The following is a 1,153,433-nucleotide window of genomic DNA, read 5'->3' on the forward strand; positions in this document are numbered from 1 at the left end:
TCTTCATTAATGGAAGTACTCTTTCACAGATCAGATAACTTTAAGAAAGGAACAAACTACACCATAAAGAGAAAAGAAGCAAAATAGTCATCCAGAGAACCTGCAACAAAAAAAGATTTCCACAACTGTCTTAAAGAAAATGTATTTAGATAGAACCAGGGAGGGAGACAAATGATAAGAAACTCTTAATCTCAGGATACAGGATTGCTGGGGGGTGGGAGGGGGAGGGATAGGGTGGCTGGGTTATGGACATTGGGGAGGGTATGTGCTATGGTGAGTGCTGTGAAATGTGTAAGACTGATGATTCACAGACCTGCACCCCTGAAGCAAATAATACATTATATGTTAATACCAAAAGAAGAAGAAGAAGAAGAAGAAGAAGAAGAAGAAGAAGAAGAAGAAGAAGAAGAAGAAGAAGAAGAAGGAGAAGAAGAAAGGAAAGGAAAGAAAGGAAAGGAAATAAAATAAAATAAAATAAAATAAGAAAATGTATTTAAAGGAAAAGGAGGCCACCTGTCCTGGCAGCTAGCTGGGGAGTAAAAGATGGAGAGAAAACTGAATGACTATGCTTATTGGTACCCTTGTACCAGAGCAGCCTTCAGGCTTAGTGTGCCTATCTTACATGTGAGTTTAGGAAGACTGACTGAATGAATGAATAAATGAAATTTATTTATTTATTTAATATTCATAAATGAATATTCATTTATGAATGAATAAAGCGGCAAGAGCACAATTCTTTGACCCTCACTGCAGGAGTTTGCCACAGGCTTGTCAGAAAGAGAAGCAACAAAGGGTGTGGGGAAAGACACCGTAAAAAAGAGGTGCTGCTCATCCGTCCACCAAGTTGTGAAGTCAGCCCCCAATTTTGGGGACTCAATCAAGCATTTGTGGATCCCTTATTATATTGGTATATGCTGAGTACAGTGCTGGGCACTGCCTGAGCGGGGGCAAAAAGAAGTGGACAAAACTTTGTCCATAAGGAACTTGGAGATTAGTAAAGAACATAAGACACACCAAGACATTTGGCACAGGCCAAGATAACTGTCCACAAAGCCAACTGCCTACTAGACTCTAAGAATCTTAAGAGCAGGACTGTATTTTCTAATTTTTTCTATGGACTGCAAGATAGCACCTTAAATATGGTAGGTTTTCATAGATGGGTGGCATTTGAATAACCCTAAGAAGAATCTTTTTTTATAACACAAAGTTTCATGAGAAGGCAGAAAAGGCAGAAACCCATTGTGGCTGGGGAAATATAGTTAGGCTTCATGGAAGCAGGGGCATTTGAGCTGGTTGACAGTTCCAAAATAAAATATACCCAAGCAAAATGGACTCTTGAATTTTTCTGTGCTTTTTGACAGAGATCTGTGCTCAAGTTTGGAGATTTGTCTGTCCTTCCATCACTCCTTGCTATCTAATGGATATATATTCAACTCTGACCTTTTAATATTTTTTTGAGGCAGAAAAAGCATTTGACAAGATAGAACATCCGTTCCTTTTAATATATTTTTTTGATGGTTTGCTGTTAAAACATTTTAAGTCACAGCCTTTTCATTAATTCACATCAATGGAAGGATATTATCTCTCACTGCATTTACTGCAGCTGACGGAGCATTGTTAGTTTATTTTTCCTTGTTTTTCAGAGATATACTTACAAACACAAGGATTCATTTGAAGATGAAAAACAAAACAAAACATAACCAAAAAAAGGGAAAATGTACCCTAAAAGAGAAAACAAGAGGCTGCCAAGTACATTTGTTTTTTAACTTATGATTCTTCTTCTTGCTCCCCACTTACAGCCACCCTATTCTTTCACACCCTTACTCACTTTGCCTCTGTGAGGAATTAAAACAGTAGGCACTCTGTGTTTGACAGGGGAACAGCTCAGGTATCTGTGGAAATCTTTACTTAGGGAAATCCTTGGACAAGCAACAATCCCTACTGATCCAGCAAGATCAGCACCTATCTACCTGGTGGATAGACTACCTTTTCATTAACTGGCCAACCACATGAAATTGCCATTTCTGTGGTTCAACAAATGGTTGAATAGCAGCAGTTTTACATGGTTCAAACTAATATTTTATAGGACAATTAGTTCATCAACTAAGAGAATAAAAATGAGTAAATCTTGAGGCTTTTCTTCTCTGATCTCAATTCTGGCCTTGAAATCTGTCCACATAGCAGGGATGTGCTCCATGAAAATTCCAGCAAGTCTAATGAAGACACCACAGGCAGAGTAGATTTGAATTTTCTCAGTCCATGAACAAGGATGGGCAAGCAACATCAGAGAACATGCCTGTTCTTAGATCAACTAATAGTCACGTCTCTCTGGACTTCTCCCAGTCGTATTTCCAGAAAACTGACTCAAGTTCTTGCTCCTCTGTGATCAGCCAACTTCTCTGTCTCCCACTCTTTTACTTCTAGACATGGAGAAATCCCTTTATTTTTATCTCTTCCCCGGCTTTTTCAAAACTACTTCACTTCTACTCATGAACTCCCCGTCTCCTCTTCCTTTTGCCTCTACAGCGAACTTAGGTTCTAACATTTAGGCTTTTGCTAAATGTTTAGTGTTGGAGACTTTCAGCTTATTTTTTTTTAAAGATTTTATTTATTTATTTGACAGACAGAGATCACAAATAGGCAGAGAGGCAGGCAGAGAGAGAGGGAAGCAGAGAGTCCGATGTGGGGCTCGATCCCAGGACTCTGGGATCATGACCTCAGCTAAAGGCAGAGGCTTTAACCCACTGAACCATCCAGGTGCCCCTCAGTTTATTGATTATAAAATGAACTTCCCCTGTAGCAAGGTAAAGCAAAGCCTACTTACCTGGTAGTCAGAGGAAAAAGTGGAGGAAAAAGTGATGAATATCACAAATTATTTAGCCACAATGAGAATTTATGGTAGAGTGGTTGGGGTTAGAAATATACAAGAGCTTCTCCCTACTAATTTTTCCTGGGTAAAACTTTAATTCTCTTGATGCCTTAGAGTACTTTAAGACCAAAAGAATATCCTGGAATCATTTGCCTCTAGGCCCTCTTTCTCTGGGGAAGTAAATTAGCAGGACTACATTCCATGGAGGACACAAGGCTAGTGTGGGTTTGTAAAACAGATTTGGGTTGTTCCTGCCTTGCCTAACCTAGTTAATGACAAATAATCCTGACAAAAGCACGGGAATCATTTCCAGACATTTAGGATCAGAGTAGGATGGCCAAAGAAACTTCCTCTCTGAGACTTTAGGTAATGGGTCCATTTTTGCACTTTTTTTTTTGACTCTTGGAGCCATTCAAAATTTTCGTTTTAAGACTGCTTCAGGCTCTTTGCTGCCATTCACGTGTGGGTGGCACTGATTTATATTTAAGTGGTCTTACTTTCTTTCTTTCATTTTCTTTCGTAACTTGACTTTCTGTTTGCCCAGTTACCTGGGTGATTGATTGGGCTTTTGAAAAAGCCACTTTTAGTAGCCTTACCTTTCCATGCACCACTGACAGCAAATATTTTAAGCCTGAGTCAGAAAACCACTATCTTTGAGAAGGCCACATGGTGCAGACTTGTCTTCGTTGCTGTTTTTTCTTGCATGAGACTCTGCCAAGGAAGCATTTAAAGGGGCGAGGTAGAGAAGCTGGAGTTTCAGCCAGGCCCTCTGATGTCCATGCAAAGGTGCACTTGGATGATTTAGAGAAGACAGTCAGAAACAGAAACTAAGAGCCTCACTGACATAACTCCGCTCCAGAATTATCTGTTAAACAATGTTGTTTTCTGACAGCTACTTGGAAAAGTAGACAAAAGGGCCACACCAGAGGAATATGTATCATGAAAAAACCTTCGTTCTGGATAAGAAATGAGATATAATAAAAATGGAAAAAAAGGGCTAAGTATCCTGTGGAGTTAAGCAGCAATAAAACATTTATGAATAAATCTTCATCTGGGGTGAGAATCTGAATGCCAAGAAAAAACAAATCTGCAGCTCACTGAGTTAGGACATGTTCTTTTCTTAGTTCCTAGTGTATAACAGGAGGTGAGGAGATTCCTAGCTTGTTGGGAAGAAAAGCTTCCAGAGAGAGAGAAAGGAAGCAGGCCTAGGCTTGTTGGTGGGGCTGAGCTGTGAGCAGAAGAAAAACTAAAACAATAGTTACAACAAAGAAATGCTTCGAAATCACCTCAGAAGGATTTGGAATGCAGCCCCATATATGCTATCTGACCATTTAATCTCTGCGTGTGAAAGAAGAAACCAAACATGATTTTCTTCTTCTATTCTGCACAAAAGGTGATAGAGGTTGAAAGACAGCAGTGAATGGCAGCTCACCTCATGAGTATGGAACTGAAAGGTCTTGAAAAACCAGAGGAAAATCTTATTTTTGGATATCTATTCAGTACTACAATTACACAATGTCAACCTTGAGGTCACGGATTTAGCAAGCTTTCCTAGTTACAGAAAAAAAGTTACTTAAGGGGAACTTAACCTCTCTCCCCCCCTTTTTTTAACCAAGAGCTCTTAAGCAAGTGATTTTTCATGGTATTATGAGTTCCGGGGCCATTTTCACATCTTGAGCTCACTCTCTCTCCAAAGATGTTGTGGGCAACTTTTTCTCGTCATGAGCTGCCTTAGGTAGGATGTAACTCTTTTTTTTTTTTTTTCCAAAATTTTATTTAAATTCTACTTAGTTAACACATAGTGTAATACTGGCTTCAGGAGTGGAATTTAGTGATTCATCACTTACATATAATACCCAGTACTCAACACAACAGGTGGGTAGGAGGTGATTCTTGGCACTGCTTCACAGCAGAAAGGGGGCTTGTCTCTGGGCTTGGGAAGGGACGATGAGATTAGAAATCCATGACCCAGAGCAGAACACAGATCTTGCTTGAGTCATTGCCCCTCTCCTCTTTTCATGGGAGTTTGGATAGTCTGACAGATACTAAAATTTTCCTAGGGAAGATCATCTTCAGATACTGATAGGACATCAAGGAAATGAAGTTGCTTACTTTAGAAAGAACATGACTTTTAAAGACAGGAAATTAACTATAAAAGGGATATTTTAACAAGTGATAAAACTAGGTATTTTTGGTTATTTCCTCTTGTACAAAAATGACAACTAGAAAAATGAATCAAAGTTCTGGCTAGACTATAAGTGTGTGCCTCAGAAATGGCTTCTGATGGGTCACTGTACTCCTCTCATTCATGGCTAGGCCCTCCCCAAACTATCACCTCTTACTCCTGGTATCCTTGGTGAACAGTATGGCAGAGTGGGAAGAGCCAGAATTTTGTAACCTGGGCATATTACCACAATATGTGTTCCATAAATAAGTAATTTCATTGCCTTGGATGAGTCCCTTAACCTTGTCTGAACCTCAATTGTCTTACCAGTGAGATGGGGCTACTCACACTTCGCCTATAACAAAGCTTACTGGGTATATAGGAACTATATAAGAACACAAAAGGAAGACCTCTGGCAATTGAAGAGTGCTGTATACAAGTGTGAGTTTCTACAAAAATCAAGCTGTAAGGCTGACATTCTGTAGAACACTGCTTCCCTGCATAGAAGACCCGATTAACCATAAAACATAGAGAGATGAGTGATGACACTTTTAAGAGCTGTTAAAAGTGTCTGCAGATTTGTACTTTTTGTGAAGTCCTCTTATGAGCATAGATACCTTTTAGCTTTTTTGAGGAGGCACCACGTTGCCCTACACTCTATTTTTCCCTACAGGAATTTCAAGACCTTTTTTTTTTTTTTTAATGTGCCGGTTTTTTAAAAATTGAGATACAACTGACCTATAACTTAGTTTCAGCTATACAATGTAATGAGTCAATATATATATAAATTGCAAAAAGATCATCATAATAAGTCTAGTTAATATCCATCACCACACAGCTACAAATGTTTTTCCTTGTGATGAAAAATTTTAAGATCTATTATCTTAGCAACTTTCAAGTATACAATATAGTATTACTAACTATAGACCCTGTTCTTTATGCTCAGTTCCCAGAGTGAGGGCTTTATTTAGTAACTCCCCTTAATCTTCTTAATAATTGAGATAATTACTTTTATCAAAAAGTATGTTGTTGGGAACATACAGGACAAAGTGCTTGTTTTCTATTGAGAACTGGCACATTTTCATAAATCCCAAGCCCTAAGTTCTTCAGATTTCAGACTCTATAAATCAATTTCATTAAAACAAAGAAGCAGAAGAAACAACCCCACATCACCCTGCAACCATTTTGTCTTACCCTAACTAATCTAAAGGCAGTGAGGTTTGTTTCTACCTTTCACCTGCCCTACCATTTTAGTCTTACATGCTTTTGCCCCTAGGCGAAATTTGGGGCAGGGTTTCAGAGGAGGGAATGAACGTCAGAGGAAACATACATTTTATTTTATATTCACATAAATCTCTTCTTCAACTTTTATTACAGGCATGTGGGCTCTCTAGGCAGGAGGAAATTTTGAATGAACTCAGCTTTTAGTGACCAGGAGTGGAAACATAAAAAGAGCTATTCAGCCTCTCTGGTTTCAGAGATAAGTACAAAGGGTAACTGGCATTAAATCTGTAGTAATAGCTGTTCTAAGTACTGACCATGATTTGAATCTCTCGAAAACTGATTCTGGGGAGGCTAGAATATTTATCAAGCCATTAGGAGAAGCTGTTTCTTGCTGATAAGATGCCTACAACTGATGAGGTCCACCTGAAGACGCAGATGAGGCTGGGCTGAATTTATAGCCATTTGCAGTGAGAGCAAAAAATGTTCTCCTTCAGAACAGCATGACACATTCATCAGCAAAATTATCAATCTATCTCCTGGGGCCATGCTATAGAATCTTCATGAAATGTGGTTGGTGAACACCCTGGCATATAAGGTGATTGGATACAACACTTAGACTTGGCCAGGAAGTCACAATTTCCCTGATTTGGAGGCTAAGGAAGAAGGCGGTGAGATAAATGAGAATAGTTATTAATCTCTGGATCTCACTTTTCAGAAAAATCGCACACTGAATTCTAAGGTGCCAGATAGGTGATTCATCCTATGCTTAAAAAAAATGCAATCAGGGGCGCGTGGGTGGCTCAGTGGGTTAAAGCCTCTGCCTTCGGCTGAGGTCATGATCCCAGAGTCCTGGGATCGAGCCCCACATCGGGCTCTCTGCTCCCCCTCTTCCCCTCTCTCTCTCTGCCTGCCTCTCTGCCTACTTGTGATCTGTCAAATAAATAAATAAAAATCTTTAAAAAAGTGCAATCACTCATTTTATTTAACTCAAGGGCATTATTTTGGTTCAGTACTAAAGTGGGGGAAGTTGCAATACAGGCAATATTAAAGTTAAAAACAAACCTCAATAGCGCAGTCACCTGCATTTTATTTTCCCTCTCTGTGAAGTTCTGCAGCCATGTGTAATCTCAGTGCCAGCCTTACATTCTGGGTTTTTTTTTTTTTTTAATTACACATTGACTAAACCACATTAAAATATATGACATTAGGAGCTTTTGGAATTTAATCTTGTTTTTACAGATTGATTCTATTTTTAAAACTAAAATCTAGGATGAGAGGTGGATATGTGAACCATGGAGGAAGACTGGGTGGCCCCTGCTGCAGACTGATGGGCCATCTTCTTTAGTATCTTTAATGGACCATCCGTTCCACCTTTTCCTTGGCTGATTTTCAAAAACATATAGATTTTCTCTTATATGGCAACACAAAATTTCCCTCTTTCTAGGCCCAAACTATCTGCTTCCCAGCATTTGCCTAAAGCTTGCTTATAGGAAATAATATTTATGGAGGATTACCTGAATAGCAGTTATTTTATTCCACTTGATAGCCTAGACTTTTATCCTGGATCAAACCAGATCATCAGAGAAATGGCTATTTGCTTCTTCCTGGATTTCCCCTGCCCTTGAAAAATCATTTTTTAGAGTTGTGGATTGGTGTTCTAGCTCTGGCCTGCTTTTCAAGAATTCTCTAACAAATAGCTCTATCTGATTTGCTGCTGTAAGGTTGGCTGTGGTGGAAGGCCTCAATTGCTCCCATCCCTTCTCCCTGTCCTACCCAAACCTCTACTCCAGGAGGAGGAGAGCTCAGTCCTTCCAGATGGGAAAAATGTGTGTGTGTGTGTGTGTGTGTGTGTGTGTGTGAATGTGTGTATACATGTGTAGACATATGTTCTGAGTTTCTGGTATGTTGTCCTTTCATCAACACTTGGTGCTTATCTGGCCTCCTTTTCAGCTTTGGTCAGGAAGACTCATAGTCATCCTTGTGGCCCACCTTTGGGTTACAGCATGGCTGTTAAAAGCGTAGACTCTGGAGCCACACAGCCTAGCTTTGAATTCTTAATGGAATATTAGGATATTAGAAATAATATTAAAGATAAGCCAATACTCAGTTGCCTCTCCTGGGGCCCTTTCCTTTTTTCTCCTACTGTGAATGTTACCTGATTGCCTCTCATGTCTTCAAAATATTGGAGGGATTCATGACAAAAGTACTCTGAGTTCAAACCCGAATTCTTACTGTTCTGCCACTTTCTCAGCAGCATAGAAACAAAGTACCACAGGATGGATGGGACCTCTGCATCTGTCAGGTTGCTGCTGCATGGACAGCCTGAACCCCTTCCTTGGAGGCCCCACTCCTAGTCCTCACAGGGTGGATGTACCCGGGACCTCCAGAGTAGGACCTCCAGAAGGCCTGGGCTTTGCTTCAGAAGCAGCAGAAACCAAAGAGGAAAATCTTCCTTCTTTCTGATATGCCTTGCTCCACAACAGAAATTTCAGACACAAATTCTCAGTTTGAGGCTTGCTTAAGAGGCTAGTCCTTACTAAACAGATAAAATATTAAGCACCAGTGTGCTCCCCAAATCATTAGCAGCTAGTCCACAGGTAATGAATTCAGCCCTAGGCTATTTGGGGCCTGTTGTTTTTATTTCCTACCCACAGCACACACTTTTCAGTAATGAACTCTCCCTGCACAAAATGAGGGACATGCACCATGTCCCCAGAAGGCTTGGAATGACTCATTTCTGCCAGAAACGATGGCCCTGAGGGCTCCAAATCCTCCATTAGGGGCAGGGAGGAAGAAAACACAGTCATATAGCTGTCTAGCCTTGCTGACTGGCTGGATGAGAAAACTCTATTTCTTAAATCAAATTACTGATTTGAAACAATCTGGAGTATTTTAAAAGTCTACAAAAATGGACCAAAATTAAATATCACAACTTCCCCCCTTTCTGTAATTATTTTAAATCCCATCATTAAGTTGACCCTTATTTTTACTTTTTACACTAACCCTAGGAGGCCAGTGGCTTTGACCCCTATCATTTTTGAGCTCCTGTTGGAGAAGCCAAGTCTCAGGAGAAGTTAAGTAGATTTCCAGACATGTCCTGACAAGGGAGTGGAGACAGATTTTGAAGGTGGTCTTAGCTCCCTGGTTTGGTATTAAAACTTCTAAGTTCCTAGTAGTCTAACCTTAACAGTCCCCTGAGAGAAAGATTAAATGGGGAAGAGCAATTCACTTTACATAGGCTACCCAAATATATCTAGCAAAAGGGAGAAGCACATTTCCCATGTAGACAAGGTATCAGCTAGACAGTCAGATTGTGCATCCCTAATGTGTTGCTGAATTAAAGGGCTTTAGAATGGCATAAATTTCATTCACTAAACTATCAAAGAAACTTTGTTTCATATACATTTGTGTTCATGGGTGTCTGTGTGTGGGGGGTGTTATATTACCAGAATTTTGCTTATTGCCCTTTGGAATATAAATATCATACAGTTTAAATACAATGTATTATTTGAAACTTGTTTCTTGGCACTAGACTCATGAAGTCAGCTACTAGTTATTTCCTGCCTGGCCTTTACAAAGGCTGTATCGGTCTTTTAGTTCAGTGCTCTGAATCATAGGGAGGGACTGTAGTGATTGTGCTTAAGAAGTTATCTTCAAATATGCAAAACAGTAAGTTCGTGTGAAATGAATTTGGCTATTTGATCTTTAAATCCAGAATAATACTGTAAAAACAAACAAACAAACAAATAAGCAAACAAAAACCAGAATGAGGGGTAAGGATGGGGAAAGAAAATAATTCACCTCTAATGTAATATACTGATAAATCCATTTCAGGATGAATATTATTATAGCTAAAGGCTGAGCAAGAGTAGTATAATGTAGCAGAACTGTTTAACAAGTCTATAAATGAATTTATCAGATATCAGGACTATTTCTGTTATGACTGAAAACCCAACCTAGACTGATTCAGGTCAAGAGGAAATTTATTTGCTAATGTAACTAGCCATTCTTGGCAAATTTGGTTTCAAGCAAGGTTTTACTTAGCAAGGACACCAGGACCCATTGTTTCTACCTCTGCTCTCTGTTATGCATTAGATTTATCCTTGGGCTTCATGGGGTTTCACTGAGGTTATAGTAACTATTTCCTCTCATTATGCTAAACTTAAAGTTTCATGGCATCTCACCACCCCTGATGTCTTTCCCTGAACCAATCACTGTGGCCAGTGGAACCTGAATGGTTCTGACTGGTGGATGCCACATGACATCTACAGAGCTGGGTGTAAAGTTGGTTCTACCATTACTACTATGAACTAAGAGAGGAGGAGAACAAATACTCAGAACAGGGAAGTGTTAAAGAAGGAAGGTGAATGAATGCCAGAAGGCCAAAGTCCCATTTCTATTAACATAGCATGGTCATTAATGATAGTAATAAAGAAAAATACATTGGATTTTTGCAGCCCTGGTGCATCTGCATATTCTCTCTCTTCTGCCTGGAGTACATTTCCCCCACCTCTGTGAAGAAGAGCTTCCTGACACTCTCACTCTGTAGTAGTTCCTTAATATTTTTTTCTTTTCTTTCTGTAACTTTTCTCAATTTGAAACTACTGGGTTTATTTACTTTTCTTTTTTTTTTTTTTAATTTCTTTTCAGCGTAACAGTATTCATTGTTTTTGCACCACACCCAGTGCTCCATGCAATCCGTGCCCTCCCTAAAACCCACCACCTGGTTCCCCCAACCTCCCACCCCCCGCCCCTTCAAAACCCTCAGATTGTTTTTCAGAGTCCATAGTCTCGCATGGTTCACCTCCCCTTCCAATTTCCCTCAACTCCCTTCTCCTCTCCATCTCCCCTTGTCCTCCAGCTATTTGTTATTCTCCACAAATAAGTGAAACCATATGATAATTGACTCTCTCTGCTTGACTTATTTCACTCAGCATAATCTCTTCCAGTCTCGTCCATGTTGCTACAAAAGTTGCGTATTCATCCTTTCTGATGGAGGCATAATACTCCATAGTGTATATGGACCATGTTTTCCTTATCCATTCATCTGTTGAAGGGCATCTTTGTTCTTTCCACAGTTTGGCGACCGTGGCCATGCTGCTATAAACACTGGGGTAGAGATGGCCCTTCTTTTCACTACATCTGTATCTTTGGGTTAAATACCCAGTAGTGCAATTGCAGGATCATAGGGAAGCTCTATTTTTAATTTCTTGAGGAATCTCCACACTGTTTTCCAAAGTGGCTGCACCAACTTACTTTTCTATTCACTGTGTCTTTCCCACTAGAATTATGCTCCTTGAAGGCAAGGGCCTTGTTTATATTACTCAATTCCTAGCATCTAGAACAGTGCCTGACACACATACATAAAGTATCTATAAATGTTTGTTGAATAAATGTTTGGGGCACAGAAAGAACAAAGTGTGGCAGAGATAAAATGACCCACTCTGCAAATAAAGGGAACAGTATGAGTCATTGCCACTTTAGGCAGGGATTCTGAACTTTTTTTTGTGCAATGGACTCTTCTGGCAGTCTGGCGAAGCCTTCTAAGAATACCTTGAAATGCATCAAAAATACATAGGGTTTTCAATCAAAATTAATTATTTAAGAATACAGTTATTAAACTAAACATCTGTAAATAGTAGTATATATGCTTCCTTAATAATATAGAGAATAACAAAATTTAGTGATGGACATAATAACTAACATGATTTTAAAGTAATGCTGACAGTAAACAATATTTCAAGATAACTGCAACATCTATACTGTGATAAAAAATATGTGTGATTTTTACCATATTGGTAACAAAGTCACAGGTATGCTAATACTACTGTAGCTTGCTGCTTACTATTATAATTAAAGGAAATGGCAAACTTCATTGGAGGTTAGTGAAAATGAAGACATAATCCCATCTAAGTTGATGGACCCCTGTATTCTATCTACAGACCTCTTGGGTGGGGGTTGTGGACAAAAAGATACAAACTCTTAGTTCTAAGATAAATAAACTCTGGGGATATAATATACAGTATGGTAACTTAATTAATACCACTGTGTTATATATCTTAAAGTTGCTAGGAGAGTAGACCTTAAAAATTCTCATCACAAGAAAAAATTTTTCACTATGTGCGGTGAGGGATGTTGACTTATTGAGGTGATCATTCTGCAATACATAAAATTCTGAATTATTATGTTGTACACATGAATATAGTATAATGCTGTATGTCAATTATATCTCAGATTAAAAAAAAAAGAATCCCTGGACTAAGAGCTTCAGCACTCTATAAGTGTGGCAAAATTAAGAATTAACATTAGAGCAGTCAACACTTGTGACTAAATCTTATCCTTAATTGTCTAGTTGTGATAGTATTCTCACTCTATATAAATATCAATAGTGTATATATCTACATATGTATAGTATATATACCTATGTATACATATATATATACACCTACATATGTATAGAGTATATATACCTACATAATACACACACACACACATGCACACACACACACACACACACACACGCACTTACCTATCATCTATCTGTGAACTATTAGGAAACAATAAACTATATACTGTTCATCCATATAAGTGATTTTGTTTCCATTTAAATACAATTTTCTTGCCCTCATAGAGTACTGAATTGAAGGACTCCTTAAGAACTGCTAAGAAAAATAACCCAGCCAGTGACTGTATAATATTGTTGTTACTGTTCTGGTTCTGTGATAGGAGTAAAAGAACAAAAATTCATAGAACAGATGCTCCCACAGGGATAAACTGTTTAGCTCAGGTGTGTCAAAGCCCTTAATATATGCAGGCAAGAATTTAGGACATTAGACAATTCTCTTCTTTTTTTTCTTTTTAAAGACCTTATTTATTTATTTGACAGACAGTGATTATAAGAAGACAGAGAGGCAGGCAGAGAGGAAGGGAAGCAGGCCCCCCGCTGAGCAGAAAACCCGATATGGGGCTTGATCCCAGGACCCTGGGATCATGACCTGAGCCGAAGGCAGAGGCTTTAACCCACTGAGCCACCCAGGCACCCCTAGACAATTCTCTTCCATAACATCCTCATACATCACATTTTCCTTTTGCATGGGATAAAGAATCCATTTGTCATGAGTTTTCCCTTTTCCAGTAAATAATAAAATATAAATCCCAGTGACTGTGATACAGTGCACTTACCTCTCTGACTTTATGTTTTATGCTGATTTCTATATTTCTATCTCTGTAACTTGTACCAAATTCCATAGAGGAAAAGATTTACTCACTTACTTACTGATAGTTTGGAAAGATATAAAGGGGTGAACATCACAGGTTTCATTCTTTCTTCTTACTCTTGATTTAAAAATCTCATCACCCCCCGAGCACATGGGTGGCTCAGTGGGTTAAGCCTCTGTCTTTGGCTCAGGTCGTAATCTCAGGGTCCTGGGATTGAGCCCCACATCGGGCTCCCTGCTCAGTGGGGAACCTGCTTCCTCCTCTCTCTCTGCCTGCCTCTCTGTGTACTTGTGACCTCTGTCAAATAAATAAATAAAATCTTAAAAAACGTGCACGCGCACACACACACACACACACACACACACACACACACACACAAAATTAAAAAATCATCACCCAACAAAAGAAGGGCCCAAAAGAGAAGCTAAAACTCAGAAGGTATATAAAAAGCTACCTCTGATGCTCCTCAAACTGGAGATGAGGGTGTTTGAGTGAATGCATCTATTTCAATAAGGGTCTCAAAAAGATATTTAAAAATTTACTTCCTACTCTGACTCCAGGAAAAACTGTAATCCTCATACAAACTTCTTCTTAATTCTTCTAAGGTATCACTAAGAATTTAGTGACATGGCTATGACTAAAAATTTTTAAACACTGTGAAGTGTAGTAATTTTTATTGTAAGGTGTTTTCAATAATATCTATCCCAGCAAGGATAGGATATTTACAGCAGACCACATGTGATCTTTCTCTCTAGGGTCCTGATATGTTTCTGAGCCAAACTCTCCCAGAATCCATCACTTTGTGGTAAGCAGGAGAGTGTCTGATTATCTGCAGTCATTCATGCTGCCTGGAGGTCAAAACTCTCCACCTAGGTTCCCACAAAGCCTGGGGCTCTCTTGCCCATGGTCTATAATAGCCTTTTCCCTCAGGAAAAGGATGAAGGAATGAATGCAAATAGGTTTCCATCAATCCCTAAATAATCACTATGCATTTTAGCAAATAGCCTGAAATGGCAAAATATAGTTTCTGTGATGGTTGTGCTTGTGGTGATGAAAAACTGATCAGTTTCATGACCACCAGAGCAGTACCACATTTGAAAAAAATGTAATATGAGGTATAATGCTAACTGAAAAAAGTAAGTCAGAGAAAGACATATACCATTATGATTTCATTCATATGTGGAATTAAGAAACAAACAACAAATGAGCAAAGAAAAAAAAGAGGCAACCCCCCAAACAGATTCTAACTGCAGAGAACAAACTGATGGTTACCAGAGGGGAGATGGATAGAGGAGATAGGTGAAATAGGTCAAGGGCATTAAGAGTAAACTTATCATGATGAGCACTGAGTAATACACAGAAGTGTCAAATCACTACACTGTATATCTGAAACGAATATAATATAGTATATAAATTAAATTAAAATTAAAAAACTATATTTTTAAAAAAGTAATATGAAACAGTATCTGTGTTTTGCTACTATTTTGTTCTGAAACTTTCTATACGTATTTTTTGCCCTGACTCAGGCAACAACATCAATTCTTGGCTTGATGACATCTCTGTAGCATATTTTTAATTATGAAAAGATAATTCAGCAGGTTGATTCTGAAAGTAGAGAAATCAGGTAAATGTCTTAAATATTACTTTAGCCATAATTGAATAAAAATATTGAATTATACCCACAGTATAGAGTTTACTGAACTTAAGCCCTATAATAAATGAACTATTTCTGAACTTAGATATCAATAAAATATTTTTCCATTAAAAATGCATTGAGTAGTTAAAAAACAGTGGAGAATTTCTCAGTGTGATTCAGTTTATACTGTATGAAAGCAGAATGTCAGATCTTTATTTATTAACAACTTCAAAAGTTACCATGGAAAATTAAATTATAGCAGAAATTTATAAATTATGGTGAGTATAAAAGGGCATTGGAGACGGAAAGAAGCAATTTGGATTTAGTAAACAATTTGATCTTTAAGTTCTTTTGAAATAATTTTTAAATATATACAGCGTCTTGGCTTCTCAGAGATAGTCTCTTGGTACAAACTATTGGAGGGAACTTTGAATCTTATTTTTTTAATTCCTAATTTTAATTCATAAGTAGTAGAACCTCCTTCTAAATGATTAAGAGGTTCAAATCCTTAAAAATTTTCTTTACATCAATGTAACATTCTATAAAAATTGTGGTTATCTCAGGAATTCAATTTATAAACACATTTTATTTTATTTTTTTAAAGATTTAATTCATTTACTTGAGAGAGAGAGAGAGAGCATGAGAGGGGAGAGGGTCAGAGGGAGAAGCAGACTCACTGCTGAGCAGGGAGCCCGACTCAGGATTCAATCCCAGGACACCAGTACCATGACTAGAATCATAGATTGTTGTCAAGTTGTCAACAAGATAGTCTTTAATTGTTGCAAAATCTAACTCTATTTTATAATCACTGCAGAATGTCTCCAAACGAACTAGAAGGGACCCAACACAATGGGACTGAGGTACAATTGTCCAGGCATATTAAATACTTGCTCAGCTGTCTACAGCTTCAGTTAACCTAAAATCTGAATGTGCAAGAGGTATCCTTTTATGGGATTTCAGTGTCAAGATTCATGGAAACAGATTCTGGGTCACCAAGTGCTATGGCCAGAAATGATTACCAGTTTCCTTAATTTGTGTCCCTTGTGAGTTGTGAGAAACATGGAATAAAAAACACCAACACACTGCCAACTAGGAGTTTACTAATCAATTTGCTAATATATGTAGATGAAGTAGAAGTATCTAGAAAGAAACTATAACATCATATGTTTTCTCCTATTAATTATGAAAAACAGTTACAAGAAAATGCCAATACATGCATATATAAAATAAAGTAGTGCAAGTTTGCTGGGTTTCTCCAGAGGAGGTGTTTCTATGTTTTTCACTGTCCAGTCACCTGTGATTATGGGTTGATTTGGATATAGCACTCTTGACTGTCTGCACTTCCATTTTTTAAGACAGGTCCAGAACACCAAATGCTGACTCAGTAGGCTCACTCCCATTTCTTCCCTTTCCCTGGTTCTAGCAAGAACAGAAAGGAATAGATAGAGTGACCACGTTCATATCAAACACTCCCTGAGTACCTTCTACATGCTTGATCTCAGACTTATGACTCTGGGTGAGAGTAGGATAAAGTATGGTCCTAGTTCTAAAGAGCCTGCAGCCCAGTAAAGGGGATCAATACCTAAATCTTGGGATTAGAAAGACAGGGACTGATTATTTGTACTTTTGACAAGCACCAGAGTTGAATGAAGTTTATGCAAAACTTTAAAATCATGACCTCAGGAGGAATTATAAACTTCATAAGGTTTTTTTGTTTAGTTTTGTTTTTAAGATTTATTTATTTGAGAGAGAGTGAGAGTACAAATGGGGGGAGGGCAGAGGGAAAGGATCTAATGCAGACTCCACGCTCAGCAGAGCTTGATCCCACAACACTGAGATCATAATCTGAGTTGGATGCTTAACTGACTGTGCCACACAGGCACCCCTAAACTTCACAAGGTTTTACCACATAACAAAGTTATCAATAAGTTACCAATAACCAAAACATAGTTTTTCTGGTGTGGGCGACTGGTTCTGAGATAATTTATTTGGTTAGGTGCTCAAGAATTCCTTCATTCCCTTCCCACCAAGCAAAATAAAATCTTTCAACTTTAAATAAGTTGATATAATCTCTCCCTCTTATAAGCTGCTAATTCCTCAGTGTATTCAATGAACAATTGGAGGATTTTTACTAAGAGAAGAATGTTTGAAGCACCAATTTCTATTGGTTTCATTCAATTAGTTCTTAAGAGACAAAGAAGATATTGCACTATGTTGACTGGAAAGCTCAACCAGTAAGGAATTTATTTTTACAACCTAGGGCCTCATGATTATCTCAGAAATCCCAAGGAATACATCACAGCCTCAACAACTTGGACAATGTAGAGTCAGCGATGCTGACAAAAATTACTGTGAATGCTTCCTCTTGACTAATTTATCTAAATGATACAAAGGGGTGTAAACTTCATTTTTCACTCATAGCCATAGACAGGCACTGTTCTAAATACTGAACTACTTAGGACTCTTGCCCTAGCATCTAGGGCCTACATCAGTGGTCCTCAAGCCTGGCTTATCCCAAACCCAGATCTATCCCACACTTTTAAATCGGTGTCTGGGGCAGGTGGAGGGGTAAGACATCAGCATTTGACTCTAATGTGAGGCCAGATTGAGACCCATAGTGTTAGGCTACCTGAATGTGATATTGTTTTGTGAGTACCACTAAGTATGTGCAAAGTATATACGGATGATGCTAAGACTTTTTTGGTCTTCTTAATGACAGCTTTTCAATAATCTATTCTCTTACCATGTTCCTTTCTTTAGCAGAAGACTTTGTCCTCTTGAATCTGTAGACAGACCTTCACATACTGAGATGCAGTGAGTGTATAAACTGATCTGCAGGTGCCGTGAGGCAGAAGATCCCTGGCACTGTTGACTGCTGGATCAACAGAGTATTCTGCCTACATTTTTATGATTGGCTTTGGTGATAAAAGACCTTTCTTTTGGCCAAAACACTGATAAAAGTTACACCATTCATCAACATTTATTATATGTTTAATTATGTCTTACAAAAAAAGATGTGTTGGAATTCTAACCCCTGGTACCTTAGAATGTGACCTTATTTGGAAGTAGGGTCCTTAAAGAGGTTATCAAATTAAAGAGGTTATCAAATTAAAATGAGGTCATTAGGGTGGGCCCTAACTCAACAGGACTGGTGTCTTTAGAAAAAGGGAGATATGTGCACAAAGAGATAGACACAATATGAATGCCATGTGAAGACTGGAGTTATGTTGCCACAAGGAAACAAATCACCAGAAGCTAGAAGAGAAGCCTGAAACTGATCCTTCCCTAATGCCTGCAGACACAGAATGGCCTTGCTAGACTAGGGCTTCTAGCTCTTAGAACCGTGAGACAATAAATATTTGCTGTTTAAGTCCCTCTGATTGTGGTACTGTGTTAAGACATCCCTTGCAAATGAATACAACTTCCCAGGTTAGAGTATTTGTAAATAATGTTTTGCATTCTTACAGATATACACTTTTAAATTGTTTACAAAGGGCATAACAACATTATCATATTTCTAGCTCTCAGGAAATGGTATTCTTGAGATTGGTCTTGAAGGAGCAATGGGAGTTCAAATGTCAGAGAATCTGGAGTGATGGTAAGGCCAAGGAAGGAAGAGAAGCAAAGATAAACAGGCAAATGTAGCAAGTACTTCAGAAATAAAATAATAAAGTTTATTTGGAGTGTACCTGTAAGTGAAGGGGAGCAATGAGGGCAAAGACTGTAGACTTAGGCTACTGTCACATTGACAAGGGCCTTGAATATCAATCAGAGAAGGTTTTGTGCACAAACGGTACCTACCAGGTCACTAGAAGATGATGGTTCTACACTTGATCTTAGCCAAAAGGCAGAGGAGTGATAGAAGATGATGGTTCTTAAGCAAGAGTGTTATATACCAAAAATGTGTTTGAAGAGGTGCCTCTAACAGCACGTTCTAGAATAGATTATTCTGGGGGAAAGACTGGAAGCAGAGACTGAGCTGAGAAGGGACTGCAATAGCCCGGGGAAGTGGTAGTGGGGACAGAAAGGATGAGGTTCCAGAAACATTACCACAAGGGAAGAGAGACAAGCAGGAACTTTAAGCATGTGATGGACAATGTGGAAATGTTTCTAAGCCTGTGGGATTTTCTTACCTGTTACATCAGACTTCTGTGTGCCTGGTCATAAAGCTAGCTTGCAGAGGCTCTGCAGTTAGAAAGAGAATCACATTCTCACCCACCAGGATCTAGGCGGAAGCCCCCCAATGGTATATATAACCCAGGGCACTCAGGAAATGTGAAAAGGGACAGGGTACTGTATGACACCAGTCAAGTCAACATCTGTATCACAGGGCATATACACATGAACAAGAGTATCTAGAATTTTTCAATTCTACCCAGAGGCATCTGCTTCATTGACCATCTAGTCAAGAGTCACCAGACACATAGCTGAAATACAACCTAAGTTACTTCCCTTCTGCACAAAACAGCCATTCGTTAGTTTCCACACTTCAGTCATCTTTTTATAATTTTCTCCCCCAGCCAAAATAAACCCCCAGCAAAGCAAGGCAACTCCCTTTGGAAGCACAGAAAAGTCATAGGTCTCACGGATGACTGGAGCTTTCCTCATCTGCAGTGCATGACAGCTGCCTAATCTGCTTAGGCAGCTCAGTGCTCACAGGTATGTTAGATGTGACAGTGCCAACTGGATGGGTTACAGTGTTCAACATCGGGTCACTCTTTCACTCAAAATTCTTTGTGAATATGGACAAGTCTGGAGCCACAGAAGCAATGTAATGCTTTGCCCTGAGCTCTGCAAGCTGCCAGCTCTGTGGCTGCCTGGCTCCTTCCTCCAGGCATTAGATATCACTCACCTGGCTTCTTAGTCCTGTCCTGAGGACATAGTAGCTTTTTGTCTGCTGTGTGGGAAGCCCTGTATTAGAGGATGCTGGGGGCTGCTGTTCTGAGGATCTACCATCACTGTTGGGAGAAGAGCAGCTCCCTCAGCTACCCTGCAAGGCAATCTGGAATCCTAAATACTTTCAGAGCTGAAATCTGCATCTGGTTCATACCTTCCTAACAAATGCATAAGAACAAGACCTTAGTCTATTCCTGTTGCCACTGTCATAACCTAAAACATGCATAACTGAAGCATTTTTAAATAAAAGCAATTTGCATTAAGGATCAAGGACTTGATGATAATGAAGAAAAAAAAATGATATACACTCACTCCATTGATTCTCAGGGGTCCAATGGAAGGCAGTCCCAAAATAGAGTTCAGAAAATGACTGCGAATATGAGTGTAGTGAACCAGGCATACATTTACCCTTGCAGCAAACAAAAGATCCTATCTCTGATAGCCTTGGGAGTTGTGAAATTCACAATATACTACTGCTTTGTGAATGTAGAGTGTGTGTGTGTGTGTGTGTGTGTGTGTGCGCATGCACATGTTGAGGCGGGAGAGAGAGTGTGTGTCAGAGGGAGAGGGAGGGAAGAATGATACAGGTAGAGGAAATGGTGGTTAACAGATGGAGAAAGATTCCTCCTGGCTTTGCAGTTTTTGGCTTCAGAAATTTGTAAATCTTTATTTCATCCCTGCCCTTGTATCCCAAAAGTACCCTTATATCCTTCTAGTAATTTCCCCATTTTGTATTTCAACTAGCTTGAGTAGATTTCAATTTTTTACAGTCTAAGGGTCTTAAAAAATGCTGGGAGTTTCTCATGATGGACCAATCTAATTCTCACTAAAGCATAATTGCAGCAGTCTTTTTCCCATTCTTAAAAAAATGTAAATTAATGGAGGATCTCCTTGATTTTAGGCTTTTCTCTCACAAATTGTTTCTCAAACCACTGGCACTTGTGACGTCTTGCCTGGTTGTGAACACTGGCAGATGACAAAATGAGCAAGCCGAGGTACATTAATAGGAATACAGAAAAATAGTTCTCGTGCTTTGTGGACAACTTGTTTTGCCAGGCAGATGGCAATAATCATTTTGCACTGTGTATATGTATTTATATACATGTATATTTATAGATACACACAAAAGGTATTTCTATAACATAGTCATATTTTATGCTGGTAAAGCAGACCCTAGCTTTACATGTTACAGTTAAACAGACCAAGAAGGGTTTGGGCATCTGACCAAGTTTGGGAACCACTGCCCTAGATTAACCTAAATTTCCCGTTTCCTTCATTCTCACCTCCCCAAGGCACTGCAGGATCATATGGAATCAAATCTGTCTCTCCCACCACTATTTTATCCCCTACCAGTCCAATTTTGAGGCTTTCACAATGGGAGCATCCTCCTAACATAAACAGATCAACACAGGGTATCTGTTGTGTATGGCACAGAGGGCCAGAGTCTAGACCCGTGTTTAATTGGGAGAGGAGCTGTTCCTCACAATGACCCTGGGGGTGGGAGGCCAGACCATGAGAGCTCTAGTGTGGATTTCTTAGAGGTTTGCTCAACCCTGGGTCAGTCCCTACGGAGAACACCTACTCATTAGATTGTTTCTTTGTCTGGCTTAGAGATTTTGTTATTTTTTTGTTAGGTTTGTGGATGACGTTTACAGTGTCTTATTAAATATAATAAAGCCTTTCATACCAGTTAAACATAGAGCTCACTTATTAGATGCTTTTCATAAAATGTCCACTGAACTTCCCATAAATGGTGTTCTGATAATAAAAGATAGTTTTTATGTTTGTGGAATTCAAGACTATGTTGATTTTTTCTTGCTATTCATATGTTTTAATGAAGAGTTAAATGCTAATTATTGAATCTCCCTTTTCATGAAGATCTCTGTTGTTCATGTAGATAACTGGCAAGTTCAATATTAATGAAGCTTAGTTTTCCATAAATAAGGAAATCTGGCAATTATAACTCTATTTGCTAAAATTTCAAAGGAGCCAGTTTTCCCTTGGGAAGGTAATTTATTTATTCATTCTAATTTGACACTCAAAACGCTGTTGTTTATTGGATCTTCCTCATAGTTTTTGTGGTTTAAAGAAGCACACTGCTCTAAACAGAGCCCTTTCTTTCATTTGGCATTTTTAGATAGCATTCAGAGAAACAAAATCTTTGTCTTTAAAACTATTTCCCCCACAGGTTCTCTGCTACATTAATATATTTGAGAATTTTGCTTTTGTAGAGCTAATAATGCATTAGGATAAGCATGAAATACTTTTATACTTTTATAAAATCTTTCTATTAAATGTTAATTTCTGATGTTTTAATTTAGTATATGCTATTTTGCCTGGTAGTTTTGATTTTTCCCTCTTTGACTCTCTACTCTTTTACCTCTAGTTCTTCTAGGCCTTTCTTCTAGTGAACCTGCTCTTTTCCCTAGGGGTTCCCTTATGTCTAAAGCTTCTCTGTGCTGTTGGGAGGATAGCAGATAAGTATGGAGTGGACAAGCACCATTCACAAAGTCATTTCAAAGGAGTCATGCCTGGACCCAGTCTCGGATATTTGATTCAGTTGGTCTGGAGTGATACCTACCCAACCTGTATATTTTTTAAAAACTCCCCAAGTAGTTCTTACATACTCCCCTGGGTTTGGAAGTATTGCTCTCGTGGCTCCTTCTGTCCTTGGTGTAGCCATCCAGTCAGTATCTTTTTCTCTTTAATTTCTACAATTACAACTTACAGAACTATTTATATATAGGGCTTATATAAGGTCTATCCAATATTTCCTAATTTCAATTCACTTTATTTTAGTTTTATTTAAATTGCGTTGTTACCATACAGTGTTAATTTACTTTATACACTGCATTCATGTTAATTTTTTTAAATTTTCTTAAAAATTTTTGCCTTATTCTTATTGAAAAGTAATATATCATAAAATTTCCAAAACTTTGAAGTATAAATATGATACATAAAGCAGAAGTTACTTATAAACATATCCCTAGATCTAACCATATCCAATCAGGAAAACAAACCACTACGGCTATATTAAAATAGAAAAGGGGTGATTGGCTGGCTTAGTCAGTGGAGCATGTGACTCTTGATCTCAGGATTGTGAATTTGAACCCCACATTGTGTGTAGAGACTACTTTAAAAAAGTAAAATCTTAGAAAAAATTAAATAGAAAGAGCTTAATACAGGTACTTCATTATAGCAGCAATGGAAGAAGATGAGAAGTTTACTAAGGCTTAGTGAAGTAACTCAGTAGATGGTGGTATCAAGAAGCTACTAAGGTCCCAAACTAAGAGAAAAACGGAGGCAGTGGTATTATAACTCAGAGGCCAAGGTCACCTAGGGGGAGGTAAGAAGAGATGCCAAGGAAGTGATCCAGCTGTTGTGGAAGAAGTCTAAGAAAAAGAGAGAGGGGAAAAAATTCTAGCTTTCTTTTATATTCATTCTCCAATCTTACATACCAAATCCAGCCTGTGGGATTAGCCCACTATAATACAGAGCAGGGAAAAGGCAAAAAAAAGAAAAAAAAGGGGGGGGGGGTAATGTGTGTGTGAGGGCAAATAGGCATCGCCAATATTCACTGTTTTCTGTAAGAGTGATTTTTTCAAAGTATATTCCTGATTATATGGCTATCACATTAATAATTGGTCTTTAGCTTTGTGCTAATGCCAATGTAAAACCAAATTCCTAGATTCTCCAGAATATGTCATTTTCCAAACTTTATAATCTTCTCTCCTCTTCCTAAATATGCACTATGTTTTGTCTATGGCATCCTCTCTCTCAAAATGGTCTCCCTGACACTGCCTCAATTACCCTTTGTTTTCTTTTAGATAGATTTAAAGTCCTATTTCCCACATGAAGTCTCCTCTAATCACTAGAGCTGTTTGTGAATATTTCTTTCACAGAGATACATTTATTGCTGGTCTCATCATTAGGCATATTGAAAAATCTATTTTTACCACATTATCTGAGGTTTTAGGTATTTGGCCTATTTCTACAACTAAATTTTAATGCCCTTTAAGGCAAAGAATGTCCATATAGCTTTTTCCATTTCCAGAACATAATTCAATGTCTATAACATGGTGGATATTCTATATATACATATATAGAGAGAGAATTTTTCAGCTGAAGAATTTATGTGTGTGTGTGTGTGTGTGTGTGTAAAATAAAGAAATTCACTGAGTATGTTAACAGAAGCTTGGATATTACCTAAGAAAGAATTAATAAACTTCAAGATAGGTCAACAGAAAATTTTCAAGCTGAAACAGAGTAAGATTTAAAAAAAGAACTAACCATCAATAACCTGTGAGAAAATATCAAGAAGTCTAATATACATATAATTGGAGTCCTGAACGTGGGGAAAGAATGAGACAGAATTATATTTGAATAAATACTTGCTTATATTTTTCTAAATAACAAAATACCATAGACTGGGTGACATAAACAACAGAAATGTATTTGCTACAGTTTGGGAGGCTGGGAAGTCCAAAATCAAGGTTCTGACCAATTAAGTCCTGGCTTATAAACAGCTGTGTTCTCACTTTATCCTCACATGGCCTTTCGTTGGTGCTTCCAAAGAGAAAGAGAGATAGAAAGAGAGTGATCTCTTTCTTCCTCTTCTTATAAGGACACCAGTCCCATTAGATGAGGACTCTACCCTTATGACCTCACTTAACCTGAATTACCTCCTAACAACCCTATCTCCAAATATTATCACATTGGGTGTTAGCATTTCAACATTGAGAGACACAATTCAGTCCATAGCAGGTATATTCAACCGACAGAATACTACTAACAATAAAAAGGAAAGATTTACTGATTTTTAAGGCATTATGAATGAAAAAAAAAGCCATATATTAAGGAATATATACATTTAATTCCATTTACATGGTTGCAGAAATCAAAGAGTGTTTGTCTGTGAGTGTTGGGGGTGGGATGGGGTGGTTAACTGGGAAGGAGTCAGAAGGGAAATTTCCGGGGTAATGGTGATGCTACGTCTGGACTGGACTGATAACTATATGGGTGCATGTATTTGTTAAAATACACTGACTGAACATAAATCCTCTTGTATTTTATTGCATGTAAGGTCTGTCTTAAAGAAAAAGTAACTAAAAACAAAGAGCTGTGTTAATTTATACCTTAACAAAGAAAGCCAGACTTCCCTGGTGATTCTGAGGTATTCCTAGGTTAGAGAGCACTATCTGTAGAGATTTATCCATTTTAAATGTTTTTGTAAATAACAAAGGAGTTAGGGATTTCATATCAATACATTTATTATATGACTTCATATAACAGATTCTCCAGTTCACAGATACAAATGAGAAGAAGGGACTTGTTCCAGGTGACATTACTAACCAATTAATTATGGGATGGGAACCCTATTTCTACCTTCCAAGTTTAGACTATTTGGTATTAAAGAAAAAAAAAATAGTACAGCACACCAAGTAGGTATAAAGGGATTCAGGGTGCAAGAACTTGCTGTCTCTCAAGATATGATCCTAAACTGACATTTGAGTTGTGAGGAGCAAGTTAGAAACAGGCAGATTTTCTGTGGCGCTGAAAAAGGCTTGCGCTGACCACACAGAGGCAAGGAATGTGATCTCAGCAGAAAGTGTCTCCAACCTTTAGCACCCCTCTCAGTCCTGTAATTCTACCCCACTATTTCTCAGACTTTCAAGTCTTTCCTTCTAGGGAAGGGCTTTTTCAAGCTTAACCTCTGAAGCACCAGGTCTACCATTAGCATATTGCTTTATAAGGTATTTTCAAAGGACATTTCACCACACATCTTTGAATTCTTTGGGAGCAGGGATCATGCTCACACATCTAACACAACAGTGGGGGCTGAATGTTTGTGGCATCACTGTAGGTATTTAACAACAAAGAAGAACCCGCCTCATTTCCATCAGTGGCAACTTGCACTGTTAAGCAAGAACTTTGACGCAGCTTCATGAACTGCAGAATTAAATCTGCAACCACAAAAGAAAGAAGCTGATTTCTCATGGCCCTTTTGTAACTTCAGGAAGGTCTTGGGAAATCTCTAAATTAAATTTAACTGTTGAGCACAGGCTGAACTTAAAACCTTCATCTGTTTTAAGTCATTCCCTCTCTCCCATACGCTGTACACTCATACAGGGTCTGAATCCTAAGTGCTTTGGCTGAATACATATGCTCTGTGTGAAAGGCCAAGGAACCCGAGGGGCTGAAATTACTTTACTGCCTGCATCACCACATTCCTTTTCTTTGAATTCACTCCGATGAAAACCATAGAGTAGATGTAGAATGTCCTACACAGAGCAGTGGGGTCCCATCAGGCCACAGAGGTAGGCGGAAAGATCATAGCCCCACAAGGAATGTTTGGCATTATTATTCAAGAAGAAAACAGGAAGATGGTAAGAAAAACATATTTCTCAAAAACAATATGCTAAAAAATCTACTTCAAATTGAGGGTGTAATTGGCAACTACCTTGAAGCCAAACAAATCCCATGGTGATTAATTTTTTAAATTTGTGCTCTGGCATTGACTGCACCAATTATCTCATTGGTACTCACTAAACCTTCCTGAACACAAGGGAAGTACATTTGTTAAACAGGATAACTATTGTAACAACCCACTGATATTTGGGGGGATGTCGGAGATAAGGAGAGTTCATTTCTTGCTCATATCACAGTCCAATGAGGGAAAGGGGTGGTATACTCAGGAGGTTTAGGGGCTAGGTCTAGCAGTTACCTTACCTCATTTCTTCTCACATTCTACTGGCCATAACTCAGACATATGGCTTCAACCAACTTCAGAGGAGGCTGGAAAATGTGGTTTAGTTTTAGGCCTAGAAGAAAAAAGAAAAGAGTTTCATGGATATATAGCACTGTTTCCACCATATTATACAACAGGTAGGTGGAAACAATATAAATAATACCCTTACTAAGATACTTTAACATCTACTAACAAGTAGGAAATAATATGTTTCATTCTAAACTTCTAAGGTGGTAGTGGTGTGGATTCTGAGGGTATGAATTGCAGTGGCCCAGTCACTCTTATACCACTTCATGACCAGTGCCTGTTCCTAAACCTACAATCTGACAACTGGCATTGATTATATAATGGTTGCACAGAACAGAAGTTTCCTGCAGTACTAAAATTATACATATTTTATAATTACTATGCAAAGCCTTTAGCTGATCAGAAGAAAGGAGAGAGGACTCCATTACAGGATTTCTAAACTACTGTAGTATTTTTCTACTTTCCATTGTTATACCACTAGGCAGAATTATTAGTCAATTTATACCATTGTAATTAAAATAGAACATAGAGGAGATCAGTAAGAAAATAATCAAATTTCTGTTTCACTAGTTAATTAGTAGCAGTTCCAAAACTAAGCCAGAAGTACATGTTAGGAATGAGGTCCTCAACAGATGCAGGTGGTAGGAGACACAAAGGAAAGTAGGTCCAGATCTGGAACTCTGGGCAGTGAAGAAAGACACGGCTGGGAGACCTTCGCAGCATGGGAAGAGCCTGAGGGGTCAGGGGGCCTCTTGAAAAGTTTGAAGCAGGGAGAAAGTTCTAGAAGCAGAGTTCTTAGGTGCTATTTTAGGTGTCTTGAGGCAGGTACCATAGACAACTCTAATTTGACCTATCTCCCTTGATCTCAATGCAATGTCTGGGTTAAGGACTAACGAATGCCTTATATTCATTCCTCAACTGGATTCTCACGGTTGATCAGGCAACCAAAATACACAGGCACTGTTTAATACCATGCTTCGGTCAAACCATCTTGAAGTTTCCTTGAAGGTTCTTTATCAAAGACCTAAACATAGAGCTGCAGGATTATAGTAGTTAACTGTTCATAACTAGAAATCTGGGCCATCATCTCTTCCTGCGAGAACTGTCACTCCCAGGAAAGTTGCAATTTCATTTCCTAATGAGACGTAGCATTCTGTTCCAAGGGCATTTTTAGTTCTTACTGCTCTGTATGTTGTACTGTAGCACTGATTGAATAATTGTGAGGGGTCCTGGCCTGCACATTCCCATGTGGTTAATTGCATCAGCATGTGGCAGAAGTCCTTACTGAATATGTAATCTGATGCCACTAAGGTGATGGTGTCAGGTGCATAAAATGCTCCAGATAGTTGGATTTTTTTTTTCCCTTGTGAAATATATTACTTCATTGGGAGTTTGGAAACTTGCCCAATAGTTTCTGAGAGCAGGAAAAAGTCCTTTCTTTGCCATTAAAGCCCTTAGGACTTCTTGCAAATAAAAGCCCCTCTAGGGGCACCTGGCTGGCTCAATGGGTAGGGTATGCAACTCTTGATCTTGAAGTCATGAGTTAAAATCCCACATTGGGGGTAGAGTTTACTTTAAAAAAAAAAATCAATGAAATTGAAAACAGAGAAAAATAGAGAAAATCAATAAAAGCCACTCTAATATGGGTCTACATGCAGGCTCCACTGCACCCATGTCATGTGCTCTCCACTTTGTATAAGCAGGAAGAAGAGAAGCACAGAAGAAAGATGTCTAAAAACCCCACACGGGGTGATGAGGATAAAACTGTGATTGAGAGAAGAGAGCAAGAGGAGAGGAAAGGTTAGTAGGCCTTAAAAACAGGGAGGAGAAAGTAACATAGAGGAAGACACTTTGAGAGAAAAGGCTAAGGGCATTTCATTCACTTGAAATGAATATAAGAAATGTAAAAATCATCCCACAAATATGAAGCCCCAAGTCACAAAAGGAATCCTTTATCAGATGCCATTCATTAGACCAAAAAAACAGATACCATCATTACTGGTGAACAAGGCACATAGCCTCCCTCAGTCTCAGTTTCCTCATATACAAGATGGGGATGCTAACAGTATCCACCTACGAGAGTTACTGTGAGATTTCTAAGAGATAATATATGTCAAGTACTTAGCACAGAACTCATCATAGAGGGAGAACTCAATCCAGTTTAGTGATAATAATTGGTGATGATGATGAAGATGATAGAAGACACTGAAGAAGATGCCAAAAGAATCAAGCCAATGAATTTTATTTCAAACCAGTAAAATGCATTTAAATGAAGCATGAGTTAATTGGATTTAATAACTCCTGGCACATTTCCAGCCCCCCCAAAAAGTTATATAGTAGCTATAGTTTATTTGCAGATTTTCCACCCTCCTTGCAATCCCATGATCCTAAACACATGGACAAAGGAAGTAAAAGGAGAAATGTCAGCACCTGTAAGTCTGGGATATATAGTTACATTGTAGGAGGAAACATCAAGAAATCATCTTTTACAGAGAATTGCATTTAAACATCCAAGACAGATGAACATCTATGTTGTTCTTAAGGACTTCTAAAGGTGTCTTTTCTTTTTAATAGTTGGGTTCAGGGACTAATTATCTAGATGTTTAACATAAACACTATTTAAATCTGGTTCTGATCTCCCTAGCAATGTACAACAGCTGGAGTTCTAGAAAATAATCCATGACCCATAGGGTTAGAAGATAGGAATAACATCCATACTATAACCTAGCTGCGCTAAACCAGGCTTAGCACAGTTTCCTAAAGGTGAGCTTAAGGTCAGGTGTCATCTGCCTTCAATCATGGATGTTTGTGGGGGGAAATGAGAAGTGTGTCATGCCACAATGCAGTCCAGATGTCTGAAGAGCCTCCAGGGAAGAGAATCAAGAAGCAATAATGCAAAGCAGGTGGAGTTTAAGGTGACTCATGTGGGCAGCTCTGGATCAGTCCACATTGACAATCAAAATAGCCAGAAAAGAGTAGAAGTCCCATAGTGGACGCTCAGTCTGGACAGTCTCTTTGGGAGTCTTTTTAGGAACAATCTTTGATCCATGGTAGAGCTGAACATGAATTCAGCTATGAGGGGCCTATTTTTGCTTCCATGAACTCCAGAGCTCTCGTACAGGCCTCTGACACCTCTGTGGACCTCCACTACATCCTCCTTAGGGTCTCCACCCACTTTGGAAAATGAGAAAGACAAATCTGAACTCTGGGCTATAATTAGTCTGACTCATGGTGCATGGACTCCAAAGATGTCTCTTCAGATGTTACATGCCAAATATCCTGAGAATCTACCAGGTAATCCTCCCCCCAAAACAAACAAACAAACAAACAAACAAACACACCTGTGCGTTATGGGCTCCAACATGTGGATCTTTCCTAATTACTTGAATCTCTCATTGTTTATGTTTTAGTTGTATAGTTTTCTGGGGGTTTTTAGGCATATAATTTGCATCTGACTATGGAAACAAAAGCCACATATCTTTTATTTTTATTTCTCTTTATTATGGTATTTCTGAACCACACTAACACCATAAGTGAATGGCAAATGCTTTTTGAGCCCATGAATGAACAAGGCATTAAAAAAAAAGCTTCCACCGTTTTGCTTACACTGATTTTTATTTCAGATCCTAGACCAGGGGCTTTAATTCACCAATATACTTTCACACAGCTGGATGCAATACCGTTGGTTTCCTGGTACCATCTGCTGGCTAAGTTGTCCCCTAAAGGCCAAAAAACACAAAACAAAGGAGCATTGGAAAAAGGGGGAAGGAGGTGTGGAAAGTGGACAGGAAGAGGTGTTTAAGGGAAATGGTGTACATTAGCAGATGTCACAGAGATTTATTCCTTTTTCTATGGGGATTTACTCTAGTAACCAAACTCTGCTTCAGGATTTTTTCAAAAAAGCGGCAGGAGCATTTATCATTTGCTATGGTGACTGCTTAACTGACAAAACTTTCCTTCTTCTGAGATTCGGTTCAGATTTTAGACTTGAAATGAAGAGAAACAACACCTGACATTGCACGGAGAGTGAATTATAAAGCTTAGGGTGGAGGAGAGAGTTGTCAAAGTAATTTGTCTGGATACCTTTCTCAAAAGCATTGTTTTTCCCACTTCTCACCCCTGGAACAACCACATCAAGGATGTGTAAGAAGTGAAGGCCTCAGACCCTCTGCGTGGTGGGGAAATGCAAGAGATCTGAGCTCTTGGCATGTGTTTTAGGCCACATTTTGGGACCAGTGCCCAGACAACAGGTCCTGTGTGTTCCCGAGAGACTATCCTCAGTATTAAGGCTCTGCGGGTTGCTAACCAGTAGGGAAGCCCTTGTGTGAGCTATACTCTTAGGAGACAATAAATCGTCTCTGATTAATTCCAGACCACCACTCCTTTCCCAGTCAGAGATGTGAATTTTTCTCAAAGATATTTTTGAAAATGGAGAGTGCCTCGAAGAGTTTAAAAGAGGGAAGTCATTAAAAATTTTTTTTGCTAGGTATCTATTTATTCTGCAAATAAGTATGCCAGAAAAGTGATTTTATGATACCTTTGTTTGGATACCATCAATAAAAGTATAGGATAGTACCTATCATAACCTTACAGTAGAGGAAAATCAAGGGACACAAAGGAGGTTACTGGGAAATGTAGCAAAATACAAGTTTGTGAGTTAGTGAGCAAGTGTTTATAGAGATTTCACAGGGAATAACAGAAATCTGAATTCTATTCTCTAATAAAAAAATATTTATTTTAGTTATGGGACTGGTAGCTACTGTAACAGAAGAACCTCACAACTTCACTGACTTTTGTAAAAAAACATTTTTTTGCTCAGGTAATAGTCCAATATAGTGGATATTACCAGTTAACAGAGGAGAGGGTGGAAGGGACAGTTGTTATTCAGGGACCCAGGCTCAGCAGCTCTGCCATCTTTACATGTGCCTTTCAAGGATGTCCTAGATACCAACATAAGCCAGTGGATGGGGAAAGAGAGATCACAGAAGAACAATGTGCTTCTGACACATAACATTTCTGCTCCGATTCCACTGATAAGTTCTCATCACAGGGCCCCACAAATGAGTATGGGGCTGAGAATGCAGTCCCTGGCCAGGCAGCCACCTCCTTGCCAAAACTGTCTACTCTAAAAGCGGGAGCCTGAATCCACTAGGAGACAGGCAACTCTTCCATGAGAAGAATGAGGAAATGTGTTGAAATGGAGGAAGCAAGGAAATCAAGTTCATAAAGTCACTTTAGAGTTCTGGTTGTACCATATTGCCCCAACCCCACCACTGGATGATTTAGTCTCTTTGGTTAACAGTTTCCTCATTTACAAAGTCAAGATCACAGTAACAGCTCACAGTGAGGCCTAAATATATGACTAAATGTAAAGGTCTTTGTAAACAAGAAAGAGCTACCTGGTGCTCCTGCAGCTGTGGATAAGCAGAGCTGATTTTTAAAAATTAGATTTACGATATATTCTTGAAGGCTTCCTACTCAAGCCACTGGTTAATTGATAACTGAAGAAAAATATGTTCCTGCAGCTTATATGATATTTCTTAATTAGTACATGAGAAAAGACATTACATTTTAAAAAGTACAATATGGAAATCTGGGGTTGGGGTAATGGAAAGAAAGTCTGGTTTCTAATTGCAGCCCTGACATTGGCCAGCTGACTGACTGCAAGCTGGCCACTTCATCTGTCTGGGCTCGAATTTCCTGAGCGGCAAAAAAAGAGTGGTTAGCTAAATGGTCCTTTCCCGATCATGAATGAGATATTCTGAGGAGGAAACTCATCTAAATGACTCATTCACATTATCAGATTACAATCATGAGGAGGTCAGTGGAGAAAAAACAACTAACTTACATAAATTTAGGGGTAGTATTTTCACAATTTGAGGGAAAAAAACCAATTCATTTTCTAACCTCTTAATTTTCTTAATGTTAAGAAAAGAACATTCACACATGTTTAATTTCTTCTCTAGACACTGATGCAAAGCCTTCAGTTCAGAGGTTAAGTAACACTCAAGTCAGCACCATGATCCTAGTAGACACTGAACAGTTGATGATGATACATGATGAAATACATCAGCAATTAACAACTACTAGTGATATTTTATTTTAGCTCTTGCTTTTCTAAACTGTTAATCATGGCCATCTAATTACTTAAGACATTTTATTCATTATATGTATAATCATTCTTATTAAACTAGCAGTATAGCTTTAAGTCTCATAGCCTCTCCAAACTTCGATTTCTTGATCTGTAAAATGGGAACTTTTTTTTTCTTTTGTAGTTATTGTACAACTGTATGAATTAGAGACAGTCTATGTAAAATACCTGGTACAGGATCTGATACATGGAAGAGGATCAGCTAATGGCAATTATTAACTGCTCTTATTAAATAAATAATCAATGATCACCCACCTTGCACTCACTGTACTGTGCTAAGTAATAAAGATTAAAGGAGAACTAAGAAATAGTCCTTATTTGGAAGGGTGTGCAGACCAGATCGAGAGACAGGGCAGGCTAATAAACATTTAAGCAGGCATTTTCCAAGTGTCAAACCACTGTTAGTAATGATGCCCTTATTACAGAGACAGCTAGTGTGACTGGCAGGTATTTCATAATGTAGACATCAAGTAACAGTCATTACCCAAATTTGTATTTCTGGATGGTCCTTTTATTTGCAAAAAGTTTTATTGGTGCTTTGTAATATGCACTATGGTAACAATGGGGGACCAGTCAATTTTCGTGCATTTTACACAGTAAGAACTGAGATGAAAACAAATCCCAACATTTTTGTAAGGTTATGCATGAAGGGCTTTGCAGAGGGAGGATCAGAAATCAAATGTGTTGATACCTATGCTTGTATTTATCTCTTTATGTCCCACTGGAGTTCAGAGGTGTAAGATTCACTTAAGAACTAAGTCTTATTTTTCTGTGCTTAAAATTCATTCCGTTTATTCTAAAAACACTGATGGTTCAAATGAACACTGGAAACTGCCTGTACGTTTCATCTCCTTGAAATCATGCCAGAGAAAGCCTCCAGCATGCTCAACTCTAGTTTACATTTTCTAAAGTTTCTTCCTCCCTGGATGATGATAGTGAGAATCATCACTTGTTAACACACAGATGACTCCAGAAATCTCTGCACTTCAAAGTGAATCCTTTATTCACCTGAGTGTTTAACTGTGTCAATGTGCTCTCATTATCAGATTTAATTGAATAATTCAACAAGGAAATGTGCCCAGTGCACATATTATACAGATATGTTTGCCAAAGTTATCTTGGCTTGTGGGAGAGACCAATCCTCTGATGCCCTGAGTTATTTAGTAAGGCCATCACAGATGTCAACATATGATGGAGGAGATAGACACTCATGGCAATATATGAATATCAAAATCATCCCTAGTTTATTTTCCCATCACATTGATGGGATGTTTGTCTCATATTGGAGTTATATAAGTGAACAGCTGGTCATGAGGAAGTTGTACTTAACCTCCCACTGGATGGTATGTTATTCTTGGTCAACATAAAGCCTGTCAAGAGCGGCTATACACTAACATGTACACTAAGTCTTGAGTGTGTAAAGACATTGCTAGGTTCCTGACTTGCTAGCAAAAACCAACTGAAACATTTCTAACCTAATGGGAAGATACAGATATATTTCCACCACATTTACCCAAGTGTGGATATAAACAATACACAGCACAAACTGTTCTTCTTTGTTAAATCATATGGAGTCTTCATTAAACTGGATAATCAGATACATAAATTGAATTAAATCTACTATATACCATATAAAATACAGAACATGCAAAAATAATTTACTGTAAGTCCATTGTATTAGTCAACTTATTAACTGCAATAATGTTATGTAACAAAGAAACCTCCCCCCTCCAAATTTCAGTTGACTGATGACAACAAACATTGGTTTCTTGCTCATAGGTCTGTGGATAGGGTGTGACTCAGCTGGCATTGGCTGGGTGGGGTTTGAATGGATTTGGTACTAGGATATGGGCTGGACTTAGGTCCATATATCTATGTAGTGTATAGCCGCTCTTGACAGGCTTTATGTTGACCAAGAATAACATACCATCCATATATCTCCTCATTCTGGAACTCTCAAGAAACTGGCTCCCTGAGACAACACGTTTTCATCATGGATGGCAAGAATACAAGAGGGCAAACCAAACCACATATACACACTGGAAGTCTGGCTGAATATAACTCCCATTAGGTCCTCTTACATTTTGTTGGCCAAAACAAGTCACTTGGCCAAACTCCAAGCTAGTGACATTGGGAAGTGTCTCTGCTAAAAATATGTCTGGGCTGAGGAGGGAATAAAGAATGGTGAAGAAATAATATAATTTACCACAGCTGGTTACTGTAAGCTGCTAAATGAAGTTTAGGCCAACTGAACCACAAGGAAATTCAACCAATCAGAATCAATTGTGTATTTTTAAAAATATTAAGTAAAAGAATTTTTAATTCCCTTTAAATCATTATGGCACATGACTTCCCTTTTATTGACTCAACAGGGTGATTCAGGGTTTTGGAGCCAGAATATATGCATTCTAGGACAATAAAGTCACTGCTCAGCCTCAAATTAGGCTTTTTTGAGATTCTCATAAAAACAGTAATTTTAAAGGTCAGAATTTTGTGGAAGAGAAAACAGATTTCCAAATTTCAAAATCTTCTTCCACATATCAAAAACCGAGCTTAGAAATCTGAATGTCAATTTTTATTATAAGATATAGGTAGAAAGAGCTTATGATAAAACAAATAGGAAGTTCCTAACTGCCTTGGAGGAAGTGGCCACTTCTGAATCTTAGAGATGCAAGATCGAAGAAGGGCAACCCATCATACAGGTAGGGCCTAGCAACCCTTCCTGGATAAGAGGCAGAGTTAGTATTTTCAGGTTGATGGGGAAATTTTGAAAATAGTGAAGTTTATCTCTGGGTGCACAACAGTATTATTTCAAGCCCTTCTTGAGAAGCTTCATGTTCAGTCTAATGCTAAAGCAACTTGTTTCAGGAAACAGGTCAGTGAGTCAGTCATGATTTTCCAGAGAAACAAACCAGTAAGATGTGTGTGTGTGTGTGTGTGTGTGTGTGTGTAAAGAGATTTATTTCAAGGAATTGGGTTCTGATTTGGGGGACTGGCAAGTTCAACTGAAAGGCAGACTGGAATGCTGAATATTTCATATTTCTCAGGTAGGAGCTGATGTTGCAGTTCTTGAGGCAGAATTTCTTCTTCCTCAATGAAAACCTTAATGTTGCTTTAAAGGCCCTTCAATTTATTGGATGAGGCCCATTCACATTATTGAAGATAATTTCCTTTACTTAAAGTCAACAGATTGTTCGGGCGCCTGGGTGGCTCAATGGGTTAAAGCCTCTGTTTTCTGCTCAGGTCATGATCTCAGGGTCCTGGGATTGAGCCCTGCATCAGGCTCTCTGCTCAGCGGGGAGCGTCCCTCCCCCCCTTTCTCTACTGCCTCTCTGCCTACTTGTGATCTCTGTCTGTCGAATAAATAAATAAAATCTTAAAAAAAAAAAAGTGAACAGATTGTAGATGTGTTTAAAATAGTGACAAGAAATAGTGTTTGAGGTGCATAAACAATGAATTCTGGTATACTGAAAAGAAATTTAAAAAATAAAAAAAATTTTTAAAAATGAGGCCATTTGGGAACTTCAATAACTAACAACCCTTGAAAGAATTCTTAAGGAACTTTTTTCATGTGCTAAAGTAGCAAAATAAAAGGCATACACACACACACACACACACACACAATAGTGTTTGAATAACAGGGTACAACTGCTTAGTCAAGCTGACATGTAGAACTAACCATCACAGCAATAGCTGAGGGAAATCTTTGATGTCTCAGCAAGAATTCCTAGCACTCCTGCTTTGACATGGTCTGTATTTGGTATATAAGGAATCCAAAAATCCCCAACTAAACTTTTCTAAGAGATAAAAGATGAAGGTATGATGTTGCATTTAAATTCTCTGAGCATTGTTTCTCAGGCTTCATTTACTCATATTTCTTAGTGCTAGTGTGGATAATAGGAGGAGAGAGCCTTGAGTTTCCCTAGAGGTTCAAGTGTGTGATCAAGACCACACTAATTCCATCTCTAAACTAACAGGCTTCTGCAGGATCAGACTGTTACAGGAAAGTTTTGTTGGCTGATGAATGTATTTTTTATGCAGCATTTAGAATTAAAATGTCAATTTTGGACTTCTCTGTTTAAGAGTAGTTGAAAAACCATGGGGCGCCTGGGTGGCTCAGTGGGTTAAGCCGCTGCCTTTGGCTCAGGTCATGATCTCAGGGTCCTAGGATCGAGTCCCGCATCGGGCTCTCTGTTCAGCGGGGAGCCTGCTTCCTTCTCTCTCTCTCTCTCTCTGCCTGCCTCTCAGTGTACTTGTAATTTCTCTCTGTCAAATAAATAAATAAATAAATAAATAATAAAATCTTTAAAAAAAAAAAAAAGTAGTTGAAAAACCATATGCTTTAATATAGAGTGTGTTTTTTTGTACTTGGACTTTATAGTTAATGAGATGCAATTAATAAGGAATGCTGTCTATAATTTTATTTATTAGCACTGATAAGTACAGATACCATAATTACATAAGTTTTGTATCTGACACATTTTGAAGTAATTACACCATTTGATATTAGCATAGATGATATTTAATTATGATCATACAAGTTTGTGAGTATAATTTTAAAATAAATGAGTACTACTTCCATCAGGCTTCATTGATGGAACTGTCATCAGTATATTTTTTAATGTGAAAATGTACATATATACAGAGTCAAATATCACTGTACATAGAATTGATGAAAATAGGCTTCTAAAGGATAAAAATGAACATTTCAAGTTGATTTTTTTTTTAAAGATTTTATTCATTTATTCAACAGAGAGAGAAATCACAAGTAGGCAGAGAGGCAGGCAGAGAGAGAGAGGGGGAAGCAGGCTCCCTGCTGAGCAGAGAGCCCGATGTAGGACTTGATCTCAGTACCCTGAGATCATGACCTGAGGTGAAGGCAGAGGCTTTAACCAACCGAGCCACCCAGGTGCCCCAAATAAAGGCTTTTTATTTTTATTTTTTTTTTTATTTCCAGCATAACAATATTCATTATTTTTGCACCACACGCCGTGCTCCATGCAATCCGTGCCCTCTATAATACCCACCACCTGGTACCCCAACCTCCCACCCCCCCGTCCCTTCAAAACCCTCAGATTGTTTTTCAGAGTCCATAGTCTCTCATGGTTCACCTCCCCTTCCAATTTCCCCCAACTCCCTTCTCCACTCTAAGTCCCCATGTCCTCCATGCTATTTGTTATGCTCCACAAATAAGTGAAACCATATGATAATTGACTCTCTCTGCTTGACTTATTTCACTCAGCATAATCTCTTCCAGTCCCGTCCATGTTGCTACAAAAGTTGGGTATTCATCCTTTCTGATGGAGGCATAATACTCTATCCCCAGGGGTACAGGTCTGTGAATCACCAGGTTTACACACTTCACAGCACTCACCAAAGCACATACCCTCCCCAATGTCCATAATCCCACCCCCTTCTCCCAAACCCCCTCCCCCCAGCAACCCTCAGTTTGTTTTGTGAGATTAAAAGTCACTTATGGTTTGTCTCCCTCCCAATCCCATCTTGTTTCATTTATTCTTCTCCTACCCACTTAAGCCCCCATGTTGCATCACCACTTCCTCATATCAGGGAGATCATATGATAGTTGTCTTTCTCTGCTTGACTTATTTCGCTAAGCATGATACGCTCTAGTTCCATCCATGTTGTCGCAAATGGCAAGATTTCATTTCTTTTGATGGCTGCATAGTATCAAGTTGATTTTTAAAGAGCAAACTATTAATAAAATATAACCACCACCGGCATTTTTTGCTTAATAAAAATTTTCAAGTATAAAGCAAAAATTAGTAGAACTATGAATTTTGGAACACTGAAAAAAATAAAATTTAATAAAATTTAAAAAAATTAGTAGAACTGAGTAGACTGGACCTTATCAAAATTTTAAAAAATTGTATTTTAAAGAACACTATCAAGAAAGTGAAAAGATAACTTACACAATGGGAGAAAATATTTATAAATCACATACCTGCTAAGGGATTGGTATTTAGAATGTACAAATACTTCTAAAAACTCAACAATAAAACACAAATCATTTAGAATTAGGCAAATATTTAAATAGCCATTTACCACCCAAAGACATACAAATGGCCAAAAAGCACAATAAAAGATGATCAATATTATTAGTCATTAGAAAAATGTAAATTAAAACCACAATGAGGTACCAGTACATAGCCACTAGAATGGCTATAATAAAGAAGACAGAAAATAACAAGTATTGGTGAGGATGTAGAGAAATTAGCACCCTCATTTACTGATGATGTGAAATGGTGCAGTCACTTTGGAACAGTTTGGCATTTACTCAAAATGTTACACATATAACTGCCATGTGGCCAAGTGATTCCCCTCCTACATATATATCCAAGAGAAATGAAAACATATGTTCAAAGGGTCATCAAAGTCTATTCATTACAGCTAGAAAGTAGAAACAACACAAGTAACCATCAACTGATCAATGTGGTATATCCATACAATGAAATATTATCTGGAAATAAAAAGAATGAAGTACGGATATATGCTACAACACAGATGGCCCTTGGAAACGCTAAGTGAAAGAAGCCAGACACAACAGTCCAAATACAGGGGCTCCTGGATGGCTCAGTCACTTAAGTGTCCAACTCTTGATTTCGGCTCAGGTCGTGATCTCAGGGTTCTGAGATTAAGCCCTGAGTGGGGCTCTGTGCCAGTGAGGAGTCTGCTTGTCTCTCTCTCTCCCTCAGTCCTGCCCCTTGCTTGTTCTCTCTATCTCAAAAGAAAAAAAAAAAATCTTTTAAAAAATCCTTTAAAAAATACTGTATTCTCTCAAGTGGAGAAAGACAACTATCATATGATCTCCCTGATATGAGGAAGTGGAGATGCAACATGGGGGTTAAGGGGGTAGGAGAAGAATAAATGAAACAAGATGGGATTGGGAGGGAGACAAACCATAAGTGACTCTTAATCTCACAAAACAAACTGAGGGTTGCTAGGGAGAGGGGGGTTGAGAGAAGGGGGGTGGGGTTATGGACATTGGGGAGGGTATGTGCTATGGTGAGTGCTGTGAAGTGTGTAAACCTGGCGATTCACAGACCTGTACCCATGGGGATAAAAATATATGTTTATAAAAAATAAAAAATTTAAAAAAATTAAAAAAGCAAAAAAAAAAATACTGTATTCTCCATTTATAGAAACAGAGTAACTAAACCACACCAAAAACATTTTACATCAAATCTTAGGGGATGTATCCAAAGAGATAATCAAGAAAAATTTTAAAGTCCTAATTATAACTTTATTTTAGGATATGAGAAGTTATGAAAAGAAATTGACTAAGTTTTAAACTTAAAGAAAAGTGAAGGAAGGAATTATTAAAGATAAGAGAAGATGTTAAGAAAACCAAAAATAAAAGGCAAATATATAATCACAAAATTAAATCTCATTATTTGAAAATACTCATAGTCAAGCAACAAAGCCAGACATTGACAGGACTCAAAGAAAAAAGAGATATCCAAATAATAAGATTAGGAATAAAAATGGAATATATACAGGGTAATAAAATATTATAGGAAGGAACACCAAAAATGGGAATATCAATGAAAGAGACATTTTAAGAAATTATAGTAGAATACTTGAATAGACCAAGACCCTAAGAGAAATCAAAACGGTAGTTATTGATACATCTTTACCAAAGGCACTAGGGTGACTGCTGTCCACTCTTCAAACAATACATACAGTCAATTCTTATTATTTTGGTAGTTATGCTTTATCAGGTTACTACTAACTGAATTAGCGAATTGTGAATCACTGCTCCAAGGGGAAATACAGGACTAGGTTTCTGTGAGTCTCTGGCCACAACATTTTCATCAACTGATCAGTATATAATTTTATTTCATGTATTTTTCTGTTTAAAGACACTTTATTTACTACTTATCATTAATTCATTAACATTGAACTCATGGCCAACAGCACAAAAACTTAGACCTGAACAAAACTTATTTAACACACAGATTTCCCTCAGAGGCACACCACAACAGTCTTATGCTAAGAACACTAGACAGCATGCCAGCATTATGATTGGGGGCCATTTTAAACTGTAAAATCACCAACATGAAAAAGCACAAAAATGCAAAAAACGTGGCACTAAGTAGGCTACAAAAAAGATACTTGATCTCATTATTAGAACTAAAACAAGAAGGCAGAAGATTGCCTTGTTCAACTTCTGCTACAAACATGCATATTGGGTGACTCAAATTCTTCACCTCTCTTTCTGATTGCAAATGACTGTTAAAACACTGCAAGTATTTTGGGGTTACAGATCAATTTTAGTCTGCAAGTAAATTCACAAATACAAAATACACAAGTAGTGAGGATCAACTGTAAATTCTAATGTATTGAATTGCTCCAAGAACTAGAAAAATATGAAGAATTATGCCACTCAACTTAATTCTGATGCTAAATTAAGCTAAGAAGCACCCAAGAAAGGAAAATTATAGGCCCCATTCTGTTATAAACAAAGAATCCAAAATGTTATATAAAATATTAGCAAACTGAATTCAGTAGAAGATTAGAACAACAAAATATAAGTTACATGTTTTGCTGAAGAATTCAAGGATGGCTCAAAACCAAAAAATACTTTGGTATATTAATCAACACTTAAAAGAAATAAAACAGTATTAACTCAATAGGTGTAGAAAAAGCATTTGGTAATATTTAACATTCAATCATGATGAAAAATTTTCTACAAATTTCTTAGCAAACCAGGACTTGCTGTAATACCTGGGCATCAGCTTGAGGAAAAAGTCAACAGAGGAGGGTAATTAAAGCAAAGGGACTTTCATAAAATCAGAGCTGGAGCTTGACATGCTGTACCTGCTCCTACTCTATCTTGGAATTTCTTGGCATGTAAAATAATATATTCTTATATTATTCAAGCTAATCTTAGTCATGTGTTTTGATTACTTCCTGACTAATATGAAAGGCAAGACCTAAAACAGTCAATAATTTCAGATGATATGATTATCTACCTACCTAAAAAAAAAGACTCTCATAACTATTGGGACCAATAAGAAGGTCTAATAGGTCTAATAGAGTGGCCAGATATAGGAATGGCATCTAATAATCAGTAGCTTGAGCATCATGATAAACTTGGAGTAGACAAAGTTTTTTTTTAATTTATCAAAAAAACAATAACCATAAAGAAAAATGATAAATTAGACTATATCAAAAGTTATCATTAAGAGAGTCCTCAGTGAGAGAAAATATTAGCAATACATATATCTGACAAAGGACTCATATCCAAGGTATATAAATAAGTCCTATAAAAACATAAAAGTAAAATAATATAAATAGAGGCACCTGGGTTGCTCAGTGTGTTAAAGCCTCTGCCTTCGGCTTGGGTCATGATCCCAGGGTCCTGGGATCGAGCCCCACATCGGGCTCTCTGCTCGGTGGGGAGCCTGCTTCCTCCTCTCTCTCTGCCTGCCTCTCTGCCTCCTTGTGATTTCTGTCTGTCAAATAAACAAATAAATCTTTAAAAAAATAATAATAATATAAATAATATAATATAAATAAAATATATATTAAATAATATATATTGCACAATATATATTATATAAATAATATAATATAAAAAATATAAAAGTAAGAAAAATATAGACAACAAAGAAGAAAAATGAGGAAGAGGCTTACACAGTTACTTTACAAATGATATCCGAAAGGTCAATACACAACTTGGAAACATGTCTGGCTTTGTTAGTCATCAGAGAAGAGCAAAATTAAACCCATGGTGTGATAGTACTATACACTAGACCACTAAATGGCTAAAATGAACAGAATACCAAGTAGTGGCAGGGATGCAGAACAACTGAAACTCTGGAATGCTGATGGGTTATGTACTAAATTAAACTGGAACTCTCATACACTGATGGTAGAAGTATAATTTGGTTTAACTACTACAAATGTCTGTTGGGCAGTACCTATTAAATTTATGACTAAGCCATTCTATTCCTACGTACAACCAACAAATATGCATAGGTAACTTCAAATGTACACGTCATGTTTATAGAATGCTTATATAAGTACTATTTTTAATAGCCCCGAACTACCCAGTGATCATAAAAATAGGGTAAATAGATAAATGGTGGTATATTAGAAAAAAAAAATTACTCAGCAATAAGAATGTACACATGTCAACAATACACAATAAGGATGAATCTTGCAAACATAATGTGGGATGAAAAAAGCCAGACATGTGGGCGCCTGGGTGGCTCAGTGGGTTAAAGCCTCTGCCTTCTGCTCAGGTCATGATCTCAGGGTCTTGGGATCGAGTACCGCATCGGGCTCTCTGCTTGGCAGGGAGCCTGCTTCCTCCTCTCTCTGCCTTCCTCTCTGCCTACTTCTGATCTGTCTCTGTCAAAGGAATAAATAAAATCTTAAAAAAAAAAAAAAAGCCAGACATGAAAGAGTTAATAATGTCCGAGTCTGTTTAAATGAAATTCAAAAACATGTAAAATTATTCCATGGTATTAGAAGTTAGGATATTGGTTACCTTTGGGTAGAAGCAGTGGTGGGAAGGGAGCAAAAAGGAGGCATCTTTTCTTTACCCTGGTGCTGTACTGAATTTGTGAAACTACAAAAAACTGTATACTTCCCTGCAAATAAACTTTTCTTCAATAAAATCATCCCCCAAAGACTAGTGCAATAAAACAAAACAAAAACCAAGAACTTTCCTATTCATAATCAATAACCCATTATTAAATGTTTTAGAAGAAAATATCTCTCTTGAAATAGGAATAAAAATTATATTTTTTACTTGCCCACTAAGTAGCAACTTATATTATAGAAAATAATGAAAAGAGTGATGTCAGTTCCCCTGTTCTCTGTTCTGTGACAGGACAGAACCAGTATTAAGCTTAATTCTTTCATAAGATGATCCATATTTGGTACGAAGGTCAGAAATAAAAAGACAAAAGAAGCCTCTTCTTTCTTTTCCATTGCTAGTTAAGTTCGTATTTTAGGGTTTGATTTACATTTTATGATTTGAGTTCTTCCTTACCACATTTACAGATGACTTTGTGATAATAAAAGTTTCCTTATATTAAAATAAAGACAAGGCTCCAGAAAGAAAATGTATTTGGATTTTCATTCCCATAACATTTCTATCCTTGAAACTAATCTAATGCAAAACTGGATTTTCCAACAAAGCAAGCGCTGCTGAGAGCCCTAAAGAGCCCCAGATTGTCAAAGAGAGTAAATTCCTTTCTTTTCCACAGAGAATCAATCATCCTGAAATGCCTGCTCCAAATACTAGTAGCAGTGAAATAATCACTCACCTGATACAGCATTTCTTAATACTAGGGTATGTTTACTTTTTTCTTGAAGTCTAAGTTATCCAACTATAAATCACATCAAAGAGAAATCAAGGCAGTAGTTACATGTTCTGATTGAAAATTCTTGGGGCGCCTGGGGGGCTCAGTGGTTAAAGCCTCTTCCTTTGGCTCAGGTCATGATCTCGGGGTCCTGGGTTTGAGTTCCACATCGGGCTTTCTGCTCAGCAGGGAGCCTGCTTCCCCCTCTCTTTCTCTGCCTGCCTCTCTGCCTACTTGCGTCTGTCAAATAAATAAATAAATAAAATCTTTAAAAAAAAGAAAATTCTTCAAAAGTCTGTATTATATAACAATTTTGTTGAAATTTGCCTATTATACATACAATATTTTGCAAGTTTTAAATAATCCCTATTTCCATTTCTTCATCTGTTTTGATGACTTCAGATTTTAAAAAGTAGTAACAGAAGAAATAATTCTATCCAAAACCATATGTCCAAATATTTTCTCATGACAACACTTATTTTTCATTAAATTTCACTTAAAATTCAATCAAGTAATATATATTCATCAGAGAAAATTAGAAAACACAGATAAACAGAAAGAAAAACATAATATCAAAAGTAATCAACTAAAGATAATTGATGTTTTGCTATGATGGTCAGATACTTTTCTATTTGTGTGAATGTGTGTTTATGGGGTATTTTAATGGGCTTCCTCTGTACACAGCTACATTTTTTTCAGCTGGCCTTTTTCTTTTTCTTTTCTTTTCTAAAGATTTTATTTATTTGACAGAGAGAAATCACAAGTAGATGGAGAGGCAGGCAGAGAGAGAGAGAGAGGAAAGCAGGCTCCCCGCCGAGCAGAGAGCCCGATGCAGGACTCGATCCCAGGACCCTGAGATCACGACCTGAGCCGAAGGCAGGGGCTTAACCCATTGAGCCACCCAGGCGCCCCGGCCTTTTTCTTTTTTTTTTTTTAAAGATTTTATTTATTTATCGGGGGGGGGGGGAGAGCGAGCACAGGCAGACAGAATGGCAGGCAGAGGCAGAGGGAGAAGCAGGCTCCCCACTGAGCAAGAAGCCCGATGTGGGACTCGATCCCAGGAGGCCTTTTTCTTTTTAAGCTGGATAAAATATAAACATCTTTCCATGTCAATACATACACTTTTGCATTAGTTTTAACGGCATTATTTAATCCTTCAGAGTCCTTGAATTCATTTTTATTGAATTAAGTATTTTATTTTATTTCCATGTAGTTTCTTCTTTGACCCATTGGTTAAGACTGTACTGTTTAATTTCCAGAATGCCTGGGTTGCTTAGTCGGTTAAGTGATCTACTCTTGATTTTGGCTCAGCTCATGATCTTAGCTCAGCTCATGAGTTTGAGCTCCAGACCGTGGGCCTGCTTGGGATTCTCTCTCTCCCTCTCCCTCTGCTCCTCCTCCCACTTCCTTGCACATGTATGTGCTCTCCCCCACCCCCAAAAAAGTGTTGTTTAATTTCTATTTATTTGTAAATTAAAGTTTTCCTTAAGTTATTGATTTCTACTTTCATTCCACTGTCATTTGAGAAGATACTTTGTATCATTTCAGTCATTTAAATTTGTTGAAGTTCATTTTGTGGACTAATATATATTCAATTTGGAGAATGTTCCAAGTGGACCTGAGAAGAATATTATGTTCTACTGTTGTTGAATGCAATGGTCTGTATATGTATGTTAGCTCTAGTTGATCTATAGTATTGTCCCAGTCCTCTATTTCCTTATTAATCACAAGTCTCTGTTTTATCCATTATTGTAAGTGGATTATGTAAGTCTCCAAATATTAGTATAGAACTGCTTATTTCTCTCTTCAGTTCTGTCAATTTTTGCTTCATCTACATTAGGGTTCTATTAGGTGTGTATATAATTGTTATGTCTTCTTGATGTATTGGCCTTTTGTCAATATATAATGTCCTTGTAATAATTTTTGACCTAAATATAATAATTTTTGACCTAAAATCTATTTTATCTGATACTAGTATAGCAATCCCAGATTTCTTTTGCTTATTATTCCCATGGAGTATATTTTTCCATCCCTTTATTTCCCATCTACTTGTGGCTTTGTATCTAAAGTACATACATCTCTTATAGACAGCATATATTTGGATCACTTTTAGCCCATAATCCATTTACATATAAAGTGACTTACACTCTGGGAATAAAGTTCTCTGTTTCTATCAGCACCAGGCATCCACACCAGGGAGGTGACTGTTATTCTCAAGACTGTGGTGCAGGGAAGGTGGGGTACGGTCAAGGTAAGTTAAAACACCACAAAAGTTTCCACTGGGTTTCAGTTGCCCCCTTCCTGATTAAACATTTGACTGGATGCTGTAAATCTTTGATTATCTTCCATAGCTCTGACAAAGTTGATTCTGACAGTTTTAGCCAGGCTTTTCAAGGTTTCTGTTGAGGGATAGGCCCTTGGAGTTTCTCTGACATTTTCACTGGCATTCTTTTCATTCTTTTGAAATATTCTTTCCTGGGGTACCTGGATGGCTCAGTTGGTTAAGCATTGGCCTTCGGCTCAGGTCATGATTTCAGGGTCCCAGGATCAACCCCCGAGCCAGCCTCCCTGCTCAGTGAGGAGTCTGCTTCCCCCTCTCGCTCTGTACCTCCCTACCCCTATTTTTGCTCTCTCTCTTTCTCAAATATAAATAAATATTTTTAAAAAATAAAATATTCTTTCCCATTACATATTATTCTAACCTTAATTTATTTAACAAATATCATGTTTGTAGATATTTATGATGAGTTAAAATTGGAGCTATTAGAAAGAGAGAGTCAATTATCATATGGTTTCACTTATTTGTGGAGCATAACAAATAGCATGGAGGACATGGGGACTTAGAGTGGAGAAGGGAGTTGGGGGAAATTGGAAGGGGAGGTGAACCATGAGAGACTATGGACTCTGGAAAACAATCTGAGGGTTTTGAAGGGACGGGGGGTGGGAGGTTGGGGTACCAGGTGGTGGGTATTATAGAGGGCACGGATTGCATGGAGCACGGGGTGTGGTGCAAAAATAATGAATACTGTTATGCTGGAAATAAAAAAAAAAAAAAGAAATAACATTATGGTGAACACTGTTATAGCCTGAATTTATATAGATCATTTCCTCATGATAATTCCTACATAAGGAATGCTGCATTTTAGCAATACAAAGATATAAATTTAGAGTTTTATTAGAGGATAATCAACAAACATTAGTAGAGAGGAAAAAAATTTCAGAGCCCTGCTAACATATCAGGAGTCAAATCTTACACCTGTTAGGGTTTTATGATAATGCATTTGAATAAATTAATAGTTACTCAATTGAAACTTGTTTAACTATTTCACTAAAATAACCAATTATCAAATGTGAGTTGTTGTGCATGAGTCACACCTCTAGTGCTCTAGTGTAGGCTGAAATTATACACTAACCACCAAAGGCCCTGTAGTGCATTAAAGACAAGACAGAGAAGAGAACCCAATTCCTATGACCTGGGGGGCATTTTATTAACTCCTGACAATTTCTAATCTAATGATTTCCAGCCATTCAGAGGAAAGTGGCCTGAATGACTAGATTACTTTATCTACAGAGCCACCAACATGAGGACCCATTCAAAATACCACTTAAAAAACCAAAAGGGTACAAAGCTTAAGGTGAACTGTCTATAAACAATTATACTTCTGAATAAGTTGTGTTTAACCTACTAATACAGTATCTGTAGAAGACTTTTAGTAGGAATTCAGTATATCCTACTATCTCTCATCTTATCTCTCTGCTGAGTCTCTCCAACCACTCCTTCCTACCAGCAATGAGAAGTTCCATATCTAATTCTATCCATAAAGCAAAATCACCTTGTCACTCACATGTTATTCTATAATGAGTAACTCTAGTCATATAGTTATCATATTGCAGCTATTTATATTTATTCCTCTTTCTTCGTCCTTACTTGACAAAAACCAACCACAAACATAATTTAGATTGGAAGACTCATTCCTATGGCTGACCATGCTTGAGTTTTGACACTCAAGATTCATTGCATTCTTCTATTTTCTTACTTTAACATTAAAATAATTTGTCTTTTAATTGGTTTTAACAACATAGAGAGTATCTGTGAATAGGAAATTGAAGTGAAAGAAAAGCATATTCCTTTCTTCTATGTGTTGAGTGGGATCTGGATTTTTACATCTAACTTTTGGTAAAAACCTCCTTGAAACCAATGGGATTCTGCATATGGGGAGAGTCGGATATGCTGGGCAAATATTACCTAAGATAGATTTTTGTTGGTGATGTAGAAATCTTTTGCAAACTTACAAAAACTGTTCTACTTTTAGATGCAGCATGGTGCTGCTTCAACTCCTAAGTGCTATGGTCCAAAGTATTTCAAGACCAATTTTCAAATTCCAGAGATGGGTTATAGTGTAGGTTTTATGAACATGAGGTTAAAGCACTTGCCTTTTCTATTTTCTATTAATGTCCTGTTATTTTTTTCCTTAATAATAGAGACAAATTCTGAAGTAGGAATAGGAAATGACCTTCAGTTTAATTAAATTCTGTCTAGCACTTGTTTGCATCCCTCATCTATTTCTTCAAACTTGCATTTGACCGTTAGGATCAATATCAAATTATTTTTTCAAGAGTGTTCTGTATAACAACGAATGGTCATGTCTCCAAAGAGAAGGAAGGTGTCATTTATCAAACAGTCAAAACTCTATTCCTATTTATTCATCCATTCATTATTCATGAATTGTCCTGTATATATTAGGAACTGAACAACATGGTGATGGAAGAGGTGTGTTCCATTTTCAAAGAATGAATGTATTAGAATTTTAGGGTCAGCAAGCTATTTCTGCCAGATATCATGGAAATATCTAAGGCTATGTTTAGATTTTCAAACCATTACAATTAAATTCAATGAAAATAAAAATGTACAAATCTGAATTCATTCAGACTGTGCCCTGAATAACTGTTAAAACTTGTTTTGATATTCACTTTTTTTAAAAAGATCTTATTTATTTATTTGACAGAGATCACAAGTAGGCAGAGAGGCAGGCAGAGAGGCAGGGGAGGGGAAGTGGACTCCCTGCTGAGCAGAGAGCCAGATTCGGGGCTCCATCCCAGGACCCTGGGATCACAACCTGAGCGGAAAGCAGAGGCTTAACCCACTGAGCCACCCAGGTGCCCCGATATTCACTTTTAATTCAGTTATTTCAGGAACACTTTTCCCTCAGCTTTAGACTGAAAAGTGGAAGCAAAGTGGCTCAGATGTACTGACTGAGAGTGGAAGATCTTATTCATGTTTAAAAATCTCTCTTTTATTGGGTCAGGTGTTACGACAAGTAATTGCTCAATGAAATATGTACTTACTGATAATTTTTATGGATAATAATTAAGAAAGGTTGACAGTCTCTTCCTCTTATTTCCCAGCTTCTGGTAAGGATATCAAAATATTCAAGAAGGGAATATAAAAAACACAGCTCAACCAGAAAAGGAAGCACTGTGAGTCCTCCCAGCAAATGGGTATTCCTGCTGATCCAGGAAATTTCAAAATTTGGCTCTTTGCATTTGTACCATAACATTACAGAGGTTTTTAGAATCAAGTAGTTAAAACCTTGGGTGGCTTAGTCATCTTCAATAATAACATTAAAATTTACTGAATGAGCTAGCCAGAAGCAGTAGGAAGAAGTTGCCCACAGTTCTACAAATTTCTTTAATAGACAAAATATCAAGTTAAAAAAACTGTTAGTTGAAGTTCCAGCATACTTTTCCTCCACAAATAAAGCCCAGAGTGACATTTTACATAAGCTGTATTTCAGAAATTAAGAAAATGACATCTTTTATCTCTAATTATGTTCCTGGGATTAATTTGCTCTTTTTTACTAACATCAGTATATTTGCCCTCCAATGGCATATGTTTCATCAGGGCAACCTTGTGAAAAACTCATGTACAAATAAGTATTTGTTTCTTTCAAGACCAGTATGAACATGGCTTTAATGAGATTTTGCTGACAGATAAAGTACTTTGTTATAGCAGAGAGCATAATAATGAAGAGACTTATAGAGGACCTGAGTTTGTTGGTCTTTGGATTTCTTCCATGGTAGAGTAGTAAAGCTGGCTCAACCATTTCAAATAGCTGAGTATAGTGTGAAAATTTCTTATTATTTCCCCTCTCTGAATGGATTAGCTTATAGAAATTTTAGAAAGTTTTAAAGATTTTATAAGGGATTTTGCCATGCAGACTTAGTCCAATAGGGTAACAATAATGATATGCAATTGTTTGTATCTTCAATAGTTTTTAAGTGTGGGAGAGATATTCTCCATAATGAACTTCATTAACCTTTGGGACATAGAATAAATGTGCTGAATAATTTATAGCAACACTAAAGAAAAAATGATACCTAGAAATGGGGATTTATGTGGTGGTTCAGTTCCCATGGAGATAGTACAAGAAAATAAAGATGAAGATACTGACAATATTTTAAGAGAAATTAATTAGGTAATAAGGGCTAATCTATACATGTTTCAGAGTTATAAGAAAGTAAAAATGGCAGAGAGAGGCTCAGTAGATGAAAAATCAGAAGACTGGGTTCTAATTCCAATTTAGCAGCTGAGCCACCTAGAGTAACTGACCAATAGTGGGGAAAATAATGCCTGTCCAAGTTAATGCTTATGGCACTTAGGAGATGAGCCATGTGTTAAGTAATAATAAAGCTCTTTGAAAATTAGAAATTACCTGTCAGTTGTTATTTCAAAGCAAGATTAACAACCAGAGATAGACAGATAAACAGATCTTGCCTTATGTAAAAACAAAGCAAAACAAAACAAAAAAAAAAAAGTGTATACCTTCAATAATACAAAAATTTAGCACTCCACTAAAATCTAAATTTTACCACCTATTTAAATCTAGATCTGTTTTCTGTGGTATCTTGGGTTCCATTTTAAACTTCAGCTTTAATGTATCCTTTTACATGATGTATGACATTAAAACTTCACATCCCTGGCAAGGATGATTGAGAGCTATTGACGGGAGGTTCAAGATGTATACTAAAGGAAAATCTGCATCTTCTACTATACTCTTTGTGAACTCAACTTTAGGGAAATGTTGGGATATTTTATTAAGATCTTTCCTATCAAGTGGATTTCTCACCTGACTGGCTGTGTGCTGGATGGAATCAGACCCCTGGCTAACATAGTCCTAAATGGAAAGACATATAAATGGAATGAGTCAAATAGAATGATTTCTAATACAGTATTATTACTTTCTGAAAAGATACTACAATTCAAAACCTTTATGGGTCAAGACAGAATAATTATTAATCAACCAAAAATGGATTAATCAAAATGTTGCCAAGTTGAGACCCTGGTGGGTCTTTATTAGGAAATGATTAACTTATAATCAGCTTATTAATTTTCATTTCTTTATGTTCAAAGAGGGTTTATGTCAGTTAAATATAATATCATGAAATCTTAGTTTCATCATGAATTTTCTTAAACGTCTACGTAGCTTCTGCTGATTTACCCTAAGTCCAAATAGTGGAATTCAAAGCTCTTTTCATAAGCTATGAAAACTCAGAATTTAGGAAATTTGACACATCACTGTTTCTTATTCCTCCAAAATTTGATTCCATGATTTTCTTTTCCCTTTCAATTTAGAAAGAGAATTACTTAAGAACCAAGGGAAAGATTGTTTTGACAGTAATTTAATCCAACAAGAAGCTCTGTAAATATCCAAAGAAACCTCACTCCTCAAATAATGCCAAGTTTTTTTGCAGACCCAAGATACTTTGATAGTCATAATCAGCTCAATTCCCCCTCTTTTGGCATTCTGAGTTCCTGCTGTCAAAAATAAAATTAAAGATTAAAAATAATTTTAAAAGGCAAGGAAAGAGAAATAGTGAACCATCAACTGGGGCTGAAAAAATCTTAGTTGTTTATCCTGCTGAAACCTCTGTAATTTTTTATTTTCATTGAATGGTTAGGTGGGGACAATAGATTGAAAGACAATTATGAGTCAAGATTCTGGGTTTTACTTTTGTTTCTGTGTTCTTCCATCTAGTTGAATTCCCTATCAACCAAATGCTGAGATTTTGAGGGTATTGCTGGGCAAATGTTTATATAGGCTTAAGATTCTTAGATTAAAGATGCTATAAAGGAAAAGAATATTATTGTTATTACTCATGAGAAATAGTTTTAGTGCTGATTTTGGCAGAGTCTGGCAACCTTCATGTTGGCTAGCAAAGAAAAGTCAACACAAATTCTCCAAGCACATTTCTCTGCACTAGGTACTAACAGCATAAGAGCTATAAGGCTGGGAATTAAGAATACTTCTGTTAGCAATGGATAACTGAAAAGAGAAGTCTTTCTCATGAAAATAACAGAAGTAATTTACCTACTCTTGATTAAATCCCTGGTAGAATGTTGGGCACTAGTAGATAGCCAATAAAGGCTTGTTGATTGATCCCCCCCCCATAACTGGTTAATTTTATCCTTTATCCAACCCACCTGAAACAGAGTATCTAGAAAGAGTCTTTTACTACTACTGAGGACTTTTAGTAATAATAATAATTATTATTTCTCTGCTCTGAGATCCATATTGCCTACTAGATAAATTTACAAGGAATGGCTATGTATCAGCAAAACTACAGGTTTTGAAGCATTTTCACAGAGATGAAAGGATGGGCTAGCAATTATTATTTTTTTAAGATTTATTTATCATATTATAGAGAGCAAGAGCATAAGCAGGAGGGGCACAGGGAAAGGGAGAGAGAATCTCAAGCAGGCTCTCTAGTGAGTGTGGAGCTGGCACAGGGCTCAATCTCATGATCCTAAGATCACAATCTGAGCTGAAACTAAGACTCCGATGCACAACTGACTACACCACCCAGGGGCTCCTGAGGGTGGGTTATCAATTATTAATTTAAGAGTTTTTGTCATTCAAACTTTCATTTAGGATGTGTTCAGCTACAGGTTAAAGGGAAACCTCTGTTAAGCAGGTTTCTCAGGACTTTAACTTCACCTCTCTGATACCTCCCCTAGCTCTGCAATGCTTGCATGTAAATTCTTTCTCAGGTAGACATCAGGATGGCTGCAGTAGTTCTGGGCATCACATCTACACATAACTGTTCACAGAAAGAAAATTAGCCATATCTTCTCTGTGAAATTTTGGGAGCGATGAAATCCTTCCCAGAAACTCCAGTTCCTCCTAGCAGACATTTCCCCAGCAACCGTTGGCTAGAATCAGGTCACATGCTTTTCCTAAACCCTACTCTGCAAGGTGAATGGGATTAGCATGATTGGTAGACTAACTGGATAGGAAAGAATTAATACTTGGAGACTGCCACCATGATACTTTACCTGAGAAGTATTTAGTTCCAATTTCTAGAACATAACTCTTCTTAAGTACATATTCCACAACTTATCAATCCAGAATACACTCTCATTTGAGTATGTTTGAGTATTTTGAAGTTGCCAATGTTTTTTAATAACCAAGGTATTAAAAATCATTTAGTATTGAGAGTTTCTCTTCATAGAATCTGTGTTTTCTATACTCTACAATAAAAAAACTAAAGGACGGAACAAAAAGATGCCAGGTGTCCCTAGCTTTAATTATCTTCACTATAGGCTCTGGAACTTCTTAACAAATGTCACCTCTCAAATACCAAGGCAAAGAAGCATATGGAAAGGACAGGGGAAAATGATTATCCCTCCTTTAAGGGCCTTAAACCCTTCTATGTCAAAAGCATTTTTGGGGCGCCTGGGTGCCTCTGTGGGTTAAAGCCTCTGCCTTTGGCTCAGGTCATGGTCTCAGGGTCCTAGGATCGAGCCCCGCATTGGGCTCTCTGCTCAACAGGGAGCCTGCTTCCTCCCTGTCTCTCTGCCTCCCTCTCTGCCTACTTGTGATTTCTATCTGTCAAACAAATAAATAAAATCTAAAAAAAAAAAAAAGGCATTTTTACTAGTCAAATCAATTACACTAGAATAATAAAAACAGTACTGGACAGGGATCTGTGGGAACACCTAGTATTGCTATATGCAGATGTGTTCTCTTATAACCAAAGAACCTTTCTCTACTTGACCTTATACTTAAGAATAACAGGAGGTTCTGGACTAATGTCTCTAATGCCCTTTTCAACTCTAAGAAAACATGACACTGGGTCCTTTAATTTCTGCTATCTCTCCTTGGAAGGAGCTACTAACAAAGACAGAAATTCCTTCAAAGAAGATAACCCTAGAAAGAACAACCCCAAATGAACAGGACTTGGCTTGATCATTTCTGAAGTAACTGAGTCCAACTTCTCTAAATGACCCCATTACTGAAAACACTGTTATTCTTAAGGTCCAGAAGAAACACAGTGTCTGGATCTAATACATTTATCAGTATGTATGTGGTAGAGGACAAAGGAAAATGAACCACACTTTGCGGGAAAATAGAAATAAGATAATATGGAGAACACCGCATTTTTCAACTCTCTTTAGTTTATGAAGCATTGCTATTTGCTCATTTGATCTTCACCACAATCTGGTGATGTAGAAAGAAAATATGTTATGGTCCTCCTGCTACCATTGAAGAAAGGCATTCACAGAGTCCGAGGTATAAAGTTATACACAGAGCAACAGAGTTGGATCTTTTCAATAGAGAACTATATTTAGAGGATTTTACCTGTTTAAGGTAACCATTAAGGTGCTCATATTTGTAAGATACTTTTGAACTATAGGAACTGTTATACAAACAACTTCTGCGAAGTTTTGATTGGTTGGAATTCTCACTTATTCACTCAATAAATACTTATTGAATACTTACAGTGTGTCACACAAGCTTATTTATATCTCCATACTGAAGTGTATTTATTCCTATCTCCTCAATCTTCCCTCTAGTTTGAAGAGTCTTCTGGTTCTGAGATATTTTGATCTTAAGTTTAAACCTCTTCTTTGGATTTGAGTTAAATGATTATTCTAATCTTTCTAGTTCCATGCCTTTAAAACAGGAAATAGAATAACCTAAGAGCTAAGAGCAAGGCATTTGCCCCATTTTGTACTGTACTTCTTGGCAGGATAGCTAGTGGAGTTTTCACAAAACTAACTGCATAGTCAAAGACAGAAGTAATTTATGTTACTCCAGTGACTTTCAAGTTGCTATACCTACTTAGCTATTAAATCTCCAGGATAGATGAATGCTTTTTTTTTTTTTTTTCAGATGAATGCTTTTTAAAGGTACCTTAAATACCACTATTCTTAATCTTTTAACATGTTATCAAAATGGCTAAGTAAATTCACCAATTCGAATTATAATGAATCCATGCTTATGCCAGACACTTATGGAGCAAAGTAACTTTTAAAACAGCAATTTAACTTGTGTGTGTGTGTGTGTGTGTAATATTTAACCCCTCTTGGTCCAAGGAAAAAAAAATGTCCTGATGGAAGATGGAAACAAGTCCTGGCAGGTAACAGTAAAACCAATGTTTTCTCTACAGACCATGATGATACTTGTAATTACTGTCACCTAAATCAAAATGATTAAAGTAAAAGCATGTCCTTCCAGATGCTCAGCATATACTTCCTCACAGTAAATTAAAGTCACCATTAAGCATCTGAAATGCCTATAATTTGAACCACAGCTGCAAGAAAAGTCACTCAATTGTGAATTTGGTAGACCATATGTTGTTGTACCAGTGTGCGGTTTTTTTTTCCCAAGACCCTGATTGCCCCCACTGGGATAATTTTTAAAAAGAATGACATTGACTGGTACTCACAGCTACTCCACGACTAAGAAGTAGCAAATTAAATTTTAAAACACCTATTTTGGCAAATAAATAAAAAATAAAATCAGTCCTATGTTTGAGGTTAGAACTGTTGAGTCTACTGTTTATCATAAACATCTCTCTCTCCTCCCCCACCCCAACACACAAACACACACACACACACACATCAATAGCATCAAGATATGGAGAGCTTCATAAATGATTTTAGGGTAATTCTAGAACCACTATTTAAAAAACCAGTTCCAATTCTTCTAACAAATGGAGCCATTTGCCAAGTAAACAGATTTGTTTAACTATGACCCGGTTTCCCTCAAGTGTCCATGCCTCTCTTCCAATGGAGAAATAGACAAACAGTGGTCAAGAAAAAAATAAGGGAGACAGGGCATCTGGACAAGCCACAAAGAGAATGATCACTCTCTGAATTACCAAATCGGATTGCCTTTTGACTAGCTTCAAAGTTTTCAGAGAAACTCATGAGTCTTCTTGGGTGATTCACTGAGAACTAGCACAGAAGGTTCCTCTGTAGATGCCTCAATCATTTTAAGAGCCCAGAAATTAAAGAAAATTGCTTCCTGAACAGGCCATCAAGAAAGAGCTTCCTAACTAGTTAAGTCTATAAAATGGTATATAAAAATGGAAATTTGAACTAGTACAAATTCAAAACTTGAAAATTCAAGTATATTCTGATTATTTTAATCTTTAAAGGTACTTTTTATAAACCAGATAATATATCTTTTGTATCTATTTTTTCTGGGATAATGGTGGAGAAAGCTGGGATTGGTTACTGAATATTTGTTCTTCATAGAAAATGACTCTCCATCTGGTATTTTGGCAAAATGTAAGTCATATATCATCTTTTTAGGCATCTTTTCCAACATTTTCACAATTTCTAAGCCATAGTCTAATAATCAATGATAGTCTAATAGTCTAATAATAGTCTAATAATCAATAGTCTAATAATCATAGTCTAATAATCAATCCATTTTCTTAGAAAATGGAGGCCAATTTCCATGGAAACGAAATTGCTGACTTCTTCTGTAAACTTTCTACAGCTCTGATTCTCACACCAATGCATGCTAGAATCAGTTAAGAAGTTTCTGGAAGGGGCACCTGGGTGGCTCAGCAGGTTAAAGCTTCTGCCTTCAGCTCAGGTCATGATCCCAGGGTCCTGGGATCCAGCCCCACATCGGGCTCTCTGCTCAGCAGGGAGCCTACTTCCCTCTTCTCTCTCTGCCTGCCTCTCTGTCTACTTGTGATCTCTCTCTCTCTGTCAAGTAAATAAATTAAAAAAAAAAAAGAAGTTTCTGGAAAAAAAAAATGCCAGTGCTCAAGCCCAACATTGAGGACAATTAAAATGACAATCTTGGGCATGTAACCCAATTATCAGTACTTTTTAAAATTTTTCCAGGTGACACTAATGTGCAGCCAGGTTGAGAACCTCTGATTTGTTCAATACGTTACTTTACTGATGAGACTGTAGGAGTTCAGAGAAGTTATGTGTTTTGTTCTAAGTAACATAGGTTAATGTCAGAGTTAGGCTAACACCTCTGTCTTTCTGCCTATGTGCAGCCAAGTTTTTATGTCAAGTACAATGTCGTCTAGCATGTTTCATTTTATTATCAACTCTTTGTATAATTTATACACAATAAAATGTACACATTTTAATATGCAGTTTGATGAGTTTTGTTTTACCATACCTAACTATGTAACTTACGGATATGGAACATTTCCAACACCCCCAAAATTTCCTCATGCCCCTCTGTAACAATTCTACTCCACCTCCTGCCCTAGGAATTCTAATTTCTATTGCTACAGATTAGTTTCATTTGTTCTGTATCTTTACATGAATGGGGTGAGGTGGGAGAGAACTAGCATGTGCTCTTGTGTCTGGCTTCTCTTGCTCAGCTAAGTATTTTTGAGATTCAACAATGTTGTTGCTTATATTAGTAGTTCTCTTTTTATTGTTAAGTAATACTCCTTTGTATGAATATACCAAAATGTATAAATAACCATTTATCTGTTGATGGATATTTAAGGTGTTCTTAGTTTGAGGTTATTGTGAATAAAACTGCAATGAATATTCATACAAAAGACTTTCTGTGGACATGTTTTCTCTTCTGGGTAAATGCCTAAGAGTTGGTTTTTTGAGTCACATGGTAAGTTTATATTTAACTATATAAAAAATTGTCACACTGTTTTCCAAAGTGGTTGTACCATTTTATACTCCTACTAGAATCTATGACACTTCTAGTTGCTACATATTCTTTCCAACACTTGGTATTAGTTTTCTATTGCTGCCATAACAAATTACCCCAAGTTTGGAGACTAAAGTAATGCAGATTTATTATCTTCTGGTTCTGTAAGCCAGAACTCTGAGACAGATCTCAATTAGCTAAAACCAAAGTGTTGGCAAGGCTCTGTTCCTTTCTGAAGGCTCTGGTGGAGATCCATTACCTACTCATTCCAGTTGTTAGCAGAATTCAGTAATGTTGTAGGATCAAGATTCTCATTTTCTCACTCATTGTAAACTGAGGACTGTTATGTTCTAGAGGCTATTACATTGGTTTGTAGCCATCTTCCTCTATTTTCAAGGCCAGCAACCACCAGTGAGTTGAACTTTTCCCATGACATCTCTCTGACCCATTCTGTCGCATTCTTCTACTTTAAAGAGTTTATATGATTAGAGTGAGTCTATTCAAAGAATCCAGGATGATCTCCCTATTTCATTCCCATCTGTGACCTTAATTCTTTTTTGTCGTACAATGTAACCTACTCACAAGTTCCATAGATGAGGATATAGACATCTTTGTGGGACCATATTGAGGCTGCCGTACCCCCACATTAGATCTTTATGCTACTATTGTCATTCCTTTAACTTTTTCATCTGTTATAAACTCCAATACACAATGTTATTTATTTTCCTTTAAATCATCTGTCTTTCATAAAAGGCCACAAATTGCATAATTTTATTTGTATGAGATGTTGGAATAGGCAAACTGAGAGATAGAGAAAATAGTTTAATGCTTTCCAAGGGTCAGGTGGGCAAGTGGAGGATGGGGAGGACTCCTAGTGGGTACAGTGCTGCTTTTTGAGGTGATGAAATGTTCTGGGATTGGACAGTGGTGAATATATTTAAAACTATTTTATACTTTAAAAGGATGAACCTTATGGTATGCAAATTATATCTTAACTAGAAAAATAGAAAAAGCAGTTGTCTTAGTAGGAAATTAAGAGAAAAAATAATCAGATTTTTCACCAATTTCTCTCTGTAAGGAATCAGCCCAGCTGCCCTGTTTCTGGCACTACCACACACTGTAGTACTGGAGGCTATAGTGAATAATCCTAAAAATAGGAAGTATTAATGTTTGACTGGACATTGAAAATAGATACAAGCCCAGTTCAAAAAGAATGATGAAGTTAAAATTTGAAGATAACTCCATTGTCTTTGTTTGGTTTAGGGTTGTTTGTGTGTGTGTGTGTGCGTGAATATACACATATATATTTGATTTATATATTTGATAAAAATATATGTAGTGCATAAAGTACACCAATCTCCAACATATAGCTTAATGTATTTTTATATATATTATGATTACTTTTTCTTTCTCTGTCGCACTGACTAGGTCTCCAGTAAAATACTGAAGAGCAATGGTAATAATGTAAATCCTTGTCTTGCTAATTTTTTATTTTTTAAAAGATTTTATTTATTTATTTGACAGACAAAGATCACAAGTAGGCAGAGAGGCAGGCAGAGAGAGGGGGAAGCAGGTTCCCAAGAGCCTGATGCAGGGCTCAACCCAGGACCCTGAGCCGAAGGCAGAGGCTTTAACCCACTGAGCCACCCAGTCGCCCCCATCCTTGTCTTATTCTTGACCTCAGGGGGAAAGCTCTCAATATTTCACCAGTAAGCATAATGTTAGTTATAGACTTTTTTTAGCTTTTAATCTATCAGGTTAAGAAATCATCTTTCTATTCCTAGCTTGCTCTTTGTTTAGTTTTTAACTATCTTAATAACTTATTATCATGTAGAAACAAGTCCATGGTGTCTCAGATATAGTAACAAATTTAATCACTCAATAAGTAGTGAATAACATCTACATAGTAGTACTATTTTTACATACAAGGACCCAAAAATAAATAATAAGATATAGTTCTTGTCTGTGCCACCTCATAGTCAAAATGCTATGGGATTACTGAGGAGACAGAAACTGACTTCAGTAGAGAGGCATCAAGGAAGGATTCAGAGAAAGTAATATCTGAGTCAAAACTTGGAGGCAGACAAGGTGAGCAAAGAACATTCTGGGTAGAAATCACAGCTTGGAGATATGAAAGAACATGAAGTGTGAAATAACAGCGTTATCTCAAAAGGAGCACTGAGGAAAAGTGTTGGGACATGAGGCCAGAAGGGAAGTAGTATAGTGCAGGCTATAAATTATGAAACTTGTTAATAAGTTTAGACTGTGGACAAAAAGGATCCTGTGGACAAAAAGGAGCCACTGAAGTATTTTAGAAAAATCATTCTGCTGACACTGTAGGTGTAAAATGGACAATGAAGATTACAGTTGAGAAACTAGTTAGGAAGCCAGTGGTGAGGATGTAAAATAGGGGAATTGCTCAAGAAAAATGGGTATTAGAAAGTGAGCTTTTGGGAGTAGTAACAACTGAACTAATGGCCTAGTTAGAGATGGAGAGTGAGGGAGAGAAGGAATCAGTGTTTCTTTCCTGGTTACCTAGGTGACTGATAACCCAAACAAAGCTACAAGGGATTTGAAAGGGTTCAGTTCTGGATATGCTGAGTCTGAAAAAGGTCACCAAGTAGGATGTCTAAAAGGAAGCTGAAAATGTTGGCCTCACACTCCTGATTATGATTTAGGATCAGGCCTGGTGAAGTCTCTGATCCAGAAGATGGATTAGTGGAATAAATCTAGGATTGGTGCTAACAATTTAAGGGATTTACAGCAAACTATAGGTCTAGAAGGTCTGTTAGGGACTATACCTTCCCCCATTTAGTAGTTAGGATCTTTGATCCACATGTGGTCTAGCCATTGGAGGGTTCCGAGCCCCCTTAAAATCACTCTTTTCTGGGCTTTGGTCCTGAATTATTTTCATCATTGTCCTTTGGCCCTTTATTATCTTGGCCTCTGACCCAGCTACCCTAGCCTATACCTAACTTTAACACAAATATGGAATAACTCCCTTGAGATCTCATTCTACTACAATACGACCAGATAAAAACTCAAATACAATTTTAAGAGACTTAGAAGAGTTATGTGGATGACTTCCGAAGGTATTCTTGAATGAGTGGCATGGGATTTAAAGAGTGTATCACTCAGCAAAATAACTTAAAATTTCTCTTTACCCATCCATCACTTCAAAGACTCTATATCAATGATAAATCACTTCTCTCTTACTTTCACTCCCATGTTCTTAATACCCACTACTGTAGTCCACTCCCTGCTACTTTGGTCTCCATTTCTACATGGATTGTGTGTGTGTGTGTGTGTGCGTGTGAGTGCGTGCGTGCGTATGTCAAGGTACACACACATACAATTATTGATCCCCAAATCTCTCCCCAGGGGAAGGATGAGAAGAAACAGAAACAGAAACAGGGATATAATAAGTATGTGTGTATTTAGTTGAAATGTAATAACTAAATGAAGATTTATACTTGGCTAACAAGAAATGGAACAGTAGGGATGTTGCATGAGAATGAAAAGAGTCACCAAGGTTTGGGATTAAAGAGGACAGGCTGCTGGTACTGTAAAGTAAAGGTAGGCAGGAGGAGGATAGCCATGCCAAACAGCATAGCTGGAATGTTATACTTTGTCAGAAAGAAAGGTTCACAAAGCACATCAAGGGAGAACTCTCAATATAAAATCCTGGACTTGATAGAGCCCCATCCTTTTCTCTCTCATGGTGGGTTGTGGAAGAAAATAGGGAAATTCTATCCTGTTTGGTGAAGTAGTCTCAGCCACAAGGGGCTCATCATTCCTCTGTGGAGAGCAACAACATGTGGGAACATGGATGTTTGGTAGGGTGGCCAGGAAACCCCTTCCAGGGTGATTGGGAAATAATGACCTTTCCTGTCTCAAAGATTCCTCACCCAGCTAGTCTTCCTCAGACCAAACACAAACACCAAAATTCAAAGAAAGAACACACATTCCTTTTAGAAAAGGTCAGAAAAGTTCTCACTGAGTAGTATCACCTGGGAACACCAGATTTTGTTTCCCTGCTACAGTAAAAGGGTATGATGGGCACTTACAGATTCAACCTTCAGAAGGAAGGTATACATGAAGTATCCCTCTTTTCTAACCCCTTTTCACTCTTCCCAATTTCTTCTCCTGTCATTTAATAGCTCCTTCTAGACACCCCCAGTCTAGTGTTGACATCCATCCTTCCGGAATCTCTACTGCTCTTCACTGGAGTTTCCTCCTCTATGTTCTTTCTGGTGTCATGAACTCAAGCTTTCCAGGCTTTGTGGACTCCAAAGGGGAATAAGCATGCTCTAAATTTACACACTGAAGAGAAAGAAAGTGCCTTGATTCAATTTCTCTACTAGCAAGAATTGTGGCAAACTTCCTCTGGCCCCAAGAATCAAGCATATCCATCAAAGCAAGCATTCACTTTCACTCACTGCACACTCCCTCCAGCCCCACTCCACAACCTCACCAACTAGTCTCATATGAAGAAAGCATATTTCATGGGAAACCGTAATGCTGACATCATCATGCTAAGGAGCATTTGGCCCCCTCCATTATGAGAGTCACAACTTGAGTCTGAATGACTCCATTTATTATGAATGGCTCCATCTGCAGGTGGCTCTCACTCCAATTAGGCTCCTCTCTCCTAAAGGAAATAGACCAGCATGCATTTGTTAGGTCTCAGTCCATTTTGCAACAATAGCTGCCATTTATTGATATGTAATTCACTTTGCACACTTAATCTTATGTGAGCCTCACAGTGACCCAGCAAGGTTCACATTGTTAAATATTTCATGAAGAAACTGAGGCTCAGAGAATTAGAAAACTGTCCAAGGTCTCACAGAGGGTGAACAATGGAGCCAGTATTTGAGCCCAGATTTATCTGTCTCCAAAATCCATGATCTTATCACTGTATTGTGCTACCTCTTAGCATGAGGTGAGCAGAGATGAAACCAAAGGAAATATCACAGGATTCTGGACTTTTAAACTGGATGCCTATGTGCTTGTTAGCTTTTTAGGGGGGAAAGTGAAGCCGAATCCTTTACTCTGCTCCCCTTCCTCCCTTCTTTTCTCTCTTCCTTTCATTTTAAAACACCAATAGTAAACACAGAAGAATCAGAAATGATAGTGTAAAACTGCCTCAAAACAATGTCTCAGTAAATAGCTATGAAAATATTCAATTGTTTTATGATCCCATTTAGATGGGATCATAAAAGCGAACATTATCGCTTTTCCCCTGAATACACATTAAGGTAATATTGAACTTTTTGGTAAAAATTATACCATACATCTGTGCTGATTTCCTGAACACAAATCTTTATCTACTACTTTCAGCTTTCAATATTTTCTCCAAAGAAGTAAGTTAGGACATTAAAAGGTCCAGAAAAAAACGTAAAACAGATGGGATTAGATTTCTGTGGGGGAATGACAGCCATATTAAATTTAAGGGAAACCTAGCTAGAAAGAAGTCTGAAAGGAAAACCCATGAAGCATGCATAGGAAGGGCCCTGGCTTGGGAATCGCAAGAGTATACAACATCTGACTTATAACTTTAGGTTGTCCTTGAAGTTGGGTGTTCTTTAAGATGGAGTAAGCAATTGATAATGGGCCCTCACCATGAAATAGGGCAAATATTTTCAGCTTTTGAACTGATGAACAGACAAGCACTGATATTTTGTGAGTTTAGTATTTATTCCTTTCACTTCCCATCCTGAGCAAGTGAAAAGCCTAGAGCTGTAACACAAGAAGAGCTGCCAGAATATGTGGCTAAAGCCACTGGTTGTGTCTGTGGTCATGGAGCAAAGGAGAAGTAAATCTGGAGTGCTGGACTGAACTAAGCTCACAAGAGCTTACTGAAGTTTGAAGGATCAGCAAGAGGCTTGGCCTTGCTAGTTCAGGAGGCTGAACTTGGAGGTGATGCTTTGCAGATAGAGGGACTCTTTTCTGTAGTCTTAGCCAATAGCCAAGAAGAAAGGTATAGGGGGAGTCTACAATTAGCTCAGTATTGTACCAACAGCAGCATTCGTCCTTAGACAATATAACAAGTGAATCCTTTTCTTTCCTGTTTATTCAATCCTTCCATCTTAACTGTACTATTGCCACCAATATTTAAATACCCTCTGGCCTCTCCCATTTAATAATAAGAAATCCTATTTAATGTTTTTCCTTTTACCCACCATTTCTCCCTTTCTCTGCACAATGAAATTTGTCAAGACTCTATATCCTCACATTTCCTCACATTCCATTAAAGACCCATTTCATTTTGGCCCTTGTTCCTCCAACAAAATGGCTCTTTCTAGAGTTACCTGTGACCATGATACTGCTAAATTCAGCAGAAAATTTTCAGTTCTCACATTATTTTGTGCTCAGCAGCATTAACACCCACCCCTGTGCCATTGATTACTCTTTCTATCTTGAATCACCCTCTTTCTTTGGTTTCTATTTCCCTCCTCCCTTTCCCCACTCTTCAGGTTCTCCTTGTACCTTTCTATCTGTTCTTTTTTTTTTTTTTAAGATTTTATTTATTTATTTGACAGACAGAGATCACGAGTAGGCAGAGAGGCAGGCAGAGAGAGAAGAGGAAGCAGGCTCCCTGCTGAGCAGAGAGCCTGATGCAGGGCTCATTCCCAGGACCCTGGGATCATGACCTGAGCAGAAGGCAGAGGCTTTAACCCACTGATTCACCCAGGCACCCCTCTCTGTCTGCTTTTAATCAGCCTCTTTGCCAGTTCTCCTCCTCCAACCACTACATGTTAGAGTTGGTTAGAGGTCAGAGTCAAGACCTCTTTTTTCATTTTATACTCTTTTGCCAGGCCATCTCATCCTTCCCCATGACTTGAATTGCCAGTGCTGATGACAGAAATCTCCTCTGAGCCCTAAGTGGACATCTAACTGCTTATGCAACATGTTCTCTTGGATCTAAGGCTCTCAAACTCATTATGTCTAAGCCTAAATTCATTATCTTTTCTTTCACATGTAGTTCTCTCCAGTGTGATCTCTCTTGGTGAATGGTATTAATATTCACCTAGTTGCTGAAAAGCTCTGTGGAAGTCATTCTTGATACTTCCTCCCTCCTTGTACCACATACCCAATTCATTAACAAGTAATATAGATGTTTATTTCTTAAACGTATCCTCAATTCTTTCATACCCATTCTCCTTTATCTACATAGTCAATATCCCAGTCCAGACATGATTTCTTACCATGGCACTGCAATAGGATCTCAACTTCACTTTTACTAATCCCTCACATCCAATCTACGTATCTTGCCAAAAAACAAATCTGATCACATTCCTACCTTCCTACCTTCATATGTGGTTAAAACCGTTCAAAAGTCCTTCCTTTGCTTTACAATTGAAGAGCCACATGCATAACATACTCTATAAAGCCATGCATAATCTGGCCTCTACCTACATTGCCCTTCTTCTAACTCCACTCTTGCCTCATATTCCTCAGCATGTGGTATTCTTTTTATTTCTTGATTCCTCCATGTTTTCTCTTCCTCAAGGCCTTGACACACATATTTTCCCCTTGTCCTAGAACATTCTCCAATCACCCTTCATATGTCCATAATAGACTCTTGTGGAAGATCAGTATGCCCTTGCAATTCATACTTTGAAGAACTAAAATGCTGGCCTACTGTCTAAGCTAAACCTGCTATGCTGAGTGAACCCCAAGTAGATCCATATGGTTTTAATAACACTCAGACCATTTTCATTCCTCAGATAAATTACCAAACTTTAAAAAAAAAAAAAAAAAAGGAACCCTGGAGCACTTGGATGGCTCAGTCAGTTAAGCAACTGACTCTTGATTTTGGTTCAGGTCATGATTTCAGGGTCTTGGTATCAAGCCCCACTTCAGGCTCACTAAGTGCAGGGCTCTGCTTATCCCTACCCCTCTACCCTTCATCCCCTAAAATAAATAAATAAACCCTTTTTTAAAAAGGCAAAATAAAACAATATGACTTCCTTGGAGTTTTATTAATTTCTTCATATTTTACACACTATTGAAAATTAGCCAAGATTTTGACTGTCATTCTTAACTAGTTTAAGTAGGAAGTTTTAAACAAAAATTAGTTACTCAGAGATATGAAACAATTCTGTATTTTATAGCAACATTTTCAATAAATGTTATTTACTTAGCATACACTTTAAAATGATATTGACCAGAAGCAGGTAAAACAAAACTCTTGTCTCTGGCCCTCTTGATACCAAGCAAGTTGAAATAATAGGTCTTGGTCCTAAAGAAAAGGCTTGAAGCAGGCAAGGAGAACTAGTTAATGAGATCCTATAATCTGAACCCCAACAGTCATGGACAGCTGTTCTCAGAGCCTTAATGAACCCTATACCTTTATAGATCATGGACTGACCTAATCTGACTCCCGATAGAAGCAGGCAAGTCCTGACGCCATGGAAATGTCTTTGCTGGTGTAAATAACAGGGATCTGTTATCATAAGATTACCTGTCTATAGGATGCCTATTTACCTTCATTATGTTGTTTTTTGGAGGAGAAAGATGATGGTGAGTGTTGGTGTGTAAGATGACAGAGTCAGGAAAGGAGAATGGCATCTCTGACCTAGGACAGAACCTGCTTTAACTCAGTGGGTTTATTCAACAGCCAAATGGAGGCCATAATGCTGATTGCCAGTGTTTTGCTCTCTTTAAAGCTATAAGCAAGTATTCAGCAAAGTAATAAAAGGATGAATTGATACCTGGATTTAAAATATCATAGTTTGTCCAATAGAATAAGATGGTAGTTTTCATCTGGTAGTTTCAATCTGATAATTTTCATTGAGTCATTCATTCATCTATTCATCCATTCACCAAATACCTGAGTAGGCACTGGCTATAAAGCAGTGAATAAAATAGACTCTGTAACTACCATGACTGGGATTTGAGTCAATGGAGCAGACAACAAGATAAACATTAAAATAAATATGATTTTAAAAATATAATAAATGCTACACAATAAAAGATAAAGTTACCACAAGGAAAATAATGGGAAGAACCTGTTTCAGAGACAAAGAGATAGCTTTTAAACTGACCCATGAAGACTACAGTGGAGCCAGCCCTGCAGAGGAGGAGGTGCAATGGGGATAGCGGATCAATTTCATTTTAATCTTGATTTTTATATAAAATTTAAATATGAAGGGAAATATAATTATGAAATACTCTCAATCAAAATCAAGTAATTCCAATATATATAAGAAAAAGGTGACTGCTTTTTGCCTGTCTCCGTACAAAAACTTCATTTTCTGGAAGGAAGTGTGGTTAATGGGTTGGGTGTGCTTGAAAAATTCTTACCTGATCATTTCCCATGTGGAAGAACACAAACCATAAGGCTCTCTCTTTGGAAAGAATGAGCAGACTGGCCCTAAAGTAACAAAGGCAGCATATTACTAATATCAGAACATCTTTGCAATATATACCAGTATACTTCCAGCTGCATGATAATTTGCATCTGTGAATAATCAGGGGACATAAAGTTCTGTACAATCTGTATTCTGATAATCATGTTTCCAGATCTTTCAGAAACTTACTTGAAATGAAGTTTATAACTGTTATCTTTCTGAAAATTACTAGAGCTAGTAAAAATTTTTACTGCTTGTTTTGGCAGCTCAGATCTTGGTTTTGGGTCATTCAAGTTGCCTTTGCTTTTGCTCACATTTGATTGATTTTGCAATGGTGGTGAATACAGAAATTTTTTTAAAAGCCCCAAAGTGGACATACAAGGCATATCACATTACTAAATGAAAACAAACAGATGACACTCAGAATATCTAATTTATATTACTCTGTATTTCACTAGATCAAAAATATACTTCAAAATAGCATGGATTCATTTTAGAAGTATAGTAAGGAAAAAAAAATGTCAATTACAGACTCATGCTATATCCCATGAGGAGAAATAAATCCAAATTTCTAAAATAGAGAATGCTGAGTTAGCTCAGCTTCATGTGAACTGGGAAGTATTCAGGACCAAGAGTTATTTATTTCCTAACAGGGACTGCTATACGCAGTGAGCCTGAATTATGAGGAGTTCTGAGCCTCACGGGAAGCCCAACCACAGGGATAGAAAAGTCGTGGTCCAGAGATATGTGCCCTTGACCCCCCCAAGAAAAGCACCCAAAATGTGTGACTTATTTTTGAACTATTTACAGAATTGTTAAATATCACACACATGTAGAAAAGTGATAAAATCTAAAATGTGTTTAATAAGTGTCACCGGTGTGACTATAAACTAGAGCAAGAGAGCATGACCAATATCCCTACAGAGAACAAACTGGTGGTTACCAGAGGAGATAGGGGTGGGAGATGGGTAAAATGGGTGAAGGGGAGATACAAGCTTCCAGCTATGGGATGAATAAATCATGGGAATAAAAAGCACAGCATAAGGAAAATAATCAATGGTATTGTAATAGTGTGTATGGGGACAGATGATAGCTACACTTGTGATGAACAAAGCATAATGTATAAACTTGTCCAGTCACTATGTTGTATACCTGGAACTAATGTAACATTGTATGTCAACTATGAAGGGAAGGGAAGGGAGGGGAAAGGAAAGGGAAGGGAAAGGAAAAGGGAAGGGAAGTGAAAGGAAGGGAAAGGAAGAGAAGAAGGAAGGGAAGGAGGAAAGGAAAGGGGAAAGGAAAGGAAAGGAAAGGATGGGATAGGAGAAACCATTATCAATTTCCCAGAAGCTCCCATGTATTCCTTCCCAATCCCAATCTCCTTCCTTCCCTCAAAGGTTACCCCTTTTCTGACTTTTCTGATTATCACCACTTCTCTTTTCTTAATACTTTTGCTACCTAATTATCTACTCCTAGAGTGTAGGGGTGATGCCTGTTTTTGAGTTTCATATAAATAGATTCATACTGTAAGTGTTCTTTTGTGTCTAGCTTCTATTGTTTGATATCATGCAGTTGCATGTGGCTGAGAGTCATTTATTTTTATTGCTGTAAAATATTCCATTGTATGCTATAGAGTAACATTTTTATCCCTTCTGCTGTTGATGGGAATGCAAGTAGTTTGTATATTTTGGAAATAATGTTGCTGTAGACATTCTTCTACATTTTTCCTGGTACACCTATACACCTATTCCCACTTTAGGGATGGGACTGCCGGGTCATGGGTTATGCATATATTTAATGTAACTAGAAAATATCAAAGTAATTGCCTCAATTTACCCTTCCACAGGGAATGTAAGAAAGTTGTCATTGTTTCATATCATCACCTATATTTGCTGTTATCAGACTTAATTTTTGCCAGTTTGGTGGGAATATAGTGTCACAAGATAAATTTCTATCTTTCTTAGAAATCCTATGCACTATTAGTTAAAATCTAATTTTTATAAATAAAAAGTTGAATATAGAGAAAAGAAAAAATACGTATTTTTTATTGATACCAGAGTGAATATTAAATAAGGTAGTGTGGCAATCAGTGTATTTCTCTTTCAACTGAACCCATTATTCTAACCCTATAATTTGGGGACAAAGCAAGAAGAGAAACAGAATGCCTGACACCTCATAATTTGTGCCTATCTTAGTAAATATACTTAAATTGATGACAAAATAAATAAATGAATATTCTGCCAAGTGTTAAATGTGATCTCATTTACATAGACATGTTTAACTCTTTATTGCTGTCCACTTATTTGTCTATTCTAGTGATGATTCCACACTGTTTCAATCATTAGAGTTTTATGATTGTTTTGCTATCTAGTAGGGCATGGCATTCATCTTAGATTCTGCTAAAGTTAGAGCCATTTCTCCTTTTGGACAATACTGCACTTTAATTCTTTTTAAAAACATAATAAGCTAAAATTTTAAACATTAAGACACAGACATTGATCATGGAATTTTACTTTCCCCTTATGTCTCATCACGCAGAAAGCCAGGTAATGACCATATTTTACATTCTGCCTCCAGTTCTTTTGAATGTGAGATTCTTCTGTAGTCTGAGTCTGACCTACTCTGAACCCTAGAGCTAGCATTGCTCTCCCATGATGGGGTGGACCACAGATGGCTGGTTCACGCTTGCAGCCAAGTTCCTGCAGGCATGACTGAGCTACTGAACTACAGAGAGTTTTCTCTTCTATGAACAGTGTATATAACTTCATTTACTTAAAAATTCTTGTTTTCACATATGTCTTGAACATTTCTTATGGATATGTTCTTAGGCTTTCGAACTATTTTAATATTATAAGCAAGATCTTTTCTTCTATTACCTGTTTATTGTTTCTGCTGTTACTGATTTTTCTTGTGTCAATCTTTTAGGAGTGTGTTCATTGAAGAAAAACATACTGCTGCTATAGACTGAATGCTTGTATCCTCTCCAAACTCATATATTGAAACCTAATCCTCAATGTGATGATATTCGGAGGCAGGACCTTTGGGAGGTGATTAGCTCATGAGGGCAGAGCCCTCATGAATGGGATTAGTGACCTTGAAGGGACGGGGGGTGGGAGGTTGGGGTACCAGGTGGTGGGTATTATAGAGGGCACGGATTGCATGGAGCACGGGGTGTGGTGCAAAAATAATGAATACTGTTATGCTGGAAATAAAAAAAAAAAAAAAAAAAAAGAGACCCGAATGATAGAAAATGGTGCACATTACAAACACCTGTTCCTGTTAGTCGAGTTTGGGAGCAATGATAGGAACACTAACAGAGAACAGCTGGGGTTTCAGTGGTATTTTCCTCCTCTCATATCCCAGGAAGTTGGACAGCCCTCTGCTCACCTTTGAAGACACCAACATTTCCCTTAGAGATATATGTGGGGGAAAAGTAGTCAGTGACCCCTGGGGAGCCATTCAGCTGTCAAAGTTTTTTTAAAAAACCGCCTGTCCTAATCATGTCTCTCCTGCATATTCCCCTTAAGCCTGTTTCAGTGCTTTGAACAAAAGATGGTCTCAATCCAAACACTATTATGGAAATCTTTACAAATCTAGCATAATTTGAGCAGGAATTCTTCCAATTCTCTAGCAATCACAGTAAGGCAACATGCGTAACGTTCTTCAATTGATTTTCAGAATCTTCTCTGTATCTTTCAAGTTAGTATTTAAAAGTCTGTCATTTAAAAAGTTAGTCTTTTTAAAGTAACAATATCTTTGTTAAGGAAAGTTTTCATTAAAGGTACCAGAGAGGAGAGAGAGAGAGAGAGAGAGAGAGAGAGAGAGAGAGAAGGTACCAGAGAGTTATTAAAAACTTCTTAGGGAATAATGACTGACTGACTGAAGCTACCCATAAAAACCCTATAAATCTTTTTATCTAAAGGATTTCTCTCTTCAGTTTCTAAACTAAGCAATCTACATTGTCTTTATGAAGAACTACCATTAAGTTGGTCTCTACCTGCAGTGCTACTGAAAATAAACTGTTTTAGAGTTTCTACAGTGAAATCATTGGATTCCTACTCATTTCTAAGCCTTACATGATTTGTCACCTTTCCAAGCTACCAGACAGATACTCAAAACCCATTTTTATGTGCACACACTCTTTTACTCTCATCTCGTCATGAATTTTTATTCCTTAATGTGAAGTTTCTTTTTCCTCTAAGGGAAACTCCATGCAGAGAGCCCAAACATGTATGTTCTATTATAAACCACACTACCCAATTGCAACCATGATGCTTTTCTTTTCTCTTATCTTTTCTTTTCTGTAAACTAAAGGAAAACAAAGCTAGTCATTTGTACTAAGAGATTTAAATATCTGTTCTATCATCTTGTGACCATGGATTTCCTCTTGACCAAGTTTCCAGGAAAAAGGCAGATAAGCCAATCAAACAAAGAGTGAATATTAGAATCCAGAAGCTTAATGGTGATAAAGAGATGAGTTGCCCTGTTGGGCTCATATAGGGACGTCTCATGAATCAGGCAGATCCTAGAATAATAACTAGAAGTAATTACACAGAGAGATAATGGAATTGGACATTGTTCTGACATCATACTTTCTGGCCAAGGTTTACATGTAACATTTTTTATTTTTTAAATTAAAAAAAAAAACCAAACTTCTTTAAATTCAACTTAATTAACATATGCTGTATTATTAGCTTCAGAGGTAGAACTCAATGATTGATCAGTTGCATTACTTCAAGTGCCCTTTTTAATGCCCATTACCCAGTTACCCCATCCCCCCCACCAACTTCCCCTCCAGCAGCCCTCAGTCTGTTCTCTGTGGAAGAGTTTGCTTCCTAGGGTTTGCTTTCCTCTATGTTTTCATCTTATTTTATTTTCCTTCCCTTCCCCTATGTTCATCTGTTTTGTTTCTTAAATTAAACATGAGTGAAATAACACGGTATTTGTCTTTCTCTGACTTATTTCGCTTAGCATAATACACACTAACTCTATCCACATTGTTGCAAATGGCAAGGTTTCATTTTTATGGCTGTGTAATATTCCTGTGTGTGTGTGTGTGTATAAATATGTAAATATATATAAATATAAAAGGTCTTCTTTATCCATTCACCTGGTGATGGAAATCTGGGCTCTTTCCATAGTTTAGCTATAGAGGACACTGCTGCTATAAACACTGGGGTGTATGTGTCCCTTCAGATCACTACATTTGTATCCTTTGGGTAAATACCTAGGAGTCCAATTGCTGAGTTTTAGGGTAGCTCTGTTTTTAACTTTTTGAGGAACCCCCATACTGTCTTCCAGAGTGGCTACACCAGCTTGCATTCCCACCAACACTGTAAGAGTGTTCCCTTTTCTCTGCATCCTCACCAACATCCATTGTTTCCTGAGTTGCTCATTTTAGCCATTCTGACCAGCGTGAGGTGGTATCTCACTGTGGTTTTGATTTGTAGTTCCCTGATGCCGAACATTTTTTCATGTGTCTGTTGGCCATTTCTATGTCTTCTTTAGAGAAATGTCTGTTCATGTCTTCTGCCCATTTCTTGACAAGATTGTTTTTTGGGTGTTGGGTTTGAGAAGTTCTTTATAGATTTTAGATCCTAGCCCTTTATCTGATAAGACATTTGCAAATATATTCTCCCATTCTGTAGGTTAGTTTTCTTGACTGTTTCCTTAGCTGCGCAAAAGCTCTTTTTCTTGGGGTGCCTGGGTGGCTCAGTAGGTTAAGCCTCTGCCTTCGGCTCAGGTCATGATCTCAGGGTCCTGGGATTCAGCCCTGCATCGGGCTCTCTGCTCAGTGGGGAGCCTGCTTTCCCCTGTCTGCCTCTCTGCCTACTTGTGATCTCTCTCTGTGTGTCAAATAAATAACTAAAATCTTAAAAACAAGCAAACAAACAAAAACCAAAAAACAAAAACCCCAACCCTCTTTTTCTTGGTAAAGTACTAATAGCTCATTTTTGCTTGTTTCTCTTGTCTTTGGAGATGTATCTAGCAAGAAGTTCCAGCGGCCAAGGTCAAAGAGATTGCTACCTGTGTTCTCTTCTGGGATTTTGATGAATTCCTGTCTCACATTTAGGTCTTTCATTCACTTTGAGTTTATTTTAGTGTATGGTGTAAGAAAGTGGTCCAGTTTCATTCTTCTGCATGTGGCTGTCCAATTTTCCCAACACCATTTATTGAAGAGACTGTTCTTTTTCCACTGGATATTCTTTCCTGCTTTGCGGAAAATTAGTTGACCTTAGAGTTGACGGTCCATTTCTGGGTTCTCTATTCTGTTCCACTGATCTATGTGTCTTTTTGTGTCAGTACCATACTGTCTTGATGATTACAGCTGTGTAATACATGTAACATTTTTTATAAGCAGTCTGTTGTTGTGAACTTTCTGAGCAACATACTGTTGGCATCTAGGTCATGACAATAATTAGGTACTTTGTTGGTGGGCCAAATAAAATTGCAACATTCCACAGTGATTTTTTTTTTTTAAGATTTTATTTATTTTGACAGAGAGAGATCACAAGTAGGCAGAGAGGCAGGCAGAGAGAGAGGAGGAAGCAGGCTCCCCGCTGAGCAGAGAGCCCGATGCGGGACTCGATCCCAGGACCCTGAGATCATGACCCGAGCCGAAGGCAGCGGCTTAACCCACTGAGCCACCCAGGCGCCCCCACAGTGATTTTATTCAAAGTCCGTCCATATGGATAAGGATAAGACTTTTATTCAAAGTCTGTCCATATGGATAAGCATTTGGCATAAACTCTTGAGCAGCACAAACACATAGAACCTACCAATTTAAGTCTAGTACAATGCCTGGCACACAGTGGGAACAACAAATGTTTACTGAATAAATGACCAACTGAATGACACAGTGAGTTTAGTTCTCCCCCAAAGATCTTCTAATCTTCAGTTTGCTGTTATAGGACTGACCTCTTGTGTGAGGAAGGGAAGTTGAAGTCAGTTCTCTGAGAGTTTTCCATTCTATTCTCCTAACAGTTCAGTATAGGCCAGAAAATCCCAATTCCCTTTCTAGCCAAATGGGATCAGAGCCAATAGGACCCCACAGGGCTGTTATAATGGAGGGAACTCTGTTCAGAACTGTGAGAATTCCAAAGTCAGGGGAGTTGATCAAGCTCAGAGTTGGAGGGGGGAACCCGTGGATTGTTTTCTAATAATCCAGAAAGAGGAATAAAAATAGATGCTCCAAACCCAGAGTCAGGAGAGGATGTGGGAGACCAGAGAAAAGATCATGAAAAAACGGGGATTAGGAACCAGAGTCAAGAAAAGGGAAGACCTTGCTGAGTAAGTGGAGGTCATATACAATTACCTAGGTTCTTTGTAGGTCTGTGTAGTGTGGTGTGGCAAGGGCTCCCAGGCCTAGTAGGCCGAGGACATGTGACAGGGCAGATATGTCCTAGGGCCTTATATATGCAGCACTGGTTTTTAGTAACTTGAGTGGTAATTCTGGACTCTGTCTATAGCTCAGTAGACATCGCCTTAGTGGGCCTTTAGGTCTAGGACCAAACATGGAAAACAACCTGTCTCTCATTTCTTCACGAAGCCTTAGGGAAAAGGACATGGGTGAATGTTAGTGGAGAAAAAAACAGAATGAACTACTGGTGCCTAAGATGACTTAGTAATAACAAAGCCAGACTTGTAGCCCCAGATTTTGCTCATAAAGCTTCAGAAATCAGTGTTTTTTATTTCTCAAGAGGAAAAGACAATGAAAATGACCTATCTGTTAGTTTTCCTAAATTAATTCACTACTTGGAAACTAGTAACTCTGTGATTAATTTTTCTGACTAAATCTCAATTTCTTCCATGCAAATCTGCCCATTAATTTAGTATGATTCTCAACCAGTATATAATGATATGATATGATATGGAATAATATTAGAATAATATTAGAATGGGGGTTCCAATTATAATTTAGTAGAAGTGTTCATTACTCAGAAAATAATCTTGATGCTCACAGACATCACCTTGTGGAAAAAGAAAAATACCTCAGGCATTAGCAATAAATAAGTTGTTCTTTCACCTTTTTGTGGGAAGTCCTGGCTTGGGACATTCAAAGACTCAAATGAGGTGTCCCTCCCTTTTCTGTGCTTTGGACCCTCTTCCCTCCAGTTACTGGGGGCAGCATACCCAGCAATGACAGTATCTCTCAAACTTCTGCATGGCATCCTCTTCTAGGACTCTGTAATTCTGTAAGCCAGATGGGACTAACTTAGCATTTGTCTACCAGATCTCTCTAGGGGAAGGGTAGCTTTCAATTTCCACCTTCTTTTGCCTTGCTTCTTAGGGCACCAGAACCCAGGAAGAATATGAAACTTCCTTACTATCTTAGATTCTGAAATTCTCTAGACTTATTTAAATGTGTGAATAGAATGAGAAACTCCATTTGTTTAATTGATTAATATCCCCAACTGCATTGTGCCTTGCTAATTTCCTTGATAAAGCTACATTTGGCAGACACATCTTTATTTATTTCCTTTTTCCTTAGACCTGTTCTTTTTCTTCTTTTCTTTGTGTAAAGGGTATGTACTGGCTTTGTGAAATCCCTGTAGCAAGTTGTGAATGATGTATGAAGTGAAAAGTCTTTACTCGGGGCACAGTAGGAAGACAGAAAGTGCTGTGCATTCCACTGTTGGGCTGAGTTTTTGACTGTGTGCTGGAGTCAGAAGATACCCCACATTCATCCTATACTGCCTCAAAATCCCAGGAGTTCTCAACTGGGTGGCAAGAGGCACAGTCCCACAGAAAGGCAGAGAGATGAATTTATTGACCTCCAAAGGTTCTTCTTAGCACTGTGATTCTGCACTCACTACAGGCAGAGGTTTTTCCCAATATTTTTAACAAAAGAACAAGAATAGGAATCCATAGTCTGAGTCCAGAGTGCAGAAAATTAACCCATTCCCTGGCCTGAGATACAGGAAGATGGAGGAAGGAGGTTGGTAATTATCAGCACTCTGTAAGATAATATCACTTGGAGAGGATATGTTTCTGTACCCTGGCACGAGATAGAATATTTTTATGCCCTGAGGGGCCAAAAAGAGAGCTAGCCTTGTGTGTATGCAATATTTTCCTTCCAAGAACCAGAACTCTTTGAGAGTTATCACAGTTTTCTTGTGAACTGAGTGTCACATTAGTGCATGATCTAAAATTATCCCATGTTTCTAAACTAGATGGTTAATTATCCAACAAACATCTTATACAATTTGGCATTATCCATTATTGGTTTATGGATTCATGGATTAACTATGGTTTAGGTATAGCAGGGATGTGGGGGCATATGTCCATGGGGGAGGGAAGGTGAATAATTAGGCACTGGCTAATTACTGCTAATTGTAATTTCCTTGAAGACAAACGGGGTGGATTGGAGATCAGCTCTGGCTGCAAGGAATGGAAGCCTAAGGGACAGAGTCCTCCCACTTAGTCTCTAACTCATTTCTTTCTCCCAACAGGAAGCCCAGAAATTTTAAACCTTGAGTCCTTTCTTTTGGGTGGGGGTAGAAGAACTAAGCAACTCTTCTTTCAGTGTTAAGCAATTTTTGAAAGTAAACAAGTCATAGATCACACTGTTCTTTAACAACACTTATGACAATGCTGAATAAGCAATAACTCTAGTTTTGTTTCTCTGCTTGATTTTTTGTTTTACATGACTACCCTTCCACTTCTCTACCAATCTCACTTACTCTGTCCGATGAGAGCTGACTACTTTACCTCTCTCAGCTCAGAAGATGGGCAATTACTATCCAAGCTGACAGAATCACTGACTTTCCAAATTTCACTTTTCCCAAACTCCTCAGGCATTAATGATTAGGTTTTAGACATTCCATTCAAAGTCAGACTATCTTTAGACATATGACTGAAGAAAGAATAAACTGATCACTTGCTATAGCCTCAACCTTGCACTTTAATGACCACATCCTATACTTTTATTCACAATGAATGCCGTGAACCTAGGAGAGACCCACAAAGAAGTGAGAGGCCTTAAATGAAGTGTGGTTAAAGAAACTATGGGTCCTTTAATCCTGAAGAGAAGAAAGCAGAGACATAGCAATAGTTTTCAAGGATAAGAAAAGAGAATCCAGAGAATATTGGGAGCAATGGTGTTGAAATTATTCTGGAAAGAAGGAATGAGCTCATTGAACACTGGGAGATTCGTATAAGAGTCATTATAAATCATTTGCCTAACTCTTACCAGTTCTTGCCTTATTAAATGAAGAAGTTTCATTTTAATTCTTTAGATCATTTCTTTCCAGGTACTTAAAATAACAGAAAACTCTCAAAAGGGGAATACTATGTAGAATAGTTCAGAGAAGAATATTCTGAGGACTTTGAGGTCAGAACAGAAAGCAGATACTATTTATAGTTCCAAACAGTTTATTGAGTCTGTTTTGGGAAAATGGGTAGTCTGTATATATGTGTGATTTTTCTTTGTTGTGGTAAAATTATATTGGGGCATTTCAAGTTCCCATTTCCCAATTTTTCTTGTTCCATGTCATTTGTTCTTACTTCCTTTCCAAATGAAACTAGATGCCTGCAAGCCTCTTCCACGTGTCTCTGGAACTCTATTTCATATTTTCTCCTTCTATCCCTCTTGATGACTATTAGGTTTTCATTTATCCATCAACTTCCTGTCAACATTCTAGCCATCAAATGTATAAACCAAAATGGTGAAAAGGATAAAGAGGTGTTAGTAGAGGGGACTGCCATTTAAGTTAAAACAATCCATTTTATCTCTAAGAGGAGATCTAATCTTAGGGCTCCCTGTGTGGCTAGAAATATATTTTCTTACTGAGACTTTTCCCTCATTTTAAGTAGCATGAAAATAACTGGTCCAAAGAATAAAATTAAATCTCTCTGTATCAAAAGCAAGTGCCTTAAGCGAAGGTGGCAACAAACCTTGAGACACTTAGGTTTGTCTGCACTCAAAATTCAGCAGGGTTCTATCACTCAGCACATCATGAAAACATGAATTAAATTTTACAAAAAATGACTGTGGGCTCTGGGTCCATTAGAAGCATATTAAACTGCTGAGATATAAAACACTTTTCTCTCTAGTCATAAAGATCAAACAGAATCCTGAATGCAAATTTACCCTCTCTCTTCAGCAACAGATCATTTCCAACAACAGGCCAAATGCATGAGGAAGCAGTTGAAAGTCTTGCAGCCTTAGAAAGAGTCATGTCTGGATTGCAGGGATAGGCCTGTCATAATGCCACTGCTCCAGTTCATCAACGGCAGCACAGGCAATGAATTTCGCTGAATTTATTTCTAGCATCATTCTTAAAACATTTAACACAGGCATCACATCCTCCAAACAGTGCTACTTGATGGAAGCACAACCCATTCACACCCTCAGCAGTGACAGATTGCACCAGTCCATGACTTGGGAGACTATAGAGCATTCCTCCAAGCTTTGCACCAGCGCTCCGTGATTTTTTACAGATATTTACTTTTGCACATGGCATACAGAACATTAAAAGGGTTTTGAAAAATCCCTCAGTTTTTTAACTTCTGAAGGATTATTAACTTCAAAGTCTGAAGAAATGTCGCCCTTCTATCTTTGGAAATGCCAGGAGCCTTTGCATATCCCTACCACAGGACCAAGCAACCCCCAGCAGAGAAGAACGATTACTGCCTCGGTGGCGAGAGGATGGCTTTTGATCTCTTAACATATTGGAAATTACTTAAAGGTAAGCCATCTGCTAGCTGAGGAACAAAAACAGATTACATCACACCCTGCTAGAAAGATTGTGTTAAATCCTGTATATCAAGGCTTTTAATAATTCTATATTAAGTCAGCTAATAGGATTAGGTACACATTTTCTTTAGGCTTATTTCCTCAACTATTAAAAAAAAACTTTTTGTGTGTGTTTGACGATCTGCAAAATTCAAGAGTATTCCACTGTGAATAAAAAGGGTTCTTTCAAGAGGAAGCATTTCTTCAGATCACCAGTGCTCTCCAAAGAGATGTACAGCAGAAGTGCCTTTCCAGAGCAGTTGAAGGTGGGGGAGGGTGGAGAAATCACTGCACTTCTGTTATTACTAATATGATTTATAGCCTGTGCATTAAAACCTTCATACCTCCATTGTTCTTCAACTGGTCAGGGGTAAAATCCAGGATGGTGGGCAGGGTAAGAGTGCCTGGTCCCCTCAACACAAGCAGTTAATGGTAACCATGGTTGACAGTTCACAATAAATAAGTTAATGCAGCACACACACACTGAGGGTGATAAAGCAATAAGCCTTGATTAATCAGAGCTTAAAGCATCTGCAAGACTGGACAGTTCCAGCTTTAAGAAAGCTTTCACTCTAAAATTATGCAATACAAGAAAGCTTGCATTCTAAAATTACACCATGCCCAAACCAAACATACTGTTCTCCCTGTCTGTGGTAAACTCCAGGTCATGGGACCTATTAGAATCTATTCACTTGACAATATGTGGAGAATAAAAAGAAAGGGGCTTCTTCATTCTTTGCCCCTTCTTTCACTGATTTGGCTAGTGTTACTGTACAGTTGCAGAGCAATAAATATGCACATGATATAAATTAACCTCCATTCATTGCATCTAAATCTTTTATATGAAGTTCATTTACTCCCACTGTGATACTGAGAATCACATAAAGTTTTAGCAGTGACAGCAACAAATCCCTCTCTCTCAATGGTTCTTAAAGTAGTTCTTTTTTTTTTCCCCTAGGCCACAATAAAATAATGGATTTTATTTACAAAAGATGATTACACTGTTTTTCCTGTTTTTCCTTTTTATTATGTACCACAACTTTAAGAATCAAGAAACACCTTGATTTTTCCCCCCTCTGAGACAGAGTGTTTTGGTATACATCTTAAGCTGGAATTTTTGGAAAGCTATCAAAAAATTTTTTATTGAATTTTTAAATTGAATTACATTTTCAAATTTTTACTAGAAATAATTGTCAGGGTTTTGTTTTAATTATTGAATGATACAGAACAAGATGAACATAATGAGAAAGGAAACCATAAAATCCAATAGCCCAAACATTAGTTTCTATGTATTATATCTTGATGAAAATGGTCTAAAGTTTTTTTGTGTGCTTTTAACAAACATAATAAACACAATTAATAATAAATCTAATACTATTATATACTGAGGTACTTTGTTTGTTAGCACTTTGAAAACATTGCCTCTAAACTTCACAGTGTTTTTCAGAAGTGGGTGTTATAACTCTCTGTTTACTCGTGAGAAAACTGAAATTCAAAGTGGTCTAAAAGCACCATAGCAAGTAAGAAGGAATCAAGCCAGGGTTTGATACCAAAATCCATGTCTCTTCTGTCAACACCTAGCTGCTCCTAACTGAGAGGGACCAAGAGGTCATGCACAGTCTTTTTTTTTTTTTTTTAAGATTTTATAAATTTATTTGACAGAGAGAGAGAGAGATCACAAGTAGGCAGAGAGGCAGAGAGAGAAAGGAAAGCAGGCTCCCCACTGAGCAGAGAGCCCAATGTGGGACTCAATCCCAGAACCCTGAGATCATGACCCGAGCTGAAGGCAGAGGCTAAACCCACTGAGCCACCCAGGCGCCCCCAGGTCATGCATAGCTTTGCTTCTCACATGGTGATGTGGTTCATTTTAGTGTCCAATATCTGAATGAATGGACAGAATGAAACCATTTCCGTGGAGATGCTCAGGATTCAGTCAGGGTGTCTCACATTATGCTCCTGTAGGCCAGTCTCCACTATGTTTCTCCAGGATATTGATGTTCTTTTCATTAGTCTGAAGTAGTCAAACCAAAAACTGCAAATTTCTTTTCAGGCCACAGAATTTGTCTGTCATTAGCCATCAACTTAGCATTTCTCTCTGGCATAAAAAAAAAAAAACCAAAAAAAACCTTTTGGGCCAACTGGGTGGCTCAGCCAGATAAATGGCTGCCTTTGGCTCAGGTCATAATCCTAAGGTCCTGGGATCAAGTCCTACATCATCACATCATCAGGGTCTTTGCTCAGTGGGGAGCCTGCTTCTTCCTGTGCCAGCCACTCCCCCTGCTCACCCTCTCTCTCTCTCTCTCTCTGATTAAAAAATTAAAAAAACTTTCATTACCTTGTTTGCCAGCAAATCCTAGTGGAGGACAAAACAAATGTCCAAACAAAAGCTCAACATAAGAGAAAATGTCAGGAATATGATAAAAAAAAATCTCATACATTCCTGATTACTGAAATTGAGAAACACATATGTAATAATACAATCATATTATCTGCAAGTTGGAACATTTCTAGGTAAAAGGGAATTAAATATGTAATAGTACTCAAATATCTGTTGAATACATGTTAGCATTCATATTAGAGTGGTACTAATAAACTCTCAAATTTTAGTGTCTTAACTTTATTTCTTGCTCATATAAAAGTGCAATGTAGGATTCCTGAGAGGGTAGCCTTCCATGTATTCACCCAGGACTACAGATTCTTTCTATGTTATGCCTCTGCTATCTTTAATACATGGCCTTACTGTCACTAGACCCACCTGCATTAAGATGGGAAAAGAGTTAGAAGCATGGAGAAAAGCTGTGGCTATGTCTTTGGGCCAGAAGAGGAATTGGTGTCCATCCCTCCATTCACTTTGCATTGGCTAAAACTTAGTCATATGGTCAGATCCAACAGCAAGGGATGCTGGGAAATCTAGCTTAACTATGTAGTAACTAAGTACTCAGGAAGAAGAGAAAATAGGTTTGGTGATAAACTGTCCATCTCTTCCATGGTCTTCTGAACTAAGAATTACCTTTAGAATCAAAATGTATATCTACAAATTTCATTCAGTGGACATTAGAGAAATTACTACAAGCATAATGCCTGATTTGATGAATACTACTAAGGCATGAAAATTCCTTCTAAAAATACCATTTATACTTTATTATTTTTTTCTTCTTTTTCACAACTCTAGCATCTAGTACAATTCAAGCACCTAGAACTCACTCAACACATGTGTTCAATGAATGAATGGCTTTCTAGGATTGACTATGCATATTTCACATTACTTGATAAAGATTATGGACCAAATATAGTGAGTCAATTCTATTTCTGTTGCTGCTATTATTGATTCATCCACGGCTATATTTACTATCACTCCAAAACTGCCTTAATTCTACAATACATTCTTTGGGAACATGAAGGATTTTATTAAAGTCTGCCCTTGCTTATTTAGACTTCTGGAAATAAATCAGCAGCCATGTTGTATAATGTAAAAAGCAGAGAAGAGCCTCAGTTGATTTACAATCTCAGCCTTCATTTTAGGCAATTTACTTATTCCCTCTGAGCTTCAGTTTCCTCCTAGAAAGTGAGAACAATAGCATCTACTTTCCAGGGTTCTAAGTACAGCAATTTATTTTAAAAAGAACCAGAATAAAGTAGGCACTGAATAAAGGGCAGATACTGTCATCATCTCTAATAATAATGACTGATGGTTTATGATGTTAGCATTCATAATAAAAATTATAAACATCATGCAGTTTTGTTTCCTATTAGATGTGTTACATAAGAAAGCTTAACACTGAGTGGCCACATTAGAACAGAATCTAAGTAGAGCACAAATTTCTCCAGCCTCCTGCTGTTATCTAAGTCCCTATTGAGCAGATATAACCCTGGGGATAAATGACCATCCATCAGAGACCATGTCAGCTAAAAGCTCAAGCTGCCACTTTCACCTCTATTTGCATTGGATTGAGTCAATGTGCTTTTGGCTACCACAAGCATGAACAGCCAGCAAACCAATGAAGCTCTTATGACTCAAAGTCCCACACAGCCTTATTAAAGTATCTTATCTATTTCAATACTTTCCAGCAGGTGTGGAATATTAGAATGTGTCAATCCACTGCTGTCTTGAATTAGTGACCTTAGCTCAGAAATGACATATTTTTATATCAAAATAGACTGGTGTATAACACTCTAAAAGACAGGAATGGCCTTCAGCTAATACAGATCAATTTCCATTCAGCTTCAGTCACCATTTAATTACTGCTGACTTCTTTAACCTTTCTCACTTCCTTTATGGATTATACTTCTTTCCACTCTACCACCATTTACTTTATTTGGTGACATATCAAACTTAAAATTATATGATAAGGTTTCAAATTTTTCTTTTTCATTCATGTTTTTTATTGTGCTGAATTTATTTAGAAACAAATTATTTCCTCAAGGAAAAGAAATTTTAATGAACTGACGTTTTACTTTATCTCTGTATTCACTTCCTATATGTTGTTAAAAAAAGAAAAGCGTTCTGATTTCCTCCACCATATGTTTCAGAATGATGGAACCCTACCATTTTCTTTAACATTCCTATAATACTTGATTGTATAGAAGTACACTGTATAATAAATTGCATATTAAAAGGAAAAACCTTAAAGTGAAAACAAACCACTAATAGTGCAAAGGTGGTTAACAAAGTGATAGGAGAATTGTCTTCTTTTTGAGTCCTCACTTTTCTCATCACTGATCTAGGCACTAAGATGTAGAGGAAAGAACTTGAACTTCAGAATTAGACACTTCCCTGGGGCCAAAGCCTGGCTCTGCTACTCATAAGCTGTATGTACTTTGGCAAAATGCTTAACTGATCTGAAACTGTCTCTTTATCTGGAAAATAGAAATAATTATTCTACCTCTCAAGATCATTACGATTAAACAGAATGAACTATGTAAAGTGCCTGGCATAAACATTCTTTCCCAGCAAGTGAGTACATTTGAACCTACCAGTGGGACAATGGCCTGAGCCTGGGTTCACCTGAAAGTGGAGCCTGAGGCAAAGGCTTCTGTATTACTTATTTTCCCAGTTTGCTGGGAGCTGGAGTTGGGGCAAAAGGAGTGTGGCAGGGAATGAGTTACGCATAATCAAGAAAGCTGCCACTAAGGCAGTTTCCCTGATAATGGACATATTATCTGTGGCCCTCTTCTGTGGCTATAGCTCTAACTCCACATTGTCATCAGTGTTGACTACAGTTGCCTATATGATAACTCCCTTCTTTGTTGCTCACTCAGTGGCATGAAGAGTCCATAGGGGGCAGTTCAAGTTGAGTGGAAACTTTTCTGTATACCTGATAGAAGTATCCCACTTCTCCACTACACAGTGGAAACCAGGACCTTAAGATTGTAGGGACAGAAAGTATATATTTCACAAAGGAGTTGCTGTCCCTACAGTGTGAGTGTAAGCAGCCTTTGATCTTTCTTTTTTATGGGCATTGAGAACAACACATTCACCAGATTCACTGTGGTCTACCTAGTACCAGAGACCCTTTTAATCCACTTGCAAAAAAAGATACAGGAGTGACCACCTGGTTAAATTTATGATAGTTCTGTATCATTCATCATGATTCCTCAGGATTATTCAGGGCCAGACAGGTAAATTGAACCAGGGATATGACAATGGCCATCACATTTGTATCCTTCAAGTCTGATAATGCCATCAACCTCTGTAATTCTATCACGGATGCAGTGTTGCTTTTGATTTACAATCTTGGCCAGGGATAGAGGGAGTTCCTACCATAATAAACCTTATACCACTGAGCTGGGATCTAGTGTGAGCATTCAGTCAGCTGGTAAATATATTTATGCCAATGATTCACTCAGAATAGAAGATAACCTCAAAATTGGTATGTGAATACTTTGTACCCACCGTGAATAACCTTGGAACAAAACTCCATTGTGATAGTGTAACTCAGATGAGCTCTAACTGGACATCTAACTGGACATCCTTGAGGGCACTTCTGGTTCCTTGGTATCATTTCAGCCATGATTCTTCATCTAATAGGCTCTAAAGAGCCTGCGTATTCCTCTTTCAACAGTATAAGAGTTACTCTAACAAATAACCATTGGCCATTTGGAGGAAGAATCAAAGAAGTATCCTGCATATGCTTATGGTTATACTGAAAAGTCTTTTCTCAAGAGATACTGAGCTTCCCACTACTAATTGAATTCTGGGTCCATGAATGGATTTAGATCTGGAAACTGGGTGGCGGGCTATGATTTTCTACCACATTGGTTGATATTAATATTCTCTTCAACTAAGCTTCAAGACACATCTCAACAGACTACTAGGACTGCTTCCAGGGGTTCTCTGTAGGATATTAAATCCCAATCATGGATGCATATCCCATAACAGTAAATTCTCCTCTATCCTTATATTCTGATCTCCTCACTCCAGTTGAAGACCCTCAAGCTGCATTCCTACATGTGTAGTCTTTATTCTTACCAGATCATATTAGCAAATTTCTGCAACTGTTTTGGTATGTAAGCTATTCCCTCCAGGAGTAGAGCTTGGGCTAGGTTGAGACTTCACCTTGGCCAACACTTTAGAGGCTATGAAGGATATTGGGGGAATATTGTTAGGAAAAAAATTATCATTTTATGAGACACTTGCTTTATGGGAAGTCCTTGTACAGTCTCTAGGCAGACAGCCACTTCTGTCCTCTTGTAAGATCTCTGAGGGTTCAGTGGGAGCTCAAAATTCTCAGGTTGATTCATCTAAATGTTTCTTTCCTCTTTTCCTGCCAGCATCCTGACTTCGATACTGGAGATTTCTTGAGGCTGCATATTCACTCTCCTTTGGGGTTTTGCCATCCTTACAGTTAGATCCTGGGCTTGATTTTCAGCATGGTCTTCCCTTTGTTTCTGGGAGATGACCATTTCCCCTGAAGGTGCTATAGAGGATTTATGGGTTTCACAGCTTGAGTTGACAGTTGGTTTCCCTGAGTTTATCTTTTATTTTCTAAGTCTTCCAGATCAGTTTACAGCAAGTGTGTCTATTTCATAATCTCTATCATTATCATTTTACCCTGCTTTTAACTACCATGGTTCCCTCATTTACCAACCGCATCTCAGACCAATTACCCAAAAGTGAAAATCTTAGTTATTATAATGCCACAACATATCAGGAGTTACCTATCACTACATCTCCTGATGGCATTAGGGTCTTTCTAACCCAGATCCAAAATGTCTTCCTGAAGGGCTGCTTTCTGGAGCTGCTCTGATCAATTCTCTTAGCCCTGGCTCCTGAGAAAGCAAGCTTGAACAAAAGTCTTATACCACACAACTTTATTAAGGAGTATAATCCAGAATAAGGAATACAGAGTATGAAGTGGAGAAAGATGGAGGAAAATACAAGAATGCTGATCAAACTGGCTACTGCTATGTTCAACTTACTGCTTGATGTTGCAAGGCCATCCTCTGAGAAGCCATGTAACTGCTTCTCAGAACAATTTCTAGGGGGAGAAAAGGGAAATAAATCAATTTATGCGCTCCTGTTACCACTGGCCAAATTTTCATCCTGCAGTGGGTGCTACCTCAATCGCATTTCCAGGTTGTAATTGCCTGGGTGCCTAGCAGGGTCATGTGGCATTCTGAACTTCTGCATTAACCTTTGGAGGGATGCAAAAAGTAAGGGTATAGAGCATATATCCCCCATCAAGTTGAGCCTGAAACCAGGTAGAACCAGTTACACAGTAGTGGCTGGAGTTATAGACAGGAAAGACAGAAAGAACTGTTATAGACAGGAAAGACAGAAAGAACAGAAGTAGTGCACCCAGGTGTCTTGTCTGATACAAGAGCGTTTCCAGCTTCCTTGGGTAAGAAATCACTTAGCATTACAGAAGCATAGATCTCTCTCTGTCAAATAAATAAATAAAATCTTAAAAAAAAAAAAAAAAAGAAGCATAGTCTCTATTCCCACGGCATCTCAAACAAACAATGAAAATCTCTTTTTAAAAAAAGTAATTAAAGGTTAAAGGTCTATGAGCTCAGTCAGTCCCCCCCCCCCACAAAAAATCTGGTTACTGAGTATATTATATCTATGTCTCGTTTTATTCCCCCATCAGGCCAGGTACTGTTAGTCTCATATAAAGAAAACTGAAGCTCAGAGATGCTGTGCTTCATAGAGGTAATATAGCAAGTAAGTGGGAGATATGGACACAAAATCTAACTTATTTACCTAGAAAGTATTTGTTTGGTAGGGTTTTGAGCCAATTCATCTTTTCTCTCCTTTCTAGAAATTCTTTCTCATGACTTCTACCTTTGTAACCATGCTCCTGTACAACATGTTCATATATGAAAATGAGTATTGAAGCTAGGTCTCTGAAAAAAGTTGGTCTTTTTCTGTGGTGTTCTATCTTCAATTTTATCTTCCTCAGTTTGCTTGTGTGTTTTCAGCACAGAAGAGACTTGAGCGGCGGTAACAAATGAAAATGGGCCAGACAAACTGGTAGCCAAACATCAACCATGTCTATATGACAGCAAGTCTTGTTCCACTATTTGTATTTAGCTCATCACTTCTGATCACTCCACAAATTACCCCAAAGTCTTTTTTCAAGAAAAGGACCACGCCATCTATCCCTGTATTTCCCTCAGCCTCTAGGTAGTTGCTCAGACATAGCAGCTGCTCCATGTAACTTTGTTGAAAGAATACATAAAAAGTCCCTCCCCAAACATATGAGGGAGTATCCTCCCTTTCCCCCTTGGGGTAGGGCTAGCTTTGCAGGCCATATATTTTATAAAATGTCCTTCGCTAAATGAAGTAATTTCTGAATGAGTAAAGTAACCTCAGACATTAGGAAGACAATTAGGGAGGACTTTGTACAAAAGGATTATTGTATAATCCTCCCGGGGGTTTCATGACATCTCAAGCCTCTTTTCAAAATATCAAGTACACATATGATGGTACAAGGCAGCTAAGAAAATACAAAGATTCAACGGTCTTTTTTCTAACAGCCCTAATAGTTTTGTAGCAGCACTAAAAGAATCCTCTGAAGGGAACGTGTAAGTTACCTCTGGGCTTGGGAATGTGAGACTAGTGTCATTAGCCAGTTCTTCCCTGGGTGACTCGTAACCATTTCTCTGAAGTCTGCCTCATTTGTGGTTAATGAGCCCTAGGAGTAGGAGCTGTTAAACACACTTACCCAAGAGTTAACCTCCACTGTTCCTCCTACCTCTACTGCGGTAGTCAGTGCCAAGCAAGGGAAAACAGGAGTCCTAACTTGTTCCTAAGGATTGAGTCACATTGAGACACTGGTTTCACCAGAACCATTGATGCTATTGGTGTTTTCATTTTCTCCATCAACATTTTTCAAGACTTCCCATCAGCAACAGAGAACACTCAAAATCGGTGGGAACCAACTGATTTTTCCTAATTATTCTGAGTTTTTGAAACCTTCATCAGCATTCCCAAACCAATGAAAGGTGTACTGGGATTAAAGTGATGGGATCTGGAGTCTGGCTGCCTGTGTTCAAATCTGCTTCTGCCACTTACTGGTTGTGTGACAGTGGACTTGTTACTTATCCTTTCCATACCTAGTTTCCTTATCTATAAAATATAGATAGAAATAGCATGCATCTAATAGGGTCATTGTAAGGAATAAATAGATAAATACAAGTAAAACATATAGCTCAGCATGGGGCACATAGTAAATGCTCAGTTAACAGGAGCTATTCTTATTCAACACTGAAAGCTGGAATCACTTCCCAATGTCTTCTGTGAGTGCTTCTGAGAAATAGTCCACAAGGAACAGATTCTCTGAAAAGATTTAGTTTTAAGAAGAGCACATTCCTAGAACTGCTTTGAATTTTTCAGGTCTCATATCTTTTCCCCTTGTGAAAAGGGAGGTCAATATTCCTTTAAGACTGGCAGGTGCTGTTCATCACAAATCACAGAGAGAACTTAAGTGAATATTCCTTTTCTCCTATTTCCTCAAAGAATCAGTTCTTCCTTTGGATAAGTCCTAGACCCCAGCTAAGAAACCTTATTCACATGGGGCCACCCTCTCTCCACCTTGAATTGGCACTATGTGCAATACAGTCACTCTAGGCTCTCACTGCAGTTGTGAATTATTTTCTCAAAAAGGAAAGCAACAAGGGGATAGGGTCAACATTGCTGTGCAGAGTAGTCTTTAGTGACAGTCCTTAGTAATAGTGTTATTAAAGGGAATTCACCTCTTGAGCCAACCAAACCATTTCTTTCTCTGGGCAGCATCTCTCTTGCAGTCCACGTATATGACCAATGAATCAAACCCAGCACAAGCTGGTGTATCTAAAAATATGCAAAAATAGATTTATGCATAAAGACTCATATAAAATACTTCTAGATATGTAGGTACATGTATGACACATATGCATATGTTACACGTCTTTTTACACAGAAAGAAGTTTGGTCTTTTATTTTGTTTGTGGCGAGTTCTTATCTACCCTTTGGTCTAATAATTAAACAATTAAGGTTCATTTATGATAATTAAACATTACAACAAAGTGGTAAGTAGGCATTAACTCACTTGAGAAATATGTTCTATTTTAGAGCCAGCACAACAATGCAGCAGCCAAAGTCAGGAAAGCATTCAAACTTGGCCATGGCTAAGTGTTAGCATCCTTGCAGACAGACAAGTCTCCAGTTACTGCCCCAGAAATGGGAAAGGCAGCCCCACAATCAGTCTGAACCAGTAGGAATGTTATCACTACTCTGTTTAGCTTCACTTATAAGTGGTTCAGGAGATGCCAATTCTTGTGCAGCTCTTGAGGATTAGGGAAAGGGTGTGCATTTGCCCAGCTCTTCCATAGCATTAAAAAGAATTCATGTATCTTAAACCCTGTTGGGTGGAATATTAAGACTGCTGGGCTTAATTTAGAGGAAGGAAAATCCTTGTCTTCTTCTCATTCTACACTGAGCTCAAACATACATTATGAATCTCAGCTTTGGAACCTGAGAAGTTCAGGGTTGCACTGCTTCTATGGCTCCTGAGAGGAGAGGAAGCAAGATACTCAAAAGGTGGCCATCTCTAACTCAAACTACCTGGCCAGTTATTTGTCTTTTGTGTGCTGCCCCAGTCCTGCCTACAACTATGACTGATCAGGGCTGGGTACTTTCAGTGCAGGACAGCAGAAGGAGGTTTGATAATACTCAGCAAAACCATGGTCCCCCTCCTTGGCCAGCTAGATGACAAAGAAAATTTCATGTTCCTCATTTTATTGGGTTGACTCATTGAAGTCCTGTAGAAAAACTGTAATATTGGGGATGGTGATGATCTTATCAATTCTAAGCCATGGCTGCTGTTGATGACAATAACAATACGATACTAATAGTTTTGCTTGACTAGGCCATAATTATTTACAATATAATGTTTCAGGCATGAAATGTTTATACAGTTTGACTTTAAAGTACATACTCTTAAGGGCTATACTAAATTGCCTAGGTAACCTTATCATTTTCTGATATATTAAGTCTCTTACTGGTTATCAATAAGATCTTAAAGAAAAGGAACACAGAATATTAAGTTTTGCTCAGACAGATGATCTGGCAAGATCCAGAGTTTTAGTGACAGAGGTAGGGTGATGTTAGTGAGAGGAACTGTTTACAGAGTTCAGACAGTGATCAGAAGCTACCATGAGGGTGCTATTAGCCATTCAGAGACAAAAATGAGAAGGGGGTGGCTGAAAAACAAGCTATAAAGGTGAAAGATCTCCATAGCCACAAATCACCTGGGTTGTAGCTTTGCCTGCAGGTATTGGGGCTCAATTTGGAGCCCCAGTCTGAGCTTCACTGGGAAGAAGATACTATTTTTCTATTAATTCTAATAGTTTTGGTAATAGTAGATAGGATTTTTTTATACAACAAATTCATAAATAAATCAGGGCAAATATTCTAAGGGTATAAAGTCATCGTCAGAGCCATACTAGAGAACTCATGTTACATTTCTTTGTTGTATTTAGGGTATGAGAAGGACTTAGGGAAAGCTTGAGAGACATATATTGGAAATGCAGAATTCTCAAACATGGGTTTTGTTCTCTAAAAATCATCATGTTTTCTACACCATGATTCCTACTCAATACCAAAGAAGTTGTGGGTAATCACATTTCCATAACCCAAACTTTGTCAATGACTACCACCAACACCAGCTGACAGAAATTGGTGAAGAGTCAAATATGGCGGGCCACAGACTTGTTCCAATTAAATACTGCAAAACCCATAGTCTTTGCCCAGGTTCCCTGCTGACAATAATAGAACCCAGACCAGGAAGATATCTTTCTCTAGACTGGAACTCTGGAGGAAGGATTTTTCTCATCTGCCTGCTCTAGGAAAAGATCTCAGAAATGGGGCTGTGATGATAAAAGGAAACAAAGTAGAGGTATTGGGGTTTACAGAATGCATGAAAATTACTACATGGCCTTTTGTCTGTAGACTGAGGCAATGTGGTTTGAGATAACCAGGATTTTTTAAATGCCTTTCCAGAGCCAAAACATACCAGGTATCAAATGTGAAATCATAAGACTGGAACACACATGCACACGCTCTATTTAAAGCTTGCACCATATAATGTATATAGCTGGACCTTTTGTTCTTTAACAAATAATGCTCACCAACATTCAGATAGAATTTAAAACTGACCAGTTGTAGAAGGGAAAAGGAGAAGGAGAAATGGATGGTGGTATAGAGAAGTGTGAAGGGAGACAAGCCCTGCTGTAAGCTCACAGTCGACAGCCTCAGGTTAATAGACCCTCCAGTGTTAAGAGAAGGTCCCACGTTTTTTGAATCGAGTCAGACCAAGAGACGACTCAATCACTCTACTCTCGGTTTGAGGTCTTTGAAAATCCTTTTTTTTTTTTTTTATGCTCTGATTTTTAATGTCCAACTGACATTTTTATTGTATTTAACATTCCATTCTTCAAAATGTTTTCAGGAAATTAATGTTTGGCCTACTTGGTAGATTGCCAATTTGGGGCAGGTTTGAAAGGATGGTGGCCACTGGGTTTCCCTTTAATTCTATCCAACACCAAAGATGTCATGTGGAGACAGTTATTTAACATGATTCTAGTCCCAACCACAGTGTGAGATTTCTCTCAGCAGAATCAAGTGAGAGGCTATGGGGTAATTCTCCAGGAGCCTGGGCTCATAGCTTTTTTCCAGAGAGGCCTCTATTTCCTCATTTGTAAAAGGACAGGAATAGCTTCCTGTGATCCCTTTCCAACTCTGATTTTTATCCCAGGTAACATTTTAAAACCATGAAGTATTTAAAAAGGATTATAGTATCTTTCCCTGAATGTCTATAGTACCTTACTTCTTTTATTTTTTTAAAGATTGTCATTTGGGTGCCTGGGTGGCTCAGTGGGTGAAGCCCTGACTTTGGCTCAGGTCATGATCTCAAGGTCTTGGGATCGAACCCCACATCAGGCTCTCTGCTCAGTAGGGAGCCTGCTTCCTCCTCTCTTTGCCTATCTGTCTGCCTACTTGTGATCTCTGTCTGTCAAATAAATAAATAAAATCTTTTAAAAAAATAAAGATTATTATTTATTTATTAGAGAGAGAGAGAGAAGGGGGGAGAGGTAGAGGGAGAGTGAGAAGCAGACTCCCCAATGAGCAGGAAGCCCTGATGCAGGACTTGATCCCAGGACCATGAGACCATGACCCAAGCCGAAGGCAGCCGCTTAACTGACTGAGCCCCCCAGGCATCCCAGTACCTTAATTCTTGAGGTGCTCAAAACATAGTTTCTCATTCATTTCTGCCAGGAAAGACTAACCACGTAAGCTTAATTCAAAGAGCTGAAAGTGACAGACAGAATTTTTTTTTTTCACGTGACAATAAAAACTCAGTGTTAGTCCTAAGCAAAAGTGAATTCTGGAAAGCCCATCTTTGGCCTATACTCAAATCCCACTTCTGATTATTCCTTGATCCCTACAGAAATGTTTTTATTCTCTGTTATATTAGTGATTTTTGAAAAACCATCTAAAGGACACTGTATTTGAATAGTCTAGAAAGTGAAAAAATCATTATGATCCAAGGTGGAATCTTAGGAAAGAAAGGTACTAAGAGCAGAGTCTGACCTAACAAATGCATAGGCTACCACACTCTACCTTCCTGTCTCCACTTGTCTTCATGAATAAAATTCAAATACAGTGATCGGAAATAAACAAAATATAAAACTCTTCCCTTCCTTTCCCTTCTATAACAGCAGCACCAGGTTGGCAACTCCTTTTTCTCAGAAATCATCATGATAAAGATACCAGTGCCATAACTCATACCTTTCTATCTCCTCAGATGCTCTTTGCCTCTATCCATCAAAATTCTTTCAAGGTTGGGGTGCCTGAGTGGCTCAGTTGGTTAAGCATCCAATTCTTGATATCAGTTCAGATCTTAGTCTTGGGGTCATGAACTCAAGCCCTGGGTTGGGTTCCATGCTGGGTATAGAGCCTACTTAAAAAAAAAAAAAAAAAAAATCTCTTAAGGTTTTTTGATTGTCTCTACTTGCTGATTCTCCTAGGAGAAGTTATCCCAATAGAAACCTAAGATACATCTGATCAGTGCAAACGTTATTAATTTCATTAATCTACTTCTAACTGCCTTTCCTATTTATGAAGGGAAAATCAAAGCTCTGGGAAATAAACTACAAATAGCCCCACAATAGTAGCAGGATGGCATTTCAAAAGAAGGCATCAAAGAAAGCTCACCAACAGTGATACTTTTTCCTAATGGTTCTGGAAGGATAATTAAGTTGTTTATCACCTTTGATGCTTATAACCCTAACACAGGTGTTCCCTAGAAACCAATTAAAAATACTTACAACTGATAAAGAGTGCCTCTTAGCTCAACAAATTTACTAATAATTCCAATCCCATTTGGAAAAAAGTCTTGTCAGGTCTTCTGACACCAAAAGGCAACTTTCACACTCATTTACACTTCAGTGCCCATAGTGATAAGCACACATAGGGTATTTACTCAGCCTCCCTTGATCTCAATACTGAAGTCCTCCAGAAAGCTTCCCTTGGCTATTGAATGACAACTTTAGATTCAAAGTATGAATTGTGCTCAGTAGCTTGCAACTTCCTTTGAAAGGAAATAGACTAGGGATCTCCCAGATGATACCTGTGCATAACTGTCAGGAAATAGTGGTGCCTTGAATCTATTGCTCTCACTCAGTAACTTTTGTGGACACCAAGTTGACTCTTCTTAGTTTCTTCAAGGACTTATGGAAGAGGGAAAGGGTTCCTTGTAAAAATCCCAGGTGGTAACAGATGGCTTCTGTGGTCAACTCATAAAAGGTGGCTCTCAGTGGGTAGTATGGTCAGGATGTATATGTTTCTTTATATTATGAGCAGTTGGTCTGCCAATCCCCCAACCCTGGTGTCATCTACATCCACTGACTATTATGCTGGAAACTATCTATAGTAGGCCTTTTATTTTTTTACTTTTTATTATTATTTTTTAGGCCTTTTAGACATAGTTGGAAAGTTCATTGAGAAAGTTCCTGATTCTTGTGTCTGAAGGCTCACTAGTTCTCATGTGAGCAATTTGCTGGTTGACTGGTCATCTAGTTTTAGCTTCGTTCATCTGCCTCAGTCTTTTTTTTTTTTTTTTTTTTAAGATTTATTTATTTGAGAGAAAGAGAGAGAGAGAGTGCGAGCATGAGCAGAAGGGCAGAGGAAGGGGAAAGAGAATCCCAAGCGGATTCCACACTAAGTACGGAGACCAACGCAGAGCTCAAACCCATACCCTGAGATCACAACCTGAGCTGAAACCTAGGGCTGGATGCCCAACCAACTCTATCACCCAGGTGTCCCTGCCTCAGCCTCATTCTGACTAGCTCCTCCATCCTTTTGGAATTATGGTAATTCTCAGGTCACTTTCGTTCTCAGCTATTCTCTCTCCAGCTTAGCAAGAAATGTGATTCTGGATGCAGGGACTCCTACCTCTGCCATTAAATGGCTGTGTGACTCTGGTGATTTCCTTCTTCTCTATGAACCCTCGTTTTCTCATTCAGAGGGAGAGAATTAGACCAGATGATGTGTGAAGGACCTTTTAGCCCTATATTTTATATGATGTTTTCTGCAGATGGCTGATTTCATATGAAACACTATTAATAATTCACATGTTAAACTTGTTACTTTGTAATCAGTTTCTCATCTAGCCCTCCTGAATACAGAGTTGCACTTAAGAATCTCATTCCTGGCCAGCATTGCTGCAGTTGAGAGAATGAGGAAGACAGCAGCACGAGATAAGACTGGAAAGAGAGAAAAAGAGAGAGAGAGAAAAACAAAGCAACAGACTCTTAACTATAGAGAACAAACTGAGGGTTCACAGAGGTGGGGGGGGTGGAGGATGGGTGGAATAGGTGATGGGGATTAAGGAGTACAGTTGTAGTGATGAGCATTGGTGATGTACAGAACTGCTGAATCACTATATTGTATACCTGAAACTAATACAACACTGTATGTTAACTACTGGAATTAGATTAAAAAAAAAAAAAAAAGACTGGACAGAGAGGCTGAAGCCTCCTATGAAACTAATGAAGCATATTCAATAGGCAGAAAAGTAACTTTATTTTTTTAAAGATTTTATTTATTTGACAGTGAGAAATCACAAGTAGGCAGAGAGGTAGGCAGAGAGAAGGGGAAGCAGGCTCCCTGCTGAGCAGAGAGCCAGATGCGGGGCTCAATCCCAGGGCCCTGAGACCATGACCTGAGCTGAAAACAGAGGCTTAACCCACTGAGCCACCCAGGTGCCCCAGAAAAGTAACTTCAGATGTAAATGTGGAGAGCGGATTAAAAGGTCTGAGTCAGTAAATGTAGTTCCTTTCATTAAGAAGCCACTGCAGTGCTCTAGTAAGAGCTAATACTCCTTTGTACTAGGTGACTATGGGAATCAAAAGGAATGCATGGATTCGAGAATTATGTGGCAGGTAGATTTACAGGAGTCCAGGATGGCAGGTAGTTATCAGGCTTGTGCCATTAGACGCACAGAAGTGTCATTTGCCCATTATGTGGAATAACAGAAGAGGACAGGGGTAGGATAAGCAGAGGATATCTTAAATTCAGTCTTGGATGACTGACTTTGACATAATTTGAGACATCCTGTGAAGATGCCAACTAGGCAACTGGATATATATGTCTGGAACTAAGAGGAGTTTTAGGCTGGATGTACAAATTTAGGAATCATTAGCAAATAAACGGTCATTCAAACCCTGGGCATAGATGAAGTTACCTGGGGGAGAAAACACAGAATGAGAAAAGAAGAGGTCCCAGACTAACTCCAAATTTTAATGGCCAGGCAGGGAAGGATCAACTGGCAAGGACATTAAGAGGTAGTGATTACAGAGAGAGGGGGAAGGTATAGGGCCAATGAAATAAGGGGCTTATTTCAGGAAGCAGGGAGTGGTTAATAGCATCAAATCTTGTTGAGAGATTAGATGGGGGTAAAAAATGTTATTGTGGAGCGCCTGGGTGGCTCAGTCGTTAAGCGTCTGCCTTTGGCTCAGGTCATGATCCCAGGGTCCTGATATCGAGCTCCGTCTTGGGCTCCCTGCTTGGCAGGAAGCCTGCTTTCTCTCTCCCAGTTCCTCTGCTCATGTTCCTACTCTCACTATCTCTCTCTCTCTCTGTCAAATAAATAAATAAATAAAATATTAAGGGAAAAAATGTTATTGTGATTTAATAACATGGAAGTAACTGGTGACCTTAGCCAAAGCTATTTTGGTGGAATAAGAGTGGAATCAGACTGGAGTGAGAAGAGGAGAAATTGAGAGATAAAGTCACAGAGACAATGAATTTTAAGACCTCTCATAAAATCTGGTTCTGAAGTCAAGGAGAGAGATGAAGGAGTAGATTGAGGGTGATTGTGGGGTTGTGTGACAATTATATTAAAAAGAGAGCAACTCAAGCATGTATTTATTCAATAAACATTTACTGGACACACCTTGTATTAACCCCTGTTTTAGGCAATAGGGATGCAGCAAAGAATCTGAAAATCCCTGTTGCTATGGAAGCCACATTCTAGAAAGGAGAGAGTGGAGCACAGACAAAAACAAACATATAAGTATATAATACACTCAGTGGTGATAATGTATGCAGACCAAAAAAGTAAAAAAAAAAAAGGTGATAGAAACTATCTGAAGCGGGGGCGTACTATTTAATACTGTGAATGGTCAAGAAAGAACTCTGGAGTATGGTTGCCAGATTTAGCAAATAAAAAGATACAGGATGCCTAGTTACATTCAAATTTCAGATAAGCCACAAATACTTTTTTAGTATAAGTATACTCCACACAATATTTGGAACATGCTTATACTAAAATATTACTTGTTTATTCTGTATTTAACATGACAAGCCCACTCTGGTGAGATGACATTTTAAATGTTAGATGTCAGTGTGGAGACTCTCTGGTTAGAGGATCAACTGACTATAAAGGAGAGAAGGGAGCCCATACTCAAAAGTGGTATAAAGGCCCTGAGGATCATTAAGAGATGAACCCAAAGCCCAGATAGAAGGGGTTATCCTAGACATGAGAAAGAAGAGGAGGTGTATATGCATGGGCAATGGTTTATGAGCATGGTAGAGGGAAGGGGGATGCTTCCTGGGTGATATCTTTGATGTTTCCAGGTGAACACATTAGAAAGACAGGGGCTGAGAGGAAGAGGTGTGTGGGCAAGGGAATGGGTGAGAGGTTGAAAAGAACAGAGATAAATGAGTTGGCTTAATAGGTTGAGAACTCTAAAGACAGGAATGAAGTTGATTATTCAGTCTCCATCAATACAAAGCACCCTGAAGGTGGGAGTAGGGGCAAGCTCAATCTACTTCCCCCACCCCTACCACCACCTCTGACCAGCACCCCCCACCCCCAGTGACTGTACTTGCTAAAAACTTACTCCCAGCATCTTTGCCTCAGGGGTTCTAGAGAGAATTGGTCCCATTAAGCATTTAAGCTATTTTCCTTTAGTTGGAAAGGCTGCTGCCACTGTAGAAGCTACTTTAATAGCCCTACTTAGGAAAGGAGATGAATTTGAAGATAATATCAAAAGAGCCATTTATGAAGCATTTAATTTTGACACCAACTTCATCTACAGAGCCTGAAGTAAACTGGAGATTTGGCAATTAACCCGCTAATTTGAACAATATTGACAGCTAGTCTGCATAGATAACACAAGGAACTTGACTTTTGGGGTTTTGGCTTTGTCTCTGTTGTGTTTAGGTTTCTGCCTTTTACAGGGTCCTTCAATGTGGCATCCTTCTCCATTTTCATTACACACGTTGCACTTAAGAAAGAGGCAAGTCATTTTGAACAAGTTAAAACATATTTTATTCATTATTAACACTTTACATTTCAAAATCATATTGTTGCATTCTTAACAAGCATAATAATTGCTTTGCATTATTTCATTTATATGCAGAACATTTTTATGACATGTGCTTTCATGTTTCATGAATGGGAGACTGAATACAGGACTCCTTTCCAGAGTGAAAGTACCGTTGAGTGTAACCTTTTGTGTCAAGATTGGCTTCCATGGACCATTACAGTGCTCCCATCCGTGCAAATCAAGAGCTCAGCAGGCAGCAGCATTTAGTGACATTTCCCTCCCACCTACAAACACTTGAGGGCATGTGAGATCAGTTGTTCAACAGGAAAGGTGTAAAAGTTCACCAATCATGAAAAGATATATTTGGGGTGGAGGGGATTCAGTGCAAAGGGCTTCACTCTTCCCTTCTTTCAGGGTGAGCACAACACTGGGAACTTTCAGAGCCACATGTTAGCACTGTGTCTGGATGAGTTTAAATAGAAGAGACTATCTGTCAAAAACGTTTAATCAGTGACCCAGAACCAAAAAAAAGGGGTAAGTGTGAGCAGGATGAGGAAATTTGATATTTGAATATCTGATATTTGGCCTTGTTAGCTTCCTTGGATCCTACTCTCTGTGGAACTTTCCCTGGACTCACTTTTATATGATGTAGACCTGGGTTTCCACATTGTTTGTAACCATCTCATACAAATGCCACTTTAAGCAAGAGGAAGTCTTCCAAAGTTTGTGGAAGAAACTGGGGAACAGAGGAAAATTTTCTCCAAGCCACATGTTAGGAAATGTTGTCTTGTAAGTGTGGGAGAGAAGGCCTGGTTCTGAGCCAGCCTTCTGATTGTTTCTATACAAAACCACTGTGGTTGATCAAAATCTTATGAGGAATTGCTGCCTGGTTATTGCTGGGATCTTTGTGTCTTCCACTGCTTTGAGAATTTAGATATGAAAGACAGCTGACTAGTTAACCTTAGCCACTGGTCCTGAGCTGTCACACTGGGCCACATTTGTGGGTCATAACCACTTGGGAACAAAATGCCAAAGTTTTGTATGTCTAGAGAAATTAAAAATGATCCCTATGTTAATGTCACTTTCCCTCATTTGCATCCTCATGTGTTTTCTTGACAGGGACAAAGTGAAGTTGCCACTTCCCATAGCTTTTGTATGTCTGTTACCATGAGCTATGTGTGTGAACAATACCCATCAGGAATGATATAGAAAAATAAAGGTTGAGAATGACTATCACCATTAGCAGAAGGCTGCCTCATGTCCAGAGCCCTGCTGGTGGGGTTCCATTTGGGGACATGACCTCAGAGATCTAACAGCGTATGGTTTTATACTTCCCTCAGAATGGTGGGTAGTAGCAGAGGCCACCTACATTTGAACCTCTGCCTTTGAGCCCCTGGATAAGAAAAAGAATTTCATTGTTTTGTTTTTTGTTTTGTTATTTTTTTGTTTTGTTTTTCTTTATGTTTTTGTTTTTGTTTTTGAGATTGCAAACTAGATATCCCAACTCTGTCTTTAGGAGAGGGTCCTATTAAGCATCAATGCTTTCTCTAAGTTGTAGGAATAAGGCAAATTCTGGTTTTGCCCAGGAAAAATGAGGTGGAAAATGGTCTGATTAATCAATGTTTTTTAGGTCATATGAGGAATTTTGAAAATTAAGGACATGACACAAATATTCCCCTTCTAAGCAGACTTACTGGCCCTAATACATAAGTAAGAACTTCATTAATCCATTTTATTTTAAATTTGTAGATAGTATATCAGAGATAGAAAACTCAGCTTCCATTTTCTTAGTAAAAATTCCAAATTTTTACTCCACTTCTAGTATAGAAACAATTTAAAACCAAATAAAACAAACATAATACAGACACATATACAAATAAAAAGTTCATCTTTATTCTATGTATCAGACGATACCATCTTCTTTCACATACTTCATAGTTTTCAACTTTCAATTCATTTACAAGAGTAAGGTATGGGGGGGCGCCTGGGTGGCTCAGTGGGTTAAGCCGCTGCCTTCGGCTCAGGTCATGATCTCAGGGTCCTGGGATCGAGTCCTGCATCGGGCTCTCTGCTCAGCAGGGAGCCTGCTTCCCTCTCTTTCTCTCTGCCTGCCTCTCCATCTACTTGTGATTTCTCTCTGTCAAATAAATAAATAAAATCTTAAAAAAAAAAAAGAGTAAGGTATGGGGTTTAAAAAGCTTATCTTAGAATATTAGTTATCAGCTAAATAAATAGAGGTGACTTGTTAGGTAAAAATAGATTTCCCCCTTTGAGAGAACCCATTAGATGTTGCATCGCACATTCAATTACAAACAGAGAAGAGACACTATCCCTTCTTTTTGTATATACTTCAAAAAGTACAGTTACATCATAGGTGGTTTAACTATTTTGTGTTTTCTATTATTTTTCAAATGAAAAACTTTCAAGAATATTGTCTTTATTTTGAGGGTGAAAAAGCAAGGTTTGGAGATTTAAAATGGCTTTTGCAAAGTCATGCAGCTTACTCCTAGAATCCAGGCCTCCTAAATCTCCAGCTACTATTATATCCTCAGAACAGAGCAGCTGACCTGTAAAATAGATTGGGGAATAATTGGAAGCTTCAAACTCCTCCTTACTGTGCTATCGCTTTAAGATTTCCTGGTATACACCAATGGTATTCTAGCCTAGTTAACATATAAAAATATAAAATAAAAATTGCTAAATGCTAAATTTCTTTCTTTCTGGGAAGAAGGTAGCCTAGTCAACATGTCTACATGGAAATTCAGAAGTTTGTGTTCCTACCCAAGTTGTATGTGTTGGGTAACCCAATCAAACATTGTATCTCTGTTTCCTCAACTGTGAAAATATTGTACTGACCTCTATTTTCTAGGGATAGCTGGGTTAGCTACTTCATGATTCTAAACTGCTTTGAAAATACAAAGTTCCATTGAACTTGTTTGTCAAGAGCTCCTCTTGGCTTACACCATCCTTCTCACGCCCTTCTCTGGCACATAAGCCATGTAGACTTGGTATTTTTCTATGTCTGAACTAAAAAGTCTACCAAGTCAACCAATAATTTTCAAATTGGAACTATGTCCCTTGATATTTGGTTCAAATAAGAATGGAGTTGTTATTTCTCCCAAACCTGAGTGCAAAATATGTGTATATGTATGTGTCTGTGTGTATGCACATATTTAACACAATCAGGTAGAAGCCTATTGGGCCAGGAAGCAGCATCATGTGGGTACTTCCCCTGGCTTCACTTGATACTATGAAGTGCAATTACCATCACCTGGACAATGAGAATTAGTGATACAGCCTAAAGTGGGGAGATAGAGATTGTTTTCTCTTCTTCTGTCTTCCCTCATTCACTCCCACTGTTGACCAAATATCAACAAAGCAAGAGAAATAAGAAAAAGAGATCAGGGAAGGTAGGCCAGGAGTTTGTATGAACTGTTTTCACCAACTAGAATATTGTTAAGTGAGAGGAAAAGCCTCCACCACGAACAGAGTTCCTCCTTCTTCCACTCCACCTCAAACCCTGACAGGGCTGGCTGACAGACGATAAAAAGGCGATGTGGGTGGTCACATTACAGGCCCACACTACGGAACACTAAAACATGGGTATGGCATGGATTGGAGGGATCCCAGCCTTCTAAATTACAGCTGGAATCCTCTTCAATTGCTCTTTCTTCTTTCATATTTGAATATTTTCAAAATTTTCTCCATGCTGATCTTGAGTTTTCGGTTAGTAAAAATGTTTTTCTCCATATATTTCACTTTCTTGGGCCATAAACATTTTATAACTCTCCCAATACTTAAAACAGTATTCTGTGTATAGCAGGCAATTGTGAATGACTAATAAAAATAATTCTAGATGTTATCCAGTAGAGAAGTCTAATGTTCTGTGATTCTGGGAGTTTATCTCCAGGCTCTTGCCAGTTTACTCTGGCAATGCGTATACTTTTTGTTTAAGGGGCTTTCTTTGGTTAATGACCATCCCTAGCATACTCATGAAGACTCCACAAAACCTGTCTTAAGCAAAAGAGAATTAATCCTTTGCCTTTTTTGATATGTTTTCAAATTCTTTTAAAGTTGTTCGCTCAGATTGAGGAAGAAAGGAATCCCTACAGCTGCTGAGTCTAGTAACCCACCAGGTTTCTGTAGTCTCTCCTTAACTTCTCTCTGAGATGGGCTCCCAGTCTCTGGTGAAGCCCTCAAGGACAGGGGTCATAATCCCTCCTCAGACCTTCCCCTATTTTAACAGCTGTCTTATAGAAAGGTCTCTAATACATTAAGTTGAAATGTGTCCACCCTGGCTTTCTCTCTCATGTAATCAGTGAGAAGAAGCCTAATGAGTCTTATGTGTCTTCCCCATCTCATAAATCATCCCCAAGTCTCCTCTCCTCCTAGGTAAACAGTATTGCTTCCTTCTAGCAAATAGATGCTTGGCTGCTGAAGGTGTCATGCCTTGTGGGACAGAGATAAAATCCTATAACTCCTAGAACTCTGGAACAAACCTGTTTATGGAAGAAATGTGAGAATTCCACATCTCTTCTCCTTTGCACTTGATGAGCCCAGGCCCAGTACTTCTGCTGAAGGCAGGCACTCTTGAGTGTGTGCCCAGGCAAGGAGCCCTTTCTTCCTACCATTGTCCTGCATGCTTCACACCTAATCCCTCTCTGAGGCATGGGCAAGAGTGAGGGTTGGCATGATGTCTGAGGATAACACTGATGCCCAACTTCTTATGACATTACAGCCTCTACCCTAGGAGCTCATAATTCAAAGAATAAGGAGCACCACATTTTCTTCTAGTGTAAGATCTAAGTTTAATTCAATTAGTATGAGTACATACAAGTCACCTAAATGTTTCTGGTTATAGTGCACAACAAGATCAGAGACCATCAATGTTCTTCATCACTGGAGATGCCCATAATGACAGCCAGAGGAAACAAACAAGGGCTGAATAAGGCTAAGCTAGTAGGGGGTGGAAGGTGGGAGGGGGGGTTCTTGTTTTGCTTTCGAGTTAGTCATAGAATTATAGCCTATGGAGATTAAAGCACTCAACATGTCACCAACTCCATTCTTTAACTAATGAAGGAGAAATAATTAGATAGTATGTTCTGTTGTCTTTGGGCTTGTGCAATAAACATTGTGATTTAGGACAGTTTGTGTAGACTACACTAGGCATATTTATGTGCAGTTTATGTGAACTATCCTATAATCTTTGATCCTGGGGAAACACATTGAGAATCTTCTAGGGCTAGAGCAGGAAATTAAAGCATTGGTCTATAATATTCAGTTAATCTGATCCCCCAATATCTTTTCATCAGCCTCACCAGTTAGATCACTCTCTGGGTCCCACCTGTATTCCTTGGCGAAAGCCAGGAAAACTAATATGTTGTAAAAAGTTTTCCCACCTACCCCATTCTGACACATTTGCATAAACTGGATCTCCAGCCATAAGAACAAATCACCTCCAACATACACATGCACAATGAATAAAACTCAGAAGTACAGTATAGGGTCTTCTTCCTTTGGTATATTTCCCTCCCTCCTCTCTCTGCCAGGCATTGGGCTAGGCACTGGGGATACAGAGTTAACAAGCTCTGGTCTCTAACTTGACCTCACAGTGGAGATGAGGTGAAGAACTGGCTATGAAAACCCAGTGTGCAGCAGACTCACTGGAACAAAGGGTGCTGAGGCATATAGGGGAGCATGAGGGGCTACAGTGATAGAGGGTCGGATGGAAGGCTTCGAAATATACCTGACCCTTAAACTGAATCTTGAAAGATGAGTAGGAGTCAGCCTGACAGTTTACCAAGGGCAGAGGGATACCCTCTGATTCTGTGTACCTTAACTTCAGGATGTGACTTTTCGATAGTTGGGCCCACAGTATCTGATGAGTCACAATAGCTACCTACCATTTATTCAACATCTAATATGTGTCAGACTCTAGGACAGTATCAGGGGGTTCATATGTATTTTCTTAATTAATCCTTCCAGCAACCCTTATTAAGGTAGGTGTACAGGTACAGTTCTTTGTTTCTTTTCTTTTCTTTATTTTTTTAAAGATTTTATTTATTTATTTATTTATTTATTTGACAGACAGAGAACACAAGTAGGCAGAGAGGCATGAAGAGAGAGAGGAGAAAGCAGGCTCCTGGCTGAGCAGAGAGCCTGATGCGGGGCTCGATCCCAGGACCCTGGGATCATGACCTGAGCCGAAGGCAGAGGCATTAACCCACTGAGCCAGCCAGGCGCCCCCAGTTCTTTATTTCTATATACCAGAGAAACTGTTTGAAAGAACTTACACAAAAACATAATCTACTGGAAGAACATATAGGTACAACAGGAGAAGTAGGAGGAAAATCAGGATGGAAGAGTGGCACAAAAAAGCTAGGAAGAAGAGAATGTAACATGACACAAGGTAAAGTAAGAATAAGACCGAAATGTGTTCACTGATTACTGTGTTCTTGGATTACCACAGAAACTGATTCAGCTAACTTATACAAAAACACAATCTATTGGAAGAACATAAGGTTGCTCTCAGAATTCAAGAAGATGAACAATCATGCCCCAAAAAGGGTAGAAACCTGGTGACTCCAGAAATGTGGGCAGCAGGAACTAATGGGCAGTCCCTTCATAATACCATCTGCAGAAACAATCAGCTGTAATCATTTTCCACCCTTGGGTTACCCCACTCAAGATTATAATTCCAGGGAGGCAAAACTTGACTGCCCAAGGGGTAAGTCAGGCCACCTTGATTTACACCAGAACTCTACTTGACTTGGGAGAAATCAAGGTGCTTTTAATAGAACAGGGAGAGGGAAATCTGAGTAGACATAAATAATAGTTGTCCATTAGTACAGGTGATATTTTTTTCTTTATACAGATCAGGAAGCGGCAACTCAGAGAAGCCAAGCAACTCTCCTAAGATTACACAGACAATAAATGACATGGCCAGGATTTCAACTGAGGCCTTCCAGACTCCAAAGTCCAGATGTCTCCCATTCTTCCTGGCTGCCTATTTGCCTGAATTGCATTTGGAGTCAAGCCATGCCTGGTAAGCTAAACTTTGCTGTCAGTCCCAGAGTTGGGTCTGTCTCATCAGTTCCCATATCAGTTCCTAGCAGATGGCTCCAGAAACACCTCGCTGTCCCCTCACATAAGCCTATCTTGCTTTGAGGAAACTGCCATGCTCTGCTGCCGTCGAGGGAGACAAGAGAATAATAAACCACAACCTGTCTTTCCAATGTATACCCATTGACTGTTTTGCCCTTGGAACAATACATAATACCCCCTCATCCACATGCTGACCTTCCAAGTATTTGAAAAGAGCTATCTGTCCCACCCAGATCTTCTCTTCACAAAGCTAAATATCCCTGTTCCTTTAATGATTCCTCATACTGCTATCCCATATAACCACATGGGGATAATTTCCATATGTTGGCTAATTCTCCAAGACTTACATCAGATGAGAATCTGGCCCTGTATGAAAAGAAACCATTTCCTCTTGCTTTCTCTTTCTGATTCATTAGATTTCATATAAACCTTTCTGATGACTACCTGCTGTTTTTAGATTCAGCTGCAACTCAATATGACTCACTAGGCAAAATTCTCATTCTTCAGTCTTCGTTTATCTTTTCCCACCAACCCTAGGGCCCAAAAAGCACCCTTCAGAACCCACAGCCAAAGGGCAATATATGTCCATGAAAAACACCAAGTTTGACTTCTTCCCATTTTTTAGTTTATATGTAGTCATATGACTTTTTTAAATCAAGGTTATTATTCAATGTAAATAATTTTAAGTTTGAACAGCTGTAACCACATCCTCCAAAGAAAATACCCTGAAAGGTTGTTCAAGGTATTGTATGCCAGATCCATCCCCCTAAATCTCTTTAATTGTTCTTTCCACTCAAAAAAAAAAAAAAAAAAGGTAGAGATTTGAAAAGTGTTGAGCATTTGTAGGGCATTTCCTCATGAAGACATTAGTTATGCTGTTTCTGAAATAAAATATCTCATGATATAAATAGTCATGGAACCTCAAAGCTTGAGTTGGAAGAAAAAAAAAGAAGGAGAATTGCAGGGGCGCCTGGGTGGCTCAGTGGGTTAAACCTCTGTCTTCGGCTCAGGTCATGGTCTCAGGGTCCTGGGATCAAGCCCTGCATTGGGCTCTCTGCTCAGCAGGGAGTCTGCTTCCCTTCCTCTCTCTCTCTGCCTGCCTCTCTGCCTACTTGTGGTCTTTGTCAAATAAATAAATAATATTTAAAAAAAAAAAGAAGAATTGCAAATATAGGGAAAGAAGTTCAGAATTTTTCTGGTCAGAACATTATAGCCAGACAACTCAGAAGACTGGGGCTGGCTCAGGACAGGATTAAATGAATATTAGAAGAACTGGACTGAATGAAACCATGTCCTAGGCTCAGCATGTGATCGGCCACAGTCAAATGGTTCCCATCATTTCACTCTTCAGAAGGTGATTAAAAATCTACCATTTATGATTTGCACATCATGGAAAATAAACTCAGTGATACTTTTGTCGTGTGGACTCCGTTGATGACAAATTACTACATGATTTTGAAGGTCCCTTCCACAAAACCATTGGTTAGTGACCATTTCTCTAGGGACATTATCTTTAAGAATGAATCTTGGCAAGAGGACAGAGCAGTTTCTATTTCTATATTGTGTTGTCTCATCTAGAACAAAGGGACAGAGAGTTTCTCCCAGTTTTCTGTTTGGCTGGACTTAATATATGCAGGCTAAAAGAATGAATTGCTAAATGGACCTGATTGCTTCTGTAGCCATAGGACCTTAGTTTTTTGAAGTGATGAATCTCAGAAGACTCATTAAAAGTCATCTGGTGCAAACCTCTGTCTGATGCAAAAATGCCTCCAGAAGGCCATTCATCAGTGATGGCTTTTTTTTTTTTTAAAGATTTTATTTATTTATTTGACAGACAGAGATCACAAGTAGGCAGAGAAGCAGGCAGAGGGAGAGGAGGGAGCAGGCTCCCTGCTGAGCAGAGAGCCTGATGTGGGGCTCAAACCCAGGACCCTGGGATCATGACCTGAGCCGAAGGCAGAGGCTTTAACCCACTGAGCCACCCAGGCGCCCTGATCAGTGATGTTTAATATAGTGGCTACATCAGCACATGCGGGTAGGACTCCTGCCACCTTCCAAAGCAGCTAATTTTATTTTGAGGTGTTTCTAAATGTTACACCTTTTCTCTGTTCAACAGAAATCTACCACCTGTTGGTCTACAGCCAAGGAGAATGTCCCTAAACATTCCAGTATCTTTCATCTGCTCTTCCTTCATTTCACATAATTCCCAGAATCTTTACTTCCTTGGTCACCCTTTTAGTGCAGACCTTATTTCGTTCCAAATCCTAATTATGCATATAATTAGAATCTAGTCCTTCTACTGGGTGAGCATCCTGGATTTGTAGAGGTCTAGATTTCAAGCCTTAGGATGGCAAGAGTTGTATTTGTTTCACCAGCAACTAATAATGCCTAAAATGTTGTAGGTACTCAAAAAGTATTTTCTGAATGAATGACTTTGGCCTTTTCTTTAGCTGCTTTGGGTAGTTACCAGGATTGTCAAACACTTTCCTTCTAATGGACAGGAAATCACGCTCTTTGTGTTTTAATTAGAATAAAGGAACAGCTCCAGTAGGCAGAACCATGTCAGACTTGCTGGAAGGCGGATAACTTATGCTTTAAAATGTTAAGCTACATGGAAACATCACTACTAGAGAATAATTCAAACACTGGGCAACTCTGCCTCAACATATGTTGTACTGATGTTTTCAAGTACCTTTGTGATTCATATAACTTTCTAGGATCTTTTGATTAACAAGAGAAAAATTCATATATCAGCAAGAGGAAAAACTTTGGAATTTTGCTTTACTCATGTATGTTATCGCCTGAATTTACAGAAGACCACTTCTGGCACCTGGCTATGAGGCTAAACTGGATAATTCACTATTTGCATTGCTGTGTACCCCCTCTAAGTGGCTTTTGAGATGGGTGTGGATGTGAGTGATTCCAGTGGAGTGAAATATAGCTGTCAAATATTTTATGTTCACTTGAAAAGCACAGAACACAAAAGTCCTGTGATAGCATCTCAACATTTCCAGCCTCCATGAACAGACTTTGGCTTGTCCTTGATCAACAGGAGATCCATCCAGGTCTTGTGTCCACCACACCCAAATGCAGTACAGGACTTCTCTGGGAAGTGCTGTAGATCAGTAGGCACCACCCACTAAGGACAAGAAAACAATCTACTAATGGGCTTTATTATCCCTGCTACCACTACCAGTTCTAGTAAAATTAAGTTACTATAAACATATTTTTCTATAGTGCCCTCATACTGGGCTCACTCTTACGTGTTCTCTCTCTCATTCTATTTGTGTCTGTGTGTGTACATGTGCACTTAGTTTCATTTTTACACTTCCACGAACAGCAAGAAGACTGCAGAAGGCACAGCTAATCAGTCCTCCAGTTCTGGCAAGGAATTACAAACCAAAGGAAATCAGCTTTAAAAGCTTTTTTGGCCCCTCATATTATTATTAAGCTAAGCCTAATGAGGATACGAGGGGGGAAAAGGAGGCAGTATACTTTCTACAAAAACTATTTAGAGACATGGTATATATACAGTTTCTGTTTAAAAAAAAAAAAAAAGGAAGGGGGAGTTCCTTCTTCTCTTCCTAAGGTTTGAAATAATCCTTAAAGCCAACATAATTATAGCATTTATTTCTACTCAATATCTCTTTTGTTAGCTTTCTCCAACCTCAACCTTCCATATCCTCCAACACTAGAAACCACCTCATTTAAACTAAAAAAAAAAAAAGAAAAAAAATACTGTAAAACAAAAAGCCTCTTAATCATATATGTTTTTAATTTTTAGGAAAGATCAACAGTTTATTAAAGAAAAACAGAAATTAAGTAACTAATAACAAAATCTGTTCTTGGTGATCCTAGACTGACCTTTTCCTAAGATGACTTCTATTGTTGTAACTGGGAAACAATACCTTTTGGGGGACAGGATTCTGTCTGTAAACAAGTAATTATAAATCACAGTGAAGATCAAATGTTCACTAACAAACTTTTTTCATTTTTCCTAAATCTCCTTGACCAAAACCTCAGTAGACTCTATTTCTGCAATTTCCACAGAAGGATTTCACTAAGAGTTTTGGCTATCTTTCTTCTAGTTCCTATTGCTGTTGCCTGGAATTCTCCACAGCCGTCTGACTCACTCTAGGGACTGAGAATAGGAGCCTTCACATTATGAAGTTCAAGGCTTCTATAAAAGAGGGCCAGACAGTGTAACCACAACTGGTTAAATAAAGGCCCAGGGAAAAAGGCAAAATAATTATGGGGAAAACTCCCACTTGCTGATTTGAGTTTTCTTTTTCACTTTTATTCAAATAAAAGGTTTAGTGAAAGGTGTTTATATGTGCCTTCTTGACCTTCCAAGTGATAACCAAAATGTATGCAGTGGGAAGACTTCTTTAATTCCAAACTTCTCTACTGTGTCAGATCATTACAATTTCTGGTGCATGGAGGACAAGCAGGGAGCAGAACACCCCACTGTAATGGTATTTACTTGTTTATAGGTCTGTCTCTCCTACTCAGCTGGAGATTTTATCAAAGGCAAGAACTGTGCCCTTTGTTTCTTTTATCCCTAAAGCCTTGTTGAATGCCTGGTACCTAGCCAATAAATATTTGTCGAATTAATCCATGAAGGTAAATTGAAAGTATGCCATTAGCGTTAATTGTTATTACTGGCAAGACATTCTTTCTGTAGGCAAAAAAACTGGCCCACTATGGCTCTGGTAACCACTGTGTCTTCTGAGGCCCAACATTAAGCCCTTTTTCATTCTCCCTGCCAAGCATGGAAACTAAGAAGGCCTCAGTTTGATTTCCATATTTGGATCACGCTGAGTGCAGACCCCAATTCTATAATCCACTTCCTTCTGAGGCTGTTGGCATCTCTGGAGTCAGGAAGTAACATCTGCTTCAGTGAGCTGATTACCAATGAGAAAAAAGAGGTAAAGGCCAGCGTTAGGTGGGGTCTGGCTTAGCTTCAAAGCAGGCATATGGCTTGTATCTTAATGAGAGAGTTTACATATTCAGGAAAGATACATCTGAAGGGCAAATTAACTGGTTCAAGAATAAGTGCATAAATAAAATGCTGCTGATTAGATTTCTCTAAGTCAGTGGCAAACTATCTTGTAAAAGCCCTCATCTCTCTGCTTCCCTCTCAGTTCCTACTCCATCACTTCAGTTGGGGACCTGGTTGCCTCAAGCCTGGATTACTTTAGGGGTTCCTTGTGATCTGCCTTTGCTGGATCACAAATCTGCTCCACAAACCATAATGTTAATCTCCCCAAAACACCATTTTCATTTGCTCAAAAACCATCAAGGTTTTCCCTCAGGGGGAAACAGAGTACCAATCTAGCTCTCTAGCCCACCAGCCTGGTTGGGACACTAATTCATATAGTCTCCTGATTCCTTTCTGCTATCTTTGCTTGTCACAGTTGTTTACAAAGTCCTATTTACATTGCTTTACTTCTCCAAGTTCTGCCCACCCTTCCAGCTTCAGTTCAAACCCCATCTATTCCACAAGACCTTCTGTCATCATTCTAGTCCTTAACAACACTTCCTTCTCTGAACAATTAAAGAACTACAGAACACTGGGAAGGGAATAATGTGATTCTGTATTTTAAATATCCATTTTCAAATGTCCTTTATTGAAACATAATTCAGTGGGATAAATGCAGAGGTGTTTTGTTTTTTGTTTTTTGTTTTTTGTTTTTTTTAGAAATCTCAATATAAGCCTACAGACTGTCCAATGCGATGCAGAGAACAGAGACTCAGTCTAATGAGATAAAACCAGTGTGGCAGGATGGGATGCTCTACCCACCTCATCCTCTTTGTCCCTTCCCATTGTTGTCACTTTTAATTATACCATCTCATTAAAGAAGTGAATAGTATCAGACAAGAAAAAGGTTTTAGTTTCAAGAGAACTCTGAAGAATGGGAGGATCCAGGTGAAAAGAATCTGCTATTTGGATCTGAATGGTCACAGCTTGAAATGGGACTAGCTGGCTTGGGTATAAAGAGGGCTGGAATGAAGATGAGCTCCCCAAGGAGAAACTGGTAGGAAAGATGGAGGAGAGAATCCCAAGAGACAGGGTGTTTCCAGGCATCCATTCAAGGCTGAGATAACACAGCAGAAGGTAGCTTGAGGAGTACAACAGCAATGATAACAAAAAAATGTCCTACACTTTGGGCTCTATATTGATTTCTGGGCAGCTATGAGTGATACTGGATTATTCCTGGTAGTGAACTGATCACATACCCATTTTCAGAAGATGTAGAGTAGGGATACTCCAGCTGGAAAGGGACTAGATCTGGCCACTCTGTCAAAGAGATTCTTTTATGAAAAGAGGAGGGGGGAGGTGGTCTGGTGGTGGCAGAAATGAAGATTACATCAGGGGAAAATTCACCTGAATGGTCCAAGCAGCCATAACAGAAAGGAAGAATATTTATCTAAAGGCAGCTACATATATTTTAGTGGAAATGCCTAGAAGTGCTGGACTTAAATGTCTCAAAGTGCTAGACTTAAACTTAAAGTCTAAACCTTGTCACCTATTCTTGAGCATTCTTGGCACTTATGCAAGGCCTTGTGTTTTTTTAGAACACATTTTTAAAACATTTTTGATGGCCACCAGCACTAGAAAATATCTTACACAAGCTAATGTTTAATGGGAAAAAAATACTAAGGATAAATATGATACATTTTGATATTTTATAATCTGGTAAGGTCTTTTTAATTTGAAAAATGCTGATCAAGACCTACTAAATTGGCTTCATGGTCCACTAAGGAGAAAACTATGTTACAGCAATTAGGCATGGCTGATTTTGGAGACCATAAGAGCTGAGAGACACCCAGACCTGGTTCCACGCATGTTTTAAGGGATTGCCAAGGATACCACTGGTAGATGGGTGTAAAGTTTTCTTACCACTTTTAAGCTGTATCCTTCAATGCTTTGGCCCTATAGGTGCAAGCAAACTCCTTAAGAAACCACACAAGAGTGGAGGGACTACTTGGGGAGTCTGCATCTCACGTCACAGTGGCCCTTAGAGGAAGAATAGATGTTCACAACAGACCAAAGCTCACTCTCTGAAGCAGGACCATGTCTTTATATCCTCTTTAGCACCCAACATGGTGCCCTTCATGAAGAAAGTACATAGTAAAATGTCTCATTCATTTTGAGGTAATACATTCTAGAATAGTGACTTTCAATTTTTTATTTTTCTTTAAGTTTTTTGTTTTTTGTTTAAGATTTTATTTATTTATTTATTTGACAGACAGAGATCACTAGTAGGCAGAGAGGCAGGCAGAGAGAGAGGAGGAAACAGGTTCCCTGCTGAGGTGAGCCCGCGATGCGGGGCTCGATCCCAAGACCCCGAGATCAGGACCCGAGCCAAAGGCAGAGGCCTCAACCTACTGAGCCACCCAGGCGCCCCGTGACTTTCAATTTTTAAACAATATTCTTCCTTTTGATAAACATGCACTCACATTACTGATCATACACTGAAGATCTGACCCTAGACTTTCTTCGTTCTAACACTTCATTGGTGATTACCTGATCTAGAATATTAATAGAAGAGGGAATGAGTATTTGTTAAAAACCATTAAGCTTTAAGCATAAAGTACAATTGATCTCATTTATATTTTCAGCAATTTATCAGCTAATTACTACTTTCCCCATTTTAGATGAAAAACTGGAATTCCATGAGGTTAAGAAACTTGCTTAAGGACCCAGAGCTGGGATATTCCAGAGTCAGGACGTAAACACACATCTGCATGATTCTAAAGCTTATATTCTTTCTATGCCTTTAGAACAAGTCCCACAAGGAAACCAGGACTTTATGGCCTTGGTGAGATAAATATTGATCTGGGTACAGGTAATTAGCTCTCTCAAAGTTTTCCTTGTAAGCTAGGCGTATTGGTCAACATTTCTGAGTCTTGGCTTTTCCATTTCTGAAATGGGGATCATGCCCTCCTCATAAGAAGACCACTGGGAAGATTAAATGAGATGATTTACATGAAATATAAACTGTGGGCTATTTTATAAATGTAAGATGCCATGTCTTCCTATAAAGGACAATGATAAATGTGATAACTTTTCAAAATTATCTAATATCTGCCTAAAAAATGATATGCACTCAATAAACTGTCCTTTCCTTTTCTTCTTTCTTAAGATGTTATGTGAGAAATCCACACTGAGCAACCCAATAAAACTTTGTAGGTTAATCTGGCAAGATCCAGGGTAAACATACCAAGTGATACCCATTTGGAGCACGGAGAGGCAGAGCTTGAGAGCCCTTAAGAAGACACATGCTCACTGATGAAATTCTAATTTGGCGTCCTGTCTAAATATTACATAAATGGCACCAGTGGGGAAGGTGTAAGTTCAGGCTATCAAGCAGCAATTTCAGAAAGGACTTTTTTACCTTTGGAAAATAAATGGGATCCTGGCTCAATTGGCAATTTCATTTCTGTCCATCCTGTAGAAACCTAGCAGTATGCATTAACCTGAGGAAAGATCAAGGCAACAGGAGATAGCTTTGTTCCCATTCAAATTAAGGGTCATTAATGATATTTAACTGCTTTCCAGTATCATAAGCTATCATCTTCTTCTTCAAATGATCTCCCAGTTCTCCAGATGCCTCAACTCCTCCTCACTACCAGAACATACTATAGTTTATTACAGATTTCACAACCAGACTCTCTTGACAGAAGTCAGAGGACCAAAAGAATGAAGGCTTATTTTTTTAAAATTCTCTTTCTTAAAAAACAAGCGAACAAACAAACAAACAAAACCCTCTTTCCTCTCCAGCATTTCTGCCATAGCTGCATTTCCAAGCTAACCACTTACAAGTCACAATCTTTTTATCCATCACTTCCTCTCAAGTTCATTTCATAGGCATCTTCCTCTGTTTATATACTTTGTCCCCGAGTTCATAGGGAGTCTCTGCTTGAAAGTGTTGCTGAAGAGAATTCCTAACCCTGGCTCACAGGAAACAGAATAGAAGAAATTTTGTTCAACTCACTGCTGAAGGCCAATTTCAAGATGGAATATAGAGAACATTTGTTTTACAATGTGGGAAGACCTCATCCCCTGCCACTGAAAAGATCATGGACAAGGTTGGGAAGACCTAGTGTATCTCTCAGGGTTGTGAAAATTAAGTGAGCTACCAGAAGTAAACATGCCTCATAAATTACAAAATATTTTACAAATGCAAGAGAGGTTTTGTGTCAGAGGCTAGAGAGCCCAAGGCTCATTAGTCTCCTTTTACATGCTCTGATGGAAAGAGAACAGATATAAAAATAATAAACCAGAGAACCAAGTGAAGATCTTGAAATGCACAGGAAACACAATCAACATGCCTTAAAATGCAGAGGTTAGTAATGTCTGGATTAGAAAGCACAATGTGGACCTAATGTCAACATGGAATTGCTCTAATCCTCTCTTGACTCCAGGCCATCAGATTTACCTGATGGTGACTCAGCAAGCTCCAAATCTATTTACCCAATCAGCCATGGACCTGAGAACAGAAAGGAGCTCCTGAGCTAAAGTGGGAAGAGACTTTGCCGACCACAAAAACTACAGCCCATAAATGACATGCTCACTCTTCTATAAGGAAGAGAGAATTAGGTGAGTAAAGAAAGGTCCTTGACAGTACCCAGGGAAGAGAGGGCAGAAGCCAATGAAATACAGGGTACGGAGTGTTATCCTTTGTTTACATTCCTTGCAGGGGACAATGCATCATAATTTATATTTCTCAATATACAGCAAAGAGATTCATAATTAATTTGGGTAACTGACTTTTCTGTTGCATTCTAGTCTTTCAATTATTCTCTGTAGATTTGATTCACTATGATTAGTTTGTAACTGTATTATAAATAAAAGTACAAATTCAGGATCAAAGGTGATAAAGATCAAGAAACCTATGGGTGGGTTAAAGAGAGGTGAAAAAGCATTTAGGTTGCTTTAGTAAGTTATGTTTATCCAATATATTATACCCACTTGTGGTAACAAAATATACTTAGAGTTATTTAAAAAGTCTTATTCTTAAAATTCTTGTAGGAAAAATAATTTTGTTATGATCTTAAATTTGATAGGCATAACCTCCTTTTACCATTGAATCAATTGTTTTTGTAACACATGTTTCCTCAGAGAGACAATAATGATATTATAGCAGACTATATTTTGTGCATCAAATATCTGCTATGCATCTGCCATGTGTTAGACACCATGAGGGATTCAGAATTGAATAAGACATGGTTTATGCTCTAAACAGCCAACAGGAGAGAAAATAAAAAGCTGATAATAATGTGAACTAAATGTATACAGCTATAACACAGATTGGAATGGGTAAGTGCTCAGGTAGGGTCCATATGTGTATTAAGTAATAGGGTTATTACTAATTTGGGTAGGACTTTGGGGAGAACAGAGAGACCCAGGAAGGATCTCAGGGAGAAGACAGCATTTGAGCTATCTTTGGAAGGTGGGTATTATTTAGACATACAAAGAGGATAGGTAAGACATGATGGGGAAAGGAATAGTGAGAAAGGCACTGAATGGCATGTCAATTATAATGAGAGAGTAGCTCTTGTTGACTAGATTGGGGCTCACCAAGGGAAACATGATATAGAAAGCTAAGCAGAGGCCACAAAGAGGAGAACCCTTCTTGCCAAGCCAGGGATTTTGGACTCTACTCTCCACTGGCAGGAGGGATTTATAACAAACCCAGGAACAAATTGCAGGATTCCTTGCCTCTTTGGTATATATAAACTTTGGCTCTTTCCCCAAAGGATAAGAGGTGGAGGGAGATTCTTTGGGAGGGTGTCATAATTGTCCAGGCAGGAGTTATGTTTGCTGAGCTAGGGTGGCAGCTGGGAGAATCGCAAGTGGGGAATGAATGGGAAATGTACTGCTCAGAAAGAATGGATGGGATCTGATTCCCTTGATGTCAAATGGCATCAGAAATGCCAAGACCCATTTACTTTAACAGAGATTCCCCTCGGAGACGTAATTTATAAATCAGTTTTTATCAAGAATAAAAATAAAATTATTTAAGTAAGTACAAGTTGGCTTCAACCCATTGATTTTCACACACTGCTGCTCCATTTTCAGAGACAGGCAACACTGCAGACAGAAACTTGCCTGGAGTTTTGAAACCCACTCTCCAATTCAGCTTTCCCCCAAGCTGTCTGTCCCTGTTTTATCCTTTCACATATAGGGCTGCCTGTACCATTTCTTTTGCACAAAGGGTTTTCATGGCTATAAATCAGTTTGAAAATCACTAACTAATCCCAACTTCATAGATGAAGAAACTTGGAGGACATCACAATTTCTGAACTCTAGGTCAGGTCACAAAAGAAATTGATAATAAATCCCCTATCAATATCCTGAATTCTCAATTTCTCTTTCAATGTTGTAATCCCTGCTCTGTCATTACTATTCTGTTTTTCATCTTGGCACAATATTAACATAAGAGCTAGTTATAGATTTATCAGTACTCAGATGTAGAAAAATCAAACATTTACAAAAAGAATGCCAGCATCTAGATAGACAGCCACAGAGCCACTACTGTGGAAAAGAAGTAGAGATTCTTGCCTGGGTGTTCTCTATCTTATTAAATTATTTGTGTGCAGTACCTTTTTACTCAAATAGCTAATATTCCAGTAACAGCTCACATTACTGAGTCAGGTAATTAAGAATTTCTGTTTGTGGCTAGGAAGGTTTTGTTTTTTAAACAAAATAATTACAACCCACTAATACTCATGGGAGGTTGTTGGCATAATTAAGAGATAATTTAGAAAGTCAAAAATGGGTCTGAATGGTCATAGAGAAAACATAAGTAAAATGTATTATCCTTTTAACAAACTCATGCTCCCTGAAGAAATCTGAAAATGCTAATAATATCACTCAAATTTTTAAATTTCTACAGAGGATTAATGGAATGCAGCTTTGGCAAAATTTAGTTGAGCTCTTTTGGTATGCCTCGCGTTTTGTGTTGACACTAATGTGTGTTTGACACACACCATACCTGTGTTTCTCAAACTCTACACACAGATCTGCAAGGTCTCTTGTCAAAATGCAAACTGTGATTTAGTAGGTGTGGATGGGGCCTGGGATCAGATGATGCAGCAGGTCCAGGGACTACATGTTAAGTAACAAGTCTATACATATTTCTCTGTTCAGACCTTATTGAGTTTGGCCATTTACATAGGATTTCCTACATCCAAACTACAGACAATTTTTTCTCAGAACGTCCTCATGAAGTTCTGGGTAATAATGGATACTGCTGAGGGGATATGATAGGGTCCAGAAATAACTCAAGAAATGGCAAGGACACTGTATCACTCTGCTAGAGCGGTTTCATTTGTTAAAAAATATTTTATTTATTTATTTGACAGAGAGAGAGAGAGAGATCACAAGTAGGCAGGGAGGCAGGCAGAGAGAGAGGAGGAAGCAGGCTCCCTGCTGAGCAGAGAGCCCGATGCGGGGCTCGATCCCAGGACCCTGGGATCACGACCCGAAGCCGAAGGCAGAGGCTTAACCCACTGAGCCACCCAGGTGCCCCTAGAGCAGTTTCATTTTTATGGGTTTGACATATAGGTTATTATTAGAAGAAAGAGCGCTAATGCTTAAAAGGGAAAAAAATCTGGAAATGATAGTTCTAGATTTTTCCATAGTCTCCTCTCCTCAAAGAAAGCTAACATTTGCTCAGAAGTCACAGTGTACCAGGCTTATGCCTAGTGACTGCCCAAGATCACGTATTTGAGAAGCAGTGTAGAAAACAGGATGGGCTCCTTGAGCTGTCTCATTTTACCTAAACCTATGGTATTTCACATGTACTATGCTTGCCTTCTGTTCTGCTTCTGTGCTGTGTCTTAGCCTCAAGGGGCCTACTGCTCTGCTCTCTCATTTGAGGGCTAAATATTATGAGAAACTATTCAATATTTACCAATGGATTCTGTAAAGAAATAGTGGGGGGGCGCCTGGGTGGCTCAGTAGGTTGAGCCGCTGCCTTCAGCTCGGGTCATGATCTCAGGGTCCTGGGATGGGATCCCGTGTCGGGCTCTCTGCTCGGCAGGGAGCCTGCTTCCCTCTCTCTCTCTTTGCCTGCCTCTCTGTCTACTTGTAATCTCTGTCTGTCAAATAAACAAATAAAATCTTAAAAAAAAGAAAAAAAGAAACAGTGGGGATGAAATTCAACTCACAAATATCAACGGTATTTCTATATATAAATAATGAAGAATTGGAAACTAAAATTTAAAAATAATATAATTTACAATAGCTCCAAAAATGAAAATATTTAATTATAAATCTAACTATAATTATGTAACAACTATAACTAAGATGCAGCAGGTGCCACATGTCAGCTATACAATGCTGACACAAGAAATCAAGGAAGATCTGAATAAATGAAAAGAGATATGTGATCATGGTTTGGAAGATTCAATATAGCAAAGATGTCAAGTTTCCCACAATGCACTACAGATTTAAGCAATATCAATAAAAATCCCAGCAGAGGCACCTGGATGGTCCAGTCAATTAAGCATCTGGTTTTGGGGTTTTGGCTCAGGTTACGATCTCAGGGTCATGAGATGGAGCCCTGAGTCCAGCTTCATGCTCAGGCAGCGTCTGCTTGAGATTCGCTCTCTCCCTTTCCCTCTGCCCCGCCCCACCCCACATGTGAGCACTCTCTCACTTTCTCTCTTAAATAATAATTTTTTTTTTTTAAATCTCAGCAGAATTATCCTGTAGATATAGACAAGTGGATTCTAAAATTTATAAAGGAGAGAGAAGTAATTAGAAGAACTAAAATAATTTTGAAAAAGAAGAATAAAGTTGTAGCTCTTTGGTGTCAGATTTTTAGAACTTTACTATTATTATAAAGCTATAGTAATCAAGACAGTTTTGGACTGGCAAGGAGATAGACACAAACAGATCATTGGAATAAAACAGGGTTCCAAAACAGACATATACAAATATGGCTATGTGATTTCTGACAAAAGCAATTCGATGGAGAAATGATAATCTTTTCAATAAATGTGTTCGGGACAACTGGACTTTCATATGTAAAAGCACAAGCTTGACCCAAACTTCATACCTTGTGCAATATGGATCATAGGGAAACATAAAACTACTACACTTTGAGAAGAAAATATAAAAGAAAGTCTTCATGACCATGATAGTTCTTAGAAATGACACCAAAAATACCACCCATATAATAAAAATGTGATAAATTAGTCTTCACCAAAATTTGGAACTTTTGCTATGTCAAAGATACTACCAAGAGAATAAAAAGACAAGCTGCAGGCTGGGAGAAAATAACTGCAAATCACATATCTGACTAAGGATATGCATCCAGCATATATATAGTACCTGGATATATAGTACCTACTATAGTACCTACCATATAGTACCTGGTATATAGTACCCTCTCCAGGGTACTGAGAGAAATGAAAACTTAAATCCACACAAAGACCCTCATATAAAAGCTCTTATCTGCTTTACTAATAACAGCCAAGGCCTAAAAACCACCCAAATGTTCTATCTTTCAACAGATAAATGCCTAAACGAATTGTTGTAAATCTGTATAAAGGAATATTAACTCAGCAATAAAAAAGAATAGACTATTGATATGCACAGGTCAGATGAACCTCAAAGACAGCACACTGAGTAAAAGAAACTATTTCAAAAAGGTTATATACTGTATGACTCCATTTATATAACATTTCTGAAAAGACAAAACTAGGATGGAGAATAGATCAGTGGTCAAAGGTGGGAGAAATTATGACTATAAAGCAACAGCAGGAAGAGCTTAGGAGGGCGATGGAACTGTTCTGCATGCTGTCTATGGCAGTGGCTACATAATCTGTATATGTGTTAAAATTCAGAGAACTGCACACCAAAGGAAAGAAACTCAAACCCAAGGAATGATAATTTTAAAAAATAATACTAATTTTAAAAGAAGGAAACTATATCTTAAAAAACTTTCTTATTCTGGTAACAATATTTGCAGAGGTCAAACTAGATCTGCTCAAAGTATTTTTTTCAAATATGAAATCATAGTGGAAAGTGTAAATTTTATGTTCTATAGAATATTTTCCTTCTAATTATGTAAGAAATGGATTTAAAGAAGAGAGTCTCTCCTAAAAAACACAATAGACAGAGAAATTAGAAGACCAAGAGATCTCAGAAGACATTCAACTTCCTTTAGTTGGTTTGTGAGTACAGGCAAGTCTTAAAACATTCAGATTCACAAGTGTAAAAGGGCTGAAAGAATTGAGTGCATTAGTGGCTGGCCCATTAGACCAACAGAGAACAAAATGTGTTACTCTTTGATGACTGGAAATTTTGTAGATGAGCAAAAAGGTGAAGGCATTCTGGGATGCCTTGTGGTTCAATCGATTGGGCATCCGACTCTTGATTTTAGCTCAGGTGTTGATCTCAGAGTCATGAGATCAAGCCCCGCATCAGTCTCTGCACTCAGCAGGGAATCTGCTTGAAATTCTTTCTCTCTCTTCTCCCTCCACCCTTCCCTTCCCCTGTACTTTCTATCTTGCTCTCTAAAATATCTTTTTTTAAAAGTTGAATAAAGGGGCACCTGGGTGGCTCCGTTGTTAAGCTTCTGCCTTTGGCTCAGGTCATGATCCTGCAGTCCTGGGATTGAGTCCCACATCAGGCTCCCCACTAAGTGGGAAGCCTGATTCTCCTTCTCCCACTTCCCCTGTGTGTTCCCCCTCTGTCTCTTTCTCTCTCTGTCAAATAAATAAGTAAAATCTTGAAAAAAAAAGTTGAAAAAAAGGTGAAGGTATTCTAATTTTTAATTACTTTATAGTATTCATGTCTTTTCTCATTAAAAATATCTCTCAAGGGCGCCTGGGTGGCTCAGTGGGTTAAGCCGCTGCCTTCGGCTCAGGTCATGATCTCAGGGTCCTGGAATCGAGTCCCGCATCAGGCTCTCTGCTCAGCAGGGAGCCTGCTTCCTCCTCTCTCTCTCTCTCTGCCTGCCTCTCTGCCTACTTGTGATCTCTGTCAAATAAATAAATAAAATCTTAAAAAAAAAAAATCTCTCAATACTATTAAGTCAACATAGCCTATCAGCAAGGTCCGCAATAGCCAAACTGTGGAAGGAACAAAGATGCCCTTCAACAGATGAATGGATAAAGAAGATGTGGTCCATATATACAATGGAGTATTACTCAGCCATCAGAAAGGATGAATACCCACCATTCACAATGACATGGATTGAACTGGAAGGGATTATACTAAGTGAAATATGCCAAGCAAAGAAAGACAATTATCATATGATTTCACTCATATGTGGAACATAAAGACTAGCACAGAGTACCATAGGGCAAGGGAGGGAAAACTGAAGCAAACCATAGGTCAAGGGGGTGAATCAGAGAAAGAGACTTGAACCATGAGAGACTATGGACTCTGAGAAACAAAATGAGGGTTTCAGAGGGGAGGGAGATGGGAGAATGGGGCAGCTGGAAGATGGGTATTAAGGAGGGCACGTGTGGTGATAAGCACAGGGTGTTATTAGCAACTAATGAATCACTGAACACTACATCAAAAATTATTGATGTGGTAGCTAACTGAAAATAAATAAATAAGTAAATGAACAAATTAAAAAGTCAACATAGGCAAATAGAGACTACTGTCTCTTTACGGGAGTATTTTAATGAAAAATAATGTATTTAAAGACTAAGATTAGATTGTCAATTCATTCCATTTCTCTGGTACCCCCAAACTAGGGATGTGGAGGCCTAGCAAGTTGATACCACTTCCCCCTACTGTGAGTTGTGAGAATCATAGGCATAACAAACTTGAACGTCAGGGATCAGCAAACCATGGTTCATGGTCCAGAAGCTAAAAAAAAATTTTTTTTAATATTTTTATTAAAGGGTTATACAAAAACCAAAAAACAAAAATTAAATAAATGAAGAATATATGACAGAGACAATATATGTCCCAGAAAGCCTAAAATATTGTTTATCCCTTTAGAAAAAAATGTTGATTCCTACTCCATTCCTGATTTGAAACCAAGCCATACCAATTCACCAAGCAGGACTAGATGGGCACTTTCTCAACTGTATAAAGTACATCTACAAAAAAATCTGTAAGTTACATTGTGGAAGTCTGAATTGTTTTCCCCCTAAGATTGGAAAAAAGGCATGACTGTCCATTCTCCCTCCTTCTATTTGGTATTGTACCAGAAGTTCCAGTCATTCCTGTCAGTTAAATAAAGCAGGGGAAAAAAATTAAAGGCGCCCAGATTGTAAAGGAAGAAATAAAGCGGTCTTTATTCACAGGCAACATTATAACCTAAACAGACCTATAGAATCTACCAAAAAACCAGAATAAGCAAGTTTAGAACATTTTATAAGATATGATATATAAAAGTCAATTGTATGTCAATGTATTAGCAGAAAACAATTTGAACTTAAATTTTAAATTTTTCAATTGCATCAAAATATGAATACTTAGAGGTCAACATCACAAAATATGAAAAATGGCAGGAGACTGAAAAGACTTAGTATTGGAGAGATATAATGTATTCACGAACTGGAGAACTCAATATTATTAAAATGTCAATTTTATCTGAATTGATTTCTAGATTTGATGCAAACCAAACTGAAATTCCATCAGGCTCTTTTGGACAACCTGAGAAGCTGATTATGCATTTATATGAAAATGCAAAGGTCCCAGAACAGCCAAGGCATCTTTTTAAAAGGACGAAGTTGACTGAATTATACTACCTTTAAAGATTTTTAAAAGCAAACAAACAAAACTTATGAAAGTAAACCAGCAAAGGTAATGACCCTCATAGCACTTTGTAATTATGAATGTAAATTGAAATATATTCTTCAGCTCTGATACTACATAAGACACACGCTATAAACATAAAGATGGGTGATACATCTAAATATCACACCATTTTAGAAATTGTTGCAGTAACTGATAATATATAACATGAAAAAAAAAAAAGATCTATCAAGGAGACCCACTAACTATATTAAAAGACATGAAGGGGGGGTGCCTGGGTGGCTGAGTGGGTTAAGCCTCTGCCTTCAGCTCAGGTCATGATCTCAGGGTCCTGGGATAGAGTCCTGCATCGAGCTCTCTGCTCAGTGGGGAGCCTGCTTCCCCTTCTCTCTCTCTGCCTGCCTCTCTGCCTACTTATGATCTCTGTCTGTCAAATAAATAAATAAAATCTTAAAAAAAAAAGACATGAAGGGTCATCATAATAAGAGAAATATTTCATTTATTTATTTATTTAAATTTATTTTCAGTGTACCAGAATTCATTGTTTATGTACCACACCCAGTGTTCCATATAATACGTGCCCTCCATAATACCCACCACCAGGCTCACCCAACCTCCCACCCCCTACCCCTTCAAAACCCTTAGATTGTTTTTCAGAGTCCACAGTCTCTTATGGTTCGTCTCCCCCTCCAACTCCCTTCTCCTCTCCATCTCCCCACATCCTCCGTGTTATTTCTTATGCTCCACAAATAAGTAAAACCATATGATATTTGACTCTCTCTGCTTGACTTAGAAATATTTAATTTATTCTGGGTAGCTCCAGAGGAAAGAGCCTGAAGAAACAGGAGGCAGAGGTAGACTTAGGCTCAGAATAGGGATAACTTGCTAAAATGGAATGGGCTACTTTGTGAGGTGCTGAGCTCACCATGGCTGGAGTTCAAGCAGATGCTGGAAGACATCTGTCATGTATGATCTGTTGAAACTAGATCAGTATTTCTCAAAGAATAGCGTGAGGTCTACTTCCACAGAGAATCTGTTAAAAGTTTAGATTCTTGGGTTCCCTTCCAGACCATAAATTTGAATCTCTGGGAAAAGGACCTAGAATCTGCACTTCAACAACCTCTGCTGGTAATTTTTATGTTCATTAACTTTGGAAATTGCTGGTTGAGATGATAGACAGGGATCTTTTTGAATTCCACAAATCTCTGATTCTCTCTTTCTTAAAGGTCTATTGTTCATTTTGTTGGGTCAATATGAAAGTCTTCCGATAAGTTGAAATTAATTCCACATCCCAAAAAGGTCCATGGCAGATGAAACTTTGATAAATGTTGAATAGTGGGACAACTCAATGTGTTGTCATGAGTGTGGTTGTTATTACAGTAGCGCATCATGACTGCATACTGACCGCTATCTCCACTTTTATGCCAGGAATTCAGCAATTTGTGGAACCATTGGTAGCCTAACATCCAGAAAGAAACACTGGTAGAATGGCTTCACCACAGGGTACATTATGACCGTGACACACTACCCTGGACTGTTGACCCAGCCCATTTTCAGTCACAACTCCTGCCTAGAGAACTTTAAAAGGAGATTCCTAAATATAGTTCATGAACTTGGGGTTACATCCATAAAAAAAAACAGTAGTATTTTTCATTTTCAACTTAAAAAAGAACAATTACCACCTGAAATCCAAATATAGTTTCACAGCAGAAAGAAACATACCATTTAGCTACACTGCATGTACAATTATACTCCCTGTAAACACTATTTAAAATATCTCTATCCTCACATCATTCCTGGGTATATGACAGCTACAGAAAGGATAGGAGCTCTCCCACAAAAAAAAATAGGGAACAACTTTGCTATTCAATTTTATATGTAGTTTAGTTAGTAGATGGTTACATATTTACCATCATTGGGTCAATATGAATTGGTTATTTTTATCATTATAAAATGACCTTTACCTCTAGTAATACTCTAAGTCAACTTTATCTGATATTAATATGGCTACCAACTTTATTATATTTAGTATGCACATAGTGTATCTTTTTCCATCCTTTAACTTTCAACCTGTATCAGTGTATTTAAAGTATCTCTCCTCTGAACAGCATATATTTGGGTCTTGGTTGCTGTATTGTTTCGTTTTTCCCAGTCTGACAATCTCTGTCTTTTAATTGTACTGTTTAATCCATTTACAGTTCATCTAATTATTGATATTGTTGGGTTTAAGTCTACCACCTTTATTTGCACCCTCCTTTCTTTTGTTTTTCCATTCCTGTGTTTTGTGGTAGTCAAGTAATTTTTAGTATTTCATCCCATATTCTCCTCTGTTGACTTTCTTTTATCCATGCCTCTTTATATCTTTTCCCAGAAATTATAATATACGTGTTAAACCTATCACTCTACGTTGAATTAATATTGTACTACTTCATGGATATGTAAAGACTTTGCAAGAGTACAATTCCACCCTGGCCCTTTTTTTGTGCTAACCTTTCATATATTTTATGGTTACATATGTCATAGCCTTCTGTAATAAATAATTCGCTTTAATTATCAGTTGGCTTATATTTTTTAAAAAGAAAAAGTAGTATTTTATAATTCCCCACATATTTACCATTACTTGTACTCTTTCTTCCTGTAGATGTAAATTTTGGACTTACATCATTTACCCTTTGGAGAACTTTTAGCATTTTTAGATTTAAAAACAAAACTTTTAAAATTTTAGTCAATGAGAACCATTAGCATTTTTTGTAGTCAATTTTGCTGGTACAAATGTTTTCAGCTTTAATCTGTCTAAAAATGTCTCTATTTCACTTTAATCTTTAAAGATATTTCACTAAATGTAAAATTCCAAATGATAAGAATTAAAAAGATGTCATTCCATTGTCTTCTGGCTTCTGTTGTTTTTGAAGTCGGCAGTTATTGTAACCACTGTCTTCCATATTTTTTTTTTTAAAGATTTTATTTATTTATTTGACAGAGAGAAATCACAAGTACACTGAGAGGCAGGCAGAGAGAGAGAGAAGGAAGCAGTCTCCCCGCTGAGCAGAGAGCCCGATGTGGGACTCGATCCCAGGACCCTGAGATCATGACCTGAGCCGAAGGCAGCGGCTTAACCCACTGAGCCACCCAGGCGCCCCCACTGTCTTCCATATTTAATGGGCCTTTTTTCCTCTGTTAAGAATTTTTTTCTTGGGATGCCTGGATGGCTCAATCATTAGGTGTCTGCTTTCAGCTCAGGTCATGATCCCATGGTCCTTGGGTGAAGCCTGACATCAGGCTCCCTGCTCAGTGGGGAACCTGCTTTTCCCTCCCACTCCCAGTCCTGTTTGTGTTCCCTCTCCAGCTGTCTCTCTGTCAAATAAATAAAATCTTTATTTTTTCCTTATCATTGGTTTTCAGCAGTTTGTCTATGATGTTTCTAGATGTGGTTCTTTATATTTATTCTTCTGGGTTCTTAATATTAATCTACCAGGGTTCATTCGACACCTTTGATCCATGGGATGTTGGGCTTATTTTTAATCAACTCTAAAAATACTGAACCATTATTTCTTTAACTATTTTTTTCTCTCTCTATTCTTTCTCTCATCTCCTTCTGGAAATCAATTTAAACCTACATGAGATCACCTAATACTGACCCACATGTCATTAAGACCTTGTTGATTTTTTTTCCAATCTTATTTCTCTCTGCATTTCATTTTGGGTAATTTTTACTGGTCTGCCTTCAAGTTCCCTGATATTTTTTCTGTTTTCTTTATATATTGTTGCTTCCAATTAATGACTTTTTGAAGTCTGATAATGTATTTTTCAGTTTTAAGATTTTAACCATAAGTGACTCTTAATCTCACAAAACAAACTGAGGGTTCCTGGGGGGAGGGGGGTTGGGAGAAGGGGGGTGGGGTTATGGACATTGGGGAGGGAATGTGCTTCGGTGAGTGCTGTGAAGTGTGTACCCAGACCTGTACACAGGCCTGTACCCCTGGGGATAAAAATATATTATATGTTTATAAAAAAAAAAAAGATTTTAATGTGTCTCGTTTTCAGTCTTTAAACCTCTCCTGAAAATTCCTATTTTTTAATTCCAATATCTGGATCACTTGCCCATCTAGTTGATTTTTCCTTTTGACTATAGATTACAATAAAAAAATTTTGCATGTCTAGTAATTTTTAAATTATTGAAATGACAAATTATACATGCTCTTATTCTGTAATCTTCTTCTGAAGCATATCCATCAATTTTGTTCAAGTAAGCAGTCAAATTACTAACAGGTCACCATTAACTTCTGGAGGCCTGGTTTTATTCTTTATTCTACCTATTTTTCATTTTCCCTTAGTTTTGGAGTGAACCCAATAGTTCTGTTACATGTCCTTTACTCTTAAGGTCTCACTGGTATTTCAACGAAAAGTCCAAAGAGTTTATCACGTTCTTTTAGCTTTTCAAGACTCAAACTCCAAACTGTTTCCCCCTGTGGTTCCAGCTGCTACAATCTCCCCTCAGTTCTTTCAGCTACCTAGATGTCATTTTCTCACTGGGATATTTGGAATCCCACCTGTGTTTGAACTGCTCAGAAGTCAGTTAAGGATTTAAATGGAGTTTATTTGCAGAATTTAGGTTCTTCCTCACTACAGCTTCATCCTTTCTGGGATCCCCACCCTCAATTTCCAGCCATTCTGTCTACCCCACACTCTGTCCTTCAGGCCAAAAAACAAAAACAAAAACAGACAAACAACTGTGGGTTTTTTGGCTTGAGTTCTAGAACTCCATGTAGCATGCATCCTGAGAATCTCTTCAGGGGACAAACTCCCTTTTGTCATGGGTCAATTTTTCTGCCTACTTCTGGTCACTGTCCAGTACTTTCAAACATTTCTTTTTCCACACAGTATCTGCAGGAACACTAGTCTCAGTAAAAGCTATTTTTGCCCTTGCAGGAATTGGGACCCCAATATACAATTTTGATCTCCATTATCCCAATTACTTCAGTCTCTTTTTCCAGTGACCATTTCCTACCCCTGGTTTACATATTACCAGATAATGATGTATGAAACTACACTCCTTATAACTTTCAAACAATTATCCTGTGCTAAAAACAACCATCCAATTAAAGTTTTATCACTTTAATCATTTTCTGTTTTTACTTTAAAGGAATATGTTATATAACAAAACTAAGAGGGCATACCTAAAACAAAGCTCCAACAAACCAGTGTAACTATCTTTAGGCACGATAGCTCCTTCTTTGTATAATTTACCACTGAATATTTTTCACAAATGTTCTCCTCTACTTCTTATTTCCTAAATTATAAGTCTCATATCAGATATTGCTCCTTTAGAAACTTCCTCTGATCCTCTTCTACACAATAGCCTTGCCCAGCTCTATCATCATAGTTACCACAAAGTTTTAATAAGTACAAATTTAAGGGCACGCTGGCATCCCACAAGTTTTTCTAGGTAGTGTTTTGTGGTCATTCAGGTCTAAATATTTCATAAGTTCCACCATTATTTCTTCTCTGACGCATGAATATTTATAAGATAATTTTCATTTCCAAATATATGGGTTTGGGAGGCTCTTTTGTTGTTAATGATGTTTAATATTATTGCATTGTAGAAAGAGATGTGCTCTGTGTTACTGACTCTTTGGTATTCCTTAGGACTTCTTTTGTGGTGTTTTAATGTATACTTGAAAAGAATGTGAATTCTTTGTATAAGAAATACAGGCTTCTATTTATATATCTCCATTAAGTTGGTCTGTTACTTGTGCTGTTCAAAACATCTGTATCTTTACCAATTTTTACCTTTTCATCAGTTCATCAAAGAACCATGCAAAAATATTTCCCTTTAAGATAGATTTGTCAAATTTATTTTGTAAATTTGGAGCCTGGCATGTTTAGAACATACAGATTCAGCATTGCCCTTGCTTCCTTGTGAATCGCTCTTCAGTCATTAAATTGCAACTTTCTTTATTCTAAATGATGCTTTTTTTGGCCTTAATATTGCTTCTCTAGCAGTATTAGTATTTACCTGTTTTATCTTTTTCCATCCCTTTCAATCTATAAGCATCCTATGTTTTAGACATTTCTTTAAAAAGCACATACATGGGTTCTGTTTCTTTTTTTTTTAATTTTTATTTTTAATTTTTTATAAACATATATTTTTATCCCCAGGGGTACAGGTCTGTGAATCACCAGGTTTACACACTTCACAGCACTCACCAAAGTACATACCCTCCCCAATGTCCATAACCCCACCCCCATTCTCCCAACCCCCCTCCCCCCAGCAACCCTCAGTTTGTTTTGTAAGATTAAGAGTCACTTATGGTTTGTCTCCCTCCCACATGGGTTCTGTTTCTTAAACATAATCTGACTAACTTAATCTGTCTACATTTAGTGAGATTACAGAAACATCTAAACTTTTTCTAATGTGTTTTGTTTTTTCTATTTATTATGTCCTTTCTTCGCTTATTTTTTTCTACTCCCTGGTTATTAGATTACTCTAGTGTTTCTTAATCTTTTCTTTTTTATGTATTTGTTTTCTTTTCCTATTCTTTGTTACTCTTAAATTTTAAAAGACATACCTGCTCAAAGTCTAGAATAAATCTATCTCTATCTTCCTCCCAAATAATACAATGAATATGAAGTTTATAATTTTAGTCTCTTCCACCCTCTTTGTGCATATTATTGTCACCTAGCATTTTAGTTTTTTATTTTTTGAACAAGTCCCTAATTGAACTTCAAAAAAACCAAAAAACAAAGCTGTGCTTCTTTAGATTTATGCACATGTTTACAAATTTCTTTGCTCATCATTCCTTCTTGCTTTTTTTACTTAAGATTTAAAATTCCTATTTCCTGAAGGATATCATTAATAGTGATTTTGGCAAGGGTCTGAAGTTAGTTAACTCTATCTTTGTTTCTTTGAAAATGCTTTTTGTTTTTGTTTCATCCAACACTTGAATAATAATCAAGCTTAGTATATTATTCTAAGATAATATTTATTTCCCCTCAACCTTTTGAAAATACTATTCTGTTATTCTGTGGTATCTATTGTTGCTACTGGGAAGCCTGTAATTTACAGTTCCATTATAGATAATCACATATTATTTCATAAAGTTTCATATTCCCTTAATACACGTATCCCTAAAACGGTGCTTCTTAACCTTTTTTTTTTTTTTTTTTTTTGGAGAGGGGGTTACAAGAGTTCTATAAGAATTTGATCTCAGAGGGGTGGCTGCGTGCCTTCGGGGGTTAAGCCTCTGCATTCAGCTCAGGTCACAATCTCAGGGTCCTGGGATCAAGCCCCACATCAGGCTCGCTGCTCAGCAGGGAGGCTGCTTCCCTACACCCCCCACCGCCTCTGCCTACTTGTGATATCTCTCTCTCTGTCAAATAAATAAATAAAATCTTTAAAAAATTTTTTAAAAAAAGAATATCTCAGAAGTCACTACCACGTTCCCTTCCATACAAAAGCAAGAGATTCAGAGACCCCTTGAAGTCTATCTTTGAATACTGTTATGAATCTCTGCCTAGGACTGTCCTAAAAAAAAAAAAAAAAAAAAAAGAGTCCTCAATAAATATAAGTTTTTAAACTAATTAATTCGTGGATGTGAGTCTAGATGGAGGCCTGGATGAGTGAAGCAATGAATCCTGGGTAATCCTATGAAATGCAATTATTTCCAACATTCTTGTCAGTTATTCCTGTTAACATTGCTGAGGGGGATTATTTCTTCGCCCATTATTGTGAATGTTACAGTTTGAATAGAAAAGTGGAACAAATAGCATTTCTTAGAGATACATTTCTACTTAAGAGTAACATTTTGAGGGTGCCTGGGTGGCTCAGTGGGTTAAGCCGCTGCCTTCGGCTCAGGTCATGATCTCAGGGCCCTGGGATCGAGTCCCGCATCGGGCTCTCTGCTCAGCAGGGAGCCTGCTTCCTCCTCTCTCTCTCTCTCTCTGCCTGCCTCTCTCCCTACTTGTGATCTCTCTCTGTCAAATAAATAAATAAAATCTTTTAAAAAAAAAAGTAACATTTTGATTATTAATAATAGCCTATAAAAAAGATATCCAGGGTTTGCTTTTTAAAGTTTCCAAAGCATTTCTACATACATTATTTTAATTCACCTGATCAACAACTAAATCTAGTGAATTAAGAACTGTTGTCTTCTTTTTTTGAAGCTGAGGAAACCAAAGCTGTGAAATAATTTGAACTACTTGCTTAAAGTTACACAACCAGATGGCTGGACTCAAGTCAGATTCCCATTCTGTTCTCTGATTTCTTTTTCCTGCTCTTCACTTCTCATCCCTCCTTCTCCTTGCTTCAGAGGGGCCAGGTACCTCTAGTAAGTATATGTATATCCCAGCAAAGGTAGCTATATTAGGAGGTAGGGCATCCCTAAGCCTCCAGAATGGGGCTTCAGACCTGAGAGGCCCTTGAGCATATACCACATGGACCAAAGAGAAAAGGGAGAAAGGTCTGGGGTGATTCTCTAGGAACACATTGTGTGCTACAGGAGGGTACTGCATGATAAACATCCAGAGACTTTTCCCAGCTACAAGATGACCCTGAATATGAACAGTTCCTCCATCCCTATCCTTTCCTCCTTAGGACATACTGCCAGAGTCCTTTCCATTAGAACTACTGTTCTCTCTTCCTTACTCTGCACTACCCTTTAGAATTTAGTATGCACCAATTAGAATTCTTCAAAACATTCATCCGTAGTGCTTTCCTCTAGTGCTGGTGGGAGTGCAAATATGTTCAAGGAAACTGGCAATATCTACTAATATTACAGATACACACACTACAACCCAGAAATTCCCCCACATACATACTATAGACCTAAATGAAATGCGTGCATTTATATACCAAGACATATGCATAATGTTTAACAACAGCTTTATTCATATGATATCCCCAAACTAGAAACTATCAAAGCATTTCTCAACAGTAGAATTATAAATAGATCATAGTGTATTCACCCAATGGGATACCATACCACAATGAGAATGGATAAATTGCAACAGTACAGATGAATTTTATAAACATGGTATTACATGAAAGTTGCCAGGCACAAAAGGGCATACACTGTATGATTCATTCAAATTTAGTATAAAACAGGTACAATTAATCTCTGCTGATAGAAGTCAAGATAGTAATTACCCTTGGAAGGAGTAGGAATTGGAAGAAGGTTACAAAGGAGGGTTCTGGGGTCCCAAAGATATTCTTTTTTTTTTTTTCTTTGAATACTTGGTTACATAAGATAGCTCATTTGTAAACCATATAATTATGATGCATATGCTTCTCTATATGTATATTAAATATCCAATAAGTTAAAATATTAATCTTTACCCCACTAGACAATTTAAATATACATGTCCAAGACTTAAGTACACGACACAAATGTACATACTGCTTATATGCTTGTCCAGAATAGATGAATTTGAAGGCCCTAATCCATTCCCTTAAAAAAAAATCAAAGTAATTCACTAGCTGAGACCAGAGCTATTACTTTAACTTGTTCATTTCATGAGATATTATGTTAGTGGCCTCCTACCAAACCACACTGAGATCAGTGAGGGAATTATGTAAATACAATAGCCAGCCCTGATGAAACAGCAATTATATATCTCAGGAGCTGTGTGCTTCTGTTCATGTTAGATAATTAGCCAGAAAATTGTTTGCGTAATTATTTTATGGAGCATTTGGTGATTTAACCATTTAACTCTGAAGACTTATCCAGAAGTCATTAAACCATTTAAAGTGGTAGATATCACAGTTGGTGCTATTGCAGCACACAAAACAAAACCCAAATGCCTTCAGAATCCATGGGTCTCTTCTGTGTAACCAATCATTGCAGTTGGCAGGTCCAAGCTGGCTTTTGCTTCTTAAATTTTATTATTTTCTCTCTAAAGGACATGTGTGTCAACTCTTTTAAAATGATACACAACCAAAATCAATTCTTGGGCCTACCACTGCTTTCTGACTAGATGAAAATGTACATGAATCACTGCCTTGGTTATTAAACCCATGTGCTTCATTCCCTACTTGTGAATAGGAAACACTGAGAAAGAGAAATTGAGAGAGGTTGCAATGAGAGGCAAATGTAGCAAAGGGAAAACTGACCCTGCAGATTGATTTTAAAAATACTTCTGGTCCCTGGGGATAAAAATATATGTTTATAAAAAAAATAAAAAAATTAATTAAAAATAAATAAATAAATAAGAAAAAAAAATACTTCTGGTCCACCAAAAGTGTAGACAACCTTATAATATTTTGGTAATTGTTCTGCACACTAATAATGTCACAATGACAATATATCTAATGATATGAAGCTTCAATAGGGAATATTTTCTGTCCCCCATCCTTTCTTTACTGAGGTAAGTGTGGTGATTTAAACGAATAACTTGATTCTGTGTATCTGGCAAGATATTGAACTAAGTCATTGATGGAGGCATGCCTCATAGGGCTTGAGGTCGAAATAATTGTATTCAAGTCCTAACTAGTTCCTTTCATAATGGATAAGTTCTCAAAGCCTCAGTGCTTGCTTCTGAAATGGGAATACTGAAGGCAATTAAGGTGGTACTTAGAGTTCAGATGGGAATCAAACTGCATATCCTGGCATCTGAGCCCTGTGAACTTGGGCTTGTCATCATTTAACCTCTCTGCATTTCTGGCTAATTTTAACAGAGCCCTGTCTCATCTGGTGGTTGAGAATTAGATAAGTTAATGCATGTATGTGAACCACTTAGAACTGCCAGATACAGAAGAAGCATTTTATAAATGAATTCTATTATTTTTACTTCTAATTGTTGTTTGGGGAAATGAAAAAATATTGTGTATATGAAAGTGCTACTAAAACCATAAATCCCAGAAAAGATGATTCCCATAATCATGTTATTTCCTAAGAATAACCCACTCACTATTCTCCAGGGAAAAAATCAGAAGAAATTCACTAATCATAAGTTCAGTTTACTACTCCCTAGGGAAGGAAACCTAACTACATGGCTGCCATCAATTAATTAACTCTTCTCACAGAGCTCACTTCAGGCACAGCTCATCTGGAAGACAGTTACTGATAGGTAAACCAAGAAAGAATAAATGATGGGCACTACTGCTCAAGAGACAGAGTCTGGTATTTTTAAGAAAACTACCCGTAGAGAGTTATTGCTAGTGGGTATGGAGTTTCTTCTTTGGAATATAAATATAATTAATAATAAATATAAATTAATATATAAATATGTAAGTATAAGTACAAATATAAATAAATATAATCATAATATATTATGTATATTATATTATATAAGCTATATAAATATAATATAAATATTATGAAGTTGATAGTAGTGATGGTTGCACAACTCTGTGAATATACTAATATCACTAAATTGCATATACTTTGCTCACTGGCAGACTGTATGGTATGTGGACTGTATCTCTCAGTAAGTCTGTTATCTGGGGGGGAGAACCCAACTTCTCCTTGTATTTCAATTCATATCATAAATTTGTAAAAAAAAAAAAAAAAAGAGAGAGAGAGAGAGAGAAGAGAAAAAAGAAAAGAGAATGCATTTGGCTTCCCCTGGGGTGGAGTGTGACTGCCAGAACCAACACTGAACTCAGCTGTTCAAGCCCAGGTCATCTAAATGACTACGGCAGGTACTGTAGACTGTGGCAGCTGCAAATCACCACTAGATCCTGGGCAGGCAGAAAGGAATGCCAATATCTTTCTTTTTAAAATTTCCCCCATTTGTTTCTGAATAAGGATGCAGGATTTGAAAGGAAAAGGCTTACCCCACATGTGTTCTGTCAGACAAAACGGTGGGCTCTCCCATGGGATATGAATCAGAGAGAGAGAAAGAGAGAGAGAGAGAGAGAGGAGGAGGAGGAGGAGGAGATTGAGCACCAAAGGGGCTATGGTGGGAAGACATGCAATCAGGGCAGGAAGTCTTCCTGGACAGGTGTCTGCAGAGCTTAAGGGACAACTCCCAGGCTGTGTGTATTTTCACAAGGTCTTCTGAGGAACAGAAAGACTGAGCTCTCACATGGTGGTTTCTTGCCCTTCTGACGACCTCCCAACTGGTCACCACTCTAGTCTACCAGTTCAGATATGGGGCTCAGAGGCAAAAGTTAACAATTTCCAAAGTAAGCAAGAAGCCATCATGAAGAGATTCACAGACATGAAAAAACAAAAGCTCCACAAAAAGCTCTCAGAACAAACCACCAGAACTAGTCTCAGAGTTGGGAGGAAGATGGTACAGGAGGTTTTCTGGAAACTGGCAGAAGGCCAGCTCATCCCAATGCCAATTTGGAGGGGCATTTGAAAGAGTTCTCTCCCAGTGGGAGTGGAAGGAATTGTTAAAAACAAAGTGAGCTTCATAGACACTCAGAGAGATCAAGTCTGGTCTTCAGGAATCTGGGCTCTGTCATGGAGATGCTTCATTGCCTTAAAGTGCACCCTTCTAACACATGGCTTTCTGGGGAGAAGAACTTTAACAGTAAACCTTTGTTATTTTTAGCCAAAAGTTACAAAAAAGGGCCAAGTTTTAAACTATTTTTAAAGATAAAACTAGTGGGTAAAGGTTTAAGGAGAAACACAATATTTAAATAGTCTCAATGTATCTCCAAGATTTGTATTAATGAAAAAGAGAACAATAGCATTCCAGTTAGGATGGTAATAATAAGACAAGTTGACATCAGGTGCTTCCTGGTATCATACATTGAGAAAGAGCTAACATATCTTTTATAATATTCCTGCCAATTATGCACAGCCTGAAAGAGTTATGAGGAAACATTAGAAAAATCCAAATTAAGGGTTGATTCTACAAAATCAATAGCTTAAAAAAATGCCAAGTCCTAAAAGACCAGAAAGGACAGAGGAAAAGTTCAAGATTAAAAAAAAGAAAGAAAGAAAAATTAAAGAGATCAAAAACAATGCTTACTTCTGGACTGGATCCTATGGTCAGAAAGTTGATCACTGGGGCAATGATGACATTTGAGTAAGGTCTGAGGTTTAAATAATAGTGTTATAGCAGTGTTAATTTCCAGATTATAATAATTTTACTGTGTTTATGTAAGAAAATGCCCTTGTTTTTATTTACTTATTTTTATTTTATTTTATTTTATTTTATGTTTTTTATTTGACAGACAGAGATCACAAGTAGACAGAGAGGCAGGCAGAGAGAGAGGAAGGAAAGCAGGCTCCCTGCTGAGCAGAGAGTCCGATGCGGGGCTCGATCCCAGAACCCTGGGATCATGACCCAAGCCGAAAGCAGAGGCCCTAACCCACTGAGCCACCCAGGCGCCCCAATGCCCTTGTTTTTAGAAAGAACACTGAGGTATTTAGGTGTAGAGAGGCATCATATCTACAAATTGTTCTCAAATGGATTTAGAAAATAGTAACGATAATAATTACATATAATTAGAGATATAATAAAGCAACTGCACTAAAATGTTAGCATTTAAGGAATTGGTGTGAAAGGTATATAAGATCCTTTGTACTATTATTGTACTCCTTGTAAGTTTGAAATATTTCAAAATGAACAGTTTTTAAAATACATTGGAATTCCCAGGAGAAAAAAAATGAAATAAATTCTACATGGACCCACTGAACTGAGTTTTATCTGAGGTCTCTAGGAGGAGGATGCATATTTGGATAAACTGCCTCTTGGGGAGGCTCCACATGCTACACTGTATTCCTGTTGGAGCTCTGGAATTCCAGAGAAGTCTCTTCTAGGAGGCTGCTCTGTGGATTACTAAATTCATCCCTTCCCCAAAGGGAGCCAAACGGTTTAATGGTTAGGAGAATGAGAAACTGTCCCTTGACACTTAACATTTGGAAATAATATCTAATGTGATAGAGAGGCCAGGGACCCTGTCCAAGGAAATTATTTCCCATCCTCCCTCTGTGTGAGGCATTGAAGGGCTGTTGTTTTGGATTATTAAGATAATGAGATGCAGATGAGAACTTAAATTACAAAGCTATAGACTCTTGAAATGTTTCCTTACTGTATCTTTGCTACCTCCTCCTCCTTCTTGTCCAATTTTTGTTTTGTCTGTTTTATGTTTATGAGTTCATTAACTACTATCCCCAAGACACTGCAGAAAGAACCTAAGGACTATGTAATTTATCATTTGCCAAATGCTTTTAGGAACTTCAATATAACATTCCCCTTCCACCTAGTTGCCCTTGACCCTTGCAAGCTGTATTTTTAACTGGTGAAAGGAATGCAAGGGAAAGGAAGGGAAGAGATTTAACAAGTGATTTACACCAATATCTCATTTAAGCCTCACACAGTCTTGGAAGGCAGGTGAAAACATCCATCGACCCATAGAGACAGGAGGTTCAGAGAAGTTAAGAAGAAGCTAACACTACACAAATCATAACGAACAGAGCAGGGATTCAATAGCCAGGTTTGTTTAACTGAGACCAATGCTGTTTCTACTTTACTATTTAATACCAATAAAATCTGATTTGATCATTTCTCTTCCTTTTCTAATTGTGGGAAAATCACATATTTTTAAAAATGGAAAACTTAGAAAACACAGAAAAACAAAGTTTAAAAAAAAAATCCATTCATCCTACTACCCACAGTTAATCTGCATGGTTTGGAAGTCAAGTCTAACTAAAAATAGTATCACATTTATCAGTGTTAACAATCCTAATCTAATATTGGGTATCTTTACTCTTTAAAATAAATCAAATTTCAGAAAAAAATGCATTTTAGATAATGCAGGGCTAACACTTTTCCTTTTTAGTTTTGATACCTCCTCCATCTGGCAGGGACATGAAAACATCAACTTTCTGAACTAACAAAGAAGTTGGACTACACGACCTGAAAGGACCCCTTTACCTCAAGGGGGTTTAATGAGGTCTGTCTTTTTGTATATTTGCTTCACCAGTGCTGCTAACCTAGTGTCCTCATTGGATACTCAAGAGTTTTTCTATAACCAAGAAGGCAGTGTTAGAAACGTCCATCCAGGGGCGCCTGGGTGGCTCAGTGGATTAAGCCGCTGCCTTCGGCTCAGGTCATGATCTCAGTGTCCTGGGATCAAGCCCCGCATCGGGCTCTCTGCTCAGCAGGGAGCCTGCTTCTCTCTCTCTCTCTGCCTGCCTCTCTGCCTACTTGTGATCTCTCTCTCTGTCAAATAAATAAATAAAATCTTTAAAAAAAAAAAAATAAATAAAATTAAAAAAAAAAAAAAAAAGAAACGTCCATCCAATGATGAAAGGAAATTTTGAATATGACACCAATCCTGCTGTCCTTTCCAAATCTCTTGTCTGAATAGTATACAAGGTGGTTAAGAAAATGGGCTTCAGAGTCAACTCCTAGGACCCAGTTTGAGTTCTACTACTTTCTAACTGTAAAATCCTGGGCAAGGTATTAAATCTCTCTAGGCCTCCTTCTCTCGTCCATAAAATGGAGATAATTATAAAGAACAACTGATGATAGTTCAATGAGACAATGTATGTATAGGGCTTGATGCACAGTAAATGCCTGACAAATAGTTCCTACTATCAATAAATGCTGGGATTAATATGGGTAGATAGCCTCCCAAAATGAGATGTGTTGATTCTGGAGTAAGACAGGAACAGATCAAATTCTGACAGGGTTTTTCTATTTACAAGCTAAGTGAGCTCAGTCAATAATAGTCCCATACGCTTCAGTTTCCTCTTGGGTAAAATATGACAAAGCGACTCAAATCCAGGTCTGTCTGACTCACAAGTTCATGCTCTCAACAACCGCACTAGAGTGGTAAAAACAATACCTGCTGGGTTGATGTTTGTATAGCACTCTGTAGTGAAAGTGACACCTAGATGAATACAGTATCAGCAGATATGGTGCTGATAGAAGTAGTAGCTGTTATTGCTGTAGTCACAATCTTATGTGCCATTACCATGACTCAGTGGTCTAGGATAGTATTGAAAAATGAGTGACTGGGGGTTGAACAAATCAATATGATCCAGCCAGTCACAACCACTCCAGCTCAGATTCTCCACCCATTTATGGAGATAACAGTGGGGGAGAGTAGGATCATAGGTTTGTTTCTGTGTAGCCTCTCCTGAAGGAGATGCAACTGTGAAAACCATCTGAAATCCAGCCTTCAAATTCTCAAGTTGATTATCTAGTGAAATCCTTTAGGATACCCTGGTTCTAAGCCATTTAATTTCTCTGACCCTGCTTTTCTACTGGCTAAATGGTGGTAATACAATCTGTATCTCCCAACTCCTGGCAGGGACCACTTTCTCCTATGTATTCTGAATCCCTAGGACATTCCCTGACCCTAGGATGAGGATGTAAGTCCATGTTTGTTGAATTCTGAAGAAAAAGGGAGAGGGAACTAGATCCCCACCAATGCATCTACCTTTTTGCTGTTAATCAAAAACACTGAGCAGAGGTCACTCACCAGCTCTATTCTTGAGCTCCTCACAAAGGAAGGGTCCTTGAGTGTACAGAATATCAAGGTTGTCCCCACGCTCTTAGCTATAGAGGAAACTGGCCTGTAAAGTTTGAAGATGATGCAAAAACAAAGAACCTCTGAATTCCCCATGGGAGAGCTAGCTCAGTCTCTTTCCTGTGCTCACCAGACTGGAAAGTGATATCCAGGAGGGAGTTTTTAGCTTAACCATGTAGGCAAAGCCCAGCCCCCTTCAGTGTTTCTCCATGCTGTCCACCACACACCCACTGGGGATTTTTTTTTTTTTAATTTTACCATCAATGGTTTCACAGCAGCTTTTGGTTTTGTGCCTCTACATCCTATTTTTCTTTCTTCCCTTCTCCATATCATCATCATCATCATCATCCATTGCCTATACTAAGGATCCATCTTCAGGCATTTGGCTGTCTATTCAACAGTGGATCAGTCCTACTCCTGATCTAACATAACAGGAAACTGCTCCCCACGCATCTCAGTCCCCAAATGTCTTCACCATTGGTTAAAAACACACACACACACACACACACACACACACACACACACACACGCCCCACTCATTCGCAGCTCCCTATTTTCAGTCAAGGGGTAAGAGAGCTAGTTAATACACAAATGTCACTACAGATTGGGAGCCCATTAAAGCCATTTCAGTCCAGATTTTCCTGCAAATTCTTTGTGATTGGAGGATTCAGAAGCAGATACTTAGAATATGTTTATTCCTGGGAGCTGGGTTGTAAGGGGGAAAGCGAGACAAAGGTCTAGAATAAAGAGGCGGCCTATAATACACCACTGTGGGAAGATCGGGAGAAGGCAAGTGTCTTCAGTCACATTTCTTTTAACCAGACTTAGCCTGCTGCTGCCTTCAAGATATTTACAATAGGATCCAGAGAATCAACCTCAAAATTGGACTCAAACAGAAAAGACAATGAAAATAGTGTCAATGTGAATGACAGCATTTTTCTCAAACCAGATGAGACAATGTGTGTCCCTGTTAGCAGAAGCCAAAATTTCTCAGGGCTACATGGAATCAAGACTTGGATATGGCTGTGGATGGGCAGTTCTCAAGGTCTGAACCTTTAGGTCTGTCCACATTTCCCAATGTACTTAGAGATAGCCCCAAAGGAGGAAGAGTCTAATAGAGTGTTCCCTGCTGGCTGAACGTCATACTCCCAACATCTTGCAGTAGCAACAGGACTGGAAAGGTAGAGAAAGGCCAAATTGGTGAGGAGAAAATACCTTTCTTCTTGTAGGAAGAAAGGTTTTCTGTTGAAATGCTCTATGGTATCAGAAATCTTGTTATTAGTTTCCTGTGGCAAAGCCTTTGCTCACAATGCTATTGTTTCTAATGCAGCCTCATGGTCCTCTCAGACCACTTTCATCTGGGCAGATGGTACTGCCACTTTAGTCCTGATTTCCTGATGGCATATTTCCTGTTCTTGCTCTTGTATGAAATGACAGTTTTCTTTTTGGTTCGGTTTCCAAGGAGCCGGAAATGTTGCTGTCCGACTTCTTGAACTAATGAGTTCATTATTGGAACAGCAAAACTAAGAACTGGTGCTTGGACATCTTGGCTTACTTTCGAAGTGTGTTGTTTATGAGAGCGCCTTAAACAGTGATCAGAGGAAGACAGCAGAGAGTTATAAAAAGAACTAGGTATCGTCGTTGGGGTGGAGGGATGGAAAAAGCTTGAATAATCTTACTGAGGAGTCCCTAAACAACATTACTAAGATTCAAAAGCACAAAGACACTTAAATAAGTTGATGTCTTAAAGTCAAAGGAAAACCAAACAGAAACTAATATGGAAAAGTGTTTTAATGAAGAGGTGCTGTACCTGACTTGCAGGAATGACTTTCAAGGTCCCAAAGAAGGGAAGAGTGGGAATTGCTCTTTTTAAGATTTTAGAAATTTTCATCTTGCTATTCTTGTAAAGGGAAAGCAAGTTTGTCCTTGGGAGAACTTGTAAGACAGCCTTCTCTTAAAAAAAAAAAAAAATGCTCTGAAAATAGTTAAGTGCCACAAAACTTTGAAAGAAGTGAGATCAACTTGGTGTTTGACAAAGCTAATGTAGAATGGTAATCAATCCCTTGGCAATGGAAATTTTAAATTTAAAATAAGCCTCAACAAAGCCTTTGAACCTTCAAACATTTTATCCTTAAGAAATTAATGGGTCCCCGAAGATGTCACATTTCCTTTTCTGTTTCTGTAATATATACTTCAATTACATTAATCAACAATGCAGCAAAATAACTGACACTAACCAACTTCCAAGTCACTTTCCAAATGTTCCTTTCCTTCAACAGAGCCTTAGCATTTGAAGATAGCTAATTGAGGTTTATATAAGCATGAATAAATATTTGGTGAAGCTGGATTTTCCCATCCTTTTGTCACCCTTTGCTCACCCCAGAATGGTTTCCCATCCTTTTTTCCTTTTGCTGTCATTTCTGTTGAGTGTGATAAACTATCTTGCTGAAAGAGATATTAGGTTAAAATCTTCCTTCTTCGGTTATCTGCAAAACACCCATCAGATGTGTCTCCTTTTAAAGCAAACTAGAATTTGTAAATGTGCCTGGATGGCTCAGTCAGGTAGACAACTCTTGACTTTGGCTCAGGTCATGATCTTGGGCTCCCATGCTAAGTGGGGAGCATGCTTAAGATTCTCTCTCTCCCTCTGCCTCCCCCCAGTCAATAAATAAAATAAAATAAAGCAAACTAGGATTTGTGAGACATTTTGTTTTGCCCCCCTTGAAAAATCAGCTGAGATTTCCCTGGTTTCCTGTGCTCTTCTCTGCTCTAGACAAAACAAAAAACCAAGTTTCACAACATTCATCTTTTTAGATGATATTCCTTGAGAACAGCCTTTTTTATTTTATTTATTTATTTATTTATTTGTATCTAACCTCAAATCTATCCCTAGTAGAGTTTTGGTTTCATTTAACTTTCCTCAAAGGAAATAACTCTAAAGGCCTGCTTTCCTATCTTAAAAATAAAAGCTCCAAATGTTAACTTTACTAGTGTAGTATTATACACATATACACACACAGAAGAACTTTACTTTTCCATGTGGGTATTTGCCTCTCTGTTTGGGAATAATCAGTATCTATCCAGTGGGTTTTGCTAATGGCCATTAAGAAAACAGCTCCTGACACTAGTGTGCACACCACAAAGATGACCAAGTTTGTTTTGGAACTCTTTCAGCCCCTGTTGGACATTTCCACGTTTACTATCTTTTCCCTCAAGCCATGAATACTGAGTTCATTTTGGCCTTACCTGTCATCTTAGAAAACAGTCTGATAAATTGGCCCTTCCTAAGGTGAATTACCTCTTCCAGTGACCTTTAAATTTTAATTGGGGAACCTCATGAGAAAAAAACAAATTTGTTTCTAAGGTGGAATTAGCTGCAGAGGGCAGTATGAGATTCTTTAATAGGTCATGGAATAAGTTAGAGCTTTGAATTACATCAACTCAGCAGTTTAAACCCATATATTCACAGGGCTTCCCTTATAAAAGTAATTATGGATTACCAACTATTTCAGAAGTTCCATTATTCATAGTTCTATATAGTATGAGTGAATTCCATCTAACAAGAGATCTGACATCTGATGCATGGTTGATACTTCAATGGAGTTTTCAAATCTTCTAGTCACTGAGGGGGAAATCAGGGCATTCAGAACAACACTATCAAATCATCTGTACAAGTGGCTGGAATTTTCACTTTCCCCATGGGTGTTTTTGTCAAACAGCTAAAGACATGGAAATTTGCAATTTAGTTGTCAATGCTGAGAGACCTCTCCACAGTCTTACCTTGCTATTCTTTGCTTCACTGGAATCAAGAGAATTGAATCTCTTCCCTCTTGCTCCTAGGGAGGCAGAAAGACTTTTCATGTGATCTTTATTTCAAGCCTAGAATATCACTTTTGTTGTGGCATACCTGTGTTTTGGATACTTTCTTCTATTTAATAAGAATGACAATACAGGTAAACAGACAAAGTTGGGTAAGACTATCTGTCTACACAATTACACACAAGGAGAAACTGTTTTGGTCCCCATCTGCTCTAGAATTGGAAACTGGAATTCAGTAAAAGTCCTCAGATAGGATTCAGACCACCCCCAGTATTTGCCTATCAAAGAAGGAAACGCTACACATTCAGCTACCCAACTTGGCCACAAGCAAAGCTCAACACTTCCACAATCTCTGGGAAAATGAGATGGTACATGTTCTTAGCAGGGGCTGACAATTAAGCAGAGTGAACAATCATGCAAGGCAGGGGAGAGGGTGTTCATGCTGCTTAGCCACATGCCTCAGGTGCTGGGAGTGTGAGGCCAAGGGCCAGATGCTTTCAACCACCCAAGAAGCTGGGGGATCCTGAAATCTATAATCCCATGGCATGTTATTCTGTTTATTATCATGGAGACTGCCCTATTCCTTCCAACTATTTCCTCCGGCATGATAAGGATTTTGTGAGGTGCCAGGGGAGATATAATTCATTAGAATCAAGTAATGATTTGTAATATTTAAACTATTCCATTAAACCAGGAAGCAGGTCAGAAACTAACCTTTAAATACAGCCAAGGGAGAAAGTCAGCCCAGCAGCTTAAATATATATCTCTTTTGCAGGAAGCATAGAGCGTGTAATTAGCTGTAATTTCTGCAACTGCAGTCAGGAAGCTTTATTTTTTGGCTGATAGGCAATGTTATCTCCTGATGGCCTGGGAAACCAAATCCTAGGGTTACATTCCTGGCTCCCACATGGACCCTCGTGGGTGGCTTTTAGGGGGAAACTGGGCAAAAGAGCAAAGGAAAGGAATGGGCAGGGTGGGGTCAGAAGCTGGAGAAGTTACAGCAAAGGATCTGGGTGATAGCCACTTTGATTCTTCTGTAAGGAGACTCTGAGTTTTGTGAATTATATTTAAACATATTCTGATTTTCAGCTTGATCATTACCCTAAGACATTCCTAAGGTATAATATATTGGGCAAAAGCTATACTCTTTAGCTCCTGCTGATAGTTATGAAGAAGTTAAATGTGCTACTGTTAGAGGATCACTTTTATTTTTGGCTGTTTCCATGACCATAGATTTTTTTTTTTTTTTCCAGTGGGCAAGTCTCAGTCTGGTAGAAGCATTAAAAATTAGTAAAGGTGGAAATGCTTTGAAACATCTGATCTCGTCTCAAGGAAGCTGAGCAGAAGGCAGAGGGTCCCTCAGGAAGCCTTGCTGTTTGGAAGCATATAAACAACAATGAGATTTTCTTCAATACCTCTCATGGCCTTGTTTCTCCCCTCTAAGTCAGGGGAAAACTTCCAGTTCTCCTCTCTGACATTTGATGTAAATCCAGTCTCAGGGGACAACACGGAAGCTTGGATGGGGGGCCAACAGAGCAAAAGCAGCAACAGGACAGTAAATAAATTTGACTTTTGTCCATTCTGTCCAAGTCTAGTTTGATTTGCTAGGAAGTGAGTACTCTTGCTTTTGTTTTTCTGTATATTGTCAAATCCTGCCTCACTTTGCCCTCTGAACCATATCAACCAACAAACCGTCTGACACACTTGAACTAATAGTAATCTACTCTGTCTTTAATCAATGACAGTAATGAGCATTTAAAAAAATATAAACACACACACACACACACACACACACACACACACACAGAGTTATTTACCAGAAATCTGCACTGTATTAAATCTCTTTTCTAATATTTATTTTTTTAAAAACTCTGCAGTCCATTTGGGAAAGAAGAAACAATTTTAAAAGATTTGATCTTTAAAAATAGTGTATGATTAGGCTAGCACCAGAAAAGCCTAAATACCATTTCTCTCTCTCTTGCTTCCTGGGATGAGCTCCCTTTGATGGAGATCCATTCAGATGTGTATTATACTAATATTCCCCAGATAACACATCTCAAATTACAAACTCAGGCATCTTCCAGGTACCAAGAAAGAGAGGATAAAGCAAGAAGGTGAGCAAACACTCATTGGACGAGAAATGGAAAAGCAAGGGGGCATCTTTCCAGAGACCTCCATTACCAGCATTTATCCTACAACACTCACAGTATACAAATAATTGCTTCTGAGCTCTGATGTGGTCAGAACAATCTGCTCACAGCCCCACAGAAAGTGCCCAAGACCATTTCTCAGATGGCTCGTATCTCTTCCATAGCAGCTGCTTGTCTAGAATCTAACAGTTCTGTGCTGTCCTCCAGAGCAGAGTGGCATTGTCTCTGCTATGAATAAATCATTAACCTTATTTTATTAATAAGGCAAAGCTAACAATACTTCCAACATGGCCCTGCTCTTCCTTTCCAGCAGTGCCTCAGAAATAAGTAAGTGCCACACTGCTCTTCTCATGCACTCGGGGAAGGGCTGGAAGCTTTAAGGATGCAGCTTACAGGATCTGGGGGAAAGCATAAGCCAGCTGCCCACAGATGAGAACTAACTCTGAAGTCTCAGAGGTTTGCAACTAAAGAGAGAGTTAAGAGAGGCAGCTTCCCTGGGACCACCACCACTTCCCTGGAATCCTTGGAGGGGAGGGAGCTGTGCAGTGTCCTGGGGACAGAGTTTGGAGAAGAAGGCAGTGTTGTTTTTATGAAGTAACGGAGTACTTAAAAAAAAAAGTTTGCTTAATAAATAATATTTTAATGTCATATCCTTTCTTCTACAAATTCAAATTGTCTCCCCTCCCCTGCAACAGGTGAAAATAGATTCTAGGCTTTGTTTAAAGAAACTTTATCAATTTATAAAGGACCTTGCTATGTCATCAGTTCTGATACCACATCTGCTGAGTTATAGTTCTTTTATATACAGGCCTCTTTTGGAGACAAATGATGGAAACCTCACTTAATAAATTTAAGCAATAAAAAAGAAGAGAAGTTGTTGTAATGAAAACTTGAAGAGGTGGCATAGACTTCAAGCACGGGCTAAATCCAGGAATTCAAAGCATGTCATCAGATTGTTCTCTGTCTCTCTATAGACTTCATTTTCAGGCAGACTCTCTCCCATGTTGACTCTCGCTGGGAGGCTTTTGAGGTTTTTGGACACCCAACTGCCCTCACGACTAGCTGAGGAAAGGACTTCACTACTTGACATTTCAATGTGAGCTCTAAATAGGAACTCGATCTTGGGAACCCCTCAGAATCTGCTCTTCTCTAAGTCTCCTTACAACCCACATCCACCCAGGGCTCCACCAGGATCCTTGGAGCCATTCTTGCCTCCTCTCTTTCCTTCACCCTGTTCCAATCTCCTAGCAAGTTCTATCACCTCTAAATGTAAATATCACCTCTAAAATGTATTTGGGTCCAACTACTTGTCACCATTTCTGTCACAACCACCCTCTTCTGAGTCACCAATTGTCTCTTGTCTGAACTAGTAAAGAAACACAGGAGTGACTTGTCTCCTTACTGATACTCTTGACCCCCTAAAATCCATTTTTTATGCTTAGCTATAATGATAATTGTCAAATATCATAAGTGGGACTGTGTTTAAAATCTTCTAGGTTTGTTTTCTCACTGTTCTGAAGGCTACAATTTTGAAACCAAGGTGTTGATAAGCTTGCTTCCTTTTGGAAATTCTGTTTCACATCTCTCTCCTAGCTTCTCAAGTCCTTGGTGCTCCTTAGTTTGGAGTGTACCACTCCAATCTCTGTCTCACTCCATCATCCCACAGACTTCTCCCTTTGTGTGTGTGTGTGTGTGTGTGTGTGTGTGTGTCCAACCTCCCTCCTACAAGAACAACGTTCATTAGATTAGGGTACACCGAAAGCCAGTATGACCTCACCTCAACCTGATCACATCCGCAAAGACCTTAACTGCCAAATAAGGTCACATTCACAGGTTCCCAGGGCTAAAACTAGAGCATATCTTTTGGGGAGACACAATTCAACTTATAAGGTACAATATACTCTCTAGCCTCCTCAAAACTTTTATCTGTTCCATGAGCAAAATACATTCACTTCCTCCCCAAATCCTTAAAAGTCTTAAGGTATTCCAGCATCAACTTTAAGTCTAAAATCTCATCTAAATGTAATTGACTCATAAAGTCCCAATCTCACCTCCTAAATCAACTCAATCAGGTATGGGTGAGACTTGGCATGGTCCATACTGAAGCCTTATTACTCCATCTGCACACCTGTGAAACTTAGATAACAAGTTATCTGCTTCCAAAACACAACATTGGAACAGACATATATTGGGAATTCCCATTCCAAGGGATAGCCACTGGGAGGGAAAAAGGAATCACAGTTTCCAAATAAGCCCAAAACCTAGCAGGGCAAATCCCAGTAGGTTTCAAGGGCCAGGCTTCCTTGGAGATGAGGCTCAAGGGAAGTTAGCATGTACTTAGAAAATGGAAAATATCTGAAAACAAACCACTCATTTTAACATGTTGCTGAGGATGAAACCTGAGGAGGGTCTCCTGGACTGGCTTTAACTACATCTGCAGCTGCAAATACTCTGGCAACCCCAAAGCTGCCCTTGAGGCTAGGAGAAGGGAAGAAAGGAGAAATTCCTACAGCAGTAAATTGTTTATGCTTGAAATTAGGGGATAAGCGGGGCTGACTTCATGGACATGAAATCTATATCATTCATAAGGTCCCAAAGTTAGAAGGGCCCCACAATTGGTTGAATGTTCTTTTGTGAGCATCTTGATATTCTTAATATTTGAATGAGGAGACCCACATTTTAGTTTCACACTGGGCCCCCAAAATTATTAGCTGGTCCTGAATATAATCACTGCCCTTCACTTTCTGTATGACAATTCTGTATATACATAAGGGAAAAAATGGAAAATTTTCATTGACACAATTATTTTTGAGATGTGAAATTAAGGTAATTTTAAATTTCCTTCTTTATGCTCATCTATATTTTATAACTTTCCATAATGATCATGAATTATTTACATAAGAAATTTTTTTTTAATTTTGTAATTATTGATATGAAAATGCTACAGAAATAAATTTTCTTCTAAAGTAACTTATCCATCTTGAACTCAACTACAATGAGTCCAACGTGCCTTGTTTTGCATGCAGAGTTTATTGGAAATAAGTCACCCTTGGGAAAGAAGCTGTGCCAGGCACGAAGACTCCCCTTGGAGACAATAGATACCTGGAAGGTCCTGAAAAGCAATGCCTACAAGATCCTCAAGCTATCTCCACATAGTTTTCCCTGAGGAAAGGAAAGAGGAACATACCTCCAACATTTACAACCTGCTTCTTTATGAAGACCTAAGTACTTAATTGTCTCTGTCCCAGACTATAAATGTGCTATAGAAGAAAACCATATACCTCTGCCAATGGGCCTTCTTACATGTTTCTAAGTCCAATATTAGCTGGGCCTGGTGCTTCTCAGCATACCAGATCCCTTTATTTGGAAACATTTTCCATTTTCCACAGCACATGCCAAACTCTGCTGTTCTCAACCCTAAGTAAATAATCATTCTTCTAACTACCCCAAGAAAATGAAGAGCATTCAGTATGAATTCCACAGACTCTCCTTCAAATTTTACTTTACTTTAAAATGTCTCCCTCTCCTTTGGTTTCTACTTCTTAACATCCAAATGAATAAGGCTTTATTTCTTTTTTCATGTAATATAACATAATGCCACCCTTACCTGAAGTACATTTTCAGCATGAGAAACCCAAAGTCACCTTCATCCAATTCTTTGTCACATAATATGTCTTTTAGGGTTTAAAAAAAAATCCCTATTCATCCATGGATATTACTTTCTGTACTTTGGGAGTAACTGATGTTTCTATATATGCTAATTAATGTGCTTTAATCTACTTGTGAATCAGCTCTTTTTGTCCAAGTTCAAAACTCACTTTCCCTATCTTTTTGTCACTGATATTACCCTGGATATCTATGACAGCCAATCTCCAGGATGACCCTCAGTGAACCACATCCCAGTACTCATAGTGTTGTGTAGTATGTCTTTTGAATCTGGGCTGACCCTATGATTTGCTTTAACCAATAGGGAATGATGACAGTGACACTGTGCATGTCTGGGTCTAAGCCTTCACAAGACCTAGCAGCTTCTGCTTTTGACCTCTTGAGATTCAGATTTCAGAAGCCCACTTAAAGAAGCCCAAGTTAGCAGCACAGTGAAATGAACATGGAGACAGAGAGATGTCTCAGTCTTCCAACCAATCCTGCCAATGTCTGAGATGAGTAGAGTCATCTTGCATGATCCAGTTCAAGCCACCTTCTCTTACCTTGTAAGAGACACTGAAGGAAGAACTGACCGGATGAGCCCAGTCAATTCTCAGAATTATAAGAGATAATAAAATTATTGTCTTAAGTTTTGCCAAGCAGTAGTAAATAACTGACACACGAGTTCTCTTTACTAATCTCCTCCAGGTAGCTCCAGAGCATTCCTATCACCTATTATCCAGTCTATGCCAGGGAGCCATAGGTAGTCAACACAGTGAATAAATGAATTCCTAGTGGATAGGATTACAAAACGTATCTTTGCTTTTACAGCTTGAATTACTTTTGAGAAGCTCCTTCTCAACATTTCAGGCCCAGCCCTGGGCTGCCATTCAAACATTTGCCAATGATCTTATAATTTTGGCAGTTGTATTTTGCCTGACATTTCTATGGGCCTCAATTATATTTAAACTACTTCAATATGGATATAGTAGTTGTCTAAAACATAGAACATCATTTAAAATTAATGTGTTTTGATTACTGTGAATGCCTCGTCTGATACTGAGGTAATTCATAAATGACACGATAGGACCATTCTCCTATGGTTCAGACTGTTCTATAAGAATATTATTTCTAGCAATGTGTTGCAGACTTTTGAAAGCAATAATCTATAATGCATGCTAGGACAAAATGTCAATTTGAAGGACTGAGAGAAAAGTGTAACAAACCACTGTATTTGTTAGCTTTTTGAGGTACCAAAATCTTAGTGAAATTTCAGATACCATGTATTTCCTCAGGCCTCTACATACCAATAGACTAACATTACAAATCCAAATTCACAGGCTTTTGCTTGCAGAAACATTAGGAATATCTACTGGGTCTGCAGTAAGGGTCTCATGTCCACGCTAGCAGGCATTCCTACTTCTCCACCATCCTTCTTCAGGCATCTAATGACACTCTGCCTCAATCGCCCAGAAAAGATATTGCCCCTATTCCAATGCATCAGAAACTCCTACATGTCAAACCATTCAGTGTTTTCATTTCACATTTTGTTAGGTAGGCACCTATGCTCTTTGGGCACAAAATTTTATAAAATTTTCCTAAAACAAATCTTTAAAATTTCCTCACTGCTTCCTTGCTTACCACAGAACTCCCATTTCAACTCACTGGGTCTCACAGAAGATTCATCTTTATGGACACAAAGTGACAGACACCATTCTGTTCTCAGGACTGCTCCCTATCCCCATAACCCTGAAGTTTCATTACAAGGTCACACTTTTCAAGCTTCCTATTTCCTTCAGAACAGGCTTTCCCTCTTCTGTTAGGATTTTCTGGTATGCCTACTCTACCAGCTCAGAAATGCCCAGTGGGCCTGAATCAAAATCATGTACCAACTTAGGTTCAGAGTGAGCCTCCCACCACAGAAGCATAGTAAATAGCTACATGAGACTCTGAAGATCAAAAATTTAGCCATAGTTCACTAACATTCCCCTAGAGGGAATCCAAAAGCATGGAAGATGGAGACTAGAGGCTAGATGTATCCCTAACTCACTCACTCACTTGCTGGACAAGTTAGTGAAACCTTCTCTGTCTCAGTCTGTCTCAGTTCCAATACGATCCCAGTGATATCAGCTCATAATTCTACCTGAGGATTAAGCAGACATAGTTTTCCTTCTCTGTGTGCTGAGAACACCTATTCTAGAGAGCAATGTAGACTTGGATAAACCACAGCAGGCTCCCTTTAGTGAAGCACATGGTGTAATGATATAGCAGGATTAGGTGGACAGACCAGGCCTTAGAAGGTAGGCATGGAAACAGTGAAGCAACAAAATGCAAGTGCAGGACAGAGAACTGTGGTTTTCTTTTGTAAAAACAACAACAACAAGAGAAAAAAAAAAAAAAAGACACATTCCATGGAAGAAATCAAAGATGACTTTTCTTGACCTTCCTAAGGTCAAGGGGGGGTAAGATAGGAATTTTTTTAGGATTGAGATGGAAAAAAAAAAAAAAAGATGGGAATTTTTTTAGGATTGAGATGGGAAAAAAAAAAAAAGCTATTCCCTTGGATGGTATGAACAGAAGGTATTCTCTCAAGACTAAGAAGAAGCCTAAGACCAGAAGGGCTCTATCTAATAAAAACAGTAACTAACATATGAAGCATCTATTATGTACCAGATGGTGAGCTAAGCATTTTATATGTATTAATGATTTAAATGTAATACATTTAATGAGGACATCAACCCCATAACATCATATTACTATTGTCACTCCCATTTTAAAGATGAGAAAGTTGAGGCCTCAATAGGATAACCTACTTGCCCAAGATCCACAGCTAGTAAGGTGCAGAAGCAGGACTGGAATTTATTCAATCCACCCAAAAGTACTTAAATCATGTGGCTCTAAAATTTCTCAAGCTCTGAATTCATGACATTTTAGGCTGGGTAACTCTTTGTTGTGGGGGGTTGGCCTGTGCATTATAGGATGTTTAGCCATATCCCTTGCCTCTACCCACTAGATGCCAGCAGCGCCCCCCAGTTGAGACAATCAAAAACATTTCCAGACATGTCAAAATCTGCCCATGTTGACAACAACTGTTTGCTTTTGAAGTCCCCAAAGTCTGACAGTGGCACCTATCATACCTCTGAGGTTCCTGTCCCTCGATTCCTTGAGATTATAAAATCTGCTGTGTAGAGATATTAAACTAGTTAATTAAACATAGATATAATGCTTAGGAAAGCTTCATGCACAAAGCAAGCACTGATGTAATTTTTAATTATAATTAGTGCTGTTATTGTTGCTGTCATCATGACAGGAAAGGCAGCAAAGCAGGGTGGAAAGGAGGCAGTCACAGACAACTGTGACTGACAACCTGATCTTAGATAATCAAAACTGGGACTCCACTATAGAAGGTCCAGTCATGAGTGACCAACTCCAGTAGCCGTAACCATCAGTAAACACAGTCAAAACCTGTGTCTTGTCCAGGCAATAAATAAAATCATCAGGAAAAAATTAATTGTTCTTAGCGAGTTTTTATTAAAAAGGCAGTCTGAGAATGTGGTAACTGTCATATTCTTGAAATCATTCCTTTTCACCGGAGTCTTGGTTGTCTCCTGCCTTGATGTAATCAAGCCACTAGTCTTACTAAAGAACATATCTCATGTCAAACAGGTCATGGCTTGAGAAAGAAAAAGCAGGTCTGCACAGAAGCAGGAAAAGAAGACCAGGCTAATGTGCAAAGGGGCAAAACTACGAAGGGAATCATCTATTTTGCTGCCCGATTTCTCACAATTGAGTCAAGAAGTAGGCAATCATTTTTTCTGACAACCGAGTGAAAAGTGGTAAGTCACAGAAACTGAAGTGCTACCATACCTGTGTGAGGTAAGCCCTGGGACTCATTCCAGAAGCAACCACAAAGGGCTTTCAGGTGACATGAAGATGCTGAGATGCTAAGGCATCCCCAGAAACAGACTGTGAACTTGGTAAAATCCATCCTAAGCCTTTACTGCTAAAACAAAGACTGACATACAATGTGAGGTAAGCCCTGGGACTCATTCCAGAAGCAACCACAAAGGGCTTTCAGGTGACATGAAGATGCTGAGAAACTAAGGCATCCCCAGAAACAGACTGTGAACTTGGTAAAACCCATCCTAAGCCTTTACTGCTAAAACAAAGACTGACATACAATGAGGGTTCAATGCCATCAGCTACTTTAAAGCAAGAAATGTTCAACACTTAGGGAACATGAGAACACAAAGCACATAAAAAGATTTTGCCATCCTCATTAAAAGTGGCATGTCAGCTTGGTAATGCTTACAGATTTAGGAAGGCCACACTAGGGTTTCATAGGTCCGGGCTGTGAAGAAATCCACTCACTGCAGTGAAAGAACTACCTTTCTATATGCCCACTTAACTGGCTTGTGGCTCAGTTACTGAAATCAGGACCTTTTTCTCATATAATAGTCAATTTCATTTAGAGAGGTGAGTACTGTCCTTAATTAACAGGTAAAGTTGGGGCTCTGAGAGGCTAAGTTACTTATCTCAAGTCCAATAAACAGTCATAGGTACAACAGGCTATTTCAAGTCCTGTATTCTTTCTAGAATCCTGCTGAAAACTGGAGCTCTTTCAGCTCCAAACTTCCATGACTTTATGAATTCTTTATTTTTCTTAAAGATTCTATTTATTTATTTGACAGAGGGAGAGATCACAAGTAGGCAGAGAGGCAGGTAGAGAGAAAGGGAGAAGCAGGCCCCTGCTTTGCAGAGAACCCAATGCAGTGCTCGATTCCAGGACCCTGAGATCATGACCTGAGCCAAAGGCAGAGGCTTAACCCACTGAGCCACCCAAGCACCCCAAGTTCTCTATTTTTGAAAGCATATCTGATCTTTAATATTTTCTTTCTTTCATCCTGGAAGGGGTTTAAATCATCAGAGGCAGAGGAACCTTCTAGGGGCCTGTTTCCTCTCCTTACCACTGCTTGTTCCTTTTTGTTCCAACTCATTTAGAAGACCTAGAGAGGAGCCCAAATGCCTGTTCCAAATAAAAGTTTAGATTGAGAAGCTTGCCTCAGAAAAGAACCACAGAGGGTTAGTTAGCTGCGGGAAAGGATAATCCAAACTGACGCTAAAAGAGGCGAGAGCTGACTACAGACGGTCTAGATCTTGTGGCCTTTTATGGGTGAATGGGGAGCAGAGCAATCTGAGTTTGCAAGTTCAACGAGATAATACTCTCTTCAGAACAGCTGGAAGGGGCCACTCCAATATCTTCCATATCCAGGCCAATCATTTACACAGAAGGCAGATGAGCTCTGAAAAAAACAAACCGTGTCACTTCCTGGCCAAAGCATCTCCATGGGGTTTTCGCAACTTTTAGGAAAATCCAAAATGCCTAGCACAACATCTAAGCTCCTCCAGAAACTTGTTCTTTGTTCTTTTTCCAGGCCTGACTCCTCCCATGTGCCTTATACTCACATTGTACTGGAATTCTTGCTCTTCTTCCAGCAAGATGATTGTTGGCTCCTTTGTCATATGAATGCCCCCAGCCAGCAAGATCCAAACCAAAGTCATCTATGGTGTGAGCCACCTCAAGTACTTAGATCCTGCTTATACAGGAAGATCAGCTACTCTGGATTGCCATACTATTTCTTTCTCTCCAGTGAGTCAATATCTTATTTGTGTTCTTATCATGGTGCTGAGCTTGAACTAGGTGCTCAATAAGTGTTTGAGTGGATGCAAAAGTGTCAGAAAGAGTTGGTCAAATAAAGTAAGAAGAAATCAATGCATGCTTTTTGAGTGTGCTTATCTTTTTTGCCTGTGCTCAAAACCCTTTATTTTTTTTATATTGGTTGATTTGCATTAGAATGAATTAATTATACAGGTTGACTTATACTATAATTTCTTAATTGCTTTAGGTTCCCTATGAATCAGGGACTGCCAAGTCTACCTATATAGCCCTACAAAGCCCTTCCCAAAGCAAGTACTCAAGAAATTTATTTTTACTTGAAAACTCTAAACAAAGCTTCTAGAATAATTGTATGTCTGGAACCCATCTCATGCCCTTCCCCATATCCATCAACAAAGTGCTGCCTTCTGCAATCTAACCTCTCCTCCTTTTACTTTCACCTAAAGTGAATATTCAGGGATGGTTTCTTAAACTGAGCAGCTCACCTACTTGATGGCCAATATCTTGAGGTTCAACTTCTAAATGATTTCCAAAGGGATCACTAGTCATGGGGATAAGACATAAATGATAGAAATTAAAGAAGACCCCTCCTTAACCCCAACCATGCCTAGAACCTTTTCCTCTCTTATACATTGCATTTTCCCATAGCAGCTTTCTAGAATTAATTCCTTGATTTCTACTTTTACTTTCTGCCCTGATACAGGATTAATCAATGCATACTTACAGCCAGACTAGCTGAGGAAGAATACAAATGGTGAGATTTATGCATTAAATAAAAAGCAGAGAATATCCTGACAGGCCTGAAAAGAACCATGGAGAGTGACAGGTCCAATGAGGACAAACACAACTCAGCAGGAGCCTTCACATTGCATGCAGCCTGTGTGCATAGCTAAGTCCATTACCAGGCAGACATGAAAACCAAAAGTCACTGTTAGCACAATTTGCTTCTTTTGTTTAAAAAGAGAAGTATATATGGAGTAATCAAACAGACCTGTATTGAGTTCAGGCTCCACAATTTTCTGTCTGAGACTGCAAGAGAATCACCCAACTTTTCCAGGTCTCAGTTTCCTCATATGTAAAATGGGTACATACCTCATAGGATGGTTATGAAGACCAAAAGAGATAATACAAGCAAAGTGTTAGCATAGAGCTTAGAGTGAGTGCTCAATAAATTTAGTCATCACTATCATTATCATCAACATTATTAGGATGCTTAAATTTTAAATTAAGGCACATAACTTGACATGAAAATTTTAAACTAGGAAAATATCCTCTGCTCAATTTTTTTTCCAGGTTACTGAAACCATAAAATTTCTCTTCAAATAGGTTCAATTACTTGAACATATATTTGGACTATTTCACCTTTTGGGGGCCCTATTCACTAAACTGTGGCTACCATGAAGAACTGGTATCCCAATTCTGCTTGCCATTGTTCTGTGGGAAGGCAGCTAATATTTACATAGAATCCTCTTTTGTGTCATCTCATTTGGTCTGGCTATGAATGTATATTGCCTACTGTTGTATTTGGGGGCAGCTAATTGATGCAATTTGGACCAGAAGCTCTAGAAGCTCTCCTAGGGCTAAAACCAAGACATCTTACTTTTCTTGCACCCCTTATGATGCAGAGCACAAAATGAGACACAAATAGGTGAATAAAAAAATGTGTTTTACAATGTGTGAATTACAAGCATACTATTCAAAAGACTCTGGGTCTTTTTTTTTTTTTTTAAGAATTATTTATTTTAGAGAAAGAGTGAGCAAAACAGGGGGAGAGGCAGAGGAAGAGGGAGGGAGACTCTCCAGCAGACTCCCTGCTGAGCACAGAGCCCCCACTCAGAGATCAGTCTCATGGCCCTGAGATCATGACCTGAGCCAAAATCAAGAGTTGGATGCTTAATTGAAGAAGCAACCCAGGCACCCCTCTTTTTTTTTTTAAGTATGTTCCATGTTCAGTGTGGAGCTCAATGTGGGGCATGAACCCGTAACCCCAAGATCAAAACCTAAGCTTACACGTAAATTCGGACACCCAAACTACTGAGCCACCCCTGGGCCATGTTTCTATAATAATGACTTCTATGATTACAAGAATAAGCAAGGAATCCCAAAAACTCTGCTACTTTCTAAATGTAGTTCAGGGAAAAATTACATAGCTTTGGTGTCATGCTAATCTGAATATGAATCTTTTCCACCAAAATTAGTACAACTTCAGACAATTTAGCCATTCTCAAGCTGGATGATACAATCTATCTTATAAGGCTATAGCATTGAATGAGTTGACCTATATAAAGTAATTAGTATAGTGCCTGGCACATATTAGGTGCTCAGCTTATTATAGGACTCTTTTTTTAACCCCTTCTTCCCTTCCCCATAAGAAAACAAGACAGAATGAGAGACAAAGAAAATTATTCCTATGGAATGTAGCTCAAAAAGGACCATTCAAGGGGTGGGCCTGAATGGTGCAGTTGGTTGAGCATCTGACTCTAGGTTACCGCTAAGATTGTGGTCTTGGGGTCATGAGATCAAGCCCTGTGTGGAGCTCCATGCTCATCACAGAGTCTCCTTGTATTCTCTCTCTCTGCCCCTCCTGCTCATGTGTACATGCACACTCTCTCTCAAATGAATACGTAAATCTATTTCTTTTTTTAAAGGACCATTCGGGCGTGCCTGGGTGGCTCAATGGGTTAAAGCCTCTGCCTTCAGCTAAGGTCATGATCCCAGAATCCTGGGATTGAGCCCCACATCAGACTCTCAGCTTGGTGGGGAGCCTGCTTCTCCCTCTCTCTCTCTGTCTGTCTCTCTGCCTACTTGTGATCTCGGTCCGTTAAAAAAAAAAAAAAAGGACCATTCAGAAGGGAGAGGTGCCAAAATCATCTGCAGGATTATTTTAGAACAGGGCATGGGTTCTCAATTCAGGGAAAAAATGAACTTTTAAAGCCATGTAGCCTATCTTAAGGCTCCATTTTTTTTTTTAAACATTTAAAATTTTTTGCTTTCACATTAAAAGCCAAGATTAAACTATTTTTTTTTAAGATTTTATTTAGCTATTTGACAGACAGAGATCACAAGGAGGCAGAGAGGAAGACAGAGAGAGAGGGGAGGAAGCAGGTTCCCTGCTAAGCAGAGAGCCCAATGCGGGGCTCCATCCTAGCACACTGGGATCATGACCTGAGCCAAAGGCAGAGGCTTTAACCCACTGAGCCACCCAGGTACCCCTAGATTAAATTATTTTGAGTGCATGGTGGGGTTACGGACATTGGTGAGGGTATGTGCTATGGTGAGTGCTATGAAGTGTGTAAACCTGGCGATTCACAGACCTGTACCCATGGGGCTAAAAATACATCATATGTTTATAAAAAATTTTAAAAATTTCAAAAAAAATTATTTTGAGTGCAGGATTGGTTCCCTGAGTTATACAGAGACTATGCTTAGTCTATGGCTCCATAAATATTAATGAAGGGCCCAGATACCAGATGATAATGGCAGTGGTGCTGGGCTAGTTCTCATGCCTATGTTTGCACCCATAGGACCAGAGGGCATATGGCTGTGATTTCATATTTAAAGAACTGAGCTTCATGATATACCGTATTAGGCTGTGTGATGTATGTTCTTCCCACTACTCAACAATGAACTCTATGCAAACTCACAGACATACACATACACATACACTGAAATCATTAAAAATCAACTGGCTGAATTTATAAACTGTTTATTCTGTGCCTAAGTTTCAGCTTTGCCAAAGAAATTACATTTTTTACCTTAATCTGATGATTTTGCTGATGTCTAAAAAGCCTAGATAAGGTGGTTTCTGTCCCTAATTTTCTCCACCATACTCCAATGTGTCCCATACTTTTCTGTTACAATAACTCTTTCTTCACCCTTTCCTCCATCCACATGTGACACTCTCAGTTCACCTATCTTCTGTTTATTCATAAGACTATGGACATGTTTCCTTAGCAACGGGCTAAGAACCTTTGAACCTCTATCTGCATGTGTCTTCATGGCATATACCTTCACTTGTGCATGGCCTGAATATTTATGCTGCCTGCTGCTGGTCAGTTTTCAGACTGAATGGGGATGAGATACCCAGGGCCTCTGTCTTGCATTCACATTACACTGTCCACAGGAATTATCTAACTGTTTTGCAATTTAAACCCAAAGCAAATCTAACATATATGCCTCCCTACAAACTACCCAAATATCACCATGCCCACACGGAATGATTAGCTTGAAATCACAAAATTACAACTGAAAATCACAAAGAAACTTGAAGAAATGACCATTTATAATACTACTTTTTAATAGCAAATAATAACTAAAACCCAGGAACCATAAAAGGACAATTAATTTGGAAAAATAGTCATCTAACTATAGTACGACTTTTCCTTCTAGAAGAGTAGTTAGATATTTTTTCTGTACTGTAGAAAGGCAGGAAATAAATACTTAAGTGCTATTTAAAAAAAAAAAACTACCATAAATGCATCCATGATACCTACCATTGATATGACCTTTTAGAAGACAATATGAGGGTGCCTGGGTGGCTCAGTTGGTTAAGCAACTGCCTTCGGCTCAGGTCATGATCCCGGAGTTCCGGGATCGAGTCCCACAGGGTTCCCAGCTCTAAGGCGAGTCTGCTTTGCCCTCTGACCTCCTCTCTCATGCTTTCTCTCACTGTCTCCCTCTCAAGTGAATAAATAAAATCTAAAGAAGAAGACAATATGAGAAAATTTAGCAAAGTTTCAAACACTCATAATCTTCTAATCAACAAGTCCACTTCCAGAAATTTATCCTAAAGATGTCATAAAATATGTAAAGATGTATCCACAAGTACTTTATAATAATGAAAAAGAAACCACAGAATTAACACCAAGAAGTCAAATGGAGAACATGGTATAAAACATAGCTCTGGGCACAGGAATTTGGCCATGACATATTTCTAAATGAAAAAATATTTTTGAAAGAAGATATACTTGTTTAATTATGTTTATATCTATATATATATATATATACATGCAAAGAAAAAATACCTAGAAAGACACTTATGAAAGTATTACATGGGTTATCACTGGGTGGTAAGATTAGAGGTTATTTTCACTTACTGTTTTATACCTTTTGTATCTTATTTATTTTTTAAAATATTTATTTATTTATTTATTTGAGAGACAGAGAGAGAGCACAATCAGGGGGAAGGGCAGAGGGAAAGGAAGTCCAAATGGACTCTTGCTGAGTGGAAAGCCTGACTCAGGGCTCAGTCCCTAAAGCCATGTGATCAGGACCTGATCTGAATCCATGAGTCAGACACAACCAACTGAGCCATCCATCCATCCATGCATTTTATAAACTGCTTGGAAAGAGAACAAAACTACTTAAGTTTGGGGGGAAACATGTAACAATAGAGGATATACAAATATTAATGCCTGACTGAAATATCTTAAAGTCAATCATCAAAATCTATACCCCAGAATCTCGAGGATCTAGTGTAGAGATTAAAATCCCCTGGGGACATCTGGGTGGCTCAGTTGGTTAAAGCCTCTGCCTTTGGCTCAGGTCATGATCCCAGGGTCCTGGGATGCAGCCCCACATCAGGCTCTCTGATCAGCAAGGAGCCTGTTTCCTCCTCTCTCTCTCTGCTTGCCTCTCTGCCTACTTGTGATCTCTGTCTGTCCAATAAGCAAATAAAATCTTTGAAAAAAAAATCCCCTCTGTGTTCATCCATGCCCAGTGACATGGTGAGGAGTTGAGGAAATTATGACCGTAGAAAAGACCTGGAGTTTTCCCATTTGTGTCACTCCATATACAGCCTTGTCTCCCTTGTAACTTTGTATCTGCCACCTCCCTCTATCTTCCCCAGTACTTATGGGCAGGTTGCTGGTAACTGATGGTCTCTCTATTACCAGAAAGATGAGCTGGGCTGTCAGGGGAGTGGAGGTGAAAAGGAAGAGCTCCACAAGGCAGATGACATACAGGGAAGCATGCCCACATACCATATGCGTACCTCATCCAGAAATGCACTACTATAAAAAAACAAAACAGGCATAGAAACTAAATACAACCTTTGTTTTTTTTTTTCTGTTTCTTCCCTTGGTCCTTTCTTCTCCCCAACCCTCACCCCTCTCCTGTTCTCTCTCAATCACTGTGTCTCTCTTTCTGGCAAATTTCAAACACCCTGTATAACCCAGGATATAGGCCACGCCATCCCTGGAGAGAGATGCTAAGTCTTTCTGATGTCAAGTTGTCACATCTATATATAAAAGTTCTTTTTCCCCCTGCATTCTGGTCCTGGAAATGGACTATGTCCATTTTGCACACTCCTGGCCACAGGCATCACCAGCATCCAATCTGTGCCTCCCAACCCCTCTACAAGCACCTCCAATCTAATGAGCTCCCTTATTCCCAACCTGCTTTGGGCTCACACACTCTGCAAGGCATATGATGGGCCAGTTAAAGCTGAACCCCCAGCAGAGACCAAGCATGTAGATTTTATTTAAAAGTAATGGTTACCCATTCAGGAGGTAATATTGTCATCTTAGTCAGGCCTAGATCCAATCTGTGTTGGAGAACATGAAAGAACCCCTGGCTACAACAAGGCATCATCACACACTAATATAACCCAGTCAGGTACACTGCTATTTCTTGCCATTTTCTTTTTTTCTCGTATGAAAGTTGCCACCATTTCACAGACATTTTGTAATGATGAAGGTAGTTCCATTACCACCCATCTTGTAGGGATGGAGTAACATTTTATAGCTCAGTTTAGACAACTCTGAAGTTACTTCTGCAAATCTCTCTCCACCCTAACTCTATCCATTTTACAGGACTTTTTTTCTTTAAAAAGAAGTATTATGGGACAGGCTGGGTGGCTCAGTGGGTTAAGCCTCTGCCTTTGGCTCAGGTCATGATCTCAGGGTCCCACACTGGGCTCTCTGCTCAGCAAGGAGCCTGCTTCCCCCCCGCCCCCGCCCCTGGCCTGCCTCTCTGCCTACTTGTGATCTCACTCTCTCTGTCAAATAAGTTAATAAAATCCTTAAAAAAATAAAATAAAAAGATGTATTATGTCTTTTTCTGTGTCATGCAAACACACAAAGTCTGGACAAACAGCCAGGGGGTTGGGGACTCTGCTCCATTTTTAATGTTGAAAATATAACTAGGAAATTCAAACCATGACTCTTTCAAAGCAATCTGGAGGCAAGCCATCACTAGATTAATGGGATGCAGTAAAGCAACAACTCACTCAAATAGTAGAAACCAGAGTTGGGTAGAGACCCTGCAGTCCCAAGTTCTGGAATTTCCACCATTCATGGATTCTGAGAAGCCCAGCTCACTCGGCTTTCAGACCTAGAACATGATGGCAAGTGCAAAGAAAGACCAGGGTCCATAGTGCTATTAAGCTTGTTGTTGCTATTGGATGTTTTTAACAATATAGCTACTAGCAAGGTTATTTTATGTTCATTCCCTCTGTATGATTCTCACAAGACTCAGAGGTGAAAGGGAAATAATCAAATATGCAGTAACTACATATGCTTTTGGATTTTTACAGACTTTCTTCTCTCCTTTCAGAGGAGTTTCTATTACTTTCACCTCTCAGGTATATTATAATGTGCTTGAGAAATAAAGAGGGGAAAAGAACAAATAGTGCTCACTGCCAACTAATCCAGCAACAGTAATTGGCAACAACATTCACAGATATTAACCCACAATGCTGAGCCACACAGAAATGAGTGGGATTAGTTCCATTTCAGTTATAATAACCACAGGAACCAGGCCCACATGTTTCGATCTTAGTGGAAGCAGGAGACAGATAGTAAAACAAGTCTGGTTTCAATAATCAGACAGGAATGGAGCCCTCCTCCCCAAAATCAAAATGAAACAATTGCCAGTGTTGGCTTGTCCTGGGTTCTAAGAGTTAGGAGGCAAACACTTTTTGCAAAAAGAATCATAGGGAAGCAAAATGAAAATAAATTGCTCCATAACAACATGGAGGACAAGGGGAGATGGAGAGGAGAAGGGAGTTGAGGGAAATTGGAAGGGGAGGTGAACCATGAGAGACTATGGACTCTGAAAAACAACCTGAGGGATTTGAAGGGGTGGGGGGTGGGAGGTTGGGGGAGCCAGGTGGTGGGTATTAGGGAGGGCACAGATTGCATGGAGCACTGGGTGTGGTGCAAAAACAATGAATACTGTTACACTGAAAAGAAATAAAAATTAAAAAAAAATAAAATAAAATAAATTGCTCCAATTCTAGGCATTCTTTGTGCCTGGGCACTGGCGCTCTTCTCAGAAGAGATGATTGAAAAACAAAACAAAGTAGAACAAGTTAGATGACCATATTTGCATGGCCCTGACTAAAACAATTCAGGTCCCTCAAATGGTATCTGGTGTCTATGGTGTAATAAAGGCTTTAGGAACTACCCTGCAGGATTTCCAGTTTTGTTTTGTTTTGTTTTGTTTTCTCTCTACAACTGAGTCAAACAGGAAAACCCAGGTTGTAATAGAATTTTCTAAATTTGGGGTGCCTGGGTCGCCTAGTGGGTTAAGCCTCTGCCTTCAGCTCAGGTCATGGTCTCAGGGTCCAGGGATTAAGCCCTGCATCAGGCTCTCTGCTTAGCAGGGAGCCTGCTTCCCCTACCCTCTCTCTGCCTGCCTCTGCCTACTTGTGATCTCTCTCTCTCTCTCTCTCTCTCTGTCAGATAAATAAATAAACAACATCTTTAAAAAAAAAAAAAAAAAAAGGAAAGAAAGAAAAGAAAAAAAAAAAAAAAAACCTTCTAGGGGGCGCCTGGGTGGCTCAGTGGGTTAAAGTCTCTGCCTTCCACTCAGGTCATGATCTCAGGGTCCTGGGATCAAGCCCCACATCGAGCTCTCTGCTCAGCAGGGAGCCTGCATCCTCCTCTCTCTCTACCTGCCTCTCTGCCTACTTATGATCTATCTCTCTGTCAAATAAATAAATGAAAAAAAATTTTTTTTAATTTAAAAAAAAGAATTTTCTAAGTTAATACTACACTGGAGAGTAGAAATCAATACTGGGAACCTAAAATAACTGTCTATTTAGCTTTTACACCACCCTGAAAACAAGCAAACCCTGAAGAAATCTGTTCACTTGGATTTGATTTGACAATCTGAAATCTACCTTTTCTACCTCTGCCAAGTTAATCCCATTCCTCCCCTCCACTCCCACTCGCAGCTCTTTATGATTTCCTCCTTCCTTTACACCAAATGCAGAAGTGAAGTGTGAAAAGCTGTTAAGTACCCTCAACTTACTGAGAAAGGAAAGTATCTGACCATTTTTTTAATTCCATGATATTAAAGTAATTCATCTGAGTTTGTGCTAATGACAGTAAATCTCTTGTGCTGACAAGCTGCGGTCAATTATCCTTTCTACAGCTTTTTAAATCCAAAGCACTAGGACATGCGTCAGTGCTGGAAACTTGTGGCTTGGTAATTCACAGGAAACAACCAACCAGCTTGAGCAGTCCTCTAGGTGCACCATCGTGTTTCTCACCCCTAAACAGCTCCCCTAGGAGCCTGCAAATGCTGGGGCACTGCCACTGGAATTTACATGGATGGAAGAAACGGTTTAAATCAAGTGGTGTGTTATTTATCTCTATAATGAGTGGTTTAACAGTGACAATTAGGAAGGAAATTCTACAAGCCTGAGCTCCAGTTACTTATTACTGCCACTGAAAGTCAATTAAAGTATCCAAGTAATTACAGGGATTGGGATCATCTGTCATCTGGTAAATCATATTAGAGGGAAGAGGTATTTGGTTTGTTTTGTAAGCGTGTGATCTAGTCTCCATCATGTTGGTTAATTTTCAGGCAAGGGAGTATGCAAGGGAACTTGCCCCACATATCTGCAAACTGATCACCTGGGAGAGCAACAGAAATGTTCATTGGATTTCCATCCAAGCTTAGTGGCTGCACAAAGGAGTGAGTCGGACAGGATGTGGGCATGCAGGGGCCCACTCTGCCAGCCAAGTCATCCAGGACAATGCTCTTCAACTTAAAATCTTCATGTGGCACTTTGTTCCTTCTTGTGTTCCTGCTACACCAAGACCTTGTTTTCTTGCCTCCTTCAGACCCACCCTGCTCCTGCACCATCCCCAATACCTCCTTCAGTCATCTCGATCAGCTGTGTCACAAACACTACAATCATGATGTAAACCATTTCTGTGCCTTTTCTCTACCTGCTACATTAGATGCATTTTTCTCCTTTTCTGTCCGTCCAAACCCTCTTCACCTTTCAAACCTCAGCTGGAGTCTTTACTCCTTCTTCATGTGGAATCTGATATAAGACCTCTCTTATAAATTATGTATGGAATTCTAAGTTTATAACTCAATGGTCCTCAGACTGGGAACACCTAGCAGGGCCACAGCTTGGATCTTTACTTCTCACACAGCATCTAGGATACTTACACTCGAAAAGTAGTAATCCCTGGTCCTTGGTTCCTGAGGTTGCTGAATTTAGCCTCATGTTTGCTGAAATGGCCAGGCCCAGCCAGCATTCCTTCATTTGTTCATCCTTCCTTCATTCAGCAGCATGCTTTGAAGGGTTGTTTAGAGCAGGACACCAGAACTATGGCTTTTAAGTTTGAATCTAGTGCTTCCTCTCCCACATACTGCCTCAATGAAAAATTGAGTTTGCTCACACCATGTTGCACAATTCAAGGAGTCAATGCTCATCACTCTTTCCTTGGCCAAAACTTGCAGGAAATGGTCAAAGAAGCACAGATACATGCACTAAAATGAGCTCTATCCCCTGTGGTTCCACATGGATCTCCTCAGAGCGTTCTTAGGCCAAACCAGGAGAAAAGAGAGGAAAATATTTTCACAAATGATCTCCCAAACAACTCCAGGGCTTACACAGAGTTCAAGTTTGGTTCAAGGGATGGGCAAGACTTGGGTCAGCCAGCTATGCTAGGGTCAGCCAGACTCTGGGGTCAATCAGCCATGTTTGGGTTGAATCAAGAACACTTGTTGTTCTTCACATCCCAAGACAGATACTGGAATTTTAACTTTCCTTCCTGCAGCCTCTTTCTGTTTTAAGAGTTTATTCATCTTGGAGTAAGACTTCCCAGAGGATCTATTTTCTCATTCTCCCCTTTCATGGCATGTCCTTCGAAAGCTCCTATTCAGCACCTGTGGTGCCTAGATTTCATAATTCCACTAGCACTTGCCCACAACATGTTGTTTGTGTAAAAATGAAGATACTGGGGGCGCCTGGGTGGCTCAGTGGGTTAAGACTCTGCCTTCAACTCAGGTCATGATCCCAGGGTCCTGGGATGGAGCCCCGCATCGGGCTCTCTGCTCAGCAGGGAGCCTGCCTCCCCCTGCCTCTCTGCCTACTTGTTATCTCTGTCTGTCAAATAAATAAATAAATAATCTTTAAAAAAATCATATAAAAAAAATGAAGATACTGCATATATCCAGGGAAACTTACCAGGAGGAAAGAAGAAGTCTGAACAATGGGAAAATACACCAAATGTTTTCTTGAAAGCTTCTGTTTTCTCTAGAAAATATTGCCCATAACAAAGCACTGACAATAAAATGTTCTTGGACATCAAACATAAAGGCTAGACTGACAAGTCCAACAGCATCAGATCATATCAAAGGACTGCTTAAAACCCTTCAGAGACTCAAGTTCTCAAACACTCATCAGCACATTGTACTGAAACTTTCCTACCAGACTTCCAGTGTTCACATCACCAACAATTAGAGCATGTAAGTTCAGCGCAGCCCAGGATTGTGCTGTGTCTCCTCATTGGCTAGCACAGTCTGACACAGTGTGCCCTTAGTAAATTTGTACATTATTGGGTTATATAAATACTATGTGCTAGGTGTGGAGATTTCAAAATACTAAGATACACAGTTTCTGTTCAAGAAGTTCAAACTCTGGCATGTGAATCCCAAACCTAAATAAGCATCAGAATTATTTAGGAAGCTATAAAACTGCAAAAATCCAGGCCTTACCTCCAGAGATTCTAATTCAGTATGTCTGAGCAGAGCCCCAGAATTCTATATTTTTAATAAGCTTCCAAGACATTCTTATGATCAGACAAATAGGGAACCCTTAGTCTAGGGGGTAGATAATAAACTCTTATGTTTTTACATCTCTCTTCCTACATATGAAGTATTTTCATATCCATTATCTCACTTGATTCTTACTCTCTGAGTGGGGTAACATATCCTGAAACTTATAAATGAGGACATGGAGCCCAGAAAGTTCAGAAACTGGCGATGTCAGAGCCTAGATATAAACCCAGGATTCATATCCATAAACTCGTCAGTTTTTCCTTCTTACCAACTCTCCCTTGAAAGAAATGACCCAGGTCAGCTCTGTCAGGAAAAGAGCAAAAGCCTTAGGTCAATGAACAACCAATATGGTCAAATCTCTTCTTAATGTTTTTTGGAAGAAACAAAGTGAGAAAAAAAATATTGCTTTTGCCACCTACCCACCCATCCCTTGAGAATGACACCAGGGAACAGAATTGATTATGGGGACAAACCCTCTCAGTGATGGCAAGTAATGAACATTGTTTCCTTTTAGATGTGTTTTACATAGAAAGTAAATAAATCAACTGACAAAGTTAATCCTACAGAGCAGAATAATCTTGGTTAATACTCCAAAAGGTCTCTTGGTAGGGACAACATGATGAACTAAATAGCAAACCAAATGCAATCCTATAACTGAACATGGCTCATGAACTCAGTCCTCTTGCTCTTCTCTGGATCGTTACCTAATCCACTTCACTTCACTCTACTGTCTGCAGTGTGGCTGAAATAACTCACAGATTTATCCCACTATTATATGATCCAATATGACATTAACAGTGCATTTGACAGCAGAAAGATGACAGATGAAAGTTCCAGCTTCCTTTCTTGATCAGAAACAAGTTTCATTTTGCTTGTAAGCTTTGAGAGAACAATGTCAGCAAAAGGTGTTTCCATTATCTATGCTGGTACACAACTTGAAGCTTTTCCCGGACATTTCCCTACCAAGAAAAAGCCAAGGTAGGGGGGGCGGTGCCTGGGTTGCTCAATCATTAAGCGTCTGCCTTCAGCTCAGGTCATGATCCCAGGGTCCTGTGATCCAGCCCCGCATTGGGCTCCCTGCTCTGTGGAAAGCCTGCTTCTCCCTCTCCCACTACCCCACCTTGTGTTCCCTCTCTCGCTGTCTCTCTCTGTCAAATAAATAAATAAATCTAAAAAAAAAAAAAAAAGCCAAGGGGTTAAATAGTGTGGATCTTAATTTACTCCCTCATTCAGGAATGTGGTCCTTTCAGTCTATGTCTGCATGTGAAGTAAGTTTCTATAATGCATACAGAAGATTTGTATGACCACATACACATACACACATACACCACACACACATGTGGGGATGGAGAAACAAGTCTCTAAAAAAGTAAGCAGAAGCAAATGATCTCCTTTCAATTCTGCTTTAAAGTGTTCCTGACTGGAGAAGCATCTCATGAAGGTTTTTTGTTGTGGTTTTCCTCTCAGAGACAACTTTCTTTTATGTGATGGCACCAAGCATTACTGAGGAAGTTAGGGAGGACAGACAGAAAAGGAAAAGACTAGCAAGTGTACCTAGACGTTTGTCAGAACATAGATACTCAAAAAAAAGTGACCAACGGCCCTTATTTTCTTATACTAACAATTAGAAATGAACAAGTCTGGCGCACCGGGGTGGCCCCGTGGGTTAAAGCCTCTGCCTTCAGGTCAGGTTATGATCCCAGAGTCCTGGGATCGAGCCCTGCATTGGGCTCTCTGCTCAGCAGGAAGCCTGCTTCCCCCTCTCTCTCTCTGCCTCCTTGTGATCTCTCTCTCTTTCTGTCAAATAAATAAATAAAATATTAAAAAAAAAAAAAACATGTCTGAAAGCATAGTGTTCTAAAGAAAGTATTCTTTGATGATTCTCCATTTACTGTCTCCTAGGTTGGGATTTTCTAGCCTAAGCTTATTAAAATCAGACCTCACTGGACCCACCGAGTTATACACATAAATATACAAATTCAGACAACTATTTTTTTTTTCAAGCAGGGCTTGAACTCACAACCCTCAAATCAAGACCTGAGTTGAGATCAAGAGTTGGACACTTAACCAACTGAGCCACTAAGGTGCCCTCAGACCACTTTTTAAAGTAATCAGTTTGAGAGTCTACATGCTTGTTGAGAATCCTTCTCTATTTATGTATGTATGTATTTATTTATTTATTTATTTATTTTTAAATTTCATCTATTAATTTGACAGAGAGAAGGAACACAAACAGGAGGAGTGGCAGGCAGAGGGAGAGGGAGAAGTAGGCTTCCCACTGAGCAGGGAGCCTGATACAGGGCTAGATCCCAAGACCCCGGGGTCATGACCAGCGCTAAATGCAGACACTTAACTGAGTGAGCCACCCAAACGCTCCTCCTTCACCTTTTAAATTAAGCTTCACAACCAATGGTACATTCATTTCAGTGACAAAATTATTATTTGTTGCTCTTCCTCTAAGATCAGGAACAAGACAAGGATGCCCACTTTCGCCACTTTATTCAACATAGTATTAGAAGTCCTAGCCACAGCAATTAAACAAAAAGAAATAAAAATGCATCTAAATTGAAAAGGAAGAAGCAAAACTGTTGCTATTTCCAGATGACATGGTACTATACAAAGAAAACCCTAAAGATTCAACTGAAAAGCTACTAGAAGTAACAAATGAGTTCAGGAAAGTTGCAGGATACAAAATTAATATATAGAAACCTGTTGTGTTTCTATACACTAATAACAAAGCATTAAGAGAAATTAAGAAATTAAGAAAACAATTCCATTTAAAATCACAACAAAAAGAATATCTAAAAATAAACTTACTAAAGGACATGAAAGATCTGTACTCTGAAAACTATAAAACAGTGATATAAAAAATTGAAGATGACACAAACAAATAGAAAGATATACCATACTCATGGATTGGAAGAGTTAATATTGTTAAAATGGCCATATTACCCAAAGTAATCTAAACATTCAGTGAAATTCTTATCAAAATACCGATAGCATTTTTTCACAGAACTAGAATAAATAATTCCAAAATTTGTATGGAATCATAAAAAACTTCAAATATTCAAAACAATCTTGAAAAAAAAAGAATAAAGCTAGAGGTTATTACAATTCCAGATTTTAAGATTTATTACATAACGATAACAAAACAGCACGGTAGTGGTAAAAAAAAAAAAAAAAAACCAGACATATAGATTAATGGAACAGAATAAAGAGCCCAGAAATAAACCCACAGTTACATGGTCAATTAATCTATGACAAAGGAAGCAAGAATAAGCAACGGGGAAAAACGGTCTCTTCAATAAACCGTGCTAGGAAAACCAGACAGCTTCATGCAAAAGAATGAAACTGGACCACTTTCTTACACCATACACAAAAATGAACTACAAATGAATTATAGACCTAAATGTGAGACCTGAAACCATAAAACTCCTAGAAGAATACAAAGGCAGTAACCCCTCTGACATAGGCCTTAGCAACATTTTTCTAGATATGTCTCCTCAAGCAAGGAACTACATTAAGAAAAACAAAAACAAAACCAAAAACTTTTGCAAGCAAAAGTAACATTTCATCCACAAAATGAAAAGGCAACTTACTGAATGGGAGAAGATACTTGCAAATGATATATCTGATAAGAAGTTAATATCTAAAATATATAAAGAACTTATACAACTAAACACCAAAAAAAACCCCAAATTTGATTTAAAACTGGGTGGAAGACCTAAATAGACATTTTTCTAGAGAAGCTATGCAAATAGCTTCAGACACATGAAAAGATTCTCAACATTGTCAATCATCAGGGAAATGCAAACCAAAACCACAATAAGATAGCTTGTTATTCCTGTCAGACTAGTATCAAAAAGACAAGAAATAACAAGTGTTGGTGAAAATGTGGAGAAAAAGAAATCTTTTTGCACTGTGGATGGGAATGTAAATTGATGCCACTGTGAAAATCAGTATGGAGTTTCCTCAAATAATTAAAAGTAGAAATACCATACAATCCAGTAGTTCCACTGCTAGATATTTACCCAAAGAAAACAAAAACTCTAATTTGAAAAGATGCATGTACCCCTATTTACTGAAGCATTATTTACAATAGGTAATATAGGGCAGCAACCTAAGTGTCCATCAATAGATGACTAGATAAAAAAAAATATGTGGTATATATGGAAATTGAATATTACTAAGCTATAAAAATTGAGAGCTTGCCATTTGTGACAAGATGGATGGACCTCATGGGTATTATGCTAAGTGAAATAAGTCAGGCAGAGAAAGACAAATAGCAGATTTCATTTAAATGTGCAGTCCAAAAAACAAAATGAACAAACATAAAAAGCAGAAACAGACCCACAAATACAGAGAACAAACTGGTAGTTGCCAGAGGGTAGAGTGGCTGGTGGATGGGCAAAATGGGTGAAGGAGACTGGGAGATATAGGCTTCCAGTTATGCAATGAGTAAGTCATGGCGATGAAAGGTACAGCATAGGAAATATGGTCAATTGTACTGTAGCAGTCTTGTATGGCAACAGATGGTAGCTACAATTGTGGTGAGCATAGCATAACATAAAGAGATGTCAAATTGCTATACTGTAGACCTGAAACTAATGTAACACTGTCTCAACTGTAATTTTAAAAATATACTTGATATAGATATAGATATATATTCCTGATATCTATTATTACAGGCCCAGAATTAGGTGGCACTAGGACAGGATCTCATCAAATCAGTGGCAGCAAAAGTGGTCAAGGCTCATCCTAGAAGGAACAGCTTGGCACTACCCCATGGAGAGGAGCCCAGCAGCAGCTTTGGCCATGCCTACTTTCCATGGGACATAGATGAAGATGGGGGCATGAAGGGGCTGCAGTGGTGCCCAAAGCCTGTAGGGGGATGTGAAAGTCTGAGGTTTGAAGACTGAACCATATTCTTCCCAGTATATCTTCCCTTATGAAGAAGAGTTTATCTTCCTTTATGAACCACACTCTTCCCAGTATCAACAGTTTTTCTTCCTGTGATACATAGGAGCTGCTTTAGGAGCAAATGTTACATCAAGAAGCATAGATTATATGACCTTTACATGAGTCTGGGATTGTCTATGAACATCAGTATTTTTATTAGAGAAAACTACATTTTGAAATAAAGCCAACAAGAACAAGATCTCCTGCAACTTACCAGAAGAGGATCTATGAGAGCAGATCAACATGACCACACAAATCTTTTTGTTTTGCTTTTAATTATTTGTTTAACTTTGAAAATATCTTTTGAATATATATATATATATATAATGTAAGACAATGTTACATTAGTTTCAGGTGTACAACATAGGGTTCAACAAGTTTATACATTATGCTATGCTCACGATAAGTAACACCACCATCTAGCTCCAGACAACCCTATTACAGTATCACTGACTATAAAGACAGACTGTGGGCAAGACTGCTCTCAATGGGAGCTGGTGAGATTGCCAACTGGGCTGCTTATGCATTTGAACCATTTACCTTAGGGCCTCTTCTTAAGATTTTCAGTTACAATTACTCACACTCCAAAGAAGAGGGCATCGAGATATTAAATAAACTTCTCACAAACAAGGTGATCCATATTTTGGGGTTTCTGCAATACTTGTTATTGTAGTATTCTTATTAATCTTTGTGTTATAACCTCACCATGAAAACAAATATTCTTCTTACATAACCACCTACTTTGTAAATGGAGTGCCTTCAGTCAGCTATGCTAAAGGCCTAGTCATTGCTCTAAAGAACACTCTGCTGGAAAGCCTAGCTGAGATATTTCTTGGCCTGGATTCTGCAGCTAAACCTCATAATCTATGAAGGCACACACATTATCTAAACAGGGCCCTGAACATATTGAACCCTTCTACATAGTGACCCCAAAAGATTAAGTATTCTTTTTATTGTCAGTTTTAACTTGCTCATCTCTTCTTTTTCAGGAGGGGCAAGATTCGGGTGTTAATGAGATCACTGGTACTTTGAGTGCCTTCTTTAAAATTATTGTGGGGATGCCCAGACTGCACGCCTATAAATATATCCATTTAGTCTAGCAAGATGGCATGTCCTTCTGATAAGATGAAAATACAATGAATATAATCTAATATTCTTGATATCCCTAATATTTTCAACACAGGAAATAAAGTTTAACCTGGGAAACTGAACAGCTAACTGGTGAAAGTATGTCCCAAAGAAATGAAAATCTAACAGGTTTTTGAGAAACAAATTTAATTAAAACATCATTCTGTAATTCTGCTATTAGGTGAGTTTGAATTTCAGAACAGATCTTAAAGTGACATTGTTCCTTAAATAATACTCTCTAGAAGTGCACATGGAACATTCTCCAGAATAGATCACATCCTCGGTCACAAATCAGGTCTCAACCGGTATCAAAAGATTGGGATCACTCCCTGCATATTTTCAAACCATAATGCTCTGAAGCTAGAACTTATTCACAAGAGGAAATTTGGAAAGAACCTAAATACATGGAGGCTAAAAAGCATCCTGCTAAAGAATGAATGGGTCAACCAGGAAATTAAAGAAGAATTGAAAAAATTCATGGAAACAAATGATAATGAAAACACAACTGTTCAAAATCTGTGGGACACAGCAAAGGCGGTCCTGAGAGGAAAACATATAGCGATACAAGCCTTTCTCAAGAAACAAGAAAGGTCTCAAATACACAACCTAACCCTACACCTAAAGGAGCTGGAGAAAGAACAACAAAGAAAGCCTAAACGCAGCAGGAGAAGAGAAATTATAATAAAGATCAGAGCAGAAATCAATGAAATAGAAACCAGAAAAACCAAAAGAACAAATCAACGAAACTAGGAGCTGGTTCTTTGAAAGAATTAATAAGATTGATAAACCCCTGGCCAGACTTATAAAAAAAAAAAAAGAGAAAGGACTCAAATTAATAAAATCATGAATGAAAGAGGAGAGATCACAACCAACACCAAAGAAATACCAACAACCATAACAACATATTATGAGCAACTATACACCAGCAAATTTGACAATCTGGAAGAAATGGACGCATTCCTAGAGATGTATAAACTACCACAATTGAACCAGGATGAAATAGAAAACCTGAATAGACCCATAATCAGCTATTGCATTACTGGGTATTTACCCTAAAAATACAAACGTAGCGATCTGAAGGGGCACATGCACTTGAATGTTTATAGCAGCAATATCCACAAGAGCGAAACTATGGAAAGAACCTAGATGTCCATCAACAGATGAATGGATTAAGAAGTGGTGTATATATACAATGGAATACTATGCAGCCATCAAAAGAAATGAAATCTTGCCATTTGCAACAACGTGGATGGAACTAGAGGGTATTATGGTGAGCAAAATAAGTCAATCAGAGAAAGACAATTATCATATGATCTCCCTGATATGAGGAAGTTGAGAGGCAAAGTGGGGGGTTTGGGGGCAGGGAAGGAAATAATGAAACAAGATGGGATCGGGAGAGAGACATCATAATAGACTCTTAATCTCACAAAACAAACTGAGGGTTGCCGGGGGAGGGGGGGTAGGGAGAGGGGTGGTTTGGATTATGGACACTGGGGAAGGTATGTGCTATGGTGAGTGCTGTGAAGTGTGTAAACCTGGTGATTCACAGACCTGTACCCCTGGGGCTAATAATGCATTATATGTTAATAAAAAATTAAAAAAATATTCTCTAGAGACAATTACCTTTTAGATTTCCCTAATTTGGATCAGAAAATTAATTTTCTTATTTTTAAATTATGGCCATTGATGGAAATGACCTTAGAATGTTGCTGGCTTCTATTTTTATTAACATGGTATTACTGTACATGTATCTTAGGCCTTATCTCTCCAGGAAAAACTAATGTATTAATTTCAAGTGTAAAAAAAAAAACCTTATTTCTTTATTGTCAATACTAAAAAGACATGTCCTTGTCCTTAAAAGCAACTTACTAGTCAAATAAGAGTAGCATTTTTTTCAAAATATTATTATAAATATTTGTGTGGGGAAATTAATTTTGAGGGATTTTAAAAATAGTATGATATGATGTGGAACCAGATCTGGTAAGTAGAGTGGATTATTAACGTTTGTAATAACATTTTGAGTGATTTATAACTATAGTGGCTCAGACATGACTCTACTGAAGAGAAATTTTGAAAATGTTTGGGGAAAGGGCAGTACTAGCAGAAGACACAAAATGTATGTCCTTGTGCATTATTGCCTAGATGTTTACTTTACAAATAATCAGTTCAAGAACAGAATGGGAGAGGTCATGTTTAAAATCTCTTATGTTCACTATATCTGATCATCAAAGGTGAGATGTTCCATTTTTTAAGAAAATAAAAACACCTTTTTTGCAGATAATACCAGAGGAAAATTATTCTAAGTTCATATCTTAGGCAAAGAATCTTAAATGCTTTTTATTTTCTTGATTTTAAAAAAAAAAAAAGTTATATCCCAAACACCCAACATTCCTTTCTATGCCTAAAGGATTAATTTCCCACCACTCCAGGTGATTATCAGCAGTCATTCCAGAGTTAATCAAAAATTTTAATGCCAGTGATACATGATATGGGAACACTGGAATCTGCATGCTACAATTAAGAAGTATTTTCTTTATATACACATAACTGAGCTGTCCATTAAAAACTTTAAAAAAGAAAGCATGGGAATTTGAAAAAGTCTTTTGATTTGAAAGAAGTTGATGTCTTCATTATTAGTATACTACCTGACATCAAAAGAAACTGAACATATTCATTTTTATAACTTTTTTGTGTAAGCTGCATATATTTTAATGTATAATTTAATAAATTTTATCATAGGTAAACATCCATAAAACCATTGCCACAAGCAGTATAATGAGCATTAACTCTCAGTCCTAAAGTTTCAAGTCCATTCATAATTGCTCCCTCCTTAGACAGTCCACTAACTTGTTTCCAGTCATAATAGTTCTGTTAATATAGGAGTTTCTAGAAGGGATCTCTACGCTCTGTCATCTGATTTCTTTCACTTAGTATAATTATTTTGAGATTCATTGAGGTTATTGCATGTATCAATATATTATTCCTTTTTATTACAGTTTCTTATCTTTTCTAATTTATTTCAGATATTTATGATGTTGATGTATGTGCCCTCTAAACCTATTTTGTTAAGGGTTTTTAATCATGAAATGTACCTTGCCAAATGTTTTTTTCTGCATCTGTTGAAATAATCATACAGTTTTTAGACTTTCTCTTGTTGATGTGATGCATCACACTGATTGATTTGTGAATAGTGAACCACTCTTGCATACTAGAAATAAATACCACTTGATCACAGTGAATGACTTTTTTTAAGGTATTGTTGGGTTCAGTTTGCTAATATTTTGTTGAGGGTCTTTGCACCTCTGTTCATCAGAGATAATGACCTGTAGTCCTCTTTTCTTGAAGTGTCTTTATCTGGTTTTGGTATCAGGGTAATGCTGGACTCACAGAATGAGTTTGGAAGGTTTTTTGTTTTGTTTTGTTTTTTGTTTTTTGTTTTTATTGTTTGTTCTGTTTTACTTTTTTTTTTTAAATTTCTTTTCAGTATTCCAGAATTCATTGTTTATGCACCACACGCAGTGCTCCATGCAATACAAGTCCTCCATAATACCCACCACCAGGCTCACCCAACCCCCTACCCAAGTTTGGAATCTTTTCTTCCTCTTCTATTTTTTGGAATAGTTTGAGAAGAGTAGGTATTAACTCTTATTTAAGAATAGAATTCACCTAAGAAGCCATCTGGTCCTGGAAATTTGTTTGTTGGGAGTTTTTTGATAACCGAATCAATTTCATTTCTGGTCATCAGTCTCTTCAAATATTCTGTATCTTCCTTATTCAGTTTTGGGAGGTTATATGTTTCTAGGAATTATCCATTACTTCTAGGTTTCCCAATTGGTTAGCACATAATTTTTCATAATATTCTCATAATTGTTTGTATTTCTGTGGTGTTGTTTGTTATTTCCCCTCTCTCATTTGTGATTTTGGTCCTTTCTCTTTTTTCTTGATGAATCTAGTTATAAGTTTTTTAATTTTGATTTTCTTTCAAAGAACTAGCTCCTGGTTTCATTGATGTGTTCTATTGTATTCGTGGTCTTTCCCAATTTCTTCTTGTGGTTGATTTCCAGTTTCATAGCATTATGGTTAGAAAAGATGCATGGTATAACTTCAATCGTTTTGAATTTGTTGAGACTTGTTTTGTGGCCTAACATGATATATTCTGGAGAATACTCCAAATGAACTTAAGAATGTGCATTCTGTTGTTTTAGGATGGAATTTGTGAATATATCTATTAGATCCATCTGGTCCAATGTGTCATTCAAAGCCACTATTTTCTTGTTAATTTTCTGTTTAGGTGATTTATCCATTGATATAAATGGGATGTTAATGTCCCATATTATTATTGTATTACTACTGATTACTTTATTTTTCTTATTAGCTGCTTTGTGTATTTGAGTGTTTCCATGTTGGGTGCACAAATATTTACAAATGTTTCATCTCCTAGTTGGATTCATCCATTTATGATTATACAGTGTCCTTCTTCATCTCTTGCCAAAATCTTTGTTACAAAGTCTATAAATAAATACTTACAGAGTCTAAATAAATAAGTATTGCTCCCTATATAAATAAATAACTGTTGCTACCCAGCCTTCTCTTCACTTCCATTTGTCTAATGAATGCTTTTTCATCCCCTCACTTTCAATCTGCATGTGTCTTTAGGACTGAAATGAGTCTCTTCTAGGCAGCATATAGATGGGTCTTGCTTTTGTATTCATTCCTTCACCCGACATCTTTTGATTGGAGTGTTTAGTCCATTTATATTCAAAGTAATTGTTGATAGGTATGTATTTACTGACATTACTTGTTTTATGGTTATGTTTGTAGTTCTCTGTTCCTCTCTTCTCTTGTTCTCTTCTCTGACAGTTTGCTGGCTTTCTTTATTGATATATTTGAATTCCTTTCTCTTTATTTTTCGCATTTCTATCACTGGTTTTTGATTTGTGCTTACCATTTGGCTTGTACACACCATCTTACGCATATAGCAATCTATATTAAGTTGATGGTCACTTAAGTTTGAAACCATTCTTTAGTTTTCTCCCTCCACCTTTTAGGTATATGGTGTCATACTTTTTATCATTTCATTTTGTGAATCCCTGAATTTTTATAGATTTACTTCATTTTACTGCTTTAATATTTCCTACTTTTCTTACTTCTACTTATGGTCTTTTCCTTTCCATTGAAAGAATCCCTTTTAACATTTCTTGCAGGGCTGGTTTAGTGGTCATGAATTCCTTTAACTTTCATTTGTGGAACTTTATCTCTCTTTCTATTCTGAATGCAAGCCTTGCTGGATAGAGTCTTCTTGTCTGCAGGGGTTTTTTTTCTTTCAGCATTTTGAATATATCGTGCCATACTCTTCTGGTCTGCAGTTTCTGCTAAAAAAAAAAAAAAAAAAATCAACTGATAGCCTTGTGGGGTTTCTTTTGTATGTAACCATTTTCTTTTCTCTTGCTTTTAAAGTTCATCATCACTGCTTTTTTCCAATTAAATTATTATGTGTCTTGGTGTGGACCTCCTTGGGTTGATTCTGTTGGATCTCTGTGCCTCCTGGAGCTAGACATCTGCTTTGTTTTCAGATTCAGGAAATTTTCAGCTATTTCTTTAAGAACATTTTCTGCCCCATTTTTTCCTCTCTTCTCCTTCTGGGATACCTATAATGCAAATGTTATTATGCTTGGTGGTGCCACTGAATTCTCTTAAGCTATTCTCACTTTTTATTGCTTCTTGTCTCTCCTGTTCAGTTTGCTTCCTTTTCATTACTCTATCCTCCAGGTCACTGACCTATTCTTCTGCTTTCTTTTTTTTTTTTTTTTTTTAAGATTTTATTTGACAGAGATCACAAGTAGGCAGAGAGGCAGGCAGAGAGAGAGGAGGAAGCAGACTCTCTGAACAGAGAGCCTGATGTGGGGCTCGATCCCAGGACCCTGGGATCATGACCTGAGCCGAAGGCAGAGGCTTTAACCCACTGAGCCACCCAGGTGCCCCCCATTCTTCTGCTTTCTTAAGTCTACTATTTATTGCCTCCAGCGTAATTTTAATTTTAGTTATTGAGTTCTTCATCTGATTGGTTCTTTTTAGTGTTTCTCTCTCTTTGTTGAGGGTCTCACTGCAGTCCTTCACTCTTTTCTCAAGTTCAGTGAATATCTTCATGGCCATTACTTTAAATTCTCTATCCGGCACATTACTTATATTTCAGTTAGCTCTTCTGCTGTGATTTTGTCCTTTCGTTTAAGACATATTCCTGTGTCTCTTCATTTTGTCTAACTCTCTCTTTCTATGTGTAGGAAAGCCGGCTCCATCTTCAACTCTTGAATGTAATGGCCTTATGAAGAAGAGGCTCTGTAGTGTCCTGCAGCACAATGTTCTCTGTTCACCAGAACGTGGCACTTCACGGGTATTTCCTGTGTATGTTGCATACATCCTACTGTTATGGCTGAGCTGTATTTGTCTTCAATCCAGTCATCTGCCTATTGTAGGCAGTTCTGCTATGTCGTTAGTGGACCAGTCTGGGGCCACCCTGGGCTTGAGTTGAGTCAAACTAGGCATTTGCCAGAGATGCAAATGCACTAATCTGCAGGATCCTCTCCCTGTGTTGTCCCCTGAGAAGCTTTCATTGAAAGGCAGAGACTGCAGTGAGACCAGATGTCTGCCCCCAGTGGGGCAGGGTCTTTCTACAGTTCTGGCCCTTATTGGGGCTGTTTGCATACTTCCAGGATTGTGGTACTGCTCTAGATGGACTCGTACCACGGGCACATTAAAGGGGGTGGGTCTGCAAGAGAATTTGGGTGTGGGGTGTGCACTATTAGTGAAGTTTGCACTAATCTGCTGCAGGAGGGGGCCTGCAGCCACTGCAAAACTCCTGCCCAGGCCAAGATGGATGGAGTAGGGCCACAAAAGAGCATGGGGGTACAGCACACTGTTAGCAAACTGGGTGAAGAGTGTTTACAGTCCACTGGTTTCCGCAGCTGTCCATGTATCTAAGCTGGGGGGCCAGAGAGGGGAAATGGCACCTATCCGCTCCTTTATTTCTACAGAATTCTCCAAATACCCCTGCCCTTCCAGAACAAGCTCTGAGATTAGTAAACAGACCTCCTGCCACATACTCCAGGCATTTTTAAAACTGCTGCTTCTATGCTGTGTCTCAGCAACGCTGTTTTTGTGCTGTCTCTTTACAGGCAGGGACTCAGTTTCCTCTTGCTCTCCAACTCTGCCAGAGCCAAAGCTGCTGTTTTTTTTTTTTTTAAGTTCAAGGTGTTAAGCCCTACCCCCCACCCCCTGCTCTGATTGTAAGAACTCACGAAGTTAGATTCCTCTGGTTTTCAAAGCCAGATATTATGAGGATTTGTCTTCCCAGTGTGGGTCTCCTGTGTCTGAAATGTTTGATGTGGGGTCTGCTCCTCTCCTGTGTATTTTGCCACTTCTCCCCTCCCTGTGGACAGACAGTCTCACAGGTCAGTTTGGCTCCCAACTGCATCTCTGCCCTTCACACCCTCTTTAATGTGGACTTTTCTCTCAATTCAGCTGCAGAGAATCTGTTCTGCCAGTCTTCAGGTCCTTTTCTTGGTCATTTACACTGATATGGATGTTATTGATGTGTATCCATGGGATGAGGTAAGCCAAGACTCCTCCTACTCCACCATCTTCCCCAGAATTCCCAGATATTCCTTCATTCATTTAAAGTCATCATGTGGATATATTGGAGGGTTTTTTTTTTAAATCCATTCACCTATTGATGGTCACTTGAGAGGCTCCTAATTTTTAATTTTTATTAATAAAGTTGCTCAAACATTTATGTATATCTTTGTATAAACATGTGCTTTCTTTTCTCTCAGGTCACAAATAAATGCACGTTTAACTTTTTTTAAGAAACTGCCAAAGTGTTTTCCAAAAACATTTGTACCATTTTACATTCTCACCAGCACTGTATAAGATTGCTGGTTACTACACATCCTCTACAACACTTGGTTTAGTCAGGTTTTCTCAATTTCGGAATTTTAGCCACTCTAATGGGTACAAAGTGATATTTCATTATGGTTTTGACTTCAATTTCCTAAAGGCTAATAATGTTGAGCATCTTTTCCTGGGGTTTTTGGGGGTTTTTTTTTTTTGCATCCATTTTTCTTCTTTAGTTAAGTGTCTGTTTAAATCCTACCAATTTTTATTGGGTTATTTATCTTGTTAATTAGTTATAAGATTTTATATCTATATATATCTATATATTTAGATATATCTAGATATATATCTATATATATCTTCATCAGATATATTTTGCAAGTACTTTCTTCTAGGCTATAGCTTGACTTTCACTTTCACAACAGTGTTCTTTGAAAAGCAAAAGTTTTGGGGGCACCTGGGTGGCTCAGTCAGTTAAGTGTCTGACTCTTGATTTTGGTTTTGGTCATGATCCCAGGGCCATGAGATCACGCCTCATGTTGGGCTCCAAGCTCAGCAGATAGTCTGCTTGAGATTCTCTCTCTTCCTCTCTCTCTGCCTCTCCCCTCTTTCAAATAAACAAATTTTTAAAAAGAAAAGGAAAGGAAAAGTTTTTAATTTATTACCTTTTTATTTTGAGGTTTGGATTTTTAGTGTCATATTTAAGAAGTCTTTTACCAAATCCAAGATCACTAAGAATTTTTCCTATATTTTCTTCTAGAAGTGTTGCAGTTTTAACTCTTAGATTTTGGACTATAATCCATTTTGAGTTAAATTTTGTATATGATAAGGAGTTAAGGGTTAAGATGTATTTTATTTTATTTTTGCATAAAACTACCCAACTATTCAGGACCATTTAATGAAGAGATGATCATTTCTCCATTAATTGCCTTAACTACTTTATCCCAAATCAACTGACTATATAGAGACTCTCTATTGACTAGAAAGTCTCTGTTAAGTAGAATATATTGCACTGACTCATGTATCTATCTTTACTCCATACTATACTAATTGTCTATGTAGAAATTCTACAAAATCTCCAAGTTAGTTTAGGAAAGACAGGTGATTTAATAAATTATATTGGTATAATTGGTTAATAGGAAGAAATAGAGTGAACTCCTTATCTCCAACTGTAAGTAAAAAGCAATTCCAGGGGTGCCTGGGTGGCTCAGTGGGTTAAAGCCTCTGCCTTCGGCTCCGGTCATGATCCCGGGGTCCTGGGATCGAGCTCAGCAGGGAGCCTGCTTCCCTTCCTCTCTCTCTGCCTGCCTCTCTGTCTACCTGTGATCTCTATCAGATAAATAAATAAAATCTTTAAAAAAAAAAAAAAGTAATTCCAAATGGACTAGCACCTAAAGAAAAACAAAATTTCTCAACTTTTAGGAAAAACAAGGAATGTTTTTATGACCATGGGGTAGTGAATAACTTCACAAGACACAAAACCACAAACCATAGTAATTTTTTTAAAACTAACAAATATGACTATATTAAAATGAAAACTTTGTATGATAAAATTTGCTATATCTATTTTTTTAAAGATTATTTATTTATTTGACAGAGAGAGAGATCACAAGTAGACAGAGAGGCAGGCAGAGTGAGCGGGGGTGGGGGGGGCAGGCTCCCTACTGAGCAGGGAGCCTGATGCGGGGCTCCATCCCAGGACCCTAGGATCATGACCTGAGCCAAAGGTAGAGGCTTAACCCACTGAGCCACCCAGGCACCCCAAAAAAATTTACTATAAAGATACAATATAAACTACAGACTTAACACAGAGTTACGTGCAACACACAGAACTGACCAAGTATTTATAACCAGAATTTTTAAAGAATGCCTCTAAATCAATAAGAAAAATGCAAACAACCCAAGTGAAAAATAAGCAAATGACATAAAGATGCATTCACAGAATAGAATATTCAATTAATATATTAAAAGGTGTCAACCTCAAGTTTAATCAGACAAAAAAGCTCTGATTAAAACAACAGCCTTTTAATTTTCAGCCATCAGATCAGCAAAAATCCAAAAGTTAAAATCAGCCTGGTACACTGGTTCTATCACCTCCAGGAATTGGGGTCCATATGTTACAAAGAGAAAAATATCATCATCTTCACCAGGATATATAAAAATATCATCATCTTCACCAGAAACATATTATAAAAATTTTCCCAGCTGGAAACATTTGGAAGATCTATAATAGATGAAAGGAATAGTCCCAATGTTCACCGAGCATACGTTTTTGGCCCCTTTGGTCTCTCTGTTTTTGTTTTTGTTTTTAATTGGAAACTATTTTATTTTTTCAATTTTTTATTGGAATTCTAGTTAACAGTCTTTATTTCTTGATTGATAAATTTACTCATTGCTTTCTAAAGAACAGAGATTCCCCCCTCCCAATTTTCCTCCCTTAATTCTGTCTGGTTCTTCATTCTCCTCAGTTCTTGTGAGATTTTCCATGGATTTCTCTAAAAGGCAAAGCAAGCAAACACACAAACAATCTATCTCTTTTGTATTTTTCATTTCCCCACTCTCTATTAAGTTTTATATATCATCACGGGCAGATGTATTAAGTAGCTTGAGTATGTGGGTTCTTTGACAAGTAAACTGAGATGCCCTTCATTTTGGCTTAGCATTTGATGTAGAGGACCCTGACAGACACATGGCCAACAGAAAGTAATTTTTTTTTTTAAACAAGCTATCTATTTTCATCCCCTTTCTCCCTTGATAGTCTTACCTTCCTCCAACCTTCCTCCCAATTCTGGTCTTCCCTGATCACCATCTCTAGAATCACCACGTATTACCCCAAGAAAAATTCTTCTCCCTTCATCATTTTCTGTACTCTCATTCCTCACTAGGTCTATTCTTCCTTCACTTGACCCCTCAGAAACAGATTTTGACACCTCTTTCACTCTCTTCAGTGAGAGACATGGAGCACTGCACAAGAGACAATATAATAGTTTTAAGACAGAGACTTCAGACTCTGGGTTCGAATCTTGGCTCTATAAATAAAGTATGTGCAAAAAATTCATAGACTCTTGATAGTTTAGTGTTAGAAACATTTGCAGAGCTTATCGCATCCATTCCACTCCTTTCAAGATAGAGAAAACGAAACCCAAGATGGAGAAAATGAGGCCTTACATGATTCACTCAAGATCATTCACCAAGATGAATGCAGAGATGCAACAGTGTCCAATCCCTTAACCCTCATCTCAACTCTTGCCAATCATTACTTGAGAGTGGGCTAAAAACTTGTCCAGAGTCAAAATCACTGCATGCATTGTAAGAGAACAGTTTTAAAAGAGATATACAGTAATTTCCTCACAAAATTATTCCTACTACATCAAGTAGCCTTAAAATGTTAGCACACAATGTTCTCACCCACAAAATCAATTTCTTATAGGTAACTACTTTTTAATATTTGAGAATAAATTTTAGGAGTAGATTTATAACATTATTGAGATTTTAAAGCAAAAGAGGAGAATATTAATATATTTGGCTATGTGAAAATTAAAATTTAAGTCTGGCAGAAGACATCATACTTAAGAATTTTTTTAACTGAGACAAATTCAGAAAAAATGACAGGCTATATGACAGGCAGTGAATTGATATACTTGATACATAATGAGCTGTTACAAATTACCAGGAAAAACATAAAGACCCCAATAGAAAATAGGGAAAGGGTATGTACAAACATGTCCCAGATAAATAAATAAATGCACATAACCGTTAAGCAGAAGGAAAGTCTCTACCCACTAGTATTTAAAGAATCACACCTTAAAACAATGACATATATATTTATCTCAGAGACTGACAAAGACTTTAAAAGTAATAATATCCCACCTTGGCTAGGGTGTGGAAAAGGGGACCTTTTGTATAAGCTGTTGCTGTAAGGCTAGTATTGACACAGTTTTCCTGGAGCACAGTTTGGTAATTTCTATGAAAAATTCTATGAAATTTTTGACCCAAATTGCCACTGCCATGAATTTATCTTATAACAATATTCACCCAAATGCCTAAAGATATGTTATAAAGATGTACACTGAAGGCTAGGCTGTGATATCAAACACTGGGAAATAAACAAAATGTTCACCTGTCAATGAAGAGTTTAAGGGGCACCTGGGTGGCTCAGTTGTTAAGTGTCTGCCTTCAGCTCAGGTCATAATCCCAGGGTCCTGGGATCGAGCCCTGCATCGTGGGAAGCCTGCTTTTACTTCTCCCACTCCCCCTGCTTGTGTATCCTCTCTCACTGTGCCTCTCTCTGTCAAATAAATAAAATATTTTAAAAAATAAAATAAAAAGAATGAAGCTGCCCTAAATATAGTACCTGGAGAAGTGCAAATGACACATAATGTGAACAAGCTAGGTGTAAAGCGATATGCATAGAATGAACCTATTTTGTAAAAGTGGGAAGGAGGGCAATTGATGTTTGAAGGTACATGGAAGAAAGTATTACTCACAATCTTTAGTTAAAAATGACAGAACTGGGGTGCCTGGGTAGCTCAGTTGGTTAAGCATCCCACTCTTGATTTCAGCTCAGGTCATGATCTCAGGGTCTTAAGTTCAAGCCCTAAGCTGGGCTCCATGCTGGGCATGGATAGCCTGCTTAAGATTCTCTCTCCCTATAGTTCTGCCCCATCCCCTCACAATCGCTCACTCACATGGTCTCTTTCTCTCTCTTGAAAGAAAGAAAGACAGACAGACAAGACACAACTGAGCAGAACTAGCATAAGCTTAACAAGGTGGTTTGGCTCATATCAACATGAACCTGTAAATGGAAGTGGCCCAAGAAGTGGCTGGATATGGGGGCTCAGGCAATTGTCCTCAGTTTCTCCACTGATTCTGCCTCTCTTCATGTTTTGTCCTCATTCTTTCCCATCCCAGATAGCTGCCTCCCTCACCTAGTGAAAAAATATGGACAATGGCAATTGAACTTCAGGTCTTCCTGAAAGAATGATCCACAAGAACAGAAGACAGAATCTGTTGGCTTTCACAAAAACTCCACAGAGGGCTCTGACAGTTTGCTCCCAAGCCATGAAACAATGATTAGAACCAGGGTTAGGGCTCATTCTCAATGATAGGTAAGGCCCCCCATTCCAACTCTGGAAGCTCTGGGGGCAGACTGGGTGTCAGTGGTTCCTCAAAGGAGGCAATTCTGGTAAACAACCTGTGTCTGCTACACAATGGACATCTTTAATAACAATAGCTTTACGAAGCGGGTTACTTTGTCATTGACAATGCAAAGGCTGGACTACAGAAAATAGGATTTTTTTTTTTTTAAGATTTTATTTATTTATTTGACAGAGATCACAAGTAGGCAGACAGGCAGGCAGAGAGAGAAGGAAGCGGGCTCCCTGCCGAGCAGAGAGCCCGATGCAGGACTCGATCCCAGGACCCTGAGATCATGAACTGAGCCGAAGGCAGAGGCCTAACCCACTGAGCCACCCAGGCGCCCGAAAATAGGATTTTAAAAAAATCCTCAGCAAACCAGGAGTTCCTATCTCACCCATGATCATGTGTGGCTTTTAAAATTTAAAAGAACAAAGAACTCACTGATATGTGGAATTTGAGAAACAAGGCGGAGGAACATAGGAGAAGAGAGGAAAAAAGGAAACAAGATGAAACCAGAGAGGGAGACAAACCATTAGAGACTCTAAATTTCAGGAAACAAACCAAGGGTGGCTGGAGTGGAGGGAGTGGGAGGGATGGGCTGGATGGGTGAGAGACACTGGGGAGGGTATGTGTTGTGGTGAGAGCTGCGTATTATATAAGACTGATGAGCCACAGACCTGTATCCCTGAAACAAATTATATATATTAATAATTTAAAATAATAAAATTTAAAAGAACAAAGAACACACACACACACACACACACACACAAACACACGTCCACACACATGCTTTTCCATAATTTGGTTAAAATGTGCCCTACATAGTTCTTGGCAATGAAGTAGTTAATTTCTTCTGGGAAGATACCGAAGAAGGAATTTTTATTGAAGAGGTTGATTCAACCTTTTCTGTGAGCACAAACTCAGATTTTGTGAGATAAGCAGTGGGAAGGCACTGGCCTGGGGAGAGTGTTGAGATAGCTCTGTATGATCTTGTCCCAGAGCCCCCCAAGGGATAGGAGGACAGAGGGCAAGACCAGTCTCATGGCTCTCCTGCCCCTGGGCCTTTTAACAGCTTCTAAACTACCTGTAAATGTCCCCCAAATAATTTTTTTTTCTTTCCAGAAACCAATTAGTGCAATCTCCCTGTACACTAGCAGTTGACTGCTTTCTTTTCCCCCTTCAGGCCCCACCATTAGGCATGTAAAGAGAAACCAGGAATGCAAGACCTAATAGTTAAACTCATTAGTCTAGATTCCACAAACCCAGCATTTGAGATAAATCAGTTAGGAACCATATTGAAGTTCCTGTATTTATTATTTCTGAATAAAAGGTTATTTTGCAAATTAAGAATGAATAAGACTGCAGAGGAATGAGGAAAGCCACTTTACAAGCATCCCTCACTATTTCAGAAACAACCAACAGGTAATCAACTGATAAACCAAGGACTATAAATCACTGTTGCCTGCACAATTTTTTAAAAATCTTCTCCTACTGGACACTTTGTAGTCTGGTTTCTAGTTACTATACGTCATCAAAAGTCATAAAACAAGACATAATTCAGAATGTTTTACTAATTCAAATCATTGAAGAGTTTTTATTGTACAATTGGCTAAGACTAGTTTTCAGATGCAGGATCTGGCATAGTTAATAGTGGTTAAGACAGTGTCAAATAGTTCTGGCTCAAGTTCAGGTTCTACCTTTTAAAGGTACCCTGGCCAAGCTGCCTCTCTGAATGAATCTCAGTTTTCTCTTCTGTATGATGGAATAATAATACCTACCTTATGAATTGCTCTGAGGATTCACTGGCAAGCTTAGCACATAGTAATTCATCAGTAAACATTAGCTTTTAATCTTTTTTAGTCACATATTTTATTTTAAATGTACCTGACTCTCCTAGGCCCCCAAGACATTTCCTTTTTAAAAATTCCAGTTTAGTGAGAATAGAATAGGGTGAGTACAGAATAGAACATGGGCTAAACACTCAACCGACACTTCTGTGTTCAGTACAACAGCTCATGTAGCATCAAAGGAAAAAAAAACTATCATCTGACTCAATCTTTCTGTTTCTCAGTTCATTGATATTATAGAATCTGTGGATTCTTTTTTTAAGAAAGTAACCTTCCATACTACCTGTACAAACAAGTCTTCTCCTTCATAGAATAGACGGTACAGGTATGCCCCACTTTTTGAAAGTTCATTATACCAATTCACTTTTACAAAAAACCTACATTAATACCTGTTTTACTAATCAAAAGAAATCCAAAAAGGATTTTTGCCTTAATGGAAAAAGGAGATAAGCAAAAATTAGCATTCAGTGTTTGTTTTGCAGCAGAATTGTGATAGAGACAGCGCACACCTTGAGCAGCGAGTGGCCCCACCAAGTTCCTTCCCTGGGAACTATACTCCACATTTCAGCATCAAGCTGCCAGAGCTTTGAACTGTGTCCGTGAGCATTTGTGCTTCATCTCAATTTATTTTATGTACCAGTTAGCAACATGTGTCCTTGAGTATTAGAAAAACTGAACAGAAGGCTACATTTTGGATTTAGGAACACTCAGAAATTCTTCCATATAAATTAATGGGAATTGCTTCTTTGCTTTATGACTTTTCAGCTTAGAAAAGTTTTCAAAGGAATGCTCTACTTTCAGATAGCAGAAGAAACCCATATTTTAATCTTTTCAAACTTGTAGAAGTACACCAGCATAGACAGTTCCCATTTCAACAACATCCTAATGCATGGCACATGTGAGCAGTGTTTACCATAGACAACACTGAGGGAAGAGCTAAGTAATCACCAGGCAGATCAAGCAACTGCAATAAAGTAGAATAAATGGCAAGAAAGCAAAATAACAAGTGACAAATTGGGAAAAATATTTGGCACACACATAACAATTAAAGGCTATAAATTACTAAATGCAGAATATATAAAATATAAAGGAGATCCTACAAACCAATGAGAAATGATAAACAATATGACAGAAGAATGAACCTAGGTTATTTCCTGCCAAGTAACAAAAGAAATTCAAAGGGTCAAGAACATATGAAAAAAGCTCATCAGGGATCCAAGAAATTCAAATGAAAGCATAGTGGTTCACCATATTTGACTATCAGATTTGCAAATACTGATAAATATCTACTGTTAAGAATTTCAAGAAATGGGTATTCTCCTACATGAATCATATTTGTTTTCCATTGCTGCAGTAACAAACTATGACAACCTTAGTTACTTAAAACAATGCAAAGTTACTATCTCACAGTTCTGTAGGTCAGAAGTCCAATACAGACTTCAGTGGGCTAACATCAAGGTGTCACCTGGGCTGTATTACTTTCTGAAAGAGGCTCTAGGAGGGAAATCATTTCCTTGCCTTTTTCAACTTCTAAAAGACATCAACATACCTGGCTTTCTTCATTCACCTTTTTTTTTTTTTAATTAATTTATTTATTTTCAGAAAAACAGTATTCATTATTTTTTCACCACATCCAGTGCACCATGCAATCCGTGCCCTCTATAACACCCACCACCTGGTACCTCAACCTCCCACCCCACCCCCCGCCACTTCAAACCCCTCAGATTGTTTTTCAGAGTCCATAGTCTCTCATGATTCACCTCCCTTTCCAATTTACCCCAACTCCCTTCTCCTCTCGAACGCCCCTTGTCCTCCATGATATTTGTTATGCTCCACAAATAAGTGAAACCATATGATAATTGACTCTCTCTGCTTGACTTATTTCACTCAGCATAATCTCTTCCAGTCCCGTCCATGTTGCTACAAAAGTTGGGTATTCGTCCTTTCTGATGGAGGTATAATACTCCATAGTGTATATGGACCACATCTTCCTTATCCATTCATCCGTTGAAGGGCATCTTGGTTCTTTCCATAGTTTGGCGACCGTGGCCATTGCTGCTATAAACATTGGGGTAGAGATGGCCCTTCTTTTCACTACATCTGTATCTTTGGGGTAAATACCCAGGAGTGCAATTGCAGGGTCATAGGGAAGTTCTATTTTTAATTTCTTGAGGAATCTCCACACTGTTCTCCAAAGAGGCTGCACCAACTTGCATTCCCACCAACAGTGTAAGAGGGTTCCCCTTTCTCCACATCCTCTCCAACACATGTTGTTTCCTGTTTTGTTAATTCACCTTTAAAGCCAGCAATGTTGTATCTCTCTAATCATTCTATAGTCACATGACCCTTCCTGACCACAGCAGGGAAAGAATCACTGCTTATTTAAGGATTCTGGTCATCAGATTGGGCCCAATGAAATAAATCAGAATAATCTCCCTATTCCAAGGTCCTTAATCTTAATCACATCTACAAAGTTCCTCTTGTCAGCTAAGGTAACATAGTCAGAGGTTCTCGGAAGTAGGAAATGGACCTTTTTGAAAGTGGGCATATTCTTCCTAGCATACTACTAGTGATAGTATAGCCTTTATGGATGACAGCTTGGCAGTATATGCATACCCACTGATCCAGCAATTTGATTATTTGAAAAATCTATCCTACAGAAACACATGCATACTTGCATTAAAGTGTGTGTCCAAAGATATTCATTGTAGCTTCACTTGAGAATGCAAGAAATTAAAATGAATAACATTCATACAAGGACATTTAGGAAATTATGATATGTCCATATTATACCAGTAGGTAGCAGTTAAAAATACAGGTAGATATGTGCTAATATGAAAAGATCTCTAGAACGTATGGGTAAGTGAAAAAAAAAAGAAAAAGAAAAAAACAAGTTGAAGATATACTAAAATAAAAATTTTCATTTAAACTTTAAGAATTTGGAAAGTGTCTGGAAGGATCCCCATCAAACCTCTGAGAAGTAGAATGGAACTGAGGATGGAGAGGTGAGGGTCATGCACTTTTTCTGAGAGAGAAAAAGAGAGAGAGGTGGATATCTATATTGCTGTATCTGTAATGTTTGAATTTTCCTAGCATTATATTCAAATATTACCTATACTTTTAAGATAGTAAATTGTTTAAAAAACAAAGTGTGCTGGACTCCCAAGTCATTAGTATAGCTATGTGACTTGAGTTACTCACTTTATCCCTCAAGCCTTGAATTAACTAAATCTATAAATTTAAGTAGTTGAACACGAGGACTTCTAAATTCCAATTCTAGATTTTATGAGTAGATGTAGAAAAAAAAATTTAACTCAAGTTAGTAGTATTTTGGTCATTTGTGAAAAGGTAAACAGTAATTTATTGATTTTTTTTTTTTATTTCCAGCATAACAGTATTCATTATTTTTGCACCAAACCCCGTGCTCCATGCAATCCGTGCCCTCTATAATACCCACCACCTGGTACCCCAACCTCCCACCCCCCGTCCCTTCAAAACCCTCAGATTGTTTTTCAGAGTCCATAGTCTCTCATGGTTCACCTCCCCTTCCAATTTCCCCCAACTCCCTTCTCCACTCTAAGTCCCCATGTCCTCCATGCTATTTGTTATGCTCCACAAATAAGTGAAACCATATGATAATTGACTCTCTCTGCTTGACTTATTTCACTCAGCATAATCTCTTCCAGTCCCGTCCTTGTTGCTACAAAAGTTGGGTATTCATCCTTTCTGATGGAGGCATAATACTCTATCCCCAGGGGTACAGGTCTGTGAATCACCAGGTTTACACACTTCACAGCACTCACCAAAGCACATACCCTCCCCAATGTCCATAATCCCACCCCCTTCTCCCAAACCCCCTCCCCCCAGCAACCCTCAGTTTGTTTTGTGAGATTAAAAGTCACTTATGGTTTGTAATTTATTGATTTTTTAAGTAATGTTCTAAATTTTCTAGAACGGTCTTGACGTTAAATATTTTAAACTTCTAATCCTATAAATATATTAGTATTTGTCAAATTATAGTACTCCATTAGGATTCGGAAAAGATCTCCACAGGCATTCTAATGCATTGTTGATGGTAATGTAAATTAGCACATCCTTTCTGAAAGGCAAATCACAACAGGTGAAAACTTTAAAGCAGTTTAATCTTTGATTTAGTAATCCCACACCTATAACTTTATTCTAAGAAAAAAAAAAAAATAGAAGCAATGCTAAATGTCCAAAATAGAGAAATGGTTCAATAAATTAAGCTGTTGTGCCTTATTATAACAGTCATTGTATATACCTCAAAGAAATATTATTAATACACGGAAACTTACAACCAAATTTGAGTGAAAAAAATAGAGATATGTATGTATTTCCTGTCCACTATATAGGTTTTATGCATATGGGCTTAAAATAAAGACTGGAAGCGAATGTACCAAAATGTTAATGGTGGTTAACTCAAGTTTGTGATTTTTTAAAAATACTTTTGGGAAATTTCCAATCTTTCTACAGTGAACTAGTGTGACTTTTATAACAATCAAATAAAATTTTAAATGGTCTCTCTACTTATAAATTAAAATAATCTCTTCAAATGAAAACTTTCACCAAGAGTTGATAGGAGAACCACTAAGTATCTTAACATTTGGAAAGTCATCTCTTTCTCTCCCTTCCTTCTGCTAGTTTTGAGTTTACTCTTCTTCTAGTTCCTTAAGGTAGAAGGTTACTGATTTGAGAACTTTCTTTTAAAATATAGGCTTTTAGAGCTATAAACTTGCTTCTAGGTACCCAGGTAGCTAAATCCCGCAGTATTTTAAATGATGCATATTTTCTCAAAGTACTTTCTAACTTTCCAATTTTCCCTTGTGATTTGTTCTTTTACCCTTTGGTTACCTGTGTTTGTTTGTTTGTTTTGTGCTTTTTTTTTTTGTAACTTCCACATAATTGTGAATTTTCTAAATTTCCTTCTGGTATTTTATTTGAATTCAATTTTGTTGAATTGGTCAGAAAATCTATTTTGTATGACTTCAGTCCTTTAATGTATTGAGACTTGTTCCATGGCTAACATATGGTCGATCCTAGAGACTGCTCCATGTGAATTTGAGAAAAATGTATAATCTGCTACTGTTGACTGAAGTGTTCTACAGATGTCTGGTTTATAGTGTTTACAGTGTTGCTTATGTCTTCCATTTCCATACTGATCTTCTGCCTCTTTCATCTTTTACTGAAAGAGGGATACTGAAGTCCCCAACTATGACTGCTGAATTGTCTACTTCTCCCTTCAATTCTGTCAGTTTTGAAGGGAGATTTGTGTACTTCAGATTCTGTTACAAGACATATATGTTTACAACTGCTATATCTTCCTAAAAGACTGACCATAGACTAACTCTTTTATCATTACAAAATGATCTTTTTTCTCTCTAGTGACAGCTTTTGTCTTAAACTCTACTTTTTCTGGTATTTGTATAGCACTCCAGCTGTCTATTGGTTATTGCTTGTATAGTATATTCTTTCCATCCTTTTTGTTTTCATCCTATTTGTAGCTTTGAATATACGTGTACCTGTTGTAGGCAGAAAGTAGTTGGATCATTTTTTAAATCTATTCTGCCAAACTCTGAGTTTCAAACAGGGATCATGGCAGCTCCATTTCATAAGGAGGTTTTGAAGAAGGCATCCCCATTCACTGAGCTTTCCCAATTTTCATTTGGCAGCTCATAAAGTGATTTTATGTGCAACCAAAGAAATGTAAAACTGTTTCCCACAGTGCTTTAAACAAGCTATAATGCATTTTCAGATACAAAGGGTTATGGGGAGATTTCCTGACAAGTTTGAATAAAGGTAGAAATTTCAATTTTTTATGAGATTCTTTAAGCACTGACTTTAAGACATCAGCAGCAGGCTCACTAGCTATGAGCACATTGTAACTTCCAAGCTAAAGAGGGGTAAACAAGCATTCCACGGTCTCTAAAAATGAAAAAAAAAAAAAAGTGCAATTTGTGTGTCACAGAGGCAATTATTTTTCAGGTTTTATCATCAGGAAGTAAGAAAGGCAAATCACCCTGTATCTACACATTCACACACACAAATTTATATAATATATAATGCATTATCTTGTAGTACAATGATATTTGTCCATTAAATGAGTGAACTAAAATAGAAAGTATGGATGACATGTAGTAGGTTCTATATGGTTTTTTCAAACCATACAGTTTGATTCAAAATAGCATGGTGTTAGTGTTAGGCAGATGTGAACTTGAATCATGGTACGGCCACTTACACCCAGTATGACTTGGTACTTCATTTTTTAATCATTTAATCTCTCTGTGCCTCAATTTCCTCAACTGAAAAATAGACTTAAATTTGGCGCTAACTTCACAGAACAACTGACATAATGAATCAATGTCCTTAGTTATTACTAGCAATACAGATATTAATAAAAAATAGCCACAGCAAATACTTTAAGCACCTGTTACTAGGGCCTAAAGACAAATGGATGGAATATATTGAACCCATCTGATTCAAATATGCTTCAAGATAAGTCTGAGAAATAAGGAATAATGACACACAAAATACAGATACAAATCAAAGCAAATCTCATTGGCATTTTTAGGGGAATTGGGGAGGCAACAGGATTAATACAGAAATAGAATTAGGGTTGGAAAGTGTCTACTTACCAGTTTTCAACATACTAATAAGAAAATGGTTTTCCCCACAAATCCCCACTGTACTTGTATTTTCTTCAATATCTTAAAGAAATTCTATTACTATTAGCCAGTCTTTGAGTTCAATAATAGATTACCTTCATTTTTTACAACAAATTTTCTTTAAAATTATATGTAAAAATATTTATAAAATAAATTATATTTTAAACATTTATGAATGAGTCTTGTTCTTTCTAGTTATCATGTATCATTCACTTCATACCCCACTTAAAATATTTCCCCATCTCTTCTCTGTCAACTCAAATCCTATCTAATGTTCAGGAGCACCACCAACACCACTTCTCTGAAACTTCTCTAAGGTCATCCTAATCCTCAGCATTTTCCCTCTTGTATGAATTACTATAATATCTGTATTAATTACAAAGAAATTCAACAAGCAACTGTTGACCAATTACAATCAGCCAGGCAATAGAACTGGTGCTAGAGACATCAAGACGAAAAAGACAGTCTCTGCCCTCCTCTTAGAGGACACAGACTCCAGTGGCAGAAAACAGCCATACTAAAAGAATTAGTATGCCAAGGAATATTTTTATAAAATGAAGGGACATTTGTAGAGAAATATTTAATCAGAAAGAAAACAAACCAACAATTAATTTGTCTTTTTGATAAATCTGGATTTTCATCTGGAGCACAGAGCTTTTACTTTACATTTTTCAGAGATAGGAAAATGGTCATTTAAAAGTAATTTTGGGGGCACCCGGGTGGCTCAGTGGTTAAGCGACTGCCTTTGGCACAGATCATGATCCTGGAGTCCCAGGATCAAGTCCCGCATCAGGCTCCCAGCTCCATGGGGAGTCTGCTTCTCCCTCTGACCTTCTCCCCTCTCATGTGCGCTCTCTCTCTCTCTCAAATGGATAAATAAAATCTTTAAAAAAATAAAAAATAAAATTAGTTTTTGGTTTTCTGTTCTACTGTTAAAGGGGAAAAAACATGTTTATGTGAAACCTTCTTTTATTTTGAGAAAGCCTATTAACATGTATTTTGATTATGCAAAGGTAAAGTTAAAATGCTACTCTGGAATGGGGACAGGCAGGAATATAAGTAGACAAACTACTTTGCATAAAGATGCAAATATTTGACTTTACCATGGAAAGAGTAACATCTTGTATAAATTAGCTTTTGCCACAACAATGGTGCATAACAAACAACCTCAAAATGCAGTGACTGAAAAAAATTATTTTCACAGATTCATGAGTCAGCTGGGCTGATTTTGCTTCATATTGCAGGTCTGCAAATCTAGGTCTTTCCCACATGTCTTTCATCCTCCTTAGTCCCAGTGGGCTATTCAGGACACATTCTTTGCATGGTGACGGCAAAAGCACATCAAGGGGCAAAGCACTTTTCCAGCTGCATTTTGCATCACAGTTGCTAACATACTCTTAACCAAAGTAAAACATATGGCCAAGCCTGAAGTCAAGAAGCAAGGAAGTACGTATTACCTTTAGTGGAGAGAATGCAAAAATAACTATAAAACAAAGGATATGAATACAGGAAATAATGAAGAATTGGGTCTAATAATTCAATCTATCAGACATCTCCATAAAGATATTGACTGAAATGTGTTTGAAATTGAGAGAAAAGATTTAGGGCTTGGAATCCTTGTTGGATCAGAGAAAAGAGAGATTTGAGAGATGTAGAAAAGACATGTCTACAGCAAAAGGTAAATGGCTATCACAAAGTAGGAATAGATAGGAACTAACACGTGTTGGCTGTGGCCATTTTGTTCACCCAAGTTCCTTGGTATAGTTCGTTAAATGATAGTTTGATATTAGCTGGGTTTGAGGAAGTTAAGACAGGCCCATGAACAAAGCAAAGTCAGGAACATTGGATGGACAATCTATTTTTGGAATGATTATTGTATTCATCCACAATAAGATGCCTGGTCAAGAAAACAATAAGAGTGGATTGTGGGAAACATGAGTTTTCTTCCAGGATTTTTAGAAATATTCCAAGAGGGCAACACTAGAAACACTAGACTTTCTGCTAGTATGTGCACATAGAGTCTACTCTTGGCAATACCACATTTGAGTAGTGACTGTGAAGCAGGACAAAATTAAGGTTTGCCTTAACCAGTGATATTATTAATTATAACTTATCTGTTTTAGATTATACGAAGTTTTAGTCATTTCCTGAACTTCTTAGCCCAAACTCATTTATTTGGATACAAAAGTAACATTTCCCTGTAGGCTTAAGTCACACATCTCATAATCACTTATATATCCTATCATTTACTCAGCCCATAAATATGAAACTTAAGCTATACACAACATAAACAAAGTCTCCAATTTTAAATTATCAGTCCAAACAAGGTGATAACACTGTAAGGCAGAAGAGGCAAAGTCTGTAAGCATTTCAAAAAGACAGAGGTACACTAATGAATATAATAATATATTTTGATCTATAAAAGTCTAAAACAAACCTGATCAGAGTAACAAATCCCTTAATGTTTTTAAATGGACTGTGACTATCATTAAATAGCTGGCTTAGCATTTGGAAGGTTAAGTACGTAAGTCAAGCATATTATCATCTAAATGTTGGAATCCATCATGGGATTCCCAATGAAGAATATACCACAAAAACCCAGAGCAATTAAATATTACCCATTCACATATATTTGTTAAAAAACCAATCACAGAGCTCTTACTATGGACCACAAACGCCCACAGGAAGCAGCCATGATCAAAGTACACAAGAGCTCTGACTTCCTCCCACTCAGTTCAGGGAAGAGACAAAAAAATTAGCAAGTAAACAAATAAAATGAACATACACATTTTCAGAAAAATCTAATTGCTACAAAGAAATTAAAGGATGCTATAAGAGCTACTTTCTAATTGGTTGTCAGGGAAGGCCTCCCTGAAAAGGTACCCTTTGAATTGTGACCTAAATGGAGCTAATTATGCAAAGATCATCTGGTACAAAAGCACTTCAGGCAAAGGGAATAGCAACTGCAAAGGGTCTTAAGTGAGCATGACACTGGCAATAAGAAATATTAGTTCTTAACATCTCTTTCCCTTCACACTTTGCTTAGTTTAATAAAATCAGTTTTTAATCATTCATAATAATGGAGAGAGCCAATGACTCTATTAGCTCATGACTTGTTATATCTATTAGTATTTTTAGATTTGCAGATTTTGTAGACACTAGAAAAAGACTCTAGCATTTTTAATTTTAATACATTTTAAAAATCCAAAATATGGGGCGCCTGGGTGGCTCAGTCAGTTAAGCATCCAACTCTTGGTTTCGGCTCAGGTCATGATCTCAGGGTCATGGGACGGAGCCCCACGTCTGCCCAGAGGCCGCTTAAGATCCTCCCTCTCTCCCTTTGCCTCTCCCCATGCTTGTGTGCCTGCACTCTCCATAAAGTAAAAATTAAAAAAATCTTCGAAAAAAAATTAAAAAGTCTAAAATATACAAAGAATTCATACAACGCAATAGTAAAAAAACAGTCTGATTTAAAAATGGGAAGCTGTGAATAGACATTTTTCCAAAGATGACGTGCAGATGGCCAACAAGTACATGAAAAGGTGCTCAATATCACTAATCATCAGGAAAGTGCAACTCAAAACCACAATGAGATACTACCTCACATCAGTCAGAATGGCTAACAATAAAAAGATAAGAGATAACAAGTGTTGGCAAGGATGTGAAGGAAAGCAAATCCTTGTGCACTGTTGGTGGGAATGCAAATTGATGTGACCACTATGGAAAACAGTATGGAGGTTCTTCAAAAAATTAAAATGAGAAATACCATATCATCTAGCAGTTCCATTTCTGAGTATTTATCCAAAGGGGGGGACGACCTAATTCAAAAGGATATATGCACCCCCATGTTCATTGTTGCGTTATTTACAACAGCCCAGATAACAGAAATGACCCAAGTGTTCACAGTAAGATAAGACAGAGAACTACAAATACTCTATGATTTCATCAAATCCTAAAAAACAAAACTGAACTCATAGGCCCAGAGCACAGATTGGTGGTGGGCAGAGGCAGAAGGGAAGGGGTAGGATCTTGAGTCATTATGTTGTACAGCTGAAACCAATACAACGTTCTGTCAATTATACCTCAATTTAAAGAATAAAACGGTAGCAATGAAGTGCCAACTCTGAAAAAAACGGGGAAGCTGTCCAACTATGCCACCTGACTTACATTTTGCTCTCCCCACTTGGGTGAGACAAAAATCGCCCCTTCACTGATGAAAACAAGCCCCGCAGAACCTCCTTCACTTCCTTTCTCTCAACTTGCTCGTCAGAGCACCTTCCTGAAGTACGAAAAACCCTCCGTGGCGGGAAGAACAAGGTAGGAGAGGAAAGTAAAAAAATTCTTTGGAAATGTTCACTTACCCAAGTGGTGAGGATAGATGCTAAATTCCTTCCCGTGCAGCTCCCACGGCACGAGGGGACGCCGACGAGGCTTCCCTCAGGTGCGGAGCTGCTCAGCTCCCTCACAAAGTGGAAAAAGGCCCACAGCTGACTACTCTCTTGCCCTGGCCCTGTTAGTGAGAGTTAAAAGCTCTGCACTATGAAGCCACGATGCAGATACAATATTTCTAGCGTGAAATGATGTCAGCCAAAAATGGAACCAGGAAGATGGTGAATGGAGAATCTCACAGACACTTTGAGGCATAGGAAACTCAAGAACCTAGAGCCTGAGTCCCCGTGAGTGCCTGATTTATGGGAAACCGGAACTTGTTTCCTGACCAATGAGCAGCCGCCAAGCACATTTTTCCCCCATGTTCCAGCCAGTAAGCTTCCTGCTTTCATCTCCGGGAGCGGAGGGGTGGGTGGCACTCTTTGCCCATAAATACAGACAGGCCGCAAATTTCAATAGGCATTCTTATAGCTTATCGTAGTTCTTTTTTGTGTGAATTGCGATTTTTCTGTTAGTGTCGAATAAGCTCAATTTCTGGTAACTTGAGCTTGCCTCAGTTCACTTCTTCATTTAGGTTGACACTTAATAAGTTACTTGAAACTGCTTTTGTACCTATAGCAAATATTTGTCAAAGTATTGGAGGAAGTGACTGCATAATTTTATAGGCCAGTGAAGAAAAGTTCAAATAAAACAAGACAACTGGGCACCTGCGTGGCTCAGTTGGTTAAGCATTTTCTCTGCTTGGCAGGAAGTCTGCTTCTCCCTCTGCCCCTCTCTCCAGCTCATTCTCTGTCTCAAATAAATAAAATCTTTTCAAAAAATGAGACAATAATAAATAACCCCAATGTTTTTATTGTTCAAGATTTATTTCTGCAACCTAAGAGTATTGTCATGCTAGTTTCTGTCTTATACCAAATTTTCTGGCTCCATCCCACTGTATTTAGAGCCAACTCCATTAAGCTGAAACAGGAGGTTTCACTACGCTACAAAATGTCAAAAGAAAATCCACAGCACTTTAAAGAAAAGTTCTTCCTCCAGCAGGCAAACATTTTGAGAATATTAATTGGAACAAATTTTATATTGCAATCTTTTGTCATGTTATAAAATAATCCCTAACCAACTACAGAAATTCTGTTGCTAAGAAGTCACTGTTGTTGGCAAAATTTAGGTGAAGAGAATAATGATGGTGTTCTTTCATTTAGGGGAATTGAATTGATCCTTGCATATGTAAAAAGATGACAGATTCTAAAAAATGATATGCAGTTTAAAACTCAGTTATTTCCAAACCAAAGTTGGCAGGATGGTAGCCTAAGAGATTAATCATATCATTGTCCTTGATAGATTCATTGACTAAAGAAAATGCATAATCTTAATGTGTTAGATCCTAGTAAATTTTGGAGACTTGATTTCACACCAGATAACTCTGATTGCAAATTAAATAAAATTAAGAATTCTTCACTGGTTAGTTCACCATCTCAAGAGCCAATTGTTCAATTTCAGGAATTTTGTGAACAAGTTGTAAAAATACTCATTATTATAAATAAAATTAAGCTTACAATTAAAAATAAAACAAAGGTCATACATACTGAAAACTCATTTCCTGGTGATTTACTACATTTTACTAGTACTTACACTCTCAAGGATGTTTGCCTCCATTGTGTCTCTATGGAGAAAATATATATAACAGGGTGTTATCGAGTAGCATGTTCAGAGGAATGTCATGTTGAAATTGGCCATGGTGGGAGTACTTACTCCATGGAAATTAATGAACACTTTAATTCAGGTCTTAATTTATTGTTTTCTGGACTGTCCAGACAAAGGAAGTAATGAAGAAAATAATAATTGTATGGAATAAACTTAAAAGTATATCTGACAAATGTATTGGAGAGCTAGTTGTTAAACATTTACTAGAATGCACTGCAGCTAGGGATTCAAGATTTTCAGCGGCATTAAGCTAGAAGTGCCATCCTATTTGTTAGGGTCTGCTTTCTCATAATGAAGCTGACCTTAGGATAGAAGGTCATCTTCATTATGTTGGGAGTTTATGTTCTCTAGAGCTTGTTTTCTCTTCCATTTAAGTCTTAGTCCTGTTCCTCAACTTTTTACGCCTTCTCCCTACAGGAAATGGGCAATTTTGAGGAAGCCCCTTGGTTTTCAAACTTGACTTTTCACTGCTGAGTAATCAACCTTACCATTTAGATTTTACAAAATCTTTTCCCAGAGTGTTAATTGAGCTCAGCAAGAGCCACCACTCAATATCAAAGTCCTTATAGATAAAACTGCGCCCATATGTCTCAGATGCCTATATAATGAATGTATCACTATCACATTTCTTTTCAGTAGTGTATCATCCTGGTTTACTATCAATAAAAAGGTTTAACAATTGCACTGCTACCTAATGTGAGGGACATACCACATTCCATCAGTGTTGGAGTCCTCAGTGCCTGTCAGCTGGCAGGTGTTTCTCCTCCAAAATTCAAGCATCTGTTTTCTCAGTACCACCCCGACACCCTCTTGGGTAGGATTCCCTGGTAAGCAGACTATGAGACAGAGCTTAGCATGCAGTGTGTCAAACAAGGAGTGCGTCTGAAATCAACATTCGTGGAAAGGAGAGGCAGAAGATAGCAGTGGGCAAAAAGAAAAGTAGAGCTCTGATACAGTCTCAAGGAATGCTTCAGGCAAAGCCATGGGAAGTTCTAGAACTGGGGTGGCCCTTCAGAATTGTCCCACATTGGGGCATGGCATCCAGGACTTTATACCCTGGCATTGATCAGTCTTTGCCAACAGGAAGGGGGGTGACTTTGAGTGATGTTCTTGGTTGTAGGACATCTCTTTACAGAGGCTAACAGGTAGGAGCTATCTTTTGGCAGTATGTCCAGCAGTCTTTGTTACTCAAGGGGAATCTAGGTAGCAAAGCACAGTGCCTACTACATGCCAGGCACTATTCTAGATGCTGGGGTTAGAATAGTAAGACTACACAAATCAATATGAAAATATATCATATGTCAGGTGATGATGAGTATCAGGGAGAAATAAAACAGGGCCACTCATTTCCAGCCACAGTTTGAGAATCTGCAAACCCATTAAGCATGTTTCCCTTTCAAGTTCTTTGCTGTTGTCTCTGCTTGGAATGCCTTCCCTTCCCATGACTTAAGACCTCACTCCCTTTAGATCTTGGCTCAAAGGTTTACTCTCCATAAAGCGTTGTCTGAGCATGCTACTGAAAATCGCAGTGTTCCCCCAATATACACACCGCCTAGCATTCTTTACCTCGGTTTCCCCACCAATCATTTTTCTCTGTTCTGAAAAACTTGTGCATTGTGCCTCCTGGTTACCTACTTCCCTTCTGCGGCCTGAGCAACCTGGCTCTGGCCTTGGCAAATCACTTATTTTACTTTCCTTTATTTCCCCCCAACAAGTAAACCATAGCAATAGTAAGGAGTGAGAGTGGTTAAGGTTCCATTTGCCCATCCCTCACTCCTACCCCATCCAACCCTCACCCACCCAAGATAAAGTGATCCTTGTCAACACTGGAAAGCAACTGGGAAAAAAACGAATAGGAAACTCTAATTAAAGCAGATGAGGATAAAATGATTTTAAGCAGCTGGAGCCATGTGCACACAAACAACTGGTTTCCTATGAGGCAGTTTTGCTTCTCTCTTCTGTGAGAACCAGCTTTCCTTAGCAAAATCCTCCCTGGGTGGGTTGAGCCCTATTTCTGAGCGCTCCTTGACTGATGCAGGTGTTTGTTTAATGGCTGTAACGCCTGTCTCCTTGACTAGATTCGCATGCCTTCATACTCGAAAAGGGACTCTTTAAATCCTTTTCAATCTGTTTTTCCCAGCAGATTAGTAGTAGCATGAGCTCAGGCTCTGGAACGTGGGGTGGGGGAGAAGTTTAAGCAAACTTCTTACCGCTTGGTTCTCCATTAAGTTAAAAACACAATATTTCAGATCTGAGAAAAAGAGAAATGTCATCTTTTCAATGCTGCGCAGTAAGCGCAGGTCACAATCTTCTCGGTTAGAAAAGACACCGGCATTTCCAACGGGTAAGTATAAGGCATGGTCATTTACAAGCACTGGGTACTTAATGCGTTTTCTAGCACATCTATTTCCCTTCCATTTTATTTTCCACTTCCTTTTCACAGCCAGCCCCCCATGATGCTCATTCCAACGGACCGTTCTCCATGCTCCAATTGACAAATTAAAGTGTTTCTGCTGGGAGCCATATATTCCTTGGGATGACAAGTGTTCACCACTGCAGTTCATGTTGCTGAAATATCCAGATGGTTGTCATAATTCTTCACTTTACTTTCAGTACCTTGCTATTCTTTCTCATTTTATCTATCATCAAAACAGTTTTGAAAGTCAACTTCTCCAAAGGATGGAAAAAGTGAAGCTTCAACTAAGGCATTATAAATCAAAGTTAGAAATTACACTTGAGTTCAGATAACAGGTTCTGCAAAACAAGTAGTGACTTGTAAGTAAGGAGATTAACATGTCTTTAAAATGTTTGCCTTTTCTATATGAATAGCCTTAGGTATTAAAGGTTTTCAACAGATATTTATGGAACACCTACTATGTGCCAGACATTTTTGTTGGCACTTACTATATCTGAGTGAACAAAATGAAGACCTTGACACTGTGAGAGCTTATACTTCAGACAAGAATGTTGATAATAAACACAAACATAATAAAATTAGTTAATTGCATAGCTTGTTAGGAGCTTCCCATGTGAGGGGCACTTGGGTGGCTTAGTGGCTTAGGTATCTGACTCTTGATTTCAGGTCAGGTCCTAATCTCAGGGTCGTGAGATGGAGCTCTGAGTCAGGCCTGCACTCAGTTTGGAGTCTGCTTGATATTGTCTCTCTCCCTCTCCCTCTGCCCGTCCCCCTGCCCGTGCACTCTCCCTCCCTCTCTCTCTCAAATAAATGAAAAAAATAATAAAATAAAATCTTAAGATAATGAGGGTTGCCAGGGGAAGTTGGGCAGGGAGAGGGTGGTTGGGTTATGGACATTGGGGAGGGTATGTACTATGGTGAGTGCTGTGAAGTGTGTAAGCCTAACGATTCACAGACCTGTATGCCTGGGGCTAATAATTCATTATATGTTAATAAAAAAGAAAGAAAAAACCTTAAGATAAAAAAGAAGCTTCCCAGACAAACCATAAATGACTTAATCTCACAAAAAAACTGAGGGTTGCTCGGGGAGGGGGTTGGGAGAGGGGGGCAAGGTTATGGACACTGGAGAGGGTATGTGCTATGGTCAGTGCTGTGAAGTGTGTAAACCTGGCGATTCACAGACCTGTATCCCTGGGGATAAAAATACATTATATGTTTATTAAAAATAAATTAAAAAAAAAAGAAGCTTCCCACTTGATACAGGAAGTTTTCCCAAATGATGGGGGAAAGGAAGAATGAGAAGACATGATAAGGAGGATCAGGAGAACAGGAGATGTTGGGGGCGCATTTTGAAATAGGGCAACCAAGGCAGGCTTTACTGAGAAGGTGACATTCACATAAAGAGTAGAAGATCTTTTCAGGCTGACATAACAGCCAGCGCACCCTATCCTATCCTGAGATAGGAATTTGCCTGGATATTTGAGGAATAGCAAGGAGACTAATGTGGCCAAAGTGTAGTGAATTCAGGGGAGAGGAGAAGGAGAAGGCTCAGATTAGGCAAAAGAGGTCAGGGCACACAGGGCCTAGTAGACCATTGCAAAGATTTCGGCTTTCACTCTTTGATTTTTATTTTTATTTTTATTTTTTTAAGATTTTTATTTATTTATTTATTGACAGAGTGAGAGAGAGAGAGCGCCCAAGCAGGGGCAGTGGTGGCAAGGGGAGGGAAAGGGAGAAGCAGGCTCCCCACTGAGCATAAAGCCCCATATGGGGTTTGATCCCAGAGTCCTGAGATCATGACCTGAGCCAAAAACAGATGCTTAACCCACTGAGCCACCCAGGTGCCCTGACTGGTTTTTACTCTGAGTGAACTGGAGAGTCTTTAGAAGAGTCAGAGACATAACCTGATCAGACTTAGATTTAAAAGGCTCACTCTGGCTGCCATGCTGAGAATAGATGTTGGGAGGGGCAAAGATAGAAACAGCAAAATAGGTTAAGAAACTGGTAATAGTGGGTAAGAGAGGTGGTACTGGGAAATGGTCAAGTTCTGGGTATACAATGAAGATAGAACAAGAAATTTTCTGATGAACTGTAGAGATAGTGTGAGAAAAGATAAAAATCAAGGTTGATGCCAAAGTTGTGGCCTTGGCCCCAGGAAGACTGTGTTGCCGTAAACTGAGATGGGGACAGGTGTAGGAGGTGCTAGTGCAGGGGCCATATCAGGCATTCGGTTTTTGACATATTCAATTAGAGACCAAAAGAAGATACAATAGGTCACTACATGTGAGACTGGAGATCAAAAGAGAGGTCTGGGATGAAGAGATAAACTCAAGTCTTAGGCAGTTAATTGGTTTTTAGAGTCATGAGTTTAGTTGTAATCACCACGAAAATAAGAATAGGCATAAAAGAGAGGAGGACTAAGGCCCAAGACACTGGAGACCTGCAACTTTAAGGGATGGGGTAGGAGAGGAAAAACCAATGAGACTGAGAAGAAGCAATTAGTAAGGCAGGAGGAAATCCCAGAGGGTGTGATATCCCAGAAGCCTAATGAAGAAAGGTCAAATATATGAGAAGTGAGAACTGATCATTGGATTTACCACTAGGGAAGTCATTCATGATCTTGACAGGAGCAGTTTCAGTGAGGTAGTGAAAAGAGGTTAAAAACATGATTGGAGAGGATTCAGGAGAGAATGAAAGAAAAAGAATCAGAAATGTCAAGTAGAGGGGCACCTGGGTTGCTCAGCTGGTTAAGAATTCGACTCTTGGTTTTGGCTCAGGTCATGGTCTCAGGGTCCTGAGATCAAGCCCTGCATTGGACTCTACACTCAGTGTGGAGTCCCCTTGGGATTCTTTGCCCCTCCTTCTCCCTCCCCCTTCACTCCTCCCCCTGTTCTCTCTATCTCAAGTAAGTAAGTAAGTAAATAAATATCTTCATTTAAAAAAAAAAAAAAAGATATGTCAAGTAGAGGCATCCTTTTCAACAAATTATGCTGTAAAGAACCCAAAGAAATGGGTGATGGCTTATAGGGAAAGATGGGAGAATAATAGCATGTTTGTGTGCTACGGGAAATGATCCAGTAGAGAATGAACATTTTGATGATGTAAGAGACAGAAAGACTAACTGTTAAAACAAGGGGGTGAGAAGGGATGGGACTAAGTACATAAATGGAATGACTGGCTTTAGTTAGGGGCATGGATATGCATCTTTGAGAGCAGGTGGGGCAGTGGTATATGGCAGGGGGGACAAATGTGAGGGTGGGGAGGTGATTGTAAGGATCAGTGGAAGTTCTCTTCTCTCTCAGGAAAGCAGGATGCAACATCATCAGCCAAGATGATAAAGATTGGTGGGGGGCATTGGAGGTTTGAGGGGAGAAAAGAAGGTAGCAAATAGTCAATGAATAGGGGAACAGATGGACTAGAGAGGTACAGAATGGTTACTATGAGCACTAAGAGTTCATTGGGTTTGTGCTTATGAATTTAAAGTGAAAGCTATCAGCTTGGTTGGCTGTGTGTTCTCCAGCCATAAGTCACTCAGGTGTACATACAGAGTAGGCAAAGAGTTGGATTTAAGCAGTATTGTGGTTTCTCCAAACAAACATGACAAAGGGGGGAATGGAGAATGAAATTAAAGGTATGTTCACAGCTGAATGATTGTTGTGGGTGAAATTCAGCCAGGTGATGGGGAGCCAGGACAGCCAGTGAAAAGGTGGTAGAATTGGAGGTCCCAGTGGAGTCAAAGAATTATAGTCAGACTACCAGAGGGGGTGATCCAGAAAGTCAGGAGATATTAGTTAGGGTGGGATACATGACACTGAGAGAGTGAGAGTGACATGCTCTATCAAGGGCTGCCCATGGTAATGGGTGGCTACTGAACGGAAGGACAACACTGCTAGGGAAAAAGAGGTCAGGGGTTTGAGAACCCACAACATTAGAAGGATCATTAGAAGGATCACTGCATACTGAAATCACTAAGAAGGTAATATCTCCAATGGAAAATTAAGGGTAAACAAAATTATGGAACAACTAACTATGCAATGAAATATTATGCAGTTGTTAAAAATAGAATTTCAGAAAAATATTTAAAGACGTGAAGAAATGATGAAAGAAAGCTAAGGGGGCAAGTCCAAGATACATAATCTTATATGTAGCATAGTCTCATTACTTTAAAATATACCTTTATGCATAGAGAAAAGACTAGAAAGAGATAAAACAACATGTCAAGGGGGTTATCACTGTGAAATTTACTTTCTTCTTTATATCTCTTGTGATTTTTCTCAATTTCCTACAAAATACAAGAAAGAAGTGTGTTAACAAAAAACAACAATTTGGAGTAAACATTGTAATTCCAATATATTAAATTTCCTATGAGCATTTTTCTAAAATTTAATACAAAAATTAGCTGTGACTCTCGGATTTCCCACTGTCTTCTAGGTGATAGTTTACATAGGTTATGTGGAATATGACACAATTTTGTGAGTAAAGTTTTGAGCTTTTTTTTCATCTTCAGAGGAATTTTTTTTAATGATAGATTTTTTTTTCAGTCAATTGGGACTCTGGGAATTTGCTTTACTTTCCAAAAGTTCTATAAATGGATGTTCAAATTTGAAAGAGCTTTCCTTCTAGATAGGATAAATGTATTTTACAGGAGACATGGGAACACAGTACCTATGATTTGAAAGCTTTAAGCATCTGGATTTGGCATGGAGAACCAGAATGGTTACAATTTAGGTTACTTCTTCTGCCTTTCAAGCTAAAGGTGGGAGAACAAAGCTTTTAATTGGAGTGAGGGGTCTTCTTCCCTTATTAAGACACATTCTGGCTGGATATTTTTAGAGAAAATGCAGTTAATTTTAAGTTTATAATGAATTCTGGCTTAAAGTAAAAGCAAACACACACACCCCTCCCCACAGGAACAAATGAATATCTGTTTGTGAGCTTAATGGTTGTCTTAATATTACTGTACTTTTACTTCCAGCTTTTCCCAAAGAATATTTCCTGACCTATTAAGAAAAACTACAAGGGAAAAGAAAAAGACTTCTTTCTTGACTCTCAGTAAAAGAGATTTCTACCAATCCTTATCTCTTAACACCCTCTGTGGTCTCATGTGGACAATAGAGGAATAGGTTAGGGAAGATGTTATAAGAAAAGATTTAGGGTCAAACCAAACGACATTTTGGAAAACATTAATCTCATACTGACTCAGCTTCAGAAACAAATCCTATTTACCATTTTAAAGATTTATTTTATTTTTAATATGTAAGGTTAAAGAGTAAAACTTTTATTTTTACTTTAAAGGAATTGACAATACAGTTGACAAAAAAAAAACAAACTAAAAAGAGAAGATGATTGAACTTCACTATTAAAAATTTGTGTGCCTGGGGCAACTGGGTGGTGCGGTCTGTTAAGTGTTTGACTCTTGGTTTCTGGCTTGGGTCGTGATCTCAGAGTCCTGAAATGGAGCCCTGCCTCAGGCTCTGCACTCAGTGTGGAGTGTCCTAAGTCCCTCTCTCCCTCTGCTCCTCGCCTCAAATAATAAATAAATTAATTTAAAAAAATTGTGTGCCTTATCTTTTCTGCAGAAAAGTCTCTGGAGGTAATTTTGAGGGGGGGAAAAGGCATTTTCTAAAAACTGAAAAATATCAGTTCTAATCATGAAATTTCATAAATCATGAAGGTCTAGAATCACACTGCTACTGAACCCTTTAAATCTTCGACATCCTTGTCCAGAAACCTAGTACCTACAGCCTGGCCAGGGAGAAAGATGGGGATGTCACCTGTAAAAGATTGTGCACATGTCACTTTGCCATTGCTTCTACCCCTAACCACAAACCAAGACAAGGGAAAGAGAAAAATCCTATTTCTAGATCATTTATATGAGACCTTCCATTAAAAAACCCAAGTTTGAGATATCCAGGCAACTCACAGCCCTCCTCATATTAATTCTACTTTTTTTTTTCCATTTCATGAGCTGTATAAACAGCATAAAAGGAAGGGAGACCTGAAAATCTAGAGCCCAATTTTGCAGAGTAGGAAGGCACATAACTTACCCAAGGTCACGAGGCTGCATAGGAACACGTAAATGAAACCCTAAAATTAAGTTCTCTTGTGTACAAGTATCTACAACATAGATTCTCCCCTTCACACACACACACACACACACACACACACACACACTCCCACACACACCCCTATACATACACCCCTTCAAAGTGTTCATATAGCTCTACATTCAGAATTGAAAGAAGCCATCAGAAACTAACTATGTACCATATGTTGGCTATTTGAATTTAAATAAAATAATTTTTTAAAAAAAGAACTGAAAGAAGTTAAAACTAAAAGCTTGGTTATAGTTATAGTTACTGACTCAACCATTTGCCCACCATAAACTACAATTCCTTTTGACTTAAATGTAACATTTCAATTGCATGAATTCAGATACTTTGCATTCTGAGCAATCCTAATGTACAAATATTTTAAAATTATATGTTAAGTAGAAATCTTGTCTTCGGTGCATTAACATTGAGTTTTTATGTTTCTTCCCATGCCAGTTCATAAAATTTCTAATGATTCTAAATGGGGTAAGAACTTGGTTGTAAAATCCAAAATGCCAAGAACCTCTGGTGTGTATGAACTAAGAGAAATGGAAGTCTGTGTAACTAATGTGAATTGGGCAAAAATTTAATTTTTTTTCATTGTTAAATATTTTTTTAAATTTCTTTTCAGCATAACAGTATTCATTGTTTTTGCACCACACCCAGTGCTCCATGCAATACATGCCCTCCCTAATACCCACCATCTTGTTCCCCCAACCCCCCACCCCCTACCCCTTCAAGACCTTCACATTGTTTTTCAGAGACCATAGTCTCTCATGGTTCACCTCCCCTTCCAATTTCCCTCAACTCCCTTCTCCTCTCCATCTCCCCATGTCCTCCATGTTATTTGTTATGCTCCACAAATAAGTGAAACCATATGATAATCGACTCTTTCTGCTTGACTTATTTCACTCAGCATAATCTCTTCCAGTCCCGTCCATGTTGCTACAAAAGTTGGGTATTCATCCCTTCTGATGGAGGCTTAATTCTCCATAGTATATATGGACCACATCTTCCTTATCCATTTGTCCATTGAAGGGCATCTTGGTTCTTTCCACAGTTTGGCGACCGTGGCCATTGCTGCTATAAACATTGGGGTACAGATGGCTCTTCTTTTCACTACATCTGTATCTTTGGGGTAAATACCCAGTAGTGCAATTGCAGGGTCATAGGGAAGCTCTATTTTTAATTTCTTGAGGAATCTCCACACTCTTCTCCAAAGTGGCTGCACCAACTTGCATTCCCACCAATAGTGTAAGAGGGTTCCCCTTTCTCCACATCCTCTCCAACACATGTTGTTTCCTGTCTTGCTAATTTTGGCCATTCTAACTGGTGTAAGGTGGTATCTCAATGTGGTTTTAATTTGAATCTCCCTGATGGCTAGTGATGATGAACATTTTTTCATGTGTCTGATAGCCATTTGTATGTCTTCATTGGAGAAGTGTCTGTTCATAATCCTAAAATTTGTATGGAATCAGAAGAGACCGCGAATCGCTACGGAAATGTGGAAAAACAAAAATAAAACTGGCGGCATCATGTTACCTGATTTCAAGCTTTACTACAAACCTGTGATCACCAAGACAGCATGGTACTGGCATTAAAAACAAACACATAGACTAGTGGAACAGAGTAGAGAGCCCAGATAATGACCCTCAACTCTATGGTCAAATAATCTTCGACAAAACAGGAAAAAATATACAGTGGAAAAAAGACAGTATCTTCAATAAATGGTGCTGGGAAAACTGGATAGCTATATGTAGAAGAATGAAACTCGACCATTCTCTTACACTGTACACAAAGATAAACTCATAATGGATAAAAGACCTCAACGTGAGACAGGAATCCATCAGAATCCTAGAGGAGAACATAGGCAGTAACCTCTTCAATATCAGCCACAACAACTTCTTTCAAGATATGTCTCCAAAGGCAAAGGAAACAGGAGCGAAGATGAACTTTTGGGACTTCATCAAGATCAAAAGCTTCTGCTCAGCAAAGGAAACAGTCAACAAAACAAAGAGGCAAACCACGGAATGGGAGAAGATATTTGCAAATGACAGTACAGACAAAAGGTTGATATCCAGGATCTATAAAGAACCCCTCAAACTCAACACACACAAAACAGATAATCATATCAAAAAACTTAATTTTTTTTAAAGATTTTATTTATTTATATGACAGAGAGATCACAAGTAGGCAGAGAGGCAGGCAGAGAGAGAGAGGGAAGCAGGCTCCCCACTGAGCAGAGAGTCCGATGCGGGGCTTGATCCCAGGACGTTGAGATCATAACCTGAGGCGAAGGCAGAGGCTTAACCCACTGAGCCAACCAGGTGCCCCCCAAAACTTAATTTTTAACTAAAAGGGCCATATAATTATAAAGAAGCTGTTTATAATAAAACTAGAAGCCAACAGCAATAATAAAAACAAATATTTATACTAAGTGATTATTACACTCCAGAGTGCCAGATACTGTGCCTAGTATTTTACATATATTGTCTCATTTAATACCTCCAACAATCCCATGGGGAAAACTACCATATGCCTGTTTCATAGATAGGGCAACTAGAAAAATTACGGGATTTCCCAAGATAACAAGCTAGTGAGTAGCAGAGTTGAGATTGGAACCAGATAGTATAAAACAGTTATTCTTCCAATCAGATAGTATAGAACAGTTATTAGCAAATTTTTGTGGGCAATCAGTTCTCAGTTAAGTGATCTGTATATTCAGCTGATGGCTGATACTGTGATTAGCACCCTATACACTTTGGAAATGTTACTTGTCAAGCAGGGGAAAGTACTGTATTTGTGCTTGCTCTTCTGTTCCCAAGATTAATTTTTAAAAATTCCACTAACATGTGAAGATAATAGTGGTGAAAAAAATTAATTATATAATCAAACCATGAGGTTAAGAGTCTACACAAGCATGACCTACCAATTTTCCAAACTGATGGTAGAAATTAACGGGTTGGTGGACTTTACCCATTGCATACGAACAACCCAACATGCCCCTGTAAATCATTATTTGACTCATTACTCATTACAGATTGTACTTCTCATTATCATGCCACATGTAAGATCTCAACAAGATTTGCATGACATCCAAACCAACTCCTATAACGCAAGCAGCACGTTTCTCTGGTGTGTCAGCCCGCTGCAGGTGTTTCTCTATCACAATGAATAATTACATCAAACAAAGACAAGAAATATTCTAAAGCTGACAAAACCACACATCTGAAATCTGTATTTTCCACCTCCTGGGAAATTAAAATCTACAAGTATAGGGGCTTCCATGCCCATGTCTTGGGGCCATACCAGCCTATAAAGAAAGATCTTTTCTTTGCAAGCCCGAAGATTGCAATAATACAGGAAATTAAATTATATTTATAGACTGGACACCAGCATGCTGGCATGGTTTCTTAGCTCTCTGAATCTCCCAACAAAAACAAAAACACTAGCAATCAAACGGGTGAGGAAGAAATGACAAGTGTTTTGACAGCTCTAGAATACTTTGAGGTATTTTTAGCATATTTCTGAGTCGTATTAGCTTAACCTGTAATAGAATATAAATGAGCCCATATGGCACAGATGTAATTATGTTCCATGCGAGAAATCCCTGTGGTAGGTTGGGGAGGGGAGCTGGGGGAGAAGAATACACCAGCCCCACCTCCCTCCCCACCCTCTCCCCCTCACCACATGTGCCTTCTGGAGGGCATGATTTACACATCATTTGCATTGAGAAGAATATGAAGAAACACAATGCTAACAACACAGTACTGAAAAGGGCACAAGAAAGATTGGGGATCCCTAGGGGTGCTGCTCTCCGTGACTGACATCCAGTTAGGAGCAGAGGCAGCTTCCCCTCGGGATCACATTTGATGAAGCGATCTTTGATTATGTGGGCACAGCAATCATAAGGCGTAATTATTATTACTGCAAGAGAATGGGCAACAAATCTCTGGGGAGAGCCTCTGTCACAGACACTTTGCTGGCGCACACTGGAAGCAAATGTTCTCCCAAGGATCATTTTCATTCCAACCTGATATTTAGCTGAAGCTCCTTTGACTACCAGTCATGAAACATTAAATATAGATTAGAGCCAGAGAGATGTTGAAAGTTGAAATTCACCGGAGGTGCACGCTTGTGTCCTTGAGAAACAACCCTGAATGCTGTCCAGATGTTGCATCAGCAAGGCAGAAAGGTCCCAAGCTGCAAGGAAGCCACAACAGAGGAGAGAGGGTAATGTTTAGCATTCTACCGGCCTTCTGTTGGGTTTATTTGTACTACATTATTTTAGCAGAGAATCCTAACATAACAGGCTTTTAGTGGTAGTTGTTGCAAAGTGTTCACTATCCCGAAAGAATGAAGAAATGCTTTTGTGCTGGAGAAGGGAGTAATTCAAAGCACGTAATTGATTTTCTACAGTTTCAAACTGTGATAAGACTAAGGCCTAGCAACAGAAACATATGTTAGCAGTTTTGTCCATGTTTCTCAATGAATCCACAAAAAAGAGGCCCTTCCATAACTTGTAGATGGTTAACTTGCTTTGAACATCTCACCAGACATTCACAGACAATTGTGGTGGAATTTGGAATAAATTGGCCTGCTTTAGAAGAATTTCACAAGGGCAGCTGTGCTGTAGCGCAAGATTCATTCCCTAGGTGTGTGATGGGGGCACTTCTGTTTTCCCTTGTTGAATTGTGGGTGTCATATGTGCTTAACCATGAGGTTCTCCCTGCTTCTCACCTACCCCCCATACCCCAATTTTTCAGAACATGAATCAGAGGGAGGCTTTCCTGGTAGAAGTTAGAAGCATGTGACTCACAGTATTCAGGGAAGACACTTGGTGCCTACCAATCTTAGTGAACCAGAGACAAAGGCAGTCACCCTAGAGGAGGGAAATAGAGTTAGGAGAGGCAGATAAGGTGATGCAGGGCAGGCAGGGTAGGAAGTGAGAACCAGAGATTCCTTGCTGATGAGGGCTGACAGAGGATGTCTTGGATGAACAAAGTGTTTTTCATTCCCATAGACCTTTAGAAACAGGAGGCACTGGTTTGTTCCTCTTGTCTTTCTATAAACAAAGAACTGAACTGAGTGACATGCTAACCCCCCATACCCCACTTCCAGCTCTAAGACTTTACCCTTCTATCAGACTAGCTCACAGGATTTCTGGATTTCTCCCCTACAAAAAAAAAAAAAAAAGAGGTGGGGGGAACCAAAAGGTTTGTCTGAAGTTGCAAGTCACTGGGGGTCTCTCATCATTGTGCTTCAGGGCCTAAGGTGATCGTTAACAGTCAGCAAGGCAAGTGCCTGAGGCACAAGGAAGCAGGGAGGCATAGAGTGGCTCTTATCTTGTAAGCATCCTTCCCCTGGCTTGTTGCGTTGATTCTTGTGTTTATACCGCTGGTGGAAATAATAGATTTGTACTGAATAAACTTAAAGTCACATTAAACAAATATAATTCACCAAAAAGCGGGGGAAGCCAGTCTCTACCAATTTGTATCAACCTTGTTTCACTTATATAAGAACCCCAGTAACTGGGCACAACAGTAACCTCAAGAAATACCGCCAAGAAATGGGCAGGTCTTCCTGTTATAGTTCTAGGGAGGGGGGTGAGGAGTGGAATGGGAAAGGTTTTACCAGACAGGAGCCCTTTGAGTTGGATCTTGAAGGATAAAGAGGATTTTTCTGGGTGAATGGGGTTGGGGGGATACGGAGCTCTGGAGGGCATTCCTGCAGGTGGAATGGCACATGGGAATACGGAGGCTTGGAATTAATTGCAAGTTGTCAGGGAACTGCAAATATTCTGGTATGGCTCGAAGGTGGTATGTAAGTGAGAGGTTAAAAGGAGAAACTGAACAGGTAGATGGTGAACATCTTCGGGAGTTTTCCTGCCATTGAAGGGCTTTGAGTAGAAGCGGATCAAGGATTCCATGGGAGTGGTCAGCTCATTTAGATGGAATTACAGTGGTCCCCATGAGAGCTGAGGAGCCACTGATGTAGACCAGTAGCAGTGTGAACAGAGAATAATGACCGGGAGGAGAGAAATTAAGGTGGTGGAAATTACTGCTCTTAATGGTGTTCAGAATAGGAGAATGAGGAAAACGGGGACTCGAGGAGGCTGAGTAAGCAAATCATCTCCAAATCATTGAAATGTCATCTCCACGTTGATTATTGGGTTGCTTGAGTTCAATTTTTATTTTCTTAGGTCTGATCTTTATTTGATTTGGATTTCCCTGGTACCCCCTAAGTGGGCAAAAAAGGGAAGGCCCATAAAGGAAGGTATGGGAAGCAGGTATCTGTGCCAGGAGCCGCCAGTGGAGCAAGGTGAGTGTAATCACTGATAGAGCCTTTTGGGAAAAAAATATGGTAATATGTATTAAAATTCTTTAAAATTATTATGACTTTTGACCAACAAATCACACTTGTGGGAATCTATCCTAAGGAAATTACCTAAACTACTCAAATTCTGTGCAGATGTTTACTGCAGTTTTACTGTAATGGGAAAAACTTCTTAGCACTCAATAATTGAAGCATAGTTATATAATTGTTCTAGTCATAGTTGACAAAGTTATATAAGAGAACAAAATGCATAAAAATCTGAAAAAAGGAGGTATTCATTCATATAAGAGATGGACATCAATGTGGAAAACCCAAGAGAATCAACTTAAAAACTACTATAATAAGAAAATTCAGTAAAGTGACAGATTACAAAATTTGTAAAAAATGTTCACAATAAATACATATGATGCACAATCAGAAAATACAATAGAATGGGGGGGAATGCCATTTGCTAAGGGGACATAAAATGATTGAAAAAATAAAAAGAGATACCTTAATTGAAATTTGGGGGGAAACGAGGGCACCTGTTTGGCTCAGTGGGTTAAGCCTCTGCCTTCGGCTCAGGTCATGGTCTCAGGGTACTGGGAATGAGTCCCGCATCAGGCTCTCTGCTCAGTGGGTAGCCTGCTTCCCCCTCTCTCTCTGCCTGCCTCTGTGTCTACTTGTGATCTTTCTCTCTGTCAAATAAATAAATAAATAAATGTGAAATTTGGGGGAAAATGAGACAATAGTATAAGGAAGTCAATTTTCCTTAAACCAAACTATAAATTTCATAAACTTCCTAATAAAGATACTAGCTGGTTGGTGATGGTAATTTAGAGGTGTTTTGTTTTGCTTTTGAAAGGGCAAAATTATTTTAAAGTTCATGAGCAGGAGGAAGTCATTCAATAATGATCTGGATATTTCTACAAAATTAAAAAAGTAATGAAGACTAATCTTATCTGCCATATTTCAGTAAATAAAACCAGTACACACTGGTGCTTAAACATATGGCCAGATCAACAGGAGAATATTGTGAGTACAGAACAGAATTTAATACACACTGTAATTTTAGCCTATGACTACAGTCCACATTGTTCTGGTCTTAAATTCCAATGAGACGGTGGTCCTGTCCGAAGCAGCCTTATGGTATTTCAAAATTCAGTGGATTTTGACTAATTACTTACCTAATGAGGAATACTGTAATTTGGTTTCGTTCTTTACAACAAGTCAGGAATGAGGAGTATATTTGTGTCAATACAAATCTTTTTACCACTTACTGTGTATAATTAAATCACTATTTGTATTTGCATGTAACCAGATACCTAGTGAGCAGTATATGTGACATTTTTGCTTAATGCAGACATTCTTGGGGGCCCAAAGAAACAAAACCATTACATTATCATCTTTAGCAAAAAGTTTGATAGGTGAGGCATTTAAAACTTCTGGCTAAAATAAGGTTTGGGGATTATTAACGGATTTAATTTCTGCAAGCCAGCCCCATGACACATTACCATGGCTAGCTGAGCATTAACTGGATTTTCCATCCGTTTCCCATACTGTTGAGCTCAACCTTAACTTGTCAGCTTGGGCAAATCCCTTAACCCCCGTAAGCCTCAGTTTCTTCCTCTGTCAAATGCAGTGGTTAGGTGAATTGATCCCTCTAGGCCCTTCTCACTCAAAGCCTCTGTTATTTTGGGTACAGCAGCTGGGTTGCCATACTCTGTTGCACTAAGCTTAAGGTGAAACAAAAGAAGTGTGCTTAGCTAAAAACAGTGCAGACATTTTACAGAAAGTGGTTACCAGTTAAGAACAATGATTTCCAAGCTTTTGTGAGCCTGCAATTCAGTGTTAAAAAAAAAAAGAAAAAGAAAATGCATCTCAATATTTGTAAATATACTTACTTATAAATTACACACATTTATTTCTCTATATGTGTGTGTATGTTTATGTATATATTTATTAAGGCAAATTGTAGTAGTATGTTCAATTAAATACATCCAAAAATATGAAACTTAAAGTCCCAATATTTCTTCCCATGCCTGGATGAATCTTGTGTACCCTCTAGAACTGCTGCTTTAGAGAATAGAACTAGTTCATTCTTCAATTAGTATATTTAATAGAGAGCAAGCTGGTAGGGCCCAAAGGTTCTTCTGTCTAATGGCAAAAAGAAAAATACTGAAAATGATTTTGTTTTTCAGCTTGACAGTGCCACTAATTAATTTGTGGTTGAGAGGTAGCCAAGTGATGATTTAAAAAAAATCCCCGTATCTGAAGTCAGAAAATCATGGTTTGAATCCCCAACCCCAGAGGCTTCTACCACTATTCTTGCATCTTAATTTTTTGTGCCTTAGTTTCTTTGTGTATTAGATAGAGTTAATAATACATGCCTACATACCTCGCAGAACTGTTGTGACTAAATAGATTATAGAGGTTATATATATATATATATATATATATATATATATATATATATATTGCATTATACAAATGTGAAGTGTAAGAATTATTACCAAATATACAAATAGCATAAATTCCAACCCACCTTCACCTTCTACAACTGTCTTCATTCTTACATACATGTAGCCTAACCAGAGAGTACCATACACTGTATCCTAAACTGGTAAGTCTAACAGTTCTAAAAAAAGAATCAGCAATTAAGTTGAAAACCTTCTGAAAATAATGCTGAGTTTCTCATCCTTGCAAGATTTATTCCTGGGTAAACACCAGATTATCTTGGTAGGAGGGCTCTCCTCCATGTCTTATTCACACCCTGCTCCCTCCACCTTAACCCTCCCATAGCTCCCCACTTACAGTGGTCCTCCCTGGCAATGAGGGGCTACCACTCTCCTGGGCATTGTCCCATGCTCAGGTGATCTCGGTGGCCCATCCTCTCAGAATTCTACCATCTCATCCCTGAGAGAACAGTATCCCTAAACGGATGACATAAGCGCCATTTACAGACGTTAGGTTAATGTATGACCTCCTGCCCTGGGGACATTTGCGTTTTAATAGAGAACAGAGCCCCCACTATACAATGTATTAAGTCAAGGATAGCAAACTAATGGTTGGGTTGTAAACCAGCTCCCTGCAGGTGGGGATGGGGGTGCATTTGAATTCAGTTCCCCCACCATTGCCCTTTCGCCTCTACTGTCATCAGTGCCCTCAGAATACACTCTGCCTCCCATAATCCCCTATCCTGGCAGTCAAGTTCGAGCCTGGGCCCAGAAGTCAAGGACAACAGCACTTTTGGCAACTGTTCTTCCCCACGATCGGTGGGACTCAGCATGAACCACTGTGTTATCTTCTCTGACTCCGGGGTGCCCACTACTGGGCTCCTTCATTGTTCCCCAGGCTCCCTGGATGTCAGCCTCCCTGCCTTCCAACTAACAGCAGGCAGCTAAAATTTATTGACCATTTGCTATGTGTCACGTTCTATAGTAAATGTTTGAACTCATGCAATCCTCACCACCCTGTGACACTGAAATTATACATCAGAATGGAATATCCAGCTGAATATCAATCCTGGCTACAGGTCCAACTAATATCCCCATTTTAAAGATGAAGAAATATTCTTTTATTAAACTATTTTTATATGGCATATAGCTTCTACTGTATGCCAGTCACTGTCACAGGCCCTAGGGATAGCCCTGTGAACAGAACACAAAAATACAGCTCTCAGAGATCTTCCAATACCGGGAAGATTAATAAAGATAACTTTTAGGAAGACTTTTGGCAGAGATCTAAAAAATCAGACAAGACAGTTAGCTACCTCCCCTGCCAGGCCTTCCCTTTTGCAGGTGATAGCTGCTTATCAGCTTTGGTAGAGTGATCAGACTTAGAGTCCGTGGACTGGTGGCCCACCTTCTCTCATATATGGCATCAACTCCAGCTTTATTTGCATCACCATGGGCTCTAAGGAGCCAAGTTTTTAAATCTCATCTGTCTCATAAAGGCAGCTGTTTGAGGAAGTGGGCTGGGACTATGGCAGAAGACTGACCATATAGTTCTATCTGAACCAGCCCCATGGACAGAGGAGAGTTCAATTTCTAACATGGAAACTTCTTAGAAGTTATAAAGTCACTCAGAGCTTAAAACAAAAAGTATGCTTTGCACTGGAAACTTCTAGCTACATATTAGAATTCACTAAAGACAAAAACCTTAACTTAGTTTTTAAAAAGAAATCAACTTCTCTTTTATGAATATGGAACAAAGTAAATTGGGATCTTGATCTCAAGGGTACTCTATTTATAAAGAAATTTTCTACCATTAGCATCTTGACAGGACTTCTGTAGCCAGCTGTGAAGAGAAGCATTGTGTTTCTAAACCTGATCCCCAGGCTCTTACCATAAAAATGTCCCTTTGGACTTTGAAAGCCTACTATGCCAGAGAGAAGATGCAGCAGAGAGAAAAATCCAATAACTGAAGCAGTGTATACCGTAACTGCTGGGACAGTGGGACAATTCTAAGCAAGGTTGGCCGCTTTGGGGTTGCCAGTGAATGACCAATAATTTGCAGACAATTTTCTAGACGACGATGCAGAGCTGGGGGTGGTACGAAGGTCACCACAACAATGCAAACATCATGCTTCCATTTTTGCCCTGTCGCCCTTGTGAGACCTTCTTCCCCTTTCCTCATCTAGATATACGTTACACAATTTTATATATTTTTTCTGATTTAAAAAATATATGCTTAGGATGAAACTGCCATTACAAAACTAACAGAGTGGAAAAGGACAGTTCCTCATTGTGTGACTATACTTTCTGTCTTATTTTACATTTGCTGTCTTATTAGTAGCACATCCTTCCTTTCCAAAGTCATTCTTGTTTGGATGACAAATGGCATGTCACCTTATTCATAACCTGTACCCTAGACTTCACTATGGTTACCTCTTTAGTTTTATGTTTTGTTTTGTTTTTTGAGAGAGAGAGAGAGAGAGAGCATGCACACGTGAGTGTGGGGGAGCGGCAGAAGGAGAGAGAGAATCCTAAGCAGGTGCCACGCTGGGTATGGAGCTCAAGGTGGGGCTCGATCTTACAACCTTGAGATCATGATCTGAGCCAAAATCAAGAGTCAGACATTCAACCTACTGAGCCACCCAGGCACCCCTCTTTTAGTGCATTTCTAAAATACACTTTCACCCGCTAATTACAAGAGCTCTGAAAAGCATATCACATGTGTTTAGAACACGATCCTCACAGTTCTTAAATGATGCCCAACATTCTCCTCTTTCTGAGATGAATTTGTGATGCTTGCAGCATTCCACGGAGCTTTTATGAAGGCACACCTGCAATCCCTCTGCTGCCTCCACAGGCACTGGGTCACTACCGTCTAATGTCAAAACCAGTCAGTTCCACCTGCACTGATGATGCTATAACATGATAGCTCTAGTGAGGCATTTGCACCCAAACTGCCAAAGCTGCCAATGAACCAACACTTTCAGCAACACCAAGTCACAGTGATTTTCATTACTGCGGGGTACCCCCTTCATGGTGTACTTTGTCAATGCAGTGGGGAAGCATGCTACATGTCTTTATCGACTCTAATGAAAACAACACTGTTGGTGTTCATCCTTGGGCTATATTCTTGGAGGGCTTCAGGCACAATTCCATGGGGAACCATCCAAGGGCAGTATCCTTGTACATCTTATTCTCTAGACCCTGACACTAATCTTCCACCATGCTGGGGGGATTTGGCTCTCAGTCTAGGTGAGTTGTATCCCAGGAGGTGGCTTGGTCTTCATTAAGACAGAATTCTGGGGGTGCCTGGGTAGTATAGTCAGTTGGGCAACTGACTCTTGTTTTCCACTTGGGTCATGATCTTGGAGTCCTACAATTGAGCCCTGCGTCAGACTCTGTATTCTGTGTGGAGCCTGCTTGATGTTCCCTCTCCCTCTGCCTCTCTCTCTTTCTCAAACAAATAAATAAATCTTTAAAAAAAAAAACATAAAAAGACATAACTCTGTTTGCACTATGCAGACATGTTTGAGTTACAGTATAATCTCATTTGCCGTATGCAATCATTTCTTAATCTATTTATATCCTTTGTACCCATTCTCTTTATCTTCTGCCTCACTTTTTCCTCCCTCATCCACATTTTCTTGACAGTTTGTAAGTAGCATAATGTTTCTTCATTTTTTTAATTCTTATACTTTATTCTTTTATGGTCATGGAAGGAAGTCGGGGAAAAAATGCTTCTTGTATGGAATGATCTCTTTTCGATTGTAAATTTCTTAAGAACAGGACCATGTTGTAGCATGTAGTGCCTTGTGCATGTGAATCCTTAATAACTGTTGTTCTGACTCAGAAAGTAAAGCTCAGGATTTATAATAAGTCCTTCATATTATTAACTTTTTGACAGAACATAAATATAGATGTCAAGATATTAAAAATATTGGGTGGGTTTAGGAATTAGAGAATTTTTTTTTTCAAGGCATCCAATAGCTAACCTTTCCCCAAAAGGAAAGAAAGTGGAGAGGAACAGGATTTTTGTCTCTTCAGCATCTGCTAACAGAAAACCTACTCTTCATTAGGGCTGCTTATGTGAATGTATGTTAAGAAGCAAACCATATTTGAATAACTTCAGTTTCAGTAGTTTTCCACTTCATAACACTTTTCTGCCTTAGTGTTCCAGAAGTTTCTCTTGTCAGTTAGCCAGTAGCTGGCTATTGCATCCTGATGATATATTCAAACATAAGGATTCAGTGTAAGGTCAACAAAAAGGCTCTCTCAGATCTGGAGGGAGCTTTCACAGCCTGCCTGCATTCCTGCACACTACAGCTCCACATTTCCTAAGACCTGAGCTTCATTTGCCAAATGGGACAAGTTATAATTTTAAGCAGACTTAAATTGCACTGCAGCGTTTTGTATGAAGCAACTGAAATTCTGTGCTAATTAGGAATATTTATATCATGGGGATATCTTGCAGAGTGAAATTTTTTTAAAAACCAAATTTTACTGAGATCTCACCATAACTCTCTCCTTAGCCTTCCCACTGTGGGACCTCCTTTGGGGGTGTGAGTGGCTTCTAATAAGCTCCCTTTAATGCTTCAGGAATAAGAACCTTCGAGTAGCACCTAAGACACCCCTGTTGATTTAGCCTTTCAGCCTAGAGTTTTGGAGAGGGCTCAGAACAACAAATAAAAATAAGCCTTGGAATGATTACATTTCAAACTAACATTTTGTTCACTGACAAATTATTAGATACCTTATTTTAAAAGGTTTTAAATTTTGCTGAATGTAAGTCATTATTTGATTAATTTATGGTAAAGATGAAATAGTCCTATCAGAGAAAAATAATTTGATCTACTGACTGCTTTAACTTTCCCTGAAATTTAACGTCTCTTGCTTTATATATTATCATACCCCCTCTTTTTAGTTACTGACAACATGAAAGAATATGGTATTTATACATATTATATAATTGATCTAAAGTAGATTTGACTTGAATAAAATTTTAGCCAGGCAATGTGTTAAGCTGTTGGGATACTGAATAAAGCAGAAAGAGGTAACTGTACAAACTATTAAATAAATGTGTAAGCTCTAAGACAATGAACATACAGGATGGATGGAACAGGAGTGCAGAGTGGGGACACACAGTGGGGACACTGACTGCTCACTACATGTCTGTGGGGGTCAGGGAGACGTATCGGCAGAGAGCACACATATTCAATAATGACGTTGTTTTCCGCAGCTATTGCAAGCTTTGGTCGTGGTGGAGGGAGAGAGGGATGTGATATTTTAAAATCCTGAATTAGAAGTACAAGAAAAATTTCCCTATATATAATTAGTTGTACTGGATATTTTTTTTCCTTTAGCACTTAATACATAATTATATTAAAAAGGCAAATGCATACACATATGTCATATTATCCTCCCCTACACAGATGACATCAAACTGGTTGACAGAGTGGACATAATGGATGACAGAATTAAAACTGAAATTTATCATTTTAGAATGACAAGATGAAGTTATCTCTTTCTCTGGAAAACAAAATGATATTCATCAGGGATACAAGTAAAGGCTTAAATTTAGATTAGAAAGTGGAAGCTGAAGAAAACCTGGTTTGCAGAACAGATGGGCCTCCTGCACACCAATAGACTAAAATATGAAAAACATATTTTCATTCTGGGAGTCACTTATAAAGAGGGGTAGTAACGACTGACCTGTATTCGAGGGAAGGTGGGAAGTCAGGAGCGACTGATGAAATCAATTTGACACAACCGCCCTTTCCTGAGTGCCTGCTTTGTGCCCTGCCTGAGGGTATGAAAATGAAGACACTTCCCTCCTGTGAAACCAATCACTGTCCACTGGGGAAGGGTGACACATACATGAATCATGGCAATAAATTCTATACAATGCTTACTTACAAAGTGCTAAGGCAACACAGAGAGGAAAATCAATTCTATCTGGGGTATGAAGGACCTACCAAGAAAAAAGAACATGAGTTTGGTCTGGAAGACTGGTGTTTGAATTTGCTCTGTGGTAACAGAGGGTAGGGAAAGCAGGGTATACATAAGGACTTGGCAGGTGGGAGGAAGTGAGAGGTTAATTGTAACTCTTCTATCATCTGGAATAGTCAGCAATGAAGAGAATCACATCAAGATTCAGGACCTTCTGGAGGCTGGAGGCATCACACAGACAATAGAGACTCTACAACACTAAAAGATTCTAAACCGTTTTTAGTCATATAAGCATTATGGATTTTGCAGTTTGTCATTTTATTGTTTTGCTACTAGGAAGCTCAAAGGCAAAATTTTAACCCACCTCTGGTGAGTGTACAAGACTTATAATACACCGGTTGCATATTACAAGTTACCTTACCTGTTTTCTCCTTGCTTAACACAGTAAGTTCTATGACTGAATAGTAATATATTATATTTTTCTACATTTATGTTATATTACATATTTTGATAAGCCATATGTATCCTTTTGATTAACAGGCTGATATATAAATAAATAGGTAAGATATGAAGTTATTCCAGAGTCACTTTCCTTTTTCAGTTAATTTAGAGGTATGAAAACATCATGAATTTCCTTTCCACCACTGAATTGTTTCAAAATACTTAAAGACACAAAATGTAAATCAAAACCACAGTGAGATACCATTTCACACTCCTTAAAATAACTACAATAAAAAGGACAATATCAAATGTTGGTGAGGATGTGGGGAAATTAGAAGCCTCAGACATTGTTGGAGGGGGCATAAAATGGTGAAGCCACTTAGGAAAACTATTTAGTATCTTCTCAAAAAACTACACATAGACGGGGCACCTGGGTGGCTCAGTGGGTTAAGCCACTGCCTTCGGCTCAGGTCATGATCTCAGGGTCCTGGGATCGAGCCCCGCATCGGGCTCTCTGCTCAGCCGGGAGCCTGCTTCCTTCTCTCTCTCTCTCTCTGCCTGCCTCTCTGCCTGCTTGTGATCTCTCTCTGTCAAATAAATAAATAAAATCTTTAAAAAAAAAAAAACCTACACATAAAGCTACTATATGATCCAGCACCACTCATAAACACAAGAGAACTAAAAACATATGCCCATACAATTGACAAGGATGCAGAGAAAGGGAAACCCTCTTGCACTGTTAATTCAAACTACTACAGCCACTCTGGATAACAGTATGGATGTTCCTCAAAAAGTTGAAAAGAAAACTACCCTACCATCCAGCAATTGCACTACTAGGTATTTACCCAAAGGATACCAAATACAGATTTGAAGGGGTACATGCACCCTGATGTTCATAGCAGCATTGTTTATAATAGCCAAATTATGGAAACAGCCCAAATGTCCATTAACCATTAAATGGGTAAAAAACATGTGGTATATATATACCACGTGTCTATATATATATATATATCTATAAATATATACATGCACACATATATACACACACATATACACGTATATATACGTGTATATGTGTGTATATACGTATATATGTGTGTATATACGTATATATGTGTGTGCGTGTATATATATAGATATATATATATATATATATGTAACTCAGCCATCAAAAAGAATAAAGTCTTGTCATTTGAGATGGAGCTAGAGAGTATGATGCTAGGCAGAATAAATCTGTCAGGGAAAGACAAATACTATATGATTTCATTTACATGTGGACTTTAAGAAACAAAACAAGCCTAGGGAAAAAAAGAGAGAGGCAAAGAGGCTCTTAATGCTCGAGAATATACTGATGGTTACCAGAGGGGAGATGATGGGTGAAATTTCACCCACCCAGAAAGAACAGGTAAAATAGGTGATGGAGACTAAGAAGTGCACTTGTGAAGAACACAGGATGATGTATGGAAGTATTGAATCACTATTTGTACACCTGAAACTAATATTACACTGTATGTTAACTAACTGGAATTTAAATAAAAACTTTAAAAAATATGACTACACAAAACTTGTACACAAATGTTCATGGCAGCATTATTCATAATAGCTCAAGGCATCCATTAACTGATGAATAGATAAGCAAAATGTGGTATATCCATACAGTATGCTATTATTTAGCCACAACAAAGAGTGAAATCCTAATACATGTTAAAACATGGATGAACCTAGAAATCATTATGCTAGCTGAAAGAAGTCAGATATAAAAGTCACATGTATGATTCCATTTATATGAAATAGCCAGGGAAAGCAAATCTATATGGATAGAAATAGATTAGTAGTTAAGAGAATGAGAGTGGGGTGGGAAGGAATGAGGTGTGCCTGCTAATAGGTCAGGGTTTCTTTTTAATGATTTTATTTATTTATTTATTTGAGAGAGAGAGAGAGGGAAAGAGAGAGAGAATGAGCAGGGGGAGGGGCAAAGAGCGAGGGAGAAGCAGACTCCACAGTGAGCTGGGAGCCAGACACGGGACTTCATCCCAGGACCCTGGTGGGATCATGACCTGAGCTGAAGTCAGATGCTTAACAGACTGAGTCACCCAGGGGCCTAAGGGTTTCTATCTAGCATGGAAAAATATTCTAGAATTAGGTAGTTGTGAGGTTGTTTAACTTTGTGAAATATCAAAACCCACGGAACATTTTAAAGGGGAGAATTATATGGTATATAAATTATATCTCAATAAAAAATATTGAAAGAATTAGTTGGGCAGGTAGAATGTGTGGGAGATCAATTAATTATATATTCCTGCAAAAGACTTTGTTCGATACTTCCAGGTACTTTCTTTTGTAACTTTAAGAACTTCACTAAAAAAAACCATTTTCCTCAGTTCTGAAATTTATACAATTTGTTATTTGGAAGAAATTGATACTTACCAACTCTTTTTTCCCCTTATTAATCATAAATTGCCTTTTAAATTGAGTATTAAGACTATTAATAATTCCTAATTAATTAGATCTAATAAATATTTATTTTGAAATCTAATATCCATCTTTATTTAGACTATAAAACCATCTTAATAATAAACAAAATTATCAAACATTGTTTTTCGTATTCCCTAGCTAGATGCTAATGTGACATTCACCACACCTGAAGGAGGTATTTCTTCCAAGCCTATTCCCAGCACAAAGGAAAAGGCTGCTTGAAACTTTCCAAGCTCCAGTAAGTTTTATGGAATAAAATTACTTCATTCTAAAAAGATGTGACTGTCCTCTCCCCTGTACTGTAATTATTCTTTCCTATGAAGCAAGTTCTTAACATGTTTAAGACAACATGAGTTTAGATATCTTAGGCTTGGGTTTGTTTTTTTTAATCTTGTAAAATCAGCTGGGATATGGTTGAGCCCTGTCTTACTCACATTTCCCAGTCACCTGGATTAATTGATGTGAACAACAACAATGGTGCTTTGAAGCCCTCAGGTACAACAGTGGAAATGATCACATTTCTTAGTTAATGAATGAATTTCTCTTTCATAAAGCTTTGTTTGTGCAAATAAATAGAGTATTACCTTGATTAGTGAATTCCCTGGGAAGTAAAGGCCTTCTAAGAAGTCATTTGTGTTAAAAACCTAAACAAACAAAATCAGAAGGGATGGGAAGGTAAGCTGCCTGAGAAGCCAGCGTGCTTAGCTTCTCCAGTGACTGCTCCACTGAAAGGCAACAGGACCAGCCTGGGGGGAACAGGAGCCTTCTGAAGTCGCACCTCTGCCTGCCCGTGACGCCTCCACCTGCTGCACTGTCTCCCTCTCCGTGTTGCTGTCGCAAGCAGGTTCTAAGCAAGAGACAATCTACACCCTTTACCTGCCTGGTGACTGCTGAGCTGATTCGATTATGAAAGTCTTGAGCTAGAGGAATAACTCTAAGTTAAGCTTTAACCTCTAGTTATGAAATTAAGGACCTATTCTTTTATTAAAAAGTAAAATTAAAAGAATCTGAGACCTGGGCAAACCACTCAGAGGCCTCAAAGAGGGGTCTGTTGGGCAGACCAGCCTGGCATCTGGCTGTTCCTGAATTAGATTTCTGGGTACAAAGATGATGCAGGCAGGGCGGGTCTGTTTCCTACAGAGAGTCCTAAAAAGCTAGCTCTCAAAGCTGTTTTTTTTTTTTTTTAAGTTTTTACTTATTTATTTGTATGAAGGAGAGAGCACACAAGAGAGCAAAGAGCACAAGGGTGGGTGGTGTGGGCAGAGGGAGAGGGAGAAGCAGGCTCCCGCTGAGACGGGAGTCTGATTTGATTCAGGGATCCATCACAGGTCCTGAGATCATGTCCCGAGCTAAAGGCAGATGCTTAACAGGCGCCTCTACTAGCTCTTCTAGTTTTTGAGTTCTGGAGCCCAGTGAAGTTTCCACAACATCTTTATAAGAGGAGGTATGCCAGTGGGAGGAATGGTTAGGGGTTTGCCTTGAAGTTGTGTTTGCCAAACACTTCCTAAAGCCTGAGAAATATGAGTTGTACCTACCTAAAACTAGGGGATGGGGCGCCTGGTGGCCCAGTGTGTTAAAGTCTCTGCCTTCAGCTCAGGTCCTGATCCCAGGGTCCTGGGATGGAGCCCCGCATCGGGCTCTCTGCTCAGCCGGGAGCCTGGTTCCTCCTCTCTCGCCTGCCTCTCTGCCTACTTGTGATCTCTGTCTGTCAAATAATAAAAATAAAAATAATAAAAACTAGGGGAGAGGCTGGTGGAGCAGAGGGTCATACTGCCACTGCCACTCCTGTGTATCTTGTCACCAGTTTGATCCAGGATCACCCTGTCCCTACTTGGGTCCACTAGTGGGTTTCTTCTCTAAGTCGCGTCTCTTCCTCCACTGAGCACTATTAGTCCATTACTCATTTCCTTAGCTTTACTTAACCCAGTGTTTCAAAAAGCACCTTCGGCAATGGGGAGGGTGCCTGGGTGGCTCAGTCTGTTAAGCATCGCACTCTTGGTTCGGCTCAGTTCATGATCTCAGGGTCCTGAGATGGAGCAGCATCAGGCTCAGGGCTCGGCAGGAGTCTGCTCCAGAGTTTCTCTCACTCTCCTTCCCAGTCTGCCCTTCCCCTGGGCTTGAGCTCCGGTGGGCTCTCTCTCTCAGATAGATAAACAAATAAATAAATAAATAAAATCCTTTAAAAAAAAAAAAAAAAGGCACCTCAAAAACCTCTAACATCCAAACCACCAGAATGAAAGTTCCTGACCACCTCTCTGGCCAAAAAACTCATCTTTAAAAGTAAGGCCAGAAATCCTCATATTTAATAAACTCCTCGAGTGATGCTTATGCTTAAGTATACTCAATTTTAAAAATTCTTAGCATCCATTGCTACCTCTGACAAATATTGCATATTTTGAAGATCATCTGCTTTTTTAAAAAAGATTTTATTTATTTATTTGACAGATAGAGATCACAAGTAGGTAGAGAGGCAGGCAGAGAGGAGGAAGCAGGCTCCCTGCTGAGCAGAGAGCCCGATGCGGGGCTCCATCCCAGAATCCCGGGATCATGACCTGAGCCGAAGGCAGAGGCTTTAACCCACTGAGCCACCCAGGTGCCCCAAGATCATCTGCTTTTATTTTAGTTAACATTGAATTAGATTTCATTATAACTTGCTTATCTTCAAACACTGTATACCTCGTACGTTAATTCAACTTGGTTCTAATGAAGCAAGTATTAAAACACGTTTTCTCTATTTATATAGGTATGACTGTATTCAAGTGAACCCTGGTCTGTTACTGAATTATCCCTACTTGGGGAGAAAAAACTATAGAGTGAATCAGTAGTGTAAAATAAAAATAATAATAGTGGTATTAGACAACCCTTTGTAGATGTTAACTCATAACTGATTTCTAGAAATTGTACTATATCTTCATACAATCCCTGGAAATTTAGGTGCTTGCAAATAATGCATATTTGGGGATATCTATGAATATTTGAAATCCCTCTTCTTAAATCACTGCAGAAAAAGGCTTATTTTTTCAGAGAGATTTATATGTATAGGGGAAGAAAATGTGTACTTTTAGCTATAACAGCCTGCATAGAAAAAAATCTTGCAGTTGGTTTCTAGTGTAGACTAAAAATTATATTTTAGAGAACATTTTAAAAAATGCATTTGTAATGCTAGAAAAATTTCTTCTCCAAAAGTGTCAACGTAACATTTTAAACTAGGGCAGGCGTATTCATTACCTGAATTTGTATAAAATGCAACCCAGGCAACTGAGATTTTTCTTTTTCTATAAGACATTTAAATTAAATATCATGAGAAAAAAATTTCCCTATAAACATGATGATAACTTCATAAAGAATTAAAATCTATAATCACAGCTAGAAATACAGATCAGACTAATTGGCGATGGGATGAACTATGTTTACTATCTCTCACATCTAGCCCTTCATCAAAGGGCAAAAATGCAATCATTTGAAAGATGTGTTTCTCAGGAAACCATACAGTTATATCTGCAATAAAAAGTGGTGGGCTTATATGTGTTCACTTGGGAGAAGATGGTTGACATCAGTCATTTACCATCTCTTTCTGACCTATTTCTGGGACACACAAAACATGAATCTAGAGGGATATGTATTGAAAGGACATATAGGGTAACATAAAGGATAACAGAGGAGAGGATGTATAGCAAGGAAGAGGAAGAAAGATGACATCTGGAATATAAGGAAATCTATAGAGTTAGAGGATTCGGACTGGTCTGTAGAGTGCTTAACAGAAAATGATGTAAAGGGAGAGGGGGAATCAATGAGGAATTGGCCATTGACAGAACATACTTTGAGAGAACGAAATGGAGAACAGAAATAATTCAGGAAGCCGGTTTTTAAAAAACAGAATTGTGAAGAATGAGATTGTGGTGGGAATACTTCTAAAAGAAAGATCCTCTACTGTTTCCAATAGCTGAACATAGATGTGGCAGATAGAATAATGGACCCTCAAAGCTGTCCATCATCTAATCCTTAGAACCTTATCCTGTATCGATCTAATCATATGAGTCCTTAAAAGCAGAGGACCATTCCCAATGAGACAGAATCAGACAGTAAGAGAAAATACTTGACCCAATATTGCTGGCTTTGAAGATGGAGGAAATATACCATGAGCAATGGGGGCAGCCTCTAGAAGCTGGAGAAGGCAAGGAAATGGATTTTCCCTTAAAGCCTCCAGAAAGAAACACAGCCACACACCACCTTGATTTTAGCCCAAAGAGACCAATGTCAGATTTCTGAGTTATAGAACTATAAGATAGTACATTTGTGTTATTAAAGTTTCTGGTAATTTGTTATAGCGGCAGTAGAAAATCAATACACTAGACCACAGGAATGACCATGGCACCAAAATGACTAGCTGCTCTTTCTATATGATGAAATAATGAAATGACCAATCAACTGCTTTGATACAAGTCCTCAACCCTGCTCAGCTTCACACATCAAAATCCATTTGGTATGCTTCAGTAGTATCAAAGGAGCATTTTCATGAATGCTATTGAATAAGTTTCCTCCAGCAATATAGTCAACAAGGACAAACATAAGACACCTGCAACTCTTCAATTAGTTATCAATCCAGTAGAAGAGCATATTTCTAAAAAGAAAATATGAGTCTCTTTCTGGTCATAATTTAGAGTGGCCTCCAAGAGCTCTTGCCATGTTATCCAAATATACAGTCTATCAATTAGATCCGAATTGTAAGCAGCCATTAAGAAACTGAATTTGAAACAGTATATCACAAAGTGGACATGAATGCATAGAAATGCACTCAGGCTTTAAGGGCAAGATCATTAGTTGATTAATATACAGAGCATTATTTGTGTCATTTAAACTTAAGGCTGCCCATTAGCTTAATCTTTTATCTGAAGGAGTCTTGTAAGACAGGCTTAGCCTGAAAAGAGGATGCAAAAAAATATGGCATTAGTTTGCATCACACCTTTTCAATTTCCGTCAGTGATAATGGTGAGTTGTAGAAGGTTAAAGAAAAGGGATTGGGAATCATAGGAGATGAGAGAGGAGAGGAAGAGCAGTGATGAAGTAGAGATAGAAGAGGAAGAGAGACAAGAAATATTCAGTGGGGATATTTACTCTGCAGTTTACTCTCCAGGGCTAAAAATATCCTTACATACTTTATTTCTTTGATCCTCCCAACAGCCTTATGAATTAACAAAAAATTGTTATTATTATCATTTGAGATAAATGGATCTCAGGCTATAAGCTAGTTGGGATTAAGTCAAGTATTACAATTCTAACATTCTTTCCAAGGTGACATTCAATATCTTTATGTCCAAAAAATTGATTTTTTTTTTTTAAAGAAAGAAGATGGATGGTCATATTTCTAATCCAGGTCCATGGCCCTTTTTGAGTGATGTCTCCATTCAACTACTCTACTGTACTCATCCCATGACGACTGACCCCAGGAAAGAGTAGTTGACTTTGGTTTTCCTTATACCCGTTCTTCTTTCCCCCTTCTACTGCGACATATGTGACATAAAGCACCTCCCACCCTAGCTGCTTCTCTCACCAACCCCAACTCATCAATAAACAAATGGACAGACTCCTGGGACACCTGTGCCACTCTGTAAGGACTCTCAATCCAGTGTCCATCTATGAATTTGCCACATTTCAGTCTAGAACATAATCTTGGCTCTCTTCTCTGACTTTCAAACATTCCTGGAAAGTATTTTTTCCCCCTAACTAGTTCTCTTGAACAAGACCCTTCTTTCTCCTAACCAGGACCCAATTCCATTCAAATGGCACAGCAGATGCACTAGAGATTGATTTATACTAAATTTAGCCAGAGTCTGATAAAAGCTGGGAAAAATTCTACAAATATCCAGGAGAACCCAAGTGTAGTGATAAAGCCAGAAAATGGGTGACCAGGAAGACTGTAGCAAGGCACCCAACCCCAGTCACCTTGAGTCCCTTCAGTCACTGAAACATCTTTTCCAGAGCTTGTAGCAGGTGGAGGTGGAGAGGAAGGTAGTCAAGTAAGAAGGAACCTTCAAGGTATCTCAACCTCTTTCCTTAATTAGCTCAGTATGAATGATAGTGAAAATCTCTCACATTTGTAGAGCTTCACTGTTTATAAAAGGGCTTTCATACATACTATTTCATCATTGTCTCCATTTGCTCATGAAACCCTGTAGATCAGACTCACCCGAGGTACCGTAACCTGATTAGGCCAGAGTTAATACTGGAACCCAGGTTTTCTGGCTCCCAGGCCCCAGGTTTTCCTCTGTACTGCAGGTCCATGGCCCTATTTGAGTGATGTGTCGTCCCTTCAGTGACACAAGGAAATGTGTAAAAGAAAATGGGAATGTGGGATATGAAGAATAATAGAATGGTACTAACAGACATCTTTCTAAGACTTTTCAATAGACTTGTTTAATGTTATGTACAGATTTCTTCCCACTAAAATCATGATACTAGGTTTAAAAAATAAAAGCAGGCATTTTATGGACTGTTATGGGTTGAATGTTTGCTTCCCTCAAAATTGGTAAATTGAAATCCTAATCCCCAGTGTAAGGGTATTTGGAGGTGGGACATTGGGGAGATAATGAGGTTTACATTCTGTCATTATTATGGGATCCACATGATGGGATTACTGCCCAAGGGAGAAGAGATAACTTTCCCCACCCCCATGGAAGCCATAGGAGCACACCATAAGAGGTAGCAGGCTGTCTTTAGGCCAGGAAGCAGATCAGGAACTGAATCTGGGGCTACCTTGATCTTGAACTCCCCAGGCCCCAGAACTGAGTTTATGGTATTTTGTTATACAGCCCAAGCAGATGAAGACATTGACTACTATGCAATATCTTCAAACTGTTCATCAATTTAAAACAAAATTTGTAGATCAAAAGCAAAGCACATGCTATAGAAGCAAGTAAACCCATATTTTTCTCAATTCTATTTTATAATTCTAATATATTTCACTATTTAAAAATGTATAATTTCACTATTTTCAGTATTCCTCCAGATCCGGATTTCCTAACTTTGGCACTTTGGATCATATAATTCTTTGTTGCCCAGGGTTGTCCCGTGCATTGTAAAATGTTTAGTAGCCTCTCTGTCCTCTCCTCACTAAACACCCATAATTACTCCACACAACCATCATGACAATAAAAATTGTGTTCAGATATTGTCAAATATCTCCTGGGGGAAAACTGACCCCTGTTGAGAATCTCAGCTCTAGAAACTAATGTGTGGGTACCTCCTGAAATAATTACCTTATCTGCACATCTTTTTTATTCCTTTACATTGTGTGTGGTTAAAAGATAGCAAGAATAGTGTATTTTGTTTCAACAACAAACGCAGTGAAATTTTATGTGCACTGTAAGAAGGATGATAGAAATAGATCTATGAGAAGGATGGCAAAAAAGATGAACTCAATATAAAAAGTGTGGAGCAACTTGGAGTTTTCGTATGAATAGAAACGTGAAGACCATGGCGTGGATTGCATGTTCCACTTGCTGCCTTCCACCATTCCCAACAACCATGGTAGAACTGTAAGTTTATCTTTTTCTTTTCCCTTTCTGTAGATACTTTTTGTTTTGGGAAAAGTATGGGTGCTAAACCTACTTACTTCTGAGAAAAAGTATGACAATTAAATTAAGTGTTGAGATATTGCCATTTGGGATAATCCCTAACTTGAGGGTGAAAACTCATTACGCTAGACTGTATTATTATATAAGAAAGCAAAATAAATATAAGCATATGCAAAAGCCTAACAGGTCCTTACAATCTAATAAACTTTAACATTAATTAAAAACAAAAACAAAAAAACTCTATTCATTCCAGGGGAACACTTTTGAGATTTTTTTTTAAACAAAAATATCCACTTAACCTGATTTCATAAGTACTAAGAACAGGGCTCAGGGCCCAGTTGAGATTCTTGTATCTATGAACCACTTCTTCAGGAGGTAGAAGGCAGAAGGACTAAGTTATCCGTATGGTTTCTTCCATTACACTTTCACATTCCACTCAACTTTTGTTGACTGGTACTCACTGTGCAGATCAGTTACAAAGGTCTGAGTTCATTGGCTTTTCATTCAATATTTTAAAAAGGCTAATGCTGCAGTGGAATACTTGTAATGCTGTACCAGTGACCACCACAGAAGCTTTCACTGTGTTGTAGGAGCTCAATTTAATCCATGAATCAAGGTGACCCATCATCTCAGCTTGCCTAGGACTCTCCTGGTTTGACCATTGGGAGCCCAACATCCCAAGAAACCCCCCAGCCTTGGGCGAGCGTAAACAATGGGCCATCTTAGCTGAGCTTTGAGTTTTTGAGAGAGGATTTATTGAAGTTAACTTTAAAAAAAGCAAAAGTTTTCCAAGAGTTGGAAAGATAAGGTCAAGAATAGTCTCTAAATCTACTTTTAAGGGGAAAAAAAAAAAATCCTTCTAACAATCAAGTAGCACTTGGCATTTGGAATATGCATTTCTCTAACCTATATGACTTCCAGGTATTTGCTGCTATATTTGTGAAGATGAGCATTTCCAAGGGCAAGAGAACAATCTGTCTCAGAGTGCTTCATTTAAGCAAGGACACACTGCCAGGTTGAAAGGAAATGAAGGCCACACTTTGTCTATGGGGGGATCCTGCAGTTATTCCCCTGCAAATTTAATTCAAACAGGTATTAAGATCTGAAACATGGAGATACCCACAAATTAGAGGCTACTTGGTTTTTAAAAAGGAAAGAAAAGAAATCCAGGCCACAAAGAACCATCTCAAAGCACCAATAGCGGTTCCTTTTCATGTTCATCACTGTATTCCTAGGAACATGTTTTGAAAGTCTGTACTGGGAATAAAATTTCTTGAGATGGTCTTCATACGAAAAATGCATATCATAAATTTTAAAATTTTAAATTACTGTCTTCAAGTCAATTTTATTTAAAAAATAGCATATGTGTGTAAAATGTGCAAAATCAGTGCTATTCCAATCCTTGATTTTTAACATTATTTGTTATACAAATATGCCATTCAACTAGTTTACTGATGATTCCTTTAGAAAATGCAGTGCTATTTGAATTATCACTCAAAAATAGAGCTCTTGGGCGCCTGGGTGGCTCAGTGGGTTAAGCCGCTGCCTTCGGCTCAGGTCATGATCTCAGGGTCCTGGGATCGAGTCCCGCATCGGGCTCTCTGCTCAGCAGGGAGCCTGCTTCCTCCTCTCTCTCTCTGCCTGCCTCTCTGCCTACTTGTAATCTCTCTCTGTCAAATAAATAAATAAAATCTTAAAAAAAAAATAGAGCTCTTTAGAAAATCACCACCTTAAAACAAAGGATTTAAGAGAAATCTCTATTGAAAAAATCTTATTTTTTTCAAGCAATTTAAAAATCTGCTTGACTTATAAGACTGATAACCTTCAGAATATTTATTTTATGTTAATTGTAGGATATGCTTATAGATTGTACTTGAGCCAGTTCATTACTTGAGAAAGATTTCTGTGAGAAATCCTTATTTGGCCCATTAGTTGGGTCCCAAACCAACTAATAAACAAAAATCTCCAACAGGAGAATCTCAAAGAGGAACTTGGTTCTGTAATGGAGTACAGATAGCTGTCACCAAAGATTGTGATACTACTTAAGAAAATTGGTCTAGAGTTGACCTGTTTTTTAGTCACTAGGTTCCAAATAAGCTATTTTGTTACTATAATTATTGTGGTTTAATAAACCTATTGTCAAAAGTGACTATGACCGAAGAGAATAGAATTATTTAAGCCCAAAAAGATTAAGGAAACTGAGTCATGATCGAAGCTCAACTACTGTTTTTCAAACTCTAAGGGCTGCTAGCACTTGCCAACAGTTCAAAATATAGGTATAAGTCTTAGGAGTCACCAAAAAACTTTACCTTTTTTGGCACATACCTTGTAAGACCTCATTTCAAATGTAAGGGCCTTAAATAAAAGCCCCTGAGTTTAAGATAGTATTGCAATTCCTTTTCAGTAATATAACTAGAGAATTCTTATATGTAGCCCACAACTTACTTTGGCTCCTACAGATTAATCCTGCAAGACTTTGAAATTATTATATTCTGTATTCAATAACACTATCACTAGCAACCACCTCAAGACATATGTAATGATCATATTTTGATTCTTATCTCTCAACCCCAGTTACACAGAATGTTACAATCAGAAATGGATCAGAGACACTCAATGTAATGACTAGTTTCAATTAATTGCATGTACATTACATAAAATGTGGCCCATAGCCAATGGACAGATTAGAAAGCAATGAAGGTAAAAGGAGCTGGAGTTAACAGGAACACACACACCCTGAAAATATGACATCTTCAAAAAAAATTTTTTTTAAAGATTAAAACATGGTATCAGTGAAAGTGATCTGAAGTCATCCAAGGCCTGAAATGGTTTGTGGTTTAGGCAATTTTTTTCTTAATTGGCCACCAACTTCCTCACCGTGGTCTCCTTTCCTAGTTAAACGTTGGACTTCGGGAATGATGTAATTACAGCAGAAGCCTTCATTGCTCAGTGGAGACAAAAGGACCAGGACCGTAAACCCAGGCTGACAAGTGACTACCCCAGACAAACTGAAAAATCTGGTCCAGCTGTTTTTCTGGTCCAGCTGTTTTGCATATGTTTGACACTGACTGACTCTGAGAGTAAAAATAGGACTTTATACTCCCACAAAGTTTAAGTGAAAAATGGCCTTTTTAAAAAAAATTATTAAAAAGAGCATCAGAAGGCTTTCATACTCTGTATACATTTCCTATAAAAGCTGAATCAAGCACACTGTGAGGGGGAAAATTGACTCCAACTGATAGCTAGTTTAAAAAAAAAAAAAAAACAGGCAAACCAAACCATCTGAAAATACGGTTTGTCATGGAAACAGCATGCTAATGGGACTATATTCCAGGTACCTTTACAGTTTTCCAAGAAAGACTTGTTTGCCACCAGTACCGAAAGAAACAAAAGAATACATTGGCTTTCCATAGGCTACACAATTTTAAATAAGTTGTTTCCTTAAAAACAAAGCCTGATGGTGACTTAAAAATGACTCTTAAGGCTATTTAAATCCAGCATCAAATTTATAGTTACATTATTATAAGGACACACACAACAAGAATGCCTTATATTTATTTCTTGGATTGAGACTAATAATCTTAAATTTTTTTCCTCAGAAATCATCTGATTGAAATACCTAGAGAGGAGACATCTTTTAATTTGGCCTAAGAATTGTTTTTTTAAAACGTCTACACAATAAAACCTTCTCATATCTACTATAGTAGATTAATGAAACAAAGGAAAAAGACTATAAAATTACAACTTGCTACTTAAAATTAAATGTGCTTTCAATTAGATTTAATTTTTTCATTTGCCTTAAAATAAATAGCGATAATTACTTAAAAGACAATTGCATTAATACTACAAAACTAACTCAATTGTATCAATGGCCTTCATTTTAGTTCCTTGTCATTTTACCACAAAATATTTTCATGGGAAAATTTAATATAAATATTTTTAGTCTGTAAAGGAATAAGAGACTTGTTTTCCAAAGGTATTTGAGGTTTTCCGTCAGGCATTTTCCATTTCTTATAACCTTATTTCCATATTGTAAAATATATAAGTAAACTTTGCACCTCTATTTTATAAAAATTGTGTGTGTATACTTATATATATGTGTTTATATATGTATATATATACATGTCATATACATATCTATATATGTATAAATTCTAAGAGTAGACCAACTAAATAATTTCTCTGGAAAAGGATCCTTGAACAATATAAAAATGGGGTCTTCCAAAGCAAACAACAAAAACAACCATATATACCTGACTATTGTTTAAAATGCTTATAAACACACAGTCAGTTAACCATTTATTGATTACCTATTCAAGGTTTTGGAATACCCAAGATTATGAAAAAGACAGTACCCCCAAAAAATCATGACCAAGGTGGTGCCTGATGATTTAAATAAACCTCCATATTATAAAAAGTCATGTAAATTTACCCCTTGAAAGGAAAAACAAAAAGCTTTAATATTAAAATTAGAGTTCTCTTTTTAATTATCCTCTTTAAGTAAAGAAATAATTTGGAAGCTTCTATTTTATATTGTTACTGTCATGAAAGCAGATGCTGTCTAGGAACTGGGCAACATCTGTCGCAACACTGCAAGTAGGACACTTCTTTAAGGGCTGGTCTGAATGTTTAAGAATAGACTATTTCATTGAATTCCTGAATTTTTATACTTTGGGACTGGCTATGAGACACTATAAAATGCAAAGATAGTTCAGACAGTTCCAGCTCTATTATTTTCAGGCACAAAAACCATATAATTTTGTACAAAACTTTGATTTTTTTATTTGTGAAATTAAAAATATGGTATTTTATATATATAAACTTCTATTCCTCTATAAATATAGATGATTTTGTGATAGTGAACAGAATAAATGCATACCAAATCCAAAGACCATTGTCATTTTAGGGTATGAAAGACATAGATAAATTTAGGTCCTAAGTCCTGGCATTTTGATAAACTCTTAAAATTTAAAACAATACAATCAAGAGGACGGTCTTCCTCCTCTTTTTCACAGAGAACTAAAGTGAATATTTTTAAATGGCTTTGAAAGACTTACATTTGACACATTTCTGTAAATCCAAAAAGGAGCACACAGGATTCAATGCAGGAGAACTGCACACACTTTCCCTTTACCATGTGCATGCCCATATTTTGTTTATTTCAGGAGCTAACCCCATCAATTATTTCACCTCCTTTACCTCCCCAAATTTTACAAGCTTATTTTTAATGTGGATTGTTCTTCCCTCAGAATGTGTAGCTGAATAATCATCATCATCATATGTTGAAAGTGTACAACGTTAACATTTTAAAGTTTCTGATCTATGTCTAATTATTATTTGATTAAAAATAAGAAAGGAGCACTTCATTTGGAGGAAGCCCATTACACTGATATCTCCTTCAAGTTTTCCTATTCAGCTTACATCCTGCTGTCCAGTTAAGGAAAGCAGAGATCAACTCCTTAACAAAGCTTTCCAGGTGCCCTCATGTTTCCATTTTACAGAAAGGTAAAATCTAAATGCGGGCTGTCTCAGTCCTAGAGGCAGTTTGCCAGGCATCAGTATGCAATTAAAATTAACATTTTATAACCCCCATTTTCAGTCTCTCCCAACTCACACAAAGCTTTGTGCCTCTTCCCAAATCTCAGCAACCACATCTTTCCGTGATGCGGGCCAAGCCCATACCAGGTTTTAGACACTAGAGAATGAAATGAGCTCATCCACCAAAAATTAAGACTTGAAAAAGTTTGGCACTGGTCATCCCACTCACCCTCTAAGCAACTTAGGTGGAAGAAGAGAGTGCCTCGGCGTTTGGAGGCCAGTGGGAAGGGAGGCTGGGAATGCCATAGCCCGAAACTAGTGGGCCTCCCTCGAAGCTAGGGGGAAGGTTCTCCACAGTGGAAAAATTCAGTTTCGGATAGTCAAAGGAACAAGGCCTTCACAATCTGCCCCCTCCCCCAACAAGAGCACACCTGGGATGGGCAAAGGCCTACCCCCCTGGAGTTCTCTATCTAAAGAGCCCTGACGCCAAACACCGAAGGGAAAGAGGGGAGCAGAAAGAGGAGGCGGAAAGTAACCTGGGCCGCTCAGCCTCAGACGCACCCGACCGCTGCAGGGAGGGGCGCGCCAGAACAGCGAGAGCACCTCGAGCTCCTGTTTGACCTCTGCAGTACTTGGAAAAGGGAAAGAAGGAAAGCCTCAAAAGGTTAAACAGCCCTAATTAATTAAAATTTTAACAAAACCAAAAAGGGAGGGGGAGAAAGAAAAAGAAAAACGCGTGATCGGTCATTTAAATACAAATATACTTACAAAAATCTTACACAGGCTATTTACAATCATAAAAGCGTACAGTCCTGGTACCAGAGTGTGAGAACGAGAGAGGTCTGTCCGTCCCCCCTGCTGTAGTTGGGCCCTCCAGTCCATTTGCCCCCAGGGACGGAAGCTTTTGCAGGAGCTGGGTAGTTAAAAGGAGCCTGCGAAAAGTGAATGGCTAGTGAGGAAGCCTCAAGTAGCCAGGTTTGGCAAGGTTTCCACGGGGCCAGCTTTACAGGGGTGGCTAGGACGAAGCCGACGACTGGGAATGGGCTGAGTCCCCGGGTCTCAGACGGTGGTTTCTCCCTGTTTGCTGTTGGTGAGCCTGGTATAGAACTTCCTCCAGGAGTTGAGGGTCTTGCCGGACCAGATCCAGAAGCCTGACGTGATGCCCACGATCAGCGTCATAAGGTACTTGATCATGAAGACTGTGAAGTCTGGGCTCATGGGCGGGTGCGGCGGGGCGCCTCCACCCCCCTGGAGGTGGGGGCAGGGGATGGCATAGCTCTTGCAACTCTGGGCCACCCAGCTGCGCTCCCACTGGTCCCGGAAGGCCTGCTCGTAGAAGTAGCAGGCGATGACGATAGTGGCTGGCACCGTGTAAAGCACGCTGAAAACGCCGATGCGCACCATGAGCTTCTCCAGCTTCTCGGTCTTGGTGCCGTCGTGCTTCATGATGGTACGAATGCGGAAGAGGGACACGAAGCCGGCCAGCAGGAAAGACGTACCAATGAACAAGTACACGAAGAGCGGCGCCAGCACGAAGCCGCGCAGCGCGTCCACATTGTTGAGCCCCACGAAGCACACCCCGCTCAGCACGTCGCCATCCACCTGGCCCAGCGCCAGGATGGTGATGGTCTTGATGGCCGGCACGGCCCAGGCGGCCAGGTGAAAATACTGAGAGTTAGCCTCAATGGCTTCGTGACCCCACTTCATCCCCGCTGCCAGGAACCAGGTGAGCGACAGAATCACCCACCAGATGGAGCTGGCCATGCTAAAGAAGTAGAGCATCATGAAGAGGATGGTGCAGCCCTCCTTCTTGGTGCCCTGCGCCACTGTGCGCGCCCCATCCTCGGAGAACTTGTCGTTACACACCACTCGGTCCTCCAGCAGGAAGCCGGCGATGTAGGCCACGGCCACTGCCGTGTAGCAGCCAGACAAGAAGATGATGGGCCGCTCCGGATAGCTGAAGCGCCGCATGTCCACCAGATACGTAAGTACCGTGAAGAGCGTGGAGGCGCAGCACAGCACTGACCAGATGCCGATCCAGGTGCGCGAGAAGCGCAGCTCCTCGGGCCCAAAGTACATGAGCCCGTACACCTTGGTCGGTTCACAGGGCGCTCCGCAGTCTTTCTCCCCCAGGAAGTGGTAGTTGAGGTAGGAGGGCACCTTGAGGGCGCGCGGGCACGAAAACTTGCCTCGCTCCGACGCGCCGGCGCCCCCCGGAAAGCCGCCGCCACGGTGCCCCCCGCTGCCGTGCTGAGGGTTGCTGGTCCAAAACTCCGGCAGCAACGAGGGCGTCGGGGTGCCCTTGTCCGACGTGTTCTGGCCCACGCACAGCTCGCCGGCGCCGTGCACCGGGAACTTCTCACACTTGAGCGTGTCCGGCCACTGGAAGCCGAACTTGTTCATGAGCGCCTCGCAGCCCTGGCGCGCGCGCTCACATAGGGAGCGGCAGGGCGGCAGAGCCTGCTCCAGCACCGTGCACACGGGCGCGTACATGGAGCACAGAAAGAATTTGAGTTCCGCCGAGCACTGCACCTTCACCAAGGGGTAGAACTGGTGTACCTCGAGGCCCGCATCCTCTTGGTTCGTGTGGCCCAAAAGGTTGGGCATGATGGTCTGGTTGTACGCAATGTCCGTGCACAGCGGGATGGAGATGGGCTGGCAGTAGCCGTGGTCTGGGATGGAGATGCCCCTCTCGCCGTTGTACTGTTGCCCGCTCTGCTGCTGCTGAGGCGGCGGCGGCGGGGGCTGCTGCCCCGGCCCGGGCCCTTGGCCCACCGCCTGCCCCCGGACCCCCAGTAGCAGCGGAGCCTCCAGCAGCCAAAGCAGAAGCAAGAGCCGGCGCGCCAAGCGTCCAGAGTCAGCTGGGGGACGGCGGCGGCGCCGGCTGCCCGCGTCGCCGCTCCCCTCCGCCACCCGTCCAGCCGGGAATGCCCCGGCATAAAGTTCCCAGCTCGCGCGGCCGCGGGCGGCCCGGGACTTCTTAGGCGCCTCCTCTTCAGCCATACTTTCTCGGCTCCTTTCTTGGCGCCGCCCGGCTGGGGCTGGCAGTGGCGCAGCCGGCAGAGGCTCCCCCTGCGGCCAGAGAGATATCTTCCGTGCCGGTGCCCTCCGTCGAGTCTGAGCCGCGCTCAGCCCGCTCCCCCGGTTCCCGCTCCGCGTCCCGCAGCCGCCGCCGCCGCGGAAACTTGCGATTCATGAAGCGTGGGCGGCGGGGAGAGCCCGGGTGGCTCCGGCGCGCCGGGGTCGCGTCCCGCCTTCCTGGCCCTCGGCTCGCTTGTTCCCGGCTGGCCGCGCAGCGCTAGTGGCCGCGGCCCGGTAGAGCGCGCAACTCTCCGCAGCCCAGTGGCCTCGACTCCCCCCTGCGCCTCCGCCTCCTTCTCCGCCGCCGCCGCCTGACCATTTGTGTCAATCCCTCAACTCGCTCGCTCTCCTCTCTCGCGCGCGCCCTCGGACCGGTTTCCAGGCGCCCCGCAGTCTGTCTTTCACCAGGAGGGAGGAGCCTTGAAACCGACGCGGAACTGGAGGCTCAGGGACCGTCGCCCAATCGCGGCACTGGCTTCCCGGCGCAAAGGGCGCCCGCTGCCTGCCTCCCTTAGCGAAAGCCGGCGGCGGGCGGGAGGAGGTGGGGGCGGGAGCAGGAGGAAGTAGTAGTGGTGGCAGAGGCACCGCTCAGGCACAAAGAGTGGGTTTGCTATGAAGCGGGACAGGCTTGGTTGCTTTTCCTTTTGCCGAAGAAAGGGCGAGGACTAGTAGGAGAATGGTCCCATATGCTGTTGGAGATAATGAATAGGAGTCGGCGAACCCCGGAACTTAGCTTTTCTTTTCTTTTATCCATTTTCTTGTTTTAAAATACTGCTCTTAACGCTGGTTACCAACAGCAAACCGAGCGCAGCGATCAGAACAGATGCTTTTGACTTAAGGAGCGCACGGCTTCCTTTGAGTTTATGTCTGGCAAGGTTTTGTTTAAAATATGACTCTGATACGTCCTAGAGCTCTAGCCTGGGCTTGGGGGGCTTTGGATGCGCCATTTCCCCAAGAAGTTCACAGGATTGCTGTCAAATGAAGGACAACAACAAAACACAAACACAAACTTTGACGGAATGGAAAAAGTAAAACCAGATGCGCCGTCCACTACTATTATCCTTCTTGTAGTCTTTTTCTCCTGTTAAACCAAGTCAGAAACAGAAGCAAAGGGAGAGTATTAAATACTCAGAAAATCTAGAGAACCCGACGACCTCTCTTCAGGAGCGTCCTCGCTGCCGGAGGCCGAAGGAGTGCCTCAGACCTGAGCAGAAGCATCACTAGCGAAAAGCCTGGGCTTTGGGGAAGCGAGCCTTCCGAAACCCGGGGACGCCCATGGCGCAGGGCCGCTCCTGGGAGTGTCAGACCTGGGCGAGTTAGGAGCCACAAGCTGGGCTGCAGTAGCGTGGTGGTCTTCCACCGGTATGCGGAGCTGGGGATGCCAGTTTAACAAACAATACAGCGAAGTCTGAAAGGAATAGAGCTAACTGCACGTTCCCTTCCTAATTCCAAACAACACAATCCATCTCAGCCTGCTTACATTCTTGTTTTCCGCCTACGGTTTTGTTTTTTGTTTGTTTGTTTGTTTGTTTGTTTTTAAATGATGCTTTAACGAGGTGACTCAGTTTTATCAATAAAGTGTCATTGTATTATTAAATTCCACCTAGAATTTGTTGGCCTATGATTAGACTCTCAGGATACTTTTCTACGTTATTTTCTATCTTTTTGTGTATCCATTCATTTGTTTAATATACACTTGGGAAGCACCTCTTATGCTATAAGCAATATTAGGTAGTAGAATAGAAAGATGTGAAAGACATGGTCCAGATTTACAGGAGGACAAAGTGCGATGGGGCATAGAAAGGTAGATCAGCCTGTCGTCCATGTCAACGCTGAATGAGCACGTGGACACAGCTAGCCAGTGCAAATGGGTGAAAAGTGTTCTGATAGAGAGGTGGGTGGAAGATACAAAAGTCAGAGAAGCTCTGAAATACGTAAATTGCTGAAGGGAGTGGGGGGTGAGGAGTGAGTGCACCTGAGTTATCCTAAAGGAAGGCAGGAGAAAGTTTTAGTCCATGCTGAAAAGTTTGGGCTGAATGATATACAGACAATAGGGAGGTATTGAGGGTCACTTTCTCCCATGTACCAGGGCTGGGACTGGTGGTTTGGGGGTGGTGGCCAGAATGACTGTGAGAGATGGAATGTGGGGCACTCTGTCATTGGGAAGCTTGAACATTAGTCTAGACATAAAGGTCACTTTACTTGAGATGGGTAGTACTCATACCACATACTAACAGGACACTGTGAATTTCATCACCAAGCATGTTGGTATCTCTCAAGAATGTGCAGTCATATCTTTACCTCTTAAACCAAAATGACATCTGTTTGTCTCAGATACATATATTATTGTTTTTCAAGTATTCATGGATATAGTAAATTCATAAAATATGTATTTGTTTTAAAGTATTTCCTGGTTCCTAAAATTTTTTAAAAGAAAATGCAACAGGTACTAAATGTACAACACGCGTCATATGTGAGTGTGTGTATGTGTATTGATAATGATTCATGAAAAATTTTGATATTGCTCTCTGAGATCTTTTGAGCACTCATAGTCCATATTGTTCATTTTGCCTTCCAGTACCTGGCCTACCAGTCTCCCAGTGACACTTTTTCTCTAGCCTCTGCCCTGATGCTCATTCTTCTGCTGATAGTATCCCATGCTTAGAAACTTTACCAAGACCTCTCCCTTCTACCATTCCTCTCTTGTAAAGTCCTATCATGTGTTCCATTCTCTCAAGGTCATTCTTGGTGACTGGCTGGGTGAAAAGTGAATCAACTCTAATGTGTTAGTCACGAGGAAGCATCACATACCTTAAACATCCACCAACACTACTGCTCCGAACCCTCTTCTCCCCTCACTGGATGGGGGATAGGGAATAAGGCAGAGTGTTCAGTTCTATTCCTCAGAGTAGGTGACACTCTCCTACTTCAAAAGTTGTTCTACTGAAATTCTTAAGCTTATTTTACCTTCCACTGGACAGTGAGGTTTACTAGGGAGGAGGCTCAGAAATGCTATCAGAATTTTAAAAAGAGAGAGAGGGAGAGAGAGAGGAGAAAAAGTCTTTCTTGGTAGATCATGGAACTGGCATCACCTAGGAACTAGTTGATTTTCTCGGGTTTATAATGAAAAATACTAGACCCAGAAATGTTAAGGGACAAAATTCCGGTAACTGGCCCTGTTTGGTTTGAATTTCATTAGGTGCTTATTTTAGCCCTTTCTATGTTCTTCTGAGTAGTTACAATTCTTTTAATTTTTTTTTTTTAAAGTCAGGTTTTTTCAGCTCCCTCTCAATGGATTGTGTATAAAAAGATCTTGTAAAACTAAAAAAGGAAATCTTCTCCTGAGAGTTGTCTTCCAAAGTTAAAAAAAAAAAACAACAACCCTACATTTTCTATTTATTTTATACCAATCCAGTATTTCATTTACTAAACCTATGTGGTACTGAGGAAGCTATTAAAATCAAGAACAGTTCAGAGTTGGAACTAATGACAGTTAGTGTTATGGAAAGTCTTTTGGGGAGGTGATGCAAGCTGTGGATAACAAAATGTTAGAAGAGAAATATGAGCAGCATATTTTTACTTTAATCTAAAATATATTCTTTTCTCAGGATGTGGAAAGGTTTGAGATCCACAGATTAAAAAATGACTAAATAAGTATAAACTATTATGAACTTTGTAATAAAAATATTTCAATTAGGCAAGAACTATAAACATAACCCAGTTCCTCCTTGATATTGGTGCTTCAAGCTTCAGACTGTCAAGTTTTCTTATATCAAAGATCTTGTTTTATCAGGCCTTTCCCAAATCTTCTGAAGTTTTTCCAGACTGCTTAGGTCAGGCTGAATGGGGATAATTACCAGGGCTAGAGATCCAGTTCCAATTACATACAGTTGAGTGCACATGGACACGCAAGCACTTAGGTGAACACTCCACAAGCAACCTGGCGGACCTTGAACTTTTAGGTGAGTTGTTTTGTGCTGGCTTGTGGGTGGCAGGCTTGAAGCATCTTTGTTGAATAACATGGGGTAAGATTATATTTTTGAGCATCTATCGTATGTATCTAGCATTGATTTTCTTCATGTACACTATATACACTACCTTTTGTCACTTAAATTTTACCACTCTGTGAGGTAAGGTACTAATTATTATCTTCTCTTAATAGATAAAGAGTCTAATGCTCAAAGTAGTTAAGCAACATGTCTAAGGTTCTATAGCTGGTAAGAACCAGAGTCAGGCCTTGTATCCGACCCACAGTCTATGAACTTCCATTGAGTAACAGAATGTGAACACGTCTACTCCTAAAACTTACAGAAGAAAATGAGGCTTCTGAGGTGTGCAGATCATGGTGATTCTTCAGTATTTAACATAGTTTTTATGCCAGGATAATAGGGGTAATACCACTGGGACTCAGAATGTAAATATTTTGCTGGACACTCAAGTTCTATAAAATGCAGTTTGAGAAATGCTGTGTTAGACCTAATATAGTTTGAAACTATAAGATTTGACTCTCACCTGGGTATCTCACCTGTCAGGAGTAGTTCACTCTTTTCTTTAAATTACTAGTGACGGGATATTGATTGGTTAGGGAGATGAGAGTGATAGAGAAAACTGCGACTATGCCATTCCCTCTGACCTGCAAGGCATTACCTAGGAATCTATCATACCGCCTTTGCAGAGACACTGGAAGTTAGAGACGCTGCCTAAGCTTTCATGCCAGAACTCTACCTTATTCCTTCTTGAATTTCAACCCAGGAATTCCTGCATAAACTAATACTTATCTTCCCAAACATATGTATTCTCTTGCAACAATTCTAAAACTAAGTGACTTCTCTTTTTTTCCTTCATTCTTACACAAATCTTTTCTTAACAGTGGTGTGGCAGTTTTTCTATTCATTTATACACAGAGACTCAATTTATAAACTCTCTTTCAAAGGTCAATCTTTTAAAAAAATAAATAGCTTTTCCTAAAACAACTTCTCAAAAGAGAAAATCAGTTTGATTATCTTGCCTTTATCTTACAGGGCACTCATAGCTGACTCATAGTAAGATCCTAAACTGACTTATATTTTGAGAGTCAGTTCTAATTTGTTAGAATATACATTTTAAACATGGTAACTCAAAAATGTAATATAGCAGACTCAAAAATTTAGTATATTCAGCAGTTCTAAATATGAATCGTTGATTATTTGTACACAAATCTCACAAAACACATTTGAAAAAAAAATTACAAGTATAGAAGGAAAGAGTAATCCCCATCACTAAATTATCATCAACAAGGTAGGATAATAATTACCCAAATTTGTCCTGTAAGTCAAAGATTAAACTATAAAAGAAGACTTTGCTCAATATATTACTTTAGTCTCCGTTTCTCCAAAGACTAGATGCAAAGAACTATCTCTTGACTCTGCTTTAATTAGTCTGTTGTCATTAGGCAATTAGAAATAGTGTAGTCTGGGAAAACTTTTGCAAAACATATAGGCATTTGTATTGGATTTAAAATGTAGTCCTTCTGTGAGGCCCTGGGCAAGAAATGTAGATGATCCCTTATAAATTAAAAACTTATGTTTCATGAGCTGAAAGAGACCCCTCTGATTGGCTAAAAAGTGGGGAGAAGAGTTTGGAACCATTTTGGTGCGGAAAGAAGTTTTTAAGAGAACAAGTAAAACTTGTGCCTCTGTAAGCAAGTCTTCCAGCTCTCATTTCTTGACAAATGGACATGTTTTTGTGTATGGGGGAAATAATGTTGTGCATCTTTAAAAACCACAGTGTAATCAAATTATTTTTCATTTCTTTATTTGTTTTTTGTCTTAACCTGAAATCTTCTGGCCAAAGGTAACATGGAAGTCAATCCATGGTTTCTAAAGTATTCATACAAATTCTTAAAATAACATCTTTGGGACCATGATTAAGAACAAATGGAACATGCAACCAGGCATTTCATTTCAGATCTGACAACATTTCTTTGGCCAGAGGTAAAGGAAAGCACCAGGCTATTTGTACTTTATTAGAGATCTAAAGCTAAAAAGATCCTAATACTTGAAAAAAAATAAAAGAAAGAATGCATTTTTTCCCATGAAAGTTGTCATTGCATCATAGAACCTGACTTAATCTTCACAACAATGCTGATGCAGATAGCAAGATGCTGAGCTTCAGTTAGGAAGCAGAAATGAAAGCTTAAGACATTGCCTTGCTCGGGAAGCCCTGGGTGGCTCAGTGGGCTGAGTGTCCACACTTCGGCTCAGGTCATGATCTCACGGTCCTGGCATCAAGCCCCCACATGGAGTCGTGCAACACTGAACCCAGAGCCCTGAGCCCCAGGCCCCTAGCTCAGCGGGGAGTCTGCTTCCCCTCTCTCCTTCCTCCCTACTCAAGCTCTCTCTGTCTCTCTCAAATAAATAAAATCTTAAAAAAAAAAAATGCATTGCCTTGTTCACACTGTCAGTGGGGAAACCAGAATTCAAATGCAGTGACCACCTGCATTACCACAGCAGCATGCCAAGGGAAACAAGATAAATTTCCTGGCTTTTGTAACCAAATTAAAGAAAATTCATTAGGGAATACTGCCCAAGAAACTAGCTCTAAGACAGTTATTTCGATGTTTTAGTATAAAGGATATCAAACACCATAGGGCAATGTCAGGTGGCCATTTCTAATATTCATCCATAATAAAACCAAGATATAACAACGTGTCTTAGGTGCTGGAAGGTGTTCCTGTAAGGAGAAGAGAAAAAAAAAAGACTAAAAATATAGCTTTCTTGTGATCTGATTTAATGGGGTACACCCCTAGGGGATGTACTTGCCATTCTTACATTTTTCTGCATCAGAAGAAAGGCCTGGACATTGGAGTATTCTTCAGGGATGGGTAAAAAGCCCTTCTTTTATCTTAGTGAGTTTTCTGCTTTCCTGAGCCTCAGTTCCCTCATTTATAAAATCAGGGTGATAATCTAAAGGGGTATTGTGTATCTTGCTGGCTTTCATATTCTGTAATTCTGATCACAACAGAGAGGTATGCATATTTACATTTAAAAGTCAGAATATTAATCAATAGGCAGGTGCATTTGATAAAACTGCCTCAGCATATTGATCTGAGGAATCTCTGCATTATTGATCTGATAGGTTGGGATGCAATCGGGGTCTGTTTAAACCAAGGGCTCTTCTTTTCAGCTTTCATTTCCCCTCAGCTCTCTCAAGAACAGAAGTAAGTGAAGTCTCTGCTACACGGCCTAGTGTACTTCCCCTCGGGGCTTCGCAGTCTGTGGAGTTTATATGGCATTCTGTTTGCTGCCAGCCCTTCGGATTAACACAGGCATCCTAGCTTAGAAAAGAGTAAACTTTGCCATCATTAAGAATTGATAGATATTTGGAAAGTATGCACACAGACCAAGATCAGAACTAATGATTTTGATATAGTTAATTTTCTCTTTACCCCATGATTACCCCTAAATCCACCATTTTCTAAATGTGCCATATAACTCTTGCTATGTAACAAAGCACCCCAAATGTGGTGGCATAAAATGATGGCCATTCTATTGTGTTCATGATTCATGGATTCAGGAACTTGGACAGGGACAGTGGGAATGATTTATCTATACACCATGAAACGGGGAGACTCAGCTAGGAGGACTCCAACGCTAGGGGGTGACTCAAGCAGTTGAGGGCTGGAGCAGTTGGGACTAGAGCATCTACTTCCAAAACGCCTGACCCCGAGGCAGGGATGGCTGGGCTCTGGTGTGACTGTCAGCTAGTGATACAAGTCACCTCTCCAAGTGTGGAAGCCTTCCAGTAGTCAGACTTGGTACAGGGCAGTGCAATGTTCCAGCAAATGAGGCAGAAGGTGCAGGTTCTTTCATGACAACTTTGGAAGCCACACAGTGTCATTTCCGACATGTTCTAACAGTCAAAGCAGTCACAAGCCTGATCAGATTCAAATGGAAGGGATATCGATACCACTTCAAGGGGAATGGTGTCAAAAGATTTGTAGCAATTTTTATAAAAACCTGCCAGATGAAGAATCTATAAAATAATTTTATTTTATATTCCAGGGTTAAAGATAGTTACAATAATAACATTTACTGAGTACTTACTATGTGCTAACTATATCTCACATCCATTCTCTGAGGGATGTCCTACTATTATCTTCATTTCACAGAAGAGGGAAATGAAGCTCAGAGAGAATTAGGAGCTAGTCACACCCTAACGAACAGGTGAAGGGAGATCTGAACCATGGCTCTCTGCTTATAGACTACAGGAGCTTAACCACCCCGCTGTATAATTCCTCCTTAGCTAAGTATACGGTAAAGCTTTTTAAGAACAGTTATACACAAATTTTAAAGCTATAGGCCCACACCAATACTTGAAAAAAAAATATTGCAGATAAAATTGCTATTAAAACAGATTTTTTGGTCTCAGACTCAGCAACTGAACAAAATGTCTCACCTCTATAGAGACACCTGTACATAGGCAAAGTAGTTCCTGACAGGATTGGACAAGCTCAAACTGGTAGAGCTGGAACCTTCCCCAAGAAGAATGGAGTGAGTCATGAGGCCTGAGGGTTTACCATATTAAGGCCCCCCACCCCCCTCATAGGGAGGGAGAAGGAGAGGAGGACCAGGCTTTTGTCTTTGACTCTTAGATACCATTCCAAAGTTCAGAGTCAGTTTTGCATCAAGCATTGGGCTGTTACCAAGACATATTTTAATGCAAAATTGTTTCATCTTTTAGGGCAATTAGAAAGCAGACAGCTTAACTATAGAAGTAAAAAGCTCCTATTTTTTTAACTCTAGACCTAGCTATCTAGCAGGTTCATGTTCTAAAAAAAAAAAAAAAAAGAAAAAAGAAAAGAAAAATGACAAAGAGACACACCTCTGTGATGAATTAAAAACCTGTGTTCTGCAGGAATTCTTACCAGACTACCCCAGCATGCAGCTAAGCTAGTGTTACCCTTGTGACACTAGCTAGGAAGTGCTAAGAGCTTGGGGAGTAGGGGGCAATCCTAGAACTCTGTGTGGTTTTAGAGCCACGATGGATACTGAAATTTCAACTCTGCCAGCCCTGCTTCCAGGGAATTGTTGCAGACAGGAAATGAGCCCGCCTCCGGCCCCTCGCTTCCATCCACCTCCAGCTGCTTTCCCTGCTGCAAATGGCTGTCACGGCTGCTGCATGCTCACAGCCTGACCAGCAGAGACTCTGCCAGCCTTGTTCCTGCTGCCAAGCTGCCCTCTCACCAGTCTGTCTGTGATGGGCCACCCTGCCCTGCAGCATCCACTGGTTCACAGAGCTACCATCCCCCTCTCCTGCACTGCCTAAATTTAGAAAGATTTTACCATCTATAGTAAGAAAGCTCCATCAGCTAATCTTGGCATCCAAAGGTAAACAGGGTCTTTGTACTTAATTCTTTTTGCCATCAGATAATATAGGATGTCTTGCAAAGGTCGAGCTGTGTGACTGCCTGAGTAAGCCAATCAAGAGCTTCTACTCAAAGCATTTCTCACTCACATGGAATTGAAACCCACAAAGGTCTTAAGCCTCCTGTTCGAAACATAGTGAAATCTCTTCCGAAGGAGCTTCATCGGGTTTGAATTTCCACTTATTTCCATTCAATATGTATTTATGGAGCACTTTCCAAGCACTCTGCTTGGTGTTCAAGATACAACACCAAACAAGGCAGACATCTATCCTGCTATATATAGAGAGCTTTTATTCTAGCACTGGAAAGGACAGAGTATACAGTATACTGTATAGTAAGTATACAGGTATACTTACACCTCTCATTATACATGCATACATGAGTTCACTGCAGTTGCTATAAATTATAAGTCTTTGGTTGGGAACTACAGATAACTCTGGATAGCTTCATCAAAGAAAGGGATACATGGGAAGGTCACAGAGATGCCTAACAGGATCCAAGGAGGAGATGATTAAGAAGGCATCAAATTAGCTCTACCTCTTTAGTAGGAGTTTATGGATTTTCCTTCTGATGTGCTTCATTAATGTGACTTAGTTATCAAAACTCCAAGTCTTTCAGTTCAAAAGGGAATGTCTTTTATCCATATTGAGTGTAGCGTCTGTTCCTGGACTAGCTGATCAGGACCGGGGAAGCTGTTCTTCCGGTACAGTCATGGTTGTTGGGGGTCACCCCTGAATAATGGGTTAAGATCCCAGAGGTGAGGCAGTTTTGCAAAATAATTTATACAACAGAAGTAGGAATTACTGCAAGAACCTCTGACCTAATTTTGGGAAGTGGGTAGGCCCAAAGAAAATTTCACTATGGATGAGAAATATAAACCCATTAGCTAAAGGGTGACGAGGAGTTAGCCAAGCCAAAAGGGAAAGTGTGGGAAGGAGAGAGAGTAAAGAGGAATGGTGCAAAAACTAAGAGGTAAGAAGGAGCAAGACCTATCTGAGGACCCATGAGAAGGCTGGATTACTGCCAATAGTATATTTGAATTCTGGTGGACTGGTAGCCTTATCTTGAGCCCCACATCTCCTTCATTAGCCTTCCCAAATAGCCAGTGGAACTCCTGGTGGCCAGTAAGGGCCCTGCTGAGTTCCTGGGCAAGGTTCTTCTCTATTGTGCATAATAGAGCTTGTTGAAACCTCTGATTTATGGTTGCTGTTGTCTTCCAGAAATACTCATCTTCTTTACAGAAATGTATTGTTTTTTCTTTTTGGAAAAGAAAGGTTGATTAAAATTCACGTTACCTATTTTCCCTAGATTTTAGAGATATGTCACCTGATCTTTGTATCTATAAAACAGACCTATATAAATTCTACCTGGATTTTAAACATTTTTTTAAAACAGCTCTTAAATTTTAAAATTCAAATTATAAAATTAATAATTATATTTGCTTATATTTATAAATTTATATTTATAAATTAAATTTATAATTGAATTTAAAATTCAGTTATAAAACTGCTGTCTATTAAGCTAAGGCCAAAAATTGAGCTATTTTGTTCTTTTGGGGAAAGAGTAACCACTAGGAGTTACATAAGATGATCTGACCCAGATTTGTTAACACTTTAAGGAATTCCAAATAGCTGCTGTGATAGCTGTGGTGATTTCAGCTGAGCAAATGTGGAGGTCTGCAGGGGTTAAAGATAACCACAAACTCCTTGCTGTTCCTTGAATTAAGTGATGGAGTCTATTTCCCCCTCCTTGAATCTTAATTGGTCCAGAGATTGACTTTGACCAGCAGTATAACACAGAGGGAGTGACACTGTGCTTAGTTGTAAGCTTAAGCCTTCAAGGGCAGGCAGTTTCTGTCTGTGATCTTGGAAGCCAGCTGCAATGCTGTCAAGAAGCTCCAGGATTACTGAAAGTTGAGAGGGAACACAGGAAGGTCTTGGAGCTGAGGCACCATCATGTGCATTCAAGAGCCCCTCCTGAGTGATCTCAGTTATACCCTGTGAGCAGAAGAACTGCCCAGCTGATCCCAGTCAACCCACAGAATTGTAAGAAATGTTACGTTTTTGTTGTTTTGAGCCATTCAGCTTTGGAGTGATTGGTTATGTAGCAATAGCCACCGAAGAGTTTCCATATGGATTTCTTTTCTATTTTCTATTATCTATTTTCTTTCTATTATCTATTTTCTATTGGACTTTGTGTTACTATTGTTTTTGTCTGTTTGTTTGGGGGCCTTTTTAAAGGCATTTTATTTTACTAATGCTTTTTTTATTGTTTTACTTCCAATCAATAACAAAACATCATATAGCGAAAAAAATAAATCTTCCCCTCACTCCTTCCTCTTAGTCTCCCAGTTTCACTCCCAGAGGCAACCACTTTTGGAAGTTCCTTAGGTATTTAAATATAACCACAACCATTGTGCACTTTTCCCCATTTCTTTTCTTTTTACATGTAGATGGTAAGTTACCATACACGTGGCTTCACACCTTCCTCTCATCCCTTCCCACTGTACTCTACACACATAGAGTTACCTCATTCTTTTTAATGGCTACATATTATTCTACTGCATGATTCACCACAATTTATTTAACAGTTCACTATTCATGGGTGTTTCCTTCTAATCATGTCTTACAAATAAAGCTGCAAAAAAAAAAAAATCATCCTGGATCTATATCATTTTGTACATGTGCAAGAACAAGAATATGTTCCTAAAAATGAAATTATTGGGGCAAAGTTTATGCATATTTTAATTTTTATAGCTTTTTCCAAATTGTTCTCCATATGAGTAGTACCAAATTATACTCTCACCAGCAAAAAGTAAGAATAGCTGTACTCCTACGCATTGTCTAATACATCTAGACCAAAGTCTTTTATTGTTATAATTTTTCAGTTGATTCTCTAAGATGTTCTCCTCCCCTTTACTAAGTTATATTTTATTTTATTTTTAGAGAGTTGACCTTTTTTTTTTTAAAGATTTTTTTAAAAAAATCTTTTTTTTTTTTTTTTGACAGAGATCACAGGTAGGCAGAGAGGCAGGCAGAGAGAGAGGAAGGGAGGCAGGATCCCTGCTTGAGCAGTGAGCCTGATGCGGGCCTTGATCCTAGGATCCTGGGATCATGACCTGAGCTGAAGGCAGAGGCTTTAACCCACTGAGCCACCCAGGTGCCCCTATGTTATATTTTATTTATTTCTCTTATCTAAATGTGTTGGCAAGTACTTTTAGAATAATATTAAATAATACTGGTGTTCCTAATTAATTATAATTGTTCTCTTCTTGATCTAATGAGAATTCTTCTACTGTTTTCCCATTAGGGATAAAGTTGACATTTGAGATGAGAGACATTTATTTTATCATGTTAAGGAAACACTATCCACCCATTCCTAATATTGAAACTTGTGTGAAGGGATGTTAAGATTTTATCAAATTTCAACATCTGTAGGATAATCATATGAGTTTTGTCTCCTTCAGTCTATAAATATGGTAAATTATATTAATAAATTCCCTAATACTGAGATATCCTTCCACTCTCCGAGTAAGCCTCATACACTTGGTCATGGTGTATTAGTCTTTTCATATTTTCCTGTTTCCTGTTTGCTAAAATTTTTATTTAGGGCATTCAATTTTTTATTTTTAAATAAAATCAATCTGTTATTTCAAAGGAAACGTGACAAAATATTCCCTCAGACACAAGGGTAGTAACAATGTGATGGATAAACCACCAAAGGAGGAATTCTAGGAAAGGATAAAATATTGAGGACTAAATTTTGGAGAATACTTGTGTTTTAGGGTAGGGAGAGGAATGCGAGTAAATGGAACAAACTGCAAAAAGACAAAAGTCAGGCTTTATTGTCCTAGGAGCCAGCAAAGAGAGTGTGCCACGAAGAACAGGAAGGTGCAGAGGAATTGAAAGGGCTTAAATCTCTTGGTGGATAATGGGAAATGTTCTAGGGAAGAGAGAAAGGCTGAGGCACACAGTGGCATGGGAACATCAGGGAGAATGTTTCTGACTGAGGGAGTGATGTTCTCAAGAAGAGGGACTTGGGAGAAAAAAACAGAAAATCCTGAGGTGGCGGTAAGAACAACCAAAGAAACTCACATTAGACAACTAGATTCTAGTCAAGTGGAAGTAAAGACCTTATGCAGAGGAGGAGAGAAGCCAATGCCCGCAATACTGACCTATTTGGAAGAATATCAATAATAAATAAAATAATAAATGGGTCTGCTAAGTATAAGAAATCTGAAATAACAAGTGATAATTCACTGCAATTGTCCCAGAAACCAGTTGAGAAAAATAAGCAATCTTCTACAGAAGACATTTGATAGAGAAAGTAAAAGTTGACAGTTAGACCTCCAGGGTCCAAAGCCCAGCCCATATAGCACTCATTTGAGTGAACTGCCTTTTCATTCCTTCCTTAGTGAACTAATTCTTCACCACTGCAGTGGTGAAGGGGACAAAGAACACATTCCCGAAACAAGGGAGACCTAGACCTTCCCTTCATTCAGGCAATGGGCAGCGTCGGGGTGAGTAAGCAAGTACAAATCCCAGGTCTGGTAGGAGTAAGCACACAGGAGCCCTTCTTTTGATGACCCTGGAAAGTCTATTTCATGTTCTCTCAAACAGGAAAAGGTAGCTAAATGTGGAAATCACTAAATGTTCTCAAGTGTCCTGTCTGTAATCCCAAGTAGGAATTGTTCTGATTTTTATTGGCTTAAATGCCCAATTTTAGCAATGATATCACCAGAAGCTATTTAACTTCATGTGAGATGAGATAATTTATAGGGCTTATTAACATATGACACTGGACATATTTTGCTCCTGTAGCTCATTAGCTCGGTGACTTTGGGCAAGTTTATTTAATGACACTGAACCTCAGTTTCTCATCTGTAAAATGGCGCTTATAAAAATCGCTTCCCTGATTATCTCACTGGCTGTTGTGTAAGGATCAGATGAGATAATGAATATACAGAACACAATGAAAACCCTCTCCAAATGAAAGGTATATTGCATAAGTCATCTCCGAGAAATAGTTTTGCTTACTTCCCAATCCTGGGATGAACTGGTGGAAGAATTTCACTCTTCTTCCTTTTCCAAAGCACAAATTAAAAAAAAAATTCCTTTTCTTCTAAAGTTGTGGGAGGTGCCCTGAGAGACTCTGAGTGGAAAGGATTGATCACTGGTACAGATGAAAGCCCTCTTTTCTAGCCATTCTGCTAGAGTACCAACTGGTCATCCATTTAGAATTATAGGCACAGTTTGGGTGAGGGCAGAATCATTGGCTAGATGAGAAGATTATGCCCAGAATTAGAATTAAGAGGATAACTACTGACAGAAAACTAGCAATGCAAAGCAAAACAAAACAAAACAAAACAAAAAACAACTTTGGCATGAGAGCGAGCGAGACATAGTGCATTTTCAAACAAATAACTATTAAAAACTTGAGGGCAGCAGAAAGTTCACTTTAAAGGCATGAACTCAGAAACCAGATTGAGTGGATTTGAATCCCAGTGCTGCCACAGTCCCACAGCTGTGGGACATTTGGGCAAGTTGTCTTGGCTTCCTTACTTTCCTTCCCTGTACAATGAGGAACGTAATGGTACTTAGAAATTTACAAAGTACTTGGAACAGTGCCTGGTACAAAAAGATTTATTAAATAAATTATCTGGCAGATGGTATTTAGTATGTCAGACTCCAGCATTGGACCTCTATGTTTGTTTGCTAGTTCAAGAAGGCACACATCGTTGATTCCACACAGAATGCAAAGCTTAAAGAGCCTATGAGTTTACAGACCTAAATGTAAATATTTCCAGAGACATTTCCTACATTTGGTGTGAAACCCAGACACAAATACATTACAGATACTTTCTTCAGACAACATCAAACTGGGTTTGAGATCTGTGATCTCAGAACTACTCTCAGGCTGGGCAATGCATTTAACCTCTTCACGCCTCGGCTACTCTCTCTATAGCAATGCAATAAAAAATGCTTGCTTCACAAGGGTGTCATGAAGATGAAATGAGATAACATTTGTAAAATGCTTAGTGCTTGCCCGGAGAGGCACCACCTAAACGCACAGACTATAATTATTAACATCATCTCATATCCTAATGGAGACTGGTTTGAATGCCATTATCTTATTCAATAGCTAAAGCCAACCTCAGAAACAACAATGCTGGGGGGTTAGTTAGTTAGGAATATAGCACCAGACAGCTTCCTGCATGAAAGCTGTTGAGAAGGGCGCCACCAGACTTTGTGGCCTTAAAACTCGCTAGTAGCACCACCCGGATTCCCCTGGGGCAGACTCTAAGAGGAAAGATTAAGCATTTTACAAATATGACTCTCTTGGGCTTGCCCTCTGTTTCCTGAATGTTGTGTTACCAAATCCACAGGAATCTGGAGCCGGGAGACTTGGAGCGTGAGTTTTCTACCTGAAATTCACTGGGCTCACAAAGCTTTTAGAGAGGCTTAAAATTTTGTGGAACCAATAATGTTAATCTTCTCCTGCCTGTTCCAGGTTTACATAAGATAGACAGTGAGTGACAAAAGTCCAATGAGTAAATTAATAGACTGAGAGAGGCAGAAAATCTTCCTATGAAATTCTACTATTCCGGGGCAGGGGGAAAAATATTCTAAAATGGAAGACATATAATTGGTGATAAGCAAGGTGATTTTAGATGGGATAGAGAAGCATATCAGATGTACACACACACACACACAGACGTATATATATATATACACACACACAAAGTATACATACACCTATATATGGGTATATGTATGTGTGTATATGTGTGCAAAGTTAAATACTAGGACACGAGACCTGTGCATTCATAGATATTATTGCTTAGGACAAAGGTAGAATCAGTAGCTGACAAAGATAGTTGGTAGTCGGGAAAAAAATGTATTTGACTTAAAAAAAGATCAGACAGTTAATAGTAATAGAAAATAATAATGCAGTTTTTAGAGCAAAAATCATGACTACCGTTAAGGAAACAAAATCTTAGAAGAAAGATAAGAGAGCCTCTGTTCCTTGGTTTCGAATTTCTGAGTATGAGACTTAGATCCGAGGGCAGAATTTAGAGAACAGTGATTTCTTACATCTGGATTGATCACTCCTGTTTGTAAAGTCCCTTTTTCATGCTTTTGCTTATTTTCAGGTCAGGCGTAATTATTTTTGTTTAGTAGATCAGGAAACAGACTAAGTGTCCTTGAAAAGTTGTGCAATAGTAGGCTGTCGAGTGAATAAAAATCTGCATATGTTGTAATACTGTTTAGGGAAAAGAATCATATGCTAAGTAGTTTTTACAAAGTGGAGAACTGTTTACTAAAACCAGAGGTCATTCATTTAACTCCTTGGAAACCCGCATTGCTGCCAGTGTTCTGTTCACCCGGGGCCTTTTACCCAAGTGCGCCCAGCACAGTGCTGGGAGCTGAGACCTCAGCAGGTGTCACTTGGCCCGTTATTTCAGGAGCTTAAATCTGGACACAGCCCAGTTAGGCCCCCAGTCATGTTTTACTTGAATAGTAGGTTGTTAATTTTTTTTTTTTTAATGTATTGTCAGTATTTAAGAATTTGGAGATTCCACATAAAAATCTGGTGCCTGGCTTAGCTTAAAACCATGTGAAAATCTGACAAAACTGTGTCTTGGGTCCTGCTTAGTTGGCCTTTTGTGAGGCCTGTGTGCTCCCGAGACTGACACTGTCCTTTGCTGAACTCACATTTCTTTCATAAGTTTGCCGTGGAGAGCCCAGGTGTGCAAAGTGACCAGACAAGTCAGCAGCTGTTACAAATTAGCTGTTGCTACGGAGTGATAAAGTGAGCAAGGTAGACGTTAGCCTAAAGTGTAAAAGACACAAGTTGGTAGAAATCAACCCTATTTTCATAGAACCTAAGGTAAAATACTAAAATAGGTAATACATCATGTTGCCTGCAAAATATTCTTATGGCTTCAGCTGTTTACAAAATTCTTCCACATAATTTACTATTTCCGCCACAACTTTGAGGATGAGAGTAAGCAGGAATGATTTACCTACATTTTATTGATTAAAAACTTGAATGGCTAAAATTGAAAGATGTTTCCTAGGAACACAGCTTGAGACTGGGATTTGAGTGTCGGCAATTTCTTGAGCAAGTGCTCTTCAGGAAAACCCCGCAAAGGGCAGAAGTGAAGCAGGAGAGGGAACCTGAGGGGCATGGACTCAGGCAGAGGCCACCCAGGCCTGGGCCCGGTTGGAGGGTGCTCTGGAACATTAAACACACCACCAGGGGCTCTCTCTTAGGGTCAGGGTGCCAGCCTGTTGTACACTTATCAGTGAACTATGAACTGTGGCCTCCTACCACCAACTCCCTGAGTGTGGTGGCTCCTCTAGGAGCCCAGGACAACTTTCCCCAAAGTGGGGGCACATGTAAGTCTTCAGCAGCCAACACTCGGAGTGGCTGGACATTAGAGCCCCAAAAGTCATCTTGGCTAGGTAACATTCAAAGAAAGCAAATTACAGAGTTATCCAGAGTTGAAAATCTGCTCATTTACACCAAAGCACCTTTGAATTACACTTTTTAAAACATTCCAAGCTGATTGGAAGACATCAGTGGGGACTTTAACTTTAACCGATCTCCTGGAAAAACTGTTTGAACACAGGTTGTAGAAACAGTGCAGGAGTCTTGCTTTCAAGATGGTAAGGAAAAAAGAAAGGCCCAGCTTCCCTTATTAAGTGAGCAGCAGTCCGATAGAAGGGGGTGTGGGAGGGGGTGCCACAAGGGCAGCTATTCACCGTGAGATTTAACTACTAGCACTCAGATGGTATGGACAGACAGACACACATACACATGCACACACCACACACAATGTGTTTTAGGAGTTGGCAATTTCAGAATGTACACAAGGGTTCCTTCCAAAATCAGAAAACTCTCAGTCTACATTTTGAGAAATTGTGAAGAAATGGTTTCACTTTTATAAAATCCAAATTCACAGTGTATTCTGGGCAAACTATGGAAATTGAAAATTAAAGTCTAAGACTGTATAGAACAATAGATAATATTATGTATATCTACATAATATACATGACATCATATATACACATATACATAGGGATGGATCCATAGTATATGTATGGATATAAATAGAGATATATGATGTGATTGTTAGTGTTTGGGAAAAATATCTTGCTACAGAAAATGGAAAAGCTTTGTGTTCAAAGGATTTAGAAAGTAAACTCTCCTTTGACAGAGCCTCGCCCTTTGGGATTTGTTAGAAGAAGGAAGAAAGAATTTTCAAGAAATACCAAGTTGTCCTTCTGGCATATTCCTACTTTGTTCTGAAACAATTTGTGCTCAGAAGCACATTTCATCAAGTATAGAAATTATAGGTTTTGCTAAGTGTGAATAGAAGAGAAAAAAATGAGATGCAGGATTATATTTTTAACCTTAAAACAAATTTTAGGTAGGCACTTAATAGAATTCTCTTTATTAAAGGATGCTAATCATGTGTACATCCTTCACAATTGACAGGACATTGTCAATATTAGTAATTGTGGCAAACCAGAGAGAAAATAAATGGGCAAAAGTCCAAGGTAAAATGCAGTTTATTTCTTCCCTGATTTCTTTCCCTAACACCTTCAAGATGCCATCCTAAAGCTATTATCATAACTGAATATTTTACATAATGGAAAGCAGAAGCACCTCAGATCTTCTTTTGCATGACAAATGCTTAATTAGAAAAATAATAGGATGGAAATGAAATTGGTATTTACTATGACTGGAACAGAGAAGTGTCCTGGAGAAGAAAATTTCGTTTTAATTCACCAAAGGCAAAAAAGAAAAAAAAAAAGAGAAAAAGCAAGCAAGAAAGAAAAGAATCATACATGATGAATAGCGGAAACAAACCAGACTAGTTCATTGCTTGTGCCTGTAACTGGGATGGAACGTCTCTCTATCTTTTGTGTTCTCTCTCTCTCTCTCTCTCTCTCTCTCACACACACACACACACACACACACACACTACAAAGCCCAACACAATAATAAAAAAAAAAAGAATGTGATACTAAAGTTAAGTTGAAGAAGTCCTTTTTAATTGCTTGTGAAAAGTCAAGCCCTCTAAATGTTGCATTTCCAGCAGATTAGATAAAGTATACACCAAATTAGTGTATCTTCCAATTCTGCACCGCATTAACAACCTAATTATAACTGTGAAATAATTCAGTGTGGAACCATATGCTAAAATATGGTAATTGCTCTTGTATGGTTTTTGAAGAACTAGTTGTATTTTCCTGTGTCTCTTTGAGTTGCTGTGGCTTATTTGTTGCCTTTGGCCAGCGAGTCAAAGGCCACAGCCTCTTCCTTGCCACAGTAGATGAGAACTACATTAACTCAGCCCCACCCTCGGAATTTATTTGCAGATTCTCATTTCCTTGTTCTTATTTATTTATTTATTTATTTGACAGAGAGATCACAAGCAGGCAGAGAGACAGGCAGAGAGAGAGGGGGAAGCAGGCTCCCCGCTGAGCAGAGAGCCCGATGCGGGACTCGATCCCAGGACCCTGGGATCATGACCCGAGCTGAAGGCAGCAGCTTAACCCACTGAGCCACCCAGGCACCCAGATTCTCATTTCTTTAATAGGAATACATTTTGTCATAACGAAAGGGGGCAGAGTTCCACACAAGTTAGACCTCTGAATCCTTTGTCCATTTCAGTCTTGTTCTTCTAAAGCAATGTAAAATGAGCATGGGGTGTACATAGTTTGTCAGAATTCTTTTTTGGGAACATGCACACTGAGTAGAAGGTCTTGAGTTATTAGCTAAAGTGCCGGGCCATAGAATATTATGTGCATGTCAGCCCACTGAAGCTGATGACATTAAGGTTACTCCACAGTTGTTTGCTCTGATTTGGCTTTCTTTATTTCTTTTTTTTAAATTAAGGCTATATCTTTTTGAGAAGTTTTGGGTTTATAACAAATCTGAGGGGAAAGTTCAGAGATTTTTCTATATACTTCAGCCCTGCTCTTGTGCAGTTCCCCCTTTTATCAACATCATTCCTCTGAGTGGTGCATTTTTAAACAAGGATGAACCTGCACTGATACAACGTAAGCACCCAAATTCCAGTGTACATTATAGTTCACACTGTGGGTTGAATAAATACATAGTGAGATATATATGTCCATCACTATGATATCGTACAGCCTGTTTTCACTGCCCTAAGACTCCGCTGCCTATTCATCCCTTTACCCTGCCTGGCAACCACTGATCTTCCTAATGTCTCCATAGTTTTGCCTATTCCAGAATGTCCTTGAGTTGGAATCATACAGTGTGTAGACTTCTTGGATTGAATTCTTTAAAGTTCCTCCCTATTTCTCCCTGGCTCGATAGCTCATTTCTTTTTAGCGCTGAAGAATATTCTAGTCTGGATGTGCCCACAGTTTATTTATCTGTTTACTTACTGAAAGATACCTTGGTCGCTCCCAAGTTCTGGGACTTAGGAGTAAAGCTGCTATAAATAACTGTGTGCAGGTTATGTTTACTTTTTAAATTTTTTACTTCTTCTGGATCAAGGGGAAATTAAGACGACCAGATGAGAGAAGCTATTCATATCATGAGCATGAATTTTGTTGCCTTCAAAATGCTACATAGTAGGTCTTCAACTTCTGGGAATATCTCAGTTGTTTCTTTGTGTGTGTGTCCAGTTTCACCTGTCACCATCTCACGAGGCTTTGGCCCAATGTTTTATTAGGAAAAGTATGAAGAAAGGGCCCATCTCTGCCTGTCTATTTATATTATGAAATTACACAGAAGAAACCTCTTGAGTTCTACTTCCTTCTACTCTAGCTGTTTGAGGTATATACTGTTTGACATTTGTCACTTAACACTAAGTGTCAAATCTAAGAGGAGATGATCCTACATATCAATGAGTATCTGCACTGTGACAGCCAGGTAACTCATTATCTCATGCTAGGTCAGAACATCTGTCCGGGTTTCTGTATTACGTTTGAATGAGGGCAGCAACAAGACTGCAATGGTCTGGACCGTGGGTTTTCTTAAATAGGTAGGAAATCAGAAACTATTTCAACTCATTCATGGTTCCATTCAATATTCCTTTGCTAAGTATTACTGCTATACAAGGCTCTGGGAGTTGAAAATAAAATGAGATGCAGTGTAGGATGTGGGAGGGTAAGGTAACCCCAGAGAGATTTGAAGATACGATGTCCAAAGGAGCCCTGGAAGCTGAGCTGGAGGAGCAAAGTGGAAAGGAGGATGTGTCCAGGGAATGGAGTTTCATGGGAACAGCAGTGGGAGATTCCTTCCTTTGTGTTCCTATTGCTGATGCCCAGATTCAGGCCAATATCATTTTTTACTAGGATTATTGACTACTATCTCGCAATCCCTAATTCTATGCCTGCAAAGCCATCCTCCTCACTATGGCCAGAACGGCCTTTCCAAGATGCAAATCAAGTAGCTCACCTTTACTTTGAGGACCATATGGCCAAGCTCATCAGCCAGGCCTCCACCATCTGGCCCTGCTTGCCTCTCTCCATGCTTCACCCCACACTCATGTTCTGGCAAAAGTAACCACTTCTATGCCTATCACACTGGACCACTCGGGATTCCTCCTACCCCTCAGCTTGTGGTCATGATTCTGGACTTCGCTGTCACACAGCTCTGGATTTGACTGTGGGCTCTGCTGCTTCCAAGCTCAGTGACCATGAAAAACTTTGACTCGTGAGCCTCAGTTTATAAAGTGGGGATGGTAAGAGAATGTGCTTCACAGCAGTTGTGGGAATTAAATAATGAATGTACAACACATGTCAAGTTCTTAGTCTATAATAAGTGTTGAACATATTTACCTATTCTTATTATCTAAAAAAAAAAATTAAGACTTAGGTTAGGCTTAACCTCTTCAGGACTTTCCCTTGTTTTGCCTCCAATTTCATAGGCTTCTCATCAGTAGTCCTCATTACCCTGGGCATAGCTAGTATTGTAGTGGACTCTAACCATTGCTCTAGACCCAAATTACTGTTTCAGACTGTGAGCCTCATGGGGATAGGGGCTGTGTCCTTCTGCTCATTCCCACACCCAGTGTCTACTGTGCTTAGCACTAAGCAGTGCTCTGTTTGTTTTTGTATGTCGCGTGGACACAGCCTGGGGAAGACAGCTGACATATGAAAGGGCAGGCATGTGCTTTGTCCTGAATAGGCACACTCTACAGCCACAGCCAGGAATCCAGGCAGGCTGGGTGATAGAGCCACAGAGGGTCAGGAAACCCAGTATGTGCCCAGGAAGTAAGATGGCAGAATACATCAAGAGTCTACACAACGAGATCAGAAGCCAGTGGTAGGATGGAGAGTCCAGAGCTTCCTGAGGCACACCTCCCTCTGCTCCTTCTAGGGAGAGAGGCCCTGTGGGCTCTTCCTGACTAGATCTGGGAGCTGGGGCTGGAAACAGGGCAAATTCTCACAACAGATGCTGAAAAAAAGAAATCCTGGAAAAACCAGCAACACCTTCTCTGCTCTGTTAACATTTACCTTTTATAATTGAAAATATTGTGGAAAGAAAAGATGTTTTCTGTTTTGGAAAGTTCCATGTTGGTGACCCACAGAAAAAGAGATTTTGGTTATGTGTCCTCCACGCCGGCTTTGCGCTTCCAAATTTTGATTGGAAGACAGAATAAAGATTGTGAGATGGTCGTGAACCACTGCAGGTGTTCTGGCTTAGCCTGAACCTCACAGAATAGGGCAGTGGGTTGAGAAAAGGAATGTGACCTCAGCGGAGAGGAGCCTTCCTTCTGCTTATGGGTCACAAAACTGATGTGTATCTTTTATGGACAAGTCTGGTTTGGGCATCTTTTTCTATATGACCAACAGAAAACAAACAGAAAGTCAGACAGACAGAAAGGCAGGAAGTTCTGAGAGCTGCTTCATGGTTATTGTTACTAAGGAAACCAATTCTTTAGTATTCATGTGTTCAGCAGACGGCTGCTCTGGATCTCTGAGGCTGAGGTGGTGTCACAGAACGGCACAAGGGAAAAAAAGGGATGAAAACAGCCAAACAGATAAATAAGAAAGTTGTTTAAGAGTATATGGGTGATTTAGCCACCATCTGTGGTTTCTGGTGGCTTTAAAGATCATTGCCAGCATCAGAAGATTTAAAGAGTGATCAGGAGCATGTCTTCCCACTGCATTTATATAATCATATTCACATACTATCCACACACTGGGAAGAAAAGCCTCTCGGGAGGGAACAAAGATCCTTGAGGTCTGTTTCCTTTTTGAGAAAATCATCATTGTGCAAAAAGGGCCTCTGAAATGTATCACTATCTGTTATCCCGATTCCAAAGCCCTTTTCCCTAAGCATTCGAAGAGGAAGGTGGCATATTGCTGATTCCCTTGAATTTTCTCTCACAGAAGATGGAGGCATTTACCATAGTTGCTGAGCCTCACTCCCCAAATATAAGAAAAGTCGGTCCCACAGAAGTCACAGTTCCCAAAAGACACCCATAATCCTGCCGACCGGCCTTGGGTGGCAAGGGCCTTAAGAACATGAAAGAGTGAAGTCACGGGACATGGAATCCTGCATTGTCAATCAGACTGACGTAGAAGATACCAGGTATAGAGACTACACTCCTCACCCCACTCCCCCCAATCAACAAAAAGATGCTCAGGGAGTCTTGCAGTTGAGATCGTGGCCGACTCGTAATTCTCGTAATGAGAATCCAGGAAAAAGGATAGCTTTCTTTCCCTCATAGAGAAATAATATAAACAGACACATTTCTTAAGTGAAAGACAGTGCCATGCCCCTTCACGTCTCATATGCATGGCCTAGGTGAAAGCATTGTGGAGTTTTAGGAACATCTCTCAGTCTGGAGATATAAGTATCCACTGAACTAGATCATCATTAACATCCCAGTACAAGGTCATGTCACAGGCCTCTTTTCCATATTCAATTAGCATTAACTGAACACCATTTACATTCAAAGCCCTCTGCTAGATGTAGTCAGAGATGTGAAAATGAGTATGACATGGCCTCAGAATTCAAAGAACCCACAATCTAACTGACGGAAAACAGTGAAAAATTCCTCAACATTCTTAGAAACTCATCATACGACCTGAATGTCCTTGGCCCCTGTCTGGCTCTCCTTCGCCTCTGTGGCCCCAGCCCAACCCTCTCCTGACACTGGCATCTGCAGCTTTCCGGCTCCTGTCTCATCATTCAGATCGCAGTTCAAAAGTCACTTCCTCTGGGAAACTTCCTGATTCCCCAGCTCAGCCCCCTGTTATATCATCTCACTGTACCCTCTTTTTCCTCTGCTGTGCTAATTACACTTGGATGCCATGTGACTGGTACGGTGTGTCCTCCCCATGAGACCCCACATTTCATGGAAGCCAAGGCCGAGGGGCTTTTCCTCCTCACTGAGTCCTCACGCCCATCACAGAGCCTGATCCAGAGTGGGCTTTTGGCAAATATTTCTTAATAAATGAATAGATGTTCATAATGAAATCAGTTTGAAGGTAAGAGAAACAAGACCCTGAAGCAGAGGGCTGGCAAACAGTGTGGCTGGGGGGAATGCTTGTTTCTCTCCCAAATGTTTGCTAGGTACCAGGTGCCCAAAATATGGAATGCTTGTGAGATGAGTGAATGAATGGTGAACTAGGAGAAAATCAGAGTTCTCGTTTTTCTTTGTTTGCTTATATGATTATACTTTACATGAACAGTAATGTTCAATAGCCTTCTCTCTCTCTCTCTCTTTTTGGTGCAACAACCCTGTAAAAAGATAGTTAAAAACTAAACAATAACCAGTCAAAAACCCAGGATCTGGCTGAGCAACACTTCTTTGCCATTTCCACCAAAAAAAAATTTTGGCCTAGAAACCTCTGTAGTAAAACACTGGACAACTTCAATTTTGTAGGAGAGAACTCCTGCCTGCTTTGGCTGTGAATGCTAACCTGAGAAGCTTCTCTTCCATATGTCCTGGAGCTACTGTTGATTCATTCATTTGTTGTTGACTCATTCATAGATTTAGTCAGCATATATTTACTGAGTAAACACCATATATTAGTTACTAAGCTATGACATCTACCATATACCAGGGAAAAAGACCATCAAAGCCTCCTACAGTTAAGTTGGATAACTAGGTCTATAAATAGATGATTCCACCCTAGCAGCTGACTTGGGAAGCAGTGCCTCAATCATACAGTACCTCCCTATTTGTGGCACTGGTTACACTCATTATCCTCCTTCCAATGGCTGTGAGCTCCACAAAGGCAAGCCTGCCTTTAGCTTACCCATCTTTGTACCGCCAACAACTAGCACTATCCCTGGCACAGTAAACATTTATCTATTGACTCACTGTTGCTCACATTTATTATATGACCCAAGCTCTATGTGCTGCATGTTAACATCCATGACCTCCTTTAATCTTCACGTCACTACTCTGATGTAGTTGCTCTGATTATTTTCATTTTACACATGAGGAAACTGAGGCACAGAGAAGCTAAGGAGCTTGACAAGGATACACAGCAAGTGAAGTGACAAGAGTCAGCAGTCAACCTAGGTCTGCCTGAGAGAGAACCACAACGGACTCCTTCTTTTCTTTTGAGTTGAACCCTAAGAAATTACTGATAGTTGGCCCTTTGGGGCCACAGAAATAGCCAATCTGTACATAGGTAAGTAATATAAGTAGATGAAATGAAGTAAATGAAAGGTTAGAAATAGGGTGTTGGCGAAGCAGAGCAAGGGACAGGCCAGGAATGGCTTCCTGGGGCAGTTCTGCAGAATGCCCAGGGATCAATCAGCATGTCGTAAGGAAGGAGGGGAGAGCAAGGACACATACACATGCCCTAACTCAACACATCTTCATTTTGGGCTGACTGTACGCCAGACCCTGTGCTCATGCAGAGAGCAAGCAGAGCTTGGAGTTGTGCAGAGAGGACAATTATAATAAAATCGGAGCATTCATATATGCTCTAATAAAATGCTCTAGAAGACACAGCAAAAGTCTGAATGTGAGAGAGACCAAGAATATGTCAGTGGTTTAGTTGGAAGCAAAGGATTCCAGGCTGAGGAGCAAGATAAGAGGGAATGGGAGCCACCAGGAAGACCACTGAGGTCTGGAGTGGAGTAGACACAGAACGCAGGAGAAACCAGGGGACGGTGTGCCACAGAAGAGGGCTTCCAGTGATTTCCTCAGCTACATCATGGAGGAGGGCTTAAAGTGGGATGAATGGGAAGCATGAAGAACACTTGAAGCTGTTTTAGGTGGAAATTGAGAGCCTGCATCTCACAGAGCCAGTGGAAATACTGATGTTCAAGGCCAATGATGTTTAGTGTTAACCCTGAGAATTACCAATCACTCTAGGTATCCTGGGAGGCACAGGCATTTCGATTTAATTGGCTGAAAGCTCTAGAAAGCCTCATCTATCTTTCTACACAAAGACTCTGCATGCCAGATGCCTCTTTGTGCTAGGTTCCCTCCTTCAAACCCTTCTTTACATGTGTTTAAATTCAGTCAGGGCTTCCTAGCTGCCAGAAGTTGCTTGTTTTAACATTTCTGTTCATGGAGGAAGAGGTTTTAATCAAAGATTATGGAACTCCATCTTCAGATCCAAATCTAGATCTGTTTCTCAGTTCCACATGTCTCCTTGAAAAGCATCAAGAACCTGCATTTTGGCTCTTAATGTTTGCAGTATGATTCTTGAATTGACTGCCTCATGTCTCCTCTGTTCTATGCCAGACAGGGACCAGTTCTGTTTCTCATTGGCACTCAAACAGATGTAAACATCCAAGGTACCAGGGAAAATATGGAGCCTGTTCAGCACTATGACACAACTCTGTAAAACCCCCTGATGTTTTCAGGACAATGAAAGCTATTAATGATTATAAAAGGTATCTACATTTGGATTTTGATTTTATTTTTTTTTTATTTTTAAAGATTGTATTTATTTATTTGAGAGAGTTGTGGAGGCAGAGGGAGAGGGAGAAACAATCCCAAGCAGACTCTGCACTGAGCACAGAGCCGGACATGGGGCTCGATCCGCGACCCTGAGATCTGGACCTGAGCTGAAACCCAGACTTGGATGCTCCACCAAATGTGCCACCTAGGTGCCCCTAAAGATCTGCATTTTAAAAACAAGCACAGGGGTCCCTGGGTGGCTTAGTTGGTTAAGCAGCCGCCTTTGGCTCAGGTCATGACCTCAGGGTCCTGGGATGGGGCCCTACATCCGGCTCCCTGCTCAGCAGAGAGCTTGCTTCTTCCTCTCATCTGCCTGCGGCTCTACCCACCGGTGCTCTCTCTCTATCATAAATAAAATCTTTATTAAAAAAATAATAAAAATAAAAACCAAGCACAAAAGTGTTGTTTTTCTTGTTTTTTCTTAAATAGAACAGGCTAACTTCTAGATACATCTTAAAAAGTATGTTGTAATGTATTTGGTGAAGAATAATCTAACTTAACCAAGGGTTGCCATAAACAGAAAAACATTGAAACGTAAAGACAATTCAGCATAAGGCCCCTATGCTGGTTAAGGGCATGATCGTAGACTCAAATACATTCGAGATTCTCTGTTTCAAAGTAGGGCTTGACTGTTGGACATTCCTTGGCTAAAATTAAGGCAATCTATTAGTTTGGCCGTTCTGTCTGGTCACGAGCAAACTGTTTGGCTAGAGGTGACCGGCTGTCAATCTCATCTGCTGTTGCTGGAGGCTGAGCAGACAGGAAGTTGTAGGGTTGCTAATTGGTTAACTTTCATCCCAGCATTAGCTTCCTATTGCTGTTGTAATTCCCACGATCTTAGCCAAAAAAAAACCTTCCCCAAAACAATGAGGCATCTTTACTTCCTAAAGGTAAATCTAAAAAGTGCCGTTGTGGGAAATAGTTACCTCTAATGTCCCATTCACCACAGATGGCAGCAGTGCTGGGAATCCTCTAAGAGAGTGACAATGAAGACTGATGTTGCCATCTGTCTCTGGTTGATTTAAATGTTTATGTCCCCTATAGCTGTAGGGTTTTGGCAGCAATGTTGTTGATACCCAAGAAAGAAAATGTAATTAAAATTAAGAGACTAAGAACTGGAAGTTGATCCAACTTATTTTGTCATTATAGCCTGCTGCCTCTCTTTCTCGTTCTTTCTCTTCTGGCCCACTTGCTGACTTTTTTTCCTCACTCATCTAGTCTATACCATATCAATGATCTTTGAGGTTTACCGTAGCTGAGTTTCTATCAAAACTTCCTAGAGGGGCACCTGTAGGGGTGTGGTCAGGTGGGCATCAGACTCTTGGTTTCGGCTCAGGTTATGACCCTGGGGTCCTAGGATCCAGCACCAAATTGGGCTCTGCACTGGGTCTGCTTGAGATTCTCTCTCCCTCTCCCTCTGCTTCACTCACCCTACTCTCTGTCTCTTATAAATAAATCAATCTTAAAACAAAACAAAACAAAAAACCAAAAAACAACTTCCTAGAGTCCCAACAACACATGTTAACAGTGGGGAAGAGGAAGCCAACAAGGTGGCATGCGGGGAGTTCCCAGGAACAACACATAGAAACTTAGCTTTCCAAACAACAACAAAGACACCATTAAAAAGACTCTGAATGAGAATTCCCCTCACAGCTCCCTCCAAAGGTTTGTGGATTTCAATCATTTCTTTTTCCTTTTTTTTTTTTTCTGGTTTCCAGTACAGTAATCTTTGGATTACTCAAAGATCTTTCACATTTTCTGCACAATTTATTTTAATATAAATTATTCACTGAATAAAAAATGTATACAAAATCTCTACTTTTTTTTTTTTTTTTCCTCTGGAGTAACTCACTGTCCCTAAGGATGTGAACAATGGGATTTGTGTTTGAGCAAGTTGTTAAAAATAAGTCTTAAGCTTTAGGAATGGCTCACATGTGACTCAGTTATTTTAAAAAATAAATAAATAAAGCCTGGGGAGAGTAGAGGGCAGAAGGAGAATGGTTTAAGATGGAAAAGAACAAGCAATTCATTTTCATGAATTGCAAGACATAGTCTAAATATAGGAAAGAAGATTTCAGTCATCTCTGAGGGTTGAACAGAACTCCTTTGCTCCCCCCCACACACTCATATATATATATATATACTTTCATTTGTTAGCCTGCAAAGAAAAATCTCTGCACCCTAGAATTTCTCTCCACTTGGAAAATTGATTGCATACTATCTTAGCTAGAGCTACAACACCTGCATTCCACGCAGCCAAAACCTTGTAAAAAAGAGATTTTGTTGCCTTAAATGAAGTGGGTTCGAAAACTAGATTGTCTGTCCGGAAAGGTGTTCTTTGAGTCCCCTGTGAAGCACTTAAAGCTAGGCAATTGCTTATTTAATCCTTTGGCACAACAGGGTTTTAAAAAATTAGTATGAAAAAGCTACTTACTCAGGCTAAGTCAAATCCAAGCATTAGCAAGTCTTAGAGGCTAGAGATGGAGGAAGTGCTGCTTGTTGGCTAGTTGGGGAGGGTTCTTTTTCCTCTGGAACAGTGGCTACTTGGCTTTGGGAGGCAGGAAGCTGAAGTGGGACAAGAATAAAACTCTGTATAACATATGGTTTCCTGGGAGGAAAGTGGAGCTCCAGGTCGTTATCACCTCCAGGTTCAAAAGCCATAGGGTTTTGGGGCCAAGGTTTTCCGAGTGCTTATGGGGGATGGCATTCGGTTGCAGAGAATTTTAAAAACAGATACCTACCATTCAGAATTCCAAGAAAATCACAGTCTTGGGTTTTCTCCCAGTCTACCAAACTCATCCTGTTCAGCAAGTGAACACACACTAGGGCAGTGCCTCTATGGCGTTTAACTCCAGAGATGTATTAGTTTTCAAATAAGTCTGCAAATGAGTTGAAACACCTCCCATTAAGAGGAGGTATCTACTTCCCCTCTCTTTAAATATTGGGCTGGCCTTAGTGACTAGCTTCTAACTAAGAGTAAGTAGCAGGAGTGATTCTTTGTGGCTTTCAAGGCTAGTTCATCAAAAGGGACACAGCATCCGCCTGGCTCTCTCTCTTGAGGTATATTCATTTCCTTGGAGCAGGGATACCTCCGTGCTAGAAAAACCGCGGAGAGGGACCACGGAGACCCAGCAGGCCCGGCCCCAGCCCTGCAAGTCCTCCCAGCCCGTGGGCCAGATATGTGAGGAAAGCAGCCTTTGAGTTGGCCCCAAAGCTGGGAACACCTGAGATTTTGAGCCAGAACCCCCCGAACAGGCTGATGCAGAATGCTGGATCCACAGAAACCAAGAAAGAGAAAACAGGTGAATGCTATTCTTGGGCCACCGATTTGGAGGGTGACTTGTTTCAAACAACAGATCTGTGGGAATTTTTTGGTACCTACAGGTGAGGCGTTGCCATAACAGAAGTGGAGGGCAGGGATTGGAGGACCTTTGAAGAGGCTGTGGGTGAAGAACTGAAGGAAAGTCAGGAGAGTATTGGCAGCTGGAGGAAAGGGGCCCCTGGTTCTGAAGTGTTGCAGTCTTTATACCAGAGGTAACATGGAAAACAGAAAATGTACCTAATGGACTCATGTCCCAGGAAGCTTTCAGGCACAGTGTTGAAGGTGTCTCCTGACCTTCCTAATTGCCGTAAAATATGAGAAGAGAGAGATGAAGTTAAAAAAAAAAAAAAAAAAAAAGGCAAACTGAACCAACTGAACCCAAACCAACCAAAAAACCAATGCTAAATTAAAGAGCCAAGACTTTAGGGGTTCAAAAAATCAAACTATTGTTCAGTTTCATCCTCTCCAGATGGCAGATGCAGCTAAAATTAATACATGTAATTTCCGTATAAAGATGAAGGAAGCAGTGTGACTCAAAATTCCTTTGTTAAGACCTCACACAGTTGAACGTAGTGCCTTACAGATTCTTTCAAGCAGCCAAGAGTCCCTCTGAAAAACTTAAGAGCATGCCTTTTAGATGTCTCCATTAACAGAAATGGGTCTAAAATTCTTAAGGGCACAGTCCCAAAGTAGCCCTAGAGGGAGTTTAAGGTAGAGAAAAGCTTATCTCAATGAGATTTGTGAATGTGTTTTTTGTCTAATGGAGGGAATCTCAATAAGACTGCGGGGAAACAAAATCTTAAACAGAGCTGCACTAATGAAAACATTGCCAGCTCAGGCTAAAAGGGACGGAGGTAGTGTAAAAAAAAAAAAGGGGCTTTTAGGTTCCTAAAATTCTCTGGGAAAGCAGCAGGCTGAGGAAACTCCTCAGTTATAAAGACGGAGTACATTTTTTGGGTGCCTGGGAGGCTCAGTTGTTTAAGCGTCCAAGTTTAGGTTTCACCTCAGGTCATGATCTCAAGCTCATGGGATTGAGCCCTGCGTTGGGCTACGTGCTAGGCAGGAGTCTGCTTCTCGTCCCCTCTCTCAGTCCCTCCCCCTGCTCACTCTCTCAAGTAAATAAATATTTTCTTAAAAAGATGGGGGTAACCTGTACCCCTGAAACCAATAATATATTATACGTTAAGAAAAAAAAATTTAAAAGATGGGGTAGATTTTCTAGAACACGAAGGATAATTCAGAGGGAGGAATGTAGAGTCCAGAGAACGGAATCAAGTGCCATGAAAAACAGTTTCCACTCAGCTCTAATCAAGGAGCTTGGTTCACCAGTGCCTGGCTGGATTTCAGAATTGCCACAGGCTGATTACCTGATTGTCACCGAAGACTGAAATGTCTCTAGTGGCTATCCTATGCTTAACAAAGTCTGTTGGGTGGGGGAGCAATAACTTTTCACTCTAGGCCACAAATCTTCAGATTGAGATCAGTATTCAGGAGGTTGGTTGTAATTGAGGATCTGCTCCTATGGAGCAGCACCTGAACCTGGTTTGGATGATGGGCAGCTGGACCTTGAAAGTGGGTGGATGCCATCCAGATGAGCTGTTTGGGGGTCTTAGGAGAGGGTGAGTGCATTTGCATGTGGGATCAATATAAATAACTTCTGGTGGCACCTGCGTGGCTCAGTGGGTTAAGGCCTCTGCCTTCGGCTCAGGTTATGATCTCAGGGTCCTGGAATCAATCCCCGAATCGGGCTCTCTGCCCAGCCAGAAGCCTGCTTCCCTCCTCTCTCTGCCTGCCTCTCTGCCTACTTGTGATCTCTGTCTGTCAAATAAATAAATTAAATATATATGTATGTGTGTGTGTGTATATATATATATATATATGAATAAAACTTCTGGCTGGAGGGGAGACAGTTTTTAAAACATGCCCACCATTTTTTGACCTTTTTTTCTATTGAAAGGTGAAATCTAATTCTTCTCCCTGCAAATATAGGCTGGCCTTAGTGACTCACTTCAACAAATAGAATACTAGGTCATAAAAAGCCACACAGCTTCCATCCGGTTCTCTTGGTGCATGTGGTTTGGAGCCCCGAGCCACCATATAAAATCTCCAGCAAACCCAAGCATCATGCTTAGCAGGACTTGTAGAGAAACCACGTGAAGTTAGTGGAGCTCTGTTCTAGCTCTTTCACCTCCCAGCTGTGGCACCAGATATGTGAGTGATGAAGCTTTAAAGATGACCTCAGCTAAGTCACCACCTGACGCAGCCTCATGAGAAATCACAAGCCAGAACCACTCAGCCAAACTGCTCCTGAACTCCTGCCCATAGAAGCTAGTGAGAGATGATAAATGACTGTTCTTTGGGGACACTAAATTTGGGGGTGATCTCTTATACAAGGAGGGCACCAGTCACATTTCATTCTCTGTAAATGGGAATCCTTGGAGTTCTTCAGCAAGGTGGTATCATAAGAGTCTGTGCAGATCCAGCTGTAAGTGTGGCCAGCATCTCTTTGTCCAGATTAGGACAAAGCCAGGCTTTGTCCAGGCTTTGTCCAGATTACATTGCTCTCAATTTTTCTCTCCTTTCCCTTGGCTGTCTACTTCCATTGGACTGCATGTCTTAACTTCATCTTACACTAAGCTTCAAGGCTAGTCCCTCGATACCTGGTACCCTGGCTTCATTAATCTCTTTTGGGCATTCTAGTCTACTTCCCCCTGGGAGTTCCCCTTAATACCACCATGAGTTCAATTCCAGCACACCTGTACCTGATAAGACAGCACATGGAAGCCCCTTCTCATCCCATCCCAGATTCTCTCTGCATTGCAGGGAAGGTGGGAGACACATACATCCAAATTCCATTTCCATCTGAGCAAACAGCTGCCAGTCTACTCTTCAGTATGGGACAAGGCTTTCCTCTAGGTTTTCCAAATGAACCTTCCACCCAACTGAGTGACTAAGGATAGGGCCTCAGTCAGCAGCCAATGACCTCTGGGCAAAGACAGCAACATTTTAGTCAGGATGCACCTTTTCCTCTGGGGCTTTGTTTGCTGGCCCACAAAATGTGATGAACAAAAATAGCATGATTCCGATAATAAACTTATGAATAAAATTGGTTATGAAATGACATGGATGAACAGCAATGGGGATTCTTTTCTTTTCTTTTTTTTTTTTTAAAGATTTTACTTATTTATTTGACAGATAGAGATCACAAGTAGGCTGAGAGGCAGGCAGTGAGAGAGAGAAGGAAGCAGGCTCCCTGCTGAGCAGACAGCCCGATGTGGGGCTCGATCCCAGGACCTTGGGATCATGACCAGAGCCGAAGGCAGAGGCTTTAACCCACTGAGCCACCCCGGTGCCCCAGCAATGGGGATTCTTAAGTGACATTTCTAGAGTAGTACGTTTGGTTTTCAATCTTGGTAACAAATGAAAGCATGTGATCTCACCTGGATGTTAATGACCAACAGCAGAAAGAAAATATTACTTTCTTCAGCCTACCATGAATTCTCTGGTATACTTGGCAGTCATTGGCACAGAAAGTGAAGGGTAATTTAGTGCCCTGCCCCAGGGTATGGCTCTCCTCTGGAGTCAGTAAGACGAGCATATCAGAACCCAGGTTGGAACTCTGGTATTCATATGAGCGGTACATAGATTCAGAAATGCTCCCTCTACTACACAGAATATGGGAAAGAACTGGGAATTCCATTTCTTGCCTTGCTTTGTGAAGATGTAGGAAATAACTTGTCAATAGGCACCCCTCAAACTGAGTGTCTCTTGAATGATCTGCAATTTGAACAGAATCTTTAGGGGGAGAGGGTGGAAGGGAAATTCGAGACAGATGAACAGACTGGGTAGAACGTTATGCACTTCAGCTTCCCTCCAGAGCGGTTCACTGTCATGGCTGACCAAAAGAAACCCTTGAGGAGACTTTAAAAAGTGCACACGCCTAGACTGGCACCTCAGAGACTGGGGTTCAGTAGGAATGTTTAGAAAGCTCCCTGGGGGGCCTGGTTGGCTCAGTGGGTTAAGCCTCTGCCTTCGGCTCAGGTCATGATCTCAGGGTCCTAGGATCAAGGCCCGAATAGGACTCTCTGCTCGGCAGGGAGCCTGCTTCCCCCTCTCTCTGCCTCTCTGCCTACTTGTGGTCTCTGTCGGTCAAATAAATAAATAAAATCTTAAAAAAAAAAAGAAAGAAAGCTCCCCAGGGGATTTGGGCAGCCGGCCAGGTATGGGAACCCCTGCCTCTGTGAGCTCCTGAGGACAACCAGAAATCTGCCCTCTTTGGTTTCCTTTTTTCCCACAGAATTGGGCAGGGCTTTGTTTAGAGTTACACAGAGTACATGTGCAATAGGTTCATGTTGTTTGTAGGCTTCTAAACGCTTTCTTTCTTTTTTTTTTTTTTTTAAAGATTTTATTCACTTATTTGGCAGACAGAGATCACAAGTAGGCAGAGAAGCAGGCAGAGAGAGAGGAGGAAGCAGGCTCCCTGCTGAGCAGAGAGCCTGATGTGGGGCTCGATCCCAGGACCCTGGGATCATGACCTGAGCCGAAGGCAGAGGCTTTAACCCACTGAGCCACCCAGGCGCCCCTCTAAACGCTTTCTTAAGAAGGTAAACTATATTCCATTTCACTCATGTTTAATCTGTATTATCCTTTAATAACTGATTTATTTAAAAAATTGTTAAATACTGGGCCCTGGTTACTCTCATTAGTCTTGATGTTAAAGAGATTGAAAAAAGACTTGTTATTGTTACTATTTTCAAAGTGATGTAGGAACTTGGAAGAAGGAGGAATTGTTTTGAGGGGATGCTTTGGAAGAGACTTTTTGAAGAGGGACTTAAAAGTATTAATAGGAATTTGGCTGCTAGAAAAACAGGGAAAGTCATTCTCAGAAGGAACAGTATTTCCAAAAGAACAGGGCCTTGAGAAGGTCTGGAATATCCAAGGATCAGTGGCAAGTTCAGTATGGGGCAGGTAGAAGATGTGAGTCTGGAGAGGTGGAAGACGAGCCTGGAAGGAAAGGGGCCAAAAGGTAGTGGGGCTGTTGGGAAACCAGCTCTTAAACAAGAAAAAAAGCAAAAAGGACCTGATTTGTACAGTTGACTCATTTTTGTGGTGTACATACTCCCATCTGATTTTAAGTTATCAGTGATTTAAGAACTGACTCACAAAATTCCTACATATTTACTGTCAGTTTTTGTGAACCGGTACCAGCTGGTTCCAGTACACGACTGAGAAGAGGTCAGAGCCTTTAATTCTAAGGAATAGACTAAAACAATTTTTTTTTTGCCTCTTGTCACAGTGTTTCTGCCTCATAGTATAGGGCCCACTTCTATGGCTTTGGAGTAGGGTGGGTCAATGAAATGCACAAGGGACCTGAAAACTTACCGGAACTAATTTTCAGGCTCTTATCACCCATCAGCACTGTCCTTAAGCCCAGGAAAGAGGGGCTCCTTTTCCGGTTCACATTTTAAAGGGTTTGGCTCTCTGGGCATAGTACCCACCCCTCTACAACAGAATGAGGAATTCATGGTGTCATGCCCAACAGGAACCTACCTCCCCTACTTCTACTCCATATACTCCACATGTCTGGGACTCAGGAGTTCTCTTGGTATATGGAATCTTCCTAAAGCACCTTCCCTGAAGATAGGCACCTGGTCCCCAAGGGTTGGCCAAGGAGGGACTATGCCAAGGGTAGGGCAGAATATGGATGTGGGGGCTGGATGTTGATACCCATGCACGTGTAACCCTCACTCTGGACCCACACCCTTACAGCTAGGAATGGGAAGTGAAAAGCCACAGAGAGGCCTTGAACCCAGCTACCTACATTCTGACATGTTTTGGAGAAGAACTTCGAGAGAAGTCTAGCAGTTCTAAGTTCAACCCAGGACTTCTAGGTTATCATGAAGACGTATTTGTCCAGGTAAGAGAATAGAATATATTTGACATTTTGTTAGTTGGATTTATATTTTTAAATATTTAGATATAAGCTATGTGGGCCTCCATTTTGACTCTACCCTGGGCCCAGCAAATGTCAGGGATGGTCTTGGAGGACCAGGGGGGGACCCCCTGGTAATGGGGGAGCCCACTACCAGGGCTGTATTCTAAGCCAAGGCAAGCAAGCTACAGACCCCAGGCAAATTCTTGCCCGCTGTATGTTTTTATATAGGCTGCGAGCTAAAAATGGGTTTTCCATTTACAAATAGTGTTTAAAAGTCAAAAGAAAAATATTTCATGATATGTGAAAATTATATGCAATTCAAACTTCAGTGCCCACGAATTGTGTGACTGGCACACAGCCAAAGCCATTCATGTGTGTATCGTGCACGGCTGATTTCATGCCGCAACAGCAGAGTGAGGAGTTGTGACAGAGACTGTATGGCCTGGGAAGCTGAATATATTTGCTCTCTGGCTCTTACATGCCTGCCCTACCCCTAGAGCAGCAGCAGGCAGGAGGAAGGGAAGAGTCTAGTAGTTCTCGTGTGGGTCTGCTCCACAGAGCCACCTGTTGAACTCTCCAAACACACCAATGCCAGGGCCCCAGTCTGAATATTTTAGGATGAACTGGTCTGGGGTTGGGTGTTTTTAAGACATCCCCATGATTCTAATGAGAGCCAGGGCTGTGAGCCACTGGGCTAAGTGAATGTAACGTGAGAATCGGAATTCCCCAAATGCCAGGCGAAGGAAAGTTATGGGACCTGTGCCTGCTTTCCCCAAGGATCGGAGTGGATTACAGCCTTTCCCTGAGGACACAAGGTCCCCACTTACCTGACTAGGCCGAAGGAGGAGCGAGGGAAAGGGATCATTGTTTCCCACTGTGGTATGATGTACAAAGCCAGTTTCATTTCGACTTCTCCACATCCTTGAACGGCTGGTTCAAACACGTGTCCCTGCGCGAGCCCAGCACTGTGTGCATCTGTCAGGCAGGCCCACCTTGGACGACGGTGGCACACACCTTCGCTGGAACCCCTGCCGGGTCACTTTCCAGGACACATTCCAATAGGCAACCCTTACCCCATGTTTGCAGTGTGCGCTCCATAATTATTGGTGGTCTCACAGGGAAGGAGAAAAAAGACAACTCTATCAGAATCCCATTCTCCGGCAGCACAGTCAGCACCATTGGCAGAGGCTGGCTCCGGGGCTGCTAGGCTGCTCCGAGCTATTATTGTGCCCGGCTCTCTCTCAGCAGGACTCGTCGCAGACAATACAGTACACCGAGAGCATGGGGGATGAACAGTAAATACGAGGCCTTGGATTTTTTTTTAATCTTGTCAGTTTTCCCCTGATTTGTGTCCTTTATCCTAGCCCCCTCTGCTGTCTAAGCTTCTCAAAGCTAATGCCCATAACGCCACCACCCACTGGTAGCAGCAGGCTGCTGGGCCACTGTGGGGTTCTCATTGCGGAGACTGACAATGCCCGCCATTATCCGGCGACTGTACGTGTTAACCTAGTGGCACAGGGTTGCTCCGACACCTTCCCCTCTGCTTTCTCTTTACTCTGGGGGCCAACAGCAACTCTAGGAGTGCCGCCCTCCTGACTCTCGCTGCTTGTCTCAGGCAGCACACATCACGTCCTCCGACCGGCGGCGCTGGAACAGCTCGGCTGAAAAAGAGGACGCTGGGCAATTACGGAGCCGAGAGGGGGCTGTCATCCCGGCGGCCGCGTTTAAAAAGTTAAAAATACTCCTCAAAGCTAATTCTTGGGCCTCTTGTAGATACCAACCCTCTTGCTCCTTCTTTCCTTCATTAAGAGCTCCGAGGTCTCAACGGCACAGCGAGGTTCTAGAACAGGAGCTCACCGCCGAGGCTTGCGGAAGTGGCCTCAACCGAGGGCGCATGCGCCCCCGCAGCTGAGGGAAGTAGGACGGTGGCCTGCGTTTCGCTGCCTTGAAACAACTCCCAGACACCAGTTATTCTTTTGACACGTCTCTAATTGTCATCAGTTTCCAGGGTGATTTCTGGCTCCCATCGAACTGAGAAATTTGCGTATTATTTCATTATCTCTGCCCTGGCTACCCCGAAGTCTGCCTTTACACAATCTCCTGTCTCAGAATCCGCGGGTGCTGGCAGGACCGTGTGGAAATGCACGTGTCCTTGGCAGAGGCGACTTCTGCTGCCGTAGGGGAAAACAGCAGGGGCAGCCGGGGGAGTTGAAGACGTGGTGGCTCTCATGAGCTTTTCTGGAATGGGCTCTGCATCGGCGGAGGACACTTACATTTGGTTTTGTGAGAAGGGTAAAATTGAGAAAGCTTACAGACTCTGAAGTTTGTAATGATGTAGAGCTTGTGAAGGGCTCACGAACTCAGTTGTGGGAGAGGAGCAAGGGAAGGATAACCTGAGGCGGCTGCTGCTGGCGAGTGAGGGTCTTCCCGGGGGAAAGCCAGGGCTCCTGAGTCATCCTAACGTAAGACTTGAACTTTGTTTTTTTTGCCTCCAAGGGTAAACATTATTTTAAAAAGATTTGCCTATTTATTTGAGAGAGCGTGAGAGAGCTCATGAACAGAAAGAGAGGGGGCAGGAGAGGGAGAGAATCTCAAGCAGACTGCCAGCTGAGGGCAGAGCCCAACACCAGGCTCCATCTCACAACCCTGAGATCATGACCTGACCCCAGATCAAGCAACTAAGCCACCCAGATGCCCCTTCAAGGGCAAGCATTTTAAAATTACCAAATAGTATATCTATACATTGATAACCGTATCTGGCACGGACACTCTTAGCAATTTATAGACATCATAGTTGGGGGGCGGGGGGGCGGTGGAGGGCGGTTTGTTTGCAGTTGTGAGGCTGACAGATCCGACCAGGAGGAGGAGGAGATGACAGAATGTGACTGGTTTCCAGTGGTGGCGCTGTCAATTCGAGTGCAGGCGCCCACTAGGTGGTGTTTGGGGAAGCGTGCTCAGCTCAGGGAAGGATGCTTCTGGCAGAACGTGGGCATGCTGAAGCTTTGATTTGTATTCAGTGGAGGGTAACCCACTCACCTCCTGTTAGAATATGTACACGATAATTAAGAAACAGACAATAAAAGATAAATAGGATTGTCATTAAACAAAACCAGATTGGTTCAGATGCAAGGAACGTGTGGTGGACGTCATTAAGGAGCTGGTGGAATTGCGAAGATCCTGCAGCTCACAGACTTGTTCTACGTAAGTCTGACAAAGCATATCGAAAAAGGAAGGGCTTGGGGCGCCTGGCTGGCTCAGTAGAGCATGCAACTCTTGATCTTGGGGTGGCACGTTCCAGCCCTGTATTGGTATAGGATTATTTAAAAGATAAAATCTTAAAAAAAATTAAAAAAGGGAGGGTTTTACAGACTCCTGGAACATTCCAGCTAACTCACTCCTTCTCACATCCATGGATTGTTTTGCTTTCTTACTTCACTTGAAAACTGACTGTGTCTAAGAGTTTTTAAGACAATGTTTCTGTGACAATGTATGGAGTTATTTGGCACCAAGAGATGTAGCAAGAAAATGTACAGAGATTCTGCTATACTTTATTCCATATCATGTTACAAGAAAACAACAGTGACAGCTGACAAACCATTACATCTTTCATAATACAGACAAATTACACTTGGGAACAAATATGCAACATGTATTATCCCATTCTCCTTACTATGTTTCATTTTGGAATATAATAGTTTTCTGAATGATGCTAATACATTTCTTAGGTACTGACCCTCTGCTATGAAGTACATATCTCAGTGTATCATACAAAAAAAGAAAAAAAAAAAAAAAGAAAAAGAAAAGAAAAATTAAAAAAAAAAAAAAAAAAGAACCACTCCCAACTAGAGAATGTAGATTTTGTATGTGCCTCTAAAATATGCTGCTGTAGGAAGGGGAATGAAAATAGGAGATTGCTTATTCACTTGAGACTTTTTTTTGTTGTTTTTGGTATATGAGAAAATTGCAAGGCAGTAACATATGTGGTTTCCTCTGCCTACAAGCCAGTAAGAGAGAGAGAAGTTATGTGCAATTATGCAGCATATTCCTATGTATAGGGGGCAGGGAATAATCTACCCCAGTATGTACAGCCTAAACATCCTCTTATATAACAAAGATTACAAAACCAGTAAGTACTATTCACAGATGAGTATCTTATATAGACACATACATAACCTAGGATATTAATTACACTGGCTGTCATGTACACACTGAGGAAAAGATACCAAGAGATCTTGCTTTCTCTGCAAACCTGGAGGCTCCCCTGGAAACTTTTCTTGCTACTCTTGGGAGGTAGAAATAGCTTCTCACCCTTTTATCAGTGGATGGACAGCCACCCCTGCCTTATGCCCTGTTTTGTTTTTCCTCTGAGCACTGCAAAAACATTTCTTTATGTCTTACGTATCCTGCATCTTTAAGTCAACCAAACTGTTCCTTTAAGAAAATGGAAACAAAGTCCCAACTATTCTTTCAGAATACTGTGTGTGCACTGATACCTTCACTATGCTAATGAGTTCCTAATATTCCAGCTGTATGAATTCAGGCTAGTCCTTCATATAAAAATAATCTCACAAAACATTCCAGTGCTTTCTCAATAGAATAATAAATCTGCTAATGAACACATTCTGTTATGATTTTCATGGCTGCCCTCCGTGGGAGGGGGTGGGGAGAGAGGAGGTGGGGGGATGGATTGCCAATAGGAGAGGAAAGGGGAGAGAAACGAACCAGACTTTGGATTTCTTGTACTGAGGACAAGGATGGGGAGATACAGACCTCCAAAATGAGACCTTCTGAGACATGTCTGTGTAAAAAACAGATTTTCCTCCACACTGACCAGCTTATGTTTCCTTTCCGAGAGAAGCTGCCTGTGACGGGCACATATCTCTGAATGGTGCCACCATTCCTAAGAGAAGTCTCTTAATATTAAATATTTTCAAATGTTCGACTTAGAAAGCTTATTAAGTAGCAAGATTTAATCATCAGCTGCTCTTGGTTTAAACTTGGTTAATTACAAAAGTTATGCCTCTCCCCCAAATAAATAATTCAAAATCAATCACAGGCAAGGCTGTTCTTGATCGCATGTAAAATTTTCTCTCCCTATTTACATTAAGGAATTGTAATTTAAGCATACCGTAAAATACTGCTAAAGACTTCCAGTGGGTTGGAATGTCTGAGAGAAGAATGGGAAAGACTTCTAGGTAGCAAACAGTAAACATTCCAGCCTTGGGTAACTTTTGCTCTCTTTAAAATCAATTAGTAAATAATTCTTTGCTTTGCACCTAGAAGCTTTCAATGAATGCTACTTCTGAATAGGATGGATTGTGACCCTGACATATTTATTCATGCCCCACTCCAGGAAAGGTACCCTTTTAATGCTTAGAAGTTCTGGGTTCAATTTCCTAGGAATACTGGCTTCAACTATAGAGAAGCTTTTTCCTCACGTGACTCTCAGAGAATGCCTTTGTCAAACTGGCTCAAAATTCCTAGTCTTGATCCTAAAAAGTGCAATGCATTTCAAGTTCTCAGTCTCTCTTTTCTGACCAACAGGAAAATGTAAAACAATGTACACGAAAAGTATTTCCATAGGAACTGGTGTTCTGAGGGGCCAGGTTTCATGCTTTAGATGAAGTTCCCTAACTACCCCGGTGGCCTCAGTATTATCTGGGGTTGTGTGGTGAGGGCGGCCCCACTGGGAGAGGGCCTGCATCTGGCAGCTCGCCCTCCCCATCAAAGCGCATGCCCAGTCCACCTTTCCATCGTTGTCACATACGCGCCTTCATCCTTCAAGGCCCCTCATCTTCTTAATAAGGGAAGCTGGGCCTTTCTTTTTTCCTTACCATCTTGAAAGCAAGACTCCTGCACTGTTTCTACAACCTGTGTTCAAACAGTTTTTCCAGGAGACCGGTTAAAGTTAAGGTCTTCCAATCAGCTTGGAATGTTTTAAAAAGTGTAATTCAAAGGTGCTTTGGTGTAAATGAGCAGATTTTCAATTCTGGATAACTCTGTAATTTGCTTTTTTTGAATGTTACCTAGCCAAGATGGCTTTTGGGGCTCTAATGTCCAGCAGATAGAATTCTTTTGCACCCAAGTTGTAAGCATTCTGTTCCTCATTCTTTTCTCCTCCACTTAGAAAACATTCCTGAAGCATAACAGAGTGGATGGAAAATATAAGATGTTGACAAGACCCAGAAAACAGGTAAAAAGTCACCTCAATTTTCAGAGGTTGAAAAGTAAGCAATTTATCCCTGTCTTTGTTCTTAACGCTTGATATTTGTTTCTTTACTTCCAACATACTTGAAAAACAGTCATGCTACGTGGCTTGAAAATGCTAAGCAGATTCCAATATCCTATATACATGTGCAGTTATTTCCAAGAAAAAAAAACCACATTTGCAAATGTCCTCAAAAGGTAAGCGACAGGTGGGGCCCCACAGCCAGGGACCAGGTTGTCAAGTCAGCCTGAGAACAGGGGTTTGCTTTAGCTAAAGATTTCCTTCCTAGTGGTTGCAAAATATGCACTGCTCTCAAAGAAAACACACATTGTTTTATGCCACCATGTGGCTTTCAAGTACAGACGTTACTGAAGAAGTGTGAACACCAAATGTGTTGTCTTAATGTATTTAAGACATGGCTGGTGAAAGCATAAAAACCTTTACAGAGACACTGCGCTGCAGAGGGAAATCAAACAAAATCAAACACAAAAGACTGAAAAGAATACATGCCATGTATCAGTAAGCAAAGCTTAATCTTCACATAGTTCTTGGAAATCACAAGGTATCCAAATGCGTGCAAGGTTTTAAATAAATTGCAGAGAAAACAGGGTCTTGCCAGCTTCAATTTTCTTGTAAGTGAAATCCACCACAGGGAGGGGAAGGAAACTGATCCGTGATTCCCTTCGTATTATTGGCCACTTCATTAATGTGTTTTTTTTTCTTCCCAGAATGATGACAACTTAATCCTGGAAGGAGGAAAAGAGAAAATTGCTATATATTAAAAAAAAAAAAAAGAAAGAAAGAAAAAAAAGAAAAAAAGAAAGAAAGGAAAAACTTACACCATTCATTTTTTTTCTAAATTACACGAGACATCAAAATTGGTTAGGCTAAAAGTGAGTCTTATCCATTTTCTCTGCTGCCACCCTGAGCACACAGAGTGGTCTCCTTCACCAAAAACAGTTCTCTTAACACGATAAACAAATGTTCTGACTCCATTTTTTTCCCCCTTAAAATAATTTAACTCCATGAACTTAAATGGTCTAACCTCTTCTTGGATTATTTAGAGAAAAAGAAATTTAGCAAATTTCCTTCCCCAAATCATTAGTAGTGATACAGGTCTTAATTAAGTGCCTGTAGCATCATACAGATCATTAAAAAAGGACAGATCCTTGTGTTCATTTTTATGGCCATGAAATAGAAAAATGGATCACCTACATGCTTTTAAAAAAAGCCCAGCTGTATATAATTCCTTCATTGCCTGTTATCAGACCTAGTTTCAACAGAAGGAAAATTGGCCAGCAGGACCTGAATTGCCAGCCTCTTCCCACCATCCTGCATACGACTGCGCATTTCCAGGGGTGCCTGCTTAAACTTGGTAACTACTTCCATATGAGTGGTTCAAGAAGAAAGAAGGAGTGTTTACTCTCTTCCTCTCCACATTTCTTTTTGGTCCTTAAAAATTCTCATTGAGTCCTTCGGATGGGAAAGGCATGTCTTGCCAGGAAGGATGAAAAGAAAGACTCCCAGGATCAAGTCACACAGGCCAGAGACTCCAGCTCCACCAAATTCCAGAAACAAGCCCTCATTTCCATTTAAAGTTCAAGGTCACTGAGGCCAGGTTAGGCCTGCTTGTCGCCAGTCTATGGTGCCACACTGTCATCTTCCCGAGCAGGAAAAGAACTTTGGCCTTTTATTAGACACAGCTGGTCATGAGGGCTGTCGTGGTAATAACTTTACTGCCCACGTGAGGCTACCTTGACCAAGAAAGCAAAAAGTTCCAGCCCTTACTATTAAGAATAGCATCCTCCCAGGGGCACCTGGGTGGCTCAGTGGGTTAGGGCCTCTGCCTTCAGCTCAGGTCATGATCCCAGGGTCCTGGGATTGAGCCCTGCATCAGGCTCTCTGCTCCACAGGGAGTCTGCTTCCTCCTGCCTCTCTGCCTGGTTGTGATTTCTCTCTGTCAAATAAATAAAATATTTAAAAAAAGAATAGCATCCTCCCTACTCCCGACTCATATCCTCTGCTTAACAGGATAGTTTTTTGGAAGGTTAACCTTCCATCCTTTCCTTTTTATTGAGGTGAAATTCACAGAACCTATAATTAACCATTGTAAAGGATATAATTTAGTGGCATTTAGGATTTTCATAATGTTATCCAAACATCCCCTGTCTAGTTCCAGAACATTTTTGTTACCCACAAAGGAGACCCTCTATCCTTGAAGCAGTTACTCCCATTCTCCTCTTGTCACAGCCCCCAGGCAACCTCGAATCTGCTTTCTGTCTCTATGTATTTACCTATCCTGGATATTTCATACAAACAGAATCATACAATATGTGACCTGTTGTGTCTGACTTCTTTCACTTTGCATAATGTTCCTCTATGTTGTAGCATGTATCAGTACTTCATCCCCTCGTAGGGCCAGTAATATTTTACTGTATGGCAGACCACGTTTTTTTATCCATTCATGAGTTGATGTATATCTGGACTATTTTCACCTTTCTGCTATTATGAATAGTGCTGCCATGACATTTATGTGCAAGTATTTAAATACCTGTTTTCAATTCTTTTGGGTAAATACCTAGGAGTGGAATTGCTGGGTCATGTGGCAATTTTAAGTTTAACTTTTGGAGAACTGGCAAACGATTTTCCACAGAGGCTACACCATTTTATATTACTACCAGTGATATATACAGGTTCTGGTTTCTTTGCAACACCCTTGACAACATTTGTTATTTTCTGGTTTTGATTTTTTTTTTTTTTAATTATAGACATACTAGTGGGGTGGACTGGTATCTCATTGAGGTTTTGATTTGCATTTACCTAATGATTAGTTTGAGCACCTTTTCGTGTCCTTGTTGACCATCTGTGTACCTTCTTTGGAGAAATATGTATTCCAAGTCCTTTGTCCACTCTTAAATTTCGGTTGTTGGTCTTTTAGTTGCTGAGTTGTAGGACTTTTTATATATTTTATTTTTACTTTTATTTATTTATTTATTTTAAGATTTTGTTTATTTATTTGATAGAGATCACAAGCAGGCAGAGAGGCAGGCACAGAGAGAGGGGGGAGCAGGCTCCCCACTGAGCAGGGAGCCCGATGCGGGGCTCGATCCCAAAACCCTGGGATCATGACCTGAGCTGAAGGCAGAGGCTTTAACCCACTGAACCACCAGGTGCCCAATTTTTATATATTTTAGATATCAATCTCCCTTGATTTGCAAACATTTACTCCCATTTTGTGGACTGTCTTTTCACTTGTTGATAATATTCTTTGATGCACAAAACTTTTTAATTAGGATGAAGTCCAATTTATCCATTTTCTTCTTTTGTTGCTTATAGTTTTGGTGTCATATCTAAAATTCCATGATCAAATTTAAGGTTATGAAGATTTACATTTTCTTCTAAGAGTTTTATAGTTTTAGTCCTTACTTTTAGATCTCCAATCCATTTTGAGTTGCTTTTTTTATGTGGTATGAGATAGAGGTAACATTCCATTCTTAAGAATCCTCTGTCCTCAGTGACTGAGATAAATGTAAACAAAAGCCCCTACCTTAAGTTTCTGGGAGAGATCTGGTGGGGAGGGAGAAGCCTGGATGGGTGCATACCACACACAGGCCCTTTGTTATCGCTAAGTCCAAACACCTCAGCTATTATCTCATGTACTTGCTGCTTGTGGCTCACTTGGCCAGTCCTTACTCCTGCCAGCTGCCCAGATATGCCTTTTCCAAATCTCTTCCTAGCAAAAATAACAAAAGGAGACCAACCGCCTTAACCCCCATTCTTCCAGGGAAATGAAGTAAATCCATCTTGTGCTCTCCTTGTGGCTCCCATGGAATCATGCATTCTGACTTCTGTACTGACATCTTTACTGAGGCCTGTGACATCAAAGACAGAGAACACCTGTCCCCACAACATTTCAAACACACCTGTCTATAGGCGTCTTCAGCTAGTCCCCAAGCCTACTACCAAACTTGACATTTTGATTACGCAGATGAAAAAAAGGCTCATTCTTTTCCATGTTGCTTAAACAGAGGTTGCCGCTCTTCCAGAAAGCTTGCCCACCCTGGACCAATGGGAGAGCTGTGGGTTTTTCCTGACACCATCTTACCGAGGCATAGCGTTCCTATCACCACACAGAAAGGACATATAGTTGACCCTTGAACAATGTAGGGACTGGGGCACTGGCCCCTTACACAGTTGAAAATCAAATAGAACTTCTGACTCTCCAAAAACTTTACTACTACCTGCCTACCATTGACTGGAAGATTTACTGGTAACATGAATAGCTGGTTAACACATATATATTTTTTTAAGATTTTATTTATTTATTTGACAGAGAGAGATCACAAGTAGGCAAAGAGGCAGGCAGAGAGAGGAGGAAGCAGGCTCTGATGTGAGGAAGCGAGCCCGATGCGGGGCTCGATCCCAGGACCCTGGGATCATGACCTGAGCCCAAGGCAGAGGCTTTAACCCACTGAGCCACCCAGGTGCCCCAACACATATTTTAGATACATATCATGTACTATATTCCTACAATACAGTCAGCTAGAGCAAAGGAAGTGTTCTTAAGAAAATCGTAAGAGAAAATACATTTACAGTACTGTTTTTTATGTATTAAAAAAAAAATCAACATGCAAGCATAGACGTGGCTCCATCGAACTGGTGTTGTTCAAGGGCCAACTGCTCTCCTCCATTCTACCACTCTAATCCCCAGAATGCACACCTGCCCAGGCTGACCTCCTGAACAAGTGACTTCAAATGTCCCTCCCATATGGGGACATTTCCTGTGAGGGAGAAAATAGGGAGTCAGGTGGCATCTTTATGTTCCTGATTAAACTGGTTTTGTTGACTATTGTGTCCCTAGAGCGTAGCCAAGCCATTGCTCAGATACTCAGGAAACCCCTGCTGAATGAATAGGAAGGGAGGAGGTGGAATCTGAAAATTCAGGAGTGGAGTATGTGTTTAGAACCAGGGTTCCCTCACAGCGCATTGACGGAGGGCAAACGCTGGGCCTGTGCTCTCGTGGTCAAGAGCACAGGTACAGTGCTGACAATCCACAGATACACCATTAGCCAAGAAAGGCTGGTGGAATAACCACCTTCCTGTGCGTCAAGTTTTTTTTTGTTGTTTTTTTCTTTCTTTTTTTTTTTTTTTTTAACCACATGACATTCTATTTGAATGATGTAATTTTCAGGATACCTGATTTGACGTAATAATAAATGATGTTGTTACCATAATCCATTGGCATGTTACTATACTGCTGGGTTCGTTTAAACATTTTTTTAGCCATTGGTGGTGTCTGTCTTTGCCTCCGTCCTGATTCTTTAAGTGGAATCTCTAGAAGTACAGTATGTCCCTAACCCAAGGCATAAGCAGAATTGGATAATAAAGGAGAATGCATAATAATAGTAATTGGATAATAAATGGTGAACACAGTAATTACAGATAAGTCCTTTATTTGGGTTTGGGCTCAGACATTTAATGGAAGGAGCCAGGAATAAAAAAGAAGGGAGGTGCCAATAAGAGGTATCCTCTCTCCTACTTATGTGAGAGGACTCTATAGCCCCAACTGTGTGCCAAGTACCCTAACACTGTTCAGCAGCAGCATGACATGCCCCTTCTCCCTCCTTGGGCAGTCTCAGTATTCGTTTCAATTTTCAAGGACTACATGTAAGGTAAGTCAGTTTATTGCTAGAAAAATTCTTTAAGATCTAAATGTAATCATATGTTTGATGTATGGGGAGGTGGGTAGAAGGAGTGAGGGTATACAATATTCCCAGGGAAGCAAAATATAATAGCAGCGTATGTCCTTCCCTTACATTTAATTGATTATTAAAACAGACCACATATACAATACAAATGAACAGTGAGTGTGACCATAAGCTCAACTAAGTGCACATCAACTCATAGGTATATATATCATCCGATTAATAGATGCCATTTTTATCTTGCTTCCTGCTTTTACAATGTTCTTTCCCTAGAAATGAATGTTTTAGACAAGAAATTGGATTTTATTGATAAAATCCTTATTCAGAAATATCTACATAGAGCTTCTCGGCTATAAATATTAATTAATTGGATCGCTGGTACCCATAATGCAACTTTGTTCTGACCCATGTGCCCTCTGAACTAGATATTTTTTGGATTCAATTTTCTTAAAACCAACTGTCAGCGTCATGTGATGGAGGAGATGAAAAATGAAAATGAGCAGTCCCGCTGTGCAGGTGGGTGACCTGTGGGAGAGAGTCTGCCTGGTAGGATTTTTACACGAACCATCAGACACAGACCAATTGATTAGATCATCTCATACCCGCCACCAACTAGGCTCAAGAGACTAATTAGAGAGAGTACTGCCTGCGCAGGCACCCCATTGACACCTAATTTGCTCAGCCAAAGCCTTTGGGGAAAATGTATTATCTCTGCAGCTGCACTTCATGCATTTCTGATTTGAGGCATAAGCAAGGAGTGCTTCATCACTCTTTTGAGCAAACTGAATGTAGGAGCCCTTAAGTGCTAAATGCAAGCAAACAGACCCAAATTAAAAACGGGCCAGGCTTGTTCTAATTCCCTCTGTGCTCCCCATTAAGTCTCTGTGTGTACATACACACACACACACCCCTACATACACACACGCAGTTTGCAGGCTGGCGGGACCATACAGCTGAGGACCCCAGCTTAGGGTGCTACCAATGCGATCAGACGGCCTTTCTTTCACTAGCCTATTTACCCACTCAGAGGCTTTGTGTTTGTTTTATTGTTTTATTTTATTTTTTCCCCTGTTGCACTGCCCCTCTTCGAAGTAGTCTTTTTTTTTTTTTTTCCTACAGAAAGACTCTGGCCCATTTTCTTCCCCTCTAAGCCTCACTGGAGAGAAGTGATTATTTTGGTTCCAAATTAAAACAACTGTAGGTTTTCCTTTCATCGCCTAAATTGTGAACAGGATATTCACCAGGATGTATGTGAGGCTGTAGGGTAATCCGCTCATTTCTGTTTGAGAGACCCTTTGTTAAATGATGCCTAACAGAGAGGAAAGAATTATTAAAATCTGACAGAGAGAAAGCTGCCTCACAATAGTGAAGACAGTATAGAATTATAAAATATGAAGTTACCTTTGAGAAAAGCAATGGATAGCATTTGACCAAGTTTAGCTTTTATCTGTTCTTCTGTAAGATAAAACCAGTTCCAATCTTCTTTTCAAATGTAGACTCCAAACCACCAGTAAATAAGGAGTCACTTACAGGTAGATATGTAATTAATGACATGCTTTAAAAAGGGGGGAATAAAAATTAAACATTCAGACAATATGGAAAAATTAGGTTATCTTTGTGCCAAATCTAGTGGCTGTGGGGAATGAATTTCCATCATGCTGAAATAAAAGGAAAAAACAAAACAGGACGTGGGATGGTGGTATTCTAGAGTGGACTTACTGATTTTATGCCTTTCTAGTCACATGCTACATGAATTATTTTACCCACATGTTCTGGTAAACTATAATTCTGCTTTGTAATTTTCACATTTATCTTATTCTTGAGAATTCAGTGAAGATATTTTTGGATCATTTTAGCTGTCTACTTTTAAACCAGCATTCGAAATTGGCCTAAACTGGTAAAGTCAAAGGATTCCAGTGGCCATCAAAGTGAGTAGCTTTTTGAAGGTACATGGAAAGTGGCTTGAGACGTCTGAGAACAGTTAGAAAATCAGGGCCTTAACTAACATATATAACTGTCTATAGAATTTGTTCTGATATTGTGGAAAACAAAGTACAGAATACTTTCGCTCCCCAAGCACCATACTGTTAAGCTTTCACATGGAAAATATCCAGGGGGGAAAAAAAAATCTACTAAAGAGGCTGTGCCACTTTGAGTTCAATACTGCTTAAAATACTAAGAAAAGCAACAAAATTAATCTTTTGTACTTAATTCATCTTCAGCAGCATTCACTACTTACAGAAAACTAACTCCAGAAATAAGGTTACTAAACCCTAAAGTAACTAAGCAAGTACAGATCTCTCAGAAGTAAAAATATGTATAAATACAAGTATATACATATATGGTGCATATACTCATTTGTATATATAGAACATACATACTCAAATTTCATACTGTAGATTTTATATAAATGTCACATTCAACATGGTAAGTTTTAATCTTTATACTGATCTAAAAAAATCTGGTGACAGCTTAATTTCTTCATTTTTTTTTAAAGTGAGTTATGATTTGGCTAGAAGTATAGGTTTTCTTTTAGGACATCTGAAATCAGTGTTTTCCAGTTACTCTGAGGTTGCACTGAAGCTTCTTGAAGGAAGTAGAAAATTAGCCAAACCTACTTCTCTAACTTATTTCTCACTTATGATAATCATGTTTCTTCTTCACCATCCCCCCAGCCCCCAGAAGGCAACATATCTTTGAGACCAGCAAGAGAATATTAATTAAAATGAATGCAGGGATAGACAGGCTTTGTTTTAAGCTTAACAGAAGGTCCATCATTCAAAATAGCTCAAATCCTTTAAGTTGAAAGCCGTTTGGTAACATCCATATGGATGCACAATGCACTAATTGCAGTGACTTTGCACATTTTAAGCTTCATGCCAAAGTGGAGATTTTAATTAAAAATTTTCAAGCAAGGCTATAAGTCTAACATTTCAAAACAAAACATTTCTCACACAAGGAAAACGGACTTAACATATCATTTCAATAATCATCATTATCAGTGAACATTTAAAGAAATCCTCATTAAATACTGGGCATTGTGTGATGTATAATTAGTGGTAATTGAAAAGAACGCTGTATTTTCATGGTGTGACTGTTTATTAAATCGGCCTTATGTAAAAGACTAGTCATATTTTAGACCCATGGGGATGGCGATTCTGGGAGTATATTCCGTCTTGGTGAAGGCCAAGAGGAGTGCAGACAAACAAGGAAAGTACTGATGTAGGTCTTCTAAGAACATCCAAGACACAGGCCATCTTTTACATATATATACATATACACACACACAAATATATACACTGTGAGGTTTGAAATAGCTTGCTGAAATAGTTTCAATGACAAAGTTAAGAAGAGCAAAACCTTTACCAAATGAGACTTATTTTTTTCAAAGATTTCATATTGGAAGATTTACTTGCTCAGCAAACCTTTATAACTGACTGGCTGCTAAGTGGGATAAGTTAATTAAACAGGATTCTGACTCTTTACCCTTCCTTATATATTACAGTCCTACTAAACTATATTTAGATAAACCAAATACAAATCTATGTAACCTAGCAGTGTGTGAATTTTTTACAACTTAAAATGAACACACACAAATATCATAAAACCACTTCTAAGTATTTAGCAGTCAGAGAAACACGAGGGTTGATGTCTGACTTTAATTAAAAGATCTGAGAGGAAATCTGAGACTTCATTTTGGGTGGATTTTTTTCTTTCAAATTAAAACTTGTCTAGTATTATTATCCAAAGTGTTGAAGCAGAAGAAGTTTCCATGCTAAGGGTTTTGAATTCAACATAATATCATCACCCCTACAGTGTCATTCTGTCTTACGAACCACTGTATTGCAGAAATCTGCAAAGCTACAACAGAAATTTCTGGGGTTGAAATTAGATTACAAATGGCTGGTACATAAAGAATGGTGTCAGCATAAACCAGAAGTCAGATTAGTTCATGAGAGAGATTTAAATCTATTGTGGACGTTCTGAGCCGCCAAGTCATGGCAGCCATATGCAAGAGACATAGACAGTTGCACGGGAGTTGAAGAGGTGAATAGTACTGTACATGCTGTCTGTTTGCCTACATACTTCCTCTTGCCTTGGTTTGGCCACATGCTCTGTCTTGGAATTAACTGTTTCTTATACAATTCTCCTAGATCTTGGCACATTTGCTCAAAATTCTACATCTTCAACCCTTTCATCAATCTTCTTTCACTTGTAAGAGATGCTAGTATTTTTATTAGTGTTTTTATTGCTTTTGATGAGTGCTCTGTGCTCTAGACTGAATGTTGTATGCCCCCCAAATTCCTATATTGAAACCTAATCCCCAGTGCGATGGTAGTTTCAGGTGGACTCCTGGGGGTGATTAGATCACCAGGGTGGAACTCACATGAATGGGATTAGTGCCCTTACTAAAGAGACCCTAGGGAGCTCTCTCACCCTTCACCATGTGAGGACACAAAAAGAAGAGGAAGAGGGTCTTCATCAGACATGAATCTACTGGTGCCTTGCTCTTGGGCTTCTGGCCTCCAGAACTGTGAGAAATAAATTTCTGTTGTTTGTAAAGCCACCATTCTATGGTATTCTGTTATAGAGGCCTGAACAGACAGAAACATTATGGTTACTAAGTTGAATACATTTTGAGCTATCTGCCTCTTACTCTATTTTTCCCCATAAGCCATATAATTTTTACAGGGTATTCTGCTGAATGCAGGCAGGAAAATGGAAATCTTATTCTAGCACTAACATCTATTCTGATACCATCACAGAACAACACATTCACTACCATAGCACATTTCTTTCCCCAGGAAGGTCCCACAAGGCCATACTGGGGGATGCAGATGCTGGACAGCCAGCTCACCTCCCACCAACTCCTTCCCATAGCTGCCCCACCAGGTGAATACTGCCAAGGAACAACTTCCAGACCAAGATCAAGGACCCTAAGTGCTGAGTCATGGAAAGTATCTACATATTGAGTTACTGGATACGCATCTCCACAAAATTATAATAAAGTATTTTGATACTGGCAATACTGCTATAACAAATTACTGTATCTTTAAAAAAAAAATTTTTCATTTTGCCTTTCACAAAGAGGGTGCTGAAAGCTTAGAAGGAAGCCCCAGCCCCTCCTAAAGCTGAAGCCAAAGCAAAGGCTTTGAAGGCCAAGAAAGTGGTGCTGAAAGGCACCCACAGTCACACAAAAAAGATCTGCCGGTCACTGTCACTACTTTCCAATGACCCAAGACTCTGCATCGCTAAAGGCAGCCCAAATACCCTCAAAAAAGCACTCCCAGGAGAAACAAGCTTCATCACTATGCCATCATCACGTTCCCACTGATACTGAGTCAGCCATGAAGAAAACAGAAGACAACAACACACTTGTGTTCATTGTGGAGGTCAAGGCCAACAAGCACCAGATCAAACAGGCTGTGAAGAAGCTCTATGACATTGATGTGGCCAAGGTCAACACCTTGATCAGGCCTGATGGAGAGAAGAAGGCATATGTTCTGCTGGCCCCTGACTATGATGCTTTGGATGTTGCCAACAAAATTGGGATCATCCGAACTGAGTCCAGCTGGCTAAATCTAATATAAATTTTTTTGCCATTAAAAAAAAGGGAAAAAAAAGATCTCATTTTAAAATAATCTTCGCCCTAGCATGGGGCTTGAACTCACAACCCCTGAGATCAAGAGTTGCATGCTCCACTGACTGAGCCAGCCAGGTGCCCCATAAGTTAGTATATCTAATAGCCAAGATGAGTTCTGAGAGGCGGATCTACAAAATATGTGCCGTGAGGAGTAAATACTAGCATTTTGTGCTCAGGTAGCATTTTCTCTCATTCGAAGTATATTTCCATTTATTTGCTCATCAAATGAAAGTGCCTAAAAAAAGAATATGGTGGTAAGAAAATAATAGATTTTATAAAATGGAGTGTTTTTGTTTTGTTTTGTTTTATTTAAAGTTCTATTCCTTGAGCCACTGGTTCAAGGCCTGTGGCATTTTTGGCAGCAGGAGGTGTCTGTCTGCTCAGGTTTAAGTGCCCACAGCACTCACTAGAGGAACCCACCACCTTTCTAGGAACTAGGGGGACCAGCTGTCCCGGTTTGCCAGGCCTGAAGGAGGTTTCCAGGATGGAGGAATCTCAATTTTAAAACTGGGGCAAATCAGGAGTCGGTCACCCTCCCAGAGACAACAGGGTTGACAAGCTGTTACTCCCAACTTTATTATATAAACAGAGCCAGCATGCCTGGAACTTTATTTTACTACACGAACAAAGACACGTTGATGCTCTGGTCTCAAAATGCGAGTCACAAAGTGTTGCAAACACTAACCCCTAAGAGTGGCGAAAGATTTGTTGAGAAGTGGGTGGGATATGAGACTGCCCTCTGCTCAGCTGCCAAGGGATTTTTCACCTCTCCTGGACTCTGCATTTTAGACCTTCCTCTGTAAGGTTTTTTTTTTTTTTTTTTTTTTTTTTTTTTTTTAAATCAAAGCCCTGGTCAATCCCATTCTGCTCTAATGAGGTTGTTGAATTCAAGACCATCAGCTTATTCTTCACCACAATTCTCAGTTGCACTTTCAATAAATCCTACCTATTTAAATTCATACATGCCTGTGCTGAGCCTCACAGAGGAGGTGGCTAGGGCTGCCACTCTCACAGGACAAGAAGTGCAAATGTGGCCTGACTCCCCACAGTATACCTCTCTCCTGCCCTCATATCAATCACCACGCACCAGAAAGATGCCTCAGGTACTCATTAAATAGTTTGTTCACTTGAGTTTTTATATTTGCCTATGCATTTAAAAGGAAAAGGAAAATGTGCACTAAATCCTAGCTTTCCTGCTCTGCTGTCCTTTATAACTCAAACATGATTTACTGGTTTTGATTAGCACACGACCTCAGACAGACTTTCAAATTGCAGTGTTTGGAGATCTGAAATATTGTCAAATCTTTTAAAGAGCACTGTGATAAATTAGAAAACATCATCACTACACTCCTGTCTTGAATCACTGTCGTCACACGTCGTGGACTGGGAGGTCTGGCTCATTAAAAATGTGAAGGCTGTAATGTCTGATGAATAAGACACTCAGATCAACACAATTGGTTTCCTCCTGGCATAAAACAATTAAAATGCCAACAGCTCCATGGTTTAGCGGCAGAGCAAAGAACAGCGCCTGCAGGCCTGGGGTCAAGCTCTCCCTTCCACTGGCAACAGAGCCCAAGAATGCAGTGACATTAGCCAGTACACACCAGGCTCATGAGATGAAGGGATGCCGCGTGCTTTTTTAGTGTCCACTTGGGGCTGACTGAAACAAAAGCACCAATAGAGTTAAGGGAGCTGAGCCCTTATTGTGGGAGGTGAGGCAATACCTTTTTGCCTTGCCCCCAAACCAGAATCCCACATACGATGTGGTTAAGTCAGGAATGTGACATCTTCTCTTCCACACCTGTGAGCCAGAGCACATCCCAGAAAGATCTTATTTCCTCTTCACACAAATGCTAGAGAACAAAGTCATGCCTTGTCTGGGTTATGCTGTTTGTTTTCCAGTCTGCTGGCATTAAAATTGTACCCTAAGCACCTATCACGTCTCATGATGCTCTGTTAAGTCCTTTCAAAAGTTCTGACTTTGAACACTGGGGCCATTTGGAAGGAAAGAAAAACAAAAAAACAAAAACCAGACAGCTTCATGTTATCATGGGGGGAAATCACTCAGATTCCATTTTAAACATAATAATTAAATAGAAGGTACATTGTATGAAGTATACAAAAGTGGGGAAAAAAACAAACCCAGCCTCATCAGCTTCAATAAGCTGTTTGGGTTTTGTTCCTTTTGCCATTCTTCAAGGGGTGTGGGGGGGTAGAGCTCCATAGGAGATGTCATGAACAATGAACTGGGGCCTGAGATGCTAATACAGAAAAGCTCTTTTGTTTTCTAATTACTGACCTCCCAGAGTTTTTGTGATAAGAGTTTATACAAGCAATTACATAGCACCAGAGTTCTCATAATCAATTATTGAGGACCTTGGTCCAAGGATGTAAAACTGCTCATGCTTGGATTAACACAGTAAAGTTAAATCCTGTCTCTCTCAGTACTTTCTTATTCTTTAAAAAAAAGATTTATTTATTTTAGAGAAAGAGAGAGAGAGAGAGAGCATGAGAACACATGGGGAAGGGGCCGAGGTGGGGGGGTTGCGGAGAGAATGTGTGTTGTGTGTATCAGTCTGGAGCAGATCCCAAGCTGAGCTCAGAGCCCAACATGGGGCTCGATCCCAGGACCCTGAGATCATGACCCGAGCCGAAGGCAGCAGCCCAAACCACTGAGCCACCCAGGCGCCCCCAGGCTGTGATGATTCTTAAAACATTCTGAGTTACTGCCAAACTTGAGAACCAGAGGAACACCAATGAATTCTCTTCAGAAAATGACATCGCTAAAACTACATGCAGATTTTTTCATACAGTCTGAACTGATTCCATTAATAGATCTGGGGACCCCAGATCAAGGACCTCAGGATTAGAGTGTCAGAATGTTGAACCATCATGATCATTTTCATGATCTAGCCATAATTTCAGAGCATACTGCAGAGGAAATACCTTCTGTGAAAGTTAAGTATTTGAAGGTAATTCCTTTTGAGCAAGTGCACAGTCTAGGGAGATTTCTGTGAAGGGGGAAACTGCTTACATGATTTCTTACACCCTGCCTCAGTGATAAAAATACAACCAACCAAATAAAAACAAAACAAACTAAAAAATCTCATTCAGTTTGTATATCATGTTTCCTTCAAGAAAGATGGAACCTGGACCATTTTATCTGATGAAGGCAACGGCCAGCAAGAAAAGCAGAAATGGGAGCTATGGATCCTACATAGAGAGCTAAATAGTGATCTAAAATAGATGAACCTCAGACTATAAGGAGCTGAGTCAGACTCTTTTTCCGCACACACAATCCTTCATTCCTCCTTCCCTTTTCTTCTCTATTAAAGTCATTATCAGTGATGTACCAACATTAATGCGGATAACAGATCAATGGAAACTAACTCCATTGTACCCATTCTTACTAATTATATACAATGCCAATGTTTATCACTTCATTTCATATTATAGTTATTGTTTTTGTACTACGAAAACCAAAATTATTGAGAGCTTCTCATAGCTTTGCCAATGACCCTGAACTCTTATTTTTCCTTTTAAGGTAAAAAATAGTATCGGCCAAGAATTTGTAATTGTTTTTAATATGGTCTCCTATGTTTTCTCTCTCAGAGAGGGCTGCAGACAACTCTCCCGAGAAGCTAGAGATTTATTGGGCCTCTGGTCCCCACCTGCAAAAGGCGGGTGTTTTATATTTTATGGTTAGCAGAGCTGAAGCTATCAGAGAAATACTTCATATTCCTATTCTCTGGACAAAGTTTAGTTTCTCTTACCAGTAACAGTGTTTGTTCTTATCATCAGAAGACCAACTCATGGTCTCCTGTTTCTGCTCTTCACAGACTAACTTGGCTTCTGTCGTCTCACTCTGGGTCTGTCATTTTACAGTTGTGGTGTACCAGACCTTGGTCTGGAAGCTCGGCATACTAATGACACTTGCTCACTTTCATCTTCTTGGCTGAACTCTCTCGACACTTGCACCCGGTTCATCCTGGGCACGTGAATTACTTGTTCTCTCCTTGCTAGGAGACAAGGAAGGCTTATAGTTTATGGTGTCCCTCTGTGACCCGGCATGGTGGCACTGAGATCCCAAAGACTGCAAATCTTCAGGAATCAGTTAAGGAGGGAAAAGGAGGGGCGCCTGGGTGGCTCAGTGGGTTAAGCCACTGCCTTCGGCTCAGGTCATGATCTTAGGGTCCTAAGGATTGAATCCCGCATCGGGCTCTCTGCCCAGCAGGGAGCCTGCTTCCCTCTCACTCTCTTTGCCTGCCTCTCTGCCTACTTGTGATCTCTGTCAAATAAATAAATAAAATATTAAAAAAAAAAAAAGGAGGGAAAAGGAAAACGTGGAGTTGGGGGAATGCCTCTTAGCCCATGTGGTACAAGGTTGCCATAGCAACCATACCTAACTGTCCCTCTACCTTGCTCCTCAAACAGATCTGCCTGCTGGTTTGGTGTTCAAGGGCATTTGCACAGAACTGCCTCAGTTCTGTGATCCATGTAATATTACTTTTATACAACTTAATTTATCCCATTTCTTTCCCTGAGTAGCAATAAAGAAGGGACTAAGAGTTTCAAAATCAAGTATGTACATATTCATGTGCATTTTTGACCAGCGTTTTGCACCTGTTTAGATGCAACAAGGCCATTCCTCATTTCCTTTCCTTGAACGTTTGCGTTTCCTTGTCCTTCATTCTCCCTTCCCTGAACGCACTCCCACACACCCCCACACCATCTGAATGTCAGTTGGTGATATAGAAGGACCATTCTAAAGGGAAATTCTAAACATAAAGAGATGGGGTCTTAAGCATCTTGCAAACTCAGAACCCTTCTGCAATTACGGCAAAGCAGAGGAAGTGTAAGGAAAAACCAGGGTCGGCATAATGAAATTTAAACTTTTTCCATTTGATAGGTCTTTCTCTTAAGTAAGAGGGAGGTTCACTTCCCTAACTTTCAAGCAACAAGAAAACAGGATGTTCTTTAGAGGTTCTGAGGAAATAGAGGGATAGAAAACCTTGCTCTGATTGTTTCAGTGGCCTGTGAAGCCTGGAGGCCATGGTGTGTGTTGCCCACCCTGGGTCAGTAGCTGATCTTCCATAATAAAGAAGTGTGAGGAGTTGGACAAAAGCCAATAGCAAGAACACAGTGCCAACATTCAGACCAGACACCAGAAGCACAACCAGGAGCTGAGCACAAAGGTGGAATCAAGAGGCTGTGAAACCATCTGCATGGGGCAGACATACCACATCTGACGATGAGCTCAGAAGGCTGAGGGGAGTTGGCTCAGGCTGCAGTTTGCAACCCTTTTCAGACTCAGAAGGGGCTCGATCTCTAGTCCAGTGCGTTTCACTCTGCTATCCCCTCTTCCCTCACTCTCTTTCCTTATTGAAGTCCTTGACCTGCATTCCTTTCCACATCTGACACTCACAAGAGGCTCTCATTTTCATTCCCACACTTGTTTTCCTCCATTGGAAATCTTTCCTGACTATCTCTGGGATCAAAGGCAGTTAACAGGAATGACTTTTCACCCTTCCCGAGATAGGCTTTACATTATCTCTAAGGTTTGCTAACATTTCTGTGGCTGTAATTAGTACATTAGTGACTGTTTTCCAGCTCTCTATTTTCGGGACCCTCAGTGCAATGCTCTTCTGCCTCCCCTGGAAGTTAGCATGGTCACTCAGCCTATTCAGACCAATGAAATGAGCACCTCCAGTTGGCTGGGTTAAGGGCCAGTGTTCATCTTGTCACGACTCTTCCCCATGCCAAGCTGACTGAGGAAGGACATGTGGAGATGGAGCCTCTGTTGGCCTGTGTCTCTTAGCAGAGCCCCTAGTCTTACTGGACACACCATGTGAGCGAGAAATAAACATGCATCATGGTAAGCCATAGCAAAACCTAGTCCATTCTGAAAGATACATGCCTTTCAGGTCTAATTTGGATCGTAAGTCCTCAGACACAAACTGCAACTTACCAACTCTTCAAAATAATCCTAGTGAGCTGGTTGGTTTTGTCATTCTTTATTCCAATAAGGAAAACAAAGGGTGGAGAATCCACAAAATTTCCTTAAGAACTCACAACTAGTAAGTGGCCAAGTTGAAACTTGTACCCAGATTCTACTATTCTAAATCTCATACTCTTTCTACTTTACTGTGATGGCAGAAGACAAGATTCACTTCTGAAAGGCAATGGAACAAAATTTAAGAAGATAATGAGAAAAACATACAAGTCATATAAGAAAATGCATGTTTTTATGTTAAAAAATGAAGAGTAGTTCTGGAGACATCTACCAAGATTTAGACTGTTTTATTTTTGCTTGTGTTTTTTCCTTCTGGTAAGAGAAAAGTTTCCAGGCATCCACCAAAAATCTTGGGATTCTCATCCGAATATCATCCTCATGCTGGGTAAATTGAGCTTAAGATAATTTGAATCTGAGTAAAATTCAAGTAATAGCGTTTTTTGAAATGATAAGCATGACAGATCATGTATTTCAAAAAGGATCTGGAAAGATAGATACCAACTGGTAATGGTGGCTACCTCTGAGAAGAGATCAAGATTTGCTGCAGGGTGGAAACTCTGAAGTTCTACTAACTACAGTAATGTGTTATTTGGATACTTTTCAATAAGAAAAGTATTTACTAATTATTTGTGTAATTAACAAACCTACACAAAATGTGTCAAATAACTACTGACCCCGTAACTGCAGGTTGGTGAGATGGTAATGTTTGGTAACTGCAATGGAAAACTAGACTTGTTTGGCATTTGGCTTACTTGGTAAGCACTGTCTAAGGCTTTGCTAAATATCCTTATGTTTAAGAGAAAATTATTCAGAAAAAAAAAATGAAGAAGTGAAATGTGTTTCCGGCTGAGCAATGTATAACCAAATTGCATTATTTTGTGATTTTTTTTTTTTGGGGTAATGATATCTATTCAAGGCATTAGTGAAATGATAAAGAAAAAGATACCTAAATAGAAATAATCATAAATGTCACCTATTACTCAACTTCTTTAGCTACAAACACACAAAACACATGTATGAAAAGAGAAAATCAAGAACCTCCATACTTTAAGGCACTTTGGTCATTACTCAGTTAAAGATTCGCCCTTTAAATTAACATGCTCTTATTATCTCCTCTTGTTTCCAGAAAGGAAACTAGGTTTGAATCTCTAATCTCTAAAGCGATCAACAATTACACAACGTAATGAGATTCTGTTGTTCCACAGTCATACGTTATTTTGAGGTACGATATAATGCTAGCAATAAGGCAATGGAATTATTGTCTTCATCCAATAACTAGTTTCTCTATAACCATATTTTATAATGTGCATCAAGACAAAAGATTTGGATTTAGTAATTTTTATCTAAAACTTTAACTGGAGATTCTGAATTTCTTACTCTAAACATGATAGTTGTATGTTTCCTATGTCCATTTGTCTATCTATCTACCTACCTGCCCATCTACTTACCTACCTACCTGCCTAATCTGTATCTTATTTATATATCTACACACATACAACTTGGTCCCGAGCTCCTAGCTCTTAGCTGCTGAACTCAGAATCCAACGGGAAGATATCGACGGCTGCGGACAATTCTAGGGAATTCCACCAGCACTGAGGACTGTTTTGTCTGGATATTGCTTTTAGTTTGAGAGGAGAAAAACACTAATCTGTACTACTACTTCTCATTTCCATCAAAACAGATTAACAGGGGCGCCTGGGTGGCTCAGTGGGTTAAGCCGCTGCCTTCAGCTCAGGTCATGATCTCAGGGTCCTGGGATGGAGCCCCGCATCGGGCTCTCTGCTCAGCAGGGAGCCTGCTTCCTCCTCTCTCTGTGCCTGCCTCTCTGCCTGCTTGTCATTTCTCTCTGTCAAATAAATAAATAAAATCTTTAAAAAACAAAAAAAACAAAAAAAAACAGATTAACACTTCCATTTTGTTATAATGTTCATCACCAGTAATAAAGGGTATGAATTTAAATACATGAGAAACACTGAAGTAACACTCATAGAACATCACCATCTTCATAAATATATTTGGAAGAAGTTGCTGACCATCTGTCTTAAGAGATTTCCACATACTTCCTGTGACACTTGCCCTCAATGAAGTTTTACTTTAGTAAAACTAAAACTTTTTTTTTATTTTATTTTACTTCTTAAAAATTTTTTAAAAGAATTATTTATTTATTTTAGGAAGAGAGAGGGAGAGTGCACACAGGAGGAGAGGGAGAGAGAAGCTCTAGCAGACTCCCTGCTGAGCATAGAGCCCGATGTAGGGCTTGATCTCACGACCCTGAGATCATGACTGGATCCAAAATCAAGAGTCAGACATTTGAACTGACTGAGCCACCCATGTGCCATTAAAATTTGGGTTTAAAATGAACATGGGGGACGCCTGGGTGGCTCAGTTGGTTAAGCGGCTGCCTTCGGCTCAGGTTATGATCCCAGCGTCCTGGGATCGAGTCCCACATCGGGCTCCTTGCTCGGCAGGGAGCCTGCTTCTCCCTCTGCCTCTAGCCTGCCACTCTGTCTGCTTGTGCTTGCGCTCTGTATGTCTCTCTCTCTCTCTAACAAATAAATAAAAAAATCTTAAAAAACAACAACAACAACAACAACAACAACAAAACAACTGCCCCTATCTTAAAAAAAAAAAAAAATGAACATGGAAGTAGCTGTTACTGATTCTCAGGCATTCTAATGGCAATATGAAAAAAGAGAGGGTTGTCTTAATTGGGCATATGGCAAAGAACTTACCAAAGGAGTACTTAACAATATTTAAATATATTTTCAAATAAAAATAGAGTAAGTTAGTAAGGACAAAGAGGAATTATTATGTTTAAAGGAATTAGAAAAAATTTTAAAGAGATGTGATGACACAGACATAATTATGTACTGTTTTTAATACCTTCTCTATCAATGCTTAATTTAATCCTGAACCTAGTCTCATGCTTTAATTGAGCTAATATTCCACCATTAGCCTGTTTTTGAAGGTATTTCCTCTTGCAGATCTATTGTATTTGTTATTTCCAGGAATGTTACATCTTCAGTAATATAAAAATCTCATGTGCCTATTTTTCCCTTAAAGTCAATAATCAACTGACCCTCAAAGAAAATGTTTTAAGTAGCACAGATTCTATAGGGTCAGTAATAGTCCTGAACTCTTGATATCTAAATTCAGGCTCTCAGTTTCTGTCTCAGAATTTAAAGAAAAAAACAAACTAAAAACAACAACAACAACAACAAAACACCGCTGGATTCATGTAATTGCTGTAAGAAAGACTATAATCAAATGTGTCCCTCTGGTGAGGAACATCAATCCGTCTAAGTATTTTTTCCCAAAGAGAAGGATTCACTCAAAAGCAGCTTTTCAGACTTTACCATAAACTTGGAAGGCAAAACTTTTATATATAACATACAATGAACGGATAATTAACAGGCATCCAGCCTACCTGAGAACCATCTAGTCCAGAGTAGGGGGAGCTCCTATTTTCAAAGGAACCCTATGAAAAGGCGGAGGAACTGGAATCCTCATGCATTACTGGGGTGGGGGGGGGGTTAGAAAATAAAGCATCCACTTTCACACTCGCAGCAATGTTATTCCTCACAGTTAAGGAATGGAAACAACCCAAACGTCTGTCAATGGAAGACGGGATAAATAAAATGTGGTAGAAGAACAGAACGGAGTATTACTCTGGAAACAAAAAAGAAAAGAATGAAAGAAGGAAACAGAATACTGACGCAAGCAGCAACATGGATGAACCCTGAAAATACAACACTGAAGTGGAAGAAGCCAGTCACAAAAGACTGCATGTTGTATAATTCCACGGATGTGAAGTGTCTAAAATCTCAAACTCACAGCAACGGAAAGATTACTGGTTGTCTGGGGCCCTGGGGGATGTAGAGCTATAGGAATGTGAAGTGACAGCTGATGGCTACAGGATTTCTTTTTAGAGTGATGAAATGTTCTGGAATTAAGATTGTGGTGATGTCTGCACAACTTCTGCGAATCTACTAAAAACCACTGAACTGTGCATTTGAAATGGGTAAGCTTTCTGGTATGTGAGATATATCTCAATGAAGTTGTAAAACAGAAGAATCCTGCACTCTTTCCAGGTACAAAGTCTAAAACCCTAACTTTGGGGCGCCTGGGTGGCTCACTGGGTTAAGCCTCTGCTTTCCACTCAGGTCAAGATCTCAGGGTCCTGGGATTGAGTTCCGCATTGGGCTCTCTGCTCAGCGGGGAGCCTGCTTCCCCCTACCCCCGCCCCCCCGCCTCTCTGCCTGCTTGTGATTTCTGTCTTTCAAATAAATAAATAAAATCTTAAAAAAAGATAACACCGTAATTTTGGAAGTGATCTGCCCACTTTGTAATGATGAAGATGAGGATGATGCCAGGGATATACTGGGGGCTGTAGAGAAGTAATAGATCAGACTTTCCCTTATACTAATACTGATGGGAAGTGGTTATATTTAGTGAGACTATGGAGTATGTACTTATATTGTTTTAAAATTATTAATTTTAATTATTAAATTATGTACTTATATTGTTTTAAAATTCCTATATAGAACATATATTATTTCTGTAATCAGAAAAAAAAGCTAAGTATCAGAGTGTTTAAGAAAAGTGTTAAACTAGAGGGTTTGGGGAAGGAGATCAAGAGGGGCACCTGCTGGGGAAGATGGCTGAACTGAGCTGAACTTTACAGAGTGGGCAGAATTGGATAGAGAAAGGCGAAGGGTAGGACAACATCTTTCTAAATAGTTCTCTGATTTCTACCATCATTGCTTACTTTCTCTGGGTTCTGAGGGTAGAGATGTTCTGTCTTATTTACCCATGAGCACCCAGGACCTACAATGGCATCGAGAATATAGGAGGTGTTCAATAAATGTTAATTGAATCCAAGAACAAATATTTGTTGCTAGAATTCTTTTCCTAAACTACAGATGACAACTGGGGTACCATATGCAATATATATTGGGCCTTTATACAAATTAGAAAAAGGTGTTCTCCTCTTGCTCCTCTCTAGAGCTTGTGTCTGGGACAGTCACTCATGAGTTCACCGGTGACCTGCTCCAACCCTGCTGCCTGGCCAACCTCCTTTCCAATGACCCCACCCCCAATGGCAAACAGGACAAAATCCATATACCTGGAATGAGCAATCAAAACTCTTCAATATGGGGGCACCTGGGTGGCTCAGTGGGTTAAGCCTCTACCTTCGGCTCAGGTCATGATCTCAGGGTCCTGGAATCAAGCCCCACATTGGGCTCTCTGCTCAGCAGGAAGCCTGTTCCCCCCTCCCCCCAACCTCTACCTGCCTCTCTGGCTACTTGTGATCTCTCTGTCAAATAAATAAAATCTTAAAAACAAACAAACAAAAAAACCTCTTCAATATGACACTAACTTTCCTTTCCCATCATAACTATTTCCAACATGTATTTTGTGCTTGAGCCACAGTAATCCTATGCTTCCCTGTGTTGGTTCCCACTACTGCCTTCACCCCAACAATGTGGTGCTTCTCAGCCAAATACCCACCATTTCATAAAGATGAGCCCTCCACATTCTGACACTGCTCTCTGCTGACTGTCTAGGACCTACCCTCTGGTCCTTGCATGCTCCCCTTCTGACTCTTCTTTCATCTGACTCTTGACTCCTTCCTCATCTGAAGGTCTACTCCTGTGCTTGGGATTTAGATCAGGTTCTTAGCACGAGGTAGGCACACCGGCTTTCGACTCTCAGCTCTGTATTTCCTTGGTCTGGTTTTGGTCTCCTCTGGACAATATCCTTGGTCTCTCTGGACAAAACTGGCAGCTTGCTTCAGGTGGACTCAGCAGTCACTTTCCACTAACTTACCCAGCACACGGTACAAGCATTACAGAACCCTGACCACATGGTATTATATTGTTCCCTGACATAGTTCCACCTTTAGACTCTTGGAGCTTCTAATGGAAGCAACCACATCCTACTATTAGGCACTTAGCACTGTGCCCGGCACGTATAAAGCAGGTGTTCAATGGATTCGAATGGGGAAAATGAAAAAATGAAACATGGAGACAGGAAACGGTCTGAGCAGAGAAAGCAGGACTTCTGGGGTAGATTCTAGGAGGAGGGAGTCAGAATGTGAAAGATCTTGAAATCCAAAACAGAAGAGGCTAGACTGGTGGTAGAAAGACATAAAGGGTCACTTTAGATTGCCGAGAAGGGAAATGACATGATGCAAACAGCATTTTGGAAGACTTATTACACGTCACCGTCAGGGTGGAGGGGAACAAGGGAGAGCCTGTCGTCATGGCAAGCATTCCACAAATGTTTGTTTCATTGGCTGGGGGAGCCCAGAGGAACTCTCACAGAAATACAGGTGTGAAGTGAGAGAATGAAGAAAAGTGCAGAAATTCAAGACTGTTCAAAGCAAAGAGAGGAGGGGCTCAGAGGCTGATAGGAAATGCTGAGGAGAGGAGAGGAGAGCCACTGAGATCAGAGTAGAGCAGAACCAGAGGCCAGGAGGGGAAAGCTGGGAGGGGAAGCCGGCTTGGTGAGGGGGAGAGCCCATGTCTGAGTGTCCTCAGATGCAGCAGCCAGTTTATGTGCACGTGTGTTTATGTGACTATGTAGTGAGGCACGTCTGTGACACAAACCTTGTGCTGTTCCAGTAAGTCCTCCCTCCCACTGTGCACCACCCCTGTCCCGGGTTTCATTTTCAGCCAACAAAAACAAAATTACTCATAAAATTAATGGAAACAATGTGCTTTTTCCTTGCCATAGAAAGAATTTTTTTATTACTTTTTATTTTTTTTTTTTGCCTTTGAATCACATATCCTGTAGCTTGATTAAATCCCTTAGAAGTCAACTAAGCATTAGAGGTTTACAGTGTGAACCTCAGAACTGGTGTTTACTTGTCGCATGTAAATAGTGAGGCTGTGGAAGGCTGCACTTCAGCTAGCATAATGTGTGTGTGATTTCCCTCTCTGCTGCAAAATTTATTCCTCAACATTTTCATGAAAATAAGAGTTGTTTAAAATGTCAATAAAAACTGAGTCTCTGGGGGCGCCTGGGTGGCTCAGTGGGTTAAAGCCTCTGCTTTCAGCTCAGGTCATGATCCCAGGGTCCTGGGATCGAGCCCCACATCGGGCTCTCTGCTCAGCGGGGAGCCTGCTTCCCCCTCTCTCTCTGTCTGCCTCTCTGCCTACCTGTGATCTCTGTCTGTCAAATAAATAAATAAAATCTTTAAAAAAAAAAAAACTTAGTCTCTGGATAATCTCTCAGTGTAAAGTTAGATTTTTCTAATGTGATCTCTTCTATTTCTATAGGCCTTCCCTTAAAAAAAAAAAAAAAGAGTGTGTTCCATCTACGTTTTTTCCTTTTGTTCTCTCAATTTCTCCTTAAGGAGGTATGACAGGTAGTACAATCCTCATCTGAATGATATTTCTTGATATAAACTGAGGACATGAAGGAACTTTCTAGATGATCTAGTTTGTGGGGCTGAAGTCAGGCCTTAACTGTAAGACCAAGTACTCTCTACTCCAACCTCAATTCCCTAAGTCCCTGAGTGCAAATGTGTCAATGTGCTTTTCAGCAATGGGAAAAGCTAAGGGAACTCTTGGCCAAGCTGCAGATAACAGGGCACTAGGGGAGTTAGACGGAGACCCTACCTTGTCTGCCATCAGGCACTCACTCCTGTAGGCTATGGACAACCAAGGTCCAAGTGTGTGCCACATGAGAGCTTCATGGCAGATAGTTCACGTCTGTCTCCAGTCCCTCCTGGCTTCCCAGCAAAAATGGAACTGGTTGCCAGAGAACACAGACTGGAATCAGGGCTGAAAGGAGTAAGTGCCCGGCCTACAGCTCTGACCTCCAAAAAGGATCTTAAGGGAAGCAGGTTCTCCCATTTGTCTTCATAGTCTGTTCTTCTGTTCACAGCCCAAAGCTTCATACCTAAGACCTCTGTCATCTCCAAGCCCAATGACAATGGCTTTAATATCAAAAGGATCTCTTCTTTGTAGAAGTTACAGAGGAGCAAAAAGGCAATGAAACTCGCCCATAATTCTAGTCGATCAGGAGAAAAACACTGTTAACATTTTGCTTATATTTTTCTTATTTCTATGCATATACGAGTATCAACCTGTTTCTTTCACTTAGGGAAAGGCAGGTATACAGCGTATTTCAATGTGTCATTAAAAATTACCTTCATGACTCTTCAACAGCCACAGCATGAACTGCATTATTATTTAAACTTTTCACCAAAACTAAGTAAACTTCTTGAAGACAGGAGCACTGTGAATTTTTGATGCATTCTGTATCCCAAGCATCTAGCAAAACACCTTTCATGATGAACACGGATGATGTTTATTAGCGGGGAACATCTGGCTGGAATGAATCATATGGTTGTGTTTCGGTATCTCAGCTCACAAGGAGACTCTGAAGACTGTGGATCCATTACAAACGATCCTTTTACACATTTAACCTAATGTTCCTGAGCTCTTGGTATCTGAGTACAATTAAAAAAAATTCAAGGCAAGAAAGTTGTATATTTAATGACAATGTTGGATGACACTGGTATCTCAAATATATAATTACAAACCCACATCATGCTGAACTCTTGCCCCAGCCTCTTTCATCCTAGATCAGCAGCAAGTACAGGAATTAATTAAGTTGGGAAGGCACATGAGAAATCCAATGAGTTCTGGATCTCCTGGACATTGGTGATGTTCTACAAAGAACAGACTATGAAGACAAATGGGGGCCCTGCTTAGGGCCAGATACAGGGATGGGCAAAAGACATGAGTCCTAAAGGATGCTGATTAGACTTTCGATAATAGTTATTGTTTGGCACACTGGGAGCAAAGTGAATCTGCCTACTTGGATAACATTAAAATAAAATAACAGTAAACAACAACAAAACCAACTTTTTCAAGGGTATAGCGGTAAACATTCCATACATTTGCTTTGCATTCCTAGGATTGGAATGTGATCATTTTAAGAGTCTTCAACCTTCTTTTGCTTGACAACTCCACTAATGTTTCTGCCATACTATATATTCTTCTGCACATTTTAAAGTTGAAATGGGGGAACGCCTAGGTGGCTCAGTTGGTTAAGCGTCTGCCTTAGGCTCAGGTCGTGATCCCAGGGTCCCAGGATTGAGTCCCACATTGGGCTCCTTGCTCAGTGGGGAGCCTGCTTCTCCCTCTCCCTTTGCCCCCCACCCCAAGTCCTGCTCTCTCTCTAGCTCTCCGAACAATAAATAAATAAAATCTTTTTTTAAAAAGTTGAAATGGGATATTTTTATTGTAAATTTGAATGCTAGTAAAAGATGTAATGTTTGGCTTGCTGAAAATACTGACATTTTAAGCTAAAGATTTTACATCATTCTTTAAAGTGGGGTCAGTGGAATATAACTATATGGAGCTACCATATTCCATTAAAAAAGTACATGAACAAATTATTCTTTAACAGTTGGAAATTTTACATCATATATTTTTCCCCTTATCTTGCACTTCCATTGCACTTCTCTAACAGAATTTTATCCTAATATAATGCATTCTTATCCTGGAATATTATCACTTTCATACTCTACGACATAAATATATATAGGACTTTTAATTTATTTAAAAATTTCCCAAGAAAATTGATCCAAGTGATAAAATACTACACTATTAAAAACAACTGTTGGCGCGCCTGGGTGGCTCAGTGGGATAAAGCTTCTGCCTTCGGCTCAGGTCATGATCCCAGGGTCCTGGGATCGAGTCCCACATCGGGCTCTCTGCTCAGCAGGGAGCCTGGCTTCCTCCTCTCTCTCTGACTGTCTCTCTGCCTACCTGTGATCTCTAGCTGTCAAGTAAATAAATAAATAAGCTATTAAAAATAAAACTAAACTTTTATTGGAAATGTATCTCTTAATGAGTAGATGAAGGTGGCTTCCTTTCTCCCCTGGTAAGTTGGTGTATCCCTTAGAGAACAGTGTTTGTTACTAGAGTAAGTATGGATGCTTCAATTAGAGGAGGCTTTCTGGTAAGTATAAGTGGATGTACCCTTTCTTTGTTGCCTGGAGGTCTGTATAGCTGAAGGCAATACTACATGGTAAGGCTGGATTGGGTGAGAGGATGGTTTCTCTGGTGAAGGGGAAAAAGGGCCATTGGGAAAGGTGAAGTAGCAGGTGTTCTCAAGAAGACGATTTTTAGTACAGAATAGGAAATTAGGAAAGCGTCTGGGTGTAGAGGGGCAGATTCGTCCTAGTTTGAAAACTACAGATAATATGTGATCCATGTTTTATAGGAATTTGTAATTTGATGAGGAAAACATATAAATTAACCGAATTATACTGTAGTATGAGTGCAGCAGTAAGGTACAAGGTAAAAGAGCTACAACAATGACCTTTTCCTGGAGAAGTAAAAGAAAGAAAGAAAGAAAGAAAGAAAGAAAGAAAGAAAGAGAGAGAAAGATTTAAAAAAGAAAAAGTTTCTTAGGGGAATAAGTCTGAGAGCATAAGGAAGGAGGCATTTCCGTGGGGACCGAAACAGGTCTAGGGAGCGGGAGCAGAAGGCATGTTGAGCACCCTGAGAGTCTCCCTGGCTGTACTCCTGAAAGGGTTTGGGGGTTTGTGGGGTCAGGGGGAGGATTAGGTGGGAAGATGCATCTGGGCCAGATGATGTAAGTCTCCCTATTCTCCAGCCAATGGGACTGACTCAAACATTTCTACGTAGGGAGTGACTGATCAGATTGGTGTTTTGGAAAGAAAACTCTCTTAGTGAGGAAGATGGATGGTGGTGAGAAATGGGAGTTGTAACTAGAGGCAGAGAAACAATTAAGGACACAGATGAGGAAGAAAGAGGGCCTCAACCCAGGCTAGAGGACAATGGGGAGTGCAGAAAAGCAAACAGACTTTAAGACAATGTTTAGAAAGGACTGATAGGCCCTGGGGGCTCACTCAATTTCTGGTTAAGAGATAGGGCACGGTATGGAGGACACTGAACTTTCTAGTTTGGACTACGGCATTGATGGTGACATAATTACTGCATAGGAAAGGGAATACAGAGTCTTCCACTGAAGGTGGTTCTCACTGTCTCATTCATGTTTGTTTTGACGCCACATAACAGCAGATACCAGTGCACTTGACCTCACTAACTCAAAGTTCAATAATAAGATGGTGTCTCTAGGCAGGATTTAAAATTTGTTTTAGGATAAAATTTGTGGAGTGTACGTAAGTGACTCTTAATAATAAAGCAATAATCTAAAATCTAGGTCAATTGTTGAAAATAACAGTATGCATTAAGAAAAAAACTGTATTATCTTTTTAAAAGCCTAGATATAAAATGAAGTTAGTCAAACATTAAAATGAGGCAGTTTGGCTAAAATTGTGTAATGTCATGTGTTTACATTTCAAAGGAGGCTATAGTTTAAAGTGGCATTTTAAAAAAATTTAAAAGAATTTATTCTATTTACTCAAAAAAGCATCTTGTAGCTCATACAAGAACACTAGTCGTGGTAGCGGTGGAGATAAAGCTTGCTTTATCAGTTGGGAAACCACTGAAGGAGAACAGTTATGGAGATGGATGGTGGTGATGGGTTATGAACACGCTGAGTATAGTTCATTATCGTGCTGAACTATACTCTGAGAAATGGTTAAGTAGGTAAACTTTACATTATACATATTTTACCACAGTAAAAAAAGATGGAGAAAAGACTGGACTGAAAACTTGGGAATTCAGAAACAAGTTTAAAAAAAAGTTATTTGGTTATAATATAACAACTTAAAATCATTTTTCCTTTTTAATTGCATATTCTTCATTATAAAAAATTAAATACAACTCTTCCCCAATTGTCCCTTAAAATAAGTATGTGTATTTTTCGCTCTCTCTCGCTCTCAAAAAAATCAAACACAAGCTACTAACATTATTTTTGATCACCAAATCAGTTTTCACTAAAGTGAAACGATCTCATTGTATCTTTCCGCTTGTCTTCCTATGTGGACAGTACCAAGGTGTTTAATACTGTGGTCTTTACAACTACTCTAAATGTTATTTTATATTAGAAAACCGGCAAATTTATAATGCATAGTATCTCTCTCTCACACACAGAGTCATTTATTTCTGCCATCATCGGAACTACAGGGTAAATTCCAGCACACTCTGTGGACTCATTCACAATACTTGAAACAATAAAACACTTATGCGCAAACATTTTCTCTGTATCTAAAATTAAAACATAAGTCCACAGTTTTACAGAGCCACAAATTCCTGGGGAGACATGTACTAAGATGAACATTTATCATTATTTTTAGGCCTGTGATGAAGTTTGACTCCAGTCTTCTCCATATCCGTGAACACACAGGGAACAACTTATCATAACATCACTATTTGACCTCTAAGGAACAGCTCATGTCATCACAGAGCAAAAGTGCTGGCGAAACATTTATCTAGATGAAAGACCTCAAGCAGTTAACCTGCTCAGCAGAGGCAATGCAACCAGGCAACAGGATAATGACCTCTATCCAAATGTGGAAGGTACATCAATTTAATACCCTGACAGCTTGACAAAAGATGACGGCAGCTCAGCAGGAAAACATTAGCCATGATAATGCAGGGTACTGTATGTGAAAAGAATGAATTATAAAGCACAATGCTATTTGGGCCGAGGAGGGATTTTTTTTTTTTTTTAACCAACTTTATATTTAGGATGGAAGTCATGCCTAAAGCCTCCTTCCATTCTTTACCTGAAGAATATCCTGATAAAAGTAAAAAGGCAGTGTGGATTAAATTGATAGCTTAAGAAACAAATCGAGTTTCCTAACTCACCCAGGAGACATCATTTCTGGCAGGCCTGCTACTTTTTGGAGTGCAAAAATCTGGGTAATGGCAAACCAGCTTAATCCATTTGAAAAAGAAGGGCCATTCAAATATGTGTGGACAAGACCTAGGCTTCCTGTGCATGTTATTTTGTTTGACTTTTAAAGAGAGAAGGTACTTGGCGCGCTTTGGGGGTGCTACTGATCTTCAGTTCTAAAACTTCCCCACTGCAAATTCAGTTGGGAAAAAAAAAAAACACAACCCAGTTTAATTCTAGAGTGGTAGCGTGATCATGCTTGTATGTTTATTCAAGGACCTTTACTCTGTGACAGGGGTTCAGCCTGTGAGGTTTTCTCTACACATGGCAGGCAGCTGTCAGAACCAGTGTGAGGGGTGAAAGGGCAGCCCGGCTGCTCTGTTAAATCACGGGGTTCCATCAACATCTCAGAATTCCTGCCGAGTGGGAGCTGGGAGACCACAGATTAGAGTACACTGGAGTGTGTATATTAGGTCACTCAGTGTCTATCAAAGCGATATCACGCCGGTGAGCTGTACAATAGATTTTACTGTGTTCTGTTCAAAGAAAATGTAAGGAAAGTGGACATGTGTGTAGCAGACCACAGCTGAACACTGAATTCTTCTTGTCTTTAAATGGATGGATTTATTATCCACAAGATGAACGAAGAATAGGGGCGCAATCAATAGCTTTGGAAATCATGCAAAGCTGGTGGTTTTATTCAGCTCTTGGAAGTGACTGCTTAGCAGATGCGTGGGGAAGCAGTCGTGTGGCTGGGGTAGAGGCCCAGCCCAGGCGAGGTTCTGGGCTACGACAGTGTTCTTGGACTATGAACTTGGTTTATGGTCTTGGATGGTCACTTCCCCTCGGTTTCACAAAACTTCAGGGTCCTCATCTGTAAACTGGAAACAATAATACCTATGCTATCTACCTCCCCAAATGGGTAAATGAAAAATACATTCCTAAATGAAAAAAGGAATTTTAAAAAAACTGAAAGGAATGAAGCACGATGGTATAATGTGGGGCATTCCAGAAAAGAAACGTAACTTGTATTAATGGATATTTGGTCTACCTATAAAAACGGAAAATGCCTATTCCTTTAATACTTATTGTTTAATTCACTTTCAACAGAGAAAAAAATATTGGTTTTCCAAGGAATCATGTAGTCTTTAACAAGATAATGGATATAAGGTGAATGGCACCATGCCTGACAGGTAAAGTGAAATTTTAAAGAGCTTACACATTTTGTTTAATATTTTATTTCTCAATTACGACTCAGCAAGGGCTTCCTTGACTGTGATAAGCATACACCTGAGTTTATGTTAATAACAACAGTTAAACACAAACGAAATCCTTACTGTGTGCCAGGCACTGTTCCAACCACTTTACAAAAGTTAATTTTTTAAAAAAGATTTTATTTATTTATTTGGCAGACAGAGATCACAAGTAAGCAGAGATGCAGGCAGAAAGGAGGGAGGGAAGCAGGCTCCCTGCTGAGCAGAGAGCCCGATGCGGGGCTTGATCCCAGGACCCTGGGACCATAACCTGAGCTGAAGGCAGAGGCTTAACCCACTCAGCCACCCAGGCACCCCTACAAAAGCTAATTTATTGAATCCACATAACCATATATAAAGTGGCCCCAATTAACAGCTTTGAGGCTCGATCATCATCTTACAAAAAATATCAGGTTCTCCATGATGATTTCCTTTTGGTCTAAATACATTTTCTAATCTTTTAAAGTGTGAACAAGACAACCTTCTATAAAATGGCTTTCTTTTTTTTTAATCTCTGATATAGATACTATTCTTTCCATATTTTTCTTTTCCCAGATGAGAATGTTATGTTCCAAGAAGTTAAGTGCTTTGCAAAGCAACCAAGTGGCTGGCCCAGGATTCAAACACTGTATGGCTTCTCTTTCCACCAGAGGAGCCCAGAGCCCCTGCTACATGGTGGGCAATGTCATTATGTCCACGTCCAATTTGGAACCCAAAACGAAGACGTCAGGTTGGGACCTAATCAATTACCCAGCAAATAGCCCCACATGGAACATGGCATTGAGACTAGGTTCACACTGGAGCCATGACCCTGTCTACACGACAGCACTCAGCTGGGCAGTGAGGCGCTTTAGCATGAACGCAAGCAATGGCCACCGTGTCAAAAATGCACCTGCCAAGCAAGGGAACTGAAAAGATACCTGGATGAAGGGCAAGTCGAAATGTATTTCCAACATTTGCCACTCTGAAGGCAGAGAAGATACCATATAAGGCAAATGTGGGGGCCTTTGTCTTTTCTCTTTTAAATTAGAAATTTTTCATTACTGTTTGGACATAAGTTCTTGAAAATCTTTAAAAGACAGTAAAGAAATTCTTATATTGAATTCCATTTTGTGTGTTTGTTACTGGGTGACAAAAGAGTTTGGAATACAAACAGGCATATACAGAGCTGCACAGGACAGCTTTGTAGCATTCCCTTCAATAAATTCAGAGATTGTCTGCATCCAGCGACCTTTTGGGGGAATTTAAAATTAAAAAAAAAAATAAAAAAACACGGTACAATTTTTCTATACCAAAGACCCAATTATAATTCTCAGCCTCATCTTTTATGGTGACTTCTCAAAACTGAGCTTCAGTGAGCAAGAACTGAAAAATATTCCTCTTTTCTGAATGATATTCTCAAGTGAAGGAAGGATCTGGGTGTTTCCTTTCCAGCCCTTGTGGATGAATGCCCTCACTGGAGATAGATTCTTTAATGAGCTTCACCAGTGGGTGCCCAGCTCTCTCAATTTCCATAAGTAATCACTGCAGATTGAACTGTGTTGTTGGGACAGGTCAGAGAAACCAGGGAGTATGGAAAACAAAACCTGAAATTGAGATGCACTAAAACCACATTCCCAAGCATTTGGAGACCTTACAAATAAAAAGGGAAAATGCCAAATACTTGGATGGTAAAACCAGCCCCAATAACCATCAGCTCCTAGGCTGGATCAGCATCTTATTAAAAAATACAAGGCTCTGTACTATGATCCTCTTATGGGTTAAATTCATTTTCTAATCTCGCAAAATGCTAACAGAAAGGCATCCAACCACCTTCTACAAAATAATTTCATTTCATAGATTTTTGTCATCAGGAGGGCAGCTACAGCCTACTACATTGCTTAAAAAAATTAATTAAGGGTCACTTCTAGTTCAACCACTTTGCAAGGCCATCCTATTTATTCATAAATTTTATTAATTCTGAAGCCAGTTGCTCCTCAATGGTGTATTTATGTTCAACTAGGTCAGGTCCACTGGGATGATATTTGGTCTTTCATAGCAGACACACAGAGCCTGTATGGGCAGCAGGCTCAAGCTACCCAACACATTTCCTTTCCTAAGATATGACTACATGAATTTGTTAGCCTTCTCTGAGAAAAATCTGCATAGAAATCCAGATATGCATTTCCCCAGTGCCTCCACATGAGACTTTCTCCACTTAAGGCTGTCAGTAACACGCTGCCTTCTGATTAGGGAAACAGGCATTTGGCAAACAACTCATTTCTGATGGTTTGTCAAACAAAAGTAGAAGGAAACAGTGAAAACTGCTCTTTCGTGTTTTACTCAAAAGCTATGCACTTGCTGACCAAACCTACACATTTTCAAACATGCTGCCACAGAATAAAATTTAGTAAAGACTTAGTTGAGATTTTAAAAAAACATTCATGCTTCTATTCCTCAATAATGCCATGACTGACTAACTTGGAGAATGATGATGCTGTAGAGAGAACTTTAAAAATAAAAACAGGGCGCCTGGGTGGCTCAGTGGGTTAAGCCGCTGCCTTCGGCTCAGGTCATGATCTCAGGGTCCTGGGATCGAGTCCCGCATCAGGCTCTCTGCTCAGTGGGGAGCCTGCTTCCTCCTCTCTCTGTCTGCCTCTCTGCCTACTTGTGATCTCTCTCTGTCAAATAAATAAATAAAATCTTTAAAATAAAAAAATAAAAAAAAATAAAAACAATTCAGAGGCAACAGACATTTAAAATGTTCAAAGGTACGTTAAAAGTCTCACTTTTCCTTTCAGGAAAGGGGGCGCATGTCCTCCTTTGAGAACTATTCGAGCTGTCCCCAGTTGATGGGTAAACATTTACAAGCATTTGGGATGTTCACTTTCTTGGTCTTCCTGCTCTTCATTTTACTCAGGGCAATGGGACGAACGCTATTGTCTTTTGAAACTGGTCTTAGCCAGAACTCGCTGATGACTTAGCACAGAATCTGAGAGTTGGAAGGGCTTCTGGAGACCCCAAACTCTATCCTTACTTTAGAGAAAGGGATCAAGAGGCCTCGTGGAGATTAGGTGACATGCTCAAGGTCACAGCTAGTTGGTGATGAGGTTAGATTTAGTCCAAAACCCATGTTTTTGGACCCCTTATATGGCACTCATTCACCCTATCACCCTAAATGTGATGAAAGACACAGAAATGACAATTCCTTACAATTTCTATGTCAGCACATGATTATGAGATGCTGTTGACTCTGTGAGCTCTTTGAGGTTAGAAGAAATGTGCTGCATCCTAAATGTCACAGGCCTGGAAGTAATCAAAAGGAAGCTGGATGTTAGTTGCTACCCTGCATAATGCTTGCAACATATCTGTGGTCGGCTGCAGTGTATTATTAGAGCTTGGGTTTTGTTGTGACTGTACGAACCAAGCCGCACGGGGAACGCTGAAGAGTGATCACAAAAACACCTTTCCTTCCCCACTGTCCCTCAAGCAGCAGGGATCAAATAACTGTTTCTCGGCTGTCTGTCGTTTAAACAAAAATAGCGCCTTCCCTCTACGTGTATCTGTGGCAAGTTGGTGTTGCTTCCTCTTCTCTGTTCTGTGCTATTTTCCAGACCCCAACCTTGGATCACCAGGGGATACTGGGACTAGAAAGGACCTGACATGATGTTTTACAAATTCATCTCGGATCCCTTCAGTACGTCACAGTCTGTGTTCGATAACGGCAGGCAGTGTAGAGCTGGCAGGCAGAAAGTAGGCTGCAACCGGATCTGGGGCTTGCAGAATCACCAGCCGCCAATCTTGCGACGTGAAGGGCTTTCCGCTCCAAGGATGGCAGTTTCCATCTGTATTTCAGGCCAGCTCTTTCACGAACGTTGCAAAAGTGGTGCACTTTATTCACCTGTGACATAGCCTGGCCTTTCTACATCTGTCTAGGAAATCACAGGTGAGACTTGGAGGAGCCACATGGAATCCACCCGACTTCCTAACTGCACACAAATCCCCCAATTCCTTTACGCTGACTGGCCTGGGCACTTACCAGCCCGGCATTTTTCTTCATCTTACCCTGCCCTAGTAGCCGCATGTGTAAAATTGGTATAGATAACAGTAGTGGCTCTCCTTGAGGGTTGTTCTGGGGACTAAATAAGTAGTTGGTAGTGCAAGACTTATACAGGATCTTGCATCTACGCATTGTGGAGATATTAGTTATTATAATTATTATTTCTACTCCATAAAGTTAAGACTTCCTCATAGTTTTGGATCTCAGTTGGCTATACTTATTTTTACATCAGTGAAACAATGGCTTGTTAAGCTAATGAATGTCCTATGGCTATACCATAATTGATTCGACCACTCACCTCTTATTGGACATTTAGTGTGTTTCCAGTGTCCTACTATGTAGATAATGTTGTAAGCGATCTTATAACATCAGGATATCTGTAAGCTATCCTGAAATTGATTCTTATAGCTTCCCTAGAAGGTAGATGCTCTTAATATTGTCATTTCCCAAATGAGGAAACTAACACTCAGAAAATACAAATACAATATGATCATGCAATTTTTTAAGGGTTACTTGTAAGACTTAAGCCCACGCTTTGGGATCTCAAAACCTTAATGAATTCCTCATGCACGTTCTTATCCAAAATGGTTAGAACAGCAACTAGTCTGTGTGCCTAAAGTTGCAAACTCCATATATGTCCATTTTTTTCTTACATGGACCACCTCATTCCCCAATAATTCAGAATAACCACAGTGTTATTTTCCTCTTGGGCCTAAGCTCCTCAATTTTAAACCCTCAGCCTATTATTAGGAATACTTACACTGCAAAACCACTAGCAGCTTCCTAAAATCTTGCACTAGGTTCTAAAGAACCTAGACACTTCCTTGCACCAATTTATTCCAGACTGTCTGGACCAGCAGGACATGGGGTGGACATGAAGAGCAATTTCAGGGACCTAAGGGGACAATACAATTACATTCTAGCAAGACCTTTGCTGCTTTCACTGGCTACAGGCTTGTACAGCACATTTAATATAACCTAACTACCCTGTCGGTTGAGGGGTGGGGGGATTGTCACTACTGGGAGCAGTTAATGAGCAATGAATCCTATGGGTGTTACTTTTAGGAACATATATATTTGTGGGTGTTTTTTTTTTTTAAGATTTTATTTATTTATCTGACAGAGATCACAAGTAGGCAGAGAGAGAGAGGGAGGAAGCAGGCTCCCTGCTGAGCAGAGAGCCTGATGTGGGGCTGGATCCCAGGACTCTGGGATCATGACCCAAGCTGAAGGCAGAGGCTTTAACCTACTGAGCCACCCAGGCGCCCCTATATATTTGTTTTTTGAAAACAGGAGATGAAAATTGAGGAATGAGTATGTAAGTATTCTTTTTTTTTTTTTTTAAGATTTTATTTGAGAGAGAGCATGCATGAGAGTGGGGTGAGACACAGAGGGAGATAAGCAGACTCCCCGCTGAGCAGGGAGCCCGACTTGGGGATCTATCCTAGGGCGCGCAGATCATGACCTGAGCTGGAATCAAGTCTGATGCTTAGCTGACCAAGCCACCCAGGCGCCCCTATGTAAGTATTCTAAACACATAATTTGTATTATTGCATGCACAACACTTCCCAGAGAAGGGAGTCTGACTGGCTTCTTGACCACTACATGTCCAAACTGAGGCTGTCTTCTAGACTGTATTTCTCTTCTCTAAGAGGACCTATAAACCACAATAATGGCTAAATTTTATAGATCACTTAAATATGTGTCTGACACCATTCTAAGTATTTTATATGTATTAACTCCCTTTAATCATCACGACAACCCAGAGAGGTGAATACAGCTATTATCATTACTACTATCTTCCCCATTTTATCCATGAGGAACCAGGGGCATGGACAGGATAAACGACTTCTCCAGGTTATAGAATCAGTAAGAGGTCAGGCTGGGATTTGAAGGGGCCAGTTTGACTCTGGGTCTTTTGCTCTTTGTCACTACCCTAGGCTTATGGGTGCCCCCAGTCCCTGCTTCTCTTATCTTCTGTCTTCTCAGCCCAAGTCACAGTAACCTGTTCTCATTCATCCTTCCCATTTGGTCTTCAACTGGTGCCTTCACAGGGCTCCTCTCCAAACTTGGACCCCTCCTTTCCTCTCCAAACAGTTTTTCTACCTTTTCCATGAGGCCATCCCTCAGAGGGAAAGGAATATAAAGGTTATCATTGAAATGACAACAAAATCACTTCCCTTCACCATAAACCTCAAATGTTTGCTGGGATTACACGGAAAAGAAATATTTAATTAAAAAACCGAAAAGGTAGTTATTAATGCAGATACAGATTTTTTGAGAAATTGGTGCTTGAAGAGAACACTGCACCCAGTGCAATTTCCCTGTACATACATGAAACAATTAATAAATATGTACGGAGTAACTGAATGAATGAAGTCAACTTGGGACTGTGGAATTTGAACAGAAGTTTTTGAAAATCTGAACTTGGATGTTTTTGTAGGACTGCTTTAAGAAGATGCTCTTCTGCAAGAAAGACCATTTTGTCAGAATATATATGATCTAATGCTTCCATGTGTTATGAAGTCCTCCATTGAGGGGTTTCCAGCAAGTCTGTCCGTGCTAATGCCACTTGCCTGCCAAAGAAGGCAGTGATTGTTCTCTTTTATGTCCTTCTCCTTCACGAATTTTTTAAAAAATAACCAATGTTTCAGATACCAAGAGAAAAAGCTAATCTTTCTTAAGTATCAAGCTTGGAGAAGGTGGAATGACTAATTTGTTTCTCAACTTCCATAGAGATTTTTACTTTAGTGCTATATAAAAAATGTAGTTATGTTTTATGTTGGCATGCGATTTTAAACTGTTAATAGATATTATTGATACAAAAATTTTAAAAAACTAAGACCCATATTTTATTTCTTATGTTCTGGCTATGTGCGGAAAGTCAAGAAAACCTAGCAGTTATCTATAGCTTTGGTGTTTTAATAATTCGGTTTAACTACTTATTTTCCAATCATATGTTAGATTTTAAAAGGCATCTCAGGCTCATTGGGGTTGTTTTTGTTTGTTTGCCTCAAGCTGTTTGAAATAGCAAAGGTAAGGATTTATTTATTTTTTGTTTTTAAAAAAATTAAAAAAAAAAGATTTGTATTTATTTATTTGTGAGAGAGACATGAGAGAGCAAGCATGAGAGCAGAGAAGCAGACTTCCCGTGGAGCTGGGAGCCCGATGTGGGACTTGATCCTTGGACCCTAGGATCATGACCCAAGTCGAAGGCAGCCGCCCAACCAGCTGAGTCACCCAGGTGCCCAAGGTAAGGATTTATTAGTAAGAGCGTATAACTAAAATAATGAAGAAGTTGACTGACTCAGTTGTAAAAGTTTGATTTCGGTACCTTCATTCCACAGCTGTTTTAGGATTAGTCCATCACAAAAATAGCTTGAGCTGTTACCTTGAATCAGAATACAAAGTTATTTCCTACTGTGCTCTAGTTTTGTAGCAAAATGCACTGCTTTGAGCAGTAAATCTTGCATTTCAGAAATCTCACTGGTCAGATTAACTGTAAATTATACGGCAAATGTCTTGATTTCTAAAAGAAGTAAATTCAGTTTTTCAGCGTTACCTTCCACTCTTTCTAAGGAAGCCATCCTCTAGCCTTTTGCCCGGGCCGTTGCACGTGTACCCCAGCTGTCCCTACATCGAGTCTGCGCTGGGGCAGCTCCTGCCTGAACCCCCTCTATCCACCACCCCCTTCAAACCCACAATATCCATGATCCTCCCTACACTCCAGGTTCAGATCAAATCCCACCTCCCCTGTGAGTGTCACAACCAGGAGCAACGTCTCCCCATTCAGAATACCGACACTGAAGGGACTTGATATTCCATGGTTTCTGCAGGCCTCCGTCTCCCTCCCCAATTAAGACTGTGACCCCCTGGGGGTCACTGACATCTACTGACTCCCCGTACATAAGTGGAGTTGACAAATAGATTATAACAAAGAAAATGAAAATGAAGGAAATAGCAAGTAAAGAAAATCTTCAAAAATATATACAGTAGGTGGTAAATATTACTTATAAACCTGGACAAGCAAAATGAACAGATAAGCAGAAACTAAATGTGGGCTACAGGTTTCAGTCATCTGTTGAACTAAACACTTCCCCACAAGCATTAGAAGGGCACAAGTTGCGCATATGAATTTGTTTTCCCTCCCTGTCATAACACACCTTTATACGCGTATTACCCGGATGGTGGCTGGAAGCTTTTCCCATCTTTAGGTCTGGGGAAAAAGGCAATTTCTCAGCCCCTGAAAGTCCACAACCCCCAACATTTCTGTAAACTCTGGGGACAGGGGTGATGCTTATGCTGCCATGGCCTTGGGCTCCAGTGCTCTCCCACCTGCTGGCGGGGGACCCACACATCAAGGTTCTGCTCATGACAGATGCTGTCCGAGGGATCTGCTGAGGATTTGGGGAAGGCAAAGCCAAGAGCAAGTGGTCTTATGTCACCCAGATGGCTCTTTCCTCCCTATTATCCCCTGCTTTTTTCCCCTTTTCATTTTCTTCATCCTGGATAAAGTAATATAGATTATTTTTGGAGGAAATCTTGGCACCATCTCGTTCTCCCAACCAAGGTGGACCTCATTTCTAAATGTAACCTCTGGTCAGTATTTCTTCAGAGAAAAGTGAGACTCACTTTGATGCCAGCTATTAAATACTGTAAACACATCTTCCTATTACACTCATGTGTTAAAAAAAGCAATAGATGGTCAAAAAGCGTGGAACTGGAGGGGAACCAGAAGCACATCCAACCTGCTGCTCTGTCTCCACAGCTCCCAGACCATCTGTGACTGAAGCTGCAGGTATCCTAGAAACACCACCACAGGCAGAGTCCAGACTCTACCCATCCTAGGCTGGTAACTCCAATTTTGATCTCACTGCCTGTCTTCTGGATTTGTGTCCCCCCCACCCCCTCCAGATGCACAACTCAGACTTACAGCCAATTTTGTTTCCTTCCCTCTCTGCTTGAGGCCGTCATGCTCTGCAATAGGGGCCCATTTCAGGTTCCCTTGCTCCTGCACAGCCTCCGCTCCCCTGTGGTACACACAGCAAAGTTGGGACCCAGCTTTAGATAATACAGGCTCTGAGCAACTGGCTATGGGTAACTGGTAAGTAGATCTGCTTTAGATTTCCAAATTTCCAAGTGTTGAGGAGCCTCATGAAGCTGAGTTATTCAACTCTATGGAATGCTCTCTTTCTTACCACAGGGGCAATGAACAGAAGAGGCAGAAGGGCAGTCAGTGACCACACCTGCGGAGCTAGCGGCAGACAACAGCGTCACCATGTGGAACGACTGGTCAGCAAACCAAACTATGGTGGTGACACTGTTAGATCTGAGCACCAGAAGGAGCCCATTCCATACCTTCCAATCACCTTCATTTCTTTCTTGGCAAAACTGTCCTTACAATTTGTTTTTAGTTGGAAAACACAGTATCCTGTGGTCATGACACCAAGCCAACATTTTCTCTGGTCCCAGTTAAAGGAAATACAAAGATGCCAGAAAATATTTGTCCAAACAGTGCTGTTTCTCATTAGAAAGGTACTTGCAGAGCCTAGTTACTGCAATATCAACTCTGTATTTTTCTGTTACCACGAAGCTCCCAAATGAAATAGGCACTTTTTTTTTCTATTAGTAGCATATCACATTTGTTGGGTAATAAAGGAAGTGTTCACAGATACTAAAAGTCTTTATCCTGTGGTAAAGGGACATCACTGAAAATGGAAAATTTAATTTCCATTCTCTTTTGGTGTCATGAAGTTTAAGAATGTAATTTTTCTGAGTTGCTTCAAGATAGCCAGCATATTAAATATCTACCCCCCCCACTGCCCACCTCATGACCTGACTACATCTAGCTGGAGAAGAATGTTAACGCTTTGTCCGCCAGTTCTTTACCTCTGACAGGGCAGCAAGACCACGCACTATATACATCTGCCCTGGAATGGCCTCTCGTGGTCCTCCTTTTCTATAGTAATTTTCGATACCATGTAACTTATCTTGGAAAGGATACATGACTTTGCAGAGACCACCACTCAGGAATTAGAGAATGTTCCACATCAATGGAAATTCATATGCAAGTTGGGACCAATTCCACATCTCCAGTGTAACAAGTCTGGAAGTGCCATGCTTAACTGGGATGTCAAAAATGTCTATGTTTGGCAAATGGCTATTGTGAGAGAAACAGGAAGTCTCTCGGGAGCTGTGGAAGTCATCACGGCTTTGGAGAAAAACAGTAGCATTACAGATGGTCAGTGCCAGACCAGATGCTGCTGTGGCCAGGATGAACTTGGAGTGATGAGCTAGGAGGGCCAATCAAGAGTGCTCATGGTAAGGTGGGACTCCACATGGAATTACTTCTGGATGACAAGGACAGTAGCCACCACTGTTTGTTTGTGGCATGCTAGGAATCCCAGACATGACGCCCATCCACCCAACCATCCTGCCAGGTCAACATATGGGAGTGCTGAGCACTTTCCCCATAGCAGGCAAGTCCTAGTGGGTCATCTCAGTCACTCCTCAGCACAAGTCATGAGATGTGACTGTGGTCACTGCTGCAGTCTAGATGGGGCAGGGTGGGGGGGCAGTTTCTGTTCTCAAGGCCACAGTCAGGAGGCATCAGAACCCAGACAGTTGACTCTGAAACTGGAACTCCAGGTGGCCTGTCTTAATGGCCTGATGTCTTTCAGGGAATAGGAGGCACCTGACATCCCTCCTCTCTCCATGAATTCTCCAACAGCTTTGTGAGATCAATGTTACTGTCCTTACTAGGAAATAAAAGAAAACAGAGATTTAAGGACTTGCCCCTGGCTACACAGTGAGAAATGATGCCACTGAAATTTGAACCCAGGTCTGTCTGAATATGAAGTAGAACTAAAAGCACGGTGTGGCTCCTGAAGAACCTGACATCGTGAGCCTGTTGTTGTCATGGATAAAAGCTGACTGTGGCCAGAGTTTCGGCACTCATCTTCCCATGTCTCAGGCGACATGAGATCTTGCCTTTCGTACTGATACACAACTTCCCTTTGTACAGAGAAAACATGAAATGTGTGACACAGCAACAGTCTGCAGCAAACAGCATCCCCATCCAGGCTGGACCCAGACTCAAAATGCTTTGTCCACGTGGTTCCCTGTCTGAAATGCTTTTGAGCACTTAAGATACCTAAGTCACAAGGGCGGAAATTAATCCTGGAGACATGTAATGCACAAAATATGGAAATGACAGCTGCTTAAAATAAAATATAGGCTGTATCATCCAAGTGAAGGCTGATCCCAAAACGGCATGTCAAACCACTAACATTTCCTCAACTGCTATTTATTTGCATGTTCTCTAGTTTTGTCTACAGCGTTTTCATGGGTCTGCTCATGTTCTAAGTGCTGGGCATGCCAAGAGCTCAGTGCTGTATAAATAGTTTCAAATGCACAGAATGTGACGGAAATCTCATTTGAAACCATATGGCCTTTCACGAATGCTCCAAATGGCCACTACTCAAAGGTACAAGATTTAAAAAGTAATCCCGCCACCATTAAAAATATATGAATAAATAAATGACGGCAATGACTTCCTTTTCCCTACTGGATTTGTGGACGAGTTGGGGAGTATGAATTGCTTCTGCTCTGTGGCTGATTTTCAGTTCAGATAACTCATCTTTATTCATTTCCTTTCAGTCGTGATGAGCCATATTGAGAGCAGCTGTAGGCAAGAGAAAAAAAAAAAAAAAGGATCTCCTCACTCCCTCCTTTAAATCGTTGTCAAACAGCCATTATAAAGAATCCATCTGGGCTCAGTGCTTTGCTGGGCACCCAAGAAATAATAGAAAACAGGAGAGAAAAAAAACCAATTTAAGCTGAATCTAACAAAGAGATTTAAAAATTACCCAAACACATGTTTTGGGGAAAAAAAATCAACCTCAGGATGATTTAATGCAAAGTCGGGGAGACCAAGCCTAAAGGAAAAGTATACTTCATATTAAATGCAAAACCAAACCCAAACAAAATGTACTTTAAAGGTGATGGTCACTGGTCAGGAGCGGTCTGGCAGGGAGTTCTAGTAAGAGTTAATTATAAAGTTAGAAGGTGGTAAGCAAGCATCAATAAGCCAAAACTCAAAATGTAGTAAGACTAAAATGATATGGGAAAACAACCTGCATGAAGTGGAATGAAATGAGAAATGATTTGCATTAAAAACTGAGTTTTTATATCTAAAAAAGTCTTTCTCAGTTTATACAGCAAATGATTCGGGGGTCAAAATGCAAGTTTTCTTTTTTTTATAAATTTTGGATGAATGATAAATATTTTTTGGATGAAGCTTGGTCTGAATTAGAAAGTAAATGCTTTTAACATTTTACTTAAAATTGTCTCATCTGTTTTAATACATCAACCCAACACAAATCTTGCTTATGGATCATTCTACTCTACTTCAATGACACAAAAACGGCTTCAGTTTCAAAAGGGAGACTTGGCAAGTGATTACTGCATAAAATATCGCAGTCTTGTTTACTTTACAGCATTTTTGTTCATGCGTTTTTAATGGTTACATGAACCAAATGCTTAGGCAACTGTGCCGGAGATGAAATGAATGAGAAACAAAGATCTGTTAGAGGGCAAGCTGGAAGACTAAATGCTCTGCAAGTTTTCTTTAAAATACAACAGAGCAAAGAAGAATTCTAAGTAGTGTCTGAAAATGACCATGAAAGCACAGTGACTAAGATTCACAAGAAAAGTTTTAAGATACTAGAAGGAAAAGTCAACAAAAGAACCCTCAGAATACACACACACAAAACTCAAGCTCTCTTGCTTTCGATTTATTGCTAGGGAATGGTTTTTACCTCCCATCATCTCTGAACTCTCTGCTATTTTGGCACAGCAGAGTACCTGCTCCCTTGTGACCTTAAGCCTTCCATGGCCCCCACAGTTTGATTCTCTACCTCTGCAATCTTCTCATTCTCTGTAGCGGGTCTGTCTTCCTTCCTGCTGTTTCCATCTCCACTTGCCTCCTGCAGGCCAGGCTCCTGAACCTGACTCTCTCCTGGGAGTCCGACCACTTCTATGCCACCACGTCACTCCCGATCATTCCCAAATTGACACAGCTTTCCTCAGTCTCCACTCCACAGCCTACAGACACCAGCCTGTGTCCCTCCCCCATGGTGTCAACTTCAGTATGGTCCGAGCCACCTCCATCACTAAAAAATCTATTCCCCAGGCTTAAAATTTGTGACTTTCTCTCTTTTTTTCAAACCTTTTCCTCTCCCTTGGCCAATAGAGCCTATCAGCTCCTCAATCCTACTGATTTGTCAAAGATTTCCCTCTGTATTTTTCTTCTCATTAACTGAATCTAGGCTCTCACCACCTCTAGCCTAAACTATTGTCATAATAATACTAATAACAATTCAAAAGTGTCAACCGTTATGTGCCAAACATTGCTCTGAATGCTTCATATGAATACTCTCATTATCTGGGAAGAAACTAAGTACAGAGATGAATTTATCTGACCGAGGTCACACAGCAAGCAAAGCCAGGATGTGAATCAAAGGTGTTTAATCCTGGCATTCTTTGGCACTATGTTGAATTGCTTCTCACAGAATCTCTCCTCCAAGGCATGTTGCACACTACATCCACTTTCTTTCTCTAAAATCATGGTTCAAATGTGACAATATGTATTAGCAACCTCAATCATTCATACCTATGGGCTTAAAATTTGAGTTAAAATTTCTGGAAATTTATCCCAAGGAAATAATTAGTCATGTACGGAAAGACTAATACCCAGGGATCTTCACTGTAACATGATATACAACAGTTCAAAAATGGGAACAACTTTAATGTTCAATGAATTGTGGCATTTTCATACAGGGGAATACACACCATTAAGAAGGACATTGCAATGTCCACAATAGCCAAACTATGGAAAGAACCTAGATGTCCATCAACAGATGAATGGATAAAGAAGATGTGGTATATATACACACAATGGAATACTATGCAGCCATCAAAAGAAATGAAATCTTGCCATTTGCAACAACGTGGATGGAACTAGAGCATATCATGCTTAGCGAAATAAGTCAAGTGGAGAAAGACAACTATCATATGATCTCCCTGATATGAGGAAGTGGTGATGCAACATGGGGACTTAAGTGGATAGGAGAAGAATAAATGAAATAAGATGGGATTGGGAGGGAGACAAACCATAAGTGACTCTTAATCTCACAAAACAAACTGAGGGTTGCTGGGGGGAGGGGGGTTGGGAGAAGGGGGAGGGGGTTATGGACATTGGGGAAGGTATGTGCTTTGGTGAGTGTTGTGACGTGTGTATACCTGGCGATTCACAGACCTGTACCCCTGGGGATAAAAATATATTATATGTTTATAAAAAATAAAAAATTAGAAAAGCAAAAAAAAAAAAAAAAAAAAGAAGGGCATTGCAGAAGAGTATTTGGTGATGGGGGAAAATGTTTAAGTTTTATTCAGTAAGAAGAAAAAGTGGGTTATAAAAGTTTAATATAGAGTATGGATTCAATTTTATATATAAAAAAAAGGCAAAATAAAAATAAAATGCCAAATATACCAAAATACTAACCAAAATTATTTTGAGGTATTGGAACTCTAAGGCATTTATTTTCATGCTTTTCCAAAATTTTACGATCAGCATATGAACACTGTAATCAGAGATCCTTCCCATGATGATACTTAAAAAATAATATTCATATCTCACTGCTTCTAACAGTGTCATTTCCTTGCTCAAGAGCACAATAATGAATACTTATTATCTGTTACATTAGGTTGAAAGCTTCCATGCCTTCAAAGCAAGCTCCTTTGTCTAAAGCTTCTTGGTTCTTGAATCCCAACCTCTGTGTCTTTCCAGGAGAATGACCCCAGCCAGACTGGTCTTTTCAACAGGCTTCCCTTTCCCATCCCCCACCAGCTCTGCAGTTGGTCAAGGCCCAACCAGGGCCTCACATCACTCACACCTCACCGATGCAGATGCATCAATCCTCCACTGGATTCTTAGACTATAGCTTGGCTCTATTTATAAATGTTTGGTATTTCTTCCTCGTTTTACCATGTATGGAAAATGGCACTCAACCTGTACACCACACAGCTATTATAAAAAGTCATCATTTAGTAATGATATATAGTTACACAATCAGGCAAGTGGTAATAATATTTCCCCCATTTAGCAAAGTAGTTTTATTATTTACATTCTGGTCTTAGTTGCTATTCTCTGTCTTCCTCATCACATTTTTCACACCCTGGCCACATACAGTACTTCCCACCTAAATTAAAATCATATATTTATATATATTTATATAAATCATATATTTATATATATTTATTTATATTTATATATATTTATATATTTATATATGTGAGTTCCTTGAGTGGAATAAAAATACGTGACTAAGTTTTACTGCCCCAGCACATAGGACATAGAAGTTACTCGATAAACATTTGTTGAATGAATTACAGATTAGTGGGAATAGGTAAATCTGTATCTAAAATAAATACAAATAGTTTGAGGAAAATACTGGAAGCAACTTTCATATGACTTATGACTGATCTAACACCAGCAGCAGAAATGAGTAAGATCTCCATGAATGGAATTGTTAGAGCTAAAAAACAAATCCTCTCTCCAGTTAGCTTTGCCAGATACCTAAGAGATGCGTAAAAGTTAATCTGAAAATATAATGTAATTCTTACACATCATACTGATTTATTACATCAGAAGACTGTCCCTATCTAGAGATTTAATGATCAAATGGTGGTAGGAGGAGGAGGGAAAAATAATTTTCACTGATTGTGAAAATTCTCAGTTGGCAATTCCAGGTGTTACTTTTTCCCACTATATTCTTTCTTTCTTTCTTTCTTTCTTTCTTTCTTTCTTTCTTTCTTTGAGAGAGATCACAAGTAGGCAGAGAGGAAGGCAGAGAGAGAGAGGAGGAAGCAGGCTTCCCGCTGAGCAGAGAGCCCCATGAGGGGCTTGATCCCAGGACCCTGGGATCATGACCTGAGCTGAAGGCAGAGGCTTTAACCACTGAAGCCACCCAGGCGCCCCTTTCCCACTATATTCTAAGTAACTCTACAGTTGCTATGTATCTGTGGAGACTGAAAGATCACACCATGATTCACAAGACGTAACACTGTATGAATAAGCGATCTATATATGGGGAGCTATAATTTTTCTATGGAACTTTGGAGAAGTTGTAACCACAGGAGGAAAGTCTGATTGGTTAATAAGCCAATCAAGCTATGGGTTGTGTTTCAGAATACCATCATCGCAAATACCCAGGCTTGGTTTTATATAATACAAGGGTGTAACTCCAACTGAGTCTGCATGCTCTAAGCGTTCTCCCATCTCATGTTGACCCTAATTTCCATTTCTTTAGACTATTTCACTTCTCTGAGCTCAGTAGGCCATAACATTACATCATAAGTGGGCAAAGCTGAGACTCATCTTTCCATTTTAGTGACCATATAATGTAGATATTTAAGTACTAGTGGATTCTGTCATACATCTAAGCATGAACCTGGATTAAAGGAAAAATATGCAGGGAAAAAAGGGAAGAATTTTTCCTTTTCTTCATCTATGGGATCATGAACAAAAGTGCCCTTTGGGACGAAATGAGGAAGTACAAGAGGAAGCCCATTCCATACTACTTTTTATTTATATTGTTGTAAAAGCATGGCAAACATTATTAAAATTGAACTGGTAAGAAATCAACTAGAGAAATAAAAATCAGGAAATAAGGCACAATTTGCAACGGAACCCCAACAGAACTCTGAAGTTAGGGGAAGTCAGTCCCCCCACTTTATAGGCTAGCCATGCTTCCCCTGGGCTTTTACCAGGGGAAGGCAATGTTTTGCATGAATGAGAGCATGTGAGATCCATAGTGATCTGGATCTGAATAACAAGGAGCCATTTTTAATAGGGCCAACCTGTATCAGGGATATGATCTGAAATGAACAGACTCTGGGAAAGAGGAGGCTCCCATGGGACCTGTAACTGTTAGCAAATCAGACTCACTAAAACACTGAGAATTTGAACTCTTTGTTCTGCACTACTAGACAGCCTGAAGACCCAGGTCTGGGCAAGGAAGGGATAAGGGCAGGGGCAGAAGAGTTAAGCAGAAGCAGATGGAGTGGTCTCTACAAGGGGACTCTAGTTTTAAGAAAAAATTATGCCTGCGTTATGAGACAGACATTAAATAGCAAATATTAGTAGTGACATCTCTGTCCTTTAGTGGACGGTTTTCCCACATGAACAAAAATATTTTATGCATTAATGAGGCAAATCATCAAGGAATATGGATCTTGTGTTTAGTACACTAAAATCTATTTGGATTAATGTCCTGAAAGACATAGCTGCATCAAATTCTAAATTCTAGTACTCTTTAAAGAGATATAGTTACATTATCTTTAAGTATATACAGAAACAAGAGGAGGTCTAATTTTATCAAGCAGATGTCCTTCACCAATTCACTTGGATTTAGCATATTAACAGTGACTTTAACATGCCTGAAAACAGTTTTCTTAACAGGATAAAGGTTGTCTTTTACATTCCTCTTCAGAACCTTTACTGACCTAGTAAACTACTTTTCATGGATGACACAAAGGCCAAATTCACTAGGCCACTTGGCATACCAAAAATTAAAACACACACACACATACACAGAGCATATAAACACTAAGCTTTTCTATTTTTTAAAGATTTTATTTATTTATTTGAGAGAGAGAGAGAGGGAGAAGGAGAAGCAGACTCCCCGTGAGCAGGGAGCCCAATGCAGGACTTCATCCTAGGACCCCAAGATCATGACCTGAGTGGAAGGCAGATGCTTAACCGACTGAGCCATCCAGGGACCCCAAGTTTTTCTACTTTTTTAGACCAATATGTTAAAAAAAAAAGTCTGAAAAAGAGTGTAAATATATTACATTATTTTATTATAAAGCAGCAAAAGTAAATGAACTGACTGACTACATTTCACCTAAACAAAAAATTAATTATTGATCTAGCATATTTGATTTAAAAGGAAATTTAGGAAGGGGAATTACATTCACATAAATGCTTTAGGGGTGCCTGGGTGGCTTAGCTGGTTAAGCGGCCCACTCTTGATTTCAGTTCAGGTCATGATCTCAGGGTTCTGGAATCGAGCCCCAGGTTGGGCTCCTTGCTCAGTGGGAACTGGCTTGAGTGTTCTCTCTCCTTTTCCCTCTGCCCCCCACCCCCACCCCATACTTTTTCTCTCTCTTAAATAAATAAATGTCTTTAAAACAAAACAAAACAAAAAATAAATAAAGAAATGCTTAAAACACAGAATGTGGCCTTGTAAACAAGCAGCAAGCAGGAGGTCTTACATCTATGGCATTAAAAGGGTTAAGGGTGCCCCCAGATGTCTCTTCCACTTCCTCTCAACTGGAGGATTTCACAATTTTTTGGATTTATGAATAGGCCAGGCCAGTTGGCATCTTGAACTCAAATGACTCTATCTAGATCTGTCCCTTCCTTACCTGTTGGAAAGAGACAATTCCCCTCACACTTGGAACCCTGAAGCCATTTAAGCTGCTTGTCCCAAAACTGCAGCATGGGACCTTACACCATTCTTTATCTCCTGCCACTCAGCCTCACTAAATAAAAACTATAGTGCCTTGTTAGCCAACAACTGAGCGTGAAATCACTACATTGCAATCCCCTACCCTTCGAGTCAATCAATCCTACTGCCCCCCCCCCCCCATTATAGATCTGGATGCATCATCAGGTCAATAAAAGAGAGGGGGAAAAAATGGAGCGGAATAAAATGAATGTATCATCGGAACCGAAACATACCCATACGGCATATTGAATTCCATATAGTGAAATTAGTTGGTACATTCATATAAAACAGTTTAGAGCTGGCTAACAAAACCAAGACACATGGTATTTAATGTCATCATCCTGCTCTGAACTTGCCAGGACATACAGAATAGGGAAAACTAGGGAGACAGATACACGGCAAAGAAATAAGCTTTTGTCAGGTCTAAAATTGCTAACAGATTAGAGTGTGTCTGACAAGGCACTGAGATTGTAACATATGTTCTTTTTAAGGAGTATTAACATTTCATGCATTAGCTACATGCTAGCTGAGAGAGCTGGAACCACTAAGCACTACGAGATGTCGTTTGCAGGAGTCCGCAGTACGCCCTTGGGATCCATCCTGAGCACGTGTCTGAGGACGTGGGATGCAGGAAAGGTGGCGCCAAGGGTAGGAAAGCCAGGAAAGACAGAACGCAAAGAAACAGGCTGTAATATGGGTTGAAAGTGAGGCTAACTTTTTTCTTGAAGGAGCTCCCAAAGGGAAGGGCACATTCAGAAGAGGGAGGGAATATTTTGAAAGAAAGCTCTTTTTAGCATTTCCTTCCACCGAAATAACATTTCCCACCGAGTACTGTTTCCCTAGTTGTAGGGCTGTTCTTTCTGTATCCTGAAATGGCCATTTTGCTTCCATCTCTCGAGATGGTTCTTTTTCAAGAGGGTAAAACTGTTTTAGTGCTGAGTAATTATTAATATTAAAAATAAGCTAGGACTACTGGTTCATCCAGACCACTCAAAAATCATTTGGCCTCTAATACAGGGCCCAGGTTTCCTAACTGGACACATTCATATCTAGTGTGTTATGTTTTTATAGAAAAAGTCCACGACTTTAGCTGTTTGTCTATAGGCCCTTTACAGCTCAGTTGGTTAAGCATCTGCTTTCAGCTCAGGTCATGATCCCAGCGTCCTAGGATGGAGCTCTATGTCTGGCTCTCTACTCAGCGGGGAGCCTGCTTCTCCCTCTCCCTCTGCCTGCCACTCTGCCTACTTGTGTTATCTCTCATTCTGCCAAATAAATAAATAAATAAAAATCTTTAAAATGTGCTCATCTTAAGGTTAAGCATAGTTCTAAATATAGATCAGAAGAATAAAAGCTGTGAAGTATTATCATACCAAGAGAGAAATAACTTCAGAGTTGGTTTGTTATCTTGGGTTATTTATGTACCTATCCAGATTTTTATGGGAAAAAAAAAAGTTGGGTTTGGATCTTGGGCAGCACAGTCTTCATATGTAATACGTTAGCAACATCTATGACATAGGGAAAGATATTTACCATATATGCAAACATAATCTGTTAGGGGAAAAGCAATTTATATGCTGAGAGAGATAGAAAGAAGAAGTGAGAGGGAGAGAGATGGGGAGAGAGGGCATGACTCTCCAATCATTTTGAATTATATGAAAAGGTAAATAAGCAGGGCACATAATTTTGACAAGGTTCCACATCAAAGATAAGTTTATAAAAACAGAGATAACAGGGGATTGGGGAAGCGTTTTCTCATGGAGAGAGGAGTTGACTTAAGATGGGAAATAATGAGTAGAACAAATATTTTGCATCAGAGAAGTGTTACAAGTAACAGAGAGCATTAGCTAGATTTTCCTTTTTTAAAATTTTCTTTTTAATATTAAAAATTATCTTGGAGAGAGAGAGAGAACACACTCAAAGAAAGAAAGAGCTGTATGACCCATCTGCTTCTTTCATGTGATAAAACCATGGGAAGACTGGTGTGTGTGTGTGTGTGTGTGTGTGTGTGTGTGTGTGTGAGAGAGAGACAGAGAGAGAGAGAGAGAGAAAGAATAGAAGACAAGATAGAAGAAGGAGGGGGCGTATAGGAGACCTGAAAGGTGATAAGCAGACGATGTTTTTACTTATGTACCAATCTGGTGTATCTGGCCCACTTAACATGGACAAGTTTTATTACTATGTCCTATAAGATACCTGATTTAAAAAGTTCAGTGAAACTGGGAGAATAAAATATTCTAAGTACTATTTTTTTTTAAATGGAGGGGAAAAAACCTCATTGGTGCGTGCGTGCATGTGTGTGTGTCTGTGTGTGCGATGAAAGAAAAATGGAGGACAGAAAAATGGAGGATAGAAAAACTGTTCAACAAGGAAGAAACAGAAGTTGAGAGGAGTGACTGGAAAAGTTTATAAAATCACAAAGGACACAAGTGGGGGTATCCACTATGCTCACTGTCTGTACAGCAGAGGCAGGTAACCCTCTCTGAAGTTTAAGAGACTCATTTAGGACACGCAATAGGAAGGGCTTAGATTTATACAATAGGCGGCTGTTCAACAGAAAGCATCCAGGGAAAAATTGCAATAGGCACTAAGAAGCACGCTTTGGGACATTTGGGAGGCTAGATTCTTAACAGGTTAATAAAGGAAATGTATCCCCAGCTTTTGAACCTCCCCTCCAGTGCCCGCACCCCACAGACTAAGGAAAGGTGCTGGGCCTGGAGAGCCACTGGTTCCATTCTCTCGATTAATGCAGAAAATGGAGCATGGATTGGGAACATTGCATTAGTATCGCTGCCGTCAACCCTAGTCACTAATGACCCAATTTGGGGAGGAGGGGGCAGAGGGGAGAAGGTTCCAGTCAAACAACAGTACTGTCTGAAGATGTAAAAGATCTTTTCTGAGGTAATTAAAAAAAATTTTTGGCGACTTTAAAGACGGGCTTTCTTATGTGCCGCGCAGCATAGAACAGCTTGTAGGCTGCAGATCAATAAATTCCAGTTAACTTTCAAGTCATGTCGGCATGCAGCCCTGACTGGTTTATTAATGTAAATTTCAGCCTTCTAAAAAGGTATGTCTAAAGGAATACGGCACTATACGGATGGTACTGAGTCTGCTCCATCAGAACAGGCCTTTGCATATACCGGTTACCCACATCAATAGGGAATCTTAAACTGCCGGAGAGAATAGGTCACCTCTCCTTCTGTCTCATTCAGTTAGTGTTTTCCTTAGGAAAACCCTGAGAACCATTTCTTTTTGTTTTTAAGAGTACCTGATCTCTGAACAGCAAATATCTATGGCTTTCCTCACGCTAAGAATTTAAGAAAAAAAAAAAAAGGTGCAAATGGAAGGAAAGAAACACAATCTCAATGTTTAAATTTCTTTGTAGGGAGGAAGGTCCGCCATCGTCTCTCTTCTTTCTCTCTTCCCTGCCACTATGTCCCTGGAACCCACTGAACTGTAAAAAAAAATAACCTAGAAATGAAAAGTGAGGAAGAGCTCATGCTTTTCCTTCAATCATCTCTCCCTTGCATGCTTTCTTACCTTTGATTCTTTACCTTGTTTGCTTTTGCTATACATTTTTAAAAAGCCCTCAAATACCTGTCATGTGGATGATCCCTTTTGCGGACTAGCTTCTAGGCACCAGGACAATCTGGAATTCCTGCTCCAAAAAGACCAATATTTTACGAAGTACAGACTAATTTTCCTCTTAGGTTATGCCAAAAATGACTACGATAACACAACCGTAGTTCAAACAGTGCATCTTCAAACTAAATGGTTTCTGGGTGATCTGTGTTCCCTTCTCTCTTAAGGTGACATAAATAAGAACAGGCTTCTGGAATCCATGAAAACTGGCCAGAGACGAAAGCTGCACAGGAATTCTACTGCACCTATGAAATGTTTATTCTGAAAGAAATATTTATGAAATGGTAAGACTATCTGAATTTGGCCCCTAATAATAGTATCTTAAGGATATGTTTTAAAAAACAAGTGCTTATGTAGAAATCTCAGATGTTTTCAGACCACTGGGGCTTTCATGGAATTTATATAGAACATTATCATTTTACTAATAATGGAGATAGATGTTTTAAGAGCCAACTGAAACAATATGGAACACGAGCCCAATTTTCATGTTGAGAATTTTAGATGAAAGACAGGTTTACACTTTTTATTTCTGACTGCATTCAGTTTTAATCAAGGTTCCTGGAGCTTCTCACTAACAGTGAAATTGTATTTAAATAAGGCCTTTAGGGTCTTTGAGTTACAGATTAATTAACTCAATTTGGACAGGGTTTTGGGGGCAACTCTAGATCTCGCATCTCTAATTTCATCTCCAGATGTCGTCCAAGTTCCTCGAGACATCAGCAACTAAGTAACTGCATAGGCTCAGAAAGACCGTGATGGAAGCATCTGAAACAATGGGATGAGGCACTACTAGTTGACATTTCCAGCGCCTTGTTGAACGGGGCTAGGACAGCAACTGCACCACTCAGTGGGATGTGGGCAGTGCGACCAAATAGTTCATGTCTCAATTCCCCACTCTGCAAACACCTGAGTCAGAAGGCAGTTGTGTGGACTAATCAGTGCTCAACATGGATGCCCGGCACGGTGAGCGCTCAGTAAGTAAGATGCTGTCACTATTATTCTTATAAACCTGATCACCATGTTTCATTGTGCAAGCAGAATTCTCTAGAAATAAACAACAAAGGGAAAAGGTTTGGGAAAAGGTTCAGGAAGAATAGCACATGCATGCTCAGACATTTTCGGATTTTCTTCCCTGCCCTTCTCCGGCCCAGACACCCACTCCTGTACTGTGCTGTCCAGGGCCACCGCGTTTCTGGTCCACTTCAAATACACTCCGGACTTTTTAGCCTTTCTGTGCCTTTAAGTGACCCTTTCCGGAAGCCCGTCCCGAACTATAAATATCCCCCATCATCTTCAAGTCTTAGCTCACTGCTGTCTTCCCCTCGAAGTATTCCCTGACTCCGAGGGGACTGTCCCTGCTCTGTTTTCCTTGGACTGTATTTACATTTATATAACTATACTTCTCACCTCTTACCTTGAGCTAGTGATCCTCTTTATCTTATGTCATTTAGTGTATTTACGTGACACTAAAGGACCACTGTTACAGACTGGGTGGCGTTCCTCAAAATTCTTATGTTGAAGCCCTGACCTCCAATGTGGTGGTATCTGGGGTTGGGAGGTAATTAGGCTGAGATGAGTTCATGAGGGTGGGCCCCCATGATGGGATGAGTAACCTTATGAGAGAGGGAGAGATACCAGAGCCCTCCCTCTTTCTCTCTGCTATGTGAGGACATCATGTGAAAGTGGCCACATATAAGCCAAGAGGAGAGCTCTCACCAGGAACCAAACATGCCAGGACCTTGCTCTTGGACTTTCCAGCTTCCAGAACAGTGAGAAATAAATGCCTGCTGTTTCAACCCACCCAGTGTATGTGCTTTGTTATGGCAGCCTGAGCAGGCAGCCTGAGCAGACTAACACAACCAGGGCATCAGACAGCTCACAAATCTATATGTGATTTGTTGGCCATTTGTTGATACATGTTTGCCAATTGTCTTCTGGTTCCCATTCATCTGGGCCATTTATTTCTATGAATATCTTTCTTCCGTGGAAACTTGTTAGATTCTTTTCAGTTTGCTCCTGGTTCCCCAGCAACTAAATGCAAATATTTCACTTTATGTGCAACTATGCTAGATGCTATGGAATACATTGACATCAAGAAGCTTTATAGTCGGTCCCCTTGGAAGTGGAAGGTAAATACATATAACAGTAAAATTAATCTAATTACCGAAACAAAAAGACTCCGAGGCCAAGAACGGCCAAGGAGATAACGTACATGAGGGAAGCATGTTACATTAATTTATATAAAGAAATATGCTCTCGTCAATTTTTCTTCAACAACAAGCTCCTTTGGCTATTTTTACATTTGTCATTTAGGACAGAGACATCGTTACAAGTGATGTCTCAACCTTCCTTTTACCTCTGTCCTCTGTCGTAAGATAAGCCACAGCAAAAAGGTGAAGGTGAGGACTATCCGGTTCCCAGCCTCAGGGCAGAGACTGTGTGGCCAAGTTTATAGCACAGCCTCTTCTAAAGAAGGCGCGACTCAACCCACAACCGTAGCTGATGGCTGCAGTTAGAGAACACCAGAATGGTTCAATCGTCCTTTTCTTTTTAATGAGATGCAGAAAAATGTGGATTTTTATGTAGAATCTACATAGTTGTCAATGCTGGCTCTTACCATAGAGGTTTAAAAACACTGTTTGAGGCAAATCCAACGTGTGTGGCCAGGGTCTGCTAAAAGCTGCCAGGTAATGGTCTCCAGAGTGTTCTGGAGAATCAGAGCAAAACAAACACTTGTAGTGTGGAGCTCTGCATGGGGAAGAGTTCCCAGACAGGATGCTGAGCAGGACACATCCACAACGTATTTCTGCCTTTCTTCTGACCCCTCCCTCTCTCGTCTGTGCTGACCTTTCCCCACAGCTCAGTATCAGTGAGCCCATTTTTGAACCATTATGTCGATCTCATCAGAGTGCTGTCATCTTCGGTTCAGCTTTTAACTGCTCACTCTCTACTGATACACCAACCTAAATTAAAGCCCACTTCTACTGGGCATGGCCAGACGGGCTCCTTGTCCCCAGCCACTGCTCCCCTCTCCCCAGTTCTTCTAGGCCACCAGAGAAGGTGCCATCTGGCCAATGCTCTAGGCTCACAATGTGGGAAGCAATTCTAATTCTTCTCTGGCCTATCCTCTCCCACTTCAACCACAGGACTACCTCACATGAATGATTTCTTTGGAATGATTTTCAACAACCCTCTACAGAGGGCCAAGAAACTGAAATAATCTTCCTTAAAGATTGCTTCCATCTTATCACGGTCTTTGCTTCACTCAAGTAAAATTCTTGCCATCCCCTGCATGGAACAGGTTCAGTTCTACCTTTGTCCTTTTCTGCTGATGACAAAAAAATAGTCTCTTGGATATCTTACCAATCCCCTTTCTTCATCCTCGTTAAAACTCATGTCAAACTGAATCCCAATTTGTTCTTCCTTCTGTCATGATTATGTATGATCTTTTTAAGATTTTATATATTTACCTGAGAGGGAGACAGAGACAAGAGAAAGAGAGACAGAGAGAGCATGAGCGCATAAGCAGGGGAGCAGCAGAGGGAGAGGGAGAAGCAGAGTCCCTGCTGAGCAAGGTGTCTATTGTGAGACTTGATCGCAGGGCCCTGGTATCATGACCTGAGCCGAAGGCAGAGGCTTAACTCACTGAGCCACCCAGACGCCCCTGATTATATATGATCTGTACCAAGAAATATGTTGTGTTGTAAGGATTTCTAGCTTTTTAAAATTTTTGCTTTAGTAAAAGAAATGGTAAGACAAACCAAAAACAATTACAAAAGAATTCGAATCAATAAGTCTTTTGTTTCTCACAGACTTCATGGAATTTGGGATTCCTAATAGCTACTGAGCCCTTGTTACAAACCAAGCAAGCCACTGTGCTAAATACGTTATGTGTGTCATCCCATTTAATCTCAACATGCTGATAAGAAAGGCACTATTCCTCATCCTGATTGACAGACGGGGAAAACCTCAGGCAGAGGAGGTTAAGACTTAGCCCAGGTCAGGGAGCTATTAAGGAGTGCAGTGAAGCCTGAAGGCCCAAGCTGCTAGGCCAAGCCATGCCCTAAGCCTTCCTCTACACAGCTTCCCTGAGTTCAGAGAGCTGCCTGTTCAGGGTGAAGGCCACTGCTAACAGGCTGATACTAAAATGTAATGAATGACTAATAAAAGGTCCACTAACATACGGTCCAAAGAAAGGAAGCCCATAGCTGTTTCACATTTTTAAAAAAGATTTTGTTTATTTATTTATTTGACAGATGGAGATTATAAGTAGGCAGAGAGGCAGGCAGAGAGGCAGGCAGAGAGACGGGGGAAGCAGGCTCCCTGCCGAGCAGAGAGCCTGATGCAGGACTCGATCCCAGGACTCTGAGATCATGACCTGAGCCGAAGGCAGAGGCTTAACCCACTGGGCCACACAGGCGCCCCAATGTTTCACATTTGTCACATATAGACAAAACAGAACTCATAACTAAATGAAAGAGTTAACATGAAATCCCAGCTTTTGGACACTGTGTGTCACCTAGATCCCCTCAGCGATATCAAAGGCAGAAAAAGTGACTGCTTCACAACTATTTTAACTTTCCAAAGGAAGTAAAATAAAATGCATTTTTAGGAAAGCCAGCTTGTTTTCTTATTATTTATTTCGATTAAAGAGACTGCCTGCCCCCTGGATCCCCAGTTCTCTGAGGCTCCTTCTTGTTCATGTCACCGATGCTCACTTCTGCCTTCTGTCCCTTCCTCATAAATCAGACAAGAAAAGTGCAGGGAGAAAGACTCCCATTTTCTAATGGTAAGTCTGTTTATAAAGTCAGTTCAGATTTAGTGTTGTCCTGGTTATAGGCTAAGTCTCAGAGTTTTCTACGGATTAGTAGGGAAACTGCATTTCAACTTCAGAAAGAGAGAAAAAAAGAAAGAAAACCCAAACAACTGAGGGCTGGATAGTTTCCCAAGCCCTCCCTAGAGCAGAAAAGCAAAATAAGGCCTGTTCTGGTCCTGGCGGCTACTGTACTTAGCTCTAAAAATCCCAAGAAGGGACCTGGGAAATCATTTATTCGAACTTTTGGCCACTGAATCCTTTGTTTAAAAGATATTTTAGGTGGAAACAAAATGAGGGCAGCAGATTAAAGTGGAGCTACTTTGATGGGGAGAGTGATGGATTTGGAGTCCTGCCCAGTGTCAACCCCCCCACCCCCTCCCAAGAGAAACCTTGAAGGGGATCAGAGGAGCAGCCACTGGCTTTCAAACTTGTTTTGGCCATAGCTCATGGCAAAAACACATTTTATTAACTGACTCAGTACAGGTGCACAAGAGCACACACAAACCCCCACACAGAGCTGAGACAAAACTTCCATCAAACAATGCTCCTACTACACCTGGCATCTGACATTCTCCTTTCTCATTTTGTCTATTCCATTTAAAAAACACTATTTCTAGCCCATGAGATTATGATCACTGCACATGAAGGGAGTTCAAAATTACCGCATTCAATGACAATGCTCAAAGTAATTGTATAGATAAGAAAATTTTGCTCATGTCTCTTTGTCGTTGTCTTTAAGAAACTGATGAGGGAAAAGGAGCAGTGAGAAGTGGTAAGCAGAGGCACTATCATTTGGATGTAGGGTTAATTCACGTGGTCTAAGAAGGGCAGATTCCCTTGGGAGGGAGTTGGGAATGCTGACCCACCGTGATGTCTGGTCTTTTTTCTCATAACACATCATGCGCCAAGTCCACAAAGGTATCCACCATGTGGACCAGAAAATCAGGGAAAGTCAGAATCTAGGCAATAAAAAGGAGGAGGAGAGACAACCTGTCTGTGTTTGAGTCTCTGCTTCCAGTTTATGCCCAAGGCTGTTTTATTTTTGTCCTTGATTCCATAAAACATCCTATGTCTTGTAATCTTCATTTAAAAAAATAAATAAAGAAAGAAAAAGAGGTAGAAGAGAGGAAGAGAAATCCCAGCACAGTCATGACAACAGTTCGAAAATAAGTTGTCATTAGTATACATAAAATCTATTCATGCCACAAAATTAGCACCAACCTAAGAAAAAAAAACCCACTACCCCCTTTAATGAACAACACCACAGCAAATCTCTCTGCTGGATCTGAAGAAAGTGAAAGAGAAGGCAAACGCATCTTTGAGGAAAGAATTCCCAATGTCTACTCTTTTCTACCCTTTGGATGGTTGACTCACCAGGCCAATCCAGTGGCAGCCACAGAATTTAAAGGTTTCAATGAACTTTCTACACTAACTTAAAAGACCCATCTCCCAATACCATTTATTCAAATGTGTGTCCCTTTTCACTCTTAATTTTTGCAAGAGGCTGTAAGACATACGTCTTTAGGGAAAAAACAAAAACAAAAAAAAAAAAACGCACAAAAACCTAGCCAGTGTAAACGTGCAACAAAGAAGGCTTCAGACATATGTACTTCCACACCCAATCACAAAATGGGCTTTTCTAAATTTTTTTCTACAAAAATAAATACGAGAAAGTAATAAAAAAAGATAAAGCCTTCATACAGAATTGCAGCAATTATATCCCCACAGCTACACTATAACCCAAAACTTTGCAAAGGCTTTGATTACTGAACCATGGCTGAAGTGAATAATTTGCTTTTCACTAAGAAAACAAGTACATTCATTCTCACCACAATGGAGAGAGGCAGTTTTAATTAAACCTTATCAAAAGATGAATAAAGAATAAACTCAATACCCATTCCACAGGACTCTATTTTCATCTGTTTAGTTTAAGCTTGCCATGTTCGTGCAATAATTATCCACTGTCCAAGGAATGCTGGCGTTGTGTTAATGTTGGTAAAGATTTAATTAGCTCAATTATCTGGAGAGTATTGAAGTGAGGCTCAGCACAGTACAAATTTCTTCAGGCTTTATACATACCTCTGATCAAAATACATGAAACTGAAATCTAAGTGAACAAAAGACTCTTACTTCTACAATTCTACTATTGAAACAGTTCCATACTTCATAATTTTATTACTCCAACTGGGGGTGGGGGGGAAGAACCCTCACTGTAAATCTTCAGAAGTAGAATTCGTAAGTGAAGGCTTATCTTGGTGTGTGTGTGAGTGTGTGTACACACGGTGCATGCAGCTAACTTCCTAATCTGTAAATATGTTCTTAGAAAGTTAATTGAATTTGTCTTTCAGATAAATATTAATGCCAAAGTCGAGTCCTTTTAAAAATTTTTATCTTTTTCTTGTAGCCTACATAAAATACGTTTTTCTCGGAAAACGAAGCATTTAAAAGGCGTTGAGAGCACAGTAACACAGACAACTGTTTCAATCTGTCAGACACCAGGGACAGACAGTAGGGCTCATTTCAGAAAACAGATTGGCCCCCAGCGGCCTGACCTTCCTGGTGGGAAAGAGAACACAGCGCCGTGCTTGACAAGTTCAGCAACAAAGAGGTGTTTTCAGGTCCCCCCAACTCAGACACGCTTCTCACAGGGAAAAATGCAAAGCAGGAGAAAGACATGCACCACTTCCAGCAAAGCGGAGTTTACTTAGTTCAGAGACAAGGATCTCAACAATAACAAAAAATAATGTATTTAAGAAAGTAGCAGGCACTTATCTATTCATTTGTAACTTCAGAAAGCTCTCATCTGGCCCCTGCCAATGTCTTAGCTTCCAATCTCACCTGTAATCCAAACTCACTGGTATTACAACATCAGAAGAAACCTGCAAATATGAATATCTTGATAAAAGGTTGCTTAATTACTTTACCAGTGAAGAGGGCATAACTCTCTCTCAGAAGCTGGTTCATGCTAATTTCAAAGTAAGCTTTCTCTCTCTCTCTCTCTCTTTCACATGTTACAGGTTTCACCTTTGTTTTGAAATTCAGAGGAACATTTCTTTGACAGATTTTTTCATTGCTTATTTTTATTTTGAATTTGTATAGGGTCTTCTACGCAGATCTCCAAAGGAGCCAGAAATCCAGCAGAAGTATCAACAACAATAAAAAAATTTGATAAAGTAATTTTTAAAAAGATTTTATTTATTTATTTATTTGACAGAGATCACAAGTAGGCAGAAAGGCAGGCAGATAGAGAGGGAGAAGCAGGCTCCCCACTGAGCAGAGAGCCTGATGCGGGGCTCGATCCCAGAACCCTGGGATCATGACCTGAGCCAGAGGCAGAGGCTTTAACCCACCGAGCCACCCAGGTGCCCAGATAAAGTAATATTTTTAATTAAAAATGTCTCAAGCTAAATTAGCTGCGATAAATAAATATCTACCTTTTTTTCCTAACTTCCAAGGTCAATTTTACTGTGTATCTTGCTTAATTAGCTATAAAGCCACATTTAGTTTGTATGTTTTGAAATATATACAGAATATGTTAATATTCTGTATATATATGAAATATATACAGAATATGTTAATATTCTGTATATATATGAAATATATACAGAATATGTTAATATTCTGTATATATACAAACTATCATATATAATATACACAGATTGAAATTATGATATATAATAAAATAATGTATCAATAAACACACACACACACATAAAACCCACATTTTCTGAAGCATTGAGCTCCACACAGAGGGCAAATTTAAAAGGTACTCACAACTGCCCACACTACCCTTATAGACAAGTACACCATCATTTTTCAAGACTCAGATTCCGAGTTTTAGCACCTACTTTCCTGAACTGTAAGGACTATGGGCACTTAGGCTCACACCAACGAGCGTAGCTGAAACAAGTCCTGGTTTCTGACCCATAAATATCATGCCGATTTATTACATAAGCAGGTACTACAGCTACACGCGCCTCACTATAAATGTGTGGACTATCAGAAAAACTTCCCCTGAAGGACAGACCATCACATACTCCATAGTCCACCACAGTTTATAAAAGGAGGCATACTTTTGACAACCAGACACACATCACAATCATAAGCTCACGTTGCCAGAGAAAAGATAAGGTTGCTCAGGTGGCAAGGAAACTTTCTGCTTAATGGTCCAAGCAATTTGCCTCAACTTGAGATTTAAACACTCCAATCTCAGAAAATTCTGTGAAGAAACAGGACAACAATGATCCATGGCAATCGAAAAATTGTTTTTTTAATCTGCCACATTTTCCTGAGCCATCTTTTTGGGGGAATTATGTTAAGGCCATCTTTGAGCTGGCAAAGAAAGACACAACCATGGGTTGGTTTCACCTTGTTTTCTAGCCTGTGAACACGTTCATGGCGTGACTCACTCAGTGTGGCTCGAAAAGAAATCCTTGGAACTTCAGAGTATTTTGTGCAAGAACAAAGGGTGCTTGGGTTCAGTTTGCAACACGAGTCATTTTTACCACACAAATTCCCTTCTTTTGTGCTGGCAAAGGGGGATACTTTGAGCCCTTTGGGTTTAGAAGATCTTGAAACAGACAATAGTGTGCAAACAACCCTCAAGAACATAACTTGACGAGAACAACCTCAAGGCTGAGACCCAGGCTTTGAGAAAGGCCCCTTCAGATTTCCTTCTGCTCTCCACCCCGAACAAAGCCGCCTGACAATACTGAAATCTCCTCCTTTCTTTGGATTAAACCCCCTTTGCAGGAAAAGTATGCAAATGCCATCCATGGCTCCCTTGTCTGAGGCTACTCTCACCCAGCTATCTTTTCTCTGTCTGGCTTCCCCTGCAGACCATCGCCTGCCTGACACGGAGACCAGCCTTCCAATTCAACATCCTTCAACGCTCTGACAGTCGGCTCCCTGGGCCCACCACTGCCTCTAAAAGGGGCTCATTTAGTCGTAATTAACTATTCCCTGCATATTTCCTAAGGTATGGTAATTGTGCTAAAAGCCAACAAGTGAGGCATTCATTCTAGTTCTCATTTAAATCTTTTTTCCCCCTCAGCAGTCTCCCTCCCTCTGCCTTCTTTCCACCCTACGCAGCCGCCCCCACCACACACATACACTTTTCTTTTTTCCCTCCTCCCAGGGAATATTTCAAGCCAAGAGATGGAATGAAGGTAGAAATGAGAAACTACAGAAAACAGTTCAAAAAGCAAAGCTTACTGAATGGTGAAGTATCACATGGGAAATCACAAAGAAATCGAGAAAGAATTAAAAATGAAACAAATTGTTTCCTTGACACAAATACAAAAACATGTATAAATATAAATGTGTATGTTTGTGTAGACACATGATACAAAAATTCTACAAAGGCATTTTCCTTCACTTACATATTTTTCTTCTCAAAATCTATTTTTACCCTGCATTATAGATAAAAGGTACAAATAAAAGGTAATGATTTTGTCTCACCAGCCTTTCTTTTTTATCCTTAAGCTGAAGACAAGACAGAAGTAAGTTCAAGAATCTTAATTTCTTGATATTTTATATCTTGTTATAAATATCTTGATAATTTCAAATATTTTGGGCGCTGGCAAGTGGTCAGTGGACTACTGAAGACTGTATTATGTTCTTGCAGGCAGACCAACGCTATCATGATCAGGAGAAGTTTTGGGGATGAGGTGAGGTGATACATTATTTACCTCAAAGACTTTCCATCAGCCATGAGCTGTAGTTAAATGGATTTAACTATAAAACTGTCATGGCTTTCTTGCAATGTCTCCATATTCTCAACACACAGAACAATGTTGTGCCATTAGTCTTGGCATAAGGAAGCAGACAATCTTCCATTAAAAAAGACTCAAAACAGCCTTTTGAAAAATTTAATCAGATAAGCAGAAGGTGAAGAATCTGGAATTCCAAATTTTTTATTCTGATGCGATTACTTTAGCTCTTGTATTTGCTTTGGCTAAACTACATTTCCATGCTGTTCCTTAATCATCTGGACACCGCTATTTCTATTGTTAATTTACCAGCACTTCTTAGGAGTAATAGAAAATACTTGAAATTATGAAATGCTCTGCGCTTATAAATGAGTTTATTTGGCTTGGTGTTTGACTCTTCATCATATGCTACTATCTACAAAAGAAAGTCTGGTATTGAGAGACCATCAAAGAGCTGGGACCCATTCAAGATGGCTCTGCAGTTGGACTTACAATGAGAACCTACCATTGCTATAAAATTGTAAGTTAACTAACTTTTCTAGTTATGCAATAAAGTTAGTAAATCCATTTTTCTCTGATAAACCAGGGATATACCAATTTAATTGTACTTCCCTTGCCATTTTTCCTTACACTTAAGTTTTACATACATATAAGCAGAATGTTCTACTTTTTTTACATTATCCCATGTACTTCTGCATGTTCATTACTTTTATGACTATAATTTTTAAGGCTGTCATAATATTCCATTTAGTTTGGTATACTTTACTCAATAATTTCTTATAAAAATACTTAAGTCATCCATTCTAATTTATATTTAATCTGTCTTATGTTAGCTATTTTAACATTTTTTTCTCTGTTACTACGTCGTTATGATAAAAAATGTTATTGTGTTACTAAATATGAGGTGGTTTTAAGTAACTGGTTGAAGTATAGCTGATAAGCAATATTAGATTAGTTTCAGGTGTACAATACAGCAATTCCATATAAATACATATCTTATATAAGTATATGGATATATATACGTATATATGTGTATGTATGTGTCCTGCTCTCTCTCTCTCTCTCTATATATATATGAAATGCTCAGTATAGTTGCCATCTGTCACCATTCAAAATTATTACAATACTATAAAAGAAATGGTCGTAAATTTTTATCCCTGGAAAACTAGTTATCTTATGTCTTAGTTTTATTTCCTCTAAATTTCACATTGAAAATCTACCTATTCATAAAACTTAAATTAAGGGAGTCATTATTCACTTCAAAAAAGATATGTAAGCAGAGAACGCATACCGTTTCAACTAAAATTATTCATGCATAACTTTCTAAGAGATATGTTATGTACATATAGAAAAATGTATACTAAAGGAATCATACCTGTAACAGATTCACAGAATTATAGGGCTGAGGGATGAATAGATTTCAGCCAAAAAGAAGCGTAAATATTGGTAAAATTCTAATACATGTTAGATGTAACCATCAGTGGAATTTAATACATTTTCTTTACTTACTTTCAAGACATGACTTATCATAATAAGAAGTTCAAAGAAAAAAGAAACACTCTATCTTCTTTCAAGTTGTTTTATGATCCCTAAAGGATCTTCCTAGCTTTAAGATGTTTTGATTCTTGGGCACCTGGGTGGCTCAGTTGGTTAAGTGACTGCCTTCAGCTCAGGTCATGATCCTGGAGTCTCAGGATCAAGTCTCACATCAGGATTCCTGTTCAGTAGGGTATCTGCTTCTCCCCCTACCCTCTCTCCTCTCATGCTCTCCCTCTCTCTCATTCTGTCAAATAAATAAATAAAATTTTTACTTAAAAAAAAAAAAAAGATGTTTTGATTCTTCTGTATCTTCCCAGGAAGTTGTATATATTTCCCCATGGGCAATCATATTAAAATCCAAACTCTCTAGCATGTCATTCCAGACCCTTCACAACCCAGCTTCAGATTCTGTTTTCAGTTCCTTCCCTTCTCACTCCTCCCATCCATGCTCTTTGGCTTTACCAGTCCATTCCCTATAATGCTACACTTCGTGACCTGACTTGGCTCTCAGCGTTTCCTCTGTGAGACAACACCCTTTTCCTCCTTCTTGTCCTTGGAAAATAGAATTCCTCTCGTGGCTCAAAATCTCTTGCATTGTGAGACCTTTCCAAGCTCCGCTGACAGAATTAATTTTTACCTCATCTGTCCCCCAACGTATGGCTTCATGCCACCTCCTACCACAGTCTTCATCATCCTGAAATTTAAATGTTCTTTTCTATGTCTCTAAATGGTGAGGGTCTTGAAGCTCGAAACTGTGTTATTCACTCCTTCCTACAACACCACCATGTAATGGCTACTCAAAAAATATTTGCTGAAAGAATAGGAGATTGTGGTATGCTAAGTTAGCTGGATATTCACTCATTTGGTCAACATTTTAAAAATATTTAATGAGCTTAATTTATGTGTCATACTAGGAAATGGAGATAAAATTGTGAAATGGGGATCAAATGTCACCAAACTCCTGTAGGCTGAGATTTACATTCTAGTGGGGAAGACAGACAAATCATAGGAGACTTCAGTACAGAGGAGCTGAAACTTGGTTTTATTCCCAGCATGTACAAAACAGCTAGATATTTATTCATGTTCATGAAATATGTTTCACAGTCAGACATGTTGCTAAATTCTGTAACTGATCATAAGTCAGAAGATAGAACATCTCTGATTTCCTAACTCAGACATTGTCCTCTCTGCCGGTGACTCCTCTCCATTTCTACCCATTTTCAGTTGGAAGGTCTGAGCCTTAAGAGTAATTTCCCCTGCCTCTCCTGATTTGTCCTCAGTTCAGGAACTCATATTGAATTCTTTCCATCTGATTGAGAACCTGTCCCAGATTTCCTGCTTCTCTGATTTTACTTGCTAAATATCACAGTGGCTTTAAAACCTCACCTGTCTTAGCCTAGTGATCAAGGTTAACATGGATGGTGATCAGGCTTATGGACCTCATGTACAAAATTCCTGACATGATGTGAGGGGACGAGCACTTCATGTGGGTGGTACTCTTCCCTGAAATCCATCACCATGAGACAACATCATGAGGGATGTTCTACAAAATACCTGAACAGTATTCTTCGAAAGAATCAAGGCCACGAAAAACAAGAGAATATTGAGAAACTATCATAGTTTCTTTTTTTTTTTTTTTTTTTTTTTTTAAAGATTTTATTTATTTTATTTGACAGACAGAAATCACAAGTAGACAGAGAGGCAGGCAGAGAGAGAGAGAGGGAAGCAGGCTCCCTGCTGAGCAGAGAGCCCGATGCGGGCCTCGATCCCAGGACTCTGAGATCATGACCTGAGCCGAAGGCAGCGGCTTAACCCACTGAGCCACCCAGGCGCCCTTTTTTTTTTTTTTTTTTTTTTTTTTTTTTTTTTTTTAAAGATTTTATTTATACTATCATAGTTTCTTAGAGACCAGATGGGAGTAAGGAGATATGATTAAATGCAATGTGCTACTCTGTATGGGCTCCAGGAACACAAGACAGAAAGTATGAAAACAGGTGTACTACAAATATAGTTGTAGTTTAATTATTAGTATGGTACCCACACTGATGGCTTAAGTTGATAAACATACCATGGTTATAAAAGTTGTTATTATTAGAAATTAGGTGGGCACCTGGGTGGCTCAATGGGTTAAAGTCTCTGCCTTCGGCTCAGGTCATGATCCCAGGGTCCTGGGATCAAGTCCCACATCAGAGAATCTGTTTTCCCCCACCCGCCCCCGGCCTGCCTCTCTGTCTACTTGTGATCTCTGTCTGTCAAATAAATAAAATCTCAAAAAAAAAAAAAAAAAAAGAAATTAGGTGAAGGGTATAGCTTTCTGCACTGGTTTTACAACTCTTGTGTGAATTTAACAGTATTTCAAAATGAAGAGTTAAAAAGACACAACCCTAATCTGATGACTATTCATGCTGAACAGTTACTTTCAATTCTGAACCCCCAAATGCACCCAGATTTCTCCAAGTTATGCCACAGCAGTGAGCGGGGAAAGACCAGAGTTCATTCTCCTGAAAAAAGTTGAATTTACAGGGAGTCTGCCCCGGGTGCTGTCCTGACAGTCCTCTTGAGTCCTAGGCACAAGCTATGTGAGCTGGCCTGATGCTTTACAGTCTTCTAATCAGAGCCTCTCCCTGAGAGGTCAAAACTAATGTGTATGGAAAAGGGAAAGCTACAGTCCAAAAAACTAATATATAGAAAGATTCTTCTAAAAACTGGCCTACTAGGGGGGCCTGGGTGGCTCAGCAGTATGTTAAGCAGCTGCCTTTGGCTCAGGTGGTGATTCTGGGGTTCTGGTATTGAGCTCCGCATCAGGGCCCCGCTCAGCAGGAGTCTACTTCTTCCTCTCCCTCTGCCCCACCACCCCCCCGCTTGTGCACATGCTTTCTCGCTCTCGCAAAATAAATAATTATAATCTTAAAAAAGAAAAAAAAAAGGAATTGGCCTACTAATCTTCAGGGTCATAGTTAAGTGGTACTCTACTATAATTTTCAGATGGCATCTGTGTGAACACAAGAATAAGGATTTATACCCATCAAAAATTGAAAAACAGATATTCAATTAGATGGTTAGAACTGGTATAACTTTGTAAAGAAAACAGATTGATGGGCGCCTGGGTGGCTCAGTGGGTTAAGCCGCTGCCTTCGGCTCAGGTCATGATCTCAGGGTCCTGGGATCGAGTCCCGCATCGGGCTCTCTGCTCAGCAGGGAGCCTGCTTCCTTCTCTCTCTCTGCCTGCCTCTCAGTGTACTTGTAATTTCTCTCTGTCAAATAAATAAATAAAATCTTTAAAAAAAAAAAAAAGAAAACAGATTGCACTGAACTGGGATAACATTATAAAGAAAAAAGATTGCACTGAATAGCAATTTATTCAAAGGGGAAAAATATTACCCATATAATTATCATGTTAGAGTTAATGAATGGCACTGCTGATATAGAGTAGTGGCTCTCACATTTTTTGGCTGTTAAGGACACTTTATACTATTAAAAATTACAGAAGATCCCCAGGGGCACCTGGGTGGCTCAGTAGATTAAACATCTGACTCTTGATTTAGGCTCAGATCAGGATCTCAGGATACCCTTTGGGCTCCACATTCAGCAAGGAGTCTGCTTCTCTTGTTCTCCATCTGTCCCTCCCCACACTTATGTATATGCACACCCTCTCTCTCTAAAATAGATAAATAAGTCTTCAAAAAAATTATAGAGGATCCTTAAAGATCTTTTGTATATATGGATTATAGTTATTGATATTTACCATATTTGAAAATAAAATTGATAATTTAAAATATTAATTTATTATTTCATTAAAAACCCACTGTGCTGACATTAGATATTATTTTAATAAAAAATAACTATATTTCCAAGCAGAATTAGCGAGGTGGTGGCACTGCTTTACAGTTATGCAAATCTTTTTAAAAATGTCTAGCTGATACAAAACAGCTGGATTCTCGTTATCTGCTTCTGTATTTAATCTGTCCTATGTTATACTGCATTGGTTAAAGCAACTGAAGAAAACGTGGCCTCTCACAGATACATAGTTGGAAAAGAAAAAAGTATTTTAATAGCCCTTTCAGATAATCATGGATATATATTCTTTTATATTACAACAAAACTCAACATGTAGTAATTTCTCTCTCTTTTTTTTTTTAAGATTTTATTTATTTGAGAGAGAGTGTGAGCGAGTGAGAGCACAAGTGGGAGGAAGGGACAGAGGGAGAAGCAGACTCTCCTCTGAGCGGGGAGCCCGATGTGGAACTCGATACCAGGCCCCCAAGATATGACCTGGACCGAAAACAGGTGCTTAACTGACTGAGCCACCCAGGTGCCCCAACAAGTGATAATTTCTAAAGGGTCAGTGGTACTAGGAAATCTGAAATGGTATCAATGAATTCTTCATATTCCTTATTTTAAATCTATTGGTTTATTTCATATTTCCAGTGACTATTTTATCCATGTACTGATTTTCTAAAATCATGCATAGATCATTTGGAAAATATGGATTCAATGTTTTTAGAGATTTTCAAACGTTGATATATTTCACTATATAATATAAAAAAATCATATGTGCTTATACCACCATCCACTTTACCTGAGAAGTGTGTTTTGGGAACTATCAAGCTCACAGGGACAGATAAGGTTTACAAGTTTCCCCAAGTTCTAATTTTCTACTGAAAGCTTTAATTTTATCATTGACAGCAAAAGTGGTCAATTGTCTTCCTTGGGTGACAGACTCACTTTTTGTTCATGTTTGAGAAAATCATGTCTGATAAAACGTCAGGAAGAAAAACAGCTAGTAAACCCTGCAACTCAAACACCTGCACCAGAGCTTCTCCTTGAGACAACCACAGTAATTTGGAACATGGACGTGGCTTATGCCCACTTCCGGGTTAGTCCCACAGAATATTAAGACATTTACTCAAAGTGAGAGGTTTAAGAAAATGAATAATTTTTAGTTCTTCATGGAAGACATTACTAAGTGAAACTGCCTTTGGAAAACACTTACCACTGTGGAGTGGTAAAGCAAAACACCAATCTCCCCCCACCAAAAAAACCCCAAAAAACTATAAAACACACACACACACAAACCCAAAACAAACCATAGAAAAACCCAACCCCCAAAACACACACACGCAAAATCCAAAAAAACCACACACCAAAAACTAGTGCCTACAAATTTAGTTTGGTGCCCCTGCCTTAATTCATGCTGGCCCATTGCTTTTGCACCACTACTGGAAATGTCCTCAGTGCAAAAGGCCAAGGATATCTTAGTTTTATTATGCAAACAATCTTGACCCCATGGAACCTCTGGGGACCCCTAGGGTTTAGAGACCACACTGTGAGAACTGCTGATACAGAGGACAGTTATAAAGATGCCTTATCTGCGGAGACCTTATCTGAGGGGAACCTATAGATCTGAAGGTGAAACTTAACAACAAGGTCACTCAATCTATAGAGCAGTGAACATATTCAGCAAAGGGAATTACAAATACAGGAACACCAATGTGAAATAAATACTATTTAGTTAATAGAAAGAAGATTAATTGAGAAGAATACAAAAGAGTAGAGATTCTATGAAGTCTGTGATTGCAGAGCTGAATGTGGAAGGCCAACTTGAAGGCAGGGAACAGAAAGAAGGATGGTGGATGAGACCAGATATGGACACAAGCACTACCTTCACCACCCGTCTGCATGGCCAGACACCTCCGTCTTGCCCATCTCAAGAGGTAGAAGGGCATCTTAGCTAAAAAGCCAGTCTGAACAATGGGAAACCGACTTAGGGATGACCAGACTCAATTCTCTTTTTTTTCTTAAAAAAATTTTTTTTGACAATCCTTCCTCTCAAAATAATTGATTTATTCATTTTATTGACTACATCTGTCAATTATTAACAAACTGACTGGCAGAATTAAAAAAAACCCCACCTGTCAGTTATTAACAAACTGAGTGACTGCAGCAGAATAAAAAAAAAAAAACAAAAACAAAACTTAACCTTAGATGAACCATTTCAAATAGTATTTCCTAGATTGTTTTCAAAGGCCACCTTCTGGACCACACAATAAAACTCCCAAATGAGGGGATGAGTGGATTCACGCTGATGTTTAAAGTTTTAGATTTAAGAAAACTAATGCAGCATATCTTGACAGCTATATTCAGTAGCTTAATGCTAAGCTTTTTATGCTGAATACAGAACAGAATGAATTTTCCACCAGTGTTTTGACTAGGAGGTTTTAAGATTCCTAGTCACTTAAGACAGCAGTCTGAGACTGCTTGATAAAACAAGCATTGGCTATTTCATAACTACCCATAAAAGCGTTCAATATTTAAGAGAAAAGAGAAACTCAAGGCAAAACATTTTGAAAATATATGCTTGAACCAAAATCTGGACTCTGAGTAAACATCCTTCAGTAAACATCCAGAAAGACTTGCAGCTGTGGCATCTGCGACTTAAAATAACAAGATGAAGATCTCCAAGTAAAAGATAAATGATATCGTAAAAGTTTCTTATCAAAAGAAAATACATTTTCTGATGGGATTTATGTAGGGAAAGGCTTTATGCCAAAGCTTATTTCATACACTGTAGAAATACTGCAACCTTTCAATTTGGAGTTCAGTCTGAATATATGTGAGGCAATATTCTTTTCTGTTTTGCCATTACATTCTCTTTTTACAAACTGCAGATTAATTTTTCCTGTAAGGACACCTTTTTGGTTTAGTTTTGTCTGTAACTATGGCTACTGTAAGTTGTTGACTTTATGGCAAAATATCAAATTCTAGATGAACTGACAACCAGGCAGTAATGAGATTGGAGAGCTTCCCCTTTAAAAAAAAAAATTAAAAATTTAACACTATACCAAAATACGATACAGACATATTCTAAAATACATACACATATTTTCACATGGATTAGAACTACATCTCCCAAAGGGCAAATGCTCTCTTGTATAAATTAGATTGCAGGAGAATCGAGAACCCTGGTTTGATTTACGCAGCCTAGCTAACCGCTGACGATAAACACAAGCTCTGTTATAATTCAGTATGCAACTAAGCTAGTCTTCCATGCCAGCAGAGGGGGAAAAAAAATAAATAAATCATTCTTCTTTTCTGAAGTTGCCCATCTCTATCCATTTCTGTTGAATTGCCACAATTGCCCAGATAAAACATTTGAGAGTATGTCAGCTTTAATTAATGTAACATGACCTGATCATTTCCACAGTTAAGAATAAAGAAGTTTGCATACTTCAAATCCGAAGCTCAACCTGGAGATTATGCTAAGTTGCTTCATTCATAGTCCATACTCCTCTGCTCATGTCAGAAGGACAGCATTTGTCCCCTCTAGTGATAAACAAATTATACATGAAATCAATTCCACTTCACAATCATTTTCCCTATTGGGTATTATCTTTCCTTCTCTGCTCCCTCCAGTTAAGCCCACATCCTGTAACTTGCTAATGAGCTGGGGGCTTTCTGTTCCAGGTGGCACCCCCTGCCTCGAAGTCATGACATTTCCCATTTCGAATGCTGCTGGCATTTTTCGACAGCTCCTGCTAACTAGCCTTTTTGACCTGCACTAAGAGGAACTCATCTGATCGAATCCTCTAACCTGCCAATCATTCCAGCAAATGATCTTCACAGTCACTCCCAAGGCAGGAATGGAGGGGGGGAAAAAAAAAAAAAAAGGAAATGCGAAGGAGAGAATGAGGGAGTAGGCAAGCGGCTGCCTCTGCAGCTACCTAATGAGAATACTTTAAGTCTCTGAGGCAGCTGAAACACTAAAAAACTGGTGGGAAAATTAGGACACAACTGAATGCCTGGCTCTGTAATTACTGATTTCTTTCCATCCTGAGATCATTTTGAGAGCAACACCTCTGAGATGTGCCAGTTTCTAGAGAACACAAGAACACCCTACCTTTCGCAGAGAAAATAGATTTATTTCTCCTGCCACTATCAATATGCAATTCTCATAATCCCACTCTGCCAAACAGCATCCTTTGCAGAATTCATTATGTGCTATAAGCTTGTTAGGTGTGCATTTATTTGTAAACTAAGGATGAATATCATGTTTGCCACAATGAAGAAAGGACCTCCACTCCCCCCCCCCCATATTTTAAACACTGCCATTTAGGGGTGTTGATTTTTACCCATTTACATAAAAACAAACAGGTATGGTGGAGGCTGGCTTTGTGCTCTGGAGGATTTAACACTGACAACAGAGGATAATCTGGGCATTCCTAATTAATGGAGATAAAATAATTTTTTCCTTCCAGATTTTTTTCTTGCTGTGAACAGTTCACTTAGTGGGTTCCCAGCCCACAGAATAACCCAATTACTTTAGAAAGAGAGATCCAGTACACGGATCACCACTCTAGGTATCTCAGTATGAATGGGATTTGTTGACCAAGGAATGATACAATATAATTATGCGTTATCATTACACCACTGTATGTAATAACGTAAAATAAATACTGTACATGACTTAATTGCACATGATAATCACACATCTTTCCCCATTTATAGTAATTAGGCCAATAGCCCCATTTACAGTAATTATTATATGTAATTGAGGGCATTTTACTAATTGCATTGAAAATGATAATCTGGAGCAATTAAAAATCCAAGGGCACTATATATAACGCAAACTACATTAAGAGAATAGGGATAGTTTAAAGGAAAAAAAAAATTCACCCGATATGGAAGTTAACGGTGCAGTACTTGATTCCATGGTTGGCATACGTGGTGAAATCTATTCTGAGATAAATTTCCATCAATTTCTGCAGCTTTGGTATTATTTTTGTCTTAGACTTTGTACATTGTTTCCTTGGGTGGAAAAATAATCCTTTGACTAATCTGTGATGTTATCCTAACAACTCTAGGACTGTTGAAAAATTATTCTACTTGGCTGTGAGTGTATAGTGTGTGTGTGTACATGTGTGCACGCGCACGCATTGGTAAAGGAAACAGCTACCCTAAATTCCAAAAGAGACTTAGTAAATTATTCATTTGCACAAGCAATTTGATGTTCTTAAAAGCTTTATTCATAGAAGCATCTCAGAGTATTGCAAACATTTTGTTAAATATACTTGTAATAATTTAGCTAAAATGTTTTAACTCTGTTAGACTTGAAATACATTCGGGTTGCAGTTTTCAACACATTTGCTATCTCTGGAATTTTAATGTGCCTCAGGACCTGAATCCCTGGCTTTTGTCCCAGGGTCCCAGGGTCTATCCCTCCCTGATCCCACTCCCTGTTTCTGCCCAGACAAAGCTTCCATGTGAGGAATATCTCAGGAGGAGTGATGAGCATCTGTGGGACAATGGGAACAGTTTCAAGCTTCTTTTCGCCTTCCCTTCTCGACACTGTCATTTAGACATTGTCCTCCATGCATTCAAATGTCATCCCAGGCCATCAGCCCACTTCAACTCAAACAGCCTCCTTTTATGCTCAGACACTTCTTAGAGCATCCGCAGACCACAAAGACTGTCTAGTGGGACTCAGCTGCTATCCTGGTATTAATAATACAATACAGTGCACTTAGGGCATAGACGATTCCCTCTGTATCCCAAATTCATAAGAATCAACATTAAATGAAAGGGAAAAATAGAGCACCTGAACTGATTATAACTACTTGTTATATGTGACTGCTAACTTCATAATAGTTTGGCCAAGCATTCTAATAGATATCTTGCTTACTAGCCATATCACATCTTGTGCCCATCACTTATAAGAAAGCTTCATTCATATTATGCTGCTGGCTAAATAGTCCCTAAGAAATTAATTTGGGTTTGAAAAAGACAGAAGATGCCAGTTGCAGTGCCTTCCCCCCACCCTCACTCCACAATTTGAAAGCTCATCTGACCTGGAAAATCGAATCACAAAGATACAGCTAATTTTTGAGCATCCATGGACTGATGAACCAATTTGTGGAGCATCACACCAGTTTCTTCCCTTTTAGCCATTTTGCTTTTAAAAACCCTCAGAGAAAGTAAAACGAAAAGCAAGGGCAAAAAGCAAATTTTTTTTTTTTAATTTAAAAATATCACTCTGAATTCTGGTTTTAAGAAAAGCACACTGAAATACTTAAAGGTAATGGGGCATCATGTAAGTAAAAATAATGGTTTAGAAAAACAACGTGTATATACATGTGTGTGTGTGTGTGTGTGTGTGTGTGTGTGTATGAGAGATAGCAGGAGAGGGAAGGACGGAGAGACAATGAATATGATAAAGCAAATGTAGTAGAATGCAAACACTGGAAAGTAGGTGAAGGGTAACAGGACTTCTCTGTACTCTTCTTGCAACTATTCTACAAGTCTGAAATTATGTCAATCCAAAAAAAATACTTAAAAATATGTACCTGGGAAGCATGATATATTTAACTTTATTTTCATTCTACTTTGTGACAGTCCCAGGACATAATTAAGCAGATTGAGACAGTAATGGCCTTCAAGTCCTTTGCTAATCCATTTATAGGGTTGGTGGTGGTGATGTAGGGGACAGATCAGAGGGGATACAAGGAGAGGCAAGGGTGGAGGGACAAGATGGGAGGGAGAGAAGAGAAGGGACAAGCACCCTTAGCCTACTATTTTACATCCGAGTTTAGAGGAGATAATAGACTCTCCAGAGTGTAGGGAAGCTAAGGAAAGGGGGGGTGTAGATGGGGTGGGGAAAGCAAACGGCCAACATTCCAGCCTCTTCTCAATCTGGTGTTCATAACATGCATTATGCATTTGTGGTTCACAGCACCCTCAATTTCCCCAAATGAGATGTATTTTTTTCGTCTGCAGCAATGTAGGAGTAATGACAAAAACCAGGGATTCTTCCAGTTAAAACCTGTGGGGAACACTAAGGTTTGTTTCCTCCTCTGCCTGTTTCTTCCACAACTATTGTCAACTGCATGAGACAACAGAGATAATAAAACTGTAGTCATTTGACAGGGAAAATAATCCGTAGGATCACGCAGAAAATAAGTTATTGCAGGAAAAAAACCAGAAAACTTCCTGATGCTAAAGGGAAGCTACAACTAATACCTGAATTTCTTACACTGTGTTAAGTGTTAATAAGTATTATCGCCTTTTGTGTCTGTAGTTGAGAAAATGCAACATGGCTTAAAAAGACCTTTTGTCAAAAATATCACACAACGAGAATGCTGCTATGCCATTAAAATTGGAATTTCCCTCTGTACTTGTTTGATTTTTTTCCTTGGTAATGTACAGGCCAGGCAAGGTGCCTTCTGGCTATACTCCTTGCTTTGTAGAAGCGTCAGAGACTGCTAAACCCAGAGCTCTCTCCTGAGGGGTTCCTTGAGAAAAGACTGGCCCTATTCACAGCTCAGCAGAAGGGATCAGGGCTCTGTGCTGGGCCCAGGGCAATCTAGTCAGTCAGCAGCTTATGGAGTGATTGGATTGACACAACAACCTAGCTCAAAGCTTTGTTTTCTGCTTCATGAGGAAGCCTACACCAATCAGAGCTGCTCCTGAGGAGGGCTGGAATCTGAGGAAAAGAGCTCACTGACAGACTATCCTGGAAACAGAGGGATGAAGGGAAATGACAATAAGCAGGATTCATGAATAAGCAGAAACGGGCCGGCGGAAGCCATGAGATGAAGAAAAGAGGAAAATGTTAGCCAAGGCACAGCTGGAAAAAGCAAGCTGCCATAACGTCACAGCACAGAGGACAGCAAGGGCTGGTGGCTACCACAGGAGCAGTTACCAGAGCTCAGATGTTGGTTCAGGAGGTAGACAAAGTAAGGCTCCCGTTGGATTCTGATGGACGCCCAGTCTTTGTGAGGCCTGTCTGTGCAGCTGCGTAGGCTGTCAGCCTTGTTCTGCCTAATTTCCCAAAGCAACCTCAACAAAGACCACTGTTAACTGAAGAAACCTGACCGTGTCTCCTTCCTCTGTAAGATCCCAACACCCACTCCCTCGTGGTCTCTCCTGTTCCTGCAGCACAGCCCTTCCTGTCATTCCCAATGCTGTCTCTGCCCCTCTCACTCTGCCACCTGTCTTCTCACTTGAAGGCGCCCCTTCCCTACACATTTCAAGCTTCTCTTAGACGGCTATCGTCTAGAACCGAAACATAGTTTTACTGGTTCAATGCCGTTTAATTTTCCCGATTCCTTTGTTACAAGGCAGGCAGGGTAAATGGGCTTCATCAGTGCTGTCCAGAAGAGTGTTCTGTGACACTGGAGAGGTTCTGTGTCTGCCCGGTCCCCAGTAAGTGGCCACGAGTCATGTGGAGCTAATGAGCACTTGAGATGGGGTTCTGCTACTGAGCAAACAAAACTCTGATTTAATTTTAATTGTTAAAAATTAAATGGAAAGAGCACACGTGGCTAGGGGGTTACCATGTTGGATAGTGTAACCACGGTATTCTTCCTTAAAAGAATAAGGAAAGGAAGGAAAGGGATGGATTTTCCTATTCTGTCTTTAGTTGATTATTTTATTTCATAATAAATAAATGAAATAAGTTCATTGTTTAGTTCTCAAATATTTACTGAAGATTTCATAATATGTGGTTCAAGGGCTACCTGCATTAACATCTTCTGGGGTCCTCTTCAAAGTGGATTCATGGACGCCAGGAACTTGCGATTTTAAAAACTCCCCAGGGCGTTAGAACACCTGAACTAATGTTCAGATAATAATGCCAGAGGGTCTTTCTTACCCCTGTATTCAGCAAGAGGAGTAGACAGAGTGACCAGGCAGTTCCTATCTCAATTTAGAATGACTGGAAAATTAAGCTTAGCACAGGTGCGTGTTTGGGATTCCTGGATGCAAATGTGAGTGATACAAATGGATGTGGTATTTAATGGCTCTGGTCTTTTCTTTGGGAAAAATTTCAATGCACATTTTAAGGCTCTCTCAGACTTTAGGATGGTCTTAGCCTAAAAAGAGTGGGGACAATCTCTGAAAGCATTAGTCTACTAACATCTTTAGAGGATAACAAACAAAGGAAGCACAGTATATTGACCATCTAATGGCACCTAACCCATTACAAAAATTTTTTTTAAAAGATCTTATTTATTGGGGCGCCGGGGTGGCTCAGTGGGTTAAGCCGCTGCCTTCGGCTCAGGTCATGATCTCAGGGTCCTGGAATCGAGTCCCGCATCAGGCTCTCTGCTCAGTGGGAAGCCTGCTTCCTCCTCTCTCTGTCTGCTTCTCTGCCTACTTGTGATCTCTCTCTGTCAAATAAATAAATAAAATCTTAAAAAAAAAAAAAGAGATCTTATTTATTTGACAGAGATGACAAAGGCGGGGGGGGGGGTAGCAGGCTCCCTACTGAGCGGAGAGCCCGATGTGGGGCTCGATCCCAGGACTCTGGGATCATGACTTAAGCCGAAGGCAGAGGCTTTAACCCACTGAGCCACCCAGGCACCCCACCTACCCCATTTTTAACTTAGGTGCAGGGAGTTTTCTTTTCTTTTAATTTGGTTATAAGATTCTGAAACCAAAGTTGCTTTCTGCTGCAAAGAAAAATGCTTCTCATTAGCTTTTTTCCACTAAGGCCACTTTATGCAAATCCAGTATTATTAACTAAATAATTGAAGTGACCTTAGTATGCAAGTTTAGAAACAATTTGGCACTGAGGTATAGGTGGAAAGTCAGGACTTAGAACCGTTCTCCATCATCTCAAAAAGAGAAGTGAAGCAATGTACTTTTCACCCTGACTTGCGAGATTCCCCAAAGACATGTGGCTGAAATGCTAGATTACAGTTTTAGCTTCGTTGGGCCCTGAACCTCTTTCCCACCCCTCTTCTTTCCCAATCCCTTTGGGCTTTACAGAGAGCCCAGAATTGGTACATTTGAGAAAAACTAAACATGCCACAGCCTGCTCGAAACAGTTAATTAATTCATCAATGACAAAACCAAAATCTAGGGAATTATATGTTTTTCTGTACAAATGCTCTTATTTATGCAGACTTTTTGCTCTGTCATATCTACAATACAGACATTAATATTCCGCTATTGGTCAGAGTAAGTTCCACACCCAGATGTAGCAGGTCCACATACAGGTTATATTATTTGATCTCTAAGATGGCCTCATTTGAGTAAAATTAAAAACTCGCAAGGTGAGAAATTAAAAGGGTTTCTTTTTCTGCTGGCTGTCAGAAAACTCTTAGAATCCAGCTGTTACCTCAATATAATGTTGACTCGAGCTGAGGTATTTGGATTTGGAAGAAAGCAACATAAACAATAACATTAGAGCCTCAAAAGTTGATGTAAAAAGGAGAAAATGCAAAGAGAACATATATGTATTATTATCAAATAATTCTAGAGGAATTAGCCTGCATAACCTTAAATCTAGCTCAAAAAATATACTGCAAAGAAAATACATTTTCCTAAAAGCCTTCAAAACCAGGATGACTGCTCTCTACAAACCTCTTTTTGATTAGCAATTCCTGAGACCTTACGGGCAGTGTTTCTGTCCAGTCAGCTTGACTTGATTTTGCAAGGAGAAGCTGACATGAAGCACCTATGAGCAGCTTTGACTGGCTAGGTAGGCTCAGGCAACACAAATGAAATCCACCTTTGGTTTTGTTTTACTAAATTGGCTGTGGGATTTCTAAAGCCAGGCGCCCTCATTATGGTAACGCAGCCTAAATACTTTTAAAAACCATATGCTACAAACCTCATGAATTAAAACTATTCTCAGACCCAGGAGGTAACTCAGCCCACTCTTTGTGTGACCAACTGAAATTCAGAATGGGAATACAAACAGTATGGAGGGAATGAACTTGTGCTATGTAACATTTGTATTCAATGGGGAGAAATAACCTGAAGAAGGCAGACTTTTAAGCATGGAGCAGCAAGTCTATCAGTAACATTTTCTGACTGGCATTTATACATCACATTTTACCTGGGGATCTTTCATTTCCATCATTCAAAAGTCACCACCATATTCCCAAGAGGCACACTGATGTAGGCAACAGCGAAGTCCCCCATACAGCTCAAGGTTGTGGCACATCACCCCCAATTCAAGGGGGACAGTTTCATTTGTTCTTTTTGCCATGCTGGCAATTCAGCCCTATTCACATATTTTCTATTAAGAAGAAGGAAGAGGGGCTTTTGCAATGCTGTGTATATCCTTCGATTGACTGGAACATTTAATTACTGAATATCCACACGAGCAAGGCATATTTGGACTAGCAAATAAAAAGCCTTCCCCACAAAAAAAAGTGTGTTCTCTATTTGCTTCAGAGTTATGTTACATTAAACAGAAAGGTACATATAGGCATAAAATTCCCAAAAAACACCAAAAAAAAAAAAAAAAGAAAAGAAAAAAAAAAGAAAAGAAAATCCAGACATTTCCATCTGGCAATAAAGACATAGCCCTTTCAGAAGTGGCTGTCTTCTGCTTGTTTCTGCGAAGCATGTGTGACTAGAACAGGCTAGAGATGGCCTTGTTTAGAGGATGCTTCCTACCTGCAAAAGAGCAGGGGTCAAGGAATCGAACAGGGAAAAAAAGAAAAACTTCATCATCATGATAAGGTCTGTACTAAGAGCCAGGGAGGAATCAGAAGTGAGCTAAGTAGCCCACACGGCAGCAGAGCTAAACGAGGGAGCTGTGTTCTTTCCAAGGGAAGCAGCCACAATTCAGTTATACACACAAAATTCTGGCAGGACTGTGAGCCCAGTAGTGCCAGAGTTGCTGATTTAAAAAAAAAAAAAAAAAAGGCCAAGAATCCAGACTTTGTGTAAAATCTCTCCATTTAAAAATGAGAGCCACAAATCTGGAAAATTGTGTGGACCCAATAAAGCAGATCTGTGACTTAGATACAGCCCAAGGCTCAACCTTTTTCTAACCTCAACGAAGAATGTATGAGCAGTTAAAATGATTTGCTTATAGCTGAAATGGTTTGTTTATGATTGCATAAATAAAATACAGTGTTGGCTAGGATCCAGTAGGTTCCCCAAAACATGACTAACTGTACTGTCCTCAGTAGAATCTGTGCTGAATGCCATAATGAACACCAGAGATTCATAGGATATATAGGGGGAAAAAGAAGAATTTGAAATAGTCCATTTAAAAGATCTATTCAATGTCTATTCATTATTACTTTCCAGGCAAAGTAGGTCACCTTACCTGTGCTTTCTTGAGAATGCTGTGCTCATCAGTGCTTGCTATTTGATAGACTTTTGCCATAACTATTGTTTTTCCCGAAGGCCCGCATGCTTTCTCCAGCTTCTGGCTGTAATCTTACATTTGGGACGGTAAAAATAGAAGACACTGTGGACAGAATAAAGAGTTTCCATTTATATATTTATAGATTCTTTATAATCTTTCCTTGTAAAACACAGAAACTGAGATGCAATTCCAGATGTCCAGCCCATAAAACATCATGGTATATGTTGGTCTCTAAATGTCAAGTGGTGATAGCCACAGACACATCAACAAAGATTTATACGCACATATGACAGCATGCTCTGCCTTCCCGTCAGAACCACAGGGCAGTTGATACACGTGCTCAGAGTTCTCTGATCTAGAACAATGAACTTGGGTTGGAAACAACCTATCTTGCACTTCCTTCATGCCATTCTTTCATTTGTTCACTGGAAAAATATTTATGGAGCCCCACACTGTTCTAGGTATTTTGGAATCCTGCAGTGTATAAACCAGAATGAAAAAAAATCCTTGTTCTTGTTGATTCCATTCGGGGGAGACGGATGATAAACAAACAAGTATATGAATTAGCATTAAGTGTTATGAAGAAAAATAAAGCAGGGACGAGAAACTGGAAATGCCAGGGTGGAGGAAGGTCAGTGAAGGCTTTCTTTTCTCTCTCTCTCTCTTTTTTTTTCCTGTCTCTCTCTCTCTCTCTCTTTTTAAAGATTTTATTTATTTGACACAGAGAGAGAGAGGGAGAGAGAGAGAGAGAGAAAGCACAAGCAGGCAGAGGGAGAAAGAGAAGCAGGCTCCCTGCCGAGCAAGGAGCCTGATGCAGGACTCAATCCCAGGACCCTGGGATCATGACCTGAGCTGAAGGCAGCTGCTTAACCGACTGAGCCATCCAGGCATCCCTCTTTCTTTTTTTCTTTCTTTCTTTTCTTTCTTTCCTTCCTTTCTTTCTCTCTCTCTCTCTTTCTTTATTTCTTAAGTAGGCTCCACACCTACCATGGAGTCCAATGCAAGGCTTGAACTCACAACACTGAGATTAAGACCTGAGCTGAAATCAAGACTTGGACGCTAAACCAATTGAGCTGCCTTGCTACTCCTAGGGCTTTCTTGATAAGGTATATTTGAGCAGAGACCAAGGAGGTGAGAATGCAAGCCAGGCAAAAATCTAGAGGAAAAGCAAGCACAAATGACAGGAATAGGAAAGAGCAAAGGCTGACACCAAGGAGCAAGACAAGAAGCAGGCAATACAAAGTCTATTGTACAATGCAGGTGAAAGAGAACAGGAAGTGACGTGGGGCAGGGTGATAGCAGTGAAGAAGTGAGGACTGGTGTGCCCTTGCTCTATCTGGAAGGGAGAGCCAACAGGGTCTATGGGAGAACTGGGGTTGAGTGTGATACAAGAAGAAGCGTCGAGGACAGCTTCCATCAGGGGGAAGGACCATGTTGCCATTTATTGACAAGGGGGAGACAAGAGAAGGAACAAGTGTGGAGGGAAAGATCAGTTCAGTTTTGGTGACATTAAGTTCGAGATGCCTACCAGAGGGCCAAATGGAGATGCTGAAGAGTTGGTGGAAATGCAAGTCTGGAGTCAGGGAAGGTGGGACTGGAGACAGAAATTTGGAAAATGTCAATGTATAGATGATACTGAAAATCATGAGAGTGAATGAGATCACGGAGGCTCTGAGAGTGTATGCAGATAGAAAGACCTGGGGATGATGTGCTGGAGCACTCTAAAAGTGAGAGGACTGGCCAATGAGGAGAAAGCCACAAAGAAGTCTGCAGAGAAGAGTTTAGGGAAGCAAAAGGAAAACCCTGGGAGGATCCCGTCCTGGAATCCAAGCGAAGGAAATGTTACCAGGAAGCAATAGTACATAGTTGGATCTAGATGAAGGCTAAGGAAAGATCAATGGACAGAGACTTCAAGAACAGTCTGGAGCCTTGCACACGAAAGAAAGCCTTGTTCAAAAGGACTCACGAGAGAATGGATGTCTAGGAACTGGAAGGAGTACATTTGTGTGAACCGGGTTGTGTTTGTCTTATTTTTAAGAAGACGGTATGAGGCTGCATCAATGGCTATAATGATGTTTTAGGATAATATACAGGACATATATAGAAATGAGCAGGAAAACTCACAAACATCATAGCTGGAAAGGTCCTGAGGGATTACCATGTCTCTAAATGAGAAACCAGGAGCCCAAGGAGACCAGGGCATTTGCCCAAAGTCACCTGGCCAGCTCCAATGAAGCTAGAAGCCAGGTGGTCTGACTCCCAGTTCGGGGCTCTTCACACTGCACCAATTGCTGGCCTTCTTTTACCGCAGATCTGAGTTTTGTGAATTAGCAAATGAATGTAATAAAATCAAGGACTCTGCGCTATGAAGTGTATTTTGTTCATTTACTTTGACAAGGGTAGTTCAGCTTCAATAATTTATGTAACTTGATAGTATACACAGGAGAATGCCCTGTGGTGTATTTGGGAAAAGTAATGAATTTCTTCTAAATCAGCCCTCCATTTATTTCCCGGCAATTAAATTTCTGCAAAGAAGTGGGGCAAGGCTGTTGGGGTTTCAGGATAGAGGGAGAATGACAGGGTGCCACCAGAATCAGCTAGCTTTAACTACCAGATCCCCAGGTATGACTATTCTTGCTTGATGAATGTATAATTCCCCCTTTGGTGGCCCACTAACACATCACTCCTAAATTTTGGTATTATGTAAACTACTGAGATTTTAAGGGATGGTATAGTTAAGATATTTTATTGTTAAATGCTCTTTCAAAGCAAAGCAGAGTCTGACATAAGCATACAACTTCATTTTTATACAAATCCACAGAACCACCATAATGCTTTGTTTAACCAGGATTCTAACAACACTCGATACCCTTCTCACAGAGCTGGATACATTAAAGTAGGCCAAGAAGGCACAAGCTCACTTTTAATTTCTTTTTGTTCCAATTTTCTCCTTTTAACCCAGTTTTGCTTTCTGCTTGCATCCTTTTGTGGACATTCTTTTTTAAAAATGCTATGAACTATCTTTAAGAATGTAAGCACTATGGACTGAATGGCCTTCCTCCCAAATTCATATGTTAAAACCTTAATTCTCAACCTGATGGTATTTGGATATGGAGACTGTGGGTAGTAGTTAGGTTAGAGGAGGCTGTGAGGGTAGGGCCCACATGATGTGATGTTAGGCCCTTTCTAAGAAGAGAAGAGAGAAGGAGAGACTTCTCTGCCATTTGAGGGCACAGCTAGGTGGCTTTCTGCAAGTCAGGCAGAGGCTTCACCAGAACAAAATGTGCCAGCATGTCCATCTTGGACATCCTAGCTTCCGGAACTAAGAGAAATAAATGCTAGTTGTTTAAGCCACCACAAGCTAAGGTATATTTTGTTATAGCAGCCTGAGCAGGCGAATACAGTGACGTTCCCACATTTGACGAATCTAAACCAGTCTTTGGTTGCTTAAGACAATACATTTTATTCATTCATTCATTCATTCACTTAATTCATTAATTAATTCATTCATTTTTAAGACAATCCATTTATTGGCTCTGCAACTCTTCTTCCCAGATGGACCTCCTTCCTTGTTAAAAGAAGCACGTGAGGATATCAACCTTGCTGCTGCCATCTGCCAGGTGGTAAACTTTATCAGACTCCATACTAATGGGAAATTTAATTTGAATAATTTTTAAATATAGTTTGCAGAATTATCCTAGATAACAGAATCCCTGGCGGAAGTCCTTTCACCTACAAGAGCTAGTTCCCAAAGTTTCCGAAGTCTAGGAATTTTGTTTTGTAAACATGTTTACAAGGACTACCACGTTGTTCTAAATGGAATTGACTATAGTATTTAATACTGGGATTCTCCTTTCTTGGGACTGGATTTATGCTTCATAATGATTATCTGCTAGGCACAGAAATAGCATTTCTGTAACTCAAAATTGTTACCGGAGGCATTTAGCAGAATCTTGCTTTAAAAATATAATGATTTTTCATCTTTATTCTCCCCCCTTCAAAAGGTTTCACTGCTCCTGATGTTTAACGTTAATGCAAAGACGTGTTTCTGCCAATGAATATCGCCTTATGGTTATGCTTCTGCAAATAGCCTGCTGTGAGCTGATAAAGGGATTAATGCAGCCAAAATTCTTAATCTGTGAAATTACAAATTAAATTCTCATATTAAAAATACCACCCTGAGGTATTTTTTGTGGTTTTAATTCCCCTCTGGTGTTCTGCATACATTGTGCTTGTTAATGACGGGGACAAGGCTGTCTCTGGTGGCAGCCTGCTGCCGAGTGATAATGTGTAGGCATTTACTTACTGATAGAAACTGGATTTAACCACTGGCTGATAAACTAAGTGGCAAGTGGGTAATAAGTCCATATTAACAGAAAAGTACTACGACAGAATTCAGAATTCGTAGACCATCAAAATCCTGGCTTAAACTCAATCATCGAGTCAGATGGGATTGAGATGTCACCAAGGAGGAGTGATATCAAGTTACAAGTCATACTAAATGGGAAAACAAACCATATGTTTGAATTTGATGAGCCATAAACTAATGAGCCCATTTGTATCTTTTTTTGCCAGAATAGAAAGATGTGTCACTAATTCATGATTTTTCCACAGAAATTTCATTATTGATTTTTTAAAAAATGGGAAGAATTGTCATAATGGTCAATGAGTCGACTTTTAGAAAGAAAGTAGGGCAGAATATAGAATCAATATTGGTTGGGAATATATAAAATGTTAAAGAAGATTTACTAAGCATAAGGGGGAAGAGTGAGTAGTGGATTAATACAGCTATACACAGTTAAGGATAAAAAGAAATTCAAATTAAATGTGGGATATCAAGAAAGACTTAGGGTAGAAATATGCAAGAGGAGTTGTTATTTGAGACTTAGCTTCAAAATAAAGGGTTTCTGTTGTCAAGGAGAATCTAATGCTACAATGGGGGAAAAGCTTAAAGTCCAAGAGATTAAAGAAATAACTTTCTGTATGTCTATGGTGTGTACCCAAGAATTAATAAACATATTATAAGTATCTATGCAGGCAGTGTATTAATTTTTAAGGTAGTCAGAAAAGAATATGAGAAGGAATATTTCGAATTGGCATTTGGAAAGAACATATCACCACTGAACAAAAATGTTCTTACTGCAACAGTGTCCTGCAAAATTTTGTAAGAATTCTGTTTCACACTTTGGAAGAAAGATGAGATCCTCCCAGCCATAAATCTACCAAATATTTAAAATGTAATTGAAAAAGGCTGTGTAAATATGAATGCTTTTGTAAAAACAAAAACCCACCCAGGAATGTGTTTTGTTTTAAAAGATCCGGAGAAGCGCTGTCTGTATGAATACCAAGCGCATTTGTAGTTGAAATGAATTACAAGTCTTCAGTTCTTACATGTCAATTCAGTGCATTAGCCAATTGCCAACTCTGCTCATCAGCTCACTGCATAGCAGCCCTTTTTAACGTTATTGTTACGACCAAGATGGTCTCTGAGAATCAAACAAAAACGAATCATTTCTCCTCTGTGTACTGCAGCCAGTTAAAAAGTACTGCATGCATAAAGCACTAAATATGTAAATCATATTTTCCTTTTCCTTTATGACCGCTCAGATCATTCCTTTGGACACACACATAATCAAATACAAAGACATGCAGTTGCAGACTGCAGAGCAGAGATAGCAAAAAAGGAATCCATTTTCTTCCTCTGTCTGGTAAGCTAGCAACTGAATGGCAAGATTCCACTAAATATATACACACATAACTCCCTTTCCCTCATTCCCTCTGTCTCACTGTTTCTCCCCCCACCCCGCCTATAGGCAAACGCACATATATATGTGTACACGTAATGCATATGCAAACATACATAATCTTATGTATGCAAATGTAAAAACATACAAATCCTCCTACAAGTGCGTTACACAGAGATGCTAAAATGATATGTCTGCTTTGATTGGATGTCTCAGATTTGTCATACTCACTGTCGGTCAGTTCCCATAGCCGTGGGGGCAGGTCACTAAAATACTCGTGGCTCAAGGCAGCCTGTGCTGATAGTCTGTTCTTTGGGGAACACTGTAGGAGCTTGGAGGCCAGATCCTCTGCATAATTCACATAGCTGAGCCTGAAAACACAAGCAGAAAAGAGAAATCAGACCAAACAAGAAAATCCACTAAATAAGACATAAAGCTTACCCAATTTTTCTGGATCTATTTATTCTTGGCTAAAACCAAGTTAAATTATCCACTGAAAATAAACAGAAGCAGAATTCACGTTGGTTCTTAGAGCATCTGTTAATTGAAACTCGCTTTTGCTCCTGATAGCCTTATCTCATTGATTTAAAATATTTCTACTATAAGCAGAAGGTTGATACCTTCAGGAGAGAACAAGGTCCCGAGGTAGAAAATTTCAGGAGATAATTTATCAAACAGTTACCAGAATTTGTTCATAGAATCCATCTATTGCATACACATCTGGATATATTTATAGGAGAAGTAATACAAAATAACAAGGGGAATTAAAATAAAACGACTATTAAGTTCTCTAGTTACTAAAGTTACTTTTCTTCTAAGAATCTACATTTTCTTACATTGAACATAAAATTATTGGCATAAGTACCCTGTCAAATATCAGCAATCATGGTATTAACATGCGGGTTAACGAAGGGAATGTGTATAACCCACGTGGGGCTGAATTATTTCAAGATGACCATTACAACAATAGCAGATAGAAAATATGTAGACAGAAAATATAAGATTACCAAAAAAGCAGAGAAGTCTTGTCTCCCATGTGGTACAACTTTGAAATGTATCCCACATCACACAGTCCAGCTCAGCCTCCCTTCTTGTGGAATCTCTATTTCATTGCTCAGTACAATCAAGCCCAAATAATGAACATAAACATGATAATAAAAGTATTCCTGATAATGGCTGCCAGTTATGGGGAGTTGAACACGTGTCAGACACCTTCCTAGGCACTTTCCACACACACTCATATTTATTTTGTCTGACAAGGGCACTCTGTCTCCATGGAACAGCAGGGTCAGCTAAGTGGGAGTCGGAGACAGGCGTGGATTGCTCAATTAGCAGGCTGAGTGGCTTTAAACCCATCTAGAATTACTTGACTCTGAAGTAGTCTGCATTTGTTACGCTCTCAGAAGATTTCCAAAGGCAACCCATGGATTCCTGAGTTTCTGCAACAAGCTGCAACAGGGACACTGACCAGAGAGAGCCAGAGTGTGAAGGTAAGTTGTATCTGCTGGTGAGTATTTTTTCAAAAGTCTTGAAGCTACTAAACACACAGACAATGAGCTTTCCTCAATAACCAGCTGTCTCACTTCCCGTGCTCAAGCAGCTCTCCGTCACTGATTTAAAACTGTTATGGAGCAAGGGAGGATGGGGGGTGAGGAAGAGGAAAGCAGGTAATGAACTTGGGTAGAGAAAGAAACAGGGAAGGAGCAAAGAAAAATACTACTCTGAGGACTCCCACGAGTCCTCTCTAGGTCTTGATACGTGAAGGTCTCACAGACAGGGGTTCGGTATTTGGCTGCCCTAGTGGCTGTTTAAAAACCAAACCAAACCAAACCAAAAAACCCAAACTGATCTATGGATTGGTTTTAAATGCCTCTGCCTGGCAAAGACAAATGTGTCCACAGGAAAAAAAGCCATTCTCAAAATTCTCTACAGGCCCTCCCCCCTTCTTTCCTGTAAGAGGGGCCAAGGCCATCCAAATTATTGGATTGGAGTCTCTTCCTAAGACTCCCATCATTAAAAACTTTTCATTAACATCTTTTAAAAAACCAAATGCAAAGTTCAAGATAGGGAGACTTCATGGTAAAAGCTGCACTTATACTGAGTGCATAGTTTATGTATAATCACGGTGAACATGACTGTTGGTATCACAGCTTTGATGAAATAGAACACCAGCACCAGACTGAGGCTAGAGTTGAGTTACAGACTTGATTCTGTACAAGAGTGACGAGCCACCTTATGTCTGCAGTCCCTCCTGCTCCAGTGAGCCACAGATCACACTCCGCCCAGTTGTTGATCCCATTCCTACCAAATATAAGGAATTAACCAATATAAGACAATCTCATTTCTCCTCCCCCCAAATGACTAATGTCAAATTTTAATGTTGATGAAATAATCAAAGGCTTATCTGTGATATTTGGGTTATATAGAAATATTTTAATTATCATATAATTTTAATTTAGAAAGTCTATTTCCTCACTTGCATTTTAAGAACCACTTTTATTCTTTTTTTTTTTTTTTTTTAAAGATTTTATTTATTTATTCGACAGAGAGAGATCACAAGCAGGCAGAGAGAGAGGGGGAAGCAGGCTCGCGGCTGAGCAGAGAGCCCGATGCGGGGCTCGATCCCAGGACCCTGGGATCATGACCTGAGCTGAAGGCAGCGGCTTAAACCACTGAGCCACCCAGGCGCCCCAAGAACCACTTTTATTCTAACTCTCCACATTTTCAACAGCAGTCTTTGTCATTTATAAGAACCACTTTTTGAGTTCACCCAAGTTGTCTGAGATAGGACACTTCCAGGATATGTTTTTTGGACATTTTATCCCAAAGCATAAGTGCATTTTATCAGAATGCTAGAATGATTGTAGCTGTTTTCAATCTCTCATTGTGATGATCTATTTAAAAATCTTCCCTCGTAATTTCCTTAATTTTTGTTTTATATGTTATAAAGCTGGGTAATTTAATGCATAACAGTTTATCACATTTGTCTTTTCCTGATAAATTTAGTCTTCAATCTCTCTGTAGCAACCTACTTTATTTTCATTAGGGTTTTGGGCTAAAATTTATTTTTTTCCTCATATTAATTTAATGACCTCAGCTTTCTTTTGTTTGGTACTTGCCTGGCATGCCTTTGTCATCCTCTTACCTTGAATGTTTCATATCCATAATTTTAAGGTTTCTTTCACAAATATTATATAAATGGATTTAATATTTATCCAAGGAGAAAATTTAGTCCACTTATATACTGTGATTACTGGTATGTTTGGAATTATTGCTAACATCTTAATATTGCATTTTGTCTTTATCTTTCTCTTTTCCTGCCTTCTTTTAAATTGAATTCTAGAGTCGAACATGTCCATCTTCTGTTTCAGAAGTTATAAATTCTATGTCCATCTGTTTAATGATTACTCTTATCTTTTTCTTTCTTTTTTCCATTTCAATAGTTAATTTAAATGTTTAAATTCTTGCACTAAGTTTTTTCAAGCTGATGGACACTGACAAATTATTTTGCACAAAGATCTAGAATCATACATTCCAGAAATTATAAATACATGACTGAACACTGATACACAATACCACCTTATCAATTATACAAGACAAATATCAAGTATACAATAAAGTTACCACAGATCAACAGGAAAATAAAATATTAGATACCTACTCAATTCATTAGCAGAAACTAACTTCTCTTATTGCAAGAAAGATTGGGGGAGAAGGAAAAAATTCACACTTCTATCAATAGTAGGCAAAGAACTTCCAATAAAAATAGGAAAAAATTATAGAATTTTCAGAAATTTTGTGATTAATAATTATTTGGCTACAAAAACAAAGCATGTCCATCTTAAAAACAACTATTTATTAATAGGCATAGTCAATACACCCTACACAAGACAAGCACAACATTTTGCTAAACGTACTGACAGCTCACTCCCACATTTTTCCACCCTCTCTTTTAACTTGCACCCCAAAGTGCAAACATTCAATTAACTTAAAGGTGTTTTTGTCTTGAGACATTAAAAATATGTGCTTCTCATATAATGCGAACTTTACATGAACTTTCAACCAGAGGTCTCTGATATTCACAATGGAGGTTTTCATAATAGCATAAATTATAAATAAATGAGGTTTATAGAAAGACATTAAAAAAATCATTACCAGGCTTGAGCTAAAAGCCAAAAACTTCAGTGGTTACACAAACCTGAGGTATACTGTTTTAAATGTGAGAGATATAAATGCAAAATAGCAGGCAAATAGCCGTACAGGTCCTACTATCAATGTCTGAAGTGACTGAAGAAATAAACCACAGAAGATCTAGACTGTTTTTACAGTTCCTGAATTTTAATTCTGTATGATATTAAAAACATACAAGTATGGTGACTGGGTATTTTGGCACCCAATCTTTTAAAATTTTTTATATATTGATAAGATTCTGGCATGTGAATAGATTTGAAGAAGACTTATAACTCAATGCTGCATGCTTCCTGGAAAGGTCAATTGATAAAAATGATAAGCACGTTTTAAATGCTGAACAGCAAGCATCTTTTCTTAAGTTTCCAAACAGCCCAATGACAATCCAAACACAGAGGCTGCAGTTCTGCAAGCTTAAGGCTTGATAGGACTGCTTATCAGTACTCCTATGAAAGCTTCATTAGACTTCCCATTCGCCAAGCCTAAGTGTTGGTTAACTCTATGATAAACTGGGTCCTGTCTTGAGCTCTATTTCAGGCAGCCCAATTTTACTGACTGTAACAGCAGTTTCTATGACTACTGGAAAATATGAAGTGCAGCGGGAGGTTAGGACAAGAGCTACTTTTTTTTTTTTTTTTTAAGATTTTATTTATTTGTCAGAGAGAGAGAGCGAGAGCACGCACATGGAGGCAGAGGTGGAGAGAGAAGCAGGCTCCCTGCCAAGCAAGGAGCCCCCATGTGGGACTCGATCCTAGAACCCTGGGATCACGACCTAAGCCGAAGATAATGGCTTAATCGACTGAGTCACCCAGGTGTCCTGAGCTGCTTGCTTTTAAAAGCTCTACTCCACTCTTGTCTTCTAAACTTCCCTGCATCTTTATATTTTATGTCACCTTCAATTCATGTGAGGACAACAAGCATTAGAGCTCTCCCGAAATGTCTAACACGAAGACAGCGACACAATAGCCAGGTTCTTCAAGAAACTTCACCTGCCCAAGACATAACTGGTCACCAGCCTGGCCAGATGGTAGTACACCACCACCAAATAGTAAGCTGGAACCTAGAGGCCTACTTTCTCTGCAAGAGCAGTGGGGTGAGTCACAGTGGGGTGAGTCGCTTCATGTATTCTTCTTATCGTGGTAATGCCACACTTTTTAAGTTCCTCTGTAAATGTGGGGTCACACTGGTTAGGCTGTCCTGCATAGGACTTCATAAGAATTGGTCAGTTCATCTGCACCATACTTAAATGCTCAAATGGATGATGAAAGAACTGAAAGAAAAATCAATACAGAATACAGAACTGAGGTGTAGAAGCTGTCGTCCTCTTCAGTATACCACACTTGTAAGTCTTGGTGCTTTGAGCGAGACATTGGGAGGAACGGGAAATGAAATGAACCCCCCAGCAAGCAGCAGCAATGCTTTACTCCAGTAATGAGGTAGAGAAAGGAAGACGTCCCAGGTTCAGCCCATCTAGGTCAGAATGCTGGTAAAACGATTTCCTGATTTAATTCCATCCTCCTAGTGTCCTAGTTAACCCCTCTTACAGAGCTTCTTGGTGGAATAGTACTGAATTTCTAGAGCTCACTTGTCTGTATGGGGTCATGCTGTGTTCCTCACAAGTGTCCACTGCCCTTCGGAAACGTAATAAATATGTGACCAAAAACACCACAGAACCTCTCAATCTACAACCAGGTGTGTCCTCTTTTGGGGTCCGTTGGTTGTGTTTCATTGTTTTTGTTTGTTTGTGTTTGTTTTACCATCAAGGATCTGAGAAGAAACTTCCACACTTTATACCTTCTCACCCTCAGTTCTCCAAGGGAATGGCTCCTTAACTTTTTAACATTTCTTTTTAACTTTTTAAAGTTTAGAGTTCAACCTTCCAGCTGAACAATACAAAAACATCAGAACACTTCTGATGACACTAGTCCCGCCTCTCATGCAGTACTGTCTCATATTTGATTCCTATTTTCTGTGCTTTTTCTTTCTTTATTTTTAGGAGGGGAGGGGCACAGGGAGAGGGAAAAAGGGAATCTTAAGCAGGCTCCATGCTCAGTGTGGAGTCCAATGTGGGGCTTGATCTCAGAATGCTGAGAACGTGACCTGAGCCAAAATCAACAGTCAGACACTTAACTGACTGAGCCACCCAGGCACACCTATTTTCTGTGCTTTTACAAATCACACACATTAAATGCCATTATAGTTATTATTATTTACATTTACCCATGTTTATTATTTATTTCATTGCTTTTCTTCTCATGTTTCAGATGTTCCTTCTCTCCTTAGTTTTTTGTATCTGAAATACAAACTTTAGAAGTTCTCTCCATGATGAAAGAACACAGTGGCAAATTCTCTCAGTTTTGTCTTCATAGAGGATAACAGTTTGGCTGGGGATAGAATTGTAGGTTCAAAGCACTTTGGCTTAACTCTGAAGATACTGTTTCACAGGCTTCTGTTGTTGCTGCTGTTAGCTCTTCTCTTTTTCCTTTTAAAATTGTAATGTAAGGTATTCTTTTCATTTAACCTGCTTGGTATTCAGTGTTTCCTGAATGTGAGGCTTAATGTCTTTCAACAATTCGGGGGAAAAAATCTCAGCCATTACTTCTCAAATACTGGCTATCCCCATTCTCTCTCTCCTCTCATTTTGTAACCGCAATGTAATGCCATCTTATTAAATTTTCCATGTCTTTACTCGTTCTTTAATCTTTTCCATCTATCGCTCCCTGTGCTTTCCATTCTGGGTAATTACGTTAGTGCTATCTTCCAGTTCAACGAATTCTCTAACCAACTGAATTAATATGCTGTTTTCCCTGTTCGTTTTGTTTTCACAAGTCCTTTTAAAGTCTTTGACAAGTCTGTGTGTCCAATTTGATGGTTTCAAGTTTTAGATTAGATCTTCTTTCTTTATAATATTTGAAATACAGTTACACTCTTTGTCTCAAAATTTCCAATATCTGAAATTTTGGGTGAGGGGGGGAGTCCAATTTTGTTGTTGCTTTTGCTACTGACCCTCTCAGTAACTTTTTCTCAGATGTTTTACAATTCTGGATTGTGAGCTCAGGTTCACAATGTTGGCTAGTTAATGTGTGGGCTTGGCTAATGTTAATGTGTGGGAATTATGACAGGCCTGGGTTGAGAATCTCTTTTTCCATAGGGATTTTCTTTTGCTTCTGTCAGGAGTCCTGGGACTCTTAACAGCAAGGCATTCTAAGTTCTTTCTGTTGGCTTCTGCAACCATGTGAGTTATGTGACTCTAAACCTAAAATTATAGAATTTTCAGGGGACTTTTTCAGTCCCATCCAGAACCAAAACCAACACAGTTGTTCCTGCCAGTCTTTTTGCTGGAAGCAATTTTTTTTTTTCTTCCCAGCCAGCCCATAACTGAGGTCGAAGTGCTTTGAGTGAGTTGACTATGTGGGGAATCCCAATTCCTATGTTGTGCCTTTCTTAGGCCCGAAGCATTGTGCCCTGACCCCCAAGTGGCACCATGTTCTTTTTTAGCAACACTTCAGGGCAGCGGCATAATTAGCACTTCCTTATCACTCTGCTTTCTTCATTCTTGGTCCCTGGAGATTTCACTTACTGTCTTTTTGGTTCAGTGATGTACGTGCATTGGAAAGCATGTGTTTGTTGTACCTTCTCCAGGATTTTAGGTCAGTATTTGTGGTAGAAGAGACTCCTTCCTCTCAGAAGTGCGTATGTATAATCTTCCTAATAAAAACATCTATACTTGTAATCTTTAGGACTTTCTCCCTGGCATCACTAACTTGGTATTGTTTCCCTACCTTAAAAAACAACAACAACAACACAAAAAAACCTACTTCTTTTAGGTCACCTCTATTAAGCCCCAAAAGTTAGCTAACCAAAGTGTTTTAGGCTAAGGTTCTTTTACCATTCAACTTTATAGATGAGTCTCCAATGCATTACCTAAATGATAGAAACCAAAGGCTACATACTCAGTAGTTCCACTTATATGACATTGTGGCAAAGGCAAAATTATAGAAACAAAAGAGTGATCAGTGTTTGTCAGAAGCTGGGGGTGGAAGGGGTTAACAAAGGACGCAGAATTTTTTCAAATGGCTCTTGGTCATGAAGGATGGACATCAGATGGTCTAGAGATGTGAGAAGGCAGGGTCAGGGAACTTATCAAGGATATTCAGTGGAGGGAGCAGTGTAGAGAGACAGGACGTTGCAGGTTTTTCACAAGGAACATTCAGCCCTTAGGGGTAGATGGCTGACCCTCTGTGAGTGGCTGACATTGGGACTTACATGTCTGGAGTAGGAGGTCTGGTAATTCAAGGGATATTCTGGCAAATGGGGAGATCCAACTGCTAGTGGTGAGGGTTTCCCACTGACTTTGGTGTTTGATCCCAGGTCACCAAGTAGAGACCTGTCTCTGGCTGTCAGAGGGCGCGTATCAGCTCAGAGGGTGGATTCAGGGAGCTCTGTGTCCATGAAGGGTCGCATTAACATGGCAGGGTATGCAGGACAGAGGACTTTCATGTTCATTCCACATTCATTTTTTAAAAAAGTAAAAGATGTTTGTTGTTGTGGAAACTCTAAAAAGCTAAGGAATTTTAAAAGGATAAATCTAGATGACAACAAAGAGAGGCAATCCCTACTGAGTTCAGAGTATTTGTATGGAAAGACTCTTAGGAGTAGCTTTCAAACAAATGCTTCTACTATAGTTGAAAATAATCGTATGCTGCTATTCTAATCATAATATTTTTCATTTTCCTAGTCCTTCGCCATGCAATACCACACACACACACACACACACACACACACACACTCCCTCTCTCTCTCTCTCTCTCTCTCTCTGCATTGGAAAGAAAGGTACAAAAAAGGTTAACATGAACAGTAAAAAACTGCCTTAGACCAGGGACATGGGGCAGGATATTTTCTTTATCCCTGTGCAGGTCAGTTTTCATGTCACAGAAACGAGGGAAATGGAATAGATGGTCTTGAAGAGCTGTCGAGGTCTACGGTTATATGCCCTCCAAACTAAGAAGAACCTCATTGTGACTTTGTGGCAGGGATGGTTAGTATGGCCACACTGGCCTGCCATTGCTAATGTACCAGAACTTTCTGCCGTCACCAATGAAATGATCTAATGTGTGTTTCACTTCTCTTCACTTAACCTGTCAACTAACTGCTTTCAAAGCTCATCTAAGTGTCTCAGCCATTCTGTAAACCAAGACAAAGAACAAAGGGTATCCAGTCTTTTGCCGTGCTAAAGGAGACTGACAAAGTTGAGAAGAGAGCACCGAAGGTAAAGGATGAATATGATGATCAAAGAAGAGGAAGAGTGCCACGAGGGTGAGGTGGCCAGGGGTCCTTCCTGCAAGGCACGGTTCTGCTATAGCCTGGGCACATGACATTTGTTGAATGGATGTTTGTTTGAGGACTGAGTATATCAACTGTTATACCTATAGAAGTATTACTTTACCTGAAAAACATGCATTGAAAAAGTAAGCTAAAAATAAAAAAAAAGCTAAAAAAAAAGTAAGCTATCATTTTTGAGCAAAAACATTTTTTTTGAAGATTTTATTTATTTATTTGACATACAGAGATCACAAGTAGGCAGAAAGGCAGGCAGAGAGAGAGAGAGAGAGAGGAGGAAAGCAGGCTCCCCACTGAGCAGAGAGCCCTATGTGGGGCTCGATCCCAGGACCCTGGGATCATGACCTAAGCCAAAGGCAGAGGCTTTAACCCACTGAGCCACCCAGGCGCCCAGAGCAAAAACATCTTAAGGTCAATTCCTAGTCCGTAAGGTGTATCTTCAAAATAGATATCCCCTGGAGGGTGTAATTTTCTTTTTTTCAAGTGAGAAGGAAAGTGGTCCTTGTCTTTTTTTTTTTTAAATTTTTTTTTAATTTTTAATTTTTTATAAACATATATTTTTATCCCCAGGGGTACAGGTCTGTGAATCGCCAGGTTTACACACTTCACAGCACTCATCAAAGCACATACCCTCCCCAATGTCCATAACCCCACCCCCCTTTTCCCAACCCCCCTCCCCCCAGCAACCCTCAGTTTGTTTTGTGAGATTAAAAGTCACTTATGGTTTGTCTCCCTCCCAATCCCAACTATCATATGATCTCCCTGATATGAGGTCCTTGTCTTTTTAAAGGTACATTATAAACCAGGATTACAAGTCCTGTGTGTGTGTGTGTGTGTGTGTGTGTGTGTGTGTGTGTGTGTTTCCACTGCAGTTCCAAAAGACTCCGTCCAAAATTGATGATACACCTGCCTGTGGAACAACTAAGACAAGTTACATTTTGTTCCCAAGAGTTGACTTCTAAATATCTCTATAGAAAACTTCACTGGGATTTATTAACATTTTATTTTATTTATTTTATTTAAGTGGGCTCTACACCAGACACGGGGCTTGAACTCATAACTCGGGGAGCAAGAATCACATGCTCGGGGCACCTGGGTGGCTTGGTTGGTTAAGCATCTGCCTTGGGCTCAGGTCGAGATCTCAGGGTCCTGGGATAGAGCCCCACGCTGGCCTCCCTGCTCACCACTTAGCAGGTAGCCTCTTCTCCTTCTTCCTCTGCCCCCATCTCGTGCACTTTCTCAAATAAATAAATAAAATTGTATTGTATTTAGGTGCCCCTATTAGCTCATGAAAGCTGGATATGAAGAGTAGAGGTATAGTAGGTTCAATTTATTTAGAGCATTGGAGATACTGATTTCCATATAAGTTGAAGAAGAAATAAAGGGGAACAAAAGGTTCTCAAATATTCTTCAAGGTAGTCTATGATGGCACAGAACTACATAAACTGTGGGCCTGTATGTGGAGCATCCTAGTGTGCTCTGTCTCACAGAGTTGGAAGTAGAATGACCTGGAGTGAGATACTGAGGCTCTGTACATTCATGCTTCACTCACTCTCACGCTCTTCACAGAGCAAAGCTGGGGGACTGGAACCTTTCATTTGGCAGTACATACGTGATCTCTGTGGCAAAGATGCTAACATGGGGGCTGGCCATTGGATTATGCAACAAGTAAAATCTTGGAAATGATTTGTGTAGAGATCCACCCACCCATAAAGACAGGCTATTTCCTCAACTGTAACCAGGGCTGTCAGACGTGGTTCTCTTTCTTGTCTGCACATGAAAAGCAAAATGCTCATTTAATTACCATCTTATCAAAGCTTCCTACTTAGGGGGAGGACTACAGTTATAAAACTGCTTCAATTTTTCAAAAAGTGACTTATTTTTAGAAAATAGGCTCAAATTTATTCATTTTGCAAAAGGGGGTCAGTAATTTGCTAAGCAGAACAGGAAGGGAATACCTGACATTGGAATAAACTCTAAGGGAAGATAAAGACTAACAAGAAGAAAGGTTCAGGTAGGAGGAGCAAGAGGAGTAGGAGACTTAATATCATCAGGTCCCAGGAGTTCAGCTAGATAGTTATCAAACCATTCTAAACACCTACATACTCAACAGGAGATAGGAAGAAGAGTAGCAATTTTAGGAACAGAAAAGCGACCACTTTATGGAAGGTAGGATGTGCAGAGAGTGAATCCGAGGTGACATACAGGACAAGAGACCGGTGGGGGGGTGAGGTGGAGTGAGGGGTGGTGGCTCCTAGCAAGCGGTAGACTAGCAGAGCACAAAATTGTAACTTTTAGAAGTCTGCTCCACTGGGGGACATTGCTCAGAGGCTAAGCGAGGGGATGGAGCCCTTGCTGAGACAGTGTGGTCTCAGGACCTGTGGGGTCACAAAAAGCCCTGGGGTGTCTGAGTGCTGCAGAGCCCCCAGGTATCAGAGCAGGGAAACCAGTTGCAGAGACAGCTGAGGAGTGCGCTCTCAGCTTGGGGTTACCTTGAACTGTGATTCAAGGCACAGTCGGGCCACTGCTCTTCGAGCAGGGAACCCACAAGTGGCAGATCCGGGAAGACCCCCCTCCTTCCTCCTCTGGGAGCAGCAGTGTGGGAGCATGCTGCAGGAATCAGCTGGGTTTGGAGACTCCAAATGGGGCCATGAGCCAGAGACAGAAATACTTGGTCACAGGCCGGGAGAGTACAGAGTGTGGACAGAGACCAAGGAGATGGGAGGTATTGACTGCTTTTCTCTGAGGGGATACTGAGAAATGGGGACCTGAGCTCTTAGCTCCTAAGAGGCTGGATATTGGAAACTGCCATTTTCATTCCTGCCCTCCAAAGCTGTACGGAAAGCATTCAGGGAACAAAAGCTCTGAGCGCAAACCCGAGCAGATTACTTAGCCTGGCCACTGGCAAGGGCAGTGCAATTCTGCCTCGGACAAAGACATTTGAGAATCACTGCGACAGTCCTCTCCCTCAGAAGATCAACAAGACCATCCAACCAAGACCAACTTCACTGATCAACGAGAACTGCAAACCTCAGAAATATGGGAATACAGCATATTGAATTTATGGCTTTTCCCCCATGATTCTTTAGTCTTTCAAAGTTAAATTTTAAAAAATTTTTTTCTTGTTCTATTTTTTAAAAATTTTCCTCTTTCCTATTTTAATGTTTTTAACTATTTTATCTTATCAATACCTTTTTAAAAATCATTTAAAAATTTTAATTGTTTCAGTCATAGTCTATCCCTTCATTGTATTTAGCCTTATTTTTTGTATACATATAGGTTTTTCTTTCTTTAAAATTCTGGGATACAATTTCTTCTAACAGATCAAAATATACCCTAAATCTAGTCCATGGCGTTGTTCTAGTCTCCAGCCTGATCATATTCTTTCCTTTTTTTTTTTTTCTTTTTTCAACCAACTTCTTATCAAATCCTTTTCTAGAATCTTTTTAAATTTTCATCTTTACAGTCATATTCCATCCCTTTCTCATGTTTACCCTTATTTTTGTATATATGTAAATTTTTCTTTCTTTAAAATTTTGGGAGGTAGTTTCTTCTAACAGACCAAAATACACCCCAAATCAAGTGTATGGCTATGTCCTATTCACCAATCTAATATATATATGCACACACACACACACACACATACATTTATATATATATATTTTTTTTCCTCTTTCTTCTCTTGGTTTCAGGTCTCTTCTGATTTGGTTAGTGTATACTTTTTGGGGGTTGTTGCTACCCTTTTAGTATTTTGTTCTCTCATTCACCTATTCTTGTCTAGATAAAATGACAAGGTGGAAAACCTCACTTCAAAAAAAAAAAAAGAACAAGAGGCAGTACCAGTGGCTAGGGACCTAATCAATAAGGATATTAGTAAGACGTAAGATCTAGAGGTCAGAATGATGATAATCAAGGTGCTATCTGGGCTTGAAAAAAGCAGAAATAAAATCCCTTTCTGGAGAAATAAAAGAACTAAAATCTAACCAAGTTGAAATAAAAAAAGCTACTAATGAGGTGCAAGAAAAAATGGAGGTTCTAACTGCTAGGATTAATGAGTCAGAAGAGAGAATTAGTGATATTCTCCAAATGATGGAGAATAAACAAGCTGAGCAAAAGAGAGACAAACAACTACTAGACTACGAGAGAATAATTAGAGAGATAAGTGATACCATAAGATAAAACAGTATTAGAATAATTGGGATCCCAGAAGAAGAAAGAGAGAGAGGGGCAGAAGGTATATTGGATAAAATCACAGCAGAGAATTTCCCTAATTTGGCTAAGGGAACAAACATCAAAATCCAGGAGGCACACAGAACCCCCCTCAAAATCAATAAAAATAGATCAAGACACCATCATCGAATAGTAAAACTTACAAGTCTTAGTTACAAAGAGAAAATCCTGAAAGCAGCTTGGGACCAGAGGTCTGTAACATACAACAGTAGAATATTAGATTGGCAGCAGACTTATCCAAAGAGACCTGCCAGGCCAGAAAGGACTGGCATGATATATTCAGAGGACTAAATGAGAAAAGTATACAGCCAAGAGTACTATATCCAGCTAGGCTATCATTGAAAATAGAAGGAGAGATAGAAAGCTTCCAGGACAAACAAAAATTAAAAGAATTTGCAAACCCCAAACCAGCCCTACAGGAAATACTGAAAGGGGTCCTCTGAGCAAAGAGAGAGCCTAAAAGTAACAGACCAGAAAGGAACAGAGACAATACACTAAGTAACAGTCACTTTACAGGCAATACAATGGCACTAAATTCATATCTTTCAATAGCTACCCTGGATGTAAATGGGTTAATGCCTCAGTCAAAAGACACAGGGTATCAGAATGGATAAAAAAACCCAAAACCCATCAATATGCTGTCTATAAGAAACTCATTTTAGACCCAATGACACCCCCAGATTTAAAGTGAGGGGATGCAAAACAATTTACCATGCTAATGGACATCAAAAGAAAGCTGGTGTGGCAATCCTTATAGCAGGTAAATTCGATTTTAAGCCAAAGACTATCATGAGAGATGAGGAAGGACACTATATCATACTTAAAGGGTCTGTCCAACAAGAAGATCTAACAATTTTAAATATCTATGCCCCTAACATGGGAGCAGCCAATTATATTAAGCCAATTAATAACAAAATCAAAGAAACACATTGACAATAATACAATAATAGTAGGGGACTTCAACACCCCCCTCACTGAAATGGACAGATCATCCAAGTGAAAGATCAACAAGGAAATAAAGGCCTTACATGACACACTCGACAAGATGGACATCATAGATATATTCAGAGCATTCCATCCCAAAGCAACAGAATACACATTCTTCTCTAGTGCATAGGGAACATTCTCCAGAATAGATCACATCCTGGGTCACAAATCAGGTCTCAACCGGTACCCCAAAAGATTGAGATTATTCCCTGCATATTTAAGATACCTAGGAATAAACTAGTCAAAGAGGCAAAGAATCTGTACTCAGAAAACTATAAAGTACTCATGAAGGAAATTGAGGAAGACATGGAGAAATGGAAAAGAAATGGAAAAACGTTCCATGCTCATGGACTGGAAGAACAAATACTGTGAAAACGTCTATGCTACCTAAAGCAATCTACATGTTTAATGCAATCCCTAACAAAATACCATCCATGTTTCTCAAAGAAATGGAACAAGTAATTCCGTAAAGTGTCAGGATATAAAAATCAATGCACACACACACAAAAATCAATGCACAGAAATCAGTTCCATTTCTATACACCAACAGCAAGACAGAAGAAAGAGAAATTAAGGAGTCAAACCCATTTGCAATTGCACCCAAAACCATAAGAACCTAGGAATAAACTAATCAAAGAGGCAAAGAATCTGTACTCAGAAAACTATAAAGTACTCATGAAGGAAATTGAGGAAGACATGGAGAAATGGAAAAGAAATGGAAAAACGTTCCATGCTCATGGACTGGAAGAACAAATACTGTGAAAACGTCTATGCTACCTAAAGCAATCTACATGTTTAATGCAATCCCTATCAAAATACCATCCATGTTTCTCAAAGAAATGGAACAAGTAATCCTAAAATTTATATGGAACCAGAGAAGACCCCGAATAGCCAGAGCAATGTTGAAAAAGATAGCCAAAGTCGGTGGCATCACAATTCCAGACCTCAAGCTCTATTACAAAGCTGTCATCATCAAGACAATATGGTACTAGCACAAAAAGAGACACACAGATCAATGAATGGAACAGAATAGAGAGTCCAGAAATGGACTCTCAATTGGATGGTCCACTAATCTTCGACAAAGCAGGACAGAATGTCCAATGGAAAAAAGACAGTCTCTTCAACAAGTGGTGTTGGTAAAATTGGACAGCCACATGCAGAAGAATGAAACTGGCCACCACACACAAAAACAGACTCAAAATGGATGAAAGACCTCAATATGAGGCAGGAACCCATCAAAATCCTTGAGAACACAGGCAGCAACCTCTTTGACCTCAGCTGCAGCAACGTCTTCCTAGGAACATCGCCAAAGGCAGGGGAAGCAGGGGCAATAATGAACTACTGGGACTTTATCAAGATCAATAGCTTTTGCACGGCAAAGGAAACAGTCAACAAAACCAAAAGACAGCTGACAAAATGGGAGAAGGTATTTGCAAATGACATTTCAGATAAAGGGCTAGTACCCCAAATCTATAAAGAACTTATTAAGTTCAACACCCAAATAACAAAGAACAAATAATCCAATCAAGAAATGGGCAGAAGACATGGACAGACATTTCTGCAAAGAAGACATCCAGATGGCCAACAGACACATGAAAAAGTGCTCAACATCACTTGGCATCAGGGAAATACAAATCAAAACCATAGTGAGATACCACCTCACACTAGGCAGAATGGCTAAAATTAACAAGTCAGGAAAGGACAGATGTTGAAGAGGATGCGGAGAAAGGGGAACCCCCCTACACTGTTGGTGGGAATGCAAGCTGGTGTAGCCACTCTGGAAAACAGTATGGAGGTTCCCCAAAAAGTTAAAAATAAAGCTACCCTATGACCCAGGAATTGCACTATTGGGTATTTACTCTGAAGGTTACTAGTGTAGTGATTCAAAGGGGCACGTGCACCTGAATGTTGATAGCAGCAAAGTCCACAATAGCCAAACTACAGAAAGAACCTAGATGGCCATCAACAGATAAATGGATAAAGAAGTGGTATAGATATACAATGGAATACTATGTAGCCATCAAAAGAAATGAAATCTTGCTATTTGCACGACAGGATGGAACTAGAAGGTATTATGCTGAGCAAAGTAAGTCAATCAGAGAAAGACAATCATCGTATGATCTCCCTGATGAGAGGAATTTGAGATGCAGAGTGGGGGGTTTGGGGGATAGGGAAGGAAAAAAATGAAACAAGATGGGATCATGAGGGAGACAGACCATGAGATTCTTAATCCCAGGAAAAAACTGAGGGTTGCTGGGGGGTGGGTAGGTAGGGATAGGTGGCTGGGTGATCGACACTGGGGAGGGTATGTGCTATGTGAGTGCTGTGAACTGTGTAAGACTGATGATTCACATACCTGTACCCCTGAAGCAAATAATACACTGTATTTTAATTTAAAAAAAAAAAGAAGAAGGAAAGGTTTAGCCTTGTGCAGTGAACTTCTTAACCCCAGGTGCTGGGCTGTGCAATGAAATGAGAAGCAAGACTCTCAGTTACATTAATAATGGAGAGAGAGAGAGAGAGTGAGTTGTTTAATGCTGAGACTTCCTTTGCCAATGCACTGCTATGAGAAAAAAAATTAATGAGATTCTTTGCCTGAAGGTAAACAGATAACATTTTTATATTAGTTTCCATAAATAGGTTGTGTTTTGTTATACACAGAAGATTGTTCAGTTCTCATTCATTTATTCTAGTGAAACTGTTTAATGACACAATTTCCCTGGAAGACACTCATTCCCATAGTGGTCAGCTCCCTTGACTGTCAAAATGTTATATAATGATAATGCTATACACAGGAAATGCTACAGTTTACAAAGTGCTTTCACATGTATTCTTTTATTTCATCCAGATAATTAAAGGGTCAAAATGAAGAGTATCTAAATTTGTGACTCTTAAATCTTGGTGTCCATTACATGTCACACCAAAGATTTACTGCTACTATCCTACACACACACACACACACACACACACACACACACACACACACACCGGGTCATATGTTGCCAAGTTAGGAAGAGCAGTTACTGGGTTATTTTAAACTTTTCTTAAAGGATACCTTACATTTTTCTATCTTTCTCTCTTCCTTTAATTCTGAACTCTATTTCTGTTGAGCCTCTTCTTTCTATAGTCTTGTTAACACCCACATTGCCCTGTATTAAATAAAGACAATAAAAGGAGTCCAGCTTCAACATGAATACGATGAACAGTCCCCAAAGCTAGTCAGACCAATGCGTGCTGCTAGGTCTCTCCTTCAGATCTAACCCTTACTCAATACAGAGCTGCCCTTACAGTAAACTCTATCTGGTGGAAAAGTACAGAAAGTACTGGAGAGTCCTCAGCAGGATGTGAATGAATCAAGTTTTTGGAAATATTAGCACTGACACTCAAGAGTATTATAAACTGTCAAAAAGTGGGCCAGAAAAAGGAAAATACTAAATTCTTGCTTTGGATTGCAGAGCTTAGTTGATAAAAATTACCCCAAATTTCCTAGCTGTGATTTTATTTATGACTATTTTATGCCCTGGAAAAATCAATGTTTTTGAGTGTTTAAGTTCACTCTCAAATCAAGTAAGAGTCTTCTGGCTTTTATAAAATCAGTTAACTTTTCATATAACTCTACTAGCCTCTCCCAGGTACTCATGTGATGCTATGGATTTTTCATATTTACATTTTATAAATCCACTGATACAGATATTATCATAAAATATTCATCGAGAAAAGCTAATATAAGTGAACTTCTTGCTATTTTTTTTCAACAAAAACCCTTGTGTATTTGAACTTATTTTTACTTAACTCCTGCATTGATCACGCTTTCATTTAACCTGCTTAAGGGGAAGAGAAGGTTAACTCATTCATTTCATTTCTGCAGAGATTCCAAGTTAATTTCCTCTCCAGTTCTTCTCAGTGCCTAGTAGCAGTTACTTATTTTAGTTGTAAAGCTTTATTTTTTTAATAGCTTATATAAGACCCATATGTACTCAACCTTGTAAATAATATTAAAAAAAATTTCCCTAAGATGTGTTAGAGCTTACCAAACAGTGACATTTTTCTTCCATAGGAATAGTATAAACCGGTCAGGCATAACAACTGTGCCTCAGTTACATTTTAGAAGAGATTCATAATTTAGTTGACTGGTGATTAAATGATTCTATACTTATGTTCAGTATTTTACTTTAATAATGTGGTTTACAGTGGAAGAGGCACAAATAATTACTTTTTAATCCTCTGAAGGACAGAATAGAAAAGGATATATTTTACTTCAGTTAAAGTAATAGGTAAAAACGCATTAATAAAAATTAACCCTTATAATCAGAAGGATAAAACTTAGAGAATATTTAAAATTACAAACTCCCAGGTCAGTGCAGAATACCCACAAAACCCAAAGGATATGCATTCATCAGAACTGGCTTTCAACGTCCTGGTTATTTTGTTTGTTATATCCAATTGTAAACATTAGGCCTTCAGAACCACATGACCTTCCCCATGTGGAATTCCATTGTTACCCGAAGAACATCAGGCAACTTGTAACCTTTCTGACTTCTGGATATAGATCAGGATAAAATTAATAACTCTCCTCTACTCCACAGGACCGCTGTGAAGACTGACCTTTTCTTACCATAACCTGCTTCAATCGATCATAGGCATATTATTTCATCTATTTCACAAGTTTTCAAAATGTCTTTATGAAATCAAGAGTGAAGCAAATTGTTCACAAATGTTCTACCCTGTGATGTTTTTGGTATTTTCGCTGCTTAGACAATAAAGATGATCCAATTTCCTGAATTCTAAGAGACTGATTATAGCACCATTTCTTCTGAAAAAGACTTTTGACAATAAAAGAGTGCATCAGTTTAAATTCAAAACTTCATTTATCAAAAACAACACAAACAAACAAAAAACCCACAAAAAATCCACACACATTAGACCTAAGCAATGGCTTATGTTCTACATTTCAGATGGTTATGTTCTTAATATCTAGTCTAAATTACATGGACAGTACAAAAAACATTTTCACTACAAAAGGCTAGGAAACTCTTTAACTTACTGCATCTACATTATGGTAAATTGAGTTAATGGAAACTGGTAACTTCAGAGACCTTCATTCCTCTGAAACGCTATAGAAGTTACAAATCTCATCATCAGAGGCTGGATTTGGAAGCTGATATCTGCTTCGGATGGAATGGTACGTCCTCCAACTATAAACAGAGCTAAAAATAGCTCCGGAAAGGCATCATTTTGTATGAAATTATTTCACCAAAAGAGAAGAAAAATATATCTTTAATCCTGAACAAAACCTCCTCAAAGTTTATGTTCTCAATAAACCTTTCACTGCGAACTGCAAATATAACTTAGTAATGCAATAAATGCCCTTACAAATATATCAGATTTTTCACTTAATGCTTTTTATAGGCTTAAACCAAATGGAGTAAAAGGAAATCACCTTTTACAGTCCAACTCATACAGGAAGAATGCCTTGCTGTTATGCTTTTTAAAGAAGGCATGGTGAATTTATATCAACTTTGGCGAATCTTGGGGCATGATAAAAGGAAGAAAAATACCAGCACAGTGAACATTCCACAGAACTCTCTACACATGTTTCTTTCCTTAGAGACTGGATGTGATCCAAAATGTTGAGAAAAATGTAAAAAGAAAAAAAAAATGAAGGTAAGAGATAAACAGTTTAGCACCCATGCTGATGATATAGAAGAGATGGTCCCCTACTCCTTTTTGGAAAGGGGCGGGCTAAAGATTGTATTTATTTACTTGAGACAGAGAGAGAGTGCACCCAAGTGGGGACAGAGACACAGGGAGAGGGAGAAGAAGGCTCTCCACTGAGCAGGGAACCTGACGCAGGGCTCGATCCCAGGACCCTGGAATCATGACCTGAGCCAAAGGCAGATGCTTTACTGAGTAAACCACACAGGCGCCCCGATGTTCCTCTACTCCTTACATAAAAAAATAATCAATTGTCATCTCAAAGATTAAGGATAATAAATGGTTAGGATTAGAGAAAAATCATCAAAACCAGTGTTCCCATTAAATCAAAACAAAAGAAAATTTGATTAGGTCAGAGCATATTATGGGTTGTTGAAATTTAGTTCAAAGCAAATGAAAAACATGTTTTCTGGGGACTCTATTCTTAGCTTCTTTATCTTATGATACTGTATCAGGAATTTGAAAATATATGATTTCATTATGATGTAAAAAAGAACTAGCCTGTATGCTTATGTTCAAAATAAGAATTGGGTTAGGACTGTTGAAGAGTTGGCATCCTTTGTAAAGGGCCAAAATCAAGAGTTGGACACTCAACCCACTGAGCCACCCAGGCATCCCACCCTTGTTCTAAATAGTGTGGGAAGGTATACAAAAGAGGACAAAGAATTTATTGAGCATGTACCAATCACTAGAGACTTTTTGCATTGTCTCCCTATTCTCCATATCCAGCTATGAGATGATCATCACGCCCCTTCCTTAGAGATGAGGAATCTGAGGCTCAGAGAGGGGCAGCACAGCCGAGGTCACACAACAAGTGGGCAGAGCATGTTCTGTGCCTAAATGCTGATGCCTTCTACTGTGTATCATCCTTCTAAAGGTTTGACTTGTACCTTTTTATTTCTCGGTATAAAACTAAGACATGGTCACTGGAGAGAACTGAGAAAATCCTAAAACATGTAAGGGAAAATAAAATATCCCGTAAGTCGACCATCTGGAAGTGATGAAATTTTTTTTTCTAAAGATTTTATTTATTTATTTGACAGACAGAGATCACAAGGCAGACAGGTAGGCAGAGAGGAGGAAGCAGGCTCCCTGCTGAGCAGAGAGCCCGATGCGGGGCTCGATCCCAGAACCCTGAGATCATGACCTCAGCCGAAGGCAGAGGCTTAACCCACTGAGCCACCCAGGCGCCCTGGAAGTGATGAATTTTTATCAGTTAGATGTGTTTACTCCTGTGTGTGCAGATCTGAGAAAATGTATCATTTTTTTCTTTGTAATTTTTATCACCTCATTTTTTTTTAACAAGATAAAATTTCCTTTCAAAACCTGAATTTTTGGAGAAGAGAGGCAAGATGGCGGAGGAGTAGCAGACTGAAATGACCTCAGATCCCAGGAGTTCAGCTAGATAGGTATCAAACCATTCTGAACACCTACAAACTCAACAGGAGATAGAAGAGAAGAGGAGCAGCAATTCTAGGAACAGAAAATCGACCACTTTTTGACACGCAGAGAAGTGAATCTGAAGCAATGGGAAGATAGACTGTGAGGGGAAGGGCTGGCTCCTGGCAAGCAGTGAAGCAGTAGAGCACAAAATAAGAACTTTTAGAAGTCTGCTCCTCTGAGGGATGTCACTCCAGAGTCTAAGCAGGGGTGGAGCCTTCCCGGGGACAGTGTGGTCTCAGGTCCCACAGGGTCAAGAAAGATTGGGGGTGTCTGAGTGTGGCAGAGCTGCCAGGTATCCAAGCGGGGAAGCCAACTACATAGTCAGAACCAAGGAGTGTGTTCTCAGCTTGGGGTTACCTTAAACGGTGATCCAAGGCACAGTCGGGCCACTGTTCTTCGACCAGGGACCCCACAAGTGGCAGATTTGGGGAGACTCACCTTCCTGCTCTGGGAGGAGCAGCATGACAGGAATCTGCTGGGTTTGGAGACTCCAAACAGGGCTGTGCGCCAGAGACAGAAACACCCAGTCACAGGCCGGGTAAGCGCAGAGCGCGGTAGGAGACCAGGGAGATGGGAGAGATTGACCGCTTTTCTCTGAGGACGCACTAAGGAGTGGGGGCCCTGAGCTCTCAGCTCCCCTGGGCTGGAGACTGGGAGGCCACCATTTTCATTTTCATTCCCACCCTCCAGAGCTCTATGGAAAGCCATCAGGAAACAAAAGCTCTCGAGAACGAACCAAAGCAGATTACTTAGCCCGCCCCCTGGCAAGGGCGGCACAATTTCACCTAGGCAAAGACATTTGAGAATCACTGCAACAGTCCCCTCCCCCAGAAGATCAGCAAGAACACCCAGCCAAGACCAAGCTTACCGATCAAGGCGAACAGCAGAACTCCAGAGCTAGGGGAAAGCCATGCCCAGAATTCATGGCTTTAACCCCATGATCCTTTAGTTATGCAAAGTTAAACTAATTTAAATTTTATTATTTTTCTTATATTTTTAAACTTTTCCTCTTTCCTCTTTTAATGTTTTTTTAACAAGTTATCTTAACAAAACCTTTCTAGAAAATTTTTTTAAACCTTCATTTTATAGTCATATTTTATACCTTCATTGTATTAAACCTTATTTTTTTATTTTTATTTTTTTTTTTTTTGTCAGAGAGAGAGGGAGCGTGAACACAGGCAGACAGAATGGCAGGCAGAGGCAGAGGGAGAAGCAGACTCCCTGCCGAGCAAGGAGCCCGATGCGGGACTCGATCCCAGGATGCTGGGATCATGACCTGAGCCGAAGGCAGCTGCTTAACCAACTGAGCCACCCAGGGGTTTTTTTTTTTTCCTAAAAAATTTTGGGATACAATTTCTTCTAATAGATCAAAATATACCCTAATCTAGCACATGGCTTTGTTCTAGTCTCTAGCCTGAGCACATTCTTTCCTCTTATCAATTTCTTTTTTAGAAATTTTAAAAAATTTTCATCCTTAGAGTCATATTCCATCCCTTCATCGTGTTTAACCTTATTTTTTATATATATAAGTTTTTCTTTCTTTAAAATTTTGGGAGGTAGTTTCTTCTAAGAGACCAAAATACACCCAAAATCAAGTGGGTGGTTCTGTTCTATTCACCAGTCTCATATATATGTGTGTATGTGTGTGTGTGTGTGTGTGTGTGTGTGTGTGTGTATAATAATTAAAATTTTTATTTCTTTTTCCCTCCTCTATTCTCCTCTGGGTTTTGGAACACTACTGATTTGGTTAGCATACATTGTTATGGTTTTTTTGGCCACACTTTTAGTATTTTATTCTCTAGTTCATATATTCTTATCTGGATAAAATGACAATATGGAAAAACTCAACACAATAAAACGAACAAGAGGCAGTACCAATAGCTAAGGACCTAATCAATACAGGATTGTTAGTATGTCAGCACTAGAGTTCAGAACGATCATTCTCAAAGTGCTAGCTGGGCTTAAAAAAGGGATGGAAGATATTAGAGAAACCCTTTCTGGAAAAATAAAAGAAGTAAAATCTAACCAAGTTGAAATTTAAAAAGCTATTAATGAGGTGTGATAAAAAATGGAGGCTCTTACTGCTAGGATAAATGAGGCATAAGAAAGAATTAGTGATAAAGAAGATCAAATGATGGAGAATAAAGAAGCTGAGCAAAAGAGAGACAAACAAAACCAGACCATGAGGGGAGAATTCGAGAGATAAGTGATACCATAATATGAAACAATATTATAATAATTGGGATTCCAGGGGCGCCTGGGTGGCTCAGTGGATTAAGCCGCTGCCTTCGGCTCAGGTCATGATCTCAGTGTCCTGGGATCGAGCCCCGCATCGGGCTCTTTGCTCAGCAGGAGCCTGCTTCTCTCTCTCTCTCTGCCTGACTCTCCGCCTACTTGTGATTTCTCTCTCTGTCAAATAAATAAATAAAATCTTTAAAAAAAAAAAAAAAAAAATAATTGGGATTCCAGAAGAAGAGAGAGAGGAGCAGAGGCAAATTATAGTAGAGAATTTCCCTAACATGGCAAAGGGAACAAACATCAAAATCCAGGAGGCACACACAGAACCCCACCTCAAAATCAATAAAAATAGGTCAAGACACCATCATCGAATAGTAAAACATGCAAGTCTTAGTGACAAAGAAAAAAAATCTTGAAAACAACTCAGGACCAGAGGTCTGTAACATACAGCAGGAGAAATATTAGACTGGCAGCAGACTTATCCACAGAGACCTGGGAGGTCAGAAAGGACTGGCATGATATATTCAGAGGACTAAATGAGAAAAGTATGCAGCCAAGAATACTACATCCAGCTAGGCTATCATTGAAAATAGGAGAGATAGAAAGCTTCCAGGACAAACAAAAATAGAAAGAATTTGAAAACACCAAACCAGCCCTACAGGAAATACTGAAAGGGGTTCTCTGAGCAAAGAGAGAGCCTAAAAGTAACAGACCAGAAAGGAACAGAGACAATACACAGTAACAGTTACCTTACAGGCAATACAATGGCACTAAATTCGTATCTTTCAATAGTTACCCTGAATGTAAATTGGCTAAATGTCCCAGTCAAAAGACACAGGGTATCAGAATGGATATAAAACCAAAACCCATCAATATGCTGTCTATAAGAAACTCATTTTAGACCCAATGGCACCCCCAGATTTAAAGTGAGGGGGTGCAAAACAATTTACCATGCTAATGACATCAAAAGAAAGCTGGGTGGCAATCCTCATAGCAGGTAAATTCTATTTTAAACCAAAGACTATCATGAGAGATGAGAAGGACACTATATCATACTTAAAGAGTCTGTCCAACAAGAAGATCTAACAATTTTAGGGGCGCCTAGGTGGCTCAGTGGGTTAAAGCCTCTGCCTTCAGCTCAGGTCATGATCCCAGGGTCCTGGGATTGAGTCCCGCATCAGGCTCCCTGCTCAGCGGGGAGCCTGCTTCCCACTCTCTCTCTCTGCCTGCCTCTCTGCCTACTTGGGATCTCTGTCTGTCAAATAAATAAATAAAATCTAAAAAAAAAAAAAAAGATCTAACAATTTTAGATATCTATTCCCCTAATGTGGGAGCAGCCAATTATATAAACCAATTAACAAAATCAAACAAACACATTGACAATAATACAATAATAGCAGGGGACTTTAACACCCCCCCCTCACTAAAATGGACAGATCATCCAAGCAAAAGACCAACAAGGAAATAAAGGCCTTACATGACACACTGGACCAGAAGGACATCACAGATATATTCAGAACATTCCATCCCAAAACAACAGAATACACTTTCTTCTCTGGTGCACACAGAACATTCTCCAGAACAGATCACATCCTGGTTCTCAACTGGTACCCCAAAAGATTGAGATCATCCCCTGCATGTTTTCAGACCACAGTGCTCTGAAGCTAGAACTCAATCACAAGAGGAAAGTTGGAAAGAGCTCAAATACATGGAGGCTAAAGAGCATCCTACTAAAGAATGAATGGGTCAACTAGGAAATTGGAGAAGAATTAAAAAAATTCATGGAAACAAATGAAAATGAAAACACAACTGTTCAAAATCTGTGGGCATAGCAAAGGTGGTTCTGAGAGGAAAGTATCTACTGACACAAGCCTTTCTCAAGAAACAAGAAAGGTCTCAAATACAGAACCTAACCCTACACCTAAAGAAGACAGAGAAAAAACAGCAAAGAAAGCCTAAACCCAGCAGGAGAAGAGAAATAAAGATTAGAGCAGAAATCAATGAGATAGAAACCAAAAGAACAGTAGAACAAATCAATGAAACTAGGAGCTGGTTCTTTGAAAGAATTAATAAGACTGATAAACCCCCGGCCAGACTTATCCAAAAGAAAAGAGAAAGGACCCAAATTAACAAAATCATGAATGAAAGAGGAAAGATCACAACCAACACCAAAGAAATACAAACAATTATAAGAACATATTATGAGCAATTATATACAAGCAAATTTGACGATCTGGAAGAAATGGATGCATTCATAGAGACGAATAAACTACCAAAACTGAACCAGGAAGAAACAGAAAACCTAAATAGACCCATAACCAGTAAGGAGATTGAAGCAGTCACAAAAATCTCCCAACAAAACAAGAGCCCAGGGCCAGATGGCTTCCCAGGGGAATTTTACCAAACAGTTAAAGAAGGATTAATACCTATTCTCCTGAAACTGTTGCAAAAAACAGAAATGGAAGGAAAACTTCCAAACTTATTCAATGAGGCCAGCATTACCTTGATCCCCAAACCAGACAAAGACCCCACCAAAAAGGAGAATTACAGACCAATATCCCTGATGAACACAGATGCAAAAATTCTCATAAAAATACTAGCCAATAGGATCCAACAGTACATTAAAAAAATTATTCACCATGACCAAGTGGGATTTATTACTGGGCTGCAAGGTTGGTTCAACATCCACAAAACAATCAATGTGATACAATGCATTAATAAGAAAAAGAACAAGAACCATATGATACTCTCAACAGATGATGAAAAAGCATTTAACAAAAGTACAACATCCTTTCTTGATCAAAACTCTTCACAGTGTTGGGACAGAGGGTACATACCTCAATATCATCAAAGCCATCTATGAAAAACTCAAGCAAATATCATCCTCAATGGGGAAAAACTGAGAGCTTTTCCCCTAAGGTTGGGAGCACAGCACGGATGTCCAGTATCACCACTGCTAATTAACATAGTACTAGGAGTCCTACCCTCAGCAATCAGACATCCAAAAGGGCAAAGAAGAAGTAAAACTCTCACTCTTTGCAGATGATGTGATACTTTATGTGGAAAACCCAAAAGAATCCATCCTAAAACTGCCAGAACTCATACAGGAATTCCGTAAAGTGTCAGGATATAAAAATCAATGCACACACACACAAAAATCAATGCACAGAAATCAGTTCCATTTCTATACACCAACAGCAAGACAGAAGAAAGAGAAATTAAGGAGTCAAACCCATTTGCAATTGCACCCAAAACCATAAGAACCTAGGAATAAACTAATCAAAGAGGCAAAGAATCTGTACTCAGAAAACTATAAAGTACTCATGAAGGAAATTGAGGAAGACATGGAGAAATGGAAAAGAAATGGAAAAACGTTCCATGCTCATGGACTGGAAGAACAAATATTGTGAAAACGTCTATGCTACCTAAAGCAATCTACATGTTTAATGCAATCCCTATCAAAATACCATCCATGTTTCTCAAAGAAATGGAACAAGTAATCCTAAAATTTATATGGAACCAGAGAAGACCCCGAATAGCCAGAGCAATGTTGAAAAAGAAAGCCAAAGTTGGTGGCATCACAATTCCAGACCTCAAGCTCTATTACAAAGCTGTCATCATCAAGACAATATGGTACTAGCACAAAAAGAGACACACAGATCAATGAATGGAACAGAATAGAGAGTCCAGAAATTGACTCTCAATTGGATGGTCCACTAATCTTCGACAAAGCAGGACAGAATGTCCAATGGAAAAAAGACAGTCTCTTCAACAAGTGGTGTTGGTAAAATTGGACAGCCACATGAGGAAGAATGAAACTGGACCATTTCCTTCCACCACACACAAAAACAGACTCAAAATGGATGAAAGACCTCAATATGAGGCAGGAACCTGTCAAAATCCTTGAGAACACAGGCAGCAACCTCTTCGACCTCAGCTGCAACAACGTCTTCCTAGGAACATCGCCAAAGGCAAAGGAAGCAGGGGCAATAATGAACTACTGGGACTTTATCAAGATCAATAGCTTTTGTACGGCAAAGTTAACAGTCAACAAAACCAAAAGACAGCTGACAAAATGGGAGAAGGTATTTGCAAATGACATTTCAGATAAAGGGCTAGTACCCAAAATCTATAAAGAACTTATTAAGTTCAACACCCAAATAACAAAGAACAAATAATCCAATCAAGAAATGGGCAGAAGACATGGACAGACATTTCTGCAAAGAAGACATCCAGATGGCCAACAGACACATGAAAAAGTGCTCAACATCACTTGGCATCAGGGAAATACAAATCAAAACCATAGTGAGATACCACCTCACACTAGGCAGAATGGCTAAAATTAACAAGTCAGGAAAGGACAGATGTTGGAGGGGAGGCAAAGAAAGGAGAACCCTCCTATACTGTTGGTGGGAATGCAAGCTGGTGTAGCACTCTGGAAAACAGCATGGAGGTTCCCCAAAAAGTTAAAAATAGAGCTACCCTATGACCCAGCAATCCCACTACTGGGTATTTTTCCTAAAGGTACAAATGTAGTGATTCAAAGGGGCACATGCACCTGAATGTTGATAGCAGCAATGTCCACAATAGCCAAACTATGGAAAAAATCTAGATGTTCTTCAACAGATGAATGGATAAAGAAGATATGGTATATATACACAATGGAATACTATGCAACCATCAAAAAAGGAAACCTTGCCATTTGCAATGACGTGGATGGAACTAGAGGGTAATATGCTGAGTGAAATAAGTCAATCAGAGTAAGACAACTATCATATGATCTCCCTGATGTGAGGAATTTGAGATGCAGAGTGGGGGGTTTGGGGGGTAGGGAAGGAAAAAATGAAACAAGATGGGATTGAGAGGGAGACAAACCATAAGAGACTCTTAATCTTACAAAACAAACTAAGGGTTGCTAAGGCATGAGGGGGTGTGGAGAGGGTGGTTGGGTTATGGACATTGGGAAGGGTATGTGATATGGTGAGTGCTGTGAATTGTGTAAGCCTGATGATTCACAAACCTGTACCTCTGGGGCAAATAATACATCATATGTTAATAAAAATAATAAAACAAAAGAAAACATAAAAACCCAAAACCTGAACTTTTAAAGCTTTCTTTAAACTTCTCAAAGTCAAACTCAGGTCCATATTTAGATCATTTTAGCTTTTTGTTTTCTCCCAGTGAAGAAAAAAAATTTTTAACAAATTTGGACATCATAAATACTTTTTTTTCCTATTGATGGTTTATCCTCCCCCCACTTCTTAATACTTGGGATATTTACTTTTCTCTTACTATTTCCTAAATATCGTAGTTAGTTTGATCAAATCTCCACATACAAAAAAATGGTTGTGGACATTTTATATCAAGCCCATTCTTTATGATGCACTCAGCTTTGTGTCTATCACACTGGGATGCCAGGATGAAAAAAAAAATTTTTTTCCACTTTACTGCACATCTCTCCTTTTACTGTACTTGTCTTTACAAAGTTTGCTGCACCAAGAAATTCCATTAAGAGGAGAAAATAAGCCTTCAAGGATAGGTGAAAATTGTTGGTATTTCTTGCATACTGACAGGAGCAGCTGCAGTCGAAGTTAGATGGGAAATTTAAAATGTATTTTTCTTAAAAGTGTGGGTACTTATTATCACACAGCCTCTAAGGTTCAGGAATTCTGGGCCAGCTCACGGTCTCTCACAAGGTTGCAGTCAAGCTGATGTGCAAAGCTCCAGTCGTCTGAAGCTTGGATGGCCTTGATGAATCTGCGACCAGGATGGCTCACTCACATGGCTGCTGGCAGGTCACAGGTCCTCACCATGGGGGCGTCTCCACAGGCTACTATTCACATGACTCACATGACTTGGCAGCTGGCTTCTGCAGAGCCAGTGATTAGAGAGAGAGAGGGGGCGTAGTCCGAGCTAAGGAAGGGGCTACAGTCTTTCATGACTTAGCTCCAGAACAAATGTGCCATCATTTCTTCCCCATGCTACTGGTCACCAAGACCAATCCTGGTACAGTGTGGGAGTGACCACCCAACGGTATAAAGACCAAGAGACAGGGATCCTGGGGTGGGGTGGGGGGGCTTGGAGGCTACTGAACCATGCTGATGATTACAGAAAGTACCTGGGTTTTTGGCTAAGATCAAGTGTAGTATCTGTTCTTATCAGTTTAAAAATTGTGGTAAAATACATAGAAACTAAAATTTGCCATTTTTCAGTGTGCAATTCAGTGGCATTAATTGTATTCACAATACTGTTCAACCATTACTAATATCTCTTTCAAAACCCTTTGTCATCCCAAACAGAAACTCTGCACTAATTAAGCAACATATTTTTCTTACTAGAATACTGTGACAGTAATAGTAAAGATAATTTTCAGAAAGTAGAAAAACAATCCCCCCAAATTCTACCACCCTAACACAACTGTTTTCATCTTGTATGTTACTTTTCAGTCACAGTTCACAGATGTAATTTTATAGTTAATATGTTAATGAGCATATAATTTTTTATTTATTTATTTTTCCCCCAGAAAAACACATGAAGCCTTCCTTTTGTTTTCAGAGTCTTCATAATACCATCCTAATACTGTTGTATAATATTCGAGGTTCCTGAATCATGATTTATCACAACTTTCCCCATTTCCTTAATCTTGGTTAGGCTGACAAGAAGTCTTTTTTAAAAACAGAATATAGGGCGCCTGGGTGGTTCATTGGGTTAAGCCTCTGCCTTCGGCTCAGGTCATGGTCTCAGGGACCTGGGATCGAGTTCTGCATCGGGCTCTCTGCTTGGTGGGAAGCCTACTTCCTCCTCTCTCTCTCTCTCTGCCTGCTTCTCTGCCTACTTGTGATCTCTCTCTCTGTCAAATACATAAATAAAATCTTTAAGAACAGAATATATTACACAGTAATGAAAATCTTTGGGAAGCTAGATATTTACTCCATTGCTTTATTTCTCTGGCATAAACACCAAAGAGTCAAATGACTATGTAAAAAGCAGAATTCCCCAGGTTTCCTGTTGGAAGTAAAATCCCATCTGTAGCCCATGAGGCCGTTCCTTGGCAGGCCTCTGCCTCCAGTCTCCAGCCTCCTCTCCTCTCTCTCGCGAGACTCACACTGGGTTCTCCCACCTTCATTCTTCAGCACATATTTCTTGAGTGCCTACTATGTGACAAACTCAGTTTTAAGTACAAAGGATGTGGAAGGAAACAAAACAGGCAAAACCCTAGCTTTTGTATGCCTTCCAGACTGCCCACGCTCTTCCTTTCTTATCACATTGCCCTGTTTTATTGTCATCATATACTTATCACTCTTGGAGACTATTTTAGTGCTTGTGTATTCTTCTTGCTGGCCTAGAAGGTAAGCTCTGGGAGAACAGCAACCTCGTCCGTGCAGTCCCCAACACCTGCCGAACCGATACATGACTCGAAGTCAAATTTCTTTAAAGTGCCATGAATGAGTATCTTTACAGTTTTTAACACATTTCCATTAAGTTTTCCACATTGTTTACCAGTTTACGGTGCCACGGCAGTAAATTAGTGGGACCATTTCTCTGTAACTTCCCCAGCACCAGTGTTTTGGAAGGAAGAATGAGGGTTGATCGACAGAAGCATAGGAATGACTGAAGCAATCTTTTAGTGCTTTAAAATATTGCACTAAAACGTTATGTATCTTGATGAATAAGTTGTTTTTGGTGAGCCCAAGGTGTCTTCCTTGCCTCATCCTGGTCTCAGTCTTGCTGTGGATCACAGCAAAAGAGGGACATATTTCTAGATCTGCTCAAGGGCACAGTATGATTGAAAACAGGGAAATAAGCATTCTAAAATTAGTTTAAATGTTATCAGAAAAACATGGGAAACTTTAATAAGACGCCTGGGTGGCTTAGTCAGTTAAAGCATCTGCCTTCGATAGGGGGTCACGATCCCAGGGGCCTGGCATTGAGTCCTGCACCAGGCTCCTTGCTCAGCGGGGGTCCTGCTTCTCCCTCAGCCCGCTGCTCCCCCTTGCTTGTGCTCTCTCTCTCTTTGACAAAGAAATAAATAAAATTTAAAAAAAGAAAAAGAAAGAAGAACATGGAAAATTTTTGAGAGTAATTCTCGGGTTTAAATGAGATAAACAGCACAAAGCATTCAGCCTGCTGCAGACATACCCACGTGTGCCACGAACATGTGTGGCTGGTCGTACTTAATACTAAACATTCCTGCTACTTCTCCATTACTTCCATACATGTAAAAAATTAAATCCACCTACTAAATGCAGAAAAAGGAGTCTTTTTAAAAAAAATTAATTTTATTTTTTTCAGTGATCCATCCATAATTCATTGTTGAAAAGGAGCCTTTTAAGACTATAATACTCTTTTCCAAATCAGACTATTGCCCTGAAAATCCTTTGGTAGAAAACACCTCATTCGGAGATTTACAACTATTGGGAAAAATAAAAACTTCAAGGTCATGAATAAACTTACATGAGAAAAAAAAATCTCACTTTCAATTTATTTTACATTTTTTAAAAAGATGTATTTATTTATTTTGGGACAGAGGGAGAGCACAAGTACATGACTGGGGGGAGCAGCTGCAGGAGAGAATCTCAAGCAGACTCCCCGCCGAGTGAGCAGCATGATGAGGGGCTCGGTCTCATGACCTGGAGATCACAACCTGAACCGAAATCAAGAGTCAGTCACTTAACGGACTGAGCCACTCAGGCGTCCCCCAAATCTCACTTTTTAAAATGCTCATTCAATAGAACAATGAGAGAAAATCTCAAGTAAAAATATTTTCAGTATTATTTTACATATCTAAAGATAGATGCATTTTCTTGATAGATCTGCTTCAGGAATTATTTCTTAATTTTAAGATTTGCGACTGTGTTTTGTTGTGTTACATACCGAGGCACACTCCCCTCTTTGTCAGTCTCCCCTTGACTCTGTCTCCTCTTTACGACTGTCTAATATCTTCCTCACTTCCTCATGACTGGTTCCTGTTTCCCTGTTTTTGAAGTCTTGATTTTCTCCTGCCTACCAGGCACTTGGGTGCTGACTTCAAATCCACATTTATCAAGACAATGGTAAAAAGCATGTCTTCGACCTCAGCCATCTTCATCTTTTTCTCTTCCCAACTCTTTTGTTCAAATGGTTCCCAAGTAGAGGGGCTCACAGATACTGGAACCAGGGCCCTCAGAACTGTAGAATATCCAGCTATCTTTCTATTAGATCCCTGGCTTAATACAACTGTGTCTGGAGAGGGATCACTGTGATTTCTTATGTGGCCCAGGCTGTTGCTAAAGTTAGCATGGAGAAAACATTTTTTGTTGTTGCATTTGATTTGGCTTTGTGGTTCAAGTCCTAGAAAATAATTTATTCTACTCTGTGATGTGATGTATGCTCTAAATACAAGAACCCATCAGATGAGAGATCTTTAAATTTTGAGAAAAAAAAATTTCATATATTTCTTCCAAAAGACTTTATTTCTGGGGCACCTGGGTAGTTCAGTGGGTTAGGCCTCTGCCTTCAGTTCAGGTCATGATCCCAGGGTCCTGGAATCGAGCCCTGCATCTGTTGGGCAATCTGCTCAGCGGGGAGCCTGCTTCCCCCCCTCTCTGCCCGCTTCTCTGCCTATTTGTGATCTCTCTTTATATGTCAAATAAATAAAATCTTTTTTTTTTTAAAGACATTATTTCTTCCTATATGAAAATGTGTAACTTAAGTCGGGAACTTTAGCAACAAATCTGTAGGGTGCATCGCAACTCAGGAAGAGTTAAGAACTGGCACCTTACATTCTTTTCTGAGTTCTAAGCCCTTGCCTTTGACCTTGCACCTTTTTCTCTCTGTACCTATACGAATCTGCATGTGATTGCATCACTGTTATCATTTAGCCCAAAGTGCTTTGGGAAGTTACAAATGGCTGTTCTAGCACAGAAACAGTTGCTATGTTATAGAGACTTCTGTCTCATGATTTCTCTGCAGATAATACACATACCCATTAACAGAAAGCCTACCACTCTTAGAATGGCAGGGAGCTAGTTTTGTGCACAGGAGCCCAGTCCTAAAGCCCATTAGCATTGACAAGAACCTCAGGATGCCTCCCTATTTTGTTCTGTTGTTCTGTTTTGTGGGGATGCCAAGACTTTTCCAAGAGGCTGGTTTCTTAAAGAAAAACGTGGCTACCAACCAGCCCTGCTTTTGTCTCTCATTGTGTAGAGGAGATTATAGAGCTGGGGGCATGGGTGCTCTAAAGGTGGTTTGATGGTTAGCATGAAATAGGCTGAAGCTGTCTTTACTGAAATGAGCACAACCTTTGAGTTGCACCTTCCTTTATTCCTGCCTTTAACTCCACATTTGGCTCTTTGTGGAAAATGATTTATAATGGAAGGGCTATCATTGCATATCCATGGCTTAAAAAAACATAAAACTGGCATAACTGCTAGAGCTCTTTATCTGCTTGAGTACTAATTTTATCTTTATACCTGAAATAAAAGAAAGATAAATGAATAAAGTTAAAAGGCTACACATCTATTATCCTCTGGGGTCCAACTACTTATAATTGCCAGATATACATGGGTAAGGGTGTTTTTAGGCAGAAGCTAGTGGTATGAAACAAACTGTTAAAAAAAACAGCACACACAAGTCTACTTGGGGTGCCTGGGTGGCTCAGTTGTTAATCATCTGCCTTCAACTCAGGTCATGATCCTGGGGTCCTGGGATCGAGTCCCTTATCGGGCTCCCTGCTCAGTGGGAAGCCTGCTTCTCCCTCTCCAACTCCCCCTGCTTGTTTTCCCTCTCTTGCTGTGTCTCTCTCTATCAAATAAATAAAATCTTAAAAAAAAAAAAAAAAAAAAACCCAGGGGCACCTGGGTGGCTCAGTGGGTTAAAGCCTCTGCCTTCGGCTCAGGTCGTGATCCTAGGGTCCTGGGATCAAGCCCCGCGTTGGGCTCTCTGCTTGGCAGGGAGCCTGCTTCCTCCTTTTCTCTCTCTGCCTGCCTCTCTGCCTACTTGTAATCTCTGTCTGTCAAATAAATAAATAAAATCTTAAAAAAAGAAAAAAAACCCAAACCACAAAGAAAAAACAGGTCTGCTCGTGTCTTAAAACCAATATATCATGTAATGTAATAAATAATGTAAAAAACCAAAGATATGCTTTTGCAGATCATTATAAAAATACAGAAGCGTTTAAAAAATCATTCTTTCGGAACTTCCAAGAAAACTTTCAAAATGATACTGAGGTCACTTCAGAATGGATGGAACAAGCACAGGCTTTATTTTTAGTCGATGTAAAGAACTGTTTCATACATAGAGAGTGGGGGGGGGTGCACTCCAAATTAAGGAAGAAGTTTGTTTGCAGCTTGACACATTTTTAGCACATTCTTAAATTTTATTTCTATACTTAGGAAAAACTAGCTATAAACAGGTGACCCAGCTGAGACAGTGACATGCTACTTGCCCACAGAAACAGTGCTGCCCAAATACCAGGCTTTGAAACTCCATTCTGGATACCCGAGAGAGATATGTTCAATATTCAACAAAATTGAAGGATTGGAAAATTGGAAATCTCTCAGATGTTCTGAGAGAGAGAGAAAATCCTGGGGGAGAGTCAGAGGATTTGGATTTAAGCCCACAGCTATCTGAGAAAGAATAAGCAAGAGAATAGAAGTCCGGGCAGTAGGTTTTTAGCTACAAAATCTAATCCACCTCACCACGGATTCTGGTGGAACATCTGTTATGAACTGATCAGAATTCACACTCTACTCTGCACTATTCAATTTTGTAGTCACCAACCACATGCGGCTACTTAAATTAAAATTAATTAAAATTAAATAAGACAAAAAAATTCAGTGCCTCAACTGCACTAACCACATTTTCAGTTAATGAAGAGCCACATGTGGCCAGTAGCTACCATCCTGGACAGCGCAGATATAGAACATTTCCATCGATGCATAAAGATCTACTGCACAGTGTTGCTCTGTCCTTTCAAGATCTGCTGCAGCTTCCAGAAATGTCTAAAATTAAAAAAAATAATAATTGTGTAGTTTAAACACTAGGAGGATTTGGTTCTTTAGATGAGAAACAGAGACTGGGTTGAGAACAGCAGTGAATACAGCTATGGAGAAGATAGCCGGCTCAGTGATCACCCCCAAAACATGCTGGCCTTTACAGGGCCTGAAGTCACGAGATGGAGGATGTCCCCGTGGAAATCTTTTTCACTTCCTTGGGGAAAAGAAGAGACATCAGAATTCTTTCAGGGGTCACAGCCTAAAAGTAAAGATGGGAGGTAGCAGAATTCCAGAATGGAGTAAAGCCTAACTTGACTGCTAAATAAAATTACAACAGTTAGTATAATTCAATTCCAATTCTAAGCTTCAGTCAAGGATGACAAGAAATGAGAAATCACATTTGTGATTTATGTTTATAAATAAAATGATGTGTCTCGTTCTACTCAGAGGCAAAGGTATAGAATCTGGTGTAATCCTTAATCAAGCAGCCTGCAAGGTAGCTGAGCCAATGAAAACATTCTCCACCTAAGCAGATACCTAAAGCGGCAGCCGATCAAAGCATGGGGAAGCTCTGATTTCTCTACTGGAGATACCTTACTTGTTTTGCTTAAGGGGAAAAAAAAAAAAAATCAGTTGCTTATCTCACTTTTCTTTTTTCCCAGAACACGCTGCCCTCTACAGGCCACATGGATATACACATACGTAAAGATCTGCATGAATAAGGGTTCAGTTATATCCAAAGGTAGCAAAGGTATGACGAAAATGAGGGGAAGCAGTTAGTTCTATCTGTTGTCTGAAAGGCTTTAGGATCAAGCTGAGAAACAATCAACACTTATAAACCTTTAATAAACCCTACCTAATCACCTGACATAAATACGAGAACTCGTAAATAGTACTATAGTCCTATCATGGCATTTTCCTGGAGAAGCTTAAAAGTATGTTGACAATCATTTTCCCTTTGTTTTAATGAGGGAGGGGAGGATGTGGAGGAAAGAGGAAGAAAAATGGGTGATGTGTTTGACAGCTTTCACTATATCTCCAAAGTATACCAGTTTTGATCTAAAACTCAATATATTAAGACTAGGCTGAGTTGGGAGGTAAAAGCCAATGAAGGAATACCCATGATTTTATCCCTGCTAAGAGTTTAATCTTTTAAACCTTGGCTGCAATGAAGTGGACAAAATCTGGCCTAAGAAATGAGAACTACCCTTCATCTTGACTTCAAATCATTTTTTTCCCCATAGTCGTGCCATAAATACACACACACACACACTCTCTCTCTTTCCAGTTCTCTCTCTCTCTCTCTCTCTCTCACACACACACACACAGCTGGTATGTTTATTGGTTTAGTCACTAAAGGATTTAGCTGGACAAACATCACAAAGATGATGACTGATTTAATTGAATTTATGATCAAATGTTTTCCATTGCAGGAAGAGTGGGAAATCACTTATGGGGCGATTTAAATAATTTAAGGGAAGTTCTCTATTTGGCATTATGTTTGTATATCAAGTCTTGAGGGATTAAATACAGCTGAGGCCTAGCAAATAACTCACATAGAGATACATAAGATACGCTATGTAACAATGCAACAAGGGGCAGAATATTGATCCCTTTGTGCACATTTCTATTCACTTGTATGTCGTTGACAGTCTGAGTAAGGACATCCACACACATGAGACTTCAACTGTAAATCGCCACTAGATTCTCCAAAATGTCTGAATTATCTAAACATGCTCTTTTAGGTAAAACAATAACTGATTTGGGGGTTGTATGCATGTCTGCTTATGGCGTTTTAACATATCTTTGTTGTTAAAGACATAATGAAATCTATTGTTAAAGTCACTCCCACGATGACTATAACAAGGTAACATGTGATTAGTGCTTTAGGGTATAGATGTGGCTCAATGTCTCAAAGAAAAATGCCAAGTTACCTTTGTTCCCCGTGATAGGTAGCAACTTAAGGCCACGCTTTCAGCCTTCATGGTTTTTCTAGTGATAAGTCATTCACTTGTGCCATTGAGAAGTCCCCAAACATCAAGAGTAACTCCTTTTGGTCTCACCACTGAAACCCCTGGATCAAGTGGACATTCGGTCCTAGCACAGCTGGGTTAGTCTTACCCATCAGTTCATGTATGAAGTGCACGACAGGAAAGGTCTCATAGATGCTTTGAACTTGATAAGTGTCTATGGGTTTCTTTCAATCTAATTAGGAAAACTGTCTGGTAGATGTGTTTCAAGACTTAGGGTAAATCACAGTTTTACATTAATTATGTACAATGCTATTTGTTAACATATCACTCTTAGGAAGGAACTGCTGGGAATGAGGGAATCTTATTTCTACAAAGAAGTATTTTAAAAAATGATCTGGTGACCAAGCAGTTCAGCATGTGCTCCTTGGAAGGTAGAAGTAGTAGCCCAGATGTCTGGGGACCCCGTATAGCACTGGGATTCATGTTGAAGGACCGCTGCCTATTGGGAACTGAATGAAATGCCCTGCAGGGTAGGGTAGGACAAGCTGTGCTGAAAAACAGGAGGGAGATAAGCTAACGCTGGCCAACAGTGCCCCATCATTTACACCCATACCTTATTCAGTCTTCACAACAATCCTGCTAATAGTTTAAAGACCGAGAAGCTGGGGTTCAGGTTGATTAGGGAGCTTGCCATTGAGTTGCGGATCTAGGATTGGAATTTGGCCCCTATGATACCGGATGATGCCGACGTCAGACATTTTCTTGCCATTTGTGCCAAATGAGCTTTTGCAGCCTTCCTTCTTGGTTCACATCCACTGTATCTATTGGCTATGGATTCTTACAAGGTCAACAGGACTACCGTCTACACAGCAGATACCGGGTGTACATATCAACATAAACAGTCTAAGAGCTGGATCTTCACAATGGGTGGAAGTTCCACTCAGTTTTATACAAAGTTTCCCCATAAGGTAAGGGAGACCCTTGTCCAATCCTAATATTCAGGACAATCAACCAAAGTGTGGAGTGGGTGATAGAAGATGACATTGTTAAAATCACGTCTTTCTCCAGTGACTTCTTATGTTCATCTCAATTTTGAGGCTGAAAGTTCACTAAGTTCATAAACATTTTCTTAAAAGAAAATGATAAAAAAAAAATGTTGAGTTTTTCTCATACCCAGTTTTTCCCCTAAAAAATAAAGAGCAGTAAAAACTGCATTTCTGTTTATGTTTCACTTTCTAAAAAGTGGTAATTTTCAAGTTCTGAAACCGAATAATTAACATATGTACCCACAGGGGTCCATGGGAGGCTTACTTAGAAAAATGGAGCCCTCTCAATAGCATCTCATATGTGGCGAAGAGGAAGCTGAGCCTTTATGATATTTTCTGAGTAGAGTTAGGGTAGATCAAGGGGAGCCGGGAACAACAGCAGAGAGGTGAATTCTTGAGGGAGTTCAAAAAGGGGAGAGAGCTGTGTGTCTAACCCCTAGCAGTTCCCAACAGAAAAGAGAGAGAGAGAACACGAACAGGAGAAAGGAACAGAGGCGCTTGCAACAGGCAGCGCCCCTCAGGAGGGAACAGCATGGCTTCTCGAGGGGAGGCGGAGGGGAGGGGATGTCTGCATGCTCTTCTGTGATACTTCCACGAGTTCCTCTGAAGATTTAATACACTTATTGGGCCCTCCAGAGCTATTTTCTTCTCAGTGTTTACAAATAGAAGACAGGGGTGAGAAGCAAAAATATAAGGAAGATCTCTGGACACTAGAGCATAAAATGCCAAGAGCTCAAATGCACGGAGTTTTCACAGCATCAGACATCCATGCCTCTACCACGCTGGGTGGCACTTAAGATAAGTGAAGAGTTTACATGTTCCCTTTCAGCTGTGCTGCCCAGTATGGTAGCAATGTATGGCTATTCACATTTAAATTAACTCTTAAATTAATTAAGTTTAAATAAACTTTAAAATTCAGTTCCTAAGTCACGTTAGCCGAATATCAGGTACTCAACAGTCATAGGAGGCTAGTGGCTGTTGTACTAGGCAGTGCAGATGGAAAAGATTTTCATCAATGAAGAAGCACTGGTCTAGAGGAGAAGGAAACCTTGGTCAGAGTTTTTGTTATCTCAGAGGCTATGAACTTTCTGGAGAACAATCCGTTTTTACCACTCTAAGTGTAGGGGAGGGGACTGTTTCTTCCTTACACATAAATTTGAGGAACCAGTGGGAACTAGGTAACATGGAACTGCCGGAGTCAGAGGCCTGTGCTTGTCACCAGATGGGTCAGAGATCAGATGAACCAGATGTGTCTGAACTGGCAAGGACTCGGATGGCCCCCTCTGCTCTGCCTTACCCCACGCATGCCTCATCACTGAGTAGGAAACCCCAGTACCCACTTACGGAAAGCAGAATGGGCCCCCAGGATGTCCACTCATTAATCCCTGAAGCTTGTGAATGTGTTGCCTTCCATGGCAAAAGGGACTCTGCAGATATAATTAATGTTGCAGACCTTAAAACAGAGAGATTAACCTGGATTATGCAGATAAGCCTTTGGAAGCAGAGAACTTTCTCCTACTGGAGGCAGAAGGCATAGGGCAGGAGGAGAAGTGAGAGAGCTATAAAGGCAGTGAGAAAAGCTCCCTTCACTGATGCTGGCTGGACAGGGGAGGGGGCTGAGTGATGAGGAAAGAGGTGGCCTTTGCTGGTTGGGACTCCCTGCTGACAAGTGGTTAAAAAAAAGGAGGCTTGGCCAGGGACTACAGGGGACTGAATTCTGCCGACCCACCCACCGACTGAATGAGCCCGGAAAGAGATTTCCATCAGAGCCTCCAGATAAGGCCCGCCCTGCTGATACTTGATTTCTGCCTTGGGAGTCCCAGAGCAAAGAAACCAGCGGGGAACACCGAGGCCCCAGCTCCAAGAACTCCGTGACAACACCACAGTGGTGTTTCACCAATACATCTGCGGTGATTTGTCAGGGCAGCCACAGAACACAAACACCCTGTTTTATATTTTGGAGAGGCAGAAGAACTTCTTTAGCTCACGTACCCTTCTAGAATCTGTTGTGGGAAACAGTGCAAGAAAGCCTAGTTCTCTCAGTCGCACGGCTTCCACAGTTGCTGCAGGAAGCTTGGTGCCACTTCAGAAGCATGGCTGGATTTTATTCCTTAATGAGCTGGACGGCAGAAGGAAGGTATTAGCTGCACCATAAGCATGTACTTTGGGGTGAGGAATCCAACACATCATCTGAAAGGATGAAAAACAATGGCTGTTGCCAGCTCCCAAGCCTGGCACGTACTGCCAATTAGTTAGAGAGAAGATGGATATTTTCTGTCTATCAGAAGGGAAACAAACAAACAAAAAAAAACCCTGTGCTCAGCAGATAACAAACCCAGCACAGGGTTTGCCCTTGGCCATCACCAGGGGTTATTAATAATAGCGAATTCTTTGCTACCACAAGAAAGATACGGACAAGAAACCTCACAATGGCACAGAATGACAGAGGGTAATTTCCTGGGGGCAGAGGGAGCTGTGTGGGATAGGGTACAGAGCTCACCAGCAGGGTCTGGATGGGTGGCCAGGAGGCCTGTCACCTCTAGCACTTCGACTGTTGCAAATTGGCCTTTATCCCAACGGTACATCATCCAGTAGCTGCACAGGGGAGGCCTGAGCTGATGTGTGTGGTCGGCCTGCTGCAAACCCTTTCCCCAGGACAGAAGTCAGGTTTCTACTTCACCACAGCTCTCCTGCTGCTAAGAAACCTAGACTGGGAATAAATGACATCACTTCCCAGAAGAGATCTCCCCAACGAGGGCTGTAGTGAGAACAGAAAATCAGATACCTATTCATTTGAATATCGGGGTTTTAAAATTGATATTTCTCTCCTAAGATTCATTTTGGCAGTGTACATTCTGAGCTGCAATTTTCAACAGCATTGATCATTTGACCTCACTGAGCGTGTTTTTTTTTTTTTTAAGTTATAAAATAGAGATGATGGTACGTATCCTACTTCCCAAGACTGTTTTAAAAAAACACACGAGATGTGGTAACATAAAAGAAAGCAAATTCTACATTGTCAAATGCTGCCCAAGTGTTAATTACCATGGCTACCCCATCACAGCTCTGACTGTAGGGAAAGGAGGGTACATGAGGCCTCTGACAAGGTATGTTTCATCTGTTATCATATTTACACCACTGCTACTATTAGTAGCCAGGTCTGAGCCTCCGGCAAACTTGCCAACCGTCCCTTGGTTAGCTTTCTCCGTGTCCTCCTGGTGGATGCCCGACCCGTATCTTTGGACAGCCCTTGATTCCGTCTTCCTTGAGGCTCCCACCAGAGCCTGGACCTCCTCTTTCCCCTCTAAAAAAATCCAGTCTTTAATTTTCTAGAACTGCTCCCTGGTAGGGAGCAAGGGGCTTTAGAGAGAGTAAACACCACACCTACATGATGCTTTCAGGACCTGAACCAGTGATTCATTCCTGTGAAGAGGAACATCCACAGCAATTTCTCTGAACTGCAACTTTGGGGCCTCCCAACAACACTACGTGCGGGTGTCCGAGATCGGGACAGAGATCCGCTTGGATCTGAGCATCCATCCACCTGTTTCCAAGGCTGTCATAAAGAATTGCACGCCGGGTAGCGTCCTGACGCTGGGCTCACATCCGCAAGCCAAGCAGCAGAGGACTGCAGCTTCAGCTCATCCTGGAGTGAAGAGAATGGAATTTCAAAATGTCTGCTTTACAGCGTGTCACCCCAATAAACCCAAGCCTAAAAAAGTGCATTGATGATGTACAGAGTAATTTCTTTGAAAACACTGCAAGAAGAAATCTCCAGGCACTAAATAAATTAAAACTGTTACTTTGAAGTAAATAGAATTATAACAAAAATGATCAACAATGAAAAAAAAAGTCGAAGTGGAAGTGGAGTTAAAACTTTGGCTCAACTGCGCCTCCTAGTGCCAACAGCTGTTCTTACGTTCCTTTCACTTTAAACTAGTATAGAAAGGGATAGTCCTTTCTTTGCAGTGTATTATTATTATCTTAGAAAATTTTAGATCGACTTGGAACAATAAAGCAGAGTAGAAAGACAGGACCTTTCGGTTTCCTGAGGAGGCACTGATTTAAATCCTAATGGAATGCAATCAGATAGGACAGCAAGAAAAATAAGGACTTGGCAGCATAAATATAGAATGAAGTGTGTTATTATTTCCTTAAAAATTATTTTAAATACATTATGTTTTATGCACATGTACCACAACAACCAAGCAGGTCATCTTTAAAATGCGTTCTGAAAATTGAGCATGGAATTCAAGAACCCTTTCAAGGAAAGTGCAAGAATACGAAGTTAGAAAACTTAAATCTTCTGAATTTGGGTTTGTGACTGCTGGTACATTCAAATACATGCAGGTTAATGTCATCTTCTCTATTCTTGCATTTTCATTGAAGGAGTTTCATGGCAATGTCTCTGTACTTACTACACATTTTAAAGAAGCGATGCTTTCAATTCTTAGGAGAAATTCAGTGGGACTTACCTAACTGGAAGGATTATAAGCTGAAGCAGAGCACGTGGATGGAGAAAGCAGGGCAAGGCTGGCCTCCACCTAGTCAAGTCTGTGGACATGTACTGCTTTATCTGCCACGAGTTGGGTTTTCCAAATCTGTCCTCTGTGGCTCTGTGGTTTATCCTTGGTTCTCTTTTTGCTCCTTTCAACCCTACCCCCACCCCAAATTGTTCAGCTGTTAAAAAGTTCCAAAACAAGCAAATGTGTTCCTGGAATCCTACCCTAACCAGTGCTGGAGAGCGTATACTAAGGCTTGCTTCTCCAGCCAAAATAATAAAAGATCTTTTAAGTGGCTGAAATTCTTGGTTGATTGCATATACATGCCCATGTCAGACAACTATAAATAGAGAGATTTGGAAGAAAAATAGGGAGAGTCTTTATAACTCCAGTGAAATAAAATGGAATGTTTTTGAAGGCAGTGAGAAAACAGTACATGTATTTATAAAATTAAGATGTGTCTCCCTTTAATCCAAAATCTCCTTTAAGCAGGAAGAGCCCACACAAATCATGCATGTCCACATGAGGGAATAAAAGGGCTTTCTTTTCTTTATTAATAGTTATTTATTATTCTCAATCCTATAATTAAGACTTCTTCTTTATATTATCTTTTTGAGTTTAGATATCTGTAAGATCTTTTGATATTTTTCTCCCATCACTGCTTTGTTCCCCCAGAATACTAAAAAATCCTTCAAAGGATAAAATTATGCCCATGGTTACTGGTATAAATGAAGTCAGGAGGGAATTGTATTGGTGTTACCTAGGGCAGACTTGGCCCCCCCAATAAACTGGGTCACTTGTTACAGCTGTTCAAAGAGACTTGAGGATTCACTGCTCAAGAAATTCTGGCTCTTTTAGGTAAGTTAATATATCACCTAGCTTTAATAGCTGAGTTAATACATATTCTTAAAAGATATCCCTACTTAATTTGGAACAGTGACTTACTTTTTATTAACCTACCCATCTTATATTAACCCATCTAAACTGAATTCAAATTAGTTCTTATAAATTAGTTCACTTTATTTTGAACCTATTACTGCTGTACAAGAGAATTTACCAACTGCTCCAGTTTCACAATTGTGCTTGTAGACAAGCAAATTAGTTAGAAGTGATGGAGGAAAACCAGCACTTGCTTAATAGTCTTTAAATGCAGTTCTTCTGAACCTTGACCTCCCTCCAAAGTGACAGATGTTGAAATGTCGGTGGCTGCAAAGTCACAAGTCCATTTGGAGGAGGGATCAATAATATAATTAGGGTCTCTGAATTCTCGGTTTTCTCTAAATTTCATTGGGTTTTAATGGGTTAGAAGCTATGGCTTGGCTCTAAGGATTCAGTATATAACACTGGTGCCAGAAAGTAGTATTTTTAAAATATTTTAAGTGATTTTTTATTACTCCGTGTTTTCTGAGATAAATCCTTAAGGCAACAAAAAATAAGATTTATGGGAGCTTAAAAAGTAGCCTGGTTCTGAACAGGTTATGTTTATAATTTAAAAATCTTACCTCAAGTTCAGCTTTTAATATTTTTGCTAAAATGCTTTAAAAGCAATCTAAGGGTAAGGCCCAGTTTGTTAGATGCTTTTGAATTAACTCTAATTTTTTTTTAAAAAAAGATTTTATTTATTTTTTTGTCAGAGAGAGAGAGAGCACACAAGCAAGGGGAGAAGCAGGCTTTCCGCTGAGCAAGGAGCCTGATGTGGAACTCAATCCCAGGAGTTCCTAATTCTAATTTTATTTTAAAGCACATGTGATGCTATGGATTAAAAGAAAGACATTAACCACAGTTCTACCAGTTCATTAAGAATACTTTACATGAAAATGTAAGATTTCCTTTAGTATTTTAGACCTTGATTTTTGTAGAAAAATTATAAATCCTATGTTCATAGAAAATGCAAGTAATAAATATCCCTGAAGATCTATCTTAAGGAAAAAAACTATGTTACTATTTTGCAAAAAATCATATTCTGAAGAATTCTTATTTGCCCTCTAAAGTCAAAGCATATTTACTGACACTTAGCATCTTTTTTAAAAAATCTGAACATTGTGCATAATGCACAGTTTTTAAAATTTCTAAAACATCAATACCAGAGGACTGTACATCCTGATTTTCATCAATGAAATTAACTACTCTTGTTGTAACATGATCAATACCTCTCAAAGCAAAGTAAGCATGGGGTCTTAGGTCAGTCAGAATGAAGCAAGCTTATCAGAAGCAAGCAAGTCAGAATTCAAGCAAGACTTGAGTACTATTCCAATTTTGCTTTTCTTTTAGAAAGACATGAGGCAACCTGAGGCATCCCACCTGTCACGGTGGAATGGCTGGATGAGAAAGGCCATTCATTCATTGGGGCCTGCGTGCTTGAGAGCTTGCAGTGGTGGATGGTACTGAATATAAGCTACAGATATGAATGGCTGGAGTGGGCCAGGTGTACACAAAGTGGGGTCATACCCATAAGAGGACAGTGGAAGAAATATCATTCACCATCATCTACACACACCCATCTCCCATTTTTTTTGTTGACTGCTCTAAGTGGGTAAGGACTGCCATTTATTTTTCTGGGCAATTTAGAGGTCACTCTAGCTCGGCCCCTCTGAAGGAAGGAAATGGCTGTTCTCCACAAATGCTCTGTGTAGATCTGCCAGATGTTCCTGTGACTTCAAAGGTGGGGTTAGAAATTCAACTGCTTTATAAAGAACTGTCTCCTAAGACGGTTACCTGCTTGGACAAACCTTCTTGAGCAATCATGAGAGAATGTGTTTGGTCATTTAATTAAGGCAGGAACTGTATACTATATGTGGTACCTGGTGTATGAAAGCACTTAATTAAATTGTTAGACGGATGACCAGTGAAGAGGGGAAGGGTGAAGGGAACAAGAGTGAAGGAACAGGCACAGAATGTTCCCAACAGAGGGCATGCCTCCAAGAGGAGACTCCAGACATTAAGAACTGATTCTTCAAATGGCCAAATGCAAAGCCTTGTGTTAGACGAAAATAGTTATCCCAGTGCTCTTCTAAGAATGAATTTAATCAAAATAAATTGCCAAATCTTCCAAATAAACCACTGCAGAGTTTAAAGTACTCACTTCATGAGTTCCTCACAATAAGTTGTCTACTGGATCTACTGACAACATTTTTATTATAAAAAGGGTTTTTTTCCTTCTTTTTTTATTTTTATAATTGATGGTGTCTAAAATGAAACATGTTGTAACAGTAAAAACTGAGGCAATAATACCAAATTCCCCACAGACAAAATTCTGTTATGACAAATTAATTTTTTTTAAATCAAACCAGTCCCGGTTACCTTTTTCCCAGCATCATGCTTGAAATATGATCTCCACAACTAATGAGAGTGACTCAATCACTCTGCTTTCCAACTTTCAATGATTTATTAACACGTTGGCTTGCAATAAAAGATCTCTGAATAACTTGAGAAACCCAGACCTTCAGATTTCATCAAATTTCGAAACCAATAAATAAAATTATTTCAATGAGATCAGATGAGAGAACAGAAATTAAATAAACAGATCACATATATTTCAAGTGATACACATACTTTGCTTTCCAACAAGGCTTAGGAGAACAACAGATAAACTGAAAAAATCTGAAAGATCAATTTTATCTAGCTCCAAGTCTGTCACTGGCATTATTTAGATTAGAATCAGTCATAACACTGTACTTAGATGCTATTTTGTTATTGTGAAAACATTTCTTGGAATTCAGTTATGAGAAGATTAAGCATAATGAATTTTAGGATTTAGAATTCTCAAGCAATGCCACGTTGCTCTAAGAACCCAAACTCATATATAACAGCATCGGCTTAAGGTAAACATGGAGGCTGGTGCCCAGTTAGGGCTTACCGACTATTTAATGGTTAAATGAATGGATGCATGGATACTTGGATGAGCAAATGAAAAATGTCAAGACAAGTGTTTTAAGAATTGAGAGAGAAACTGAGAGAGAAAAGAAAAAGAGAGCGAGAACAAGCACAAACTGTATAAAGACTTACTTATTCCATGCTTGCCTAAGGTTTTTAGAGCTGTACAGGGTAAAGCGTTCTGAAATAAAAAAGAAAAATGATAAGCAACCTTTGTTTCAAATGTATACATTACAAGTATGTTTAAAAAAAAAAAACCTCAATTTTTAAAAAAGACAGTGTTTGACTTAGCCATGGTTACGCTGGCCATGGTACACTTCACCTTTAGATCAGGCAGTTACAAAGAATAAAACAAGAAGATCGTAACATTTTAAATAAGGAAGCATTGTTTTCTTTTGTTACGGTGATTTATTTCAGAATCCGGTTTCCTAATAATTATTTCTTAGAATAACTAAGTTTTAATCAGGTAGAAAAAAGAAACACAAATTCCAAACCTCCAAACTGTAAGTCTACTGAAGAACACTGACACACTGGTGAAGTAAGAACTGCTGCCTTCACTCTGAAGATATCTCTGATCCAATACAGTAATGGTGGTTCTCCTTTCTTACACTATTTAGTATTTACATTTTCTTTCTTACATTTACTTGGTTTGGCTCAAAGCCAAACTACTAATGTCCTCTAATGTACCTTTATGTTTTTCATTAAGTCATCTTTACTATATTTTAAAAATTAAGATGTTGGTTTTACCAAGTTAAACAATAAAGCAGCACAGATGTTAATAATCTCCTCTCCTGCTCTTTATTTTTGACTCCTGAAGACACAGCAATTGTTAATGTCCAGGGTATGTCTCTTTCCACATATTTCTTTATGTTTACAATACAAACCCACCCATATATACATGTGTAGATACTATATTAATTTTTAAAGACGGATTGTACAATAAACAGTCTGGAATCTTTTTAGTATACAGCAGTCCTTCAAAGCAAGAAAACAGATTTAACAATTGTTTTAAGACTGTATAATATTCCATAGACTAGAAGTATCATAGTTATTTAGACTATTTCCTACTGATGACAACTGAGATCATTCCCAGTTCTTTTCCCTTAAAAACAATGCTTCAATAAATATCCTTGCACATCTATCTCTGTATACTAATGCCTTTGTTTCTATTGGACAGATTTTTCTATGTTGAACTGCTTGGTAAATGGTACGCACATTTTACATTTTAATAGATGCTGATAGATTACTTTTCATTTTCCAGCAATGAAAAAATGATGTCTCTTTATATATGCATCCTTGGAATGCAAGGGTGGTTTAACACATGCAAATCAATAAATGTGATACACCATGTTAATAGACTAAAAAACAAAAATCATATGATTATCTTAATAGATGCAGAAAAAGCATTTGACAAAATTTAGCATCCATTCATGATAAAAACCCTTAAAAACTGGGTATAGAAGGAATGTAAGCAATGCAGAAAAGCATATACATGACAAGCCCACAGCTAATACCATCCTCAATTATGAAAGGCAGAAGGCTTTTTCTCTAACATCAGGAACAAGACAAGGGTGTCCACTCTCAGCATTCTTTTTTTTTTTTTTAAGATTTTATTTATTCATTTGACAGACAGAGATCACAAGCAGGCAGAAAGGCAGGCAGAGAGGAAGGGAAGCAGGCTCCCTGCTGAGCAGACAGCCTGATGGGACCTGGGGGCTCAATCCCAGGACCTTGAGATCATGACCTGAGCCGAAGGCAGAGGCCTTAACCCACTGAGCCACCTAGGCGACGTGACTCTCTCAGCATTCTTATTCAACACCATGCTACTAAAAGTATGAGCCTGAGCAATCAAGAAAAGAAAAAAAAAAGGAAGAAAGAAAGAAAAATAAATAAAAGGCATCTGAATTGGAAAGGAAGAGGTAAAACTGTCTCTGTTTGCAGACAACATGATTTTATATACAGAATATCTCCACCAAAATACTATAGTGCCAAATTCAGCCCAGCTGCAGAATACAAAATCAATATATAAAAGTCAGTTGTGTTTCTCTATGTTAACACTGAATTATGTGAAAAAGAAATAAAGCAAAAATTCCATTTATAAAGCATCAAAAATAATGAAATGCCTAGGAATAAATTTAACCAAGGAGATAAAAAAATCTGTACATTGAAAATTATTAAGACACTGAAGAAAGAAATTGAAGACACAAATAAATGGAATGGAATCCTGTGTTCATGGATTGGAAGAATTAATCTAGTAAAATCTTCATACTACCCAACATCATCTATAGCCCTAATACAATCCCTACTGAGATTTCAATGGCATTTTTTAAATAAAAATTTTATTTATTTATTTGACACACAGAGACCACAAGTAGGCAGACAGGCAGGCAGAGAGGAGGGAGCAGGCTCCCCGCGGAGCAGAGAGCTTGATCCCGGGACCCTGGGATCATGACCTGAGCCGAAAGCAGGGGCTTAACCCACTGAGCCACCCAGGCACCCCTCAATGGCATTTTTTTGTATTTATACAAACAAGAACAAAACAATCCTAAAATGTATATGGAACCACAGAAGACCCTAAATGGCCAAAGCAATCTTGAGAAAGAAGAACAAAGCTAGGGGCATTACCCTTCCTGATTTCAAACTATCTTTCAAAAAGTTAGAACAATCTGAACTATCTGGTACTAGCATAAAAACAGACACACAGACTAATAGAACAAAGGTGAAAGCGCAGAATTAAACTCAGGCATGAACGGTCAACTAATGTTTGAAAAGGAAGCCAAAATACTCAATGGAGGAAAAATCATCTCTTCCATATATGGTGGGAAAACAAACAAAAAAATGAAACTGGACTCCTATTTTAAACCAAGAAGAAAAATTAGCTCCGAAAGTATTAAAGACTTAAATGTAAGACCTGAAAGCACAGACAAGAACAGAGGTGGAAAAAGCTTCTTGACACTGGTCTTGGCATGACCATATTCATGGATTTTATGGATACAACACCCAAAGCACAAGCAGTAAAAACGAAAATAAACAAGTGAGACCGCAACAAACTAAAAGTTTCTGCACAGCAAAAGAAACCATCAACCAAATGAAAAGGCAACCTATGGAATGGGAGAAAAATATTTGTAAACCACCTATCTGGTAAGGGGTTAATATCCAAAATATATAAAGAACTCACAAACCTCAATAGCAAAAAAATCAAATAATATAACTAAGAAGTAGGCAAAGGACCTGAACAGACATTTTCCCAACGAAGATATTTAACTGGCCAACAAGTACATGAGAAGGTGCTCACCATCACTAATTATCAGATTAAAACCATCAAAAACACAATGAGATGTCACCTCACACCTGTCAGAATGGCTAGTATCAAAAAGATAAGATAAGTGCTGGCAAGAATGTGGAGAAAGGGGAATGTTTATACATTATTGGTGGGAATGTAAATTGGTACAGCCACTATGGAAAACAGTAGGAAGGTTTCTCAAAAAATTAAAAATACAACTATCATATGATCCAACAATTCCATAGGAGGATATTTAATTTCTGATGGAAATTAAATCACTAACTTGAAGAGATTTCTGCAGCCTTACGTTCACCTCGACAATACTTACAATAGTCAAGATATGGGAACAACCAAAGTGTCCACTGATGGATGAAATGAATGAAAAAAATGTAGTGTATATATGTAAGGGACAGTATTTAGCCATAAAAAATAAGGAAATCCTGATATTTGCAACAATGTGGGCATTGTGTCCATTGAGGGCATTATGCTAAGTGAAATAAGTCAAAGAAAGATAAACACTGTATGATCTCACTTGTATGTGGAATCTAAAAAACCCTGAACTCAACAAAAGCAGGGAACAGATTAATGGTTGCCAGGGGCAGGGGATGGGGAGGTAGCGAAATGGATGAAAAGCAATCACAGGATATAAATTTCTAGTTATAAAATGGATCAATTCTGGGGAGGTAATGTAAAGCATAGTGACTTTAGTTAACAATATTACCCTGTATATTTGAAAGTTGCTAAGAGAGTAGATCTTCAAAGCTCTCACCACAGACACACAAAAATTGTAATCACATGATGTGATGCATATGTTAACTAAACTTACTGTGGTATCATTTTGTTATGTGTGTGTGTGTGTGTATATATATATATATATATACATACATAGACATATATAAAATCACTCTGTTGTGCATCTTACACTTATACACTGTTATATGTCTATTCTATCTCAATAAAGGTGGGCAAAAAAAAAGTGTTCTAGCAAAATAAAACAAGGAGATATAATGTAGACAGGCCAGTATGAGAGGAACACTTTAGGTTAAGTGATGAGGGAAGGTGAGTTTCAAACAAAACAGTCAGTCAACAAAATAAAAGTTCCCACTGGAAATCTGGTTGGAGTGTCATTAAAATATCTACTTATCTGAAAATAATGATGTAAAATCTTTGTACATAACCTTTTGGTTTATCTTTCCATTCAGAATGGTTTTGTGTGTATGTCCTCCAATAAAATTAAATGGCATCTTGATTCCTTTTAAAAATTTCATACTTAAAGGCTTAAGTATTGCTTAATATTGGTTGGTGTCCCTTTTCAGTGTTGTCTGCTTTTAAGGAAAAGCTTTTAAAGGAGAGAATCTAAATGATTGGTATTGCCTTTGTTATGGTATATTTCCTGTGGAAGAATACCATTAAATAAGAAGAACAAAAAGAAATTTAAGAACCTGCTCAACTTCCCATTTCTAAACACAGTCTTTATCCAAACAGAATGACTGGAAATACTGTGCAACGATTCATTGGTTCAACTACTATTTATTGAGCAACTACTATGTGCCAGGGGTCCTTCCTGGTGGCTGAGGCTACACAGAAGGTATCACACAGAAACCCTTCATGCAGGCAGGGAGCTCATATTCCAGTAGAATGTGCAAGGCTGAAGTGAGCCTGAAGGACAGGGTGGCTGGAGCAGACAGAAAGCCCAGGAGAGAGAAGTGGAGGCTGAGACAGAGAAGGGACACAGGGCAGAAGACGGGCTCATATGGAGCCCCTGTGGCCTGTAACTCACCATCCATACATTTGCCTTTGAGAACACACGATCAGGAGCAAGGACAGAACTGGGAGATCAAGAAAAGTTTTTTACAACTGTACAAGAGGGAGACAATATACTCTGGGCCCTAGAAACAGTGACTGCAGTGAGAGGGGGTCAGTCCGTCCGCAGCTTGTTAAAAGGCAGAGCAATAGATTTACTGATGGATTGGATATAGGCTATGACAGAAAGGTAGGCATTAAGATGAGGAAGAGAGGGTTTACGGATCTCTAATTTCCAAGTTCCAAAGATTGAGAATTTCATACTCAACTCAGCTGTCATGCCAAGAATACATGAATCTTTCCAGGATGATTCAGAAAGTACTGAAGGTTTTCATGGAGCTTCCGAGTCACCATTCAAGCTGGGATAATTGTTAAAATATTTAAGAACCTGCCAGGCATGGATTCTGACCCATCAGCGCAGAAACTAGTCATTAGGCTCTAATGGCATGCATTTGCCGAAGATCAGACCTGATTCCAAATAGCCATTGTTCTAAAGCTATGGGTCAAAGTGCTCACCAACAATTATGAATTAGAAGTCTCAAAAAAACATGGAATGTCTCAGTTTACTCTCTACTAGACTGCATTATAAAGTCACAACGTAACTCAGCCAGTTGGTGTAGAGTAGAAACTTAAAGGCATATTCTAGGTTTGAGGATTCACTGACAAAGAAAGGAGAAATGGCGAGAACAGTTCTATTTATAAAGGTCTTTAAAAGAATTACTATCTCAAGTCTGGTATTAAAAAAAGCAAGATATATTTTTAAAAATTAATTACATCAAGTGTTCTTGTAAAGCAAATTTGATCTCCTTAACTTTGTACTCCCCACAAAGCAATTTTAATAATTTGCTATGATTTCAGGAGGAACAAGAATTCCATTACAGATAAAATGAATACAATCTTGCATTTACAAGTAAATTATTATTCTTGGCAATTAATGGCTGCACATAAATATAAGTTCTAAGAACTGCCTCTATTTAGAGTTTGACAGGATATGCTAATAGAATTTTTTTTCCCCAGAAATACAATATGTCCAATTTAGCTGTGCATAAAAGCCCAAACTGAAACACGCCATATGAAAGTTAGAAAAAATAAGGAAGAATGAGGTCTCCCTGTGTTTGCCTTCCATCACTACTCATGTAAACTCTGAATTCTTTTAGCAAATGTGACCTAAGCCCCTGCCAGGGTGCCAGGAGCTGCACTGGACACGGAGAAGTGGTAAAAGTCCCAGTTATAGTTCAGTGGCACCGAAATGTAAATACAGAATTACAAATACAGGGTGAAGAGTGCTGCCAGTGTGGATACGGACACCATCCCTTGGGAGCCTGGAGGCAGAGCCACTAAGTGCATCTGTTTCTTTTCCAAATGAAGACAGGATAAACTCAAATATCTGAAGCCAGCCCCAGTAAAACACAGGCACTGCTCTCTTGTATCCAGCATCCTTCAGATCTTAACCGCCAGGTACACAATTTCAAATGGAGGAGGCGCTACTATTTTTATTTTTATTTATTATTTTTTTTGCCAGGAACATGCATTACATTTATAACTCCATGAAAAAGTTATATTTTAAAAAAGCGATTTCCACTATGAATAAAAGTGATGTTCCATTAGAACAAACACAATATAATTCAGCACACAAGTTTGAAAAACAAAAAGGTGCTGGAATCCAGGGCTCTGAACCCATAACAGTTATCTTTAATAAAATATTCAAGGGCCTATGAATGACTTTATCAGATTATTCAAGTTATTTGCATATGAGTATTTTACACTGTTATGCTTTAGTTAAGTTTACTCTGTCAGTGACTACCTGAATGTCAGCTTTCTCTTTCCAATTATGTTTAAACTAGAAGTTTAGAATGTTGTGATGTAAAGAACTGGCGAAACTCTGAGCATAACTGAGGTGTGCAATTAATTTAAACCTGCAGGCTGATTTTCACCTTCTCTTCTTGCAGGGACATTGCAGAGGATGATCACACGCAGCGGGAGGCCGGGGAGGAGGGCAGCACAGAAGAAATCACTCGCTCTGCCACGGGAGGGGGTGGGAGGACAGAGAACTGGGAAGGTTTTCCCTCAAACTGCCCTGCTTGTGTGCTGCGGGTCACTGAAATACCGCAGGAAAACAAGCGGAGAACAATGGTACACGTTCTAGTGACTCAGCTTAAAAAACCTATAACCGCAGTGGCTTCAGGCATTAGGAAAGCAGACTGGAACCCACAGGAAGAGAAAACCTAAACTGGAAGGTACTCATTCGCTTATAGGGAAGACCTGGATCCATCAGGAAAATAACTTTAATTTGTATTCCCCTCATTTCCTTCTCACCCTTTTTTTTTTTTTTTGGCTTGTATCTTACAGGACACTGCTATGGTTTCTAACTTCAATAACAGGAAAACATATGAGTAAACAGTTACATCAATCAACAAATTAGAAACCCCAAATATGTTCGAAGCACTTGAGAGGTGAAATCAGGATTTGTAAGCTATCGCTTTTCTTTCTTTTTTGGGAGGGGTGCCAACAGAGATGAGAACTTACAAGTCTAAGACTTTAGCATACCTCTTGTAAACAGATTTAATATCATCCAACATAAATAATATCACCAAACAAGTGTTTCATAAGTCAATAAATCAGTATAAAAATGAGCATGTCCAAAATGCCACAGGAAATGTTAGATGTGCTTGATAATTAACTCCTCTCAACAATATATTCAAACGTTCACAATTAAAAATTTTTAGAATTGTTTTATATTTTAAAATACATTTAGTCTTTCTTACTGAGCTTGTAAGAAAAGTAGTAAGAATTTCACCAAAGAGCTGTGGTCATTGTATCACCTGGCAGGGGTGGTGAACCTGAGGCCCTTCTCAGGATTGTTTCAGTGAAGCAGAAGGGCTCTGGTCCTTGAGAAGGTCAACAACAAACATAGTTATGGATCGTGCTAGTGAGATTTCAAACAATCACTCTTATTCCTTAAGTAATGTATAATATTCTTAAATCCTTTAGGATAGGAGACATGAGTATTCCTTCATTCTCTCGTTTGTTCTACAAATATTTATTATGTGCCTACTGTTTGCCAGGCCCTGTTCTAGGCCCTATGGATATACAGCAGTGCACAAAACATATATGGTCATAAGCAGCCTACAATAAATCACAGCACCAATACTAATGGATTATCAATAGAAGAAAACTCTATTGACAAGTATGCAGAAGAATTTTTATGCAATCTTCACTGTCTCCTATTAGGAAAGCCAAGCCAGCAGTGAACACTTCAGTTGATAGTCTGATTGAGACAGATAAGCTGGATTTAAACTATTTATAGTTTTTTTTAGAAGATTTTATTTATTTATTTGATAGAGATCACAAGTAGGCAGAGAGGCAGGCAGAGAGAAAGGAGGAAGCAGGTTCCCTGCTGAGCAGAGAGCCCGATGTGGGGCTTGATCCCAGGACCCTGGGATCATGACCTGAGCTGAATGTAGAGGCTTCAACCCACTGAGCCACCCAGGCACCCCTATTTATAGTTTTTAAAACAGAAGTAAAGCAGAATTCCTGTACAGAAGAGGAGAGTTTACCCCAGATGGAGAGGGCTAAACTTGTTCCAAAATATGGGGATGTTAGATCTCTCAACTCCAAAAAAGCAGAGTGACCTAAACAGATATTTTAATTTTTATTTTTTAAAAGAGGTTATTTATTTATTTGACAGAGAGAGGGAGAGAGAGAGCGAGCATGAACAGGGGAACATCAGGCAGAAGGAAAGGGAGTGAGAGAGGGAGAAGCAGACTCCCCGCTGAGCAGGAAGCCGGACGTGGGACTCGATCCCAGGACCCTGGAATCATGACCCAAGCTGAAGGCAGATGCTTAACGACTAAGCCACCCAGGTGCCCCCTAAACAGGCATTTTGGAAATGATACATAAATAAAACATATGTTCACACACCTGCAAGTCACAGCTTTAACATACTTGATAGCTCCAAAATACATAATGACTGAGATCTGGCACACCTTGAATGTTATCCATGAGGCTCTGGCATGACACATTCATGCTGAACAGAACTGTACTGTCCTGATGCTGTCCCCGATGGCCACCTCAAAATGCTCGGCAGCCACCTTCAGACGGTGCATGCAGGAGACGGAAGTAACGTGACCTACTCCAGCTGTGGCAAATCATCTTTTAATTCCCAAATGTGGTTGTTTTAAAATGAGTAATCTGGGCGCCTGGGTGGCTCAGTGGGTTAAGCCACTGCCTTCCGCTCAGGTCATGATCTCAGGGTCCTGGGATCGAGTCCCGCATCGGGTTCTCTGCTCTGCAGGGAACCTGCTTCCTCCTCTCTCTCTCTCTGCCTGCCTCTCTGCCTACTTGTGATCTCTCTGTGTCAAATGAATAAATAAAATCTTTAAAAAAAAAAAAATCTCTTTTAAAAAAAATAAATAAATAAATAAAATGAGTAATCTCTTAGCAACTTCTAGAAACAAACACTCTCCTACTTCATTAAATATTTTTACTTCTGATGGCTTGGCTTTTCGGACATGTGTACAACTGTGGCTTTGTGAATGCGCAGTCCCTGACAAGGTCTTCAAACTATCCAATTTAAAAGTCAAGGAAGGCTTCTCTTCCCCAGAAGATGTCTTTCTCTAGGAAAGTTTAACCACAGGCATTCTTGCAAGTCTAAAGTGTACTGTTCACAAATCATGTCTTTACAGTGCCCAGAAAACAAAGGAGAGGAAAGATTCTGTGTCTCATTCTCCATGTGTCCCCACCCACCCTTCATCTAGACTTCCCTAAGCGAGAAAGAGATCAGGAAGGGGGAGCTCAGCACCTTCAGGGGCAGTGTGAACAATCAGGGAGTCTAAGAACTTCTTTTTACAGGAGTAAACTGAGGTTAGAAAGGTTGAGTCGCCTGAGGCCATGATGCAGGCTACTGGGACAGGCTGAGAGAGGACTCTGCTCCCAGTCTACCGTCCCTTCCCAAAGAGCTGGGCTACCCAAGCCTTCCATTAGATATTCAGCAAACATTTTCTGTATGTTAAGTAGTTTGCAAATATGCACTCACTTTAGTCCTCATGACAACACTGTGGGCGAGGGGCTATGGTCATCTCTACCTTATACCTTACACACAGAGAAACTGAGGTAGTGAGACACTGGGCACCTTGATGGTGTTACAGCTCCCATGTGGCAGAGCCCGATTTGAACCCAGCTAGAGGTGGAGTCCATGCTCTTCGTCACTATACCAGGACACCCCTCTGTGTCTCCACTGGCAAAGACTTGAAGTTGGACCTCCACCATATACTAAGCCTGCAGCAGCACAACAGAGCACAAAGGTCCTTTAGCCATCAATATAAAACAGCACGCTTCCAACGAGCTGACATTCTGGAACAGGCAGAACTACAAAGACAGTAGAAAGATCAGTGGATGCTACGGTTAGGGCAGAGGAAGGGAGGAGTGGGCAGAGCACAGAGGATTTCTCAGGGCTGTGAAATTACTTTGTATGATACTGTAAAGGTGAATACATGTCATTATACATTTGTCCACACCCACACTATACATTTGCTCACCAGGAGTAAACTCTAACGAACTCTCGGTTATAATGATGGGGCAATGTAGGATCAGCAATTCTAAGAGACGGCCCATTCTCGTGGGGCATGTTGATACCAGGGAGGCTGGGACTGTGTGCACACACAGGGTAGGTATGGGCAATTTCTGTGTCTTCCCTCAGTTTTGCTGTGAAGCTAAAAGAGCTCTTTAAAAAAGCATGCACACAAATGTACTCTTTTCACTCCCAACGCACTTTCCGTAGGCAGTTAACCTTTTACCTTAACCTTTTGTCTAGGAAAACGAATCTGTCTTGTGTTTACAGGAAGTGCCAGACCATGTCTTCCCAGTTCTAGTAACCTTGGACATCATACTTAAAAAAACAAAACAAAACAAAACACCTCTTTTGGTGCCTCCACTGCCCTATATGGGAGTAACAGCAGTACTTACCTCAGTTACTGTGAGCATTCCATCAGGAAATGCACCTCAAGAGCTGGTAAGAGTGTCTGATGCCAGGAAACATTTAATACCTGCTAGCTATGACTACTATTATCACAAATACCATTGATATGCTTGAAAAACCGACGATCTCGTACGGCAAAGTTCTACATCTACGAGGCAGACATACTGTACGTGGGAAAGCAGTGTTACTCTAGGAAGAGTAAGTACTCAAGCTATCCTCAAGTACCCCTTCTGAGGCAATAAAGAAATGACAAAAATCACAGACATTTCAATACTTTTCTAACTCCTTATAGGTAAGTCTGTGATTTTAACGCACTCGTGGAGAGCAAGGATGAGCACTGAGAGAATAGCAATTATTCTTTTTAGCAGTCAGGAGATTATTAGTTGGGTTTACCAAGCTGGCTGTCGAGGTGAAAGCACTATGTAGCACCGTGGTGTCCTTCCTTAATAATCTCAATTGCAAACATTATTGTCTGGCAACTAAAAAAACATTCTGACAGCACTGTATCGAGGACAAGCACAAGTGAAAGAACTTTCATCCGATCTTAAAACTGAGCCAATCATTACTAGTCAGTTTATCTTATCTTACTTGAGTATCTGGGGGTAAAATATTCTTTGCATCATACATAAATCAAGATTTTTCCTTTCATCTCTATACTAGCCAAAGAGGTATTATACCATAGTCGTGTCTATTTGTCCTGTATGATCCCTATGATAATGGCCCAAAAAAGTGTTTTAAATCAACATCATTCTAAACAAATCAAGGCTCTGAGTCACTTAGTTTAACCAGGAGTAGCTGATCAGCCTAGAAGTCATAAACTCTAATCTGGGAGATTAGATTAGTATCCAGGAAATATTTCTTCTTGCCCCTCTCCCCACCCTCCCTTCCCTGCCCCGTGGAGAAGATATTTGGTGTGAATAATGGATGTCAGTATTGACATCCATCCCAATAGTGCACAGTATTGACACAGTGCAGGTTTAAATGTGTCTGTGCACTGTGCTCTTCCTGTCTCTTGTCACAGGCAGAGCATTATTTCGGAGCTGTCGCTCCGAGGAAGATGCAAGATGTGTGGTGAGACCAGAACCTGGCCTTGCATCTTGGAGGTGAACCCTGCAGAATGCAGACAAGATCAGCTGAAACCCAGCTCACCACACAGGCTCGAGCAACTCACAGATACTCATCTGGGTTTGGCACCGGCACTGGGGTGGTTTGTTTTGAGCCCTGTCATGGCGGAACTGACTGCTCCGTGTGACTCTGGCTCAGTGCTACCTTGTGGGGCTTTCCTCACGGATCTTCAGCTACATTTATCTTCCTGCCTACCTGCCTTCCTAAGAGGGTAATTCACAGGAAAACATTTGGCAAAGTGTCAAAAACAATACAACACAAATAGCATCACAAACCAATGAGCACTTCAATTTTCAGTCATTATGCTGTCTAAGAATTTTCAAATGCTGAAAACTGTACATAAATTCTCAGGTTACAAACACTGTTGTCCATGTGCCTCTAAAGTCCCAGGGACAGAAAAGAGAAAATCCTACCTTCCTCCTACCCTTGGTTCAATCACTTAGTCATGAATCTCACAGTGGAATTACTCCTCAGGATGGTTAACTATGCACAGCTTAGGTCTGTGGGGTCCCACTCCTTCCCTGGGGAAACAGTGAACTACTCAATGTACTCGGCTCAAGACCCAACTTGAACATAGGAATCAACTTGTCTTGTTTTAGATCTAAACTTCCAATTCCCTGTCCCCCGTTCCTAAGATCTTCTTCTTCTTATTTTTTTAAAAGTTTTTGAAAAGATGTTTAAAAGTTCAGGGTCAGGAGACATGGAGGACCTTTTCCAATGCATAGATTTCTAGTTATACTTACTGTGTGCAGGATAAATATAAAACATCATGTTATAAACCAAAGAAAGCCCTAACAAGTGTACAGCTGGTTTATGGTATGTAACAACTCAAGCCTGCCATTTCTAAAGAGCTGACAGTTCTTTGGGTACCTTGAAAGTTATCCTTGTCTTCATTTGACTCTGTTCTCACTCTCAGGCTGAATCTCTAATTCTTTTCTTAGACGTGGTTTTAACCAAATCACACACACTGGACTGTATGCAAGGATATTAGCTCTTTCGGAGGGTGGGAAGGGGACAGCGGGATTACTGAAGAGATGGGGAAATCTTTATTTGGTGACTGGCATGCCATATCAACCTTGGTGAGATGAGGTATGGATAATGCCCCAACTGAATCTTTACAAAACTCCAAGAGTGAGAGTAATGAAACTCGCCTACTTAAGATTTTGTTCTGTTTTGTTTTGATAAGGCTGTGATTGGAAGAACTTTATTTCTCCTTAAAATTATAACCTTATTCCATCTTCTCTGGCATTTTCTGGACACTCTGCTGGTGTCTCCATCACTACGGATGCCCTCTAGTGAAAATACATGGGAAATTCTTCAAGCAGATACAGAGAAAATCAGTACAGATAGTCCCCACTTTGCAATGGAACGGGTTTCTGCAATTTATAAAGATAATCCCCGCCCATAGGTCTGTTTACTGGGGAGGAGTGGAATTATTACTTTACGGTGTTGAGTGATTATCAAACTTTTTGGTTCTTTCTTTCTTTTCTTTTTTTTTTTTTTAAGATTTGATTTATTTATTTAGAGCACATAAGTGGGGGGAGGGGCAGAGGAAGAGCGAATCTCAAGCTGACTCTGCACTGAGCGTGAAGCTGGATGTGAGGCTCAATCTCACGACCCTGAGATCATGACCTGAGCTGAAATTAAGAGTCAGATGTTTAACTGATTGAGCCACCCAGGTGCCCCCTTATTTTTATTTTATAGCACTGGCCACTTCTAGGACTTACTTCATATCTGATCCTTGGTCAGTTCTATTCTCCATGACTGTGGCATCTCTGCTAACTGCTATGAATAATTTCCCCCAAGTCCAACTTGCCATTATAGACCCTTCTCAATGCAGAGCTATAGACAGAAACGCCCAATCAAGAGGACTTCACACATGAGGCAAAGGCCTCTTTCCATCTCTAAAACAGGCCCATGACTTTTTATAGCCAGTGGGTCCTTCTGAAAACATAAAACATCAATTTCCTTCCTTGATCAAAAACCTTCCCTGCTCTGTTGATTCTTCTTGCATTTCAAATAAAACCCCAACTCCTCACCTTGGCCTTCCAGAACCCACCCCTCTGAATCATCTGCGGCTGTTCGTGGCCACACTATTCCAGCCACACTGACCTGTAATCTGTCTCCTGTCTCTCTGTGAACACATAAGCTCCACATGTCTGCTTCACTCATGACCGTGTCTTCAGCGTCTACAACGCTGCCTGGTACCTAGTACTCGCTAAGAATCCAAGCCATGAGAGTCTGTGAGGCACGTTACTGCTGACTGAATGTGGCCTCTCCATGTGGGCACGCTCTCTCCCGCCTGCAGCCACCAGCAACCTCCCAGCATGACCGCCATAATCAGAGAATAAGGAAGTAAAGGCATTCTGCCCTTCTTGTTACGGTGAACCTTCGCTGAAACTTCTTCCATCTACAGAGTTCATGTCATTCATAAATTTACTGATTAACAGGCGTTTTCACTATGTGACCAGAGTGCCATTTACTGGTGGTAGGAGGAACCGCAAAGTTGGAGAAGGTGGTGGTTGGTGGTGGGTGGAGAGAGTCTAACTGTCCTAAGCCTTGGGTCAGGCAGATCCACAATTTTAGCAATAAAATCTGAGATAAGAATCAGATATTTGCATAATAATTTTTAAAGCCCATTTTTACAACCATTACAGTCACACCCTTGTATATCCAGATGTAACCCATGATTATTGCCACTGCTATCAATCAATTTAAAGAAAGACATAAAAAGCAATTCTTGAGATAAAGCATAAATGGCAAGTGGGAAAGGAAATACCAGGCAGAGGACACTATAAATGGTCCAAAATATTTTGTAGTTACATTCCCTTAGCAGTTTAAAAACACTTTTGTATCAATTATACAGCTAGCTCAAATCTTAAAAAGAGGCAGAATATAAGTAAACACAAAGCAATAAAGAGAATGTAAAAAAATAGATTATCTCATTTAAATCCCACAGGATTTTGTGAGCTGGATGGAGCAGACACCATTCTTCTGGAAGAGCAAGGAATAGGTCTCTGCACATCCACAAGGATCCCTTGACTGAAGGTGTGGTCTCTGCAGGGCAACATCTTGCATGAAGATGTCCTCCTTTCCACCTTCCTGCACCGAATGTCCCACACAACAACTTCTGCTGCTTCCACAGCTTTTCCACTACCTTCTTAAAGACTAGGGAAAAAGCCAAGAGAGCGAATCAAGGCTAAGAGTCCAAGCTTCCTTAGTGCTGCAAATCATGACACTGGGCAATTCCCATAATACGTACTAAGGACTGCACGTCTGAAGGTAGACATCCACAGGGGGCAATTCGGAGCTGCACTTTATTGGAAGCACAGGTTAAAGGGGGAAGAGGCTGGTTCTGGTATCCACAAGAAGGTACAGATCTTTTCCAAGATGCCACAAGGCAGGGCTGAGGAGAGATTGACAATTCTCCCTCATGCCCCTGTGTTTGCAGTTAGGGAAACCCATTGAAAGGCAGGCACAGGCATGGGTGGGACAACCAGGCCAGGGGCTGAAAGACCCGGATTGAGTTTTGGCTCTGCTACATCCCTGAGACAGAGCCTAGGGCAAGCCACACAATCTCTCTGAGCTTCGCTTTCTTGTCTGTAAAATGGGACAACAGTTTTAAGGCAAAAACATTCTTCTCATAACTCAGAGTTATTCTAAATACCAGTTGAAGCAACATATAAAAGTGCTTTGTAAATAATAGAATACAACATAAAAGGTAAGGTTATCACCATAGCATCCTATTTCTGAAATAATTTACATCTTCTCGCTGGAATTAAGTCTAGTCTGGTTTTTGAGCCCCAGTCATGCCTGTGAATAGGCAGGACTGGAGGAGAAGTTCTTCCCCTCATTACAAAACCTTAGTACAACTAAGCCCATATTTATCTATCTCTATTTTTAACCTCTAATCTCTTTTTGATTATTCCGATGCTCTGTGCATACTCTTTTATCCTTTCTTTTAAAAAAATATTTAAGTATAGTTGACACACACACACACAATGTTAGATTGATTTCAGGTGGACAACAAAATTCAGTATCTCTATACATTAATACTATGATCACCACAAGCATAGTGGCCACCTGTCCCCAAACAATACTATTATAATGGACTATATTCCCTATGGTTGTACCTTTTATCCTGTGACTTCCTCACTCCATAACCAGAAGCCTGTATCTCCCACTCTCCTCTTGACTCATTTTGCTCACCTCCCTACACCATCCCTCTGGCAAACATCGGTCTGCCCTCTGTATTTATGGGTCTGCTTCTGCTTTTTATTTATTCATTCATTTTATTTTTTATTTTTTCAAGTTTGTACTTAAATTCCTGTTGGTTAACATACAGTGTAGTATTAGTTCCCGGAGCAGAATTTCGCGATTCATCCCTTACATATAACACTCGTCACCCATTCAATCCATCCCCTGCCCACTGCCTGTTTAGTAACGCTCCACATTTAAGCGAAAGCGTATGGAATTTATCTTTCTGTTTGTAACTAAGTCTATATTTAAATGTTGCCTTCAAGGTCAATACGTCTGTGGGCTTACACAAATACTACCATTCTGTAATTTGCCTCCAATGGCAAGTTCTTCTTTCATCTCACTTCGTTTATTGAAAACATTGAAAAAATATTCATCAAATCTTCTTTAATCAGTCTCTTGTATTAGATACCTTTCTCTTCGGAATAACAGAACCACTTTAGAAAGGCTCTGTCCTCTTGCTTGATTTGGGAACACAGATTTATTTTAGTCTAAATTTTATTCCTTTAATTGCTTCTGGTCTAGAAACATTTTTTTTTCTTCCCAAAAGCACCCTTCTTTTTTAAACTCCTGAATAATAATCTGTCATTAATGGAATGCTGTTGAACGCCCTTTTGTTGGAAGCACTTAAGAGATGAATAAAAGTATCACACATGGAGTCTACATGTTATTTTGAGGCCAAACTACATTTGTTTGTTTGTTTATGAGAGAGAGAGAAAGAGAATAGAATGGGGAGGGGCAGAGGGAGACAGAGGATCTTAAGTGGGATCCATACCCAGCATGGAGCCCAACGTGAAACATGATCTCACCACCCTAAGATCATGACCCTGAGATCATGACCTGAGCGGAAATCCAGAGTCTGATGCTTAACCGACTGAACCACCCAGGCACCCAGAGGCCAAACTACTTTAAACAAAGTGATAATTGTGGTTCTATGTAGTTCACTAGATACAGAGATCAGATACCTTCTAGTTTTTTGCTATTTTCTTTATAGACTGATGGTCAATAAGATGCTCACTGGAAAAAGGTCAGTGAGAAATCACAATACAGTCTTCTTGCTCAGGTCCAGTAGCATGATTTTCCATGATGTCTGCTGAAAAAAAGAGCACTGGACGGAAACCCAGGAAGACCTGGGATCTATTTCCACCTCTTTCACTAACTTCAGAGGAATCCTTTAACATCCCTGGCCTTGGGTTCCTAACCTTACAAGGGAGAGAGCAGAACTGGATGCCCCTGAAGTGTCTTCCAGCTTTAATGTTCCATTTGCTTAAACAGTTACAGCACAAACAAAACAGTGCTTGTCTCCCAACCAAGGGTTTTCCTCCAGAGGAGGAAATTTCAGTGTTTTTTCAGCATCCTCAATCACCTGCCCATTTTTACCAGCCAGTAGAGCCTCCAATGTCTCCCTATGTTCTATCCTGATTTAGGAATGACCACAATTCTGCAAAACCCAAGCAACACATCAAGTATGCACGCAAGATGTGTTTTTTGTGTTTTTTAAAAAATATTAATGCTGGGGCACCTGGGTGGCTCAGTCTTTAAGCATCTGCCTTCAGCTCAGGTCATTATCCTGGGCTCCTGGGACTGAGTCCAGAATTGGGCTTCTGCTCAGTGGGGAGTGGGGAGTCTGCTTCTCCTTCTCCCTCTGCCCCTGCTTGGTTCCCTCTCTCACTGTGTGTCTCTCTGCCAAATAATAAATAAAATATTTTTAAAATATATTAATGCTAAGTCTGTGTTATCTAACAAAGAATTTCCAGTATCACTTCACCACAGACACAGAAGCCAGTTGCCTCTGTCGATGTAAAGTAGCAGCGGGCAAAGCAGGCAGGAGAAAGTGATCCTGGGACTCACAAGGGAAAGCCTCTTACTATCTCAGAGGGAAACTGAGGCACAGAGTACTATGCAGAAGTATCCCATTACTGAGTAACTATGAAACAAGTGAAAGGAAAATTGTCCTAATTTTACAGTGGACTTTTACTTTTTGTCAGGGAATGGGGCTTGGCCCGTGATGAATCCAGTCAGAGGTCACAGAATCACCGAAGTGCTAAGAACAACCTCTTACCTCTGGGGCTGGCCCATAGCAAGCATCCTGAGCTTGGTGATAAAAGAAGTGCTCTGATATAAGGGGGGGGGGGGCGGGCAGGAGGAGGCAGAAGAAAGAAAGGGAGGGAGAGACCTCTCCTTTTAAGACCATATACTACAGAAACCCAAGGGTCAGGGAAGAGAAAAAGGACAGCAATCGGGTTCAAAACACCAGACCCACTTCCCACTTCTTTAAAGAGAATTTTTTTTAATTTTTTAAAAATTTTATTTATTTTTTTAGAAGATTTTATTTATTTATTTGACAGACAGAGATCAAAAGTAGGCAGAGAAGCAGGCAGAGAGAGAGAGGAGGAAGCAGGCTGCCTGCTGAGCAGAGAGCCCGATGTGGGGCTCGATCCCAGGACCGTGAGATCATGACCTGAGCCGAAGGCAGAGGCTTTAACCCACTGAGCCACCCAGGCGCCCTTTAAAGAGAAATTTAAATAGAAGGAAATGATGGAAAAGCAGCACCTCCCACAGTTGGACTCCTTATTCTATGCAACACACACACATGTATGTGTATGTGTGTGCATGTGTGTGTGACATATATACTTATTTTATGCAGTGGTGGCCTGTCCCAGCTGCCTGGCTGCTGTGGGAGTAAGCACATTCCCACAAACGGTTAAGGAATTTGGTGGTTAAAGAATTTGGTGTCAGCATAAATGTAAGAGCAGAAGAGGATACAGAGTAAATACTAAAGAATAAGATCCAGTTGTTATCTAATTGTTCTTTTATATACTTGGCAATTGTTCCTAAAAATGTTTCTCTAGTTTTGCTATACTTTCCAAGGGAAAGCCAGATTAAGTTCTCTGCTGAAACAGAGAAGCTGAGAAGGTAAAGTCACTTTATTCACGACACATTTCGTGATCTCTCTCCTGGACTCCTGTCCCAGTCTCTGAGCTGGTCTCCCTGCTTGAGCCTGGACCCCCCTTCTCAGCACGAGACATAGAATAATCTTAGTAAAATGCAACCCAGATCATGTATGTGCAGCCTTGTTCAAAATCTTCCAGTACTTTCTGTCTGGTTCAGAGTAAAGGGTGAAGGACTCCCGCTGGCACAGTGCCTGTTGCCTCTGACCTGATTTTATACTCTCCTCTTTCCTTCCCACTGGAGGGCCTTTGTATTTGCAGTTCTCTCTGTCTGGAAATTCTGCAAATATCTTAGTGGCTCTCTCTCTCTTATGTCCTTGATTCAAATGTCATCTTTTCAGAGAGGTCTTCCTTGATTACATTTACAATTTAAAACTGTGAGGTGCCCCCTTCCCTGGCACTTCCTGATCCCATTTCTTGCTCTATTTTCCTCCAGAATACTCATTGCCACCTAATATACTGTATATTTTATGTATTATAGATCTCTCCTACTGGTGAGGGATCTCATGTGTTTTGTTCACTGCAACACCCCCGCTTCCTATCCACGCAAATGGTGCTCAATAAATATTGCTGAATTAATAAATTGGACTTATTCTATAGAAATTAACTATAAGGGTAAGTTAATTTAAAAAAAAAAAAAAACACCTTGTAGGTCCTAGATTAGAATATGTTAAAACCAAGAGACTCAGCTTTTTAGCTTTACTCATTACCTAGATCATAGCTATAAAATAATCCATCGGAAAAGTTTTTCCTTCAAAGGTACATACATATAGATTTATACACAGATCTCTAATAACAAGTGATCTTCTAAAAACTATAATGACTGCATTGTTCTCAACAATTACACCTTTTTTTTCTCTTAGGGCAAAACTGATTCAGTTAAGCAAGAAAAGTAAGATATGAAAGTGAGGATTATTTTCAAAATTGCTTTCTTCAATGCATAAGGAACCTCAGAAACTGATTAAAAAAAAAATAACACGTAACTCAACTGTAAATTGGCAAAAAGAGATGAACTCTTCCCAGAAGAGGAAATGAAAGTGATCTTGAAACACAAAAGATGCTCAACCTCATCAAAAAAAGGAGTATGAAATTAAAAATTGTGTTGAGATTCCTTTTGTCACCTAACAGATTGGCAAAATCTGAAAGTTTGGTTGTAGCCTGTGGAGTGGAGAAGCAGTGTTCTCATGTGTTTGTTGGTAATAGAGCCAGTAGGCACCATCCTTCTGGACAATCTGACAGGGTGTTCAAAGTTATAGTTGGATATATTTGTTGATTCTTTAACCCTACTTCTGGTAATTTATCTATCACATATATCTGTATACATGTGACCCGTGTGTGTGTGTGTGTGTGTGTATTTATAATAGCAACAATCTGGAAACAACCCAAAAAGCCCATAAGTAGGGAGTACATTAAATCCATACAATGGAAAACAATGCAGCTATGAGCCTCACTGGCCTCCTCCATGCAGTGATATGAGAAGACCTGTGAGCTGCATTAATGAGACAAGCAAGACACAAAATTATGTTTAATATTAGAAATATAAAGTATAAATGTTAATCATTTCCTACAAATACATAAAGGTAAGAAACATAATAATAATAAAATGGAGGAGGGGGGAATCTGAGGGCAGTGGTTCTGAGGAAGTGGCAGATGGCAAAAAGGGTTGGGAGGCTTTGCACCATGTTCCTTTTTCGTACTGTTCGATATCTTGAATTGCTTAAATGTATTAGCTATTAAAAAATTAATACTCCTTGGTATTTGCCAAAAGGAGCTGGAAGCTGACGTCCACATAAAAACTTGCCCACAAGTGTTTATGGCATCTTTATTCATAATTGCCATAACTTAAACAATCAAGATGTCCCTCCAGAGGTGAATCGATAAATAAACTGTAATATACCATGATGATGAAATATTTAACATTAAGAAGAAAGCAGCTATCAAGCCACGAGGAAACATGAAGGCAACTTAAGTGCATATTAATAAGTGAAAGAAGTCAATATGAAAGGGCAACACCCTGTATGAGTCCAACTTTACGACATTCTTGAAAAGGCAAAACTATGAGACAATAAAAAAAATAAAAGGGTGGTTGCCAGGGGTTGGGTGGGGGAGGGAGGAATGACAGGCAGAGCACGGAAGATCTTCTAGGGCAATGAAACTACACTGTAGGACACTATAATGGTACATGTATGTCATTCCATATTTGTCCAAACCTACGGAATATACGACACTGAGAGGGAACCCTGATATAAACTATGAACTTTGGATGATAATGCTCTGTCAATTTAGGTTCACGAAACTGTAGCAGATGTATCACTGTAGTGGGAGATGTTGATAACAGAGAGGCTATGCATGTGTTGTTGGGGCAGGGGTATCGGAGAAACCTCTGTACCTTCTGTCAAGTCTGCTAGGAGGCTAAAACCTCTCTAAAAAATGAAATCTACTAAACAAAACAAACTACGTCCTTAAGGTTCAGACTCTCTTGTTTTCCCTCAGACTTTCTAAGGCATACTTTGGGGATAAAATAAGGAGGTATGGGGTGGGAGGGGGACAGGCAGACCCTCGCACTGCTGTTTTTCCCCTTTGGGAATGTGTACCTTCTTCCCCTGGAGGATGAGGTCCAGGAGGTCAGAGACAAGGGCTCCCCTGATGATTCGATTAAGTGCTGTATGAAAGGATTCACAGATTTGCTTCCTTTGCCTCAGTCTATTACCTTGCTTCCCTTTGGCACCTCTCAAGCTAACTCAGGAAATATTTATCATGTCTACTCTTACCCACAAGCCCCAAGCTTTGCCTGGAATATCTTTCTTATCTGTCAGCACCTACGACGTTCACCATCTAAACACATCATTCTTCTGGGCCTCCATTACCTCCTATGTATTAAGTGTCTGTAATGGTACTTATCCATAATATTAAATAACTTAAACATATATAGCCCAATTTATATATGTCTTTCCCAGAAAAGTCATATAAATGATAACTGTTTTAAACATTCAGTAGATTCAGAGCAACAAATATTTATTGAACACCAAAATACAAACTATGCACAGTCCCTGATCTCATGAAGTTCCCAATCTGTTAGCTTGACTTGCACTACAACACAGTACTTTCCAGAACACATTTGATAAATGCTTCTGTATGTTGTTGATGGAGGTTAATTCTGTTCACACCAAAATAAACATATGACTCCATATTTTCTGGTGCAGAACCTTGGCAGGCCAAATGACTGTCTTAATTATTCCTCTCTGCATCTAACTTTATTTATTCAAAATCTTTTCGTAGTCTCCTCTACTTTATTTTCCCAAGACCGCAGATTTTAGTTACTAACATGGGGAAGCTAACCTTCTCTCAGAGCCCACATTGGAGCATCTACAAACAACTGTGTTCCCAGACTCCATTAGGAACAGCTGGAGCAGTGAGAGGGCACTTATTGCTTGGTTAAAAAAAGAAGAAAAAAATCCATCTTAAATTGTTAGGTTTTTATAGTCTTCCAGAACATAGAAGTTACTTAAAATTTTCAGTAAAAGTACAAAGAGTCCTTGGTGCAGCACAAGAAGACAGAAAAACTCTCATCACACTGTACACTTTCAGAAGAAAAATACTGAGAATAAAAATAGTTTCTCAACTCAGTCATTCTTTGGGATTGATAATTTATTCCTGATGGTGCCCCAGAAGAGGGGAAGAGGAGCAAGAGAATAAACTTGGCTTCCATAACAGAAATTATTCATAGCTCTTTTCCCCTCATTAAATAATGGACTATGAGATCTTCCATAAAATCCCTTTCAGTAATTTTACGGTGGGTCTGCACTTTATAATCCATGTTTTGTAACAGGGAAAAAGAAAAAAAAAACCAAGAGAATTATTTTACAATAACTCACTCCATTGACTTTTATTAAATTTCCAATTCCAAACCTTTCATCTTTCCTATAAAAATTAAATTACCACATTTCAGATCCTTTCTCTAAGTGTAATTATTAAAACTGAAAGTTTCTTGACTGCCATCTACTGGCGAAGGAAAAAAGTGACAACTTATTTTAAAAGTGGTCTGCATTTTCTCTCAGATTTTCCAGTTTAGAGGTTTAAGTATTTCACATTAAAAAAGACCGCATGCTGTACGACAGGCATGCAGAACATTTTACATATTAAAACTCAAGTTAATGGACTACATATCACTAGTTTTTAAAAAATAAATCAAAATGTCAAGTTTTCATTTTTACAAGGTAATACTTTTCCTAGTAGTGTTTCAAGAAGTCACACAGGCAGATCATAGTACCCCGATGGAAATTCTGTTTTGTAGACACGGATGCCAGCCTAACCAATGAGGATACAGCTACGTTATTAGCCAGATAACTCAAATGAGATACACGTGGTGAAAACCTCTCATAAGGAATGTCATTAATTCTATCTTTACAGACAAATAAATTGTAAAAACAAAGGACAACTCCACTAATAGGCAGAATATACAAGAGCAAGTAACCAAAATTTTTCTCAGTATAATACAGAAGCTTGAAGGGAAAATGTGATATTCACTCTGCATATTGGAAGCACTTAGTCATTTGCAATTAATGAAACATACCTGGCTTAAAATGTGGTAAAGAATGAACTCCAGGCCACGTGTCCTCATTTGGTGTTCCAAGAACCTAGTGGAGAGCAGGAAATTGTGGAAACAGACTTGTTATTTCCAAAGCACTCAAAATTCTCCAGTGTAGAAAACAGTACACTGCATATGATGAAACTCTGGATTTTTTTTTCCATGATCGTGTGCCAGGGATTTTATTTCAATAAAAACAAACCCCATACTAAAAGCTAAAGAGCCACCCAAGATGAATGTCTGCGTTTTACCAAATGCAGCGGAATGCAGGCAGTGAGATCTGCTGCATTTTGTCAACTACAAACTAAGCAAGCAGGCTTAGGACTCCAACGGTCAGCTGTCATCTCCATGGAACTGAATCAAGTATATGTGTGTCCCTCATGATTCCTGCACGACTTTTTGTCCTGTACTCCAGCATCAGATGTCTCATCGCTTAGCAGTTCTCCAAACTCTGTCATTTCGCCCCCGCGTCCTCTCTCTCAGCATCACGATGTCTCGAAGAGGCAGGACAGGCAGCTGGGGAAGCTCATTCTCAATTAGCCACACTGCTCATTTCAGGTAACAACTTCATGTAGGTTAGAATTGCTTCATCCCCCCCAATACTGTCCTCACTCTACACTCTCCCCTTTTGTCATCCACATTTTCACCTTCTTCCCCATTTCTTTTTCTACCACCCCGGTGTCTGATTGAAGAAATTAAAGGGCAACTGCAGCTCACACAGAACTGGGTTCGCCCCATGCGAACATCTAGGCCCACCACAGGCTGCTGTTATGGTCCACGGTCACGGGAGATCACCAGTTGAGAACACTGGCACTGGAGGGCCAAGAGCCCAGACCCCGGAAACAGACTCTGTGGGTTCAAATCCTTGCTCCCACACTTACTAGTCATGTGACCATGAGCAAGAAAATAACCTCAGTGAGCTTCCTCAATGAACTGAGCTTTTAGTTCCCGACTTTGTAAACTGGGGGTGGTAACAGCACCCACCACACTTGTGGTGAGAACACTACCTGGCAGGAGTAAGCACTGGGTATTAGATACTATTCAACATACCCCTTGAAAACAGGCTCAGGTCAGGGCGGCGCTGGCCATGCGGGAGAATCTGGTGCCCCCCGCTGTACGTAACTCAAACTGCGATGGACCAACATGCACAGTCCAAAGGGTGAGGAAGGGCAAGAGATAAAGTCAGAAACTGGCAAAAGAGAAGGAATGGCGGATATCACGGGTGGGAATTCAGCACATTCACTCTATCCAAGCATTAGCAGGGACTGCTATGCAATAAGGAAATGCAGAACTTGGAGTATTTGTGTGTTTATTTACTAGGGAGATGGGGCACCCTATCAGAGTGGCAAACGCAGTGAGTGCTTCCCTCACTGCTTCCTACTCTGGGGAGTTGGGATTAAACATGTATTACATTCCTCACTGGGTTCTGGGATGAGATAATATAATTCTTTTCAACTGTAACCGATGAATTTTGCAAACACAATCACTCGTAACAGTAATAAGCACATCTACACATCTACAATAAGCATATCTACACATCTACACAAGCACATCTACGGACAGGCTGGGTGGGAGGTGGGCAGACAGGCGAGAGGGCTGGGGAAGGGGGCTGGAAGACAGGATAGGAGACTGAGACACTGTCTGACATGAGCTCCTGCAGTAACAGTGTCTGCAAAAGGCATTTCCCCCTTTCTTTCATGAACTCCGATGATTCTTTCAAGACTGGGAGACAGCCATTCTTGCGGGCAGTGTGCAGAGCTCACCTGAGGAAAGCGCTCCCCTTTGAGTTTCCACTAAAATCTGCATGAAGGACGTGAGGGACTTTACCAACTAAAGGGAAGAACTTACGGCTCAAAATCACGGCTTGATCACAATCAATCACTTCTGACACACACCCTCGAAAGATTTTATAAACCACAGAAAGTCCAGCCAAAATGTGAATCTCGTCCTCTCCCTCCCAGTAAAGGTCATTACCCTGACTGTACACGTCTCTACAATGTTTGCGTGAGTAAAACTTTTTCACAGGCACTAACCCCATTCATACCCAGGGTTCCATTTCAAATTGATTATCAAAGATTATGGCTGTTTCATAAAAGTCACCTGCAAAGTGAAAATGTGTACATCTTTTTTTGAGCTATTGTAGCACTGACCGATGGGACCACACCACAGATTCTCCTGCCTACAATTCCTGGGCCATTTGCACAAGAAATTCGATGTGGGCAGAAAGTTGGCAAAGGGAAAGAAGTATTAAAAATCAGTCTTTCTTCCTGTGGAAAGCCTTTTTGGGAAGTCAGTCTGGGTTAAACGCATGGTTAGAGATGACAGGCTACTTGTGCCTGGCAGAAAGTGGATGTGTTTGCAAAATCTGATGGCAGATTTTTGTTTCTATTAGTTAACTAAGACATTCCACTTTTAGGGACACTTCTAGTTAGAAAAAGGTGTTCTCTAAAAGTAAGATTTAATCTTTTGTAAATACAACAGAGCCGAAGAAAATAGCACCTCCAGCCTTCCAAATGTGGTCCTGCATCTGTAAATAGGCAGGTTGATAACATCTGAGGCAGCTTCCAGTCTTAAAGTGACAGAAAGTGTGATATGTTAAAACGTCTTCTACAAGGTCAACTCAAGAAGCTTCACTTGACGCCTGTGCCCGGCGGGTATGTCTCCCTGTTCCTTTATTGGTCCATGTCTTCACCAGGCTAACATTTATTGTGCTCATCACAGAAGACATAAGGATGAGACTGGGGCTTGGCCTGGAGGTGCTCCCCCTCTGTGGGGAGAGAGAGCTGGGAGCCCAGTGGGGGTGTATCTGAGGCTCCCTGGGGCGGGGGCGGGGGGGACAGCTGCATGGGAGAGGGATCACTGAGTAATCTTTAGCCAAGTACAGAAAAGGGGTGTGGGGGTGAATAGTGACAGCAGAGAACTCTGGTTATAAGGAAGGGCTATGTCAAAATACTTTCAGGTCTCCAAATTCTCCCGCTGCTTATGCCTCCATGCCTTCTCACAGTGGTTTCCTCTCTTGGAAAGCCCTGCCCACGACTGGCCAGGTTAACTCCTTTTTTTCTAGCTTCAGCTCATGAACTACCCTTTCCAGAAAGACTTTCTGGCCCAAGGTACGTGCTGTGATCCTCATAATCTCTGAGGGCTTTGTACAGGATTCTTACAGGACCTACCCACGGCCATACAGTCGTTAGATTACTGGTCTGTCTCCGCACTGCACCACAGACCTTCGAGTAGAGACTGTGGTGTTCGTATCTTCAGATCCCTGGTGCCTGCTCTGTGCCTGACACCAAATATGCACTCAGTACAAGCTGCCTGAACGAGCAAATGGAGCGTGTGGGTTACAGCATGAAGTCTGGTGTCACTGGATTGCTGGCTGGGCTATGGAAGGGGAGGCGAGGGCCACAGAATGAATAAATGGGAACTACATTTTATCTATGTCTCAGGTCTTCTCAGACTGTAGGTCCCATGACTGGGGGACTATAAATTTCACAGAGACTGCTGACATCAGCATTTTTCTAAAGATGAAAATAACAGGTAATGTCAGAAGGTAACATACATGTTGAAGATGAATGTTGTTTTATGAAACTTTTACTCACATTATATCTGTGTGTGTATATTGGGTGCTTTATGAGTCATGAGGTAAAATGTATTTCTTGGGGTGCCTGGGGTGGCTCAGTCAGTTTAAGCATCTGCCTTCAGTTCAGGTCATGATCTGGCTCTCTGCTCCGTGGGGAGGCCTTTTCTCCCTCTCTCTCTGCCCCTCCCCTCTAACTCTGGCACATACATGTGCTTTCTCTCTCTCTCAAATAAAATCTTTAAAAAAATAAAATATTTCTTACTACTAAGGGCCATTTTACAGGAAATAAGTTATTAGCTAAAAATCAAGAATGTAGGTTAAAGCAAGTTTGGGGGCTGAGGGCAAAGAGTTTAATTCTAGATCTGCTGAATGGCAGAAAGGCCCAGATCAAGATAGGGGGCGTGTAAAGAGCAGCTGGAAATACAGATATAGATCTCAGGAGAAAGATTAACATGGAGAAAAACATTTGGAACTCTTTAGCATATTAATGGTAAAAGAAAGCAAATGCCCCAAACAAGCTACAAAATGGTCTTACTTCCCTATACTCACGCATACACAGTTCCCAGAAGGGTGTCTCTCTTATTTCCTGGACGTTAACTTCTGTTAAGACAAATAAGGGATAACCTCACCTTCTCAGTAGAGGTATACACTGCCTGACCCTGATAAACTAGGATTTAACGACACCAAACCTACTCTTCTGGGCTCACCTCCGCACTGACGGCTACGGCATGGATCCCACCCATCCTATCAGCCCCTGTGATGAGCAGAGGACACTGAGGAGAACAGGGTCTCTCCGCTGAAACATCGACTTTACAAGAAACAGCACAAAAGAAGACTCTAAACTTCTAAAACTCGGAGCTCGAGAACTAGTGGTTGTCACTAATATTTACTTTCCATTCCAAGTGATTTAACAGTTCCACGCATTCTCGCATTTCCCTGTCAGGTCCCAGGGCTGCTAAAGGCCAGTCGGTAGGCTTTTCCGAAAGAATGCCCACGGTCTAAACAGAGCAAGGGCTGCTGACAGTTTTCCTGGGTCAAAGGGTCAGAGGAGTCCCTCACCGAGACTCCAGCCTATCAAATGCAGATAAGACCAGCTCGCACGGGTGTGGACTAAAGCAGTGATGAGGAACGCGCTGGGTTCCCACTTCAGGTTTTTCAGTTTTATGAGATGGGCATCCTGGGGCAGTGTCGGTGATTTCAACCTCACTTAGCAATGAGTCCAAGGAAATGGAAGACCAAATAAGTTTGATGCTTTTTAAACTGAAACCTCAAAGTCCACACATATAACACGAATCTGTAAAATAATGACTGCTTCATAGCTATATCACTTCTGGAAGATTCTTTATGATTCGTCAGCACAAAGTCCTAAAAGCAGCTTGTGAAGAAGCTTGGCAGAACGGGGCTTGGCTGTCACACTGCACTGAAACAGGGGCTACAGAGTTCAAAGATGAGCCGCAGAAAAGCAGAACTTCCTAATTCTCGCCCTGCCTGTCTGCGCTCTATCTAGAAAAACAGTTCTCCAGTGGGTGGAGCTGGAATTCAAAACCGGGTTGGTTTGACTAGAAAGACTGTGCTCCTAAGAGCTGTGGTGAGTGCTGTGAACTGTGTATGACTGATGAATCACAGACCTGTACCCTGAAACAAATAATACATTATATGTTAATTTTTTTTTTTTTTTAAGTTGCACTATCTTGTTCACAGGAGGATCAGAAAGAGCAGCAGTGGGGCTTGGATGGCGTTAAACGATTCACAGCCAATTGACCAGACTCCAGAAGGAAGTTTTGTGTATGAGGGATTTTTTTCATTCTTCGCCCTCTACCAGTCTAATGCACACATGCGTGTATACACACACACACACTGCACACATTACTACGTACGAACTTCTTCACCCTTTTCATCATAGAAAAATGTCTTACATTCTCAGATGACACAATAGAAAAGATGTCTAATATTCTGATGGCCAAGCCAGACTTAAAGAATATTTAATCAGGTAGGAGCAACTGGCTGAACCCAACACAGAGAAACCTAACAGCAATAAACTTGAAGTCTAGGACTTCGGTTCTAATAATTGTTTGAGGTGGAGAGGACTGCCAGGGAATCAAGGGCTCGCAGTGTTCAGCAGAGTACAAATTCTATGAGACCATGCAGAGGAAATGAAAGGAGATTGGGGCAGGCTGATTTTAAGATAGTCCTGTATATCCCTGCCTGCTGGTGTTTACACTCCCCCCACCCCCCCGACTGCGTGGAACCAGTGACTTGCTTTTAACCAACAAAATACGGCAAAAGTGACAAGATGTCACTTCTGTGATCATATTACAGGGGATGCCAACTCTCATCCTGCTGGGAGACTCTCTCCCTTGCTGACCCTGAGGAAGCAAGCGGTCATACTACAAAGACCGTAAGACAGGAAATTGGAGTGGGCTTCAGCCAACAGCCAGCCAAACTTAAGGCTCTCAGTTAACAGCTTGCAAGGAGCTGAATGTTGTCAACAACCGCACGATATTGGAAGCAGATCCTTCCCCAGGCCAACCTCATGTAAGATGGAAGTCCAACTAAACACCTTGACTGCAACCCTGGGAGAACCCGAAGCAGAGCACCAGTGAAGCTATGCCTGGATACCTCACCCACCGGCACTCTAAGATCATAAATGTGTGTTAAGATGCTATATCTGTGGGGCACCTGGGTGGCTCAGTTGGTTAAATGTCTGCCTTGGGCTCAGGTCACGATCCTGGGGTGCTGGGATTCAGCCCCACTTCGGGCTCCCTGCTCAGTGGGGTGTCTGCTTCTCCCTCTGCCCCCTCTTCGTTGCTTGTGCTCTCCCTCTCTCTCAAATAAACAGATAAAAATCTTTTTTAAAAAAGATGCTAGGTTTGTGGTAATTCTGTTACACAGCTATAAACAAATAATGCAGATTAAATCACTGGGTCGTACCAGTCAGAGCACATCCGGATTGCTGTGCTAGTACCAGGCGCTGCCTGTGAGAGGCATTTATTTATGAAAATAAATAGCACAGTCTTCTAGGGGATGTATCCGGAAAGGGGATGGTGGACCCATGTCTCATGAGGTGGACTGGAAATGTCTGCCCTTGGTGAGAAAGAAATGGTTTGGGACATTGCCTCGAATAGATGAAGTACTGCAATGTCAGTGAGGGACTGAATTACGCTTTGCTGAGTCAGATGGAAAGCAAGGGCCAATGGGTTAAGATATTAATATACAACAAAGAAGGGCATTCTAATGACAAGGACTGTATAAACTGAAACGGCAGCCTTATGGAGTTTAATCATAGCTAAGAGATGGACTGCACCACATTTTGCATTCAGATATTATATGGATCGAATTCTGCCTCCACTGACACAAGGGTCATCTGTAGTAAAATTCTGACATAATACTGCAACTGAGAGTTTGCGTGACAGAACAAAGTCCTGCATTTGCATCTACTTTTGCTTATATTTGACCATCTTTATAACTTACTGGATAGATAAGGAGATAGATAAGGAGAAGTGCAGTGATAAGGAAAGGGTATGATTCGATGAAGGAGGGTAGAGAAGATATGGATGAAAGCTTTCTTTCCCTAATTTCTATCCAAAGTATGTATCAATATTAATTACTTTGCAGGGAACCAGCACAATCAATGACTGATATCAGAATCTTTTCTGGTAGTATAAGCAAATGTAGGCATGTATGTGGTACGCATATACATGTATATTATGTGTGTGTGTATATGTATATACACCACACACACACACACACACACACACAGTTCCTCTCTTCCTTCATTCTCAAGACTTTACCCACAGTGCCACGGATAAAAGAGTTAGTGTTTGAACTGTTTATTTTTGGCAATGGCCAATGGCATACACGTTGCATATGGGATTAGAAAAGCAGCTTTAAGCTGCTGTGATTCCTGGTTAGTTATGTCTCAGAGCCCAGAACCAGCAGTGAGATTCTGCAGAGCAGTGACCTTTACTGAGAAGGGCCAGCAGGGGGAGCCACTACACTGAGAAAATGAAAAGCTGCCTGGGGCTTCAGAAAGGTGCTTGAATATTTAATCAGGGGCTCAACTGCTGGATTAAAAGAGATGGTGCTTCCAAAATACTGTGCAGTTTTCAGCAGGGCAAGGGTTCAGATGGGAAGGAATCGAAATAAAGGACTGTTCTTTGAGATCTACTTAAAGTGAATTCAATCCACCTGCTAGAAGGTAAAGGTCTGGCTTAGTGGCAATGCAGCATATGGGAATCATCTGGGAGGCATTAAAAAAAAACCCAAAAACCCAAAAAACCCCAACAGGTTAAAAAACACACTAGGGATTGGGACCCACCCCAGTGATTCTGATTTAACTGGTCAGAGCTGCAGCCTAGGTATGTGGAATTTTCTAAAGCTCTCCCAGTGATTCTAATGTCAGCAAAGGCTGGGACTGATGGGCCCGACCTAACCAGGCGATCTCTCAGAGGTCCCCAGTTTAGTTAGATGGTTTGCAATTTTTTCAAAAGTCTTTGGCCTGGATCCAAAGGACCACAAAGAGCAGATAAGCGCACAAAACAAGCAGCTGGCTGTTAAGAGGAATCAGAGGGTAACTAAAGAATAGACCTGAAACTACTCCAGAAAATGCTCTTCACTGGCAAATTCTGCACCAAGAGCAGCTCATTTAAAACATGCTTCCCTCCAATAAAATATTCATTTTTCCCCTCCCCCCTGTCTCCGATTGTTTCTCTCCCCTGTCTCCTTAAACTCTGACTACCTCATGGATTTCAGTCTCATCTCAATGGCTTTTCTTTTCTTTTCACGGAGCTGTGTTGCTGTGTCACAGCTCGGCCTGTCAGTCCCCACCGCGCAGGGAGCCTGAGGGCGGAGGCCGCAGAGGCCAGAGCGGGGCGATGTTGCCAAGCAGATGCCACACAGCGAGGCTGACTGAAGCAGCAGCACAAAATGCGGGGAAAGGAGCTCAGGGAGAGGAGGGACCTGGAGGCAGGAGCAGCAGATGCTGGAGCCTCGCTACTCAGAACGTGGTACAGGAACTCGCAGCATCAGCACCACCTCCAGGAGGCCGCTTGGGCTTCACTCCTGAGCTGACGCACCAGAATCTGTAACTCAACAAGGACCGCAGGTGATTCATATCAACACTGAAGTGTGAGAAACGCTGCTTTAAAGAACACATTCTAACTGGAGTTTTCAACCTGACAAGCACAGGCTGTAGAGAGGAAATTCTGGTCACGGGTACCTTCATGTAGAGCACTTAGGTAAGACTATTTGTTCAAGCAGCATTTGGGAAGGGTAGGGTCGGTGGGTGAGGTGTGGTCAGTTTCCAGTTCAGTGGTGCGGGCACCTCGTATCAGGAGCTACCAAAGTGACAATGATAGCATAAGACTGGCTCGGCGTTCTATGCCTCCGAGCTCATTCCCCACACGGCTCTCCTATCTTCACATGAACAGCCCCAGAGCCTAGGTGTTTCTTATGGCAAGAGATTTCAAATCATTCTGGAAAGAGGCAAAAAACAACAGACCACTGATGCTCTTAACTTCAGTTGCAAACTTGAGGCCAGTGAAAATTCTAGGATACAGACACAGACACATACCCCAGGCCCAAACTGATAACCATTTTTTTTTTTTTTTTTGGTCTCAAATAAAAGTGGTTTTCCTAGTCACTGAGCATCACCTGTGTGCAAAGCAATGTGCTATCGGGAGACACAAAGAGGCAAACTATAACTTTTGCCTTCAAAAATGTAGTATTTCAAATATCCTTTTTAATTACATTAAAATGAAAAATGACAAAGCTACTGAACTGATCTGTAACACTGTGAAACTTTGCATCCTCAAGGATGTTTCAGAAGATTACATTTCGGGGCACCTGGGTGGCTCAGTGGGTTAAAGCCTCTGCCTTCAGCTCAGGTCATGATCCCAGGGTCCTGGGATCGAGTCCCGCATCGAGCTCTCTGTTCAGCAGGGAGCCTGCTTCTCTCTCTCTCTGTCTGCCTCTCTGCCTACTTGTGATCTCTGCCCGTCAAATAAATAAATAAATAAAATGTTTTAAAAAAAAGATTACACTTCCTTCAAGAACATGTGAATGAGAATGTATTCGTTTCCTATCAGTGCTGTAACAAATAATCACAACCTTGCTGACTTAAAACATCAGAACTTTAATTCTCTTAAAGTTCTGGAGTCAGCACTGGAAATCGTTTTCACTGGGATGAAATCTACGGCGTGACCCTGCCTTCCAGGCTTTAGAGGAGAGCCCGTTTCTTGCCTCTCCCAGCTTCCGGAGGCTAAGGGGGTTCCCTTGGTTTGTGGCTGGATCACTACAATTTCTGCCTCCACCCCTACACTGACTTCTCCTCTTCTGTATCACACCTCCTCTCTTACAAAGATGCTGAGACTGCATTTAGGGCCCATCTGGATAATCCAGGATAATCTCCCCTATTTCAAGATCCTTAACTTAATCCCATCTGTAAAAACCTATTTTCCAAATAAGGTAAAATTACAGGTCTGAGATTTGGGGTCTAATATTTTTAGGTATTCCTTAGCTTACTAAAGAGTAAAATTACCATTTACAAAATACTCTTTATACATGATTCTCAAAATGGATATTTTATACATCTAAAACATGAAGTAAACAGAAAAAGCTATGGGAACACATCCACTTGCAGTAATAATAAGCTCACCAAAGCCGCTATACTGCTTGCAATTCCACACTTATTATTTCATGAGTTGCGATCAACCCAAAAAAAACAGGACAACATTAGTGACTTTGCAGATGAGAAAACTGTATTGCAAAGAAGGGAGACTTGGCCAGGTGCCCTAGGAGAGAAAAAGAGAACCAGGACACAACCTGGATTTATGTCTGGCGCCCTTCCCACCCTATCACTCAGATGCCAGCACTTTATTAATAGGACCGTTAATTCATCTCAGTTGACTTGTAAAGCAATTAAAGTCTGCAAGATCAGCAAAGACGGACAGACTGAAGCTGAGCGGTCAGCCAAGCAACCTCACTAGCTAAGGGCTGCTGTGCCTCTATTGACCTACTGGGCATACTTAGATGGGTTTCAAAGTCAAAGCTACCCCCACATAGCTATTTACTAAGAAAGCTGATTTTGTCATTCATTCTTACTCCAACTTGACAAATGTTATAGTCAAGAGGATGAATTTAATTTTTTTTTTCTTTCTTTAAACCCAGCGCACAGAATTTTGTTTCTATTAACAGAGTAAGCACCTATGAGCTCACCGCCCTGGACAAGAACTGGGTTATTTAACAACAGCCACATCTAATCCTGTAGCTCAGGACCTATGCGATCACCCAGTCATGCCCACCTAAAGCAAGCTCCATTCTGACTCACATTCATTCCTCTCTACTTGTTTTTATATAATTGTATTGTCCTTATGAAGATTATAAAGTATTTTTAATTATTTAATATTTCATATTCAGGATATAATGTTGTAGCTAATTTTTTGGAATTTTTTTTTCACGTCACATCGTATCGCTAAAATTCTTCCAAACTCTCCCATGACTATAATGTTAATGGAATGGTATTCCTCTACTCTCACTGATGAGCATTTGTGTTGTTTGCCAGTTTCCGCCCAGGAGTCAGAAAAGAAAACTCCATTATGTAAAAATGGCAAGTGAAAACTTAGCAGGGATCCTATTTTCCCTTTACGACTATAAAATTCCATAAAGCAAAAATTAAACAGCGGCACCTAAAACGGAATTGTGTTCTAATAGTCTGAGAGCTGCTTGGGACTCACAAAATATTTTCCCAAAGACATGATTCTCTGCATGGTGGGTGATGCGTGAAAGGCTGTTATATTCGGAACAAACCAAAAAAACACCACAGAGACAAATCAGCCCAGACAACCGCATTTCTGATCCAAATGCAGGCAGTATGGAAGTCACAACTCTCTTCCCAGGCAGGCAGCCAGGGAAGGAGCAGAAGAGGGGACCAGTCCCCAAGACTTGTCAAACTCTAGACTAGAGGGGAAGAACAGGAGCCCAGGGAGATGATGCTGGGACAGATACTGAGGCCAAGAATGAAAAGGTTGCTGTGTGACTTGGGAGCAGTGAAAACACTCCAGTGGAACATGGAAAGGGTGGTCAGAAAGAGAATCATTTTCTCTCGATTTTTACCCCTGGCTCATGGGGAGCAACAGTCGGGTGGGGTCTGAGGCTTGCCTGCAGGGTGTCTCTGCCAGGTGACCGGCTTGGAAGTTCTCTGTCCCCTTTACCACGTGTTTGCTTCTTTCACGGAGACACCTACTTGCTCTATGAGTAGAGAAGAGAAGGGAGCCCCTGGAAATGGTAGACGGCTTGGAAAGGAGGCACCCCCTCTCCTGTGTTGCTGTGTCTGTGGTGCTGGAGAGGAGGAGGGAGAGGCAGGACAAAGCTTTACAGGCTGGGAGGAAGGGCTGTGCCTGTGTTAGACGTATGTAGGTCAGAGCCTGCCTACCAAAGGCAATCTATACATTTACCTGTTCCAAAAAGAGACGCTGTTATTTTTAGAGCTTTGAATGGGGTATGCAGGAAGGTGTGAGTTACAATGAAACCTCTGCTAAGTTTACCGGCAGGAAGGCTGTTAAAAAATTTAGGTCAAGATATTTCTATAGAATGTGCTAGAGTAGCAGTATTTTATTATAGTTTTTGCAACTGTATACATTCTAGTTAACTATAATTAACTAGGATTTAACTATATAACTGTACAATATAACTATTTAACTCCAATTTAACCATAATTTCAACATGTGTTTATTATTACATATTTATTCATAAAAAGTTATTGGGAACCTATTATTGCCAATGATTGTGCCAGAAACCAGGATACAGCTGTGGAAAAGACGGTCCCTGATAAAGGGTTATGTTCATGATAATAAGCCGTAGGTCCACCGAGCCCCTCCCACTCCCACGGCAACCAACATGCAATAGCACAGACTTTCACCTACAAATGGGCTTCTTATTCCTGACAGGTTCAGTGTGGGTCAAGAGCTGGTATTTAGACTACCAATACCAAATCTGGTATTTATAATCTAAAATACTTACTTAGAGTTGAAAATGAGGCATCATTTCCAGAAGCATGAGTTGCCACTCACGTTGTGACAAAGTTGGATCTTTCTAACAACCCCTGGCACATCAAGACAGCTGGAGTTCTGCAATTCTCTGGACAACACTGAATGAGCGGTTTACTTCCAATGTTATAACCTGATGGTTGTAAATTTCAGTTGCTGTTATTCTTTCTAAATGGGTGTTAATTTAGCCTCATCAGCACCAGCTTATATTATTGTGAGTTATTTGGTTAAGTTCACATTATATTTTAATGCACTTATGCATCAATGCCATATGGGGCCTATTATTTTCCAACAACTAGAAATTATGACAGTTATGCACTGTGGGTTATGTATGAATCGGCTAAGAGATTAATGCTAACACACATAGATACCTGATTTCTCTTCATCCCTTAATCAGTTTCTTTCAAACACTTACTGCTGTAACTGCCAACCCTGCCCCCAAACTTTTATGTTGAAATCCTAACCCCAATGTGGTGGCATTTGGAAGTGGGGTCTTTTGAAGGTAACTGGGATTAGATTAGGTCAGGAGGATGAGGCCCTGATGAAGAGATTCAGGTCCCATATAAAAAGAGAAAGAGAAACAGGATCTCTTTTTGTGTACATTCTGACAAAAGCCATGTACAGACATAACCAGGAAAAGGGACCTCACCAAGAATCTAACCATGCCGGCACCCTGATCTTGAACTTCCAGCCTCCAGAACTGTGACAAATAAACTTTATTGTTAGAGCCACACAGCCTACGGCATTCTGTTAAAATAGCCAGCACTGACTGAGACACTGATACTTAGTGCTAAGTCCACAATTAAACAGCAAAGGGTAGCGTTGATAGGCCAAGAGCTCTTGGGACCGTCTAAGTGTCCCAAGGAAAAGAAAGGCCGAACTTGTCCTACAGGAGTTTTAAGTGAGAAACACACAAACTCTAATGTATCCTGCATCACAGTTTGGACAGACAGTTTACATTGCTCAGAGGAGTTGGGGGGAGGGAGCTTCAGCATATATAAATATGAAATGTGACCTAATAAACCCTCTATGGGGATCCCTGATTTATACAGAATACACAAATGGGGTTTGGCACAGGCTGAGCAACTTGCAAGGGTCACACAGCCCATGGTGACTGATGAGGGCAGGGGAGAAGGGACGGCCTCTGGACTCCAGAGATCTAATGGATTCCCACTAGATTATACTGTAAGAGTAATTTAGGCACATATGATGACCTTGACCATGAATTTTATCCCCATGTGAAAGACAAAACGGATTTTAAAAACCTTAGACAAATCAGGAATTGAAGCCACAATGGGTATTTTTTCCTATTTTCCATCAAACTTCTGCAAGACGATCCTGTCTTGTTATTTCTTAAGAAGCTGTTTTCATTCTGGATTAGCAACACATCAAAAGACACAGCCAGGACAGTTTATTATTTTGAGTAAAAGAGAGAGTCTCCCAAAAGTTGGGGGTCTGGATGTTGAGATGATTACAAAGCTGAAGCTGTCAGCTCTTCTGGTCTCTCAAGAAGGCAGCAATCCATCCATCATTCCCTCTCCGCCGTGCCCCCATTTTCCCACTGACAGGCTGCGGGGAACAAAGGACAGCTTTACAAGCCTCCTGGTCAACAAACAGGAGCACAAGGCCAGTCCCACCAAGCTGCAGAGTCTTCTAACGACCACATTCACTAAATAGGCAGGTAATGATCCTTTGAAAGAGCTCACCTAGATTTTTTAAGATTCATCCACGTCTGCCTTACTGTTGTTCCTTATCATTAAAACAAGCTCACAGTGCAACAACTTGAGGAACAGAGACAGAAGGTAGTGGGCATTTTTGAAAGAAAAAAATTAGGAATTTTGGCCCATGGCACTGCTGCTTAGAGTCCTGGCGGACTCATTCTTTTAAGTATATATGCAACTCAAAAAGGAAGAAAATGCCATAGCCGCTCTTCTTCTCCTGCATTGCTTTAAAGACAGTGTGCAGGCAGTTAGCTCCAAGTCTTAACTGCACAAGATTGTCCTTGGTAGATGCATTTCAGACTACATTGAAATTTACAGAGCCATTATGTCTTTCTTTTGCCCACTAGCCTTGTCAAAAGGAGACAGCAACCATATGATTAAGGTCATCCGCCATCCCTAAAAGTACCAGACCCGAGGCCAAGAACCAGAACCATCATCTTCAGCACTTTCTCATCTCATGTACCGCACTTGCATTAGTACAGTTTAATGAGACCTAAGTCATAATTCTCCAAGATGTCACCGAAAATTTACTCTTCTGTCTTTGGACAATCCTGTGGTAGAAACCCATCTCCTCCTTAATTTATGGGTTGTTCTGCCGCTGACTTCAGAATTAAGAGATCTGAACAAACCGACAGGTACAGCTATAGTACAGTGCAAGGCAATCCAGTTTTGTGACGGTATGTTCATAACAGATAACGGACTCTGATCCTCTTACTAACATGCACTATGAAAAGTTCCGTTACTAGATTAGACACAAACATTTTGAAAACACACAGACCCTCCCACTCTTGACCAAGAAGACCTCACTTTTTAAAGATGGTGCCAGTGGTCATGTAAATGAGCAAACAAAACACCTCAAGATATATATCCACAATTCTTAAATTACTTTAAAGTTATTCAACACTATTTGCATTTGAGGTCAGGCTGGACTGTGCCTGGAGCGAAAGGAAGGTAGAAAACTCTAAGCTGTTTGGGTAAAAAGAACGTTCATGGGCACATATATGGAAGATGAGAACATTAGGTACTCAGGTTGCTACAAAACTAGGAAGAGGTGTTTGGAGAGTCCCCAAAACTGGGAGTATAATCCTAATATGATGAGTGAACTCATTTCTTCCTATCCCTGATAACCTCTGTGTGTTACATTTTTTTACCTCATTTACCTCTGAAGATAGTAAATAACCACATCAGGTGAATCCAAGACAATCCATCATACGGACTTAGCTGAACTAATTAGCTATACTTCTCAGTGATCCCCAGACATAAGTTCAGGTTTTGATCTGCCATCCACCTACCAACCACATGATCTGGGTAGGCACAATGATACAAGTGTGAACTCTGAAATCAGTTTATCCACACTCAATTCCCAACTGAAATATTCTGAATACTGTAATTAAACCTCTTTTATTTTAGTTAACTTCCCTGAGCCTCAGTTTCTTCTTTGGTAAAATGGGTATAATAAAGACTACCTACCTCTTTGGGTTCTTAGAGGATTAGGTAAGGTAATATAGGTAATACGCGTACAGTACTTAGCACATCCTGGCCATAGTGACGGTGAATGTCAGCTGCCACGACTACCATCACCATCCTCATAGTTCTTACCCTTCTGATGTGTAGTTTAGCTTCTTTTAGACACACTTCTCTGCTATGGTTATGAAATAACAATAACACCTATTTCACAACATTGTGAGAGTTAAATGAGGTAATGCATCAAAAATAATTACCATGGTGCTTTGTTAGTTAACAGTAATAGTAATGGCAGTAATAATAATAATAAAATAATTTAGGTATTTCCCCACTGTTGGACTTTTCTATTCAGAAATCTTTGTCTTTGTGACTATTTAGCAACTTGGAGAAATCTAGTTTCTAAACCAAACGATATGGCTATTTTAAAGGTTTTCTAATGTATTCTGTAGAATCATCACGTCAGTTTACAATCCCATCAGGAGCCTGAGCGCACTTACTTACTTTTGCCAAGAGGAGGAACAATCCTTCTCAAAAATCTTCCCTGAACGGTTATCAGTGTTGGTTAGACTGTGGAGTCAGCTGGGTGGTAAGATCACCACCACTAACATGAACACCAACAAAAATCACACCTCCAATTTATGTTACTACAATACAGGAAGCGGATTCATGAGGTAAATGCATTTGTTATGAAAACAGTGAATCATGCATACCGATAAATGAATGAGCCTTGATAAGGACATCATATTCTACTGGGTGTGAAAGTGGTGCTATGATGTGAAAAATACAACCTCACGAAATACGCTGTGTCCTCAGTAGGACAAGGGGATCAGTGAAAACCACAGTTCACAGAGTCCCGGCAAAAAACCAGGTGTTAGCACTTCTGAAGGATTCAGTCGTTTTATTAGATGAAAAAGGACTACTTCGAGGGCTTAAAATATTGATGCCCCAAAGAATTCTTACTGCCACACAGCATCAGTCTTAAAACAGAGCATGAGGAAAGGCTCCAGAGGCCAAGGGAATAAGTTAAGGGGATGCTGCTTCTCATTGTGCAGGAAATACTTCTTCTTAAGAGGCCATATATCAGTCCAGAAAAGGTTGACAAGCTTTTTAAAAAATCCGATGGAATAAAACAGACTCATCCCAGTCATTTTCTTTTCATCTTGGACACTATTTAAAACAAACAAACAAAACAAACAGTTGCTAATAAAAATATAATACGCAAGTCTGTGTGTCTTGTAGTAACTAGATGCCCATATCCGCATGGATATAAACTCCAGTGTAAACCCCGGAGATCTCTTATGACCTAGATAATGGTCACATGTTTGCCTTTGGAGGGTGAAATCTGGTGCTTGGGTACCGGGGTCTGAGACATATTCCGATTTCTTACCATTTTGTATTGTTTGAGGGTTTTTTTTCCCTGAAAATCATGCATTTTTAATTTAAAAAATTCACCATAACTATGTAAATAAATAGATATATAAAATGTATTGGGACATTTGGTGGTATCTGCAGAAATTTCTTGGTAGTCACAGCCAGGGGAAGGCTTGCCAGTGGTATTCAGTGGTTAGAGACCAGGCGTGCTGTTAGAGAGCCTCAATACAGGGGACAGCCCCCTATGACAAAGAACATCCAGCTCAAAAGGTCAGTGGTGCTGCTATTGAGAACCCCTGCTCTGAATGATGGACTTTCCCAGAGAGAGTGTAAACACTCGGAGTCTGAGTTCTATAAACAACTACTGGAGTGGTCTCTTGGCTCCTCATCACTCCAGACAAAGTATATCATCCAAAAAGAGACAGGACACAGAGTCAGACTGTAGACTGAATGGCCCCCTACTCGCAAGCACTTTCCTGCCCAGCTGGGGAGCAGCAGCTTTCATCCACAGCTCTTGGCAGGGGAAGCAGTCACAGCAAGACCTGGACCTTTCCTGTCGCCTCAAGGCATCTTGGAGAGATGACCATAAGGGCCTCCCTTCATGGGCCTGTGCAGGTGGCGGAGGGCAATGAGGAGTTGCACTGCTCCAATTGTTCATGTTTCAACAAGTCTGGTTAAAAGCTCTTCGCGCATTATGTCTCAAATATAGAACCAGCACCTATATTCAAACCGTTACTTTATAAGCCAGTGGCATCGTCCATGGGTCTAACTGAAAGCACAGGCTTCAGTTAATTGAGGGGACAGTACCATGACCATGGGAGGAAAGTTTCTTACAAAGCAGCTTTGCTTAGGAGGCTGTGTCCTCCTCCAAAGATTCCTCATCGAGGCACCCCAGCTTTAAATAATGAAGTATTTAGAGGCTTCACTGAGGGCAACACAGCAGAGAGTGAGTCTTGCCTCCTTGAACCATAGAGTCTATTTAGGTTAATTTCAACTTGTCCCAATATTATGCTTTCCTTCTTCTTTTTTTACAGTCAGATTTCTTATCCTTGTTTAATTCTGCATCCTAATGTATTATGACAAATCCTAAAATGTTTGAGCAAGAACGGAATCTTCAAAGTCACCTAACAAAATTCTCACATTTTACAGGTAATAAAAACAGGTACTCATATAGACATTTCTCTGTAATGAGTCTTATCCTAAGTGATCTACTTCTGTTAATTCCTTTAATCCTCAAAACCACCTGATGATGTAGATCTGACTATTATCGCCCCTACTTTACTGATGAGGAGACTGAGACACAGAGAGGATATGTATGCCACACGTTTTGGCAGACAGAATCCTGAGACGACCTTCCATTAATCATGCTCTTATATAAACCTCTCTCACTCAATGCAGGCAAAAACTCTGACTTGCTTCTAGTCCCTGGTATGTGACAACGGTGATGGGAGAGTCACTCCCATGGTAATGTTATATTATGTTACGTAACGTTATGTTACGTTACGTTATTACGTTATATAAGACTGTCTTGGTAGACTTAGAATGGAGAGAGATTCCCCCATTGGCCTTGAAGAAGCAAGCTGCCATGTTGTGAGGGGAACTGCAAGGAAACCATAGGCCTGGCTCACAGCGAGAAAGTGAGCACATCTTTCCTACTAATATCAGGAGCTGAATCCTGCCAACTATGACATGGGACTGAAAGAAGATCCCAAACTCCAGAAAGGAACACAGTCCAGCCAACACCCAGACTACAGCCTTGTGAGACCACGATCAGAGTTAAGTCTGGCTGGATTACTGACCCACATGAACTATGAGATCATAAATGTATGTTGCTTGAAGGTACTATGTTTTGGGAATTTGTTAGGCAGCCAATGGTAAAATGAAAGACATGGTCAGGGTCACAAAGAAGGAAGAGCAGAATTCAGACTGATGGTCATGCTCCACCATCCGTCCCCTTAACCACAAACACCAGACCACTAAGTGGCAATTGCTGGGGCAGAGAGAGGTGAATGATTTTACTTTCCCCATGTAATCTTCCTTCACTGCACACTTTTTATCTCTGACATACACTTGTGCTCACCATGTATACACACAAACGTTGTTTACTATATAACTCTGACGAGCATATGAGATCTGTGTGGACAAGGATTTGACAAGTTTGTTCACAATTACAGTCCCATCACCTAGAACAACGCCTGGCACCAAGTAGATGGGAAAATTTTATTTTGTTTTTTCCTTGGTATTTTTAATTTATTTTTTATTAACATATAATGTATTATTTGCCCCAGGGGTACAGGTCTGTGAATCATCAGGCTTACACACTTCACAGCACTCACCATTGCCCATACGTTCCCCAATGTCCCTAACCCAGCCACCCTATCTATCCCTACCCCTGTTCCCAGCAATCCCCAGTTTGTTTCGTGAGATTAAGAGCCTCTAATGGTTTGTCTCCCTCCCGATCCCATCTTATGGGAAGATTATTTTTAAAAAGATTTTTTATTTTTTATTTGAAAAAGATAGAGACAAGAGGGAAAGTGAGAGTGAGAAGCAGACTCCCCCTGAGCAGGGAGCCCGACATGGGGTTTGATCCAGGGATCCTGGGATCATGACCTGAGCCAAAGGCAGACACTTAACTGACTGAGCCACCCAGGTGTCCCTTAAAAAAGATTTTATTTTTAATCAATCTCTATACCTAACACAGGGCCCAAACTCACAACCCTGAGATCCAGAGTCACACACTCTAGTGACTGAGCCACTCAGGCACCCCTTAGTAAAATTATCTGAATGCTATGAATGGATGCAGTCATTGAGAACCTGAGGCTTGGAGACTTGCTTAAAGATCCTTACTGGTTAGAGTCAAAGCCAGATGTATTAACTGCATTACTGATACTGATTCTTTACTCCTTCCTATAACTGCACCCTCTGCCATATGACTTTGCATATGACTTTCTATAGCATGTTGACTTGTTCTGCCAATGGAATCGGGCTGGACATGAAAGCGGGGGTGCAAACTTAGGAGAGAGCACATGTTTCCATTCACCCTTGTTGCTCTTCTGCCATCACCAGAGAAAGGCATGCCCTGATGAGCCCACTGGTCCGAGGAGAATGGAAAATATGGGGAGCAAAGCTGGACTCAACCTGTAGATGATGAGGTGCCTGGATCAGCCCACCCCAACCAACCCAGGAGCATCTGAGTGAGAACAGACAATTGTTTTAGGCCGCAGAAATTTGAGGTGGTTTGCTATAGAGCATTAGGACAGGACAGAAGAGTTCTTTGCAATCTGTCTATCTGAGGTCTTATTAATATGGAATTTCACACCATTGATGTTCTGGGGAAGAAAGCCCTAAGCAGGGAAGGAAGATACAATTAATGCTTTAATAGTCCTTTTGTTGACTATCAGAAGCTTTGTAGCCATTATGATAAAAGCAGCTTTTAGGAACACACCAAGGATCATAATTCTGCTAAAATAACAAAACCGGCACATAAACGCACTTCTGAAGTTAAGGCATTACCAAAAAAAAAAAAAAAGAAAAAATATTATACACGATTAAAGGGAGAATGGAGGTGTGAATTGGAGCCACAAGCTCAACAGAACTAAGAAAGCCCAAGTTAATGTCGAGCGGACGATTGTTAATCATCTACTTTCAAGGTCTGAAAGGACTAAAAAGGACTTGAATCTTTGTAGCTTGCAGTATCTGGCTATACTTTAAAATACAGTATTATTGTGCATAATTCAGTCAAAATTGGAAATAGATCAAAGCTAGGTCTATTTGGTGTAACAAGTATAGAAAGAGTGTCAAATCTTAATATTACAGACATGAAAGAAAATGTTCCAGGAAGCTGGTAGGTGGATGGAGTTGTCCATTCACAGAGCTGAGCCAACCCACCGGGACTGATGCAGATGGCGTGAGCCCAAGCAAGCCTAGCACAGAGGCTGCCTCAGCGCCGCTGGTAGAAACAGCCAGGTTAGTCTGACTTACGGGGCCTACTCAATGCCAGGCTCTCTCTAACGGAAACTGTCTTCCTATATTTTATCTTCAATTATCACAACAACCCTACAAGTTAGGTACCCTCGTATTCAGGACAGGGACATGGCTCAGAAAGGGCAGTTCCTCGTATGAAGACAAACAGCTGGTAAACAGAGGATCAGAGGGAACTCTGACCCCAACGTCTAGGTTCTTTCTGCAACATCACAGTGCTTCTCGGGTTTCTGAACAAAGATAGCTTCCTCTTGCTTTTGCTGCTTCTTGCTCCTTTGGTACGGAGGATTTCCAATTTATCTAGTCTCTACCAACTCATCATCAATGTCAAAAATGTATATAACAAATTCACTCACAAATGCCACGGTCCCCATGCCTCTGTTGAGGAAACACTGTCATATCTGTTTTCTGTTTACCGGCACCATCTCTGGCTGAAATGCAAAGCCAACCGAATTTGGTTCCCTCAAGCCCTGAAACTGGATGAAGCTGGTTAGCAGCATCGTGCTTTAGTTATGGAAATAATCTGGAAAGCTGGCTAGCTTTCGCACCCTGGTGGCCCCCGAATTCAAAATGCTCTGTTATCTCTGTGCACAGATTCACCTACTCACAGAATAAGAGGAGTAACAGAATACGCTGGTTGTTGGCCATTCTAACAGAGCTCTTTGAAGGCAAAGCCTTTCTGGAAGCACTAAAGCTCATCTGTCATAAGGCACTGCCTCTCCGCGTTACTCACATCAAGCACAAACATGTACCCAAGCAGCTGAGTGATCAGTAACAGCCACACACAGGTCAAACGTCTAGCACTGGAGGGAGCACCACCAAGCATACAGCCTACCGCTGGGCTGGATGTTTACAGGAAGGCTGACCAGCAAATTAGTTTCTCTCTAAAAGTTTAACTTGTAACTTCAAAAAATGGCTATGAAAATATATGTAAACAGCAAAATGTTACAAGTATAGCTATACATATAAATATAGAGCACGTAAGAGTTTTCGATAAAATTGGCTCTGTTAGTACAGCCCCAGTCCGGAATCCCGTGGGAAAGTGCCATCTCGAAATGCTCTGTGCACTACCTGGCCATCGTAACATGTCCATCTCTTCAGCCATTCTCTCTTCCTTCCACTAACAGACACTCAGACCTATTTTTTACTTTGCCTTTTTTCTTTTACATATCTTGAAAATCTTTCCATATTGGAGAAAACAGTGGGGAATAAAGTCTCAGGTCAGTCTCTTTTGAAAAGTAGGATATAGCTCACTAAGGTCTATTAACTTCAGAGAAAACAGACCTGAGTCCTTAAACCATTTCTGCTCATTACAAATGAATTCCAGCAGATAAAGTGAAGAAAGGAAACATCACTGGGGACCCAAGAACAAACAAGGGTCCCATAGGGACTTAGACTGCCTTCTTCTTTGATATAGGGATTGTGTTTCTGATTTCCTTTTCCTCTTTTTCTTAACAGGAACAATAGGCATATTGACGTTTGTGGGAGGCTTTAACAAAGATGCCTTACAGGTCACTTTCTGGGCCTCTATGGTCCCGGTGCATATGAAGTTACTACAGACAATGCTTTGTTTAGTTCTGTTTGAAAGTTTCACAGATGGAACAAGAAGAAGGGAAAAAAGGCCATTCACACCCCTTCCCCATTCTACCTACGGAATCTAGTTTCCAAAACCTTAAAACTTGCCATAGATGATGAATATAAAGGGCATCTAGCATACATAGCAACACAGGATGTACCGCAGTGGGGCCCGAGAGAAATGATTTGTTATTCAGGTTTCAAGTGTACCCTGCAATTCTGCTTCTGACCTGGATTGCAAATCTCTCGGCAAGTACTCATTGAACACCTGTTGTGATAGCAGATTTGGTTAGGTAGGTTGGGGAGGAACAGTAAAAATGCACAGCTCACATTTCAACAGAGGGTGACAGTCTGAGAGAGGCCATGTGGCACACATTACAGAATTAGAGAGAGTATAATCAATAAAGAGGCTAAAGTAATACATACAAACCTCCATCTCAGTGGTTGTAACACCTATGATAATGGCTTGTTGGATTTTTAAGCAATTGCTTGAAAGAAAGTTTGAAATTAGCCTTAAAAATGAATGATACACAAAATTCAGTATTAGAGGCCTGAAAGGTTACCAAAACTCATGGCAAAACAAGAGGCATGTGTAGAAATATGACTTATAGAGGGGCCCCTGGGTGGCTCAGTTGGCTAAGCATCCAACTCTTGATTCTGGCTCAGCTCATGATCTCAGGGTTATGACATCGAGCCCCATGTTTGTGCTCAGAAGGGAGTCTGCTGGAGATTCTCTCTCCCGCTGCCCCTTCCCACTGTTTGCACTCCTCTCTCTCAAATAAATAAGTCTTTTTAAAAAATGACTGGTAGGAGCATGCTAGAGTATGATTTTTTTTTTTTTTCCCAGCAGAGAAAACACATCAGGTTTCAAATACTGCCAAATTAAAATTCCCAAGAGCAAAAGATCTAACCTTTAGGCATGGTTCTGCAGATGGAGATTTGGCCTAGAGAGCTGCTTTTTCCACAGGTAGCTCCCTGTAGCTCCCAGCAGCATCCTCTGACGTGATTCTAGCAGCGATCTATTTATTTAATGATGGTTAGGATAGGAATTTCTCAATTTAGGTCAGTAATCTGTTTCCGAAAAGCCAATGTTCTGAATGAAAATGCAGACGGACAGCCTATTTCCTAGTACTTACTCACATACCTACTCACATACTCATGTATATATATACACATATATGTATGTATGTGTGTGTATATATATATATATATATATAGTTACTGAAGTATTGTTGACATGCGCTGTTACATTAATTTCAGGTGTACAACATCATGACTGGATACGTCTATACTTTGCTGTGTTCACAAGTGTCGCCACCATTTATTGCAATAACATTAACTGTATCTCCAGTTTCTTTAAATGGGAAAAATTCTGACATGTTACATGTACCTAACCCCCCACCAACTTCCTAAAATATATTTAAAACAGAGTAATCTGCCAATATATGTCACCACCTATCGTTTTAGGATACTTCCTGTAAAATCAAACAAATGTTTTACAGGATGTTCATATGTATTTTGTGTTTACAAACACAGAACTGAGTTGTACCTATATTCTGTGAAGTAAGGGTTGAAAAATCTGGAACTGGAAGAAGAAAACATTGTCCACTGGGAAAAGAAATGCTGCTGGATGTATCTGCAAATATTGTGAGCAATGCTGGGGGCATGCAGGAGAAGCACTCCAATGATGAGTAAGGAGGAATTCGTAAGGGAAGAGCTTCCGGAGGCCTCAGACCCCATCACAGCAGGGAATGTACCGAGCACGGATAAGGGAGTGAAAAAAGCAGGGAGTGACTTGAGGAAGGAGTGATGGCCTGAGGAAAAAAAAGAAATAAGAATGAGCTTGGTAAATATGAGCTTGGTAAATAAAGGGGTCTGGTGAGGAGACACACCAGATTTCATAAAAACAATGAGCAAGTGAGTTTAAGTAAGATGAGAGGAGATCAAGGTGTTGTCACCTCCCCTCATGTAGAAAGACAACAAGCAAAAGCACGAACAGACTAAGGCAAAGTCAAACGAAACACTATACAGAACATTCTTTGTTAGGTGAAGACCGCATGCTCGAGAGAGATATACTAAGTATATACATAAAGATTAGAGACAGTAGATGGGTTTTAAAAACTTAGTTTCAAGGATTATGTATTTTAATAGGAATAATAAACAAATCAAAGACTGACAGCTGAAAGGAACTGTCCCGGTTGCCCCAGTCAACAGCAAATCATTATAAATGGTCAGTTTATACAGCTGGGCGGGCCGGCGCTCAGGCACCAGCAGCTGAGCAGACTGTCTCCTCACACATTCCACCACAGTGGAATGTGACACTTTTATCTTAAATCATTCAAGTGTCTATTTGTAATAATAATGACAATTAACCCTCACTGGTAGTAACTTAGCTTAGTGATCATTATAATACCTATGGTAAGTTTGTTTAAAATAATAGTTTCTTTCATGCTCACAAAATCCATATGCTCGGTTAGTATTACTGCCACTGATACATCGTACTTAGGCTGGTGACAATAGATGGTCTTCCTACAAAAAGGAGGGGAAAAAATTACCATCCTCATACACAACAGCATATTTAATGCTATAGACTAGGTGGTATTTATAAAAAAAATTTGGAAAAAATAATGGGACCATCATTCTAAACATAATCTTGTGTTTTTTTTTTTTTTTTAAAGATTTTATTTATTTATTTGACAGAGAGAGATCACAAGTAGACGGAGAGACAGGCAGAGAGAGAGGAGGAAGCAGGTTCCCTGCTGAGCAGAGAGCCTGATGCGGGACTCGATCCCAGGACCCTGAGATCATGACCTGAGCCGAAGGCAGTGGCTTAACCCACTGAGCCACTCAGGCGCCCCTAATCTTGTGTTTTGACTCCAAGAAAAGAATGAGAAATCCACAAAGTAGTCTCTCTTTCTGTTCCACATTACCTTTGTGTTTCAGTTTAACCATGTCAGTGGTGAAATGTTGAATTACAAAAGAGAAAATCCCTGAAATATAAACTAATCTGAGGAAGCAAGGGCAGCCAAATAGTGAACAGCATAACAAACAAATGGAAGTTTGTTCTGCAGTTCAATTATGTTGTCTGCTTCCCTAAGCCCAACTATCCTCACACCAGGATAACGAGTATTACAACTTGGTTCACCTGAAGTGTGACTTTAAAATTCAGGGCTAGATTACAATAAACTGTGGGTGAAGTTTAATAATGGAGCCAGCAGGGACGCCTGGGTAGCTCAGTTGGTTAAGCGGCCGCCTTCGGCTCAGGTCATGATCCCAGCATCCTGGGATCGAGTCCCACATTGGACTCCTTGATTGGCGGGGAGCCTGCTTCTCCCTCTCCCTCTGCCTCTGCCTGTGCTCACTCGCTCTCCCTCTCTCTCTCTGACAAATAAATAAATAAAATCTTAAAAAAAAAAAATGGAGCCAGCAGAAAGACAAGCAATGTCATTTGGTGTGATGTTTTAAGGTTCTAATGTCTTGACAACTAACAAAAATGCCATCAGCTTAAAAACCAGAAGAGTTTATGTGTGATACTCTCAGCACATCTGTAATTATACAAGAAAATAAAATTAGGTCACCTACTTTCCAGTCCAATTTTCCAATTTTGAATAGTTATTTCACTAGTCAAACAGACTCATGCTAGCATTCTCTCCTTTGCAGAACTAACCCTCTTTAGATGGAGTCTTAATTATATGTTACCTCAAATTAACTTTGTTATATAAAGTTTGTGATTATTATAGTCAGACACTAAGATTTTCCTAACTCAGAACCACATCTATTACCTCAAGGTAAATCAAGGAGAAGAAGCAGGAATGAAAACACAAGGATAATGAGACTGTGCTCTAGAGAAAGATTTTCCTGAAAAACACTGGTACATTGACAGGATAACAATCCAGCTTTCAACCAGATTGGAGTTATTTATGAAGAACAGAAGCTGGAACATTCTCAATGTCAGAGTAACATTTGAAAAGAAAAAGGAAAAAAGGTCTCCTGTGGAAAATAACTCAGTAGTTTCCTTTGATGTTTCTAGAATGTCTTTCTTTAAACTTGACTCAGTTTCTGGGCTTATAAAATTTTGAGAGGCATAGGAAAAATAATAAAATATAAAGAAATTCTAACAAATGGTAGAAGCAAGTAGATGTAAGGAAAGAATAATTCCCTGTCCAAAAGCAAGGCTCAAAGTAGAAAGATGGTGAAAAATAGGTTAGTTCAACAGCAACTGATGTGTAGGCATCTATCTACCCACAGAAGAACAAAACAGGAGTCCTACTAAGATCTCCCTGAAGGAGGCACTGGGCAAGAATCTGGAAAGAGGAAATTAAGGGAGTAAAGGAAGAAGGGAATTTGGGTTTTGTTTGGAAAGAGGAAATTAAGGGAGTAAAGGAAGAAGGAAATTTGGGTTTATGAACTTCTGGGATAGTGATGACTTGATGCCCTCTCTTGCTGACTTCAATCCATCAGGTTAAGAACTAAGAATTTAAGTAATTCATGCCCATGTTATTGCTGCTATTTGGCAGTGCTGGAAGAAGGTAAAATTCAGAAGCACTGGTGCCCTAAGTGACTGACCAGGACATGGAGCAATCCAGAAAATCCCAGGAAAACCCTGCTCAGAATGCTCTGTTGTCTGACGTTTATTACTCACCATCCCACCCTCTCAGCAAGTTACATACTTTTTGTTCACTTACACATTACCCATTTATTTGTATGTGTATCTATATATAAGACTATATTCACTCTTAAATAATATTTACTACATACACAGTAGCATACTAAATGCTTGGGGACCTGAAGAAATAGTCACAACTTCCAGCCAAGTTCAAGTAAGAAAGACCAAAGTCACAACTACAACTACAACACAACAAACAACCAAAAAACCAAAGAAAACATGAAATAATGGAATAATGACTCTCAAGTATTTAAATATCAGGCAACGATGGACGGTGATTCCTAAGAGACAGGAAACAAACAAGGTGAAGTCTATGACTGCTCTAATTTACTAATTAAGAAAATTCTAATTTCTAATTAAGAAAATTCTTAAGTCACAATGGAAAGAATAAAAACAACAACAATAGCAGCAAAAGCCAGAGAAAGCTTCAGTTAAGTACTGATCAATATATAAAATTAAGGATGCTACCCAATACCAGGGAAAGAATCACCCAAACAATTAGGGGATATAGTGCCCAGAGCTCATACAGGGTTGAAAACAGTGCATATTTCCAAGAGCCAGAGTGGAATACCTCAAAACTCATAAGGCATGTTTAGAGTACAAAGAAGGATCTTGCTTCAGTTTTGAAGAAAAACTCACCATATGCTAAATATAACTTGAGTCCGGCTACCAAAGCTTAAGACCCGAAATGATGGAACTGTATCAAGCAATGTTACCATGTCATAGAACAAGCTGAAGAATATGTTTTTGGGACACAAAAATATAGAAAATCTGGCAAGAAAAAATTTATAATGTATAGCACTGAATAAAAAATTATCAGGCACACAAAGAAGGAAGAAGATACAACTATAATAAGAAAATAACAATTAAAAAAAAAAACTCATCCAGAAATGACAAATAGTGCAGAATTTGTAGAAAAGGAAATTATCATGTAGGCATTCCACATGTCAAATAGCTGGAGGAAAAAAAAAAAAACTAGAGGAAATATGACATACTAGAGGAAATATGAAATACTGCATATGTTAAGTAAAAACATAGAAGAGATAAAAAACCAAACTTGTAGAGATAAAATCTACAACATGTGAGATGAAAAATGAATTTGGTGAGATTAGTGACTAATTAGACAGTAAAGAAAAGATGAGTAAACTTGAAGACGACACAGCAAAAAAAAAAAAAAAAAAAAAGCAGCTTTGAATTGAAGTGAGGAAATAAGAGAAAAGGGAAAAGAGTATCTGTGAGTTCTCTGACAGCCAGTGAATCAAGTGGCCAAACAGACAAGTAATTATAATCTCTCGAGGAGAAGAGTGAGATGCGGAGGCAGAAGAAAATACTTTTAAAAACAATGGCCAAAATTTTCCGAATTTGATAAAAATTATAAAGTAACAAATAAGAAGTTTAATGAAATCTAAGCAGAAAAGCATGATGAAAAGTACACCAAAACACATCCTAATCAAATGATTTGATACCAGGGATGAAGAGAAGTCTTAAAAGCAACATAGATAAAGGTAACAACAGCATATTTTTTGTCCAAGATGATACAAAATGATACAATCATCTTAAGAGATGAGAAAAAAAATTGACAAGATCCAACATTCATTCTTAATAAAAAGTCTCCAAAAACTGGGAATAAAAAGGAACTTTCTGAACCTGATAAAGAATGTCTGCAAAAAAAACTTAAGCTAGCATCATTCATAATAGTCAAAGACTGAATGCTTTCCTTCCTAAGAGCAAAACAAGGATGTCTACTCTTGCCACTTCTATTCAGTATTGTATTGGAGGTTATAGCTGGTGCAAAAGGGTGAAAATAAGAAATAAAAGGACTAAGTATTGGGAAAGAAGAAGAAAAACTATCTGTTGACAAGTGATAGGACTATTTACATTAAAAAAATCCATGGAATCTACAAAAAAGGTACTAGAATAAGTTCATTTTAACAAAGTTGCAAGAAACAAGATCAATACAATACAATATCAATACAGTTGATACAAAAATCAACTCTACTTTTATATAGTAGCAATAAACCATGGGAATTTTAAATAAAAAATTCAACTTACAATAGCATAAAAATATTAAATAGCTATAAATCTGCCAAAAGATATGTAAGACCTATATACTGAAAACCACAAAACATTGCTGAGAAAACTGAGGATTTAAATAAATGAAGAGATATACTATGTTCATGGACAGGAAGACTCAAGATTATTAAAATGCCAATTATCTCCAAAATGATCTATAAATTAATCATAATCCCAAAGAGCCAGCTAGCTTTTTGTGGAAACTGACCAGCAGATTTTTTAAAGAATTATTTTTGAGAGAGATAGAGAGCACAAATGGGGGGAGGGAGAGAGGAGGAGAAAGAATCCCAAGCAGACTCCATGCTGAGTACAGAGCCCAACTTGGGGCTCAATCTCAGGACCCTGAGATCATGACCTGAGCTGAAATCAAGAGGCAGATGCTTAACCAACTGAGCCACCCAGGTGCCCCTGACCAGCAGATTTTAAAATTCATATGGGAATGTAAAGTATCTAGATTAGCCAATCAACTCTGTTAAAGAACAGAGTTGCAGCACTTCCATAACCTAACTATGACTTATTATAAAATTATAGTAATTAACAATGTAGTATTGGCATCAAGATGGAACAGTGTACTAACACTTACACATACATGGTCAATTGATTTTCAATAAAGTTGCAAAGGCAATTCATCAGAGATAGGACAGTCTTTTCACAAATACCAGAATGACTGGATAAATACAAAAGGAACTCTGATGTATCCCTGACACCACATTCAAAATTTAATTTAAAAAAATGGATGAGACCTAAACATAAAACCTAAATGAAAATGAAGAAAATCTTTATGACTACAGAAGCAGCCCAACATTTCTTTGGACTTCATGAAAATTATATACTTCTGCTCTTCAAAAGAACTATTAAGAGAATGGAATGATAAGCCAGAAACTGGAAGAAAATACTCACAAATCATATATGTGATAAATTCTCTATTTAGAATATATAAAGAATTCTCAAAACTCAAGGATCTGGAAAAAAAAAAAGAATGAACAATAAAAAATGAGCAAAAGATCTGAACACATACTTTCCCAAAGAAGACACATGGATGGCAAATAAGTACAAGAAAAGATGCTCAATATTATTAGTCATTAGGAAAATGCAAGGCAAACTATTATAACATATCAGCACACACCTATTAAAATGTCTAAAATTAAAGATGTGGAGCTGGAACTTTCATACACTGATGCTGGCAATGTAAAATGGTACAACTTTGGAAAACAGATTGGCAGGTTTTTAAGAAGTTAAACATACACCCACCAGATGATCCAGCTTTTCCACTCTTAGGTATTCAGCCAAAGAAAAAGGGAATGCTGGCCATATAAGGACTTATTAACAGCAGCTTTATTTGTAATAACCAGACACAACAAAACTGGAAATAACCAAAATGTCAACAAGTGAATGGCTAAACAAACTGCAATACATCACGTGGTGGGATACCATTCAGCAATAAAAAAGGATGAACTAGTGATACCACCACCAACATAGATAAATAAAGAAATAGTTATGCTCCCTGAAAAACAATAGGACTCCTCTCCCCCCCAAAAAGAGGATACTCTATGTTTACATTTATACAAAATTTAAGAAAATACAAACTAGTCTATAGTGACAGGAAGCAGATCAATGGTTGCCTGGGGATGAGGGGAAGGGCAGTGCAGGGAGAGGATGCGGGGATTATAAGGAGGTGTGAAGAAAATTTGTGGGTGGTGGCTGTGTTCACTATCTTGACTGTGGTGATGGTTTCATGGGTGCATACACATGGCAACACTTATTGTACACTATAAATACAGAATGTCAATTATATCTCAAAGGAGATTTAAACTCTTTGCAGAGCCACGGCCTCAAAAGGTGAAAATCTGGTAAAATGAAATTTTGTACTCTTGTTCCAGGTTAGATTTTCTAAAAAATTTAGTTAACTCAATATCCTATTTTATTTTTTTAAAGATTCTATTTATTTATTGGGGGTGGGGAGAGCACACATGTGCAAGAGTGGAGGGGAGAAGAGAAGCAGACTCCGCGCTGAGCGGGGAACCTGACTTGGGCCTCAATCCCAGGACCCTGGGATCATGACCTGAGCCAAAGGCAGACAATTCACTGACTGAGCCACCCAGGCTCCCTCTTTTAGACATAAAATTATTATACATTCATAAATGTTATTTAAAATTTCAGAAGTAATTAGGTATTCTGACAGGAACAAGGAAAAGGTAAATGAATATGCTTTTTCAAACTGCCAATTCTCCTTGACTCACTTTGATAGGCTGCAGTCCCTTTGAGATTATGGTTTTAAAATTTTTTTTTAAGATTTATTTATTTTAGAGAGGTGGGGGAGGGGCAGAGGGAGAGAGAGTCTCAAACCAAATTTGTGCTGATGTGGGGCTCAATCTCCCAACCCTGAGATCATGACCCAAGTGGAAACCAAGAGTTGGGTTCTTAACTAACTGCACCATTCAGGTACCCCATGGTATCAAACTTTTTAGAAAAAAAATTATTGCCAAATAGGCACTGGAAGATAGAAAGCAAATACAAAGCAGGGATGGAGGGATGAGGAAGGAGTAAGATTAACAACAACACACAAGACACTTCCAACAATGACCTTGAAGGTAGTCTAAATTTAAGAATGTTTAGCTTTGGCCTTTGTTCTAAACTTGAATCAAAAGCTGCAATGCTTGTTTAGGTAGTGGTTTGTTCATTTTTCCTCACTTGCCTGTCTTTCTCTCACCCTTGATTCCTCTAATTATCCTTCCAGCCACCCCCAATTCACTATTTCAGGCTGCTAGCTGGCTTCACCTTGAGACAGCAAGGCTTTGTGAAGGGCCAAACAACAGGGGCCACCATCCCTGTTTTCTGGCCTTCCCTCTCATCCCCACCTCGCATTCCCAGACTCTCTGCAAGGCTCTGGTGTGCCCAGGAGCAATTCTAGTTCAGCAGTGGGACATTCCAAGAGGCAAAGGTCTTTTTGGGGAAGGCCACCACCATTCCTACCTGAACTAACACAATTATTGCATGGAATATTTAAAATGTGCTTATAGTGAAAAAAAAATCAGAATGTAAAACTGTGTTCATAAAAGGATGTCAACCATGAAAAATACTGATGGATCAAAATTAGAACATGTAAAAAAAGGAGAATAAATGGGTTGAGAAGGTTTTTCCCCCTTCTGTTCTAACTATCTTTAGTGATATTGCATTGTCTTTACAGGGTAAAAAACGAAACAAAACAAAACAACCCAAATGGTTTATTGACAGCTGCTGGCTTGAAGGCTTTTTCAATGAGTCTGAAATGAGTCTGAGGCTTCTATTCATCTGGGAAAAAAGGAAAAATAACAAATTTATTTTGCTCCTGTGGTGGGTGGTTGTAGCTGTTGTGGTAGATTTCTTTGCCAATTACTGGTAAGAGTTATCTGATTGTTATACATTTTCTAAGTGTGGTTAGCAGTGTCCTGTCTGGAAATATATACTGCTTAGAAACAAACAAACAAACAAACAAACAAACTATCATAACGTTATCTCCCATTCCACAGGGTCAGAAATCTGACCCTGGTTAATTTAGTGATATGGTCCACACCTCTCTACAAGCACGGTGTTGTTACAATACAATTCTCAAGAAGGTCTGGTCAGAATACTGTCTCCAGTGAATAATGCTACTCCAGCAGAATACCTAAGCTGGGAGACAAGCTTTTGTCTGGTTCACTCTGAAGGGTAACAGAACATGCTACCACAAAACAGGACATGATCACAGAATGACTATGTCATATATGTCATATGACATATAAATGACTGTTTTGAGCTGGGGCACTTGAAAAATAGCAAATGCCAGGAGAGGTTTTCTCTGTCCTTCCCTTATCTGCCTAAAGACAAATTCTCCAAAATGAAGTTAGTTGTCATAAATTCCCTCCCTGAAAAGAAGTTTCAACAGACATGGAAGACTGACTCTTATTGAAGGACTAGAGAGTAGACACCACACAGAGACAAACTTCAGCACAGACTGTCATACTTCCACCTTTTTTTTTTTTTTTTTAAAAGAGATAGAGAGAGAGAGACAGACAGACAGACAGGGAGAAGGGGCAGAGAAGGGCAGAAGATCCTAAGCAGGCTCCATGCCCACATGGGACTCGATCTCACAACCCAGAGATGGGGACCTGAGCCCAAATCAAGTGTTGAACACCCAACCAACTGAGCCACCCAGGCGCCGGCCCCCCCAACCTATTCTTTTAAAAGCGTACTTATCTTTCCTGAAAATAATTTGATCTCCCCTAAAAGGCCCACATTTCTCCTCCCGCTGTGCTTTTAAGGACGAATTTAAGCCTGAATTCTAAGCCCCGTAGGGGAGTCAGGCAGTTTTCTCAGGTATCTTCCATGTATACATGAAGGATACATGTTAATAAACCTGTTTGTTTTTGTCTTGTTAATCTGCTTTCATTACTTGGGTTTCAGCTGAGGACTCAGAAGGATAGAGGAAAAACCATTTTTCTTTCTCTACAAATCTAGCTCAGGAAAGCAAATCACTGGCTAAACAGTAACACTGGCAAGTCCCATCCAGACATGGTGAAGGGGAGGACAGCTTCTGGGGAAAATCAGTAATAGTGGCATCATAGTGCAGCAGGAAGGCACCTGCATCATGCCTAAGGGCAGTATTAACTGGACCAACATTTTGGGAGGGTGATTTGTCATTCTCCCAAAATGAAAAGGTTCAAGGTGCACCTAGCAGTGTTCAAAAAATCATCTTCTGCAGAGATAATGTACGAGTTCATAAAGGTCTGCACAAAACTAGGATGTTCCTACAGCAGGCTCTTCCATGATGGTAGAAAACCAGGAAAACCTAAATTTTCAGGACTCGGTGGGATACATATGTAACAGCTGGAGAATGGATCACCACCCTGTGGTCAAAACAAAATGGAGCAAGTTGAAAGCAATGTTTGTAACTTAACTTTTTTTTTTTGGTGAAACACTCATTACTCACAAACACATACTACTTGTATGAATGACTGCAAAAGCACAGAAGAATGAATATGCTGGGTATTTTTAATAAAAGTACCAGAGAGGGGATTACAGAGCTGCTGGAGGAAATTTTAACTTCAGATTTACATAATTCCAACATATGTGGAATTCAGAGTGCTTTTTAGTTTACTAAATCAAAAAGACAATAAGATCAAACAAATGTAAAATAAATGGAACAGATACTGACAGAGAACAAATGGTAGGCACAATGGTAGGATCAAATTCAGAAAACAAAAAAACAGGTGTCAGGAGCAAGGGATTTCTATCAAAAAGAATGTATATAATGTTTTTCTGGGGGGGAATAAGTAAGTACATGTTAAATGACTTTTTCTCTTTGCTCCCTAACCCCATTAACTAGCCAGAATCCAAGTTGCTGGATAAAGCAGCCTCCGCAGCAGAAAGATTGGAATATTAAAGAACAATTACAAGAAGGGACCTGTTGGGGGAAGGGCAGTTTCAACATTAAGTTACACCTTTAAGAGCTAGAGAGAGCCATGGAAAAAAAGTTCTCTGCTCCTTCTCAGATTAAAATAGGCACAGTTATGCTAATTCTGAATGTTGCCAGCAGGCTAGAGCAGCCCGAGTTCCCAGTCGCCCGGCAGTCTTGGGCGCTGCTTGTCTGCAGAGTCGGGCAGTGCCTGCCTACGGGGGTGGCTGACTCCAGCCTGCGCAGAGCCCACTGGACCAGCCTATAGCCATCACTGCCTCTAGGGTGGGACGAGGACAAGCCTGGGTGTCTCTATGAACCGCTTCAGATCTTAAACCACAGCCACCCACGTCACCATCTGTTTAGTGCCATGTGGACCCTAAAAGAAAAATCCGGTTTGGTCCTAAAAATACTATTTGCCTCACAAGGAACCGTCTCCTAGGGCTGGGCCTCACAGGCCTCTGTTTTACATAACATTAATTAGAGATGCTAATTCTGTGTCGGAATGGTACAGGGGCCACACCCTGGAATGTGAAATTGCAAACTGTAAAGTTCTGCCAAAATGTGTCATTTTATCCAAGCGCACCAAACTAAGTTTTAAAATTGCTTATGTTCTAAGGCTCCCTGACCACGAATTCTAACTGGGCTAGAGTCGTAATCTTGCTCTTCCTTTGACTCATCGTTTTTAAGACTTTTTTTCTCCTTTATTTAATAATAACACCATTTAATAAAATTAGCAGATGTATTCACATGTGACTTAAAAGGAAATAGGATCCCTGAAACTGTTAATAAGTACCTAGGGTAGAAACTGAGACTGTTTCCCTTTCAGTGTCATGCTCCTCAGCTCCAAGTGCACCTTCCACTGTCTACAAGTGATACTGGAGTATTTCTCCCTTGCCAGCTGGAACAATGTTACAATCTGTCAGTAGATGGTGCTGGAGGACCCTAAAGGAGGAGTGATCTCAGCTCCAACCAGTGGCACATGACTCCCAGCAGTGCACCTGCCCTGCCATCCAAGGGTATCCACTCTCCAGTTTTCTAATCCTAGTCAGAAGTTCCTGACTCCCACCCACCGAATCCAAGGGGGGATTTCCTGCTTGCAATGTCTTGCCTATTAGCCTAGGCCCACTGGCATCCCTGAGGGAGGTTCCAAACTAGCCAGCCTTGGTCAGTAATTCCATGTAACCGGCCTGTTCTAGACCTGCGGACCAGCCCTGTGAGCTCTTCTTCCAACCAGTGAGTTGCAGCCACACCTTTTCCAACGAAGTCAACCCCATATTTGGTAAAGGAAACCCTTTTCAAGTTTGCTTCTTCCTTGGGTTCTCTACTTTAGCTTTAGGATATTCTTTAGCATTATTTTCTATACCCTCTTAAAAAAGAAAAAAAAAAACCAAAAAACAAAAAACCAAACCCCCCCAAAACAAATAAAAAATAGCAAATTTCTTGTAAATAGTTAACAATGCTTTATATTAAGCCATCCCTGTTCGAATTACTGTGTAGTTACTGACTCCAGATTGGATCCTGACTGATAACCATTCCTTGAAGGAGGTAGCAACTTTGAGCCTCAAGTTGGCTCTTAATGCTGTATATTAATTTCATTATTCATTTCTCACTGTCAGTCTGGCACATTGCTCACCAGGTTAAGACCTTCTCTTGTGTCCTTTAGGTTCTAATTCATTTGATTTAGCAACAACTTACTATGAGAAGATGACATGAATTGACAGTCTTCAAGGAAAAGTGGGAGTGCCCTTCAAAGTCCATTTAAAAAAAAAAATCCCTGTATTGTCCTACTGTTGATCTTGCTTATATAAAGCTTAAAAGAAAAAGTAGAAATCGCTCCTCACCACTATCACCATCCCCTCAATTTCATATATAACACACTTGTTCTTTATTCCAGATTTCATTAGTCAGGACATTTCTTACAGTTAATTGCCTTATCTTTTCTTTCTCTCAACAGATTAAATCTGGAGATCAACTTTGACAAACTTCATAATAATACCAAGTCTTCTAGTTGATGAACATGGTCTATCTCTACATTTCTGTAAATCTTTTAAAATTTCATGCAGTAATATTATATCATTTGTAGGGGCTCCTGGGTGGCTCAGTGGGTTAAGCTGCTGCCTTCGCCTCAGGTCATGATCTCAGGGTCCTGGGATCGAGCCCCGCATTGGGCTCTCTGCTCAGCCTGCTTCCTCCTTTCTCTCTGCCTGCCTCTCTGCCTGCTTGTCATCTCTCTCTGTCAAATAAATAAATAAAATCTTTAAAAAAATTTTAAAAAATTTTAAAAATATTATATCATTTGTAAAATATAGAAGTTGAACATATTTTATTGGATATATATCTCTAGATATTTCATTATTTTGATGCTATTTTAAAAGGAATTTTAAAACTTCAAATTGTTTGCTGCTGTATACAAAAGTACAATTGATTTTTGTATATTGGTTTTTCTAGTGGTTTTTTGGTAGCTTCCTTAGGATTTTCTACATAGTTTTATTTTATTTTATTATTATTTTTTTAAAGAGATAAAGGGATAGAGAGAATCCTAAGCAGGCTCTATGCTCAGAACAAAGCCTGATAAGGCGTTTGATCTTATGACTCAGATCATAATCTGAGCCAAAATCAACCAACTGAACTACCCAGGTGCCTGAGGATTTCCTACATAGTAGATCAATCTTTAGGTCTTTTCTACATAGTTGACCATGTTGCCTGTGAATCATTGGGTCTCTTTCTTTCTTCCCCATTTTTTTTTGGTGGGGGTCTTATTTGGCTCACAAATGTTGTATAGGCATGCAGGGAGTAGATGGCATACTTGCTGTGTTCTGAAACTTAAACTCGGAGCATTCATAATTTCATCATTAAATAGAATGTTTTTATAGATATCTCTAATAAGGTTCTCTTTTATTTATTTCTAGCTTGCTGAGAGTTCTACTCATAAGTGGGTACCGAATTTCAATTATTTTTTTGAGTCTAGTGAGATTATCATATGGGTGACGTTATGGACCCACCAGCTTGAACGGAGAAAAGAAGCCACCTATTTTTCTCTAGGACATGCTATTTTTGTTTCTTTTGAAGTAGCCAAATCAATCTAACTAATAATTCTTGATGCCATTTGAAAGTCAGGAGAGTGTTGCTGGGGGAGGGGAGGAAGGTGGCCCGATGGAGACTGCTGCAGTGGTCAGGTAAGACGTAATGGTGACTTGAAGTAGTGAGGTAGAGAAGCAAAAATCAAGTCAAGATCTGCATGGGAACAGAAGTAATACAGGAACAAGCTGATGAATTTCACACACTGGATGAGGAAAAGACAGAAATCAAGAATGAGTCCCAAACTGTTAGTTTGAGCCACTTGGTAAAGGATACTGCCATTTACTGAAATAGCAAAACCTGAAAAGGAAAAGATCGGAATGGTTTCGCTTGTGACGTATCAAGAACTGTGATTTAGATGGGTCACATCTGATATTATTATTAGACATCCAAGCACTCAAGTTAGTCAGGAGACGGGATACGTGAGGCTGGAAGTCAGCACTTACCACACAGCACCATAACTATGTGCTTCCTGGCTTTCTCTCTGGCCAGACTGACATTCTCGAAGATAATTTTATTTATTTGTGCATCCTGGATTCTAACACAGTTTCTGTTATAAAGCATTCAATAAATATTGGTTGAATGAGTCCATGAATCCTTTGTTTTACTGAAACACAATTCATACTATGAGCCACAAAATAATTACTATGAGATTAGAATATTTTTCTATACTACACAATGATCAAAACAACCAAATAACTAAAGGAAATCAGAAGGATAAATATTTGAATGAAGGCAATATGTTTAAGAGTACATCGAGGTCTAAGGGACCTGTATGATATTAATGCTAAAATGTATGAGATATTGCAAACATACAATAAAATAACTACTGTACAGAAAACAAAAAATTTTGGTGATACCACAGAGATCATCTAGTCCAGTGGTTCTCAAAGTATGTTCCTTGGAGTCCTACAGTTTTCTGCAGGCACACCAAGGCTATTGGTGGGGAGGATGAAGAACAGAGGTCAAGCAGGTGTAATTCGACATCTCAGGATTTTAGGTGAGAATTCATTTAAAAAAATTATATTACTAAAAAAATTTGTTTTTGAAAACTGTGGGTATTCTAACCTCTTTCTGTAGGTGAAGAAACTGAATCCTGCTTAAGCACATATCCAATTAAAAGTAGAGACAGGATGAGAAGTCAGAGGTCTTCCAACAAGCAGTCCAGAAATGATGAGATGTCATTCCAGAATTTATCTGAAAAAAATCCCTGACATACTTTTATATTTACTATCTACCACTTCTTAGAGTCATAAGTTCAATAAATTTATTACAGGTTCTTAAGTGATATACTAGGTGTAAACACAGTGTTAAAGCAAAAAGCAAGAGTTTTGAAGATAACTGGGTTTAAGCTCTCCGGCTACAGTTAGAGGAAAGATTTACGTGTGAGTTGTTTTTTTTGTTTGTTTGTTTGTTTTGTTTTAATGGAGGCAGGATGGAGCATTCTGGTCGACTGATGTGGTTCCTCAGACATCGCCTGGAGGTGAACACCCAAATTCCCACAAAGTATCGTCACTGCCCCCCAGGGCTGCTTCAGCAGAGTTAATTAAATACTGATTGGAAGTAAAGGACAGAGTAAAAGGAGAAAAAGAAAGCATCTTTTTTATACTCACATTTGAAAAAAGTATTGTCTTTCCCAAGAAAGGAAAAAAGAAAAAGCAGAATGACCATTGAAGGTACCATGATGTTATGTTTTCATTATCACTACATTATTTCTCCAGCAGGTAACGCTGCAACACACTGTGGATAAAATCTCTTCATTTGCTTTCTTCTTTCTTTCCTGAGTGAATTTTTTATCTTATCATCTGAAATGACAGGCTGGTATTATCAAAGCTGTATATCCTGAGAGTCAGTAGCAGGACTGAATTTCCTTTTTTCATTATTTTGGTAGAACATGCAGACCTTAGGGGTAAGCTATCAGCACCAATATGTCTTCAAATTCTTACTGGCTCCCTTAAGGGGAAAAAAGGTAATTAATCTGTCATCTTAGACAGCGAACTACCATTCCTTCACAATATTTAAAAGCCTATTTCGTCGGGATAAAATTTTTTCATAAATAGATAACTGGAACAGAAGAAAAGGAAGCATTCTAACCGAGAGCTGCTGAAGAGTATGAAAGTAAATACTGAGTTTTCAGAAATTCTAGGACTAAAAACCAAACCCAGCAACAAACAGAAAACACTATTCTTTGCCTGCTGGTTTTACTTCCCATTTCAACATTTAATCTGCCACTTGACTACCTTGCTCTTATAAACTTTATTCCAGTGAAGACCAAACAAATACGAATAAAAAGACTTAGAAATGTATTCTGATTTTGAAAATGTTTGATCCTCTTAGTTAATATGGTGAACTCGGGTCAAGTTTCCCAAAGCCCACCGAAGGACTCTGACTCATTCCCTCCCTTCGCCAGTTGCTGTTTTGAAGGTGTCACTCAATGTGAAGACCTCGCTTAGAATACTTCCTTTCTGTTTGGAAAAGAGCCTCAAAAGGAAGTCTTATCTTTGTCTTTTTCTGTTTTTTAAAACGTTCTAACTATTGTCAGAAGCAGCCCTCTAGCATGAACATTGATCAAAGGGCAGCTCGAGGTATGTGGGAGGAAAGAAGTCAGAGCACTCTTCTACTCTTCTTTGTCATTGCCACAGCACCTGAAGGAATGACTTCTACCAGTGGGACCTCAGCATCTTTTTCTGCACCTGCAGGAGTGGGCCAGTCCTTCTAATGCTTTCTTGGATCCCACCCCAATGCTACAAACATAAGGCTTGGCTTGTCAGGCCTGGCTGACATCAGTGGAAATGATCCGGGACGAATGTGCACATCAGTGGGAAGAAAAGCAGAGCTGCTTTTTCTCAAGATCACACGAGAAAAGACTGAAATCTTGGGCAGTGAAATGGAAGTAGCCTATCGAAGACACGTCTGTACATTTTTTTACTTTCACAGAGGGCTTCGAATATTAAATTCCAGTTACGAGCTCGATTCCTGCCATTCGTCAAACTCAGTTCTTGGGGTAATGGTGTTGTTCTGTTCTGCTTCATTCAGCTCTCTAACTTGCTGAGTAAAGACTTAGTGGGCAGTTGGCTTCTTTAAAAACAAAAAACAAATAAACAAAAAAAAACCCCTGCTTCCTTCTTGTAGCATTTTCATGAATAAAATCATGACTTTGGAAACTAGAAGACAAAGAAAGAAAAAATATCAGTAGAGAAAATAAAACCACTTGGTCATACGCCTCAGTCATTATTTTTCTCAAATTGGGTGTTAGAGCGATGGTGCTCAAGGGGAGGCTGAGACAGGACAGTTTCCTGGTAAATAATAATTCAATATTTCTAAGTCCGAGGATATTTACATTTTAACAACTATGCCACTCTCTGTCTTAGAACTCAATGGTAAAAGATTTGTTATCTTCTACCAAAGTCACTGAGCTTTGTGTGATGGTAACACCACGTAGCACCTCTTATCTTTTTTGAAGTCATGTCGATACAGGTCTGCTTGAATAAATGAACACTCCCATTTTAACCAGTTCATACCAACTTGAATACACAGGAAGAAAAATGATCACCCGCAGTGCTCCCCATCCTTCCCCCGTCCTCCCCAAGCACTGACTGCAGGTGGATTTTTTTTTTTTTTTTCAAACTGGTGGATTTTTAATGCCTCTAACTGACCTTGTTACTATACCACTTGCTCCTTCGTTTCAGTGGCTGGAACCTCCTTGTCTTTGCACCTCCCTACCCTACCAATGCACTGCTACCATTGCATTGCCAAGCAATAAATATTGGTTTTGCCCAAGTGTTTCTACTCCCTTCCACATAGTGGTTCACTGAGAGAAAGAAGATAAAACTCCTGAAAGGGAAATCTTACAATTAACTCAAAGGGGAGAATGGATTTTGTAGACAGGATTCTGCTTTGATACATCTACAGCATTTTTTTCCCCCTAAGACTTTATTTTACAGAGCAGTTTCAGGTTCACAGCAAAACTGAGCTGAAGGTACAGAGATTTCTTCTCTAAGACATCAATTTTATTGTTTGCAAAAACTGAGCTTAATATGTGGCAAGATGAACAAATACTAATATATTTGTTTAAAAATGTTTTGCTAGAGGGCATAATTTCACTAAAGTTAGTTAACACCTTGTCCATGTCACATCTAATTGGACATGATGGTATATCAGGAGATCAAGACTATATATACAGTGATTACTTATGTCTAAAAACAGTTTTTCACTATAAAGAAGACGATTAATAGGGAACTGGCAATCAGATTTAGTTCTTTTATGATTTTAGCTTCCTCATTTACTCAGTCACACACACCCAGTACTAAGTACTAAAAAGAAAACTCAACAAAAATTTTGCCAAAATTCTTCAAAATGGAAATCCACTGAAGCCCTCTGTCAGGTATGTCATGGGCGCTCACAATGGCTGAATGAACTGAATCACGTCCCAAGTGTCAATAACTAGATCAAAAGGTGCACACCATCACTAGTCCATGTGACAGATAAACAGTATTTCATCTTATTGGGAATAAAGTGGGGTCTGAGATATGAACCTAGTATTATTTTCCAAAAATGGTCTGACCAATACCTTTGAGCTATTTGCTTTTCACTCGGCAAACGTGAAACATCTTTAATACTGAATTTTACTTGGAGCAAATGGATAGTAATTTGTTCTACTGAGTTTCAGTAAAATGATCTCTGCGTCTGAATGTTACGCGTTGTCTGCCGGGAGTGATTTACATATTATTAGAACAAGGAACTGCAAAAGGAAAACCTAAAGGAAAACATGCACTCACATCTATTTTTCAGCAAGCAAACAAAAGAAGAGAAATTGTCTTTAAATTTTAAAGTGGCTCTTAATGTCTTCCCCCCAGAGTTCCCCCAGAAGATGCATTTTTAAAAAGAAGACAGTGAAGCTGAAGAAATGTGATCATTTATCCGCGATAATTCTATCCTCCTGAGTCAATCCCTCTGCAGTGTCAGAGTGCATGCTAATGCCTGATTTGCACAAAGCACTCCTGTGTTCCCCACCCACACCCCCAAATCCTAAACTGTATTAGGGGGAGAAGAGCAAAAACAACTGTGCTGTAAGACCAAAACTGAAGGGAGACAGCGCAGAGGTTTGGGTAAAGAGACCAAAAGGTCCAAGGGAAGGAAAGAGAATGTGTAATTGGGAAACCAGAGAAAAACTCTCTGGGGAAGAAGGGGCATTTCACGTATTTAGAAGGAAGGGACGTATTTAGATATCAGACTAAGAGAAGAGGAATTCCCGGCAGGTATAAGGTCACAGAAGTTTGTCACATGGGCGGTGTCCCTAAATCAGTTCTTGCCAAACTGACGTTTCCTCTTGTTCTGGAGAAGATTTATATTCCCAGAGACTCAAGTTTGCTAACAATTTTAATATCTAGAGTTATTGAAAATGAATAAAAGACTGAGTTTATATTAGGTACTACAATAAGAAGAGATTCTTTGAATGGTATCTTTAAAATGGATAGTTCTCAACACTTTTCCCAGTACAACTAAACTCACAGACAAAGAGATTTTAGGAAGAAAACAAAAATGTCACAGCTTACCATACATGGGAAACATATGACTGTCATTGTCAAAAGAGATAAGTGAGAGAGAGGACAAATTCGGCTCCAAGGTCAGATAATCTGTTAACTTGACTTAGTATAAAATTGTTCTCCAGGGGATGTGCTCCAATGACTTGGGTAGATAATTTTATATGATAAATTTTAATCAAACAGCCATTGCTTTCTATCAAGATATATAATAATGTGACATGAGATCAGTTTAGGATAGAATGTTTTGAGAAGGCTTTGTAAAAAAAGTTTCCTTGTAGGGGTTGGGCAGGAGATGATACAAGGTCAGATTTTAAATGAACTCATACTTCACAAAAGGATTAGCAGCCTGGACAGATTTATCTTTGTGGGTAAAGTCTTCTAAGGCCTCTACTCTTCTAAGAAAATGTAGGTTGCAAAATGAGGGAGAGAAACAGCATATTCATCAAGTGATCAGGCCAGACAGAAGTTACAGTGCTGGGATATGACCATTTTAAGTCTTTGTTTGCTTGTGTGCACATTCTAATACTAGTCACCTAATATTACTAACACAAAGTGATATGCAGAAACTGCCAAATATACTTCTCACAAGAGCAGGTCCCTTGAAGGTCAGATCAAAAGTATTCCTGTAAGAAACACACGACTGGCTGAATAGGAATTCCTATGTTCTGGATAGGGTACCTGCAACTAATGAGGTTTTTTAGGATGTCAACTAGGCCAGAAAATCTAAAACATCCATTATGTTTCAAAGTAGGACATGTCCTTTTAGAATGGATGCTCTTAACTAAGAAGATTCGTCAACCAAGGTCTTCTTGTTGGTTAGAACGCAAACAGGCCCATCCTCAGAGACTGATTTGGAGGCCCTGAGTGAGGCCCAAGAATGAGTGTTCAGGAAATGATTCCCAAGTCACTCTAATGCACACTCCTTATTATGAATCAGAGCAAAACAACCAAACAACAAATACAAAACAAGTATTTTTTTTTTTACATTCAATATTGCTGTATTTATTGTTTTTTTTTCCTTTTAACATATTTTTTTTAATTAATTTTTTATTTTTTATAAACATATATTTTTATCCCCAGGGCTACAGGTCTGTATGAGGAAGTGGTGATGCAACATGGGGGCTTAAGTGGGTAGGAGAAGAATAAATGAAACAAAACAAGTATTTTTGTGGAAGACTCAGCAGATTTAGAATTTTAGCTTATTTCTGGTACTTATGAAACATGTCTTCTTAGAGAAGTTCACATAATCTCTGAAGACAATTCCCTCAGCTATAAAACTAGATTAACAGTATCTCCCCTTTATTGGTCCTGGGATCAAAGGAGATGCAGTAGTTATCTATTGCTATAGAACAAGTCACTCCAAAATGTTGGGGCTTTGAGCAACAAACATTTATCATCTCACAGTTTTTGTTAGTCAGGAATTCAGGTCCACCTTAGCTAGGTGCCTCTAGTCAGGCTCTCTCACAAGGTAGTTAAGTAAAGTGTTAGCCATGGCTGTGTGCTCACATGAAAGCTCAACTAGGGGAAGGATCCACTGCCAAGCTCCCTCACAGAACTGTTGCCAGGGTTAAGTCTTCAAGTAGCTGCCGGCTGGAAACATCAGTTTCTTGACTAGCGGATCCCTCCACAGAACAACTTACAACATGGCAGCTGGCTCCCTTCAGAGTCAGCCAGTGAGACAAAAAGATAGGGTGAGCAAGAGGAACTAGTAAACTTTTTAAACTTAGCCTCAGACGTAATACCATATCAAATATCCCATCACTTTTGCCATAGTCCATTAGAAGCAGGTCTTCGGGTCCAACTGACACTCAAGGGGAGGGGATTGCACAAGGGCATATACCAGGAGTTGGAGACCACTGGAAGCCATCTTAGATGCTGCCAAGCACAAGGGATAACAAAGGTGATGTTCTGAGGAATAAAAGACTTATATGTCAAAGTATGTTGCAAATGGAAAAAAAGAATTAGAGCAGAATTTGAGTACTGAAAATCTATTTTATGGACAACAATCTGAAGATCTGCTAAGAAGTGTCACCACCACCTCCTCTTCCGTCTCAGATGTGTCACACTATGGCATCTTTTTCACCATCTTTTTCAGTCTGACACGTCTGTGAACTTGTTAGTCAAGAAAGGAAGAAAGGGAGGGTGAGCAAATGAGGGACCTCATGACCTACCAAGTAACACTCTGTGACAATTCACACTTTCATATTTATCACGAGAAGCAGTACTGTAATGGCCATCAGAAGCATGGGGAAAAAAATGACAAAAAAACCTAGGAGCTCCATTAAATTATTTCCCAGATTATTTTTCCTATAAAGCTGCTTATCAGCTCAACTTGGTGATCCCTAAAGAAAATTTTTGTGACCACTGTGGCAGTTTTAAACCATGGCCTCAGTATTCCTGACACTCTTCCCATCCAGAACTGGGGTCTACGTCCCCTTCCTTTGACTCTGGGTCAGGGGCTGTATCTGCTTTGTTGGATAGAGAGCTACTGAATGACTCCTGAAGTTAAGTTAAAGAGAAACCATGCAGTTCCCATATGGTTCTCTTAGGACACCCACTCTTAGAACCCAATTCATACCATGAGGAAGCTCAAACTAGCCCACATGGAGAGAGTCCATGCAGGACCTCAAGACTGTCTGAAGAGAGAGATGATTGGCCAATCTCCAATGACACCAGCTTCTCACTGTTCCTACTCCAGCTACCATCTGTCTGCAAGCATATGAGAGACCCCAAGTCTACCAAGACCAGAACTATCCTTACTCATTAGTTCCTGACCCTGGAACTAAGACCAATAAATTTTAAAAAATGACTGTTGTTGATCTCACCCAGGGGTATGTTTTTTGTTTTTTGTTTTTATTGTGGGGGGTGGTAGGGGCAGAGGGAGAAGGAGAGACCTTTTAGCAGGCTCTACACCCAGTGTGGAGGCTGATGCAATGCTTGATCTCATGACCCTGAGATCATGACCTAAGCTGAAATTGAATTGGACACCTTATCAACTGAGCCATCCAGGTGCCCCTAACCCAGAGTTCTGAGGTAGTTACACGACAAGAGATAACTGCAGTGCTCAGTGAGTAGTCGTGTACTGACGATAAAGTCACGAATAGTATAACAGTAATATGTTAATAGGTTAAAACATTTCCCAAACATTTAAGTCTGTTAGAGCACAGATGTGAACCATTACCTCCAGAAAAGTCTTGGATAAAGACTCCTACAACTGGGAAATATTCACAGGTGGATGGATATGCCTAAAAGCAATCCTGTGTTAATAGGAAAGTAAACTGTTACAAATCACAGGAGCTAGAAATGTAGCACTTTTATTTCTATAATAACGTCTCAAATGGACAATGAATTCACATATGCTGTCAGCATATAGCTGCTTCTCTTGTCATATGACAGTTACAAACCACCTGGCATTACACCAGCCCTCCAGATACCATCCATTCCCCTCCACGTCTGCCCTCCTATTTGCATGTCACCATTAGCTACACCCACTCCATTTCTGAATCACACAGGTCATACCTTTCCATTCCTTTCCATACCTCTACAATATTTACTCACATTTTCCCCCCTTTCCTCACCCTTCTTCTGTCTTCCCTTTCAGAAAAACTTTTCATCCCCATTGCTAAGGCATCCTGTCTGTCACCCATCCGCACTTGCCTATTCCAATACCTTGATCCATCAAATGTGCTTTCCTATATCTTTAGGGTCCTCTACCTTACAAACACACCCTGGTCTTCGTTATTTAAAATTATTTATGGCATATTATAAAATTCATAAATTTTATTTTTATAAAATACCCTTAAGGTGACACCTAATCACCTTCCCTCAAGTCCATTCTCAAAGAAGCTGTCCATACTCAACATTTCCAATTTTTTGCTTACTCTTCAAGCCCACTAAAATCTGACTTCAAATAGCCAACGCTGTTAGAACTATTCCCTTAGAAGTTACCAACCAGTGGCCTCTTCTCAGCACCATCTTTTACTGACCTCACTGTAGTATTTCATGCAGTCGATACAGCTCTCCTTCTTGAAATTCCTCTAACTTTTGACTTTCCAAAAATAAGTGCTTTCTGGCTCTCTGCAGCTTCTAGATATTCTACCTCTTCTCGCTCCTTTAAACCATCATCTACTCTCCAAAACAGAAACATTTCCCACTTTCTTCTATCTATACCAGTATTTCTGATGAACTAAATCAGGAAAGTCAAATCCCTAGCTCCAGCATAATTCCAAGCTGAAACATGCACACGGGCGTACTTCCAACTCGCCTTGTTGATTTGCTCTGATGTCTGAACAGTAGCAGGTACAGGAAGTTAATCCTTCACACAAAGTGAGGACTTCTCACAGAAGGAAATGCTTTATATGAAGGAGGTCAGAGTAACAAGAGTGGTAAAAATCAGGTGGATGTACTAGAAAGAATGATCCTTAATTCACCGAATTCAGGCTTGAGAACACTGATTTTGATACTATTATCATTAAGGATACACATATTGCTCTTCCCTCCACCTGAACGATCCCCGATGTCTCGTGCCTTCACTACCTTCACAAGTATCACGTTCTGAGAGAAACCTCCCTGAACACCATATGTAAAGTAGCCTCTCTCATGCAACATTTATGAGACACATTATACATTTATTTGGTTATTATCTACCTTTCCTCATAGGAATACAGGTTCCAAGAGAACAGGGGCTTTGTTTTTTTGCACTCCTCTCTCCCCAGAAGAGGGAAAAACATTTAACCCATGGTAACCACACAATAAATATTTGTTGATGAAATTATTACTTAATGAAAAAGTGAATACTTCATGAAAATATGAACATTTTCCATTCATAGAAAGTTTGTAACACTATAATGTAAATGCAAGAATACTCAAGGTAAAAAAAATAGTTTTTTTCACCAAGTTAGCTAATTCAAATTTCCACATAATGACCAGCTGATATTCAAATAGAAATTTCTTTGCAAATATTAATGGGATTAGCTATTCTATAATGGCTATCCTACTGTCCTTGTTTTTTCTTATGACAAATGACCCTACCACAGTTTGCTACCAAAATTTCATTAGTTTATTAATTAGCACAGAACTTTTATGAAGTCTTTTATGAAGTCACAGACTTTTAAGAAGGTCTACCTAATGTCCCCTATATGAATCACTCAACTGTTATTTAACACCTCCATTTTCACTGGATCTCTTTATCATTTTTTATTCCACATGGTCTTTTTTTTTTCCCCCTAGAACCTTGACCTGGGAGGCTCTTAATATTTCATTCATCCAGGGGTTTTCAACTTGTCCTTCAGCAGTGAGATGCATTTCGTCCACAAAATTTTAATAAAGGCAGAGCCAGGAGTGGAGGGGCTAAAAGTATGCCTCCCTTGAGCCTATGTCTCCCCAAGACACTGAGGAGAATCATAAGTCCTAAGTCTCCTTTGAAAACCATGGACAGTTGGGACGCCTGGGTGGCTCAGTTGGTTGGGCAGCTGCCTTCGGCTCAGGTCATGATCCCAGCATCCTGGGATCGAGTCCCACATCGGGCTCCTTGCTCCGCGGGGAGCCTGCTTCTCCCTCTGACTCTGCCTTCCACTCTGTCTGCCTGTGCTCGCTCTCGCTCTCTCTTTGACAAATAAATAAATAAAATCTTTAAAAAAGAAAAAAGAAAACCATGGACAGTCTAAACTTTCTGATTAAACCCAGATGTATTTCCTATGTTGACTCTACCATTTCTTGGACAAGAAATCATTCTCCTCCTCCGGCCTAAAAAAATTCAATGTACGTGCTGTACAGGCAGAGTGAGAAACACACTGAGGGAACACAGAAAGGAAGGACACCTAACCCCACCCACTAGCTAAACACACCAGAACTGATCTGTAATTTCCCTGGAGGGAGTGATATCTTCTCCCTCCTTACTTATCCTTTACTTCTCCCTGTTCACCCCTGAATTTCAAGTCATGCACAGATTCTCTCCTGGCTAGCTCCCGACCTCTGCCCCACCCCCCACAGACCAGGAGTGTCTGTAAGGTTTAGACAGCACTCCACTGCATTTCCCCCTCCACATTTTCACTATTCAAGAACTACCATGGTTTGGGACCCAACTTTGTCTGCTTTGGGTGAATGATCCCTTGAGCTTCATCTTGCCCCTGATTCTGTTCCGTATGATTTGTGGGCCTCTCCCCCTGCTGCCATATAAAGTCCAGTAACCTGAGCTGTCTTTTCTTTCCTCTCCAGGGGCACTTCTTTTCAATGTTCCCATTATTTTCGATAATCTCACAAATCATTCTGTTTCCCAAAGCTGAAACTCTGAAGTTATTTTTGATTCCTTTCTCTTCTATATCATTAGTATCCAAGACATATCACAGCAGTTTTGCAATGTCTTTCTGATGTGACTTTCTGGAAGCTATTCAAATGCAGCCCAGCTGACAGGACTTTTGAGAGGAGCAGGGACTGTGTCCTACCACCACCTGTGGGCACAGTGTCAGGCACAGAATAGGTGCTTAATAATCCTTGCTGAAGGAAAAACTGAATGGGATAAAAAATATGTGATGCTTAGTGTAGCATTAAATCTGCAAGCAAATTACCTAGTGATAGGACAATGTGTTAGCACATTTGGGCACATTTAGAAGACATTACAGTATAATTAAAATAATATTTTCAAGTATATATTAATGGCTTGGAAATTGCTCCCAATTTAATGTGAAAATAAAGAGAAGCTCGATACAAAACCCCATAAATTTATTATTAACCCAACTGTGAAAACCTAGAAAATAGGAAAAAGCTTAATACTGGTTTTCTCTAAATGATGATTTTTTAATTTATTTTCATACTGCTTTTAAATTTTTCGGCCTTATTTTTTTATACACTTAACATTCTGAAAAAGAATGGCCATCATATAAAGAGCTGTAGTTATTGACAAGGCTTGAAAGAAACGTGTACAAATTAGAAGAGGTATCTGTTCCAGGGTGGGAGGTATTATAATTTATCTCCCTGACATTTTCTAAAGTTGACTTTAAAAATTATTTAATGGGGCACCTGGTTGCCTCAATCACTTAAGTGTCCCGACTCGATTTTGGTCAGGTCATGATCTCAGGGTTGTGAGATGGAATGCCCAGTCAGGCTCCCAGCTGAGTGTGGAGCCTGCTTAGGATTCTCCCCCTCTCTTTGCCCTTTACCCCCACTATGCAGTTTTTTAAACTGCTTAAAAAATTACCATTTGATATTTTCAACATCCTTCAACCCAATGTGTATCGCTTAGTTCTCTATAGTTTATCAGCTGAGTTTATCATATATTAATGCAGCTGAATATATCATCATATATTAATCATGTATTAGTTTTGCTAAAATACCATTTTAACATTATTACTCCCATTAAAAGATATATTATCTCATTACTTTATGGATAAAATAAGATTAAAAAGTCCTCAGTCTATCAGAGTTCAGGCTCGAACACCCAATCTCACCTTCCACCCATATAGGACAGACTCCTACTGTCCCTGCTTCACTTCTGTAACGTCGCCTGATGTCTCCATCTCAAGTCTTATACTCTCTTCAGTGCTTGACAAAAATTTTCTTACAAATTTTCTCTTTAAACACCCACAGACTTTACACATAATCCTGTAATATGCACTTTTAGAATTAAGAAAGGTTAGAGCTGCAAGACATTACTGAAATCATTTAGTTCTTGGGGCTAATAATATATTATATGTTAAAAAAAAAAAAATCACTTAGTTCAACTCCTCCCTTTACAGATGCCGAAACTGCACTCCAATTAGAAAAGGTGACTTATCCAGGGGAAAACAACAATTTAGGATTACAACCCAATATTTAACTCTTTGAGTTCAGTATTTTGACTACTACAGGATCTGCCATTGTTACTGGGTCTCCCTTCTGCTGACCAACTGCTCAGCAACGATTCCTGACTTTATTCTTTTTTTTTTTTTTAAAGATTTTATCTATTCATTTGACAGAGAGAGATCACAAGCAAGCAGAGAGGCAGGCAGAGAGAGAGGAAGGGAAGCAGGCTCCCCGCTGAGCAGAGAGCCCGATGCGGGACTCGATCCCAGGACCCCGAGATCATGACCTGAGCCGAAGGCAGCGGCCTAACCCACTGAGCCACCCAGGTGCCCCCTGACTTTATTCTTAACTGCATGTCTTGTCTTCCCACCTTGTCATCAGTTTCCCCAGGGCAGACAGTATGACACACAATTCCTTTACATCCACTGTATCTAGTGCCACAAAGCGAGTACTGAATAAGTCTGCCAGAAATGACCTCAAGCAAATCCAATAGTGGTACTGGGGACACAGTCTGTGATCTCAATATTCTATCTTAACATTCTGCCTACTATATCTAAATGGATGGTAACAACCATTAAAGATAACGACCACCAGGTTCTCTCTTACTTTCCATACGGCCATCCGAGCCAGTCATGAAACCTCAACATTATCATTTGAGCAAAGAGCCTGGGAACAGAGCAGGCTGGGGAAACAAGGACTGAATTGAATCTGAAGACCACATTTCTAGAGTTAGTCCTCTGGAAAACACAGAGGCTTAAGCAAGGATGTGACTCAAAAGCCAGGCTGAGTAACAGTTTTCAAAGTTGCAAATGGCTCTTTACACACACACACACACACACACACACACACACACACACACACACAGATTCTGAAGGACATATATTTAAGGAAGAGGAACATCTGAACAACTGTACTAATCAAGTAATGTACAACAGGATAACAAACAATTGTTCAATGAAATTTCATTGCAGGCCCAAAGATCTAGAAAACAGGGAGAGGTGAGATCCTCAGGGTTATCAATAGTCAAAGGCAGAGAGAACAAGGACGGTCCCACAACTAACTGATGCCAGATCCTCTGTCATGGCCGCTGTACATTGGGCCACCAGCCAGCCACACAAAGCCAGAAGCATCTGCCAAAGGTCTCAGGCAGCTGTGCAAGCATTCTCTGCCATTTGTGCAGCTGTCGTGAAGTGAGAGAGACGCATATTCCCAGGGTTCCACCAAGTGGATTTCTTTTTCAATTCGGAACAATGTGATTAGAATACAAATTTTTGTTATTACTTCTGATTTTTGTCACTCTGAATATATATTTACCAGGATGAATACATCTCCTGCTTATTTTTGCAAATAACGAAGGTGAATAGCATACTTCATGCCACACTAAGAAAGAGGTAATGCTGGAGAAATGAATATAAATCGCTCTTCTCACCTAATAGCAGAGTTACTGCTCAGACAAGTAGGTGCCCATTCACCTGGCAATTCAAAATGTCTTGAATGTAATTTGTCAACCTTCCATCACTTTCCTTCCTTTCTTGCATAGGAATATCACAATTTCAAGGAAAATGATTTAGCGGCAAAATCTCAGATTGTAGTAGAACCAGCTCACCTAATATACATCAACACAGTTATTATGCTGCAGAAATAAGTTCGGTGAACTTAAAAATATGCACCGCTCCCTTCCACCAAAGGGAGAGAAGGAAAAAAAGAAAGAGAAAATCTTCGAAAGAAAAATATAAGGGCTTTACTGATTGGTCTTTGTTGCCTTTTGTATTTGTTGGAAAGACTCAGTGTGTGGGAGTTAATTATATTAGTTGTCTTGGGTAACAAGCTATTAATTTTGATCTTCTAAGTTATTAACCACCTTTCTATACACAGTTCACAGGAGAATGAATGGACTTAATCCCTGTATTAAAATACAAAACAAACCAAATAATCCCATGTTTTATGACTTCTCAAAGTTGATTATCTCCTTGGCAATGCCTTACCAGAGGCCAGATACACAAATGCCACTTTAGAAGAGAGTCTCTGGCAATTTATATGAGAAGCCTGTGAAAGGGGATTTAATCACACTTTAATAGTAATTCTGATTCAGACCAGACATAAAAGGTCACTGAGGAAAAGCATTTTTTCCCAGTGATTCAACTATTCTGGATTAGTAAAATTTCTTCTTCCAGTGACCGCACAATTCCTGAGAAAGTCTACATATTTGATGGGATATAAATTTGCTTTTTGCAAATTTAAACAATTTCGTAGAGAAAATAAGACTTAAGATGATAACATTAACTGTCTTAAGAAGTCTATAGATTCCTCTCTTTGTGGTCATGTCTCATTCTTCGGAGTACAGCATAATACTATTTAATTCTAAAGCAGCAATTTTATACAGACAATGACCTTTATCTCCTAATTGCCAAAGAACATTTTACTTGTTAGAATCATTACACATGTTAAAAAAAAAAATACAGTAAATGAAGAAACTATTACCATCAATCATGATATTTATCTGCATTTAAAGAGCTCTGTGCTCTAACAGGAGCAAACTGTAGTTTCACATACCAATGTCCCATGGGAAATCTGCCATTTTATTTCTTTGATTTATTAAAAGCCTAGTCATAGCTCAAAGGTCTCTGAATACCCATAAAATTAGGAAATTATTGCCATTAAAAATAATAATAATGGGAAAATTTGCAAACAAGAAGCAACCCAACAAGACAGTACCTATTGGAAATCACTGCATTATAAAAATAATATATAAAATGAAATCTTTGACTAACTCTAGTAATAAACCATACTTTTATGAAACTCATTTTTTGCTTCTATTGCTGTAGCATTTATCTCATTTATATAACCATTTCCTTTTCTTTTAAATTCATCTGGAAATAATGTATATATGAAAATATTTCTTTCTATATGATTCCCTTTTGAAGTTTTCTGATTTCAAATATAGTAAGTTAGTGATTTTAGTATAAAAATCAGTAATTTAACAAGATTATATAAGCATTATTCAATAATTATTGCAGAGTGAACAGTTAGGTTGAAACTAAAGTTTAGGAAATTATTCTCAGAATACAATTAAAAGGTATTATTATTATTATAGTTCAGCTTCAAATAAATTAAAAGGCTAAATATTTGAAAGTTTTAGCATAAAAATTTTTATGATGCAAACCACAGCCCATTAAAATTCCCTCTTTTGCTATTTTTTTCAGTGACATAAAACTAAACAAGTTTTAAGAAAATAGTTCTGGAAAGTTATTTAAAATAACTGAAGGAAAATAAAAGCTTAGGTAGAAAATAGGAAGAGAAAATAGTGATAAAAACCAAATACTTATGCAAAGGGCCATAAAATATTAATAAAGAAATATAATTTATTCTTAGATGGGAAAGCTCTACTTTATATATTTTTTATATATTTATATATTATATATATATATATATTTTTTTTTTTAATATACTTTCTTCCTAATACAGGCTCAGTATAATCTCAATCAAATCAGTAAGAGGTTTTCTTAGGAAGAGGGAGAAGGAAATGTTTCATGACTATAGACGAAGGGATCTAAGTGTAAGAACAGTCAATAAATTTATGAAAATTAAATGTTATTGAATTAAGGACTTTGAATTCTAATAATTATTTTTAACTAAGAGGATTAGTATGCAAAGGATGTATCTGGCAGTACTTAATAATAGTTAAAGACTATAAACAAGCTATTACCATGGGCTGATTAAGCAAATAACGTCTCATCCATGCAATGAAACACTCCTTTGTTATTAAGAACGATAAGTTTCTGGATTCATTTTTCAATGAAAGGTGTTAATTACATACTGTTAGATGAAAAAATAAAGTTATAAAAGGTATATAAAATATGATTTGATTTTTCTTAATGTGTATAGAAATGGAGGATATATGTAAAAACATTAAATGTGGCTTTCTCTGCTTATTAGGACAAAAAGGTGATTTTTCAGCTTTTAGACACTGGAAATTTTCTGTATACAGATGCCCTGTTCTTATAATCATAAGACATTTTAACATTCAATGTGGGACTTTACGTATTAAAATAAATAAGTAAAATTAAAAGGAAAGTTAATACATACAGCTTTAGGGAGAAAAAATCAATACAGCAACACTTGGAAGAAGGTTTCTAGAATATTAGGGACTCTGCTATTTCTCCATCTGCCATGATTTACAGGGGCCCCTGGGGTGTATAGGGTACAGCTTGGAGGAGTCATGTGTGCTTCGATTCCCTAGTTTCCATTGTCCACTTTTGCAATCATTTTACTGCTGATGAACACAGAAGTGAACACAATAGTGATGGGGGGTGTCTCAATTCATATCACTACACCCTCCTGGGTCCTTATATTTAATATGAAAGCTCTACACTAATGCTGCATTTGCATAACTAAAATACATGCTAATACGTAAGTTCATCTCTTGCTACGGTCCATACTAAAATTTGCCCCAGTGAGTTCATATGGGAGTCTTACTCAAGGAAGGAAAAAGTATGATAATGTGATTGACCGCTATAATGCATACAGCTTGAATCCTCTCACCAAAGACCTTAATTTGTCTGGCTATGATTCCATGTTTTAAAAAATAGGTTTATATGAATATTAGCTAATGTGGAAGTTCTACTGAACAAAAACATTCAGTATAAAATGCTTTGATAAAAATAATAACTTGTGGGATGTTAACTGTGTGCCAGGCATTGTTCTAAAAGCGTTTCATCATATGGTTTCACTTATTTGTGGAGCATAACAAATAGCATGGAGGACATGGGGACTTAGAGTGGAGAAGGGAGTTGGGGGAAATTGGAAGGGGAGGTGAACCATGAGAGACTATGGACTCTGAAAAACAATCTGAGGGTTTTGAAGGGACGGGGGGTGGGAGGTTGGGGTACCAGGTGGTGGGTATTATAGAGGGCACGGATTGCATGGAGCACGGGGTGTGGTGCAAAAATAATGAATACTGTTATGCTGGAAATAAAAAAAAAAATAAATTAAATATTAAAAAAAAAAAAGTTTCTGAACGAAAAAATAAAAAAATAAAAGCGTTTCATGTGTATTAAGTCAATTATTCATCAAAACAACCTATGAGATGGGTGCTGTTATTAGCCTTCATTTCTCCCCAAGGAAACTACAGCTCAATTAACTAAATTCCTTGCTCAAGATGACAGTGCAGGTGATAAATCCAGAACGTCTGGCACAAGAACACATTTTATTTTCTCTTTGTGCAGATTTTTAAAAGTTGAAATGCTTCTAATTTTAGAATAGTTTTAGACTGATAGAAAAGTTGCGAAAAACTGTGCAGCATTCCTATATACCCCTCACCAGTTTCCTCTTTAAATCTTAAATTAAATGGTATATTTGTCACAGCTAACTGTACACTGATATTTATTAACCTGCCCACTTTTACCAGATGTCACTGGTTTTCCCTAATGTCCTTTTTCTCTTCCAGGATTCCATTCAGGATACCATACTATGTTGAATTATTGTGCTCCCTAGCCTCCTCTGGGCGATGCCAATTTCTCAGGCTTTCCTTGTTTTTGATGACTCTGACAGTTTTGAGGAGTACTAATCAGGCATTGTGTAGAATGTCCCTCAAGTTTGTGTGATGTGTTTTTATGATTAGACTAGGATTAGAGTTTTTGAAAGGAAGACCAGTGACACATTTTATCAAAAGGCAGTGACACATTTTATCAAATGTACAATTATAAATTGTACATTTTACTGTACATTTTATAATAATGTAAAATGTACACATTTTATCAAAGTACAGGCTACCAACATGATTTATCTTTGATAATGCAAGCCTTTAACACCTGGCTGAGGTGGTTTACCTGTTCTCCATTTTAAAGCTACCCTCCATTTTCCAAACTCTGCTTGATGGAAGAAGTTACCAACTAAAGCCCACATTTAAGTGGGTGGGGATGGCAGAGAGTTAAGCTCCACCCACTTAAGGGGGTCGGGGCACCTACATAAATTGTTTGAAATTCTTCTGCCAGAGCCCTCATTTTTAACCCACTATTCTACATTGCTACCAACAATCTATCGTCTCCTACCATTTTGGCACATTATTCATGTGCAGTAGTATAAAAACACAATTCTTAACCGATTTCCTGCTTTTTCAAAGGTGCAAAAAAAATATGTTAGAATTAAATGTGACAACTAATAAATTTGTTTAAAATCATTTCCCAACAGCACTGTACAATTTGTCATGAAAGGATGAATGAGAAACCAATTTTTCTCAGAAGCACTCTGTAAGAACTTACCAGAAATATTCGTTCCAGTTGATCCTGAATGTCTTTCATTCCTGGAAAAGCAGCAACTCCTTGGATCATTTCGACAAAGATGCAGCCGACTCCCCTAAAGAGAGAAGAAAGAATTGTACAAAAACTCCACTATATCCTGGAAAATTAAATCTGGAATTAGGATGTCTACTCCTATAGAGAAACAATGAATAAATGACATTCTTAATGAGTACCAAGGGCCATCCCACATATATCTAGACCCTGCTTCTTTCCTTTCCCTCTCTGTCTAGTGCCCTGAAAGGTCTCTAACAGATGCAGCTACCCTGGGCTCAGAAAACGGTGGTAGCCAATAAAATATAATGCTCACAGCTCCATCCTATTTTCAGGAAATAGTCAAGAAACTCTTTGGCCTGATCTAGAAAGCCTCCAGTCTTTTTCAAATGTTCCTTTCCAACCCCATTTCATGAATTCTTAATATATTGTCCTCTCAAGCTCTCCAGGGGTTCTCCAACCTCTCTGCATCAAAAGCATCTGAGGGGAACTTTTAAAAACTGCAAATAATCTGAACACAAACCCCAGAGATCCTATTTCAATCAGTCTAAATTGGATCCCAGGTGTTGACTCAGGCTGCTCAGGGGATTCAGGGAAGCTATGCTGAGGACCTGAGAATCACTGGGCTAGACTGACCTGCCCACAGCCCCAGCATAGCCCCATACAGCTTGACTCAAATCGCTTCACGACCTACAACTCCATTCTTCTTCATTTACTTGCTCTTAATATATAAATCTGACCCAACTTCTATAATCTAATTTAAATGTCATTTCTTCCACAAAGCCTTCCACGAACATTCCAGCAGATAGAAGAGCTCCCTTATTGAGTTTATTTTGTTAAGTTCTCATTCAATATATAAGCTATACTATGGCCAACTTCCCCTCCTAGCTCAGCAGGCTGTGCTCAAAGTCCTTGTCTAGTAAGAAAGTCCAGCAGATCAGGAGGAGCCTGGCCTCCTAGACCACAGCGGCCTGCACCCAACCCAGCGGGAACAGCCAATCCATAGTATAGGCAGAGTCAGTCAGATATGTCTGCTGGGACTTCAATGAACAATCGCTTGGGAGAGAGATGGAAAGAAACTAGCATATGCCAATGGGATAAGTCATATTAATGACTAACAAGAATGGTTTTTTTTCAGATGAAGTCCCCTGAATTGACCTGGTTTCTGCCTTCCTAAGGCCTGGATATTAAATTAAAAATTGGATATTAAATATAAAATTCCAAAAAAAATCCATTGTTTTTGCTAGCACTCTCTACCTTCTAGCAATTGTCCAGGATACACACACACACACACACGCACACGTGCGCGCGTGTATAAAATGGTTTTACCTTGAATGGGTTTGTTTCCTGAAAGCATTCTGATGGAATCATGAACATACTGGCATACTTCTTCAATTGCTGCACTCATATTCAACTTAGGGAGAGCAAAACCCTTGTGTCTAACTTACTTCTGATCCTTCAGAGGTTAAGGACAAGGGCCTACATCTCTGTAACTGCCCCACTTGTTATCACAGTTGTATATAAACAATGTATTGGGGGCGCCTGGGTGGCTCAGTGGGTTAAGCCGCTGCCTTTGGCTCAGGTCATGATCCCAGGGTCCTGGGATGGAGCCCCGCATCGGGCTCTCTGCTCAGCGGAGAGCCTGCTTCCCAACTCTCTCTCTGCCTGCCTCTCTGCCTACTTGTGATCTCTGTCAAATAAATAAATAAAATCTTTAAAAAACAAACAACAACAATGTATTGAATTAAAGAAATAATGCATTTGCAGAAATCTCTTCTCTGTTATAGCACATAATTACTATCCAAGCTAAATACCAAAAGTAAACAGAATCAAAATGACTGAAAACAAATAGATGCTTATATAAAATATCATAAAAAGAGTTCCATTTAAATAACAAATAATTTTAAAATCAGTGTTCTAGGAAGACTGGGTTTAACACAAGTTGTCTTCATTTAAGATTTGAGACACAACATACACTTTGACAATCATTTTATCAGCTCACTAAAAATGCTATGATATTCTTATAAATATTGGGGCTTCAGATGCCTGGTTAGGACTAAAGCTTCAATTTGGTGTCTTTCCAAATTTTTATGTCAATAATTCTTTTTTAAGACTATTGACCTACATTTCTACTATCTTTTTTAAAAAAATTCTTTTATTTATTTGAGAGAGAGAGAGAGAGCATGAGCAGGAGGGGTAGAGGGAGAGTGAGAGATAATCAGTAAGCAGACTCTGTGCTGAGCGTGGAGCCCAACAGGGAGCTCCATTTCATGACCTGAGATCACAACCCGAGACTGGGACATGAATTGAAACCAAGTGTCGGATGCTCAACTGACCGTGCCACCCAGGTGCCCCCTATTGTCTTCTTATTTACATTTACATAAAATAGTTCAGATCTTCAACAGCTACCGACACCTTCCTTCCAACATTCAGAATATACTCTCCACTCAGTGTCATTTGGCTTTTGTCTTTCCCAGCAGAGGCTGCAGCAAGGGGTGTGGAGACCCTAAGCACAAGCCCCAGCTGCCCCCACTGGGTACGCGGCCAAGCTGGCGGCCAAGCTGGCGGGTGACGTAACCATTACACACTCACAGATACGTTGTTACCACTTCTCTTGCTTGGTCCAGATCATCTCTGTAACACGGTACTGAGAATGACTAAAAGATAAATCTATGCTGCAATTTCACTCAGTTGGAATACGATGATACAGACTTTCCATAGGCTTTCATCTGCTCGGCTGGCTAAGGGACATGGACTCTCGTTTCTAATAGATGTTTCTGATGACATCATTTTCCAAAGATGTGTGAGGGCATACTAATAAAGTGGACAGAATTATACTTCAAGGGTATATAAAAGGTGATAGAATGCACAAGAAAATTAAAAAGCAGAAGTATCAAATGTATCAATAGATTATAGCCTGGCAGAATACTTTATTACTGGAGTTGCCTTATTCCCACATAGCAATAAAAGCCCTGCAAATTAATACCAAGGGACTACTGCCTACTTTACTTTTTTCCCCCCCATTAGCCTCTATTCCCCTGCACTCCCTCACTCTTGATAGATGAAGCTGCCTGCCCTGTGGCTCACCGAAAGAGAATTCAATCACTTAAGTTCTATACTTATGATATATAACCTTATTTCAGGAAAAGTCTCCTTTAATTTGTTGCTTCTTTTGACAATTTGAATAATTATGTCATTATCACCCACAGAGTCTAAATTTTTCAAGAATAAGAACTGGTCACAAAGCTTACAATTAGAGCTGTCGCAGGATTCAGTGTGTTCAAACTCACATAGGACTGGTTACCTGGTAAGATAATGTATGAAACACCTGCCCATGCTCACGTATCCTTCAGTTCTTCTAAACTCAAAACTTCCAAATTTAATTTATGCTGCAGATGTGTGATTTCTTCACCACAGTTCAAAATAAGATTTTAAGCAGAATTGATAATTCTTTTTTTTAGAGGTTTATTTATGTATTTTACAGAGAGCGAGAGAGAGCAGGGTGTGGGGGTGGAGGGGGCAGAGGGAGAGGGAGAGAGAGAATCCCAAGTGCTTACCTGACTGAGCCACCCAGGTCCCTGGAATTGATAATTCTTTGTAATTATGATTATGGAGGGACAACGTTTTAAGGTTGAAGGTCAAACAATTGGGGTGTTCTTATTTTGAAAAAGTGTAGAAATTTGGGGCACCTGGGTGGCTCAGTCAGTTAAGCGGCTAACTCTTGACTTCGGCTCAGGTCATGAACTCAGGGTCCTGGGATTGAGCCCCGTGTCCAGCTCTGTGCTCAGCAGGGAGTCTGCTGGAGATTCTCTGCCTCCCCTCTCCTCCTGCCCTTCCTCCCTACTTGCATGCGCACTCTCTCTCTAAAATAAATAAATCTTTGGAAAAGTATACAAAATTATGAATAAAAAATTGAATACAAAAGTGAACTCTGAATGAGAAAATAAATCACAAGAAACTGCAAATTTTTAAACTAACAAATAGGACAAATAATATTAAATTCAGAAAAATAATGTAACATATTGATTAACTGACACACCTCTCTAATACTTTTCTTTCTACAATTCTGGCTGCATAATCTTTGATTACCTCTTCTGTTAAAATTCAAGAATATTTTCTACAAAGAGAATACAGAGATAACTTAGTCTTTCCTCTAGCATAATGATGACTTTCTTTTTTGATAGTCTAATAGAAAAGTTTTCTTTTCCTTCAGCTTCTCTTCTCCTGATTGGTACAGTCATCTAAACTTTTAGGACTGTCATCAGTTAGGGGAAAACTATCAAGAAGGAGTTCAAGTACATCTGTGTACTATAAACACAGTAATTCTCAAACATTCTACCAATTCCCATGATAAATACCAAAGGAACACAGAAGGACATGCTCAGCCCAGCGTGGAGAGTTTGGAAGCACTTGGACTCCTGAAGTCTAACGAGACTAGGAAAGTGGAACACGGTGCCTTAAGGGGTCATGTCACGGGAGTGGGAATGGGATATTCCAGACAGAGAAAACAGGACCCTATACATGAGGAGTCTTGGGAGAGCCAAATTCTTTTATAATAAACTGGAAGAGAGAGTTAAAAAGAGAGGAGAAGTCCATACACCAGGCTAAGAACTTGGCCTTTTATCCCCAGGCAAGGTCTCAGTTTTTTTCCCTGCATCCCAGGACTCACGATGGATGAAGGTCACTAAGTGGACATACAGGTGAAAAACCCCAATTACAGGCAGACCAGGAGATAAAATAGTCTTGAGGACAGAACCAGTTACAACCGCTGGTCATAAAGCCACCTCTTTCCTTTCCATTCATGGCAGCAAATGGATGAGACTAGCAGTAGTATCAGCCCTCTCTCTCCTGGGGGTACCGGGGCCACACACAATAATACACAGGGCTCCATAAACTGCAGACCAAATCCTGCCCAGTGTCTGTTTTTATAACCTATAAGCTAAGACTAGGTTTGACTTTTTTAAATGGTTGAAAAAAACCAGAAGATGAATAACTGATGACTTATGAACATCATATGAAATTCAAATTTCAGTGTTCATAAATAAGATTTTATTAGAGCCCAGCTGCACATTCATTTCCATGCTGTCTATGCTGCTTTCTTGTCCTCACAGCAGAGCTGAAGAGCTGCTAAAGAGACCACATGCCCCGAAAAGCCTGAAATACATACGATCTGGTCTTTTATAGACAAAGTTTGTCAAACCCTGCTCTATGTTACACTTCACTTGCATAAAAGCATACTTGGATATAGAAGAAATCACCTTCATCAGTTATGGAGAAAAAAAAAAAGAAAATACATATTAAATACATACGATTATTTGTGAATAAATCACTAACTGAAATGGGCTCTCAAAAATGATCTGGCTTTTCACTCTTTTCCTCAGCACTTTTCCTATGGTAGATATGCTTTAAGACTTTCCATGCAGCTTCCCCCCAAATTAGTAGATTCTTAAAACTTGAAGATGGATATTTTGACCTTTCAGTGTGTTTTTTAATCTTAAAGTATTTTTTTAAAAAGATTTTATTTATTTATTTGACAGAGATCACAAGTAGGCAGAAAGGCAGGCAGAGAGAGAGGAAGCAGGCTCCCTGCTGAGCAGAGAGCCTGATACAGGGCTTGATCCCAGGTCCTGGGATCTTGACCTGAGCCGAAGGCAGAGGCTTTAACCCACTGAGCCACCCACGTGCCCCTAATCTTAACCCACTGAGCCACCCAGGCGCCCTCACGTGCCCCTAATCTTAAAGTATTTTTAACTAAGAAATAAACTGGGAGCACATGTGTAGGGTGACTTTTAATAACAGTGTTTATACAATCACTTCTATAAGGATTTCTTCTCGAGAGAGGGTTTGATGAGTTGATCTGAATAATGGATTGGAGGGAAGGAGAATTTACTTCTCTGAATTTTTTTCAGAAGGTTTTTTTTTTGTGTGTGTGTTTAAGTCAAATTTTATTGTGTGGAAGTACTACCTTTTATTTTTATAAATATTAGAAAAACTTACCTGATAAATGAAAATAAATACAATATAAAGATAAAGTTGTGTTTGGAAATGATTCCAAGTTATTTTCTTTCCAACTGCCCTCCCTCTACCCACATCTAACTAACATCAGTGTGTCTGTGTTGGTAAGAGGAAATTAATTAGATTTTTATTAAAATCATAGCTTGAGCTTTTTTCTACCTTAAAACGAAGAATGGAGACCTGTGCGCAGGAAGCCCCCACCTGCTCGCCCATTCCGTATCACACCTCTGTCCATGAGCTTTCTTCAGTCCAGTCACGTGGCTCTGCTCAGTTCCTGAAATACCCCGTCCTCCTCCCCATTTCACCATCTGCATATGAACTGCTGTTCCTCCTCCCAGAACCCATTTTCCCTCACTCTGTGCATGGGTAAGTGCTTCTTGTTAGTCTGGAGTCAGCTCAAACAGCTCCTTTCAGAAATGTCCTTCCCAGCCACCATACATAAGGTGGGTTTCCCCTTCCTGCCCAGGCTCCATGTTTCCCCTCCATCCCCTCGTTTGCTTCCTTCCTCACATCCAGAGTATATTCACTTGTCTTTGCTTTTTGGGGGTGTGTTTCCTCTGATCCTGGAAGACCAAGATCAGGGACAAAGTTGTGTGCTCACATCATCTTGTTCCCAGGGCAGAACAGAGGGTCAGCACATAGTAATGGCTCAAAAATAGTGGTGACTGAACAAATCAAAAGCAATACAAGCCTCCCGCCCTCTCCCCCTACTACCAAGTAAGAGCTGAGCTGAGCAACCTGGTTTCAGAGCAGAGTATGGAGGCAGGGACGGGAGATGGATGATAACTTTACACTGGAGAGAGCTGGGAGACAAGACCCTAGCCATATGATCAAAGGTAACCTCACCAGTGATAAGTCATGCTGCTAGCAAGTACCCTTGATGTGATGTGATTAAGAAAATCTACTTCACCTCTGTGGTCTTTCTCCCCAAAACATTAGATTAACCCAAACTGAGGGACAGCCGTCTACAAAATGCCTCCTTGGTACTTCCCAAAACTGCCAAGGTCATGAAAATCAAAGAAAATCTGAGAAACTATCATAACCCAGAGGAATCTAAGAACACATGACTACTACATGTAACATGCTATCCTGGATGGGATCCTAAAATACAAAAAAGAAATTAAGAAAAACTAATGAAATCAAAATGAAGTTGTCTAGTTCACAGCAATGGAACACTGTGGGGGCCTCAGTTGAGACAAACGAACCATCTGTCCATAGCACATAGAGCAGTGGAACAGGTTAACAACAGGGGAAGCCAAGTGAAGAGGAAACAGGAATTCTCTATTTTAGTTTTTCTATAAGTCTAAAACTATTCTAAAATTTAAAGTTTAGTATTTAAAAAATGAGAAGGACTGCATCTCCTTGGAACTGTATATAGAATTGGTCATTTTAAGCAGAGGAGCTGTACCATTCTGAGTTTTCACTATATGAGAGAAAATGAACCTCTGTGCATTTTGATGAACTTTCCTTGGAAGCAGCACAAGCCACCTAGAACTGTGGGCTAGATCGCAAGATGTCAGTTGAGGTTTGACCTGAAATAACTTGGGCAGCAAGCTAATCAGAGATGAATTTTGATCTAAAGTATTTGAAAACTGATATGCACACTCTCTGGGAAAGGAATTCAAGATGAAAAGTTTATCTGAACTATTAAGTTTGGAGCATTAGCAGGGAGGGTGAATGTAGAGAAAAAATGGCATTCCCAGAGAAGGGGCAAAGGCTTTTCTCCATCAGAGCAGGGAATGGCTAGCTCACCACCACTTCTCTGGGAGGCTTCCTGATCTCTAAGACTGGGTTAGGTCCCCTAACTCCAGCTTCTCATGATACTTTCCAAAACTGTAAAGTATTTACTTATAAGTGGACCAGCCACCAAAATGGTACTCAGAACCAGAATTTGGTCTCTTACTTTGAAAGACACAGCTCAAATGAGTCAAAGTGGTTTTGGCCATATAGCAGCTCCTGCCCCCACCAGACCTGAATGAGATGGGGTTAGTCAATATTGTCACCAGTTAAGATGCACTGTACCTGATTATTAAAATCCCATTGGGTAACTTTATATCCTTCAACAAAAACAGGGATTCAATAGACCCCTCAGCTCTTATCTGCATCTGACACATGGCTTTTCAAGTGGCGAATACTCAATTTTCTCATGAAGACATTAGTGTTACAAGATGTTAATTAGCCCAATAGATGATTATCTTACATGAAGAAAAATAAAACAGGACTTACGCTTATTATTTTTCTTCTCGGCATTAATCTTATTCTGGTCAGCAAAAAATAAAACATTGTCATCCTTCTTTCCTAATTCTCAGAGGAACAGTCTGGGTGCGGTCCCAGGACACAATGCAGAAGTACTTAATATGTTTTAAAATAGGGTACAATCAAAATCTCAAAAAACAAAAAACAAAAAAAACAAAAAAACAACAAGACAAAACTAAACAAAAAAAGAAAAAAACCCTCTCCTAGATTTGAGCTTCTAATCCGATCCATGTATTATTAGCAAAGGCTTGAGATTCCTTAGGATGGAAAGCTTTAAGCAGACAAGTGACAGTTCCATTCTCCAGCCTCAGAGCTTGACAACAGAGTCTGGGTGGGAACATGGCAAAGCATCGCCAGTGACCTGCCCAGCTCACTCTACCACGAGGAGGGGTGACCTGTCCCTTCCATGCAGACTTCCTTAAATGCACTTAGGAGGCCTCTACTCAAGTTCAGAGAATCATTTAGAACCAATCGGAGCTAGCACCATTGTCAAAACATTTGGAAAGAGGGCTGAAGACAGACAGAGTGTCAAGCGGCTTCCAGCAGAAAGAAAGCATATGAGAAGAACCATAACTCAGAGCAAGTTAGTTCTTTTGCTTTTCTCTCCCAATATTCACCTGGCGCCAGAAATCTTTTCAAAACCTATGTGTCAGTCAGTAAAAAAGCACCTGAAGGGCGCCTGGGTGGCTCAGTTGGTTGGACGACTGCCTTCGGCTTAGGTCGTGATCCTGGAGTCCCGGGATCGAGTCCCGCATCGGGCTCCCAGCTCCATGGGGAGTCTGCTTCTCCCTCTGACCTTCTCCTCGCTCATGCTCTCTCTCACTGTCTCTCTCTCAAATAAATAAATAAAATCTTAAAAAAAAAAAAAGCACCTGAAGTTTTGCTTCTCACCCTTTATTGTGTATGCTAATCAGGTGGAGACCTTAGGAACACAGAATTCTGACTGACTAGGTCTGGGCTGAAGCCAGAGATCTTCCATTTCTTTCTTTCTTTTATTTATTATTGTTTATTTTTTCAGAGAGGGAAAGAAAGTGAGAGAGTGTGTGGAGTGGGGGAGGTGCAGAGGAGAGGAGAGAGAGACTCTCAAGCAGGCTGCACACTCAGCATAGAGCCTGACTCGGGGCTGGATCCCATAACCCCGAGATCATGACCTGAGCTAAAATCAAGAGTCAGATACCCAACCAACTGAGCTGCCCAGGCACCCTAGGATCTCGCATTTCTAACAAGCCTCCCAAAAGCAATGCAGATGCTGCTGGTCACAGGACCAGAAACTGAGGAACATGAATACAAAGGAATCTAGGTAATTCTGTTTTGAAAGGAGTTGTTTTGTTTTGTTTTGTTTATCCGGGTTAATTTTCTAAATGTGTATTCAGGCTCCAGCCAAAGGAACAACAAAGAAACAGCAGACTGGTGAAGTAAATTAGATTAAATGCTAAACACAATCTGAATTTTACACACTGGGATGCAATACTAACTCAGAAAGGTTCCATATTAATTAACCTAATAGGTAATTTTATTTAGCCATGGTTCACTGAAATGCACCATGACGCAATTAAAGCCAGTATGATCTGACGCGCCAAGGTGGCCGTTTATTTATCTCACTTTTCTCTGTTGGAATGTATGTATTTGTAAAATGGACCAAAGAGTTTAATTCCCTAGGAGGTTAGCTTCTAAAAGATCAAAATTTAAAAATTTTTTTTTCTTTAACTTGTGAGAAAACTTATTACACATAACAGACGTGATCTTTTCATGTTGGCATCTGCAGTATTTGAAAAGTGAAAGATTAAAAAATTACACTCCACATGCCCTTGGTGACTATCGAAGGAACTGGATTGATTAAACTGTCACTCATCATTTACTGTGTGGGTTAGTGGTTCATTAGGCACAGATAGGCACAATATATCTTAGTCAAATACTTCTGTGGCGAACTTAGCTCTCAAGAAATGAAAACAAAACCCAATAAAACCTTAGACTGTGTATAAAAGCTTATCTCAGAAAATATTCAGCCCAAAACAACAGACCTTTTATGTAAGGGGGACGCTAAGATTTATTCTTCAAACTGTGAAACAACTTAAAAAGCTGTACTTACAAATTAAACATATCAGGACAAAAATTAAACAAAAGCAAAGAATGAAGGACAGAAAATGAATGTAGTTCAGTAAAGCCGAGGCCCAGGGTGACCTGCTGCTAACCCAGAAGGAGGGAACAGATGGGTGAGTAGAAGCCGCCTTCTCAGCGTCCACACCTGAAATAAGATTTAGGAGGAAGATCAAGCAGCCCACCTACCTTACAGCAGCAATGGTATTAACGCTCCTTATGTTACATACAATTATTCTTGCTCACATTTTAATATGCATATATGTATGTATTTTAGTATATATGTTTCATTATACATATATTTTAGTACCTGTATATTTGTGTGTGTGTGTGTGTGTGTGTGTGTGTGTGTGCGCGCGCTGAATCATATGGCAGAACTGTATTTCTGCTTTCTGGTCCAGTTACCTGAGCTAGACACTTGGGAATCCTCTGAAACCCTTGCCTTTCCTGTATTACTTTCATTCTACCATCAAGGTGCCATAACCTAACTATCCCTAAGTATTTCTCCATTTTGGTCACCAACCACTTTCCCCCTCCCTCCGTTCCTTCCTTTCTCTCAACTGCTTCTTAAACTCCGTCCTTCTACTTTACCCACAAATATCAAAGTAGGTTACTTTTGCCCATGGCATGGCCTATGTGTCCTTTAACCCAATTCTGTCAACTCTGAAAGATGGGTTTGACCTTTCAGCCCGAGTGATTACTGCTGGATGACATTTTCCTTGACTTCCCTGCCTCTCCTCACCTAACCACCAAGGGTAAGTTTATGACCTTCATCTCTGAGCTGCGGGTGTACTAACTGTATACCTGCAGTTAAGCGTATCACACCGACTTTTTCTCTGCCCTTGAAAGCCTGGATGGGTTTTTCTTCTCTTTGTAAGCTCCAGGACTGGATCTAAAGTTCGGTACAAAGTAAGTGTTCAGGGGCACTTGGGTGCCTCAGTTGTTAGGCGTCTGCCTTTGGCTCAGGTCCTGGGATCGTGCCCTGTATCAGGATCCCTGACCAGTGGGTAGCCTGCTTCTTCCTGCCCCACTCTCCCTGCTTGTGTTACATTTCTCACTGTGTCTCTCTGTTAAATAAATAAATAAAATATTTTAAAAAAATAGGTGTTCAATAAATATCCTTAAAATGAATGAATGAATGAATGGGTTGCATAAGCTTGTCTGAAGAGTGCACATAAGAAACTGCAGTAGAGACAAGAACTTGATTTAGAACTATTATGATTATCATATTAAATGCAAAAAAAAAATCAGCTCAGCAAAATATCTAAACCAAATTTCACCAAAATATCTAAACCCTAACTTCATTTGTAAGCTACTCTGAAGGAGTTCCAGCAGTCTCTATGGAAACCTCTGGTTCGGCAGTACATTTTCCTTGAATGCTAAAATCTAGAGCTGGAGGAATTTTAAAGAGTATCTAAGACAATGTTTTGATTTTTGCCTGTAAGGAAATTGCACTACATGTTTAAATGTCTTAGTTTCAGTCCCAGAACCTGAAAAGGTGATTCTGAATCCTGGGCCAGTGATCTCTCCGTGATACCACGCTGCCTCTCCCTAGTTAGATGTCTGGTGAGATGAAAAAAAGAAGAAACAGAGATGGCACATTGGTTCTCATTACTGATGACACAAATGCTAACGAGGGTAAAAATAAAACAAAATCAAATCTTCAAAATTAAGGTGCGGGCAGAGAAAACAATAAAACTATCCTCAAAAACTGAAGTCTATCATTTTTTGCTCAGTGCAAATAAGATTGTTGTGGATGTTTAAAAATGTTTGAAAATTCAAAACCAACTCCCACAGATAATGAAGACCCCAGAGATAAAACCTTAAAACAGCAGCCACAGGTTATATAGATAAGTGGGACTATTCGGACGAGGAACATCTTATAAACTAGTCACAATTAACACAAAAACATAAATAGGTAAGGCCCTTACTGAGGGCTATGGTAAGGAAAAAAATGGAAGACTCAAAATATTCCATTGGATAGCAAAAAATAAACAAAAAACCGTGTTTCTTGTACTACGGAACAATACAGGAAGAAAGAAGTCCCATCTGATTAGTCATTTAAAATGCTACCAGTGAAAGCACTTTTCCAAGGAATAGCTGTAGACCACACAGGACAAGAGAAAACAAATTAATAAGCTTTGCACATCTTTAATTTCTGTTTATATGACAGCTGATGCTGAACAAGGAAGTTATAAGACTTCTCCATGCAAATGTATTAATCCTCCTGTAATAATGTGAAATGAGGAATCAGGGAAAAAAATTGTTCATTAGTAATTCTCTTAAAGATCAAAGCAAATGACATACTCAAATCTTTTTAGACAAGCCGTATTTGCACACCACGAAGAGAAATCGCTGCTGAAACCTCCAAATAAATTACTCTATTATTCTGTGAGGAAAATTCTGAATTTCAATCTGAAGGGTTTTTGGTTACTATGTTTAGTTCCAGTCATCACGTGGCGGAGTTGGACTCTGATGGACTATGTTAAGGATGTTGGCGTGGGTACTCCTAAGATATATGACTGCACAGGTGCTATGTGACAGTAAAATATCTGACAACCATCTGATATTTTAGATAATATACAGAAGACCTGAGGGCAAAGAGCCTTCCATTGGAAATCCACATTGTCCATTTTTTTTTTTGTGAAGTCTGTGGGTTTCGTGGAATATTCTCGAAGATATGCTCTGGAATGTGGCTAGGCAGACTAGACTATTGGTAGCACCAGTGGGTGCTGTTTGAGGTCAAGGACCAGGTCTTTTTCATGCTTGAAGCTCGGGATATTCTTTACTGTTTTGTTGAATGAATAAACAAGTGAATAAAGATACTCCTACTGTGCAAGGGAGATCTTTGAGGTAAGAAGCCTGCCCTAGGATTCCAGAGGGTTTGTTTTGTTTTGTTTTGTGTCCCCTGTGCCACCACCGACCAGCTAATATGGGCAGCATAACCAAGGACCTTCAGATTTGGGGGGGAAGGGGGTTAAAGTAGACATAAAATAACAATATAACAAAAATATGTATTAATTTCACTGGGTTGCTAAAGCTCTGAAACCGTTTCTAAATTAAACATGTTAGGATTAAATGACAAATAGATAAAAATGTATATAGTTCATGTAATAAATTGTTAAAATTGTAGAGTTTACAGTAGGCTCTGAATATATCCTGTTTTCAGAAGCAAACATGGTACAAGCTAGCAATCAAGGAAGAACCACTGAATTATCAATGAGAAAGAATATAAAGGCCTTGCCAAGCTCTACAGAAAAAGAAATTATGTAAACATTTCATTCTTAGAATCTACTGTCTCTATGGAAATACAGAGAAATATAAATTGCCATAATAAACGATGACCAGCTCACATGTGTATAGGAAAAGGAGCTGCTGAGACCTGGTTCCTAGTCACACCATGCTTCAGCTGTGGGCCCATCTGAGGGTACATACATCCAATTCTCCAGCCCGGGACCTCAGGCATCTCATGCTGGGGTAAGGAACTGAACACCACCTCCCCGCCCCCTGCCTGTGTCTCCAGGCCCTGATTCACGGCTTGCCAACCTCCAGTCCAAACCTCTCCTCTCCACTCCTGCCTTGCTTAGAGCCAGAAGGAATGAAGCTGGGGCATCCAGAGACCAGAGGGAGAGGAAAGCAGATGGGAGAGGCGGCAGAGGGGTTCTGCATAGGCTGAGTGGCTCTCAGAGATGGAGGGCTGCTCAGATATCCCCTAGGGGAAACCTGAACAGAAGAGGAGGCAACAGAGGGAGAAGACCCTGAGGTCTGGTTTCCCCCGCTTTGGCCTCATTAGAGCAACAGAAATGGAGAACAGAGGAACAGGCTGCCAGCTGTCTGGCCTTAGCCATTCACGGCCTAACAACAAGCCCACCTCCTTGCCTTGCTTCCCAGCACTGTGCCATGGTTGCTGGGCCTGGCCTGGGTATTTTTTGGTATTTGTAAACATCTCAATGGAACAGTAAAGCATTTGTTGTTTTGGAAAAAAAAAAAAATACTAAGTGCCTATTGTAACTATGGGTAAGTTTTATTTATTGTTATGTTTTTTATTTTTTTATTTTTTAAAGATTTTATTTATTTCTTTGACAGACAGAGATCACAAGTAGGCAGAGAGGCAGGCAGAGAGAGAGAGGAGGAAGCAGGCTCCCCGGTGAGCAGAGAGCCCGATGCGGGGCTTGATCCCAAGACCCTGAGATCATGACCTGAGCCGAGGGCAGAGGCTTTAACCCACTGAGTCACCCAGGTGCCCCTTGTTATGTTTTTTAAAGATTTTTTAATTTATGCATTAGAGAGAGAGAGACAGAGAGAGACCCTGTGAGTCCACGAGCAGTGGGGAGTGTCAGAGGGAGAGGGAGAAGCAAACCCCCCCGTTCCCCACTGAGCAGGGAGCCCAATATGGGGTCTGATACCAAGACCCTGGGATCACAACCTGAGCTGAAGACAAATGCTTAACAGATTGAGCCAACCAGGTGCTCCTGGTTTTATTTATTTTTTAATGGAATTTAGCAGGCTGATTTTTGTTATTTTAGTTAAGTTTGACTTTAATTCTTTTTCTACTTTTGTATCATTTTTTAAAATTCCCTAGTGACACCTTTTACCAATATGAATCAAAGGACACTACATTTGAAGAACAAAACTGAAAAAAAAAATCTGAATTCCTGTCACATAATACAGTGTCTAAAATCAAAAAAGCCATTAGTAAATTTAAGTTACATTAATTCACACAGCAGACTACCAGTAAATGAAAATGTGGTTCTTAATTAAAGTACACTCCAGATAATGCAGTGTCCTGAGGAATTAATTTACAAGTGTCACAACACTACAGAAGTCCCTACTTCCATGGTTCAATGAACAGTATGAAGCAGACGTCCAAATCCCTTTACTAACCACAGTCACACAATGATGTTTATACAAGCTCCTAGTTGCTCCACAGTTACATTTCCATTCAATCATTCCTTTCCTGCACACATCAATTAACAGTCCACCCTTTTACCTTCGCTGGATTAGAAACTTTATACTGACCGGAACATTTGTTGGAAGAGTTTTACTAACGCTTTTGCTTGTTTTAATAGCAAGCTTATGCTGGATCCACACAGGCCACAGAGCCAAAAGACTGCTTTCTGCAGCCAATTCTTTAAATTCATGTACAATTTTTATCTTTTTAACAACTATCACTTCACATTCTATTCCCTTTCATCACTACCTCCTCAAAAAGCATATACTTTCTCTTTAAGTTTATTTTCATGACTAAAGTTGTCATTATGTCACAGTTTAAAATGCCAAACAGTTTAGTGGTAAGGATGACAAATGTCCACTGTCACACTAAGTCCTGGCGGTCAAGACAATCCCTCCTGCACTGTGCTGTGTGATCGGCTCCCACCAATTAGCACCTACAACTCACGTCTGTGTCCAAGCAAAATCACAAATTTCTACAGGGCAAGGGTCTTAGTAGTCAATTGTCCCTAGTTAAACCACGAATGTTACATTCTCAAGAATAGGACATGGGCAAACTGCACAGACGCCCCCTTCTTCCCTGAAGTGACATAAATGTCAGTTAAGGAATAAAATTTTAAGCAAGGATAAAATAAATAGATGAGGAACCACCAGTGGATGAAGAGAGAATTTTTTTCAGATGTGGATGAAGGTGGCAAATCTAGACCGACCACAGACAGTCACAACTTGGAGTTATAATCAGATTATTTACTTAGGACAACTCAGAAAAAGCTCAGGACTAGGAGATACAGTTTCTAGAAAGCGTGAAGATGACTCTGCAACCAGAAATAGAGCAGAAACCTCGAAGTCTGTACAAAGCAAATGACCCACAGGTGTTCTCTGACCATCTTCCATCCCAAACCACCAGCAGGGCACCAAGTGTTTATTCTCTGGAGAGCTTAAATCCAAAAGGCCTCAAACTGAGAATTAAAGAGATCGGGGGAGGCACATAGCTGAGAAAAGGGAAATTAAGTGGAAAATATGTTTACTGGCCCATGTGACCATCCGCTCCCCTCTCCTGTCCTGCCTTGAGGATGCTGGATGCCAGGAATCAGCATCTGAGGAAGAACAAAGGCTAGGCCTTCAGACACTGACTCCATGTGTGGATCTCCCAATGAAAAGTCTGGTTTTTTGACTGAACAATATATATAATGAACTGATCGGTCAACTAGTACTCCCTAGGTATACATACAGATTTATAGTGCCTCGTTTATAAAAGTAAGTGGACAACCAAGGATTCCTCCCAACTCCATATTTAAGGAAAGCTTCCAACAGAAACCAGAGAAAAGGGAAATGGGCACTTATATACGGCAATTAAACATTTTTAAGAAAAGATAAAAAGTTTGAAAGATGAGAAGTTGTAAAATAAGAGAAAAAAATGTTTTTTTTAAATTGTGGATTAAGTTAGGAGCTTCAATATCAAACAATTACAAATTTTCCCAAAAGTGAAAACAGGGAAGATGGAAGGAAATAAATCATTTTAAAAATTCAGGAACTTTTCTAAGAACTCCATCTTCATATTGAAGAGAATCTACCCAGCACCAATGTAAAAAAAAAAAAAAAAAAAGAAAAAAGCAACCAAAGGACATTATCATGAAATTTAAGAATATCAGGAATAGAAGAGTCTAATATTTTCCAGAGAAAAAGTATGAGGGGGCATACAAATGACTGTGAATAAGAATAGAATCAGATTTCTCAGTAACAATAGCAGAAGCTCTAAAGAAATTAAGCAATGCATTCAAAATTCTGAGGGAGAATAAGAACCTAATTATATACTCAGCCAAAGTTTATCAATCATGTGTAAGAGTGGAATAAAGACATTGTGAGAAAACTAAGAATTTGAAAATTGTATCTCTAATACATTCTTTTTGAGTATACTAAAGAAGGAAGACATGGAATCCAGGAAATAGGGAATCTGGAACCAGTAAAGGTCCAGAAGGAAAATGAATCTAAATCAGAACAGACTTCAATAAGTTGATTACTTTCCGAGGTGTAAGGGAACCAATAAGACATACTAAAACACTACGAGTCTAGCAACAGCAGAACCCATTACGGGCCTTACAACTAATAGCCATATTAAAATGGCCTAGAATTAAAAAGGCCAAGTGTTAGTGGAATCTATTGACAGCTAGAGCCATGGAAGAAGGGTTTACTCACAGAAGTTATAGTTAGTCATTTCCAGAAATGTGGGTAAAGAAAAGAATTAGGGAAGAATATCCAATCTCCTTCTCTTCCCTGACCATTGCGTGAACCCAGCTGGAAACCAGTAGCCAAGGTAGCTTGGAGGATGTACTTCCATAGGGGTTAGCCATTCAGGACACATGGCAGGGCACCAATGGGCAGAGCACAGATTTGGAGAGGGAAAAAAAACCATCTTTGGACCTACAACAATAGTAGAGGGGCAAATAGAAGTCACAACATGACAGATACTCAGCTCTGTTAAAGCAAGGAATCAGAGAGCTGAGAGAAAAGTTTCAAGGAAAAGGTTGGGGGAGGGAGATGTCAAGAAAATTAGATGGGATTGATAGATTTGCTATGTTTGAGCATTTGTAAAGTATTTTTCATATGTAATTGACAAATATTTTATACCTATAAATAATGAACAATAGGAGCAAAGACTAGTAAAAACCAGAGACAATCAATGAAGTCCAGGAAAAGCAAAAAGGTTACAGAAGAAGGTTACATAATCATGACTACTTCTTAACTTACCATGAATAATATTTACATATGAATGTGTCAAAATGTGATACAGACTCTTTCCTGCGAGCATGAGGTGAAGGTGGAGTGGGGGGAGGGTAATGGGAGAAAATTAAATCCTCATCTACCATAACACCTGCTTAGCAGATAATGTCTAAAATAATAAATCAATAAATAGCAATATGAACAATTTCTTAAGACATATGGAGGGAGATACTAAGAGAGTTGAAAGTATTTGCTTCTGGGAAATAAGAGGGTTAAGTATGGGTGAGGTGGGAGTTTACTATTTTTGCTGTTATTTCCGTTGTAATAATAATAATGTGGCTATGAGTTATTGATTATACCTGAAATAGTTTACTGATTTGGAAAATGAAGATAAAGACAGTTAAGGGATTTGGTCAACCAATATCACCCTCTAGGTAAGGAGTGGCAGAGACTAATTTATGCTTCTAACGTGTTTTCCACTACAACTTTGCCTCTCCTTTACACAGCAAACCACTGCTAGTTACGTGATTAAAGAACTCATTTCAGATTCCTACATGACCAAATATATAAATCAAAACATAAAAGGTGCTAGTGTACATTCAATGTTCTCTAAATCTGAGGAACTTAATTTATGTAATTCCAAATTAAACACATACATACACACACAAAAGTAAGATGAGAAGAACATCCTTGGCCAAAATTCCTAATTCTCTAGATATAAACAGTATGTTAATCTCCCTAAAACAAAATGTAGCATCTTCCATTTCTTTGATGTATCCTGTAGCACCCTTGGATGCAATACTTCAACAGAAACACAATATATTTGGGTTAACTGATTAATATATTAAAAGCTGATAAGAAAACTATTCTCAGCATTTGTGGAGTTTTAAATTTTCTAAGGGGTCTCACATTCAACCATCTCTTAGCTATTCTCACAAACCAATGAGGCAGCTGAATATACCAAGGGCTTTCCTAATATTGTGAAACTTAGTCATGGTGATTGGCTCCTCAAAAATCATCTAAAAATCCATTTGTGGATAGCCATTAACTTTGTCAACTTTGATAAAAATAGGGAAATTTTAATTTATTTTTAAAATAGTCAGTAGTGAAGACTACACATAGTACCTCATTTTATATATTATTATTCAGTTAAATTATCACTTTTAAGTGACCGCACATAACCATTAAAAACACACATACACTGTTTCTCTCATAAACATACACTGATGAACAAAGAGGGGATGTAAAAACCATAACCATGCTAAGCTTTTGATAGAAAAATAGAACTGGTCCCTCTGCACACCAAAGCCATTGCTAAATTCAACACTTTGGCAGCCACTCTATAATACCATAATAATCTAACATTTAAGACTTGTACTTTTGGAGATAATTCATCATTAAGAAATGTAATAGAAGTTTTCTACTTAGGAATCGTGAGTTTGCAGCCAGCAGTCCTTAGGTCTGAATTAAGCACTCAAACGCATTAATGATCTTCTGACTACTAGTATTTAACAAATTATTGCTCTAGTGCTTTATGAGAAAGATGGCCACATGCCACAGTTAAGTCTCTATTTTTCACCTGTTGCCCTAGCAGAATAACTATTAACTTTCAAAAGTATCCTGGTATGGATCCTATACTACACGGTCTTCCTAATTTAAGGGACTCTAGTAGTAGAAATGGGCTCAGAAACTACGGTTGCCTCATGAGCTCAGCTTTCAACCACCTAGATGCCTGTCTGACTATGCCCTGTTCTTTTGTTATGTTCTATTGCATCATCAGTGGCTACATCAGTGTCATTGGGTCATGTATTATGTAAGCAAGTATTATTTGAATTCTCAAGAGCTCTTAAAGAGCTGTTACCTTGGACAGTGACTGATTTGAATCCTCTTTGGTCTTATGACCCGATTAGTAAGAAAATGTGTAAATAATGTTGACAGATAGATGAATTTATGTAGCTCCTGCACTCAAATTCTCATTCTCATTACCATTCTTTTTGAATGTATACAGTTTTTTAAGATTTACTCATTTATTAGAGAGAGAGAAGGAGAAAGAGAGAGTAGTGGGGAGGGGCAGAGGGAGAGGGAGAAAAAGTCTTCAGTAGACTCCATACTGAGTATGGAGCCTGACGCAGGGCTCGATCTCAGGACCCTGAGATCATGATCTGAGCCAGGCACCCAACTGACTGTGCCATCCGGGTGTCCCACTACCACTCTTTCTAAAGTGGATTCATTCATTTTAGTAGGAGAGGTAAATGAGTAGTGGTGAGTTTGGAAAATACATGCCAGCATCGATACAGGTCTCGTGAAAATGGATTCAATCCAGTGATTCACATTTTAAGTTTATTTCAAAGAAATTCCTCCTTGAATAAAGTTACATGTAAAACCACATGACACAGAACACTGACATGAGTGGAGAAAGGCAGTCCATAAACCAGCTGAGGGAGAGTGAAAGCCACCTACTTTATTCGAAGCACATAAAGGATCCAAAATGACTCAGAGCATAACCTAAATTATAAAAATGGAATTTTACCATATTTGTGTTTCAGAATCACTTTATTGGTAAAATAAAAACCAATTTCTTAGAAATCATCTTAAGAAGAGATTATGTAAAGAAAGGGCTTTGCAATGAGTTAGCCCTAAGTTTGCATGTTATCTCTATTTACTAACTAAATGAACTTTACTATCTTACTTAGTCTCTCTGTGTTTTGTTTTCTTCCACTGCATCATGGTGCACTAGGATAGTAATTAACATGTAAAAGACAAAAATGCAGGATAGAAACTTAGAGTACAGTTTGTGTCCAATAAGATATCTATTATTGTTACTATTATGATTACTATTTCTTAGACTCAATTACTATTATTTCTGTCACTCAGTTTCTCAGGACAGGACCTCATATAGAACAAATTTATCTTCAGGGTGGGCACTCTAGTAGAACTTCTTTATGATTCTCTCTCTTAAAACACTGGAAAACAAACCTGAGTCCTAGGAAGTCCTTATTTTATTTCATAAATTTCCTTGGTTCAGGAGCAGTCATTAAGGATGATGGCAGAACTCCATACATTGCCAATATGTATGGTGATTAGTCTTATTTAATAAAAATCAATGCTAAACAGCCTTATAATACTCAATAAATAGGCAATTTCTTCTCTGATCTATGCAAAATAAATTTAGAGACAGACATTTTTCTATATATCAAGACTGGTATGGAAATTTTTTTCTAATCACCCAGCTGCTACAATGTTAAATAAATTAATTTTAATCTTAAATCAGAGATGTAATAGAGAAAAGGATGATTTAATATGCAATCTCATTACATTTGACAGGCTTATTTATAAATGATTTGCCCCACATTTTGACAAGCATAGTTAATATGTTAATTAGCTTTTAAAAAGATGATGAAAGGAAGAGACGGGTGCGCTCTCGTTCTTCACACGTTGTGTTGGGGAACACTGTCACTGATGCCACAAGGTAGAGCCACAGACATCGTGGCCCCAGAAGCACTGTGATGTTGATGAGATACTATTATTTATTAGCTACATTAGTCACCATATGTTAAAAATTAATCCCTTAAAATAATCCCAAGTGACCTTCCGCTTTAGAAAACAAATGCCACTCTAAACACGTTTATGAGCTTCTGTAAAGAAACCTAAAGCTTATTTACAGCAATAATATCCACGGCTACATCATAACTCCCCAACAGGGGAGGAACTACACAGATAAGCTGCTTTTCACACTGGCACTTCTTATAATGTGGTTCTCAGTCCTTCACAAGCCTTTTGGTTTAGAAGCTTAAAGATGATTTCTTATGCCTTGACTTTGAAGAGTTATAAAATCCAAGAATTAAGAGAAGTTATATATGAGACAATGTCCAATTTGATTCCTCTGCTTAAATCCTTCGTCATGGAGGGAGACAAAAGTATCAAAACCTAGGTTTCCTGCTGAGTTCTCGAACTGCACATTTGTTTCCACACTGCCACGGTGCTGGAGACCTAGAGCAGTAAATCATCTCATGGAGAGCTCTGATTTTCCATCACTTGCTGCCAATGTTAATGCATATGTGTCTTCATTAATATTTTTATTGCCTCTGGCTATTTAAACAGAAAACTGGGAAATGTAACACTGTGTAGGGATCGTTAGGTTTTAGTTACTACCCTACTGCCCCAGGATGGTAAATGAACTGTAAAAATAGCCTGAACCCACTTCCACCTGCCTCCCCGCTATTGTCCGTGCATTCATATTTGCACTTCTCTTTGGTGCAGCTGAGCCATGACTCAATTACAGTCCCATGTCTCGTTCTGTGAATACCCAGCATCGATGTCATAGATTATGCAAAAATCAGTGCCCTGTGAACTTCTAACTGAAAATATATATATATTTTCTAGGACTTATAGAATAATAACAAAATGGCTTTTAGAAAATGGCTTGCGATGAAATTACAGTCAGAATGACAGGCACAGCATAGACATAACTCAGATTTTAGGGCTTGAAAATGGAAAGCCAATAAGCATGGGAACTGCTCAAACACAACACATTTACTATTTGGTTTTGGCAATGAATAACCTTGGCATGCAGACAAAAGGGCATTCGGGGTCTTCTATTTTGTATCAGTTTTCCTCCCTTCCACTTAAATAATAGTCTTCTTCTTATGCTTCATTATGTCTCTGTTTAAAGCAAATTGGCAGAAAGAACCCAAGCCTTCTTCAAGAGGATGAACACACACACACACACACACGTGCACATGCAGACATATGTGAAAGAAAAAAAGGGTGGGTGGGTAGAAATCAAATACCATGTATCAGAAACAGACATATCAGCAAGTCATAATCCATGTGGTTCTTTGTACTTTAAAGAGCACTTTTAAAGGTTTGGAAAAAATTAGCCACTAGTGTATAAAAAACAGCTTCTTCCGATTATGAGTGTAGAGACTTAACTGGACTGCCAAGCACTAAAAGACGAAACTGGCTCCAAGCCACAAATATTTCCAAACTATGTTCTATTAGCAGAGTCCTTAACTGACCTCATTGAAAGGCAACCTAGAATTTTCATACTCAAAAAATTAAAACATTCCATAACTCAAGAATATTAACTAATGATTAACTAATGATTATAACTCAAGAATATTAACTAATGATTATTGATATAATGATCAACTGTAAGACAGGAACAACAAAGGGAATAAGAAAGACAGTAACTGATATCCTGATAACTGGCGTTTATTTCCAACCTTTTCCTCCATTATGACTAATGATCAAAATACTTCTTTTGCCCAAGCCTCTGCCTAGTCTTGGGGAAAAAAATTTTGTATAAACAACCATCCTAAAAGAAAAAAAAAAGTGTGATGAAAAAATGAATTGGCTCAGCTTCTTAATAATAGATGGTCAGCTTTATTCTCAGTGTTTTGGAATATGCATTAACTTGGTATTAAATTTATTATGAGGCATTACAAAATTTATGACCATAGATTTTAGGCTGTTTAGTGACCCAGATTCTTTTATAGCTCTATTGAAAGCTACAGTTCTACACCCCATAAAAATAAATATATCCATGTGTACATAAAATGTTGCATATATTTTCAGTGGCTTCACAGATTCTGAAATCCTATTCGGCTGTGGGGGAGGGGAGGGCTATGAAGGGGTGGAGAGGGGAGGGGTTGCTGGAGCCTAAATTAAGAAAATCTACACTGTGCCCTACATCACAAGGAACTTGATTGTTTTCTTACTGTAAAATGTTTGGATCAAAAACATCAGGAAAGATGCCAGGCCTCATTACAGCCTAATTTACTAAAAGCCAAGATTACTGAGGGAAAAACAGTGAAGTAAGTACTCGGCAGGAAGATAAACAACGCAGGCTGAAGTTTTATAGAGGTCATAAACGTTGTAAGAACATGTAACTGAATTTCATACACGGGAGCATAACCATTCATGGAAGATGATTCCTATGATAAAACAGCACAAGCGCAATGTGATTTGTTTCACTTTGAACACAACCCTGAGTCTAGAAAGGGGATTTTTCTATTAATAGAGGACATTTTCGAGTCTCTAGAAGACTTTCCTGAGTACTAAAAGATTATTCCCTTATTTGATTATCTGATTTAGATCACATTAGATTAGAAACTCATTATACTTTATACTTTAAGATTTTAAAAAATTATTTATTTGAGAGAGAGAGAGAGAGAGAGCAAGAGCACAAGTGGCAGGGAGGGGCAGAGGGAGAGAAAGAAGCAGACTCCCCACTGAGCAGCGAACCCGACACAAGGCTTGATCCCAGGACCCTGGGATCATGATCTAAGCCAAAGGCAGACTTTTAACCCACTGAACCACTCAGGCACTCTGGGAACTCATTATCCCTTATAAATAATAATTATGCATTAAATCTTGTCAGTCTTTGGGCCTCCTAAACAGGTTTTATTTTAAATTAATTTATTATTATTTTTTTATAAACATATAATATATTTTTATCCCCAGGGGTACAGGTCTGTGAATCGCCAGGTTTACACACTTCACAGCACTCACCATAGTAGGTTTTTAAGTTTTGCTAAACTACCATGTGAAACTGAGACTCTACTGAAATTGAACTTACGTGATATTTCTAAAAAGTAATTGTTTTGTTTCATTTGGAATGATTTGTACCAAGTTCTCAAGAGCGTACTACACCAAATCTAGGGACTAACAGTTACACCAAATTTTTAGACTACTTAATCTGAGCTTTGTTGTTGACTGGAAACATGCTTCCTACTATTTCCAATCCACGCTGCTGTTTGGAGATACATGCCTCCTTGTTACAAAAGACAGCTACGAATTAAGACCCTCAGGGAGAAAAATCGCTGTACTGACAGAAAAATATCTCCGCCCCTGTCCATCAAGAACGATTCCCAGACACCATGTGCAAGGGAGCCTCTGATTACGGAATATTCCCAATCATGTTTTTTTAAAAAATCCCGCAATCCTGCCACACACAGGCAAACACTCCTGAACCATTAATCTTCATTCAAACTGTTCGAATGTTTGTCTAGGCATGACCCAGACCGCGCATTACAGATAAATTAGCTAGAGTAAATCTTCCATTTCTCACCACATGTCAAGGCAGGTGGAATATTCTGTCGAGCCCAGGAGGACATCTGGAGGTCTGTACCACAAGGTAACTACTTCATTGGAGTATGTGTGGCTAGGGACAGATTTTGCTCTTGCAAGACCTGTAGATTAAAGGAAACACAAAGAAGTTTAATAGGCATTAATAAGACAAGGAAATTTTAATTTGAAGGCTCACAGTTTTAAAAGATCAAACATGACACTGTAATACAGAATCACAAATGCTATGTTGAGATTACTAGAAAGGCTGGGGAAAGTATATTGCTGCCTACGTGTTTCAAATAATGTTAGTAACCAATAATCATTTATATTTCCTAATCAAGCATCATAAATCTGATATAATTCCAGAAAAGTTTCAAACAAATAATTCATAAACTATTAGACATTACTCAGAAGCTTAGAAATCTCCTGGACTTTCCGAAGGAAGTTTCACGGAACCCTAGTTCTATGGGTTTTAAGTAAGTAGTTTGAGAAAAGATTCCAATGTCAAATAATTTTGGGAAAAGATGGTTTAAAAAGTTAAAACAGGTCTTCATACTGTGAGGCTTCTTGGTGCCCTTCATTTTTCTAATATGCATTATGAATCTGAAAGAAGAGAATATGATGCTTTTCTCAAAGGGCTGTCCCAAAACTACTTTTCCTTTCAGTGGTCTGTCAAATACTTACTGGAAAATGTTCAGGAAACTCTATTTGAAAACCACCTACATAAATAACGATAAAGGAAGAGTTAAGTTTGGAACATAGAGATGATGAGATGCCACAGGATAAATTAAGTGTTTTCTAAGAACTTTAAAAATGAGAAAATGGTCACAGTAATATGTTAAGTGAAGAATTATGTTCAGTTTGACCTCATAACAGTAAGTACTTTAGCATAGAAAAAAGACTGGCGGGAACTATCTGAATGTCTTCAGTGGTTAGCCCTGGAAAATGGGATTATCCAGTTTTGGGTTTTTCTTTTGTTGCTGCTGTTGTTTTGGGGAGGGGTACAGAAGAAGAGGGGGAGAGAGTCTTAAGAAGGCTCCATGCCCAGCATGAGCAGGAGGCAGGGCTTGATCTCAGATCATGATCTAAGCCAAAATCAAAACTTGGATGCGTAACTGACTGAGCCACCCAGCCGCCCCTCCAGTTTTTTTTTTTTCTTTACTAAATACATTTTTCAAGGTTTTTTTTTCCCCCAAGTTTTCTACAATGAATATGTAACTTCTTTTAAAAATCACAAAATCTATAGATGTCCTTTCTCAAAAGAAAAAAAAAATCCATGTGATAGATTTTTATATGGGCATGTTCATTAATAACAAGTGAAAACCGTTATTTATCACTGTGAGGCTCAAAGCACATATAACATTTTTATAATAAATGTACCATAACACATTCATTTTAATGTTGATTATTTATATTTTTATGTTACTATTTAGGAACATGATTTTTCTGCTGTTTATTAAACACTGGATACTCCCTTTACTGTATTATATGAAAATGCTAAAATTAATAGGACAGCTGACAAGACCAATAATTTCTAATTAATTCAACTACAGTTATAGTAACTCATTTTTTTCTACAATTCAGTTTTTATAATAATACAATGGTATACTGGGGTGCCTGGGTGGCTCAGTCCTTAGGCATCTGCCTTCAGCTCAGTGATGATCCCAGGGTCCTGGGATCTAGCCCCACAATGGGCTCCCTGCTTGGTGGGAGGCCTGCTTCTCCCACTCCCACTCCTTCTGCTTGTGTTCCTTCTCTTGCTGTGTCTCTCTTTGTCAAAAAATAAATAAAATCTTAAAAAAATATAATGGTATATTATAAATTGGCTAATGTTGATAAGTATTCAATATTAAAACACAGACTATACACAAACATACATACATATATATATGGTACCCAACTTTTCTGCACCTGAATGGAACTATTTTTTTTTAAATATTTTATTTATTTATTTGACAGAGACAGCAAGAGAGGGAATACAAGCAGGGGGAGCGGGAGGGGGAGAAGCAGGCTCCCCGCTGAGCAGGGAGCCCAATGCAGGGCTTGATCCCAGGACCCAGGGATCATGACCTGAGCCAAAGGCAGACGCTTAATGAGTGAGCCAACCAGGTGCCCCGGAACAACTACTTTTAATAACAGATTTACATAGTAACCTCCACTTTTCTCTACAAAGTTTTAACCTACCTAAATTCAGGTAAAACTGCACAAGAAGTAGGACAATTAGATGGTAAAGTGTTTCCAGAATTTAATAATTCCATCAAAAGATTTAGTTCCTCAAATGAGCACGTTTCTATACAGAGACCATAGAGCTAAGAACAAGTCCTTGAAATAGGTTCTGACTTGTTCCATATGCTCTCATCAAGTGAAATGGGATGCCAAAAACATTGAGGCTGGATCCCTTGGCTCCTCTAAGACCCTCTTGACAGAAAACTAGGCTAGAAGAAGGAGAGAATGAAAAAACTGAGATCTTCTTTGACAGTTCAGAAGACCAGGCTAATTAAAGAAACCTGTGGTATTTCCAGGTTGGTGTTTTTGTTTTTGTTTTTGTCTTTTGGTATTTCCAGTTTTAAAGAGAATAAGACCTCAAAATAACCTAGAAACAGTATAAATCTAAATAATTATATGATTTCAGATCAAGTTGTTTACTCTGAATATAAGTTTGTAAAAGTGGTTAAATATGAAAAACATAAAAAGGCAAAGTTCTTTGTTTTCATTATTCTCCCCCTTCTCACAAGTTTAGGTCAAGGACTACCCAAACACCACTGACATGGGTCATGTAGTTCCCAAATAAAGAGTGAAAATGAGCTTGTAATATCTAACTTTTTAAGGTGTTAAGTTTTTTTTAAATGGTCTGCATATTAATGTGTCATATTGAAGAATCTTACTATATTTTAAAGACACACTCCTCTGCATTGCTTGAGAAAAACTCTTCTACCACCTCACTTTAATATAGTTAATTTAGACATTTTCTTGTGGAAGGTGTCCTATATGATGATAAACAAAAGGCTTTCATCTTAAAAATATGTCTGTTCAGTTAAAAAGATATACAGATCCCAAAATTTTTCAGAGAGGAAACAAATTATTAAAACAAAGAATAGGGGTATCTGGGTGGCTCAGTGGGTTAAAGCCCCTGCCTTAGGCTCAGGTCATGATCCCAGGGTCCTGGGATTAAGCCCCGCATCGGGCTCTCCGCTCAGCAGGGAGCCTGCTTCCTCCTCTCTCTGCCTGCTTCTCTGCCTACTTGTGATCTTTGTCTGTCAAATAAATAAATAAAATCTCAAAAAAAAAAAAAAAGAATAAAAAAAAGGGTATACCCTGAAGTCGGAATATATAACAATATTTTTAATAAATATTTTTGGTACAGATATCGCCATGTATTTACAGTCATGCATCAAAACACACTTACTCATGCAGAATATATTAAACTGCATCCTCCAGCTGAAGGAAAAACTATAGGACAGGATTAATTAGCACAGCATGTGTGAAAGCTTTCTTTCTCTGTTCCCTGTCAGTTGCTATGGTTACACTACAGGAAGAGAGCTACACCACCTTTTAAAAAGGATGAAGTTCATGGGTTATTATCAAAACTTCTTATATTATGTTTAGTTTGAATTAAAAGTCAAAAAGCAAAGTGTAATGCTCAACAGATGAGTACAGTTATTTGCACAATACCACTTTAGCTGAGTGTGTGCGTACAAAAGGGTGCATGTTCCTACGGGCACTTAAAATGGCTTACAGAACAATCCAGAGTATCCCACTTTAACACATTATCATTTCTAACTCATGAGAAACCCTAGACGAGAGTAAAAAGTCCTGCTGTTCAAAGCCTACTGCCAGTTCTTCCAAGTTGGGCAACCTTGATACTAGCTAGCACAGAAGAATTTTAGACTTCCAGATGAGTTAAACTTTATAATTAGCTTCTTACCCAATGAAAGAATCCCTTTATATTATCTCTATAACATGGTGATCCCAACATCGGCTACCACCCTGAGCCTGGTTTTACCCTCTGGCGGGGCACAAAATAAATTGTGTGATAATGCATCCAAAATTCGACCTCAACAGACTAGTTGGTTAGCATCAACCAATGGACACCCTTCAGGCCTTACCTAACAGTTCTGAAAGCTGCAATGGACACTGCTGGCTACTCCTCTTCTTTTAAATTTATTCCTTTGACCTCTCAGATAGGGAGTGACATGGTCTCCTGGGATCTTCCCCCATCTGCCCTTAACTGCTGGTTTTGTCAAGGATTATCAAGTCAAACTAGTGCTTTCACAAATATGTATAACGAACGGTGGCTAATGCCATGTTTTGATGTCATCCACAGGTGATTTCTCACAACATCTAATCTCCAACTCACATCTGTCACAGGTTTCAGATCTGGAACTATCCCATTCCTCACTAGGCATAGGCATAAAGATATCTTATGGGCACTCAACATGACCCCAATCACAAGTGCCTACAGCCATCTGCATGTCAGTACAGGAAATGCGCTATGAGTCCAGGAGTAAATGCATTTCACTAGTAAATTGTTTCAGTTTCCAAAAACAGGAAACTTTCTCTTAGCTGTATACAGATACATGTTAGATTTTATATTCCGCGCACACTGCACACCTCATTACTCTTTCAAATTCCAATGCATCCCTTGCGCATGTGGTAAGATTGGCTAGTGATTGAGTAGCCTCTAATTTTATGAAGAAAGTTGCTAAACCTAGGACAGGGGTTCAAGAATGATAACTCCCATGTCTCTGCTCAATTCATTGACCAAGGAATTGAGAAAGAACTGATAACAATGACTCGTTTCTTTCTAATTAAGTGGAGTAATGGCAAAAGATAGATGAACTTGCAAATATCAACTGAAATATGCTATAAAGGCATAGGTTCCACTATATCCCACAGGATGTGCCACTCTTGTGTCTATCAGTAGTTTTGTTTTTATATTATAGCAACTCCCACGTCTTTCTCAACGTACCTCATTCCCCAAACTAAACAATCAGAAAAAGAGTATCTTGCTCTTAATTACAAAATCAGTATTTCCAGAAGAGCAGCTCTTTTCTTCACAACTTGATTCCAAACAGACAAGAAAAACCTGGGTAATATTTTACCATCTGGCAGTGAGGCGGGAAAGGAGAAGACTTCTCTATTCCATGAGCCAGTCCATAGCGTAAGGGCAGAGGGAGACATATATATATATATAAAATATAGGCATATATAGGCATATATATGCCTATATACATACACACACAAACACAAACACACACATACATATATATACATATTTTTTTTAAATTTTCCATAGTCCTGGAAATGGGTCAGAAATGTCTTTTTTCAAATAAATTTTTTAAGGTTTTATTTAAGATTTTATTTATTTATCTGACAGAGAGATCACAAGAAGGCAGAGAAGCAGGCAGAGAGAGAGCTCCCCACGGAGCAGAGAGCCTAATGCGGGGCTCGATCCCAGGACCCTGGGATCATGACCTGAGCTGAAGGCAGAGGCTTTAACCCACTGAGCCACCCAGGTACCCCTTTTTCATATAAATTTTTAATGGAGTCCCCTTCCTCCTAGAGGATTTATATTAATATCTTGTGATGTGCTAAAGCAGTCTGAAAATTCTTTACTGCTGCTCCTAGAATGTATCCATCAACGACCATCACACAAAACAAAAAGTATTTTCTTCTGGTGTCCTCCAGAGTTCTGGCTTCAACCTCTTCCCTTTATACTTGATGACATTTCTTGGGTGATATTATTTACTCCCATGGCTTTAGTTACTCTCTGTAAGCTAATGATCCCAAATAAATACCTCTAGCATCAATCTTCCCCTAAAACTTTAGATTTCTATTTTTATTTTTTATTTTTTTCTATTTTTAAAAAGTACACTTCATCTTACATGGGTATCACAAACATTCTTCCTGCCCTTAATTCTCCAACTAATGTCTTCTCTTCCCGTGTTGTAGAACTCACCACTAAGCATCGGGGCGCCTGGGTGGCTCTCTCTGCCTGCCTCTCTGCGTACTTGTGATCTCTCTCTCTCTCTCTGGCAAATAAATAAGTAAATAAATAAAACTTAAAAAAAAAAGTATAAACATCAGCATCCATCCATTCACCAAAACCAGAAGGCTCATTTCATTGTAGGTTCCTTCCATTTATAAAATTACAAAATTCAACAGATTATACTTTGTAATTTCCCTCTTTTCTTCCTCCTTAGGTACTCCTCATGTCTTGCTGGATTGTTATACTAACCTCAAGTCTGTTCATGGCAAAACTTATGAATTTCAAAATACATCCTAGACAATAATGACCTACACTTGTTGAAATCAATTTAACTGAAAACTAAAATTTGGCTGAAATATTTTTTAATGTGAAAAATAATAAAAGACTTCAATGCTCAATCTTTCTCTATAAGCACTATGAAAGCTGGATTTTTCCAATCCCCTTGCCCATTTTTGCCATCACAGGGAGCAGGAAATGTGGATATTTGAGGGTACTTTCATATCTTTAATATCACATGGTATTGCTTAAAGTAGAAAAAAAAGTTTTGGAATTACAATTCTTTCCTTTGATGAAACATCTTTGTTTTCCTTTCCATCCAGATTTCTATTTTAACAGAAGCTAGTCTTTGCAGCATTCCAAAATCCCTTAAGAATGTTTTGATTGGCAACTGTTAGAGTCTTTCAACTGAATAATAATATTCGTTGAAGATAAATTCTAATAAAATGAAATTAAGTGCAGAAGACATTTAAAGATATTAAAGCAGTATTCTATTTTGCTCTGATTTTATTTACTTATCTTTGAATTTTTAAAGTTAATAAGTTATGCCTAATTACTATCTATCCTAAAGGGCATAGATTTTCTTAATCTGCATTTTAAATAACAGAAACAATCATAATATCTTAATACAGACATTCTAAAAAGAAAGAAAATATTCAGAGATGCCTGGATGGCTCAACTGGTTAAGTGTCTGCCTTTGGCTCAGGTCATGATCTCGGGGCCCTGGATCAAGGTGTCCAGCTCCCTGCTCAGTGGGGAGTCTCTCTCCCTCTGCTGCTGCTGTTCCCCACTGCTCGTGCTCTCTCTCTTGCTCTCAAATAAAGAAGTAAAAAAGACTCCTGACTCCTGAGTCTACCTGCAACTGAGGGGTGTGGAGGTGGATGGGGCAATGGGGTAACTGGGTGATGAGCATTAAGGAGGGCACGTGGTAAGAACCGGGTGTTAAATGCAACTAATGGTTCATTGAACATTGTATGAAAAACTAAAGATGCTGGTTAATCGAATTTAATTTAAATTTTAAAAAATCTTTAAAAGAAAGAAAGAAAGAAAATATTCAAATACTTAAATTTCACAAATAGAAAAACTTTATTTTCTATTTTGTATAGAAATTAAAAACAACATACCGCTCTAGGAAATATTTTTTTTTTAAAGATTTTATTTATTTATTTATCAGAGACAGAGGGAGAGAGAGCGAGCGAGCACAGGCAGACAAAGAGGCAGGCAGAGGCAGAGGGAGAAGCAGGCTCCCTGCCAAGCAAGGAGCCCGATGTGGGACTCAATCCCAGGACCCTGGGATCATGACCTGAGCCGAAGGCAGCTGCTTAACCAACTGAGCCACCCAGGCATCCCAGGAAATACTTCTTTAAATGAAACAGATCTGATGATGGTAAGACCAATCAGTCAGAATCCTTTGGCTGACTACCATATAAGCGATATGCTGTTATCAGAGCATTAGCCTACATTTTGGAAGACTTGTGACATGAAAAAACTAAATGCCTGATAGTGGTTCTGACACTAACTAGTTAGTTGTGTCTCCTTGATTAAATCATGTAAGCCTGCTTGCTATGTTATGTATAAAATAAAAAGGGCTGAGATCAGATTCCTCAGGTGCCTGTGAGCCAGCTACCTGTCTTTGTAAATAAATTTTGCTGGAACACAGATACACCCATTCATTCACATATCATCTACCACTTTGTGCTCAATGGCAGAGCTGAGTAGTTGGCACAGACTGGGACCCATAGGCTACATTTAGTATCTGGCCCTTTAAGAAAAAGTTTTGCTGACCCATGGATCAGACTAAGGACACTTTGAGTTGTCCAAGTACTAAAACTCAGTGATGCTAAGAAAATACTACTAAAATTAAATGTGTGACGATCATGTAAGCTCCAATTCTTAAAAAGGCCTTTAAGTAAATAATTCTACCTCAGTGAACCCCTCACATCACATCCGCATGCACAGAGAATATGAAATCATTTCCAGCAGAGTGTGACATCATTTTCACAGCTCACTGGCTTACATTTCGTTTTCTAGTTTCTGCTTCTCATTTAGTGAGACCCATAGTTATTATTCCAATGTGAAATGACAACACAGTACAGAAAATGAATTTCATAATCTGACTAAATTGGCAATTTTGATGAATGCATATTCATGCTGGTTTTCGCCAAATTTTTATTTTTTAAAATAATTTATTTATTTGAGAGAGAGGCAGACAGACAGTGCAGTGAGGGAGGGGCAGAGACAGAGAGAGAGAGAGTCCCAAGAAGACTCCCCGTTGAGCTCAGAGCCTTAATTTCATGACTCTGAGCTCATGACCTGAGCCAAAACCAAGAGTCGGATGCTCAATTGACTGAGCCACCCAGGCGACCCTTTTCCCCAATTTTTAAAAATTAGAGGTAAAACATACTAAGTTCACCATAAGACTCTCAGTCTTAAATCAAGACATATTATTCAGAACTTTTAGACCATTTGGTTTTAAACATGTATTTATATATATACACACCAAATATTCTAAGGGTGTGCACTGGTATGTGTTAAAGAAAGATTGTTGAATCATCACAATTATAATTAGGTCAAATTATGTAAAAATAATTATGATTTTATGCCAGAGATATATCCCTTATGTTTAATAAGAAGCCAATTATAAAAATGACATCATACATATATAACATTTGAAATGACAACATATGCTTCCATTAATTTTTGAGTTTTTAAGGGAAATACAAAATTAAGAGTGTTCCTCTGGAAGGTTTATGAGAAAATCATTCCCATTTCCTTTCTAAACCACCTAAAACTTTTTTAAAAGTTGTGTGTAGGGGCAATACAATATTTTTACCTGGTCTTACTATAGATAATACTAAAATATGAAAAATCAGTGAATATGCTAGAGCACACCTGATGAGAATTTAATGAGAAGTTACAATCTATTAGGTTTTTACATACATGATATCATTTAGTCATTACAACAACCGAGAAAGTAGTATGATTATTGGTATCCTAATTTAACAGAAAGGAAATGGGTTTATCCCAGGTTACACAGTAGTAAGTAGCTATGCCAGGATGAATACAGGCAGTGCCACTGTATCTCCAGGAAGACTGGGAATCTGGGAACAAATGTGTTCCTGGGCTCCATGAAGATGGAGCGGCAGAGAATGAGTGACTCCCAAGTCCGGAATGGGGGCAGGTCAGCCTGGTGGGAGAGGGAGAGCAAAAGGGTGAAGACAAGAAAGAGAAATGAGGAGAAAACACAAGCTGCTTTTGGGGTGTCTGGGGGGCTCAGCCAGTTAAGCGTCTGCCTTTGGCTCAGGTCATGATCCCGGGGTCCTGGGATTGAGCCCCGCATCAGGCTCCCTGCTCAGTGGGGAGTCTGCTTCTCCCTCCCTCTCCCTTTGCCCTTTCACCTGCTCGTGCTCTCTCTCTCTCTCCCAAATAAATACATAAAATCTTTTAAAGAAAAACACATGCTGGTTTTACTGGAAGGAGGTTCCAAAAATATGAGGAAATGAGAGAACACGACTGATGTTGTGTAGAGAGCCTCACAGAACAATCACACAACAGACCCTCAAGGAAAAGAGAAATTTGGTAAGGAAGTACTCTGGAGAAATGCTCAGAAACCTTTACTTAAGGTCTAACTGCTGGAATGAGAAGAGGTCTCATCTGCTCATTTTTTCTGAAGTGGAAAGCAACTAGTTAGCCAGAGACTTGTAATTTAGAGGGGAATAGCTAAACAAGAAAGAAAGAAAGAAAGAAAGAAAGAAAGAAAGAAAGAAAGAAAGAAAGAAAGAAAGAAAAGAAGGAAGGAGGGAGGAAGGGAGGAAAGTAAGGAAGAAAGAGGAAAAGAAAGAAAGGGAGAGAGAGAGAAAGAAATGGGGGGGAGGGGAGGAAAGAAGGAAGGAAGGAAGAAAAGGAAAGGAGGGAAGGAGTCTGAGGGGGATATTTATTTTACAGGGCACTGAGGGCTCTGCTTCCCCCCTTTTTTTCCCAGAAATCTCAAACTCAGGTGTGATCAAAGCTCATCTGTAGGACATATAATGACACAAGAAAAAACTCTTCTGGGGACACCTGGGTGGCTCAGCTGGTTAAGCAGTGGCCTTGGGCTCAGGTCCCTTACTGGGCTCCTTGTACAGTGGGAAGCCTGCTTCTTCCTCTGCCTGCTGCTCCTCCTGTTTGTGCTCTCTGACAAATAACAAGTAAAATTTTTTTTTAAAAAGCATTTAAAAAAAAAAAAAAAAGAAGAGCTTTTCTGAGGTGTCCTTTACTAACATGAACTTTATTTTTAAAGATTTTATTTATTTATTGGGGAGGGGGGAGGAGAAGCAGAGGAAGAGAGACAAGCACACTCTGTGCTGAGCGTGAGCCCAACACGCAGGGCTGAATCCCACAACCCCAAGATCATGACTTGAGCCGAAGTCAAGCTTAACTAACTGAGCACCCAGTTGCCCTCTGACGTGACTTTAACTGAGAGGTTTTTATGTGTTTACAATACATGTTCAACCAAATCAGTTCAAATTAACGAGGCAATTATTGAGCTAATTCAAGGGAAAAAAAGATTTGGGTCAAACTAAATACATATTGTTTTTTAATTTTATGGCTTATGGCTTTTAAATTATGACCCTATTTTTCTGAATTTTCTCCTGTGCTTTTAGTTTTTTCTCTTCTCTTATCATACTGTTTGAGCAGAGGTCAAGTTATATCTTGGGGTCTTGGTAAAGACTTGGTAAAAAGCCCCCCCCTATTGCTAGCCTGGATGGGTTTCACATTTTCAACCCTGCCCACAATTTCATAAATAGTCCCTACCTCAAATTCTCCTCTATTGCCCCATTTGAGCTGCCCTTTGTTCCTCTCCAGGATCTCTAATACAAGGACCATACCTGACTCAGGGTATTTGTGTGAATTAAATGAGAAATGCATAGGAAATGCTTCATAGTACACTTGGCTCATACAACACTCACAACATATTGGCTGTCACCATGAACTAAAACACCATCTGATCAGGTCACTTCTCTGCTAAAGAGCTTAATGGGTTCTCTGGAATTTATCCTAAAAGTCCAAAATCGAAAGACCTCCCCTGCTATTACTCCAGCCTTGTTTCTTCCCATTCCTTCCTTTTTATGTTTGAGGCAAATTACCTGTAATTATCTGCTTTCACATCAGCTCCTTTGTACAACATGGTCTCTGATCTTGGAATGCCTACATGTCCTTCAAAGTTATACTCTGGCCAAGTCTTCCAGCAGCTTTCCTGACTTGCCCTCCCTTCCCCGGTCCAGGTAACGAGCCTTGCTCTTCTCTGACTGACTGAAGCCCCGAGGCTGAGTGGACTTGCCAAGTCCTTCACTCACACGTCAGCCGCCCTCCATCCCACACCAGACTGCAGCTTCCCTGAAAGGAGGACCACAGTTCATCTGCTTTTCCTCCAGCTCCTGGTGTGGTGTCTAGCCCACACTGAGTCTACTGTTGCACCGACATATATGTTTAGAACAGCCACCTACCCCCAAGCCCTGAGACAGTGTTCCTATAGCAGGAGGCAAGTCTTTATTGTCCTGACAAACAGAGAGAATGGCCAATTCACCTGATCCACAGTACCTCTTCTTTCACCTATTTTATACCTTTATACCTTGGGACATTTTGTCAGATCTCAATAGATTATCTGTCCCTGGATTTCAAAATGTTTAAAAACCCAATGTGAGTAAAAGTGAATCACATAAAAGCTCATGATCCTTTTTTGTTATTGTTATTTAGAAGTAAACCCAAACACATAAATTCTTTCTTTTATACTGCTCACATATATGTTAGATACAAACAGGAAGACATATAAAGCTATTAATATATAAGCTACTGGCTCATAATAATAAATGTGATGGATATGCTTTCTTAACAAATTCCATTATTTCTCAAACTAATATGTTTAAAATTTAGATAAATAAAACCTCAAGAAGTAATCTATCTCTCCTCTATATTTTTACATCACATGTCATCTTCCATTCAGCTCACTTGGCAGTTAAGTATATAAAACGATTTTATTCAACTTTTCATTTCCGTGTTTACCTCTCCATCTATATGACAAGCTCTCTATGAGCAAGATTCATGTCTTACGACTGCCCCATTTCTTACCACCACTCTCCACCCCTTCCACATCCTGACATAACACCAAGTCCTCTGTAAAAGACCATACTTAAAACAGGGCTAAGTCTATCTAAACCACACACAGACACGGAACGGCCTTGTCTCTGCTCACTAGGATCCAGACTAGGAACTGGAGGACTCAGACGTGTGAAACCAGCTTAGATCCCAACTACGACACCAGGTTCCTCTGATTCTACGTGGCGCCCTAGCTACCTCTCAGAGTGTTAATTTAAGAAGAGAAGGAGGTATGCCCAGACCTGAGAGGTTTTTTTTTTTTTTTAAACCTTGATGGGCAGCAGTACAAAAACATCATTTCAAAGCTTACTGGTGTTCCGTTTTATTAAAGAAAGAGACCTGAATTTATCTTTGAGGTTGACTGTTCCTTTCTTCTAAGAAAACCAACTTAATAGCAAAATTTCTGTTACGTAAATGTAAAGCAAGTCCCTACCCACTGTTCTGGGGCAAGCTGGGAAATTAACCTGCATCTTGATGTTTCAGAGCGAAGAGTTTAGTGTAAACTGGGTGCATGTTTTGGCAAAGCTAACGGGCTTCTGAGGCTCTGTGGTTTCTTTGAGGAAGATGTTTGCTGCCTCAAGGAACACAGAGATAACATAATAATGCTCCCCATCATTCTCCATTAGAAGTTTTCAGGAAATAAGAGGACTAAAGAAAGTGGATATGGTGAGGGCTTTTCTTCACCCTAAAAAGGACAAAACCAATAAAGCCCAACTTGTGGTTACATTTAGGTCTAAATCCTATCATGCACACTGATACTGGACTGTTGGTAATATAAATATTCTTGGGGCTGTGGGCCTGAGTGACCAATCCTGTGGCTAGGGGATAGAAAATGGACACTGAAATCTGAAATTAGATCTCCCAGGGCCCTCAGATTCTCCCGAGGAGAGAACTTCCTCTTTGGAGGCGTGGGGCCTGAGTTCTAGGTAGGTCACTGGGAACACTCATTTTGGGGAGAGAGAACCCAGTCTTAGACAGACAGAGATGAGGAGGAGATAAACAGAGAGGAGACCCTTTCCCCCCAACTCTGAGGAGGGACTTCCAGGTTCTGAGCAGGGAACCTTAAACTGAAGCAAGCGGTGCCCTGAGGGGCCCTGCCCTGCTCTTCCCCAAATGCTCAACCTTCATAAAATCTTGGTGGGACTGACAGATGTTGGCTGCACTGTAGTAGCCTCAGGGAAGGGTCTGCTCTGCCCTTGGGCAAATGGCCAAGAAGGCCAGAGTGGTTACGGCAGTGCCAAACGCCACGGGGGAGCCAGTCATGACATGATGCCATCATGAGAGACACCTTTCTGGTGGCATCAAGAGGAAGAGCAGAGTGAAAGAACTCGAAGCACTGTTTCCGACAACACTCAAGCCGTAAGGGCCCAGGCTGAGGAGCTCCAAGGCCCTCTGGGCACCAGTGTAAGGGGACAGAGGCATAAAGAAATCTAGGGGGAGCAGTCTAGGCAGAGGGCACATGCAGGAGCAGGCCTGGCATGTCGCAGGGGTGGTGAGGGTGCCACGAGGGGGAGGCAGTGTGGCCAGCAGGAACCCTGGAGCACCGTCCTGTACCATCCCACGTGTCCTTCACTGCCACTTCCCACCTCTAACTCCCACCCAGCTCCAAATGCTTCCTTAAATCTTGAGAGCAGAAGGCATTCCTTCCTGTTGTGACTGGTCACCTGGCACCTTCCCTGTGAGCATCACAGTCACTGGAGAATGAAGCTAATTTATTTAAGGCAGAGGCAGTGTCTGATCCCCGGGACCCGCACAGGGCCTAGAATGTGTAATGTGTTCATTGAATTGACTGGTTGAACTAAACTTGGAAGGCACTGGGTATGTTTCACAAGTTTCAGAGAGTGATCAATGGCACCTTTTATCCTAGGCATTTACCCTGTATTTATACACACAAAGACTTCTGTGCGGGGATAGTCACTGTGACACTGTTTCTAGCAAAAGACTAAAAACAACCTCAGATTCCAGAAGAAAAGTGGCTAAATAAATTATGGCACAGCTTACAAAATGCAGCCAAAGAGGCCAATAAATCTATATGTATTAATATGGAGCCAACCATAATAAATTGTTGAGAGAAAAGGCAAAACAAAGAGCAGTGGGTATGCTATGTACTATCTGCATTAAAAAAAAAAAAAAAAGTGCTTACATAGACATATTCTATCTCTGAAAAGAAACATAAGGAACAGGTAAAGGGAACTGCCTGTGGGGAAAGGAATAAAAAAACAGAAGGAGAAGAAAACTTAATTTTCACTCTACTCCTCTTTTGTTCTCTGAAATGCCTATTACTGTGTGCACAGGAGGAAAAGGACTTGTTTTTAGAAGAGAGAAAGCAAAAGGGTCAACTAAGTCCTCACCCAGCCCTGTGCTGTCATACACCCCCTTCCAACTTCCACCCTCAGATTCTAGCGTCTTTCCTTATATTTCATAGTGTGAGTCCTAAAACAGTGATCAGATGTAAATGACAGGTTCTCCTGGTGTGGCAGGGAAACTGATGGCTGGCAGCAATGAGCCAATGACTGGGTAGAACAAGCTGAAATAAACTATTACTTAAATATTCTCACCACAACCACCAAGTTGTCTTCTAAAGCACAGGCTTGTCGTGTAATAGCCAGTTTAGTGACAAAGATCAAGTTAAATTTGCATGAGCAATTTGAGTCATCAGGAAGTTCTGATGTTAAAAAAAAAAAAAATTCCTTAAAGGGAAATTTGCTTTCAAATACAGTACTTAAAGTAGATTTCCCTAAGACGGAAGAGTCAAAACTGCCCAAAGGAGCTAAGATTTAAATTTTTTTTTTTTATAATTCATACAATGAAGTTTTCATTTCTACATCTAATGGAACCACGTGAAGGCATGCTGCTCTAACTAACCAGAAATAATGGATGAGAGAATATAGGTAGGTAGGTTTTGAGAAGTTCAAACTCAGAATCAGCAACATAACAATTTATCCTCCTTTGTCAGCAAACATCACATATGCTAAGCCTGAGAGGACCAAGAATGTTCCCAGAAGACTGCCACAGTTTTAACAGAGCTGTCAGCAATAAAATATAAACTCCTCTTGTGCCAGACTAGACAAGTGTCTTCTCCTTTAGGAATTAAAGACAGAAACCTCACATCTGAAGCATATGTCCTTTATAGAATCTGATATATAGACTTTAACTATTCCCCTCTTGTCAGTCCAAATAGCTTGTTCTTTCAGGCATTTATCCTCATCAATAAAGCTTTATTTGGAATCTTTAAGTGTAGCTTAAGACATTTTAAACTGAGAAACTATCTTCAAACCAAATATGAGTTCCAGAATAAGGTGCTCTCGAGTTCGCTATCCTATTTTTATTGATCTCATTGTTTCTTTCATTAAATATTTCATTAAAGGAGGAAAAAGAGAAATTGCTTGAAATACACATCTGGCAGTTAAGTAAAACTTAGTGCATGTGTGTGGATTAATCTTTGAAATTATGATTACATATTAAAATCCACAAGTAGAAAACAGTACCTCTAAATTGTTGACTAAATTACTCTAAATCTATTATACAGCATTAAACACCACACCAAATGCTGTGAACAAATGCAGTATGCATTTCTAAAAATACACTGAGGGAATTAATTGTCAAAATACAACAAAATACCCACAGTTCTTTTTTAAAAGGATATCCTTTATACTATCAATCACTTCCTGTAAATCTTTTTTTTTTAAGATTTTTTTTTAAAGATTTTATTTATTTATTTATTTATTTGAGAGAGAGAGAGAGAGAGAGAGAGAGAGGGGAGAAGGTCAGAGGGAGAAACAGACTCCCCGCGAGCTAGGAGCCTGATGTGGGACTTGATCCCTGGACTCCAGGATCATGACCCAAGCTGAAGGCAGTTGCCCAACTGACTGAGCCACCCAGGCACTCTCCTGTAAGCCATTTTTGTCTTAAAAAAATGACAACTTTATTCTGTCGGTGCTGGAAAAATTGGACAGCCACACATAGAAGAATGAAACTGGACCATTTTCTTACACCCAAAGAAAAACTCAAAATGGATGAAAGACCTAAATGAGATAAAGAAATCTATCAAAATCCTAGAGAAGAACACAAGCAACAACCTCTCTGACCTTGGCAGCAGCAACTTCTTGCTAGACATGCCTCCAAAGGCAGGGGAAACAAAAGCAAAAATAAACTATTGGGACTTCATCAAGATAAAAAGCTTCTGCACAGCAAAGAAAACAGCCAACAAAAATAAAAGGCAACCTACAGAATGGGTGAAGATACTTGCAAATGAAATATCAGATAAAGGGTCAGTATCCAAGATATATAAAAAATTTACCAAACTCAACACCCAAAAAACAAATTGGTCAAGAAACGGGCAAAGGACATGAACAGACATATCTCCACAGAAGACATGCAAATGGTCAACAGACACACAAAAAAATGCTCCATATCACTTGGCATCAGGGAAATATAAATCAAAACCACAGTAAGATACCACCTCACACTGGTCAAAATGCCTAAAATTAACAAGACATGAAATGACAGATGTTGGCGAGGATGAAGAGAAAGGGGAACCCTCCTACACTGCTGGTGGGAATGCAAGCTGGTGCAGCCACTCTAGATAACAGCATGGAGGTTCCTCAAGAAGTTAAAAATAGGGGCACCTAGGTGGCTCAGTGGGTTAAGCCTCTGCCTTCGGCTCGGGTCGTGATCCCAGGGTCCTGGGATGGAGCCCTGCATCGGGCTCTCTGCTCAGCAGGAAGCCTGCTTCCCAACTCTCTCTCTGCCTGCTTCTCTGCCTACTTGTGATCTCTGTCTGTCAAGGAAATAAAATCTTTATTTTATTTTTCTTTAAAGATTTTATTTATTTATTTGACATAGAGAGATCACAGTAGGCAGAGAGGCAGGCAGAGAGAGAGAGGAGGAAGCAGGCTCCCTGCCGAGCAGAGAGCCCGATGCGGGACTCGATCCCAGGACCCTGAGATCACGACCTGAGCCGAAGGCAGCGGCTTAACCCACTGAGCCACCCAGGCGCCCAAGGAAATAAAATCTTTAAAAAAAAAAAGTGTTAAAAAATTTTTATAAAAAGAAGTTAAAAATAGAGTTACCCTACGATCCAGCAATTGCACTAGTAGGTATTTACCCCAAAGATACAAATGTAGTGATCCGAAGGGATACCCGGCACCCCAATGTTTATAGCAGCAATGTACACAATAGCCAAACTGGGGAAAGAGCCAAGATGTCTATCAACAGAAGAATGGATAAAGAAGACGTGGTGTGTACACACACACACACACACACACACACAATATGGAATATTACTCAGCCATCAGAAAGAAAGAATACTTTCCATTTACATCAATGTGGATATAAATGGAGGGTATTATGCTGAACAAAATAAGTCAATGAGAGAAAGACAACTATCATATGGTTTCACTTACATGTAGAATATAAGAAACAGCACAGAGGACCATAGGGGATGGGAGGGAAAACTGAAAGGGAAGTCATCAGAGAGGGAGACAGACCATGAGAGACTCCTTACTATAGGAAACAAGCTGAGGGCTGCTAGAGGGGAGGTGGGTGGGGGGATAGGGTAATTGGGGGATACACATTAAGGAGGGCACTTGATGTAATGAGCACTGGGTGATATATGCAACTAATGGACTGTTGAACACTATACCCAAAGCTAATGTTGTACTACTATATGTTGACTAATTGAATTTAAATTAAAAAATTAAACTAAAAAAATAAAATTACAAACAAATTGGCAACTCTAAAGAGAAGGAATTCAATTAAAAAATGAGCAGAGGACCTGAAGACACATTTTTCAAAAGAAGACATACAGATGGCCAACAGACACATGAGAAGACACTCAACATCATCCATAATATCAGGGAAATGTAAGTCAAAACTACAATGAGTTATCATCTCACACCAGTTGGAAGAGCTGGAATCAAAAACACAAGAAATAACAAGTGCTGGCGAGGACGTGAAAAAAAAGGGAACCCTTGTGCACTGTTGGTAAGGATGCAAATTAGTATAGCCACTGTGCAAAACAATATAGAGGTTCCTCAAGAAATTAAAAATAGAAATACCATATGATACAGTAATACCACTACTTAGCATTTACTCAAAGAAAATGAAAAACACTAATTCAAAAATCTATATGTACCCCTATGTTTATTACAACATAATTTACTAACAGCCAAATTATGGAAGCAACCCAAGTGTCCACTGACAGATAAACAGATAAAGAAGGAATGGTATATTATTCATTCATAAAAAAAATGAGATCTTGCCATTTGTGGCAACACAGATGGACCTAGAGGACATTATGCAATAAGTCGGTCAGAGAAAAGACAAATACCATTTGATTTCATTCATACACAGAAACAAAACAAATGGACAAGTGAAGAAAAAAAGAGACAAACAAACAAACAAACAAAAAAACCCCACCGGCCTCTTAAATAACAGAGATGGTTATCAAAGGGGAGGTAGTTGGGGGAGAATGGGTGAAACAGATAAAGGATATTGAGAGCTTATTTATTACGATAAGCTCAGAGGAATGTACAAAATTGCAAAAAAAAAAAAAAAATAGCCTTTCTGAAAGCATTACAATTCTTCACCATTCTTTATCCATATTACCTAGTTATAGTAATTGGGATGATTACACTAAGAAAGGTAATAAAATCTCCATTCCAGATAAGGCTTGCAGTCATAGTAATTCTGTATTTGCTGGGTTTTTAAAATTTTTTCATAGGCAAAGCAGAAGTTGACTTTGAAATCAGCAAAGGTATTTTTAAGGAAATGGCCACAAACTGTATAAACGTATGGTATAAAACAGAGCAGACTCACTTTGGAGAAGCGTTTTTAAAGGACATTTTAAAATATTAAAATCTGGGATTTCAAGCTTAAAGATCATTAAATCCTGTCTTCTATTCTTAATTCACAGAAAATAAAACTGCCTATTTAAGTGACTAGTCCAAAGTCCAACAGCTAGTTAGTAAAAACGTTAAGAACAAATGCTTGGACTTCTCACTCCCCACTCATGTTCTTTTTATTAAATGAGCCTGCCTTTTTGCTACCATCTCCACTCAAGGAAAGGGCTTCCAGAGAGGACGAGTGTTCCCTAGTTTCTCCGCCCTGGTCCTTGCTGTGAACTTTGGTTGCTGCCACTGTTCTAGCCCGGAGGACTGGGAGAGCTGACCAGGGCTTACTGTCACAGCTCTGGCCTCTCCAGATCAGGGCTCTCAACGACAAACTGCATGCTGCAGACACCTGGCTCAGCGCCCTGCCTCCGTCCCAGGGGCCTCTCTGTGCAGGGATTAGGCCTGGCCCAGATCCTGCCCAACGGGCAGGAGGTTCCAGCTGATAGAAGGCCAGCAAAATGAGTGCTGAGACTCTCCCACGCTGCAGCTCCCAGGCTGTGCCTTCCCAGCTGCACCTGTCTGAAGAAGGAACTTAGAGACCAGAACTGGAGGGAAGACAAGGGGTAGACGGAAACACGTCTGCCCAGAATAGTGGCAGGCTAAGTAAGAAGAGAGCAAGTGGACCATCAGATTAGCAGCTGCTGCAAGGCCACTTTGGAGAGAGGCCGTGGGTAAATGAATAATAAAAAATAGAACCAAATAGTTGCCATCTGCTGTTGTTGCTACTACCTAATTGACATTTAGTCTCCTCTCTGGCTTTGCTGCCCACATGTCCGCCAATATCTTTGCCTGTGGTTAAAAGCAATAGCTCTATCCTTTGTCATGTTATTGTAGAGGGACTATAAATATTACCATTATGGAAATCTACTTGCCTTTACTTACACTGTACCCTGTCTGTCCCTATCTCAGAAGCTTCTTGAAACCCTACTCATCCTTGGAAAAGGCCTCTTTGGGCAGTCCCCTCTAAGTCTTTCCAACCCTTTCCTGAGCTCCTGTCATGTATAGAGAAGTCACCTGTTGAAAAATAGTAAAATGAGTGGCATAACTTGTCTAATTTCTCAGTGAACTGTCCGAGAACAACCCACAGGCTTACTTAACTTTTCAACCTTCCATTTTGTTACCTAAAAAAGGAGGCTTATGTGAAGATTAGGTAAGAGATGCCAGGCAGAGTGCTCACTCCAGCATCTGACCCAAGTAGCAGTCAATGAAGGCTTACTCCTCATCACTGTTTGAAACCAGCAGCATCATTACCGATATCCTTTATACATCTTTATACCCTAGCAAAATTTATATGCTCAGTTAACTGCTACTTCTTATGGAAAGTCGTATCACACAGTGTAATTATCATGAGATAACTGGATAGCAGTTTTGATACCATAGTGATGCGCATACTCTAAGGTCGTTCCCCTGACACCACTGTCTCCTGATAGTCACGCTTTTACAGAATCCCCTGCCTGCTCTGTTGAGTAGGGATGGGACCTGTGACTTGTTTCTAAAAAACAGAATCTGGCAAAGGCTATAACTTTTGTCTTGCTGCAGACTCACTTTATTGTCTTCTTGGTTTGCCTATTTTGATGAGGCAAGTAGCCATGTTGGAGAGGTCCACGTAGTAAGGGACCGAAAGTAGCCTCTGGCCAACAGACAGCTTGGAACTGAGGCCCTGAGTCCAACAGACTGCAAGGAACTGAATTCCGCCGATAACCATGGAAACTTGGAGGCAGATTCCTTCCCAGGAGAACCTTCAGTTGACACCTTGATGGCAGCCAAGTGAGACACCTGGAAGCAGAGGCACCCAACTGAGCCACGCCCACATTCCTAACCAACAGAACCTAGGAGATGATAAACGCGTGTTGTTTGAAGCAGCTTAGTCTGTGGTAATTTGTTAAACAGCAATATATAACTAATATGCCAATATTTTCCCAACTTATATTCCAGAGTAAAAAATGTGTCTTTAATCAAATAAATCTGAGAGATGCAACACCAGATTTTATGTTAATCGCAGGAATGTCAAGGGCCTTTAATCACTAGCTAAAATGTCCTACAAATTCACTAGGTCTGGGAGGGGGAAGACACACCCCGACACCCTAAATGATTTGACCAACGAAAATATTTTATTTTATTTTATTTTATTGTTTTTTAAGAGTCTATATTTGACAAAGATCACAAGTAGGCAGAGAGGCAGGCAGTGAGAGGGAAGCAGGCTCCCCCGCTCAGCAGAGAGCCTAATGCAGGGCTCAATCCCAGGACCCTGGGATCATGACCTGAGCTGAAGGCAGAGGCTTTAACCCACTGAACCACCCAGGCACCCTGAAATTTTTATTATTTTTCATTAATATATGGGCCACAGTTTTAGAAACACCTTTTCAGATTTACAGAAGCAGCAAAAGAAACAGCAATCAAAAGCTGGCTGTGAGGGGTGTCTAGGTGGCTCAGCCAGTTAAGCATCTGCCTTTGGCTTAGGTCATGATCCTGGAGTCCTGGGGTGGAGTCCTGTTTTGGGTTCCTTGCTCAGTGGGGGAATCTGCTTCTGCCTCTGCCTTCTACTCCCCACGCTTGCGTTCATGTCCTTTCTCTCTCTGACAAATAAATAAATAAAATCTTAAAAAAAAAAAAAAAAAGCTGCTCTGAATGCCTCTACAAGAAGGCGGCAGAATAAGTGTGTAAAGGGGACAACAGCCATCCACCTAACTGGGGGGAATTGACTGGTTCCTGCTAAAAATAATACAAAGATGAAAAAAGTTTCACTTCCAACATTTCTATAGTGGTTATTTCTCTAGATATACCAAGCATGATATTTTTATGGGCAAAACAAATTACATACTTGTATTTCTTAACAAAACAACTTATTGCTACGACGAAGACAAAACGATAGATCTTATTCTTTTCCCTCCCTTCATTCCCCCATCACAGAAGTGATCGACAGTGACTGTGGATGAGCTGGTGGTGGGAGGGGGCAGCTGGGACAAAGAAGGTAAGTGGGAAAGTCTAATAATGAGCACTTTGGTGTCACATGTCATGTGAAAGGGTTTTGAGTTTTGTTTTTTAATGTCTTCCTGAATTCCAGAAATTTTATCTATGGCAATGAAAGGGCAAGTTGGCATGTACTAGAATGCTTGACTACCTCCAATGTTTGAACTTTCACTTTACAGATAGCCCCTTAGAGCTGGGGGGTAAAAGTACTGTTTATTTTGGCCTTCACTTAGTGATTCAAAAACAATTTCAAATTCGCATCCAAATTTCTCTACTTCTTGGAGGGAGACCAAAGAGCTCGTTTGTAACTATTCTTGTTGATAAAATGCTGGACAGCAAAACACTTTAGCTGTAATTTTCATAGTTAAAAGATCATCGATCATAATAAAAATCAGAACTACTGGAACAGTCTTCATGTTGTTATTTAAAAGATACAAAAGATGTCACAAGATCTTCCAAGATGATTTCAGGATGAATTATTTTCAAGCCTACAGTCTCAAAAGAAATGCCAATGTTAAAATATCAGTCAACAACAGACACATGAAAGAATGCTCAACATCCCGTGGCATAAGGCAAATATTAATCAAAACCACAGTGAGATACCACCTCACACCGGTCAAGATGCCTAAAATTAACAAGTCAGGAAACAACAGATGTCGGCCAAGGATACAGAGAAAGGGGAGCCCCCTTGGTGGGAATGCCAGCTGGTGTAGCCACTCTGGAAAACAGTATGGAGGTTTCTCAAGAAATTAGAAATAGGATGTCTCAGTTGTTTAAGTGCCTGTCTTTGGCTCAGGTCATGATCCTAGGGTCCTGGGATCAAGTCCTACATCAGGCTTTCTTTGCTCCACGGGAAGCCTGCTTCCCCCTCTCCCACTCCCCCTGCCTGTATTTCCTCTCTCCCTGTCTCTCTCTCTTTCTGTGTCAAATAAATAAATAAAATCTTAAAACAAAACAAAACACGTTAAAAACAGAGCTACCCTATGACCCAACGATTACTCTACTGGGTATCTACCCCAAAGAAACAAATACAGTAACACAAATGGGCACCTACACCCCAATGTTTATAGCAGCAATGTCCACAGTAGCCAAACTATGGAAAGAGCCCAGATGTCCACAAATGAATGGATAAAGAAGATGTGGTGTATAGGTATACAATGGAATACTACTCAGCCAACAAAACATTTGCAATGATGTGGATAGAACTAGAGGGCATTATGCTAAGCAAAGTAAGTCAATCAGAGAAAGGTAATTATCATATGATCTCACTCATATGTGGCATTTAAGAAACCAAAACAGAGGATCATGGGAAGAAAGGAAAAAATAAAACAAGATGAAACCAGAGAGGGAGACAAACTGAAGACACTCTTAATCATTGGAGACAAACTGAGAATTGCTGGTGGGGGGTAGGGGGGTAATAGGGAGACGTGTATTAAGAAAGGCATGTGATGTAATGAGCACTGGGTATTATATAAGACTGATGAGGGGCACCTGGGTGGCTCAGTGGGTTAAAGCCTCTGCCTTCGGCTCAGGTCATGATCCCAGGGTCCTAGGATCGAGCCCAGCATCGGGCTGTCTGCTCTGCGGAGAGCCTGCTTCCTCCTCTCTTTCTCTCTGCCTGCCTCTCTGCCTACTTGTGATCTCTGTCTGTCAAATAAATAAATAAAATCTTAAAAAAAAAAAAAAAAGACTGATGAATCACTGACCTCTATCTCTGAAACCAATGATACAATACATATTTTTAAAAATGTTTTTAAATAAACTAAACCTTATAAAAAGTAGTTCATACAAATGAACCAATGACTGAAAATACTATTTACAAAGCATCAGAAAACTAAGAGGACAAAGACTAATACAAGTTCTTTATCCGTCAAAGGAGAAAGGAGAATTTCATCATATCTGAAAGAAATGAGCAGAAACAATCCAATCATCAAGAAGACTATTTAAATGTTGATTTACTCTTACTGTTTTTAATAATGAACTTTGCAGTGTGCCATTATATATTAACTAATTCCTGTAAATCATATGTATTACATAGATAAATATATGCATATGGAATTTAAAAATTATAAAAAATGGTCAATCTGATGCCCACGTTGAGCTAATATAAGCACAAATCAATGTTCTCATATTAAAAAGAGGGTAATGAAACATGTAGTGTCTACTTCACAGGCTTATGAGGGTAACACAAAATAAAAGCTATGAAATCACTCCACGAACTATAAAGGGCTGTTATTATTATTAGAGATGACAAAGGTTTGAATCAATTTCATTTCCTAAAAGCAATCTAATGTCAAGTGCTTCTGATAAAACGTTTTGATGATTCAACTACTACAATGTTTCCAAGATTGAATGCAATATTCAAAAATGAAACTGCCTCCAGCCACCAGAATCTAGAACGACTTCTACATCTTGTCCTATGGAAAATCCTCATCTTGTGCTTCCACATTGCACAGCACAGAAGCCCATATCCAAAGCAGATCACAGACATTTCACTCACAAAGATGACAAAATAAGCAATTCCTAAAATTCAGAAAGTGATTAAGTTTGCTTCATAGCCAATGCTGACAAAATGTAGGGTACTGACATTTTTACTGGAATGAAGGATACATGCTACAAACTGCTTGATATAGGAATTTGCTAAGGAATCTCCCATAATCTTAAATCATCCATTTTGACAGTCTATGCATACCTCTTCTTGAAGACTACAAGTGTGTCCCTTAATTTATGCATATTTCTAACTGTGTACTTTCCCTCTTGAGACGTTACAGACTGCTCAAATCAACTTTGACATCAAATCTCATTTTAAAGAAACGTCCACAAGTCCTAGAAAACAAGTTATAATGGACCTACACTGCTTTCTTATAGACTGTTTTACAAAGCATCAAATCTCTGAAGACCCTTAAAAATCAATATGCTGTTTTTCATTTAGATTTCTGCATTACCTGACAATGTAAAAGTAATTCCTGCAGTAAGAGCGACTCCTTAGAGACTACAAACACTGACGCTGCACGTTAGTAGCGTTCATTCTCATAGTGTTCAAGGATTTACTCATTTCTTTATTACCGCAGGTACTAAGGTACAATTATATTTTTCATTAGGGCTGATTTTTCTTGCGGTTCACAAAATTTTCTTATCTCACAGGTCTCTCCTACTGAAACATTTGGCAGAAGCACTCAGTTGTTTATGAGGAGAAAATGTATAATATCAGCAGATTCTTGGTTAATTAATGAAGTGTCTGCCTCATAAAAGAACTAACATGAAGTATAATTTTATTCTCTAAGAATGACAGGAATGGGACAAATCTATCGTAAAAACTGTCACAAGAATTAGTCCCTCTCATTAAATTATCCTAGTCCCTTTACTGGGGAAGTTAAGCTGAATGGCACTGTGATAGATATATTTTAAAATCTGAACTACAAACAAAGTTTTTAACACTGATTTGTAGAGAATTATTACTTTGAACATTCCACTTTGGCCAGTAATTATACTTTAAAATAGACAAATGACAGTTTCCATAAAATATACAAGACAACAATTTTTTGTTGTTGTTAAAGATTTTATTTATTTATTTTACAGATGGAGATCACAAGAAGGCAGAGAAGCGGCAGAGAGAGAGGAAGAAGCAGGCTCCCTGCTGAGCAGAGATCTGGTTGTGGGCTTGAGCCCAATGTGGGATCGCGACCTGAGCCGAAGGTGGAGGCTCTAACCCACCGAGCCACCCAGGCACCCCCAAGACAACAACTTAAAAATCAGATCGCTTTAAAAAGTTCATAAGCCTTTGGGGCACATCCACAGGCTACAGTAACTGATATTCAAAATGGCGACCATGAGACTTTCCTGCAAAGAAAGATGCAGGAACCAAGTTGCTGTGATTTATCACTGTACCTCACCCACCAGCACAGTGTTGGGTCCATGGGAGGCATCAGGAAAAATCTGCTGAACAAACTGTTGAATAATATTCCTTATTATATCCTTGTTCAAAAAGGCAAGAAACTATGTTACACACTTTAGGGGGAAAAACTATGTTTAAAACAAATAATATTTTGAACACGTCAACCCTCAACTCTAAAGGGTTAATGGTAAACATACATTTATACGGACTGTCTATAAGCCAGGCACTGTCCTTAAATGATTTGTCAAGTGTTAATTTGTCTTCTAACAATTTTGCGAGGTACCCCGTATTACTATCAGCATCCTTATTTTTAAACAGGTAAGTTAAGGGACGGAGAATTTTGGTAATTCACCCAAGGGCACATGATTTGTAAACTGGACAGTCTGGGTTCAAAGTCCAGCATGTAGCTCCAGAATCTGCATCCTGACCATTCTGGAACATTTATTTGATCTTATCTTTTCACTTGGGTATATGTGCTTCCATGTAAAAAAGTCTTCTATTTCAGATCGAAATGTTTTTACGTGGTTCTTCTGCCCTGGAGTTGTATACTATTTATTCCCAACCTGTGGAAAAGGCAAGATTTGAAAAGATTTCTCCCACCAGGAGGCAACAGGGTATTTTTCAGCTACTGCCCGGCACAGCTGAGTCATAGCAGGACACTGATAAAGCCAATTCAGCCTTCTGCCCACAGGGCTCCTCAATGCTTTCATTTCTCCCAGGAACACAAGGAAACAGGGTGGTTCCTTCTAATTCATAAATTACCAAGGCTCCATTCCAACTGATATTTCCAATGAGGTTTCCCGCAGGTCTACTGTAAGAAATGTTCTATATATCTATACTCATATCTATATCTGGATCTGGATGTAGATCTAGATCCAGATCCAGATCCAGACATATACATACATACATACATATATATATATGTGTGTGTGTATGTATGTGTGTATATATATGTGTATATATATATATATATATATATATATATATTTTTTTTTTTTTTTTTTTTTTTGCCATTTCCCCAAGATGCACACACTAGTTCTAATGTGAGGAGTGCGGGATAGCAACCCCCTTCCCAACAAGGATCTCACTGCAGCTGACAAATGTTCCCAGACTGGGAGAGATTATTTTGACCTAGACATCTGGTCAGCACTTCTACCCTCTCATTTGTCTGGGGAATAAACCTGTGGATGTGTTAAATAGGTTATCCATAGCTGACTGGGTACTACACTAGGACTCTGGAGACACTGGTGACATTAACATTAATAACTTAACACATTGCTTACTAACAGGTTCAAGGTTAAGGTTATTTTCCATTGTTGGGCCAAAGGTATACATGTTTAAAATGAGGGATTTGGACAAAAAAATCTCTGAGTTTCCTTCAAAATACAAAGAAAATCTAAAATGAAAAATTCTGGAAATGTAAATGTAGTGGGTTTTCTTACACAATTATAACAGATTTGTGTCAACTTTCCCTTCACAGACTTGCTGCCTTATCTGAAAAACAAAAATAAAACTTTCGCAATGATAAGATTCTACTGACAACTGGATGAGGGCTTCAAAAATAACATCACATTCTGCTTCCAACTCTTGGAGTGAAAGGCTGTCACACCATACTTATTTTATATTATTCTTTTAACATTAATATTTAGTGATTCTGATTAGATGCTCCCAACATATTTTAAGTAGGTTGAGAGTTTACCAATACATTTTCAGAAACTACCTCTGACTTTTCTTATTATGCCTTTCTTTATATCTTTCCTGTCCCATTCTCATGGGGGAAGGGCACTCAATGTGGCCAACTCACTGACCCCATTCTATGACTTCCAGGCTCGTTCTAAACACAGTTTCCACATCTAACATTTGCGGTTGTTGTTTCACACAATAGATTCCTCAGCTGGCAACTCTAACTCCAAAGCTGGAAAGAAAAACCAAACACTTCAATCTGCATTTTATATCAATATCCTTCCAGATCAAAAATTAGAATGTCAAATAACTTGACAGATATTTAACTGAGAGATGTTCCAGTTTTAAGGTTTGAATCTTTGCAAGAAGTATATTATTTTTGATCTATAAGCCTGATTATACACATCAAGTTTATTTTTATAGTATGTGATAAAACAGACTATTTTTCAGACATGTACCTAAAATTTCTAAGCAACAGAGATCATTAGTTCTCAATTTTTTTTGTACTTTCGATCTCAGGACCCTGGGATCATGACCTGAGCTGAAGGCAGATGCTTAACCGACTAAGCCACCCAGGTGCCCCTCCAGTACTGTCTTTTATGAACATGAGAAAAGAAAAGTCCTAGCTTCCTATGTTGATCCACTGTAAAGGAAGAAATCACTCAAGGTGAGAAGAAAATTTTTAATATTAATATAAATATGTACTACTCCAAAAGTAAATAAACCAACCCATACTGCATTTTAAAAACCTTAGAAAACAGAAGAGGAAAAGCAAACTAATATTGAACTGACAGTATTAAAGTGAAGGGAAAAAAATAATCAAAATCACAACTTTTGTAACTACATCTACCTTTCAGAATTTACAATCTACCTCAGATTTTCCACGGTAGCCAGTTTCTCTAGCTCCTATTAAAAATTTCAGAAAACACGTACTTCAGACTACAATGACTCACTATGACCAAGATTCTAGTATAAATCAGGCCTGTTGACATATGTATCAGGGGAGGCTGGTCTGGGCTACATTTTAAAATGTAGCTTCTTGGAAGGGAAAGAGCAGGAGACAGAGGAAGAGCCACGAATAAGAGACATCAGTGAATTGTTAAACTCAAAGCAACCTTTTACATATACCTATAGGTTAACAGAACTCACGTTCAAGTGTACGCACTGTTGTCCTGAGGAGCCTGTGAGTGTTCCGTGATTCTGAGGTTAGTTTCAATGCCGCTCTTGCTAACATCACCTACCATTCCCCACCCTGGTCATCACTGCCAGCACTCGGTGCTGGAGCCATCTCACATGCGGATTTTTTTCTAAAAACACAATGGTGTATTTCAACTCAGATCCTGCATCACTTATCTGATTTACTGCCAACAATTCTGCCCTCATATGGTATAGTAAAAAAAAAAAAGAAAAGAAAAGAAAAGAAAAACCCAAACCATAATAGTTTTGCATATTGAAATCCCTCTGCCCAGAAGGTTTCCATCCACGGTGGAGAATGAGATGATCACCCCTATTTGTAGCAGTCTGTTCTGCATTTTAAGATGTCTCATTACCTCCCAGGCATGATATGGCTAAAAACGAACTAACACTCTTTTGAATCTCCTTATTTCCATGGAGTTGGAAGCTGCCATTCTTAGCAATCAACCCCCATCCACATTGCTTCAATCTGCTTTACAGTGACTGAACGGAGAGGTTTCTCACAGACAGAGTAGAATATGCATATGAGTTGCAATTCATATATTTCTTTCTTGTTTCCATTTACAGTTTTTAAAAAACCCATATAGATGGGGTTTTTTTTAGAGGATTTTTAGGGCAGTGAAAGTCTTCTGTATGATACTATAATGGCAAATACATCATTATAATTTGTCAAAACCCATAGAATGTACCACACCAAGAGTGACCCTGATTTAAACCACAGACTCTGGGTGATAGTGACACACCAGTGTAGGTTCACCAGTGGTCACAGATGCGCCATTCTGGTGGGAATGTTGATAATTATCTGCATGTGGGGGGCAGGGAACACATACGAATTCTATATATATTTCTGCTCAATTTTGCTGTGCACCTAAAACCACTCTAAAACACAAAGTCTATTTAAAAGGAGAACAGAATCTCTCCTATATGCAGTATCTTTGCATACCTGTGAGAAGTCACATTGCAATAAGACAAAACAGAACAATATAATGTCACCATCATTGTCCTCATCACCCATCCCCCTTGAATGTGAGAAAAACTTTTGAAGGGATGAGTGGGATATTAAGCAAGATTTAAATAATGAAGCTAAGTGAGGATGTTCTGATCAGAGAGAAGGTGATTTTAAGTATCAACATTCATTTTCAAAAGGGTTACCACATCTTTAAAATAACTATCTAGTTCACATATCAAGCAAAATTACTTCTAACATGCAATCTTGATAATCTTTTTGATAGATTATCAGACATGTACATTTTAATTTGGAGGATTCAATGAAGGCTAGAAAAATTAGGTTAAAATTAGATCTTTGGTTCTTACTGCAGCATTAGTTGCTCTAAAAATATTCTTCAGTTTCATATGTACATGAGAACAACTCCCAGAACTTTGCACTAAAATTGCTCATGCTTTAAACTGCTGAGAAAACCTCTTAAAAGCAGAGTGACACCTCACTGGAAAGTACAGTTAATTCTGCTAATAGAAAATATATTCTGAAACAAAGAGTAAAAATGAACCCTACAGACCAAACAAACGCACTAAGTTATATCTAACCTTGAAGTTGTAACTACGGCTTCCACGGTGAATTTTATATGCTAATGATAAAAAAAAGAATTAAAGGTCTATACTTTGGGGACTAACAGGCATTTATTCAGACATTTTCTATTTATCAAACTGACAGACCACTGTGCATCTGAAAGCAGATTTCTTTCTGTTTTCCACTAGTCCCCCGACTCCCCCCACCCCCCACCCCCCCCCACCCCCGGCGAATTCAAGAGACCCATTACAAACAAACCCCGCGCTTGCCACAGCCTCTGAAGACTTCCGTCTCTGGTGTGTCCCGCAAATTAATCTAAAATGTGATTTACAATAATTTCCTCTCTTAAATCAAGATGAGGAACAGGGAACAGCCTGGAGGAGGAAACTACCAACATTAGGAAGGTAATATTTTAGACCTCTGGTGGGAAAGAGACCCATCCCGTTTTCCTTGATTAAAACCACAGAGCTGTTTAACGTGGTTCCTGCATTGGAAAGTAAGTAAAAGAAAAAAAAATATATATATATATATATAAGATATATGCCAAAAGCTTCCATGCTTATATTACAGAGTTCTCACTGTCTCTTTTCTTTAGGGTCAAATTTAGCCCGCTGTCTTTCCACAGAGTTAGGCATGATCCTTTAAAACATAGGAGAGTAGCAGGGAAATGTGGAGGACACCATCCTTGTCTTGCAGGGACTGCAGGAAAGTCTAGAGACTCATCTATTTTGTTTTCATCTCATTTATATGGAAATACACCCTTAAGTTTCATACTATTATACTGCAAATGAACATTAATTTCTCGGTGAATTTATTTATGCATTTACTTGTCATACTTCAATAATTTTCTTTTAATGTGATCTCAGCGCATATTATAAAACTGCGGCTCTCATCTGTTTGAATTTCCAGAAGACGGAATAAAAAAAATTAGATTCGAGGGAGGGATGGTAGAGTACTGGTTCCAGATTCAATGGACCGATTTTAATCACCAGCAAATATCTGGTTATTAGAAAATAAATTAATAATTTTGGAAACATACAAACATGAAAAACCCCAGCAGTCCAATGCTCCCGTCTTATTTCAGTGGAGGAGCCTAAGGATCAGAAAGAATAAATGGCTTCTTGAAAGTCACAGGCTAGTTACAGACAGAGCCAGCTTTCCTAATTCAATGTTCAACATATTTTGCCCTCAATAACAGTATAGCAAGATGATCATTTAAGGCCTGCAGAGTAGGAATTGCAAATCGTATACACCTTCTCTGTGTGTTTACATTCACTCAGTGACATGTATTTCTGCAGCCCAAGGTTATAAACATAGTAAATACCAAGCAGGTATATAGGGCCTAAGCTTCAAAGCAATCCTGAGGTTCCCAACACTATGAAGTTTTTTAACTTTTGACTGTGCCCAGCCCAAATAGCACCGATGAAGAGAAAATTAGTTTAACTGCTGGTTTACCAGAGCAAATCAGCAGAAATTAGTAAATTTAGGTGGGTCTTAGTCTTTTTTTAAAAAAGATTTTATTTATTTATTTGAGAGACAGAGTGCAAGCAAGCATGAGCAGAGAGAGGGACAGAAGAAGAGGGAGAAGCAGACTCCCCGCTGAGAAGGGAGCCCTATGCGAGGCTGGATCCCAACCTGAGCCAAAGGTAGACGCTTAACCTACCGAGCCACCCAAGAGCCTCAGTGGGTCTTAGTCTTTACACTACTACTCAATTTAGTCATACATTTTTTAATTCATTCATTTGAACAATATTTGCCGGATGCCTACTACGTGCTAAGGATGGTTTCAGACATAGCACAGGCAACAGTGAGAAAGACGAGTCCCTGCCCTCACAGAACTTACAATCAGGTAGTGGAATAAAAAACTAAACATAAACAAATGAACACAATCATTATTTCAGCGCTCCGTAAGAGCTACTGAAGAACTCCAGCTTTGTGACCAGTTACCTGTGCGATCAAGCCTCCCAGAACTCAGGGCTCTTTCAAAAACATGGGTTACTATACCTTATCAGATTGAAGAAACAATGAAACAAGGATTTCTAAGTGTCTGGCACTCAGAATAAATTCAATAAATTTCTCTGTTCCCCACACTCTCCAGGTAGTTTTTCTAATAAAAATAGTAACATTTACAACATGGCACCTGTACTCAGACAGATTTCATTTGTCTCTCTTAATCAATTTTCACATTTAAAAAAAAAAGGACAAAAGAACTGCTTCTAAAGCTCTTTATACATCAAAGTCTGAATTAAGACCTGGCATTTCTAATTGTTCTGCTTCCTGGAACCATCCCATTTTGACTGTCGAGCTTCTCTCCACAGCTTCTACTGTGCTTCCTTCAGCTCAGACATAAACACGTGCCCAAGTGCAGTAAATCACAGTTAATTGCATGTCTTAAATTAAAAGACAAAAATAATGCACAATTAATTGGGGGGAAATTGTCAATTGGTGGTTGAGTCTCACTTATTACACTTCATGCACAGGATGCACGCCAAGGGTGTGTTCCAGGCAAGGAGACTCAGTTGGCGACGCTAAGCGGGGGAGGTGCATGGCACAAGCCTTCTGCAGAGTGGGCTGGTGCAAGAAATCAGGGGCTGTAGAATATGGACCCTGCAAGTGCTGCACCCAGGCTTCCTGGACAAGGCCTTTCAGTGCAAGCCTGCCCCCAAGAGGGAAATGCAGCAAGCCCCAAAATGGTCATTGGTGAGGGACTGAATGAAGAGGCCTGGGCTACAAAAGGAAAAATCTAAGCTGTTAGAAAATATTTTTTTCACATTTAACAACATGACAAAATGTGCATGGCATATTCTTGGGTGAAAATTGTTTACAAACAAAATGTTTCAGAAAGGCAAAGCGTTGAGGATGAGGGGAAAGGTACCAGATAAGGAAACAAGGAAAACGGGAAGGTTTGCTCTGAGCATCTCTAAATTTTCTAATTTTCTAAAACACTTCCTAAATTGTTTAAAACTGCATTTCAATTTATTCAGAATCTGATATTATAAAATGTCAGCTTTAAAGACTCAAAAGAATCTTTTAAGATAAACTTACCTGACAATTATAATAAAAACATTGCCATAAAATTAAAAAATAATCCCTAGTAAGCACTTACATATAATCCCATTATACCCTTGATCATACAAAATCAACTTTGTAAAATGTATTTAATAAATATATAAGAAAAGCATGTTCGATAGAATTAAATGTTCAAAGCAATTACTTACTCCAACATATACCTTACAGTATATTATTAAAAAATCAAAAGAAAATCACTACGAAGCCTTATTAATTTACTGATACTGACAACTACAAAATATGCTCACAGCAAATCCAATAATCCTGTATTTGAGGAACAATAAATCTCTTCTCCACCCACCTACTCTCCCATTATTTCCTACTCTGTAATAGAAAGACCTTATGTCTGGCCACCTTGTATTGTTCTGATGCTAAAATGTGGCAATAAACCACACACACACACACACACATAATGTGGCAATAAACTACACACACACATACATACACACACACAGAATTTCATCATCTCTACCAACTAGATGGGAATGACACTTTCACAATATATCACTCGTTATGCTAACTTTTCTTCTATTTCAATTTTAGAAGAAAAGAATACATAAAACACAACAGAGTAGATTCATTCCAAAGGTACTGAACAGTCTACTAACCTTGGAATAGGAAATAGACATTTCTTGCTCTTTTATTTATCGGGAGGTGGGGTGGGAAAAGATAATCATATTTCAGCAAAAGCCTGTATCTCAACCTCAGGCATGTTTATGTCCCCAGGGTAATATTTCCATTCCACTCTTAATGGAACAAATTTCTAATCAGAATATGTATTCAAAAATAATTGAGGGAATGCGATGTCAACGTATCACGCTGCCATCAGTATCCCTGGCGCCGGGAATCGACTCGGCACCCTCTCCGCTGTGACAGTGCCAGGCCGAAGCAGGATTGTCACACTTGATGAGGGGAAGAGAGCTAGCAGGGATGATACAATTTTGCTTCCCTTTGTGGGCTCAACACAGAGTCTGGAGGAAAGCTTCCAAGCTGGAAGAGGCCAACCTCAAAACTTTGAGGAAGGGATGACTTCTAATGACTGAAAACCACAATTTTTAAATCAGAATCTGTGTCTACTTTTATAAAGCTATTGAGAATTCTTGAAACAGTCATTTCTGGAAAACTTAACCTTGGCCCTAGATTTTTAAATTATTAAAACTGCTGGGCAATATACAGTATTGAATGTATTTTGTGATGCCCCAGAAAAGTCCAGAGGCTTAAGTTCAGGTTTCTTCAAGTCTGACAACAAATTGATAATTGTGAAAACTGGGTGATGGGTTAGGGAAGGGTTCCTTATACTATCCTCCTGCTTTGGAATGGGTTTGACATTTTGCATAATAAAAGGTGAAAAAAAAATTAGATTTCTTTCAATATATTTCATGATCAAAACTGAACTGACTTTTCCTTTAGAAATACATGAGATCTGATTTATGCTTATGATTATTCAAGACTCTAACAAGCAGTGTGAATTTTTAATAACGCTACGAAGCTTGATGTTGATCATTAAAAAAAAAAATTCCTTCAATCCTCCAAAAAATGTTACCATGATCTATAATGATGGAAGAAGAACACCTAAACAAACGCAGTGCCACCATCTGCCTGGCATTCTCACAGTGTGACAAAATAGACTGGTAATTAACTGCTTTCCTACCGAAATCTGCCAGCTTTAACTCCCCCGTGTCACTGATCAGAAGGTTCTGTGGTTTCAGGTCTCTGTGCAAAATATAACGCTGGTGGATGTAAGACAGCCCTCGCAGCAACTGAAATAAAAACAACTGAAAAAATAGGGAGACAAAAGTTAAAATCTGAACACAGATAAAAGCCAGTTTCTACATACAGTCTGCCAAGCACTTGTATTTGGTAAAAATGGGTACCCATCACTAAATTTCCTACCCAAATTATTTAAGGAGAATGTGCATAAAGGTATGGAAATCTCTAGTTCGTTAACAAGTAAATCTGAAATTTTCTACGGGCTTATTACGTCAACCCAGAGTAATACCCTCCCCAGCCAGGAATCTATAATCCAATCTGTACTCTGTAACTTGGGTGAAATGTAAAGAATCGATTCTTGATAATATCTGATTTCCTCAGGCTTCTATTGATGCTTGAGACACAGGGGGAAAAAAATCTATCCATAACATTATCAACAGAAGCAGATTTTTTTACCAAGTTTATGTAAATGTGCACATATTTAATTCCATAGAAAGGACATAAACATGTTATCCAGTGATTCACCCATTAACATGCTTTAAGGAATGGAAAGATAAGATGATTTCAATAATTAAAACAAAACAGTCACATGGCCCAATTAATACTACATTGTAATTATACTGCTTTTGCACATATGGCCATAGAGATTAGGCTGTTGCCTAAAGACAGACATGCCACCTTCACTGATTACAAAGCAGACCCATCTGAAAGGAAACAGAAAACAGAGAAACCAAGAATTTAAGAGCAATACTTTTATAAGAAATAATTTTAGGAAGTGACTGATGGCCTTCTGTGTTTAGTTTCATACTGGATCATATCAAATATTCCTATTTTGATAATAACAAAATGTGATTTGCAAGGGTGTCCAATATTCTGTTTATGAAAAAGGAAACATTTTATTTTATTCATTTATCCATTCATTTATTTATTTTTAATATTTTTATTTATTTATTTGACAGAGCATGAGAGAGATCACAAGTAGGCAGAGAGGCAGGCAGAGAAAGAGGGGGAAGCAGGCTCCCCGCTGAGCAGAGAGCCCGATGCGGAGCTCCATCCCAGGACCCAGAGATCATAACCTGAGCCGAAGGCAGAGGCCTAACCCACTGAGCCACCCAGGCACCCCATTTATTCATTTATTTTTAAGCAGGCTCCATGCCCAGCACAGATCCCAAAGAGGGGCTTGAACTCATGACCGTGAGATGGAGACCTAAGCTGAAATCAAGAGTCGGACACTTAACTGACTGAGCCAGCCAGGTGCCCTGAAAAGGGAAATATTTTAAAACTACTGACTTCACAAAATAATCCTAATAATTTCTAGTTTTTAGCAACGAATCTTTTTTTTTTAAAGATTTTATCTATTTATTTGAAAGAGAGTGAGAGCGAGAGATATCACAGAGGAAGAGAGAGAGGCAGACTTGCCACTGAGAGGGGAGCTGATGCGGGACTCGATCCCAGGACCCTGAGATCACGATCTGAGCCGAAAAGAGACATTTAACTTATTGAGCCATCCAGGTGCTCCTAGAAATCAATCTTTTAAAACACAAAAGGAAAACAATGTTTTAAGAGCCATCGATACTCCAGTCTACATAATTAGCTAGTGAAAAAAAAGCAGTTTCAGGGAAATTAGTATGAGTTAGTTGCCAACGATTGATGATATAAGGATTCCAAAATACTTAAATGGAAGAGACTTGCAACTCCTAGAGGGCCCTGGAAGCTGGCATTTCTGGACTGCTTTCCAACCTGTGGGTGGCTATGAAAGCCAGGTATACTTTTTACAGGGTGGATACGCTGAAATCACAGAAAGATAAATTCAGTTCAAAATCTTTGTACATGATGACATCCTATGGAGCAGCAAAGGCCCGGGGTCATTATTTCCACAATTTCAGCATCAGAAAGAAAAAGTCTGTTCTGTGTTAGCCTAGATTAAATTAGTGGCTCAAGAACCTCAGGAAGCAAATATCCCTCTAGTCTCCTCCCCTCAATCTTCCCTGTGTGGCAGATGAAAAGACTTACCACTATGGCCAGCAGCTTCCAGCTTCATTCTTTACCCCTAATACCCCCTCCATCCTGAAGCCTAAGTTTACAATTTCTACAAAAATCCATTTTCCTTCAGTTTAGAAGGGAAAAAGTGAGCCAATAAAGCTACTTTGTGTTTTCAAAAGCCTAAAAACAAAAGGCAAAAGCAGACCACATAATGAACTTGATTGCAAAAAATGAACTGATTTTAAAAAGAAAGTTCAGCCTTCTGCCAGGAGCTAACTGACCTTTAGGGCCTAGCAGAGACTTATTGGAATGTGACCGCCTATTTAACTGTGGCCATGAGTCTCACTTTCACAGACAGAAAGGGCCAACTGCCATTCTATGGATGGATTAGAGAATACAACCCTAGTCCGTAATGATTTTAATGACAGAGGTACTACTATTATCATCTCTGTAGTCGTGATAAGGAAACTGAGCACAGTTTCTCAAAGTCGTACAGCAATTAAGTGGCAGAACGAGGTCTCGAACCCAGGCAGTTCGATTCCAAAGTCCACAGTCTTGACCACTTCACTGTAGGAATCTTGGTCAGAAGTCAACACAAGTAGACAAAATGTTGACTCAGAAGCTGCTTCCTCTAACTGACAAGATCAAGTCTAGGCATAGAATACCACAGCCTTCTAGGCTGCTGAGTGAGCCGTGGGGCCGGCTGGGTGCTTGGGCTCTATGTTCCCTGACTTCAAGCAATCTCACCCACCCCAACGCTGAGCACAGGGCTCTTCAAGCCTTTACCCTTATTCTTGCCTCTTTTCTGACAAAAAAAAGCCCCCTTTCCCCACTGCCTGTGATTCCCCAGATATTTCTTAGGTCTCATCTCAAGAACCGCTCTTCCCCAGAGCCTGCTATGACCACGTCCCCAGGCCCTCACTCCCTCCACAGGTGTGTGTGAGGTGCTCCTCCAGCTGTGCTCCAGGGGCGGCCTCTGCATGTGTCTACCACATATCTAGTACCCCGCCTCTCACAGGCTGTGTGCCTTAACCATCTTCCTAGCCCGGGCACGCAGCTGACACTCCTACACCAGTAATGTGATTACTGAGCTGAATTTAGAGACATCTGGATGAAGCAGATACAAAAATAACAGATAGGGAACAATGCCATGGGATTTTCTAAACACTAGGGGTAGAAGTGGGTAAAATCAGGCAGTCCCAAAGGGCTCTTCTTTTAATACCTTTACTAATTAGTGAAAATATATAATCCTCATGCTAATAGAGAAGCTATTCAAATGGGATACCATATTAAAGGAGATTAAGAAAACTGGTGTCAGGGAAGGAGGCAACTACACACTCCAATTACAACTGTGTACATGACAAACGAAGCCCAGACAAAATGAATACGGCCCCAAACAGGGTCCGAGCCCCCAAACAAATTTTAGCTCTTCGAGCAGCACACAAAGTCAAGTCAAAACAAATCTCCATAGAATAAATTCATTTGGGATTTATTAAGTGCCAACTGTGTGCCAGGCCAGGTGCTGCCATGCACGAGGGATGCAAAGACGAGTAAGGTATTAGACGGAGTCCCTGGACCCCAGGAGCTCACAGCTCCCTGGCTATGAGAGACACACAAGCAGATGGCTACCACTTTGAGAAATCTGCACTGTGTCAGCAACACAAACTGAGCGTAACTTTAAAAACAAACAAAAAAAAAGGATCTGCCATAAGACGAAGAGCCACCCGTGGAAGGGATAAATCAGAGCAATCTTGTCACTCATCACAATGTAAAGTTTTCCTAGGACATCAAACTGAACAGTCCCTGGATGCACAACTTGAAATGATGTGTTATATTGACAGACCTTTTGCTACCCTGGGGGAAAAGACTAAAGTGACCAAGCAAGCAGGTCACTAGATAAGTTAAGAAAAACCCAAATAAATGAAAAGACAATGTATAAAACTAGACAATGTATAAGACAATATATAAAAGACAACTCATCATAAAAATAATGGTGGGGGGGACAACAATACACTTTACTAAAAACATTAGAAAAGTTGGTCTTTTAGCAGTAATATTTAAATGTACTTAACAGAATAGGCACTGCTAGCTGGGGGAAGGCTGTAAGGAAGCAGTAGCCTGGCTAAGTTAAATAGAATGGAATATTCTGTGGCAATGTCTTAAGAACTCACATCTTGGAAATCTCTTCTGTTAGATAAGCAGGCAAATACCTAACTTTCTCATATAAATTTTTGAGAAAACCATCCAACTTGATTGTATTAAATCGCCATACAATAACCTACACCTGATCTTTTTGCAGTCAAATGCTCTACCACTGAGCTATACCCCCCACTTGATCTTTTTGAAAAACCAGAGGGACAGTGTGAGGACAAGAAAGACCACCAAAGAGGGGGCCACAGGCACAGAAAAGGGTACAAATCATCTTTGGTATTTTCTAATAAAACTTGGTACATATCGATGGAATCTCAGCAACTGAAAAGAGGGGGACTGATACCAACTGAAAGTTGACTCTAATTTAAAAGCTGTTCCGAGTACTCTACATGTATCATTCAATCCTTTCCGTCAATCATCTTGTATTTTTTTTTCTTTTCTTTTAATTAAGAAAACTAAGCCCTAGACGCACAAGAAACTTACTCCAAGTGATTCGTTCATCACTCAGCGTGTGTGAACTTCCCATGACATCATCTTAAAAGGGGTTGGTGCTTGATAAATGCATGGATGAACAGAGGTGTAGACCCAATATAGCAAAAGTGTTTTTCCTAAGTGAACCCAAGTTTGTTAAAATCTCAATTCGTATGTAACATAATGAGTATATAATTGCTGAATTTGTTTTTGCTATTTAAAATCCTCTCAGAAATTAGTAACATGGCTTTATAGGTACTGAAGTTGATTAAGTATTATCAATAGATATGAAATTCTCTCCCCATCTTTCTAGTATAGTAGCCATAAGGTCATCCTAAAAATATGTTGTCACCTCAGGATATTCTCTTCAACTTTATAAAAGGAGATTCCTCCAAATTCTTAAATATAACCACTGAGGATTTATACTCTAGTATGAATAGGTTCACTTTCTGCAGTACAAACCCCAATGGGAAAATGCCTTAAATAGCAATGATCTGATGAATGGGGACATTTTTGCCGGCAGCAGATCTATCTATAGCCCAGTTGCCCTGTCATCTCTGGCAGGATGCTCGTATTCTCTGTGCCATGGCTTTATACTTCTTGGGGACAGACTTTAATACTTCATCTATTCCCTTATGAAACTTTTTAGGTTTTAAGTAGGTAAATAAAAAAATCAAGATAAGGCCTTTAATCAAAAAAAATTTTAAGTGGGTAAAAGGCATACATTGTTGGACTCAGTATATCTTATTACGCAGAAGAATTATTGGCACTTACAGTAAACAACAAGATTTATATTCCCTTCCCTTTCAAAGTCTATAGATGTGTGATTGGTGGTTAGAGTCATTAGGTTCTATAACTGATCTGAAATGCATGAGTTTTTTAATATATGTGGTTCACCTTCATATGAAACGAAGCACAGGGAACATCTTAACAGATTTTCATGGGTCAACTTTCTTTAAGGAGTGTCTAGAGTCTCTCGGGGCTTACAGGAGGCTTATTAGAGCTATTAGCAAGGGACCCTATGCCTTATGGTATACAACCAATTCTCAGAAAGACATTTAATGTACTTTTCTGCTCCCCAGGAACCAAGTTTAACATCTCTGGATCTCAAATTTCTCATCTTGAGAATGACTGATTGAGTCTTAGATACCTTTAATAGTCATTCCCCTTGTAATGCACCATTTCATAATTTTTTGATAACAGAAATGAAAGGAACTCACAAATAAAAGAGCTGTAATACTGCCATTTACCAAGTGCTTTTGATGACAGACATTGTGCTAAATATTTTACACTCACTTAGATAATTTAATCCTCCCAACACCTCTGCCAGAGAGAGGTTATTATCCCTATTTCACAGATAAAGAAACAAAGGCTCAAAGAAATTAAATAAATCAGCTAAAGGGCCACAGAGCAAGAGGTAATACTAATATCGGAACCCATTTTTGTCTTGTTCTGACACCCAGTAATTAAGCGTACTGCTTGTATACGGTTTGATTTTTTTTTTTAAGTACATATGCTATTTGCTTGAAGTAGTTATACATGGTATGAAACTAAGGCTAGAAAAATGACAGTGGCCAATAAACCAAAGTTTATTATTCATAAATACTTCAAATAATATGTTCCATGTTTACCACTATATTGCTTAAAAACCCATAGGCGGTATAAACATGAAATTACCTGGACCTCAAACTTTTTGGAGGTAAAATATAATTAGAAACTTTGAAACCCCAAAACATTTGAGAAATGTCAAAATATTTTACAATATACATCAGATAATGGTATCATTACAATATTAGGTCTTCTGAAAATTTTAAAGGCCCCAGTGTGATTCGGCATGACTCATTCCCTTTAGGTGAGTTTCTAATATGCAAATACCTAATGCAAATACCAAATCCTAACTGCAAATACAATGTACAGAATTCATGCCAAACAGGTCCTACAAAACATCATTGCAGTTTCATGTATTAATTTTTTTTTGAAAAGAATGCTTAGCATGTCATATGGAGATGTAAGGGAGCCAAAAACAAAGCCCCAGATATTCAATATTACGGTATAATTTACGTGTCACTTTGGACATCCTTGACAGTGTGAAGTGTGCTACTGGGGCGAGTAAGACACGAATATCCATGCCCAGCCATCAGTCTGTAGGTGTATACTTTTTTGCCATGTACTACAGATAGGTACAGTTCCTGGAAAATCTGAGTCCCAGGAGTAATTTGTCTTGCTACTTATTATCCTTTTTGAGATCTTCCATTTAGTTTTTTTCTTCTTTGTTCCATTCTCCCGAGGTCCTGAGATACATAACATTTTATCATTTCCAGATAATGGAGCAATTATTTAATTTACTTTCTCTGAGATATTTACACATTAATATCTTATTCCTAAAGATGGTAATTTTTTGGAGAGGAATAACTCCAAAAATGAGAATTTCAGGTATTTGGGCAAGCCCTTGTGGGAAAGATCTTGCGCACTTTCTGTGATCTTTGCATATTCCAGGGAAGCTGGCCTCCCATTCTGCCCTCTCTTCTGGCCTCAGTGCAATGGTAGATATCAGGCAAGGTGCACAAAGACACCCATCTTAAGAAGCAGATCGAAACCATGGGAACTAGAGCTGGGATGCTTACAGGGATTCAAATGGCATTTCAAAGACAGATCTTTGTTCTGTCAAATTCTTTGAAAGAAGCTCTAATACCATAAGTAGGTGTCCAAGTTATCAGGGTTTGTGTATATGATGAAGCAAGTTGGTAGAAATGAGGATAAGAATTTCCCTTTAATAAACTTGGTTAATAGCCTAAAATTAGTATTAGAATTATTCCCTAGCGAGGTAGAAACAAAATGGTCAAACTTAAGCTACTGGCTTTAATAGTTACCTAACATTATTTTCCAAGAGAAAAACTGAAACAGTTGTTTCAAGGAATTCAAATAACATAATCTTAAGACCTGTTGTTACAAGGTTTCTCTTTGTCCATATAGCTCAGAATTAGGCAACTGACCTGACTGATACACACTTTTTAGAACTAAAAGGAATAACATGAAATACAAATTTTTCTCATTTGTGAATGTATGTTATTCTCCCCTAACTAAAGGGTCATTCTTTTTTACACACAATGATAAGTAATAAATAAATAAATAAATAAGTTTAAAATGGTTTTAGTGCTTTAAGTAACATCTTAGACACTATTCAACATGAAGTGTCTTAATATCAATTGGTAAGACTAATACAACTTTCTAAAAAGGAGAGAGAGATAGCCCAGAAACGAACCTATGCTTATAGGTTCAACTAATCTGTGACAAAAAAGGCAAGAATATCCAATGGAAAAAAGACAGCATCTTCAACAAATGGTGCTGGAAAAACTCAAGAGTTATGCCACAGAAATCCTAGAGGAGAACACAAGCAGTAATTTCTTTGACATTGGCTACAGACACATTTTTCTAGACATGTCTCCTCAGGCAAGGGGGGAAAAAAGCAAAAATAAACTATTGGAACTACACCAAAATAAAAAGCTTCTGCACAGTGAAGGAAAGCATCAACAAAACAAAAAGGCAATCTACTGAAATGAAAAGTAATATCTGCAAATGATATGTCTGATTAAGAGTTAATGCTCAAAATACATACAGAACTTATACACCACACACACACACACACACACACACACACACACACACACACACAATCAACCCAATTAAAAATTGGGCAGAGGACTTGAATAGACATTTTTCAAAAGATACCCAGATGGTCAAAACACACATGAGAAGATGTTCAACATCACTCATAATAAGAGAAATGCAAATCAAAACCATAAGGAGATATAACCTCACACCTGTCAGAATGACTAGAATCAAAAATACAAGAAATAACAAATGTTGGTGAGAAATGGAGAAATAGGAAACCTTGTGCACTGCTGGCAGGAATGCAAACTGATGGAACCACTATGGAAAACAGTATGGAGAGTCCTCAAAAAATTAAAAATACAAACATCATATTATCCCATAATACCACTATTGGGTATTTACACTAAGAAAATGAAAATAATAATTCAAAAAGATATATGCATCCCTATGTTTACTGCAGCATTATTTACAATAGCCAGGGTACAGAAGCAATCCATGTAACCAGTGATAGATGAATGGATAAAGAAGAGATGATGGGGGGGTCACCTAATTGGCTCAGTCGGTTAAGCCTCTGCCTTTGGCTCAGGTCATGATCTCAGGGTCCTGGGATTGAGCCCTGCATCAGGCTCTCTGCTCAGCAGGGAGCCTACTTCCCTCTCTCTCTCTGCCTGCCTCTCTGCCTACTTGTGATGTCTCTCTCTCAAATAAATAACTTTTTTTAAAAAAGAAGAGATGGTGTGTGTTTGTGTGTATATACAAACTAAATGTCCAGCAAAATATGAATCATACACACAAACATGCACTTACTGGAATATTACTCAGCCATACAAAAAGAGATCTTGCCATTTGTGACAGCAAGGATGGACCTAGAAGGTATTATGCTAAGTGAAATAAGTCAGTCAGAAAAAGGCAAATACCATCTGATTCTACTTATATGTGGAATCAAATAAATAAACAAACAAACAAGAAGAAGAAACAGACCCATAAACAGGAAACTGGTTGTTGCCAGAGGGGAAGAGAGTGGGTAGTTGGACAAAATGGCTGAAGGGGAGTGAGAGGTACAGGTTTCCAGATAAAAACAAAATAAAATTACAATTAAAAAGAAGAGAGAGGGGTGCGTGGCTGGCTCAGTGGGTTCTGCCTTCAGCTCAGGTCATGCTCAGGGTCCTGGGATCAAGCTCTCTGCTCAGTGGGGAGCCTGCTTCCCCCCTCTCTCTGCCTGTCTCTGTCTGCTTGTGATCTCTCTCTCTCTCTATCAAATAAATAAATTAAATATTTTTTTGAAAAAGGAGAGAGAGAGATGCACACTGAAAAACTGACTAAGGTGATAAACCTTGAGTCAAAGGATCTTAGAGAAAGCTCACACACATAAGCTATAACAGAAAAATTTCAAATGGCATGAAGGGAATACTTTGAATTTGGATATAGTGATCAACAAACCTCTCTTTATATCCTGTCAGAGAGGTCTCAAATAATAGGAATGGATACATTAATGACCTTCTATGAGATGTATGGGCTAGTAACATGAAGGCTCTACCTTTCCAAAAATCAAGAAAAATCCTTGGTAGTGTGTACATAACTCTATTACTTAGGCTGATTTCCCTCCTGGGTCCTTATGTTTGTCTTAGAAAACATGCAAACAAAGGGGTCAAGTGCAGGACCCATCTTAAATGAGAGAGAGGCAAGGGGAATGGCTGGAAGCTTAAAACCCAGAAGGATGTACTCTCACTGGGTACTCCCCAAGCTGGGTAATTTCATCTTACAAGTATCTGCCATCTTACAAAACAACATAGAGCATATTTCCAGTCACTGATTTCATCAATCTTTGGGGTAATTTCTTTTCAATCAGGGCTTTAAAGCACTCCTAAGAAAGACTCTGCCATTTAATTAGCTGCCTTGATTCCTTTGTCTGATCCAGATTTTTACAACCAGTCAGCAGATGATGCCAAAGATACAAAAGACATGATCTGAACAACTGAAAGCAGCTTAGTATCTTCACCAGAAATTCACTACTGAGATCCCTTCTAAATGTCTAGCAAAATATTAATCAACCCATGGAGTTTCACTTTCTTTTACCATTTCTTTTATTGTTAATCCTTCACTTTCTAGATATGGAAGATTATTTTGTTACAATAAAAATAGGATAAAAATGTTCAAAAGAAACCTGGACAGGTGCTGAGACTAAAACACTCTTTAATATCTTCATGAAATAATCATATTTCCCAAAATACAGAATGAGAAAAGTCTCTATAAATTCACAGTAATGCATAGTAGGAAATCATTACTAGCTAAATGAGAGCTCTAATACAGAGTATGGAGAAAATCAGGTGTTATCTGATTTTCTATTTGAACATTAGAAAGTCTCATTTAGGAATCAATTCTTGGTGCCATCTGTATAAGACAATCTTAATTTGGCATAACATTATTCTGACTCTTATACACCTGCTTGTTCCCTGGACTATGAAAGAAAAATAGTGATTTTTCGAGCATAATAATCCTCATATCTTTTTAATTAATATAGATACTGAAATTTTAAAAAATGAAGCTCAGCTTTATGCCAGTAGGATTTCAGATATTTCAGAGAATAAGCCACAGTATTCACAATTACTTTGGTTATTTTGGGTTATCCCAAAACAATTCTGTTAAAAAAGTGCAAATGCATTTTTGCCAAGGACTGTTCTAGAAAAGCCATGAGGATAACATGGAAATGACAGTACATTACAGAAAAACACAGAAAGATCCAATATTGTCATGATATTAAGATTCATGCATCTACGTTTCTAGGTATCAGCTGGAGACAACAGCAATTAATCTTTTTTTTTTCATAAACTTTAATTTTCAGTCTCTCATGATTATTAATTTTTAAAGAACATACAAAACACTGAAAGAAGGACAAAATTTAGACTGTTATAGTCATTTTCTTTACCATAATGATCAATCTGTAAATCACTGAGAGTTATAAAGAACACCAGTCCTGCATTCAACTCAACTATGGTAGCCAAAATTTAATAAAATTCAGAGTAAATGGCTTAAAGGGGGAAAAAATAAACTACCCTCCCCACCAAATTCTAACCAGTTTCTGACATACCAATTATGTTCTAGCAATTGGTTGCTATACCTTTAATCATCATAAATATTTATAACAAGGACAATGTCCTCAGGCTTTTGATTGAGATTTTAAATTGCCCTCTAAGTAATTAACTGCTAAAATTACCCATTTGTCTAAAATTGATATTATGCTAAGAAACAAACCATTAGTTAATAGTGAATATTTATTTTACAATGTCATATTGAGAGCAGACACATTTTGTGGGTAGAACAGCACAGTGATTCTAGAAATTCAGTTAACATTGACAATTTTTGCTATGAGTTTATTCCAGTACTTACTAGGAATATACATCAAGCAAGATAAAACTTTTAACAGATGTTTTGCTGGGGATCAGGATGAAATTACTGTAGAATATCCCATGCTTTGTTATGAAATCACGAGTTATGCACCATTCCAGTTGTTTTTATTCCCCTTTCATTTTTCAATGATGCATCATTTTTGTAATGCTTGAAATTTTATCTGATTCCCATTAAGAACAATCTCAGTTCTTAGATGCATGACATCCTATATTACCATAAACAAGGATATATGAAATGTAAACAAAAATATGTACATTTTTAGAATCCAAGATAAATGTTTCACATATATTGTCATGCTGTCCAATAAGTAAACCAAAACTCAAAATAACCAGATTTAGGGGCAAAAGGATTTGATCACTGTACTTTCTTTCTCTTCACCATAATGAATATTCAGTATTTATGACACTGCAATCATTTAATGATCTACGAGCTATTTAGGCAAACACAGAGCTTTGGAGTTATTAAAGAACATGCTCTTTCAACATAATAGTTTATCTCACCTGGTTTTCACATCTCCTTAAATTTACAGAGAACCATTACGAGGTCTTATTTTAGCTCAACTGTTGTGCTTTTTGTTTTTTTTTTTTAATGAACATCTAGCTCAGCATTATGAACAGCTGCTAACTTAGTAAATATTATCCTTATGCTCTTCATTTTGCATTCATAGATTTAAGTGACAATAAATATCACCACATGAAAAAAATACGTTAATACATCAAACAGAAATGCCCGTAGGGCATCTGTCACTATGTCATAGTCAGATGTCTTTGAGAATAATTTCACCTGCAGTGCAGACCCTGAATGTAACCCTGGAGGAGAGCATTGTGTCTAAGCAGGTGAAGAAGAAAAGCTAGCGCGTAATTAGGTGAGTGGCCTCCCATGGAAACCAACATGGTAATAAGGGCCTTCTGCGGCCGTGCACTGCAATTCAGATGCCAAACACAGGCATTAACAAGCTGCATTCTATTTTTTAACTTCCCACACCATCAGAGAAGGTAGAAGTATTATCTTCAATATGAAAATGATGACAAACCTATGTGACTGAGTGTATATAAAGTCAAATAATAAGCTAATTACGGTAATTTGATGTATTAATCATGTGGTGTAGGGAAAAGAACTTTGAACAAAGTGTCAAAAAGCCCTTTCTAGGATGCTAATCCTGGAAGGAGCTTGCTTGGTTACAGCAGATTCACGTAAAGAGGTGTTTTTCTTTTTTAATTATACCAATATTAATGTTTCAACGTTATGATTGTGTAATTGTTACTTATACCTGAGCCATCAAGCTTACTATGAATATTTTTCTTCACCCGCACAGTAATTTGTTTTTCCTGGTGTTAGTGATGATCTAGTTCTTTTGTTTATTGGCTTGTTTTCCTTCATTTAATTTTCTTTATAGTTACAGCTAATTTAATGCCAAACTCTTCTCCCACCTTGGAAATCTGCTTGAACATGTTAGTTGCTCCACCTAACAATTTTCTCTTCTTGGAAATCTCTCCTGGCAACTTCTAACCTGCTCTAATAGGACCAGTGGGCTACTCTCCTGACATGATGTGTAACTGTCATCCTGGGATTCTTTTCAACACTGTTCTGAAAATCCCCTGCATCGTTCTCCTGTGCTAGCCTCTATTATTTGGTTTCTTTCTCTTCTCTGCCTTGGTTTATACCAGGTCTAGTGGAGTACACCCTTGAGTAGCTTCCTGAGAAAGGATGCTAGGGTGGGCATATTTTTCAACTTCTTGAACATCTGAAAATAATTATTTTATCCCCACTTTACTTGATAGTTTGTACAGAACACTAGGTTGAGAGAATAATTTTATTTATCTATTTTTAGTAAGCTCTACATCCACTATGGGGCTTGAACTCATGATCCTGAGGTCAAGAGTCACATGTTCTTCCAACTGGCCCAGGCAGGTACCCCAAAAGAACAGTTTTAAATCTGAACCATCTGCAGCCACTTTGGAAAACAGCGTGGAGATTCCTTAGGAAATTAAACAGAGAGCTACCCTATGACCCTGCAATTGCACTACTGGGTATTTACCCCAAAGATACAGATGTAGTGAAAAGAAGGGCCATCTGTACCCCAGTGTTCATAGCAGCAATGGCCACAGTCGCCAAACTGTGGAAAGAACCAAGATGCCCTTCAATGGACCAATGGATAAAGAAGATATGGTCCATATATACAATGAAGTATTGTGTCTCCATCAGAAAGGATGAATACCCAACTTTTGTAGCAACATGGATGGGACTGAAGAGATTATGCTGAGTGAAGTAAGTCAAGCAGAGGTGGTCAATTATCATATGGTTTCGCTTATTTGTGGAGCATAAGGAATAACATGGAGGACATGGGGAGATGGAGAGAAGTGAGTTCGGGGAAATTGGAGGGGGAGACGAAGTATGAGAGACTGTGGACTCTGAGAAACAAACTGAGGGTTTTGGAGCGGAAGGGGGTGGGAGGTGGGTGAGCCTGGTGGTAGGTATTATGGAAGGCACGTATTGCATGGAACATTGGGTGTGGTGCATAAACAATGCATTCTGGAGCACTGAAAAGAAATTAAAAATAAATAAATGAGAATTAAAAAAAAATAAATCTGAACCTTTTAGCCAGTTCCCCAATGCTGTCCTCCTTCTGGTGTTGCTGTTGAAATACCTAATGCTTTTGTGATTCTTGGTCCATTGCAATAATGCCATTTCCTTTGTAGTACTTTTCTCTGAAACCAGTGTTCTGAAATTTTGCAATAAGGAATCTTATTGTCAGTCTATTTTCATTAAATGTTATGGGCATTTAATGGATGCTATTCATCTTGAAATTCTATCCTTCACAGCTGGAAATAGTTTAATGATTATTACCTTAATGATTCCCTCCTGTCTATTTCCTCCAATTATTCAGATGTTGGATATCCTGGACTGGACTTCTAATTTTTTTTTTGACTCTTTCTTTTTCATTTTTTAGATTTATGTTTTATGCTCTATTTTCCTGGCATATTTCTTCAACATTATCACCCACCTTTTTTGTTAATTTTTATTTCTGTCCTCATATTTTTTTTTAAAGATTATTTATTTATTTATTTGACAGACAGAGATCACAAGTAGGCAAAGATAGAGGAGGAAACAGGCTCCTGCTGAGCAGAGAACCCAATGTGGGGCTCGATCCCAGGACCCTGGGATCATGATCTGAGCCAGAGGTAGAGGCTTTAAACCACTGAGCCACCCAGGTGCCCCCATATTTTTAACTTCTAAAGCAACTTTCTGTTCACTAAGTTCCTCTTCTTCAAAATAGCCTATATTCTTGTTTTACAGATATACTATTATTATACCTCTTGGAGAAGACTGAAAATTTTTGAAGTCTTCTTTCCTATCTTTCTCTAATTAATGCACAAAACTTTGGTTCCTCCAAGCTACTTGTTTGTCAAAGGGGATCTTCACTGTAGAGTTACCCGGATTCTTCTGGTCTGTTCTCTTGGACTGGTCAGATTATCCACAAAAGACAGCAGAAATAGGTCTGACACTGCTTCTTGAAACACCACCGGCTAGACTCTGTCTCTCATGCTCTTCCCTATGGCACCCACCTCCCAGTGCCTGCCCACTGTGACCTCCTACCTCTCTGGCAGAGTGGGGAGCCACGGGGGAAAGCAGACTGTAAGGCTGTGAGAGGGACACAGGCCAGGATTGACAGAAAGCACACATATCCTGCAGGGGTAAAGCCAGAAGGGTCTCAGGGAGGGTGATGGGACACTGTGGGTCATGGGAGGTACCGTGGGCTCTCAGCCCTGGGTCTAAGCAAATGCCCATCATTCCCTTCTTAAAGGGATTTTGAAATCTGATTCTGATTCTGGAAGATGAGAAGAGAGAATATATAGAGACAGAGAGACCTGCAGGTGACTCTATCATGGGGCCAAATCTAAAGACCTTTAAATGACTACTGAGGTTTCTTATACCCTTAAATATTCCAAGAACTGAGACTGTCCAGTACAGTTTGGCAAATCCTCAAAGAGCCAAGATTTCAATAGCTATGGGTAAAGGGATATCATATATCAATATATTTTGCTGATTTTCAGTTACTCAAAAAGGCTAAGGAGAGATAAATCATATCATGCTCATTTAAAGGCAAAAATGTAGTCGAACATCAAACTGTGACCATATCAAACATCTTTTTTTTTTTTTTAAGATGTTTATTTCTTTATTTAACAGACAGAGATCACAAGTAGGCGGAGAGGCCAGCAGAGAGAGAGAGAGGAAGGGAAGCAGGCTCCCAGCTGAGCAGAAAGCCCGATGCAGGGCTCGATCCCAGGATCCTGGGATCATGACCTGAGCCAAAGGCAGAGGCTTTTAACCCACTGAGCCACCCAGGTGCTCCACATCAAACATCTTATGAGTGGGTATAATTCCTGCCCTATATGACTGATATCCATCTAATGTTTGACAGTATTTCTATGCCCAATGAATAAGGCATTCACCATTAAGTTTCTCACCACACTCTAGGAGGCACTAACTATTAAACCACATCTACTGCCACAGCACCACAAGGGCTGGGAACAGGGAACCAACTAGGTATTTCAAATACAATGGATGACCATGGAATGAGAGGAAAACCTGCAAAACCTAGATGAAAGCTACTGAAACATGATTTCAAGGAAGTACAGACTAGTTACCGAGAAACCGCAACGCAGACATCAGTCTCCTTACAACCACGAGAAGATAAAGGAAAAAGAAAATGGAATGGAAAAAGCAGAACTTAAAAGGCCACAAAAATCATCAGTGACACTGGCCTGAGGATGCTGAACACAGAGATGCTTTGTGGAAAAAGCTCTTTTCTTTGTTTCACCAACAAAATTTTCCACCAATACTAGCCCACAACTAATGACACACAGAAGATGGTGAGAAAATGAAGCAAGAATAATAAAAACCCAGTGATGCCATGATTCCTTTTTTCCCCTTGAGATTTTACTTATTTATTTATTTACTACAAGAGTGTGTGAACAGGGGGAGGGGCAGAGGAAGAGAAGGGAGAGAATCTTAAGCAGGCTACGCTGAGCGTGGAGCCTGGTTTGGGGCTCAGTCTCTCGACACTAAGATCATGACCTGAGCTGAAGTGAAGAGTTGGATGCTTAACCAAATGAAACACCTGCGTGGCCTTGGAAAAGGTTCAGACATGTCTTTAATCTCAATCCTATCTCTGAACTTGGAAGTCAGGAAGTCAAAGTTTGCTCAGAGTAGCTGCTGATGTCACTGAGGCTGGCAGGCCCCTGGGCTCCCCCCTGAAGGTCTCACTAGCTGGGTTCTCCACAGATCCCTAGGGTTAAGGCAGGAAACAGGAGTATGGATGCACTGTACTGTCGGTTTTGAACAAAAATCAACCCTAAGAAAAGAACATTTAATGTGTAAAGGAGACAACTTGAAATATTTTAAGGTTTAGAAAAAAGAGAGAACAAAATTATGTTCATATTATGGTATTAATGTTTGGAGTTGGACTTACACACAGCAGGATTAATAAAACACATCTTACCATCTGTCAAAATTTCTTCCCCAATCTAATGACTAAAAAAACTGTCTATGTCAATGGATACTGATTTTGAAGAAAAATAGTTAAAAAATTTCAAAGCTGTCTATGAATAAAACAAAGCAAAACAAAAATTGCACAACAAAAAAAGAGCTATGTGAAACAACAGACTATAAGTATCATATTGAATCTATTATTTGTTTTAAACACCATGTTTTTTCAAAGTTGCTACAAGTTCATGCATTTTAAAATTACACAACATAACTGGCCACCATGAAAATCCTCATTATTAATGCCATAAATCTGCAACTTATTGAAAATATGAAAATAAATAACAGAAAAATGGACAATGTATAAGAACAGGCAACATAATTACAAATGATCAAGAAACATGTGAAAAAGATACTCAATATTACTAGCAATCAAGAAAACACTAATATAAAAGATATTCCATTTCTGCTCATCAGAATGGCAAAAATTAAAAGAACTGGTTATAGTCAATGCTCGTGAAAGTAGAGGAAAATAGTCCTTCTGTAAGCTACAATGTCGCGGGCAAATGTTCCAGTCAAATTCATTAAGACTGAAGTTATGTCTCTTTTTTTTTTTCTTTAAGATGTTATTTATTTATCTGACAGACAGAGATCACAAGTAGGCAGAGGGAGAGGAGGAAGCAGGCTCCCTGCTGAGCAGAGAGCCCGATGTGGGGCTCGATCCCAGGACCCTGGATCATGACCTGAGCCAAAGGCAGAGGCTTTAACCCACTGAGCCACCCAGGCGCCCCTGAAGTTATGTCTCTTAATAAAGAAAATCCATTAGCTGATATAAAAAAGAAGAATGTAGGGGCGCCTGGGTGGCTCAGTGGGTTAAAGCCTCTGCCTTCATCTCAAGTCATGATCCCAGGGTCCTGGGATCCAGCCCCATGTCGGGCTCTCTACTCAGCAGGGAGCCTGCTTCCTCCTCTCTCTCTCTGCCTACCTCTCTGTCTACTTGTGGTCTCTGTCTGTCAAATAAATAAATAAAAATCTTTAAAAAAAAATAATAAAAAAAAGAAGAATGTAAAGATTTTATACTATTATTTACTCTAGAATCACTTAATAACAACATTCTAGATATAACATAAGATCCATGAATAAAAACAGTTGAAAATTACAGTTCATTCACACTACAGACTCATATGCAGTTACTAGGAAAATTAAACTACACAGTCATAAATTTATTTTAAAAGAGATCCATGATATTGTTTTTAAAATGCCATACAATAATACATAGTTTTTCTAGAGCAAAATAAACACACATGAAATACCATATGTGCATATATACCTTTATAAGCACAGGGAAAAGTACAAAAGAAAGAAGGTGCTTCTTGCAGAGAGTGGTGTAGATAGATAATGAAGGGAAGAAATTGGCCCAAGTTTAGTTTACATACATCCACATAACTCAGCTGATTCTCAGGATCACGAAATGTAGTCACTTGAATTACATATAAAATATATTATTTTTATATATTATATATATTATATTTCATATATAAATATATAAACACACACCTATACTTTATATATTATATTTTATAATATATTATAAAAATATAAAATATATTTTATATTATAAAATGTGAACACGTCCTTAAACCTTTAGATATAACTGTGGTATCTTCTGACTCACTCACATATGTTAAGAAACAGCTGCCTGTTTGAAGCGTGAAATTTTGAGACAATTTCCAAGATGGTTGCTGGGTCAAATCTTAGAAAAACTTAGTTCTTTTGACACATAGTAATCCAATTTATAGTCAAAAGAAATGTAAGGGAGCAGTAGGAAACTATTTTTATCTGTTTGTACATACAAATGAAAAAATCTGTACTGTGAACTCACCATAACATTGATTTGGATCGTAATATTTTACATTAAAACTTACTGGCACTTTAGTACAAACCAAAGATAGAGCTACCTGAGACTCTTCTCTTAAAAACACTGTCAAAATAGCATTCCAGTGGATCTCACTTATTATTAGCAAATGTTTCTCCATGAAACAAAAATAGAATAAGTTCTAAACGACAGTATTCCAGTGAATATACTAATGTTTAAACATGGTTTTCAATCACTAAACAAAGCAATAACCATGGTTCACTTCAATATCACTTCTCTTTACACAGTTTTTTGTTTTTTTTTTTTAAGTTATGGTAGAGAGATTAGACTTGGGACTAGAAAAATACACATGAAGAATGCTAAACTTCAGCTTAAAAAGAATTTTTCCTACCTTCACATTATCTGGATGCAGCCCCCCAGGGTGCTTGTCCATGTACTGACATAAATCAGTGTGCTAGAAGAAAAAAGGGAAAATGTATTAGCATCCCTCTGGCTATAACATGATGAATCAATATTTTTCTACTTCAAAGTCACCATTGCCTTCTGAACAAAGCAAATATAAGATGAGTGGGTGGATTTTTTTTAGTATATGTAGCTGAATGCTTCTCCACCCTCTCATTTTTAACCACAACTGAATCATTATCTTTATCTCTACACTCTGTTTTATATTAAACGTATCTGTGTTTCAGAAGGAATTCACGTCCATGATTTGTTAAGTGCTTAATTTCCTAGTCACTGAAAACATATTAAAAAAATCTTAACTATAAATATATGTATAACTTAAAAAATTAAACCAATGCATACATATACACACACTAAACCAATTAAACTGCAATTATCTTGTATTTTCAAGTGCAAATGTCAGTTATGATTATTAATTTTGTATGAGATGAGAATACTACAAATATATCATTCTAGAAAAATTTATCATCGGATTTATTTGAATTTCTCATAACTATATCGTTAAAAAATAATTGAATAAGTATCCAGAACTCATGAATGTATTTGACAAAATACATTTTATAAATTAATAGATATACTTTCAAAATTATAAGCTAGGATGAATATACCCAATATAATTTTTTTTAGGTTTTTATTTAAATTCCAGCTAGTTAATAAATAGTGTAATATTAGTTTCACATATACAATTTAGTGATTCAACACTTACATACAACACTCTGTGCTCATCACAATATAGAACTTAGAAGGAAGATCTTTAAATAAATCTCAGGCTGTTATTCTTTTAATTATCTCAGGCTCAATTTACCCACAACTGTATTTATTTTCTTCTTAATGCTTATTCTATTTATATTATGAATTATATAGAAATTCAAAAAATATGTAAGTTGCTATTCTAATTTTTCTTCTCTTATTAGAAAATACTATAATATTTATAACAATGAAATGCTTTATCATTCTGGAAAAGCCACTAAACAAGAGTATTTATACCCCAATATCAGGCTTCTGTTACTGAAGAATTCAGAGTTTTATGCTATATTCAAGAATCTTGCTATAGCCATGGTGATGATAGTTCAGACTCCCTTATTGAGTTTTTACTGCATGCCAGGTGATATTGCTGAGGATAGAAACCACAATTTAGCATTCATTCATTCATTTTTCATCATGTACTCCTTAAGCCCTTATTATGTTCCAGTTACTACACTAGTCGCTAAGAACACAGAACTAAATGAAACAACTGCAAGTAGAAAAAAAAAATAATTAACAAAAAACTAGACATACCAACAATTATAGTACACCATGTTTTACATTATTTTACGAACAGTATTGGGTAATAATGTTTGAGGGCACAGAAGGGGAACTTATTGTGGTGTAGAGATGTTGGGGAAGCCTCTGGAAAAAGTCAGGCATGAGTAGAGAATGAAAGAAGTTAGCCAACTGAAGGGAAAAGGGAAAGAAAATCGGACTGAAGAAATGCTCTTAGAAACGTTCTAAGATAATACTGCTTTTCTCTTACACCACACCCAAGGTGCTGAGCTTCCAAATCAAAGTCAAACTCCATAAGGACAGAAACTATGATTTGGAAATTATTGCCTCCTCAGTCCAGGCAAAATGACAAATACAGAGAAGAACTAAAGAAAGGTGGAAATAGTTTTATATATAGTATAGCTCATTAAAAATGACCCTAAAATATAATTATGAGTTCCATGGAGTTTCTTCTGAGTGACTGCATTTACCAAACTGAAGAATGAATTTTAGTCCCCATATTGCCATATAACTCCATGTTAATTTTTCTGTCCTTCTGAATAGGGCTAACACCTCACTTAAAGAGTTTTGAAGAACAAACAAAATAGTACAAGAGAAAGTACTATTCACCTGTAACATGATAAACAAAAAGGAGATATTAAGATACTGCCCACTATATAATAAAATCCACAGAGGAAGCAACTGTTACCTCATTTGTTCACAGCTTCATACACAACAAATAAAACAATAGAAAGTATATCCAATTTTATCAGTAATTATATACCCATGATATGGTACAATTCCTAATAAAAAATGTAAAATCTCAGTTTACAAAAGAAAATGCAATTCACACTGTTTCCAAGACACAAATTAAAAATGAAAAACAAAAAATATGAAAATAACAAATAATATTTTATGCTACATGTTTATGTTATTTCTATTTTGCTATTCATACTGGTTATATGAACAAAAAACCAAAATCATCATTATCAATGTAAATAGTAGACATAACAGAATTCAAGGAAAATGTATTAAACATCAGTGCACCTAACAACATGGCCTATCAATTATAGCAAAAATTAGTAAAAATATAAGAAGAAACTAATAATTTCACAAATCTTGAGGGATTTAGCTTACTTATTTCAAAAGTCACCAAATGGAACTGGCAAAAAGAAAAAAAAGGGAAGGTTATAAAGAATAAGAATAATACAATTAAATAGCATGTTTACTTTTGTGCCCATTAAACTCTTACTACACAAACTTTTTAAACACAAATGGTAAACTCACAAAACTTGACAATGTATTAGACACAGATAAAGCCTTAGCAAGCAGTTAGCAAGCAGAAGTCCTATTACATCCTCTTGCCACAACCAAATAAAATTAAAATAAAAATGTAGTATGTTTCATCCACTCCAAGATATAGATATAATTCTTTTTAACTATGAGACTGGAATAACGGCATGAATTTTCTCTTTCCCGGGGAGTATCTGGAATGTAGTTGTTATTGCCTATGTTTGAGCCAACTTTTTATTTTTATTACTCTGATGGCATGGGTCATCAAAGAACAATGTAAGGACCATCTGAGAAAAAAAGATGAAGAATGAGATGCAATTTTTATCTGGAAACGCATTTATTAAAAATTTCAGGTAAGATTCTATAAAAAGTGCCAGAATGAAAATCTGCAAGGCTCCTTCAGTGGGCATAAAGTAAAAACTCTGAATGATAAGAAAACACTAAATCATAGTTTAACTGAGTGTGGTTTTTTTCTCTTCTACTAGTACATCAAGTAATGTTTCTTCTAGTCAATAGGGTCTCAAGTTCAAAGATAATAAGAATAAGATAATGAAGGAAGACAAGCAGTTAAATGGAGAAATGAGAAAAGAAGGAACAAAGGAAATCTATTTTTGTGGAATTTTTTTTTTTAAATAAAGAGAAGCAGAGGCGCCTGTGTGGCTCAGTCATTAAGCGTCTGACTTCAGTTCAGGTCATGATCCCAGGGTCCTAGGATGGAGCCCCGCATCGGGTTCTCTACTCAGCAGGAACCCTGATTCTCCCTCTCCCACACCTCCTGCTGTGTTTCCTCTGTCACTGTGTCTCTCTGTCAAATAAATAAAATCTTTAAAAAATAAAAAAAAGAAAACCAAAAATGTTTAAATTATTTAAAAATGATAGTAAGATACAACATAAATTTTAAAGCAATGGAAAATGGCCAGAGCTTTACTGTCAGGGAAATATAGATCTTTAAACACATCTATTAATTTTAATATGAGAATGACAGAAAAAAAGTAAAACAACTAATAAACTACAGCTAGAGAATACAAAAAACAAAATGAAACAAAACACAAAGACCCAAAGAAAATAGATAGGATTAATGCAGTTAATAGCAGAAATTAATTGATTAAAAACTAGAAAACAACACACTTGACCAATTAAAGAGAAACCCACTTCTTTGAAAAGCCCAATAATATAGCCAGTGACAGTGTAGTAGAGTCGTACAGTGACTGATGGTAGCTACACTTGAGGTGAGTACAGCATAACATACAGAAATGCTGAATCACTATGTCGCACACCTGAAACTAAGGTAACAATGTGTGCCTACTACATGCAAATTTAAAAAAAAAAATGTTTAAGCCCAATAAACAAAGAAACCTTGGAAAATCTGGTTTTTTTTTTAAGTGAAATGTTTTGTTAAGATGTAATCAATGTTAAGAGTGAGAATAATGACACAACTAAAAATGTGATGATTTAAAAGTATACAATAAACCTGTAATACTATAAGCTAAACAGTATTATACATATCTTTAAGCTAATAATACATTTGATACCTAGATAAAAACTTACATCTCTTAAAGAAACCTAAGTTATTAAATCTGATTCTACAAGAGATAGAAATTGAAGAGCTATACCTAAAAAAAAGTACTAAGTTCAGATGGGTTTAATGGAAAATCTTTCAAACCTTCAAACAGCGGATATAAATTACCCCAGAGCAAAAAAAAAAAAAAAAAAAGTTTCCCACTGCTTCTTTAAGGTTGACATGTCAAAGCAGCCAAAAGCAGTGGAGAGGTGATGAGAACGAAACCAACCTCTTTATGACCAAAGATGTACATAAATTCTAGTGACAGTAGGTACCAGAAGTCAAAATGGTATTAAAAGGCTAACACATCAGTACCAAACAAGGTTAAAGCTAGGAATGAAGAAATAAATCAACATAAGTGCACCTACCAATGTGAGCTTCTAAAATTAACAAAGAAGTGGAATGGTGTAGGGGACAAAATTTTCAGAGTATTATATATTTGACTTATTTAGATTTATTAAATGCTAATTTTACATAAATAAGATATATTATCTTATATATATGTATATCTGCTCTTATAAAGCTTACATTCTGTAAATTATACATATTTGTGAATAATTTTTTTCCAAAAAAGTATTCAAGCTTTTTGTTTAAAATTTTAAAAAATTCTACATGAGTGCAATCATACAGCATTTGTCCTTCTCTGACTGATTTAGTTTGCTTAGCATAATACTCTCTAACTCCATACATACTGTTGCAAATGGCAGATTTCACTCTTTTTATGGCTAATATTCCATTGTGTGTGTGTGTGTGTCTGTGTATCTGTTTGTGTGTGTGTGTGTGTGTCTGTGTATCTGTTTGTATACCACAACTTCTTTAACCATTCATCAGTTGATGCAAATTTAAGAAACAAAACAGATGAACATGGGTGGGGCAAAAAGAGAGAGAAAGACAAACCATACAACACTTGTAACTACAGGGAACAAGCTGAGGGCTGCTGGAGTGGAGGTGGGCAGGGTGTAGGTTAAAGAGGTGATGAGGAATAACGAGGGCACCTGTTGTGATGAGCACTGGGTGTTTATGTTATTTAGTGTTGAATAGCTAAATCCTACACCTGAAAACTAATATAACACAATATGTTAATCGAAATTTAAATAAAAACTTGAAAAAATAAATAAATAAGATAAAAAAAAAATCTATCAGAAGGAAACCCATCAGGAGTCGGGGGCGGGGGGGAGTATTCCTGATTCTCAAGGTACACATCATGTCCTTCTAAGTATATGACCAATGACATTAGCATTATGAATTGCAGGAAGGAGGTGTCTCCAAAATGAGATCTTGGGAAATTAAATAAAGATTTTTCCAAACTTTCTAAATTTTAAAATTCATATTTCCTTAGATATATGGCATCAAAATGTGTGTATGTGTGCACATATATCACATGTATGTACACATGGCTGTCTAGCTGTGTAACCTTGGGCAGGTTACACAACTTCTGCATATCAAGACCTTCATGAGTGTAATGAGAATATTCCTAGTACACGTACCTCAACTGATATTATGAAAATTAATGAGTAAGTATCATAATGGTTTCAGAACACTACCTAGCACATGGTAGATGCTACAGAAGACGATGATGAAAATGATGATTTTCTGTGGTGTGTTTCGAGTTGTGGGAATAAATATTTGGGAGGATTACAATTGAAAATGGAACGATAATCACAGTCAGAAAACTGGAACTCATAAGGGTAGCATTTCATCCTCATATAGTGTTGTTCCTATCTGCATAACCATACATTCTCATTCACACTCCACTGCATTCCGTACACAACCAGTGAGACTACATTTAGGAGATACACAGTCAACTTCAGATTGCTCTGGGCGATTAGGGGCAAGAATCTGGATAATGTCATAGAAAAAGAGATAAGAGATAGGGGCGCCTGGGTGGCTCAGTGGGTTAAAGCCTCTGCCTTCCGCTCAGGTCATGATCCCAGGGTCCTGGGATCGAGCCCCGCATTGGGTTCTCTGCTCCGCAGGGAGACTGCTTCCTCCTCTCTCTCTCTGCCTGCCTCTCTCCCTACTTGTGATCTCTGTCAAATAAATAAATAAAATCTTTAAAAAAAAAAAAAAGAGAGAGAGAGAGAGATGAGAGAGAGATAAGAGATAGTACAGGGTCCCTCTCTGTACCATGGCAAACTTCTGTTCTACCTGCTTTAAAAATGGTTTCTTTTTCCTCTCTCTCTTTTTAATACACCGTACCATCCCTGAATCTAAATTAGATGTGCCTAAACTGAAATTTTCATTACCTCTTTTCTTGCCTTTTTAAAAAAATATATTTTATTTATTTATCTGATAGAAAGAGAGAACAAGCAGGAGGAACAGCAGAAGGAGAGGGAGAAGTAGGCTCCCCCATAAGCAGGGAGCCCGATGTGGGGCTCAATCCCAGAATCCTGGGATCATGACCTGAGTCAAAGGCAGACATTTAAGTGACCGAGCCACCCAGATGCCCCGCATCTTATCTCTCTCCTCAGTTCATTGGATTATATGACCTTTATGATTTGCACTGGTCCGGAAATACAGTACTAAAGTTAATATTTCTTTCTCATTCTACTTTTTAAAGTCATCCTGGGTTTAAACAGAAGGTCCCTATGGCATATGACCAACAGATCAGTATCCCCTGATGAGACACAGATCATCTCAGATCCATCTGGCTTTATCTATGGCTATTTCTTATTCTGATACTAAAAGGAGCAGGTCACTAGCCTAGACGCCTGGTGGTTGCAGATCAAACACAATTTCTCCTCATCTCTATCTTGGCTGACATCTCCTCTTTCCTTCACTACATTACGCTTCCCCTCGTGTTCCTATACCTCCCTCTGTTCGCTCCATCATTGCTGCTGTTCCTCAGGGTAATGCCTTTAGAAGCACTTGTGTCTGACAGGTTTATACCTGAAAGCCTGAGAACACCTCATCAATCTCCCACATAGTGGATGGTTTTAAATGAAGCTATCAAGTACGGCTAGACTTACAGACCAAGCAGGAGACAGGGTAAGTGCAGAAAGGGGCTCCAAATGCTCAATCCCCACACTAGCACATGTATCTTTCAAAATGAGCTTCCTCCTTCCTCATTGTCCATTACCCATCAGGCAGCATTTATTTGGTTATTAACATAGGCACTTCTAGGGGAAGGAATCTGGGGAACCTACCCGAACTCCTAATACCCTGAACGTAAATGCTCTCTGTAAAGGAGTTTGCCACATTTATAATTGGGGTTTCCTCATACTGATTTGATTACTTTGTGCTCGGATTACTTCAGAAAGCAGGAGAGAAATCTCCCTTTTATTAAAAACAAACAAACAAACAAACAAAAAGGCAGGATATAGAAAGACCAAAGAAAATCAGAAAGACTTCTTATTTGTAAGCACTTTCACACAGTAGAGTCTGTTAATTTCAATCGTATGCAGACTTGAGAGCTGCGTGATGAACAGCCATGAAACTTAAAAGGGAATTCATGAAAGAAAACTACAAGACAAATTATGGATATAATGGCCATTTTGAAACAGGCCTGAGTGGAGAACAGACCTTTAAAAGAAGACCAGGAAAGAGCAGTCAGCCAGAGAAAAAGACCAGAAACAAGCTAGAATATGACACTCAGCTCTTCAGAGTTTCCACTCTCCACCCCTTACTCGTTTCAAACTGACTTTGGGTCAAGAGAGAACAGCAATATCCTTCCACTGAAAGCCCCTGGTGAAAAGGCTCTCTGGAGACCACAAATTCAGACAGCTTCTCAGACATGAAATTTTACCCTGATTCCAGGGCAGAGAGAAGTCTAAGTTCGTGGTTAAGTAGGCTTCGCCATTTGGTACGTGTCTATGTTTCTTTTTTTAATCAACATATTTTCCATGAAGTGAGGCTTTCCAATTGCTGGACTTTCAAATGATCAAACCTCCTACTCAAGAGACATCAAGTTCTGAGAAATTACGCATTTGCATTACCACTGGCCTGTAGACTGAGCTTTCCTCATCAAGCAGGGATCCAAATAAAGCCCCTTCCCAAACACATGGGTTTGTTTCCATTGTCCTGTGCTGTTAAGAATGGTGCCCGCTATATTTGGTAGCTAATTCTGATGTTCTTCAGAAGCACTGCCAAAATATGACATTGAAAATAGCATAGCCCTATTTTTAGCACATAGGCTAAAAATAAGGAAGTCTTTCCATGGGGGACAACCAACAGAAATCCTCATTCTGAAGTTGTGTTAAGCTCAGCCTCCACAGCCTTTGCTTCTGTTTCATTTACTTTTCCATTCTGACAGTGAGAGGAGAGTCAAAATATTCAAGCCCGGTATAATCTTTTGTATCATTAAAAAGACACTACTTCACAAGAGCAAGAATACGAGAAGGGTCCACAAGATAAAAAGACTAATTCTGAATTTCTTTATTCTTAAGAGATAGGCTTACTTTATGTTTAAACACCAAGGGTCAGGTATAATTTCATTTTTAAATTCATGAAAACTTGATTTTACAAAACAAAAAAAATTAAGTGGGGACATGATTAAAAAACAAAAGATGGGATAGGTTAACAACTAGTTGATAAACATGTGCAAATTGGAAGCATAAAAATATAGAGCCCTCCCCTTCTCTGATTGTTGATTATTTATGAAGATCCCTAGCCCTCATCCCAGTTTGATTCTAGACACTCCTCTCTCTCCCAGGCAAGTGACTCATTATGAAGAACCTTTAAATAGTACTCTAACCGGCAAGAGATCACATTAAAAAGACTGCAAATTTCGAAGAACAAGAGCAATTATTTCCACTCTTTGGTGGTAGTGTGGGCGGTTCCCAAACTAATGGCCACAACGGTAACTGTCAGTGTGACCAAAGAAACAATTGTGGGAGATGTTTACTTGTGAGGCTGACTCCGTTACTAGCTAATGTCACCTTCATCACCATCATCCCGTGTCTGGAACACACCACAGGCATTCCAACGAAAACCATGCTTAAAGGGTAGCTGTGAAATTTGGTAGAGTTCACGATCGTTTTAGTTTTTAATCTATTTCACCTGAAGCTCATTAAAGTCATGTAGTACATTGGGGAAAAGTTGCTGCTAGAGGCAACTGAAGAAAACTTATAGAAGTTGAGCCCTCCTTTCTTCTACAGCAATCAATGCCATTCTCCTCTAGCTATAATCTCTGTTTTAATCAGCCTACATTGCTGTAAGAATTAATACATCAAATTACCGAGCAGTTAGTTTCAAACTGCTCTGATATGAAGTCCAAAGGTTTAAATTGACTTTGAAATTGCATTTTCCCATTAAACTCTATAGTACTAATCTATTTCATTCCCAAACATAATTAATGAAATTTTAATGTTGTTAGTTACAATGTGGGAGCATCATTCATTAGTGAAAAAAAAATATATAAAGATGCATTATCAACTTTACCTTTAAAACAAAATCATAGCCATTTAAGATGCTTTATTGAGGAAGTGTGTACCTACTATATACCAAAGGGGCCTGTTTTTAAAACCGTGGTTAAAAAATAAAACTGTCAGTATTCTATCAAATGTTACTTATTTAGCCTTTATGCTAATACACTGAAATCCCTTATCTTTAATGGCAAAGACAAGACATTTATGAACAAGTACAAAAGTGCTATCTCTTCCCCCTGAAGTAGAAATTCTAATTATTACTGGGTTATTTTGCCTCAAGTTGCATCATGGGACATGGTATGACAATAGCGATAATATGGTCTTTCAATCTATTCCATCGTCACATGAAGATAAATTCTCAGGTGGAATACTCTCACATATTCAACTGTTCCTGCACAGAATTATGTTACAGATTACAAAGCCTGTTTCTGGGTTATTTTATTTCTACCTGGTTTTAAGCCACTTAGGAAATATTTGAAATTCTGCCCAGTAAACCACACATACTCCCTGGGGAGGACAGGGATGGCTAACACACATGCTGCTTTATACGACACAAAAACCCTCCCATAGCTATCACAGCAGTGCAGCTCATTCCTAATTAAGTCAGGCATTTTTAAAATCATATGATGTGTTCTCCTTCTCCTTTCTGGTCATAATAAACCTATATGTGACTTTGTTATCCCATAATTCTGCCTAATTGGTTTCAGCTGTCATTTCTGAATCCAAAACTCATGGGCAGCCTGGGGCTGGTGACTGGAACAGGAAGCATTTCCAACCACATTTCCATCATGTAAAACCAGCAACCTGAAAGACCTTTTCCTTTAAACAAAAAACTTACTCTTTGGCTTCTGGCAATGACAGTATGGGTAGACAGACTATACAGCTTTACCCAGGCAGCAAGACTGTTGCGAGCCATTCTCCTCTGATAAAAAGAATGCAGACATTCATGCTCTAACAGTTTGTGTCTGAAGTAGTTTCAATAATTTACAGGCTTACCCATAAACAGAATACATAGCTCTATCCATACCTCCATCTCTACAATTTATTTAGTTTATAGAACTTCCAAGAGGTATCCATTATTTTCCTTTTTAAAATTCAAAGCATAAATTTGGGAAGTTTCAAGAAACTTGGGGGGAATCTTCCAGAAGAAGAACATTATGGTTGGTTCTATAGAGACATACTATTCCTGCATCGGAATAACGTGTAAAACGTTTTCTCTCAAAACAGCGAAGGAAAGAGCTCCCCACTATGATTTATATGCCCTCGGGGAAACCATTCACTAGCCTAAACCATATAATAAATTTTAATGGAGTCAAATAGCCACTTTAAAAAGATGTTCATATTATTTTGAAGCCAGTTTGATTTTTAAAAGGAGAAATAAAAAGCCAATGGGTACAAAGATCGGAATGCTCTGACCATCCAACATCCTCAAAATTTGGAGAAAGAAAAAAAGGTTAACAAAGTGGGCCACATAAATGTCTGGAGTCAAAGCAGGAGATAAAGGAGAAAAGAAAATGACTGAGGTCGTTTTCAGGAATATCTTCACTCTGAAAACACCTTCTGGAGCCGCCCTGGTAGAAAGGGAGATCCTGAAATTACAGGATAAGAGCAACATGAGGGGAAAAAGAAACAGAACTAAAATGAAGAGAGGAGAGAAAGAGGGCAATAAAGAAGGAAAGGAAGGTAGAAGCATCAAAGGGGCCAGTCTGCGATCACTTTAGCCAGCTGCAATGCAAAATAGAGGAGATTTCTTTTTATAATACTTGTCCTAAGGGGTCAGAGTAACACCCACCTAGCGAATGATCATGTGTAGCTCAGGAAACTTTTTAAATTATACTGTAATGAGCTTCAGGTCCATGTTTTTCCAATTTTGAAAACAGTAACTCTGGAAACACATACTCCAATGAAAAGAGTAAACAAATAAAATTTGTTAAATTGTCACCTTTTTTGGCATAACAAATGAAAATCAAAATATACTTTCACAACGTTAGAATGGGTCAAGTATTGTAAAATGTATAAAAATGAATAAAAACTATTCCTACTTGGGAGATCAGTGACAGCTTTGAGGAAAGTAAGACTGAGAGTCAAATGTGAACAATACCCTTCTTCCTCTTACTTAAAATGACACATTTATAACCTTGTTCATATCACTTGATCCAGTAGTAAAAATATTAGGAGATTTTCTCCCCCAAGGAAATAAATAGGATATATCGGAAATAATGCTATTGAGATTTTATAATACAAAACAGTTTGGAGCTTTTAATTGTGGTTATAAATATCTGAGTATTTATGGGGCAAGGGTTGTGGGCTGTAGAAAAGAGGGACACATAAAAGGGACACATAAAAAAACTCTTGAATTAGGGAAATGATCTTAAAAATAAATTTATATTACATAAGTAAAGCTCATTTAAGTTTTCCTGGCTGGTGGAAATACATAAAGTATAAAAAGACAAAGCTTTCAGAAAAAGTCCTGGCCAAATGGCAATGCCTGATGAAAAAGGTAATTTACATTGCTACTCTTGAGGCACAGCTGAAGCAGCGGCACATCTGTATCCTTATGTAATTAGTAAGCATAACTGTAATTATCTCAGTATAGTGCATAAAGGGGCAAAGTAATTTAGATTTCTCATTCAGTCAAGACAAGGGTCACACCAGCATTATTTTTTTAAATACAAGCTTTTACCTGCAGAGTACAGTGCTCTGAGATATAAGAAACGGAAGTACTAGCAGTAAAACATATTGTTAAAAATCCAGAAAACTGTAAAAGTTTCGTTTCAAGTAGCTCTTTTAACAGCAAAGAATAAGAAGACCTAAGATCACTGGGGTGGGTGGGTGCGGAATACCAAATTCATGAATTCTTGTACTCTGAGCATTGCCAAAAGTTAAAGTAGAGTAGAAATTCTAAAGTATTGCTTTTTTAGGATCTACAGCCAAAAGTCAAATTGCTGATTTACCCATCATAAAAAATTTTGTCAAAGATCTAATTTTTTTTTCATCTTTCTTGTTACTGGCTTTGCTCAATATATGAACAAAGAAAATGTGCTAATTTCTTACTATGCATGGTACAAAATTAAAGATACCCTAAAAAAGAACTGTTATGTTTTTTTCTCAACCACTAGACACTTGCAAACTTGCCAAGATAATAACTTTCCCAGGAGCTTGACATATTTGGCAGATAGAGTTGATGTTTTGAATATGAATCTAGAAAACTTCAAGGAATGAAGACCAACATTATTGCTCCTCATGATATGTTTTAAGCTTTTATGCCAAAATCTAGCTATGTATTCAGTGAATCAGAGCTAAAAATATCTTTTCATTCTCTTGACTTAGTGCAGTTTGCCATAAAAGGGTTACTGGAAAAAAATTTCAAGAGAAAGAATAAAATCTCACCAAGTCTGTCCAGGATGAATTCAGGTAGGGCTTTCCTGGTGTTGTGGTTGAAAATACCATTTCAAAGGCAGTCTTAGCAAAATGTAAAAGAAGATAATGGTGCTCGAATTTGAAAGAATTACCAAAAAAATTTAGAAAATTGTACTGGAAAATTTTTGCACAAAATACTTGAATATTTACTTCCAAATAAATCAGTAAGCCTGGCATGTAATTATCAAACTCAATATATGAAGTTAGTTTTAATACTTTCTATAAAAAAAAAAATAGCAGAAACAACAGGTGACATGGAAGGTGACCTCATCTGTCCTTGATCCTTGACACTATTTATGATATAAAAGGATGTGGTAAGCAAGCTGATTTAATGTCCTCACTACTAAAACATGCAGTTTTTAAATGTCAAAAAGCCAGAACCAAGTGTTCAATAAAATCTCTTAAAATCATCACTTGTTTTATTAAGAATTCTAAATTTATCCAAGATTTAAAATGGTATCAAAGAAAAGCATGAGATTTTTATATTAAAACAAAGGGCACATGAATTTTAAAATGTGGATAAACACTGCTACATAGCTACAATTAGTGATTCCAAAACAATGGGGGCACTACCTTCTGTGAGTTTTTGAAAATCATTAAAAAAAGGGCACGTGGGGTTGAGTGGGTTGAGTGGGTTGAGTCTCGGCCTTAGGCTCAGGTCATGATCTCAGGGTCCTCGGGATCCAGCCCCTGCATCAGGCTTTCTGCTCAGCAGGGAGTCTGCTTCCCCAGCCCTCTCTGCCTGCCTTTCTGCCTACTTGTGATCTCTCTCTCTGTGTCAAATAAATAAATAAAATTTTGGAAAAAAAAAAAAGAAAACGTTAAGAAATAGCATATGTAGCATATGAGTATAGTATACATATAAATAAACATACATACATAAACACACACAACATGCATCTGAGTATGAAAAAAGTCTTAAAATATAACACATGGTAGTATCTGCTTTCACTGCGGTGGGTGGATACTAAGTAACTTACGTATCAGGACAGGCCAGGTTATATAAGCTGTGATAACAAATAACTTTTTTTCACAATTTATTGGCCAAAGACATTCATATCATCAGACTAAGTTCAAAATGGAAAGGAGGTAAGATCTTCCTGCAGTCCTGGGATCTGAATATTAAGAATAACAATAGTCTGCATTAGGTAAATAACAGTCTCATTTTCCCACTGATAATATAGTAAGACTATTAAATATATACATGTATATGTATTTGCATTAACTTTTTAAAAATCTTAATTCCAGTAGAGTTAACATACAGTGTTACATTAGTTTCAGGTATACAATATAGTGAATTCAACACTCCTATACACCATCCAGTGCTCATCACTGCACTCCTGTCAAGGATTTAGTAACTTCAGGGCATGCTACAATTTCATGAACTTACTCAGTTATTGCTCGTCTAAAGTTAATTTTTCCAGAAGTTCCTGCTGTACTCTGTTTTTTTGTTTTGTTTTTTTGCCCCCTTTGAACCGTGAACATCTAATGGTTTTCTGGTATATACCAGAGTATACTTGGATACTTAAGTCAGAACCCCATATTCTAATTGTAATTCCCTAAAAGAGAACAAATCCCTGTTAAATTACAGGGTTAAATTATGTGTTTAAATTAATCTTTATGTTGGTTTTTCCAGATGGAGTTTGGGGGTATGATATGCTTATTATGTAAAAGAAGAAAAAAGTGTTTATTAGGTAGGTGGAAGGAAGGATAAGGAAGCAGCATTAGACAAAGGAGAGGAAGTGAAGGTGCCTTCAGGCCAATCGAGCCTTGAGTAACCTGGCACCACAGCCACCCTGCCCTGGGCAGAAACAACCAGGTCTTTATATCCAACTCACATAGTCACCAGATCCAGGATGCTTGGAAGAAGGCATGACCTCATACCAGATGGGTCTCTGCAGATTCTGGAGCTGCTGACAGGGGGAAGCATTCCGGTGACTATTTCCTATAGCGAGGAAGCAAGTCCTCCTTTTGAAGGAGGCTACAGACCCCATGTCTCTGAGTCTGTCACACTCTGTGTCTTAAAGAAAACCTTAAAAAAACTACTACATTTGTGTCACACCCCCCCCCACCCCCCCCCCCCCCCGTCTGATGCACCTTCTCTATGGAAATAATCGTATCAATTTGGCAAAGATTTCTAGGACTCCCACTGTAATTTTACTATGAGATACACCAAAAGAGAATCCAGCCCCTGCCCTCAGAGAGACTAGATGCACATTCATCTTACCAGATGTCATGAAGACAAACAAGAATGATTATGTTGCCCTTTTCCACCCTTTACAAGATGTAACTCAGTTCATGGTATTTTTACTCAAGGAAAATCTGATTACCAAAAAAACACAATCCTTAGTTTTTTCTTTTCTTCTAATAAATAATCTGTTACTAATCCTCTCTCGCCATGCCTCTTTTCCCCCAGCATTGCTGACTTTCTATCTTATTTTTAGAATTAGATACCTTCCCTTACCATTATTTCCTAAATTCTACTAGAGACTACTCAACATTTTATTGTTCCTTGATGCTTTTAACTTCTTCATCCAAGTAAAAAGGGTAGAGAAATAGAAGGAGGAAAAAAGAGAACTAATTCAATCTTCCAGATGTCCCTGTGAAGGCTCAAGTGGAAGCTAATAGCTGAGATCCAAAGCTTTAAAACACAGATCACATCATCAAGAGAAAAGGAAAAGCCTAGAAGATGGAAAATTCTTACTTAGCAAATAGCTGCCACGAAAAATTAATTTCTCAGTTTCTGAATGAGCATCTTTTGGGGATTTCTAACTGGACTCGTACCTGCCAGTGAGAAAAAAAAGCAAATTACTCCCTTGAAGCTAGATGTTAACGAGAACCACTAAAATATTCATTTTCTAAAAAGGAGGTCTCTAACTACACACAGCAATCAAAAACATAAAGAACCTGGCTAAATAAGCAATTGATATACTTTTTTTATTTTTTAAGATTTTATTTATTTGACAGAGAGAGAGATCACAAGTAGGCAGAGAGGCAGGCAGAGAGGGAGGGAGAAACAGACTCCCCACTGAGCAGAGAGCCCAATGCGGGGCTTGATCCCAGGAACTCAAGATCATGATCTCAGCAGAGGCTTAACCCACTGAGCCACCCAGGTGCCCTGCAATTGATATACTCTTAATACTTTTTTAAGGGTGGGGAGGGGCAGAAAGGGAGGGAAACAGAGAATCTCAAGCAGGCTCCACACGCAGAGTAGAGCCCGACGCAGGGCTGGATTTCAGAACCCTGAGATCATGACCTGAGCCAAAACCAAGAGTCAGACGCTTAACTGACTGAAACACCCAGGAGCTGCATATGTTCTTAATAATTAAATTTAAAAATCAGAACCCTTCTCGCTATTATCTATTTTCTCATACAAATACTTACACTATAAAAATGTTCTTAGTGGTTTTAAAATAGTATGAAATGTATAAATGTATACTTACACAGTGTATCAACATCCATGACCATCGTAACAAATTATAACAAAAAATGAACAAACAAAATAACTAATCTACCATCTATCAAGCAAAAATATTTTCCATCAAAACAGGACATCTCAAAAATGGCACATTCACACTTTAGACACTGTCCATGTGCCTAAAATTTCACTGATGGGACAGTAATCTAATAACAGTTAATATAAATATCTTCCCTCCCACTAGCCTTGTCACATTTGATGAACTCTGACAACTGATAAATAGCGAAGATTTATATGCTTTACAACCATCAATGTGAAAGAAATTATCTAATTACACAGTAGTTTACACAATGACAGGCTTGTGCATTTGTTCATATTTAAGCTTAATAAGAATTGATAAGATTCCAACGTAAAGATGGAAAACTGAACAGATACATCTATTTCGCACCCTCTTGAATCCCATACCAAATTTTAGAAGCTCTAAAACAGATGGTAGCACATTTAGCACAGCAAAACACAAACAAACAAACAAACAGATTATTTATGAACCTGCAGAGGGGAAAGCCTAGAAGCGGCCATATTTAAAAAAAGAACAACCAAGAGGCTCAGGATTGGTGGCACAGGATATGGGAATGAACGGGTCTGGATGTGGCAGTCTAGAGCGTGAGAGAGTGGTTGGTTGAAAGTCTTTTTAGTAGTTATTTAATCTTTAGATCGACCTGTTTCCCACTCCGCTTACATATATAAGTGCCCCAGTCTCAAACCTAGAGTGGGTAAAATAGGGCATCTGATTAGAACGCTCAACCAGTTAGGAACAGGGATACCATCCTGAAACAGAATACTTACAGGGGGTCCTATACCCCACTCTGTGTCCAGAACAAGGCAGCTTAGCCTCTATCCTCCAGGCAGGAGTTCAGAAGAACCTTCACTGGGAATCTTTAGGCATTGCAGGGAAAGATGGGTACCAGTATCAAGGATTTCTCAGCAAAATGGCTTGGTTGGTCCCTACAGTGAACGAATGGCAGGCCAGCTGCACACATTTTGAGGCTCTCATCTCTAAGTAGTACCACAAGCCAAGAATCTGCAGATACTGAACCAACGCTTCTAGTATTTCAGCCAGAGACCAGAACAAACTAAAAGAAAAACAGTAACAGCTTGGTAGAAACAGAAAATACTGTTAGGAAAACTTTAAAAAAGACTATTATTAATATTTCAGGAGGTAAGAAAAGATACTGCAACCTTGAAACAAGATAAAGGTATTATAAAATGGAATATTCTGAGAACAAAAAGGTATCTCAGAAATAATATTAAAATGTAAAACCCTCAACATCAGAGGAGAAACAACTAAGTTGAGAAAATGTCCCTTAAGTCTGGGACTAAAGGAAAAATAATTAGAAAAATAGGAAAGAAAAGACAAGAAGGGGTGCCTGGGTGGCTCAGTCATCAAGCATCTGCCTTTGGCTCAGATCGTGATCCCAGAGTCCTTGGATCGAGCCCCACATCCGGCTCCTTGCTTAGCAGGAGCCTGCTTCTCCCTCTCCCACTCCCCCTACTTGTGTTCCCTTCCTCACTGTCTCTCTCTCTGTATCAAATAAATAAATCAAATCTCAAAAAAAAAAAAATTAGAAAAGCAATACAGGAGGATCTACATTTGAATAATAAAAGATCCAAAGAAAAACAAGAAAACAAAGGAAGGAAATCAAAACAAAATAATGTAAGATCATTTCTTTTTTTTTTTTTAAGCTTTTATTTATTTGACAGAGAGAGAGAGTGAGAAAGAGAGTGTGAGCACACAAGCAGGGGAAGCAGCAGGCAGAAGGAGAAGGAGAAGCAGGCTGCCCACTGAGCAGAGAGCCCAATATGGGGCTCGATCCCAGGACCCTGAGATTATGAACTGAGCCAAAGGCAGATGCTTAACTGACTGAGCCACCCAGGTGCCCCAAGATCATTTCTTGAAACAGAAGGACATATGTGCACTAACAAATGCTCAACATGCTTAGGTGGGAGGGAAATTCAAAGAATGAAATAAGAAACCATCAAACATTGTAATAAAAATGACGGACAAAAAGTATTGCTGAGGGTATGGAAAACTGGAACCCCAAAATCCTGCTGGTTAGATGGTAAAAGGGAGCATCCACTTTGAAAAACAGTTTGACAGTCTTTCAAACACTTAAAGATAGAGTCATTGGATGACTGATGTGGTACATCCATCTACACTGTGGAGTATTATTAAAAAAAAAAAAAAAAAGTACTGCTACAACACATGATGCAAGGGGAAAGAAGCCTGTCACACAAAAATCATCACAGAGTGATGATTCCATTTATAAGGAATGTCCAGGAAAACCACAGAGACATAAAGTACATTAGTGTTCCCCAGGGGTTGAAAAAGGTAGAGAATTCAAAGTGACTGCTAATGGGTAGGGGGCTTCTGGTTAGAGCAACTTAATTTTCTAAAATTAGATAGTAATGATGGTTCCAAAAATTCTGTGAATATACTAAAAATAACTGAAGTAGATACTTGAAGTAGAAAGTAGGATTCTGTTATGGGAATTGCATTGTGAATAAACTGTTAAAAAGAAGAAGGAGAAGAATGTAAAGACAGGAGTGTCCAGATTGAAAAGGTACAAATGAAAATAAATCTGACATTTTTTGCTTCATCATGAAACTTCAGAAGACTAGAAATAAAGAAAGCTATTTTAACAGAGACAATGGAAACGAGACAACAATGGAATAATCCTATTGAAATTCTAACAAAATTATTTCCAACCAGGAATTCTGTGTCTAGTCAAAATGTCAATCAAGCATGAGCACAGAATAAAGATATTTTCAGAAATGGATATCTCAAAAAACAAACAAAAAACAAAACCCAGGGGCGCCTGGGTGGCTCAGAGGGTTAAAGCCTCTGCCTTCAGCTCAGGGCATGATCCCAAGGTCCTGGAATCGAGCCCTGCATCGGGCTCTCTGCTCGGTGGGGACCCTGCTTCCCCCTCTCTCTCTGCCTGCCTCTCTGCCTACTTGTCATCGCCATCTGTCAAGTAAATAAATAAAATCTTTTTTAAAAATCCCAGGAAGATACTAGAAACTGTGTTCCCCCAAAATAAAATAACATGAGATGGAGGAAGAAAAAGCTTCACCCCAGGAGAGAGCAGAAGGGCATTCCAGGAAGTCAGTAAAGGGAGATGTACCAGGCAGAGGTCTGAGAAGGCCTTAAATCAATGGTAGAAATGAAAAATGGGAAATTATTATTAATTTCAGGGAAACCAAAAGTTGAACTGAAGAGGAAAGTGATCACAGTATACTACGTGCCTCAGCTACAAACAAGATTTATATGACCTAATAATGTAAAAAATGAATTTCTTATCTAATTAAAATTACATACACCTACAATGAAAGGAAGAGAGAACGGAGGACAGCAGGATAGGAGGCGTTCACCTGTTAAAAATTTCAAAATAATGAGAAACTAAAAACAACCCTACTAAATTCACGTTTTCCACTGCAGGAGTCAATGGATGCTGCCAAAAGGTGACAAAAGGTGGTAATAAAGAAAGTCTTGTTAGATTTTCAGAGGAAAATCCAAAAGAATCATCTAAAAGACTGAAAAAGTAAAAAACTGTTTTTCACAGCAAACCATGAAACTACTCGACTCTTTATATGCATATGATACATAACTCAAATAAATACAACAATCATATCAATAAGAATGAATGATTTAAAACTGGAGTCGGTCTAACATCCCTTTACCAAAGCACAAAACACGTATTAGATTAAAACATTATATGAAGTTAATTGAATTGTTCCTAAAATGCACGAAATAGTAACAGCAACAAATAACACTAACAACAATAAAAGGAAAGAAAATCCATTATTGCAACGTATTTATCAAGTTAGTGATTCTGAAAACTGGTAAGAAGTTGCAGACAACCCATTTTGTATGACAAATAATGATGCATACTTTCTCACTTAGAGATAAGTCTGCTAATGATTTTTTTTCTTCAATTACTTCATGGGCTAATCAAACATAATGCGAACATAATTGGAATTATTGATGCTCTTCTCCTGATCTTGGGTACTTTCATCAGACAGCACCTTTAGTACCTAAAGCTGGAACGTTTCTCTAATTTCTCCAAGTTGATCATTGTCAGTCTTATTACATTCAATGCATCACTCTATGACCTCCACCTATCCCATGAAACATGCTCAGATTTCCCAAGATTACTGTTTTCTTAAGAAGTATGGAAATAATTCCCGTGGGGGGAAAAATATCCAAAGAATATGCAAAGTATGTGCTTTCCCTTCTACAGGAATTCTTTTTTTATTTCTGTTCTTACCTTCCCTATGATCTGCTTCTACCAATAAAGTCTTCTTCAGTGTGCTTTCTTCAAATATCACCCATTATTCCAGTTTCCCCATTACATGCCTATAGCTTAAGTGATGAAATTCAAAATTAAAGAAAAACAATTAAAAATTTAAAAAGCCCATAGAGACAGAGTGTGTTCTCATTAAAGCAGTCTCATCTACAAGAATGTAGATGAGACTCAAAACTGTGTTTTTGTGGATAATCAGGGGTTTACTATAGCAACAGTTGGAGACCGGATACACTTCTATCCTAAATCATGCAAATTAAAATGCTGAACTATGATTAGGACTTCCTAATAAGGGGGCAACTATATGAACTAAAACTAGGACACAGAGAAGATAGGTATGAGGTAAACAGAAAAAATAAACTAAAATCTCAGCACCCAAAATAGTAAGTGAACAAATACAGTGGAAATGACTAAAAGAGACCGGGGTTCCTTGTTGGATGAGAAGCCATTAGGGTAAAGGACAGAAATGAAATTAATTGACTTTGTCCTACCAATTAGACAAAATGAGAAGTTTATAACAGAGCACTGATTGAAAGCAAGCTTGCTTCTCTTTAGTCTCTCCTTATGCTTCAGAATTCTTCTATTTACGCCTCCTGCACATTCAGTCATCCACAATGCTTACATCTGTTCATGTTTGGTACTCGGATCTGAATGACAGCCCAGCCCCCTTCAGAATATAGGATCACACTATGACACTGCATAACTAGTTCTCCATACATGAAACAAAAACATTCTTGAAGTTCTTCCATAAAGAAATTTTTGCAGGAGTCAAACTGGATTGTTTTCACTTAAACACAATTGTTTTTTAGCTCCATGCATTGCACAGGAAGATCTGTGACAGCTTATAACCCAAATGGCACATGGACACTATCTAGCCTAAGATCACGGTCCTCTGTAAGACTTCAAACCTCTTTAAAAGAAAGGATATATATTTGTATCTCTAGGGCTCAAATATAATCCCTGGAAGACAGTTCCATATGTTGGAGGAGAAAAACAAATGAATGAATAAATGAATAAATGAATGAATGAATGAATGAATGAATGAATCATTAAGTGAATGACCATAACAAGTTGTGTTTCTGCTTCTAAAAGTCATGCCAAGTGAAATGAGCCCACCTAACAGTTGCAAAACCTTCATCTGCCCTTTACTATGCAAAGGTGGAGTCTCCTGGGTTCACAATGGACACAGGAAATGATACTATGCAGCCACTGGGAAAGGCATACAAGGAGTATCTGACATCTTGGCATGAATTTCCCCATCTGCAAAATGGAGGAAACTTCTACCAACTTCATGGTTTTGGTGGAGACAACATGAAATAACATACTAAGTTATGTATTTCAATCCCCTGCATAGAGTACAGGTCAGGAACCCACCCTACAGTATTTCTGATGTGGATCAACCTAGGTTCTACTTGAATACTTTAGTGATAAGATGCTCATTACACTTCAAACACTGTATTTAATTTTTAATTAACACAAAACATTTGAGTATCTTTCCCAGAATTAAGCCAAAATTAGCCTCCCCAGAACTCCCACACTTGGCTTTCTCATCCTGTCTGGAATACACACATTATCTTTTCTTTATTCTCTACTGTATCTAATCCTCCTGAATAAGTCATTGGTTCCATGTTATACCTGGTTCACAGACCTCTTGCCATCCTAGGTGCATCCTCTTGTTCGCTTCAGTTCTCTGAACCGGAGAAATTACTAGTCTTTTTCATGTGAAATTGACTTCATTTTGAAGTTAACTTTCCCCCACCCTGTTTTTCCTTATGAGCTTCAGCTTGCTTTTTTTTCTTTTCCTTAACCACATTGTTTTATTTGTCCCACAGCAATTCACCCTGTAGTTTCCACTCTTCATTTCAATCAGATTCTTTTTAGCCTTGATTCCAGCACCCCAAGGGTTAATTACAGCTCCCAGCTATAACACACACAAATAGGCCAAGCACATCATCGCCATGGCTTCATCTAAGTCATTAATAAAAATATCAAACAGGACAAGGTCAAAGACAATGCCCTCCAGCTTACCCTGATGAACTTTTGTCGATCCTGATGTCAATTCATTAATCAATAGACTTTGGGTGAAGTTGTTCATCCAGCAATAAACGGAAGGAATAATAACCTTATGACAACTGGATTTCAATTTTATTCTAAGAACTGTCATAAGAGTCCCTGTCATAAGCTTTGCTGAAATCCAGAAACAGCGCTGTTACTTACTAAAAGGGAATGACGATTTTGAGACTTCAATGTCCAAAGATCTAGTTTTGAATTTCACTAACATTCTATCATGTGTTTGTCTATAGATCCAGGTTTGTTTCCCACCACCTTTTTTTAAAAACCAGCATATCTTCTGCTCACCTTCCTCCTTGATTTTTTAAAGATTACAAACAATAGTTCTATGAATATACCACGGGCAATTCCTTTCACATTCCAGATGTCATTTACCTGGGACTATACAAATGAACTCATTCCAGCGGGTATTCTTAAGTGTTTTGGGGGAGAGGGGATTGGGAAGGGCAGGGAGCTGAGCAAAACGTGTTCTAAATCTGACTATATTCCTTGTGTTGTGAAAATCCCCTGCTTTATGCATTTTGGTGGAAGGCAAGGCCCAGTTGCTGCTGCAAAAGCCAAAAGCCCCTCTCTCAGGGGTCTGCGCAGGGGTCTGCGCAGTCAAACCATGGGCACACGCCTAGTGTCACCTCGCACACGGGACCAACCCTAACTCTACAGTAGGAGCTAAAACAACCCGAAGAAGCAGGGAGAAATGTGGACACTATTCTGACCTCAAGAGCAGAGGTAATAACCTCCAGTCACTGGGGCAGTTGGGACAGTGAGGAAAGGGACAGTATCTGGAGCCGACACTCCTGGTGGCAGCGGGGTGCTTCATGGCCGGTTCCGTGGCATGATTTCAGCTCTGGTCTGCTTATTCAGCTTTACACCGTTCCTGCGGTTTTTAAATTCTTCCCAGCAGGTCTGTCAGCCACATGATAGCCTCTCAGTAAACCTGTCTGTTTAATTCACCCAAAGAGAATTTCTATTGCTGGCCAGAGAGAACTCTGACTGGTCCGTTTATTTGGAGTGGCGAAGCCCCTTGAGCCCTCCGACCCAGCGAGGTGGTTTCCAATGGGCCCACTGTCTGAGGCCTGCCCTAACCGCTGTGCAGGCAGATCTGCTCTGCAGCTGCCACTTGGAAGAATATTTGCTCTGAGAGAAAAAAAAAAATAAAGACTGTCAATGGAAACTAAAGATGGAATGCAGATGAATAGATAAAGAAAGAGAAAAAAAAATTTGAAACGTGACTGAGCAGTTTCGCTTTCTCTCAGTTATTTGCCTTTAGTGAGGACACTATTATAATCTCTTGTTCTTCTTGCTTCAAATTTTACTCACTCACTCACTTCCATAAAACATTTTTGCTAAGCACCTACTATGTGCCAGCCACTCTGCCGGGCACTGGAGAGGCAGCTGCTTGGCTCTTGCTCTCAGTCTCAGATGCAACAGCTTCCTTCTTACTAGTGTTTTCTTTTCAGTATCCTTCGTTGATAGTTCCTCATCACCAGGACCCTTGATGGTGGAATGCCCCAGTGGTCAGGCCATAAAATTCCCTTCCATTTTTGGTGTTCATTGACTCTTTACATTGTGTTCCAGGTCCTCTGTTCCCTTCCATGTCCTCTACGGCCTCTCCCTCACCACGTGGCCTCTTCAGCAAGTTAACCAGAATTCTAACACAGCCAGTCAGGATGCTCAAGAGTGCAAAAAAGCAGCAGTCAGGACCACAGCTGGCAGTGTCACTTCCACCATGGTGCTCTACTGGCTGGAGCAACCACAAGCCCAGCCTAGATGAAAGGGTGATTATACAAAGTCATGGTTCATTTAGGGCCACCAATGTAACAACTACCACCCTTGGTGATCCCAAACAATTCCCTTGTCAAATAACATCTATAACCCAGACAACTTCCAAATGTCTACCCTGGATCTCTTTCCTAAATTCTAGACTCATGCATCCAATTGCCTTCTGACACGTCCATTTGCACATACACTGCGCATGTCAGCTTTAACCCAATTAAACCTGAGTCGCATCTTCCCCACTCTGCTCCTCCCACAGCCTGACCCATCTTCCCTCACAGCAGCTCCACCACCACAGTCACTTAAGTCCACGTCCTTGGGGTCATCCCTGACTCCTCATCATCTCTCAAATCCCACAACAAATACTATCAGCTCAGTCTTGAAAATACATCCTGAATCCAACTACATGCCTCATATATATGTGTGTTTTCTCCTTCACCTCCCTCAGATTTTTTACCTAAATACCTCTTACCTCCTCGGCGAGGTTGCCCCTGATCGCCCCCACTTACAGCTGTACATGCCTGCCCATGTGCACATGTATCTTATCTCACAGGAAGCAGAAAAATGTTCCATTGCCCCAGGAGGGTTTAATCTGGAAACCAGAATACTGATGGAGAGCTACAGTTTTTGAGAACAGATGTGGCTTAAAATCATGCAAATTAAAGCATTCCTCATAGATTCAGAAATCAAAATGTATGAGGCAGAGAAACCAAATAATGAGGTAAATTGTGTGGTAGGGAGAAAAGAAAGAACATAACTTTCAGCTGCCAGTCCCATATTTGAACATCACACACACCTCAGACCATCAGACAAAACTCTGAAGATGGGTCTTCATCCTAACACCAGCCATCTATAGGGAGAGAGAGGATAATAAGGATCTTGGCACAGAAGTCAAGCCCTGGGGTCGAACCCCACATGAAGTTCCCTGCTCAGCAGGAGGCAGCTTCTTCTTTTGCCCCTCACTCTGCTCATGTTCTTCTTCTCAAATAAATAAGTAAAATCTTAAAAAAAAAAAAAAAAGTACTTATGTGAATTTTGGTAATTCATAAATCACTTTACATGATTTTTGGAGACAGCTTTTTTCATATGTAATGCCGATTTTTTTTTTTACATAATGTTGCACATTAATTTGACTATTTTACTAGTTTTCCCCACAGCAGAAGAAATAAAGGACTGCTCCAGTGAATATCATGCCTAGCTATAAGTTTGCTTTTTTTTCTTATACATAATAACTAAATGTGAAATAAAGAGTTCTGCTACACATACTGTGATCTCATATAATAAAAAGCATAACAGAATAATTATGTGCTTTAATGGTAATATATATTTATGTAATCACATGTACTATATTCTTATTGCCACTTATGGAATCTGTTTTAAATTTTTCAGCATGATGTTAAGTAGGTTAATGTGGCCCTTATTTGTCTTTGGCCGAAAAAGAAAAGAAAAAGAAAAAACACTAAAGTGCTTAACTTTCTATTTAAGTACAAAAAAAACAAAAAACCTGTTAGCACTTTCATTATTTTCTACAGTATTTCTCTGCCAACACTTGAACCCAAGTAGGGAAAAGGGTAGCTCTAACGATGTCTTAAACCATGGGGAAACCAGATATACCTTTCAAGCTAATTGAGTCACTCCTTGGTTAAAAATGCTCCTTGACCTTGGACAACAATGACAGGAAGACAGTACTCAAAAGGGCTCTGGAAGCCTTGAGCAAACTGAGCAGCATGTTTTCCAGTGGGCCCCCAGTCTTGCAGCTCGCGGGTTGTATCTACATACTTTGACAGTGTATAAGAATCTAAATTGCAGACATTTTAGGAGCTTTCCACAGTACTTAAGAGACAGCCTATATTAGCAGTATCTTATTATCCACTGAAGGGTTTTATTTTTCTTTTTTTAAGATTTTTTTCAATTTATTTATTTGACAGATCACAAGTAGGCAGAGAGGCAGGCAGAGAGAGAAGAGGAAGCAGGCTCCCTGCTGAGCAGAGAGCCCGATGTGGGGCTGGATCCCAGAACCTGGGATCATGACCCAAGCTGAAGGCAGAGGCTTTAGCCCACTGAACCATCCAGGCGCCCCCACTGAAGGGTTTTAATAATGACCTCCAAAGTCATTTCTACTAGTGCTCTTCCACAGCACTTATTTCATTATTCTGGGGCTCCCAAGGCTTTTGTGTAACCTAGAAGGTCATTCGTGGGAATAACACAAAGCAGCTGGGCTTCAGATTCTCTTTTAAAGCAAAGAACAGAAATATATTTATACAGTAGGTACACTATCATAAATAAGAATGTTACTGTATGATGTTAACTCTCAAAATTTAAATTAAAAAATAAATAAATAAAATGAATAAGACTATTTCACTTTGTGGAACTCAAATTACATATGATCCTTAAAAAAACCTTGAACACTTAACTAAAATCCAAAGAAAAAAATCCAATAGTACCTAGTGAATCTTAAGTTATTTTACTTTTCTTTCATATATGGGGTTTCTTTTCTTATTTATTTATTTTTTAAGATTTTATTTATTTATTTGACAGGTAGAGATCACAAGTAGGCAAAGAGGCAGGCAGAGAGAGAAAGAGAAGAAAGCAGGCTCCCCAATGAGCAGAGAGCCCAAATGAGGCGGCTTGATCCTGGGACCCTGGGATCATGACCTGAGCCGAAGGCAGAGGGTTTAACCCACTGAGCCACCCAGGTGTCCCATAAAGCTACGGTTTCAATGGGCATGGTGTTTGGATTTTTCTTACACTTTTTATTTTATTTTATTTTACTGATTTTTAAAGATTTTATTTGAGAGAGAGAGACAGCAGGAACAGGGGAAGGGGCAGAGGCAGAGGGAGAAACAGACTCCCTGCTGAGCAGGGAATACAATGTGGGACTCAATTTCAAGACCCTGGGATCATGACCTGAGCTGAAGACAGATGCTTAGCCAACTGAGCTACCCAGGTGCCCTGGTCTTACACTTGTTTACTTATATTCATTCCCCTTCTTCAAAAAAAAGGGTACTATTAATTACATGGAATATAAAACCAACCTCTTTTAGAAAACAACTCTGATGTTAACAATTTTAAAATTTGGCAATATCATCACTAAGTTTAGAAAACTGCACATTAAAATGTTTGATACTGATTTTAGGGCTTGCTAAATAACAAGGTCCTGTGTGTGTGTGTGTGTGTGTGTGTGTGTGTGTGTGTGTGTAAGTAGATCCCAGTGATATAAGGGACAATACTGTAATTTTAAGTTTACTTTTTTGGAAACTTTAAAAACATTTCATAATTAAAATAAAATCTTATGTGATAAGGCTTTTGACCAGTCCAAAAATTTATTTAAACAACAAAGCAGTCTAACTGTATTCAGGATTTAACTGCATTCAGGATCTTAAGAGCAGAAAAAGGGAGGGTGGTGCAAAAAAAAGAAGAAAATTTCCTTTTCCTCTTCTGACCAAATGCTCAATCTAACTACAGTTGTATAAACAAGCGGGAGATATAACATTATAATTGGGAATCAGAGTATGATGGGCCTGAGTCCATCATACTTGCTACAAGATCCTGGAAAAGCACCTAATCTCTCTAATACTTAGTTTTCTTTTCCTTTGTAAAGTGATATTCATAGTTCCAGGAGGCTCTTGAGAACATCAAAAATGATAATGAATGTAAAGACCCAAGCTGAGTGCTGAGCACAGCATTGTGGTCATCTTTGTCTTAAATATTCCTTTACCTCCTTTTCTCATCCATCACTCATCATCCCAAGCCCAGAGTGACCTCTGGTTTCCTATCCTATGTCCTTCCCCTAGATCTGCTCTAATTTCCAAGGCATTTCATGCTTTGAAATTATTACTGTCTTTCCATTGCTGTGAAATATACAAGAAAAGAGCCAAGTAATTTCCGCTAGATACTGTGAGGAAAGCAATCTGATTAATCCATCAAAAAATGCCAGAGCCTTAATCTTTCTTGAGATATCAGTAGATGTATAAACAAGCAATGAAAAGCAGTATAAAAGAATAAAAACTTTAGGAAATATTCTAAGGAGTATTTTCTATACTGGGCAATTGGCACATAGTCACATTAATGCTGCCAAGGAGTCTACACCTCCCCAGCTCTAACTGAGAAGATTCCTATAAGCTATTTCTATAGCCCCCACCCCAACTCTGATTTCAGAGATCCATTCAAAGATTTCACTTAAGCAAAACCCAAACAAACGTTAAGTTGTAGAGCTGAAGAACAGGACATGAAAAGACTAGAAAAAGACGAGAGTTAGATGGAAAAGAGGGAGGCAGGAACAATGGGGGAGGTGAGGAAATAAAGACAGAGTGGGGGACCCAAGGAAAGGCAAGGCAGGCCAGTTCTAAAGCACGAATGATGTCAGTTCACCTCATTCTCTGAGAACAAGTTAAGCTATGTCTTAACTCCCCAGGAGAAGCAGGGAATAAAATGTTGCCAGAAAAGTACTGCAGAGGTCCACACTATTATGTGGCTGATTGACCTGGGATGGCTCCACAAGACTTGGAACCAGGGAAAATTGCACTCACACAAAGAAGAGTGATTGTTTAACAGTCAGTTTTAATCAGTTAGCAAATATCACAGGACATGTTTAAAAGTCAGTGTTAATCAATTAGCAAATATTTCAGGACAGTGAATTTCCTTCATGTGGCTGCTTCCACAGAATATAAAAATCATCAAATGATTCCAGCCTCACAAATATAGGTTTCTTTTAAGACCTGAAGGACATATTTTCATATTATTTCTGTTAGTTTCTCTATTCACGTTACTGATTTTAGAGGCCAAACTCTTTTTCTTCTTAGATTAACCATTTAATTTTGGAGGAGGGAATAAATACATTTTTGAAATCTTTTTTTCAAATCTTTTCTTCTACAAAACATAAAAGTTAAGTCAAGTATACTAAGAAAAATCTAGATTTAATTGCAATATTGCAAAAGACCTACTGGAAAATATGAAGCAAAAATTCCAATTCTAAGTCAACTGAATACATTATTGACTCCAAAATCACCAATTAAACAAAAGAAATTATATTTGCATTGATGTGTGAATCTGCATCCATTCTTGGTAGCATGTAATATATTCAACTGCTCAGCTCTAGCTGTCCTTGTAGCCACATTACCATATTATTCAAATGTATCTATCATTTATATGTAAATAGAGAAGATAAATGGCTTCTTCATAAGACAACAATTTTCAAATGATAAACAGACACAGGCAGACATTAGCAAGATAAAAATGTTGCAAATATGCATTCTATTATATATTTTTAAAAAAACATGGAACCTATTTCAAATTTTTAAAAAAGTAGTGTGGTAATTACAAAATGGGATCCTAATACATTCACAATACCAACAGCTACTCTTCTCAATAAAAGTCTCCACCAATGTCATTTGTATCTTATAAATTACATGTTCTCAGATCCATCTGTGAAAATTGGGATGTTAATTATCATGGTTACATTTCATGATTCCACAGTTAAATGCTGAAGTGATGCTACATAAATACCATATGTTTTTCTAGGAGAAACGGAGAAAGATTAATTATGAGTTCAAGTCCAAGTCTTCTAGCAGTAATACTCTCAACACAATAAGATCATTACATTGTGTGCTATGCAAATTGGAAGTTTTAATTAATAGCTGAAACACGAACTGAGGGGGAAAACTATGAAGTCTAAATTGCAAGTATCAGGCTTTCCTCCACCCACCCAAAAAGAAAAAAAAATCTTAGTAAGAATGCTTCTGAGAAAACCAAGTTGTAAGTCCAAAGGAGGGGTGGGGGGAATTACCATCTGTGAACTTCCTTTGATGCAGTGATCACTGTCATGTTTAACCCTATTTGATAAACCTAAAAATTATAGCATATCTGGTGACAAATAGGTTATTAAAAGATAATATATCTGATGAAAATTCAGTTTAACATTTTTCTGAATTTTTCAAAATTATACAAACTTACTAGATAATATACTTTGGTACAGCATCTTAAATAAGAAACTCTATCATAATACTACAAGACTTTTATTTATGTTTATAAAATCTGAATTCTTACTTTACTCACCACATATTCGAACACAAGTGTCAGCGTCTCCTTGGTGTGGATGATGTCATGGAGCAGCACTATGTTAGCATGTTTTAGTCCTTTTAACAGAGAAGCTGTAAAACAAAGTAGACAGAGAGACGATGGGTAATAATCAACTGATATGTTTCATTATCATTTTGTCAGATGAGATATCTATTTTTCCATTTTCCATTTTCCATTTTCCAATACCTATTCAGAATCAAGGGTAGTGAAACAGGGTTTTCATTTAGAGGTCATGCTCCCCCACCCCCAACTATTTCATGTGTTATTTGCCATTAACCTTTAGTTAGATTCCATTATGGTCAGAGGACATACCTGGTATGCTTTCAATTGTTTTAAATTTATGAAGGTTTGTTTCATTACCCAGGATGTGGTTTATAATGGTATGCATGCCATACTTATGGAAAATATATTCTGGTGAATTTGGGTGGAGAGTTCTATAAATGTCAGTTAGATTCTGCTGGTTGACAATGTCGCTGAGTTCCTCTCTGTACTTGCTGACTTTCTGAATAATGGTTCTAACAGGGACTAAGAGAGGGTTGTTGACATTCCCAACTGTTAACTGGGGATTTGTCAACTTCATTTTAATTCTGCCAGCTTTTGCTTTGTGTCCTTTGCTTTGTGGGTGGTGTTTATTGTCTATACCTTGAGGATTCCTATGCTTTCTTTGTGAACTGGCTCCTGTATCAATATATATGTCTCTCTGTCTCTGATAGTTTTCTTTGCTCTGAAGCCTGTTTTATGGGATATTAACATAAGCACTCCAGCTTATTTTTAATGATGTATCTTTTTACATCTTCTTTTAGCCTACAAATGTCATTAGATTTGAATATGTAAGTTTCTTATAAGCAGCCTATCATTGGGTCATGTGCTTTTTAAATCCATTCTGTCAACCTCTGACATTTAACTGATATTTAGACCATTTACATCTAATGTAAATATGAATTTACTGGGTCAGCTAACATTTCAATCTATTTTCCCTTGGGTATCTTGTAACTTAGTCTTCATTTCTTTCTTTCTTTTTTTTTTTTTTGTGATTAGTCTTCATTTCTGATTTGATTTAGTCTTTTCTTCTATTTTTCCCTGGAGTTCAATTAACGGATTTCATTTTTAATTTTGTGCATTTTTCGTCTTAGCCTTTGTATTACCACTTCAAGGTGGGCTTTTTAGGTTTCATATACCCAAGGGCCTGAAAGAAAATCTAATTTAGATTACAGTTTGTTGTGTACAATTTTCTTTAATTTTATAGTTGTTTTTTGAAAAGCATTTTATCAGCTGAAATGCATTTGTTTTATATTTTCTGAATTTTTAGAGCAGTTTTATATAGATGTGCTTGCTCTATTCTCATTTATTCAAGGGACTGCATTCTTAATTTGAGAGCCCTCTCTTAAATCAGTTCTTCTCTCCTCTATGTAGGTATTATGGATGGTGCTGGTGGGAGAAAGGGAGAGAGTCTGGGGTGTTCTGTTTCTTTTTCATTTCTACAGGATCTTTATTTTTCCCCTATTCTTTCCTTTTTCACTTTCACCGCCATCTTTAAGGGGTACCATCCCTTCACTATATAGCTATATATCTGAATCTCTCCCCCAGTCAGCACTTTCCAATCCTATTCACTTTTTATCTTTTCTGTAGTCAGTACTGTGAACCTCATGGAGTCCCAGTTTTCCCTTTCCGGAGTGATTCTGTCTGCCTCATCTAAGTCCTCCATACCCCTCTACCCTTTCCACAGTCTCCTAAACCTGTCCGAAGTTCTTAAATTCCATTATTTCCCCCTACACTGATAACTACTCAAGTAGAATATTCAAAGAACAGGAGCTTCCTCTAGCATTATTTATTTTAATTAACCTTCAATTTTGGTTTTTGGTATACAACCTGAAGAGAAAAAAGAAAGATGTTTTGCATGTGTTTTGTCAAGAACTTATAATAATTCATATATTCATCAAGTTATTCATTAAAAACCTAGTTACTGGCCCTGGACAAACTCTTGATACCCAATAATACCACAAAATCACATCTTTAGAAAAAGATGACAATGATGTGTCAGTGTAGGTTAATCAATTGTAAGGAATGTACCACACTGGTGAGAGATGTTGATAGTAGGAGAGGCTTAAGGGCAGGGAGGAGGTAGGTGGTGGTCTGCAGGGAGTATACGAGAACTTGCCACTCAATTTTGCTGTGAGCCTAAAACTACATTAAAAAATACACTCTATTAAAAATATATATATACACCCATGTTTTTACATAAAAAAGCAAATCTAGATTATTTACACTTTACTCAAATAAAATGATATTACATACATCATGTAGCATATTTTAGGTATGTAACCACCATGCAAGAGGGGCTGCACTGGTCATTCACCAGAAAGGCAGGGAGAAAGCATATGGATTGATAAGTTCTAGTACAAGCTCAATGAATGTGAGCAGTTGTTTTATTAGAGCTATTGCTATTGCTATGAATTTCTGTAGACTTCTACAAGCAAAACTGTTTCAGGACCATATACTGTATATTCCTTAATCCCAAGACAAATTTTGTAAGTCCAAAGAAGGTCGTTCAGAAGGAAAATTAATTCATGTGGCTGGTTCCAATACTGGAAGACAACAAGAAGTATGTTCCCTCTGAAACTCAATCAGTAGCAACAGTGTATATAGTCCAAAGCCAGGCAAGTCCAGGCTACATAATGAGGCTTTCTCTTCCATCTCACACAGACCTGCCATGAGCAAGTTAGTTGTATATACTAAAAATCTTACAGCAGAACATCTACAAGTTTATTTTATCTGAGCTTTGTAAATTAGCACACATGGGAAAACAATTATAACAATAAAATCACAGCACACAAACTGTGAAGGCACAACCGTGATACAGACTTATGACAGAGTTTCATAGTATTAATTTCAACAATTTATAATCTTTCTTCTTTTAATTATTCAACTGCCCCATCAGCGTTCAACAATGAAAACTTCATGAAATAGCTAGCTTTCAGATATTAACCTGGGGACCAAACTTTGCTCATTTTAACAAGGACAGCAGGCCTGCACTAGACTCCCAAGGCAGATTCATCCTCAGAGATCGATTATTTCAAACCACAACAGGGTATTTGAAAACGATGACCATATATGGGACTTCACACACACCAGGGACAGGACACAAACAGGTGAAATGAAGAAAGGGCCTAGAGGATCCCCGGGGTTGTATGAAAGCAACCTGGCTTAGTGAGGCAAATTTTGGAAATATATTATACAACAGGATTTGTAATCTTGTCCAATTTCATTTTTCAAGTTACCCCCTTAGCCTGTCCAATTCAGTGAGGATCCATCCTTATCAGCAACAACCTCGAAAAGGTACTGAAGCTCCCACTAAATTAAGAATCCCAGGCCCTGAGTTTCCTTTGCCTTGGGATTTTTTTTTTAGCTGTCCCCCCACCCCCTGCAACCTCTGCCCCATTACCGCCTTTTTTCTCACCACTTACACCTAAATTGTTGCTCATTTCTCAAAGTAATGTCTTCACACTCATCATTTCCCATGGCATTTTTCCTACAATTTCAGGAAAATTGAATTTCTGCCATCATTCATCTTGGGGAAAAATGGTTTGTTCCTGACAGTGACAAATATTATAGAAAAAAAGTCATGTCATTTCTTTATATATTTCTGGCCATTTCGACATGAAGACTCAAAGTCTCCAAACTCCTTTCTTGTAAGTCTCAATTATTATAGATTTCAGATTTCTAAATTCATTATATACACTTTTAAAGTACACTATCAGTTAAAGAGGTACCAATATCTGTATTGGAAAGCAAACCCTCTTTCTTTTGAGCTTAACATCATTAATTTGCATTTGAAAAAGGACAGAGCCACTAATTGCACAGCTGATGGCAGAGGAAAGGCATGGAAGGTCAGAAAACCATCCAGGATCTCTATCAACATCCTGTGAAGGTGACAGACACTCCCAGCAAGTTGCCAGAAACTGTAATTCCTGCTGTTACCAAAGCAAGTGAGTCTCCTGGGCTGCCAAGTCAGACCAGTGATTAGCACCTGCAAGTTCTAAAGCCAATATGTCTCGCTTTCCAAGACAAACACTGTCAAAATAATACTCCATGTAATCCTAGTAATATCCCGGATATAACACATGTTATTTTCTCATCGTTTACTGACAAACAAACCCCGTAACATTAGTGGTGGTAACTCCAGCATACTTGGTTTCTCCACAAATTTTAAGTAAACATATGGCAACATTTTAAATTCATTTCACCACTGAGGTTTGAAAAAGTTCAACTGTATGTGATGTAAAAGATTTGTAATTTTAGGGTTGAGGGTAAAATTCTAACAGTTCCGAGACTGTGATGTTGAAACAATACAAACACAGAAAGATAAGTGTGCCTCTGACAAAGTCCCAGAAGGACAGAAGGACACATGGAGCCTCCCTTCATTTGGTAGCAGGCTTCAGATATCTGCTTATCAGTCATATTGAAACTTCTACCTCCCACTTTGAGAATAAAAATCTTCAATTTCCTTTCTGACTTGGAAGGGATAAATTTTGCCTAAACTCCAATTTCACCATGATTAAATAAATTCTGAGCTAAGAGAAGAGTTCAGAATATGTTCATTTTCTTTTAAAGATTTTAGTTATTTATTTAAGAAAAAGAGAGAGAGAGAGAGCATGCACAAGCCTGGGGAGAAGCAGAAGGAGAGGGAGAAGGAGAGAATTCTCAAGCAAACGCCTCCGCTAAGCATGGGGCCCGATAGAGGCCTGGATCTAATGACCCTGAGATCATGACCTGAGCTGAAGTCAGAGGCAACTGACAGCCACTCAGGAAACCCCAGAGTATGTTCATTTTATCACTTACAAGCAATGTTAATAAAGAAAGAAAGGACAAAACCCTTCTTTAATTTATCAGCTTTCTAAGTCATTATATGATATCATACTAGGGAAGGACAGACCACAAATACACACAAGCAACTTTGTTCACTCCCCCTTTAGCCTCTGGAAAGAAGTAGCGCATTCATATTTTCCTCTCTCTTTTTTAAAAATGTCTTCTTTTCCAGAGGGGTACACTTGGAGGGGCTGCTACTTCATGTTTCTAGAAGACAAACATTACTACCCATTAAACCCAAGGAGCTAACCTTAACTCAAGCTACAACTTACAACAGACATGAACTTTTTCTTTAAGCGCACAGCTAACTAGCTCTAAGGCTGCTGAAATTCACTTTATACTAGATATAATGAAAATACTTACTTTCAATGAGAAGTTACTTGCTAGTACATTCTGAATATTTTTATAGCTCAAGTATTCTGAATGGGAAAATCTGAAGGATAAAGAGAAAAAAAAAATTCCAACAATCCCCTCCCCAAAAAATGCATGCAGAGAAAAATGCATGCACTTATTTAACTGTGTCTGTGAGGACTAGGTGGTCTAGATAGAGAAATGAACAGATACACAGCTCCTAGGTTAACCTGTACACAGTTCTGCAAGGTATGCTGCCTAGTTCAACTACACAACAGGAGAGAGGCTGTGGTTTTACTTAGCTCTAGACCTTACCCTTACTGATATCTACTATGATAAATAAACACAAACACACGCACACACCCATAAACTAACAAATGAAAAAGTGCAAGAAACAGGTTAAAAATGGAACTGTATCTTTGACTCCATGTTTTGCTTTTTATACATTGTATGCACACACATACAGAGAGTCATCTCTGTGTTATGGGAAAAAAAAGTCACGGATCACCCAAAATACAAAGTCAAAATGTGATATCATATAAACTTAATTAAGCTAAAATCACATTATAGGATTTGGAGACATGTTTCTTGACCACCAGGTACCACCCAAACATGGAAAAATAATACAGCATGTTAGGATCACTTTATAAATATCATGTAAATTGCTCTCTATCCGCTGTTTAAAAAAAAAAAAAAGTCTACTGTTTTTACTTGCACTGGAGCTAAGTTCTTCTATTCAGGGATAGACAGAAATTCAATCCCAATGCATATTCCTGCTTTGATCCACTCCTAATATCCCCAACATCGCAACCCTGAATGAGATGTGGTACTAGAAATTACAGACCTGACCACTCCCTCTTTCTGGGGATACCTGTTTATCCCCCACCTCACTACTGGCAAAGGGCGGCCTATGGGGGGATACCTCCACACTGCAGTCTCACAGGACCACTGGGAATGCTAACTAAATCATTTCAAAAAACAAATACCTCTCATAGTATAGCTGAACCACATAAAACTGTCAATATTTGACATTTTTGACCTACTAACACAGCAATTTCACACGGTTCCGCCTAATAGAGTTTACCTGGCTCAAAGCAATTTTAACTTTATCACAAAGGCGTTGTTACTTTTACCACTGTTAATGTTCAAACTGATTAATCTGCCACCAAAGGGTGTACACAGGGGTAAAAAAAAAAAAAAAAAAAGGAGGAATCTGCTTATCAAACTAGGTTACAGCTGAGGGGAGGAATCTGGAAACAATTTAATTTTCTACATGTACCTTTCCGTATCATTTGAATTGTTGACAATACAGATACATTCCTTTTAGACTACAAACAAGGTCTTGAAAAGCTCTTTGTTACAAGTGGGTTGGCTAAAGAGAACTGAAATAGCACTAAAAAGGCATACAGATGTTTAACTACACAATTAACACATCTACAATAATGAATCATTGTAACTGCAATGTGATCCTTCATTACTAATCCCGCCTCATTACTAAACCCTCCTTGCCAGGGCACTGGTGCAAATGCTTGCATCTTATAAGGGGCTTTTTTCCTACCTTGGAACACAACAGGCCCCGTATCAGCCTGTAATTTGCTCCCACATCAGGCGTTAATCCAAAATGTTGAAACTGTTCCTTGTCTAAATAGTTACTTTCCTGCATTAAGATTAATGTACTCACTGAAAAAGATTCCGAGTTTGATTGTCTCCAATTACCCCAGGATGAACCTGTAAATGACCCACCAGCTGCTTTTCCATGCAATAGCTGATCCTGTTCCCATTTGCCACTAGAAAGATCCAAGCATGTATGTATGGGAAAGCAGACAGGTGGTTTTCTCTTATGTAAACACCTTGCTAGTAACTTCTGCAGAAACAAATCGTGCTAAGTGACAGGGTTGGGAATACTGGTACTTACGCTCCAGGTACTTTTGTCTTCAACGCAGGAACTGAGGGTTTCTGGAAAACTTGGTAACAGAAGAGCTGTTTTTTGTCTGCCTATAGTAACTAGGCACTATAGTAACTAAGTTTAAAAACTGTTAGGTGGTTTGCTGTATTTGAACTACTTTATACTTTATTACTTATGGGTTAAACGTATAGTCAGTAGGAATACTACAAAGTATACAATTTTAAAAAATGTGTGCTTTGGCATCAAGCCCCTCATGTCTTCTGGTTAAGAAGAATAAACATTGGAACCATAATAGCTATCAATGTTCAATGAGATGTAACTCAATCCCAATCCTTACATGAAAATATGTGAATAGCTATTATTGTATTTCACAAAAATAAACGTAAGTATAAAGTTGGAAAATATTTTCTTTGCCATGGCTTCAAGTCCCAGTACCTAGGGGCCTGCACATAAGATACCTGACTTTACAAGATACCATTCCAGAGGTGGAGCACAGTCAGATTCCTCCACAAAGCCAGGTAATTTTGCAGCTTATTTCCAGACACGGGAAACTCTACTGCCCTTTGTCAGGAATCAGACTGGTCAAGTCATCACCGCCACTGGCACAGGCCCGCCAGGAGGTGTTTCTCAAAGCATGGTTCTTCAATGATCCACTCCATACCAACTGCTGTCAACGCAAATTCATTAGACTCTATCCCAAACCACCAGATCCAAAATTGTGGGGATGGGACCTAAGAATAATTCATGAAATATTTATTTAACATCTACCGTGTGCCAATCACTAGGCAACAGGAAAAACACAGACAAAACTCCTGTCCCCGGTGCCTGGGTGGCTCAGTGGGTTAAAGCTTCTGCCTTCGGCTCAGGTCATGATCTCAGGGTCCTGAGATCGAGCCCCGAATCGGGCTCTCTGCTCAGCAGGAAGCCTGCTTCCCCCTCTCTCTGCCTGCTGCTCTGCCTGCTGCTCTGCCTGCTTGTGATCTCTCCCTCTCTCTGTCAAATAAATAAACAAAATCTTTAAAAAACAAAAACAAAAACAAAAACAAAAACTCCTGTCCCTGTGAAGCTGGCATTCAATATTTTGACTAAGCCTTCTATTCGATGCTTATGCATCCTCAAGCTTAAAAATCATTGTGTTATGGTTTTGATAGGGAGAAACGGGTAGCATGTTTGTGGGCTGCATGTGTGTGTACGCATGTGTTTATGCACTTAGTTACACTACAATCTATTCACCGTTCCATAAGGAAATCAAAAGAAACAGCAAGACAATCAATCAGTTGGTTTACCTGGTATCTATTACCCTCTCCCACCCCCGTCTCCCTTACACACGTGCACGTGCACGTGCACACCCACACACACACAACTGCTGAAATAGATGTCACTGGAAGATAAAAAGTGTTGGGCTAGAAGGAAAAGAGAATTCTTTATTCAGAAGTTTTGATGGTGATTTTTAAAATGTGTGCATTTTTTCTGTTCAGTTAAAAAAAAAGGTTATAAAGCTTTTTCTTATAAATGTTGGTAAGGTCATCATTATATGGGCTTTTCAATGCCACAATTTTTGAGATCTGTGAAGGAATAAGGTTTTATGTAAAATGCTGGCAATAAGCCCTTCATCAGAACCCGTGCTTTGATAAACAAATACAATTAGCAGGTCTAGAGATACCATAAACATATCATGAACACAGAAGGAAGAAGGGAAAGACTATAAAAAATGAAGATGGATTTTGGATGGGGTTAATTCTTACCCTTGAATATTCCCTGAATTGAAATTTCAAACATACCACTAGTTCATGTGACTTAATAACACAGTCAAGGCTATAAAATTTCAAATTACAACTTAATTCGATGGAAAGTACACAGGCCCCCAGCACCGGACACCCCACAGGCGGGCAATGACCTTCCACCTTCCCATGACAAAACTGTCCCCTGGCCTGGACAAGGCTTTGAAATCCCTCCTACTGCCCCCAATCAGTGGTGGTCCTGGTGGGGACCTGAGCTCATCTCAGCCCAGCTGAGGAACCTCTGTCGCTGATGGTAAGGTCACTAATACCCTGCCTCCCAATTTGCTCCCCTCCCCGGAGGCCTTCATTCCTGTCTGGGCTCAGTGATGCTCAACAACTAAATGACACGGTGCCCACCGTTCTAGCCCCACATCGTTCAGTGCGTGGACATGTTATTTAACGTCAGGATGGTAATAAAGGGTTCGGCCAGGGGCTGCCTTCTGAATCGTATGGGGGCAGGACTGGCAAGCTCCAGCCTCTGAGTGCTCTCATTTCTCGTCTCTTCTGGCTACGGCAGCCTGTGAAGGAGATTTTTTCTGTATTTGGAAATACACAAAAAGCAAGACAGAAAAATAAATATGCCTACGAAGTATAGAGCGATCTCTCAAGTGTTCAGTATTCAGAAGTATATGATGATAAAAAATAAAATGATGCCAAGTTACATGAGTAAAATGTTAATGAATCTGGGGAGCAGCTCCCCCCACCCCGCCTTCCCTGAACGTGAGGACGGCCTAAATCCCTACACTAGAGAAGCCGCTTCGGTACAAGAATGATAAGAACGGCTTTTAAAATCTTGGGTGCCTGGGTGGCTCAGTGGGTTAAGCCGCTGCCTTCGGCTCAGGTCATGATCTCAGGGTCCTGGGATCGAGTCCCGCATCGGGTTCTCTGCTCAGCAGGGAGCCTGCTTCCCTCTCTCTCTCTCTCTGCCTCTCTGTCTACTTGTGATCTCTCTCTGTGAAATAAATAAATAAAATCTTTAAAAAAAAAAAAAAAATAAATAAAATAAAATAAAATCTTAACAGAGTCTCATGTTATCTTTAAAGTCTCTATCTAGTTGTCCAAAACTGGCAACATCTTAGAAGTGTTAGATTTCATGCAAGGTTTGATACACTTGTGGATGATAAAACATTTCTCTGCTGTGATAACTGTGAGGGTCAAGTTACAGATAAGGTGTATATTACATGTTTTACGTTTCTAAATTAGGATGGTGACTTCCAATTGTCATGGTAGTTAAAAAACAAATTGCCACTGGAGGAAATGACAAAGGGGAGAAAAAGAGGTTTCTCGACTATCGTCTCAAGTTTTGCACCTTCATCTCCCCACAAGGGGAATCTGACGATACATTCACCCAGCCAGGAAACTGACTCCTGACACTGGAGCTTCAAATGCTGTGACTGCAGAGGGGCCTTTCTTAGTGTCTCTCCAAGGGACGCTTAAGCCTGGCACTGACAATAGTTTCTGCTCATATGACCTGCCTCCATGTAAGAAATGTAAGAAGCAGCTCCTGAGAATATGGGAAGCATGCGCTGTCATAAATGTCACCACTGGATTCCCAAATGTGTTCCAACTCCTACCGATCGACATTGCCCTTTCTAATAAAACTTCCTTAAAACAAACAAAACAAAACAAACTTCTTGCTTCATAAACATTATATACACACAAATACATACACATATATGTCAAATCTTAATGCATTAAATACATCTGTGATTTGACACACACACAGGGTGATTTACCCATCATGCACGCGAGAAAAGAGTTTTTGAGTGTCACTTTCCACCGTGTATAATACAACTCTTCATTTGAAAACTAAAGAAACCAAAATACACAGAAGTCTGGCCCTAAGTCTCAACTCCTGGCCCCCAGCCTCCCCAATACAGTGTAAATCTATCTCTGGGATGAAAATCAGAATTATCTGCTTCTCTCACGGTCTTGGTTTTCTTGTCTTCTTTCCTAGTGCTTTGCTGTGGTCATTGGTTTCTCTTTACCTTCATAGCTACCCAGGTAAAAACCGTGAAGCTAAGACCAGAGGCCATCGGAGGCACCTGTGCAGTCACACACCTACACGAGAGAGGTCTAAAAAGAGAGTAATAAGAAGAGAGCTAAAGGGGGGCACCTGGGTGGCTCAGTGGGTTAAGCCTCTACCTTCGGCTCAGGTCCTGATCTCAGGATCCAGGGACAGAGTCCCTGCTTCGGGCTCTCTGCTCAGTGGGGAGCCTGCTTCCCCTCTCCTCTGCCTGCCTACTTGTGATCTTTCTCTCTCTCTGTCAAATAAATAAATAAAATCTTTAAAAAATATATTTTAAAAGGAGAGAGCTAAAGGGAAAATTGCAATTCAGATTGGCTTTTTTTTATTTTTAAATTTATTTATTAGTCAGAGAGAGATAGAACAGAAGTAGGGGAGAATGGCAGGTAGAGAAGAAACAGGCTCCACGCCGAGCTAGGAGCCTGATGTGGACTCAATCCCAGGCTTCCGGGACCATGACCTAAGCCAAAGGCAGATGCTTACACAACTGAGCCACCCAGGAATCCCTCAAATTGGCCTTTAAAATTGTCCATCTGGGATGCCTGTGTGGCTCAGTCATTGAGCAGATGCCTCTGGCTCAGGTCATGATCCCAGGGTCCTTGGATGGAGCCCTGCATCGGGCTCCCTACCCAGAGGGAAGTCTGCTTCTCCCTCTTCCACTCCCCCTGCTTGTGTTCCCTCTTGCTGTCTCTCTCTCTCTCTCTGTCAAATAAATGAATAAAGTCTTAAAAAAAAATAATAAATAAAAATTGATCAAGGCTCTTCTCTTCTTTGAAACTTTCAAGGGCTGCTTAAGAGCACTCACGGGACCCACACAAAAAGGGGGTCTTGAGGGAGCTCTCCCGACTCTCCCCCATGCTCTGAACTCCAGCCATATGGCTGCACAGCTCTGTTGCCCGGATGCTCCTCCCTCTGTCCTTCCGGCTCCCACAGCCTCAGAGCCCCTCCTTCGTATCAGCTATTCAGATCTTAAGTCGGCTATCATTTCCTTCAGAAGTCTCTGCAGACTGCCGGGGCTCAGGTTAGGGCATTTTTGATGTGTCTGTCCCCACTGTGAGGTGTCTCATCCCGGTGTTATAATTACCTGATTCCCTATTTCCACCTGTCTGTATCCCCCATCACTCATTATTTGCTCTTACTCCAGCTGTGCTCATAGCACGCAATTCAGGGCTGAGTTTAGAGAAGATGCCTGTTAAGTGCAGATTAAATAATGCATGCATAAACATGGAAAATAAAATCCTTAAATGATCTTCCATAACTTGCCATCAGCGCCACAGTTCCTAATATGGCACTCTGGCTGTTGGTTGGTTATCTTCTTATAATGTGTTTAGTTCAGCCGGATATGTTGATCAAAATAAATGCATTCTTATTGTGTAATAACTGACAAACACGCTAAGGCTATAGATTTCACTGAATTTTAAAAAGAAGCAAAGAAGTATCCTACCGATAGGATGTCATTAGGAGTTTCCCTTTCATAAGTAGATGAAATGCTGTATACTACCGCTATAACTAAGAAGTCATTATTTTTTTTCCACTCGTATTTCAGATTATGGAAGAGATGGTAAAAGATTTATATGAAGTTCTATTCCAAGGAGCTCATGTTAGAAACTGATATTACATCCTAACATTCTACCCAGAAGGAGAGAAGCTCATAAACAATAAGGCAACATCAATGAAAAAAGAAAAGGTTCTAAACCTCAGGTAGGTTTACAGCAGAGTGAAATCCAACCCACAGGCTTGGTTTGTTCGGCTTCTGCAACGTTTTAGAAATTTATTAAGTATTTAAAAACTGGAGGATCTCACATAAAATGCATTATACTTTGGCTTTTCTAGAAAAACCAAATGTGAATATAAGTTGTATGCCCGGAGCTACACAACTGCCCTCCATCGAAGACAACACCGCTACAATTCCCCACGCTCCTTGTCCTCCAAGAGCGGCGGAGACTAGAGCCTGATACCGGATGAACATTTAAGTTTGTGATCTCTGAATCAACGTTTGTGTGTCATGTATAAAATTCCATCACCTTGACTGCATAAGCTAAAGTAACACTTACGAGGAAACTGGAAATGGCCAATTTAAAGTGGGTTTTATGAGTTCCACAGACCACACAGTTAAGAAAGGGGACTAGAAAGAGAATGAAGAAAATGTTCCTACAGCAAGATCACAATGCCTACCAAAGAAGAACAGACAGAAGGGGGCGTTAGTGGCACAGTCAGTTGAGCGTCAGACTCTGGGTTTCAGCTTAGGTCGTGATCTCAGGGTGCTAGGATCAAGGCCCATGTTAGGCTCTATGCTCAGCACAAATTCTGCTTGGGATGCTCTCTCCCTGTCCCTCTGCCCCTCCTGCTCATGAGCACACACTTGCTCTCTCTCTCTCTCTCAAATAAATAAATAAACCTTAACAATTAAAATACTTCCAATAGGGCAAGTATTAAATCAGCATTTCTCCTGGAGATTTATAGACATAGATGTAGAAATAAGCAAAGATACATTAATAACAATGTGCTCTTTATGTTTTTAGTTAACAGTGAAAAATCTGAAATATTCTTTACTGTCCTAAATTAACTGTGTTCTGGTTAAATAAAATATGGCACATTGGGGTGCCTGGGTGGCTCAGTGGGTTAAGCCTCTGCCTTCAGCTCAGGTCATGATTTCGAGGTCCTGGGATCAAGCCCCACATCGGGCTCTCTGCTCGGCAGGGAGCCTGCTTCCCCCTCTCTCTCTGCCTGCCTCTCTGCCTACTTGGGATCTCTGTCTGTCAAATAAATAAATAAATAAATAATCTTAAAAAAAAAAAGGCACATTAATGTAACAAAAAAAGTTTATCTATTAAAATGAAAGCAATACTTCTATAAGTATTAACAATAAAACATGTGTAAGATATATTTAGTTGGGGTGGGAAGGGGGACATCAAGTTGAAAGCAGTATGTAGTTAAAAGGGAAGTGAGAGGGGATGTTAATACTCTAGACACTTTGTACAGACAGACTGTGCTGAATGATACCAGGTTCAGGAAATAAAGTGTGGATGGAGTGGTAGTTTACTTTTTTCCTTATACTCACTATAAGAGAGTTTAATTTTTTTTTTTACCTAGATCATCTATTATTTAAAATTATAAATGCAGCTGATAAAAAATTAATGAAAAGATTTTCAAAGTTCTTTTGTTCTCTACAGGTACCTATTTAACCAAGTAATTATTCATTTATTCAACTAACATTTATTATACACCTATGATCTGTTTACAATTGTCTAACCTTGGAAGATGTGGAAAGGTACTGCAAGTGCTGAAAGACTTTGAAGATTTTCCTCCTCCAGAAATATGAGCTAAAATCATACTATGCTTAGGTTAGCTATGGAGTAGACAAGCATCCAAGAACAACTCCAAATTGCTTGGTATGAACTGCTGAGAGAACTGTTCTGATGAGTACAATCACCAGCCTTACTTCCCCAAGTAAGATAAAGCAATGGGACCAAAAATAAGTAAGTTTCCTTGCCACACCCTCCCCTTCCCCGAATCTTCTGCTGGAGTCTTGGAGAAAGAAGGTAATGAGAAATGAAGTTCTGCTTGCCCTCCCCTCATTCATATGTAACAGCTCTGGGGAAATGGACCAACCAGAAAGTGAACTGCTCTCTGACAAGGGTAAAGAGAAATGACAGGGCAGTAGTCTATGGAGAGGCTGAACCCTGATGTGAGATTGTGGGGTACCATTTTGGATATTTTTTTTAGATTTTATTTATTTTTGTTTATTTGATAGAGAGAGACACAGCGAGAAAGGAAACACAAGCAGGAGGAGTGGGAGATGGAGAAGCAGGCTTTCCACCGAGCAGGGAGCCCGATGCGGGGCTCCATCCCAGGACCCTGGGATCATGACCCAAGCCAAAGGCAGATGCTCAACAACTGAGCCAGCAGGCACCCCTCATTTTGGCTATTTAGATGATGCTTATTTCTCTTCCAATGAATTACTCCATAAAAACAAGGCAAGAGACTGACCCATGACCAGGTAGTGAATGATCACACCCAATGGCTGGCCATTCCTATCCTCCGCTCTGAATCTAGTTAACCCTAATCTGGCATGGTGGACTGGGCAACTGATGTGTTTGTATTTTTTCCCTCTTTTCCTGGTACTTCAACAAATACATGTATTTCTTTGACCCATTTTAGCGCCTGGGGTACTACTGCTCAGTTTGATGGAAATGTGCAGATGAGCTACTTCTGTAAACACTCTGGAGGTCATACAGAGAATGCTCAGCAATAGCACAGGCTGTGGAGCCTCAAAGAAGAATCTTATCTAGATCCTCATGTTAAGCAAAACTTCGACACTCAAGTCAGTGAGAAAGTCCACACACGTAACTTTACTATCACAAATCTAGGTAAGTGCCATAAAGAGGAACAGTTGAATGACCAAAATACTAAGGAAATGAAGAAGAAAACGAAGTAACTCCCAACTGGACAAAGTGTGGAGTCTTGTAATAGAGGTGCCATATAAATTGCTGTAGAAAAAAACCATGGATGTGCTATAAGGAGAGAGAACATTCAAAGCTCAAGAAACTTGAGTATGGGGGGGAAAAAAAAGAGTCATGGATGAACAAACAGTATGTAGTTTATTTTGGCTAAAAAAAACACAATGTCTCAAGGGAAGTAATGGGACAAAGTTTGATACAAAGGTTGGGTCCCCACTGCTCAGGTTCTTTTGGAGTTTAATTTACTATTTTATACAAAAAAGAGGGGAGGGCTGTATAGGACCTGAACCTTCCTAGAAGGTTCATCAGGCAGGAATAGAATAGAATGCTGTCCAAAAGGAGGGAGTCCTTTCATATAAGACTAACTACCTGAATATACTATTTTAGTGACAACTTGACAGAACCGCTGGTAATGGGAAAAACAAGATTACTAAATGTCACTCTAGCACAGTGACATAATAGTGTCACTGAGGGGGAAAAACAATTCTCACTTTATTTTGTTCAGAAAAACTCATATAAGTATTATAATAACTGAACTGAAAATGTATGTGTATAATAAAAGGTTAGCATTGAGTAGTGCCTGTTACTTGTCATATAAATAATATCATTTACTATAACAAGTCTTATGAGGAGATTTGTTGAGAATGTATTATTCAAATGAATGACACCAGAAAAGGAAGCTAGCAGAAACAATCTCCCCTTGCCTACACATTGTACATTTGAAATGGGAAATTTATTTCCCACTAGTTTTGTTTTTTTAAAGATTTTATTTATTTATTTGACAGAGAGAGAGAGATCACAAGTAGGCAGAGAGGCAGGCAGAGAGAGAGGGGGAAGCAGATTCCCTGCTGAGCAGAGAGCCCGATGTGGGGCTCAATCCCAGGACCCCGAAATCATGACCCGAGACGAAGGCAGAGGTTTTAACCCACTGAGCCACCCAGGCGCCCCTCCCACTAGTTTTAAAGAAACTGGCATTTCATTTCGAAGAAAAAAATGGATTACAAAGGGGATTGAAATAAGGAAATTACTCAATTTTCTGATGGAAATTTCTCCTAGAAAATCATGTTTCCATTTAGCAACTTTAAAAGATGAAGAGTAAAACAAAGCTTTAAAAACAAGTGGGGTGAAAACAAAAATGTTTTAGCCAGATTTATGTAATTTCTATTATTTTGATACCTTCTAAAATACAAAAGATGTCACTTTAAAGCTCAGAGAAATACGTAATGCAACATTTCCTTATGAAACACGAAAAACGTTCATTCATTCAATAAATGTTTACTGAGGGACTACTATATGAGAGGCACTGTGCTGGAAAGAACAGTGAACAAAAGACATAAATGAGCAAAAATCCTACTCTCATCATACAAATGGCTAACAGACACATGAAAAAATGCTCATCATCATTAGCCATCAGGGAGAATCAAATCAAAACCACACTGAGATACCACCTTATACCAGTTAAAATGGCCAAAATTAACAAGACAGTAAACAAGTGTAGGAGAGGATATGGAGAAAGGGGAAGCCTCTACACTGTTGATGGGAATGCAAACTGGTGCAGCCACTCTAGAAAACAGTGTGGAGATTCCTTAAGAAATTAAAAATAGGGGTGCGTGGGTGGCTGAGTGGGTTAAAGCCTCTGCCTTCAGCTCAGGTCATGATTTCGGGGTCCTGAGATTGAGCCCCACATCGGGCTCTCTGCTCAGCAGGGAATCTGCTTCCCCCTCTCTCTCTGCCTGCCTCTCTGCCTACTTGTGATCTCTCTGTCAAATAAATAAATAAAATCTTTAAAAAATAAAAAGAAATTAAAAATAGAGCTTCCCTATGACCCTGCAATTGCTCAACTGGTATTTACCCCAAAGATACTGATGTAGTGAAAAGAAGGGCCATCTGTACCTCAATGTTCATAGCAGCAATGGCCACAGTCGCCAAACTGTGGAAAGAGCCAAGATGCTCTTCAATGGGCAAATGGATAAAGAATATATGGTCCATATATACAACAGAGTATTATGCCTCCATCAGAAAGGATGAATACCTAACTTTTTTTTTTTTTTAAGATTTTATTTATTTATTTGACAGGCAGAGATTAAAAGTAGGCAGAGAGGCAGGCAGAGAGAGAGGAGGAAGCAGGCTCCCGGAGCAGAGAGCCCGATGCGGGGCTCGATCCCAGGACCCTGGGATCATAACCCGAGCCGAAGGCAGAGGCTTTAACCCACTGAGCCACCCAGGCGCCCCAATACCTAACTTTTGTATCATCATGGACAGTACCGGAGGAGATTATGCTGAGTGAAATAAGTCAAGCGGAGAGAGTCAATTATCATAGGTTTTACTTACTTGTGGAGCATAAGAACATGGAAAACATTGGGAGATGGAGAGAAGTAAGTTGGGGGAAATCGGAGGGGGAGATGAACCATGAGAGACTGTGGACTCTGAGAAACAAACTGAGGGTTTAGAGGGGAGAGGAGTGGGGGGATGGGTGAGCCTGGTGGGAGTATCAAGGAGGGCATGCATTGCATGAAACACTGGGTGAGGTGCAAAACACAATGAATTTTGGAACACACACACACAAAAAATAATGTAATAAAAGTACTATGGACTCTGAAAAACAATCTGAGGGGTTTGAAGTGGCGGGGGGGGTGGGAGTCGGGGTACCAGGTAGTGGGTATTATAGAGAGCATGGATTGCATGGAGCACTGGGTGTGGTGAAAAAATAATGAATACTGTTATGCTGAAAAAAAATGAAAAAAAAAAGTAAATTAGATTTAAAAAACCTAACATAATGTATCACTTTCTTAATTAAATCACTCACCTTATTTTTTTAAAGCAGTTTTAGGTTTATAGAATAATTGAGCAGAGTCCAAAGGGTTCCCATATACTCCTTCTTCTCCCGACTTCCCACAGTTTCTCCTATTAACACCTCACATCGTTAGTATGTTACGTTTGTTAGCAACTGATAAAGTAATATTAATCATGATATTAAAGTCCACAGGTCACATTCACGCTTTGTGCTATACGTTTATGGGTTCTGACAAATATGCCCACTATTATCACACAGAATACTTTCACTACTCTAAAAGTTCCATGACTTATTTTTAAATAGGAATAATATGTTCTACTGTGATTATGAAAGCAAAATATATTCATTGCCAAAAAATCTATTTTTTTAACAATTTCAAAAGGTGGGACGCCTGGGTGGCTCAGTGAGTTAAGTCTCTGCCTTCAGCTCAGGTCATGATCTCAGAGTCCTGGGATCAAGTACCGGGTCGGGCTCTCTGCTCAGCAGGGAGCCTGCTTCCCCCCTCTCTCTGCCTGCCTCTCTGCCTACTTGTGATCTCTCTCTCTGTCAAATAAATAAATAAAATCTTTTAAAAAATTTTTCAAAAGGTAAAAAGCAAAAAGATCTATCATAATCCCAGGTGGTAGAGAACCACAACTTATTGCCTTTCTTCCTTTTTTTCCTATACCTATGCCACCATGTATGAATACAGTTGTGTGTGTGTGTATTGTCTTGTATCTTCTTTTTATTCACTTGCATTTTCATTCAAACAGACACAGTGTCAATGAAAAAGTCAAGAAAAAAAAAAGTAAAGGAAAATCCCTCAGAACTTCTACAAATGCGGTATTGATTAAATCTCTCAGTGGAGTCCAGCTATAGCTCTTCAGTAGACAAGAATCCGTGTGATGAGTGATCTGACTTTGTAAGAATTCAACCAACTCTTCAGAGCTTCTGCATCGCTCTACATTGAACTCGGGCCACAAATTTCCCTTATCTTTCCAACTTCCCACCCACTAGCTCGGCTCTGCCCCAGCAAAAGGAGGGGGTGTTAATGTGGGACAGGAGAGGCCACAGTTAAGAGACCTGTTATTTCTGCCTCCCTAAGTCTCAAAATATCAAAAGGCATTTTATAAGTAATTTTAGGAGAATGTCCTGTTTTGGTCGTTTTGTTGGATACTTTTGACAGATCACTATAATGCTTTCAAGAAAACGAAAAGCCTTCTTATATTTTTATTTTTAAGCATCGTGAGTTTTCCTAGCCTTATGATTCAAGTGACAAGTAAGACTTGAGCTCCAGTCATCCCATGGTTCTTGAAAAATCATTCTGCCAGTCTCCACAATGGGAACGAACATCTGCACTCACTATCTTTTTCAGTCATTTTAAACACAAGGAGGCTTTGAAAGGAAGATAGGAAGTTGCTAGGCCAGAGAAGATAGGAGAAAAGAACATCTTGGCTTGAAAGGCTGACAGCTTCTGGTGACAATGACAAGGTAATAAGACAGTCAAGTCCCTCTCAGAAGGAAAACAGACATAGCCCATCCTCTAAAGCAAGTTATTTCCAGCCTCTCTCATCCATTCTATTCCTAAGTTTAGACGACAGTCAGCTTAACTCTCACCCTTCATTCTTTTTATATCACTCCAGATCTCTACAGCAGGCATACAATACATTTCGGTTTCACTGAACTGAATGTCCCAGCAAGACAACCTGCGTGTCAGTACAGAGAGAAAGGATGAAGAATCATTATCATGCTAAGAAACGATTTCAAAAAGAATAAAATTCACTATTCACAGGCATTCAATAACACATTCCACTTTCTCAATGAAAACCATGCATAAAACTCTATTATCTGTAATTATGTTTTACTAAGAACAGTGATTTATCCTAGATAAGCCCAGGGTTTGTGATGCTATTGAGAAGTACTCTGAAAAATGACCAGAAAATACAAGTATTTGTCTCTTATATGTGATACGTGGTTTCTACAAGATCTCTGTAAGACTCCTGAGGCATATATCCACCACTCTTTTCTGAATCTTGAAAAGCACATCACAGCAAGTAGAGACCATTAAGGTCTCTTGCAGGGAAAAGAACAGATGGGGTGGGAGGACACAAGCAAATGGGCTCCCCTGCATGCAACCTTTGCTACTAGAAAGGTATATGTGAATTACAACACACTGGACCAGCAAGAATGTTCATTATGGCTAATGACCTTCTTTGTATGGATGCAAGGGCATAAGCAGAGACAGAAAATTACAGAGTTAGAACTCTGGAGACCAAGCCACAGTCTTCATTCTACACTAAAAGCTATACTTCCTCGAGTAACGCAATTAATCTCTGAGACTTGATTCACTTCCTCAACCCTTGAATGGATGAATGAATGAAATCAAAGCTCAACATTTTTTCACCCAAACTTTCTACAAAACTTCTTACTTGGCTACCAGCATATCTGCTATGATCAAGAGAATTGGGAATAGTGGATGTCTCATAATCTGCATTATGGAAACGACAGGCGTGCTTTCCCTCACCTACCACACTGGGGTAGGCAACCTACCCCAGGTGTGAAAATCGCTATATTAAAAGATGCTCAATATGCCTTCTGACATCAGTGTTTTGAGAATCTGTAAATATAAGGGGTTTTTTTTTTTTTTTTACAAAACCCAGATACTCTTGGGCCAGAGATGTGTAGTGTCTATACACCTGTGCCAATCTGTCTGTCCACTTGCCCTAACTAGGGCAAGCAGAAGCAAAAAGGCCGAATACAGTAGCAAAATTCAAAGAAAGACAGGCTCTTGGGGCTTCTAAATCCAACTATGATATTCTGGTCATTCTCTTTTGGGTCCAACATGCCTTTCTCCTGTCTAGAGATGATATACCCAGCCTGTGGGTATAAAACCAGAGGGCAACAAAAAAGACAGACTTTAAGGCCTCATGGCAGTAGGTTCACATCTAATTCCCTCTGTGTAAACTGTGATGACTCTGGTATCATGTTCTAACATACTAAGGTTATCATTCTGCATTTGAGAATTTTGTTTTAACTGTAAATATTACTTTAAAGATATTTTTGCAGAAGGGTACCACATCTAAAAACAAACTCACCATAGCACAGAAACTTCCTCTCACATAAACCTTACACTTGGGCACCTGAGTGGCTCAGTTAACTGTCTGCCTTAGGCTCAGGTCATGATCCCAGGGTTTGGGGATTGAGCCCCATGTCAGGCCCCCTGCTCAGCAGGAGGCCTGCTTCTCCCTCCCTGCCCCACCCCCCTGCTCATGTTCCCTCTCTTGCTGACTCTCGCTGTCAAATAAATAAAATCTTAAAAAGTAAATAAAGTAAATAAATAAATAAACCTTACACTTGATCACAGTGCCCGAGAATAATCATTACTCTACATACTCCACAGAATGGAGGGAAAATGGCTCAGTTGTCTTGTTAAACTAGAGAACTGAGTCTTAATCTGGGGACCATAGGGAAACACTAGGCATTCCAGAAAACCCTGAAGTGTATGTTGTTGTTGTTGTTTTATCATTTTGTATTTTCCTGATGAGAGATGGTTGATTGCTTACCTCAGATTTCAAAAGTCTATAATCTAAAAGGGGTGAGTTTTCTACTTGCTGTTCATGGCTGGAGAAATGCTACACACACACACACACACACACACACACACACACACACACATATTGTCCTGTAGTAATACTGTATCACTCTATGAGACCTAGTATGTGACCTCTAGAAAGAGGCAGGAAGAGGTAAGGATAGCAAGCAGTAATAGTGGAAGTACTTGTAAAATAATAGGATCACCTTACATTAATACAGCACTTGACTGTTAACAAGCTCTGACTTTCATTATCATTGTCTAGTACACAGTCTCTCATACAGCAGGTACATCGATAGTCATGGTCTCTGTCACCCACTATTTTTGTCAAGGGCAGACTCCGTCATCTCTCCTTTGACTTCCAGCAAAGATCTGTTCTCGCTCACAACTTACATTTACTCTCTTTGTACCAAACCACTGCCTGCCCACATAACCTATGTGTTCTTCCTTGGCTTCAAGTTCTCCATCCCCACCTGCCACTCGTAACAACCTCCCACAAGCATTTCTCAGTTACTCTTCAGAGAGATGCTAATCCTTGATGATTCCTCTGACCATCTCTTGCTTGCTCCACAACCTATTCTAATGTGGCTTCCATTTCTTTGATTATTTCTGGTCAATTCCCAACTCTTTAAATACATTTGACAAACTTGACTACTCTCGCTTTCCATGTCTTCTGTTGATCTCTCTGTTAACCTAACCCTCTTTTCATTCGACTTTGCTGCCTCCTCCTCCTCTGGCTTCTCTCCCTCTTCCACCTAGGACTGATGTCTAAACACTGGGCTTGGTCCTGGACCCTCTTCTCTGGTTACAGTCACTCCCTGAATGATCTCATCTATTTCTGTGGTTCTAAAGACCATCTATTCCAATTCTTCCCTCTAGCCTATGTGTCTCCTTGAACATCAACAGCCGTACACATCCAGCTGCAACTAGACATCTCAACTTGGAAAACTGACAAATCCTGGGATTTCCCCCAGATCTGCCCCCAAACCCATTATTCCCACAGTGTACCACATTCTAGGAAATGTTATACAAACAAAACTTAGGAGTTGGTCTTGTTTCCTATTTTATTCTTAACCTGCTGGATCAATCCAGAAGTGAGGCACATTAGTGGTACCACCAAAAATAAATCCAAAAATATATCCAGACTCTATCTCTTTTCCTTGTCTCCCTACTATCACCTTAAACTACCAACATCTTTCTTTCTGGTCTACTAAAAGTAAAAATGCAAAAGGAATCCTTTAACTTAAATCAGGTCATACTGTTCCTTTGCAAATAAGCAAATAAACCCTTCTGTTTCTTCTCAATTAACCAATGGCTTCCCACTGCTCTCATAATAAAATCACAACTTTTTACACATAGGGTCCTACTTAACCTAACCACTCCTCCACCTTTAGTCTTTCCACTTCAGCCTCCAGCCTCACTTGCTTTTTACTCGGCTTCAAACAAGTCAATCTCCAATTCAGACATATTTCCACTGTCTCCACAAACCAAATCCATGTGATAATCTTAGCTTTGTTCTCAAAGAGCACCTGTTAGCACTGTTGATTAATATCTTTTTCAAAATAACTTCCAAGAAGATATAATAATTATATATGTTAAATAAGAGATATAAAATAGTTTCCTCGAGTTGATTCCAGCTTATTTTCAATCATTTACATATAAAAGCCCTTACAGGGGTGCCTAGATGGCACAGTTGGTTAAGCTCAGGTCATGATCTCAAGGTCCTGGGATCCAGCCCCGAGATACGCTCCATTCTCAGCAGAGAGACTGCTTCTCCCTCTGCCTCTACCCCACCCCACCCCAACCCTGGCTTGTGCTCACTCGCTCTCTCTCAAATAAATAAGATCTTAAAACAAAAACTAAAAAACCAAAACCCAAACCCTTAAAATAAAGCTTCAGAAAGCCACTTATCTTTTTGACCACAAGACTACAAGAGGACAACCATCAAGAGCTCATAATGATTTAATCACTTGCCAAGGGATCTTTCTGTTAACTGCCTGTACAATTTCCCATGAAGCAATTGGGGAAGTCGGTCTAAATGGTTTTAAATTGTTGTTAAGATGAAGAGAGCAGTTATGCAATATCCAAAGTTCACATTCTTAAAGGAATTTGAGAGGAGATGTAACTCACACTTCCAAAAGGTGGGAGGTTTTTGTTTATTTACAGAACAAAAACAAATTTAACCAACATGGCTAGATCTGTTTTATGTCCTTCTTCAAAAATCTTACCAGCTTTGGGAGGTGGGGAGGTAAAAGCACATAAAAGGCTACTTAGCATCATAAATGCTTTGAAGCCATTCTAATGAATGATCAACTAAAATGTATCTTGCTATCTTGATGCCACGTTACTGATACTTTTCTATCCAAATTCTCTAACCCAAGCATAAATTAAGGACACTCAACCCCATGGTATCCTCTCCAGACTCCTCTCTATTCACATCAACCAAATACACAAAGATTCAACTCCATCACATTGTCTCATTGTGCCATTCAAGTTCATTTTCATATTCTAACTAGACACACACATCTTAAAGGCAGAAACTACACCCTGTAATTCTTCTTAGGTTCTCAGAACAGTGGTTGCAAATATCAAAACTGAAAAATAAGATCCCTGTATGTAAACATCAAAGATTTTGATTCAGTGTCCCTGGGGTGCTCAGTTACCTGTGTGGAATCATGCTTCCACAGTGCTACCCAAGGGATCTGGTACCCACAATGTTTGAGACCACAGCCCCAGAGCCCTTACACAGCATTCATATCACAGTCACTGTCTGACTCATGGTTTCACAAACGTTAGAAATGTGATTTCCAATATCCATCGACTAACACCTGGAAGCATGGAACATGCTTATAAAATGAAGGCGATCTGAAATAAAATCAGCCCATAAAACAGCAACTGGCAAATGAGAAGTTATGCCCAGGTGTCGTGATTCTGAATCCCACAGTCTAACCACTCTGCTACACCTCTGCAGAAAAGACAAGGGCAGAGTCAAGAGCTAAGCGCAGCCATGGTGGCTGATGAGGCAAGGGCTGGAGGTGTGGGAAGCAGAAGGTTACACTTGTGAGAACCATGTAGGCACCAGCGAGAGCTCTAGGAACATTCCCAAGTCCTATCCCATGTGACCTTTCTCTTCTCCACCGACTCACCCTAGGAAGAGTAACCCACAATCCTGAGAACCTTTCTCTAAAAGAACTTCTTCAAAGCCTTTTATATAAGCTCCTATGTTCTGAAGATGAAGTATTTTTATTAAACCTGATCTCCCACCCATAACTGCTTAAGATGAAGTAGGGAAAGTATTTTGTATGCTGTATGGTGCTGCTCAAACATAAGGGCTTACTTTATCCTCAATGATACTTCAATATTTAGCAACATATTCTTTTTTTTTCCCTCTTGGATGACATATTAAAAATTCAAATTCCCTGATTTAAGGGATTTTCAGGTACTTTTTTAAACCCTCTTATTTTCTTTTAAATTCTGGATATTTTACTATAAATCACTCTGTGCGTAAAGTAGCATTTAAAAAAACTTTAAATGGCAATGTCTACTATAAAATCCATGTTAAAGATGACAAGTTACTTTAGCAACCCCAAGTCTGCAAATAATTTCAAGTATTTTACTTTATTCTCAGCTTCAGCTTATACCACTAATTTTACTTCTGGTTTTACGTAACACATGCAGGACACAAGGAAAACTAAATCAATCTGTTAACGGCCCAATGACAGTGTTTAAATCAGACTCTGTTATGTCTAACTTATAGAAGATTCCCCTTGGCTACTTCATCACTGAAGAGTGGTGCAAGCAGGGAGGTGGGTTACTGTAAATAAGACAAGGTCAAGGGACTCTAATACCAAGAACTAACATGCCTCACAGAGACTTAAATCTAAATCAGGCCATCTTTCATTCAATAAATATTTCTTGAGTGCTTCCTATGGGGCCAAAGGGGATGCACTGGAGATGCAACTACAAACCAGGCAAACAAAGCCCTGTTTTCACTGGGCTTTCATCCTAATGAGGAAGACATTCATTCATTCATTCATACAGCAAGTATGCTGAATGTGTAAGTGCCAGGAATTATTTGGTAGGTGCTAGGAACATAGTAAAGAACTTGTAACAATAAACAAATATACAGGACAATGCCAGCTATTGGTTAAGGACTATGAATACAAATTAATCAGTAAAAGACCACAAAGAGCTGGGGACTAGGTTGGAGTGTGTGTGTCCATGGTGGGAGAGAGTGACAGAAAGGGAGTTAAAATTTGAAAGGGTGGGGGCGCCTGAGTGGCTCAACGGGTTAAAGCCTCTGCCTTCAGCTCAGGTCATGATCCCGGGCTCCTGGGACAAGCCCCGCATTGGGCTCTCTGCTCAGCGGGGAGCCTATTTCCTCCTCTCTCTGCGGGCCTCTGCCTACTTGTGATTGCTGTCTGTCAAATAAATAAAATCTTTCAAAAAAAAAAAAAAAAAGAAGATAAACTGTAAATAGGGGACGGGGTATCACAGTGGAAGAAAAGAAAATTAAGAGACTATTTATTTAACAGTAAATCCCAAGCTGGAGATAATGGCAGCCAAGACTGTGGTGAGAAATTGTTACATTCTGGATCTTTTCTACACGTGAAGCCAAAAGAATTTATTGATGAACTAGATGTGGGGGTACTGAGAGAAAGACACAAGTCAATCCTGATAATCTAACCTAAAAACTGTACTTCACTGGGTCTTTTATTAAAAAAAAAAAAAAAAAAAAAAAAAAAAAGCAGAGTAAATAAAGCTCTGTATTTGAAACTCACTCTGCCACTTACAGGGCAATATTTATATACGATGTAAATGTTACATGAAACTTCAATTCTAACAGGACAATAATTCTTTCTTGACCTTTCCTTAAAAGTACGATTCATGGTCACCGTTCTCTCAGGGCATCATTCCACAAACAGATGAGCATCTCTATCAAAGACAGCTGGACGCTCGGTCTGCATTACTGTCATGAGGAAGTGTTGTGGCTAGACGCAGACGAAGGGGCGAGAGACAGGGGAATTCAAGGAGAATTAGATTAAAACAGCTTTAAGAGTTCTGACCTAACAAGACAGGAACGAGGAAAGGAATACAGAATTCCATGAGAAGGTGAAGAGATTAGCTGAAGGAGGCCCTTCACTTCCTTGATTTGATTCTGCAATCTCAGGATCCGAGGATGGTAGAATCAAATGAGATACAAGAATTACTTAAAGAGTAGAGAACTGGAATCCTCTAGCTGTGAGATGGACTATATAACATGGAGCAGCAGGTCCTCCGGTGGCTGAGACTGCCCCCAGCAGCCACATGGCAGCCCTCCACGAGGTCTCAGATCTCTGACTGCTAAGGTGTTGACTTTCTGTAACAAGCCTGCTCTTCCTGGGATGATAATTCTAAATTACTCTATGTGATAAGAACTCGGGGAATGTTTAATTTCAAACAGAGACATAATGATCAAATAAATCCACTGTATTAAAACCTCTGATGTTAACTTGGGGAATCAATGTGTAATCGCTTGGACAAAGTTCAGTATTTCGTTGAAAAAACATTTATTATGTTTTAGTTTGACATATTAACAGACTACGCTTATAATTTAAATTTATTTCAAATTTATGATTTTAAATTCAAAGGTAAAGAGTTTTACTATATTCGCAGCAGTGTCAGAATTCTTAAGATGAATTATATGTATAAATGTGGTTTTATTAGGTTTACAGAAATAACTGAAGTACTTGGAGAAATTCTGGTTGTGAGATCAAGGCATCTGAATGTCTAAAAAGTACTAAATAGAGTAGATTTACAAATGCAGTTTAAAAGTACTTATGGAACTCTAATTAATTAGACCTGTAAATGGGACCAATTAGGGCTGTTTATTGGTACTCCTGTCAAGTGTTTTGAACTGTAATCAAGCAGGAAAATGTCCTTCCAGCTTCTTCCCATGGTCCACTTAGCCACCACCAGGAGACAGGTTGGCATTTGTGAACTTTTGCTGGACACTAGGAAAGAAAAATTTGCCAACCCAAAATGTGTCTCTTTGGCATGTGGATTATTCTAGGCTGATTTTTTTTTTAAGATTTTATTTATTTATTTGAGACAGAAATCACAAGTAGACAGAGAGGCAGGCAGAGAGAGAGGGGAAGCAGGCTCCCCGCTGAGCAGAGAGCCCGATGCGGGGCTCGATCCCACAACCCTGGGATCATGACCTGAGCTGAAGGCAGAGGCCTTAACCCACTGAGCCACCCAGGCGCCCCATAGGCTGATTATTTTTAAGAAACAAAAGGCTCATGAACAACCTTTGACCCTCTGCCACCTGCCTAAAAGAATTGAGACAGAAGACCTGCTCCAGGAAGGGAACTATCAACACAGATAACCATACTACAACATGAACTCAGTAGGACAGGGAGGAATTTACCAGTTTGTTTGTCAATAATTCTTCTCTGTGTTCTACTATTTCTGTATGGCCCAGCAGACATCTGTTTACGAAACATTTACTCTTTTCCATCTACCTGTAAGTCGTTGTCCTTCCCGTAGAAGTCCCAGACTCCTACCCCCCTTTCAACTATGGAGAGCATGCAAGCCTCAATTGTCTTTTTGCCTATGAGCTTCATCCTCTTAGGGCGGCCTCATATATACACAGTCAAATTTTATTTTCTCCTCCTAATCTATCTCATGTCAATTTAATTCTTATACCAATCAAAAGAATCTTGAGGGATAGAATAAAATTCTTCCTCCCCAATAACCCGTACTGTAAACTGTGAACAGTCAATGTCCCCTACTTCCAACGTCCCACTTCTTACCGCCATAGAAATGGTGAGTGTATCTTGACCCTCATCTATATACTCAAGGTCTACTCGCTCCCTTGGCAAAAGGAACTTAAGGACCCAAGGGAATTGAAAACTCATGTCTTCACAGAATCCTGCACAAGAATGTTTGGAGTAGCTTTATTTATAGTTGTCTAAAGTTTTTGAAAGCCACTTCAGTATAGATGAATGGATAACTAAACCATTTAATATGCACACAACAGAAGATTATACAGTGCTAAAATAAAATGAGCTATTAAAACCTGAGAAGACCTAGATGGACCTTAAATGTGTATCAGTAAATGAAAGAAGCCACTCTGAAAAGGCTGTGTGCTCTCGGGTTCCACCTATTCAACCTTCTTGAAAAGGCAAAACTATAGAGATGATGAAAGATCAGTCACTGCCAAGGGTTGGGACAGGGAGTGAAGAGGCTGGGGGAAGAACAGAGGAAGAGCAGGGGATCTTTGGGGCAGTAAAACCATTCGTTATCTATGGGACTTACAGACTGTATCTATGAGACTGATGGGTACATGTCATTAGGTAGTTGGCAAAACCCATAAAGCTGTACAGCACAGAATGATCCCTAAAGTAAGCTACAGTAATACTAACGTATCAATATTCATTCGCCAACTGTAACAAATTTGGTGCTGGGAGAAAGGCTTTACAGGAACACTGTTTTTTCTGTTCAATTGTTCTGTAGACCTAACTATTCTTAAAAAAAAAAAAAAGTGTATTAAGTTGAAAAAAACCCAAACACATCCACATACATTCAACCAAATATTCCAGATTGGAGAAAAAGAAATTTTAAAAATAATATGTAATTTTAAAATTAGAAATTACACCTTTTTAAAAGATCTTTCCCAACCTTGCCTTCCTAGTTGAACAGGCATCTCCACAGAGATAGCCAAAAGTGCCAATACTTAGCTTATGAACAAGGAAATGCAGAAATCAATGCTTCATTTAAAAACAGTCAAATGAGTGGATTAATAGCCTACAAAACTTTTTGGTGGTTAAATTATAGCATTTAAGAGCTTCCCTCTAAATTACTGGAGGTTGAACTCAGACATTTACATACAATGCACTCCAACAGCTGGAATTAATCAGCATCCTTGCTCAACTTTTCTGGAAAGAATTCTTCTGAGATAGCTATAATTGCAAAGGCAATTTCTTGAAATTTCTATCCAAATGACTAATCAAGTCTTTGATTAAAAAAATAAAAGTGCTAGGAGTTTTGACTACCAGAAGCATAACTACCACATTCTGTGTGATTTTTATGTTAATCTACACCCTCAAAGGCTCCTTTCCAAAATACGAGTACTAACATTTTTTAAAAATGATAAATCTATGATACAGAAATTTTGTCAAACAGAATTAGTCCTATTAGCAAAACAGCCAATTAAAAATATTCCTATTTACTGAGTCCCTAATATTAAAAGTTCACACCATCTGAAAAATTCTGTTACTAAGAACTATAATTGTTATAATTTGCGCATCAAGCTGTCTCTTAAAAAAAAAAAGAGTCAGTCAAAAAAAAAAAAATCTGATCTAAAAATAACCACTTCCAAGATAGGAGTTTGTATATACAAGTCTCTACTAATATACCACAGCAAGAAAGGCAAAGGCAACTACTATAAGCATGACATAAATATTTTCTAGCTCTAAAGAAGTCCTTCCAAGAGTAACTGAATTTAATTTTCAGAAATAATTATACTATGGTTTTAGTGGTTTTCATAATGCATTTTACTTAGATTTGCGAAGGACTACAACTATTGCCATTATTTCTCATTCATATAAAACTCTCCCTGGATGGCTCTAGGGGCCCATCCTCCATTAAATTAACAAGCTCTGGCCCAAGTCAGAGGCTCCCTTACATAGAAACACAATCACAGAACCAGAGCTGGCCACATTTCATTCTGTGAACTGGAGCACAAAGTACAGTAGTACAGTCTCTATCTCCTGGCTACATTGTGAAACTCAAGTCACTTTAGCTGAGTATATAAACTTTAGTTATGTACATAATACCATTCTTTATGAATAGGCTTCCAGTGATTCAGATGTGAATTTGGCCATGAGTCCTGAATTGAAGCCAAAATTCCAACAGCATAGGCTGTACAACTAAAGGTAACCTTTCATGATTTCCTGAGGAGTATTTAATTGCTTGTTTGAGCCAAGAAGGGCATAAACTGAAAATCTACCAAAACAACTTAATCAGCAAATATCTGAAATGTTGCCAACAAGAGCAGTTCCATCCTTGTGGCCATCTGACACAATGCAATCACAGACTACTTTTACTACCATTTTAAATTATTCTTGTTGTTGTTATTATATCATATTCACCATTACCATTATTACCATCACCATCAAGTCTATTACTTATAATATTAACAAAAATAACTTACTTTGTAGACTTGACAATTTCATCAACCCTGGAAATGGTTATAATAGCCCATCGAGCAAAATGACAAAGTACATTATTTCTTGCCCCTCATTAAAGATACTCTAAGATGGGGCGCCTGGGTGGCTCAGTCGTTAAACATCTGCCTTCAGCTCAGGTCATGATCCCCGAGCCCTGCACTGAGCCCCTCACTGGGGGCTCAGCGGGAAGCCTGTTTCTCTCTCTCCCACTCCCCCTGCTTATGTTCCTTTTCATGCTGTGTCTGTCTCTCTGTCATACAAATAAAATCTTTTAAAAATAAAAATAAAAATAAAATAAAATAAAATAATAAGGATACTGTAAGAAATTAATGATCAGCTTTGTTGAGTAACATCCAGAGCCACACAGCAGCTGACAGTGGCAAGGGCTTAAAACCAGGTCATCCCACTCCACATCCACATTCTTTCCACTACACCATGTTACCTTTCATTAGTTATGGTTCTGTTGGGATTTAAGAGAACAAAGGTAGAATTACTGATTCCCCAACAGACGCACAGGTCCCCGGAGAGCAACTCTTTCCAAAACTATTTAGGTACTATCCCATACGAATTCTATGTTCACTCTTAGGATGACAGAGATGGCTACGAGGGTTTTGGACACCAGCCCCACCCCTCTATGAATTGTGTGGTTGGGGGTAGGCTGCATCTCTTCCCGGAAGCTTTGGTTTTTCTCACCTATCAAATGGAAATAATGCCAGCAGCTAGCCCTCACAGGGTGGCTGTGTGGATTAGATGAGATAATACATATAAAGCAGAAGTTCAGTGCCAAGCTCAATGGAGAATCAATGTTGTCTGTCATCATTATGATTAATTTTCCAAAACTCTGCTCTAGGCACACCTTCCTCTGTGAACATAAGCGCTCCCTGACAAACCCCATCTCAAAAGAATCTTCATTTATTTTGGACCCTCTGTGTATTTATGGAAACTTTGCCATACTTGCTCATGTATGGCCTTAAAAATGTTTAGTTCTGGGGCACCTGGGTGCTCAGTGGGTTAAGCCTCTGCTTTAGCTCAGATCATGATCCCAGGGTCCTCAGGATCCCAGAGCCCACATTGGGCTCTCTGCTCAGCAGGTAGCCTGCTTCCCCCTCTCTCTCTCTGCCTGCTGTTCTGCCTACTTGTGGTCTCTCTCTGTCAAATAAATAAATAAAAATCTTAAAAAAACAAAGTGTTTAGTTCTTTCATGAAATTTTGTCTTATTGTTTGAAGAGGAAGAACTGCTTCCTTCTATTTGCTTTTATTTTCCAACATATGGGAAGTGCTTGGTATGTGATACCTTTATTGAAATACTGTGTATTCAAAATAACAATCTGGAAATGTGTGTCCTCTCTGTTCAAGTCCCATGTCATCACAGCCTTTAATTGAGCACTTACGGGATCTGGAGCTTTACAATCATTATGTCTAATCCTCACAAGAAACTTGCAAATGAAGACAGCATAGTTACCACCCTTTAGAGAAAGCTAAACAATCTGCCCAAATTCCCATACATATTGAGTGCCAGAATCCAGACTAGAGACCAGGTTTGGCTGATCCAAATGTTCTCTTCCTCTCTACAGCTTGCTACCAGCACTTCTTTTTTTTGTCCTTCCAATTTGTTGTATTAACTTACATCACCCAGGGAAAAGTAAGAAGTCCAACAGGGTCTTTTCTCTCTGTTATTGGAAGCCTCTGTACTATGAAAAAGTACATCCAAGTTGAATGATATAGCCAAAGAAAACAACTAATAATACTTTCCTCTACTTCAACCTTCCCTTCCCAGATACTCTGAAGAGTTCAATGGGAGATATTTTTTCAAAAGATTACTGTTCTACTTAAAACACCTAAGGAGAATTATAATCAACTGTTCTCTAACTCTTCCTGAAGATAAAACAAAAGTAAAGACTTTTCCTTTGGGATAGGAAGAATTAATAAGACAAAGAAAAACAATCTGATAACTAGGCTCTATTGAAAGAAAAATTCAAGACTCTGAACATGAGGCTTTTTTATTTTTAATTTATAATAATGTTGGGTAGCAGAAAGACGGGTTCAACAAATTCATACTCTTCCCCAGAGCCACCATGACAAGGGTGGTGAACGAAGAGGGCCAAGTTCATGACTCCCCTCTATCATCTCTACATCAGTACTACCAGAAAAAACAACAAACCCCCGTCCACAGAAGAACTTACACAGTTATCAGCTTGCCAAACAGAGTTAATTTTTTAAAACTTTCTATCAGAATATAAGATACATATAAAATAAGTACTGCTCGGGCACCTGGGTGGCTCAGTGGGTTGAGCCGCTGCCTTCGGCTCGGGTCGTGATCTCAGGGTCCTGGGATCGAGTCCCGCATCGGGCTCCCTGCTCAGCAGGGAGCCTGCTTCCCTCTCTCTCTCTCTCTCTGCCTGCCTCTCTGTCTACTGTGATCTCTCTCTGTCAAATAAATAAATAAAATCTTAAAAAAAAAAAATAAGTACTGCTCACAGTAAAAAGTTCACATCCATGTAATCAGCACTGGATTAAGAAATGAAGAATTCCTACCATTCCAGAAACCCCCTTGTGTGCTCTTCTAAATATGACTGCTCCCCAAGAGTTAGCATTCTCCTGACCATGACATCATAGATTAGTTTTGCCCATTTTTGTGACAATTATCACATGTTCTTTTGTATCTACCTCTTTTCAGCCAATATTATGTTTTGTTGCATGTAAACGTAGCTTGTTCACTGAACCACCTAAGTTTTGAAGGGGAGAGCTGACCAGAAGGAAGTTCACGGTGCTGCCCAGGGAGGCTGCTCTGTGGATAAAGAAAGAGGTTACTGGGCAGCTGAGGGAGGAAGGTGTGGAGGGGAACATCCTACTTGGATATCAGGACAGGAAGAAAATTCCTCAAGGGAGACTAGAATCACAGGGAAGGAACAACAGGCTACACTGGCCCAAAACACTGTGAGAGAGTGAACTGGGACAAGAGAATAAGGACACTACTATTAACTCATAATTTTACTTCAAGTCACCCACGCAGGAGCCACACAAATTCACAGAAACATGTAACTCTGAAATTCAGAAAATGTCACCCCTTGAACTCAAACACAATCTTTCCAGAAAATTTCCTACAGCTTATCTCATCACACTATTAGGTGTTTTGTTTCATTGGTTGGTTTTTTGTTTTTTTTTTTTTGTCTGTGCCACTTTCAAAAATGATTGGGAACTAAAACAGCCATTCAATGAGCCTCTAATATGAGGCTTGCATTCTGCTAGATTCTGCCAAAAATAATAAGGAAATTAAATGTAAGTCTCCCCTTCCAAAATAATTAGTGTTAAAGATAAGAGCAGCACACAGAAAGCTAATGAAGGAATACAATGAAGTATACAACAAGGTACAGAACTGTAGAGTACTAACTATAAGCAGGACACAGAAATTGGGTTTCAAAGCAGACCAGAAGACAGAGAGGGGAGGGATGTTGCAGGGGGAGGCCCCCAGAAGCAAAGGCTTGAAGGACGATGCGGAGTACACGCTGGGTGGGCAGGACTAGCAGGAGGCTATGCAGCAGACTACATGGAGGAAAAGCCTTCCTCAGCTGGAGGGGAGGGAGGCAAGAGGCAAGAAACAGTCCAGTAGCAGGTAGGGTAGGGCCAGGTCATGGATAAGGGAGGGCCCTGCAAGTCAGGCAGGTCATTTACCTTGAGGAAGCTCAGGTAGGAAGCACCTGAGGTTCCTACAGGAAAATGAAAAGCTGAATGGGTCCCAGTGGGTCCGGAGGAGCTCACAGCCCTCTCAGCACCAGCTCACCTGTCCCTCAGCTGCTGCTCCACAGCTGTGTCTTTTGCTGGGAAGAGTCCTTAGCTGTAGACACAGCCTATCCCTCCTCTCAGAGGGAGATTGGCTCAGAGGTAGGCATTTGAGAAGGCAGAAAGGAAGAGATTAATATGGTGGCTGCAGACCAAAGGACAGGCACAGCGCAGATGAAATGAGAGCGTCCCTGAAGTGGAGCACATCAGGCCCCGCCACGGGGGACCTTCGAGGAGGTGTGTACAAGGGTCTGGCCCTTTTTCTCAGTTTGCAACAACTCCGGAGGCCCATCTCAACTCTGAACCCTCTGGGGGCTAAGCTGAGCCTTCGGGCACTTCACTGCAGTCAGCACCTCCCTCTGCCCAACCCCATCTTCCTCGCTTCCTGGCAGGTTTACCTCCTGAAGTCCGCACCCCAATACACCTGCACAAAACTCTGCCTCTGAGTCTGTCTCCAGGGACCAAACCCTAGACTGTGCTTAAAAAGGGCTAATCCAACAGCAGAAGGTGGGAAACACTGAAAGGAGGGAAGGCAAATCAGTGGGGCCCAGAAAGGAAATGATTTCAGGACCTTCACTACTTTACATATGGGCAAAAAGAGCACCGAAGAGGATGAAAATCGTGGCCACTTTGGTGACAACTGTACTGACTATTTATGGAGAGAGGGGAGTCTGACATAACACCACCCAGCAGATTTCTTTCCGCCAGTGGAAACATCACTGACTCCAAACGCAGCGGGATCGCTGGTCCATGGCATTCCGAACAGTTCGGCTTGGTCACGCTGAGGTGGAGGCCATAGTAGCACATTATGTAAGAATCACCTCGGGCTGTTTGAATTTGGGGGCTGCAACAGTCAAAGCTGGAGACGGGGGCTGGGAAACCAGCACAGGGAGGTGACAGCTGGTACCATAAGGGTAGATGAACTTTCACCAGGAAGCAAGGAGAGCCGGGTCCATGGGTACGCAGGATGCCCACATGACGTGGAAAAAGGAGAAGTCCTCCAGAGAGAAGAGAGGGGACTCCATGATGTCAGATTTAGCAAATAAAAATACAACACAGGATGCCTCCTTAAATACTGCAAGGGTCACACATTCTCCAGTGGTAGCAGCAAAGAGTATCAAATGACAAAATGGTGTTACGGATGACCAAAAATTTGAAAAGGATATGTGTTTTTGTTAAGTAAAGGTCACTGATACTCTTTAAAGGAAAACATTCAAGTTTTTAATTTGAAAAACTCTATAAAAGAGTAATTCACTTCTATCTTTGGATTACCATGCCTGCTTTCTAAACTTAATGGGACTCTGGATCAAATTATTCTTTTAATAAAATTATCGCAAAGCAAGGAGCTTCATTCCTCTCTAGAAAGGGCAAATATTCAACATGAGAAGTCCCCCTCTTCCTACTGAGGGAAGGTTTCCTCAAAAAGCTGGAAGCTCTAAAAAGGCTGGTTTTCTACATTATTACATGCATTATAAATGACCATATAAAACCTTAAAGAAATGTCTTCTCTCTCTTCTCTAAAGGCTACAAATTGCTTATAGTGATTACATGAACTCAGGGGGCCCACAGCAATTAAAAAGACAGTTCCCAACATGTTTATTTCTATGAAATTAAAAAAAAAAATCACACCCATCAGGGAAATGAAAAACATGAATTGCACTTATTAAACATGAGTTATCTAAAATAAGCTTTTAATTTGCAGAGATGTAGCAATGTATATATTCATGTGCATGTGTGCAGAAGGAACTGTATCTTGAAAATATTAACATTAAAAAAAGCTTGCTAGATACCCTCTGGGTCACATAATGCATAACAAATCACTTCAGTTACTTTCTTGTAAACAAAGAAAAATAAACATTCCTCATAAGAACAGTGCACAGGTTTGAAAATCTCAGCTCTTGACTGTCATATCAAATTTCCTTTTGTATTATACTTCATCTCTGAAATATAAAAGGCCATATACTGCCCTCACATGACACATAAAAGCTTCCGCTAACAACTCCATGCACAGAGGAAAGCAATATATCACCATACTTAAGGATTTGCTTAGATGCTTTATGAAGCCCAAAAGCAATACCCAGGCTTATCAAATCATTGAAATAATATGCCTATATATTTCTCTGGCCATATTTTTGCTCCAAGTATAGCAATATGTATAATAATACGGCAGCACATGAAAAGTTTGGGTAACAAATAATATATATACACACACTAAAGACTGGCCCATTTGCTCTTTGTGTGTTTTAAGATTTTGTTTTACTTGAAACATTTTAGATTGATGAAGGTTTTACTTTAAGAAGTAAGGCAGGACTTCCTGTTAAATACTGACGATTTAATACCAGCAAGTTTTCCCATCCGGTGCATAAAATTTAAAGTTGAGGGAAAATATTCCTAACAAACCAAGTTTACTATAGTTTTGTGACCTTATTTTTAGTGGTTTAGGTAAATCGGAAATTATAATAGCATAGGCTTGTTGGCTCAGTATTTTCAATAATCTATTACTGAGGTAAAAACCTTCTAGAAGGATAAGAAACACCTAGAAGTATAATTTTTTTCCAACTGGAGCTAAGCTACCAGAAGTCTCCTATTCTGAAAACGTCCAAGTACACGTTTGTTCAAAAACAAAACTGTGTAATAAGCAGCTGTACTTTCATGTTTTCCTATTTTCAGTTTGATTTAGCTCCCTTGACAGAGCTACACTTAAAAAATATTTTCTTTTGCACTAATTACTCCACCATATTAAGTATCAGTAAGTTCTGTTCTATCCAACACTTTATGAAAGGGCAGGATGTCTATAGTATTTGATTAACCTATGTTGCCAATATTTAACTCGTTATGGATGAATCCCTGCCATCAAGTTTCAACTGTTTTCTACGTGCAGTTCATGATTCTGCTAGAAAGAGCTAAGAAAGGAACTGGAGTGGGAGTAGGCACTCTGGTCTGAGGCTCTGCGCCAATGAAGTAGCAAATCACGAAAGGGTAAAATCTGATCCACTGTAATCCTGCCTTTGAGGAGTAGCACAGCCTAGTATTAAAAGCTGTGATGTAAAATAATAATAATAATAGTAATAATTTTTAAAAAACCTGTGATGTAGCATCAGACAGACCTGGCTTTCAATCCATGGTAATCAGTCAGTCAGTTAGAATGGGTAGGTGGTAGGAGTTACTGGTTTCCTTTACCACCATTAACCATCTACAACATCCCAAATATCAACATAAATGGACAGAAGGAAAGACCTACTCCGTATCCAGACCAAGTCCCCAAGAGAGTAGAAATGTTTACCTGCTTCCCCTAAGACTTACAATCTTTATAGAATAATTAAAGGCATTTTAAAAGCAAAGTCACAGACAACTATTTATTAAATGGCTAGAATGCATTCAGATCTTCCACAAAATATTATCTTTATCATTTTAAACAAACCCAATCAATCTGCTGCTCATCATGGAAATTGCCTCAAATCTCTGACCCCCCCCAAAAAAAGCCCCTACAGAAAAATTAATCCTAGTCTTCATCAACAAAAATTTTATAATTCTAAGTACTTCAGTGAAACCAAATTATCATCATTAAAACTGACCCCTGCTGCTGGTTCCTGCCTACCCTAGCCTTAAACTTTAGGACAGAAGGAAGGAGTATCAGCTCAGGAACACAGAACCACTGCCAAGATCTTGCTTATTATTTCCCTTAATTCTTTTTCTTGGGCCCTGTTCAAATGGTTAGGGCTTTTAAAAAGTGCTATTATCAATTCAATTCTTGTGAGTATATTCAGGGACTTGACTTAAGATGGCACATATCCAAAAAATATAAATGTCCTCCACTAAAATTTCCTGTAGCTTTCTACTGCTAAACTTTTCCCACAATAAACTATATGGTATGTTTTTTCCACACATGGTATTAATTTGCTTTTTAAAAAATTAAAACACGAATTATTTGATGGTCTTTTGAAGAATTCCACCATATCCCAAAATGACAGAAGAAAATGAGAAATACAGAGAAACCTACATGACATCACTTTTTGGCACATTCCACCAAGATCAGATATAATCTGTGGTGTGAACTGCATTTTAAAGATGTAATTCACTGCCAGATCTCTAATCACCTTTCTCTACCGTAATGATTCACATGACTCTCACACCAGATCAACTCTCCTGATCTTGGTAGTTCCAACAATCTACTGAACTCTCTGGGACTCAGATTGTTGTTTTGTGAAATGAAGGAACCAGATTACAAAATGACCAACGTTCTTCTGTTCTTCTCAGCTCGACAATCCTACCATTCAGGGATTTTTGTTTTGTTTTAATTTATTTATTTGACAGACAGAAATCACAAGTAGGCAGAGAGGCAGGCAGGGGGTGGCAGGGAATGCAGGCTCCCTGCTGAGCAGAGAGCCTGATGCGGGGCTTGATCCCAGGACCCTGGGATCACGACCTGAGCCAAAGGCAAAGGCTTTAACCCACTGAGCCACCCAGGGATTTTTTACTCAGATAAATGGCTATCACCTCAACCTGGGCATATGTAAACACCATCTATGCAGTAGCTGTGACCCTAAAGGAGTTGCCACCTCCTGCTTCCTGTTTCTATAAATGGTTCTCTCCTCCTCAAATTCACCCTTGCTTAAGACACTCAAATTGTTCTTGGCTCCTTACTAATTCCCTCAACTAGACACATTCTTCCTTTTCAGTGTCTTGTTCTATCTCCACTTTCCCAGACTTCATGATATTCCCTTACAGATCCTGAGTCCCTATGATTTTTGCTCACCAGCTATCCCAGATATTAATGACTCAGCATCAACAAAAGAATTCATACTATTGTAACATATGTGAGAGTAACAAAAAACAATTTAAAAACAGACATCCTAGAAACTAAGACTTTGCAGAGAACATACACCCAGGTTGCCTTTTTAGTAGAATAACAGCAAACAAAAGAATGGGTAGAGTTTTCATTAGAAAACATTTAGGGGCAACCAACCCACCCACCCCACTGTCAAGAGATCTGAACTCCTCTAAGCCAGTCAGACTGGTGATGGGGCTGAGAGGGGGAGGAAGTGCTATTTCCTACCTAAGCCAGCTACCCTGGCAGGCAGGCCTTTCTCTGTTCATTTCTCTGTATACGAATCCTACCTACCTGCTATGATCTAATTGTTTGTGCTCTCCCTTCAAAATTCGTATGTTGTAATCCTACCCTCAAAGGTGATTGTATTAGGAGGTGGGGCCTTTGGAAGGTATACAATGTTCTTTTTAAGAAAAGACCCCCACTTGAGAGACTATGGACTCTTAAAAACAATCTGAGGGTTTTGAAGGGGCGGGGGGGTGGGAAGTTGGGGGAACCAGGTGGTGGGTATTAGAGAGGGCACGGATTGCATGGAGCACTGGGTGTGGTGCAAAAACAATGAATACTGTTACACTGAAAAAAATAAATTAATTAAAAAGAAAAGAAAAGAAAAGACCCCCACGGAACTCTTTTCTGCCATGTGAGAATAAAAGGATAAGCTGGAGACCAGGGTACCCTAACCACCCCAGCACCCTGACTTCCAGCCTCCAGAACTATGAACAATAATAAATGTCTGCTGTCCACGAGCTACCCAGTCTCTGGTATTTTGTTATCGCAGCCTCAACAAATTACACACTGTCTTTAAGTTCAACCCAAATCCCATCTCTTCCATCACCACACCAGAACTCTCTTCATTTTAATTCAAAAACTACCATGGCACTTTTCATTACTGCTTAAATTCATTAAAATGCTAACTGGAGTCTGGATTAGTTCCATTTTGGTGACTAACGAGAACGATCTAGGATATGACTAGCCACTGCTTGCTTCACATCACAACCCACAGGATTTAAAGGTCATATATATATGTATATATATATACACACTATATTGTATATATATGTATATATATATACATAGTTTACAATCAAAAACAACTGACCATGTCATTATATTTTGTGATAATAATTAATAATTATACATAAGGACCATATGTCATTATGATAGGACCATATCATGAAGTATAATGTAAGTGCTATAAATAAATGCTAAGAGGTAAGGGTATAAGTGAAAACAACAACAAAACAAGCAAGCCAAAGCAGCACAAAAAGAGATTATTTCTGCAAAGGCCAGCGAAGGTCTCAGAAAGAGAGAGCACTTTAACAAGGTCTTGAAAGATGGTCAAAGCGTGGGCCACCTGGTTGGTGGGGCAATCGGCTGAGCGCCAGACTCTTAGTTTTGGCTCAGGCCCTGATCTCAGGGTTGTGAGACTGAGCCCTGCGTCCGGCTCAGCACAGACACTGCTTTGGTTTTTCTCTTCCTCTCCCGCTGCTCTCCCCCCAACAAAAAAATTTTTCTGATCTTAAAAAAAATATGGTCAAAGCAGAGTTGCAGACAGGAACTCAGGCTTGAAAAAAGGCAAAGGACATTCCTTCCTCCAAGACAGAGCCTCTGTGGCCTCTTCTTCACTATGGAGTCATGAAAGTTCAACCCGCCAGCTGTCATTTTCAATCAGCATCTCCTCTGCGTAAATTACACAGGGATACTTTGCTCATCCTGGGTTATTTTATCTCACTGAACAAACAGTATGTTGTGATTAAAGTTGTTTGTCAAAAACTGACAGCAATGACAGGCAGCTTCAAAAGGTTCTTCACTGCAACCTCACAGGGTTTCTCTTTTCCTTCTTCCAAGTGGTTACAGCAGGTCAACTCAGTACCCTGCTGCTGCTCCTTGTTCTCTGTCTTTCTGGAATGATGAGGACTATAATATTGCTGAAGTCAACACTGGGACTAGGAGACAGCTTCTGACAAGGAACTGGATTGATGCTTTTTTTTTTTCCCAAGTTCTGATGTGACATGTGACCCGCCAACACTGCTCAGGTGTCTCCACTTCTCCCCTTAGTTTCAAGACTCTGACTTACCAGCAGGTTCCCACTCACTCTGCCCCCCCAACAGACTTCTGTAATTGTAGTCCTACAAATTCAACTGTCAACATGTTTATCTTTCTCCACTAATAAATTTTAAGATCTTTGAGAATAGGAGGTGTCAGTTTTTATAGTCAACAAAGTGAAAATAATACAAGTTTAGAGAAACTGGAAAAAAGATTTTCTAAGCTTTGCAATGTAATAATTAACTTATTATTAATTAAGATTTAATGATCACTAGTGTTAACACATTTTTAGCTAAGCGTATATTTTTAGCTAAGCCTATAAATGTATTTTAATAAAATTAGGAGAAAATTTATTTGAAGTATAATTTATAAACCATAAAATATACCCACTGTATGTATAAAATTTAATGACTGAATAAATCTAGAGTTCTACAGCCATTATAACTCAAATTTGTCAAATCATTAAAACAAACTAGCACAGGAACAATTTCATGTCACCAGAGTAGGTGACAGTTTACGGCCAATCCCGGCTCCCAGCTCTAGCTCCAGGCAATCACAGGTCTCTGCTTTCAGTCTTCATAGATTGACTCCTTCCAGAAATATTATGTATATATGACCAGGCTTATATAACCAAGCATAGTGTTTTCAAGGTCCAAACATGCTGAAGCACTTTATGAGTAGTTAGCTTCTTTTTATCGTATGGATATGCAACATTTTGTTTATCAATTCAACAATTGAGGGACATTTAGATTGTTTCCTGATTTTGCCTATTCAGCATGGTAATGTTACAAATATTCATGTACATGTCTTTGTGCAGAAGTATGTTTTCCTTTCTCCTGGGGAGATGATATGATACCTAAGAGTGGAAACACTGGGTTATATGCTAATTTCATATTCAACGTTTAACAACTACCCAAATGTTTTCCAAAGTGGCTGTCCCATTTGATATTCCCACCAGCAAAGTACGAGGGTTCCAGTTACTCCACATCCTTTGTCAACACTTGGTATTGTTGGTTTTTTTTATTATAATCATTGTATTGAGTATACAGTCACACCTCACTATGGTGTTAATTTTCATTTAGTTCATGACTAACAACTTTGAGCATCACTTCATGGGCTTATTAGCTACTACTATGTCCTCTTTGGTAAAATACATACTCAAATTGTTTTCTCATTTACAAATTTGGAGCAGGTCTTCTAATTGTTGACTTTTGGACTTTCTAATGTAATTTAGATATTTCAGACATAAATCTTTTATCAGATATATTATTTGAGAATATTTTCTCCTAATTTGTGGCTGATCTGAGAAAGTCTTTAACTTTCATTTTTGAAGGATATTTTTTGTTACTTGTGGAATTTTTGGTTTATAGGTTGTTTAGTCAACTGCCTCTTGCTTCCTCCTCTGGTTTAGATAACAGGTTAGATCTTAAACATACTTTCCCCACCCCCCCTAAATGTAACAAGTTGCTTTATACCTACTGCCCTCAAGATTTTCTCTTTGTCTCTGTCTTTCAGAGACAAACTTAGAGTATGACAAGTGCAAATTTTAGTTTCTTTACATTTCTCCTAAGACAGAGGTCATTTATCTTCTTGAATTAATAGATTAATTCCATTTTTCAACAATTAAAGTAAGTTTTTAGCAATTATTCTTTCAAATATATTTTTGCCCCTCTCTCTGTATCCTCTAAGACTGTCAACTTCCTTTCCAATATACATGACATATCTATTTTTTAATGAATATTAGAGTCTCTTTGTTTACTATTGTCCTTGACTATTCCCTTACATTAAAGAATTTACCTTAATCTAGAGCTTAAAGATAAATGACACTAAATTCTGTCAGTGGTCAAGACACTGGTCATGAATTAATTACTGTGCACAGTTGGTCATCCTTTGACATTTCTGTCAATAGATCACACATAGATCAACAATACAACTTCAAATACTGAGAAGTAACACAGGCACCAATGGACTGAATTTTTATACAGCAACCTGTAGCAGCAATGATAATAGTATCAAGATAAGCAGTTTATATGTAGATTATGGACTCCCGTAACTTTTCTAGATTAGAAATTCTGAAGAGAAGAAAGTACCGTCCTTGAAACAAACATTTTAGTTCAAGGACTCCAGTTAAAATCCAAACTTAACTGTTTATTAGTAAATTGTGTGAATATGAGATAACTTGTTATCTCCAGGCCTCCATTACCACCTCTTAATACAGAGATATTTATATCTACACATAACACAGGAATACTGGGAGAATTAAATGAGGTAGCATTTTTAAAAGGTAAGCATAGTAGATACTGGAAAACGTCCTTAGAGATTTTTAGCCAATTATAAACACCTCAGATTAGAACTAGTTGTATAAGCCTAAAAACATTTAAAACATAAATGTATCACAGCTCAATTTACATTTCCAATAAAATATTTATATTTATATTTCCAAATATAATTAGAAATCTCTATTTCCAAATAAAATAGAAAATGTAATATAAAATTTTTTACAAACTTAAAGGGGACAAAAAATAAGTTACTTCATTAAAAATCTCCATCCTTTAAAATTAAAGACATGCAAAGGAAAACATACGATTTTCAGTTTTTAAAGTCACATGATCTAACAGCTTGCAAATTTTTTGTTGATATCAACTGGCAGACACCCATCAAATTATTCATTCTTACAAGGAATAACAATTTTGGCAATTAACATAAGCTTACTTAAAATCAAAGTCTAGACTCATAGATTTTTATCTTCCATTTAAAGAAAAACTTGTCTGTCAAATGTCAAATGCTCTGAAGCAATTCATGTTAATTTTTTCAGTGACAGACATAAAGGATTATTATTAGAGGGCTTAAAAGAAATATTTTAAAAACAATAAATGTGCATTACATTACAGCATGTGTGTATGAAGCATACTGATGATACAATTAAGGATCCTTTACCCAGGTAATGATTCATGCTGTACTATTATTTTAATCGTAAAGCTATAAGATCATACAGTCCAAACCCCTTCATTACAAAGATGAAGAAATTAAAGACTAAATATGTTAGGTGACTCATTTATGCTCATGTAGCTAGGGGCACAGCCTTCACCAAGACTCAATATTTTCCAACTTGCTCTAGGTTGCTTTTCCAACTGTACTTCTCTGCTTAGTAGCCTGAAAAGAATCCATATACAGTTTTGATCATAGAGGTTTCTGTCCCAACAGTGATGCAATATAGTAGAATAACACTAAAGGATTTGGAATTTATTCGTTCATTCTGTCATTCACTCACTCAGCACGTACTGAGTGACCATCAGGCATCAGGCATCAGGTACTGGCCTGGATACTGAGTAGAAGACCCAAATTTGCCATTTACTTATACGACTTTGGACAAAAATCTCTTTAGATCTCAGTTTCTTAATTACTAAAATGAAGATAATATCAACCTTTCTCACGATGTTGAAAGAACGACTAAATGAGATTATGTACTTGGAAGTGTGGGGTAAGGTCTCCAATTTAGGTACAACTGATGTGTTATCTGAATTGCACCACCATATGAACAACTGCCACATGAAGGCCAGATCTCAAACATTAACATGATCAGGACTGAACTTCTTATCTTTCCCCTCCTATAACCACCTCTACCCAATAGTGCCTTTTTTACTATTGGCTTCACTATTTATTCATGAATGTCAAAATCTTGGAATATTCTGAATATCCCATTTCTATCAAGCTCCATATGTAGTCAAACGCCAAGCCCTACCAGATATCCCTCTTAAGTCCTTCCCAAACACATTCATCTCCTCTCCTCCTCTTCCCCCTGCCCCCCCTCAACTGCCAAGGCTTCTTTATAGAGCTTTATCATTTTATGCCCTATGTACTTCAATATCTTTTAGTCCCTCTAAACTAGCTGCATAACCTGAACTGAAAATAGGGAGATTCAGTAAAGAGCTGCATGTAGAAGGGTGAGGGGTGCCAGGGTGGTTCAGTCAGTTAAGGGTCTGCCTTTGGCTCAGGTCATGATCCTGGGTTCTTGGGACTGAGTCTCGCATCGGGCTCCTTGCTCAGCAGGGAGTGTGCTTCTCCCTCTACATACAGTTCCCCTTGCTTGTGCTCTCTCTCTCTTTGACAAATAAATAAAATATTTAAAAAAAAACCTGTTCTCTATTAGAGTATCTAGATTTCTCTTAACATAACTCTTGCCTAAGAAAACTATTAGGTATTCAAAAATTCACAAAAGATGATAATTGGTTCCCTTCTATCCTTTCACTGGGCAAATCTTAGTCAAAAAAAGAACAAGAACAAAAACAAAAAACAAAACAACTGTTGAACACCTACATTAAAGTATCACAGAGCAAGAATACAGACATTTTGAAGTTGTTTGTACAGATGGATAGCCTGGGGCACCTGGGTGACTCAGTCAGTTGAGTGTCCTACTCTTGATTTTGGTTCAGGTCGTGATTTCAGGGTCACGAGATCCAGCCCCGTGTCAGGTTTGGTGCTCAGTGCAGAGTCTGCTTGTCCTTCTCCCTTGCTCCTCCCCCCACTTGTGTTCACTCTCTCTATTTAACAAGTAAATATATATCTTTAAAATTTATTTACTTGACAGAGAGAGAGATGGTGAGAGGGAACGTAGCCAGGGGGAGGCTTCCCACTGAGCAGGGAGCCTGATATGGGTCTAGATATCAGGACCCTGAGATCACCACCTGAGCAGAAAGCAGACACTTAATGACTGAGCAGCCCAGGAACCCCAACAAACAAACAAATAAATAAAATCTTAAAAAAAAAAAAAGATGGCTATTCTAAGAAACTTTACTCATTTTCAAACCATCCCAGTATCTCCTGACTCTACTCTTACCATCAAAATCCATGAAGATATCATATGAGAATAAAAAATAGAAAAGCTGGCCCACAGCACTGCTGCTTAATTTCTCGAAGCTGCCATCAAAAACAGAATGAGTCTCAAAGCACCTGAACCTGAATTAAGCCAGTTAAGCACTCTAGCTCTGAGATAAAATTCAAAGGCTATCTCTGGACATAAATCCAGGTAAGATTAGAGTTGCTGACAAGTATTTCTACTTTAGGTGAAAATTATGTGTTAAAATCTAAATTCCCAGGTAAGCTTCTAAGTGGCAAACTGCCACTTGAAACCTACTTTCTGCTTTCCTCCTTTAAAAATCTTCCTGCTGTTGACATTTTGTGAATAAGGAAATTGACCAAAATAGCAGAAAAGAGGCAAACTCAAATTCAAGTTCTTCATCTCAATTGAGCAAGCCATGCTACACCCTCAACAATGTAAAGATGGAAAAACGTAAAAATGCAAAAATGAGCATATCCCAAACATCACCCACCCCAATCCTAAGTATTTCAAACTCTAGCACCAGATACACAGAGGAGTTATTTTACATGAATTATTATTAATAGCGAAAGGAAGCAATGGTGCTAGCTTTTGCTTCCACACATACAGAGCAGAAAAATGAGAAAAATAAGACTGAGAGGCGGGAATGAGAAGGCAAGAGAGGAGTAAACTACCAAAACTGACCCAAAGTTTAATTCCTCTTCTTACTATCAGGTCATTTATCTCCATTTAAAAATCACCGAGAAGTCAGATTTTATTAGGAAACCTCAAAATACTTCATATAACGTAAAATACGATGTCATTTTGTAATCTGTTCCTCCAGTCCTCAACAACTCTTGCAGCATTCCCTGATCCCCAGGGTAGTCAAATCTCAGTTTGAAGACCCTGTTTGGAAAACAAAACTGTAACATGGAGGGAGATGGTTCCTGAGAGATGGCACAAACTAGCTCCTGGGTTCCACAATCAGGGTTACAGAGGCCCAGAGCCATGAGGTGGTGTTATAGACTGAAGCACGTACCCCAAAATTCACATGTTGAAGTCCTAACCCCAGGACGTCAGCATGTAACTGTACTTGAAGACAGGGGGGTTTCAGAGGTAATTAGGTTAAACTGAGATCATTAGAGTGGGCTCTAATCCAATATGACTGGTGTCCTTACAAGAAAAGGAAAGTGGATGCAGGTACAGAGGGAAGATGATGGGAACACACAGGGAGAAGATGGCCATCCACAAGCCAAGGAGAAATGCTTAAAATTGATCCTTCCTTCACTTCACGGTCCTCTGAAGCAGGACCCTGACACCCTGACCTCAGACTTCCAGCCTCCAGAACTATGACACGATAAATTTCTGTTATCTAAGCCATTCAGCCTGTGGTACTTTCTTTCAGGGGCCCTAGCATAGTAATATAGGTGACTTGCCTCATGTTGTCTGCTAGGTGATGGAAAACAGAGCCAGGATCAAACCCAGATCTCCAGACTCTAATATCCATGGGGCTTTCCATCTCACTACATTCCCTTCCAATTTAACTCCCTGTTTTTGCTCAAAGTCCTCTCCCACAAAAGTCTTAACACGTATTCAGCTTGTTAAGGACCATGCTAAATATATATGTTTAGGCTGAACTCTAGTGAGCTCCACTCCCACATCGCCAAGAAGACATTTTCGTATAGATGTATCACAAACTCAGAGTCCAAAACCCATATTCACTACTCCACAGCGTTAGCATGACACCATTTTGGAACCTAAGAAAGTCTGGGTACAAGATCCAATGCCTTGGACAAGTCATCTAACCTCTCTAAGCCTCAGTTCCATACTTCTAACACAGATTCTATAAATAGTATAAACTCTATACAAAAGCCCTTTGAAAGGCTCACGTGAAGATTACAGTAGATAACTGCCGTTGTGAACCACAAAGTGTTAAAAACAACAGAAATTATTTCTCTTTCTGGCACCATTTTTTTACTCATTCAAACTCAAAACCACTTATGTTTCTCTCTCAAATAATTTATAACCAGTAACCCACCATGCTCTAGCATTTCTTTCCCTACAAATCATTTTTTGTCACTGCTTTCCAATAAATCCAGGTCCTAATTTCAAATCTGCACAACTTTGAATGACTGATTTATCAGCTCCAGATTCCTCCTCCTCTAATCTGTATCATACCCTAATATCAGATTTATCTTCCTAAAACACTCAGCTCCAAAGGCTTCAGAGGCTCCCAAACTGGGGGAACGAAATCCCAGCCACAGAGGCCTGCATTCTATGACAAAACTGCCTCTCAGGGCCCATTCCCAAGCCTCTCTCTAGGCTTACCTTGTGCCTCATACCCAGGCAGTATGAACAGATCGACAACAACTTCAGTTTGGCCCTACTTGTTTGTCCCCTTGAACTTTCCACTGATGAGTCCAACTGTCACCACTGGATCCTCTAATACCATTATAAACTTTATTTGAACCTTGAACCAAGGCTGGCACGAACAGCAAGGGCATGCTGGGAAACTGCGGTGTATACCCCGCACATTAGGGAGTGTGCCTGCTGCCCAGTTTCATGTCCTCTTGCTTCTCTGTTGGCCTAGCATCTCTTTGCCCCTTTCCTACTCCCCAGCACTCAGGGTCTACCAAAATCAAATTCAAGAGCGCTTCACCTTGCCTCCCTCCAGAGCCCGATGGGAACCACTGCTCCATCTCAGCCAGTGGTTTCCAATCCCATCAGACTGAACACCCTCTTTGTATAACAATATTTGTAAAGATGCCTTTACAAGAACATTTTCAGCTAAGCAGGAATGAAGGAAAACAAACGAAAGTGGTATGAACAGCAGAATGAGAGGTGAGAAAGTGAAAACAGAAAGGAAGCCTCTCAGAAACAAATGTAATTTGTAATGATAGTTGTGAGAAACAAATCAGACCAGTGACAGACTACATTTAATTCCCCAATACCTTAATGATATTCTTGCAGTAAATCACTCACAGTTATTTTGTTGTGAACCAGCTATAGTTCCCTCAAGGAAAAAATAATCTGAAGCCTTATGTCAAGATAATTTGTACTTTTTAAAATGTAGTGAAGGGAGTATAATGCTACGTGAAATAAGTCACTCAGAGAAAGACAAATACCATATGATTTCATCCGTATCTGGAATTTAAGGAAAAAACAAAAAACAAGCAAAAAGCAGAACAAGCCAAAAAACAGCCTCTTACATACAGAGAACAAATAGAGGGGAGGGAGGTGGGTAGGGGGACAGGTGAAATAGGTAAAGGGGATTAAGAATACATTTATCATGCTGAGCACTGAGTAATGTATAGAAGTGTTGAATCACTATATTGTACACCTGAAACTAACATAACACTACTATTAAAAGTTTCTTAAAAATGTAGTGGAAGGGGGCACCTGGGTGGCTCAGTGGGTTAGGCCTCCGCCTTCAGCTTAGGTCATGATCTCAGGGTTCTGGGATCGAGTCCCACATCAAGCTCTCTGGATAGCAGGGAGCCTGCTTCCCCCTCTCTCTCTGCCTGCCTCTCTGCCTACTTGTAATCTCTCTCTGTAACATAAAGAAATACAAAATCTTAAAAAAAAAAAAAAAAAAAAAGGAGTGGAAGGGGGTGCCTGGATGGCTCAGTTGTTAAGCCTCTGCCTTCAGCTCAGGTCATGATCTCAGGGTACTGGGATCAAGCCCCACATCAGGCTCTCTGCTCAGTGGGGAGCTTCCCTTCCTCTCCCTCTGCCTGCCTTTCTGCCTACTTGTGATCTCTTTCTCTCTGTCAAATAAATAAATAAAATCTTAAAAAAAAAATGTAGTGGAGGGAAAGCTATTAATAAAAGTTCTAAAACTGGGGCGCCTGGGTGACTCAGTGGGTTAAAGCCTCTGGCTTCGGCTCAGGTCATGACCCCAGGGTCCTGGGATCGAGCCCCGCATCAGGCTCTCTGCTCAACAGGGAGCCTGCTTCCCTTCCTCTCCCTCTGCCTGCCTCTCTGCCTCCTTGTGATCTCTGTCTTTCAAATAAATAAATAAATTTTTAAAAATAAAAATAAATAAATAAATAAAAGTTCTAAAACTGAACTGAAAATTTCCCACTAATAAAAAGATATTTTATTCTCTTGGGGTAGAGAAACTATGCAGAAATAAAGCAAAATATAAAACAATTTTATTATATAAAAATTAAAACATACATGTAACAAACTATGTTGTAAAAGAAATTTTTAGAAAAATGACAGAATGAAAGATAAATGATGCTAATATATAAAGAGTATCTCTAAATCAATAAGAATAACCAATAGAAAAAATGGTAAAGGACAGGAGCAAAGAAATCAAGAAAAAAGAAATACAAATGACTAATAAGATAGGATGAGGCCACTATTTATAAGGACTTTTCTTTAAAGTCATGAATATAAAGTAATGTTTAATTAATGTGTACCTTAGAAACCCTACAAACAAAACCAGGAATATAAAATTCCTTAGTCAGCTTTAGTCTCACCATCAATACACAGAAGGTTCCCCCCACACACACCTGAGTATACAGCAGGATTGTCTTATTTTATTTAACATGACTTGACATGATTTCAAGAGATACTGATTTTTAAATTTCCCTTTACACTTTCCAATGAGATATAACCATATAATTTACAAACTCTGCATATGCAGAAGTGAGTAATATTTAAACAGCTACAGACATCAAGCAAACACAAAAGCAAAGATAACGAGAAAATGCCTACCTTCCCTGATAGCTGTAAAAGGTGTACCTTCTTCTTCTTGCAGCCTAATCACCTTCAGGGCTACCAACTTCCCATTCACTCTGGCAGAAACAAAAGAAGAGAAGTGAATCCATGAAAATATGTTCCCGTTATGGCGCTAATTTCCTTACGATTTATATTTTATGCATTTTTGCACTGAAAATGTCAGTGACTCAATTATGCTGCCACAACAAGATTAATTTCAGTAAGGTTGGGAATTTTATATCATCATCATAAATATTCACATTTTAAATAGTCCCATTTAAAATATTCACAGTAGCCTCGTCTAAGATTTCACCAAAGTTTTCTATGATTCACTCTATGTTCCTTCCAGAATGAAACTAGTGCTTAACAAAATCGCCAAACTTGATCAATTATTCTCAGATTAATTAGAAATCAAGAAGTTAAAATAAATCTCCTTAGTTTTTCCAAGAGCTCCTTCATTTCCTTGGTTAAAATGTCTTCATCTTCAGTCTTAAGCCGAGGTCATTCAAGCCCCAAGTTCAGAAGCCGGACTCTCAGACTTCTATCCTCTTTCCATTCTTTCCTCCTCTTTCTCTATCACCCATTCTTCCCTTTCTCATTATTTCTCTCTTTTTTTTTTTTTTACTAGAGCCTCCTAAAATTACATTTGGTTTGAATGTGTCTTATGATACATACAGTATACCATCAAAATAAAAGTTATGAATGTTTTACTATTATAAGATTACACAAAACCTATCCAAGCAGATGGTTCTTCCAGATGCATTCTAAATGTGTATTGGCTCTAATTAAAAGTCAGATTGCACTCGGCAGATAACTTTTTTATCTAGTCAATTCTGTTAACAAATACATGACAATCTACATTGGTCTTCTAGGTAAATGCTCTCCTTTACCTTTACTAGGCCTAGCAGCATCCTTTGTTAGTAAGAATAGATAAAACAAGCACACACTGCAAATGTAAAAGGTACAAGAAGGCATTTGATGAACAGTAAGTCTCCCTGCTACACTCCTTCAGCGCCCAGCTCCCGTACTGTGAGGTCACTGGTTACCATTGTTCATATACACTTAACCACACACACACACACACACACACACGGTAGTATGCTGGACAGAGTACACTGTACATCGTTTTTACCTTAATAAATTTGATGACTTCCTCATAAATTCATAGAGAAAACTTTCTATTACTTTTGAAAGACCACAGGGTACCCCTTCGTATAAGTAAGTATAGTATACTTCATTTAATCCCAGTCTTCTACTGATGGACGTTTCGCACATTCCCAATTTTTTACTACTACAACAGTGATGGCGATAAATATTTGTGGGCATGTAACTACATTCGTTTAAAAAAAAATCTGTTAAGATAAATTCCTAAAAGTGGTATTGCCAGATCAAAACGTATGTGCACATCTAGATTCTAATTCTGATAAATAGGGTAATAAAAATTACCCTACGTGGAGGTTGTACCAACTTATACTTCCTATACAGAGAATGTACGAGCTCCTGTAAGCTCCTTCACCTAACTATGTTAGCAACCACTGACTCTGCCAATCTGATAGATAAAAATGGTTTCCCACTGCAATTTTTTTTTTTTTAAGATTTTATTTATTTGACACAGAGAGAGACTGCAAGAGCAGGAACACAAGCAGAAGGAGTGGGAGAGGGAGAAGCAGACTTCCCACCAAGCAGGGAGCCTGGGATCAGGGCCCTAGACGAAGGCAGACACTCAGTGACGGAGCCACCCAGGCGCCCTTCTCATTGCAATTTAAATTGCAACCACAAATCTTCAGAGCTTATGGAACCAGCAAACAAGAATTCATGTGGTCCACAGAATCCAGCACCTGAGTCTGAAGTAAAGAATGAGAATGTCTCTTTTTTAAGAACTGCATCCAATTGGTCTGGTTTTGCTCAAAATCTGCCACAGACACAAAACCTGAAGTCCAAGGAATTCAGCACAGCCCGACAATCCTAGTGGCATTCCTCATTGCATGAACTGTTGAAACTTTTGTTGGTTACCCTAATGGGCTAAGGCCATCTGATTAAAAAGCTCCACAACCTACCATCTTCTCAAGGTTAGGAGCTGTTTTTCCTTGTCTTTCAGCTGGAATGACAAGCCAACTGCTTTTCTGCCCTGCATCCTTCTCTCCTCAGTACATTACCTTGATTTTTTCCACTCCTGACTGTGCTCTAGGTACCCAGGTGCAGGCAAAAAATTGATAGGTACATGGAGTTCAACTGGAGACTGTACCTTGTGCTCTCACATTGTCCTTTATGACTATGGGGGGCCTCTGGCGGGGCTTGAGGCTGGGATGCAGTCAGTGCTGACATCTGCACAGATTTTTCTCAGCCCAGTTGAGCTCATCACTGGCTCCCCAGAGGAGGCAGTAACTGATTCCAGGAACTGCTTGGATCTTTCCCCACATTTACAGATATTTCCCCCTCACCCATAAAAAAAGACACACAACCTTCTTCCCACAAAGCTTTTCTACTTCCCTTGAGATCATTAACTTATATGCACCATGAACTGAATTCTAGAATTCAGGGAATTCATGCTTTTGAAGGTCATATACTTAAAACACTCTCAAACTGTGAAGCATAATTCATTCCCCTCTAATACACTAAAAGGAGAGAAACCTTCAAATGAACCAACACTTACTCTTTAAATGCAACTAGAGGTAGAACACCTTTAAGTAATTTCATATACTACGTGCATTATTTTTGTGATGAAAAATTCCTTTAACGTATTTATTATGGTAATTGCATAAAAAGAACAAAATCCAGATTAATGGAATTCTGATTCTAAAGCACCATTCTCCATGAGTTGAAACTCTAAGCATTAATTTCTTATAGTTATGATAATCACAACAGCTAAAAACACTGAGTTTTTTTTAATTAAATTTATTATTTTTTTATAAACATATAATGTATTTTTATCCCCAGAGGTACAGGTCTGTGAATCACCAGGTTTACACACTTCACAGCACTCACCATAGCACATACCCTCCCCAATGTCCATAACCCCACCCCCTTCTCCTGACCCCCCTCCCCCCAGCAACCCTCAGTTTGTGTTGTGAGATTAAGAGTCACTTATGGTTTGTCTCCCTCCCGATCCCATCTTAAAAACACTGATCCCATCTTAAAAACACCATCTTAAAAATACATATAATATGTATTATATCACATAACACTGAAAATTTCCTTAAAATGTATACTAGACTATTAGCTCCAGAAATGAAGGAACTCTTTCTGTTTTGTTAACTGCTATGTGCCCAGTGCCTAAAACTGCTTGGCACAGAGTAGACTCTCAAAAACTTTTATTGAATAAATATTAATAATGTTAATATACTGATAATTCCTTTCTTGTACCTGAAAGATAACTCAAGAAAAAAGTATAGGGGCATCTGGGTGGCTCAGACAGTAACCATCTGCCTTCAGCTCAGGTCACAATCCTAGGGCCCTGGGATTGAGCCCCCGTATCAGGCTCTCTGCCCAGCGGAGAGCCAGCTTCTCCCTCTCCCTCAGCCTGCTGCTCCCCCGCTAGTGCTCTCTCACTTACACACACACACACTCTCTCTCTAATTAATAAATAAAATCTTAAAAAAAAAAAAAGAATAAAGAATAGTAATTGTTGCTTTCAAAAGTTTCAGAAATCTCAAATTTTAATAAAGTTTTCAGTATCTTCTTCCTTGTTTGGTTTAAGTATTTATTGTCCTTTTCCAAATTAAATGTGTAGCCTCTTTGATTCTGACACATGTGGATATGGCAAGTTTTCATTTCCTTAAAGTTTTAGAGTTTGCAGAATGCTCTGTTAATTAACCCTTTTGCACCCAACAGCTATGTTTCAAAACCCCATTATCCTTTAGCTACCTGTGTCTAGACCACGAATCAGTATCTTCCTCTTCTTCAACTACTTTAGTAGTCTTCCATTAAGAATCATATTAATTATCAAGTTGCTCTTTAACCTTAGAGTCCTTATGACTTTCTCTTTTCTTAATTAGTTTTTCTCTACATGTCTAGATACTCACCAACTACTGAACCCTTCAGTTCTAAAGCCTTAGGAAAAATGTTAATTCACCCACTTCACTTCTGGAAAAAATACCTTTGGGGAAAATAACATTACCAACTTTCTAATGTTCTACCTTTGATGCATATGTTTCTATGAACTTTAGCATAGACTGAAATACTTGAAATTCCAAGTTAATAACTCTAACAAAATGTCATTTTTTAAAGACATCAAAAGAAGATATCTGTTATTCTATAAAAATAACACAGAGTAACAGAAAAGCTGTTTACATCTAATAACTACCTTGTGTAGCTTAAACTATTTTATTAAATATCCAAAACATATACTTCAAACATTGATTTAAGTTCTTTAGAATAATTACAAAATTCTAATTGATCAATAAATTAGAGCTGTTTACAGGAAAACACTGAAGATTCCTCTTTAAAAAGTCTCATTAATTAAATCAAAAGCTAATGAACAGAAGGCAATCAAAGCTTGATTGGCAGTGAAGACATTAATTCAGGTGATTAACACAGTAAAAAAAAGAAAACAACTTTTAATTGTGTCAATAATACCACAGAACATTCTATCTGAGGTACTGCCAGGTTTTACCCAGTTGTCCTAAGCTATTTAAGGTGCTGTTTTAATTTCGGAGATTCTTTACTATTCTCTAATTCTTCCAACAACTCACTCGGCCCAGCTGACTTCTGGCCCACGGATGACTTGAGGCATCCTTTACTCCAAGGTCACACAGGAAGCGCTGTCAAAAGCAGGATGAGGGAGAGCCAGGGGAATGCCCAAGTACAGGGCCAACCACACACAGAGACATGGCGACACTGGGTGTCCTGGGAGAGCCATGTTCAAGTGAATCCAGCTTTCAGACTAGCTCTAATCACAAATCCAAATCTCAATGCACTTCAGAAATGCTGTGGCAGTTCTGTATGCCCTAAGTTTGTAAATAATAAAGTTCTCTAATTAAAATAAGAAGAGGTAGGAGTTTTGAATAAGGAACACAGCCTGCTCATTTCTTCATGTATTTGTTCATCCAACATTTGTGAAACCTATAAAGGAAAATACCCCATTTAGGGTAAAACTTCCAGGTTCAGAAGATGATGCACAGAAAGAGTTTCCTTATGAGCAAAAATACTCAAAGGAAAGCCCAAAGGTTCTCTATTCCATTACTTACTTCAAATTCATAGGATAATTTGGTACAATAAAACAAAATTACAAATATTATCTAGGTCATCTTTGAAAATAGTGTCCATGTGCTAACACCTTGAAGAAATTATGTCTAGAGGATACAAAGGAAATTAAGGCAATATACCTAAAAGAAATTTAATATACTCTGGAAAATTTAATATATTCTGCCTCTCTTCTATTGTGATTTTGTCTCAAGAGAAACTGCTAGAAAATAATACCAAGTGCAGACAGATACAATGCTAGTTTCCTTACTGTATTTGTCTAGAAGCAACAGAAGGAAATGTAGATAAAACTGAGAAAGTGACAACAGCAAACCAGAGTGTATCAAGGACAATATATTGGGCTGAATTCAAATTTTCAGCAAAGTCATTAAAAATATTTTAAAGGTACTATTAATAGTGTTTCTTTTATTAATAGGGACACCAGCTAAAGTGCTTACTTACTGTATAACATACATACCTCAAAAATTTTAAACTTACACTTGGTCCTGTTATCTCCATCTAAATTCAGTTTTTATTCAGGTGTAAATTGAGAACTCATCTCAATATTACTAAATCTCTGCAATTCTGCAATATCCTAAAAGTGCTATTTACTGTATTTTATTCTGGAAAAATAAATTAGAATTTCAAAGTAAGTTGCCAGTAATCACACTTCATGCTAATCTTTATCAATACAGAGAGAAGTCGACTAATAAAATCTGAAGATTAAAAAGAGAATAGTATAATGGCTATTTATTAAAATGTGACTAACAATGCAAAAAGACTGAGAATTTAATGCAATGAGAAGTCTGTTCAATGGACAATTATAACCTTTTATAAAAGAAATGATTGCTAATAAAGCATGATTCATCACTGCCAATGTTTCATCAAATGTACAAACTGATGATACTTTGAACCAAATTTAGAGTGACATATTATTGTTCATGGGAGAAAACAATAATCACATTTCAACAATTTTAAACCAGCCAACTCTGCACCTTTCCAAAAATAAAATCTGTCAACAAAGGATTTGAAAGTCATTACCCTGCAAGCAGAAGTGACCTCAATGATCATTCGGGCTCCCAAGCAAAAAGATCCTCACTGATTTGATTGTTTATCCTTGTCCTCTCACTCTCTGGAGCAAAGCAGCCCCTCAAAGACTTGATGGAACTCAACCTCCCTAAATTACCGCAAATTTTTTGGTTCTTACGTTAAGCCAAAATTTGCTTCCTATAACTTCCACTCTCTGATTCAAGTTCTGAATCCACAAAGACTAAACTAAATGCTCTTTTGTAAGATAGTTTGTCCCATAATTAAGTTTGAATATCCTGCCCCTAAATCAACAAATTGATAGACAGTGACTCTGTGCCTGGGATAAAGGGCAAACAACAGAGACAAGATCCTTGGATTTAGGTGTCACCCAGGAGACAGACATAAAAATGTCAAAGAGAAACAAGAAGTTCTCACTTGTCCAAGATGAAACAACTTAAGCATCACTAAACTAGTATCTGTGATTGAAAGCTATCAAACATGTTTAATTCAATAAGTTTATAATGCAACAACAACAAAATAACCAACTCACGAGTCACATTTGGAGGGTACTACAAAATGATGTCGTTAATATCAAAGTCATTAAAGAGACTATATCAAGCATTTACCTTCCCTCTTTATACACTTTCATATATACTTTATATACTTTTATATACTTTATCTACTTTCATATACAGAGACTATATCAAGCATTTACCTTCCCTCTTTATATACTTTTTCATATACACGGTCCTTCACGCTAACAAAATAGTTGATATATGGGGCGCCTGGGTGGCTCAGTGGGTTGAGCCGCTGCCTTCGGCTCGGGTCATGATCTCGGGGTCCTGGGATCAAGTCCCGCGTCGGGCTCTCTACTTGGCGGGGGGCCTGCTTCCCTTCCTCTCTCTCTGCCTGCCTCTCTGCCTACTTGTGATTTCTCTCTGTCAAATAAATAAATAAAATCTTTAAAAAAAAATAGTTGATATATGGAAGCTTCTCATTATAGATGTACTGCACATGACAAATGAAGAAGGAATGACAATCTGAATAACAGCATTCTTTTTTTTTTAAACATTTTATTTATTTATTTGACAGAGAGAAATCACAAGTAGATGGAGAGGCAGGCAGAGAGAGAGAGAGGGAAGCAGGCTCCCCGCCGAGCAGAGAGCCCGATGCGGGACTCGATCCCAGGACCCTGAGATCATGACCTGAGCCAAAGGCAGCGGCTTAACCCACTGAGCCACCCAGGCGCCCTGAATAACACCATTCTTAACCATAAGCACTTAATGGATTATTAATCGTTTCTAAAATCACAAAAAGAGGCTATCAGATAGTATGCACCTCCTGATGGAAGCAGACATCTCCACCCACAGAACAACACCAACCCAAAACTAACCAAGTCTCAATCCAACTACTTATTTTAAGGAGATAAGGTAACAAGTTAAATGATACCACTGGGATACAATCAGAAAATCTAGAATATAGGAAATACTTTAGCAAAACTGAACCTGTCTCTTCAACAAATAAGTTTCAAGGAAAAAAAGGGGGAGGAACCCATAGACCAAAAGACAGTTGAAACAGCCAGGTAGATGGAACAACCATACAAAATCTCAGAGGCAGAGAACACAATGTGTTAAACAAAAATATAAGAAGGAAAGAGTGACTGGAGCTTCTTATCGTTGGCGGTGGGGGGGAAGGGGGGGCATGGAGATGGAGTTAGGGAGGTCCCTGAAAAGAGGAATGGAAGAACCACATCACAGAGGTCCTTAAGAGCCACAGAAAATAAAAAGAGGAGAGGAGAGGAAAGGAGAAAACCACTGGGGGAATCTCAAGAAAGGAAATGTTATGATTAAATTATGTGTCTGCAGCTCACTCCCTATGGTATAGTACGGCATGAAGGAGCACACCAGTGAGGAGCACACCAGGAAGGGAGGGCAGGAAGCTGTTGCGGTCCTGGGGAAAGATGGTGGCCCCAAAAGAACAGTGTCTGGTAACAGCAATGGGAAAAGGGAAAAGGGAAAAGGACATTCAGAAGACTGAAACAACAACCTATAAGGATAAACTGGATTGGGCATAAGAAGTGTTGTAAAAGATCATTCCAAATGTTCTGACCTCAGTGTGGGATGGATGCAGGTACCACTTACTGAAGTGAGGGACAGTAAAGAAGAGGAGATTCAGACAGAGAACCAGAGTCCTGTTTCGGAGGATCTTAGTCTGGGAGCATCCCCAGTGGAGACACATAGTAAGCATTAGCGTTTGTGTTCTGGATCTCAGTACAAAAATCTAGGCTAGACATAAAAATCTGTGAGTCATTTGGAGGACTTCAAGAGAAGTAATAACCTCAGGAGAGAGCCAGTTTTCTGTTAAAGCAGGAGTTAAGAAAAATTTCGGAAAGAGGTAGAGAATATGTTTAGGTCTAGAAGACACAGGGAGATCCTGAAAGACAGGGGAAAGGGACAGTTAAAAAGATACAGTGAGAAATAGGAGGGTGAGGTCAGAGAGACAGCAGACGATCTGGGAGTTTAGCCCTTGGGTAGTGCCCATGGTGAACAGTGATGTGAGCAGAGGAGAGTCCACTCTGACTTCCTGACGGGCTGCTGTCCTGACTGCCCTGAGTATTAGGCAAGGCATGGAGGAAGCTGGGGCCACCTACAGCTGTGTGGAAGATGAAGGTGCCGGCTACATGCTAGAATCAACTAGGCAGTCTTCAGACATATCGTGGCCTGACCCCAGCCCTGCTTTAACTGGCGGTGGGTGGGGTCCTAAGCATTTGTATACTTTAAAACACCCTGGAGGTGTTGAGAATCACTCTGTTAACCTTCAGGTTCTTACATCAACTTCTCATAGCCTTTCTTCCTTTGGTCTGGAACACGTCCAAGTCTCCTTTTCTACAATAAGCATCCAAAAATACTCAGCTCTTTGAAATGGTTGACTAGCCTTCAGTCTTACCTGCAAACTTTGAAGACATTTCAGCTGATTAGTCCCTTTTGAAATGTGGTTGCCAGGGTGGGCACACTACCAGATGTGGTCTGAAAAGCACTGAGTGGACTGGAATATCAGCCTGCTCTGTTCCAAAAACTGAACTTGTACTTCTCTGGCCTAAGCATGTTTTAAACTGTGATAGTCACAAAATATTATAAACTCAAACTAATCTGACCAAACATGAAAACCCTCAAGTTTTCGCCAGGGGCCCCACAATCACACCATTTCTAACTTGCCCTATGCCTAATAATTCATTTTTTAAACAATTTCAGGAGTATGATTTATCCCTAATAAAATCCAATTTGTCAGCAGCAGCCAGCTGCTCATGCCTCTCGTGTATGCTCCAAATTCCAATCCTGTTTTTGATGGGCGTTGACTACCCATCCTTCTCTGTGTCCTAATCTGAGGTAGGAATGAAAAACTGAACAGGATGAGGTCCAAGACAGCCCCGTTTGACACCACACTCTTGACACCGACTCCATCCACCTTTCTGGGAACCTGCCTTCATCAATTGTCCTTTCTTTATCTCTCTCCTCATTCCTCTTTTTTCACTTTCAGCCTCTCCATTCCAGTCCTTCGTTTCTGTGGCCCCTCCTTCCTAGACCACGACACTGACCATCTACATCCATCCATCGCTGGACTAGACTATACTAGAAAATCTGCACCTGGCACCTAATTAGGCCTCTGCGGTGAACAAATGAGCCAACCTCTTACCACGTAAGGAGGTATAATAAACCCTATGACTCCTAGGGATCTTTCATCAGCCTGTTGTAAACCCACCACCAGCAACAGCATAGCACTCAACTGCCTATCCCTCTCTTACCTATTAGAACTCAAACAGAAACCATTACTCACATTTGAAAAACAAATAAAAAAAAAATAGGGTTCTACTGGTCCACTAGCTTAACAATCCGATCAGAAAAAAGGAATTAAGGTTATTTAGGGATGACATAATATTTATGATCGCCATTTTGTTTTCTAACTACTCAGAAATCATCTACGTGCTAACCTGTCCTAAAATGTTCTGCTGCAGAGAGGGAATGAGGAGGACATGCAGAGAGAAGGTCAGTCATACCATTTCCCCTAAATCTGGTTCACAGAATCCATCTTCCGTGACTAAGTGGACCTCTCAAGGCTGCTAGTGCCTCATCAGTTTTTCATCATTCCTCAAGGATGGGACAATCTCAAGTTTAATTTCTTTAAAATTCAGCGACACAATCATATTAAGTCTTAAATCAGAACTCCTTAGAGAACCATAGTATCCTCAAACTTCCCAAGACATTTGATAATTTGATTCATTCTTGTATTTGTTCTGTGTTTTGGTTCCAAAAGCTCACTTACCTTGGTAGCAGTGATGTAAGCAAAAGACAGGGGAGTAATTGCACTCATGCTCTATCACTTTCCTACCCCGGTGGCATCTTTTGTTGTTCTACTTCAAACCTTAGCCTTTCCTGGGTTTCTGATGCTTCCTCTCCTTTCCTCAGTGAGCTACACTGTACTGTAGTTATCTGGTCTGTGTTGGTTTGATTTTGAGAGATTTTTACTATCTGTTTTGATACACTAATCTTCTGCAATTTTAGGGCAATGGACTGGACACTTCTCAGCATTCTTCCGGAATACCTCCAGATGCAAGGAACCATTTCTGGATAGAGCAAAAGTCACCTACATAAAGCCTTTGAGGAGATAACCATCCAGAAAAGAAATAAGACAGTAACAAGCAACCAAAATCCAAGATGAACAAAGGTAAGTTGCTTTAAAACAAACAAACAAACAAAATTAAGGCAAAGGAATCAAAGACAAATAATGGAAGAACTGTTCGATGTCAAAAACAAACAAATAAACAAACAAACACAAAGCACGGAAAAGATGCCCAGGACATATACAGATATAAAGGTAGTTGGTTACAAATATTCCTGAAATTACTAGAGAGGAGCATGCTTCTTTAATGGGATGGGAGGGTTTCATTAAAAAATAAGTAAAATGTATTTTGAGTTTTTAGAAATTGATTTTTCATACATAGTAAGATTTGAAATTCACAGTGTTAAGTATTTCTACAAATTTTTCTCTGTAACATACAATTTATGTCCCTAAACATACAACACCCAAATGTGCTCATACGCACTGAAACCTACAAACGAAGGGATGGTGTGAAGGTTAAGGAAAAAGAAGATGGATTTTCCCCTGTTTTTCCCTAGTCCTACTTTCAAGCACACTTGTCTGAGGAAGCATATTACTGCAGTCTTTGAAAAGGCAGCATTTTACATTTCTAGAGAAATCAAATTTTCTCTTTCTGAGGTCAAGTTGCCACTTCAAATAGATTTTATCTTCAGAAGCTTTTTTTCCCATAGAAAATGCTTCAAAAAAGCAGAAATGAAATGGATCTACTTTCTGCTGATAATGTCATTTTTCCTTCTCTTGGATTACTTATTATTTTCTAGCTAATGCTTACATACTATATCTCATGCTATGTCTAAATATAAAAATCAAATCCACTCATGCATAACTTTCTTTTTTTTTTTTTTACAAAAATGTCTAACTATGGTATCACAAGCAGAGTGAGCCATTAAATGAGCTGGGATTAAAGAAGAGGATAAAGCCCTGATGTGCCACCTTAGAACATTTCAAGCTTCTCAGTGAAAGGTATGTTGAAAGCACGATGTTCCCATTTCTCTAACAGAGTCGGAAATGGTCCCCGTTCTCCAGTCAAGGCACACGTGTTTGGCATCGTAAAAGAGAAGGCAGGCCTCGGCTCACAGGTTAAAAGCATCCCCAAAGAAGTTAAATGAGATGCACCAAAAAGCACATCACTGATTCACCACAAGGCTGTAAGGAATCCCCAAATACTAGTTGCCAAGTAGTGTTAACCACAGAGATCTTGCATTTTGCATTCAAACGTAGCCATACAACATTAAGTGAAATTTGGAACAGCAGGATAAAATAATTAAAGCAGCCCTGGAGAGCCATTAAGGCAGGGGTATTCAGAGTTCAGACTATTTTCTACCTCTTCTAATAAAGACAGACAGACATACACACAAGCGTTCACACACACACAAGCGTACACACACACACACACACACACAGTTTATGTTATAACCAGGATAGCAACCTGGTTATGGTGGGCGGGGGGTGGTAGCAAGGGCCATGGAGAACCAACAAAGATAATTATAAATACACAGTAGCTTGGTTAAAGGGACTAAGACTTCTATCAAGTCAAGAGGATTATGAGTGATTTTTATTTTCTTCATTAAATTGGATTACTGTCATAATTATAGAAACTGTGTCACTGTTAAATATCTTTGAAATGAAATTTTAAAACAATATCAAGCAAAGCCAAATTTATCTAGTCTGAGTGAAGTCTTTTATGACAAAAAGGACTAGAGAACAATGCTTAGGCATCGTGAATTACTAAATCGAAAAGACTATTACTCTCCTAAAAATAAAAGTGGTACTACAATGGACTGCTGTAAAGGCAAGCAGGGTATCAAAGTAAAAAATGATTCAATTAAACAGAGTTGAAAACAATCCCCCTACACATGGTGAAGCTCAGGCTTTGTATTAATTCATGTTCTACTAACGAACTGTTTAGGTAAGGACTTTATAAAAATTATGTAGAGTTGATATAATGAGATCTATGCTTAATATTACTTCCAAAACCTAGCAATGAGCCAGATTACAAATAAACCTGATTTGGAATCAAATGGCTTTATATACAGACAGTAGGTTTAAATCAAAATAGGTGATAGGTGTCTTGATGTCAAAAACAGCACTTGCACTGAATATCACTCACTACTGTTAAAGCACCTAGAGCATGACAGGCCTTGGGCCTCGGATTTTATTTACAATGTCTCATTTAATCTCTATAACAAATTTGTGTGATCAATACTCCTGTCATCTCCAATTTATAGAGAAACTGAGGCACAGTGCCAAATCATACAACCAGAAGAGGCAGTTTCAGAATTTTCAGGAGGTTGGACTTCAGAACCCATACTCAAATTCTCTGTGGGCTGGCAATAATTACAGTGTGAACCACAGAAGAAATGTATGTGAGCCACGTTCTCACGCTACCCCTACATTCAACAAAGGTGCTCTGCTCACATCAATATATATTTTTTCAGACACTTGTGATCAAATTATTTACTGTCAAAGCAATGTCATTATTCTTTGTGCTTTCTAATAATTTTTTACAAACCTTAATGTAGATCAGTATATTTTTAGAATGGCATTAGTAAGTCTTACCTTAATTGTAAAAGTAACACGTTTATGGCAAAATGGTTGGCAAATACAGAAAAGAAATTGTATCAACAATAATCCCATTAATCAGAGGTAAATTTTTCAATGTGTGTGTAACTTCTAGACCTTTTTTTCTGTGTGTAGATTTTTTTTTTTAAATAGTATCCCACTTTTATATTTGATCATTTACTTTTTCGTTGTGGTTTAAAAATACATCTTTTTTACTGGATGAGCTGTTATAAAGTCCAGGAAGCCTCGAGTTTAACCAAGCTCATACTTTCAAGGAAAATGGCTCCAGTATTTCTTTCTTTCATAAATTTTCATGACGTTCATTTTGGTTTATTGGTGAAAGCAACCCCAATAGTCAAACAAGAGAGACCTAATAGAGGAAGCAAGTACAGGCCTTACAGCCACATAGGGGGAGGACCTAGATGGGGCCACTCAAGTACCTTGAGTTGGCCTGGCTGGAATTTAGCATCATGGGACCACTACATACCCAGTGATGGAAAGCAACCAATCACCTCCAGGATAGATATGCTAGAAGATTTTACTCGATAAACCTAGATACATGACCTTAGATTTGGTAGAACTAAGACCCACGGCAATCGAATGTGCATTTGGGAAGAAAGAACTTCCTACGTCCTGACTGCAAATCTCTACTCCCTAGGGCCACCTGTCAAAGTCTCCTCAACACACTTAAAAGAGTGTGGTCACAGCATCCCTAAACACTTTCCCCAATCATTACACAGTTAATGTTTATTAGCTGAGTATGTACGAATAGCACTGTGATAAGTGCTAAAGAATACATGGATGTGTGAGAGTATGTGTCATACATATGAATATAAGTTATATACATATGAGCAAGGAAAGGACGTAGAAAGCAAAGCAGTAACTGAATCATAAAAAAAAAAGAATAAATTATTCTGACATCTGTTTAAATTGTAAAGCTTTATTCAAGACTATTCTAATAGGGGAGACAGAGACAGGGCTCAAGTACAAATACAAGAACAAGTGGGGATTTAGAGCCCATGGTTCATTCACGGATGGATGGAAAATTACTAAGAAGTGACATCAAGGGTAGGGGGAATTCCTGCCTGATCTAACCTGATCTAACAGGATCCTTGCTAAGGGCAGGCCAGAGGAACTATATAGCAAGAGTGGGGGGATTTTCTCTAAATGGTAGGAATCTTGCTGAAACTAGGCTAGGATGGTCTGGCACGGGGATTGCTTAGTGGGGTTTGGGGGTGTTGGATTGTGGCAGATAAAGTCAAGAGGTCTTAGAAGAGCATAACTGAAGTGTAATCAAGGACAGTGTCTTGTGAAAAGCCAGGAAAGTCTCACAGTATGAGTGTGACTTGAGTTGGACCTTAAGGATGGGATAAGCCATGGACATGTGAAAAGAAGTAAGCCACTTACACAGAGGGCTCTATTAACAAAGACGCAGAAGGAGGTGGGGAGACACACTTAAAGTACAGAAAGTAAAAACTAGGGAATTGGTAGAACGTAAACAGTGGACTCAAGAGGGATCTGGATGCCTCTAGCCGACCATAGGATTGATCCACTAAAGTAACCAGACCTTTGATCTTGCTGGACGTCAATATTTTTATTACCTGCTAAAGCTTATTTTACGGTAGAGCTCTGGATGAAGGAGAAGATAACCTATCGACAGCGTTCATCTGAAGAAGTTAAATATACATTCCTAACCAATGAAAGTAAGTTAACTGAGCCTGCAAGACTACTAAATGTACTTCATGATATAAATATGGATTAAAACAGACTATAAAATTAATATACTTATAAATATAAATTAACATTAAAACACACTAAAAATTAGCAAATTTCCAGGATTTAAACTGTACTGTATAACAGGATTTATACTGTATGTATAGTATACATACTATAAAATATTTGGTAGCAAGTCTTCATTGTAAAGACAAAGAAAGCCAAATACACAATTTATTAAGTCCACCTGTGCTACTTGCAGGGTTTTCCAAGCAATAACATGTGACTTTATCACCATCAAACAAGACATTAGCATCCCTTTTCTAAATAGGAATCATTTTGCAGGTTTAGGAAAACTGACAAGGTCTTAAACAAAAAGGCTATTCAGTGATGTCAAGTCTCAGCCACCACATTTAGCTTCTAGTAAGAAATCTAGTTTCTGTTCAGTGAGACAACATAATTTAGCCACTTTGAGGAGAAACCACGTTCCATGTCTTTGCCTTACCTAAATGGCTTTGGTGGAGTCTGGCCTCAATAAACACCACACGCATGAATGAATGAAGTCAACCACTTCAAGCAAGGGCTAAACTAGCCAACAGCTACAGACAGGGCAGATCCATCAGCTCCCGCTGATAGAATAATTTCTATAACTGAGAAATCACAAAAGTCAGCTTTCCTAAATGTCTCTCCTTTGTGTGTGTTAATCTTCTCAGCCATTAACAGAAAGCTTTCTGATGTGCTTTTCATTTAAGTTCAAAATGAGTGTTGGAGGATAAAGTCTCTGACTTTAGGGGCAACATACACCGAGAAGTAATTAGACATTTACTCAGTTTTCACCTAAAATGAGAAATGGATACAAATGTCTTGACATTTCTTCCAACTGCAGCAGATGGGAAATCATCAGTAGTCACCCAGTTGAGGAATTCTCTCCTATGAAAGCACCTTTTATAGAAATCCTGGCCCAGAAAATAAATAAAACTTTAGCTAATAAAATATGCTATTTTATACTAAGTAAAAAGGAAAAAAAAGTAATCTATCTGTAAATTAGGTAAACTGAACACACGTATCTAAATCCTTCTATGTCAAATACCTGTAAATAAAATATTTAGTCACTTTGTAATTATTTACCATTTTCCTCTTTTTTCTAAGATTTATTTTATACATGTTCCTTGTTTAAAGATGGAATATAGTTATATACATACACATACATACTTGTGTCCATGCACGTATATATAACAATACATACAGATATAGATATATATATATATATATATATATATATAAAACCAAATCTTCCTATATAGTAGCAATATAAAACCTACTCTTAAAAATAAACACTACAAAATTAACGCCCTGTGTCCATGGTAGATAAACATCTTCATCTGGTTATAATACATAGGGGCACCTGGATGGCTCAGTCTGTTAAGCATCTGCCTTCGGCTCAGGTCATGGTCCCAGGGTCCTAGGATCAAGCCCCATGTCAGGCTCCCTGCTGGGTGGGGAGCCTGCTTCTCCCTTCTCCTCTGCCTCCCGCTTCCCCTGGTTGTGCTCTCTATCTTTCTGTCAAGTAAATACAAAAAAATCTTTTAAAAAAACAAAAAAAACATAGAATCACCTTATTCTTTGTTTTAATTTTTTTCCTTGGTTTTTAAATACACAAATATTTAAAGAAAACACATCCCTTATTTTCTTCTTTTTACTGTGATCTTAAAATCCAGGCGACTACTTATTCAACTAGACTTAGCTTATAAATTTCAGAAAGTGAAAAAGCATGATTAATCATATGTCAGAGACACATCCAATCCTTAATCCACAAAAACTCACTCATTTTGAATGACTACAGGGAAAGTATGACTGAATTATAAAGGATATTTGGGAAAACAGGGAGATACACTCATTTCAGATAGACAGAATGACTCCAACTCTGAAGCAGAATAAGAATGTGACACATGAGAAGCTGAGACACCCAAGGTTTCGGGGCCACCATGTTGCTACTCAGGAGGATAAATATACAGCCCACCAGTCAACCTGTAAACTCTGCTCTCTCCAACTTTCAAAGACAATCTCTGCTACCTGCATTTTCTTTTTCATTTATACACCTACATGTATATATATATATATATTTGTATATTTTATGAATATAAACAGATTAATATGTCATATAAATATATGTAACACAAGGGGAAGTTTTTGAAAAGTAGAAAGGGAAATATAACTTTGCAAACCGATCACTAAGTGGCTACTAGCACGGTCCCTAGGTAGAGATCTGGCCATGTCAGCTTCAAAAATTGCACATTTGGGAATGAAGTTTCACCTCACCTAACCATATTTATTTGACAAAATAACCTTCAATACAGATATTCTCTTCAGTGCTTATTAATTAAAGAAGCCCTTTTAGTAATACATGGGTCAATGGTAAATTAGCTCAGGTCATACCAGCTCTCATAAAAGTGATTTAAAACTTAATCAAGTCATCTGAAAGTTGATGTGAATAAATACATACAAACAATATAAATGCAGGTGCTTAGACATAAAAACTTAAGTGACAAGGGACACCTGGGTGGCTCAGTTGGTTAAGCAGCTGCCTTCGGCTCAGGTCATGATCCCAGCGTCCTGGGATCGAGTCCCACGTCGGGCTCCTTGCTCAGCAGGGAGCCTGCTTCTCCCTCTGCCTCTGCCTGCCACTCCGTCTGCCTGTGCTTACTCTCTCCCCACCTCTCTCTCTGATAAATAAATAAAATCTTAAAAAAAAAAAAAAAAAAAAAACTTAAGTGACAAAAAAAAACAAAGAAAAATGGGCCAGGAAATTTGGCAAGACTCAAAGGACACAACAGGTAGAATCATTTTATCCTCTTAATTCAATTTTGAGTGCTTAACTGCATTCACAGCGAGTGCTGGGAAAAGACTTGGGGGGCGGGGGGAGGGTGGCTCTAGGGTGCTGAGTTTCTGCATTACTCAAAAACCTATTTGAAAAAATGATTTTGTTTAAGGTACTGCTCTTACTATAATATTAGTTCCTCCATTATTCATGAGAGGACAAAAGCACTGTAAACATGCTGGCAGATCAGGAGTTCTGTGAGCCACAGGAGCTAAAGAAAAAGTAGGGAGAGGCACGGGTGACACCAAATCTGGGGCCAACTTCCATACAGAGAAGGCGGCAATGAAATGGAAAACCTTGTCTGAAATAAGTGTATCTAAAGGAAGGAAAAAGGGAGCAGTGCATGTTCTACTTCATGCAGTCCCTTCTACACAGAAAGCCACAGATGAGCAGGGTGAAGTATGGGGGGCCGGGGGGGAGCTATGCTGTCACTGTGGAGTGGTCTAGAACAGTAGATAATGTGGGGGATACATGAATAACAAGAAATGATAGCGGAGGCACAGAGATACAAGAATCATGGGAGAAACTGGCCATGTTCCCTAGAGTTAATCATTAATAAGAGGGGAGAGTAAGCACAGATTTTAGGATTTTTCAAAATGAAATGAGTAAGTAAAAAAATAAAAGGGGATAAAAATTAAGAACTCAGCTGTACAGTCAGGCTGACTGGGTCTGGGTCCTGGCTCTGCCACTGAGCTATGTGACTGTGACTCAGACTTTATGGGCCTCAGTTTCTCCATCTATAAAATGGGAGAAATCATCTCATTTCAAAATTTTTCTAGAATTCTTATAAGAAACAAAGAAAACATTAGCCAACGTTCATTTAACATATACTATATTTGAGATGTCTGAAACACTCCAAATGCATTCATTCTCATAGATTCTTCACAGCCGTGTGAAATTAATTCCAATATTTGCCCTATCTTCATAGGTGACAAAATGAAGCTTAACCCACTGCTCCATAACCTTAGCTTTATTTCATGATCCTAAATTACAAAAAGAAAGAAAGACGGGGGCGCGGTGAGAGAGAGAAAGAGAAAAGATACACAAAAACAGGTATCATCATTTAAAAATTATAACTAGTATGAATAAAGCAAAATGGGAAAGCAGAGAAACACATGCGCTACACAGAGTTCAATGAAGTATTTAAATTTTTAAAGAACACAAATAAAAATAGAAGAGATATCTAAGAATAACACTCTATTATAGATCTATGTCCTAAATGAGGTGAAACTGGCAACAAAAACAACTATTTCAGATCTATATATTTTTTAAATTTTTAATTTTGTTATAAACATATAATGTATTATTAGCCCGAGGGGTACAGGTCTGTGAATTGCCAGGTTTACACACTTCACAGCACTCACCATAGCATGTAACTTCCCCAATGTCCATAACCCCACCACCCTTCTCCCAAGCCCCTCCCCCCAGCCACCCTCAGTTCGTTTGGTGAGATTGAGTCTCTTATGGTTTGTCTCCCTCCCAATCCCATCTTGTTTCATTTATTCTTTTCCTACCCCGCCGAAGCCCCCCATGTTGCATCTCCACTTCCTCATATCAGGGAGATCATATGATAGTTGTCTTTCTCCCACTGACTTATTTCACTAAGCATGATACCCCCTAGTTCCATCCACATCATTGCAAATGACAAGATTTCATTTCTTTTGATGGCTGCATAGTATTTCATTATATATATAATACCACCTCTTCTTTATCCATTCATCTGTTGATGGACATCTAGGTTCTTTCCATAGTTTGGCTATTGTGGACATTGCTGCTATAAACATTCGGGTGCACGTGGCCCTTCGGATCACTACATGTGTATCTTTAGGGTAAATACCCAGTAGTGCAATTGCTGGGTCATACGGTAGTTCCATTTTCAACTTTTTGAGGAACCTCCAAGCTGTTTTCCATAGTGGTTGCACCAGCTTGCATTCCCACCAACAGTGTAGGAGGGTTCCCATTTCTCCCCATCCTCGCCAGCATCTGTCATTTCCTGACTTGTTAATTTTAGCCATTCTGACTGGTGTGAGGTGGTATCTCATTGTGGTTTTGATATGTATTTCCCTGATGCCGAATGATGTGGAGCACTCTTTCATGTGTCTGTTGGCCATCTGGATGTCTTCTTTGCAGAAATGTCTGTTCACGTGTTCTGCCCATTTCTTGATTGGATTGTTTGTTCTTTGGGAGTTAAGTTTACTAAGCTCTTTATAGCTTTTGGATACTAGCCTTTTATCTCACATGTCCTTTGCAAATATCTTCTCCCATTCTTTCAGTTGTCTTTTGGTTTTGTTGACTGTTTCCTTTGCTGTGCAAAAGCTTTTGATCTTGATGAAGTCCCGATAGTTCATTTTTGCCCTTGCTTCCCTTGCCTTTGGCGATGTTCCTAGGAGGAAGTTGAGGTCGAAGAGGTTGCTGCCTGTATTCTCCTCAAGGATTTTGATGGATTCCTTTCTCACATTGAGGTCCTTCATCCATTTTGAGTCTATTTTCATGTGTGGTGTAAGGAAATGCTCCAATTTCATATTTCTGCATGTGGCTGTCCAATTTTCCCAACACCATTTGTTGAAGAGACTGTCTTTATTCAATTGGACATTCTTTCCTGCTTTGTCAAAGATTAGTTCACCATAGAGTTGAGGGTCTATTTCTGGGCTCTATTCTGTTCCATTGATCTATGTGTCTCTTTTTGTGCCAGTACCATACAGTCTTGATGATGACAGCCCAACTTTGGCTTTCTTTTTCAATATTCCTTCAGCTAGGGGTGCCTGGGTGGCTCAGTGGGCTGGGCCTCTGCCTTCAGCTCGGGTCATGGTCTTGGGGTCCTGGGATCGAGCCCTGCATTGGGCTCTCTGCTCAGCAGGGAGCCTGCTTCCCCTTCCCTCTCTGCCTTCCTGTGATCTCTCTCTCTCTCTGCCAAATAAATAAATCTTTTTTTAAAAAATATTCCTTTGGCTATTCGAGGTCTTCTCTGGTTCCATATATATTTTAGGATTATTTGTTCCATTTCTTTGAAAAAGATGGATGGTACTTTGATAGGAATTGCATTAAATGTGCAGATTGCTTTAGGCAGCATAGACATTTTCACAATATTTGTTCTTTCAACCCAGGAAAACGGAACATTTTTCCATTTCTTTGTGTCTTCCTCAATTTCTTTCATGAGTACTTTATAGTTTTCTGAGTATAGATTCTTTGCCTCTTTGGTGAGGTTTATTCCTGGGTATCTTATGGTTTTGGGTACAACTGTAAATGGGACTGACTCCTTAATTTCTCTTTCTTCTGTCTTGTTGTTGGTGTAAAGAAATGCAACTGATGGGGTGGCTGGGTGGCTTAGTGTGTTAAAGCCTCTGCCTCCGGCTCAGGTCACGATCCCAGGGTCCTGGGATTGAGCCCCACATTGGGCTCTCTGCTCCATGGGGAGCCTGCTTCCTCCTCTCTCTCTGCTTTGCCTCTCTGCCTACTTGTGATCTCTGTCAAATAAATAAATAAAATCTTTTTAAAAATCTTATAAAAAATAATTTAAAAAAAAAGAAAGAAATGCAACTGATTTCTGTGCACTGATTTTATATCCTGACACTTTACTGAATTCCTATACAAGCTCTAGCAGATTTGGAGTGGAATCTTTTGGGGTTTCCACATATAGTATCATATCATCTGCAAAGAGTGATAGTTTGACGACTTCTTTGCTGATTTGGATGCCTTTAATTTCTTTTTGTTGTCTGACTGCTGAGGCTAGGACTTCTAGTACTATGTTGAATACCAGGGGTGACAGTGGACATCCCTGCCATGTTCCTGACCTTAGGGGAAAAGTTCTCAGTTTTTCTCCATTGAGAATGGTATTTGTGGTAGGTTTTTCATAGATGGCTTTGATAATATTGAGGTATGTGCTCTCTATCCCTACACTTTGAAGAGTTTTGATCAGGAAGGGATGCTGTACTTTGTCAAATGTTTTTTTAGCACCTACTGAGAGTATCATATGGTTCTTGTTCTTTCTTTTATTAATGTATTGTATCACACTGATTTGCAGATGTTGAACCAAGCCCTGGAATAAATCCCACCTGGTCATGGTGAATAATCCTTTTAATGTACTATTGGATCCTATTGGCTAGTATTTTGATAAGAATTTTCGCACCTGTGTTCATCAAGGATATTGGTCTGTAATTCTTTTTTTTTTTTTTTTTTTTTAATGGGATCCTTGTCAGGTTTTGGGATCAAGGTGATGCTGGCCTCATGAAATGAGTTTAGAAGTTTTCCTTCCATTTCTATTTTTTGAAACAGTTTCAGGAGAATAGCAATTAATTCATCTTTAAATGTTTGCTAGAATTCCCCTGGGAAGCCATCTGGCCCTGCGCTTTTGTTTGTTTGGAGATTTTTGATGACTGTTTCAATCTCCTTACTGGTTATGGGTCTGTTCAGGTTTTCTATTTCTTCCTGGTTCAGTAGTGGTAGCTTATATGTCTCTAGGAATGGATCCATTTCTTCCAGATTGTCAAATTTGTTGGCACAGAATTGCTCATAATATGTTCTTAAAATTGTTTGTATTTCTTTGGTGTTGTGATCTCTCCTCTTTCATTCATGATTTTATTTATTTAGGTCCTTTCTCTTTTCTTTTTTATAAGTCTGGCTGGGGTTTATCAATCTTATTAATTCTTTCAAAGAACCAGCTCCTAGTTTCATTGATTTGTTCTAATCTATTTCATTGATTTCTGCTCTGATCTTTATGATTTCTCTTCTCTTGCTGGGTTTAGGCTTTCTTTGTTGTTCTTTCTCCAGCTCCTTTAGGTGTAGGGTTAGAGTGTGTATTTGAGACCTTTCTTGTTTCTTGAGAAAGGCTTGTATCACTATATATTTTCCTCTCAGGACTGCCTTTGCTGTGTCCCAAAGATTTTGAACCACTGTGTTTTCATTATCATTTGTTACCATAATTTTTTCAATTCTTTAATTTCCTCGTTGACCCATTCATTCTTCAGAAGGATGCTGTTTAGTCTCCATGTATTTGGGTTCTTTCCAAATTTCCTCTTGTGATTGAGTTCTAGCTTCAAAGCATTGTGGTCTGAAAATATGCAGGCAATGATCCCAATCTTTTGATACTGGTTGAGACCTGATTCATGACCCAGGATGTGATCTATTCTGGAGAATGTTCCATGTGCACTAGAGAAAAATGTGTATTCTGTTGCTTTGGGATGGAATGTTCTGTATATATCTGTGATGTCCATCTGGTCCAGTATGTCATTTAAGGCCTTTATTTCCTTGTTGATCTTTTGTTTGGATGATCTGTCCATTTCAGTGAGGGGAGTGTTAAAGTTCCCTACTATTATTGAATTATTGTTGGTATGTTTCTTTGATTTAGTTATTAATTGGTTTATATAGTTGGCTGCTCCCATGTTAGGGGTGTAGATATTTAAAATTGCTAGCTCTTCTTGTTGGATAGATCTCTTAAGTATGTCGTTCCTCATCTCTTAGTACAGTCTTTGGCTTAAAATCTAATTGATCTGATATAAGGATTGCCACCCCAGCTTTTTTTTTTTTTTTTTTTTTAAAGATTTTATTTATTTATTTGACAGACGGAGCTTACAAGTAGGCAGAGAAACAGGCAGAGAGAGAGGAGGAAGCAGGCTCCCCGATGAGCAGAGAGCCTGATGCGGGGCTCGATCCCAGGATCCTGGGATCATGACCCGAGCCGAAGGCAGAGGCTTTAACCCACTGAGCCACCCAGGCGCCCCAATACCTAACTTTTGTATCATCATGGACAGTACTGGAGGAGATTATGCTGAGTGAAATAAGTCAAGCGGAGAGAGTCAATTATCATAGGTTTTACTTACTTGTGGAGCATAAGAGCATGGAAAACATTGGGAGATGGAGAGAAGTGAGTTGGGGGAAATCGGAGGGGGAGATGAACCATGAGAGACTGTGGACTCTGAGAAACAAACTGAGGGTTTAGAGGGGAGAGGAGTGGGGGGATGGGTGAGCCTGGTGGGAGTATCAAGGAGGGCATGCATTGCATGAAACACTGGGTGAGGTGCATAACACAATGAATTTTGGAACACACACACACAAAAAATAATGTAATAAAAGTACTATGGACTCTGAAAAACAATCTGAGGAGTTTGAAGTGGCGGGGGGGTTGGAGGTCGGGGTACCAGGTAGTGGGTATTATAGAGGGCACGGATTGCATGGAGCACTGGGTGTGGTGAAAAAATAATGAATACTGTTATGCTGAAAATAAATGAAAAAAAAAGTAAATTAGATTTTAAAAACCTAACATAATGTATCACTTTTTTAATTAAATCACTCACCTTATTTTTTTAAAGCAGTTTTAGGTTTATAGAAATCTAAACCTTACTATCTTCCTTCTTCTTTTTTTTTTTTAAGATTTTATTTCTTTATTTGACAGACAGAAATCACAAGTAGGCAGAGAGGCAGGCAGAGAGAGAGAGGAGAAAGCAGGCTCCCTGCTGAGCAGAGATCCCGATGTGGGGCTCGATCCCAGGACCCTGGGATCATGACCTGAGCCAAAGGCAAAGGCTTTAACCCACTGAGCCACCCAGGCGCTCCACACCCCAGCTTTCTTCTGATGTCCATTAGCGTGGTAAATTGTTTTCCACCCCCTCACTAAAAATCTGGAGGTGACTTTGGGTCTAAAATGAGTTTCTTGTAGGCAGCATATTGATGGGTTTTGTTTTATTTTGTTTTGTTTTATCCATTCTGATACACTGTGTCTTTTGATTGGGGCATTTAGCCCATTTACATTCAAGGTAACTATTGAGAGATATGAATTTAGTGCCACTGTATTGCCTGTAAGGTCACTGTTACTGTATATTGTCTCTGTTCCTTTCTGATCTACTACTTTTAGGGTCTCTCTTTGCTTGGAGGACCCCTTTCAATATTTCCTGTTGAGCTGGTTTGGTGTTTGCAAATTTTCAGTTTTTGTTTGTCCTGGAAGCTTTCTATCTCTTGTTCTATTTTCAATGATAGGCTAGCTGGATATAGTATTCTTGGTTACATGTTTTTCTCGTTTAGTGCTCTGAATAGATCATGCCAGTTCTTTCTGGCCTGTCAGGTCTCTGTGGATAAGTCCACTGCCAATCTAATATTTTTACCACTGTATGTTACAGACTTCTTGTCCCAGGCTGCTTTCAGGATTTTCTCTTTGTCACTAAGACTTGTAAATTCTACTATTAGGTGATGGGGTATCGACCTATTCTTATTGATTTTGAGGAGACTTCTCTACACCTCCTGGATTTTGATGCTTGTTCCCTTTGCCATATTAGGGAAATTCTCTACAATAATTCTCTCCAATACACCTTCTGCTCCCCTCTCTCTTCTTCTTCTGGAATCCCAATTATTCTAATGTTGTTTCATCTTATGGTATCCCTTATGTCTCGAATTCTCCCCTCGTGATCCAATAGTTGTTTGTCTCTCTTTTGCTCAGCTTCTGTATTCTCTGTCATTTGGTCTTCTGTATCACTAATTCTCTCTTCTGCCTCATTTGTCCTAGCATTAAGAGCCTCCATTTTTTATTGCACCTCATTAATAGCTTTTTTTATTTCAACTTGGTTAGATTTTAGTTCCTTTATTTCTCCAGAAAGGGCTTTTATTTCTCCGGACACGGTTTCTCTAATATCTTCCATGCCTTTTTCGAGCCCGGCTAGAACCTTGAGAATCATCATTCTGAACTCTAGATCTGACATATTACCAATGCCTATATTGATTAGGTCTCTAGCCTTCAGTATTGCCTTTAGTTCTTTTTTTTTGTGGTGAGTTTTTCCACGTTGTCATTTTGTTCAGATAAGAATATATGAAGGAGCAAATAAAATACTAAAAGGGTGGCAAAGACCCTTTGTGTGTACTTTAATCAAATCAGAAGAGACCCCAAATGGGGGGGGGGGAGAGAAAGGGGGTAAAAAATAAGTCCAGAAAAAAAAATTTAAAAAGAAAACAAATAAAGAAAAAATATAAAAAAGGAAATATATAAATATATTAGACTGGTGACCAGAACAGGATCATCCACTTAATTTTGAGAGTAAGATCTATATATTATTAATACATGAAAGACAAAGAGGTATTATCAAAGACCTTCAGAAAAAAGTTCAAGACAGAGAAAACAGAGTTCCTCAAACTTCTTCATCAAGAATACACTTTGGAAGGGGCGCCTGGGTGGCTCAGTGGTTTGGGCTGCTGCCTTCGGATCGGGTCATGATCTCAGGGTCCTGGGATCGAGCCCCGAATCGGGCTCCCTGCTCCGCAGGAAGCCTGCTTCCCTCTCTCTCTCTCTCTGCCTGCCTCTCTGCCTACTTGTGATCTCTGTCTGTCAAATAAATAAATAAAATCTTTAAAAAAAAAAAAAAAGAATACACTTTGGAAGCCTGGGTAGCTCAGTTGGTTGAGCGACTGTCTTCAGCTCAGGTCATGATCCGGGAGGATCAGGATGGAGTCCTACGTTGGGGGAAAAAAAAAAAACCCTGCTCAGCCGGGAGTCTGCTTCTCCCTCTGGCTCCCCTCATTCTCTCTTTTCTCATTGTCTCTCTCTCTCAAATGAATAAATAAAATCTTTTTAAAAAGAATACACTTCAAGTCCTTAGTCATTTTCTCTCTCGCTTTTTACTGATGCCTAGCTCATAATCTATATACATACTGAATTCTTTCTGGTCTGGTTTAAAACTAAAACAACAAAAAATACTTCTGTCCTTTCTTCTTTCCTTTGCTTCCTCACTCCCTGCATTTCTGCCTCCATCCTCCCCTTTCTCTTTTCAATCCAAAGCAGGTGAGTCTCTAACTCTACCAGTCCCCTATAGGAACAAAGGAAAGACCTTCCCAGTTGCAAATTTAATGGATTCTTCAGGACCTATCTTTTCAGGACCTTGCTGAAATTCTGACATTATGTTACTTACAGGCCCCTGTAACTCTCTGCCTTTCTTGACATTTGGCTGGTTTTCTGGCTGCCTTTCTAGACAACCCCTCTTAGACTCTGTGGTTCTTCTTTCCTCTATTGATGAAGGAACAGAAAGCAAGCTGAGGAAAAAGCAGAAGCTGACACCCCACAACCCCCCACCATGGGATATATGTGACATTCCTCAGGCACTCCTGGCTATCCTAAAGCTAAGGAAAGGAAGAACAAATAGTTAAATTTATAGAGATCACAATCCTGCAAGACAGGAGTCTCCCTCAGTTTACAAATGTCTTAGCAATCTACAGGAACAAAGCATTTCTATGAATAACCTTGCTTCCAGAAGGAAATGTAGACACAATTAAATGTCCTCATAATCTGCAGCCCCTTGACAAATACTTGAAGCAGACAGAATATAATGTTCTTCCAGGAAGAGTCCAATTATCTTAAAGTTAATGCCCTACTGGAGGGGTAAACAACCTTAACTTGACCAAGGCAAGGCTTCCGGTATCCTGTAAGTCTTCTTCAGCCTATGAAAGTTCTTTAAGAAACCTCCCTTTTTCCTTACTTCCTCCAACCCCATAGTATATAATCAGCCACCCCTCATAACCCCAGTACAGCAGCTCTTTCCACCCACAGGTCCTGTCCCCGAGCTTTAATAAACCACCATTCTGTGCCAAAGATGTCTCAAGAATTCTTTCTTGGTCGTCTCTGGACCTCACACCATCGAACTTCACCTATATTCCAAAACCCCATCACTGTTGGTCTCCTATTATTCCATCCCTTCTATTCCACTCAGAGATGAGATCCATTCTACTTAATTTAATAATCTTCCGTGTTCTACTCTGGGCACAGTCCCAGGTGCCCTTAATTCTCCAGAGCTCAACACTAAAACTTTCCTGGGGACAACAACAAAAACCCAAACAAAAAACTCCCACAAAACTGTCACTATTTAAACCAACCCACTGCCCTCCCCTTAGGAATTCAACTTCCTCTGGGATCCCCATATTGCGTCGTTAGTAACATTTATTTGGTTTCTCGGTATCTCCATATCCCTCTTCTTCCTCCTCCGGGGTTTGATCACACACAACAAAAGCCTTTGGTTGCTTTCCCGGCTTCCTCAGGGGCTTGCTGTCTGTGAGTACCTATGCGGGCTGCTAAGCTGCTTCAGAATTCACTCTGGTCTCATGCATCAGTCCAATAAGGAATGACTTCTATCTTATTCTCTGCTGAGTTATAACAAAGCTTACAACCAGCCACAGGAAGTTCCTACTGTTTACAATTTTCCCTCAGCTCAGACAATTCTCGGGGATGTGTAGAATCGTTGTTTTAAATCCCTGAAAAGAGAGATAATTAAAAAACAGCAATCCCCAAGAGACTATTTTGAACTAGAGACAATTATTTTTTGAATTTTCAAAAATTTGTTTATATAGGGAACTACATGTTTATTTCCTTGAACCCTAGAAGAGAGCACATATTTGCTTGGTTATCAACTATTAAGCATGAAAAATGTCTCGTGCCTAAAATCTTTAAATTTCCTTTCCTTTCTTTTCTTTTCTTTTTTTTTAAGATTTTATTTATTTGACAGAGATCACAAGTAGGCAGAGAGGCAGGCAGAGAGAGAGAGGAGGAAGCAGGCTGCCTGCTGAGCATAGAGCCTGATGAGGGGCTTGATCCCAGGACCCTGGCATCATGACCTGAGCCGAAGGCAGAGGCTTTAACCCACTGAGCCACCCAAGCACCCCTAAATTTCCTTTCTATCTCGAGATTTTTTTTAAGCTCAGCTATGTTTCTGCATAAAAGTCACTGAGGTTGTATTAACTTTTCCCTTTTTCAGATTCTACTGACAAAGGTAGGTGTCACTCCCCAGTTCATTATGAGGCAACAAGCAAGAGCTTGAAGCTGAACTTCCCAGGAAACCAAAACATACTTAAGGAAAGAATCAGATCACACTCCACTCCTTTCTCCAAAGCCTTCCTTTCACATCTTGCCCTAACAGATGTCACATTCCTCAAAATTCATCCCAAATCAACAGTGTCTACAATCCACATCTTGTACTTGATGCAATTTTTAGTTCTAGACTTTGCAATTATAGTTCTAGACTTTTCAAGTACTTGTCATCTTCTCATAGTTCTTCTTATAGTTCTAGACTATGCAATTTATAGTTCTAGACTTTTCAAGTACTTGTCATCTTCCCATTATTATAATTCTTCCTAATGGTATCGTATATTCCTCTTGTATGCATCAAACCTAAATAAAGTGTAAGCATCTAAAACTCATTGATCCTTTGAGCTCCAATCGCACCTGATTGTACCCACATCCCAGCTTTCTCATTAATTCCTGTTTCAAATTTCCAGCATTTCCACTATCTTGAATTACTCTGAGCCGATCATATATATTATGAGCAGTAAGTGATCTGGGTAGGTCATGCGAATTTTAGACTGATCAGTTCCTATTCCACAAAAATCATGACCTCCAGACTCCATACCTTGCTATCTAAGAGAATGTGCTGTACCTGAAGGCCATTAATACATCATGAAACTTTTTAATTTAAATTAATTGACAAATCTTCATTAGAGGTTCAACAACAATCACAAACAATTTTGTAAAAGCTCCCAAAGGTTCACCAAAATTAATGCTTCTAAATACTCAGTTGAATTCCATAATAAAGCACTTTAGAGTTTGTTTGTTTTTTTTAATTTATTTGACAGAGATCACAAGTGGCAGAGAGGCAGGCAGAGAGAGAGGAGGAAGCAGGCTTCCCTGATGAGCAGAGAGCCCTCAACTTTCTGACTTTGCCGCACTAGGCAGAGCTGGTCATTTCCTCCTGAAGGATACCAGTAAGCCTAGAATCCATTGCTGACCTAAAATTTGTCTTTCCTCTGAGACTGTAGGTGGGACTGATCATTTCTTTCTTTTCTTTTTTTTTTTTTAAAGATTTTATTTATTTATTTGACAGACAGAGATCACAAGTAGGCCGAAGGACAGGCAGAGAGAGAGAGGGGGAAGCAGGCTCCCTGCTATGCAGAGAACCCAATGTTGGGCTCGATCCCAGGACCCTGGGATCACGACCTGAGTAGAAGGCAGAGGCTTTAACCCACTGAGCCATCCAAGCACCCCCAATAAAGCACTTTAAACAACTTCTAGTTTTTGGCAAAATGCTTTATCAAGTCTCTGGAGGAATAAAGTACTATATAAGTAAGATGATCATATACGTTATCACCCAAATGGAGACACTGAAAAATAAAAACAGTGAATTAGTGAAAAGAAACACTATTAATAATAACACAAAGACAACAAGCAAAAATCAAGATTGTCTTAGGCCAACCAACACATAAGATGCACTGAACATCAAACCGGGTCCTTATACTCAGGAATGTACCTAACACTTAGGGAGGTTAATCCAAAAAGGCATCAGTGACTATGGGGTCAGAAAAGATAACTGAAAGAACTCTGCAAAGGTGAGAACGAAGATATAATTCTAGACTACAATGAAATCCAAACTCTAATGTGAGGTATTAAAACACAGCCGCCATATTCTTTGACATTCCTTATTGAGTGGTACCATCTATGTCTTCTACCCTTGACTCTGGTCTCTCGGAACACCGATCAATAAAACCAGTGAAAGTGACACTGTCCCAGTTCTGGGCACAGGCCTTAAAATGTTGGCAACTTCCACTTTCTGTATCCTGGAAGTGCTATTTAGGTCATCCACTCCTTACTGATCTTTTCACCTGCTTGATCCGTCAGTTACTGACAAGGGTGCTGAAGTCTCTCACAAGAATGGGTTTGTCCGTTTCTCCTTTCAGTTCCACCAGCTTTTGCCTCCCATAGTTTGACACTCTATTGTTAGGTGCACACACATTTAGAATTACTGTATCTTCTTGGGAAATTAATACATACATCATTATGTGATGTCCTCTCTTTATCCTGAAGGGCTTCTGAGTCTTCGAAAGAGTCTGCTTAGTCTGAAATTAATAGAGCTACTCCAGCTTTCTTTTAAATAGCGTTAGTATGGCATCTTTTCTCTCTATCAATTTACTTTTAACCCAGGTCTTTATAATTAAGGTAGGTTTCTTGTAAGCAACACAGAGTTGGATCTTGTCTTTCATCTGCACTGACAAGCTCTTCTACTTGGTGCATTTAGACCAACTATACCTTACGTGATTTGGACGGAGGTATATTAATATCTATCCTGTTTGTTTTCTTTTTTATCGTTTTGCCCCTTAATTGCTCCCTCTTTTTCTGCCTCCTCTGATTTTAATTGAGCATTTTATATGATTCTATTTTATCTTCTTAATGTAAGATTTATACTTCTTGTAATCTTCATAGTGGATGTCCTAGAGTTTACACTGTACATTTCTAACTAATCTAAGTCTAGTTTCAAATAACACTGTATCAGTTCCTGGGTAGCAGAGTGCCTTCTAACAGTGTCTTCCATTGCAATCATCCACCCCTCGTGGATGCCATAATCTCCCAATACATGGTCACTATTTTTGCTTTAAATAGGGCATTTCTAGTTCAACTAAGATGACAATAAAAGATTTTATTTTACTTTTCTTTATTCCTTCTCAAACACTCTTCTTTACAGAGATCCAAGTCTCCAACCTGTATCATTTTCATTTTGCTTAAAGTATTTCTAAAATTTCTCCCAAGTATACTGCCAATGAATTCCCTCAGTTTTTCTTTGAGAAACTTTTTATTTCTCCTCCACCTTTGAAAGATATTTATTGGCTATAGCATTCTAGGGCGGTGATTTTTAAAACTCTTCTCTTAAGGATTTCCCTCCACTCTCTTCTTGCTTTTGTGGTTTCTGATGAGAAGTCTGATGAAATTCTTATTCTTTTTCCTCTGTAGGTAAAGAATTTTTCCCTCTAGCTTCATTTGGGATTTTCTCTTTGTCTCTGTTTCTCCACATCTTTAATATGATATTCCTAGGTGTAGGGGTTTTTTATTTCTTGTTCTTTATTTTTTATTTTTTATTTAAACATAAACACATACTTGGTGTGTTCTGAGCCTCATGGATCTGTGGCTTGGTATCTGTAATAAATTTTGGAAAGTCTTCTGCATTTTTACTTCACATACTTCTGTTTGATTCTTTCTTCCGCTGGTATTCCAATTATCCATATGATACTTTTTGGTATTATCCCATAGTTCTCAGATGTTTTTATTTTTCTTCTTCTTCTTTGCATTTCAGTTGGGAAGGCTGTTTTTTACTGACATGTATTCGAGTTCTCTGACCCCTTCTTCAGCTGAAGTCTCCTAAGCACATCAAAAGCATGTTTCATTTCTGTTACAAGGTTAATTCTCTTTTCTTTTGATTCTTTTGATTCTTTCTTAGATTCTTTCTTTCCTCATCTCTCTTTACGTTACCCATCTTTTCTTGCCTTTTGTCTACTTTTCCCATTTAGGCCCTTAATATATTAATCACAGTTATTTTAAATTCCCTCTCTGGCAACATCCAGACCAATCTGTCTTTTCAGGCTGTATCTTTTCCAATCTTTTTGGATGTCTTGTAATTTTTTGTTGAAAGCCAAAGCTAAAGATTTATGTTAATCTGGCTGTGCTTAATGTTTGTTGTTCCTGCAGGTACCAGAGGCTTCAAATGATTCCAGTGTTTCTGTTTTTGTCTCCTCCTGACTCGAGGCTTCCATTATTAGTACTCTTCCTCAAAGAGGGTTCTGTGTCTGGCTAATCTCTAAGCTATAATCTACTATTATTATACTGGAGCCCCATGGGCCATCATGATGGTAAGGTATAAGGGAGTGTGAACATTCCCAAAGCTTTTGAGTGAGTCTGAATTCATTTAGTGAGCCTGCATCGTGGGATTTGACCTTCACAAGCGTTTTCCCAGCAATATAGCCTTTTTCGACCCTTTTCAACCCTCTACTTCCTTCCCTGACTGCAGTGTTCCCAATCTATTTCCTTGAGGGCCTGACCATTATTGAGTATGGTGTCTCCCACTTATGTGAGACAGAAAGGCTGGAGAGAGTCTGAGTGGGAGAAATTCCCTTCTATCACCTGGGATAAGGCTCTAGAAAGACTTCTGCCTGCAGATCAGGCTTCTGTGATGGAAAACACTTCGGATGTATTTTATGATGATTCTTCCTCTTCCCCTGCCAGAGCCCCAAGGGGATCTTTCCATGATCTTCACTGTGAGAACCCCAAGGGGTTCCTGAAGGCAAAACCCAAGAAAGTGTGGGGGCCTATGACTGTGGTCCCCAAGAGTACACACTCTCACACTAGACCACCGCCCATCTCCAGCAACTCATAAAAATTACCAGTTAAGTATCCTCCCCAGTTTATAGCTCCAGCAGGTTGTGCTCCCAGTGAGGGGACTTAGGCTAGTTCTATCTGGATAGGTCTCTATCTCTCCAGAATTTAGTACAGTGGTTTGTCCTGTGGCTTCCATTCTCTGATGAACTAAAGTTTCTCATGTTCAGTTCGCCTAGCCTCTTCTCTTTGAAATGATAGGAGCATCAGCTTCCAAGCTTTTTGCATATTGGAAATGAAGCCATTAGTTTCACTTCCTATATTTCAGGATACTCAGAGAACCCCGTCACCATGCTATAAGAAAGCCCAAGACCTGGGAAGAGCCAGCACCGATGTGCCAGCCATGTAAGCCATGTAGGCAGTGGATCCCTCAGATTTCAGTCAAGCTGCACAAAATGATACCAGATGGAGAAGAAATAAACTTTTCCTGCCCTTCTCTAGTTGCAGATTCATGAGCAAAAAAATGATAGCTACTTCTTTAAGTCTTTAAGTTTTAGAGTGGTTCATTTTGTAGTAATATATAAGCAGAACATTCCTAACATGATCCTCAAGGCTTGAACATTTCTCAAAATCCAATTCATACCAATCTCCCCTGAACACACCCCATGTCACCCAGGGCTCTCTGAGTCTGTGGAACATACCAAGCCCTCCTTGGGGTCTGGCCTGAAGCACTGTTGTCCCCAAACTTTCCTTGGTTGGTCACATCTCCTTTGGCTCTAAGAGTAAGTGTATCCTCCTCAGCAAGACTGCCACTGTCCATCCATCGAAGATGGGCTTATTACCCATCACCCCGCTCATGCAAATATATACAGCCCACTACTCTCTATCTTCTTTCTCACAACTCTCTTTTCTTTTATGCAATTTAAATTACAGATTTGTCTGCTGGCTTTACTTGTTTTTCTCTCCCCTACTAGATGATAGGCTTCATGAAAAGAACTTAGTTTTGCTTACCATGATCTATCCATCACCCGGCCCAGTACACAGAACATACTAGGGTCTTGGTAAATATCTCTAAAGGAAGGAGCTCTTTTAACCAGACATGACAAAAGAAAGAGAAAGAGAAAGAGAAAAAGAAAAAGAGCAAGAGCAAGAGAGAGGAAGGAAAGAAGGGAGGAAGGAAGGAAGGAAAAATGGCAACTGCCCAGGAATGCCTGGGTGGCTCTGTTAATTAAGCATCTGCCTTCAACTCAGGTCATGATCCCAGGGTCCTGGGATTGAGCCCCGCATCAGGCTCCGTGCTCCAGTGGGGAGTCTGCTTCTCCCTCTGCCATTCCCCCTGGCTCATACATGTGCACTCGTCTGCTCTCTCTCTCTACACAAAAATAAATAAATAAAATCTTTAAAAAAGAAAATGTGAACTGCCTCTATGCATTCCTTGTTTAGATCAGGGCTTCCCGACCTTGGCACTTTTGACATTTTGAGCCAAATAATTCTTTGGTATGAGAGACTGTCCTATCATTTGTAGGATGTTTCACAGCTTCTCTGGCCTCTAGATGCCAGTAAGACCACCACCGCTCTCCCTAGGTTGTGAAAAACAAAAAATACTTCCAGATATCATCAAACGTCTCCTGAGAAGCAAGGTCAAAGAACCAGTTGAGAACCACCAGTTTAGAACAGAAAGATGCTACTTCCCTAGCATCCTGGTTGGAACTAAAAGAATCACAATAATAATGAAGCAACTCAGGAATGCGGGTATGCTTTAAACTGAAACCAATCTTATCATAATATCCTTCCCCTTGTCCTCCTCAAAAACCACTTAAAGTGAACCACGGGAGAGAGATTCAGGAAGACCTGACATTACGGTAATTGGAAATTCTACCCTAACTCTTCCAAAAAATTCCTCCACTAACCAAAAAAATGCCTCCATTTTCACCAGCTGGGCATATCTGATATATGACCACAATTGTGAAGACAGCAAATATCACAGATTCTTTTGAGGGTGTCCTAATCCAATGATCAAAGGACTCTGGTAATAAAAAGGGCGAACAGAGGCCGATACATTTAAACACTGTCTAATCGGAGAGTTATTTCTGTACAGTTTAGTCTAATAATTGAAGTCATGCTTCTTGCCTAAACAATATCCTCATTGTTGCTTTTGTCAAAAAGATTAGGCATTGTTTGTTTATCTGCTGCAAGCTAAATGAAACCAGCTGTACGGATGAACCAGACTCCAATGCCTTGCATTCTTCCCCTAAAGGAAGTCAGGGCTGATTCTGCAATCTGAACAGACTTTTGGGTTTTTTTAATTAGCAGATTTGGTGGGTGGGCCATTATCCTCCTTGGCCTAGGTAAGGATAAGAATTCTGCTTTTTCAACTTTCACCTAGACAGAAGGAACACCCGTCTGAAAATTAAAAGGCGGAAACTCATTTACTCCATTAGCTTTTTTCTTTCTAATCCAATTTCTCTTGTTGGACACTGTAATGCTGTATTTTGTGCATGAAATTACAAAGCTAACACTGATAACATTATCATACTACGATGCCACTTTCATACCCTGTGATTAATAGCACGGATACAGGCTTGATCTTTAATGTGGGTGGTGATAATAAGCTTTGGCCTGTGGACCCAAAGTCTAAAAGAAAACCAGAGCAGACTTAATGAGAAACAGAGACTGGGCCTCAGGAGCCTCCTGCAGCGGAGCTCATAAAACGTAATCAGATTTGCCTCTTTTGTGGCAGGCAACCTCTCAGGGTGCTGGAGAGTGGCATGACAGTCCAGGTGTCAACACTTAAGATCAAAACTTCAGTGAACCAAGAGTCCAGCATTTTCCATGTGGGCATTTCTGATTTTTAGAATTCCTCAAACTCCTCCTGATAGTGTTTCAATGGAGTCGACCTTCAGGGCAAGCAGTAAGAGGCACCTCTTTAATCTCCCATATTCTGAAAAGGTGGTTAACTGCCACAGCCTTTCTCCTCGCTGCTGCTTGTTTTAATTAACGGCATTTCTTCCCCCTATTTCTCCTGGGGCTTTGAAGAGCTCTTTGAAATGTGTTTAGTAGAGTTCAGTCTGGGTTTGGCATAGTCTCTCAATTTATGAGGTCGTTTAATTCAAGCTCAATTATTCAGCACAAATTGGCAGAATGAAATGCTAAAAGAAGATTGGCACTTTCAATCACATAAATCTCATGTTACATAAAGTGAGCAAATTTGTCCATTGTTCTTATTGACCTCTGAGATAACAATTTACGGCTGGCACAAACCAGCTTGGGCAGGCTTCTCTGTTGAGCAGGCTCCCGCAGGAGTAACCCTTTGGCACCGTCCCCTCAACAGAAACTGAAGATAAGCAGAAAAAAAGGACCAGAAATCAGGACCATCTGTGGGATGACTTAGTCTAAATAAGTCGAATACTCTAATTCCAGAGATGGAAAAAGGGCAGGTTTTTCCTTCTCTAAATGACACAAAGTGTAAATGATCAAAAGCAAGCCTCTGCAGCCTCATGGCCTCCCTAGGTAAGTAGGACGGAAAGAAGAGGATTCTGTTCCAGCCAAGAGGAAAGATTCATAACTTCTCAGCACTCATGGCAGGGTGCACAACGGGTGGGGGGCGGGGAGACTTCAGACATCTAGGTGAGACCTGGGTGTACTCGGCCTGTAGATCCAGTACACTGAGCCGCATGCGGTCCCACCACATCTCCAGTCTGAGGAGGCTGGCTGTGGTCCGAGCTCTTATCTAGGACAGCCAGGCCCTCATGGGTGCTCACACACAAAGAACCCACCCACCCTGCCAAACAACATTGCTTAAAACCAATTCCACTTTAACACTTAGATGTAGTACTTTTCGCTTAATCAAAATCTGCACAATAATCCAAATGAATCAGTTTGCTTTTCACTTAAGGCTCCCAGTCTTTAACAAGTTTAGTGGAGAGTCTGATAACAGAGGGTGAAAATATATCTGTTTGGGGACCATAGCCTAAAAGACAACTGTCCCAAGAATTTCTGTGAATACACACAGTGATGAGGGAGGCTTGATTTAAAAGTCCTGAAGCTTAGTGTTATATTTCCTAGCTCTGAGTCCTGGTAAATGGCAAGATTACATTCTTTTTTTATGCAAAATAAGTCAATCAGAGAAAGACAAATACCAAATGATTTCACTCATATGTGGAATTTACAAAACAAATGAGTAAAGAGGAAAAAGTAAGCAAGAGAGATAGAGTTAGAGAAATCAAGAAACACACTCTTAACTTAGAGAACTGATGGTGACCAGACAGGAGGTGGGGAGTGGACTGGTGAAACAGGTGATGGGGACACAGGAGGGCACTTGTCATAATGAGCACTGCGTGATGTGTGGAAGAGCAGAACGACTATACTGTACACCGGAAATGAACACACCAATGTATGTTAACTAACTGGAATTAAAATAAAAACTTTTTTAAAAATTAAAAAAATAAAAGCACATGAGGTTGTGAATTTGATCAGTCACCCCTGGAGAGAACATATTTAAAATACTTTAGTCAACATCATCCTCTCTTTCCCCTTGAAAACCCCACATCATTTTACCTGGCCCTTTTTTACTGGATTCTAGCTCATATCACAACATTCTAATTTATTTTAAGTTATTTAGGTATGAACCATCTCCCTCCAAGACTGTGAAGTCTCTTGAGGTCAGAATCTGCATGTGATTCATCTCTTCTTCACCTACAGTATAAAAAGGGCATCAAAACAACACAATAAACATTCATCATTAGTTGAATAAGCTCAAAAAAAATGTTAACAAGTCTCTTAATGTATAAAAGTCCCTGGGAAAATCCCTGAAAGGTAAAATGATGATTCTGAAGTACTAAATTAAAGACATTCGTAAATGCTATCTATTTTTCAATGCAAAGTATTATACAATGCATAACTTTTTAAAATCTTATATTAAATGCTACAGAGATTTAAAAGAGAGAACATAATCAGGAAACCAAGCTAGGGTAGAGATTCACAGTCAGGGTGATGATAAACTGCCTCCGTTCCCCCAAACACACACACAAAGTAAGCACAAAGGATGCTGGAAAACACTGGTTTTAAAAAAATAAAAATTCTACTCAAATATGAAAATGTGGGAAATCCAAAGCTTTTATTTAAAAAACTAAAAAGCTGAGTTCTGTATGTTGACATGTTTGCAGCACCAACCATACTCTTTAGAACCAAGCTCCTTTTTTTTTTTTTTTAAGATTTTATTTATTTATTGGGAAGAGAAAGAGTGAGCACACAAGCAGGGGGATAGGCAGAGGGAGAAGGAGAAGCAGATGCCCTACTAAGCAGGGAGTCTGATGCCCAGACTTGATACCAGGGCCCCGGGACCATGGCCTGAGCCATCCAGGTGCCCCTAGAACCAAGCTCTTTACCAAGGCGGCTACACAGTATAAGATCTCAGTCAACTTCTTCCCAATCTATGTGTCCCTGCATAAATAAAATATTCAAGGGAATTCAAGGCAATAAAAAGTCTCTCTAGTCCTTCTGAAGTTTCTAAACTGTAGCTACCAGCAATTACACCTGAATTAGCAAGTACGCAAACACTGAGGGAGGGAGGGATCTGCCTTGCTTGTATTATTTAAAGAACCATGAAATAAAAGATGACTCAAGATACACCATAAATAGTAAAAGAAGAACACTGTCATGAATGCAGTGCCCAATTACTGAGGTCTGAAATGTGTAAGTGTTAGAGATTGAATTATACCTTCCAAAAAAGATAAACTGAAGTTTTCATCTCTAAAACCTCAGAATATGACACAGGTTCTTGGGAAATAGGGCCTTTAGCAGAGATAACTGAGTTAAAAATGAAGTCATGCAGGTGGGCTCTGATCCAGTATGACTAGTGTCCTTCCGAAAAGGGGACATTTGGATACAGATACACACAGGAGACACCAGTGAAGAGGAAGGTGGAGACTGAGGTGCTGCGTCTACAAGCCAGCAATGCCGGAGACTGCCAGCTCACCGCAGAGGCTGGGAGAGAAGCAGGGAACAGATTCTCTCCCCTACAGAACCAACCATCAGAAGGACGGAACCCTGCCAAGACCTCGCTCTTAAGACTTCCAGCATCCAGAACTGCGAGAAGATAAATTTCTATTGTTTAAACCACCCAGTCTTCGGTCTTTGGTTTCCGCAGCCCTAGCGAACTAACACAGCGAGGTTGTGGCAAAATCCCAACTTGACCAATGTGATTCAAGGTGTAGTTATAAAGCACTCACAAACTAGAAATCAGTGAGATCTCTGCAAATACCAGGCACCTCTATTAAAAGATAATGATAGCTGCCCTTGGAGACGATGCTAAAGATAACGTTTAAAGATGGAGCCAGAGTGCCGACATGTATGGGAGGGGGGTGAGGAGTCCTAGAATGGGGGGGGGGGGGGGCACAACATTTCGGCTGGCTATTTAAATTACAGCACTTCAGGGGACACATCAAATCAACTCAGCTCTCCAGCGTCACTAGATGGCACATAACTGCTGGGCTCTGGCCTGACCTTGCCACCCTAAAGCAAGCAAGCACAGGCAACCTGTCCTCTCTTAAAGCAGGTGAGTGGTCAGTGACTTTCATCTCCAGCCGGAGGAAATTAAATGCTACATGTGACCAGCGGGCTTGAAGCTGCTTGAGAAATGCTGACAAGATACATTCAGGCCTGCTGGAGTGAAGAGTATTAACTGTGCAGAACCATCCTTCTCAAAGATTGCAGCTACTTAAAAGACAGCCTTTTGTTCGAGCATAATAAATGGAGGATTTTTCAACTATCTCCAAGATTTTCACATAAATCACAAAGTTCAACATTTAATAGAGTTATTAACTTACATTTGGATATCAGCTGAGACCATCTTTTTTGGGAAGGCACTTCAAAGTCATTGTTGTGTTTCCTTATAATGAAATAATATGTTTGCTTCTGTTTGATTCATGATTGCAACAAGCCAGAGCATATGTGCGAACCATCTGGAATATTCAACAAGGACCAAAGCTTTCCAAGGAAGGCCTTATACTGTGCAAGCAGTATTGTATAATGGTTAGGAAAAGAATGGCTGCAAACCAGAGAGACGTGAGCCAAAAACAAGCTTTGCCACCAACCGTGTGGACTTGGACAAGTAGCAAAAACTCCAAGCACCAGAATTCCTAGTGAAATGGAGGTGATAATTATAGGAACTATCTTTACAGGGCAACATGAGAAGTGGTGAGACAACAGATATACCATACATAATACAAAATAATTGATTAATCCAGTGTAGTGATCCTTATGTTATAAACATTAATTGCACAAGTAATTTTTATATACTAGAGAAGTAACTTTTTTTCTTCAGGAAAGTATATAAAGTTTCACACACAACCTCTATTAAAATTTGCTCAGCAATATTCTATAATGCTCAGACCCTTGAGTTAAACAGCTCTTTTTTTTTTTTAAATTCCCCATCATGTTGCTTTTGCATTCAAATTTTTTTAAAAGATTTTATTTTTATTTATTTGACAGGCAGAGATAGTGGGGAAAGCAGGCTCCCTGCCAAGCAGAGAGCCCAATGCGGGGCTCCATCCCAGGACCCTGGGATCATGACCTGAGCTGAAGGCAGAGGCTTAACCCACTGAGCCACCCAGGAGCCCCGCATTCAAAATTTTTTTAAAGACTTTTTTGGTAAATATTCAAAACCTCAAAATTAGTATTACTATTTGTTATTTATATTATTCCTGAATCCTTACTTACATATCCCTTTGTCAGAAATATTTCTGAATCTTCTTAAAAAAATAAGTAAGCTATAAGACTATATTCCAGAAAAGCCAAAGATTACCTAAATGGTCAAAATTTCCAATTACGTGTTTAGAATGTTCCTCCAGAGAATTTTGCACTACATGTTTCTATGTAATTAATTAGGTTAGAATTTCCTATCTTCCATAATGACGTAAAAGAGAGACAAAAACAGGGATGGTTCAGAAAATTGATTTTCAACATTATTTGGTAATGCTATTATGGTAAGGCAAGGTTTCTATCTCCTACAGTTATGTGAGAAACAGCATTATATTTTTGCATGCCACCGAATACAGTAACTCCGCATTCTTTAATCAATAAGAGAGAGGGAGGAGGCCGATCAGAAACACAGAGGTAAGCTTTTCAAGAATCCAAACCTGTGCCCAACTGCAGGATAGTATGGGGCGGGGGTGGTGGAGATGACAACAGGAGGGAAGGTTGTTTCTCCATGTGAAAATACATGTCGTATAATGTCAGAATACTCGGATAAGAAAAAAGAAAAAGTCTGCTTTTTTTTTTTTTTTTTATTTAGTGATTTCTTCATATAGAGTAAAAGCTCAATTTAAAAAAAAAAAACAAAACACAAGAATGGCCAATATGTTTGACTTTGTCAAATCAGTACTCTTATTCTTAAGCAAGCACTAAACCTCCAGAAGAAATTAATCATATCATTCACCTGGAAACGAATTCTCATTTGAGGGTTCTAGCCTCAGTGTTGGGGGAGAAGGGCGGGGGGGGGGGGAGGACAGAAAAGATAAATTGGACAAGTCTGCAAAATTGTTTGCTAGCAGGCAAAACCAATTCTGCTAATTTTTACACTTCTTAACAACAACATAAACTGAGAAGGAAAAATCTACTGTATATTAAAGGAGAATTATTTAAATAAATATTGTTAATTGCTAATAACCAGTATTAAAAGAGCAGGTACATTTTCAATGTGAAATATTAAAAACCAAATGAACTTACTTGCTTTTCCCTTTGTATACTGTAGCATAAGATCCTTCCCCTAGCTTTTCCAGTTTTTCATATGAGTCAGCTTTTCCAAATTTGGGACTTGTCGGCTAAAAATGGAGCAGAGGGTAAACAAAACAGATTGTATCAAACTAATCAACAATAAATAGGCCAATTTTGCTAAAAATGTATAGATTCTGTCACTTTTTAAAATAACTTTTCTTTTTTTTTTTTTAAGATTTTATTTATTTATTTGACAGAAAGAGAGAGTTCACAAGTAGGCAGAGAGGCAGGCAGAGAGAGGGGAAGCAGGCTCCCTGCCGAGCAAAGCCCAATGCAGGGCTCAATCCCAGGAACCTGAGATCATGACCTGAGCCAAAGGCAGAAGCTTAAGCTACTGAGTAACACAAGTGCCCCATAACTTTTTTCTGATATAAGAATAATTTTTTCTAAAAAACAACATAATAACTATTCAGGATACAAAACAGAAAATGCAAATAAATACAATGTAGAAAAGTTTACATTTATGCATGATCTATCTGTCCACCAAGAAAGAACCACCATTAATATTTTGGTATCTCTTCTTCCAGTGCTATCTATATGCTGATGGCTGCTTTTTTACATAAATGGGATTACACTAAACATACTGATTTTAACCTGCTTCTCCTCCCCCCCACTCAATATATAATGAGTATTTTCCATGTTATTATATAATCTTCTAAATTAGGGGCCGGCAGCACCAAATTACCACCTATTCATCCCACAAACTTAGAAAAGTTTCTATTTTTTAAAAGGGGCAGTCAAAAGAAGAATAAAATCTCTAGCATGAAAAGATTATATATGAAAATCAAATTTTAGTGTCCATGAAGTTGATGAGAACACAATCATGCGTGTTCATTTCTATACTGCCTTATGACTTGAAAGCTACAACAGAGTCACAACTGCAGCAGAGATGACACGGCCAACAAAAACGAAAACGTTTACTCTCTGACCCGTTATAAATCATGACCATGTGATATTCAGCCAGATAAAGGTACTGCTCCAACACCTCTTCACAATAATGCAAACAAATAATCAACAATGTATCACTCAGATATTACTCATTAACACAAAAGGAACTGTCTTATGTATTACAAACCACCCTTGAAGGTTTAGCTGCAGCAAAATAACTGTTCCCGAAGACATGGTACACCCATCAAGACAATATAAGTGCTAAAAGTGAGTAGTCTCATCCCTCTTGCTGTCCCCAGCTCCTGACTCAACTTTGACCAGATAGCAAGAAATGGGGAGTGCTATGCTCCATGGGGCAAGTAATCTATTATTTTCATGTCGCTATAAAAAGGTAATATCAAAACATATCAGAAAATGATAATTACATGAGGAATTAAAAGCATTTTAAAGGATCATCCAATCTCAGTTATAAATACATAAATAATTGATTAAAAAAAGTTGCTGGTGATTGTATTACTGCATAATTAATGAATTTTAGAAGCGCAGGAAAAGAACCTCTTGCAGAAAGTTTATAGCACACTATCCTTGAGCATGCGCTCTTATACCACTTACAAAAAACATAACATCCTGGGAATGGATCTGACTCCCATCATTTATAAAGACACCATGTGGCAAGTGGAACACACACACGCTTCCTACCTCCTTCCCACCTAAAATGCCGCAGTGACTGAGAAGATAGTTTTCAAAAACAATAAACCAGAAGCAGGAATGGGAAACAAGAAAACGTGCCAATACTTGATCAGAAATTTTGAGAAATTCTGAAAGACAGACAGTAAACAGGAATCAAAACTTCAGAGAAAAGACTGGGGTGACCTAATGACCCAACCTGGAGAAGAAGAGCAACACAAAGAAAAGAAGCAGGAGTCTCCAGGTAAATGTGAAATTAATTAGCACAGCTGAGCACAGGGTGTCCCAAGCAAAGTACAGGGACATCTGCACAGAGGAGAGACAACTGAGAGGATGAGTATTCAGGAGAGAGGGGCAGAGCACGGATGGAAATAGCCACTGCCTAGAAGAAGGATGAGTATCCCCCACTCCCAAGCTGTAATCCCTGCTCTCTCACACGATCACTACAGATGATTTACAGAAAACCAAATAAGCTGACAGCAATTCTGAAATACAAAAATGAGTATATAATCAAAAATCACCAATCATTTCAGGAAAATCAATACCTGGGAAAAAAGGCATACTACTTAATGGGCAGGTGAACCAAAACCTGGGTAAGAGAGTTGACATTGCAAAGAATAACTCTGAATAAAAACACCCGGGTTGTTCAGAGACACTGTATCATTTAAGAAGAAACACTTAGAAATCTAGAGATTAAATATTTAATCAATGAAATAAAATATTCAATGGGCAGTGAATAAAAGAATAGACATTCATTAAAAAGTGATAAGCTCAATGTTTGAAGAGAATTCTCCTAGAGAACTTTAAGGAGAGGTTGCATCTAAATAGAAAAAATATCCAATCGGCATAATATTCTCACAGACAACAATGACTGCAAAAAGACAGGCAACATTTTCAAAATAAATAGTGGAAATGATTCTGAATCACTAAAACTATACTCAAAATAGTCCTGTCGGTGGGATGGAAAAGCTGCAATGTTGCCATCTACAGAAAAAAAATCTGGATATAAAATTCTGTATTCTCTCGATATGAGATGTAGTTGGAGTGATAGGCGAAGTGCAAAAAGGCAAGGAACACTAGGAAAAAAGAAGCAACGGCAGGCTGAGATGTCTTCCATTGATCAGGACAGACTGCAGAAGCTGAGTAACTCCAAATGCATATGTTTTACTATGTTTCTTAACTCTTCAAAGGTCATCACAAATAATGTGAATTGGATACACAAATCCCAGACAAATTAAGGAAAAAGGAACAGAAGGACACCATGTCACAAGGAGAGGGATGAAACAAAAAGTGAAAGGTCAGAGGAAGGGGGTGCTCAAGAAGAAAACGCGTTAAGTAAAAGTTCATAAAATAAGAGCTTAAGTTTAACCATATTGATTGAATGTGTAAAACATAGCATCAATTGTATTGATTATAATAAAAATAAATAAGCAAATTTCCTTTATTAATAAAAATTTCTGATTGAAAAACAAAGAAAGTCTAGCAATACGCTATTAAGAAGAGGTAAAATTAAAATGAGTAATACAGTATTTTTTGTATAATGTATAATACTGATTACATTTGTATAATGTAAAATACTGTAATACAGTATTTTTTGTATAATGTATAATACTGTATTTTTTGCTGAAAATACAGCAAAAAAGTAATTTTAAAAAATAATGCAGTATCGCAATACTGATAGACAAGATAAAATTCATAAACAAATAGATTAAATTAGTAATATCATAAAAATGAACATCAATAGCCACAAAGAAATTTAACACTCACAAAGTAGTATGAATCAATTAGCATAGTTTTGAAGTGTACGAAATAACTGCTGGTAGCAGTAAGATAAGAAATTGTCAAATTCATGGAGATAATGGGAAATAAACATACATCACTCAGACATCAACAAAGCAGGCAGACAAGTAATAAGTAAGGGATTTATGAACCTGAATATGAGAATTACCATGTTAATCTAATACACATATTAATACATATTCTTTTCAAGCACATATTTAACATCCACAAAAAAAAAAATGACCACATTCAATATCCAAAATTGCAGAAACATCTTGTTACCTTTCCTGAACACAATGCAATGAAATTTGCAATTAAGAACAAAAGGAAAACTTAAATAGTTTAGCTGTGTGAGTGAAAAAGAAAATGAAAATTGGGAATTCATAAATAAATATGTGGCACAGAAGCCACGACATTTTAAGACCCAGTGAGACAGCCGAATCAATACACACAAGAAAATATAAATACATACGCACATACTAGAAGAGAAGAAAGGCTGAAAGTAATATGAATTAGACAATCTAAGAAGAGATTAATAAAGACAGTGGACCACGTATTCTCTTCTTCATGAAACTTGTAAGGTACAAACCATGTGTTCAGTTGAATCAAGTAAAACTTAATGGAAAATTACATTCAAAATCGCCTGACTAGTCCTGTGTGGGTTATGTTCTCATGCATTTTTCATCACCGGGAAACAGCTTGCGAATGTCACACTTTACCATCACCCTCCTGAGCCCAAGTTTTAAATAGAAATTTTAAAACCTATATTAAACTTCAGTATAAAATGATCTTCAATGGGGAAAATATTGTGTTCACAGTTCCACTCTAAATTATTTAAAATTAGAATGAGAAGTCTGTGTTTGCTTTTGTGCTCCTTTAAGAATAAATCTAATCTAAGTTCAAGAAAGAAGCAGCAGCAGAAAATTACCTCTTTACTCCTATTAGAAGATAAACTGCTAATGCGTATTTATAGCAAGTACAAGACATAGTCACAAAACACTAGTAAAAGAACAGGAAGCCAATATTTTCTTTTCCTGAAAAGGCATAAATAATTTTCTAAAATATTTCACTCTTCATAAACTGCCTTATATATTTGAGTTGATGTAATCGTTTGAAGATACAGACCACACTATCTGTTCTACGTGAAGAAATAGAACTGAGAAAATCAGAAAAACAATGAGAATATGCTTTTTAAAAAAACACACCCCATTTATGCACAAGAAATTCAAGTAAAAGAAGATGCAAATAGCACATTCTATTTATCTAATTAAGTGTATTTGGATGCATTAACTACCATGATCCATATATACCCTATTAATGCACGATGGCAGAAAATTAATACTTTGCCACATCTGACGCTAAGGCAATCAATGTTATTCTTCCTGTGAAACCAATATGTATACATTGCAGGAATACACTGTCATCTACAGATCAATCATGCTAGCTTCACAGCTCCATACACATATAACGCCTCTCTAAAAAATTTTATCTACAAAAGAATGGGCCTATGGAATAGGACATAACTTTAAGATAGTCTGAGCTTTAGGAGTTAGAGTCTTGTAAAGTCAGTTCCCTATTTTAAATGACCAGAAATTTTCTGATCTGTAATTACTACACATACAAATAAGGAATCCACCTGCAAAGTCATTAAAGAGGCCAATAATAAAATACTGCCCATCAAATGAGTGAAAGTAAGAGTAATTCAGAAGGAGAGGTCCTATTTTGTTTGATAATTAAAGTTCAGGCCCTTGGTTTGCCAATTTTTTTTCTTGCAACTTTATTAAATCATCACATTTAAACAGATGCTAGATCAAACCCGTATGTACTCAACCCTAAATATTATCTTTGCCTCTTTGCTGTCAGGAGTATGGGTGGACTGCAAACAGCTTCATGGGGCAACTATTTATTCTCTGCTTATCACTTCCCTACTAGAGTGCAAGCTTAAGATAGCACTTCAGACAACTGGAAATACTGAGGGCTAATCAGCCATCACTAACCAACACTACCTGCACAAAGATGTGGAATTTAATGAGATAACATAAATACATTTTTTAAAAACTAGAATAAAGGTACAGAGAACCATCAATTGTATGGACCAATGGAGGGGACCACTGGCACAGATACTGAAAAAATGAAGATAATATTCCAGCTGAATGGTGCCTGCCACCCTGCCATGAAAGAGATGCTCTTGGCCTTTGCTAGCTCCAGTTCACTGTTTGTGCAATTAACAATGGCAACTAGTTAATAATCAAGTGTTTGCTATGTGCCTGGCTTTGAGTAATCACTTCAAAACAGCACCAAAATTTAATCCCCATAACATCACCCTCAGGTTGGTTCTATTAGTATCCTCATTTGAACATGAAAATTTTAAAGACTGGAGAAGTAAATAACTCATCTAACATCCTATAGCTAAAGGGAGAGTTAGAAGTCAAACGAAGTTAATTAGAATCAAGGATCTATTTTCTTTACCACTACTCCATTGGTGGAATCTTCCCATGAAGACCTAATCCTCATGGAAGAGGCATTAGATTATGAATAAATCTGTCATCTACTGAAACCCCACTCCTAAAAGCAGGGATGGATTTTTTAACTGCATTTTTATACACTGCGTGAGTATACCTCTATGCTCATTCTAATGATCCCATGACAAGGCTATAGGAATGGCCACAGTTTCATACTGAATTCATGGAAAATAGATTTTAACCTTCATATATGATCCCTTGCTTAAATTACTGAGGATGCCCTGAATTGCAAGAAAACCACAATATGCACTACTGTATTATATTATAATTTTGAGAGTGGATGTAAGGGTAAGGTAGGAAGCATTTGTGTGACCTAATTAAACAAGAATTTCAAGTGAAATCTTCCTTTGCTAATTTTCCTTCTGCCTTTGATCTCAGAAAGAGGCTCTATCATCCTGTATGTCTAACCTGATTACACAGTCACACTAAGGTAATCCACGGTTGATACATAACTTGATTACAAAATAGATCTAGCTGCTACACAGAGAGAGAGATCCAAGTGCCACAGGTGATAACAACCGAGGAGGGGGCTTGGTTCTATCTAGGAAATGTTCTAGCCAGCACAAGAAGGAGGCAATACCAAGATAAGACACACTCCTTCCCCCCTACCCCAATGATAAACACCTGAGAATGGAAGTTGGACTCTCAAGCCTGCTCCTTCTTTCCCTCTTCAGACTGGGCCTGCCTATCATGGATACAGATTTATCTGGAGATGGGAGGAGGTACATTTGGAGCACTCTGTGGTACAATGTATACAGGACTTTAAATATGAATTTCTGAAAATATGTTCTCTTTAAGCTTAGCTTATGATAGCACAGCTCAATGAAATCCCTTCTAAATTGGGCAAGTAAGACAGGCAGTCTCCCATAGCACTTTCAATAGCTCTAGCTATTGAGGAGCACAGCTGGGATGGAGGAGGTGGTAGGAAAAGGGGGAAGAAAGCGTGCCCTGCCAGTGACAGTAGCAAACACTACCCAGGGAGGAAGCCCAGGAAGATCACATACTCAAGAAATGTCTGAAGTAAATAAAAGTTGTCAAATACCTCTTGAAATATACCAATTCAAATAAAATCACAATTTTGAAGTGCTACCATCTCAACAAATTCAAGAAGTATACAGATGAATGTGATAGTCTCTGAGGTCAAGGTATTCTGGGTTTCTCGATTTGAGTCAGGATTCCTAGCAATGACCAGTATGTGAACAGGGGAGAGATATATACCCAGTTGGGAAGACGTGGTATCATATAATACACACATCACAGTAATCCCAAGAAAAAAGAACAGCTATCCTGTTGTCCTCACTAAAACAGGGACTCAGTGCAATGCCACACCTGTGCTCACTTTCCCCTCCTCAACAGTGCTCTCAGAGCCTATTCAATTTAACTAATACTGCAAAGAAATAAGAGTAAAATAAATACATGGCATTAATCTCGCTGGACCTTGGGTAAAGGGATTATTCTGGTGTCTATTAGCCTTTAAAAATTTTTAACAAAATCTGTCCTAAAGTTCCCATGCCAGTGGGTATGAAATGATCAGACCCATACACCATTGAATGGGCTATAGAGTGGTATTACATAGGAAGTGTTACTGCCTCCATTTTCTGCCCAATAAGGAATCCAAAGGAAAAGAGTCTTTCCGTAAAAGAGAGTATCACAAAATACCCTCTTCCATTGCAACGGGGGAGAGAGCAGAAAGGCAGTAGGTAAAAAGCACTCAAAATAAAACAGAGTATTATAGCACCATGCTAAAAGAGAAAAGAAACCATTTCCAACTTGAGGAGAAAAGAGCAAAGACATTTTTTTCTAAGGCATATTGGATGGAGGCAAAAACTCCTACAAAGAAAAGAAAGCAAAGCAGCTTCCACACAAAGTAATATAAGTGATCTGATATATAAGAAAGACTTCCTGGGGTAGAAGAGGAAAGGGTAAGCCCAGTAAGAAACTCAGGAAAGAGAATCTAAAGGAAATTAACAGTAAGAAACAGTGGAAATGCCTAATTAAACATGGTGGTTTTAACACATGTATTTCTCTCTCCCCCTCATCAATCTGTACTAAACTGACAGTAAAGTCATAACTCACAACAGCAAACAGAACAAGTAAGAAGAATGCAGACAAGATACAAAAAAAAAAAAAAAAATTGGAGATGGGAGACAGATGGATGGGAGGCCGCTGGCAAGGACAATGACCAAAGGCATAAATCAAGAAATCAGAATCCCAGAAACACTCAAGAACTGGAAATTGAACTTCAACAAGGGGCCAAAAGCGAAGCACTTAGTTGGAGTGGGTTTAAAGAACAGGTCATTCCCCTGGGAACTTGCCTTTCTCAGTCAGGTGTCTGCCCTACACTGAACCCTGGCAGAGGCTATTCTCTGAAGAGGATGAACCACACAAGTCAGAACTGGGACACCAAGTAGAGTGGAAATCACAACGAAGAGCCATACTGAATAGAAACAAAGCACAAGAAAGTTCGTGTAGGACTGGGAGACCCTGCGCCCCTTCTTGATCATCTCAGAAAAACAGCAGTTAGGCATTCATATCCTAAAAAATCGACTAGTAAGTTTGCTCTGGGGGATCAACTCAGCCAAGGAAAAAGATAGATTTATACTGACAATCTGATAGTTCTCCTATGAAATGACTAGGTCTTCTCCAACATTCCCTACGCTAAGGCCTCCACCTGACAAGCACCGGTGGCACAAAGAACTTCCTATCAACTATTTTGCACATTATTCATAATATGAACTCAGTCAAGAGTTCTCTCCAAAGGCATGATCTAGACTCACCAAAATTAAAAATCTCATCAGACAATGCAGAGACCAAAAAAATAAACAGAAATAAGGAACTCAATGGAAACTTGAGATCATTTAGGAAATATGGTAAAAAACGAATAAACAAACAAACAAACAAAAACAACTCTTCAAAATTCCCCCAAGCTATATTTAGTATATTCAAGTTTAAGATAGGAGACAATATATTATTCACTGAAAAAGAACAGGTTGATTTTCAAAAGAACATTTGAAGAAAAGTGCTTTTGGAAATAAATGTTAGCATTAATTAAAAATTTAATTGAAGCATTAAAAACTTTTTAAATGTCTAGAAAGCAGAGAAAACCAGAAAGAAAATTGACAAATAAATAATAAAGAACATTTTCTGAAACTGAGAGAAATTAATTTCAAAATTAAAAAGATTCCCTGAGTACCAAGAAAAAGGTCTAAATCAGGGATGAAAACAAAGTTCTAGAAGTTTCCACAAAGAATGAGTTAGGAATCAGAATAGTCTAGGGCTTAAAATAACAATACAGGGACCTAGAAAAGAACAAAGCAATGTCTTCAAAAGGCTATGAAAAAAATTTATTTTCTAAACTAGAATCCTAAACCCAGATAATTAATCAAGTTACCAAGTATGAAAAATGGCATGGTCATATGTTCAGTGACATAAACCAAGAACAAGAAAGACACATGACCCAAAGCTTAGGTATTTAACATACAAATGATAGAAAAGAAACTTTTCAGGAAGATGGTGAAGGGAAGCCTCAGGATAGCAGGCTGGAGATCAAGTAGTCCAGACTGGATTAGAAGGACTGACAACTTCAAGGACAATCTCAAGAGGAGGAAAAACTGATAGGTTACCCGATTTTGATTTGTTTCAGAAGTTTCATAGTTTTACTAAATAATCTGGGACCTCAATTTGTAACTGAAATTATAGTAATTCATATTATCAATTAGGAATAAATGAAGAGAAAACAATTACAACTAAGAAAATCTAAAAGTTATGCAAAGAAGGATAAAGTTGCTAAATCTAAAAATGTTGTACATCTAAAACTAATGAAACACTGCGTGTCTACTATACTTCAAGAAAAAAAATTTCTTTAAGTTCCTCAAGGAAAGAAATTCAATCATAGTATGTAATGTGGCTTTGCTAAGAACAGCATTTACAGCATCACAAGATTACAAACACCATGTATTAAAAGTCAAAAAGCAGGGGAAATAAATACATTTGGGGATAGGAACACAACAGAGAAAATCCTCTCTTGATGTGTTCCTCTGTACTCTGTAAATCGGTGGTTAGATCTCAAGGCCTGCTCAGATTCAGGTTTAATTTTGTTGGTGCTCTGTGTAAACTTCTGTCAGAACATCATAATGCCTGGCTATTGCTCTTGGTGATGTCCACAAATACTGACAATCATTACCTACATGTATTACTTCACCAGGGATTACCAAATTGTGATTCCTAAATATATTATTCTTTCTTGATGTAGTAGTGGGATTATTTTTAAAAGATAAATTCACAGTCCCCTCCCCCCATCAAAACCAGGTCATCACAGGGTAAATTTCACATAGGAATCACAGAAAATAAATGCTTAGTCATTTGCTTTATGTATCAGTTTTCAATAGTCATTCTTGCTTTTATAAAGGTTTCCCTTGGGTTTTGTATGCTAATTTATATAACCTGCCATTTCACTAACTTCTCTCTGTTTAGAGTATTTTCATTGATTCTTTTGGATTTTCCAGATACATCATCAAAAATCTGCAAGTAAAGATAATTTCACCTCCTTCTAACTTGCTTTCATTATTTAGGAATAATGATGTTATTCATAACATCAGAATAATGTTATTCTGCTCTTTATTTTCTCATGGTTTCGTATAGGATCCAACCAATAATTTTTCTATTGTTATTTTAAGTAAAATTAATTATTCAGTAGTTTAAGACAGGGGTGTGGCCAAGATAGCTTTTCTAGCTTCCTGGAATAAAGTTCTTTCACCTGTTTCACGAAGTTAAAAAAATAAAGACAATCTAGCACACACTGAGATCCTCCCTCATCTGTTTTGCTCCAACATTTCTTTCTGGACCATGCCTTTCCTTTGCACCCCCACTGAATGGGACCTACACAGAAGTCTGCTTGAGCACTTTCTATTCAATGCCGGGCTTTGTCCTGGAATGGTGCTTCAATTTGACATTCTAGAGAAGCCACAGAAAGGCCAGCAGACTACTCCAATATTAGTAAACCACCCTGGTCTCCTTGCACTCACCTACTCACAGAAGCCATCAAAGTCCCTCCCAGTTGCTGTCACTGTCCTAAGAATGTCCCAACAAGTTGCCAGTATGTACCTGATGGCAACGGTGGGGGGTAGTATTTCTGAGAACAGTCTCAAAGAGGAGTTGTCCTTTCCCCTTCCCTGATTTCCATCCTCACACGTCCTAATACCATGCAGTTCTGAAAACTATACACAGTCTGTTCTCCCTCACTTTTATTCTGAGGTGCATGGAGATACCTGCCAACTGTAGCTGTTGTCAATATTACCTACTGGTTTTGTTTTTACTATCCTAGTTGTTCTAGCCATGAGAGGGGTTTCAAAACCTATGCCACTGCCATCCTCCCAGACTTGTCTATTTCATCTTTTAAGTTATGTTTCAGCATTACTTTAGTAAAGATAACATGGAACTTTAGAGGAACTACAAAAAGCATCAGGCAAGATTCAACTTTCCTTGATAAGAACCAAAACTAATTCCTTATTAAATATTAAAAATACGGAAACTCCATGGTCATCATTTATATTATGATGCACACACTGACGTTTACAACTACGTGACCCCCAGTAGCAACAAGGACAGCCAGCACCCACATCCTTGTTTCTAACTACCACTTTCCAATAAAAGGAACTGAGATTCTTTGCAGAAATGGCTGGTTTTAGATCTGGGGTTGAGAAAAACACAATATAAGCCAAAAATGTCTTGTAGGACCAGAAGGTAAGGACGTGTTCAAAAAAACAAAGGGACGAAGACATCTCAAAAAGGCATAAGGGCCAACCTAAAAGAGCTCCCAATGGCTACGTAGAAAAAATCTGAGCAACAAAGGAAGAAATGCACCAGCAGATCATAACTAGTATTGAGATACAACACAGGACAGCTAGTTACATTTACATTTCAGATAAAAGGTAAATAATTCTTTAGTACAAGTAGGCCTCACTGCAATATCTGAAAATGCCAATTTCTATATATCATTTTAGGTTGATATATAATATTATGATAACTATGTAGTAAAATATATACAATTCTCTTTCCATAACACAGGCTTAATCATTCCCAACAACTTCTTTCTCCTAAAATGCTACTAAATCTAAAAGTTCTCCCAGGAGTTAGTGATGCATCTGTGACCTAGACAGATGCTACCTCGCACTCACAGATAAGACTATGGGGTCAGTTTGGGAAAAAAGCAGATAACCAATGCTCCTCACAAATGCTGCAAATGATAATATTTATTTTGGTTCATTAACACAATATGTGACCAGATTTGTGCAGTGTCATACAGTTTAATTGAATTGAAGTGTCAATACTCTTCTAGCAGTTGACATTTCTGGCTCTGTTTGCCCTCAACAAATTTAATATTTAATATCTGCAGAATGGCATGTTTCTTAGCAGGATGATAGAATCAAAATTCTCTTAGCATCCTCCTCTTACCATCTTAGAACAACTACTCTTAGAACATCTACTCAGAAGGTTCTTAAGTGTAAGCTAAATCTGAAAATTACTTAATTCTAAAAGATCATAAGGGTTTTTACAAGGCTAAATGGAAGCTGGTTTTAGAAATGTAAGTTTCAGCAAAAATTTACGGTAAAAAATTCACCTCAGAACTTTATACCTTCTTAGGTCAAAAGGCATGTCTTGCCTTAATTTAGCATGAGTAAGAAAATTTCATTACAATGAACAGGATTTCTCCTTAAGGAGACCAATTTCAACATCTAGCTCTTAAATTTTAAATTTAAATTTAAAAAATTTAAAATTAAAATTTTAATTTTAATTTTAAAACAGTTACACTGGGGGCACCTGGATGGCTCAGTGGGTTAAAGCCTCTGCCTTCAGCTCAGGTCATGATCTCAGGGTTCTAGGATCGAGCCCCATATTGAGCTCTCTGCCTGCCTCTCTGCCTACTTGTGATCTCTGTCAAATAAATAAATAAAATTTAAAAAAACAAACAAAAAAACAAAACTGGAACAAGACAAGTGAATACACTTGAACATTTACTCTGAATGACATTCTTCGTGAATTTGCCAAACCCAAAACTATATTGACCACAAATAGAGTAAAGTTCAATATCCTCTTCCAAGGGTTTGAAATACCAAAGGATCTTTCATTATAAATCCTCTAACTGGAAACAACTAGGAAAAAAAAAATGATTTTTCCAAAAATTAGTTGAATCATTTCTCATTTGCTTGCTGAGTCCTTATGAATAAAGAGTCTGTATATAGATTTGTGCTCTCTCTTCCCCCCAAAACACTGAACCACCCTGAGAGAGCGCACATAATAAGGCACCAAGAAAGCCCCTTGTCCTCTTCCAGCACAGCACCACGACTGTTAGAGGGACACTCCTTCAGCTTCCCGGCTGGCAAAGAAGACCCCACTCACCGAGCTGGGGCTGGAGTGCCGCCTAACTTTGGGAGACTCTTTGCCAGTGGAGGAAGACTTAAAGTTGATGCAAGCATTGTTCTCCGAATGCACCCTCTTCACTTGATTAGCTGGTTTCTCAAATGGGTCAAAAGTGCTCTGTGTCCTCTGAACCCTGACTTTTTTATCCTCGGGAATTGTGTCCAAGGGTTTGATCACTGAGTCCATTCCCGGGCAGTTCCGTGTAGACATCTTTGTGACACATATCTAGGAAAAAAGAAAGAAAGAAATTCAAAACTCCCCACTGAAACTTTAGTATCATGAAACACTCGATTTATTATTCTAGAAAGCATGCTGATTTCCATTTCAGGAAATACCCAGAAAGTCCATACTCTAAAAACAATACCAGCTTAAATCCCAGTATGAAAAATTCCTCATAATTATTCTGCTCCTAGGGCAGACACTAAAAATGCTGTCCATAAAATAGGAAGCTTAAGGTTCGGACTACTAGTCCCCTAATGTGGTTCTTGACCCCTGTCCTAATTTTTACCACCTGCCTGCAAGTGCAATGATTCTGAATCATTAGGAAGTTGGACAACTTGCCTTAATAATAGTAATTTTTTTTTTTTAATCAGTTGAGCTAAATCAGATGGGCATTTTAACTAACAGATCATCATGGAAGTAGCGAACACAGCTAGAGGAAAAGATCACCATGTATTTCAAAAGTAAATCCATCCTATCCTAAGTTCATCTCCAAACTGGAATATAAAACTTGAGCATATAAAAGAGGTAATGGTTAGAGACTGAAAACAGTATGTTTTCTAATACCAAAACTAATGGATGCATAGAAATAATGCTGTAGAAGAGAAACACTGAGTAGCACTCATTTCAAAATCCACAAGACCCCTATTTGCTTTCCAACTTCCCTCATTCTCTTGCCTGCCTGCCCCAGTCCCCCATTTTATTTTAGTCTCTGACTTTTGCCCTCATTGTTTCCTAGTCTATGTTCTAAGCCTTTCATTCTTCTTATACTCTGGAGACTTTGTTGTTCTTATTAAATAATTTTATGGCATCTAGCTTGTCTGTGAAGCTAGGTAAACTTTACTATTCTCTCTAGAGGAAAGGTAATTCTGAAATTGCTTTTAAAGTTTTCTTTTTCTTGCTGTGAAGTTTCCCTATCTTTATTTTTTAAAGCAGGAAAACAGAAGAAAATCCCTTACTGCTAAAATAAAAAATATAAAGTATCTGAGTGTTACGTACAGGATGATTCCACATGAGGAATACATGTATGTATGTGTATGAATGCATACAGATACAGATATACATGCAGACTCACAGAGACAGACACAGACTTAAATATCTGTATGTGTATGTGTGAGCACAGTGAAAGGAATAGAAGAAAACACACCAAACTGTTAACATAAGATACCTCTAGACATGTGGAATTGAACTGGTAAAGGGTAAGATTACTAATTTTTTATATGCCTCCCATTGTTTGAATTGTATAATAAACACGTCTGACAATGAAATTGTTTTAAACTGCTGAAGTAGGAAAGTAGATATAATTAAATTATGCCCTTCCTTAAAAATTTTTAAACAAACCAAAAAAAGGTTTAATTAAATCGTGGGGCACTTGTGTGTCTCAGTCAGTTAAACATCTACCTTTGGCTCAGGTGATGATCCCAGGGTCCTGCATCAGCTTCCTGCTCAGCAGGAAGTCTGCTTCTCCCACTCCCTCTGCCCCACCTGCTCCTCCTCTCTCAATCTCTCTCTCTCTCTCTGAAATAAATAAGTAAAATCTTAAAAAATTAAAAAAAAAAAAAACTTAAGCATCAGTTCTGTCCTAAGTATGACTCAACTGCAAAGCACAGGTTGAATTTTAATTAAGTCAAATGAGAAGGATATCATCACACTTTTTAGCAAACCACAATACTATTAAAGGAGTCTTGGTAAGTTTTAAGGCACATTTCTCTATCCATGATCAAAAACTAACAATTTATCACAAGTAGATGAGATGCACTAAATATTTTTAAGGATTTATGTTTTCTTCTTAAGGATATGATAGTAAGAGGCAATAGATGTGATGTGGGTATGAAACCACCCACATCACTGAGGCAAGTCGATTACAATAACGTATAAACACATAGGCCTGAGCAGTCAACAAGCCCCAAGTACAAGAAACACAAAGAAAAAACATGAAGGTACATCAAAATCAAATTGCTTTAAACCATTAATACGTTTAAAAGGAGCCAGAAAGGACTTAAAAGATTTAAGTATGACAGTAAGTATCTAGAAACTAAATAATACAATAGGAGAATTGGAAAGTATCATGAACTAAATGAAAATAACACAAAATATCAAAATGGTAGAATGTAGCTAAAGGAGTACTTCAACTGGAGAATACTAAATGCATACAGTAGGAAAGAAGAAAGGTCTCCAAGTAATGTGACTACACCTTAAAATACCAGAAAAAGAAGAGCAAGTAAAACTCAAAATAACTAGAAGAATGAAAATAATGAATAAATACCAGGATGTAAGTACACAAAATAGAAAACAGAAAGCAATAAAGAAAATCAATGAAACCAAAAAGTGGTTGGTTTGTTTTCAGAGAAGATTTTTTAAAAAATAAATAAACCTCTAGCCAGACTGATAAGGACAAAATGTAAAAAAACACATACTGCCAATATCAAAAATTGGAGAGGCATGATATCCTATAGACCTAAATATAATTATGAACAACCTTATGCCAATCAATTCAGCAACTCAGATGAAACAAATTCCTTAAAGGACAAAAACTACCAAAGCTCACTCCAGAAGAAACAGATAAACTAAATAAATATACATCTATTCAAGAAATTAAATTTGTAGCCAAAAACCTTTCAACAAAGAAAAAGCAAGAGTTAGGCAACACTACTGGCAAAGTAAACCATACATTTACAGAAGGAATAACATCAATTCTAGAGAAATTCTTCAAAAAAAAAAAATTAATGAGGCAAGAATACTTCCCAACTTATTATATGAAACCAACATCACCCTAAACCTACAACCAGACAAAAATATTATAAGAAAACTATAGATTGATTGCTCTCATTAATATAAATGTAGAAATCTTTAGCACACTTCTAATAAACTTAATCCAATAGTATGTAAAAAGGATAATAAATCATGAAAAAGCAGAATTAACCCCAGGAAGGAGAGTAAGGCTTAACATTCAAAAATGTGTAGGTTACCATTTTAGGGGCGCTTGGGTGGCTCAGCTGGTTAAGCGTCTCATTCTTCATTTCGGCTCAGGTCATATCTCAGGGTTGTGAGATCAAGCCCCACACCTTGGGCTCTGTGCTGGGGATGGAACCTGCTTGAGATTCTCTCTCTCCCGCTCCCCCCACTCCCATTCACAAGTACTCTTGCTCTAACACACACAAAATGTTCAGTTTACTATTTTAATAAATAATGGTAGAACGTTGTTTCTAAAACAGTTCCCAGCAACGGCAATTTCCAGATATTCACACTCTTACTTAGCCCCCAGACCTTGAATGTGGGCTGTACTTTTTGACTTGTATCCAATAAACAGAATGGCAGAAATCATGGAATATCACTTCAGAGAAATAATTATAAAAAGACTATAGCTTCTTCCCCTCTCTCTTAGATCACGTAGTCCTAAGGAAGGCCAGCTGCTATGCCGTAAGGCAGCCCTGTCAAGAGGCACATGTGCAGAAAGACTGGGGCCTAAAAACACCAACACGATCTGTGCTTTCAAGTACAACTATAGCTCTGGTCTATTGCTTGATCAGAACTTCAGAGAGACCCTGAGCCGAGGTACCCAGATAAGGAGTATCTAAATTCTAGACCCACAGAAAATATTAGATAAACCATGTTTGCTATTTTAAGATGTTAAGATTTGGGATAATCTGTTATGCAGCAATAAATAATACATAGATTTTTTAATCATATGATCACCTCAATAGTCTCAGAAATAGCATCTGACAAAATCCAGTACCCATTTATGATAAAAACATTACCAATTAAAAATAGAAACACAGAATGGCTAAAATTAACAACATCGGAAACAACAGGTGTTGGCCAGGATGTGGAGAAAAAGGACACTTGTGCACTGTTGGTGAGAATGTAAACTGGAGAAGCCACTGTGGAAAACAGTACGGAGGTTCCTCAAAAAGTTAAAAATAAAAATATCTTATGATACAGCAATCTCACTACAGGGTATTTACCCAAAGAATATGAAAACACTAACTCAAAGGAATACATGGATCCCTGTGTTTATAGCAGCTTCACAATAGCCATGGTAATGGAAGCCCTCTGAGTGTCCACTGATAGATAAATGGGTAAAAAAGATGTGCTATATACATACACTGGAATATTATTCATCCATAAAAAATGAAATCTTGTCATTTGCAACACCATGGACAGAACTCGAGAGTATAATACTCAGCGAAGTCAGTCAGTCAGAGAATTTGTGGAATTTAAGAAACGGAATAAGCAAGCAATGAAAAAAAATGAGAGAGAGACAAATCAAGAAAGAGACTCTCTTTTTTTTTTTAAGATTTTATTTATTATTTATTTGACAGAGAAAGAGATCACAAGTAGATGGAGAGGCAGGCAGAGAGAGAGAGAGAGAGGGAAGCAGGCTCCCTGCTGAGCAGAGAGCCTGATGCGGGACTCGATCCCAGGACCCTGAGATCATGACCTGAGCCGAAGGCAGCGGCTTAACCCACTGAGCCACCCAGGCGCCCAAGAAAGAGACTCTTAACTCTCAAGAACAAACTGATGCTTACCAAAGGCGGGGGGGTAGGTGGGTGAAATAGGTGATGGGGATTAAGGAGTGCACTTGTGATGAGCTCAGGGTGATGTATGGAAGTGCTGAATTGTATTGTATGTATTGTATTGTATTGTATTGTATTGTATTGTATTGTATTGTATTGTGTTGTATTGTATTGTATGGAAGTGCTGTATTGTACACCTGAAACTAATATAATACTATATATTAACTAACTGAAATTAAAATACAAAATTCAAAAAAATAGAAGAAAACTTCTTCAAGCTGAAAAAAGAAAAAAGGCAGTGTGACATAAAAGTTAGTGGTGAGAAACTGAATACCTTCCTCCTAAGAACAGGAACAAATCAAGGACGTCCACTCTAATCACTGATTTAACATTGTATTATAAATTCTAGAAAATGCGGGGCGCCTGGGTGGCTCAGTGGGTTAAAGCCTCTGCCTTCGGCTCAGGTCATGATCTCAGGGTCCTAGGATCGAGCCCCACATCAGGCTCCCTGCTTGGCAGGGAGCCTGCTTCCTCCTCTCTCTCTGCCTGCCTCTCTGCCTACTTGTGATCTCTGTCAAATAAATAAATAAAATCTTAAAAAAAAATTCTAGAAAATGCTACAAGGCAGAAGAAAAGAAATAATAAGCATCCACACTGGAAAGGAAGAAGTAAAGCTGATTTTATTCACAGAAGATATTATCATCCACGTAGAAAATCCAATGAAATCCAGAGAAAAAAAAAACCACTAGAATTAATAAATAAGGGTCGCCTGGGTGGCTCAGTGGGTTAAAGCCTCTGCCTTCAGCTCAGGTCAAGATCCCAGGGTCCTGGTATCAAGCCCCACATCGAGCTCTCTGTTCAGCAGGGAGCCTGCCTCCTCTTCTCTCTCTGCCTGCCTCTCTGCCTACTTGTGATCTCTGTCAAATAAATAAAATCTTTAAGAAAAAAAAGAATTGATAAATAAGTTCTCAAGGGTGCAAGATAAAGATCAATACACAAAAACATCTGTATTTCCAGATATTAGCAACAAACAATTAGAATTCTAAAATTAAAAAATTATAAAAAATAAAGACAATAAACAACAATTTTACGAGCTTTGAACAATATAAAATATTTAGTGATAATTCTGACCAAATGTGTGCAAGATCTATATACAGGAACTATAAAACATGGCTGAGAAAAGTAAAACCTAAAGAAAGAAAAAAAGAAAAGAAAAAAATCCACAGGTCTTTCAATTTACTGTGACCCTTTCCGGAAGAAGCTAATCTGTGTTTCAGCCATAAAATATTACTAGTTTCTTAATTTAAAAGGAGATTTACATATGCATATATAAATCAAGTGAGGCCATAAATGTATATAAAATGATAATATAAAAAGATGCAAACGGGGGTGCCTGGGTGGCTCAGTGGGTTAAGCCGCTGCCTTCGGCTCAGGTCATGATCTCAGGGTCCTGGGATCGAGTCCCGCATCGGGCTCTCTGCTCAGCAGAGAGCCTGCTTCCCTCTCTCTCTCTCTGCCTGCCTCTCCATCTACTTGTGATTTCTCTCTGTCAAATAAATAAATAAAAATCTTAAAAAAAAAGAAAAAAAGAAAAAGATGCAAACGTGGACTGAATTGATACATAGATAATGGGAAAATGGTGACCATATTTGGACTGCAACTCTATCCTTGAAAATAGCACCAGGAAGCACAGAGCCATAGAAACATCTCTTTTTGCAAAGGAGAAGATGGAGCTAACTCTACATTCTATTAAACCCTATATTCTATTTTTTATTCAAGGTCTTTGAACATTCTTAGTAAAATATATTTTATCAGATCGAATACTGGATTTCCCGAATGTTTATAGCAGCAATGTCCACAATAGCCAAATGATGGAAAGAACCTAGATGTTCATCAAAAGAGTAATGGATAAAGAAGATGTGGTGTATATATATACAATGGAATACTATGCAGCCATCAAAAACCCCCTAAATCTTAACATTTGCAATGACATGGAGGGAACTAGAGGGTATTAAGCTAAGCAAACTAAGTCAATGAATAATCATATGATCTCTCTGTTATGAGGAATCTGAGAGGCAGGGCAGGGCGTCGTGGGGGTAGGGAGAGAAAAAATGAAACAAGATGGGACCAGGGAGGGAGAAAAACCATATGAGACTTTTAATCTCATGAAACTGAGGGTTGTTGAGGGGTTGTGGGGGAGGGATAGGGTGGTTGGGTTATGGGCATTGGGGAGGGTATGTGTTATGGTGAGTGCTATGAATTGTCTAAGACTGATGATTCACAGACCTGTACCCCTGAAGCAGATAGTACACTATATGTTAATAAAAAAATAAAAATAAAATAAAAAGAATATTGTGTTTTCTTCTATTATGTGAAAAACTTTTATGAGAGAAGTTTACACAGTATAAACTTGTAACACATATACACCAACACAGCTACAGCAAAATGTATTAGCTAGGACTAAATGACAAATGTCACTTCAACATGTCAGCAGAGGAAAGAAGAGCTAGCTATAAGGACACCATCAAAGCTGAAAGAATGAACTTAATACGTAACGAGTTCCTGGAATCACATAAACTCATATAAACCTTTCATTTACCATTCTTTGTGCTAACAGTTCTGACAAAAATAGGACTCACAAGGTTTTCTGTTAAGTTGAGGAGAAAGATGTACTTTCACTGGAAATTTGGATAAATTCTCTGATATATATAATTTAAACAAGAGATATTATTATGGAATGTACTGCCAAGTAAGGCCTTATGTATTTCCTCAAGCTTTATATTAAGGGACCTACATTTTTATGTCCAGTCAGGTGGCATCTCATTTCATAGACCTGTCTATGGCACACTGGGTAATTACAAAAATCAGTGTGAACTATGCACTATGGAAAACCAGCTTCTCTAAAGTGTTCTAACATGAAGGCAGAAGAGTGCCAGCCTTTTCCTAATTCTGATGGGAAAGAGTATTTCAACAAAATTTCCTAAACTTTAAATATTTCCCATAAACATTCTTAAGCACTTCAAAAATCTATTATTTTTGCCTTCTACCAGCAAACAACAAAATACAAGCAGAAAATTATCATTAACATAAAGTAAACTTCCTTAAAATAGTATACTTGTATGGAAACATGCCGATGGTTGTGATTTTCTTTGTTACATTCACCACATATTTCTTGCTAGCTAGTTCCTACTTCCTATGATACTTTTACAATGTATCCGTATCCCACAATGGTTTGCAGAGTCCCATTCTTTCCAGGTACCCCAGAAACAGAGCACATCTGGGACTCAGAATCTTCTTATCCAGTTCCATGCAGGCAAGAAGGTTGTCTGCATTACTGCCCTCTTCCCACAGTGCTCACACAGTGCCTTACTCAGTGCCTGGCCCACCAGAAAGCTCAGTAAGGTTCTGTCAAATTAAAAGATCACATGTGAGAAAGTTCATTCAAATAGGTAGTCTTCTTGCTGTTGCTAATAGGACTGACGCTATGAAACAATTCTCATCCGAAAGCTATTGTCAAAAAGACAGCAGTCTTGACACAAAAATAATAAATATACAAATTTATGCATAAAATGCTATCAACAATTTTTTTTAAGGACAAGCTCCTTGTGATAGGCAGAATTCTAAAATGACACCTCATGTCCCTCACCTTTGGAAGGCAGAGAGCTCACGACTATACCCAACGCTGTGGCTCTCACCTTTCAATAATCCCCTCCGCTTTGAGAGTGAATACAACAAGCTATCATAGCTATGATTATATTTTGTGATGTGGCAAAGATGGAGATTATCCTGAGTGGGCCTGACCTCATCAAGGCAAGCTCCTGAAAAGCAGAGAGCTTCCTTCAGCTAGTTGTAGGAAAAAAAGGAGAGACGTGATCTGGGTAGCCTGGAAGAAAACAAACACGTTAAGCTTTGAACTGAAATGGAGGCCACATGGCACAGCACAGGGTGAGCTGAGAGGGCTCACTGGCTGACAGCTAGCAGGCAAATGGGGACAATGGTCCTGTTGTAACCACAAGCAAATTATTTCTGCCAGTAACCAGCGAGCTGCTTAAGAGGATCCTGAGCCCCAGGTACGAACCACAACCATGCCCAAAATCTTGATTTTGAGAGAGCCTGAGGGCAGAGAAACCAGCCCTGCTGCGCCTGAATGTCTACAGAAACAGAGCTAAGAAGCTAGTACGTTTGTGGTGATAAGTTACACAGCAATAGAAAACTAATACACTTGCTTAACTGAAATTGCTTGCAGTGCTTTGACATCTGAGCAGAATGTCTAATCTCAGGAATGTGTCCCAGATACCATTTTCTGAGTCTGATAGACTGTATCAGATCCAGGCATAAGTCAGTGATGATTCTTATGGCCATTATCAATAAATGACCACATATTGAGAGTTTTCTCCATTAGCATTTTAAGCTCACAAACAAGTTCTCTACATAATTCAGGTTATACACAATTAACGCTGGTCTTCACATTGCCTGGGCTTATGTGAATAACACCATTATCAGCACCTGCTTTGTACATGTATCTTCTTCCGGGAAAGTAATCTATCCTTGAATTTTCCACATAGGACAGAATGACTGTTCTAGAAAAGTTTCAAGTTTCCAATATTTGGGACAAACATCTTAAACGTGATCTATCCAGCTGTGTTAACCAGAAGCAGAACAGAAGGAAGCATCCAGGCCCTTCATAAAGGTATAGAGACAACCTCACGAGCTTGTCAAGCAACTCATCTTGCAGACCCCAAAGAGAAGTCGGAGGGGTTGGGTCCAGAGAGAGATGCAGGCCAGACGAAGGAAGAACAGCACTCCTTCCCCCGAGAAAGACACAATTTCTGGCAGCTTGAAGAATAAAATTATTGAAGAACCCAGGGTACACAAAGAGAAGAGTGAGCACACTGGAGTCCTAGCAGGGAAAGAGGGTTCTAGAAGTCAGGTTATTCACTGGTGCTCCTCCCTGGTGCCTAAATTGTCATCTGACTCCTTCTACCAGTCTGTCAGCAACCTAAATAAACATTCCCCCTACCCAAAGAGAAATCTCTTTCTTCCCACAACAAAATGCTTGAAGACACATAAAATCTAATACTTTAACAAAACTAAAGGACCAAAGCATGGTATATCAAACTGAAAAAAAAAAATCAATGGGAACCCATAACCTCAAAAGGCAGATTTTTCCAACCACCCAACAGTAGCTCTTTGATGCATTACTAACTTTCTTGTGTACCTCTAGAGCCCAGATTTTGCTCTATGTTCCAATTCTCCACTATGAAAAAAAGAGGAATCCTTGAAAGGTAATCCGATTCCAGTTCACAGGGCAGGAAACACAAAACAGCTGTGAAATATCCAGCTGTTACCAGAAAACTAAGACCCTTTCAAAAATGTCAGGGGAGGGGCACCTGGGTGGCTCAGTGGGTTAAGCCGCTGCCTTCGGCTCAGGTCATGATCTCAGGGTCCTGGGATCGAGTCCCACATCGGGCTCTCTGCTCAGCAGAGAGCCTGCTTCCTCCTCTCTCTCTGCCTGCCTCTCTGCCTACTTGTGATCTCTGTCTGTCAAATAAATAAATAAAATCTTAAAAAAAAAAAAATGTCAGGGGACAATGCTAGATTGGACAAAGGAGTCTGCCTATAGGGATTCCTAAGAGCCAAACAGTGATTATGTATTTGGGCATCACAAGGAAAATAAAATCATGGTTAAATGGAACAAGTTGAGTTAGAGAAAGACCACTATGATTTCAAAAGAGAAAAGTTTTTATAAAGGGCAAAAGGCAGTTATGAAATAAAAGAAGCATGAACATAATAGGATATGGTTGGTTTTAATCCATGGAACTAACTGCAGAGAATAAGGAGGAAGACAGGCTAGAGCTGTCTAGAGAAAGGAGGAACCGTACCTTTAAGGACCTATTTAGAAACTGTCTTTGCTTCCCTTCCCCCAGGGGACTTACTTGGCGACAAGTCCGGAAACCAGCTTCAGGTAACAAAGCCCAGATACAAGGGTGGGTCAGGCCAGGTGGAGACATCCGATCAGTGGGGGGATGCATACTGTCTCCCTGGTTACCAAGGAGTATGGGCCCCGCCCTTTGGGAGCCTTTTGGGCGCCAGTCCCAATCAAGGTGTAATAGGCTGGTTCAAATGTCTAATGGGGAAACTGTAACTCAGTTGGTGACCTAGCATCACTGTGGAGTTTTCTGTGTGTGTTACAATCTCATTGGCTATCTGTGCGTGGCCAGGCCCAACCGCATGGCCTTTGCCCTTAAAAGCTAGACTGTGAAACAGAAAAGGGTCGCCCTCTCTTTTAAGAGGTGCGGCCCAGAACGTTTGGTTAGATTCTTGATGCTTGGTGCGAAATAAAGCTTTGCTTTATTGCTTGACCTTCGCTTTGTACCAGTCTCGCTCCTTTAATCATGGACCCATTATTGGGGCATAACAGTAACCAAAGCAGGAATGACTGGTCACGGCCTGAAGAGAGCCTAAGGAGCACTAGCGTAGGAAGGGCAGGGTACACCCTTGATGAGGGAGCAGGAGGCTGGCTGAGGACAAAGCAAAAGCTGGCGCTTTGCACCCCCTCTTCACCCGCTCCCCTCCATATGTGTAGCATTCCTCAGGCACCCCTGATCGCCATAAAACGATAAATAGTTAACTTGCAGGGATCGCAATCCTGCAGAACAGGAATCTCCCTTGCTCTACAGATGTCCTAGAGACCTAAACAGGGAGGTTACCTTATCAATAGCACAAATTTCCAGAGGCAAATAACTCTTGGTTCCTGAAGCCCTAATGCCCCCCCCCCCCACCATAACCTGGAGGAGACCGGAGTAGAAAGGAATGTAAATGATAGCCAGATCATAATAACCCCACCAGGAATCTCCCAATTATCTTGATGTTAATGCCTGGCCTAAAGACGACATTGATCAGGCCATAAGGGCAAGGCCTCCCCCCCCCCCCCCCCCCCCCCCCGGCACCTTGTAGGCCCTCCCTAACATGTGAGAACTCTGTTGAAATCTCCCATCCCTTCACCACCTCCCCCCCAACCGTGGGGTATATAACATGCCCACCTTCACAACCCGGGGCAGCAGCTCTTCCTGCCCACGGGTCCTGTCCCCGTGCTTTAATAAACCACCATTTTGCACCAATGACGTCTTAACAATTCTTTCTTTAGTCGTCGGCTCCAAACCTCCTCACCCCACCGAACCTGACTTAGGTTCTGGGACTTCATCACTCTAATACCAGGGCAGGTCAATATAATACAGTAACAGACAGAAGAGCATGTGATGTTGCCTAAGCAATAGTTACAAAGAACATACCTGGTAGAGAGAAACCAGATTACAAAGGAAACATCTGTGAAACCAAGGCAGGAAGCATTTTTTGGAAATGAGTTAAATTTTAATAACTAAGTGAAATTTAACCCTTTAAAAAAAAAAAAAAAAAGAACCCAAATGACTGCTAACCAGTAACACAGATCTGAATCACTGTGGAAAAAGCAACCAAGACCCCAACAGCCAACAACTCGGGTCCTATAAACCCAGCTGTTCTGAAAGGCCCTGGTTTGTCTGTGGATCTGTAAAGATTACACTATACCAAGAAGATTAAAAAAGTATCACTGAAACCCCCACAAATCATTTAAATAAGTAGCTCTATAACCTTAGGAAGGTATAAAAAGACACATAGAAATAATAATAAACTTCATTAAACCCACAATGTTGGTTTTTTAAATAGGATGAATATAAGTACAGTAATATAATTTGCAATAATCATATCTGTGCTTGTTTTCCTTATTTGTGTCATCTTCAATTTCTTTCATTAATGTCTTGTTTTTAGAGTATAGGTCTTTCACACCTCCTTGGTTAAATTTATTCCTAGCTATTTTATTCCTTTTTAATGCAAATATAAATGGAACTGTTTTCTTAAATTCTCTAATAGTTACTAGTGTATAGAAACACAACACATTTCTGTATATTGATTCTGTATCCTGCAAATTTAATAAATTTATTTATTAGTTCTAATAGATTTGGGGGGGAGGATTTAAGATTTTCTATGAGTAGTATCATGTCATCTGCAAATAGTGGCAGTTATTCTTCTTCCTTTCCAATTTGAATGCACTTTATTTCTTTTTCTTGCCTAACTGCTATAGCCAGGACTACCAATACTATGTTAAATAAAAGTGGCAAGAGTGGGCATCCTTGTCTTGCTTCTGATCTTAAAGGAAAAGCTTTCAGCTTTTCACCATTGAGTATGATATTAGCTTGGGTCTGTCATGTATGTCTTTTATTCTGTTGAGGTACATTCCCTCTATGCCTACTTTGTTGAGAGTTTTTAATCTTAAGTGGGTGTGGAATTTTGCCAAATGCTTTTCCTGCAGCTGCTGAGATGATCCTACACTTTATCCTTTGTTTTGTTAATACCACAGATCTGATTCAACAGGCAAGATCAAAAGTGGAAACAAATGGGACTATATCAAACTAAAAGCTACTGCACAGTGAAGGAAACCATCAACAAACAAAAAGGCAACCTACTAAATGGGAGAAGATATTTGAAAGTGATATCCAATATGGGGTTCAATCTAAAATATATCTTTATAGAACTCATACAACACAATATTTTAAAAATCTGAATAAAAAAAATGGGTAGAAGATCTGAATAAACACTTTTCTTAAGAAGACACAGAAATGTCCACTGGTATGTGAAAATGCAAATCAAAATCACAATGAGAGACTACCTCCCAGCATCAGAAGGGCTAGTATTAAAAAGACAAGAAATAACAAGTGATGGTGAGAATGTGTAAAAAAAGTAATTCTCATGCACTGTTGGTGAGAATGTAAATTTATGAAGTCACTATGGAAAACGGTTTGGAGGTGCCTCAAAAAATTAAAAATAGAAATATTATATACTCCAACAATTCCACTTCTGAGTATTAATCCAAAGAAAACAAAAACACTAATCCAAAAAGACATCAGCACACCAGGTATGTCAAAACATTATTTAACCCAAGAGAGGGAAGCCACCTAAATGTCCATCAACAGATGAGTGAATAAAAAAGTTATTTAATATATACAGTATACAATAAATATCGTGGACTATTACTCAGCCATATAAAAGAATGAAATCTTGCCATTTGCAACAATATGAGTGGACCCAGGGGATATTATCCTAAGTGAAATTCAGACAGAGAAAGACAAACACCATATGCTTTCACTTATACGTGAAATCTAAAAAATCTGTATGTGGAATCTAAGAAAAACAAAACAAATGAAACAGATTCGTAGATACAAAAACAAACTGATGGTTGCCAAAGGGAAGGGATTGGGGGGAACGGATGAAATAGGTAAAGGGAACTAGGAGGTACAGTCTTTCAGTTATAAAATAAATAAGACATGTAGATGTACAGCATAGGAAATACAGTCAATAATATCATAGCAACTTTGTACAGTGACAGACAGTAACTAGACTAATACAGTGACCATTCTGTAGTATATATAAATATCAAAGCACTGTATTTATATACCTGAAACTAATACAATATTATGTATCAATTATTCTTCAATTTTACTAAAAGACTCTTCTCAAAAATTACCTTTGCTCAGAAGCCTTTGTTGATTAAATCCCACTTAGCACTTAGTTTTGCTCCAATATTTCGCATACCCTGGACTATAATTATTCTTCTTGTGATACTGTAACCTCAACAATGTGACTGTCTCCTGTTTTCTATGTTATAGCCCCCACCTCATCCCCCCCAACCCCCCACCAAGAGCACTTTCTCCTTCAAATCTCCACCTGAAGGGTCTAGCAAAGGTTTTTGACTAATTTGGGAAAGTAAGGGCTTTACATTGATTAAGAGTGGTTTTCTCAAATGATATAGGGTCAGAAGAAAACACCTTCGGTTCCTCTTCCCAAAGCCAATCACAGGAAATAGGAGGTCTATCAGTAATACCTGAAAATAACAGAGATTCCAATATTAATGGGAATAAGGCTCTGTATTCTCTATGACTAGCACTTCTGTTCCTTGTTCCTGTTGTGTAGAAACAAAAGTGACAAAATTTACATAAGCAGAGATGTCTCATGGTACTTGAAGGCAGATAAAGAAGAAGAAATCATCACCAATACTAAAATAAACTTCTGGGCTGTTGTTGTTGTTTTTCCCAGTAAATTCAATAGAACCTAGAATTCAAACAAGGTTAGATATGCACCCATATATTTGGGTGTTCATGTGAATCAATTATTTTGGTTCACTCGTTATTAACAGGGGTCTGTACATTAGCTGAAGGACTCAAAACTCAGTAAAAATTGTTAGAAACTCAAATAGTGTTGGAGGCTCCAAAAGTCACAGTTTGACCTACAATTTTAGCTTGGAGCTATGTAAAATCCAGACAACTGTCTACCAAACTCACAGCAGTGGATTTGAAAGAGCACAACTTAATTCAGTTAAGGTTGGCATTCATTTCAAGTGAATTCATTCAGGCTGAAAATTGTCCCTTTGAATCAACCATTTTCTGGTGATTGGCATTTTATTGAGTTCATGGTATGATCTTCTCCATTTCTTCGCCCCACACTCTTCACGAAGCCAGACACCAGGGAAAGAACTGGTTTAAAGGAGTCTACACTGATGCACAGCAAATAAGCATGATGCATGAAGCAGGAAGCTAAGTCATGGTCTTCTGAGGTTCATGGAAAAAATATCCATGATCTGTCCAATACAAAGCTGGCAAATATAAATACAGAAAAACTTTGATACTGCAACAACTCTTATGTTTGTTTTTCTCCTCATCCATTGCCCTGTGAGGGTCTGATGGGTTTCTCCTCTCAAAATCTGCTCCCAATAAAAAACCCATCATCAGTCATCTATAAACTTTTGGACACTTAAATCAGAACGTAACCTCTCCCAGAATTACTTGAACTTTAAGAATTATAGAACCAAAAGCTTCATTCCTTTTCAAAAGAATTTCAGCTACAGGTGCTTAGGTGGGCAAGGTATTCTGGTGGGGGTGGGGGTAGGGGGATGGAGTAAGAGGAATTTCTAATGCCACTGGCATCATAACCCACGACAGCTACCCTCATCTCTAACCTCAGCTTGCAAGATCTAAAAGTATGCTTCCCTCTCTTGGATTGTGGTCTTCTTTTTCTCACGTGCGTGCATGCGTGTGCATTATGTGTGCATGCGTGTGTGTGTGCCAAGGTTACACAGAGCAAAGATATGGGATGTGTTATCTATATGTACATAAGGGGATATACGCATGGGTGTATTTTTACTTACAGCTATGTTTTATCAGAACCAAGACCTTGCCTAAAATCACCTCCAGAATATTAGCTAACAACATCCAGGCAAGCCTCCCATCCACGTTAAGTCACGTAGGTGACTGACAACAAGTCACTTAAAACTGTCTGCATCTCAGTCTTCTCATCTCCAAAATGATACAGCTGAAGTAAATAGCTCTTAAGATCTTTTACAGCTCGGCTCTTCTGTTACGAACTCTAGGCAGCAGTTTACAACTGGTAAATGGTTTTAAAGAGATTAACTCCATAAGGCCAGACACAAAAATTCATTTCTTTGTGCTTCCGTTTACATTGCATTTCGCTTAGGATTTTAGGTTTAGAAAGAAGGAGGATAGGTTCATGCCACGAACACCTCCCGGTCTCTCCAGGCTCTGTGGGCCTGCCTCAACTCCCAAATCCCGGCACTGCCACTCTCACGGCTGCTCAGTGACGGCGTCCTGGGCCACCTGGCTGCCAGATTATTTGTGAGTGGCACGATGTAGCTTAGCAGTCACACTGCACCATGTTTGGCAACCCTGGTTCTGTCAACTAAATGCCAGTCATGTCCTTATGACACTGCCACTGTCACAACTACAAATGCCCTCACAAAACAACTAGGTCATTTTTACATTGTACTTCATCATTTGTCACTTAAATGAATGCTGTCTTGTATGCTTTCACATAAGCCACAGTGGAATTTGTTGTCTTATGTTTGGTTTATTTTGCTGGGATGGGAGGAGGTCATTGTTCTGCTGTTTCTCATGTGTTCGTTGCATTTCTATTACCAAACTGGAAACACCTTGAGCATAGAAATCATTATCTTCCATTTCTTTAATGTTTCTAAAAGCCCCAAAGATGGCATAAATGGGTGTTCTGTTAACATCTACTCAAAGATGGACTATCTTCCTTATTATGAACCTTCCCCTTTAAATAAACATGGGCCGTTAAAAAAATTAGTCCTACCTACATGCAATGAGGCACCTTCCAAGCCCAGATCTTTTCCATTCAATGAAAAGAGTTTCACCAGCTGTACCACTCACCAGATTTCCGCATCTATTGCTGTGATTTAATTTAAAAATGCTTATGTTTCTACTGACTGGTTTCTTTGGGGTCTGACCTAATTTCACTGAAACCCTGAATCCACTGGCTAATGGACATAGCTGAAGGGAGAATTCTTGAGGACACTCCATTCCTTTATGCCACTTCAGTGACCCTAGTTTTGTTACAACCTTTGGTGGGCTTCAACGCTTTACCACCAAGAGACTTGATGATTGTTTGGCCAGTTTTATTGTGAAATATTTAGGTGGTCTTCTCAGCAGCTTAAATTTTAATATATGCTGCTAAGACAATTTTATTAGGTTACTTTCCCTTCTGTTACACCCCTGAGGGGCACTAGTTGGCTCAGTCAGTTGAGCAGCTGACTTGGTTTCTGCTCTTGGTCATGATCTCAGGGTCGTGGGATCGAGACCCGGTTGAGACCCGCATTAGCATGAAATGGGTGTTCTGTTCTCCCTCTCTCTGCCTCTACCCCTCCTCCACATGAGCGTGCACATGCTCCCTCTAAATAAATAACATCTTCTTAAAAAATAATTATATTCTTCACAAACCTGTACCCCTGGGGCAAATAATACATTACATGTTAATAAAAATAATTGAATAAAAAATAAAAAATAATAATTATACTCTTGATTTTAGATGTACATGATAGTTTGTTTAGAGGTTCATGTAGACAGATGCTTCTATTTACTGACCTCTATGTTCTTCATTTCACCCTAATCATCATGATAAATTTAACACAAAGTTTGATGAACAACACCATAACTGTAAAAAATGCCCTACGGTTAGTTGTGGCCTAGACAGGTTTTTTGGAACATAGCTATCTTTAGGAATCAGGATTTCATCTGGAATATTCTCTAACCCCTTTCTGCTGTGGACCACTAGTGTTGGCAATGCCTGGGATCTCAGTGCCACTCCTGCCCCCTTAAGTCCCACTGAGTCAGAACTTACACTTGAACATGACCCCCAGGAGATTTGCGTGCACATTAAAAATTGAGGTGCAGGGGCACCTGGGTGGCTCAGTGGATTAAAGCCTCTGCCTTCTGCTCAGGTCATGATCCCAGGGTCCTGGGATGGAGCTCTGCATCGGGCTCTCTGCTCATCAGGGAGCCTGCTTCCTCCTCTCTCTCTGCCTGCCTCTCTGCCTACTTGTGATCTCTGTCTGTCAAATAAATAAAAATAACTTAAAAAAAAAAATTGAGGTGCAGTGCTCTACACATAAAGTGATAGATTCGGCTGGTATGGCCACATAAGAGACTGAGACTGTACGAGAGGTCGAGAGTTTGAGGGGTAAAATTTGTTTCAAACTCTGGGTACTATATGAATGATAATCATTTTCTTGGGTAAATTTTTACTCAAACTTCTCACAAAAAGTCAGGGCAATTTCATACAATTCTTTAATTTTGAAATACTCTGAAATAAAATTGTCCAGTAGGGTATACCCAAAGTATACCTTATGAATTTTTTTTAAAGCAATGGGATCAGAGTAAGTGCAAAGTACAGAAAAAAAGAATATACACGAATTACAACAGCATCTTTACCATTACCTCCTGTGTAGAAATTTGTGGGTTTATGTATTTCTAATACAGAAGTACTGTTTTGTCATTGGCTACCATATCTATGAAAAAAAATTATCACAAAATTATCTAAGGAGGTTTGAACCCAGAATCTTTGCTTCTTTATTTACCAGAGTTTATTTGGTAGCTTTGGGGGAAAAAATAATAAAATAGAAGGAAGTCACTTTAGCGCCTAGAAACAAAATTTTAAAAAGAACTTGTATTTGTGAAGTGTACCATGTATCCTAAAACAAGCCCTCCCCTAGAAGGGGGGGGGAGCCCTTTGCCTACTTGTCATAACTGAACATGTCCCACTGGACAAGGGACAGGAACCCCTGGTCACAAATAGAAGGACGTGGCAACTCTGTAAATATCTGGGTGGCTTTTAGTCACTGCTTCCACTAAAAACATACTCTATATTCCCAAAAGGTCATGAGGAGAAAGAAGCTATGTGAATTTTGTCTCACTTGGCATCCACAATTATATACTGGCTAAAAACTCCATCATGGAAAAAAAGAGTCAAGAGTGTAGCATTCATATCACATGGCCAAATGAATACATAGTGCTGGGAGGTGAAATATTAGAATTGACATCTATATTACCTACCCTCTCTCATTTATAGCCAGAGGGCTCAGAAATGGGGCACATGAAATGAGAATCCCCACACACAGTAAGGGAGTGGCTCTGTTGAGATTCCACAGAGAAAAAGCCTATTCCAACCTACAAAATTCTCACAGCTGCGGTGAGGAACTGGAGTACCATTCAGGACAAAACAGAAGACTCAGGCTACACAAAGTGGCTCCCAACATGGCTAATTAGTTTCTTCATCAAGACACTACTCCCTTAAAGCTCTCATTCTAGAAAAGAAAAAGTCTCTTCTTGCAAATAAGAACCTTTTCCCCCCTCTCACAGAATTTATAGGTTTATATATAGCTTTTCTTTCTGTCTGTCTTGGGTCCTAACCTGAGAAAGGGAAAACAGAGTGTTTTCAGAGGACTCCACATGATACAGAGATGTGACATGACCTAGCAAGAAGAACTGACCAATATAACCTACAGCAATTTTAAAATGTCTACCATGCCAGAAGTATTAATAATCAATAAACAGATAAGGCTGAACTCAGATTCATGGCTCTTTGAAATCATGAATATGGTCCAGCACGCTTTCTACCTGTATACACAGGCTTACTGATTGAGGCACTTTTTTTTTGGTTTTGGGGTTTTTTTAAACATCACAAGGACCAGAGAAGCTGTCATTTGTCTCAAAGGCTGTGCAAACGATAGTTTCAGATGCCTTCTGAATTGTTTTGTTTCTCTTCTGAACTTCATTGCACCACCCATAGCTTCTTTGTACTAAACCAGGCTAGTTCTTCCTTCATGTTTATACCTTTCAAATATCTGTAGCACTCTATTCTGTCCCTCATGTAAGATCAAGCATCCAGAAGGCATAATAACATTAAAAATGGAAACTGAAAAAAGACACTACTGGAGGTACTGACTGATCCATTAGGGCCTGAATTTCTTTCCCTTGGTAACCATATGAACAGCATTTAAAAATAAAGATTATAAATATTTTTAAATTCCTTCCCTGAAGGAGAAATAAAATTGTGTACTATCTTTTTACTCTGAAACAGACGGCTACATAAATAAGCACAACTTTTATCTTTTCACCTATTTTAATAAAATTTAGATGTACTATTAATGCTTAAATAATAATTAGTGACTAATGAATGTCAAGAGGAATGTTATAAAGTTCTAAAGTTTAATATTTTTATTCTAATAAAATAAATCGAGATACGGAACTGACCAAAGAATCCAGAAAAATATAGGGCATCACTCAATATAGGATTGACTTTTGAAGCTCTTGAAATTTTCAGGGAATCATATATGGGTCACTAACCACACAGAGCTTATGAAGAGAAACAGGGAACAATGAACCTTTGAGGGAAAAAATGGAAGTCTCTTTCAGTGCAGCTTTGACAATTGGTCCATCTATTGTAAAGAGCTAAAATTTCAGCAATAATAAATCTGACAGCAATCCATTAATAATAAAGTCCTAGCTGATTTCATAAGAGCTGGTTCTGTCAACCTTTCCTCTGACTGAGAAAAGTCAATAGTGAATCCAGACGCAGATCGTCAAGGTGAATAGAGCAGAGCAGTGGGATACACAAATCCTGTCGCTTGTCTGCCACCTGAAAATAAGCCTCAGTGCTTCCAGGAACATTTCGCTGTCCTCTTTGTATTATAGCAAGATCTCATTCAGCTGAGGAATAAGCCACTGGGGCAAACTTGTATCAGCAGGACAGAGGAGGAAGTTTATAGAACATATACCCTTCCCAAACCTTACCAGATGATAAATGGAAGACTGGAGCACTTTTTCAAATCCTCTTTTTATCCCCTCAAACACAGTAACACTAAGAACTGTCATATATGCTCCATAAACAAGCAAACTGGAAAAGGATAAAACTTGGACAAGATAATTCAAGTTGATAGAAAAGAGAGATGGAAATGAAGGATTTTTAGATAATAACGGTAATCATGATGGTTCTCACAGAGCTCTTATTATGTAACAGCTACTATGAAAAATGCTTTATAAGTAGTTTTGCAGTGTCTGCAACAGCCCCATGAGGTATGACTATTATTCCGAGTTTACAGACATTTAAATTGAGGCACGCAATATTTAAGTAGCATGTCCAAGACGACACAGAGAACAAGTAGAGGTAATGAGATTTATTCCGAGACTCTACAAAGCCCAAGATCCTGACCACTGGGATGTCTTCCTTACATGTTCCCTGGGATTGATATTTCAAGAGAAATAAGCAGAGGCCAGACCTGATCCACAACACTTCTCTCACTCTCTCTTCTGACGCAAAAGAAAGCATTCTGTGGTCTAAGGTTTCTGACTAATCCTCCCTCATCCCTCACTACTTCCATCACCTAAACTTAACATGCCTTTAACTGACCTGATTCTGAACCAGCCTCAAATCAAAAGTCAAGGCTGAGCAGCAAAGTCATGACGATGGGCAGAAAGCACAAAGATCATCAAAAAGGACAGGCTCATGGGGAAGATGGAATGACCTGGCCATTAGGCACTGCCACGTTGAATCTTCCTTTCCCATATATGTTTGCGTTCCCTGAATAGTATGTTCAAGGCGAGACATAAACCACTGGCTGATCCAATCTAAGAATCATGAATCTAGTCGATGGCAGAGAAATGGATACCTCTGGGAGCTTTAACCTGACTTTCTAAAAAGGATTCTCTATCCAAAAAACCATCTGGATTTAAGATAAACAGTAACAGGAAGAAATTTTGAAAAGAGAATGCCGTATTGATGAACCCTGTCTCACCTCATCCAATGAAAAACTGCTTAATTTGGAAAAAAAGCTTATACTCTCTCCTGCTCCTCTCTGCCCAACTCAAAAGATAACACGAGGTTTTCAGGTTAAGTGTCCACTGAAAACAGCAGTGGGGAGTAAAGGAGGGTTTGCAGCAGATATCAGGAGACTAAGGAAAGTCTCACTCTCCCACTGGCTGAACAAATGGTAATGAGCCAACTAGACAACACACTTGCTGAAGAACCTGCCAATTCCAAGAGTCTGTAGGAGGACCTCAACATCAGATAGAGCAAGGGAACTGAAGCAGAGGGGGTAAAATTAAAATGTTAATAATGACAAAAGCTACAGTCCAGCCTTCCACTGAATATTTTAGCTGTTGTTCTCTATCACCAAAGAACTGACATGAAAATCTAAGTAGCCCAGTTACCATGCCCAATTACCAGGCCATGTAGAGAACCCAAATGTAAGATAACCACCGATTATTCCCTCTACACATAACTGTTCCTCACTCCCTTCCCCATCCTACAAGCTCCGAGTTTTAGTATCTCTAGATTATCTATTATGGTATCCATATGGAAACTTGATTTAGTGAAAGCATGTAAGGGAGAAGGGGGAATTCTGGTGTTTTCCATATAAAAATCAAAGCATATATTGGGGCACCTGGGTGGCTCAGTTGGGTAAGTGTCTGACTCCTGATTTCAGCTCTGGTCATGATCTCAGGGTTGTGAGATGGAGCCCCATATGGGACTCCACACTGGGCGTGGAGCCTGGTTAATGTTTGCTATGTGCCCCCCCCCAGAAAAAAAAAAATCAAAGCATATATTAAAAAATAAAGAAATTCTGGGACATGCTATAACACAGATTAAGTGAAATTAACCAAACACAAAAGGATAAATGCTCTATGATTCCACTTGATGAGGCAAATTCATAGACACAGAAAGTAAACTAGAGATTACCAGGGATGGACCAGGGGGAGGGAAAATGGGGAATTATTATTTAATGCATATAGAATTTTTCTGTTTGGATGATGGGAAAAGTTCTGGAAATGGATAGCAGTGATGGTAGCAATACCTTGTGAAAGTACTTACTGCCAATGAACTGTGCACTTAAAAATGGTTAAAGTTTTGTGATATGTGTATTTTATACCACAATTTAAGAAATGAAAAAAAAAATCAAAGCATACAGTATCTGTATTGCAATTGCCCCAAATGAAAGAAATCTACTCCAACATTTCTCCCGGAAGTATCTTAAAAAGGAGTACAGTACACGGTAAGTTCCATGAGGACAGGCCCCAGATCTTTTTGGCTCACTGTTACAGAGCAGTTACACTGTTACACAGTAGATTCTCCATAAATGTTTGTTTAATAAATAAATGATTAAAAAAAAACAGAAGGAGTCTCCAAGAAAGAAAATATTTAAAAAGCATCAAATTTACTTATTCATAAGAAAGAATAAAGAGCATATTCCAGAGAAAAATACCAGTGCTCCTCCAGCTAAGCTGCTTCAGGCGAGGGAATGTATCACTTCATTTTACTTCCTCACAGCAGGTCTTATAATGTCTTACACATAGTAGATGGCTAATAAACGTCTGCAGAATGAGGAATTAAAATATGTGTAATTATGGGACACCTGGGTGGCTCAGTAAGTTAAGCATCTGCTTCAGTTTAGGTCATGATGCCAGGATCCTGGGATGGAACCCCACATCGAGCCCTGCATCAGGCTCCCTGCTCAGTGGGGAGTCTGCTTCTCCCTCTCCCTCTGCCTGCTGCTCCCCTGCTCATGTTCTCTTTCTCTCTCTCTCAAATAAATGAAATCTTTTTTTTTTAAAGTTTATGACTATAAAATCAATGTCATGTAACTACTCTACTCTTCCCCTTTTTAAAAACTACTTTTTGCAAATGTCCAATTCCTTCTATCACAGGGCAAAAAAATAAACCTCACAGGTTATACAAAGTGAAGGTAAAAATATAAATAGCTAGAATATATCACTCTCAGAAAAAAAAAAAAAAGCCAACAACACAGAGTACATCATCTTCTAAACTGAAAAAAAAAAAATTGTAAAACAAAAACTGAAGTATGGAAAAGAACAGCTTATAGTTCATGTTGATTTTTCAGGAAGTAATAAGTGATGAAAATAAAAGAAAATGTGAATTCTCTTTGGAAGAAAATTTAAATATTCATTCCCAAAAATCAATGTCTCACCTTCATAATCAATAGTTGAGTAAACATAGAAGGATATTTAGGGCTCTTATGTGGCCCGCCCCACTCAAAAATTTCTCTCATTTGTCTATCGATTAATCAGGTGTTCTTTTTAAAAAATACTAATGTCACAAAATTATACACAGCTGGCTTATGGCCAACATGCTACAGCAAGTTACCAATGATCTTCTCAATTGATCTTCACTATCTGCATCATTTATTTACATTTTATGTGATTTGCTGAGTTAAAATATACAGACGTAGAATATCTTTAAAGCAAAAACTCAAATGCTGGCACCCTGGGCATTCAGCAACTCTACAGGAGACGGACCCTAATAAATCCACCAGGACCATGTAATGTAGTAAGTCTCATTCTGAACAATATTAAAACATGTTCTGCAACTTTGACTGTCCCCTAGCCCTAATACTGTGTGCCAATTAACAATGGAAATAGAAATTCAACCCCTGTAGATATCAAGGTTTACATCTCCGTCTCTCAGCTGTTATGGTCAGCACAAGCAGGTAAGCATCATTCTGGAGTAGTCTGTCTGCTAGCCCAGTCCTTCATGCATGCAGGGGTTCTCCATTAGAACCCAAAATGCTCCCAGTCCACTCTTAGAGCCGGCTCTGCAAGCAGAACCACAGGAAGGATTATCACCTCCGTACATGAAAGCATAACCACTCCAGGTGTAATGATGCAAAATACCAGCACACCCGGCCTCTGCCAGAAAGCACAGACTTAAAGCAGGTATGTTTCTGTGCTCTAGAAGGGAAGGGGGTGGAATGAGCAAAGAGGAAGCCCCAGAGCCCTTATCTACTAGAGACGCTTATTCCACTCAGAACCAATCTAGCTAACGTAGGGACATCAGTTTACCCAAATGAAAGATGTGGTCTCCCGTCCTTCACTGGCTTGCCTCAGAGGGCATTCAGCCAAGCAAAGCCAGGGAAAACAATCTATAAGATCTCTTTAAGCTATAATAAATAAGGCGAGTTTCAGAAGAAATAACACTCAGCTATGGCAAAGAAGCACAGACGCTAAACCTTTTCCTCGTCTTATCACTGCTACTGGTGTTTACAAACTACAAGCAATAGCCTTGGGTGCCTCAAGAGACTCTCCATGAGTAACCTCCCGTCGGATCCCTAATTTAAATCCCCCCTTGATCAATCTGTGATGTTTCTGGCAGTTAAAGAGAAGGGGGTGAGTGAAATGACATGCATAAAATGAATCCTTTTCAAGTTGTAAATGAGTGAGTCAGGATTCAGACTTGCCGAGATGCTCCAAATTAAAAACCCTGCTCTAATTTTAAGCATGCTCTGTCTTACCGTTTTGCTGTTGTCTCTCTCAGGCTCAATTCACCTGGAACTCTTTAACATGTCTCTAGCAATGTGTCTGCACCAGGCCAGGCTCATACAGCAACTGAATTCACATCTTTCTGCACTAGCAAGCTGAAAACGGTACGGCCGTACTACAACCAAGAAAGGGGGAAGCAAGAGCAAAAAAAAAAAAAAAAAAACCACACACAGACACAAAAACACACCAGAAATCACCTAAGAGAAACTAATCTCAGTGGAATAAGACCAAAAATAGTTCACAAGAACACAAAGAACATGCTAACATTCAGTATCAATAGCTTTAACAGTTCATTTCTCCCCCCCCAAAAAAAACCTAGTTTTTTTTTTTTTCTCCAAACACGATGGACTTGCCTGTGGAGTTCCCAGGAAGGCAGAGTAACCAGGCTCTGCAGCAGCATTGCAGCCAAAGTAACAGTGCATATGCTGTCCAGGCGATTCACAACACACTGTCTCTTCAGAAAGATATTGATTTGCAATGCAGGGCTGCTTCAAAAGAATACAGAAGGGGAGCCAAACAGCTGATGCTGATTGCATGGGAGGAAAAACATTTAATCAAGGGGATGTACCCCATCAAACTCAATTCAATTTTTTTAAAAGCACTGGAGGAAGCCAGTAAGGATCTTGAGTGACAACCCCATTAAACAATAATCTGAGGTCCTACAGAAGGCCAACGAAGGCTACCATCATTCGTGCTGCAAAAGCCACTAAAATAGTTTAATGTGTCTATGTGTATATATTTGTCATATGCAAATGAGGAATAATGAGAACTCTAAAATAAACATGCACCAAATAAATGAGGTTCAAAATGCACAGGTGTAGCACTTACAAACCCGAAGTGATAAAATACATAGTTACAAGCCTACAGAATTCTTGGTTGGAGGGGTTAGAGCTTCTATCACTCCCAAAAGTAAAATGCCAACACAAACCAGATCCCAAAACCCTTAGGTTAATTATGTCAAGTCATACCACACAGCGCTGGGTGCTGGGTGCTGGGTGGTGAGGAAGAATGCCAAAAGGCTACTCTTATAGCGACCCCTACAGGAGAGTGGTTAAGCTACAATTTATCTTTGTTCAAAGTACCTCCTATCCTCAAAAAACAGAATCACAAAAGGGTATAAATTAGGTTAAGCCACAAGGATACAACTGAAAAACACTTCAGGCTAGAAATTTTAAAAGTCAAGCATGAAATCTGACCTCACAGATATTTATTTAATTAAGAGATTAAAGTACAAGAGGAGGTAACTACCATGTCAATGGTGAGCAGCCAAAATTCTCACAGCCCACAGGACTGGGTACACTTATAATCAGAAAGCTCCGGGAAAGGTGGTTTCCCTTCAGTTTAAAGAAATGATCTCCCGGGGCGCCTGGGTGGCTCAGTGGGTTAAGCTACTGCCTTCGGCTCAGGTCGTGATCCAGGGTCCTGGGACTGAGTCCCACATCGGGCTCTCTGCTTCGGCAGGGAGCCTACTTCTCTCTCTCTCTCTCTCTCTCTCTGCCTGCCTCTCTGCCTACTATGCCTACTAGTGCTCTCTGTCCGTCAAATTTTTAAAAAGAAAGAAAGAAAGAAAGAAATGATCTCCCAGGGCACCTAGGTGGCTCAGTTGGTTAAGCGTCTGCCTTCAGCTAAGGTCATAATCCTGGGGTCCTGGTTCAAGCCCCATGTAGTCAGGCTCGCTCCCTGCTCAACGGGGAGAGTTCTCCCTCTCCCTCTGGCTCATGCACTCTGTCTCAAACAAATAAAACCTTAAAAAAAAGAAGAAGAAGAAGAAGAAAAAGAAGAAGAAGAAGAAGAAGAAGGTATCATCTCCCGTTTGCAAACCATCTTCACCTTCATCCGTTTGAATTACACTGTGAAGATACTGAACTTTTATTTTTCTCTGCATCAAAAAAACTCATTCAAAAACTTACAAAAAGTTCTTCAAACACAACTATCATGAACTTCCTTTTTCAGGAAAGCCAAGAGAGAAAGCTCCATCCTTAATATCCAAAAACTACTGAGGTCCACGAATACCATTTCTGCAGAGGGGACTACATTCCTATAAGAATCTGAGTTTTAATGCAGAAAAATGAAATTGGACCTTTTCCTTACACCACACACAAAAATAGACTCAAAATGGATGAAGGACCTCAATGTGCGAAAGGAATCCATCAAAATCCTTGAGGAGAACACAGGCAGCAACCTCTTCGACCTCAGCCGCAGCAACATCTTCCTAGGAACAACGCCAAAGGCAAGGGAAGCAAGGGCAAAAATGAACTATTGGGATTTCATCAAGATCAAAAGCTTTTGCACAGCAAAGGAAACAGTTAACAAAATCAAAAGACAACTGACAGAATGGGAGAAGATATTTGCAAACGACATATCAGATAAAGGACTAGTGTCAAGAATCTATAAAGAACTTAGCAAACTCAACATCCAAAGAACAAATAATCCAATCAAGAAATGGGCAGAGGACATGAACAGACATTTCTGCAAAGAAGACATCCAGATGGCCAACAGACACATGAAAAAGTGCTCCATATCACTCGGCATCAGGGAAATACAAATCAAAACCACAATGAGATATCACCTCACACCAGTCAGAATGGCTAAAATCAACAAGTCAGGAAATGACAGATGCTGGCGAGGATGCGGAGAAAGGGGAACCCTCCTACACTGTTGGTGGGAATGCAAGCTGGTGCAGCCACTCTGGAAAACAGCATGGAGGTTCCTCAAAATGTTGAAAATAGAACTGCCCTATGACCCAGCAATTGCACTACTGGGTATTTACCCTAAAGATACAAACGTAGTGATCCAAAGGGGCACGTGCACCCGAATGTTTATAGCAGCAATGTCCACAATAGCCAACCTATGGAAAGAACCTAGATGTCCATCAACAGATGAATGGATCAAGAAGATGTGGTATATATACACAATGGAATACTATGCAGCCATCAAAAGAAATGAAATCTTGCCATTTGCGACAACATGGATGGAACTAGAGCGTATCATGCTTAGCGAAATAAGTCAAGCAGAGAAAGACAACTATCATATGATCTCCCTGATATGAGGAAGTGGTGATGCAACATGGGGGCTTAAGTGGGCAGAAGAAGAATCAATGAAACAAGATGGAATTGGGAGGGAGACAAACCATACGTGACTCTTAATCTCACAAAACAAACTGAGGGTTGCTGGGGGGAGGGGGGTTGGGGGAAGGGGGTGGGATTATGGACATTGGGGAGGGTATGTGCTTTGGTGAGTGCTGTGAAGTGTGTAAACCTGGTGATTCACGGACCTGTATCCCTGGGGATAAAAATATATGTTTATAAAAAAATAAAAAATTAAAAAAAAAAAAAAGAATCTGAGTTTTAGTTTGTGATTGCTCAACCCTCCAGCCCACAGACTCCTTTTTCAGGACCAAAGTGCTTCTTACTTAAATCATTTTTAAGATTTAATCATATGCTGCCTCAAAACTCTCACTAGCTCACTAGCTCACCATTTTAAGGTCCTTGAGGAACAAACTCTATCAACTGCTTCCTTTTTTATTCCCCCACAACATATAACACAATGCTAGCTATCCAGAAAATATTAAATGAATATTTAAAAGAAGTAACAAATTTCCCAAATCCATATTTTAGGGCTTAAATAATCTAACCCCACCCCCATCATTCAATGTTCCCTGAAATTTAAAAAACAAAAACATGTTGGAAGTGTTATCTTCAGTCACTCCACCCAGGTAGTTCCTGTCCTTCTTCCTATAGAGTTGGTAGATAAGGGCATGTATAATGTTCATGGTCAAGAGGCTTTGCTGTTTAAGAACCAACAAACTGCACTGAATAAAGTTTCCCCCTTATTTTTTCATGTATTTATTCAACAGATGTGTGCTGATGCACCCAGCAGTAGGAACTTCCATGTTCTCTGCATTCAAGGAACCCAGTGAGTGGTGAAAAATAAAGCAAGTGATTATAATATACTGAAATGTGTGTTTTGGGAGTGCTTGGTTGGGTACAGATAAGGGTGGCTCAGAGAAGACCTCACTGAGGAGGGAGCGTCAGGCTGAGGCTTCCAGGCACTGGCCAGAAGGGGGAGGGCATGTGAGGAACAGCAGGACAGGACAAAAGGATCAGAGGCCTGAAACTGGAAGCTGTCTAAGGAAACCACGGAGCAGTAAATAGACTGGTGGCAGCTGGGAAGGCTGAGGGAAAGATGGCTGGATGCCAGAGCATAACAGACCTGTAAGCCATGCTAAGAAGTTAGGGCTTTTATCCAACAGGAAGTTGCCATTTAATCCAACAGGAAGGCACTAAAAGACTGTAAGCAGCACAGCAGCTGGGTGGGATTTTTTCATTTTACAACAAGGCAATGGCGTAGAACGGACTGGAGGTGCAGGGGCAAGCGGGGAGGCTATTCACTCACAGTCTGCAAAAAATAGTCAGAAGCTCACTTATGTGTCTTAGGTTTCTAATCTCCTAGAAATGGAGCTCAGCCAGGATTCTTGTTCGCCTAATTTACTGAGGACATGCTCTCAGAGAAAGGGAGTGAGGAGGCAGGACAGGGAAGATGGGGGAAAGCAAGGAAGAGTGGTCTCAGAAGGAAAAAACCACACCCAACATTTGTCCCACCTGAAGCAAGAAGGCTGGCCTTGTTTACGCCTGGACTGGTCATCACTGACCAAGCAGAACTGAGCAGGGCCCCCCCAGCACTTACCAGTCCATGCTTCAGTCACAATAGACAATGTTTCTTTTCTTCTTCTTTTTGTTTTGTTTTTAAAGATTTTATTTATTTATTTATTTGACAGAGAGAGACCGCAAGAGAAGGAACACAAGCAAGGGGAGTGGGAGAGGGAGAAGCAGGCTTCCCCGTGAGTAGAAAGCCCAATGCAGGGCTCTATCCCAGGATGCCCAGGATCATGACCTGAGCTGAAGGCAGAGGCATAACGACTGAGCCACCCAGGCACCCCAATGTTTCTTCTCCTCAGAGCTAATTCCTGCCTTAGGAATCTGTCTGTGCTGCTCTCACTGCCTAGAATGTTCTTCCTCAGAAAATCTTGGCTGACACCTTCTCATTACTCAGTTGGATGTCAGTAATCTCCTCCACGGAGCCCTCCCTGGTTACCCTCTTCTTCGCACCAAATTTGCTGCACCATCTAATGTATTTATTTGTTTGTCTTCTGCCCCCACTGGCATGTAAAAGGCTCCACAGCACGGGCTTCTACTGGTGTCCCCAGCCCCCAGGATAGCACTCAGTACCTGCTGAATAAATAAATATTAGGAAGAGCTGCTGCTGATGACTGTTGTTCAGACAAATTCTGTGGGCTCCCAAGAATGGAAACAGACGGGAACCTTTAGGAATGAATGGGGAGAATGTGTGGGGAAAATATAGTGTCAATGTATATATACACAAGCTTGGCCTTAAAGCAGAAATGAAAAAACAGGCTAGAAGGCAAAACTACGGGAAATTAGTCATTATGTTCATGTCGTACAAGATTCACAATCCACTGCCATTAAGACTATCTTTATTACAGGACATCGAGATGTATCTGAAACCAACCACAGAAGGACAATAACAGATGTTAAAATAGAGGGTCTATTTACAAAAGTCTTGTAAAAACATCATCTTGATAAATATAAAGGAAAAGATAAGAAAGAAAACTGACATATAAAAATGCTAGAATCTGACCTCTATCTGCTTAGGTCATTTTTTCAGGAAAACAAAAATTGATCCCTGGAAGTATCTGCCTTCATATATGATATTTTTTAACTTAAAAAGTATATCATACATTTTGCTGACTTTTCAAATGAATTATAATAAACACAGTCTCATCTTCAACTGATGACGACTGGGTCCCTCGTGAACATTAGTGACAGCCACGAGGATTTACCAAGAGTATACAGGGTCACTGACACCTGATCTCCAGACCTGACATCCATGCATCCTTTTGCATCATCACTATGGTTTATTCTCTTTGCCATAAGGCTTCCTTCCTTAAGGCTCTAAACATGCCACCTCCTCCTAAGACTACCACACTCTTCCCAGTCTTGCCACAAGCTTCCTCAACCATCCCTACACTTGAGCAACTAGACAAACAGGCTTATTAGAACACTGTGAATACAGGTTCGTTCAACTGTGAGAATAGGGGGGTGCAAAGCAGAACCAGGAACTTTCTTCTGCATGGAGAAGTACAAGCCTAGTAACACCCCCACCCCCTCAGAACAAGAAGCTATTCCCTATGGGCTCTGTGGTACTTCTCACCTGGGCAGAAATACTTATTTCCTATCAGCTTCCCTGGAGCCATCTCAGACCTACAAGGCTGTCAGATCCCTGACCCTCACAGGAGTACAGTCTAACAGACAGATTGCCTCCCCGGATAAAAAAGGAACCCAAACAAAAAATAAGTATTGAAGAAAGGAATAGAGAAAGCTCTTCTTTTGGTTTTGTTCTGTTTTTTTTTTTTAACCAAAAAAAGAGAAAAGAAAAATAAGGAAATAAAGTTAGGAAAGGGGTAACAGCAAAGTCTACTTTATGCATATAAATCTAATACAGTAAGTCTGCCTTATGAATTACTTTCAATAAACTTTTAAGTCTCATGAAGAAGATATTTTATTTTCAAAAGTGATAGAGAAAAGACAGAAATTCCCCCCAAAAAGTGGCTGAATTTCAAATTATTATAGATCCAGGCGACCCTAGCAATTTTTTTCTACTGCAAAGTTTTACAGTGAAATGTTCATGTTATGATTGTTTTAAAAATGCTCACAAGGTTTTAGTAAACCTAAACCTTTATTTTTTAATAAACACTAAAAAATTTATGACTTAATTCTTCTCCACTAATGCTAGTCATTGCTTAGACTTCCATATATTCAGAGAAATGTCATTTATTTAAAATACTTTCTCAATACCAAAAATATCCATGTATCACTCTGGCATTTCACAGAAACCTTAGGATTTTCTTCTTAATATTTACATAACTCTGAGTGTTTTCTGGATTCTAGAGGAGAAAAAATGAACCAATCCCATCAGTAAATACAGGTAATTCTATCACAACCCAAGAAATTTGTTCTTGAAAAATGCTGCATTTTGTTAAAATGCACCCTAAAAACATGAAGGCCTATGGGGAAAATAAGACTAAGGGGAGACCATTCAAAATCCATGCATCCAGAGCACAAACAAAAACCATAACCATAATCATAACACACACACACACACACACACACACACACACACACACACACGCCATATCTTCTTCATCTCTGACTTCCCTACAGTGCTGACACTGGGTCCTACATACAACAGATGCTCTAGGTTTGTTTCTTGGCTAAAGATAAATCCTATGTTGGTCACCACGAACTGCAGAAAACATGTCCAGGTGAAAAAGTTCAATTATGAACATCATCTAAGTTGGAGATTAAAAGCCCAAAGACAGAGCTATAGCAAGGAAACCTAATTTTTTTTAAAGATTTTATTTGTTTATGACAGAGAGAGATAGCGAGAGAGGGAACACAAACATGGGGAGTTGGAGAGGGACCAGTAGGCTCCCCACTGAGCAGGGAGCCCGATGCAGGGCTCAATCCCAGGACCCTGGGATCATGACCTGAGCTGAAGGCAGACCCTTAATGACTGAGCCACCCAGGCACCCTACAAGCAAACTTTAGATTATGTTTGTCAAAAAACAGCATGGAAAGTTGATTTTCATGAATCCTAATAACAAAAACAGGTAGATACAGATTACAGTAATAAAAAGGCAGGACTTCTTTTTGTCTCCTTTAAAAATATGATGTCTGGGGGCACCTAGGTGGCTCAGGTTAGGCCTCTGCCTTCAACTCAGGCCATGGCCTCAGGGTCCTGGGATCGAGCCCTGAATCAGGCTCTCTGCTCTGTGGAGGGCCTGCTTTCCCCTCTCTTTCTCTGCCTACTTGTGATCTCTCCCTCTCTGTCAAATAAATAAATAACCAAAAAAAAAAAAAAAAAAAAAATCTTAAAAAAAAAAAAATGTGATGTCTGATCACAGTTCTGCTTCTAACCAGGGGTTCAGTCTCCTCTTTTTTAGGGAACAATCTTCCTCCTTTCTATATGTTTTGTTTCCTGATCTTGTCCTCAATTATCCTGGGAAACAACTTGTCTATGCCTGAGTCTTTGCTTCTCCTCAGTTAAATTTCGAATCCTTGGCACATAAGACGTTGCATTAAAATACACATTACATGGTTGCTATACACACTATGTATTAATTATTTATTCAAGTAACAGAAAATGCCTGGGTATCTGCATGGCCAAGTGCGGTTTTTCCCACCCACACCCTTGCAAAATCACAACTGATTTTTTGATGGGGTGCCATATCCCAAGTATGAGAAACTAAGCCAGAGACCCAGGTATAAAAGCAATCTTACCAAGACCATATTCACAAAGAACAGTATCAGAGAATTCCAAATGTCTAGAACTAATATGATCTTAGAAATGTGAATTAAATTATAAGACTTCAGTGGCAGACACAAAAAAAGACTCAGGTAGAAGCAAGAAGAAAGGCAAAAGGCACTGAGGAAAGATGTGAGGATTTTCTCTCTTCCTGATGTCAGGATTCCAGGATGGAGAGAAGCTACAAATCCAAGACTATTAAAAGCTTCTTAAAGAGCTAAGTCTCTTTTTAAAAACTTACTTAAGTTTTTTAATGTTAACTATGAAAAGGGAAGAAAAAGTTTTCTAGTTCAGGGTTATAAGTCAGCTTTATCGCCTTTAGAAACTTTTGACCAGCTTTCCAAAATTCTACTTAGTTAGAAAATCAGGAGAATCCTAAAGGAAGAAAACTTGTCTAAATGAACCTGTCAAACAGACAGAAATGTCAAGTCACCTTTGACATTTTTTAATCTACAAGTTCCCTGCTACTGATCTAGTATAAACTTCAAAATATTAAAATAATAAGGATTTATTAAATAATTTTCTTCCTTTGTCTTACTCTGTACCCCTAAAAATAAAATACCCCTAAAAATCCCATAGAAAAGAATGGATAACAATGTTATTCATTCAACAATAAGCACAATAATGAAAAGATAACCAACTGAAAAAACTCTCAACTGAAATTAAAACCAGTGTTCCTGTGTAATTTAATTAACTTCCCTTTGGCCAGTGTTTTGGTATTTTGCCTTTTCAAGCTAATGCTGGTATGATTTAGATCACTCTGAAACCACACATACACCTTCCTCAAAGAACAGAAAGCAAACCAAGGTAATCATTTGTCAGATGATCACATAACCAGTCCTATCTCCGTTGTGTAACAGAGAAGGAGGTTCGAGGCAAAAATGCGTAAGTAGCAGGGATGTTACCAGTTCTGAAATGCTTTTACTCCTACATTCCTTTCATATCCAGTGAAACACTAAGGACAGCAGCACTCAAATACTGGTTGAGTCCTTTCTGCCACTTCTTGTGGAATGTTTCACTTGAATGGTTACAAAAACAAGCTGGTTCCTGGAAAGGTTCCTCCCCTGGCGCCATGCACTGCAGGCTAGAGAGGGGTGTGTCCTGTCCAGCACCAGGCCAGCCATCCAACTTAGGCCATTGTTCCCTGGGACTTTGCCAGCCAGAGCTGAACTGGACCCTACCCCTCTACTCCTGATGGTGGCAAAGCAGAGAAAGCATCAGCTGAGAAGCCACTGGTGTCAAGTCCTGAAGAGAGGTTGGAATGAAATCCTGAAACTGACAAGGACAAGGAGTAAGAGTAGAGATGAGGGCAAGAGACAGAAGGCACTGAAACTGTATTCCCAGCAGCTGAGTCCTCAGCACTGCCTGGCTGGCTCCCCCAAGGAGGGGGAGCAGTAGGCAGAAAGAGAAGCAGGCTCCCTGCTGAGGAAGGAGCCCAATGCGGGACTCGATCCTAGGACCCCAGGATCATGACCTGAGCTGAAGGCAGACACTTAACCACCTGAGCCACCCAGGTGTCCCAGTTGGCTGACTTCTTAAAATGAGGTCGTGTCACGCTAACCTCCCCATAAATCCCATTTTCTCCCCTAAACACTTTGAGCTGATTTTCAGTTCCTTGTAACCAAGAGTGCTTGTGCATGCGGAAATATATGTACAAAAGGATGGGCGCCTAGGGTGAAGCATGGATGCTAGAGCTGTGGCTAAGATGCTTCATAGACACGCTGTTTTAAACCCCAGGAAGAAGAGATTGACGGTTGATGTCGACTCAAATGACAGTAGGAAAGGATGGGTTTAATAGCGGCCAAATGTTTTCACAAAGCAGCTTCACATACCTACGGTACATACTACTATTTCTATAAATTTGTACTAAATTATCATATATATTAAACTTTTAAATTTATTCTTATAATTTACTGGGGTTGTATAGCTGCCATGAAACATGGAACATTACCACTGAGTCAGTTATCTGCACCTGTAGAAGCCTAAATACTCAAACCAATTAGTTTAACCACACAAGTTGCTGGGATAGCACATATTCAGATTTTAGGCACAGTACATAAATGATACTAAACTGATCTGGCCTTGCAAATACCATTTATAACTGCTGGTAAATATCACCACCCATATGTAACTAAGAAATGTCACTGGAATTATAAAAGGGAAATCAGTTTGTTACACTGACCCGGGCTTTAAAGGCTTTCTGGCCATGAAAGAAAGAGGGTTATTAAAAATTAAACAAGTAACAGCAAGGGAATTTTAGAAAAAGTCACAAAAGTACACTAGGGATGTGTGGAGTATGTAAAGAAGACAGAGTAAACTACATTTTCTGTATTTCATTACTAAAGGATTTTTTTCACTCTCTATTCATTTACCAACCATTTATTGAGCTTTGTATTAAGCACCATAGGAGGTATAGAGATGAATGAGACACAACTGCTGTCCTCACAGACAGTGGGATACACTGTACTGTACAATACAAGAAATAATTGCCACTGCAGAATATAAAAGAAAATACTACAAGAACTCAAAACGAGGAAAGCTTCACAGGTAAAGTGAAAACTGTCAGATTTTCACTTCAGGTATGTAATCAAGCTCTGAATACTAGAGTCACAAAGAATTCAAGAGGCAAGATGTTGGTGGAAAATGTATATCCAAAAACTAGCAATGATCACTCTTAGAACAAGAACTGTTATCTCTATCTGGATGTAATTTGATAGCTTAACAAAGAACCTTTGTAATATCCCAGGAGCACAGCCTAGAAGAGTTGAACAACTTCCACCATTTGAACCCTCACAAACAATGGTTCTTTTCTCCCCTTTGGTGGAAGATTATTTGGATGGACTCCAGGGACTCCAAGTACACTGCCTGACCATCTGGTTCAAAGATGTGTTTTTTCCTAGTGACCCACAATGCAGTCAACCAAACTCTTTTTCCATATTCCTTAAGGAAAACTGAGTTTTGAGAAATGTTGCAACAGCTAGTCATGGGCAACTTGGAGACCATGATTAGCTGTCATTCCTCTCCCCAGTCCTGATTCTAATTCAGGGAAGGTAACGTTTTACCTAACACAATACAAAGGCCAAACTGACTAATTTGGTTTTATTGGTCCTCCACTGAAACAGCTGAGTCCCTATATAGTCACTGTTTCTCCTAACCATTCAAAGAAACTTCAATTCATATAAAAGTTCGTATTAAAAAAACAAAAAATTCTTACTTCCAGACTGACCCCACCACAACCCATACCTACTATGGGCACAAAGTTATTGCAGCCCCCGGAAGACCACTTGACTTTAAGGAGCCCCAAGTGGGTGCAGAACTGCATTCAGGTATTTCCTTTCCAACAAGGTTCCTTAAGGCAAAACCCTAAGGAACAAAACAGGTTTGAGAAAGAGAAAGGAGACATCATAGATGAAACCATATAGATGGGTACACAGCTACATGGAAAAGAACGTGAGCTCAAGAACCAGACAAACCTGGGTTCCTGACCTTGGACAAGATACCTAATGTATGATAATAACAGTACTTTACTAGTATTAGTATTAGTATTCAATACCTCTAATATAATAATAATATATTATAATATAATATAATATTAATATAATATAATAATAATAATAATACATTAGTATTATTATCATTCAATACCTTAGAGGTATTGAAAAATAACAATACCTGTGAGGCTAACTGGTGTCTAAACTGCTCAGAACAGCATTCAGTAAAACAAAGGTTTTTTACATAATGCAAAAGCCTTTGGGCACATCAGACACCCCTGAGGCTCGCACTTCTGCATGAGGTCTGCTACTGGTCTTGGTTCTCTTGGCTCAGATCAGCCTGGGCACTTCCTTCTGCAGCAACCATGGCCGTCAGGCTCATTTTCTCAGTCACTCTTTATGTCCACCAATTCCTACTGATTCTTCTCCGATATCTGTATTTCTATTTCTATTGCAATTGTGACTACACTGTGCTCTTGTACCATTCCATTAAATTCAACTACTTTTTTAACAGCTATATGTACTACCCTATAGCCTTTCTTGGTATTTCCTTTGGCTAAAGGTAGAAGGAGCTATGTAGAGTTCTCTATGAGTTTTAATGAGAAAGCTTAGCTCACTCTGATTCCTCCTCCTTCCTCCCCACAACCCCCCTCTCCAGACTTTCTTCCTCTTCTATCACATTTCTCTATTGTAACTACAAAGCTGCAGCTTAAGAGTCGTTAAAACTGAGAATCCATGGTTACATAATGAAACTTCAAAGACAAGGCTTATTGAACAGATTAGACTGACAGCAAGAGATTTTACCACCATCAGGACATGCAAGGGAAATTTAGGGAGTACTGAATGCTAGAAGAGGTAAACTTTACATCTACCAACAGAAAAATCAGCCACATAATGTATTCACAACTGGCTGCCACTGGAAACTCTCTGGACAAGAGAAAATTAGAAAACAAAAACTCATCAAGAATCAATTTTGCCAGGGGCAACCTAGAAACTTTTCAAACAAACAGTTCTAAATTGGCATGCACATATTTCCAAAAGAATTGGGGGTGTTTTAAGATAATCAATGCCAATCAGGAAGCAAGACTCTATCTTCTGAGACTGCACTAAACAAAATGTTCTATCTGATCAAAGAAGGAATAAAATTTTGGTGCATCAGCTTATGAAACACACACAAATAATCTGCTCTCTTATTAAAATTAAAGTGTATGATGAGATCTATGTAGAAGCAGTCTACCCACATGTGCTAAGCCTCAACTGTCATCCTGCTCTTTCATTTACCAAAGTATTTCACTTCTCTGTGCAAGTAGCATAAGGTAGTATGACTAAGAAACTGTATTTTAATAGTACGTAAGACAGAGGTGTCTGGGTGGCTTAGTTGGTTAAACATCTGCCTTTGGCTCAGGTCAAGATCTCAGGGTCCTGGGATTGGGCCCCACATAGGGCTCCCTGCTCAGTGGGGAGTCTGCTTCTCCTTCTCCACTCCTCCTTCTTATGTTCCCTCTCTTGCTGTCTCTATACTCTGTCAAATAAATAAAATGTTTAAAAGTAATTACTGTTAGAACAGTGTATGTAAGCACAAGTGGAAAATACCACCAACCACAGGACTCTGAAGATGACCCTTTCTCCAGGATATGTCCCCCACACACAAAAAATATAAAATAAGCATGTAATTATGTGCACAGTTAATTTTAACTAAAACTAACCCAACCTATCAGGACAAGCATGAAGTAGCATGTATTAGCTAATTTTCTGCAAGTATTACTTAAGAACTTTTTTTTTTTTAACAACTGGCAAGTCCATCCAACAGTTCTTTTTATTGGGAAAATGTCTGAGTCTTTTAACTCCATTCTAAAAGAATTGCAATACTGTAACTGCCATCAATCTTGCTTCAGTCATGCAAGCCCTCTCTAAAATTTTTACTCTAAAATTACTCCTAGGTTTATAGAATGCTCTCACACAGGGCAGTTCAGCTTTGTTATCAGTTCAAAGACACCATCTAACACCTGGAAATTTAAAAGAAGAAAGTACATTGTAACTGTGCCAAAATCTGATACCTTACAAAATGATTTTTTAATACCATAGAGAATGTCATAAGCCCTTCTCTTTCAATGACAATTTTCTCATGTTTATAGGGGCTGTAAATATTAGAGCTAAGAATTGCTTCAGCTAAAGCATGTCTTCTTGTTTCACAAAAAAGAGGGGAGAGGAATGAAGCTAGCCTTCCCAAAGTTGTCTTCTACCTTAATCTGTCTTGATCCTGCACCCCTTCCTCGCTATAAGCTTCATAACTCTGTTCCCTGTTAGACAAAATTCTTCAAAAAGAGTAGTTAACCCCAATTAGTTCTGCTGCTTCTCCTTTCATTCTTTCGCTTTAAAAAACAAAAACAAAAACAAAAACTGAGATATAACTGACATATAGCATTGTATTAGTTTCAGGTTTGCAATGCAATCATTTAACATATGTATATATCTCAAAATGATAGCCACATATGGGTCATGGCACTGATTTTTTGACAGCAAAAAGTAATAACAACAAAAGCAAAAACTCCCTTTAAGTTCATTTTAATCAGATCTCTGTCCTCTCCATTCTACCCATGGTCAGCTGTGGCCTCCACATGCCAATTCCAGTGGGTAATTCCCAGACCTCGCCTGGACCTTTCAGCAGCAACTGGCACAAATAATCACCTGCTCCTTCCTGAAACTCTTTCGTCACTTGGGCTCCACGGCTAGTTTTCTTCCTGTCTAATTAGCTCAACTCCTCAGTCTCCTTTGCTGGAGGTTCCTTTTTCTTCCCAACTTCCAAAGATGGTGGTGTCCCAGGAGTGAGATTTGGATCTCTTTTCATAGCTGTCTCTATTCAGTCTTTAGCGGATCTTCAACATCATGGTTTAAATGCCATCGATACACTGACAGTTCCCAAATTTATATCTCTAGGCCTTACCTTTCCCTTGTCCCTAGACTCACCCATTCAACTCATTATAGGACAATTCCTTTTAGGTATCCAAAATGAATCTCAAACTTACCGGGTCCAAAACCAAATTCCTGATTTCATACCCTTCCAACCCCAACAGTCTACATCTCAATAAATGTCCTTACCATTAATACACTTGATCTCCCCACACAAAAACCTGAGAACCCTCGATTGTTCTCTCTGATATTCTCCATCCAACCCAACAGCTAGTTCTCTCAGTGCTATTTTCAGAGCCTATACCAGAGCCAACCACTTCTCAGCACCACCACTGCTTCCACCCTAGTCTAAGCCACCATGCATCTCTGAATGATCAAAGCAACTTCCTAACTTAGCTCTCTGCTGCTACTCTCCCATTCTTCCCCCCGGGCCTAGTCTATACACAACAACCAGGGTTTTAGAAAGTATCACTGTCCTGCTCAAAACTCAACAGTTTCTAACTTAGAACCAAATGCTACATCTTAACCATGACCAGCAAGGGGCAACTTTTCTGACCTTCTTACCAGTCCCCTTGTTCCTTGTCCCCTAGCCACCCTAAGCTCCTTCCTGTTTTTTTTTTTAAGCTTTTTTAAAATTAATTAATTTTTATAGACATATAATATATTTTTATCCCCAGGGGTACAGGTCTGTGAATCGCCAGGTTTACACACTTCACAGCACTCACCAAAGCACATACCCTCCCCAATGTCCATAACCGCACCCCCCTTCTCCCAACCCCCCTCCCCCCAGCAACCCTCAGTCTGTTTTGTGAGATTAAGAGTCACTTATGGTTTGTCTCCCTCCCAATCCCAAAGTGGAGATGCAACGTGGGGGCGTTAAGGGGGTAGGAGAAGAATAAATGATCCTTCCTGTTTCTTAAGAACATTACACCCCTCGGGTTCTCAAGGCCACTGTACTCTCTTCCTCCAGATATTCTCCCCGTTTGCTCCCCCCTTTCTTTCAAATCTACACTCAGATGTCACCCTCTCAGATATACTTACCCCGACCACTCTATTAACACGTCCCCTCATGAGTCTCCTCCCACTGCCCTTGCTTTGCGTGCTACTTCTTGCACTTCTTCCCGACCACTCTACCTCTATTTGTTATCTGTCTGTCATCCTCACTGAAGTAAACGTTTCCTTGGTGGCCAGGATGTCTCTTGTCTTGTTCACTCTTAAATCTCTAGGGCCAAACATGGTGCCCAGCAAGTAGGTGCTCGATAAATATTTGTTGGATGAATACACAAAGAATCATTCCTACGCTCTTACTCACTGCTTATGGGAATAGACAATACACATTTCTACTGTTTACTCCTTTAATACAAATGGTATAATGCCAAAAGGAGTCATTAAATACTTTCCAAGTTATATTTTTACAGCCTTATAATGTTAGCTAGGGGATGTTTACACAGAAAGAGCAGCATGGGCACAACAAATGAGGTAGGAAATATGGTAACATCGTTACAGGAATGAAGGGGTTCCCTACAGGAAATGTGGGGAGAGAGCTAGGATGGGTGAAAGGTGAGGCTTGGGGTAACACTGAAAGCAGACAAATCATGAAGGGTCTTGTGTGCAGACCTGAGTTTTAGAGTTATCCTGTAGGCAACAAGAAGTCGTAAGCAGAAAAACAGCAGTTCCATTTGTGAAAAATTACTCTGGTACATAAGATTCTATAACCCACATAACCATGTCTGTTCTTGGCTGAAGTAGCCACTTAGCTCCTGTAGGTCTGCACAGAACTAAGACATGCCATACCAGTCTTAAATGATTATTTAATCCCTTATCATTCATATCTAAAAGGTATTTGTAGCTTCTTGCTCACAAACTTTTATCTAATTTTCTCAATGAAAGGTATCTAAGCACGTTCATTACTTTCAATAATTTTCCCAATGGAACATTTCTCAGCATGTCCCTATTTGAATATTTTCAACTTTTAATCAATTACTGCTTCAATTCAAGAACATTCACAAGGCAGTCTTTAATTAGTGCACACAGAATCTCACATACACACAGTAAATCAGTTAACTTACTTATAATACTAAAAGTTAATACTACATTGGGTGGTGAAATACTCAATAAGAAAATTCAATTTTTTTTTTTTTATTAGTGAAAAAACTGGCCTGGTCACACACCAGAATAGCCTAGAATTCAAATCAGATGGTCCAGATAAGAGGCATATAAAAAAAAGTCCTGTGTTGTTAAGGTTAAAACAGTAGGTTTGATTTTCATATTTAATATTTCTTGTATAAAGAAACTTAATATAGAATAAATATGGTCTACTAAGTTTCTTTTTTAATCGGACGTCTTTCAATTAAACTTAAGTGGGTTTGCTTTCATTGTTTTTTTAAATCACAGTTTGCCTTCTATTCCTCTTGGTTTTCTCTGTATCCTTAGTGTTTATTGTGTAATCACTACTTCCCCTCTTTTCTTAGCTCTTACTCTCAACATCTTGTTTGACAATTATTCCATCTTCGACTGTTTCAAAATGCATATACTGAACACCCATCACAGGGATGGCACGGGGCCAAGCACTCGGGTGCAAAAGTGGAAACATCAGAGCTCCACCTTAAAGCAGAGTGTGATGACAGGAAGCGATTCTTCTTCCTTCCTTTCCACCCTCTGGCCATCCCTTTGGTGTGAACTGTGGCTTTAATTTATATAACCCACCTATGTCTGCTTTTATCTCCTCAGGCAAATGACTTAATTCCAGTGACACATCTGTTCTGCCTCAATGATCTCTCTCCCATTAACGTCCTTACACTAGACATCCCTGTTAACAGGAAGCAAAACCACTCAGGTCAATGAACGTGTGATACCAGAGCCAGCTTAAACAACGTCTTTGCACAGTGAGCAGGTTTAGGATTCATATCAAGCCAGAGAGGAACTAGAAAGGGGGTCGTTCAGAAGAATGAACAAAGGCAGTGACCCAGTGTCAATGACCAAAGCAGATGTTCTCTTACTGGATTTCTGTCACGTGTGCCTGGGACCTCTGCTGAACTGACTCTGGACAAACAAGCAGAACAGCACAGTTCCAGTGGGGCACAAGCTAGTTCAATTTCTGCTCTCCAGAGCCACATCCCTGTTGAGCCCTTCCCAGAAGTACCCCACCAACACACCTGTGAGTATCTGGTGTTACCAAGAAAGCCAAAAAGAACAATATCTATGGAAACTATTCATCACAAAGATTCAAGTGAGGGAAGAAGGGAGAACCCCGGCAGATGTCCTTGGCCAGTGGGAACACTTACAAAATGTGTGCTAATCTTGGCCTGTTTCTTCCAAATCTGTGCGGGCATCACAGACTAGGGTCTATTACAAAGACTCGCCACCAGCTTACTAACTCATACATCTTCTGCTCAATAAATATTTAAGTATGAGTGAGTGCAGATGTTTTAAATTTTAAAAACGACCTTTAGACATCAACCTTAATATTTACATTCCACAGAAGTCGTCACATTTTAAATACCTTTGGGAAGAATACACAGAGCAACCATTTCAAAATGGAAAAAAAGCAAATATGTACAAAAATCTGAAATACTTCCTATAACAGCATGAAAAAGAAATCTGGCTTTTCACACACAGGCTAAATGAACTATTCCTTCGTTCCTGTTCTTCACATTTTTATGCACCTTCTCCCAGTACACCCTACAAGCTACAGAACCCTGCTGGCAAAATGCTTCTCTCTGGGGAGAATCTTTTTTTTTAACTTGATAGAAGAAATGCCTTGAATTTAAAGCAGGTTTTCTTTCTCATCACAGCAGTGCAGTGACCTCTATGCAAAATATAATGAGAAATGCAAGTCAATGCTATAAGGTAGAAAATGAAACTGCGTTTGTGTCTACAAAGATACCGGATCTGTAACTTCAGAGTCTACACAACTGAAACAAAGAAAATATAAAATAATCTTTTGCAAGTAGGAATCCCTCCTGATAATGATATGTTTCAAGGGAAACCCAGATACTACTGGGAAGCCAATTCTGATAAGCTGCCTTCCCAAACTGCCAAATTGACAAAACAGAGCAAATTTCTGGTGGAGTCGAAATAAGATAAAAATAACCAGTACATAAACTCTACTTGCTACTGCATTCCCCCAAAATTCATAATTCACAGTAAATTCAGAAATTACTTAAATGAAGAGCATCAGACCGAGTTTCAGAAAGAACAAGTCCAATCTAATTTGCTAAATTCATAGACAGTGTTCCATAAATAGTTACTGACTTGACTAAAGAGCTGTATGATCATGGGTGGGGGGGTCTCAAGGTCACTCACTCTCTTTCATAAACTTGGCCAACATAGCAATGCAGAGTGCTCAGTGGTTGACTTTATGATCTAGGATGTAGTAAGCTCTGTCCCTTTCACCGAGATTGAGAATGGTAATCTGTAAAGGCTGAAAATAACCACCTGGGTCTTAAACCCAAAGAAAAAAAATCTCGCCCTCTAACTACGAGAAGGATCATCTTTATCCTGAATGCTCTGAGGAACACTGAATGGGATTTAGCAGTGAGGGACATGGTCACATTTGAGTTTTAAAAAGATCAATAGCAAGAATTTTGAGAAGAGATTTGAAAGGTATGAGATGAGTCACTGAAACCACAGAGGACAGTAAGTATAGGTTAGACAGGAAAACTAAAACTGAGATGATTTTTTTAGCATATAAAATCAACAAGATAAGCATGTGAAGGAGAAGGAGATGCTGCTGCTGCTGCTGCTGATGGTGATGGTGATTACAACCAACAGTACTGCCACCAAAAGGCACTCAGTGCTTCAATGTGCCTCTCACTGTACCAAACACTTAATTATAATATCTCATTTAATCCCACTGAGTATCCTAGGAGATGGGTACTACTATTCTACCCATTTTACATAGGAGAAAAATGAAGCTTAACGAGAGTGAGCAGCACAGTCAAGGTCCCATAAGCGGTGGAACTCAGATTCAAGCCTGAGTCTGCTAATGCCAATGCCTATAGGCCAAACTGTTCCTTATCTGCCAAACCTCCCAGGATTCTGAATTCATGGGTAACTGGAAAGTATTTATTTATCTAGAAGTACCTAGTTTTTATTATAAGACACTTTAATTCCATACTATTCCCCATATTCTGGTTTCCACAATGGTGCAATCTTTCAGTCATGTTAGTCTCTCCTTAACACAGCACGTGGTGGGCACCATGTTGGCTTTGGACACAAAAAGGGACACTCTGTGCTTTTATCTGAGCTTTGTGGACTTATAGGTGCTCTGGGATTACACTGTGTAAAGTCCCCAATCCAGCACACTCGCCTCTAACACAGGAACAAGATAATCTGCATTCCTTTTGTTGCCTTGAAGGCTTTTCATCTTTCCCCACATTGACAGTAGGTTTGAGTCATTCTGGTATTTATGTACTGACATACAAGTGTGGGAAGGACTCAACATCATACATCTATCAAAGTCTAATGTGCATATATGAGTATCTCACAAAGAGGAAATGTAGATATCTCAAGCTGAAGACATGCGAGTTTGTTACGCTACTTCTGAAAACTGCCCCTCTGGTCCATCCTCTCACAGTGATACAATGAGGACAGGTACAGAGCGAACACGGTACAACCCTGTGCTGAAGGAATCCATTAGGTTTTGGTCAATAACACACACCTTCAAGACATTTAAGGTGTTAGGCCGCCTGGTCCCTCTGTAGTCCCCTGGCTACGGATTGAGGGGTGAAGGGGGATTATGAAAATCTCCCAGGTTCTACCATGCCAGATTGATTTTATCTTTTTTTAAGATATTCATGGAGCCTCAATAATACAGGAGAGAGTCCTATTTCCATGAGTACTACCTGAAATCCTTTTATGTCCATCATGGTTCAGATAAAGACTGAAGGGGAACTGTCTCAATTTTATGTCGATGCAGAGCAATCACTCAAGAATGAGTTACTATTTTAAGTCATCGTGGTCAGGATGATGCTTCCAGGACCTAGGCTACCTGTATTCACAGCATGGCTCTACTATTTACCAGCTATGTGACTTTTGACAAATTCCTTTACTTCTCTGAGGTTTCTCCACCAGAAAATGGGGTTAAACAGTACCAACCTTGGATGGTTGTGAGAAATAAATTAATTGATTTTCGTGAAGGGACTTAAGAGAGTGCCTTGCACACAGTAAAACACTTTAGATGGATTTACTACATATGATAAAAATAAAAAATAAAAATAATTCTGCACTTTGGCCAATGCCGAAGCAGTGACATGAAAAAACCAATTACAATGTGCTCAAAAGCTAATTAACCTTCAAATACAATGTTTTATATCTATATAGCAATATAAGAAATATACTACAGCAAAGAAACTGCTTTTATATAAAGGTGTTATTCCCTGTTTAGGAGATATATACAAAACTGTGCTAACTCAATAAAATATACAGAATACAAACATAAGCAGTTGGTCTATTTTTTATTAGACTCCAAATAAATGACCTCAGTTACCTGACTTAGCAAGCAAAGATATAAAATGGTTCTTAAACACTTTCACTTGCCTACCTAAATTTAAGTCACGTGACCACTAAAGAGTAAACTTACCTTTAAAAAATAATAGGGTTATGGACAATGGGGAGGGTATGTGCTATGGTGAGTGCTGTGAAGTGTGTAAACCTGGTGATTCACAAACCTGTACCCCTGGGGCTAAAAATACATTATATGTTAATAAAAAATTTAAAAATTAAAAAAAATAAATAAAACATCAAAATAATAATAACAATAATAATAGGGTAATAACTGTGAGCTTTCATGGAACTTTTCTGGAATAGTTCTCTCACACAGAAAAACATACTGATCAGACCTACAAACTATAAAATCTAACTTCTTTTTATTTCAAAATCTATTTTTAGTAATAGAATCTATAAAAAAATTATGGTAGTCAGCAAGAATCGCACAAGCCATTTTTCAAGGTGCCTGTATCTCTAAAGTGCTCGTAAGGCAGTGAAAAAGATGTAGTAGAGGAGACAAAATACACCTGAGGGCACAATCCATTATTCTTTGTCATTTTTTTCCTTTCTCTCTTTTTTTTGTTTTTGTTTTTTTCTTTTTTGTTTTTCCTGTCAGGGGGAATATAATCCAGGTAAGAAAGAATGGTGGTTATATACTTCAGACATCTAAAAATGCAAAGATTGTCTTTAATCACACTGAATTCCATTCACTATTTCACTATATTAACGTTTCATTAACTTTCAATTCTGTGTCCTGCTGCATATTACAGTTTTGTACTACTCTCTCATGGTATGATCCTTCACAATATTTTATACCCAGCTTTATTCCATGATGTTTAAGGGGAACAGTGAAATACTTAAAATATAGCAAGACAAAATAAGTGACACCTGGTTAAACACGGCAGATTAGCCACTCAGACCTTTTTGTTTCTGTTCCTCTAAACATACATGCCTTTACTGGAATAAAAAGGACATAAAACTAACAGGACAAAGAGAAAGCTAGAAACATTTCAACAGTGCTGGAAGAGGAATTATCAGTTTAAAAGATCAGAGAAAGCTGCTGGTCATGGGCCTGTCAGAGGGACACCAGTGAGATGTGAGCTAATTCATGCACAAAACTCAGACAAGCCACGCAAACCAAGGACAGAGAGAGTGAGGAACAGAACCAGAAACAAGAAAGCTGGGTGAAATCTCTCTATGGTGCAAGTGAAACCCCTAGATCTCCACAATGCAGCTAGGTTATTTTCTGGAGAAACTCATCTTTAGAGGTGTGAGGATCAGAGTTACCATCAAGGGAAAGCTGACTGAGAATCAGGACTGAACCCAGAGGGTCTGAGTGAGAATTTGCAAAGTGAAAAATACTAAAACACTCAGATCTCATCCCTGATCTGCTCCCACACAAGGAGGCCCAATTTCCCTAACCAAGAGGTTATGAATCTCCTCGGGGTGGTGGTGGGGGGGGGGGGGGCAAAAACAAAAACAACAACAACAAAAAACAACTTGTCTAAGAAGAAAAACATCACATATTGACATACATGAATCCCTTGATGAAGGAACTTGCTTGCTACTTCATCACCAGACAAACAAAACCACCTGACAATAAGCTATACACACAAAGAAGCTAATTAACATGTCGGGATTCACTCTTAAAAAACACTTGATAGAAAATGATAACAATACATTTAAGAACAGCCTCTAGTATAAAGGGTAACATACAAAAATAAACAGGAAAAAAGGGGATCTAGATGTAACAGACATTGCATAAAACAGAAGAATATTTTAAAAGTATAAACAAAACAAAAACCTTTTTATATTGTTTTAAAAAGTCATACATAATATCCCTTAGATAATACTAATTTAAATACTGATAAATAGGGGTGCCTGGGTGGCTCAGTTGATTAAGCGTCTGTCTTTGGCTCAAGTCATAGTCCTGGCGTCCCAGGACTGAATCCCTCATCAGGCTCCCTACTCAGCAGGGAGTCTGTTTCTCCCTCTTCCCTTCACCGAGCATGCGCTCTCTCTCTCTCAAGCAAGTAAGTAATCCTTAAATAAATAAATAAATAAATACTGACAACTAGAATCTTTAATTAATATCTTCTGAGAAAGAAGATTATCACATATATAAAAGAAAAGAACACTATGTAAAAGAAGTCATCAATGACCAAGAAGTAGATTGACATTAAAAATGTAATTAACAAGTACAAACTGAAAGTACAGAGTTGGAAAACTAAGTCAAGGAAATCTCTTAGAAAACAGAAACAAAAGACCAAAGAATGGGAAATACAAGTGAACAAATAATATTAGAATACTAATCCCATAATCCAATAGATCCAAAATCTAACTAATAGGAGTTTCAGAAAGTATAGGGAAAAGATAGAGAAGATAGGTGATTAGTAAAGTAATGAAACTAGAAAATTTCTCAGAACAAAAAGACAAAAAGTCTCTAGGAAATATCCCAGAATGAAAGGTTATAAGTCTTCAGATTCAAAAAATCTATCATGTGTCCAGCCCACTAAATGAGAATTAAAAAGAGAGAGAGAGAGAAAGAGACATATTATAAGCCAAACTATTATGAAATTGTATCATACCAGAATAATAGACAAAAAATCCCCAAAGAAATCGTTTTAAGATACATATACACATATATAATTTAACAATTATAATTGCAAGGAGTTTTTGAAAGTGAAAATTAACTCTAAAAGACAATACATTTCTGTACTGTAAAAATATAAAAGGATAAAAGCATTTTAAACATAGAATTCTATACCCAGCCAAACTATCATGCAAGCGTGAGCCCAGAAATAAAGGCAGCGTCAGCCATGAAAGGAACAAAAATTTAGCCACTGGATGAGTGTTCTATCAAACAGGAAGCACAGGCATGGAATCTTCATTCAAGCAATCCAATATGATAGAACACTGAGGGAAATCACAGGATAATGGAAATAGGCCATCTATCCTGGAGCTAGAAAAGTAGAACCTGTGAGCCACAGGTCCCCAAAAGCATTTAATCATTTAAAAGATTGTCAGCTCATCTGGGAGGAAATAAAAAGGATAGGAAATTTAGAAAAGTAAGCAAATGGGCAACAAGTATGAATTATTAACTCAACTTGAAACAAAAAGGCAGAAATGAATGGCAAAAGCTAGCACTGGATAGTGAACACTGATATCTTCATAATGAGTAACATACACTAGTTATTTAAATAACAATGGTGATATAACCTAAAAATATTAAGAAAACTGAAAAGAAGAGTTTAATTTCACTGTCTACATAGATTAGGGCAAGTAAAGGGAAATGGGAAATTGAGGGTATACATGGGAAATAAGAAACTGCTGTGCTTTTTTACCATAATCATCCATTTAGCCTGATTTGACATTTTAATGCTCTCTGTTAGATTTTTACAAAGTAATCTTTAAAAATAAGTGGATGAAAAGGAGGGGGAAATGGAGTATTGTTGTTCAATAGGCATAGAATTTCTGTTTTGCAAAATGCAAGTGTTCTAGAAATCTGTTGCACAACAAAGTGAATATAGTTAACACAATTGGACTATACCCTTAAAATGGTTAAGATGGTAAATTTCATGTTAAGTGGCTTTTTCACAATTAAAAATTAAATGTGTGAAAAAATTAAGTCAAAGGAAAAACATTTCGTATTTGCTAGACAAATGCAAATTTGACTATAAGCTTCTTAGTTGCCATGTTAAGTGACATGACTGAATGTTCATAAAGATTTTAGAAATAAAGCCAAAAGCCAATATCCTCAAGAGAACTGTAACTAATCCTGATCTCAGAAACAAGGAAAATTTGTGACAAGGATTTCCCTAAGGTGTTACTATATAATTTAAAAATATCCCTTTTTAACAAATGCAACAATAGCTCATTTACTTTAAAAGTATCTACTGAGAGAAAACAGATTTTTAAAATATAATATCTATTCCATAGAAATAAAAAGACACCCATCTCTTGTGGCCTGAGAGGTGAGAACAGTCACAGTGCCTGGCAGTGCTGGGAAGGAGGCAGCAGGGGACAGTCATGGCCCCCATGCCTTCCCCAGCACAGCATAGTCTCCAGTAGGCAGAGCCCTCGTGTACTCTCATTAGTCCACATCATTAGTCTACTTATGAGTATAAGACTAAATCTGGCACATGAAAAGTTGTTGACTCTTACAGCGTACCAATGTACATTGTGCCAAAGCTGAGGCTGAATGAAAGTCAATGTCTAAATATTGAAAATCCCTTTAAGACTAATTTTCCTGAGTGGCTTATAAGTTAGTTTTGAATTAATTTAAAAACAGCATTACAAAAAAACAAAAAAAAAAATGAGCAACTGAGGTATCATTTTGGGATAAACGCATAGCTATCTAATGTAGATAATATTTGAAAGATAAGTCCCTAAAAGATAGATATGTAATGGAATATCTGAGTATATTTATCTAAAACCAAACCAATAAAACCAACAAAAACACACACTCTTGGCTTATAGAGAAAAAAGCGTTAGATAGAGTAATGACATGAGGAAGCAAGCCAGAAATGTGGGTTCCTAAATATTTGCAATCAAGTGACTCATTAAAATAATTTTAAATGTAAAATGCATGTATTGCTCAAACTGGAGCACCCCATAACTCATTTTTCTTTATTTTTTATATCTTTAAAGAACACACATGTGCTATGGGATTAATCATAAAAATATGTACCTTTTCCCTCAAAGTCAACACATCTGAAACAAACTGTTGATCTCCTGCCCTACAGCAATCCCAGAACAGAGTCCTGCCATGGTCTCCTCCAAGATCACATGATGGTGACTCTATCAGTCAAGTTATACAGACCCAAAGCCTTGATGAGTCTAATTTGATATCCAATATGTGAGCAAATCACGGTGACCCTACCTTCAAAGTAAATCAGGACTCCAAGCACCTCTCAGAGCAGCCACCCTGGCTGGATAGTGATCGGATCCACCATCATCTTATACAGATTACTGCAGGAGCCTCTCATCTGGTCTCCTGCTGCTCCCTACTGTCTTTTGTCAGAATAGCTGATGGCACGTTGCTTTTAAAATGGAAGCCAAAGCACTTCACTCCGCGCAAAAACTTCCAATAGGGAGCCTGGGGGGTTCAGTCGGTTAAATGCCCAACTCTTAATTTCAGCTTAGATCATCATCTTAGGGTCAGGAGATTGAGTCCTGCACTGGGCTCTGTACTGGGCATGGAGCCTGCTTAAAATTCGCTCTCCCTCTCCCTCCTTGCCCTGCCCCCAATCTCAGACGTGCCCTCTCAAAAAACAAACAAACAAACAAAAAATACTTCCAATGGTTTCCCATTTTGTTAAGAATAGAAGTCAGTTTACAATGCCATACAACAGTGCTTGTGTTTCTGACATCATTCCTACTGCCCATACTTTGTTCACACTGTCCCACCCACAATGGCTTCTTTGCTGTTGTTTCTACCTGAAATACTCTTCCTCCATGCATCCACATAGCTCACTCCCTCATGGCCTTCAAGTCTATGCTCAAAACCACATCTCCTGTGAAGTCTCCTCTGACTATTCTATCTAATTTTTTTAAAGATTTATTAACTTATTTGAGAGAGAGAGAGAGAGAACATGCAGTGGGGAGGAAGAGAAGTGAGAGCCTGACACGGGGCTTGATCTCATGACCCTGAGATCAAGACCCTTGAATTGAAATCAAGGGTCTGATGTTTCACCGACTGAGCCACCCAGGCACCCCTGAATTTTCCCCAGTATTCTCTTGCTTTATTTTCCCCCATAGTACATAACCAGTGTCAGACAAATAAAGTTCACCTGTGTGTTTACTACTTGTTCCCCCCTCACAATTAGGTTCCAGCTTTGTGGGGACTTTTGTCTATTTTGTTCACTGCTTTAGCCTCACAGTTCAGAGCTGAGATCAACACATACTAGGTATTCTGTATTTGTGAATTTCTATTTGCGAATCACCAAACCGCGTGTGACCAAGTAAAGAATATATTTCAGTATATTAAAAAAAAAAAAGTCTTCAAGTAACTATTACCATGAATAAAAATGAAATAGAAAAATCACAATACAGAGTATACTGAAGACTTAAACCTGAGTTGAATATTGAGAGAACTGTGGTCACATTTATAGTTGAACTTACAGGTGTTTTCTGTTTTTGCTTTTATTTGCTTACTTTCTAAAGTAATCTTTGTCCAAACAAGTTCTTAAAGATATAATTATTTTAATGAATCTTTTTGATGCTCTTAAAACATCTAGATGCAAAAATAATTCTCTTACAAATAAGGGGAAAATTCTGTACAGTTACCATATATCAATTTTTAATTCCATGTTAATTTCATTTTAAAGTAATGTATGTAGTTACTCCAAAAATGACACACAGCTAAAGAATTCTTTATTCTGTAGCTAGAGAACGCCATCTGGCTCAGTAAGAGAGAAACCACACTATTATATTGAATACTGTTACAAATAGAGTATTTAGTGTTTCTAAAGGAAGTTCCTTCATAGATGAAATAAAGGTGTGGTATTTAATTAAATTCATTTAAGAAACACGTCCTAAATAAAAAATTACATAGACATAGTGACGTAAGTTAATAATAATATTAATAATAAGTCCATTAAATCATTCCGTTCTACACAAATTGCCATACGTAATCTGTACACAAATCTCTTAAGGTTGGTAGGTACACTGCTATTTCCATTTTGCAGGTGAGGAAAACTAGAGCACTGATGAAATAAGCCACTTAACCGAATCCTACTAGAGTATGAATTCAAACTGGAACACACCTTATCAAACCCACATACTTAAATGTGACACTACCTGCCTCTTCTAAGACAGCAAATACCAAGCAAATGCACCTTGCACGCCTGTCAGAGCATTAATAACAGGGTGATATCTGCCTTAGAGGCTTTATAGTTTAAACATATGTACCCTCAATTTTGATGGTACATCACTTGATTAAAACTGCAGATGCTCAGAATAGGTTGTTCTAATGCAGCTTCATAAGTATCCATTAACTTTAGAAACTTAATTTACTTTTTAAAAAATTTTTCAAGACTTTAAGTAATTTCTACTTAATGCAGGGCTCGAACTTAAACCCTGAGATTAAGAGGCGTATGCTCTACCAACTGAGCCAGATAGGCACCCCTAACTTTAGAAATTTTAAATAAAATCTAAAAATGTAAGTTATCAAAAGAAAAGTAGACTGCATAAGTCTCTAACATCAATCATGAATCTGAAATTCTATAAAAACTTCCTCAAAGAAGACCCAAAGTTTCTCTTCTTAAAGATCATCAAAGGATGATTTCCAAGTAATTCACAATTTATTAGCAACTTTCAAATTCTTCCATTCACTCAGCAAACAATGACCAAGTGCCTAAAACCTACCTAAGGAAGGATCCAAAAATAGATAAGGTATATTTCATGTCTTCAGAGTAACTGGAGCAAACTTAATGGATTTTCAAATATTACTTTTTTAAAAATTTTATTTATTTATTTGACAGAGAGAGATCGCAGATAGGCAGAGAGAGAGAGGAGGAAGCAGGCTCCCCGTGGAGCAGAGAGCCAGATGCAGGGCTCGATTCCAGGACCCTGGGATCAAAACCAGAGCCAAAGGCAGAGGCTTTAACTCACTGAGCCACCCAGGCGCCCCTCAAATATTATTTTGAGGTAAAAATTCCCTTAGTTAGGAAAACTCAGTCTGTACACACTGACTATCCAAACGCCATCTGTCCCCAACAACCACGGATCTGCTACCCTTCCACAAGGGACAGTCTCCCAGTAGGCAACTAAACTCCTCTAGGTTAACAGTTCCCCCTGGGGACCAGTACAGGAAAACCTAAATTGTAAAGAAATGACTCCAATATTTCTCCTCAAGGGAGATCAAAGACTCACAGACCACAGCTCACTTAATTTTACCTTTTTATTTTCATTCCTGCATGCCCTCCCACTTTAATCTTTGCCTCCATTCTCTGTCATTTCTTGGTTCGACAACTTCAAGAAATTCTCTACCCACACCCAGCTTCCCTCAACATCTTTTCAGTCATAAAATAACAAATGATCACAATGATAACAGGTAAACATAAAGGTAGTGTTTAACTGGTACCAGTACCAAATATTTTTAAAACCATACATTTGAGGTTTAATTAGTCATTAAAGTCAACATCATCATCTCCTGAAAGCCACCAGATGTCCCTTTAAGAACTCCACTAGTCTTTCTACCTCTTCAACCACATTTAACCATATTTGCCTCTCCTGGAGTGCCAGGATTCAAGATAATCATATCAAAGACTCCCATAATCATATGAGCACCATACTGTAACTGCTTGTTCAACTCATCTGAAAACTGGGGCACTGGCAGAACACACAAGAGCAGAGTTCAAGTTCCACAAGATAAACACCATGGGAGGGCGAGAGACTGACTTCTTCTCTGTCTTGTCTATTGAGGGCATGATCACACTGTCTGATAGACATTAGGAGCACAGTCGTTTCGGTGGGTGGGATGGAGACAAGGAGAGAGGGATGAAGAAAGGAGGAGAAAGAAAGAGAAAGAGAAGGACTCCGCAAATTTATTTTGATGTTTGAGTTGGTGGCCTAATCTAATCACATTGTAAATATTGTTTCTAAGCTATTTGAAACTGTCTCTGAAGTCAGCATGGACTACACCAACACAGATTTTAATGTCTACTGTCTCAAAAATCCTGTCTTAGGACATTCTCCTCCACTAGATCACCACGTAAGATCATTTTTATGATAATAATAATTTTAATATTGTGTTTACTTGCAATATACTGTGTTCTCCAGTTTACTTTTGCAATAATCTGTTAGCAGTGGATATTTTGTTAATAGCAGTTACTGTCATTGTACATGAATTATTGACTCAATGGTTTTAACACAGTTGAGTGTTATGTCACTTCCGTGCGCTATATAAACAATGAAAAAACAATGTTTTATGAAGTAGAAATTATTACACAGGTTTTTAATTAAATAATTTAATAGCAATGACACATGGTAATGGTTAATTATAACCTAAGTTAACAAAAAGAACAACAACAATTCTTCAAGATACAGGGCTTTTAAACATGATCACCAGGTAACACGCCATTTCTATTTCCGTCTTGTTTATTTTCTCAGGTGTCATTACTGATTTCTATTAGAAATCTGTATTCACTGGTCTATGACTGATCCCAGGTGTCAAAAACAGATATTGGATGTCTACAGGAAATCTGTGAACCAGTAATTTGATTCAACTCATTTTAGATGCAGGGAAGGGTCACAGGAATGAGTTGTACATGTGTATTCTGACTGCTCCGTGATTACCACCATCCAGCCTGGATTTCCGGAACTCCTCTCCTCATTGTTTCCTTATGGTCTGAGCTTTTTAATTTTACACTTTGTCATTCTAACACTGTTGGTATTGATTTAGATGACACCGTGAAAAAAGAAATCATAATTCTAAGTCACATTTCTCGGTTGTCAAATCTAGCAACTTTAATCAAGTCTCTATTGGCTGCCTTTTCTGTCCTTCTGCAGTTACTGCTTTGAGGTGCAGCAACTGTTCCTATTTGCTGTACCTCATCAGCAAAAGATGCCACCATTTCAGTTTTATCAGAATTATCTCAGAAATTTAGATTCATGTTGAGTTTCCTTAAGACTAATAATGCCTTTCTCTGACACATTCACTTGGAAAAAGTTAATTGGCTTTTAAAGGCAAAATGCTATGTTTTAAATACCTGCCTTAATCCTCCTTTGGGGCGTGGGGAAGAGTGTTTCCCAAAGTACTGGGGTAAAAACCTTCCCATTCATCAAGACACTCCAAAACCCTAGCACACCGCTTCCCTATTTCCCCGTTCCACTACACCATTTAGTCATTAATATGTATTGGGATCACTCCTGCCCTCCTAACCTGGCCCATAATTTTTCCTATTTTCAATCCCACCACTCCCATCTTTCCCCTGTGTTTCCCTTTTCACCTGCTCCTCAAACCCTGTTCACCCTTTAGAACCCAGTTTAAATTCCACCTCCTCAGTAAAGACGTTTCCCTCATAGTCCTGTTTTAATTCACATCTCTCAACCCAGAAGTCCAGTAGCCCAGAGCTGCTTCATACCCAGCCTGACTTTCAAAGCGGCTCTAAATGGACCCTTAACATTGGTTGATTAATGTAACAGACCCATGATGAAGATGGTATTTTAGGTTTAAGAGGGGAAAAAAGGAACATATTTAACTACTCTGGCCATCCCTTAAATCTTTCTACTTGTCAGGTTTATGTGTGGTTTGCAGCCCACCCTGATCATGGCTTAAGAAATACTGAAATGCCTTTTTGAATAAATTATACCTTCTGCCCTGATATGAAAGGTTTGATGTAGTTGCAAGTTAACATTTCTAAACTGCGTAAGTCATAGCTGCTGCTTTAAAGAAAAAAAAAAAATCATTCACGATTAGATCATGCATTCACTCATTAGAGGAGGACACGATAAATGGGTTTTTGAGATTTTCCTCCTCCCTGGTCTTTAGTTCATGAACAATTCGGTATTTGGATAGAGTTTCTCATTTTCTGTTGTACATACAATATAAGGAAGTCACAGTACTCAAAATTCATTTTAACCACAACAGAGTATTTAATACATGGAAAATTTTATTTGAAGGTAAAATAACATTCTACTGACTTCAGTCTCTATCTCAGATTGGTAGTTACTAATAGGAATCTGGATCTGTCATTTTCCCGACAGCATCTTACTTTTAGAAAATAATGACAGAAATACTCTTGGGGCATGTGGCTATCTCAGCCAGTTGAGTGTCTGACTCTTGGTTTCAGCTGAGGTCATGATCTCAGGGTCATGAGTTCAAGCCCACTGTCGGGCTCGCACTCAGGCTCACAGCTGAGCTGAGTCTGCTTGTCCCCCTCCCTCCTTTCCTGCCCCTCCCCTCACCATCACCCCCTCAAATAAATAAAACCTTTTTAAAAAATTCTTAGTATCATATTGTGCACTCCACATAATGATCTTTGGTTATTCCATTTAACTGACAGTATTTACTAGTACATCTATGTGGAGATGGAATACACTGAGGAACAAGACAGAGCCCTACTCTTTTAAAAGGATAACGCTGACTTCAAGGTCTAATGAAGACACTCTAGACAACAGACCATGTCTTCCAGGAGCTTCTCAAAAAAAAAAGAAAGAAAGAAAGAAAGAAAGAAAGAAAACCATACTATACAATTCATTTTTCACAAGTTCATTCACCAAATTCATTCACATTAGGAGATGGTTGACATTTTGATCAATAAGTCAAAGGCAGCTGAAAATGGTAATGATCCAAAAGACCTTTTCCCTGGATTAAACTGCTTTTCAGAAAGGCACTTTGAAATCTTACCTAACTGGAAAGAAAAAGCAAAATATTTATTTAGAGGTGAATGACTGAATATTTATAGAGAATAAAATGAAAAACCTACTGGTAACAAGAAAATTCAGTACAAAAATAATCAGAAGCTAAAAATTATTTTAATAATGGCAATTAACATTTGTTGAGAACTATGCATTAATTCCTTTGAAGTATCATCTTATTTAAACTCTAAACAATCCCTATGAGGTAGCTACAACCATTATCTTTCTAGGAGAAAGCTGCAGCAAGCAACATACCCAAAGACACATACTATGCTATATGGTTTGCTCAAGTTAACATGTAAATTACAACAGCTTTCTTAAAGTGTTAAAACAGACAAAAATGTAACTGAATAAAAAGCATAATCAAAATATCAAGAAAAAAACCCATAAAATATTCAAGGAATAAATATATGAGGAAAATGAGAAAATGCAAATAAGAAACAGAGAAGAAAACAAGTAACTGAAGAAATAATTTATTTTGAACAGAAAGACTTAAACATGTTAAAAATATCAATTCTTGGGGTGCCTGGGTGGCTCAGTGGGATAAGCCTCTGCCTTTGGCTCAGGTCACGATCTCAGGGTCTTCGAATCGAGTCCCACATTGGGCTCTCTGCTCAGCAGGGAGCCTGCTTCTCCCTCTCGCTCTGCCTGATCTGCCTACTTGTGATCTCTCTCTCTGTGTTAAATAAATAAGTAAAATCTTTTTTAAAAAAATCAATTCTTCCTAAATTAATTTTAAGTACAATGCCATGCTAATCAAAATCTAAATAGGAAATGGTCTTAATTTTGAAAAGAAATTCTAATATTTATTGGAAAACTAAATGTACAGTAAGTGTATTATGCTTTGGTAATTAAAAGAGAGTGGTACTGACACAGGAAAAGAAAGACAAATCAGTGTAATATTATCATTGAGATATAGGCCTAAGTACGTATTGAAAATTCATTTGTGATAATGGTGGCACTTCAAAGCAGTGGGGAAAAGATGGATCATTCAATAAATACTACTGAGACAACTGAAAAGCAATTTAAAACAAAGGGAAAGAAGAGTTACCCATTCAATCCTTATACTAAAATAAACTTTAGATAACTAAAAAGTATAAATGTAAAAAATGAAACTACCAGAAGAAAATATAGGTAGATATTTTTCTCATATTAGTATAGGGAAAACCTTTATAAACACAATTCCAGTGATAGACTTGATTCCCCGAAAATGAAAAAAAAAAAATTATGTGTATTTGAAAGAAAAATAACAAACCGGGAAAAAATAGATAGGGAAAGCAAGACTACTGTCCCTAGAAAAACAATTAGTTCCTAAAATAAGAAGAAAAAATCACTACCCATGGAAAAACTGGCAAATGATAGAAACAGACTAGTCACACACACATACATACACACAAAAGCAAATGACCATCAAGACAATGAAAATACTTCAACCTTATTAGAAATCAAAGTAATAGAAATAGAAACAAAATACTTTCATCACGTCAATTTAGGTAAAAGCTAAGAGGATCCAGAAATTGCAAAGGTATGAGGTTCTCATACAACTAATACAATCTTTCTGGAGAACAGTTTTGCATTTTCCATTAAAGCATAATTTCACACTGACTTACAAATTCTCTCAAAATATATTCTGAGAGATAAAACATATACAAAGATATATGGATATGGATATAAATCACAGCCCTGACTTTACAGCAGGAAAAACATTAGCCTGATTGTCTAATTAGCTAAATAAATAAGGATGTATCACAATTGTGATTTTTAAGCATTTAGTGGATTTAAAAGATGTTCATTACATTTTTTGATGAAATAGCAGATCTCCATCATATATAATTTACCCCCAAACAAGTAGATGGAAGAAAAATGGAATAAAAAAGAAAAAAACAGGGATGCCTGGGTGGCTCAGTTGGTTAAGTGGCTGCCTTCAGCTCAGGTCAAGATCCTGGAGTCCCAGGACGGAGTCCTGCATTGAGCTCCCCGCTCAGTAGGGAGTCTGCTCCTCCCCCCCACCCCCGACAATCTCCCCTCTCATTCTCTCTCTTTCTCTCTCTCTCTCTCTCTCTCATTCTCTCTCAAATAAATTAATAAAATCTTAAAAAAAAAAACAGGAGCAAAAATTGTAAGTTTAAATGGAGTAATAAATTAGGAGAAATACTTGGGAATGAGCATTTTGGGGTGGGGAGTGGGGTAGATTAAATGGAGGATCTTCTAAGAATTTAAATTGCCAGAATTAATCTAAAAGATGCAGCAAGCTGTACAACACAAGAAATTTAAAAGTCATCAAAGATCTATCATTCCAAATGGTACCAGACCCAGCTGCTTTGAGGCAAGTCTACTGAATCTTCATGGAATACGTAATTCTTTAATCACTGGCACAGCCCTCATACGCAAACACAATGTAAACTGTAAAACCCTAAATCAGTCTTATTTATGAATATGAACATAAAATTCATGAAACACTGGCAAATGAAATTTAAGATGAAAGAGGGTATATTCCAAGATTGTAAGGCTGTCCAACATTAGGGAATATATAGAAGTAAATAGGTCCAATGAATATCACAAAATATATATAACAGTAAAAATAATAATTGGTAACTTTCAAGATAGTCCTGCTGCTTAAAAAAATAACCAGCCAATCAGTAATAAAAAAGAAACGTACTGAACATGATGAAGAGACTTGAGACAACAGCAAGCACTTTGCTTAATGAAACCAGAATGAAGTTTGTTGTATAGGGGTACTAGCTCCTTGGAACATTATTGAAAAGTTAAGGGTGGAGAAGTAGGGGGAAATTCTATGGTCAAGAAAATTTTTAAAACTTGATTTTTAAAAACTTTCTCAGAAACTTTAATATACTCGTGGGCACCGCATATTTTAATTGGAAAAGGTAAGTATAAGACAACCTCATTTGTATTATACAGCATAGATGGCCTCATCAGGTGTTTGTATATAACTGGAATCTGAAATTAAACATACAGATGTACACTAGATAGACAAGTTTTTTTAAAAGGTTTTATCCTATTCATTCGAAAAGAGAGGGAGAGCACAAGCAGGGAGAGAGGCAGAGGAGGAAGGAGAAGCAGATTCCCTGCCAAGCAAGGAGCCTGATGTGGGGCTAGATCTCAGGACTCTGAGATCATGACCTGAGCCAAAGGTAGAGGCTTAACCATCTGAGCCACCTGGGCACCCCCAACAGAGAGGTTTTAGAGACTCGAAAACATGGTGGTGGTAAAATATGTCTCATTTTATTAGGCTTGACTTAGAGTGTTAGGGCAAAACAATTCTGAAACTATTTTAGATATATTAAAGATTTCAACAAATGAGGTTGCTGGGAGCTAGGGCTCTTACCATGGAAGAAGAGAGATACAAATATGAAATGGAGAAACACAAAGAAAAACTCTGCGAAGGGTATGCTGTGAATTCAAGATTTCTAAAATATGTATGCATGTCGGTATGTACATGCACACAAATATACATATATGGATTGTGAATGTATATATGCATATATGTATAAAATATGCAAGCATACATTTTCTTTTTTTAAGATTTTACGTATTTACTTAGAGAGAGAGAGAGCACACACACGCATAAGTGGTGGGGAGGGGCAGAAGGAGAAGCAGACTCCCCACTGAGGAGGCAGCCCTATTCCGGGCTTGATCCCAGAATTCTGAGATCATGACCTGAGCCAACGGCAGACACTTAACCAACTGAGCCACCCAGGCACCCCTACATGCATTCATTTTCTAGCTCTGTCTGTTCAAAGGACGTAATAGCAGATTCCCCAGAAGCAATAAAAATACCCACTCAGAACCTGGGTTTCTAACATCATTCCCCACTCAAAAAGAATTCAGGGCTTCTTGCGGAAATGTTGGAGCAGGAAGGCACAAAATAAACCCATAATACCTAATTATGTCATAAAGTAAGAAAGAGCTAAAATGGAATGGTTGGCATATCACAAAGACAGAAGACAACTTGCAGAGGCTCCCACTACCCATTCAGACAATTTGGGCACCAAAATAACTTTTACAATACTAATGAATCATAAACCAGAGGGGGGAAATGGGAAACTATGAGTTCACACCAATAAGTAGCTGAAGAAATGAAGGAGAAAAAAGGAAGGGTTCTTGCTTATGTAAGAAGGCTAAGTGCTGATGGGTCAACACGGAGGGAAAATCATCTTGCAACTACCACAGTAAAGAATGATCAATGGATACTATGCCTAAGTAAGAATATTTTGAGGAGGAGCAAGATCTTTGCATGGAAACAACAGGTCTCCCACAAACTGCCTATAAATAGGAAGGGGAAAAGTAGTATTTAGAAGTCAGCCAATACCTTGAGTAGATGATCAAAATTAACATCAAAACTGAGGAGCAGATGGACATCATGTGCCTCCAGATGTGAAATCCTGAGGCCACATCATTAGTTATGAAACATTCCAGCAGGGAACACATAACCTGCATCTAAACACGGCAAAACATCACACAAACAGAACACGAGAGATGTTCCATTTTTTTAAAAAAAAGAAAAAGAAACTCTACTTGAGAATATCAATGTCAGAAAATATGAACTGTTTCAAATTTAAAAGGACTTAAAAGACATGACAACTAATTGCAAAGTATGATTCTAGTCTTGGTTCTGCACTGGAGGAGAAAAAAAATGTCTTGAAAAGGTAACTAGATCAACTGACAAAATTGGAAAAAAGATCACAGATTAGATTAAAAAGTACTGGATCAATACTAAACATACTGTAGTTGATTCCTGCATTGTGGTAATGTAAGAGGGTATTCTTATCCTTGGAAAATATATACTACCTTATATACAACTTACTCTCAAATAGGTCAAAAACAGAGAGAGTGTGTGTGTGTTTGTATCTGTGTGTAAACAAAAGAGGGAGAGAGAGACAGAGAGATAAAGACAGAGATAGAGAAAATCTGTATCTATTTGTACACACACTGGATAAATGACAGCTAGCTAGCTAGACAGCACAAATAACAAAGCAAATGGTAAAGGGTATTTTAAAGTTCTATACTAATTCTTAAAACTTTCACATTAAATTATTTCCAAATAAAAAGGTTAAAATGTATTTAGCTTTCTTCTACATATATAAGAAAAGCTTTCTTTTAGATACTTATACATTCTCCCTGAAAACCTTTTTTAGGTTATTACTGTTTTCTTGATATTTTCTTACTAGACAGCAAATATATAAACTTTAATATTTGGGGGCGCCATCTGAATTAAAATTAACAAAATAATGAAGCTCAAATATAACCACAGTGCTGAAAAAAAGGCACAGGTAAGTTAATGTAAAATGTTATTTAATAATTTACCCCCGATAGATACCACTACTAAATGAACAGTACCAAAAAAAAGATGTTATTTAAGGTACAATTCACCAAAAAAAGATTATGTATTCCTTAAACATTTTACTTAACTCCTATAAATGGACATTCGCATAGGTATCTTTTGAAGTAGAACGAAGGATTTTTCTTTGAAGATGGTCCAGGAACTCAGGCTTTCCTCTTCCCCACATCATCTACAAATTCCACTACCGAGTTTCGTAAGGAAAAAATTTAAAGACACCTGGACTAACGTCTTCTGAATTTGTGAAATCTTTAGAGTTAGCGCTCCTGTACCTAAGTCAACAGAAAAAAAATGTTTAGGACATGCTTGTGTTGGGGTGCCTGGGTGGCTCAGTCGGTTAAGTGTCTAACTCTTGGTTTGGGTTCAGGTCATGCTCTCAAGGTCATGGGATGCAGCCCTGCGTCAGGCTTCACTCTCTGCAGGTAATCTGCCTGGGATTTTCTCTCCCTCTCCCTCTGCCCCTTCTCCTGTTCACTGGTGCGTACTTTCTCTTTAAAATAAATAATTTTTTTAAAAAAAGAACATGCCTGGGGGTGCCTGGGTGGCTCAGCGGGTTAAAGCCTCTGCCTTTGGCTCAGGTCATGATCTCAGGGTCCTGGGATCGAGTCCCGCATCGGGCTCTCTGCTCAGCGGGGAGCCTGCTTGCTCCTCTCTCTCTGCCTGTGTCTCTGCCTACTTGTGATCTCTGTCAAATAAATAAATAAAATCTTTAAAAAAAAAAAAAAAGAACATGCCTATATCATATCTTTCCAACACATTTAGCTTGCTTTTTTTCAGAGCAACAACCAGTCTTTTTCTTTATGCACTTATGTCTTACCAGTTTATTATTAGTTAATAATATTATTACAAACGTAAGTACGATTAGCAAAAATATGCAGGCAGCCAATGAGCAGCCGTGCATGAGCCTCCTAGAAAGTAGCTGAGGACTGCCAGTCAGTATGCTCTCAGAGGAAGTGGGGGATACCTGTTAATCCACACGTCTATTAAGTGGAGATCAGCTAGGAGTTGTCTGGTAGATCCCAAATGGGGTCACCTCCACCAAGTATATAATGGAAATATTTGTCTCGAACAAATGAACTAAGCACTGCATGAATAGTTCTTAGTTTGCCAGAAGTGCACAGGGATTAAAGTGACATTTGATCAAGTTTACAGGCAAGTAGGCTCAGCTTAAGAGCTTTCCTGTTTTCTCATATACCAGCAATATGAGAGCAGAAATGTCTGATGCTAGATAATACAGTTTGAAATGTATGCCCCAAGTAGTCAAATTTTAAAGTATTTCATAAAAAAATGAATGTGCAAGTAAAAAGGGAATAACAAGAACATACGACAAAAGGGAAGTTAAAACTCTGACTCTGATCCTCTCCCATAAAATAAATCCAAACATCCATACTTTTGAACATATATATGTCTCCAAAATGCAGGAATTGGTCTCTTCACAGAATCCATAAAAGAGACTTCAATTTTCCAACAGAGCTTTTGGAAAAATGTGTCAACTGTGCAGATGGTCATATTCTAAAGTGCACCCAGGCATGGCTGAAGTCTGGTTTGCCTCACAAAGTTTTAAACCATTAAAAACAAATTCCTCGGTCTTCTAATTTGTGATCACAATTGCATCTCTATTAGAAACACGTACCTATAAAGCAATGATAACTGTCAGGGTACCCAGAATTAACTTCCCTCACCCACCTCTTTCTACCCTCAAGGACTCCAAGGAACAAGAATCCAAGCCCTCTAACAGCTGATCCAAATCAGGATGCATCATGCACATATGATAGGTGACAACGAGACATGCAACTTAATGCACTGCCTTGTTCCAACCTCCTCTAGAGGGAACGTGATTAATCTGCCCAATAGATTTCCAACATATAACAGTGTCTGTGAAAGCAAGACAAATAGAAACTCATTCTGCTTGACTCCAGGGTCTCATCTGGCTTCTTCTATACCATGACTTTAAATTTATTATTCATGCTATATTTTATTTCTCCCATAATGAGGAACTGCTGCTCTTCTATGCACAGTGTTTATGGATGAAGAAATTTAATTAAATAATATCTGACAACCTAAGATAACAAAATGAACTGAGTATTTTTTTAATCAGACCTTAGAAAATATGTCTAAGGATGTAAGAAACTTCAAGTTCACCTCAAAGAGGCTATCATGAAATCCAAGACAGATAGAAGCTGATGTTCTTCCAATGAACAGTATTAGTGGAGCTAATATTTCACAACATAAAGAAATTCTGATGCTACACATGACTAGATACTTTCATATTCAGTTCTCAAATTATCATATATAGATAGGTATGTATATATGTTTTATGCATGCATATACACAATATATATATATCGACATATATGCATACACAAATATACATTATGTGTGTAATATATAAGCCATTATGTATACATATATAAAAATATATATATACACACACACATATATATGAACAAAAAGGAGATACTAATGCTATAAGCACCTCATACTTGACCCACACAGAATCATTTTTAATCACATCCAAAGCACCAGTAGAAACATAATGAAGATCACGGCCTCTGAGAGCTCAGCACATTTCTGAGTTGTAGATGACTATCCTCAACACTCTAAGGCAGCCTCTTCAATAGCCTCTGGTGGCTTTGAATCCAAACAGCAAAAGATCATTTAAAAAATTCATTCTTAAAAATGAGAGGCTCAGTGATTTATATAGCAAATCATACAACATAGCTGCACTATGCCAACAAAAGTAGATTGATTTATAAAAAGGAAAAACACCTCCTATGATTCAATAAATCAGCTAGGATCACTAAGAGCATTTCTTGCACATCCACAACATGCAGAGTATTTTGAGAGGTAAAAAAAGAAAAAATCATACTACATGGATCTTTCTTCATTCTTTGCAATATGACCTAATAACTTCCTTTTCAAATAAAATGTTTTCAGGACTGATGTTTCTAGAGGTCCCTGGAAGGAGTAAACAATTTGACAAAATGTACTTTTATTCAGTTTGAGAAAACTTCCATTACAGGCCAATAAGGAGATAATGTATTACCTATGTTAATAAGTCATTAGTATTATTATAAAGCACTAATGAAAATATTCTGCAGATATTATCGGAAAAATTAGTCTTAAGTAACAAGCTTTGAAATGTCTGAATATGCAACTGAAATTATTTTGTTAATTCAAGTTAATTTGGTTAATACTTTTAAGCTGATCACACAATATTGTCTCTGAGGAAGGTTTCTTTCTTTCTTTCTTTTTTTTAAGCTAGGTTTCTTAAGAATTATTCCCGATTCTCTTTGCAACTCCTCCTAATACAATTCCTTGGGAAACAATTTAGGTGGATGATTATTCTCTTGTTCTTTCTATTTCAAACAGAGAAACTGGCGAGCTCCTTCTTAAATGACTGATTATGTTGTCTGTTGCATCCCTAGCACCTGACACATGATAAGTAGTGCCCAGTGCATGTCTGATGAATAAATGAATGAATGAATGAACTGATACACAATGAATCAGTGATTACTTCTGCATTTACATGAAGACGACCCCGCTCTCTGCCCTTATGTGATCCTTCATCATTAAATCCCATAACTTTAAAAGGAACAAAAGTGATGTTACATACTGTGGGTTCCTCAAAATATATCTGGATAGCAAGTTACTCTCAAACTGAAGAGGTTTAAAAAAAAAAAATGGTATTAAAAGGAGAAATCCAGAGGCGCCTGGGTGGCTCAGTTGTTAAGCGGCTGCCTTTGGCTTAGGTCATGATTCTGGGGTCCTGGGATCAAGCCCCACGTCGGGCTCCTTTCTCGGTGGGAGCCTGCTAACCCCACTCCCTCTGCCAGCTGCTCCCCCTGCTTGTACTATTTCTCTCTCTCTCTGTTAAATAAATAAATAAAATCTTTTAAAAATAAGGAGAAATTCATTCCACCTGTCAGTTCACTTCAGTATACAGTGGTGGTATAAAATGCGTAAGCATAAAAAAATAAAATAAAATAAAATGACTAAGCATAAACACAACTCTAAGGATATCCAAGGTCTAGCAGGGAAGACATAAACATAAATAATAATGCAGGCAGTAATTACTGTCCTGGTTCTTGCTATCACTCTTCCCGACTAAAGCTCTCGATCAAGTTTATTTGCTCATGTACCAAATAATGTGATGGTGAAGGCTTTCAGCAACCAACACCTTGCTTTCATTCCAAGCACTGGCCAAGACGGCTGGGCAAACGACCTCCCTTCTCTCCCCTCTGCTAGTGCCTCTGTTCAGCCTTGTAGAACCCGCCAAGTGCCTGTCTTCCAAAGCTGTGGCTCTATTCCATATTCTGGATCTCAGTGGCTTCCCTTTAAGCCACTATATCCCAAGCTCTGAACAGTGCTATTCTCCAAAAAAGGCTGCCCCTTTCCTCCGCTTTACTCTTCCATGAGCTAATAACTGGGAGACCAGAAGCTCTGCTCCTAATCATTCCAACTAAACAATGTTTCTACTCTTCACTGAGCCACAGCCTTTCTGGCCCAACTGTTGACTCTGCCACAGAGGCATCTCGGTAGTCCAGCTGAGGGCCAGCCACACCTTTGGCACCACGGGGCACCTTCCTCATCCATTCCCCTGACAGCCTCAAGAAACAATGTGCCCCGGCAGGGCACTAATGTGTCAACCGCAGAGACCTGACATTCATAACACTTGCCCTCACCTCCCTCTCCACAGAGTGATAAAAATCACAAATGTCACTAAAATGGAAAAATCAACTCATCTTCAGCACCAAACATCAACTTCAGAGGAAACAGGCTTGATTATACATGCATCAGGGCACAGATGGTAGGCTTCCCTCCTCCTATTCACAAGAAAAAAAAAAAAAAAAACAGCTTTCAAGAAAATATATTATGTATTCTTCCCCATCACCGAAAAGGCAGAGTGATCTGGTGTTTTCGCCTTTAGTGAGTACACGGAAGAGACCTCAGCAAAACGACTACCCGGTCAGACTTCTGGAACAGAACTGCAATCTTGATTTTATAAACATCACTCTATTTCAATAACAGCAAACAGCCAACAATACTTTAAGTGTGAAAATGACTACAGGACTCCAGCAGCATCATTTTAAAACACCTTTGTCTGGAAAGAAGTACAAAATTAATCGGCAGTCGACTATTCCAAGCATGTCAAGTTTCACAGTAAGTTTCTGTAGAACCCATGAATTTAGGGGGAATTTTAGGAATTTAGGGGGATCGTAGGTAAATTGGCAGGTAGGCAGATGACAGGAAGCTATATTTGAGGGATTGTTACTTGCCACTCTGACTGCTTACACAAGATTATGAACCATAGAGTTCACAAGCTGAGAACACAACACTCTCTTCGTGGGTATTTGTCTAAGTATTCATAATGCCAAGTGCATTCAGAGAGAAGTCAGAATTTTCTCGTTCCTCAAAGAAACAGTAATATATCAAATTTAGAAGTACATTCCTAAAATGTTCGCTAGTATTTCAAAATGGTCTATGTTCCAGTAAACAGAAAAGAAACTGTAAACTTGGACCTTTATACACCATTACTATTCATTCTTCAAGGTGCTGGAAACTCAGAGTACATTAAAAACCTGATAAACAACTGAACAAAAGTTAGAAGGTGTGCGTAGCTGCCTAGTTTCTTTGGTTCTATCTGTGGCCCTGCCCTTTCTTGCCTGAAGAGCCCTGAAACATCTAGAACTGGTCTTGGAGTTGTAAGAGATAAGGGCACTGGGCTACCTGTCCCTCCTCACTCACTCTGCCCTGCCTCTTCTCCCTCCTCCCCTCCCACAACCACACCAAGGCCTTGGCTCCAACTTCTCTCTCTGCCAGTACTTCTCTTCCCTTGACACCCCTACTGTCCCAACATGATCTTCTGGCCATTTTCCAAAATCAATTTCTCAGAAAAGTCTTCCCTCCACCACTCCATCAAAATGGTAAGCATTCCCCCACAAAGCAATACCTCTTATCTTCCTTTCACACATAATTTATCCTTCTCATTAGCAATTTTTCCCATAAAACATAATCACATAGATTATATGTTCTGTTTATTGTCACTTCTCTACTAAAATTTAATCTCTACAAGAGCTGGGATTTGTGTCTAATTTGCTCACTACTATACTTCCAGTGTCTAAAACAATGCCAGACATACAGTAGGTGTTCAAGAGATATTTCCTGAATAAATGAAGGAATCTACAAAGATTGTTCTTAGACTGGTCTACCAGTCTGCCTTTTTGATGAGCTGTGAAGTCTGTTAAGCTCACCTCACGGGACCTTTGCCTGGCCAAAAGTTCTTGGCATACAGCTTCAACGTCCAACCCTTCCTACTTTTCTTCTTCCTATATTCATTATTTTATGTGTTTTTAAAAATGGATTTTTGGGGCACCTGGATGGCTCAGTCGGTTAAGTGTCTGCCTTTGGCTCAGGTCGTGATCCCAGAGTTCTGGGATGGAGCCCTGCACTGGGCTCCCTGCTCAGTGGGGAGTCTGCTTCTCCCCCACCCTATGCCCTCCCACCTCGCTCCTACTCTATCACTCTCTCTCAAATAAGTATTTCTTTAAAATGGACTTTTATTGTAAGTAACCTGAAATTTTTGTGAAAACAAGCAGAATGTAAAGAAATCAATAAATACAGAAGCAAGATCATGGTCCCCATGAAAGTTTCTCTTTCTCTGTTTTGCACCTTTTTGCAATCTCTGAATTATATTATAAGCTCACAGAGAGGTGGCTGATACTTAACTGATATAGAAAACAGCCAATTTGTACATCTCCTTGCATATATAGAAAAGAAGAAAAAATTACATTGGTGCATTCAATTGGTTCTATTTCTGAGTGTAATTCAAGAAGGTGCTGTTTAAAAGTTAAGCATATAAACCCTTTTAATAGAGTTACAGTTGGCTGGTTATTTTATAGAGCACATCCTTTCCTACCAACTTCATGATACCCCCTAATTAACTACTGTTACTTTGCTAAAGTAACCAAATTAACATTTCAAGAAAAAAGTTCTAAATAGTCTGTGCCAACGGAGGGGGGGGGCGCTATTTCAGACAGTAAAAGCAAAGCATTCAAACAGAAGAAAATAGTTAAAAGAAGTTTGAAAACAGAATTAAAGGGCAGACTAGCCACACCAAGAATTAGAAAGTGTTACATGCCTGTAAGAAATAAAAGTACGCAGTCTGGGCACAAGAATATATACACGGACCAATGGAAAATAATATCTCAAGGAAAAAAACACTGCTCTCTCGCTCTCTCTCTTTCTCTCTCTCTATATATATAAAAGGTTAGTATATGGAAAAGGAGGGTTTAATGGGCAAGATTCCAGGCTTTCTGACCCTCAAAACCATCACCAACCCCATCTCGGTACTAAAGAGATCCATGTTATGGATAAGCTCATATGGCTCCTCCCAACCACAGCCAAACATTACATAGTAAGAATGAACTGTACTCAGTAAACGGGTCTTCTAAAATCAACTCTTGGGGAGAAGCAGTACTCTTTCAATCTTCTACCCTATGTACCAACATAAATCCCAGATTGGGGGGGGGGGGTGACTCCCTTCAGGTTGGAGTGGGGCGCCCCCTCCAGGCAGGGAAGGAGAGGAAAGAAATGAATCTGGCTTAGTCCCCCAGCTAGACTGGGAACGCTGAGAGAGGTCTTGCCTGTTAGGAGCCTGGAGCTGCCAGTGCGTGCAGGGTAGGTGGGGGCAGTGCTTCCTGGGGGGAGGGGGGGGTGGCAAAGGTGGAACTGTGGTTTCTATTCACCGTTTGTAAAACTGCCTAGACAAAACGTTTTAGAAAAAGATGCTTCACAGACCATAATTATGCATTGCATGATTTTTTTTTAGAAGAATCACCCATAAAACATCTAAATCTACAAGTTTAAATTTGTTTTATCATCACGTTTCTCAGGATAATTATGGAAGCAAATTAAGGTGCTGAAGTTAGTCTATGGCTCATCTCTCTTCTCACCTTCAACATCTCTGTATCTGCGGAAATTCATCTTTCATATTATTCTAGAGGAATTTGTGGTTCTACCTTTCCAACTGATTGTCTTTCTCTAGCTATGACCAGGATCTCTCTAAACTGATAGTATTTGCTGCACTGAAACCTCCAACCCACAATGACAATCCCACTGAGTGATCCCTGCCACCTCCCCCAGCCAGAGGAACAACTCTACAGTCTTGTCTTCCTGGTGATCTAACCCTGCTAGGGACCCACAGCCTTGTAAGTAACACATGGCTTTGTTTTAGAGGCTGTAATTTTCTTCTCGCTATAGATAACCATATTCTTAAAACTACTGTTCTATCTTCAGAAGCAGCCTTTTCATAAGACTCATTCAAAATTGCTTTGCAATTTTGGAGCCCCCTTCATTATGAACAATAGACCATCTCCCTATGCAACAAGAAACCAACTTAGTTAAAAGCCCAAATGTCAGAGTGTTTCCATAAGAAAGACTTCATCCCAATGCAATCAGCGTGACTGAAGAGTCTATAAAAAAAAAAACAGTAAGTGGCATTTTTATGGAGTGACAAACAAGTTGCTAATTCAGTCTATTCGATTCTTATATCTATAAAAATAAATTTTAACGTTGATAAAAACTCAGGATGTCAAAATTCTTTAAAAATGCACCAATCAGGGACGCCTGGGTGGCTCAGTTGGTTGAGTGGCTGCCTTCGGCTCAGGTCATGGTCCCAGCGTACTGGGATCGAGTCCCACGTTGGGCTCCTTGCTTGGCGGGGAGCCTGCTTCTCCCTCTGCCTCTGCCTGCCACTCTGTCTGCCTGTGCTTGCTCTCGCTTCTCTCTCTATGACAAATAAATAAAATAAAATCTTTAAAAAAAAATGCACCAATCATAACATTCCATTATTTTATTGGTGCAATCAGTAGTAACTATGAAAGCAAAGCAAGAAGGTGTTAAATAACAAATACAGACTGATATTTATAGTTTTGTGATTTATAAAAGATGGATTTGTGGTTATTCACATACAATTTTTTTTCAGTGTAATGACATGTGTTGAAATAATCATCACGCTGAAGCCGGAGACTTCTAGAGAAAATCTTGTCAAAAAGCACCATCTACTGTGTCTCTGGGCAATGGGTTAATCAATTTTAAGAGTTTCTCCCAAATTCTATAGCATTTAATATAATAAACTAAGCAATTTTCATAACAACTATAATAAGACAATAATGGTCCTTAAACAGTAACCTACATTTCAAAATGTCATTTCTATGGTGAAAGTATACTGAGAAAACATGCAGAAATCTGCATTAATGGTAACACTGGAACTAAGATTTTTAAACTCATGAAATCTGTTATTTCAACACTAAGAACTTCATCTTGCCACATAAAGCTGCACCTACTCCATTCCAAGTTGTCTGTTTAGTAGTTCGTTAGACGAACAAAAAAGCCAGTCAAAATTTGATTATAAAATAGCTCAGAAGAAAGTAGTAGTAACAGTTAGAAAAAAAAATTTTAATTCTGTTCAACTGACACAGTTTGGTAGTTAGTTATATAAACATGATTTATTTTATTTTGTTTCCCTAACAAAAGGAGTGGCATTAAAAAAAAATTGAGTGCTAAACAATAGTGATTATGATGGTAACTTAAAAATTAATGAGCAAAAATTTAAGCTATTTTATAATGTGACAAAAGCCAGTCTCTGGCTCATTTTTTTAAAAATTCAAATTTGAGTGTGGCCACATCTGTGAGGTGAAGTCTTCTCCGACTTTTCCAGAAGGGCGGCACCATCCCTCTTCTCTCTCCTATCACTGGGGTACCATGATGGGACTGATCACACAGAAGGACATCCTCACGTTCATTTCATCTACTTACTGCCCCTCCTTGCTCCTGAGATCACCAGTAGAGAGCCTCACAGTGTCTGATGGAAGAATATCCCCTCCCTCGGGCACAGCGAAATGATAAGAGTGTGAGAACCACTGCCTTGAATAGAGATGTGGATAAGGGAGTAAATTTAGTAATTCCTCAGAATGGAACCACTCAAAGCTCCAGCTCCATAGTTTAAACTAAAAATCAGTTCTCTGAATTTTTCATTTATTCCTTGGAAGTAAGTCATAGTTTTTGTGGATAAAAGATCAACCAGCACTGAAACTATGTCAACTAAATGTTTCTGACATCTTGGCTGGAATAGTTCCCCACCGACCTGTTATTACATCTGTGTAAGAATAAAACTTATACATAAATGCTTAGAGCAATACTATTCCTTATAGTCCAAAGATGAAAACAACACAAATGTGCGTCAAATGATGACTGGATAAACAAAACAGGATAAGTCTCTACAATGAAATATTATTCAGCCATAAAAGGGAATGCAGTGGTGATAAGTGCTACAATACATAGCAGGCCTGTACACTTTGTGCTCAGTGAAAGAAGACACACACTATTGTGACTATATGATTCCATTTATATAAAAGTGTCCCAGAATAGCAAATCTATAGAGCCAGAAAGTATATTAGTTGTTGTTTAGGGCTTGAGGAGGAGAGAAGACAAAGGGCAATAGGGGTGCCATAGTAAAATACACAATGTTTCTTTTTGGGGTGCAACATTCTAAAATTTATTGCTGTAATGGTTGCACAACACTGCAAATGTACAAAAAAATACTCAATCATATACTTTAAATGGATGCATTGTATAGCATGTGAATTATATCTAAATAAAGCTATGACTAAAAATAAATTACAGTATTTTCTATATTTCTATTTCCTTCTATAGACTTCTCTCCCTGCTTTACTCAGATTTCATCTCTTCCAGTCACCTTTTCACACTAGATCCGAGTAATTCCAAAACTTGTATTTTCCCCTCACCTATTCCCCCCAAATAAACTACATTCAACATGAGGGTAACTGACAGGCTCTTCTGTTCCCAAAGCTCTGACAAACGGCTCCTGGACAGCAAAGAGAACAGAACAATCTGCAGCCCAGCTTCAACACACTTGTCTTTTCGCATCATCCTCAATTTTAGATAGCAATCTTTTCGCGGGCATATGTCATGCCGATTTAGTTTTTGTTTTTACACACCACTAGTAAATGTGCCAAAGGAACAACTTCTTTGTTAGGCAAATTTCACAACCACGAGAGTGGCAAACTCATTATAAACAATGCCACTGAGCCCTGGGAACAATCTAAGACAGAAGCAGTAGTACATACTGGAAATCTGCTGGGGGCGGGGGGTGGGGAGGGTTGGGGAGGGAAGGGACTCACCCTTCCACCCACAGCTCCATCAGCTGCCCCCGACTCCACCTCCCCAAATAACGTACAAAATGAGAAAATATGGTCTTGCTGTCCAACTGAAACTTCAAGATACATCATCTTGATTGCCACACCAATTTCCCCTTCTGGGCCTCTTTCATATAAAGATTTTGAGTGCTTGCCCCTGGAACAGCACCAACATCAGCCTTGATATTTTTCTTAAGAAAAAAAAATATTGTTTGACTTCACTTTTTTTTTTTACTTTGTTTGCTTAAATCTTATCGTTTTCATACTGACTTCTGATCATCTTATTCCAAGCTACAGTGAGTCTGTCTGACCTTCTAATTATGGGGATTGCAGAGGAGAGAAGACGGCAGCTCAGTAAGAAAATCAAGAAAACAAATAATCTCCTGAGAGACAGAAAAAAAGAATCTGTGACTTCTAATAATTGCTAGATCTCAAATTCAGTGTGCTGGAAATAGGTGTGCTGCCAATCTACACAAGGACCACAACTTCCCGCCTGATTTAACAGGCACAGGGAGCACCATCTGGATGAAAAATGGCAGCCATCCAGCCATTCCAGTGGAGTCTGGGTACCAAACTCCAAAGGATGAAAACATCCAGCTGGCAATGTGCTAAACAAAGGCTCATCCACATAAAATTCCCCCCATTCTTTCTTTTTTCCTCAAGAATTTTATTGCAAACCATACCAGCTTTTGTTAAGAAAGGGGTTCTCCCTTAAGAACAAGTCTAAATAGAAGATAAGAAATATCAAGAGAACTGCCTCCCTTCTAGGCTGTGAAGTCCATGAAGGCAGAAAGTATCTTATACATTTTGAGTCTTCAGCTTCTAGCTGTCTGTAACAACCACAACTCTCTCAGCTGTGAATATAAAAAGGAATTTACAGACTCACGTATCTGAAAGATCCAGAGCAGTCTAAGCTTCAGGCAAAGCTAGATTCAGTCCTTTAACGGGCAGTCAAGAAGCCATCTCCCAGCTCACCTTTCCATTCATGCTGTTTTATAAGCAAGCAGACATGTCTTTCTGGTAATAAGATAGTAGTACTTCCAGCCTATACCAGTTTTCCTTCTCACTAATTATAGGTATCTCTCTCCTGACCCTTTTTGGGTCCATGTCCACCTCTGAACCAATCATTATGGCTCTAGAGATAAAATGCATTGGTTAAGTCAACGCAATTTGCCCACACCTTGAGGAGGAGTATGTGTTGTAAGGTCAGCCTAGAGACAGAGACTGTCAGGAGGGGACTGCACAAAGAACAGACCAAGTGCCATTTCAGAAAAACAGAAAGAGTAGGCAAGAAAGGCAAAAACAGCAGATGTCCATTACAATGTGGTTATTTGCTTAATTAAATGTAATCACATGTGCAATAGAGACTTTGTCCTCTCATAGACTCTGATTATACTGCTCCCTAGTACACAACTAGATTCTAATGAATTATGTCATGATTAGTAAGGAAGGAGGAGGTGGAATGGGACATCGGGTAAACAGTACATGGAGGCAAAGGGAAAACAGCTATCTTTTTAGGTCACCCTGAAGGCTGAAGCCAACATTTTACTCTTAAGAGTGTGGTCCCTTCTTTATACTACATACAAAAATGAAATAGAAATATATCAAAGATCTAAATATAAGGGCTAAAACTATAAATTCTCAGAAAAAGAAAACCACAGGCATAAACCTACAAAACTTGGGATTAAACAATGGTTTCCTAGGTATGATACCAAAACCACAAGCAAAAGCAAAAAAATTGGTAAATTGGACTTGATCAAAATTTTGAAATTTTGTGCTTCAAATGACACTATCAATAAAGTGAAATGAAACCCAAAGAACTGGATAAAATATTTACAATTAATGTATCTGATAAAGGACTATCAGAATATATTCAGAATTCTTGCAAACCAGTAATAAAAAGACAACCCGCTTAAAAATTAGGCAAGGATTTAGATACATATATCCAAATGAAAAGGGGCTTACCATCATCTGTCATCAGGGAAATACAAATCAAAGCCACAATGAGATACCAGTGCACATTCACTCAAACAGCTAAAACCTAATAAGCAATAACAAGTATCGGTAAGGATGTGGAGAAACTGGAATCCTCGTATACTGCTGATGGGAATGTAAATGTTGCCATCACTTTAGAAAACAATTCGGCAGTTCCTCAAAAAAAATCACACGTAGAGTTGCCATATGACCCAGCAATTCCGCTCTTAGGGATGAAATAAAAATCTCAACACAAAAGCTTATACATAAATATTCATGACAGCATTTTTTTGTAATAACCAAAAAGTTGAAACATCCCAAATCAGTCACAAAAGACCCCACAGTGCCCCAAACAGGCAAAATCTAGAGAGAAGGATTAGGTTAATGGGGAGAGGAGAAAATGGGGAGTGATTCCTAATATACAGGTTTCCTCTGGGGCTGGTAAAAATGTCCTGGAATTAGATAGTGGTGATTGTTACATAACTTTGTGAATATCCTAAAAACCACGGACTTGTATATTAAAAGAGCAAATTTTATGGTGTAGTGAATTATACCTCAATTTTTAAAAAAAGTTTGAATATGGACTGGATATTGGACATTACTAAGGAATTATTATAATTTTCATAACTGCAATAATATTACTGAGGTAATGAAAAGCAACATCCCCTTTTATGAAGATGCACACTGAAGAGTGTAAGCATGAAATGACATGGTATCTTGGATATGTCAGAATAGGTCAGCAGAAAAAGTATAGATGATAAAGAATAAAAGTCCCCAATTTTTTGTAGTAGCTGGATAATAGGTATACGTAGGTTCAACACACCCCCTCTATGCTTTTCTGTGTGTATGAAACTTTTCAAAGTAAAAATCATTAAGAGATTGTGATAAAAATTCACATCTCTTATTGTGGAACACACCACGTGGCAATTAGGCCAGCCAGAGCTTTATAGGGTCTCCACTGATAATGTAAATACTGAAATACTGAAACCAAGTCATGAAACCCACTCAAAGAAATGGACAAAAACTCTCTCTTATTTCCATTACTTCTAGGACATTCCTTCCTAAGATATTTCCTCTTATTAACCAAAACCATATTTTAAGACAGTATTTTCCAAAACTATACTCCCAAATCAGGCAGTCCTCAAAACATTAGCAGATGTTCTCAAACAAAGTGTTCTACTGTCAAGTAAGTTTGAGAAACACTGGGTCAAATAAAGTTAATATATTTACTACACTAATTCTCAGAGTTGTTAATACGCTCAACTGTACTGTGAGTCATCCAAAAGGAGCTATAATATACCTAAATTGGGAAACTGATGTAAACCCCGGACTTATACAGCATATCTAGTAAGCTCATGAAATACTTCTCTTGCAAACGTTGGCAGAGAATCAGAATCACTTCTGAGCCTGATATTAATAAAATTTTTTTTCTTTTCTTTAAGATCCACCCTGAACTAGAGTTTATGAAATGCTGACTTAGATGTAAGAAAGATTCTGCTTAAGAAAAGATATTTGAGCCGAATCTGTAAATCAGAGAAGCTAACCAGGCAACACTGTATTCAAGACAAAGAGAATAACAGACACAGGGATGCAAAAGCAAAGGGACCCATGAGACATTTGGGAACTGAGAGTCGCGTCCTATTACTAAAAAGGGGATACATGAGGGGATAAGGATTGGAAGAAGATGCTGCTGAGGGGGCAGGAAGGGGTCAGACAGAGAAGGACTTTGCTGGGCTACAAAGTCTGGAAAGCCACTGAAGGACTAAACAGAGGTGTTTTGTAGTCAAATTTGTAATTCCTTTTGGTTTCCCCAAGGAGATACACACCTACCCAGGAGCACGATGATCTGCCCTGGATAAGTCACATGTGCACATCAGATTTGATTTGCTAAATGAAGCAACTTCCTCTTCCATTTCTACAACTATTTAAACTTCAGTCAAGGCATAATTCACTCGTGCAGTACTACTACCGTTCCAACTCACCCTACTGTCAGCTATACATGCAGACATTTGTGACTGTCTGCCTTTAACAATTCTCCTGCTCACAATTCTCCTGTATTGCAGACGCGGAAAATACTTCTCCAGAATCTCTTGTTTTCCTCTTAAGCTTGGGTTTCTAGAAAGAGGAGAAAGCTTCCAGGATACACTGCCACTTGAAAGAATTTCCCCCTCATTACTTAAAAGCAGCTCTGTAGTCATTTCCTGTGTTGCGTTTTCAATTATCGACCCTGACTGCAGCTGAGGTTTAAAACTGTCCTCTTGCTGCCTGGCTAGGGACTTGCTTTTTAACTGGTTTGTTTGCCATCCATTGTGCTTATAGATAGATAGACAGATAGATAGATAGATAGATAGATAGATAGGAAGGAAGGAAATGAAAGAAAGAAAGAAATTAATTAGTTACAGATATTTTAAAATCTTTTTTTTTTAAGATTTTATTTATTTATTTGACAGACAGAGATCACAAGTAGACAGAGAGGCAGGCAGAGAGAGGAGGAAGCAAGCTCCCGGCTGAGCAGAGAGTCCCATGTGGGGCTCGATCCCAGGACTCTGGGATCATGACCGGAGCCGAGGGCAGAGGCTTTAACCCACTGAGCCAACCAGGAACCCTTAACATCTTTTGATTTAACATGAAGTCTGGATTTCTTGAGAGCCTTGACATTTTTAAAGACCTGGTAATAATGAGCTTGGATTTGCTGCAAGGTACACACAGCTACAGATAAAGGATAAGCCTTCCAAACACACCAGGCACCCTACCCACCCTGCACTCTGTGCATTTGTTTACATTCAGGCACTGTGGACTCTGATGCCTGGTTTTACTTTTGTTAAGTAGGATTATGCTGATCTAATATCATCCCCCCAATGCAGTTTATCAAATTAAATATATAACATGGGATAATTAACAAATAAAAAGAATACCCACCAATTAAAAGGAACAAGCAAATCGATTTCCCAGGCATCTGGTGGACACAATTGCATAAAATGCAGTCAGTACTGCAGCTGAATCATGACCTGGCCTAGGTAAAACATGGCTTCATACTCTTTTACCTAAGGGGAAAATGTTAGACTTCTAAGACAGAGCTAAGCTGATCCTCAGCTAAGATTTACCAGAACTTATGAGAATTACCCCCAAAAGTAGAGTCCTTTCAAATAGCTTTACTCTTCAGATCTGCACATTTTCTCTCAAGCACACAACAGGCCCCAGGTTTCGAGGCTCTTGCTACGGGGTTATCAAACTCATCCCTGTAGGTCATGCCCAACAGAAGATCAAGGCCATAAATCATTTAAAAGTCATAAACTTTATCACACGTATTAAGTTCCTATCTCTTTCGAAAAGAGCAAAGAAAACATTTTATACTGGATGTGAGCTTTCCTAGTGCCATCAAGCTGTGGAGAAACAAGGCAGTCTTGAGGATTATTTGCTTGTTCTTTTTCGCCTTCAGGAGGAGGACTGTCTGTGATAATCCAATGTTATAATCATCAGATTAGCATATAGCACAGAGTAAAGGCAAGCAAAATTTCATCCACGGGTTGTCCATTTTCTGATGGAAAAAGAAGAGTCACCTTGTGGTCTGTGTGCTTCTTCCTGTCCCTTGCTTTGCTGCACAATGAAGTTCAAACACGGTGCTCCGATGCGGATGAATCTGTCACAGATTCAGATGGTTACAGAAAAATATCTAAGATCCTTTGAGTTCTGTGCCACATAAAGTTTGGAGAAATAAACTGCTATAGTCCTTGCAAAAGTAAACAACCATACAGGAAAGTACGTGCATCTTGACCTATCTTCGCAGCTCATCCCCTCTTGAACAGTTCTTCCTTTAATATTCATTGGTTCAGAACTAGTACAGTTAAGAGACTTCTGTTGACTTTAACCCTTCCTTACCCATTTGAAGACCATTTTTTCCCCTACTTTCCACTATATTATGAACTACTTGAGGGCTAAAGCCAAATTTGTGTCATTCACTATGTTCTCAGAACCTAGCACAGCACCTGCCACAATGCAAAATGAATGAATGAATGTTCTTTAAATACTATTAACAACACAATTTAAAGCAACAGAGAAAAAAATGCATTTAGAAAGTTTTTACACCAAATGTGAGACATAAAAAGATGTGTTACAAAAAACATATTAGAAAACATTATATTTTAAAACCCTCCAGATGGATACTATAAACAATTTCCACTAGCTTCAGACTCTAAAAACTAAACACTTCCTTAAAAGCAATTTCTATCCTGGGAGGCCTGGGTGGCACAGCCACTAAGTGTCTAACTCTTGGTTTCAGTTCACGGCATGATCTCAGGATCCTGAGATGAATCCCTTCATCAGGCTCCGAGCTCTGCATGGAGTCTTGAGATTCTCTCTCCCTCTCCGTCTATCACTGTCGATCATGTCTCTATCTCTCAAATAAATAAAACTTAAAAAAAAAAAAGTAATTTCTATTCCTCAGAGAAAAGGTCTATAAAATAAAAGCATTATCAAGGAGCTCTTGAACCATGAAAATGACAGAAATTTGTTTTGCTTTTCATTAAGGGTGACTGAAGGTTGTAATGAATTTTTAGAGAGACACTCTGAATAGAAGAGTATGACCAAAAATCTTAAGCAGAAATTTGGCTAATAAAAATTCAAAGACTGGGAATAGCTCTAGTTTCTTATGTTACAACAACAAACAAAAGAACAATAGACTTTCTTCAGAAATCAGAAGCAGAAAGCATTAGGGGCACCTGGGTGGCTCAGTTAAGCGGCTGCCTTCAAATCCAGTCACAATCCCAGGGTCCTGGGATCGAGCCCCACATGGGGCTACTTGCTCAGTAGGGAGCCTGCTTCTCCCTCTGCCCCTTGGCTCTTGCTCTCTCTCAAAGAACAAAATCTCAAAAAAAAAAAAAAAAAAAAAGGCGGCAGCAGCAGAAAGCATTGACACAGAGGTGCTAAGATGAAAAACAGTGATTGAAAAAAGGATAAATGAAGATGCTGGCGGGTGTTCAGCTGGGAGGTAACCCAGATGAACTGTGGCAAAAGCTGAATCTGGTCAAATAGCTGAAAGCAGAGGAGCCCAGATTCAAACCATGATCACTTGGGGCCAAAGTTGTTCCATTTTTCAAACTCACAAGCAAAATCACAAGATGACTGTTTAAATCACCTCTCTTAGACATACTTCCTCTCTTGCACTTGGGCTTTAGAAAATTAAAAGGCAACTTCCAATACATGACCCTAACTAACAGCTCATGGCTGCACAGTACCTACTATGGTCCAAACACTGTAGTAAGCACTTTGTGAGTATTAGCTCATAGCATCCTTGAGTTTGTATGTGGAGTAAGCGCGATTTTACTGTCTGGGAAGCTGAGGCACAGAGAAGCTAAGCAACAGCAGGGTCACTCTTGCAGTAGATCCTGGGGGTCTTCTATCACCAGTACGCCACACCGTTCAAATCAAGTGTTGACATGAGAATCAACTCAGGTGCACAGAGGGATTCTGTAACTGCCCAGGCCGGTCTCTGGCTTCTCCAGGGGCGCCTGTCATAGGGAACGTGACTCGTGTCTTGCCAGCACAGCACGGCCTCCTTGCTCGATGCTGGTCAGATTCTACCACCCTTCGGCTGGTCACTTTGCACGAGTTACTTATCTTCTCAGGGTCTCAGCTTGGACAACTGTAAAATGAGCAGCTTGTGATAAATGGTTTCAGAATTTCTTCCAGTTCTAGATGTCTGTGGTTTAAATCAGCAGCTTACTTTATACCAATACTCCTAACTACCAAACACGTAAAATTTAAAAATTTGGATAAGAACAGTGATCTCATTTATTGAGTAGTAAATATAAATTAGTAATAACCTAAATGAGCAAAATATATCACCCTAGTTCTAATCACCCCAACGTTACTGGTTATTTTCCCAATTTCCCTAACTTAGAATCACAAGTTTGATTTGTCTTCCTCAAAGCACTGACATAGTTGGTTAAAATGAAAAGCACAAACTTCTTGTATGAAGTTAAAGTGACCTCATGGAGATCAGGGCCAACTTTTCTTACTCCTTTGTGAAATATAATTGTGTTTTTCTTTCCTGGAAGTGGTCTAAGACTCTTGCCAGACACAGCTCTAGCAAAGAGCATATTTAATCCTATTGTAATGCGGGAGAGGGCTTTGCTGACTCCTAGGGCAGCTGGCGCAGTTGCTCCAGACCCCAAGACCCCCCCGCCTAGAGCAGCTGGAGGCCCGTCCTGCAGTAAGAGAGTACTCTCCCGCACACAAGCATCAGTACATTTATAACCCGCCCAGACCTTCACGAGACAACAGAAGATTCGATCCCAGCAGCCGTGGCTATAGTAACAAAAATCAGGCTTCAAAGTGAAGAATGCTTCATGGTCCCAGCACACAAGGAAGGGCTAGAAATCCTTGATAAACCAGTCACCATAAGCCTTACCATGATAAGGCATGTCATACTAACCTGGATAATAATCCTGAAGTTTGGGTTAATGCCCCTGGACAGAGACGGCATGCGGTTAAATACAGAGTTATCTGAGTATTTAGAGTTCAAGACCTTATCCAGTTAGAGGCCCAATTTCACTCCTAAGACTAGCACACATTCCAAACAACTTGTCACAACAGGTTCTAAGGATAAGACCAAGCCAAATGCTGCACTAGGCCCTCCATGTGCAGCTGCAAAGGCCACGTACTGCACAATTCCAGGGGGCACACTTTACATAAACCATCCACCAGTATTATCCCTTGGAGTGTGCACTACAGCTGCCCTCAGCACACTTTTAAAATAACAACAAAGCTAAAAAAGGAGCCGCAGTAGCCACAAGCACCTTTTGCCAACAGAAATTGCACAGAAGTATTTTAGTTCTTTATTTCAGCTTGAGTAGACCTCAAAGGGCAAATCTCAGCCTCTGAAAAGTTTCTGTAGGACTCCTGTAGCAGACACAGACTTCAACTTGCCTGTGTCCTAACATTTCTCAGGAATCACTGGGAAATGGTCCAGTAACCAACATCAGTTCGGTCTCTAGGTGCCAGGTGGTAAGGCCGAGAGCATCTCACGCAGGGTCTTCACTCCATGGTTCTGCCAGTATCTACTTACTTAGGCTCAAGAGCCAATGTTTTGCAGCTGGGCTAATAAGAAAATATTCAGGAAACAGGAGCACTTTCTCCTAACTGATACATGCACCAGATAAGTGAGGGTGAAGGTTAGTGTGCATTTCCCCAATGGGCTTAGTCGAATTTCACTAAATCAACCCAATTAGGGAAGGTCATTCAGACTTATGAAAGTCTTAACAACAGAGCATGTTATATTAATGGCTGGTTTTTTTTACTGTTATCTGAAAAAATTTGAGCTAGGTCTTTCAAAGTCCATTAAATTGATTACAGGTTTTAAATCACAAATCAGAAAGAAAATATACACTTATCTGAATTATATTATAGTGAAGTTGTATGTATATTATATATCAATAAGTGTTATTTTACCTGCTAGTCTGTACGATTTTTGACACCAGAAGTTCTCTTCTATCTCTCCACTGCACTTAGCACAGTGCTAGGAACATATTAATTTATCACTTAGTGGATGCTTATCAGGTACCAAGCATGGATCTAAGTATGTCATGTGTACTAATACATTCAATCATCAAAGCAATGCTTATGAGGAAGGCAAGATTATTCTTCCCACATTACAGAAGAAGAAACTGAGGCTTAGAGAAGTTAATGTAAACTGCCTGAGACACTGAGCTAGTAAATAATAGAGCCAATATTTGAATCTAGGGAGTCTCATACTATAATCTATGCTCTTGGCCATCACACTATTCTTTCTCACCTTTCTATTACTCAATAAATGCTGCTGCAATTTTCATGCATGGCTCCTCCATTACAAAAGTACTTTGAGCCATTCTCTTCTCCTAAACAGAGGAACATATACTTTATGTCATTGATAACACTAATTTACTTTTTGTCACTGATGCTATTAATTTCTTGGAATAATCTGTGAAAGCTCAACTTTTACCCAGTATTTCACAAAAAGTTCCCAATTAGTGGAGTCCAAGTTAATATGGTTGTACTTTTACTATAAGGAGTCAATCAAAGGTTCATCCCTGGTGAAAAATGATATTGATAACAGAAGAGGCCAACTATGATGTGTAAGGGCAGAGGGTATATGGGAACTCTCGGTACCTTCCTGTCAATTTTACTGTAAACCTAACACCAAACAAAAAGTCTTTGGGGCGGGGTGGGGGGGAGCGGGGAGTCAACCCAGAGGATTTACATAAACATACACACACACAGAACCAAGCTCCAGAATTCCATCCCATCTGAGGACCCCACACTGCTCAGTCCGAACCACTTGAAACCTTCCCACATCTCCATGTAGCCTTCTTGGAACCATTTCTTCATTTCTGCTTTATAACAATATTTGCATAAGCTCCTTAAAGACAAAAACAATACATATACTTTTAAGAGCTTCTTAGCACCTAGCACCAAAAATATACAATAGGAAATATCTGGATAAAACAGGGGAAATTAGGAAAATATCACAAGTGTGGGGATCTTTATCTCAGGACTTTTGCTTTCTTTTTAGATCAACTGTGCTGTAATTCAGAGTTATATTCTTAGAGGCCAAAATACATCATAACCTTATTTGATAACATCATCTCTGGCAACATTTGCAGAGTTAAACTATGTGTACTTTTAAGAAGTAGTTTCGGACTTCTGTCGTCTCAGCAAGAAACGTCTATTTATCGAACGACGACCAAAAAAAAAAACATATTGCCTTAAAATTCTGCTGTTTCTTGCAGACAGATCAGCAGGGAGGCATGTAGTCCAATCCTTTAGGGTCTGAACATAGTAAGGTCTAGAAAAGTGCCATAAACCAAAAGAGACTGCCCTGTCTCAAGTTCATAAATTTTCCCCACAGCTATCTGGAATACTTATTCAAAAGTACAAATTCTTATTTCAACTGATAGTCTACCAACAATCTGTAGACCCCTACTATCCACATTACACTGGGAATACTATTTATAGAAATATATATATATATACATATATTTTTCCCCCCAAACAAAAGTATAAGAAAGATATAAGAGGAAGAACATCATCCATTTTTTAATCCCAAACATACATGCAGGAGTGTAAAAACAAGAACTGATTATTTTTTTAAAAATGTTTTGTGTGGTACTGAAGGAGGGTACAAATCCACTATTACTGCTGTCTTGAATCTACACTTCTGCAATCCTAATTCAGTAGTGAACGGAAACCACAAGAAAAAATAGAAAACTAAACACATTTATCAAAAAATAAGCACCCCTGCCTCAGAAATGCTAAACATAGAGTAACCACAGGACCCAGCAATCACTCCTATGTATAAACCCAAGCAAAATGAAACCACATGTCCCCTCCAAAACTTATACATGAATAATTACAGGAGGATTATTCATAATAACCAAAAATGAGTTAATGACCCAAGTCTCCACCAACTAATGAGTGAATAAACAAAATGTGGCGTATCCATGCAATGTAATATTATTAAACCATAGAAAGGAATGAAGTACTGACAGATACTTCCATGAGGATGAACCCTGAAAACACTATGTTAAAGAAAAGAAGCCAATCACAAATACCATATTGTACTATATGGTTACATTTATGTGAAACCTTCAGGACAGGGAAATTTGTGGAGAAAGAAAGTAGGTTCACATGGTTGCTAGGAGCTACAGAAGACTGCTAGGGGGTATGGGATTTCATTTAGGGTGATGAAAATACTATAAAACTTTGATATAATCAGAAGAAAACATCAGACAAACCCAAACTAAGAGGTGTTCCACAAAAAAACTGATGTCACAATTTGAACCAAAACTATATCCTGTGATAAAACAGAAAGAGCAAATGTGGACTAACTCTATGCTCTCGGCTGAGTTACTTAGGCTCCCTGGGCCTTGGATCCCTCCAAGTAAAACAGGAGCTCATGGAGTTGTTATAAATCATAAAAAATTAAATATCCAATGAAATCTCTAGCACAAAGTAAACAGATGAATCAATTTTTATTTTCACTGTTTTTGCTGCATCTGCCAGGACGTTAGGTAAAATCTAAGGCAAGACTTTAGTAGCAAAATGACTCACTTGGGCTACGTTGTCCAATACAGCAGTTACTAGTCATGTGTGGTTATTTAAATTTAAATCAATTAAAATTAAGAGTTCAGTTTCTCAGTCCCATAAGCCACATTTCACATGCTGAGTAATCACTAATGTATAGTGACTACAGTACTGGACAGAGCAGATCCAGAAAAATACCAAAAAATGAATTTCTGTAGATCTAGAGCATTTCTACCATCACTTAACTAAAGACCTAAAGATACAAAAATGAACTATCATGTTAAACTTTACATCTAGCTTTGAACTTTTACATGGAACTTAAGAAACTGCTAGCACAGGGGCACCTGGGTGGCTCAGTTGGTGAAGCATCTGCCTTCATATCAGGTCATGATCCCAGGGTCCCAGGATTGAGCCCCGCATCAGGCTCCAGTGGGGAGTCTGCTTCTCCCTCTCCCTCTGCCACTCCCCTTGTTTGTGCTCTCTCTCTCTCTGTGTCAAATGAATGGATAAAATGAAAGGAAGGAAGGAACGAACAAACGAACAAACTGCTAGCAATAACAAAAGTTCTGTCATGACAGTAGTAAGATGGAGGGAAAAATCAAGTCACTGGAAAATCTGCCAAATATATCTCAAACAAGAAGAACAAAACCCAATCAAACTGCAACCAAAGTCCTTACTCCAGCGAACAATCCTGGCTGTCAAATGAGCCCATCCAAAGCGTAGAAGTATGAGGGTTTACTACTATGGAAAAAAAGAGAGAAGGCATTCAGTAAATGAGCAACAATGATCTTTGTAATCCACCAAATGTCTGTGACATCAATTTCTCCTCCATAAATTATTTTTTGGAAAATATCTTTCTCTGCAGCTATTTCCAATTCCCACGTTATCTGTTGGTGTCAACACAGGAGGCTTACATTTAAATCTCCAAGAGCAATGAAATGTTGTGTGATATTTTTGCCATTAATTTCCTATGAAACCAAAACAAATATTTTATAAATATAAACCATCTTCTTGGTTATGATTTTTATTAATAATTGTAGGAAATTAGGGGCACGTGGGTGGCTCAGTGGGTTAAACCTCTACCTTTGGCTCAGGTCATGATCTCAGGGTCCTGGGATCGAGCCCCACATCGGGCTCTCTGCTCCCCGCTGCTTCCCCTTCTCTCTCTACCTGCTGCTCGGCCTACTTCTGATCTCTCTCTGTCAAATAAATAAGATCTTTAAAAAAAAAATAATAATAATAATAATAATCATTGTAGGAAATTAGAAAGCCATTCCTTAATGTTTCTCACTTTTATTATCACACCGGATGCTTTGAACTTCATGCAGAATGTTGCAGGCTGGAACGGTTCCATGAAACAGGAAAAACCGGATCAAAAAGCTTAGCCTAAGTGCTCTTCAGAAACATGAAGGAGAAGCACCTGTCCACTTTCATTTGTTAAGAAGATTCTGGGCCACTGTGTGTGCTGTCTTTAGGTTCGGATACAAAATGATGAGTCCAAATCTATGATGGAATATTGAATAATAATTAAAATATCCCTCACTGCAACTCAAATGCTTTCACATACAAGATACATTACCTCCACGAGGGAGCTAAATGGAGCCCTCAAAAGAAAAGGGCGAGCATTTGGCTTTAAAGTGAGTGCACTCTGTCTGCCTTATTCCAGCTGGAACAGAGCTAGTAATTATGCCTGCAAGTTGCAAGGCACTTTCCCCTGGGAAGCTTTAAGTGCTTTAAAAACATGGGCTAATCCACCTTTATAATATCCCCAGACAGCAGAGACAGGCTTGGTACACCCTAAAACACAAAAAAGTTGAAATGATTTTCTTGAAGTTACACCACTCAGGAGTTTCGAGATGGGAATTTATATATTCTGGCTCAGCACCCACGTACACTGAACCAGTAGATTTAAACAGACCACTGGAAACCCTGAGGGGGTTTCAGCATGAGTCAAAGCCTCAGAAGAAAGGCTGGCAGATTCCCAAGATGTGGGACCCCTTGGCACAATTATTGGTGGCCACAGGAAGTCCTGAAAGAATGGCTCTTTGCTTACTCAAGAGCAAGGAAGAGCCACATTAACATCCCAAAGATGTGTCCATTGGCGAGATATGCATTTGTAATGTGTTTACTTCCCTCAATTTGAAATCAAAGTCCCTGAGTAAATTGTTCATATAAAATCACAAAACAGTTAAGTATTTTCTACTTGATTTAGTAGATCAGGTATTCAGTTTGTATTTCAACTCTAATTCTCAGGTTCTCCATAAAACTACGTGATTAATTAGGTGATTAATTCAGCCTCAGTGTGTCTGGCAACAAAGCCAGTATCTGCCCTTGGCTCTGACTAATTCAAAGAAACCCCTTTTCAGGGTTAGAGACCGGACTTCACATCAGAGAACGGGTAGCTTACTTGAGAAAGACTTCCTTTTCCTGTATTGTCTTTTGATGCTATGTCCTCGCCTTATCAGCTGCACCACTGTAACAGGACGAGAACTGAACATGGACAGAGACAAAAATCGTATTTTTCCTACCTATTTACAAAAAACCCCCAAAACCTGATAGACCCTCCCAATCTCCACTTACCTCTTAAATACTGGGACCACCACTTCAAAACTTACGTCCACCCAAAAACCGGCACACAAATGTTTATTAGCAGCTTTATTCGTACTTGCCAACATCTGGAAGCAACCAAGATGTCCTTCAGCAAGTCAATGGTTAAACAAACCATGGTACATCCAGATGGTGGAATATTATACAGCAATAAAAAGAAATGAGCTATCAAGGCCACAAAAATACAAGAAGAAACCTTAAATGTATATTGCTAAGTAAAAGCAGCTGATCTGAAAAGACTACATACTGGATGACTCAACCTCATTTAAGATTCTAGAAAAGGCAAACTTATGGAGATGGTAAAAAGATCAATAGTTGGCATATCAGGGGAAGGGGCGAGGGGATGAACAGGTAAACCACAGAGGACTTTTTAAGGCAACAAAACTACTCTGCTTGATGCTGTAACAGTGGATACGTATCATTATACATTTGTCAAAACCCACAGAGTGGACAACACAGTGAACCCTAATGTAAACTACAGACTTCAGTTAATAATACTAAATCAATATTGGCTCATCAATTTTAACAAATGCACTACACTAATGAAAGATATTAATAACAGGGGAAACTGGGAGGGTGTGAGTTGATATGAGAACTAATTTCTGTTTGACTTTTCTGTATACCTGAAAGGAACAGTCTAGGAGTTTAAAACAAAAACAGCAACAACAACTGGTAGCCCTTCCAAAACTTCACAGGCATCTTAAATCCAGGGACACATGTAGAAAACCATATTTGACTGACAACATTTACAGTGAGTTTACCGTTTTAGTGAATATAATGAGTTCTGAAAACCATACTTCTGGTTATTTACTTTTTTTAGAAAGACTCTACACCCTCCTTGATGCTGTTTTATTAATAAAGATTAGCTTTTCAAGCTTCTGTGGACAAAGCTAATGTACAAATAGAAAGAAGAAGTGACAGATCTGTGAATTGCCAACTACATTTCAGAGTAATCCAACCATTTCACGTGCCAGACTCTCTCTTCAGTCACCTGGCTTCTTGAGTACATTTCATTGGTTATGATTAGTCAAATTTTAACCTATACTCTATTCCCTGAGAGCAGAGACCATGTCTTAGCTATTCCTTATCCTCTCTGCAGAAGAGACTGTGGGGATGGAAGGAAGGAAGGAATGCCTTACAAGTATTTCCTCCCATCAGTCTCAACAGGAAACACAAGATACACTCAAACTGGGTATAATACATTCAAATTGAGTTTCATCAAGAAATAACTTTCAAAATCAGGGACAGGAGGCACCTTGGTGGCTGGGTGGGTTAAGCATCTGCCTTTGGCTTAGGTCATGATCCCGGGGTCCTAGGATGGGGCCCCACATCAAGCTCCCTGTTCAGCAGAGAACCTGCTTCTCCCTCTCCCCCCACCCCTCCCTGTGGGCCGTCTCACATACGTGCTCTCTCATGTGCGTGCACTTGTTCTAATAAATAATTTTTTAAAAGTAAAATAAAGTTGGGTAGGATTCGTGCTACTGAAGGGATAATCCTTACCCCCTCTGTGCTAGATGGGTCAAGGGGTGAGCTGATATCTGGAATTTAGAGAGAAAGACAGAGAGGAGACCATAGGTGGACTGGAGGAGGCAGGGAGTGCTATGGAGCCAACAGGCCAAGACTTAATAGAGAAGAGCTGGAGGACCAAACACCCCGAATCACTCTCTATCTACCCTCAGATCTCCAGTGTCCTCCCACTGGGTCTTTCCAGTGGTCAAATCTGTCTGGAAACCCCAAAGCACAAGGGTGTTCACTGGTATAATCCACACAGGTCAGTCACCCAGGGCACAAAGCGGTCTGGAGAAGAATGGAGAAGGGACCCAGGGAGTAAACAAAGTATACCTGGCACATCCCAGAACACACGCACACAAGCATGACACAAGCGCACACAACCTTCCCCTCTACTCACTGGAGTCTTTAGACTCACACTCTGTAGGTGTGCAGCCTCAGACCTCTGAGCCTCAGATTCACCACTTGCGAAAGAGGACTCAGTAGAGGAACTGCCTAAGAGTTGTAAGGATTAAATGAGACAACATAAAATGCTCAGTGCCTTCACACTGGAAACATCACAGAGTAATGATGCCCAACTGCATGCACTTAAGCACAGTTTCTATCACAACATCTCACACTTGTTTTGTCCCACAGCCATTCAGCATATGTGTTCTATGTCCCCAGGTACACAGGATAGTCTTTGAAGACAGGCCAGAGATGGGTCATTTTACTCCTTTGCTATCCCCCAATGTGCCTACTTGATAAAGCACTGTGTAAACAGGGCAGCAAGATAAATATTTACTAAAATTCAAAAACGACAAAACCCTACAAAACCCCTCTACTAAAGGTTTAATGAATTTATTCACCTGCAGAACAGAAGTATTGCTAATGAAATGAGTAGCTGTTTTCCTCTGGTCTAGAAAATGCTCACTTTTTTCATACGTTAATATAATTATACTTCCTCATGCAAAAAAAAAAAAAAAATCTCCTTATATAAAATTCAAGTAATTCAGCAGATACACCTTTTCAGCAACTGCTTCAAATTTTAATATGTACAAACTATAAAGCATTCCCACTGGGAATAATAAGAAAAAGAGAAAACTGGAGTTTAGAGAAGGGAAAGAAAACAGATAGCAGAGCAGGAGTCTTCAGAAAGAGGGAAAATAAACGCAGGTTCCCTAGCTGCCCACTAGTAGGCAGTATCTAGGACCACAGAGCCTCAAAACACAGGTGCTCAGAAGACCAGGTAGAGTCAGGGAGAGAGGATATACACTCCCTTGTTCTGGGAAATGAATGAATAAAAGTACTGGTTTTAAGTAGACTGAAGGAAACTACTCAGGCATCTCAGATAACTTGCACCTCTAAGACCACTATGGAAACAAGGAAGTAGGCATCCTGAAGGCTTATTCATAGGTACAAATTCATAAAATGAAGTCAACGACTATGAGCACTAAAAATCAGAAAAGCACCGGGGCACCTGGGTGGCTCAGTGGGTTAAGCCTCTGCCTTCGGCTCAGGTCATGATCCCAAAGTCCTGGAATCGAGAGTCCCACATCGGGCTCTCTGCTCGGCAGGGAGCCTGCTTCCTCCTCTCCCCCGCCCCTGCCTACTTGTGATCTCGCTCTGTCAAATAAATAACTAAAATCTTTTAAAAAAACAACAACAACAACAAAAAAAAAAACCACAGAAAAGCACCAAACATTCGGACAAAGAACAGAAGAAGAACAGTGGCCTCTATCTATGACCTTGCAAGAAACAAAACTTAACCGCGAACAGGTCATAGTAATTAAGAGGGATGATGAATCCAGAAACTTGAGGAACTTTTAGTCAGTGGGAATGCAGAAATCTGAGACATTTGGTATTTTAAACAGCAAAGGTTTAACAGAAGAAAACTATTACACAAGTGTTGGGAGACTGGAAGAATCAAATGTAAACACAGAGATAACCTCAATATTAGTAACTGCTGGAAGTACCTACAACCTTGGGACTGAAGAAGTAGAAGAAGGAAAGATGTGGAGTTACCAGAACCCATGTGCCCCAAGAAGGGGCTGGTAAGAGAGTGCAAGGAGGGTGGAGGGAACAGGACACACAACAGCATGACTGACCCTCAGACCTGGGTTAATAAGGGCCATGGCAAAGCTGATGTCAAAAATTCTGAAAGAAACTATAGACTTGAGCTATAGCTGGCCACAGGAGAAAGGCTGACAGGAGCTAAAAACAGCAAAATCCTTCCTCTGCCTTCCTCCTCCATTTCAATCTTCCTACCAGTGTCTCCTACAGCCAGAAACCAACAGGAATCCAGCTGGCAAGGGAATCTGGGAAGCCTTACAAAACAAAGTAGGAGATGGTGGGCTTGAAGCTGAAAACACAAATAAATAGCCAGCACAGTTTGATATCTGTATTTTCCCTATTCCGTTTTAAGTTCCTTGACTGCGAACTCCCTGGTATGGGTTTTTCCAAGAACCTAACCCTGATTTTTGAGAATTAGTTAATGTCATGAAGGTTTTTTGACTAAAAATAAGTTGGAATATTTCACTAGAACTCCTTTCCTCTGCCAGGATTATAAACGTATTTCCTATTTATTTGGGCCAGACTTTTCATAAAGTGCATACAGAAATACTGTTACAACGGAGAACACTGCCCAAATACAACAATTTCTTCCAACAAAGAAAAATTCTTCATAGATTCCTAGCATGTCTAAAATCTCTTTAAATATCTCTTAGTTCTCTGATACAACGAGAGTTGGGGCCTCTGAGAGAAGTGGCTGTATTTATTTTGTTCTGCAGGTAAGAGAGACGTGAATCTTTGGGGGTAAGAGGGTAGCTGCTCTCCAAGAAAGCCCCCAGTGATCCCTGCCTCCAAGTATTCACACTCTTGTGTTATCCCCTCCCATGCTGAACAGAGCTGATCTGTACACCCAACAGGATATTGCAGAAATGACCGTGCGTGACTTCTGAGGTCATAAACGACGCTATAGCTTCCATCTTGCTTTCTCTTCCATTACTCATTCTGGGAGAAGCCAGTGGCCTGAATCTGGAAACAACCTCTCTAGCTCTACAGAGATGTTCATGCGGTAAGGAGTAGAGGCATTCTGCCAACAACCACGTGAGGGAGACACGGTGCAAGCACACCCTTTGGGCCAGTCAGGCCCTCAGAGGACCACAGCTCCAGCCAACATCTTGACTACAAGTTCCGACACACCCACAGCCAGAACCACCCAGCTAGGTTGCTCCCAAATTCCTGACCAACAGAAACTCTAATTTACTCTAATTAAACCTTAATTAACTCTAAATAAACATGTGACAGATGTTTATTATTGTTTTAAGGCATATGTTTACAGATAACTTATTATTCAATGATAATACACATACCCTCAAAAGCCCTCCCTGGTTATATTCTCTCATTCCTTAGTCAAATGGACAAGACTCACTTAACATACATCGCTCCTGGTCCCCTGATTGGGCCTGAAGGAATCTTCTAACCTCATTAATGCGGTTTATTTAAAGAGTCCAGCTGCTCCCACCCTCTCTATTCCACTACTCTTTTAAAATATCTTGAATTTTCTGTCAAACAAAGCCAGCAGAGGAATTAGATGCCCATGAGGTTTTAAGCCCCCTTAATACTGCAAGCATTCAAGCAGATGATCAAAGATTACAAAAAATTTTTTATACCCATGGGGAGGTCGAACTACATGACCTCCAAGGTTTCCAGTAACACGAAGAAGGTTGTAAGACAAGTCTCTCGGTGTCCCCCGGCTAAACTGTGCAGTAATCACCAAGGATAACTAAGTACTGAAAGCCGGGAGTTCACAGGACAAAGAAAGAGAGAGAGAGAATTAAAATAGCTTATAAACTTATGATGCTCAGCCCAACTAATAATTAAAGTAATGCAAATTTAAAACAACTAGTAAAGCACTAATTTTCATGGCTGGAAAAATCTGCAAGTTTCAGGAAACATCAGGGTAAAGGGTGGAAACACTGGTATTACGGTTGTTGAGTGTGGATCCATGCACACTCTTGAAAGGTAACTTGGCAATATATGTTAAACCTTCAACTATACATAGCCTACATGACTCAGCACTTGCATTTGTGAACCAAACTATCCCATTACCTCTGTTTGTCAGGATAAAATTCTATAAATGACCTAAATGTTCATCAACTTTAAAAATGGGTAAATAAATTGTAATGCAATAATGCAATGAATAGCACGCCACCTATAAACAAAGTGAGTTGGAGCTATGTATGAGCTAACACGAAACACCACCAAAAGATACTGTTGGGAAGAAAAACAAGATATGCCCCAGTAGGATAAAAAGGAAGGAGGGCAGATAAGCCTAGAAAGTGTCAGAAAGGAGTTTTAAAAAATGCTGTTCATAGTTGTCTCTGGGGAGGAGTCCTAGGGACTTGGGAAGAGAAAAACATTTTACTGACTGCTCTTTTGTACTGCATGAATGTATTTCTAATTGTTTTTTAAGATTTCATTTATTTATTTGACAGAGATCACACAAGTAGGCAGAGAGGCAGGCAGAGGCAGGGGGAAAGCAGGCTCCCCGCTGAGCAGAGAGCCTAATGCGGGGCTCGATCCCAGGACCCTGGGACCGTGACCTGAGCTGAAGGCAGAGGCTTTATCCCACTGAGCCACCCAGGCACCCCTGTATTTCTAATTTTTAAGTAAGGGGAAGAGCTTACCATGATAGAAGAACAGAAAAGAAAAAAAAAAAGAGGTTTAAGTTATAGTTATTTTTCAACTAATTTTATAACGTAGTCCAACACAGCCAGGGTCTGCCTTTGGGCTTAAGGCACTCACATGTACATTCAACCGTTAAAAATCATCTCCAGGAGTACAAAGGTCCTTCACACTGTCAGCGTGCCTCCCACTAATTAGGGGGATGAAAGCTCTTCTGCCATCTTAATGCAAACCACTAACTCAAGGATTAGGGGCATCCACAAGATGAACATCTCCCGCTCTGAGCTTTGTGACTCATGAACTGTGAGAGAATTGCCTTTCTTTGAATGCTCAGGCAAAGAGTGGCAAGGTTAAAGAAATAAAGAGAAGTCAGCATTCATCTCACTTAAACTGGTGGGATTCATAAGAGCACACAACTGCTGTCAAAAAGCAGGCTGCTCCTGCCCACTGCCTCCGCCCATAAATGTCAGATGCGATTTTCTTCTCCAGTGACCGAACCCTTTCTGAGACTAAGTGACCACTTCCCAGATCAGTGATCTGCTTGAAAGAAGTCTAGTAAGTAGCTGTTAATTATTCTCAGTGTGTGCGACACAGAGGGAAATTGATGTAGGACAACATGGTTCTAAAAAGAACATCCTTTGTCTTTTTGGGCCGATATGTTAAAGATGAGAACTTTATGTCTTCAAATGGGCTTGTGTTTGCTAACAGGTGAGGGCACTTTTGTTAATCTACCTAAACTACAGCTATCCAAAACATTCATTTAAGTGATAAATACGTATTACGACCTATTTAAGAAGGAAGAAAATGCCCAGAATTTTCCTAATAGATCATTGCACAATACTTTCATGAGACTAGATAGAAAACCCCTAAACAATCTTGCCAACACTTCCACCCAGATGTTTGGATTCCTTCTCAGTTCATACCTGGCAAATGTCTAAAATTTTAAAGCTCCTATTGAGTCACAGGAAAAAAAGAGGCGGTGGCGGGGGTCAGGCAGACTGTAGAATCAGTCTTCAGACTAACCAGTCTTTTTTGGAGACTTTAAATCATCTTAAGGTTGTTGAAAAGGGAAATAGTTCTTTTAATAATTAGATATAAGCTTTATTTATAGACTGATACACTGTAAAAAGTAAGGACCCAAAACTGAGTTTCCATAGTCAAAACACTAGTGCCTGAAAAAAGTAAGGACTTACTTGTCAAGAAAAAAAGGCCAAGTGCCCAAAGTAATAATGTGTAGAAAACCTTCCAACTATAACAATTTGAAGGGATATATATAAACATGTTGAAAAGGACACATGTAACCTCTCATCTCCACAACTATGTACAATGTAAATTTCCATGAGCTTGGGACCTTCATTCTTTCCTATAAAATGCCTGCCACATGACAGGTACTCACTAAAATCAAAGGAGCTAATTTTTATAAAGGCATCTACTTTCTCTTCTTAAAGGTAAGATGTCTAAAGTTCCTAACTATCTACCTTGAGTTTTTGGCCTAATCTTTATGCAAAAATAAAAGTTAAATTAAACTGAATGTTTTGAAGTAACATGAACATAATCTCATTACATTTTTTAAAAGATTTATTTATTTATTTGAGGGGCAGAGAGAGTGCAGGAGAGAGGGGCAGAGGGAGAAAGAATCTTAAGCAGACTTTGGCCTGAGCATACAGCCTCATAAAACCACAACCTGAGCAGAAATGAAGAGTCAGACCCCAAATCAACTAATCTCATTACATTTTTTAATCCAATAAATTATAATAAGTATCCATCCATGTTCACTGAACATTTGAGCACATTATAAATTAAACTGGCCTTTGGTGGTCAGTGATGACCACTCCGGGCTGCATGCCCAAGTGGGTGTCCAAGAGATGTTGCTTCACAGCAAATCACTGGGGATGCCCCTGGGAAGTGATGTGAGACAGGAGGGTAAATTTAAACAAGCTTCTTTACTTAAGTATTTCCGAAACTTGAGTATTAAATGTGCATCTGCCAAGAAAAGGATGTAAGTTTCCCAAGCTTCTCTGAGCAGGAAACACTCTGTAATCTGCACGTGTAGTTATTGTTGGGTCTTTTTCCCCCGCTCACTTCGTAAATGAACTACACGGAGCTATTTCCTCAAATTGGACATAAGCTAAACAGGGATCTATAGATTCCCTTCCCAGCACTGAGACTTGAAACAAGTCACTTAATAATCATCAGATTCCTCACCTGTAAAATGGAGATAAAGATATGACTTAACTCATACTTTGCTGAAAAGAAATCCAAAATTAATACATATCAAGCAGTCAATGATTGTCTTCATTATTATCATTACACCTGTCTTAGACCGCTTGGGCTGCTCTAACAAAATACCATAAACTGGGTGACTTAAACGACAGTTCTGAAAGATGGAAAGTCCAAGACTATAGTCTGGCAAGATTCAGTTTCTAGTGAAGGAGGGGAAGAATCCCTTCCTGGCTTCCAGATGACCACCACCTTCTCACTGTGTCCTCATAATGGAGGGAGAGAGGGAGAGATGGAAAGCTGTCCAGTGTCCCTTCCAATAATAACACTAATAACCCTATCAGATCAGAGCCTCTCTTTTGCCTCATTTAACTTTAACTACTTCCGTTAAGGCCCCATCTCCAAATACAGTCACATTGCAGGTTAAGGCTTCAGCACAGGAGTTCTGGGGGAATATAATTTAGTCATAATTCAAGTCCCCTCCCCTTGATTTCTATTCTTTCCCTTCCTAGTATCTACTATATTGCTGAAAGAATAAAAAACTCAGGCTGTTGAGAAGTGAACAAGTTTGTCCCTTCACTGCCACCAAACACCCCTACAGCATTATGCTGCCAGTTTGCTCTTTGGGTCACATAATTAAGCCACTCTACCTTGAGAAGATGGGCAAGAAAAGGGAAAATGGTCTCGTGGCTTCCTGACTCCACCGGCATAATAGTATCAGGCTGTATTATGGTAAGGAGTCAGACCAAAAAAAAAGAGCTTGGGTGGGGGAAATACAGTTCCATATACAGTTCACAACTCTTCTCATCACATAGTGGAAAACCACTTTCAGAAACAAGACTGTGCTACTACTGCATCAGCCAAATCTACAATTTTATGAATTAAGAAATTTCTATATGTACACATCAAAACAAGTAATTACAATCCTATTGATGAGAATGTGAAAGATGAAAAGTAACTAAAATAAAAGTCAAAGAACAGACTAGAATAAAATATCTGCCTTAAACATGACAAAGATTAACATATTAATATTTGATGGGATATAAAGAGTGGAAGCATATTAAAATCAACAGCAACTGCGTGCACTAGTGAATCAACAGGAATCCCTAACCCTAACCCTAACCCTAACCCTCTGGGGACTCCTTGCCCACTCCACTCATCTCTCCTCCAGGCAAAGGCTGGTTCATCTTCCAAGCTGCACACATATATCACCTTGCCTCCTACCCTGGTGCATCCCCCAAATTCCTCCTCAAGCACTTTTTGTATACTTTGAATAAAGCCCTCATTTTACCTACTGTAATTACTTCCCCATGTGATGCAAAATTTTTTTGAATGCACAGGCTAAACAAGTCTTTCTCATCTTTCTATCTCCAGTAGCTGGCACAAGGCCTGACAGAGAGTGGGTATTCAGGAAGTGCTCACTGAATAAATAAATTGCTCATCATTCATGAGCTAATAATGCAAAACAAACACAGGTTTCAAAACAACTGAGTCAAGGAAATACAATGTAAAGCAAATTTTACTACACTAGGGAACATTATAAATTTAACACAAGAGTAAAATTTCATTTTAAATGACAAAATTTACTTCAACCCTGCAGAAAAGTAGCACGGCAATACCTATTAAAAATCTCAGCAAGCTGTTCATTCCTGAGAGTCAGCTAGGATTGTTTCCAGAGGAAGCAGCAAAAAAATAAAAATAAAAATAAAAGTAACTAAAGTGTCACAGAAATTTTCATTAATTAAAAAAACAAAATATGGGGCATCTGGGTGGCTCAGGGCGTTAAGCCTCTGCCTTCAGCTCAGGTCATGGTCCCAGGGTCCTGGGATCGAGTCCCACATCAGGCTCTCTGCTCAATGGGAGCCTGCTTCTTTCTCTCCCTCTTGCCTGTCATTTCCTCTTTGCTCTATCTCTGGCAAATAAATATATAAAATCTTTAAAAAAAAAATAAGAAAGTCTTTATATAGGAGGAGAAGGAGCAAAGTAGTATGCATCAACTCAATGAAATATTACATAACCAAAAAACTGAAACTTACAACGGCAGAAATAGTCTACACTACTTTTTAAATTTTTTTGTAAATATTTTATTTATTTATTTGATAGACAGAGATCACAAGTAGGCAGAGAGGCAGGCAGAGAGAGAGGGGGAAGCAGGCTCCCCGCTGAGCAGAGAACCCAATGTGGGGCTCAATCCCAGGACCCTGAAATCATGACCTAAGCCAAAGGCAGAGTCTAAACCCACTGAGCCACCCAGGAGCCCCATACTTTTTTAATTTTTAAGGTCACGTCTGAAACACTTCATCATAAGTTTATTTAAAGAAGGGCACCTGGGTGGCTAAGTCAGTTAAGCATCTGCCTTCAGCTCAGGTCATGATCCCAGGGTCCTGGGATCAAGTCTCGGAGCCTTGCATTGGGCTCCCTGCTCCGCAGGAGCCTGCTTCTCCCTCCCTCTCTGCCTAAAACCCTGTGCGCTCTCTCTCTCTCTGTCAAATAAGTAAATAAAATCTTTAAAAAAAAAAAAAATCAGGAATTTAAAGGATGCAAAGTATGTCATTCCTGGCATATTGCCAACACTGACTTTTTAAAAATAAAATGATTATGTATCTCTTTAATTCTACTGAGGTATAATTCACATCCATACAATTTACCCATTTAAAGTATATAATTCCATGACTTTTAGTATATTCACAAAGTTGTGGAAATACCAACACAATCACTTTTGAGTATTTTCGTGACCACAGAAACAAAGTCCACACTTCTTAGCTGTCAATCTCCAATCCTCTCATGGCCCTCCCACCCAGCCACTGGCAACCATCAATCCACCTCCTGTTTCCAAAGAGTCACCTATTTTGGCACCCACCTATTTAAGTGGACTCATACAATATGTAGGCCTCTGTGACTGGCTTCTTAGCATAACGTTATCAAGGTTCATTCGTGTCATTCCAGCTACCAATGTTTCATCCCTTTTTATTAATTAATAATATTCTACTATATAGATATACCACATTTTGATTATCCATTCACCAAACATTTGAATTGTTCTCATTTGGGGGCTATTATGAATAATGCTGCTCTGAACATTTGTATAGAAGTTTCTGTGTAGACATGTTTTTATTTCTCTTGAGTATATACCTAGAAGTAGAGTTACTGGATCACATCATAACTCTATGTTTATGAGACACTACAGACTGTTTTCCTAAGCTGCTGAACCACACAAATCCTCACCTACACTTGTCATCATCTGTCTTTTTTATTCTAGTTATCCTAGTGTATGTGAAGTAGTATTTTACTGTGTTTTTTTTTTTAAGGTTTTATTTATTTATTTGACAGAGATCACAAGTAGGCAGAGGAGCAGGCAGAAAGAGAGGAGGAAGCAGGCTCCCTGCTGAGCAGAGAGCCCAATGCGGGGCTCGATCCCGGGACCCTGGGATCATGATCTGAGCCGAAGTCAAAGGCTTTAACCCACTGAGCCACCCAGGAGCCCCTCTTTCACTGTGGTTTTTTACTTGCAATTCTCTGATGACAAATGATGCTGACCATCTTTTCTTATGTTTATTGGCCATCTGTATATCTTCTTTAGAGAAATATCTATTCAGATCCCTTGCCAATTTTTTTTTTAAAGATTTTTATTTTATTTTATTTTTTTTTTTTTTAAGATTTTATTTATTTGTTAGAGAGAGAGATACAGAGCGCAAGCAGAGGCAGACAGAGTGGCAGGCTAGAGGCAGAGGGAGAAGCAGGCTCCCTGCCGAGCAAGGAGCCCGATGTGGGACTCGATCCCAGAACGCTGGGATCATGACCTGAGCCGAAGGCAGCTGCTTAACCAACTGAGCCACCCAGGCGTCCCTCCCTTGCCAATTTTTAATTAATTTTATTGTCTTTTTATTCTTGAGTACTTCTTTATATATTCTAGATACTAGTCCCTTATAAAATATATCATGCACAAAAATTTTCTCCCATTTTGTCTTTTCCCATGTTGTCTTATCACTTTCTTGATGTTAGTCTTTTAAATGTGTCCTACCATAATCCACACCAGTTCCTACCATCATCCATATAAAATGTACATGAACAAATGCTAAGAAAACTTACATCATCCCCTTTTCTCCTTGAAATCATTATCTCATTCCTCTTTTCCCTCAGAATTTTATCCTAATATACTTATGCCTGAAAGTCTTTTACTAATTTATGAATACTCTATCATACTTCTCTGCAAAAAGTTTTATACATAAGTCACAATACTTAAATGCCTTTGATTTCCTGTGACAATGTAACTCTAAGTTTTAATATTTTTCTTATGCATTCAGTTATAATTGTTTTTCTATTTTTAATGTTTTTAATATAAATAATTATCATTAATAGAACACAATCTGTACACTGTTTATTGCGACAAATAGTCATTAAACATAAGGAATATATTTTTTTGGCAATGTATTGCTTAATAAGATAGATGGGATAGGGGGTGGTTAAGAGGCCTTTAAGATATGCCTGAATCAAAACTATGAACCGGTTGGGCCTTCATTTGATGATCAGGGCTTTGAAAACCTGGGGCCAACATGCTACAGCTAGATTATAGATGGGGGAGAGTTTTTTGGTCAAATAGGAGAGGGCTATAGTAGAAGGAAAAGTGGGAAAGAAGAGTCTGCATGACGCCCAGGGGAAGGTGTGTTTTCTTTTTTTTTTTTTATTTTTAAAGATTTTATTTATTTATTTATTTGACAGAGAGAAATCACAAGTAGATGGAGAGGCAGGCAGAGAGAGAGAGGGAAGCAGGCTCCCTGCTGAGCAGAGAGCCTGATGCGGGCCTCGATCCCAGGACCCTGAGATCATGACCTGAGCCGAAGGCAGTGGCTTAACCCACTGAGCCACCCAGGCGCCCTTCAAGGAGAGCAATTCCCAGAAAAAATACATCCAATTAATAAAAAGGATCTGCAAAGAGATTTTCTTAAAATTATCCAACTTACATACCTCTTGGGAATTCTTTTTCTACTCCCTGAAGTGTACATGTTCCCCAACTGGAAGACAGCTGCCTGAGGGGGTCTCATGCTGCCTGGGATGATTACGTACAATGAATACTTGTCAGTTACACAAAGTCTCTCTTTGCTAACACCTTTGTCTATACAGAACAGAAGTGGTATCTTGAGTGGAGAAAGCAGCTTACTTTATCCAAAATTTCATAATAAAATAGGATGGGTCAAAGCAGTCAAGACATTTCAAATAATACAGAAGGTTTGCATTCAGCAGTTGGTAAGAAGAGATCTTACTACTGATTACTGTAATGTCACTGTCTTTTACAAAAGTCTGATGGCTTTAAGTCACTCGCTACACCAGACAGAGCTATACAAATAAACCTAAAATAGCTACTTTTAAAATCAGATTTAAACTTGACAAGAGCTTATGACTGGGTTAATATTGCTTATACTCGTCTAACTGTCACTTTGACGAACTACATGTTTGTCTTGATGACATCTCCCCCTAGGCATATGGTGCTTCCATTAACTCCGGTGTTAGCTTTGTAGCAGGAGAATATGCCTCATTGTTTTCAGAATATTCATAATTTACAAGGCCTCTCTCTTTGGTCATGATTCATAATTGCTCATAACATTGAGGGGAAAGATCCCTGAGCAGATGCTATCCTGTGTGTGTGTGTGTGTGTGTGTGTGTGTGTGTGTGTGTGTTTAATTACAAAGAACAAAGCGTTCTCTTTGAAGCAAATGTTTAACCAAGATCCAAATTTCAGATAAAAATGATACCTCATAAAGTATAACAAAAAGATGTTATAACAACCTTGGGCAACACAGAGAAACTTTCAAAATACGAAATCATAGAAGGATATAAACTCAACAATTCCATTCAACAGCATTTATTAAAAAGTTATTTTGCGTAAGACTCTGGGATCGAGATATGGAGGAAAAACACACTTCATCCCTGGATTCTACTGCCAAACTGGCATCACAAAATAGACAAAGAATCTGAGGGTTCTAAGGGGATTTGCGATCCAAATATTTATCCCCAAACTTAGGTTGTCAGAATTCAAAAATATTCTCTGGAGAACTGATGACTTCTAAAATCAGTTTCATAGTCAAATATCACCCCTCATCTGCTCTTCCTGCCACTAGCATGGAAGTTCAAACATATCAACTACAAATCTTGCAAAATAGACAACATTTCATGAGAATAATAAAACAGATTTTGAAAAAAAAAAAAAAGAGAGAGAGAGGAAATGAGGATCTCAGGACCCTCTTTATAATTAACAATTAAAGATATAAACAATCTATAATTTCTATTGATGCTTTAAAAGAATGAAATAAACCAAATTTTTAAAAAGCCCTTGTAAAAATAAAAATAAACAAAAAGGACCCTTTATGGTTATGTTTAAATGATAGATCACAAATGTGTTATGATAAAATTTTCAGACTATTCAGAAAAAAACTCTTCATTCATTTTTTTCCCTAAAAATCAGCACATAGTTGCAAATTAAAAAACAGAACAAACTTTATTTTCATGATTATCAGTGGGTTTTCTATAAGGACCAAATCTCAATTAAACCTTGGATGCCTATGAGACATGAAATGTTGATCTCCATCTTAAGTGGATTCACCTTCAGTGAACTTTTTCCAGTGCCATTTACCCTTGAGCCTTCTATGTCTTCCTAGTTCCAATTAATAAGCAACATGCTAGCCAGCTAAGCCTACTGGAATTATCTGTGTGAGAAGGGGCTTTCTGCTGTGGAACCCACTGCCGTCTTTCCCCAACTCAGTCCCCTTTCCTGGCTCCATGGGTGCACTGCGTACTTCCTTTTGGCCTTTGTGGCTGGTAGCCCATGCAAGCCAACCCTGAGAAAGACACGCAAGTCTCCCAAAGCTGTGAGTCTTAATGGATTTTGTCGTTAGTCACTCTCAAACAGTCAAACATGTAATTGTCCAAAAATTCTTATAGTAATGAAAGTATCCAAAGACCTGAAAATCTTCCTGGGAAGAGAAAACATAATCTACTTTTGCTCACTTGACAAACTTGAACTTTAACTCATTAAAACACCCCCACCACCACTACCAGCACTCCCCCTACCCCACCATCAGCATCGGTCAAACCCCTTCCTCTAAGATGGTCTTTCACAATGGAAAATGCACAGGAAGCACAACAGTGGGTCTCAGGTGAGCAGTCTGCCTTTCCCAGGGGCTCTAGGCAGAGTCACCAAGTTAGCTAAGGCATGTTGCTGTGTGTTTAGTCACTCACAAAAAACTTACTCTCTCTTGTATGATGTCTATCACCCAGCAAATTCCCAGCCCCTGAATGAGCAACTTGGAGAAATAAGCTAATGCCAGAATGTAGGAATGTTTGATTCCTTGATGCTCCCATGAGAACAGGGATTTTCAGCCCTCTCGGATCAGCACCACCTTTTCACAGCAAACACTTGAAATCCAGAGATAGTGATTATACACATGGAAAGAGAGAAAAAACTGTAACACAGAGGCAAAATGAAGAGAAGTAATTTTTACTGCCTTTCAAATGTGTAAAGTTTATGTATATATGTATACATATCTTAATATATAAATAGAACTACAATAAATGATTTAATGAGATAGTAAGATGCTTGGAACTATTTTTAATGAATAAATCTGAAAAGACAGGCATTCAACTGCATACTTTCAATACTCTTTAATGGATATTTTTAAATAAAGACTGTATAAGGATGCCTGGGTGGCTCAGTGGGTTAAGCGTCTACCTTCAGCCCGGGTCATGATCCTAGGGTTCCAGGATCGAGTCCTGTGTCTGGCTCCCTGCTCAGTGGGGAGCCTGTCGCTCCCTCTCTCTCTGCCTGCAGCTCTGCCTGCTTGTGTTCTCTCTCTCTGACAGATAAATAAATAAAATCTTTAAAAAAAAAAAAAGTTGTGTGTGTGTGTACATGTATATAGATCCATATTCATCACACAGTCCATAAATGTGTACTGGCACCATTTAAATACCACAAGCAGCATTGCTTCTGGTGATGGGATTTGCCAAAATGGTGCCTATGTCTTTGGGAAGTCTCCAATAAATCAAAATACAACTTTGACATATTCAGCGGTTACATTCCTGAAAATTTCAGAATATATTAAAACTGGGCCAAAAAAAAAAAGGTTTTGTTTCATATGTGGGGTTAGATATTTGGCTCAGGTAATTACAAACAGCTTTCTCACCAACTGAATCTTCAACAGAGACATTCTAAGATTGTGCAGAATGCACAGAATAAGCTTTCACTGGTTGGCTATTTTTCCGTATACTCCTGAATGTCCTCCACCCATCAAACACCAATGGCATACTCCATTCTTTTGGACAACCAAAATTAGTTCCCACCAGTTTCTAAAATACTCCCCCCCAAGGAGAGGCAGTACCACTCCCGCCAAGGCCCACTGAATAAAACTGTCCTAAAAATACTGATTAGGAACTAACAGAGTATCAGACCCAGTGGTAGGCAGTAGGGACAAAGTAGTGGGTGGGTGGGTGTGTGTGGCTTAGAACACAGTGAGGAAAGTGGCATTAAACAACTACCCAACTAATTATATCAATTCAAAATACTACAAGTGCTAGGAAAGGAAATTATCAATTCCTAATCTAGGTGGTGTTGGCATCAGACTCTTAACAGTTTGTGGATCAGTAAAAGTATTTTTCTTTTATTAACTTGGAAACATAAATAGGGTTGTCAGCTTTTTAATTCTGCAATGAAAGTTTTTTTTTAAATAATAACTACCATTTACAATTACCATGGTAACAAGAAGGCAGAAAAGAAATTATCTTTGAGTTTTAAAAAACATAAAGCTAAAGTAGAAAACCTCATTCACTATATTATTTTTTTTCTCTTCTGCTGTGGTTACATAAAAACTTATCACAGACTGGCATTTTTGTTACTGTAAGATCCCTGCTGCTCCAAGTGTGGTCTGTGGACATCAGAATCACCTGAGAATTTTTGAAAAAGGCAAACTCGCATGCCCCACTTCATTCCTACTGCATCAAAATCTCATTTTAATAAGATCCCCAGGTGATTCTCATCCACATCCAAGTCTGAGAAACGCTGTCCTAAAATAGATTATACTGACCCTCCAGTGGCTGAAATTTAGCCATAACCATGTACATTTGAGACTCAGTAATGATCCCTAACACTCAATAACCATTTTCTCAAAGAAGGTAATTGAGGGGTCCTGGAAAAATGAGGGCACAAGATGAAGCATAAAGCATAGGCACTAGCATCCTAAACATCAATCACCCTTCACCCTTTAAACCATGACCTTGAACAGTCATGGGGTGAGGAGCAAGGAGAGACAGTGACGTGTCCATCACAAAAATGCGCAGCACTGCAGCCACTGTCAGGAACTAAGTTCCACGGCTTCGGGGGGAGGGGGGGATGTCCAGGGTCTGTGCTAAATGCTGAGTCCTGTTCTGACTGCTGGGTGCTGCCAGAAGACAAAGCAATTTTTATCACTAGCGGGCAGTAAGTCAGCCAACTGTTCTGGTGACTTGACACATGCTACTTTGAATTCACGTTTCAGGATACTTTATTTCATAGTTAGTTTTTCTAACAAAGGAAATCTTTTCAGGCATGTGTTAATTATGGGCAAAGACATGAGGCATAGATTCATGCCTGTTTTCTAAGCTACTGTGATAGGCCAATAATCACCAGTGCAGCACACTGGCTCTTCCAGACAGAAGAAAAGTTCCAGTACAGATCCGTGGTGATATATGACATATGCCCACATATGGCTACTGACCACATGCATGTGCTTTTGCCCACACTGAGACACGCCGCACAGATTTTGAAAACTTAGTACAAAAAATAGAAAACACATCAATAATAATTTTATACCAATTACATATCCCAATTGTAATATTTTTCTATATTGAGCTAAATAACACATGGTAAAATTAAAATAACCTATTTCTTTTATTTATATAATATGACTACTAGAAAGATTTTAATTGTATGTGGCTTGCATTAGTTCTGTTGGATAGTGGCCTAGAAGCTCATTAGAATTATGCATGCATCAACCATAAGTTAAAAAAATTATGTAGTTGGACATATCCTAAATCTTGGAGAATACCTGCAGAAAACATTTTATTCGGCATTTAAAAAAAATTTTGTATTCGGCAGTAGCCGAATAAAAAGGGGACAGAAGAGATATTCAGTAGACTTTTCTCTAACAACTGCTGATCAAGGGACCCCTTTCTGAAAGGTCTGCATGGGGGACCCTGAATTTATTATCTAACAAAGAGAGAAATATCAAGCATTTAATAAAAATAGACAAAGGGGAGGAGCTAGAATGGAATGCAATCACAGTGATGATGACTTCTCTCAGAGTCCAGGAATGCCAAGGAGTGGAAAAGATAAACAAATTCCATTGACAATAGCCAATAACTTCCTGGCCTAAGCCAAATAACTGAAGCTTCCCACCCCTAGGTAAAGCGGGGAAGGTGAAACCACAGTCTCAACACTTGAGTCAGATCAAGCAAGGTGCTACATTTGGAAAACAGCCAGAGGCGGCCCACATTGATTGGTAGACAGGTAACTGTAAATTAAAATGAACTCACAGCTCTTCTCCAAGGATACAAAGAAAAAAACAGAAAAACTTCCAGGGAATTAAAAAATAGATTCAAAAAGCATTTTTTTGATATGAAGACCTCCACACATCCCAGTGCTAAAACGCTGGAAAATGGTGCTGGGTCAGTTTGGGAATGAGTCTGCGAATCTGAAGCAAGCAGAGAAGCCGAAGCCATCTCCAATCTGGGCAGATTCCTCTCATTCCTGGCCCCTGGAACAATCCCATCGCTTAGGGAAGCTGGATCTCTGCCAACCCGCTGCTTCTGCAGTCAGCTGGGGGATGGGTGAGGAGGGTGGAAATGTCTGGGCAGCTGGCTTTTATCACAAAGCCTTCTCTCTCAGAAAGGCTTATAATGAATTTCCTAGACATGATATAACACAGTATTCTACGTGATTAACCATACAAAAAGATCGCATTTTAAAAAATAAATGTCTAAGGTGTAAGAGGCCAAGAACGACATGAACGAAATCTGATGCAGTGCGAAAACATTATATACTAGTGGTTTTTAAATTCCTTTCATTAGGCTTAATCTTAACAAATCTATATAGGAGAGAAAAAAAAATTAAAATACTGAGAACATAACAGAGGCATCAGGGGCTTCCCTACCCCATTCCACTTAAAAATAACTGACTTTTAATAGAGAATTCACTATGAGCCATTCATGGTTCTAAGGAGCTGACATGTATTAAAACTCACACGATCCTAACAACCCTATAAGGCAAGTATCATTCTTATCCTGGGTTCCAGATGACAGGAGGTCAGGAACCACACAGCCACGAAGCACTGGCGCCTGGACGCAACTGGACGCTGGCTGCTCGGCTGGGGCACCCCGACCTCTTACCCCATCTGTGAAGCTGCCACACAGCCTTTCCTCTCAGATAAGGACACTGAGTCGCTGGTAGAGAGACTGATTGTTCATTGTGACAAAGAGGCTAAGTAGTGGAACATGGATTCGAATCCATATCTGACGCTAAATTCTTCTCAAAGGCAGCTTCCTGTTTTCGCCAAACCTTTGCTCCAGTTTGTAAAGTTGTCCAAAATAACATCGTTTCTTCTTATTCTCTAGAGGATCATTGCTAGTCATGCTTCTCCCTTCTTCCCTCTCACCAAAACTGTCAATATTCGTACCATAGTTTGAGCTGCTGGCTCTTGAGGTATGTGAGGAATACAAAGTAGGACTTAGGTTCTTCACAGCAATGTAAATTTAGGCATTTAGGCCTGTAAGTCTGTCATGGAACACGGGAAATAAAAAACATTATCTGAACGGACAAATTAGTGGGTAACTTGTATTATTTGTCATTAAAGTACCAAGGAAATATCTAACATTTTGAAATCCACATTACTAGGGTGTTTAGGTCACACATCTTCCCTAGTCTTATCCTGAATGCGATGTCCTTAAATACTGACTTTGTCGGATGAAGCAGAATAATGGGGGGAAGTAGGAGGGCAAGAAACATGGGCTCCAGACTCAGCTCCACCGTGAGAACAGAAAATTGTGGCCTGGGGCACAGCGCTCACCTTCTCAGAATGCAATTTCCTCTTCTACAAAACAGGGATGAAAATACTTACCCACTACTTGACAGGGTTGTTGCAAGAATTTTCCAAAGTAATATATGAAATTGTTTTGTAAACTTTGAAGCCCTACAAAATCTGCTACGATTATGCAGTGACACTCTTGCCTGGATTACCCAGCAAGCATAGGGGTTTCAGGGCTTGTGACGTTGGCAAAGAGGGAGACAGAGGTCTGTCCCTCTAACACCACATACTCAGCAACTCAACCCTCTAGGTGATATCATCACTGGATTTTAAGGTTCAGGAGCTTTTTTTCTTTTTTTTTAAACAACAATGAGAGATAATAAGCACTGATTTAAATAAAAAGCTTGAAAATCCAGGAAGGCACAATCATCACTGTAAATGCCATCCTAATCAAGTCTCCAAGGGACAGCTGCAGACGCTCTAGGGGACCTTTCATTGCTATACCTTCTGATCAAGAGTAAGACGGTGGAAATTCTACCTTCAAGTCACTTCAAAAGAACTGACATGTACAATGCTTAGGTGTTTTACTCTTTTTTAATAAATCGGAAAAAAAAAAAGACTTAAGAAAACAAATCTAACACCTTAAAATCTAATGTCCAGAACATTTCAGATTTTCCTTATCAAATTCTTTTTCCTCCTTTTTTTCACACTATCAACATGCCAGTAACTGGGTCTGCAATCAACTCTGCCAAGGAGAAGCATATATGGAGAAGAGCCCTTTCAAGAAAGGAGCAAAATAACTAAAGATCTTCAAATTCAACTACAGTAACAGCTGCCCCTCTCTTAAAATAAAAGATGCCTAATTAGTAGTATTCATGCGGTCAGACTATACCCTCAGAAGGCACAGATCCACTCTTTCAGTCCACAACAGAAATCCTTTTAAGCCATTCGACATCCTTCCTGTCCTGTGCAGTTTTAGACCTGCACATATGTCTCAGCTAGGTACCAGGGACTGATATGAGTACAAACTCGGAAAAAAAAATTTAAAGAAGACAAAGAAAGACGACAAAATTAAAAAATAAATAAAAGAAACAATTTTTTAAAAAATTAGAGTAGAAAGGAGCCAGTGAGCTGGCTGACAAATGGTGTGCTACTACATTAATAGTGGCAACTATGAATATTCATGACACAATAGTCATAAATAGAATGAAGGAAAACCAGAGTGCAGATGGGGCAAAAACTCCACAAGCTTTTCAAAGAGAAGAAAAGAAGGAATGAAAGAAGGAAAGAAAACACACACAAGCCTTGAACAGTACTATTTCAGTAAGGGTCTCTGGGTGGAAACTTTGATCAAAGATAAGATAGGACAGTAGAGAAGGAATTTCCTTACACAAAGGTAAATAAATAAACAGTATAAACTACCCAGAATGACAGGAAGTGGTTTCAGTAAAAACACAGTCAGGATAGTCTTTGCTTAGGACGTTAAGGATTAGAATAATACATCTCCCGAGAACCACAGATAAGGTTAATGAAACTGCAGCATCCTCCCAATACCTTCCCTCCCCACTTAGGGAAGGGACAGTCCCCAACGAAAACCCAACGCACTAGTTGGGATCTCAAATGCCTGATCTTCATAGATCTCGGGAATGAGGAAGAAAAGTCAAAGATACAAAGACAATTAACCCCAACACATGTGTTCTTGGATCACAGCTTGATTCTCCCTCCCAAGCTTCTTGAAAAGTTCACCACAGTCTTTCTAGAGGACAGTTTCAAGAGAAGCCCAGAAAATCCTTACGTTCTAAGTGAGTAAAAACACTGCCACACAAACGGAGAGTCACTTTACGTTTTTTTAAAACATGCCGAGTATTCTAAACTATTTCCAAACAAACAACTGGTGGGGGGGGGGGGGGGGCGTCATGGGTACTAAATTATTGACATCGCACAACATCTGGCCTGTAGTTTTTAATTAGACAAGAAATACTCCTGAAGGCAAATGCCACAGGACTGGTAGAAATGGAGCGAGCACCTACTCTAAGTAGGAAAATCAATTTATTTGCAGCACTTGCATTTTGTTTCTCAATTAGTCCCACAGCCAACGGCTACCCTAACACACTCTTAGCATTCATTTGCAACTTAAAAGTCACACAGTTCAACAGTAAATGTAATTCACCCATCATTTAAATGTAAGAAAATTTCCAGGCTCCTTTAAAAAGGCCACAGTCCAGGAGGCATCCAGCACCCTCTCCTGCTTCAGCTGTGGCCCAGAGGGCTGTCCAGGTCACCTCCAGTTCCAACACCTCACTAGCCCTGCGACCCTGTTGTCAGTTGCTTAACTTCTCTAAATTTCAGTTTCCCCATCTGTAAAGCTAGAAATAATAATGTCAATGTTATTGAGAAGATTAAATAATGTACTTATTTCATTTTATTTTATTTATATTTAAGGGGTTCTTTTTAAGTGTCACCATCAATAAATGATCGGTGAACTTCTATGGCCGTCTGAAAAATAAGGAAAAAAGAACTCTTATATCTGAATCATAGAAATAAGCTCACCACAAGACCCCAATACTAGTGTCCATTTATACTTTCAAGTAACATTTAGCACATACCAGGTACAAAACACTATACTGAGCAAATGAGATGCAGAAGGAGGTAGAAATGCACCTATGCCCCCAAGAACCACATGCTCCCAAGGGGGAGAAATAAGAGGAGATCCTAAGGATGCAAATAATCTGCTCAGACAAGAGGTCCCAAGATCATGATAATAAGTGCCTACGAGAGGAGAAAATTCTGACCGAGAAAATCCTGACAGAGAAAATTTCCCAATTCATCAACTCACGGACACAGAGTACAGAATAGGGCCAAAAGGGCTACCCTTGCCAAGGCAAGGTTCCTGTGAAAAGGTTGGTGACCAAGAAAGAGAATCACATCGACATCATCAGAGGCGAAAGACAGGCACCAACCCAAAAGTGTTCCACTGCAGAGCTCCTGAGTATCTTCTGGGATATAAAATCCCATCCTCCAAAGCCCATGAGCTGATAAACCCACCAGTGGACGTTGCTTTCTACAGATCCAGTCAGCACATGGTCACGGAAAGGCCACTGTGATAGAGGAGGAGGGGAACAGTGGCCCAAAGGAGTCTACGTTTGGACTTCCCAGCCTCAATTTCCCCATCTTTAAAAGGAGGAGGTTCCTAACATTAGATCACTGGTGTCCCACGATAAAGCTGGGCAGACACCATGTGACCCTCAGCTTGTATGAGAAGAAGGATGACATAAACATCACTGAGTGTGACGGGTGCTGTGAGTGGCACAATCGAGTTCTACGAAGAAGGGTCCTGCTACGTGCCAAGATCTATGAAAGAATGTACAAGCATTATCTGAATGATCATCACAATAACTCTGCCAGGTAGAGATTACATCCTTGTTGTACAGTTAAAGAAAAGGAGGTGCACACAGATTGAATGTGGGGGGAAAGTAACCCAGCTGGGAGATGGAGCAGCAGGATCCCACAGATCCTCCTCCTGTGATTTTACTCATCACCTTGCATTAGAGGGGGCTCGGAGTGGAGAGGCGTGGGCTCACAGCCCATGAGAACACAGACAGTCACAACCAAAGATAGCCAGTACCAACCGGTTAATCATTCAAAAATAAATCAGCTCTCAAAGATAAATACCTAGCCCTTCAAACATTGAATCAATCCTGTTTCTCATCCCAAAACTGGTGATCCTTGCTGACCCCCAAATTGGGGTCAAAATGGTGGTACATGTCCCACTAAATGGTGGTACATGTCCCACTAAAAGTTCATACACATTTTTCAGATTTCTAACTGGACAAAAATACTATGCACTAACTGTACCATCTTGCAGGACACACTTGTGGCTTTCACTACAAAAATACTTAACTGTTGACTTTTGAGAGCAAAGGAATGTTGGGGCACCTGCCTGGCTCAGTGAGTTAAGCCTCTGCCTTCAGCTCAGGTCCTGATCGAGTCCCACATCAGGCTCTCTGCTCAGTGGGGAGCCCGCTTTCCCTCTCTCTCCGCCTGCTGCTCTGCCTACTTGTGATCTTTCTCTCTCTCTCTGTCAAACAAACAAACAAATAAATAAATAGCAAAGGAATGTCAAACTGAAGGTACTAAAGAGACATATAGTATCTCTCTTTCTTAAACATATAAATTTAAACATTACTCAAAACAACCTTCAAATACTTAAATCTAATCATCATTTCTCCAACACAGAATGCTTTAAAACCTCAGCAACCAAACTTACTCTATCCTTTAGTTATTAAATGTCTAGAGAAGTTGAAATAATCAATATTTAACATTCATTAAAAAATTTTTATGTTGAAAAATATTCATCTGAGACCTAAAGAAAAAGAACAGCTTTCATTTAGAAAGTTACAAGCATCAAGAGGAAAAAACTAATACAAGAAAGAAAGAGATTAAAAAATCATTTGTAGATGATATGTTTATATACCTAGAAAACCCAAAGGAAGACCCTGCAAAATACTGGAACCCATAGAGTTCAGTAAAACAGCAAAACAGAAAATAAATACATAAAATCGTACAGGAACAAGAACTATAAAAATTGATTCTCATCCTTAATTAGCAATTACTTTTTAAGAGATGTCTTAAAATAACATTAATGACAAATAAAAAAAGCAACCCCCAAAATTAAGAAAACCACAATAATGTACTTTATGAAGAGATTTTTATTTAAAATAAATAAAACATGAACAGTACTGGCCCATACCATGTTCCTACACAGGAAAAAAAAAGCACAAATTGTAAAGTGAAAAGGATATTCTTTTTAAAGTATTGCAAGGTAAGTTATCGACACTGGAGAGGGTATGCACTATGGTGAGTGCTGTGACATGTGTAAGCCTGACGATTCACAGACCTGTACCCCTGGAGCTAATAATACATTATATGTTAATAAAATTTTTTTTTAATTTTTAAAAAGTATTGCAAGGTAATTTTTTACTAAATATGAAATTTCACTTTTCTACAATCTCAGTTTTTTTATCATCTGTATTTTTTATCTTCTCATGAGTGGCTAGGTGTCATTTTATGTATCAAAATATAACAGTATTATAATTAACAATAAAAATATCCTAAGTTTTCAAATGTAATCTTTGAGTTTCAAGGCTGTATTTAATCAAATTTCCAGTTTTCATAAACCCCTGAATGTGTTGACTGAGTTACTGAAAACAAGACTGAGCAGTAAACACAGAGAAACAGGAAAAATATAATAGCTTCATTTCTTTCCCTTCCTTTACCCTCAAGATAAATGCAACCTGAAGTTAAAAAAAAAATAAAAAATAAAAAATAGGTGTTACAACCGAGCTCAGCAGCACATCACACACACCACTGGCCTTGGAGGAAAAATGCCCAAATGGAAGTGGAAACTAGTTAGACGCTCTCCCATGTAAGTTAAGTGCTCCCCAAACAAACAGCAGGAAGGCTTGGAAAATACATTCATTTTTAAAGTAAATATTAACTTTAATGAGCTCGGTGACCGGAAAACTGATTTGCTCTCTTGATATTTTCACTTCTCTGATCCTTCTCACCAAAAAGGAAAAAATAAATAAATAAATAAATAACAGGAAATTAACAAACACTAAGAAGGCACAAATTCTCCTGCTTCTGAGCCCAAATTGTATCAGAGAAGAGACTCTAGTATCACTCTTTATGTATGTGCCCTCAGATCTTCCCCACTCAACTGCTGGTAAACAAAGAAGACAAATCAAACAATGTATGGGCCAGAACCAGTCCATGAAATGCAGTGCAGAGAATAGGAAGTTCAAGTCTTTTTTTTAGGGGTCATCATTCTGGTCACTGTAGAACAGGGGCCAATTACTATAAAACATGAGCATCTCCTGCCTACTGCTATGTTCTTGTTCTTCCCTTGCCCAGTCATGAACCAGAACAGAATTACGTCGGTCACAGGGAAAGGATGGCACAGGCAGCCTGAAGGTCGTCAGCAGCCGGGACCCACTGCCTGGGCTGTGAAGCGGCTCAGGGCAAGAGAAGCATTGTGCTGGGGGTCAGCTGAACCATCTGCTTCAGACAAGACAGAGCTCACGGTCCCCACCAAGACCAAGCAGTTTTAGGGAAAAAAGGAAAGAAGAAACCCCAGTAATGGAGAAGAAGAAGAAGAAGAGAAAGAGAGAAAAAACTTGTCTGTTTCTCTTAGCAGCTCCCAGGTTGCCAACTGAAAAGGAATACAAAGCAGCCAACGTCTCTCCCCATGCCCACCTAAAATCTTTTTTTCTGGCTTAGGTGTAAATATTAAAAATAGCTGCTTTTTTCTGCTTGTTTTTAACATGCATAAAGATTTTGGTTGTCACAATACGAAATAAAAATAAAGCTAGAGTAGTCACTTCACATGCCCGTGGTGTGTGTGTGTGTATGTGGGGTCAGGATTTAAAGAAAAATTGAGTTTATTATCTGACATTTTCTGCTTAATGTTAACTACCAGCCTTGTTCAAGGAGGCAATTTTACACCCACTGGAAGATCTTCTGACACTTTTTTTGACCATGCCAGTTAAAACACATGCCAGCATCAAGTTCATAATGTCTCCCAGCTGGAAACAATCTGTAGGCAGGCTGGTGATCTGTGGCCCCTGGTCCAAACATCACCCTTCCATAGTCTTCATTGTCTACAGAGCCCTAATGTCTAGCTGGAAATCTGTATTCAACTCCTATTACCAGAAGAAGCAAGCTTATATCTCAAATAATTCCATCCAATCATCACCCAAATCCAGACAAAAACGGAAATACAAGCACAGTTTTAACATAACCTTGAAACTGAAACCTAAAATGCAAAGAATAATTCAGACAAGAGACCTCCTTGTTCTCACACTATGTTTCTCTTGGGCAACGTATTTAATCTTCCTGGACCTGTTTCCTCTCCATAAAATGAGTGTAAGTCAACTCAAAAATGACACAGATCTACTGCAAGAATCCTTTAAGTTTACTTGCTCTTATCCTTATTAGGAAAATCACTCATCTACCCAACATCAGTGGCATCCTTGTAAGAACTTTAGTTCCCCTCCATCTATACACCACACAGTACACCCATAAGGTCTGTGTGCTGTTCTTCTCTCTTCTCCTGGGAAGCAGCCCAGTAAAATCCTAAGCATACACTGGAGTCAGATAGACTGGGTTGCAATCATCGATTAGATCACTGTCTTGCTGTGAGGGGCTCTGTGCAAGTCACAACTTCAATGAGCCTCAATTTCCATATTACCCTTCTGTTTTACTTCCTTTTTGCAGATGTTTTCCCCATAGAGGGATACACATGTTTTACAAAGCTGAGATCCTACTCTACAAGTAATGGTTGTTTTCACTCAACATTATAAGTTTTATTTTATGCTTTTAAATATTTAAGAAACTGTCTGCAATGAGCATGATTACTTTCTTAATAGCAGGTATTAAAATTATTCAGTGAAAAATATGCAACTGTGATAAGGAAAAATTCTGAACCTGAAAAAAAAGTCCAGGGTAAGTTCAAAATATATAAAATATAGAAATATATTTGAATATATAAAAATACATATTATATATACATATAAATGTATTCAAGTGGAGAGAAACGTATGTATATATTAAAAAATACTATAAGGAAAATAAAGGAAATGTTATACAGATACTAAAAGTGAATCATCCAAAACTGTGGTCATCCAATTAATGTCATTAATACGGGCTTTAAGATTTTTATCTTCTAATAACTGTACAGGAATTAATATAAAGGCAAACCAATGTATCTTGAAAGTATGTAATTATTTATTTCTTCCTTTTATGACCAAAGCATCTTTTTGTGACACATACAACAAATCATTTAGATAAAGTAATCCAAACCTCTTGGGGAAAGTTCTCAGCTCAATTAGGGCATTTGGGGACAGGCCATATGTAACCAGGCCTTTTGCACACCTGAACCCCAATATCTAATGACTCAAGGATGCTAATTTATAAAATTAAGTAGTCTGTTCTTTAAGAGAAGAGAGTCAAGCACTGCAGAATGTTCCCCATCATTTCACTTGAAGAAGATATAAAAAGAACTATACAACTAAAGATTTAAATAAACACAAAACAATTTGCAATTCGTGCTTTGAATGATGATAATTAACACAATTTTATCTCATCAATCTTATCTCCTCTCTAACTTTTTAATCAATGAAATTTTCATTAAAACTGAAAAAAATAACTAAGTTATTCTTACTCATTTTTCGCTGTTGAAGAATAATGTCTATTTAGTCCCTTCCTTGTTAAAAAAATTCTTCATCACTGTCTTAGGGGTTTTTTTGGCTAAAATATCTAGAAAACTGAGATATGAAGAAACACACAATTTTAGAACTAGGACTGTATTTTCTGAGCCAAAAATCAGGATGCAGAATCTGAAATTAAGAGCCCTTCAAAAAAATCCAGACCACATGTGACTATATGAATGCCCATCTTCAATTCCTTTCTAATAGTTCAATAACAGATATACAGAAAGGCAGCTCTCAGTCATTTCCATCATCTGAACATACCTGTGGGATATGACATACTCCCAAAAAAGAAGCCTGGCTAAGTGCTACAGCAGTATTCTCTAAGTGTGTGATTTTAGTAGGGGAAGTGCACTGAAATCTTTAGGAGGCATTTAGAAACTCACCCTCCACACTCATCAGTGTCTTATAGAGCTGATACAATCTTTTTCCAAAATCCTTTAAAATAGAACAAATAATGTTCTGAAGTAACTAAGTGAAAGTCATAAGCCTAGCTTTAAGGCAAGGAACAGAGCAGAGGAACAGACTAATCTGTATCTACCAAGACAAATGTCATAGGCAATACTTATACTTGGCTCATTTCCCATGGGCAAACTCTGGAATATGCCAAATGCCTGGTACTCTAACTGCAACTCAGCCCCTTTCTCTCCCACTCAAGAAAATATACCAAAAAACAATTAAGCGACTGACATCAATCTGCTCTACATTTTTTTTTAAGGAAATTATTTGTACACTTTAGTACTTCAGCTGATAAGAACACAGAGTTGTATCAACATGTTTGAGGTTGTGTAGACTAGAAAGCTAATTCCCATACAATGGATATGAAGATACCTACTAGACATCACACTTTACAGACATCTCACATGAGAGTATACACAGATTGAGAAAACACAAATAAGCACAAGGAACTGGTGACTCCAAGTCTCCAAGACTGTTCAATTCCAAGTCTCTTTCAATACTTAGAAGTCTGATCTGCCAGGTTAGAAAAATGTGTTAAGAGTGAAAAGTCAACTAAGTACTCTATCTGACAAGATTTAAGCTGAATATACAATTACATGTTAAGGGGTGCCTGGGTGGCTCAGTCAGTTAAGCATCTACCTTCAGATCAGGTCATGATCCTGGGGTCCTTGGAAAGAGTCCCGTATCAGGGTCCTCGCTCAGCGGGGAGCCTGCTTCTCCCTCTCCCTGCCACTGCCCCTGCTTGTTCAGTCTCTCTCTCTCTCTGACAAATAAATAAAATACTTAAAAAAGAAAATTACGTGTTAAAACAATTTTTTTCTACTTTAGTCGTAAAAGCCTTAAAAAAATTTCTAGTCCACATATTCCTTATGCTTGCATATAATACCATGAAATTTAGAATTTAAAGTCGCTATTTAGAAAGACTTACACATACAAAAAAAAAAAACTACTTATCACACATCATTTAAAAATTAAGCAGAAAAATTAACAAGTCAGGAAATGACAGATGCTGGCGAGGATGCTGGCGAGTATTTTCTTGAGTGGGAAAGAAAGGAGCTGAGTTGCAGTTAGAGTACCAGGCACTTGGCATATCCCAGAGTTTGCCCATGGGAAATGTGCCAAGTAGAAGTATTGCCTATGACATTTGTCTTGGTAGACAGGAGAAAGGGGAACCTTCCTACACTATTGGTGGGAATGCAAGCTGGTGCAACCACTCTGGAAAATAGCATGGAAGTCCCTCAAAAAGCTGAAAATAGAGCTACCCTATAACCCAGCAACTGCACTACTGGGTATTTACCCTAAAGATACAAATGTAGTGATCCAAAGGGGCACGTGCACCTGAATGTTTATAGCAGCAATGTCCACAACAGCTGAACTACAGAAAGAATCTAGATATCCATCAACAGATGAATCAATAAAGAATTTGTGGTGTATACACACATACACACACACACACACACACACACACACACACACACGATGGAATACTATGCAGCCATCAAAAGAAATGAACTCTTGCCATTTGCAATGACGTGGAAGGAACTAGAGGGTATTATGCTGAGCAAAATAGGTCAATCAGAGAAAGACAATTATCGTATGATCTCCCTGATATAAGGAAGTTGAGAGGAAACCTGGGGGGTTTGGGGGGTAGGAAAATAATAAATTAAACAAGATGGGATGGGGAGGGAGACAAATCATAAGAGACTCTTAATCTCACAAAACAAACTGAGGGGGGCGCCTGGGTGGCTCAGTGGGTTAAGCCTCTGCCTTTGTCCTTGATCTCAGTGTCCTGGGATCAAGCCCCGCAGGCTCTCTTCTCAGCAGAGAGACTGTTTCTCCCTCCCCCTCTGCCTGCCTCTCTACTTGTGATCTCTCTCTCTGTGTCAAATAAATAAATAAAATCTTTAAAAAAAAAAAAAAACTCACATTGAGGCATCCTGGAGGAATCAAGCTTGCAAAATGGAGACCAATTTTCTGGTTCCAATTTTTTGTAATTGTGCCTTTTGTACATTTATATGACAAGGAGAATAAAAAGAGTTACGTGTGTTTTAGACTACAAAAAAATTTAATAAGTGTATCTGTCAGATAAGGGCCACTTAGAAAGGTATGTCTGTCACACTGACCTGAAGGGCATCACACTCCAGATCAAGTACAGAGCATGATTCCAGTCCTCTGAAAACCTTCACCCCCGGCCTAGCTGATTTCAATTATCATTATAGTGCCTAGAGTAAGAGGCCATCTCAAATGCAACCAAGCAATTTAAGGATTTGTAGATTATAAATCACTGGCTCTAATTTCAGTGAGAAAGAAAATGAGTATAACATATTCCCTGTGGCTGGGCCCATTTTGTTCTTGTTGAAGAACATCCTAAGTACATAAGTTGTATTAAAAATCCTCCCTAGACAAACCATAAGTGACTCTTAATCTCACAAAACAAATTGAGGGTTGCTGGGGGTAGGGGGGTTGGGAGAGGGTGGTGGGGTTATGGACATTGGGGAAGGTATGTGCTATGGTGAGTGCTGTGAAGTGTGTAAACCTGGTGATTCACAGACCTGTACCCCTGGGGATAAAAATAAATTACATGTTTATAAAAAATAAAAATAAATTAAAAACAATAAAAGAATTAGGAAGATACAACTCAAAACCACACTAAGTTCCACCTTTCCTTCATTATTGAAGGAAAGTTGCCATCATTATGGCAACGTTTAGAACAATACCAACTGATAATAAGGAATAAATTTGTTGCATCAATCCATGGAGTAATTTAGTGATGTCCAGTGAAACTAGGGTGACTATAAAAATATACTGCCAAACTGTGAGGTTTTTAGAATAAAACAGTATACTGAGATAAGTAAAATTATGTGATATTTAATATTTGTTTTTATATTTACTGAATGACAAATTGTTTTTATTACATTGATGGTCTTATAAGTAACTCTCTTCAAAAATTGTTTTTGAAAATAAAGCTTTTCAAAAATTTGAAAAAAAAAAAATCCTCCCTACACCAAAGGTCAGCTCTCTACAAAGATTCCAAACATGCAAATCAAAGCACACCCAGTAAGGGAACCCCAAGTACCTTACAGGAGAGACTTCACATTGGTTCTGTTAACGGGCCTGCCATCAGAAGGCATAGAGCTCACAAAAAGAAACGGGACCCTACTCATGCTTTCAACCTCTGGAACATTCTACCTCTTGGGAGTTAAGAATATGGAAGTGACTAATTCTCTCAAATGTCATAGATTTTACATATTGTGACATGTACTTCCTCTCTGAATTTTTACAGCACTACCCAGACATTCTAGCCACTGTCTGGGACTAGACATAATTATTGTAATCATGTCTACCATAATTAGGGAGGCGGTAAATGTGATCAAACACTTATAGAAAGGAAAAACTAAAGCACAAAGTTTCAAGAATCCAAAAATTTCAACTAAGTTTCAATGAAAGAATGAAGGAGGAAGTGAGGTTCTTTGTCAGCAGCCCAAAATGTTGCATTTGAAAAATTACTACGTACCAGGTTACTGGCCCAATCAGAGAATAGTCTGTAGTCTACACTTCTTGTGTGGGACCAGTTCCAGAGACGTCAGACGTGACCATGGTGAAAATAAAAGTGGATATAGGGGCACCTGGGTGGCTCAGTGGGTTAAAGTCTCTGCCTTCAGCTCAGGTCATAATCCCAGGGTCCTGGGATCGAGCCCCATATTGGGCTCTCTGCTCAGCAGGGAACCTGCTTTCCTCTCTCTCTGCCTGCCTCTCTGCCTACCTGTGATCTCTATCTGTCAAATAAATAAATAAAAATCTTTAAAAAAATTTTTTTTAAGTGGATATAAAGTCATATAAAATCTCACTATTGAGAGTGACAGTGACTCTGTGCCAGGCCCAACATTCCAAGAATGACAGGAGCCAGCCAACAGGTACATGCCAGGGGGATTAAATTCTGTGAAACTTACTAGACTGAGAGTCAGGTTCAGAGCAGATCCAGAGGCTGACATAAAACAGACATCAATAAACATTTGCCGTACAAATCTTTGAATCAGGAAGTATCATGACAAGAAGGATATTTGGGGAAGGGTGGCGTAGAGGAGTGAGAAGATGAACAGTGAGACCAATTCAGAGGTTACTGGGATTTTAAAAAAAAAAAAGGTAAAAGTGATAAAGTCCTGAACTAAAGTGGTGGCAGTGGCAATGATAATGAAGGCATTAAAATAAGAGATGACTGACGAGGGTGGAAAGGTAGCCAGAGCTATATTGTCTAAGATCTTGAATGCCAAGTTAAGAGTCTGGACTTGAACCTGCAGCAGAGAGAGCTTTTAAAGTATTAAGCAAGAGAAAAGCACGCTTGGCATTTCAGATCTGTTACAGTGTTGGAACAGGAAGCAAGCTGTAGACAGGGAAGCCAGTGAGGAGATGACCACAAGCCCAGGCAAGAGAGGCTCAGGAGGGGTTAGGGAGGTGGCAGGAGGCAACAAGGACCAAGTCAGTGTCAGGATGTGGGGCTTGGAGGGAAGCTCAGGACGGAGTCAGGCTGCTTCTGCCTTGGAAAATCGCTGATATGGGTGAGAGAAAAGGCACAGGTTTAGGAATATTTTGTATGTGCTGAGACTGAGGTGACAAGGTGACACAGAGGGAGAAACATCTAACATATGGGTGTGGAGTTAGAGCAGAAAGCAAGGTCAGCCACATGCATGTGAGTATAATAAGGGAATAGCCAAAAGCAAGGGATGGACGGACTCCACAGGGAGAGCGTGAAAAAATGATCATGGTGGATGGAGGGCTTCCCCCGCCACCGAAGAGATGGTGAAGACTTGCCCTTGCTCAGTGCCTCTGCTGAAATGCTGCACAGAGGAAGAGACAGACTAAGAAAAGATAAGCAGATAAGGAAAGAAAGAATCGATCACACAAGCTTCTGGAGTGAAAGCTTCGACAGGAATGAAGGGGGAAATAGGAGGAACTAGCCTAGGACAGGAGAAAAGACACCTCCTCCCCTGAGACTAGAAAAAGGGAAGTAAAATTGAAGCCAATCAAAGTACCTGTGCGGGCAAGGCGCTGACATCTAATAGTACTAAGTATTCAAAGGAGTTGGAGGGTGTCACGGGTTGGACTATGCCCACCAGCAATTCTAATGTTGAGGTCTTTACCTGCCACCCCATACTTCCAAATGTGATCTTCTTTGGAAATAGGGTCCGTGCAGATGTCATTAGTTAAATTAAGACGAGGTCATGCTGGAGGTGGGTGGACCTCTAATTCAATATGACTGGTATCATTTTCTTTTTTTTTTTTTTTAACTTAAATTCAATTAATGAACATATAATGTATTATTGGTTTCGGAGATAGAGGTCAGCAATTCATCAGTCTTACAATAATACTCAGTGCTCATTACATCACGTGCCCTCCTTAATGAACTGGAGTCTTTATAAGAGAGGGAAAGTTGGATCCACAGAAACTCATTAAGGGAAGGTGATGTGAAGACACACAGGGAGGAGGCGGCCACCTACAAATGAAGGAAAGAGGCCTGGGATGTATCCTTTTTCACAGCCTTCGGAAGTAACCAACCCAGCCCGTGCTTTGATTTCAGACTTCTGGTCTTCAGAACTATGAGACAATTCACTTCTGCTGTTCAAGCCACTCAGTTTATGGTATTTTTCTAAGGCAAGTCTAGCAAACTAATACAGAGAAAAAGTCATCTCCTAAAGCAAGGAGGGGTGGAGAAGGGTAGCTAGAAGGTTTGAGGGAAGTGGAAAGGTTTCAGCTGGAAAACAAGCCAGCCACACAGTGCAAGACTGTGCACAGTTGCCTTGGGTTCCAGCTAAAGCCGGAGACGATAAATTTATTTATGGAGTGATTTCCTCAAGCAGCTCTTGGCAGCCACTGGGTAAGAAAGGAAAAGATGCCAGGTCAAAATCGAGGGCTGGCAGGGTAGATTACCAGCAAAGTACAAAGCGATACGGCCACTGAGGCTACTGGGAAGGGAGTGATGTACCATGTGCGAACAGAGAAGGAAACAGGAGGGGGATGTGGGATGAAGAACGGGATAGGAAGGTGGAGAAGGAAGGGGTCATCTGGAAACAGGGAGCCAGCAAAGAAGAGATAAAGGGAGTGAGGAAGCTAACGGGGAAAGACTGTTACTGGGATTTAATATTTTCAATGAGGAAGTCAGAGAAGTCCGAAGCTAGACGGCTGTATACAATGTAATACGTTATTCACAGACTCTGAAACCTGAGGTGATAACAGTAGTTTGGTGGTGAAAACCTGCAACAGCTCCCACCAACCGCAGTGCATGGAAAATAATGCCCAGGGGTATCCCCAAATCATATTTGTACCTAATTCCTAGAATCTGTTCTCAGCAAAATCCCTGCTGTATTTATATCATCTCTGGTATTACAAACATATCTTTAAACAAGATTACAAAGAGGGGCTTGGACTAGAAGCAGAGATCAATGCATACTACCCCCATCTATCACACAAAATTACTGTATTAAGCAGAGAGGAAGCAAGTTAACTGTAAAAATGTACTTGAGGAAGTTACAGATCAGATGTAAAAATGTTAAGACAATTCAGATGCTCTCTACACATTCCCTTAGGATACAAAAAATAAAACAGCTGGAAGATGCCAAAACCTGTGTTAGCAGCCCCTTCTACTTTGCAAACAGGGAACAAATGACCAGGGCACAGAAGAATTAGAAAACTTGTAAATGACCGTTCATTTTTTTCCAAACAAGTAAGTGCTTAATTATCTGGATTATCCATGACAAACAAACAAAACTCTTTGCATTTCAAAGGTTTATTTCAGTCACTAGAATTTTTGTGTGTCTCACTCAATCACCAAGCAGAGTCAACACTTTGTTCTGGCAATTCACTGAAGCTAAAATAACAAAAGCATGAAGCAGAACAAAAACTACACAACTTAACCTTTTTAATTTACACAAGAACAATTCATAAACTGTTGTGGCTTTAGACATTTCTAACTCTTTCTATACACATATATTTATACTTACTCCGAATTTTTTACTTCCAAAGTCCGAAAAGTTTTATGCAGAGTCCTTTTATGCTGGAAGAGATTAACTGTGTTTTCTTACCTTTTATATTTTATTTTAGGTCTCATTTTAAAACAAATCACTAAATAAAAAAATAAGATTCAAAACCTTCCTTCAAGTCATAGTACAGTACTGTTCACTGGCACAGGGAAAACAGGACCACTCAGGGGACATGGCCCAGGACATCTACTAGGGACAAAAAAGTGAGGAAAATTCAGAAAGTTCTGCAACTTTATAGAAAGATATAAGGATATCCTTATAAATGGTTAGTCTATCCATCAAATATATAAAGCCTACAGAACATAAAACGCTTCCTATTTTAATCAGGGCCCAGATATATAATGAATGAAGGGCAAAATGACTGTCCTCTCCCAAAATATGATGGGCTTCAACAAAAGTTCCTACTCCAACAAAAATGCCTATTGTAAACATGCCTTCATACTTAACTTCCAAAGTACCTCATCTCTCTCTACAATAGCCATTAGAATACTATTTCTGAATATAATTAATTCTAGGCTGCTTATAAAAATTTGCAGTCATGGTATTTCAGCCTATTTAAGAATAAATGAGTAAGTATTTCAAATAGATATACATCTCTTTTTCTCCCCTCTTCAAGGTCAAACATTTACACATACCCTAGAAAAAACCTCTGTAGCAATCAGGAAGCAGCAACTAAACTTTAGCCTTGAGGAAAGGAGCCCTCTGTCTCATAAATCCTGAGTAAGAAGAGTTGCCACACCTTGATGCCTATCTAAGAAGCTGACGCAGCCCCCACGGTTCAAGAGTCAAGTCTTTCCTGAAGTCCAACAGGCTACAAGAGGAAAAGAAGACCAAGACATGGGTTCAAGAAAATGTCTAACAGTGTAGTCTGAAGACAGTCATAGAACAACTTGGTGACCTTCTGTTTACTTCATCAAAGACCTGGTGCTCTTTTCTGATCTTAGTAAAACTGTTAAGTTCGTGTTGATGGCTATGAAGGATTTTTGCCTACATCTAAAGATTCAGGAAGAAAATTCAAGATGATCATCTACCTGACTGGTTTTACAAATGAGAAAACTGAATGGCTAGAAACTGGCAAAGGAGAATCCACCTGGTCTAACATTCGGTTCTACACTCTCCTTATTAGCAACAGATATTTACTCACATTCAACAGATATTTATTGAATGTTAAATGTGCAAGACACCTGAAGGTTACAAAGCTGAACAGTAGGCATCCTCTCGAAGAGTCTAAAAAGTGATGGGTTTCAGATATTTTCACAGTTTTAATATGTAAATCATCATATGAAGCCTCATACAGAATTTCAAAGGAGTATCGGAAAGTAACTCTCCTTATAGCTCTAATTAGTTTTGAACTAAATCTTTCCTTCCTCCTTATAGCCCTTCCAAGTACAGGTGATGTTATGGTGAGAACAACGGTAAGGAGATGATGATGATGATGATGATGGCGGCCACGACAAGGAGGAACACAAGGACATGAAAACACCAACTATGAGACATGATGTGTCCATCACTGACTGTAACCTCTACATACTTAGCTTATTTAATCTTCACAACAATCTTAGAAGGGAGATAAATATCTCTACTGGATAAAAGGTTTGGAAAAAGTCAGTCAATTGCCCCTGAGAGGGTAGTTGCCTTCCGGAGTTCCAGTTTACACCCAGGCATGCCTTTACTACTACCGTCCTAGATGTCTGACCCCTGGCCCTTACCATAAATTAACTGGAAATTCTCTGGCCCCTGTGGACCTCAGTTTCTTCATCAGTGAAACGATGAAGTTGACCATGTGATTTCCAACATCTCTTCCAGGTATACCATTCTATAATTTACTAATTTGAGGTTTTTAACCAATCTCTTGTGATGCAGAGAAAGGAAATACTTTGTAAAAGCTAAGAATAATTTTGCCCCAAATTACAAAATCCAGACCTTTGTGCAGAGGTGTCCGGGGAAAGGAGGGTAGCTTGTTACGGGATTGATATATCCGTAACTTTCATCTGGGTTCCAGCCTCAGAGTTTTTTGAAAGCTAATCGCACAGCCACATGACAAAATGACATGCAGGCATTAACAATGGCTTTTAAACTAAACAGGAGGTTTTTCAAAACCCTAATAATGATTAGAAGTCCTCTGTGAAAACATGGGAAAATACCATGTTATTGCTTACAAGAAAAAAAGCAGGATGTAATATATGGCTTGTGTTTTTTTGTTTCTGAACAAGGAGAAAGAAGCATGAAGAACATTCAACAGTGGCTGTAGCTAGGTAATAGGATTGGGAGATTTTTCTTTCTCCTCTTCCTTATTTTTCTTCCTTATGTAAGGTTAAATTACCTCTATAATTAGAGGGGAGACTTTTCTTTTAAAAAGAGAGAAAAGGTGTCCAACATTCTCACACTGATTTCTCTGAGAAGAAAAAATTCTCCTAAAAACATCTCAGTAACACTGCAGAAATTCCAGAAATACAGGTTTAGAGGAGAACATCATTATTACCCACTACAGATAGGGAGGAAAATAGTCCTCTATTGCTTCAGATCTAGAATAACTAAGTTTTACAGGATGTTTAAGGACTCCTGCTAGGGAAAGTTGCTCTGGAGTCCAGGGACCTGAAGCTCCACAGAGCTGGGCACCAGGAAGAAAAGATCAGGTGCATCAGACAAAGCAGCCAACCATGAGAGCCAAAGGTCACCGGCCCCATCCAGAAATCCCAATCTGGAGCAGGTTCTCTCTGAGTGGTGCTGCCCTACCACCGCCAACCAACCACAAGGTCAAGGGGACTTTCATGAGCACAAATGTCCTCTCTTCTCTGAAGCAAAACAGCAGAGGGAGCACAGGAAGCATATTTCATGGAACCAGCAAATGTTAAATCAAACAACCAGAGCCAAACTACTCTAGGCTCCATTAGGCTGCAGGATAAGCACGTTGGGTGTACACATACCACTGTGTCCACAATAAACTCCCAATATGCATGCACACATGGCCCAGTTTACAACACAGATCAATAACTGTGGCTTTGGATGGTGACAATGAAACACTTCACTCTACAGCACTCATGAGAATATTTTGTAAACACACTGTGTCTCTGGTGATTCCCACTGATACTACACGCAACTCAGGAAAGAATACAATTTAAAAATCACATTCAACATGCTATTAATTACATAGGAACCCTCAGTCTTACTGGAACAGACTTTTTTTGCTACTTCGTAGCAAGAAGATAAAGACAGATCTGATATACAAAGACTAGAAAAACTAGAACAGGAAAAGTCAGCTTCTCCTCTGGGAGTCTGACACACAATATGTGGCGTCAGCATCACATCACACCCTGATTCAAGGGAGGGCTGCAGGGAGCCGTGGTGCCCATCTCGCCAACAACTCCAGACTTGCCCTAAGCACCCACATCTGGGCTTTGCCAGCTCCACCACCATCAAGAAGGCAGCAGTACAAAGGCCGGCGGGTATCTTTTATTCATTTAAAAAGACATATTTCTGTTGACTCCTACCAAAACTCACTGGAATGATTACATAAAACTGAAAATAATATAATGTAACTAGAGAGATGTCATCTTTTTTTTTTCAAGGCATTTTTTTTTCCTAAGTGCGAAGTTGGCACCTATTAACTGTACCTGGCGGTAATTAAATACATCTAACATTAGATAAAGAAATTTAACCTACCTCATCAAAGGTGGTGTCGTCTTTCTTCAAAGCTATAAAATAAAAAGGGAAAGGAAACAGTTATTGTGAAACATCTCAAAGAGACTAAGCATCTAAGCCCTAGAAAACAGAAAGAAAACAAAGCAGTATGGTGTTTTCATTTCACAAAGTAAAACTGTACCCCAACCTAAATAACAATGTTATCATACAAATAGGAAAGCTGCAAATGAGACAGAGAATGGCACAGCACGCATCTTTGTGAAACACTTTCATAAATATGTAAATGGATGATCCTCCTAAGTATGGAAAAGAAGTATGTGTATCTTTCCCCTAGCTCTTCTTCAGTAAGAAAATGTTTTAATGAAAAGTAGGAAAGCATCAAAAAGTAATTGTAAAGAAATTTCCCCTTCAACTTCTGGGTTTTGAGCATATCTCATCAGGCATGGTGTGTGGTCCTCCCAAACCCATTGTCAGGATGACACCCGCTCTGCAGAGTGCCCTGAATGAGATTTTCATGCCGTGAGAAGTTTAAGTACAGTGAGCAAAGACTAAGCATGTAAAATAAGCACTGCAGAGACATAATTCAAGCATTTCAGCATGATCTATTTTACAACAAAGTATCACCAAAGGAAACAATACATTCAGAATATTTTATGAGTTAACAAATACTTAAAATTTATTTAAATATGCATGGCTTCAGAAGTGGAATTTTATTAGTCTAAAGAGAAAGAGAAGTATTTCATGCATTGTTGGCAAACACCCTAGTTCCTTAAATCCTACAATTACTTGGAATGTTTCATATTAAGGAGAATGCACAAAGGAGCTAATTTAGCTGAAACCACTTGTTGGAGAAATGTTCCCAATTTATAGAATTGTGCATAGGTGTTTACTGGTCTATAGTAGAGTGTTCTAGTCAGGATAGAAGCACTTGTGTAGCTCTTACTTGGAAAGCTACGTTCTAACAAAAGCAATGGAAGCAAATCATGTTAGCAATTAAGCTCTGAGAGAAGTCATGTGCTTAAACGGAAGCCATCATTTCAGAGCTTATACTATATAGCCGAGCAATCTTGAATAGGATATTTTGTTTCCTACTATAGATGTGGTTGTAGAGAGTTAAGGTGGATGAGGGTAGACTGAGGGAGATAAAATGTTACTGAAAGTTTAATGCTTAGTTTTTCTCTTTTTTGCCTAAGAAACTGATCTGTAATAAATTTCTCTACTTGCTTTATTGGAGGACAACTTCTTCTGAATGAAAAATTAAAAGACAGCCCTTTCTCCTAGCTTCAAATGGCTTATCTTGCATTCAATTACTTACACACATTTTACTATGTATTTGCTTTAACTTACATTAAATCTAAAATAAGCTATTTTGATGGAAAGCTGTAAGAGCCTAGATGATTCTTAATGGCTATATTTTAAGTCAGAATGTAAAACTTCTAATCTAGAAGGCTTTCTTTAAATATCAGCCAACCATGTTACTAAACTACAACCCTCACTTCCCTCAAACCTAAGGCATGTCCTCTAATCAACATACTTGAGTGGGGATTCCTAGATAACGTATTAGTGACCTACAGAAATATAGGCAAGTTGTTCCATCTTAAAAAAAGGGGGGGGGGATAAGAACTGATTACCTCATTGATTTCAAATACAAAGTCAATCACCGTACAGCCTCATACCCAGCTCATTTAACAAAGATTATTGAAAAAATATGTGGCTGTCATGCAAGATGCAAAGCTAAAGCACCAGTCTTATAATTCACAGCACAAACTTTCTATACTTTATTTACTTGGGACATGATAAAAGTTCCCAAATTTAGCCACGGGTTTTCTTATGCAAAGCATCCAATTGGAACTACTATCCACTACTAGTCGATACAATCCTTCGAGGAAGGATTCTGCAAACAGAATGAAGATCCTCAAGCTGAGAGAAAGCAAAAACCTAAAATGTCTTCGACATCTGGACAGGACTATTTCTTGCTGGCCTAAGTCCTTCACCATACTGGATAAAGAGGTGGGGTCTGAGGGCAAAAAGAGAAGGAAGAAACGGAAGAGGAATTGCAGGTGTGTTTTCTAAAATATAAGGAGCAAGAAACTAGATTCTCTCCCTGGCACTCTATTCTCAAGCCCAAGATACCACAGGGAAGAATATTTTAAGACCAAAAAATCTACAGCTTCGTTGAAACCCTTTATAAGTAGATCGACACCTTATTCAGTTTCTTATAAATACTGAATCCTTGGCCTGAACAGCAGTTAACAGTAACAACAAAGGCCAATTAAAGATGTCTCTGCCAAATATTTATCAGGTCATTGATGAATAAACTCTGACCTAAACAAGCACAAAACATCTCATTATTGATTATATTCCCTGATTGTCATTAATCATTCATGTAAATGTAAACTCACAACTATCTTTGACAATGTCTTGAAACAGCAGGCATATCACATTTTTATAGGTTAACAAAGGGGTATATATTAAATCATTTAAGATAACCAGGTATCCTATTTAGTCCTCTGCTCAGACATTGCTTCCTCTAGACAGCTTTCCATGATCTCACCAAGACTAAAGTGGTATCCTTCCTATATTCTCCAACAGCAAATCATGCTAATCTTCCTGGTAAAATCTGTCACTCTATATTGCCAATGCCCATTCATTGGTGTGTATTCTCTTAAAGTCCTCAAGAACTGTAACAGTGGCCACTCAGTCTAAATGTCAGCACACTATCTGGCACATACGAGCTACTCAATAATTATTTGTTAAAGTAATGAGTTCTACCTCAATGGCAAAATCATAGCCACTTACAATTTGAGACACAAATGCTAAAGTTTTGGCATATGAAAACAACATACACTTTTCTGTTATGAAAAGATCATAGATAAAAATTCCATTTCATTAAAATCTTCTGACACTACTTTGGGAAAGAATATGGTACTATATTTTAATTCTGTACCTGAACCTTTACCATTAAGAATGGACTTAGCAAATGACAGCTGAACCCCACATTACACACTTACAGCACAAGGTAACAAACCCCGAAACTCAGTGTATCCATAGCCTCTTCATTTCATTCAGCTTTCTCACAAAATACACTTTTTAGAGAAATGGTATAGACGGGGTTCATCTCTAGTATCACAGAGTATAAACTTCCTTTCTCGACAAATTAATCCAAGTATGAAGAAATGCATTCAAATGAATATGAAGAAATGCCAGTTTGACCTTAATCTTACACCAGGTATTACAGAAAACCTTCCTCCTCCTAGGCTATCATTAAAAAATTAAAAGAAAGAAGAAAGGAAAAGAGGAAAAGGATTTTAATATAAACTTTTTAACAACTAAGTCCCCATTTGTCATTTTTTATGCTAACCAAAATTTTAAAAAAGAAAGAAAGAAAGAAAAACATGAGACAACTGCAGGAGTTCCTAAATAAGTGAACACACTGACACTATTTGACAGAAAATGGTAAACACTCACCACTGAAATCAGAGGATGACTTTGAAATTCAATTACACCCATCTTTTAAAGAACTGTAACTGTGTTAAAGTCACTCTCTGGCAGATGTCATAAATTAGAGTGCTATGGCTTGAAAGCAAATGTGTTTTATTAGACCTTATATTATATAGTAATCTCAGATCAGCTGTATTTGGGATGGGTAGTGACAAAGTTGACATGATCATTCATGTGTGAAAAAATTAAACATTAGCATTACCACTTTTATATAGTCAAAATTGTTAATAATAAGCATTGAATATCACATACTTTCAAAAATTATCCTCATTTTCTATAGATGACTAATTTCTCATGGCTAAACAATACTGTATATTTTGCCATATAACAAGCTGTACTTTTGAATCATACTAAAAAAGCAAAATTAAGTCAGTATGTTTATTTCAAAAGCCATCACAGATTGGTTAAAAGGAATGAATATATTGAAATGTCAGATTATTCAACAAGAATAAACCATTCACTCTTTGATCTCCTCATGAAGTACCAATGAAGACAAGAGGAAGAGGGGGAATAAACAGAAATGGGAAGGAAGAATATCAGCCCCCAGTACTGTTCTTCACATGCACTAGATATTTTATGTGTCCTACCTGATTTATTCTTCACAACAACCTTGAGAAAATTCATACATGTGGCCTCTGGGGTTTAGGGATATTCTGCTAATTGCCCAAGGCACACACACAGCAAGCTGGGAAAACAGGGTTCAAACCCAAACCAAACTAACTCCAAAACCCATCCTGTTTTTAGACTATGAAGTCAGTAGCCACTTCTTCCCCTCATTTCTCTTGCTTCCAACCTAGAAGATCAATTACGTCAATATGATATAATCACCAATAATAACATTACAAACACCTATTGAGTCTGCACTACATACCATGCAGGACATCACATGCATTATTTCGCTAAGTGCCAGTAATAAAACTGAGTTGTATATGGAAAAACTGAAGCTCAGAAGTTGAGGGACCTGTCCAAGGTCACATAGCTACAAGTGGCAAGATGGCAAATCCCCAATGGTCTGACACACACAGCCCACACACTTAATCTATGCAGTACATAATTCCAGAGTAAAAATTCCATTCAATAGCCTCAAGCACCTTAAAATCTTTACATAATCAAACTGATTTTATTGTTTTGTAACTCTGCAAATAAAATATAAAGAAAATACAAAGATAATAGATTAATTTTTCTGTAACCCCATTTCCAATGCATGTCTTGGGTTTGCTATACAAGCATAACCACATAAGACCTCTTTATCTCCTTTTACAGTTCTTCAGAATGAGAGTTAGCTACTATGCAGAATCATGACCTTCCATCAATACAAGAAACAATCAGTTATGTTCACTGCACTGTATTGTTTCTGAGAGCGAGGAAGTAAAATCTACCAGATCTTAGAAGATATTTTAACAAGTGCTGGAATCAAAAGGAGTTTCACATCACTAAATCTCAGTAAGCTAGAAAATCCAATTAACTGTAATACCCCCATTTGCCAGCATTGTAGTTAATCCAAATTTTACTGATTGTCTATCAAAATCTTGAAATCGCTTAAACATAAAGAATTTTTGTATTAATGTCCTTGGTTTTTTACTGAGATTCAACTGCAATGAATTATTTAACACAAACTGGAAGGGCTCCAACAGAGTCATTAGCATTAGTAAATATACAGTTAATGTGTTTTAGAACAGGGCTTAATGGACTCCAGAACCTGCCTTTGTAATGGTTTGGGTCCTGAGCTGAACATCCTCCTCAAAAATGCACACCAACTCAACACCTTGCTCTCTCACATTCCTCCTGGCTTCAAACTTCATTTGCATGTAGAAACTCTTCATATGCATCCCTAAGTAAAAGTGAAACTGCAAATACCCAATACATGTAATAAGTAAAACCAGGATTAAATATTGCTTTCACACCATAACTTTACAGTCATTTTGGGAGAGACTTCGTATACCAACAGGAAATTTTAAGTTAAAGGAAACTGGCTAAATTTTGATCCATTATTTTCTCTTACTTGAACAAAGTTTGCATATTTTAGAATGTACTTATAGAATGATTTTTAAAGGAAGGGATAGAAGGATGACTACAATACTCAAATGCACCCCAGGAGTTTATTTTAAGGAATTTAAGTACCTTATGCTTAATTTCCATTAACACGTTCATTAACATGGATGACATGTTAAATAAGTGAAACAAAGGCTAGAAGGCTTCTTGGGGAGTCTGAGGGGTTATTTTTAGCGCTTGTATGATTCTCTTGCTGCAAACAGTTACCTATATAAATAAAAGTTATAATGTTAAAGGAAGCAACCACCGTCTTAAAGGGGGTTTTCTATGGCCAATCCAAAAAAGCTAAGAAAAACATTCCACATAATAAGGTTGTCACCCTGTTACAGTTTGTGACATGGATTTATTCTTAACTGTCCTAAACATTTCTCGGTCGTTTTTTATTTGTAGATCAGTTGGTTGGTTGGCTGACTGGTTTAAAGACAATAGCTCTGGAGCTTTGGCACTGGTATATCTAAGAAGTTCGGGACACTTATTCCTAAATGTTCAGAGAAGTTCACAGCGCGCATTTATTTGCTGCAATGGAAAGATTCAGAGAGCTTGGGACGGAACAGACACATCTCGCTTTCGAGGACCCGAAGTACCGAACAAAAGGTCCCAAGGTATCTGCCCCACTTCCTTTTAGGTTGGATGTGTTAAACAATAACAAGGCACAGCTCAGCGTCTCGCCAATTTTCAAAGCTAAATTATTGACTAAACACCCCAGGGCAGAGCCTGCGCGCAAAAAAAAAAAAATAGCAAGTAACCCAGGCGACCGCGCAGCCGGGTGCGCAGCGGGGCCCGGGGAGTCCCATCGCCTGTCCACCGCAGGCGCGACAGCCTGAGCGCCAGTGGCGAGAGACGGAACCCAAACTGTAGGCTAAGATCATCCACAAACGAACCCCGAGATCCTAAAGGAGAGGGGTGTCTCTCCTTTCCACTGTCGTCCTCCCCCCAGGTCCGGGCACTGCTCCCTCCACCGACCGCTCGCAGTGCACCCCACGCCGGCCCGGGTGGCCGCTGCACTGGTGGTACCAGAAGCGCGGGGAGGAGGCACCGGCGCCGGGGGCGACGGGCCGGGTGCCCGGGGCAGCGCGCCACTCACCAATGCGGCTGAAACTCTCCGACAAAGTTCTCCGCAACTTCTTCATCTTGCCGATCTTCTCGGCGGGCTGCGACTCAATGAGGTCGCACATCTGGGCGACACTGGGCTCCGGCAACTTCCCCAAACTGGTCCAGAGCGAAGCGCAGACAACGGCGAGGGCGCGCGGCAAGGAGAAGGCGGCGCCTCCTCCTCCTCCTCCTCCTCCTTCACTACCTCCTCCTCCGGCCAGGAGGCGACGCACTGGGCTCGGGAGGCGAGTGGCGAGCTGCAGGCTCCTCTCCGGCCTGGGCCGCTGCTGGGCGGGCGGGGGCGTTCTACGTGGTGCCGGGGGCGGCCGCCATCGCAGCCGCCGCCGCCGTGGCCCCGCGCCGCGCCGCCGCCGCCCGGCTCATTTTCCCTCCTTTGTAACCGAGAGCAGCGCGGCGGGCGGCCGGCCGTGGGGGCGGTGCGGCCGGAGGCGGGGCGGGGGCGGGCTGAGCACAAGGTGCGGGAGCCGGGGGTCGCAGGGTGCGCGGGGCACGGGCGGGGAGAAGTTCTCAGCCCCGAGTTTCGGGGATTTGAGAGGAAAGAGCCGCGGCGCGGAACCGCCACCCAACCCCGCCCTCACCGCCCCTCCCGCCGCCTCTGCCCCGCCTTCCCTGGGCAAAGGACCCCGGGCGCGGAACCCCCGCGGGACCTCGGCCCCGGGGCTCGGAGTCCGCGTCCTCTTCGGGCCTCTCAGCCCGGCTCACGCCCCCGCGGCGCCCCCTCCCGGCCGCCCCCGCGCTCCTCCCCCGGCCCTGCCCGCCCCGCCCCACCCCGCGCGCTCCGGGACCGGCCCCCGGCCCGGCGGAGGGCCTCGAACAGGCAGGGCTGGCAACTGGCCGCGACTGGGACTCCGTCTCCCTATGTGGGGAGGCCCCATGAAGGGAAGGCTCTGGATCGCGGTCATTTATCGGAGTGGTTTTCTCCTTGCCACGAACGCATGTGAAAAGAGCGAGAGGTTGGGGGGAGGAGGCGCCACCACTGCCTCTGAGTCCGGGAATGGAAAGGCCTGGGGACCGCTCAGGTTTGACAGGGATTCCCCCCCCCCCCCCGCCAGTTTTGCCCGGGAGACTGTGAAGTGAAAGATCCAAAGGGAAAGGTAGGCCCGTTTTTTAGGGGTCAAGTGCAAGGTAGAAGCGTCATCTCTAACCCCCCAAGGCAGGGCTAATGCTGTTGCCTTCACCCCTGTGTCACTTTGAGTGACTGGTGGGAATGTAGATGAAGCTAATTTCTGATATGAACACCCAGTTCCATGGTAAATAGCAAACAGAAGTCCTTCGTCTCTATCAGTTTTAGAATATATTTCCAAATCGAAAGACTTGGAGGCCAAAAAGATTGTGAGCCCTTCTCCCCTCCCCTCAAAAAAATAAAATTTAAAAAGGAGGAGGTTAGGGGATGTTTTTTAAAATCCCAGAACAAACAGTCCAGGCAGCAAACACACATTGTCTTCATTCTGTTAAAACGTGGTGCAGCGAGCGCTCCAAACGCCAGTCTCCCAGGGGAGAGAGAAGGAAGATGGGGGAGGGCCTGAATGTTGATTTGGGGCCAGCAAACTCCTTATGAATAGAAATTTAGTAATCTTGAGTCATCTGGCTGTGTAAGTAATAAGAGCCTGTGAGCGTGTGACAGTCCTGTTTGGTTTAAAGGAAGTTTTGGGGAGTTTGTGTTTTGTTAAAAGACTTTTATCTTAAAACAAAAACTAGCCCCCTGCCTTCCTTAAATTGTGAGGTAGAACACTTGGATTTGTTCTGCTCTGTACTGAGCACATTATAGGGTCTTGATAGATTGCTGCTGATAAAAGACAGGAAGTCAAGCCAAGTGGGGAGCAAAGGAGGGTGGGGAATTCATCAAGAATATGAGTTAAAAATGCGAGGATGTTGGGTCCCAGTGACCATATTTAGATATTACAGGCAGCACCAAGTATGTCCTCAGACAGGAAAAAGTTTGACTTTTACCACTTCCTCCAGTTAGTTAGGGAGAAAGTTATCAGAAGCTATGAATAAAAAGAGAAAAAGCAACCAATCAAAATACTTATGGGTTCTATCTACCAGTCAACAAAGATGAAATAGTTACTAATTTAATAAACTTTGACTACAGGGTGCCTGGGTGGCTCAGTCGGTCAAGTGTCTACCTTCAGCTCAGGTCATGATCCCAGGGTCTTGAGGGCAAGCCTCAGGTCCATCTGGCTCTCTCCTCAGGGCATAGTTTTCTTCTCCTTCCCCCTCTCCCTACCTCTTCCCCTGCCTGTGCTCTCTCTCCTTGTCAAATAAATAAACAAAATCTTAAAACAATAAATGAATAAACTTTGACTACTGTATGTCTGTGCCTATCCTATTTACTCTGACAGTGACTATTTCATATACGTAAATACACATACAGATATACATTCTCCATTTCACCTCCCCAGTATTTAATATTTCCAACTCAGGTCAGCTTCTGCCTGAGTAAATCATGGTATATCCATACAAAGGTACAGTAGGTAAACATTTTTTAATGAGATAAGTCAGTATGTATGTATAAATATATCTAGGGTTAAGTGAATAAAAAGCATATTAATCATTAACTCATTTGTAGAAGGAAATATACTTATGTTTCTATGTGCGTAGGATATTTCTCTTTAAAAAAGACAAAGGGGCTCCTGGGTGGCCCAGGGTTAATCATCTGATTCTTGATTTCAGCTGAGGCCATGTTCTCAGGGTCATGGGATAGAGCCTTGCTTAGGGTCCTGCACTCAGCACGAAATCCCCTTGAGATTCTGCCTCTCTGCCTTTCCTTCTGCCCTTTCCCTCACTTGCATGCAGTGCTCATTCTCTGTCTCTCTCTCAAATAAATAAAGAAAATTTTAAAAAGAACAAAGAACTGTGAAGCGTGCATACCCAGAATATAATGTTCCCTTTGCCCTTTATACCTTTAAGTATAATTTGAATGTTTTACCTAAAGAACAGTTACTTATAAATACTAATTTAAAACATAAAAATAATATTTACTGCATTTTTATCTACCCCACTCCAAAACTTCAGCTCTCCCACCTCTAAAAAATACTTCACCTAATCACAATAGTATACAATAGTCTACCTAACAGTATACCTAATAGTATACAATAGACCTAACAGGAGAGACAGTCATGGACCAAATAAACTTTGTCAAATATGAATAACCAACTTTCCAATATATGCTTACCAACTCCTTTCTGGGTTATATATTAAAATGGTAAGTTTTGCAAGAAACCGTGACATAAAGAAGGAAATTTTTCACTGGATGCTTTTAAACTGTGAACGGTTATAGGACTCAACTCTTTACACAGTTGTATGTTTCACACATGTCTTCGTCCTAGAATGTAAGTTCACTGAGGGCAGGGATCTTAGATCCAAAAAGTACAATGTCTATTTCATAGTGGTTGTAAGTTAAATGTCAAATGAATGTGGGATATGTTGCTGCCACTGAGAAGTGATGTGTTGTCCTCAGAAACCAAGATGACTATCCAGCATCTGTGTGGCATATGTATTTTCAGTGGGACGATGGATCTGTGCCAGTTCTCCATCCCAGCTTCAGTTCACGAGGTTATAGTTTCGGCTGGCCTGAATTAAAGGTGCAGAATCTGAATACAAACAGATAAGCTGACCTAGAGGCTGAACCCAGCATGGGTTGACCTTAATCAAATTAATCAATTAAAGCATGCGTATGGGGGTGCCTTGGTGGCTCAGTGGGTTAAGCCTATGCTTTCCGCTCAGGTCATGATCTCAGGGTCCTGGAATCGAGCCCCGCATCGGGCTCTCTGCTCAGCTGGGAGCCTGCTTCCTCCTCTCTCTCTGCCTGCCTTTCTGCCTACTTATGATCTCTGTCTGTCAAGTAAATAAATAAAATCTTTTTTTTTTTTTTTGTAAATAAATAAAATCTTAAAAAAAAAAATTTAAAGCATGCATATGTATTAATTAGGCCTTGAGTGGTAGCAACAGTGGCTGGAGATCCAACTCTTAGTGTTGTGTGGCCTTAGATAAGTAAGTGACTTGCCTACTTTCTTATCTGTAAAATGAGGGGCGTGAACTAGATGACCTCAAGGGACATTCATAGCTGCAAAATTCTGATTTTGACTTGAATGGTGATATTTTTCCTCTCCCAGCTTATATACAAGATGGATATATTAATGAAGAGTAATTAACATGCAAATAAGATGGACAAAGACCATCAACAAAAATTATGTGAAATTTAAGATACTTTATTTCTAGTTCTGTTATACATAAATTGTTCATCTATTATATATGGATCTTGTCCATATAAGAAAAATAGCAGGCTAATAGGCTGGCAGTAAATTTTAAGGGAATGAATCCTAGTCCAAATAAGAGGGAATATAGAGGATTTGATTAGAATCTAGAATCCAGCAAAAGCAGAAACTGATTTACTGATCTGAAACAGTATGAAAAGATATTATAAGTAAAAAACAAAACAAAACAAAACAAAAAAATCTCCCCCAAAACAAGAATGCCAAGCACATGGGGCATAGAGTTGGAAAGTGAAGTTAAAGAGAGAAAGAGAGAAAATGTATGTTTATGAATGTAAAGTTCTCAAATTTAGCCAAAGGGTAAATATTAAGACATAAAAGCAGGTTATGATTATTTAAGTGGTAGAATTTACATAATTAGACATCCTCTTAGAAACCTAAACAGTCACCCTAGTTAATTATTTTTAAGATCAAATATCATCCTCCTTTTTTGAACACATCCAGCAGGAACTAAAGTAGCACAAGGTTAAGTGACTTATACCAAGTTCCCAGTGAGTCATCAGTGAAACTGGTACATGGAATCCGAAACTCTTGTCACCAACATTTGTGTTCCAATTCTTGGATAATGTCTAGCCTTAAGAGTTCCTGGGGCTTTTGAGGGTTTTTGTTTTGTTTCGCTGACATAGAGCAAATTAAAATAAAAAGGGGGAGGAAAATGGAAGTTTGCAGAAACCAGGGTATTCAAACGCATATCAATGGAGCCCCCCAACGCTCCCCCACCCTGTTCTAAAGCCATCCATTGCCTAGTGACTCCTAATTTCAATCCTTTTCACATTTCCAGAATCACTCACTGTTGCCACAAATCTCCAGGCTTGTGCAGGAATAATACCTATATTGTCTGATAGTTTTATAGGTAATTCTATAGTTGTTCATCATATATTCAAGAGACCTAGGGACCTAAGTAATTGATTTGCTTGCAAACGGCTGTAGTAAGAACAAAGAAGCTGCCAAAACATCCAAATGATGTCAAGTGTAAATTAGCTCAGAATAGTTCTGAAGGAAATAAACTACAAGGGTCAAGGCATGCACTGAAATACTGGTAAATTGCCCTGTCATATTAAACCATGCTTAAATAAATGTTATCGTTACCTCATTCCTGCTTTCCATTATTATATCATTTGTACAATGGAAGTCCATATAAGAAAATACCAACCACCATTTCTAATGAAGACACAAGTCGCTTAATTAGGCCCTTTGGTGTTATTTGTATGTGTGATATAGATGTGTCATTAAGAAAGGGTCCCCATTTATGACTGTCATTCATTTCACTGCATCATGTTCCACATCCATCAGAATTAAATTTCAGGGATCAGTTCTGTAATTGATCTCTAGATATGGATGTGAAAGTGGTCAGAAGCTAATGCTTTAGGGAATCAAAACCTCATGCCTTTTGGTCAGTCTAGACAAGTTCTATTAGGGGCAATTAAGTTCAGAAACACAGGTCTTCCATCAAAAAATCCTAACCTTTCTTTCCAAGGCCCTTGACAGTTCATCTGCATTCACATGCCTTTTTTTTTTTTTTTTTAAGATTTTACTTATTTACTTGAGAGAGAGAGGGCATGAGTGGGAGAGGGGCAGCAGGAGAGGAACAGAGGGGCAGAGAGAAGCAGACTCCCCACCAGGCAAGAAGCCCAATGCCGGGCTCAATCCCAGAACTTGAGTTGAAGGCAGGGGCCTAACCCACTGAGCCACCCAGGGACCCCTCACATGCCTATTCTAATCAAGTGTTTATTAGCCAGAAAAAGTGTCCATGGGATCATCAGACATCTCATTTGCTAGCTAAACTATTTATTATTGTTAAATGTAATTAAGATACTTATAGTTTTATAATAGGGTATAAATTGATGATTTCATTTTAGCCTACACTACTCTAAGAGGCACTATCATTAGCACTACTTTACACAAGTAAATGGGCCTAGAGATGCCAAGAGACCATCCCCAAGATCATCACACAGCATCCGGTTTTAGATTGAGACACTGGTTTGGTTACCAAAAACTTTTCTCTTATAAAACATTTTTGTAGGGCGCCTGGGTGGCTCAGTGGGTTAAAGCCTCTGCCTTTGGCTCAGGTCACAATCTCAGGGTCCTAGAATCATCAAGTCCCAAGTTGGGCTCTCTGCTCAGCAGGAAGCCTGTTTCATTCTTTCTCTCTCTCTCTCTGCCTGCCTCTCTGCCTACTTGTGATCTCTCTCTCTGTTAAATAAATAAATAAAAATCTTTTAAAAAAAAATTTTTTTTTGCAGCATGCTCTATGACATTTCTTTTTCTTCTGCTACACTTTGGATATAATTAGGGTTGTCCTTATTGTATAGAAAGGAACTAAAGCAGTCAGAGTTCAAAAAAAACAATCAAAGTCACGCAGGTTAACGGATGGATCAAAGCTCCTAAATTCCAGGGCTGTCTTTTCCTTTTTTCTATCATAGGGAAATGTTAAAAGTATAGTATTGAAAGATAATACAACTGACTTTGAAAAAGAAGCTCCTTTCTACTCTAATTGGGGTTTGTAAATGAACTAAACATTCTAGGACTATGACTTGTTGAGCCATTGCAGCATGTGTCAGGGTAATGGATTAATAAAAAGCAACTTGGTCATAACTAATATTTAATACAATATTCCCCACCTATAAGCATGAGTCATATCAAAATTATTTGGTGTCTGGGGCACCTGGGTGGTTTAGTGAAATTAAATGTCTGCCTTCACCTCAGGTCATGATCTCAGAGTCCTGGGATTGAATACTCACCTGGAGCTCCTGGCTCAGCAGGGAACCTGCTTCTCTCTCTGCCTGCATCTGTCCCTGACTGTGTGCCACCTCTCTCTGACGAATAAATAAATAAAACCTTTAAAAAAGAAAAAGAAAAGCAACCAGGAAGAAATAAAGACTCTACAGGAAGGGGAATAAAACTTACTATTAATATCTTCAATTATGTGAAATAGTATAAGATATTGCAATTGTTAGGTAAGAACTGGATACTTCTAGGGCACCTGGGTGGCTCAGTCATTAAGCGGCTGCCTTGGGCTCAGGTCATGATCCCAGGATCCTGGGATGGAGCCCCACATAGGCTCCCTGCTCCATGGGAAGCCTGCTTCTCCCTCTCTCACTTCCCCTGCTTGTGTTCCTTCTCTCTCTGTGTCTCTCTGTCAAATAAATAAATAAAACCTTAAAAAAAAAAAAATGGATGCTACAAATATTTTTGGGGGCTTTGTATGGTTTAAAGATTCATTTATTTATTTGAGCGGGGGGGGAAGGGGAGAGGGAGAGGGAGGGAACCTGACTCCCAGCTGAACTCAGAACCCAATTCAAGTCTCAAGTTCATGAACCCACATTCATGGGCAAATGATGGGAGCCAAAATTAAGAATAAGATACTTAACCGACTAAGCCACCCAGGTGACCCTGGATGTTATAAATGTTTTTAAAAGTAGCAGCAAGAGGGCAAAATTAATTCTTTGACATTAAGAATATCATAGTATAAAACTTCAAGTGATGGCATAAAATATAAAGATGAGGAACCATCCCAGAAGGTAAAACAAAAATATGGAAAGAAAAGAAGACATTTTTTTAAATGAGAAAGGTACAAACTACTCCAGGAAGTTCAATATCTAAATAACGGGAGTTCTAGAAAGAGAGAATGGAGAAAATGGAGAGGGGAAGTTATCAAAGAAATAACTATTTGAGAAAACTTCCTGAAATGAAAGGACATGACTTTCCAAATTGAAACGGGCTCCAAGACGATAGATGAAAACAAACCTACGTTGTTTTATTATAAAATTGCAAAACCTACCGTGGTATTAGAATATTTTAAAAACTTCCAGAAAAGAAAAACAGGATCTAAAAAGAATTAGGAACCAGAATGGCTTCAGACTTTCAGCCACACCGGATGCTAGAAAATAGTAGAAGAAAGAACTTGTAGAGTTCCCCATTCAAATTATGAATTAAGTGGGAATGCGGAATATACCTTTTCAGACGTGAAAGATCAAAAATATTGCTTCATAGGTCCATTTCTCAGGAAGCTATCAGAGGATTTGTTCAACCAAAATAAGAAAAGAGAAAACGGAATCCAGGAAATGAGATTCCAATACATGAGAAAGACAGGATGATGGTGAACGAAAAAAATCCAAGACTGTGGCTCTAAAGGAAACTTAAAGATCAACCCCTCTGGTGGGCTGGAGCAGGGCAGAGGCCCCAGGAGAAAGATCATCAAGAAAATGACACAGACAAGGTAACTGCATTTAAAGTATGTTGAGGGAAAATTTACAAAACCGAGGGTGTGGGCAGTTTAGGGGTGTACTAATAATAAATATGAAGAAAGTACAGAGATATGTCTGCCCAGAGGCATGATCACCACTCAGGAATTTATTTGAGTGTCCAGACACATGATACAATACACCTGCCAGTGAATATAAATGAAGTATATTTAGGAGGCCAGTGCCTTACCTATTAGGCCACTGGAACACCTGCCATATTTAGTACTAACATTTAGCAGAGTGTTCCCAGGAGGGAAAGGGTTCATTCAGGGGTCCGGTGAGAGAATAAGCAAAGGGCTAGGAGTGATTGGGGTTTTGATTGTGATTAACGAGTAGAGCCAGCATGGTGGGGATTCCATTTAACATAGGTTCGAGCCTGCACTATATTTGAAATTCCCATGGACTCTTAGTGGTAAAGGCCTACACATGTCTCTTCTCTTGGTTGCCCAGATGTGGGGGAGATAGGAAATGAGGGGTCGAGAATGAAAGCTGTCAACAAACATCAAAATGGAGTCAAGCCTCTTATTACAAAAACCAAGTTATGGGAGGTGGGGGGCGGCTGGAGACAGTAATTACAAGGAAAAAAAAATTATACAGGAAAAGATCAATATTCATAGCTTAGTATACACTATGATTTACAAAGCCCTATCAGGGCAAATACTAAATGCAATATCATTAAGTTATAGCCACATTGAGAAGATGGAAGAATGGGAAGTGTTCATGTATATGATAAGTACTGTAGGGGTTGGTGAAAATAAGCTGAATCTTCAACTTCTAGAGTTGGAAATCACTTAATTTATTTTAAATGTCAACATAAACACGTTCTCTAGAAAAATGACTCTAAAGAAGTCAGGTAAAATAATCAATAGTGGTTGCCTCTTGGGAGCCGAAGTGTGAGAGGTGATGCACACTAACGTGGAGAATATTTGGAGGATTGCTGTTTTGTTTGTAACAAGTATGTGTGTATAACTTTTGAACACATATAATTAAATTACTGCCAAATCTGACTTTATCCTTAAAGGCAATGGGGAGCTATGTATCACCTTGCATCGCTAAGCAGTGAGGCTCTGGGTATGATAGTGAGATCGAATTTGCATTTTATTCAGATTATTCTAGCTATTTTATAGAGAATTAGAGGGAGGAAAGAATGGATACAGAGGGTAATCGAGTAGGAAGCTTAGTCCTGCCCAGAATCTAGACAGGAAGTGATGTTGGCCTGAATTCAGGTATGACAACAGGAGAAGGTGAACGATTTGTGAGTACTTTGTGATTGATCAGAATGCAGTGGGGAAGAGGGAGGACTCAAGATTGATACTGCCTTTTCTGGTTTGAACACGGGGTGGGTGGGCAGGGACACTAATTAAGATAGACCACCCGTAAGAGGAGCAGGTTTGGAAGAAATGGAATGATTTCAGTATTGGATATCCAAGCAGAAGGGCTACAAGTCCACTGTGGATACGGACCTAGAGCTCAGGAGTGAAAGCTGGGCTAGAGATGTGGATCTGGAATCAGCAGCCGAGAAATGACAACTGAAATCCTAGGAATGGGTGAGACTGCTCAGGGAGTGGGCGGAGAGAAACCGGCCTTAAAAGCAGAGGCTGGAGGAACATAAACAAGGGGCTAGAAAGAGGAGTCGGCAAGTGGAAGTGAGAGAGAACAAGCAGAGTAGCAGTAGGAAGGCCTATGTACTATGGAAGCCCAAGAAAATGTTTGACAGCGTCCAATGGAGTTAAAAGGGTGGCTGAGTTAGAAATGGGAATGCATGCACCACAGAGGCAAAGGGAAAGGAGCGTTGGTAACCCTGACAAGAGCCATGTCTCTGGAGCAGTGCGTAGGTCGAGGGATGCATGTGAGCCCAGGCAGTCATTTCAATCTGTATTTCACAGATAATAATGGGACATTTTCTTGAGTCCTTACTACAGGTCAGAAACTGTATTAGGTCCTTTATGGACGTCATCTCATTTAACCCTCAAAAACAAACAATATCCTTTCTGTGAAATAGATGCTATTATTAACATTCCCATTTTTTAGATGAGGAAGCTGAAGTTTAAGTTAAGTAATTACTCAAAGGAACAGATAGTAAGCAGACAGGCTGGAATTTTATCTCAAGGAGTCTAACTCCAGAACGTATACCCTTCAACATTATTCTCTACCCTCTAAATGATCTGCCATAAATAACACCATTCACTCAGGTTCAACAAACCTGCTGTGTGCCAGACACTATTCCAGGTGCCAGTGTTCCAACAGGTACAAAGCAATGTCCTTGACCTCAAAGAACTTAACCTTCTGTTGGAGGAGATAGTAACAAATTTAAAAATGCATGCATATCTTCAGAATTTAATGTAATGAACACGAAGAAAGCAGGGTACATTGCTGGAGAGTGGCTAGAGAAAATTGCTATTTTAGATCGTAAGTCTTCCTGAGATGACACTTCGGCAAAAACTTGAATAAATTCATCAACTAAGCCGTGAGAAGATGCATTCCAGGCTGAAGGAGGAGGAAGTGGCATTCTCTGAAGTAGGGTGGAGGCAGGAGTGGGCTCAGAAAGATCAAGGGGAAACTGGAAGCCATAAAGTTGGTAAGGGAGGCGGGGCTGCATCATGGTCAGCCTCACAGGTAAGAGGTAGCTGTTGTTCTAATAGCTGTGGGAAGAGGTGTCTGGGTGGCTCAGTTGGTTAAGCAACTGCCTTTGGCTGAGGGCATGATCCCAGGGTCCTGGGATGGAGCCCCATGTCAGGCTCCCTGATCAGTGCGGAGTCTGCTTCTCCCTCTTCCCCTATTCCCCCCTCATATTTGTTCCCTCTCAAATAAATAAATATTTAGAAAACAAAATGAAAAAGAGTGATGGGAAGTCTTGGGAGGATTTTGAGCAGGACAGTGATAAACTCTTACTCATATTTTATTAACTTGCAACAGAGCCCAGACTTTGAATTCTGTGACCATCATCCTTTCTATTATTCTCTAGAATTGAGATACCATGTGGCTACCAAGCACTTGAAACACACCCAATCCAAAATGATATGTATTCTAAGTGTTAAATACCCACCAGAGTTCAAAGACTTGGTACCAACAAAAGAATAAACTAAATCTCATAAGCCATTGCTTATATTCATTATATATTGAAATGATAATATGAGGTTAAATATATGAGGTTAAGTATACAGATATATGAGGTTAAATAAAACATAATATTCAGATTCATTTCACCTATTTCTTTTTACCTTTTAAAAAAGTGTAGGTGCTAGAAATTTTTAAATCTCATTCATGGCTTGGGTTATATTTTTATTAGACAGACTGGTCTAGGCAACTTCCCTTCTGCTCTCAGCTTCATAATGCAATGAAGACAAATGAAGTAACTTGTGTAGGGCATTTTGAGTTTTCTTAAGGAACACATTATGTAACATCAAGATAAATTATTGAGGATGATAGTCAGCCAAAAAACATGTACCATTCTTTAAAGGCCAAAGATAATGTTACTGACTTGGTTGTGGTTTTGTGTTGTTTTTCCAACAGCAGTGATGAGTTTGCACAAAGTCATCCGTAATGTTTCTCTCCCTGCCCATTTCACCTCCTCCCTATGCTCCCTTTGACCAAAACAGCATGTTTTTTAAATACCTGGCACAGGTTAAGAATGCAGTTCTCCGCCATGGAAATTTTTCTCTGTGCAAAGCACTCAGTCCTGTATAGGTTTGAACCTCAGCCTATTTGTGAAATTCTAATTGTCTGGTCTACTCAGGCAAGCTGCTTCCAAATGTCAGTAATCATATCTATCATCATAATTGTAGAATTCTCTTGGTTCTATTTAATTCAAAATATGGTCAATCAGAATGTACTTTAAGTAAAAAAATTTACACAAAGGCTTTGACCAATAAATTTGTTTTTCTTTGTGAATTTCTATCTGTGAAAAGTCTCACGACGTTATAATTTAAACCATTTTTTTAAATTTACCTAGGGCAGCATTAAAAATATTAATATATTACTTACTGGGGATGATATAACTGGGGATGATATAAACGTATTACTCTATCCAAGGTCTTGAATACAGAAGGATCAGATGGACCTTCCTCCATCTCTGCTCACTTCTGCTCCCAACTCCTTGTTCTGCCCTGAAAGGTGGAGGAACCTGAAAGGTTCCTCTCACTTTTTAGTCTTTACCGTTGTGCTCTGGATTCAATCTCCTTCTCAAGGACCTCACTGCTTTGCTTAACCTTTCCGTCCTGCATGTTACTGTCTCCTATCCTACTGGGCCATCTCTATCAGCAACAAACAGCTTCAAAATCTCTTGTCTTTAAACAAACATACGCATACACACCTCCCTTGTTCCCACATTTCCTTCCCTAAACTTTATAGTTCTCTATTCCCCTGCACAGCAAAATCTTTCCAAAGGGTCACCCGTAGCTCTGTTTCCATTTCTTCATCTCCCATTCATTCTTCAATGCACTAGTTAGGTTTCTCTCCCCTGCTGAAATTACTCTTGTCAAGGGCAAGCTAAGACCTCCATGGAACCAAATCCAGAAGACCTCTCTGTCCTATCTTACAGTGCTCTCGGAGTACACATGGTATGGTTGGCCACTCTCATCTTGAAATACTCTCAACTTCAATGATGCTATACTCTAGTTCTCCCCCACCCCCATCCAACTGGCTACTCATTCACAATCTCCTTTCCAGCCCTTTTGTTTTTTTCAGACCTTTAAATGTTGAGGACCCTCAACATTTACAATCTCCTTTCCAGCCCTTTTGTTTTTTTCAGACCTTTAAATGTTGAGGACCCAAAATGTAAATTCCAAACTCATATATCCATATAGTTGAGTCTCAACTATGTATCTCAAGCTTAACATGTCTACAAATAAAACACTGATATATTCTTTTCATACTCAAAGCAATAAGATTAGTAATAAAAAGACAAAAAAGGAGAAGGAAAGGGAAAAAGGGAAAGAAAGGATTACATTTTGCTCTAAGCAAGAATCCAGATGCCCCCTACTTCCCATATTTAATTATTTATTTATTTGTTTGTTTTAAGCTTTTATTTATTTATTTGACAGACAGAAATCACAAGAAGGCAGAGAGGCAGGCAGAGAGAGAGGGGGAAGCAGGCTCCCCACTGAGCAGAGAGCCCAATGTGGGGCTCAATCCCAGGACCCCGAGATCATGACCTGAGCCAAAGGCGGAGGCACCAACCCACTGAGCCACCCAGGCACCCCTACTTCCCATATTTAATCATAATTTTAATATGATTAACTATATTTATCCACCAGCAAACTGTGTCTAAACTTTCGCCAAAGTGTCTCAGACTTCTGTTCATCTCCACTGCTACTACTCTAGATCAAAGCATCATTATTTCTCATTTGGACCATTGGAACATTGGACCTCCCAACTGACCTCCCTGTCTCTGCTCTGGCACTCACCCAGTTCATTTTCAGAACAGCCAAAGGGATCCTTTTAAACCATGGAAGTTCATGTCAGTCTCCTGACTCTTGTTTAAACTGTTCAATGGTTTGACAACTTCCCGCTGCACTTGGAATGAAATCCAAACCCTGGTCACTCCCAGCTCCACATGGTTCAGCCCCTGCCTAACTCTCCCCACCAACTCTTCCTTACCTTGCTCTCTACCTGCGATGCTCCCTGACTCCAACCTCCACCTCTCATTTGAATAACGGGCTCCTTTTCATCCAAGTCTCAGTTTAAATGTCATCTCAAAGAGACTTCCAGCTTACCCACTTTAAAGCAACCCCACTCATTTAGTTTTTTTATACAAGGCCTTGTTTGTTTCCCTCCCTGTATTTGCCACAATTCTGATTACATACTTCTGTCTGTTTGCTTTCTTGACTCTCAGCCCCGGCCCCTCCCTTGTCCTTCCAGATAAGAGGATTGAACAGCTGATTGGGATAAGACACTGGAAGCTTCAGTCCTGCCCCACCCCCCACCCTTCTCCCCTTTCTTGGAAGCCAGCTTATCTACTGAGTGTGTATCTGTCTGCGTGCCCCTGTCAGGAGTCTCACAACAACAGGCCTGTGCTGGTTCAGTGTCCGTGGCTGAGTGTGAAGTCCGGTTCAGGCCTCAAGTATTAAGAAGTTCACTGTGATGATAAAGCTAAGCTGTGACCATAGCAGCTCTATCAGTAAGAACGCTGACATTTTGATCTGGATCTCAATGTCTTTAGAGATCAGGTAGAGAGAAGAGAGGCGCTATATACTGACCCGTACAAACACCAATATCTTCCCTCAAATGAATGGAAATCTAGGCCTGTTGCTTTTCAATCTTCTTAAATGATGGTATCCTTCCTTTAAACCATCTATATCTTAGTCCCAATATGTGAAAAAAAAAAAAAAGATTAACAAAATAAATGCAAAGATGTTTTGATTACAGTAGTGATTAAATTAGTTACTACTTTTTAAATGTAGCAAGTAATAGGAAGCTCAGTTCAGATTAACAAGCAATAAGAAAATTTCATTGGTTCACATAACTGAATATTGAGGAATTCATCCACATCAGCAAGAGGTTGATCCTAGGTCAATAGTTCCCAGGTTTTTTCCTCTCCATCTTTTGGCTCTCCCAAGAGCTCTGAGAAGCTCAAGATGGAAAAAGAAATTATTCTACAAACAAATAATGTTTAAGAGACCTCTACCTTTGTGGTTGAAAGAATGGCTACCAGAGATTCCTGGAGCTACTTCTACTCACTCATGCCCAGCAGCAAAGCAAGCACGTCTGTCAGTACCATATGCCAAAACATATATTTAAAATTTTTTAAATGTTTTCTTTCTTTCTAGAAGCATGGGCAAAATCCCTTGGATTGAATTATGTGCTATCTTGAACTAATCAATCCCTACAGCCAGGAACACCAGATTCCAGGTCTCAACCACAGAACTAAGATGGGATCAACCACCAAACCCACGTGATTGAGAATGAGCCACAGGTGTTCTTGCTGGGGAAAGTGAGGAATAGATGTTGAATGGAGGCAACCAAACAATGTCTATGTAAGCCTAAGAGCCTTGAGTAACTGTAGCCTGATGTACAGCCCCTCTATACAGGTTCAACCTCTTATAATGTAAAATTCCCTCTCTATCTTCCAGAGTATTTGTGATCTTCCTTCCCTCTCTTCTTTCTTCCCAATTGAATTGGCCAGGATAAACATCTGTGCCCATATAGTTGCCCTATTTACAAGGTCCTAAGGGGAGCTACTTGGAATTACTTAAAACTTTAAGAAAATGTATGCTAAAGATGGGAAGGCAAAAGGCCCATGGGGCCCCTGGGTGACTCAGTTGGTTAAGTGTCCATCTTCAGCTCAGGTCAGGCTCTCAGGGTCCTGGGATCAAGCCCTCATCTGGCTTCTTGCTCAGAGGGGAGCCTGTTACTCCCTCTCCCTTGGCCTCTCCCCTTCCCCCCATGCTCTCCCTCTCAAATAAATAAATAAATAAATAAAATCTTAAAAAAAAAAAAAAAAAAAGCCTGGCAACAGTGTTTATCACCAGTACTAAGTGATAAAGTGCCAAATGAGCAAAAGCTTGAAAAACAAATGCAAGAGACCAGGATCCACTGGGGGAGGGGAAGTATGTGGTGGGGGCTTGGGGGATAGAGTTGGGGAGGGAGTAAGTGGTCTTGGATTGATTCAGATAAGCTTTCCTAAAATGGAATGACACAAGAAAGTCCTATCAGGCTGTCTCTCTCTTCCTCTCACTCCTCCGCAGTCACCTTTCTTGTGTCACTTGATGATAGCAAGGCATACCTCCCACTCTTCCCAAACCTACTAAGTCATTGCCTGGGTTAGAAGAGCCTTTAGGGTACTCAAGAAAGGGGGAATGAATGACTCTAATGATAGGGTAATTAATCCTTTTGGAAATCAGATAGACTCCAATCCTCTGCTTTCCACAGAGGGAAGGATGCCTAATTGAGCTGTCAGCTGAGAAATTACTGAAACTAATCTTGATGATAGACTACCATGTAAATTTTGGCATAGAACTGAGAAGAAGTCAAAGAATCGAGCCCTATGGCTGTAACAAACCTCTATTGTTCCTATTTACTTGTTTAATAGGTGAAGAGTTTCTCAGCACTGGTTACCTACACATCTTATATTCAGCATTAACGCTGAAGCCTGTTACATTTATCCTTGGATATTTGGAGAGAGAGACTTTGCTCATCTCATTAAGAGCTGCAATCCCAATAGAATTTTACATTTTATGTCTAGTAATTATTCATCAATACTTGTAATATATTTATACTATTTTGAGAAATTGTGTAGAATTTTCTAACACTTAAACTGTATGGTCACAAAAACTTTAAAATTATTTCCCTTTATTGACATATTTTTGTTGCATAGAAGTATGTGATTCATGAAATATTTTGAAGTATAAAAATATATTAGGAAGTGGAATGGAAATATAATTTCAAGAAGAAAAACAGAAGAAAATTTCCTACAGGTAAAGAATTCCTTCATGTACACTTACAATATATGATGGGACATCAAATTGCTATATTATTTAGATTCTACTAGATAGTTTTCTTTTTATTATTATTAAAGATTTTATTTATTTATTTATTTATTTGACAGACAGAGATCACAAGTAGGCAGAGAGGCAGGCAGAGAGAGAGGGGGGAAGCAGGATCATTGATGAGCAGAGAGCCCGATGTGGGGCTCCATCCCAGGACCCCGGGATCATGACCTGAGCCGAAGGCAGAGGCCCCAACCCACTGAGCCACTCAGGGGCCCCTCTACTAGATAGTTTTCAAATAGTGGAGTGACAGTTTCTTTTTAAATGTATATATATATATATATATATATATATATATATATATATATATGTATACATATATATATTTATATTTTTATATACATATACATGTGTGTATATATATATTTACAACTCTTTTAGCATGATGATGAATCTTAGGCACCAAGTTAGAAATGTGGTGAGGAATTTATTGCTTCTTAAAATATTTTAGGAGTACTTGAGTGCAAATGACTGGAGACAATGAAAGGAGAAAATTATGTTGGACAACAAAATGAGCAAGAAAAGAACAGGCCCACTGTTGAGACTGATTGTGCGATGAAATATGATGACAAAGGACCTGTCTGCACACATTTGCTTTAGTGTCCTTTATCAAAGTGAAAGATCTAACAAAGAATGATTGAATGGATACTGGTAAAGGGGAAGAGAAGCTGGAGATGGAAAAAGAAATTGTAACAACAAACCCATCTCTCTTGGGTGAAAACAGAGGGTGGTAAGAATAGTAAGGATTGACATCAGCCAGGACTGACTCAGAATCCTGACTCTGCCAGTCCTCATCTATGTGACCATGGGCAAGATGCTTCAGCGACCTCATCTGTATATGGGCATAGGTTAAATTTCATAGGATGTCAAGCGCTTTGCATAGAGTCTACGCAGCAGTACGAAATAGTGGCTATTGTAATGATGCGGCTGTGGGCTTTGGGACACCTTATCCTCCTTGAGCCTCACTTCCCTCCTCTCTATCACAGGAATAATAACATCTACCTCCTAGGATTACTACGTGGATTACGTTGATAATAAAGCTGACAGCACTTATAAAGAAGGCATTCAATAAAATTAGTTCTTTCCCCACTTCCTCCTTCTCTAGCTTCCTAATTTAGACAATTCTATGGACCCCTGATGGGTCATGATGAAAAACAGTCTCTTTCCAAATACTAATTTATAAAATTGTGTATTTTTTTTATTGTATCTACTGGTAAAGAGACTAAATCTGAAATGACGCTTTCTCTTGCTGAGAAAGGAGACCAGGGCCTCATATTACAAATGACTCTATCCTTAAGAGATATGACCTTTCTGCCTTACTAGCAGATCTCATTAATGACAAAATTATTTTCATGAAATGGTAGAAGACAAATACTTTGTGATCTATGACCACATAATCAATCCTCTCATAAAAAGGACTTCCTCACACAGGAAAAAAATGCTCCCCAAGTGTTTCCTTTTGTCTCATGAGTGAAAAGATAAAGCACTTATTAATTTGTGGGAATAAATGTTGTTGATCAATGTGATTCACTTTTTTTCAGACAGCACCAAAAACATCCTCTCTCTGCAGTATTGTGTACAAAACAAAGCCAGGTTTGAGATGAGCTAGGGTGCCTGGAAAGGAGTTAAGGAATCAAGTTGCATGGAATAGGCAGGGAAGGTGTCTAAAACCACTTCCTCCATTTTAATCTGTGAGGTAATAATGTCCATTCAGTTGTTTTCAGAAATAAGCTGCCAAGTTGTTGCTCCCTGTTGAGGAGAGGGCTGTGCTGAACAAGACGTAGGAAGGCCCTCCATCAGCCAGGATCCCCGCAGGACACAAACAGCACCCTCCGAGGAGTGAAAGAAGTCTTGTTGAAGCTGGATAGAAGGTATGTGGGTGTCCATTATCCTCGTCTCTCTGTATTTGTCTATGTTTGACATTATCTATAGTGAAATATATAAAAACAGGGAGAAGAGTGTAAAAGGGAGACTGATGGAAATTATTTGCGAAGTTGTGGGCAGGAGTTCAAGGAAACTAGGGAATGGCAACAATGGGAAATGCTACTAGCAGCTGCTTGAAGGCACAAGGGAAATTTTGGGACCAACTCCTGGCAGCCAGGAAGCCCTGAGGCAGTAGGTAAAGGGCCACCTGTCAGGAATTGCAGCCTTCGTTGGAGGAATGTGGCCACTGGCCACCATGGCCCAGAACACACTGTGTGAAGCTCAATGCAAACTGAAAAAAAGCAAGAAAAAAATGTTAAAGTCCTACGTTATAGGGACGGATGCCTGGGTGGCTCAGCCAGTTGAGCATCTGCCTTCGGCTTGGGTTGTGATCACGGGGTCCTGGGATCAAGTCCTGCCTCAGGCTCCCTGCTTGGCGGGGAGCCCGGTTCTCCCTCTCCCTCTGCCTGTTACTCTCTGGGGTTGTGCTCTCGTGCTCTCTAGCTCTCTCTCTCTGGCAAATTAATAAATAAAAATCTTAAAAAAAAAAAAAAAAAGTCCTACATTATAAAGCTTTGCTTTTCTTCCACAGTTTCTCTTCCTTTTCTTGACTGGTCATGTTTTTAAATGTTTCAGTTTAACACCATTCTAAATGAAGAAAAAGAAGTTTAAATCATTAACATGAATCTTGGGACTTGCAATGTACAATGTTAGTTTGGTTTTGTTTAAGTTTATTTATTTATTTACATATTTAAGTGATCCCTACACCCAACATGGGTCTCGAACTCATGACCCAGAGATCAAGCGTCACATGCTCTTCTAACTGAGCCATCCAGGCATCCCTACAATGTGCAATGTTAGTTTTAGATGCAATATGAGAGCATTTAACACATATGCAAAATCACCAAAATGATACAGTGTGTATTTTATAGTTCCTGCATATATACGGGTTTTTTTTTTTTACTAGAACAGTATAAACATATAAACAGTATAAACATAAAAACATAAAAAACAGTATATGTTAAGCATATAAGCAGTATAAACATACACAACTGCACAAAACTACCTCAATTGTTTATTTCACTTCTTTATATACAGCGTTCCAACACTCTGCCTTTGGTTTACTGATGGGTAAAGAGGAACTAAAAGGAAAAGAGACTGTGGATTACCCTATCTTTTCCTTTCCTTCTATGGCATCACTTTTAGTGTAAGTGGTTGACTAATAGAGGGAAGTAACATGAGTAAGAAAGAATATGATTAGAGTTCTTTGGTTGTTCATATGTCTCAGAATGTCATTACCTTTCTTTTGAATTTGAAGCAAATTTTGGTTCAAATGCCAAGAGGCATTTTAGAGTTTAATCAGTCCATATGGGATATGCTTTACCTTGTACTTGCTTTGCGTCTCACTGAACTCCCACAGATTCCCAGGAATCCTATTACCATGGAGTACTGGAGATGCTACGTGCAGATGTGGCAGCGGGAACTGGGAGACACATACGGTGTGTATCTTCTCTGTGTATCAGACATCACTAACAAAACACATATTCGAAGATAAAATGAAGAATTTCACAGTTGTGTCAGCAAAGCATTAAGTCAAGCACGGGGCTCTTCTGAGCACGGGGTCCTACTGACTGTACAGGTTTCACACCCTGCTGCCAACCCGGGATCAAGTAGAGGAGCCCCAGGCATTGGTGCTCTTTTCTCCTGTCATCCCAGCTTCTGTGGGGGTCCCGACTGCAAGGGATCCAGGGATGCATCTGAAGAAGATAGTCTTCTGAGCTACAGATTAGGGGAGAGAAGGGTGGAGAGGGGTTCTGGAGTGGCAAACAGAATATCCAGCACAGGTAGCTAGCTCCCACATCTCTTTCCAACAAATTCAGTTCCTTTAAAATTCAGCTAAGATACCACACAGGCTCCAGGTGTGGTCTTATGTTGATGCAATTTTATGAGCCCTCTACAAATATTAATTAATGAATTAAACAAAATTACAATTATAAATTGAGTACAAACTGGCTATTTATTTAGAATGAGAAAAGAAGTCACAGTAAAATATTGGAGCTTGAAATGTTCAAGTCCTTTTCGTCTGAGGTCTCTGGGACATATACCAGAAATGCCTGCACAGACGTGTTTCCTTGGCAGCCTTGCTTCCCTTCCCCACCTTGAACAGTCTCCAAGGTCAAGCACCTCTCACAACTCCCAGGGGCCTGGGGAAATGAAGAGCCTTGAAGATTAAACTTCATTAGCTCGATGATCAATTTTTCTGTAGGCCCCAAAACCTGGAAAGGATCAAGTGACCATGGAGCTGCAAGCATTTCCTAGTGGGCAAAAACTGTGGGCCCTTGAGCCATGATGGGACTCCTTCCCTTACCACACGTGTCAAAGGCAATGAACCTGGAGTTTGGGCTCCTCTGACCTAGGTCTTTTTCAGTGTAGTCAGGAAATTCCATTAGTTTCAGATACACCGTGTAGGAAACTGAGGAGGTGGTGAATAGTCACGGCCAGTCCTCTGTGTCCTTCATTTCTTACCTATTCTTCGTGTTGTGTGTTGGCTACACTGGAATAAGCTCAAGGGAAAACAACCTTAGGACACGTTCTTTTGGTCAACTTCAAATCCTGACCAGACTTTGTGGCCTCATCCACAGATTCCTCCGCAGGCATTAAATATTCCTGGACTTTCCGCATAACAGCTGAGGCAACATGGGGGCCCCTGTAGATTTAGAAAAAAGAAGGAACAGTTCAGTTAGATAAAAGAACTGTCCTGGATTGGGTCTGGCGGTCTGAGCTGGAGCCCTCGGGAGGACAAAAAATGGTGGATGAGGGCAAAAGAAAGGAATTACAGATATATTTGGGAAAATGGAAAGATGCTAAAGAAAGATTTCAATCTTTGCTAAGGCCATGGTGTTGGTGAACTATTTGTTTTCAGTAAGTATGGAGGAAGGGGCTGATTTAAGAACCTGAATTAAGAACGTGTGCTTAACATGAAAGCAGTTGATCTAAATAAGGTAGGTAAGTACCTAAGTTCAAATCTTGACCTTGGTTCCTAAAAGCTATGAAACTTTGGTCAATAAACTTATTATCTCTGGCTCAATCTTCTCATCTGTAAGATGAAGACACATTCTGTTTAATTACATGATGTCATGTAACATCACATTCATTATTATGTTGTGTTATATAGAGCTCACCGCAGCATTGTGTGAGAATCAGAGAAGTTAATACTTATAAACACCACTTACAATACTTCTTAGTCCATGTGAGATAATAGAAAGTATATATATTGGTCTCTGCCTGCAGTTCCTGGCACAGAGCTCCTAAAACCCTTGCAATTTCCTAAGTGACAAGGGCATTCAGAGCATCTTTGGTTCTAATATTTGGTCTGTAACCACAGTTCCTGACATAGAGCTCCCACATCCCTTGAAATGTCCTGGGTGATGGCAGTGTCTTTTGTTCTAAGGAGGTGACTCTTAGTGGGTGTTTGGAGGGGGCATGGTCACCAGCAGACCAAGCCGCAATTAGAAGCTTGGAATTCTCAGCCCATCTTCCGGTCTCTAGAGAAGGCAGAAGTCTAAAAATGAAGTTAATGATCGATCATGCCTACATGATGTAGCCTCCGCAAAAATCCCCAAAGTGTGGGACCTTTAAGAGTTTTTAGGTCTGCGAACACATGGAGGTGCTAGGAGAAGACGTCGAAGTCCCGTGCCCCTTCCCACATACCTTTCCCTCCATGTCTCTTCCACGTAGATGCTCCTCTGTATCGTTTATCATAGCCTTTAACAAACTGGTAAACATAAGCAAGCGTTTTCCTGAGTTCTGTGAGCTGTTCGAGCAAATAAATGAATCCAAGGGGGAGGAGGTCATGGGAACCTACAGAATCTGATGCTATCTCCCGGTATATGGTGTCAGAATTGAGTTAACTTGTAGGACACCCAGCTGGTGTCACAGAACTACCTGGGGTGGGAAAAACCCCACACATCTGGTGTCAGAAGTGCTGTGAGTGAGATAAGAATGTGAGAGTAAAAGAGATACACAGGAGGAGGAATACAGGTTTTTTTTTCCCTACACCCTACACAATGAGTGTTGGATAAGAGTGAGAAATTATCATCATTAAATTGTTCCAAATATAGCGCTTACACACATCTGGGCACTGTTTAAAGCTGTAAAATTTCTGCAACAGATGAAGACTCTGATCCATGTGCTTTTACTGCATATAATTTTATTTAAACAATCATTTTGAATGGATGGATTTTTTTATGTTTAATATCTATCCAAAGATAGGTATTGTGAAATTTTCATTAACCAAACATAGTCCTTTCTTAAAAAAAAAAAGCACAAGCAATTCTAAACTTTTCTTACCAAAAAAACAGAGGTATGCTTTATCTCTTTCATACCTCATGGATAATATTTCCTGATTCACCATCCCCAAACACCGAGGAAATATTTTGTTTTCTTTTTTTAACTTTAGTCAATTTATATACTGACATATGGAGATAGGATGGAATACCAGATCCCACTAAACAAAGAGTTCAGCGGGTTTCTTTCCTCATAAAGGTAACACTAAGTTAGAATCAAGTTTGAGTAAAATAGACCGTTTAGAAAATGTTAGGGAGGCTTGCTTATTATTCTTGTTTGATTCTAGAGGTCAAGTTGAAATAAAACAGAGTCAAACTTTCTGGATTCCTGTGTACTTCTGAGCAAACACATCACATAACCTCCCTGAATTCATGTCTTTATTCACTGAAGAATAGTGGGGCAAGTGTGGCCTAGCTTCACTCCCATGGTTCTTGTGAGGATCAAAAACAAAAAAATTGTTTAAAAAAATGGAAAATGGACAGCTGCATGCAAAAGAATGAAACTGGACCACTTTCATACACCATACACAAAAATAAATTCAAAATGGATTAAAGACCTAAATATCAGACCCCAAACCATAAAACTCTTAAAGGAAAATATAGGCAGTAATCTCTCGGACATTAGCCTTGGCAACATTTTTCTGGATATGTCTCCTCAGGCGAAAGAAACAAAAGCAAAAAGTAAACTATTGGGATAGCATCAAACTAAAAAGCTTTTGCACAGCAAAAGAAACCATCAAGAAAACAAAATGCAACCTACCGAATGGGGGAAAACATTTGCTAATGACATATCTATATGGAGTTAATATCCAAGATATAGAAACAACTCCTACAACTCAACATCAGAAAAGATAACAATGATAATAACCTAATTAAAAAATGCTCAGGGGCACCTGGGTGACTCAGTCAGTTAAGTATCTGCCTACAGCTCAGGTCATGATCTCAGGGTCGTGGGATCAAGCCCTACATCGGGCTCTCTGCTCAGTGGGGAGCCTGCACCTCCCTCTCCTTCAATCCCCCCCCTCCCCGCTCATGTGCCCTCTTTCTCTCTCTCTCTCTCTCAAAATAAATAAATAAATAAATAATCTTTTTTAAAAATGCTCAGAGGACCTTAGTAGACATTTCTCCAAAGAGGACATACTGATGGTCAACAGACATGAAGATGCTCAACATCACCAGTCATCAGGGAAATGCAAATCAAAACCACAATGATACCACCTCACAATAGTAAGAATGGCTGGTATCAAAAAGACAAAAAAAATGCAAGTTTTGGGAAAGATGTGGAGAAGAGGGAATCCCCATGAACTGTTGGTGGGAATGCAAATTGATTCAGTACATGGAAACAGTACGGAGATGCCTCAAAAAATTAAAAATAGATATACCATACAATCCACTAATTCTACTACTGGGTATTTATCCAAACCAAATGAAAACACTAATTTGAAAAGATATATGTATCTCAATATACATATATGTATGTATATTTATTGCAGCATTATTTGCAATAGTCAAATATGAAAGCCACCTAAGTGCCCATTGATAGGTGAGTAATAAGATATGGTACACATATATACAATGGAGTATTACTCAGCCATAAAAAGGAGTGAGATCTTTCTATTTGCAACAGCATGGCTAGACCTAGAGAGTTTCATGCTAAGTAAAATAAGTCAGACAAAGAAATAAGTCAGATGTATCATTTCACCCATATGGAATTTTCACCCATGTGGAATCTAAAAAATAAAACAAATGGACAATAAACACAGAAACAGGCTCATAAATACAGAGAACCAACTGGTATAGCCAAAGCTGGGGGAGTGGAGAGGTAGGCAAATAGATGAAGGGTATTAAAAGATATGAACATCAAGCTGTAAAGTAAGTAAGTCACAGAGATGAAAAGTATAGCATAAGGAATATAGGCAACAATATTGTAATAACATTAATTAGGGACACATGGTAACTACACTTACCATGCTGAGTATTGTGTAATGTATAGAATTATCAAATCCCTATGTTGTACACCTGAAGCTAATGCAACATTGTATGTCAACTATATGACAATTAAAAAAAAAAAACCTAAAAAACAAAAGCACTGCAAGAAGAATTTACTCAAACAACTTTCTTCTTACCCAATTTCTTTTTTGCTTGTCATTCAACAGCAGGCAGACTGGATTATCTGTCAGGAGCAATAGTCCTGAATTAACCTCACTCCCAGTTGTTGTTTTTTAAGGTTTATTTATTTATTCGAGAGGAAGAGTGTGCAAGTGTGAGTGGGGGTGGGGTACAGAAAGAGAGGGAGAGAGAGAGCATCCTTGAGCAGACTCCCCACTGAGTGGGGAGCCCCATGTAGGGCTTGATCCCAGGGTCCCAAGATCATGACATGAGCCAAAACCAAGAGATAGCTGTTTAACCGATTGAGTCACCGTGGTGTGCCCTGCTTCACATCTTTGAAGTGCTCTTACCATTATCTGTAAGAGAAAATCAGTTTGATTAATCAACGGGAATTCTTTTTTAAGAGGGTCTGAATTTTAAATGGTTTTATTTAAGACACTGCATTTTCCACTTAACAATACAGTGCTTATAAAGTGTAATGTTATTTCCTTTCCCTGTGCATAAATTCCATATTTGAGTACCAAGAATGCCCAGTTTATTTACTATAGCAGCTTGACTTTAAAACTACCATGGAATTTGTTACAAATTTGGGTCCTTCAAATGTTTTGTGTGGAGCAATACTAGACCTATTCTCAGGTTGGCTTAATCAACCTCTTCAATGGTGGGCCCAGCGGAGGCACCACAAGATGGAGGAGTTCCACCAGGAGTGATGCCTCCCAGGCATGCCTCCTGGCATGCCTCCTAGACTGTGGTACAGCTGGGTGATGATGGGGTTGCAGACTTTCTCCAGCTCTTTCTGCTGACATTCAATTTCTTCCGTCTCTGTGGTCTGGTTTTTATCAAGCCAGTTGATGAGTTCGTTACACTTACCAAGAATCTTTTATCTGGGGCGCCTGAGTGGCTTAGACGGTTAAGTGTCTGCCTTCAGCTCAGGTCATGATCTCAGGATCCTGGAATCGAGTCCCACATCCGGCTCCCTGTTCAGCAGGGAGCCTGCTTCTCCCTCTCCCTCTGCCTGCTGCTTCCCCTCCTTGTGTAAATTCTTTCCCTAATAAATAAACAAAATTAAAAAAAAAATCTTCTATTTTTCTTCATTGTTGATTTTGCCCTGAAGTTTTTCATCTTCAGCAGTTGCTTTCATGTTGAATGCATAAGATTCAAACAAGTTTGAACTCACAGACACACCTTCTGTCCCCCTGGCATTCCTCAGACTGAAGTCACTTTTGATGATGCTAATGGCATCTTCAATGTCTCTGATAAGAGACAGGAGAAGAGAACAAGATTACCATCACCAACGACAAGGGCCGCTTGAGCAAGGAAGACATTGAGTGGATGCTACAGGAAGCTGAGAAGTACACAAAGCTGAAGATGAGAAGCAGTGGATAAGGTGTCTTCCAAGGATTCACTTGAATGTTATGGAGTTCTTTATTGTATGTTATAAATAGATGATACTTGGACAATGATAGGTACTGAATTTTGTTTGCTGAAGGAAGTCACAAGTGCTATAACTTAGAACATTGAAAAGATTCCACCTCCAAGGCTGTTTAAAAGTCAAAACAATGGCTAAAACAACCCAGTTACCAGGGAGATGTAATTTTTGTGGAGAGAGTTTAATAATAACAAGAACCATGGCCATGTGGTAAATGCTTTTCTTCTGGCAAAATCAATCACTGTGGTGACTGTCCAGCATGAGTGCATAATACCAACATTATTTTGCATGTTTATTTTTAAAAGAGTGCAAGGTAAAAGTAAAAATGGGAAGATGGCATTAAACTCTTCATTGTTCTACATTACAGCATGATGTTGGGCAGTAAAATGCACATAGATTCCATAAACTCTGTGAGGAAGCAGGACATTTGCAATGTGCACAGGCATAGAAGAGTGAATCTCTAAGGGAGAGAGGCAGAAATAACCTCAAGTAATACACTCAACACCTAAAAAAGGGTTAAAGGAGTCATTATAAATTCAAGATATTGGTAAATGTTGGCCATAATTCACAAAGAAGGTTGAAAGAACAGACTGGTCCTTTCTTTGAGGTTTTCTTATATCACATTAGCGAAGACTATCTTCCACCATCTGTCTTCAATATTAGTTCCAACATTTTGCAACTACTTGGTAGTATTTTTTTTTTAAAGATTTTATTTATTTGACAGAGAGAAATCACAAGTAGGCAGAGAGGCAGGCAGAGAGAGAGAGGGGAGGAAGCAGGCTCCCTGTGGAGCAGAGAGCCCGACGCGGGGCTCAATCCCAGGACCCTGGGATCATGACCTGATTATTATGATTCACATACCGTAAAATTCACTCATATAAAGTGTACAATTTAGTTGGTTTTAGTACATTCACAAAATTGCAAAATCATTACCACTGTCTAATTCCAGAATATTTTCATCATTCCAAAAAACAGCCCTGTACTGTTTAGCAGTTACCCCCTCTTTCCCCTCCCCTAGCCTCTGGTAACCACTAATGTATTCTCTGTCTCTACGGATTTTCCTATTCTGGGCTATATTTAACTTTTTGAGGAGTGAAGGAAGATTTTTTTTTTTTAAATTTTATTTATTTGACAGAAAGAGAGAGAGACACACAGTGAGAGAGGGAACACAGGGAGGGGGAGTGGGAGAGGGAGAAGGGGGCTTCCCGCTGGGCAGGGAGCCCAATGTTGAGCTCGATCTCAGGACCCTGCAATCATGACCTGAGCCAAAGGCAGCTGCTTAACCGAGAGAGCCACAGGGGAGGTCCAGTAAAAGAGGAATCTCATACCATGTTCATTGACCACTTCTTTGACGCATAAATCATTGGGTTATACACATGTACATGCACACACATGCACATACATATTGCTTTTGTCATTACTGACATTTTCATACCTTCATGCCACTCTCCTGTACTCACAGATGAGCTCAATACCTGTTAAAATATCAAAGTGGGGAAAATACTGACAGCATATGGCAAATTATAAGTATCCTAAATAGAGGGATTTAACATATCATTTCCCCAGTGATCATATAATTACAATCTAAAATAACATAATTTTTTCAATCAAAAATATTTTTTCAAAAGAGAATTTAAACACTGTAATACCCAGTGTTATTGAGGATGTAAGGAAAGAGGCATTCTTATACACTGTCAGTTGGAATTTAAAGTGCTAATATTCCTCAAGGCCAATTTGGCCAGATGTATCAAAAACCTTTAAAGTAGCACAATTTTTTATTCAGAAATTCCTGTTTAAGGAATTTATTCTAAAGCAATTCTCTTAGGAACATTTAAAGATCTATGTATAGGATTGTTCATTATCTTATTGGTATTTAACATGGCAGAAAACCGGGGCACCTGGGTGGCTCAGGGGGTTGAAGCCTCTGCCTTTGGCTCAGGTCGTGATCCCACGGTTCTGGGATCGAGCCCTAGATCGGGCTCTCTGCTCAGTGGTGAGCCTGTTCCCCCCCCGCCCCCCCCCCCCGGCCTGCCTCTCGGCCTACTTGTGATCTCTGTCTGTCAAATAAATAAAAATAAAATCTTTAAAAAAATTTTTTTAAATGGCAGAAAACCAGAAACAATCTAAATGCTGTTTCAAAGAAAGAGGTTAGTTAATTACCTTACCAAATAGTCATATATGATTCATTACAATGCTGCTTTTAAAAATTATACTGAAAGGCAGCAAGGAACAATGGAATTCAAAATTAAAAACACAGTGCCATTAATGGTTGTGTCCCAAAAATGAAATACTTAGATACAAACCTAACAAAATACGTAAAAGATCTGTATGAGGAAAACTACAAAACCCTTGAACGAAATCAGAGAACTAAATAAATGGAGAGATATTCTGTGTTCGTGAATAGAAAGACTCAATATTGCCAAGAAGTCAGGTCTTCCCAATTTGATATACAGTAGATGCAATTCCAATCAAAATCCTAACAAGTTATTTTGTGGATATCAACAAACCGATTCTGAAGTTTATATGCAGAGAGAAAAGACCATGCAGAGAGAATAGCCAACACAATAATGAAGAAGACAAAGTTGGAGTACTAAGTGGCAAAAGAACAGACAAATAGATCAGTGGAACAGAACAGAGAGCTTGGAAATAGACCCAGGTAAAGGTAATTAAACTGACCTTTGATAAAAGTGCAAAGGTAACACAATGAAGCAAACAATGGTACTTGAAACAACACATCCACATGCAAAATGGTGAATCTAGACACACTTTACATCCTTCACAAAAAAGTAATGCAAAATGGATCATAGACCTAAATGTAAAATGCAAAATTATAAATCTCCTAGAAGATAACACAGGAGAAACCTAGATGATGTTGGGTGTGGTGATCACTTTTTAGATAGAACACCAAAGGCACAATTCATGAAAGAAATAAATGATAAGCTGAATTCCACCAATATTAAAAACTTCTGCTGAACAATGACATTCTGATGAACATGTTCATCTATAAAGAATGATGTTAACAGAATGAGAAGAGAAGCCACAGACTGGGAGAAAATATTTAAAAAAGACACACGGGATAAAAGGCTGCTATTCAAAGTATACAAAGAACTCTTAAAACACTAGAAAAACAAACAACCCAATTTTTAAAAATGGGCCAAAGAATTTAACAGATACATCACCAAAGAAGATGCTTCACATCATACGTCATCAAGAAAATGCAAATTAAAACAACAATGAAATATCACTATATATCTATTATAATGGTCAAAATTTAGAACGCTGACAATACCAAGTGCTGACAAAGATGTGGAGCAATAGGAACTCTCACTCATTGCTGGTGGAAATGCAAAATGGTCCAACCACTTTGGAAGACAGTTTGGCACTTTCTTACAAAACTAAAATCACTCTGACTGTACTATGCAGCAATCATACTTTTTGGTATTTACCTAAAGGAGCTGAAAACATATGCCCACACAAAACCTGCACATGGGTGTTTATAGTAATATTATTCATAATTGCCTAAATTGGAAGCAATCAAGATGTCCTTTAGTAGGTAAATGAGTAAATAAACTGATACATCCAAACAATAAAATATCACTCAGTTCTACAAATTAGTGAGCTACCAAACCATGAAAAGATGATGGAGGAAACTTGAATGCATATTACCAAGTTAAAGATGCCAATCTGAAAAGGTTGCATACTATGTATTCCAACTATATGACGTTCTGGAAAAGGCAAAACTATGGATACAGAAAAAGATCAGGGGTTGCTAGGGCTTGGGCTGCAGAGAGAGATGGATAGGTGAAGCTCAGAGGACTTTTAGGCAGTGAAAATGTTCTGAATAATAGTAAGATGATGGATTCATGTCATTATACACTTGTCCAAACCCAGCGAATGCACAACATCAAGAGTGAACCCTAAGATAAACTCTTGATTTTAGATGATTATGAGCTATCAGTGTATACCCATCAATGGTAAAAAAATATGCCATTCTGGTGGGAGGATGTTGATAACAGGGCTGTGCATGTGTGGGGGCGAGGTTATAAGAAAGCCCTGCTTCACAATTTTTCTGTGAACCTAAAATTACTCTAAAAAATTAAGTCTTTAAAAAATCATACTAAGGAAAATTATTTGGTGACTTGAAAAAATGTTCACAATTATTGACTAAGTGAAAAATAGAACTAGTTAGATAGTTAAATGTTAACCCAACACTATAAAAATCTGGCGTTATGCATAGCCAAGAGAGAAAAGATAGGATAAAAGTAAGCATATGCAATTCATCTACAGTTGAGAGAACTTGGGATAAGTTTTGTGTAGGTGCTACAAAGTTCAATCATATCTCCATTATATAGAAATACTACTTTATTACTTTAAATTGAGTTCAACTTGTTGTGAGATCCCATTTCCAGTGACAGTGCAAACACTTAATCTTGTCAATTATACAGAGTTTGCTTACTTTCAGCATAAAATTGAGTGCCTTTTGGTAAGTACCCAGAGTTGGCTTACTATTTTATCATTACAAAGTGTGAGCTCTTGCTCTCATTTCTCAAGATTTCTTCCATTCTCTCCCTTCTCAGGATCTCTGGGAGATGAGGCAATTTTCAGAACATAATGGCATTGGCGTCAAGACGCTGGATCCCACTGACCACAGGTGAGGGGTGTCTTGTTGTTCCACCCTCACTGCCGGTGGTTTGAGTACCTGGACAGTGAGACTTATGGTCTCCTCTCTGGCAAACACTGTTAAGAACCTATGATTGTCCTTTCTCTTCCCCAATCCCTGACCCTCCTTTCCTACCCTTGACGCGCCTTCACACCCTTGACGTGCCTCCCTTCAGCCATCTTGGGGAGGTCGATGTCCTTCTGCCACCTAGCCCCCAGTTCTAGGTGATGCCCTTAAGTGACATTTGGCAGACCACTGGCTCAATCCTTAGCATCCCCAAGCCACGAGATATGGAAATTTGCATCTTCTCTCTGCCTCATGTAGGCTTTGAACAACTTGGGAGAGAGTTACCTCCTTCAAACTCTCTTTTTGCCTGAAAATGAGACAATGACAGTTTACTCTACCTCGTCTGCCTCATGCGATCTTTGGGCTTTCTGAACGGCACTGTCCTCCCAGATATTCAGATGAAAGGAAGACAAGCCTCTGCTGTTGATGGATGCCAAAAATTTCTAGAAGTTTCTATCCTTCTCACAGTTTTTAAGGAAGGGGACAGACGGAAAATAAACTACAAAAACACCCTATCTATTCTTTCTCCCTTCTTCTCCTTTTCCTTCCCTTTTCTTCTCTTTCCTTTCCTTCTCACTAGGGTAGAAGATGGCTGTGGATCATCCAGGTGGTAACAAAAGTCTGAAGTTTTGGAAAACAGCCAGGGTTTAATGTACAAATTTCTAAGGCATCAGCATGCAGGTGATGATTAAGCTTGTGGGGCTTATAAGTGAGAAGAGATCACGGTCCAGGGAAGACTCCTAAGATTTCATATCTTATTATTAAGAAGCCACAAGAATGACAATGAATTTTCTTCAGAAACTCTGACACATTACAAGACAAATAACATAAATCATGTGAAAGAAGAAAGGCTTCATCTTTTATTTTGTCAAAAGACAGTTTGGGGGACACCTGGGTGTTCAGTTGGTTAAGCATCTGCCTTTGGCTCGGGTCATGATCCCAGCGTCCTGGGATCAAGCCCGGCATCAGTCTCCTTGCTCAGCGGAGAGCCTGTTTCTCCTTCTCCCTCTGCCCGCCACTCTGCCTACTTGTGCTCTCTATCTCTCTGTCAAATAAGTAAATGAAATCTTAAAAAAAAAAAAGAAAGAAAGAAATAAAGAAAGAAAGAAAGAAAGAAAGAAAGAAAGAAAGAAAGAAAGAAAGAAAAGGATCGTTCTTAACCAGCAACCAGAGCTCTAGGGAGGGAAATAGCATAATGAACCCATGGGTACCCTCGCTGTGGAACTGGCCAACTAGAAGGAAAGCTGTCACTCTCTTAAAAAATTGAGGCTGCACTACTGTAAAGATTCCTCAAGGAATTTTATATATTCTAGAAGGAAGATTTTTGAACTGGGAATTCTTCACTGAGAAATTTTCTTTTTCAACTACCAAAGAGAAAGGACAGTACCTGTGTGGTTCAGTTGTTAGCGTCCGCCTTGGGCTCAGGTCATGACCCCAGGATCCTGGAATCAAGCCCTACATAGGGCTCCTTCCTCAGCGGGGAGCCTGCTTCTCCCTCGCCACTCTCCCTGCTTGTGTTCCCTCTTTCACTGTGTGTCTCTCTCTGTCAAATAAATAAATAAAATCTTAAAAAATTTAAACAAAAAAACAAAGAGAAAGGAACCCGTTCCAAAGATTCTCTTTGAGGGCTAGATATCTGTGTGGATGGATGGATGGATGGATGGATGGATAAATAGGTGTGTGGATGAGTGGACAGAGGTATTGCCATTGACTACATGAAAACATGGAATTGTCTCCAGATATGCTAGTCCCTTAGGAATTTGCAGTTAATTACTTAATTGAAACAAAAAATAATTACTGAAAGCCAACCTCCTTGCCACTGTACTTGGCAAGGTCCTTAAAGTATATATGCTCTTGACCTCATGAAGTATTCAAACAAGAGGCAGAGACAAAAAGCAAACAGCTGCATACATCAATTATTTAAAATTATAAAAAGTACTTAAAAGAGAATCATCATTATCATCTTACTTTTCGTTTTTAATTCCATTAAATTAGAAAGAAACAAACTAGTGATGTCAATTACTTCTTCCTTAGGAAAAGCACTGGCTACCACAGAAAGGAAAAAGTGTAAGATCACATTTTAAAAAATTTTATTATTGGCCAAGTGGCCTGACCTCCTGGCCAGTTTAGCTGTGCCAAAAAAATGGGGGAGGATATTTTAGATCACATTCGTATTAGAAGATCAACTAAAAAGTACACAGAATATAGAATATACAAATATGCTAAACTCATAAACATCAGTTAAATTGAAATTTTAAAATATTTTATTAAATGTGTCTTTATCACTCTCTTTCCTCTGTATCTATAGTATTTAACTTTCTGGAATTAAACTTTAAAAACACTACTATACTCTTAAGTATCTGTCACTTTTGTATTAAACTGCCCTCTGGTGGTTTTCAGTTTAGTCAATATCTTTACCTTAGTATCAGCTGTGTAGAGTATTTGCATTACTGTACTTTAATATTGCATTAATTCCTACTTTCTTTATGAACTTATTTGTCAGGGCCTTTGAAATATTCATGTAATAAGAATGGAGACTGGCTAGTGACCAGAACAGGGAAATACAATAAGCAAATTCATGAAGTTTGTACGTCCAGTGTAATGAATCATCACTTACAAGCAATATCTCTGTTATTGTTCGTATAATACAGGACTGACTAATATGAACCTCCGTCATCAAGTACAGAATGTAACCACTGAAAACCAAAATACATTTATTTGGCGACAGTCTCTCATACATATTAAAGGCTCTCACTTCACATAATACAACTAACTTCTGCAAGGAAAGTATAAAATATTCTCATTAATAAATAGGTTAAACATTTGTCACTGCCCCAAATAATTTGAAATATAGAGCTATCTTTTAACTTCCTACCAAAGATAAGCAGGACGTTACTACTGAAAACAGATATTTCTAGTTCAATCAGTCTCTTGTCTTTTGATAATAAGGAGAAAACTGTCAATCACTTTTGCTTTATTTTGTTGAACTTTATCTAGTATAATGATTGTAAATGAATAAAATGACCTTCGTTATGAAAACAATGTATTTTTACCATAGGAGTTTATAAATTAAACTATCATTCAAATTTTCCTATAGTTATTCTTTTTAGTTAAGGCAAGATCTATTGGACACATTTAAATTATTTCTCTTCTTACATGTATACTCGGAGTTCAGGAGAAGGAAATCTCTTATATGAGATTAAACTTTTTAGTTCATATATTTATTTAAGCATTTGAGTACCTTCCGTGTGCCTAACCCTGTGTGGCCTACATTCTAGAAAAGAAGGTCATTCCAGAAACAAAGCTCCAAATATATTTTAAGCTGTTTCATCATCATGGGAATTAGTCCTTGAGAGAAAAAGCACTTCCCTAGTTTAGGAAAGAATTGAGAGCTGTGTTAGCTGCAGGGGGAATAACAGCTTCGCAGAGGAAATGGCACCTGAACTGGGCTGTGATGCACTTGGTGGGGGTAGGGGGGGTGGGGTGGATTTTGGTAGCAAGGAACAACATGCTGAAGATATTTCAGATCAGAAAATAAAGATAAACAAAACACGTGAGGAGGCCACACATTGCTGAAAAGCATTGAAGAAAGTGAGTTAAAAACAACTCTACATTTGTTATAGTTGAATACATAAGTTAAAATATATCTGCAGCTATGCTTAGCAAAATTCAGACGGTTCATACCAACAGTAGTTTTACCTGACTAGACAACACATATAAACTACTATCCATCACCACCACTGAGTAGTTGACCATTGGCAGAATTAGCAGGATCAATGGATCTTTGGCTATAACAAAGGCAAAATGCAGTTATTATATTATTTTAAGCTGCACAAGTTTTAAAATATTGAGATATCACTTAAAAAGAGGGAAACACATAGATCTTATATGTCCAATTCCCCATCAGTCTTGACAAAACTCACACAAGAGATAGAATGTTCTATCATGGCAGAAGGCTCTCAGTCTGCTCCCAGCCCCCTTACCCCCAAGCAACCACTGTTCTGATTTCTGGAACCATAGATCAATTTTACTGTTCCTGAACTTCACGTAAGTGAAATTATACAGTATGTATTCTTTAGAGTGTGTCTTCTTTTACTACGACATAAAACTGTGAGACTAATCCTTGTTGTTGCATTAATTGTTAGTTTTGTTGCTGAGTTGTATTCTACTCTATGACTATATCCCACTTTGCTTACCTATTCTCCCGTTTATGGATACCGGCAGTGGTTCCAATCTAGCACTACTGGGAACAAAGCTGCTAGGAACATCTGCGTATGTATGTCTGGGCAGTCATCCCCCTTCATTTCACTGGGGTATACATTTAGGAGTGCGATTGCTAAATGTATGGTAAGTGTATGTTTAACTTCATAAACAACTGCCAAACAATTTTCCAGAGTGATTACATCATTTTTATACTTCCCCAAGCAATAAATGAGAGTTTAGACTTTTGATTCTCTTTACTTTTAACCTTTCTAGCTAGTGGGTGTGTAGCATCTCCTTGTGCTTTGAAATTGTATGAGAACATGATGTCCAGCATTTTTCCAGTGTCTATTGGCCATTTATGTATATTTTTAATGAAGTGTTTGCTCAAATCCTTATGCCTATTTTTAAAACTGGGTTTTTAAAATTATTATTAAGTTGTATATATTCTTACATATTTTGGGTACAAGTGTTTGGTCAGACATATGTTTTGCAAACATATTCTCCCAGTCTGTGGCTTGTCTATTTATTCTTTCAACAGCGTCTCTTAAACGTGTTTAACTTTCACGAAGTCTGATTTACTAATTCTTGTTTTCTTTTTTGCGGCTAATGCTTTCTGTGCTTTCCTTGGGAAAACTTTGCCTACCCCAAGATTGTGAAGATATTTTCCTATGATTTCTTCTAGAAATTTTATAGTTTTCCATTTTATGTGCAGGTTTATAATACATCTTGAATTAATTTTCATGCATGCTCTGAGGTATAAGTTGAGTTTCATTTCTCCCCATTGAATATCTGTTTGTTCCCTCACTGCCTGATAAAGAGACTTTGTTCAAGTTTAATTTTACTGAAATTATGTCAAAAAGCAGGAAACTTTTGAAAGATACTGAAAAAAGGAAATGAGGAGTGAAAAATGGGCATTTGATTCATAGTTGAGTCATTCTTTGTAGTCATACAACAAGCAAGCCCAAATGACCACTCATATTGTTTAAAAACACAGCCATCACACATGTGACTTTCTGACAGCTGGATCTATCACCTGAAGGAATGAACAAAACTAGTTTATGTGGAAAGGGTGCTCTTATCTACAGCCAAAATTTTAACGTTTTTCAAACACTGCAGCATCTTTCTATTTCACCAAGTGCCTCTGAAGGCAAGTAAATCTGTGGAGGGAAGGGTGTGGTGATTAGAAACCTCCAGTGGACCTGCTGACCGTGCAAAGATAAAGCCAAAAATCTCTTCTAGATTGGAGAGTTTCAAGGACTCCAAAGAGCTAGACTGCAAATGACATCCACGGAGCAGGGCAGGCTTTGCACCAGGGCAAGAAGGGAAAACTAGGGTTTTCTTTGTCTTTGTGTTCCGGGTAGGTGGTAATTTGGAAGAGGCATAAACATGGGGTCGAAGGCAGGGGTTGAGGGTGGGGCAGGTGGAGTGCATTTTAGCAACAGGTCAGGGAATAAAGCCAAAGGTCATAATATTCCTTGGGAAGGTGTAGTTGTGAACTCCTGAAGCACTTGTGTGCAAGGGCTGGTTTTCTGCAAGTGTCTCCCTTCCATAGGTCTCCAAGTCTTTGGTAAAGTTATAGCCAGGTCTTATTTTGAGAAATTTGGACGGGGGTTATATTTCAGCTTGGAGTAAAATTGAAAAGGGTAGTGGGTATCAACCACAAAAAGGCAACCTGGGGGCGCCTGGGTGGTACAGTTGGTTAAGCTTCCCTCTCTTGGTTTTGGCTCAAGTTGTGATTTCGGGGTTATGATTTCAGGGTCATGAGATTGAGCCCCACAATGGGTACTGTATTCAGCAAGGAATTGGTTTAGACACTCTCTCTCTTTATAAATTAATTAAAAAAAAAAAAGAATTGGAAACCAGTTGTAAGGCTGCTACAGTTATCCAGGCAACAGATAATAATGGTGTCCTGGCCATGACTGTGGCATTGCAAATGGAGAGAAGTGGACAGAATTGTAAACTATTAAGAAAAGAGAAAGATAACAATGGTATAGACAGACAGATGGAAGTCAAGCTGACTACTTTTCTAGTTCAGGCAGGAATGGCCAAACAGTAATATCATTTTCTAGGAAAGAAGAAAAAAAGGAGGATGGAGGTAGTACTTAATGACAGGGTTAGTTCTGTATTTGCTGAGAGGAGCCATTTCATATATGTGTTTGGAGCTGAGGAAGGAGCTGGGGATATCAATTTGGGTAGGAAGTAAGACTGTCCAAGTGGTGTGTATAGAGTGAGAAATACAGACTACCTGGGGACGAGCCCTGAGAAGCACGAGCTTTTAGGGCAGAGTAAAAAGAGTCTTCAAAAGAGGCTGAAATGGAATATTCCAAAAGATAAGAGGAAAACCAGGGAGTCTGGTATAATTTATAGGAAGGAAGGAAAACATTTTTCAGAAAAGTGAAGTGTAATGAATGTCAAGCAAAATAAGGTCTGAAAATTCCCACTGGATACATTAGAGACATGGGGAAGAGAAGTGTCTGTGCCATTCATGGGGTTAAAGACTACACTGCGGTAGAATGAATAGGGGGTGAATGGAATGGAAAGAAAATGAATAGAAGGGAAATCAAGTACATGTGGATAACTCAAGAAATTTGGCTCTCAGAGGAAGGGAGACATATAGCTATAGCGGGAAGGGGAATTGGAAATAGAAGATTTTCTTTTTTATTTTTTAAAAATTTTTTTTATATCTTTAAAAGATTTTATTTATTTATTTTTATTTATTTATTTTTTATTATTATTTGAGAGGTCACAAGCAGGCAGAGAGAGAGGAGGAAGCAGGCTCCCTGCTGAGCAGAGAGCCCGATGCAGGGCTCGATCCCAGGACCCCGAGATCATGACCTGAGCTGAAGGCAGAGGCTTAACCCACTGAGCCACCCAGGCACCCCGAACATTTTCTTCTTTAAAAAATCATTTTACCATGTGCAATTGCTATAAGAATAAGTGGGTTGAGAGGGAAGATTTGAAGATGTGGAAAAAAGATGTGGAAAAAATCCAGAACATAGATGAGGGTTGCATTAGGTATCTATTGCTACATAATAAATTACTCCCAAATTTAGCAGCATAAAAGAGGAAATATTTATTATCTTACAATTCCTGTAGGTCAGAAACCAGGGCACAGCTTAACTGGGTGCACCTGGCTAAATGTCTCTCATGGAATCGCTGTGAGGCTACTTGCTTTGACTGTGGTCTAATCTGATGACTCAACAGTGTGGGGAAGGGAGAGGATCTGTTTCTAAATTTGCTCATGTGGTTATTGTGAATAGTCACTTCCTCACAGGCTCTTGGACCAGGAACCCCTGCTGCCTGCTGGCTATCAGCCAGACGCCTCCCTAGGCACTTGAACTTGTCCACAGAGCAGCTCAAAACATAGCAGCTGGCTTCCTTCAGGGTCAACAAGTGAAAAAGCAATAAAGAACTAGAGAAAGCCAAAACAAAACTTATAACATTTTTAACAAGAAGTGACATTCTATTACTTTCATCACTGTGCTCTATTTGTTATTTGTTAGAATAAGTCACCTACTTCCAACCTTCCTTGGAGGGGCAAGGATACCACAAGGGCATAAATATCAATAAGTGGGGATCTTTGGGAGCCATCTCTTTTTTAAAAGATTTTGTTTATTTATAGACTCAGAGACAGAGAGAGAGCACGCATACAAGTAGGGGGATCAATAGAAGGAGGGGGAGAAGTAGGCTCTCCACTGAGCAGGGAGCCCAATGCTGTTCTTGATCCCAGGACCATGGGATCATGACCTGAGCTGAAGGCAGCTGCTTAACTGACTGAGCCACCCAGGCACCCCTCTTGGGAGCCATCTTACAAACCACCTGTTGCAGAGTGATGAACTTTAAGCAGAAGAGTGAGACTTCTTTGGTAATAGAAAGAAAGGGGGAAGAGCTGGATGTAGATTAATTTTGTATAACTGTAGTGAGTATGGACACAGCGTGTTTCAGATGGCTTGTATTTTCTATGCCAAGTAAGTCATACAGTCTTTTCCTGAGAATAAAGAATCAGAGTTTAAAAAGTCGTTGAGAATAAGAGAAAGAAGTGAATTCAGAAACAGAAAATGGACAGGGAATGCTGTGAACCCAGCTGCTGTGGATATCCACAAATTTACAGAGAAATCAATCTGCCTAATAGGGTGATTTTTCTCCAGCAGCACTTAGTAATAGGCAAGAGGAAGTTCTCCATGGCTACTTTCTGATGATTGCCTACTTTCTCTTAAGGGGACATGGAAAGCATGAAAAATTGCTGAGGCTGGTAACAAAATTTATATAACCATAAAACTGAACAAAATAGCTGCCAGTTTCAGAGGCTAAAAAAGAAATCTGTCACACAGAGTTTCATTTGCCACAAAACTCAGAGTCAAGTTAGCACAAACAGGCCAGCCTGGAAAGTTACCTTCCATAAAGTTGTCTATTTATCTGCCTTCAGTGGAATTCATGCTTGCTAAAGATAGTTAAACCCATCAGCCACAGGAGAGCATTATAAGTTTGTCATTGATTATTTCGGAGAAGATTGTCTTATGAAAAAACCCCAAAATGAATTTTTGAGAAATAGGTGCACTTGTTTACTCTACCTTCTGGATAAGATCTAATTAAAGCTCTACTTGGACGCTTTCATTTCTTATACATAAAACTTAGCCCTAACCGAGGATGAATCAAACACTTCCCCAGACTAGAGGCCTGGCTGGTTTCAGAGAATATGTGTTACCTTTTTCTGTTGGTTCTCAGCCAAGTGAGTGAATCCTATGTCAGCTGCCTGATTGATACCTGGCCATGGCAGTGGAAGGAAGGCTCTGAAAAAGCCTAACAGAGAGAATATTGTCTCCCACTGTTGCATGCATGTGTGTGTGTTATTGGATTGGGAAGGTGAAAATGTTTGGGTTCTATAGCCTGACATCACAAAGCCTTGCCTCCTACACTTCTTCCATTATATTTAAGTACCTAGTGAACAAGGGATGTCCAAAGACTGGGACTTAAAAAGGCAATCTAAGACCAAAGGAGATAAAATTTTGTTTCTCTGAAGACAGCTTAAAGCCAAGACATTAACATGGAGAAGATAAGCAGTTGGATTTCTCTATAGCTGAGATTTTCTCAGAGAGTCTGAAGCATAGAGAAAAGGAAGTTTAGGATCAACCAGTCAGGGTGGTTGGTCCTTTGGTCATGATAGGGCAGGACACAAAGCCAGGAGTCTTGAAGAGAGTAGAATTGTGGCTGGATGGGTGGCATTGCAAAACAGAGGTGCTAAGTGTCACTGCAAACAGAGCTAGAAGGGAAGGCAGTTGTAGCCCTAAAACAGGCTTTGAGTTCATGATCTCTGGGAGTTCTAGAGTGTTATCATGGTAAAATGGGTTTTGGTTACTTAACTGCTACACACAACGTGATTTATCCAAGAGAATGCTTTACAGATTCCTGTGCTTTTGCTCACACTGAATTCACATTTTTTTTTTTTTTCCTGTAGAGTGGAGACTCCTACTTATCTTTTAAGAGGAATACAATAGCCAAAATAGTCCTGGATAATCACTACATAGGACCATTGGGAGGGCTTAAGTTATGTAATAGGTGAAATCCTTCCTGACACAAGATTGCCCTTCAAGCAACATATTCCTTCCAAACACCTTTTCTTTACTATAAAAGGGAAGACGCTCACTGTAGAAAACTCAGAAAATTGATTTACTCATGTATCCATTCAACCCTTGAAAACATACTGAGCCTTAGTGGGTTTGTTGGAGTCACAGAGGTGTAACAAGAATGTGACAGATAACGTTCCTGCTTTTGTGGGCCCTGCTTTCTAGTGAGATAGACTGCTAAGTAAAAAGCACAGTAATTTTAGTTAAGGAAAAAATGAGCAGGGTAATGAGATGGAGAATGACTGCTGGTGGGATGGGGAACGGAGACACAGTAGATGAGGTGCTCAGGGAAAGGTCTCTGAAAGGAGGTGACATTTGAGCTGAGATCTAAATAACGGGAAAGGGTCAGTCAGGATCTGGGAGAAGAGCATGTTAACCATAAGTAATAACTGCCACGCCCTTAAGGTGGGAGAATGTTCGCCTCAGCTAGGAAGCGTACAAAGCCTGGTGGAACTGGAGTTGAATGGGCCAAGCAAAGAGCCAACCGAGATCAACACAAAGGCAGGACCATGAAAGACTCTGCAGACTGTGGAAGGGATTTTGTTGTAGGCGTATTGGAAAACCATACTGGGATTTTAAACAAGGGAGATACATGGTCTGGTCCACATTTTTAAAAAGATGACTTTGCTTGCTTTGTGAAGAATGAATAAGGAAGGGTATAAGGAAGCATAAAAGGAAAGTCAAATCACATATATTTCCAAAATCATAATTCTAATGTACACACAGTTTTGTGCCTATCGTTTCTTGAGGACATGAGGACACAACCATGTCATTAAAAGGTCATTTGATTTGTGAGATTAAGAGTCACTTATGGGGGAGGGGGTTTGGGAGAAGGGGGTGGGATTATGGACATTGGGGAGGGTATGTGCTTTGGTGAGTGCTGTGAAGTGTGTAAACCTGGTGATTCACAGACCTGTACCCTTGGGGATAAAAATATATGTTTATAAAAAATAAAAAAAATTAACAAAAGAAAAAAAAAAGTCATTTGAAATAATTTTTTAAATTAATGTATGGAAGTCTTGTCTGTATCTTACCTTAGTCTATTTCCCCTATTATTTGAAATTAACTTATATCTAATTTTGTTTGTTTTAACTATGACAGCCATATTACATTTTTATTTAATCTTTGGCTACATTTTCCACTTCATTAGGATCCATTCCTAAGTGTGGAGTGGGACTACAGGATCAAAAGATATGGGTGCTGGGTTGTTCTATTCTCAACTTGGTTAACACTGGAAACTAAATTACCCAGAATTCCTTACCCTGCACACTTAGAGGTAGAATTGACCAAAAGAGGAACTCATGGGACATTTGGGCAGCAGAAGTGAGGCAGCAGCTTGGCTCTTTGAAAATCTTTGTTGTCAGAAACTGAGCTGCTTGGCAGGTTTCTGGTTGTCCCCACTCTTCTCCTGGCACCTTGGCACCCAGCCCTTCTTCCTGTCCCTCGGCCCTGCTGATGGATAGTTGCCCAAGATCAGCCATCCTGTCTGGCTGGGGGTCCTCAATGGTAATGGCCTCCCAGAGATATCCCCACCAATCCCCTTTTGCATTGCTACATCAGTTTCTCAGATTTTCCCTGCCTTGTCCACCCACCCCAGTGCATGAGTATTGCTTGGTGACTCCTCTGATTCTTAAATCCTCTCTGGGCTTTTCCCACAACAGCTCTATTCATATAATAAATCCCATTTTCTGTAACCCTCATCATGGTTCCACCTGCCTGACTTGTAAAATTTATGAGTATTTTGATGGTTCTTGTTGCATATTGCTACATTGCTTTCCTGAAAACTCATAGCCAGTTATACACTCACCAGAAATTTATGAAAATGCTTATCTCGCCACCCCTTCAATAGTATTGATGTTTTAAATCTCTCTCAATTTTAGGAGGAAAAGTTGGTATCTAGTTTTTATTTCTCTTTGATTACTGATAAAGTTGAACTATTTTTTTTTCTGTGATGCTCTGATATTTCCTTATCCCCTCCTTTCTTTCTATTGGGGACAATTACCATATTTGTAAAGATCTTCGAAAACTGTTTTAAAGCTTTATTCACACTTCTCTCTGTCTGTCTTTTCATTTGTTGGTACTTCTGCCTAAATTCTTTCATAAGTTGTAAAGTTGTCGGTGGTGGTGGTGGTGGTGGTGGTGATGGTGGTATGTGTGTGCATGTGTGTGTTTAGTTTTGGCATCATAATTCAATGTGGCCAATTTATAAATCAGTAGATAGAAGGTGAATCAGAGCTTTCAGATAGAAAACAACACAAATCAAGTCTGCTGAATATAAGAACAACGGAATTATATGAAAACTCATAGAATCTATGCAAATCTTTGGAGACCTATGCCTAGATTCAACGAGCAACTTTGCCAATGCAGGAAGAGGCAAATCCTATCAATGTCAGTTTCATTTTTTACTCTATTCCAGATTTAAATGCCCAGGCATTAGCTTTAAATTGACCTAGCTTATATCAAGTGCTGGCCCCAGCTCCAACTGGTTGTAGAATAAAAAGTTCTGGTAAGGGGCACCTGAGTGGCCCAGTGGGGTAAGCCTCTACCTTCGGCTCAGGTCATGATCTCGGGGTCCTGGGATTGAGCCCCGCATCGGTTCTCTGCTCAGCGGGGATCCTGCTTCCCCCCTCTCTCTCTGCCTGCCTCTCTGCCTACTTGTGATCTCTGTCTGTCAAATTAAAAAAAAAAAAAAGAGGCTCTGGCAAAAAAGAGCCTTCAAAGGCCCCTTTCTCATCCATAGTGGCAGGGAAGAGAACCTAATATACCAGTTTACCAGGCGTATTTCCAAAGCAACGGAGTAATTTCTTAGAGGAGACTGAGTGCTGTTAAGAAGGACAAATGAATGCTGGGTGGCCAAAGTCCAAGAACCCCTGAGCAAAATCTAGCTATCTAAGGTGCATTTTCGCTGACATTGATTACAGAGTAAATAATCTTGGAATCTCAGATTTCTTTTTACCCAGAAGTATTTATAGACTACTGTTTAGAAATCTATCTAGGAAATAAATAAAGTACATGAATTTCCCTTTTAAATTTTTATATGATCATCTGAGCTTTGTGGCTTTCAACAAGCACTAGTAGATCAAAATTTTGATTGAAATATTTTGCATGCATTTATCATACCCTATAGGAAAAACTTATCGTTAAAAAAAAAAGAAACTACAGTCCTGTGGTAACAATTTCTAGTATGTGTGGCACCCAAGAGGACTATTTCTTTTAAAGGATGTTTTACTAAAAAATAGAAGGGCTTAAGAGGGTTAGCAAGCCTTGTCAATAACTTTCAGCCTCTTTTATACATTTCTTTTTTAAAAAATACATGCTTTCTATTGTGGTCACATAGTTAAAATATCAATGTGTATTATCAAACAACTGTGCAGCTGACTTTTCCCCTACTTGTTATTATGGCAATTATTTTCCAGTTAGAATGAGCAATAAGACGTAGTTTGCCAAATTGTTGGTTGAAAGCAGGCACACATCTGGAAGGTTAAATAGGAAAGTCACTCTGAAAAGAAACTAAAACTTGAATTTATAATCAGCTTAGTTTTTTTTAAAAAGGGTCTGAGAGAGTACTCCCATGAGGGGTTAGAATTGGGATCTAAAGAGCTCTGGAAACCCAGGCAGCTTCCTTCTCATTTGCCCTGTCTCTGATCTCTGGTCTCTAATTTCTACCTTTCTGCGCATCTGTCTTATTCCATCTCTTTCTTATAGCAGCCTTGGCTGCTTCTGTACCCTTCTGCCCCTTTCTCACTTTCTACATTACATAAAGTCATTACCTGTTTATGGCCTCTGTCCCTATTAATTGTCCCCTAATATCCATTTGCTCTTTTATCCACAGGGAATCATGTTCTAGCTAGGCCCATGACTACTTAGATACGGACATTTTCTCAGCCTTTCTTGAAGCCACCAGTGGATTTATGACTTTCTTTTGACCAGAAATAATAAGTGCAACTTCCAGGTCATGCCCTTTTTAAGGAGTGTGCATTTCCCTTTCTTCCTTCCTGCCGGCTGTGGTGGGGAGGTAGTGGGGAGAACCAGAGGGGCCACCCAGTGCCAGAGAGAAAGCCAGATCTAGGATAACCCAAAGCCATCCAGATGGCCTGGGCTGTTCACCTTGGAACTCTAATGTGGGAGAGGAATTCCCACCCATTCTACTTGGAGGGTTCTTTGTCCCAGAGGCTTAAATTGCATTGTAAATAAAAGATGCCCCTCAAGATTTGAGCCTTTATGAAGTTAAAGCTCTTCCCAATTTTTAAGATAGCTCCTATTAGGTACTCAAAATAATATTAAGTGTTGTTATGGGCTACATTGTCCTTCCACCTGCACCCCAAATTAGGATGTTGAAGTCCTAAGCCTCAAGTACCTCAGAACATGACTGTCTCTGGAAGATAGGGTATTTTAAAGAGATGCTTAAAGTTAAATAATGTCATTAAGCTGGCCCTAATCCAATACGACTGGTGTCCTTATAAGAAAAGGAAATTTGGACACAGGCACAGAGAAAAGACTTTGTGGAGACACAGGGAGAAACACAGTCATCTACAAGCCAGAGAGAGAGGCCTCAGGAGAAACGAAGCCTGCTGATGCTTCAATTTTGGACTTCTTTTTTTTTTTTTTTCTTTGCTTTTGCTTTTTTTTTTTTAATTTTTTATTTTTTATAAACATGTATTTTTATCCCCAGGGGTACAGGTCTGTGAATCACCAGGTTTACACACTTCACAGCACTCACCAAAGCACATACCCTCCCCAATGTCCATAATCCCACCCCCTTCTCCCAACCCCCCTCCCCCCAGCAACCCTCAGTTTGTTTTGTGAGATTAAGAGTCACTTATGGTTTGTCTCCCTCCCAATTCCATCTTGTTTCATTGATTCTTCTTCTTCTACCCACTTAAGCCCCCATGTTGCATCACCACTTCCTCGTATCAGGGAGATCATATGATAGTTGTCTTTGTCTGCTTGACTTATTTCGCTAAGCATGATACGCTCTAGTTCCATCCATGTTGTCGCAAATGGCAAGATTTCATTTCTTTTGATGGCTGCATAGTATTCCATTGTGTATATATACCACATCTTCTTGATCCATTCATCTGTTGATGGACATCTAGGTTCTTTCCATAGTTTGGCTATTGTGGACATTGCTGCTATAAACATTCGGGTGCACGTGCCCCTTTGGATCACTACGTTTGTATCTTTAGGGTAAATACCCAGTAGTGCAATTGCTGGGTCACAGGGCAGTTCTATTTTCAACATTTTGAGGAACCTCCATGCTGTTTTCCAGAGTGGCTGCACCAGCTTGCATTCCCACCAACAGTGTAGGAGGGTTCCCCTTTCTCCGCATCCTCGACTTCTAACCTCCAGAACTGTGAGAACATGAATTCCTCTTGCTTAAGACAACAGCCCCCCACCCCCTTGCAATCTGTGCTACTTTGTTATGGTGGCCCTAGCAAACCAATACAAATGTTTAAATGATAAGGAGGTTTTTATAGAAGTTTGTTTTTGTTTTTTGTTTTAAACAAAAGAAGGCATGGCGAATCAATTAAGGTTAGAAAAAAAGAGGGCAGATATAAAATTGTTCTTCTACTCAAGGACAACTTCATTGTGTGCAAGAATCATTGAACTATAGAGTACATAGAGACCATTAAAACCAAGAAGTGAAGGTCAATATCTTCAAGTTTGCTGATGATTTGGGTCACTGTGGATTTTAGCAATTGATTAGAGATCTAATTATTGTTGAGAAATTCAGGGGAAAGATCTTTAAAATTCCATGAACATTGCAAATTACACTACTCACACTATCCGCAATAAAAATGACTGCTTTAAATAGGCTTTCTTGTTCTATTTAAGAGCAATTCTTGTTTAAGTGGCAATGATTGCAGAATTTCAGAATATGCTCAGACTAAAACAACTCACTCTTGAGATTTTCTTTAAAGTTTAATGAGCTGAAAAATCCATGATTGTACACAAATTAGAAGACAAACTTTTATAAAGCATATGTTTGTTAAGAATTTCCATTTGAAATAGCAAAACCCTACTGGACCTAGTCTAAAGAGAAAAAAAACAAAACATTTTCTTGGAAGTCTATAGGGAGTTTCTCAGAACTAATAGGCAGGAACTGAAGGTGGACCTCAGGTGAGAGTAGAACCAAGGAACTGAAAGCAGTCAGGATCCTTGGCCATCACTCTTGCTTTGTGTATGCAAGTCTCTCCGTGGTCTCTAGGTCTGTCATTTTTGTTTCTTTACTCATCAGCTTTATCCCTGCTCCCATCCCCTTTCTATGACCAAAGGTGAATGCAGTGGTGGTGAGGCATGTGTATGAATACAGCAGACATACCCTCCATCTATGGGAGCAGAGGACATTGTTTCTTAGATAACTAGGTATTCATTGTAGTTGAGTTAATGACCTGAAAAGTTTATGTTGTGATATTCACTTAAAAAAAAAAAAAAAAACAGATGTATGTTCCCATCCTCAATATTTTTCTTGGTTAAAAAAAATCACACACTTCACTGGGGCATGATTTCATAGGGAAAATAATGATGTATCAATTGAAATTGATAAAATATTTTCATTCATTCATTCATTCATTCATTGATTCCCATGTACTATTCTATATGACCCCAGGAAGTTAATTTCTAAGGAGCCAGAATTCTGAGCTGAACTTTTATTAACTGGGTCTAATATCAGATGGGCTATTGGAGATGGGAACTAGGAAACAAAACTTTGTACACAAATACGTATCTTCTTGGGGCGCCTGGGTGGCTCAGTGGGTTAAAGCCTCTGCCTTCGGCTCAGGTCATGATCTCAGGGTCCTGGGATCGAGTCCCGCATCGGGCTCTCTGCTCAGCAGGGAGCCTGCTTCCTCCTCTCTCTCTCTCTGCCTGCCTCTATGCCTACTTGTGATCTCTCTCTGTCAAATAAATAAATCAAAATCAAAAAAAAAAAAAAAAAAACAGATGTATGTTCCCATCCTCAATATTTTTCTTGGTTAAAAAAAATCACACACTTCACTGGGGCATGATTTCATAGGGAAAATAATGATGTATCAATTGAAATTGATAAAATATTTTCATTCATTCATTCATTCATTCATTGATTCCCATGTACTATTCTATATGACCCCAGGAAGTTAATTTCTAAGGAGCCAGAATTCTGAGCTGAACTTTTATTAACTGGGTCTAATATCAGATGGGCTATTGGAGATGGGAACTAGGAAACAAAACTTTGTACACAAATACGTATCTTCTTGGGGCGCCTGGGTGGCTCAGTGGGTTAAAGCCTCTGCCTTCGGCTCAGGTCATGATCCCAGGGTCCTGGGATCGAGCCCCACGTGGGGCTCTCTGCTCCTCAGGGAGCCTGTTTCCTCCCCTCTCTCTCTCTGCCTGCCTCTCTGCCTACTTGTGATTTCTCTCTCTGTCAAATAAATAAAATCTTAAAAAAAAATACGGTTATCTTCTTAAATTATTAATGCAACCTGTCAATAAACAGAAACACCAGTTTTCAAAATAGGAGTATTTATTTCCTTTCCACATGTTTGGACTGTCCTTACTGAGGACACTGATAATGAAGAATTGATGCTTTCAAGACTATAGTGTTCATTAGGTTGTTTGACTCTCTGTGGTTTATCACACTGAGGCCCGTTTTCAGTTGGCTCAACTGTTGAGTGTTATAAATTTAGCAATACTTTAATGAGTGGATTATTGTTTGGCAGTTGAAATCTCCTTCCACTTATAAACTAGGAGTATGTAGGTATGAGGCAGGCTGGTCCCTAGGCATATGGGACTGACAGAGACGAGACTGTCATGACATTGGACATGGAACCCCCTCCCCACCAGTATATATGGAAGGGGTTAGGGGAACCCTCTCATTTGACGAGATTGGTTAGATCAAGATTAATCCCACAGTCTTAAGAAGCAGAGCAGCCCAGACATGAGTCATACATAAAACACCATTAAGAAGTCTATCAGACATGATTCTTTCAGTTGGCAAATGACAGAAATCTCACCCCAAATTGGCTTAAGCGGAAAAAACAAATGAATCAGCTCATAAAATGGATAGTCCCAGGATAAGGTTGGCTTTAGGTGTGGCTTATATGGAGTCTCATGTGATATAACCATAACCCAGTTACCTCCATCTCTTGATTTGGCTCGTTCCTCTCTGTTATGTTGGATTTATTATAAGACAGGTCCTACCCTCATGGTTATAAGATAGTTTCCTGCATCTAAGTGCTACCCTTAGATCCAGGCAAAATTACCCCCTCCCCTGGACTTAGCACTATAGAGAACTCTTCTCTGGCTCTCCTCCAGCTATGCCCTCTCCCCATGGTGCAAAAAGCTCTGGAGCCAAAGGCATTACTCCCCTAGAATCTTCTCATATCCCTCTAGATTACACTCTGGATACCACAGACCCAACAATTCTCTGCCAAAAATTTCCAAGCTAATTCTCAGCCCTATACAGGCCTCTTCCTTGAGTTAATCCACCTAAGGGTGAACTAAATTGCCAATTTGCCTACTTTTAGGTCCAATAGTTAGTTGTTTGCAGAAGATGTGCATAGAGTTTGAATGAACTGTCTGAGCTATTCATACATGGCTTATTAGTCCTCTTATGGTACGGAATTGAGGCAGCAGTGAGAAGAGCAGATGAACCAAACTATGTGTGATTTTTTCATGTTCCAAGTTAGAAATCTAGGTCTGAGAATTTGAACCTGAACTTATAGGACATTATGAAAATACATTCATCCAGATAGGAGAAAACAATTTTTAATTTAACATTGTGTTTGATTTTATAATTTGTGCATATTTAGGCATATGTTTCTATGTTTAGAACATAGACCTCTGTTTTATTGTTCTGTGACCTGCAAATATTAAGGTCAAACTGGCTTCAGTTATAACCTTTCAGGTTTAAATTTAACCAAAGAAGGAAAAGCAACTATCCTAAAACTTCTAGGGAAGCCCTATCATTTTCTCTGCTTGGGTCATTTTAGGTCACATTCCCACCTCTGAATCAATCACTGAGGGAATAGGCTATCTTGGGTCCCAAGCTTCATCCCCTAGGGCTTAGAAAGAGGCCTACATTGTCTACTTGACAAAAATGGGAAAAAGGCAGATCTCAAACAAAAGTTGAGACTGCTTCTGAAAGGAGTAGGAATGGTGTTTAAGGCAGGAGGCCAGCCATAACACTAGAAAATATTATCTGGTTTTCAGTTCTAAGATATTGATGACTTGTTCTGTAGGATGGCCTGGCAGGACCTGGTTGATCCTAGGAAGAGAGGCATTACTCTTAGCTAAGCAAGGTGAGAAGGCAAACACGGCAACTGAGGCAGATGATGTATCCATGGACAAGCCCACCAGGGGAAGGGAGAGAGGAGAAAGGCAACTAAGGCACAGCAGAGACTCCAGGCTTGTTGAAAACAGATGTTTGAGTAAACAGCTCAGGGATTCAGGTCTGACATAATGAGCAACTCTGAAAAGCTAGCAGATAGTCTGTGGAATTTATGACTAAACAGAATTGTGAGTGGAATTATGCTTGTGATAGAGGGCATCCTTGGAAAAGACTGAGGAAACGAGGCAGGGCAATGAAAATGGCTGGCTTTCCCTAACATTACTTCCAAAGATGACTCTGGTCAGAGAAAAGCTGGGGTTTTGACAGTGGTATTTGCAACGTTAGAATCATTATGACCCAAAGAGAGTTTGAACACTTTTTTAAAAGTGCTCAGTGAGAATACCATTAATTTTAAGATTCCCAAGTCCAGTTTATATTTGCTCCTCAGTAAATCGTTAACATTTTAAGCGCTTTATAAACAGGTAGCTTTTATTAATAGTCAAAAGCTGTCAATGTACTATCATTATATACATGGAGAACTAAGATACAGTTTAATTTAAGCCACAGATTGCAGGCTTTACTACCTATCCTTTCCTATCACTAGCTCTATCACCTGCTTTCTAAGGTGATTTCTACATTTTTATTGGCTTGTCTGACTATAACACTTTAACTTTTGCATAAAATAAAAGTATGGTACCTTGTACATTACAGGGACTCATCAAATATTTGATTTAGATGGATTAAGACTTAAAAACTTCCATTTATATCAAAAACTTGGAAACATTGATAGTTGTTTCTGAAAATAGAAAAAGTTCCATTGGGAAAAATGTTTACTTCTCAGGGATTCTCAAGAGTGAGATGGGCCTTGCATTTCATTTAGCTTAAAACCCCATTTAATGTAAAAATCCTTTTTTCTTTTCTTTCTTTTTCGCCTTGAAAATAAATAACAGTAAATTCTTGAAAAGTCAGGCAATTCTGAAACATGAACTCACCCAGAACAAGAGAAAATGGCTTTGAATCATCAGGTATTAATTACCAGGTAGTAGCAGCAACACCACAGAAAGCAAGAGAGACAGAATAGTCCTCATGACCTCCCGGTGGAAAAGACAATTCCATTTCACCTCACTTAAGCTGAAATTTCAAAACTGTAAAGTCAGAGTAGTGTGAAAGTCACCGAGTTACAAAATACCTTAATAAGAAGGTCTGATGGCCCAAAGAAAAATGGGCGAGGTGAGATTGCCTGGCTTAGCCCATCTGTTTTTTTATATTGTGATCAATATAATGACAGGAATGTTGGGAGTTCCAGCCTAGGTTCTGCTACTCAGCACTTACTTGAGCTTCTTACCAATTATTTCTTCCATTATGTCAACACTGAGCTCATATCAGCTTCTGATATTTCGAATGCTTGGCAATCTTTTAATAGCTTGACCCTAGGCAACTTTTAAAACTCGTGTTCCTAGAAATTACAGTTAACTGATGTTTGCATTCCCTGGGTTATATATTGTCACTAGCAAGAAAAGTTCAGTAACTTCAGTGAAATGGTTTACAGGTTGTGAGAACCATGGGATGATAACAGAGCTGAAGGTCCCAGTTGGATCAAGTAAAAAATTCATCTTCCTCATTTTATAGTTGAGGAAACTGATGCCCGGATCAATTTCCAAGATCATTTGGCTGGTTAGTAGCAACTCCAGAGCTGGATAATTTAATTATCTCAGTGACATCATCAAGGGCCTAGGTTCTTTCCAATTATCAGTTTTGCTCTTCTTTAGGTATCAAGTTTTTCCAGACTTGTCTCATGATAAGAAAGTAGTGGAAGCAGCTCTGGGAATCACATTTAGATATAATATTACCCAAATAAAGAAGAGGAAGATGTCTTTTTCTGTGTCTTATCTAAAAGTGAGACAACCTTTCCTAGAAACATCCCCAGATTTCTTATTTCCGATTGGTCAGAATTGGATCATGTGACCTTTCTAAAGCAATTACTGGCAAGGAAAATAAGAATGCCCTAGACCAATTAGGATTTACCTTCTGGGGCTGGGAATGGAACCGGACTCTCTGAATAGATGGTCACATGGAGGACAGCTATTTGAACAAAATCAGGGTCATTTTAACATATGTGTATAAGGAAGTAAATATTAAATACGCAACCCATAGAATATTCTACACTCTATAAGTAGCTCAAAGCCTCAAGTAACAGCTGAAGATCACTAAAAATGATTTTAGAAAGCAACACATCTTTTCTCTGCTGTCTCTCTGCTATGCCTATTTTCCCCTTCTTCCCTATTTGCCGTATTACCTTTTTCCTCTCTCTGCTTCCCCTAAACTGCCTATGAATCAAAATTAGTCTTCGCCACTTTGATGCCCTACTATATGCAAAACATCATATTAATATAACTTCATTTTTAAGGAGCGTTTATTAAAATGCTATAAGCCACATTACTTAAAGTCAGTTTGTTATTTTATAATATTAATCAATTTCTAAAGTAAATTGCTACTTAATATCAAAGATTTGTTTGTTTTTCACCCTGGTTAAAAAAAAAAAAATCTTCCCAAGGAAAGATTTCCACTAAGTTGCTGGCACCAAAATACATAAAAATCCACCCTGGGTGGCTCTATGGTTAGGTGGCTCAGATGGTAATGATCCCAGGGTCCTGGGATCCAGTCCTGCATCAGGCTTCCTGCTTGGCAGGGAGTCTGCTTTTCCCTCTCTCTCCCCACTGTTCCCCTACTTGTGCTCTCTTGCTCTCTCTGTCAAATAAATAAATAAAATCTTAAAAAAAAAATCCATATCAATGCATGGATTTTTTTCTTTTTAAGTGTTCACTGTATCTCAAAATGCTGATAGATATATTACTATCTTCTACTGGTCATTTTACTCTATCTACAGCATTATATTCTCCACTAGTGGGAGGTCTTATGTTTTCTTAAAATCCTTTTCTAATACAGCTTCTTGTCCCAAAGACCATATTGGTACCATTGAACTAATTGACAAAAGTCAGTTGCTTTGTGTCCCAAAACTTGCTAGAATATTGAAATGAATATTATTCTTTGGCTCTGAATGAATCTAATGTGAATGATCATGAATTATGACACAAATATAAAGGGATGATCATAAATAAGATGATTATTTTTTAACATAATATTGCTTCATTAAAGAGAGACCAGTTCTTTCACACAGATTTTTTAGGAAAGAAAAAACCACCTGAAGTCTCTATGGAAATATTTACTATTTTGGGGCTTTTTGTAAGTTGTTTGTAAGCCTTTTCTTTTCTCTAGAATTGAAAAAATAAAAATACAAAGGATAGGGTTATCCTTTAATTTACTATCCAGCTGGAACACTTCCTGCATGTTTCCCTCAGGGAGTCTTTCAGGCTTTTCTGTAGTGGGGAGATGTTTTTATTTGGTTGGAGTATAACATATATACAGAAAAGTACACATATTATCAGTAGATTTGCACAAACTGAAAGGATCTATGAAACCAATACCCTACTTAAAAATCTATGAAATCAGCACCCAGATTAAGAAAGAATATTACCAACATTCAGACTGAAATACCTTTGAGAGTGAAAGGTGGCGTTTTAAAAAATGTGTAATTGAGGTATAATTGGTATATATTGAACTCCACCCATTTAAATTTACACTTTGGTAAGTTTTGGCATATATTGGTGAAACTCTTGCCACAGTCAAGATGAGAAACATATATACCAACCCAAAAAGTTTCCTTATCCCACTTTGTTATCTCTCCTTTCATCCCCCTTTTTTATTCCCAGGCAACCACTGACCTCAATTTGGTCACAAGTTTGCTTTTGTAGAATTTTATATAAAGAGAATCGTATTCTATATCCTCTTTTGACTTCTTTTACAGAGAGATGCTTTTATGTTGTGTGTATCAATAGTTTTTTCCTATTTGTTTCCGAGTGGTGTTCCACTGTATGGCTATACCATAATTTGTTCGTCCATTCTCCTATTGATGAACATTTGGGTTTCCAGTTTAGAGTTATTACAAAGAAAGCTGTTAGGAACATTCATGTAAAAGTCTTGATATAGACATATGTATTCATTTTTCACATAAACATCTAGGCATAAAATGGCTGGGTAGTATGGTAGGTGTATTTAAGTTTTTTAAAAAAATACATCAAATAATTTTCCGAAGTGGTTGGATCATTTTACATTCTTCACAGCAATGTATTAAAAGTATAGTTTTTCCACATCTTCATCTTCAGCAACAATTGGTATGATTAGTGTTTATAATTTGAGCCACCATAGTGAGTGTGTAGTGATATCTCATTTTGGCTTTAATTTGCATACTCCTAATGAATAACAATGGTGAACTTCTTTCCATGTGCTTATTTGAGAGGGTTCTATTTTTATCTACCCCAAAGACAACAGGTATAAAGTAGGATGTTCTGGAAAAATTGGGACATATGAACTTAAACAAACTGTTAAAGAACTGTTAAATGAAGGACTTATTTGCAGATATTGAAATGTCCTTTCATCCCTAGAATAAATCCCACTTGATCATAATGTACATGATATAAATATTAACAAAATGAAGGATAAAAATCATATGAGCATTTCAATAGATGCAAAAAAAAGCATTTGACAAAATTTAATATCTATTCATGATAAAAAACTCTTTCAGAAGGCTAGGTATAAAAGGAATGTACCTCAACATAACAAAGGCCCTTGGCTAACACCATGTTCAACAATGGTAAGCTAAAAGCTTTTGCTCTTAAGATGACACAAAGATGTCCTCTTTTGCCACTTTTATTCACCTATGCTGAGTCCCATGCAGTCCTGGAAGTCCTATGCAGAGCAATCAGGCAGAAAGGAGGAAAGAATGGGGTGCCTGGGTGACTCAGTCAGTTAAGCATCTGCCTTTGGTTCAGGAAGTAGTCCCAGGGTCCTAGGATCAAGCCCTGTGTCAGGGCTTCCTCCTCAGCAGGTAGTCTGCTTCTCCCTCCTGCTCATGTTCTCTCTCACTTGCTCTTGCTCTCAAATAAATAAATTTTAAAATAAATAAATTTTAAAAATCTTTTTTAAAAGGAGGAAAGAAGGGAAGGAAGGAAGGAAGGAAGGAGCATCCAAATTGGAAAGGAAGAAGTAAACTGTCTCTATTTGTAGATGACTTGATATTATAGAAAATCCTAGACTCCCATCAAAAACTGTTAGAACTGTAAATGAATTCAGTAAAGTTGCAGGACACAAAATCAATATATATGAACAAGTTTTGCATTTCTACATGCAAACACATGATCAGAAAGAAAAATTAAGAAAATGATCCCATTGACAACTGTATCATAAAGAATCAAATACCTATGATTTAACCAAAGAGGTAAAAAGACTTATAGAATAAAAACTATAAAAAAATGATGAAAGAAATTGAAGACACAAATAAACTGAAAACTACTCCAAGCTCATGGATTGGAAAAATTAATATTGTTAAAATGCTTGTACTATCCAAAGCAATGTACAGATTCAATGCAATTCCTGTCAAAATTCCGATGATATTTTTCACCAAGATAGAACAAACGATCCTATCATTTGTGTGGAACCGCAAAAGACGGAATAGCCAAAGCAATCTTGAGAAAGCACAAAGCTGGAGGCATCACACTTGTTGTTTTCAACCTATAATACAAGCTGTAGTAATCAAAACACTATGACACTGGCATAAAAACATACATACAGATCAATGGAACGGAACAGAGAGCCCCAAAATAAATCCACACATATATGGCCAGTTAATTTATGACAAAGTAGCCAAGAATATACAGTAGGGAAAAGACAGTTTCTTTGATAAGTGGTGTTGGGAAAACTGGACAGCCACGTGCAAAGGATAAAAGTGGACCCCTATCTTACACCATTCATAAAAATCAATTTAAAATGGATTAAACCTTGGGGCTAATAATACATTATATGTTAATAATAAAAAAAAGAAATAAAAAATACAAAAAAAATACCCCCCCAAAATGGATTAAAGATTAGAATGTATGACCTGAAGCCATAAAACTCTTAGAAGAAAACATAAGGGGTAAGCTCCTTGACTATGGGCTTGGTGATGATTTTTTTTTAATTTGACATGAAAAGCAAAGGCAACAAAAGCAAAAATAAAAAAGTGGAACCACGTTAAACTAAAAAGATTCTGCACAGCAAAAGAAATCATCGAAAAAAGAAAATGCAACCTGCAGAATGGGATAGCATAATTGCAAATCCTATATCCAATACAGAGTTAAAATCTAAAATATATACAGAACTCACACAACTCAATAGCAAAAGATGAACAATCCAATAATAAATGAGCTGAGGAACTCAATATACTTTTTCCCAAAGAAGACATACAAATGGCCAACAGGTAAATGAAAAGGTATTCGACATTACGAATTACCAAGTATATACAAATCAAAACCATAGTGAACCACCACCTTACGCCTTTATTTTTTTTTAAGATTTTTAAAAATTTATTTGACACAGAGAGAGACTCAGCAAAAGAGGGAACACAAGCAGGGGTAGTGAGAGAGGGAGAAGCATGCTTCCAGCTGAGCAGGGAGCCAGATGCAGGGCTAGATCCCAAGACCCTGGGATCACGCCCTGAGCCGAAGGCAGACGCTTAACAACTGAGCCAACCAGGCACTCTAGCTTCACACCTTTAAAAATGGCTATTATTGATGAATGGATAAAGAAGATGTGGTATATATATACAATGGAATACTATGCAGTCAAGAAATGAAATCTTGCCATTTGCAACGACGTGGAAGGAACTAGAGGGTATTATGCTTAGTGAAATAAGTCAATCAGAGAAAGACAACTATCATATGATCTCCCTGATATGAGGAAGTGGAGATGCAACGTTGGGGGTTTGGGGGGTAGGAAAATAATAAATTAAACAAGATGGGATCGGGAGGGAGACTGACCATAAGAGACTCTTAATCTCACAAAACAAAATGAGGGTGACGGGGGATGGGGGAGGGAGAGGGTGTTGGGGTTATGGACATTGGGGAGGGTATGTGATATGGTGAGTTCTGTGAGTTGTGTAAACCTGGCAATTCACAGACCTGTATCCCGGGGCTAACAATACATTATATGTTTATAAAAAAATAAAATAAAATGGCTGTTATCATGGGGCACCTGGGTAGCTCATTAAGCATCTGCCTTGGACTCAGGTCACGATCCCAAGGTCTTGGGATCTAGCCCCACATCTGGCTCCCTGCTCAGCAGGAAGCCTGCTTCTCCCTCTCTCACTCCCCCTGCTTCTGTTCCCTCCTTCTCTGTTTCTCTCTGTGTCAAATAAATAAATAAAAAGTCTTGGGGCGCCTGGGTGGCTCAGTGGGTTAAAGCCTCTGCCTTCAGCTCAGGTGATGATTCCAGGGTCCTGGGATCAAGCCCCACATCGGGCTCTCTGCTCAGCAGGGAGACTTTTTCCTCCTCTGTCTCTGCCTGCCTCTCAGCCTACTTGTAATCTCTGTCAAATAAATAAATAAAATCTTCTAAAAAAAAGTTAAAAAAAATAAAAAGTCTTTATAAATAAATAAATACATAAATACATAAATAAAATGGCTATTATCCAAAAGATAGGAGATAATAAGTGTGTGGAGAAAAGGGGAACCGTTGTGCACTGTTACTAGGAAAGTAAATGTGCAGCTTCTATGGAAAACAGTATGAAGCTTCCTCAAAAAATTAAAAACAGAACTATCATATGAACTATCATATGATCCAGCAATTCTACTTCTGGGTATTTCTTCAAAGAAAATGAAGTCACTCAGGATCCCTGGATGGCTCAGTCAGTTAAGCGTCTCATCTGCCTTTGGCTCAAGTCATGATCCCAAGGTCCTAGGATAGAGTCCTGTATGGAGCTCCTTGCTCTGCGGGGAACCTGCTTCTCCCTCTGCCTACAGCTCCCCCTGCTTGTGCGCACGCTCTCTCTCTCTGACAAATAAATAAATAAAATTAAAAAAAAAAAAAAGAAAAGAAAACAAAGTCACTCTGTCGAAGAGACATCTGCACTCCTACATTCATTTGGAACAACATGGATGGACCTTAAGGGCATTATGTTAAGTGAAGTCAGATTGAGAAAGACAAATTCTGTATGATCACACTTATATGGGGAATCTAAAAAACTGAATTCACAGGTACAGAGAACAGATTGGTGGGTCCCAGAATTGGGAGGTGGAAAGTAGGTAAAATAGGTGAAGGTAGTCAAAAGGTAGAAACCTGCAGTTATAAAATAAATAAGTTCTGGGGATATAATATATACCATGGTGACTGCAGTTAGTAATAATATATACCATATTTGAAAGTTGCTAAGAGAGTAGACCTTAAAAGTTTTCATCACAAGAAAAAAAAATGTAACTATGTGAGGTGATGGATGTTAACTAAATTTATTGTGGCAATTGTTTTGCAATATTATGTTTATCAAATTATTATGTTGTATACTAATACTAAATGTAAAACAAGGTCATATGTCAATTATATCTCAATAAAACTGAGGGAAAAACAAAAAAATGAAGGAGGTAAAGGGAGAGGGATATGGAGAAAGAAGAAAAAAAGCTTCTCATTGGGTTATAAGATTCTTACAATGCTTTATCATAAAGTTACACAAAATTTTACCCTTGTTATTGTATAAGTTAATAATAATAATAATTAAATTGATTCATTTTCTCACAAAGGAGACATACAGCAAAGTTATGTTCTTGATTAAGGGATCTGAGGGTCAGTATTTTTATACAAGTTAGCAAAACACTATGTTTAAAATGTGTGTATATATATATATATATATACACACATATACACACACCCATTAATATATACATTTATTTATAAATAAATATATATATCAAATGACATACACTGTAACACTTCAAAAGGTGTATACTAAATAGTAGAATACTGTTATCATCTCATAACATTGTACTTAATGTGGCTCAATGTCATAGAGTAGTGTAAATGGTTCTTTCTCCTAAAGCAATCTAGCCTTTCTTTTTCCCTTTTTCCCTTACAAATCAAATGTGTAAGACTGTAGAATGCTGAGGGTTCTTTTGGGGAAATTTTGCCAAGCATCTTTGAGGAGCAATTAGAGAGAATGAGAGACATCTGATTAAGCATTTTGAAACATGGATGTTTTGTTCTTCTGCCCTGTTGTAAAATACGAAAAAGAAAAGGAAAAAGGAAAGAAAAGAATAGAATAGAATACTGGCAATTGCAAATATTTATAAACATTCAGGGTTTTTTTTTTCGGTTGCAATTATCTTTTCAATTGAAATAACCTTCATCTACCCAATAAGATTATGCAAGACTACATAAAAATAACCTTTCAGTTAGAATCTCTATCTAAAGTGTATGATATCCAGGGCATTATGTACTATTTTTATTTGCAGTGTTGTTACTGAAATTATTCTGAATGCTTTATTTATTCTGAAATTATTCTATAATGCTTTGTACATAGTAGGGCCTTAAATGTTATTAGGATTAAAAACTCGACATAAATTCATTCCTAAATATAGAACCTGATTTCTTATGTCTTTAGTATTTGATTTTTGGATAACTAGAAGATTGTCTTTAATAATATCTGCTTTGGGGGGCGCCTGGGTGGCTCAGTGGGTTAAGCCGCTGCCTTCGGCTCAGGTCATGATCTCAGGGTCCTGGGATCGAGTCCCGCATCGGGCTCTCTGCTCAGCAGGGAGCCTGCTTCCTCCTCTCTCTCTCTCTGCCTGCCTCTCTGCCTACTTGTGATCTCTCTCTGTCAAATAAATAAATAAAATCTAAAAAAAAAAAAAATAATAATAATAATAATATCTGCTTTGGGAATTTCACAATGATGAAACAAGAAGACATTTGAGCTGGAAGTCACTGGAAGTGTTTGAGCCAAATAAAAGGGTAATAACAATTTTAGTATATGTGCTGCCGAAGTGAGCACTAAGAGGGTAATAACAAGTAAACCTATCCTTAATTTTATAACCAAGCATAGATTTTCACCTTTGAACAGTTAAAGAATTTCTTCCAGAATTATTCACTTTCATTGACAGGAAGTTTTTTCTAACACAATAACCTCTTTCTTGTGTGATTTTAGACAAACTTAAAGGAAATTTTTTTAGATATAACATCAGAGAGAAGTGGTTTTCTTTCTTTCTTTTATTTTTAATGATTTATTTATTTATTTTTGAGAGAGAGGGGGGGGCAAAGGGAGAGGGAGAGAAATCTCAAGCAGACTCCCTGTTGAGTTCAGAGCCCAACAGGCTTTATCTTACAACCCCCAAGATCATGACCTGAGCCAAAATTAAGAGTCTGACATTTAAATGACTAACTATCCAGGTGCCCCAAAGAAGCAGCTTCCTGTGAGACAAAAGCCTTTTCAAGCTTAGCTCCATTTCTTAAAGCCAAATGATCTTGGGCAATTCATTCTACTGTGGTGAGCTTATTTTTCAAATTCTTTATCCAGACAATTGGGGCACTAGAACCTGTCTGTCTCAAAGGATTCAATAGAAAATGAGAAAACCACCCTTTCCTTGAAGAAATCTGTCAAGATCACAAATAATTTAGGGTCAGACGAGTTGTCCAAGTCTAAAACTTGGTTTCTTCTTCCAAGCATAACATACAATCTCATGAGGTAAGACAAAGAAGTTTGGATAATTAGTATGAAATTTCAGTTGGCAACTGGTATTAAGCTGATCTCCTTTTTAAAATATTTTATTTTATTTATCTTGAGAGAGAGAGAGTGCGTGCACACACACTGGGGGTGGGGCAGAGGATAGAGAGGGAGAGAATTTCAAGCCCTAAGGGGGCTCAATCTCATGACCCTGAGATTGCACACAACCTGAGCGGAAACCAAGAATCCCAGGCTTAACTGATTGGTCCACCCAGGTGCCCCTAAATGAATCTTTTTTAATCCTTCTTCAGATTGTAGCTTCCTAAGTTGAAAACCACCCAAAGTTCTGGTTAGAGTGGCAACTCTCTCTGAATCTAGGCACTTTTTCCTCTTTTCTAAAATTTGCTTCACTCCTTTTGTCCAAAGCTGACATTTCCTAGAGCCATCTTGACTCAGCATTACCTACGCAAATCAAGGTTTCTGAAACTCAACAAGGCTAAGAAGATGTCTCCTCAGTAAGAATCACATAGGATGATACATAAAAGAGAGTAAGGTTTTTGGCCAGACTAATGCCAAATGGGTGGAAGAGCCTTAGGAAGAATTAATCAAAGTCCATTTTAATTTATATGCTTTTCACTTTAAATCCCAATGTGGATATAATGAGCTCAGAATTATAAATGAAAGTCATTTAAAACCTCAGTGCTTTGTGGGCTGCCAATATTTCCAAATGACTGCATTCTTTCCAAGTAGTCACCACGGACAAAGCAAAGCTTTTTTTCAATTGCTAAAACCATTTTGGATTTTTCTTTACAAATGGCTATCATAGTAAGTTCGGGCCCCCCTTTTCCTCCCTGCTTTTCTATTTTTTCTTTTCCTGTGCACACAGGTTCTTTATAGTCTAAACCTGACTTTGACCAAAAATGGGTTATCTGTAACAATCAGTTACCTGTTCATCACATATGGTTCTGAATGCCTTTCTGCCTTTTCAAAAACAATTTCTTTGTTCCCATTCTCAGCCATCCTCAAAGAATGAGGACCTGCCACTACTAAAGATGTATTTTAAATGTTTTGCAGGTTTTTAAGGACATTTCAAAGGAAGAGGTCCAAAGACTTTTTAAGTAATATCAGCAGCACTGAAATAAGTGAATAATAATTTCACTGAATAAGTGAAATAAGTGAATAATTTCTAATGGTAAATACTTATGGGAGAAAATTAATTTTGGTACTTAATTTTAGTGTTTGTTAAAAAAAATGAGTAAAAAAATTAGTCAAATTAAATTTTGTTATGCTTTATACATGATACACACTGCATGCATATATATATATAATCTTATATTACATTATATACATTATAGATATGTAATCTTATATTACATTATATTACATTACAATGCATATATATATATAATCCTACATATATACATGCATGCATGTCTATATATAATCTTAGAATCTCTTGCGTATTTTTAAAAGAAGAGTTAGGACTGAAAGACAGCAGCAGCAGAAAAGCTAGCGTGTAAAATGCCATGGGAGGGCATACCTGCTGAAAAAATATAAATGTAAAAGAGATCTGACAGACTTCCTTCATAATTTTACCCAGAAAGCAGTAATAGGGATAAAAATGCTGTAAAAGAAAAAGCAATAGCACTTCAATATTTTGAACATATTTAAAGGCTCTGGCTCCATAGTCAACCTGTTAGGATTAAAAACCTTTAAGAATCCTTCATTTTTTTCAATAATCAATTTCAATATGCATTTATTCCATGATTTGCTAGCTTTAATTAGTGAAGTGTTTGGATAAGTTTTACCTTCATCTACTTTAAATTTTTATGTCTTACTGATATACTTGTAAAGACTGCATTTACATTTTACCTAGGTGTTTCATTTGTTAGGTACTGCTGAAAATTCGGTCATCATAAATGCAAAACATTTTACTCCTATAGCACACACACAGGGTCTTTTTAATAATTCAAAGAGCTTCCTATACTGATGAAGTCATACTGATGAACTCAATAGGAAAATTCTAATACTATTAAGTATAACTTAAACAATTCACTGTAGAAGCCAGGCATGAGAGAGTAAGAAAAATAGATTATAAGTGCTCAAAATATTTTGCTTTTTCTTATGCCAAGGCATATTTTTTCAATGATAGTGACAATTTTTCCTCTCTTTTGTTGGAGTACATGACAGCTACTCAGATACTGGAGCAGGTGCCAGAGATAAATGCTTCCCTATTAAAGTCAAGAATGTCAGCATCTGTGTGCAGTGATGGGCAGCCCTCTATCATTTTTGCATAAGACATCTCCTGGGAAACCTATCACCAGACCTTATTACTACCCTATCAACTTACTCTCAACTCAAACTGTTATTCTTCAATGACAGCCAGCTGTGTTGCACTTTACTTTTTTAGATTCCCTGATAGGTGATGAAAGAAAAAAGTCAAACAGAGCACAAGAGAACAAGGTTATTCATAATTTAACACCAAGCAAATCCAAAATCACTAATTCTTTAAATATAGTATTTTGTGATATGTTGATAATTATTCAACCTGATTATATAAAATAAGTGAGTAAGGAAAAAACAGAAAAAAAGTCAGTAAATAATCTTTTACAATACAGAATTATAGTAGATTTTTAAATGAATTATTAGGGCCATTAATGAAGAAATTAATTGAAAATTCTACTATAATTACAATAAAATAAATAAAGCATGGCTTAATATTTTTTATTTCCTTTGGTGTTTATTTGTAGAAGTCTTTTTTCAGGTGATTATAAATCAAGAGCCATACTCAAGTTGTGTGATTAAAGGATGATTTTTTTTTCATAATTTATCAGTGGTGACATGACACACTACAGAAAACAACAGTCCATACTGAATTGTTTTGAACTGAGAAATGAAACCGAAATCTATTATGGTAAAAGGAGAAAAAGATGAAACTCCTTCAAAGACAACAATTAATGAGATTTTGTAGTTTTTAGAAACAGCCATATGTAGAGAATTAACACAAAATGGATATATTTTTAGCATTCTGAAAGTTAGTATGCTTTTGGAGATACGAATCTTTCTAATTAAGAAGATATATTTAAACCTGGCAAATGGTAATCTTACAAACAGGAAAATAAGTACTCCTGTTATTCTTCAAAATTTTTCTACACCTTTACCTAGAATTATGAGAATAAAGCTTCAGTCTATAATAAGTTTAATAAAACTTGAACTTCCTGGGTCCCATCTGTCTGCTCACTATCTTAGAACCAGCACTGTGTTTACAACCAAGGAATGAGGCTGATCAAAATATTACTGAATTTTAATAAGGAAACTACCTGGTATTGAAAGAAGCCCGGCAAAATTTTGCTCTAAAACTCCTCTAGTATTTTCCTTAAATTGTTAAGAGTTTTCACCTCTTTTATTTTAAAGTATCTATAGTGTTAAAAATGTGTTTTGGTTAAACCACCCAAAGTGTCATCAACACAGATACTAATGATATCAATCATTACTCAGATTTGCTATTCTAGGGAAGATTTTAAATCGGGAAGCAGGGGTTGGTTTTTTTTTTTTTTTTGTGGTCACAATAAATTTGAACAAAATTAGAATTCGAGTGTTTACTGTCTGGTAACACTGATAAGAAAACAACGTCATACATAATTTTGAGTGTAGCCTTCAATCCCTAAGCCATATTTAAATTTACAATTTAGATGCTTGAACATTCTATATTTATACCACATTATGTTCCAAAAGAAAGAACATTAATATTGTAAAACTAGCTAGGAAGGAGATTATTCAGAAGTTTTTTAAAAGTTTTTAAATTAACCATAAAATCTTGTCTCAAGAGCTTTTTCAACCCTTATGATCTCAAATTACTGAGCAAGTCATAATGTAAAAGTAATGAAATACTCTACAAAAATGTTCAATAGAATTTAAAATTTTAACTTAAGGGAATTTGAAAGTTCAATCATTTTCAAAGAGGCTGTAAGGATGATTAAAATCCTGAAGGAAGCCTGGAAGAAAAAGGACACAGTCATTACTGAAAATGTAATACAATGTTCACTCTCAGGTTTCATGTTTAGACTAGAAAGCTTTAATTCAAGGCCTTTACATCAATTTCTACAGAAATGCAATGTTTTCCAACTCATGGTCCATCCACATCCACGAAAAAGCTGTACATGGTTAATAATGACTATCAACTTGAGTTAGTCACACACACGGGGGTAAACTGGAAATGAAAAGCTTCTTCAATTACCAAAACTAACATAAATGATTTATTTCTTTCTGCTGACATGAAAGGAAAGAGTTGAATGTTGGTGAAGGATAGCATTTATGCACCCTGCCCAAAGGTCAGAGAGCTCACTCAGCATAAATAGCCCCAGAAAAGGTTCAACTTCTCAGAAAAGAAACCATCTATTCCAAAAGGTCACCACGTCAGCTTGACTTTTTGTCTGCTCTGAGAAAATCCCGTCCGAGCTGGTTACTGTAAGGCAGCCGCTGTGCTATTGCATGACACCCTCCCAAAGAGAAGTCTCTCATCTGCACCAATGTGGCTCCTCCATTTCACACTCTTTCTTGCCTTCCTGGACACCACTCTTAGACACAATCCCATGACTATGCTCTTCCATCTCAAATACCTACTCCCCTACATTTAACATAGGTTTATTTATTTTTTTTAATTAATTAATTTATTTTCAGAAAAACAGTATTCATTATTTTTTCACCATACCCAGTGCTCCATGCAATCCGTGCCCTCTATAATACCCACCACCTGGTACCCCGACCTCCCAACCCCCCGCCACTTCAAACCCCTCAGATTGTTTTTCAGAGTCCATAGTCTCTCATGATTCACCTCCCCTTCCAATTTACCCCAACTCCCTTTATTAAGCCCAGCTGAAAATCACACCCTCTCAGTCAAGTCTAGTGCAACCCAAACTCCTTCTAATGGCCTACAAATGCCTACCTTATCTGATCCTTGCCTCTGTTAAGAGCTCAACCCCTTGCTCACTCCAGCCACATTGAACTTCAGTTTCTCCAAAGCACCACGCTCTAAGCTCTGTCTCATCCCAGTCTCCACATGGTAATGTTCCTTCCCCCCACCTTGTTCCTGGCTAACGCCCTATCATATTTTGTCTTTGCTTATTCCCAACTCCCTCAAGGAGGCCCTTCCTATTTATCTAAAGCAGGTTCCCCACCCTCCCCCACTGTCCAATTTCAGTCTCATTTTTTCTTCCCAGCAATATAATTATATTCTTTGGTCCTCACTTTTTTTGGTATCTATGCTGGGATCATTGTCTTTCTTTCTTCCCTCCCCCCCCCCTTTTTTTTTTCCAGCTTTACTGAGATACAATTGACATATAACATTGTGTAATTTAAGGTGTGCAATGTGTTGATTCGATACTTACGTATTGCAAAATGATTACCACTAGAGCCTTAGCTAACATCTCCATTAGCTCACGTAATTACCATTTCTTTTTTGTGTGAGAACATTTTTATTCTACTCTCTTAGCAACTTTCAAGTATATAACACAGTATTATTAGCTATAATCACCAGGCCATATATTAGATCCTCAGAACTTTCCATTTCTTTTTTTTAAAAGATATTATTTATTTATTTGAGAGAGTGAGAGTGCGTGTGAGTGGTGTGGGGGGGGGGCAGAGGGAAAGGGATTCAAAGGGGGAAAATCTGGTTGAAGATGACATTAAGGTGAGATTTGAAAAGAAGAGCTTTGACAAATGAATACCAGGAATCAGTGCAAGAGGCCCTTATCAGAAAGAAAACAGAACAAAGATACAGGGACAAGAGATACTAAGTGTGCAGGGAAAATAGAGGTAGTAGAGTTTTTACGTGTTGTCCCATCTCAAAGCTAAGTCTTTGCGTATCACTGAGAACATCTCTCATCAAAAAAGGATGAAAATATAATTAAGATTTTAAGATAATAATTACTTTGGATCTATTCTCTAAGTTTTTGGTAATCTCCCCAGTTCATTATCTATTTTTGGTGGCTATTCTCTCAGCAACTGGATTTGAAGTTTTTTGAGGGTGGGTACCATGTTTTACACTTTTGTTGGAGGGGTTGAAAATATCAGGGGACATGAGCAAAAGTCAGAGAAGACTAGAGAGCAGTTAGGCACCACACACAAGTGATATCAATGGTTTGGTGATAAAATAGAGCCCTCGCCTCAAGTGGTTGATATTCTGACACAGAGATGAAATGTTGTGTCTTACAACACAGTAAATATGTTAGAAGAAATACAAAAGTATAGAGCACTAGAATTCTGCAAAGCAGATCATTTAAAAATTAATTACCTTTTCAAGACTGAGAACAGTGAATTTTAGGGATGAAAGGCACAGCATAGGGAATAGAGTCAGTGGTACTATAATAGTTTTGTATGATGACAGATGGAGGCTACCCTTGTGGTGAGCACAGCACAATGAATAAAGTCATCAAATCACTGTGTGGTACACCTAAAACTAATGTCACATTGCCTGTCAACTATATTTCAATAAAAAATGTTTTAGGGGCACCTGAGTGGCTCTGTTGGTTGGGTGGCTGCCTTCGGTTCAGGTCATGATCTGAGATAGAGCCCTGTACCTGCTCAGCGGGGAGTTTGCTTCTCCCTCTCCCTCTGCTGCTCCCCCTGCTTGTGCTCTCTCACTTGCATTTTCTCTCTCAAATAAATAAATAAATAAAATCTTTAAAAAATGTTTTAATTAAGAAAAAATAAAATGAATCAATCTATTCTGTATTGGGGCTATTAAAAAATAAATACACTTAACCTAGTGAGTCATTAAAAGATAGCAAATTTCTTTGGTAAGAGAGTACTTATCAAATAGAAGTTTCTCTGCATCAGTTACTTGCATAGAACAGTGGAGAATCTCATCTAAAACTTTATTAATGTGGTTACCATAAATACCCCTCAGCGAATAATTCAACTCAGCATTCGCTCCTTATGTTCCCCGCCTGTGGCTTTCTATAATCAATGTTCTTGACTGGAAAAATTTAAATAATATTTTCTCCTCTTACAGTAAAAAGCAATCAATTTCAATTCCCTTTACATAGTCCCACTGTACTCCCATTAGAGCACTTTATCTAAAGTCCCAAACAACTGAATACCCACAGACACACACCCACATACACTTCACATTTGCACTAGGTAGTTAAAAGCTGAGTTGGAGGGATGTGGTCATTCTCCTTTATATATATTCTGCTGAATGCACGTATTTTTTTTTTCTTTATTTCATTTATTTACCCTAGAAAGCCCAACATCCACCTTTATTTTACACTGGAAAACTGGGCTACAAAATCATGAAGAGTCATTTGCCTTTTTTTTTTTTTTTTAGTTGATGTGTATGATAAATGGGGTTGGGAAAACCATAGATATTTAGAGTTTTCACAGTATCTTAGACAGCGTCTAATCAAGGGATAACCAACTCAGACACAGTATTCCCCACCTCTCCCAGAGTGGAGATATTGTTAATAGATCCCAGTGTTCTTTCCCACTGAGCCAGAGCATTCCTCAGATTCCTTCCCTACATGGTGCTCCAGGCAACCTCTATCCTGTCAGATAAACCATTTATTATACATGACTCTTCCCATCCAAGTACTAATCAGGCCCGACCCTGCTTAGCTTCCGAGATCAGACGAGGTCGGGCAGGTCCAGGGTGGTATGGACGTAGACTACATGACCCTTCCTATAGGATAGAAAATGTATCCTGCAGTTGAAGGCACTTTAGAAAGCTATAATCTATTTTCTGCTACCATAGTGCCTAGTACTAAGCAAAGTGCTCTTCAGTATCCTGAAACATCTTAATAGTATAAAAACATGACTGAAGTTTATAAAACCGACTATGTGTATGGAGAGCTCTTGTCTATGGCATGTGTGTGGGGCTCCTGACCACCCTTTTTCCTTCACCTCAGCATCACTACCTCCTGACTCACTCACTGTGTGAGTTGCTCCTCCATCTTTTTGCCACATCCTAGATAAAGGGCCATCCTGGAGGAACCATCCTTTCCCATCTGTTCTTCTCTTGACATACTCCACAGTTATTTTCACCCACATCCGTGACTATTTCCTCATTTAGGTCTCTAGCTCAAATTTCCCCCATGTCACACCCATGCTCCCCACTTTTTTTTTTTAAGTTTTATTTAACTAATTTCTACACCCACTGTGGGGCTCGAACTCATGACCCTGAGAGACCAAGAGTCATGCACTCCTCCGACTGAGCCAGCCAGGCTCTCCCCCCTATCCCTGATCATGCTTTCAACTCTGGAGTTTCAACGTGCATGTCTTGCTATTACCACAAATTCAACATAAAAAACGTCATCCTTGTCACCAAAACTCACATATAATCTGTGTTTTTTCACTTTCATGACCTTCATTGCATATTCTTCTTCCTCTTCCAAAAATTCTCTCCTCTAACAGCTCCAATCTCTGCCTGTAGACATGCTGTCCACCCTCAAATTCAGCTAAGAAGCAAGCACGGCCAAAAGACCATGTACTTGATCCTGCAAACACAGGTTCTCTAGACTTTAACTCAACTCTTAGGTACCTGTGGACTCCTATTATGGAAACTACTATATTATATACTATGGAAACTTTTACTTATCTCAAGGTTTTACCTTCCTTAAAAGATCTTAAAGTATCTTACATTACCCTCTAAGTTTCCTTTATATGTTCCCAAGTGCCTACAGAACTACAGTGACATTATAGGCTTATAATATATAATAATAGAACCATTTATTGAGTACTTACTATGTGCCAGGTACTATTAAAAAAGTGCTTTACATACAGTATTTAAGTTACTTTTCACACAACTATTTCCTTTTTAGATAGGAAGACTTAGTATTTAAATAATTTGTTTAGTATTGACTAGCAATAGGTAATGGGCAGAGAGTAGAACCCAGGAACTTGCTGGTTTGGGGACTGGACTTTTTTTTTTTTTAAGATTTTATTTATTTATTTGACAGAGAGATAGAGACAGGAAGAGAAGGAATACAAGCAGGAGGAGAGGGAGAGGGAGAAGCAGGCTTCCTGCAGAGCAGGGAGCCCCATGTGGGGCTCTATCTCAGGACCCTGGGATCATGACCTGAGCCCAAGGCAGATGCTTAACCACTGAGCCATCTAGGTGCCCCAGGGACTCTTTCGACTTGATGGGGGTATCTTGTCTGGCTCTTTCCCCTGCTCAAGAGAGCTCAAGAGCTACCATTTGTTGATTATATATTGTATTTCAGGAGCTTTTCCTACATTATTCCTAAGCTTCCTCCAAAATGATTATTATTATTCCTATATGCATGAAGAATCAAAGCTCAAAGATGCTAAGCTATTTACCTTACATCTCACAGCTAAAAATTCCAGATGCAACTTTTAAACCCGACCGCCTAACTCCCCTGCTCCCCCCATCAAAAAAATCATTTTGTCATATTTTAGGGGTCCCTCAAGAAAAAAAAATACTACTCCCTTTATAATTATAGTAGTAATTATTATTACTTTGTTAGTCACAGGGTGTCATTTATGTGGCTCTATTTCATTTAGATATCCTTTTGATAGAACCATCACTGTATACATTTATAGAAAAAAGTGTTACTCCTGCATTATATTTTGTCAACTTTTTTCTTTACAAGTTGACCACACAATCCTACATAATCCTATAAATAACTTGGCTTTTAAAAAAAAAAAAAAAAAGCTTGTTCTTCCAAGAATTTGATGGAGTTTAACATTAAAATGATCTTTATATCAGAAAGATAAAAGTTATTGATATAAAATGATAGCTTATATAAATAAAACTAGGTCAGGAATATGCTGAGCGGTCTATATTTAGTACTTGTCTTTGTTAATTTCTATTATGTTTTGCCTGATACTTCTATTTTTTTTTTTTAAGATTTTATTTATTTATTTGACAGACAGAAATCACAAGTAGGCAGAGAGGCAGGCACAGAGAGAGGGGAAGGCAGGCTCCCTGCTGAGCAGAGAGCCCAGTGTGATGCGGGGGCTCCATCCCAGGACCCGGGGTCATGACCCTTCCAGGCGCCCCAACTGATACTTCTATTGCATTCAGCTTGGAAGGTCAAGATACAATCCTATACCTAAAGAAATAAGTAGGTACTGATATAAATGCCAAAATGAATCTGAACTAAATGCCATGCACAGAGAGAAACAGAGGGAAAAGGAAAGATGCAGGATCAGAATTAACCTTAGATTTTAAAGGAATACAAGAATATAATTTTGAAAAGGAAAAGTTAGGGGTTGGTGATTTTACTAGAAATTGCCTGACTTATTTATGAGAAAACAGTACTCATATGGAATTAACATGCATTCAGTAACTACCAAGATAATTAAAAAACACTTAAAATACAGATATTATTTAAAGTCACATGACTTGAATGTCATTATTCAATTTTGCCATGCTCACTATTTGGGAAAATCCTATTGATTTTGATGGGGGAAAATGCAGGTAAATGTTGAAAATTAATAAAAAGAAAATCTTCCCAAGCAAAGAAATAACTCCAAAAGAGTATCTCTCCATTATAAATAAGTTCTAGTTTCTAGAGCTCCTGGAGGATTGTGAGTAAACCTAGACACACTTGCAATGCATTATAAATGTGTAATTACCATTTAAATGGAGGGAGAAAAACTGGTGAGTGAAAGGAGAAAAAGGCATTTTCTTATAGCCAACCAGACGCCGGCATTTCAGGCAAGGATCCTCTAATCTACAGAGTCAGGTTAACAAAGCTATTGTCATTCTGCCACTCACCCTCAGCCTTGTAAATGTTGCTCTCTGCCACCAGAAGGAAACACAGGTTAAGTCTTTCTCCTTGATTCCCAGTCACAGTTTGCTCATTAGGCTCTGCTATGCCTAATATGTAATTCAACCGTACATGTTTCCCAAAAGACAGCTAAGAGATATAAAGACTTCTCCTGATTCTCCCTTTTTAATTACTTGGGCACCCAAGTTATAAAAGGGAATGAAATTCTGAAGCAAATTTCTAATGACTATACAATTGTGATTGTTAATCTCTTCTCTCCTATCGTCCAACAAAGGCTTTCCTTAGTCACATCCCTGTCTGTGGGTTTGGCTGGATGGCAACTTGTGAAAAATACTGCCTTATTCTAAAAAGGCCCTGAACATCCTTTTCAAATGAGTTTAAAATGTGTCGCATAGATTTTAAAACTCTGGAAAAGAACCAAATGTGTTTTTATCAGGTAGCTGTGAAATAAAGTATAGGAGGGTAAAAGATTTGTCAAAAACCACGCAAATTATGTAGAGAGATCCCTTCTCTGTCACATGTATATTCCAGAAGTCTAATCTATTCCTTTGGGTTGCTGCTACATTTCTTATCATGAGATTAGCTACTTCTTAGGATGTGTTTGTTGAAACCCATTTGGATTTATCAGGGCAGCACATGTTGGTTGGATTAATCATTGCTTCTATCTCAAAAAACTGATTATTTCCAAAGTAAGCATATAAATGTGAAGCATGAAGAATTTAGGAAATCGTGAAGTGAAAGGCTGTGCATAATCAACCATGTGACAGAAGTGATAGGATTATGAGTTACAAGTACCTACTTTATTCTAGCTTTCTCTTTGTATCTTCCTCTGGCTATTTTACCTGGTATCTTTAAAAAAATTGTCACAGTGGTGCCTGGGTACTTCAGTCGGTTAAGCATCTGACTCTTGATTTTGGTTCAGGTCATAATCTCATCTCAGGGTAGTGAAATAGAGCCCCTGTTGGGCTCCACATTAAGCATGGAGCCTGCTAAGATTCTCTCTCTCTCCTCCCTCCCCTGCTAGTGCACACACTCTTAACTCTCTATCAAAAAAAAAAAAAAAAAATCACAAATCAGTGTAACACGTTAGTCAAGCACAGCCATTTAGTGGTCTTTCCTGTCATCTAAACCAGGGCACAAACAATAACTCAGACCAAGTCTGGCCCTCTGCATATTTTTGTAAATAAAATTTTATTGGGACACTGTCATGTATATTTGTTCATGTACTGTTTATGGTTAATTTTGCACAATGACAGCAAAGCTGAGTAGAAGATAAGACCCCCAAAGCCTAAAATATTTACTATCCAGCCCTTTATAGAAAATGTTTGCTATTCTGTCTTTTAAACTGTTGTATCTCTCAGTGTTCTAGAAGGAAATTATACTCTCTGGCCACAATCTACTCGCTCAGTTTCTGTCCTTTTAGATCTGCTTGTTTCTACTTCCTCAAGACATCCTATTTTTTAATTACCTTCTTTTTCGAGTAAACCTATTATCATCAGTTTATATATCTTTCTCTTCCCAGTCACTATCACAACTAATTCCATTCCAAAATTTATTTAATCTTTAAATAAAACTGATCCAGTCTCTGCATTGGGTCAAATCATTATCATCATCATCAATTCAATGACAATGGAAAGATAAAATTAAAAGAAATGTCAATATTTACTTAGGTTGTATAGAAAGCATTAAAGTGGTAAAGGAGGACTGTGCCCTTAATAAGCAGTAGAAAATGTCAAAATCCTGGCTTCTCAGCATCACTATTCTTAGTATTCCCGCAAATCAGTAACAGCTGCTATGGTAGATGCTCCAGGGCCCTGCCCAGACCATCCCTTCAGGATCATAGCACTCATTCTTCCAGCTGCCACACTCTTTTTAGCAATTGCCTTCAGAGGGAGTTGCCTCACTCAACATTAAGCCTTCTTTTAGAAAGTGTCCCACATCTAAGACGGTTGTTTTGGGGTTGGGGCTCCTATGCCTCAATTAGGGAGGCCATTTAGGTTCCAGAGCTCACCATAAGATTGTTCCAGGCCTCAGTGGTGACCATATGACAATTCAACTGTTCTGTCTGCCCAAGTCTGTTTCTCTCTCTTACAACTGTTTTTCCTACAAGCATTCCCCAGGGAAGTCCTGCAGGCCAGTCTCTGCCTTGGAGCCTATTTAGCAGGGAACCCAGTTTAAGACAGCTACTTTCTTCAAATGCTTTCTCAACCCCTTCTCATCACCCAAACGAAAGCTTCCGCAGTCCCAGTCTTACTCTTTATGTCTCTCCTCACACTCTTGTGTCCTAATAAGCCTGGCCAATTCCTTTTCTCTTAGTAGAATTCACTCTCTTTTCTTTAAGTTTAGTAATTAGATATGAAAAAGAATCTGTAAGTATTTCTATAATTTGTGCTAGTATTTCTATAATTTGATTAATATCATATTCTAAGATTTTAAGGTGTTGTTATATTGAAGTTTTGGACTGGAATATCCGGTCTAATTTTATAATATCTCACTGTTTTATTTTTAACAGAATATCTAACAAAAAAGCATTAAAAAATTGTGTCTTTAACATTAGGTACTTAAAAGTCTTTATATGATTATTATAGGGTCAACTATATAGTACAAGCTCTTTTGCAAATATTTTTCCCCTGCAATAGCATTTTGATTCAAAGGGAAATGCTCTGGTACAAAAGTTAGACAACACCACAGCACGTGAAGACATTGAACATTTTAAACAATCCTATTATCATCAAGTTCCTCTTTGATGAGTCTGCTTTTGGAAGGAGGGAAGGAAGGAAGGAAGGAAGGAAGGAAGGAAGGATGGAAGGAAGGAAAAAGAAAGGAAAGAAAGAAGAAAAAGAAGAAAGGGAAAGAGCAAGAAAGACAAGAGAAAAAAGGGGGAAGGGCAGGGAGGGAAAGGGAGAGGAGGGGAAAGCTAAGTTGCAAGAAAATAAAGAGGAAATTATTTAAATTCACAAATTACTTTGCATCACACACACACACAGACCCCAAGCCAAATTAGCAACTGTTTCCATCCAAGTGACAATCCCAAGCCATTCATCATCCAACATGCTGGAGATGTTGATAAGAGGGTGCAAGAACTGGATGAGGGTTTGGGCAGGATGACTTTTATACACTGAGATATAAGCGCCAAGATTCTGTGACTACACTAGTAACACTGGTGGTAACAGTAGTAACAATGTCACAGAAAATTCCGGAAATTTTACCTGTAAAGCTCATTTTGTCCTCAGAGCATTGGATAAATCATTGGATAATGATTCAGTCATTATTATTAGTTAATATTAACAAATGAGTAAACTAAAGCACAGACAGATTTAGTTAGTTGTCCAATATGACATACTTTGTCAATGAAGCTCAGATTTCCAATAAGGCAGCCTGAATAAGCCATTATATTTCCTTTTTCTGCTGCCTTCTATTAAATGTTTTCAGGCCCTGAAAATCATTCACATTGTACAGATTTGGTTTCCACTTACTTTCTTAATAACTCTGATTATATTTCTTAACAGTTGCTTAATAAGGAGGGAAAAGGCATGCAGACAATTCATGCAATACAACTGGGAAGCTTACCGTTGAAGAAACCCTCTTTCTCCCTCTGGAAATCTATCGTTTCCAGTTATCTATTCATCATAGTCTATGAAAAAAGAAAATCAATTTACCTTTGCAAAGTCTTTCTGAAAAGTCAGCAATGACTTACCTTTTAAAATGCTAAACACAAAATATTTGTAAATAACAACAGGATCTCTACTCTGGGATTTTAATATTACTGTAATTTTAACATTTAGGGCTCTAAGGGACCTAAGGTCTTAACCGACTTGGGTATGAATTTAACAAAGAGGAAAATGTCAAATATTTTGTGGTGACCACAAGACTAATTGTCTCCATGACAGAAAATCTGTGGAGGCTCAATGAACCCATAATCTCAGCAAATCATCTTCTGAATTCATTTGCTAGAGAAGCATAGACCAAGGACTGAGACGGGGGATATTACCACCGCTCCTGGAACACAACTGTGGGTGAGGAGCATCAAGTCAAATAATACAGAGTATATAATGTTTTTCAGGTTCTTTATTTTCCTCTTCCATAAATCAGAAGTCTGCTTATTCTATGTCTCAAATAAATGCTCATCAGACTACCACAAGCAAATAGGTTACCAGTAACTCCCTAATTTGTAAACCCAAAGGACACACATGAATTTCTCTCCTTTTTTTTTTTTTAATCTCTATGGTACCACTATCTCCCATTTTTCCATCTTCAATTTCTTTTGAAGAATCCTGTCTCCTTTAACCAACCCTTTAATACAAGAATTAACCACCCCCGCCCCACCGAGTTTGCAGTTTATTCACTTGGGTGGAAAATAATCCTGCCTTGTGAATTTGATTACATTGTATTCCCTACAATGAATCTAGTGTAACTAATTGTTCTCAATCTGTGAATAGATAACTGTTTCTACCAAAATAAATAAATACCCAACCTTGTGCTCTTTTCAAAGTGTTTCTCCCAGCCCAGTTTGCTGTGAAGTTTTAAATGGAGGGAGAAAAACTGAAACACAGAACTATTCTCTGCAGTGCTCTGGTTTGATTTCAATCCTGGAAACAGCAATCACCCTGCACTTCAGCTCACCAACTCAAACAGCTTTTTGGAACAGCTCACAATCCTGTTACCAACAAAACAATTTCTACATAAGATGATCTAGGAGTTGGCAATGGAGTGTGTATGTGTTTGACATTTCATCCTTACCCCTACAAGGTTCACCCTGCTTCTTGTTCAGATTTAGTATTATGTCCTAGAGGGCCAGAGCAGCACAAAAACCTGGATGCCCCCCAAAGTTATTTTTAATTGTGATTATGAAGCACTTTGTAGTTGCTGTATTTCAATTATAAAGCAGTTTCCTCAGCCATATTCTGATCAATTATGGCTCAATTACCCAGGTAAAAGGAAGTGGGGAGGGCACAGTTCTGACTCCAGCTGGGATTCTAGGATCCAGGCCTGGGTAGCAGGGGAGTGGGAGGACCTGCCCAGGAGCTATGCATGATGAGCTGAAGGAAGCCAAGATTTGAATTTTGTAAGTAAGGGAAACTAAATAGTCAAGTTGAGGAGTGGATAGAGGGTCAGGCAACTAGGTAAGATGAAGTACATTAATTCTTCAAGGCAAAGGTCATCTTTTGTTGAATTGCTTTTGTGGAGTGGGAGTTGGGGGAACTGGAAATCTATTAATATTCCATTTGGATTGGGAATTTTTACCTCTTCTCTATCAACATGGTGGTTTTACCCATCTTAGACTAACTATTGAGATCATAGGAATGTGTCTTAGAAATTAGAACAAAAAAATCTGCTGTTGTGTTTCCTACCCATACTTTAATTTTGATGCCTGGAAAAAAACTAAGGGCAAGACTATCATCTTTGGGTTACTGAGGGTCTGGGACATCCCATCAAGTAAATGAAAACACTTGCCAGCAGTAGGGCCACGGTGAATATAAAATGTGGCTGGTCTTCCAGGAACACAGACTCGAGTTCTGTTCAAAATGATGATGAACTTAGAATTAATGAGGTTTATATTCAGAATAGTTAAGGTCATCATTGAAATTACAGTTGACCCTTGAACATCATGGGAATTAGGGGCACCAAACACGTGTTTGAAAATTCATGTATAACTTTTGACTCCCCCCAAACTTAACTACTAAGAGCCTACTATTGAGCCTCACTGATAACATAAATAGTTGATTGACACATATTTTGCATGTTATATGTAATATACACTGTACTCTAACAATAAAGCAAACTAAAGAAAACATTATTAGGAGAATAAGGAATAAATTTACAGTATGGCACTGTATTGATTGAAAAAAACTGGCATAAAAGTGGACTTACCTAGTTCCAACTTTTGTTCAAGGGTCAACTGTATTTCATTACATTAGACTGCATTTATGCAACTTTTTATGACAATTCCTTTATTAAATTAAATTCTCCTTTTATTTATCCACCAGGAGAATTTTAGTGTTTGATTAAGAAAAACTCAATTAAAATAAGTGGATTATCAACGAAAATATCAGTAAGTTAGCAATGGAATTAATAATTGCTTATTGACTTGTCTGTGTCCCCTTAGTATGGTATAAGTTCCATGAAGGTGATGATGTGACCTTTTTTTTAAGTGACAACAACACAGCTTAGGGCATAATAAATACTCAATAGATATTTGCTGAAACAGATGAGAGTCAATGAAGCATTAAGTATATTAGCAGTTAAGCATTTATATTCTTTAACATTTGGAACTTTTAAAAGTGCTTTAACTTTTAAACCGTATCTGCTGAATAACAAGAATATTAGATCAAATGTAGTCACCGATATTTTGATGCCCCATTAGTCATTCAAAGGTAATTTTTTAAAGACTTTATTTATTTATTTGATAGAGAGAGAGAGAGATCACAAGGAGGCAGAGTCAGGCAGAGAGAGCAAGGGTTGGGGGCGGGGAAGCAGGCTCCCTGCTGAGCAGAGAGCCTGATGCAGGGCTCCGTCCCAGGACCCTGGGATCACAACCTGAGCCAAAGGCAGAGGCTTTAACGTACTGAGCCACCCAGGTGCCCCTCAAAGGTATTTTTTAAATGAAAGCTGGATATTTATAGAATCCAACCAGGATTTTTGGATTATTAAGTGCAATAAGTCCTTATTATGACGAATTCCTCTAATAGTACACAGTGTTCATTGAATTAACAAGATCTAGAAGATCTCTCTAAAAGAAACTGAAAGGGAAGAGATGGTAGATGAATAGCAGAGCTAACAGGAGCTGAGCACAGTTGTTGGACCATATTTGCTGAGAGACTTCAGGGTTTCCCTTTGAAACTGCATACAAAAGATGCTTCAGTGATGTATATTTGCTCAGATCCCTACTCTCTTATGGGCATAATTTGCCACTTTACTCAGCACTATGCAAAAAAAGGGATGATACTTTAAAGATGCCAGAATCCTGGGAAGAAAATATAAAAAAGAAAAGAACAATGTATTTGCCACAACCTCCTACCACACATGTAATATACACCCTATTGGTTCTTCCTTCTGGATATATTTTGTTCTAGAGGTAAAGAATAAGAAATGATCTTCCATCTTACCTCTTCTTTTATTCTTGTTTGTTAATAAGGAAAAGATATAAAGTCTCAAAGCAAAAAAAAAAAAAAAAATGAAGTCCTAGACAAAGTGGATGCCTCAGGCAAGAAACAGAACATTTGGCTAATCTTTATCTTTTCATAGGCACATTTTCCTTACAGATGAGCCTGTTACCTACCTTATTTAGGGTCCCTTATTTATGGATCTTTCTATCTTGTCTATGGGTATTTCTCAGAAAAGGTGTACAATATAAGGAAAGCAAATAATGCCAAGCTGGCTAAAGGAAAACGGAGAAAATTTTCTCAACATGTATGAACTATGGAAACACTTTACATATCTTCTGTCAACTCCTTTTGAAAAAGGATGCCTAAAAAGAAACTCATTTTTAAAAATTAGAACAAAAACTCAGAAGACTTTTAGAAGAGTGTCTATAAGATGAAAATGAGAATATTTTTCCAAATACTAAGATGAATGATCACAGTGACGAGAATAAATATACACGACTAATAAGGTAATATAAAACCCTAGAAAATGCAAAAGCTGTATAAGAAAGTCACAATGTAAACATGAAACAAGATGAAATGTAGCATGATTTTGAGAAATGGAGAGAAAGAGAATCTATTTGATCAGACACTAAATAATTCTCCTTCAAGTAATACTGCTTATGACACAGAATTACATTTTCTATTTTCAGTTTGGTCTTTACTGAGCAATATTTATACAATCATGATTTTTAAAATTATTTTTATTATTTGAAAAATTTTAGATTCAAACTATAGAGCAAGCATTTCAAGATATAAAGATATAGTTACAGGACAAAACGTAAACATTATATACTTGATGAGATCAAATGAGTGAGAATGCTTACAGAGTTTAGGAGCTAGAGGGAGAAAAGGATAAACAGAAGTACAGGGTCCCAAATTTTCTTATTTAAGTAATGGGAGAAGAATTGATTATATAGAGACAGAGCACTGAGCCAATTACTCAAAGTAATCAAGTCAATCAAGCTGAACCAATAACCAATAGAAAAAATATTAAACATCTTAAGAGCTAAGAAAGAAAAACCATATTTAAAATTCAAAATAACAAGATGATAATCCCCACTAAGAACAAAATAACAGAAGAATATGGATAGTGCAAGATACATTTTCAGCTTTCACGCTGGGGACTCAAGAAATAACATCCAAAGTTAATAAATCATGAGGAGGAGCCATAACCAGATTGCTCAAATATAGGAAGTAATCAAAAGAAGAACTACATTAATATCACATTAGAAGGATTGCTTCTAGGGAAGAGGTATCAGAGGTAGAGAGTGGACAAGTTAAATTTTCCTTTTCATTTTATAATCTTCTGTTACCTTCTGAATGTCCCCCCCCCATAATATAGATATGCAATTTTTATTACATAAAAAAGGTAAAATACTTCCTGATAATTAGCTTAACATTCTCTTCAGTGATATTATCCCCAAGTGCGTTCTTACTAAGGAGAAAATGAACATACTGACAGATGCAGAAATACCAAACGAATGCTGTAATTAATATTATGATGAGTAGAATCATCAGGAATCCAAACATGTCAACTGAAATTCATGAAAAGACATATATTTTAAGTTAATAGAAGAGCAATAATTTCTTATATTTTTATCTTTTCTAGTATCATGGAATTTGATTTTTAAATACAAATTAACAAATTATGGAAAATGGTATAACATACATCATTGTATATTCCAAGAAAACTACCATTAATACAATAATCATCAACATTAGAAAAGAATCTGAGCTGCTACAAGGAGGTAGCATTTAATGTCCTTCATCTCCAGATTGGTAAACTATGAGGCCACTGGCTTATTTTTTTTTTTTCCTGTATCTCTCTCTAAACTCGTTCCAGGCAATATCTCAGCAGAAAAGAGCAGAATCCTCCATCTGCCGTTTTTGAAAAGATGCATGTGGAGAGCCGGGAGGGGTTTGTTGTTTGAGTTCAGGAGCTCCTTATCAAAGAGACAACAAATGCATGCTGGGAGAGAGATTACAGCACTTGCAGATTCCATCATCCCCACCTCCAATGTACATCCATCAAATGAAGCTACAAGGGCAGAACATGAAATGGAAACTGGGCTTCCCATTCATACTGAATATATGAACCGTTACTTGTTTATAAACTCTTTGCTATAATCAGTTATGATTTAAATATACCTGATAGTACCTGAAAAAACAGGGAAATGAGGGCAAAATTCATGTGTGTGTATGTGTTTTTCTTCCACTTCAATTAAGAAATAAACATAGATTCTAGATTGGGTTTTCTCATAGTTAGGGTTTACTAGGAAAGCTTTTCATTTTGCCTGTTCTGGAAACACCTTATAAAGTTCTAGAGCATTTCCCTGCTTTGGTAAGTACCATATAACATACCCAAAACACATTACAGATACAAAGATGATTAACTTTTGTTCATTCCTAGGGAGTCACTGTTCTGAATGGCAATTGTCAGTATAGAATATATTAATTGAAGAAATGTTAAGTTATTGTAATGTTACTGGGCTCAATATGTCCTCACCCCAGGACTAGTGTATAAGAATCTCCTGGAGTTCCTAAAACAGCATAAAACATAAACCTCCCTTCAATAGGTGATGGTTATCATACATTAGAGTACATTAGAGCTGAAATTTAAAGTATTCAACAACTGGTATGGTAAGCTACTCACTAATCAGAACGAATGTTGACCTAGCTTGAGCCAACACTGGCTGGAAACAACCAGTATCAGCCTGTATCCAGGGCAACACCAATGAACAGATCTGCTATATTTTTAATAAAGCAAATATAATAATTTACAATCCTCCAAATACAGTGAAATACAGTATTTGCAAGTTAACTGGAAAAATAAGTACATACAAATTCAAATAAGCACAACTCACCTCTACAGTTTGCCCAATATACAGAACTGAATTGACACCCGAAATTTGGAAAACACATTTTTTTGCAAGTGCTTTCTTCACTGCACCAAAAACACTATATTTGGAAAGAAAAAAATAAATAAAAGCAATGTCCTCATGACCTGAGCCAAAGGCAGACACTTAACCAACTGAGCCACCCAGGTGTCCCAAGACCCTATTTTTTGACTCTTGTCCCTTTCTTGCCCTGCGTCCCTTATTCCATAAAATTTTGCTAAAGAACAATCATTCAAGAAATCACATATACATGAATCCCTTTCGCAGGCTCTATGTTTAGAGAACCAAACTGAAGACATTATTTCATAAAGTAGCAATAACAACTTCAGTAGATAGGGTTTTTCTGTGTGTATGTGTGTCTCCCCGCCCTCACCCCTATATTCATTCCCATTCCTCTTTTCTATAGCACTCACACCTTTCTCTGGGGATTCCTCCTCTGTTACATGTGGGCTTGATGGGGCTGTCAATCAGGCATGTCTCATGCCCTTCTCCCTTCTGCTCATTGGTGTTCAGATAATCACGTGAAAAACAGGAAAAGTGAATTCTAAGTCCCTTGTTGAAATAAACAAAAGGAAGGTACAAAAGTGGAAACCATCGCAGGAAATAAGACTAGAATCCAGAAGAATAAAAATAATAAGGACAGAGTGGGAAAAACTTCACTTAGATAGGGCCTACCATAGGACAGGTACGATTCTTTTTTTTTTTTTTTTTAAAGATTTTCTTTATTTATTTGACAGACAGAGATCACAAGTAGGCAGAGAGACAGGCAGAGAGAGAGAGAGGGGGAAGCAGACTCCCCGCTGAGCAGAGAGCCCAATGTGGGGCTCGATCCCAGGACCCTGGAATCATGACCTGAGCCGAAGGCAGAGGCCTTAACCACTGAACCACCCAGGTGCCCCAGGACAGGTACCATTCTAAGCCCTTTTATGTATTAACTAATTTCATCCTTATGATAACCCTGTGAGTTAAGAAAACTTATGTCCACTTTATAGATGGGGCCAATAAGGCACACAACAGTCAAATTAATTACATAAGGTCACAAACCTAGGGAATGGAGGAGCTTGGATTCTAACCTAATCGGTCTGGTTCTGTACTGGTAACCAATCTTATAAAACTGATCCCACACCCCTCCAAATTCTTCTTGCTGAACATCTGAGACCAGCAGAGATAATGACTCATTCCAAGTAAAGAACCACCCCTTAGTCACTGCCTGAGAGCAGGAGGTATATCAAAGGCCAGCTTTTCTCTCATGTTAACCAAGACCGGAAGTCAAATGGAGTCACTTAGGTTGAAATGGAGTCACTTAGGTCCTATACTCTTGGACTGTTGCTTAAAGACTAGAACTGGAAAGCCAAAGCCTAGATTCAGATTATAGCCCAGAGGCTTCTAACCTTGGTTAAGAGTTCTCAGAATTTCTAGGAATCAAGTCCATGCTATCTAGCAGGTTTTCATGGGAGATGAATTGCCAGAAAAACCTGAACCTGTCGGAAAGGACCTTGTGGTTACTCAGTGCTAAGCTGATCCCCAGTCCCCAGTAACCAAGTCCACATCAGCTGAGCTTCTAAAGCAGCGCAGTCCCCAAAAGAGAGAATCTCCCCTGTACCTCTCTCTGATAGAGGGTCTAAGGACAATGGAACTGGGAGTTCCTTCACAGGTTGAGCCTAAGGCAGCCAGATGGGTGACCAATAACTCACTGTTTGGCCAAGGAAATTCAACAGAACATCCACACATCATGCACACCACTCTGAGATTCCAATGGAGCTGGAGGGCCATGCCTAACAGTGACTTTGGGTAAGGACAATTTTGGTTGAGAGTTATTTGCATTATTTGCCTGGAGCATTTTTTCAAATGTAGAGATGGGAAAAATAGGACTTTCATATCCTGAAAAGTCAAAGGGTGAAATACAGTAGACTATCATAGTTTTTTTGTTTTTGTTTTTCCTCTTTTGCTCAGCTTGTATCACCAGCCTTCTCCTTCTGGTATTTGCACTGTCTCTTGTTGGTGGCTCTTGTCCTTCAGTTCTATGTGGTTCTGCCACTGTTAATGAGCTTTGCTCCATCACTTCTTTCTTACTGGAATCATCCAACCCAGTCAGTGGTACTCAGGGTAGCCCATCCCTCTGCCCCAGTAACTAGTGCTGGACTGGAGAGAAGACCTGAATAAAGCCAATTAGAATTTTTCTTAAAGTTGTATACACATTAGAAGATACCTGTGGGGAGCCAGGCTCTTTCGAGCTATATGGAAAATGTCCACATTTGCCACAGAAGAAAAGGAGGTCACTACACAGAGGCAGGCAGAGCTGAGAGATGAAAAGAGAGGAAATGGGAAAAACATCCTTGGAGATTTAGCCGTGTATAATGCCAAGGACTTCCTACTTTTATGAGTCAATAAAAATCAGTTTGAGTTGGATTTCTGTTTATTAAATTAGTTGGAGTTGGACTTCCATAACGTACTGCAAAAGGATTTGACTAACACCTTAACTAAGTCTAAGAAGTCTTCAAAGAGCAGAACTTCACATTATCCAGAGGAACAGCAAAATATAGTCAAATCCTTAAATTGGTAGCACACAATTTAAAACAAATTACATGGATTTTTTTTTTCTTTGTAGCTAAGGAAAATGACCTACATAAATATGAAGCTATGCCAACCTGACTCTCAAGAGAGTGACAACTGAGAAGTCAGCTAAGAGACTTTAAAATGATGGTTAATATTGCTCCCATGGGAAACCTAGAGGATTCATTTTAGGGTAGAACTCTGTTCTAATAAGCACATATGGACATAAAAATTGACATTTTTATAAGCAAGTATCATTAAAATGAAAACAAACGCAGAAAGGGGAAGATACATAATAATGTTAAGCAGTTTGTTCATATTTATAAACCAAACAATATTATACTTACCAAAAATATTAGCTGTTATTGTGCAAAGGGAGATTTTAAAGTCATGGACATTGGGGAGATCAAAAGAGCATTTACTCATTATTTATGGGCAAATATCAAGCAAAGCAGAGGTTACACAGATATATAAAGCACTGTGCTAATTTAGAAAGTGACAATTTAATCAGCAGGTGCAATATGTACACTTTACAAAAAAACCCAAAATCTCTAAGTGAAAGAATATTATAGTTTCAAAAAGAATGGAATAGATACAAAATGTAATAGGAGTTCAAAAGAGAAAGTATTCATGTGTAGTTTCAATGACTAGATGAGGTGTCTTCCAGGGAGGAAGCAGAACTTGGTCTGAGCCTTAAGGAGAAGGTAAAATCTGCACAGGAAGGAACAGAGTCTTAGGCACAGCAGCTATCACAGGGTGAATGAACAGGTGGCAGGAGTAACAATCTGTCATGGTGGAAGTTTGTGGAATTACTCAAAAAAGTAAACTTATCTCAGATTGTGATGGGATTTGAATGCCAGACTAAGGAGTTTGTGCTTTTTCCTAACAGGGATTCAGTAGAATTATTATCTTTTTATTTTTTAAAAAAGATTTTATTTATTTATTTGACAGAGAGACAGAGATCACAAGTAGGCAGAGAGGCAGGCAGAGAGAGAGGGGGGAAGCAGGCTCCCCGTCAAACAGAGAGCCTGATGCGGGGCTCGATCCCAGGACCCTGAGATCATGATCTGGGCCGAAGGCAGAGGCTTAACCCACTGAGCCACCCAGGTGCCCCATCAGTGGAATTATTTTGAGCTAAAAGGTGATAGGATGAAAACAGTAATCAACAATCATGATTAAGGTTTCAGGAGGGACTGTGGGGTAGGAAATCTAGGATTGTTCCAGTGGAAAGCAAAGAATGAGGACTGATAGGGCTTTATGAACTGTAGATAGAGGAAGAAGTCTGAGAAAGGTGTCAAAGTCTTCTAAAATTATGGGTCTGGGAGAATGTCACCAGTAATAAAGAAAGAAAGAAGTAAATAAAACAAAGTTCTTTGGGGAAGGTAAGTGATAAATTTAGTTATATGAAATTTGAACTTGAGATGATGAAAAATTCCAGGAAAAAATGTCAGTCAAGTAATTTCGAATGTGACCCCAAGGCTTAGGGAGTCATTGGGTCTAAGGATATGAATTTGGGATTTATATGCAGCTACCAGCAGAGGCCATAAGACAGCACAAGGGTAGAAATATGGTATTTAAAAATGCATAGGGGTATGAGGACAGACCAGAAAGAGGAGCTGGTAAAAGAAATAGAGAGGTGAGAAAGAAACAAGAGGTTTGCTTTTTCTTTATCCATTTTGTCTGAACTGAGAAAGGAAGAAACCAATGCAAAGTAATAGGTGGAATTTGTCACAAAGGAAACACGGGAATGAGAAAGGTTCTGAGTTTGTGAATGTGCATGTTTCCAAGCCTAACGCATGAATGGACTTAAAGACCAAGAAGTTAGCCTTGGAACTGAGAACTGACTTCATTATTTGACAGACAGAGATCACAAGTAGGCAGAGAGGCAGGCAGAGAGAGAGGAGGGGAAGCAGGCTCCCTGCTGAGGAGAGAGCCCAACGTGGGGCTCAATCCCAGGACCCTGAGATCATGACCTGAGCCGAAGGCAGAGGTTTAACCCACTAAGCCACCGAGGTGCCCCAAGAACTGACTTCTTAAGGTGGAAAACAGCTTAACAGAAAAGACACTGAATTAGTTCAGAAAATGAGAGAACTTAAGCCTGACAGAGAGCCTTAAACTTCTCAAGAAAAAAAAAAAAAATCATCTACCTCTAGATAGATGGTCATGCTAAGTCCAGGTAAGAGAAATAGTTGCCTTGGAGAATAATCCATCAAACCGGTTCTCTATATTTTGTTTTTCAGCTGAGGAACTCACAGGTGATATCCACGTGTTCATTGGCATATCCAGATTTGGATGCATGACCCTATCTATCTCTCCTACTCCAGGCCCTAATACATACACACACACACCACGCACCACACACAATTTTTCAGAAAAAATAATATCAAGGTGGGCATCTTTGTAGGATGTAAGGAATGGGATTTATAAGTACATATTACAAGCATATAAGTAATGATCATTTCTTATGAATTGTGTAGTAAATAAGGTAGTCTGTGGAAGATTCCAAAAAACCCATTGGGTTTGCCATTACTTTGTTCCTTCCTATTCCTTGCGATAATCCACATTAAGATGCAATAAATGAGAAAGATGTGATTATGGGGAAAACCTAGAATCTACTCAATTGCAAAACTCAGTCTTCTAATTAGCATTAGCAAAAAAAAAAAAATGACTTATGACATGTTTTGGCATTGTGACACCATGATTGAAAACTATCACTTCAAAGAGTTAACAGTGATTCATATTGATTCTCAACAGCAATGAAGGCCCAGATGAGAGTTAGCACTGTTTCTTAGCATGGTTTTTGAAATTTTATTTCTTATGAAGAGAAGATAGCAATTAAGAAATAATGTTTTTCCTATGCCGTGTTTATGAGCTATGTGTGTTGGGTGGTAGTACTGTAATGAATTTCTTTTTATGGACTTGTTTTTGGTAAGAATGTTTTTTAACTCTTAAAAAGGTGAGTCATATACTATTAAATCACAAGGAAATGTTCCCAATAGAATCTGAGGATTCCCTTATAGTTAAGAAAAATAACCATATACTATATAATTCAAACTGGAATATTTGGGGAATGAAAAGGATTCAGTATAATAATCTCATCAAGTCAATGGTGGTGAATACCACCATAAAATAGGACAGTCCTAGGCATACCAGGCCATCTGTTCCAGTCCTTAATAGTGTAAGAAGAGCTCAAATGTTCTTGGTTGCTTCATGAATTGACACTTATAAATTCTGGCATTCCCTCTGGGAGGTGGCAGACACTGTAAAGTCTGGGAGGGGAGAGGATCTTTTTCCAAAAGATGACACCCTAATTCTGTGTTAACCATGTGGAATTATCCCTTAGTTCTCTTCTATGAGGTACTGGGAATATATTAAAAATGGCACTCAAATATTCATAAGCCCAGAATTGTCATAATGGCTATGTCTGTAAATATTTTAAGATAAAATTATCTATTTCTTATATTAGAGAGTATATTAAATGTAATTTAATGACTGCTAATGCCTTCTAATGGCTCAAGTGTTAATTCAAATCAATAGTTATCAAAAACTGTCATGTGCTGGGAAACGTGTGAGGTTGTTAGAGATGCAAAGATGAATAAAACATACACTTTGTCCTCTGGGAACTCAAAATGGAAGGAAGGTAAATAAGCAAACAGTCTGTATGATATGAGTTACAGTCCAAAATGTACATGTTCAAGATCTGAAACAGAAATAGAGGGGCATTGAAGGCGGTATTCTTCTTTGTTTAAAAGGAAGGGAAGAATGCATAACGATGAGGAAGAATGACAGAAATTTTATCAGCATGGGGAGTAAAGTTTGCCCCGGGAGCCTCTATTTTTGTCTACAAAATTAGACAAAAACCCATAGTTGAGAATGAGTGAATGTGAGATAACATTGGGACATTAAGGATGGCAACAAAGTCTGGAATTGCTGCTGTGGGAAATTTGGCGGAATATTGCTAACCAAAGGAAAGAAATGGGTAGTCTTGGGGCTTAGGTGAGAAGAGAAACTATGAATTTGTAGTTGCACTAAAGTAGATTTTGATCCAATATGCTCCAGAAAAAACGGGCTAATAACGTGTTGCAAATCAGAGGACAGATCAAAGGACCAATGAGGCCCAGGGAATGTAGATCCAACGTAGCTAAAGATGAGAAGGCAAGGACATTAAGGTAGTGGTGATTTTTGCAACCTTGAGTGAAATACAAAACTGTGTATAGGCAAGGATCACCAAGAGCTGCTGACAACACAAAATGTTCAACAAACTTATTTGCTTACTAATGAAAGTCCTCAGCATGAGATATTCCTGCCAAAAAATTAAACTGAAGTTGATCAAGCCTCCATATCTAATTACCAGTTTACAAGAACAAAAAACAAGGGAAAGAGGAACATGACAGAGCACATTACGGAGCCTGGAGTAGAGCAAAATCCAGACTGCAGGAAAAGCAATAGAACAAATAGTTCAGTTTCTATAACAAATAAGTTACAGTAAAGAAAAAAAGAGGGAGAAGGGAGCATATAGATAAAAAGAGATTTTTAAAAAAAGATTTGATTTATTTATTTGACGAAAAGAGATCACAAGTAGGCAGAGGGGCAGACAGAGAGAGAGGAGGAGGACCCTGGGATCATAACCTGAGCTGAAGGCAGAGGCTTAACCCACTGAGCCACTGAGCCACCCAGGCACCCCAGATAAAAAGAGATTTAAAGGGCATATTAGCCAAGTGCAGTGTATGGACTTCATTCAAATGAACTTGAAAACATTATGAAACAAGAGAAATGGGATTATTTCCTGGATGCTTGATGACATTAAGAAGTTGTTAATTTTCAGGTGTAATGATGGGCTTCTAATATTTTAAAGCAGAGTATCTATTATATATATACATATACAACTGGAATGAGAGGGAGAAGGAGAGAGATTGAGAGAGGGAGAGAGTGGTAAATATTTACAAGTAAAATGATACAGTATCAAAACCCTTATTTGTTTCAAAACAATCCATTTTTGGCAGACAGAGGGCATATATGAAATAAGATCGGCCAAGATGGATCTTGCAGGCATATAATTCTATTATACCATTTTCTCTGCTTTCATGTTTGAAAATTTCCATTGCAACACACAAAGAAATGTGGAAGAATATTTCATTCAAGTGAACAGCCATGAGAATTCACAGGAAGGATGCTTGAAGGAGTCCACTGGAGAGGGCCAATATGCTGAAGGAAAACTGAGAGATTAAAGGACTAGAGGGCAGTCTTACTGATGTCAAAAAGTACGTGTAAGGGGAATGAGAATTTAGGAGCCGCTGTAAATTGTGCAGGGTTCAGGGTGTGGTCACAGAAGCGACTTCTTAATGCGGAGCTGAGGGAGTCAGGAGCCTGAGGGACAAAGTGTGTCTGGGCCTTCGCCGAGTTTGAAAAGCCCGTAGGTAATAGCATGAATCGGGTGGAGATGTCCATGAGCCAGGAACCCAGGTGCCCATCACATGAAGGAGTGGCCTTGATGAAGATAAGAAGGTGCCCAGAATTGTGTGTCCACATCCCTGTGACAGATACCAGTTGCTAGAGTATACTCTTTTCTAATTTGTGATTCCGTGTCTCCTTGTCTTCGGTGTTAATTTTTGGCTCTCCAATACCAGTTATGGTTGAATGGTTTTGTTTTTTTAAATAATATTTTATTTATTTATTTGACAGAGAGAGAGATCACAAGTAGGCAGAGAGGCAGGCAGAGAGAGAGAGAGAGAGAGAGAGAAGCAGGCTCTCTGCTGAGCTGAGAGACTGATGTGGGACTTCATCCCAGGACCCTGAGATCATGACCTGAGCTGAAAGGCAGAGGCTTAACCCACTGACCCACCCAGGCACCCTAGTTGAATGGTTTTTTGTAAGGGTTGCTGCAAAGCTCTCTGTAACATCATTTCCCTCATTTCTTATGGCATTTCTGCCTCTTTCCAAATCTGAAGTGAACAATATTGTCAGCTACCTAATCATCAGAGAAGGGAACCTAGCTACATTGTAGTTAAGGAACAAGGTGTCATCCTTTCTAGTGTTGGGGTAATAGAGTAGTAAGGAAATTTTCACTGCATCTCAAAGGGATTGACTTTCCTTGACTTACAAAAAATTCTTCCCAAAGTATAATTCTTTTCAAGCAAAATTTTTTGTTTTTGTTTTTGATGCATAATTTTCTAGAAGTACATTTACAAATGTGAATTATGTGACTTTATAACATTCCCAAGACAATTTTCTCATATAAAAGTTAACTTACTTTCTTATCTTCTGTGCATAATTGACAATTTTTCTTTATAGTACATGCTATAAAAAAAGTGCAAAAATGTAAATGCAAAGACCATTTACTGCTTAATTTTATATAAAAGTACATTTCATTTAGTCATTCCTGTTTAATGGCACACACAACCATACCCCAGGGTTTTATTGCATTATTTTTATATATCTAGACACTTTCCCCTTTGGTACTATTTAAATCCTAACTCTCTTATTTTCTACTATTGCTTGGAAAAATATCAAATGGCATTATCCAACTTTGATTAGCCAAGTACGTTCTGAAAAATAACTTCCAGGAGTGCCTGGGTGGCTCAGTTGTTAAGCATCTGCCTTCTGCTTAGGTCATGATCCCGTGGTCCTGGGATTGAGCCCATTGGGCTCCCTGCTCCCTCTTCGACTCCCCCTGCTTATATTCCTTCTCCATCAAATAAAAAGCAAAACAAAATAAAAACTTCCAAAAAACATTAACATTAACATCCTGGGACACTGGGATCACCTGAGCCAAAGGCAGATGCTTAACAGACTGAGCCACCCAGGTGCCCCAGTCCTTTAAATATTAAAAAAAAATTAATTCTCTATCTTGTTGTGCCACAAGCTTTAAAAACTTCTCCCAGGTGAGGATTTTCATTCTTCCTATTTCATAAAAAAATAAAAAATATAATTAATATTCAAAAGTTCTAGAATAAAAATTTTAAGTCTGGAAAAAAGGATTTTGATGGCTCTTTTTCTTACTCTAACATCTCTGTAAAGTAAGTAGGGTCTGAAATTAATACCCTAGCTTTCATGTGATGCAATACCAATAAAGACACTCTATTATTTTGGGGGCCAGAATTCATAAGCTGTGTGGGAAAGGTCAGACCTTTCTATTTAATTTCAAATTGTTTGATTGGATACAGATCTGATTTGGCTGAGAGAAGACTTAGAGGAGTTTTTCAAATTAAGCCCTATTGAATATTACTTCTCCCTACCCAAAAGTATCATTTTGGAACCTCCAAAGGGAAGTTGAGTAGAACACAAGGTAAATGGGAAAGATGCTACTGCTCAGCTATGTTGGGGACAGTGGCTTTAGGCTTACTTAAGGAGGCAGGAGCAGGAGAAAAAAAGCATGTGACTTAGCCACCATTCTCCAAATTCTACTTGTTTCCCACAGATTTTTTTGCACTGCTAAAATTTTACATTAGAATAATGTTAGATTTACAGAAAAATTTCATAGCTTATACAGAAAGTTCCTATATACCTCTCACCTGTTTTCCCCATGGCTAATGTCTTAGACTATCAAGGTACATCTATCAAAACTAAAGAACCACCACCAATAAACTGCTTTTAACTAAACTCCAGATTTTATTAGGATTTCATTGGTTTTTATACTAATGTACTTTTTCTGTTCCAAGATCCAGGATCCCACATTGCATTTGGTCACCATGTCTCCTTTAGTCTGTGACAGCGTCTCAGTCTTTCCTTGTTTTTCATGACCTTGATGGTTTTAAAGAGTATTGGCCAAATATTTTGTAGGCTATCCTTCCATTTGGATTTGTCTGTTTCTCTCATGATTAGATTGAAGATGTGAGTTTGGGGGAAGAATACTGCAGAGGTGAAGTTGCTACATCATACCAGCAAGTACATGGTATCAACATGGTTTTCATTTACCTTTTTTATATTATATACATTAGAGAAAGTTGAAGACATAGGGCTGCTGCTAGATAGGACATTTTTGTGTAAACTAGGAAAAGGTGAATCTCTGAAAGAACCAACTAGAAAAGTTCAAATCCTTTCTGAGCAGCAACAGCCTGGAACCAATCCACCTTCATGGGAAATATAAACCGGCCTTCATTCTCAGATTATGTGGAATCCTTACTCAGCAATTTCTAAACATGTGCTTATTGAAAACAATTAGACCCAATCTTCACAATCCTGAAAGGTGGTTATTATTATCCCCACTTTACTGATGAAGAAACTGACCTCAGAAAAGTCAATAACACACTGAAGTTCACTTGCTAGTAACAAGAGTGTGGATTTGATCTGTTTTGACCACCAGCACCTCTCCCTTCTCCTGGGAAATATAACCCATCCTTCCTTGGCAGGATGCTCCTTCCCCAGCATTAGACACATGGTACAATTGGTAACTGCCTTCTTCTGCAACAAACTCCCTGGTCCCAGGCAGGCATGTAACGCTACACACTTGAACCAAATGGGGCTAATCCCAGACCACACTCACTGGTCTAGGGAGGGGGAATATGAGCAAGTCAGGCAAATGAAAGTCTTCCTCTGACAATTTACAGATTAAAAAGTGCAGGTCAAGAGGTGGCAGGGAGTCACTTTCTCTTTGGAAAATTGACAAGATGGAGCTGCCAATGACTACAGAAGAAGTCCTGAGGAGGAAGCTAATAGGAGTGAATGAAGTTGATACGCAGAGAAAAGGAGAGAAAATGAAGGAGAAATATAGAGATGATGGTGATTCACTCATTTCTGAGGTCCCATGCATTTCTTCTGCTTCACTTAAGTAAGACAAATTATGTTTTTCTTATATATAAAATCTTGGTTTCTCACACTGCATCTAAAAACATTAGAGTTAGTATAAAGTCCACAGCTTTGTTTCTTTTCACTAAGTCCTGACAAATATTCTTGGTGTGTTCAACATTAGCAGAAATAAATGGGTACTTAAATAAGGAGAAAACCTGGAAGACTTGTCTCCTATTCAAATTATTTAGCCTTCAATGAATTTCCTTAGAGAAATCTGCCTTTTTATCTCATTCTGTTATCTTTACTTTGAGACTAGTTTCATTTATTCTATTTTTTTTTTAAGATTTTATTTATTTGAGAGTAAGAAAGACAATACAAGAGCACAAGAGCAAGAGCGTAAGAGCAGGGAGAAGCAGACTTCCCACTGAGCAGGGAAGCCAGATGTGGGGGCTCCATCCCAGGACGCTAGGATCATGACCTGAGCTGAAGGCAGATACTTAACTGACTGAGCCACACAGGTGCCCCTCAGTGAATCTATTTCTTATTTGGTGGTTCTCTAGCTCAGAGCACTTTTGGGGAAATTTGCATTTGTTCCTTGAGTTGTGTTTTATTCTAGGATACATTATTTCTTTTCTGCATGCTATCAAACTCCTTAATTTCATTATTTAGTTAGCTATGCAGTGTTTGCATAGTTGTTCTGTTGTCTATTTTCATCTTATTCATGTTTGGATTACTGGGTTCAGAACTTGTACTGGTGCTGACAGGATGAAGGTGACACCTTGACCACCTTACAACCATCCCTGAGATGTTTTTCTGAGAACCTACAGTTTTATGGTATTTTATATTCTATTTATTCAGTTGTTCTCAGCAAGAACAACTTAGGAAGAACTCAAGTGAGTCTATGACAGACTTGATTAGAATATCTGGGTTCTATACTCTCTTCTGAGATTTTTGTCATTTTCCTCTTCCAGGATTCTAGCTAATTGGAGGCATTACCCATGTCCATAAAATGAACTATAGATCTGCCCCTAAATGGAGTTTGCAGCCCAGGAACCGACCTTTCCATCAGAGACAGATCCATTGTTCTGTTTTTCTTTTTCTCTTATTTCTCCTCTGTAACCATTTCCTCTGTTATTCTTCAGGATGGTAAAGAATGGTAAAGAATAGGATACCCACTCAATGTGCATCTCTCTAGTTCCAGGAGAATTAATGAAAATTCTTGGAATTCAGTTATTCACTAGTTACTTCTAAAGGATAATGGTGGTATTTGGAGCATTGTCATGTTATAGTATTCTTTTCTGATGCAGAATCTTTCCTTTATTTTTTCCCTTGGCTGTCACTTGCTTTTTGACTATCCTCCTTCTGTTGTTTGGTTGCTCCTGGTGAAAGAACATCTCTACATGTGAAAAAAAAAAATATATATATATGTATGTATATATATTAGATATTGGGGGGAAGATTCCTAACCCAAAGTTCCAAGTGCAACTGTAACTTCATAGAAAATTTCTTACTGAGCTCTCAGATGTAAGTGAATATTAGAGTTAAAAGCTCTGGGGATCAAAGCAACCCCCTTTGTGGTAGGTCTCACTTGTTGTGGGATCATTCAGAAAGTCCTGTGGCAAAGGTCTATCAATCAGAGTGCTAGGATGAGGTGGGGATCATAGTAGGGATTGGAATCACTTTCTCAGATTTGGAGCTGAAGGAATGATGTCTAAGAAACCATGTTCCTGTTCGATGAGAAGGTTGAATGCAAGCACAAAGGGCAAATGCCTCGGCTAGGAAGCAAACCTTGGAGGGTGGGGGGGTCCAGGACTGGCTGAACCAGGCTTTCCTTCACAAAGGGACACTGTTTCCACAGAAACATTGAACAGGGTTGGTCAGCCTTAGAACTCAGCTAACTATAATCAGAACCTTCAGTCTTTGGAGACCAGATTATGTTACCTATAATTCTTGATTTGTTTTTGTCTTTGTTAACTCCTTTCTAGATCTTCATCAGCATTTTAATAAAGTTTTTAGAAAAATCCCAGTATGACTCCAATTTGCTAAGGAACAAAAGGAAGCATTTGTTTCTATGCTTGGCCTATGGTTTTAGGCACTGTTTGTGTGGAGAACATGGTGGAGATGGCACTAGAACGCTGTTCCTCTTGGAGTATGTATGGGGATGACCAAGGGGTCAAAAGAGAGTAATCTATGGGAAAGATGAAACCAAAGGAAACAAGCTAGGCCTTTTGATACAGCCTCTCCCTACTCCTCATCCTCTCAAAGGGGAATCTTATTTCAGGACAAAGTGGAAACCTTTGGGTTTGATTTTAGCAAGGAAGACCAATTTCCTTACAGATATTAACATTTTTTCAGACTCTAGAAACCAGACAGCAGTTATTCTTACAGTCTTCATACAAATTGCAATCTTGCCTTTACAGGGCATTTTCCCTGTAATTCAAATCCTGTCCTAATTCTATCCATACAATTTCAATCTAGGTTACTATAAAGCTTATTTCCAGGTTCAAGAATTCAACTCAGCATGAATTTTAACTTTCCAAAATTTCTTCAGCTGGGGAGGAAAACTAAGGGAAGTCTCCAGATCAAACCAATTTTTCCTTAAGATACAAATCAAGCAATTTATTAATTAAAACCTTAAAACACTAAGACTAGCTATGATTATTGGGCAGAATCTAATTAGCTAATTTACAGCTTATTCCAAGCACAAATGCACTATATAGGGCATGCAAAAAGTGAGGGGGGATAGAGGCACATGCTTTTCCAAATTTTTAAACCATTTTAACTCACTCTTCACATTTCTGATAAATTAATTCAAGTCCAATTAAACTGGATTTCACCAAACACATCAAGAGACGTTAAAAATATCTTCCCACTGATGCTAAACAGCAACTTTAGAGATGAAAATTTCAGCTCGCCAGAGTGGCACAACCAAAAGGAAATATGGTGGCAGTGGTGTGTATAGGGCATCAGCCTCTGGGCTTGGAATGACTTACCATCATCCAGAGACTTTGATCTCTGTTTTCCCCTCTGTCTGGAGACATGGGAAAAATGATCCTCAGAGAAGCTGATAAGCAGTTGAATGAAAAAGAGGGAGAGGAAAACTGGCAAGAATATTTGGCCCCATGCCCGCAGCCAGCACATTGTTCCTCCAGCCTGGGTTCTGCCAGTTCCAGGCCAGTTGGACGGCAGTGGGCAGCAGGTACGAGGTTGGACAGGCAGACCCCGACGGGACTATGACCCGACCAAATCACAGCACCTTCTGAGGCAGCCCCTTCTGAGCCCTGGACTCTAGCATAATTCACAGAACCTTAGAACTTATAGTGTTCCAGCCAGAACACGGAATGTTGGTAATGCAATCCCGGCCCGCCCCGCCCTCAGGCTTCCTAGAGCCCTGACCACTAGGTAAAGTTTGCCCACTGGGCTTGATAGATCCCTGCTACAGAACTGTGGGTTTTTTTTTGTTTTGTTTTAAGATTTTATTTATTTATTTGACACACAGAGAGATATACAAGCAGGCAGAGAGGCAGGCAGAGAGAGAGGAAGGGAAGCGGGCTCCCTGCTGAGCAGAGCCCAATGTGGGGCTGGATCCCAGCACCCGGAGATTATGACCTGACCTGAAGGCAGAGGCTTAACCCACTGAGCCACCCAGGTGTCCCTGTCCAACATCATTCTTGAGCCTCCTCTACATCATTTTCCTCCAGCTTTCCCAAGTAGTGCACACTACAGAATTGTTTTTGGAGCGAGGCCTGAATTCTAATGTTCACCGTTCAATAGTATGGAAAGCAATTGTACCTTTCTGTGCTGTTTTCCTCAGATATAAATGAAGCTATTACCATCCACCCCATCCCAGGGGGTTTACTGTGCTATAGACAGTGAAACTGACGGCTCTGTAAATCCTTGATCTTTTCCTTGACTGGTTCATGGGCCTGTGGCAGGCTTTGATGTAGTTTCCCAAAGTATGGTGCATTTTAAGTGGTATGCAGATGGATATCTTTTACTTTCATAGTTGTTAATTTATTTATTAAAAGATTTATTTAAGGGGCACCTGGGTGGCTCAGTGGGTTAAGCTGCTGCCTTCGGCTCAGGTCATGATCTCAGGGTCCTGGGATCGAGTCCCACATCGGGCTCTCTGCTCAGCAGGGAGCCTGCTTCCTCCTCTCTCTCTGCCTACTTGTGATCTCTGTCTGTCAAATAAATAAATAAAATCTTTAAAAAAAAAAAGATTTATTTATTTTAGAGAAAGTGAAAGGGGGGAGAGGCAGAGGGGGAGGGAGAGAGAAACTTAAGCAGAATCTGAGTTGATTGTAGAGCAAGACATGGGTCTCCATCTCATCCTTGAGATCACTACTTGAGCAGAGACCTGAGCCCAAACCAACAGTGGGCAGCTTAACCAAATGCTATACTCAGGTGCTCCTGTGAATTTATTTTTAATGAGTACTGTAAAACTGTAACTAGTGGGTATAGTGATACAATGGCAACAACATAAATTTTAAAAATAAATCTATGTTAAAACGCTGAGTTTCAGAAATATAAATAATGGTACAAAATTTAAAGGATATGATAAATTTGTTAAGGTGGTTCCAGAATGACTGGAATTTGAGCAATATTATCCCTGTGAAGGGAAAGTTTGGGGCATGGAAACTTGTGTTTCACTGGGTCCTATCTTGCTCTGTTTTTCAAACAAGAATGATGGAGTTGTCCCAAGGCCTGGCATATTGATCTAAACTGCACCTTGAGGACTCTGAGCTAGTACTGATTATAAAGATGGAGATGGGCAACATGTGAGCAGAGTTTCAGGCTTTTTCCTTCCCTATCTGGAATGCAGAGGACAGACAGACCGTGGGTTATTAGCTATATATGAAAAATGCTCTTATAACCTGACAAGAAAAGGACAAAAAAGAAGAAAAACAATGGGGAAATGGACAAAAGATAAAGACACTATTATAGGAAGGCAAATCCAAGCAGTCAATGAATGTGTGAAAAAATATTTCAAAATATGCTAGTACTAGGAAATTGTAAGCTGAAGTAACAATGAGCTAGCACTTTGTATCCATCAGGTTGGCAAAAATATTAAAACAAAGCTAATACATATTTCTGGTGAAGATAAGGAGAAGAGTACCATTTTTGACTTTTTGGTGGAACAGGGAGTGTTATCATGCCTATGGAAAGCAACCTGGCAACAGCAATTAGAAGGAAAAATACATATATATTCTTTATGTATGTGTTTTTGTTTGGGAATCTGCCCTTCACCAAGTGAAGGTATGAAGTTCTCATGGTATGAATGGGACCCCAAAACCTATCCTGAAAGTGGATCATGAAAATTAGACCTGAAAAAATCAGAACATGGTACTTCCCTGGCCACCATGAGGTAGATGGGTGGGCACATGACCCATGCTGGTCCAATCCAAGTTAATCTCAGAGCTTTTGCTAGAAATGTTAGGACAAAGATATTTATCTTTCTCTAGATTCAAACTTGAAAGGATTTGAGCCCTGTAGCTGCAAAAAGCCATCTTGAAACTATGTAGTGTGGGGCTATGAAAATGACCAGTTAAGAGCGTAAGTGACTGATGGCCTCAGCTGCTGTCCCTCAGATGTTCCATCATATTCATGCCAAGTCCATGTTTCCTACAGGCTGCTCTCAGCCAAGACTAAACATGGTAAGAGCACTTGTCCAGAATGCCTCTAACAGAAGATTTTGACTTGAGGACTCCCCATCATCTGGTTGAAACTTTCTTAGAACTAGGCTGTACTCTGAAATCCTTCCAAACAAATTTTCATTCCTTCACCTCGTCTTTACAGGTGTCATCCCTGTATCACTGTTTGAAGGTTCTCTTCACCTTCACTATCTCCCTTTCTGTTATCTTCCCCAACTGTTCCCAATAAACCTCTTGTACTTCTAATCGCATCTTGGCAGCTGATCCTTGAAGGATACACATTAACACAAATACTATTAGAAGTGTTCAGAGAAAGCAAATGGTAAGGTAAAGCTTTGAAACTGATTTAGTTACTACCCAATGGGTAAAAATGATACCATCTTGAGCAGTATATGGAGTATGAATAGTCCCTGGAAAGGGATGATGGCTGAATTGCTAAAAAATCACTGGTGGTAAAATATTTTCCATCTAGGAAAATGATCTGATGGAGAGGAATGTCCTGGCAGATATAATGATTCAGCCATTTGAAAGATATAGGGGAGTGGGTGCCTATAAGGACAGCAGAATGGGTTTGTTATAGAGTTGTATTGACGCTGTACAAAGGGATAATGAGAAACCAAAGGCTACTGACTAGCAGGAAAAGACTAAGTGTGAAAGCCAGAGGATCTCTTTGGTAGACTTTATCCCCTGTAGTGGGAATGAACACAGCTAAGCAGCAGACTGACGGCCTGATACTGACAGTGTTCCAAAGATATTTATGTGTCGAGCCAGGCAGGTCTTATGCGAAGGCCAGAATTCTGGCTGGGAAAGCTTGGCTGAAACATGGCTTCTGTGTTTAAGTACCACCATCTGGCTTCTTTTACTTTGGGAACCTCATTAATTCCATGGATATCAATGGGCCTGGTTCTGTGACTGTTTCTATTGCCAGTTTTGGTTTATGAAGCAGACATACTGAACATCTTAATAATGCAGTTCTCTTTTTACCCCCATATTCCTGATGGCCTTGGTAAATGGATGGATCCTCCTGAGGATGTGATGTTGACTCTGCAGGTCCCCCTGAAATGTCAGAGCTTGTGGAGGTGGACTCCCCATATGCTGGGAGTCCCTACTACCCCTTCTCCTGTCTAATAGGCCAATAGCTAGAGTTAAACTCAGTAGAATCCAGATGAGACAGAGTGTGTCTGATAAGAGAGGAAAAAAAGTATATTTCATAGTATCATTAGCTTATATCAGCAGAAGTCAGTGAGTACCACTGATACTGAAATTTGAAAATGTTTATCAAGGCACTGAAATGTTAAACTGGATAAGTAAGATTTCATTGACTTGTGGATACTTTCATATGACATGGGATTCAATAGCCTAGCAAGATCCCAAGGAATGGGGCAAATTCATTGCTTGGATGACTTTTAGAAGCCTAAAGAAAGTGAGAGCCAACCTGGAGCAAAGTCATAACACGTAAGTTGTCTACACAGAAGGAAGAGGAAGGGATAGAAAGGTTGAGAGAATTGGGCTTACTCCAGCAGATGCATTATGTGAGGTTAGAAAACCCACCAGATGATTATGTTCCAGAAGAGGGTCCAGAGAAAATATCAAGACCATCAGAAACATGCTGCTGGGGCACCTGGGTGGCTCAGTCATTAGGTATCAGCCTTCAGCTTGGGTTGTGATCCTAGGGTCCTGGGATCAAGCCCTGCATCAGGCTCCCTGCTCTGCAGAAAGCCTGCTTCTCTCTCTCCCACTCCCCCTGCTTGTGTTCCTGCTCTTGCTATCTCTCTCTCTGTGTCAAATAAATAAATAAAATCTTAAAAAGAAAGAAAGAAAAGATAGATAGATGCTGCTAAGAGGGCACTAGTGTTTAGTGATGGCTCTCCAATGCAGGTCAAGACTGATAGTAAAAGCAGTAGAAGAAGGGAACTGGGCTTGCTTATAGCCAATGGGAATGATAGAGCTCCCAAAGTAATAATGGTCAAATGGTGGTTCTTAAACACAAAAATTCAGAAGGTCACAATAATCAAAACAACAGCCAAAGTCAGAGGGTCAGCAAGTGGGGGCTTGAATCATAGGAGATGGTTAAAAGAACATGGCATTCCTTGGGGTAGAATAGAGGGCCATCAAGCAAGGGTGTTGCTTAATCCACAGTCAGAAAAAGGTAGGAATGGAAGAACAGGAGGCTGAGGGCATAGCTCCAGTGAAAAGTTTCAATCCTTTGCTCAGCTTCCAAACTTGAGCCAATTTTCAAATCCAGAATTCATTAACTGAAGAAGCGTCTGGGTTCTAGAAGGGACTCCACAAACAACTGCATCAAAAATATACTATGATGATTCTCCCAGTCCATCCCCATTCACTGCAATTATTTACCAGAGTGATTGTAACATGGAAAAAGAGGAATATCTCATATTTTGAGGACTTTTATACACAGGGCCTGAGCTGACATTGATTCATGAAGACCCAAATTATCACTGTGTCTAATTCCATCTTGGCATCTGCTTCTCAAAGGACTCTACTTCATAAGGGAATGGCCAGCATGAGAATGGAGTCATTTCAGAAGAAACAGGATTCCATTTGGACACTTGATTGGACAGACCTTGGAGTCAATTTGTTCTGTTATCTGAGTCAGAAATTCCCGTTTTGCTTAAGCCAGTTTGACTTATGTTTTCTTATGCCTCTTGAGCATTCCTTCCTTGAAAGCAACATATTAAGATCCCTCAGAGGAAGGAAAAATGATGATAACAGATGTGACTATCATTCTTAAGCAATGGCCCTGTGCTCTTTCTTAAAGTTGATCTGAATATCTGCAAAGGGAAATATGTAAGTCTACAAATGCCATGTATAAAGCTCTTTTGTTCATAAATCAAGCTTGCTATCTTGCTCTTTCTATCCATATGCACAAAATGCATATGGATATGCATTTATTATCTTTCTATCCAAATGAACAAAAATTATCTGTTTTTCCAAATAAATAAAAGATAAGGGGAAACTTTTTTTGATATTGTCCCAAATTAAGAACAGAAGATTGTGATTTTTGTCTGTTACAGAAAACCTGTAATTTTCAGGGCAGAATAGCAGAAAGGATCAGGATGCTACCTCCCTCAGAGCTTCACTCTGTTGTCCCTAACTATAAGCTTTCCCTTGCCCAAATGTACACCTCACCAGCTCTGAGTTCCTGAACCTGTTCAGATTATTGCAACATCCCACCTCAGAAAGAGAGCTGAGAAACTGATGTTACCACCCATCATTCCTGAAAACCTTGCACTGACCTCAGTATCTGCATGCTTTATGAATGAGGTTTCATTGCTTCATCTTGCCCAGAGAGTACCATTTGCCCAGAGATGTAGCCCCAACTCTGGCTGACTTGGAATCAGCAATCTCACATACTCCAGACATAACAGTTGTCCCTTATTCATCACCCTCCCAAACTGATCTTAGCTGATGACTTTGATTACTATTTCACACAAAATGGAACCAGTCAAGAGGAAATCTAGACTCCACCTCCACATTTATCCCAGTGCCTCCACTCTTATCTTCTGTTTTTCTGCCTGTTGCTATAGAGGGATCATTCATGTTCCTATTCAAAAACCAAACCTGCCCCAAGGGTACTATATCTCACCTTCTACATCACTACAGCAGCACTGCTCCAACAATTCACTTCTTCTTCTCCTCTTCATCCGTGTGCTGCTGACTCCTAAGTTTATATCTCCAACTTGGACCTCTTCCCTTAACTCCAGTCCAATATATCAAAATACCTACTCAACATCTTCAAACAATGGCAAACAAACATTTCATCTCTGTATGTTCAAAACTTATGATCTTTCTCCTAACAAAATCAACCCAAGGAGGTCCACATCAAGACACATAGTAGAGGCACCTAGGTAATTCAGTTGGTTTGGTGTCCGCCTTCAGCTCAAGTGATGATCTCAGGGTCCTGGGGTCAGGGCCCAAATCAGGCTCCCTGCTCAGCAGGGAGTCGACTTCTTCTTATGCCCCTCCCACTTTTTATGCTCTCTCTCTCTCATTCTTTCTCTCTCTCTAGCTTGCTCTCTCTCAAACAAATGGATAAAATCTTAAAAAATAAAAAAAGACACATGGTAGTTAAGATGACAAAAAGTAGTGATAAAGAAAAGAATTTTAAAAGAAGCAAGAGAAAATAAAGCAGTTACATACAAAGGAAACTCCATAAGGCTATCTGCCAATTTTTCAGTAGAAATTTTGCAGGCCAGAAGAGAATGGCATGACATATTCAAAGTGCTGCAAAGGAAAAAAAAAAAAATCTGCAGCTAAAAAAACTATCTAGCAAGTCTTTCATGCAGAATTGAGGAGATAAAGAGTTTCCCAGACAAACAAAAAATAAAGGAATTCATGACAACTAAACCAGCCTTACATGATTCCTAGAGTAGAAAGCAAAGACCATAAGCAAGAGTAATAAAAAGTAGGAAACCCCAAAGCAGTAAAAATTAGTGTATCTATAAAAATTAGCCATGGGACTCACAAAATAAAAGGATATAAAGTATGACATCATATAACTAAAATGTGAGGAGGAGAGAAGTAAAAAATAGGTTCAAACTTTAGCAACCATCAACCTAATATAGACTGTTACATACAGAAGATGTTATATACAAACCAAATGGTAATCACAGAACCAGTAATAGATATGCAAAAAAAAAAAAAAGAGAAAGGAATCCAAGTATATCACTAAAGAAAGCTAACTAATCATGAGAGAAAAGAGCAAGATAAGAAAGGAGAGAGAAAAACTACAAAACTACCACAAAACAAGTAACAAAATGGCAATAAATACCTACCTATCAATAATTACTCAAAGTAAGTGGACTAAACACTCCAATCATAGGATATAGGCTGACAGAACAAACAAGACCCACCCATAAACTGCCTATAAAAAACTCCCTTCAGACCTAAAGACACATGTAGATTGAAAGTGGAAGGATAGAAAAGCATTTATCATGCAAATGGCTATGAAAAGAAACCCAGGGCAGCAAAAGTTATACAGGGCAAAACGGACTTTAAAACAGGCTATAACAAGAGACAAAGAAGGATACTATATAGTCATTAAGGGGATAATCCAACAAGAAGATATAACAATTATAATTTTTTTAAAAAATTCAACTAGCCAACATATAGTACGTTATTAGTTTTTTATATAATGATTCAATTTTAAGTATTTATGCACCCAGAGTGGGAGCACCCAAATACTCAAAGCAGTTAATAACAATTATAAAGGAAGTAATCAATAGTAATATAATATCAGGGGGCTTTAACAGCCCAATAAATGGGCCATAAAACAAATCTCAAAAATTAAAAAAGATCGAAGTCATGCCATGCATGTTTTCTAGTTATGAAACTAGAAATCAACCACAAGAAAAATCTGAAAAGAGCAAAAATACATGGAGGGTAAATAACATGCTACTAAACAACAAATGGGTCAACCAAGAAATCAAAGAGGAAATAAAAAAATACAAGGAAACTGGGGTGCCTGGGTGGGATTAAGTGGGTTAAGGCCTCTGCCTTCGGTCAGGTCGTGGTCCCAGGGTCCTGGGATTGAGCCCCACGTCGTGCTCTCTGCTCCATGGGGAGTCTGCTTTCTCCTCTCTCTCTCTCTGCTTGCCTCTCTGCCTACTTGTGATCTCTGCCTGTCAAATAAATAAGTAAAATCTTAAAAAAAAAAATACAAGGAAACAAATGAAAATGAAAACACAATGGTCCAAAATCTTTGGGATGTGTCAAAGGGTGTTTTTTTTTTTTTTTAAGATTTTATTTATTTATTTGACAGAGAGAAATCACAAGTAAGCAGAGAGAGGAGGAAGCAGGCTCCCCGCAGAGCAGAGAGCCCGATGTGGGGCTCGATCCCAGGACCCTGGGATCATGACCTGAGCCAAAGGCAGAGGCTTTAACCCACTGAGCCACCCAGGCGCCCCTCAAAGGGTGTTTTAAGAGGGAAGTTTAGAACAATACAGGCCTACCACAAGAAGCAAGAAAAATCTCAAATAAACAACCTAACCTTACAGCTAAAGGAGCTAGTAAAAGAAAAAACATACAAAACCCCAAACCAGATGAAGGAAAACAATAATAATGATTAGAACAGAATAAATGAAATAGAAACAAAAACAAACAAACAGAACAGGTCAATGAAACCAGGAGCTGGTTTTTTGAAGAAATCAATAAAATTGATAAACCTTTAGCCAGACTCATTAAGAAAGAAAGAAAGAGAGAGAGAGAAAACTCAAACAAATTCAGAAATGAAAGAGGAAATATAACAACAGACACCACAGAAATATGAGGCATTACAAGAGAATATTTTGAAAAACTATATGCCGACAATTGGACAACCTAGAAGAAATGGATAAATTCCCAGAAACATATAACCTCCCAAAATTAAATCAGGGAGAAATAGAAAATATGAACAGATCTACCAGCAATGAAATTGAATCAGTAATAAATAAAACTCCCAACAAACAAAAGCCCAGGGCCAGGTGGCTTCACAGGTGAATTCCACGTTTAAAGAAGAGTTAATACCTATTCTCCTCAACTATTTCAAAAAAATAGAAAAAGAAGGAAAGCTTCCAAATTCATTCTATAAGGCATGCAGATACCAAAACCAGACAAAGACACAACAAAAAAGGAGAACGAGAGCCCAATATCTCCGATGAACATGGATGTAAAAATCCTCAACAAAATATTAGCAAACCAAATCCAACAATATATTTTTTAAAAATCATGTGCCATGATCAACTGGAATTGATTCCCAGGGTGCAAAGGTGGTTCAGCATTTGCAAATCTATCAACATGATGTGTCACATCAATAAGAAAAAGGATTTAAAAATGATCATTTCATATGATGCAGAAAAAACAAAATACTGACACCTATGTGATCTGACACTTCCCCACCTTGTCTCTCTGGCATCATCTATTATTACTGTCCTCTTGTGTGATTAGGCTACAGCCAAGGTGGCATCTTTGTTGTTCCTCAAATACATCAGACATGCTGTCATCTCAGAGCCTTTATGGTGCCGGGAACATACTTCCTTCAGATAGCCCATTCATTGGTTAACTCCCTCAAGTCCTCCAAGTCTTTGCTTAAAAGGCATCTTCTCAGTGAGGCTTAATCTGAACCACTTCAGAGAAGATTGGAACCCACACCCGTTCATATCAGCAATCTCAATCCTCTGACTATGCTTTATTGTTCCCAAGTAGTATATTACCTAAAACACTGAATAATTTACTTATTATGTTATTGCTTTTTTCCTTTCTCCTATCCACAAGAATATAAGCTCCAGTAGGGATTTTTTCTCCTTTGTTTACTGATATAACCCAAACATTACAATAATGCCCAGCACATAGTAGGTGCTCAATAAATACTTTTAAAAATTAAAGCTTTATCCCAAAATCATTTATCACCTTAGTTCTGGTCTTATACTGCAAGTTCCTTCTAGAAATCTCTACCTGAATGTCCTTCAGACACCTTAAACTCAAGATGCCCAAAGTCAGAGTCATCTTCCAGTAAGGATAAGGACAGGCCACCCCAGGATCGGCCACTTTGGCATGAAGATTATTGCAATCAGCAATCAAGACCCTCCAGGCTCAAGAGAAATTTTGCCTCTCCCTTAACTACATAGAGGAATCTAAACTGGGTAGTCTCTCCCAGAATAAGGGTTAATAGCAGGGATAAATTTTATCCATTTGTATGGCACAGCAAACATGTAATTATGAAACATCTGCTCTTCTTATCACTCCGTGAAGTGCATCCCTTTCCTCTGAAGTCGCAGACCCCTACCCACTTCTCCTTAGTTAAGGATGACATATATACCTCATTTTGCCTGACTGTCTTTGCAACTTCCATGTCTGTGTGGATTCCTTGGGCATATACAATTACATTTTATTTTCTCCTGTTAATCTTTTTCATGTCAATTTGATTCCTAGTCCAGCTAGAACAACCCTTAAAGGGGGACAGGAATTCTTGTTCCCTGAAATTCTCTTATCAAATTTGTTCTTCCTCCTGTTTTCTGAATTGATTTATAGCATTAATATCCATCAGTTTTGGAACAAATTCCTAGCCCTTTTCTAATGCTAACAGGCATTAATTATATTACTTATGATCCTTTAGTCAAACACACACTTTTTTTCATTGCCTCAGCCTCTTGCATTTGTCTTTTGTGGATTATTGTCTATTTGTCAGTACAAAACAATTTCATTCCTTGTGTACAGGCAAAATTTGTTTTCTTTCTCCTTTGCATTTTTTCCAAATCACCTTTACTCTTGCCTTTATCAAAAGCAAATGTATGCCTATTAAAATCATTTTTTGAACTCTTTCACAGCTTTTGCAGTTATCAGGTAGATAGAATTAATGTTTGTATAACATTTTAAAAATAGAGAAAAATAGCTCTTTTGGGTTTTTGTCATCAATTTCAGTGTATAGATAGTGGGGGGAGTATAGTCCCCTAACACCAACAAACAATGCCCTGGACACCAGCTAGGTTTCTACAGTTCAGCTCGATTCTGACACTATCGACCCAGAGACAGCATCAGATTCCACAGGTTAGGGTTTAATCCCACAAGTCCTACAGTCCTACAAACTTCTGATATCAAGCACAAACTCAGATTATCACTTGTGCCTTTGACCAACCAGCTGTAAATTGGAGGTTCCCATGACCTCCCTCTTGAGTTTGATTAATTTGCTAGAGCAGTTCACAGATCTCAGAGAAACACTACTTCCTAGGCCCCTCAGGATGTAAGTCAGGAATAGCCAGGAGGAGATGCACAGAGTATGGTATGGAGAAAGAACACAGAGCTTCCATGCCCTCTCCAGGCAGCATGCCTCCCTCCCCAAATTTCCATAGGTTCACTAACCTGGGAGCTCTTTGAACACATCCAGTACTTTTGAGTTTTTACTGTAAGGGCCTATTTAGCCAGAGCGGCTCCACCTCAGTTGAACAGCCATTTTGTTGTTTATGCAGAAGAAATAATTCCTAGGTTCGGGCTGCCCCTCATGCGATCTGGTCAGACAACGGCCCTGCATTTGTGAGTTCAGTCTCACAGGCATTGGCCAAGGCCGCGGACACTAATTGGAAACTACATTGTGCCTGCCGGCCCCAGAGTTCTGGGCAAGTAGAAAAAATGAACCAGACTCTTAAAGAGACCTTGACAAGGCTAATTCTGGAGACTGGAGGTGGATGGGTGGATTTCCTTCCTTTCGCCCTCCTCAGGGCACAATGTACACCCTACTTAAACAAGGTGACCCCATCTGAAATAATGTTCAGGAGACCCCCCCACCCCCCCGCTGCTCTGCCCTCGGCTACAAGAGGTTGCCCTAGCAGAAATGACTGATCAGTACTCCAGTCACTGCAGGCATAACAGTCTGTCTTAAAAAGAACCCATGCAGGGGTCCGAACTGCCCACACTGGGATGGAGATGGAGGTGGAACCACATCCTTACCAACCGGGGACTTGGTTTTGATATGCTACCACCAAGTGGAAAACTTGGAGCCTCGCTGGAAGGGACCGTTTACTGTCATCCTGACCACCCCCATGGCAATAAAAGTAGACAGCATCAGGGCCTGGATTCACATGGGTCACATCAAACGAGCTGAGGACGAGGATACCTCCCAGAGCTGGATGCCGCTGCTGATGGACCCTGCCGATTGTGGACTAAAGCTAAGACTCAAGAAACAATGAGTTCATTGAGTTCATTGTTGCTCCTAGTAAGTATAGGTGGGAAATATAGACAATTAGGGCTTGACATACTATTTCTAGAAAAAGGGGGACTCTGCGTAGCCCTAGGAGAGGAATGCTGTTTCTGGGTAAATCACACTGGAGTCATTAAAAACAGTCAGGCAACCCTAAAAGGAGACTAGAAGAGTCAAGTATTTGACTAATCCCCAGAGAAAAGAGGGGTATGTAAGGGCCTATTTAGCCAGAGCGGCTCCACCTCTGTTGAACAGCCATTTTGTTGTTTAAGCAGTAAAACTTAAACTGACCCTGCCAGCCCCCCAGGGGAACTTACTTAAAAGCAAGTCCAGGAAACCAGTAAAATATGGTCGACCAGTCCCTGATAACAGAGCCCAAATACAAGGGCAGTTCAGGTCAGGTGGAGATAAGAGAGCCGGAATGCAGGGATGAGTCGGGTCAGGTGGAGACATCCAATCAATGAAGTATGCATATTGTCTCCCTAGCTACCAAGGAGTGTGGGCCCGGCCTTTTGGGTGCCTTTTGGGCACCAATTCTCACCAAGGAGATAGACTAGTTCAAATAGCTACTATGGGGTGAATTGTAATTCAATTGGCCACCCGTGTGTGACCTAGCATGACTGTGCAGCTTTCTCTGTGTGTTGCAACCTCATTGGCCACCTGTGTGTGGCCAGGCTCAACCACATGGCCTTTGCTCTATAAAAGTTAGTCTGTGAGGCTGGGGGTGGTCGCCCCCTCTGTAAGAGGTGGCCCTGACTGGTCGGTTTGATTCTTGATGCTGGGCGTGAAATAAAGCTTTGCTTGACCTTCGCTTTGTATCCGTCTCGCTCCTTTGATTACAGACCTAACATTTACAAAGGCTTCTTTGACATAGGCATGACACATTAAACTTCGGCCATTGGCAATTGATTCAAACCTCCAGCCCATTTCCCCTCCGTAGAGGTGGGGTGGGGGAAATAGAAGGGAAATATCCAACCAACCCTCTAATCACAGCCCCCAGCCCTAGGTGCACTCTAAAAGTCGCCTCATTAACATAACAAAAGACAACTTTATTGCTCTCCTCACTTAGGAAATTCCAAGGGTTTTAGGGAGCTCTGAACAAAAAATACGAAGACCAAATATATATTTCTTATTATAAATCACAGTATCACAATAGCCAACAGACTAAAAACAAAACAAAACAACAATGCACAGCCCTAAATGACTAATATGATTGCTAATGCCACCTGCTGGTGGCAACAGAAACATGCTTTTAGCTGGGATAACAACTTTGCTCAGATTTACCCAAGTATGTATGTGGAACATTTAAGGGTAAAGGAACTTCCATATTAACGTTCTTGACTTTGTCATTCTTTCTTTCTTGGTCAGTCAAGACTCCAGCAAGAGGGTTAATGAAGAGAAGTCAAGTAGGGGACTGAATAGTGAGGCATGGGCAGGAATAACAAGAACAAAGGATGGTAGAGCACCCAGGGACAACCACCAAAGGGAACCTCTTACTGGTCCTGGGAACTGAAGGGGCAAAGTGGGGCCAGAAAAGCCACAATCTGGAGAGAGTTGGAGAGGTACTGGCTGATAAGAGCTTCGGTCATAAAGCTGGGGAAACAAGGTTTGGCTGAGGGAGCAGAAGGAATAAATAGCCCCACCTCTCTCTTCTACTACCTATCTTTCCAAAGCCAGAAGGACAAAGAAACTCGGTAAGGCAATCTGTAGAGTGCACAGCAGGGGAAGAGAAGGGTGGAGAATGGATTTGGAAGGTGAGCTGGTAAATAACCAGCATACCTTCCCCTCACAAAATGAAATGACCTCTCCTTTGATTTATAAATCTGTGTGCGCATGTGTATGTGTTTGTGTCTATGGATATATATAAAATCACCTTGTATCATGGATACTTATTTTATGTATTTTGCTCTCCATGTTCATCCCAGATTGAGTTCTTACAAATCTCATTCATGGTGGTAAGTATACCAGTACCCATATATATATATATATAGGAGGAACTCAGAAATAAATATTTTTAAAAATGAATAAATGAAGGAATACTTACTATCTGTCTGCTGGCTTAAAAATCTTGCTGTGTGTAAAAAGGGCAACATATACTCTTTTTTATCTTATGTCGTAGTGCCCAGTGAATTTCCTCTGGTTCCTGAATACAATAAGGCAAACACTATAGTTTTTCTTGATCCCCAGCTATAAGTTTATGTGAGCAATAAATTTAAATAGCAGATCCTAAGAGAGTTTCTCCCATGGATTGGCTTTTAAAAATAAAATTTGTAGCTTATTTAAAAATAAGACTAGCTCCCTTGTCTTGTCTTCTAGATTTAAAAATCCACACTTTTAGATGGAAGTGATGAATTGGGTTTATTTCCAAAAAAAGCACGAAAGTCAGGCCTTAAAGCTTGCAAATAAATTCTCAAAGCTGAACTTTAATAACTAAACAGCCTGTTGAAGGCCAGCAGATGAAAAGTCTCCAGGATACTACGGATTAATTAGTAAGCACTATGAAAGCCAACCCCAACACACAGAAATTATGTTTATGGTGATTGATATTCCTTTGCTCTGACCATTATATCTGTCAATCTCTGAGCTGTGGAAATTATCTGAAATGACATTTGAGACAAATATGCATGTGTACTCATCACTTGCTATCTAATTACTACAGTTGGCTTAATGACTGGGTCACATCAATTTTTCAGTAGTACTGCAAGAGTAGAGCAGATAGTTCTCCAAATGTCATATTCCCTTTTACATGGCCAACCAGCGGAAAGACAGCATGGTGGAGATTGCTTTCTTATATCCTGTTGTTATAGAAAAGAAATGTTTATAAGCTATTAGACATTTTTGAGGGCACATATAACATGAGAGGGACCTTTTCCCCCCCAGATTTTACTTATTTATTTGACAGAGAGGGCGAGAGAGCACAAGCAGTGGGAGCAGCAGAAGCAGAGGGAGAAGCAAGCTCCCTGCTGAGCAGGGAGTCAGACTTGGGGCTCGATCCCTGAACCCCGGGATCATGACCTGAGTCGTAGGTAGATGCTTAACTGACTGAGCGACAAAGGTGCTCTGAAAGGGACCTTTTGAAGGAAAACATACATTCTAGTTAGTTATGGTGGTTAAGTGCATTGTTCAGCAAATGTTCCACTATATTGAGTTTCAGGCATCAGTTGAATTATATTATGGTGAAATTTGTGATTAAGGTAAGCTAACTCAAAATGACAAGCCAAGGGCTTTTAAAACCCACATTTCAATGAAATCTGGCAGCTCAAAAACAGCTGCTCTAAGTCTGCTCCTCTAATATTTCAAAGGAAGAATAGCAACGGATTTCTGATACCATATGTGCCAACTGCAGAAATTCTAGAACAGCCTGAGAGACCTGGGTGAAAGGTCACACTCTACCTTATACAGATGGTACGTTTAATTATTAAAAAGCAATTTTTAATCATTTAGTCATTCCAGACCCTGAAGTGAAAGGTCTTCTCAGATAACATGAAGCTTGTGGCAACCTAAACTCTGCTGTCAAACTTCTATAGAGCCAGTAAATAGCATATGTGATTTCATATTCTAACTTGATTTACATTTTCATGTGAGTTAATTTTGTTTTGCAGGCTCTGAAAGTCATTTTGTGGGGGGAAAAAAATTGAAGGTCATGTCTTTGGCAGAGAATTTGTCTACCCCTTGCAGGAAAATTAGATCTAAATCCTTTGCTTCAGACTGAAATCAGACTCAAACTCCTCAGGAGGATGGCTAAGTGGTCCCTTTTTTTCAGCAGAACTGTTTGCAGCTCTGCTGGAAAATTGTGCATCTAGCTTCAAAAAGTTTTTAATGAAAATCCCCTTAGCTTTTGTTCATTACAAAAAATAAACAACCCCAGCAAAGTGTCTGGTATGTAATGTTCAGTAAATGTTAGGTCCTCCTTTTGTCCTTTCAGCAAATGCATGTATGCACACATTTACACACATACACTGGAATTCAAATTTATGCAATTTGGCAAGAGTCACGGAATAAAATCAAGGATAATTCCACCAATCAAAGGACAAAATCAAATGCAAATCTTGGAACTAGTAAGTCTGTTAAAGTAAGAAAATTCCACTATTGATGTGCCAATAATAATAGCAACTATTTATTGATAACTTATATGTCAGGCACTATGCTAAGATCTTTACTTGTTAATACTCACGGCAGTTCAGATGGGAAAGTGTTATAATTACCGCCATTTGACAAATGAGGAGACTGAGATACAGAGAGATTAAGAGACCTGTGAGTTCATACAGCCAGTTAATGTAGCCAGAATGCTAAACCAGGTCACTGAAATTTCAAAACCCATGATTGTGTCAACACCCTTCAGCTAAAGAGCACCAGAAACACACCTGAAGTTGAACACAATGGGTGTATTTCTTAGAACAGAGCAGGAAGATGCACAACATAGGAGAAAGTGTGCTATCTCAGTAAGAGGGTATTTGAAAGGAGTTATTAAAGGATTTGGCCTTGTGTTTGGGGAAGGGCTTAGGGAAGCAAGACTTTCCTCTGGATTGGATGTTCCCAGGAAAAGAGGGTAATACTATGATTAGGTATGTTAATAAATCTTACAAAGAGGGAGGAAAGACTAGAGAGATGTTAGCAACAACAGTTACTCAGATTAGCCAGGATAGGGATATAGAGGGTCACTGGAAAGTAGGTGGAAGGTTCAGGATTTGAACTGTGGTGGTCCACTTTGGAGTCTGCACATTTACCTGCTTTATAGGCAAAGGCAAGGGGAGCACAACAGAAGTAAAACAAGGACAATGGGAGAGATGTTTTAGGGAGACATCTCCTTGGTAATGTATGGAGCCAAGGAATCAAAAAAGGGGACTGACACCACAGAACTCCCTTGAGGGAGCTAGCTAACTGCTCTAACAATAGTCTGAAGTTAAAATTTTAAAAAAAGTCTCTTTAGAGGACCTTTTTGCTTTCCTGGAAACCATCTAGATGAGCCTACCCATAAGTGTCCACTATTCTCAGTTTTAAAAGACTTAGCCCTGGGACCCCTGGGTGGCTCAATCTGATTAAGCATCTGACTCTTGATTTGGGCTCAGGTCATGATCTTGGGGATTGAGCCCCTGAGTTGGGCTCACCCTCTGCTCCTCTACCTGTTGGTGCCCCACTCTCTTGCTCTCTTTAAAATAAAGAAAAAAAAAATCTTTAAAAAGCTTAGGCCTGTTTTTTATGTGTGTGATAAGGCTGCTTTCTTCAAGAGGACTCAGGTCCGTGCTGGTAGCCTGCTGTCCTCAGTGTACTTGATGGAGGCTCCCCTCCACACATTCTCAGGACCACTTTCAGAGGTGATATCTCCTTCTCGGGTCTGAGACCCCTTCAATGCCACTACCAACAGGGTGTGCCAGGAAATTGCACTGGGCTTTGATAAAAGCATGTGGGGGGAGGAATGAAATAACTATCTATTGTGTCGTCCTATACAGCAATTCTCCCCTTTACCTGTGTAAGCAAACCCTGGTTTCCCTTGGGAAGTCCCCTTCCCTAGCACATACAGTCCTGGAACGACATGGAAATGAAGATGCCCTCCCTGCCACCCTTCTTCAGTCCAACAAAAACATACACCAAGGAGGGGCCGCACGGCATGAGTCAGGCAATCAGTCTCTCTCTTCTGGAGTCTGAATCTCGAGTGGGGAATCTGTGTAGAGCTGACAAATGGCAGTTCTCTGCAGAGACTATCCACTCATTCCTAGTTGCCTAGATTCCCAGAACTGCCCTTATCCCTTTGCATTCATTCCCTTTGACTCTCTAAGCTACCTAGAATATTTCCAATAACTTTTTGCTTAAGTTAGTTCCTATTGTTTTCATCCAAAGAGGCCTAATTGACATATGGAATTTATTTGATAACATCTTCTCTTGAGCAGAGTTTTGGAAAAAGGTCCTTTAGTGATGTCAGTTCAAAATAATGAGAAAAGACATAGAGTTAAAGCTCTGGCTCCCAGTTCACATGGAAACCAGAGTATGCTTTCCCAAGAGTCTTGTTTTATTAAGACTACTGGGTCTTTTTGCCCAGTACTGATAGGTGGTCAGAATAAATGGCCACAAAGATAATGGGTCTTTGACCTTGATTTTCATTACCTGACTCTAACTTTTCTTCTCAATGGAAACAGATAATGTTGCATTCACATCTCATCTCCAACTTGTTTTATTAAAAAACAAAAAGACAATACCTTTGTTTCAATTTACAGAGAAATCTGATTAAGAGCTTCTTAAATCTGAACACTGTATCTCCAAAAGTCCACTGTTCTATAAAATCACAGATAACGTTAAATGGGATAATATGCTCTTCTTGAAATAAAAGTGACCCATTTGCTTCCAGTTCTTGAAACTTCTGGTACTCCATCTGACGTCACACCAAACAATCCTCTGAGAATAAAGTCTTAGGGTAACAGAGCAAGGAAAGAATATGGTTATAACTACAGCTTTTGAAAAACATGCAGGATGGGGGGTAAGAAAGCATTTCCTAAATACCTACATTTGAACATATGCTTGTAGATACTGGAGAATGATTATATTTTAGAAATCAGATATCCTGTAAGCTTTTTATTCTGTAAAGTAGCAGGTCACACTGAGAAATGGAATCATTTAAAAATGCTTGCCTGTGCTTTTTTTCAAATGATTGCCCACATGGAAAATCCAAGAGAATCTACAAGCTATTAAAACTAATAAACAAGTTCACAAAGTTTCCTTGATCCCAAACCAACAGTGTTCTCATGTACCAGTTATGACCAATTAGAAAATGTAACTGAAATGAAGATCCCATCCACAATATCACAAAAACTAAAGGCATTAAACTATTAGTTTTCAAACCAACATAAATCCCAAAACAACACTGAGCATAAAACAACAAATTGCAGAATGGTAGATATTTATATAAATGACAAAGTTTACATTTTTATATAAATACCAAAAAAATCTTGTATTTAGAACATGTAAATGCAAAAGTACTATATAAATATTTATGGATTAATATAAAAAATTTTGTTTTTTGGTTTTACCTCCAGGTAGTGCAAGAAAAAAATGGGACTGGGAAAACACTGGGACTTTATTACTTGAAAAAATAGCCAAAGCAAACATGGCAAAATGTTAAAGTATATTGTAGGTGGGTTATTATCCTCTTTAAAAGATTATTATTATTCTCTATAACTTTATATTTCACAACAAAATGTTTAAAATACTATTGTAACTGTGAGGAACAGAATATTTTCCTTATTTTTCTCTTAAACCAAGTGGACAAATTGAGAACAAAATAAAAATCATTCTGAATGTGTGGGGTTTGTTGTTCTTAGAAACGTGAAGTTAACAATTAGCCAGTAGAAGAAGTTATGCATGAGATAACTCGGAACCTCTAGGACCAGAGTTGATGTTCTTAAAATAAACATCCTTCCACATTTCCCCTTACCGAGAAACTTCTCCCTCAAGCTTTTATAAAACAGAGGTGGTAATACAGGTTTTGCACAAGGGGGAGGTAAGATTGGTGCCAATTTTACCACTACTTGGTGACCTTGGAGAAGTTACTTTCTCTTGGGTTCATTTGTAAAATATGGGTATTCAGTTTCCCTTTCTTGCTGGCTTGTTATGCAGAAAAATGAGGAGAAATATATATATATATGTATATATATATATAGCTGTTTACTGTTATAGAAATGTTAGAGGATTCTATGTATACACTTTTCACTGATTTCTGGATTGAATTTCATGAAAAGCCAAATATAGCTGTTGGGAAGTACAAACACAATCACACTTTGGAGAAAAGGAGTAGAGTCTGCCTAACATTAAAGTCTCACTATCAGGAAAACGATAATTTGCAAACAGGACATAATCCTGTGGATTATTTTTGGAAGAAAATGTACCAAAGTGTTTGTTATTATAGTGCTTTTTTCCCAAGTTACTAGAGAACTTTATTTGAAAAACTTCATTTTTATCTTATCAGACTAAGACATTTGATAGAAATTAAGAATGCCTTAGGTTATTTTTGTTGGGACAAAGGCTAACTTCTGAAATTTAAATGGAAAAAGAATGTCAGCTATTTTCTTATTTTTATCCATGTATGTAGAAAGGCAATTGTTAAAACCAATAACTCAGTATTTCCACTGGGTTTGTATCCAGATTTTGCCATTTACAATTGGATGCCAAATAATTTAACCTCTCTGCTTCAGTCTCTTTCCTAGTAAAATGGGGATGATAATGATACCTACCTTTAGGCTATTGGGCTTTTAGGGAAGACAATCATATCTCTCTCCACAGGTGAACCTAAGTTTTGTGGGACCTAAAGCTTATATTTTTGAAGAGTCTCTAAGTGCAAGAATTTGACATTATAAATACAAAGTAAGTTATGAGGTCACAGAAGGAGTCCTGAAGCTTTATTAACTTCTTGGGATACCTACCTCTGCTTTTCTCCACTCTTCAGGCCAGGAACCAACTGAGAAAGTAGACACAAACATCACAGTGGGATATCAAAACACAGTCAAGCAATCTCTTATTTACAATTCAAAATCCAAAAAGTTCTAAAAGCCCAAAGTGTTTTCATAACTCATTTGGCAGAAAAATCCAATTTCATCTGAACTCATTTGACAGTAAAATCTAATCTGAACTGATGTGATATGGTCTTATTTTATTCCACTCAGTGTGAATATTCATACATTTTAGTGCAGAAATAATAATGTTTGATAATGGAGAGTTGTCCCAGAAACCAAAAATGAGCCATACAACCTTTCTAAAATCTTAAAATTTCTGAAGTTTGAAACCCACCCACCTGGTCCCAGGAGTTTCAGATAAGGGGTTGTGGACAGTGTCGTATTTATTTCTGACAAAGCTGAACTGAGGAATACATCAGAACCCCAGAAATACAAGGGCAGAGCTCTCCAGAGCAAGCTTAGTACTCAGAGGGTCAGAGAAAACCCACACCTTCCCGATCAGGCGAACAAGCCTTCCTTCTCTCAAACTCACCAATTCTCCCAAACTTGTCCAGAGGAGGAACAAGTTACTAAAGGGGCAAGTTTGAGAAGCCCAAAGAACTACTCCCAGATGTTTCCCTCAGAGGGAGTCAAGTGGAAACATGGGAAGTAGGAATAAATGTTCTCCACTAACAATGGGGTTATTGTGAAGATTAATCAGAACAAGGACTTAAAGAGTTTAGCTTTGTTCTTGATCCACAGGAAGCCCCAGTATATGCTATTGTCACAGGTAAACCTCCTGCACCTGAGTCATTTCCCTCTGGCCTCAATCTCAGGACACTGTGACCTTTCCAAACTCTGGTCTCTTTCTTGTGGGTGGTAAGGGAGGTGTTTAGAAAGGTTAATTTCACCCTCAGGAAGAGCACTGATCCTTAAGGTCTGGATTGCCTCTTATCACTCTTTATCTCTTATTTTCTTTGTTCTGATTTCTTTGCTTGTTTATTTTACATTTTATGTTATCTGGCTATGTTTTATTTATCTTTAAATTTTGTTGAGTTGTTACTACTTTAAATTATTTCTGGAACAGGGTGACAATACTCACATAAATAACTTTTAAGTAATGCAAAGAACAACAGAAGTGTTTGCTACTTATCAACCATATAAGATATAGATGAAATCAGTCAAGTATGGAGGAGAAATCCAAGGATTAAGGGTCTTGCATGACTGAAATTTGGTGGAAGAAATAACCTTCTTGTCAGATACTTTTGTATCCAATTATCTTCTGAGTCCATGAATCAGAAATTTCTCCTTTTAAAGGTATTAATGGAGTATATCATCTTATTTTACAAGAAATGTCTGGTGAATCAAACTTTTTAAGAATGAAATAGGTCAGGGGAGTGGGGAATAGCGCGAAGGGCAGTGCTAGGCCTTTGGGTGAATAAAACATAAGCTATATGAAATCATACTTAAAGTACAATGATCTATACACATGAATTAATTCTGATTTTTTTTTACTTTTTGTAATCATAAAGTAACATATGTGCATTGTAGAGTGATTAAAAAAATAGAAATTAATATAAAAGAAAACAATAAAATCTAACCAAATCCTCAACTCTGAGATCATTAACATTTAGGTGCATTTCTATCCAGTCTTTTTTGTTTGCACAGATATTCTTTTATTTTCTAAAGTGGGACTATATTTTACTTATTATTTTACAATTTGTTTTTTCAGCTACCTATAGATCCTAATTACTTTCCCTGGTATTAAATAGTTCCTTAAAATAATTTTTATAACAAAATTCACAATCATAGTAATATGTTCAAGTAGTATAGAATTGTACAGAGATAAAAGCAAAATGCTGCTTATCTTGCCAATATCCCATTTAAATATGATATAAAATTAAAATTATTAAAGGAAAAATTGTTATATCTGACTACACAAAATTTTAGTGCCGCAAAGTAGAAAACAATCACAAAGTATAAACAATAAATGACAAAATGGAAAAACGTTTTCAATGCAAATGACAGATAAAGGACTAACTTCCTCCATAGGCAAAAGCTTTTACATGCACACACAAAAAGAACCAGAACATTTCTAAAAATGGGATAAAGATGTGGGTTTGGCTCCAAGTGGCCAAACAAGATAAAAAACCAGAAGAAAGAAAAAGGAAAAAAAAAAAACCTTAAGAGGATGAACTGCCCCACTTATATATAAGTTAAAAAAAAATGAACATGTTTGGTAATATACATTGTTGGGATGATGTGAAGAACTATTCTTAGTCATAGTGGAAGTGTAAATTGGGGCAAACTTCCTTGAATGGTGAATTAACAATATTAACATTCTAAATATATACTTCCTTTCACTCAGGAATTCCAATACTTGGTCTTTGTCCCTTATGATTAATATGCAAAGACATTGGTACAGTATTGTATGAATGGCAAGATCCCATATTAAATGAGTTGAAGGAAAACAGCATGTGAAACCATCCGGTGGAATTATTAGTTTAACCACTAGATGTCAGAATTGTTGCACAATTAAGCTATAGCCAGGTAGATCAGGGAATTTGAAGGTTGGAAAAAATTTTCCATATATAGCTTTTCACTTTAAAATAATTGGTACTTATACATGCTTCCCAGTGCAACTCTAAAATAAGAAACATTTTGCATATCACAAAGTACTTTGCAAAATAGAGCATTTCATAAAGTGATCTTCAAATTCTCTTTTAAAACATACTTTTCCATAAAGAAGTCTCAACAAATTTTCATGTTTTGACTAGGCTTTAGCCTAAAATGCACTCAAATTGGGTAGATTCACATGGTCTGATTTGCAAATTTCCAGGAGAAACTCAGATTTCAAAGAATATTACTTCTAACATGAATAATACCCCAAATTCCACTGTTGCAGATTAATTTTGAAGAACTTAAGAGTTTTCAATCTTGGGGTGCCTGGGTGGCTCAGTCGGTTAAACCTCTGCCTCTGGCTCAGGCCTTGATCCCAGGGCCTTAGGATAGAGCCCTGCATCGGGCTCCCCGCTCAGCAGGGAGCCTACTTCTCCCTCTCCCATTCTCCCTGCCTGTGTTCTCCCTCTGTCAAAAAAGTAAATAAAATTTTTATTTAATTTCCAATCTTTAGAAGTAGAATATTAACTGTAAAAAATATCTCTAGATGGAGTGACCCTTCATTGGGTTCACCTAGAAGGAGATGGGTAGGACGACAGCACACTAGGAAGAGGTGCCTCTTTATCTGGGCTTTGTGTGTCCCCTATATTGTCCTTCAAGCTAACGACCACACAATTCAGTGCAATCTTACTACTGAGAAGTATGAATACACAGGGAAACCTAAGATCTTAGACAATATTCAGCTTATCAAATTCCATGTTGCCACAAGTATTTCCTAATGTTCTTCTATCAAGTTGCATATTTTATATTATCTAAAATAAATAAGCACAAATACAATTAGGCAATAGATGTCACTTATTTATGTTCTCATAAACTAATTACTAAGGCAAATATTGAAACCAAATCCATATTTGGTTTCTGATTAAGGAGCTCCAAATATAAAAATTTCATGTAGACACAGGGCTATATAAGTGTCTGAGAATTTCTTCATCAAAGAAAGAGGCAGGAGATGCAAATTGGACAGGAAAGTGAATCAACAGTATTAGGTGATTACTTTCAGAAATAGCTGTTCATTTACTTAGGTTTATATCAAGTATAAAATAAAATCATAATAATGAAAAGGGCTGAGACAATCTCATCTTGGCAAAGTATAATGTGTTTGGCATTGCAAGGCATACCAAACTTGAAGATGCAACTACTTTTTAAACATCTTTCATTTGAAAGGAGTTACGTTAGTAAAGTGATATTTGTAAGCATATTCAGCTATAGATACCAGTCAATTCCTAATGCTTTCTGGTCATGGTACATTCTACAATTTTCAAAGCAGATTTACATGCCTTATTTGATTTTCTCCTGAAGAATTACTTTTTTTGGCATTCATATAAAAAAATACTAACAGCTTATCATCTACTTTCTCTAGCCTATCTCTAAGTTCAACTAAATTAAATATCTTTTACCTTAGGCACTTCAAAAAGAAAAAAATAAATTTATCTATTAAGTTTGTGGATAAGCTGTAAAAGGTAGAAATGACATCGGTGCCCAGTCCCCTGTTCCCCTTCCCCGGACTCAGAGTGGAACCCACTCACAGCTCTGGCACGCATCTCCTGTGGATAGACAGAGATTACAGCTGATGAAATAGGAATGACTTTTCATGGACCATGGCATGCTCCATATGTCCTGCCCTAGAACTCAAGGGTTAGGGCTGCATCTTCTTCCTAATGTGATGGAAGAACATGAAGTAGCTCTGGGTTGGGACCTTTTCTTTTTTAAAATTTTTCTTCTACATCACGTTAATGGAGAACTGTGCAAATACAAACCCTTCTCTCTTACAGACCAGGAGTCTCCTAAGTGGAATGTACCCACGATGAACTACTAGGCAGGGGCTGGCAAATTCCAGCCCAGTCAAGTCCAGCCCACCACTGGTTCTTCACTTTTTATTCTAATTTTTTTTCTTATAGTAAAGTACACATACTATAAAGTTTACCACTTCAGCCATTTTTTAATTGGTTCAGTGGTACTGAATATATTCTTAATGTTGTGCAACTATCATCAAGGGTTCAGTCTTTTGTAGTGTCTCCTACAACCAACCCAACTCTTGCACATCAGAGCAGAGTCAATTTTTCACTTCCCACATCGCAACACTGCTACATCACAAGTATTCTCATTCCCATATTTGCCCCTAAAATCTTAGAAGGAAGGCAGGTCTTAAAACTATTGGATCAATTACTTTATCTTACTTAGAAAGGCCAGTTTATATATTTATAGTTTTATTGTGTCCCCATGGATTCATAATGCATTTTGAATGGAAACACACTTATCATACAAATCCAAACATTAGCATAGACTTGGCTCTTGTTTTTTCTGGGAAGATAAACCATCTACAAAGGAAGATTCTGATACATAATATGAAACCTTATGATTTATGGTAATAGTAAGCCAGAACTTAGAGAAAAATCCATTGGATCCTCTCAACCACCCTTTGAAGGAAGACTGATGTTATTGGTCTCAAAATACAGATGTGGAAACTGAAAAATAAGAACATGGAGTTTCAGAATCCTACCCAAGGCTGCCCAGCTGGTAAGACAAAGATGCAGAATTGCAGAGATCTCAGCTCTCCTAACACCATGTCCAGGATGGTCTCTGCTGCATCTTACCGGAAAAGGAGATAAGAGAGATGACTGGATCTTCTGTCCGTATGCATCTCTTAACCAACCTACTGGATTTTTTTCTCTTCAAGTCCACTAAGGTAGTAAGATCACTCCCTCTCAGTTGCCATATACACATGAATTCCATATTTGTAAATTTGCCTACTTACTAAAATTTGTTTGTAACCCCCAAATCAATATTCATAAGCTTCCATGGTCATTCCTGGACCCACGTAGAGCAGCAAAAAATTCAAATGGCCATCTTGCATGTTCCTAACTCTCAAAAAGCAATCTATTTTGTGCCACATTTTTCACATTTAAAAAAAAATTTTATTAATGATTTTACTGCTTAAAAGTGCCCTCAAACATTGTGTTAAAGTGCCAGCTAGTATTTCAAAGTGCAAGAAAGCTGTTCTTGCTTTATGTGAAAACACATGTGTTGATAACCTTTGCTCAGGCATGAGTAAGTGTTATTGTCCTTGAGTTCAATGTTAATGAATCAACAATATATATTAAATAAGGTGTTTTTAAACAGACATAAACATAGAACAAGGTTATGTAGTCATCGACTGATGAAAATGTTATGGTCAGAAGTTTCCAGGAACCTAAGTTTGTATTTCTCCCAGGAACAATGGTTCAGTACTAATTCAGGGTTCACAGTGATCTGATAGACTATAACTACCACGAATAATGAGAGTTTACAGTATTTAGACACAATCTCATATGTGTTGGTTTGAGGTACATTATCTCAGTCCTGTGTAATGTCAGGACCTATCCTGGCTCCCTGTCCTCTCCCCACAGTAAGGACAACTTAAATTAAGTATGTTTCCCTGATTGCAGTAATTTGGGGGCTGGCTTAAAAGAAGAGCAATTTGTTTGATCACTTTATATGTTTTCAAATTTATATTCCCTTCAACTAGAGAGTGGCCTGCTCCTTTGATAGTGGAGAGAGTAGAAAAATCCTTTGTCCCAGACAGAAAGGACAGACACCATAATAGTATGGTATATACATACAGTCACCTTCATGTTTTCCTAGAGAATAGGAAATCACTGAATTTCTGGTTTCTTAGTGGAATGATGAAAAATATAACTACCCTATAGGAAGTAGTTAATGCTTAAGAAAATTATTTTTTCTTAGTCTCTACTAAAGAATCCAAGTAATGTAATAAGAACACATGAGGATCCTAGCAAAAGTGGCAGCAGTGGCAATGTAAATCCATAACCACCTATAAAATGTAAAGCAAAAAGACAATTCTGTTTTTATAAAGATACTTCTTTTTGTGGTCAGCACAAACATCAATTAGGATCTGATATCTAGACTTGGTTTCCATGAATAGTACTCATGGTAAAGCCAGACATACTGTGCTAGGTGCTTGATCTGCTTCTTTCAAAATGATGTCTAATCCTCATAGTAATAGCCCTGGGGAGCATTGTCTGTTGCATATGGAAATCAGAGGTTTAGAGGATAAGTAATTTTCCCACTGCATAGCAAGTACAAGTCAGTTCAGAGAGAATCCCAAAGCTGTGTGCCTTCAAACTGTTGTATTGGCTTTCCCACAATGACCTCATGGAGGACTAGCTAGATAATTTTTGGGACCCAGCACAAAGTAAAAATGTAGTGCCCCTCGTTCAAAAATTATGGAAAACTATGGAATATTAAACCAGGGACAGGGCCCTTCTAAGCAAAGGGTCTTATGTGTTGCACAGGTCTCATGCCCATGAGCCTGTCCTGCCCTTATGTCACGATGCCTTCCAAAAGCACAGATCTAGTGGGAATTGGGGAAAGAGGTATTCTTATTTTTCTTTGTTGGTATGATTCATGTCTATGCCACCATGGAAGAATTGCTAATTTCTCTTGGCAGCCTTAGTGACTTTGCTTCTAACAAAAAATTCAGAGGCATCTGTAGAAACAAAAGCAAATACATAAATACAGAAAGACAGGCTGCTGGTTGCTTGATATGCGACTGACAATAGCTGAGTTTTTTAAGTAAAACATAAGAGTAAGATGATTTTCTTTTTACTTGCCATTATTCTCTTTTGGAGAATCTTAAAAGTCTGATTCCTTTACTTCCTTAACACTCATATACTTTTGTTTTCTGAACAAACCGAATTTTTATCATTCTCTTGCAGTATCATTTCTAAGGACAAAGAAATTTGACTTGACTTGAGCTGAACTACAGATAAGGGAGTTGCAACACCGTTAATTCCTGCTGTGTTCTCTGTCAAAACTCTCTGAAGTCCACAAGCATTATGGTTCTATTGGGGGAAAGTTTGCCAGTTTCCCCCAATCCACTCTAGCATTTATGATTTTTCTGCCTGACAAGCTTGGTGGGGAGAGAAGCAACCTAAAAAGAGTAGGAAAGTTAGCTTTTGATGCTTTTGCAGTGCTGAGCCATGGGTCCACTCAGGTCACATTTACTCCTTTGATTGTCTTTAATTTCCCCAACCAAGGAGCTCAGTGTCCTTAGGCTGATTGCCCTTTTCAGGGCAAGTGTTAAGAGAGCAATCAGATTAAATTCACTGTAATGAAAAGTCATTACAATTCAGTTTCCCTCCCCAACCCTTCTTGCAGGACTCCTGCCCAGGCTTTTTGTCTTGCTATTTGTTTTTACTAGGTGGAGGTATTACTTGTCAACTCAACTGCCTGATGAGTCTTAGAATCAGCTATTTCCTCTTCTACATGGGCAACTATCCCTTTTATTTTCTTCCTGTAGGGTTGTATGTAATTGGATGGTTAGATAAAAACAAGTTATGTATTTTTCGTAAGTATGGCTTATTTATTCCTGATAATCATAAAACAACATAACCACTACATGCATCAGATTAATTTGACTGTAAATGTATTTAACTTCTATTCCAAACTCTATGTATGTTTATTCTTCAGTTTATTTCTATGGTAACAAATGTAGCCACTCCCAACCTAACCAAAATTAGAAGAACTCTGCTCCCAGTCTGAGCTCAGATCTTTCTCACCTCCCACTCCCAATATACACACTTCAGATTAGACTGTTTCGCCACACTTGGGCAATATTCAGCACTTTTCAAGGGAATCTGGGGTCATGACAGAGATTTTTTTCTAATATGGAGCAAGGAAAGTTCATGATGTCTTTCATTGCATAAAAACAAATACTCTCAAAAACTGGTCCTCTGTATTTGCTCTATGCTTTTTTTATTAGTCATCTATCGCTGTATAACAGGCCCAAAACTTAACATCTTAAAACAACAATAAGTATTATTTCAGTTTGTGTGGGTCAGGAGGTTGGGGGCAGCTTAGCTGGGTGATTCTGACTTGGGGTCTCTCAATCAGGTTGCAATAAGATGTTAGCCAGGAATGCAGTCATCTGAAGGCTTGGCTGGGGTTAAGGCAATCTGCTTTCAACACAGCTCTCTTACGTGGCTGTCAAGTTGGTACTGGCTATTGGTATCCTCCTATATGAACCATATGGTTGTCCACATCTTCCTAACACAGCATCTGTCTTTCCCTAGAGAAAGTGATTCAAGGGGGACAGCCAGAAGCTACAATATCTTTTATGACTTTAACCCCAGAAATCACACACTATATATATATATATATAAATATTATTAGAAACACTGGTCAGCCCTGCTCAGTGGCATGGGACCACAAAAAGGTATGAATACTGGGAGACAAGGATCATTAGGGGCCATCTTAAAGGCTAGCTATCATCATGCTACTCTTTCTATCACATACAAAATGTAAGTTCCTTGAATAAAGCATGTGACCAATCTAGTCACTGAAAAAGGCTATTTCCCACTTTTTATTATTGAATTTGTATTCTTTGTTACACATTAGACTTGGGAGATATTGTTAGTGTCAATAATCACTAAAGGTCTGTTCAGCTATGGGCATCGGGATAAAATCCCCTTCTAGATGACTCTTGTGTTATTGTGTTATGCCAGGGAGTTCACTTGGGTTGGCTCTATAGTCTTTGGTGTACCCTGTATTACTGTATGAGACTTTCCATTCAGACTTAAGGCAAGAGCTTAGATTCTGTTCTGAAGGGTGGCTGCTGAATTATTTTAAGTAGGGGAAAGGCTAGGTCATATTTTCATGTTATTAGGTTCACTGTTACCTGTGTACAGAATGGATTGGTGGTGCAAAGGAAGACAGAGCCATACTGGAGACAGACCTGTTAAGAGTCTGTTTCAGAGTCCTTTAATCACAGGTGAAGTTTTACAGCTCTCAGCCCTCACTGTCATTACAAAGTTTCTCATCAACTAGACTAAAATTCAATGAACTGAAAGAAAGGAAAAAAAAAAATTCCTGATCTGTAGCATTTGCTAATTTCTGTGGTATACATACATACATACCAACATGGCCAATGTCAAGGCACCAACACGCTGTCATGGGACAGAAAGCTGGGAAGAGATGTGCACAACTGGCCGGGATGACCTGGCTCCAGCATCCACTGGGACCATTTTCTTAAAACAGTAGTCAGGAGCAGGTTAGCAGCTCTAGAAATGAGGGACCAGTTAAGCCAAAGCCCTTGTCCACATGGCCAACAGCGGGGAAGGCAGGCTTCCTAGGCACCTGCTTACCCTAGAGAGTGCTGCTGGGGGTTCCCACTACCTGCAGCAGCCTTCTGTTGCTAAAATTCCCCCCTGGGCCTTCCAGATCATAGGATTAAGCTCTGAGAGTGAAGGCAAGAAATGGGGGTAGAGGCAAAAATTATTTTTAAATTTAAGTGAATTATTTGATTTATTTACTATAAGTAGCCTTTCAAACTGCTGAGAGTGAATCTTGGAGGGAGGCCACTAGGTATAACATGAAGTATCAATAATGCCTTTTCTCTAATGAGCAGCAGCTGTTACCTTTTTCCATAAAGTAAAACTCTGGAGACATGAATATATATTCTTTCCAAAGAGGATTTTAATGAACACGGACAACTCAAAATTCCAATTACCAGATTCCTGCTAACAGTACCCAGTCACATTGGGTTTTTCAAAGGAAAATTTTCTCTTTTTTACATTCACCATCTTGTGTTCTTCCTCAGTATTTGCTTAAGAATTTGTTTTATAGAACAGTCTGAAACTTGGCATATTTCCAAACAAAATATAACAAACCAACCAAATTCCCCATGAACAGCAGATTTGTGTATGAACACTAGGCAGGCTACAGTTGTGCTTTTTCTACCCAAATTCCATAGCCCTTCAGATTTAGAACCTTCCTGAACTCTAGGGTGGGGAGACATCCAGCAGGGACCGCGGGGGAATGACCTTCTCCTAGAAAGATTCCTCCAAAGTGGGGGAGGGAGAGTAAGAGGAGAGAGCCCTTAAGCTAATCGGTCAGCATGTTTTAGGACTGAAGATATTTTCCTAATCGATGGAAATCGGACGGTTAATTAAGACCTGAGTTCTGTGGTGCTGTGACTTTGATTTACATGTCTTCTGCAAGGAATCTTCCCTTTTTAGTTTTTCAGAAGACCTAACACAAGCTCTTCAAAATCTCTCCTGAAAGAGTTACTGTATACAATATTTTGGAGACAGCTTAAGACTGTAAGTTTCTGTTTTTCATAAAACTGAAGAGTGAGAGCAAGAGAAGAAAGCAAAAAGCAAAAATGGAACTGACAAGCTGCACATCTTTCCTCAAGATTAATCTAAAGCTTTTTTTTTTTTTTTTTTTAAAGATTTTACTTATTTGGGAGAGAGAGAATGCATGCCCACACAGGGGGAAGGACAGAGGTAGAAGAGGGAGATTTTCTGCTGAGTAGGGAGCCTGACCTGGAGCTAGATCCCAGGACCCTAAGCTCATGACCTGAGCCAATGTCAGACGCTTAATGGACTGAGTCACCCAGGCGCCCCTCAAACCATGTATTTTTTTTTTAATGGAAACACCACAAAAGCAATGGTGCAGCCTTACTGCATCCTATCAGGAGATACATGGTGTTGGTCTTACTACTGGTGATTAAATTTGATCAGTTGGTTAAGGCTGTGTCTGGCAAGTTTACCCACTATAAAGTTACTATTCTTCCCTTCGAAATTAACAAGTCATTTGTGGAGCAGAATTTTGAGACTAAGTATTTACAGGATATTTATCCCATTTTTCATTAAACTTTCACCAACCACTTTTAGTTCTATTGATGTTTTCCTAATTCCATTTTTTCCCTATATTTATTTCTTGTTATTTTATTGTAACAAACAGCTTTTCTTTCTTTCCATTTCTATCAGTATAGACACACAGAGTTTTGCTCTATTCAATAGCTTATAACCCATTACTGTTTCTTTTGATGCTCAGATTGTCAGATTTGGACAGTGGGAACATCAAGCTGGCTCCTATGTAATTTGGTAACTCCCCATCATTCTTTGAATGTTTCCACACTTTCCAGAAGAACAAGATATGCTGGGTTTGTCTTGTACTTTCCCTATCCCAGGACTGGAATCAGTTTTTTCTGATTTATGGAGTTTTTTCTGATTTAAAGGAGTCTGTTTTATGCTATCTATTTTTAAAAGCAGGTCTTGGATAGTGGTTGTAAGTAATCTGTATTTATCATTTCTGGTTAAATTAGTCTCTGGTGAATTTGATTAGCATGAAAGGATTCTCTAGCACATAGTCACCCTCAATGAACCAGTCCAACTGAGAAGCAGACTCAGAATTGAGGTGTTAGTGTATTCAGCTGGGTTTGCTCAACCTGAAGCAGCTTCAGATTTCTAGTACAGTGAATGGCTCTTCCATTGAAGGTGCTACCATAGAGCAGGGCTCAGTGAGGAGGAAACGTGAGAACTAGCCCAGAAGGCTGCAATCCAAAAAACTAAAAGCTCATTCCAGGCTTCAAAAATTTTAAGGTGACTTACCTATCAGGACCACTTCTCCTGGAAACCTCAAGTTCTGAAGAGTAAGGAAAGGTCCTCCTACCTAACCATTTAAGAACTCTCAATTTTCAAGAACACAGACCATTAGAAAATTCCACTGATGAGGCAAGAGGCAAATCTGGCACACTAACTTCACTCAGTGTTTTTTTTTTGGTGGAATGTTGAAACAGTCCAGTGAATTCCTGGGGACGACTCTTAGAAATGGATGAAGGGTCTTGATGCTTCTGGAATAATAGATCCATGTTTTCTAATTCCTTTCCAATTCTATTCTATAAGGCTTTAAATGGGATTATATCTTTTTCAATTTACACACATTTGAGAAACATTTCTCAAAATAGTTTATTTATTGATTTATTTACTTTGAGAGAGTGCACGTGTGAGGAGGGGTGGGGGGAAGGGGAGAGAATCTTAAGTAGGCTCCATGCTCAGCGCAGGCCTAACCTCATGACCCTGAAATCATGACCTGAGCCAAAATCTAAAGTCACTGAACCAACTAAGTCACCCAGATGCCCCTCAAAATATTTTACCTTAAAGCACTGAGGAAAAGGATAGAAACAAAAACTTGTAAAAATACATCTTTTAATAAACACCAAGAAATACAGTGCAATTTCACTGAGGTTTTACATTGCAGTTTACAACAAACATTATCTGTTATAGTGTATAATTACAAGTAAAGGAAACTCAGAGGGTTTTTTTTGTTGTTTTTTTTTTGTTGTTGTTGTTTTTTCTCCCATGGCTGGATAAACCAAATCTGGTGCATGATACCACATTTGAGGTTTGTTTCAAGCTGGCTTTCATAAAAGGCCCTTAACATTAATAGCTTGCAGCAACTACAACAAAAAACATATCCCCCATCACAATGATAGCCTGATGAGTGCTCAAAAATTACTAAAAAGGACTAAATACTTGCTTTCCTTTGATGGCTTTGAAAAATAGCTACTGAGGGCAAATCTGAAATATTAAAGACAATAAGGGAAACATCTGTTTCTTTTGCCTAGTGTAACCATAGTAAATACTAATTTAGACTACAGATTATGAAAGACTGCAAAAGATGCTTATAGAAAAAGCTTCACATTTATATTTATGATCCCATGGACTAAAACCTGTCTAGTGTATTAATGGCTGAGTCTACTTTTCTTTAACATTGTTGATACTAAGAACAGGAAGATGGTAGAACTCTTGACACTTCTGGACAAATTTAGTGAGAGAGAGGGCTGATATTAAATAGCAAAGGAGGAAACTAATATTATCTTAAAATTAAACCTGCCATTGTTTTGGAGTGATCAAGATTCAGCTATGTCTGAGAAGAGTAAAAAGGAATGGAACTGAAGGTAATCAGAAGCTATAACTAAAAAAACCATAGTTTTGCATGCTTTATACTAGTGGCATTTAGAAATTATACAACGGAATTATTTGCTATATACATAAACTAGTGCTGTAATTAGGAAAAAAAAAGAAAAGTAGCACTTATATCCACAGAAGTACCAGAATCATATCCAGATTTGCAAAGAGGCATAATAATCTGTTTACCATGCAACTAGTGGTTTGTGGAATTTGTAATGGTTAATATAAAAAAACTTTATGAACATAATGCTAATGTGTAGCAAAGTATACCAATTAAGTCAACAGCTCAAATTTTCATAAGGTTAAAGACCCAATATCCCTGAATTTCTAAGAATTCATTTTAGTGTTAACACTGGTGCATCTAAATGTTACCCCATTAGAAGAGATTTTAAATACTCCTTCCTCTTCAATACATCATCATACTTTCAGAGGTAAAAGGGAACAATTTAATTTCTTTACCACTTTTGCCCATTCCCATGAATCTGATATAGTGTCATTATAGTGTCTAGGCTAATGTAGGTGCTCTAAAGGATCCAATGAATTGAATTTCTAAGTTCCAGAATATTGCTGATATTGTACAATAAGCCTGTCAGAAAGTCATAGTTGAAATCTATTCCTTGATCAATGACTGAGAAATTAAGACCACCTGCCAATAAAGTGAGACTGTTTCCTAACTGTTAGGTAACAGTTTGATCTTCTTTGTTATATTAAAATTTCTTAGTGGATGGGACCGGATTTCATACTTTTCATGTATCCTCTATAGCACCCACTAAATTGTGGAGCAAAGATATATGCTCAAGGAAATAACCAGTGACGAAGGCAGGAACTGAATCAAGAGTGAATGTGGTCAAGGTGAAGCCATAACTTACTTCACTCATCATTCAAAAGGCAGTCCACCAGAATGAATCTCTGATGTTTTCAGTGAAGAATAGATGCTTGTCCCCTACCACTGTCTAAAAGAGAACAAACCACTTGGGCCTCTTTCTTTGTCACTAAGAGATTATACAAGGCCATGAGTACTACTTGGTGGATGCTATCTGGAAAAAAAAAGGGCTTTTCTGCCACAGAGGGGAAGCACCGATTCATCACATGGCCCATTTTAACTCTAATAATACAATTTATAGAATCATTAACTTTTGAAATTTTGTTAAATGTTATCCATACTAGTAGATATTTAAAATGTTATGCTTATTCTCTCTGACATCACTTAAAATGCATTTTTTAAAACACTGCCATGAGGTAGAAGATAAGGAATGCACAAAAGAAAGTATCTTCAAAATATGAAACTCTGTTTTATATAATTAACCCCGAGAGAGAAGTAAGAAAAGTTACAGCCTTAAGCTGGTAGACTGACTACTGTTAAAATATTACACTTACCTGAAAGAAATTTCTTATATTTGAAATTGCCCTTTTTTCCCAGTTTAAGGTATTATATAAAAAGGACAATACACTTTCTAAAATACTCATAAAGATCACGTATAATAGCCTCTCTTAGTCTTCATATTTTACTTTACCATGTTGCTCTAAATTACCTCAACTGAGACACAGGTCCTTTCCACTTGGATAACTGATTAGATATCAATATAGAGGTTAAAAATCTTTCTAGCATAAGAAGCAAGATAAAATGATTCACATTTAAAATAATGTACTTTTCATAAAACTAGCAGCACTTCATTCTACCAGGATATACAAATTTGGCTTCATTGACTGGTCAGAAACAAAGGAAAATGTATGTGGGTCCTTGTACAAGGTAAATGTGAGGCTACAAGTGTTCTCTGAGAACTAACTATTTCCACATTAGGTGGTGTGTGAAACTACTGGAATGTCAATTTCAATGGCAGAGAGGCGGGAGCGTGCTGAATAGGGCTGTGAGTAGGTATGCATACTGGGAGGATGGGAGTACAGTGGCTGCCAGAACGGAGAAGGCAAAGATTTGCATGCACAGTACCAAATAAACAGCAGAAGGGAAGTCATATACAGGCCTCCAGCACTAGCCATAGTGACATACACTGCATAGTCAAATGTAAAGACTGGCTCAAACTTCTTGTTCAGATGAATGTTATAAAAGATGACCCAGATGGAAGGGGAGAGGCTCACAGTACCTGCCAGGAAAAACAGCAGCCCGGCCACCAGGTGGCAGCCTGCACTATTGACCAGGCACTTGGCCAGTTTGATGTTGGGCACTGAGGACCTGAAGGCCGTGTTGCACATTCCAATCAGGCAGAGCAGCAGGGCACCCATCGCAATCAGGATGCTGAGAGGCAGGGCAAACTGGAGGACCCGCAAGTCCAGCTGGTCAACTGATGAGTACCAAGTAGTATCATACATCAGGCAGTCACTGCTCCCATCATATCGGGCACACTTCACCCACAGGCCAGTGTACACAGTCAGATTCTTCTCGTTTCTGTTGAATGTGATCAGTCGTAATTTCCTCCAGTTGGGAAGCAGAGTCCCCGCAAAGAGGCCTGCTACCGAGGCGATTCCACACAGGAAGGAGAGGACTGTGGCTGCATGGACATCCCGACAGCCCATGGCAGGCAGGCTTGTGCAGTACTGTCAGTCAGACTGGGGGGTGACACACAAGAGGACACATCATGAGGGGACAATAGGAGAGCATAGCAGGAAGGGTGGTGCTGATTGGCAGCACAACTAATGACGTCAATGCAAAGAGGGAAAGTCTGTCCCTGTTTCCTGTGTACAATATGAAGGTATATAAACACATGTGCATGTGACAGCAGAGCACAGGAGCACTCACCTATTGGTTGCCAGTGGCTGCGTCAGGGAACAACCAAAGATCTGAGGTCATTGTGCATGAGTATTTTATTTCCCAGCAAATCAGAGGAACAATCAAAATACTTTCAAATCCTCTTAACATTACATATGAGTCTCTCAATTGTCAATAATCACTCATTCAACACACATCTACCAAATACTTTCCTGTGTCAGCCACTCAAATACATAGAGTCAGAGCACTCATCAACCATCAACAACAAACACCACAAATTCAGCCTCCAATGCTCATGTGAATGTAAAATGAAACGAGCATGAAGCTGAGGTGAAGGTGGCTCAGAAAAGACAAATATGTAAGAAAAGAAGGATCACAGGACAGGAGACTGGCTGAGGGAGGACCCTGACTAGGTTCCAATCCCCACTTCCTCACTAGCCAAGTGACCTTGGGTCAGCTATAGAACTCTGTGATTCCTTTTCCTCATCTGTAAAATGAGAAAAATAACAGTACCTGGCTTACAGAGTTAAGTATTCAGTGAGTTAATATACTGTTCACTGCTTAAAACATGTTTGGCACGCTGTAAGAGCAATTCAAATGTTAACTACTTCTTAGCACTCAGTGACCAGCTCAGTGCCTGGCACATTGGAGCAGTTTAAAGAATATTGCTGAATAAATGTTAAGTAAGAAAAACCAACATCTCATTCCTATATACTAGCATACTAGATAATTACAAAATGTAAATGAACTCTCCAGTGAGTTAGTCAAATGAAAAGAAGAGAACAAAGATACCTGAAATGATTCTGTTCAACTACTTCCTGGCTGATTCAAGATGACTTGCATGCTTTTCAAGTTATTACACTTGTGGTTATTGGTTATTATACCATTACTGCTCATATAAGATGAAAGCACAAATTCCTGAAGTAATGACAACCTATCTCTATTAACACTATTGTAAGAAAAAGAAAAAAGTAGCCAGGCTTTTCTTTCATTCCAAATTAAAAGGCTGTGTTCTTTTTCTGCATGTGACAAAGTATAAAGACCAGTATCTAGTTTGGCTTTAATTTAAGAGTTTGAAATGCACTCTCCAAACACCACTCAAGTGTGTTTTCTCTGCCTTCTATCACACCCCCAATGAGGCAACACAACAGACCAATAAAGTAGTACATTTACTTTTTTTAGTAAGATGATGAAGGAAAAAGGTTGAGAATATTATTGTTTCTGAATACAGTATGTGTTCAGAGTACCTATGACCATCTGCAAAGTCAAATATTATCTGCTGTGATGGTGGAAGAGCATTTCCAGGAGTTCAGGGACCAGAAAGAAGATCAAAATGCTAAACTGGGTTAGGATTTGATCAAAATGTGTCTGAATGGGAAGGTACATTTTTTTTCTTTAGAAAACAACATATTTGCATATTTAATCTGGTCATGTAAACTAGGAATAATTTTACTAGCAGAAAATATATAGGTATATGCATACATATATAACTGTACAATATAAAATCAGTTTAAGTACAAGTGAACCATATTTCCAAGTCCTCAAGTTAGGCATAGTTTTAGGTTTTTCCATTAATATTAATTTGCTACTTGTTTATCATGTTGTCTTCTGTCAATATTACCAGGAGTAGCAATTACTTACAAATATATTGTTTATAGATTAAAAACAAATCAAAGGAATTGTAGTCGTAATTTATATTTTTCATGCAAAATAGGGAGAAAAACTATCTTGCTTAATTTTAGCAACCAACCACCTTGTTTCAGTATGGATACTGTGGTTCAGGTTTGAGGATGTTAATGCTGGAAAAGGCTACTAATGATGTCAACCTCCAAAATGTGGCTTCTTACTAGTTTTTGCTCACTTACCTGTCTCCCCCTATATGCTGTTAGCAACCTGTACAGTGCCTAGCATGTAAGTCATTCTAGGAATATTTGAATAAATGAATACTGGCACTGTTCCAAGACCACAGTAACTCACAAAGGTAGGTTACTGATAATGCAGAACTGGACAAAGAAGTAGCTATTAACAAGTAGTAATTCATTCAATCAATCAATTCATTCAACTCAGGTATTTACTGAGTATCCAGCACATGCAAAATACTGTTAGGCCCTGGAACAACTGAGGATACTAAGATCTGGAACCTGCTCCAATGTGTTAACAATCAAAGTGAGGGAAAGAATATGCTGTTCTATGAGGAGTCAATTATGCTGAGAGTGAATCAACTAAATAATTACTATATGTTAAGGGGTAATTGTTAAATATCAAGCAGAGTGAACCAATAAAGTACCTGTTTATAAAAAATGTATCATCCAGGGTTAGAGAAAGACTAAGCAATGAAAGAGAATGATGATTTGATTAAAGCTGTGAAGACATAAGAAAAAGGTTCCCTCTCTTTCTCTCAAAGCTTCAGAACTCCTTTAGACAATGTATTCACAGTTCTATCCCAATCATAAATTCCCTCTTGCTTTCAGAGATAGAGGTAAAAACTTGGGAGTATCAATAAAATTGAGACTTCTCCAATCAAGCTGCCTTGTACCACTAATTCCTACAATGAAAAGGGGATGATAAACAGGATCAGAATGAATGACTTTATTATTATAAATAAATTCCTGTAATTCTTAGATTATAGACTATCAAATGACACTAATGAGCAGAGATAGGTCAATATTTACTTCAGAATCAAGGGTTACTGAAGCATCATTAGCTCAGATCCCAGAGACTGACTGAAAGTTCTAATTTACACAGCCAACAAGGATACCATGACATTTCTTCAGAAGGGAAATACTATTAACCTCAATTCTTTAGCTAATTTCAATCTCAGTGCTGGAATTAATGTCCTTGCTCTTTATAACCTTCTCTGGCTACTTTCCTTATGACCTGTTCTTAACTCCACATCTGCATGATCTGGTAAGTCACGTATCTCACTAGAGGAATGAGAAATCATTTCATAGGGAGATGGAATATAGTTAGTGATTTAAAACTGAAAATAATGCTGATTCTCAGATTAGTATTTGTTCATATTAAGAGGGTGAAAGATCTCTACTCTTGTCCCACACCAATTAATTTTTAACCCAAAATAATTGTTTCAGATGCAAATCTGATTATTTCACTATATTTTTTTCTTTCGTTCTTTCTTTCTTTCTTTTTTTTTTAAAATTTTCTTAAGTAATTTCTAGAGCCATTGTGGGGCTCAAACCCATAATCTGGAGATCAAGAGTTGCATGCTTCACCAGCTGAGCCAGCCAGGTGCCCCTCACTACATCTCTTACTTTCAGTGCCTTCCTTTTTCCCTCGGAATACAGTTTCTAAATTTCAAAACTTTTCCATGGCTCCCAAAGATTCAAATCCCACCATCAGTTCCTATCAAATTCAAATTCTCAATCTCCTTATGTGTCACTCTCCCATCTAACATGTTACAGACTAAATAGCCATATTGCTTTTTTCTAACTATTCAAATTTTGTAGTTTTATATTTGGCTAAGGACTTTACTTCATGCTATTTTTCCTTCTAGAACTTTAATTCCATTCTACTCTTTGCTTACCTAAAAGGTATTTATTTTTCTAATTTTCAGGGAGGCTGGCCCTAAACCTGTTCTCTCCTCCCTTATTCTTAACCTTCCCCCAGCCCTGGTTATACACTCTGAATTCACCTTTTTACCTTCTCTTTGGGAGCAGTGATTATGCCTATAATTCCTTGTTTAGTATTTATCTTTCTCACTAGACTGAATTCCAGGATGACAGAGAGCCTTCTCTTTTATTCACTGTGTCCCACACTGATACACAGAAGGCACTTGATTTGTTAGATATCTGAACAAACAAACAAATGTAAGGTCCAAATGGGTATGGTCAGGATCCAGAGAGAAAGTTACAAATCTGCTCTGTTATCAGTTTCTTTCTTTTCTTTCTTTCCTGCTTTCTTTCTTATTCATTCATTCATTCATTCATTCATTCATTCATTCATTCATATCCTGTGTTTGGCAGCCTTCAAGTTGCTTCTAGACCATGCCCTCCACTTTCCATTCGTTATTAGCCAGTCTCTCCCATTATTTAAAACAAAGTTCATTTTCTTCCCCTAAAACAGTTCCCTAAAAATGAGACCATTCCCAAGTATTTACATAAAGACTATTCTTCTGAGAAAATACGTAACTAAGTTTGGCAACACTAGTTAACTTTCACAGTGGCAAGGAGTCAATCAGTTATACCTGTGCTGATTCTCATGCTTTCAACTCAATAGGTTTGTTACTACTGGATATACTCCCTTTTTTTATTAACAGGTTAATAGATCAAATTAATTTCTGTTTATCCAAACAATACTATTTATAGAGCAAAACAATTTATTATATTTGTATTTGTATTTTCTTTTTAATATAGCAATGGAGAAAAAAGATAAACATCTTTTTGCCATACGAAAATCTCTTTTTGGAACTGTAGAAAATGTGCCAGGTTAAGAATACACTAAAAAATCTAAGTAGCACTCTTGAACACAAACTAGGCAAGAGCCTTAAGCTGGGTCAGATATACAGATATCTGGGCTTGCTGTGAGTGGCAACTTGATATTATAGCCCAGGCAATCAAAGACCCAAATGCCAGTCACAACCTACCATTTACACACTGGGCAAGGCATCTATGTCCTCTGAACCTCAAATATCTCATCTGTAAAATGTTCCCCAAGGTGTGTGTAAGATCATGAATAGTAAAGCCCTTTGTAAAACAGAATATGGTCATAAATTTAAGTTTATAATGATTATTAGTAGGCTTATTTATTTTCTTTAGCTAGGAATGTGCTTTTCTTCTGGACCTCAGCAATCAATCACAGATGATTACAGCCATGTAACACTAATAACAGAGCACTCTCTATGGCGTAGTTACTGACCAAGTCAAATAAGCACTCTGTTTCAAAACAAGCACTTCACATTTGTCATCTATCTATTTCATGGTGATTTTTAGAAGTAGATGGATAAAATTTGATACACAGTTAAAGGTTATCAAATATGTCATTTTCAAATAAAAATGTTTTTAAAAAGATACCTGTCCTGTGGTTTTGAATAGCATTCAAAGGAGTCTGAGGCAGGAATAATACCTAACAGCTTTAGGAATTCACAGACCCACCACTGTGTAATTTTTTCAGGGATAATCCGGAATAGTTATATGAGAAGACATGTGTAACAGCAACTACATTACTTCTTGATGGTAAGATGAGCAGTCCCTTTTACCTGTAATTGAGTTTTCTTTAAAACTACAGGTTATCAATCACTGCTCTCACAAAGGTCTATCATAAAACTTCATTTTCCTGAACAACAGAAAAACATGACATCTGATAATACAGTGGAAAAAGGAAAAGGAGTAAAATCAAAGGATGTACTTACTCTTTGAGGTACTTGACAGGTCTAAATCAACTTTAATCAACTTAGAAGAAATATATGTACATCTGAATAGACAGAAGAGATGATTGGCCTAAAGAAATAGGAAAAATAAATACAGTACTTAAATAAATAAATACAGTACTTCTTTAATAAATACGTGTGTGTGTATACACACACGCATAAACACACACACACACACAATGGGTTTTTTAGATTCTATCCAGGACGAATAAGGAGGCCCAAGGAAACACTGTGCAGTTAGTTGTCTTGGAAGTAAAACAAATTCATTGTTTCTTTTGTACTTTTTAGAAGGATACGGATAACAAAACTAGGCTAAGTTGATCTGTACTGTGCGTCCTAAAATTTGCAACTAGAATGCTTTTTTGAGTTTACAGTTCCACCAATGGCTCAATGTGCCATTTAAATATGTTTCCACAGATCTATTTTAACCATCAACCACTTCCTTTTCAAGTACTATTTATCTCAATAGGTAGGATGAGGATGCAAACTTATAAACGCCAGAGAACTTCCTGGATTAAGGCATTTATCACTGGCCCCATTATTATGCAGAGTGTCGTCCTCAACAGTCTCCCCAGAAGAGATTTCAAATTATGATTTTTTTTTTCTTTTCTAAATGTATGTTTCTTAAGTTGGTATCATGCATAACTGGTCACTCCCAATTAAGGGAAAATTGTTTTACAATTAAAAACTCACACTAGGATCCCTGAGCTTTCGTTCTAAGTGGGGTTACCAAGTCTGGCCTTCCTCTAACGTGGTAACCGGCGCCTTCCAAGACCGATTACACACAGCTTGGGCTTCAGAATAAAGCAAACCAAGCTTCCAGCGCAACCCGCACTCCCCTTCCTCGCCTTTCCTTTCCTTCGAGCCCCGTCCTTAAGAGCACCAGAGCTAGCCGAAAGAAAGGGGGAAACAGCGGGGGGAGCTCTCCTGGTCAGAGCCAATCGAAAGAGACCGCAACAGTGACTGTTACCGCTCTCGGAACAAGCCCACCCCTGCAACACTGAGTGGGTTTGAACCGCGAGCAGGTCATCATTACACAACCAGCTGGTGATTCAAAAATAGCAACCTGCAGCTCCACACCGCACACTCCGCCGGCCAAGCCCAAACCCTCGGCTGCTCCTGCAAGACATCTCGACATTTCCATACTCCTGTGTACACAATTTTTTAAAGCCTTATCAATTATCTCCTCATTCAATTTTCACGTCCACTGAGGTGTTCAGCAGTTTTCGGTGTCCCTGATTCCCTTCGATTTAGCTATTTTACACAAAATCCTCAACGACTTATGCAAAAGACCTCCAAATCAGATTCTTGACCACACCTACCTTTCCTCACATCCAAGACACTTCACTCTCCCACACTGAGGAGCTTCTTAGAGCGTCTCCCTCTCAGCTTCCCAGGAAGTGCGTTCCTAGCGAGCCGCCCCGGAGGCTTCTGGGAGCGTAGTCAGTTTTTCCCGAGGCTCTACTCAGGAATGCCCTGGATAACTGGGAGACTACAATTCCCAGAATTCACTGGGCCGCGGCTGCAGGCAACATCCTGCGATCGCCTCCTACCTTTCTCCCGCACCTCGCGCCTCCTTACTCCGGTTGCAGCGTTAGCTCCGTCCAGATTTGGGTTACAGGTGTTTAAAAAAAAAAAAAGTTAAACGAAATAAAACTAAAAATGGTTTGGAGTTGGATACCCAAGTAAATATTTCCTACTAAATGTGATCTCCCCGTAAGGTTTGTTAACAAAAGTGCTTAAATACTTTTTTCCGCAAAGCATTTACCAAGGCGCAAAGTAGAAAAGCTCAAACTCTAGAATTGATTTTGAAAATGTTCAAAGATACAGAGAACTTGAATAGTACAATGAACACCCATATGCTCACTTTCTGGATTCAACAACTATCCACATTTGCCACATTTATCTTATCTCCACTTACGTTGTGATCACTAAGGTGATAGGCATCATGACACTTCAGCATCCTTAGTTTTAAATATTTAAGAACATATTTAACTGCCTACTTTAATATGGGGTTTTGCTACATATTAGTTGGGTGGCCTTGGGCAAGTTACCTTTCTGAGGTTATCTGTAATGAGGATAATAAGACTACCTCCATCATAGAATTGTCTTGAAAATTAAGGAACTATATACAGGCAAATCGCTGAGCACATAACTAGCTATTAGATATTTAAAATAACTTTACTCTCGTGCACAATTTCAACTATCCTGTCCCTTTCTTTGTGGCTTCTCCCAAATATGAAGTACTTTGTTAGTGAATATTGGAATTAAAGTAAAGATTTCAGAAGTCTTGTATAGGATTGATGCATTTTACATATATAACGGATGTGGAAGTGTCACGATGCATACTAATTTCAAATGGCCACACACAGAGATAAAGTAAATGTGGCAAATGTTGATAATTCTTAAATTAGAGGAAGTTAATTCTTGAATTCTTGAGAGGAAGTGTATGGGTGTGTTCATTTACTGTTCCAACTCACTGTATCTTTAAAATTTTTTCAAGATAAAAGTTTGATAAAAAGCATCACATTTTAAACAAAAGTAGAGGGTTTATCCCTCCTTATCCACTCTGCCCCTGTACTTAACTTGGGCAAGTTAAGTAGCCTTTTTCTGGCTCAGGGTCGTACCTGTAGTTAAAAAAAAAAAAAAGGATTAAGTGAGTTACTACTATAGAGAAGTTTACAACAGTGTCTGACGTTTTTACCATTTTTCTTTTTGTGTTGCTCGAGGAACTTTTTATTAGTTATGGAAAACACCTTCTCATCTTCCATATTGCTTCAGAAGATGGATAGAGTTATCTAAGTTCTGAAGCAATCCAATCCCAAAGCTAGACCTAGAAATGTGATTATGAGAAAGAAAGATTGGGGGTAAAAGGATCTCTGAGCTCAGGCCAGCCAGATGGATGATGGCAATATGACACAGCACATCTCACTTCTTTGCTCTGAATTTCAATTCTTTCATCTATAAAACTGAATTAAATCCAATAACTGTGTACAAAATCATTTTATAATTTGGTTCCCAATCACAATGAATTAACCTGGTTAGCAGACTTTGGCTGGGATGTATATGTAGTTGATTATAAGGATTTAAAAAAAATAACAGCACCAAAAGGAAGGGATGGGCTATTTCTAAACTTACTGATAAGTTCACATCTATGGTTAGCCTGGCCTTTGGTATAGCAAAGATAGAACAAAATACGTGTGTACCATAGTGAGACTAGATTTTTGGAATATCATTCTCAGAAGTACTTTAAGTAAGACTTTAAATCAGCAATTAACAATCCTGGCTTTCCATTTTTTCTCAACAGAGAAAACTCATTAAAGAGTAAATCAAATCTTAAAACAAATTCACTGCCTTACACCACCACCCAAATTCCACAAATATTTATTTACTGTATTAGTTTTCTATTGCTGCTGTACCAAATTATCACAAAGTTCAGTGCCTTAAAATAACCACAAATTTATTATTTATTTTACAGTTCTGGTGGCCAGAAACCTGACACAGACCTTACTGGGCTTAACTAAAGGTGCTGATAGGGCTGTATTTTTTCTGCGGGCTTCAGGGGAGACTGTTTCCTTGTCTTCTCCAGCTTCAACTGCAGACACCAGCATTCCTTGGCTTATGGCCTCCTTCCATTCCCAAACTCAACAATAGCTGCTCCAATCTTTCAACATCTAAATCACATCACTCTAATATTCTTCTGCATCTCTCTTTCAAGAGCACTTCTGATAACATCAGACCCACTCAGACCACCCCAGGTAATTTCTCTGTTTTATGGTCATCTGATGAGCAGCCGTAATACTCCCTTGCCATGTAACAGAATGTATTCACAGAGTCTCGAGATGAGATTTAGGACATCTTTACGGGACCATTATTTTACTTGCTACAGTCACTAATCACTTCTTTCTATTTGAATCCAAGGGTCTCTTTTTGGTTTTCATTCTCTTCTACTTCCTCCAGGTCCGCATTGCACAATTCTGATTGCCTCTTTTTTTCCTAAACTCTGCTTTCTCATTTTTGGAAACACCAACATTTCTACTTCTCTTCTTGTTCCCTGTCTGCCTGTTGCTTTCATTTTCTCATCCTTACTCCCCAGTTATCAAAAGGCTCTGTCCTGGGACCCTATCAATGAAAACTTCTTAGAGGGCAACCTGTTTTTTTAATCTCCCCAAATCCACATCTGCCTAAGACTTTCCAAAATTTCAGTACGATTTCTAATTACCCCATATGATTAACTATTATTACCTTAACATTCTCCAAATACAAAATAGTTGTACTGCTTATGTCTTCCATCATTCCTTATTTTGTCAGTGGTTTCCCCTCTTATCTTTTTTTGGTATCTTCTTTATACCTTTTACTCAAATTAGGAACCACACACTGATTCTTTCTTTGAAATATCCATTTGCCCCTTATTCACTACAAAGAATAGTTACAGTCCTATTTAAAGCCCTCACCTTGGGGCGAATGGGTGGCTCAGTTAATTGTTGGGACTCTTGGTTTTAGCTCAGATCATGATCTCAGGGTCATAGGATCCAGCCCCACATGGAGCCTCAGCGTGCCGTCTGCTTGAGATTCTTTCCCTTTTCCTCTGCCTCCCTCTCCCCACCCCCACCACTCACACACATGCTCATGCTCTCTCAAATAAAATCTTAAAAAAAAAAATGAAGCCCTAACTCTTTACAGTAAGATATGTGCAACCATTTCCTTACATAAATATTAATGTCAATTTAAAAATAATAGAGAACACTCAATATTTATTACATTCCAAGGATGTTTTCTATGAAACATCTAATTTAATCACAATAAATCCATATTAATGACAAAGAAATTGAGACACAGAGAGATTAAATAAGGTGCTTGAAATCAAGAAGTAGTAAGTGAAGGATTACCCTCTCTGCCCAAATCCTACCTACCTTCCCCCTTGTCTGAATAATTTTATCTTCTGTAAATTATACACATCAACTCCAAATGGAAACTAACATAATATTCCCCTTTTGTGTGTTAGTCATATCTCACCACAGTATTTCCAAGTCCCTAACTGAAACTCAACAGATACAGATTAATTTAAAAACTTCTGGGGGTGCCTGGGTGGCTCAGTCGGTTGAGTGTCCAATTCTTAGATGTTGGCTCAGGTCATGATCTCGGGGTATTGAGATAGAGCTTTAAATCAGGCTCCATGCACAGCAGGGAGTCTGCTTGGGATTCTCTCTCTCCCTCGCCCTCTGGCCACCCCCCATGTGCACTCTCTTTCTGAAATAAATAAATACATCTTAAAAAAAAAAAACAACCCTTCCCATTTACTATTTTTTGGAGGAACCTACCAAATAAAAAATATTAACTATCTATTAATTGGAAAGTATAGAGAGAAAAATAAGTAAATGTTACGGGAAGAATGTGTTCCTCAAAAATTCCAATGCTGGAATCCTAACTCTTTCAATATACCTCAGGATGTAACCTTATTTGGAGACAGGGTTTTTATAAAGCTAATCAGGTTAAAAAGAGGTCATTAGTGAGACTTAATCCAACAGGGCATTTCCTTATGAAAAGGAAAAACTTGGAGACACACACATACACACACAGAATACCATGTGAAGAAGAAGGCAGAAACTGGGGTGCTGCTTCTACAAGGCAAGGAACGCTGCAAACCACTAGAAGCTAGGCAGGTGACATGGAAGAGAATCTCTCTCAACAGCCCTCAGAAAGGACCACCTCTGTCAGCATCTTCATCTCCTACTTCTAGTTTCCAGAATTGTGACACAATATATTTCTGTTGTTCAGTTTGTGGTACTTTTTTAAGGTAGCCTTAGCAAACTAATACAGGAAATAAGGGAAGAAGGTTCTGGATAATCAAGCAGTGAGCTGTCACTTTAAAAATGGTTGGGACTTTATTGTCTACTATATAAGAGGAAGGGTGACCACACGTTTCCAATATTCTTTAATAAAGTGACTAGTGAATAAGGGGAAGAAGGGAAGGAAAGTGTACAAAAGAACTGGCTTAAAGCAGGATAACTGAAGGCTTTTGCCTATAATTGCATTCAGGTGTTGTAAATCTTTGTCATGTACCATGCTTATTACCCTCTCCTTCGACCACCACTATTTTTAACCTAGTTTTTACAGATAAACCTGTATGTTAAACTTTTGATGAATGTGTTACAAATTTGGAATTATGACATTAGTGATTCTTTAAAGCAGCTGAGTTTTTCTGATTTCTATTTTTATAAGAAAGGCCATGTGTGCACATTATATTGCTCTTATAACTTCTCTTGACCTCAAGGTAGTACCAGTTCATATTAAGATTTGTTTTTGAAACTGAGCCTCAAGTATTTTATAGTAGTCTTATTTCTCCCCCTTAGGATTTTGTTGACCAGAGGCTTTTACTTATTGTCACTCAATCACGTGGCAAATCCACTGAAATCCGGAAGCTTCTATTCAATGCCTGCTCTTGATTTAAAGTTTTCCAATCTCCCTCAATTTGCAGCAAACCATATACAAATAAAACTGAAGGCATATTTTAGATTTATTATCATATTCTTTTTCTTGGGGTGCCTGGGTGGCTCAGTTGGTTGGGTGACTGCCTTTGGTTCAGATCACGATCCCAGAGTCCTGGGATCAAGCCCCGAATCAGACTCCTTGCTCAGCGAGGAGCCTGCTTCTCCCTCTGCCTGCCACTCCCCCTGCTTGTGCTCTCTCTCTGGCTCTCTCTCTGAAAAATAAATAAAAAAATAAAAGAAATTCATATCCTTTTTCTTAAGAAAATTACACCATGGTCTTCTTAGAGCCTCTCATACTGGGATAATACCAGTAATAATGTTTGATAACAAATAAGAAAATGAAAGCACTGGTCAGAAGATATTGGCAGCTTCAGAAAAATATGTTAAAATATGTGCCACTGGGGCGCCTGGGTGACTCAGTCATTAAGCATCTGCCTTCGGCTCAGGTCATGGTCCGAGGGTCCTGGAATTGAGCCCCGCATTGGGCTCTCTGCTCGGCAGAAAGCCTGTTTTTCCCTCTCAAACTCCCCCTGCTGTGTCTCTCTCCCTCTCAAATAAATAAATTAAAAAAAAATTTTTTTTTTTAAAAAGTGCCATGAACAAAGGAAGTTTTGTCCTTTCCTTTCAACTTCAATCACTTACGTTTAAAAAACAAATAGAAAAAGCTCCAACTTTGGCATATATTGCTCCAAAATTACTTATATTATAAACTACATTTGCTGTTCTTCAAATTCTAAGTATTTTTTTAAGTATTTTTAAGTATAATTCAATTAAGTATTTTTAAGTATAATTCAAATTCTAAGTATTTCAGAGGACAGGATTCAAATAATAGCTAGGCTTCGCATAGCTTAGTATCTGGGGCAACCCAATGAAACTTAATTTCTATTATAAAGACATTAATAATATACACAAAGGTGACTGATTGCTTCCCCTGAAGTCTTCCAAGTACCCAACAACTATTAATTAAGCAACAGTCATAAAATAAGAAACAGTAAAAGTACAAAAATTAGAATCGCCTAAAAGTAATGATTGGTTATGGTCAGAAATGGTAGCTGAAACTGCCCTTGGCTTCTTCACACATCTGACAGCCAGCTGAGGCAATAACCCACATCACTCCTGAATTATCCACAGAGAAATACTACAACTCTCCAACATACATGCTTTTCTTTCTTTTCTCTTTCCTTTTCTTATTCCTATCACCTACTTGATTTTGCTTTTCCTTCAACTGGCTTATGACACCCACTTAATGCTAAGAGACTTCTCTGATACTTTCCTTCTCCCTGCCAAACTCTAGTCACAAAAAACCCAAAAACCAAAAACCAAAACAAACAAAAAACCCCAAACAAAATGCTTCTCTGACATAGCTGTTTAAGAAAATAAATAAATTTTTGTTCTTATTTAACTCTGCAGGAAATATTACTGCATGTTGTCTGCCAACATTTGTTAACTAAGTTTATCTAAATGGCTTAATTCCCAAGGAATAAACTCTTGTAAGGCAAAGACATTTTTAAAATTACAAAATATAGTACACTCCCCCAAAAGTTAAAAACACTCAAAACAGGGGCGCCTGGGTGGCTCAGTCAGTTGAGCCTGCCTTTGGCTCAGGTCACGATCCCAGGATCGAGCTCAGCTGGGAGCCAGCTTCTCCATCTCCCTCTGCCCCTCTCCTCTCCACTCCTTCTTGTTCTCTCAAATAAAAAAAACAAAAAACCCCAAACATCCATTCACCTAATAGTAAATGATCACAGGCAATATAGTTTGTAGTTTTTTTTTCATTTTTGCTGAATTCTTTTTTATCTCTTTTTATTAATACATAAGTATTACTTGTATCAGGGGTACAGGTCTGTGATTTATCAGTCTTAACACAATTCACAGCACCAAAAATATGGAACACTTCACGAATTTGCATGTCATCCTTGTGCACGGGCCATGCTAATCTCTGTATCATTCCAGTTTTCGTATATGTGCTGCTGAAGTGAGCACAATATAGTGTGTGTTGAAAAGAGATATTTGTGAACAACCCAATACATTGCCCAGCATATGAAAATATTACTGTGTTAGATATTACAATTACTAGCACAGACCACGTACTCATTTCTCAATTTGTTTCACTTGTCTATCTGTAAGGGAGAAATCTGAGATACTCAAAGGTTTAAAAATATACTTCAAATTCAACTCACAACTTGATCTTCAAACAAAATGTTTCCATGTTTTTGAAATAAGATGTCTTCTGTGTAAGGTTTACAATTTACACCACTAACTTTCATTTCATTTTTTAGCTATAGTTTGTAAGCTAACTTATGCTGATGCTTTGAAACATTTAAAAAAATTTATTACGCATAAGCATTTTTAACAAAAATAGCTGTCACTTATTACTTATCTATTTATTTATTTAAAGTAAGCTCTATATCTAATGTGGGGCTTTGACCCACGACCCTTAGATCAAGAGTCGCATGTTCTATTGACTGAGCCAGTCAGGCACCAGAAACATTATTTTTAATGTAACTTAATGATATTACAAATTTCTAGAGGGAGCTTACCTTTGTTAACTACTTTTTTTTTTTTATCTGAGCTCTGCAAACCCTATGAAACTACTTAGAAAAAATACTCCATGTGTTTATGCACATGTTGGCAAGAAAAGAAATCTTTTGCTTTCATTAACTTTCTCAAAAGAATATCTGTACTCCATCCTCCCAAAGCAAACAATGAGCTAAGACATACAACTTTACAAGAAAACTAACTAGATAAAACCTAAAATAAATAACTTTGACCTGATTTTTCCCATTATGAAGATTCCCCCCAATTAGATAATACATGTTTACCACTTAAAAGAAAACATTAGGGGATCCGGAGTGGCTCAGTAGGGTTAAGTGGCTGACTCTTGATTTTGGATCAAGCCATGACCTCAGGGTTATGAGACAGAGCCCCACACAGGGCTTTGCCCTCAGTGCAGAGTCTGCTTGTCCTTCTTTCTCCCTCTCCTTCTACCCCTCTCCCCACCCATGCTCACTCGCGCTAAAATAAATAAATAAAATCTAAACAAAAACATTAATTTTCTATAAAGTTCATTTTGCAATGATATGAATAATATGGATATATATTGCAAAAATAACAATATATTTTGGGAAAATTTTTATTCATAGGTGAAATCTTCAGCTTAACAATAACCCACAACCTTCGGACCAACTCATAGGTGAAATCTTCAAAGCACGAATCCAGCTTCACAGTATAATACACTTAATACTTGACAGATCTGGCTTGTAATTCATGATGGTAAATCAATCTGACACAAGCTCTGCAAGAACTACTGGGACTTGGTAAAAATTTAGTATATGCAGCACACTGATACCTTGGCTATTCAGTAATATAAAAATTAAGTCTTTCAAAAAGTATATATATTTTGAAAGGTAAAAGTGAAAAAAAAAATCTTGCTTAAGGACAAAATAAATGGCATCTGAGATGTTAATATTGATTTCAAAATAAATCTTTAAGTTCTTAAAATGTATTTTTTTGTAAAATAAAAAGGGATCCAGATTTTCTCCTTCTGTTTAGAATAAAAATCAACTATCAACTTTCATTAACTAGAAAATATAAACCATGAAACATTTAGTGAGTTACATAACACAATGCTTTCTTTTGTTGTAGTGACCTGGCCATTACTAACAAATAAGATGTAATTCCTCTTAATTCTCAGCACGTATCTACTATCCTTTGCCACAGCAGAAAATAAGATTATGGTGTCAGAACTTCAGAAATTCACCTGATGAAATTGTCCTCACATTACTACTTCTATATATTTAGGAAATAATATAAGTTAAGAGAAAAACGATACTAAAGTTATAAACGTAAAACATACCCAAAATGAAACATGATCAGAATGATCAGTACAGATGTTCAAATTCCGAATGCTCTCCTCACTCTTACTTCTTCGCTGTAAAGCAAGACCAGACTATTCTAATCCCCTGCAGTTTCTGCTATTGAATGTGAGGTCCGTAAGGGCAGCAGGTCCTGTCTTCAACACTGTACATGCTGTGCCTTGCACAGTGCCTGACAGATGGGAGATACTCAATAAATACCTGTGCAATGAAGGAAAAAGAAATACAAAAAAAAGCCATTGGGGCCCTGAATGGGAGGTGGGAGTGGAGAACAGAAAACAGAACAAATAAAAGTGAAATAATACTTGTAAACACTCATTCACATTGTCACATCAGAAGAAATTTAAGAACTATACTGACATGATTTTTATGTAATACTACAACCATATGTAAAAGCTTCACTGAGGCTTAAATTCCAAAAAAATTTCTAATAATTTAAGAGCAGCTTTGAAGAATTAATTTTAAAAGCTCATTAACTTGCTACTATTTGAACAACAACAACAAAAAAACCCAACTCAGAAAAGGTTTATATAATGAACTCATTTGAGTAAAAAGATAAATCAATTAAAAAATTCTGCTGGAAATAAGAAATTATTAAGAGTGGTTTTCTCTGGGAAGGATGAGACGGCCCAGTACAGGAAGATGGGAAGTTGTTTTCCTTTCTATGCTTTTGGGTGGTTTATGTTTTATTTCTTACAATGAACATATATATTTTAAAATAAAACTGATAAAGAGAAAATGTCCAATTTGTATTTCTGAATCACAGAAATTTAGAAATTTTAATATCAGTATACTGATGATTGATAATATTGTTTCAAATCTGTTCTTCCTATTACTTCTCTTTACCAAAATATGAAAACAAGACAGATTTGAGTTCAAGAAAATGAGACATGTACCATACTGCTCCAAAGCAGGAAAAAAGATTTATAATTAAGAAAGAAAGTTTTCCAAAAGGTGAAACTATAATCATCTACCTGCTGGTTTCTGTTAAATATTATCAGTGATCTTTATCATTACTGAAAATACGTTAAAATTTAGGGTTTTGAAGTTTTCCAAAAAAGGTAACTATTATATAATTAGTAGAACCAGGTATACGACAGACTCAAAAACAAACAAAACCTGGTTGCTCATTTGAATAATATTCTAGAGAATGCTCTTCTGTTTATATATATATAAATGATCTCACTAGAGATGTCATAACTACAGGAATATCAGAGGATTTTATTATGGGTAGATTGGCCATAAAATATAAGTTGTCATTTCTAGGTCTTAGTTTTTTATTATCTATACACGTAACTACAAAACAAGAAGGTATGGTTCTTGAATGATGGCATTTATAGCAGAAGGTTAATAAACCTTCTAAAGAATACATGTCTGTAGAAAAACTTTCAAATGAATATAATTTCAGTATCATTTAAAATTTTTTTTTAATTTAAAAAAATATTTTATTTATTTATTTGACAGAGAGAGACATCACAAATAGGCAGAGAGGCAGGCAGAGAAAGAGGGGGAAGCAGGCTCCCCTCAGAGCAGAGAGCCCGACACAGGGCTCGATCCCAGGACATGAGATCATGACCTGAGCCAAAGGCAGAGGTTTAACCCACTGAGTCACCCAGGTGCCCCTCAGTATCATTTTTAATAGATTTAAATTACATCTATCTGGGGCTAATAATTTTTTGGTGGTGGCTCACTATAAGATATTGTACTGGAAATTTGTAAGTTAAGCAACTGTTTCTTATGATATGCATCATCTTCCTGATTGGCATGTTCATCTAGAGATTTCCTTATATAGTTCTTTAATTCGTCAATTCCTTCTCCTGTAATTGCAGAGATGGGGATGATATGTTGGAACTCCACGGTCCTCTCTGGAATCATGTTTTTTTCAAATAGATGCAGAAAATCTGAAACAAGGAGCACAAAACTAAGCTGATTTTCATTGTCTTTGAAAGTAAATTAAAACTATATTAGAGGTTTATGAATCAAGGTACTAAAAACTAGTATTATTCTTTTTTTCCTTCCCTCATTAATAACCTCTCAGAAACTTTTGTTTTTATAAATGACAATGGCAAGATTCTAAGCACATGATAGGTGCTTAGCAAATATTTTTTGGATGAATATATTTTAAACCAAATTAAGTAAAAATAAAAGATAAATCACACATGCTCTATTTACAGAAGCAAAAAATTTGCTTTTTCTGGAGGAGCTCAATGAAGTCAGGCAACACAGATTTTCTAAAAGACGTATGTATAAAAATAACATCATTCATGATTGGGATTTTGTCACTTGCCTCAATACACAGGTGGCCTTTAGCTGCCCTAAACTACAGGCTTTAACTACTAAACTACCCTAAACTACAGGCTCTGGCGTTAGGAGCTGTACTAAAATTGAAAGGGGTGTGGGGACATTTTAATGGGAAATCATTTCAGATGAGTTCAATCTATCACCCCACAGAGGCTGACAGCTATTATATTACTTTTTCCTCTTCCCTGCCTTCAAGACAATGGGAAGGGAGATGGCACACTGATGGGATGGGTTAACATGGATATGCACTGGAAAGGCTGGACTGAAAGAGACTGTACAAGTAAACATGGAACTTCATTTGTGAGATTCAAACATCCTCAAGGAAGTCCAAAGATGTTAACTCAGGAATTATCACTGAGGTCACTGTATTTTGTTTTATGACAGACCAAAATAGCACAAACTCTTGAGTTACTCTCCCTTTTGACACCTCCTCTGTAAATTCCCTTTTCTGCAAGACCAACTAGCAAATAGATCTAATGACCTCATAAAGCAAGTGACATTATAGAATAAAGAGTACTCAGTATTTCCAGGAATATTTATATCCTGAAAGTAATTTATTAACTCAAGGACAGCTCCAATACGTAAATTATGCAGGGGGAAGATTTCTGTAAGGGAGAAAGGATCTTCTGGTGCTGTGTGATAGCCCCAGTATACTATAACTTATTTTCCCCATTTCTATAGAAGGATAAAAACAGGGAATTAGTACCATTTAAAAACATATTAGCCACCTTCTATCCACCTGACTTTTTCTCCTCTACTAGATTCAGAAAAATGAAAGCATCATTACTGTAGGATAGGAAGTGTTCTGCAAAAGTCAATATTCAAAACTATGGAGAGTCCCTTTAAGTTCCTTTACACGAAGTGGTCCATTTGGGAACAAATTTCAAACAAATAAATCCTTTTGCAACAGCATTATTATTCTATGTCACACATATGTAGGTACATAAGTTCTTTTTAGAAATTAGGACTCTTCAGGGTACTTTGCTGGCATTGCAAAGATACATATCTCTTTAGAACTATTTGCTCTGGTTTTAAATTTATAGTGTATTAGGGGAATGAAGGTCTAGAACTTGTGAAGTATGTTAAAGTAAAAGAATTTACAGGTAGATGCTGACTTTCTTCTCTTCTGATCCAACTCCCATTAACTCTTTAAGGGCCTAGTTTAAATTTCACTTCTTTATGAAGCCCGACTTTTCCTTTTGTCTCTGCTAACTTACTGTCCATATCACAGTTCTGAAACTTGATAAGTATTATGTTACAATGTTATTTAAAGTTTCATATTAATGTGTTCTTTCTTCAAACATAATTTTTTTTAAGAGTAGCAATTATCAGTTTTCTTTTGCATTGATTACACCACTTAGCACTTTCTGCACGCAATAGGTAATCATTAAATTGGCATTAAAGAACAAATGGGTTTACCTTTAGGATTTTGGAGTTGATTCATCAGTACATGGTATTTATCCTGAGCACCTGGCAAGTCCATTTTATTAACTGCCAGAAGTGCAGGTTTTGTCTGAAGTTCCTCTTTGTACAACTCCAATTCCTTCCAAAAAAAAAAAAAAAAACCCAAGTAATTTTATTAAAATAAATAAATATATAGATTACCTATTTGGTAATATCTTTCTTTACTTTGTAGGCCTGGGTAATCTAGAGCCCACTGACATTTCTGAAATTCAATAAACCTCAACAACCACAAAATTAAATGACAAAGAAAATTCATAAAATGCTCACTGGTTAGGTCACATGTTAATATATTTTAATTCAAATGACATCTTAGAGACATAGTGATTTGTACATAGGACCAAATACAGATATCTAGACTTCTATTAAGCACACTGATAAAATTCAGAAGTAAATAGTAACAGTCTAATGCTATATTTATATTATTCTTAGAAAAAGTAAGTGTGCTTAGTAGTAAATTTTCATGACCATAAATTAGGAAATGGTTTCTTAGCTGTGACAGCAATGCACAAGCAAAAGACAAAAATAGACAAAAAGAACTTCATTAAAATATAAACCTTTGTGCTTCAAATAATATAAAGAAAATGAAGACAAGGGCACCTGCATGGCTCAATGGGTAAGTATCTGCCTCTGGCTAAGGTCATGATCTCAGGTTCCTGGGATGGAGTCTCCTGTCAGTCTCCCTGCTCAGCAGGGAGTCTGTTTCTCCCTCTCCCTTTGCCCCTTCCCCTGCTCATGCACTCACTCTCTCTGAAATAAATAAATAAAATCTTAAAAACAAACAAACAACAAAAGTGAAGACAAAAGAAATGGGAGAAATATTTACAAGACATGTACCTGATAAGGGACTTGTATCCAAAATATACAGAACTCTTACAACTCAACAACAACAAAAAAAGATAAGTAACCCAACTTAAAAAATGCACCAAGAATGTGAACAGACATTTCTTCAAAGACATAAAAATGGCTGATAAACACATGAAAGGATGCTCAACATCATTAGTCACTAGAGAAATGCAGGTCAAAACCATAATGAAATACCACCTCACTTACTAGGATAACTAAAAATAAAAAACATAGACAAAGGAACAAGTTTTGGCATTCTTGTAGAAAAACTAGAACCCTCACATACCTTGCTAGTGTGATTATAAAGTAGTACAATGGTTCATCCACTCTAAAATTCTGGCAGGTCCTCAAAGTGTTAAACATTGACTGACCATATTATCTAGCAATTCTACTCCTAGGTATATATGCCCAAGGGAAATGAAAACATGTCCATATAGAAACCCGTATTCAAATACTCACAGGAAAAAAGTGACAAGGATATAAGATATAAAAAGTCCTGGAGGTAAGCAACAGCCTGCTGTGTTAGAGAGAAATCATGTGGCTAAGAATAAAAAGTGAGGCAGGAAGGGCAGAGATGAACTGCTAGGAGCCAACCCTTGCCAAATTCAAAAACCACATTCAGAGTTAGACTTCAACCTAACAACGGGGGGGAATCACTTAAGTGTTTTATTTTTAAAAAATATTTTATTTATTTGAGCGAGGGAAAGAGAGTACATAATTAGACAGAGTGGCAGGCAGAGGGAGAGGGAGAAACCGGCTCCCCAGTAAGCAGAGAGCCTGATGTGGGGCTTGATCCCAGACTCTGAGATCATGACCTGAGCCTAAGGCAGAGGCGTAACTGACTGAGCCACCCAGGCACCCCCACTGAAGTATTTTAAGCAAAGAACAAGCATTATCTTGGTTTTTTCACAAATATCACTCTAGCTGCCATATTTAAAAATATAAAATAGAATAAAAAATACAGAACTAGAGAATGGTATTTTTTTTTTAAGATTTTATTTATTTATTTGACAGACAGAAATCACAAGTAGGCAGAGAGGCAGGCAGAGAGAGAGAGAGAGACGGGGAAGCAGGCTCCCTACTGAGCAGAGAGCCAGACGCGGGGCTCAATCCCAGGACCCTGGGACCATGACCTGAGCTGAAGACAGAGGCTTTATCCCACTGAGCCCCCCGGGCGCCCCTAAAGAATGGTATTATAATAGCATTGTGTGGTGACAGATGGAAGGTACACTTGTGGAGAACATAGCATGATGTATATAGAGTTACTGAATCACTATGTTGTATACACCTGAAAATACTGTAACTTTGTATGTCAACTACATTTCAATTTTAAAAAATGGACTGGAGAGAAGTGAGACTGGAAGCAATGTGATGACATAGGAATACTTAAAACATTCTAGTGAGGAGGGCTGATAATTATAACAGTATGGATGAAGACACATAGATGAATTTCAAAGATTTAGGATATGGAAGTGATAGGGCTTAATGCAGATGGTGAGAAAGAAAGAAGCGAGACTAACACCCAGGATTCTGGTTTACAAAACCATTAAAGTTCAGTTGTATGCATATTAAGTTTGAGAACGTAATGTGACAGCCAGTGAAAGACATCCATTAGTTGGCTGGTCTAAAGCAAGACCAGAAGACGTAGGTATCAGAAAGTTCTGGCAGTCATCTGTGTATTAACTGTAACGGAATGCTATCTAAGGAATGAACAGAAAAAAGCAAAAAAATAGACTGAGGGGTGCCTGGGTGGCTTAGTTGGTTAAACATCTGCCTTTGGTTCAGGTCATGAGCCTACAGTCCCAGGAGCAATCCCCACATTAGGCTCCTTACTCACTGGAGAGCTGCTTCTCCCTCTGCCTCTCACCCAACTCATACTCTCTCTCAAATAAATAAAATCTTCTTAAAAAAAAAAAATAGACCGAGGGGCGCCTGGGTGGCTCAGTGGGTTAAGCTTCTGCCTTTGACTCAGGTCATGATCTCAGGGTCCTGGGATCGAGCCCTGCATCAGGTTCCCTGCTCAGCGGTGAGCTTGCTTCCCCTCCCCTCTCTCTCTGCCTGCTGCTCTGCCTACTTGTGATCTCTCTGTCAAATAAATAAAAAGAATCTTTAAAAAAAAAACAGACTGAGAAATAGTCTAAAAAGTAGGAATAAAAGTTCAAGCAAGAATAAAGTCTGAGAAGTATGTAACAGAGATTTAAAATAAAGGAGAATTTCATTGGTTTTAATAGGTTGAAGCGTGGGTTAACAAAGAACTGGAGAAAGCTAGTTTAGATGATTCTTTGACTTCAAAGCTTCAAAAAGTAGAGGTAGAATATGTATTCATTCTAATTATCTGTTATCTAATACAGTTCTATATGCCTACATGTCAGACCAAATACAGAACACAGTAAAACAGAAAACCTACTTTTGTAAGCAGTATTATGGTTTCAAAGGCAGTTCTGTATTGAGTTTGGGAAGAAAGCTGAAATCCAGAAATATCGACCTAAAAAAAAGATGGAAAGAGACGGCTTTTGACATAACTACAGCTACAAATTTCTGTTTTGAAATGTTTAACTTTCTCAAGCTAAAAATAATTTCTCAATCTATACATTGTTAATTCAGTAATTCAAAATGAGTAAGAGAAACTGTGCTGTAAAGACAGCCATAATTATTCTGATGAAATTATAATATTAATGAAATAAAAAACTAGTATAGATAAAACAATTTGTATGAGATACAGACAATCTAATAAATAGCTCCAACACCATCAATGAAATAGGAAAGAGATACTCTATAATAACATAACAGTATGTTGACAGCCTTAAAGAATTAAACCTTGATATGTATGGCCAAACTTACATCTGATATAGTAATGCCATCTCCACTCTGTGTTATAAACGAAGATTACTTACTATATTTGACTCCCATTTAAACACTTAGTAGAATAACATGTGATAGTACCTTAACTTTTAATTTTATTATTTTAAAGAATTTCTCCTAGGAACATCGCCAAAAGCAAGGGAAGCAAGGGCAAAAATGAACTACTGGGATTTCATCAAGATCAAAAGCTTTTGCACAGCAAAGGAAACAGTTAACAAAATCAAAAGACAATTGACAGAATGGGAGAAGATATTTGCAAACGACATATCAGATAAAGAAAACTAAACACATTGATTTTCACATTCATTTGAACATTACATTGGTACACATATGACTTACAACAAACAGTAGTTGTTTGGTTCTTTCTATATGCTTGAGGAATTTATGGCCCATTCCTTTGTTCATATGTGCTCCTTCTATTAAACCAGGAAGATCAGCTACTGATATCTAATACAAAATTAGATGGTTTAATAAAAAAAATAATTACATCCCCAAATTTTCCTATTTCAAATACAGTTACTAATTTGTGATTATCACTGCATATTTATAAAACCAAGATATTAAGAATCAAAACCATCTGTTATCAGAAATTAGAGTCCCATTTTTACTTACTAATCTAACAATCTAAGAATTCTAGGGATTAGTTTAACATTTATTAATCACATAAGTTCTCTTTAGAATTCCATCGATTATATTGTTCAACATGAACCTGTCACAGAATTTCAACTTTCTGAGTTCAAAGTATAGAGGGATAGTAATTCAGCAGACATAGACTTATAGCTCTATAGTTTCGAGTTTTAAATTCCATATGTAATTGATTATGTGGCACCACTGTTCCTTTTCTGTTTATGTTCTACCAGGAGGACTACTGACCATTTTTGAAAAGTAAAGGAGAAAAGGTTCTCTTTTTTTAAATTTTATTTTTTAAAAAATATATATTTTTAAAGATTTTTATTATTTATTCAACAGAGAGATAGAGATCACAAGTAGGCAGAGCGGCAGGCAGAGGGAAAGAGGGAAGCAGGCTCCACGCTCAGTGGAGAGCCCGATGTGGGGCTCGATTCCAGGGCCCTGAGATCATAACCTGAGCTGAAGGCAGCTGCTTAACCGACTGAGCCACCCAGGCACCCCAGGAGAAAAGATTCTTATATCTCCTTTTTGAAATGGTAAGTGATTAACTATTAGTCTGTATTTGTGGTTTTCAAACCTCACTGCACATTATAAACACCCAGGGATCTTTTAAAAAGTAGAGATACCCAGGCCCTACCCCAAGGAATTTGGTTTCAAATCTCTGGCGCCTAGGCTTCATTTATCATTGTTGTTCTGAAGCCATCCAGTTAATTGTAACGATGTGCAGTAAGGGCTGAGAAGCACTGCTCTTCATACACTGCCCCTGTGGATAGGATTTCACAATTCTATTTATTTATTTATTTTTAAAGATTTATTTATTTATTTATTTGACAGACAGAGGTTACAAGTAAGCAGAGAGGCCGGCAGAGAGAGAGGAGGAAGCAGGCTCCCTGCTGAGCAGAGAGCCCGATACGGGGCTCGATCCCAGGACCGTGGAACCATGACCTGAGCTTTAACCCACTGAGCCACCCAGGTGCCCCGGATTTCACAGTTTTAAAGGAAACTGTGGCTATATGACAAAGCAGTCATATAGACAAAATACAACAAAGGTTTCATGTCCTGAAAAGATTTTTTTCATGTCCTAAAATTTTGTTTGCAGGTTCTCCATCTTAGAATTTTGCAACTGAGAATTAAGTTTCCCTTAAAATTTACAATGTTCTCTTTTCCTCTATATATTGTTCTCCATATTCAAATTATTTATAATTTTACTTATTCTATATAATAAAGTTTAAAAAAAATTTTTATTGTTAAATAACTTATGTAAATGAACATAAATCTTTTATGTGTCACTGATGTATTATCACCTTAAGTCCATACTTTACATTAGGGTTCACTCTTGGTTTTGTGCATTCTACTGGCTTTGACAAATGTATATCATCATGTACCCACCATTATGGTATCATACAGAATGGTTTCACTGCCCTAAAAATCCTGTGCTCTACTGGTCATCCTTTCTTTCCCCTTAATCCTTGGAAACCACTGATCTTTTTGTCATGTCCATAGTTTTGCCTTTTTCTAGACTGTGACATAGTTAGAACCATATCGTATGTAGCCTTTTCAGATTGGCTTCTTTCCCTTAGGAATATGCATTTAAGTTCTTCCATGTCTTTTCATGCCTTCACAGCTCAATTCTTTTTAGTGTTAGATCATATTCCCTTATTACCACAATTTATTTATCTATTCACCTACTGAAGGACATCTTGGTAGCTTCCAAGGTTTGGCACTTCTGAACAAGGCTGTTACAAACATCCATGTGCAGGTTTTTGTGTGTATGTTGCATTTGAGTAAATACCAAGGAGCATAAATGCTTGTCATACATTATATATTTTAAAAATTTTGTTACTTTCCTTTGTTATTTGTTTTTACTCTAATTATTCAAAAGATCTATAGTTATTCTTTATTAAGGAAAAATAAGTTTTAATAGCTAGACCAGAATCCCTTGCAATTTAAAAAAATTTGTTTTAGAAAGAGAAAGTTGGAATAAAATAAATTCCATGAACTTTAGAAAATGTTTTTAGGAAGCAAAAATCCATAATCAAATACAGTAAAATACAGACTTGCAATGAGAACAGAGATCAAAGAGATAAAGAAGATTCTATGCTGTAACGATAAACTGGACCTAAACTTTGGAAGGACAGAAAGTTATATTTTCATATGATATTCTACTATGATCATGCTCAGGAGAATTGATTCGATCATGGTCTCATTTACCAAAAACAAAATTCTGCTACCTTTCCCCCCAACACCATAGAAACAATCAAATATTACATAGTCCAAGCATCAAAAGCACTTCTAACCAAATGTCTTTAAAAATACTCACCTGTTTGAAATCATCATACATAATCTTTCCAAGCTGAGGCTTTAATGTTGTAACTAAAAGAAATAATAAATTTAGGCTAGAATAAGGCTGGTACTCTCAAAACTGTCTTACCATTATGTATAAAAAAATATTACTATTTTTTGGTAAACAATTTAAGTCAGATTATATTCTCATTGTTGGAGTGGAAAATACAATTATAATCTGCATAGGCATAAAGCTAATCTAATCAGTGGGCTTCAAAGTTCTTTGGCTGTACTTTAAGGAGCATGATAAAGGTGCCGCTGGGTAGAACAGAATTTAGGTTTCTATCACTGGGTCTGTAGGCGAAATTTGTTTAGTCCTTTCTCATTCACTTATCCTCAAACCTTATCAATTCTGCACTAGCCTCTTTCCTATGACTCTGAACTTTTCTTCCTCTTTCCTTCTCAAGAGCTCCTATACTTTAACAATAAATAATGGTCACATAATTTACAGCAATTAGAACCAAACTAACTCTACTTCATCAGAGTTTAATTTTAGAATGGCTTAATTGTATTTTCCAGGTCAATGGATGTTTCTATATCTTTTCGTTTAATGATAACAGAGACTCTATCACATTTATTCATTACGTGGTCTAAGCATCCATTATATTTCATCTAGCTAATGCAATAACCTAACTACTCTTCCCAGACCCATTTAGGTCCCACACCCATCCATTTTCTACATCACATGTGGTGAGATCTTTTTGAAAAGCAATCTAATCATTTCACCCTTTGATTAAAAGGCTATGAGCTGCTCTTTAGATATAAAGAGCAAAGCCTACCTGGTCTGTATGATATAGTTTCTACTTACATCTCCTGCCTCATCAATTCCCTCTTTCCCTTATTACATGTTCTCTAGACACAGAGATCTCCCTGCCACCAGAGAGCCTTTGTGTACATTGCTACTTCCTCTGACGGAAGTACCTTTCACATCCACTGTCTCTCACTGATTAGTGCAAGTATTCTTCATACCTCAGCCCTAGCATTACACCTTTCCAAAGTTTAAAGCAGCTAACTACACTCTTTCACAGAATCATAATATATTCTCTTATAGTCAGGTATGATATATATGCCCTCCCCTACTAGTCTATAAGCTCAGTAAGAGTCAGAACAGTGCTTACCCATCTTTGTTTCTACAGAACCCACTGGAGTTCACAGAAATACTTGCTAAATGAATAGAAAGAGCAGTGCTTGATAAAGGATAGGTGCTCAGAAAATCACAACTAAGTCAAATAAGTGGTTATGCAAGGAGAAATAAATGCAAAGAAGCAAGTATCTAACAAGTACTAGGAACTTTGTGAAGAGCTAAAGAGATTTCAAGGATTAATGGGAAATGCATGTACGCTGGCGGCCAAGTTTTCACACTAAGGCTACCTCAGAGTTGTCACTTTATTCATATTCAAAGAAAGATGAGTCTTTAAAAATTTACCTCCACATATTAAAATACACAACAAATGATACTTACATGCATAATCTGCAATTGCAGGCTTTGCATGAGAAACCTGACTTAGCAAAGAGGATTTTCCAGCATTTGGGAATCTGAAATGAAAAAATAATGTAATGAATTAAAACAAATATTAGGGGGCGCCTGGGTGGCTCAGTGGGTTAAGCCCCTGCCTTCGGCTCAGGTCATGATCTCAGGGTCCTGGGATCGAGTCCCGCATCGGGCTCTCTGCTCAGCAGGGAGCCTGCTTCCTCCTCTCTCTCTCTCTCTCTCTCTGCCTGCCTCTCTGCCTACTTGTGATCTCTCTCTGTCAAATAAATAAATAAAATCTTTAAAAAAATAATAAAAAAAATAAAACAAATATTAGTATTGTTAACAATACTTGATTATCTCTGAATTTCTAACATTTCAGCAAGTACATTTCTTGAATACCTGTGGGAATAAAAACAGACTATAAATTAAAAATAATCCCAAAAGGGGCTGCCTGGGTGGCTCAGTCATCAAGTGTCTGCCTTCGGCTCAGGTCATGATCCTGGAGTCCTGAGATCTAGCCCTGCATCGGGCTCCCTGCTTTGTGGGAGCCCTGCTTCTCACTCTCCTGCTCCCCCTCTTGTGTTCCCTCTCTCGCTGTGTCTTTCTCTGTCAAATACATAAATAAATTATTTTTAAAAAATAATAATCCTGAAAAACTTGAATGAAATATACATATGAAAAAAATAAAGATAAATTTATGCTGGACACTAGTGATGTTTTAGTATTGGGAGTATAATTCAATTATCTTAAAAAAGCCTGCAAATCATAGAAAAACAAAAAGAAACTAATGAAAATACTAACAATCCACTAATTCTAGCCAAACAATGACAAAATATTGCTTATATTGCTTTATAAATTTTCTTTAATATGTTTTATACTGTATTTCCAAATATATACAAAAGTAGAGAGAAGTAATGAATCTCATTTAGCAATAGCCTACCTTCAACAAATTACACATTCCCAATACTTCTTCTTCTTCTTTTTTTTTTTTTAAGATTTAATTTATTTATTTGACAGACAGAAATCCGAAGTAGGCAGAGAGAGGGGGAAGCAGGTTCCCTGCTGAGCAGAGAGCCTGACTCGGGGCTTGATCCCAGGACCCTGAGATCATGACCTGAGCTAAAGGCAGAGGCTTAACCTACTGAGCCACCCAGGCGCCCCCCCAATACTTCTTTTAAAGTTGCTTTGTACAGGGACTCACCTAAGGCCCGTGTATTACAACTGGTTAATGTATCCCTTAAAATTTCTTTTGGTAAAGATCTCCCCCATTTTATTTTCTCTTTGTAATTTAGTTCAATTTTTTTTTTTTTTAAAGTTTATTTGAGGAAGAAAGAGAGAGCCAGTGTGCGCTACAAGTGCAAGCAGGGGGAGGGGTTTGGGGAGAGAGAAAATCCTTAAGCAGACTCCCTGGTGAGTGTGGAGCCCCACAGGGAGCTTGATCCTAGGACCCAGACACCATGATCTTAGTGGAAATCAAGTTGGGCACTTAACTGACTGAGCCACCCAGGTGCTGCTGTAATTTTATTTTTAAGGAAACTGGGTCATTTGTCCTATAGCATTTCTTTCCCATAGTCTGGATATTTTTTTTTTTTTTTTGCTGACACCCCCATGATGTCCTTTAGCATGCTCCTTTGCCCCAGTTTTTCTATAAATTGTTAGTCTGAGATAAAGCCTTGATCAGGTTCAGTTTTGATTTTTTTTCCTGAAAGATTACTTCATAGTTGGTTGGCCTGTTTTTTAAACTGAGTAATAATATATGGTGAACACTTTTCAAGGGCACACTGTAATTTACTTAATTTCCTATTGTTAGGCATTTAGGTTATCTCCAATTTTTTACTATTAAAAATAACATTGCAAAAAAAGTGTATGCAGCTAGAAGGACATATACCAACATTAACAGTCACTCCTAGGTGGTGGAATTAATAGATACTTTTTCTTTAAGAAAATTTTCTTTTAGCATTTATTATTTGTCTAACTTTTAAAAACTTTAAACACCACAGTTATTATCCTTGAACTTTTATATTAAAAATTTTACTTAAGAGAGAGAGTGAGAGTGCACCTGAGCCCAGGCAAGGTGGGAGGGGCAAAGGGAGAGGGAGAAGCAAACTCCCTACTGAGCAGGGAGCCTGATCAGGGAGATTATAACCTGAGCTAAAGCCAGAGGTTTAACGGACTGAGCCACCCACGTGCCCTTTTCCTTTTTTTTTTTTTTTTTAAATATTTTATTTATTTATTTGACAGACAGAGACTACAAGTAGGCAGAGAAGCAGGCAGAGAGAGAGAGGGAAGCAGGCTCCCCGCAGAGCAGAGAGCCCGATGCGATGCAGGGCTCAATCCCAGGACCGTGAGATCATGACCTGAGCCAAACGCAGAGGCTTAACCCACTGAGCCACCCAGCCACCCCACATACCCCTTTCCTTGAACTTTTACATATACCATTAATCTCTTTCTTGAGATATATTTCTTGATGAGAAAAAACTGAATTATAATTAAAATATATATTGTTTAAAGGCTTTGATTTTATTGTTTTAAAGGCTGTGATTTTACTGCTAAATTTGCCTTAGGAAAGGCCCATCATATATGAAAGTACAAGGAATGAGAGTCGCTTAAGAGATGATTTCCTCAGTTCTATGCAGATATTTTCATTAAATTTTTCCAAATAATATTTGTTAATCATTTACTTAACCAGGCAATATACTAGCATCAGAAATACAGCAATCAATGAGACCAGTGTGATCCCTGTCTTCACAGCTTTCACTCAAACTGGAGAAAGCTCTTTTTACAATACAAGCCAAACTTTCACTTGGAATAATAGTGTAATAGTTTGGAACTATTAATCTGAAATTCTATAAAAATTTATAACCTCTTAGTAGAGCTCTTTTAACATTCAAAATAAACTTAATTAAAATATCTCATTAAATATATCTTCTTATAATAAATTTAAAATAAAATTAGTGCAATTTTTTTTAATGACTCTTTTTTCTTTTTTTTTAAATTTATTTATTTGACAGAGAGAGATCACAAGTAGGCAGAGAGGCAGGAGGAGAGAGAGGAGGAGGCAGGCTCCCTGCTGAGCAGAGAGCCGGATGTGGGGCTCGATCCCAGGATCCTGAGATCATGACCTGAGTCCAAGGGAGAGGCTTTAATCCACTGAGCCACACAGGCGCCCCAATGACTCATTTTCCTATGGAAATATGTATTGTCTTTTTAAAAAAAATACAGTATTATCTTACACCTCATTATACCAGGCCCTTTTAACTTTCTGAAATGCAAATTGCAGTAATTTTTATTCATGATTATCCCTAACTAGACTTGCTTATTTCTTTCCATTATCCTATTTTCATAACAGTATTAAATGCAGAAAAGTGCCAGTGACTATTTCCAAGGAAACTGAAATCCTATGAAGAAAAAGGATGCCAATGGTTGAAGAAATGATAACTGAAATTTTTCCTGAAAAGTACTTAATAAAAATTTTAGAGGCTGAAATCCGACCTATGCAAAGATCAGATCTGACAACAGCAGTACAAATACATTAGTGATAAGCACCTTAGTTCTAAAGTTCAGTTCATTCCTGAAACCAGAAAACAGATTATCTGTTTATGCTGGTACTCACAGTAGTAACTTTTTAAGAACAGTTGGCTAATTTAAAAGCATTAAAATATATACATTAAGCATTGTACTTAGGAAACTTGATGCTTTAAAAAAAAGAGAAACTGGATGCATCAATTATAGACTGTATTATCAAATCCACTTTTTTTTTCTGTTGCACATTCTATATTAAGAGGAGAGAAGAATAAGGAATATATTAGTTTTCAAGGCGGCTGTAACAAAGTACCACAAATTGGGTGGCTTAAAACAAAGAAATTCATTCTCTCATGGTTCTGGAAAATAGCACTTTGAAATAAAGATGGAGGCAGACTGATTCCTTTTGAAGGCGCTGAGGAATCAAATCCACTTCTAAAAAGCTTAGTATTTCACTATATGTACTCTCCAATAAACTGGCAATGTAATGATGATGATGTTAGCAGCTACCATTCATTACCCATTCATAAATCTAACGCATGTGTTGTGCTGTAAATGTGTTATCTTATTCACATTTTAGCAATGTATCTAGCCACTATTAAAAAGAGAGAACAAAAGCTTAGAGACATTCTAAAACTTACCCAAGACCTTCCAGGTGATCTCCAGTGGATATGAGATTCTAAACCAAATAGTCTCTCACCTGAGTCCCCCATCCTCACTCCACCTTTACCACTTAGCCTTGTGAGGCTCTTAGTCTGCAGAGGTCTCTGCAGAATTTGAAACACATTTTTGTAACGAATGAGACTGCAAATGGCTAGATTCTCAGTCTTGTTCAGAAAACCTTACTGAGCCTACAACATTGTGAAAAACGAATGTTATTAAAGAAACTATGCCTGATAACTAAGTTTTATGGAAAAGACTAAATGCAAATGGCAAGCCTGAACACCAGGATCACATCCTTCCCTGTTATAATCCCTGTTATAATGTCAGCAAGAATGGGGCCTTCATGAATTCTAAGCCACTGCTGTTAAGACCTAGTAGCTAGACAGGCATGGCAAGAAGTGAGGGATTCAGACTGATAACTCTGGTAAAGAAGCAGGGAGATGGCTGGAGTGGTAGATAAAGAGAGTTAAAAATAAGCTATGTAAGGCACGGAACGGAACTGGAAGTCTGAAGTAGAGCCGGCAATAGGCAGTGTTCTCTATCTCTTTCTTAAGTCTTTCATGTGACTTCTGCGTAATGCTGAAGGGGGGCCAGGCAGAAATACAAAGCCGAAGTCTTCCCTTCCTTTACCTACTTTCTAGCTTGCTATCTATCCCCCTCAGTCAGGTGACAGCACTGCAAACTCTACAGCCAAACAGCACTGTTTGATGAAACAAAGGAAGCCTGTGAAAGAGGACAACATTGTGGGGTCTGCAGTACTGAGAATGGACAGATCCTAAGTAGAGCATGAAGGACAGGGAAACAGTCACAGTGAGATCCAACTTGGTGCTCAGTAACATCTAAGTCTGATGGCTGAGACTGTCTGTATGGGCCGTTAGCCACCTGATCAACAGAGCAATACCTCTATAAAGACTTGTAGGAGTATCTCAAGCATTTTTTTCTTTTTCTTTCCTCCTATACACTTCATAAAATGTGGTCTGGAATTTTAATTTTATTCCTTAATATCTGGTAATCTTCTTTCACCTTCCTATACTACTGCATTTGATTGATTTCCTTTCTTGATTCATTCTCTACCATTCCCACTAGCCTACTCAATTGTTGTGATCTTCCTCTCTTCTTATAAATAAAAATTAATTGTGAAACTCCATATTTGCGATGTTAAAATAACTGTATTTAGCAGCATCCTCAATGTATACAAACAACACACAAATTCCATAAATAACACTGGTCCCTAATTACCATACATATTTATCTCCTACTTATGAACTATTACTCAAATTATAAAAATAAAAATACAAATGATACTTACCCCACTAGGCCTACATCAGCTATAAGTTTTAGATCAAGACGAATGACTCGTTTCTGGCCTTTCAGTGGTAAGAAATTAGTGAGTAATTTACCACCAAGGCCTCCTTCAGCTACCAAAATTCTGTCTTTCTCTTTATTGAGCTCTCCTTAAAAAGACAGAGAAAGATACTTAGAACAAAGATTACTACTTGGAGCTAATCATTAATGACATTTTGCATTCAGAAACAGATGCCAAAAACTTCCAACTTATAAATCTGTATCTTTACAATAATCTTAACTCTAACAGTTAATTTTGAACTCTTAAAAAAAGAATTATTTACTATTTGAGAGAGACAGAGAGACCCTGAGTGAGCACATGTGTACCAGGAGCGTGAAGGGCAGAGAGAGAGGGAGAATCTCAAGTAGACTCCCCAGTGAGTGAGGAGCCTGATGCGGGCTTGGGTCACGATCCCAGGACCCCGATGATCATGACCAGAGCTGAAATCAAGTTGACTCTACAACCAAATGAGCCACTCAGGCGCCCCTTGAAAAGTTCTTTTTCCCTTGAACAACTTTTATATAAAGTTTTCAAATCTCTTATAAATTAGCAATTGAAGTAGTTTTTAACAAAATTATTTTAAGATTTTATTTATTTATTTGACACAGAGAGCGAGTTCACAGCAGGCAGAGGGGCAGGGAGAGTGGGGGAGGGGGAAGCAGGCTCCCTGCCGAGCAGAGAGACCAACGTGGGGCTCAATGCCAGGACCCTGAGATCAAGACCCAAGCTGAAGACAGAGGCTTAACCCACTGAGCCACCCAGGCTCAGTTTTTAAAATTTTTAAAAAAATTTAAAGAGGAGCTATTCCTCACAGTTCCCAAACAACTTTAAAAAATATGTACATTTTCACAACCTTAGACTCTATAATACACTTACCTATAATTTTACCATCTTCATCAGTTACTGAAATACCCACAGGTACAGGAATTTCACAGTCTTTTCCTTTAGACCCTTTCAGTGCATTAACTCTACAAAAAAATAAAGCTAAATTAAAATAGGGAAAACCCACTATATTAAATGGACTATACTGAACAAATATAATGGCTTACAATGACTAGAAACCAACTTTTCTTGTTGATACAGATGTTAAATGGCCAAATATCAGAGGAAGAGAAAATTATTGCTATTTATTTGCATTTCAGACTATCATATAAAAACAATAAAAATAAAACAGATAACAAGATAAGTAATAATAATAATAATAATAGGTAATGATTTAAGTTACCAAGCTAACCAAGTCATTTTAGCTCATAATGAACTAAAATATTATATGACTAAAACAGAGTGATCATTGCTATAACACAATTAAGCTAGAAAAAATAGAATTATGTAGATGTATATAAACGAAAAAGACTCTGGGAAAAAATAGGAAATCCATTGAATAACAAACATTTTAACAAACGGACCTCAAATAAGAATACTTTAATTATGAGTGACTGATCTAGCTACTTTCACACTGCTCATGATAGAACTGGTACAAACTTTTAACAAGCATTCTACTTCTGGAAAATTATCCTAAAAAAATAACTGAATAATCATGTAAAACACTATACACTAGGATATATTTACATTGTGACTATAACAATGAAAAAGCCTATAATTACCTAAATGAATGAATGCCAAAAAAGTTGTTATTTCCAATAGTATATTAGTACACAGCCATTCTGAATAATTCTCTGGCATGGAAAAAAATGTTTAGAGAAAAGAAAAGATTGGAAAATGTTGTGCTCTCATATTTGTACCCCCAAATTTTATATACATCCACATAATCACAAACTAACTGCCACAAGTCATTTTGCTTAAACGTCTAAAAAAAAAAAAGACTTGGGTTGCCTGGGTGGCTCAGTTGGTTAAGCGGCTGCCTTCGGCTCAGGTCATGGTCCCGGCATCCTGGGATTGAGTCCCACATCGGGCTCCTTGCTCGGCAGGGAGCCTGCTTCTCCCTCTGACTCCACCTGCCATTCTGTCTGCCTGTGCTCTCTCTCTCTCTGACAAATAAATTAAAAAAAAAAAATCTTAAAAAAAAAAAGACTTAAAACAGTCAAGAAAAGGTTAATAGTAGTTATCTATGCGTGGAAGAATTATAAATGATTTTTTTTTCAAATTTTAAATTTTTAAAAAGATTTTATTTATTTATTTGACAGTGAGAGAGAGCACAAGTAGGCAGAGAGGCAGGCAGAGAGAGGGGGGGGAAGTAGGTTTCCTGAGTAGACAGCCTGATGCAGGGCTCGATCGATCCCATGACCCTGAGACCATGACCTGAGCCAAAGGCAGAGGCTTAACCCACTGAGCCACCCAGGTGCCCCTCAGATTTTTTAGTTTTATCTGATATTTTTAATTCTATCTGATAATTTTTGAGCTAGAATATCCTTTTTATAGAGATAAAATGAAGAAAAATACACAAACAAAAACATTATACAATTACATAACGATAACAACCAAGTTAAAGCTATCACATAATTATGTACCACTTATTCAGCCAATTATACATACAGATTCAACATCTACATACAATGCCCAGTGCTCATCACAAACGCACTCCTTAATCCCTACCACCTATTTCACCCATCCCTCCCAACCCACATCCCCTCTAGAAATCATCAGTTGCTCTCTACAGTTAAGAATCTATTTCTTGGGGGGTGCCTGGGTGGCTCAGAGGGGTAAGGCCTCTGCCTTTGGCTTGGGTCATGATCTCAGGGTCCTGGGACCGAGACCCGCATTGGACTCTCTGCTCGGCGGGGAGCCTGCTTCCATTCCCCTCCCTCTGCCTACTTGTGATCTCTGTCAAATAAAATCTTAAAAAAAAAAAAAAAGAATCTATTTCTTGGTTTGCCTCTTTCTCTCTTTTCCCCTATGCTCATTTGTTTTATTTCTTAAATTCCACATATAAGTAAAATCATATGGTATTTGTCTCTGAGTTATTTCACTTACCATAATACTCGCTAGTTCCACCCACATCTTGCAAATGACAAGATCTCATTTTTTTATGACTGAATAAGATTCCATTGTATATCTATACCATATCTACTTTATCCATTCATCATGTAAAGGACATTTGGGATCTTCCTGTTAATTTGGATATTGTTGATAATGCTGCTATAAAAATTACGTTCCAGGTATCCCTTTGAATTAGATTTTGTATTTTTTATTTTGGAGGTAAATACCCAGTAGTGTGATCACTGGATCATAGGGTACTTCTATTTTTAATTTTTTAAGGAACCTCCGTATTGTTTTCCAGAGTGGCTCCATCAGTTTGCATTCTCACCAACAGTGTAAGAGGTTTCCCCTTTCTCGGAATCCTCGCCAACACCGTGTTGTTAATTTTAACCATTCTGACTATTGTAAGGTGATATCTCATTGCAGTTGTTATTTGTATTTCCCTGATGATGAGTGATATCGAACATCTTTTCATGTGTCAATCATGTTTATTTTCTTTGGAAAAGACATATCTTTTGCCCATTTTTTAACTGTTTTTTGAGTGTTGAGTTTTATTATCTTTTACATATTCTGGATACTAACCCTTTATCAGATATGTCATTTGAAGTATCTCCTCACTCCATAAGTTGACTTCTAGTTTTCTAGATTGTGTGCTTCACTGTGCTTTTATTTTATGAAGTCCCAAAAGTTTATTTACTTATGCTTTTGTTTCCCTTGCCTCTAGAGACAATCTAATAAGTTGTTATGGCCAATGTCAAAGAGGTTACTGCCTATATTCTTCTCTAGGATTTTAATGGTTTCCTGTCTCACATGTAGATCTTTAATCCATTTCGAATTCATTGTTGTGTATGGCATAAGAAAGTGGTCCAGTATCATTCTTTTGCATGTTGCTGTCCAGTTTTCCTTACAACATTTGTTGAAGAAACTGTCTTTTTCCCATTGGATACTCTTTCCTGCTTTTTCCAAGATGAACTGACCTATAGTTTTGGGTTCATTTCTGGGTTTTCTCTTCTGTTCTACTGATCTATGTGTCTGTTTTTGGGTGAGCACCATACTGATCACTTGATCACTACAGCTTTGTAATATAACCTGAAGTCCAGAATTGTGATGCCTCCAGCTTTGCTTTTCAAGAATGCTTTGGCTATTTTGGGTCTTTTGTGGTTCCAAAAAATTTCAGGATTATTTATTCTAGCTCTGTGAAAAATACTGTCAGTATGTTGATAGGGACTGCACTAAATGTATAGACTGCTTTGGGTAATACAGACATTTTAACATTATTTGTTCTTCCAATCCGAAAGTTTGGAATGTTTTTCCATTTCTTTATGTCCTCTTCAGCTTCTCTCATCAATATTTTATAGTTTTCAGAACACAGATCTTTTACCTCTTTGGTTAGGTTTATTCATAGGTATCTCATGGTTTTTGGTGCAACTGTAAATGGGACTGATTCCTTGATTCCTTTTTCTGCTGCTTCATTGTTGGTATATAAAAATGCAACAGATTTCTGTACATTGATTTTGTATTCTACAACTTTACTGAATCCATGTATCAGTTCTAGCAGTTTTTTGGTGGAGTCTTACAGGTTTTCTAAATAGAGTATCAGGTCATCTGTAAATAGTAAATTTGACTTCTTCCTTGCCAATTTGAATGCCTTTTATTTCTTTTTGTTATCTGATTGCTCTGGGTAGGACTTCCAGTACTATATATTAACAACAGTGGTCAGAGTGAACATCCCTGTCTTGCTCCTGACTGTAGAGGAAGAGTTCTCAGATTTTCCCCATTAAGGACAGTATTGGCTGTGGGTTTTTTGTATATGGCCTTTATGATGTTGAGAGATGTTCCCTCTATCCCTACTTTGTTGAAGATTTTTATCATAAATGGATGTTGTACTTTGTCAAATTGCTTTTTCTGCATTTTTTGAAAGGATCATATGGTTCTTACCCCTCCCTTTATTAATGTGGTATGTGACATTGATTGATTTGTGAATATTGAGTCACCCTTGTAGCCCAGGAATAAATCCTACTTAGTCATGGTGAATGATTCTTTTAATGTACTGTTGGATTTGATTTGCTAGTATTTTATTGAGAATTTGCATCCATGTTCATGAGAGATATTGGATTATATCCCTTATATTATTATATAATATATATTATTATATAATATAAGGGATATATTATATTATATTATATTATATTATATTATATATCCCTTATATTATATGCAGTGTTTGTTTTTGGTTCAGGATTATGCTGGCCTTCTAGAATGAATTTGAAAATTTTCCATTTCTATTTTTTGGGAAAAGTTTGAGAAGAATGGGTATTAACTCTTCTTTAAATGTTTGGTAGAACTTACCTGGGAAGACATTTGTTGGGAGTATTTTCATTATTGATTCAATTTCTCTGCTGGTTATCAAGCTGTTCAAGTTTTCTATTTCTTCCTATTTCAGTTCTCGTAGTTTATATGTCCTAGCAATTTAATTCATCTCTTCCAGGTTGTCCAATTTGTTGGGATATAGTTTTTCATAATATTCTCTTAGAATTATTTGTATTTCTGTGGTATTGGCTGTTATTTCTCTTCCCTCATTCATGATTTTATTTATTTAGGTCCTTTCTTTTTTGTAAGTCTGATTAGGGTTTTATCAATTTTATTAATTTTTTTCAAAGAGAAATAGGTACTATTATTATCCGTATTTTATAGCTGAAGAAACAGATTTTTATACAGATCTTGAACACTTTAAAGGATTTACATGCTGAAGGCATGGCTTCTTCAAAGCAGTAGTTTTCAGTATTTCAATTGCAACTCAGTAAGAAATAATACAGTCATTCATACACACACACACACACACACACACGTACACATACAAATTCATATATATATATATATATATATATATATATATATATATGAATGACTTTAAGGTTTTGTGAAACCCTACCTCATGATAGTGCTGTTTCTTATTCTGCTTTTTTTTTTTTTAAGATTTTATTTATTTATTTGACAGAGATCACAAGTAGGCAGAGAGGCAGGCAGAGAGAGAGAGGCAGAAGCAGGCTCTCTACCGAGCAGAGAGCCCGATGCGAGGCTCGATCCCAGGACCTGAGTTCGTGACCTGACCCAAAGGCAGAGGCCTAGCCCACTGAGCCACGTAGGCGCCCCCCTATTCTGCTTTTTATATGAAATCTTATAAATTGATTTTACAACCCTAAGGCAATGTTTTTCAAAATACAGTCAAAACCAGCACTTAAAATAAGATAGGTGATTGCTGTACAACAAGATGTAGTACAATGCCACAGAACTATCCATGTTAAAATGGTAAATTTCATATTATGCATATTCTCCCAAAATAAAGGAAAACAACAATGTACAATATACCACAGGATAGAAAATAGAGTAACATACATGTGTGGCTAAAATGTAAAATGTTTCTCAGTATGGATGGCACAAAAATGGTTTAAAAGTTCCTATTAAAAAATTGAAAGACAGGGCGCCTGGGTGGCTCAGTGGGTTAAGCCGCTGCCTTCGGCTCAGGTCATGATCTCAGGGTCCTGGGATCGAGTCCCGCATCGGGCTCTCTGCTCGGCAGGGAGCCTGCTTCCTTCTCTCTCTCTCTCTCTGCCTGCCTCTCCATCTACTTGTGATTTCTCTCTGTCAAATAAATAAATAAAATCTTTAAAAAAAAAAAAAAAAAAAAAAAAGATTTAAAAAAAAAAAAAAAAAAAAAATTTAAAGACAGAGTCTAAAAACACTAGTTTAGAGTATTTAAAATTGTCTAATAGTTGAGCTCTTTTTCCCATGATTAACCTTTTCATATCCCCAAAACTAAAGCACATGAACAAATCTTTCAAGGAAAAGAAGATAAGGGAGTTAAGATTTACACTCAACAGGGAACAAATCTCTTTAGATGGAATTAAGTGAGCTTTGTTTGAAAAACAGAAAATGAGGATAGGTGAGGGTAGGTGCAAGTGGTGAGGTTGTATTGACAAAGCATGGTGGTTTGGCGTAAGGACACAGACTGATTGGAAAGCACATTCTTGAGGTAAAATGGGGGATAAATGAGGCAATGTGTAGATACCAGCATATAAAAAAACTCCCTTGTATTAAATATTAAACTCCAAATACATATTTCAAAAAGTTAAAATACCAATCTATTTTCAAATCAATCATTTATGAATTTAATTAACTTACACAAAGCTTGTGCACTGAAATTTAAAAAGTAATACTTTAAAATCACAGCATGATATACCATACCTCAATGTATGAGTTCATCTTTGAGTGTACTACATCTAAGATATCATTTTGGTGTCTGGTTTATATTTGATCCTCATTAAGTGTGCGCTGAATTAAACAAAATAGACACTATCTCTGTTGTCACTGCAAAATGAAAATAAATGATAGCTCAATTTCATCAATCCAAGAGTCTCCCTTTTGGTTCTACAGCCAGAAACAAAATGTCATATAAGATACCTTGCAAAGCTCTTGTAGATTTCTGATTATTGACGAAAACTAACACTGAACAATTGATTTTAAAAATAACATTGAACATTGCATGCCATAGCGGACCACAAATATGCATCTCTTACAACTGACTGCAGGGAACATCAATGACCCATGACCCAAGCTGATGTGCTCTGAAATCTTAAAGAGATGATGCTTCCCACAGTCTATTTCTTACCAATGATTAGGTGTGGCAGGGTAACTAAGCCAGCCCCTTTGTAGGAGACATGAATTCCTCCTTTGGTTTAAGGAGTCACTATCAGCTTTGCCTTAATTTTCTTAAAACTGCACAGTGGATTAAAATTTTGCCTTTCTTTCTTTCCTTTGTAAGGCTTAGATTTGCACAGTGGTCAGACAACTTTCCCAACATCCTTCAGGTCCCTCTCCAATTTGTCCTTATAGGTGTTTTCCCAATAACTCTCTTGTTCATCACGTCTTACTTTGGTACCTGCTTCTTGCAGGACCCAAATACAGACATATGGTGGCATAATTCATAAAATTATAAAATAATACATTCAAATGCTGGCATCAGTAAGTATATTCAACTTAATTTACCTGAACTGCACAAGATAAATAAAACTGTTACCTCCTCCTCCTTTAAATTCTTCCTTAGCTTCCATGACACTAAGTCTTTCCTAACTCTCTATTTTTAGATCACACCTTCTGTTACTTTTCCTTAAATGTTGGTGAATAACAGAATTTGATCCTCAATTCTTTTCTCTTCTGTAATGCACCTACCCTAGTCCATGCTTATGATCAACAAATTTATCTCTAGACCTGACCATATTCCTCAATCACAGACTTGTATTTCAAGTGTTTGCTGACATTTCCAAAGATCCTTCAAACTCTTTTCCTACATCTCAGTTGCCACTTTCTATTGTAATCCTTTTCTTTCTTTTTTTTTTTAAAGATTTTATTTATTTGACAGAGAGAGAGAAATCACAAGTAGGCAGAGAGGCAGGCAGAGAGAAAGAGGGGAGGAAGCAGGCTCCCTGCGGAGCAGAGAGCCCGACGTGGGGCTTGATCCCAGGACCCTGGGATCATGACCCGAGCCGAAGGCAGAGGCTTTAACCTACTGAGCCACCCAGGCGCCCCTATTATAATCCTTTTCAAAGAATGATACTATCATCTACCCACACCTCAAGTCAAAACATGGAAGTTGGCCTTGATTTATTATTCTCTTTCAACACTCCATCAATCGCCAAGTCTTATTTATTTTACTTCTTTAATATAGTTCTAATCCATCCACTTCTGTCAATCGAATTCATCATTCAACTAATGTTAACTGATATCTACTATGTACCAGTCACTCTACTAGAAATCTGGGAAGAAATGATGATCTAAACTGTTATGTTCCCTGCCCTAATGGACCTCAGTGGTAGTCTGGTTAAGAGAGCAGACACTAATCAAATACATGAGAAAATGGAAAATTATAACTATGACAAGTCTTATGAATTAGAACTTACAGTGGGAGTTCATATGGGAATTCTGACTTCATCAGAGAGGTCAGGAAAAAGATGTCGGCTTAAATCTAAAGGGTTCATAGAAGGCAATTGGATGAAGGGGAGGAAAAAGCATTACAGAAAAGGTAACACAAAGCCCCAGTGATAGAAGACAAATGCCAGTATAAGATACTAAAAGAAAGCCAACATGGCTGAAATGCAGAAAACACAGAATGTAGAGGGAGATGAAACTAGAATGATGGGTACAGACCAAGCACTGTGTATTTCATCATTTCTGAAATACTGCAATATTCTCCAAATTGATCTCCTATCTTGAGTCTCAATCAACACCTCCAATTCATTCTTTAACCAATTATCCCCAGAGTGATTTTTCTAAGACACTAATTTATTAATGTCCCTTTAAAATCTTTCAATGGCTCCCCATCACTCTAAGATAATCTTCAAACACTGTAACACAGCATATCAGGCTCTGCATGATCTGGGCTATGTCTTTGTTTTAAAATGAGCCACCCCATTTGTACCACAGTTATGCTAGAAATAAGTATTATTTCACCAGTTTTTTCCCTCCTAATGCACTGCCTTTTTTGTTATACACTTACCAACACACCTTTTCCTGCCTTGATTGTCTGGCAAAGTTCTATTTCCTTCTCAAGACTTGGTTCAAGCACTACTTCCAAAATACAGGTAACTGAGTACGGTTTTTAAAAAGTTCTTTTCAAATTTTGAGGGCAGCATATATTCCATAAAAAATAACAAAAATTTACAAAAAATAAACGGAACATTTTGTTACAGGGAGAAGACCAAAACAAGTCAAAGGAAAATACACAAGGGACTTAGTGAAACAGGCTCTACATCTTAAGACCCCAGCAGAACTACTGGTGATGGTAGGCTGGGTAGAACAGTTGAGATTTGGAAAAGGTTTCCCAAAGACTGCTAAAAATTTAATTTTAGAAGAAGACAGTGGAGGTCATTTTCTGTTTTCACAGCAAAGTGCAAAAGAATATAAACAGACACTAAGAGAAGAAAAGGATAAAATTGTTTAAAAACTGAAACATTCCTTAGTATCTACCCTTTTTATCTTTACTAGAACTGAGATAATTATTGTAGACTTCTGCTCATTTATAAATATAGAATATAATTTACTTCAAATTACCAATTCAATCTTGATTTTCTAACCTTTTTTTCCTCTGGGATTAATTTTCTAAAATCAAAGTCATTCAGTAAATACTTACCGACTATTTGCTCCTTCTCCAGCCACAAATCGTTTCTGAGGATATTTATCTTTAAGTTGTTTTAAAGTCATCCTGTTATGGGCTACAACCCAGACGTCACCACCTTTTCCACCTTCTCCCCCTAAACGAGGGTAACCCATTCCACCACTTCCTCCTTTGGTGAAGAGTCTTAGGTTATCAATGAAGTTTCCATACTTTAAAAAAAGAGAGAGAAAGAGATCATTTGTATACCAAACATGCTTACCAACTTAGAACTCCCTATTCTTTTGTTTTTTTTTTTTTTTTTTTTTTACCACTAAAGCTCCTAAAAAAATCAATATTAGCTTTCTGATTGTCAAATCTATAGTCTTTTTCCTTATTTCACCTCTGGTTTGACCTCCCTCTCCCATTTGATTAATTCCCTTAAGATCTCTTTTTTTTAACTTGTCAGTTATCCCAATTTGTGTCTCAAGGTTTCTGACACTGTCCCCCTTTTCTCGAAAGATTTACTTACTTAATTTTAGAGAGTGCATGCATGTAAAAGCAGGGGGGATTGGGGGAGGAAGAGGAAGAGAGAGAATCTCAAGTGGACTCCATGCTAAGCGGGGAGCCCGATGCAGGGCTTGATCTCACGACCCTGAGATCATGAGCTGAGCAGACATTAAAAGTCAGATGCTTAACCAAGTGGGAGCCCTGTCCAACTTTTCAATCTAGATTTTCTCCTCTGGGTGATATCAGACTGTACCAGTAAACTATCATCTAGTAGAAATATTCTATATATCTAGTCTGTTGGCTATCTCCATCAGGAGGTAAGCTTAATAGTTTAAAGCAACCAAGAGCAAGATCTGCATTTAATTCATATTTGAAACCTCTCAAATATTTAACTTTTTCTTAGACATTAGTTGAAAGGGTAATAGTCACTGTAGATATGCAACATGGCAAAACCACATTTTTCTACAGGTAAATTCTGTTCCCCCAATATTCTCTCAAATAATTGAACCACCATTTATCTAGTCATGGAGTCTATAATGGGGCATCTCTGACTACACCTGCTTCTTTTCTCAAAGCTCTATTACCTATTTCTCCTTTCTGATACCACTGCCTTAGTATTTTGACCATTACACTAGCTCTAAAACGCTCTTGCAATGTCTAATCATTCCTTCAATTCAGCCTTTGTCCTGCTGCCTGAGCTATTTTTCTGAAAATGGATTTGATCTCTAATTATATTTCTCCCTACTCAAAAACCATTCATGTTTGTTTTTGCTGTTTATGAAATAAAGTCTAAAATTCCCAGTAGTAAAAGTTCTTAACTAATTCTTCCAATTTTTTTCATTTGTTCAATCTCCATCTCTCCTTCCTCTCTTTGCTCTGTACTACATAATCTACTATCACATTTCCATGCCACTCTGCTCAGATTTTTCCTCCAATGTCAAATGTTCTTTTCTACCATAAACCCACTCAAATGTCAATTTTCTGATGTCTTTCTTTATTCCTCTAGTCAACACTTACCACTGACTTTGCTGGACTCTCTCAGCAATTAGACCATATCTTTCTTATTATGCCTTTTGAAATCTTATATTGCATTTTTTTTAAAGATTTTATTTATTTATTAGACAGAGATCACAAGTAGGCAGAGAGGCAGGCAGAGAGAGAGGAGGAAGCAGACTCCCTGCAGAGCAGAGAGCCTGATGCGGAGCTTGATCCCAGGACCCTGGGATCATGACCTGAGCCGAAGGCAGAGGCTTTAATCCACTGAGCCACCCAAGCGTCCCTTATAATATTTGTTTTCCTCACTAAACTTCTGCAGGTAAAGATCCTAACCTCTCAAACTATCAAAATTCCTTACAGAGCAATTTCTTTAATTGACAGTCTTTGGTCACTTAGCATAGGTTAGGTACTAAAAACATCTTTTTCCAAAATATGTATAGTCCACTGACCATTCCACTATATTCTGGAGGAGGGGATAAGGATAGATCCCACTAGCACATTTAGTAAAAGCTCCCTTGGTGATTCTGATGCGGTCTAGTTCTCAGATTGCAATGGATGGGAGCACAACAAAGATTTAAAGTTTAGGTTTTGAGTACACAAATGTACTCATGAAATAGAGTGTTCTAAGGGAACATGGTGGAAGGAATATATAAAAGATGAACTTGAGCGCTAGCCAGAGTATTTTTGCAGATGAAGAACTTATACTTTGATTCTGCCAGAATAGATCAGAAATGAGTCACATATAAGTGAACAGATTCCCCTTGCAAACAACATTTAGTGGAAGTAACTGTTTAGGACAGTAAGGTTACACAAGCAGCCTTTCATAACTGAGCCACACAAACACACAAAGAAGCAGTTTCTTTTTGGTTGAAGAATTAGTTACCTCATACACCTCAATATTACCTTTCCCATGTTTCTTTTCTATTGGCTATCTATTTTCTGGAAAATAGAGGACTGGATGAAGTACGATTTAATTTGGGGTGCCTGTCTGGCTCAGTCAGTAGAGCAGGTGACTCCTGATCTAAGGGTCTTGAGTTCAAGCCCCACATTGGGCATAGAGCTTACTGAAAGAATCAAAAAACTTCCAAACTCCAAAAAAAAGAGAAAAGAAAAGAAAGAATAATTTAATTTAGAATATTATTAACCATGCCTCTCTGTCGCCAATGAAAAAAAAGTTTCTGTTTTTAAAGTTCTATTCAATGTGTAAAACATTTCTTACTACTCTAGATTCATCATATTTAGGGGTTTAGAAACCAAACTTAAAATGAGTATCTGACTGTCGTCATTTTTAATGACGCCAGCAAGTCTCAAAACATTACTAGTGAGGCTCTTTAAGATTTTTTTCTTTAATTTTGAAGCAACTGTAAATTTTACAGAAACGATGTCTAAAATGAACACGGCATAAAAACTGACCTAAATTTCTTGCAAGAAGGCAAGCCAATTACATTACTTTCCTTTCCTGATGAGTAGTTTTTAGAAAGCTCTTAAAAAGAGTACACTAGAGAAAAACATATATAGGAACAGGCTATGGATATTATTACCTAAAAGAAGAAAAATAGACTATTTGAGCCAAAAGAAAGCGTCAACCCTACACACTATGTATACCATATTGCATGCCTAAAAGGCAGGCAGGTTTCCCCAGCTCCCCATCCCGCGTGCACACAATTCCCCTGAAGAACCTCAAACCTTATCTCTCCAAACAACCGTCCTAAGCCGTGCCAGGTAGATATAGTCTTCACATCCCTCACGGGCCAAGCCTAACTCCTGGAAGGGCTAAGAGGAGACAACTACAGTAGAACCAAGCAGGAAAGAGGCCCCCAGAAAGAAAAAGGGGGGGAAAGGCGAACCAGAGTTCTCAGGTGGCGTTACAGGCACCATGCTCTGAGCAACAGGATGAGAAACACCGGACACGGACCTTTCTGAACCACACGCAACTGCAGTGCACCATCACTGCGAAGTCCCAGGACTCATTCCCGAGGTAGGTGTCCACATCGAGTTAACGCGCGGAATTTTGACGTCACCACTGGCGGCGGAACCTATTTTGCCTACGCACGCGGCTGCAGGGATGGCGCATGCGCTCATGGAGAACTCCCGCGGACAAACGCAGGCGCAGACGTAGACGCGGGCGCTGAGCGGCGTCCCTTACTGGTAGGTGGGGAAAAGTAACCTCTTCGTAGGCATAAAGCGCCGAAAAACGCCGAGAAAATGTTGAGGCGCCCTCAGGCACGCGGCAGTCAGGTGCAGAATGGATACCTAGGAGATTAACATTTAGTATGGGATGGCACTGAACATGGGACTGCCCTGCACGAATTTTTACTCTGATTGAGGAAACCAAGGGTACCACAGTCTTCACTCGGGGAAGCGGAGTAGAAAAAACAAAAGAACCACCAAACAGACCATAAGACCAAACGCGTAAAAGTCGCAAATTCAATTGCGAAAAAAGAGCGCGAAAAGCTGTTTGTTCATTGACGGATTGAGTAACCTCTTGTAAAGTGCCCGGAGCCAATGCATTTAAAACTTGGGACGCAAATGTCAGGACCTGAGGGCTGTAACAATTTCATTGTGTCTAGTGAGGAAGGAAATTTGTCTTAAACAGTTTGGGAGACATTAGCTTCTTGGAGGTGGGTAGACAAGCCTTTCCTCACCTCACATTTAAAGCGCGGCTTTGTGAGAATTAAAAAGCCTATTTTCCTCAGCTTGAGCAGGACCAGCAGAGAAAGTGGTAGCCCTGAAGTCTGCCCCACCCACCTCCAATCCCTCAATGCCTCATGAAATTAAAAAAAAGAAAGTCCACAGCTAAGTTAGGCGGCCCCGCACCACAATGCAAGTCTTACAGTAATCTTTCTTAACCACTCAGAATTCATTTCTAGAATCTTTTTCATATTTTTACCCCTCTTTTATAAAAGTCATCATTTGGAGATGAAAAAAATGTGAAAAATATCCCTGTCTTGATTGCTTTGTTGCTACTGAACCTCACTCTTCCCCACCAGTCAGTAAAGTTGTGATTGTTGCTTAACCTGTGATTAATTAATCAGGACGTTAGGCTGTTAGTACGTAGATGCTTAGTTTAATCTTGTTAATATTTGCTGCCATTTAGATTACTCTTTACAAGGTCTTTCTCTTCAATCAGAGTAGTGTTAAGCCCAATCTATTTATTTTCTGGGTTTTTTTTTCTTATTAATGGACACAAGCCAAAATTGTTTTCTATCCCATAATGCATGGGCAAATGATAACAGCAAATGAAAATAAACGAGAAAATGATACTTAAACATCCTAAAATACAGAGGAACATTATGTACTATAAACAAAGGAAAAAGTATATTTTCCTTAAACAAAACAAGGTCAGAGCCTGAGATATTTATTATAGCTCTGGTTATCATTTAGTAAAAGAAACATGAAACTGGAAACTTTTGCCTTTAAAATGTGCAGCTAAAATGAAGGCGAGGTGAAATGACTCAAGGTATTATCCAGACCTGATGCATAGGTCATTGTTGGATAAAATGTCACTATCTCTGCCACTGAGAAAATGCCACTCTCTTCTGCATGGTTGCTCAGAAGATAAGAATATATGCAAACTATTAAACTCAGTGGCACTAGAAAATTTTGCATAATAGGCATGGTAGTCCCAAAGGAGCCGTTGGCATAACTCACAATTTGATCTAAAAAAATGTTTAATATAAACTAGAGTTATTCTAATACAAAAATTTTAATAAGCATTTTATTTTGGAATAAATCTAAAATTACAGAGAGGTTACAAAGATAGCCCAAGGAGTTCCCATCCCTTTACTCAGCTTGCCTTAATGTTAACATACAACTATTTGTCAAAACTAGGGAATTTATGTTTGTACAATACTATAAACTACAGACTTTACTTGATCTCATTACTTTTTATTTATTTGATCTTTTATACTCATTATTTTTTATTTATTTGATCTCATTACTTTTCAACTACAATCTTCTATTCTAGAATATAATTTTGGATACCACATTACATTTAATCTGATAAATATTTTACTGTAGTTGTTATTTTAAGAATAAAATGAATATATAATTTAAAAATGTAACATTTTATAATTTTGTACTGTTTAATTTTATCAGCAGACTGAAATGAAAATTGTCTAAATTATCCGCTTTGTAGATTATTTAAATTGATCTTTTGTCTTCTCACCTATTAATTAGATTCTTAACTTTTGTCTGTCATGCTTTCGGTTCTGCTGTCCAAGAGAAATCAAGGTAACTAAATTAAAAGGCTTGTTTGTGAAATTGTCATCAATTTTACACCTCTCCCTTGGGTATTCACCAACTTCCTTGAAATGCCTACCCCTTCTTCTCTACACCAAAAACTAATTTCCAAGGACCCATAAATGAACTCCAAATGTGGCCTTTTCTCCTGCAGTAGGCTTCTTTAGTTTCCTCTTTTTTTCCTGCTCCTATCAAAACCTAGCCAGCCTATAGCTTATTTCCTGAGGACATTTCCAAGGACTGTCCAGCCATTCTGACAAATTAATTGAGTCAAGATGTTTGTAGGTAGAATTGGCATGAGTTACTTCTAGTAAAAATAATTGCCTACTACATGGCTTCCAGTTACTTCATTAAGGAGATATAACCTGTTACTGGAATTTTCAGGTACCATAGCAAGTCAGTGGAAGGGATTTTTGGTGGATGAGCAGGTCTTTCAGATCTGCTTAAGACAAATGCTTCCTTTTTATCAACCATAGGCCTAAACCATAATGGACTAAACCATAATGGAACTAGGTGGGAAAGGAGGTTAAACCTGGAAACAAATAAGCCTGTTTCTTTTTATGAGATAATAATTAAACTCAAATTAATAGAAATTTCATCTATAATATATAAGTGAAAGTATAGTGCTGTATTATACTGTAATACTATTAAAACATTTGTATTGTTTATAGTATTCATCTCTTTTCTCTCTATTAATATAGTTACTCAGGAAATAAATAGTTTATCCCAAAATTTGCTATGAGATTAACTTTCTGATACTTTTCAGCACCTACAGTTATTTTTTCTTTTGTATCTATAGTTTTTGTTATAAATATTATAGGTTAGCAGGAAGTAACCCGTTAGGTTGGATTTACTAGTATTTACTAATAAAATGTTTTCTCTCTGCATTTCCTCTTCCAGAGCCAACCCAATGACAAAACGTGGAAATAATAGTTTGTTTTTAGTGTTCTTAGGCTTCCTTTTCTGTATCTGCCCCCCCCAACACATTATGATTACTTTTTATTATAGGTACTAAGTACCCTTCTCCTTTCCTCTCACAGTGCTCATCAAAACTGGATCTCAGGCATGAATATGATACCTGCATTTTACAACCTGACATAATTTTAACTTGGTGCATTAATTCCTCAGGGCATTTGCTTCTAGTTTTTATCTCTATCTGTGAAATGAACAAAAGACCCTAACTTCTACTAAAAGAATTTTAAGCTTTAGTGTAGGAGATCCTCCAGTGGGGGAGCATGTGGAAAGAGGAAGGTTTCTTGGTGTCCTCAGTATAACAGATGGTGGCAGCTTATTCTAACCGTAATTATTTTGTTGATTCTGCAATGCATTGTTATCAGGCTTCACTAGTTTTCATCTACAGAGAAAATAATGTCACCCAAAGGTCTTCTTCACTGTTAGCCTTTATCCATATGATCTCCAGAGGTGTTCCCCTCTCCCTTAAACTTATGCATTTGATCATATCACTGTATTCAAGATCGCCTTATGGTCTCAGCCATTATCTCATGTTCCAGGTGGAAACATTTACAAAGTTGCTTTCTTGGAAGTTTCATTCTTATGTCTCATTGCCACCTTGATCTTGAAATGATTTTTTTTTTTTTAGATAAGCTGCCACATTGTCATCTCCAACTATTTAGATGTCTACATCTTACACTTTTTAATATTTCCTAACAGGGTCCATCTGGCTTAGGCCTAACATTCAATATATACTCCCTGAATATTTGTTAATTAATTTTTTCTTAAGAAAGACAGTGCCTAGATTGCTAAATCCTATGACATATGAATCACCTGAAGTAAGGCACAGAGTTATTCTCACTTGTTAGCCTTATAATCTCTAAAACACAAATTCTTTCCATTAAAAATATTGTTACTCTGAAAATGATCATTAATTATGGTCTTATATTCAGTGATTAAATCAAGTTTTCCCTACTCTGGAAGGAGTAGGTTCCTCAAAAAGTTGAAAATAGAACTACCCTATGACCCAGCAATGGCACTACTGGGTATTTACCCTAAAGATACAAATGTAGTGATCCCAAGGGGCACGTGCACCTGAATGTTTATAGCAGCAATGTCTACAATAGCCAAACTATGGAAAGAACCTAGATGTCCATCAACAGATGAATGGATAAAGAAGAAGTGGTATATATACACAATGGAATACTATGCAGCCATCAAAAGAAATGAAATCTTGCCATTTGCGATGATGTGGATGGAACTAGAGGTTATTATGCTTAGTGAAATAAGTCAATTGGAGAAAGACAACTATCATATGCTCTCCCTGATATGAGGAAGTGGAGATGCAACATGGGGGGCTTGGGGGGTAGGAAAAGAATAAATGAAACAAGATGGGATCAGGAGGGAGACAAACCATAAGTGACTCTTAATCTCACAAAACAAACTGAGGGTTGCTGGGGGAAGAGGGGGGTGGGGTTATGGAAACTGGGGAGGGTATGTGCTATGGTGAGTGCTGTGAAGTGTATAAACCTGGTGATTCACAGACCTGTACCCCTGGGGCTAAAAATACATTATATGTTTATTTAAAAAAATTAAATAAAAAAGATTGACAAAAAAAAATCAAGTTCTCCTAGATAATAAAGGTAAATAGATTGAACAAATAAGAGCCATATGCCCACTAAACTTCATCTCCCTAAATTAAAATGTAGCATCGTCAAAGTGAGGGCCTCAGGCGATTTAATTATTACTCTGAAACAAAACCTATGTGAAGTAAAATAGTAGATTTATTGCCTTTCTTCCTAGGGGTTTATGGTTTGTTCATTCCTTCATTCATATAACAATTACTGAGTTCCTAGTTTATCCCACATATTCAGATACGGGCTGAGACACTGCCACAGTTACTGGAATAACTAGGCAAGAGTAATTAAGCAGAGTAGTTGTGTTAATGAAAGCAAGAAATAAATTCTATTATTTCTGCTACCTGAACTCCTAGTGAGTGGAGAAACTTATTCCTGTTGAACGTGGTTTTGTTTTGTTTTTCATGCACCCTGTTTTTAATTTGAAGAATGTCATCAAAAGTTATTTTCTTAGAAATATTCATAGAAATCCCAAGAATTGGTTGAATCATGTTTTTAAGACCCCCATTGTCAACTACCTGTACTAGAGGGACAATAGTATTTTAAGGGGCTTCTACTAAACTATGAGTCATTGACTGCTCTCTTTTTAATGCTTTCTTATAATCATCCACAGGTATAAGAATGGCAGTGGAATCATCAGAAGGATCTTTGATAATGTGGCTTCCTGCCTGTCCAAAACAAGAGTGCTCATACAGCAGGAAATTCAGTAATGTATTCAGGATTCTCATTGACCTAAACCATTTTCTTTGTTGCTTGTTACTGATACTTCATAAAACAGTCTCCACCCACAGTAAAATAGAATTCTTAGATAATTTGAATAATAATTCCAGATAAGGAAATGAATATTTATAGTAACATATTCATGTATTAAGTCTTTATTACTACCTCATTATAAATTAATCATGTAGAAAATTTTCTCCTAGAAGGAGGTATTGTAAGAACATCTAAGTCATTGTCCTATTGTTACTTAAACCCAAGTTTTGCTGCCTGTTGCTTGAAAGGCCACCACTATTCAAGAGATAAATTTTGATTGGAAAGGAATATGAACTTTATTCAGGAGGCCAGCTATCTGGGGGAAAGGGTGGATTCTTGTCCAAATGCCAACTCCAAGGCTTCTGCCTGGCCCAGAGATTTTGAAATGGTTTTAATTAGCTAAAGGAGTACAGTGGTCTGTGACACTTCTTGATTACATGCAGACTCAATGATGCCAGCTACAGAGTTATCTTGGTAATCAGAAGTTCTGGGTCCTTGGTACCAGGGGGTGGTTATTATGCAAGGGTACTCTGTTCTTTCTGCAAAGGAAGGTAAGCTCTATGGATGTGCAGCGGTCAGTAAAGTCATCTGTGTGACCTTAAAAAGAAAAAACATTTTGCTAAAAGATTGCTGGGCTAATCAGAACGCCAAGGCAGCTTCAAGCCAACTTGCTGGCCTCTGTGGTCTGGGAAAATTTTGGTCCCTTATTCCCCAAGGTCAGTGGTCTGCAAATCTCAAAGAAGGCAAATTAGTTTTGTTACAGATCAAGGACCTTAAGTGAGCAGGCGAAGAGTGTGTTAACTTGAAGCAAGCTAACCCTTAAGACTGGCTGGAGTGCTGTCACACTATGCATGTGTGTTAGACTATTACTCCACACATGGTAAGCTACAGCTTTAGCATGAAAAAGTGTATGTGTACATTGCACCCATTATGTAGCCTCCAGAGGACACATGGCAGAGATTATACTCTGAGAAGGTAAAGAACACATAACTTACTAGAGGACATGGTTGTGTGAACAGAAGTGAAGTTTATGAAGAACTTATTTTGTTCAAGAGTATAGAACATAAAAAATATATAGTTTTTCAAATCTTCCTAAGGAACATATGTACTCCAAAGAGATAATTTTTAAAAATTGGATTTGTAATAATTCTGGTTTGACTTTAAATACATTTGTTCATTCAATCTAACTCTTTCAACAGGACTAAATTTCTCATTTAGTACTGTAGAGGTCCCAGAAATTTTGGTATTCATTTCTGGTATCTATTTCCCTATCTCTCTTTGACTCTTCAACCTACTACAGTTTTATTTCTGTTACTACTGTTTCATTAAAATTACACTCATTAGGTCCTTTTCTCAGTACACATTTTATTTGCTCTGGAAATGTCTGTTAGTGAGGCAATTACCATTATGGGATATTCTCCCATTTTTGTTGACCAAACCGAAAGCTAACAAAAGGGAAAAAAAAAATGAAGCTACCAAAAGGTAATATGGAACTTCTGACTTTATGTAATTCTTTTATATAATTATTAGTAAGAAAAAGTAGGTTCAAATGCCAGTATGTAACAAAACTAAGTGGAAAAAAAAAACCCCACAAAGTTTGGCAATTATACATTAGCTCCCCTGACCTAACAGAATGCTAAGAAAGTTTCTGATGAGTCAAAATGAGGTGGCAGTAATTGAATGATGGAAAGGATGAGTCTATATCTAGGGCAAGTAAAGAATAAGTTGTTTACTCAGGAACCTTATAGGGTGGAATTGGTATAATACTTATGTGTTGAGTGATTTTTTAAAGTTACTTTTACATTGAACAAGCCCTAAGCATAAGACCTAATAAAACATTTTTTTTTTTTGCTTCCCATTATCTCTTTAAATATTTCTAATGGTGAGAGTTTTCCCCCACTATTGAGTTAGAATTCCAAAATTCTGTTCTTTTCTTTTCTTTCTTTTTTCCTTCCTTCCTTTTTCTTATTTTATGATTTATTTATTAGAGAGAGAGAGAGTGTACAAGCCAGGGGAGGAGAATAGGGAAAGAGAAAGGGGAAGCAGACTCCTACTGAGCAGGGAACTCTATGCAGCACTTCATATTAAAACCCTGAGATCATGACCTGAGCTGAAACCAAGAGTTGACGGCTTAGCCAACCGAGCCACCCAGGTGCCGCAACCAACCCCCCCAAGGCTTTTGATCCACTCTTAGATAATAACCAGACCTTAAAAACATTTTAAGGTCCCCAACAGTCTGGGTTCTTAAGTCAAGAGTGTTGGTTCTTGTATAATAATCTGAATTCTGCATTTAACTTAAAGTGACATCTTTCCCCCCTTCTTTTAGGTTGTGCTGATTTTAGGTGCCATTTTGCTAAACTGGGCTTCAGGCCATTCTAGATTTGGAGCATGAGAAGCAGGAAGAAAAAGATGATAAGAATATTTTTACTTGAAATGACTTTGGTGGGCTAGATTTGAGTTTCTGGGATTGGCAGATATTTAGGACTAACTCTTTCATGGGTGCTTTTGTGGGTACTTGAAAGAGTCCTACCACTGGGGTCTTTCACCTCTGGATCTCTACTAGATACAGATGTGTTTGAATGCTGCCTTGATCTTTCTACCCTTGTTACCTCTAGACATACGGGATTCACTTAGATCCTATCCTTGTGGGTCTTTCAGTAGCTCTTGATCCGTTTCAGTAGCCCTATTGAACAGAATCCAAGGTGAGCTCTTCTACATATATGGCCCACCTCCAGCTATGGGAAATCCTCAAGTAGACTTTACCTGGGCAAATTTGAGAGTGCAAGCCAATCTCCAAACAATAGCAACTCTTCTATAACACCACAGCATTTGGTAAGCTGATCTCTTGACTTCTTGATTTCTCTGGACAAGAATCAGGCTGGTCCTTAAGCCTCACCACTGCAGGGATAAGACAGTACGCTTTCTCAGTAGGCTTCTTGGAGGCCCCTGCATGTCCAAATGAAAGTGAGGAGAAGGAACAGGCATCTCCTATTCCTTACCCTTTGGCGATGGAGGACCTGAGAAGTCCCAGAGTTTTGTTATTATTTCCTTTAAAATCTGAATTTGTTCACTGTATTGTGCACCTAAAATTAATATAACATTGTATGTTAATTATACTGGAATTAACAATAATAATAAAATTTGCTGATTTTGGGTCTGGCACCTTAGTTTAGTTTGAAGCTTCTAGTTCATCTTGATGTGTCAGTTGTAGCTTATCAATGTCCTGAGATATTCCTTTTTTGGGAAATAGGAAATTTGGGGCTAGAATTGAATTTGAGTAAAACACGAATACATTATTTTTGATTCTTCTCCACATGAACTTTTGTCATTTCTCAGTTCATTAATAATTTAGTTATGGGGAACTGAACACTGTGTTATTATAAATTTTTTACTTTTATAAATTTAATTATAATAACTGATATTTATTTGAGGATGATATTTCCCACCTCTTTTGTCATTTTTTTGCCCTTCTGAAATGTAAAGGAATTAATAATCCTTCAAGTAAACCTCTATGGGATGATCTTGGACTATGAGAGCTCTCTTATATGCCATTAATTTCAAATTTGGACTTCTCTTTGCCTAATGTGTAAATTATCTTTCCAACAGTTAGGAATGATTACATCTCTTCATTAAGGAAATCATCTCTCATATGAAAAGTCATCTTAAAAAAAATTTTAATATTGTCATTTGTCTTGCCATGTAAGACTTCTGACAGAAAATTTTCTCATAGATGATAGGTACTTTATTTTTTAATCAAAGAAAAAATGGTGTCTTATAGCCGATCTTTAAAAAATATTTATTTATTGGGGCACCTGGGTGGCTCAGTGGGTTAAGCCGCTGCCTTCGGCTCAGGTCATGATCTCAGGGTCCTGGGATCGAGTCCCACATCAGGCTCTCTGCTCAGCAGGGAGCCTGCTTCCCTTCCTCTCTCTCTCTGCTTGCCTCTCTGCCTACTTGTGATCTCTCTCTCTCTCTGTCAAATAAATAAATAAATAAATCCTTTTTTAAAAAAATTATTTATTTATTTATCTGAGACAGAGTGAGAGTATGAGGCCAACTCCGCTCTGAGTAGAGAGCCCGATGTGGGGGTCCATCCAAGGACCCTAAGATCATGACCTGAGCTGAAGGCAAATGCTTAAATGACTAAGCTACCCCGGCTTCCCAAACACGTTTTGTTAAAAGAAGTTGAGATCTGTCATGTATAGATATTTTGGCTTAAAGGGGAAAGAAAATAGTAAGTACATCAATTTCATATTACTTCCTTGTAAGATATTAAAGTGATGTGACAAGAAAGCAAAGATTACTATTTATAAAACATTACTGTGAAGCTAGTTAGAAAACTCTATAGCAGAATTAAAGATTTTTATTTATTTATTTATTTGACAGAGAGAGATCACAAGTAGGCAGAGAGGCAGGCAGAGAGAGAGAGAGGAGGAAGCAGGCTCCCTGCTGAGCAGAGAGCCCGATGCGGGACTCGATCCCAGAACCCCGAGATCATGACCCGAGCCGAAGGCAGCGGCTTAACCCACTGAGCCACCCAGGCGCCCCATCTATAGCAGAATTAGAGAGGACATAAAATTGAATAATCTTGACCCATTTTATTTACATAGGCACATAGTAATTATGACTGAATCAAAGCTATGATCCACCAGGCCAACATTTTACTAACAACAGTAGCCCAAGTTTATAAAAACTGTTATGCAAGTGTTAGTCATAATGTCTAAGAATTTCAGATGACATTGAAGGATAGTTGGAACCAGAAAGTTGAATTCATTGAATTATTTTGTCCCATCACATTTTGTAAGTCTTAAATACATCTAGCCTCACTCCATGTCTTTTTAATTAAGGCCATGATTGGGGTTGAAGTGAATCACTGTCTTCTTTCGCATGGCATTTTGGTATACAGTATGACTGGTAATTTTGTGTTGTGTCAATTCAGCTGTAACTCTGGTTTCTAGAATTTCTTTTCAATTTAGAGTTGGCTGTTAGAGAAATTTACATGAGAGTTGGAAGGAAGAAATAGCAGCCATTCTCTCAGAGGATTGATGCAGGGCCTCAGGCAGCATGGCTCAGTACATGCTTGTGTGTGTCTGCATGTGAATGTGGTTACTGATGTTCTAGCTCCCCTTGTTCACACAGATTAGTACCTAGGCCCACAGCTTCTCTAGCTCCCATAAGATATCCTACGTTAGCTTTTCCAGTTCCTGGGCCTGTAGCATATATAGCAAGATGGTGAAAGGCAGAAACTTTTTCTGCAGGTCTAAGGCCGTCTTTCTTCAAGTTTGACATGATGAGTGACCAGCTTCCAGTCTGTACTTGTGGAAGAAAAATGTGTTCTTGCTTTATCCTACTGTCTGTGCAGCTTCTCTTCCTAACTCTCTGACCTGCTGATTTGTAATGATTTCCGGCCCACCAGCAGACACAAAGGCACCAGCCTTCCACAAAGTTTTTCACACCTCCTTCTGTGATCCTTTGTAGTGATTTCTCTCTAATGCTCCAGCTATTCACATTCATATCTTTCTTTCCTCAGCTTCTCTCATAATGGTGTTAAAATTTTTTTTACAATTTTACTTATTTATTTGACAGAGAGAGAGCACAAGGAGGGGAAACAGTAGGCAGAGGGAGAGGAAGAAGCAGGCTTCCCACTGAGCGGGGAGCCCAATGCAGGGCTCAATCCCAAGACGCTGAGTTTATGACCTGAGCTGGAGTTTAATCACCTGAGCCACCCAGGTGCCCCTTAAATCTAATATCTATAGTAAGTCCCTTATTCCATACTATTCATAGTTTTCTGTTTTCCTGATTCAACCCAACTAATGTAATGCCTATTTATAGAAAGGATTATAAGAGATTATAAGAGAAACCTCAGTGGGAGAGCTCAAAAAACACAAGGTTAAAGATGTTCTTTGGACATGGCAAAGAAGAAGTCTATTTAGGGGAGACCAGGAAGACCACAGCATAGCCTACACCAAGGAATGCCAAAGGATCTTGAATATAACAAAGAAATTAAAAAGGAATCCATAGTATTTTTAGGTCTGCCCTGAATATATTTATATTCTCAATGAAGTAAAAAAGACCAACTCTTAAAATGTGTCCTTTACATATATTTTAAATTCTCTTATGACAACTTTTATCTTTTTTCTCTGCTTTTACATAATTGTAAGCACAAGGAAAGGAAAAAGAAAAAGAAAAGCAAGATGTTAAGAAGTGCCTGACTTTACTTTCCAAAGTTAACTTTTCAAATTCTCTTAAGAATATAACAAAACTTTTGCATATTCCCACTGAAAGTCCATATGAACATATCCACAAAATTTTCATTCCATTTTAGGTGATCCAAGGATCTTTCTGCAAAGCCCATCTATGTAAGTATAGGGAGTTTTTGTACTCCCTTCCCATTACTTCTATAACATCATCTTTTCTCAGTCATCCCTATCTTGGTTATTAGCATCATCATTCACATAAATGATAAAGCCAAAAACCTCATCAATCTTGTTTCCATTCTTCCTGGCTTCTCACAACAAATCCATCAGTGAATCTGTTTGACCAAACCTCCTAAATATTTCCCAATTCCAGTAACCTCTCACCACCTTCACTCTTACCTTTATTTACTTTATTGGACTATAGTAAAAGCCTCCTAACTGATAAACCTACTTCTACCCTTGACCTCTTTGGTTCATGCTCCACAGAGTCTATGAGAGACTTTGAAAATGTAAGTCAGATCATTTTATTTTCTAGCTTAAGATTTGCCAGTATCTGCCCATTGTAATGAGAATAAAATCCAAAGTTTTAAGGTCCCACATGACTTGACCCCTAACAATTTGCTTATGATACTCTCTTGAACACACTCAGCAGGTACCCACTTTAAGGCAGTTTTGCTAGCTGTTACCTCTGTTTGGCATGTTCTAATACAGCCAGCTCTTCTTCTTCTTCTTCTTCTTTTTTTAAATTTTTTTAAAGATTTTATTTATTTATTTGACAGAGAGGGAGACGGTGACAGCAGAAACACAAGCAGGGGGAGTGGGAGAGAGAAAGCAGGCCTCCTGCTGAGCAGGGAGCCTACACAGGAACCTGGGATCATGACCCAAGCTGAAGGCAGTCCCTTATAACTGAGCCACCCAACAACCCCCCTAGCTAGCTTTTCTTACCTTCTTGGCCAACTCTTATCATTTCAGTCCCAGCATAAAATGTCATCTTTTCAAATGAAACAAGATAAAATCAGAGAGGGAGACAAACCATAAGAGACTCTTAATATCAGGAAAATAACTGAGGGTTGCTGAAGTCAGTGGGGGAGGGAAGGTGCAGTGGGAGGGATGGGGTGGCTGGATGAGGACATTGGGGAGGGCTGTGTATTGTATAAGACTGATGAATCACAGACCTGTATCTCTGAAACAAATAACACATTACATGTTAATAATAAAAAAATTTTTAAATGTCATCTTTTCAGAAATATCTCTGGAACCAGCATGTCCAAGGTAACACTCACCTCTCGGTCGCTTTCTATTTTATTATCTTTGTAACACTTGCCCACTATCTGCAACAATCCCTTCTATTTATTTATTTGTTTACCTGTTTGTTGTCCATCTCCCTCCTCTAGAGCCTTGTCTACTTGTTTATCACTGAAACTCCAAGACCTAGCTCAGCCCCTGATAAGAAGTGCTCATCAACTACTTGTTGGATGAAGAGTATGGTGATTTTCCTTTATAAAAAATAATGAAATGTATTGATATTATCACAGTTACATTCCCAGTTTTTATAGTATATACTCCAGAAACTTATAGAAGCTTATACATATTTACTGTGAAGACTTCTATGTCTAGATTGTAATGTGACTCTGGATTGTTTAGAATCACAGTGATTACAAATGACAGATAATTCTGTAATTCCCTTTTCTAACTGTTCTCTCAGTGTCTCCTATACTAACATACATTCTTTCTGTAATCCTCCCCTTCAGGAAGCTGGTCCATCATTATGGTAAACATCTAAACCCCTGAGCTCTAAAATTGTCCTTTAGCTTTTCTACCCTAAAAGTTACCATGGTGTTGCCTGGCCTGTAGTAATCCGTTAGTCATTATTTGTTTTTTACTGGCTGTGTTCTTGATGATATACAAACCACTTTAGGTCTTTTAAATGGTAACTTTTCCAAACAATTACATGTAGAGGACTGAATATGCTATGCTACTCATGGATTCTATCTCAAAATTAACATAAGGTATGGGTTTTAAAACATACTTCCTCTAATCTAAAAAGGACTAAGCATCAAGTTGTTCGCTATCTCCACCCAGTAGAGTGTACAGGAACTCAATAGTTGTAGCCTACAAAATAGTTCCAGAAAGCTTCTCTGTATCAATTATTTCAGAATTCACAGGTGAATCTAGATCCCAATCACCCCTAACAAAACCTGCTACATCTAATAGGGAAATTCCAAAATATGATGTCTTCTTCTTATTAGTGTAATAGAGACAAAATTATAAATTGTATGAGGTAGTCATAATTACCTATTTGTAAATATTCATGGTCTTTCTCTTCTCCCTGAACATCCACCTACATGTAAAAGAAAGGATTTTTTGAGGGGTTGGGGGTTCCTTGTGGCTATCATTTAGTTTCCTGAATTCAAGTGTGGGTCTAAACAAATACATGAGGTAAAACAAATGAAACTCTGATGGGCCATTTCAGCTTTAGCACTTCCCATAGTGTTCACTGAGAACTTCATTAATAAGTGGAAATGCATTACAGCTCAACTTCTCTCTCCTCCCAACCCTGCTTCCTTTCCCTCCATCCTACAGGTGTTGATCCCAAAAGCACTCCCTAACAAACATCCTGCCCCCAAAATGCTATCACAGAACCTGCTTCCTGGAGAACCCAACCTGTGATAGTTATTCTTTTTTTTTTCCTTAAGATTTATTTTTAATGTTGAGTAATCTCTATATCCAATGTGGGGCTTGAACTTATATGTAACACTTCCTCTTAAAGCTCAAAAAAACATTCTCCTTGTTGGGAAGAACTGTAAAGCCTAAATTGTTCTTCAGATCTAGAAATCATTGCTAACTTTTAAGTACAAGTAAAAGGTTGACAGGTTACTACTAATGCTTTCAAAACATCTGCTTGGGATGCCTGAGTGGCTCAGTGGGTTAATCATTTGCTTCGGCTTAGGTCATGATCCCAGAGACCTGGGATCAAGGCCCGCATTGGGGGTCCTTGCTTAGCAGGGAGGCTGCTTCTCCCTCTGACTTCCTACTCCCCTGCTTATGCCCTCACTCTCTCTCTCTCTCTCTCTGACAAATAAATAAATAAATCTTTTAAAAAATTGCTTATATTATTATGAACATTTTCTTACATGTAACATTTTTTCCTTTAAAAATTAAGCATTTCAGGGCGCCTGGGTGGCTCAGTGGGTTAAGCCGCTGCCTTCGGCTCAGGTCATGATCTCAGGGTCCTGGGATCGAGTCCCACATCGGGCTCTCTGCTTAGCAGGGAGCCTGCTTCCTCCTCTCTCTCTCTCTGCCTGCCTCTCTGCCTACTTGTGATCTCTCTCTGTCAAATAAATAAAATCTTTAAAAAAAAAAAATTAAGCATTTCAGGGGCACCTGGGTGGCTCAGTGGGTTAAAGCCTCTGCCTTCGGCTTAGGTCATGATCCCGGGGTCCTGGGATTGAGCCCCACATCGGGCTCTCTGCTCAGCAGGGAGCCTGCTTCCTCCTCTCTCTCTGCCTGCCTGTCTGCCTACTTGTGATCTCTGTCTGTCAAATAAATAAATAAAATCTTTTTTTAAAAAATTAAGCATTTCAGTCCTTTCACCACTTAAAGATTTTAGGATATAAGGATGTAATGTTAGTGAGGAAATTAATTGCAAATAGCTCAGAATTTGCTTTTATTTTAGTATTATTTTCAGTGGAGTCTATAGACTCCATAGAATTTCTGGGGGTACCTGGGTGGCTCCGTGGGTTAAGCCTCTGCCTTTGGCTCAGGTCATGATCTCAGGGCCCTGGGATCGAGCCACACATTGGGCTCTCTGCTCAGCAGGGAACCTCCTTCCCCCTCTCTCTCTGCCAGCCTCTCTGCCTACTTGTGATCTCTATCTCTGTCAAATAAATAAATAAAATCTTTAAAAAAAAAAAGAATTTCTAGTGATATGGATGAACATTGATTATACAGTCTATGAAAAAAACAGGTAGAATTTTAAAATGCTTTAGAGGTGTTTGGTTGGTTCAGTCGGTAGAGCATGCAACTCTTCATCCCTTAATCTTGTGAGTTCAACCCCCACATTGGGCAAGGAGCCTACTCAAAAAAATAAAAATTTTAAAATACTTTAATATGAATAGAATGTATCCCATTTCATGGGGCACCTGGGTGGCTCGGTCATTGAGCATCTGCCTTCGGCTCAGGTCATGATCCTGGGGTCCTGGGATTGAGCTCTGCGTCTGGCTCCCTGCTCAGCAGGAAGCCTGCTTCTCCCTCACCCATTCCCCCTGCTTGTGTTCCTTTTCTCACTCTCTCTCTCTGTCAAATAGATAAATAAAATCTTCAAAATATTTTAAGAAAAGAATGTCCCATTTCAAAATCACTCTTTTCTGATTATAAAGCAATATAGCTCAAACTATTTTTGTTTGAGCAATATAGCTCAAACAAAAGGAAAACAATATTCTCAATTCTATGATCCAGAGAAGTAATAATATGTTACTTTTTAGAAGATTGTATTTATATATTCGGGAGAGAAAGAAAGAGAGCATGAATAAGGAGAGGGTTAGAGGGAGAGGGAGAAGCAGACTCTCCCCTGAGCAGGAAGCCAGACATGGGGCTTGATCCCAGGAGCCTGGGATCATGACCTGATCAAAGGCTGGTACTTAACCAATTGAGCCACCGAGGCACCCCTGTATATGTTATTTTAACTTTAGAAATAAACATTCATATTAGATTATCTGTTTGCAAATATGTGCGTATGCTAATTTCAGTTTTAAGATACTTAATAGAACATATTTTAGGAACTTCCATTTTTAGGACTTTGCTAGCAAATTCCTTAAAATGTGAAAAGTTATAACATTTCTTTTACATTATTTTATAATACAGAATTTTGATTAACAATGGGTGTCACTGCAATGAATTCAATCTAGTGATATTTATTACACTTGAGGAAATTGTCCTATAACCTCTATCTTACTACAACTCCACTCTCATGGTGACCAACTTCAGTTCCAGTGCACAGGGAAACACCTCTGTTTCTGTTTTCTAAGCCTACAAAGTAAGTGCCATAGAGAGGTGCTTGTATGAGTTGTTCTTGTCAGACTGACCCTCCTACATATAACAAAGATAAACTCTTAGTGAAAGATAAAGAACAAACAACCCAAAAACATTGGCATTGGAGAGTGACCAAAAGTAAGGAGATTCTAGAGGGAAGTTGGCATTTGTAAGAAGAGAGGTACTCAGAATTCTAAGTTTCTGGCATAAAGGCAGTCCTCTATTTCCTCCCTGCAAGTTGGCAAAAAGTCATACAAAACAGGTTTTTTGGCTTCAGGTTTTTCTGGCTTGAAGAGTAAGAGACAAATTTCGGGATAGGTACAATTTCTAGAAAGTAAAAGGGAAATCAAAGGAAAGAGGGAGCCAGAGAAGGGAGTCTCTAAATTCTTTTTATATATCTCGTGTTGACTTCTGAACAGTGCTTGAATAGGACAAACTTAAGGAAATCAAGCCCTGTTTAAAAGAACTAACCTGATATTTGAGCCCAGTCAATTCAGTTGAATGCTAACTAAACAAAACAAACAAAAAAGCCCTAACATTATTTAGGTATTGAAAGTATGAAAATGTAACTCATTTTTTGAGAGAAAAAACAATCAACAGAGATCAACTTAGAAATGTCCCAGGTGTTGTAATTAGCAGACAGAGATTAAAAGTGATTATTATCAACCTATTTAATGACATAAAAGAAAATACATGTATCATCAATGAAATACATGAATTCTAGCAGAGAAATAGAAACTATAAAAAAGAAGCAAACAGGGCGCCTGGGTGGCTCAGTGGGTTAAGCCGCTGCCTTCGGCTCAGGTCATGATCTCAGGGTCCTGGGATCGAGTCCCGCATCGGGCTCTCTGCTCAGCAGGGAGCCTGCTTCCCTCTCTCTCTCTCTGCCTGCCTCTCTGCCTACTTGTGATCTCTCTCTGTCAAATAAATAAATAAATAAAATCTTTAAAAAAAAAAAGAAGCAAACAGAAATTCTAGAACTAAAAAAAATGTAATACCTGAAATAATAATTCACCAGATGAACTTAACAGTAGAATGCAGATAACAAAATAGAATCAGCAATCTTGAAGATAGGTCAAGAGAACCTAACTCTAATCTGAAGAGCACAAAGAATGTTGAAATAAAAATTAAAAAGGCCTCAAGGACCCCATCAAAAAGTCTAAGATAGGGCCCCTGGTTGGCTCAGTTGGTTAAATGTCTGTCTTCCCCTCAGATTACCAGCCACCGTCCTGGAACTGAATCCCATATCAGACTCCTTGCTCAGCAGGGAGCCCTGCTTCTCCCTCTGCCTGCTACTCCTCCTGCTTGTACTCTCTCTCTCTCTCTCTCTCACAAATAAATAAAATCTTAAAAAAAAAAGTCCAAGATGTATGTAATTCGAATCCCAGAAGAAGACGAGAGAGGAAGAATGGACAGAAAGAGTATATAAGGAAAACATGGCCGATTATTTCCCAAATTTGGTGAAAAATATAAATTTACACATTCAAGGAGCACAACAAACCCCTATAGGATTAATACAAAGAAAATCACTCTGTTATAAAGAATTGACTGGCTTTTGTCCCTAGTTCTTAGGAGATAACCTCTTAATCTTTGAAATTTACTGGAATGACAAGAATATCTTTGTTATTTATGATGGAACCCTGGGACCATACCTGAGTATATGCTAATGAGATGATGCAGGATGGGTGCTGGCCACACCAGAATGACTAACCATGTAATTTACCGGGTTGGGGCTGTGAGTTATTTGATGTGAGCCCAACATCTGGAGAGGGCAGGGTAGACTGGAAATTGAATTCTCATGTGGCCAATGATTCAATCACTCATGCTTATGTAATGAAACTCTAGTAAAAACTCTGGGGGCTAACAAAGGCAAGGAAAGCAAGAGCAAAAATGAACTATTGGGATTTCATCAAGATCAAAAGCTTTTGCACAGCAAAGGAAATGGTTAACAAAACCAAAAGACAGCTGACAGAATGGGAGAAGATATTTGCAAATGACTTTTCAGATAAAGGGCTAGTGTCCAAAATCTATAAAGAACTTAGCAAACTCAACACCCAAAGAACAAATAATCCAGTCAAGAAATGGGCAGAAGACATGAACAGACATTTCTGCAAGGAAGACATCCAGATGGCCAACAGACACATGAAAAAGTGCTCCACATCACTCGGCATCAGGGAAATATAAATCAAAACCACAATGAGGTATCACCTCACACCAGTCAGAATGGCTAAAATTAACAAGTCAGGAAATGACAGACGCTGGTGAGGATGCGGAGGAAGGGGAACCCTCCTACACTGTTGGTGGGAATGCAAGCTGGTGCAGCCACTCTGGAAAACAGCATGGAGGTCCTCAAAAAGTTGAAAATAGAATTACCCTATGACCCAGCAATTGCACTACTGGGTATTTACCCTAAAGATACAAACGTAGTGATCCGAAGGGGCACGTGCACCCGAATGTTTATAGCAGCAATGTCCACAATAGCCAAACTATGGAAAGGACCTAGATGTCCATCAACAGATGACTGGATAAAGAAGAAGTGGTATATATACACAATGGAATACTATGCAGCCATCAAAAGAAATGAAATCTTGCCATTTGTGATGACGTGGATGGAACTAGAGGGTATCATGCTTAGTGAAATAAGTCAATCAGAGAAAGACAACTATCACATGATCCCCCTGATATGAGGAAGTGGAGATACAACATGAGGGGTTTGGGGGGTAGGAGAAGAATAAATGAAACAAGATGGGATTGGGAGGGAGACAAACCATAAGTGACTCTTAATCTCACAAAACAAACTGAGGGTTGCTGGGGGGAGGGGGGTTGGGAGAGGGGGGTGGGGTTATGGTCACTGGGGAGGGTATGCACTATGGTGAGTGCTGTGAAGTGTGTAAACCTGGCGATTCACAGACCTGTACCCCTGGGGGTAAAAATACATTATACGTTTATAAAAAATAATAATAATAAATAATTTTTTAAAAAAACAGAATGGTACAGAAAAACAAAAACAAACCCAAACAAACAAACTCTGGGGGCTAAGGTGAGATTCCCTGATTGGTAATTAGACATAGTGTACTTGGAAGGTGAGGTGTTGGAGGACACAAAAACTTTGCTTTGGGGACCCTCTGAGACCTCACTCTTTGGGTCTCTTCACCTGATTAGTCCTGATTTATATCCTTTATAATAAAACTACAATTACAGATTTGGTGCTTTCCTGAGTTCTGTGAATCATTCTAGTGAATCATAGAATTTTATGGGTAGTGGGAACGCTTGAATTATAGCTAGTTATTCAGAGGCATTGGTGGCCTAGGAACCTTGGAATTGTATCTAATTTCTGAAGTGAGGGGAGAATTTTGTCCTTAACTTGTGAAGTCTGACCCAAATCTGGCTAGTTATCATCAGAGTTGCATTACACACACTTAGGTACATTGTCATCAAATTTCAGAAAAGAAACAATATTTTGAAAGCTGTCAGAAAACAATGATGTACTGCCTATAAGCTAACTATGATTTGAATGACTGTCAATTTCTCATGATAAACACAATAGAGACCAGAAGACAGTAGAATATCATCTTTAAAGTTCTGGAGAGGAGAGGGGAAGAAAACCATATCAATTCAGAATTTCTATATTGTGAAAGTGTTCTTACAAGAATAAAGGTGAAATAAAATATATCTTCAGATAAAGAAAACTAAAGGAATGTGTTGACAGTGGTCATGCTCTACAAGAAATATTAAGAAAGGAAGAGTTCAAGATAGAAGAGTAGAAGACCTTAGTTTTGTCTGGCCCCAGAAATTCAGCTAGATAGTTACCATATCATTCTGAATGCCCATGAATTCAAGTGGAGATATGAGAAAACAATTGCTGCTATCCTACAAATATAAAAGCAACCACTTTCTACAAGAACCCAACACAGAAAACTCATCTCAAGAAAGTCAAGGGTGGAAACATTAGAATGGCAGAAGACCTATCCACAGAGAACTGGCAGGCCAGAAAAGACTGGCATCATATATTCAGGGTGCTAAATGAGAAAAATATGCAGCCAAGAATACTTTATCCAACAAGGCTCTCTTTCATAGTAGATGGAGAGATATGAAGCTTCCATGACAAACAGAAGCTAAAAGACTCTGTGATCGCTAAACCAGTCCTGCAAGAAATATTAAAAGGTTTCGGGCGCCTGGGTGGCTCAGTGGGTTAAGCCACTGCCTTCAGCTCAGGTCATGATCTCAGGGTCCTGGGATCGAGTCCCGCATCGGCCTCTCTGCTCAGCAGGGAGCCTGCTTCTCTCTCTCTCTCTCTCTGCCTGCCTCTCCATCTACTTGTGATCTCTGTCTGTCAAATAAATAAAATCTTTAAAAAAAAAAAAAAAGAAATATTAAAAGGTTTCCTTTAAGTGAAGAGAGAGTCCAAAAGTAACATAGACCAGAAAGGAACAGAGACAATATAAAGTAACAGTGACTTTACAGGTAATACAATGGCACTAAATTCATATCTTTCAACAGTTACTCTGAATGTAAATGGGCTAAATGTCCCAACCAAAAGACACAGAGTATCAGATTGGATAAAAAAGCAAGATCTATGGATATGCTGTTTGCTAGATACTCATTTTAGACCCAAAGACACATCCAGATTGAAAGTAAGGGGGTATAGAACCATTTATCATGCTAATGTACACCAAAAGAAAGCTTGGGGTGGCAATCCTTTTATCAGACAAATTAAATTTTAAAACAAAGACTATTTAGAGGTGAGGAAGGACACTATATCATAATTAAAGGGTCTGACTAACAAGAAGTTCTAACAATTGTAAATATTTATGTCCCTAATGTAGGAGAAGCCAATTATATAAACTAATTAATAGCAAAATTAAAGAGACATCAATAATAATACGATAATAGTAGGGGACTTTAATACTACCCTCTCACTGCAATGGACAGATGATCTAAGCAGAAGGTCAACAAGGAAGCAAGGACTTTGAATGATACACTGGACAGATGGACTTCACAGATATATTCAGAGCATTCCATCCTAAAGAAACAGAATACACATTCTTCTCTAGTGCACATGGAACATTCCCCAGAATAGATCACATCCTGGGTCACAAATCAGGTCTCAACTGGTACTAAAACATTAGGATCACTCCCTGGATATTTTCAGACCACAATGCTTTGAAACTTGAACCTATGCAAGAGGAGATTTGGAAAATATTCAAATACATGGAGGTTAGAGAATCCTACTAAAGAATGAATGGGCCAACCAGGAAATCAAAGAAGTATTTTAAAAAATTCATGGAAACAAATGCAAATGAAAACAGAACTATTCAAAACCTTTGGGATGCAGCAAAGGTGGTTCTAAGAGGGAAGCAAACAGCAATACAGACCTTTCTCAAGAAACAAGAAAAGTCTTAAATACACAAACTAAACTTATACCTAAAGGAGCTGGAGATAGAACAACAAATAAAGCCTAACCCTAGAAGGAGAAGAGAATTAATAATTTCTGTTCAATGAAATAGAAATGAAAAGAACAATAGAACAGATCAATGAAACCAGGAGTTGGTTCTTTGAAAGAATTAATTAGACGGATAAACCTCTGGCCAGATTATCCAAAAGAAAAAAGACCCAAATTAAAATCATGAATGAAACCAACACCAAAGAAATACAAACAATTATAAGAACATATTATGAGCAACTTTATGCTGACAAATTAGGCGATCTACAACAAATAAATGCATTCCTAGACATATAAACTATCAAAACTGAACCAGGAAGAAATGGAAAACCTGAACAAACTCATAGCCAGCAAGGAAATCGAAGCAGTAATCAAAAATCTCCCAACAAACAAGAGCCCAGGGCCAGATGGCTTCCCAGGGGAATTTTACCAAATATTTAAAGAAGAATTAATACCTATTATTCTGAAGCTGTTTCAGAAAATAGAAATGGAAAGAAAACTTCCAAACTCTTTCTATGATGCCAGCATTACCTTGATCCCAAAACCAGACAAAGACCCCACCAAAAAGGGGAATTACAGACCAATATCTCTGATGATCATGGATACCAAAATTCTCACCCAGATATTAGCCAATGGGATCCAGCAGTACATTAAAAGGATTATTCACATAACCAAGCAGGATTTATTCCTGGGCTGCAAGGGTGGTTCAACATTTGCAAATCAATCAATGTGACACACTACATTAATAAAAGAAAGGACAAGAACCATATGATCCTCTCAATAGATGCAGAAAAAACATTCGACAAAGTACAGCATCCTTTCTTGATTAAAACTCTTTACAGTATAGGGATAGAGGGAACATACCTCAATATCATAATAGCCATCTATGAAAAGCCTACAGCAAACGTCATTCTCAATGGGGAAAAATAGACAGCTTTTCCCCTAAGGTCAGGAACATGGCAGGGTGTCCACTCTCACCACTATTGTTCAACATAGTACTAGAAGTCCTAGCCTCAGCAATCGGACAACAAAAAGAAATAAAAGGGATCTGAATCAGCAAAGAAGAAGTCAAACTCTCACTCTTTGCAAAGACATGATACTTTATGTGGAAAACCCAAAATACTCCACCCCAAAATTTCTAGAACTCATATAGGAATTTAGCAAAGTGTCAGGATATATGCACAAAATGCACAAAATCAGTTACATTTCTATACACTAACAATGAGATAGAAGAAAGAGAAATTAAGGAATCAATCCCATTTACAATTGCACCAAAAACCATAAGATACCTAGGAATAAACCTAACCAAAGAGGCAAAGGATCTGTACTGAGAAAACTGTAGAACACTCATGAAAGAAATTGAGGGAGACACAAAGAAATGGAAAAACATCCCATGCTCATGAATTGGAAGAACAAATATTGTGAAAATGTCTATGCTATTTAGAGCAATCTATACATTCAATGGAATGCCTATTAAAATAGCATCAACTTTCTTCACAAAGCTGGAACAAATAATCCTGAAATTTGTATGGAACCTGAAAAGCCAGAAGAATGTTGAAAAAGAAAACCAAAGCTGGTGGCATCACAATTCCAGACTTCAACTTCTATTACAAATATGTAATCATCAGGACAGTATGGTACCAGCACAAAAACAGACACATAGATCAATGGAGCAGAATAGATAACCCAGAAATGGACCCTCAACTCTATGGCCAATGAATCTTTGACAAAGCAGGAAAGAATATCCAATGGAAAAAAGATAGTCTCCTCAACAAATGGCATTGGGAAAATTGGACAGCCACATGCAGAAGGACAAAACTGGACCATTTTCTTACACCATACATAAAAATAGACTCAAAATGGATGAAAGACCTAAATGTGAGACAGGAATCATCAAAATCCTAGAAGAGAACACAGGCAGCAACCTCTGTGACCTTGGCTGCAGCAACTTCTTGCTGGACATGTCTCCAAAGGTGAGGGAAACAAAGACAAAAATGAACTACTGGGATTTAATCAAGATAAAAAGCTTTTGCACAGCAGTCGACAAAACCAAAAGATAGATAACAGAATGGGCAAAGATATTTGTGAATTTCTTATCAGATTAAGGGCTATATCCAAAATCTAAAAAGAATTTATCAGACTCAACACCCAAAGAACAAATAATCCAGTCAAGAAATGGGCAGAAGACGTGAACAGGTATTTCTCCAAAGAAGATATACAAATGGCCAACAGAGATATGAAAAAATGCTCAATATCACTCAACATCAGGAAAATACAAATCAAAACCACAATGCAATACCTCCTCACATCAGTAAGAATGGCTTAAATTAATAAGTAAGGAAACTACAGATGTTCGCAAGGATGCAGAGAAAGGGGAACCCACCTACACCGTTGATGGGAGTGTAAGCTGGTGCAGCCACTCTGGAAAACAATATGGAGGTTCCTCAAAAAGTTGAAAATAGGGCTACCCTATGACCCAGCAGTTGGACTGCTAAGTATTTACCGCAAAGATACAAATGTAGTGATTCGAAGGGGCAACTGTATCCCAATGTTTATAGCATTAATGTCCACAATAGCCATACTATGGAAAGAACCCAGATGTCCATAGAGAGATGAATGGATAAAGAAGATGTGGTGTATATGTATACAATGTAATATTACTCAGCCATCAAAAAATATGAAATCTTGTCATTTGCAATGATGTGGATGGAACTAGAGGGTGTTATGCTAAGCATAATAAGTCAATCAGAGGAAGACAATTATCATATGATCCCACTCATATATAGAAATTAAAAAATAGAAAATCATAGGGGAAAGGAGGAAAAAATAAAAAAAGGTGAAATCAGAGAGGGAGACATACCATAAGAGACTTTTTTTTCTTCATAAGAGACTCTTAATCAGAGAAAACAATCTAAGGGTTGCTGGAGGGGGGAGGGGTGGGGGAATGGGGTAACTGAGTGGTGGGTGTTAAGGAGGGCATATGATATAATGAGCAATGGGTATTATATAAGACCGATAAATACTGAAATTTACCTCTGAAAATAATAATACATACACTATATGTTAATTAATTGAATTTGAATTTAACAAATTGAAAAAGATAAATATTAAGGATGTTCTTCAGGGTAAAAAGAAATAAAAACAAATTCAGATCTTAGCAGAGGGTGGGGGGATGAAGAGCATTGGCAATTATAAGATTTTATCATCTAATGTATGTAGATGTAATACTTTGACAACTTTAGCAAAAAAGGATGCAAAGGTGAGTAAATGAACTCATAGTTTGCAAGATTTCTACATTTTACATGAATCAATTTGAAATTAACCCTAGATTTCCTGTGAAAAGTTAATATATATTGTGATCCTTACGGCAACCACTACAAACTAATGCAAAGAGGTAAAATTAGGATCCTGGAATACATGATATTTATACACTTTCTATGTAAATTAAACTTAAGATTCACTTTTATTACTTAATGTCAACAAAATATATTCTACTAATTTTTTGACAGGGGTAAGGATTAATGATCTTTTTTCAACTTCTCTCCTGAAATTTTCTTTTTCTCTTTTCTCCAGAGACAACATTTTGTTCATCTTTGTCTCTGTGTTCCTGAAAAAAATTATGCCTTCTTTCCCTTCAATTAGTCACAGTCAAGGAGTGCTTGTTTTCTCTGCAGGGTACATATTTGTTTCAACTTCATTTCCTGCTCTTTCTCCCCAAGGTCATCGAATTACATTTTGATGAATACATTGTTATTTAGGTTTACTAGAAGCAATTGCAATTGTAGATGTTTTAAATTAATGTCTTTCATTATAATGAGTCAGAAAATTAATGAATTGAAAATTTTTTCTTTTTGTAGGTATTCAGCATTAGTCAGTCACCATGTCCCTGCTGTGTGTGGAGTGTTCTTCTAAATCCTGTGGGGTGTGATGATGGCAGTGTTTCTTGGAGAAGCATGTTGTATAAAGGAGAAACAGGATAAACACAAGTGTAACAGAACTGCAACTAAGTGACTAGAAGGTAGGAAGAAGCACGGTGTGGTGGGCAGAATGAATAGGCCACCCACCTGACTCAACAAGGCAATCTTCACAGGCAATACTAGAGTTAAAAGACTTAGGTGTACCTTGTGGAAAGTTGACTAATCTTCCTACATGGACAGAATATTATGGATATGAAGGAGAAATCAGCTAAAGGTATTGACTGAGTGCCCATTGTATTACATGCCAGTCACTAGAAAAACATGAAATAAGGATGGTATGTTTTTAAACTAGTAGGGAAGTTAACACATTTTCATAGAAAAAAGACGACATAGGTAATATAGGTGCCAAATACAAATATGAATAGATGCCAAGTAATGTAGTGAAAATGATCACCTAACTGCAGAGGTAAGACTGAATTAAGTAGAAGGGACTTAGAAGTAGGGTAGGACCTAAGGTGACGGAAAGGGGGAAGGAGGTTCCCTGCCAAGCAGAGAACCCAATGTGGGGCTCGATCCCAGGACCCTGAGATCATGACCTGAGCCGAAGGCAGAGGCTTAACACATTGAGCTACCCAGGCGCCCCTTATCATAGCTATTTTAAAATGTATTGTTGTGGGAAAAAAATTTATTGTTGTGTAGCTGAGTTTCACCCCCGCACCTTCTTTTTGCCAGATGAAAAATCGTATTTCAAGACCCAATTCTCTTAGCCTTCTCTAAAGTGTTTGACCGACTGCAATCGTCTGGCTCTTGAATTATTTCCTCAGTTTTAGTCTGTTTGGGCTGCTATAACAAAATACAAAAGACTGGGTAATTTATAAACAACAGAAACTTATATCTGACAGTTCTGAAGACTGGTAGTCCAAGATCAAGGTGTCACCATAGTTGGGGTCTAGTGGAGACTCTCTTCTGAGTTGCGGATTGCCTAATTCTTAACTGTGTCCTCATGTGGTGGCAGGCTGGGGATCTCTCTGGAGCCTGTTTTAGAAAACACTAATCCCATTCATAAGGGTTCCACCCTCTGACTTAAGCATTCCTCCAAAGCCCTACTTCTTCATGCCATCACCTTTAGGGGGTTAGGCCTTCAACAGATGAATTTGGGGAGGGACACAGACATTCAGACCATTGCATCATCCCTTTGTTCTGTGACACTGTACTGCCCTAGAGCTTGTATAGACTGAATGTTCTTTCTCTCCTTCCTTCATTGATTCCATTTTTAGTTCATGGGTCCTAAATTTAGGCATAGTCTTCCATCTTCATCTCAGCCATATTTTATCATTGTATATTCTCAAAGCAGTAATTAATTTTCTGTCAAAATAGAGACCTCTCAATTTAGTTATATTTCTAGCTAAGTGTTAGATACTCCAGAAAATTCAAAATCAATTCTAATGCAGTAAATATTAAATCAAATCTATCCCCCCCACTAATCATCTTCCTTCCATCTTTCATATTTGTTACTGTCACCCCCATAAGCAGGTAAGTTAAAAATATAAGTTCTCTTTTATTTCCATCTCAAATCATTGTAACCAGTCAGCTAGCTTTGTCTTCTGTATTTGAAATATATCATTCTGTACTATCCTAACACTTTTATTATATATTATTCCATAGTAGAAAAGAATATACCTAACATACATATTTTGGAAACTAATCATAAATAACTAGTGAATCCACAATTTATTGAAGCTCTTTATACATTCTTTCTAGATCTCGTTCCCTTGTGTACCCAAACCTAACCATTCTCCTGAATTTCATCAAGCCACTTTCTTATTATTAAAATTATTTTCTCACATATATTTGTATTTGTAAAGAACATAGGGTTTCATTTTGCTTACTTTTGAAATTTATAAAAATGATTTTTTCTTCAAACTGTTTTTTTTCCCCTCTATTAAGAGTATAGATGTCTACTCATTTTATTTTTTTTTTAAGATTTTATTGATTTATTTGAGAAAGTGTGAGAGAGGGAGCACAAGAAAGAGAACACAGGAGCGGGGCAGAGGGAGAAGCAGACTCCCTGCTGAGCAGGGACCCTGATGCAAAGTTCAATCCCAAGACCCTGGGATCATGACCTGAGTGGAAGGCAGATGCTTAACTGCCTCAGCCACCAGGCACCCTGGAGTGCATTGATTTTCACTACTGAATGACATCCCAGTATGAAAACATATCACAGTTAATTTATCCATTCTCCTGTTAATGGCCATTTTGAATTATTTCCATATTTTCTGCTTTTATGAATGGTGCTAAGAACATCCCATTCTAGTTTATATCTCTTGGTGCACATAAGACTTTCTTCAGCGTATACTCCTGAAGTGAAAAGACATTGCAAGTTATATGGTTGTTCAAACTTAGAAGATAGTACCAATTTGTGTTCTAGACTAATCGAACAAATTTATCCTCCTCTTAGCTGTGTAAGAGTCCCTGTTGCTTCACGTGATGGTTAACTAAATCAGTAAACTTGACTGGGACATTGGGTACCCAGCTATTTGGTCAAATGGAATTTCTGGGTGAGTCTATTAGGTTGTTCTTGAATGTAATAAACATTTGAATTGGCAAACTGAGCAGAGAAGGTTGCCTTCTCCAGAGTGGATAGAGATCTCTTGGGGGGCTAAATGGAACAAAAAGGGCCAGTGAGGGAGAATTTGCTCTCCTCGCCTGACTTATTGAGATGAGACATCGTTGTGCGTATTTTTGTATTTTTTTTTTCTTTTCCTTGGACTGAGACTTACCCACACTGGCTCTCCTGGTTCTCAGGCCTTTGGACTTGGACTGAAACTGTGTCACCAGTTTTCCTGGGTCACCAGCTTATAGACAGCAGGTCATGAGACTTCCCAGCTTCCATAATCACATGAGCTAATTCCTTGTAACAAATCTCTTTAAATATGTAAAGTTACACACACACGTTTATTTCTTTTTTCCCATGTTTTGTTGGTGGACCTAAGATACTTCATATGCTTACCAGTACTTGATGTTGCCAGACTTCTTTAGGCTCTATAGGTACTAGTTCATATCTGATTGTCATCTTAATTTGCACTTCCCTGCTTTTATTGAGGTTATGAATATATTTATGCATTAATTCACTATGCTTTTTTATTTATGAAATGCCTAAAGCCTTTTGCTCAGTTTTCTATTATGATATTTGTGCTTTCTTGTTGATTCCATTGAAGACTCTTAGATCTTATATCCTATTTCTAATCTATTTGTGGTGAAATGTACTGCAATTATCTTCTCCCAGATTACAGTTATCTTTTATCTTTACTTATATGTCTTGTAGTTAACAGAACAGTAATTTTAATGTAGTTAAATGTCTAGTTTTTCATGGTTAACACTATTTGTATTTTGTTTAAGAAATCCTTGCCAACCTCGAGATCAGAAAGATACTCTTCTGAATTTCTCTTAATGCTAGAATGCTTTGCTTCTCACATTTAAGTTCTTCCTTTACCTGGAATTGATTTTTGTAATAGAATGAGGTAAGAATCCACTTTTATTTTTTTCCATATGGATAACAAACTGTCCTAGCCTTATTTATTGAAAAAGCCACTGTTTTCTTACAGATCTACAAAACTGATTTTGTTACCTGCACAGTCTCCATAAATGTGTAGGGTCTGTTTTGAGGTTCTCTAATCTACTCCACTGGTTGATTTATTTATTCCTGAGCCAATAATACCCTGTTTAATTACTAGTGAGTCTTTCTCCTTCTTGTGGTTCTTTAAGAAAATCTTAGCTATTTTGGATTTTTATATTATCATACAACTTTCAGAATAACTTTTAATTAACTCTGTTGATTTTGATTGAAATTTTATATATTACTCTGGGAAGATGGATATCTTTGTATGCCACATATTAGCTTTATTTTTATTTAGATTCTTTAATGTCTTTCTGTCAGATTTTAAAAGATTTCCATAAACAATTTATATGTCCTTGTTAAATTTCTTTCTTTCTTTTTTAAAAGATTTTATTTATTTATTTATTTATTTGACAGACAGAGATCACAAGTAGGCACAGAGGCAGGCAGAGAGAGAGAGGGAGAAGCAAGCTCTTTGCTGAGCAGAGAGCCCGATGCTGACCCTGAGATCATGACCTGAGCCAAAGGCAGAGGTTTTAACCCACTGAGCCACCCAGGAGCCCCATTAAATTTATTTATAATTACTTTATATTTTCGTTGTTATTATAAATAGTACCTGTTTTCTAATTTATAAATTCTGTATTGGCTCATATATTGAGATGCAATGGATATTAGTAGATTGATCCTATATCCATCAATGTTACAAGACCTTACAAAACTCTCTTGTTAATTTGTCTGTGGATATGACTTATTTTATTATTTTTGAAACAAACGCTTATATATAGCATGCTTACTATGTCCTGGGCACTGTTCCAAACACTTTATAAATATTTATTTAATTATCTAAGCAGCCCTATGAAGCAGGTTTATTTTTCATCCCCATTTTACAAATAAGGAAACGGTGTCACAAAGACATTAAGTCACAAATTGTCATTTTAACCTAGAAGGCAGGATTTAAAACTCGGCAGTTGGTGTCTAAACTTCATGTTAAACCAATAGTTTTACTGCCTCTCTGGTAGGCTAAACAGTTCTGAATCTTTCTTGGCAGCCCTTTTACTCCCTGCCCCTTTTTTTAAAACCTTTCTATGTAGGTATTATTTTGAATGTGAGCAGAGGTAATAGGCATCTTTGTCTAGTTACTAATTTTTTAAGAAATTTATTTCAGTGAGAGAGGGAGAGCACAGAGGGGAGGGCAGAAGAGGGAGAGAGAAATCCAAGCAGACTCTGCACTAAGCGAGGTGCCCCATGGGCTTGATTTTATAATCCTGAGATTAGACTTTAGCCAAAACTAGACCCTTAACTGACTGTGCCCCCAGGTGCCCATAATTCCTAATTTAGAAGAGAATGCTTTTAATGTTCTACCATAAGAAAGATGCTTGTTTTAGGGTTTTGGTGGATATGAGGTTAAGAAAATTTCTTTTATTCTTACTTTGCTAAGAGTTACATCATTTTGTTTCTTTTTAAATCTTGAATGTGTTGATTTTTTTCAAGTGGTTTCTTCCTTTAATTTGTTTATATGGTGAATACAGTAATTGATTTTCATATGTGGAACTACTTTTGCATCCCTAGGATAATCCTAGCTTGATAGTGATATATGTTTTTATAAATCCTGCTGAATTTGGTTTGCTAATATTTTGTTCAGGATTTTTCTCTTTTTAATATTTTTTAAGTTATCTCTATAACCAACATAGGGCTCAGACTTATAACCTGGGATATCTAGATTCCCATGTTCCACCAACTGAGGCAATGAGGGGCTTCTGGGATTTTTTAATCTATACTTATTAGTGAGATGGGCTTCTGCCTTTACTCTTATTCACACTATATTCTCACTTTGTTATATTAAAATGAGTTTAGGAGCTTTATCTTTTTTTTTTTTAATTTTCAGGAAATGTTTGATCCTTGAAAATTGACTGTAAAATCATATGAGCTTGATTTTTTATCCAGTGGGAAGATTTAAGGTCTTTAAATGTCATTGACTATTCAGATTTTGCATTCTATATGAACTTTACAAATATATTTTCTAAGAATTTATTAATTTCATTTTTATTTTCAAATTTATGTTATATCATGTTCTTCATGGTCACATATCTTTTTAATTCTTTTTATATGTATAGATAAGATATATACCACTTTTCTTATAATATTATTTGTACCTTTTTTCATTTTTTTCTTGGTCAGTCTCAACAGAGGTTGTCTGTCTTATTATTCTTTCTAAGAAGACTCAACTATTTTTTCCCTAGCTCATTGATGTGTACTTTTATAAAATATATTATCCTTTGGGGGTTTTTATTCTGTTATTTCTCTTTGAACTGTTAAATTTGGTTCCTTGTATCATCAATTCACAGTCTGCCTGCCTTTTTGCCACAAGAATTTAAAGACGTTAATTTCCTTTGAATGATAACTTCTCATAGGTTTTGATATGCTATATTTTTATCATACAGTTCTAAATACATTATAGTTGTCATTATAATTTATCTTTATTTTTATTTTTCAAAATTAATTTATTTTAGACAAAGTGAGTCTGAGAGCAGGGGTAGAGGGAGAGGTAGAGAATCTTTAAGCAGACTCCCTGCTGAGCACGGAGCACTATGCAGAGCTTGATCCCGGGACCTGAGTTGAAATCAAGAGTCAGATGCTTAACTGACTGAGCCACTAGGTGCCCCTATAATTGATTTTAAAATTTATTATTAAATAAAATTATTGTATAAAAAATATTTGCTGTCTTAATTTCCAAACATATAGAAATTTATGTTTTTGTCTTTATTTGTGAACTTTCTATATCATGGTCAGGTAACAAAATTTGAATGCTAACAGTTTTTGAAATCTCTTGAAACTTGCTTTTTGTCCATGAGACTAATTTTATTTTCTGTTGAGAGGAAATTGTTCTCTAACTGTATGTTTCAAGGTTCTATATAAACTTGTTAATTGTGTCATTCAAATCATCTGTACTTTCAGTAATTATTTGTTTTCTTAACCTAAAGTTCATTGAATCTTTCATTATGATGATGAGTTTGTCCAGTTTTCCCTCTACTTCTGTCAATATTTACATTATGTATTTTGTGGCTATGTTATGAGCTGTTTGTACATTTAGAATATTTTTATCTTCTTCCTAAATTTCATCTTATATCATTATAAGTGTTCCTCTTTCTCCTTTATCATTTCTCTTTTATTTGGTATTAATAAAACTGTATCAGTTAAAAAAATTAACATTTGCATAATATATCTATTTCTGTTCTTTTCAAGTTTCCCTGTCCTTATTTTTTCTGTATTTTGTCTTAACAGCATATAGCAGAATTTACAATCTAACCTTATTGTCCCTTTTTAATTGATAAGTTCCATGTATATTTATTGTGATTATTATATACCATGTATATTTATTGTGATTATTGATTTAGTTCTTCCATCTTAAATGTGCTTTCTACTTGTCATTTTTCTCTATGCTTTTTCTCCCCCTCTATTCTTGCCTTCTTAATTGAGATCCTATTTGTTAATCCCCTTTATTTCTTTTTAAAAAATATATATTCAACTTTATTTCATAAGAGAAATTCATTTAAGTCACATGGTGACTATAATTTCATGTCCTAAGCAGGCTTTGCCATTCTACTGCCCCCTTCAGACCGATATATGCACATATACACTATGTTGAAGAAAGGATTTTGACATGTGAAACAATGAGAATTGGATACTAACTACTCCATCATCTCCCTTCCTATAGCCAGCCTACACATTTCTTCAACTGTTATCCACACACAGAAAAGCTTTCATGAAGAGTGGCTGAACACCAAATAAAGTGACCATAAGATACCCAAATCCAAAGGAACCGTTGGCAAATGTTGTGGAAGCAAGGATGAAAATGACGCCATCTTCCAGCCACTAAACATGAAGTACAAACTCTCATCCAAAAGCCAAGACATCAGAGCCATGTTGGCAAGGACAGCAAAGCATACAGCAGAACCCAAGTAGAAGAGTGACATCACTTCATCCCACAGTTATAGGCAACCCACTCACACATGTGTATTAAATGGGGCTCTTTATCCAGGACAAAAATAGGGCCAGGACAGGCCCTTGAAGAGCCACATGGAGAGGCCCTTCAAGGGCCTGTTAACAGTTCTGATAACACTTTGCTCTGAACTTGCCTGCCTAGGAGTTTGACACCTGGCTTGACACACATAAGGCAGTGTTCAAAGGTTATAGCTGGTGGAAAGAGATCTTATCCACACCCTTCTAGATTGATGGTCTGGAAGGTGCTTGGGGACTCTGTGTTAGCCAGTTGACCTCTGGTGGTCAACTCTTGAGCTCCCAGGCAATGGGCTCTCCACTAAGCCCCCCAGGGACTCCATCAGTCTAATAAAGACAGAGTGCAGAGTCAGCACCACACCTAAGAGATAGAGGTTCAACAACAGGCTTCACAGCTGAAAAGATCCCACTCCTTCGTAGAACAGAACAGTACAGCTGCCTTAAACGTCTTGAATTTCTTTGGATATTCTAGGAGGAAGGGTCTGGAGTATCCTGCTCACGGTAATAGTGGGTTGTGTTAGAATCAGAAGAAAAGTCAGTTCTTCTCAAGTCAGTTGTTCAAAGTCAGTTGTTATCAAGAGAACAAAAATGCAGCCTGCAGTGAAGTACAGAGCAAGACCACCTATATTGCTCACAAATCAATCCGTTTTTTCAATTCAGATTTTATTTTCTACCTGTTTAAAAGTTGTGTTCTTTATTTCTGTCATTTAGAAGTTACCCAAGAAATTTTACCATACTTATTTAGCAACTTTACAAAGTATAAATTCAATATCTGTATCTTACCTTTTACTATATGTACTTATCAATTAACAAATTCCAAATTTAGGGGCACCTGGGTGGCTCATTCAGTTAAGCAACAGCCTTCAACTCTGGTCATGATCTCCGGGTCCTGGGATCAAGCCTCAGACTGGGCTCCCTGCTTAGCGGGGAGCCTGCTTCTCCATCTGCCTCTGCCACTACCCCCAGCTTGTGCTCTCCTGCTGTCTCTCTGTCAAATAAATAAATAAAATATTTTTTAAAAATTCCAAATTTACTATCCATATCTCACTTTTTAAGCTTCCTTCTGTTTTTCTCCTCTTCCACCTTTTCCTTACTCTTTGATGCTTCTTTCTCCTTGATTCCCTTCTACCTTCCTTGGATGTTTCACTTTCTGGATGACCCAACAATTATATAAAAAATATGTTTGTCACCATTTAGATAGGTTCTATTTATGTTGTATCAGTGGACCCTGCAGAGTAATCAATCACATAGTGGATATTTTCTGTCATTGTCTTGACAGTAGATACTAAGAGTAGAACTTCTGGATCATTTTCAGATTCAAAAATTATGCCAGTTTTCTACCATGGTGATTATACTTACTAGCTGACACTCTTCTCAAAAGCATATGAAAGTGTTCATTTTCTCAAAAATTTGCTGAAGTATAATATCAAATGTGTTAATTTTTGTTAAAATTTAATTAGTGAAAACAAAGTATTATTACTTGAGGGTGAACATCTTTTTTCATACATACTGGATTCTGGTTATTACTCTTCTATGAATTGCCAGTTTGAATCCTTTGCTCATTTTATAGTAGTGGAATGCCTAAGATCAAGTCAAATTGGACAATAGCTTTGGTGAGTGGGAATTCTTTTTTTTTTTTTAAGATTTTATTTATTTATTTGACAGAGAGAGATCACAAGTAGGCAGAGAGGCAGGTAGAGAGAGAAGAAGGAGGAAGCAGGCTCCCTGCCGAGCAGAGAGCCCGATGCGGGGCTCGATCTCAGGACCCTGAGATCATGACCTGAGCCCAAGTCAGAGGCTTTAACCCACTGAGGGAATTCTTTGAGAGAGGGAGGGGTTCAAGCTTCAGAGGGTTGTTGGATGTTGGATTAGGTAACTTATAATGTCTCTGCCAATTTTAGGAGTCCATGATTAACAGTGGACTGAAATGCCCAGAAACCTAGAGCTGAAGAAAATCTGGTGTAAGAGGGATTTGTGTGCATTCTGCCTAATCAGTTAATGAATCACTTCTCAGTTCTGTTTTGTAGAGGAGCCGCTTATTAAGTTTGGGAGGGACATGAAAAGGCATTGCCAGGGCAGGACTAATGATGGCTATACTGTTAGGAGGAGGAGGGTAGGACTTTAGGAGAAGTGGACTTTAGGAGAACAACTGCTGGGAAATTGGGCTGTTGGGCTTGGCGCACTGCCTCACCATCCCAGCTCAAGAACCCATGAGGAAAAGGTGACCTGCCTAAGGGTAAGTGGGGATAAGGCAACTAGCTTTGGGTTGATTTCCCATACGGCTCCTGTGATGACTGCTATTGGAATCTGGGCATAGACGACAGACTTAAACACAAAGATAGTCCAAATGATGTGTCAAGGCTGAGACTGATGCACAATATACAGAAAGATACTTAAGGGACTTGAGCAGAGTCTTCATTCTATCAAAGGTTAAAGAAAAGGCTCTTTTCAGCATTAAACAGTGTCTATTTAGGTAGAAGGGAAGATACGTTGCAAGTTTGTATGTGTTAGCATTAATAATTTAAATGGTACGTAGCTAGAGGTTAGAACCCATCAAGGAGGTTCACTTTAATAGGGACTATAGCTTTAGGAAAGTTTTTCTCCAGGTAGTTTTTCTCCAGGGCAGAAGGTTGGGTGGGTGGAGGGAGGAGATTCCTTTGGTAGAGACTAGACTGACTGCTGTGGTGGATTTTCGCAGAGAATGGCAGAAATCAAGAGGAAGCAGAGAGATCGAGGGATACCTGAGCTGTTGTAATTATAGAAATTCGGAGGAAGGCAGGACAGGAGCAGCGACCCAGTGCAGGGCGTGGCGGGTCCAGTGGGTCTCCAGTCAGGGAAGGTGGGCGAGAAGAGGGCTGGACCTCGCGAGCGTAGCCACCCACTCTCTGCCGCCTCTTTCTCTAGAAAAGGAGCGTGGTTCGGGCTACGGGGCTGACCACCGCACCACCTGCGAGGCCGCAGCAGAGTCCGAAGCGCTACCTTCGGCGAGCCAGAGCCTCCCAGCCCCCGAGGGCGGTGGAACCGACACACTTTAGCAGGGCGAGCTCTAGGCGCTCTAGGCGTCTGCCGTGGACCGCGCCGAGCGCGGCTTCCCGCCTTTCGCCTGCCTCCGGGGGTGGGTCCGGCTGGGCAGGGGATGGGCGCCGGGAGGTCTGGGAGTCGTCTGGTGCCCGCGCTGAGATCTCTTGTTCCTCCCAGGTAGGAGTCGCCGGAGACCTGCAGGGAGCTGACCGCACGCGGAACACCGCGCTGGACGCGCGCCTCGGCGCGGAGGAGAGGTACTCCATTCGCGCTCGGGTTTCCTCTCCCAAGTCCAGATGACCCACCCGGAGGCAGGAGTGTAATCTGAAATTCTTGTAGAAGAAAATTCTCAGGCCGCACCCAGTCCTTTTCTTTTTAAAGTCGTATCATAAATTGGCACTCTCCGCTCATTTGGGGGGGGGATCTGCAGTTTTCGACAATGTGAAGCGATCCGAATAACCTAAGTTTAAATTTGTTTCTTTTGTCCCTTTATCCTAACTTATTTTAAGGGAGGTGTCAAACAGCAGTATATCAGTAAGGAGGTGGTGGTGAGTCTTCTCCATCTGCAACACCCCCAATTCCCCCCCACTCCCCACCCCCGCTGCCCTGGCTGTCAAGTTTGTGTCAGGGACATTTCCAATGTCAGCCTGGGAGAGTAGCCCTGCGGCAATTCAAAGCCAGTTTAGTCCTTGATGTCCACTTATGTAGTTAGTTTACTGAGTGATCAGTTGGCAGGGAAACTTGTGCAAAGAAACATTAGAAAATGCCAAGATTTTGCCGAATGGTACTGGCCCTGCACATATCATCATAGCTTATATTACCTTTATTGTCTTTGTGCTCCTTCAGTTATATATTTTAGTTTTCTCCAAACAGATCCTTAACAACCTGAGAGAAGCCAGGAAGCTACCAGGCATCAGTCCATAACAAATATTTTTCCATGAATAAATGTAAGAAGGATCAGTTACTTTGAAACTTGGCACTTGGGCATCCAACACCATTTGGGTTAATAGATTGGTAACATCTAAATTAAAAAAATAAGTAAACGTCTTTTTCTCATGGCTACACATAGAATGGACTGTATTCTGATTCCCTTAGTTGGAATGTGTTGTAGAAGTCTTGGATAGGGATACCCAAGACCTGAGCTCTTGCTGAACCATATCAGGAGTATTTTTCTAATTTGTAAAGGGAGAAGTTTGGAGCACATGCTTTTAAAGATTTTTCAGCTCTAAAAGTCTGTGATGAAATGAATCCATCACATCTTCGTAAACATGTTTTGGGTTTCAGTGACTCCTGAAGACTATCAGAAGGTTGGTTAAACAAATCGTAACTGAATTTTTTCAAAGGAAGGTCTGAGAGTCAACAACTTAGAAGAAAACCAACAAATACATAGTAAGCAAATTTGGCTTGATCAAAACCAAACACATATATATTTACGAATTTTTAGGTTTAAACAGATCATTAATTGAATCATTTTCTTTTTCTTTCTTTTTTTTTTTTTTTAAAGATTTCATTTATTTGTCAGAGAGAGAGAGAGAGAGAGGGAGAGTGCAAGCAGGGGGAGCAGTAGGCAGAGAGAGAAGTAGGCTTACCACTGAGCAGGGAGCCCAATGCAGGTCTCAGTCCCAGGACCCTGGGATCATGCCCTGAGCTGAAGGCAGATGCTTAACTGACTGAGCCACCTGGTGTCCAAATAATTTTCTTTTTAACTTAAAAATACTTTCCCTGTTTTTTTTTTTTTCCCAAGAAACAAAGATGAACATTGGAGAGGGAAAGGAAAAATAAAATAAGATAAAAACAGAGCAGGAGGCAAACCATAAGAAACTTTTTTTTTTTTAAAGATTTTATTTATTTATTTGACAGATCACAAGTAGGCAGAGAGGCAGGCAGAGAGAGAGAGAGAGAGAGAGAGGAGGAAGCAGGCTCCCCGCTGAGCAGAGAGCCCAACTCGGGGCTGGATCCCAGGCCCCTGGGATCATGACCTGAGCCGAAGGCAGAGGCTTTAACCCACTGAACTACCCAGGCGCCCCACCATAAGAAACTCTTAAACACAGAGAACAAACTGAGGGTTGCTAGTGAGGAGGTGGGTAGGAAGATGGGCTAAATGGGAGAGGGGCATTAAGAAGCACTGGGCACTGTATGTGGGTGATGAATCACTGGATTCTGCTCCTGAAACTGGTGCCACCTTGTATGTTAACTAACTTGAATTTACGTTAAAAAATTAAAACTTAAAAAAATTTATTACTTTTTTTCCATGTATAGACAATGGGTTTTGCCACAAGAAGATGGTTCTACCTACCACTGGGCTGCATGATGTTGATCAATCTGATGAATGCTGATTTTGAATTTCAAAAGGGAGTGCTTGCCAGCATCAGCCCAGGCATCATGAAAGATATCGATTTCCAGTGCTGGAATGCTTGCTCTTTGACGTTGATAGATCTCAAGGAACTCAAGATACAGCACAATGTGGATGCTTTCTGGAATTTCATGTTGTTCTTGCAAAAATCCCAACGGCCTAGACATTATAATGTCTTCTTAAGCATAGCTCAGGATTTCTGGGACATGTATGTAGACTGCTTGCTTTCACGATCTCATGGAATGGGCAGAAGACAGGTGATGCCTCCCAAGTATAATTTTCCACAGAAGGTAACAGGAGGTAATTTAAATGTGTATTTAAGAGAACAACTGGTTTAGTATTTTAAAAAATTAAGTATTTAATCCTTATTTGCTAATAAATTTGCCCAATTTTTTCTAACAAGATTGACTTTGATTTTCATTTTTACTGATTATGTATTATTAGAAACTGCAGGAGCTCTGATATGCAGAGATCTAAATGATCTTGAGATATAATGCATTTGGTAGATCATTAAAATTATTACCTTATTTTCCCCATGGATAGTTAGTTCATAAGAAAACTATTTAATACCACAATCATTCCCATTACATTTATTGAAGAAATTTTAAACATAGGACATATAGTTAGGTTTTTAAATTTTTTTCAATAGGATTATTTAAAAGGAAAACATCTTAAGAGTCACATTAGAGTGACAATAATTTCTCCTATCTAATATTATAGGACTGGATTTTACAAAACATGAGTTTTATGTATAAGAGAGAGAACGTGGAAAAGACCTCAAGCAAGGGGACATCAACCTGAACATTTAATCTGTCAGTATTTCTGAGGTCAAATATTTCCTGCAGTATTTATCAAAATTGTTATTTCTAATTCTTTAATATTTATGAAAGTTGTATTTGTGTTGCTGTGTAAGTGATTTATGGCTTTTGAATTAGCATTTCTGTCTTTTCAAGTAATTTGTCAATTTTTTTTGGTCAATAATTTTTTATTTGGAAGGCATCTTTGTAAAGCATTTTTAAAGAAAACACTTAAAATGCAAATGCAATATATTTTTCAATACAGTAGTCAATGGAGTAACGCTGTAACTAATTTTATAAGATATCTTATACATAATGTTGACTTTAAAACTGTGCCAGAATTAATGCCAGTATTGTCCTAAAAGGTAATATTTAATCTTGATGTAATGTACCAAGTGGCTTCTGAAATGTGCATTTTATCACCAAGCCATCCCTTATATTAAAGTGTTTTTCTATGCATTAAGGACTAACTTTTCTTATGTTCTCACTTTTATTGTCTTCAGTTTTTAAAAAAGAATAACAAACAAATAAGAAACTTTGTTTTAGTACAGTCTGATAGAAATTTCATCTTTAGTTATTTGCTCAGTTTTCTTCTTTTTAAAATATATTTCCTATTTCCATGGCACATCTTATTCCAAAAAGGATATTAAGCTTTAAAAATATATACCAAACAGTAGGATAATATCAAGTAAACGAGGAAACTGAGATGATGGGAAATGAAGACAAGAAACTAATAATATGTAGTTGTAGTTTAGATTAATACTTTTTTTTTTTTTAAAGATTTTATTTATTTGTCAGAGAGAGAAAGCGCACAAGCAGGCAGAGTGGCAGGCAGAGGCAGAGAGAGAAGCAGGCTCCCCACTGAGCAAGGAGCTGGATGTAGGACTCCATCCCAGGACCCTGGGATCATGACCTGAGCTGAAGGCAGTGGCTTAACCAACTGAGCCACCTGGGTGTCCCCAGATTAATACTTTCAAATACACATTGTAAAAGCCTATACCTTTGATAAAGGGGTGGCTGTAAATTAGTTTGGGTTTCCTACTTCTCAGGGTGAAGAAGGACTCATGAGCAGTTGCAAGATTCACACTGTTTATAAGAAAAATCAAACAACATGTTTAGGAGAAGCCCAGCTTTTGCTAAGACTAAGAACCAATAAAAATCATAGGTCTTCATGATGGCTACCATGGTATACAGCACTGTTTTTTCAAGTTCCTGGCAATGTCAGATTCCCTTCAATACAAGCTGACGCTTACACATCCAAACTCAATTACGTATAAATAATTTTAAGAGCCCCCCCAAATAATACGCAACAAATGTGCAACTGTCTAATGGTTTGACCAGAGTAAACTTTAAACTTTAAAGGGTGAGGTGGGGCTGACATTGAGTTATGGACCACTTTGAAGTTCTGATGAAGCGATAGACACTTTAGTAGAAGTTACATGTACACAGTGTCCATCCTTTGTGGATGATTTTGGGGGAACGGTTCATGTACCTCAGGTTAAGAATCTCCAGTGTATTTTACTAATTTTAATTTTTTGTGTCCATTTTTAAAGAATCTCCAATATTAAAAAATAAATGAATTGCATAGCTTTCTAGTATTATTTTATAAATATTTCATATAACTTAGGTTTTTTAAAAAAGATTTTATTTATTTGTTTGTTTGTTTATTTATTTACTTGACAGAGATCACAAGTAGGCAGAGAGGCAGGCAGAGAGGTGGTGGTGGGGAAGCAGGCTCCCCGCTGAGCAGGGAGCCTGTTGTGGGGCTGAATCCCAGGATCCTGAGATCATGACCTGAGCTGAAGGCAGAGGCTTAACCCACTGAGCCACCCAGGTGCCCCATATAACTAAGTTTTATATAGTAACTGGTTGCAGATAATAGGAGATTGTAAGAGATTGTAAGTCTAATGAATTTCCACATTGAAAATACTTTATCTTGCCAGTTAAGGACAGATCCTTAAACAGTTCATAAAATCAAGTGGTTGGAGGATCGGTCTTATGTTCTCTTATTCAAATGACCAGAAAGAGACACAAGAAGTTGCCTAATTCCTTTCCTACAGGTGGAGACACAGGGTCATGATTTTCCCTAGAGAATCTCTCTTTTTTATGTGTGGGCAAATGTTCAATGCTCAAAAGTTCAATGGCATAAAGCAAAATCGGATCATTTTAGCCTAAGAATTGGTTCAATCACATGTCCTCACCATAGTTGTCATAAAAAATTTCTACTGCATCAAGGATGAACTTTTTAGTGTTAATCAATTAAACTTAATCGTTAGCCTTCCAAAATAGGTTAATTGCAAATGGGTTTCTAGTTTTCCTAATTGAAATATACAGGCTACATTGGAGGGGCACCTGGGTGGCTCAGTGGGTTAAGCCGCTGCCTTCGGCTCAGGTCATGATCTCAGGGTCCTGGGATCGAGTCCCGCATCGGGTTCTCCGCTCGGCAGGGAGCCTGCTTCCCTCTCTCTCTCTCTGCCTGCCTCTCTGCCTACTTGTGATCTTTCTCTGTCAAATAAATAAATAAAATCTTAAAAAATATATTAAAAAAAAAGAAATATATAGGCTACATTGGATTATTAAACATAAGGACATATGCCAAAATGGGCATTCTGGTTTTAGAGTAGTTCATCTTAAGCTTTTTTGTTGGTACCTAGATATCATATTCTGTTAAAAATCCCTTCCCCACACTGCAATTTTTGGCACAAATCATGTTATTTGTATATAGAAAAAATTATTTTTTTTCATCATTCATTCATTCAACAAAAACTCATTGAGTTTAGAGGTACACTGCTAAATAATCCTTGACTCACAGAGTTGCCATTGCAGTGGGACAAAGGTACAGTAGGAAATAATATTTCAGAAGTAGTTTTACGATATCAAAATATAAGGTTAAAAAGAGAAATGGTGGGGCGCCTGGGTGGATCAGTGGGTTAAGCCTCTGCCTTCAGCTCAGGTCATGATCTCAGGGTCCTGGAATCGAGCCCCGAGTCGGGCTCTCTGCTTCCCTCTCTCTCTCTGCCTGCCTCTCTGCCTACTTATGATCTCTCTGTCAAATAAATAAATAAAATCTTAAAAAGAGAGAGAGAAATGGTAGTCAAAATGTGGTTGAGTGGGGAACAGTGTGTATTTCTCTTCTGCCCTATTCAAAAATCATTTGACTAGATGAGTCAAAAAATCACTTTTAAACTTTAAATAAAATCTTAATTTTAGAATAGTTTTAAGTTTGCTTAAATTTCCAAGGATGGTGCAGAAAGATCTTATATACTCACCTATTTTTTTTCCTATTGTTAACATCTTACATTAGTAGGGTATGTTTGCCATAACTGATAATCTTATAGTGATAACTTATTAACCAAACTTCATATTTTATTTGGATTTCACCAATTTTTCCCTGTTGTCCTTTTTCTGTTCCAGGATCCTGTCTAGGACACCACCTTATATTGAGTTATCTTGTCTCCTTAGGCTCTAAGATGTTTTCAATGACCTTGAGAATTTTGATCACTGGTCAGGTATATTATAGAATATCTAATTTGGGTTTGCCTGATTGTATTTCTCAGGGTTAGACTGATTTTATAGACTTTTTGCATGAATACCACAGAAGTAAAGTACTATTCTCAATACTTCAGATCAAGGGTACACACCATCAACATGAGGTATCACGTATGAAGTTTAACCTTGGCTAAGTAGTATATACCAGGTTTCTCCACTGTAATGTTTTCTCTTCTCTTCCAATACTGTATGCTTTGGAAGCAAGTCACTAAGCATAACCCACACTTAAGGGAATGGGAAGTTATGTCCCAACTACTGAAGGAAGGAATACCTACATAAATTATCTGGAATTCTTTGGAGATTTGTCTATCCTCACTCCCTCCTCATCTCTGTTTCCTTCAGACCTCTTCTGTCATTATTTACTTAAGTCGTTAAAGACTTACAAACTTTTATTTATGCTTGGGTTATAACTCATTATTTTGTTGCTGAAATTGTTCCGGATTTGGTCATTGGGAACTCTATAGGATGCTCTAGACACACCTTGTGTATTTCCACCCGTCCCTGGAACCAACCATTTCTTCAAGGAGTCCTGGTTTCTTTTATTGGAGAATATTATTAGAAACCAAGATCTGAGCAGTAGGTATTTCTGTAGAATTTTGACCTGATAGTACCAGGCCAGTCCCTGAATGTCAGGGACTGCTTTTTTCTTTCTCAAAAAGCATCCTTGACTGGAAATCTAATACAAGCAATTATGAAACATACATGCTAATTAAACTAACATAAGCACAGGCTGTGTCGGCAGAGTGTGTGTAAAAATGAGGAAGACTAGTTCCGTTATATCCTTCATGGGTCTTACGACACTGGAAATCTTTGCTCAGTTTGTCTAGTCACAGATTGAGGAATATTAACAAATTGTGGCACTTCAAAAGGGTGTGGCCAGATACAATGTCTGGAGTGATTAGGTTAGTTTGTTTTTTTTTTTTAATTTTATTTATTTGACAGAGCGCACAAGCAGGCAGTGTAGCAGGAAAAGGGAGAGGGAGAAGCAGGCCCCCTGCTGAGTAAGGAGCCTGACATGGGGCTGGATCCCAGGACCCTGAGATCATGACCTGAGCAGAAGGCAATTCCTTAACCAACTGAGCCACTCAGGCGCCTCATTAATTAATTAAATAAGAATGATTACAGTATTTGGGTATTTGGGTATTTGACCTGAGAAGACTCAGGCTGAACATGATAGTTTTTTTCCTGTGATATGAAAGGTACCTTGTGCTCCAGAAGACAGACTGAGAATTAGATGAATGAGTTATTCACTGGTTTTTATCCAATATAAGCAAAAATTGGCTAACAGTTTAACCAAGGAAGGAGCTCCCTCATGTGGTAAACATCTCATTACTGAAGTGTGTCAAAACCACTTCATCTGTATTATTAAAGTCCATTTTTATTCTTTTGACTCTCATTTCATTTAGTTTATTAGCAGAATTTTCAGTTTGAGATCTTGAAATTTTGTCTTAATTGACTCATGGAAGGGAAATATATTGTCTGCCTTTCAGTCAGGCTGGGTGGGCTAAGTAGGCTCAGGAGTAGTGTGGATGCGCCGGATGTGAGGAGAACAGAGACCCATTACAGTTAGTGACATTGTCAGACCGATTCACTTGCTCACTGCAAGGGTGGCTAGAATTGTAATATGGAAACTTGATGTGCATCTATCTACCAAAGTTAAATGTCTGAATTAAGTAACACTACGCTTCATCCACCCACATTCCTTCAGCTGTTAAATCGCTGCTAGATAACAACCAGCCCTATTTTAGCTTTTCTCTTCCCGATGGGTAAGATCAACACAGCAGCAGGGGAAAAGGTCCACAGCTATCACAAATTATTTTGATTGTCATCAGTCCTAATCAGTTTGGAGATACCAAGTTGTACTACATACAAAAAGTTATCTTCAACCAAGTAATATCAATTCCATTTCTACACATTGGTTATGTAATAGTATTGGTTAATGTAATAGTATTTATGTCTCATCATTTTAGGGGAAGTATATCACTGTTACAGAGTAAATACATTTGAACTACTTTAATAAGTTGTGTTTAGCCTTACCTGTATAGTATTTTACTATAATAGCTCAGGACTGTTCTACTTGCAGAGCTCAAGGGAAAGGCTGCCAGGAGCTGAGGCCACCAACATACTCATTTAATAATTTATTTACTGATATGTTAGTTTCGATGATGAATGAAATGTGGTTTCTACCTTGTCATTAGGGAGCTTAGCATCTGAGAAAGGAGCTTGTTAGTCTACGATGTGAGGCAGAGATTACTATTCTTAGCCATGGACACTTCATCTTGATTCTGTATCTGATATACTTGAGGTATATCTGGTGATTTTCATACGGTAATATCATCATTGCACATTCCTATCCATGCCCATTCTTGTCCCAAGAACTACTCTTTGATGGAATCTTTGTGCTTCCTGTGAAGCACTTAGGGCTTCCTGTGAAGAAGATGAACAATTTATGCCTTCTATTATCTTGTTGGTGGTGATAATAGAGAAAAGGATTCAGGAGAGGCAAAGCTCCCTGATAAGCTGATGTACATTATCAACTAATGCAGGCCACAAAGAGAATGGGCAGCTGGGCCAGGATGAGAAGCTGCTGGCTAATGGTGTACTGTCAACTCATTCTAATTAGAACATTAGCAACAGTTGGCAGTTTCTCCCTTCACTACAGATTCCACTAACTTCACAGATGGAGACAATGGAAAATTACTGAATGAATGTGAGTTGGGGGAAGAAGAGGAGGATGAAGGAGGAAGTAGGAGAAGGCGGGCCCGATGGAGATAATAGAGCCCTCTCTTATTTATAAGTGGATTTGATGCATGTTTTCCCAACTTTGCATTCGGTAGCATCATGTTGGTAGCTTGTAATTGGTCACAGTGGGACTATTATTTACACCATCCAAATGGCAAACACTACAAATGAGGGCCTGTTCCCCTTGAAGAGCTGATTGTTACAGATTTACCAGGACACTGCTGAGTGTGCCTATGGGCCTAGAATCTAGACTCAGATTCCAGTATATTTCCCTATTTAAGAAACCAGGTTCTTGTCTCTCCCAGTCTTGGACGTGAATTTAACTTTGTGGCTTCCTGGGTGGGGTTGACATGGGAATGGAGACAGGCCATGGAAATCTCTTAATGCCATAAAGGGACACTTTGCTCTACATCCAGCATTAAGGCATCTATCTCCTATTTTTTGGCAAAATACCTTCACCACCAAAGGAGGGAAGATATTTCTTTACTCTCCCCTTCCCTTTCCCATTAAAGAAGAAAAGTAGCATTAGAATTTGTTTTGTATATTTTTAAAATTTTTGTTGTTTAGCTCATGACTCACATTTACTTTTTATAACAGAGCCAACTTATTTTACTTTGACCAACAAATTTGTTGCAAATGTTTTTGCTGCCCAGTATTTATATATACATATATAAATATCCTGATTCCCTACTCCATCCATATATTTTGGTTGGGGTTGGCCTACTTCTGGCTCTGGGAGTAGGCAGTACTCAGATCTGGCCAAAGTCATGGCAAATGGCTCAGGAGTGGGCATGTGGCCAATCAAGGGTCCCAAGAGGCAGAGGCAGATGCAGAGACTATTGAAAAACTGGCATGTATTCTTCTCTACTGGGTATCGACTTGGGAGAACTGCTAGGTAAGGAGATCTTACAGAGTTTCAGTCCTAGATCCAACAATGCCTGCAGTCTTAATTACTCCTAGATTTGGTAGCTACAGAGCCTGGAAAAGTTTTTATTGCCTTAAACCAGATGAAGTAGTTCACATGCAACCAAAGGAGTTTAACTGACACAATATATTTTATAATTTCAGTAAAGAGAATTAGTGATCTTTCCAAAGAAATTGATGACAACTCTTCTGGTGCTATATGTAGATATTTTCAATACAAATAAATTATATGTACTTAACTTTTATTTTTTCATAGTATTTTACTAAAATATTTGCTTTATGTTTATAAAGATATATTCAACTAAAAAACTATAAGCAAACTTTATTTCAAAATCTCCATAGATTATTTTATGTAGGAACACTCTTCTTTGACTCATTCACAGTTTTCACTGCTTTCACCTTTTGTAGGGCTCCTCCTCGAATAGGCAGTTTTTTAAGAGCAATATCTGTATCAGCCAGAGGTCCTCCCAGTAATCGGGCAGGAGTGCTTTCCACTGTTACTACCCGACCAGAAGGCACCTGACAAAGTAAAAGGTATAGGTAAGAGTTCATTTACAAAATTTTTCAATAAGAGAAAAACCCATTCATACTAAATCCACTGATTTTAGAAAAGATACAAATTTGTATCTTTAGAAAAGATACAAATTTCCTGGGAATCCTGCAGGGCTGATGGAGTCTAAACCAGTACTGGGTAACAGTGAATTTATCTTGGAGATAAATATGCCTTAACTGTGTGAAATTTGACCAAAAAAAAAAAAAAAAGAAAAGAAAAAATATGAGGAAAAACCCCCATACAACTAACATCCTATGAAGACTAAATACAGTACCACTAAGAAAAATTATGAAGCAAAACAAACAAATGAACAAAAACAACAAAAAAAACTTACCGTTGTGTTAAGGCCTTTAATATCTGTCCTGTGAAATATTGCATTTGGTGGAGGCTTACTGTATCTAGAGGATTCTATAGCTTTTTCCTGAAGTCTTTTTGCTTTCTGAAGATTTTTAAATTAGAAAGAAAGTAATATTAATTGCTACTAAAACATTAACTATCATACTTGCAGTGAAGTATGTGAAGTACATTTAATTGTGCCTGATTTCTACTTGAACCATTTATTGAGTAGCAGTGGAACCTGTACTTACTCACTCAGACTAATAAGATAGTTATTAGTAAGTTGCATCTTCTATACATTGCAGAAGACACCAGTCACTTGAGAAAATTACTGAGAGTTCCAGTTATCAGTCATATATGACCAAGGAATAAAGGAGGTCTTCTGGAAATCTCATTTTAGCACATAATTTAATAAACTCCTAAATTTACCTCAGGTGATACATATTTTCAAAATATTTTGCATAAATACTAATTCAGAACACTTAACTATTTCAGAGTAATATAAATTGGATAATTTGTTGCACTTTTGTTCAAACTCAGTAGCTGAGGCACTAGAGCAGGTGAAATTTGAGATAACAAATAATCTGCATGGAATGGCTGATTTTCATTAATTACTCCTTAAAAGTGAGAATATTTCATAAGTAGAGTTGGGAAGAATTTTTAGTGAGAAGGGGGAGACACAGTACCTCGAGTGAGCTTTTGTTCTTTATAGTTTTGCTACCTTAATGTGGTTTCAGTGTTTTCATAGACTAATTTAACATTTAGCAGTTTCATATCTAGCCAAAGAACTGTAACATTACATAAAAACATATCCAAAGTATTAGTGGAAGAAGTCGGGGAAAGCAATGAGGTTTTGGAAATAAATGGTGCTTCTCACATATTTTAAGTTGAACAATCAACATTATATAACTTTTACATTAGTTTCCAGCTTATTCCTAAAGCAATTTATCATCTTTTCCCAAAGGGATGCTTTTTCCCAGTTCTCATTTAATTGTTAATATCATGTTTCTTTTGGTGGTCATGGAGGGGAAATACCCTTGGGGGAGAGTGTAACACAGACAGTGTTCTTCACTCTGCTTTGTACAGAAATGATCAATGATATAAAGTGGAAAGTAGGAGCATATTTCTCCCGCTTATTCCTGGCTAACGATCATCTCCTTTATGCAAGCCAGGAACACCACCCTTGCTTCCCACTGCTAGAGCAAAAAAAAAAAAATCTCAAAGTAGCATTCTCTGAAACTACAAAAATGCATAGTTATCATCTTACAGCATATGAGGATCTAACAATGTTGGTATTCTATAGACAGGTAAACAGAAAAGGCAAAAGAATGAATATTTATTTCTGAAAAAGTCTGCCTATCAGAATTGGCTATTTGTTGTGGATATCACAATATTTTTAAAAGTCCTACCTTTAAAGTTTTAGCATTTGATGTTCTGGCCAAGAAATTTTCCCATGATTTATTAGCCAATTCTCTTTGTTTGTGTGTGGCTTGTATCTGAAATGAGAAAGATAATTAAGAGTTCTAGTTTCTATGAAACGATACCAAAGGGCTTTTTAAAGCCCTTATTTTGAAGGAAGACCTAGATTTTGGCAATGTAAATTTTAGGGCTGACTAGGCAAACGATTAGAGTAAAATCCTTCCTTCATTATGTGGTTAACATTTGAACTGCCTTCCATGACATGTAATGTAAAACTGTTGTAATGAAAAAACAAAACATAAAAACAACAATAATCATTCTCAGCAAGCCTGATTGCTTTATGTGATTATCACTTGTGAAGACAGATTATAATCCAGAACAAGCTATATAAATGACCCAACAGCAAATTCACAGGAGAAAATATAGAGATTCTTGCTACCACTGATAATAGTTTATAGAAGGTTATATCGGTAAAATTACTAATTTTTGACTATAGTCGTTTAAGATAAGTAGTTTTGTGAGAGTGCTGAGTCTGTTGTGGTGATACAGTCTAGGGAGGTCACCACTAACAAACTGCAAAGACTATGTAGTTCTCACCAGGCTATTCACTAAATATATAATCAGAGAACACATGCCCTTGGTTAGTATGTAACATGTTATTAAATATGGATTATGAACCCAAAGTATTTAATTAAACAACTGCTTAAAAATTAGTGGGGTCAAAGCCATAACAAATCAGCAATAACCATCAAATCAACAATAGCTCATCCACCACAGCAGACATTCTGCTGTTAACAGAACTCAGCACAACTTCCAATAGGGTTATCCCACTTGACAGCAAATAAATTACTTAAATAACATCATCTATGCAATAAAAACTCTTAAATAAAACTTTCAGGCAAATTGGTGTTTAAGATGGAACAGAATTTACAGATGACACAGATAGAATTCCTACTAGGCTGTAGATATAAACATTTGGTAGGCTATGTGCAAGATCAGGCTATTGAAAACACTTTGGAAATCACCTTAATGAGTTTTAAGCATTTAACTGTAATCATAAAAGTCCACCAAGCAGAAGTGGGGAATCTGCACTGTCTTTGTATTTGAGGGACAAGCTAGAGCCACTTAAAGACCCATTTGCTCAAAAAACTTCTTTTGTGTTCAGTTTCTGACTGAACACAAAGCTTTAGGAAAATGGCTTATATTTTCCTGGCAGACTTTTTCTGATTAGTTAAAATCAGAGACCAGCTTACCTCTGAATCTATAGATAGAATATTCATTGTAAGTTTCATGGCACTGAAGTGAGGGTGCAGCTTTTATCAATATACCTATGGTTGGCATACCAGTAAGGACAGATCACAGAGTGAGGGATGAGGGCACTTTCTCAGGGAGGCTATACATAAAGTCATAGAGATATACAGTCAGAATTTGCTAAATGTATACACTTAGACCAGAATTTTTAGAATGCTGACATTTCTAAAAATGTGTCTCAGGTGCCTGTTTACTTTTTAAAAAGATTTTATTTATTTATTTGAGAGAGAGAGTGCGGGAGCAGAAGGGAGAAGGAGAGGGAAAAGTAGGCTCCCCACTGAGCAGGGAGTCTGACACGGGGCTGGAACCTAGGACCCCAGGATCATGACCCGAGGCAAAGGCAGATGCTTAACCACTGAGCCACCCAGGCACCCCAGGTATCTGTTTACTTTTTAAAATGTAAGCCTATAGAAATCAAATCATTATGCCATAAACCTGTACTGAATATAGTAGTTAAGTCTCAGGGCTGTTAATTTCATGGTTTCTTTAAAAATTGCACAAAAACACTGAAAATAAGTGTAAGAAAAACTACAAAATAACTCCATGTGCTGAAACATTCACAGGTAAGACAAACATATCCAATGGTAAACTAATTTATTGAAATTATTATTTCCTACCTTAATGGTATATGTGACTTACTTTTGTATATACTTTTTGTTCATTTTGCACATCTTGGTGTGCTTGGCTTTCAATCATCTCACTTTGAAGAGAAGCAACCATCTTTCCAATATTTTCTGATGCTGTTGTAATAGCTTCCAAAATTTTTTTATCTGTATTGACTGGTCTTAACTTTTCTAATTTTATTTCTTCACATATTTCATTCCATATTTCTCCAATCTGTTATAACAAAGTTTAAGGTTAAAAAAAAGTTAATTTAACCACAAATAAATGATATAATTTTGGGTAATCCTTTATTTGTGGTTGTTCCAAAGTTAACACTTACTGAACCACCTTTCCCATCTTCCTACTTGTGAATAAGTGCATTGGGAATTATTTGGGGCACAAGTTACAGTTAAGTTACCATGTTTTACAATGATAAGGTACTCGTGGATGAGGCTCCACTACCTAAGTCTAATTCACTACAATTTTCACTGCCCTGTTTTATAGTCGCACTGTTTTCACAGCTGCAAGAAACTGCTGCTATGGTCTTATCCTTTTGAACTACTGATGTCTTCCTCCCAAAAGCCCTGTATTAATAGCTAGGTCAAGGGAGGCCTGGATGGCTCAGTCCATACAGCATATGACTCTTGATCTTGGGCTCATGAGTTCAAGCCCCACATTGGATGGGAGTTTAAAACAGAAAAAAAGAATAGCAATGCTTTTAAAAAATAAATAAATCAAAGCTAGGTCAAGCTGAACTTGTAGGGCCATTAACATGGGGATAACTGGAGCTCCAGAGCCCTGTCCTCTGTCTCTTACCTTCTAGCTCAGACAGTAACTGAATCTCAAGCTCTTAACTCCATGGTTTCATCATACTGACAAGTCCATCTCATATTCTAGGTTGTTTGTGAATTTAATGTGCTTGAGTATGCTTATATTTATAGCAAAACTTATATATCCAGGATTGGGATGAAAGTGAGCTTTTTTTTCATTTGAAAATAGAGACCTAATCATTTATAACATTCAAATACATAGTACTAATATTAGTAGAGAAGAAAATACTAAAAAAGACTTTGCTTCAAAATACTACAAAAGTATTTATTTGCCAATAAAAATATAACCAACAGGGTGAGAAACCTCATATCCTTAACCTGATATTTGATCATCATGTAAACTAAAGATAAAATAATTTTAATAAATATTAATAATTTATGCTAATAAGGAATAATTCACTTAACTATAATTCCTAATGCTCTCTAAAGAGAAGAAATTATATTTTTAAAATTCCAGTAAGCTTCTGAATAGCTCTGTCACTAACATCCCTCTTCTTTTATAAACTAATAGTTGGATGAAATCATAGCCTATGGAAAATGCCAATCAACTATAGGTTTCTTGAACTACTAGTACCAAATGCAAAATGGGGCACCTGGGTGGCTCAGTGGGTTAAAGCCTCTGCTTTCGGCTCAGGTCATAATCCCAGGGTCCTGGGATCGAGCCCCACATCGGGCTCTCTGCTCAGCAGGGAGCCTGCTTCTTCCTCTCTCTCTGCCTCTCTGCCTACTTGTGATCTCTGTCTGTCAAGTAAATAAATAAAATCTTTTAAAAAATGGGAAATAAAAACTATACAGTACACAGATGATTGCTTACAACTATGAATAAATCTTTTATTTCCCAATTGATTTTTTTTGTTATGTTAGAGTTCAATAAGATTATTAAGAAGGTACTCACTTTAAAGTCAAGGTATCTGTGTATGATACAAAGAGTGACAAAATCTTCAGCAGATAGGCCAGGTAAATTTTCAAAATCTAAACAAAGTTTATAAAGAAAGAATTACTGTAACAAAGCAAGTGATTCCAAAAGGCTTGTATCTATTCTATAAAAACTAATGCCAACAATTTTTATTTCATCTTGATTATGAAAGTTAGTTCTGTGAGCTTCTGGCTTGCTGAAGAGTGTTTGACAACTTTTTTCCTTAACGGGAAGCAAGGAAAAAAAAAAGGCAGCAAGGATTTTAAAAACTGATGTATTTCACAATTCAAATGTTTAAGCCTAATCATCTAAACTAACCACCTTTAATCCTGGAACTGCCTGGGGAGCTTTGAAAGATGCTGATGGCTGGGCCCCACATTCAGAGATTCTGATTTTAATTAATAAAGGGTCATCGCTTCTCAGCCTTTTGGCTAAGATCAAGTGTAATTGATAAAGGTGTACCATGGGCATTGGGTAACAATGGAACATGCACTTGTCTGTATAAAAGGGTTTTGATCATCATGTTTGAAAATAGACTCCAAAGCAAAATCACTTTGCAAACTGAGTAAAACAGAGGCTCTTGAGAATTTGACAAGTAGCTTCTTACCCAGTTTGCCCAGCACAGCATAAATTTTTGCTCTGATATTCTCAGCAACATCCATAACTGCAAGAGTTGGGCAGTTTGCAGGCAATGGCATGATTTTTTGCTCTTCTTGGAAACTGGTAAATAGAGGTTTCTTTGTATCTAATCAATGCATATCATGAAAACAGAAAGGACAGATAGAAACATTAGTAAATTAATATCTCAATTTGAAATTTTCGTCCAGACATAAGATATATAAACATCTTAAAACTGAATAAAATAGTGCACGGTATATGGTTATTCTTTTGAAAGCATTAGCAGTCAGTTATTCCTCATTCTATGGCAAAACTTTTTAATTATACATAAAATACATAAATTTCACAAAATAACTTTTTAAAAAGTGAAACTCTTATGTAAATAACTTCTAATTTTGAGATCCAGAAATTGAATAATGTCAGTTTAACAAAAATGTAATCTCCTTCACTTTTGGGTTCTATATATTATGCTATAAATATGAAAACAATTTTATGATGTTACAGATCAAAACTTAGAAATAATAAAAATTGGTTGAAATAGAAATCATCATAAGTTAAAGGGCAAGTATTTTCATTAAAAAATTAACAATATTAACAGTTTAGATGAAAAGAAACTTGAGGCTTAGAAAATGTACCCTAGCATTGTAGATTGCTGATAATTAAAATTTATCAACATTTGATTTATTTTTATTTAGAAAACAATTTCTTCTAGGGTGCTTGGGTAGCTCAGTTGGTCAAGCATCTGCCTTTGGCTCAGGTCATGATCCCAGGGTCCTGGGATCCAGCCCTGCATCGGGTTCCCTGCTCAGCAGTAAGTCTGTTTCTCCCTCTCCCTATACCCCTCCACCTGCTTGTGCTCTCTCTCTCTCTCCCCTGTTCTCTCTCTCAAATAAATAAATAAAATCTTAAAAAAAAAAGAAAGAAAACAATTTCTTTTATATAAAAAGTAAACTTGGGGGCACCTGGGTGGCTCAGTGGATTAAGCCGCTGCCTTCGGCTCAGGTCATGATCTCAGTGTCCTGGGATCGAGCCCCGCATCGGGCTCTTTGCTCAGCGGGAGCCTGCTTCTCTCTCTCTCTCTCTACCTGACTCTCTGCCTACTTGTGATCTCTCTCTCTGTCAAATAAATAAATAAAATCTTTAAAAAAAAATAAAAAGTAAACTTGCTTCATGAATATGAATCAACAGAAATGTACAAAATGCTATAAAAATTGTTTTCAGGCTCTCCATTTACATCCCAAATTTAACTGGTAAATGAAATGTTACTTAATCTATTTGTAAAAGCAAGTAACTCAAAGGAACTCTTTAGGACATGATGTTGGGTTTTTTTGTTTTTGTTTTTGTTTTGTTTTGAGTTGAATGATATAATCAAATATCACTTCCTGAAAATATTCTATAAAAATATGTACCTGCTACTAATTTACTTACTTTTCTTCCATTCATTCAGAATTTGATAGCAAGTTCTACAAACTCTTGTGAAAAGAACTTGAAACAAAGAGGTGGAAGTCCTCATACTTCCCTAAAATTTTTTAAAGATCTCTTTTTAAAAATATGGGTAAACAATGAATAACTCCTAGGATGTAATGAACAGGGTGGTGACTACAGTTAACAAATACTTTATTGTATATTTGAAAGTTGCTAAGAAAGTAGATTTTAAAAGTCAGATCACAACAAAAAATTGTAACTATGTGTAGTGATAGATGTTAACTAAATTTATTATGGTAATCACTTTGTAATATGTACATATATCAAATCATTATGTTGTACACCTAAAACTAGTGCAAGTTATATGTCAATTATATCTCAATTAAAATATGCACCTAATTGCTACTACTGACAGTTATAAATACACTTACCAATGATCATCCCATGTTTATCACGTTTTACTCCCAGTTCTTTTTCTTCCTTTCTCCACAATTTAATTAAAAGACTAGCAGCTGTCTGGTCCTTCTTCCCTCGCCAAGCATTGACATGAGCCGTGGTTTTGGGATTATCACAAAATTCAACCATTATTCCAAGTATTAGATTACAGAATTTTTTTTGGTTCAACTTTTGCATGGAAATGGAAAAGGAAAAGAGATATAATAAATTTTAAGAATTATTATTTTCGAAATAAAAAAAAACCCCAAGAAACACTTGTATTAACCAGTAACTTTCTTCTAAATTATGGCCTTAAAAAATTCACACTCTACTTAAGTACGACTGGACAATCTCCTGTTGAAAATATGTTTAAGAATTAGAAAAAATAAAAAGACTCAACATAATTCTGACGTAGTCATAAATATATGTCATGACCAAAAAAGCAATTGATTTGGTTAGGTCCAGAAAAAGAGATACTGTAAAAGTAAGTGAACATGTTCATTTTAAGTGGAGCAAGGTAGACAGTACCAGACATTGTTCACTCTAACTATAGGATCTTTCCAATTTATATGCTTTATTAAGGTTTGTAAAGACTCATATTAACTATAACCTTGTTGTGACTAAGAAAATAACTGATGATAACTGCAAGTGGCAGTCACATATGAAAATAAATCACTTGAGATTTAATTTTGTATTTTGCAAAGTAAGCATTTAAGAAAAATTATCAAGCATATTTCCCTTGTTTTGCTACTAGCTTTCAGCAAACCAAAATTTACGTATAGAAAAGTCCATCCAGAGTAATAGTCTCCACACAGGAATAATTTGTGTATGAAATAGTTTTTGTTGATTAACTCATAGTATATCGATAACAGAATATAGCACAGGAAACATGTAATCTGTTATTTAAGCAAACATTATCAGTTTCTTCTATTATAAAATGAAGGATATTATTACCTGCTTTAGAGAGTTATTGTCATGAATTACACAAGACTGCCTGGCATATAGAAAGCTCTAAATAATATTTAACATTATTAGCAATTATTATCATTGCATACTGAATAAATATTTTAGCAGATTGTATTAAACAGAGCCCTCAGTTGGGTTCTTTATTCCTATACCTCACTTTCCGGAGAAGGAGGCAAATTTCAAGGGTTGGAGTTGATAAAAAAAACTTCATTAAAGAATATTTGTAATCTGTAATTAACTTGATTGGTTTAAATCACATTAAGCACAATCTAATATTTATATTCATTAAAAATAGAAAACACTTACATGGCAAAAATATGTGTCAGGAACTATTCCAAATACTATATGTAAGTGTATGTGTGTATATGTGCACATGCACACATAATAACTCATATAATTCTCCCACAGAGCATGGGATAGATACTATTGTTATCTCTGTTAGATAGATGAAGAAACATGTAACAGAGATGTTATTAAATACATGTCCAAGTTACACAGCTAACAAGTATTGGAGGCCTCAGTCAGACTGATTGCAGCCTATGATCATAACCACTGCGCTATATGGCTTCTCCTACCAGTCTTCTTCATGCCTTTCCATCAGAGAAACCCTAGTGGTGAAGGAGAGTGAACACAGGTGAGAAATGTCTTTGAAGTCTATTATATAACCTTCAATATTCACATAGAATTTCATTATTTAGTATATACATGTCTAATATAACTCCCCATTTCCTAGTCTTCAACTAAAAACAAGATTCTAGAAAGATGTGCCAAATTAACTCTGTGACTTTGAGAATCCCCTGACACATTAGAGTAACATGGTGAGCTATAGATCATTTAGTAAAGCCACACATATATATTTCTGTATTATGTCCAATTTTCTGTACATCCAAGGGCTTCTGGTTATGACTCACTCCTGTTTATCAAAATGGGTTATTATTTTTATTTATTTTTTGTAATGTTTTATATCTAATGAGTTTGCTTTCCTATATGTAATGCCAGCTAATTTTCTTTCAGAGAGATGAAGGGACACAAATAATTTTAGTACCTTTGCTAAATCCAAGTAGGTTTGTTATTCTGTTTTTTTTTCTTTTTTAATATTGTATTTATTTATTTGAGAAAGAAGAGAGCACAAGCAGAGGGAGCGGCAGGCAGAGGGAGAAGCAGGCTCCCACTGAGCAGGGAGCCCAATGTGGGGCTCCATCCCAGGACTCTGGGATCATGACCTGAGCCAAAGGCAGATACTTAACCAGCTGAGCCACCCAGGTGCCCCATGGTCTGTTATTCTGTTAATAAAATTGTGAATGGTGGCGATCAAGGCAGGGACATAGGTAGAACTCTACGTGGGAATATCTCTTTAAGTTTTATTGAAACCAAATTATACTTTTACTCTCATATCATCTTGACATGAACCTACTTGGAATTGAGGCCAGTAGGGAATTACTTTGAGGATAATTGAGGGTCTTTGCCATTCTTTGGTGTTAGATGGCAACTGTCTTTCCTGGCAAACTTAGTATAGTCATTCCTGCTCATTCTATAAAATGGTCTAAAACACACTTGATTCTTCACATCACCTACAAACTATTCAGTTCTTTAAAAATGCTCATCTTGGGGCGCCTGGGTGGCTCAGTGGGTTAAGTGGCTGCCTTCGGCTCAGGTCATGATCCCAGGGTCCTGGGATGGAGTCCTACATTGGGCTTCTTGCTCAGCAGGGAGCCTCCTTCTCTCTCCCCCTCTCTCTCTGCCTATCTCCACCTCTCTCTCTCCCAGAGAGCTCATGCTCTCTCTCGCTCTCTCTCAAATAAATAAATAAAATCTTCTAAAAAATGCTGATCTTTACTCCTTTGTTTAATGTGGCCCTTAACTTTTAAAACTAAGAGAAGAAGCTAGAAGTTATGCTTATGTGTTTTGATATTGTTTAGCATTTCATAAACTATTTCTTTAAAGGTGGGTGGGAAAAATCCCATAAAACAAATTATCTGTTGTTACATGTTTGGGCATGCTGACCTAAGTAAACAGGTTTCTATACAGGAGGAATTTTCAGAGCCTTTATTATGCCAATGCAAATTATGGATCTCCAAGTGAGATTTTGTTTAAAACAAACATTTAAACATGATTTGGGGGCACATTTAATTACAGAATGGTGTTCTATGGCTCTTAGTTTTGGAAAGAGTTAATAAAAACATATCTATTTATTTGTTTACAATTATTAACAATCATACTTACTGCCAATAAGTCCAAAAGGAGAAAAATGCCTTCCTTTTCAAGAAAGTAATCCTCTAAGGGATAACAACCCAAAATACAGCACCTTAAATAAAAAGGAAGTTATTCACTTAACAAGGATTCTACTGTCTATATACTATTGTCTACTTCCATATTTTTTTGGACTGTTTTAGATGCCTCATATAACAGAAATCATGTATAAAAGATAGTCTTCTGTGACTGACTTATTTCACTTAGCATAGTGTCTTCCAGGTCCATCTATGTTATAAACCATAGGATTTTTTCTTTTTTAAGGCTAAGTGCTATTCCATTACATCTATGTACCATATTTTTTCTTTATCCATTCATCTCAGGTCATGATGAACATTTGGGTTGCTTCCATATCTTGCCTATTGTGAATAATACTGCAATGAACATGGGAGTCCAGCTATTTCTTCAAGATTCTGATTCTAATTCTTTTGGATATATAACCAGAAGTGGGATTGTTGGATAATATGGTGGTTCTATTTTTAAATTTTTTGAGGAACTTCTATACTGTTTTCCATAGTGGCTGTACGATTTCCATTTCCCTCAATGTCAAGAGTTCTCTTTTCTCCACATTCCTCACCAAAACATGTCTGGGGGGGGGTGGTTAATAACCATTCCATCAGGTATAAGATGATAGCTCTTTGTGGATTTGGTTTGCCTTTCCTTGATGATTAGTGGTTCCATATGAATCTTAGGATTGTATTTTCTATTTCTGTAAAAAAATATCTTTAGGATTTAATAGGGATTGCATGAAGCTATACATCACTTCGGCTAGTATGACATTTAAACCATATTAATTATTCCAGTCCATGAGCACAGGATGTCCTTCGATTTATTTGTGTCTGCTTTAATTACTTTTGTCAGTGTTTTACAGTTTTCAGTGCATAAGGTTTTCACTTCCTTGGTTACATTTCTTCCTAAGTACTTTATTCTTTTTGGTTCTATTGTAGTATTATTGTTTTCTTAATTTTATTTTTGCATAGTTCATTATGGTATGAATAGAAATGTATATGGAAATGCAACTGATTTTTGTATTTGATTTTTGCTACTTTATTGAATTTATTAGTTCTAACAGTTTTTGGTGGAGTCTTTAGGGCTTTCTATGTATAAGATCATGTCATCTGCAAACAGATAATTTTAATACTTCTTTTCTGATTTAGATGCCTTTTATTTCTTTTTTCTTGCTCTGGCTAGGACTTACAGTACTGAGTAGAAATGATGAGAGTAGGCACGTTTGCCTTGTTAGATCTTTTAGGAAAAGCTCTTAGCTTTTCACCATTGAGTGTGATCTTAGATGTGGACTTTTCATCTATGACCTTTATTTTGTTAGTTCCTTCTCTACTTAATTTGTTGAAAGTTTTTAAATCCCACTTGGTCATGGTGTATGAGCCTTTTAATTTGTTGTTGAATTTGGTTTGCTAATATTTCCTATAGGATATTTGCTTCCATTTCCCTTAGGACTGGCTTCATAAAGTGAATTGGAAGCATTTCCTTTTCTATATTCTGGAAGAGTTTAAGAAAGATTCGTATTAATTCTTTAAATGTTTGGTAAAATTCACTTGTGAAGCTATTGTGTCCTGGGCTTTTTTGTTGGGAGGTTTTTGATTACTAATTCAATCTCCTTATTGTTATTGGTCTGTTCAGGCTTTCCAATTTCTTCTTAATTCTATCTTGATTGTATGTTTCTAGGAATTTATCTATTTGTTCTATATTGTCTAATTTGTTGGCATATAGTTGTTCATAATAATCCATTATGATGCTTTTTTTATTTCTGTGGCATCTGTTGTGATGTGTTCTATTTCATTTATTTCATTTATCTTAATTTTGAGTCTTCTCCCTCCTTTCTTTTAGTCTAGCTAATGGCTTGTAGACTTTGATGTCTTTTTAAAACAAACCATTTTTTTCTATTCTCTCATTTATTTCTGTTCTAATCTTTAGTATTTCCTTTATTTTGCTAATTTTGGGCTTATATGTTCTTTAATTGCTAATTACCTTAAGTTTAAAGTTAGGTTGTTTACTTGAGTCATTCTTTTTTTATTTTGAGAAGGAGGGACAGAGAGAGAGCAGACTACTCACTGAGCATGGAGCCCTACCTGGGGCTTGATATTAGGACCCATGAGATGATGACCTGAGCCAAAACCAAGAGTCTAACACTTAACCAACTGAGCCACCCAGGGATCCCCATTCTTTTTTATGTAGGTATTTATACCTATAAGCTTCCCTCTTAGTTCTGCTGTTGCTGTATCACATATGTTTTGGTATGTTGCACTATCATTTTAGTCTTGAGAAATTCCTAATTTTTATTTTGCTTTTGTCTTTGACCCAGTGGTAGTTAAAGAGCATGTTAATTCCCCTGCATTTGTAAGTTTTCCTAATTTCTATTTGTTATTGATTTCTAGTTTTTTTCTTATGTGGTTAGAAAAGATATTTGCAATGATTTAAGTCTTAAATTTGTTAAGACTTGTTTGTAACCTTGCATGCAGAACCAGCCCCCCCATCCTGTGGTTATCTAGGTGTGCTCTAAAAATTACCTCATTAGGGGTGCTGGGTGGCTCAGTCAGTTAAGTGTCTGACTTTGGCTCAGGTCATGATCTTAGGGTTCTGGGATGGAGCCCCATGTCAGATTCCCCAGGCAGCAGGGAGTCTGCTTGTCCCTCTCCTTCTGTCCTTCCCCCAACTCATGCTCCGTCTCTCTCTCTAATAAATAAATTAAATCTTTAAAAAATCATCTCATTTGCCTAAATTCAGATGTGGTTAAAAGGAACATGTTATGAATAACAAAAGACATTACCCTTCATAGTTATTATTCTGAAGCTATTACAGGAGACGAGAATAAAAGACCAAATACTGTGACAAAAGATGTTTTAATTGCTCTTATTGATGAGGAAATGACAAAAGTTTTAGGAGCCATGGAATAGGAATGGACCAAATATGTATTTCTTTTTTTTTTATTTTTTAAAGATTTTTTAAAATTTATTTGACATAGAGAGAGAGAGAGAGAGAGAGGTCACAAGTAGGCAGGGAGGCAGGCAGAGAGAGAGGAGGAAGCAGACCCCCCCCCCCCCGCAGAGCAGAGAGGCAGAGGCTTTAACCCACTGAGCCACCCAGGTGCCCCCAAATATGTATTTCTTAATATAAATCACAATAAGACAGCACTTAAAAAGAATATGTATTCTAGGGGCACCTGGGTGGCTCATGTCATGATCTCAGGGTCCTGGGATCAAGCCTCGCAGTCAGGGCTCTCTGCTCAGCAGGGAGCCTGCTTCCCTCTCACTCTCTCTGCCTGCCTCTCTGCCTGCTGTGATCTCTGTCAAATAAATAAAATCTTTAAAAAAAAAAAAAAAGACTATGTATTCTGCTGCTACTGAGTGGAAAATTCCGCGTATGCCTGTTAGGTCCATTTAGATCTGTAGTGCATTAGGTCTATAGTCATTATTTCCCCTTCCAAATATGTTGTACTGTGGCTTTCATGAATCCCACCATATAGGACAAAAGAAATGTGTTGTTAATGATATATGAAACTCAAGTAATTCTGCTCAAGACAAAATTTTATAAATTAATGTTATGAAAAGCAGGATGTGTATATGTATATATGTATGATTTATTTTTTGCCCTTTAGGAATGCAAAAAGCTTGAGGAAAGAATATTGCTTTGGAAATACCTAGTCAATTGATTTTCAACTCTTTGAAGAGGAGATGAATGAGGAATTCAGCAGTCTTCAAGTATAAGAATAATGTGTAAGAAGAGTAGATGCTTTTGTTTTTCCAGGCCAGGCCCGAATGGAATGGATTCAAATAATAAAAACAAGGATTTAAGTTTAGATACAAGAATGGTTTTATGAATGGGCTATGGACAAGATTACTTTCCAAAGGACACTGGTAACTGTCATTTCTGGACTATTGGAAAAGGTGTTGGAAGAGTTATCTTTCTGGTGTGGTTTTGAGGGAAGAATGCTTTTTATAAATCAAGCAAATTTTTACTGAAGCTTAAATTATAGTACAGAAACATATTTCAACTGATTTAAATCTATCTAACCCATGAAGAAATTGTAGCACCAAAAATTTTCCCTCCTCTATCGTGCATATGAGGATTAATTTTTATTACTATTCAAGCTACAGTGTTAATTTTTCTAGGCTTTATTTCTTACAAGTTTGTATAGTTTTTCAAAATTAGATAGAAATCTTAAATATCATGTTTAAATATAATCAACAAATAGCATAGAAGTAATTTTCTTGTATTGTGGTTCTAGCTTGGGTACAGTAATACTCACCAAATGCTGTCCAATGTACTAAGAAGAAGTACATTATAGCCTAATCCAGTCCGTAACTTTGTGGGGTCTGTTTTCATTACATGAAGAATTATATCCACTCCTTCAGTCCCAAAAATTTCCTAGGAGATTTATTTAAAATTATTTTTTGGAATCATCTAATCCTTTCCTGTTTCATATTGTCCCCTAAAACTTTTTGTATGAGAAAAATAGAACATTGTTATTTTTATACAAATATTTTTTTCAAATTTGCACTCATAGGAATTTAAGACCAATTATTGTAAAGCTAATAATTTTTAGAAATGGCATCAATCAACATGCCAGCTTAATGTCCCTTTCTATTTTTTTGATTTTTCCCTTTCTTTTTTAAAAAAAATAAACCATAAGCTTACCCTATGGTTTTCTTCTGCTTTATAATAAATGTAGTCCAATATCCTGTCAGATGAAATCGAGAGCAAAACTAATTTTAAGAGGCTAAAATTCTATCAGGGAAGACTTTTTAATACTCCCAAGAGAGAAATAAATAGATAAATGATAACTAAAACCTTTAGTAATTTATATTACATTATTGCCAGTTATTACTTGTTATTTACCAATTACCTTTCTCACTGTTTTGTAGTTCAGTTCTGGTACCTAGTAAGCAAGACAATGAGTATTTTTCCAGAAGAAAGGCATAGGGTGGCAGAGTATAAGAAAAAGCTGGACCAAAGCTCAAAGCTAGGTATGCATTTACTGTTCTTGTTGCCTCTCCCTAAAATCTCTCTATTGGAAATTGCACAATTTTAATTTTTTTATCTTTCCAATTCTTTTATTAAATTATTTAAGTTATCAAACTTAGAGACTCAGAGTTTGTTATAAATTTAAAAAGATCAAAGGGAAATAAGCTCTTTTTTCTAACTTTTAGTTCTAGTATAAACCTGATTTTTTTTCTTTAAGTTTTTATTTAAATTCCATTTAGTTAACATACAGTATAATATTGGTTTCAGGTATAGAATTTAGTGATTCATCTGTTACATACCATACTCAGTGCTCATCACATACCCATCACCCTGAACCCAATTTAAACTCAAAACAGCATTTATAATGTGATAGTCACTTTGGAAGAACTGTTTGCCAGTTTCTTAAAAACATATACCTACTTAATGAACATTAATTGTATTCCCCAGTATTTATCTAGAAGAAATGAAAGCATTATGTCCACAGAAAGACTACTACAAAAATGTTCACTGAAGGTTTATACGTATAGTCCCAAATGGATAAAACCTAAGTATTAATCAATAGGGGAATGGAGAAAAAAATTGGGTATATTCAAACAAAGAAAAACTGCTCAGCAACAAAAAGGAATGGGCTGATGATACCTGTAATAACATGGGTATATTTCAGAAATGTGGTGATGACAGGACCAGATACAAAAGAGTAAATCACATTTATATGAATGTGGTTCCATTCATATAAAGTAAAAGAATAGGCAATACTTATTTTACGGGGATAGAAATCAGAACAGTGGTCACCTGAAGGCAAATAGGGGGGATAGCTACTAAGTGGCATGAAAGAATTTCATAGGAAGTAACAATTGTCTCTGTTTTAATTGAGATATTGGTTAAATGGGTGTATACATTCATCAAAACCTACTGAAATATACACTTAAGATATATATATATACATATATATATACTTTATTGCATACAATTATATTCTCCTTATAAAAAGGAATATTAAATTAAATCCTCACAAGATTAAAAAACACCAACATTTATGGACACCAAGAAACAGTTTATAGTGCTAGGTCATTGGAAGATCTGAACAAAACTTTGATTCACAGGCATACATACCTTCCTAGGAATATGATGTTCACAAAGACCAGATAAAATAAGTAATATATCAGATTGAATTTCCAAAACAATGGCTTCTTCTTTGTCATTAGACTTGCTTATTGTATTTTTAAAAACTCCTGGTGTGGAAAAATTGAAAGAATGTAAACTCATCAGACATTGTATTTTTATTTTGATCAAATACTGTTTTGAAATTCCTTCTTTAAAAAAAATAAATCCTTTCTTACAAAATTTCAATTAGAGAACTTATTTTAAAGGGAGCTATTTGAATTGAACAGTTATGTAGAAGCTGTAAACAGAAGATGATAAAAGGATTCTTTGAGCTCTGAATACATATATAGCATTTCTAGTACAGAATTAATGGAATATTATTAAAAGATGCCCTAACGACCTGATACTTTGTGCAGCAAACAAAACTGTTTATAGAAATATGCAGAACAACATGAGGCAGAAATGAGTGCTTTTGCAAATATATGACTAAAATGCCTGATCACAGCTTGCTCATCTCTTCATGGTTAACAGGGTCAATTTTAGGCAAAGGTGGAAGACCTATCTAAGTGTATTTTCTCTTCCTGTTATTTCTTTCTGTGTCCTCTCTTTATGTCTACTGGGAGGTGTTTTCAATAACTTTAGGTAGCAGTATTCCCATGTCCTTTGAAATCTCTCCCCTGCTTCTACTAAAAATTTAGAAAGACTAGAAAAGAGCCACTTACACTGATGGGATGACAGTCACAATAAAATTTTGCTGCAAAAAGGAATTTTCTTTTAAGCTTTAAATCAGGAACAAAAATCATTGCTTCTCTGTTAAAGGGGTCATTGACATTACCAAGAAGGGCTGGACTCATGTTCCAAAGTAAGAGGGCAGGGAAATCACAGTTTATTACCATAGCTGGCCCTGAGAGCATGATTCTTGGACCTGTTAGTATGAATGACAGGTGCAGGATCAGTCCCTGATAGGGCTAGTTGAGCATGCTGAAGGCTCTGTTGAGGAGCATGCCAGGAACAGAAGGGCCTATGCTCCTTTATTAGGAACATCTAGGAATCCAACCTGGTTGGCCATAGGGCTGCTTCTCCTTTCTAGATGATCTCATTCTCCTTCCTACTTGAGTGTAGGCATGTCACATTCTGTGTTATCTATAACACACGTTATGTTTTTAATTATTTCCTTCATATTTCAGTATCCTTTAGTTCCTGCCTTTACTTTCTCCTTGTTCTATTCTAATGCATCTGACATATTTCTTCCAGATTCCTTTTCCTAAAACAGCACGATACATATAACCTCCTTGATCAAGATCACTAACAGCTCCCCATGTCTAAAGAGGATGCTATTCAAAATTCTAACTTGGCTCTTCACTAGACATATTATATCTCACATTACTTATTTCCATAAAACATTTTTTCCAGTTTCTGTTTTTTATTATTTTAAATTGAAGTATAGTTGATAGATGTCTTCATAAAACTTCATAAAACTGACTTCACTTCAGCTAGCTCTGAAAACACTGTTATATATATTTTAATACCATGTCTCTGCTTATACTGTTCCCTTGCTTTAAAGACCATCTCCTCTTTTCCCTCTCAAAACTAGCTTTACCCTTACACCAAGTTCAATAAAGGTACTTGTCAAGATTACCTAGCCTTAAAAACGACTGAAACCTTTGGGTTTCTGTGGTATTCTCTTACTCACTAGGGGACTTACTGATGGTGTAGGGTAACATATACTATCTTTCTAGGGTATACTTTTTTTTTTTCCCATTCTCATTAAGGGCAAGGTCCACAGTGTCCTGTTCTATACACATTTGTGACACCAGTGCCTGCACAAAGGGTATTATAAACATTTGCAATAACAATTCAATTACTATTTGATGAACAAACTATTTGTTAAGTCCTCTGTTAGACTGAGTAAGTGAAGGAAGGCCACTGCCTCTAAGAACTCACATGATGAAGATCAGCTTCTTTCAAGTTAAAGGGAAAAAATCCTAAGAAAAGAACCCTTCTGTATTTGTTTTCCCCTTTCTCTACCTCACACCTCCTACCCAGGTAAGATTCAGACTCTTATCTGGACATAGGAAATATAGTATTTTCTAGACTCCATACAGTTAGGTTGTAACCTTAACACTGAGTTCTGTACAATGGAACATGCATGGAAGTGATAAAATCTACTTCAGGGGCAACACTGTTGGGACCCCACTCACTCTTGAGAGTTTTTTCTGTATCTTCACTTAATAAACTACCATTGCTTTACTCACAATCACACATACACAAAATCTACTTTCAGGTTTGGTCATCCTCAGTAAACTCAACAAAAAAATGTTTCACTTAACACCCTTTTCAGTATCCTTATTTTAAAGGACACTGCTATTAAATGGCACCACTATTCTCCACTAGTGATGGAAGAGTAGGCACTTGAGCTCAACAGACTGAAGAGTTTTGGTGGAGGTGTTTATAATTAATTGACATCCAGCAAATTATCTCATACTCATGAGGCAAACAGTGAATTTGAGTATGACCAAAATAGATCTTTTTTTTTTTTTTTAAGATTTTATTTATTTATTTGAGAGAGAAAAAGCATGAGAGGGGAGAGGTCAGAGGGAGAAGCAGACTCTCTGCTGAACAGGGAGCCCACTTTGGGACTTAATCCCGGGACTCCAGGATCATGACCCGAGTCGAAGGCAGTTGCTTAACCAACTGAGCCACCCAGGCGCCCCCAAAAGAGATCTTTTCAAGGTCAGGAAAAGTTAGGGCCAGAGGATTATTAATTTTTTAATTAACAAAGGTAACAATAGTTTGTTTTCAGTTCTGAACTTTATTCCAAGCTCACACTTATGTATTTTGGGGATAAGATGATTCATTATAGTGAATTCTAAGTTGAAAATCAAGGATATCCTGCTATATTATAACAGAAAAGAATCTCCTATGTACATTTCTATATATACCAGCATACTAGTGTTCTGGTATGTCAGATGCACTGGAAAATGTAATGTTATCCTCTTTTAAATGACTTCAAAATCCTAGCCAAAATGTGGCCATCTTATTACTAGAAAAATGAAGGTAACAGTAGCCCGTTAAAAAAAAAAAAAAGATAATCCTAAATGAAATAGTATCTGGAATAAACAGATGTTTACAGAATGAGTGACCATGATGTTTCAGTAAAGACAAATTGACTTATAGCAACAATATGAAACAAAACCAAGAGAATATTCAGGAGTTTCTTGGCTAGAATGATAAAATAAATTTGTAAAAAGCATTTTAAGCAAAACCTCTAATTTATAAGTATTCTACTAAATGTGTTTTACCTATCAGTTGCTGAATTGTTCCCTTTTCACAAAGATCATTGTTTATAGTCTCATCCTCAGTGTAGACCATGGCTCTCAAGAGTCTTAAACTGTAACGCATCTGGGCAAACTTATTGGCACGGCCACCTGTTCCATGAAAACTATTGCCATGGCTAAAGAAGGAATCTGTGGAGAAATATAATTTAATACTTTACATCAAGAAATTTAAAGCAAAAACATTTCAAATAAAACAGAACATATCAGTTACCTTATATATCTAACCCTTAAGTTTAAACAGATGTTAAATTTTGCCATACTCTTTAGTTTTTTTTTTAGAGGAATAAATATTATCCTTTCCCCCTTCTCCTCCTATTCCCAGAACAGAAACATGCTTTAAAATTTTTCTCAAATGTGTCATCTTGTGTGTATCTTTTGTAACTTGCTATTATTACTCAAAATTATGTTTTTTGAAGTATTTACATAGTCACAAGCAGATCTAAATCATTTAATTGCTTTCAGCATTCATTTTATTTGTTTTAGGGGGGATGAGAAGAGAGAGAGGGAGAGAGACTCTTAAGCCAGCTTCATGCCCATCCTGAAGCCTGATGCTGGGCTCAATCTCACAGCCCTGAGATTATGACCTGAGTGAAATCAAGAGTCCGATGCTTAACCAACTGAGCCACGCAGGTGCCCCTGAGCAATCATTTTATGAATAAATCACAGTTTATCCATTCACTAGAACAAACTGCTACAATGAACATTCTGGTACAATGAACTTTCTGGTTTATGTCCCCTTATTCCCACTGAGAAAGGTTTCGCCATGTGACACCAGAATCATATAGGGTATACCCACACTTAATTTTACCAATGTTCCTAAATTGCTTCTCAAAGTGGTTATATGGACACAACGTACAAGACTAATAGATTTTTCCAATCTGTTAAATGGGAAATGACAGTTAATTATTATCTTAATTTGTGTTTCTCTGATTACCAATAACGTTGAACATCTTTTAATGTTATTTATAAATTTGAAATTTTGTCTGTGACTTGGCAGTCTCTATTCTTTATCTACTTCTTTGCTGAGTTATTTTCTTTTTTTAGTTCTTTATGAGCCTGGATTCTAATCCTTTATTAGTCACAGGAGTCAAAAATGTATTCTCTCAATTTGTAGATCATTATTTTATTCAGATTTAGTCATACAGCATTTCTAAATTTTACATTATTAAATGCACTAATTTTCCGTATAGTTTAAGTTCTTCTGGTTTATCAAAGTCTTTTCCTACCCTGTTATCATAAAGATATTTTCCCATGTTTTCTTCTAAGATTTTATAGTTTAACTTTTTATATTTAGGGATTTAATTCATTTTGCACTTGATTTTTTTTAACAAGGTGAAAGAAGCCAATTTTTATTTTTATTGAAGGTAATAACATCTTTGTTAATGCCAACCTCCCATATATTCTTTTTCATTGGTCTGTTCCTTATCTAGTATCATACAGTTTAAATTATTATTGCTTTATGGTAAGTCTTGATAAACAGCAAGGCAAGTTCTCTTTTCTTCTTTACAATAATATGCCTTCTTTAAAAGGTTCTTCATGTTTAAAACTAAAAAAAAAAAAATTTAAAAATACTCTTCTGAGTATTGTGTATGGGTTAAAAATGCAGGTTCTAGAGCTAGACTACATGTACTAAATCCTTGATCTGACACTTCCTGTGTGACCAAGAACATGTTATTTAACTTTTCTGATTGAGTTCTACCCGTGTGACCACCTGGGATGGTAACAGTACCTTCAACCTCTGGATCTGTTGTGAGGACTAAATGAGTTAATACTTGTGAGGTGTGTAAGGCCTACCATGCAGTAAGTACTCAATAACTGTTAGCTATAAGGCTTCCCCATGTTAGGCAGCATTTCCTCTTTTGCTTTATAGTCTTTTGTAAACATAAATGATATAAAGGATAGAGAATAATTATTTAATGCATAGCAATTTAACAAGAATAAATTTAGTAATTCTGCATATTAGAAACTAGAGAATTAAAAAAATCAGCTATAATATTTTCCATCCTCACAGATATATGATTTTCTTGATCTACTGAAAATGTATCATATAAAATTATTTCCACAGCAAAATAACTACCAGAAAAGAATGCAGTATCTCTCTTATAAGCATTTTTTAAAAGAAAGTATTTCTTATTTCCTTTCTAAGAATGATGAGAGCTATAATAAAATATTTGTACAAATTGGTAGTCTAATAATTTGGTAGACTACATGTGGAATCATTACTTCTGGCTGGGAATTTTAAGCTCTGTGAAGGTAGGGATTTTATTTATTTTGAATATAAATGTATCCTTAGCAGTTAAAACAATATTAGTACCTAGTAGGTACTCAACAAATATTTGTTGAATGAATGATTAAAATATTTCCAGGACTGGGGCACCTGGATGACTCAATGGGTTAAAGCCTCTGCCTTCGGCTCAGGTCATGATCTTAGGGTCCTGAGATTGAGCCCCGCATCGGACTCTCTTCTCAGCGGGGAGCCTGCTTCCCCCTCTCTCTCTGCCTGCTTCTCTGCCTACTTGTGATCTCTGTCTCTATCAAATAAATAAATAAAATCTTTAAAATATTTCCAGGACTTAGTATAATTGTTGGATAAGCCTAATGCTACAAAAATTTAAATCAGGTTATATGAATGATTTCTTTTACTGAAAGGTATGTATCAATTACAGTTACGATATTTACTAATGTGTCTGACTTTAAATGAAATCTCAGATTTTTTTCTTTAAAACAACAGTAAACATGTGAAAATCACAGGAAACAAGATATATATTTTTATTTCTTTTCTTTAATTAATTTTATTTATTTTTTCTATGAATATATTGAGAGTTCAATTGAAACATGTAAATTAGAATTTTGATAGGTATCACTCACCTTCACTCTCACACCATTCTAGAAATGCAAGGACTCGAGCATTTCCCTGACACAACATATACTCTTCTGTTAAAAAAGGAGCCACTGACGACAAAGTGGCAATTGCATGCAGTTGTAATTCTTCATACTGTGCTGCAGACCACTCCATTATCTTGTGTTTCTCAGGCTTTTTAACATAGGTAAACAAAGCCAAGATAACTTTGCCGTCAATTAATAGCTATGAGGAAGGGGAAAAACTACTTTGTTAGAAACATAATTAAAACAATTTTATTTAATCTAAGAAAATTAAAGATTTCCAATGTGATGTTTTATTAGGGTCATTTTTTAAAAAAATTTCCTTCCTAAAGATGCCCAATCTACATTAAGTACCAAAACAAAAACAAAAACAAAAACAACAACAAGTTGGCTATGATCCCCTTATCTCAGATATGTACTCTCTAGATGACAATAATATAAATAAGTGTTAATTTTTTTTGTCTACGCGTATATATATATATAATTTGACTCCTGCTTATGATCAAACCAAAGAAGCAGAAAATTTGGGGCAAATAAACTACTGAAATTTCTCTCTTCCCTTCATTTTTGAAAAAGAAACATTTCACAGACTCAATGGTACACTATAAAAGTGTAATTTTCCCAAAATAATGACTGTGGCTAATTTTTAAGCAGTTGTAATAGAACTTAGACAAAAATTCTAGTCAATCGATGCCACTCAGGTCACAAGCCATATTTATAATTATATGCTTAAAATTTTAAAATTGTGCTGAATCCATGATTTCAATAAAATAGAAAAATGAATAGCTATTATGACAATGTACTAGTCCACAGGGAATGAAGGCAAGATTTAGAATGGAGGAAGCAGGACTAAGAACAACAACTAGTTCTAGCCTTACTATAAATATTAAGTGGATAATGTTTTCAAAATACTCCATGAACCACAAATAACAGTACACATATTCATTATCACTACAATTACTGGGCCACAAACAAATGACATAAAAAAAATTAGTTGATTCCACTGCTCACACAGTGCTTTAAGAAGCTCACCATATTCTTTATGCCATTTGACTCTGAAATCCACTAAAGTGGTTTTTAAACTGTCATGTACATTTTGTCTCCAGAGAGATTTTAATAGTTAGATAATACTTCACTGTACTAAAAAACCATATTTTATGTAATTATATTCTATTTGGCATTTCAGAAAATGCATTTAGATTCTATAGAGTGTATAATTTTGATATCATTAATAAAGTTATAACTGTAGAAACAAAGACAATTTTTTTCCTTCTCTGTACATATTTTAGTGTATATATATGTGTGTGTTCCTCAAAGTGCTATTACCAAAAAAATCTGAGCTCTCTTAGCTCTCTTAACCCTCATAATAATTCCATGAGATAGGTGTTATCCTCATTTGAAATTAAGATATCTGGGATTGGGGCACCTGGGTGACTCAGTTGGTTAAGTATCTCCCTTCAGCTCAGGTCATGATCCCAGGAGCCATGCCTCAGGCTCCCTGTTCAGTGGGAAGCCTGCTTCTCCCTCTCCCTCTGCTGCTGCTCTGCCTACTTGTGCTCTCCCCTCTCTCTCAAATAAATAAATAAAACATTTTTAAAAATCTGGGTTTTACAGAAACTAAACAGCTTATTCAGGATCACATTGCTGAAAAATGACAGCACTGCATTCCACCTGACTAAAGCTTTAACCACAGTATGGTCAGAGGTAGCCTATTAGGCTAGATGGGCCTATGTGGATTTTCTTTCATATTATGTTTTCTTATCCTGGAGATCTAAATACATAAATAAATTTCTAATGTTCTCCTGCCTTTTTTGGTTTATATGGTTTAAATTTGGTAAATTCACTGTTTATTTAAAACCAGATAAGCAGAAGAAATTTTGATAAGATGAAATTCTGACCAGAGTTACTTTCTATGGTAAACATATGGGTTGATGAAAGATTTGCAGTCATGACTTTTAAGAAAGTTATACTACAAAGTGAGACACACTAGCTTTAATTTTGGTTATTATTTTTTTTTTTACCTGTATAGTAGGTAAATCTTTACATAAGATCACAATTATATTGAATAGCAATTTCTTCAATTCAAAATCTTCATAGGAATTAGAAAGCTTAAGACCTTTCACCAAAGGATTTTGACTTTTAACTGTGAGGGGGAAAAAAAGAAAATAAAAGTGAAGGATAAAGTAATGTTTAAGACTCATCAAGATAATTATAGGTTGAAAGTTTTATGGTTTTTACCTTCTGTAAAGGTTGCAAATAGTATCAAATCCCTGGTAAAGCCACATTCCTAATATAAATACATAGAAGAATGATTGAATTAGATGGAAATTACAGATGCTTATATTTACCTAATATTTAATCATCTTTATCAGATTCCCCTTGTCATTCATTTGAATTCATAAAGTACTAATAATAGAAAGGGATGAAAGCAGGAAACATATAGCCATATAAACTTGTAATTTATTTAATATAAACTTCTGTTGGTTCTAAGAAGTATTTTTATATTATTCTATGAGTATATTTTAAGATGCTGACTAAAATTTGGTAATTACCCAGAATGTGTTAATACTACAAATTACTGGGGCGCCTGGGTGGCTCAGTGGGTTAAAGCGTCTGCCTTCAGCTCAGGTCATGATCCCAGAGTCCTAGGATGGAGACCCTCATCGGGCTCTCTGCTCAGCAGGGAGCCTGCTTTCTTCTCTCTCTCTCTCTCTGCCTGCCTCTCTGCCTGCTTGTGATCTCTGTCAAATAAATAAATTAAATCTTAAAAAAAAGACTACAAATTACTTTTCTAATTCATTATCGTATTATACCTATAAGTGACAAAATAAGGGCGAAAGATAGTTATTTTCAGCAGCTTTTCTTCTTAAACAGCCCCCCTCCCACCTTGACCCCAACCACTCTCATTATATGGTTTTGTCAGGTCTAATGGGTCCTACTTAACATAAAAAAACCCTGAAGAATAACCAGAATTGCAAACATTTCAGCATGAGAGAACACATTTCTGCCACAGGTATCCTAGCTGGACTTTGTAATTCGGGAGAGTTTAGCGGGGCAAGTCCCTAAGTTTTTGAGCTTGCAGTGTTACAGTGCTACTGCTTTAGGATCCATATGGTTTCTTTAAATGTGAAGATGTTATTTGACTCATAAAATTCACCCGAATGCTTGCAAGAACGCTAATGAGAATTTATTAACTAAGCAGGAGCCTCCAAAGAAGACACATATAGGTTTACCCATGCCTTGCAGCCTTGACTAGAAAGCTAGGTAGGATTGTTGCCCCCATTTACACATTATAAGTTCTATCTGAACCACTGATACGGCATTGAACCCTTCATTAACAAATTTCCTTTATTTTTATTTATTTATTTTTAAGATTTTATTTATTTATTTGACAGACAGAGATCACAAGTAGGCAGAGAGTCAGGCAGAGAGGCAGGCAGAGAGAGAGAGAGAGAGCATGAGAGAAGCAGGCTCCCCACTGAGCAGAGAGCCCAATGTGGGGCTAGATCCCAGGAGCCTGGGATCATGACCTGAGCCGAAGGCAGAGGCTTTAACCCATTGAGCCACCCAAGTGCCCCTCACAAATTTCCTTTAAATACAACTTAGAAAGTTTCTGGCTATATGGATATCATTGCGAAAGAGCTCTACTCTGGGATGTCATTCATTCAGTGATTTTTACACTATAAAATGTGCCAAGGCTCAGCTTCTGGGATGGCAGAGTAGCTCCCATAAGAAATCTTCCTGAAGGTAACAATTATAAACTCGGAACAAAATATAAAAACAACTGTCTTGTGATGAAAACCAAGCAGTTACTGGAGGGGAGTCAGAATTTTCAAGATGGAGATGGCACTGCATGGGTTTCCCTTTTGTTAAAAAAAAGGCATTTAGACAGAGGCCAGGACCTAGTTCATACCTCGTATAGATCCTGCAACTCAGAGTAAAGCTGTTATCTTAGTGGTTTGAATATTCAGAGGGCAGAGGTACTCTCAGGGCAACTATTGCTACTGGAAAGTGAAGGGGGAAATCCCATAAAAGATAGAAAGGGAACTTCAACTTCTGTGTATAAACTCCCAAACGTCTGGCTAATGCCTGATTCATGCCAGGGCAGAGAATACTCAAGCATCCTAGGTAAGGCTAAAAGAAATGAACTGAGATTTGACCTGCCATTTGCCATAGGGATGAGTAGCCTAACTAAATGCCCATGAATACAAAAGAATAAATACTTTTCAGAGGAGTACACCAGAATCCACAGTAAAAAGGCTCAGAATAAACAGAAAGACAGGAACTCTCAGCAGAGAAATAGAAACTATAAAAAGGAAACAAAAATTTAAAAACTAAAAAAGACAACATCTAGAATAAAAATGCACTGGATGGGATTAATAACAGAATGAAGATGACAGGGGAAAAAAGTCAGTGAATTTAGTTGTATAGACCAATACAAATTATTTAATCTGAAGAATAGAGAGAAAAATGATTGAAAAAAGAGAACAGGCCTCACGACAAACATGCATGTAATCTGAATTACAGAAGGGGAGAGAGAGAGAATGGGGCTGATAAAATACTTATAGAATATGATCAAAAAAATTTCCAAATTTAGTCAGTTTACATACTCAGGAAGCCCTATGAATGAATCCTAAGCAGGATAAAAACAAAGAAAATCACATCTTGGCACATAATAGTAAAACTGCTGGAAACCAAAGGTAGAGTGAAAATCTTAAAAAACAGCCAGAAAGCAAAATGATACATTGTCCATGGGGAAACAAATGGAAAAAACAAATACTTCTGATCAGAAACATGAGGCCAGAAGACAGCGGAATGGTATCTTCAAGTGGTAAAATATAAAAGTGTTCAAACTAGAATTCAATATTCTGTGAACATACACTTCAATAATTAGGCTGAATTAAAGATGTATTGAGATAAAAGAAATTAAGAGAATTTGTTCCCAGCAGCTAGCAGATCTGCATCATAAGAAATGGGAAAGGAAATTCTTTAGGTGAAAGAGAAATGGTTCCAGATATAAACTCATATCACCAGCAAGGAAAGAAACACATCATACATAGCAAATATGTAAGCAAATTATAAAATATGAAGAGAATCTCAAGTTTACAAAAGAACTGGCAGAGAATTGGCAGAACTACTGGTGGCCATAATGAAATTACAAAATATCTTGCTATCACAAGTTCATAAATATTACAACATTGTTTAGGACTCCTTCCCCCCATTCAAGCTATTTCCACAACTAAAATTCATGCAATTTGACTCATACTTACGATCATTGGTGTTCCAGGATTTTGAGCTATAATTGTAGTGATTACTAATATATCATTTCTAAGCTGACGATCATAATGACTAAAACCTCTCATAAACAGATTTTTAAATACTTCCTTCAAAGCCCTGGAAAGTAAAATCAGATCTTTAAAACCATATTTCTGTGTAAATGCTACTGAAGTGTCTATATACAGAATTCCCTTTTTATATCATACTATTCATTTTGAAGTATTTCTGATCTTTTCTACATTTCTAAATCTGCCATAGGAGTCAAGTCTCTATCAGATAAGAATCCATCCATCCAAATCTATACCTGTGGGCAAAGTGACTGCTAAACTACTTAAAGGCTTTTCTTTGTTCTTAAGATTAAAAAGTCCTATCCCCTTACCAAGGCTTATCAAGCCTTTCATGTTATGGTCCCTGCTAACACTGTTAGCTTCATCTCTCACTATTCTATTTTCTACTCTCAATATATTCAGTACCTTCCAGGGTTTGTTTGTTTTTTTGCCAAATTCTATTTTCACTTCTGTTCCCCTGTCTAGGATGCTCTCTGAATGCAAAACTCTTCTGTGTTGCCAGTTCGTATTTATCATTCAGATACCAAATTAGGGTTCATCAGGAAGTATTTATTAACTCTCCAAGTCTGGGTCAGGTTCTGTGGACATTTGTTGGTTTGGGCATTTGCTGGTTTGCTTCCTAGCACTCATTTGCCCTTCTTCTTCATCTTTTTTAAAAAAATTTTATTTTTTTAAGTAATCTCTACACCCAGTGTGGGGCTTGAACTCATAACCCCAAGGTCAAGAGTTGAATGCTCTTCTGATTGAGAAAGCCTGGTGCCCCTTGCTTGCCCTTCTTATGATAACAGTACCCTTATTTTTATTTAGGCATTTACCCTTTTGGTCTTGCTAAGATGCTTTGAGCTTCCTTTTAGCCAGAGCATTTCTCTGTCACTAGTAATTCAATCTGGAATGGTATATGGCCAACCCAGACTACTCAGGACCAATAGGGACTCAATTCAAAGAATTTTATTTGGCCTTTCAGAAGAGCAAGTCTTCTCTTCTGCTTGATTTGGGGTTGTGATTGTGTGAACCTCAACTTGTTAGGTCTCACTGTGTGGATCTTGGGAATAAAGCTAACACAGTGGAAGACTGTAGAGGGATGATGAAGGCCCACATCCTGTTATTTGCTGAGCACATGAAACCAGTTTTATCCTTGACCTTGTAGTTATATAAGCCCATAAATATCCTATGTGATTTAAATCAGTTGGATTGGGTATGCTGAATCACTCTTTTCTAGAGAACATGTAGCACTGTGATAGTCTATTTCATAGCATTTAGTTGTCTGTTTACTTGTCTATCTCCTAATAACAATGTAAATTCCATGAAAGCAGAGATCGTGTCTGCATTGCTTTCTTTTGTAGTTCTATGGCCCAATACTGAAGTTGGTATAGAGCAGACAATAATTATTTGATGAATAAATGGATAAGTTACTTGAAGACCCACTTATATTTTATTGCTAATGCTTACTGCAATATCTGGAAGAGAGTAAGTGTTTAAAAATAGGTTACTGGGGGCACCTGGGTGGCTCAGCAGGTTAAACCACAGCCTTTAGCTTGTGCCATGATCCCAGGGTCCTGGGATGGAGTCCCACACCAGGCTCCTTGCCCCATAGGGAGCCTGCTCTCTTTGCCTCTGCCTGCTTGGGTGTTCTTTCTCTCTCTCTGACAAATAAATAAATAAATAAATAAATAAAATCTTTAAAAAAATAGGTTACTGAATGAGCAAATGAAATAGTTCTTTTAAATGTCTAATGTATTTTATACTTATTCAAAGACATAATTTAGCTTTGTTAATAAGCTACTTTAAAAGCTTTCCAAATAGGAAGAACAAAAACCAAAAAAACAGCTTGCTATTGCAAAGATGCATTTACACCACAACATAAAAATGATGTTGGACATCACTCAAAATGGACATGACTCAAAAGCCTAATTGAACACAAATTCAAACAAAGATGTTAGTTATGTTACTGGCTATCATTTTAAGGTTAAAAAACATTCCTATCTAACCACTTACTTACAGCAAACATTCCAAGTTACTAAGTTGTTGTATGGTTTCTTCTTTTGGAGATTTTTCCAATAAATTCCAAAGTATTTCTGAAGAACGAAACAGAAGCTGTCCAGAGGGGTCTGGGTCATTGAGGTGAGCACAAATTTCTCTGGCTGCTTGTGCTTTCAGCATTAAAGTGCAATTAACTTCTGAAAATAAATTTAGAAGTTATTTATGTTGTACAGTCTTGACACCATTGGAAAGAAACAAAAATAGTTGAGAATGAAATATTTAAAGTTAATAATATACAAACCAGAAGTTGAGAGATGTTGGAGAGCTTTAAGTACCCAAAGTTTCTCAACAAGTTGATTTTCAAGTAAGGTCAATGATTCGACCATTGTTTTTGCCAATCCACTGACCTCAGCCATCTTAATCTTGTATGATGAATTTGCTTGTTGGTAACCTAACAACAATTAGTTAATAAATATGTACAGTTTTCTCACATAGTAACCATTTATGTTCAGACAAAGGAATGAGTAATATTATTAAACAACTGCAATAAAAACTTAAAAAATAGTTTGGCATTTTGAAATTGTATAGCACAGGGATAGACAAAATTTTTCTATAAAAGGCCAAATAATGAGTCAATTTTGAATTGATTCATTAAAGTTAATATATATTATATTAAATTTAAAGTCAAATTTAATGTTATATATATACATATAAATGATGTATGTGCTCCTTATAAAGGTCAAGGATTTAATTATTTCTTTGGAGTCTTCTAGCAGAACAGACAATATCTGAAGAGTAATTGGGCGGAGTCATCATAAACATTTTCCAAGAATACTGACTCATCAAGACCCCTGGCTCAGGGGCGTAAGTGACTTAATGGAGACACCTATTGTTTCTGAAAGGCTGAGAAGTCAGGTGTACCTGACCACAATCTTCAATAAAAACCACAGGCCCCCAAGCAAAGTCAAGACTCACTCTTCTTTCCTTTCTAAGTCTTCTGCTCTGTCCATATCTACACTCTCTCTATGTCTTCAATAAACTCTGCTCTCACTTCGACTTGGCTTGTGTTTGATTCCTATCCTGCACAGAGCCAAGGACCCTTTCAGCCAGTCCTACGGGAACCCTACTGGGTCCTTGGAGCTAGCCAGCTTGCATCAATCCCACTGTGTCTTTCCAAGTTCAAAGAGAATGAGAAAGAATATTATTTTACAGACATAAGTTATTACTAAAAGACTATTGAAAACTTCACCTGTAATATGCTTCTTTGGTGGTTCTGCATGATAAAAGTCAATAATACACTTACAAATTTGTATCCTCAGTTCAGAATTTGGTATTTTCATCAATTCACCTGCCAGAAAGAGAAATGAATGCTATTTAATAACACTGTCATGTTTACTTGCAAATTTAAATATGTTAGTAGTAAGATTAAAAATATCCTTACTAGAAGTTCAAACTGGACCATGTAATTTTATTTTTTCATTTTTGAATTTTTTTAGAGATTTTATTTATTTATTTGACAGACAGAGATCAAAAGTGGGCAGAGAGGCAGGCACAGAGAGAGAGGGGGAAGCAGGCTCCCCGCTGAGCAAAGAGACTGATGTGGGGCTTGATCCCAGGACCCTGGGATCATGACCTGAGCCAAAGGCAGAGGCTTTAACCCACTGAGCCACCCAGGCACCCCAGAACAATGTAATTTTATACATGCACACATGCATACGTGAAATATCTTGGATCTATCATTATAACATTGGCCCCTCAATCAATTCAGCCTCTCCTTCTCAAGAAGAAAAGAATGGTAGTTAATAACATAAATGCTGGAACCAGACTGTTTAAGATTAAATAATGGCTCTGCCACTTACTACCTACATAAACTTGTGTCACTTTTCTCATCTATAAAATGTGTATAACGATAGTTACTATTTTAAAGATTGTTGTGGGAATTAATATGAAAAAATGCTGAGAATAGTGTCTGGCATATAGTAAGTTACTATTATTATTTCTGGCAAGATATAGGTTAACATATTTCTCTTTAACTAAAGAATCAGTAATTTGTTGCCCCTAATAATGCATCCTTTGCTTAGAGAAGTTCCAAGTGAGCTCTGCTTTTCAATTTGCTAATAGAATGGAAAACAAAGAGTTTCTGGGCAATCTTTGCCTACCTGTAATAGTTTCATGTTCAAGTTATCTTGGTGGAGATGAAGGATTGGGAGGGTTCCTTTTAAGGCATATCTAAATTATTTCTGAACTGGCTTCAGCCTATACTTCAGACTGGTTTGTTCTTGCTCTGATCAACTACAAGTTATCCCTAAGAGAAGCCAAAAATGATCCATGAAATTCTGGAAATGTTCTGTGTTCTCTGCATGCCTGGGACAACTGGAGTTGGGAAAATCAGCTCCAGGGCTGAACCAGATGCGGGGGAATTCTGTGAGGGAAACAGATAATGTTCCTGAAACACTCCTGTTTTGCATTAGGACTTGCATAATGTTCACCTCTGGAAATGATCAGTGAGTGGGGATGCAAATGGACAGGAGGAAGTACATAGGAGAACCTCACCCTTGCTTTAGGAGAATCTGTCTGCAAAAGATACCACTAAAAGAGAAGAAAAAAAGAAGACAGTTTCAAAATGATTCCCCTCCCCTCCTTTTTAAAAATACTTCCTTTCATGTTGAAAAATCACTATGTTTTAGGAAAATTTAGTCAACAGGAACAACTAAAATTTTCCAACAAAAGTAAACAAATGTCTAAATGTATGGGAAATTGTAAGTTTTCTCATCTGCTTCCCTACCCTTTTAGTTCTTGTAAATTTAGGTCATTTCTCAGAGTATCTGTTTTATAATGTCAGGACAGAGTACCAACTTTTCCCTCATACATTTCCAAAATCCTACTCTTTTTTTTTTTTTTTTAAGATTTCATTTATTTATTTGACACCGAGAGAGAGAGAGAGAGAGAGAGAGAGATCACCAGTAGGCTGAGTGGCAGGCAGAAAGAGAGAGAGTGAGGGGGAAGTATGCTCCCTGCCGAGCAGAGAACCCAATGTGGGGGGCTCCATCCCAGGATCCTGAGATCATGACCTGAGCTGAAGGCAGAGGCTTAACCCTCTGAGCCACGCAGGTGCCCCCAAAATCCTACTCTTGAATCAGAAATAACTATCACTTTAGAGAAAAGTTAATATGATCAACCACTATTAAGTAGAAACTGGAAGTTATTAGTAAAAATGAACAGCTTTTGTTAAACCCATTATAATCTATAGTGTTATTTTAGTTTAAACTCACGTTGCCAGCAATCAAAAAACAAGGGATAGGATAGTAGCACTTGCAGTCAACAATCAGTGAAGGGAGCTCATTTTAAGCTAAGAGTTCATACTTACTTCAAGTTTCTAAGGCAGGCAAGCTGTTCTTCAGTAGAGAACAGACTGACACAGTAAGAAAGAGCATGTATTTATCATGCAAATGCCCACCAACACTCTTAGAGGCAACTTTTAAAAATAGTAAGGGCAACAGAGCAATTTTTAATGTTATCAACGAAAACTACATCTTTTATCTGTTAATATTATCATGTCCTCTTTAGGGTTGGCTTCCCAGTGTAAATTTTGATGCTAGGGATTCACAGAATTAAATTTTCCCGTTAGTTCAGCCCACTTGCTCCTTGCAGTCATCTTATCTTACAGCCCATGTTTATTCTGATTTCCTTGGCATCTTTATCCACTCTAGCCCATAATAATTTCTCCCAGAATATCTACCATTGAAGACTATGAAACTTATATAGATATAAAAGGATTAGTATTTCACCATTTTATGATTTTTATTTACAATTCTAGATTATTTAACGGATAATTTGGATCTCAGTGCTTCTAGCAACTAATTAGATTCTAGCAATTATTAAAGTTTAATGTTGAAAACATTTTTGTGATTATTGAGAGGTACATATACTTCTGATTTACAAAAAAGTTAAATATTTCAACAAACTAAATAACATCAAGACAAATAAGCATCTGCCAGTCCTTCAATTAAGGAACATAGAATCTTATTGGTATCATAAAATGCCTCAGTAGAAAACAATGCAAAAATTATCATCAAGCATACTATGACTAATTCCCAACCAGAAACAAGAAAAGAACGGGCATATGAAAGAGTACTCTAAGACTTAGTGACTAAAACATTTCTTTCTTGTCAGTAGGGCCTGTCATATGCTATACCTCTCTACCTGAAGAAATCTTAACTTACCCAGAAGCGCGATTGAATTAGCAGTATCTTCAGCATATGTTATTTCATCTGATACTTTCTTTTTCAAAAATGGCAAGCTTCAATAAGAATGAAGAATGCAGGAGTTATATTTAATTAAGTCCTTAACTGAACCATCATTTGCATCTCTCCCATCCCCCTCCCCTCCAGCAACCCTCAGTTTGTTTCCTGAGATTAAGAGTCTGTTATGGTTTGTCTCCCTCTGTGGTTTCCTCTTGTTTCATTTTTTTCCTCACTTCCCCTATGCTCCTCTGTCTTGTTTCTCATATTCCTCATATCAGTGAGATCTCGATAGGACTTTTAATTCATGTTTTTCAAGAAAAAAATTTCAAGATATTTCAAGGGCTAGCTATGAAATAGCTAGTGTTTTGTGTGTTTGTTAGAATTTTTCATTTGAAACCAATAACTTATTGTTATCCAGCTCCTTGTTGGATCTCTAAAGTGAAGAACTCTTAAATTACTTCTTCTGGTCCTCAAACTTTTTTCTTTTCTAACAAAGGAAACAATCTAAAAGATAAAGCATTAGAAGAGCTTTCCTCTCAAAAGGTTATGAAAATCGTACACATTAAACTTCTGATGTAGTGAGAAAACATACTACACAGAAGCCAAAACAGGAAGGCTAGGTTTTATTTTTTATTTTCAATGTTTTTACCCCCAAAAATGTCTTGAGAAGGGGATCAAGTGAGGGTGAGGTGTGGAGAAATACATGATAATGAAAGCATAAATTAGGAAAGGAAAAAAAATTAAATAATGTGAATAATTATGAAATATGAGGGAAAGTAAGGAGTACAATTCAAAAGTCTGTCACTTTATGTAAGGAAACATTCAATCACAGATTTTATAGAAAACCAGTTCTTGGTGGAGCTCCTTGCTGGCATTGCTCAAAGTCATGCTTATAGGCCTGGTATTCTAGGACTTTCAGAGCCTTGAAATTTGAAATGATAACAATATAATCTCACATCAATAGTAATTTCCAGTTAGTACATAAAAATTCCTTAAAAGCACCAGAGCAATAATTTATTTCTTTCTTTTTCACAGTCTGTATTAAAAGCTAAGGCATGGTAAAGGCATCTGATTAGTTATTTTTGATTATTTTGTTCAGATAGCAAAAAAATTAAGTGTATATGGGGCACCTGGGTGGCTCAGTGGGTTAAGCCTCTGCCTTCGGCTCAGGTCATAATTTCAGGGTCCTGGGATCAAGCCCCGCATCGGGCTCTCTGCTCAGCAGGGAGCCTACTTCCCTCTCTCTCTCTTTCTGCCTGCCTCTCTGCCTACTTGTGATCTCTCTCTGTCAAATAAATAAATAAAATCTTAAAAAAAATTAAGTGTATATAGTTATAAAATTTTTAAATATTATTGCTACAAAATGTAAAACAGTAAAAACTACCACATATATGTAGTCCTAATAGTATTATTTGTATGCTAAAAGAAACATGCTATTTAAAAAATTAAATTGGTAGAAAGATTTAGAAGGTTAAACTAATGGAAATGTTTATACCTACTTTAAGAAATCTCCTCTACTCCATTATATTGAAAACTAAAAATGGGTATTTTAATGTATATTTGGATTACTTACTATGTGGCAGCAAAGAAGCTGAAGATATTACTAGTTCCCCCAAATGGTTGGAGAAACAATAGTATGGAGGATAGGGTATATTAATTTTATAATGCTGACCTCTAATTAACATAAAAATATATACCAGAAATGACTGGTGACATTTTATTCTTCATTCAAATTTGAAAAATCAATAAAACATGAGTCAGAACTTAATATGCCTTAGAGAATCAAGTTTTGTAAAGAGGAAAAAAAAACTAGACTGAAACTACTTAGAAGTGTTCATAAATTTTCTCAAAAATTCTCCTAAAAAAATAACAATTTCTTGCTTTTACCTCACATTTATTATTCACTTGAGAACTACTTATAATGACAAACATTTTAATATACTTACAGTTTAATCTCTTGTGGCTAGCTATCTTGGACTACAGTAAAACTGACTGCCTTTGAAATATCGACTGGAATCAAGTGATCAGGTGAGGTTTTCTGAGTTATTACTTTACTATACCATACTGTATATCTTTGTAATACAAAATAAAACATAATAAAATACTGCATGCTAATGTAAAGTCAAGTTAAAGAAAAATAACTTACCCACATAATTTTAGGATATTAAATGCAGATTCTATAAAGTGGGGCTGGTTTTCAATTTTTTCTGCACACAGATTCAAAATTTTAAATATTTGTGCTAAATCCCTTAGGGGCTTTAATATTTTTAGTTAAGAAATAAAATTAAGATGAAAAATTACCATATTCTTTACGAAAGTCTATAGAATTCCATCTATTTTATTAAATGTGGTTGACAATGTTTTAATTATACTAATTTTGAACCCTAAATAGGAAAAATTAGAACCATATTTGTCTCGGGATCATTATTCAATTTTTGTCTCAGTAACCTCTTTTCAAAATATTGTTTTCTCTTCTCCTCATATCTTTAGAATTTGATTACGAACTATTATACCATGGATTCAGCAGATCACTAACTATTGGCAATAAGTAATAACACATTGAAAACCCGTTAATCTTTCAACTTTCCCCCACTCACTTACAAAACATACACTGCTCCAGAATAAACAACCCAAACCTACTTTACTTTATTTCATTAACTTTATTCAGATGCATTTTCTTGCTTTTAAGGTATAAATTGAGATTTTATTTCATTTAAAACTAGTATAAAAGCAAAATTTACCTCTTCTAAATCTTGAAATAAAGCACCTTTTTTCTATTTAAAAAACCCACTGGTACATAAACACATTTCATAAATTTTCTTTTACAGCCAAGGAAATATGATAGTTGTGACATACTTCTTTGGTTGAATCCTATCACTTCTAGTCTCTTTCTAGGACCTTTTTAGGAGAAGATGGGGAATCTGGATATATTGGAAGTACAAACCTTTGTTAACTACCCATGGAAGTGACCAAGATACTTCTCGAATTTATTTTTGCTTTATGTTTTATCATATATAAAGGCAGCCTAAGAAGGGCCATCAGAAATAGAACCATTTGGGGGCACTTGGACAGCTCAGTCAATTAACCAAGTCCAGCTCTTGATCTCTATTCTCAGGGTTATGAGTTCAAGCTCCAGTGTGGAGTCTACTTAAAGAAAAAAAAAAAATAGAGCCATTTGCCATCAAATCTCTAATGTGAAGAAGTAAAAAATGATGGAGGTGTTGAGGTATCAGGGTAAGATAAGGAAAGAAATCACTTGCTAGTGGACTTTTTTGGCTACCAATAAATAATGCTCAACATCGACAAACCCTCAGGTAACTGATAGGCATAACAAATCCATACAAAAGAAGGTTAAAATAAGGCAAGGAAGGAATTAAAATAAAAATTTAAGGCACATTTCCCTGAATGGGATCCTTAAGATGTTTGAAATACTGAAACAACCTAATATTAGAGACTTACATCTTCTTTAGAAAACTCCTGGAGGTTGTGGAGATCAATACTACTGAAGGAGTGCTCTATACACCACTGCCAGTTCTGAAATTCTCTGTTACCAGTCCTTGGTAAGATGACTACAGAAAGTGAGTTTTCTGTGACAACTGTATTGCCTTCTGTAATAGCTAAGTTATATGCAAAGCTTGTAATCACGACGACCACCACCACCACCACCCATAAACTGGTTCTTAAGCACAGATAGTTTTGGATTGCACTGGTTTCGATATGTTCTGATCAGGTGGTATGTACAGTGGGGGATAACATATTCATATACTATTGTACTGGTTATCATGCACTTGCATGTACATTAGCTCATTTAGTCTTCCTAACCACCTCATGGGTGCTGTTATCTCCATCTTATAAGGGTGGAGAAGTTAAGAAGTTTATCAACATTACAACTAATCAAGTAAATTGGTAAAAACAAGACTTTGACTTGGTCCTCCACTATCTCTCTGAGTCTATAAAAACTGCCATTATCCGCACAGAATTAAGTACATTAATCTGTTTCTTCAATTTTATATTCTGAAAAACAAAAAGTATAATTTTGTGAAAAACACAAAATGTTAGATATTTTCTGTGGTAGACAGAATAATGGCCTGCTCAAAGATGTCCACAGCCTAAGTCCCAGGACTAGTGAATATGTTACCTTACATAGCAAAGGGACTTTTCAGATATGATTAAATTAAAAATCTTCAGAGGGGAAAGTTATCCCAGATTGTCCAGATAGGTCCACAGTAATCAGAGGGATCCTACCTGGGGAAGAGAGAGCCAGGAGAGGATCAGAGAAGATGTGACCACAGAAGCTGAGGTGAGAGTGGTACTACTTTATGGGGCCATGAGCCAAGGAATGCCAGCCACCTTAGAAGCTGGGAAAAGCAAGGACAGAGATTCACCTCGAAAGTTTTCAGAAGGAAATCAGCCCTACCAACATTTTGACCTTAGCTCAGTGATGCGGACTTTGGACTTCTGACCTCCAGAACTGTAAGACAAAATTTTGGGGCACTACGTTTGTGGTAATTTGTTACAGCAGTAAGAGGAAAATAATACAGTTTCTAATAAAATTCTCTCATTTCAGGATAAATGAAACAAACATACATATTTATGTAAAGGATACAAGTCCGTTCTGATAACACTGCACCAGTTTCTTGACAGAGTTAAGTTGTTTTTCTTCTAAATCATCCTAAAACAAGTTATCTATTTTAGTACTTTTGTGCCATTAAGTCTGTTGAGATTTTAAAAATTTTCTTTAATATAAAAAGAAAGTAGTCATTAAAATTATCAAGTAATTCTTAAATTACTATGTTATAATGTAAGCATTATGTTTCCTGAAATAGTGAAGGTAAAAATAAATGTACCATTTACATTTGATTGGGAAACTGAGAATCAAAACTAAATTAATATAAAAGCAGCATTTGTTTCCAGAAACAATATTAATGATACTTGAATTTGCTGAGCATTTTTCTATGCCATGCTCCATATATATGTACTATAGATACATGTTATTTCATTAATTTTTAAAACAACCCTTTAGGAAGGTACCATTACTATATTTCTTTTCCAGAACAGGAAACTCAAGCTGAAACAATAATTTGTCCAAAATCACCTAGCTAATAAGTGAAAGTGTTAAAAGTCAAATTTGACAATCTGACTGCAGAAATTGTATTTTTAGCCTCTAAATTATGCACAAACATCATCCACCAATTAAAACAAAACAAAACTCAATACAGTGATTTGTTTGTTTAGATAACTGACTCTGTCCTTCTAAAGTTCTTAAATCCTTCGTGAGAAGCTGTGGCATTTTTTATATATTTTTTGGTCTACTCTTATTTAACAACTAGTAGGAGCTCTATGTGGTTGAGTTTTCCTTTTTTAAAATGCAGGTATACTCAAAATTAAAAATAACTTTTATAACAAACACAGCCAGCAAGAGATACATTATTTTTATTGTCCTTTTTTTCTGTGTTAAAATGTAGAAACTAAAAGATGTTAAAACAATAAATAAATTTTTGTGCCTACTAATCACTAGACATTGTTTGGTTTTGATTGGCTCTACCACAATCAACCCATTTTCCAGAAGTAGGCAATCTTAATCCTGTAGTAATTTTATACTGTGTTAGCTTTTAGGCACTCTGTTGATTCTTGGGTAATGTCAGGAGAGTGTGGTGTGTGAGCATGCATTAAATGCATTTATTATCTTTTCTCCCAATGCCTAAACTCTCCACTTTGAATCTTACATCTGAACTCATTTCATCTCCATTCCATTTAGTATAAGATTCCTCTCAAAATAGATTACTTATGAGTATGTATGAGTGTGTGTGTGTGTATATCTCCAGATTTCATAGCAGAAAATTTTAAGTAGCACCTCACGATATGCTTTTTCTACCCTTGCTCCCCACATCCTACTTGTTAATAAGCAATTAATAAAGGCTAGAAGAATCTTCCTCTACCTTATGATTCCTTCTGTTTATAGCCACCATTGATTTTCCCATCCCACAAACCCAAATCTAATCTCCTCCTCCAGCCTCCCTATCAGTTTAAATACATTCATACTAACTTATTTAAACAGTCCTTGAATATAAGATACTATTTGAAATGTTTTCAACAACAACAAAAACAAAAGAAACAAGACTTATTTTGGGGAAATGCATGTTACCTTTCAGGGAATCATAGTTTATAAGTGATATAGCAGGGAAATTTTCTCTAAAAGCTTACTTTATCAGTCTCTTCAAGGAGGTTGATGACACGATTGAGGTCCATGGTCTTGAAAGCACCCTAAAAATACACACACCTCTTAGAATTTGGGTCATGAGAATCAAGAAATCACATCAAACACACTATTTTTATATGATATTGCTTGGCAACTTAAAAATATGATAAAAAGAGAGTGAGGGGAAGAGGATGATGGAAGGATGGGCAAAATGGGGGAAGGGAAGTGAGAGATACAGACTTCCATTTATGGAATGAATATCATAGGGATGAAAGGTACAAACAACATAGGAAATATAGTCAATAGCATAGTGTCTGGTGATGGATGGGAGCTGCACTTGTGTGAGTGCAGCCTAACTACAGATTTGTGGAATGACTATGTTGTATATCTGAAAGGAATGTAACATTATATGTCAATTATATTTCAATTTACATAAAAGGGGAGAATGAAAGCTTAGAAGAGTAAATGAATTTTGGAGTTAAAAACAAGACCTCTTGAATTCCAGTATTATCTTATAATCTTACTATCTTTAATTTTATTAGTCCTGAAAGGCCCAAGAAAGCATCTGGAATAATAGCACTTGCATGCTTTGGAAAGTGAAATGATCTGGTACATACTTATTACACATCCCAACCATGCAAATTACATTGGGTTTGCCTATGCAGCTATACATAAGACTTGCTTCTAAACTATAGGTAGGAGGTTACCTTCCCAAACAATATCCCCTCTACTCAGTTGGTACCAGCATTCTTACAGTCATCCACATTAGAAAACAGAATTTTGGGGCTCCTGGGTGGCTCAGTCTGTTAAGCATCTGCTTCCAACTCAGACTCAGGTCATGATCCTGGAGTCTGGGGATCCAGCCCCCTGTGGGGAATCCCTGCTCAGCAGGGAGTCTGTTTCTCTCTCCCCTACCATGCCCCTTGCTTGTATGCACTCTCTCAAATAAATGAATATAATCTTAAAAAAAAAAAAAGAAAAGAAAATGAAAACAGAATGTCCAAGCTCTATAGATTTTATATCTTAAATATTTCTTGAGCCCATGCCATCTTACTGATTTATTCAGTTTTCTTTTTTTTTTTTTTTTTTTTTTAAATATTTAATTTATTTATTTTTTTTTATTTCCAGCACAACAGTATTCATTATTTTTGCACCACACCCCGTGCTCCATGCAATCCGTGCCCTCTATAATACCCACCACCTGGTACCCCAACCTCCCACCCCCCGTCCCTTCAAAACCCTCAGATTGTTTTTCAGAGTCCATAGTCTCTCATGGTTCACCTCCCCTTCCAATTTCCCCCAACTCCCTTCTCCACTCTAAGTCCCCATGTCCTCCATGCTATTTGTTATGCTCCACAAATAAGTGAAACCATATGATAATTGACTCTCTCTGCTTGACTTATTTCACTCAGCATAATCTCTTCCAGTCCCGTCCATGTTGCTACAAAAGTTGGTTATTCATCCTTTCTGATGGAGGCATAATACTCTATCCCCAGGGGTACAGGTCTGTGAATCACCAGGTTTACACACTTCATAGCACTCACCAAAGCACATACCCTCCCCAATGTCCATAATCCCACCCCCTTCTCCCAAACCCCCTCCCCCCAGCAACCCTCAGTTTGTTTTGTGAGATTAAAAGTCACTTATGGTTTGTCTCCCTCCCAATCCCATCTTGTTTCATTTATTCTTCTCCTACCCACTTAAGCCCCCATGTTGCATCACCACTTCCTCATATCAAGGAGATCATATGATAGTTGTCTTTCTCTGCTTGACTTATTTCGCTAAGCATGATACGCTCTAGTTCCATCCATGTTGTCGCAAATGGCAAGATTTCATTTCTTTTGATGGCTGCATAGTATTCCATTGTGTATATATACCACATCTTCTTGATCCATTCATCTGTTGATGGACATCTAGGTTCTTTCCATAGTTTGGCTATTGTGGACATTGCTGCTATAAACATTCGGGTGCACGTGCCCCTTTGGATCACTACGTTTGTATCCTTAGGGTAAATACCCAATAGTGCAATTGCTGGGTCATAGGGCAGTTCTATTTTCAACATTTTGAGGAACCTCCATGCTGTTTTCCAGAGTGGCTGCACCAGCTTGCATTCCCACCAACAGTGTAGGAGGGTTCCCCTTTCTCCGCATCCTCGCCAGCATCTGTCATTTCCTGACTTGTTTATTTTAGCCATTCTGACTGGTGTGAGGTGATATCTCATTGTGGTTTTGATTTGTATTTCCCTGATGCCGAGTGATATGGAGCACTTTTTCATGTGTCTGTTGGCCATCTGGATGTCTTCTTTGCAGAAATGTCTGTTCATGTCCTCTGCCCATTTCTTGATTGGATTATTTGTTCTTTGGGTGTTGAGTTTGCTAAGTTCTTTATAGATTCTGGACACTAGTCCTTTATCTGATATGTCATTTGCAAATATCTTCTCCCATTCTGTCAGTTGTCTTTTGATTTTGTTAACTGTTTCCTTTGCTGTGCAAAAGCTTTTGATCTTGATGAAATCCCAATAGTTCATTTTTGCCCTTGCTTCCCTTGCCTTTTGCGTTGTTCCTAGGAAGATGTTGCTGCGGTTGAGATCAAAGAGGTTGCTGCCTGTGTTCTCCTCAAGGATTTTGATGGATTCCTTTCGCACATTGAGGTCCTTCATCCATTTTGAGTCTATTTTTGTGTGTGGTGTAAGGAAATGGTCCAATTTCATTTTTCTGCATGTGGCTGTCCAATTTTCCCAGCACCATTTATTGAAGAGGCTGTCTTTTTGCCATTGGACATTCTTTCCTGCTTTGTCGAAGATTAGTTGACCATAGAGTTGAGGGTCTATTTCTGGGCTCTCTATTCTGTTCCATTGATCTATGTGTCTGTTTTTGTGCCAGTACCATGCTGTCTTGATGACGACAGCTTTGTAATAGAGCTTGAAGTCCGGAATTGTGATGCCACCAACGTTGGCTTTCTTTTTCAATATCCCTTTGGCTATTCGAGGTCTTTTCTGGTTCCATATAAATTTTAGCATTATTTGTTCCATTTCTTTGAAAAAGATGGATGGTACTTTGATAGGAATTGCATTAAATGTGTAGATTGCTTTAGGTAGCATAGACATTTTCACAATATTTATTCTTCCAATCCAGGAGCATGGAACATTTTTCCATTTCTTTGTGTCTTCCTCAATTTCTTTCATGAGTACTTTATAGTTTTCTGAGTATAGATTCTGTGTCTCTTTGGTTAGGTTTATTCCTAGGTATCTTATGGTTTTGGGTGCAATTGTAAATGGGATTGACTCCTTAATTTCTCTTTCTTCTGTCTTGCTGTTGGTGTAGAGAAATGCAACTGATTTCTGTGCATTGATTTTATATCCTGACACTTTACTGAATTCCTGTATAAGTTCTAGCAGTTTTGGAGTGGAGTCTTTTGGGTTTTCCACATATAGTATCCTATCATCTGCGAAGAGTGATAATTTGACTTCTTCTTTGCCGATTTGGATGCCTTTAATTTCCTTTTGTTGTCTGATTGCTGAGGCTAGGACCTCTAGTACTATGTTGAATAGCAGTGGTGATAATGGACATCCCTGCCGTGTTCCTGACCTTAGCGGTAAAGCTTTCAGTTTTTCTCCATTGAGAATGATATTTGCGGTGGGTTTTTCATAGATGGCTTTGATGATATTGAGGTATGTGCCCTCTATCCCTACACTTTGAAGACTTTTGATCAGGAAGGGATGCTGTACTTTGTCAAATGCTTTTTCAGCATCTATTGAGAGTATCATATGGTTCTTGTTCTTTCTTTTATTGATGTGTTGTATCACATTGACTGATTTGCGGATGTTGAACCAACCTTGCAGCCCTGGAATAAATCCCACTTGGTCGTGGTGAATAATCTTTTTAATGTACTGTTGAATCCTATTGGCTAGTATTTTGTTGAGTATTTTCGCATCTGTGTTCATCAAGGATATCGGTCTATAGCTCTCTTTTTTGGTGGGATCCTTGTCTGGTTTTGGGATCAAGGTGATGCTGGCCTCATAAAATGAGTTTGGAAGTTTTCCTTCCATTTCTATTTTTTGGAACAGTTTCAGGAGAATAGGAATTAGTTCTTCTTTAAATGTTTGGTAGAATTCCCCCGGGAAGCCGTCTGGCCCTGGGCTTTTGTTTGTTTGGAGATTTTTAATGACTGTTTCAATCTCCTTACTGGTTATGGGTCTGTTCAGGCTTTCTATTTCTTCCTGGTTCAGTTGTGGTAGTTTATATGTTTCTAGGAATGCATCCATTTCTTCCAGATTGTCAAATTTATTGGCGTAGAGTTGCTCATAGTATGTTCTTATAATAGTTTGTATTTCTTTGGTGTTAGTTGTGATCTCTCCTCTTTCATTCATGATTTTATTTATTTGGGTCCTTTCTCTTTTCTTTTTGATAAGTCGGGCCAGGGGTTTATCAATTTTATTAATTCTTTCAAAGAACCAGCTCCTAGCTTCGTTGATTTGTTCTATTGTTTTTTTGGTTTCTATTTCATTGATTTCTGCTCTGATCTTTATGATTTCTCTTCTCCTGCTGGGCTTAGGGTTTCTTTCTTGTTCTTTCTCTAGCTCCTTTAAGTGTAGGGTTAGGTTGTGTACCTGAGACCTTTCTTGTTTCTTGAGAAAGGCTTGTACCGCTATATATTTTCCTCTCAGGACTGCCTTTGTTGTGTCCCACAGATTTTGAACCGTTGTATTTTCATTATCATTTGTTTCCATGATTTTTTTCAATTCTTCTTTAATTTCCCGGTTGACCCATTCATTCTTTAGAAGGATGCTGTTTAGTCTCCATGTATTTGGGTTCTTTCCAAACTTCCTTTTGTGGTTGAGTTCTAGCTTTAGAGCATTGTGGTCTGAAAATATGCAGGGAATGATCCCAATCTTTTGATACCGGTTGAGTCCTGATTTAGGACCGAGGATGTGATCTATTCTGGAGAATGTTCCATGTGCACTAGAGAAGAATGTGTATTCTGTTGCTTTGGGATGAAATATTCTGAATATATCTGTGATGTCCATCTGGTCCAGTGTGTCGTTTAAGGCCTTTATTTCCTTGCTGATCTTTTGCTTGGATGATCTGTCCATTTCAGTGAGGGGAGTGTTAAAGTCCCCTACTATTATTGTATTATTGTTGATGTGTTTCTTTGATTTTGTTATTAATTGGTTTATATAGTTGGCTGCTCCCACGTTGGGGGCATAGATATTTAAAATTGTTAAATCTTCTTGTTGGACAGACCCTTTGAGTATGATATAGTGTCCATCCTCATCTCTTATTATAGTCTTTGGCTTAAAATCTAATTGATCTGATATAAGGATTGCCACTCCTGCTTTCTTCTGATGTCCATTAGCATGGTAAATTCTTTTCCACCCCCTCACTTTAAATCTGGAGGTGTCTTCGGGCTTAAAATGAGTTTCTTGGAGGCAACATATAGATGGGTTTTGTTTTTTTATCCATTCTGATACCCTGTGTCTTTTGACAGGGGCATTTAGCCCATTAACATTCAGGGTAACTATTGAGAGATATGAATTTAGTGCCATTGTATTGCCTGTAAGTTGACTGTTACTGTATATGGTCTCTGTTCCTTTCTGATCTACCACTTGTAGGCTCTCTCTTTGCTTAGAGGACCCCTTTCAATATTTCCTGTAGAGCTGGTTTGGTATTTGCAAATTCTTTCAGTTTTTGTTTGTCCTGGAAGCTTTTAATCTCTCCTTCTATTTTCAATGATAGCCTAGCTGGATATAGTATTCTTGGCTGCATGTTTTTCTCGTTTAGTGCTCTGAAAATATCATGCCAGCTCTTTCTGGCCTGCCAGGTCTCTGTGGATAAGTCAGCTGCCAATCTAATATTTTTACCATTGTATGTTACAGACTTCTTTTCCCGGGCTGCTTTCAGGATTTTCTCTTTGTCACTGAGACTTGTAAATTTTACTATTAGGTGACGGGGTGTGGGCCTATTCCTATTGATTTTGAGGGGCGTTCTCTGAACCTCCTGAATTTTGATGCTCGTTCCCTTTGCCATATTGGGGAAATTCTCCCCAATAATTCTCTCCAGTATACCTTCTGCTCCCCTCTCTCTTTCTTCTTCTTCTGGAATCCCAATTATTCTAATGTTGTTTCGTCTTATGGTGTCACTTATCTCTCGAATTCTCCCCTCGTGGTCCAGTAGCTGTTTGTCCCTCTTTTGCTCAGCTTCTTTATTCTCTGTCATTTGGTCTTCTATATCACTAATTCTTTCTTCTGCCTCATTTATCCTAGCAGTGAGAGCCTCCATTTTTGATTGCACTTCATTAATAGCTTTTTTTATTTCAACTTGGTTAGATTTTAGTTCTTTTATTTCTCCAGAAAGGGCTTTTATATCTCTCGAGAGGGTTTCTCTAATATCTTCCATGCCTTTTTCGAGCCCGGCTAGAACCTTGAGAATTGTCATTCTGAACTCTAGATCTGACATATTACCAATGTCTGTATTGATTAGGTCCCTAGCCTTCGGTACTGCCTCTTGTTCTTTTTTTTGTGTTGAATTTTTCCGTCTTGTCATTTTGTCCAGATAAGAGTATATGAAGGGGCAAGTAAAATACTAAAAGGGTGGCAACAACCCCAGGAAAAAATGCTTTAACCAAGTTAGAAGAGATCCAAAATCGTGAGGGGGGAGAAAGGGGATAAAAAGAGGTTCAAAAAGGAAGAAAGAAAAAAAAAAAAAAAAAAAGAAAGAAAAAAGAAAAGAAAAGAATTAAAAAAAAAAAAGGAAAACACCTTTCAGAAAGTGGTTCTTTTTCTGTTTCCAGAATTGCTGTTCTTCTTCTCTTCGATCTGCCGATGGATTTTCAGGTGTTTGCAATCTTTAGATAAGCTATCTAGCTGATCTCCGGCTAACTGAAGCAGTCTCAGCCTGCTACTTCTCCGCCATCTTGACTCCTCCCCCCGATTTATTCAGTTTTCATCTCTCACTGAGGAAGACTCTCTGCTGTTCTCCCTGCCTCTACTCTTACACACTTCAACATGGTCTTCTACTCTATGGTCTGGATAATAAAATTCCAGTCTGAACATAACCCACGTAAATCATTCAATGACGCTCCCCATTAATGCCCTTCACCTCTCCTCTATTTTCATTTGTTGTGATAATCCTATTCCTCTCCTTTGTTAACTCCCACATGTGCTTCACAACTCAGCTCAAGTGTTGCCTCCCCAAGGGATAAAAAAGGATAGAACAAATGTCCTTCCTTTGTGCTCCCACAGCACCCTAAGTGCACACCCATCACAGTTCCCATCATAGTTCTAAAATGATTTGCATGTTTATCCCCCCACCACACCCTGCCCCCAAATGCACCTGAAGACAAAGACCTTTTCTTTGGTATCCTCAGCACCAAAAACTGGGCCTGGCATATAAAGTTATTTGTAGATAAGTGAAGAAGGAAACAGAAGGTGCTATCATCCCAAATTTAAGTACTTAAATGAAAAATTTTTGAATATTATTTTCTCTTTGTTTACATGAATAAATGCATGTATTTAAATACTATTTCCTTTTTTTGTTTACATGTGTAAATATGTAAGTTCACTTAGTGTTAACACCATTGTATTTTATGATTTTTAAATCTATAATACATACCTTTCCACATTTCTACATAGATATCATCCCATTGCCTCTTAAATCTAGAATTTTCTAGGTATTCTAATTTTAATTCTGTAGAATAAGTAACTGGGTGAGTTAATTTACTCAAAATGATTTTTACTTAAAAGATTAACAATAGGGGCGCCTGGGTGGCTCAGTGGGTTAAGCCGCTGCCTTCGGCTCAGGTCATGATCTCAGGGTCCTGGGATCGAGTCCTGCATCGGTCTCTCTGCTCTGCAGGGAGCCTGCTTCCTCCTCTCCCTCTCTCTGCCTGACTGTCTGCCTGCTTGTGATCTCTCTCTGTCAAATAAATAAATAAAATCTTTAATAAAAAAAAAAGATTAACAATAAAAATGATTTAATAAATGGTGATCTAAACCTGGTATTATGGTTATCTTTAAAAACTGTTACATTTTACTGTTAACTTGTTTAAATGATTAAATTTACTGTTACCAAAAAATTCGATGAATACAATTTTGCCTTCCAAGATTTGGGGCTTTAACAGTGCCATCTCCCACTACCTCAGTTGTCTTCTTTTTTTCCTCTTGGGTTCTCTGAGAAATATATATAGTGAGTTTTTATTTTCAGATTTTCTGCGATATTGGCTTTGCAGACTGGAAAGCATAGTGAAATGAGAAGTCAAAGCAAAATTTTCTTTTTGCCCATAGTGTCAGAATTGTTCTCCCTAAATGAGCAGGTATAACTTTTATTAAAAAAGAGTAGTAAAGGTTAGAGCAAAGATTCCTCTTAGATTTCTGTTGCATTATTACTTAATGCTACTCTGTGTTTTACTTGGTTGGCATGTATTATATTTTTAAGATTTCTCCTTCACTCCCTCCGTTAGTCTATTTCTTTTTCCACAAATACTTATAAGCAGCTTCTATGTTTCAGAAACTGTGCTAGTATGGGGAACAACACTGTTCTGATCTCAAGCAGCTATCAGTCTGGCATGGAATAAAAGTAATACAGATAACATGCTACAAAATGCTCCACGAAGGCACAGGACAGCTTTCAGCAGAAGTAATTTGCATGCAGAGGTAAGATGGAGTAGGATTTGTGTGAGAACTGAAGGTTTGAGAGACGGAGATGGGGGACAGCATGTGTGAGGGCCTGGAGGCAAGAGAAAATAAGGCATTGAGATGATGGAGAGAAGCAAACTAGGTTGGAGAAGACAGTGCAGGGAATAATGGCTACAAATGATGTTAATTAGGTAAGGAGAGGTCAAATTGATGTAAGGATAGAAACACAGGCAAAAGAAAACTTAAATGTCCTTACTACTTACAGCCCATTCAAAAGTCCTCGAAACAGGCAGAGTGACATTCCTCTAGGGACTCAGCTGCCTCAATGTTAATACTTTGCGAAGGGGAAAAGACAATCTTAGCTCAACCCCCAGGATCCTGTAAGTTTACCTTAACATATAAGAATTCTTTTGCAGGGGCACCTGGGTAGCTTAGTGGGTTAAAGCCTCTGCCTTTGGCTTAGGTCGTGATCCCTGCCCCGCATCTGGCTCTCTGCTCAGCAGGGAGCCTGCTTCCCTTCCTCTCTCTCTCTGCCTACCTGTGATCTCTGTCTGTTAAATAAATAAATAAAGTCTTAAAAAAAAAAAAAAAGAATTCTTTTGCAAACTTCCTTTCTCTCCCTCCTCTCCTTCCCTCCTAATATACACGTTGGCAATCATCCTCCAAGCATATGACCCACCAATATACATATGAAGATTCTCATGACTGAGTTTTTACTGAACAGTAATAAATGATTTTTTCCTAACAATAGCTAGCCCCCTCAGGATCCTGGAAACCTTGTTTCCAAAAATATCTGGGAGGCTAACACTATCCCTAACCCCCTCCCAACTTGAAAGTCTAGAATGGGCCACTCCTCATGACCCCAGAGCAGCTCTTTATGCACATGGTCCTGTCCCTGTGCTTTAATTAAACCCTTTCAGCACCAAAGATGTCTGAAGAGTTCTTTCTTGGCCATCGGCTTTGAACCCTAACATCCTTCCTACATCAAAATCATGAATAACAATAATGATCATAACATGATGGCGATGTCTATTTTTAGGTACAGTTGTAAGCACTTTACATGCATTTCCTAACTGAATTCTATGGGATAGTTACTATTACCAACTCCATTTTACAGAAGGCCTTGTGTGTTATGTAAGGATCTTCAGAAGCTATTGAATGGTTTGAGAGACTATATGAACAGACAATGGTCAGATGACATATGTCAACAGAACTCTTGCCTACAATCTTTGCAGCAACCAAAGTGGGGAGCAATTTGCTCAGGAAAGTCAAGATTTGGCCAATGACTCCCAGATTCCCTATTTTTTGCCACTCATATGCTATGTAGGACCAACCAGAAAAAGCCAAATATGCTTCCCAAATCAATCACATAGAATGCCCTGTTTGTAGTTAGCCCACCTCCAGCTTCCCCATGGCAACAACCTCCAACCAGAGCATACTAGAAGCGTTCCTTTTTTTTTTTTTTTTTTTTTTTTTAAACTACAAAGCTTCCCTGCCTACCTTGGAGTCTCTGCCAAATTAAGTAATGCTGGCTGACTCTCTTTATATAGTAAACTCTGAATATTAAATAGTCTCTGCTTATTCTCATTAAGGTGGTCTTTGTTTATTTCCACAGGCTTTAATCAGAGGAGTGTAACAATAAGCAGGTAATTTAGTTTGCTGAGTAGAGACTGAACTGGAAATGTCTAGGATGAACTGGAAGGGAGATGGGAGACATCTGTAAAGGGCCTTGACTAAGGTACTGGCAACTGGATAGACAAAAGGGAATGGAATGAAGATCATCAAGGAGGTAGAATCTGTGGGAGCTAAGGAGTGATTTGATTTGGTGGGAGAGAGAAGAAAAGGTGATGACGACTCCTGAATTTGAGGACTCAAAGTAGTGACACCCTTTGCTGAGACAGGAAAAGCTGAAGGAAGAGGCTTGTGTTGAGGCTGGAGATGAGTTAAACTGGGGGTTGAGATTTCCAAATCAGAAGCTTCAAGTAATAATTGGAAGAGTTTGGGTAAATGAGAGCACACAGCAGAATGAAGCAAAAAAAGACATACAGAGGAAAGTATCAAAATAATTGTTGTTACCATCGTAAGATAGTTATAGAGAATTGTAAAAACATTTAATAAAACCTTTTAAGATCAAAAGTTTAATACGCTGCTTTGAAGAAAATTAGAACTTCATTTACAGTTATAGGATGAACTTATTTTCCCATTTTACCAAAGGACAAGTCAAAGGGGAGAAATCCTCATTTGATAAACAATTATAGGGAAAGGAATTAACATTTATTGTGGTCCTTTTATACGTCTGGCACTTTATATCTTTTTTATGTGTCTGACACTTTCTCTCTCTCTCTCTCTCTCTCTCTCCCCCTTTTTCTCCTTTTCTCTCCATTCCTCTCTCTTTCTTCCTCCCTCCCTCACTCCCCCTTTCTCTCTCTCTTTTTTTTTTCTCTCTCTCCTACTAGGTAGGTTGCATGCTCAACGTGGGGCTTGAACTCATGACCCTGAGATCAAAAATCATATCCTCTACCAATGGAGTGAGCCAGGTACCATCTCCCCACCTTTAAAAACAAAAACAACAACAAAAAACCTTTATATCTTAATTAGCCCTCAGCTTTACCATAGAAACTTGGTATTATTATCCTGTTGATGAAACTGGGGCCTTACTTATTAAGGTCACAAAGCTAGTAACTGGGCTAGCAGGTCTGTTTGATGCAGGAGTGCTGGTTCCTTGCACCTTAGTTCTATGCCTGACTTCTCAATTGAGCACAGAGGTTATTTCTAGCAATTACTCCAAAACCAGGTAGGCAAGTTTAATGACACAGCTCATGGCGGTATTACAGACAGTAATAGAATAGGACATTAAATAGAACATTGTGGAGGTTTTTAGAGGTAGAGCAAATTTGGGCAAGAAAGCTCAGCCATGATTCCTATGCAAGTCAAGTGATCACAATTTATTTATTCTATAAATACTTTTTGAGTGCCTATACTGTGTCAGACATTGTTATAGATGCTAAAGATACGGTATGGAATAAAACATACAAAATCTCCTGCTTTCGTATAGAATAAAAGTATTTTGTTTTGTACAGTGAAGAAAACCATTAAGAAAACAAAAAGACAACCACTGAATAAGAAAAGATATTTGCAAATGATATATCTGATAAGGGGTTAATGTCCAAAAACAATAACTGACCTATATAACTCAACACCAAAACCCCCCCAAACAATCCAATTTAAAAATGGGCAGAGGACCTAAACGATGTTTTTCCAAAGAAGATATATAGATGGCCAACAGACACATGAAAACAACAACAACATTATTAATCATCAGGGAAATTAAAATCAAAATCACAGTGAGGTATCACCTTATACCTGTCAGAGTGGCTAAAATAAAAAAGACAAGAAATAACAAGTGTTGGTGTGGATGTGGAGAAAAAGGGATCCTTGTACACTGTTGGTAGAGTTTCAATTGGTACAGCCACTAAGGAAAACAATATGGTGGTTCCTTAAAAAGTAAAACTACCATAAAAAGTAAAAACTATCATAAAAAAGTAAAAACTACCATAAAAAGTAAAACTACCATATGGTCAAATAAGACCATCCATGGGTATTTACCCAAAAGAAAACAAAAACACCAATTCCAAAAGATTTATGCACCCCTATGCTTATTGTAGCATTATTTACAGTAGCCAGGATACAAAGAAACTAAAATGTTCAATGATATATGAATAGGTAAAGAAATGTAGTATATTCCTACAATGGGATATTACACAGCCATGAAAAAGAATGAGATTGGGCCATTTGTGGCAACATGGGTGGACCTAGAGGGTATTATGCTAAATGAAATAAATCAAACTGAAAAGACAAATCCTATATGATTTCACTCATATGTGGAATCTAACAAAAAACAAATGAATAAACAAAAAGCAGAATCAGACCTATAAATATAGGGAACAAACTGGTTGTCAAAGGGAAAGAGTGGTAGGGATAGGCAAAATGGGTGAAGGGCAGTAGGAGATACAGGCTTCCAGTTATAGAATGAGTAAGTCACAGGGGTGAGAGGGACAGCACAGAGAATGTAGTCAATGATATTGTAACAGTACTATCTGGTGATGATGGTAGCCACACATGTGCTGAGCATGGTATCATGTACAAACCTGTGAAATCATCGTGTTGTACAGTTGGAACCGGCTGGCCCAGTTACTAGCTTTGTGAGCGTAACAAGCAAGACCCCAGTTTCAGCAACAGGATAATAAAACTAAGATTGTATGGTAAAGTTGAGGACTAATTAGGATATAAAGTTTTAAAAAAATTTCTACTCTGAGCTCAGAGTCCTGGGGGAGAAGGGTACATAAGCATTAGGATAATTTCCTACACTTAAGGAACCCATATTCTGGGGGCAGAGACAAAATTTAGACAAATGAAACAGTTGCCAACATAACACAAGTGATAATTAGGGGAGAAATGGTGTGACTCAGACCTAAGACTATATTCATTTATGAGAGGATCTGTGAGAGTGAAGATTAATGGGAAGCGCTTTCTGTTGGGAGAGTACTTTATGTTGAGAGGCAGGATCTGGAGGTAGGGTTAGATTTAAATTCAGAAAAAAGGAGAGGGCATTCATTAAGTATAATAATTATTATACTTAATTCATTAAGTATAATAATATCACCTCTTGAGTACCAGGTACTGTGCTGGGTGTTACTGGGGAATCCTGGGAGATTATGGGATACACTATAGAAACAAACAAGCAAGAATTTTGACCTTGTGCAGTACAGATCAGTACAGATCTGTTCAGATTTTGCATTGGGAATCCCTGAAAACACAAAAGAGTAGACTTGAGGCACTTTAGGATGACAGAGACCTTGGATATCATCTAGTTCAGTGGTTTTTGAGGCTAAAAGTCACTAGAGAGAGGTTTTTTAAAAAGTCCCAGACTCCACATTAGGGATTATGATTCAGTAGATATGAATTAGGGCCCAGCTATGTACAGTTTTTTGAACTCCTCAGACAACTGTGATGGTCACTCAGATTTGGGGAATAGTCATCTACCACGGGCTTGTTTTATAGAAAAGGTAACAAAGCCTAGAGAATTAAGTGGTTTGGTCAGTGTAATTATAGTCGGTGAGGTAAGCAATAAGAAGCTACTGTGGAATCGTAAAGAGGGGTGGGGCTCAGAGGGAGGAAGGAGGACAATCAAGTGTTATTTGTGGGAAACAGAAGAGAGGGAAGAGAGGGAGAGGTGCTAAGATGTGACATTAATCCAAGATTGACTGAAACCTTGTGGTGATAGGAAAACAGATCAGGTAGCTCTTCTAGACTCCACTTCGTGTCCCTTGTGTTTTACCGCATAGTCTGACCCGCAGAGTAGGGTGGGAATTTCGTTTTATTGTTATTTTGTTTTATAATGTGAATCTGTATGAAACTACCTCCTGCATCTTTCCAGGTGTTAACTGTGAAGTTCTGTAGCACTAGTCATACCCTACTGCAGCTATAATACACTAAGCATTGTTACTTAGAGTGGGAAATGGTGTCTTCCAACCACTTGCAATGGCATCATAATCTGGAAACCGGTTAGAAAAGCAAGCAGAATCTTCTCAGGAAACAAACTGAGGTTGTTGGAGGGAACGGGTGGAGGGCGTGGGAGGGGTGGGGTGGCTGGGTGAGGGACACTGGGGAGGGTATGTGCTATGCTGAGGAAAAAAAGAAAAAGAAAGGCAGAATTCGGGGTTCCTCCCCAGCCCCACAGAATCATAACCTGCATTTTAATAAGATCCTCAGGCGTTCCAAATGCACATTAAAGTTTGAGAAGCACTGCTCTAAAGGGTTTCCAATTCTTTAGAATGAGAGCAACATTAAAATAAATAGGAAATAGGGGCGCCTGGGTGGCTCAGTGGGTTAAAGCCTCTGCCTTTGGCTCGGGTCATGATCCCAGGGTCCTGGGATCGAGCCCTGTATCAGGCTCTCTGCTCCGCGGGAAGCCTGCTTCCTCCTCTCTCTCTGCCTGCCTCTCTGCCTACTTGTGATCTCTGTCTGCCAAATAAATAAATAAAATCTATAAAAAAATAAATAGGAAATAGATAAAAGTAAACAATTTGTGATTTCAAGCATAGGATGGAGCTGGCTTAATGAACTGAGGTATACTCTCCAAAGCCACTTTTAGCTACCAGGATATACTGTCTTTCAAGTGTTCCAAGAGTTCTAAGAGTCTTTGCTCCACTGGTCTGAGGCAAAAGTCTAAAAGTTTATCATTTTAATGATGACAAAGACTGCTAGACCCTACCTGAGTAAAGAAACTGAGTAACTCTGTTAACTTCTCAGGGCCTTAGGGTCTTCATTTGTAAAAATAACCACAAACAAAACCCAAAAAGGCTGAATGATCATTTCTCCCAGCTCTAAAAAGTTTTAATTTATTTCATTTCTTTTGAGAGAAACTGCCTTCTTCTGCTCCAGTAATTTAAAAAATGTTAATGCTTCTACAAATAGTTATCAACAAGCTAGGAACTCTAATAGAAATCGATTTCTTCTGGATGACAATCCAAGGCTCTGGAAGGAGTGGTAACAATGAAAGCAGAGGGAAAAAGAAAGGCAAGGGAGAAAATACACATACACACAGGTTTACTTGTTTTGCTTTATATTGTGGGCTCTTTTGGCAATGGCTTGTTAAAAGTATTTTCCATTTTTTCTTTTTAACCCATACTAACCTACCTCATATAACCTTGCCACCTCCCCTGCCCTTGTGCTCTCCCCACCCTGCCCCCCACCACCTTTCTTAGGTGAAGGAACAAGGAGAGCCATCAGATACCAAATTCACCTACTTCTCAGTTGTGCTGTGTCTAGGAGACTGGTGGTAGAGTTGAGACCCCCTGCAGCCTTGGAAGTGGAGAGTTGCTGTTCCTGAAAGTCCTTCTTCCCGCCCGACTGGAATATTTCCACAAAACTGATTAGGTAAATTCCCCTAGCACCCGCTCCTCCTCATCAAAAGTGCTGTTGCTCCGGTAAATATCAGTGTAAATATCAGACAGTACTCAGCTCAAACTTAATCCCAAAGAAAAGGTCCCCAATCAACTTGCCACTCCCAAAGAACTCTCCAAGGTTCCAGGATATGGACGTAGGAGACAGGGTTCCTGACGTAGCCTGAGACTAGCAACACCTCAAAAGGAATTCCCATAGTGACCCTACGCCATCAGGTGTGAGGAGGCTGGGCAGGATTCCTCCACAGTATTCACGTTTTAGGGTTTGATCAATACTCTTTAGGGAGGAACAATGGGACCCTACTATGTTAACGAATTGGGAGTTTCCAAACACCTCGGCCACCAGTGGAGATCCAGCCGAAGGTTCCCAAGTGAAATATCTCAAAAGACCAACTAGGAAGAATTAATCTTGTATTCATAATAAAAGTAAACTCAAAACCAAATACAAATACAGTAAAATGTATAAAAATATATAAATTCTGCTCTCTCGACTCACTCGGATTCCATCACCAGCTTGCTATTTCAAATGAAAACGAGGCTAATTTCTAATTTTAACAGCGTTTTCCTCCTCTCTAGGTGCAGGTTTTAAAGTAGCAGCAAATTTAAACACCAGAAAATGCATGCCTATATCAAGAACATCATTTGGTAACAGGTATCTACATATAAGCAAACAAACAAAATGGTGATCAAATCCATCCCCCCCCCCCACCACCACCACTAAAAACGTTTCCTTGCCTCCCAGGACATTCGCGGTCACACTTTTCCGAAGAAGAGCGGCAAAACCTCCCTTACTCTGTTTAGACAGACGCTCCGGGAGAGGCTCGCGCCACAAGTCCCCAGACAGGTTGGCTGACGACAGCCAACCCCTCCTTTAGGCGGTGCAGTTCTCGGAGGAATCCGCTCCGCTCTTGGAACCTCGGTCCCGCGGGCTTCGATCGTTTCCACTGCGGCCCCCATTTCTGCTCTAGCTGCCCCCAGTCCTCGTCCCCGCCCCCAGATCTCACTTCCAAAGCACAGACACCCGCCCCTACCTGCGCTTCCTCGTCTTCCGTCAACACCCCTACCACCCGGATGTGGCGAGGGCTGCTGGACCTGATCTTGCCGTCGGGTTCCTGGCCCTCCGCCGTCGCGGCGGCCTCGGGCATCGACATCGCTGCAGCGGCGGAGTGAGGGATAGGAGGGAGGGTCCTTCGGTGCTACACTGTTTCCTTTAGCTGCAGGACCCAAAGAAGCCCCGCCACCGAAAAGGGAAGGCCGCCTGAGAGCCGCTAGAGGCGCGAAAAGCCCCGGTGGTCCGACAGTGGCCCCGGCCACCGCGAAGCGATTCGCCACCGCGAAGCGATTCGCCGCCGCAGCCCACCTGCAGACCTGGGCTCCAGCGGGCTGGCCGGTTGTTAACAAGCCAACGCGTTGCTAGGGGCGGGGCCGGGGCTGCAGAAGCGCCGGCTCTTATGGAAGCCGGGAGATCCAAACTACCCCAAACCCCAATGTGTCTCTACGCTCGCAGTAGCTGGGTTTGCTCGCGTTTGGGAAGGAGGCACGTAGGTACGTAGCCGTGTGCAGCGTTGCCTTGGCGTTCTGTGTCTCAGTCTTGCTAGTTTGCGCGGGGCCTTCTTAAATCAGTAATGATGGATGGAGAGATGAGAGGTGGATGTCGGACACGAGAGTGTTGGAGCAGTTTTTCTCATCGCAGAGAAGCGACCAGTGTCTCACCGACGTTCCCTGCCTTTTACCTCTTCTGTACTTTAGTGGCTCTACCAGACAGTCAAATAACGAACAAGGCACTGTACCCAGTGTTACAGGCTTTTAAGTCAAATCATGGACTCTAGAGCACCTTAACCCACGGAAGCCCCACTTTTCCCATCTTTCCTCATCAGTTTTTCTTTCTTACCAATAGGATTGTTGTGAGAGGATAGAATGATAATGGTAGTCTTATAAAGTCGTGTTTGGCGTAAAATAATCACCCAGGTAAAAGGGTCAGGATTATCATTATCTTTATTATTATCATACCTATCCATCGTACCCTGAGTTATGACACAAGGATAGAGATCTTAACGGAAAGCTGCTCATGATAATAATCCGTGTAACTTAATCACCCCCCCAAACTGTGGCTATGAAAACGTATCTTAAAATACTTTAAACCTTTTAATCTTTTTTTTTTTAGCCTTCAGAATCTCTTCAAGATTTAAACGTGCGTTTTTATATTGTCTAGAAAGTGTATGACCTTAAAAATTACATATAACAAACTACATGAAAATAAATTTCACTTCACCTCCCAGCATTTCTCTCATTTGTAGAATGAGCTGGTTGATGAGTGATTTCTAAGGTTCCTTAACCAGTTCAAACATTTGACATTTGACTGAATGACATTTCTGGGAATACAAATAAAAAGAAACAGAAAGGGGCGCCTGGGTGCCTCAGTCAGGTAAGCCTCTGCCTTTGGCTCAGGTCACAATCTCAGGGTCCTGGGGTGGAGGCCTGCTGTGGGCTCCCTGCTCAGCGGGAAGCCTGCTTCTCCCTCTCCTGCCTCCCCTGCTTGTGTTCTCTCTCTCGCTGTCTCTCTCCCTGTCTCTCTCCCTGTCAAATAGATAAATAAAATCTATACAAAAAGAAACGGAAAAACTAGATTGGGTATGGCAGTACTTGATGTAAATCATAGCCAAAGAAACCAACCTTTTTGGAAAGAATTAAATGTTTCTAGTAACTGTTTCCTCACTTACCTTCATCATTCCACTTTTCTCATCTCTGGTCCCCTGAAACTGCCCTGAGGTCACCAACACTTGTGGTCAAAGTCTGGACACTTTCCTGTCCTCATCTTGCTGTACTTACCTTTAGTATTTTACCCTGTTGACCACTCTTCCCTTCTTCTAACTCCCTTGACTCAACTTGAGCATTCTTTTTTTTTCTTTTATCTTCACAGCTACTCATTGGTGTTTTTAGAGCTCCTCTCAGACCTTACACCTAGAGATGGGTTCAGTATGTCTATGGTTGCTCTTACTCCAGGGGAGTGTAAAGGGTGTGTTAAGTGTATTAACATCAGCTAAATTGCTATTGGGTATTCCACATCAAAAGGAGACAAGTCACTTGAATAAACACACTGGAATTCTGTGAGAATGGCACCCAAAACCAAAATAGTAGTAGAGAGCTGACAACTGGATGATTTGTTTATCCTTTGTGTGTTGAGCCTGGCATCTCAAGAGAAGGAAAGTTGAAGAGGAGGGACTGTGAAGAAAAAATTTCCACTTAAAGCAGAGTTTATCTGGGGGTTATCAACTGACTATTGTGTTTCAGCACAACAGGCGGAATCTGGTAAGGGTTCATAAAGCTCAGGGACTGGAAAGTCACACTCTCCTTATTGACTTAATTGCAGACAGTTTCCTGACATATGAACACAAGGATTTTTATTTTACTTCAATTGTTTACGAACCTATATATTCATTCTGTCCTATATCCAGAGCACCAGTTTCCAGTGCTTAATTAGCATAATTCCCATGAGCTTCCCCTTTCTAGCGCTTAAAAACACTTTTCTCCTTCTCAGTGAAATTCTTCATAGAAATGGGCTCCCTTACCTGGGAAGTTAAAAGATCCAACTTCTTCTTTTTTTTTTTTTTAAACCTCTAAAGGTACTTGCTTTACTCTGAGAGTGAAAAGGGACCAGGTGAGAAGCAACCAGGATGAAAGTCCCAACACTCCACATTCAAGCCATCTTGACTGAATTATTTGTTTTTTTATGAAACTACCAAGTTTCTTCCTGCCTTACCTCTGGATATGTAGCACATGGGACTGTCTGCAGATGTCTAGCTCATTATGAAACTCAGCTCATGTGACTTTCGGGGGGAACCTTCTTTATATCCTCTGTTAGATGCCACTTTGTCATTCGGTTTTGTACTCACCACATAGTGGTATTTGTTGACTCGGCTGCCCAGCCCCTTCCTACAAGCGACTTTTGAAAGCAAAGAGAATCTTTTATTCACATTTGCACTCCAAACCCTCAACATAGTATCTAGAGTAGTGTTCCTCAAAATTTAGCATGTGTCAGAACCATCTGGAAAGCTAATTAAAACCAACTCCTCAGCCCCACCTTCAGAGTCAGCTTCAGTTAAGTCTGAGTGGGGTCCAAGGGTTCGCATGTGGAACAAATTGCTGGGTGATGTTATGCTCCTGGTCTGGTGAATAGTACTCAATAAATATTCATTAAATTATAAATTATTTTTAAAATTTGATTTGAAGCCAAATTAAAGCATTTCTTAAGCTACCTGGAGTAAGGTAAACATGAGTCCCTGTTCCTCAAGATGGGGTCTTTGAACTATCTACATAAACATTACCTAGGTGCTTGCTAGGAATGCAAAAGTTCTGGCCCCAGGAGGGACCCAGTGAAGCAGAATCTCCATTTAAACTAGATTGTCAGGTGACTAGTATGCACATTAAAATTGAGAAGCACTTTTCTAGTGTGTGTGTGTGTGTGTGTGTGTGTGTTTTCATTAGTATTATTTTGGAGTAGATTTTTTTTTTTAAGATTTTTATCTATTTTAATTTTTATCTATTTTAAGATTTATCTATTTGACAGAAAGAGGATGAGTGGGGATTAGAGGGAGAGGGAGAGGGAGAAGCAGATTCCCCACTGAGCAGGGAGCCCTTCATGGGGCTCAGTCCCAGGACCCGGAGATCATGACCCAAACCAAAGGCAGATGCCCAATGTCTAAGACACACAGGTGCTCCTATTTTGGAATAGTTGTAACAATCTCCATAAAACTGCCTTTCACAGAATATTGCATCTGTGTATTTTCCATGTCCTTTGTTTTCTTACTTATGATGATATTGGGTGTATTTGTTTTTCTTTTTGTTAAGTGTACCAATTAAGCTTTTAAAAAGCTTTAAGTGGGGGCACCTGGGCGGCTCAGTTGGTTAAGTGACTCTTGGTTTCACCTCACGTCATGATCTTGTGGTTGTGGGATCAAGACCCACATCAGGCTTTGTGCTACTGTGGAATCTGCTTCAGATTTTCTCTCCCTCTTCCTCTCCTTTTCTTCTCTCTCTCCCTCTCTCAGATTTTCTCTTCCTTTTTCTTTCCCTCCCTCCCTCTCTCTCTCTCAAATGAATAGTCTTTTAAAAAAAAGTCTTAAGTATTTAAATTAGGTAGTGAATTTAAGTTTAATCATTATTCATGGAACCTTCTTTAATACAGATTTCTGAAGGCTGTAAGTCAAGGGCACAGGACATTTTCCAGACACCAGAACACAAAAGGATGTAAAAGTAGAATGACTAACTATTGAAATGGTAAAAAGGTAATAGTAAAGAAACATATGAGAAGTAGTAGAAATGCTTCACTCTGATAGCAATTTTGCAGAATTTAACATCTCTGTTAAGATTACAAATTGCAATCTCTTTAAAGCAGTAGATTAAATGTTTTAATGATATATTGAGCTATGTACATTTTCTACTTTTTATTTTATTGAAATTCAGTTAGCCAATGTATAGTACATTGTGGGTTCCAGATTTTTAACTTTTTAAATAAGTGTATTTTTAACATAAATAAATGTAATATTAAGAAATAACACTGTCCTTCTGATATTTTTTCTGATGCTTGTTTGCACACTGCCTAATTTACAATGTTTAGTAAAATTATAATTATGCATTAGTACAACTTAAGGATGTTTCTATTAAGTATTTTAGATTACATATGAATTTGGTAGTCTCTAAACTAATGCCAGATGTTCCAAATGTTCAAGCAAATGTTATTCCTTTGTGAGTCAGTGTAATCTATTTTAAACAGAGAATTTTTATAGCACATAAGAAAATGTAATTAGAGTATAGTCTTAGTAGGTTAGCTTCAGGGGAATTATGTAACAGAAAGAAAATATATAAAGCTGGAATTTCATCTACTTTAGTATTTAAAAAAAATCTTTCAGTTTCATTGTTACAGAAACAAAGCCTAAGAGAGAAACAAAAGTAATTACTTTTTTCCAACAGAACCATTAGTTCAAATTTAGCGGTAAGAAATACATGGAACAGAAAACAAAAGTGAAAGAATAGCCACCTCTGAAGTCAATGATTCTAATAAAAAAATGTGCTCATAATCCAAATTGCAAATGATTTTTAAATAGGAATGTGGAGGAGCTGTTCATGCTTAATGGAGAAACTAAATCAATGGTAATATGTAAATGAAATGAATTTATGGAGCAATTCTTACCTGATCAAAGCTTCAGTCCCATGACATAGGAATATTCTATGAAATGAAAAAGCTCTCAAGCTTTTAAAACTAAAAACTACTGTATTTACATGTTGGGAGGTTATAGATAGTACCCCCCAGTATAGAACCATCTTTATGGTGGAGCAGGATTAATCAGATAAGTTTATTACAATGACATTAATTATTCAAGGTCTCTAACAGACTTGACTTGCTCTGATTCCATAGGCTCTACATTAATTTGCTAGGGCTGCCAAAATAAATATCGCAGACTAGGTGTCTTACACGATAGAAATTTTATTTCCTCACAATCTGGAGGCTAGAAGTCCATGATTAAGGTGTCCAAGATTAGTTTCATTCTTGAGGCTACTCTTCTTGGCTTGTAGATGGCCATTTTCTCCTTTTGTCATAATATGGTCTTCCCTCTGTGTCTTCATCTCCTCTTCTTTTAAGGACACCAGTCATCCTTGGATTGGGGTCCACCCATACCCACATTTTAACTTGATTATATCTTTAAAGGCTCTTTACATTAATATGAATTTTAGGGAACTATAATTCAGTCTGTAACAGATCCTAACATACTTTGGGCTATACTATAAATTCTTATAAAGAACAAATGAAAGAACAGAATATGCTTAATTAAGGCAATACTGGTATTCTTACCTATAGGACATTGATGATTTCTCACAACAGTGATCAATGGCTATTCTGACTTAACAGTCACTGTACATTTGATCAATGTGAATCTGCCCTTGGGAGATGGGTCCACTCTGAGCTCTTAAGCGGTTTGAATTTCGAGCTGCAGGGCCTGACTTGGTCAAAATCATCATTTATGTCATGTTTCATTTTCTAATTGAAGAATCCACTACCAATGTTCATTTGCCAGCCTCGTTTCCCTAGCGCCTACCATAAACAAATGACAAACACTTACCTGCTGCCACTTTATTGGGTGGCACTCTCTCTAGCCGGTCAGGAGGAGATAGAAGTTGAGGCAGGCAAATATAGCTGTTACTGAGCTGGTGATAGCTTTAGAACCAATGAAGTTTAATTAACTGCTTAGTCTTTCATGATATTTTTGTGAAGGCCTTAAGAATTGCCGCAGTAAGGAATAGCTTATCTGGGGAAAAAGAAGGGAGAATTTATCCACAAGCTCCCTCTTGGGCTATATCTCTTTGGTCAAAGATCAGGTTGCTGGATTTAGCAAAAACAAACAAAGTCCCATGCAATATTTGTAATAGAATTACTTAAAAAATTCATTGTTTGTCTGCATTTCAAATTAACCAAGTGTCCTGTAGTTTACTTGGCAACCCTACTCTCAGAACATTAACAACTATGCATTTCCTGGCAGCTATTGGGGAAACCAGGGCTTCCCCAGATCCCAGGCATCAAAGTTAGTTTCTCCTTAAGATGGTGTGGCGATGGTGGTGATGGTGGCCAGGAGGTAAGGCAAGAGGTAGAGACAATGATGGAGGGGGGGTGTGTGGGCAGGAGGATGCAGGCACAACTGCATAAATGTAGGGTGATAAGAACAGAATTTTCTCTAAAGATGAGTCAACATTCATTATCTCAGTATCTGTAGAACTATCCTGCATTAGACACTGGGAATACATTAGCTATCAGGGAGCTTACAAAACATAGCTTGACTATTTTGTTGAGCCCTGGTTTAAAGATGCTTAATGAATGCTAGTAAAATGAAATAAACTTTTTTAAAGGTATTATTTTTAAGTAATCTCTGCAACCAATGTGGGGTCAAGCTCACAATCCCAAGATCAAGAGTTGCATGTTCCACGGACTAACCAGCCAGGGGCCCCTGAAATAATTTTTAAAATACCACCTCATTAGGTGGATATTTTCCTAAATGACTACCTTTGTAAAAACAAACAGGGGCGCCTGGGTGGCTCAGAGGGTTAAGCCTCTGCCTTCCGCTCAGGTCACGATCTCAGGCTCTTGGGATTGAGCCCCACATCGGGCTCTCTGCTCAGCAGGGAGCCTGCTTCCTCCTCCTCTCTCTCTGCCTGCCTCTCTGCCTACTTGTGATCTCTGTCTATCAAATAAATAAATAAAATCTAAAAAAACCCCAAAAAACCCCAAAAAACAAAACAAAACAAAAAACCCTCCAAAATCCCCAACCTATTATATGTATTGCTTTCTAAATCCTTCTATAGAGAAATAGATGGTCTCCATCAAATACTGGAATTATTACTCAGTAAGAAAGAAAAATCCATTTGTAAATAACATTTCAAAAAAAAAGTTAAAACACACTAAATAATACTTTTTATTTAGATGTTCATAAGGCATATCTATGAGAATGATATAAAAACATGGCATGTAATTTGATAGCAATATTTTGGAGATTACAGAGTTTTAGCAAATACCTATTACACAGTTATAAAGAAGACGATATTTTGCAAGCAGATACAAAATATCTAATGAAAGATCAAGGCAAGAAAATGAGTATAATCAATCAACAATGGAAAGTCAATTCTAACATGAATTGCACATTATCCTTTAAAAACTTTTAAAGGTAAGATTTACTGCAATCTAGTTCATTCAGAGTGTTCAACAGTATCACGACAAAGAACCGAAGGCCAGAATGGATTAGTTTTGACTTCATACAAAGAAACCCAAATATACAGTGGGTCAAATATAGGAAAGGGAGTTGAATAGTGAAGAAGTCAAGATCTTTCTAGTTTCTAACTGGCATTCCTTAGGGTGTGGCCTCGGTCCTCTAGGGCATTTGCCAGGCCTCCTGTTGTAGCCACAGTTCCGGCAGCAAAATGGAGGAATATGACGAAAAGCACTTGCTGCTTTTCTTTGAAGAGACTTCTAGGAAGCCACCCCTACGTCCCCCTCCAACTCACTGGCCAACACTCAGTCCCATTGGGATACCTAACTACCAGGGCAGCAGAGTAATGTGATGGGTAGCAGCTTTTAAAGAAGTAGGGTGGACACTGGGAGACAATGTCCAGTCCCCGTGCAGGCTAGATATCTGCAAAGCCATGAAAGACCTTCAAGGAAAACCTTCAGAGGATACTTCCTTGAAGATGGCAACTTGAAAATCAAACGAAAGCACCTGTTTTGGTGATTTAATTTAGTCTATCCAGCTACCGGGAGAATGTAGAGTCTGCCCTAATTTTGGATGACTGCATGAAAGCCAATGATTTGGAAAGTTTAAAAAAAATCTCAGTATGTATGCATGTTAGGCTGAACTAAATACCGTTTTGGTATTCTATGGACAGAATCTCTGAATATTAGCACTTTATAATTTTCTTGCATTAAAAAAATTGAAGAACCCATTCATTCCTGTAAAAGCCCCTGTGCAAAGATAAGAACAACTGTGTTTCCACTAAAATCAGTACAGGTTCATTTAGAGCAATTACATATACTGAGTATTTACCAGAATTTGTTTTGCTGACTTAATGAACAACTGAGGGTAGAGCATCTCATTTTCATGACAACACATCACAAGTAGAAATCTTAACACTGAACTGAGGCATGTTATACTATGTATAGCAATGCTTTTAAGTCAGAATTCACAAAATAATTTCAACACCAAATTTTAGGCTGTTTGAATACTTACATCAAAACAGAGATTCTATAGACTGACACAGGTTCAATGTTCATAGTATTACTAAAGAAATAGTTATGAGTTACATTTTGGGAATTTTATTTAAAATATATAAGAAAACACATTTCACAAATAAACCTCTATTGGGGGGCAAAACTCTTTGTTCAGAATTTATTATGACATAGTTTAATGGTAAAAGGCAGTTAAAAAGAATTAAAATTTTATCATCTTATTTAAGAGATAAACAATACAAAAATCGGATATGATATATTCTTGAAGCCCTTTTACACAAACAAATTTCATAATTTGTAAGTATGAATATACCTTAAATTATTATTAACAAATTAATTTTGGAAGTAAAATTCCTTAGGTCAAAATTAGGCTAATTTATAAGAAATTAATCAGGTAGTTTGATACTGGAGCTCACTAGTGAATCCTGTATGTAGCACAAAATAATTATCTCCAATAAATGCCTATAAATATAGTTTCTTCATACTTTAAAATATTTTAAAATTTAAATAAAAATCTCCACATGTAGACAATCTGGGCTAAATTTCCATATATGCTTTGAAAAATATATGTCAGCATGAATATAATCTTATTTAAACATGATTTTAAATATTCTTAATAAAGGAGACATATGATATCTGCACACAAAAGCTAAATAGTATGATTCAGCCCATGATAATTTTCCTCTCAGGAAAAAATTAGTTTTTTTGCATAGGATTAAGACTGGGTATATTTTCTACATTCTTATAGTTTTCTCAGGGGCACTTCTCAAAGTACACATTAGGAATCAAACCCTACTACTTTAAAGTCCCCACCACTTTCTCGCAGCTAGCAAGAGCAGAATTCAGTCCTACTTCTGAGGCCAGAATAGTGACCAAAAAAAAGTGATTATGAGAAATAATGACTAAGAAAAATAATCTGGTAGAAAATGGTAAAATAAGGCAATTAAAAGTCAAATAAGTGAAAGTCAATATTTCTGTACTTTTAGATAGGCTTTTAAACATTTAGAATTATAATGAATATATTATATTTATTCTAGAACTTCAAAATTATTTCATCTTTGTAGTACTAAAAAGGAGATATTATCATTTGAAACAAAAGTTACATCCTATATACATTTTCATAAATTTTGTTTTTTCACATTTTCAAAGGCCCCATTTATCTATAGGAGTGATAATGTTATTTGTATTATTGGCTACTTAATATATGCATGCAGCAATATAATTCAATAGTCATCTAACTTTTATGAATATTTCATTGTATTTTCACATTAAATGGTGAAAGCCTGGTCTTGAGAGAGTGAAACTTGAGGAACAAATACTGAAAATATGCTGTTAATTTCACTAGTGTGCTACAACAGTTTGTGGGTCTTTTCCTTTAAAAGTTCTCATCCAACTGAATTCCTACTATGGACTAGCAAGTAAGCGATTATCAAGAGGGAAAGAACAGAATTAAAATAAAGAAAATGGAAAGCTCAGTTAAGAAGTACAAGATACTTAAACTCACCAAGAAGAGACCATCAGAGAATCATGAGAGATTTACCAAATTGACAAGGTGCAGCAGTAGGGAAAGAGCCAGTGGTGGGAAAGGTAGTGTCTACTAAATAAAACTCCTTCTAGGGGCGCCTGGGTGGCTCAGCTGGTTAAGCGTCTGACCCTTGATCTTGGTTCAGGTCATGATCAGGTTCGTGAGATCAAGCCCGGCACTGGGACTCTGGGCATGTAGGCTGCTTAAGATTCTCTCTCTCCCTTTCCCTGTGGTCTACCCACCCCACAAAACTCCTTCTGTTTTGGCAGCTGCATTCAGTAGTACCTCAGTGGGTAGGTTTAGAAATGTTATAATTTCAGGATATATACTTACATAATGCATATACTTGTATCATATCTGCACCTTTCTAGTTTAATAAGGAAAGAACAAATAGGGGGAAAATGTCGGGCATTCTAATCAAGGTTTGAACAAATGCAATTTTAATGTGGAATGTCAGCACTGAAAAATTTTATGAATAATTTGTATAATTGTATGTCTCTAGAGTAGATTTATAATTAACCACTTTTCTTAATATCCTTCATGCTTGCAAACTGCTGCCTAATGAATGGTTGAACAGGCAGGAGGACTTCTCAGGAAGAGTAAAAGAGATGACCAACTCTACAAGGATTTTTAAAGATTCTGGAGGACCTCAGACATTCATTAAAACTGCTATGGTCGTATCTCTGCCGGAGTCCCTCACTGCGTAGGGAATAATATGGACTGCCGTGGGGCTCCAGAATCACGTCCCAGGCAAGATCCTCTTGCAAGGTAAAGAACTGTAGATTATCCCAAAGCTATCATAAATTTATGACTGTATTATTTTCATAAATTTTTGGTACCCACAACACACTGTAAAGAATGTTAATGCCTTTACTGACAAAAGAGGAAGCATCCAGACTGGCATCATGATAGTAACACACGGGGACAGAGCAGAGACAATCAGCCTGGAAATGGGAGCCTCTGAAATAGGACTGCCTAGACTTGAATGCTGGCTCTGCCTCTTAACTAATTGCATGACGTTGGGCAAATTACTTTTCTATCCTTCAGTTTTCTCATATGAAAAATGGGGATAATTACCTCTGTTACAGGGTTGTTGTAAAAATTAACGTGGGATAATACAAATAAAATGCTTAGAACAGTGCCTGGCATGTTAACATCCCTCAGTGAACGTCAGTAAAGTCTTACAGCAGATAGAGTGGGAACTGGCCAGCGTGCAACAACGTAGATCAGCTGACCAACAACTATTGGTGGGTAGACTTCATTCCTTCCCTCTAACTGGAAACAACTGTAAGATTTCTAGGCTTGGTACCATATTAGAAAAATCACTTTTGGAAGCCAAATAACATGGTCTTCTTCCTAACCAACCTAATAACATGCAAATGAAACCTCTCTGTAACAAGATAAGGAATAAAATCTTTCATGAGGTACTATTACCAGTATGCATTTCACGTCTCCATTGCATTTCAAATATAATTTCAGATTGTATTTTTTTAAATTTGTGTTTGTTCACAGGTTACACTGGTTCATACAATTAATTACATTCTTCAAAACTGATCTTATGAGAAAAATATAGGAATGTTACCATTTACCCTTACCGAGATGCTAATGTAATGTGACCCTTCTTAATGTGTGATTATGCATTTCTATTTCTTGAGCAATTAAATTAATTTAACAATTAAAACCTTAGGTAAGCTTCAGGAAAAAAAAATACCCATTAAGATATATTAAAACTTAAGATTTCTGCTGGTTTGCAAGTTTTTCTTTTAACATTATGTTGTATCTATATTATTAATCAGAAATATCTTTGCCTGATTATGGAATACAGTTTGTTAAAATAGGAGTGTTGTGGATGTGCAGAACAAAACAGACAAGCTGACAACAAAAATTCATATTGCCAAAATATAACATCTGTGAAAATTAATTTCAAGAGACTCCTACCACTAATTTGGTTGAGATCTTACTGGACAGATTTCAGCCCACATCAATTTGACAGTGCACTTGCAAATGAACATAAAGGAACTCATAAAAACAATGGCACGAGTGGAACTCTATAATGTATCAGTGAGCACCATTTATCATCACATTACCGTAACCCTCTCTGGTGAGAGATGAGGAACTGCTCCTCCAATACCTTCTTCTAGAAATTGGCTCTTTTCCCAGCCTTTTTTAATTC

General features: G+C 38.7%; 7 protein-coding genes, 2 long non-coding RNA genes, 1 other non-coding gene and 1 pseudogene across 26 annotated transcripts in view; 2 read left to right on the plus strand and 9 right to left on the minus strand.

Annotated features, from left to right (window-relative positions):
• Nucleotides 1-240,948: 240,948 nt before the first annotated feature.
• Nucleotides 240,949-243,718, minus strand: FZD1 (frizzled class receptor 1). The gene has a single exon (XM_032304895.1). It carries the CDS (start codon nt 243,206-243,208, stop codon nt 241,265-241,267), a length of 1,944 nt encoding a protein of 647 aa, XP_032160786.1. The 5' UTR covers nt 243,209-243,718; the 3' UTR covers nt 240,949-241,264.
• Nucleotides 243,719-283,409: 39,691 nt separating this feature from the next.
• On the minus strand, nt 283,410-856,124 carry CDK14 (cyclin dependent kinase 14). 4 transcript variants are annotated; one of them, XM_032304318.1, is made up of 15 exons: nt 855,381-856,124; nt 848,765-848,796; nt 719,552-719,797; nt 706,230-706,324; nt 664,387-664,466; nt 613,204-613,298; nt 582,572-582,634; nt 563,134-563,257; nt 527,852-527,972; nt 502,711-502,804; nt 445,145-445,208; nt 421,308-421,356; nt 373,897-374,036; nt 367,880-368,023; nt 283,410-286,835 (listed from the first exon to the last, which is right to left on the minus strand). In XM_032304318.1, exons 1-14 carry the CDS (start codon nt 855,469-855,471, stop codon nt 367,908-367,910), a joined length of 1,410 nt encoding a protein of 469 aa, XP_032160209.1. In that variant the 5' UTR covers nt 855,472-856,124; the 3' UTR covers nt 283,410-286,835; nt 367,880-367,907. The 4 variants fall into 4 exon arrangements, with proteins under 4 accessions (XP_032160209.1, XP_032160207.1, XP_032160210.1 ...); XM_032304316.1 differs by lacking the exons at nt 848,765-848,796; nt 855,381-856,124 and adding an exon at nt 745,394-745,666; XM_032304319.1 differs by lacking the exons at nt 848,765-848,796; nt 855,381-856,124 and adding an exon at nt 745,013-745,151.
• Nucleotides 403,918-404,059, plus strand: LOC116569793 (annotated as a pseudogene).
• Nucleotides 856,125-874,954: 18,830 nt separating the features above from the next.
• On the minus strand, nt 874,955-895,990 carry LOC116569301. The gene is made up of 4 exons (XR_004276967.1): nt 895,855-895,990; nt 876,863-877,043; nt 875,721-875,865; nt 874,955-874,984 (listed from the first exon to the last, which is right to left on the minus strand). It is a non-coding gene; the product is annotated as an uncharacterized LOC116569301 (long non-coding RNA).
• Nucleotides 895,991-919,638: 23,648 nt separating this feature from the next.
• On the minus strand, nt 919,639-952,033 carry LOC116569139. 2 transcript variants are annotated; one of them, XM_032305158.1, is made up of 7 exons: nt 951,726-952,033; nt 946,256-946,302; nt 937,420-937,513; nt 936,012-936,090; nt 932,865-932,926; nt 930,981-931,044; nt 919,639-920,654 (listed from the first exon to the last, which is right to left on the minus strand). In XM_032305158.1, exons 1-6 carry the CDS (start codon nt 951,871-951,873, stop codon nt 931,031-931,033), a joined length of 444 nt encoding a protein of 147 aa, XP_032161049.1. In that variant the 5' UTR covers nt 951,874-952,033; the 3' UTR covers nt 919,639-920,654; nt 930,981-931,030. The 2 variants fall into 2 exon arrangements, with proteins under 2 accessions (XP_032161049.1, XP_032161050.1); XM_032305159.1 differs by lacking the exons at nt 919,639-920,654; nt 936,012-936,090 and having other exon boundaries at nt 931,018-931,044.
• Nucleotides 952,034-985,151: 33,118 nt separating this feature from the next.
• Nucleotides 985,152-995,643, minus strand: CLDN12 (claudin 12). The gene is made up of 3 exons (XM_032305157.1): nt 995,364-995,643; nt 994,024-994,111; nt 985,152-988,498 (listed from the first exon to the last, which is right to left on the minus strand). The coding sequence occupies exon 3, from the start codon at nt 988,463-988,465 to the stop codon at nt 987,731-987,733; it is 735 nt and encodes a 244-aa protein (XP_032161048.1). The 5' UTR covers nt 988,466-988,498; nt 994,024-994,111; nt 995,364-995,643; the 3' UTR covers nt 985,152-987,730.
• A 6,768-nt stretch (nt 995,644-1,002,411) lies between these two features.
• On the minus strand, nt 1,002,412-1,002,515 carry LOC116569729. The gene has a single exon (XR_004277160.1). It is a non-coding gene; the product is annotated as a U6 spliceosomal RNA (small nuclear RNA).
• Nucleotides 1,002,516-1,005,974: 3,459 nt separating this feature from the next.
• On the minus strand, nt 1,005,975-1,035,487 carry GTPBP10 (GTP binding protein 10). Of its 2 annotated transcripts, XM_032305249.1 has the most exons (10): nt 1,035,360-1,035,486; nt 1,031,978-1,032,171; nt 1,022,731-1,022,822; nt 1,021,819-1,021,963; nt 1,016,313-1,016,386; nt 1,014,828-1,014,880; nt 1,012,217-1,012,324; nt 1,011,423-1,011,500; nt 1,008,128-1,008,251; nt 1,005,975-1,006,308 (listed from the first exon to the last, which is right to left on the minus strand). In XM_032305249.1, the coding sequence occupies exons 1-10, from the start codon at nt 1,035,390-1,035,392 to the stop codon at nt 1,006,073-1,006,075; spliced, it is 1,137 nt and encodes a 378-aa protein (XP_032161140.1). In that variant the 5' UTR covers nt 1,035,393-1,035,486; the 3' UTR covers nt 1,005,975-1,006,072. The 2 variants fall into 2 exon arrangements, with proteins under 2 accessions (XP_032161140.1, XP_032161141.1); XM_032305250.1 differs by lacking the exons at nt 1,011,423-1,011,500; nt 1,012,217-1,012,324 and having other exon boundaries at nt 1,035,360-1,035,487.
• Nucleotides 1,035,485-1,070,127, plus strand: LOC116569191. The gene is made up of 5 exons (XR_004276904.1): nt 1,035,485-1,035,592; nt 1,040,888-1,041,907; nt 1,061,556-1,061,716; nt 1,065,015-1,065,136; nt 1,068,947-1,070,127. It is a non-coding gene; the product is annotated as an uncharacterized LOC116569191 (long non-coding RNA).
• A 12,450-nt stretch (nt 1,070,128-1,082,577) lies between these two features.
• On the minus strand, nt 1,082,578-1,141,420 carry CFAP69 (cilia and flagella associated protein 69). 11 transcript variants are annotated; one of them, XM_032304981.1, is made up of 23 exons: nt 1,141,001-1,141,420; nt 1,124,378-1,124,437; nt 1,122,780-1,122,845; nt 1,120,320-1,120,429; nt 1,118,153-1,118,229; nt 1,115,233-1,115,277; nt 1,114,231-1,114,380; nt 1,113,949-1,114,126; nt 1,111,875-1,111,998; nt 1,108,843-1,108,891; nt 1,108,626-1,108,747; nt 1,106,590-1,106,806; nt 1,103,686-1,103,850; nt 1,100,393-1,100,511; nt 1,098,564-1,098,682; nt 1,094,270-1,094,351; nt 1,091,077-1,091,269; nt 1,089,210-1,089,347; nt 1,088,582-1,088,658; nt 1,086,893-1,087,090; nt 1,084,933-1,085,019; nt 1,083,522-1,083,626; nt 1,082,578-1,083,153 (listed from the first exon to the last, which is right to left on the minus strand). In XM_032304981.1, exons 1-23 carry the CDS (start codon nt 1,141,118-1,141,120, stop codon nt 1,082,983-1,082,985), a joined length of 2,772 nt encoding a protein of 923 aa, XP_032160872.1. In that variant the 5' UTR covers nt 1,141,121-1,141,420; the 3' UTR covers nt 1,082,578-1,082,982. The 11 variants fall into 11 exon arrangements, with proteins under 11 accessions (XP_032160872.1, XP_032160870.1, XP_032160871.1 ...); XM_032304979.1 differs by having other exon boundaries at nt 1,115,179-1,115,277; XM_032304980.1 differs by having other exon boundaries at nt 1,140,762-1,141,094.
• Nucleotides 1,141,421-1,146,396: 4,976 nt separating this feature from the next.
• STEAP2 (STEAP2 metalloreductase) overlaps nt 1,146,397-1,153,433 on the minus strand; it is a 22,603-nt gene continuing 15,566 nt past the window's right edge. Inside the window, exon 6 of one of the 2 annotated variants that reach the window (XM_032304991.1) lies at nt 1,146,397-1,147,273. In XM_032304991.1, coding sequence (XP_032160882.1) covers nt 1,147,221-1,147,273 — 53 coding nt within the window. In that variant the 3' untranslated portion in view covers nt 1,146,397-1,147,220. Of the gene's footprint in view, nt 1,147,274-1,151,962 lie in introns of those variants that run through there. The other variant, XM_032304990.1, reaches the window with a different exon arrangement.

This window comes from Mustela erminea, chromosome 11, assembly GCF_009829155.1.
Source record: "Mustela erminea isolate mMusErm1 chromosome 11, mMusErm1.Pri, whole genome shotgun sequence".
Taxonomy (NCBI): domain Eukaryota; kingdom Metazoa; phylum Chordata; class Mammalia; order Carnivora; family Mustelidae; genus Mustela; species Mustela erminea.

Excerpts from the sequence above, each read along its gene's own strand:
- CFAP69 (XM_032304978.1), bottom strand. The coding sequence starts at position 1,140,926 with ATGGGGGCCGCAGTGGAAACGATCGAAGCCCGCGGGACCGAGGTTCCA. Across the intron at positions 1,115,278-1,118,152 it reads TAATTCAATCGCGCTTCTGG|GTGAATTGATGAAAATACCA; the intron begins GTAAGTTAAGAT and ends TCTTTCTGGCAG. Across the intron at positions 1,114,381-1,115,178 it reads ACCAAAGAAGCATATTACAG|GTTACCAACAAGCAAATTCA; the intron begins GTGAAGTTTTCA and ends AATTGTTGTTAG.
- LOC116569139 (XM_032305158.1), bottom strand. The coding sequence starts at position 951,873 with ATGTGCTGGCTGCGGGCATGGGGCCAAATATTCTTGCCAGTTTTCCTC. Across the intron at positions 937,514-946,255 it reads TATGCACAGAAGATAAGAAA|TGTTTTTGGTGCAGTGAAGA; the intron begins GTAAGTTAACTT and ends TTCCAAATATAG. Across the intron at positions 936,091-937,419 it reads ATATTGGGCAAACTGTAGAG|TTGACATGTTTGGATTCCTG; the intron begins GTGAGTTGTGCT and ends CATGAATTTCAG.
- GTPBP10 (XM_032305249.1), bottom strand. The coding sequence starts at position 1,035,392 with ATGGTGCACTGCAGTTGCGTGTGGTTCAGAAAG. Across the intron at positions 1,016,387-1,021,818 it reads GCTGATGTAGGCCTAGTGGG|ATTCCCAAATGCTGGAAAAT; the intron begins GTAAGTATCATT and ends TTTTCATTTCAG. Across the intron at positions 1,006,309-1,008,127 it reads TCAACTCCAAAATCCTAAAG|ATTTTCTGCATCTATTTGAA; the intron begins GTAAACCCATTT and ends TCCTTGTTTCAG.
- FZD1 (XM_032304895.1), bottom strand. The coding sequence starts at position 243,208 with ATGGCTGAAGAGGAGGCGCCTAAGAAGTCCCGGGCCGCCCGCGGCCGC.
- CDK14 (XM_032304316.1), bottom strand. The coding sequence starts at position 745,576 with ATGCAATCAGCATCAGCTGTTTGGCTCCCCTTCTGTATTCTTTTGAAG. Across the intron at positions 582,635-613,203 it reads CACTTGTGTTCGAATATGTG|CACACTGATTTATGTCAGTA; the intron begins GTGAGTAAAGTA and ends TTTTTCTTCTAG. Across the intron at positions 368,024-373,896 it reads GCTATGGGAACTGACCGACA|TGTCTTCTATTTTTACCGTC; the intron begins GTGAGTATGACA and ends TTCTGTCCACAG.
- CLDN12 (XM_032305157.1), bottom strand. The coding sequence starts at position 988,465 with ATGGGCTGTCGGGATGTCCATGCAGCCACAGTCCTCTCCTTCCTGTGT.